Source organism: Aedes albopictus, chromosome 2 (assembly GCF_035046485.1).
Source record: "Aedes albopictus strain Foshan chromosome 2, AalbF5, whole genome shotgun sequence".
NCBI classification, from domain to species: domain Eukaryota; kingdom Metazoa; phylum Arthropoda; class Insecta; order Diptera; family Culicidae; genus Aedes; species Aedes albopictus.
In genome coordinates this window covers 25,647,789-26,709,517 of record NC_085137.1, presented here as the reverse complement: position 1 = coordinate 26,709,517, position 1,061,729 = coordinate 25,647,789, and the positions used below count along the sequence as shown (strand labels likewise).

The window sequence follows — 1,061,729 nt, the reverse complement described above, 5'->3', positions numbered from 1 at the left end:
TTCGCTCAAAAGCTTCACCTCTTTCATCGCCCCGCCGTTGAAAACAGCGGTGGCGATGCAACCAATCGTAGTAGCCGACCACGAACGGATACCTGCTATGCTAGAACCCAGTAACAACAGAACAGAACAGAGGGCTCGCGTACCTACCTTGGTATCCGACCCGACATCGCACAGGTTGGGTGCCTTTGATTCGAGTCACGTGAGTTCCGTTTTCTTGAATGAAGGACCACCCGCTCTCCTAGCGTGCCAACGGTACCAACACAATCGGCAGCCAGTCAGCCGGTGCGGCGCGGCATAGGTAGGGAAATGCCTACGGCCCTAAATGGCGCCATATGACTCTTTCTGTGCGCTGCTGGTCGCTGGGTTGGTGGGTGAAAAAATGGGGGGTTTGTTGTGATACGGTGGCTGTCGGTCGGTGAATGCAGTTCATGTTTCAGGGCATCGAACTAGTGCGCTCAGCTCATAGTAGGCTGACTGACGAGTGAAAAGTCATTGCGAAACAAGTATGATAGCAGTAGGCCGGCCAGATTTTTACAATCTTTTGCTTTAGTCTATCGTTTTTAATGGGGTTATGCACCTGGCAAGGATGGATTATTATCTGGGCTCATGAAAAAGTCAGGCACGAATTGGTTGATACTAGAGTAACGATTCACAATTCTTCTTTTCTTTCCATGTTATATTTCAAGCAAAATCGAATACACTTGAAAAATCCAAAAGTTGTTGTGGAGGTAACACTTTTCTTCTCATTTTCTATGTCCAAGGAATTCAAGTAAACTCCTTTACGAAATTTTCCTGGACCGACCCTTGGATCGACCGGGAATCGAACCAATCAATTTCAGCGCAGCATGGTCTAGCTGAATACCCGTGCACTCACTGCATCGACTATATGGGCCCTAGCTTAAAGAGTTTGCCGGTCTTCAGTGCCTACCTTAGTAACTTAGAGCACCATCTTCGTCGGTCTTTAACGATGTCGTGACTGTTGGAAGTATCACACAGTGGACAACACAACAGCGGACGGAAAACGAACGGCGGACGGATTTCACGGACCGGGACGAAAGTAAAACACCGGTGTGCTTCTTAACAGTACTCGAACGACTAATTTATTCACACTATTTACATAACAATAACAATAACATTCGACAACACACAATCACGGTGTATCTACATTACATAAAGGTCGTCTCGATATGAGGGTTGTCTGATTGCACATTTCATACACTCTCAACACGCCCCCTCAAGTCGACAACCCGAGTACTTATCATAGTCTCTATATCACAGATCTACTATCTACGAATGACAGTCCAACACAAAAACAAAAAAAATCGATAACTTGGTCTCTCACAAGTTCATCACATCATCAAAAGTTCAGTCTTGTCATAATATGAAATCTTCATCAGCAGATCGCTGGTCCAAAAAAAAACAGACATCAGTACAACTCTACACTATCACAACAATTTCTTTTCTCACACTTAATCGTTTCTTTACAATAACAATTGTAGTTTGCTCGTCATCCGCATCATCCGGCTTCGTTCCACCTTCTTACGAGCTTTTGTTCCTCCTGCTCTCCATTTACGAAGCACTGGCCTACATGGCTTCCATCTCAGCATCTTTTCCACACTTGCACAAAACATCTAACACATACTGTTTGCCATTGTGCTGTCCAACGGCCATCACCGTCCCGTTTCTCACTATGTGTGTCCTGTCACCGACGAACCTAACCTCCAATCCCGCTCTTGTCACTCTGTTCACTGAAAGTATGTTGCAGTTCAGTTCGGGGAGGTACAACACATTCCGAACTTCACATTTCTTCTTCTTATTGCCAAGCGTCGCATACAGGACCACATCACCACAATATTCTGCTTTCACCTTTTCGCCGTTCGCTACCAGCACTTCCACCGGTCGTTCCAGCCGGCGCATTACACTAAATACGCTGGAATCCTTCACCATGTGGTTTGTCGCTCCGGAATCCAGGATCCACTCCGCATTCCCCAGCTCTTCTTCTTCCTTCGACGCAAAAAACACAACATCCGCGCGATCCGAGCGGCGGTCCTCTTCATCTGCTACTTTCGCTTCACTGTTTCCAAATTTTCTCCACCTATGCTCACTCGGATCGGGATCCGCTAACAGCCGCACACGACAATCGGCACGCTTGTGCCCGAATTTGCCACACCGAAAACACGTAATCTTCCTCCTGGTGTGCCTGCTCACCATGGCAACGCCGTCACCATCGCCATCATTCTCCATAAGATTTCTTCTTTTTAAGTCTACATCGAGTAACCGCTTCTTTACGAAAGCCATCGTAACACCACCAGGAAGCGTCTCAATCGCGGTCACCACCGAATCGAACGACGACGGGAGGGTCAACAACAAGTGACAAATCGCATCCGAGTCTTCCACTGCTGCACCACTTTCTTTCAACTCGCGAATCAGCCTATCGAATTGCAACAAGTGTTCCGGCAAACTAACACCCGCCCCCTCAACGTAACGCAAGGTGAGGAGCTGTTTTCTCACAAAAAGTTGCCCGGCAACACCGCGACGCTCAAACACTGCCCTCAGCGTATCCCATATTCGCTTCGGGGTCGCGCAATCCTTCACCAACTCGAGCTGATTATCAGCGATGGCCGAAATTATTAGCGCCTTGCACTTTTTCTCAGCACCAGTTCGCACAACCATTTGCTTTTTCTTCGCTGCTTTAACTTCAACCGTATCGGCAGCCATCACTTGCAAATATTCAATTTCGGCAATTTCACGGTGCACGCAATCCAGTAAATCGTACGTGTCCAACACGGTCTCCATCCGGAACTTCCAATTGTGGAAGCCGGTACCGTCGAACGCGGCGATTTTCATTTTCTCGTCCATGCCTGGGACCCACAACCTGTTGGAAGTATCACACAGTGGACAACACAACAGCGGACGGAAAACGAACGGCGGACGGATTTCACGGACCGGGACGAAAGTAAAACACCGGTGTGCTTCTTAACAGTACTCGAACGACTAATTTATTCACACTATTTACATAACAATAACAATAACATTCGACAACACACAATCACGGTGTATCTACATTACATAAAGGTCGTCTCGATATGAGGGTTGTCTGATTGCACATTTCATACACTCTCAACAGTGACGTGTAGGGATCGCAGATCTTCTTCAATAGTGTGCAGCCTATCGGCCGCCCACGTAGCTGTTTTCGCTATTTTTTTTTATGACATACGCACTATGTGTATAGCCCACTGAAGTCTGCAGTGTTTTAAACGTTTCACAATATTCGATCATTGTACCCTTGGTACTGTAGAGTATATAAACACTATTGATGTACCCTGCGGTAATTAGATTTGTATTATATTTGTCATTTGTATGTCTATTGTCTGTGACGGTTTGGTTCAAGCTTTGGTCGTCTATTTGTCTATGGAAATGTCATTATTGAGAAGCTCAAAATAAACAATAATGGTAGAAGTGTAACCACATCGGAAAGCGGAGTGACTAATAAATCGCTCTTCGTAACTTGAGTGAGGTATGCGGAATTTCTGCAACATCCGAAACTGCACGTAATCCGGAGCGACTCGACAGGTACAACTCCTGATTTCGCACCAAACTCCATTTTCTTGTTTCTAACCGGGAATTGTCTGCAGAACTTTGCGCTCAAAAACTCCGAAAGCTTTTCCGGCTTCCTCTTCTAACGTCCACGCCTCGTGACCGTAGAGGGTCGCCCAACAAACATTTTTGCTGTACAAGAGTGGAACAAATCACTCTTAAGCAAACTTCAGCTTAAGAAACTGTTGTTCAGCTAGTTCTGTTTCTTGGGCGGGCCGGAAAAACCAACGTCTTTTATAGAGCGAATTTCGTTTGCGTTTGCAAGGGACGGGACCTGAGCTGGTTCTTCAACAACTTTAAACACATCTCCATCAATCACTACCTCAGGCCAGGGCTAACACCACTATGTCTGTCTCTGTTGGTAGAGTTAATCGTCAGGCCTGCCCACGTTGTCTTTCTCTTCAGAGATATCGCCCGTAAAGCCGAGAAGCTTGTGTGACCGTGTGATGATAGAGCCATTCCTCTGCACGTCAGACCTTCCATAGCTCATTTGAGTGCAATGCTGAACAGCAAAATGTTGAAAGAGCATCTTTCTGCTTCAATCCATCCAAAGTTACAAACGATGCAGACGCTTCGTCTGCGATCCGAATATTCCGAGTATTAGCCTAATTAGTTTCGCCGGAAAACCCTGTTCTGACATTATCTGCCATAGCCCATTTCTTTTCACTGACTTTCGTGCGCTGCTTTAAGATCAATGAACAGATGGTAAGTATGCAAGTTATAATCCCAAAATTTATCTAGGATGATTCGCAGGTTAAACATTTGATCCATCGTTGATCGGCCCTCATGAAATCCTGCCTAGTGTTCGCCGACAAAGGACTCGTCAACTGGTCTCAGTCTGTTGAACAGGACACGCGACAGTATCTTATATGCCGAATTTGAAATGGCAATCCCTCTGTAATTGGCACACTCTAGTCTGTGCCCTTTCTTTTAGATTGGGCATATGAGGCCATCCAACCAGCTGGTAGGCAGTTTTTCATCCTCCCAAATCTTTAGAATAATCTGGTGGACTGATTGATGTAGCTGCTCGCTTCCGTGCAGGTGAAGTTCGACCGGGATCTCGTCCCTCCCAGCAGCCTTGCTGTTTTTCAGCTCCTTTATGGCTTTCCTAACCTCATCCAGTGTTGGTGGTTCCCATTGGCGTAGCTAGGATTCTTTTTCTGGAGGGGGCCCAGGGGGGATTCCTACAGAAAATCTTCCAGGCATTCGCTAAGATAACTCTCCTGTAATTCCCAAAGGAGTTCCGCATGGGATTGCTTCAGGGATTTCTCATGGGGTTTCTTCAGAAATTCGTCCAATAATTCCTCTGAGGATTCTTTCAGGAACAACTGCCGGGATTATTTTGAAAATTCTTCCAAGCACTCTTCTTGGGATTCCTCCAGAAATTTCTCCTAGAACTGTTTAGAGATTCCCTTGAGAATTGGCATTGCTTCCGAGATTTCTCCTGGAGTTTCTTCAGGAACCCCTCCAAAGATTCCTTCAGGAATAACTACAGGGATTCCTTCAAAAGTTCCTCTACGTAAACTTTTTAGGATTCCTTCAGGATTTCCTCAAGAATTTCAACGGTTTGTTCAATACTTTCTCCTGGGATTTCTTCAGAAATTGATCCTTAGATTTATTCCTGGGATTTCTTCAGGAATACCTCAAGGGATTCCTGGGAAATTTCTTCAGGATTTGTTCTAGGGTTCCTGTGTGAATTCCTTCTGGAATTCGTCCAAAGTTTCTACATGCATTCTTCCTGGAATTCCTCTAAAAATTCCGCAATTTCTAAAAAATCCGTAATTTCCAAAAAAAAATCTAGGAATTTCTGCAGAGATTCCTTTAGGTAATCCTCTAGAGATACCTCAAGGTATTCCTCTAGAGATTTCAAGGAATTTCTCGAGAGTTTCAACTAGGGATTCCTCCAGAAATTATCGGAAAATCCTCCAGGAATTCTTTCAGGGATTCTACCTGAAAGTTCTCTAGTAATTCTTCAAGAAAATCTCCAGGGATTTCTCTACCGATTAATTCAGATAACTCCATGTTCTGCTGGAGATTTCTCAAGGAGTTTCTCTAGAGATTACTCCAGAAATTCTTACAGGCATGTCTCCAGGAATGTCTCCAGGGGTTCCTCCAGGTATTCCTTCAGGAGTTCTTCTAAGAAATCTTCCAGGGATTGCTCTAGGAATTTCTCCAGGAGTTCGTTTAGGAATTCCTCCTGGCACTCCTGCAGGAGTTCCTACAGAGATTTCTTGAGGGATTCCTCCAGGAATTCCTTCAGAAATTTCTGCGGCGATTTCTCCAGGAAATCCTCCTAGCAGAGTTAATAAAAGCATTATTTCAAGAATTTCTCCAAGGATTCCTGAATGAATTCCTCCTGAAATTTGACTAAGAATTCCTTCAAGGATTTCTTCAGGAATCACTCAGGAAATCCTCTAGAGATTCCTTAAAAAATTTCCCTAAGCTCCTGGAATTTATCCAAGAATTATTCATCATATTCCTCCAGACATTACTCTAGGATTTCATCCAGGCATTTCCCCAGGGACTCCTACTGGAACTCCACCAAGAATTTCTCCTGGAAATGATCCTTTAATCGATCCAGGAATTCTTTCGAAAATTCCTACAGCAATTCCTAAAGGAATTTCTCCAGGAAATCCTCAAGGATTTTTTTTCAGGGAATCCCCAAGGAATTTTTTCAGGAATTCCTGTGGGAATTCTTCCAAGTTTTCCTTTAGGAATTAAATTTTACGAAAATGTATTCTTAGTGTTACCAGCTTTCAAAATAATATTGTTTGCATCATTACACTTAAAGGCTCTTAATACCGTTTCCAGTCTTGCATCTGTTAAGAAGCTCGTCACATTTAACATGTAGGCCATGAGAACACCGCATTCCGTTTCACCTCCACGATGGATTTTGTCCTAGAAACCCCTCCCATATCCCTGCAATTCAACAGTCACTCAATAAAAAGTTCGTTCAACTCCTGACACAATTCGCAGTAAACAACTTCAAACTTTTTCGAAATGGTGAGGTGTGCGGCCCCACAGAGGTAATAGGTACACAATGATTGCATGATGCGATTTTACATAACTTCCTCGTTCGACCAACCGCCTTCGCCTACTATTTAGATGGGTACGGGGCCATCATCATGCCTGGTGATGGCAAATCGCCTCACTTGGCTTGCTAGATCAGAAAGTCAGCGTCGAAGCCGGTAGCACAGTAGCACACGGCACCAGCGCTGGAATCGAAAGTTGCATATTTCATCGCGACCGGCGGCGCGGCGCGGCGGCATCGCCAACTTTGATAGGAACTTAATGGGGAAGTCTTCTAGTCTAGAAGGAAATGAGGAAAAATGGGCCAATTGGGCTTACATCACACAACCGGGAGGAAGGGCGGAGCAGAGAAGCGACAAAGGGAACGCTCATTTTTCGATGTCTTTCCGTATAGGAATAGGACTGAAGAAGGCAAAAAAGTAAGACACGCAGACAGTAGTGTGCGGCTCTGATGAATCGTTCAGGAAGGAAGGAACAATGCAAGTTTGTTTTTTCTTGTTCTGCAGCATAGTCGCCAGTTTTATGCATGTAATCCTGATCGTAGAGGCGGGAATTAAAACTTCCGGTTTTCGGTGGCGTGAACGCAGGGACAAGGGGACTGCGGCCAATCTTGAAAGTTTTTTAGATCTCTTTCAAAGCCCTCCCTTATAATGCTCACTCGGAACAGGGGATTTTTTTTTATTACCGTACGGGTTTGGGCCGTAGGGTCTCAGATTTTCATGAATTTTTTTCCACTGGCAGGGCTCATGGATATATGAACACAACAAAAATGTGAAAATTTTTCTCAGGAATCCAAAAAAAAAAATATGAACTGGAAAAAGTTTTCCACAAAATTTTCCATAGTTGAGAAAATTCGTAAAGAAAAGCCGGAAAAACTATGCCCGGCTTTTCTTTATGAATTTTCTCAACGGTGGAAACTTTTGTGGAAAACTTTCACATCTTCATATTTTTTTTGAACTCCTGAGAAAATTTGCTTTCGTTTTCATTAAAAAACTTTGTTTCTACGATGCTTCGTTCTTGAGTTGTGATTTTACAAAGAAAAGGCTTTTATGGTACATTTGGACATTTTTCAACAAAATTGGCCATAATTCAAAAACGAAAAAAAGTGCATTCATTTTCTAAAAAAACTTTGTTTCTACGATGCTTGATCTTGAGTTATGATTTTTCAAAGTAAGTAGTGTCAGGGGGGAAACCAAAAATTTCCTCCTCAGTTTTCCGGGAAAATAGACGACCCTGCCTGTGGAAAAAGTTTCATGAAAATCTGAGACCCTTCGGCCCAATTTGTACGATAATAATTTTTTTTATCTGTATTAACGAGATTTTTAGCCCTAGGCTAGTTCATCTCGGGACCCACGCTTTACTTCCCTTCCGAAGGAAGAACTCAAAATTTGCGAGTTTGTCGGGAGTGGGATTCGATCCCAGGTCCTCGGCGTGATAGTCAAGTGTTCTAACCATCACATCAGGTCCGCTCCACAATAAAAAAAAAATGCCCAGCATTGTAAAGCATTTTGTATGGCTTGTAGTTTTTTTTGTGTAAAGCTTTTCGATCCCTTCGACCATGAATTTTGCTATAATTTTTGTAGAGATTCCTTGCCGACATTCTCCGGCAAATTTATAGAGTTTCCTCAAGATAGAAATTCACATTGTCTCATGCCTTTTCTATGGATATTTCTAAAACTCATTATAGACAAGTCCTGTCATGGTAAAATCAGAGTTCACTACCGAAGTTTTCCAAATTCCAGCACCCCATTTACTGTGCGCCCCTAAGGAAATTAATTCAATATTAAACCTTACGCACATTATTTGGTTGACTTTTCCTTATCAGGACGTCATTCTTTGATTATTAAGTAAATTATTATTTCATGGACCAGCAAGTGTGTCGACCAATACATAATCCGATTATTCAGGAACCGGAAAACTTCTAGTACAACATCATATGATGCAGTCGTTGGGTAGCTCCAAATTCATGATTGTTTAAAAAAAGAGTCTATCTTTAGGAGTTGCTTAGAGATTGCTATTGAAATTTCTGGAATTGTTTCAGGAAACCTTTTCTTGATTTCAAAATTCCTTCAAAAATGCTTCTAGCAATTCCTTTGAAATTTCCTTCATGATTTTTTATAGATTTTTCCAGGAATTCCTCTAGAAATTCCTCCAGAAATTCCTTAAGCTATTCCAGTTTTTCCAGTTCATTTTTCATCAAGCCATTCCCAAAAAAAAAAGGATAATTCTGCAGAAATTCGTAACAGTTTGTAGAGAAGTTCTTCAAGCGATTTCTTCAGAAGTTTCATCAGAGATTACTCCAGCTATTCATCAGTCATTCTTGCAGGGGTTCCTACGAGTATTGATCCCGAAATTTCTCCAGCGATGTCTTCAGAAATTTTGATTCTGATTTTTGCAGCAATGCTCTCTGAAAATTTTCTTGCAGAACTGGTCTAGCCGCACAAGTTTTTCATATATCATATTCTCAGGTTCAGCTTCTAGAATGAGCTGTAGGTGATTGAATTTAGATATGATGAAATGAATTTTTCAGCACTGGTCCGAGCACATGCAAGTTGGCAAAAGAAGAAAATGAGTTTTGTTCCAGCCTTATACCTTCAGACATTTTGCAAGAAAATCTTTTGAAAACTCCTCCAGTAGCATCTCCAGTAGTCCTTCCAGATGTGCTTCAGAGCTTCCTCCAAGAGGCCCTTCAGAAATGTATTTAGGGATTTATTCAAGAACTCCTCCAATACCTTTGTCTGCAGTTTTCTTAAGAAATTTTTTCAAGGTTTTGTCAGAAATTTACCTGAAATTTTTCCGGGTTTACTTCAAAAACTCCTTAATAGTGTCCTTTAAAAATATTCTCAAGATTTTTTTCCAGAAACTCTTCAAAAATTCCTCAAAAAGTTTTTTATATATTTCTTCTGGAAATTCCTACAGAGCTATCTCTAAGGGTTCCTCCAGGTATTCTCCGAGAGTTCCTCCAGAAAATCCTCCAAAGAATACTTCCGATTTTTTTTCTTATAAAATACTTCTAAGAATTTCTCCAGAGCCATCTCAAGGAGTTCCTCCAGATATTCCCAACAGATTCCTGCAGAAGCTCCTCTAAAGATTACTTAAGGAATTGCTTCAGAGAATTTCGTTTAGGAATCTCTTTAGGAAATATACTTTAAATTTCCTAGGAATCTCCAGAAATAGCTATAGAATTCCTTTCCTCCTATATTTATAATTTCATGAAGTAATTCTGTAACATCCGAGAAGAAAACTCCCTAAAAAACTCCCGGAGGAATCTCTAACGGAATTCCAGGAGGTATTTTTAAAGGGACCGCAGGAGCTGCACCAGGAAGAATCCTTCTAGAAATTTCTGCAATAACCCCTGATGAAATTCCTGGAGGAGCCCTTGTAAAAAAATCCGGAAGAATCGCTGAAGAGTTTTTGAAAAGCTCTGGATGAACTTCTGAAAACAAAAAAAATCCATGGAAGAATTTCTGATGAAATCCCACAATGACATTTGTGAAAAAATACTTAAACTCTCTGGAGGAATTCCTGAAGAAGTTTCAGAAAGAATTCGTGATGGAACCTCTGAAAGAGTCCTTGAAGGATATTTGAAAATTAATCTGTCCAATTTCTCTATAAATCTCAGGAGATATTCTTTGAACAAATCCCTTGTGGAATATCTGAAAGAACCCCAGAAAATTTCCCGAAGAAATCCGAGAAGGTGATCCTGAAGAAATTCCTTGAGTAATACCAGAAAAAAAGGATGCTTGAGAAACCCTTGGTGGAATTGTTTCAGGAATTTACTAAGAAATATATGGAGGAATTCCCAGAGGAATTCCTTATAAAAATTCATGCATTTTCTGAAAGAATACCCGGAGAAAGTCGTGAAAGTTTTTTTTGAAGGAATTCCTGGAAGAATGTCTAGAGAAACTTCTTAAAATACAATAGAAAAATCTCATTGCAAATTTCTAAAGGATTGTCTGTATTAGTTTCTAGAAGACATTTATATAGAAAAAAAACTTAGAGGCATTTTTGGAAGAAATCCTGGAAGAATTTCCGAGAAAAATCTTGTAGGCATACACGGAGGAACTCCTGTATAATTTTTTGCAATTCTTGAATAAACTTTTGAAAAAAAACAATGAATTCCTGAAAGAATTCTTGGACAAGTTTATGAAGGGATTCCTGGAGGAAGTTCTAAAGAGGGAACGTCTATATATTACGTTTGAGGAGGGGAGAAGTTTAGCAAAAAGTGACGACCCATCACAAATTTCAGAGGTTTCTTACAAAAAGATTGCCAAAGGGGAATATTGAATTTTCAGTACCAACCTCATCCATTAAGCTATTAACGGGAGTTTGACCAGAAATTTTCCGAAGGAATTGTGAAGAAGTTACCAAGAATAATAACAGAAATCTTCCAATAATGTCATACGTAAATTGTCCTAAAAGTCGAGTCAAGTACAAGACACTGAAGACGACCTTACAGTTGAGGTCGAAATACGTATCTGTCAAAGGATGCAAATTCTTAGTGGAGTTCAAAGGAACAGTACTTAAAACGATTTTCTTTTACTCATAGAAGTCATAGAAGCGAGGATCTTCAAAGCATTGTAGTACAGCCATTCCATAGAAAAACGATATAGTGCAACTCCGATTATCGTCAAACTTGGTGGGTTTGTAGTTCTTCGAAAATAATTAGACCGCTATTTTTGTTTAATTTCGTCATTAGGGTGACCAATTTTCAGATAAGGAATTCCTAAAAAATCATGGTTTTTAAAAACTTTATAGTTTCAACTTTTGAACCAGTTTACCGATTTTAAACTTCTTTTTTTGTTTGAATGCTATTGAATAGTAATTTTAAGAAAAAATACGTTGAATGGGCTAAATTGTGTTTTTGGGGTGACCAATTTTCAGTTAAAGTGGCCTTAAAAATCTTGGTTTATGAAAACTAAAATTTTTCAAAAAATCATAACTTTTGAACCAGTTAACCGATTTTCAACTTCTTTTTTTTGTTTGAAAACTACTGAATAGAAGAAGAGAAGAGAAAAGTACGTTGAATGGACCAAATTGTGTTTTTGTGCAAAAGCTATGCAAATATATTAGCTCTTTTTACGTTTTTATGATCTCGGGACCAAAGAGGTACCCTGGTTTTATATTTTCATCTGAAAATTCAAGAAATTTGGCGTAACATATTAAAAAATCAGAGATGTGTTTTTTTTAGTTTTTGTGATATGATTTTTCGAATATTGAGAGTCACATATTTTAATACTAGCTGCTCTAAAATTGGCTGATATTGTAAATCTTCATAAAATTATACCTTGTATTGCTTTTTTAAGTGATTCCTAGTCTTTTCCACTATACATTATTAAAATTATTCAAAATTATTTATCCGATCGAACACTTCAGGTAAACTATTAAAATTCCAAGTCAGATAGATTACCTGTAAGAGCTGGTGTTCCACAAGGCAGCATACTGGGACCAATGATATACAATATTTTTACCTCCGATTTACCTGATTTGCCACAGGGATGTCAAAAATCGTTAAGTTCAATAAATACATTAAGTGTTTATACCCACTTATTTATAGAAAATCAGAACTTTGTCGCAAAAACAAATTTTTGATTTATAAACGAATTTTCAGACGGCCATGCTGTCCCAATATGGTCAAGCTGTTGCAATACCAGAAGGAAGCAACTTCAGAGGATTCAAAATAAAATTTTGAAAATGATTCTTAAATTGCCTCCCTGGTATAGCACTAATGAGTTGCATCAACTTTCTAATAGTGGAGCGGACCTGGTATGGTGTGATGGTTAAAGCACGTGACTATCACGCCGAGGACCTGGGATCGAATCCCACACCCGACAAACTCGCAAAATGAGAGTTCTTCCTTCGGAAGGGAAGTAAAGCGTGGGTCCCGAGATGAACTAGCCCAGGGCTAAAAATCTCGTTAATATAGATAAAAAAAAATCTAATATTGAAACATTGGAACAGATGTCAACTAAAATCATTGCAAACTTTCGTCAGAAATCTTTGCAGTTTTCTATTGCTACGATTATTTCTTTGTATAATTAGTTTAAGTTAGGTTAGGGTTAGGATAAGTTAAAAAATGTATTTCTGATACGCAGGTGAAAAATAAAGTCAGCAAAAAAATCTCAACTGCTACAGCAAATGAAATGTAATATGTTATGAATTAGTGTTGATAATAACTTAAATGTATTTTACCAAATTAGGATGATAGTGTGTTATAATACACAGAACACCTGGATTAAGTTGAAGAATGTAAAAATTGATTGAAATACTAAGAAAGATTATATATAAAAAAAAGATTTGTATGCATATATTTATAAGGATTCAAAATACAATCAAATTAAAAAAAAATGTTTTGTGTGAGAAAATTTGGCCTTTTATTTTCAAAAAATCATATTTCAAAAACTAAAAAAAATACACCTCTGATTTTTTTATATGTTACGCCAAACTTCCTAAATTTCCTGATAAAAATATCTCTTCGATCCCGAGACCATGAAAACGTGAAAAGAACTAATATATTGCACTTGTTTAGACTCCTGCGCGAAAATTAGTTGCGTGGATTTTTCTTGCGTGGGCCCACAGATGTAAAAACAGATCACGTCTTGGTGGATATTTCACATTGCATTGTTAAGTGCACATTTGGCGATAGTTTTGCATTATAAACAAACATTTATAATGCACCTACGCTGAAAATAACCTAAATCATTATTGTGCGTCGGAATCTATAAATCTCCGCAACGGGCAATATTTGCATATTTTTTGCACAAAAACACAATTTGGCCCATTCAACGTGTTTTTACTTAAAACTACTATTCAGTATTTTTCAATCAAAAAAGAAGTTTAAAATCAGTTAACTGGTTCAAAAGTTATGTTATTTTGAAAAAAAAAAAGTTTTTAAAGACCTTGATTTTAAAGGCCATCTTATCTGAGAATTGGTCACCCTAATGACGAAATTTTATTGTTGACATTATTAACTTAATTTTTTAACTGTGCTTTTTTACGTTGCCTCAAAAATGGGCCTAAAACATCACCGAAGTCATCAAACTAAATATGCTGAAATAATATGGAACTGCCCATTTAGTAGTTGTTATCTGTGAATGTTTCTGAAAACAATATTTTATTTTCCAAAATTTTGATTCATTGACTCGCTCGGTTGCATTGACCAGAAACGGTTGTCTGGTAGTCGCCAGCCACAGCTTGGCCATCAATCATTCAAAGTGGAAATTGTAAATGTGTCAACTTTCAATCATATCACCACTTGAGAATATCGCATCCAGCACCACACCAGTACAACATGCTCTCGAACAAGAGAAGCATAATAAAAGCTTTCGAGGAAAAAAGACAAGCACTGCAAACGGGACGGAACAAGATTGATTGGATTTGCGAGGAGCATCGCATCGTCCGTATGGTACATAGAGTAAAGTGGGTGGATTTTTAAAAAAGGCACATAGCTTCTCTCCGTTTTAGTATAGCAGTCAGTTCAGTAGTGGTTCACGTACCAGTCATGATACCGCCAGCATGGAGCGACGATGACTGTGACTGAATGTTGAAAAAGATGACATGAAACTTGCACCGGAGAATTTTTGTTTTTCATTGTTCCCAAGTTAGGAGGATGCAGTTTTATGTTCGCGCAGTATCGTGTGTCAGACAGCAGCCGCGACGAGACAACAATAAAGTGCAAAGTTTTTTTTTTTGCTGTAATCGCTCGTTATCAGAGATTACTTATGCTGTCCCGCAAAGATGTCACCCGGTGCGGGCAATAGAAGTGACAAACGTTTTCCAGGACAGATGGAATATCATCTGACGGAGCACTTTGGTGGATGAATTTGCCGATATGGTCCACAGATGACCGGCAAGTCTAGACCAGAAGAAGTCGCCAGCAGAAAATATTAATTTTTATTGTGGTACCTACGCTTGTAACAAAGACGGAAAGTTTTACACATGGATATAGGCCAGTCATAGGATGAGGCAGCCAAGTCTGCTTTATTAAATTATAAAAAAAATTGAGAAGGTAATTTCATTAGCTTTCAAAATTTTTGGTATGCACTTTTTTCGTTATTGAGCTATGGCCAATTTTGGGAAAAATATCCAATTATGCCATATAAGCCTTTTCTTTGAAAAATTATAACTAAACGACAAGGGCGTAGCCAGGGGGGGCAGGGGGGGGGGGGCGTGCCCCCCCCTGGCCGAGCAACTATATTCTAACTTAACCGAAAAACTTAGATGATCAGAGCTGTTTTTGACTAGTAAAAATAAAATTCTCCTGCATTCTCGTATTTTGTTTTAATGTATGCAGGAATTCCTTCGGAAATTCTTGGAGAAATATCTTCGAAAATTCCTGGGGGTATTCCTTCGGTAATACCTGGAGGAATTACTTTGGAAATTCCTGAAGGAATACCATCCAAAATTCCTGGAGGAATCCCTTCGCAAATTCCTGGAAGAATTCCATCGGAAATTTCTGAAGGAATTCCTTTGGAAATTCCTGGAGCAATTCCTTCGGAAATTCCTTGGACAGTTCCTTGGGAAAATCTTGGATGAATACCTTCGAAGATTCCTGGAGGATTGTTTATCAGAAATCCATAGAGAAATTCGTGAGGAAATCCTTAGGTGAATACCTTACGAAATTCCTGGACAAAATAATTCCAAACTCCCTGGAGGAACACTGATATATATTGCCCTTTACTGGCATTTACCAGATTTTGCTGGTATGTCATAAACATACAGAAAAACTTGTAGTTAGAAGACACAGAATGTTGTTAATTGACAAATTGAGGGATGAATTTTTGAAAAAAATCGCGTTCTGGTGGGATTCGAACCCACGACCCCATATTCGCTAGACCGGTGCTTTATCCAACTAAGCCACAGAACAGGTGATAATTCTGCGGAATAGAAAGCCAAACTGAACCCGAGCCCTCACCATGAACATTTACTTTTTCAAGAACCATCTCTCTTTCGGCTTGGATGTCAATCCACAACACAGCCTCGTTTGTGCCCAACAACTACAAGTGAGAGCATATTATTTTTATTTGGAATGCTTATGGAAATTCCTGGAGGAATACCTTCGGAAATTGCAGGACGAATGTCATTGAAAATTCCTGGAGGAATTCCTTCGGAAAGACCTGCAGGAATTCCTTCGGAAAGTCCTGGAGGATTTTTTTCGGAAATACTTTTTGTTTTTTTTTTTGAAATTCTAGCAGGAACTCCTTCGGAAATTCCAAGCGGAATTCCTGGAGCAATTCCTTCGGAAATTCATGGAGGAACTCCTTCGGAAATTCCTGGAGGAATTCTTTCAGAAATTTCGGGAGTAATTCCTTCGATAATTGCTGAACGAATTCCTTTGGAATTCCAAGAGGAATTCCTTTAGGAATTCTTGGAGGAATTCTTTCGGAAATTCCGGGAAGAATTCCTTCGGAAATTGCTGGATGAATTTCATTAGAAATTCCAGGAGGAATTCCTTCGGAAATTCCTGCAATAATTTCTTCGGCAATTACTGGAGGAATTCCTTCAGAAATTGCTGGACGAATTTTTTTGGAAATTCCTGGAGGAATTCCTTCGGAAATTCCTGGAGGAATTCCTTCAAAAATTCCTGGAGGAATTTTTTCGGAAATTCGGAATTCCGAGGGAATTCTTGCAGTAATTTCCGGTGGAATTCCTCCAGGGATTTTCAAAGGAATTTCACCTGGAATTTTCAAAGGATTTCCTGCCGGAATTTCCGAAGGAATTCTTTCATGAATGTCCGAAGGAATTCCACCAGGAATTTTCGAAAGAATTTCTCCAGGAATTCCTTCACGAATTTCCGAAGGAGTTCCTCCATAAATTTCAGAAGGAATTCCTCCAGGACTTTTGAGAAAGAATCGCTCAAGGATTTTCTGAAGAAATTCCTCCATGAATTTCCGAAGGAATTCCTTCAGAAATTTCAGGAAGGAATTTCTCCATGTATTTCCGAAGGAATTACTCCAGGAATTCCCGAAGGAAATCCTCCACGAATTCTCGAAGCAATTCCTCCAAGAATTTCCGAGGGAATTCCTCCATGATTTTCCCGAAGAATTCCTCCATGAGTTTCCGGAGGAATTTGTCCAGGAATTTCCGTAGGAATTCCTCCAGGAATTTTCAAAGGATTTTTTCCTGAATTTCCGAAGGAATTCCTCTACGAATTTCCATAGAAATCCCTCCCAAAGAAATTTCTTATAGAATTGCCTTGAAATACCTCCAAAAATTTCCCAATGAAAATTTTTGACGGTTGTCCTCAAAAAATTTCCTTAGGATTTTCTCACATAATCCCCAAACGTGTTTCTGAAGGAATATTTGAAGAAGTTTCTCAAGTTTTCGTAGGAGTTCCGCAATACATTTTTGAAGGAATTTCTTAAGGAATATCCGACGAAACTTCTCAAGGATCTTTCGCTGGAATTCCTTGAGGAATTTCGTAAAGATTTATAATAAAACCGAAAAAAAATCCTCAACGAACTTATCAAACAATTTCTCACGAAATTTCCGAAGGTATTCTATAAGACATTTCAGACATATGCCAAAAAAATTTCCAAACGAACTCCTTTAACAATTTCCGAATTTTCCTTATCAAGGCATTTTAAAAAGAATTCTTCAAAGAATTTCCGAATGAGTTCTTCTAGAAAATAATAAATCACAAAAAGCATTTCTTCAGGAATTTCTGAAATATTTTTTCAAGGAAGTTTTGAAAGATTTTAAAAGAAATTCCTTATGGATTTTCAGAAGGGATATCTCATGAGACTTTTAGTGGAATTCTTTCAATATTTTCGAAAGAATTGCTTCAGGAATTTGGGAAGGAATTCTCACAGAAATTTCCGGATGAATTCCTCCAAGAATTTTTGAAGGTATTTCTCAAGGAATTTTCGGAAAAAATCCTCACGAAAACTCCGAAGGGGTTCCTCAAGGAATATTCTTAATCTATTTCAAAGAAATTCCTCAAGGAATTCCCGAAGAATCTTCTAAAGGAAATCGTAGAAAAACTCTCGAAGGAATGTCTTATGGAATTTCTCAAGAAGCTTTAGAAATGAAGGTATTCCTCAAGAAATTTCTGAAGAATTTGTCAAGGAATTTCCGGTGGAATTCCTCAAGGATTTTCGAAATAAATTCCTGAATTTATGTTTAATTGATGCCTTTAAAAATTTCCGAATACATTCCTCTAGTAACTTCCAAAGATATTCCTCCAGGAATTTCCGAAGGAATTCCTTGAGAAATTTTCAAAGATTTTTTTCCGGTAATTCATAAGGAATTCATTAAAGGATTTTTCGAAGAAATTTCTCCAAAAATTTCTTAGGGTATTCCTCAAGAAAAGGAATATTAGTTTGATTGGAATTTTTGAAAGAATTCCCGGAGAAATTCTTAAAGTATTTTCTGGAGCATCTCAAACGGATTTCTGGTGGAATTAAGAATGATATTTGTAATGAATTACTGGGGAAATTCTCAAAAGAATTCATGGTGAAATTCGTAATAAAACTTCTGGAGGAATTAATGTAGAAATTTCTGAAGGTATTCCCAACGGAATTACTGCAAGTTTTCCGAAAGTAATTTCTGCTGGAATATCTACATTAAAATAACCTGGAAAAGTATTAAAGAAATTGGAGAAACTGCTGGATAAATTCAAATTCATGATGGCATTTGTTAAGAAATTCCTGAAGGAATATCTTGAGGAATTCCTCAGGATTATAATCATATATGATTCTTCCATTGAACCATTCCTGTTAATCACCCATATTTCATACTTCACTTTTATTTATTTTTTTTTGATGAAATATTTGAACTCCTTGTTACTGCAAAGTGGTTTTCAGTGTAAGGGTGCTCGCCCCCCCCCCTGGCCGAAAAGCTGGCTACGCCCTTGCTAAACGACGCAGCATCGAAGAAACATAGTTTTTCTGTGACAATGAAAGCAAACCTTCCCAGAAATTCGAAAAAAAATAAAATGAACTGGGAAAAATTTTCCACAAAATCTTTCACCGTTGATAAAATTCATAAAGAAAAGCCAGAAAAACTATGTCCGAAGTCGCGCGAAAATTTTAAATAAAATATTTTTGAAAGGGAAACTTTTTAAACTTCAATTCCAGTAGCTTTGAGGATTTACTTTTTTTTCGTTTCTGAGTTATGGCTAATTTTGTGAAAAATGACCATATGGGGTTTTAATAAAAAGGCTTATACGGTCATTTTTCATAAAAATACTTCGTTTCTTCGATGCTTCGTCCTTGAGTTATGGTTTTTCAAAGAAAAGGCTTGTATGGCACATTTGGACATTTTTCTCAAAATTGGCCATAACTCAAAAACGAAAAAAAAGTGCATTCTAAAAATTTCAGCGATTAAAGCTTATGAAGTTACTTCCTCAAACATATTTTTTTGAAACGGTAGAAAAAATTGTGGGAGACTTTTAGCTTTCTATTCCGCAGAATGTTATCTATTTTGTGGCTTAGTTGGTTGAAGCGCCGGTCTAGCGAATAAGGAGTCATGGGTTCGAATCTCATCAAAATGCGCTTTTTTCACAATGTCATCTCTAAAATTTCTAAATAATCAACATTCTATGTTTTCTAATTTTAAAGTTTTTCTCAGTCCACTCATCATGGTATCGAAAAGCTGTGATTTGATGCGTCGCACGCATGAATTTGGTACATATTTTTGTTTGGAAACTTCCGCCGGGACACTTGGAACCGGTTTTGGAACACTACCCGTAGTTTGAAATATGATTTGAATCTATCTTGTTGACCGTTCATCAGGTTATCGGAAAAGCTGTGATTTGATGTGAATTTAAATAAAAAAAAACCAGATTAATCCACCTAGTGGTGATAGTGCCTTTCTCGTCGAAACTGTACTAATGATCTTTCCATCGACGTTAGCCGAAATGTTCCTGAATCATTTGATATAGAAAAGCACAATTTTAACTTTCAAAAAGCAACAATTCTATTCACTACGGCAGCGGGGTGAGCGTCAGCAAATGCATGAAGAAGGTTGACTTTAATCACAATCACAGATCACTTTGTGATCCTCGACAAAGTTTTTTAGCACACTTTAGGCTATATTTTAGTATCATTGGAAACACGATTCATGTGAAATTTGACCTCCTTACGGGAGAAAGCAAAAAAGGGAAATTTTCCATTCAAATTTCAATCGCAATGAGAAGAGTGAGGGCTCAACCAGCCGCACCCAAATTGTGAGCAGTAATTTTAGAAGCAAAAGGAGATTGAAGTTTGAAAAAACTTTATTCGGTGTTGATGCGATCAAATTATATTTTTTCCACGTTGTTCAATCCTACTAAATATTAACACCGCAGAAATCTGAAATGGTGTGATTTGATGAGATCGCTTTGGTCACGATTTTGTTCTCTTGCATGTATGAAGATTTTGAACATTTCTTCACTTATAATCTTACCCAACGTTTACATGCTATCAAAAAAGCCACGATTTGATTTATCGCTTTGACATTTATTTTATCCACTTTTATAATTCCGATATTTGATGTGCAGCTTATATGGGTTTTGTTCGATTTTACGTTTGACCACTTACGGCGGGACACCTGGAACCGATTCCGGTTGTCTCACATATGGACTGAGACTGTTCATCGGGTTACCTAAAAAGCCGAATACAGTAAAACCTCCATGAGTCGATATTGAAGGGACCATCGACTCAAGGAAATATCGAGTAGTGGAACAAAAATCCGTTGGGAAGCTTTTTGGGGGGACCATCATAGTAACCCAGAAATTATTTTTCAGTATGGAAAAATTTACCTCCATGAGTCGATATCGAGTCAAGGAACATCGACTCATGGAGGTTCGACTGTATTAATAATAAATGCTGTTCTTTGAGGCTATTTTCTTGCTAACCGTTCGGCAAATTTAAGAAAAAGCTGCGATTTTATGTGTCGCATGCACGAATTTGGTTCACTTCTATTTAATCACTTCCGATGGAACACCCGCAACCGATTCCGAAATACTATTACTAGTTCTAGATGTGGCCTGAGACTATTTTCTTGTTGACCGTTCATCAAAAAATCAAAAACGCCGCTATGGTTTGGTTCCTCTCTATATTTTACCACTTCCGGCGGGTTACTCGTCTCATCACCAGTTCTGGAACACCGGTTCTCTCAAATATGGTCTGAGATTATGTACTGGTTAACCGTTTATCATGTTACTGAATAAGTCATTGGTATGTCGCATGTATTGGTTCTCTTTTACATTTGACCATTTTTGGCGGGACGCCCGGAATCGGTTCCGTAACACACTGATATGGCTTGCGTCTTTTTTCTTGCAACTGTTCATCATGTTACCTAGAAAGCCACGATATCTCAATGCATGAATGCATGAGTTTGGTTTCACTTCCGGCCCGGAACACTACCGGTAGTCTCTTAAATAGTCTGAGCCTATTGGCTTGCTAACGTTTATTAGTTTATCAAAAAAGCCGCGCTTTGCTGTGTTGCATGCATGGGTTTGGTTCAATTTTATATTTGGCCGCTTTTAGAGTGAAACCCGGAACTAGTTTCGGAACTACATACTGGCAGTCCCTAATGTGGTCTTAGCCTACTTCCTTGATCAAGTGGTCGGAAAAGACTTGATTTGATGTATCGCATGCATAAGTATTGTTTCACTTTCTGGAACCGGTTCCGAAACACTACTGGTTCAGATATGATCTGAGTCTTTTTTTATGCCAACCTTTCATTATCAAAAAAAAAGCCACGCTTCGATGTATCGCATGCATGGGTTTGGTTCATCTTTATATTTGGCCACTTCCGGCGGGACACCAGCAACCGGTTCCAGAACACTACCGGTTCAGATATGGTCTGAGACTATTTTCTTGCCAGCTTTCAATAGGTTATCAAACAGCCCCACTTTGATATGTTGCATGCATAGATTTGGTTCACTTTTATATTTGGCCACTTCCAGAGGGACACCAGGAACCGGTTCCGGAACACTACCGGATCAGATATGGTCAGAGACTGTTTTCTTGCTAACTGTTCATCAAGTTATCGAAATAGCCGCGGTTTGATGTGTCGCATGCATGGGTTTGTAGCATTTTCATATCTGGCCCCTTCCTGGGGTACCGGTCCGGAACACCTAAATGGCCATAACTCCGGAACGGCTGGACCGATTCGAACCATTTTCAATAGGAAACAATGGGACCAGATTCCGCGTCGAATGAACCATCGGTCATTAAAATCGGTTGAGGTTTACTGCCAAAAAGTGATGTGAGTTTTTTTGTACACACACATACACACACACATACATACATACACACACACAGACATCACCTCAATTCTTCGAGCTGAGTTGATTGGTATATGTGACTTGACCCTCCGGGCCTTCTATCAAAAAGTCGTTTTTGGAGTGAACATATAGCCTTTCCAGTACACTTAGTGTACGAGAAAGGCAAAAATAGTGCAGACATGGGTTTCTTCAGATTTTTATCAAGGGATTCCTGCAGAAATTCTTCAAGGAATTCGCTGAGAAAACTCTTTTCTGATTTCCTAAGGAATTTATCACGATGTTTCTTCAGAAATTCCTCCAAGAATTCCTCCAGGGGTAATTCTTCTGTGATTCTTTCAGGAACAATTTCCGGTATTATTTTAAAAATGCCTCCAAGCATTCTTCTTCAGATTCCGTCAGGAATTCCTCCTGGAATTCTTCAAGAAACTTTTTTTAAATTTTTATTTCTGTGTATTTAACCTGAGCTAATTCTACACTACTCCCAGAAACTCCTCCAGGAGCTGTTCAGAGATTCTGTTAGGAATTCCTCCTGGCATTACTTCTGAGATTTCTCATGGAATTTCTTTAGGAACTCCTCCAGGGATTCCTTCAGGAACTGCTACAGGGATTCCTCCAAGAGTTCCTCTACGTATAATTTTTGGGATTTCTACAGGATATCCTCAAGAATTTAGCTGTTTTTTTTTAAATACTATATCTTTCGTTTTCTTCAGAATCTCCTGCTAGAATTCCTCAGAAATTGATCCTTGGATTTCTTCCTGGGATTCCTCCAGGAATTCCTCAAGTGATTCTTCCAGAATTTTCTTCAGGGATTCAGGGATTTTCACGGATTCTTCTTGAAAGCTCTACAGTGATTATTCAAGAAAATGATCCAGAAATTCCTCCTGTGATTTCTATAGGGATTCCTCCAGGCATTCCCTTAAGGAGTTCCATTAAGAACTCTTTCAAGAATTCTTTTAGGAATACCTCCAAGCATTCCTCCAGGAGTTCCTCCATGGATTTCTATAAGGATTCCTCCAGGATTTCATTCAGGGACTCTTCCAGGAATATCTTTAAGCATTCCACCAGGAATTCCTGCAGAAATTACCCCAGGAATTCCTGGGGTATACAACTGAATTCACTTCCCAGAGTTTATACAGGCTTTATTTCAAGAATTCCTCCAGAGATTCCTGCATAAATTCCTCCTGAGATTTCTCTAAGAATTCCTTCAAGGATTTCTTCAGGAATCCCCCAGGAAATTCTCCAGGGATTTCCTCGGAAATTCCCCAAAAGAGTTTATCCAGAAATTATTCCAGATACTCCTCCAGGCATTCCTCCAGCATTTCATTCATTCCGGAATTCTTCCAGGGTTTATCCAAGAATTTCTCTCCGAATTTTGCAAGGATTCCTCCAGAAATTCCACCAGGATTTTTTCCACGATTTTATCAGCAATTTCTTCAGGGATTTCTCTAAAGATTTTCCCGGAGGATTTCCTCCGATGATTCCTCCAGTAATTAATGCAGAAATTACTCTGGGAATTCCTCTTGAAATTTCTCTTGAATTTCCTTTCGAAATTTCTGCAGGGATTCCCCCCAGAATTCCTCTAGAGATTCCTTCAAAATTTCATTCAGGGATTCCTCCAGGAATACTTCCAGGGATAGTTTCTCGGAAGTACCCCAAGAATTTCTCTAGGGATTTCTCCAGGAATTCCTCCTGGAACTCCGACAGGAGTTTGTCCAGAAGTTCTTCCTCCAGAAGAAATTGCTTCATGGATCCTCTAGGGGTTCCTCCAGAAAGCCCTCCAGGGTTTTTTTTTCCAAGAATTCCCCAGGTATACTTTGAGAAATTCCCCCAGGAATTTCCCCAGGGATTCCGCCAGGCTTTCTTCCGGAGATTCCTCTAGAAATTTCTTCAGGGATCTTCCCAGAGATTCCTCCACGGATTTCTCCAAGAATTCCTTTAGAAATGCCTCCAGGAATTCGTTCGAAAAATCCTTCAAGGATTCCTCCAAAGATTTGTCTAGGAATACTTCTCATATTTGCTCGTAGGATTCCTCCAGGAATTCATCCGGGGATTCCTACAGGCTTTACTCCAGGCATACCTGTAGGAGTTCCTCTAGAGATTTCTCCATTAGTTCTTTCAGGGATTGCTCCAGGAATTCTGTTTTTTTATCCAATTGGCCACCTTAATAACGAAATAAAACGGGTCTAATTATTATCGACAAACTACAAACGCATCAAGTACAACGACATTCGGAAATACACTATATGATATTTTAATGGAATGGCTGATTTCACGTATGGATCGTATTCTGATTTGCTCCAAAGACAATCGATTTCACGACCCTCGGTCATTCGGTATGAAATTACCCACCTAGACTCCAACCTCTCCTATAAATGCATCCTACCTTTCGTGACGCCGGTTGTTAAAGTTTATTGACTTGGCGGCTTTATAGCCATTGCTCCTGCCCCACGCTGATTGGCCGCCTCCACTAGGGGCTAGTCTACCTTCCCTTCTTCGAACAGAGGGCGTTTCATACCAACCCACCACCATCAACATCCTTCACCTCGATTTCGGCCCCATTTAGGAACGCAGCACGCAAGGAAAATTACCATTTGCTAGCTAGCTTTATATGTACCTAGTTTCAGACATGAAGTGGAGAAAGCAATTGGGAAACAATGCGCCTTCCTCAATGTGGATGAAAAGTCTGCCTGGCTGCCTAATGATTGTTTGTGTGCCATAGTTGGACGTGGAGTGGAACTACAAATAACTGGTTTTGTCTTCCTGACCTAGCTTAAAGTTTTCTGTTTGGGGAAAGGACCTGCCGTGGAAGGATTTCCAACGGTTGTGTGTTGGAGACCTGAGCTACCAGTATGATGCCAGTAAGGTGGTTAGCGAGCAATGCAATGTGTTATGGTATTGTATGTGCCAGTAAAATGTAAGACACTAAAACCAAACCATCATAAAGAATATTCGTTTTGAATGTTTTTTGTGTGTTTCAAGACAAAGGGGTATTTTTGATTTTCCATTTTAATTGGAAATATTGGCAGAACCGTTTTCGTAAGGCACGAAATAATAAACTGAATAAAACGAACTAGTTCCAACCTGAGACCAGGTTCCAACGATGACATCACGAAGAAATACAAACATATAAAGCATTAAAGCACCAAAATGTTCTAAAAGCATGAACTAAATGAAACAAATTCATAATTTTCTAACGCTAAATTAGCACGATTCAGGTTCCAGAAACATTGATGACAAGGGCGTAGCCAGCTTTTCGGCCAAGGGGGGGGGGGGTGGTTTGGGGGGGGATCGTTGGTTAAACACCCTTAGTAAATTTATACCTACTAGCTTTTAAAACTAAACGCAACATGATAAAATTGAATATGAACAGCTTTGACAACGCCTTTTTGTAAGCCTTTAGGTATTTTTGTGGCGTTTCAGTCTTATTGGATCTTCTTCAGGGAATCGAATAAGTTGTTGTTTCTTCGTCTAGTAGCTGTTTTTTTGAAACATTTTAACTGTCATTTCTTGTTTTTGAAATTTGTCCGTTTTTTTGGAACTTGAAAACCTTCAAATTTCGAAAAACTGATTTGGTAGTTGGAACCCGAACCGTAATCCACTACTTTTGCGTGATTTTGAAAACTATACGCAAAAGTAGTGGATTGTGGTCCGGGTTCCGACTATTAAATCAGTATTTCAAAATTTTAAGGTTTTCCGGTTCCAAAAATAAAACGGACAAATTTCAAAAACAAGAAATGACAGTTAAAATGTTTCAAAAAACAACTTATTCGATTCCCTAAAGAAGATTCAATAAGCATCGAAACGTTGAAAATAGAAAACATATAGTTGTTTTTGATCCCCGAAAAGACTGAAACGCCACAAAAATACCCAAAAAAAATTGAATATAGTAAAATTATAATCTAGAAGCATTATTTAACTCTTCAGCAGTCACGCTGTTGTATTTTTGTACAATACGTTGTAATACTAACTGAAGTTCTTTCAGTATTTGATCATCCAGTTTGCAAACTAGAATGTCTTGGATCTCCACTCCTCTAAGAATAAACCTTCAGTTTGATCGTTCCGAGTACATCGTTGCAGGAATCTCCCTAATGATTTGTTTTGAATACTCATATACTAGATATACTCATCTCAGAGCATTCCTAGAAGAATCCTTTAAAGACTTTTGTAGGTATTCTCGTAAAAGCCTTGAAACTTTCACTGGAGGAAACCCTCGAGTTATTCCTGTGAGAAATCCTGAAGGGAATGCCTGTAGAAATTCTTGAAGAATGTCCTGTAGGTTTTTCCGAAAAACTCTCAAATAACGGAAAATTTGAAAAAAAAAATCCTGGAGTATATTCAGAATGAAATATCAGGAGGATTTTAAGAAGGAATTAAGAAGAGAAATTCCGGGACGATTCCATGGCAGAATTTAGAAAAGACTGGGTAAATTCCTGAGGGATTCCCTGGAGAAATGTCTTTTCACTTTTAGCATGTAAGTACTTAGGGTATTGGTTCCCTTATTAAGCATGTGGCTCCTATTTTCATCCTACGAAAAACAAAGGAATGAAGCACTGTTTGTTTTGTTTATTATTTTTGTATTTTTTGTTAGAAGTGTGCACGCATGAAAACAAAAAGAACGGAATCAATCGGTGTCGTAATCGCTTGTTTTCGAATAGGATGAAATTGGGAGCGTGAGATTACTGATGGAACACAAACCCTATATGTTTAAATTAGGTCACAGTTACTTCTGAGGAATTTCTAAAGCAATCCCTGGAAGAATTCCTGAATAAATTCCTGAACAAACACCTGGATGAATCCCTGTAGGAATTTCTACAGGAATGCCTGGAGGAATCCTGGAATCCGTGGAGGAATTCCCGGAGGAATTTCTGGGGGATTTCCTGGAGGAATATCTGGAAAATTATCTGGTTAAATTCATGGAGGAATCCCTGAAGCAACACATTGAGGAAATCCTGGAGGAATGCCTGGATGAATCCCTGAAAAATTGCTGATGATATTTTTGGAGAATTTGCTGGAAGAATCTTTGAAGAAATCCCTAGAGGACTTCCTGCAGAAATTCCTGGAGGAATTGCTGACATAATTTCTGAAGGATGGCCAGGAACAATTCCTGGAGGAATTCTTGGAGAGTTTCCTGGGGTTATTCCTGGAGGAGTTCCTGGAAAATTTCATGGATAAAATCCTGGATGAACGCCTGCACGAATTCCTAGAGGAGTTCTTGAAAGAATTGCTGGATGAATTTCTGAAGAAGTCTCTAGAGGAATTCTGGGAGATTTCTGTCTTTATTTCTATTATTTTTCTGTTTCTTGAAAAAAAAACTTCCAGGAATTTCTCGAGGAATTTCTTGAGGTATTCCTAGCGAAATCCTCGAAGGAATTCCTGAAGGAATCTCGGACGGAATCCTTGTAGAAATTTATGGAGAAATCCCTAGGGAAACCCCTGAAGCAATTCCTGGAGGAATCTCTGGAGGAATTCCTGGAGGAGTTTCTGGAGGAATCCCTGAAAAATTGTTTATGGTAATTCTGAAAAAAAAAAAAATCATGGAAGAATTTCTGAAGAAATCCTTAGAATGTTTCCTGGAAGAATCCGTAGAGGAATTTCTGGAGGAATATTCGAATGGTTTTCCGTAGGAATCCCTGGGAAAATCCCTGGATAAATTCGTGGAGAAATCCCTGAATAAATTGCCTTAAGGAACAAAAATCTTGAAGGTATTTCTGAAGAATTTCCTGGAAGAATTTCTGGAGAAATCCCAAGGAGGTTTCCTGGAGAATTTGGTAACGTAGTTTCTGAAGGATACCCAGGAGAAATGCCTGGAGAAATGCCTAAAGAAATTTTTGGAGAAATTCTTGGAGAAATTCATGGAGAAATTTCTGCAAAAACTCTTGGAGGTATTCCTGTGGAATTTGCTGGAGGAATTCCTGAAGGAATCTCTAGATGAATATCTACGAATTCGGAATTGATTGCTGAATGAATTTCTGGAGGAATCTCTAGAGGAACTCTGCAAGAAATTTCTGAAATAAAAACCCTTGAAATTCCTGGTGGAATCCCTGAGTGAATCCGTGGTGAAATTCGTGGAGAAATCCCTGAAAAAAACTTCTGAAGAAGTTTCTGGAGGAATTCTGAGTGGAATTCCTGGTGGAGTTTTTGGAGGAATCCCTGCAGCAATTCCTAAAGGAAATTGGGAGGACTTCCTGAAGGAATCCCTGGAAAAATTCCAGAAAGTGTTCCTAGAGAAAATCCTGGAAGAATTTCTGAAGAAATCCCTGAAGAATTTGTTGAAGTAATTCCTGGATAAATTGCTGGCAAAGTTTATGAAGGAATTCCTATATTATGTTCTGGCGAAATTCCTGAAGAAATTCTTGGAGTAATTTCTAGAGAAACTCCTCAAGCAGACCCTGTTTAAATTCCTGGATGATATCCTGGAGGAATGTTGGCATGAATTCCTGGAGGAATCCCTAGAATATTTCTGAAGAAATCCCAGGAGAAACTCCTGGAAGAGCTCCTGGGAAATTTGTGGTGGAATTCCTGGTGGACTCCCTGATACAATTCCTGGAAGCATATCTAGAAGAATTCCTAGAGAAGTCGCCCAAAGGACTGCTGGAGAAATCTCTGCAAGAATCTAAAGAGGAATCCCTGGAGAAATGCCTGGATAAATTCCTGGAAGAATGACTAAGAGAATTTCTGGTGGAATTCCACCAGGAATGTCTGGAGGAATGCCTGGAGAGGTTCTGAAGGAATGCATGGAGGAAACTCTTGAGAAATTCTTCGAGGAATCATTGGAGGGTATCCTTGAGGAATGCCTGCAGAAATTCCTGAGAAGGAATCTCCAGAAGAACTCCTGGAGAAATCTCTAGAGGAACTTCTTGACGAATTTCTGGCGGACCTTCTAGAGGATTCTCTTGGTGAATTTCTGGAGGAATGTTAAAAGAAATCCTTGCAGGAATTCCCAATGGAATCAATGAAAGAATTCCTAGAGGAATTCCAGAACAAATTTTCGGAGGAATATCTTACGAAACTGCAGATGGAATTCATGGAGAAATTCTGAAGGAATTCATAGAAAAGTTCGTGGAAGAATCACTAGAAGCATTACTGTAGAAACTTCAGAAGAAATTTCAGAAGCAATTTCAAAGGAAATTTCCAAGGGAATCCATAAACTGATGATGATTAACCTGGGCTTGTTAGGGGAATATCTGTAAATAAAAAGAAAATCGCGTTAAGTACTGTTCCTTTGAATTCCACTAAGAAGTTGCATCCTTTGACAGATACGTTTTTCGACCTCAACTGTAAGGTCGTCTTCAGTGTCTTGTCAGTCGAGTCAAGTACAAGACACTGAAGACGACCTTACAGTTGAGGTCGAAATACGTATCTGTCAAAGGATGCAACTTCTTAGTGAAATTCAAAGGAACAGTACTTAACGCGATTTTCTTTTTATTTAATCCATAAGCTGTAACTAGATTAATTCATGGAGGAGTTGCTTGAAGAATACAAGGAGGAATTCCTGAACGAATCCTTAGAAGTGTTCCTTAGGGATTCTTTGGAGGAATTTTAAAAATAAGTTGTTCCAGAAAGAATCACAGACTTAATTCCCGAGTGAAGTCCTGGAGAAATTCTTGAGGTAATCCTTGGTGGAATCCCTGGAGGACTCCCTGAAGAAATTCGTGAACAAATCCCTTGAGGAATTCCTGAAACAATTCGTCGAAGAATACTTGGAAGAATTCCTAGAGGAATCGCTCCTGGAGAAATCTCTGTCAGAATCTAAAGAGGAATCCCTGGAATATGCCTGGAAGAATAACTAAAAATAAATTCCTGGAAGAATGACTAAGAGAATTCCTGGTGGAATTCTTGGAGGAATCCCTGAAGCAATTCTGGAGGAATGCCTGGAGAGGTTCTGAAGAAATGCATGGAGGAAACCCTTGAGAAATTCTTGGAGGAATCATTGGAGGATATCCTGGAGGAATGCCTGCAGAAATTTCTGAGAAGGAATCACCAGAAGAACTCCTGGAGAAATCTCTAATGGAATTTCTAGACGAATTTCTGGCGAACTTTCTAGAGGAATGTCTTGGTGAATTTCTAGAGGATTTTTTAAAGAAATCCCTGCAGGAATTCCCAGAGGAATCACTGGAAGAATTCCCAGAGGAATTCCAGAAGAAATTTTCGGAGGAATATTTTAACAAATTGCAGATGGAATTCGTGGAGGAATCCCTAAATGATTTACTGAAGAAACTCCTGAAGCAATTTCAGAAGCAATTTCAAGGGAAATTTCTAAGGGAATCCCTGAACTGTTTCTAGATTAATTCATGGAGGAGTTTCTTAAAGAATACAAGGAGGAATTCCTCAAGGAATCCTAAGAAGTGTTCCTTAGGGATGCTTTGGAGGAATTTAAAAAAAAAAGTTGTTCCGGAAAGAATCACAGAAGGAACTCCCGAGTGAAGTCCTGGAGAAATTCTTGAGGTAATCCCTGGAGGAATTCTCAGAGAAATCCCTGGAAGAAATCCTGGAGGAATCCCCGAAGAAATTCGTGAACAAATTGCTTGAGGGATTCCTGAAACAATTCCTGGAAGAATATTTTGAAGAATCGCTCAAAGAACTCCTGGAGAAATCTCTGCAAGAATCTGAGGAGGAATCCCTGGAAAATGCCTGGATAAATTCCTGGAAAAAATAATTAAGAGAATTCCTGGAGGAATCTCTGGAGGAATGCCTGGAGAGGTTCTGAAGGAATGCATGGAGGAAACTCTTGAGAAATTCTTGGGGAAACCATTGAAGGATATCCTAGAGGAATGCATGCGGAAATTCCTGAGATGGAATCTCAATAAGAATTCCTGGAGAATCTCTAGAGCAATTTCTAGACGAATTTCTGGTGGCCTTTCTAGAGGAATCTCTTGGTGTATTTCTGGAGAGATTTTTAAAGAAATCCTGGAAGAATTCCTAGAGGAATTCCAGAAGAAATTTTCTGAGGAATATCTTAAGAAATTGCAGATGAAATTCATGGAGAAGTTCTGAAAGAATTCATAGGAGAGTTCGTGGAGGAATCCCCATAAGAATTATTGAAGAAACTCCAGAAGGAATTTCAGAAGCAATTTCAAGGGAAATTTCTAAGGGAATCCCTAAATTGTTCCTTGATTAATTCATGAAGGAGTTTCTTAAAGAATACATGGAGGAATTCCAAAAGGAATCCTAAGAAGTGTTCCTTAGGGATTCTATGAAGGAATTTGAAGAATAAGTTGTTCCATATAGAATCACATAAGGAATTCCCGAGTGTCAAGTCCTGGAGAAATTTTTGAGGTAATCCCTGGAGGAATTCTCAGAGGAATTCCTGGAGGAATCCCTAAAGAAATTCGTGAACAAATCCCTTGAGGAATTCCTGAAGAAATCGCAGCAGAATCCCGGAAGCAATTCCATTCTAAGCGGCATTCTTAAGGGGATCCCTAAACAGTCCCTGGAGGAAGTACTGGATTAATTCCTGAAGGAGTACCTGAAAGAATTCCAAGACGAACTCCTGGCGGAATTATTGCAGCAATTGGTGGAATCCCTGAAGAAATCTGTGAAAGAACACTTGCAGAAATACCCAAAAGGATCCCTGTTGACATTTCTTTGGGAATCCCTGGAGAAATTCCTGGAGGAATCCTCTTAAAAAGCGCTGAAATAATGCCTGGAGGAACTTCTATAGATATTCCAAGCGAAATTCCCGGAGAAATGTCTGGGGAATCCCCAAGGGGAATTCTTGAAAAAGTCTCTGGAGCAATGCATGATGGAATCACTGAAGAAAGCTATGAAAAAATTCCTGGAGGAATTCGTCAATTTATACTTGCAGAAGTATCTGTAAAAATTTCGGAAGGAATCGTGGGAAAATTCCTGGAGAAATCCCTTGAGAAATCCCTGAAAGAATCCCTGGAGAATATCCTGAAGAAATACCTGATGGAATTTACGAAGGTGTCCTTGAAAGAATTCATAAAGAAATCCCAGATGCTTTGCTCTTAACATAGCATTGGTTTGCATTGAGTATTAGTGTAAATTCGTGAATTATGTGCTACTATACTCTATAGCAGCATATAGTTCTACATATCCTTATTTTTCCCTACCGGAACCGGTTCCAGCATGTCCGGAAAATTTAGCTTGTTGTTTTTGCACTCCATGAAAAAACATCACAAAATTTAGTCATTCAACCAAACTTGTTATTTAGTCCTGAAAAAAAAATCTGGTGGCCAGGGGAGAGGGGCCCACCCCCTGCCCTTCTCTGGCTACGCCCTTGATTGATGGGATAATTTAACCCTCTAATACCCAATCCCGCCTTTAGACGGCATTTTTGTAATTTTTGTTTCGTGGAAAATCATTTTTTTTAAATATTTTTGGCTGATACTGTTCTGTACATCTTAAAATGGTTTTTGATGTATTTTAAAGCGTATTTACATTTTTTAAAAATCATTGAAAAATTTATTTTTTAGTCACTTTTTAGAAGTCATTGTTTGTTTTGTATTGAATCGCTACAATTACATATTTTAAATTTTTCCTAAATCATTCTATCCTTGTTTAATAGTTTTAGAGAATCGAATACACTCTCAAATTATTTTCCTTAAAATTACACGGAAAATAAAGTTTTCTGTGAAAAAAATTTAAAATAATTATATTTTAACAAAAATCATAAAATCTCAAAATGTTTTCATTTCAAAAAATCCGTTCCCCAAATTGGCTTCCAGGAAAAATATAAAAGTTTGGGGATGTTCAAAAATAAAAATTAGAAAAATCAAAAACGGAAATTCACGAAATCGAGAATTAAGAAGAATCATCTTCCAAAACATGTTTAAATCGATTTTAGATGACGAAAAATGATATTTAGATCAAAATCAAAAATTTGGGTATTAGAGGGTTAATTTTGTTTATTGACCACATCATTAGGATACTTATCGACCACAGGTCAATTATAACTTTGATAAGTAATCTAAGAAAACAAGATTAAATTTCAATTTATAGTACCACAATAAAGCCTAGAGCATGTGAAAATTTTAACACCACTCTGATACGTAGTGCAACTGTGTGAAACAACCGATATGATGCTTCACTCATCATCAAAAATACCTGCAGTGCACTCAAAAGAACATCCAGCAGTGCATTGTTATCGTTCGTCATTATTGAGCGAGCATAGTGGAAACCTGCAGAGGCGTACCAAGAGTCACTTCAATTGAATTCCATTCATTGTCGTCGTTACATGATGACCAACCTCAGCACCAACTCGATGACATGCTGGAAATCTCACCAGAACACTCTCGTCGCCACATCGGCCGGCATCTCAATGACCCATAGACACGCTTTTCAAATCTTCTCCAAGTTCTCCTTAGGAGGGGTAGGATGTGGCTGGTTTGCCACATGTTTGGACTAGTGTGGTGTCATCCTGCAATGCTTCGGATGATATCTGCCCTATCCGTTCACGGCCCGGTGGGATGGATGAGGATGGCACCCAAATGCCAACGTTCGTTCGAACATGAAAAGGGTTTCTGGGTCAGAACAGATTTGCTACTTTCATCCTGGCTACTGTTACAAGTGGCTACCAGTTGGGTGGTGATTTTTCAAAAAGGCTTAACGTCTGTCGCCGGAGAATGCTCGACAGCAGCCCAACGTTGTAAAACGGTTACATCTTTATGGGAAACACGAAGAAAAATCTATCATTTCACCCTTCCTAACCACTTATTCAGTGTGGTTGTTGGTAGGAGCTCCTGCTTTGAACGTGAATGCTGATGGTGAAAAATGATTGAAATTCTTTATCAGAGTGGCTTCTCCAGCAGGCCACCAGAATGAAACGTCGAAAGACAATGGCTCTTGCTGTTATGGTGTAACTCATTCTCATGTTGTTGAACTTAATTTTAAAGGCATTTTAATGGATGTTGTATGATGTGGAACAAGTTTATACCAAGATGGGGTAAAATGTCCCAACTCATAAAATTATCCCTGAATGTGATTTGATCATTACTATAGGCGAATGGTGTCAAGATGTATTTGCACAAAACTTTTTTCTAAGAGCTAGGCCGCCAAACTATCGGAAAATCTTTTGATTCCCCAATAAAAATTGGCAACTTCTGGTTTTTCGTGCTTGAAATAAAGGTTTTATGATGATTTTATTACTAGCCAAGTGTTTCCAAAGATATAGAGACACACATGGAGGCGCATGGTTGTTGATGTCTACGATATGCATATTAGGGGTCATTCAAATGTGAAGACTAGCGTTTCGTAGGGAGGGTATTGGGTATACGAGAAAAGCGGTGCAGAGGGGGGGGGGAATGGAGTCGAAATGCCCGAAAAATGATGACGTAATTTTTGAATGTTTTCATGAAGTGGCCTTGGGCACGAATGTCAACTTATCTGGTAAAGTGTCTTTAAAAATATAATAATAATAATGAAGTGGCATCTTACTCCATAACAGATGGCCTTTTTGCACCACTGCTGTTTTACGAACGAGTTTTTAAAATCGCTAAAATTCGATTAAAATGCATTAGTTTAGTGAATATTTTTGCTGCAGTATTTTGAAGCATATATTGTCTACTTTCTGTTACCACTTTGAAAGCTTTGTTATTTATCATTGAAAACAATGAAAGTTTGAAAAATGGCATCTTTCACCACTTTCCTTTTTGTTAGTTTCGAACAAATATTAACCATGTAGGGGTACTTACCTTACCGATCAGGCTAACGCCGGGGTGGCCTCTGCTGTACATAGTAGCCGTCTCCATTCCACTCGGTCCATGGCTGTGTGTCTCCAGTTCCGCACTCTGCGAAGGGTCCGCAGATTGTCCTCCATTTACCCACCTAACTCGCTGCGCACCACGTCTTCTCGTACCGGTCGGATGACTCTCGAGAACCATTTTAGTCGGGTTGCTATCTGACATCCTGATGACGTGACCCGCCCACCGTAGCCTCCCGATTTTCGCGGTATGGACGATGGTTGGTTCTCTTAGCAGCTGATGCAGCTCGTGGTTCATTCGCCTTCTCCAAGTCCCGTCTTCCATCTGCACTCCGCCGTAGATGGTACGCAACACCTTCCGTTCGAAAACTTCAAGGGCGCGTTGGTCCTCTGCACTTAGGCTGCGGCCAGAGTGGACGCGTCACGCGGCGCGACGCGGTGCGGCGCGTTTTTGATGCGGTTTCCAACGCGGCGTGATAGCCAGAGTGAACGCGGTGCAACGCGTCTGTTCGTAAAGTAAACTGAAAAGTTTTCATAATTTCCGTCACCTTTGCACATGAGTACATGTTATCTGATGAAAAATTTCCAAGAGATATGTGATTATTGTGCTCAACCTAAAATTAAAAATAAATCATTTATCTAAATTTACCATCAAATGCTATTTACTTCAGATGATTCAGAAGAGATATACATTTGGGACAATGGTGATTCCCTTACTTCAAATCTACCCGTCCTACAGGTACAAATTTTGAAATTTTATGAACAAGTGAGCTTGTAGTCAGAGTTACCTGAGATAGTAAAATAAACGAGAGGGTATCAACCCTTTTTGTGCATGAAACATGGGTAGGGCTAATGTGAAAGCTCTGCTTGTAATGGGTGTAGAATGACAGAGATTTCGATTATTTCCATTAAGTCTTTAGTCATAAATTTGAAGAAATTACTGATTTTGTTTCGCATAATAGGTGAAAAGTGAGGTTACGAGACGCCACCGTATAATAAACATGTGGTATTATTCATGTTAATATTTTTTATATTCACATTTGAATACATTTGAAAAATAATTTCGTAAAATTAACGTCATGTTTTGGTAAAAACGGACGAAATCCACACAAAAATACAAAATTCTCCGCGCGAACCGCGTGACTTCCGCATCAAAAACAGTGCATGCACTGTTTTGTCGTGCGTCGCGCGGCTAAACGCTTTCCGCTTCGCATCGTTCCGCGCGCACTCTGGCATGTTATGATTGTTTTCCTTGTATTCCAATGAACGGAGTTCTGCCGCGCGTCGACGCGCGACCTGTCAAATGCCGCATTGCACCGCGCCGCGCCGTGTGACGCGTCCACTCTGGCCGACAACTTAGGGTCCATGTTTCGTGCCCATAGAGAACGACCGGTCTAATCAGCGTTTTGTAGATAGTTAACTACACGAGGCGAACTTTGTTCGATCGTACACAGATAAAAATAATGATATTTACACGTCATGTAAATTTAATTTTAGTCATATAAACTTAGTGTTATTATCATGTAAATTTGTGTTATATGTCATGTTAATACTCAGATTCATGCTGAATTACATGATATACACTCCCGATCAAAAGTTTGGGGTCACCCCCTCAAAAACATGCCATTTTTTAGGCCCATATCTCCGCCAATTTGTGTCCAATTTCAAAACCCTAGGTTTCATTCAAAGATAATAAGTCAAAGAAACTTTGAAAATGATTTAAAAGACACTTTTTCAAAAAATTTTGTATGTATACTTAACCTTAAGTTGCCAAATTTTCTAAAAAATGAATATAAACTTACGACAGTGTCGCTGGAAATTGGGTCGACCGAATTTTAAGATGAGAACGGTTATATAACCTCTTTCCTATTATCTTTCAACTGCTTTTACCAAACTTGGCTAAAAAATCTAGGAAAAAAGTTATTAAGTAGAATAATTCTTCATGTCATCGACCAAAAGTTTGGGGTCACCCCTCAAAAAGGTGTATCAGCCAAAAGTTTGGGGTCACTATCGTGAAACGTGGAAAAGTGATTTGGTGATATCTTCGTCAACTATAGTTCAATTTTAATTCTTTTTGGCTCATTTCAAAGATAATTAACTAATTTAAGGTATTTAACGATTTTTGTATATAAAAATGTTATGTAAAGTTAACACATTTCACCACATTTAAAAAAATGAGGCAACTTTACGTTAAGTTTTAGTATGTAAATTTCAACAAATATGTGTGGTTCAATGTCTATGCAGTAAGTACCATTCATTATGTTTCAAATAAGCCAAGAAGAATTAAAATTGGATGAAAGATGACAAAGATATCTGCAAATCATTTTTCCATGTTTTATTGCTTTTTTTGCACCGTATTCGACCCCCTGCACAAATTTTTTGTCACACCACAATATGTTCCCACCAGTTTCAGCATACATTGGTTCGTTTCACTGCTAGAAATTTTAAGCGTCGGTTACACTTTTTGGGTGGTGCATGGAATAATCGGTTTGTTTACTTGCTACTTTCTTTTGTGTTTGACGTGTGAACAAACATTTTAGACGGTTGAACATTTGCACGGCAATCTATGAAATACGATAGTGACCTCAAACTTTTGCCGATACACCTTTTTGAGGGGTGACCCCAAACTTTTGGTCGATGACATCAATGGTTAATTTACTTAATAACTTTTTTTTTCTAGATTTTTTAGCTAAGTTCTGTAAAAAGCATTTGAAAGCTAATAGAAAATAGGTTATATTACCGCTCTCATCTTAAAATTTGGTCGACCCAATTTCCAGCGACACTGTCGTTAGTTTATATATTCATTTTTTAGTTAATTTGGCAACTTTGGGTTAAGTTTACATACAATTTTTTTTTGAAAAAGCTTCTTTTAAATCATGTTCAAAGTTTCTTTGACTTATTATCTTTTGAATGAAACCTAGGGTTTTGAAATCGGACGTAAATTGGCGGAGATATGGGCTTAAAAAAATTACATGTTTTTAAGGGGTTGACCCCAAACTTTTGATCGGGAGTGTATAATGGAAGTTTACATGATATTTCATGACTATTACATGATGTTTCATGTAAACTTCTATGATATCCCACGCTCCAATCATGTGCATCATATGCCACAGAATTTTACACTTTTTTATCTGTGTAGAGTTCTGCGGAGTTCAAAGTAAGCTCGTTTTCCTGCCACAATGCGTCTCTGAATTTCTCTGCTGGTGTCGTTGTCGGCGATCCTCAACGAGTTCCTTCTGAGATGTCTTCAAGAGTTCTTTTAAGGATTGATCCAGGAGATCATTCCTCAAAATTTCTTGAGGGGTTTCTCATCAGCTTTTATCGGGATTATTCCTGGAGCTCCTTCTAGAATTCCTTCATGAATGTCTCCCATACTTTCTTGTGGAATTCCTTCAGAATTTTCTCCGGAGATTACACCAAAAGTTCCTCGTGGGATGCTTTCAGGATTTTTCCCTAGATATTTTCCAGGAGTTTTCTCCGAAATTGCTTAAGAAGTTCCTTCCAGGAATTCTTTCAGAAATTTCAAGAATTCATCCTGGAAAAAACTTCTTGGGGATTCTTCCTAGAACTTGTTTCAGAATTCCTTTAAGAACTCCTTCCGGGATTATTTAGGGAACGCATCCCGGCGTTCCTCTTCCATTCCCCAAAATTGTTTGATGGAATATCTCCAACAGTTTTGTATAATATCCTCCAGATGTTCGTTCTGGGTTTCCTTATATAAAATCACGTCTGAGTTTTCCAGAGTCACTCCGGAATTTCCACGCAATCTCAAAAAAAAAAATCCCAGAAGGCATTAGAAGAAATCATAAAAGGAAGGAGTGAAGGAAGAAACCGCGGTTGAGATTCCTTAGAAAGAGAAATCTTTGCAGGAGCTCTTGGATAAATTCCAGAAGCAACTTCCGGTCAATCTTGGAGGAATCCCAGAGGGAACTCAAGGAGGTATTCGTAAAGGAACTCCTGAGGGAATCCTTGAAGGACCTTCTGGAGGGATATAAGAAAGACTCAAAGAAACTCTTTTATGAATCTCAGAAAGAAAAATCACGGAAGAAATTTTTGAAGCATTGCTTGGGACTGCTTGGGGAGTATTCAGTAAAGGAAATCCCAAGGAGCTTCTTGACAAATCCAAGAAGAAATGTATTGTAGTTTTCTAGTTTTAATTCCTGGAGGAACACCAGAACTGCCGTAATTCTGCAAAGTGACGTAAGCGACATTGATAGTTTTGGCCCATTTTTTGGTTATTGTGCATAAAATTTTTGCCCATCCTCTAATTGGGTTGTTTAATGAATAAAATATTGCTATTTTCTATAGCCTAAGCGAAAGAGCTCATTTTTCTGAGTATTACGTCAATTTATTGGATTCCAATACCTTTGTTTTGAAGGTCAAATTAACAAAACAGTTTTAACTTTCGTGGATAGAATGACAGTTCAATCGCTAAAATGACAGTTCGACCCGAACAAAAAAATTTCCCCATACAAACTTTAAATGCATTTTAAAAATAGTTCCTGGACTCCAAAAATTATGAAATTTTGGATTTAGACTAATTTTGGGGCGGAGAATCCGATTATGAAATAATCCGGGTACCCCTAAAGAACCCAATTGTCTTTCCATAGATGATAGATTACGACTAGATCTTGCATTCTAATGCAGCAGGCATACCACAGAGTTATTTTTACACCAGTTATTATATATAATATACCAAAAACGATCGACATTTTGAATGGAGCTTACGTCACTTTACAGAATTACGGCAGAGAAGATACTGCTGAAGTAATTCCAGCAGGGATTCCTGGGTCCTGTCCCTCGAAGGTACCTCTGGAGAAATCTTAGAAAGAACTTTTAAATCAATCCCTGAAGGTACTCTTGGAAGAATTCCAGAAAAAGCTCCTGCATGAATCTTAGAAAAAAAAACTCTAGGAGGAATCTGAGAAGAATTTGCGTAGGAAAATCAGAAGGAATTTATGGAGGGATTTAGAAGGAACTTCTAAAGGAATTTCTAAAGCAATTACTTGGGGATTATCACTCTACTGCAGGCGAATTCGCTGGTATTTTTAATCAACTGAAGTTCACCCAGTAGCCCATCCCTAGTAACAATTCCACTGCTTATTGGTTTTGTTTGATTTTTATTAGAGTTTTATGCAGCAATAATTGAGACTTACAGTTTTATGACTACTTTTATGAAAACCATTGATGACATGTTTTATAGTATACTTGAAAATGGCCATAAAGCCAGATTTTAAGAGTAAACAAAACAGATTTTAAGAGTAAACAAAACTGTTCAGACTCTCAACAAATGGCGATCCATTTAATTAGTTACGACATCTGTTGGCGGAAAAGCAGAAACTACGACAGTGCAAGGTTTATTGTGGTCATCATAAAAGTAAACTTGCTTTTGTTTTATTTTCGCTAATTACACTAGTTTACAAAATAAAACGAAAGTCGTGAACTTCTGTCAACGACCAAAATTTCAGAAGCACAATTTAGCGCTGATTTCGAAACCGTGCTTCAAAAATGTTTAAGTAGAACAGTTTTTGAGTTTTACAGTCGAACCTCCATGAGTCGATGTTCCTTGACTCGATATCGACTCATGGAGGTAAATTTTTCCATACTGAAAAATAATTTCTGGGTTACTATGATGGTCCCCCCAAAAAGCTTCCCAACGGATTTTTGTTCCACTACTCGATATTTCCTTGAGTCGATGGTCCCTTCAATATCGACTCATGGAGGTTTTACTGTAGTTTAATATCGAGTTTTACAATTATGAAATATCAAATTTACTAAAATTCATATATCTTGCGTTTTGTTCAAACAATTTTAAATCTTTTTCCATAAAATGAAAGCTGAATATAACATCCTTCGATCACCTGAATGCAGGTTTTGCGTCAGATTGATGGAATTCGAGATATTGGCGAGTTTAAGGGACAATCTTCTAAATGTATTTTTTCAATGAAATAAAAAAAAATAATTTAAAAGTTATTTCTCAACGTTCATTTGGCATATCATATGTAGGCGAGCTACAGTAAAACATTCAGCTCAATCAGAGCATTGATTACGAAGAATGAGATGTATGAAGTGAGCGACTTTGCTTAAAAATAGAACAAAAATCGATTTCAAATCATCAGCCTTGTATGGAAAGTCGAAAAAATTTGCGGTCTAATGTATTTTTTTTTCCTTCGCGTTTTCGAACTTTGGACATGATTTTACACTTAAAACGATCATCAGCTTACCGAGTTCAAAAATGCTGTAAACTAGTGTAATCTGTAACATGGGTTGATTTGGCAAGTTTTCTTCGGACCGTCGTAATAAAGTTGAAAATTCTGTATTCTCTTGTTTTTATTTAACACCGCAGAATCTCAACAAAAATCCAACCGAGCAAACCTACTCTACTTCTACAGAAAGATCGTTCAGCAAATACAGCAGAACCAGTTGCCACGTTCTATCAAGTGCTTGTCATGAATTCCTAAATTTCCGAACTCCTTTAGAAATATCAGAATCCTTCTACATATCTACTTTCTATATACTATCTTCTCTACATGAAACGGAATGAAAAAAAAAACATTATCCCTTTCTTCCAACTTTTACAGCGCAGTGTAAATCTATCATTTCACGCCTACAAGTTATGCAACCAAGTGAACTGTGCTGCTTCACAGCAATCTTCAAACAACGTATCTCTTTATGCCTGGCATCCACGCACCAATGCGTGAACCCATATGCCAAACATAAACATTTTCCAACAATACTCGGACATCCGCATGAACTTGTGCAGATGCAGGGAACTACACGGTCTGTTAGCAACAAGCGATTGAAATCATCTCTTCCCTCCCCCTCCCCACATTATTGACGTAGCAGGCGACATTCTCGTCTTAATATAGAAGATTGGCAATACTCACACTCTGAAGATGTCTGTTCGTCTTAGGCAGCTATCTCATTGGTTCCTTGTGTAAGTGCATGCCACAAAAGTTCAGCCTATTGGACGCAGTGGCTTAATTTCCCCAACAGGGGAGGAAAAAAAAAAAGTGTAGTTGGTCTGGCGATACTGGAGTAGCAACTGCGGGCGGTCAATCTAACCGCAGGAAAAAAATACATAAGTAGACTGTTTATGCTCGAGCCTGTTCGACCTAATTGTTAACCGTACCTACTGACTGTAATTATTTTTTTCAAAATCTGTGTTTTTTTGCTCCTGTGCGTCCTCTGCGTAATCTTTCATTTCTGTGGATACATGCTCATTGCTCATCGAACGAACTACGCATATTTTGATCCTTTTGACACTAGTTGTAGATTGTTTGACGAAGTTGCTGAAGTGTTCGATTTCAATGTCTCGAAAAGTGTGATTAGTAATGGATAAGATATATGTTAGGTAAAAGTTTGTATAACCCAGAGTTGAAGACGGTAAATGAATAAAATAAATAAATTATGAAAAAATTATTTTTAAACTGAATTTATATCTTCATAACACCAGAAATGCTTCTTGAGAGCTATTGACAAGCACATAAAGAGTTGCCATAAGACTTATTTCCAAAACAACGTCGATCACCCTAAAACTCACTTCAAACACTTCGTGTGCAGATTTCAGTGCATATAACAAATCTAGCTTCAACAACCTACCGTCCAGAAGCCAGCATGTTCTCCAAGAAAAATCTCAGATCTCTCAGTTTCAACAACACAACACATATTCTCTAAGTAAAACTCAACTACATGTTTTTAACACGCATACTCATACTATCAATAGATCGTTAACAACGATATAATGTTATTTCTGGTCCCTGGTTAACGACCAATCGGCGAGCTGGCGTGACCGCAATGCATCTTCTTGCATGGGTGCAATATTCCCATGTGCGCTATAGAATTCAACTGCATCTATCCCTCAAGTTTAATGGCCCAGGAAAGGATCGTTCCATGCAAATGCAACGCCACCATAAATCCAAAGTTTTAATTGAGATCAATAAAATGCCTATACGTGCGGGTAGTTTCTCATTTGGTACGCGGTGGGATTGCAATTTTCACGTATTATAATGCACATACGCATCTGGAGCTGTGAAGAAATCATGTACAGTAAATTCTTTTTTTACACGATTTTATTTTACACGATTTTTCACACGATTTATGCGATGTGCTTTTGAAAAAAATCTTCTCTCGTGGTTGCTATTTCATTCCGACGGGGGACGGGGCTCAAATTTCTACCAGAGCATTCCTTGATACCCTGTCAAAAATTTAAAAAAATCATGTATACCTCGATTTAGTGGATATTTCAATTTTTGAAATGTCTATAAAATCGAATTTTACATAAATAGAACCAAAACATATAAAAACTGCATGAAAATTGAGTTTTCGATAAAAAGCTCGGAGTTTGTGGCATATATTAGTAATTCTCGCTAAATAACGAATAAACCACTATCTCGCTTTTTTGTTACGATTGAAATTCTTTTGTCTGCAAAACTAGCCAATTTTTTGAGCAAAGGACATACACAATAACGTTATTTGCATAAATGTCCAAAAAATTGAAAAAGTTCATAAACTCCTCCAGGGATCCCATCTGAACTTCCTCAAAGGGGTTCCATCGGAAATTTAGAGATTCGTGACAAGCACTTGATAGAGCGTAGTTACTGGTTATGCTGTATTTGCCGAAAGATCTTTCTGTACGAGTAGTGTAGGTGTGTGCCGCTATCTGCTCAGTCGTCTTTTGTTGCAATTCTGGTATGGTATGTTGAATTAAATTTAGTGAATATTCAACTTTATAATGACGGTCTCCGAATAAAACATCCCACATCAAATCATCATGTTACGGAATATTTCAGAAAATCTTCCATGTGTTCCTCCAGAAGAGTCACTAAGAAAAATTTATCGAAATTTGGCATGATTTGCTTCACCAATTCATTTCAGAGATTGTTCAAGAAATTCTCGCAGGGATTGCTTCAGAAATTCCTCTAGTTATTTATTCATTAATTTCTCTAGGCATTCGTTCGGGAATCTATTGGAGTTTTGTTTAGAAAATCTACCAAAAATTTCTTCAGAAATTCATATATTCTATTTTTATTTGCGGAAACTTGTCCAAGTATTAAGCCAAAAAATCCTTCACGGATTCTTTCGAAAGATCTTCCATGAATACATTCGGAAATTTTCTTCAGAGATTTGTTTTGAAATTCCTTCTATTCTATAAAGTTCACAAAGAATTCTTTCATAGCATTTTTCATTATTTACTTCTGAAATTCTTTCACTTTTTTCCAAAAAAATATCCATGAATACGAGTAGAAATTCCTCTATAGAGGAATCCCTGTAGGGATACAAACAAAAATGCGTTAAGAGATTTCTTCAGAAATATCTTGAGACATTTATTCAGATTTTTTTTCCAGAGATTCCTTTAATAAAACTTTCAGCGATGCCTTCAGAAACTATTTTTCAGAAAATTTTTCAAAAGTTCCTTCAAAAATTTGAACAGGAGTACTTTGGAAATTCTTCCAAGGATTTCATCAAAATTCCCACAGCAACTTCCAATTTCTAAGGATTTCTCCAAAAGTGTCAGAAAGAGATGTGTATGATTTTTACCTTTACCTTTTTTGAGACTTTTTTAGATTTTATTCCGAAACATTCTTCGGAAATTCCTTTAATCATTCTCTCAAACGATCCCTCAAGAATTTATTCCAAAAGTTTCTCCTGGGTTTGCTTTAGAAGTTGCTCCAAGGATTTTCTAAATCTTAATTTCTGCCAAAAAAAATCTTGGGATTTATCTAAAATGTGAGAACCACTAGGGAAATTTCTCCTGGGATTCCTATAGAAACTACCCTGGGGGTTCCTCCACAATTTTTTCGAGGTGTTCTTGCAGACAATCCCCCATGGCTTTCATTATAACTTCGTCCAATAATTTCTTAAAAAATATCTGCAGTTTTTTCCACATGGATTTCTTTACAAATTTCTCCAAGGATGAATTTGAACAAACTTCTACAGATATTTCGATGATTTTTTTCACAGACCCTTGCTGAAATCAAACCTAGTATTTGTTTAAAAAACCTATTAGGAGTTACTGGAAAAAATTGAAATTCTTTCAGGTACTTCTTTGGGAACTGCTCGTAGATTTACTTCAAAAAATCATCCAGGAAATCCAAACGAAGTTCAGTCAGATTTTTTTTTTCACAAAATCTTCAGAATGTCATTTCAGCTTCCAGAAATGGGTTCAAATTTTTTTGCATAGATTGTTCCAGAAAATTATCTACGTATTTCTTGGAATTTTTTTAATAGAGATTCTTCCATTTTTTTAAAGCATTCATCTAGAAAACCTTCCATGAATTTTCTCAAAAATATTCGATGAACTTTTTTTTAGAATATGATTCACGGATACATTGAGAATCAGAAGCTCAAAACTCTTTCAAAATTTTCTCAGAAGCTTTCTAAACAATTGTCTCCAGGGATTGCTTTAGGAATTCTACAAGAGATATTATGAAAATTCCTAAAATTTATTCACATTCCTTTAGGTATTCCTTCAAAACATTTCTCCTCGAGAAATTACTCCAAGAATTTCTTAAGAAAGTCTTTGGAAATCCTCCAAGATTATTTCAGAAAATTTTCTACAAATTTTGCAGACTTCTACAGAGGATTACTATGGAAGACATTATTGCAGAGATTCCTACAGTAATTGACACAGAGATTTTATCAGAAATTCCGTGGGGTAGAAATTTTACTCAAAGCATACCTCTAAGATTTTCTCTATGGATTTCTCAATGAATTCATTAAAAAAACTTTAAGACTTTTTATTGGGGAATTTCTCCAGGATTTTTTTTTAAATATTTCAAGAGGCTTTGTTATGTATTCCACAAGGAGTTTCCAGTTATTCCTTCCGGAACTTCTTCAGAAAGTTTTTTTGTCAGAAATTCAGATTTTCTTAATATTTTTTTAATTCCTTCCGAAATTTCATCAGCGATACTTCAAAGAATTCTTGTATATTATTAGAATTACTTTAGAAATTTCGGCAGGGATTTCTTCAAAAATTGTTCCATGGATTCTTTCATAAGTTTTTCCAGTAGTTCCTTCAGGAACTGGAATCGGGGAACCTTGACTACCTAGCTGTGGCAGCACTAGAAATAATTTATCACACATCTTGTCATATGGGTCTAACATGGGTGCTCCACAAAATAATTTATTGATATAACCCCGGGTAAAGGTGAATAGCAAACCAAAAACAAAAGAATAACAAATTTTACTGTCATAACTTATTTTGTCGTTCATGAGTTCTTCATGAAGAGCTTGAAACAACATGTCAATAGCTTAATATCATATCATATCAAAATATGTCATTCGCTTGTCATTTATCAAATTCGGAAGAATAACTACTGAATGTCTTATTTTGCTATCATAACGAATTTTTCAATTGGTGAGGATATTACGATGACCTCTTACGAGTTTGATGAACCATCGCAGTTTTGGCACAACAGAGAACAACAGTAAGACAGTGTTTGAATTTTGGTTATTTTAATGGTAACTTTAGATATTTTTTTTGGTGACCGGCGAATAACTAATTTTGATATTGTTCTGTTGTCAATAACTCAATAATGGTATATTTTGTAAATCTCAGCCTTAAGTTTTTTTGTTCTTGGTTTGCCATTGTAATGTTAAAATCTGACATTCTTAAGTTATTTCATAGAACAATGTCAGTTATTATTTTTGCCCTTGTTTTTGCCCTTTTGTCACTTATTTCAAACAAACTAATGGCAAATTTTACCATTCAGTAATTTTTTTTTGAATGGTAAAACTTGCAATTGTTTTGTTATTCTTTTCTGCCCGGGATGTGCTCCGCGTGTCAAAAGGGCTGAAAACCCCTGCATTATAAGTCATCATGATACAAACTGCAAGTATTAAACTGATTGAATATTGCAAATTTTATCATTAAAAAAATGTACATAAAATCGAGGTAAAATGTACATAAAATCGAGGGTCTATATAATTCGAGGGTCCAATAAATCGAGGTATACCTGTAATCCGATAAAAAAAGTTTTGAAAACTTTTTTACACGAATTCTTTACGCGTAACAACAAATCGCGTAAAAACAAAATTTAATGTACCTTAAAACGAATGAAATAAAAAAGGGAAACCATGACAAAATGAAACACGGTTTAGGTTACCTGAAAATGATTCTACTTAATGATTTTATCATTTATTTATTGAACTGTTTGGGAAGCGCTAAGATTTCATTTAGACGAAGCGATGAAGACCACGCAGAGTGTGTCTGGGTTCGATTCCCGGTATGTCCGCATATTTTTAGAACACCCAAGTGACACAACTGCCACACAAGAGCCACGGCAGCGCAAGTTATACAGGGGATAGACAAAATGATCGGGATAGGCAAAATTTTCACTTTAAAAAAAATGTTCAACTAGCTGTAACTTTTCGAAAAATTCATCAATTATTCTCAAATTTTCACTGTAAGTTGATCAACTAGTTGTGTATCACTGGACAAAATTTGGAAAAGATCGGACTATTCTACACGAAGTTATAAAAATTATAGAAAAAAGTTATAATTATCCGATAGCCAACTTTGAGCTGTTATATCTCCGGATTCAATGAACCGAATGCAATGAAATTTTGACCATTTATGACTTATATAATAAGCTTTGAAAAACTTTCGACACAACTTTAAATTATTAACAAGAGAAAAAGTTATAGTGATTTTATTTATTTTATAATTTTTTAGTAAATTGGTCTATTTTTAATATGCATTTCTATTAATTGAAGACTGTGTTGTTACTTTCCTTCAAAAAATATTTGTATACAAGACAACTAGAGGGAATTTAAATGAACTATAATTAGCATCTTGAATTTTGAAACAATGTTGAAGTTTTAGAAAATTTGATGTTTTATTAGAAAAACAAACTAATCGTAATAATTTTCTTCCGTGTTAAGAATTCTAAGTTGTGTCAAAAGTTTTTCAAAGCTCATTATATAAGTCATAAATAGTCAAAATTTCATTCGGTTCATTGAATCCGGAGATATAACAGCTCAAAGTTGGCTATCGGATAATTATACCTTTTTTTAGAATCTTTATAAATTCGTGCAGAATAGCCCGATCTTTTCCAAATTTTGTCCACTAATACACAACTAGTTGATCAACTTACAGTGAAAATTTGAGAATATTTGATGCACATTTCGAAAAGTTACAGCTTGTTGAACATTTTTTGAAAAGTAAAAATTTTGCGTGTCCCGATCATTTTGTCTATCCCCAGTATGTAGTTGCATAGAAATCACTGTTACTTACTTCTAGCATAGTGTTGATAAAATAACGACCGTCTTTAATAATTTGATAGCGATTGCTGGCGTATTTTCGGTCCTCGGGTTGCTTACAAAACAACTGTATTAATTAAAGCCGACGTTTCGAGCGTTTATTCACTCATCTTCAGGGCAAACTACAATTTACATACAAAGTTTGAGTAGTCAAATCATTTGCTATACAAAAAAAAAATTAAAAAAAAAAAATTGGAATAGTGTTGGAAATGTCAATTTCTTGATTTTGCTTTGGCTGACCAAGCCATGTGGGAAATTACACTGTTGAAAATGCTTTGACATCCATGTGCACAACAGAACATGTGCTCGATGAACAAATTGAGATTTGAAATTATGAAAAGAAATCCACGTACTCCGGTGAGACTCGAACTCACGACTCCCAATTCGCTAGACGGGCGCTTCTATTCCTTCAAGCTACGGAGTCACTCGACTATCTCCGTCACCAGCAGGCCTAGAACTGAACTCGATTCCACAATCGCACATGGTTATCTTCTTTTCACAATCCAAACCCCCTTCGGATGGGATTAGATGAACATCTAACACATTGTCTGTTGTGCACATGTATGTCAAAGCGGGAGAGGATAGGAGAGGAGATAGTCGAGTGACTCCGTAGCTTGAAGGAATAGAAGCGCCCGTCTAGCGAATTGGGAGTCGTGAGTTCGAGTCTCACCGGAGTACGTGGATTTCTTTTCATAATTTCAAATCTCAATTTGTTCATCGAGCACATGTTCTGTTGTGCACATGGATGTCAAAGCATTTTCAACAGTATAGTGTTGGAAGCAAAATTGGAAGTAAGCCATAGCGACTTCTTTACAACTAAAACTTGCTCTTTCGTGACTCTTATGTGGCATGTGTGTTGCTTGGAAAACTGTTAAATGCCTTTAAAATGACAGATGATAAGAACAGCCACGAATGGAGCCATTTGCCCATCAGATAATTTAAACGACGTGATGATTCCATCGCAGTGAGTTATAATCCAAGCATGGCTTGCTATATGCAAAAGAAATTGCAATCCCAATAAAAATAATAGGCATAACTCATGACGTTCTTGCACTACTTCAGCAGAATGCCTGACATGCCTGCACTCTAGATCATACCACAAATGTTTCCATGGTCAGAAACTCGCTCGCACTCTATCCAGTCTTGAGCAAAGTAAACGTTGCATTCCCCCAAAACCACCATGAAATGAAGCAACCATGATGAGAGATTTTGTTTTGTTTCATTCAGTATTCATAAATTGAAACATTACTTCGTCCACAGTCCGCTCCCGCTTGTTCAACGTTTTGGTCGGAATGTCAATTGTGGCTTTGCGGGTTTGCTGGCTTTTCATCATTCTTACGAGGAAAAAAAAACTCTTGAACAATGAAAGGGATACGACCACTTCAAAAATGTTTCTTTTGTTAGAGCAGGAATAAGATTCATGAAGGAGTATGTCCGTGGGTGCGATTTGTTATGTAAATTGCCTTATTATTCTTTTAACAATTAATCTAAAGTACAAATTACATATTTAAGCAGATGACCATTCAATTCAATTATTTCAATGAGGTTCCTTAGTTTGGACATAGACAATGTGCGTGCTTCTGGGATCCGCGCTTTAAAAATCAGTATTTAATCAAATTTACTTTTATTACACAATTCAACCCTTTTTATTGAATAGTTCAGTACCCTCCCCCGGTTTTAGTTTTAGACATTTATTAAAAAAAAAAAATAAAAATAAAAATAAATGCAGCTTTTTCTGAAAACGATTGAAAACTGTGAATTGTTGAGTATTTCATTGATACATAAGTGCCAGCACGATCACGTTGTTGCCACGTAAACAAAATTCATGACCGGGCACCGCACACTTCGATCATAGCTTCGTTTTTGCATAAACAAGTCGGTTGTTTACACTAGTGCCATCGATCCAATATTTCTCTCCGAACTGTACCTCATATTCTCCAATATTTCGCTTCTACGATCTCAAATAATGAGATTTGAAATGAACGGATCATCAACCCAATGTCTTCTAGCTTTAGGAAATAAATCAGTAAATACATTATTTACAAGAAACTGCATGATCCCGACAATCGAGGAACATGATTTACACATCTCCACCTCTGACATTAGCCCGCACACGAACCGGTGTTTTTCTTCTGTTCTCAACCCAGTTTTCGTTGCTCTCACTAATTTCCTCCCCGCCTTATTTCGAGCTCACCACACAACCAACCGGATACTCAGCTTAATGAGCGCTCGGCAATGAAATTTTTAGCACCACATTTGAGAAAACACTTCATCGTCAAAACATTCCAACTTGCCTTCTGCCATCGCTGCCCCTTCAGCGTCAGAGTACCGACCGACAACAAACCGACAGTCTATTAATTATAGCAATTTTTGCGCACCGGAGAGGAAAAATTTTACCATGACGGAGGAACGAGCACCTTTAAGGCATCGCCCAAAATTAATCAATCCGTCAGCGAAAAGTGCAGAACTTTCACCAGGAAATAGTCCCGTTTTCAGCTTTCCATTCGTGTACTTGGGCTTGATTGCTTGCATCAAGATACCAGGTACCTTCGAAAACATTCCTCGCCTCAACTGCGTAGAAAGCTATGAAATCTAGGCTTTGCGATTTGGTTGGCCTACTGTGACCAGCTCAACTCCAAACGATGAACTTTGATTAATCGGTCTCGATTCCAATCAAAGCAAGCCGCAAGTAACAACCTTCGTCAACAAAGTCAGCCTTATGGAATCATCGGAGATGACCTTTCCTTTTTACGGAAACGATGAAGCAATGTGGCTGTAATGACGAAATTTGAGATTTTTGTTTGCGTTGAACCTCTTGAGAGACATTTTTCACTGTCTTTGCGACCTGATGATAAAAAAAATCCATCCCGTTTGCCTATCAATCAATTGTTTGGTATTATCTACCCTCGATGAAAGAAAACAGAGGTCTGACGTCAATCGATCACCCTCTAATGCTAATGGTATTGCGACGTAATCTCCAACGGTTGGGAGTAGGATTTTTCCTGATTTTCCATTGAGTTGCACAATGAGCTAACAATCCAGGCATGGCTTTCAAAATAAAAATTAAATCTTATCCATTGGTTTACCGAACCACCCATACAACAATTTAAAGTTCAATTGGTTTTGGAGAGGGTTTCAGAACCACAGTAGAACTAAACGAGTGCAATTTCGGTGTTAGTTCTACAAACATAATTATTTCTTAAATTTGATCATATTTTCGTTTTGTTTTTCTAATCAACGTTACATTATTTATATTTTTCATTTATTTCTGTTTTTTTGGATCCCAATTGGCCTCTGCAACTTTCACTATGTATCTCGATTTTGGCACGAAATTTTAACCTTCAAGTGCCCATCACACAAGGGGTGTTGTTAATTGAACCTATTGTTTGTTTGATGAGCTGCACCGGCAGTGTCACAACGATGTCACGCCACACGATAAGTTGTTCATCTGCAACAACCAGGTAGCTCATCAACCCGTCGTAAGGAATTGCTACTGGATGATTGGTGATTTGATGTTGCATGCAGAAGAAGAAGAACAACGATGGTGTTTTGAAAAATCCCTATCCCTATAACACAGGGGAAGATTTTAAAATGCCTCTATTAAATCTAAAACAAAATCTAATTAAAAATGGATTTATGTACGGTGTTAGACTTTGGACGGACTACAAATTAAGTACCTTCTCAAGAAAAAATGTTTAATTTAAATTTATATGTTCAATATATAGTTCGTCTAAAGTCTAACACCGTACATAAATCCGTTTTTAATTAGATTTTGTTTTAGATTTTATAGAGGCATTTTAAAATCTTCCCCTGTGTTATTGATATAGGGATTTTTCAAAACACCATCGTTCTTCTTCTTCTTCTTCTTCATGCAACATCAAATCACCAATTGCAGGAGAGTTTCCCGGGAGCAACCGGTGGCGGTTGATTACATAATCTCCGATGAAACTGCTGGAGAATTTTTCGGGATTGCTGTTAAGTAGCCTGGTCAGTAATGCTTGAGGATTCTTCGGATTGGAAAGTAGGAGGATCTTCTAAAGGCGCTGTACGTAAGCTACGTAGATTTTATATTGGCAATCTTAGACCCTCCCCCCTCGTAGACTTTCGTCCATTCACAATTTTCTAAATTTGTAAGCACCGTAGACTTTGACCAGACCCCCCCGTCCCCTTCTCAGAGTCTATGTAGTTTAAAGACAGGCCCAAACGAACTGTAGGAAAAAGCAAATTTAAGATGGAAATACTGGAGCATTCCCCTGAAGAAACTGATGTAGACTTTCCCACAACGGATTTCTAGAGGATTTTTAGGAAGAAAATGGTAAACTCCTGGAGAAATTCTTTCAGGAGTTCTGTTTGGAGACTCTTCCAGAAGTTCATTTTATTGATTGCATCGCGAGTCCCTTTTAGTGGTTTTCCTGGAGTTATTTTAGGACTTCGTACTGGATATTTTCCAGGAGTTCCATCTATCAAGGCAAACCTCTGGGAATTCCTTCAGGAGATCATTCTAGGTATTTTATAGGAGTTCCTCTAGAGATTGCTTTAGAAGTTTTTCCTGTGAATTGCTCCCGGAGTTTCCTCTGTGGATTCCTTCGAATTTCTTCTAGGGATTTCCCAGGAGTTCCCCCTGGAGAATTTTCCAGGGGAACCCTCTGGTGATTTCTTTAGGAGCTCCCACTGGACTGGTTATCCCCGTGGAGATTTTTTCAGAGGTACCTTCAGAAGATGCGTCCAGGGGTTCCCTCTTGATACTCTTCAAGGGATTCCCTCTGGAGATTCCACCACGGGGTTACTCTAGGGAGGAGTTCTTCGTAGGGATGCCTGCAGCAGTTTCGTCTGAGGATTTCTCCCGGAGGTCCACCTAGGAAATCATCCAAGAGTTCTGGAGATTTGTCTAGAAGAAGTTTTTGAGGATTTTCCAGAAGATTCACTTAGGGATGCCTCCTGGGGTTTCTTCTGAAGATTTCTCCAGCAGTTCAGTTCTATCTGGGGATTTCTCTAAAAGTTCAGCGATTCCCTCTGTGGATTTCTTCAGGAGTTCCATCTGTCAACGCCGTGCGCAGAGGGGTTTAACCCGAAAACCCTCCCTCCTTCTGCGCACAGACCTGTCTTCTGTGAATGCCACCAGGGATTCCCTTTGGAGATTCTTTCACAGATTCGCTCTAGATATTTCGCCACATATTTTGTCTGGGGTCTCCGCTGAGAATCTCCGACAATTTCGCTATGATTCCTTTTGCAGGTTTCGTCAGGAATTTCCTTTGAATATTTTCCTGGATTCTCCAAATATTTTCCTAGGAGTTCTTTAGATGATTTTTTTAGAAATACTTACGAGAATTCCGTTCATGGGTGTCTCTGGGATTTATTTTGAACCTGTTTTTTAATTTTTCGAAGAATTTCCTCGGAAATTCTTCCAAAGTTTGCTGCAGAAGTCACGGGAAAAATGTTGGTAAGAATTTCGTGATGTGTTCCTGAATGAGCTTTTGTGAATTTCCCAGGAATCCCTCCAGGATTCCTTATGAGATCCGTTTGGGAACTCTATTCGAATTTCTAGGAAATACTTCAGAAGTTTCTTCTGGAGATACATTCAGGGATTTCTTTTTGGGATTTCTTCAGAATTCCTCCAGGAGCACCCACTAGACATTTCTCCAGGAGTTTATTTCAGAGATTCTTGGTTATAGTTCATTATGGTGATATCTCCAGGAATTTATTTTACGAACAACGCCAAACGCTCATTCGGGTATTCCTTCAGAAGTTCCAAGCAACTCTTGAAGAAATCCCTAGACGGAAGTCTGAGAATCCTAGAAAGCCTAGACTTCCAGGAAGTCTAAGGATCCCTAGATACAAATTCCCCCAGGAATTTCTCCAAACGTTCCTAAAAAAATCTTCCAGGAAATTGTTTAAGGACTAGCCTGGTAAATATTCTGAGAACTCTTTCAAATTGATATAAGGATACCACCACGAATTTCTCCGTTGATTTATCATAACATTTTTCAAGAGATTCTTCTAATGTTACCTGTTTAATTTTCCAAATATATTTCTCAAGGATTTTTTAAGAGTGTTTATTTTATTAATTTCCCCAGGAGTTTTTTTAAGCTTCCCATTTTTTTATGGTCTCTAGTAAGAGTACATTCCAGTTAATCTTCCAATTATCTCTACAAGTATTATTCCAAAAAATCTCCGGGATCACTTTTTTTTCGGGAATTATTTTCAAATGTGAAAATAAAAACAAATTTCCGTGAATTCTTCCAAGGGTTTCCTCAGGAATATATGAAAGATTTTTTTTCAGAATTTCTTACCGAAATTCTATCCAAGAATAGATATCTCTGGCATATCTTTTGGATTTCGTTTCAAGGATCAAAGGATTTCTCCAGAAATTATGCCGGGATTTTCTGCAGAAGTTGCGTAATCGAGCGATTTGCGGATGTATTTTTGTTGGGATTTTTGAAGGAATTCCTCCAATCCTTCATAATAATCGGTAGAGAGTTGTCGAGATGAATGTTTTGGAGGTTTTCATTGATTTAAATACATCTCGAGACAAGTCTGGAGGAATCATAGGAGAAAGTTTTAGATCACGGAGGAGCACCGATTGACACGTACAGTCAGTCCAAGCTAATGAATAAATGTTCAGGAATATGCCATATTTTTTTTCCAAGATTTTTGTCAGAAATCAAATTTTCATATTATTTACAATATTTGTCGAAACTTCCTTCCGTTAGAAACCAATTGAATTTTAATAATTCTCTGTTAACGTCTGAGGCAAAATAACTTTTTTGTCGTTGAAATTTGCTATGTCAATAACCATTGTCCGTACCAGTGAAATGGGTCTCCACCGTTCGGCATAATTCCATTTGGCTTATTACCATCTGAATACAGTCTTTTGGTCGTTTGACATTATGGCCATTTAACATAATAGACGTTTGACATACTGATCATTTGGCATAATTCTAGTAAAAGGCATATTAAACAGACCCTTCTGTGTCATTTGTTAAAATGTTGTTTTGGTATAAAGTCATTTGGCATAGAGTACATTTACCATAATGTTCATCTAAAGACTGGACTCGAAAAAAATGAGACACACAAAATAATGTATAACTTTTGATTGCGTTCACAAAAACAGCTGAATTTTAACCAGGAATAGCATATTATGTGTAGTTAACACCATAAAAATTTAATCAAAAGTGGTTCAGTATTGGCGCAAATATTGTCGATACAATAAAATGTGATTTTGGAAATCTTGGGCATCTATTTTGAAAATTGTTTAGGCTATAATTTTGTTGTTAGTTCATCAAAACGGCTGAAAATTTGACTGTAAGTTCTCCAAGTAAGGCATAATAAGTGGTGAAAATATCATCATAATCGGTTTAGTACTTTTTTTTGAACAATTCAAACAAAAAAACTGGATTTTTAAATTTTGGGCGCTTTTTAACATTGTACAATCAGGGTGCAATATTTTGACTGTAGAATTGGCAACACTGTCCCGATTTTTATGAAACTTTGGCAGTGTGACATTTTTGTGTTGAACTGTTTTTAAAGGGTGATACGGTCAAAATTTGGTCACACAATTTTGTTCATAACTTTAGACTGCGTACACCAAAACAGCTGATTTTTGGACCAGTAATGCTACATTATATGTAGCTTATACCATAAAATTTTCATCAAAATCGATTGAGTATTGGTTGATATATAGATAAAACCCTAGACCTACCTTTTTAAAATTTTGTACAAAGGCGCTCCATAGTAAATTTTCGGAAATTTAAGGTCAGTAAAGCACCATTTTGATTATAGAACTACCAATACTGCTCCGATTTTTATCAAAATTTTACAGTATAGTACTATTATGAAAATATGTTCTTAGTAAAATTTTGAGCCATTTTGTATGAATACTTTCAAAGTTGTAGCAGTTTGAATATGAAAAAAACTGACCGGGTGCCACTTAAGCAAATATAACTTTGTAACGGCTGAACCAAATTGAATGAAATTTTTACACAACATTTTGATATGCATACTTCACATACAGAAAAATTTTCATTGAAATCGGTTAAGCATCTCTGGCTCTATAAATAAAACAGTAAAAATGTGTGAATCCTCTTTGCACAAAATTTTAAAATTGCAGATCTCAGGGTTCAACAATATCTCCGCAAATACTAGACCGATTTTGATGAAAATTTTATGGTACAAACTACATATAATGTACTATTACTGATCCAAAAATCAGCTGTTTTGGTGTACGCAATCTAAAGTTATGAAAAAAATTGTGTGGACAAAATTTGACTTGAATTGACAAAATTTGACAAAATTTGACCACCTAAACAAATATAACTTTGTAACGGCTGGATCAAATTGAATGAAATTTTTACACAACATTTTGATATGTACACTTTACATACAAAAAAATTTTCATTGAAATTGGTTCAGTATTTCTGGCTCTATAAATAAAAGAGTAAAAATGTGTTCTTATTTTTTAATCCTCTTTGTACAAAATTTTAAAATTGCTGTTTTCAGGATTCACAATATCTCCGCAAATACTAAACCGATTTTGATGAAAATTTTATGGTATAAGCTACATATAATGTACCATTACTGGTCCAAAAATCAGCTGTTTTGGTGTACGCAGTCTCAAGTTATGAAACAAATTGTGCGACCAAATTTTGACCGTATCACCCTTTAGTGAACATTTCAGCCATTTTGGTTGAACATTTTAAAAGTTGAAGCAGTTTGAGTGATTGTACGACATTTCCCCGAAAACCAGTTACCCGAATGAAGTTTCCCCGAAAGTTTTTTACCCGAAAACCGATTCCCCGAACGGACCGTTTCCCCGAATGGACCGTTTCCCCTAAATATCTATATCTATATATATAAAAATGAGTTTGAAGTCTCTTTGAGGCAACAATACTCAAGAACGGATGAACAGATCAGCTTGACTATTGCACGGTTCGGTTCGTATTCGTGTTGGCTGTGTTTATATGTCCAAAAAGTTACGAAAATCAACTAGAAAAGAAAGAAAATTGATAAAGTACTGATTTTTCTGAGCTGGGAAGGAAATCAACACGATTGAAGTGAAACCAATCTAGAGTGCGGTCACGTTATGACCTCAACAGTTGTCAAACCACCACAGCTTGGCAAGACAAAGTTTGCCGGGACAGCTAGTACATATATAAAAATGCAGTGGCATACGTGAGAGCGCGCATAACTTACGAACGGATGGTCCGATTTGGGTCGTCAAAGTTGTGTTCTGTTAGTTTTCACCCAAGGAAGGTTTATGAGGCAAAAAACATGGGAAAATTGAGAGTTTTTGATAATCAGGTTTTCATACATTTTGAACGAAGACTTCGGCTTGGCTAGGGACTTGAAACATCAAAAAACGCAGTAGGCAAGACAAAGTTTGCCGGGGACAGCTAGTTTATTATACTACTTTAATACTTGTTTATTATGATTTTTTTTATTTATTCCACTGTCCGAGCTAGTCATTGGAACCAAGTAGCAGAAAATTGCCCTGATTACAAGGAGTGCAAATGTGCAGGGTTTAGAAAGTCTGTTCAATGACTTTTACCTTCTATGATTTGAGAAAATTTGGGAATGGATGAAGATATCAAAATCATGGAAACTTTCACACCTGATTGATATTGTGCATTCCCTCTTATCAAGGAATTTTCGAGATAACATATTAAATATGCATGATGATTCAATGAAGTTTGCTCTTCCTTTAAGTATGGGTCGTTCTTTTCTGATTGAAAATGATATGGCACTCAACTATGAACACGCTTATCAGAATTTTCCCTTCTTTTATTCATAGGCTGTTCTTTCGTGTTATTTTAGAATATTCAATCGATAAAAACGCCCTTTTAAACGCATAATACTTTTAAAGCAAGTCATCGTGATTGTGGTAATCTGCTAAAGTTAATCATCAGACTAATAGTTGTATACTACGTGTAACACACGCGATCCCGGTAATGTAAAGGAATAATGTAAAGCATTCGAAAAAACTCTATGAGATCAAAATGAATGAAATGAATTTTATGAATTTTAAGCAAAGCACACATCAGTTTTTTTGCAAATGAAGCTGATAATCATGACCGAAGTAACATTTGAAATTGAAATTTTTGCAGAAAATATTAGTAGTCAGACTGCCGACAATATTTTAACAACATATTTTGAAAGAGCAGTGAAAGAAGTGAAAGAAGGGAGAATTTCTGATGTAGATTTCTACTACATATAGATACTAGAACAGTTGGACAAAAAAATAAAAAAAAATCAATAATTAATATAGCAGCAGAAAAATTACTGATGATCAATTGAACAGTTTATCTTAAAAGAACAGCCAATGTTTGAAAGAAGGGAAATTTTATTATAAGAAAAATCATTGATAACAAAATTACAACCATAATGTCCATTCTTAGTACAAATAACAAACTTGAAAGAACAGCATATGTTGAAAAGATGGAGAAACCTTTGATGGAAAAGCCAGTATGTTCTACACAAAAATGCAATGAAATGATGAAACTTGAAAGAAGAGCCTGTATAATATTCGCTATTAATGTTTAATATTATTAAATACGATTAAATTTCTGTACGACCAAACGTATTTTCAACCAAATAAGTTCAGTATGTAACATATAAATTATAATACCGAAATCTATAATATTATTTTCCATTCTAATCTCTTTTCATCAGTTAGTGCCTTTCGATCAGATGTCCATTCAACGAATTGTCCATTTGACTAAATGTCATATGCTTCTTCTTCCACAAAATGGGTTTCGACCAAATGTCATTCGACCAAACATCATTCGACCAAATGTCCTTAAGCCTGAAGCCATTACGGCCCACGTGTACTACGTCAGCGTGGTGAGTATCAGCTGAGCCACGAAGAATTTGGCAGATGCAATACTCTTTTCGGGGAAACGGTACATTCGGTGAAACATTGTTCGGGGAAATGATACATTCGGGGAAATAACTTTCGGGAAAAGTGCATTCGGGGAACTGGTTTTCGGGGAAATGTCGTACAATCGTTTGAGTATCACTATACCAAAAACCACATTTGCTTATTGCGACATAGTGCTACATACGGCTATAACTTTTTGACGGTTAGATCAAATTGAATGAAATTTTGAGACAATTCTTATACATACATACTTTTTGAACAGAAAAATTTTCATTGAAATCGGTTCAGTATGTTTGGCTCTACAATTTTAGGTAAAAAATATTAAGATTTTTTAAAGTGTTCGTTCGCACAAGATTCTATAATGGTAAGTCTCTTGTTTCGACGATATTTCCGCAAACACTTAACCGATTTTGATGAAATTTTTATGGCTACACATAATTTACTATTCCTGGTAAAAAATCAGCGATTTTTCGCAATCAAAAGTTATACATTATTCTTTGTGTCTCATTTTTTTCGAGCCCAGTCTTTATAATTATATATATAAAACTGCTGTGGCACACGTGGAACCGCACATAGCTCGCGAACGGAAAGTCCGATTTGGTTCGTCTTTGCAGATTTGAACGGTAAATTTGAGAATAACTGCAAGGGGTGCACCATAGGTTATGGGTCCACTATTGGCTAAAATACCCTATATCCTTGCCAGCTTTTAAAATCGTATGGCTGATTTAATAATGGCATGCTGACCATTTGAGTTTGTTTACATCTTGTGCATTCGACATATTGAGTCAAATTTGGCCTTACTTGAGCAGTTCTATCTTGATCATGTTTCGATTGCAATTTTGCTCAAACTTTGTTGTCCCAATATCTATGTTTACTTTGTTGTCTTCAAGCAACTCCTCCAAATTCAGGGATTACGATTCCGACTTTAAAATTTCGCCAGCTTCCAATAGCTTCCAATGAGTGGTTGATTGAGTTAAAAATGTGAGGTTCACGAGAGTTGGAATGTGTGCTGATTTACGACTTGCTAGTGACATCTCTTCAGGAGCTCCTTCAAGAATTTTATCTCGCAGAAATTCGTTACGGGATTTCTCTAGGAACTTCTTCCGCGGTTGTGAGATTCCTCCAAGATATTTAGAATTCCTCCAGAAATTATTTACGAAATGTGTCTGAGAACTCGTTCGAGATACCTTCACTTCTGCAACTTCTCTAGAATTTCTTCAGGCATTCCTCCCGTGCTTTTCCAGAAATTTATTCCAGGACTTCTCTAGGACTTCCTTCTGTAATTCTGTCAAGATTCCGACAGTGACTTCAAGTGATTCTTTCCGGGATCTCGGGAGTTCTCCGGGAATTGTTTCCGAGATTCTTTCCGAATATGCCTTCAAAATCATCCTTTCAAAAAAAAAAAAAAAAAAATGAAACCCTGAAACGAACTTTTGAGGAAACCCATAAGGGACTCCAGGGGGAGTTCCCTACACAGCTGATAGAGGAATGCCTTAGAAATTGTTGAAGGAATTTCTCAGGGAACTCCTTTAGGAACTTCGTACAGTACTCCTTGAATAATTCCATAAAGAATGCCACAAAACACTTCTGAAGGAATTTCATAACAGCCTCCTAGAGGATTTCCATCCCAGGAACATCTGGAAGAATTTCAGAATGAACTTCCGAAGGACCTTCAGAAGGATATGCATCTAAAACGACCATTATGAAGTTCATAAAGAAACTTCCGGAAGCATTTTTTGTAAAATCTCAGAATTCCCGGAGAAATGCAAGAACGAGCTACCGAAAGAATACTGTAAGAAGTTTCTGGAGGAAGTTATTGAAGAAGGTTCTCGGAAGTAGTTATTGAAGTAAGCCCGGAAGGAGTGTCCGGAGGAATCCCGGAAGAAGATCCCAGAAGATTCCCGGAAGGAGATCCTTAAATAATCTCGGAAAGAACTCCTACAGGTTTTCAGAAAGGAGTTTTTGAGTTAGAAGGAATTCAGGTAGTTTCCGTAGGAACTCACGAGGGAATCGCAAAAGTAGTTCCAGAAAGAAGTTCGTAGAGGATTCCAGTAAGGATTCCCTGTGGAGCGGATCTGGTTGGATGGTTAGAACACTTGACTATCACGCCGAGGACCTGGGATCGAATCCCACTCCCGACAAACTCACAAAATGTGAGTTCTTCCTTCGGAAGGGAAGTAAAGCGTGGGTCCCGAGATGAACTAGCCCAGGGCTAAAAATCCCGTTAATACAGATAAAAAAAAAGGATTCCCTTGATAAATCTCAGAATTCCTGAAGAAATTCCTCAAGAAATCTCTGAACTACTGGATGAATCTCGCACGAAGGGGTCTCTACGGAATCCCAGAGTTCCTGAAGGTATACAGGAATGAATTCCTGAGCAATCCAGGAAAGAATTTCTGGAGGAATCCCGGAAGAAATTTATGTAGAAATTCCAGGAAGGATCTCAGAAGGAACACCTAGCGTATTCTTAGAATAAACTCCTGAAGAAATTCCAAAAAGAACTATGGAAGGAGCCCGTACATCTGGAGGGATCTGAAGAGGATATTCCGAAGAAATTCCTTAAGAAACCTTAAGAAAACAATCTCAAATGAAAATCGCATATTATTTAAAACTGGAAAAGCACTTTTCTCCAGAAAAACAAAGAAGCGAACAAACCCAGCGTGTCTGATTGTCATAATTGACTAAATAAACAATCGGACATTCTTATTTTCTTAAATTTGTGGATCATTTTGGAAAAAAGTGCTGTTTTAGTTGTGGAACATTTGCCATTCTCAATTGAGCCTTAAGGAATCCAGAGGATTTACTCAGATGGATCTGAATTTTACAAAAACATGTAAAAACCTCGGAAGAAATTCCTGGAGGGAATCCGGATGGCATTCCTGTGGAATGCAAGAATGAACTTTTGGAGGGGTGCGGTTCTAAGAGACATGGTGCGATTTCTCTCCTGGATCTCGTGGCATGATCTGATACATAACTGTTGTTTCCAAAACATATTAGAAGTTTATGTTTATGAACCAACGAAAAAAAAAAATGGAAAATATTAGAAATGTTCTTGTAATCAGAATATTTCAAATTTTCTTTGTAATTTTTGCTGTACAAGGATGTAAAAAGAATTCTGTCGTCAAAATTCGATTTTATTACTACCACAGCGTGAATCCGTGTTGATCAACGATATTAATTATCATCATCGACACCACCAGTGCAGTGACAAGCGACGCATGTCAATCGCTTCCATGAAACCACACTAAGCTCCAAAAACGGCCGCAAAAATGCCCTTACCAGCGACTTTCACTCACTCTCCATCCGACGAGATATCAGTCGCACACACTAGCTATACTGAATACTGACTGCTCAATCGTATCGATTCCCACGTCCTCTACTCTTTCGGTGACCTTCTCCCTTACCTCACCGCACTCTTTCAACCAGACCGGAAGAAAAGCCACCACTGACTGACTGACTGACTGGCTGGGAGCTACTCCCCCTTTCGTTCGTAAGAGGTTAGGGGGGTCGGGTCCGGGTGGGTCGGGTACTACTATACAAGCAATTATTTGTCGTTTGCGTTGTCGTTATTGTTGTCCCAAACCATTGAACTGTCACAGAGCTGCGCTGCGATTGCGATAGCGATTGCGTTCGTCGGGGGTGAAAAGGCGAAAGAGAGAGAGATTTTAGTGGGGGAAGTTCTAGGCAACAACAACAATATTAACGGCAAAGTAGGCGAGAGTCGGAAGAAAATGGGACAGTCAAACTCGGGAAGAGTGATGCCAGGCGTGTGCTGCTGACTGTTGATCCCTCCCCCCGCACAGAACAGACACACTTGGATCGATTCATTTGTTCTGCCGCTTTTGCCATTACATCGAGCGTGCTTGATTTCAAGCGTGTACGATTGTTCAAAGTACCATGCGACTCCATCGCATCGTTTGATGATGAAATGTTGTTCGGCTTGTGTAGCGCTCGTGGCAAACGAGTGAGTTTGAGTGAGGAAAACCACTCAGCAGTCAGTAGTTGCGGGTGGTGAAATGAGCGAACGATATGAGTGAAACGGTTGTAAAATAGCTGATTTATTTGGGTTTATGAAGAAGGGGAGGGGAGTCTGCCTGTTTGCCAATTGATTAGCATTCGGAAACAGATTTAGATACGGTAGAGCGGTTCACTGACTGAATGTGGTTTATGGGACATATGATGATGGGAAGACGAGGGTATGGATTGTAATCATTTCAGTAGCAGACATTTAAAATTATCTGATTAATATCTAATACTTTAAGTGGCATTATCCGCATGTTAAAAATTATCCATTTGGCATTATTCAAATTAAAAGTTTGGTGGATTACTGAGCTACGAGCATTTGATCAAAAAGCGTTTCTAGAGAATGTACAATGATCTGGAAATTACAGAAACACTTTATGGAGTTGAATGAAAATCTATATACATGGGCGTAGCCAGAGGGGGGCGATTTTTTTTTAAATCAAGCCAACTCAAAGATTACACCGGTCAACACTAAATTTTGTTATGGGATGAGAAAAAAAAATAACAGGGCTTTTGGACCCTAGAAGTGTCATAGTGAAAGAATTTTTGAAAAGTATTGGACCGGGCCTTCACAGTTCAAAACCGAAGTTTGGATGGAGAACTTGGGGTGTCAATTGATATGTGCATTAGAACGCGCTCTGCATAACGATACTAACCTATACACCGAAAACGCCTAAAAATATGCACAGCACGTTTCAATGCACATATCAATTGAACACCCCAAGTTCTCCATACAAACTTCGGTTTTGAACTGTGAAGGCCCGGTCTAATATTTTTCAAAAATTCTTTCACTGTGACACTTCTAGGGTGCCAGACCCCTGTTATTATTTTTCTCATCCCATAACATCAAATTTTGTAAAATTTTGTCGAGCAGTGTTATCAATAAACTCAGAGTTCCCGAAAAAATGTTTCAAAATATAAACTAGACTAATAATTAAGGTTTTTATCAATAACTAGCTGTCCCGGCAGACGTTGTACTGCCATTTTGGTTGTGATCGTTTGACAACTGAGCTCATTTTGGCACCGCACTCTAGATTGGTTTTATTGCGATCGCTATGAGTTTCTTCACCGCTCATAAGAATTTCAGTATTTTTACAATTGCTCTATTTTAAGCTGATTTTCCTAACTTTATGTACATATAAACACAGCCACCATGAATACGGACCGAACCGTGCAAGAGTCATGCTGATCGGTTCATCCGTTCTTGAGTTTTGTTGCCTCAAAGGTACATCAAACTCATTTTTATATATATATAGATTATCAAACCTCATCAAACGAGAACCACAGGAAATTTCGCCAAATATTTCTCCAAGATAACCATTTCAATCTTATCAAAGAATTTTACCAAATAACAGGCTTGGTTGAATGGCTAAATTTTGTGACGTTTATTCATGGAATACAAAAACAGCATGCCATATTTTCTAGATATGCCGGAGCCGGTTGCGGTAGGTAAATAGAAGGAATTTGTAGAACTACATGCTGCTACTACGTGGAGTTATGTGGCACTGCTACATGAATTTTCACCAGTACTCAATTCAAACAAACGTTATGCTAACAGCAAAATATCTGGGATTTCTTTACGAATTCTTTCGAGGACACCTTCACCAGACATTCCTTTGGGAATTTATCCTGGAATATCTATAGTGGTTCCTCCAGTGATTGTTCCAGTGCTTTTTCGAGGTTTCCCAAAGGAATGTCATCAGAAATTCTTCCAGGAATCTGTTGAGAAAGCTTTCCTGGGAATTCCAGAAGAATTCCTCGTGGGATTGCTTCCGGGATTCCTCATGGGATTCCTCATGGGATTTCTTAAGGAATTCTTCCAGGTTTTCCTTCAAGAATTCCTCCAGGGATTCAACCGGGAATTGCTTCTGTGTTTCTTTCAGGAACAACTCCAGGAATTATTTTAAAAGTTCCTCCAAGAATTCCCCCAGGAACAGTTTTTAGAATTCTTTCAGGAGTTCCTCTTGGAATTCTTTCAGGAACTCCTCCAGCAATTATTCCAGTACTTCCTTCAGGGACTGTTTATTGATTCCTTTAGATATAACTCTAGGAATTGCCTCCGGGATTTCTCCTGAGTTTCTTCAACAACTCCTGCAGGGATTCCTTCGGGAACTGTAGAAAACTGCTACGAGAAGTTATTACACGATCTCTTCTTAGAATTGCTCCAAGGATTCCATCTGCAATTTCTTCCGGAACTCTTCCTGGGATTCCTCCATGAATTTCTTCAGAGATTTCTCCAGAAATTATTCCAGAGATTCCTCTGGGAATTTATGCAGGGATTCCCTCAAAAATTCATCCAGGGATTCCCTCAGAAATGCCTCTAGAGATTCCTCCAGAAATTCTTCCTAGAATTCTTCTAAAGATTCCTTCAGGAGTATTTCTAGAGATTCCTCGGTTAATCCCTACAGACGATCTTCTAGGATATCTTCCAGGGATCCCTCCATGGATTCCTCCAAGAATTTCTGCAGGGAGTAACTCGGGAATTCTTTCTGTGATTGTTTCTGGAACAAATTATTTTAAAAATTCTCCGAAGATTCTCACAGAAACTCTCCTTAGGCCTTCAGGATTCCTTTCTAGTATTCTTTAAGGAACTGCCTTCTGGAACTGTTAAGGGATTCTCTTAGGAATTGTTCTTGAAATTGCTACCGGGATTCCTCCTGGAGTTTCTTTGGGAACTCTTCTAAGGATTCATCCAGATTTTTTTTCCAAGAATTCCAACTGCGAATTCTCCGAGAATTATTCCTGGTATTCCTCTACGAATTCCTTAAGAGATTCATCCACGAATTTCTTTCGGAATTCCTATAGGAATTTTTCTAGGGATTCCTCTGGGAATTCCTGCAGAGATTTATCTAAAAATTCATGCAGGAATTCATCTAGAGATTCCTCCAGAAATTCCGCCAGAAATTCCTTTAGAGATTTATCTAGGAGTTCCTCTGGAGATTCCATCAGGAATTCCTACAAGCATTCTTCTAGGATATTTTCCAGGAATCTCTCCACGAATACCTACAAGATTTTTTTCAGAGATTCCTCCAAGAAACCCTTCAGGGTTTCCTCAATGCATTCCTTCAGGACATCTTCCAGGCATTGCTTCTGGGATTCTTCCAAGAATTACACTAAGAATTACTTCAGAAATTTATCCAGGAAACCTTCAAGGGATTTTTTCCGAGACTCCTACACGGATTCCTTCAAATATTTCTCCAGGAATTACATCCGTGAATCCTCCAAGAATTTCACCAGTAATTCTCCTAGACATTCTTCCAGGGATTCCTGCTTGGATTCTTGCAGAGATTTATCCAGGATTTTTTTCAGCGATTCCTCCAGAAATTCCACCAGATATTCCTTCAGGAAATGCTTCAGGAACTTCTCCAGGAGTTTCTCCTGGGTTTGCTTCAGAAGATATTCCTGAAATACCTACTGAAATTCATGCAGGCATTACTCCAGGAAATCTTTCAAAATTTTTTTCAGGATTTTCTAGAATTTTTCAGGAATTCCTCCTAAATTTCTACCAGATTTTACTCCAAGAATTGCTGCAGGGATTCCTCAGGGAATTCCGCTAAAACTCCGCTAAAAATTCTTCAGGGATTTCTCCACAAATTTCTCCAAGGGTTCCCCCAGGCAGTGTTGCCACATTTTTATCTGTACCGGAGGCTCAAAAATCTTTTTTATCTGTACCTGACATTCGAAAAATCTGTACCCAAAATCTGTACCAAATTTGTACCACATTTGATTTAAAATCGCTTAAAATACACAAAAAAAGAGCATTACATTCAGGCTAAACTATGAAAAACACTTAATTTGAGTATACTGTTACCAAATTCTGAACAAAAATATCAGTATTAAGAATGTTTCAAATTTGAATTTTAATGATTTTTTCTCAATTTCAAAAAATCTGTACCATTCTGTACCTTTTGCTGAAAATCTGTAATCTGTACCGTACAGAATCTGTACCAAAAAGTTGAAAAAAATCTGTACTTTTACAGAATAATCTGTACCTGTGGCAACACTGCCCCCAGGGATTCCTTCAGAAATTCCTTCGAGGATTTCTCCAGTAATTCCTCCAGAAATTTCTCTAGAAATTCTCCCATGAATTTCTCTGGGGATTTTTTTCAGAAATATCTTCAAAAGATCCTCCAGAAATTCATCCAGTAATTGTTGCAAGAATTCCTCCTAATATTTCTCCAGCATTTCCCAAAGGGAAACCTCCAGGTATTCATCCAGGATTTTATCCAGGAAATTCTCCAGGAATAACCCAAAAAAATTACTTCTGGAATTCTTCCAGCAATTTCTCTAGGAATTGATCCAGGAATTGCTTCTAGACATCCTTCAGAAATTATGTCAGCACTTTCTCCAGGATTTTATCCAGAAAATCTTTTGGGGATTTTGTCCTGACTCAGGAATTACTTTATGAATTTCTTCAGGGATTCCTCCAGGGCTTTCTCCACGAATTTATTCAGAGATTTTCCCAGGGATTCCTCCAGCAGATCCTCCAGAAGTGCCTCGAAGGATTCTTCCAGCAATTCCTCTAGGGATTTTTTTTTCAGAAATTCTTCCTGGAAATTTTGCAGGAATACCTTCAGGAATTTTTCAGGGATTCCTCCAGGAATTCCTTTAGGGATTTCATGACAAATTTCCGAGGATTCCTTCAGGAATTTCTTCGAGGATTTGTCCAGGGATTCCTCCAGAAATTCCGCTAGAAATTCCTCCAGGATTTTCTCAAAGGATTTTTCAGAAATATAAAAATAATAGAAATCTCCCAGAATTCCTGTAGAGATTTCTTTAGAAGTTTATTCAGTAATTCAGTAGGAAACCTTCAGGTATTTCTCCAGGCATTCTTCCAGGATTCTATCCAGGAATTTCTCCAGGAACTCATCCAGGAACTTCTTCAGGAATAACCCCAAAAATTTCTTCAGGAATTTCTCCAGCAAAATCTCTAGGAATTGATCAAGGACTTGCTCCTGCACATCAATCAGAAATAATGTTAGCAATTCCTCTAGGGATTCCTCCAGGCATATCTCCAGGAATTTCTCCTAAGATTCCATTGGGAATTGCTTCAGCAATTTCTCCAGAAATTTCTCCAGGAATTTCTCCAGGGATTCTTTCAGAAATTCCTTCAAAGATTCCTCCTGGAAATCCTCCAGAAGTTCCTCCATGGATTCTTCCAGGAAATCTTCTGGGTTTTCTTCAGAAATTTGTCCAGGAAGTTCTCCAATTTGTTAGGGATTCCCCAAGGAATTTCTCCAGACATTTCACCACACATTTCTTCAAGGATTTTCCCCGGGATTCCTTCAGGAATTTCTTTAAGAATTTCTCCAGGAACTTCTCCAGAAATTCCGCTAGAAATACCTCCAGGAATTTCTCAAGAGATTTTTTCAAGAATAGATAAATAACAAAAATATAAACAGAAATCTCCCAAAATTCCTCTGGAGATTTCTCTAGAAATTCATCCAGTAACTTTTTCAAGAATTTCTCTAGAGATTACTCCAGCAATTCCCACAGGAAAACGTCCATGATTTTATTCAGGAATTTCACCAGGAACTTCTCCAGGAACTCCTCCAGGAAATACCCCAGGAATTTCTTCAGGCATTCCTCCTGGAATTTCTACAGGAATTGCTCCTGGACATCCTCCAGTAACTATGTCAACAATTCCTCCAGGAATTTCTTCCAAAAATCCCCTAGGGATTTCTTTAGAGATTTTGCAGGAAATTCTCCAGGAATACTTTCAGGAATCCTTCAGGAATTCCTCCAGATATTCGTCCAGAAATTGCTTTAGGGATTTCTTCAAGGATTTCTCCACGAACTTCTCCAGGGATATTCCCAGAGATTCCTCCAGGGAATCCTCCAGAAATTGCTCCAAGCGTTCTTCCAGGAAATTCTCCTGGAATTTCTCAATGGATTTTTCCAGAAATTGTCGATAGATTTCGCAATTTTCTTCGAAAATGTGTGTTTTTAACACTTAATAATAAATTCACTGGTACTAGACGTGTGCGACGAAGCACATTTCACCGGCGGCGGCGTATAAAATTATATTCGGCGGCATCAATTTCTTCAAAAACGTCAACAAATGATAATTTGATTTCTATACCCAAACAACAATTTTTGTTAGGGTCTAGGAAATCATTGCTTTCAATTGAAACTATCACAATAACATTGCTACACATTTTTGAGAGATTTTCTGCAGGCATTCTACAGAGCTGTTTATCGAAGTTTTTCAAATTTCAGCGTCCCATGTACTGGTGCGCAACCTTATGCATATTAATTGGATGAGTTTTCCATCCGGCAGCTCAACATTCAGGATTATTTAATCAAAATAGAGACTGCGTGAAGGAGTTGCCTAGAAATTCTTACTAAAATTTCTCCAATAGTTTCTCAAAAAATTTGGAATTGTTTCAGGAACCTTTTTCATTATTTAAGCAAGAATTCCTAAGATATCTACAAAAAATCCTTCAGAATTTCCTTCAAGTCTTTTTTTAGATTTTTCTAGGAACTCCTCAAGCAATTTCTCCAGAAATTCTTAAACATATTCTTCCCTGCGTATCTCCACATTTCACCCAGCCATTTCTAAAAAAAAAAATCAATTAACCGATTCGATTGTAGAGGTGTTCCTCTAGCGAATTCTTCAGAAGTTTCATCGAAGATTACTCCAATTATTTTACAGTAATTCCTCAAAAGATTCTTGCAGGAGATTCTCCAGAAATTCCTCTAAGTAATGATCCTGCGATTTTTTCTGAAGTTCAGATTTTTTTTGCCGGAATGCTTTTTGAAATTTTACTGGAATTCCTGGAGAGGTTCCTTTCTGAAATTCCTCCGGAGATTCTCTCAGACATTACCTCCCTAATACTTCTAGAAAGTTTCCAAAAGATTCTTCTAGAAGTTTTTCTCGGGGATTTCTCAGAAGTTTTTCAAATATTCTTCCACGGGGATTACACCATGAACTTCGCTTCGTATTTATTGAGACCATTCTTAAGGGATTGTTTCAGAAGTTTTTAGGGGACTCTGCAGGGATCCCTTCAAAGATTCTCTCAGGGGTTCTTTCAGAAATCACTTAAAGAATCATTTCTTGCCGTTTCTCCAGGATTTTCTCTAGAAATCATTCATTGAATTACTGCAGAACATTCTCAAGATTTCCAGGCATTGTTTAAGAAGTGCCTTCGAAAAAGTCAAATTCTTCAGAAATATATTCCTTCAAAAATTTTTTCAGATTTGTTATAAATTTCTGCTGGATTTCCTCCGAAAAATTTACCTAGTGAGTTTTTTAGGAAAATGTTTCAGAAATTTTGCAAGAATTTTTTTTGAGAACTTCTCCAGAGATATCTCCAGCAGTTCTTCCATGTTTGTTTCAGTACATCCTCCAAGTATCCCTTCAAAAATTTATTTAGGGATTCATTAATGAAAAATATTTTTGTTTGCAGTTTCTGCATGGTTTCCTAAAGACAATATTTCGGGGATTCCTCCAGATTTTTTTACGGGTTTACTTTAGAAATTCCACAAGTGTGTTCTTTAGAAATCTACTCAGGGATTTTTTTAGATACTACCCAAGAGATTTTACCTAAAATTCCTCCAAAAGTATCTCATAAAATACTTCTAGGAAGAGGTTCCTCCAGGTATTCCCAAGGGGTTCCTCCAGAAACTCCTTAAAACATAATTTAAGAAATTGCTTCAAAAAAATTTGTTTAGGAATCTTTTTCGGAAAATAAAAAAAAACCTCGATGTCTTCTGGAATAACTTTTAAAATTTCTTACGGGGACCCTTGAAAAAATCTCCAGTAATTGTAATTTCGTGAAGACTTCTGTAAAATCCGTAAAAGATTATTTGGAGGAATTACTAGGATTTTTTGTAGAAATTCCAGGAGATATTTCTAAAAGGACCAAAGGAGCAGTACCAAAAAGAAACCTTCTAGAAATTTCTTCAGTAAGCCATGACAAAATTTACCAAGGGATTCCTGTAGGAGCCCGGAAGAATCGCTGAAGAAGTTTTGAAAAAGCTCTAGATGAATTTCTGAAAAAAAATCATGGAAGAATTTCTGATGAAATACCGTGCTGACATTCATGAAAAATGCTTGAACTACTGATGAAGTGAGTATCTGAACATGATTCAGAAAGAATCTGTGGAGAAACTTCCGAAGGAATCCCTGGAGGAATATCTGAAGGAGTACCAGGGAAATACTCCGAGAAATGCTAGAAGTTATTACTGAAGCAATTCTTTGGGTAATGCCTTGAATAATTGCTTCCAGGTTTTGGTGGAATTTATTAAGAATTAATTGGGAAAAGCCTGGAGATATACCTTCTTAAAATTCATGGATTTTCTGAAATAATACCCGGAGTAAGTCGTGATTTATTTTAAGAAAATCCTGAAAGAATGTCTAGAGCAACACTTTTTGCCTTTCTCGTACACTAAGTGTACTGGAAAGGCTATATGTTCACTCCAAAAATGACTTTTTGATAGAAGGCCCGGAGGGTCGATCCACATATATGTACCAATCGACTCAGCTCGACGAATTGAGGTGATGGCTGTGTGTGTGTATGTGTGTGTGTGTGTGTGTGTGTGTGTGTGTGTGTGTGTGTGTGTGTGTGTGTGTGTGTGTGTGTGTGTGTGTGTGTGTGTGTGTGTGTGTGTGTGTGTGTGTGTGTGTGTGTGTGTGTGTGTATGTGTGTATGTGTGTGTACAAAAAACTCACATCACTTTTTGGCAGTAAACCTCAACCGATTTTAATGACCGACGGTTCATTCGACGCGGCATTCAGTCCCATTGTTTCCTATTGAAAATGGTTCAGATCGGTCCAGCCGTTCCGGAGTTATGGCCATTTAGGTGTTCCGGACCGGTACCCCTGGAAGGGGCCAGACATGAAAATGCAACAAACCCATGCATGCGACATATTAAATCACTGCATTTTCGATAACCTGATGAACGGTAAGCAGGAAAATAGTCTCAGACCATATCTGAACCGGTAGCGTTCCGGAACCGGTTCTGGGCGTCCCGCCAGAAGTGGCCAAATATAAAATTGAAAATAACTCATTCATGCGACACATCAAACAGCGGTATTTTCGGTAACCTGATGAACGGTTAGCAGGAAAACAGTATCAGACCATATCTGAACCGGTAGTATTCCGGAACCGGTTCTGGGTGTCCCGCCGGAAGTGGCCAAATATAAAAGAGAACCAAACCCATGCATGCGACACATCAAACAGCGGCATTTTCGATAATCTGATGAACGGTTAGCAGGAAAATAGTCTCAGACAGTGAATCAAAATTCAACCATCGCGCATCAATAATGACAATGTCGCAACCTGTATTTGTTGCGACAAACAAACCCACGCGACATAAGTTTGTCCCAACTTGAAAATAATGGGATTAACATCGTACACCACGAGCTTAGAGATTTTTAAGCCTTGCATTGCGATTTTCGAACGGTAACTTCGAATCGGTAAACACTGCAACTCTGGTGAATCTCTATCATCAAACAGTTTCGACTTTGGGTTAGCAATAATTGATTATTCACGAGTTGAAAAGTACGCAACAAATTCAGCTTCCGTTTTGTCTGCAACAAAAAATTTCGAGATCATGTCATTATCTGTTACCAGTAGGGATAAAGAGTAATCGTCACACCTTCTTTGTTGCTTGTTTTGTGCCTCTTTTGTCTGACAATTCTCTTCACTGGCCTCAGACCATATCGGAACCGGTAGTGTTCCGGAACCGGTTCTGGGTGTCCCGCCGGAAGTGGCCAAATATATAATTGAACATAACTCATTCATGCGACACATCAAACAGCGGCATTTTCGATAACATGATGAAAGGTAAGCAGGAAAACAGTCTCAGACCATATCTGAACCAGTAGTGTTCCGGAACCGGTTCCGGATGTCCCGCCGGAAGTGGCCAAAAATAAAAGAGAACCAAACCCATGCATGCGACACATCAAACAGCGGCATTTTCGATAACCTGATGAACGGTAAGCATGAAAATAGTCTCAGACCATATCTGAAGTAGTGTTCCGGAACCGGTTCTGGATGTCCGCCGGAAGTGGCCAAATATAAAAGAGAGCCAAACCCATGCATGCGACACATCAAACAGCGGCATTTTCGATAACCTGATGAACGGTTAGCAGGAAAATAGTATCAGACCATATCTGAACCGGTAGTGTTCCGGAACCAGTTCTGGGTGTCCCGCCGGAAGTTTTCCAAATTCAAAATTGAACATAACTCATTCATGCGACACATCAAACAGTGGCATTTTCGGTAACCTGATGAACGGTTGGCAGGAAAACAGTATCAAACCATATCTGAATCAGTAGTGTTCCGGTTCCGAGGGGTCTCGATGGGTGAATGCAAACTTTTTAAGGAGTGGTAGAGGATCATAAATGGTGAAAAAATGTGTATGCAAATGGTCAAATCGCAACCGTTACGTAGTAATTGAACTTTACATGTTTTTGACTTTGCTTGCCTCAAACTGGCTAGTACTTTAAAATGGTCAAACTTATCGAAACCTATTAACCCTCATTCGAATGTTTATTAAATTTTCTATCAAAAAAGATCTTTCAATCTATTGGGTTAGTTAAATAACTTAGTTTTCTAAAGCAAATAAGCTCGAAGGTATTGTTTTGCCTTTCTCCTAAACCAAAGTGTACTGAAAGGCTAACCAAAAAACCAATTTTCGATAGAAGGCTCGGAGGGTCAAGCTACATATACCAATCAACTCAGTTCGACGAATTGAGATGATGTCTGTATGTGTGTATTAGAGTCGGTCAACGTTGTATGGAGAAAATTTAAATTTTATTGCATCAACCCGGAACAAAGCTTTTTCAATCTGTATTAGCGTCCAAAACAACTGTTTTTTTATGTTTGTATTAACGAGATTTTTATCCCCTAAAACAACTGTGCCAAATTTGGAAGCGATTGGTTGCGTCCCCGTATGCTGCATTACGATTGAAATTTGTATGGAAATTAGTATGGAAAAACGTACATTTTTGCATTTTATTCATAATTTAAATTCTTTTGTCTAACACCATGTAACTAATGACGTTAAAGTATAGCCTAGGATATGCCGAAAAACTTTGCCGAAGACCGCAAAGTGATCTGACGCTTGTGAAAAAAGTTATTCCCTTGGTAACTTAGGAATCGAAAAAGCTGTGTTCCAAAAAATCGACTTTGTTGACCCAGTCTATTGTGTATGTAAAAGTTCACTCATTTTTAAGGCACTTCTCATTGGCGGGTTTTTCGGATTATAGCACGAATCAAACTGGAATTTTGCCGCATTGTTTGCTATTAAAAATGGTTCGAATAGGTCGAGGCGTTTCGGAGTTATGGCCATTTCAGTGATTCAGACCAGCACCGGTGGAACTGACCGTATATAAAACTGAACCAAGCCCCATCTTGCGACTTATCAAACTGCGGCGATTTTTATAACCTTTAGCACGGTTTACGAATTTTATGCGGAAATGAACACTGGAGACCAGAAATTCCACGATATCGATCCAAAATTCAAGATGGCGGCTGTTTAATGGAGTTTCAAGCTCTAAAACCGTGCACTATTAGGTATTGGAAAGATGTCTGGAGTCCAAAAATGACGACGAAAATATCCGAGATCGGGTCTCAAAATTCAAGATGGCGACTGTTTAATGGAGTTTTAGGACTTGAAGTCAGGCAATATGGGTATATTTGAATTGGGGAAGAAATCTGGACTCCAAAAATGACAAACAGAGTATCCAAGATGGTGGTCGAAAATCCAAGATGGCAGCTCAAAACTCAAAATGACTTCTGTTTAATGGAGTTTTAGGCTCTAAAACCATTCAATATGCGTGTATCTGGTATGGGGAAGAAGTGTGGAGTCCAAAAATAGTGACCAGAATTTCCAAGCTGCCGGACTTTAAACGGCGGCTCAAAATTGCGGCTCAAAAATCAAAAACCAGATAAACGATATGATCTCGGATGCCATGAAATGGATTTCTGTTAAACGTATGATAGTGCGATATTCATCAACATGTCACTTGAGTTGTGTTGAAATGTGTTTTCGAAGGCACGAGAAAGGCGCCATCACCGCTAGGTGGATTTATTAGGGTTTTTAAATATATCATCAATGCCGTGTCATTAATAGGCTCGGTTGCTTAGTTGGAAAAGCACTTAAGCGAATAAGGGTCGTGAGTTCAAGTCTCACCTGAGCTGTGTTTTTTTTTCGTAATTTCACTAATAATTTATCCATCTTTGCATGTGTATGTTGAGTTCATTAATAGTTATTTATGTGACAAGTTGCAAAAAGTTGATTTTTTCAGCACGAGTCGTACATGGATAAATACCAAGAGTGCTGAAAAAATCGAACTTTGCAACGAGTTCCATACAAAATTTTATGCAATGATTTTTTCATAATGCAACTCATTTGAGTTGCATAATGTTCATAATGCAACTCAAATGAGTAGCATTATAAAAATTTGCATTTTTTTTCATTATGCAACTCATTTCAGTTGCATTATGAACCGGTACGGAAAAGTTGGTCGTTATGATACTGAAATGAGTACAATAAAATAGAAATTATGGCACTGAATTGCATAAAACTCATTTATTGACCACACAGATTGCTATACCGAAGACTTTGCCCTTAAGTCATTTTTTAGTTGTTTCCTAAACAAGTTATTCAAGGAAAACGGCATTTAAAATCATATTTTATGCAATTCAGTGTCATAATTTCTATTTTATACTACTCATTTCAGTATCATAATGGCCAACTTTTCCGTACCGGTTCATAATGCAACTGAAATGAGTTGCATAAGGAAAAATAGTTGCATAATGTCCATAATGCAACTCGAGTTGTACATTTGGATAAATGTACAACTCGTGCTGAAAAAATCAACTTTTTGCAACTCGTCACATAAATAACTATTATAGAAAAACTAAAACTTTGTCGAATACCTAACACACATGCAATTCGAATCAACAGGAAAATTGGCAACAATTCGCCTTTTCCGGGAAAATCACTATCTGAGCAAGAGTTTCCATCGCTCCGCTCCGTCTTTCCCCCCATGTCAAGTCGAGTGAGAGAGCATCCCGTGCCGCATGGGGGTTCGTTGGTGGTATGTTTACCATTTTACCACCCCCCGCGCACAGCTGTTATCAGTATGGATCGTAACATCGCGGCGCCGACGTCCGTCGGTCGGTCGTCATCCAGCCGAATCACCGACTGCCACTCACCGCCACCGTCCGACCGGTCCGGACGACCAATTTCCATCCGTTTGTTATCTGTGCGCCGACGCTTCTCGTCGGAGACGGACGGAGACCACGTGCCCCGATGGGAGCCTGCCGCACGTGTGCACGACAACGGACGACGGGTGCGACGCTAGGGTAGTCGTCGTGAGTTACTTCTGCTGATTTCGGATGTTGGGTTCCTTCGGTTTATATGGGCTGTTGCTGGGGGTTTTTGCGATATGTGAATATTTGGAATGTATTATGAATATTCTTTGAATAACAACTTCTATCAGGTTTCTTAAATTTTCACTGTGAATTCCATTATAAAATTAAACTTGGTCTACGATCACATATACTTTCATCCTGTGGAATTGTTATAAAATTTTCTGATGAATTCTAGCAGGATTGCAGCTGCTAGTCTAATGTTTATTTATTAGTTTATTTTAATATTTTCCAATGAATAAAATCCGCATTTTAGGGCTTCTAGGAAAGATTCATAAATGTGTGATTCAAACAAAACTTTCTGGATTAGACTTTATTCTGTTTTATATATGTATTATGAGGAATTCTGTCATTTTTTTAAGGTGATTCAGTGACTTTTACGGCATTTTTTTGTTTAGTTATCTCTTTAAGAAACTAACAAAGAACATTACAACAAATTAAATCACAAAAACTTGTAATAGTTTTGACCGGAAAAACTTCTAGGAAATTTAGTTTTAATCCTTTTTTCTAAACATGTTCAGTAAGTTCCACCGGAAATCATGCATAGACGTTACAAGAAAATGTCTTAAGCAATATCATAAAAACCCTGATTAATCCACCTAGTGATGATAGCGCCTTTCTCGTCGAATATGTACTCATGATGTCGACGTAAGCCGAAGTCATTGGAGGCCAATCAATATGAAGACGATGATTACAAGCTTAGATATAACCTTTTTCACAACCACAGATCACTTTGGGGTCGTCGACAAAGTTTTTTCTGTACACTTCAGGCTATATTTTATTATCGCTGATTACAAGATCCATGAAAAATTGAACAAAAAAAAATGCAAGCTAGTGAAATTTCCCAAACTAAATCCTAATAAAATTTCAACCACATTACAGAGCGCAAGGGCGCATCCAGTCACATCAGAATTTTGTGTAGTAACTTTAGACGCAAAAGAGGATTGAAAAAAATGTTCAGGGTTGTTGCGATTAAATTTTAATTTTCCCATACAACGTTGACTGTAAGGATGAGTAGGAATCTGAAATGGTGTGATTTGATGAGTTCTGAGATCACTTTAGTTTTGTCATGATGAAGAGATCAATTTCGTAGTTCCGGCAAAGCACCCAAAGTTGGTTCTGTAATACTGCGGTAGTCTCTAATGTGGTTTGAGCCTATTTTCTTGCTAACCGGTAATCAGGTTATCAAAAAAGCTGCGATTTGACGTGTGGCATGCATTAGTTTGGTTAACTTTTGTATATGGCACTTCCGGCGGGACACACGGAACCACAAACAATACCGGTAGTAACTTATGTAGTTTGTGCCTATTTTCTTACTAACCGTTCATCAGGTAACACTGGTCGACAGTGGATCACGCACTTTGACCACTTGTTCCATTTCTGATGGATTTTGGCCCGCTGATTCCGAATCTGACTTCGGAATTGCTGTAACACGTACAGTTTTTGAGAAAAATAGGGTTTTGCGTGTTACTGAATTTTTTAGGTCAGATTCTATATCAGTGGATCAAAATCTATTGAATATAACTATTGGTTATGATGAGCAGATGAAAAATTCAAAATTATAAAGACAAGATTTTGTTTTGTATGAAAATATGAAATTTTGTGGATAAAACCCTATTTTCCTCAAAAAGAAAATACGTGTGACAGAAATTCTTAGGTCAGATTTCGAGTCAGTATATGAAAATCTAATAAATATAAATATTGGTTAAGAAGAGCAGATTAAAAAAAATAAAACTATAATGACAATAGTTTACTTTCTTTAAAAATATGAAATTTTGTGAAAAAACTACAGTTTTCTCAAAAATTCCACGAGTTACTGAAATTCTTAGGTTAGATTTTTAAGCAGTGGATCAAAATCAACTGAATAATAATATTGGTTATGATTGGCAGATACAATAAATAAAATTATGATGACAATAGTTTTCTGAAATATAATGAATAAAACTCTATTTATAAATAAAACCCTAAATTGGTTATGATCAGCAGATAAAATAAAATGAAATCATAAAGACAATATTTTATTTTCCATGAAAATATGAAATATGATGCATAAAACCCTATTTTCTCAAAAATTTTACGTGTTACAGAAATTCTTAGGTCAAATTCCGAGTCAGTATATGAAAATCTAATAAATATAAATATTGGTTAAGAAGAGCAGATGAAAAAAATAAAATAATAAAGACAATAGTTTATTATCCATTAAAATGTGAAATTCTGTGAAAAAAAAACATTTTTCTCAAAAAAGTTACGTGTTACTGAAATTCTCCAGTTAGATTTTGAATCAGTGGATCAAAATCAATTGAATATAAATACTGGTTATGATTGGCAGATAAAAAAATTGTAATGACAACAGTTTGTTTTCTATGAAAATATGAACTTTTGTGAATAAAACCCTATTTTTCTCAACAATTTTACGTGTTACAGAAAGTCTTAGGTAAGATTCTTAGTCAGTATATAAAAATCTAATAAATGTTAATATTGCTTAAGCTGAGCAGATAAAAAAATGAAAATTATAAAGACAATAGTTTATTTTCTATGAAAATATGAAATTTTGTGAATAAAACCTTATTTTCTCAAAAATTTCACGAGTTACTGAAATTCTTTGTTCAGTGGATCAAAATCTATTGAAAATAAAAATTGATTATGATCAGCAGGTGAAATAAAATATAATTATAAAGACAATATTTTATTTTCCATGAAAATATGAAATATGGTGAAAAAATCCTTATTTTCTCAAAATTTTACGTGTTATTGTAATTCTTAGGTTAGATTCTGAATCAGTGAATCAAAATGTATTGAGTATCACTATTGATTATGATGAGCAGATGAAAAAATCAAAATTATAAAGACAAGATTTTGTTTTGTATGAAAATATGAAATTTTGTGAATAAAACCTTATTTTTCTCAAAAAAAAAATCGTGTTACTGAAATTCTTAGGTCAGATTCCGAGTCAGTATATGAAAATCTAATAAATATCAATATTGCTTAAGATGAGCAGATAAAAAAAATAAAATTATAAAGACAATAGATCATTGAAAAGAGAAAATATAAAATTTTGTGAATAAAACCGTATTTTCACAAAAATTTTACGTGTTACTAAAATTCTTAGGTCAGATTAAGAATCAGTGGATCAAAATCTATTGAATACAAATATTAGTTATAATGAACAGATGAAAAATTTTAAATTAAAATACCAATATTTTATTTTCTATGACATATTAAACTTTGTGAATAAAATCCTATTTTTCTCAAAAACTGTACGTGTTACAGGAATTCTGAAGTCAGATTCGAAATCAGCGGGCCAAATTCCATTAGAAATGGAACAAATGGTCAAAGTGCGTGAAAAAAGTTTCAATTTTGTCGACTAGTGTAATCGAAAAGGCCGTGATTTGATGCACCGAATGCATGAGTTTGGTTCAATTTTACATTTTACCACTTACGGCGAGACATCTGGAACCAGTACAGTACCATTTGTCCCAAATAAGGCATGAAACTAGTTTCCTCTAACTGTTCACTCGATTTCCTAGAAAGCCACGAATTGATGTGTCACATGCATGGGTTTGGATCATTTTTACATTTTACCAATTCCAGCAGGACACCCGGAACCGGTTCTGGAACACTACCGGTAGTCTCTAATGTGATCTAAGATTACTTTCTTGCTGATCGTTTTTAAGGTTATCGAAAAAGCCGGTATTTAATGAGCCGCACGCATGTGTTTGGTTTCCTTCCACATTCGTCCCCTTCCGGCGGGACACCCGGAATCGGTTCTGGAACACTACTGGTTTTCCCTAATGTGGTCTGAGATTTTTTTTGTTAGCCGTTCATCAGATTACCTAAAAAGCTGCGATTTGATGTGTCACATTTGATCACTTCCGGCGGGACAACTGCAACCAATTCCGGAACACTACCGGTAGTTTCTAATGTAATCTGGTTCTATTTTCTTGCTAATCGTTCATCGGGTTTTCGAAAAAGCCGCAATTTGATGAGTTGCATGCATTACTTTGGTTCACTTATGTATTTGGCCACTTCCGGCGGGACACTCGGAATCGGTTCCGGAACACCACCGGTTCAGATATGGTCTAAGACTCTTTTCCTGCTTACCGTTCATCAGGTTATCAGAAAAGCCGCAATTTGGTGTGTCGCATGCATGGGTTTGGTTCACTTTTTTATTTGGCCAATTCCGGCGCGACACTCGGAACCGGTTCCGGAACACTACCTGTAGTTTCTAATGTGGTGTGAGCCTATTTTCTTGCTAACCGTTTATCAGGTTATCGAGAAAGCCGCGATTTGATGTGTCGCGTGCATAGGTTTGCTCCACTTTAATATTTGGCCACTTCCGGCGGGACACCCGGAACCGGTTCTGGAATACTACCGGTTCAGATACGGTCTGAGACTATTTTCCTGCATACCGTTAATCAGGTTATCGAAAAAGCCGCTATTTGATGTGTCGCATATGCATTGGTTCACTTTTTTATTTGGCCACTTCCGGCAGGACACCCGGAACCGGTTCTGGGACACTATCGGTTCAGATATGTTCTGAGAGTATTTTCCTGCATACCGTTCATTAGGTTATGGAAAATGCCGCGGTTTTATGTGTCGCATGCATAGGGTTGTAGCATTTTCATATCTGGCCCCTTCCTGGGGTACCGGTCCGGAACACCTAAATGGCCATAACTCCGGAACGGCTGGACCGATCCGAACCATTTTCAATAGGAAACAATGGGACCAGATTCCGCGTCGAATGAACCGTCGGTCATTAAAATCGGTTGAGGTTTACTGCCAAAAAGTGATGTGAGTTTTTTGTACACACACATACACACATACACACATACATACACACACACATACATACACACAGACATCACCTCAATTCGTCGAGCTGAGTTGATTGGTATATGTGACTCGACCCTCCGGGCCTTCTATCAAAAAGTCATTTTTGGAGTGAACATATAGCCTTTCCAGTACACTTAGTGTACAAGAAAGGCAAAAAATGATACATACCTAATTGCCGAAAAAAAAAATAGAAAATCAGAGATGGAATTGTGAAAATAGGAGCGTTTATGGTGTGGGCTCGGAGTCAGTTTGGCTTTCTATTCCGCAGAACTGCTACTTGTTTTGCAACATAGTTGGTTAGAACGCCGGTCTAGCGAATACGGAGTCCTGGGTCCGAATCTCACAAGAACGCGATTATTTTTCACAATTTTATTTCTCAATTTACCAATTCTATGTCTTCTAATTTTCAAGTTTATTTTCCCAAAAATATTTTCCTCGGCTCATTTAGATTACGTACAAATGGCTGAATCACAAAAGACTAAAATAATAAAAGGCTGAAACACAAAAGGGTGAAATTACAAAAGGCTGAATGCATCGAAAGGCTGAAATAGTAATTCGACTAGTTTTAAAACGGAGCCAGCCGAAAGGAATAATCCTAAAGACCACCCGAATACTAACGTATCCAGCCGAGGAACTAGCAATGGTTTTGCTTGAGCTTGACGTATTATGCACCTACCGTCCCCTGGATCTTGGTTGGTCCAGTCATTTAGCATTACATTACTGTGACTGTATTTCACAAAAGAATAGCATTTATTTCAAAGAAGGAGAAATCTGTGATAACATTGTAAGCATCTATAATAACCACAATCTCCAAAACAACATGACTCGAAAAAACAGCTCCTGTTTAAAGAACAGACAGATCATGCTGAGGGTGACGCTTTCGATTCACATTCGGGCAAGAAACTTTTCATTATGGAAATTTCCTTGACTTCTTTGGGCATTGAATATCGTCGTACATGTTACACGATATACCAAAGCTGAGAATCAGCCTTCATCTCAGTTAAAGCATAACCACAAGAAAATGGGAAAGTATGCATTTGTATTTTTCAGCCTTTTCAATTTTTCAGCCTTTATTATAGATTTTTAATTTCTGCTTTTTATGCATCCAGCCTTTTGAGATTCAGCCTTTTGTGACTATCCCGCTCATTTAAACCGCTCCATATTTTTCTTTTTCTCTATTCATATTTCTCTAACTCTTCACTCTGCAACTTTTAAGGCTGTTGTTTTTTGCAGATCCCGCTGAAATTGGGATTCGATCCTCTTGTTGATGATGGTGCTGAACTGCGCTACAGGATAAGCTAGAAATAATAAGATAATGTGCCGTAATTTTTTGATCTATTTAAGGCTTGAGTGCCACGCAGACAGTTATTTCGTTATGTCCCGGACAAGTGCTGATAGTCGAATCTACCACATGAAACACGATGGCATGAGAAACCAATCATGGAAATCATTTGGAAAACATCTGTTGCCAGCAATAAATGATAGGACATCTGAATAATAATGGGTGGCAGCCGTGGCACATAAATTGGAAAGTTGAAAATTTTTTTTTTTATTCTTAATCACTTAACCTAATTTACAGAGCTCTTTTGTCCACTGGGGCACTACGTGAGCAATTCAATTGACAGCTGCACTTTTGTACAGCGCCTATATTCTATTCTACTTTATCGAACTGGTTGCCTTTCTGCTGCTTTCATTTTTTCTACTTTATACCTAGTAGAATGATGAGCACAAGGATGATGATGGATGGGCCGTTGTTCCTTTCCAGTCCGATTGGGGGTCCATTATGAGTAGCAAGTTCGCCGATGTCCAGGTATCCGGGTCCGTTTGAGCCATGGGGCTCAGAAGAGGGTCAGTGTCAGTTGCTCTCGGGGGAAAAGCAACTGACGAAAAATTGCAAGTGCCGGGGCTGGGAATCAAACCCATGACCATCCGCATATGAAGCGAACGTGTGACCAACTACGCCACGGGCCCCGGCTAAAAAAAAAAAAAAAAAAAAAAAAAAAAAAAAAAAAAAAAAAAAAAAAAAAAAAAAAAAAAAAGTTGAAATGTGTAGTAATTTTAGCATCACTCATCTCTCTTGGCAGTTTTATAGCAATAATGCAGCAGTTGTAATGCTTGTTAAAAAACACACATCGTGCATTTGAAATGCTACACGACGGCTGCCACATTTTAAATGACATGTATAATGCTATTATAGGGCAATTTAGCAGTCGAACTACTATGATACGACCGCAAGTAGATAAAATGCAGTTGTAAAGCTCAAATACGGCTTATTTTAATGCTTATTGATTATCTGGGCACATTTGATCGTCATACAGTAATGGTAATTCAATATTTATCAGATGTATTCTCAAACGGATTATTCTTCAAGATTTACATTAACACTCTACTAGTTTTTTTTCCCAAGAGTTCCTTCAGGAATTTCTCCAAGAATGACCATTGCAATTTCTTTAGAAGTTTCTTCTATGATTTCTTGAGGGATTTTTCAGAAAATAATATCCACAAATGCTTCTTAAATTTTTCTTTCCAAGAATGACTGCTGAGTTTCCCCCAAGAATTTGTCATGTTATTCTTCCAGAGATTTTCCCAATGATTCCTCCATAAGTTCCTTTTGGAATTTATGCCAGATTTCCTTCGGGATTTTCTCTAGAAATTATTGCTGGGGTTCATCCAGCAATTTCTGCCGTAATTTTTCTATGGATTCTTCCAAAATTCACCCAGCTTTTTTTCTAGGGTTTTCTCAAGATTTCATCTAGAGTATCTTCTAGAGATTCCTTATAATATTTTTTCCTGTAGTGCTGCTTGGATTTCTTCCTGAGCTCGTGCTGGGAATGCTCCCTGCTCTTGCAGGGTTTCCTCAAGTTATTTTTTTAGGAGTTCCTGAAAAAATATCAGCAAAAATTTCGGAGGTATTCCGAGAAGAATTCCTGGAGCAATTCTTAAATAAATCTCTAAAGGAATCATCGGAGCAATTTCTGGATGAATCCTTGGGGGAAACCATGGATTCTCAAAATATTTCTTCTGAAATTCTTCTTGGAATACCTCTATGCATGTCTGCTGGGGTTCCTGCGAAAATTGCACCGTTCAGTTAGATGAAACATTAGACCAGAAACAAATAATTAGTTATTCTCAAAGATGACACGAAACCTTCGTGTCGAAACGTCGGGCAAATAAAAAACCTCATATTTCCACATAGCCGTTCAAATCTTGGAGGAAACTTCTCAGTTGATACGCTGAAAGACTCTTCCTAGGATTCCTTCTGGATTTCTTCCAGGGAATCCACAAGAGAGTCCTATTGGCGTTCTGTCAGAATTTCCTGCTATGATTCCTTCAAAGATTTCTTCAAGAATTTTTCTAAAATTTCCACTTGGAATATATCCAGTAATTACTGCTGGGATTCCTTCAGGAATTTCTTTCGGTCCTCTTATTCAGATTTCTCAAGCAGATACAGTAGGAATATCTCCAATTATTGCTGTTGCATGGTTGCAGGAGTTTCATGGGAAATCGTGAAGGATTTCTACGAGAAAAGTCTAGTGGAATCCCAGTAACAATCCTGGAGCAATATCAGCAGCAGTTTTCTAAATAATCTCATGAGGATTCCCAGAAGGAAAACAACATTTCTGGAGGAGTCCATCAATAAATTACAGTTAGAGTTGCTTGAGGAAGCCAAGTAAGAATTGTTAGTGGAACTGTCAGAAAAAAAACTTGGATGAATCCATGCAGAAAAATCTCCGGAGAAATCAAAGGAGCAAATTCCGGAGGAATCCTTGGATATACTCTTTGAGATGTCTCAAGAAGATCTTCTGGAGGAATCCCAGTAAGCAATCTAGAGGATTGCCGATCTGAAGCTATACATGGAAAAATCACTGCAAGAATTATTCCTTTTTTTTGGTAAATCCCTGGAGGAATTCATAAAGAAGTTTTTGGAGCAATGCACGGCAAAATAACAGGAGGAATTCCTGAAAGAACTTTCCTAATGCCTGATGGGATCCATCTAGTTGGGATTGCTTCAGAGGTTTCGCCAAGGTTTCCCATACATACAGTAGTGATAGACATTCGTTTAGCCGAGGCCAAAAAAAGTGTCTGGAAACTCATACAAAAGATTTTATGATAAAACTTTTTTATGTCAGTGATAGTATATCTAGTAGTGTTTTATAAAAAATGTGATAGATCACACTTACATATACACTGAAACAAAAACGAGGGTAGAAACCCTTCAAATGTCTTTTTTTGCCTAGACGTTCGTTTAGCCGAATTGTACAATTTTTAGAATGCCATAATAAAAAACTAACAAATTTCTAAAAATATCCAACAAAATTGTTTTGTATGGCGACCTGCATTATAGATCGGCTTGTAAATCATGAATTTGATTGTTTTCGGAAGTGTTGCCATATTAATTTTACATGTATCTTATATAAATATGTCATAATATTGTAAATGTTTCCAACTTGAGATTTGATGTATTTATTTTTATCGGAAGTGTTTCAGGAAAATCTAATGAAAGTTTTATGACGAGTACAGGTTGAAAATTTACGAAAAACAATGTTTTCAACAGAAAAAAATAACGCAAAACATCAAAAAATCACGTATTTAAGTATTGTTTTGATGAAATATGATGGTTTCACTTGCATAAATCACAGCTTTTACTTCTATTACGTCTTCTCATAGCTCTCAACATCTTCTAGACTGTATTGTGGCTGAAATAACATACATTGGATGGCTCACATTTCGAGAAATAGCACCGAAAGTATTCAAATTTCTAGCATGAACTACTTGTTTCATAATTTAGACGTTCTTTTCAAACAAATCATGTTAAAAATGAATGTGGTTCAAAACTAAGACTCATTTATAATATATTTATTCAGATTGAATGAAATAAGCCAATTGTTTGACCATATCTTGCATTTTTGTATGAGCATCTGCTTTAAAATAAACAGGGTACATAAATTCTGGCACTTCTTGCAGATCTTTCACTTAGCAGTCTTCTAACTCATTTGGTAATGCTAGTATCAAACAGGTATACTCCACAGGCATTAGGGCACGTCTTTATTTCAACGCAGAACTATTTATTTTAGCTTCTACCAATCCCATTTTAAGGTTTAACCAACCAAAAACTAATATACATGTTTTTCTCATGACATTTTATGTAATAATTCGAACATTTCTAACAATAATTCTGTGCCATATTTCCAAAACTGCTAATGCAGCTTACGTTTGGGTGTTCACAGAAATCATTTTCTTAAATAAATTTGTTTATCATCGCTTCTCCTTATTGGGACATTTTTTTTTATAAAATTTCTCTGAATTTCACAAATAAATAAACTTTTAAGGTCAATTATCTTGCTAACACGTCATAAGCTAAATGCCTTAAGGTATATCCTCGAAACATACTCACGAAATTGCAAAAAATCTATTGAAAACAAATTTTTCATTTATCTCGGCTAAACGAATGTCTAGGCAAAAAATTACATTTGAAGGGTTTTTACCCTTGTTTTTGTTTCAGTGTATATGTAAGTGTGATGTATCACATTTTTATAAAACAGTACTAGATATACTATCTCTGACATTAAAAAGTTTTATCATAAAATCTTTTGTATGATTTCCTGACACTTTTTTTGGCCTCGGCTAAACGAATGTCTATCACTTTATATTACCTGTGACTCCTCCAAGGATTCATCCTGTGATTTCAACAAGAATTCTTATAGAAATCTCTCTTGCGATTTCGCTAAAGATTTTTTTCAAGAATTCCTTCAGAATTTTATCTTAGAGTATCAGCAGGATTTCTCATGCATTTTCGGTTAGGATTTTCCATAAATTTCGCTCCGAAGTACTCCAAGAATTCTTGGAGGACTTTCAACAGGAATCCCAGAAAAGCATCCTGGTGGATTCTTCCAGAAATTTCTGAATAAATCCCAGCAGTATTCCTGAAGCAGTCCCAGCGAGAACTCCTAAAGAACCGTTATTCCAGTAAGAAAAATCATAAAGAGGCATTTTTCATCATAAAGAAAAACTTTGTAAAACAGGCGTAAATTCCCAAAAAATCCTAGAGAACGTTTTTCCAGAAAACTATTATAAGGAGTCGTTTACAAAAACTACACGTGACGCTTAATTAGGGGCTGTTCATACACCGCGTAGACCAAAATTTGGCAATCTCAGACGGGGTGTCCCCTCGTAGACTTTCGTCCATACAAAAAATTTTGAAATTTGTATGGATCTTATACTTTGGCCAGACCCCCTCCCCTCTCCCCAAAAAGTCCACGTGGTTTATGTACGGCCCCTTACTAATAACTACTAATTACACCTGGAGATCACCACAGCAGACGGAATCGCAAATAGACCACATTCTGATTGATGGACGTAACTTCTTCACCCAAGTAACACACTTGTCACAGAAGAGTCATGGCGGTGCATGTTTTTGTTGCGCAGAAGTCACTGTGACTTACTTCGGGACGGGAAAAATGGTTCTTTTTCTGATAGTGCCTGCCATTTGAAGGAATTATAACTATATAAATTTACATGTTTTGAACTTTACGTGTCTGCACAGATAAAAATAATGAGATTTACACGTCATGTAAACTTCATTTTAGTCATGTAAATTTACTGTTATAATGGTTTACATGATATATCATGTAAATTTGCGTTATATGTCATGTAAACACTCAGAGTCATGCTGGATTACATGACATATAATGTAAGTTTACATGATATTTTATGACATTGACATTATTTGTCATGTAAACTTCTGTGATATCCCACGCTCCAATCATGTGCATCATATGTCACACAATTTTACATTCTATTTTCGATCTGTGTGTCTGAAACTACAGTTTTTTTTTGTCAAATTAAGTCTTGAAGAAAAATGTTGGCAATTGATTCGAAGATGAGTGTTAAAAACCGTAAATTTCGTGTTTTGATCTGTAAACTTACAACTTCAACGACTCGTACGTATCAGGTTCGGGAATCCTAAAGTTACACTATTTTTTTACAAACGACGGAAAAAAACGCGTCTTCAGCCAGCGGCTGTACAGACTGAATGAAACTTAACGCTACAAAGATAAATTTTTTCAAAATTACACGTCATGTAAACTTCATTTTAGTCATGTAAATTTAGTGTTATGATGGTTCACATGATATATCATGTAAATTTACGTTATATGTCATGTGAAAATTCTGTGTCACGTTGAATTGCATGACATATGATAAAAGTTTACATGATATTCCATGACATTTACATGATTTGTCATGTAAACTTCTGTGAAATCCCACGCTCCAATTATGCGCATTATATATCACAGAATGTCACACTCTTTTTTCGATCTGTGTACACAAGGAACACACGGAGCATGCACCAGGGGATACGGAGAAGAAACTATTCTCACGAAAAGTTTAATTACCTGGAGCGGGATTCGAACCCTCACCCCATAACATGGTGTGCACAGAAAAAAATATGTAATTAAAATTCAGCGAGAAATCGTGCACATAAAAGGAATGCTAGAGTAAGTGCACTTTTACATGAGATATAATGTAAAATTACATTACCATCGTGTAAAGTTCCGTCAACCATCGCGTAAACCATCATGGACTCCAACCGGTTACGCTACTATTAGCGGAAATTTACACGAACGTAACGTAATTTTACATGATATCTAATGTAAATATGCACTTATTCTAGCATTCCCTTTATGTGCATGATTTTTCGCTGAATTTCACATGAATATTTTTTTCTGTGTGATTGAAAGCTTGATGACCCTAACCGCACGGCTACGAGGCTGCACCTTACTTCATTTACTCGTGACTTAAATTTATTGCGCAGAACGTGAGCAATTTACAGGTCTTTTGACTTAATAATACGTTTTTCTTGTCAAATTTAGCTCAATGTGTCGTAAACAATTTGTGAATCGTGCATCATTACGTTTCATATGACGAAACATTAAGTTGATTGTGACAGAAAATTACATCACATGGGCATTTAAATTTACGTCATGTGTGCCGCATGCAAATGTACATCCAAGAGACACAAATTTACATGAATTTTTCTTAATGTGTAGGTGTTTATTAGAGTGGGTCATCGTTTATATGGAAAAATGAAAAAATCAATGATACCCCATCAGATCAAAGCTTTTTTGGTCCCATTTCAGGACCCAAATAATTGTGCAAAATTTGGGTACGATCGGTTATGTCTACGTTTTGCGCATCGCGTTTGACGTTTGGATGGGATTTTACGTGGGAAAACACACTTTTATGCATTTCTCTCATGACAAGCTCGATTTTTTCTAAAACAATGTAAACGATAAAGTGAAAACATAGCCTAGCGTGTCCTGAAAAACTTTGTCGAAGACTGCGAAGTGGTCAGATGCTTATGAAAAAAGTTATAGCGTTGGCATTGCTTGCCGAAACAGCATGATTTTGTTGCTATTGTTATTTCTTTACATGTTAAAACATAAACACATGCATGCGGTTCGTTGGTTATAACTATTTTCACAAGCATCGGATGCGCTTTCAGAACATCCTAGGCTATCATTTTATAGTATCGGTTAAAAAGTTTCAGACAAACTTTTTCAACTTATGACAGAAATGCAAAAAAGTGTGTTTTCCCATACTAAATCCCATACAAAATTCAATTGCAATGCGCAAAGTGTAGACGCAACCGATCGTGCTCAAATTTTGCACAGATACTCAGGACTCAAAACGGAACCAAAAAAAGCTTTGATCTGAGAAAACGGTTTCGATGTACTCTGTATTCTACGGGAGCATCGATCAGCCTACCACTATGGCCCACTGTAGGATGGTATGGATTGTAGTGCAAAGGTTTTTGCAAAATCGCACGATCCAGATACAACCAACCGAACGAGGGGCCCACCACTGCACGGCCTGGTAGCAGTCAGTGATTGTGTGTTCCCGTGACAGGGCACGCTGGGTGCAATCCGGTGCGCGATTCCAGGCCCATTCAGTCTCCGGGCACTTACGAACGAGAGCGGACGTGAAAAGTGGAAATCTCTCTCCCTTCGCTTGTTTGAGGCAGGCACTGACTTTCCATCCATATAGCCAGTTCTGGATTGGTGTGGATTGTTGCTGGACTTGGTAGGAAAAAGTGTGCAATTGTGTCTGCTGCTCCGGGTGAGCAGAGGTGGGGGGGTTTATGTGCGTGTGCAAGGGGGTGGGACCAGTGGAAGTTTCTTACCTCTTCTAGTGTGGATTAATTGGCTGGACCAACTAGGGGAGGGGGTCCAAGTACGGTTGTGGAGTATTGCCAGAGGCGTTCTACGATTGCCAACGTAGCGAAGGTCAGTGATCTGCACGGGAAGAAACCAGAGCTTTGATGTGTGTCGGGTTGGGTGAAACTCGTTGCAAGTGGAGCCGCTTGGTCGTTTGTTAAGTGATGGAAGAAGTGAAACTGAAGAAACAATAAAAACGACCATCAGAAGATAAATCATCCACTTTGGGGTCGAGCACAGGCAGTAGTGACGGCGATCGGGAATCGTTTGTGGAATACGAGAATATGCGCACGGAGCGTTCAAAGTGAAATTCGGTTAATGGCAAAACGTGAGATTTGAAGAAAAATGTTCGGTACGTGGTGAACAGCAGGAAGTTGCGTGAAAATAGCTCACTTGTGAAAGTATACATCCTCTTTGGCGAAAAAAAAGCAGTCTGAGGAATACCAGAGGAAAAGTTCGTGATGAGTAAATCGTTTGAGATAAAAAAAAGTGAAATAGTACACTTTCGGCACAGTTTTCTGCTCCCAAACAATTGGAGCAGACAACGAGAATAGAAGAGGATAAGAAAAGGAGGATGCAACGGAAAAGCTCTGCTGGCGTTCTGTGTTTTTTTTTTCGGATGAAGTGAATATGAATGGAAAATAGTTGGTATTAAACGACCCAAGCCAAGCGAGGCAACCAGCTATAGCTAGTGTGTGGCATTGAGAAGAACAAACGAGCGAGATCTATTGGCGCCATCGTCGAGATAAACATTGGAGTAGTAAGGATTTCCACTAGGGATTTTCTGGAGGTATGAGTATTTCAAACACCAATCTATAAACAATTCTTATATTGTCTTTTTTCACTGTTGGAAATTTGAACTGCACGAAAACTTATGGTCAAGTTATCTTTCAACAGGATTATGAGATTATAAGTTTCTTATCTAGAATGAATGCCTCAAAAACTAAGTTCTTAAGGAGTTCCCACATTCTTACAAAAGGAAAAAAAAATATATATATAGAATTCCGCAGCACTCTCTTCAGACAAATTCCTTCATTTCTCGATTTTTTACAATACTAGAAGGGAATGAAAAATAAATAAGAATGTGGAAAATTTACTAACATATGAACTAAAAGAGGAACAATGTAATGGCAATTTTGAAAATTTTCTATTGATTTTTCCTTTATCCATTATAATTCAGTAATGAGAAATATTCAAAGAGTTTGCATAGAGAAACGTAACGATCAAATCTTAGATGAATAGTTGTATAATATTGTGTATGATTTTTTGCAGACGTTATTGTATGAAATCCTGTAAGAACATCTTACAAGACATTTGGATCAAGGCAAAACTTCCAGCTTTTTGGAATTTGGAATTTTATAAAACAACGGAGCAATATTTTCAAAATAGGTTTTGCACAGCTATCTCCTGATATGTTTCCTAGTGGAAAATGTTTTTCAGTTTTACTTAACCTTCCCTTCGTCTGTTGTTCTTGTGATACAAAAAGAGATTAATAGTCATCTTCTTCTTCTTCTTGGCATAACATCCCTGGGAAAAAGCCTGCTTCTCAACGTTACAAATATTTATTTCACTTTTTGTCCCACCCCCTGGTCGAGGGGGGGGGGATAAAAATAATCTGGAAAATATTAAAAACTCATCAGATTTGTTACAGAATTTTTAGCAAGACCCGATATTTTGATAAATATTTTTTATCTGCCCCCTCAAAATGCAAAATCCTACCAAGCATTTTTGAAGTGGGGGAGACAAAAAGTCAAAATGAAATATATATCCACTAGAGTGGGTCAACGTTGTATGGGAAAATTCAGATTTGATCATATCATCGCGGAACAAAGTTCTTTCGATGCCTATTATGGTCCACAATAGCTGTGTAAAATTTGGGCGCGTTTGGGTGCATCCCCGCATTCCGCATTGCATTTGAAATTTGTATGGAGTTTTATATAGAAAAACATGCTTTTTAGCATTTTTCTCCTGAGAGGCTCAACTTTGTTTTGAACTATGTAACCAACGATGTTAAAGTATAGCCAAGGGAATGCTGATAAACTTTGCCAAAAAGAGTAAGGTGCTAGAGTGACTCTGAAAAAAGTTATTAATATTCAAGGTTGGATACCTCAAAGCAACTGCTGAAAATCATTTTTTCTGCCAACACTGCTGTTCCTTCAAAGAATCAACTCATCCTTGATCTATATTCTGACATTTCATGGAACAGCCACCCCAATTTTCATCAACAAACACCAATCAAGCTAGTGGTTTTCATTATATTTTTCCCTTTTTCACAAATTAAAACGATTTTTTTATCATTTTAGGCCGTCTGGTGCTTTTGGAGAATGGTTCCAAAAGAATTTTAGAGGAGTATCGGTGCATCCATCTTTCTGCGACCGCTTACACCCTCGAAAATAATCAATATCAGCATATGTGGACTTCGGAACGCACCTTCGATTAGCAAGTTATGATCCTTGATCTCATCACGGTTTCAACGGTCGACTAACCATTTTGTGGATAACGGGATCAGTGAACCCCCCCCCCCCCCACACAAAACCTGCTAATAACTTTGTTTTTAGCCAAACGAACCGATCATAGTCTAGCTCCTCATATCAAAGGATGATTGCGTAAGCTCTTCGAACAAAAACCAACTAAACGACACTTTGGTTAATACCAAGCGGATACGGCATCGGTTATCGGTTTGAATTAAAGATTGTTACATAGTTTGTTCAACTTACTAACATTTTATTCATAACTTCTTGACACTAACAATCAATGAAGGATAATTATCCAATTATGTGTCAATTTTGAGAATTGAAGTAGAACTAGATCTCCCTAATCATCGCGGTTGGATGTAAACCTTTTCCACCGGTCGTTTGAGCTCCCCTGTTGCTGTCCGCAGAGTAACTACACCATCTGCTCCAGGGTGGGTTAGCTTGATTGGGGCTAGTTCCGATTATCGGCTCAGATACTCCTGTCTCCAACATTTTCAGTTTTTCGGACCTTCCGTTGAACTAATGCTAATTGGGTGAGGTGCTTGATAGGAGTTGTGGTGACGTCCGGCGATGCTTGTAGTGACCCTGACACTAAAAATGTGCAGGTGTGAGGGGTTAGAGATCGTCAAGATTCTCTGAGAAGCTGGTGATTGGTCTGAAGTTTAAACATTCCCAAATTTGGACCAACAGTGTAGTCATTGACACGGGGTTATCTCCTTGGAGGTTGGAATTAGTCGTATTTCAGTGTGGGACTGCGATGATGAACTGATCGGTGCACCATCACGCAGAAAAGTGCAGGCTAACCAAAGGCATGTCTAGATGAACCGTTCTGTCGGCAAGTTCAAACCTAGCTCGATATGGATCGCTAGATAAAGTTCCCAGGTTCCGCAGAGTGACCAGTTAGCCACCGAGCCGCAACAATCCCCCAGACGATATGAAGTGGTGGAACCAATGTAACAGAGATTTCCCGTATACTGATTTCTTCTCCAACAGGTTATTCCATTCATCGGTCTGTTCTACTATTTGAATTTTTCAAACGATTGTCTGCTTCGCTTCCTTATGCTGATTATTTCGAAATTTTTGTGTAGACAAAAGTATACGAAAGGGGGAGGGGCTTTGGGGTGGCCAAAATAAAGTCTACATAGTTTACGGCTAGGATGTTTACGGATAGCACCTGTGAGATTGAGGATTATAGCCAATAGAAGGTGCGTTCCGAAGTCCACATATGCTGATTACTTTCGAGGGTGTTTTTGGTCACAGAAAAATGGATATACCGGTACTCCCCTAGGATATGTCCGGAACCATTCTCCAAGAGCAAAGCAGACCTAAAATGATACGAATTTTGTTTGGAATTGAAAAAATATTGGAAAATCGACCGCAAACCACTAGCTTGATTGATATTTTTGTTGATAAAATTGGGGGTTGTTGTTCTATGAAATGTCAGAATATAAATCAAGGATGAATTGATCCTTTGAAGCACCAGCAGTGTTGGCAGAAAAAATGATTTTCATCAGTTGCACTGAGGTATCCAACTTTGAACATTAATAACTTTTTTCAGAGTCACTCTAGCACCTTACTCTTTTTGGCAAAGTTTATCAGCATCCCCTTGACTATACTTTAACATTGTTGGTTATATAGTTCACGACAAATCTGAACCTCTCAGGAGACAAATGCTAAAAAGTATGTTTTCCTATATAAAACTCCATACAAATTTCAAATGCAATGCGGAATGCGGGGACGCAACCAATCGCGCCCAAATTTTGCACAGTTGTTTGGGACCATACTAGGCATCGAAAAACCTTTGTTCCGAAAAAATGACCATGTTGACCCGGTCTAATATCCACCTTATTGTAGATGTAGCAATCTAACTTCCAAAAAAAATGTACTCTCACTGGAAATGAACTCGAAATTTGTTATTGCAAATTATAAAATACAAAGATGAAGTAATGAGGAGGTTTCATGTCAGTTGGAGGAAGGATTGTTGAAAATTGCTCTATTCCACCGGCTTTTTCCATATCCGGTGAAAATAAAACAAAAATCCTTCAGGAGCTCCCACGAGGAGCTTCACCAGGATTTCCTTACGGAGTTCAAACGAGAATCTCTCACGAAGCCTATTTTTCGTCTAGAAGTGTCCGCAGGAGCTCCACCAAAAATGCTGAGCACCACTAATTCATCAACAAAATTGCTTAGTACTTATCGAAAACCACTTCAACGACAAGCAAATTAGTATTCAAACTGAAGCTTAGTATCGAGGTCATTTAGTAGTACAAGGTTACTAAACTGAAATAAGTTTTGCAAATTTTCGTAACTTGACGAACTTCGACAAAAATGAGTGTGGCCTGCGGGCGTAATTTTATACTCAATCGAGCAAATCTCGAAAGATTGAAAATATAACTCAGGTTTTTCTCCATAACCATTTAGTTACAACACCAGGCGTTGGATAAAGCATAAATTTGTAACACATCTCTTCAGTTTTTATTGATTTCTAACCAAATGTTGCGAATAATACGAGAAGCGCTGAGCTCCACTGCTCTAGATGTTCCATTATTGGTAACCTTTAAGGAGTTCCATAAGGAACCCAGCAAACCAGAAGTCATATAAGGATGTTAGTCTGAAGTTGTATTAATGAACACATTTAGTTGCAATTGTATAAGGTGCAATAACATATTAGGTGAAATCGTATACCAAGCCCACAATTTCATCCGATTTCATTTGGCAATATTAATAATTTCAACTTTGCGTTTACAAATATACAATTTCAAGTTGACATTCTTCTTCAAACTTCAAATGCACTTGTTGCGACTCAATTGTAATCTTGAACGTGAGATTACATATGGGGTCATATTTGTAAAAATAAAATTATATGATGCGGGGATCTGGTTGGAGAGCCATTGGATGATGGAAATTAAGTATTTTTAGAAATTTTTCACTGGGTGCATCGTTTAATTCAAATAATTAAAGATACAGGCGAGAGTTATTACATTCACATACCCGATTGTCCTACTGGCAGCTCCAAGGGCAGCTGTGTTCAAGTATCAACTCAGCCGTATCGCAGATCAGCAGCTGCACTCTTCTTAGTAGATGTTACTCTCGCTCCCCGAACGGTTTATACATTCAACTTCACAGCCTGCAGCTTGATATGAGCACAAATAAATAGTTTTACAAAACCACCTAAACCTATTTTTCACATTGCTTCAATTTTTGCTACCATTTTTGCTTACATTTACACTTTAGACAAAGAGACTGGCACGACTTGTTGTTGTTTCGCTGTTTGTGAAAAAGGAATTATATAAAGTGCCAATCCAAGTTATATATGAAATTATATAATGCGCCTAATGAATTCGTCTAGAATTGTATATATATCAAATTATATTGCCAATACGCACGTTTTCGCATCCAAAACTTATATGGATAGAGAAAATCTGTGCATTTTATTCAATCCCTTTTGAACGGATAAATATTCACATAATTGAGTAGCGAAATAGAATAATGGCAACCAATTTGTTGGCTGGGTTTGAGTGGACAGTTTTATCACCCAACACGGGTACTTGTGGCCAGTCAGACCAAACTTCTAATTATTTATATTTGCTTAAATTTCACGTCCTACAACATTCAATGAATGACACAGTGGTAGGGCATCTGATTAATGAGCTGCAGGTCAGAAAATCAAAGCTTGTGAACTTTCTTTTTTAATTTTAAAATGTGAAATTGAAATCGTATATATTACCAAGCAAAGTTATAAAAAGAAGTTATATTACATGCCAAATGAATTCGCCTGAAATTGTATAACTCAAAGTGGTTTTCTCAAAATGTACGTATATGACCTCCAAATTTGTGCGAATAGAGCATATTTGGTACATCTTATACAATGTGTTTTGGACGGATAAGAGTTCACTTAGCACAGTTGTAGCAGAATTAAGTGAATCAATTTGTTGGCTGGGAATACTTCCAATAGTCCCACCATCAAATCCACCAGAAAAGTCATCCTCAGGGTCTCAGTCCCTCAAGGAATTTCACCAGAAATTTCAGGAGTTCTGATTCTGATCGAAACTCCAGTAGGATTCACAACAGAAATTCGTATAGGCGTTCCACCTCGTATTTCTGTATTAGTACCACTGCAAATTCCCGCAGGAGTCGCATCCTCTAGTACCGTAAACCGGGGTCAAATTGATCAGCGGGGTGAAATTGATCACTCGGGTACTACATTGTAATTCCATACTAGGAACTCTTAAGCATCGTTATAATCTTAAACTTTTTACGTCATCTGATTCGTAGATGTCTGCAGATGAGTGTACACTTTAATTTTTTTAGAAAAACTTAGTTTTTCTGTTTTTCAAGGAATTTGCAATGTACTTCTCATTTAGCTGAAATTATTGCTACTTAAAAAATCAATTGCTAATAGGACTTCCCGTGAATTCTCTGTTTTAACATTTTTGTGGAGCCTTGGTTGGGATATTATGCAGCTTATCAGAACATGAAATAGTTATAAAAAGTTCATTTTATGAAGAAATAATCATTTATTGTGATAGAAATAACTTATTTCAAATGAAATTGCCTATCTTTAGGCGTTTAAGGAGGAAATTTCAAATTTTATTTTTTCATTTTAAGTATTCAATTCACTAGCTGTAAGATTTTAGATGCGTTATTCAGTTTTAGAAGAGCAAAATTAAGCGGTAAAGGAAATTTTCCTTTCCAACCGATGCTTAATTGTATACTGATCAATTTTGCCCCAAAGTGGCATTTCCAGTATTTTGATATTTGAAGTTATTTAACTTAAAGTTTAAATTTGTTGAACAAAATTCTGTCACATAGTTCCATGGAGTTCCACTGGGTACTGGTTTTACAGGAATTGTTTTGGCAATATTTGAACAGGCACTGATGTTATCCGCAACAGTTGTTTTAAAGTGATCAATTTGACCCCGGATTTACTTCCAGCGAGAATTGCTCTAGAAGTTCCAACGAAAAATTTTCTAGGAGTTCCACCAGAAATCCCTCTAGAAGAGGTTACCCCGGAAATTCTCTCGCCAGTAGTAATTTTTTTTTTACTAAGAACTGTTTTCGAAGTAACAACGGAAATGCCCCAAGGAGTTTCTCAGGAAAATCGTCTAGGAGTTCCGTAACGAATTCTCCTAGGAATTCTGAATAGACTATCTCTAGGAGTTCCACTAAAAATTGTTTTATTACTTCCACTAATTAGACTAGTTTACAAAAAAAAAAAACATCGACCAAAATTTTTGATGCATAATTATGTTCTGATATCAGGATCGTGCTTTGAAAAATTTTAAGTAGAACAGTTTCTGAGCTTATCCTGAAAATTGAGCTCTATAGTTTTTTTTAAACATGATATTTACTATCTCCTTAAATTTGAGCAAAATATCCAAAAATAATGAAGACTTGTATTTTTGCAGTAAGAAAAAAATAATTGGAAAAATCTTTCTCGACGTACATTTGAAACCTTAGATTTGAGCCAGTTATTAAAAAAAAAATCAGCTCAATCGGAGCATTGGTTACGGAAATAGAGATGCATGAAGGGAGCAACTTTGCTGAAAAATTATAACAAAAATCGATTCAAATCGACAGCCTGGTATGGAAAGTTGAAAAAAATTCCGCTCTACTGTAATTTTTTCCTTTACGTTTTCGAACTCAGGGCATGATTCTACACTAAAAATGATCATAAGCTTACCGAGTTCAAAAATGCTGTAAACTAGTGTTATTTCTCTAGTATATTCACTGGAACTCCTCTAAGACATTCACCAGTGATTCTCCTAGGAGTTACAGCAAGTATCCCACTAGGAAATCGACTAGGGATTCGTCTAGAGAATTTCTCTAAGAGTTGCATCGATTATTACTAGAAGTTGCATCGGGAAGTCCGGCAAGAGTTATACCGGAAATTCTTGTGGGAGTTCCACCGAAAATCTCTTCAGAAATCGTTCTAAAAGTTCCAAAGATAATTTCCTTAAGAATTCCTCAAAATACTTCTCTATGTGTTCTGCCGCATATTTCCTCTAGAAGATAAATTTTCAATCCCTCGGGAAGTTCTGTCAGGAATTCATTTGAAAGTATTATTCACTGGGGATACTTCTCGAAGTTCCACTAGAAATTCCTAACAGGAGTACCGCCGAGAATACTAAGTAATTACTGTAGAAGTTCTACCGTACATTCCTGCAGAAATTCCATCGGGAATTTCTCTACAAGTTTTACCAAATAGTGCACTAAAATTTTCGCAGAAAATTCAGCGGAAAATTTTCGAAAAGTTCCTTCGGAAATTTCTCTATGCAGCATCAAGTTATTACGTAATAATGAAATCTTAATTATCGGACCACTCCCCCTCCATGACGCATTTTTGTGTGTGAAAATCCAGAGTTCCACTCTAATTTCTCTTGGATTCTCACCGTAAATTTGTTTAGAAGTTTAACCGAATTTATTTCTGGGAGCTCTATCAGATAGTCTTTCAAGAGTTTTGCTGTGAATATCTGTAGGAGCTCCGCAACACAGATGCTTCGTGAATTCCTCTAGGAGCTCATCTGGAAATTCCTCTTGAATTTACAATAGTTACACCGGATATTCCTCTGGAATTTATAGTAGGTACACCCAGAGGAGTTTCACCGGAAAAAACCCTAGGAGTGCCACTAAATGCCCTATGTTTCTGGTTCATAGTTTTTATGGATACTCCGCGTGGAATTCTTCAAAGACTTTTATTCGATTGTTTTTAAGATTTTCATCGGGAAACCCTCCAAGATTTCCTACCGAAAATCATTGAGGATCTTCACCGGGAAGTTCTGTAAAAATTTCACCAGGCCTTACACCAGTAATTCATCCAAAAGATAATTTTATTATTTCTTTAATTTGAAAAAAAAAAACAAACATAAAAACAGTTCCACCAGGAACTCCGCAAGTACTTCCCCAGGAATTGTCCTAAGAGTTCCACCGCTAATTCTTTTAGGGTTTCTACCAAGAATCTGTCTAGCAGAAATTTCTTCAGTAAATCTCAGGAAATCAAGAAATTTCTTCAGGTGGTCGTCCGAAAATCCCTTCGATGTGAATTGTCTTTCTAAGAGTTCCTTCGGAATTTTTCTTATAAATTTTCCATAGGTTCCGGAGGAGACCGACCTGATAATGCCTTCAACAGATTCTCTGAGAAGCTCTTAGAGAAATTCTCCGCGGAAATGTTAGATGATTTATCGGTGTAAAACACAATTTGAATTACTCTGATAACCATGGCAGAGATCAAGATCATCTTTGAACGAACTTTAATGTGGCATGCAGTCTCAATAAATTGGCATGCGAATTTATTTTCTTGACTCCAAAGTTTGGAACCCAATTTGTAATCTTCACAGTCGAAAATCGCAAGACAAGATCAAGATCAGCATTTGTTCATTTCTATACCAGAACATTAATATAATAAAAATTAAGCCGTCAAGGGAAATCACCCTTACTCCCTTGGGCATAGAGTATCTTCGTGCCTGCTACACGATATACATATGTAAAATAATGATTAGCAGACAAAGCTCTCGGTAAATTCCAGTAGAAGTGCTCAAAAAACTCAGTTGAGAAGCAGGCTTTTTTCCAGTAGGGATGTTATGCCAAGAAGAAGAAGAAGATGACTATAAATCTCTTTTTGTATCACAAGAACAACAGACGAAGATTGAACCATGTGGCGCCGGGTTTTGAAGCGAAAACTATATGAAGCTCATTGTCGTTACCCAATTGACCAGCTTCCGGAGTCCCTGTAACCCGTTCAGCATTGACCAGACCTGCCCAGAACCCTCCAAAAATGATCCTAAACAATATGTTTCTCATTTCAGTGAAGTGTGCAGAGAAGTTATGCAATAAAATGCATAAAGGGAATACATTTATGGATTTTCAAGCACATAGCAACGATGAAAACTAATATTTCGGATGTTCCGGATTTCCGGAATCGGTTCTCAATCATTAGTCAATATTAATGTCTATAATCAAAGTCCACGTAAATACCTTTCCAACGATTCTTGGACGGTCCTGATTACTTGTTTGGTTGCAAAGTTATAGCTTGTCAAAGTTAGGGTCTCAAAAGCGGCATTTTTCAGTTGAAGCAGGTTCCCGGTGGCCACAGTGGCCAAATCCGGATTTCTCCGGTGGTTTTAAAAACTAGACTTGTGGCCCTTTCAATTGAGCCAAAGAGTTCCAAAATCGGACAAGCCACTGATTTTTGCGAGCTGTTCAAAGTTAGGGGTCAAAAATGACCCCAGGGTCTTATTTGTAACTTTTTTTTATGGGAGTGCCTCTAGGGGTCGTTCAATTATTTTTTATTTTGGGAAAGGTTTATTTCCGCGAAAAAATAATTGGCAGACAATTTCAGATTGTTAGGATTTGTTAAACAAAAACTACAGCGAGTTGAAATTCGAAAAAGGTCAAAAAAGACCCCAAGACCTTACTAAGGTTAACCATTTTTGAACGGAATTTTGAAAAAAGAAATGATTTTTGATAGACTGGCAAAAAAATTCCACAAGGAAAACAAACTCAGGAGGTTGTTCCTTTATCTTACTGTGTATGAAAAGCGGTTTTCAACAAAACGAATGCTCCGTTCTAAAAAAAAACATAAGGAAATGTATCCAGTTTCACCTTAAGGGCAAATGTTCATATGGTTTAAACCACCAGTTCAAAAGAAAAAAAAAAACAAAATAATAATTAAAAGGTACGAAACTGATTACATTCATTAGAAGAGGGTATTCTGCTTAGAGGGTTCGAAAAGTCGGTACAAGAACAAAAAATAAATTTGGAAAACTTCCAAAATAAAAACTAGTAAATAACACTACTTGTGCTTATCTTTGGACAAACAGGGATATTTTGTCTTCGACTGTTAGACAACATTGTGACGATTATTTTTGGATTTTTAATTGATAATTATTTGAAGGCATTTGTTATACATCTCATTAATGAACAGTATATCTGGTACTTCTATTGGACTCAGCTAAAGCTCTTTTAATTACTCATTGTTTCTTAAAAGATGTCTTTCAAGCAACTTAAAACAATTTTTTAACCACTTGGAGACGGAATTTTCACCTTTCTTGATGCAACCTCGCTGGTCTAGAACACGTTTGTGATGGTCGACTTTTTCGGCTGGGCACACACATATGACCCATCCGTCCCCAAAGGGTCATAAGAATTCCACCATAAGTCCTTTATGTCGTTAGATTGTGTTTAGCCTAATGTTACGTGCACTGTCTATTTTATCTATTTCTTGAAACTGCATGACACCATCAAGAACTTCTTTTATTTTAACAGTATTAAAAAAAATGGTTAAGAAACTCTTTTTTATGGCGTTTTTGATAGTTATGGTGTTAGCTACCGCGGAAATTCTTCGAGAATCCCTGTGAAGATTTGAGAAAAAATCTTAGCAAAAACATTAAAGATTTTTTCTATGGAATCTCTACAGTCTCTGATGAAGACTCAAACAAATCTGAGAAATATGGTAACAAAAATAATGGATGAACTTTTTAAGAAATTTTAGATGGGGTTTGGATGGCAAACAGCTATTAAAATCATTGATTGGAGGATATGAATGTTATTGAAAAAAAAATACATTGGAAGGATCTTGAATAATTTATTTTAGAAAAGCGTATAGACATATAGAATGGATTTTCTTGAACACTAAAAATCAATAAAGTATAAGAAAATTAAAACACCCTGGTGAAATGTAGGCAACCAATCACAATTGTGCCTTACTTTCATCGTGTTAATAAGGACATTATTTGATAAATAAAAAAAAATGTAAAATTAAAATAGATGTCAAAAAGTTATGGGAGATAGTTGAAATAATTGTGATAACGTGTGGTTAAATTAAGAGTATTTAAATTTTGAGATAAAATCCTTTAGAAATGTAGAATAAGCTTCAAAACCATATAAATTACAATTAGGTTGAGTCCTTGACTTAAGAATGCACTTTTTTTTGTTGAACATTCTAGGCTATCTCAAGGATTTTGTCTTTCATGCAGAATGGGGCTATATGAACAAATCGCGACGAAAGTACTTTAGTCAAAGAATTAGAAAAAAGCCCAATGAAACTGAATATTTTTATTATTTTTATGATTACCTCCCGTATAACCGCCAGAAATTCTTTTAAAGGTTCATTCAGAATTTATAGATTTTTTTCGCTTTAGAATGTTTTCCTTTCCATGTCCTTCATGTCGTTAGCTTGTGTTTGGACTAATATTACTTGCACGGTCTATTTTATTTAGTTCTTGGGACAGCATGACACCACCAAGAACTTCTTTTGTTTTAACAGTATTTAAAAAAAAAAACGTCAACAAACTCTTTTTTATGGCGATTTTTATAGTTATGGTGTTAGCTACCGCGGAAATTCTCCGATAAATCCCAGTGAAGATCAGAGAGTAAAAAAATCGAAGATTGAAAGTGAAGATTGTAATTCTCATTTTTTCATTCATGTTTGGTCACATTCATTGTCAGCTGAATGCCTCTCTTTTTTCATTCAATTCTCTGTCACGAATATTTTTTCGCACGTCATCAAAAGTCCAATTTCTGTTAACAGACGCACGAACCGACTTAATGGACAAATAGAGAACATGATGAATATTCTAACTAACTGCTATACACAAGTTTAGCAGTTAAGGGAGTTACGGTCCAGTTATATTTCTCAGTGAAAATTGTCAGTGACAGAAAAATGAATGAATAGGCGAAAAAAATCATTCGCCAAAATGAATTTTATTTTGATCCTTCAGTTGAGAATTTTCAAATTTTACGTTGAATTTCACTCATTGAAAACGACAATTTTAAACTCTGGTGAAGATTTGAAAGAAAATCTTAGCAAAAATATTGAAGATTTTTTCTATGAGATCTTCACAAAAATTGGTGATGGAAACTCAAAAAATCTGAGAAATATGATAACAAAAAAAAAAGGATGAACTTTTTAAGAAATTTTAGATGTGGTTTGGATTGCAAACAGCTTATAAAATCGTTGATTGCAGAATATGACTGTTATTGAAAAAAAAAATACCGAATAATTTAAATTAGAAAATCGTATAGACATATAAAATGGGCTTTCTTGAACACTAGAAATCAATAAAGTAAAGAAAATAAAAAAAAACCTGGTGAAATGTTTTTTTTATGTGTATTTTAACATTACGCTAATTCTACACTTGGGTGAATTGTAGGCAATCAAACACAATGTGCCTTATTTTAATCGTATTATTAAATACATTATTAGATTAATTAAAAAAAAAAAAAAACGAAAAACTAAAATAGATGTCAAAAAGTTATGGGGGATTGTTGAAATAATTGTGATAACGTGTGGTTAAATCAAGAGTATTTAAATATTGAGAGAAAATCATTTAGAAATGAGACTGAGCTTCAAACCCATATAAATTAAAATTAGGTTGAGTCCTTGACTTAAGAATGCATTTTATTTGTTGAATATTCTAGGCCCAATGATACTGAACCTTTTTATTTTTTTCATGATTACCTCCCGTATAACCGCCAGAAATTCCTTCAAAGGTTCATTCAGAATTTATAGATTTTTTTTTCTGAAACTGTTGCAGAACGAAGATTTTGGCCAAAATTCCTTGAATAATCATAGCTAGAATTCCTACAATGAATTCCCCCAGGTATCTCTTTAGAATGTTTTCCTTTCCATGTTAAAAAAAAAAATCCTGGAATTCCTCCAAAGTTTGTTTCAGACTTTTCCCTTGGGATTTGTTCAAGTGTTTCTTAAAAATAACTAGAAAAACCATCCTAGTAACTGGTGCACGGTTTTCTTCAGGAATACCTCCAGGTATTCTTCCAGGAATTCACTCGAAGGTTGCTTCGTATTAATAATTTATTTTCCAAAATTAGGAATTCTTAATACATTGTTTCAGAACAATTAATACATTGTTTCAGAAATTCTTCCAGAAATTTTACTTAGAATATCTTCATGACTTTATCAAGAAATTGCTCAAAAGCTTCTTCAAAGAACGAGTTTGCGGGTTCTCCAGGTATTATTCTAAATATTCTTTGTGCCCAATCAATTCCATCTCAGATTTCTTTACAGTTTCATGCAGGAATTTATCAAGAGATTCTATCAGGTATAATTTCGAAGGTTTCCGCAGGAGTTCCTTCAGAGATTCTTGCAATTCTTCTTAGAATTCTTTCAGAAGAAAATATTTTTTTTTCGTCCGGAAATTCCTCCAGAGGTTCTACTGGCCCTCCAGTTTATATTCCTCCAGGGATACCTTCAAGAATCCCACAAGGAGTTATTTCTTGGCATTTTTTCAGAAATTTTTTTCGGGAATTCTCAAGAGACTCTTCTAGAAGTTTTCGAAGAATGGCTTTATGCATTCCTTTCTGAGTCCTTTCCTCAGGGGTATTTTCAGAATTTGTTCCGGTGATCCTTCAATAATATCGCCAACGATTCCTTCAGGAATTCCTTAAGAATTTCAGAAATCCATAAAGTCAAACTTCAAGATTCATTCTTATGCATTTTCCGATTTTTTTTTTCAAGAAATCCTCATTGGAATACCAGCATTTTATTCTTAAATTTTTTAGGTATTCTGTTATGCATTCATTTAGTGAAACTAAATATTGGATTTTTTTTAAGAATTCCTTCACTAGCTTTTCTGCAACATCCTACAGAAACATCTATCGGGTTTCCTCCAGAATTTCTTCAAGGGTGTCTTTCACAAAACTCTTGAAAATTCTTTAAGAAATTTTAACTCGAAATTACTTGCAGAGTTCCTGTGGACATTTCTCATGAGCAGTGCTGAAAAATTCATTTCGTCAAATCAAAATTCAATCACCTACAGCTCATTTTAGAAGCTGAACCTGAGAATATGGTATATGAAAAACTGGTGCGGCTAGACCAGTTCTGCAAGAAAGTCACGGAAAACCCGCCATTTTTTGAATACTTAATGTAAATGTCACGGACTAACTTCGAAAAATGCCAAATGATATTCACGGTGAATATCATTTGGCATTTGTCACAGGTAGTCCGTGACATTTACCTCAAATATTCTAAAAATAGCGGTTTTTCCGTGACTTTCTTGTAGAACTGGTCTAGCCGCACAAGTTTTTTATATATCATATTTTCAGGTTTAGCTTCTAAAATGAGCTGTAGGTGGTTGAATTTAGATTTGACGAAATGAAATTTTCAGCACTGCTCATGAGATTCTTTCTAAAATGTTTTCATTAGTATCTCCAGGCTTTGTCCATGAATTCCTCCAGAGATTGTTTTAAAGAATTTAAACCAGGAATCTCTCCAGAAAGTATTATTAATTTCTTTTAGGAATCTTTAGTGGTATCTTCAGGAGCTCTACCAGTGATAAATATTTCCTCTAGGATTTCTACAAGAATTCCACCAGCATTTTTTTGTGCAATTTCTGCAGCAAGTTTCGAAAAACAAACAAAGTAATCTTTAAAGCAACCCCTGGAGATATTTCAGACAGAGCTGCAGGAGCGATTCAAACATGCATTTTTGTAGAAATATCTGCAGGAATCTTTGGAGGATTTTTTTTTAAAAAGAAATTCCTAGCGGAATTTCTAAAAAAATCTATTGAAAAAGTTTCTGATTGAAATTTCTGAAGAAATTCTTAACATAACAGTCTCTAGAATTCCAGAATTTTCAGTAAGATTCCACCGAATTTTTTTTTAAAAATAGTTATTTTCGAATCTTCGTGGAGGATGTCATGAATTATTTTTTAATAACAATTTCTGGAGATATCCATGAAGCGACTTAAAAAAGATTACATTGAATATTTTTTATAAGAAATTCATGGATAAATTTTTGAAGGAATCTCTGGGGAAATTCCTAAAAAAAACTTGGATGATGTGTTTTATGAGTCCATGGTGGATTATCTTATAGAGCTCCAGCATAAATGTCTGAAGAAAACTTTGAAGGCATTTCTGAATAAAAATGCCGAGCTATTGATTTTCTGAACGAGTCACTTGAAGAAATTTATGAGGAAACCCATGGAAGGTTTTCTAGAAGAATTCTTGGATAAAATGTTGAAAGTAACTCTAGGGTTTTTCTGATAAATTTCAGATTTTTTCTGGTTTTTTTGTTAGGGGTTATAAATAAATTTCTGAAAGTTAGTCTAGAAACTTTCTGAAACTTTCTATAGGAATATATGGAGCAATTTCGGAAGAAATGCATTAAAGAATTTATGATTAAGGATTTATGGTAGAATCTCTAGAAAACTTCGAAGGAATTCCAAAAGAATCCCTAAAAACAAATCTAGAACAAATCTCAGAGAAATCCCTAGCAGAATTTCTTATATATATTTTTTTCTTCTTCACAAGGAATCGCTAGAGGAATTATTGAAGAAATCCACGAATGCTTTTTCAAATGAATACTTCGAGACATTTCTGGAAGATCCTCTTTAATAGTTTCTAAGGGAATCCCTTATTGATTTCTGTGATTTCATGGAAGGTTTTTTGAAGCAATCTACGCAAAACTTATTAAAATTATTCTTTTAGAGATTTTAGAGCATAAGCTTATAGAATTTCTCAAAGAGCCCCTGAAGAATATTTCAGGATGAATCCTTAAAAGATTTTTTTTTATGAAAGAACCCTGAATATCCCTAGGGGAACTTATGGAAATATCATTTGAAAAAAAAAGTAAAGAAATTTCAGAGAACTCCCAGCATGAATTTCTAAAATAACCCCTAGAATATTTTTGAAGGGATTTCTTATTTATTTTGAAGGAGATTTTTCTTAAGGCGAAACTGGAAGCATTTTCTCATTTTTCCGGTTTTTATTTTTTTATTAAATAACGAAGCAATATTTTCAAAATCGATTTTCGTGCACATGTAGAGTATGGATCAAGGTATCTTCTGAATTTTTTTGAGGTGGAACATATTTTCCATTTTTGCAAAAACCATTTTTTTGTGAAATTTTGTTCAAAAATTGTTTCTGCAAAAACGAAAAACATTTTCCACTACAAAAAAAATCAGAAGATAGCATGATCCATACTCTACATGTGCACGAAAACCGATTTTGAAAATATTGCTTCGTTATTTAATAAAAAATCAAAAACCAAAAAGTGAGGAAATGCTTCCAGTTTCGCCTTAACCCTTCCGGACGCCTGCCGTTGTAAAAAAATACAACACTACCGTAAAACCTCGCTCGTCGCGCACAGTTTGAGCGCGGTGCAGTTTGAAAATTAAAAAGGTGCGCGTTCTGAAATGTTAAACAAAAAATTTAAAAAAATGTATTTCGCCCTTTCAATATTACTAAGCTGACTTTTACATCAATGTACAATGGTCTGAATCCACATTTTCGCTGGAAAAGCTTTCTATTTCTGTTATCATTACGTTTCGGCACTAAGTGTCTCCGGAGAAGTCGTTTGCTATCATTTTCTGTTAACTTAAATCTGGAATACAACTTGAAGAAGCTTTTTCTGTTATTTATTTTGAAATATTCTTCACCTTACTTTTGAAAAAGGCGTAATACAAAATCCTAATAATATTTTCTAAAAAATAATAACTCGAAGATGGTTTGTTGGTTTGAATTGAACCAAGATGTTTGAGCATATTTGAAGGATTTTTATAAAAAAAATGTATTTTTGTTAGATGTAAAACAATTTCCTCAACCATATCTCTGGATTTTTTTTAACTATTTTTCTGAAGAAAGCTGACTTTCAGCCTCAAATTCAACCCGGGCAGAGGTCAAGTACTGACGATCAAAATGTGATATTGGTTTGTTTGAGATAAGAGGTAAAAGTACTGAAAATAATAGCAAAAATTTGCTCTTGAACCATCTAACCAATAGCAAAATTTGATATTTGAAGACCAATCAAATAGCTCACTGCTATTGGTTAGATCTTGCCAAGAGCTAAATGTGCTATGATGATGATGTTCCAGGAGTAAAATTGAGATATCATTTTCAGTACTTTTACCTCTTATCTCAAACAAACAAATATCACTTTTTGATCTTCGTATCAAAATATGATATTATTGAGCTTTTTTACTCTGCTCGGGAATCTATGCCAAGATAGATAATTAGGTACATTTCATGCCTCAACTAGGGCAATGCTTGTTTGTCAATTTCCTCCTGAATCAACTGGGGGCACTTTCTTTGCTGATTTACCTCTACAGTGTGGAACATATTTCAATTCTACATATAGTGATATCATCTATAAGAATTACTCTTTTATAAAAGAATCGGGAATATCCCATTACGAAAGGATCCTTTATTGACCAGGAATCCAATCCACCATCATCAGCATTATTTCGACGAATACTACTAGCTACACCAATGACAGGAATTAAAGCTGCTGGCACAAAGGGGAACTTGGCACTTTCACTCGAGCTCCAGAGGCATTGAACGTCGTCGTCGCCGCCATACCGATCGGACTCCCAAGCCAAGCGTTTTATGATGGATGGGGTTTATTTCGCTCTAAAGAACCAAAGAGAAGTGGATGTGGAAGACACTTACCGCTAGCGTTTTTCCTTTGCTGACCCATAAAACGGGATGAATCACTTGAATACGACGACGGGCAAAGACAGCAGCTCCGTGCCAGCCGGGTTTGAGATCTCTCCCTCTCGATGGGGAAACCGCGTTCTTGAGTTGTTTCATTTCTGCTGGGTCGCCGCCGATTGAGGTTTGGCGGTGAAGATGATTTCATTACCATGGGTACATATTGGTGGAGCGTGTTTTATGGGGCTGATTGCAAATCCGAAATGATGATGAACATCGATGTTCGCCAATAGACTCGTAAACTTATATTACAATATCAAGCATTGCCTATTGCTTGGTTACCTCTTTGCAGTAGTTATTATTATTACGCAAGTACAGACGTTTTTGTCAAAAAATTGATATTTTTAATCACAGTTATTTTGGTATCTCCCAGCACTATTTTTATACGGTATTCCTAGAGTTGAGCATTAACTACTCACAATACTTTTTTTTTCAATTTGTTGTATAAGGCTCAGTGTTTACCTCAAAACAATGACGTAGCCACAGCGGGTGAATGAATCATTTATTTTTTTATCTTTTTCAAATTTTTGTTTCATTTATTTCAGGATTCCTCCAGCAATCTCTTCTGGGATAAGTCATTGATTTTTTTTTTGGATTCCATAAATGATTCTTCCCAAAAAAATAATCTCAGAATAATGTCAGGCACTTGCTCCCAGAATTTTCCTGGCATTTTTCCCAAAATTCCTCCAGAAATATTCTGAAGGATACCTCTATTTATTGGGGTTTGCAGTTAGCCTAGTGGTTAAGGCTATGGATCGCCAATCCGGAGATGACGGGTTCGATTCCCGTTCCGGTCGAGCAACTATTCTCGACTCCCTGGGCATAGAGTATCATTGTACTTGCCTCACAATATACAAATTCATGCAATGGCAGGCAAAGAATGCCCTTCAATTAATAACTGTGGAAGTGCTCAAAGAACACTAAGTTGAAGCGAGGCAGGCCAAGTCCCAGTGCGGACGTAGAGCCATAAAGAAGAATAAGAATACCTCTATTTATTCCTCAATGGATTTCTGCAGGAATTCCAGGGATTATTGCCAGGATTCTTGCGTTGCTTTTTTTCTCAAATATGTTCCAAAAACCACAAAGATTTCTCACGAAATTTATCTTGGGATTACTGCTGCAGGTTTTTCAGAGATTCTTTTCAGTATACATAGCTCTAGTAAATCTTTCTGGGATTTTTCCAAGGATTCTCTTGGGATTTATCAGGGATTTCATCTAGAATGTCTTACGGTTTTTTATTCTGATACTCCATCCATGAAACTTTTAGCATTTATTTGCAGAAGTCCTCCACAAATTTTCTCCAGGATTCTAACTTTTTCGAAATTTATTCTAGAAATTTTCCAGGGAAACCATCCGGAATTTTCACTCTTATTACGCTCGGATTTTATCCTGGGATTGCTCTTAGAGTTCTTCCTGAACTTTTATCCAGTATAGCTCTAGTAATTATTTCTGAGATTTTTATCTCTAGGGATCGCTTGGGGTTTTACATAGATTTCATTAGGGATGTTTCACTATTTTTCGGAACTTCATCCAAGATTCCTTCAGTGATTTTCTCAAGACTGACCCAAGATTTCCTCGTAAGGATTCTCTAGGGATACCCCTCATGCTTCAGAATTACTCCTTAGATTTCTCAAAGCATTTATTTTGGAATTTATCCTCCTATTTCTTCAAGAATATTTCAATGACGTTTTCCCGGATTCGATAAAAAAAATATTCCAAGCATTTTTCCAAGCATTACTTCCAGAATTTCTCCAGGAATTTTTCTCAGGTTTTTTCCAGAGATTCTCTCTGGGACACCTCTAGTGGTTCCCTTATGTTTTGCAGGAATTCCAGCAATCATTTCCGGAATTCTTCTGGGGTATCCTACCATTGCTTTTTCTGAAATTCATTCCAAAACTCTACCAGGAAATCAACCCAGAAGTCTCACAAGGATTTTCCTGGAATTTTTCCAGAGATTAGTTTCATTATGGCTCTAGTAAACCTTCCAGGGATTCTCCCGTAGCTCTCTTGGGATTTCCCGGGGATTTCATCGGGGATATCTCACGGCTTTTTTTTTCTGGAACCCCATCCATGACACTTTCAGTATTTGTTTTTCCAGAATGCTCTCAAGGAATTTCTCCAGAATTGTTCAAGAGATTCCTCTGGGATTCCTGCTTGAATCCCAAGTATTCCTTTTGAAATTGTTTCCAGAGATTACTTTCGTTTTTTTATTATTTTTTTCTGAAATTTGTCTCTCATAGCCACCATTTCTCCCGGAATTTATACTTGGATCCGGATTTATTCCGCATATCTTTCTGAGATTTCTTTTGGAATGTCTTCAGGGATTCCTCTCAGGAAGGCTCCAAAGATATGAATCTTTTTGATATTCCTTTCTGAGTTTACTGAAGTGTGCACGAGAACTCCTTCGTGTTTTTCCTGCGACTTCATTTGGGGTTCCAACATGGATCGCTTCATGAATTTGACAAAGGATGTTACCTGAAGCTCTTTTAAAAAAAAAAAATCCCAGAATTCGTAGGTCTCTTTCCGGAATGTTTCCAAAAGTTTCTCTCAATATTCTTCTTGAAATTGCTGGATAAAAACATATTTTGTATGGTTTTGTATTGTCGCTGGATGCAAAACATGAACCCCTGGATCATTTTTGATATGTATGTATATACAAATGCGGTTTATCGATTAATACTAGAGTCATTCTCGGAATGGTATAAATAGCTGTCCATTTCACCCCAATTTGCCCTGATTATTGTCATGTAATGAATAAATCAATTTGCATTGATTTTTTGTCAAGTAATGAATAAATAAATTTCGCTTATTAGCATTGGTACTGAAACCATGTTATCAAAAAGACATATATGTATATGACTTTTTCTATAATTTCAGCTTTTGATGGGGATTTAAGGGCATAATAAGCATTTTATAAAATATGTCAAATATGCGCTAAACTGATTTAATAGGGCGTATCAAACCATCATATTATATATATTTAAGATGTCTCATTTAATCAGTTGTGTGCATATTTGCCACAAATTAGGATAAGGTTTAATGCTTATTATACCCTGTATTCCCCCACCAAAGTCATTTGTAACTGTCCTTTCAATTATATTGGTTTCAGTAACAAAAGTCCATCAATTCGCATAAGCAAATGGGGGAAATCAATTCATTCATGAGGCGATAACAAATCAGGGCAAATTGGGGTAAAATGGACAGATATTTGTACCCTCCCGTGATTGATTCTAAACCTTATCGATAAACCGTATTTGTATATATAAAAAATGATCTAGTACTTCATGTATTGCAACCAGTGACATTACAAAACCATAGAAAAAAAGTATCATCCAGCAGTTTAAGGGGCATGTAGGGCAAAATAGGGAAAATATCTTTAAATTATGCGCATGATAGCTGTTAGCTTCCAATTGCAACTAAAACTAATTTAAACGTTCCATTACAGTATCTGTTTCTTATAAATACATTTTAAATCTCATTTTTCTATGATAATAGGGCAAAATGGGGCAAATTGGACAACTACTGAAAATGCTTCTGGTGATAACAGATCTATCGCTTTTTGTTTATAAAAAAAAAGAAATTTAAATCAGTAAAATTAAAAATCCATTCATAATCATGTAAAATTCACAATTTCCAGCAGTTGTTGGGGCATATGGGGCAAAAGGATCTTTCATATATGGTTATGATTTCTATTAACCTCTTATTACACCTGCAGCTATTTTCAATGATCTACAGTCGTGTTAGTTGTTTGAAAGTACATTTTGATTCTCTTTTTGTATGGAAAAAGGCAAAATGGGACAAAATGGACCACTTCCCGTGCCGTGTGGTGAATGAATTCAGCACCAATCGATTCCTCGTACTTTTTTGCGTCAGAAATGGTCAACTTCACGTACCAAAACCAGCGGCGTTAAAAGATCCGATTTTTGGGTCGATTTTTCTCACTGTAGGGTGTCTTTACCCGCTTCGGCAAACACTGACTGGCATCAGGGGTACCCCTTGAAATTCCTCCAAATAACCATGCCGAACTTTTTTCAAGGGCTCTTATTTTCAGATTTTTGTTTCTGAGATTCTTTCCGGATTTCTTTTAGAGCATTCTTCTACCGAAATTCTTGCAGGGATTCCTTACAATTCTTCTAGGCAGCATCAGGCAATTCCATTTCAATTTTATTGAGATTTTTCGCAAATTACTATCTGAGATTGTTCTAGGAATTTCCCCAGGGACCCCTCCCAAGGAATTCTGTAGACTGATTCCTGTGATACTTCTTGGAAATGAGGAATTGCTTTTAGGGATTCTTAGAGGAAATTAAGCATTATTTGAACATATTTAATAAGATTTGTTTCAACAATATCTCCCGGAGTTCCTTTAGACTACTCTCGTTGTTTTTTCTTGTGATTTATCGCGGAATACGTACAGGAGTTGCTTCTCTAATTACACGAGAGATTATGTCTGAAATTCTGACATGGGATTCTTTCGTGGATTATTTCAAGAACTCTTTCCGGATTTTTTTTCCGGGAATACCTCCCGAAATTCACTTCCCAAAAATTCCTTCAGGGATGTCTCTCTCTTGTATGGAAATATTTCGGAATTTTCCAGGAATTGTTCGTAGAAATCTAACAGAAATTTATTGTGGAAACCATTCAAACATTCATCCCTGAATTCTCCCATGAATTCTCTACCCTCATATATCTTCTATGGTTTACTCAAAAGATTCTTTTCAAAGAATTCTCCTGAAATTTCCCCCCGGAAATTCCTCTCAGAGTTCCTCCAAGCGTTTCGGGACATTTGGCCGAACGCCGTTTAGCCGAATGCCGTTGAACCGAAAATGAATTATGAACTCACCAAATGACCCATTCGGCCGGATGGTATTCGACCAAATCGCCTTCGGCTAAACGATAATCGGCCAAATGGCATTTGGCCAAATGGCCGGACACCCCTTCAAGGACTCTTCTCGATTTTTTCAGGGATTCCTTCCGGAATTCTTTAAGATAGCAAGGGACTCTTTCTGGGGTTCAGGTTTCCATCACATACCTTAATTGTGAGAGCACATACAATTCAAAGTATTTCGTTCATAGGCGAGTGTAGCGACTATCTACTGCGTTGTTGACAAGCACACATGCTCGAGGCATGATAGGCGAGTTCGCGGTTTTGTTCTACTGAAAGTTTAATACTCAATGACTATGCATATCTTATGCCTTAAGCAATGTCAAACAATTTTCATAGTAGATAGCATCAGTTTCGACTCAGACCAGCAATTGTTACCAAGAAATCCTATAATCATTTGATTGCAATTCCCCTACGAACAGGCAACTCCCTCGCGCCACTTTGTTTAATACAATTCCCTTTCAAGATTCACATAAGTAATTAATTGGCACGAAAGACTAAAGAAAGAACGCCAGCCAGGCCAACAAACCAGCCAGCAGCGGCTTTTCCCTGCCAACTTCATCATCGCGCGCCGTTACAATAATGTTATTTTTTCCTTGAACAAAGCAGGCCGCCAGACTTTGCGCTGAGCTGAGAGAATATCTTCCTTCGGAGGGGGAGGAGCAGCGGAGAAGAACATCGGATAAGGTTGCGACGGTGATTCTTCGCTGTGGTCAGTCAGTGTAGTCGGTTGGAGTGCGATCGTTCCGTTTATGAGAAACATCTGGCCGGAGGAGACGGTGGTGGTGGTGGTGACGGAGAAGTTCGACACGCATTCTCGCACCTTGTGTGTGATGTTGTGGTGGTAATCGAACCCATCAGGAGCGTGTTTGGGGGTTGTTGATGTGAAACGAAACATGAGTGAAGTTCTTTCTTTGACCTCCCCTCGGGGAGTTAATCGACGTACCGTACGTGAAGGACAAAGGTAGGAGAGAGGTGCGAAAGTGATTGAGCTGTTGTATTCGGCTAGAAAGGGGGCCATCCAAGGAGGTGAACCGTGAAAACGCGTGAGCAGAGTGTGAAACAAGTCATTCCAAAGCTTGCTGCGATTGTGTGGGGGGAGTTGGGAGGACAAGGGCGCGTGGAAATCGACCGGAACGCAGCAGGAATTGGCGACGTGGTGGTGGCAGTAGCATAACATCCGGTAATTGCTTGTGTTTTTTTTGTGTGGGGATGAGGCTACTATTTTTGTGCGTTGGATAGATAAGCATAGGTTGGACTAGTTAATGCGTCAATAGAAGACATTAGGAGACACAATACAAAATCGAAAAGTGTTCTGTTGAAATTTAGAGAGTAAACCTTAAATATTTTATTCACATCTATCATAGATAATATGATAATATGATACACAGTTCAGTATTAAAAAAAATGTAGACATTTTTCAGTTCCCATCATCTTCATTTTACAATTTGAAACAAAATTTTAAGATGTACATACCTTATATTTTGGTCAATATGATGAAGATAAACAGCATTTTTGAACAATTAAAAATCGTTCAGGTTCGTTGCTCGATAACATAATTAATTAATTAGCTAATTGAGCTGTAGTCACTAAATCTTCTAGTCTTCTCGTGGTGTAGTTGACAACGCGCCTGTTAGTGAGCAGGAGTCGTGAGTTCGAGTAACTTTTTCGCAAGTTCCACTCCAATTTGAAATTCCTCCGGGAATTTCTTCTGGAATTCATCTAGGAGTTCCTTTTGGGATTCGTCTAGGAATTACCATTGACATTCCAAAGGACTTTCTTCCCGGATTCTTGCAAGAAATCTTTCTGGGATTCCTCTAAAAAATTCAGGCATTACTTCAGTAATTCCTTCTTGAATTCCTCCAGGAGCTTCTTTAAGGATTACATTAGGAGTTCCTTCTAGGATTCATCCGAAAATTCTTCCCGAGATTCCTCAAATAATTTGTTCTGGGGAGTCCTTCAGGGGAATCTTCTGGGATTTCTTCAAGAGTTCTTCGCAATATCGCTCCTGGATATTTATTTCGTTTTTTTTCCAGAAAATGCAACTGGGATTACCTCATGAATCTCAACCAGTATTGTACCAGGAATTTCGTTTCTTCTGGGATTCCCATGATTTCCTGTAGCGCCCATATATCCAATGCGATAAGTGCACGGCCATTCAGCATGGCCATGCTGAGTAGACATGGGTAACTCACTCGCGAGTCGACTCAAAGAATCGATTCGCGAAACCGAGTGAGTGAACCATGATTCTTTTCAAAAGAGTTACGATTCAGTGATATACATTTCGTTTCCAAAAAGAGTTAGCTTGACTGCACACTTAACTATGCTGACGCTGATCTTTGCACATTGATATTTTTTCATTCTTATAATGTGTGGCCGGCTCGTATTAGTGATTCGATTCTTTGGTAAAATTAACGAAAATTTGTGAACCCTACAATTTTACTACGTCATGCTCAGTCGTTTTCGTACCATGCAAGTGGATTTTCTCTAAAACTTGGCAGAAATGTACGGAGAAGTTGGTTTACATCGAAAAAATGCCGTTTTCTTCAAATCCCGGAAATGAGTTACTGAATCGATCAAAAGAGTCAACTCTTTTGTGAGAGTGAATCGGAAGCGATTCACTCTACAGATTGAATCAATTTTCCCATCTCTAATGCTGAGGGTGACAGGTTAAATACCCGGATGGTCCAGGGTTTTTTTTCGTAAAGGAAATGTCCTTGACTTCATTGGGCATAGAATATCTTCGTGACTGCAACACGATATACACATGCAAAATTGTCATTGGAAGAGGAAGCACTCATTTAATAACTTGAGAAGTGCTGGAAGAACACTAAAATGAAAGCCGAGAAGCAGGCTTTGTGCTAGTTCGAACGTAACGGCAAGAAGAAGAATGAGAAGAAGCAATGAATTACTTCCAGGATTTTTCCAGGAGATCCTTCTGGGATTCCTCTGGGAGTTTTTTTTTCCGGGCTACCTCCATAAAATAGTCTTGAAAAATTTACGCATAATTTGTAGGAAAAAAAAATCGTGGAGATACCCTGGCAACATATTTCTCGAGTACAAACGAAAGAATTACTGAAGGAATCCCGAAAGAAACTTCTAGGTAAGCCCTGGAAAGAACTCCTGGAGGAATCTCGGAAGGAAATCATGGAGCATCCCAAAAGGAACTCGTGAAGGAATTCCGCAAGAAACTCCTAAGTAACCTAAGAACAAACTCCTGGGAGAATTCAGGCAGCATGTTCCGGAGGAATTCTAGAAGAAACTTCAAAAAGAAAAGGAATACCATGAGGCATCTGGGAAAGAGTGAGGATTTTGTTGAAGAATCCCAGAAAAAAAAAAACTACAAGAATCATCAAAGAATCTCTTGGAGGAGTCCTGGAGAAATCCAGACGGGATATTCTGGTCGAACTCCGTAATGAAATAATGCAGGAAGAAGCATATGGAGGTATCCCGGAAGTTCCTGGAGGATTTTTTTTGAGGAAATCTCGGAGGAATCCCAGAAGAAACTGCTGGAGGAATTTTGGAAGGCACTCCTGGAAAAAAATTGGTATGAGCTTTCACAGGAATCTCAGAAGAATATTCGGGAAAATCCCGGAAGAATCTATATGTGAAACCTTGGGAGAAATTAATGGATGGAATTTTTACTTACTTATTTACTAGATAGTCCCGGTTGGAGCTCTTGAAGGAATCGCGGAAGTAACTTTTGAAGCAGCCTTCCGAAAGAGCTCTAGGAGGCATCTTCGGAAGAAATTCATGGATTAATCCCTGAAGGATTTTTTTTTGAAAAACTCTTGAAGGAACTTACAGTATCTCAGAAGGAGCTCCAGGAAGAGTGTTGGAAGGCGCTTCTGCAAGAATTCTGCTATGACTTTCTGAGAGAATCTCGGAAGGAAACTTTTTGCTTAATGAAATCCGCATGGAACTCCTGGAATAATACAGAAAGGTAATTCTTAAGAAATCTTAAAAAGAATTACTGGATGAATTCCAGATATATGTTTCAAGTTTTTGATGGACAAACCCAGAATTCCAGAAGTAACTGCTAGAAAAATTCTTTAAGCTGTAGCTATGATGGAACCACACCGTGAATTTTCAAGATCACAAATCGGAAGCACCGAATGTCTGTTTGCGCTGAAAAGTTGATCGATTGGTAACCCACTTCCATCTTTCAAAGTGATTAGAATCCTGCGATATATGAAATATATGAAAAACGCGTGCTTAGTAACGCCACCTGTGCGTGGAGTTCCAAATCAAACGGCACACCATCTGTAAGTCCTTGACCTACCCAACAACTTTGCCGGTGATATAATCTTTCCAGGTGCTCATGATCCTGAAATACATGAACTATATAACTTGAACGATTAGTTGCGCCATCTATATGTGGAATTTTCAAACAAATGGTCCATCATTAGTAAACACTTGACCCAACAAATAACTTTGCCAAAGACACCAAATTTTTATTTGGTCAAGATCTTGGTATAAATGTGATCATATACTTAAAACTTACATGCCCACTAGCGCCACCTATGTGTGAAGTTCCGAAACAAACGGGTCGGCATGTGGCAGTCATTGAGCAACTCAACAACTTTGCCGAAGATACCATCAATCTGGGTGATCAGGATCCTGAGATATTTCAATTTAAAATTGACATGCTCAGTATCCCCATGTATGTGTAAAATTTATAAACAAACGGTCCATCATTAGTAAAAACTTTAACTAATAAACAACTTTGCTGAAGACACCAAATTTCTATGTGGTCAGGATTTTGATACATATGTATGTGCTCAAATACTTAATACTTACATGCTCACTAGCACCAACTATATATGAAATTCCGAATTAAACGGCCCAGCATCTGTAAGTCCTTGACCAACCCAACATCTTTGCTGAAGACACCGATCTTCTTATAAGTCAGAATGATGAGATACAGAAGATCAAATTTGGGGTCCAAATGGACCCCAGGTTTCTGAAATGGACCATCATTTAAGGTTTCCTGTAGAGAATTATTCATTCTCAACACCTCCAAATGCAACATCCGATCCTTAGTTCCATTACGACGCTTTGTATGATCCTGAAAGCTGACCCTCTTTCTTTCTTACTATTACAATTTTACCGTCCTTCATTATACGACATTCATTTGCTTTAAAAACAACTATAAATCCACGTTTAGTGATAGTCGGCACAGAAACTGCATTTGCTGACAATTCCGGAACAAACTTAACATCAGTTAAATACACTGAAACTGAACATCTTTTTCCATCGTCAGCAACCACAGTCACTTTCCCTTTGGTATCGCATAGCACCGTTTCGCCATTCGCCAGTAGAACGTTTCGTTTTTCTATCCTCTCGATACTGTTGAGCAAGTCTGCGCGGTTCGTCATGTGGCTCGAAGCTCCTGAATCCAAAAACCAGCCATCGTGTATATCCTCCTTAAACGCTGCAAAGCAAACGTCGCCACGAAAATCGTCCTCTTCAATCGCCACAGCGGAACGCATCTTCAGCCTTGTTGTTGTTCTGGAAGACTCAGTCAGTACGAACTTTCTTCATCAACTCACAATCATGCATCATAGGGTCTGGGACCATTTGGGCAGGAGCGCCTATTTTGGGCACTTGCTGCTATAACAAAGGCAATTTTGAACTGATTGACTTGATTTTTGAGACACGATCAGATACGCACAGTATCTAGCCAGGTGCAAAAATCCAAGTCAATCGGTTTGAAATTGACTCAGTTATAGCAGCAAGTGCCGAAAATAGGTGCCTCTGTCCAAATGGTCCCAGACCCAAGGGCGTAGCCAGCTTTTCGGCCAGGGGTGGGCAAGCACTCTTAGCAAATTTGTGCCTACTAGCTTCTATACCTATACGCAATACGATGAAATTGAATATAATAACATTATATTTTAAAAGTATTATTTAACCCTTCAGCAGTCACGCAGTTGTATTTACAATACGTTTAAAAAAACTCGCCTGATCTACATGATTCAATGTGATGCTGGTAGCGGTGAGCAATTTATGGAAGAATAAGAATTTTTAGGACTAGAATTTCCTGGTTCCTGCATGTGTCCTTTTTTTAATTGTCTTCCAATACTATTCGCTGAAGGGATTCCTCAGAAGTTCTTGAAATAATCAAATCAAATCATCAGGTAAACCTGGAGAAGTTTTTGGGTGCATCTCTGAAAAGATGATTGAAGGATTTCTAAAATTTCTGAAGGAACTCCTGAATGAATTTTTGAAGTAAACCTGAGAGGAATTTCTGAAGAAATAATTCGAGGAATTCCCGGAGCGGTCCCTGGAAGACTTTCTGGATAAATCCCTGTAGCGATTCTTACAGGAATGCCTGGAGGAAGCCCTATAGAATCCCTGGAGGAATTCCCGAAGAAATTCCTGGAGGAATCCCTGGCAGAATTTCTGAAAGTATAGCTGGAGGAATTCCTGTACAAATTATGGGACGAATACCTAAAGAAATATCTGAAGAGATCTCATGAGGAAATCCTAGATGAAATACTAGATAAATTTCTGGAGAATTCCTTAAAGGAAGTTCTGGGGAAATTCCTGGAGGAATTCTGGGAGGAATCCCTAGAAAAAAAATCAGAATAAATCTCTTTAGGAATTCCTAGAGGAAATCTTAGAGACATTTAAAAAATCCTTGGGGGAGTTCTTGGAGAAATCTCTGAAGGAATTCCAGGAGGAATCCCTGAATCAATTCCTGGAAAAATCTCTAAAGAGAATCCTGGAGAAATGCCTGGAGAAACTTCTGAACAAATTCATGACGTAATTCCTGGAAGAATTATTGGATGAGACCCAACAAGATATCCTAAAGAATTTCCTGGAGAAACTTCTTGGAGCAATCCCTGGAAAAAATACTGGAGAAATCTCCAGAGGAATTCTGGGAGAAATTGCTGTAGAAATTTCTGAAAAAATCCCTTGAGAAATTCCAGGAGGATTTCCTGGAAGAACCCTTGGAGGAATTTCTGTAGGATCCCCGGAAGGAATCTCTGGGAAAATCCCTGAAGAAATTCGGGGAGAATTACCTGCAGGATCCCCTCAAGCAATTCCTGGATAAATCTCTAAAAGAATTCCTGGAGGAATGTCTGGAGGAATCCCTTGAAAATACTTAAAGTATTCCTGAAGAATCTCTGAAGAAATCCTTTAAGGATCTCCTGAATTGCTGACATAGTTTCTGAAGGATGTCCAGGAGCAATTCCTGGAGAATTTGCTGGTGGAGTTCCTGAAGAAACTCCTGGGGTATTTCCTGCAGGAATTCCTAGATAATTGCCTGGAGGAATTCCTAGAGGTGTTCCTATGATAATTGCTGGAGAAATCTCTAAAGGCATTTTTGAAAGAATTACTGGATGAATTTCTAGAGGAATCTCCAGAGAAATTCTTGAAAATTTCTATTTCTATATCTGAAAAAAAAAAATCTCTTGAGAAATTCCTGGAGCGGTATTTCTGGAGGAACTCCTGGAGAAATCCTCGAAGGAATCCCTGAAGGAATCCCTGGAGAATCCTTGAAGAAATTTGTGGAGAAATTTCTGGAGAAATACCTGGGGGAATCCCTGAAGGTTTTCCAAGAATTTCTCCTCCTGGAAGAATTTCTGAACAAATCCATAGAATCTTTGGAGGAACTTCTGGAGGATTTCTTGGAGCAATCTTAGAAGGATTGCCTGGAGGAATCCATGGGAAAATCCCTGGAGAAATTCGTGCAGAAATCTCAGAGGAATTCCTGAAGCAAATTCTGATGGAATTTCAGGAGAAATTCCTGGAGGAATTCATAGAGGTATTCCTTTGGGAATTGCTGGAGGATTCCATGATGAAATTCCTGGAAGAATCTCTAGAGGAATTCTTGAAAGAATTACTGGATAAGCTTCTAGTGGAATCTCCAGAGGAATTCTGGGAGATTTATATTATTTTTCAATTTCTGAAAAAATCCCACGAGAAAATCTTGGAGGAATTTCTGGCAAAATTTCTGGAGGAATTCCTGGAGAAATCCGCCAAAGAATTCCTGAAGGAATCGCTGGATAAATCCTTGAAGAAATTTGTGTAGAAATCCCTGGAGGAATCTCTAGAAAAATTCCTGAAGGAATACCTGGAGGAATCCCTGAAAAATTACTGATGGTATTTCTGTAGAATTTCCTGCAAGAATTTCTGAAGAAACCCGATGTCGATTTGCTGGAAGAACCCTTTGAGGCACTTCTGTAGGATTTCCTGGAGAAATCTTCGCAAAAATTCCTGGAGAAATTCGTGGAGAAATCCCTGGAGGAATTCCTGAAGCAATTCATGAAGGAATATCAGGAGAAATTCCTGGAAAACTGCCTGGAGGAATCCCTGAAAAATTCCTGAGGGTATTCCTGGAAAAAAAAAATCCCAGAAGATTTTCTGGAAAAATTCCTGGAGTAATTGCTGACATAATTTCTGAAGGATATGCAGGGGAAATTCCTGGATCAATTGCTTGAGTAATAATGAATTCCTGACGAAATTCTTGGAGTAATTCCTGGAGAATTTTCTAGAGGAGTTCCTGGAGAAATTCCTGGATTAAAACCTGGAGGAATGCCTGGAGGAATTTCTGGAAGTTTTCCTTCGAGAATTGCTGCAGGAATCCTTGAAGAAATTTCAGAAATATTTTTTGGAGAAATTATTGCAACAAATACTGGTTGAATTTTTGGGGGAATCTCTAGAGGAACTCTGTGAGAAATTTCTGAAAAAAATCCCATTAGAAATTTCTGGAGGAATTTTTAGGGAAATTTCTGGAAAAAATCCTGGAGAATTCCTCGAAGGAAGAAATCCCTGGAAAAATCCCTGAAGATGCTCCTGTAGGTTTTTTTAGCGAAATTCCTAGAGGAATCCATGCCTGTAGGTAAATGTACAAGAAATCTTGGAGAAATTCCTGAAAAAATTTTGGAAGGTTGAGAAAATTGAAGGAATCCCTGAAGGATTTCCTAGAGAAATTCCTGGATGAATTACTGACATAACTTATGATGCAATTCCTTGATTATTCCCTGGTAAAATCCCTGGAGGATTCCTGAAGAAATTCCTGAAGAAGAGATCCTGGAGAAATTCATTATTGAAATCCTGGAGGAATGCCTGCGTGGATTTCTGAAGGAATCCCAGGAAGAATTCCTGAAACAATCCCAGGAGAAACTCCTGGAACAACTCCTGGAGAATACCTGGAGGAATTTCGGGAGGAATATCTGGTTGAATTGCTGGAGGAATCGCTGAAAAAATTCCTGGTGACATCTCTGCAAGAATCCAAGGATGAATCTCTGGAAGAATGCCTGGAAAATTTCCTGGAAGAATGCCTAGGAGAACCCCTAGTGGAATTCTTTGAGGATACCCTGAAGTAATTCCTTCAGAAATCTTTGGATGAATTCCTGTAGGAGTCTCTGGAAAAATCCTTAGAGGAATCCCTTGAAGATATCTTGATTAATTTTCAGTAGGAATTCTTGGAAGAATCCCGGAAGCAATTCTTAGAGGAATCTCTGGAGGAATGCTTGGAGGAAGTTCTGAAAGAATGCATTGAGGAAAACCTTGAGGATTTCTTGGAGGAATCTCAGAAAAAGAAATCTTGTAGCAATTCTTCGAGAGATCCCTGGGGGATATCCTAGAGGCATACCTGTAGAAATTCCTGAAGGAATCTCCAGAAGAATTCTTGGAGAAATCTCTAGAAGAATTTCTGGCGGAATTTCTGGAGGAATCTCAAGATGAAATTAAATTCCTAGAGGAAGTCCTGAGGAAATTCGTGGATGTATCTCCTAAACACTTCGTAGAGGAATACCAGCAATAATTCCTGAAGAAATCGGAGATGGAATTCTTGGATAAATTCTGGAGGAATCCTCAGAAGAGTTCCTGATGAAACTCCAAAAGGAATCCCGGAAGCAATTTCAAGAGGAGTTCCTAAACAGTTTCTGGAGGAAGTACTGAATTATTTCCTGGAGGAGTTCCTTAAAGAATACAAGGAGAAATTTCTGAAGGAATCTTAAGAAGAGTTCCTGGAAGAATCAATGTAGAAAATTTTAAAATAAATTGTTCCAGAAAGAATCACAGAAGGTATTTCCGAGTTAGGCCCAGCAAAAAATCTTGGGGGAATCCATGGAGGAATTCCTGGAAGATATCCTAGAGAAATGCCTGTAGGATAAACGGAGGAATCTCTGGAAATACTCCTGGAGGAATCTCCAGAAGAATTCCTGGAGGAATCTCTAGAGGCATTTCTGAAGGAATCCCAGGATGATTGTTTAGATGAATCCCTGCAGCACTTTCCAGAGTAATCCCTGGATTAATTCCTGGAGGAATTTCTGAAGAAATTCGCGGAGGAATCCCTTAAGAATGTCCTGTAGGAATCCCAGGAAGAACTCCTGAAGAAATTGCAGATGGAATCTTTGGAGAAATCCTGAAGGAATTCCAAGAAGAGTTATTGGAGGAACTCCATGAGGATTCCCTGCAGCAGTTCCTGAAGGAATCCCTGCAGAAGCTTCTGAAGAAATCGAGGCGGAACCCCGGAAGCAATTTCTAGAGGCATTCCTTAAGGAATCCCTAAACACTCCATGGAGGAAGTACTGGATTAATTCCTGAAAGAATTTCAAGAGGAACTCTTTAAAAAGTGTTCCTAGGGGAATCGTTGGAGGTTTTTTTTTAAATAATCCCTTGAGTTGTTCCTGAAAGGAACACAGAAGAAATTCCCGTGTGAATCACTGGAGGAGTTCTTGAAGGAAAACATGGAGGAATTCCTGAAATAAAAAACCCATGAGGAATCCAGGAAGCAACCCCATGAGGAAAACTTTCTTAACAAATTACTGGAAAGTATTGGAAATTATTGGAAAAAATATGGAGGAATGCATGTCTGCAATATTTTTTGTTCGAATTATTGTTGGAATCTTTGGATGGACTCAAAAAAGAATGGTTGTACAATGTTTTAAGGAACTCCTGGATTTTTTTAGCAAATCTCTGATAAAATTTCCTGAAAGGGCTTCTGGAAGATATTCCTGCTGAAATATTTTGAATTATATCGCTAGTGGAATTCTTGAAGGAATATATGAAGAAATTCTTGAAGAAATCTCTGAAGGAACACTTGCAGAAATACCTAAAAGAATTCTGTTGACATTCCTTTGAGAATCACCGAAGAAATTCCTGGAGGAATCCTCGAAAAAATACTGGAACAATCACTGGAGGGAGGTATTTCTGTAGATATCCCAGGATGAATTCCTGGAGGTGTAACGCATTAAGGAACTCTTGAAAAATTCTCTGGAGCAATCTATGATGAAATCACTGAAGGAAGCTATGACAAAAATCCTGGAGGAAATCGACAATGCATCCTTGCAGAAGTATCTATAAAAAAAAATCTAAAGGAATCGTGGGAGGAATTCTTGACGCATTTCATGGAACAAAACCTGAAACAATCACAATCGGAACCCTGCAAGATGTCGATGGAAGGAGAAACGAAGGAGAAACTCCTGGAGAAGTCCCTTGTGAAATTTATGAAAAAATCTCTGACTAAGGTCCTGAATAAATGCCTAAAGGAATTTTTGAAGGTGTTCTTGAAAGTATTCGTAAAGAAATCTCAGGTGTTTTGCTCTTAGCATGACGTTTTTGTGAATTAAATACTTGTGAAAATTCGTGTTGCAGTAGCACATAACTGCACTCTATAGCAGCATATGGTTCGACAAAGACCTTTGTTTTCTCTACCGGAACCGGCATGTCTGGAAAATTTAGCATTCTGTTTTTGTATTCCATGAATAAACAACACAAAATTTAGCCATTTAACCAAGCTTGTTATTTGGTAAAAAAAAAATCTTAGATAAGATTGAAGTGGTTATCTTGGAGAAATATTTGGTGAAATTTCCTGTGGTTATCGAGTAAAAAAGGTTTGATAATTATGGACAAGCACCCAAATTATTAAAATAATATTTTTTGAGATTTTTTTTCTGGAACTCTGAATTATTGGTAATATTTGAGTTGGCTCGATATTAGAAAATAAATCTGGCGGCCAGGAGGGGGGTGCACGCCCCCCCTGTCACCCTCTGGCTACGCCCATGCCCAGACCCTATGTTCTGAACTGCCACACGCATAGCACAAACGCTTGACAACCGGTCCCCTGGTCTGTTTTCGAATATCTTTCGCTGCTAGTGCTCTTCGGTCATCAAATCCTTCACATCTTTCGCGTCGGTGTTCGAACTCCTCGAGAAGTTTTGTTTTCACAATCGTCATCGCGAAAACGTCCATCCGGCCTTGAATTGATGCCACAATGCTTTCGTATGATTGGGGCAAACTTGCTAGGATGAAAGCCGCCTTCATGTCTTCATCCATCCTGCATCCGACATTCTCAATCCTCTCGAAAAGCTCTTTTAGCTCATCAGGATGTTGCCGCATGTCACCACCTTCTGCAAGCTCCAATTTTGACAACCTTTTAATTAGCGCAACCTTCCCAACCAACGAATAGTGTTTCAGCAGTGTCCACAATTCTCTTGCTGTGCCGGCATCCTTAAAGATCCTAAGCTGGGCGTCTTCGACCAGAAATCCGATAGTTTGGAGCGCCAATTCGTCATTTGTCTTCCACTCAATCGTATTATCGTATTTTCTTCACCTGTAGCTTCAGCAAATACGTAACATTGGCGTAGCTAAGGGGGGGTTCCAGGGGGTGCCTGGCACCCCCTAGAACAAGTTTGGCAACCCCTAGAATTTTTCCTTGACAGGCACCTAAAATTTAAAACTTCACACAATAATTCCAATATTTATTAATGGCACATTTTAACAAAACTTAAGCACACCTGGAATTACTTATATTACATAGAGGTTCCCAAACTTTTTGCTGTCGCGGCGCCTATCGAAATTTTTCCAAATGCTGCGGCGCACCACAATCTTTAAATGGATTCCATGATTTTAACATCCAGCTTAAATTTCAAATGCAAAATCGTGAATTCCTTTTTTTATTATAAGTATATGTTTCTTAGAATCCAGAAAAAATGTTGTTTTCCAGAATTCCACTATTTAAAAAAAAATGTCTGAAGATATTACTTAAATTTGTGAGATTGCAAAAGTCATTTTCGTTTTACATCGTAGGGACTATACAAATATAAAAAAAAACTTCAATTAAAAATCTAAGTTACAAGTTATAATTTGTTTCTGGAATTGCAAGACAAAACAGACGAAGATTGTAATTAAAGTAATGTAGCAAATTTCAGCAAACCTAGACAAAAATGTGAATAGTTTGAGACAGCATGAGGTAATCCTTCTGAAATGAAACTTTATTGAGGCTCTGTCTAGAAAGTTCTGAGGCTTATTTTTGGCCATACAAGACCCTTCTCCTCCGCCGCGTATACTTTTGTCCATACACATGAACAGTCGCTAACGATCTTGCATTATTTACTTTGAATTACATGCAATTTGTAGAATCTTATATAAAAATTCAAATATCAAATTCTGGAGAATATTAATAAAAATTGTCAAATTCCCGAAATTTTCAAAAATTTTCTAAAATTCATATGTTTGCAGAGAATAACTCCATAAATACTCCAGGAACTCCATAGAACATTCAAAGATTTTATAAAAGATTTCGAAAGAACGCCTTGCAACCACATTTGGTTTACTTGACCTTCCTCCATGAATTCCAGCTGGAATTCTTCAAGCAATTCCCGTTAGAACTCCTTCAGAAATACTTCCAGGGATTTCTCCGGGCATTCCTCCAGAAATGTCTCCTGCAATTTCATAAGGGATTCCTCCAGTATAATTCTACCGATTATTTCAAGGAGAACTGTAGGTATTCCCCCATGCATATGTTAGATGAACGTCTATTAGGATACCCCCGACATTCCTGATGCAAGGATTTCTCTAGAAATGGAATGATACCTTCCGAAATTCTAGGAATTCCTCCAGATATTCCAAATACATAGCTATAGATTCTTTAAGCAAATCCTGGGGTTCTTCCAGCTTTTCTTTCTCCAGAAATTCTAACCGTGGTACTTCAGAAATTATGCTACGGATTCTTTTAAAGCTTTCTCCTGGCTTTTTTTGCTGGGATGTTACCAGGTAATCTTCCTGGAATTCTTGCAGAAATTCTTTTGGTTGTTCTACCAGGGATTTCTCCAAGGACTCATCCAGGAATTCCTCTAGAGATTGTATCCAAAGATTCCTTCAGAAATTCCTCATAGAATTCCTTCAGAAACTCTGTTTGGTCTTCCTCCAAGAATACATCAAACAACTCCTCCTGCGGGTCTTCCAGCAATTCCTCCAGAAGTTCTTACTATGATATGTACAGAAATTCTTCTATTGATAAATAAAAAGAAAATCGGGTTAAGTACGGTTCCTTTGAATTCCACTAAGAATTTGCATCCTTTGACAGATACGTATTTCGACCTCAACTGTAAGGTCGTCTTCAGTGTCTTGTACTTGACTCGACTCGACTTCGACTTCTATTGATGCCTATATGAATTTATCCTAGCATTATGGCTAGAATTCGTCCGCGAAACCTTCCTGCGGACGCCTTCTTCACATATTCTTCCAGAATACCTCTACCGGTTATTGCAGGGACTTCTCGATGGGGCTTTTCTAGGAACTCCTTTATAGTTTACTCCAGCAATTCCTCCTAGGATTTCTGCTGAGATTTCTACAATGATACATCCCAGAATCCTTATAAGAATACCTCCTGAGATTTTTCTGTGATTTCTTCAGAAGCTCTCCGGTGATTCCTCCAGGAATTACCTCATATTTTTTTCATTGATTTTCTCCAGGAACTCCTCTTGCCTCCCTCCAGGAATTTCAGCTGGATTTCTCCAGCTATTTCTGCTGTAACTCTTCCAGCAATTCCTGCTAGAAATTCTCCAGAAATTCTTACTATAATACATCCCGCAATATAGGGATTCTTCTAAGAATTTCTCCAGAGTTTTCTACAAAAAACTTGCTGGGATTATTCACGGAAATCTTCCTAGGAGCCTTGCAGAAGTACCTACGGTGTTTCCTCCTGGAAATCCCAAAGGTTTTCTTTTTCCTGGGATTTCTCCAAGTATTTCTCATTGTATTCCTCCAGGAGCTCCTCTTGACTTTCTGGTTGGATTCGAACCCACGACTCCATATTTGCTAGACCACAGTATGGCCATTTCTTTGAGGGTTCCTTCGGCATGGTTTTTTTTTTCTATCAAAAATTTCTGTGGTAGTTTTTAATCAGCAATTTTTTTTGGATTTTTCTTTATAATTTCATACGCTTTTCCTCAGTCATTATTTCAGCAATTTATGTTTCAGTTGTTTTGCAGTTTTCTCAGGCAATTTTATCGTGATTACTTTTGTTATTCTCTTTGATTTAATTGCATTTATAAATATTGCTTCCGAAAATTGCTGAAGAAATTTAGAAATTCTCAACTGGACTTGCTCAAAGAAAATCCTATGAAATTCACGAAAACCTTTCTGACAAATTCCTAAAGCAATTGCCGGAAAAAAAATCCATCAAAATTACCTTAGAACTTTCAAAGTAGTTGCCAAAAGAATTCTTATATGAATTACCAGAGGAATTCCGGAAGAAAATATTAAGGCTTTTTAAAGAAATTGGCCAAATCCAATCTCAAAATAAATTGCCGAAATATATTCTATGAAAATTTCCACAAACATTCACAAAAAAAGAAAAAAATTCTCAAAGAATTTTCCGAAATCATCAAAGGAATTTCTAAAGAAAATACAGAAGAACTTCAAAAGTAATTGCCGTAGAATCACCGTGATAGAATTTTTAAAGAATCGCCAAGAGTTTTTTTTTTCAAATAAGCTCCCGAAGAAAATCTCTAAGAAATTCGGCGAATCGATTTCCAAAGGAATTTTCGAAGAAGTTTCCAAAGTAATAATCGAAGTTTCCAAATCGTTTCATACCCAGCTTCTTGAAATCCATTTTTAAACTCCTCCTGCACAATCGTTCCGTTGAAAAAAAAAAAAAACACTAGCTCTAACGGTAGCCACGACTCAACAAAGCACTGTCGTCTGGGCCCATAACCTGTTGAACTATCCAGTAAAATAGCAGGTTTTGTTGAGTGAGCTAATCTTTATTTTTACAACTCGCTTTGACGGGTATATGGTAAACACTGATATAATTTAATTCTCAGCCTACTGTGATTAGAATTCTATTGAAGTTCTTGCTAACCCTCCAACAAACACATCGCATACAAATCTTTCCAGTGGACAGTAATTTGAATTCTTGTGATAAAAATCAAACCAAGAGAAGTTTCCCGCTTGTGGAGCCTGGGGCTCTGACCCCCTGGCCTTCCTTGAATCCGGCACTGTTTACATGCCACACTCTGTATAGAATAGGATGAAAATGCTTGGAACATAAAAAAAACCCAGATGAATCCACCTAGTGGTGATAGTGCCTTTCTCGTCGAATATGTACCCATGAACTTTCCGTCGACGTTAGCCAAAATGTTCATGAATCCTGAAAATACTTTATATAGAAAAGCAGCAATTTCAACAAAGCCATCATCGATTTGGGAAACTTATTGATGGTACATATTCCGATGTAAAGTTCAACAGCAAAACAGAGCTGAAAAACATCAGACCTCTCAGTTGACGGCTTGACCACCTTAACCCTAGTCGTGTATTGGGGTCATTATGACTCCATTCCATGCACTACGGCAGCGGGGTGAGCGTCAGCTAATGCATGAAGAAAGTTAACTTTATTCACAATCACAGATCACTTTGTGATCGTCGCCCATGTTTATTTCAGCACACTTTAGGCTATATTTCATTACCATTGGTAACACGATTCATGTAAAATTTGACCTCCTTGCGAGAAAAAATGCAGTAAATGTAAATTTTCCATTCAAATTTCAATCGCAATGAGAAGAGCGAGGGCTCAACCAGCCGCACCCAAGTTGTGAGCAGTAATTTAAGAAGCAAAACGAGATTGAAGATTGAAAAAACTGTATAAGGTGTTGATGCGATTAAATTATATTTTTTCCATAAAACGTTACATTTACACTGCTGGAATATGAAATGGTTTGATTTGAAAAGATCGCTTTGGTCACGATTTTTTTCTTTTGCATATATGAAGACTATGACCGTTTCTTCACTTATAATCTTACCCTACAGGCTATCAAAAAAGCCACGATTTGATTTATCGTTTTGATATTCATTTTGATCACTTTTATAATTCCGCTGTTTGATGTACAGCTTGCATGGGTTTTGTTAAATTTAACGTTTGACCACTTCTGGTGGGACACCTGGAACCGATTTCGGTTGTCTTAAACATGGTCTGAGACTATATTCTTGTCAACTGTTCATCGGGTTACCTAAAAAGCTGAAAATTAATGTGATTTTCTTGATAGCTGTTCAGCCAATTTTTGAAAAAGCCACGATGTTATGTATCGCATGCATGATTTTGGTTTACTTCTATTAAATCACTTCCAATGAAACACCCGCAACCAATTCTGAAATATTATTACAAGTTCTAGATGTAGCCTGAGACTATTTTCTTGTTGACCGTTCATCAGATTGTCAAAAACGCCGCTATGGTTTAGTTCCCTTCTATATTTTACCACTTCCGGTGGGTTACTCGTCTCGTCACCAGTTCTGGAACACTACCGGTTCTCCCAAATATGGTATGAAATTATTTGTTGGCTAACCATTTATCATGTTACTGAATAAGTCATTCATATGTCACATGTACTGGTTCTCTTTTACATTTGACCATTTCTGGCGGGACACCCGGAATCCGTTCCGTAATACACTGATATGGCTTGCAACTATTTTCTTGCAACTATTCATCATGTTACCTGAAAAGTCGTGATTTGAGGTTCGCATCCATGGGTTTGTTTTCACTTCCGGCCCAGAACCGGTTGCGGAACACTACCGATTGTCTCTCAAATAGTCTGAGCCTATTTGCTTGCAAACGTTTATTAGGTTATCAAAAAAGCCGAGCTTAGCTGTTTCGCATGCATGGGACAATTTTATATTTAGCCGCTTTCAGAGGGAAACCCGGAACTAGTTTCGGAACTACTGACAGTCCATAATGTGGTCTTAGCATACTTCCTTGATAACCGGTCATCAAGTTGTTGGAAAAGCCGTGATTCGATGCGCCGCATGCAAAAGTTTTGTCAAATTTTAAATACGGCCACTTCCGGCGGAACTCCCGGAACCGGTTCCGCAACACTACTAGTTCAGATATGGCCTGAGTCTCTTTTCATGCCAAGCTTTCATTATCGAAAAAGCCGCGCTTTGATATGTCGCATGCATGGATTTGGTTCACTTTAATATTTGGCCACTTCCGGCGAGACACCCGGAACCGGTTTCGGAACACAACCGGTTCAGATATGGTTAGAGACTGTTTTATTGCTAACTGTTCATCAGGTTATCAAAATTGCCGCAGTTTGATGTGTCGCATGCATGGCTTTGGTTCACTTTTACATTTGGCAACTTCCGGCGGGACACCCGGAACCGGTTCCGGAACACTACCGGTTTAGATAAGGTCTGAGACTGTTTTCTTGCTAACTGTTCATCAGGTTATTCAAAATTCCGCAGTTTGATGTGTCGCATGTATGTGTTTGTTACATTTTTATGTATGGCCCCTTCCAAGGGTACAGGTCCGGAACACCTAAATGGCCATAACTCCGGAACGGCTGGATCGATCCGAACCATTCTCAATAGGAAACAATGGGACCAGATTCCGCGTCGAAGGAACCGTCGATCATTAAAATCGGTTGAGGTTTACTGCCAAAAAGTGATGTGAGTTTTTTGTACACACACACACACACACACACACACACACACACACACACACACACACACACACACACACACACACACACACACACACACACACACACACACACACACACACACACACACACACACACATACACACACAGACATCACCTCAATTCGTCGAGCTGAGTCGATTGGTATATGTGACTCGACCCTCCGGGCCTTCTATCAAAAAGTCATTTTTGGAGTGAACATATAGCCTTTCCAGTACACTTGATGTACGAGAAAGGCAAAAAGCTTGAAATATTAAAAAGAACAAAAGAGAGAAAGAAATTGATACAGAGAAAATAGAATCTATAAATTATATGAATAATTATAAGCGTTAAAGAATCACAGTATCCAACAATCGCAAAAACCCTTCGTTAAAGGTGCGAAACAGCCACAGAGGTGTGCCTTTTTCCTATACATATTTTTTCGGGAGATAGTGGGCATGGCAAGGTGATTTAGCGAGCATTTTCCGCAGGCACGGAGACACAAGGCTCAATTCTTTCCTGTGAAATGTGGCGTTCGCTGCAGCAGGCGTCATGAAACAGCGTGAATGTGACAGGAATTAGTACTGAAGTTGATAAATCAGAATCAGTAGCCTGGATGGCAGCGACGACGACGAGACGTTAAAGTGTTTACGTAATGTTACGGGGTGGTGCCCTTGAGAAGAAAACCAAACCCTAACGAGAGGAGTGGGGGAAAAAACGGTGAAAAGATGAGCTAGTGGCTCACGTGTGCAAGTGGAGCGTGTTTTTCGTCGTGTGTCTGAAAGTCAGGTGCTTGGTTTATTTTGTTATTTCCTTATGCGAATAAACGAAGCGAAAAGAAAACAGATGTTAATCCTGTGGATCGGATGATGGTGCTTACTAGCTAGTGTACCGCCGACGACGACGATGATGACGATGGTGAAGCAACGACGATGGTATGTGGCAATCCGCCGTCGCTAGTTGGCTCTTCTGAATCGAATTGACGCGGCCGCCGGTCGGTGCTGCTGTGCCTGTATGGACCCGAGGCGGAAAATTTTCCCCGGAACGATGGTGATGAGGATGGCGCAGTGCAATGTTTAATCAAGTGGAAAATTGAAAAGGTATTTATTTATTATAATGATCGTTGTTCTTCATTAGTTTCAGATTACTTGTGGATGATGGATAACAAGCTTGGTGTTGTTGGTTCAGATGCTTGTTTCAAAGGAAAACAAGCCGAGATACTTATGAATTATTCAGAAAAATTCTGTCTTACGATAAACAAGGTTACCTTTATGCGCTTTATTTTCTTAGCGCTAATTATTTCACCGACGAAGCCACTTGATGTGAATGAAGATTTCTCTCTTCACAATCATTTTCCAAGTGTAATATAAGTAGTTAATCATGGCTTTGGGACAAAAGGTCGAAGGGCAGATGGTCGAAGGACAAAAGGTCGAATGGGACAACAGGTCGAATGGACAAAAGGTCGAATGAACAAAAATTCTAGTAGTGTTAATGTAGTATTTAATGGCAATTTAGTTTGATTTTGTGTTCAGGAATTTTTCCTTCTTAAATTTATAGGCTGTTCTTTTAAGTTTTGTTATTGATATAATTACTTTTTTTTTTAATCAGAAATTTCGCCTTCTTTTATTCAATAGCTGTTCTTCCTAACTATACTGCATGAATATTCATTGATTACTGGTGATTAGTGTTCATCCCCTCGTGGGTTGATACGTGATTCTTACGATTTACACTGTATAGGTTTCGTTTTCGTTTCGTTTGATCATATAATACCCAGAGATTTAGGTAAATAGAAAATCGGGTTAAGTACTGTTCCATTTAATTCCCCTAAGAATTTGCATCCTTTGTACTTGACTCGAGTCGTGGAGTCGAGTCAAGTACAAGACACTGAAGACGACCTTACAGTTGAGGTTGAAATACGTATCTGTCAAAGGATGCAAATGCACACGGTATTCCACTAACAATCCCAGGATTATCATCATAACCCAGAGATCTCTAATTCATAGACTGTTTGGCTTTATTAAATCCATTATAGCTATTGGAGTTTCAAACGGCAATATTTCAAGCTATGTTTCATCTTTCTTCTACCCATAGGCTGTTGTTTTCAACTTATCAATAGCATTATGTACTTTCTATCATATATGGGCATTTATTTCGAATTGCATTGCGTAATAAACTGCATCATATAAGCTTATGCAAGTTTTTTAAATTGTTGAATAATTTTGGAATCACTGGTTGTATTATTTTTATCGGAATGTTAATTGTCGTTTTCTGATCACTTTTTCATATCTTCCAATTTATCTTTTGTCTATTTAACCCTTTGTCCTATTCGACCTTTTGTCCATTCGACCTTTTGTCCATCCGACCTTTTGTTTTTCGACCTTTTGTCCTTCGACCTTATGTCTTTCGACCTTTTGTCATAGATTCGTTAATTATGATAGATCAATAATAGATAGGACGTGCATATAAAACCATCAACGGACGGACTGGATTATTCGGAAATAGCAAGAAACACCCTGAATAATCGAACTTTTTTTTTTTATTACATTGCTTTTTGTGTTAGGGCACCTTAATTGGTGTCCCTTCCGGGGATTGCTCCAGGATGTCCATCTGGGTATTCCTCCAAGAACTTCCTTCTGAAGATTCTTCTTCTTCTTCTTCTTTAAGGCTCTACGTACCAACTGGAACTTGGCCTACCTCTTCAAGTGTTCTTCGAGAACTTAAACAGTTAAAGGCTTTCCTTGTCTGTCATTTCCTGATTTTTTCCCGAGCAGAGGAGAATAGCAAGTTTATAACTACGAAATCACATAACCTGTTTTTATATCTTGTTTTGTTATTATTAAATAATTAAGGCATAGCTTTTCCATAACAAATTTTGTTGGACAATCTCATTTTGTTATAATCAAGTTTTTGATATACATTAACTAAATTACATTTAAATAACATGTTTTGTTGAAGTACATGTTTAGTTATTGTTGTACTATTGATCAACTTATCAGCAATAGCACAACAGTAACAAGTTTTGAAATCACAGCAACAATTCGACAATTATGACCTGTCCCTTTGTGTTGTTCCATTTTTGTATTCATTTAAGAAGCAAATTTCTAAACGACTCCTTTTAAGAATTCCTTAAATAATTTTCGGATAAGCACTTGGAAGTTCTGGAGGAACCTTTCGATAAATCCCTGGAGAAGTCTTCAAGAGAACTACTGGCACAATTTTCTCAGAAATTCCGAATATAATTCTTCTGAGCAATTATTAGAATTCTTGGCAAAATCTTTTGAAAAAATTCTGGAGAATCCTTCGGAAAATCTTCTGGTGAAATCCTCAAAGAAATTTTCAGTGAGATCTTAAGATGAACTAATGATCACAGGAAATTCTGGAGAAACCCTTGATAGGATTCTATGCAGGATTCTGGAGGAGTCTTTGAAAATCCATGAAAGATTTCGTCAAAGAACTCTCGGCGAAATTTCTAGGAGATTTTTGGAGTCATTTATGGAAAAGTTTATGACTAAAACTGTCGACAAATTTCTGGAAGAATTTTAGAGTTTTAGAAAAAAAATATTGCAAAAATTTCTGGTGAAAGTCCTGTAGGAATCATCGGAGGAAGTTCAGAAGAAATTATAGCAATTTTTTTGGAGTTATCCTTGTAGAATCTAGGAGGAGTATTCACGGAGACAAATTTCGTTCGTTTGAACCAAAAATATTCATGTTTATTCGGTAAACTGATAAAATATTTAAAACTAAAATATTAATTTTTAAAACAAACTCAATCACATATTGATTTCTACAATACCCATTGAAGAGCCCCCCGTTCCACCGTCGAGAACATAAACAAAACTCTCAAGTTCCAGCTGCATCACTAAACAAGATTTCCTCTTGCAAAAAAGGCAAGTTTCACCGAAAGTTTCCACGAAATCCCATTGATTTCGGGAGCGTATGTTATCTACATGATGTTGGCATTGAAAGTGCCACGCGGGAAGTGGATTTTCCTAGAGAAGGAAATAATTTTGTAAATTTAATTGGAAAACAAATATTTCCGTAGGGCCGATCTGCCACAAAAAAAAAAACATTTTTTTTACATTTGTTTCCAACATAACCTGTCAGAAAATACATGTTTGTTTCAAAAATGGATTGAATTTGCTTCAAATGTGACGTTCGATTTGCTCCAAACAGTTTTATTTTTGTTGCCAGAACAAATTGACAATTTATTTGAGTTTACCTGAAATATTTTTGATTTTACCATGCTTTTTCTGCGTGTTCGACATAATTTTTGAATCCAGGGAAAAATCGGAGGAATTAAAACAATCTTTCCAATATCCCAAAAATTTTCTGCAGAACTGTTGAACATTCTAAAAAAATCGGTTTCTATGCTGAAAAAAAAAACAAAAATCACAAATTACTATCGACGATCAAACTTTTTCAAGTACACGTGCTGATTTCAAAACCGTGCTCCGAAAGTTCGATTATCTTGCGACTTCAAATCTCTTAGAATGAATTAAAAGCTGAATACTGTATTTTTTGATCATTTGAAATGATTTCTCAAGTCAGAGTGATGAACCTCATGTTATTTTTGTGAGACAAAGCGAATAATTTTATATAATAAGTTTAATAACTTATTTAGTAACGAGTTTGATATCATAGCAAATTCTGCTCTCCGATTATTATCAATAACATATTAATATCAAAATTTGTTATCGAAATATTTTCCGCATTCACTGTTATTAAGTTGTTATTGACTCTAACAAAACAAGTTATTGAAATGGTTTTCCAGGAACATTTTTTTGTTATGGAATTTGTTATTTTGCCGCTTATGACAGACAAGTTCATAACACAATATGTTATGGTAATAACTTAAAAATAATCGATTTTATTATTCAGTTATTTTGCCAAAATAACACAGTCTCTTATGCTGTTGTTATGCCCTTCTGCTCGGGTTACACTACAATCTTTTTACAAGACATTTTTTAAGTGATATAAATTTCACGCGATTTTTTGCACGATTTTCTTAAAATTACGCGATGTGCTGAATTCTTCTCTGCTGGTTGCTACGGGGCTCAAAATGCTACCAGAGATCTCTCTTGCCATCCTTGATACCCTGTCCAAATTTTTCCGACCAAAACTGCTATATTCACTAGCCTAACTGGAGATTCCCATAGAATTTTATCCGGGATTTCATCTTTCGATTGCTCCATAAATGCAATTTTGGTTTTCTTAAATAACTCCTACTAGCGAGTCTACCTTGTATTTCTCCAGATGGATTTCTTCTGGGAAATCGACAGGAAATAATTCAGAAGTTGCTTTAGGTGAATTAGGGGTTAAGTCTTTCAGAAATAAGTTTCTCTAGGAAAGAGGAGTCTAGAATCTTGGAATACGATCCAAGGATTTCTCCAACAACTACTGAATGGCTCCCAGAAGAAACAAAGGATTCTCAAAAAATCCGAAAATTCTGGAGAATATGAGAAAAGAATTCCTGGAAGATTACTAGACTAAACTTGTGAAAGATTCTGAGGAAACGCAGTAAGAAATCGGGGAGAATTATTATTATTATGTTATCTTTATAACAGAGATTTTCAGCCCAAGGCCGGTTCATCTAGCAATCATGGGGAAATAATATAATAAAATAATATAGAATCCTCTTGGAAAATCTCTTGTAAGTATTCATAATAAAAGCTCCAGTAGGAATGGGTGTTTCTACTGCGCCTAAATACCAAAACAAAGTCCTGTAGGAATCCTTCAGAGAAATTTTTTGATGGAGGGCATTCCAGGGAAAAAATATCATAAGAATTCTCTTTAAAGAGTTCAAGAAAGAACTTCTGATGAAATTCGACAAAAACTGTTGAAGGAATCCAAGAAAGATATGCTGGAGGAACCCCAAAAAGAACCCCTGGAGAAATATCAGAAAAAAAATCTGAAGGGATTTCAGAATGTAATCTTGGAAATTCGTAAGAAATTTGGCAGTAACGGAGAAACTTCTCCGTATCTTGGTGAATCTCCAAAGCAACTCTTGGATGAATTTCAACAGGATGTCTAGGTTTAATCCCAGAATGATTTTCTTAGCCCACCTTGTGCATTAGGGCCATTCTAGACCCAAACCGTACACTACGTCAGCGAGCTGTTCCCAACATAATGCTTAAGGAAGGTTAATAAATTCCAATTCCTGGTGGAATATTTGAAGGGATCCCCAATGAAACTCCAGGAGAAATTTAAAAAGGGACATCTACGTTGATCCGAGAAGTAATTTCTGAAGAAATCATAAGGGGCAGAACTTCTTTTCTCTAAAAATTCTTATCGAATTTCAAAAGATAAACAAGCGGCATGGTACAAAGTAACCCAGAAGAATTCTGGAGGAACTTCTTGGGAGATCCAATATTCTGGAGAAGTTACAAGTGATTGTTTAGAAAAAAACCTGGATATTTCTTAAAAGTATCCTACACGAAACTATTACAGGAATCTGTGAAGATGATACTCGTGGAGAAATGCCTTCCGGAAGGGAGTTAACATATCCTTTTTTGTTAGGATATCGGAATTACGTTCCTGGAGATTTATCTTTGCTCTAAGTATGTCATACTTTAAAACGTCGATACGGATACTGGAACTGTAATAAATATGTGTCATTCTTGCGTTCAACGACAATAAATTTCCAAAAATGTGGTCACAAATGCGGTAAAAACCTCTAATCGGCGTCACAGTCAGAAAACTGTAAATTGAGCTGTGCAACCAAGACGTGCTAAAAACATAAAAAAAAACAAATAAATTTCATAAAAAACTGCATATTTTTACTTTTGGAATATGTTCTACAGTAAGACTTCTAATGCATATTAAAATATAGCAAAATATTTTGTCAAATAAAATTATTCCGTTTTTATCACTATTCCGTTTTTGTCAACTGAAAATCGCGGACCGTGTTGATAAAAACGGAACATACCTGTATAGATAAAACCAACGACATGCCTTTTTAAAATTTTGTACAAAGCGCTCCATAGTAAATTTTCGACAATTTAAGGACAGTAAAGCACAATTTTGATTATGATGGCACTATCAATACTGCTCCGATTCTCATGAAAATTTTACAGTATAATACTTTTATAAAAATATATTCTTAGGTAAATTTTGAGCCATTTTGTATGAATACTTTCAAAGTTGTAGCAGTATTAATATGAAAAAAAAAAAACTGATCGGTTGCCACTTAAGAAAATATAACTTAGTAATGGCTTGATAAAATTGAATGAAATTTTTACACAACATTTTGACATGCATACTTAACAAACAGAAAAATTTGCATTGAAATCGGTTTTTTTTGGCCAAATAAATAAAACAGTAAAAATGTGTTCTTATTTTTGTATAATCTTTGTATAAAACTTAAAAAATGCAGATCTCAGGATTTAACAATATCTCCGCAAATGCTAAACCAATTTTGATGAAAATTTTATGGTATAAGCTACATACAATGTACCATTACTGGTCCAAAAATCAGCTTTTTTGGTGTACGCAGTCGTCTGAAGTTATGAAAAACATTGTATGAACACGTACCACCCTTTATAGAGCATTTCTAGCTCAATGCCCGAATTGCGTTGACGTGCTTTGCAATATTCATCGCTTTAATTTTGAAAAACTAATTTTCTTCTCCAAAAAACTCGAAAACGGTTCGTTAGATTAATATGATATCTTCGAAGATGTTAGAGGATATATGAAGGGTTTTTAAGAAAAACACAGTAAGTAAAATTTATCGCGGATCTATGCTTCAATCTATAATTTCAATTTACTAAAAAGCTTACTCTTCGATTTGTTTTAATATACTCTGTAGAAAAACTGACTTCCAGCCTCAAAAGTCAAGTAGCCAATGCTTTTAACTATTTTTGTCGATTAATTTTTCATAGATTTTTATCACTATCAAAAAGATATCATTTTTGGGATTAGTTTATATCAAAAATGGGTTCTACATATAAGTTCCAAAGAAAAAAATATATTTTTTTCCTACATCCAACCATACTCACATTACAGCAAATTAAAAAAAAACAAAAAGTGGACCTTGTTAAATGTTATTCGAGGCTGTCTTAAAATTTATATACTTGAGAAAGAAATGATCCTTTTTTTAAATAAATTTTGTTAGGCAATAAAAAATCTCGAATAACATTTCACAAGGTCCCATACGTTTTCTTATTTCTTTTGATTTTTTTAAATTCATTGTAACATACAGGGGATAGACAAAATGATCGGGACAGGTAAAATTTTCACTTTTCAAAAAATGTTCAATTAGCTGTAGCTATTCGAAAAGTGCATCAAATATTTTCAAGTTTTTACTGTAAATTCTTCAACTAGTTGTGTATCAGTGGACAAAATTTGGAAAAGATCGGACAATTCTTCACGAAGTTATAAAGATTTTTGAAAAAGGTAAAATTATCCGATAGCCAACTTTGAGCTGTTATATCTCCGGATTCAATGAACCGAATGCAATGAAATTTTGTCCATTTATGACTTATATAATAAGCTATGAAAAACCATTGACTTAACTTAATATTCTTAACACGGAAGAAAGTTATAACGATTAGATTATTTTTCTAAAAAACACCAAATTATCCAAAACATCAACATCGTTTCAAAATTCAAGATGCAAATTATAGTTCATTTAGTTTCCCTCTAATTGACTTATATATAAATGCGATTTGAAGGAAAGTAACAACATAGCCGCCAATAAATTGAAAAAGTAATATGATGCATATTAAAAATAGACCAATTTACTAAAAAATCGTGAAAAAATAAAATCGCTATAACTTTTTCGCTTGTTAAAAATTTCAAGTTAAGTTAAATGTTTTCCAGAGTTCATTATATAAGTCATGAATGGTCAAAATTTCATTGCAATCGGTTCATTGTATCCGGAGATATAACAGCTCAAAGTTGGCTATCGAATAATTTTATCTTTTTCAAAAACCTTTATAACTTCGTGAAGAATTGTCCGATCTTTTCCAAATTGTGTCCACTGATACACAACTAGTTGAAGAACTTACAGTAAAAATTTGAGAATATTTGATGCACTTTTCGAAAAGTTACAGCTAGTTGAACATTTTTTGGAAAGTGAAAATTTTGCCTGTCCCGATCATTTTGTCTATCCCCTGTAGGTATGATTGGAAATAGGAAACAGTATGCGTAGTTTTAACATTGAAATTTGTACGTGGAATATATTTTAGATATCAAATTCTTGAAAATTGTTTCTTTTTGCTTGTTTTGAAAATCGATGAAAAATGAAAATTTGATAAAAACAAAATAGTTGGATTCATTTGACCATCCTGCGCTATTTGGCAATTTTTGAGGCTGGAAGTCAGCATTCTACAGAAAAATTATAAAAAAAGGGTAAGGTTTTTGAAACATTGAAACTATATAGCATATGACATAGATTTACGATGACTGTTACTCTCAGTGTATTTTTATTCTAAAAGTGCATCAAATATCCACAAACATCTTCATAGGCATCATTTCAATTCAACCAACCGTTTTCGAGTTACAATTTTTTGAGGAAGAAAATCAGGTTATTAGATATTTTTTTCGTCTTGTTGGGCTGGAAATGCTCTATATTTCAGGCCAAAATGTTGGAAATCAAGGTATTTTGTGACATCTACAACTAGTTTCTTGGATAATAATTTCATAAAATCTGCCATAAACATTTTAGGACCAGTGCACAGTAGGAAAAAATATGTATAAAACGCGAATAAATTCAATATCTCAGCTCGTAGTGGATGGATTCGAATGAATTTTTGGCACAAACTGTAAAAATCTCTATAGTTTCAGATAAGGAGGGCGTCATTCGCCGCACGATGCTGCAAATCAGTGTATTGAGCTTTTACCCCGCTCTCTCTTTCTCATACATTTTTGAGAAAATCCTCGTCAATTCCCGCCTGGCGTTCAAAATAAATGCCTTGTTTAACTCGTGTTTGTGTAAAAACTTCCACAGTATCGGAATTTGGACATAGGATTGGTCCTGCTCTTATGGTTTGCGTTCCACTTCGCGCGGAGATGCATGTGAAATTTTAAACAAATAAGGGGTATCGGGGTAATTTGAAAATATTTCAATTTTGAGCCAAACCAGTACCATTCGATACTACGGAAGTTTTTACACAAGCACAAATTAAATAAATTATTTATTTTGTACTCCAGGATTTTTCCAAAAAGGTGAAAAAGATTGGGGTTAAACGGGCTCGATAAACAGATTTCCATCATCGTGCGGCGAATGACACCCTCCTTATTTGAAACTGTAGAGATTTTTGCAGTTTTTATCAAAAATTCATTCGAATCCATCCACTCCAAGCAGAGATATTGATTTTATTCGCATTTTATACCTATTTTTCCCATTGTACAGTGCTTTAAAATTAGTCTGGATACATTTGAGGCAATTATCAACAAAGTCTGCTTGCGAAACAATTGTTTTTCCTGAAAATTTGCATTGAAATATCATTATTTTTTTCAAAAACATCTACAGTATCGGACAAAACAATAAGACCACCAGCCATTTTTCATACAAAATGGCCAAGTTAGACGTTGTGATGCTCGGTTTCTAGTGAACCGATTTGGCTGAAATTTTGGCAGTCGTCATGGAGATACGTGAATTTTGATTTGTATTTAGTTGATTGAGTTCTGTTCACTACATCACAAGTTACAGATATACAAAACGACAAACTAATAGGACCACCTTCAGGTTGCCACTAACGATTGTACGACATTTCCCCGAAAACCAGTTCCCCGAATGAAGTTTCCCCGAAAGTTTTTTCCCCGAAAAACGGTTCCCCGAACGAACCGTTTCCCCGAATGGACCGTTTCCCCGAAATATTTATTATTCTATTTTTAGAACTGGTTTCTGATCATTTTCTTGATTATTTCCACTGTTCGACCTAGTTGTTGGAATGAAGTTGCGGAAAGTTAGCCTGAGTACAAAGAGGGCTGATATGCAAGCTTTAGAAAGACTGTTCAACATTTTTTACCTCCTCAGATTTGAGAAAATTTACGAATGGATGAAGACATCAAGATCATGGAAACTTTCGCATCTCATTGATGTTGTTCGTCCCTTATATCATGCATTTTACGAGATAAAATATAATTCATAAAGTTTGCTCTTCTTTTAAATATGGGTCGTTCTTTTCTGTTGTACTGATTGAAAATGATATGGCACTCAACTAAGAACACGCTCATTATAATTTTCCCTTCTTTTATTCATAGGCTGTTCTTTCGTGTTATTTTTTTATATTCAATCGATGAAAACACCCTTTAGAAAAAAAATACCTTTAAAACGAGAAGTCGTAATTGTGGTAATCTAATAACGTTCATTATAAAAATTGTATACTAAGTATAACACACGCGCTCGCGATAATGTAAAGTATGCTTGCTTACGAAAGAAGTCTATGAGCTCAACTTTAATGTATTAACAGGCTTTGAAACGTAAGGTAATAAAATTTGTTTGACAAATATATTTTGAACTAAGCACTCTTAGTTTAAGAATTTTTGTAAATCGATTCATGTTTATCATGACCGAACTAACATTTGAAATTGCAATTTCTGCAGTAAATATTTGTGGTTTGACTGCTGCCAATATTTCGACAACATATTTTGAAAGAACAGTATATGATGAAAGAAGGGAGAAGTTCTGATGAAGATTTCTACTACATCTATAGGCATTATAGATACTAGAACAGTTGTACACGAAAACAAAAAAAAACATTAATAAATATAGCAGCACTTAAATTACTGATGCGCAGTTCATCTTAAAAGAACAGCCTATGTTTGAAAGAAGGGAAATTTTATTATAAGATTGGTTCAATTAGGCTAAACAGTCGGTCATTAAGCAGAAGTATGTCAGGCCGAAGTTCGTTGGGCCGAAGTTCATTTAACCGAAAGGGCCGTGAAAGTGATGGGTCATCAGTCCGAAAACGTCAAAAAGCCGCCTATTAAAAAATGGAAACATCTGTGATAGAATAGCTGTTATGAAAAGAAGAATAAAAAAAACCAGGTTGACCAACAATAAAACCCAATACTCAAAAGAATAGCCGACTTCTTAAAGAAGGTGAATCTGCCATGATGTAGTCAGTAGTTTAATAGACTATTACTTATAAACTATGCAAGGAGTCATCTATGAGAGAAAACGGAAAATGATAAAAGCATTCCATAAAATCATGGAAGTATGTCCCAGTATCTATATAATGCGCTAGATTCGAAGAATGTTAAAAAACTCAAGGGACTTGAAACATCTTCTAGGACTTCAAAACTAAATTTGAATATCGTTTGTAAAGAAAATTAGAAAAATAGCCAACTGACCCATTCGGCCTTATGAACTTCAGCTGAACAACTCATTCGGCTTAACGTACTTCAGCCTGACGTAATTTGACTAAGCGTACTTCGGCCTAATAACCAGAGACCCCTAGTTGTGCATTGTGGTCATTACGGCCCACGTGTACTACGTCAGCGAGGTGAGCGTCAGCTGATGCTTGAAGAAGGTTAAACGGCAGATGCAATACTCTTTTCGGGGAAACGGCACATTCGGGGAAACGTTTTTCGGGGAAATGGTACATTCGGGGAAAAAACTTTCGGGGAAACTTCATTCGGGGAACTGGATTTCGGGGAAATGTCGTACAATCGCCACTAACAAAGGATGTATGGGAGTATCTGATACTTGATGATTGATAAACAAGTACTAAAGTTAAGGATGCCATTTAAACTTGGGTACATTTTCATTGAATTTACTACAACTAACCATCATAAAAATCTGCTGTTAGAATTTTGTCGCTTCGTATATCTGTTACTTTGGAAGTAGTGAACAGAACTTAATCAATTTAATACAAATCAAATTTCCCGTAATTCCACGTCGGCTGTTAAAATTTCAACGAAATCGGTTCACTAGAAACCGAGTACCATATCGTCAAACTTGTCCATTTTGTATGAAATAGGACCGGTGCACAGTGGATGATTTCGTCATTTTAGCGCGATTAATTAATAACTTTTTAAATATGACGTTTAGCGTCATGGTGTCTTCGAGGAAGTTTTTCACTATCACAAGTAGCTTCTTTTGAACTATTGTGAAAATTGATCAATCCCCCTAAAAGTGGGATAGAAAATTTATTTTTTTAATTTTTCAAGATACAAGGTTGGCGTCTTCACAAAATCGCAATAACGGTTTTTATATTTTTTTTGGGCCATATTTCAAGCATATGTAACTTAGCTATAGGCAATTATATGCAAATTTCTTTTTACGCATGTGAAAGTACAAGTTATTGTCTCTCTTAGAAAGCCAAATTCATTGAACTGTTGGAGACTGTAAGATGGTTTTGGTTTAGAAATTTACAACCATTTATGTTACTTTTATATGGGATTTATTTATATCTTGAACATAATTATGTGACTGTGTATGAATGTTTAGAAATGTATGTGGCGTATTCTGGACCATTCATGAAGTACGTTACATGAAAACTCACCATCTACTTCTGTTTTCTTACTAACTCACAGTGCTCCACGTAGTCCACGAAAAGAACGCATACAGTGTTACTTCTTTTGTCAGATCTCAATTTAACAGCAGCTTACGTTAAAGTACAATAAGATTCATTATTTACAATCACCAATTAAGATATGTACTAGTGGGAGCAATCACAAAATATGTCACGCGCAAGTTTGGAATTTGAGAAGAAATGACGCGTCGTTCGCTCTTTTCATGGGCTACGTGAAGCACTTAATAAGAAAATAGAAGTAGATGGTAAGTTTTCATATAACGTACTTCATGAATGTTCCAGAATACACCACAAACCTTTCTATACATGCACACACACTTACAATAACAATAAAAATACAAGCTGACATGAACTGTCAAATAATTATGTTGAAGATATAAATAAATCCCATATAAAAGTAACACAAATGGTTGTAAGTTTCTATACAAAAACCATCTTACAGTCTCTAACAGTTCGATGATTTTGGCTTTCTCAGAGAGACAATAACTGGTACTTTCACATGCGTAAAAAGAAATTTGCCTATAATAGCTAAGCCTATAGCTACGTTTCATATGCTTGAAATATGGCCCAAAAAACTATAAAAACCGTTATAACTATTTTATTTATGAAATTAGCAAGATGTCATGTTCGGCGAAATTGTGTATTTTACCGTTACCTATAACTTTGTAGAATATGAGAAAAATGTAGAATCAGTGAATAGAAAGTTATTGCGAAAAAACCTTTTTCAAGAGGCTGATGATAGAAAACATAACGTATCTTGAAAAGTAACGGAGTTGCAAACTTGGCGTCTTCGACAAAGTTGCTCCAAACAACATTTTCTACAACTTTTGTGAAGACGCCAATCTTGTATCTTGAAAAATTCAAAAAATTAATTTTCTATCTCACTTGATCAATTTTCACAATAGTTCGAAAGAAGGTCCTTGTAATAGTGAAAAACTTTCTCAAAGACACCATGACGCTAAACGTCATAGCTAACAAGTTATTAATTAAGCGCACTAAAATGACGAAATCAGCCACAGTGCGGTGGTCTTATTGTTTTGTCCGACACTGTATATGTATTACCATCTGCAGTGTTTACTTCTGGGTTCATGTAGTTTTTAATGCCAACTTAGCTAATTTTCCTTCTTAGAACTTTCTTCGGTTCATGCTTCAAGGATTCTAGCTTAGATTCTACTGGACATTTCTCTAAGAATTGTCACAATAATTTCAAAAATCTCACCAAAAAATCTCAAAGGGATTTTTTATTTATTTATTTTTAAATTTTATGTTTTGTAAGTATTTTTTGGAAGGAAGTAAATTTCGAGAACTCTTGGCAGATTTTTTTTCAGGAATTCCTCTAGTGAAACCGGCAGAGCTAGCTCAAGAACTCTTTTATGAGCGTCAAGGGTTTTCCACCAATTTTTCCAGGAGTTAAACCAAAACTTTTTTGTGAGTTTTAGCAAGAAACCTGCAATAAAATTCTCAAGAAATTCTGCAGGTTGGACTAGTAGAAGTTTAATAATGAATTTCTTTGCAACATCGATTAAAAATAATGGTAAATGCTTTTTTTAATTTTTCAAAAATTATAGTCTAATTCATGAATTTCAGAAATTTGTGAGCATGATGCAATGCTTCATGGCCTCCACCCCCAACATCTTATGTTAGAAATGTTGGCATTTCGTCAATTTTCATCAAGCGATCATGAATTGGTGCAAGTCTATTGCACCCAAGTGGCCATGCCTTTTTTTTATTCCTGTTCGGGTTTGTCACTGCGACCAGTTTTTAGATCTATTGTGACATTACCCGTATCCTTTGTGTAGTGCATGTCGCATTACTCAATTGCCATTGAGGGGCAATAAAGTATCGATTTTGATACAGTTTTTGTTTTGTTTTCTTAGAAAACAAAACAAGAGTACTGATATTGGCCATGCATCGGAAACCTAGCATCACCCTTGTTTTACTGCTAAATTCTCCCCAGTAGGACCCGGGTTTTAACATTAGCAGCAATATAATTCCAATAATGGAACATGTGTTCAGCAATAAGGATTCTAGTATGTTCCTTGCGTACTAGCACTTTCCAGTCTTCGAAGAGTTAGTACATACATGGATCAGTGGCGTAGCCAGAAATTGTCTCTGGGAGGGGTTTTCAACAGTCAATGATACCTTTTTTGATTTGACACTTACATTTTGTAAACAGTACTGAGCAACTGTATTCGTAGTTTGAAAATAGCGGCGCAGCCGAAAATTTTTTTCGTCGCCGTGCGCTTTATACTGAAAATTTGTTCCACAAATGTTGGCTCTGGGGAGGGTTTTAACCCTAAAACCCCCCTCGTGGCTACGCCAGTGACATGGATCCCTAACCCAATTTGATTTCCTTTGCATTGAGTTTAGCCTCAGATGGTGAGGTTTTTAACTCTATGCAAAGTTAAGTTGGTAAACTCAGTTGTGTGTGTGTGTGTGTGATCCATCTAACACCCACTGTCCGGCAGTGATATTATGGAAGAAAGCATTCTGCAACTGCGTTGTAATAGCGTTGCAAACTACTTTAGTCCGGGAGTTAGAAGGTGATAGCTCTATTGCAGATCCAGAGACCCATTTCAGAATGGCTGGAGAGACACGTCCATTCAGAAGTCACTTTCACTTACAATAAGCCCCGCATGTGTGCATTACCGTTATCAAGCGGATAATGATAATACAAACACACTTCCTGTTCTTAAGAAAATTTCTTTAAAACTGGCACGTATTTAGTCAATAACAATAATAGTAATAGTCAGTAATAGTAATCTGATTATATAATCAGAACAATCTCACCATAAATAGTACGAAGAAGCCACATCGTCGTCATGGGAAGTTCTATTTCAACAGCCTCCGATTTCACTCCATAGCACACTTGATTCAACATTTGTCGCACGTAGTTAACTAGACCACATCTCCGATGCATACTTATTTAACTTTTACACCATTCTCAACATTAAAGCAAATTAAACAAAATTAAAATGGCACTATTTCAAATGTAAGAAAGAGGTGGTATTGAATGAAAACAGATTGTTCACTAATATCAACCATTCTTGTCGCAGCTTTTACCCACTGTGCAATAATAGAATCATGCAACACGTCTCACTCCACGTTGCAACGATTTAGTTGCGCTACATACGATTGCTTTGCGACATAACTTGCTACAAACTATCGCCCCGCCAACGAGCGGGTTACCGCGGTTACCTGCTGGCTAGACACACACGCACAATCGGAACATCCGCGGAGCGACCCGAATATCAATGGATTACTGCACGAATTTATACTGACCTGCTTACTCCCACACGAAATTCGACGTATGAGCGGTGTCGGCACCGCTCAAACGTCAAAATTACTGTGAGAGTAAGCAGGCTAGCAAATATTCGTGCAGTGGACCATCGCGTTCGTCACCGCGAGCGAAACAAAACCTACACACACTTGTCTTTTTCTAGAGACGAGCAGTCGAGATGCTATCGCAGCAAGCGCCGAAAGCATACATGCAACCACCACTGCACAACACGCGAGGAGACTAAAAGAAAAAAACTACAACGCATCATTCGACCCCATCGAAAGCCGAAATAGTTTTCGGAAAATAAGATTTTTGTTCACTTTTTGAGAGTCAAGATGGGTGAAAATACAATTATTTCAACGCTTGCGTCTTCTACTAATCGAAAAAACACCACTTGGACACAAATATTCACTTTATCACTCCCTTACACGTCCCTGCATTTTCCTTATGCAGAAAAATTCAAGTTGGTAAACTCAGTTGTATTCAAAAAACTGGAAGTCACCAAAACACCAGTAGTAAGGACTCAATACTATAATTCCTTGAATTAACAGAACACATATTCCAAAATTGAAAAATAGGACGACACTAGATTTCGGTTTGGTAGATCTATCACCGCAACGCAACCCAAAAAGGCGATCTACCCACGCTACGGGCTCCGTTAAAGATTGAGCATATTTTAAACCCCCTCAACCATTCATCCCTCAGCACGGGTCGCCTGACACCTTGGATTGGGGTTACCTGTTTGGTGGACTTTTACCCCCGGAACAGGTGGTCCGTAGTGCTATTCTAAGCCGGCAGCTACACGGGAAGGCCATGCCTTACTCGGAACCATTCTGGAGATATTCCCGATTGTACTTGGGTTAGGAGATTGCCAAAATACACGACTGTGAGTGTTTCGTTTGTTTTTATGTATATACCATCGAGGTTTTAGTAGATTTGCTTTGAGAACAATGCAAGACAATTGCTATAACCAGATTTTAATGAGTTGGCCCATCCGTATACCGCCGGGGCCTCATTGGGGACACTTCTGCTTCTCAACCAAAACCTGCCTTGCGACGACGACACTCCGAAATCCGCCGAATGTTATTTTGCAGTTGCTGTAGGGGCACCGCATGGGCTTTTTGCTATGAAGCTCTAGAAGATTTATTAGGAGCACATTTTGTTATTGGTTTTTTAGGAATAAGAGCGAAAAGAATAAAAAATAATAGTTCACATTGTTCCAGAAAAAGTAAATAATAACTAGTTTTGTTATTATAAGATCGAACCAAGCACAATTTATGAACTTACGATACAGTTTTTTCCAATCATAAGAACAAAATTTACAATTATGATGATCTTTTTTGAAATAATTTATTTTGTACTCACTTTGTTCTCAATAACTCGATAATTACTTATTCAGTTATTCTCCATTCTGAAATATTATAATTATTATTATTAATATTTATTAAAGACACTTTACCACTTATGTGGCATTCGTGTCTGGATTCTGAAATATGTTGTCCTTGATATGTTCTTATAAGGAGAAAATTAGTTATTAGTGAGCTATTTTCCGATACAAAGTCAGTTATTATTTTTGTTCTTTTAGCTCTTATTCCCAACAAACCAATAACAAATTTTGCCATTCTGCTATTCATTTTTAATGGCAAAATTTGATTTTCGTTAGTTATTTTCCTCTACTTGGGTAGGAATTCTTCCAGAGATCTATCCGAGAGTTTTCTCGACGATTGCTTCTTGAATTCTCACTGATGATCCTCCAAGCAAATATTCAAATATTTCTCCAAAAGCTGTAAGAGATTTATTCTGGGTTTACTCTTGAAATTGTGGTTAGATGATTCTTCAGCAATTTCTCCAAGGGTATCTTTAGGAAAGCCTCCGATGACTCCTACAATAAAAGCTGTAAAGATTCCTACGTCTATTCCTTCAAGAATTCTTTAAGGAATCCCTGTAATGATTCTTTCCGAGAATTTCCCAAGAATTGCTGGCTGTAGACATTTACTTTAAACTTTAAACTTTAAACTTGATTGACCGCCCGCAGTTGCAACTCCAGTATCGCCAGATCAGCTACACTCACACAAGGAACCAATGAGATAGCTGCTTAGGACTAACAGGCATCTTCACTGTGTGAGCGTTGGTGGTCTTGTATGTTTAGGCGACAATGGCGCCTGCTGCGTCAGGTTGCAGGTCAATGGGGGAGGGAAGGGAAGTGATGATTGCAATCGATTTTTGCCAACAGGCCGTTGAGTCCTCTGCACCTGCACAAGCTCATGCGGATGTCGGTGTGTTGGTGGGAAATGTTTTATATTTGGCACAAGATTCATGCATTGGTCCATGGATGCCAGGCGTAAAGTGATAGATTGTGTGAAGATTTCTGTGAAGCGGCACAGTTCGCTTGGTTGCATAACTTGTAGGCGTTTTATGATAGATTGACACTGTGCTGTGATGATAGTTGGAAGGAAGAGAAACGGTTTTTTTTTCAAATCCGTTTCTGGTTCTAGCGATTGCTACGAACATACGCATATACATGAGATGTATATGTAGGAGAGAGAGAGTTGATAGAAAGTTACAAAGTAGGAGGAGAGGGACGAGCCAGGGATTGAACCCAGGACCTTCTGCATATGAATCAAAAGCGGTAGCCATTAGACCACCAAGCTCGTCTCCCAAGAATTGCTGCAGAAATTTCTGCATAAACTCGTCAAGAAATTCTTCCATTTATTCTTACGGGTAATCCTCTAAGGAATCCTTCAATAATTCCTTCATGATTTTTTGCAGGGATCCCTCCTGAACATCTCCAAAAAATATCTCCAATGCCCTATGGATTTGTTGAAACATTATTTCTTACACATTTCTCCCTTGAGAATTCCTCCAGAGATTCCAAAAGGGATTTCTCTAAGAAATTTTTAACAAATTCCTTCAACGAATCCATCAGGAAATGCTCCAAGGATTCTCTCAAGAATTTCTCCAAGGTTCTTTCTCGTAAATTTGCAAGTGTTACATATTGATTTTATTTTCAGAAATCTCTCCTAATGATTCTTTCAAGTATCAAGTATACCTTAATCTTAATGGATTTTTAAAAATATTCATCCAAGTATTCAATCAAATATTTATTCCAGAACCCCTTCAAAAATTGCTCACAGAAATTTCTCAAAGGTTTCTGCAGAAATTTCTCCTTGGCTTTCTTGTGCAGCTTCGGGCTTGATGATATAATAATATATAATGGTCATTAGAAAAGAAAGATCTTGGAAAATAACTGCGTAATTTGTCAATAAAGCACCAAGCTGCGAAGTAAGCTTTGTTCCAGTTGTGATGTTATTCCAACTTATATAGAAATTCTTGCACTAGATTTATTTTGGTACTTCACTTAGGGAACTTCAAACACTCCATCAAGGATTTTTTTTTGAAATGTTCCCATGTATTTTTCCAAGAATTCCCCCAAAGTTTACTTAAGAAATGCCTTTAGTGGAACTTTTCCAAGGAATTCCTTCATGGATTATTCAAGAAACTCCTCCTATAAGGATTCCTTTTGAAACTCCTCCAAGAATTCCACTAGAAATTCTTCCAAAAAATCCTTCAGCAAATGCACTATACATTCTTCCGGGATTTCTTCAAGCATTCTTTTTGGAATATTATCCTGGTCTCCTTTGAACATTTCTCCAAGAATTTTCAAGGAAATTTCTCCACTTTAAGTGCTACGATGGCTGATGACTGATAAAAACAACGAGTTCTTACTTCAGGTTGAAGGCGTCCTAGGTTCGGGATTTTATATACTATGTAGAAGTTTTTTTATTCCAATAATTTTGTACTAAAAATAAAATATCACTCTGAAATGTAATATGAAAAAATGAGTAAATTTTTAAAGCAAACTGATAAAGTATTAACGTTTCTGTTACATTAGATGGTGCTTTACATAGATCTTGTCCCATTTGATTGTTGTGAAAATTTTTGGTGGGAATTGTAGCCATAAACGTATGCAATGACTATGGATAGACTGACTGTGTGAAGAGAAAGAGTGGAAATGAACATTCTTGTTTTGAATATTCAGTGTAGAAATAATCAAATTCGCGCTGTTTGCTGTCAATGACTGTGAACATTTTGCACCCTTGTTATAAGCTTGTGAAAATAGGCCAATTATTGTTATAATTTTTGTTATGAAATTATCTTTGAAACAATAACTCAACCGGTTATAGTTTTGTTATTTTTTTATGATCGGATATCGACTGAGGAATCTTGACACCTGGGATGATTCTCAACATGGCAGTCGCAATTGCAATCAAACGATTTGATGTTCCCTTTAACCTTCGTCGTCGTTTTTATGTGTATTTCGAAGTCGATTCCAACGTTTTTTTTTAAAAAATGTTTCAAACGGATTATGCTTTAACAAAGCTTTTCAGAACTGTAGCGATTAACTCTTCTGTAGGCCTCTTTTTAAATGTTCAATGTCATGTATCATAGTATGGTTATCTTGCCTCGAACATAGAATTTCCTGAAGAAGATGTAATACACATCGAAACTTCTGATGAAGTAGGATATTTGAACGTTTGACTGCATTTGCGATGGCCACACAGATACTTAGTTATAGTTTAAGCAAAGTTTGATGTAATTTTATTACGGGTATATCTCAATTTGTTATATTTTTGTTATTTTTGTGGAGGGTGTTCTGTTAGAATTTTTATTATTTTCATTACTGACGGTAAATGTTTTATAATCGTTGTTACATTAATCATCGTAACAAAATAACACAACCTGTTATAATTGTGTTATTTCCATCCAGTTGGAAATAGCTCATACTTATCCCGACTAGATGGACATTACAAAATTATAACAAGCTGTGTTATTTTGTTACAATAATTTTTTATAACAAGGGTTGTTATAAAACATGTACCGTTAGTAGTTAAAATAACAGAAATTCTAACAAAGTTGCCATATGAAAAGAACAAAAATGTAATAACTTTTGTTATGATCATAACAAAAATCTTACAAAACCTGTTCCATGAAATATGATAGAATTTAACAAAATTATAACAAATTGTGTTATAATTCCTTGGCAGCCTTTTATGGTAAAAACTAATTTTATACTCATTTTTTGGGTAAATATTTTTAAGTCTGTTATTCTATTTTTAGAAAAAGTAGGTGACATAAAAAAAAGTTTCCAGTACGTTATAAAATTCTCGGACCCGAACGGGATTTGAACCAAGACACCTACCATCGGTAACAATCTGACGCCTCTGCCAATGAGGCCATCACATCACTTGAAGAGGGCGGTGATAGAAGCTTTACTGGTTCTACGTATTGCCAGTTTCCTCATTCAAATGCTTGTTTGTCAGACGCACACGAGCGGGGTAGTATGACGTCACATTGAACGCTTTGACGTCTAATAGACTTGATTTGTCATTAGTGATTTTGTTTTAATCTATCACAATTATATCATATGCAGATATGATAACAGCTGTAGATATAATTTAGTTATATTCAACTTTTTTTTAAAATTTTATGCAATGAAATGGAATCTATCACATAAGGGGTCATCCATTAAGTTTATCGTCACGTTTGAAGGAGGCAGGGAGGGTTGACAATTTCAAATTTTAGCGCGACGTACTTAATAGATGCTCCCTAAGGTCGAAACAAAATAGTAGAATAAACAAATTCCACGTTATAATGATTTAGTTCCACTTTTGTTTTCTCCATGTTCAATAGCATTCACTACTTGGTATACTTTTTGGCAAAAATAGAACAGCAGTACTGATTTGGTATTTATTGTAATCGATCTAATATTTTCGCGTGTAAAGATACGTCATTTGTGTAAAATTCAACTCAAAAATATTGGAAGGCAAACAAAACGTAGTTCCAGTTAATGTAAACATTGTTCGTCCGGTCGCAAATTGCAGCACATGCAATATCCGTCGTTTAAGAAGACTAGGTCTTTAGGTATTATCGTCAGGTTTGTTCTCTTCGTCTTGAGGGTTTTATCGGCCAAATTTCCTGAAATATCCCGGTCAACCAGTGAGTGATTTTCGATATCGATTTGTATTGAATCGATGGCGATCGCTATCGTCAGATAAAGCACTATAAAGGAAATCCGAATCTGGTTGATACGGATGCTCACGCAGATATGACGCTTGTTTAAAACAAAAAAACAAACTGAGAATTTACTTTTTCCAAAGTTATATTTTTTTGTTCTTACTTAGAGTTTATCAATAAAAACAACCCATTATCATCATTTCACGTTAGAAACTTCATTTGTTTCTACAAAATGAAGTTCACAATCTTCCTATAACTTTCAAACTGTTCATCCAATCAAGTGAGTGATTGTTTTTAGGATATACAAATGTGTTGGAAATAACATAATGTTGTTGATGGAGCATCGAGCATCGAACACTCATGAAGTTAAATTCCGAATATATCGGAAACGGTTACTTTCAGAAAGGTTATTATAGTAGACGATCGGTCAGTGCAAGCGGTTTAACTGCAATGCTTTGTAACTGCAAGTCCGGTAAGTGCAACAAATTTACAGTTATCGCACCGCCAAATGTCAAAATGGTGCGCCATGTTAGCCCAAATGAACAGACGGATGAAGTTCACGTTCATTTAACATCAGTTTATGGTTTGTTGATACTGTCAGGCGTTCCCGACCAGAAGCACCTAACAAGATAATAACAAAATTATAACAACCGTTGTTAGAAATAACATAATTTGATATAATTTTGTTGTAAGGATTTCTATATATGAAAGACCATAACAAAACAGTATTTGTTATTATTTGAGAAACAAAACTTGTATCATTTTTTTCCAACAGGTGTATAACAACATTTGTTACATTATGCATATTAAAATAATAACCTATAACATAATTTCTAGGGACAATGGAAATTCGCGATTTCGCGGAAGCCGCGAAATCCGCGAAATCGGGCTATGGCCGCGAAATTTGAAGAATTCCGCGAAATGCCGCGAAATTGGGTTACATTGTTAAAATACCCTACACAATTCCAACAATTACAAACATTTTAGCAAAATTGACTAGTAAATTTTTACAGTGTAAAGTTTTTTACGAGTTTATTGCATTTTAAATATATATTTGTTTTATACTATTTTTCAAATTTGCTACTTTTTCAGTAAATTTATGATTACTCCTCACAAAACCAAGTAAATTTGGAGTTTTCTTCGACAAAACGGTCAAACATATAGGACCGCGAAATTGCCGCGAAATTCACAATAGTAGTCCGCGAAATTTAAGAAATTTTGCCGCGAAGTTCCATTGTCCCTAATAATTTCGTAACAGATTTATTATAATATTTGCTATAATTTTTATAACAAAATAATTTCAAAATGTGTTGGATTTTTTGTATTGATGCGAAAAAGTTTGATCATTTTCATAATATTGAGCACTTGAGCCAAAAGATAAAAACAAAACGTATAACATAGGTAGCATTCATTTATAACGCAACACTAAAATCGTCATGTTTAACACCCCCTCCTCTTCCGTTACGCTTTTTAGTATGAAAGTCCTAAAATGTTTGCATTGACCGTATCGCTCGATTGTCCCCTCTTCCTTGAGCGTTACGTAATTTGTGGACGGCGTCATGTTTGTTACGAAAAATGCAACAGAACTTGTTATCAATTAGTTTTAATCTACCAAATTCACAAACAAGTAGTGTTTTGAAGCTATCGTTATGCGATATCATGAAAGCTAGAAGCTGTAGTAAAAAAAATGTAAACATTATTATCAAAACAAACTGTAAGCTGGATATATGGCTGTAAATCAAATGCTTCATAGGTATCTGTTTCCGTTTTTTTTTGAATTTTTTTATTGCACTCTAATCCAAATCAGGAATAGTTGCTGGATGATGAAGAATAAGAATCCACACCAACAAAACAGCTGCTTTTATACAGTTTATTTTGTAATATTACAGCGCTTTGTAGCGTTCTCTAGTAGTACTTGTAGGGCCGGCGAAAAAAAATGCTGACAGGAATGAAAAATGTTCTAAAGTATTCAGCATAACAGTTTAAGTATTTTGACGTGAGTAAAAATTGTTTGGTTTCGAGGGTAACTTTCGAGATATGTTTTTGACATAAATGTTCTTGAAAAACTGTAACTCGGAAACCATTCATATTAGAGAAAAAGTGTCTAAAAAGGAATTCTAAGGAAACAAATGGGCTCCAAGAAAAAATATACACTGAAAAAAAAAATTTTTTTTACTCATTTTTTTTTAAATTTCTCAAATTCCCAAAATACGTTTTTTGCAGTGTATAATTTTGAAGGAGACTCGGGTGTTTTGGTGACAAAAAAAATATGGAGCACACATTATTGAAAAAAAAATTGCATCTTTGAGGAGTTTTTTGAAAAATCGCTTTGAGTTGATAAAAAAAAATTGCAATGCCAGAATATGGTTCTACCGAAAATTTTGAATCGCAATACCGTCAATAGTAATCTTCCTAAAAGTAACCGTTTCAGATATATTTGGAGGTTAATTTCATGATTCTCTCAATATGTAAACAATGGACTCTTTTCATAAGTTAAGTTATTTGTGATGCTCTGCTCCATCAACAACACAATGTTAATTCCAACACATTTGTATATCCCACCAACATTCTCTTTGACGCTCACTTGATTGGACGAACAGTTTGCAAGTTATAGGAAGATTGTGAACTTCAATTTGTAGAAACAAATGAAGTTTCTAACGTTGTTATAAGAACAAAGAAATATGGCTTTGTAATAAGTAAATTCTCAGTTTGAAAATCAACCATACGTTTCATTGTTTTAAACATGTGTAATATTTTCTGCGTGAGCAAGTTTTAGGCAATGTGGCCGACAAAACCCTCATGACGAATATAACAAACCTGCTAATAATACCCAAAGTCGCCCTACCTAGAACAATGGATATTGCATGTGCTGTAAGTTCCCACCAGATGAACAAATTTTCCGTTACATGGAACTTCCATTACTTTTGACTTGAATTTTACACAAATGGCGCATCTTGACACACGAAAACATGAAACCGATTACAGAAAATACCAAAATAGTACTAATGCTCTAACTTTGTCAAAAAAGTACACCTAAACCTTATTTTACGTCCACTATTGGCTTATCGAAAAAAATTTCTACAGACAAAATAATGATCAAAACACACATTTTTATATTTTTGTACACTTCTCCTAATCACGAAGATGTTTTAAAAAATATAAAACTGTTGAGTTTGCTCATTATCTTAGCGGTAGAATTTTTTGTCGCTCAGCCAAGCATGGACGTAAAAAGAGGGCGAGGTGTATACTGAGTACCTATAGTGAATGCCATCAAAAGTGGAGAGCAAAAGTGGAATTAAATAATTATTATCATTAAAAAATGCCCTCTATGCTACTAACTCTGTCCAATCAATCATTTGTTTATTCTGCCTATTTTTCTTCGACCTTACACAGCAAATAATTTTGTAATATCTAGGCGCGTAAGTTCTGGCGATGTAACCAATTTCGGACGTAATTTCACTCGGTTACAACGCTTTCAACAATTATCACACTTATCATGTACACCCTGGTTGGCACTAAAAAGTGTCAACAAATCCATTCCAGCAGATACCTAGAAGCAGTATCATATTTATCATCCACCCTTTAACTTGGTGGAATAGCCGAGAGGTAAGGGATATGCCTCACAATCAACGGATCAGTGTACGAATCCATGTCAATATTTTATTTATATACTAGCTGTCCCGGCAAACGTTGTATTGCCATATTGAGTGACATTTGGTGGCTTGACAACTGTTGTGGTCATTTCAGAACCGCACTCTAGATTGGTTTTCTTGCGATCCTATTGAATTTCTTCCCCGTTCATATGAAAATCAATAATATCACATTTGTTAAGTTTCTTAGCTGTTTTTCATAACTTTTTCTACATATAAACACAGACACCATGAATACAAATCGAACTATGCAAGAGCCATGCTGATTGGTTCATCCGTTCCTGAGTTTTGTTGCCTCAAAGGAACTTTAAACTCATTTTTATATATATAGATGTATCATCTATCGTTCCGGTTCTAGCGATTGCTAGACCCCCTGTCAAGTTGCGGCGGCTAATTAGCTGTGTGGAAGGGATGTAATATGTACATCATTTTTACGACGCGACTGATGTGCAGCGAAAATGATGTGATATCACAAGATTTTTTTGCTGTGTAGGGAGCATCCATTAACCTTTCAGGACGCGCGGCAGTTCGATCCTAAAACTGCACCGTACTCGCGCCGTATACGACGAGCGAGCTTTTATGATGGTATTGTATTTCTTACAACAGCGCGCGTCCTGAAGGGTTAAGTAGGGGGATTAGGGGCATAATGGACACCCTAAACAAATGGGTACGTTAGACCTGTATAACGAGGAAAAACTTAAAATATTATCAGTTGGTTTACAACTTCAGCGTATTTCAATTATTTACAGCAAGTAGAATGTTATTGTGAAGAAATAACGAATTTGAAGTCGTATGTGTTTTAGGGCTGGCAGGAAAGGTACGGGGCGAAATGGACACCCATCGGGGCATAATGGACACCCCTGCATATTTTATGCTAATTCTTTGATTACATCGAATAGTTAAGAAATCTGCCTAAGGAGATCAATGCCACAGATATAATACTCCTTAGACGAGTTTACATAACATCAAAGTTAATTAAATAAACTTTAAGCTAAAATAATCGGATTGATTTTTACAACTCTCTAAAACACCTAACAGTATGCAATGCTCGTACACCCATTCGTATTTGCCAGTGTTCATTTCACCCCGAATCGACTACAACATTAATATTGCCATTTTAAGTAAATTCTGATCAAAACTAAAATACTTCATCCATTGCTAAATCTCCGTATACATGTAGATAAGGTAACAATTCACTTGTTTTTATGGTGGACACACTCCAACACTCGTAATACCTTAGGGGCTGTCCATAAACCACGTGGTCATGAGGGGGGGGGGGGGGGGGGGGTTCGGCCGATGACCATTTTGTATGGACGAATAAAAAATTTTGTATGGATTAATGACCACGCGGGGGGGGGGGGGGGGGGGGGGGGTTGAGAAGTCCCAAAAAAATGACCACGTGGTTTATGGACAGCCCCTTATTTGATGCTGCTTCGAAATTATAAGAATTTCATCATATGAAAATCATATTTCAATTTCAATGATGTTTTGGTTATTTTGGAGCAATATAAATGGTACTTTTGAAAAATAGAACCATGACTTGTTCCTTTACTCTTATGCATTAAAAGATTAACATAAAAGTCAACGGTTTCGGCAAAAACAAAGGTGTCCATTTCGCCCCGGGTATCCATTATGCCCCTAATCCCCCTATGTCACGCTAAAATTAGAAAATTTTTAACCCTCCCTGCCTCCATTGAACGTGACGATAGACTTAATGGACGACCGCTTATGTGATGGATTTCATTTCATTGCTTAAAATAAAATAAAATTTTGAATATAACTAAATTATATCTAAAGTTGTTATCATATCTGCATATGATATAATTGTGATAGATTAAAACAAAATCTCTAACGACAAATCAAGTCTATGATGTGTCAACGAGCTCAATGTGACGTCATACTACCGCGCTCGTGTACGTCTGACAAACAAGGATTTGAATGATGAAACTGGCAATACGTAGAACCACTAAAGCTTCTATCACCGTTCTCTCCAAAAGCCGTGATGGCCTCATTGGCAGAGGCGCCAGTTTTCTACCGATGTTAGGTGTCTTGGTTCAAATCCCGTTCGGATCCAAGAATTTTATAACGTTCTGGAAACATTTTTTTTTATGTTACTTACTTTTTCTAAAAATAGAATAACACACTCAAAAATATTTACCCAAAAAATGAGTATAAAATTAGTTTTTACCTAATAGGTCAAAGGAATTGTAACACAATTTGTTATAATTTGTTAAATTCTATCATATTTCATGGAACAAGTTTTGTAATATTTTTGTTATGATCATAACACAAGTTATCACATTTTTGATCTTTTCAGTGGGAACTTTGTTAGAATTTTTGTTATTTTAACTACTAACGGTACATGTTTTATAACAAACCTTGTTATAAAAATTTATTGTAACAAAATAACACAGCTTGTTATAATTTTGTAATGTCCATCTAGTCGGGTTCCAGTTATCGGATTTTTGTTCGCTAAGTGAAACGTTAACATGTTGCAGTTATCGAACGTCTACTGTATCTTTGACATCCTACAAAAATTTGAAAAGTTCCAAACCTTTTTCACGTTGTTTACCCGACTATCTATCGCGTAAGAATGCAAAACTATGGTTAACAGAGAAGAAAGAAAAGCTAATGGTCTGACGAAAGGGAAGTTTATCAATGTTTACTTGTTTTGCTTGTTCACACCAGACAAGACATTACAATTGTGCCACAAAACTAACCCACCATCATCTTGATTCTAGAAAATACTGTGCTGTTGCGTCAACAACCTGTCGCCACAGCATCCAGCAGAAAGAATGTTCTTTAAAACGCTACAAAACACGGCAACGAAAGCAGCTGTTTTGTTGGTGAGGATTCTTATTCGATTGGCACATCATCCGGAAACTATTCCGGTTTTTTTTTTCTCTGTTCGGGACATAACCACTGCGACCAATATTTTGATCTATTGTGGTATACCCCGTGTCCTTTGTGTAGTGCATGTCGTATTACTTTATCACCATTGAGAAGTTATAAAGTATTCGGTTTTGTTACAGTAGTCATTTTCAACATAATCGCAAGGAAGGATTCTGATTGATAGGTTCCGCTTTTAACACGCTCCTTTTTCAGTCAAAATCGGATCCCTTAACGAGAACGTCAAGAAATGATACCGATATTGACCATGCATCGGAACCCTAGTCCTTTCTGTTTCAAACCAGTGTACACCAAATAAAAGATTAGGAATACTAACCCATGTTTCCTTGTTTCAAGATCTATCTCGGCTACACCTAAAACCGAGACCTATCACTTTCAACAAGGTGTAAAATGTAATAAGGACCAAAGTGTTTTCCTTTGATTCCGGTTTTGGATAAGAGTGCAATAAAAGAAACTAAAAAAAAAACAAAATGAATAGCTGTGAATTATTTGATTTCCAGCTATATTCGAGCTTACAGTTTGTATTGATAATAATGTTTACATCCGAAAACCATGGTGATATCCCAACAGTTTTTTTTTATTACACCTACCAGCGGTAATGATATCACATAACGATAGTAGCTTCAAAGCACTGCTGGTTTGGGAAGAATTTGGCAGATAATAACTAAATAATAACACTGATGCATTTTTTTAAACAAATATGATGCCAACCCCAAATTACGTGTCGCTCATACAAACAAGCGGAAGGGGAGGGGTTGTTAAAACATGACGATTTTAGCGTTGTGTTCTAAATGAATGCAATAAGTTTTGTTTTATGGTTTTTGACTCGAGTGTTCAATATTACAGAAATGATAAAACTATTTTGCGTCAATACAAAAAACCTAACATATTTTGAAATTATTTTGTTACAAAAAATGTGTTACGAAATTTTGTTATAGGCAATTATTTTCATAAGCATAATGTAACAAATGCTGTTATATCTCTGCTTGAATAAATAATACAAGTTTTGTTATGGTTTTGTTTTAAAAATAATAACAAATCTTGTTACAATTTTGTTATGGCTAATCACATATACGAATTCTTACAACAAAATTATATCAAATTGTGTTATTTCTAACAACGGTTGTAATAATTTTGTTATAATCTTGTTAGGAGCTTCTGGTCGGGTATGCATATTCATATATCTGGCCTCTATGCAACATTTAAATCATGTCGACTCAGGTCCCCCTACCCGACCAGAAGCTCCTAACAAGATTATAACAAAATTATTACAACCCTTGTTAGAAATAACAGAATTTGATATAATTTTGTTGTAAGGATTCTTATAGGTGAATAAACATAACACAATTGTAACAAAATTTGTTATTATTTTAAAAACGAAACTATAACAAAAATTGTATTATTTATTCAAACAGATATATTGCCTATAACATAATTTCGTAACACATTTATTGTAGTATTTGCTACATTTTTTTTTGTAACAAAATAATTTCAAAATTTGTTGGATTTTCAGTATTGACGTGTAATAGTTTGATCATTTTTGTAATATTGACCACTCGAGCCAAACGCCATAAAACAAAACTTATAGCATTCATTTAGAACGCAACGCAAAAATCGTCATGTTTGAACACCCCCTTCTCTTCCGTTACACAGTGTTTTATTTTGCCGATTTCGTGCGCTTTTTTTTAAATAACGTTTCAACCGCTGATTTTTGAGATATGTATAGTTTCTCCGGATAAGTTTCTACATAAGACAAGGCGCATCTTGTGACATGAAGAGTTGGATGATCAATTCACCTATAAGTAAAATATTTTTTCCAAAAATGCAGATAGACGTTTGATGTTATTGGCAAAGTCCCTAATAGAAAAATATGATACAACGTGCTTAACAACCCTTTCGGGCTATCATCTTGATCATACATGGAAAGATACAATCATTCACCCAATCGCCAGTGTATAATACATTTTTATTAGGGGTGGTGCAAAATGCAATTTTGAACGATTTTGTCAAAGACGTCATAAAGCTAAATTTCATACTTTACGAGATATATTGCGTTGTATGTGCATGATCCCAGGAAATCATATATTTCGCCATAACTTTTTAACGGGATTTTTTATATTTTTTGCATCTTCTGCAAAGCTATTTATATACATTTTTTGCTGAACATCAAAGAACGCTAGCTTTTGAAATAACTAAGTTATTTGCAAATTTCTGATTTTTGTAGGGTAACTTTGAACTCGTATAACTTCTAAAGAATCGTTGCGAATAATGAAACAACTATATTTCTACTATATGAATATGGCTTAAACTTTTGTATGCAAGTGTATCCTTTATGTGTTGTTATGGTAAAAAATCAAACAAATATAAAATATTGAAACTATTTAATAACTTCTTAATTTAACGAGATAGAATGTCGCAATGTTCAGCAAAATTGCATATTTTTGTATGCTTAACAACTTTTTAGAACGAGAAAAAAATTGTAGAAATTCTAGGTAAAAAGCTATGAATATTTTAACGATTTATAAAAAATGAACATATTAATAAACCACTCAGAAATTTATTTTTATTATAACTTTTAATCCAGAATTTTAACATTATTTGCATGTTCCGCAAAGTTGTTGAACATATAAAAATACACAATTTTGCTGAACATTACGATATCCTATCTCGTTAAATGAAGAAGTTAATAAATAATTTCAATATTTGATAATTGTTTGTTTTTCTACCATAACCCATAGAGGATACACTTGTATACAAAAGTTTAAGCCATTTTCATATAGTAGTAATATAACTGTTTAATTATTCGAAACGGTTCTCTGCGCCATTTTGCGCCGAAAGAAGTTGGATGAGTTCAAAATTACCCTATAAAAACCAGTAATTTTTAAATAACTTTGTAATTTTATAAACTATCGTTTTTTTATGTTCAGCAAAAACATGTATTTTCACATTCCAAACAATTTTGTAGAAGACGCAAAAAATGTACAAAATCCCGTTAAAAAGTAATGATAAAATATATGATTTCTAGGGGTCATGCACATACAACGCAATATATCTCGTAAAGTATGAGATTAAGCATAATAACGTCTCTGACAAAGTTGTTTAAAATTGTATTTTGCACAACTTTGCTGAAGACATCAAACGTCTATCTGCACTTTTTGAAAAAAATATTTTAGCTGCTTTCATAGAGTACGTTTTGGTACTGCTTGAGCAAGTTTCAGGCAATTTGGCCGATAAAACCCTCAAGTTGAAGACAACAAACGATTACAATAAATACCAAAACAGTACTGCTGTTCTAATTTCGCCAAAAAGTATACCAAGTAGTGAATGTTATCGAACATGGAGAAAGCAAAAGTGGTACTAAATAATTATAACATGGAATTTGTTTATTCTACCTATTTTGCTTCGACCTTAGGGAACATCTATTAAGTAGGTCACGCTAAAATTGGAAATTTTCAACCCTCCCTGCCTCCTCCAAACGTGACGATATACCCCTTATGTGATAGATTCCATTTCATTTCTTAAAATAAAAAAAAAATGTGGAATATAACAAAATTATATCTACAGCTGTTATCATATCTGCATATGATATAATTGTGATAGATTAAAACAAAATCACTAACGACAAATCAAGTTTATTATACGTCAACGAGCTCCATGTGACGTCATACTACCCCGCTCGTGTGCGTCTGACAAACAAGGATTTGAATGAGGAAACTGGCAATACGTAGAACCAGTAAAGCTTCTATCATCGCTCTCTTCAAGAGCCGTGTTGGTCTCATTGGCAGAGGCGCCAGATTTCTACCGATGGTAGGTGTCTTGGTTCAAATCCCGTTCGGATCCAGGAATTTTATGACGTTCTGGAAAGTATTTTTTCATGTTACTTACTTTTTCTAAAAATAGAATAACACACTTGAAAATATTTACCCAAAAAATGAGTATAAAAATTTAGTTTTTACCCTAATAGGTGTCAACACAACACAATTTGTTATAATTTTGTTAAATTCTATCATATTTAATGGAACAAGTTTTGTAATATTTTTGTTATGATCATAACACAAGCTATCACATTGTTGTTCTTTTCAGTGGGAACTTTGTTAGAATTTTTGTTATTTTAACTACTAACGGTACATGTTTTATAACAACCCTTGTTATAAAAAATCATTGTAACAAAATAACACAGCTTGTTATAATTTTATATTGTCCATCTAGTCGGGATAGATCCCCTCCTTAAAAATAATCCTAGCTATGTCAATCAAAAAATGATCTAGAAAGGATATTGGATAGGAGTGACCCAAATATTTGGAAGCCATATCAAATCACTTGATTAAATCCTACAAATCCATACTAAATATTCATTGAAACCAAATGAGTCAACAACTCGACAAAATAAATCCTACAGAAAAATGTTATCAATCCTGCAGTCCAACTGCTAAAATGGGTCAAACAGAAACAGGATAATGCTAACTACCGAACCGTACCACACCGGACCGGAGCGGACCGGACTGGTAGCTTTGAAAATCCATGCTCTCTAAACGACGACGCGACGTGGCACAATAAGCCTTTCAGCTGCACCACCAGGCAGCGCACTGACTCTGTCGAGCTGGAACTGGAGCCCGAGCTGTAAACAAACAATCCAAGCTGCTCGACACAGCTGGGAAAACTCCCACACCATGTCACCGACCGGGACAGCAGCAGCAGCAGAGATAGATAGATAATAACACCTACCTGCTGCTGCTGCTGTTGCACCTGAGTCGAGTAGGGTAAGGTGGGGTAAGAAGTCATTTTTCAAGCGTTTTTCGATTAGAGCTACCCAGGTAACAATTTAATGCTGTACAAACGTTTCTCCAACTATTTTAAATCAGCCTTCATTTCAGCAAAAGCTGAGCACAAGAGGTACAATCCTTTATTCAGCTCCTAAACATCTAATTTTGGTGATTATATTCTACCTTTAGCTAATTTGAGGTTCATTGGTAGGCTGATTTAAGGCTTAATATGCGCTTAATCAGTAATCAATTAAATTCATTAACACTCCCACTGCCATGCTATAAATCACTTACACCAACTGCCATGCCTCAAAACAGTGGGAACGGTATTTTTCAACTGCTAATATCTCAGCCGTTTTTCATCCGATTTGCAAAATTTTTGAAGCTATGAATTTTCCCAGCCTTCTAGATGAATATAAAATTTTCAAACTATGGATTTGACCAAAGTTCTATTATTGAGTACTCAAAAACTCGGAGCAAGTACCTTTAAAAATACTGTTTTTTTGGAGCCATTCCGAATGTAAATTAGTTTCCACGCTTATTTTAATATTGAATTGCCCATATTAATAAAGCAAAATTATTGCAAAGATATATATGGAGATACTCATTATTTAAGATTATAAAATCTTCACAAAATTACGTATAATACAGAAAATTTGTATATCCGATTTGAACTTTGTATTCATCGCGACAACCCCTGTGTTTTATTGCTTGAAACCAATCACGTGCACATGAGAAATCTTTTTCCAAACGATTGTGAAAAGTGTGAATCTCAGAAACTACAAAATTTTCATAAAATCACGTATAATACAGGAAATTCGTATTTTCAGTTTGAACTCTACGTTCATCGCGACAATCTCCATGTTATATTGCTTGAAAACAATCACGTGTACATAAGAATAGATTTACAAATAAATGGGGACAAGTGTGAATCATAAAAACTACAAAATCTTCACAAAGTTACGTACAGTACAGACAATTTGTATATTCGATTTGAACTTTGTATTCATCGCGACAACCCCTGTGTTTTATTGCTTGAAACCAACCACGTGCACATGAGAAATCTTTTTCAGAACGATTGTGAAAAGTGTGAATCTCAGAAACTACAAAATTTTCATAAAATCACGTATAATACAGGAAATTGGTATTTTCAGTTTAAACTTCACGTTCATCGCGACAATCTCCATGTTATATTGCTTGAAAACAATCACGTGTACATAAGAATACATTTACAGATATGTGAGGACAAGTGTGATTCATAAAAAATACAAAATCTTCACAAAATAACGTTTAATACAGAAAATTTGTATATTCGGTTTGAACTTTACATTCATCGCGACAACCCCTGCGTTTTATTGCTTGAAAACAATCACGTGTACATGAGAAAACTTTTTCAGAACGATTGTGAAAAGTGTGTATTTTAGAAACTACAAAAGTTTCATAAAATCACGTATAATACAGGAAATTTTTATTTTCAGTTTGAACTTTACGTTCATCGCGACAATCCCCATGTTATATTGCTTGAAAACAATCACGTGTACATAAGAATACATCTACAGATAAATGGGGAAAAGTGTGAATCATAAAATTACAAAATCTTCACAAAATTACGTATAATACAGAAAATTTGTATATTCGGTTTGAACTTTACATTCATCGCGACAACCCTTGTGTTTTATTGCTTGAAAACAATCACGTGTACATTAGAAAACTTCTTCCAATCGATTGTGAAAAGTGTGTGTTTTACAAAATCACGTATAATACAGGGAATTCGTATTTTCAGTTCGAACTTTACGTTCATCGCGACAGTCCTTGTGTTTTATTGCTTGAAAACAATCACGTGCAAGAAAACTTTTTCAAAGCATTTGTGAGAAGTTTGAATAATCAAAACTACAAAATCTTCACAATCTTCTTGTACGTAATAATACAGAAATGTTGTATATTCGGTTCGAACTTTACACTCATCGTGACAATCCTTGTGTTATATTGTTTCAAAGCAATCACGTGTATATAAGAATAAATTTACAGATCACTGGAAACATGGATTCCTACATTTTTTTTCTTCTAGGCATTCCTACAGAAATTGTTTCAAGAATTGTTGAGAAAACTTTCCTGGGATTTCCTAGGTAATTCCTCGGACCTGGTGTGATGGTTAGTTAAAGCACAGGCATTTCACCCCGAGGACCTGGGATGAAATCCCACTCCCGAAAAAACACACACAATGTGAGTTCTTCCTTCGGAAGAGAAGTAAAGCGTGGGTCCGAGATGAACTAGCCAAGGGCTAAAAATCTCGTTAATACAGATTAAAAAAAATAATTCCTCATGGGATTGCTTATGAGATTCCTCATTGAATTTCTTCAGGAATTCATCCTGAGATTATTTCTTCTGTGTTTATTTCAGGAACAACTGCAGGAATAATTTTAAAAATTCCTCCAAGAATTCCCCAGGAACTCTTTTAAGAATTTCTTTAGGACTTCCTCTTGGAATTCTTTCAGGAATTCCTCCAGGAAATAATCCAGTACTTTCTTCAGGAACTTTTTATGGATTCCCTTAGGAATGCCTCTTGGAATTGCTTCCAGGATTCATCCTGGGGTTTCTACAGGAACGCCTGCAGGGATTCCTTCAGGAACTGCTACAGGGATTCATCCAAAAGTTCATCCACTCTTTCTAGAATTACTTCAGGATTTCTCCAAGAATTCCATCTGTGATTTATTCAGGAACTTATCATGGGATTTCTCAACGAATTTGTTCAGGAATTTCTCTAAGAATTCTTCCAGTGATTTCTCTGGGGATTGTTTCAGGGATTCCTCTAAAAATTCCTCCAAGGAATCCTACTGAAATGCCTCTAATTTTTTATCATATTCCTCTAGGAATTCCTTCAGAAATGCTTCCAGGAATTCTTGTAGAGATTCCTCCAGGAGTTTCTCCAGAGATTCCTCAGGAAATCCCTACACGCTTTCGTCTAGGGTATCTTCCAGAAACTCCTTCAGGAATTTCTCCAAGGTTTCACTCGGGAATTCCTTCTGTGATTCTTTCTGGAACAACTTATTTTAAAAATTCCCCCAGAAACTTTTCTTAGGATTCCTTCAGGAATTTCTCCTTGAATTCTTTAAGGAACTCCTCCAGGTATAAATTCAGTACTTCCTTCAGGAACTGTTTAGGGATTCTCTTGGGAATTCCTTGGGATTCTTCAGGAATTCCTCTAGAGTTTTCTTCAGGAACTGCTATAGGGATTCCTCCAAGAATTCCATCAGGATTTTCCCTAGGAATTCCTACAGGATTTTTTCCAGTAATTATTCAGAGGATTCCTCCAAGGGTTTTTCCAGATACTCCTACAGGAATTCCTCCAAAGATTTCTCCAAGAATTTATTCAAGGGTTCCTCCAAGAATTCCACTACGAATTCTCCTCGGCATTCTTCCAGGAATTTATTCAGGGATTTTCCAGGGATTCCAACTTGGATTCATGAAGAAAATTTTCCAGGGTTCTTTTCAGCGATTCCTTCAGGGATCCCTCTTGATATTCCTCCAGGAATTCATGCAGGCATTCCTCAAATATAGGAAAATTCTCCAGAAAATTCACCAGCAATTGATCTAGAAATTCCTCCATAAATTCTGTCATAAATTCATCCAAAAATTTCTTTATAAAATCCTTCAGGGATCCCTTCAAAAATTCTTCAAGGATTATCTCTAGGAAGACCCTTTGAATTTTTTCCAGGGATTCCTTCAGGAGTTCTTCCAGATTTTCCTCCAGTAGTTGCTGCAGCGATTCCTTCAGGAATTCTGCAAAGAGAATTCCCGAAACTTCTTCGGGGATTTCTGCACGAATTTCTCTAAGGATTTCTCCAGGGATTTTCAAAAATTCCCTTGAGGATTTCTTCATGAATTCATCCAGAAATTCCTCTAGAAATTCCTCCAGGAACTTTTCAAGATTTTTACAAATTTTTACAAAAAAAAATCTCCCAGAGTTCCTTTAGCGATTCCTCCAAAATTCATCCAATAACTATTTCAATGATTCCTCTAGGGGATTCCTCCAGGTAATCTTCCAGATATTCCTCCAGAAATTCTCACAGAAATATCTCCAGGAATTCCTCTAGGATTTAGTCTAGGAATTGCTCCAGGAACTTCTGCAGGAAAATCTCAAGGAAATGCCCCAGGAATTTCTTCAGGAGTTGATACAAAAATTGCTCCTGGACATTCTTCAGAAATTATGTCAGCAATTTCTCCAGGAATTTCCCCAGAAATTCCTTTAGGAATTTCTTCAAAAATTCTTGCAGGAAATTCTCCAGGAATACCTTAAGGATTTTTTAGGAATTCCTTCAGGCATTTCTCCAGGAATTACTCCAAATATTGTTTCAGGAATTGTTTCAATGATTCCTCCTGGGATTTCTCCATGAATTTCTCCAGGGCGTTTCTCAAGAATTCCTCCAGGAAATCCTTCGAAGATTCCTCCAAGAAATACTTCAAAGATTCATCCAGGAATTCGATCAGAAATTCCTCTAAGAATCTTCTAGGGATTTCTTCAGAAATCCTTCCAGGATTTTTTCCAAGGATACTTTCAGGAATTCCTCTAGAAAACCCTCTAGGAGTTGCTTCAAGAATTCCTCCTGGGATTTCTCACAAATTTCTCTAAGGATTCCACTAGGCATTAGTTCAGTAATTCCTTCGAAAATTTCTCCAGGAATCCCTGCAGAAATTCCTCTAGAAAATCCTTCAGGAATTTCTCAAGGGATTTTTTCAGAAAAACATATTTTCCAGATTTCCTTTAGAGATATCTCCAAAAATTCATCCAGTAATTCTTTCAAGAATTTCGCTAGAGATTCATCCAGGAATTCCTTCAAGGATTCCTCCAACACTTCTCACAGGAATACTTCTAGGAATACCTCCAGGCATTCCTTCAGGATTTTATCAAGGAATTTCTCCAGGAACTCCTCCGGGAATAACTCCAGGAATTTCTTCAGGAATTCTTCCAGGAAATGCTCCTGGACATCTTGCAGATTTCAGATTTTTCCAGAGATTCTTCCGGGAAATTCTTCGAAAATTCATCCAGGAAATCCTCCAGAAATTCCTCTAAGGATTCTTCCAGGAAATCCTTTTGAAATTTCTCAAGGGATTTTTCTAGAAATTTCTCCAGAAGTTCCTTCCAGAATTCCTCTGGATATTTCACCAGGAGTTGCTCCAAGAGTTCCATCAGGTATTTATCCAGGAATTGCTACTGGGTCTCATCCAAGAATTCCTCAGGGGGTTACGCCAGGAATTCATTTAAAAGTTGCTCCATGCATTCCTTCAGGATTCTCTGTAGAGATTTTTTCAGGAATTGCTTCATACATTCCTCCAGGAATTCCTTCACGGATTACTCCAAGAATTTCTTCAGAGGTTCCTTCAGTAATTCCTCCAAGACTTTCTCTAGGAATTCCTTAAGAGATTTCTTCAAAAACTTTTCTAGGGATCCCTCCCATAATTCCTTCAGGATTTTTTTAAAGAAATTACTCCAAGGAACCCTCATGAAATTTATATAGGATTTCTTCTAGGAATTCCTCAAGAGATTTCTTCACAAATTTCTCGAAGGACTCCTCCCAGAGTTTATCCAATAATTCCTCTTGATATAGTTTTAGATAATACTCCAGGGATTCCTTCGGAAATTCTTACGGCATTTATCCTGGAAGTCTTCCAGGGATTGCTCATGGAATTCTACAAGTGATATCTTCAGAAATTCCTCTCAGGTTCTTTTCTAAAATGTAGTAAGAAGTTCCTTCAGAAATTTCAGAAATTCTTCAGTCATCTTTTGCACGAATTTCTCCAGGATTATTTGATATTTTTTTTTTAATTATTTCAACAAGAACCAGGAAATTATCCAAGGATTCTTTCAGTAACCCCTCCAGCAGTTTCTTCAGAAGTTTACTCAGCGATTCCGTTAGTATTTTTTTCAATAAGCGAGACTATTAGTCCTCCAGGGAATCTTCCAAGCAACACACATGCCACAAAAAAGTCACGGCAGGGTAGGTTTTAGATTATGCAGAAGTCACAGTGACTTACTATAAACATCTAGATACTTACAGTATGCGGCAGGAAAAAATGCGAAAGTGTTTTTCAACTTCAACTTCAAACCTCATTTTCGTCCATTTGACGTTAACCAATATATGTTTCAACGTTCCATGATCTCTAATAGGCTAGTTTTCTAAAAAGTAAATAAAAAAAATCCATTTTGGTCACTAACCTTTACAGGGCGGCGCCTGAAGCTGAAGACAATCAAAATTTTCAAACCGCAAGAAAGTACACAGGTCGCTAAATTTCGTATCTGGTAAAACAAAATTTTTAATTTGCTCTACAATATCATCAAATATATGTACTTATTTCATCTAGTATGTGAAACTACATGGCCTTGGATCAGTTTGGTCTGGTTGTTCATCGAATTTAAGCAAATTTTATTACTGTTATAGTCATTTTGTTTAATGACCATTGGGCGCGCAGTTTTTTGATACCCGCTTATTAGGCTTACATTATCAAATGTTAAACATCAAATATGTTTATTTTTATTTTGCAGTGCTAGAATATAGACATTGACTGATACACTGTCATGGAAAAATAGTCATATATATCCCATATTTAGCGTGTAATAGTGCCTTGAACTTTTCGCATTTTTTCCTGCCGCACCCTGTACATGCTAAAAGTGCTTTCATACATTTCTCCAGGGAATCCTTCAGGAATTCACCCAGGAAAGACTCTTTCGGAATTCTCCCATGAATTCATCCCGAAATTTCTCTCAAAAATGCAGCAGGATTTCCTCCAGGAAATTCTTCTCAAATTCTTCCAAACATTTTTCTTTGAATAAACTCTAGAATTTTTTAAATTCTTCTAAGGATCCTTCTGGAAATACGTTCATTGACATTTCTGTAGGATTATGCTCTGACATTAGTGCATGCAGTATATGGGTATATAATACCACCTTTAGAGAGATTCCAGCAAGGATGTACTCGGAACAATTAGACTGAAGGTTATTTCAAAATAATTATACAAAGAGGATGCCGCTACGAACGTTGTGTTTTCACCAAAAATAAAACAAAATCTGTATTTTACGTAATTTTGTGAAGATATTGTAGTTCTAATAGTTCCTCATTCTCACAATCATTCTGAGATTGTATTCTTATGTACTTGATTATTTTCATGCATAAAAGCAATAAGGTTGTCACGATCAATGCTGAGATCGAACTTAAAATACATTTATCTTGCATTATACCAGTGGTTTTCAACCAGGGGGAATTCCCCCATAGGTGGGAATTTCGTTCTTTCATGCAGGGAATTGCCAATTCAAGAATATTATCTTATGATTTTATCTAAAGAACGAAGAAACAATTTTCAACATTGAAAATTTTCAGTGTATCGTGAATCATCGTCGTCAAAATGTAAGTGTACACTCTCAGAAAAAATCATGTAAATTTAAGTTCACTTGAATGCACATAAAAGGAGCGGCCCGTTTGACACTAATTTACGTCTTCTATCACAAATAAAGTCGAGCTAGCAATCGCTAGAGCTGAAGCGATAGATAAAACATGTGTAAGTAAAACCCTGTATTTCACGTAATTTTTTGAAGATTTTGTAGTTTTCAAGAATCATACTTATCATGCGCATGTTGAGTTCTAACCACAAATACAAACTTCCTGTATTATACGTAAAATTGTGAAAACTGTGCAGTTTTTATGATTCATACTTCTCCCTATCGCTGTGGAAATGTATTCTTATGTATGTATGTGATTGTTTTGAAGCAATGAGAGACATGGATTGTTGCGACGGACGTGAAGTGTAAAACTCAAAACACAAATTTCCAGTATTTCACGTAATTTTGTGGTTTTTTTTATTTCCTAAGATTTACACATTTCACATTCGTTTTGAAAAAGTATTCTTTTGCACATGCGATTGTTCTCAAGCAATCAAACACAGGGGTTGTCACGGCAAATGTGAAGTTCGAACCGAATATACTTATTTTCTGTATTATACGTAATTTTGTGAAGATTTTGTATTTTTTACGATTCACACTTCTCACTTTCGCGTTGAAAAGTATTCCTATGTACACGTGATTGTTTTCAAGCAATAAAACACTGGGTTGTCGCGATGAATACAAAGTTCAAATCGAATATACAAATTTCCTGTATTATACTTGATTTTGTGAAAATGTTGCAGTTCCTAAGAAGCACACTTTTCACAATCGTTCGGAAAAAGTTTTCTCATGAACACGTGATTGTTTTCAAGCAATAAAACACAGGGGTTGTCGCGATGAATATGAAGTTCAAACTGAATATACAAATTTCCTGTATTATACGTGATTTTATGAAAATTTTGTAGTTTCTGAGATTCACACTTTTCACAATCGTTCTGAAAAAGATTTCTCATGTGCACGTGATTGGTTTCAAGCAATAAAACACAGGGGTTGTCGCGATGAATACAAAGTTCAAATCGGATATACAAATTTTCTGTATTATACGTAATTTTGTGAAGATTTTATAGTCTTAAATAATGAGTATCTCCATATATTTCTTTGCAATAATTTTGCTTTATTAATATGGGCAATTCAAAATTAAAATAAGCGTGGTAACTAATTTACATTCGGAATGGCTCCAGAAAAACAGCTTTTTTAAGGTACTTGCTCCGAGTTTTTGAGTACTCAAAAATAGAACTTTGGTCAAATCCATAATTTGAAAATTTTATACTCATCTAGAAAGCTGGGAAAATTCATAGCTTCAAAAATTTTGCAAATCGGATGAAAAACGGCTGAGTTATATCAAGTTGAAATTACCGTTCCCACTGTTTGGGAGGCATGGCAGTGGGAGTGTTAATTGTGTAAAAATTTAAAAAAAAAACACACATACGTAAGCCTATTTTTACTGCGAATTGAACTCGGATTTCCTGATTTATAGTCACTCACCTTAGCACCTACACCACCACACCCATTTGTATACATATCTTTTAAAACAAGAGCATTACTTGTTGTGTCTGAATAGTCAAGAAGATAAGTTTTTAGGGGAGCGGACCTGGTGTGATGGTTAGAACACTTGACTATCACTCCGAGGACCTGGGATCGAATCCCACCCCCGACAAACTCGCAAAATGGGAGTTCTTCCTTCGGAAGGGAAGGACAGCGTGGGTCCCAAGATGAACTAGCCTAGGGCTAAAAATCTCGTTAATACAGATAAAAAAAAGAACAAAAGTTGAACTAAGTCTGTATTGAGGCTGAAGAAGCGATGTGGACTTCACGAAAACATGCTTGAGTCAGCTGTCAAACATTTTTTGATTAACGGTCGAACAACAGATGATTAATTCTGCATGTTGGTGTATGTTTTAAAGCTAGTTACCCAGATGAATAATATTCTATTCAACTTGATGTTCAGCCATCTATATATTGCTGATTAGAGAGGTTGAACAAGCCATACTTCAGATCAATATTCAGATATCATTGTATTCAGCCGCTGACACCATTAACCAGCTATTGTTCGGCTAATACTCACACTGTTCAGCATTCATTGTTACTTGGGTAATATTGACTAAATATTTGCTTGAGCATATAAAGTTGATATGCCAGTATAAGCATTTATAAACTAATGCATTTTCATCATTTTTTGATAATTTTGAAAGTTGGTTTGTAAAATGGAAGTGGTTCAAATTGCCATTTCCTATAAATACGATATGCCATGGGGTAAGATGCTACATAGCATAGATAACATAGGCATCAACAACCATGCGCCTCCATGTGTATCTCGATCACCTTGGAAACACACGGTTGATGACTGAATCGCAAGTAAACCTTACGGGAAAGCAAGGAATCCATGAAGATTCCAATTTACATTGGGAAATCAAAAGGATCTGTCACTAGAAGGATTATTTAAGTAAGCATGCCTTATAGTGCTGATCAGGTCACTTTCAGGAATGATTTTTTGTGTTAGGCCATTTTACCCCACCCGGTGCATTTTGGACCATGTTCCCCTACCAGCCGTGCGGTGCATACAAAAGTGAATGCATCATAATAATGGACGGACATCCGTCGTCGTCGTCGGAACGAACCCTGAAAGGAAAGCTCCCAAGAGTGTAAGGAGAGTAGTGCCGAGGAGGATGTCAGAGACCGAATGGACAGACAGCGACTCTGACAACTACGATTGCGCCCCCTCCCCACTTCTTTTCAATCCCTTCTGGCCGAGACTGACTTCGGTATGGATGAGAGCATGTGTGAATGCTATGGACGGCCTGGGCTCTGTAACCGTAGGCTATTTTTACTTGAGTCATTTTCATGTTAATGTTGGGGCCTATGAGGGACAGCAACTTCGCAAAAAGTTTTTCCAAACGCCCGGGGAGAGGAGAAACACGCAAAATATACGGGGCTCGATTGCCGGGCCGGCCGAACCAAACCGGCTAGATAATATTTTATCAGTCATTATCATTGCAAAGTACAGAAAGACAGACACAATGGCAGTTGGATGGTCTCGGACTGTAGCAGATGTTACAAGGAAAATGCCAGGCAGGCCACCCCCCATTGATTGCATTGCTTGCTGCTGTTGGCGCTGGCTGCTGGCGAAAATACTACTATCGTGTAATGGGAGAATTAATCAAGTAGGCACGGTTCGAGTGGCAGAAGCTGAACCAAGGCCAAACTAATTGCTGTTGGCACAGTAGGCGCGGGAAATTTATGGAGAGAACGATTACGCACCAATTTGTTTTCGATAAATGACGAATTTTTGGGCCTAACCATCCGGGGGATTGTTCAATAATCTCAGAAAAATGAAATCTTTGAAATTGTTTGAGATTTGTGATGTCTTGATAGCAATGAGGAACGTTTTACTTAAAACGTCATACTTCTTTAGGAACAACTTCTGAGATTACTTTAAGAGTTTCTACATTCCTTCAAAATGCCTTCCGAAATTTATGTAGAAATTAATTCCGAGATTCCTCCAAGGATCCTTCTAGGATTATCCCAACTTTTTTTCCTGAGATTCATTCAGAAATTTCTTCCATGGTTTCTTCTCAAATTTATTCAAGAATCCCTCTAGGATTTTCTTCTGAGCTTCCTCAGGGAACTTCATCTGAGATTCTTTATGGGTTTCCTTCCAAAGTTCTCTCAGAGATCCTATCTGAGACTCTTGAAAGGGTCAAACTGAGAATTCTGGAAGAAGTTCCGGAATTTGTCAAGGAGTTTCAGGAATTCTATCCGAGATTCTTCTAATAGTTTTTTTTGGAATTTCGCCTGAAGTTTTTTTGGACTTGCAGAAGTTATTCCTGGAAAATATTCCCGGATATTCCAGCGATTTTCACCTGGGATTTCTTCCGGGATTCCCCTAGGAGTTCTATCGAGGATTGTTTCAGGATTTCTTTCCGAGTTTACTCCAAAAACTCCTTTCAGCTTTCTATCAGGGATTCCTTTTAGGAATTCCTTTCAGATTTTTTTTTCTGAGATCCTTCCAGGAATCCTTCAAGATCCCTGACAAGAAATTCTTTCAGCATTCCTCTAAAAACTTCTCCGGGATCCCTCCAGGAACTTCTTCGGGGGCGTCCATAAATGACGTAGCTTTTTTGGGTAGGGGGGGGGGATTGTGACGATAGGGGGGTAGGGGTTTATGATATGCTACGTAGCTTTCTAATAAGCCTCTTGAAAAAAGTATTTAGTAAATTCTCACTACCAATAGTTTGCTGCTTGCTATAGGTTACAAAGGAAAGTTTTTCTGAGTTTTTGGTTTTATGACATTGTTTAAGGAGTATAGCTTCTACAGGACTTCCTCGAAGAATCCCCCCAACAATTTCTTAAGGAGCTCCTCTAGCAGTTTTGTAGGGAATTTCTCGTGGTGTTCTTTATTGGTTTCCCCAACAGGAGAATGATAACATTTCCACAGGAATTCCCTCTGGGAGTCCCGGAAAAAAAAACTGCTGAAAACATTCCAAAAAAGATTTGTAGGAATCTCAGAAAGAGTTCTTGGAAAAAACTTCCAGAAGATTTTCAGAAGGAACTCCTGGAGGAATCTTGAACAGAAATCATAGCGAAATTCCAAAAGAAATCAGGTGAAGAGTTCCTGGAGCAACTCTGGATGGAACTTTTGGAGAAATCTTGAATAAACTCCTGGAAGAACCTCAGAAGAACTATTTGTAGAGTCTCAAAAGGAAATCCCGGTTCAATTTCTGTAGAAAACACAGAAGACTTTTTTGGTGGAATCCTGGATGGAATTTCTAAAGGAATACCGAAAATAATTTTTGGTGCATCTCGGAAGATATCCAGATAGAACTCCTGGTGAAATCTAAGAAAGAAAATCCTGGAGGAATTCCAGAAGGAACTATGGGAGGAACCCGTAAAGGGATTCCTCGCGGAATTCTAAGAGTTCCTGGATAAATCCTGGAAGGAGTGAATGAAGGGATGCTGGAAAAAGTTCCTGGAGGAGTCCCGGGAAAAAAAATCCTGAATCAATCTCGAGGTATTCCAGGAGAAACTCCCAGAAGAATCCAGGAAGGAATTCCAGAATGAATCCGAAAAAGAACTCCTGGATGAATCCCAGAAGCAACTCCTGGAGGGTTTTTGAAAGAATGCCGGAGGGGTTTCCTGCAGAGATCTCGAAATGAATACCTGAGTGAATTCCTGAAGGAACTCCTGGAGGAACCTCAAAACGAACATAAGAAAACTTTAGAAAACTCAGAACGAAGTTCTGATGAAATCTCAAAAAAAAATTACGGTTAAAATCCCTGAAGAGATGTCCGAAGAAATTGCTGGAGTTCTTGAAAGAACTCATGAAGGAAACCATGGATAAACTTAAAAAACTCCTTGATAAATCTCAGAAGGAACTTTCGGTGGAATCTAAGAAGAAACTCTGGAAGGAATTCTTGGAGGGATCTCTGAAGGATCCCCTGAAGGAATACAAGAAGGAGGAATTCTCAAATGGAATCCCAAAGGAAATTCTTGGAGAAATCTCAGAAGGAAGTGCTGGAAAAATTAAAAGGGGAGGAATTCTAAAAAAATGGAAACCCCAAAAGAAACTCCTTGAGGAATTCCAGAATGATCTGCCAAAAGAATTTTAGAAGAAACTCCTGCAGGGTCCCTCAAATGTCATGGTGAATTTTATTCAAATGAGACCAATTTGATATTCTTAACAGATTTATTAGTGAGCAAACTAATATCTTCGAAAGAGTTCCTAGGCTAATATGGTATTTAACTGTATTGGGAGCATCAACTTCTTGTTCTTCGGCATCAAGCAGAACGATGGATGGTTCATTGAGTCATTAGCTTTGGTTATAATCTTATAATCTGCACTGGTTGCACCTATGGTCTTGATGTCGGCGATCTGAACCTGGCAGTCGGCAATGTTTTCTTTCTATTATTGTTTTTTTCATAATATTCGGTAAACATACAAGTTAAAATTGAAATCAGAACTAAGTTTCCATTTTTGTTTGCTATTTGACATGAAAATTTTGTTAAGGGGGGGGGGGGATTGTTTAACAACCTACGTCATTTATAGGAGGGGGGGGGGGTATTCGTTTTTGTGACGAAATGCTACGAGGGGGGAGGGGGGATGTAAAATAAGCTTAAAAAAGCTACGTCATTTATGGACGCCCCCTTCCGGGATTCATTCAGGTACTACTTCTGAAATTGCTTCAAGAATTCTTTCCGGGATTCCTACAATAATCCCAACGGATGCTCCCTCTGGAATTTTTCCAGGAACGACATCCAGGATTCTTTCGGAAACTGCTTTCGAGATTCCACCGGAACTCCTTCAGGGATTCTTCCTGGAATTTCACCTGTGGTTCTGACTGGAATTGCTTCTGGAATTTCTTCTGGAACTCATTCTTGGATTCCTCCGGGAACATCTTCTGGGATTCCTCTTGGAAATTCTTCTAGGATTCTTCTGGAAATATTTTGGAAACTGCTTCCGGGATTTCTACGACTCTTTCCAGGATTTATCTAGAGTCCTTAGTTTCCACCACGAGTTCCGTTTGGAATTCCTGCAGGTCCTTCTGGAATTCCTTCGGAAGTTCATTTTGGAATTCTATCTGATGTTTCTAATAGAAGTCATCGTGGAGTTTATTTGGGAATTCCTTCAGCAGCTTTTCTATGGAATTCCTCATGATGTTCCTGCACGATATCCTTGAGGAAACACTCTAACATGTTCCTTCTGGTTTTCCTCCAGCTGATTTTCCTTGCATTCCGAACATACCTTCTGGAAGTCAAAAACAATCTCTTAAAACTTTCCTAAAGATTTTTTTAAATTATTTTCATTCGTGAATTTTAACTATGTATAGCTTATTCTTCACGTTTCCTAAAGAAACCATTAGAAGAATACGGGATTAAATTACTTGGGAAATCGCAGCAGAAATTCCTTCGAAATCCCAGAAGGAATCGCAGATGGAAACTCTTAGGAATCTCACTGGAAGGATTCCAGTGCAAGCTTCTGAAGCCCAAAATGAATCTCTGATATAGCTCCCTGATGAATCGCAGAAGGAATTCCTAGAAAAAGTTTGTGGAGAAACCATGAAAGGAACCCCTGGAAAAATCTCAGGAAAAATTGCTGGGGTAATCCTAAGTAGAAGGGGTAATGCTGAAGCAATCTCTGAGCCTCAATTTTTAGAGAATTACAATTTCCTGGAGGAATTCTGGCAAGATCTCTCAAAGAAATTACAGACGAAACCTCTTACGGAATCTCGGATGAAACCCCCGGAGGAATCTCATCAAGAGCTTTCTGAGAACCCCAGAAGAAACATCTGGAACCAATTTGTGGACAAACCGCGAAGGATCTCTTAGAAGAATTCCAAATGGACCTCCTGAGGGGTACCCTGGTACAATCTTTTTCATGCACGCGTACCCCACATTTGCATTAGATTTAACCACCCATGAGAGTCTGACGAAATTTTTCCAAATCATCCGAATTGTAAGCAATAAGGCTACGAAACGTCAAAGACAAAATTTCCTTAGCAACCGCGGCTTGCAGTGCCCTATTGCTAGAAACAAGAACAGAGCCACACTCTTGAAATAATCGACACAATGTTGTGTTTGCCGAAACTTCCTAACGGTACCATAAGCAGGCCAATTCGTCTTGTAGAGGTTTTAGGAGCCGTCATAAAACCTAATACCTTTTTAATTATATCAATCAATTTTTACATTCTTCAACTTAAACTAGATGTTCTATGTCATCCTAATTTGGAAAATAAATGTAAGCTATTATCACTCTCTCTCTCTTCTTGGCGTAACGTCCTCATTGGGACAAAGCCTGCTTCTCAGCTTAGTGTTCTATGAGCACTTCCACAGTTATTAACTGAGAGCTTCCTCTGCCAATGACCATTTTGCATGTGTATATCGTGTGGCAGGCACGAAGATACTCTATGCCCAAGGAAGTCAAGGAAATTTCCTTTTACGAAAAGATCCTGGACCGACCGGGAATCGAACCCGTCACCCTCAGCATGGTCATGCTGAATACCCGTGCGTTTACCGCCTCGGCTATATGGGCCCTTGCTATTATCAATATTAATTATTAACATATTACATTTCATTTGCTGTAGCAGTAACGATTTTTTGCGGGCTTTATTTTTCACCAGCGTGTCAGAAATACATTTTTCAACTTATCCTAACTCTAACCTAACTTAAACTAATCATACAAAGAACTTATCGTAGCAATAGAAGACTGCAACGATTTTGGACGAAAATTTACAATGATTTTAGTTGATATCTGTTCCAATGTTTCAATATTAGAAATTTGTAGCAACTCGTTAGTGCTATACCAGGGAGGAAACTTCAGAATCGTTTTCAAAACTTTATTTTGAATCCTCTGAAGTTGCTTCTTTCTGGTATTGCAACAGCTCGACCATATTGGGACAGCTTACAACATGGCCGGTCTGAAAATTTGTTTATAAATCAAAAAATTGTTTTTGCGAGTAGTTTTTATCTAGTAAGAGTCCTAGATACTTAACTTCGTCCGACCAATTTATTGGAGTTCCCCTCATAGTGACCCCTCATGTCTACTTGAGGGTTTCAAATAAAGAGCTCTTGGCTTATGTGGAAATACAATAAGTGGAGTTTTGGAAGCATTTGGAGAAATCTTCCATTTTTTCAAATAAGTAGAAAAAATATCCAAACTTTTTTGCAATCTACTACAATTGACACAAAAACTCCGCCCCTTGGCTGAGATACCTGTGTCATCTGCAAATAACGATTTTTGACATCCCTGTGGAAAAACAGGTAAGTCGGAGGTAAAAATATTGTATAAGATTGGTACCAGTATGCTGCCTTGTGGAAGACCAGCTCTTACAGGTAATCCATCTGACTTGGAAATTTGATAGTTTAATGAAGTGTTCGATCTGATAAATAGTTTTGAATAATTTTAATAATATATAGTGGAAAATTAAAGTTTTTCAATTTTACGATCAAGCCTTCGTGCCAAACACTATCGAATGCTTTTTCTATGTCAAGAAGTGCTACGCCAGTGGAGTAACCTTCAGATTCATTAGAACGAATGAGATTCGTTACTCGTAAAAGTTGATGAGTAACCGAATGTCCTTGACGGGATCCGAACTAAAGCCAGTATCCGCAATAATCGGGACACAGAAATACAGCTGTAACTCTGCAATAGATACTTTAATATTGCTCTAATTTGGCCTAATAACATCTTAAGCTGTGTTTATTTCACCTACAAAATTTCATGTGAAACGGTGCAGTATTTTTTGTTTTAGCAATAAATGAGTAGAATGTGTGCCATTGAATTTTGTACAGCCCTTAGTTTTGCTTGTCAGCGCTGTAACTTTTGAATTTGGCAAAGAAAATAGCTGAAATTTTGAACACAAACCTCTCAATCTACATTTGTTGCATAGGCAAATTTAAAAAAAAATCGATTCACTATCAACAATTTTATAGTCGAAACTTGTATTGGGACTGAACGTGATTTTAGCCCCTCAAACAACAATAAGTCAGCACCCCTTATTGTTTCGATTATATTGTTGAAAGTACTCTACCAATAATCATCAAATTTTTCAGGCGTAATACACACATAATCAACTATCTTTTGTGAAAATTTCATGAAATTTGGCAGAGAAATTCAAAAGTTATGAATAGGCAAACATCGCACTTCAAAAACGCGAAAAATTTTCACTAACACTCACATCTGTCAACAACTGTAGCTTTCTAACCAATCGATCAAAGTTGATGAAATTTTGCAAGAAAGTGTCTCTATATGTATCATAACTGCTAACGAAATTTCATAATTATCATCACAGAACTTTGAACTTTAACGTAAATGATACATCTATTATGCGAATGAAAATTGGTCATGATTGTACAAAATGCTTAAAATCACGTCTGTTTGTTTTTCATCCAGAGTTAAAAGTAATGCGTCGATTTTTATGAAATTTGGCACAAATAATAAACATACACCAAAGAGTTCTCAGTCAACTGTTTGGCCAATTTTACCGATTCGTTGCAGAGTTACAGCCATATTTCTGTGTCCCGATTATTTCGGATATAGGCTTTACTCATTGGCAAAAATAGAAGTTTTTCAAAAAGTTTACTGATAGAAGACAGTAAGCTAATTGGACGATAACTAGAAGCTTTGGCAGGAAATGAGTTGCATTATAAATATTATACAACTATTTTTCATTATCCAACTCATTTCATTTGTATAATGAACCAGTTTGGAAAAATTGGCCATTATGATACCAAAATGAGTTATATAAAATATAAATTATGATATTGAATTGCATAAATATATCATCCATAAATGATAAGCAACTTTCTAGAAGTTTTTTGATGAGAATATAAAAAATTCCGTCATCACCCGGAGCTTTCATATTCTTAAACTTCTTTATAATAGATCTCACTTCGTCTGAATCAGTGCCCAATGAATTGTCGAAAATGTTCTCATGATTGAGAATGTTTTCGAATTTGCGGGCAACCTGATGTTCTATTGGACTAGTGAGACCTATACTGAAATTATGCGCACTTTCAAACTGTTTGGCAAGTTTTTGTGCTTTTTCAGAATTAGTGTATAGTATTTTGTTATCCTCTTTCAGCACAGGAATAGGCTTCTGAGGCATTTTCAAATTTTTTGTCAATTTCCAAAACGGCTTAGAGCAAGGGTTTAATTGAGATTTCCTTCTGAAGATCCTGCCAGATTACTTTCGAAGCAGGATCTCGAATTCGTTGGAACTGTCTTCTTCTCACGTTTTTAAGACGTATCAGAAGCTTCAGATCGTCGTCAGTAATAACTGAGTCGAATTTGACATCACACTTTGGTATTGATGCGCTTCTAACTTCGACTATAGTACTAGTCAAAGTTTCGAGGACATTGTCAATATCAAAATGTGTTTCCAATGAAACATTAACATCTGAATGGCTATCAATGTATGTTTTATATGTATCCCAGTCGGCTGTGTGATAATCGAAAGTAGAGCTGATGGGATTAAAAATCGCTTCATGGGAAATTTGAAATGCTACAGGAAGATGGTAAGAATCAAAGTCAACATGAGTAGAGTAACCAATTGGCTACAATGCTGACTTGAGTCAGTTAAGACCAAATCAATTGTTGTAGGATTTCTAGCAGAAGAGAAACAAGTGGAGCTATCGGGATATTGAACAGAAAAATATCCCGAAGAGCACTCATCAAATAAAATCCTGCCGTTGGAATTGGACTGAAGATTATTCTACGAACGGTGTTTTGCATTAAAATCACCAATTATGAAAAATTTGGTCCTGTTGCGAGTTAATTTTCGCAAATCAGATTTAAGAAAATCTATTTGCTGGCCAGTGCATTGAAAATGCAAATAGGCCGCAATGAAAGCATGTTTACCAAAGTTTGTTTCAACAGAAACACCCAAAGTTTCAACAACTTTGGTTTCAAATGATGAATAAAATTGGTGCATGATGCGCCTGTCAATGATGATAGCAACTCCACCACATGCTCCATCTAGGCGATCATTTCCATAAATGAAATAGTTTGGGTTTCGTTTGATTGAAGACCCAGGTTTTAAATGAGTTTCAGTAATAACTGCAATGTGCACATTATAAACAGTTGAAAAATGGAATATTTCATCCTCTTTGCCATTTAGAGAACGAGCATTCCAATTTAAAATGTTTAAAAAAAATATTTGGATCCATTACCAAAACGTTATCAAGTTATCAAGCTGGCTTCATCGACGGCCGGTCGACGACGGACCAGATCTTCACCGTAAGGCAAATCCTCCAGAAATGCCGTGAATCACCTGTTCATCGACTTCAAAACGGCATTACGTCAGTATCGACTGCACAAAGCTATGGAGAATCATGGAGGAAAACGGCTTTCCTGGGAAGCTGACTAGACTGATTAAAGCAACGATGGACGGTGTGCAAAACTGCGTAAAGGTTTCGGGTGAGCTATCCAGTTCATTCGAATCTCGCCGGGGTCTGCGACAAGGTGACGGACTCTCATGCCTACTCTTCAACATCGCTCTGGAAGGTGTGATGCGACGTGCCGGGCTCAACAGCCGGGTAACGATTTTCACAAAATCCGGTCAATTTGTGTGCTTTGCGGACGACATGGACATTATTGCCAGAACATTTGGAACGGTGGCAGAGCTGTACACCCGCCTGAAGCGCGAAGCAGCAAAGGTCGGACTGGTGATGAATGTCTCAAAAACAAAGTACATGCTGGTTGGCGGAACCGAACACGACCGGATCCGTCTAGATAGTAGTGTTACGATAGACGGAAATATACTTTCAAGATGGTGGAGGAATTCGTCTACCTCGGATCCTTACTGACGGCTGACAACAACGTGAGCCGTGAAATTCGGAGGCGCATCATCAGCGGAAGTCGGGCCTACTACGGGCTCCAGAAGAAACTGCGGTCGAAAAAGATTCACCCACGCACCAAATGCACCATGTACAAAACGCTAATAAGACCGGTGGTCCGCTACGGAATGTACATAAATTCGAAGTACGAAAAATCGAAGATACAGGCAATTGAGGATCCGCTAAATCCAGGTATACCTGTATATCTGAAAGGCCGTATAAGTATGCATCTCAGTTAGTGCCGGATTTAGACTTCGGGGGGCCCGGGGCAAACCCTATCAAATGGGCCCCCCAAAACCAAATTTTCCTATTTTTGAAATTTTTACTGTTTTTTTTTCTTTTTTTTTGCGGATTCGAAAAACCTCATAGGGAATCGCGCCACTTGGGCGGTGGCTTCTATATTCGTCTGTTTTCCACTATAACTCAGTCAAATTTGAACCAATTGACACCACTTTTGGAATGTGGTGAGATAGGTATAGTATCTACCCGTGTACAACATTTCAAGTCAATTGGTTCAAAATTGACTGAGTTATAGTGGAATACAGACGAATATAGAAGCCACCGCCCAAGTGGCGCGATACCCTATCATACAACTGTTTGTTTATTTAAAAAAAATAGTTCATATTCTTTTGTTATTATTTTTTATACAGTACATTTGTTTCTTTGAAATGTTCAGGCCGAACATGTCTTCTGAATATGGCTTCTGATCACTTGCGTGCACAGCCTTTTCTTTTTTCTCGCTCGTTCATTTTGTTGAACGCAAGAAAGAGCAAGATAAAAGAGGGGGCAAAATACCCCCTCTATTATCTGTTTCTAGAGCTTCTGATGTCTATAAAAAGTGTACGTTTTGCAGTGCCATCGGCAAACGATTCGAACATTCGAGGCCAAGGGCTGAAAGTCTCTTAAATAAAGACAAATCAATCAAATCGAACATTCATTTTGATTTATGGCTCAACTACAAAGATGTTGCTGGAACCTTCAGTTTTATTGCGTAAATGGCATTTTGTTCAGTTAGTACATGTATTTTGAAATTTCATCGAAATTCATAACATTTATGCAAGTTTTAAATCTTTGCTTTCAGTTCTAAATCTGAAATAATGAAACATGGAATAACTTCACTTGGGTTTCTATAATTCTATGATTATTTCAATATTCAAATTGAACAAAGATAGGACTCTTGAAGGCAACGGTAACAATATATCCCAAAAATGTTGATAAAACTCAAAATATAGATATGTTAAACCGCTGTTTCAAGATGTTTTTGGAGGCTAGGTTTTTGTTTCTGATTTCCAAATATCTCCAAAAGTCTTAATCATCTCTTTCCCATGATTACAGTCAACTGAATGAAGATGGGTTTTGGGCAGTTGTTTTCAGAATTTAAATTTCACGCACTCTTTTTAGAAACACTTTTGTCCAGGCTTCAAATTGACACGAAGAGCTGTTTCTATTCGATAAGAACTTTCAAATTCTTTTTTAAAAAAATCGAGTACACCAAAGTTAAGAGACAACATCGTGTTATGTAAACATTGAATACTGTACACAAAAGTTATCATTTTTTATTTGGATTTATTCTCAAGTGAAAAGATATATAAATGACTAGAAATATGGAGTCTAGAAATCCTTAAGGAATCCAATTATGATTGATATAGGACATGTATAAAATATGAACGCCTACTTTAATGCATTTATATGGTTCCGTTGAAAAATATTATAATGCTTCGGGATTCCTGGGGGCCCCCACTAATCGGGAGGCCCGGGGCACTTGCCCCCTTTGCCCCCCCCCCCCCTTAAATCCGGGCCTGATCTCAGTTCACTATCTGATAATTGAAAGTAGAGCTGATGAGATTTACGGGAATTTGAATTATGTTTCAACATTGTTCATAGCAAGCATCTCCGCAGGTATGCAAGATTGAGAGCATCCTGATTCCTTGCTTCCTGTAGGTGAACCATTGTCGACAAATTTCCACAACGACACAACCAAGGCAAGGCTTCCCATCCAGTATGAAGGGCATGTTTAACCCAAAGTGGAGAATGAATTGTCTTACATGAATATTTTATTGAATCCAATTTAATAAAATACACCATAAAATATATCGACTTTGTCTTTCGTTCTCCGCTTCTCGGTGCAGATGAAGCGCAAATTGCTCGATTTCCCGCCCATGCTTCCGGGTGGAGGCCTTGCACAAGCAGTAAGGCTTGTGCTGGATCTTTGCCAATAACCCCGCGCCATCTCAGTCCTAGCTGCTGCTCAGCTCATCCTCGCTGGATCTTCACGGCCGGCGGCGATGCTTCGGCGTTGGTTCAGCTAGAATTGAACAATAGGCCCATGGCGGAAGCCGGAGGAAAATCGATGCAGTAGTTCAACTTCAAGAGCACTTCAATACTGGTTTTCCCGCTCTGTAGTGGATACGCCCAACACAGTTTTCTTTCCAAACGAATCTGCATGATATAGCGAGCGAAGGAAAATCTCAACAAGAACGGGAGCGGCGCATGGGACCGAGCGGATGGGATTGTAAATCTGCGCCAGCAAAATGAGTGATGCTGGTGGTTGTTCGAGAGAGAAAGTTCAGCCATCACAATTGCCTCGAATTGGCGCAAAGTGTCGAAAGAGGAACTAAACCAATTAATTATGCTGGCAGAAGGAAATGAGGGGATTGCTGCAACTCGGCATAAACAAAGTCACTGATGCCGAACGATGGCGCTGCGCTGTGACCTTCGGCTGAGAAGTTACTGTTTCGACTGACGATGAAACTTTGTCAATTACGATGGTATTTTTTACTGATTTCATGAGGTTTTCTTCTTCTTTTTTCTTCGGTATATCATCACAACTGGGACAAAGCATACTTCTCAGCTCAGTGAGTGCTCAAGTAACAGTTTAAGTTGCTCTATTAGCGGTTGTATCGACCATCTTCATAATATTGATAATAATGCCAACCATTTCCCCTCAACAATGTCACAACTACTATAAGTACAGCTTTGAAACAAGCGGGTCACGTCTATATGGAGAGCAAAACTTGGTCCGCAATAAAATCAGCATGTGTTCACTTTAATTTGAGCAACTTTGGCTTATCATTGATCATTCACAACGGTGAATGCAGTCTGAACCCTTATAAGCCGAAACCTTAGACGTACGGTTATTCAGGACAACCATTCCGAGAATGGCGGGACTCTTAATTAACTAAAAACTGTGGAAGTGCTCATTACTAGAACACTAGGTGCGTAGCTGGCTGTGCGCGCGAACGGCTACGTTTTCAAAACTGTCAAGCGTTTTCTTTCCTTCGCGTTGTTTTGAACGTTGCCAGCCGAATTGAGAAACGGCTAATAACACAGCGTAACAAAAAATAACTTTTTGTCTGTCTCAAGAGCAAACTTATCTGTCTCCGAAGGATTTTGGGCCGCTGAATCCGAATCCGGGCTCAGATTTGCTCTAACACGTCACAATTTTGAGCTATACCTCAATTTATAGGGCAAAATATGCGATTTTGGGCTTTTTTGACTGCAAGCCATTAAGCAAGGAAATATTTTTTTTAAGGAATCAAAAGGTCACTTGGTCAATGAACATCTAAATTAACGACTCATGCAAAATATTTCGTTTTACCAAATCGAATTTGATAGTTTTAAGCGATTTATGATAGGTACCATATTTCCCATACAAGTCATCCTCCAAAAGTTGCATGCAAGTTTTCATACTAACATAAAATGCTTAAATCTATAAAATTTGATTACTTAAAACGAAATATTTTGCATGAGTTGTTAATTTAGATGTTAATTGACCAATTAACCTTTCGATTGCTTAAAAAAAATATTTCCTTGCTTAATGGCTTGCAGTCAAAAAAGCCCAAAATCGCATATTTTGCCCTATAAATTGAGGTATAGCTCAAAATTGTGACGTGTTAGAGCAAATCTGAGCCCGGATTCGGATTCAGCGGCCCAAAATCCTTCGGAGACACATAAGTTTGCTCTTGAGACAAAAAAATGTTGCGCTGTGTAATCTATTAATAGGAATTGAAATTATTTCATAATTTTTATTAATTTAGTTCAACATCAAATTCATGATAACACTGCACAGTACGAATAAAATCTGTAAATTTATGACGAACTGAATGTAACAAATTGACCTCCATCGTGTTCGATAGAATTTTATGTGTGATCTTAAAATTACACTGCTGATTGCTGAGAGAAAATTGTTAACCGACTTTTCAGAGAAACTTAAAATAATTCTTTATACGAGAATCGAACTCAGATCTTCCGAGTGAGAGTTCACGCCTAACCCCTCTAGGCTGTCTCACCAAGTTGAAGAGAAGGCAATCAAAGATAAACATGTTCCACCATAAAGGAACAAACTGTTGTACCGCTTCGGTCACAGAGAGCAAGAGAGAGCAGTCCGCGCAGCGAGGCAGACGACTGAGCGTAGCTGTCCTCGTTTACGTTACTGCATGTAAATTTCAAGCGAATATGTCTCAAAATCTGTAAACAGTACGCATGATTGGCTGATTACTGAGCGGACAGTATCATCTCACGGTAAATGACTGTAATTTTGTAGCTTCAGCTATAATTTTCAGTCGATGCTTAACTTACGTGTTGTTTAATTTTCATGATTTCTTTCTGTGTGCATCAACGCTTTACCGCCAAACTATTTTGCAGCTGCAGCTCTCCAACGTCGGTCACGCCCAACGCTCGCCAGATCACGCTCCACCTGGTCCGCCCATCGTGCTCTCTGCGCTCCACGCTTTCTTATACCAACCAGATGGTTAGCAAACACCAACTTTGCAAGGTTGTTGTGCGGCATTCTTGCAACATGCCCTGCCTACCGTATCCGTCCAGCGACCTCGTGGTTCATCCTTCTCCGCCACACACCGTTCTCCTGTACGCCACCGAAGATCGTCCGTAGCACGCGTCGCTCGAAAACTCCAAGTGCTTGCAGGTCCTCCTCGAGCATCGTCCATGTCTTGTGTCCGTAGAAAACCACCGGTCTCTCTAGCGTGCGCAGCTTTTTGTTTTTTCTCACTCACTCTCGTAAACAAACACGCGAAAGAAACAGATAATAGAGGGGGCACTTTGTTGTAGTAAGCACGAATTCCACTGATGATGCGCCTTCGTATTTCACGGCTCACGTTATTGTCAGCCGTTAGCAAGGAACCGAGGTAAACTAATTCTTCTACCTCCTCGGAAATATCCCCGTCTATCGTAATATCGCTGCCAAAGCTTGTCCTGAATCGCTCAGTCCCACCTACCAGCATGTACTTTGTTCTAGCCGCAATCACCACCAGTCCGACCTTTGTTGCTTCACGTGTCAGGTGGGTGTACAGTTTTGCCACCGTTCCCAATGTTCTGACGATAATGTCCATGCCATCCGCAAAGCACACAAATTGGCCGGATTTCGTGAAGATCGTACCCCGGCTATTGAGCCCGGCTTGTCGCATAACACCTTCTAGGGCGATGTTCAATAGTAGGCGGAAAAGTCCATCTCCTTGTCGTGGTCCCCGTCGAGATGGGAATGAACTGGATAGTTCACCCGAAATCCTTACGCTGTGTTGCACACCGTCCATCGTTGCTCGTATCAGTCTGGTAAGCTTCCCGGGAAAGCTGTTCTCGTCTATGATTTTCCATAGCTCTGTGCGGTCGATACTTTCGTATGCCGCTTTAAAGTCGTTGAACAGGTGATGCGTTGGGACCTGGTATTCGCGGTATTTCTGGAGGATTTGTCATAAGGTGAAGATCTGGTCCGCTGTCGACCATCCGTCGATGCAGCCAGCTTGGTAACTTCCCATGAACTCATTTGTTTTGGGTGTCAGACGACGGAAGATGATCTGGAATAGCACTTTGTAGGCAGCATTCAAAATAGTGATAGCCCTGAAGTTCTCACATTCTAAATGGTCGCCTTTCTTGTAAATGGGGCATATTACCCCTTCCTTCCACTCCTCTGGTTGCTGTTCGGTTTCCCAGATCCTGACAATCTGCTGGTGCAGACAGGTGGCCAACTTTTCTGGGCCCATCTTGATAAGTTCAACTGCGATACCATCCTTACCAGCAGCTTCGTTGGGTTTGAGCTGATCAATGGCATCCTTAACTTCCCTCAGCGTGGGAGTTGGTTCATTTCCGTCCTCCGCTGCACTGGCACCGTCGTTTCCACCTTTCGATCACTTAACGTCCGTCCGTCAAGAGGCCTCCGTCCTTATCCCTGCATATTTCGGCTCGCGGCACGAACCCGTTGCGGGTTGCGTTGAGCTTCTGGTAGAACTTCCGTGTTTCTTGGGAACGGCACAGCAGATTCATTTCTTCGCACTCCTCTTCTTCCAGGTGCCCCTTTTTCTCCCGAAAGAGGCGGATCTGCTGTTTCCGCTTCTGTTTGTAACGTTCCACGTTCTGTCGGGTCCCTTGCTGCAGCATTACCGCCCTCGCTGCGTTCTTCTCCTCCAAAACCATTCTGCACTCTTCGTCGAACCATTCGTTCTGTGGATTCCGTTCCACCTACCCAATGGTGCTCTCGGCTGCGTCGTTGATGGCTGCTTTCACTGTACTCCAGCAGAGGGGCCTCATCGAGCTTGCCCTTATCTGGCAACGCGGCCTCGAGACTCTGCGCCTATGTTGAGGCGACATCTGGTTGTTTTAGTCGCTCTAGGTGGAACCGTGGCGGCTCATTTAGGTTATTGTTAGTTTATTTATGTTTGTTATTGGTACACTCAAACCTTCATTTAGGTCGAATCCATTTAGGTTAAATCTATTTAGGTCCCTCCATTTAGGTAACGTTACCTAAATGGAATCTGATTGTGTTCAGAGCAGTTGGAGTGTTTTAGATTAGGGTTAAGGTTGGTTTAAGGTAAAGTGACCAGACGTCCCGCGTTTCGCGGGACAGTCCCGCATTTTGACCAAATGTCCCGCGACAAACTATGTCCCGCGAAATGTCCCGCGTTCGTCTCAAATCGTAAAAATGTCCCGCGTTTGAAAAAAAAAGCTAATGCACGAAGAAGGTTAACGGAACTTTCAACATCAGAGTTCAAAAACTGAAAGATTTTGGCGAGAAAATACATGAAGATTGTGGGTTACAGTAAAGTTTGATCTATGGAAAGCTTTTTTTTTTATCGAGCCATAAAAAGTCCCAGCATTTTTTTTTAAGAAAAAAAATTCGAATATTTGGTTGATTTTTATGCACAGTCAGACAGCATCATTTTACAGTTAGGTGAAGAAAATAGAGAGTTACAAGAGTACAATTACAAAAGTAGTAGACGAAACTGTCTCAAGTTCAAACTTCAGAGCAGAAAACTATGTAAGTGCGCACTGCGCACAGTCAGATAAAAATCTGGAGGGAATTCGTTGCCCGAAGTTAAAATCTTTCCGAACCCAGTATAGTAAACTTTTATTGGAAATTTATTTTGAATGTGTTATTTTTTTTTTCAAATGGGTGAATATCAAAACCTTCATTGACTGGTACGAGTACGCTCGTAAATAAATTCATCCAATAAGTTAATCAATGTTGACAGAGAAGCATCCGAGCTACTTAAGGAAATAGTAGGTAAATGACAAAATTGGACAAGCAGAAGCTAGATTGGTTAACATTTTCAGGCAATTTAAGGGTAATAATAATCTCAAAAAATTGTAGAGTTCACGTCATGCTTGGCAGCCAAAAATGCTGTAATAAACGATTTTTGTTTCAGTTATGTACGAAGCACCTTAATTTTAATTTTGAAAGCAATTGAGAGTTGAAATATTAAAACCATTTTTGACAGCTAGATTCAATTATCAGGTTGCTTTTGAAGACTGTAGAAAAAATGTTTATGAGTTTGTCCCACTTCTGCGAAGCTCACAACGCAGAAAGATATGCTTGGTAGAAGATATGAGTGCTTCGTATTCTAAGAACAAAAAAATCGTTACGTATTCGTCAACAAAAAAAAAAGATCATGATTTCACGTTACTATGCATCTTTCCAAATTAATGTCCCGCGTTCGAGCTCTGATCATCTGGTCACTTTAGTTTAAGGGCATTAAGTTGCAAGTGGAGTTCAAGGTGTGCTCAGGGGGGCAATGAGGGGGATGGGATTGGCTTAGGACTGTTCAAGATTTCCTAAGAACTTTTATAAGCATAAGTCATCGAATCTACATGCATAACTTGTGTGCTTAAATGATTGAATAAAAGTCATGCTTACGCAGCCTCATGCAAACTTGTGCTGACAAGTGGTAAGTTCAATGTTTGCTTAAGGAACTTTAAGAGTTCCCTTGAGTACATATAGGTAATCGAAACTACAATCGTAAACAGTCTGGAATGTCTTGAATCACTTCTGAAATCACTTGAAACGCTTAGGAATCGCTTTAAAGCGCCGCTGAAATCTCCCTGAAGCTTGCTTAAGAGCTGTGTTCCAAAATATATTTTCAGAAACTGGGTTCCCTTCACCCCCTCTCAAAATCCTCTGTTACACTCCTGAGACCCCCCGAAACCCCCGAAACGCCCCCCGTAACGCGTCTGAAACTCGCCAAAAATCATCTGAAGCTGTCTGAAATGCCTTCGTCCCCTAAAACCCCCTCGGATCCCATGTAACGCATCTGAGACCCTCAGAAACCACCTAAAACCCTCGCGGATTCCATGTAACGCAACTAAGACACTTCGAAACTCTCCGAAAATACCCCAGAAGCACCCCCCCCCACCCTTGGTGCAACGCCTCTGACGCCCCCCCCCCCCTCCTGAAACCCCTATGAGATCCCTCTGAACCCCCCCCCCCCTGACCCCCTTTAAATTTCCAAGTCACTCGCTCTTATACTTCTTTGTAAACTTCAAATCTATTTAAGTGATGAACTGAATCCATTTAGTTACCTGAATCCATTCCGGTAAAAATTCCATTCAGGCAGTCCCGAATCGCGCCACTTCACATTGGTCGGGCTCCATACAAAGGGGCGGCCAAAACTCTCAAAAAACGAAATTGATATTTTTATACTTTATTTCACCTTATAACAAAGCTAATGTATTGTAGTTTTATGATTCTTAATTAAAAGCATACCAGCTTTTGTATTTCAATGACATGTTCTCCGCCAAAGTGGCCTAAGTCATAAAATTGAAAAATGAAACATTCGAAAAAAGTAAAATAATAATATTTTGAGAATGGAATATATGTTTTATGTTATCCAGCATATGAAAGCTTGTTGTTGGACTGTTTGAATGCACGTATGGTGCAAAATTTATATGTCACAAAACTTTTCAAATTTTCATATATTGTACCTTACGATTTTTGGTAATTTTTAGGTTGAAAAACGGTTCGTGTCGTCACGTGTCGCCGCAATTTCGAATAGTACATCCTCAACATCATGCTTAGGGCTGCATAAAAACTTTTAAATATTTTGCAGAAATTTGCAGTTTTTCAAATTAGAGCTATTTAAAAAAGTCATGTTTTTTCATATATTTTATGTTATTTTTCCATTTGTGACTGAAATAAAATTTATCTTCCCACATTTTTCACACGTTTTGAACAAACTTGATTGGATTTGATCGAAAGTTGATCATTTAATTAAATTCAAATTGATTTTCTAACAAAAAACGCAAAAAATGTGGGGTTTACTGATTTTTACCATTTTTAAAATTATTGAGGTTACGTAATTTTTGAATACCCCTTTTTAAACATTAAAAATACGATATAACATATCTAGACAACCTATAACGTCGATTAAACACATAAAAAGAGTTTTGGCCGAACTTTATCTTTTTCCGCCCATTGTGCACTTGGGCGGTGGCTTCTATATTCGTCTGTTTTCACTATAACTCAGTCAAATTTGAACCAATTGACACAACTTTTGGAATGTGGTGAGATAGGTATAGTATCTACTCGTGTACAACATTTCAAGTCAATTGGTTTAAGATTGACTGAGTTATAGTGGAAAACAGACGAATATAGAAGCCACCGCCCAAGTGGCGCGATACCCTACCTAAATGGAGGTTTTGGTGTAGCTTACCCGATCAGAAATGCATAACAAAAACATAACATAATTATATCAACGTTTGATAGCTATATCAAGGTTTGTTATATTTAGATATATTTGTTGGAATCAATACGAAAACTAGTTTGTATTATTTCAAGGTTCTAACAAAATCAGTTACAATAAATGAATATGTGATTTGATCATCATTACATCAACATTATAACAAACTCAGTAATAATTTTTAAAATGCAATGTGAAACTAATCAATATTTTTTGGTAATGTTTAGTGCGAAAATCAACCGCTGTATGGCGCCATTGTGTTTAGAAAATACACAACTGTTGATATCCTTTATTATATGACCTACCAAAAAAGCTCATGTCTTCATCAAATATGTACAGAAAGCTTATGACTTTGGAAGGTGGAAAATGAGGTAAGCAACTCCACCATTACGTGATGATATTGGGTAATTTTAAATGTTTCTTATCATGATCCAGATCACCTGCACAGTTCGTATGTTCAGCAAAGTTGTTCATGATTCTTGAAATTCTCGAATAGTGTAAAATTGTATGCACAATTCCACTACTACGAGCTATTTGATATGTTAAATCTCATTATTCTGCTGTCCTAGGAAGTTCGGATCACCACTCATAAGCGAAGTTGTCGAGAAGTCCTTGGCTCTCAAGTGGAAAACTGCGGCGTTTACATTTGTTTACAGGATTTTGTACATGTCTTACAGGTTGAATGTTTATTATGGATGGCTACGGAGAACTCTCAGGGAATATTTCTCTTGTAGGCCTTCTAGGGAGCTCACTAGAAGTTCTTCTAGAGATCTCTCCGAGAGTTTTCTCAACGATTCCTAAGTGAATTCTTACTGACGATTGTCCAATCAAATATTCAAATATTTCTCCAAAAGTTCTTAAATAGATTTCCCCTAGAGTTCCTCTAGAAATTGTGGTTGGAGAATTTTTCAGCTACTTCTCCAAGGATTTCTTAAGAAAGCCTTCCGATGATTCCTACAAAAAATTACTCTAAATATTCCTTGCGTAATTCCGCCAAGGAATTCCTCTAGAGATTTTTTCCAAAAATTTTCAAAGGTTTCTTCCAGGAATTTCTGCAAAAAATCCATAAGAAATTCCTCCACGTATTCTTCTGGGTAATACTCTAAGGAATTCTTCAACAATTCCTCCATGACCTCCTTTTTGAATTCTTCAAAGAACTTTGCCCCAGGGATTTGTTGGAAGATTAGTTCATATACATGTTGAGATCCCAAGTAAACCACTCCTATGAACCATCATCTCTTATCATGGAACACGAAAACACATTCCAATTCACCAATTATATTTCACCGACCAGATTACGTCACCTTTGATCTGTCGGAGCTCTCAACTGAAACTACTAATATGAATTCAGTACAGTATACAGAATTCGTGATAGGGATTTCCCGCAAGGTTTATCTTAAGTTTAAAACATACATTTCGTCCCTTGAGAATTTCTTCAGAGAATCCAAAAGGGAGATTCTTTAAGACATTCTTAGCAAATTACTTCAGCCTATGCATCAACAATTCCTTAAAGGATTCTCTATCAGGGAAAATCTATCAGAAATTCTGAAGGATCTCAGTAATTAATTAAGTTCTAGTTTTAAAGTTAAACTGTTCAATCCAATTCCAATTTCTTCGAAATTTCTTAGTATGTGGTCACTCAGTCTCTGTTGTGAATATCACTACAATTAACTACAGCTTTTTTCCGCTAAGATAATCTGTGTATGCATATCTGCCGATCGAAATAGTTATGTACTAGCAAATGAAGTGTAGTTGTTTTGTTAGAATTAATAAAATATTCAGTTCAACAGCGAAACGAAGTGTTTGGTATCCCTTTGGATTTCGTGAACGCTCTGTGTTCGAAAACAAATTACTTCAAGTATTTATCGAACGATTTCTTTACAAATTTTATCGACAATTATACATCAATGACTCATTATGGCAATGCTTTTTTCTATCCTTTTAAAAATTCCTCTCCAAGGGAATATTCCTGCAAGAATTTGCGGTGGTTATTCCTACTGAAACATTCACCACTTAAGCGCCATAATATGTACTACTGAACAACTTTGCAGAAGGAATATCATTAAATAATAATGAAATAAAACATGACGAAAAACGCTATAAATATTTAAATAAACGCTGGCGCAACTAGTGCTTAGTTACACACTTTTCACTATTTGAAAGTCATTAGCTATCTGTTCAACTTAGTTAATAACACGAAGATATAATTGCTATCAGCTGTATTAAAAACAGTTTCGTGTGACGTCCATTCGCGTAGGTACAGCGATGTAGGCTCCAGCTCCGATGTAGTGAACGCTGGCTCTAGTGCACAACGAGCGCACACGACATTGTAGCTGAGGGATTAAATAGGCTGTAGTAACGTGCATGGTGACGTCATAACTGGGTATGATGACGTCATACTTTCCCTCTCCGGTGTGTTGGATCAGCGAGTCTATTTATAGAGGAGCTACCAATATGAAGAACCATTTCAGCATATATCGCCCCTCACTTCAAGTGCTGTGATGGCCTCACTGGTAAAAACGACGAGCTCCTGTTCTAGGTTCTAGCCGTCGTAGGTTCGAATCCCTGGGTTTTATGTTTACTATGTGGAGAAGTTTTTTGATGCCAGAAACTTTTTACTAAAAATAAAATTTCACTCTAAAAATTGATTACCCAAAAATGAGTTAATTTTTACACTACTTAATTTTTACCCAATATATTTATAACTGCTTTATAGCAACATGTGATATAATTTGATAGATTTTTTATATCTCATTTTGTTATAAGCTTGTTATAATTGTATCAAGACCTGTTATAATTATGTTATGACTAGAGCAATTTCAGTTATAATTTTTGTTATTTTAACACCTAACCGGCGAATTTTATAACTCATTCTGTTATGAAAAATCTTTGAAATAAATAACTTAATCGGTTATAATTTTGTTATGCCTTTCTGATCGGGTAAATAGGCTTGTCGTTAATTTTTCGAAAAATAATTTCCCCTTGACTCCCTTAGATCTTCACTTGGGCCAAACGGCTTCAAACGGTAATAGAAAAAAAAAACCGGGTAATTAGGGAAACCCGGGATTCAAAAATGTTGTTCCCGGGATTCGGGAATACCGGAAACTTTCATTTCCCGGAAAATCCTTCCCGAGATTGGAAGCTTTAAAGCAGATCTAACTCCTAAATTCTCCAAAAGAAGTTGATGTTGAAAAAAATATGTCTGCAATCAAACAGGAATCATTTCAATCATATAGGCTGAGTGTACCAGTTATCGCCATATTGGTTCCCTATTTGGCCATAGTGGTTATTTGAAATAATTCAAAGTTTTGCATCATTTTGAGAGTTTTAATGACAAGAAACATTTAAATTCTTGCTTTTAAAACTTTCATAGTAGGTCAAAGTTTGAAAACTTTCTAAATGTCCACTATGGCCAAATAGAGAACCACTATAGAGATAACTGGTAGACCTACCCTACTTGTACTTTCGCTAATGCCACTACACTATGCCACTGTGCAAAAATGTAAAAGGGTTTCTCGTAAAACCTATTGATTTTTGTTGAAAACTGTTCTTAAGCACCCAAAATTCTCATCCTGAGGATCCAATTTATAGTTATTGAGCATCGAAACCAAAGCATACTATCCTAAACCTATCGCATCCATTTCAATGGATTGCGTGTAACTTCCTCCTAACCTCCTACCAACAAAAATGTCGACCAGGTCGTTTCAATTCGTTTCTCTATTCACGATAGAAAAGCTTCGACCTTGTCGATTCCAGCGTAGGTACACAAGCATTCCTGCACCAGCAAACCTACAGGCGGCAAGTGGAGGAGCATGGTGGTTTGTGTAGTGGTGGAACTTCCACCCGTCAATGAATGGATCCAAATCAAAAGCAAACACAAATTTATAGTGGAGAAATATTGAATGAATCAAATTGGGGGGAGGGGGGGGGGGGGGTCGGAAAATGCGTCCTTGGAGGTACGGTTGGAATTTCATTGGAGCAGTAGGATAGGTACTTACTTAGATAGATACTTAGGTACAGTACCAATTGTGGATGATGAATGTGGCAAAACTAAATGGTTCTTTGTAAATGGTGATAAAGAAAATCGTCAATTCAACAATGGAGCGAAAACTAAATGAAACTAGAACTCGCAAGACTCCACCAATTGGCGACATAGATAAAAAAAAATCATTTTAATTTCGTCCAATTCATTTTCCCACTCAATTCCCCCAATCTGATGATGCAACGCATAAAATGCGATCCACCCCATATAAGTAATCACCTCGGTCGTAACGATTCACTAACAGCGTCGCAAAAAGCTTATAATCCAATTGCAATAACTTATATCTTCCAATCTGCTCTTCCAATCTTCGCACAAAATGCACCGAAAATCCGTTTCGTTCTCTCGAAGTCTCGGTGTCTTAGAAGTTTCACAGCGTGACTCTGGCGGCGTGAGGAGAAGACAGCATACGTTGCGCTATTTGTTGTCGATGTCTAACTACATGGGAACCTACATTTGGGTTATCCGTTCACGTACTTTGTTGGAAAAGATTTAAACTTCTGTCGATGTTTTTTACGGGGAAAACAGCGTCGTCGTCGTCGTCGTCGACGACGATGTCTAGACAAGCGACGGAGCCAAGTTATACTTTTGGAAATGCGACGTATTTTGCGTTCTAAGTTCGGAGAGGGACACACATTGTTGTCCGACTCTTATCTTAAATTATCAAACATTCAAACTAATTGTGGTGATACTGAGACATCACACGAATTGTCTCAATTAGAATCATATTTTTTTCACTTATCACTTTTCCTATTCGTTAAAAACGCACACCAGACTTTCCCGAAGCGACACATGGCGGCACCAACCCCCCACACACACACACCCCTCGATTCAAATGCTTTCAATAGCTCAAGTGATGGATGTTGATCCTTGCTGCTCCGCATCGCATCTCACCAAAGTCAATGGAAACTCAGGCAATATGGAAGACGAAAGCGACGAGTTGTGGTTGGAAGACGCCTCGCAATGAACAATGGGTGCCCCACTGTATATTGCCCCGGATTGGATGGGATGGGATGGAATATGTGCTCAAGTGCTTTTCACTTTGCGCTGCAGGCTGTTAGGTAGATGTATAGATATGGAACGATGAAAATGTATGACTTTCGGTGTGGTGGCAACACCGCCGTATGGGATCTCTACAAGTCAATGAAAGGAAATTGAGGAGGAAAGATATGAGTGAATATATGGGAGTGACGTATTTTGCCTTACATAAAGTGTCACCTTTGTGCGAACATTTGATTTGAAATTAATTTGATTGCGTAACATTAGCAACATAATGAAGTGATTGAAATCGCTGAGAATATTGAGCATCTAATCACGGAATGTTTTTTTTGCCTTTCTCGTACACTAAGTGTACTGGAAAGGCTATATGTTCACTCCAAAAATGACTTTTTGATAGAAGGCCCGGAGGGTTAAATCGTATATACCAATCGACTCAGCTCGACGAATTGAGGTGATGTCTGTGTGTGTGTATGTGTGTGTGTATGTGTGTGCGTGTGTGTGTGTCTGTATGTGTATGTACAAAAAAACTCACATCACTTTTTGGCAGTAAACCTCATCCGATTTCGATGACCGACGGTTCATTCGACGCGGAATCTGGTCCCATTGTTTCCTTTTGAAAATGGTTTTCAGCCGTTCCGGAGATATGGCCATTTAGGTGTTCCGGAACGGTACCCCAGGAAGGGACCAGGTATGAAAATGCATCAAACCTATGCATGCGACACATCAAACCACGGCATTTTCGATGACCTGATTGACAATGAGCAGGAAAACCATCTCAGACCATATCTGAACCGGTAGTGTTCCGGAACCGGTTCTAGGCGTCCCACTGGAAGTGGCCAAATATACAATTGAACCAAACCCATGCATGCGGCACATCAAACCACGGCATTTTCGATGACCTGATGGACAATGAACAAACCCGTACATGCGTCACATCAAATAGCGGCTTTTTTTCGACACTTTTTACTACCTTCATTTTGTTACCGCAGTCGGGTGTCAGTCGGCTTTGTTACATTCGTGCGCTATCGTTACCTCTTACCTACACACAACACCAACAGTAGAACGAAGATCAATAAACATAAGAAAGGGTCAAATCAATGTCATCTGACACGATGACATGTGTTTAATTCTAGCTTTACGCATAGATTTTCAGCCAATTCCGATTATGAATGTTATTATTAGTTTATTATTGCATGTTGCATTGAATACGACACACAGATGGGCAACATAGCTCTTATTATGGAAGAAGACAGGAATAACAAAAGCCGAACCGTCTCCCGAAGCCGCTATCGTGGTGAAGTGCAATCGTTTGACATTTATGTTTCGAACAGTAGTTTGATTGCTTGTGTTGCGAATGTCGGAGACAAAGGAGGCCGAATATTGACGAAAATGTTCAAATGACTGTGATCTCTAACAAGACTGATCACGACTTATCGACAACCTGATGGAAAAATAGGATCAGACCACGTTAGATTCCCGGTAGTGTTGCGGGTTCAGCTGTGGCTTCGAAAGTGGTTAGAAGTAAAAGTGAAGCAAACCCATTCATGCGAAATATCTAATCGCGGTGATTAGGTAAAGGTGAATAAATAGCAATAAAATATTCTCAGACCTTAATTGGGGCAACCGGTAGTGTCACGGTCCATGCCTCATGGAATCAGATCCGGCTATCCCACCGGAAATTACCAAATATAAAAATAAACCAAACCCATACATAAATACGACACATCAGATCGCAGATTTTTTGATAATCTAATGAACGGTTAGCGAGAAAATAGCCTTAGATCACATTAGAGACTAGCTGATGTGTAGCAGAACCAAAGTTCATGTGAAAAATTAAATCGTGGCTTTGTTTAATGGCCTGATAAACATTAGGTACAGTGTATCAAACAATTGTCCGTACAGCAATTTTTTTGTCAAAATATTTTTTCATTCAAATGTTTATAACTTTTTTATACGTCAATCAAAAACGCTGAAATTTTGACCAATTGTGAATGAAATATAACTGCTTCATTGGTAAAATTTTGAGCGAGATCGACTTAGTTTTCTGAAAGTTAAAGAACTTTTAGTAAAACTTATAAGATTTTTGAACACATTTTTAAAACATTATATCTCAATATGTACTCGATGAAACTTTTTCAATTTTTTTTGTGTTACAGCTTAAACCTATGGCTTTCATATGCAGCTACGTTTGAGGTTTTGTATTCACTACAAAAAATATGAAAAATGTGCTTATGTAGTTGACGATATTTAAAAAATGATCATTTTTTGCACATGTAATCTGCCAAACGTTTTCCACCAATTAAAGTGCATTAACTGAACGAAAAATGCATAGGACCTACTATTCATATGTAGTTTAGTAGGTCCTGTATAAAAATATTACATTAAGAGAGTTTAAAAAAGTTGAAAACACTTGGCACTTTTATTGATCAAAATATGATAAATTTCCAAATAATACTCTGAACATATACAGATTTTTCATATTTTTTGTAGTGAATATAAAACCTCAAACGAAGATGCATATGAAAGCCTTAGGTATAAACTGTAACATAAAAAAGATTGAAAAAGTTTCATTCAGTACATGTTGAGATATAATGTTTTAAAAATGTGTTTGAAAAATTTATAAGTTTTACTACAAGTTCTTTAACTTTCAGAAAACATATTTGATCTCGCTCAAAATCTTAGCAATTCAGCTTCAATATATGGTTTATGTTTGGTCAAAATTTCAGCGTTTTTGCTTGACGTATAAAAAAGTTATAAACATTTGAATGAAAAATTATTTTGACCAAAAAATCGCTGTACGGACAATTGTTTGATACACTGTATGAACAACAGTGACGAATAGGTCTAAGTTCTCATATATGAGAACAAAATATAGACAAAACTAAAGCGATCTCATTAAATCGTACCATTTCAGATTCCTAAGGTGTAAATCAGGGGTTCCCAACCTTTTTTAGGTGGCGACCCCCTTTAAGAATTGTGAAAACATCTGGGGCCCAATGAAAATCTTTAGAAAAAAATTTGAATCAAATGAACGAAACCGAGTTTTTTTTAGGTTCACTGTGGGAGGGATTTTTGACGGTCAATCATACGTTTTTTTATTCGATACTCACATTTTGTAAATAATGATTTGATGTACCATCAATTTGAGTCGTAGGTGAAAAATAGCGGCGCAGCCGAAAATTTTTCCTTCTGAAGCCGTTTTATACTAAAAATTTGTTCCTCAAATTCTGGCTTTTAGGGGTGGCAGTATACAAAATTAAAAATTGGAGTAATTTGCACAAAATAGAATAAAAATTCAACTTTTTTTTGGAAACGTCGCGGTCCCCCCACGGTGCCCCCACAGACCGTTATTATAAAATAAAAATGTCCATCAAAACTAAGTTCAGGGGTCGAATCTTGGTGCCATTCTGCACCTCTGGACAAACTTTTAAAATAATCCCTAGGAGGAATCTCGAGAAATCTCGGTTTGATGTTTTATACTAAGAAATTTCAAAGAAATCCATGTTCAGATTGGACAATATCGCTTAAATACCTACACAAACTTTCCCCAAAGTTTTCAAAGTTGTTTCAAACCCGTATTAATTTAATAACGTTACTTCAATTATACATATTTACTACTCATTTAAATCAATTAACTGATTAAACTGACTTACCAAACATTTGGCAGTGTACAAAAATCAGAAAAAAAAGATGCAAAAAACGTTGCTTGTCATGTGTGCTTTTGATTACCAACGTTAGGGTTAGAAAAACTGGAGTAGGTCTTTGAAAACAGATTTCTTATATTGAATAACGTTTTCAGTCACAATAGTCGAAAACAAATATATACTTTTTTTCGATACTGCTTAGTATTTTGAACAAGGGCGTTCAGTGTTTAGTAATTGTATTGTTCCTTGCTGTAAATGTATCGCTCCTATATGGGGCGAGTATGACACGCCGTTATTGACTTTCAAATGTTGAACTCTCGAATTGTATACATTGAGAATGGTTAGCTAGTCCCAAGCCTTGCTTTTATTGGTTCTCTGTGCAACTCTGGTCAATCACGGAGTAGCAACTACGGTGTGCACGATTATCTTTGATTTGCTTTGCCTAGAATTTTGAACATTTTTTTGAATGAAAAGTGCTACATATTCTTACACATAACACTGAGAAATAAAGATCTAATAGTACACCAATTTAGGAAGAACAGGAAACTACGACGTATATGTAATAACATGGGAAACGGTTTATATGGGAAAATATAAAAAAATGCAAAAACTCTAGTTCTTGTATACTTTTTGAGTTCCATTTTGGTCCCATATCAACTGTGCAAATTATCAGGTCGATCGGGAAAACTATTTTTGCGCCCGTTTTTCTTAGTTTTTCAGACGATTTTATGAGAAAATTTACTTCTTCAATGAAAAATCGCTTGGGATTACCCCTTGGTCCCTAAAAATAATTCGATGAATGATTTCTGTAGCAAACTTCACGGTGAGTTAGACCTCCGAAGACCGCAAAGCGATGCGAAGTTCATGGAAAAAAAAGTTATGAAGCCTTACCCGATCGATTAAATGACGAGATTTGATTATTTATTGTTATTCCTTACATGTTAAACAGCGTTTCCATGCTATTCAGTTTTCAGTCAATAACTTTTTCCACATATCTTAGATCCCTTTGTGGTCTTCGGAGGGTTGGTTCCTCGTAATATAGTAAACATGTTGTAGAATTAGGGAAAATTTTAATGTATAACACAGGGATGTGTAATATGTTCATAAAACAATAGGGAAAAATCGCTTTTTAATGCTTACGTTAAAATCGATGCATGGCTTGGAAAATATACTTATGTCAGTTTAGTCAGTTAATTGAGTTGGATGGGTAGTAAATATGTATAATAAAAGTTGCGTTGGTAAATATATACTGGTTTGAAACAACTTTGAATACTTTTGGGACTTTTTTTGTAGGTATTTAAGCGATATTGTCCAATCTGAACATGGATTTCTTTAAAATTTCTTAGTATAAAACATCAAATCGAGATTTCTCGAGATTCCTCCGAAGTCATAAAATGATGACTCTAATATGACGTTTCAAAATTTTGCGGCTTCATGACACTTGTTTGGTTTGAGTTTTGGATCGTTGTCTTATATTTTCTGAATATTGGATGTTATGCTACTATAAAATGTATCCATATTGAGTAGCTTTAGCAAGCAGTTTTCATTTTGTATTTATGTCAATGTTATCAACATGTCGCTCGAGTTTTGTTGAAAGGATATTTTAAAGCACGAGAAAGGCACCATCACCGCTAGGTGGATTAATTAGGGTTTTTAGAAAGAAAGACGGTAGCAGAGACGCATTTGAACGTGTTCTGTTCTTGTTCTGTTCAAAAGCTGTGCTCACGAGAGTCGGAACGATTGGATACATATTCAGACTTTGACATCTCTTCTCTTCTGAAATGCTTAAAACGCATTGTGGATTATCACATCCGTGATGTTCGTCTAGCCAACGTGCCTCTTCATGTGAACCAACATGCCTACCAATCTGGTAAGTCCACTGTAACTCTTTTACACAAGGTTGTTTATGATATCGAGAAAGCATTCGCTCAAAAGCAATCTTATTTGGATGTTTTCTTAGTTATCGGGGGTGCTTTTGACAATGTGCCTTTCGATGCCATATTGGAAGCCGCACGGAGTCATGGTATATCTCAAATGATTTCCAATTGGATTCATCAAAAGACATTGAATGTTCGTGGATGCCCCCAAGGGGAAGCCTTGATACAACTTTTGTGGAATCTCGTAGCAGATACGCTGTTGAGGCAACTCAATAATAGCGATTTTCATACTTATGGTATTGTTGACGACTACCTAACACTGTTAGTAGGTATGTACTTCAGCACCCTTTCCGACCTAATGAAAAGCGCTTTTAACGGAACCGTAATGGTGTTCGACCTTTGCGTCTCTTTGTTTCTGAAATCGATATGACTGAACAGGTAAAGTACGTTGGATTCCATGCTTTCCTGGACATCCAACATTGAGTTTAGAATCAAAAAAGCTTGAATGGCCCTTAGGCCATGCTGGCAAAGCTTCCGTGTAACTTGGGGTCTAAATCCCAAGTATATCAAATGGATTTACATAACTGTTGTTTGAACAATATTTGCTTATGGCTGTCTTGCGTGGTGGCAAAGGAGTGAAGTGAGAACGATCTAATCAAAATTGGCCACATCTTTAATGGATGTGCGAAGTCTGGAGCGCTCTCTTCATCTCCCACGGCAGTGCTCGAAGTTCTCTTTGACGTTGCTGCACTATACATTCATTTGAAACAAGAGGCACTTTCTTGCACTTACCGTCTACGGATACTCTGTCTATGGAAACTCCTGTGAACCGTAGATCAACACATACCTCGTTGTTTCCACTTTTGGTGGATTTGGACACGTATGGATGAGGACAAAGTTGTCCTTGCTCCAAGTGGTATTACAATTGCTTGTAATTTACCGGGAAGAGTGGGCATCTGGATATCTGGAGAGAAGTATTTCAGACGGCATCGTGTGTTACACTGCTGGCTCCCTTCTAGAAGATCGAGCCGGTGCTGATGTCTACTCTCGTGAGCTAAGGCTACAGCAGTCTTACTCACTTGGTAGACACTGTACCGTTTTTTCAGGCCAAAATCTTTGCTCTTATTATTATTATTGACTTTTTATTATGGGGAAATTCAGCTCGAGGCTGGTTCATCTATCTTTGCTCTTATGCACGGAGTGAAATTAGCACTTCAGCACGTAATGGGCAATTTTATATACTTCTGTTGAGATAGTTAGACTGCTATTAAGCACTTGCTCGGCCAACACTAGGTTAAAGATATTTATCGCTTGTTGAACTCGAATCGAGGAACTGAATTCAGCAAACGCTGTTCACCTTGTATGGGTACCTGGCCATTCTTCCATCGCTTGAAATGAATTGGCTGATAAGTTTGCTCGCACTGGAGCATCACATGGCTTCACTGGGCCTGAGCCAGCTATTCCGAAACTTCAGATTGACACCTGGGCTGCCACTGAGCAGTGAGCACAAACAATACTGGAATAGTTTGGAGTTATGTCGTCAAACAAAATTGTGTTGTACTGAACCATCTCCAAGGGTGGAGAAGTATCTTACATATCCGTCAAAGCACAATTGCATCATGCTGGCCAAAGCATAGACTGGCCACTGCCGACTCAGCTATCACATGGCGAATATTCAGCAAGCTGAACCATTTGCATGTGATAGCTGTAAATCCGATTATGGAACTTCGTATCATTTAATATGTAACTGTCCAGGTTATACGCAACTGCGTTTCCGAGTACTCGGTAAACACTTTTTAAGTGAAACTGACTTCAGAAACCTGAATCTTCAGGACGTTCTGGTGTTCTTGACCCGCTGTGGTAAAGAGCTATGGGCTCCCTTTACGCTTTCTGCGTTATCATAGTGCCCATTTCAGGACGCTGTTTGAACCCATTGTGGTACGCTTATGCGTTATTACGGTGCACTGCAGTGTCCTTTTCAGGACGTTGTGTAAACCAGTTGTGGTACGCTTATGCGTGTATGACGATCCTATTCCCTTTTCGTTTTCCCACCCTTTTTTCCTTCCCTTCTCTCTCAGGTAAACGATGAATAGGCTCGTGTTCATGGCGATGGTACAAATTTCCCAAATGGAGAAGAACGCCCAGTCAACCAGTGATCGTATAAGATGTTGCATATAATGTTAAAGTGGAGGCGATATGCGTACATTTTACATGCGCCTAAATGGATACATGCACGCATATGGCCTCCACTTTATCATCTTACGCACCATCTTATACGAATACTGGTTGACTGGGCGTGACCTACTGATACCTGATGCAAGTGATTTTCAAAGGCTGTTGATTCCGAGAGCATAAAAGTTAAATTTTATGACGAAGTTCGTCAGTCTCAATAAAGCAAAAGATATCGGAAGCAAAGGGAAAATTCTGAGCGAAAATTGGAAAGCACGGATGAAGAAGGAGGTTTAAGAAATGAGCCTGAGATTTATTATAACCGCAAATTGTTCCAGCTGCAAGCTTGTACTTGCCGTATTATTAGTATCACTATAAGCTTGTATTTCCATAACTCCTTCGTTACATCTACCCATTTTTATTCCAAAAAATCTCTGCTCTCTAGAGGAAATTTCGAAGGAATTCGTTAACAATTTCTTTAGAAAAATTCTAGATAAGCTCTTTGTAATAATTCGAAAAATACTGAAGGAGGAACTTCCAATATTCCGCTTCTTCCAGAAGCTGTTTTAGAAATTCATTAAGAAGGTCATATAGGTAATTTTCCTGGAATTACTGCAAAAAAACCTAATTAATCCACCTAGCGGTGATGGCGCCTTTCTCGTGCCTTCGAAGACCCATTTCAACAAAACTCAAATAGCATGTTGATGAACATCGCAAATTCATACGTTTAACAAAAATCCATTTCATGGCACCAGATATGATTCGCTTAACTGGCTTTTGGTGTTTGATCCTTAAACTTTTTTGTATTTTGAACTGCTTTTTTGAATTTAAGTTCGCAATCCTGGATATTCTGGTCGCCATTTTTGGACCCTAGACTTCTTCTACATACCAAATATACCCATACTGCATGGCTTTAGAGCCTGAAACTTCATTTAACAACCGCCATCTTGAACATGGAGCCACCATCTTGGATTTAATGCCACCATATTGGATACTCTGGCCGCCATTTTTGGACTCCGGACCGGACATCTGCTTCATATCAAATATTTCAGCCGCCATCTTCAATTTTGTGATGCTATTTTGGATATTCTGGTCGCCATTTTTGGAATCCAGACTTCTTCCCTTTACCAAATAGACCCATATTATATGGTTCTAGGGTCTAAAATACCATGAAACAGCCATCATCTGAAATGTAAGACCGCCATCTTGAAATTCTAGTCGCCGTTTATGGACCTCGGACATCTTCCCCATACCAAATATACCCATATTGCATGGTTTTAGAGCCTAAAACACCAGCAACAGCCGCCATCTTAAATTTAGATCCGCCATCTTTAATATTTTGGTTGTAATTTTTGGACTCCGGACATTTTTCCCACACAAAATGTACTGGCTTTAGAGCCTAAAACACCAAAAGTTTGGGGTCACTATCGTAAAACATGGAAAAGTAATTTGGTGATATCTTCGTCTTTCATAGTTCAATTTTTATTCTTTTTGGCTAATTTCAAAGATAATTACCTAAATTTACGTTTGATGTCATTAATTTTTAACGTAACGATAGTGACCCACAACTTTTGGCTGATACATTATATTAAGGGGTGGCCTAAACTTTTGGTCGATGACATAGAAAGCTAATTGACTTAATAATTTTTTTCCTTGATTGTTTAGCCAAGTTCGGCAAAAGGCAGTTGAAAACTTATAGAAAATAGGTTATATTACCGCTCTTATCTTAAAGTTTGGTCGACCCGATTTCCAGCGACACTGCCGTAAGTTTATATTCATTTTTGGAAAATTTGTCAACTTTGGGTTAAGTTTACAAAGAAATATTTGACAGGCTGTTCGGGCTCGTTTGGATGTTGACCATCAATGTTAACTTGTTTTCCCGATCAGCCTAGATAGCTGTGTAGTGTCGGTAGCGGTTGTCTCAATTGGCTAAGAATAACACTACGGATCGCCTGATCCAGTGGTAAGAGTCCACTAAACAGGTGACCCCTAATTCATGGTGTTATGCGGCTTTATGCTTACCGTGCCAAGGAATGAATGGTTAGGGGGGGTCTAATAAAAACCTAACTACAAACAGAGCCTGTGGAGTACTGGGGCGCCCTCCACAGTATTTTGCCCTTACTGCGCTAACCGGAGCAATGGGGCAGTTGACCTTGTGTTTCTCCGAGATAATCTGCTATCCTTCTTAAGCCTCAACTGCGAGGCTCAATAACGGTGGGATTATTAGTATGTTGTTTATTAGCTTTAATTATAACCTATATGGCTCTTCGCATTATGCGTTCTTCACAGTATCCTCTGTGTATGTTCGTCGCTGGCGTTCTTCAATGGATTTTTCACTTTTTCTTGTGTTGTGATTGTAAGAGTTTGATCGTGCCTAGTTTGGGTAGTGGCTACGGTTATGACAGCTCAGATCAATCTTCAGCATAAAAGAACAGCTTTGGTCCAAGAACCTTACTTTCGTAGGGAGGATTTCTATGTAGATGTAAATGTTTTAATTGACACCTATATGGTTCCGCAATTTTGCGTTTGACCCGATGTTTGCTACTTTCAGTAAAATTGAAATGACAATCTTGCGTGTCATGCCTCGAGCCCCACAATGTTTTGATAAAACTGCAGCCTTGCTATTCCAAAATCTTGGTGGGATTATACTGTCAAGTTTATTCCGTAAGTGGATAATTTCTTCGTATGAAGATCAAACCTATCGATTTGACCTCTTTCTTCTGAAATGATTAGAACGCTTTGTTGAGCATCACACCCGTGATGTTTTTCTAGCAAACATGCCTCTCCATGGGAACCAACATGGTTACCAAAATGGAAAGTCCACTGTGATTTGTTTCCACAATGTTGTTTACTATATCGGAAAAACATTCATTCAAAAACAATTTTGTTTGGGTGTTTTCTCGGATTTCCAGGATACTTTTGAACACGTACCTTACGATTCCATATTGGAGGCCGCATGGGTTGTCCTATTTATCTTTCAATGATTTCCAATTGGATTTACCAAATGCTCAAAAACCAAAATCTCTTCTCGGCATTACGTCAAGCAGCGATTTGGAAATTGAGTGTTTGTGGATGCCCCCATGCGGGAGTCTTGCTATCACTTTTGAGGAATCTCGTAGCAGAAACGCAATTGAGATAACTCAATGTGGTTTTCCTTCATATGATTTTGTCCATCACAAGCCTCAACAGGCTGCTTCATTTGTATATCTTAGCTGAGAATCCGATTGTGGAACTTTAAATCATTTGATATGTAACTACCCAGTTTTTACGCAACTGCGTTTCCGAGTACTCGGTAAACACTTGATTAAGTGAAACTGACCTAAGAAGCCTGAATCTTCAGGATGTTCTGTTGTTCTGAACCCATTGTGGCAAGTAGCTATAGGCTTACTTTACGCTTTATGCGTTTTTTGCAGTGCCCTTTTCAGGGCGCTGTTTGAACCCGTTGTGGTACGCTTATGCGATTATGTCGACCCTATTCCCTTACCTTCCCTTTCCCTATCCCATCCCTTATTCCTCCCTTCGCTCTCCCTCAGGTAAATGATGAATAGGCTCGTATTCATGGCGATGGCACAAATTTCCCAAATGGAGGAGAACGTGCCTCTTGAGCCGACTTACTGATACCTGATAACGTAACGATAGTGTCCCACAACTTTTGGCTGATACATTATATTAAGGGGTGGCCTAAACTTTTGGTCGATGACATAGAAAGCTAATTGACTTAATATTTTTTTTCCTTGATTGTTTATCCAAGTTCGGCAAAAAGCAGTTGAAAACTTATAGAAAATAGGTTATATTACCGCTCTTATCTTAAAGTTTGGTCGACCCGATTTCCAGCGACACTGCCGTAAGTTTATATTCATTTTTGGAAAATTTGTCAACTTTGGGTTAAGTTTACAAAGAAATATTTCTGTAAAAGTTTCACCTAAATCATGTGTAAAGTAACTTTGACTAATTATCTTTTGAATGAGACCTAGGGTTTTGAAATTGGACACAAATTGGCGGAGATATGGGTCTCAAAAAAATGACATGTTTTTGAGGGGGTGACACAAACTTTTGATCGGGAGTGTATATACAGACATCATCCTAAATTATCGAACTGAGTCGATTGGTATATGCAACTTGATCCTTTTGAGCCTTTTTTCGAGGAATCGTTTTTTTTGAGTGAACATATAGCCTTTCCAGTACACTTAGTGTACGAGAAAGGCAAAAACTTTAAAACATAAAAAAGGTCCGATAGATCATTCAGGAGATCCATTAGAAGCTTCTTCTGGATTCCCTGATTCTTTTGTAGACTCTCCACAGATGTCTCAACAGTTTCTTATACATTTTTCCAACAATTTATGCTCAAAATTCTTGGATGAACTCTTTCATGAATTCCTTTGAAGATTTCTTAAGGAAATGGTCCTGCCATTTCACCAGAGATTCTTTTGAAAATTCTTTATGAAACTCCTGCATCAAATTCTCTGAAGATTCTTTCAGATGTTTTTGAGAATAAGTGTGAGGATTTCCTTCTTGGAATCATTTCACGAATTATTTTTGGAATTTCTCGAGAAATTTCACAATGAATTCCATGAAGAATCCACGATCTAAGAAATTTTCTAGTAATTTCTCCAAGGATTTGTCTGGCAACTGTCATGGGGAATTTCTTCTAGCATTCTTGTGGGAATCTCTCCAAAGATTTATCTACGATTGTTTGATAAATGCTTTATGAGTTCCTGCAAGAATTACACGAGGAATTACTGCATTGAGTTCTTCAAGGACTTTATGATTTTTTTTGAACTTCGCCATGGTTCGAATGAGTGTAATCAGTTTCGTACCTTTTAATTCCGCTCATTCGAAGAGGGTATTCTGCTCAGAGGGTCGAAAAGTCGGTACAAGATTCGCCATGGTGTTTTTATAAGAATTGTTAAAGGAGTTTTTTCGAAAAATTCCCTATGATTTGTTCTTGGGCTCGCAAAGGATTTCTACAACTATTTTTTTGCGAAGATTTCTTAAGGAAATGTGCTAGGCATACCATGGTTTTCTCCGGGAATTATTTCAAATTATAGAGTTAGCAGATAATATGGTCCTCTGAATTTCTCCATGGATTCCTCGAAATGTCTGCCAGGAATTCCACCAAGCATTCTCCTAGATAGGCTTCAACATATTATTTTTACAGTTGCTCCAAAGATACCTAAAAGAATTCTTCGTGAATTCCTCTAGGAACACGTATACGCCAAGCCTAAAATCCTTCATGAGATTCATTAAAGAAAACTTGCAAGCATTACCCCAAAGATTATTCAGAAATTCCTCTGAGGAGTTCATCAAGCATATCTCCAAGAAATTTCATAGTGGATTTCTCCAAAAGTTTATCCAGTTTTTTTATTCGAGAATAATTACTATAAATCCCTATAAAAATCTTCTGAAACTTCCCAGAGTATTATTCCAAAAAAATATCATTGATTTCTCCTGGAACTACTCAAAGAATGCTTTTGAATAACGTTCCAGGAAAGCTTTCCAACTGTACACATTTTATTTCAAGATTTCTTCTTGGATTTTTCCCTGGAATTCCTCCATGGATTTCTTGACAAATTGTACCATGGATTCCTCCAAAGTTCTTCCAAAGATTCGTCTAAGATTTTTCCAAAAATTCTTTCAAGAATTCTTTTAGAGCTTCCTCCAACAATTTGCCAAGGAGCCCTGGGGAATTTCTCCAAGCATTCTTGCAGAAATCTCTCTATAGAATTATCCTAGGTTATTCAAATGAAATTTATCGAGGAATTTTTGCATTAAGTTCTCAAAGGATCATTTATAAATAAAAAAAAAATCCGCAAGGTTTTCTTAAACAATTGTTTCAAGAGTTCTTTTGGAAGATTTCATTAGGAATTCTGTTTTGATTTCCTTCAGGATCTTTTCTTTAATAATCCTTCTCCCTCGCTTCTTAAGAGATTTTTCCATATTTTTTTTCCAAATTATTATTTTCTTGAAATTATTATGACTAGCTCGGAGCTAGTTTATCACGTGATCTGCGCTGGTTTTTGAGAGTGTAATTCGATCTTAGATTCTCGGCGTGAAAGGCACGTGATTCAATCATCACATTGGGTCCCATTCATTCCAATAATTCTTCCAGGAATTTTTCCAACGCATGCTGCAGAAGCTGCAATAATTATTATTCGAATGACAGATCCAGAAATTTTTTTCTTTTGTACTTCCAAGGAGGAATTCTTCCACTACTACTTCTAAGGACGGGCAAAAGAATTTTCTATTGACTTCTACAGAAATTCACACTGATAGAATTTCAAGTTTTAGTCTTGGTTTTATGACGATTCTCGAGACTTCTTGAAAGCAAATTGATTATCAAATTGGTACTTGGGAATGCAAGTTACACATAGATTCACATGACACTCAATAAAATTCAATTCCCCAGGAAACACGTTTTACACGCATCACCTGGCGCAGAGCGTCGATCTCTCGTGCAATGACAATGACAAGCAGTTGCAAGAAGAAAACTAAACCAAACGGCAAATTTCCATTAACATCTTCCAGTGCCTTGGAGAATGCATTAAATATGTATCAACACATGTTCGATTGTGGATGGTGCTGGCTGCTGCTGCTGTCGTAGCACACATTCCATCGCCGTTCGGAGAAGGAAGATTCTACTGTTATAGGGCATCCTGTAGCTATCGTAGATACAAACGTGTGTGCCTCAGAGCCATCGAACAATGAAAAAGGAAACGTGGCTTGGGTATAAGCATAAGGAATACTTTGCTTTGCTCTTAAGTTATAGCAGAACATCGTTCATACTATTCTTGATCCGGAAGAAATAACAAAACTATCACAATTCTGAGAAATTATTTGTTTTCATGTCTTCTACAGTAAATCTTGTAAAATTAATTTGTTCAGTGCTAGAGTAATCAAATTGATTGAGTAATATAAAAAAAACTTTATAGGTTTTGATGCAATTATATTGCATCAGTGAGAAAAACTTGCAAATTAGAAGACACAGAATATTGATTAATTGGTAAATTGAGAGATTTAATTATGAAAAAAATATCGTGTTCTGATGGGAGCCGAACCCACGACTTCGTTTTCGCTAGACCGGCGCTTTAACCAATTAAGTCACAGAACAGGTGACGATTCGGTGTAATCTTCCATTAAATAGAAACTCAATACTAAATTTATATATCTGACTTCTAAAACAAAACCATGGAAATTTCCATCAGGAAAAGTTCCAAACACCTTTGTTTTTTATGAATTATGAATTATTATTTTTGAACTGCTTGAAAGTTATTAGACTAGTCTGAAAAAATATATCTGCAGGTGCTTGAATCATGCAGATAAAATTGAGTTAAATGTTTGCTTACCATCTACAATCGGGTTCCTCTGAACACTTTGGGGAAAACCCCTACTATCCATTCGCTGTCACGGCAGCTTTCTCTTCCTCTTAGCATAGCTTGGGTCCTACCGAGTTTGCTCGGTTTGGTTGCGATGCTGTGGTAATGGTTTAGTACATAGGGAGGAAGCTGAAAGATAGTGGTTTCCCGGTCGTGTTAGCTCTTTGGAAAACATGCAGACTAGTAGGAAGCTTCCGGTGGAAAATGGTGGTCGTCCGATGGGAAACAGTATCAATCCACTACCGACACGGCTTTCCGGCCAGGGGTTTCGTTAAAAGAAGACGCTGGCTTGGAAGAATAAGTTCTTATATTAAAACAGGGACAGTTGAACCTTTTTTAATGGACAATTGATTTTAATTTTTTTGTATAAATTCAACTGAAACTTGATCTAGGGTTAACCACCAATTGTGGCACAAATTTCCCAAATGAAGAAGAACGAGCCTCTTGGAGCCGACTTACTGATACCTGATATTTATAGTTCCTTTTAGAATTCCTCCAGAAATTCCTACTGGAATTCCTTCTGAAGTTCCTCCCAGAATTGGTTCTGGAATTCCTCCTGGAATTTCTCCCGGAATTCATTCTGGTATTTCTCTACGAATTTCTTCTGGAATTTATCCTATAATTCTTTTTAAAATTCCTCCGGAAATTATTCTTGGAATTCTTCTTGGAAGTCCTCCTGGAATTCCATCTGGATTCCATTACAAAATAACTCCCGGAATTCTTTATAGAATTGCTCCTTCAATTCCTTCTGGTTTTCACATGCAATATCTTCTGGAATTCATCCTGAAATTTCTTCTTGGATTTCTCCTGGAATTCCTCCTGGAATTTCTCGAGAAACTCCTTCTGGAATTTCTCCTGGAATTTCTCCGGAAAATCTTCGTGGAGTTCTCCTGAGAGTACCCCTTCAATTCAGCGTGTAATTTCTCCTAAATTTCATTCCTATTTTTTTTTCATTGCTAAACTGCTCCCGAAATTTTTTCTAGAATTCATTCTGGATTTCCTCCTGGAATACCTTCTGGAATTCGTCCAGAAATTTCTTCTTGCGTTTCTCCTGGAATTTCTTATGAAATTTCGCCTGAAATCCTCGTGGAATTCATCGTGAAGTTCTTTCTGATTGTTTTTTTGGAATTCTTTCTAAAACTTCTCCTAGGATTCCCATTTCTTCTGGATTTTCTCATGAAATTTCTTCTGGCATTTTTCCTAGTATTTCTCCTAAAACTCCTTCTGAAATTCTTCCGGAAATTACTCCTGGAATCTCTCCGGGAAATCTTCTTGGAATTCATTCTGGAACTCCTTTTTGGATTCGTTCTGGACTCCCTCCTGGAATTCTTTCTGTAATTTCACCAGGGGCTCCTTTCTTCCTTTCTTCTGGAATTCCTCCTGAAATTCGCTTGTAATTTCTGCACGAATTTCTCCTGGAATTCCTTTTGAAGTTTCCCCTTAAAATCCTTCTGGAATTTCTTCTGGAAATCCTGAAGTTCCTCCAGGAATTCTCCTGTGAATTCCTTTAGGAATACCTCCTAGAATTCTTCCAGGAATTAGTCCTATAAAGCCTCTTGGAATTCTTCCTAAAACTCCTATTTAATTTCCGTCTGTAATTCCATCTGAATTTCCTCATGAAATTTTTCCCAGAATTTCTCCTGGATTTTCTGCTGGAACTCCTCCTGACAGTGGCGTAGCCAGAAATTGTCTCTGGGAGGGGTTTTTAACGGTCAATGATACCTTTTTTGATTTGCCACTTACATTTTGTAAACAGTAATGAGCAATTGTATTCGTAATTTGAAAATGAAATAAATGGGGGGGGGGGTACCCTAACACCCCCCCCTCCGTGACTACGCCAGTGCCTCCTGAAATTCTTCCTAGAATTCCTCCTGGATTTTCTCCTGAAAATTCTCCTGAGAAACCTCCCGGAGTTCCTCCTGAAATTTCTCAAGGAATGTTTCCTGGAATTCCTCATGGAATTTTTCTTGCAATTCCTCCTGAATTCCCTTTGGAATTCCCCTTGGAATTCGTTCTGGAATTCCTCTCAGGGTACTCCTGAAATTCCTCTCAAAATTTGTCAACGAACGACTCTTGGATCTCCTCCATTAATAATTGCTGAAATGTTTCCAGGAATTCCTCCTTAAATTCCTAAAGATGCGTATTTTTTTCTGAAATTTCTCCAGGAAATGTTTTGGATTCCTCCTGGAACCTGTCCTGGAATTATCGTTGAGATTTATCATGTAATGCCACGAGAAATGCTTTTCAAAATTCCTCCTGCATTTCTTTCTTGAATGTTTTTTAGGAATTTATCCCAGATCTTCTCTTGGAATTCTTCCACAAGCTCCTCTATTTACCTGGCATTTCTCCAGGAATTCTTTAGTTGCTCCTCATGTATCCGGGTATTTGGGTATAATTATCTACAATATTCTGGGAATTCTTTTTTCATACCATTGGAGATTTTTATAGCGAGTCTTTTTCTACAAGTCGCTTCACAGATTCTCTCTGGATTTTTTCCCGACATTCTGATTATGATTTCGAGGATTTCTGTAAGATTTCCATTAAGGTATTTTGTCAGAAATTGTTTTAATTCTCGGAGGTCATAACCATTGATAGCATTTTTTAAAGCATATCTTAATAGTGACCTTGAGCGTTAACAATTTAAGATTATCCTACTAAATCCTTGAAAAAATTTACGACTAACCTCTCTAAAATCCTACCTTAAGAATTCTACTAAGATTTCGTTAAAATTTCTTCTCTCAAACCACTCGAAATATCCTGGGGTATTTCTTCCAGGATACTTTTTATATTGTTTGTAACTAATTCCGAAAACCTTCATGAACTTTCAGTGTACTTTTTTTTATTTAGAGTGTGTTTCCAGTGACCTTAAAATTTTACTGCAAAGTCTATGCGTTGTGTCAAAGTCGCACCAGTTCCTCCAGGCATTATTTTGTATATGTTTGTACCTTTTTATTCCATCCTTCAATGCCTGACAATTTAATCCTTTGACAGACACGCGTATTTCGAGGATCATACTTTATGGTACTCGACAGATATGCGACAGAAACGCGTATCTTTCTAAGGAATCACCCTGATTACCTTTATTCAAAAAATCAGTTCAAGATTCTTTTGTAATTAAAAAAAAATACAATTTGTAATTTCTTAAAGGGCTCCTCTCTGGAGCCACCATTGAGTTTCTGCCTGCCCGAGTAACACGCATGCTCATAAATCTATGTAACGCCTTTTTTTTTACAAAACTTGAAAAGCTTGAATGATAGTTTTGTGTTACACGGGTATATATTTTGTTGAAGGCCCCTTCCCATTCATATTCGAATTTCATTTTGAAACTAACAAAAAAATGTTCAACGATTTTTTTATTTGTTTTCCCAAACATTTTTCGAAAAGTTGCTGTGGCCAATGCATCAAAGATTGTGCTAGTTAATATGACAGAATTCCTTGGAATATTTTTAGTTTAGTAATAATATTTTGGACACACTCTTTATTGAAGAATCTTGAAGGTTGTCAGAAGACAGAGTCGACACATCGCCCATGATTTCGTTACTCTTAAATGGATAAATCTTCCAACTAGCACCAACACATTTCCCATATTCAGATTCTATCCTTTCTTTCTCGTTTGCTCTTCAACTGACTGAAAAATTCGAAGGAGAAGAACAAGAACAGTTTTCTATTTGCCTCTGTCGCTTCATTGGATGTCATCACTTTTCAAAAGTCCTCTTTCGTATACTCGAGAGATCTCAAGTAAACGTGCCATTCGTTGTCAGAGCACAGCAGATATCCAGCCACGTTCTCCTCCCCTGGACCATGGATGCCCGGGTTCACAAGTTGGAAAGGGAAAAGTTTGTTTACAGTAAGATAATTTTGCCGCTTGAAAACAGACATTCGTCCTAACGACGACACCGCCAACGAGGACTGGAAGCTGAGTGGAAAAGTTGTGACTCTTTAGTTTTCTTGTTCCATTCACTTTTCTTCAAACTTCCCTTTCAACTATCTCTGTCGTCGTCGTCTTAACTTTGGTGGAGCATTAAAACGGCCCCGAGTTGATCTGCCTGCCCGTAGCTTTCGCAATCCCGGTGTCGACCTTCGCTCCGCTGTTAATGTGGTTCAAATTAATTTAACTTGGGAAACTTGCAAAACGAATGGCAGAAGCTGAAGAATGGAATGTCGCTTGTTAAAAGGGAGGTTGAAAGCGGTGGCGTCCTTCTCCCTACATGGGTCCGTATTTCACAGCTCGAAGACCGAGAAAAGCATTTCTGCGTTATCCAAAGAGACAGCAAAGAAAAAAAAGAACTAAAAGGAGAATCTTAATGCCTGTTGTCGGGGAAAACTGCTTTCAACAGAGGGATAATTGCTTTATTGGCAGAGTGTCGCTCCCTTTTCCCGCATCCTAAGCGACCTACGACGTCCGGAACGGTGCTTTGAAGTGTCAACGTCGGTTATGGGCTCAGGTCGAAGGTGTAAGGACTTAATGGAAACGCAATTTCACACGCTTTTTAATCTCATAATCGATACACAATGTTGGGACTTGGAGAGAGCGACGGACGAGGTGGATTCGGGGTAGATAATTTAGCCGGTAGCTGTTTGATGTCGAAGATTGTTGCTTTGATGGAATGGATTGGATAATGGAAACCGTTGAGTGGATTAGGTGATTCATCAAAAGGGCTGCCAGGTGTTCGTTCATTATTAATAATGTCTGCAGAACTGATGGAATCTGTAAGCCGGAATTCTTAGAGAAGTTTTTAATTCTAAATAATATGAAGTATTTTTGAGAAATTTTTTATTCGTGTGAAGAACATTTTTTTACTGTTATTAATCTAAAACAAAACAATTGCTTAAGGGACTTCTTCTATTTTCTCAACTTATCAAAATATTCTATGCAGATTTGGCAATGATTTGCAAAAATGTTGAGTGAGTATATGAAGTCATTATTGATGAAATTCTCTGGAAAAAACGTGGTAGAATACCCTCGTCGCTTAAAAAAGAATTTCTAGCAACTATAACAGAAGTAAATGAAAACTTACGATAATAACCATTTGATTCAGGCAAAGGAACATTATTGGTTTTCAGAGAATCGATCGTGGAACCTATAACTCTAGAAGCTTTTAAATATATACCGCATTTTCCCTGGCATAAATGTTTGCATTTTCATTGAATCGGCAGGAAAATATTCTGTTTGGTGAATGAAAAATTTGAAAATTCGTTTCTGTAGTTACTCTACGGTTTACTGCTGAAATCAATGGACCATTCCAGAAAATTGGAACAAATTCGATGGTGGCTCTTGAGAGGAGATATTTAAGAAATTACCGCGTAGTGGGCTTCGTCGCCAGAGTAACTTCCAAAAGGGATTCTAGATAAAATACCATGGGAAAATCCAGGATGAATTCCAGAAGAAACACCAGGTGCACCAGGTGAATTTCCAGGAGAAAATCTAGGAAAACTTCTAGGATGAATTCCAGGAAGAGTTCCAGAGCAATACCTGGAGAATGCCAGAGGAATTCCAGGAGGGATTTCAGTGGAATTCCGGGAGGAATTCCAGAGAAATTTCAGGAGGAATTCCATAGAAATTTCAGGAGGAATTCAAGAGAAATTTCTGAAGGAATTGCAGAGGAATTCCAGGAGGAATTCCAGAGAAATTCTAGAAGTAATTCCAGAGGATTCAAGAGAGACATTCCACAGAAATTCCAGAGGAAATCCAAGTAGCATTCCAGAGGAATTCCAGGAGAAATTCCAGAGGAATTCAAGGAAAAATTGTAGAGGAATTCCGGAAGGAATTCCAAGAAAATTTCAGAAGGAATTGCAGAGGAATTCCAGGAGGAATTCCAAAAGAAATCTGGGAAGAACTCCAGGAGAATTCCAGGAGAAATTCCGGAGAAATTCTATGAAAACTCCCAGGATGAATTCCAGGAATAATTCCAGAGCAATGACAGCATGAACACCAGAGGAATTCCAGGGGGAATTTCAGAAGAATTGCAGGAGGAATTCTAGAGGAATTCCAGGAGGAATTCAAGAGAAAATTCCGAAGGAATTTCAGAGGAATTCCAGAGAAACTTCAGATGGAATTCCGAGGATTCAAGAGAAAATCCTTGAGGAATTCCAGAGGAATGCCTGAGGAATTCCAGAGGAATTCCGGGAGGAATTCCAGGAGGAATTTCAGATAAATTCATAAAGGAATTTCAAAGGAATTCCAGGAGGAAATTCAGGTGGCATTCCAGAGGAATTCCAGGAGAAATTCCAGAGGAATTCGAGGAGGAATTGTAGAGGAATTCCGGAAGGAATTCCAAAAAAAATCTCAGAAGGAATTGCAGAGGAATTCCAGATCGAATTGTAGAGGAATTCCAGAAGGAATTCCAGAGGAATTCAAGGAATAATTTCTGTAGGAATTGCAGAACGAATTCCAGAAAGATTTCCAGAGGAATTCTAGGAGGAGTTCCTAAGAAATTTTAGGAGGAATCAAAGAAATCAAAGAATTCTAGAGGAATTCCAGAGGATTTCAAAGAGGACTTCCAGAGGAATTCAAGGAGGAATTCCAGAGGAATTCAAAGATAAATTCCAATGGAATTCTAGGAGAAATTCTAGGAGGGATTTCAAAGGAATATCTGGAGGAATTCCATAAGAATTTCAGGAGGATTGCAAGGAGTTCCAGAGGAATTCCTGGAAGATTTTCAATGGAATTCCAGGAGGCATTCCAGAGGAATTCGAGGAGGATTTTTTTAAGCACCAGAGGTGTTTTAGGAATTTTAGAAGAATTCCAGGAAGAATTTCCGGAGGAGTTCCAGAGTAATTCAAGGAGGACTTCCAGAGGAGTTCAAGGAGGAACTGCAGAGGAATTCAAGGAGGAATTCTAGAGGAATTCAAGGAGGAACTCCAGAGGAATTCAAGGAGGAATTCCAGAGGAATTCAAGGAGAAATCCCAGAGGAATTCAAGGAGGAATTCCAGAGGAATTCAAGGAGGAACTCCAGAGGAATTCTAGGTGGAATTTCCGAAGAAGGCATTTCAAAGAAAGGAGGGAAGGAGGAACTCCAGAGGAACTCCAGGAGGAATTCCAGGGGAGTTCTAGGAGGAATTCCAGAATGAATTCCAGAGGAGGATTACCAGAGGAGCTCCGAGAGGAATTTTAGAGGAATTCCAGGAGGCATTCCAGAGGAATTCCAGGAGGAATTTCAGAGGAATTCAAGAGGATTTCATGGAGTACCAATGGAACTTTGGAAGAATTTCAGAAGATTTCCAGGAGTACCTCTAGAAGGATAACAGAGGAATTCCTGGAGAATTCCAGATAAATTAGAGGAGGAACTTGCAGAAGGAATTCCAGAGAAATTTAAGGAGGAATACGAAGAGGAATTCACGGAGGATTTCAAGGCTGAATTCCAGAGGAATTCGAGAAGGAATCCCAGAGGAATTCGAGAAGGAATTCCAGAGGAATTCGAGAAGGAATTCCAGAGGAATTCAAGAAAGAATTCCAGAGGAATTCTAAAGGATTTCTAGGAGTGATTGTTACCAGTTTTATTTTTCTGGTGCATGTTCAATTTTAACTTGTGAATATTCTCACAATTTTAATGTGCATTTATAGGGTTCTTCCATAACTTAGGAGAAAAATAGCCCTAGCAACCAAAGCGGTTGCATACTTCCAGGTCATTTCTGGCGATAAACGACTGCAAGACAGGCAAACGATTCCTAGCAAGGACATCAAAATGCAGCCGTCTTGCATTAAAACCCGATTCGGGTTGGCACATTAGGATTAGTTTTCCTTAAGGGTATGCGGTATGGGATTTTTTGAAGGCGAAACGAAACGAAACGAAATATAAAATTTTTGATATGATGCGGTACGAAACGGAACGAAATTCAAAAATGTTTCGTGAGATCGAGACGAAATCCGATTTCACTCGGTATTTTTCGAAACAAAACGAAATTTTCGAAAAAGTTCCGCGGAATTTTGCAATTATATCAATTTTGTGCCAATAAATACTGCGTGTTTGCGGTGGTGCGAATTACATTTCCATAAAGACTCTCATACCCTAGCTTCTTTTGTTACCAGTGCCGTTTATATTTTTTTCAATTTTTCGCGACCTATAGGGTAAAAACAATAGACTCCACCCCCCTAAAATTTTGCTCTAATCTTTGCCACTTCATACATAAAAATGGAATTTGTATGGAGGGGGCGAAGACTAGAGCAGTGGCGAAGTTTAGTGCTTTTACCCTATTGAATATTTGAATAATTACACCAATAACCTAACAAGATTGCTCCAATTAAATATTAAGTCAGCAAACCAGCAAACCAATAATGCGTTCAGGGATGGGAACACTCACTTGCCAAGAGTTACACTCACTTGCTGTTTTTTCAGCTCAGAAGCGTGCAATCAAGAAACGATGTACGGGCGACTTTTGACTTGTGGTTTTGCCTAAAAGTTTGCTGAGTAGAGTAGGGATCGCAAACCCATACCAAAATCGTGACAGACCTGTGTAAGCGACTCTCCACAAGGATAGTGTAATTTACATTCACCTCGTGGAGAGTTGCCTCAGCAACTCCCTCACACCTTCGATATGCGACCCATACTTTATTCGGCAAACTATTAAACAAAACCAAAAGGCAAAAGTCGTCCATACATAGTTTCTTGATTGCACGCTTCTGAGCTGAGAAAACAGCAAGTGAGTTTAACTCTTCGCAAGTGAGTGTTCCCATCCCTGAATGCGTTACATAATTGCGGCTATGCTATACAATGCTCTAATGCCGATTGAAACCTGAAGCAATGATATGGAAACATCAGACAGATGTTTACCAATCAAGCTTTGTTGAATAGCGTACCTTCTGGAGAAAGTCTAAAATTTAAACCAAAAATGTATAGATGAGCGAACGCATGAGAAAATACCCAGTAAAACTCATATAGAAATGGAAAAGAATACTTATGAAATTTATGTACACTCATTAAATATGAAGGCATAGACAAACTTGAAGTTCGAAAAATAAAACACAATCATTTCGAGGTATTAGGCCATAAATTCTATCAGATAGATCTGGGCTATGGTGGACCTAGTGTGAGGGTTAGAGTACATACCCTGGGATCAAATACCACTCCCAAAAGATTTGTAAAATGTGGGTTCTACCTTCGGGTCTGTCGATTCGAGACTGTGGGTCCCGAAATCAACTAACCTAGAGCTATTGTTACAAAAGTTGAAGAAAAAATAAATAAATAGATTTTTCAGAACTTATGTGTTTGAAAAAAAAAAATCTCACCTGATATCATCAGCCCAGAGTATGTTGGTAAATAATCTGATGAAATCCAGCTAACAAACGTCTTTTTTTTACCGAAATTTAGTATAAAAGTTGACTGCGCACACAGCGCTGGTAGAGTTTGTCATGCTCGTCTGACCTTTTGACATTTTCAATTTACTCCTGAAATTCGTCAAAAAATATCAGTATGAACCCCTACGATCACATACTTTCCACTTGAAATATTTCAAGAATTCCGCTATGAATTCCTACATCGATGTCTTCACCTGAACATATTTTAGAAATTTAACAATTAAAAAAAAACATGATTTAGCATTCCACTAAACTTAAATTCATCCATATATCGCCAAAGTATTCTTTTCAGTGTCTCCAAACTTTCTCATTTAAGTAGAGCTCAATGAAAAACAAAAAGACGAACATGAAATTTTACGGATTTCTTATCAGCGAAAGAAATAAGAGTTTAACCGTGTATAACGCGTCGTCACACAGATTTGATGTGGAACGCATTCAAGAGTTCCACTGGAAACATTTGCTAGTGTTTCCCAAATTCTATATCATCCTATCCTAATGTTCTCCATTACTCTGCTAAAAAAATATGTTGGGAATCTAAACTGAAGACAGAAACTAAACTCGTGTTTTTTTTGCATTTGGTTCAGTACAAAAATTTATCCAAAATATTAAGTATAGTCCCGCATACCGAAAATGTTGAAAGCATACCTATTGAGCAAGATCTTGATGGTAGGGTCATCAGAAATATATTCGAGATTTTTTTCTGTCTTTATTATAGAACCTGGGAGTAGTTTGTCTATCACTTATCGAGATGGTTTTTTAAACACTTTCTGTAACTTGAGATTAGCAAGATCTTCAATTGATGTTGTAGACATTCGCACTATTTATTTGTTTTCGAAATTTTTTAGACATTCCGCGGAATTCCGTTTAATTTCGTCAAAATCTATTTTTAGGAGACGAAATTTTTAGAATTTGGCGAAACGAAACGAAATTCAAAATCATAAATTTCGCCTAGGTGAATTCCGTGGAATTCCGCGGAATTTCGTTTCGAGGTGAATTTGGCGAAATCTTTCGGTATACCGCATACCCTTAGTTTTCCTAGACAAAATTAAGCTATGAACACAGAACAAAGACTGTTGACAAGAATGCAATCAGGCATACAAAACATAAACTCCAGGATGACTGATGGACCTAGAAGAAATACGTCATCCTGTGATTGTAAATTGTTGCCCATTAGGGTAGCAGGCCAAATTTTATGTTTACTGTTGTATCAAATTTATGTTTAATGCGTTTGTCAATTTGTGGAGTCGTGCATTATTGTACATTTGTAGTGTTCTGTTTTATTTTTCGCGGCTGGGCGCCAAGTGAAAAATAAATAGAGCATTTGTAGGGTTTTATGTTATTTCATGTAACATGATTTTCAAAGAAATCCTGGAGGAATCCCAAGTAACAATGAATGCTGAACAGTGAGAGTATTAACTGAACATTGGTTGGTTAATGGTTGTAGCGGTTGAATACAATGACAGCTGAATATTGGTCTGAAGTATTCAACATCTTTGATCAGCAATTACATAGATAGCTGAATATCAAGTTGAATAGAATATATTTCATCTCTGTATCCAGCTTTAAAACGTACACCAATATGCAAAATTAATCGCTTTCGCTCTTCGTACATATGTACAACAGAGATGGTTATATTTGCGGTTTAGGGGAAGATGATATAGATCGATGAGATTAGAATTGAACCTTATGACAACTAAGTTGCCGGGTCATTAATCGGCTCGGTAGCTTAGTTGGTAAAGCACTTGTCTCGACAGTTGACACTTAGCTTTCGTAGCGAGCAGACATATTGAAACGATCGCCAAGTGAAAATAATTTTGCCAATAGCTTGACTCTGGCCAAAGTGAAACCGGCTTTACGCCAAATCCCGCGCTCCTGGCGGAATCACGTCGATTCATCGCAATGATGGACGATTACCGCAAGGATTCGCTTTACTTGGACTTCAGCGGGGTACCAGTCCGCCCCAAGCTAGACAAAGTTTACGAAATCATCAGCAAGAAGATCAACCTAGACCTGGCCAAGGTAAACTGTATCCAGCCTAGTATGACGCAAGCCCGAGTCATCATCGAACTCAAGACCCAATCGTACGTGGAAGAGCTCGTAGCGCAGCATAGCTTAAAGCACTCCATCGAGCATAACAACAAACACTATGCTATCCCACTAGTGCCCTACGACAACACGATTGAGGTTAGGGTTGCTGATCTGCCTTCGTATGTCTCGACGGAAACAATCGCCAAGCACCTGGCACCCTACGGTGAGGTTGTGTCCACCAGGGAGGAAGTGTGGAAGAACTTCTGGCCCGGTTTACCAACCGGAGTACGACTGATTCGGATGCGCATAAAAAAACAGATACCTTCGTTTATTCCGATGACCACCCACACTGCCTACATCAGCTACCGCAATCAAATCCGCACCTGCAGGTACTGTGTAAGACCACTGCACTTAGGACGTACTTGCAACGAGGCTCGTAAAGAGCTAGGCATCGATGTAAACAGTCGTCTCACCGCTGCACAAGTAGTGCAGGGAAATATCCCTCCACCGTCATCGTCGAGCGCAGATGCCCTACCACCACTACCGAGCCCGCAAACTTCGTCAGGAATGGAAACATCCGAAACCGACAACATCAGCAAGCCCAAAATCCTTTCAGATGCAATTGCAGATCGCCTTACGGCAACAGCAGCGATGTCGAAAACTAGATCTTCTTCCACCACACGTCTTATTCCTGGAAAATCTCAATCCGCTGGGATAAGCCGAACCAATTCTCCTTCCGGCACACAAGGAGTAAAAACACGATCAGCCTCGCATTCCAACACAAATGAGTTCGAAATCTCTGATGATGCCGATGAAGAAATGGGAAACATCGTGACTACGAAAAGACACCGATCACCAGCAGCCTCGGAGAGCAACGAAATTCCCGTTCTGGAGGTGAAACGCAAGAGCAGGAGCAGCAGCAAACAAAATTCATCTTCCCGGTAAGATTTGCAATGGATATATGTCCAGCCGAAGCAAACCAAGATATTACCAACCGCCTCAAAAAACTTTCACCTTCGTATCCCAAATCACCCTTGCCGCATGGGGGAATGGTATTCTCTCATGCAATTCATCGAGCCAACACCCAAATCACCGAAATCGAACAAACATCGTACCTATCCGAAGACCGCTTTCATTCTCCGATGACATCAATGAAAACGAACATCACTACAGGCGAGGGCTTTTCTTCCTTGAAGGTAAGCCCAAGTATATGTCTAGTCGAAGCCTCCGTGGATACTACCACCCGTCTCAAGAAAACTTCACTTCCATGTTTCACATCATCACAACATCTGGATCGCAACATAAACTCTCGAAATCGGAGCCGGAGCTGTGATGACGGAGCCGTGATAAAACTGTTTCGGATCATCAACTCAATCAAACTCGCCGCCATCAACACCAGTCCAATGCATCCATTCACCGAGGAAATCATCGACCACTCTTCTATTAATGAGAGCTTCTCATTCAGTGAGATCCCACCCTTTGCAGAAAAGGAGCATCACTTTTCACCATCCCAACCAACTAAAAACACACCATGGTTCACTCTTCCGATGATGTTGCTGCTACGAACATATAGCCGGGCAAAGGAGCTATCTACCTCTACAATTTCCAACGGATGGAAACTATCGAATTATTGGGACCGTAAACACCATCTCTTCGCGGTAGGAATCATCATTCAGACCGTTCTAACGCAGGTGAGCAACAACAACAAAACAGCTGATGGCTTCGTAAGATGGTGTGAGTGGCTAATGCGTGCGCATCGATCTGTCATCTCTCGATCGCGCATGCGCAATACTCAGAATTATCAGAGACTGGGAACGTACTCGCGATTTCAAGAAGGTGGGACTCCAGAACATTAGGGTGATGGATTTATTCAGTTATAAAATAGGTACGATCAATATCTGCAATATCTCAAACGAAACGAAGATGGATGCTTTGCGATCCTTTATACGTTCTGCGGATCTAGACGTAGTTTTTTTGCAAGAAGTTCAAAATGAACAGTTGTTTGTCCCAGGCTTCACGTTAATTTTTAATGTTGACTTTCAACAACGAGGTACAGCGATTGCAGTACGAGATCAGTTTAACATACATCATATAGAAAAAAGCCTAGACAATCGAATAGTATCGGTAAGGATAGGGCAAGTCACCTTTATCAATATTTATGCACCGTCGGGGGCTCTTTTGCGAACTTCAAGGGAGGAATTCTTCAACCTTTCCGTAGCACACTATCTACGTCACTCAACGGAGTACGTTGTGCTAGGCGGTGATTTTAATGCAGTAGTCAACCAGAAAGATGCAACAGGAACCAGCAGTGTAAGTCCAATGTGTAAAAGGCTTATGACGGCGGCACAGTTATTAGACACATGGGAAATACTAAATGGCAACAGAGTTGAATATTCCTACATTAGATCAAATACTGCATCACGACTCGACCGAATTTTGATTTCGAATTCAATGAGATCCCAAATTCGAACCACGAACTTTGCTGTAACATCGTTTGCTGACCATAAGGCATACATGATTCGAATGGTTCTTCCACACCTTGGTACTCCAACTGGACGTGGGGTATGGCGACTTCAGACTCAAATTCTCGATAACGATGAAATACTGCATGAATTATCTAGAAAGTGGACATACTGGGTACGAGCAAAAAGCAATTACTCCAGCTGGATGGAATGGTGGGTGGCCTACGCGAAACCTAAGCTTATATCCTTCTTTAAATGGAAAACGTCGATTGTTCATCGTGAGTTTCGAGATGCGATGGAGCTATATCGATCATTCTTGAAAGACGCCTATGAAAATTATTTTGACAATCCTGAGCAGTTAAAGACCATCAATCACATCAAAGGTCAAATGCTTAGTCTTCAACGGGAATTTTCATCACATTTTCGGAAAAGTAACGAGACGTTTATTTCTGGCGAGTCAACAACGTTGTTCCACGTGGCACAAATACAAGGGAAAAGGAAGAAAAGTACCATATCAGTGATTGCGGGAGAACAAGGAGAAATACGTGACCAGTCCCAGATCAGCTGCACAATTAGATCCTACTTCGAGAGTCTATATACTGCAGCTGAATTCAATGCAAGTTCTAACAGCTATCTTCCTACCAGGAAAATTCCAGAGAACAATTTGGTGAATGAAAATCTTATGCAACCAACAACACCAGGTGAAGTTTTGGCTGCCATCAAAGGTAGCTGTTCTCGAAAATCTCCTGGAGTAGATGGCCTGCCAAAAGAGTTTTATCTTAAGGCTTGGCAAATCATCAAATTCGAGTTCACAAATGTCATCAATGATGCTCTACAAGGCAATTCTGTGAAACAATTTCACGACGGAATAATCGTTCTTGTAAAAAAGAAGGGAAACGACCAAAGTATTCATGGATATCGCCCGTTATCACTATTGAACGTCGACTTCAAGCTCCTTTCTAGAATATTGAAGCAGAGACTACAGGACCTACTACCATTAGTACTGTCAAAGGACCAGAAATGTTCAAATGGAAAACGCAGTATCTACGAAGCAACATGTGGGATTTTTGACAAACTGTGTCAACTGAAACACCAGCGAAACAATGCGTTACTGTTATCATTTGATCTAGATCATGCTTTCGACAGAGTCTCCCATCAATTCCTACAGCAAACATTACTTGGAATGAATTTCAATCCACAATTTGTGGATCTTCTAGTGTCAATATGGGCCAGATCATTTTCTAGAATTTTGATAAATGGACATTTGTCACAAGAGTTTCAAATATCTCGATCTGTGCGTCAAGGGGATCCTCTGTCGATGGCCTTATTCGTCATCTACTTGCAACCGCTACTTGACGCAATTGCTCGGAAGTTTCCCAGTGCCGTAATCAAAGCATACGCAGATGATATTTCCATGTTCCTAGAAGATGAACGAGCGCTTGTCGAAGTCGTGAACTTGTTTGAGGATTTCGGGATAGTTTCTGGTGCTATTTTGAATAAACGGAAAACGAAAGCAATAATGATTGGAAACGTAAATTTGACAGCAGAAACGGAGTGGCTCAATATCGACAACTTTGTGAACATCCTTGGGGTACAGTTTGGAGAAAATCTGAAGCAAGCCCAAAAGCTCAATTGGCAGAATGTTCTAAATGGATTACGATCGCGACTGTGGTGTCATCATCCGAGGAAGCTGAACTTGATACAGAAGACGATCCTGATGAACACCTATATCACTTCAAAAGTTTGGTATATGGCTTCAAATCTACCAATCACCAGGGGATTCACCAACAAGATTAGGACGGAAATTGGTAAATTCATCTGGCATGGTCAGACCTTGCAGAGAGTAGCGTTTGCTAACCTAGTCTTACCCAAGAACCGTGGGGGGCTGAATCTTCATTGTCCGAAACTGAAAGCAAAAGCACTCTTGGTGAATCGTTTGCTTTGCCTTTCTCCTCAGCTTCCTTTTTTGAGCAGCTTCTTGGAGAATCGAAACATACCAATACCATCAATGTTCAGCCACATTGAATTAGTGATTGCAGAAATTCAGCAGCTACCAGATATAATCATCAATTCACCATCGTCGCAAGCAATATATCATAATACTTTGGCATTGCTGCCAGATCCTGGTTTTGTGGCAGCGGAACAGCGTGACTGGAAACTGGTCTTCAAACACATACACAGTAAATCACTCTCTTCATATCAACGTTCCAATTGGTTCATGGTTGTGCACTCCAAAATAAAACACCGAGAGCTTCTTTACCGCAGAGGCACAATCGATAACCCTTATTGTGAAGTTTTTCCTTTAGAACCGGAGACAGTAGTGCATAAACTGTTCAGGTGTCAACGTGTGAGAGATATTTGGAGATATCAGAGAAGAGAACTTTTGATTAAAGAACCTAGGTTAGTCAGGTTGGAACCCGAAGAATTCATATATCCAACGCTTAGAAACATTAGTCGAGCTTCCAAGCAGTTTATACTTAGTGAACTAGCAACATTTTATAGCTATATAATAGAAACTCCAGACAACGAAATAGGTTTAGCAAATTTTGTATTTTATATCAATGTTAACAATTAATTAGACGAAATATAAGGTTTTACAAAAAAAAAGCGAATAAGGGTCGTGAGTTCAAATCTCACCTGAGCTGTGGATTTTTTCCCAATTTAACCAATAATTTACCCATCTGTACATATGTACGTTGAGTTATTTGAATTTCATAATCATCTGTTGTTCAACCTTCAATCAAATAATTTTTGACAGCTAACCCAAGCACTGTTTTCACATAGCTCATATGTAGCTTCTTCAGCCTCAATACAGCTTATGTTCTCGATTATGCAAATAAAACAAGCATTGCCCTCGTTTTCGAGGATATGTACACATTTGTGTGTAGTGTAGTAGGTGATAAAGTGAGTGACTATAAATCAGGAGTTCCTAGTTCAATTCCCAGTTATCTCATAGATTGATTTATACATTCCGAAGCATCTCTTCTGGAAATGGAGAGTCGCAAAGAGAGAAAGTAAGTTTAAAAATGTTTTTTTTTTAATTTTCAACCAAATTCAATATATTGAATTGGTTGCTGACTAAGTGCATATTAAGCCTTAAATCAGCCTTTTAACGAACCTCAAACCAGCTTAAGGTTGAATAAAATCACCAAAATTAGATGTTTAGGGGCTGAGTATAGGATTGTTCTCAGCTTTTATTCAAATGAGGGCTGCTTTTAAAATCGTTGGAAAAACGATTATTCAGCATAAAATTGTTACCTGGGATTCCAGAGGAATTCCAGGATGAATTCCAGAAGAATTTCAGGAGCATTACATTGAGTACCAGAGCAACTCCGTGGGGAATTTTAGAGGAATTCACCAGAGGAATTCAGAGGATATCCAAAGAATTTCCAGAGGAATTCCAGGAAGAATTTCAGGAGGAATTCCAGGATGAATTCCGGTAGGAATGCCAGAGGATATCCAGGGAGAAGAATTTCAGAGAATTCCAGGAGGTTCTTTTGGAGGATTTCAGAAGATTTACAGGAGGAACTCCCAGAAGGAGTTCCAGATGAATCCAAGGAGGGATTTCAAAGGAATTCCAGGATGAATTCCAGAGGAATTGCAGGAAAATTTCAAGGAGGTCCAGAGAAATTCCAGGAAGAATTTCAAAGGAATTCTAGAAGGCGTTCCAGCTGAATTACAGGAAGAATTCCAGGAAGATTACCAGAGGTATTGTAGAAGGAATTCCAGGGGAACTCCAGTAGGAATTCCAGGAGGAATTGCTGCAAGAATTTCAAAAGGAATTCCTGGAGAAATTGCAGAGGAATTTCAGGGGAAACTTCAGAGGATTTCCAGAAGGATTTCCAGGAGGAGTTCCAGGAGAAACTGCTTCGTCTATTTCTTGCACATCTGTTTCATCGGTGTAAATTCTCTGTCCTTGCTCTAGGACTAAAATTCTTATACCAGTTGTAAAATCAACAGATTGTGATAATTATTTTTGTGTTACGAGTAACAAATGATTGCACAAAGAACGAAAACAATCGGTTCCGTAATTGCTTTGTTTCTGAATAGGATCAATTTTGGGAGCGTAGGATTACCAATAGCACCGTCATTCGATGTTGTCCAGATACTTCTGGTTCACTTGCACGATCCAGTTGATAAAAAACCATGTGATACAGAATGAGCACATCCGGAATAATAGCATGCATGAAAGGATCTGCCGGGTTTTATTTTACATCCGTCAATCATGCAGCTGCTGAATTGCTTTTGAGCAAAAATACTCTCAAAACAGGCTTACTGTTTTTTTTATCTATTACACAAGCGAATCATCACACCCGGCTGTGAATAACAACCGAGATGAAAAACTGTATAATTGACTGTGACAAATAGGCGAAATTATCTCCTTGATGATTTACTACCACGCGTAATCAAGCTTTTTCCGGGAAATTTATTGCCTCTCGTTCCGTGTCGGGTTTTGCATTGAAGCATAATGCGTATGAACGATACTGTGCATACAAACATGACATCAACATCACCCTACAAAAAGCACACAAGAAAAAACCGCTTATGAATCTTCAAACATATCGAATTTTCAGCGTTGGACGCTTTCTCTGACGCACAACGTGTAATACCATATCATTACCGAGCGTGTTTGTGGAATTTTTCGAGTAAGTATAAAAACAGCAAACATAATGGAGGAAGCGGATCAGTAAAAGCCTTCACAAAGTTTTGGGAGTCAAAGAAAAGAACTCAAGGGCACGACCTAGAGCAAACAAATGCGTAGTCAAACCACAAATGGGCATATACAGTTGTGAATGTGTCAACAGTTGAGACTGAATCTCAAAACCGATAGATGAAAAAGAAGTTCAGAACCGACATGTGGGATAAGCAGATGCGATAAACAGATGGGACGGACAAATGAGACACATTGGTTGAAAAAGATGCCTCATTGATGGGACATATGTATGAGACAGATTGATAGGTCAGAAGATAGTCCAAAAGGAGAATGTTTTAGTTAACTATAACACTGTCTAATACACTGCGACCACTTTCTATAGCCGCACCCTCAGTTTCACATGTCTAGCAATATCAAAGATAGAATCGATATGGAAAACAATTTGCATCTGATAGTTATTGCAAAATATGATGTTTGCAAGCATAACTTTCTTCATGTGTATATTTTCCATATCAAAAATACAGTTTTTCGACAATTTGGGCGACCATTTTCTATAGCCGCACTTCGGGTTTTCCTTAGATCAGCTGCTTTATCATAAAGTATGCTCATTATTACTGCTTTAAACGACCAAATAAAGCTTATCAAGACCAAACCAAAGAAGTTTAACGAAATACTTAAGTAACAAGGTCTTTTAATACGAGAAATAGGGCACAGACTTGGTAAACTGGTGTTTTAAGGATAAGTTATTAAAGATATCCCAAAAAAAACTAAAAAAAAATCGAATTAAATCTCAAGTATAAATGCTGCTGACTCAAAACAATCATTGCATTATACTTCCGGTTTCAATTTTTTGCGTATAACCCTTATTAATCTAATTAAATTGTAAAAAAATCGATTTTTAAGCTTTTAAATGGAAAATTCATAAGTTTTTGTGTATCAATCCTGATGAAACTTGGAAAAAAACATCGTATACAACATCAATATACAATGAAGATACTTCGGGAATTCATCAAACTCAACTTGGAAGTAGACCTGTGCGCCGACTTTATTTTGCTCGGTGGCGGCGTGAGGGCCATTTTCGACCGGCGGCGGCGGCGTCATCGGCGTCACGCCGGTGGCAGCTTTCGGCGGCGGCGGCGGCGGCGTGAATCGGCGTGACCAAAATTTGACAATAATTTTAATATTGGCAAAGCGAAAAAGTTATCATTACGCTCTTGAATTTATAGTCTGAGCTTTTTCATGACCATTGATGACATAAACTATTACGTTAAAATAACTTTTTTATTTCTGTTCGGGTCCGTCACTGCGTGATTAGACCTTTTGCGATTTTTTTACTCATTCGTTTATTTGGAAGGCTTGGACGCCACATCCATCAAACAGAACTAGTTGAATAACAGTTTTTTAAACTAAAGTTTGCTCAAGAGTTATTTTTGTTACACTCCCGTACAGCTTAAATGTTTGTTGGGATGGGCATAAATGAGCAGAAATGATTTGTTTTTACATTGTTTACATTTTTCAAATTTTGAACTGCCTTAATACTATATTGGTTTGAGAAGCCGAAGTATTCGCGACTGTTTCTAGATAAGGGATAACAAATATTTATAATTGGAAAGGAATATTGACACATTACCGGTATCCTTAGTGTAATGAATGTTGCATTACTCCATTGCAAATGAAGGGCAATGAAATATTGATTTTGCTACAGTTTTTTGTTTTGTTTTCTCAGAATCTTCAGATTCTGATTTACACTAAGCCTCGAATGATTTCAGGGAGGAATCTCAGAAGGAATCCTAGGTGCCTGAAAGAAACTCATGAAAAAATCCATGAAGAAAATTATGGACTAATCTCTGCAGGAACTGCTGTATGAAACCCTGCAGAAACATCTGCGGGAATCTCTGGCGGTTCAAGATTCTCTTTTAGAGATCTCTGCAGAAAATTCTAAAGAAATCCCTGATTGAAGTTTTCGAGAAATTTCCGAAGGAAATCCAGGACGAATCATCAAAAGAAATTCCAAGAGGATTCCCCAAATTAATTCTAGCAGGAATCCCAAGGGAGCTAAAGCAGGAATTTCCAAAGGAATTCCAGGAGGAATCTCCGATGGAATTCTAGCGGGAATCTCTAAAGAATTTCGAGAAGGAATCTCCAAAGGATTTCAAGGAGGAATCAACAAGAAATATTGAGAACGAATCTCTGAAGGAATTCCAGCAGAAATCCCTGAAAGAATACTAGAAGGAATTTCCGAAAGAATTCCATGAGGAATCCTCGAAGGAATTTCAGGAGGAATCTCATAAGGTATTCCAGCAGGAAACTCCGAAGGAATTCTAGGAAGAATCCCCGGAGGAAATCTAAGACGAATCCCCGGAGGAATTCTAAGACAAATCCCCGGAGGAATTCTAGGCGGAATCCTCGGAGGAATTCCATGAGGTTCCCTCGAAGGAATTCTAGAAGGAATCTCCGAAGAAATTCGAATAGGAATCACCTTAGGAATTTCAAGATGGAATCCCCGACAAAACATCAGGAGAAAGCTCCGTAGGAAGAATGCTCGAAGGAAGAACCGCTCAAAAGAAACCCCCGAAGGAATTCTAAGAGGAATCCCCGAAGGAAATCCAAGAGAAATCCCCGACAGAATTTCAGGAGAAATTCTCGAAAGAATTCTACGATGAATCACCGAAGGAATTCCAGAAAACAGACACCAAAGGAATTCCAGGAGTAATCTCCGATTAGGAGAAATCCTCGAATGAATTTAAGGAGGAATCCGCGAAAGAAGTCTAGAAAGAATCCCCGAAGAAATTACAAGAGAAATCCCTACAAGAATCCAAGAGGTCACCTCAGAAGGAACTCCGGGAGGAATCTCCGAAGGAATTACAAGCGGATTCCTCAAAAAGGAAACCCAGAAGGAATAATAAGATGAATCCCCATAGGAAGTGGAAGAGGAATCTCCAAAGAAATTTAAGAATTGAGGGGCCCAGATGCAAAGGGGTGTAAGTGACCATTTTGTCGATTTTGAGCTGAGCATATCAAAAAATTCTTCCGATTTCAAGCTTTCAGGAACTTTTTTAAGTTTGTTTTTACGATGATTGGAAAAATTACAATAAATAGGAGAAAATTTTGTCGATTTTGCTACTCCATACATTTTATATGGTATGAAAAATTGGTGAAAAACTTTAAACCTCATTTACTCGAAAGTGGGTTTTTGTCACTTACACCCCTCTGCTTCAAACCCCCTTAATTAATCCTCGAAGGATCTCTAGAAAGAATCTCCCAGGAGAAATTCGCAAAGGAATTCTAGAAATCACCGAAGAAATTCAAGAAGGGAATCCCGAAGGAACTCCAAGAGGAGTGATTCCATGAGGATTTTTTTTGATAGAATGAAAGGCAGAAGCTCCGAAGGAGATCTAAGAGGAATCACCAATTCCAGGAGGAATCCCCGAAGGAATTCCTGAAGGAATCTACGACGGAATATCAAGAGGAATCCCCGAAAAAAATCCCAGGAGGATTTGTTGAAAGAAGTCCAGGAGAAATCCCAAAAGAAATTTCAGATTTTTATTTTTTAAGAAATTCGAGAAGAAATCCTCGAAGTATTTCTAGAAGGAACCATCGAAAAATATCCAGAAGGGATCCTCGTAGGAATTCCATGAGAAACCCCTGAAATAATTCTAGGAGGAGTTCCCCCAGGAATTCCAAGAGGCAACCCCAAAAGAATTCCAGGAGAAATCTCCGAAAAAAATCGAAGAGAAATTCCCGTAGAAGTTTCAGAAGAAATCCCCGAAGGAACTCTGGAAGGAATTTAATTCCAGGAGAAATCCCCGAAGAAATGGAAGGAGAAATCCCTGCAGTAATCCCGGGAGGGATCCCATAAAGGAAAACTGGGAGGAATCTCCGAAGTATTTTCAAGCGGAATACTCGAAGGGTTATCTAGAGGAATTTCCATAGGAAGTCCAGGAAAAATCTCCCAAGGAATTCCAGGAGGAATCCTTGAAGGAATTCTATGAGAAGTCACTGAAGCAATTCCAGAAGGAAATCCCAAAGGAATTCCAAAAGGACTCCTGAAGGAATTCCATGAGGAATCACTGAAGCAAATCCAGGAAGAATCTCAGAAGAAATTCTAAGAGCAATCATCAAAGTAATTCCAGGAGGAAACCCTGAAGAAATTTCAGGAGAAATCCACGTGAGAATATCAGGAGAAAGCCCCGAAAGAATTGCAGGAGGAACCCATGATTGATGTCTAGGACGAATACCCGAAGAAATTTCAATAAGAATCCCCAAAGAAATCGTAGGAGCCATTCCTGAATGAATTCTAGGAGGAATCCCTGAAGGAAACCCAAGAGGAATCCCTAAATGAAGTGCAGGAGAAATCCCTGGAGGATTTCCATGAGGAATTCTGGTGGATTCTCCGAAAGAATTCTAAGAGGAACCACCAAAGAAATTTAATGAGATATTCGAAGGAAGTCAAGGAGGAGACCCTGAAAGAAAATCTAGGAAGAATCTCCGGGGGAATTCCAAGAGGGATCCCCGTAAGAATTACAGGACAAAAAGCCAGGAGGAATCCTCGAAGGAAGTCCAGGGGAACCCCTCAAGGAAGTCTAAGAGGAATCCCAGAAGAAATTACAGGAGAAATCCCTGCAGGGATTCCAGGGGAATGCTTGAGGGAATTCCGGTAGGAATATCCACAGGATTTCCAGGCGGAATTCTCGAAGGATTTTCAGCGGATTTTCCCGGGTAGGGGGAAGAATTGGCAGGAGGTATAAAGAATTTTAGAAGGAAATCCGTGAAGAATTTTTGTAGAAACTCCATGAAAGATTACTCAGAATATCCTGGAGAAATGCCTGATTATAATCCTAAGGGAATTATTGAAGGAATTCCTACAAGATTCCCTGAAGGTACTCCTGTAGGAATTCATGAATGAGCTTCTGGAGAAATCTCTGATGTAACTCCTGAAAGCATCTGGAGTCTTCCTAAAAAAAATCAATCTCAATCTTCAATTTGAAAGAACCCCAGAAGAAGAGATACTCCCCGAACAGTCCCTTAAGGATATCCTGAAAAAATCTTGGAAGGAATAGCTGTATAAACTGATCCCTGAGTTCTCCTGGTGGTATCCTTGGATCTTCGTATAAGATTCTCTGAAGGAACTTCTGTAGGAATCCCTGAAGAAATTCAGCAGGAATCTCCGAAGAAACATCTGCAAGAATCCCTGAAATTCCTGGAGGAATCTCTGATGGAACTCCTGGAAATAACTGCTGTAGGAATTGCTTATGGTACTTCCCTGTTGGTAATCCCTGCAGGAACTCCTAATCTAATTTCTAAAGACCTCCTGCGGGAATTCCTGAAGAAATTTCTCACGGGATTCTTGATGGATCTTCAGGTGGCATTTATGAATCCTTCTGAAAGAATATTTAAAGGGACTTCTAGAAGGATACCTGAACGAACTCCAGTTGAAATAGCTTAGGGAACTTCTGAAAGAAATCATTATGAATACATGGAGGCATCCCTGAATCCTCCTGGAGCTATTAGGGAAACACCTGAGCGAACTCCTGGAAAAATCACCGAATTCTGGAGCAATCCTAGAAGAACTCCTGAAAGAATCTCTGCATTTTTTTCTTGAGGAATCTCGAATGATTATCAGGAGGGATTATTGAACAAATTCCAGGAATTTCTGATGGACCTCCTGGAGGAATCTCTGAGGAAACTCCTGGACTAGATCCTAGAGAAACTCCTGTAGGAATTCCTGAAGGTACTCTCAGACTGATCTCTGAAGGACCTCCTATGAGAATTCCTGAAGGATCTTCTGGATGAATCTCTGATGTATCTCTAGTAGGCATCCCTGAATTCTCCTGAAATAATTTTTGAAAGTACTCCTGTAGAGATCTACTGAAAAAAAATCATCTTGTAGGCATCCATGAAGATTTTTCTGAATAATCCTAGATGGATCTCCAGAAGGCATCACTGAATCCTTCTGGAAGATTCTCTAAAGAAACATCTGGAGAGATGTGAATGTGTGTTCTAAGAGTTGAGAAATCAATTATTGCAATCAAACTCTTATGATAGTGATCGTGAGATTTTTTTTATCTTAACTTTATATAAACTTAATTTTGTTCGTGCACTGATCACCGGCGCGAAAAATGAAAATCGGCGGCGTGACAAACAGCGGCGTATGGCGCGCCGCCGATACCTCGGTCGGCGTCGGCGTGGGACAAAAAGTGTCGGCGGCGGCGGCGTGGCGCGGCGGCGCACAGGTCTACTTGGAAGGTCAGCATTGTCTTCGCTACCATTTAAACATAAGATGAATATTTTAAATTATGAAGACGATTTGTAATAACAGCTTTTATCAAACTTTCCATCAATTTGACGATATTTGGTTAAGTAAAAATGATGTGTTTCTATCAAAAGATTTCAAATATAGATGTTCCTGTTCATTTTGGGGCAAAAGAAAAGAAAGGGGTTATGATTGTAGTCTTCCTGTAGTTCTGGTTGATTTTATATCATAAATTGTGAAATTGGGCATAATTTAGTGAAGTGCTGGCGCAAAATTAAGCTCTGGCATCCATTAGGATTATTTAAATCTGTATTCATGAGGATCATTAGCAACTGTTTAGTTGAATTTTCAGTGATATAATGTCATACATATTGCGTATTCATCCATATAAAGCGAATATTAGGCTAAATTTAATTCTAAAGTTCCAGAAAAGTGATTGTTAAATTGGTATTACAGCCTTAAATCTTTTAGAAATCATCCAAGAAATCATGTTTCATATAAATATTGCCGATAGGAAGCAATACAATATATTTGTCAACTTGAAATATTGTTTTTGTGATTTAAAGAGAACTTTTAAGTAAAAATAGTGAAGGTTAACTAGTTTTTTGTAGTAAGAAAACTAATTGGTTGATTTTTTCATTGCTTTTCGTTAGTTTTATTTCCAATTTGCTTAATTTTGTCATTTGAAACAGTTTGATCAAATGATTTCTTATAAAAAATCAGATTACCGAAGAAGAACCCGTAGTGCGGCTATAGAAAATGGTCGCCCAAATTATGGAAATTGCGTGTTTTTTGCTTAACAAACAAATAGTTTACAATACTTATTCATGTAAATCATATATTTTACAACCACTTGTTGATACACATCGTTCCACATATCGATTGAATCGTAAAAATTGCTAGAAGTGCGAAATCGTGGGTGCGGCTATAGAAAGTGGCCGCAGTGTAATACCAAATTACGACTTAAACATATAGGACAAACATATGAGACAGATATCAGAATCGTTGGATGGGACAGATATCTGAGACTGTGAAATAGCACAGATTAATGGGATAAACAAATAGGCAATATGCATGTATGGAGTACGATGGAGCTGACAAAAAGGGCAAGTAGATGAGTTCAACAATGTGGGAAAAACTGATGAGACAGTCAGATGGAGCGATAAAACGAGACAGTTGTGACAGGTGGGGCTGATGGGCGGCATACACGAATGTACTCGCTCTAGAGAAGTATAAATCAAAACATGCATCCAGTTCTTAGCACCTAGGATCCTTGCTTAGCACTAACTAACACCTAACTCATGGATTACGTTGGGATCATGCAGTTATGACTGGAACGTAAAATTATAGTTCGAAATGAAAACAAGACCGATATGTGAAAATAAGCAATAATTGACGCAATCAAAACGAGCTTACATCATCTTTTCCCCATGCACATACCGTTTGATGATGGCATGAATTTTAATTGTATTTTCGTGTGATGGCATTTGCGGGACCTGACCGCCACAACTTCGTAAACTTCAATCCGCCCCACAAGCCTTAGGCCATACACACGATACAATGTTTACTTCCTTGTTTGTTGAGCATTAGCTACAGGGGCCAGCTGACTACGAAATTATCGTGGATTTTGTGGTGCACTGCGAGTGGCCGACCACCCGCACCCCGTTGAGGCCGTACATATAGTAGAGACCGTGTCACGTTCCTGCCAGTCAGTCCAGAGACCAAACAATTTATGACAAATAATGCCCATTACGTGTGCTCAGCAACTGGAAAACAGCTCAAAAAGTTACAGTTTTTGCTCATTAGGGCCAAAGGAAAACCAACAGAGCCAGTTCCTCCGCACCACCGGCGTCATAGTCATCATCGTCGACGTCGTCGTCATCGCCATCGTATAGTGTGCCATGATTTCGATAATTAAACTCAAGGGTTGTAGCATGCGGTTCGAACATGGTGGCGACGATGGGGAGAAACTTTCCTAAATTACAATATAATTACGCGATGATTCCGATGTTGAGGTTGAATTTAGTTTCCAAATTTTCTCAAATTAGTAGGATGCTATGGTGCTGTCTGCTATGTCAATCAACTTGAACGATTCCTTCGTAACCGTTAATTGTATTACAAAAGGGAAGAGCAAAGTGTTAATTGATTGACTTGCATGATCAGTTGCTACGGACTTCTAGATATGTACGTACAGTCAACTCTCAACAAGTCTGAGTTCTACAGCTCGATAGATGGCTGTTCGGACTTGTGGCGATTTGTGGGCTGTTCGGGCTCGCTTGGAAGTTAACCATCAATGTAAACTTCTTTTCCCGAGCAGCCTAGATAGCTGTGTAGTGTCGGTAGCGGTTGTCTCAATTGGCTTTTTAAGCGATGTTGAGATAATTCCATATTCTGAATCTGCACGCCAAACTGAGCCGAAATCCAAATTTTCATGAATTTTGGAGCCCGGGAACCTATTTAAAAATCAATTTGAAGTTTGTATGGGAGCGATTTGTCGAATCACCCCTCGTCGGATTTTGTACTGGGCGGAGCTGTCAAGCAGTTGCCCAGCTGTCAAAAGGTGATTTGAATAAATCTTTTTGAAATTGATTTTAGGTATCAAAACGAGTTCTAAAAATCTGAAAAAAATTATAGAGGCTTAGAAAAAGGTGCTGTTTTGTTTAAAAATATAAAATCATTGAATTTTTCTAAATCTAAAAACCCAATTGGCTAAGAATAACACTACGGACCGCCTGATCCAGTGGTAAGAGTCCACTAAACAGGTGACCCCTAATTCATGGTGTTATGCGGCTTTATGCTTACCGTGCCAAGGAATGAATGGTTAAGGGGGTCTAATAAAAACCTAACCACAAACGGAGCCTGTGGAGAATTAGGGCGCCCTCCACAGTATTACTGCGCTAACCGGAGCAATGGTGCCTTACGTTTCTCCAAGATAATCAGTCGCCCTTCTTAAGTCTCAAATTTGAGGCTAAATAAGGGCGAGATTATTCAAATGTTGTAAATTAGCTTATATTACTACCTATATGGGTTCGCTTAAGGCGTTTTCGCCATTGGCGTTTTTCAATTGACACCGATTTGGTTTGTCGTTGATGTTTCCTTTTTGTGCAGTGATTGTGAAGAGTGTAATCCTGTCTAGTTTGGGTAGTGGCTACGGCTAGGAAACCTCAGATCAATTTTCAGCGTTAAAAGCGTGTGTAGCCCAAGTGACTCTACTTCAAAAAGTTCATTTTCGTAGAGTCACTTCTGTATAGGTTACCTTGTGAAACCAGTTTTGCCTTTTTCATTATAGATGAAGTGTCGTGGCTCGATCATGCTATATTCTAGAATAACGTTAACAGTATGTTCCAACGTTTCCTTATGGATGCCTTCAAGCAAGCTCTTCCCGACTAGATGAACATTACAAAATTATAACAAGCTGTGTGATTTTGTTACAATAAATTTTTATAACAAAGGTTGTCATAAAACATGTACCGTTAGTAGTTAAAATAACAAAAATTCTATCAAAATGCCCACTGAAAAGAACAAAAATGTAATAACTTTTGTTATGATCATAACAAAAATATTACAAAACTTGTTTCATGAAATATGATAGAATTCAACAAAATTATAACAAATTGTGTTATAATTTCTTCGACACCTTTTAGGGTAAAAACTAATTTTTATACTCATTTTTTGAGTAAAGCCACCTACCATCGGTAGAAATCTGGCGCCTCTGCCAATGAGACCATCACAGCACTTGAAGAGGGCGGTGTAAGAAGATTTACTGGTTCTACCCGACTAGCCGATCATAACAAAATTATATCATAATATGTTATTATGTTATACTGATTTTTTCTAACATATGCAGTTATAATTTAGATGCAGGATGTTGTTAAAATAACAAAAATTCTAACTGAAAATCATAAGGGTTCTAACACAAGTGTATCAGAGTTTGTTACAAATACATCAAAAATATATCAAGCCCTGTTCTAAGTTTTTGATAAAATATATCAAAATTATAATACAGTTTGATATTTTCAATTAGGGTAAAAATCAAATAGGGTAAAAACTATTTTTTTACTCATTTTTGGGTGATTACTTTAAGTGTGTTATTCTATTTTTAGAAAATGATAGGTCACATAAAAAAACTTTCGAGTTCATTATAAAACTTACAAACATGGACGGGATTTGAACCACCAATCCTGCCATCGTAAATTTTTCAGTCGCCTTTACCAATGAGGCTATCACAGCACTTGAAGTGAGCGACGAAAGAAGCTTTACTGGTTCTACGTATTGCCAGTTTCCCTATTCCCCCATCTCTTGTTTGTCAGTCGCAGGACAAAAATAGACAGAGATTTGAATGCAAGATCAAACAATGAACCCCTCTCTCTTACTAACAGCGCTATCGCGGTGCGCAGACATGCGCACTGAAACACTAATAACAGTGGTGGCGCTCGCATGGCCCGTCGTCGACTATTTCCATCAAGGAACAAAGAGAACGACGAAAAACTTGCTAGTCGACTATTTATGATTGAGCTTCGTCATGGGGTGCATTTTGGCGGCGACAAAGATTCTTTCCGGACGGAGATGATTTTTATTTTATTTTTTGTTTAGTTCGCGCTGTGAGAACGGCGATCATACATGTACCTACGTGAGCGAAGGTAAAATGTGGCTTTATTTTAATTGATCACAATTATATCATATGCCGATACGATTACTTCTGCAGATGCTGTTAAGTTTTATTCTGTTTTAGATTATTTTTAGTAATGAAAAAAGATATTTATGATATAATATCAAACAATATATGGTCGAATAATAATAGATCCAAAGAAAAAAAGTTATGCAATCATCAATTGAGCAGAATTGTCTGTATACATAGTTGACATTTTTATTGATTAAAATTATTTAGTAGGTACCACATTTGGTATCTCCACGCTCACTAACATTCATTACTTAATAATACATAGTCTGTTCGGTACTTTTTGAAGTTATAATTAGAAGTTAGAATAGCAGTACTGTTAAAATGACATATAAATCCAATTATAAGTTTACTCAATTTTGAGATTAAAAAAAAAATCATGTGCAGATGTATCACTTTTTGAAGCTAAAATTTTACTTAACCTATAAGAATTGGGAATCGTAGAAAAGTGATAGGATTTTGGCACCGTAACGGGACTGGTATATTGAAAGAAGGAAATAAATACTTAGATAAACATATCAAAACTGAAATTGAGCTAATGAATAAAATTTAAAAAAAAAAATACGGAAGAGTTTGATAAAATTTCTAGAAGTTGCAATGTCTTTATTTTTTACTTCACAATATGAAACAGCAGTCAATAAACTAAAGAAGGTATACTATGTAATGGTTATATCTGCGATAAATTTTCTCCGATTTCTCCGATTATGACAATATTCATATCATTTAATCCAGATTTATTTTTTCCATCTAAAACAAATCCGACTGAACCGATCTGGTCATCGTGGGTTAAGGAAACCCCGAATTGCCATACGCGCCATTTTCCATAGACCAGCTGCAATAGCATATCTGCCCAGCCTAGGCCCAAAGTATTGGCTTCAAAGTAATCATTACGAAGCATGTTTCACGAGAGACCACGTCTTTTCAATACGCTAACTCCAACAATGACGATATTAGAATAGTGGAGCTTAGAAGCAAAGGGGTGTAAGTTACAAAAACCCAATGTAAATGAGCTTTGAAGTTTTTCACCAGTTTTTCATCCCATTCAAAATGTATGGAGTTTCAATATCAACCCAATTTCTCTGATTACTGTATTTTTTTCTAATCATCATAAAAATAATCTTTAAAATGTTCCTGAAAGCTTGAAATCTGAAGATTTTTTGATATGCTCAGCTCAAACTCGACAAAATGGTCACTTACACTTCTTTGCATCTGGGCCCCTCAATAGCATAAAAACATGTTCCAGAAAATTTGGACTTTTGAGAACACCGCGTAACCCAATCGTTCTATTCGCATAACTAATCAATGAAAAAAAAAGATTTCTTATTCAAACGAGTCGAAGTTCACTAAATCGGTTCAAAGTTGAAAAAATATGAGTACTTTCAGTTTTGAGGGTAGCCGGATACGCTTCCGGCATTCTACGCAATAAAAAACAAGCAAAACTGCAGCCCCTCAACAGCAATTGAATGTTTTTTCATAAATTTTTCAATTACATAGAATAAATCTGTTTCCTTATAAGCATTTTTTTGATCTTTTACCTGCATCCATCGACCTATTGCTCTACAAGCAATGAAAAAAACGAATACATAATCAAATTACTTATTTTTTGTAATATAGCTAAAAATTAAAATAATTTCATATTCTGATATAATTATGTTATTTTTTCAACTGATCATTTTGTTCAGTTGCAAAAATAACAAAGTTATAACAGAGTTTGTTCTGATTTATTTGTAACAAAACTAGTTACAAAAGATTATAATATATTTTGTTATAATTTAGTTTGAAAAAGTAATAAACAGTCCATGTCATAACAAAATTATAACATAATTTGTTAGTTGTATCACATTAAGATATAATTATGATATATTCTTGTTATGTTCATCTAGTCGGGTACGTATTGACAGTTTCGTCATTCCAATCTTTGTTTATCAGACGTACACGAGCGGGGTGGTATGAAGTCACATTGAGTTTTTTGACATATAATAGACTTGATTTGTCGTTAGTGATTTTGTTTTAATCGATCATAATTATATCATATGCAGATATGATAACAACTGCAGGTATAATTTAGTTATATTCAACATTTTATTTTATTTTAGGCAAGGAAATGGAATCTATCAGATAAGGGGTCATCCATTTAGAATTTTAGCGTGACGTACTTAATGGATGCTCCCTTAGGTCGAAGCCAAATAGGTAGAATAAACAAATTCCACATTCAAATTGAGCAGAATTAGTAGAATTGTTGGCATTTTCTAATGATATAATTATTTACTTAGTTTCAATTTTGCTTTCACCACGTTCAATATCATTCATTACTTGGTATACTATTTTGACGAAATTAGAGCAGCAGTACTGTTTTGGTAATTTCTGTAATCGATCTTATGTTTTCGCGTGTAAACATTTGTCATTTGTGTAAAATACAATTCAAAAGCAATAGAAGGTATATGAAGCATAGTTCCATGTAACGGAAAAAATGTTCATCTGGTCGCAAATTGCAGCATTAATACAAAATAGCGTAACGGAAGAGGAGGGGATGTTAAAACACGACGATTTAACCGTTGCATTATAAATGAATGCTTAAAAGCTTTGTTTCAAGTCTTTTGGCTCATGTGATCAATATAACAAAGATGATCAAACTTTTTCTCGTAAATACAAAAAATCTAATAAATTTTGAAATAATTTTGTTACAAAAAATATAGCAAATATTATGATAAATGTGTTACGAAATTATGTTATAGACAATTATTTTAATATGCATAATGTAACAAATGCTGTTATATATCTGTTTGAATGAATAAAACAAGTTTTGTTATAGTTTTGTTTTTAAAATAATAACGAACTCTGTTACAATTATGTTATGATTATACACCTATAAGAGTCCTTACAACAAAATTGTATCAAATTCTGTTATTTCTAACAACGGTTGTTGTAATTCTGTTATTATCTTGTTAGGAGCTTCTGGTCGGGTTGTTTTCAGCATCTTTTCGCTGATATTTGGCAGTATTGCTTCGATGACTATATCATCTGAAATAGCTCAAACATTAATTTGAGATGCTTCAATTTGATGGATTACTTGGGTACATAGTACAGTTCATGGATAACTTAACATAGAAAAGCACCTAACCCAACTCTGCAGTAGCAGAAATTGTCATGAGTTTACTGAATGGCATGTGTCAGATGAGGAGTCTCCATTGCACTTTTTAGTGTTCCTTCGCAAAATTTGCGTAGTCATGCGTCACTGCTCAATAAACTAGGGAACGTGTACTAATTGGTTGTGATCACAGTTTATAGATACTCGCTTCCATTGCTACTCCAAGAGAGTTTCATTGTGGTTTTATACCTACAACGCCCTCACGCAGAAAAATGGCGCTTGTTTAAAACAATAAAACGCATGGTTGATTTTCAAACTGAGAATTGACTTATTCCAAAGTTATATTTAATTGTTTTCATTTAGAGTTTATCGATAAAAACAACCGATTACCATCATTTCATATTATGTCAAAAATTTAATTTGTTTCAACAAAATAAAAACCAAAAACATGGTCTGAAAGCACTCACACATCTATAAAATGCTTACCCCAACATCGCCACAACGAAGAAGGTGTAGCAAATCCATCACGCCAACTTCCAAGTGCAGCTTTGGCCGTGATGGATAACGCGCAGGTACTCACGACAGCTTCCACAAAAAGTTGATCGGTTTCGCCTTTTTTGTCTTTTTTAGTCGTTCTCCTCCGCTCCATCCGCTTACCGACGGTCTAAAAATAGATTTCCGAGCTGCCGCAATTGCTGGCGTCACCAACATAATCACATTCCGGGTTTGTTAGTGGCAAAAGTGCAGTCGTTTGAATCAATCCATTATTTCATGTTGAAAATACCATATCTGTGTTTGTTTTAACAAACTGTCAAAAATTTCGTCAAATGAAAATATTTGTATTATCAAACAATAGAACAGTTCAGTTTAAACTAAATCAGTTTGTCGCTATAGTAAACTGAAAAATCGGTTGATTTGAACTAGAATATAATTGTGTTTACGGGCTGTTCGGGCTCGTTCGGAAGTTATCCATCAATGTTAACTTCTTTTCCCAATCAGCCTAGATAGCTGTGTAGTGTCGGTAGCGGTTGTCTCAATTGGCTAAGAATAACACTACGGATCGCCTGATCCAGTGGTAAGAGTCCACTAAACAGGTGACCCCTAATTCATGGTGTTATGCGGCTTTATGCTTACCGTGCCAAGGAATGAATGGTTAGGGGGGTCTAATAAAAACCTAACCACAAACGGAGCCTGTGGAGAATTAGGGCGTCCTTCACAGTATTACGCCCTTACTGCGCTAACCGGAGCAATAGTGCAGCGGACCTTGCGTTTCTCCGAGATAATCAGTTGCCCTTCTTAAGTCTCAAATTTGAGGCTAAATAAGGGCGGGATTATTCAAATGTTGTAAATTAGCTTACATTACTACCTATATGGGTTCGCTTAATGCGTTTTCGCCTTGGCGTTTTTCAATTGACACTGGATTGGTTTGTCGTTGATGTTTCCTTTTTGTGCAGTGATTGTGAAGAGTGTAATCCTGTCTAGTTTGGGTAGTGGCTACGGCTAGGAAACCTCAGATCAATTTTCAGCGTAAAAAGCATGCGTGGCCCAAGTGGCTCTACTTCAAAAAGCTTATTTTCGTAGGGTAACTTCTGTAAAGGTTACCTTGTGAACCCAGTTTTGCTTCTTTCATTATAAATGAAGTGTCGTGCCTCGGGCATGCTATATCTTAGAATAACGTTAACAGTATGTATTCAGCTTAGTTTCGCTGATATTTGGCAGTATTGCTACGATGATTACATCATCTGAAGTAGCTCAAACATTATTTTGAGATGCTTCAGTTTGATGGATTACTTAGGTAGTCCAGTTCATGGATAACTTAACATAGAATTGCACCAAACCAATCTCTGCATGAGCAGAATTTGTCATGAGTTGACTGATTGGCATGTGTCAGATGAGGAGTCTCCATTTGACCTTCTTTGCACTTTTGAGTGTTCCTTCGCAAAATTTGCGTATTCAGAGGCGTCCCTGCTCAACGAACTAGGGGGGAACCTGTACTAATTGGTTGCGACCACATTTTGTGGATAACTCGCTTCCATTGCTACTCCAAGAGAGTTTCATTGTGGTTTTGTACTTACAACGCCCTCCATTGTGGTATAGCATAACTATTGCTTTAAATAAAGCTTGTCTTCTGCGGTCTGTGCGGACTACAAGAGGTTTTCCTGAATGGAACTCTGATCTGTTCAAGTTCAAAATATCTTCGGATATTTTTTTTTCTTTTGTATAGTTACAAATCCGCTTGAGAATTATAGCTATATAATCGACTTAGTGGGCCCTAAAAAGCTCTGCTTAATTCAAATCTTCAGGAGGAAATGGGGTTTTGTCCTATTTTTCTCCAGAGGGATTTGAGTTTTTCAAACATGTGTTGAACTCTTGTAGTTTTCTATGGGGTATTTTCATGGCGTGAAATTACTCCACAGTTTTATCCCGAAAGGGTTCGTGCGTTGTATAAAGATGGAATGAGTTTAAGATTTATCTGGTTACCTCGTTCTTTCTGAAATGCTTGAGACGCATTGTCGATTATCACATCTGTGATGTTCGTCTGGCTGACATGCCTATTCATGTGAACTCACATGCCTTCCAATTTGGGATGTCCACAGTGACTCTTTTACACAAAGTTGTATATGTTTTCAAGAAAGTACTCGCTCAAACGTAGGTTTTGCTTGGGTGATTTCTTGAATATTGAGGATGCTTTCGAGGCACGGCTTTCAATTTCATATTGAAAGTCGCATGACGTCACAAGCTACCTCCAATGAGCTATAGGCTCTCTTTACGCTTATGCGTTTTACAGTGTCCTTTTCAGGGCACTGATTAAACCCGTTGTGGTATGGGCTATGAGCTCTCGTTGCGCTTATGCGTTCATTCCCTGTTCTAGGGTACCCCTTCCTATTTCATCACCTTTCCCTTTCCCAATCCCATTCCATCCCTTGTCCCATTCTCCCTCAGGTAAATGATGAAATAGGCTTATATGTATGGCGATGGCACAAATGTCCCAAATGGAGGATAACGTGCCTCTGGAGCCGGCCTTCTGATACCTGATATCTGTGTTTGTTTTAACAAACTGTCAAAAATTTCGTCAAATGAAAATATTTGTATTATCAAACAATAGAACAGTTCAGTTTAAACTAGAAATCAGTTTGTCGCTATAGTAAACTGAAAAATCGGTTGATTTGAACTAGAATATAATTGTGTTTACAATTTATTTTTCTGCGTGCTCCATTATGGTATACCATAACTATTGTTTTGAAAAAAGCTTGTCCTCTGTGGTCTGTGCGGACCGCAAGAGGTATTCCTGAATGTAACTCTGATCTGTTCAAGTTCAAAATATCTTCGGATAAACCAGTCTTTTATAGTTACGGATCTCTAGCTCCGCCAGAGAATTGTAGCTATTTAATTGACTTAGTGGGCACTAAAACGCTCTGCTTACTTCAAATCTCCAGGAGCAAATGGTGTTGTTGGGACGAGAATGAGGAGCCCTACCCTACTCGCAGCAGCAGCAGAAAAAAAGTATCTCATTTGCCCAGAGAATAATGCAACCGCCGATTGCAGCATCCCAAATCTCTGTCTCTTTTCTCCATTTGATTTGTATGTAGAATTTTCTAGGCCTTCAGCCTTTTGTATTGCCGAATTATATAAACCCCTCCAAATATATAGTAGTACGAATTGAATTGTTAAAGTAACACGCGTCTTTTTATTCGATCCCGGTTCCCCCAAGTTCGCCGGTAGTTTGTCCGCCTTGTGAACCGTTTCCGCGCGCTTTTTTGGACCCTCACGCTTACAGGTGTTTTGTCCTATTTTTCTCCAGAGGGATTTGAGTATTTCAAACCTGTTTTGAACTCTTGTAGTTTTCTATGAGGTATTTTCATGGCGTGAAATTACTCCATAGTTTTATCCCGAAAGGGTGCGTGCGTTGTATAAAGAAGGAATGAGTTCCAGATTTATGTGGTTACCTCGTTCTTTCTGAAATGCTTGAAACGCATTGTCGATTATCACATCAATGATGTTCGTCTGGCTGACATGGCTATTCATGTGAACTCACATGCCTCCCAATTTGGGATGTCCACAGTGACTCTTTTACACAAAGTTGTATACGTTTTCAAGAAAGTACTCGCTCAAACGTAGTTTCTGCTTGGGTGATTTCTTGAATATAGAGGATGCTTTCGATGCCGTGCCTTTCAATGTCATATTGATAGTCGCATGACGTCACAAGCTACCTCCAATGAGCTATAGGCTCTCTTTACGCTTTTGCGTTTTACAGTGTCCTTTTCAGAGCACTGATTAAACCCGTTGTGGTATGGGCTTTCCCTCTTCTAGGGTACTCCTTCCTATTTCATCACCTTTCCCTTTCCCTTTCTTAATTCCCATCCCTTGTCCCATGATCCCTCAGGTAAATGATGAAATAGGCTTATATGTACGGCGATGGCACAAATGTCCCAAATGGAGGACAACGTGCCTCTGGAGCCGGCCTTCTGATACAGTCAACTCTCAATAAGTCTGAGCTCTACAGCTCGATAGATGGCTGGTACCTCCACGTACCGCACTGCACTTACAAGAGATCGGTTATTAAATATCTCATTTTCTTTGACCCATACGCCCATAGTATAATTCTTCCTTCTGGAATTCCTTTTGAAATTTCTTTTCAAAATCCTCCTAGAATTCCTTGCACAATGCCATTAAAATTTCCTCCCTCAATTTCTCTTGAAATTTCTCGCGGAACTCCTTCAGAAAATCCTCCCAGAATTCTTCCTGGAATTCCTCTGAAATTCTTTTGGAATATCTCCTGTAATCCCTGAGGAATCCTTTTTAGACATCCTCAAGAGTTACTCCTTTAACTCTTCTGGAATACTTTTGTTATTCCACTGGAACTTCTCTGGAATTCTCCTGACTTTCCACTGGAGTTCCACCTGGTATTTCTTCGGGAATTTCTACCGAAATTACTCTGATCCTCCTGTAATTCCTCTGAAATTTCTCCTTGAATTCATCTGGAATGCCTCTGAAATATCTCTTGGAACTTCTGGTTATTCTTGGTATTCTTCTGGAATTCTCCTGAAATTTCTTTTGGAATTACTCTGGAATTCTTGCTTGCTTTCTATTTGAAATTTCTACTAACTTTCTTCTGGAATTTTTCTTGGAATTCCCTTGGCATTTCTCTGGAATTCCTCCTGGCATTCCTCTGGAATTTCTCCTGGAAGTCCTCTGGAATTCTTCCTGGAATTCCTCTGGAAGTTTCCTAGAATTGCTTCTTAAATTTCTTTGAAATTTCACCTGGATTTCCTATGGAATTTTCCGGGAATTCCTCTTGGAATTTCTCTGGAATTCCTGCTGGAATTCCTCTGGAATTCCTTTTGGAATTCTTCTGGAATTCTTCATGTTGTTTCTCTGGTATTCCTCATGGATATCCTCTGGAATTCTACATGGAATTTAGTTTCCAATGAAAATCCCCTGAAACTTCTCATGGAAATTCTCTGAAATTCCTCATGGCATTGCTCTGGAATGCCCCCTGGAATTCTTTGGGAGTGCTTTCTGGAATTCCTCATGAACTCCTCCTAGAATTCCCCCTTGAATTCCACAGGAATTCTTCCTGAAATCCTGAAATTCCTACTGAAAATCTCTGGAATTCCTCTGGAATCGCTCCTTGAACTCCTCTGAAATTTCTACTGGATTTCCTCTGGCATTCCTCATGGAATTCTTCTGGAATTCCTCGTGAATTTCTCTGAAATCTTTCATGAAATTCTTCTGGAATTCCTCATGACATTCCTCCTGGATTTATTCCTGCTAAATGAATTGAAAACTTACCATCGTCTGAGAATTAACTGCATTACAATGGTATACCCATTTCCACCTCCCGCAAGTGAAAATAAATCAGTTACACATGACGAATGCCGCTTTACATGTTTACCATATCGTGCCAATCAGCTTGAGTGAGAGATCGGGGAACATTCTCTACTGAAGCCTCATGTAAATATCGACATCGCACACCGCACCAGCCGTAAATCATTCCGCCGTTCCGACGCTCTCTCCATAGCTCTGCATAGTCACGACCCTGAAAAATTGATTCAGATTGGGCCGTTTATTGTTTATGTCCTGCTCCCCCAGACGGAAACGTCCCTCGACGAGTCGACAATCCGATTTGTGGGAAAACACAGCTTGTTCCCATAAAACGCTTCAAAATAATTCAAAAGTGCCATAAAGATGTATCTCGTTGCGTTGGCACGCATGAGTCCCACGTTGTCGGGAGACATTACCCAACTTTGATGGCTCATCAGTCATCACTCTGACCCGGCGCCGTCAGTCATTTTTGGGGAATTTTTCTCTTCCGTTTCCCCATCATTATCAGTCACTATGTGAATTGTGTACAGTACAGGTCGGAAAATTGATGTGTTTGAAGTTGAAGAAGAATTTATTTACCTTTGAACATTTGAGACACGAGGAATTACATTTCCCGTGAAGTATGTAGAAAAGCTTATAACAGCGAATTTTGTGATGTATAACTACATACTACAGTCTACCCCCGTTAGTTTGAGCTCCTAGTAACCTTGTGGGCATCGAAAAACACACTGATGATGACCCGTTTTGTTTTGGATCTGCGTTCCGTTTCACCCCATTCCATGAGCAGAACGACGTATGAACCATTTTTGGTATGAACGATGTGCAGATTAGCGGGGGTCAAATTAAAAAGTGTTCAGATTAGATGTGGTCAAACCAACGTCTATCCTCGTTGTATCCATAAATATCTAATATAACTAAAAAAAATGTAGATTAGACATATTTGATAACCTGGTAAAATTTCAGTCAATTCGATACATAAATGGCTAAGACTAAGTCTATCATAGTTAATCACTCCACATTGAAAAAGTGTTGTCCAATACTGTAGGTACGTGTTTGCGAGAATTGGGAAGAGCACAACAATCATCATTGAGATCATTTTCCGAATTGCCCTGCTCCGATTCCTTCTTGAAAAAAAAAAAAATCATAAAGTGCGAGCCGGCGCCCGGGGAGGTGGAGCAGCAGGATGTTTTTGGCGGTTGAATTTCCATTGAATTTCATTTCCTGAACTTCCAAAGTATGGTAGTCATTTCGGGAATGTGAAGACGACCGCGGCAAAGTGGGCAACGTTGAGCTGTTTGTGGCGAACAAAAATAATGAAAGGCCCACGAGGGTACAACCTTTTCTCGGGTTTGGCATATTTGAGTCCGGTGGCATTCCTCCGTGAACAGTTATGAACGGTTTGATGTTTGATCTTCTTGTTAGGCCTTTTATGAATTGTGGATGATGAGGCGGTAATCGGGACAAAGTTAAGGTGTTCCGTAACTAGTAAATGAAACCAGCACTGCAGAAATAGAAGACTTAAATATAAATTGGTAATTAGGTTAGAACGGGCAGGCACGGCAAATAAGGTCTGTGTTATTTGGCATAAAGACATTTGGCATAATAAAGAAGGGTGCATTTCGATTATGCCAAACGACCTTATGCCAAATGACTTTATGCCAAATTTCCTGCTCTCCGGCAAATGCTAGATATTTTGCCTAATTAAGATCCCATTGAGATCACTAGCCTCTGCTCTGAAACTCCTTTTTCTACTTTCGTGTGGCACTGGCTAAGACTGCAAGCCACCTTAGCAACATAGATCCGGTAACCAAACCTGGTCGGAGTTTTGGTCGTCGGCTGACAGGGAGACGATTGGGTTGTTTCAACAGACCTGAGCGGCTGTCCTGAAGCAGGAGGAGCGGCTCACAGAAGCGCTCCCCAAGTTAGCAGCAGCCAACCGTCCGAACTTTCTGAACATCGCATTCCAGATCATTAATTTGTCACTGTCAAGGTATAGGTAAGCCCTTTTTTGCGCACTGTGCCGCACATTTAAATCGAAATTGCAAGAAAACGATAAGAGCTAGAAGTTTGGTGCCAAGGAACGAATTGTAGAGTGAAATAGGGGCCACAACTTTGTCTAAGAAAGAATTTTAAATTATTACGCATTTTTTAAAGATAATGGACAAAAACAAATTAAAACACACTACTTTTGAGCTATTTGCTCTAGAAAACTTAGTTATTCAACTAAACCAATCGATTCAAATATGCCATTTGATAGAAAATTCTATAATCATTCGAATAAGGGTAAAAAGCTGCGATAAGTTTGACCATTTTCAAGTTATAGCCAGTTAAGGCAATAAGAGTCCAAAAGAGGGGAAGTTCAATAACTACGTAACGGCTACGATTTGACCATATGCGCAGAACAATTTTTTTTTACCATTTATGGTCCTCTATCACCCTTTAAAAAGTATGCATTCAGGAACCTAACACCCTGTATATTTTTCATCTGAGGAGACGAATATTAGCGCAAGTGACGAAGATTTTTTTTGCCTGTGTAGCTGCCGGCTTAGGATAGCACTACGGACCACCTGATCCAGGGGTAAAAGTCAAACAAACAGGTAACCCCAATCCAAGGTGTCAGGCGACCCGTGCTGAGGGATGAATGATTGAGGGGGTTTGAAATATGCTCGATCTTTAACGGAGCCCGTAGCGTGGGTAGATCGCCTTTTTGGGTTGCGTTGCGGTGAAAGATCTACCAAACCGAAATCTAGTATCGTCCTATTTTTCAATTTTGGAATATATGTTCTGGTAATTAAAGGCATTATAGTATTTAGTCCTTGCTACTGGTGTTGTGATGATTTCCAGTTTTAAATAAAACTAAGTTTACCTACTTTATTTGCATGTAGTTAAAAACCTCACCATCTGAGGCTAAACTCAATGCAAAGGAAATCAAATTGGGTTAGGGATTCATGTACAGTGTATCAAACAATTGTCCGTACAGCAATTTTTTGGTCAAAATAATTTTTCATTTAAATGATTATAACTTTTTTATACGTCAATCAAAAACGCTGAAATTTTGACCAATTATAACCCATAAATTAAAGCTCCATTAATAAAATTTTGAGCGAGATCGAATAAGTTTTCTAAAAATTATAGAGCTTTTAGTAAAACTTATTAAATTTTTGAATACATTTTTAAAACATTATATCTCAATATGTACTTGATGAAACTTTTTCAATATTTTTCGTGTTACAGCTTATACCTAAGGCTTTCATATGCAGCTTCGTTTAAGGTTTTATATTCACCACAAAAAATATGAAAAATCTATATACGTTCAGAGTGTCATTTGGAAATTTATCATATTTTGATCAATAAAAGTGCCAAATGTTTTCAACTTTTTTAAACTCTCTTAATGATATATTTTTATACAGGACCTACTAAACTACATATGAAGAGTAGGTCCTACGGATTTTTCGTTCAGCTAATGCACTTTTATTGGTGGAAAACGTTTGGCAGATTATATGTGCAAAATATGGGAAATTTTAAAACATCGTCAACTACATACGCGCATTTTCATATTTTTGGTAGTGAATATAAAACCCCAAACATGGCTGCATATAAAGGCCTTAGGTATAAGATGTAACACAAAAAAAAATAGAAAAAAATTTATCGAGTACATATTGAGATATAATGTTTTAAAAATGTGTTCAAAAGTCTTATAAGTTTTACTAAAAGTTCTATAACTTTCAGAAAACTTATTCGATCTCGCTCAAATTTTTACTAATGGAGCTTTAATATATGATTCATGATTGGACAAAATTTCAGCGTTTCTGATGAACGCATAAAAAAGTTATTAACATCTGAATGAAAAATTATTTTGACAAAAAACTTGCTGTACGGACAATTGTTTGATACACTGTATGTACTAACTCTTCGAAGACTGGAAAGTGCTAGTACGCAAGGAACATACTAGAATGCTTATTACTGAACACATGTTCCATTATTGGAATAGTATTGCTGCTAATGTTTAAACCGGGTCTTCTTACTGGGGAGAATTTAGCAGTAAACAAGGGTTAGGTGTCCGATGCATGGTCAATTATCAGTGCTCTTGTTTTGTTTTCTATAAGAAATACATTTCTAAGAAAGCAAAACAAAAACTGTAACAAAATCAATACTTAATTGCCCTTCAATGGCAATTGCGTAATGCGACATGCACTACACTAAGAATACGGGTAATGTCACAATATATCTGAAAACTGGTCGCAGTGACAGACCCAAACAGGAATAAAAAAAAGTAAATTTTTACCCTGGGTCATTTCCCAAGTAACACACTTTGGTAAGGGGAAGATGCTTAGAGTTCAGAAATGGTAACCAGTTAATCTAAGATAGCGGTCCAAAATGTAAGATGGCGAACAAAACTATTCAAAATGCTTCAGACTCTAGTTTAATTTAAAAACACTTCACTAATACTTTACTTTTGCAAAAGAAAATAAAAAATGAATAACTCTTTTAAAGAAAAACTAGAAAGGACGAGCAAATTCCTTTTAATTCTACTACTGTGCTTATCTTCGGACAGATAGGCCTATTTCGTCTGTGACTTACAGACTTCTTCAGTGTCAAGTGCTCGACTGAAGAAAACCTCGCATTCGTTGTGGTATTTATACTAGGAGTGTATGTGCAGGTACGTGTGTGGGTAAAAGTGTAGGTATAAAAATGTAGGTACAAAATTGTAGGTACAAAATTGTAGGTACATATTTGTAAAAAAGGAGGTGTATCTGCCTGTTAGAAAACAGGGCGTCAATAAGATACCTAAAGCTAGGAAAATTCCTACCGATTTGGTAGGTAGTCAATTGGTGTTTGTTGTGTTATTTTTTCCCGCCGATTTGGTAGGTAGTCAATTTGTGTTTTGTGTATTGTGTAATGTTTTGTGTGTGTTAGGTAAAAATTTAAACAGCCACGTGTACCCATTGCCCTGATCCTTGTTAAGTAGTTTTTTATTGTTTTGTTTGTAAATTTCTAAACTTTCTGCAACATCAAGTTTCCATGGGTTTGTAATGTGTCGTAAGAGTTTAATATTTGAAGTATTCATAAAATGTCCTTCATTGAAAATATGTTCAGCAACTTTAGATTTAAAATGATGAATGAGTCCCTTGTCTGTGTCTTTGTGTGCTTTTGATACTTCCGTTATGTGTTCTTTGAATCGTGTGTTGAGTGTGCGTTTTGTTTGTCCTATGTATATTTTGTCACAGTGATTACATGTTACTTTGTAAACACCAGATTTTGTTAAGTTGTCCAACGGGTCTTTCGTAGATCCTAAGAGAGTTTGAAGTTGGTTAGCTTTGCTTGTGAAAACTAATTCAAAACCAAACTTTCTGAGAATTGGTCGGAGTTTTTTGGTGTCATTGTTGTAGTTCACAGTTATCCGTTTAAGTGTAGGTTCTGTCCGTGTCAGTGTAGTCAAAGAACGTCTGTATTGTTGTTGTGTCTTTTTGTTGATGATCTGTTGTATTGTTTGTTTTGTGTAACCGTTCAACTGTGCTGTTTCGAAAATGTAATTAAGTTCTTTCGTTTTTCCTGTTTCACTAAGTGGAAGTGTCTGCATTCGGTGTATCATGTGATTGAAGGATGCAATTTTGTGTTGATGTGAGTGATTTGATGAATTTGGAATAGTGCGTTGAGTGTGTGTCGGTTTTCTGTAAATTTCGAAGGAAAGTGTTGATTCTTGTTTTATGATGAGTATGTCCAAAAATGGTAGTTGGTTGTTCTGTTCAATTTCACAAGTGAATTCGATGTTTTTGTGTGCATTATTGATATTGTTCAAGATTTCAGGTAAAAGATGTTTCTTAACAATGCTAAACACGTCGTCAACGTATCTCCACCAGACTTCAGGGAGCTGTTTGTTGTTTTCTAAGCGTTTTTCCAAATTTGCCATAAAAATTTCACTTAAAAATGGAGAAAGTGGATTGCCCATGGGGGCACCATTAAGTTGTTTGTAGGTTTCATTTCTGAACGAAAAATAATTTTCTTCCATACAAAGTTTGGTTAATTTGATGTATGTACGAACTTTCTTAATCCAATCTGAATTTGAATCTTCATATTGGTTCAGAAGCCAATCTTCTAGTAGGTTAATGGCCTCTTTAACTGGAATGCTTGGAAATAGTGATTTAACGTCGAATGAAACTAAAATTTCATCGTCGTTAACGGATAAATTCTGTACTAGTTCTGTGAATTGTTCGGAATTCTTGACAGATCTACTGTGAAATTTTTTAGGCATGTTTTGGAATTCTTGTACTAAATATTTGGCAATTTTGTGTGTAGGTGAACCAATGGCTGAAACAATCTCACGCATTTCATTTCCAGGTTTATGAACTTTGGGAAGTCCTTTTATTCTTGGCAATGAAGGGTTAGATTCTTTCAGGCTTTTAATGACGCTTCCTAAAACTGGTGTAGACTCTTTGAGAGTTTTGTCAACACGTCTTACTAATCCTGGAAGAGGATCAGTACGTTGTTTTCGGTAAGGTCCATTTTGAATCTTGTTATTCATTATTTCATCATAGTCCTCTTTGTTCATGATTACTGTTTTGTTTCCTTTGTCAGCTTTCAGATAGAAAACTGGTTTCGGGTGCTGAAAGCTGACAAAGGAAACAAAACAGTAATCATGAACAAAGAGGACTATGATGAAATAATGAATAACAAGATTCAAAATGGACCTTACCGAAAACAACGTACTGATCCTCTTCCAGGATTAGTAAGACGTGTTGACAAAACTCTCAAAGAGTCTACACCAGTTTTAGGAAGCGTCATTAAAAGCCTGAAAGAATCTAACCCTTCATTGCCAAGAATAAAAGGACTTCCCAAAGTTCATAAACCTGGAAATGAAATGCGTGAGATTGTTTCAGCCATTGGTTCACCTACACACAAAATTGCCAAATATTTAGTACAAGAATTCCAAAACATGCCTAAAAAATTTCACAGTAGATCTGTCAAGAATTCCGAACAATTCACAGAACTAGTACAGAATTTATCCGTTAACGACGATGAAATTTTAGTTTCATTCGACGTTAAATCACTATTTCCAAGCATTCCAGTTAAAGAGGCCATTAACCTACTAGAAGATTGGCTTCTGAACCAATATGAAGATTCAAATTCAGATTGGATTAAGAAAGTTCGTACATACATCAAATTAACCAAACTTTGTATGGAAGAAAATTATTTTTCGTTCAGAAATGAAACCTACAAACAACTTAATGGTGCCCCCATGGGCAATCCACTTTCTCCATTTTTAAGTGAAATTTTTATGGCAAATTTGGAAAAACGCTTAGAAAACAACAAACAGCTCCCTGAAGTCTGGTGGAGATACGTTGACGACGTGTTTAGCATTGTTAAGAAACATCTTTTACCTGAAATCTTGAACAATATCAATAATGCACACAAAAACATCGAATTCACTTGTGAAATTGAACAGAACAACCAACTACCATTTTTGGACATACTCATCATAAAACAAGAATCAACACTTTCCTTCGAAATTTACAGAAAACCGACACACACTCAACGCACTATTCCAAATTCATCAAATCACTCACATCAACACAAAATTGCATCCTTCAATCACATGATACACCGAATGCAGACACTTCCACTTAGTGAAACAGGAAAAACGAAAGAACTTAATTACATTTTCGAAACAGCACAGTTGAACGGTTACACAAAACAAACAATACAACAGATCATCAACAAAAAGACACAACAACAATACAGACGTTCTTTGACTACACTGACACGGACAGAACCTACACTTAAACGGATAACTGTGAACTACAACAATGACACCAAAAAACTCCGACCAATTCTCAGAAAGTTTGGTTTTGAATTAGTTTTCACAAGCAAAGCTAACCAACTTCAAACTCTCTTAGGATCTACGAAAGACCCGTTGGACAACTTAACAAAATCTGGTGTTTACAAAGTAACATGTAATCACTGTGACAAAATATACATAGGACAAACAAAACGCACACTCAACACACGATTCAAAGAACACATAACGGAAGTATCAAAAGCACACAAAGACACAGACAAGGGACTCATTCATCATTTTAAATCTAAAGTTGCTGAACATATTTTCAATGAAGGACATTTTATGAATACTTCAAATATTAAACTCTTACGACACATTACAAACCCATGGAAACTTGATGTTGCAGAAAGTTTAGAAATTTACAAACAAAACAATAAAAAACTACTTAACAAGGATCAGGGCAATGGGTACACGTGGCTGTTTAAATTTTTACCTAACACACACAAAACATTACACAATACACAAAACACAAATTGACTACCTACCAAATCGGCGGGAAAAAATAACACAACAAACACCAATTGACTACCTACCAAATCGGTAGGAATTTTCCTAGCTTTAGGTATCTTATTGACGCCCTGTTTTCTAACAGGCAGATACACCTCCTTTTTTACAAATATGTACCTACAATTTTATACCTACAATTTTGTACCTACATTTTTATACCTACACTTTTACCCACACACGTACCTGCACATACACTCCTAGTATAAATACCACAACGAATGCGAGGTTTTCTTCAGTCGAGCACTTGACACTGAAGAAGTCTGTAAGTCACAGACGAAATAGGCCTATCTGTCCGAAGATAAGCACAGTAGTAGAATTAAAAGGAATTTGCTCGTCCTTTCTAGTTTTTCTTTAAAAGAGTTATTCATTTTTTATTTTCTTTTGCAAAAGTAAAGTATTAGTGAAGTGTTTTTAAATTAAACTAGAGTCTGAAGTAACAAGTTCTACTAAAAGCTCTAAAGTAATAGTAAAGTATTCAAAATGACTATATTTGGTATGAGAAAGATGTTTGGAGTTAAAAAATGATGACCAGAGAAATCAATATGCCGGTCCAAAATCCAAGATGGTGGACAAAAATTCATGATGATTGGAGTTTTGATCTCTAAAACTATGCAATATTTTTAGTATTGGGTAATGTAGCGTTTCGAAATACAAGATGGTGACTCTTTAATGCAGGTTTGTGTTTCAAAACTGTGCAAGATGTGTATTTGGTATGGGGAAGATGTTAGTCGTACAAAAATGATCATCGGAGAATCCAAAATGGCGGTCCAAAATCCAAGATGATGACCCAAGTTAGAGCCTGTTTGGTAAGGTTTTGAAACATGCAGGGCATATTTTGTATGAGAAACATGTCAAGAATTCAAAATTTGTATTCAGAAAACCCGAGATGTCCAAAGTTTTACAAGGTCTATAACCATGTAATATGATGACTATGTGGCGATTGTTTTCTAGAGTTTATGCTCTAAAACTATACAATATGGATCTCTTCAGTAGTTGGGGAAGATATTCGGTTTCCAAAAATGAACCTGAAAATCCTAAATGAATTGAGCATAAAGGATATTTTAGGCCACGAAAAAGGTACCATCACTGTTAGGAGGCTTAGGGTAGTGGACGTATTTTGGCCCGGGGCATGTATTTTGGCCCACCCTGGGTTTTCTATTGCATTTATGATATGATCTCTACCAAATCTTGGCCAATGATTATTGGAACTTCCAATAACCATTTGCCAAGATTTGGTGAGATTATATGATAAATGCAATAAAAACTCAGGGTGGGCCAAAATACATGCCCAGGGCCAAAATACGTCCACTACCCTAATTAGGGTTTTTGGATAATTAATAAATCAAGACCAACAATTGAAAAGGCCACATCAACATTGCGTAAACAAACACGTTTCTGTCGACTTATGGCCTTCTGGGATCCATCCACGCATATCACCACCATTAACAGAAAGCTTGATGTTTGCGCTTTCTGTTAGTGGTGGTGAGAGGTGTGTGGGTGGAGTTCAAAAGGCTTCAAATCGACAGAAACATGTTTGTTTACAAAATGTTGATGCGGCCTTTTCAATTGTTGGTCTTGAAATGTCAAATGAAATAAGAGAAACAACTTTTGCAGGATTCTATGACATTTCCCGGAAAATCATTTTCCGGAAAGACATTTTCCGGAAAAAATTTCCCGGAATGACCCATTTCCCGGAAACCCATATTCCGGAATGTCCCATTTCCCAGAAACCCATTTTCCGGAATGGAACATTTCCCGGAAAACTGTTATCGCTATTCCCAGACTCATTAAATTTCATCCTTTTTATGAAATGCACAATAATTGACTTGTTTTGGTTGCTATTAGTTGAAGAATTTAAGCAGGGCTTTCAGCGTTATTTCCAAATCTTCGACAAAACATTAGAAAAATATTAGCAGTTATGATGCCAACAGTTTTATCACTACATCTTGAATGAACAGACATTGTTTAATGAAGGAAAATTTTCAATGACAATTCTGGCAGCTGTAATTCCAAAAGATAACCTTCGAAAGAAAACAAAAGGAGGAATAATATCTAATAATATGGTAGCGGTTGCATTTTGCACAAAGTTTGTAACCAGTATACTCTTGGTCTAAAGTGTTTTACTATTAACGAGCTCTATAGGTGGGCTGCAGATTAGTTAATATTAAGCTCAAGAAATGAAAAAGTCGGCTCATCTTTCGACAACGAAACCTACACATCAGACGCGAACAAAAAAAAAAACAAAAATAAAACGTTGAAATGAAAAAAATAAATGAGAAACGAAAAGTCAAATTTTAAAAATGGGGAAGTCAATGAATGACTATATCAAAGAAGAGTGCCTGTATTAAATTTATCTGTAGCACTCACCCTCTTATACTCTCTAATTGTTTCTCTCATATGAGGCTTTCCACGGACCAGCACGAATCCATTTTAATCGATGTTTTTAATTTACTTGATATTTTTGTATACTATTCCTTTTCATGTGAGAAACCATTTTTTCATATCAAAAGTTCATATTTCGTCTCGACTAACTTTCAAATAGGGCCTATGAAAAAATGGAACACAAGCAAATAAAAAATTATAACACGGAAACGGCTTGTTCGATCGGAAAGGTGTCTTCAGCAAAGTTGTAGAATAATATATGGCGGCTTTCAGAAAAATACACATTGAAAAATTTATTTAGTTTTTCTTCTGAAAAAACTGAATTTTGTTACTAAAAATTAAATATCTCAAAAAGTTATTTTTTTACCTTCGTGTTTTTTTGTGAGAATAAAGTTCATTCTGTTAGCTATCATCTGTAAAATTCTTATAGTGGTAAAAAAATGTACAAAAAAGTTACGGCACTTTGAACATTTTTGGTTGCGTGTTTTTTTTAGAGTGCATGACGAATTTCCCGCAAACTAGATTTTGGGGTTGGCAGCACCCTCTCAGATTTCAATGGAATTGTGTAGGTATGAAGACTATGTACTTTAAAGCAACGTTGCATACTTTGTTGTTTTTTTTAAATTTATCTACACTAATATTTGAAAAGGGCTTAAGTTTTTGACTATTTTATTTATACCAATATAACTTAAAAATAACATGACCTGCAAAAAAGTGTGATATGTGTGACTTTAAGGAATTTGTGTAAACTTTCAAGTAAAAAAATGAAATATTGAAAAAACGATCACGCTAAAAAAAGTTAAAAAATAAATTGAAGTCAATTTGGAATACATGCCCATTTGCGAAATTAAATTAATCCTATTTCGGAGAACCAAACCCCACACCAACCAGTAAGAATAGAATTGAAAATGGATCAAAGTAATCAAATTGCTATTATCTAAATCTAACCCAACACAAAATGTTTTTTTTTTTGAGCCAAACCAATTTTTGGGTATTTTTATACGTGGATTTTCACATATTGATATTGAACATAGCTTTACATGTTTCAATTATAAATCTATCCAATACAAAGAATATAATTTAGGATTCTCTTTTGAACCAGAACACCAGATTTGTTACACAGAAATTCAGAACATCAACCAGAAGTCAAATTTCAACTTAAAAGTTTTCTTACTTAGAGAATAAAATAAATACTTTGCATTAGATAGACTTGTGATTTAAACATATGGAGCTATGTTTAATTTAATATCTGTAAAAAACGCCCTGGATAAAATCTTTTGTTTTCTACCGAAGAGAAACACGCAAAATGATGACATGAAGTATTTGTTGTTAGGAACCGTCCATTAAAGACGTAGCATTTTAGAGGAAGTTTATGATATTGCTAGGAGCCTTCTATTAGGTATAGGAGAATATACTTTAAGAGGGGAGGAGCTGTCAAAAATGTTCTACTAATGCTACCGTGATTTCGAATGCAGCGATATGGTCAAACTCAAACATTACAGAATCCTTGAAAAAGGTCCAATAAGGACCAATAAATTTTATAAATTTCATGAAAACGCCTTAAAGTATGCACTTTTCATACTGAAAAAAAGATTACTTCCGAAAAGTGCAATTTTATGTATAAATTTGAATATTTATAAAATTTTTGATTATGAAATCGTGTTTAGCAAATACTTGGCAGCTAAAAGCATCCATTGGAATATTCATTACATGTGCGATACAGCCACGGTAACAAAAGTTTGAAGGGGTATTTGAGGTTCGCCAAACACGCAATTACGGAAAATATTGAATTTAATACAGAAATATGTGACTAATTGACTGTAAAACATGTAACTCATCATTCAATAATCCTTTAGCCGGATGATGGTCATTTTCTACAAATTGTTTTAAGTTTAAAGCAATATTTTTAACAAATGAACATAACCCTCACGTCGATCAATTTCACCCCACTGATCAGTTTCACCCGAAATCACGGTACCTCAGAAATGCTTTTCTTCAAAAGTGCGCATCTTGCGATATATGGCAAAATTTTCAATAATTACAAAAATGTCATGTTTTGCAAATTGAAATATTTTTTCTTATTTGCATTTTTTTTACTTTTAAAGCGTATTGACATTTTTCAATGTTATGAAAGTTCACATGATTATCTAAAAGTCACCCATACATAACTTTTTTGTAGGTAATGTCATTTTTAAGTTATATTGAGTAAAAAACGGTCAAATACTTTAGACCTTTTCAAATATTAGTCTAGGTAAATAAAAAAAAACAACGTATGCAATCTTGCTTTAAAATACGTCTTTAAAGCTAAGAAATTCCATCGGATTCTGAGACAGTTTTGCCAAACCCCTACGGCGAGTTTGCGTGAATTCGTCATACACTCTAAAAAACACACAACCGAAAATGTTCAAAGTGCCATAACTTTTTTGTACATTTTTTTACCATTATGAAATTTCTACAGATGGTAGCTAACAGAATGAACTTTATTCTCACAAAATATCACGAAGGTAAAAAAAATAACTTTTTGAGATATTTAATTTTTAGTAACAAAATTCAGTTTTTTTAGAAGAAAAACTAAATAAATTTTTCAATGTGTATTTTTCTGAGAGTCACCATTTATTAATCTACAACTTTGCCGAAGACAGTTTTCCGATCAAACAAGCAGTTTCAGAGATATGATATTTCATTTGCATGTGTTCCATTTTTTCATAGGCCCTATTTGAAAGTTAGTCGAGACTCAATAAAAAGTTTTAATATGAAAAAATAGTTATTTATATTGATTAGAATAGCTGTGCAAAATTTTATGCAAATCAAAAATGCAAAATTAAAAAAAATGGATTTTTTTCGTGCTGCTTCGTGGAAAGCCTCATATGTTCTTTGCTTTTTGATACTAAACCTTTAAAACTGTAAATAACAAGAGGCCAACTTCAAGTTTTTGCGAACGTCTGGATGTGGCCTATTAGGCCGAAAATACATTTATCCCCATTATTACTAAGCCAAATTGTCATAGATTGAAACGAGAGCGATCGAAAAACAGGCCTCGAAAGAACAGTCCATTGCTAGAAGAAGGGAAAATCTCTAAAGGTGCAATTGACAGTTTGGCAATTGAACAACTCTGTAACAGTCTAACTTGAAAGAACAACACATTCGTAAGAGAAGGAAAAATATCCGATAAAGTTAATAGTTTGGCCGCCAATCAAATACGCAACGTTGTAACTAGAAAGAACAGCCTATTAAATAAAGAAGGGCAAATCTCCTATATAGAATGCAACATGTGCCAATAAAACACATGATGGTAACCATGTGTTTTATTGGCATTTGGTGCTTTTTATATAGTAGATTTGCCCTTCTTTATTAAATGGGCTGTTCTTTCTTGTTACAAAACGTTGCATATTTGATGGCTGGTCAAACTATTAACGTTATTTATCTGATATTTTTTTGTTCTCTTAAAAATGTGTTGTTCTTTCAGGTCGAAATAACAACCCATTTTTAAAAAAGGAAAAACACCAGATAAAATTAATAAATTGAGCGCGAATAAATTCTGTAACGTAACATCGTTGGAAAGAACAGACTGTCAATTGAAAATGGGCAAATCTCCTATGCAGTTGGCAGTATAAATGCACCTAGAACAGCCTTTGACGAAAAGGAAGAACAATTTGTTATTGAAAAGCCAGTCAAAATAAATCAATTCGTCTCAACGATGCTGGCTCTACTTTGTTAAGTGAACTTAAACGAGAATCTGAGTTCCATTAATTTATTAAGTTCTACAATCTTTAAGGCTCGATTTTCTGGAAATTGATCATCAACTGATAAAATTAGTCGTAATAAGAATGAAAAAAAAAACAGATCATGGTTAAAGATTCTAAAATATCTTCTCCGGTTTTCCTAGAATTGCCTTTCCGGGAAACGATCGGTTGCGTCTACACTTTGCGCATTGCAATTGAAATTTGTATGGGATTTTGTATGGGAAAACATACTTTTTTGCATTTTTGTCATAAGTTGAAAAAGATTGTCTGAAACTTCTTAACCGATACTGTAAAATGATAGCCTAGGATGTTCTGGAAAACTTTGTTGAAGACCGCAAAGCGATCCGATGCTTGTGAAAATAGTTACAACCAACGAACAGCATGCATGTGTTTATGTTTTAACATGTAAAGGAATAACAATAGCAACAAAATCATGCTGTTTCACTATACAATGCCAACGCTATAACTTTTTTCATAAGCATCAGATCACTTCGCGGTCTTCGACAAAGTTTTTCTGGACACCCTAGGCTATGTTTTCCCCTTTATGGTTACATGGTTTTAGAGAAATTCTAGCTTGTTATGAGAGAAATGCAAAAAAAGTGTGTTTTTCCATGTAAAACCCCATACGAACTTCAAACGTGATGCGCAAAACGTAGACATAACCGATCCTGTCCAAATTTTGCACACTTATTCGGGTCCTGAAATGGGATTAAAAAAGCTTTGATCTGATGCAATACCATTGAGTTTTTCATTTTTCCATATAAACGATGACCCACTCTTGTCTACTGATTGCGAGCCATTCATTAATGCTTTCGGATTAAAATATGTCAACTGAAAAGATCGAAAATTTCCAAATCCACTTATAATTTCCCCAATTTGGCAGTGAATGGCCCATTTCAATGCCATATTCAATTTACTTCTTATATTTCATCCTATTTTTACTCTGCCTGCTTGCTCACGATGGTCACTAGCCGAATACTAAAGGAATGTGTGGAGCATAATCGCGGAAGGCCATTTAGCAGGAAGAGGAGTATAAATTTCCATTTCCCCTTCTGCAGATCGACGTCGTTCAATGACCAAAATGGACAATCCACTCAACCGGCCGACCGACCGGTGTCTATCTTCATTCCATCGTCGACGTGGATGAGGAGGAGAAGAAGGAGCAACGACACTGAACGGTTCGTGGTTAATTAATGAATTACGAAACTCGAACCCTTCATTATCGAGCTCGGGCTATCGCTAATCGCAATCTACGGTACTGGGGGAAGTTAAGAGGATGAAGCCATCATCAGTGCCTTGTTTCTTGAATATAGCTGATGGGAATCAGCTGAGAAACGGCTGATCTAATTTTTACAAATTCTTTGGGGGAATTAAAAATTCATGATCTGATAAAACGGGAATAGGTCGGAGGTGCCGATATAAACTTATCAGTTATTTATTCACCAAAAGAATGACATTTATTTGAGCCTTATTGCTTTGGATTTGATAAAATTAACATTGTAATTTGAAGGAGCGAAGCAATTCATGGTTGGTGTGGGAAATATGATTAACGACTCAGCTTGAATCTGTTTATCGCTTGTTTAAATCATTCACACAATTAATCTGCCATAATTTATAGATGAAGAGGTTCGTAGAAAATCCCGGCAATTCGCAAGTTAGGTATTCTGCATTCAAGTTATTCTATTCAGGCAATAGAGTTAATAAACTATAGAGGACGAATGTCGCTGCTGTTCCCTTTGTTCTCGCTCGCAAACATGTCGGGTATCTATCTGTCAAACTGCATACTTTTTCGCTTTGACACTTATAGCCCGGCCTATCTCCGCCAGCAAGAGATGTTTCGGCAGCGACGCCAGCGACATTCTTCCTCTATAGTTTATTACCTCTATTATTCAGGCAGATTCAACACTTAGGTTTTTCTCGGGGTGTTTGGTCTTTCATCGATTATCTTTCAAAAACATTTGAAGGGCTCAGATGCAAAAAGGTGTAAGTGACCTTTTTCGGATAAGTGATTGGAGAAAATTGGGGTGATTTTGAAGCTCCAAGCCTTTTGTATGAAATGAAAAACTGGAGGAAGACTTTGAATCTCAAAATTGGTGTTTTAACACGAACACCCATTCGCTTCTAACCCTCCTTTTGTAAATTTGTATAGTAATTCAGCTTACTCCTAGTGAGGATTCAAGTCACAACTCCATATCCATAAGTCACAGAGCGAGTTACAGCCATGCGGATTATGAAGCCTAGAAACTCTTACATTTGATACCATTAATTCGTACTCAAAATCAATTCAAATTTGAATTTGTGCCTTTGAAAACAGTGTGCAATCGAATTCCCAATTGTGCAGTTAAAGTATGATCAAAAATACACTTTAAATTTAAAAGCTCACCCCAAATGCTCTTGAACCCCCAAACTATGCAAACCAACTCAGCACGGAGCACGGCTAGTGTCAACCTGATTAAAAATTGAAAACTGGCGAGTCACCGGAATGCGGAGAGTCTGCAAACAGGTGGCTCTCGTGAGCCTCTAAGCCTCTGGTTTCATTCAAAATTTATCTGTTGAACCAAGGGGGGCACTCGGAAAGCCAGTCATAGTGGATACGATGCCAGCTTAATTCAATTTCATGAATCTTCGCCTCCCCTGCTCGAATTCTGCCAGTACCTGAGCAGAGGAGAATATCAAATTCATAACAACAGCATCACATAGCCTGTTTTGTTTTGTCATAATTTGTTATTATTAACTTATCAAAGTATTACTTCTTTATAACATGTTTTGTTGGGTAATCTTTTTTATTTTGTTTCTTTATTATAGAGATTTTCAGGGCCTATCAATCTTATTTTGATATGATCAAGTTATTGAGATTTATCCACTAAATAACATTTCAATAATGTTATTTGCTGTAGACCAAGTTTTGTTATTATTGTACTATTGCAAATGTACAAATATGTGATGAACAATAACACAACAATAACAAGTTTTCATATTCACTGAAAAACTCAATGTTATTAAGTTGTTATTGAATCTAACAAAACATGTTATTAAATTGGTCTCCCAGGAACATGTTTTTGTTATGATTTTTGGTATTTTGCCGCTTATGACAGACAAGTTTATAACATAATAAGATATGTTAATAACGCAAAAATTACTGATTCCAAAATTACATATTTAATCATGCTGTTGATATTTTCTTCTGCTCAGGTATTGCGGATTGATTTCCCACAGAGTCACGTCGCACATGTAGGAAATCGTGCCTCGACAGATTTTCGGGGGTATTAACTGTACCGCGCTGGCTGGCTGGCTGCTGACCAGCGCAGTGATAGCCCCATGAATATTATCAAATTATGGCATGCTCGCGTGGATACTGATGAGAGTCGACGGCCACCCGGTGGCCGCGGTGTCAGAAGGAATGAACAAAGTTGGATGCCAAGAAGAAATAGACTGTGGAATGGGTTTTCAGGAAAATCCCGACATGGCACGCTTTGGTTATCAACCGTTATTATAAAGACATTTCAATCCAGTTTCATATTTATTGGTTTTTGTGTGTTGCAACGTGCTTGGAAAGGTTATACACTTGATTTTCGTCGGGTTTTTTAAAACGACTTTAGAAAAAAAATCTCTGAAAATGTCCCTTAGCTTTTCTTCAAAATGCATTTCTGTCCATATGTTTTTTAAATATCTTCAGAAATTCTTCTTCAAGGAATTCCTACTGCAGTTTTCCTCGACACTTTTTCAGGATTTTGACAAGACATTTTTCAAAAGATTCATCTTGATGCTGGTTCACGGATTTCCTCAGAAATTTTCTTGTAAAATTCCCCCTGGGTTTCTTTAAATTCCTTCAAAGATGGCTACATATGTTCATGCTTGTATTAGTTTATGTTTTTCTTAAAAAAATTTTGAAGGCATTTCTCCAGAAACATTATCAGGTTTTTTCAGGAGTTATTCCTTTGAATGTCTCCGAAAATTCTTGTAGAAATTTCTTGTTAAAACTCTAGAATATATTTTTCACTAATATTATTTCATAAATTCCTCCAGGAGTTCTCTTTAAAAATTCAGAAATTTTTCGATAAACTTTTTTAGAAATTACTTCAGTTATTTCTACATTTTTTGAATTTCTTCAGAAAATTTTCAAGACGTTTTTCTTGAAGTTCCTCTAAGGGTTTCGTTAAAGTTCCTTCAGGCATTACATTGATTATATTCAGACCTTCTTTAGGGATTATTTCGGTTTTCTTTTTCAAAGATTCCCTCCAGCAGAAATTACTCCAGAATCTATTTCTTAGAATTTTCCATGGAGGATTCTCCAATACATCCAGATATTATTTTTAAGATTCCTTCATTTTTTTGTTTAACTAAGGATTTTTTCCAGGATTTTTTATTGTTTCTGAAGCACTTGCTCCAGAAATTTATACAGTTAGGGTAGGGATTTTTGTGTAAAAATCCCTTCAGAAAATGAATGAGATTTTTTTTTTGAGAATTCCTTCAGAAATATCTCCAGTTCTCCCTAGCATGCCCTCAGTGTAAATCTTCTAAGGATCCCTCAGAAATTTATTGGAGAATCACTCCAATCATTTCTCAAGCTTTTTTTTTGGAGTTCCATCATTTCCAGGTCAATACTTTCAGATAATAAAAGTGGTATCTTAGGTTGTTTCTTCAGATATTCTTCTGGGCATTCATCCAGAAATTGCTCTCAAGAAAACTTCATAAATTTCTTCAGGAATGTTTGTCCAGAAATTCCTCCAAAACATGTTCAAGGATTTCTTCTGAGTCTCCAAAGATATCTACAACAATTTTTAGAGATTTCTTGACTTCTTAGAAACTTCTTCGGGAATTCTTTAAAGAATGTGCAATTTCATATAGAACTTCTGGAGAATATATTAACAAATTCTACAGGGATCTCTTAAGAAATCCCAGGAGATATTTCTGATTAACTCGCAAGAGCAATTTCTCAAAAAGATAACAAGGATCTCATATTTTAAGTTGGAATATCTCGAAAACGGTAGCTTTCAGAATGTTAGTGATCAAGGCTACTTTTATTCAAAAGAAACCTAAGAATCATAATTTGTATTTTTTTATCTGTATTAACGAGATTTTTAGCCCTAGGCTAGGTCATCTCGGGACCCACGCTTCTTCCGAAGGAAGAACTCACATTTTGCAAGTTTGTCGGGAGTGGGATTCGATCCCAGGTCCTCGGCGTGATAGTCAAGTGTTCTAACCATCACACCAGGTCCGCTCCAATTTGTATTCAAACCCATATGATTTCTTGGAACAGTCAATGTTTTGAATATGAATAATGCATCAGTGATTAAGTCTTCAAGAACTTTTTCATACATTTGTTCTACATTGCCACCCTTACATTAGAACGTGTGTTTTAACATCAAGTTTTTGCAGAAAATAAAACGAAAATAATTAAACGGGTTTTAAAGATATTTGAAATTTTAGATTTATTTCGTTTACCATTTTAACATTTTTCCTATTAATCTTAATCAATCCCCTAGATCTTGTTCTCAGACAGATTTTTGTATGTTACCATCGGATTTCTACATTTTTTTTTAATATGTATGTCAAAAATCATTTTTATTTGGCGGATGGTGATGTTTATAATTCGACTTTTTCCCGTCATTCTGTGTGAAACTCGTCAAATAAATAAATCCAATATCAAAAAACTATTTTTATTTGCAAAAACCTAAAGTTGAAATGCATGTTTAAGCGATAAGGTGGCGATGAAAAACAAAGGTGTAAAAAAGTTTTAAGTAAATCTTTATTTAGTGTATCAAAACACAGATTTTTTTTACATAAATTGTATAGGTTCCATATCAGTGTCTCCAGTAAGCCTAGTGGTTAAGGCTCGCCAATCCAGAGAAGGCGGGTTTGATTCCCGTTCCAGTCAGAAAAAAATTCTCGACTCCCTGGGCATAGTGTATCAATGTACTAGCCTCACAATATACAAATTCATGCAATGGCAGGCAAAGGAAGCTCTTCAATTGCTCAATTCAATTGTGGAATTGCTCAAAAGAACACTAAGTTGAAGCAAGGCCGGCCAAGTTCCAGTGAGGACGTAGATCCACAAAGAAGAAGAAGGTTTGATATCAAATCCTGGTTTTTGGGTTGTTTTCAATAAAAATTGTCGCTATCATTATCTGCCTGCCGAAAAGATTTTTTGAAATATTTCACGTTGAACCTTGAAATAAAAAAATGTCTTCTTTAGATTTTTCTTATTGTACATGACATTCATCCACATTTCATTCGTTTGCGCCAAGACAATCTGAGACAATCTGATGAATAATTCAATACTTATGCTAAACCCACGCGGTTTTTTCAAACAAACATTGTTTGAAAATATGAGGTCACGGTGGCATAAGATATTCTACACACCTCAATTCATTCTACACAATAAAAAATAAATAAAAAATAGAACAAATGGCCCTTAAATTCTTCGTATTGATGATGAAATTGGGAGCAACCTGCTGAACGGATGGAACAGTCTCCTTACCACCAAAGATTCTTCAGAAACTTTTTCAAACATTTTTCTCCATCGTCTTTTTAATGATTAAACGTATGTTTTGATTTCAAGTTCTGCCAAAAAAAAAAAAACAAGAGAACAAAAGTTGATTTTTTGCAGATATTTATAATTCCAGATAAACTTTGAAAATTTCTCCTGATGATATTGTCCAGTGCAACATTTTTGGTATAAGTTCATATACATCCCCTAAAGTTTAATCGCAGACTGTTTATTCATATCGATTTCGGTTCCCAAGCTACAATTTTTTTATATTACTTTTTAAACTATTTCAAAAACATACTTAGAATAATATGAAACGCTGATGGTGAGATAGACGTTTTCCGTCTGATGAGCTCAACCAGCAAGAGAATATTTTATCCAAAAATATTAATTTTTTTTATAAAACACTTACAAATTATGTTTTTCGTATCTTTTTAAAATTTCAAATTTATTAAATATTTTTATATTTTTCTTTGGATTTATAGACTAGACATACATAATTTGGTTTTCGGAATATTGCGTTCATATGCCTTTTTTTTAATTCCCAACCATGAAAGCAATCCATATACAGAATTTTTGTTGAAATAGTGTTTGAAATGTCTTGTCTGGGAACTCACATATGAGGGACTGCTAATTTTATGAAGAGGACATCATGTTATTCGCGATTTTTTTATTTTTCAATGAAATCATTTCCAGTTTTTTAATAGCTTTCAATAGTTATTCTTCAATGTCGGAAAATAATAACACTGTATAAAATATTCTTTATTTTTCACTTGAAGCAGTTTTCGTTCAACCTCAATAAATGCTCATTTCTAAAGATTTTACATGGGATAGACAAAATGATCGGGATAGGCAAAATTTTCACTTTTTGGTCTGTATTAACGAGATCTAACACAAAAAAAAAATATTTGAATTGCTGAAATTTTTTGAAAAGTGCATCAAATATTCTAAAATTTTTACTGTAAGTTGTTCAACTAGTTGTGTATCAGTGGTCTAAATTAAAAAAATGATTGGGCTATTCTACATGAAATTAGAAAGATTATAGAAAAAGGTATAATTAATAAATTGCCAGCTTTGTGCTGTTATATCTCCGGATTCAATGAACCGAATGCAATGAAATTTTAAGCATTTATGACTTATATAATGGACAATGAATTTTTTTTGCTTTAGCTTGTATTTATCAATATGATATATAGTTATAGCGATTTTATATATTATAATTTAAGAGAACATTTGATGCACCGAGAATAAGCTATCAAACGTCATGTTTACTGAGTAGACTGGCCCATATTAGTATGGTGAGAAAAAAAAATAGTTGTCAAAATTCATGGGGAACCCTCTAGAATCGTGCCTTAGGATGGAGCAATCTGTGAAAGTTTTAGCTCAATCGGTTAAAACTGAGTTGGCGCAAATGAGTTGATGGTTTGTATGGGATTTCCAATCCAAATATATGGGAAATTGGATGACCTGCAGTCTTTCATTTAGCACGCTGGTTTGACGAGTTGGATTTGGCTCAGAATTGAGTTTTCTAATTTTTTGAACTTTTATATTTTACCTGGGGTTCAACGGGTTAAGTAATCAAAAGGTAAATTGGTCAATTACCATCTAAATTAAAGACTCGTGCAAAATATTCCGTTTTACCAAATCAAATTTGATAGTTTTATGCGATTTATGTTTAAGGTACAATATTTCCCATACAAGTCACCCTCCAAAAGTTGCATGCAAGTTTACATACTAACATAAAATGCTTAAGGACAAACGTCTTGAAATCCCGCTTCAAGAGTACATCCGAACTTCAGACGCACAAATCTCAAGAAGCAAGATTCAAACAACAGTGCATTTTATTATTCTGTTCTTGCTCACTTGTAATAAGCTTAAAATAAGAAGATCGGATGCGCTGGTTTTGTTTACGAAGCGATTTGTGCTTTTCAAATCGTGAGTAGGTGCCAAAGTCGGTCATTGTGGCGGCCATTTTGGGATTCTAACAAGTCTGTCCTTAAATCTATCAAATTTGAATTGGTAAAACGAAATATTTTGCATGAGTCGTTAGTTTAGATGTTAATTGACCAATTTACCTTTTGATTGCTTAAAAAAATATTTCCATGCAAGCCATTAATGCAGTCAAAAATGCCAAAAATCGCATATTTTGCCCTATAAATTGAGGTATAGCTCAAAATTGTGACGTGCTGGAGCAAATCTGAGCCCGGATTCGGATTCAGCGGCCCAAAATCTGCCAGAGACACATAAGTTTGCTCTTGAGACAAAGAAATGTTGCGCTGTGTAATTAGTGAGAAAACCAATTCATGACCACTTGCAAGTCTTTAAATGACGAGGTTTAAAGCAGAAGTTATATGATAGTTTTATGGAATGCCAAGGGTGCAAAGTAAAAAAACTACCATGTAAAACTAGTATAGAACAACTAGCTTTTTTACATGCTCGCATAAAACCAGGATAAAACATGAATAAATTTTCAAGGCATGCTTATTGTTACTTGGGCGTGTTTGCTGTTCGAAACTTGCGCGGTACATCATAGGCGGCTATGTTGTCCTTTATTTGAATTGATCGCGGGTATCGAAACCATGAAGGATTACATAGCTGCCTATGATGTAAAAAAAAAAGACACTACCCGCATAATCACTAACAGTAAATTCAATGTTTCTTATACTGTAGATGACTATTAGTAATTGACATTTAACTATTTCACAGACTATCCGAGATAACAGTAAGATAACCATTCCATGTACAGATTTACCAGTTTGACAAATGGTAAGCCGCCAAATTACAGTATGTGGAATAGGCGGTTAAGATAGGTTACCATAAAAAATCGCTCGTTTTCTCGAACAAATTTTTCGCAATACAGTAAAGGATACAGTCAATATACTATCCAGTTTTTGTGGCAATCCACTGCATAGCAAACGGTTAGAGAACAGTTTAACAATAAATGTGGAAGGAAAACGAACAATGTATGTGTTATTATTGGTTTATGGTCTTCCATTGTATTCTAAGCTTGTGGCATATGGTTCAGCTATATTAAAACCGTTAAAAAATAAAAAAAGGTTATGCGATAATTAAAGATCTGTTTTATTAAATAAATATTTCTCCACTAATTCATCATACCGTCAGCTGCGTAACCTGCATCGACGAAGGAGCATCTTGGGCTATTCCGGATGGGCTGGGTTGTGATGTCGATGTCTACTGGAATTCTCCGATTTGTGACGTGTTCCATTTTGGGTCCGGTCGCACCCACAGAAATTAAAACTCACTTCCTCCGGTGAAAGCAGATTTTTGATCGCGAGGGGCATACAATTCTCGCCCGTAGCAGGACGAATTCTTCCTCCTCCGTTTTGGGGAACCCCTCCAAGTCGCACTCTCAAGTTCGCGTATTCTGCAAAATAATGTACATTCGATGAGATATGGCACAAAAAAATAATTTATGTGTCACGGAAAACTTACCCTTGTTTCATCCAGACCGCTCCATGTACTTAAAACCGTTCTTCGAGGCAATTTTCAGTTTGTTGACGCTCAGTTCGTGGGCGAAAGATTTTGTTTTTTTTTTCTACAAAACTGAAAACTGAAAAGTTCAATCGGTATAGATACCAATGAAAGCTACTATTTGGCAAACTGTCGATTTTAAGTGGCATACAGTGAAATACATATGTGTAAGTGTGTTGTGCAAATAAAATCACAAACCATTTGATAAAAGGTCATTCCATATTGCCACCATGCCTCCCGAGTTTTCATCCTTATATTATTTGACAATTTCTGCACAATATGATATGTTGTTACAGCTTGGGATGGGTTACATGAACCGTTATTTATGATCGAATGCTTCGAGTTTCACAATTTCAACAGAAAAGCAACAGTTCGTGGTACAGTAACAGTAATAGATAAAGGAAACATACTGTGTGGACTGTAATACAAATTGTATTACACTATGCGGGTACACCGTCTTCAGCCAGAGGCTGCACAGACTGAACATTACACTAACACGAGACAACGGACAACACACATAACACCCAGTAGCCCAATGGAGAATTTTCCGTTTGACGAAAAGTTTTCCCCGACTGGAGCGGGAATCGAACCCGCACTCCGAGGCTTACGAAACGCCTAGACGACTGACGCCGCTAACCGCACGGCCACGAAGCCCGCATGTAGCGCGCAAATTTCAACAATCGTATCGGTATAAACAAAATCCAAAAATCACTTCCTTTTTCTCGATTTCAAATTTAATTAAAATATAAAATTTTACAAAAAAAAAAAATAGAAGCATTTATCCATTCTGGGCTACTTGGCAAGCTCTGAGACTCAGCTTTCTACAGATTTTTCTATAGATCGAAGAGAATGGTTTTTGAAAAATTATTAAATATATGAATTCTTATATAAATTCACGATAAATATTACTTTCAGCGTACTTTTTTTTTATAAATGTCTTCCAATATCCTCAAACATCTTTGAAGACATCATTTCAAAAGTTAGGTGAAAAATATGAATAATGAACAAAAAATTTGATAAACATTATCAGATAGAAGCTCATACATGAGCGAAATTTCATTTGTGAATTGAAAAAGGTTGCGTCTACGTGATTCGTACGTTGAGCTGAAAATGCTTAGAGCTTCTCAGTGAAGAAGTAATATCATAAAGAAAATAAAAATGTGATTAAATGTCGAACAAATTATCAAAGGTCATCAAAAATTAAACATATAATTTTAAATTGATTATCTGACGATTTAATACTCACCCATATTTTATTATCTGCTTTTCTCTTATTACAGACTGGTGAGACCTCCCGCCGTGATCGCCGCCACCCTCCACCCCAAGGGATGATATTTTGCTTAATGACTTATATCGAACGCCGCGAAACGATCCAAGTGGCGTCAACATCGCACCATCCCATCATCATTCCGTCGTCATCGTCGTCGTGTCAGTTTCATCATCATCAGTCAGTCAATAATAGCTCGACTCGCTGGCTGGCTGTCGTCAGTGTCAGTCAGCAAGTGAGCCTCCTACCTACTAAAAAAAGTATAATATCAGCATGAAAGCTGAGCCGGTTTTCTCACACCCAAATCTGTCGGTGGCAATCCGATGATTAACGATTTTCCCGACGCTGCTGCTGCTTCTGGCTGTTTTGCGGTTTGCTTCACGCACCGTTTTTTTTCTTTTGTTCTGGAGATCACAATTGCTATGAACGGTGTTGTATATAGTTACTCTCTGTGAGACCATTAACAACCAATTATAGTCAGAAGCAATGCGTTATGGTAGGGTAGTACACAGAGTGCTACCCAATAGCCGGCACATGCTGGAGAGAAAACAGGGAAATTTTTTATGGGTTGAACGTGAACGATTATTTGCTACTGGCGATCGGATTTTGCCAAGGGATGTAGGGATTTTGCTCTTTTTTTTTCAAAAGAATAAACAGAAATAAAATTGAGCCCTTAATACTCAGAGAATACATAAAACTGGGTTGGGGGTCTTGTGAATTCTGGTATCATCTTAGACTACCCTATGCTACTTGTACAAATTTAAAATATACACCGAAACGTAGGATAGTAGAAACAACAGGCGGGTTGGCTGCTTTATTAACACTGAAAGATTTCCGGGTCTTGGCAAAAAAAAACTCCTCGATCAGTGCAATAGCTAGGGTAAAAGCTCCCTTAGTGGAGGTAGTACCAATAGTGGTTGTAGTGCCAATTTAGCACTATTTCGAATAAAAAGCTTGCAAATGACATTTTTAATAGATGCATCATAACTAATTCATAACATTAATTCAGTTTTGTGTTCAGGATTTGCCGAAAAACCTATTTTAAACAATTATTTTCCTTAAATTTTTTGCTCCTTTGCACCTATAGTGGTGGTAGTGTTCCTATAGTGGTGGGTCCCATAAGAATTCAATGGGATGCACCACTATAGGAACCAATGTTAAATTTTACCTCCATAATAGGAACCGTGTACCAATAGTTGGTGCAAATGATTTATTAGCAAAAACTGAAATAAACAATGGTTTTTACATTTTTCCTAGCAAATTTAAGTGAAAAACTACCGATTAACGTTTTCAGACTTTTTATTTTGTGGTATTATCAATTTTATTCAATTATTTTACTACAAGGAGCTACTAATAGCACCACTATTGGTACATTTACCCTAGAAATAGTTGAGTATCAATTAAATTAAATTGGCAATCGTTGATTCATGCCTATGTAACATCAAGATGAAGAGGAATAAGAAGAAGAAGAAGAAGAAGAAGAAGAAGAAGAAGAAGAAGAAGAAGAAGAAGAAGAAGAAGAAGAAGAAGAAGAAGAAGAAGAAGAAGAAGAAGAAGAAGAAGAAGAAGAAAAACGTTCAAGTCCCAGTTGTAGTCAGTATTAAAGAAATAGCAACCAAAACTACTATTTCGATCACCAAAATAAGCGCCTTTTTGAAGAAGTACAATCATTCTCCAGAGGCACGGTGTAGGACCTATATTAAGTGTTGGGAATACTCACTTGCAAGAGTGATACTCATTTGCTTCTACCTCAGTCCAGAAGCATGCTATCAAAAAATGATGTTTGAAGGGCTTTTAGATTGTAGTTTAGTGTGTAGTAAAATTCGTGTAATTTATACTCACCTCGTACTCACACCTCTCTCACAACTTTGGTATGCGTCTACAACCTTTACTTTATTCGGCAAACTTTTAGATTAAACTACAATCTAAAAGCCCTTCAATCATCATTTTTTGATAGCATGCTTCTGGACTGAGATAGAAACAAGTGAGTATAATTTTTCGCAAGTGAGTATTCCCAACACTGCCTACATTACAGAGATTTTATTTTCCCTGTATCCGATAAGGCATAAAATTCCCATAAACTTATGCACGAGCAGTTCCTGGAATCATCCCATGCAAAAAAAAACTAAAAAAATATGGTACAAGGCATGCCTGGCATGCTACCGGTACCTGCAACACAAACAAGATTTTCTCTCGGGCAAAAATGAAACAGTGGAAAAATTAAATTACCTTTCTTTGGACTTCGGACCTCGCCACGTTCGCTCGCCCACCTTAGGCCAATCTCTTTGCCGCAAATGAATGACGTTGCGATGATGGTGGTTGTAGGTATCTGGTACCTACGGTGATGCAAAGCGCATCTTGGTTGGCCATGATGGAAAGCCGATGTTTGCGGTTACTTTGCGCCGCTGCCGGTAGTAGTTTTTCGCCGCACAAGTGCTAATAGTGACTTAAGCGACACGGTAATTTTCTACTGCTTGTTAGACTTAAAATCATTAAGTTTTTTCGGATCCAGAAATGGTTGTCAAGTGCATAGCTTTACAATGAATACCAGGCAAGAAAAACACTCACTAAATTATTAAATGTTTCGTTATCACTTATACTCACTTTAGTAGTTTATCTATGATTTTTAAATCATCTCATTTTTCTAGAAATTGTCCAAGAAAAACATATCCAGAACAAAAATGTTATTTTATCTCAAAGTTACTGAGAAATCAGATGGGATGGGATCAGATGGGATCAGATTCGGAGTAATTGGAATGAAATATTGAAATTAAAAACAAAAAGTAGTTTCAAGTTTTACAATAACAGAGTAGAACTTTTATTTTGTGCATAAGCTTGAAATTTTATCGTTATTTATTCCAGAATTTTAAGTTTAACTAATAAATAAATAAATACTAAAAAAAACCCTTTAAAACCATTGTAACTTCACTGAAATCTATTGTAACCCCCTGAAATCCCTAGAACACCCTTGGAATGCCCTTGAAATCACCTGTAAGGCTCACGTAATTTTCTAAGATGCCCTTGAAATACCCTGGAACACCACTGAAATTCAGTTAAAACCCCTGGAACTCCCGAAATCTCCTGGAACACTCCTGTACCGCTGCTGAATCCCCTGGATTTCCTCTGTACCGTTTCTAGAACCCTCAGAAACCCGCTGAATTTTGCCTGAAACGCTTCTGAAATCCCCTGGAACATGCCTGCAATCCCTTGAAACCCCCGGAACACCCCTAAACCCCTTGAACGTCCTTGTTATATTCCCTGTAACGCACTGGAACACCCTCTATACCCTCTAGATTACCCCTAATACTCATTGAAATCTCCTAGACCACCACTGTAAAACAGATAAAACCCTCTGGAACGCCTTTAAAGCCCCTTGAAATCTTTTGGAACGTTACTGAAAACCCTGCCACGCCACTGAATTTCCTTGAAATCCTTTAGGACGCTTCTGAAATCAACTGGAACGCCTGAAATCCCCTTGAACACATCTGGAACCTCTCCAAGTTCCCTGGAACCATAAGTAACATTATGATGACCATTCAGTCTAGTACAGGTTTTGAGAACCATCATAAAACCTCGTACCTTTTACTTAAGATTTATGATGAGTCTGATTACTTCTTCTTGTCTATTTGACTAAAAATGTCACTTGGGATTCTCCTGAAGGCCAATAGAACTAGGTTTGAGTAAAACATTTCCAGCTCAATGCAAGAATTGCGTAAATGCGACCTTTTTCAATTTGAATGTTTTTTTTTTCATGTAGGTTCTAACTGGAAATGTTTTAATGTTATTTGTTTTGCAATATTCTTCACCTTACTTTTAAATAGAGCGTATGAAAAAAAAACCAATCATCTCAAAAATAAATGAACTCGAAAATATTTTGTTAGATTTAAATGCTGTCTTTGAAGATGTTTGAGTATATTCGAAGGACCTTCAGAAGAAGTGAGAATAATTTTCATCGCGGATCTATGTTAGATGTCATGTAATTACAATTAAGTATTCACAAACCTTAGCCTTCGTTTTTTTTTAATTTTATTTCGGTAGAAAGCTGACTTATCTTCAGAATTTGCCAATTTGCCCAGGATGATCAAATGCTTCCACCTATTTTGTGTAGAATTTTTATTTTTATTCGCTTTTTAAGAAAGGCATTCAATTTTTGGGATTTTAAATAAAAAAAAAAACAAGTACACGTTTTACAAGATATTTCAAATTTCCTCTAATTTGAGTGTAATTGTAAGAAAAAAATGTAAGAAGATGTAAGATGTAAGAAAAAAAAATATGCATATTTTTTTTTCATTGAAACATGTAACATGCAATCTATTTCTATATACATAAAAATGGAATGGTGTTTGTATGTCACGAATAGACAAGGGAACGGGCTAATGGATCTTCACCATTTTTTTAGTGTCTCATTCGTGCAGGACTCTGACGTGATCGTACGAAAAAAAAAATTGGGAAAATCGACCGGGAACGCACCGAAAACGAGAAATTTTGAAATTCTATTTTGCGGGGCATTTTTCTACACAGCTGCGTGTCCAAAAACACAGTAGACAGGCAGAACGACGTTTGCCGGGACTGTTAGTATGATATAAAAAGTCTCAAAAATTGTTTTGCGTGCTTTGACCTGCTTTCTACAGAAAAATAATGAAAAAAATCGAAAATTCGAGAATTGAAATTATGTGACATCTAACATGGGTCCGCGATGAAAATTACTCTCAGTATATTATTTTATGTAAATATCTTCAACTATCTTCGAAGGCACAATTTTAATCCAACAAACCATTTTCGAGTTATATATTTTTTTTTTGAAGAAGAACATTTGGTGTTTATTATACGCCCTTAGTAAGGTAAGGTGACCGTGTAGCTGCCAGCTTGGAATAGCACTACGGACTAGTGGAACAGCATATTTTATTAATCAAAAGAAAATATTTTGGTCCTTATTACATTTCAAACCTTGTCAAAAGTGAAAGATCTCGGTTTGCTTGGGGCTGAGAATGTTCTTAAAACAACGAAAACTGGATTAGTATTCCTAATCTTTCTTTTTTCGTTGTTACTCTAATTTAAGGCATTAAGGACTAGGGTTCTGATGTATGGTCAATATCGGTATCATTTCTTGGCTTTTACGTTAAGGGATCCGATTTTGACTGAAAAATGACCCAAGCAACCAAAAATTCGGATACCACTTGAAGAACGAACTCAGAAGTTTAAGTTTGGTTCAATTCAAGTTTCGTTGAACTTAAATCTCCCAAAAGTTCCTTATGTATTAGTTATGAACTTGAAAGTACATGTACAAGCTTTTGACATCTCTTCAAAACGACATTAAAGTCGAAAAAAGGTTCAGAATGAACTTATGTTGAACTTTAAAACCGAGTTCAATCAAATATTAACCGAACTCATGTTGAACTTTTTCGTGCCTTTAAAACTCAAATATAGTTCATTTGGACATATTACAACAACTTGAAATGTTCCGTTCCGAACTTGTTTCGGACTTGTTTTGAACTTACTACTCAAAGTTCGGATAAATATTAACCGTACCAAAAGTGAACTTCATTTGAACTTCGGCGACAGCGGGGCCGGGGAGAAGTTCTCATTCAATTAAATCACTCGGAAATCGAGCGCAGCAGCCACAGCTTGTGTTAATTTCACAAGTACACTTTGTTTCACTATAATATATCAACATACTTACTTGTAATCAACCCAAAGCACCCGTATTGTGTGGCTCAAAGGCTGCCCCCGCAGCGGAAAACTGTTCTGCCCAGGATTCCGCCGGAGTTTTTTCGGCTGCGGATAAACGTCTTCCAGCTTTGCTGGATGTTTCAACCCCGCCTCATTTGTCGCACCAGCGTGCCGGTAGTCGACGCGTTCGTTATCACTGAAAAGTTATAAACTTTTCTGAATGATTGGCACTGGCACTTATTTATTGCTTTACACTTGTTTCAATTGCGAACCAAAACAAACTGAAAATGTCAAACTATGTAAGTTCACAATAAGTTCCACGTAAACTTCTTCCGAACCTAAGGCTTGAGGTTCAGAGAAAGTTCACACGCGAACCTGATTGAGCTCTACTAAATGATATCAGCACATTGAGTAAAATCCCGCAGTGCCTAACAGCACATACATGGAGTAGTGGTTAGGTACCGGCTTTCAACGAAGAGAACTCGAGTTCAATTCTCAGTAAGTTAAAACATTAAAAATTATTAAAAATTATTTCAAGGTATTAGTCAATTTGGATTACACATGTACTAATGTCTCATAATAACAAATTACTTTTGACTAAGCACATTTTTTTCATTTTTTCGAAGCTTATTTTTAAGCTAAATAGCGTTCCTTTCAGCGGCACAAGTGTACTTTTTATGAACTGAAGTTCGGTTAACTACTTAAAAAGTGAGCTGTATAGAACGCTATTCATCTTCCTTTGAATAGCTGATTAAGCCCAAACATGCTATTTTATCCGAACTGTTGGTTGCTTGGGGAGCGTGCTAAAGCGGAACTTAACAATCAGAATCCTTCCTTGCGATTGAGTTGAAAATGACTACTGTAACAAAACCGAATACTTTATTACCCAAGTAACACAACTTGTTATATAACAGTAAAAATTTCACTTTCAATGCTTATTGAGAAGTATTATTCTTGTTAAATTAACTTAAATTCGTGTACTTATATCATCAAAACAGCGCAAAAAATGGCGGCTTATAAAACATCTCACAAGTTGTATAATATGTATTCGAATACACTTATAGTACTAAAAATGACGTCCGCAGTACGTTGAAATAAACGCTTGAGTAATTATTAGTTGTAATTCAGTTATTTGTTTGAAATTCAAACTTATAAAATACGATCATAATACAATCATATTAAGTAGTTGAAAATAGGCAGCATTCAAGTGATATAACTTAGAGAATACACTTATATTTCATACCATATGGAGATGTTGAGACTAAGCTATTTCTGAGTTATATTATTTACGATCATAACTAATCAAGAAAAACACCAATGTTAAATGTAGAACATGAACATCAAAATAAACATTTATGAATACATTTAATTTCTTCAATCTCAAAACAAATTCTGAGTGATGGATTCATTGGCTTTTCATAACTATTCAGATAAAAAATTCTGAAATGGGCATTACTCGATGGTAGTACAGATGTATTTCATGCGATTCAAGATTTATCGTGGAATCATTGCTTTTAGTCACCCGTAAATTATGCGCCACTGAATTGAACTGAAAACGTAGCATGTCCCAACAAAATAATACTGATTTTTTTAATATTAATTGTTAATCCACACGCAGAAGCAATATGGAAGACTTTTCGAAAGACCTACAGTGCCGTTCAAAATGCTATAAACTATCATAATCACAATTTTGATATAACTTACAATCTGAATTACGATGATTATCACAGACAATGTCTCTAATAAAATTCCATTATCAAAACTTTACATTAGAACTGATAATAATAGTTTTATTTGCAAACAAAGGAAATAATAAGGCTAATTTTGTTTAACATTTTCTTTTCAATTAAGAACATGTTAACTTGTTTTTGACCGATACTGTTGCTGAAAAACATATTCATTTCTATAAATTTTCATTATCATTGTTAAGTTGAAACAACGTTGAAATTGCGTTATGATAGCAATTCAATAATGAATTGTGGGGGCATGTGCCATCAACTTTTGTAATACGTCTTGATAGCGTTAATTTAACACGTGCATATCAAAATATTAGGCTCAGTGTACCAGTTACGGCTATAGTACCTCAAATTCGCCATAGACGATTTTCAATCTTTTATGATGCATCAACAAGAAAAAAATTGTAAACAATAGATCAAGCTGACAAAATATGGCTGCAATCATTCAAGCTTTACAAAATGCTCAAATTATGATAAAAATAAATCATTTTCCTTAAATTTTTGGCTTCCTTGCACCCTATTTCGCCATAGTGTACCAGTTATGGCTAATCCCATAAGGAACGCATGTAAATAGTGCGAAGTGGAACACAAATTAACAAATGTATCCATAACTGGTACAGGGTTCCTATCATTGGCACACGTCGTAATAAATACTAAAAGTAGTTTTGGACTGGTTTCTATATTTTTCCTGTAAAGTATGAAAACTAATCAATCATTTGACGTATCGATGACATTCGACGGTCTTCTTCTTATTTTTGTAGAAATATTTCTTCTTAGGTAGTGCGATAACTGGTACAGGCATCCTAATTTTGTTTTGAGGATGTCATTACAACATTGGAATAACCACATTACAACTTATTCTTCAGTGAGGTTAGAGCTTAGCCAAATGTCAAAATATTATTGTCAAGCATCGTGATGTTTAATTTGTTAATGGTGATCACCCTCGTCAATTTATGGTTTCCGCGAGCTTTCTTGGCATAATCGTGGACTATTGACCTGGTCAGCGTATGGGTCGACGCGTACAGAATATTTCGCGAGTGAGGAAATTAATTTCCAATTGGCCAATTGGCTAGCAGCACGAGGATACTTGAAATGACGATTGAGTGCATCGGATCTCTGCAACAGAACCCCAGTACACTGCAAGCCCGCTGACGGATGATCCTGTACAACAATCGGCAACCAGCAGCTATTATCGGTGCTGATGAAATGCTGAGGAGAGAAAAAGAGCATTACCATCAGAGAATCACAGCCAAAAAGTTCGTTGTAATGCGTAAAACTCTAGTTGACGCGGGTGGATCAGCGATTAGGTTCTACTGCCGTTCTAGCCTTGCAGTTGGAGCAGAGTGCAGAGTACACCTGAAGTTGTTCAACACACTCAGTTGAGCTCGGCTAATTTTCATTCTTTTGCCGAGATCCGCACAGCCGAGCGCTCGGCAACAGCAATTAAACTGAGATATCAGCAAAAAAACAAGTTTATACATAGCAGCACCCATGGGTGCCGCTATCATCAAACATTAAACGTCAAGCGTTTAGCCGAGATTTCAGCAAATGAACTTTAACCGAGATCCGCACAGCCGATCTCGGCATTCTGTTTTAAGTGTGAAGATAAATGTTGGAAGAATGATTTTTTCATCACGATTTGTTTGTGTTCTAGAAATGTTATTAACAAGTAAAATCGCTTAATTTTATACATATTGAAGTCTATGAGGAAAACAAATTGTATTTATGTTGTTTGTCATTCACAAACATACATGGAGCTTAATATTAACACAAATTGTTTTCTAATACAGATATACGACATTAATAATACATCTTTTGATACGTTGATTATAAAAGATGTTTTCTGTGTTACTTGGGTACTAATCAATAGTGATGAAGTAATACGACATGCACTACACAAAGGACACGGGATATACCACAATAGGCAGCAGGGGATATACCACAATGGTGCAGCAGGGACTATAGCCCTGGGGCCTGACGAACCTCCCCGCTTGCAGGTCAGCCGCGTAGTCTCCGGCTAAGAATAGGACTACTAACCCCAATTCAAGGTGTCAAGCGACCCGTGCCAAGGAATGAGTGATCGAGGGGGTGAAAAATATGCTCGATTTTTAATGGAGTCTGTGGGGTACCTGGGTCCTGTCTCCCTTTACGCCGTAATGCAGGGCTTTGGCGTGGTTGACATTATTTCTCGTGCGACTCGTGGGATGAAAAAATGAGCAAAAATTCTAAAAATGGTGGAAGTAGTGGTGCGATCAACCCCTTCGCAACAAGCGGGTTGATGAGGTCTCCGACAAGGAGGAGCGAGGAGTTAGGCGCTGGGAGCTGTGTACGCAGCTCGAGCATAGGAGCTCCTATCCACTTCCCGGAAAGCTAGCTGGCGGAGATAATGGACGGAGCGTGGCTGCTGAGGGCCGTCAGGCCAAGAAAATAAAGGACGGTCCGCAATAGAGGTGGCTGAGCAGCAGCTTGGCAGAATCATCGACTTTGCGTCCACCAAGTCGAACATAAGCAAGGACCTGAAAACGGCCCTGCTTCGACTTAGGGTGTCGATCGATAATGCCAAGCAGGAGTACGCTGTACTCGCGTTGCTGACTGCTGCAGCGGCGTAGCCGGCAAAGGAGAAAGTGCCAAAGCCTTCGCAGGAAGTCTGTTGTAACGGGCAGGGGCGTATTTAGAGGACGAGGAGTATCACAGCCTCCACTTATGCGCCAGGCAACGAAGTTGCCGTGGAGGGGTACGTTCTATGGTCTCATTTCCCGTTCCGGCTAAGAGACTTCAGGGCAGGTTCACCAAAACTAACGGTGTTAAAATAACAAGGCTTGAACCTAACAAACTAACGACCTTATTTAAGTCTCAATGGAGACGCCACGGAGTAAAATTTACCGATATTTCAAAAGGCGAAAGTCTAAACCTCCCACTTCACAGTTAGTACGGACCATTCAAGGCTTGCGGAACAAATGAAGGCTGTCGCAGGTCTGATTCGAATCCATTTATTTTCCATGCATGGGGTTAGTCGTAGGATCTTTGCACTCACTTTTTTTCTTCGGGTTGCGATGGGTTGTAGCACTGATGTTGCGCGCGATGGACGTTGCTGCGGTGTCGTGTCACCGAAGCGGTTTCGGCGAAGCTTTCAATTGTAGCATGCATGCAACATAGAGCTCTGATGTGCTGCGAATGGGTGACGTCAGCCCGCCACGAAAGCTCGCGGCTGACAGATGGTGACGTCAGACGACTCGGCTCGACGCCGACGACGGGGTCGATGGATATTGGCGAGTGACGCCGCTCGGGGCCTACGAAGGCGGCGGTGGTGGATGTCGACGGGCGGTTCGGCTTGCTGATGATGGTCGCCGGGGTTGTGACGAGTAACCGGCTGGCCAAACTCTCGGAGCGTCTTGGAGGGTTTGGCTCTTTAGTCCGACACGTGCCCAGAATCCTTTAGGGCAATTCCACCAGAACTTGTCGCCTGAGGGTAGGACCTTCGTTTGAAGGGTTTATTCTTCAAACGATTTCAAGATTCGATCAATTTTATGCCGATCCTGCCAGCCTATAAGTTAACCATAGTTACCTTGGTCTTCTCGAAACTTCGCACACGTGGTTGTTCTACCGAGGTGTCCCTAGTGCCGTATATTTTCTGTTTCAGTTTTTCCTGATTTCTATTCACGAAATCCGTCACGGCCTGACTTTTCTTGGTCTTCTAGGTCCACTGTATAGTTAACTTTCTTTTGTCAATCACTTGTCACACTAACGTCTCATGAATCGTCTTCCCTGCTAGATGGTTAGCATTCGATTAACGCCCCTTGAAATATAATGGCTCTTTTTGCATTAGAGCTGAACCGAACATTCCCGAGGTCATTCGTTGGTTTAGTTCGTATTCGAATAACTTTATCCGGTAAGCAAAATATTCTGCGTTTTTGTTTTGACAAACTTACCCTTTGGCGAATTAAAACCGCTATAGAGAGTCAGAGACACAGAACGTTTCGCCCAAGTGGCTCAGTGATGTACATAGGAGGTGGGATATATTTTGTAACCTCGTTACACTGTAAAAAGTGGAAGCGACTGCTCGAGACAAACGGGACAAGCACTCGCAGGAGCGGACGAGGCAGCCGTCAGGTGAGGAGCTGTCTGGCGGCGCCCGCAAGGCCAGGCGTATAATAACCCCGAAAGCCGGTGGTAATGCCGGAAAGTCGGACCCCAGCCAGGGTTCCCGGAAAGCTGGGAAGGGTGGGCCTGAAAAGGCTGGCCCGTCCCGGCACGATGGGAACAAGGGGTTGCGACCATTGGTGGGCCCTCAGCAGCCACAAAGTAGGGCGAACAAAGAGGAGGACCCTCCTTGGACGAAGGTGAAGCGGAAGAAGAAGAAGAAGAAGAAGAAGAAGAAGAAGAAGAAGAAGAATCCGCCGATAGAAGTACAGGACGCCAAGCCAAGGCGTAGGAGGGTACGTGCCAAGCGTGAGAAAGGCGACGCGCTCGTCATCAAGACGGAACAGTCCAAGTACTCTGACGTCTTGAAGGCGATGCGAAGCGACGCCAAGCTTGAGGGTCTTGGAGCCGACGTATGCAGTATTAGACGTACTCGTACGGGCGAGATGATTCTGGAGCTGAAGCGCGAGAAAGAACGCAAGGGCGCCACCTACAAGAGGCTAGCAGAAGAGGTCCTTGGTGAGGGTGTTGAGGTGAGGGCTCTTACACATGAGGCGACTCTGAAGGTTAAAGACATTGACGAGATCACAATGCGGCGCTGAAGGTCATAAGGCCCAAAGCTGCACGAGTCCACTCATCTGCATGATCTGTACCGGGAAATCCGCGAACAACAGACATCCGGCGGGTGGTCCAAAGGTGCCCGGCCTTCAAGAAAGCCGCAGTGAACAACAAATCACAGTGCAGGTAACGCTGCTGAACCTGAACCACTGTGACGTGGCTCAGCAACTGATTTGTCAGGCGGTTTCTGCGTGGGAGACGGATATCGCCATCGGTGATCGGCAACTGGGAAGCGGATAGGTCCAGAAAAATGGCGGCGATATGAACGACGGGTAAATACCCCGCCCAGGAGTTCATGTCTACTACCTATGAGGGCTTCGTGGTGGCCAAAGTAAACGGGGTCATCTTCTGTAGCTGTTATGCGCCTCCGCGACGGTCGATCGAGCAGTTCACGCAAATGCTGGACCGCTTAACGACCATGCTAACAGGGCGAAGGCCGGTGGTAATAGCGGGTGACTTTAATGCCTGGGCCGTGGAATGGGGAAGCCGTTTCACGAACCAGCGGGGTCAGATCCTGCTAGAAACACTGGCCATCTTAGATGTCGACTTGGCTAATGTCGGTACCAAGAGTACCTTTAGTCGAAACGGAGTGGAGTCAATTATTGACGTGACCTTTTGTAGTCCTGGCTTAACAAGTAGTTCGAACTGGAAAGTAGACGATAACTACACTCACAGTGACCACATGGCGATTCGATACAGTATCGACTTCAACAACAGCAGGCAGCGAATAGAAGAAGAGGCGGCTAGGCCAAGGCCAAGCCCTCGCAGGTGGAAGACATCATACTTCGACGAAGGGGTATTTAGGGAGGCGCTCCGCCGTGAGCGAAACTTACTTGGTTTAGACGGCGACGAGCTGGTAGCGATGCTCTCACGTGCGGGTGATGCGACCATGCCTAAAGGCGAGTCCACCCTAGAAATGAGTGGCTTACTGGTGGACCGACGCGATTGCGGACCTGCGCCGCGCCTGCCTACGGGCTAGGCGGCGGATGTAGCGAGCACGATCAGAGGAAGAGCGAACGAGCGGCGGGTGGTGTTCGCCCCTGCAAAAGCCGCGCTGAAGACCGAGATAAGAGCAAGCAAAAAGGCCTGCTTCGAGGGTCTCTGTCAGAGGGCCAATGCGAACCCGTGGGGTGACGCCTACAGGATCGTTATGGCCAAGACGAGAGGTGTAATGGCTCCTACAGAGCAATCTCTGGAGATGTTGGAGGGGATCATCGAGGGGCTTTTCCGCGTCATGATCCTAGTCCTAGGCCTCCTTTCGTAGGACAGCCGGGCCTGGGCGATGAGGAGAGGGTCATCGATGTGGAACTTGCGGGGATAGCAAAGTCCCTTAGCGTAGGTAAGGCCCCAGGTCCGGACGGAGTTCCGAACCTGGCCTTAAAAGTAGCTATAGCAGAGGCTCCCGATATGTTCAGCAATGCCCGGACGCTATGCAGAAATGCCTGGACGAGGGAGTTTTCTCAGAAGCTTGGAAGAGGCTTGTGCTATTGCCAAAGGCGGGGAAACCACCCGGCGACCCGTCGGTATATAGAACAATATGCTTGATAGACACGGCGGGGAAGGTGCTCGAAAAGATTATTCTCAATAGAATGTTGAGGTTCACCGAGGGCGTAAATGGCCTTTCGAGTAACCAGTACGGCTTCCGGAAGGGGAAGTCCACCGTAGATGCTATCTTGCCGGTTACAAAAACCGCCGAGAAAGCACTCGAACCTAAGAGGAGAGATATCGTTTCTGTGCGGTAGTGACTCTGGATGTAAGGAATGCGTTTAATAGCGCCAGCTGGTCTGCTATTGCCGATGCGCTCTTGCGTCTGGGGATACCGGGGTATACTGTACAAAATTCTCGAAAGCTACTTTCAGAATCGCGTACTAGTTTACGACAAGGAGGTGGGTCGGAAGTGCTTTCACATAACCTCAGGAGTCCCGCAAGGTTCCATCCTGGGTCCGGTGTTATGGAATGTCATGTACGACGAGGTGTTGAGGTTAGAGTACCCAGTGGGAGTGGAGATTGTCGGATTTGCCGACGACATTACACTCGAGGTCTACGGTGAAACGATCGAGGAAGTGAAGTTGACTACCGACCACTCGATCAAGGTTGTGGAGGCGTGGATGCGGTCCAGGAAACTGGAGCTGGCTCACCACAAGACTGAGGTGACGGTTGTTAACAACCCGAAGTCGGAGCAGCAGGTGGATATCAGTGTAGGTGAGTGCACTATCCTGTGAGTCATCGATGTTCGTTGCTGCAGGCTGCGCAGTTAACCTTGAGGGTGCGATGTGAACTAGCCCTAGCCCCTCTCTGAAGCAATGCCTTCTTGGTGGTTCCGGAGAGACGAAGGGTTTGGCGACCATAGGAATCTATAGGAATGTGTTTTAGTGGGTCGAGGAGAGAGTAGTCCTGGCTTTTACTATTGTTGTAGAAGACGGCCTTAGCTCCACACTACCCTAACCTTCTTGTTAGGGTGTCTGTTGAGCAGTTTTCCCCCCAATGCATAAGCCATAGCTATGGTTTAGAAGAAAAAAAACCCAGGTTAATCCACCTAGTGGTGATAGTGCCTTTCTCGTCGAATATGTACTCAACATTTTTTCCGGCCATAAGCCGAAGTGTTCCTGAATCCTGAGAATACTCTAGAACGGAATAAATCTCATTTTCTTCTTTTGTCACAGTGCTCGTTGACTCGTCAATGAGGAGTGGAGTTGATAAATAATAAATGTATTTGATGAAAAAAATCTTTAAAAAATTAAGCAAAACCGCTTAAGGCGAAGGAAGCATTTCGTATTTTTTTTGGTTTTTGATTTTAATTATAAAATAACGAAGCAATATTTTCAAAATCGGTTTTCGTGCACATGTTGAGTATGGATCAGGGTATATTCTGATTTTGTTACGCGGCATAAAATGTTTTTCGTTTTTGCAGAAACCATTTTTTTGTGAAATTTTGGTCAAACATGGTTTCTGCAAAAACGAAAAACATTTTATACCGCGTAAAAAAATCAGAAGATACCCTGATCCACACTCTACATGTGCACGAAAACCGATTTTGAAAATATTGCTTCGTTATTTAATAGTACATCAAAAACCAAAAAATGAGGAAAGGCTTCCAGTTTCGCCTTAACGCATCGGTTTTGATAAAAAAAAACTTCTGGAAGACTCTAATTTCACTTTAAAATTGATAAATCTATTGGTTTATTTATTTGTGCACTTCTTCAAGATGTTGAATTCCGACCAAAATTTCCAAGGGGGGACCCCTCTGGACTTGAGAGAAAATCAAAATTTGTGTCAGCCTTATTCAGAAAAGCAATAATTTTATCAAAGCCATAATTAAATTTGGAAACTTATTGATGGCTCATATTCCAACGCTATACGTTTAAATAGGCCGAGCTGAAAAATATCAAATCTCTCAGTTGACTGCTTGACCACCTTCACTAGCACTGGATGCCGATCATTATCAAGACATTTCGGCAATTTTTTTCTGCGCACTTTAGCCTATATTTTATTATCATTAGTTATAAGATTCATGTAAAATTTGACAAAAAAAAGTGCAAGCAATCGAAATTTCCCCTATTAAAGCCCATTCAAATTTCTACCGTGTTACAGAGCGCGAGGACTCAACCAGTTGCATCAAAATTGTTCGCAGTAATTTTAGACGCAGAAGGGGATTGGTGCTATAAAATTTTATTTTTTTGCATACAACGTTGATCCATCCTACTGTAAAATGACGCCTCAGGAATCTAAAATGATGTAATTTGGCAAGATCGCTTAAATTTTTATCAAGATTTTGTTCTTTTACACATATTAATCGCTTGCATCGATTTTGTTCACCTGTAATTTCAGCAATGGATCCAACCCTGATTCTGCAACACAGCCGGTAATCTTAAGTGTGGTTAGAGATTATTTCTTGCTGCCCGTGTAACTGGTTAACGAACATTTTTGATGATTTGATGTTTCGCATGCATGGGTTTGGTTTTGTTTTTTAATTGGTCACTTCCGACGGGACACCTGGAACCGGTTTCGGAACACAACCGGTTTAGATACGGTATGAAACTGTTTTCTTGCTTACCGTTCATCTGGTTATCGAAAAACCCCGCTCTTCCATGTGTCACATGCATCGGCTTGGTTCACTTTTTTAATTGACCACTTCCAGCGGGACAGCTGGAACCGGTTCCGGAACACAACCGGTTCAGATATAGTCTGAAACTATTTTCCTGCTTACCGTTCATCTGGTTATCGAAAAAACCGCTCTTTGATGTGTCGCATGCCTGGGTTTGGTTCACTTTTTTAATTGGCCACTTCCGGCAGGACATCCGGAACCGGTTCAGGAATACTACTGGTTCAAACATGGTCTGAAACTATTTTCCTGCTTACCGTTCATCTAGTTATCAAAAAAGCCGCTGTTTGATGCGTCGCATGCCTGGGTTTGGTTCACTTTTTTAATTGGCCAATTCCGGCAGGACATCCGGAACCGGTTCCGGAACACTACCGGTTCAAACTAGTTTTGAAACTATGTTTCTGCTTACCGTTCATCTGGTTATCGAAAAAACCGCTCTTTGATGTGTCGCATGCCTGGGTTTGGATCACTTTTTTAATTGGCCACTTCCGGCAGGACATCCGGAACCGGTTCCGGAATACTACCGGTTCAAACATGGTCTGAAACTACTTTCCTGCTTACCGTTCATTTGGTTATCGAAAAAGCCGCTGTTTGATGTGTCACATGCCTGGGTTTGGTTCACTTTTTTAATTGTCCAATTCCGGCAGGACATCCGGAACCGGTTCCGGAATACTACCGGTTCAAACATGGTCTGAAACTATTTTCCTGCTTACCATTCAACTGGTTATCAAAAAATCCGCTATTTGACGTGTCGCATGCATGGGTTATGTTCACTTTCTTATTTGGCCACTTCCGGCGGGACACCCGGAACCGGTTCCGGAACACTACCGGTTCAGATATAGTCAGAGACTATTTTCCTTCATCCCGTTCATCAGATAATCGAAAATGCCGTGGATTGATGGCAAGGTTGTTAACCGATAAATTATCGACAGTTAACTCAACGCAAACTCGATAACGATAAAGGAAACTCGATAATCTCTCGATAACGATAATCAAACGATGAATCATCGCGCAGATCAACGTACCTTCGATAATTTTGCGATAAATCTAGTTACCCTAGTGACGGCATCAACAACGGTTCAGTTCGCGAAGAAAATTTTTCGGAGACGTTATCGAGTCGATAATTTCCACAGTTAACTGTATCGCCGATGACGTTTCCGCCTGAAGACGTTATCGTTATCGACGATAAACGATAACAGACGTTAACTTTATCGTCGATAACGATAATTTATCGATTAACAACCTTGATTGATGGGTCGCATGCATGGGTTTGTTGCATTTTCATATCTGGCCCCTTCCTGGGGTACCGGTCCGGAACACCTAAATGGCCATAACTCCGGAACGGCTGGACCGATCTGAACCATTTTCAATAGGAAACAATGGGACAATGTACCCCGTCGAATGAACCATCGGTCGTTGAAATCGGTTCATATTTACTATCTAAAAATGAGGTGACCTTTTTGTACACATACACACATACACACGCACACACATACATACACACACACATACATACACACAGACATCATCTCAACTCGTCGAGCTGAGTCGATTGGTATATAACACTTGACCCCTCCGGGGGCTCTATCAAATTTTCGTTTTTGGAGTGAACATATAGCCTTTCGGTACACCTTGGTGTACGAGAAAGGCAAAAATACCATAATTGGTCAAATATTGATCGTAGTGGTTATGCCCCGAACAGAGAAAAAAAGGTAAGGAAAAATGGTTATGTATTGATGCAAAAGTAAATGATTCACAACGCATTCAAATAAAAAAAATTCGAGTCAAAACATGGGATTTTTTTCTTGTTTTGAGCTGGAAATGATCAATAAGCTGTAGTAGCTGATGAAGCAAATGCTACTTTAACATCTTACGACGCTTTCCGGCAAGCGTCTGTGACGTACCAAAACTAAACCATTGACTGACATTTTATCTTCAAATAAACTTCCCCGTCTGCTTATATGTTGGTATCATGTGTAGCCTGGACCTCCTTACATTACTCGTCATGTCTACTCTAAAAAAAATGCTCAATGTCTCAGTGAACGATATTTTTTAATAATATTTTTAATAAAAATATTTTACTTGTGCGATCCCTTTTCGAATAAGTTTATTTAGGTTCAATTTATTTTATTGCTGTAGATAGATGTATGTCGCTCGCTGTTATCTGTAGTGTGCAGTGCAAGTTGTCCCAAAAAGATCAAGAAAAATTTATGTGTTTTATGTTAAATGGCATTACAAGAAGCTCCAACTCTCAAACTGCATTCAAAAACTGCATAACGAGAGACGGTTGACTGCTTATCCCTTGAAAAAGGTCCAATACACGGGACCGAAACGTCGGGCTATGCCAAACTAGCCGTTTCAATGCTCTTAGACTGAGACAGCCACAACAGTTCAATTGCTGTTAAAAATAAAAATAAACTGCAAATATGACGACTTTTTTCTGTTGCTATTGGAATACGACTGTATGGTTGATTATTTTGATTAATGGCTATGCAGACTTGGAATTTAAAACAACGAGTTGTTTTATTCACCCGACGGCGACGTTTTAACACGGGAATAGTGTCTTTCTCAGGGGGAAAATAATTACTAACCTTTTTTTTCAATTGTTTTGTCTAACTGTAACTGTCCCTTTTTGTGTTATTTTTAGTACATGACCTTGGAATCACGATTTTCAGAAGCTGTTCAACATTTGAGTAATGTTCAACAATCGACTACCCGCTTTGCGCGCAGCCACAGTTGATCAGCAGGAGTAAATCAATTTTGTATGGCGAAATGCATCTAAACTCGAATTACTTGAAATAGAAAGCTTTTCCCGAAAAAATATTTGATAGCCTTAATAGTGGTCACCATTGTGCACAACCACTACCAAATATTTTTTCGAAAAATGTGTTCCACTTCGAGAAATTTGCCTTTAGATTGTATTCGCTATTCAATATTTTTGCGATTCACTTTTAGCGATTTTTCGCGCATAGAAGCCACATTGGTCGATGCGGAGAGTAGAAAAACAGCCGATGTAGTTAATTCATTGTACATATCTAATAATTTAAAAGAATCAATCTATATATATATAAATGAGTTTGAAGTTCCTTTGAGGCAACAAAACTCAAGAACGGATGAACCGATCAGCATGACTCTTGCACGGTTCGGTTCGTATTCGTAGTGGCTGTGTTTATATGTACAAAACGTTACGAAAATCAACTAGGGTAAATGTACCAATAGTGGTGCTATTAGCAGCTCCTTGTAGAAAAATAATTGAATAAAATTGATAATACCACAAAATAAAAAGTCTCAAAACGTTGGTCGGTAGTTTTTCACTTAAATTTGCTAGGAAAAATGTAAAAACCATTGTTTATTTCAGATTTTGCTAATAAATCACTTGCTCCAACTATAGGTACACGGTTCCTATTATGGAGGTAAAATTTAACATTGGTTCCTATAGTGGCGCATCCCATTGAATTCTTATGGGACCCACCACTATAGGAACACTACCACCACTATAGGTGCAAAGGAGCAAAAAATTAAGGGAAAATAATTGTTTAAAATAGGTTTTTCGGCAAATCCTGGACACAAAACTGAATTTATGTTATTAATTAGTTATGATGCATCTATTAAAAATGTCATTTACAAGCTTTTTGTTCGAAATAGTGCTAAATTGGCACTACCACCACTATTGGTACTACCTCCATTAAGGGAGCTTTTACCCTAGAAAAGTAACCAAATTGATAAAGAAGACGGCAAGACAAAGTTTGCCGGGACAGCTAGTACTTTATGAAAAACCTTACGAAAATACACAAAATTTCGAGAACAAAAATAAGGAATATACAAAGCCGGATTGTAATTATTAGGGGATGTCAATATCTTGAAATCGATAATTAATTACACTTATGCCATCTATGCTTTCACAAGAAGTCTCTTACTCTCTCATTTTTTCCCCACATATCTAGGACAAAATCTCGCGCGAACCAACAACAACGAGATGCTCTTCTAGACAGTTTCCCTGGTTTTCCTCCAGTATGAACAGCGCCCGGGTTGCTTGGATGTTTACCATGTGGACGGAGCAGAAAAACAACTGCTGAGAGAACACAGGAAACGTTTGCTTGGGCACGGCGCGATGCGAGCCGCTAGCCGGGCAAGGTCAAGTGGGTTCGGTTGGCTGGCTTCATTGCATTGTGAGAAAAGAAACACGGGGCGTTTTTTTTGTCTTTTAAGGCGACTTATTTTTGCGTGATGGGGAAAAGAACTGAAAAAGATTAAATGAATTAATTGAATCGAGGCTTCGGGCGAAGCAGCGTTTTGGAAAATATCCCATTAGTTATATAATTTCCATTAAGGTGATGATAATTGTCTCTTCGAATTAGATAACAAAACACCATGCGAATGCTTTCTGAGTAAAGCCAGATATCAAGTGGGTTATAACAACAGTAGTCGATATATCCACTGGGGACGATATCGAATACATAACCTAACCTACCGGCATGCAAAGGAAACATGCGAAGGTCCAATTCTATCCGATAAAGTTGGGATACCCGAAAGTAATACGAAAATCTCAATCAACGAAGCGTTACATGCACGCACATGTGCGATACATAACGGATTTCCCCGAGGATAAATATTTCCTTTTTTTTGGGTATGCTTTATCGGAAGAAATGTGAATAATCCCATCTGTTGAAGCCATGCCTTGTCTTATTGGGATATCTTACGAAAGTTATATCACAAAAGAGATACATTTGGGGGATTCAGCGTAAACCACTGTTTAAATATTATCCTGATTAAACGTCGTGATTGCCATGGCAATCCTTGATTGTTTCATTCGCAATTTCATGAAACATTTTAATAATTAGACAATCATGGCTTACGCAGTTATTCCATCGGTTTAGTCAATTTCCCTATTGAAATTTTAATTGGGCTTACAAAAATTTCGTTTTCAACGTGAAGCAGTACCTTTTAGTGGTTCCTCGGCCACTGTTCACAAGGTTAAAGTGCCAAAGTTGTGACGACCGGTTTCCAATAAAATCAATCCAGCGATACAAAAGTAAGCGGAAAGTTATAGTCTCATGGGTATTACAAAATTGTGTTGTTTTATCTACGAAACCCTTATCATACGAGTAGTTCCGACAGATTCTCGAGGGCACTCGCTTGTTTCCAAACTGTTCAGTTCTCCCATCTCCTTGATTAATTTTCCATTTTCATATTTGACCTTCTTCGTTACCCAAAAAAGTTTCCGTTTTATTTGTTCTTTTCAGAATTCATATTTCGTCTGACAGTCGGACACAGTGGAACAACAGCAGAAGTTCGCACAGCTTACAGAGAGTAGCACCACCACCGCAGCAGCGCAGTAGAGGGAGTTCCCCTCTCTGTAGTAGGCTAGGATAAAACAGCGGAAAGTGACACGTGCTTGACGAGGCCCGAGCAAAACCTAAACGAACGGGAGTCCACTGGAGGCCCTACGGCGTCAGTCTCGGTCCATAGCGGCTCGCCGTGGACGGAAAGTCAAGGTAGGTCGTTTCTTTTTCTTGGGTGGGAGCCATGACGACATCAATGAAGTGGTTTTTGTTAGTGTGTTTGTACGGGAGAAAGTTCAATTTTTACACATTTTATTTTGGCGCGGAACAGCAACCCGCAATAGCTGATTTTAAATTTAAGCTATGTTGTTTTTAGAGAAAATAAAATAAAGCAAGTCATGAAAAAAAAAAAATGATATTACGATCAAGACAGAGCAAAGCTATAAATTAAGATGAAATGAGCTCACCAGTTTTACAAAGTTTTCTGCTAAAGCCGTGGAGTATTTTGTTCGTTGTTTGATTATGTTCTTTATCACTGTTTTAATACCCCAGTCAGTTAATACTTCCAAGTCATATTGATAGCCAAAGTTCCCCACAATGCACTCTATTCGTGTCAAGAGCTAATGACCAAGTAAAATGGAAAACTATACATTCATTTCCATTCTTATTGAAAAACCAACACTTTCCGGCAACTTTAAGGACCTAGTTAGGCGGTTAAAGTTCATAATTTATGGCCTACTTGGTGCGCGCCGAGATGCCCACCAGAGAGCAGCACAGAAAGATTACCGTCGCAGTAACGAACGACTGCGACGACGACGACGTTGCAATACTTCCGTCCAAGAGTTTTTCAAGTGCACATAACCTCAATGGTCGTTTGCGGCGCGGCGTCATCCACCATAACCTCATTCGGCTGCAATTGAGCTCGGCATTCCTTCGTTCGTTCTTACGTACTTAGTGGGTACGTGATTTTTGCGGTAAATGCGACTAACGACCGTTTTTTCAGTGGCCAAAGAGACGGCCAAGTGATGAACTTCTCTGAATAAGAAGAAGAGAAAAATGAACTCTGCTAACGTAAAGAAAGCACTTTTTAATTAGCTTTCAAAGGACGTCCTGGAAGCAGTGATTTTGCCATGGTAGGCGTCTAAGCATGCGGTTGGGACCTGTAAGCCGGGTCATCATCGGTGGGAATTAGGTGAAAGTACTTTTCAGAGAAGGCTGACTGTGCCTTGAATTAATTTATGCGTAGGAAAACAGAAGGAAGATATTTGCTCTTGATGAGTGCAAAACCCTATGCCTCTGGGGAATCGGTGCGGGGAGCTCGTTGACACCATGCTGACTAGGTTACTATGCTAATGGGGATCGTAGATACTTGAAGTGCTGAATATTTTCTTCTTAAGAAGTTGGAACTCGTTTCAAGTACACGTAGAAAAATTAAGCTTGTTTGGAACAATAAAACGCATGGTTGATTTTCAAATTGAGTATTTATTAATTCCAAAGTTATATTTCTTTGTTCTTACTTAGAGTTTACCGATAAAAACAATCAATGGAATGATGATATATAACGTTAGAAATTTGTTTCTACAAAATGGAGACCACAAACATGGCCAAACTAACACATCTTTAAAATTCTTACCCCAACTTCGCCACAACGAGGAAGGTGTACCAAATCTATCACCGTAACTTCCAAGCGCAGTTTTGGCCGTGATGGATAACGCGCAGGTACTCACGACAGCATCACGAAGTTGGTCGGTTTCGCCTATTTGTATAATTTTTTATTCGTTCTGCTTTCCAACTGCTTGCCGACTGTCTAAAAATAGATTTCCGAACTGTCGCTGGAGCTGTTGTCACCAACACAATCACATTCCGGCTTTGTTAGTGGTAAAAGTGCAGTCGTTTAAAATTATCCATTATTTTGTGTTGAAACTACCAAATCTTAGTTTGGACTAACAAACTTTCAAAAATTTCGACAATTTTTTTTTCTTTTTTTTGCGGTGGAGCGGACCTGGTGTGATGGTTAGAACACTTGACTATCACGCCGAGGACCTGGGATCGAATCCCACTCCCGACAAACTCACAAAATGTGAGTTCTTTCTTGGGAAGGGAAGTAAAGCGTGGGTCCCGAGATAAACTAGCCTAGGGCTAAAAATCTCGTTAATACAGATAAAAAAAAATGTATTATTTATCAAACAATGGAAAAGTTCAAAACTAGAAATCAGTTGGTCGCTACAGTAAACTAAAACATCGGTTGATTTGAACTAGAATTTAATTGTGTTTACAATTTATTTCTCTGCGTGTACAGTATTGGCCAACAGATGTGACGCGACACGGATACAACACTTGTTGTTGTTATAAACTTCAAGACATCATAAACATTTCCAACAAGTTTTTCAAATCATGAATTGTTTGGGTCTGAAGGAATCCTTGGAAGAATACTCTGAAGTAATACCAACAAGAATTTTCAGAGGAATCCCATCTGATTAACTGTGGAGGGAAAACGGAGTCCACTTGAAGTTCCTCCATAAATTCCTCGTGTGATTCGTCCGGGGATTTCTCCAAGAGTTTCGTCATGATTAATGATTTCTTCAAGGAAACTTTATGAAATTCTCCGGGTATCCCAGATAGCATCCCTCCAGCAATTCTTGCGAAACCACAAGGAATTTGCCATGGATTCCTCCAGATTCTTCTGTGATTATTTCAACGTTTACCAAGGATTCGTTCAAGAATTCCTCTTAGGATACCTCTTGAAATTTCTGCAAGACTTTTCATGCATTTCTTTAGACATTTTTTATTCTTACTGGGAATATTCTTGAGATTTGTTTAGGAGCTATTACGGGGATTTTTGTGGGGGAGCTACTACGGGGACAGCTAGTGGGGTTCCTTAAAACATTTCAGGTAGGAATTCTGAAACAGTAGCTAATGGATGTATTACAAGAGGAATTCTAAGAGATATGCTTGAGGGAATCATAGCTGGAATATCTGGGAATTCTTTAAGAGGACTTTCTTGAAGAACAACAGGAGGAATGCTAAGAGAACTTTTCAGCTGGCATGCCTAGAGGCATTTCAAAATAAATAGCTGGAGAAATCTTTTGGAAACCCTCGTGAAATTCCTCCAAAAATGCCTGATAGGTTTTTGCATTCCTTCAAAGATTTCTTCATAAATTGCTGCGGCGATTCCTTAGAGATTTCTACAGTTTTTACCTATAGGAGTCCTCCAGTGGAGCGGATCTGGTGTGAAGGTTAGAACACTAAACTATCACGCCGCGAACCTGAGATCCAATCCCACTCCTGACAAGCTAACAAAATGTGGGTTCTTCCTTCGGAAGGGAAATAAAGCGTGATGAGATGAACTAGCCTAGGGCTAAAATCTCGTTAATACAGATAGAAAAAAAGACCCTAATTAATCCACCTATCGGTGATGGCGCCAAGGATGGCACCTTTCTCGTGCCTTCGAAAACACATTGTTACACAACTCAATTGACATGTTGATGAATATCGCACTTTCATACTTTTAACAGAAATCCATTTAATGGCACCAGAGATTATATCAAGCTGAACTTTACCAAACACCGTATCTAACAAAATCCACGAACGGAGAAAATCAAAGGGGAAGTTCGCTGTTCCCATAGCAACTCATACAATGAGCACTTCTGAAACGTGAAAAATCCGGGTATTTTTGCACAAATCATTCCCAAAGGTGAGTGACACAAGTAGTCCTCAACGAAATTCAGCGCCTCATCTGAAAATCTCTTTTTTGTTTACATATGTTACATACGGTGTTTGGTAAAGTTAGGCTTGATATCGTTTATATGGCTTTTGATTTTTGAGCCTTAAACTCTTGAAAAACAGCCGCAATCTTGAATTTTGAGCTGCCATTTTGGATTTATGTCCGGCTGCTTGGAAATTCTGGTCGCCATTTTTGGACTCCAGACTTCTTCTCCATATCAGATACACTCATATTGACTGGTTTGAGAGCCCAAAACTTCATTAAACAGCCGCCATTTCGAATTTTGAGACTCCATCTCGGATATTCTGGTGAATATTTTTGAGCTCCGGTTGTCTTCCCCATACCAAATATAACAATATAGAACGGTCTTAGAGCCTAAACCTCCATTAAACAGCCGCCATCTTGAAGTTTATGCTGCCATCTTAAATTTTGAGACGCCATTTTGTATAATTTGGTCACCATCTTGGATATTTTAATCGCCATTTTTGGATTCCAGACTTCTTCCCAATACCAGATCCATGTTGCATGTTTTTAGAGTCTAAAACTCCATTAAACAGAAGCCATTTTGAGTTTTGAGCTGCCATCTTGGATATTCTGGTTGTCATTTTTGGAGTACAGATTTCTTTCTCATATCAAATATACACATATTGCATGGCTTTAGAGCCTAAAACTCCATGAAACAGCCTCAATCTCGAATCTTGAACCGCCATCTTGGATATTCTGGTCGTCACTTTTGAAGTCCAGACTTCATCCCCATACCAACTATGTATCTAATATTGCATGGTTTCAGGTCCTAAAACTCCATTAAACAGTCGCCATCTTGAATTTGAAACCGCAAACTTGAATATTAAGCTGCCATCTTGAATTTGTGGCCGACATCGTGAAATTTCTGGTCTACAGTGTTCATTTCCGCATGAAATTCACCAACTATGCTAAAGGTTACAAAAATCGCCGCAGTTTTATGTGTCGCATGTTGGGGGTTGGTTCAATTTTAAATACGGCCAGTTCCACCGGTGGTAGCAAACAATGCGGTAAAATCCCGGTTTGATTCGAGCTATAATCCGAAAAATCGGCCAATGGGATGTGTCTTAAAAAATGAGTGAACTTTTTTGTGAACAGGCATACATACATACACACATACATACACACATACATACACACATACATACACACATACATACACACATACATACACACATACATACACACATACAGACATCATCTCAATTCGTTGAACTGAGTTGATTGGTATATGTGACTTTACAGCAGGAATTCCTAAATGGAATGGAACATTTACAGCAGCAATTGCTTGAGGAATCACAGCCAGACTTTTCGGTTGATTCCCATTAACAATTACGAAATCCTGGAGAAATTTCAGCAATAGGAAACAATTGGTGAAGTACTAGATTGAAAGAACTGAGCTGGATTTTTGTATGCTGAGGTGATCAATTCTCCATTTCTGCAAAAAATAGCGCAAACAGCGTGATTTCTTGCCTAATTTGGTGCTGTTTGAGCAAAAGTTTGGGTAACTGTGTTGTTGTATTATTTATTTCTTGCAATTTCAATCTAGTACTTCACTGACTGCGTCCTATGGTGGTTCAATGCAGTAAGTGGTTCTCAAGACTTGTTTACATTTACTGACAATTTGTTCAAAAAAGTTGAAAAATCACTTTCCAGCGTAATTCCACCACTTGGAACTTCTGTCTAGGAACATGAGCCATTGACTCCCGGTGGAAGTTCACCGGTAGAAACAGATTGGAGCAGGAAATATAGGAAAATTCTGCGGAAATTACAAATAACTCTTGGAGGAATCTCGCAAGAATGTCTTGGGGGAATGCCGGAAAGATTGGATGGAATTCCTGGAGCAATCCAGAAGGACTCTCGAAATGCTTCCTGGAAAGTATTCCTTAAGGAATGCTGGAAGAAATATTTGGGGAAATCTCGTAAGGAATTTCTTAAAGGGCTCCTGGAATTATTTCTATTCTAATTTATCCTAACTAAAGTTAGGAAAGAACTTCTAAAGGTATCACACGTGAAATCCCTGGTAATCTAAGAAGAAAATCTTGAAGGAATATTCGAATGAACTATGGGAAGAACTCATGGAGAAATTCCTTTTTTATATAGATTATTTTTATTAACGATATATTCAGTCCAATGCTTGTTTATCAAGAAACTCCTTGAGGAACCCTAGGAGAAGGTTTTGGAAGGAATCCTCTGTCTTGAAAGGTGGAATCTCCGAAGAAACACCTTGGAGAATTCCAGTAGAAACACCTGGAATGGTCATGAAAGGACACCTAAAGGTCTCCAGGAAGAAATTCTCGGAGGAGTTCTAAGAGGAAAATTCTCTTGAACAATTTTGAACTAAATTCCTTTGAAAATCCCAGAAAAAATTCCTGAAGAAATCTCGGAAGGAAATCCTAGGACAACGAGTACCTTCTGAGATTTCTACAAAAGTTTTTTTTTTTTGAGTTTCATTTAGATGTCTTGGAAATCTTCGAGGAATTTCTTCGGAGATTTCTCAATAAAAATGAGATGCCTTTTTCCAGAATTTCTCGTTTTGATGATACTTGGAGATGGAAATACTAGTAGGAATAGTAGGATGAATCTGCCCAAAACCGTAACAGATGCCAAGTAGTAACACATATTCAGAACCACAGCACGAGAAACACATCCGACCGATTCCAAGCCCCGGTTCAGAAATTCTGCAGGGAAGCTATTCGCACAACAAGGCAGTCCCTTGCTGAATATGACAACGTAGTAGTACTCCAGTCCGAGAAAGGCGTCACCCGGCTCAAGGACCTGAAGCTTATCGACGCCTCAACAGTGAAACAGTTGAAGCAAACTACAGCCGTATGTCCCCGGATATACGGCCAGCCAAAGGCGCACAAACCGGATCTACCACTCCGCCCGGTAGTGCCAAATATCACCCAACGGTCCCACTTATCAACTCTTCAAATATATGGCATCGATCCTTCAACAATCAACGCACAGCCAGTACAATATCACCGATAGTTTAGAGTTCGCCAGGTTCATTAGCTACAGTCAAGCTTCCACCGGGGTACGTACCAGTAGCATTTGATGTCGTTTCCTTGTTTATGAACACTCCCAAGGATCTAGTTCTACGAGATATAATCATGAATTGGCACAACATTAAGAAAGGCACCCGCATAAACCTGGATCTCTTCCTGGAAATTATAGAATTTTGCCTCGACAGCTCCTACTTCCGCTTTCGAGGAAAATTCTATATATGTACAGAGTTTTGGGACAGCTACGGGTAGCCCGCTGTCTCCCATACTAGCGGACTTACGTCCTCAAAAAGTTCGTAGACGACTTTTTCCTCGCTCTACCAGCAGACCAAATACAAACGACACTGGACATCTTCAACAGCTACAATCCGCATCTCCAATTCACGCTCGAAACAGAAAATGACCATCAACTACCCTTCCTTGACATGCTCATCCGACGAAACGACGACCAAACACTCCACACTAACTGGTACTGCAAACCAATTGCTTCGGGACAACTAGGGTAATTTTCCAGTTAAGCTGATACAAATTTAATTTTGACTTTTTGTCTTCCCCCCCCCCCTTCAAAAATTTTTGGCTGGATTTTGCATTTTGAGGGGGCAGATAAAAACATATTTATCAAAATATCGGATCTTGCCAAAAATTCTTTAACAAATCCGATGTGTTTCAAATATTTTTCTGATTAAATGCGTTATTATGCAAAGATTGTGACAAGACACATATAGGAATGACCAAAAATTTACTAAAAACTAGGCTAAGTGAATACCAAACACATATTAATAAACATGAAAAATTAAAAACAGCCAACACACCACAAGCAGATGAAGAGATAAACAAACTTAGGGAAACAACTGCACTCATGAACCATGTCATTGAAAAAGACCATAATTTAGACCTGACCAAAACAACAATACTTGACCAATCTAGAAGAACATCGGCCCTACCAATATTAGAAATGTGCCATATTACAAACAATACCAATACAGTTAACCACCGAACAGACGTAAACAATCTCAGTATAACTTATGCAGGCATATTACACAAACTTAAAAATAGACAGAGCAGAAAAAATCGACAAACAGACACAACAATCGTACAACAGCTATAAAAGCACAAATAAGTAAAAGTGTTAACGTAAAATTTGAACAATTGTAAGTTTAAAATTAGCGAAAACAGGTAAAATTAACTTAACAAATTGTAACACTCCCACAGCAGCAAAACCATGACCACACGACAAGCAGAACAGCAAAATCTTTAAAGACGAAGACGACAAACCATGTAAGAAACACTAGACTTAATTAACACAACTCAAGACTAATCAAATATTTGTACAAAACAGTTTTTCCTTTAAAAAGGCCACACCCAATGGCCGGGTAAAATAAATTAGTAACGTCTAATAAAGTGTATGACTGAGATAGCCGCAAATAAAAGTTAATTTCAAGTTCCAGTCGCAACTACCAATCGTACCGAAATACAGTTTTAAAATTTGAGAAAAGAAAATCATAGTGGCTCAGGAAAAGGCGCTCTTTTGTACAAAATCAAAAAATCAATACATTTTATAAAAATAAAAGAGCCCATTTCCTGAGGATTCTTCTGAAATTCTTCCGGTAGTTCATCTTGAAATTCTCTCAGATATAAGTTATTTTCTCCAGGTGTTCCGTATGGAATTCTTCTACATGTTGCTTATAAAAGTCCAGAGAGAATCCCGTAAAGAGTTCTGAAGAAATCCCTAAGAGAAATGCTTGTGAATCTCCAGAAGTAACCTTTTTTTAAGAAGTTTAGATAAAACTCCTGGATATATTTCTGTAAACAACTTCAGTTACTCCTGAGTTATATTCCTAATTTCTGGGAGGCTCTGGGAGATTTTCAGAACTATTTTGATAAGGTTTCAGTAGTTAAGAAACCTTCCAAGACTATTCCTGGAAACTCATATATATATATATATCTAAAACGAAACGTCAGAGACTTGAAAGAAATTGCATAGTAACCACCTTGTGCGGTGCCCTTTAAACTTACGACAACATTGATGTTAGGCAAACTTGTTGGGTAGTGTTTTTCCTACATTTATCACCAAGGACATTATGTTCTAACTCTCATATTTACGGCGTGAGAATGTAGTACTACCTTCTCATACTAAATCATCGAAAAATTCATTCGTTCAGCAACACTATTACGCCGTAAATACGAGCTAAAATATAGCGTCCTTGGTGATAATTGTAGGAAAAAACACTATCTTACAAGTTTGCCGAATCACATTGTAGTAATATGCTTCTGAGCCCTATCTATGTATCTATATATTTAATATTTAGATAAGCATCCTTGATACAATGTACCATTCCATCCCCAATAGGACAAAAGCAGTTTTTTAAGCTCTCATGAAAATATTTTCTACACGAGTGAAACGTGAATCTCGATGCCATTCCACACAAAATACGTCATTACCCCACCCCGAACGCAGCTCAAGCGGTTAGACCCCCGCCAACGAGAAACTTGATACCACACAATCAATCACCACAATATGGTTGTCATCTGGGCGAGATGCGGTTTATTGTTGTATACCCGCCATAAATCCCATCAGTCCTGATACGCAAAAGCTTCTGCAAATTGATCGAACAGTTTGCCGAACGCCTCCGCGAGAGAGTTGGCCGCCTGCCTACCCAGCGCTTCCACCAGATAATCGACTACTATCTCGCTGAACAGCTGAACGTCCAGGGCCGTCACGCCCCGCGCCGTATGGATTTCGACTAGGTGGAAAATCTTCTTCCTAAACATTTCCGGATCGTTGATGACGCATTCCACCAGGGTACCTACCATGTTCATCACGTTCAGCGCATGCAGGTGGAAGCCTTTGTTATCGGCCAGGTTGGATCCGGCGGGATCGGCGCTGAAGTCGAAGTAGGGCAGGAAGTGCGGGTGCTCGCGGAACAGTCTGTTGGATAATGAAGGAAATTCAGATTTGAAATTATCATAATTACTATAAATGTCTTACAGGAACATCATATTTCGACCGTGAAGAAGGCTTTCCTGCTTTAGCAGGCCCCAAGCAGATAGGAGCGTGATTTTTTGCTTCCCCGTTAAGCCACTCTCGTCCATTTTGTGTTGCTTTATTACAAGTGTATAATTTTGGTCATGGCCACGTTGATTGCCATTGCATTGTCACAGACACGTGCAATGATGTGCAATGTAGAGCACTGTTTGCAGTTCAGAAGGAATTTCTCAGCCTATCTTGATGCATGGGAAATTCCTTGTCTGAATCGCTCAAGAAACCGGTTTTTCTTCGATCGCAGTACGCAGTAGCGAAGAAATGACAGTTCAAATGGCAGTCACCGAAGAAAGTTTCTGCCAGGAATCACTCAAGAAGTTTCTTGTGCGATTCCTTTAGAACTCGAAACTGCGCTTAGAACATGAAATAATAAATAAAATTACATTAGGGGGATTCACTTAACAGCGTAAACTGATTAAACTGATTAAACGTCGCGATCACCAAGGCAATCTTTGATTATTTCATTCGCAAATTCATGAAACATTTCGAATAAGCAGAAAATCATGGCTTACGCAGCAATTTAATCTGTTTAGTGAGTACCCCTATAGTGTTTTCATGAGGTTCGAGGTTTTCTTTCCAAAAATGCAACAAATGTTCAAATACGCTCTTTTGGTAGCACCTAAGGGCGTCCCTATTTTTGACAAAAAAAAAGTGGAAATCTTTTAAGTTTAATATTGCAACATGATCGTTTTAGCTTAAAAACATTCATAGGTACATTTTTTTGGCAAAAATACCCTGTTCTACTAAAATAGATGATTTTAGAACATCAAAGGGCAAAGAATGTGTTCATAATTGCTTTATCTCTTGTTGTTTTTGGGATATTGGCAAAACACAACCGAAAAATAACCATTTTGGACATATTTCGAGAGCTCAAAAGAAATCTAACCTATTTTTCCGGATAACTCAAAGCGAAAAGTTATATTGTAATTCTTAGCACAGTTTTGGCACTACAGGTCGGATTCGATTATCCGGAGTTAGGTTCTGAAGCTTCTCTAACATATACCTGGCAAACGGAATGATGTAGAAAGCTGATTTTTTTTTTACAGAAAATTAATCAAATTTAGCTTGACAAGATGCTAAAATTTCAATTTTTTATAACATTTCGTTTCCGAGATATACAGGGGATGGCAAAAATGATTGGGATAGGCAACTTTTTTTTTCTCTCACAAAAAAGTTCAACATGCAACAATTTTTCATAGGGCGCATCAAAAAATCTCAAATTTTGACTGTTTGTTAACCTATTATATGTGCATCATTGGTACAAATTTGGGCTCGATTGATTAATATTTCGCAAAGTTAGAACCGTTTGGGTAAAACACTATTTTTAAGACAACTAATTTTTGAGCTGTCATATCTCGGAAACCAGTGAACCGAATTGAATGAAATTTTGAACGTACACTAACAATATGTGAATGCTTCACAAACTATTAAAACATAGGTACTTTTTAAACGTTGAAAAAAGTTATCATGGATTGACACTTTTTAGATTTTTCTCGAAAAAATGTATTTTTTTTACATCAATGTCAATAAATTTTAGTGTTGATATCCAAAGATTTTCCACTTCTGTTCTCAAGTTATCTCTAATCAGATATATAAGAACCTATTTAGATTGAAGGAAGAGCACATTTAATAATTTGTGTGTGGTATTGTAAATTTGACTTATTTTCCTCTATATGGGTAAAAATTTCAACCCGGTATAATCTAACTCGCCGTGAGAAAATATTACATTTTATAACGTCGTATTCAGTATCAATATATTGTTGATAAACGTTAAAAAATTCATTCAATTCGGTTCACTGGTTTCCGAGATATGACAGTTCAAAAATTAATTGTCGAAAAAATAGTGTTTTACCCGAACGGTTCTAACTTCGCGAAAAAATAATCAATCGAGCCCAAATTTGTACCAATGATGCACATATAATAGGTTGACAAACAGTAAAAAATTGATGCACTCTACGAAAAGTTACAGCATGTTGATTTTTTGTGGGAGAAAAAAAAGTTGCCTATCCCAAACATTTTGGTCATCCCCTGTATGTCGGTGAAGCTTCAGTATCCGACTCCGGATAATCGAGTCCGACTATTTTGCAATATTTATCTTTTAACATTTTCAACTCTTACATAAATAGGGACGGCCTAATGACCCTCCTGGCTACACCATTGGTCCATCAATCAAAAGGCTTTGCGTTTAACCAAATTTCCACAAGTAGAATACGTACATCAAATATAGTTCGGCTGTATTCGTCTGTTCATCCAATCTTGGGAATTGTTTCAAATACTGAGCGCATAGAGCTAACAAGACAATATCTTATTTTCGGTAATTGGCCTTGAATATTTTCAGTTCCTTGCTCACAACTATTGTAAACTAGGGCATATAACAAAATAATTTTATAACTATTTTTCTCCTAAAAATAAAACACAACCTCTACAAAAATCGCATCCAAAAGATTTTGCAACAGTTACTCATCATAACAACCAACTGGCGACCTATGATTGGAAAGTTGCGCTCATCATAATTTAAACTTGTAGTATACATTTTATATACTCCCCAATTCCCAAAAATTGAATAGTGTTTTGCAGAAAAATTCCGCTCATAAAAATAACTGTGCTGGAAGAACTTCTTTGAAAAGCCCTAAAAATATGTATCAAATAATTGCTGGAGGAATTTCTGAAAGAAGCCCCGGAAATATTTCTGAAGCACTGAAGAGTTTTTCAAAAAAAAATCTTGTAGAAATTTTCCAAGAAATTCCTGGAGGGATTTTTGAAGGAATTTTTGAGGAATTTCTAGAGGAATCTCCATACGAATTACTGAAAAAAATATGGAAGGATTTCTGAAGCAATCCTTGATAATTTAACTTGTGAATGAATTTCTGAAGAATCAAGTAAAAAAAAGTAAACGAAATCTCTGGAGAGATTCTTGTAAAATATTTTAAAAATATATCTGAATGAATTCAAGGGACATTCCTCAGAAGATCAAGGGTGAATTTTCTGAAGATATTCCTGGAGGAAGAAGGAATTATAAAATTTTGAAGCTGAAAAATGATGGGTAGAATTCCTGAATGAAACATGAAGAAATTCTTTCAGGAATTCTACCCATCATTTTTCAGCTTCAAAATTTTATAATTCCTTCTTCCTTTATATTTTTTCTATTAAAATCCAAAAAATTCAAAAGGAAGACTTGTAGACATTTACAGAAAATGGTTCTTGACTAATTTCTATACGAATTCCTGGAGACATTTTCTCGTGAAGAATCCCTGAAATTTCTGGGAGAGTTGGTGAAGGAATGCATATGTAGGCATACCTAAAGGAATTATAGGAAGTTTTTTTTGAAACCACTGGAGAAATTTCGGAAAGAATTATTTTTTGAATGAATCTGTGGGAAAATATCTGAAGGAATCTTAAGGCGATTTTCCAAAGAATGGCCCGCAATATTTCCAATCCATGTAAAACTTTCCAAATGTGTCGTTTCAGAAGTTCCTGAAGAAATTTGCAATAAATATCTTAAAAAAATCCTGAAAGTACCGCTGGAAGAATTTCTGAATCTTTGGAAGATTTTATGCAAGAATGTCTTAAGTCATTTCTGAAGTTATCCATAAGAGATTTTTAAGAATCCATGTAGAAAATCCTACGGGAAATGAAAAAATTCTAATGTGATCATTGGAAAAAATCTGGAATACTTTGAGACATTTTTGAAGCAACCCTTGGAGAAATTTCCAAAGGAATCCCTGGAATAATCTATGAAGGCAACCTCTTGTTTTTTGCCTTTCTCGTACACTAAGTGTACTGGAAAGGCTATATGTTCACTCCAAAAATGACTTTTTGATAGCAGCCCCGGAGGGTCGAGTCATATATACCAATCAACTCAGCTCGACGAGTTGAGGTGATGTCTGTGTGTGTGTATGTGTGTGTGTGTGTGTATGTGTGTGCGTGTGTGTGTGTGTACAAAAAAACTCACATCACTTTTTGGCAGTAAACCTCAACCGATTTCAATGACCGACGGTTCATTCGACGCGGAATCTGGTCCCATTGTTTCCTATTGAAAATGGTTTGGATCGGTCCAGCCGTTCCGGAGATATGGCCATTTAGGTGTTCCGGAACGGTACCCCAGGAAGGGACCAGATATGAAAATGCATCAAACCTATGCATGCGACACATCAAACCATGGCATTTTCGATAACCTGATGAGCGGTAAGCAGAAAAATAGTCTAAGACCATATCTGAACCGGTAGTGTTCCGGAACCGGTTCTGGGTGTCCCGCTGGAAGTGGCCAAATATACAATTGAACCAAACCCATGCATGCGACACACCCAACCACGGCATTTTCGATAACCTGATGAGCGGTAAGCAGGAAAATAGTCTCAGACCTTATCTGAACCGGTAGTGTTCCGGAACCGGTTCTAGGCGTCCCGCTGGAAGTGGCCAAATGAACAATTGAACCAAACCCATACATGCGACACATCAAACCACGGCATTTTCGATGACCTGATGAGCGGTAAGCAGGAAAATAGTCTTAGACCATATCTGAACCGGTAGTGTTCCGGAACCGGTTCTAGGCGTCCCGCTGGAAGTGGCAAAACATACAATTGAACCAAACCCATGCATGCGACACATTATACAACGGCATTTTCGATAACCTAATGAGCGGTAAGCAGGAAAATAGTCTCGGACCATATCTGAACCGGTTGTGTTCTGGAATCAGTTCTAGGCGTCCCGCTGGAAGTAGCAAAACATACAACTGAACCAAACCCATGCATGCGACACATCAAACCACGGTATTTTCGATTACCTGATGGACAATGAGCAGGAAAATCATCTCAGACCATATCTGAACCAGTAATGTTCCGGAACCGGTTCCGGGGTTCCCGCCGAAGTGATAAAATCTGAAAGAGAAACACACCCGTGCATGCGTCACATCAAATAGCGGCTTTATAGATTACCTAATGAACGGCAAGCAAGTGTTTCGGAATCGGTTTTGAGTGGCCGGAAGAGGCCAAATGTAAAAATAATCCAAGTCCAGGCATGTGACACTTCAAATCGTGGCTTTTGCGATAACCTGATGAACAGTTAGCAAGAAAAGAGCCTTAGATCACACTAGAGACAACTGGTAGTGTTCCGGAATTGGTTCCGAGAGTCCCGTCGAAATTGTCAAACCCTGCATATGACACCTTCAATTTGCAGCGTTTTTGGTTAACCGATGAACAGTTAACAAGACAATAGTGTCAGACCATATTTAGTTCAGCCGGTAGTTACCCGGAATCAGATCCGGGTAGTAAAATGTAAAATTTAACCAAACCCATGGATGCGGTACATCTCACGACTTATCGACAACCTGATTGAAAAATAGGGTCAGACCCGGTAGTGTTGCGGGTTCAGCTGTGGCTTCGAAAGTAGCTTAAAGTAAAAGTGAATCAAACCCATACATGCGATATATCAAATCGCGGTGATTAGGTAAAGGTGAAAAATTAGCAATAAAATAATCTCATGGTAATGTCATGGAATCAGATCCGGGTATCCCACCGGAAATTACAAAATATTAAAATTAACCAAACCCATACATACGACACATCAAATCGCAGATTTTTGATAATCTAATGAACGGTTTGCAAGAAAATAGCCTTAGATCACATTAGAGACTAGCTGTTGTGTAGCAGAACCAACGTTCATGTGAAAAATTAAATCATGGCTTTGTTTAATGGCCTGATAAACGTTAGGTATGAACAACAGTGACGAATATGTCTAAGTTCTCATATATGAAAGAGAACAAAATATAGACAAAACTAAAGCGATCTCATCAAATCGTACCATTCCAGATTTCTAAGGTGTAAATTTATAGAAGGATGGGTCAACGTTGAATGCAAAAATAAGAATTTGATCGCGTCAACAGAAGATGGCGGCTGTTTTAAGGAATTTTGAGCTCTAAAACTATGTAAAATAAGTGTATTTGCTATGGGAAATATGTTCGGAGTCCACCAGAGTATCCAAGATAGCGGTCCAAAGTCCAAGATAATGGCCCAGTATTTAAGTTAGCGCCTATTTTATAGGATTATAAAATTCTTGAATTATGTGCATATTTTGTATGGAAATACGTCCAGAATTCAAAATTTGTAATCAGAAAACCCAAGCTGTGCGCTGTTTCACAAGGTCTGCAATATGACTATAGTTTGAATGGGGAAGAATGCCGGTCTTCGTCCAAAACAGGTAACCAGAAAATCATAAACGACATGCCAAAATTCAATACGGTGACTATTTTATGTAATTTTAGGTGCAGAGTCCAAAAATGAATACCAGAACATCCAAGATGGTGTCTCAATATTCAAAATGGCGTTTAGTTTAGTTGGGGTAGATATCTGGAGTCAAAAAATGATGACCGGAAAATCTAAAATGACGTTTCGAAATTTTGCAGCTTCATAACACTTGTTTGGTTTGAAATTTGGATCTTTGTCTTATATTTTCTGAATATTGGATGTTATGCTAATATAAAATGTATCCATATTGAGTAGATTTAGCAAGCAGTTTTCATTTTGTATTTATGTCAATGTCATCAACACGTCGCTTGAGTTTTGTTGTAAAGATATTTCAAGCACGAGAAAGGCACCATCACCGCTAGGTGGATTAATTAGGGTTTTTTATCCGAAAAAAGATTACTTGAAGATATTGCTGGAGAAGCTCATAGAAGGTATTAGAAAGGATTCCTTGGAGAAATTTCTGGAGGAAGCTGTAGAAGAAACCTGTGGAGGATTTTTTTCTAATGGAATACTTGAAGAGATTCAAATGTAAAGCTTATTCCTAATAATAATATGGTTTTATTGGATCCATTTCTATGGATCATTTTCTCAATTTTATGGAACATTTCGAAAAAAAGGATCGTTCCCAAAATTTAATGAATCATTTCTAGTATTTTATGAATCAGTTTCCAATTTTCTTTGGATCATTTTCTATATTTTATGGATCGTTTTCATATTTTCTATGGATCATTTTTCTATTTTATTTTAACTGAAACTCCAAGCATTTCAAAAATCTTCGGGACTCGTCAAAGAATATTTAAAGCACCCGTATTGTTCCCTATCGAATTGGAACTGTGTAACACACATATAAATATATCTCATATATTACCAAATCTGGTCACTTAAAAAAATGTGTGCTACCCGGGAAATGAAAATTTCCGAAAAAGTGTTGTTGCATATCAAAAACTGTCACCAACGCGATTTTCAACCGCAAATAAGATTATTCAGTGCGTCCAAACTTGGTCCAAACTCACTATTCCCTCAATGAGTTTTCACTATCAGCCCTGTTATCCCTTAATTTCTTATTTTCTGCATTCCGTTAATGTGTCCGGTCATGTCTATTATGGCTATTTGTAATAGGCGGCGTAAAGAATTGTTTTTGTTGGTTTCAGGAAGAACTAAAAACATCTACGGCACAACCAATTTGTAGCATATACTTTCCATTTGTTATGAAATTCCAAACAGTACCATAAATTCTCTAAAAAATCTTCCGATGACCCAGAAAAAATACTCAAGGGTCTTTCCAGGTTTTCTTATAAAGGGATTTCTAGAATATTAAGAAAATGTGACAGAAGTTTGACCCATTCGAAGATTTGTGTAACCGAGTTCATAACCCATGTGTTTAGTAATCAATACAGCCTTCCTCTATGGAGCCACCATGTTTAAAAGGCTATGGATTGAAACGTGCATTTAAGTTCGACTCTAAATTCTGACTGGTCTGATTCTTGGTTTCGTTATTAAGCTCTTCCACCAGCGTTGGTTGGTCCAAACTGTTTTTTTTTATTTTACCTTAGGCCTCCATCGAAAATACTATTCTCTGATTTAGAACATACCTATAAAAAAATAGCAAAAGAACTGGCATAGAACTTCACACAACCTTGTAGAAAGGAATAACACTTTCGGGGTTACTAACCGCGTTAATTGCTCTCAATTTTTTTCTGCCCCAGTACTGATGAAGTTCCCCGCTGTCTAATCAGATGAAGAGCGATTCGTCATCATCTCATATGTTCATGAGAAGTTTGACCCTATCCAGCAACTTTGCTGTTAGCGGGCATTGGCGGTGGGAGGAATCTTTAAAAAGATTTCTCGAGAAATCCCTGGAAAACTTTTAAGATGCCTCTCTGGAGGAATTCTTGAAAAATTGTATATGTTGTTTCAAATCTGTTTATATCCTCACATACATAGAGTAATAATTCATGTGAATATTGCATTTTCTTTGCCTTCGTGCATTGAAAAAAATCTTTTGCGATCCGTCCTCTTAAACATAAAAAAATGCTTCTTTGGAAAATTTCCATTTTTATGCCATACGTGGAATAAAAAAATCTGTATAATGGCACTTATTCCAAGGATTCCTTCAGAAATTTCTCCGACGAAAAGAAATAATCCAGGGAATCTTTCCGAAATTTATCCTAGGGTTTCCTTGCGAAATTCTTCCTACGATATGTTCCTAATTTACATGGATGTCATCTTAAATTTTTTTACGGATTCCTTCGAAAATGTTTCAATGGATTTTTCCAGAAAATTTGCGAAAGATTCATTTAGCTTTAATTGATTTCTGTGGAAATTCCTACACCGATTCCTTCGAAAAATCTTCCAAATAATATTTGAGAAATTCTGCCAGGGATGCCTCTGATAATTCCTTCAGGATTTTTTTTCCGACGATTCCTTTAAAACTTTCTCCGTCGTTTCCTAGAGATTCTACCACCAATTTAAAAAAAAAAAAACTCCTGCGTAAAACCTTCCATGCACTGCTTCCGAAACTACTCCATCAAGGCTTTTAAGGATAATTTTTCAAGACTACCTTTAGATTTTTAGAAATTCATTACAATTCTATTTAAGAATTTTTCTATAAATAATCTTAAGATAGATTCCTTAAAATAATCCCCAAGGGACTGTTTAGGACTTTTCTCCAAAGTTGCCTTCATGGAGTCTTCGTAATTATAAACAGGATTCCATTCAAAATCGCTTCATGAGTTGTTTCTTACTCAAGGAATTTGCCAATGAAATTCAAATATTCCATGCATTTTTTTTTCAGAAATTGCTCCAATGGTTTCTTCAGAAATTCTCAGAGTGATTCTTTTATCTATGTTTAACCCTCTAATGGATACCTGGGGTCCATTTGGACCCCAGGCAACTGTGGAATAATGGCAAACACGTTTGGTAAAACATATTGACTTTATTTTTGCAATACCTTCAAACTAGATCTAGTTCTATTATTTAAGCAAAAAAAGTTGATTTCATGGCATACTTTGATTTTTATTCCAAGTCAAAGTTGAATCGGGCGATTTTGTATACCTGGGGTCCATTTGGACCCCAAATTGAATTGTCTATGTCTTTTTATTCTGTTGTTTTAGAATATTTATGTCTTCGTCAAATTTGCTCGGTAGGTCAAGCGCCATTTGATGGTGAATTGGTTAATTCGAAATTTCCCCACTAGATGGCGCTATTTGAAATTAACAGTTTAGTAATATAATGTCTATCATCGGAAGATCTAGAACTTGTAGAAGCGTCACGTCTTCGGGAAAGTTGCTCGGTAAGTCGAGCGCTTACAGATAAGGGATCGATTGATTTGAAATTAAACCACTAGGTGGTGCTAGTGTATTTGTAAACTTTGTATCTCATAATATGCCATACATATCACTGGATCCTTATCACTTAGAAAGATGACGTCTTCGAGAAACTTGTTGTGTTGATCAAGTACTTCCAGATGATGGGCCGTTTGATTTGAAATTCCACACATAGGTGGCGCTAGTGAGCATTCTAAATGTACATCTCTTATATCTTAGGCTACTGATAACATAAAAAGAGGTGTGTTCAGCAAAGTTGTTTCATAGGTCAAGAACTTACAGATGACGCAAAATTTGTTTCGGAAATCCACACATAGGTGGCGCCACTGAGTATGCCAATTTTATACTCAAATATCCCAGGATCCTAATAACTCTCTTATCGTCTCTACTATCTTTGGCAAAGATGTTTGGTAGGTCAAGAATTTACAGCTAATGGATCGCTTGAATCGAACCTCTGTCACTAGATGACGCTAATGAGCATACACTTTTTGAATCATTTATACCTACATGAGGATTCAGTTTATTTAGAAAAAAAAATAAGATTCTGCAATTAAGATGCAAGAACTTATAAATGATGAGTCGTTTTACTCACAGGTAACGTCAGTGAGCATGCAATTTGTATATCGCATATAGCACAAGATTCTAAGAATAAGAGGAAAACGCACAGTTAATAACATAAAAATGCTCACATGCAGAGTTAGTGTGCGGGTGAGTAGACTCCTGTGTGAGAGCAGTGAGAGCCAGCAAGTCATAATCCCAGTGTACAATTTCTGCACGCACTCAAAAAAAAAACACCACTTAGTGCACACGCAGAGTGTTCACAGGGGACTGTTCAAATATTTTGATGAACCAAACGAATACCAGTGGATCCAAAAAAAAAAAAAACTAAGAGTCATCACATCTTAAAATATCAGAGACAAACAGACATAACACTGACACAATTTCTCATCCATATATCTCAGGGTTTTGAATACTTGGAGTATTGGTGTGTTCGGCAATACTGTTACGCTGGTCAAGGATTAATAGTTAATGGACCGTTAGCGAGCCTGTAAATTTTGGTTTTTAAAATATCTCATGACGCTGGTTACTTAGAAAGATAATTTCTTCGACAAAACTGCTTGGTAAGCCCTTAATACAGTTTTTTTTACCATTTAATGCAAAATTTCACTTCTAGGCGGCGCTAGTTTACAAATTTGCAATATGTTACAAATGATAAGAATTTCTAAAAATGTATTCAACAAGCTGTAACTTTTTTCCTTCCAGATATACTACCCATGATTGCATATCAGTCCCATATTTGCTGGGTTTCCTATTCATATGGGACAGTTATGCGATCATAGGCAGTATATTTGAGTCAAGTCTAATGATAATCAAAGATCAATGTATAAGTCACACATTTTCAAAATTTTATTAAATTTGGTTAACTTAACCGTAAGATATAGTAGTTTAATGAACTGTAGTGAAATAAGGAGTATTTTACTAGAAACACTACAACTTCACGTAAAGTCAATCAATCAAGCCCAAATTTGTACCAGTTATTTTGGGGAACTTAAGAAGAAGTTACAGCTTGTTTAGCGCCACCTAATGAAAGAAACTATAACCAAGTTATAATTCAACTGTAAGTCCTTGATCTTCTGAACAACTTTGTCGAAGACACCATATTTATAAATTATCAGGATCCTGAGATAAGTAAAATTTAAAATTTGTTTGCACTCTGGCGCCGCCTAGCGGTAGAATTTCGAATCATACTGTTCATCATCGAAAAGTTCTTGAGCTGGGAAATAACTTTGCCGAAGACACCAACTCACTAAATATATGGGAGAGAAGTTTTGTCAGTGTTACGTCTGCTTGTCTTCGACATCACATAAATCACAGACAAACAGATGTAACTGTAACGAAATGTCAATCCCACATTTCTCAGGACCCTAATTACATGGAGCTTTGGTGTCTTCGGCAAAGTTGTTTGGTTGGTAAAGGACTTACAAATGATGGTACGTATGATTCGAAATTCCACCGCTAGGTGGCGCTAGAGTACAACCAATTTCAAATTTTACATATCTCAGGATCCTTATTATTTGGAAATATGGCGTCTTCGGCAAAGTTGTGTGGTAGATCAAGGGGTTTGATTTGAATTATTGTTTTATTAAAGTTTCTGCCACTAGGTGGTACTAGTTGCAAATGTGCATGCAAATTTTAATTATGTGCTAGAAAATTTTCAATAAGCTGTAACTTTTTATTGAATGAACTAAAAACTCTCAAATTTTGACTGCTGGTTCCCTAACCAGTTAGCTAACTGATCCGTATCCTCCGATATATAAGATATATGAAATATGCGTGCATCTCTCTAGGTGCTCTTTAGGATCCAGAGATACCTGAAATATTCATTAGTTTCACGATTCATTCACTCATTCACGATTAGTTGCGCCATCAATGTGAATTTTCCAACAAACAATCCATTATTAGTAAACACTTGGCCCCCTAAGTAACACACTTGTCACAGAAGAGTCACGGCGGCGCAGGTCTTTGTTGTGCAGAAGTCACTGTGACTTACTTCTAGCAAGTAAGTATTTATTTGTTAGGATTAAGTCACAGTGACTTCTGCGTAACAAAAATCTGCGCCGCCGTGACTCTTCTGTGACAAGTGTGTTACTTGGGCCAATAGACAACTTTGCCATAGACACCAAATTTCTATGTGATCAGGATCTTGATATTATTGTGATCATATACTTAATAAAGCCTGTATCCGCAATAATCGGGACACAGAAGTACGGCTGTAGCTCTGTAATGAATCGGTAAAATTGGCCAAATCATTGACCGAGAACTATTTGGTGTATGTTTATTATGTGTGCCAAATTTCATAAAAATCGACGCATTACTTTTAACTGTGGATGAAAAACAAACAGGTGTGGTTTTAAGCACTATGTACAATCATGAACAATTTTCATTCGCATAATAGATGGTTCTTTTACGCTACAAATCAAAGTTCTGTGATGATAATAATTAAATTTCGTTAGCAGTTCATCAATTTTGATCAATTGGTTTGAAAGTTACTGGTGTTGATAGGGGTGAGTGTTAGTGAAAATTTTTCGTGTTTTTCATGTGTGATGTTTGCCTATTCATAACTCTTGAATTTCTCTGACAATTTTCATGAAATTTTTACAGAAGATATTTGATTACGTGTATATTATGTCTGCAAAATTTGATGATTATTGATATAGTACTTTCAATAGTACAATCGAATCAATAAAGGGTGCTGACTGATTGCTGTCTGAGAGGCTAAAATCACGTTCAGTCCCAATACATGTATCGACTATAAAATTCTTGATAGTGCATCGATTTTTTTGAAATTTTGCCTATGCATTAAATGTGATTGAGAGGTTTGTGTTCAAAGTTTCAACCATTTTCTTCGCCAAATTCAAAAGTTACAGCGCTGGCAAGCAAAACTAGGGTCTGTACAAAATTCAATGGCGCACATTCTACTCTTTCATCGCTACAACAAAAAGTACTGCAACGATCCACATGAAATTTTGTAGGTGAAATGAACACATCTCAAGATGTTATGAGGCCAAATTTGAGCAATTTCAATGTATCTATTGCAGAGTTACAGGTGTATTTCTGTGTCCCGATTATTGCAGATACAGGCTTTACCCAAATGTTCACTAGCGCCACCTATGTGTGAAGTTCCAGATCAAACAGACCAGCATCTGTAAGTCCTTGAGCAACTCAACGACTTTGCCGAAGACACCATCATTCTAGATGATAAGAATTTTGAGATATATTAACATAAAATTTGCACGCTCAGTAGCGCCATCTATGTGTGAAATTTTCAAACAAATGGTCCATCATTAGTTAACACTGTACCTAATAAACAACTTTGCTTAAAACACCAAATTTCCATGTGGTCAAGATCTTGATATATATGTGCTCAAATACTTAAAACTTACATGCCCACTAGCGCCACCTGTATATGAAATTAAGAATTAAATAGTCAGGCATCTGTAAGTCCTTGACCAACCCAACAACTTTGCTGAAGACACCGATCTTTTAATAAGTCAGGATCATAAGATACAGAAGATCAAGTTTGGGGTCCAAATGGACCCCAGGTTTCCGAAATGGACCATCATTTAAGGTTTCCTGTAGAGGGTTAAATTATTCTTATGGTTATGTCAGAAATATCTAATGGGATTCCTACAGTGATTCTTTCAAGTATTTTTCAGAAGTTCTTGCAGAATTGCATAAACATTTACAAGAGAAACTCTCGAAGGAATCCCTAAAAAAAATACTCTAAAACAGTCTCGGTAGAACTTTCTGAAAGCATCCCTGGAAAAGTTCCAGGAATTCATGGAGGCATTCTTGAGATACCTATAGAGGAATTCCTGGGAGATTTTTATGATAAACTTCTGGAAGTAATTTCGAAGAAAAAAACCGTGGAAGAATTACCAAAAAAAAAACTGGGGAGCAGTTTTTGAATAAAATCCTGGATTTTTATAGGACGCCCTTAAGGCAATTCTGAAGGAAACCAAAAAACGGAGATCCTAATCACATCCAGCAGGAATGCTTGCATAAATTGCATACAAAGGTAGTAGAGAAATTCTTAAAAATTTCTTTGAATGATTGCCTGAAAGAAATTCTTGAATAATTAACTGTAAGAGAGGAATAAATCCTAGAGGACAAAATAGCAGATTTTCTTCAGAAATCCCTAGAAGAATTCCTGATACAATCTGTGGATGAATCCCTGCATGAAACTGTGAAGGAATTTCCGCTGGAAGGGCATGTTTTTAAGGAATCGCTGGAGAAATACATGGAGAAACTCATGGACTAGTTCCTGGAAGAATGTTTTGTGTAATTTATTGAGAAACTCATGATGAAATCCCAAGCAAAATTCCTGGAGAAATTTCTTAAACCGATAAATCCAAAGAGAGTCATTGAAGAAATTTCTAGGTGTTTTCCTGGAAAATGGTTGGACATCGAAAAAAAAAATGAACGAGTATTTAACCAAGGTTGAAAAATTAAAGCAGAAAATCCTGTTGAGAATCGAGAAAGGGTAGATTAATTCTCCAGTACAATAAAACCCTTAGTGATGACCTACGGGGTTTTCCAAATTACCTATTATTATCCATTCAGTGTTTATTGTTCAATCCTCTACGATAATGAGTGCCTTCCGGATAGATGGTCAAGATAGCGACCATAAGACGTATAAAAGTAAAAGAAAATCTGTGCGTCGTAGTCTGTTGAGAGCAGTTTTCAAGGAAGAGATTTTCCTGTATCTCCTACAGTCATCATTCGGTTCGTCGGTGGGTGGAATTATTCGGTAACTACACAACTGTGCCACAAGTCGGACATTGTCATCATCTAACAGTAGCAGCACAATGAAGCCCAGTATAGTTACCATTGTCATGATAATTCCAACCCAACAACGCCCAACGACGACGCCGTGGACGTGGAATCGCTTCCAGGCACATTCGGGTCGTTGCCATCATCAAGTGAGTGCATGCCATGACCTTCCCTGGGAACGACGAGATAAATGGAACGATGCTGTGAGTAGCATACATCACACGGTTCAGCAATCTGGCCGGCAGGCAGGGACGACGACGGTCCAGCATCAAATGTGACTGGGACAAAACGTGATCTTCACACATGAATTACCCTGATGGCTATATAAAGAGGAGAGCAGTTTATCTCTCTGGCGAAAAGGGTGGCACTGGGTTTCACTTTCCGTGTGTCCTTGAAAGATATAGGCAATATCTCAGTCACCCGAACCGGAACCAGACGAGTCATGACAATCTATCACCGAGTTTTAATTAAACAATTTGCTGAGGAACCAATAATAACGAATAAAAACAACGCCCTTGAAACTAGTTTCATGAACGTAGAATGACGTGGTACACTGAGGAATTTAAACAAAGTGGATATTTATAAAATCAAAGAAGAGAACAGCAGCCAGTTTTTCCCCCGTCAGATCCTACGTCAAAAATTCAATTATTCAAGCAAATAGTATATTACTTGCAGCTTCATCCAACTTCTGGTGCAGCAGATGCAGTACTAGTTCATCTCGTTCCACCATACCACATGCCCGGAGCTAATTCGATTCAACAGCCGTTCCAGGCCGAAGCGTGGAGCATGGTGCTACCCGTAACCAGCCGTGACGAGCTATTTCAGGCCATAAATTCAACAACGAGGTGCGGCACTAGGCCCTCGACGCTCGTCACCGCGGCCGACACGTTCCGGACCAACCACAGGCAGGATGTGGATGCTCACCGCGGGCTATTTTTCCTACAGAGCTATTGAATTAGCCCGCCGGAAAATGCGGGACCGCAATCAGCTCACCTCGTCCCGTTTGCTCTTTACCTGCGCGGTCCATTATCCCTCCTAAACAATTCATCGCAAAGAACAAATTAAAATTAATTTTGAATTTTAGAATACAGTAACATGCCCTGTGGAAATTTGGACGCCACGTGCCCACTTGGTTACACTCACAGGTGGATTTTGTTGGAAAAGCTTTTCCGCTTGATTTGACTAGATGGAAGAGTGGGCGTAACTGAGGAACCACTGCACTGTGCTGGGGAAACAAATCACCACTGAAAACGCAAATTGCCACCACGTCCATGTGGCCTTGGGTGGACTTTATCAACTATCTGTTAACCAATAGATGCAGATTGCATCCGCGAATCGATCGATTACACTATTCACCAAAATGCGCCCACTTTGGCGGTTTATTTGAAGTGGGATCAATACGCTAGATTAAACTGACCGGCATCGAACGGTTCGTTGCTGCCGCAATTTGGTTTTTCGGCTGTTTTTTTTTATTGAGACACTCTTCATCAAACAACATTGGTCAATAGTCAATACATATCAACAACATACACCACAGAGAACAAACCACCTCCCACCAACCAACCAACCCACGCCATTCCATTTGGAATTAATCATCATTATTCGTGCCAATTTCCATTTGCGTCCAGGCGTGCCAGAGCAAATTAAGCAAGCTATTAAACACGGCACACTTGATCGAATTGTGATGGTTGGCCACCAGCCAGCAATGCAATGTATGGGACCGGCCGGTGCCTTCGGGTGCCCGACTGGACCGGTTCGGACACCCGAGAAGGAGGAGATAACGAATAATTACAAAACATAAAACATCTGATGGTCTGAAGGCTTCAATATATAATATTAACCCTCTAATACCCAATTTTTTAATTTTGATCTAAATATCTTTTTTCGTCATCTAAAACCGATTTAAACATGTTTTGGAAGATGATTCTGTTTTATTTATTTTTTAGTTTTTATTAATGTGTAATTCTGTTTAATTCTCGATTTCGTGAATTCCAGTTTTTGATTTTTCCAATTTTTATTTTTGAACATCCCCATATTTTTATATTTCTCCTGGAAGCCTATTTGGGGTACGGATTTTTTGAGATGAAAACATTTTGAGATTTTAAGATTATTGTTGAAATATTTTTATTTTAAATTTTTTTCATAGAAAATTTTATTTTCCGTGTAATTTTAAGGAAAATAGTTTTAGAGTGTTTTCGATTCCCTTAAACAACATATATAACTAAGATATAATGATTTGAGAAAAAATTAAAATATGTTAATTGTAGCCATTCAATACAAAATAAACAATGACTTCTAGAAACTGACTAAAACATCAATTTTTCAATGATTTAAAAAAAAATGTAACTACGCTTTAAAATACACCAAAAACCGTTTTGAGATATACAAAACAGTCCTAAATATCAGCCAAAAAAAAAAATGATTTTCCACGGAACAAAAATTACAAAAATGCTCAAACTATACCCCGTCTAAAAGCAGGGTTGGGTATTAGAGGATTAAATTAAATTAGAGATATACTTGTAGCTCTGGAAATTTGTCCCGTTGAATCAAATGGGCCAAACCTGATAGTCGCAAACTCAATTGATAGTCCATTCCATGGGTGATTTGCCAAATGTTTAACTCTACCAGAGTGTTAAACAGTTTCTCTTCAGAAAAAAATCAAAATTTCTCTTCAGACAATCTTCATATAATAGATCTTCATTTTATTATAAATCGTATTTACTACATGTGTGCAACGAAATCCCACCAATTACTTCTTTTTATGAACATGGCTGAGGGTACATAGAGTAGCAAACCACTTGGGCAGCGGCCGGTATTTTGGGCACTCTTCGCTATAACTCAGTCAATTCCAAACCAATTGACTTGAAATTTCGTACACGGCTAGATACTATACGTATCTCATCGCGTTCCAAATATTGTGTCAATTGGTTCAAAACTGGCTGTGTTATAGCAGAAAAGTGCCCAAAATAGGACCCCTACCGAGATGGTTCCACTTCCCTAAATCAAAAATTAGCAAAAGTTGTAGTTGCTACTCCGTGATTGACCTGAGCTAGAGAAATTGCACAGATAACCAATAGGCTTGAGGCTTGGGATTTGCCACCATCCTCAATGTACACGTTTCGAGAGCTCAAACGGCGCTGGCCACGTCCTTATGGTTTACCGGGGAAGGGAAGGGATTGTTTGTTTGACCGTTGCCACTAGAGGTTGTATGTTCTACTGGATCCGCCACAATTCTCACAGGAAAGAGTTTTGCTAGGTGCATAGATCAAGGATTCACTTTGGTAAGCGATGTGATCCATGCAACCCTACAGTGTACAATACACACAAATATGTCACCTCAAAATTTGGAAAACTGGTAAGACCATGAAAATTTTAAATGAAAATTTATGGAATGAAAAAGATTTTGCGTCACCTCGCAATTGAGAGGACTGATGAACCAATATGCCACTTGCCATAAAACTGATGTATTGAAACAAAACTTAATGCCGACGTATGGCCAGCACCGTAAGGTAGTGGACTGTACAAAAAAACAGGAGAATTTAATTAAAATGAAACAAAATTAATGAAAAATTTGGCCGACACTTGAAGTGACGAACTTTGCAGTTCCTGTTATTTACTCAATATATGAAGGATGATTTTAAACCAATAGATACATTTCAAAGAATAACATGGAAAAAGCTCACCGATCAGCAATCATTCACTTGAGCCGCCGTCGGCCTATCGCTAAAAACGATACGATGGTGCGACACTACCCAGGTAACCAATAAGCATTTGAATACGCCGTATTTCTGTTTTATATCTGCATTCGGCCTGCTTACTGCCGAATCATAGCAATTCGACTGCTAAACTGCCCTATATTAACAATTCAAATGCTACTTAAAATCTGACAACAGATTTGTAGCATTTCGAATGCATGGTATGTTTTGGTCAACAGGCATCATGACTGCTACTTTATTGCCATAAAACTGCTAAGAGCTTACCCTGTAGCGCGGTTCATCACCATCGTCAACCCGAGGATCGAGGGACCGAATCCCAAGCCCCAAGCCTCAAAAGTTCCACAGGAGTGTGAAAAAAGAAAAGAGAAAGGGAAGCCGTAAAATGGACAGGGGAAATATTTGTTTTTATTTTTGACAATCTGGGGGATAGGAGGGCTAAGCATTGAATTAACCGTATATCGCGCCAAAACCTGCATTTAATTAGCACTAATGGCGCATATACGGCAAATTAGCATTTAATGACCTGTTGTAAAGGCGCATATAGTACCGAATGAATGCCATTTAAACTGCTTGTTGGTTACCTAGGTAATTTTTGACACTCTCAGGCCCAGCAAAGAGCGACACAATCCTAAAAAATAAACACCGCGCATCTACTGTTTTGATTTTCACGCAAGACAAAAGCGAACGCGATCAATTATGCTGCTGCCATATCTGCCTCTTATAGGGACGCTGCGATGCATGCACAGCAAAGAACAACGCAATACCTACTCTCAAAAATTTGCAAAAATTGCAAAAGGCATAGAAGGAAATTTGTGCATGATTTAAGTTTTGGCTTTTATGAGGGAATCTAGTCCGTGAAAACAAGTCTTGTTCCTGGGCATTTGAGGGGAGGCTAAGAGGGCTTCCAGAAAGTTCCAAGAGAGCCCAAAACAGGGGGTTCCAAGGGGATTCAGGGGCGTTTCAGGTGGTTGTTCCAATGGATTTCAGGGGCCTTCTAAGGGCGCTCTGTCAGGTTTTGTTGACATCTTATTGGGATTACGGGGAATTTATGGGCGTTTCAATAGTATTAGGGAGTTTCAAGGACGTTTCTAGGAACGGTTTCAGGGGCGTTTGATAGCATTTCAGAGAAATTTCTAGGGGTTCAAAGGTTTCAGGGGGTTTCTAGAGCCTATTAAAGACATCCAAAGGGCTTTCAGTAGCATTTCAAGTTTATTATGTTGATTTCAAGGGTGTTTCAATGGAATTACGGAGGTTTCAGGGGCGATACGAGGCATTTCAGGTCAGGGTCGTACCGTGGGGTTTCAAGAATACCCTTGAATCAAAGGGCCTTTCAGGGGCGTTTCAAAAAATATTGTTATGGGGTCTCTAAAAATCCTCTGAAACTTCCTGAAATTCCTCCGGAGTATTCCTAAACCGCTTTGGACTCTATGGAACGCAGCTAAGTCCCTCTGAAACCCCCGAAAACTCATCCGTAACGCCTCTGAATCCTATAGAAAATTCTCTGAAACTTCCCGAAATGCCTCAGGAACCTTCCCTAGAACCCCCTAGGACCCTATGTAACGCACCTGAAACCCTCTGGACCCTCCAAAAACGCCTTCGCAATGCTTCTGGAACAAGCCTAAAATGATCTGAGAATTTCTGAAATGCCTCCGAAATCATTTTAAGATCCACGCTAACCCATGGTAACGCACGTGAGACCTTTGGGAAACCCCGAAAACGTACCTGTAACTCCAGTAAAAAAAAAAAACAACCGTCAAAAATTCTTTGAAACTCTCTGCAATGCTTTCAAAACCCTCTTCAGATCCCCGAAAATCCCCCTGAGTTCTCGTGGTACCTCGCTGAAACCCCTTGGGACCCCCTGAAACATTCCTGCAACCTCTCGCTGCCCTCCCCATAAAGACCCCCTGGCCACCGTTGCAATAGTGAATTATTGAAACTTCGTATGCACAATATTGGTTCTGAGTAACTGTCGCTCTTTTTATGCATAGCTGATGCATAAATAAAAAGTGTATACAATTAGTGTAGTTGCAATATTTAAAATATTTTACGATAATTTTATTATTGAAATTCTTCTACCGCTGATGACACGAAAACTGCACAGTTGTTGAGATAAATTTTAAGAGTTTGCTGTTACAAAATGAGCTCTTATAAATATTGTTTACGAAATAATATTTTTATTGTTATTTCACAAAAAAATATATTTTTTTATCATACTTTTATTATGTATCCATGGTCCAGTTGTTGAACACTGCTACAACCTATAGGGAAGTGGAACCATCTGGGCAGGGTCCTATTTTGGGCACTTTTCTGCTATAACACAGCCAACTCTGAACCAATTGACACAATTTTTGGAACGCGTTGAGATACGTATAGTATTTAACCGTGTACAAAATTTCAAGTCAGGTTTCAAGGTTTGGAATTGACTGAGATATAGCGAAGAGTGCCCAAAATACCGGCCGCTGCCCAAGTGGTTGGCTACCCTACTACTAGCATGGCTGTTAGATTTTTTTTTTTGTATTTCTAGGGATTTCATGGGCGTTCTATAGATGTTTCAGAGGTGTTCCAGAAGGCTTCAGGAACGTTCCAACGTTCCAAGGGGTTTCAAGGGCGTTCCAGGGATATTCCAAGGTTTATCAGAGCATTTAAGGGGCATTCTAGGAGTGTCTTAGGAGCTTTCAAATGAATTTCAAGGAATTTCAGGATATTTGAAGGTTTTCAAGGGGTTTTAGGGGATTTCAGGAGTGTTTCAGAGGCGTTTTAGAGGCATTCTGAGGGGATGCCAAGGGGTTTCAGAGGCGTTTCAGGAGTGTTCCTCCAACAATTATACAGTTGTTCAAAAATTCTATGGGTTTTTTTTTGAAGAAATTTTAATATTAAAAAAAGGATCAGTAATCAGGTTCTTTGTATTTTAATCCTATGTTGCTTTGAAAACATAGAATTAGAAATTTTTCCAGTGTATTTCTCAAGTTTTTATTTGACAATATATTTTTATATTCCTTTTACCATTCTATTGGAAATTCCTAAGACGATTCAAAAATTCATTAATTTTTGATGAGGTGAAGAAATTTACAACAAAATAACAGAAAGAATATATGATTTCTCAAAAAATCACTCAGAGAAAGCCGAAAGAATTGAAAAAAATGAAGAAATTTCTGAAGGAATTTCTTATCAATGGATTCCGAATGAAAATATGTGCGATAGAATTTCCAGAGGAATAGGCCATTTAAATTTCTCAAAAATATTTCGACGAACTATACACTGTAAGGCGGCTTGCGGTTGAAATTACTATTCTGAGGGTCAATTGGTCAGTTGGTCAATGACCACGTGGTAAATTTGGAATCATTTTTATGCTTATTATTACCGCAAGCCGTCTTTCAGTGCATAAAGAAGTTTATGAAAAAAATCAAAATTTAATGCAGCAGGAGTTATTGGAGTAATTTTCAAGATATTTTGTAAAGAATTGTGTAAGGAGCCATCAAAGCAATGTCCGGAAAAGTCCCAAAGAAATTTTCAGGAAAAAACAACCCGAAAATGTTTCAAAGCATTTCAAACTGATTAATATTTCAAAGTTAATTTCCGAATTACTAAAACTCATAGCTAAAAAAATAAACATACAAAAAAAAACGAAAGTCACGAACTTTTATCAACGACCAAAATTTCTGATGCATAATTATGTTCTGATATCAAGATTGTGCTTTAAAATTTTTAATTAGAACCGTTTTTGAGTTTGTCCTGAAAATCAAGCTTTACAGTTTTTAAAAATATAGAATTTACTAAAATTCAAGTATTTTGCGTTGCAGTCAACGAATTTTCAATATTTTTCCATACATGGAAAGCTGAATATAATATGTTTCGATCATCTGAGCATAATTTTTGCTCCAATAAGTTGGATTCGAGATATTGGTGATGATATAGGCCAATCTCCTTAAATTTGAGCAAAATTTGTAGATTTGTATTTTTTTCAGTAAGAAAAATATAAAAAAAACTCAACTTACATCAGATGTTTGTCAGTTACAGTAAAATTTTCAGCACAATCAGAGTATTGGTAAAGGAAATAGGGATGTGTGAAGGGAGCAACTTTGCTTGAAAATAGAACAAAAATCGATTTCATATCGAATGCTTTGTATGGAAAGTCAACAAAATTTCCGCTGTAATTTTTTTCTCTCAAGTTTTCAAACTCAGGGCATGGTTTTACACTAAAAATGATCATCAGCCTACCGAGTTGAAAAATTCTGTAAAAATATAGGATTCCAATGTAACAATATCATTGGAAACCATACTTTCACAATGTTAAAATAACAATAGCATCAATAGTTTCTATCAATAGAATGTAAATGAGCATTTTACATTGAATTGTATCAGTTGTTAAGTATCGTAACAATACAAAAAATGTCTTTTTTCCACATTAGTTTTTTTCGCAAAACTGTGGAATTTTATGTAAATGAAACGTTGGTATGTAATACCGATACGTGGAATCAAATATGCTGAAGATTTTTATGTATTTTTAATGTTTTGAACAGTCAAATAAGCCGAAAACATTCTGTTTTGACCTATGATTTTACATTAGATTTAATGGTTTGGGGATAGTTCTCATTAGTAATACAGACGATTATTATGTTTTCGAATTGTTTTAAACAGTGAAATACGGTAAACGTATTGCTTTGAGCAGTGACTTTATTACTGGCGCCACATTAGATTCTATTGTTTTGGAATTGTTTTCTTTTATTAAACAGAAAATGCAGATACTTTGGAAAAGTTTAATTTCACCGAATAATATGAACATTTGGGAATGGTTAGATCTATTTCTGCTTTTTGTTCTAGTTACGGATTGCTTGAAAAAAAAACCTCATTAAAGCGAAATTGAACTATCATTACGCATTTGGACTAGAAGCTTGTATATTTTATGCGCCATTTTATGAACATAGTTCGAACAGTTATCGAATATTTCGTTCACTCATGTTGTAAATCGAGTAATGCATAATTGTATTGATGGTTGAGGCTTAAGCTCCCATGCCCCACAGCCAGATAACTGGGTTTAGCAGACTAAGCATCATATGTGGCAACACTATAAGCGGCAAGATGGAACTATGCCGAGCGCGCTAAGTATCATTAGACCACTAATGTAGCATTTAGTGTGTGTTGAGGTACAGAAGTAACATTACAGCGTGCCTAACCATTATTGAAGCATTTATTGACACTTGATGAACTACAGCTTGTTGAATGCAGCATATAATATAGAATTTGAGTCAAATGGCCCCAAACTAACATCTGCAATATGGGGTGAATATTTAAGTTCAGCAGTTTTAGATTTCGTAGACCACTAATTTCATCGAGTTAGTAAATGGCTCACTAGTGACTTCTAGCACATGAATCCAGAATTTATCATCGAATCTGAATTTGTGCGTTAAGAGGAACTTGATCTCTTTTTAATCCAACTTCATATAGGATGCGTGTTAATAGCGACACAATTAAATATTATTACTTTGAGTTCTGTGTAACAAAATGACTTCCATTGCACTTAGCACAAATTTCCATCGAATTCTGAAATGACTAGTTGGATGAAGTATGAAGCTTGTTAACAATGCTGAAAAGAAATTCTTTCAGTTAAATCGAATGAAATTGAACAGAAGTTTATTTTATACTGTATATTCACGTGTACAAAAATAAGACAATTGACATCAAATTGATTAAGTTACTACCAAACATCTCCAAAACAGTAGCCTCTGGTCAAAGGCTATCAAGCCCTATATTGATTGGAATGTTCCCACATTTACATTCCACTTATAAAGAATGTTTCAAAATGGCAATAGATGAGACTACTTCAAGCTACCTGAATGAACTACTAAACCCTTAAAGTTTCGATCAATTTCAAGCAGCTTTTAAGCAAGGGAGAGCAACTAACGAAAATTTGCTAGTGCTGGGGCTGGAAATCGAAGCCATGACCATCCGCTTATGACCATTGCGTTACGAGCCCCCGGAAAAGCCATAACTTTGTAGAGCATGAAAGTGTATTTCATCATAGGGAATATTCTCTAGCATTTCCACTTGCTCGGGTCATAATAGTCGCGCCGAGTTTGTGCGGTGGGATGGTAATTCGAACCAAAACAATATTTATTCATCTCTCCCTAGGCCAATTTGTGCAAACAGTTGTGGGCGTCCGCACATACAAATACTGTGGCTCGGATAGTTCCGGTCGTGGTTGGTTGGTCGTTGGGTAGTTGTCAGCCATCCATCAGATACCGAGCGCAGCACAAGGAGTGTCACTTCTCGGGGAATTTAGCCTACCTGTGCCTGTGCAGCGATGATGATGATGGAGTCGCTTTCAACAAGTGGCCACTTGTGCCTGATGACATCTTTCAAAGCTTGCCTTGGGCAAGCGTGGACGTTTTACATTTTAATTTTCGCTAATTGGTAGGTTACAAAACGGATAGAGTACCTTCCCCGCATTGGCCTTTCGATTCCAAGTTCCAAGGACATGAAAGGTGATTCCCGGAGGGGGTTTTGAAAAGTGACTGGCACGTGGAGCCATCTCGCTCGGAACCGTTGGACGTCAGCCCCACCGCCACCCGTGCCGGCCCGGTAGTAATTTGATAGACTTTCTGCAAAAAAGGTCGTTTAGTGGTCAAGGGAGACAGAATGTTGTTTGAGGCAATTATACTAATCGGTGTTGATTGGAGTGGTGCTTCTATTTGAAGAAATTATTTTGATAGATTGCAATGTTTACTTGTATTTTGAGGTATGTATTAGGGGAACGGAACCCATCTTAGCCAAAGTGCTCCCATTTTCATCCTATCGAAAGCAAAGCTTGTATTTATGTTGCGCTATTTGTTTTTGATTTTTGATTTTTTGTTTGTTAGGAGTGAGCATACATGATAACAAAAAGAACGGAAACCATCGGTGGTACAATAATGCGTTTATGGAATAAGATGAACATAGGGACATAGGCCTTATGAATTTTGGCCTAACTGCCCATTCGGCCTAACGTACTAGATCACCATACTGATGATTTCAAAAGCAAAATTAACAAGTGGGCGCCTTTGGCAGAGTTGTTTACAGGTACAGATGTGAACCTCTATTCTAATAATCTTAAGTTAGAAATTGTCCCACTAGATGGTGCAGAAGTGCCATTGATTGGATTTGACAATACATATCTGGAAGAAGAGGCACTAGCGTGCGCAGGGTTCTTGCATACGGTGGGGGGGTTGGCACTACAATAATGGTGCAATATGATCAATGATCATGGTGCAAAATAGAATCATGGTGTTACACGTAATATGTATTCCCAAGAAGGGATTTTACTGTGGTGCTTATATCGCCAAGTACTTCATATTGGGTTTCTTGAGATGGCGCTTCGGACGGTGATTATTTCATGGAGCTTTAATATGAAGCCATTATCTCGACTCTTATAAAATTTTACAAACGTATCACATTTAACCTTTCAGGACGCGCGCCATCAAGCAACTGAAACTGCACTTCGCTCGCGCTGTATACGACGAGTGAGGTTTTTTGATAGTGTTGTATTTTTTACAACAGCGCGCGTCCTGAAGGGTTAATGGAAAGAATGGAGAAAATTATCTTTTACACAAAAAAAAGCTGTCATTGTGAAAGAATTTCAATCTAGAACAATTAGTGATGCTACACGCTCGAACTGGAACTAGTTCCTGCTGTTAATATGGACGTTCTAGAAAACGTGAAATCTAGTTCACGGTGTACATTTCTTATTGTTGTTATCGTTGCTATGCATAGTTCCCGTTTGTTCCCGTTGCCGTGATTGGGAGTGCACGTATATCGGAACGGATTTTTTATTGCGTGTAGAATTAGAGAAGATTGAGTCGGAATTCCTGGTTAGAAAATTTCGATCGGAATCCTTGTTGCTAACTACAGAGATTCCTCAAAGAATACGTGCATGAGTTCCTCCAGAAATTCCTCCAAGATGCCAACAGGAAATTCTTCCGGGAATTCCCCCAAGTATTCCTTCAGAAAATCCTAAAGAAATTTCTCCTGGGACGCTTCTACGAATTCCGCTATGAATTTCTCCAGGAAATCCTGCACGGATTCCTCCAACAGTTTCTCAAGATTTTTTTTTCCAGTAAGCCTCATATATTTCTCCAGGAATTCCTCCAGAAATTCTGCCAGACATTCCTCCTGAAATTTCTTCTAGGAAAAATCCTATAAGAATGTCTGCCAGAATTCTCCCAATATTTACTTCCTCCAGAGAGCCCTCCAGGAATTGATCCACGGATTCCTCCAGAAAATCCAAAAGAAATTTGTCGCGGATGTCTTCAAGGAATTACCCCAGGAATTCCTCGAAAAATCCCTCCAAGTATTCCTTCAAAAATGATCCAGAGAATTCACAAAGAATTGCTTCAGGAATTCCCCCAGGGATTCATCCATGAATTAATTCATAAAAATCCTTCTAAAATTCCCCCAGAAATTCTTTCAGAAATTTCTCGAGGAAGAACTCCAGAGAATTCCTGGGATTCCTTCAGAGAATAATAAAGGAATTTCTCCCGGAACACTTTCGCGAGGAATTCCTCCAGAAAAATTAATGAATTTCTACAGACATTTCTCAAAAAAAAAAAAAAAATCCTGCAGGGATTCATTAGAAGATTCCTTCAGAAATTCCTCAAAAAACTCCTCCAGATATTTCTTTAAAAAAAAAACCTCGAGGAGTTCCTTCAGACATTCCTCCTGAAATTCCTCCAAGATGCCTCCAGAGATTTCTTCCTGGAGTTCCTCCATGGATTCCTCCAGAAAATCCTAAAAGAATTCCTACTGGAACTTTTCCAGGAATTCCTCCAGGAACTTCTTGGGGAATTCTGCTAGGAGATCCTCCAGGGAATCCACCACGGATTTCTCCAGAATATTTTCCATGAATTTCTTCATGAACTTTTCCAGGGATACATTATTGATTTTTTTCAGGAATTCCGATAAAAAAACAGAAATTCCTCCAGGAATTCCTTCAGAAGTTCCTCAAGGAGTTCTTTAAGACATTCCTCCAGAGATTTCTCAAGGAAGCCTCCTATATTTTTCTAGAAATTCCCCTAATAATATTCTAAGTAAATACTCTAAGAAACCCTCCAGAGATTCCGCCTGAAATTTCTTCTAAGAAAAATGTTTTATAAATGTCTGCCAGAATTCCTCCAATATTTTCTCCAGGGATTCCTCCAGGAATTGGTCCACGAATTCTTCCAGAAAATCCTAAAAAAATTTCTCACGGAACTCTTCCAGGAGTTCCTCGAGAAATTACTCCAAGGATTCCTCCTTGGATTCTTCCAGGAAATTCTCAAGGATTTCCGGAACTCAATTCTTAAGGATTTCACGGAACTCTTTTAGGAATTCCTCCTGTAATTCCTTGAGAAATTCCTCCAAGGAGTCCAACATGGATTTCTCCAAGAAATTCTGAAAGAATTTATTTTGGGATTCCTCCAAGAATTCCACCACAAATCTCTCCAGAGATTTATTCGGAAAATCCTCTAGGAATTTTTACCATGATTCCTACAGAGACTCCTAAAGGAATGTCTCTCTGAACTCTTCCAAGAATTAAGCTAGGAATTTCTCCAGGAAATCTTCTACGGATTTCTCCAGTAATTTCTCCAGGATTTTTCCAGAAATTTCTTCGGGAATTCGTCCAGGGATTCATTAATGGATATCTTCAGAAATTCCTCAAAAAATCACGCAGCATTTTTCTCCAGGAAGATTTTTTTTCAAACATTCCTCTAGATTTTTTTTTCTAGGAAGCCTCATATATTTTCCAGCAATTCTTATACTTCAGGATTTCCTCCAATAAATACGCCAGAAGTTCCTCCAGAGATTTCGCCAGAAAACCCTAAAGGAATTTCACCCGGAACTCTTCCAGGAATTCCTCGAGAAATTCCACCAGGGATTCCTCCAGGAAATTCTCCACGAAGTTCTCAAGGAATTTCTTCAGAAAAGTATGAATGTTTTATCCAGGATTGTTTTCAGAAATTCCTCAAAAATCCTTTAGAAATACCTCCAGGAATACTCCAAGAAATTCTCCACAGATTCCTCCTGAAATTTCTTCTAGGAAAAATCTTTTGGGAATGTTTGCCAGAATTCCTCCAATATTTTCTCCAGGAAATTCTCCAAGAAATTCTCAAGAAATTTCTTCAGGAAAGGATGATCGTTTTATCCAGGATTGTTTTCAGAAATTCCTTCAGAAATACCTTCAGGGATTCCTCCAGAAAATCCTGTAGAAATTTCTGCCAGAATTCCTCCAGAGTATCCTAGAGGAATGTCCTTTGGAACTCTTCCAAGAATTCCTCTAGGAATACATCCAAGAATTCTTTCAGAAATTCCTCCAGGAATTTCTCAAAGAATCACTCCAGGGATTCCTCCAGATAATCCTAAATCTATTTCTCACGGAACTCCTCTAGGAATTCCTCCAGAGATACCTCCAGAAATGCTCCATTAATTCCTCCAGAAAATTCTGTAGGAATTTCTGGCAGAATTCCTCCTTCTACAGATTCCTCCAGAAAACCCTAAAGGAAATTCTCCTGGAACTCTTCCAGGAATTCTTCCATAAATTCCTCGAGGAATTCCGTGGAAAATTTCTCCAGGGCATCCTCCAGAGCTTTGTCTTGCAATTTCTTGAGGAATTAATGCAGGAATTCAATTATGAATTTTTCCAGAAATTCCTCCAAAACATCCTCCAGTAATTCATCCAGAAATTCCTTCAGAAATTCCTGAAAGAGTTCCTTAAGACATTCCTCCATAAATTTCTGCAAGAAGCCTCATATATTTTTCTATAGATTCCTCCAGTAAACACTCCAAGGAATCCTCCAGAGAATCCTCCTGATATTTCTTCTACGATGACTTTTTCAGGAATGTCTACCAGAAATCCTCGAATAATTCCTCCAGAAATAGCTTCACGGATTCCTCCACGAAAGCCTTAAGGAATTTCCCACGGAATTCATTCAGGAATCTTCTAGAAATTCCTTCAAGGATTCCTCAAGGAAATTCTTATGGATTTTTTTCAGGAATTCTTTCAGAGTTTCATCCATAAATTTCTTTAGAAATTCCTCTAGAAATTCCTCCGGGATTTTTTTCAGGAATTTGTCAAGGAAGAACTCTAGAAAATCCCCCAAGAATTCCTCCAGAAATTCCTCCAGGGATTCCTCCAGAAATCCTTCAAGATTTTCTGCCAGAATTACTCTAGAAAACCCTTAAAAAATGTCTCCCGGAACCCTTCCCAGAATTCCTCCAGAAATTCCTGGAGGAGTTCCGTGAGGAATTCCTCCAGGGAATCCTCTACACATTCCTCCAGGATTTTTCCAAAAATTTCTTCTGGCATGATTTTTTTTTCGGAAATTCTTTTAAAAAATCTTCAAGTTATTCCTCCAGGTATTCCTTCAGAAATTCCTCGAGATGTTCTTTCAGACATTCCTCCAGAGATGGCATTTCACCGTAGCGATTCACTGCGGCGTCAGTTTATCGACCACACTGGGGATAGGAACATTTTTCACCACACCAAGAAGCCAGTTTCTCTTGTTTTGGGTGGTAGGTAGACCAAGCGCTAGTGCGTGCTCTTGCTCGTCCTCCTTGGATCGAGTGTGGCTCACTCTTTCGCACGCATTGCTCTCTGGCGCTCTCCCGTGTTTTCACCCAGCAGTCACCGAATTATCACCATGGTGTCGTCGGGGCGAGAACTCTCCGGTGTTTCACCGCAGCGCGCACTCTGGCGCAAAAACCTCACTGGAGCGCGCGCCCGGGTGATTTTTTACACTTTCACCGAAGAGAATTTTAAATCGCTCTCGCCGCACTGTTGTGTGGCCTAGTGCTCAGGGAGCTAAGAGATTTATTTCTACCCACCAAGCTTGCGCGCAACCGAATCGCAGTGGTGGATCCACATATAAGAGAAGGGCTCCTGTTCAGATGCACAGCGTGAGTGGTGTATTTTCTATTTCTCTTTCCCACACTGAGGATATGGACATCTCTGCATTCCTCCAGAAATTTCTTCAGGAAGCCTTATATATTTTCTAGGAAAAATCTTTTATAAATGTCTGCTAGAATTCCTCCAATATTTCCTCCAGGGATTTTTCCAGGAGTTTCTTCACGGATACCTCCAGAAAATCCTAAAGGAATTTCTCACGGAACTCTTCCAGGAATTCCTTCTGGAGTACCTCGAGAAATTCCAACAAGGATTTTTCCACGAATTCTTCCTGGAAACCCTCAAAGTTTTTCTTCAGGAATTCTTCAAGGGATTCATACATGAATTCTTCAGAAATTCCAAATGTTTTTCCAGAAGAGCGTTCCTTGAAGGATTCCTCCAGAAATGTCTGTAGGAGTTCTTCAGGGATTTCTCCCGAAATTTCTCCAAGGATTCATCCTGAAATTCTTTCACGGAGTCCGTCAGAAATTCCTTCTAGGATTACACCGGAAGTTTCCAAAGCTTTCAGCAGGATTTTCAAGGATTCTTTTAAGAATAACTCCAGGGATTCCTCCGAGTATTCCGCCTGAAAATCCTCCAGAAATTCCTGGAAAAATGTTTCTCCAAGAAATACCTCAAAGAATTCCTCCATTAATTCCTTCAAAAATTTCTTCATAAATTCCTTCTGAAATACTTCTAGGAATTTCTAGAGATTCCTCCAGAAATTTCAGCTGGGATTTCTCCAGGAATTCCCCCTTGGATTCCTTCTGAAATTCCTAAAGAAATTTCTCCCGGAACTCTTCGAGAAACTCCTCCATGGTTTTGTACAGGAGTTTTTTCACGATTTTTTTTTTTAGAATTTCTCCAGGCATTTCTTCAAAAATTTCTCCACCTCCTTCTGTAAATTTGTCGTTTATACAAAGTAATAAGGGGGAAATATAGATTACCGCTAGAGGCTGTACGTTACTGGCCACCAGTGGCGGATTATCTAAAAATCGATATCCGCCCAAACAACACAGATAATAACCATGTCACTCATCGTCCGGGGATTACTCGTCCAGCTTCGAAGCGAAGCTCCCATGGTGAGCAAAAAACATGTGAAAAGCAAAAGTTTCACCGTTGTCCTACTTTTTCAGTTAGTTTGGCCCACCACACCTTACCGGGAAACTGCTGTCAACAAAATTATCACCCATTTGCGTGTAGGACGTGGCGTGGATGGAACGAGATTGAAGCATCCCCTTGCTCGTTCTCATCTCATCAGAAGCAGACACAGAAAGTAGTATAAAAAAGTTTTCACCGCTTTTACCGCAGGGCATGTCAAATGAGCAGCGAAAAACTTGTACTTCTGCCACTGGATCAACAAATCACGTTTCCACACAGATCCGATTCCCCCAACCCGCGCTCGACAATCACGGTGACAAACTTTGTTGGTCAACGGTGGGTGGTACCTACAAAGCAGTTCAATGATTGGAACCATTGTTTCCGATTGGTACACACCGTAGAACGGGGTAACATTGGGCTCAACTGATCGATGTTATTTCACTTCCCAGATAACCAGAAATCGCATAAGGATGTACGCTGTACATCGTATAAAGTACTATTTTAACTCACTATCGCATATATATATATATATATATATATATATATATATATATATATATATATATATATATATATATATATATATATATATATATATACGGCAGAATGACAATTTTCATCGCATATAATGTAATTTTTTGAACTTATGGCGATGTATCTGGTAAAATCATCTAAGAGTGCAAATTTACTTTTATAATGTACAATTACATCGTAGTAGACGATATTCTTATATTTTATTGCGACGAGCTTCACTTATTCGCAAAAGAGTTCGAGCGGACTCGCAAAGTGTCAATTAAATTTGCATAATTGCGCACAGCGATGATTATACGACTTCGCTTGGTACTTTTCTTATTATGTCAGTAAAACTCGCATTGGTGTACAATCTAAATCGCATAAAAGTACAAATAAACTCGTTAAAATGTGCATATAAACTCGCATAAGCTAGAATCGTTAGCGTTGGTATATTGCGATGTGATATGTGATAACAATGAAAGAGGTGCTGTTGGAGTGCCAAAAAGCTACAAGATAGTTAACAGTTATAATTCGGCACCAACATTTCAAAAGGGCGAAACTGCATTTTGAAACAAACCCCTCTTTCACATCTGTAGATCGTATTTCAATGCCGCCATGCAAATCACCGCCAGTATAGGAAAGAAGAGCAATTTCTCTATCTAGTAATGTTTGTGAATTTCGTGGGAAACTTAAAATATGACCCACAGATGTGAAAGAGTGGTTTGTTTCAAAATGCAGTTACGCCCTTTTGAAATGTTGGTGCCGAATTATGGTTACAAAATAAGTTATAAACTCATCAATTTTTGTTTTAATGACCTGATAATTTATAATGGGTGGTGCTAGCAAGAGAGAGGTAGTGATAACTGTGCGGGAAATCACGTTGCGCTCTATAGATAGCGCACGGAAACCAAGTGCATTCCAACACTGAGGTGAGTTAGAAGGTCATGACATTTAATCAGTGTGATTCATAAGTAGTGTTTGGTGTTCGGTGTGAAGTGTGGCTCGAAAATCCAAAGGTTCTTAGTTCGATACTGAGGTGACAAGAATTGTTTTTTTTTTCGAATATTATTAAGTCGCATATGATGATATATTACGACGCGATAGTGCACACCGTGCATCGCATAAGAAATCGCCTGAAGTCATATAGCGTTATTATTTTTCCGTCAATTCACGTATAGCGCCTCCACTTTTTACGTATAAGGCACTTTTACCGCATCTTATGCGATGTAACTTAACCGCATAAAAGTACGTATAACATGAAAATAAACTTCATTATACGTGTAAATTGGTTGTCTGGGTTGTCAAAGTCACCTCCATTAACGGGTATCCCGTTCTTTGAAACAATGTGACTGTTTGAGCTCGCAATCTAGGTCACCTCCAGCAGCAGTTTCATTTTACCATCCGAGTTTGAATAAATTGCAGAGGAAAATTTCTCAAATTTTATTCCCAAACTGATGAAGGAGACTACGTCGTCAAAGTTTTATCTTGCATTGCATGGTCCTGCACAGCAGTACAGCTACAATCCCAAATCAGAAGGATCCGAAAGAATGGCGCTGTTCTCGCTGGCACTGGGAAATGCATCCTAACTAGAAGCATTGGCATCAGGGATGCATTTCCCAGTGCCAGTGAGAAGCTACTTGCAGTTCGTTGAAAGATTTATGAGCTTCCATGCGATTTGAGAAATTTCGCGTTCTTTCTATGTAGGGTGCAACCGCAATTGCTTGTAATTACTTATGCAAACTCATAACGTGGGCTTATACCATGGGTCTCTTGTACTTGAGCTTATTTCTATCGCCAGAGGGAGCTGAATGAGTAAATTGAGTGGAATTCTTTGAGGCGTCCCAGCTGTAGTTGCTTTTGGTTGTGCTATCGTCCCGATGAAGAACGGTGCCAAGCTAACTGCGACTTTCTGCGATTCTCATGAACTTAAAAAAAATGATAGTAGGTACATAAAGAATTAATGAATTTTTGACACATTGGTTTTATTTTAATTTGTCTCCAGGATACTGGGTTCACCGTGCAGTGTAGCTTATTTGTGGTCCACCCTGTGCCCACACCACAAAAGATCCTTCTTGGTGCATAAGCTGATACAAATAGTTGATGCAAGGTAGCCACCTTGGTCTTTCGTGTCCACTTTCTTCTCGTCGTTCAGGTGTTCGCAAAAGTACTGCTTCCACCTTTTGATCACTTAACATCCATTCAGGAGAGGCCTGAGGAATGCCTCCAGATCTACTTCAGGAGTTTCTCAACAAATTTCTCAAAATATCAATCTTGAAACTAGTCTACGGGCTTTTTCAGAAATTCCAACTGGGGTTTCACCACGAATTCTCAAGGATCCCAAATTCCAGCGTTTCATACACTGGTATGCTGCTAAGGAAATCACTTCAATTTTGAACCATATTCACATCATTTGGATAAGTTTTCCTGATCAGGAAGATATTTTTTTAGGAGTTCTTAGAGAGGTTCCTTATTGAATTTCTCTATGTATCCCCTTGGGGTTCTTTCCAGGAATTCTTCCAGATATTCTATCAGGCGTTATTTCATTCCTCCAAAAAATTCTCAAAGATTCTTCTGGAAGTTCCTTTCTTCAAGGATTCTTTAAGAAATATTTGCAGTGACCCTTCTGTAATCACTTCAGAGATTCTTCCAGGAGCTCATGTAGAAATCATTTCAGAATTTATTTCTAGACGTTTTATAAGAAATATCTTAAAAAAATCTTCTTGAAATTACTGCACAGTATTCTCCAGTTTTCCAGGTGTTGCTTCAAAAATTCATTGAAAATGTTATTTTTTTAGATTTTTTTGTGATTCCTTCAAGAATACTTCCATTTGGTTAAAAACTGCTTCAGTAATTCCTCCAGGGATTTTTTTCTATCTGTAATAACGAGATTTTTAGCCCTAGGCTATTACATCTCGGGACCCACGCTTCACTTCCCTTCCGAAAGAAGAACTCACATTTTGTAAGTTTGTCGGGAGTGGGATTCGAGCCCAGGTCCTCGGCGTGAATCAGTTTTAGGGATATTTATCTGTTAATATCTTTCAGAAATTTTGCAAGAAATTCTTTCAGGAATTCTACCATAAGTATCTTCAGGAGTTCTCCCAGGTTCCAGATCATCCTCCAGGAATCCCTTCAGAAATTTATGAACATATTTATTCCAGAATTCCTCCACTACCTTTGTCTGTAATTTCTGCACGGATTCCTGAAGTTTTTTTCCTTCAGAAACTTTTAGATTTAATTCAGAAATTTCTCAAGGACGTCCATTAGAAATCCTTTCGGGGGTTTTCTCAGAAATTTCTCTTAGTTTTTTTTTCTTAAAATTCGTTAAAATTATCTTGAAAATTTAAAATTTTGAGAATTTTCAAAATCTATGTAAAAATACATATTGATATTCATGAAAAAATCCTTAAATAACTGAAACAGCTTTGAATGGTGTTTCTGACGGAATTCTTGAGTAAGTTTTAGATGGAATCCTTGGAAAAATTTTTCAATAAATTTTCTACGTTCTACCTTTAATAATTCTTGGAGATATTCTTAAACGAATCCCAGGAGGATTATGTGAAATCCAGAGGAATTTTCTGGAGGATTTCTTGTAAGAGCTACTAATGAAAGTTCCCTCAGAATTCTTTGGTGGAATTTCTTTAAGGATTTAATAATAAATGTTGAGAAAAATTCCTTGAAAAATCTCTTACCAAAATTCATGGATGATTCTCTGAAAGAATTCACAGACGAATTCATGAATGTATTTGTAAAGCAATCCTTAAAAGAATGTCCAGAGAAATACTTAAACTTCTATAAAGGTTCCTTAAAAAAAGCTCATGGGAAATTTTCGAAGGAATGTATTTCAAACTTTCTAGGAACTATTTCTGAAGAAATTTCTAAATTTCATAAAGAATCCGAATACAAATTTTTAAAGTGTATCCTTGGAAAAAAAATCCAGGTGGAATTTTTGGTGAAATACATTGAGGAAACCCCTGAGGAACTTCAAAACATGATGAAGGAAACTCTATATGCATTTCTGGTGAAATTACTGGAAGTATATCTACAGGAATCACTAACCAAATCATGATAGAACTTATGGAGAATTTCCTGGAGATACTGCTTGAAACAAATTATAGAAGTACCTCTGAAAGAATTTTCCATCCTCATCCCGTATCATTCATCCGATCGCAATAGTTATCAACAATAGACACGATCGAAATAGAACGGCGACTCATGCGTTAAGCCATCTCCATCGCAGGGAGGGTTTCGTCGTTACATGATATTGGTTTGATTGATATAAGAGATAAAAGATCTAAAAATAATATCTGAAAAATGTTCCTGAAACATCTGAACAATATCAAAATTTGATATTTCAAGATCAAACGAAAAGTTCGCTGCTATTGGTTAGATCTTGCAAAATCTAAATATGATATGATGATGATGTTCCAGGAGTAGATATATGATTATATATTTAGATCTTTTATCTCTTATGTCAATTAAACCCATATCTCTTTTTGATATCCATATCAAAATATGTTATTATTGAGCTCTTTTCCTCTACTCGGGATCCGTGAATGTTTTCTGAAAGAATTCCCAGAGAAATTACTAAAATAATCCATGAAAGAATTTCTTAAGCATGGGAGGGTTTCTAGAAAGAATTTTGGTAAATTTCTGAAGGATCCACTATAGGAACTTCTGAAGAAGAATTTATATTTCATGCCTCCAAAAATGTCATTCGTAAATTGCCACAAAAATCTTCCAAGGGATATGCGGGAGAAAGAGTTTGTGTACCTCATGATAATACCACCAAGAATTTTGTTGATAATTCGTTAAGGTTTTCAAAAAAACTGGGTACTTAAAAAAAGTGAAGATCTAAAAAACATTGCAGTAGGAAATCATTAAAATAAATTATAAGAAAATATTATAAAAACCTAAAAAAATGAACTCCATAAAAATACGTCTGATTTGCATAAGAAGTATTAAATTTAAAAAAATATCCCCATTATTACTGTTTGTTAAAACAGGTGTATCTTTAAGTGCTGACAAGAAAAAAAGGTATATATAAAATATTTCAACGCTGAAAAATTCTTAAGGAACTCTTGGAGGAGCTCTTGGAAGGATTTCCCAAGGAATCTCTGTAGGATTTTCAAAGAAATTTTAAGGGGAACTTCTGAAAAAACTCCATGGAAGAACTTCTGTAATAATCCCTTGCTGGGATTTCAGAGGAGATCCCTAAAATTCTGGAAAAGTCTCTTGGGAAATATTCCAAGGAATTTCAGAAGAAATAATAGTAGGAGCTTCTGGAAGAATCCCTGAAGAAGTTTCAGAAGAAATCTTCAGTAGAAACCCTGTAGAAATCTCAGGAATCTTACTCTTCAGCAAGACGAACATCTGAAACAACCCCAAAGAAATTCGCATAAAAATCCCAGGAGGACTTTCTGAAGAAATTCCTAGTGATCTATCCGGAGAAACTCCAGGGAAACCCGTAGTAGAATTCCTAGAAGTATTTATTGAGGAGTTTTTAAGAAAAATCCTGGAGAATTCTTTTAATTTATCTCTCTGAAGAAAGTAATACTGGAGTAATCTGTGGAAGTATTTTGAAGGAAATCCTATAGAAATACTTGAAGGAACGCTTAGGTGAGCTTCTGTAAAGATCCCTCGAAAAAAAAAACTCTTCAGATAATTTTGAAGGAATTCCTGTAGAAATTCGTAGGGTTTTGTTTTGAATAAATTCCTTTAAGAATCCGTGTAGGGTTTCTCAGAGTTGTCTTTGAAGAAAACCCCAAAGATTTTTTTTGGAGTAATGCATCGAAAAAATTCTGAAGATTTCTTTGTTTGAACTCTTGCATGAATCTCTGACACCACTGAAAGTAATAATCCAAGAATCTCTGGAGGAATTCCTGCATGATAGTCTGGGTGAATTACTGAAGAAATTTCTGGACATATTCCCTCGGAGATTTTCAATTGAATCCCTAGAGCATTTCATGAACAAAATTGTGGTTGACTTTTTGATTTTCTGAAGGAATCTCTGGAAAACTTGCTGGAAAAAACACTGAAAGAATTTATGAAAGAAAATCTGAAAAAATATCTGTAGAAAATTCTGAAGGGGTCCATGAAGAAATTTAAGAGGATTTCCCAAATGAATCCCACGAAGAATTTTTGAAGCAATTCCTTATGGAGTTTCAGTTCTACACCGCATAATTTTGAAGAATTTTCTGGGGAAACTCTTGACTCTTGTGATGGAAACCAAGGGGAAATTTCTATGGGAATCCCTGAAAGAATTTCTGAAGGAGTCTGTGGAATATTTTTCCAAGAAATCCTTGGATACATTTTTGGCGAAAACTCGTACTTTTGATTTTCAGAAAAAATGAAGAAATTCGTGGGTGATTTCCTTTAAGAATTCTCGTATGGATTTCTGGAAGTAGCTGTGGAGCAATTTCTGGGGAAACCCATGGACGTTTTTCCTGAGGAATTTTTAGAGAAATTTTAGGAGAGGGATTTCCGAAGCGATTCGAGCAAGGTATCTTTAAAGAAGAATAGAATTATGGAAGACCTCTTGGAATGAAATCTTGGAGAATTTTCGAAAGGAGTTTGGAGCATTTTTTATCTAGAAAAAATTGAAGAAAATTCTAAAGGAAACTCTGAATTTTCTGAAGAAATCCCTGGAAAATTTTAAGAAGAAATCGCTGGAGGATATTTACGATGGTTTTCTAATCATTCGATGGGTTTCTGAGTGAATCCTTTTCTCAAAGAATTTTTGAAGGAATTACTAGAAATTTCTAAAGGAGGAATATCTAAAGCAATCCTAGCCAGATTTTCTTGAAAAATCTAAAAATAGCATAGGTTATATGACAGAGCGTAAGAAAAAAAAACCCTCATTAACACACTTAGCGGTGATAGCGCCGTTCTCGTGCCTTCAAAAATCCATTATTTTAAAACTCATGTGTCATGTTGATGTATATCGTTCTTTCATACGTCTAACAGGAATCCATTTCATTGCAACAGAAATGACATCGTTTATCTGGCTTTTAATGTTTAGTTTAAATTAAGAAAAAGCCGAATTCAGAAGCCACCATTTTGGGTTCAAGCCCACCATCTTGGATGTTCTGGTCGCAATTTTTGGAGTCCATCCCAACTAACAATTGCAAGTCACAAACAAACAAGCGTGCTGAATTGTTGCTTAATAATGGTAATAATAGCTGAACTAAAATTATGCTCTACACATTACTGTTTAAATGATTTTTCAATTGAAAAAGTAGTCAATGTTCGACTTTCCTCATCGGTATCAACAATGATAAATTGAAACACTTTTCAAAGGTTTAACAAGAAATTTATTCGACAAGCATTGATCCCGTAACAAAAGAGTTTAACAAAACATTTGTCTGCATCTTATTAAGCTGATGTATCGATAAGCATATGCTCCTGTGCTTTTCACTTGTCAAATAAAAGCCTCCAGTCCGTCATAGTTTGACTCGGAACATTGTTCGGATTATGGGATAAATCATGGCTTAAACATTTCAGTGATGTCGTGTTTACTGAATATTGTTCCCACAATCACCTAGATAACCAAACAGCATTCATAAATCGACACATTTCAAGTATCCCTTAACATTAGCCTGGTACACGGTTTATATGATAAAATATAAAAAAATGGAAAAACTCCAATTCCTGCATATATTTTGAGTTCCATTTGGGTCCCATATCAACTGTGCAAAATTTCAGATCAACCGAAGAAACTATATTTTAGCGCCAGCCATTCTTAGTGTTCATACGATGGGGAAAATATACTTCTTCAAAGAAAAATCGCTTGAGGTCACCCATTGATCCCTAAAAATAAGTCGTTGAATGATTTCTGTAGATAACTTCACGAGGAATTAGACCTCCGAAGACCGCAAAGTGATACGACTCTCGTAGAAAAAGTTATTAAGCCTTTCCTGATCGTTAAAATGACGAGATTTTGTTATTTATTGTTATTCCTTACATGATAAACAGCGTTGGCATGCCATTCGGTTTTCAGTCAATATTTTTTTCCACATGCCTTAGATCGTTTTGCGGTCTTCAGAGGGTTTATTCCTCGTAAAATTTCCAAAAGAAATCATCTATATATTTTTAGGGATTAATGGGCAACGTGTGGCGATTTTTCTTTGAAAAAGAGATTTTCCCCATAGTAAAGATTCCATGACAAAAACATAAATAAAAACCCGATTTAATCCACCTATGGTGAACAGAACCCTTCTTACACTTATTAAAAATATTGTTGTATTATGCGTATTAAGCAAATTTATTTTGTGTGATTGACCAAAAGTTCTAGAAAATATTTTGGATTTGACATCTAGTGAATTGGTTCCCAAAATAGCATCAGACCATGGACTTACCAGAAATGCCAGACACCTCCTAGAATCTTATATGGAATGTTATAAAAATAGCTTTAATATTCTGGAATATTGTATCTTTTGTTAACTGCCAAATAATCTTGAATTGATTAACAAATGGATAAGAAAATCAGCGAGATGCACTTTGTCTAATATCTCTTAAATCAGTCGAATAAATTAGTTCCGAAGTACTTGGTATTCATGGTTATGGTGTAAAAAGGACAAAAATGACATATCTACTAAGTTAATCAGTTTTGGCATTAACTAGTTATTTTGGCTGTCCGGTTCTTGCATTTTTCCCACAATATATAAATTCAAAGCTTTCATTAAACATATTGTTTTTTTTTTTGTCTGTATTAACGAGATTTTTAATCCTAGGCTAGTTCTTCTCGGGACCCACGTTTTACTTCCCTTCCGAAGGAAGAACCCACTTTTTGTGAGTATGTCGGGAGTGGGATTCGATCCCAGGTCCTCGGCGTGATAGTCAAGTGTTCTAACCACCACACCAGGTCCGCTCCACACACATATTGTTAGTTTTCATAAAATTCCTGTGTATTTGTAATTTGTTAATTATAATTTTGTTGAAAACAATAACCTGCTAGAATACACTTTGTATGAGTTCAGCATTATTTATTGAAAAATAATTTACCATAGACTAGTGAAAAAATAATGCAAGATAACAAGTGAATATAATAATAAAAAAGAATTTATTGAAAGAATTTATTGAAATACTCTTCGTAAGATATCTCAGTAATCAAATGTCGAATCGAAATAAAATTTCAGGGCCTTATACAAGGCTATTGTAGCTTTCATTTGGTGCTTAGAGAACCCAAATCGGTTGACAGATGGCTGAGATATTTATTATGGTACCCTTGGTCCAAAATCTTTCAAAAAGTTAACCTGTATTACTCCCAAGTACTCTTTGAAAGATATCTCGGTAATCAAATGTCCAATCCTAATGAAATTGTATAGGGTTCTACTAGAATGTTGTAGCTTTCATTTGGTGCCAGGGTAACCGAAATCGGTTGACAGACGGCTAAGATATTTATTATTATACAATTGGTCAAAAATCTCAAAAAGTTTAGTTGTATAAATCCTAAGTACTCTTCGAAAGATATCTCTGTAACCAAATGTCCAATCGCAATAAAATTTTTGGGTGATCTACTAGGATGCTGTAGCTTTCATTTGGTGCCAAGAGAACTTAAATCGATTGACAAACGGCCGAAATATTTATTATGATACACTTGGTCAAAAATCTTAAAAAGTTTAGAAGTATGACTCATAAGTACTCTTCGAGAGATATCTCGGTAACCAAACGTCCAATCGAAAAAAAATTCAATAGCGTTCTACTAGGATGTAGTAGCTTTCATTTGCTTCCAAGAGAACTCAAATCGGTTGACAGACGGCTGAGAAACGTGCGTGACTTTTTTTTGTAACGCACATACACACACACACACATACACACATACACACACACACACATACAGACATTTGCTCAGTTCGTCGAGCTGAGTTCATTGGTATATGAGACTCGGCCCTCCGGGCCTCGCATCGAAAGTCGGTTTTTCGAGCGATATTTATACCCTTCTTATGGGTGTAAGAAGGGTAAAAAAAATGCTTAACGGATCTTCAACTGAGCATGAGTAGATTACCTGAACAGATGCTGTCCTATGTCCAAACCATACTGCACCACATATTGTTATACATTTTTAAAGATCGATATTTATTAATAAAAATAAAAACATATTCATATCGCAATCAGTACGTCTGGAAACAATATCTTTATTAAGGACCAACACTTTTTGGCCGCATTCGATACAAGTTTTCTCACCGTGCGATAAAAATACTAAAAGCGAAATCAGAATTGAAAACACATGTTTTGGGTTGAAAAGCTGTTGAAGTATAAGGTGTTGTTCAGTTGATTACCACGTGCTGTACTAATTCACCACTGACTGCTGAACACATGTTCAGGAGTGATTATTATTGAGTCATGGGAAGATTATGTTTTGCTTTGGGTGCTGCATCTCACCATTTCTAGGATGGCGCAGATAGGAAGGCATGCGGCTGGCAATCGACAGGTTTCGAGTTCTAATGGACTTATGTAATTTTATATGTAGTTCTTATTTCATAATAGGTGTTCTCAAAATGAGAGCAAATAATTACTCTTGTGAGAGTTAAACGTTTTTGCTTTTTATTTATTTTCATTCATTTTTGCCAAAGCTTAATAACAACTTTCCTGTACATTTGTAAAACGCTTTGAACAACAAAAAATTAAGTTGGTGCACAACATAATGCTTTAAAACTTCTCCAAACTTATGTGAACAAAACCCGAACATAGGTTGTACGTGAAAATAATTCTTATGTTGTTCAACATTATGCTGAATTAATTCGTCATAATGGTGCCTGTTAAATGAGTGATTGTTTGTTGGGTATGAAAGATAACCGACGCTTGTGGTAGTTTATCGATCAATGTCAATCGCTTGAATTCCATGTGTTTCAAATTAGAAAATCTTTTTGACGTAATTTATTTATAAAAATATTGTTGGCGTTCGATCGGATCCCTCAGCAACTTTGACAGTTTATTACTCAGATTCAGTAGTTGATTTTTCAGCTAACAAATGTCAATTTTTACCATTATCTCAGTGAGTTTGCTGTACAGTCAGCAGCTGTGCGAGAACAGCTGAATTTATATATGATATAACTTATATCTAGTGTATGATTTCAAAATAAGTAGACCTAATAGATAATTTTTCGTGACTTGATTTATGAACGTTCCCCGAAAAATAAATCACAAATCAATGTTGAAAATTTTTATTTTAATGTATTAAATCTTCATTTAATGGTACTTTTGAGCTGGGTTATCACTAATTGAAGGTAAATTAGCGACAAATATATGTTGAAACTCAATAATTTGGATAGTTCAATGCTTTAGGGGGCGAAATCTAGTGCTTTTATCCTACCCAGTAGGGAACAATAAAGTCCAAATTTCATTGAGAAGCAATTTTCTTTCATTTATGAAAACAGGAAAAAGGCAATTTTTCTTAAATTTGCTAGAACGCTCACGACCTGATCTCTCAGTGAGTAACTGGTGGAGCGGACCTGGTGTGATGGTTAGAACACTTGACCATCACGCCGAGGATCTGGGATCGAATCCCACTCCCGACCTTGCTCCCGACAAACTCGCAAATTGTGAGTTCTTCCTTCGGAAGGGAAGTAAAGCGTGGGTCCCGAGATGAACTAGCCGAGGGCTAAAAATCTCGGTTATACAGACAAAAAAAAGTGAGTAACTCTCGATGACACTGTTGTGACCGGACGTGTACAACGTTTTCTCCAAAGCCATAAAGTTTGCGTCTTCTCTTCATAAGGTTCGTTCAAAGACTGAAATGTTTCTTCAAAAGAATGACAATTACTCTAATAGCAAGGACTACTATGTTAATTATTTTCCACAATGCATCTGACCAGATCTGATTGCTCTATCCTTCTCAACAGACACCACTGCCAGACTCTTTATTTTTACTCAAAGAGTGAATGCAACTATCTCCAGAAGGCCGGTCGTACCTAGATATTAATTATTTATGATAGACATCAGGATGTCTGAATCTTGTTTGCTCTGCCACTGCACACATTAACCGGCTTACTTGTGCTGATGTGTCGTTGACCTGTCTGGAAACATTCTATCCGGCACGGTATGTATGCATCAAATTATCAGGAATACCAAGCCCGGCATCACGCACGACCATCGCATCGCATCATCGTCTGGGTAAATGTATGCAGGACAGAAAAGAGGAACCGGAACTGATGAAATTGATATTATACCTCGATGATATGGGTTCGGAGAAATCTGGAAACGCTTCAGCACAGAGCAGTAGACGTGAAACGTAGTACAAAAATCTCACAAACTTATTCACCCATATTCTTCAATTACTTGGTGAACTAAAGCGTCTGATAATTTAGACCACAACTTAACCGATTCAATACCATCATTGAAGGCAGAGATGATGAAAATTTTATCAGTGATACGTCTGTCTGGCTGTAGTTTATGCCAAGGGCAGCGACTGTCTGTCGGTCCAGGTGTATGGCAAAAACAACATTTATATTATTTTGCTGAAGAAGTCTGGGTTCGGTTATATACCGGATCGAGTTCTTTTTTAAATTCTTCCTTGACCTTTTCAGGCATAACTCAGAGAGGGTAAAGGGGTAAAGAAGGATCTCCAGAGACGTTCATGAAATAACTGAAAAATGAGTAACGGTCTTGCCTCGATGATTCCGGTCTGAAAAAGACATCAAAACTTGTGATACATATGTTCTAAAACAGTACACAACTATTGAAACTAAGGTACCTATATTGCTAAGTTTAAATAAAGCTGATTTACGTATGCACACCAGCTTATATCTGAACCACCTCTAAGGTTTTGACTAACTTTTTCTTAACAAAATTTTGCCAATGCCTCCCCACAAGCTATAACCTTCAACGTGGTCAAAAACATAAACCGAATCGCACTGGTAGCTTCAATACCTATCGAGTGAGAAAATGGAACGTGATGCTGCATGGAATTCAGGACCCAGTTCAAACCCAAGCCACCATGTATGCCCGGTGAATGAATTTTGCCAACCTGCCATCAGCAGCCGTCAGCCAGGCAGGACGACAGAGAAAAGTCGCCGGGAATGGACTCTCGTCGTGTGTGAGGAAACAACCATTTAGTACATTGCATTGGTTCTCGGTGCATGAGCATGGGGTGCCGACGCTCGGTTGTTTGCAATTTGTACGACACACTTTTGATCGGTCATTGACTATTCACAAGGTGCCATCATCGCCATCGTATCAAACGTTGTTGTTCCACCACTGAGAACGTGCTGATGTGCTACTAGGTACATGGATGATTTTGAAGCAAATCGTTTTCACCTTGTAGCAAACAACATGATAGCTGCTCATTTACAGCACTAATTATGCAATCGTAGTCGGAGGTTTTGTTCACGGCTGTACTGTGTACCTTTGTCAGTAAGTATGTAATATGAGAAAGACAACTAAAACTGATAATGTATAACATTAGTGGTATTAGATTTTCCTGGTAATTTACATTCAAATTTCCTGCTGGAATTCGAGTCGAGTCAAGTACGAGACACTGAAGACGACCTTACAGTTGAGGTCGTGTGTGTGTGTGTGTGTGTGTGTGTGTGTGTGTGTGTGTGTGTGTGTGTGTGTGTGTGTGTGTGTGTGTGTGTGTGTGTGTGTGTGTGTGTGTGTGTGTGTGTGTGTGTGTTTTTTTTTTCCTTCTAAACCATAGGGGGATAAATCTGCTCATCAGACATCCTAACAGGAAGGTTAGGGTAGTGTGGGGATGAGGCCGTCTTCTACAATGCCGGTAGAAGCCAGGACTACTCTCTCCTCGACCCACTAAAACACATTCCTATGGTCGCCAAACCCTACGTCTCTCCGGAACCACCAAGAAGGTATTGCTTCAGAGAGGGGCTAGTGCATATCGCACCCTCAAGGTTAGCTGCCGTAGCCTAGCAGCAATGAACATCGATGACTCGCTCTGGAGAGTCCATCACGATAGCATGCTGGCGCTTAGCCAGTTTCCCGAGTGGTCCTCGCCACTCCCTTTGTCCTCGGAAGGCGGGCAGGGTCAACCCCGCCCGCGCCCAACTGCTTTGCAGACATCAAAAACTGATGCCCACGTGCAACCCGATCTGACCTGCCCGTAAGGAAGGGTATCACTACCCTTCAGGCCCTATCAGATGCACCCGTAGGTTGCAGACAGCAGGATCTCACCTACCCCGACCCTTGCCGGGGACCCCTTTCCAACCGCGGGCTCAGATCCAACCCAGTAGACCGACGCCACGACAGCACCGCTACCGGGACTACCTCTCCGCGGCCACTTAATCGCTGTAAGGGTCGATCTCGACCGCAGGGCACCGGTATGACCTACGAAGCCGACTTCGAACCCCTGGACCACCTCTTGTACTGCATCTGGACTAGCCATTCTCCGAGTCCACGCGCCACCTCCTCTGTAGCTCCCAGACGATATGGGTGATAGCCGTTGAAACGGCATTCCAGCTAATCTCACCCCTACACATTCTCTGGACCAAGTTGTCCGGAGTTGTGTCCTCCCCGCATGTGGCAAGCATGCGGTCACGCATTGTGCGAAAACGCGGGCACACGAACAACACGTGTTCCGCCGTTTCCTCTAAACCATTGCACACTGGGCATTCGGGAGAATCCGCATGCCCGAAACGGTGTAGATACTGTCGGAAGCAACCATGACCTGTAAGGACCTGTGTCAGGTGGAATGAAACTTCCCCATGGCGCCTATTAATCCAACTACCCTCGGTATCAACCTATGGGTCCACCTTCCTTTGGTGGAACTGTCCCACGCGCGCTGCCATTTGACCATAGAGGCCATCCTGACAGTCTTGCGTATGCCTCTTGTGCCGCGCATTTCAAAGCACTCCATGTCCTCACTGATAAGAATGCTGATAGGCACCATACCAGTAATGACACAGAGAGCGTCGTGTGACACGGTACGGTACGCGCTTGCAACCCTCAGACACATAAGCCTGTAAGTACTTTCCAGCTTCCGTCGGTAGCATTCAGTACTTAGCGCGGTACCCCACGCCGGGCCGCCATACCTAAGTATGGACGTAGCAACACTAGCCAGAAGCTTGCGCTTACTGGCGTACACCGCTGAGCTATTCGACATCATCCGGGACAGTGCCGCAATAGCTGTGGAGGCTCTTTTACAGGCATAATCGACGTGGCTACCGAAGGTAAGCTTATCGTCGATCATCACGCCCAAGTGCTTGACAGAGCGTTTCGACAGGATAGTGCATTCTCCTACACTGATCTCCGTCTGCTGCGCCGACTGCATGTTGTTAACAACCGTCACCTCTGTCTTGTGGTGAGCCAGCTCCAGTTTTCTGGACCGCATCCACGCCTCCACAACCTTGATCGAGTGGTCGGTAGTCAACTTCACCTCCTCGATCGTTTCACCGTAGACTTCGAGCGTAATATCGTCGGCAAATCCGACAATCACCACTCCCACTGGGTACTCTAACCTCAACACCTCGTCGTACATGACATTCCATAACACCGGACCCAGGATGGAACCTTGCGGGACTCCTGAGGTTATGTGAAAGCACTTCCGACCCACCTCCGTGTCGTATACTAGTACGCGATTCTGGAAGTAGCTTCCGAGAATCTTGTACAAGTACTCCGGTATCCCCAGACGCAAGAGCGCATCAGCAATAGCAGCCCAACTGGCGCTATTAAATGCATTCCTTACATCCAGAGTCACTACCCCGCAGAAGCGAATTCCCCTCCTCTTAGGCTCGAGTGCTTTCTCGGCGGTTTTTGTAACCGACAAGATAGCGTCTACGGTGGACCTCCCCTTCCGGAAGCCATACTGGTTGCTCGAGAGACCATTTACGCCCTCAGTGAACTTCAACATTCTATTGAGGATGATCTTTTCGAGCACCTTCCCCGCCGTGTCAATCAAGCATATTGGTCTATATGCCGACGGGTCTCCGGGTGGTTTCCCCGCCTTTGGCAATAGTACCAGGCTCTGCCTCTTCCAAGCTTCTGGGAAAACTCCCTCGTCCAGGCATTTCTGCATAGCAGACCTGAACATCTCGGGAGCTTCTGCAATAGCTACTTTTAAGGCCAGGTTCGGAACTCCGTCCGGACCTGGGGCCTTACCTACGCTAAGGGACTTAGCTATCCCCGCAAGTTCCACATCGGTGACCCTTTCCTCATCGCCAGCCCCAGTCCCCGGCTGTCCTACGAAAGGAGGCCAAGGACTAGGATCATGACGCGGAAAAAGTCCTCCAATGATCCCCTCCAACATCTCTGGAGATTGCTCTGTAGGAGCCATCACACCTCTCGTCTTGGCTATAACGATCCTGTAGGCGTCACCCCACAGGTTCGTATTGGCACTCTGACAGAGACCCTCAAAGCAGGCCTTTTTGCTTGCTCTTATCTCGGTCTTGAGAGCGGCTTTTGCAGCGGCGAACACCACCCGCCGTTCGTTTCGCTCTTCCTCTGATCGTGCTCGCTGCATCCGCCGCCTAGCCCGTAGGCAGGCGCGGCGCAGGTCCGCAATCGCGTCGGTCCACCAGTAAGCCGGTGGCCTCCCATTTCTAGGGTGGACTCGCCTAGGCATGGTCGCATCACACGCACGTGAGAGCACCGCTACCAGCTCGTCGCCGTCTAAACCGATTAAGTTTCGTGTGTGTGTGTGTGTGTGTGTGTGTGTGTGTGTGTGTGTGTGTGTGTGTGTGTGTGTGTGTGTGTGTGTGTGTGTGTGTGTGTGTGTGTGTGTGTGTGTGTGTGTGTGTGTGTGTGTGTGTGTGTGTGTGTGTGTGTGTGTGTGTGTGTGTGTGTGTGTGTGTGTGTGTGTGTGTGTGTGTGTGTGTGTGTGTGTGTGTGTGTGTGTGTGTGTGTGTGTGTGTGTGTGTGTGTGTGTGTGTGTGTGTGTGTTTTTTTTTTTTTTTTTTTTTTTTTTTTTTTTTTTTTTTTTTTTTTTTTTTTTACTTGGTGGTAAAGCCTTTCTGCCTTCCCGACACGCGTTCGATAAGCATGACCAGTGCTACCGATTTCGTCCATCGCGTGCCAGTTCGTGAGGGACTCAGAACAGAGAAGAGAACTCTGAACCCTACGCCTCTAACCTCCACCAAGGTCTACAGTGCCTGCTTCCCCCGGATTCCACTAGAAGCGACTACTTCGGGGGGGCTGTGCTCATGCACTTCACTTGTTATCAGGCATAGCTAGTCACGCTAGATCGCTGACTTTATCTCCAACATAACTGCTGCGCTCTCATGAGCTTTATCTTAATCTTTAACTGCTGCGCTCTCGTGACCTTTGACATACTGCTGCTGCTCTCCAAGATGACCAGTGGAATGCCGAGGTCAGTTCGGCAATGCCAGTTGGAGGGTGGCTATTCTACTTCGGGTGGCTTTCTCGCTGCGTTCGTTGACCTTTTCCTGGGCGAACCGGTTGAGTGCCGAGGTCGGTCCGGCGATTCCGGTTGGAGGGTGGCTTCCGGTTCGCTGGCGCCCCGACGACTCGAACCCGGTTGATTCGACGTAGTTTCTTGCGACTCAGCGTAGTCCCCGGCGGTGGAGCTAGCTTACTCCGACGGAGAGTTCTCCGGCGGTAGAATATCTCCCGACACCGTTGTTCGCGTTGCGTATTCCTTCGATGTTGATTGGCAGGGTGTCGAAGTCGGTCCGGCGATTCCGGTTGGAGGATGGCTTCCGGTACGCTGGCGCTCCGACGACCCGAACCAGTGGTTTTCCACGGGCGCTGATTACTCAGATAGTCCCCGGCGGTGAATCTATCCTACTCCGACGAAGAGTTCCCCGGCGATGGAAGATCTTCCGAACCGATACTTCCCAGATCGGTGCCGAGGTCGGTCCTGCGATTCCGGTTGGAGGGTGACTTCCGGTTCACAGGCGCCCCGACGACCATTCACTGGTGCTTCTCGCGACATACTCGTCCTAGTCCCCGGCGGTGGAGCTAGCCTACTCCGACGGAGAGTTCCCCGGCGATGGAAGTTCTCCCGAACACGGTGGTTTGATCCCGACCAGTCAGGTGCCGAGGTCGGTTCGATGATTCCGGTTGGAGGGTGGCTTCCGGTTCACCGGCGCCCCGACGACCCAAGACCAGAGCGTTACGACTACTCGGACTAGTCCCCGACGGTGGATCTAGCCTACTCCGATCGCGATCCGATGCCCTTTGGTCTTCACGCCATTTCCGCTGCAGTGACGACAGGATCTGCCCCACAGCCCTGTTCACCGCATTCCAGGTGCTTTCTTCCCGACACATTCGTTCTACAATGTTGTCGGGGCTAAGGCTTGTGATACTCTCCGCTAACATCCCGTCTCGTGCTGCCCTGAATCTGGGACAGTGGAAAAGCACGTGCTCTGGTGTTTCCTCATTACTCGGGCATGCTGGGCAAAGTGGGGACTCTGCGTGCCCGAATCGATGCAGGTACTTCCGGAAACATCCGTGGCCTGACAAGAACTGTGTCAGGTGAAAGTTGACCTCCCCGTGTTTCCTATCCAACCAGGTTGAAACGTTCGGAATGAGCCGATGGGTCCATCTTCCGTTTTCAGCGTTATCCCACTGCTGTTGCCACTTTCTTACGGTGTCAGCTCGGGCTCTTCTTCGGACTCCTGATATGCCTCTATCTCTATAGCACTCGTTTTCTTCCTCGAGTAGAAGATCTATGGGAATAGTTCCGGCTATCACGTAGACTGCTTCTGACGAAATTGTACGGTACGCACTGCATACTCGCATGGCCATCAACCTGAACGTACTGTTCAGCCGAGATCTGTTCCTCCTTGTCTGTAGTGCCGTCACCCACACAGGCGCTGCGTATCGGAGCACCGATGTGGACACACTTGCCAGTAGTCGCTTCTTGCTACTGCTGATCGCTGAGTTGTTGGGCATGATCCGAGATAGTGCCGAAATCACCTTTGCAGCCCTTTCACACGCGTAGTCGACGTGACTATTAAAGTTTAGCCTATCGTCTAACATAACTCCCAGGTGTCTCACATTCCGCTTCGATTCGATGATGCACTCTCCGACCGAAATTCTCGCCTGTTGTACCGCCTTTCGGTTGCTTATCAAAACCATCTCGGTCTTGTGATGAGCTAGGGCCAGCTTTTTCCCCCGCATCCAGTTTTCGACAACATCTATCGCCTCCGTGGCGAGCACTTCTACTTCCTCCAATGATTCACCGATCACTAGGAGCGCCACGTCGTCCGCGAAACCGATAATCTTCACGCCCCTGGGGAGGCGCAGCTTCAGTACTTCGTCATACATAGCATTCCAGAGGGTCGGACCGAGAATGGATCCCTGGGGAACTCCCGCTGTTATGGTTTTACTTCTTCTCCCGTTGTCAGTATCGTAGATCAATGTCCGATTCTGAAAATAGCTGCTCATAATGCTACAGAGGTACTCGGGAACTCTCAGTTTGTGCAGCGCATCGGCGATTGCAACCCAACTAGCACTGTTGAACGCATTTTTCACGTCCAGCGTGATCACTCCGCAGTAGCGGTTACCTCTTCTCTTTTGATTTTGCGCCGTCTGCATTGCTTCCACGACCGTTCGGATGGCATCGACAGTGGATCTACCCCTCCGGAAGCCAAACTGCATATCGGACAGGCCGTGCTCTCCTTCCGTGTATTTTGTGAGCCTGTTGAGGATCACTCTTTCCAGCACTTTGCCGACAGTATCCAACAGGCAGATTGGCCTGTATGCTGAAGGATCTCCAGGAGGCTTCCCTGGTTTCGGCAGTAGCACAAGATTTTGGCGCTTCCATATGTCGGGGAAGTTGCCATCATTGATACACCTTTGAAACGTAATCCTAAATAGTTCCGGGTTCGTTAGGATTGCTGTTCGCACCGCTACGTTCGGGATACCGTCTGGTCCCGGAGCCTTCTTTGTTTTAAGAGCTTTTGCTATTGTTATCAGCTCCTCGTTGGTTATTCGAGCTTCCGCTTCCTGATCCTCCTGAGCACCGTACGGTGTGGGTGGCCAACCCGTCAGTTCATGCTGCGGAAATAGCGCGTCTACGATGGCTTTCATCTTCTCCGGACACCTTTCCGGTGGTACAGCTGGTCCCCTTATTTTCGCCATGGCTACTCTGTAGGCGTCTCCCCACGGATTAGAATTTGCGTTCCGACAAAGCTCTTCTAGACATGCCTTTTTGCTGAGCTTGATTTCTCTGTTAAGTGCAGCTCTAGCTGCCGTATAAGCTGGCCTGCGAACTGCTCTTTCAGCGTCGTTGCGGGCTCTCTGCATTCTCCTCCGAGCTCGGTGACAGTTCGCTCGTAGGTCGGCGATCTTCGAGTTCCACCAATAAGCTGGGGGCCGACTGTGTCTTGGCTTGCCCTCTCTCGGCATGGTTGCATCGCACGCGCGTGATAGTAGCGCAATCAGCTCGTCCACGCTGGGGTTAACTACAGCTTCCAGCCGCAGCGCTTCCGCGAACACGTCTTTGTTAAAATTCGCGATTTTCCACCTCCGCTCATTTACCTGCGCTCCGCCTGATACCACCTGTGGATCGCGCCCAATGCGATATCGGATTGCTTGATGGTCGCTGTGGGTATATCCCTCGTGCACTCTCCAATTTCTGATCAGTCCAGGGCTGCAGAAAGTAACGTCTATTATGGATTCTCGACCTTCCCTACGGTAGGTGCTGATAGTACCTTCGTTGGCAAGATCGACGTTCAACTTGGCAAGCGCCTCTAGGAGGTTGCTCCCTCTTGGACTTGTAAGGCGGCTGCCCCATTCGATCGCCCAAGCATTGAAGTCACCGGCTATAACAGCAGGTCTACGATCCGTTAGCTCTTCAGTTAGCTTGTCCAGCATCTGGTTAAACTGCTCTATTGTCCATCTTGGAGGTGCATAGCAGCTGCAGATGAAAACGCCATTAATTTTGGCGATCACGAAGCCTTCATCTGCGGTATACACCACTTCTTGCAAGGGGTATTTTCCCACTGTCCATATCGCTGTTGTTTTAGCTCTGTCTGACGTCCAGTTCCCATTTCCTGGTGGAATACGGTAGGGCTCAGAGATAATAGCGACATCGCACTTGTGTTCCGCAACTGATTGCCACAACAACTGTTGGGCTGTATCACAGTGGTTGAGGTTTACTTGTACTATCTCCACTGGGGTTTCGTTGTACTCGCTCGTTTGAAGGCCGCGCATTTCGTGCCTCCTGTAGCGTGGTTGCTGCTATCCTTCGTGTTTGCGCAAATCAGGCATTTCGGAGGCTTGCTGCAGCCCTGCGCTTTGTGGCCTTCTTCTCCACACCTTCTGCATAGATTACTTCTATCCGGCCCTTTACAGTACCGTGCGATGTGCCCGAACTCTTGACACCTGAAGCACACTTCAGGTTCAGAGACACTCAGTGGGCACTCGGACCAGCCTACTCTCACGATTCCTATCCTCAGCACCTTGTTGGCAGCATCAATCGGTAGTTTAATCGCTGCCACCTTGGTACCGGAAGGTCCATTTCGTATGCGGATGGACATCCGGACTTCTCCCAGCTCACATTGCTCTTTCAAAGCAAGCCTTATATCTTCCTCCGACGTGATCTCATCCAGGTCTTTACACGTAATAGTCGCCTCTGGACACAAGGCTATCACTTCCACCATGTTGCCCAAAGCTTTCTCGGTTAGCTCTTTGTACGAAACGCTGCTAGCTTTTGGTTCCTTTTTCAGCAAGAGGATCATCTCTCCGTTGCGGGTACGCTTGATCTTCTTCACGTCTGCTCCTAGCTCGTTGAGGTTCGGATTCGTCTTCATGGCACGTAAGACCTCCACGTACGAGTCGCCGCTTGCTTTAACGATAAGAGCCTCGCCCTTATTCTTCCTCCTGACCAATTTAGGTTTTTCGGGTCTGGTTTTCTTCTTCGCTTTTCCCTTCTTTCTACCGACGACCTGCCAAGAACTATGGCTGTTTACCTCGTCAGTTGCTTCGAGAGTCGGCTGGACTTCAGTGACACTAGCTTCCTTGTGCTTCTTGGAGCCACCTGGCCTAGCATCTCCAGGCGATGCCCTTTGCCTCTTCGGTGTGAAGTAAGGCGTGGTCTGCATCCTTGGGGGAATACTTCTCGCTACGTTCACTTCATTCGCAACCGTGTTGACTTCTGCCCTTCGCGCTTCCGCCGCGCGACTTGCTTCAATGGCAGTCTTGGCCACTGACAACTCCTTCTCCGCTGCTTCTGCTCTCTGAACTACGTGTTTCCACTCCTTTACAGCCGATCCAAGAGCGCCTTGGATCTTGATCACCAACGCCTTGATGTCTTTGTGGACGTTGCTTCTCTTGTCGACATACTCGTGAAGCTCGTCCACTAGCTTTTTGGCTGCCTCCACCCTCGGTTGTTTTGGTGGTTTTGTCCACACACTGAACTGCAGTTGTTGCTGCTGCTGCTGTTGCTGCTGCTGCTGCTGCTGTTGCTGCTGCTGCTGTTGCTGCTGCTGCTGTTGCTGCTGCTGCTGTTGCTGCTGCTGCTGTTGCTGCTGCTGCTGCTGTTGCTCCTGCTCTTGTTCGAGCTGCGTTTGCACCTGTTGGGTTTGCGGCGGTGGTGTCCGCGTTAAACCCCTTCTGACAAACGGATTTGCCGCTCCTACTTCGCTTTGACTTTTATCTTCTTCCATTCTTCAGGGTCCCCCCTCCGAGCCGCTATCTCCATCCGCCGTACGTAGTCGCCTTCGTGATCCCATGGTTATCTATACCTGCAAGCGTCTATGCCTGCAGGCAGTGAGGCCATGCTAGGGTTGACACGGACCCTTATGGGGGCCGGGTTCAGTGCCAGATCAGCATAGATCGGGAATGATTCATCCGAACCTACGTACCCATCAGAATTGATGGACAGATTTCGAACGTATCCGGAGGCCTGCCAAGGTTTTACCGGGACGGAGGCAGTCGCGCCATGAGCCCACTCGCCGTTTCAAGTCGGTATCACCCTTCCTTACTCAGGGAGCAGAATGACACGCCTGTCAGCCCAACATCGCCATCCTATCCATGATTCGTAACATGTCCGTTGTAATACGCCTTCACCAGTATACCATAATCAGGATGTTACTGGCATCGATCCTGATGTGCCGGTTGGCACTCCAATTGTTGGGCTAAGGCACTTTGAAAGCGGTACCAGGTCGCTTGTACGGAGTTGCTTACGGATATGTGGCTTTTTATGGGGATCCAACAGAGCCCACTGTTGAACCCCCACCACATCCTAGGCATCCTCTGCTTGAGCTAACTGGGAGGAGCTCGGTCACTTCTCGAGAGAAGTGCCAAAGGTGGTAATCCATACGGATGTATGGAGTTTTTTCGCTTAAGAAATAATTCCTAAGCTCCCACCCGACTCGCAGAGGGGGGGTTCGTCAAGCCCCTGGACTCCTGTCCCTGCTGCTGTGTGTGTGTGTGTGTGTGTGTGTGTGTGTGTGTGTGTGTGTGTGTGTGTGTGTGTGTGTGTGTGTGTGTGTGTGTGTGTGTGTGTGTGTGTGTGTGTGTGTGTGTGTGTGTGTGTGTGTGTGTGTGTGTGTGTGTGTGTGTGTGTGTGTGTGTATGTGTGTGTACAAATAAACTCACACCACTTTTTGGCAGTAAACCTCAACCGATTTTAATGACCGACGGTTCATTCGACGCGGAATCTGGTACCATTGTTTCGTATTGAAAATGGTTCGGATCGGTCCAGCCGTTACCCAGCCGGTCCAGCCCGTCAGTAGTGCCGAAACTAGTTCCCTCCGAAAGCGGCTTAAATATAAAATTGAACCAAACCCATGGCTTTTTTGATAACCTAATAAACTTTAGCAAGCAAATAGGCTCAGACTATTTAAGAGACTATCGGTAGTGTTTCGCAACCGGTTCCGGACCGGAAGTGTCACCAAACCCATGCATGCGATACCTCAAATCACGGATTTTTAGGTAACATGATGAACAGTTGCAAGAAAATAGACGCAAGTCCTATTAGTGTGTTACGGAACTGATTACGGGTGTCCCGCCAGAAATGATCAAATGTAAAAAAGAACCAATACATGCGACATATCGATGACTTATTCAGTAACATGATAAACGGTTAACCAACAAATAATCTCAGACCATATTTTGGAGAACCGGTAGTGTTCCAGAACTGGTGACTAGACGAATAACGCGTCGGAAGTGCTAAAATTTAGAAAGGAACTAAATCATAGCGGCGTTTTTGATAATCTGATGAACAGTCAACAAGAAAATAGTCTCAGGGCACAGTAGTTCGGAATCGGTTGTGGGTGTGATTTGATAGAAGTGAACCAAAACCATGCATGTGATACATAAAATCGCGGCATTTTCAAAAATTTGCCGAACGGTTAGCAAGAAAATAGCCTCAAATCACATCAATTTCCGGCTTTTCTGGTCACGTGATGAACAGTTGACAAAAACATAGTCTAAGACCATATTTGAGACAACCGGAATCAGTTCCAGGTGTCCCGCCGGAAGTAGTCAAACGTAAAATTTAACCAAACCCATGCAAGCTGCACATCAAATAGCGGAATTATAAAGGTTAACAAAATAAATGTCAAAGCGATAAATCAAATTGTGGCTTTTTTGATAGCATGTAAACGTTGGGTAAGATTATAAATGAAGAAATGATCAAAGTCATATATGCGAGAGAACGAAATCGTGACCAAAGCGATCTCTTCAAATCACACCATTTCAGATTCCTGCGGTGTAAATGTATAGTAGAATGTTTCAACGTTTTATATAAAAATATAATTTAATCGCGTCAACCTTATACAGTTTTTCAATCTCCAATCTCCTTATGCTTCTAAAATTACTGCTCACAATTTGGGTGCGGCTGGTTGAGCCCTCACTCTTCTCATTGCGATTGAAATTCGATTGGAAAAACTACATTTTCTGCATTTTCCTCGTACGAAGGTCAAATTTTACAAGAATCGTGTTACCAATGATAATAAAATACAGCCTAAAGTGTGCTTAAATAAACATTGGCGAAGATCACAAAGTGATCTGTGATTGTGAATAAAGTTAACCTTCTTCAAGCATTAGCTGACGCTCACCCCGCTGCCGTAGTGGATGGAATGGGGTCACAATGACCCCAATACACGACTAGGGTTCAGGTGGTCAAGCAGTCAACTGAGAGGTCTGATCTGTTTCTGCTCTGTTTTGGTGTTAAACATAACATCGGAATATGTATCATCAATAAGTTTCGAAAATCGATGATGGCTTTGTTTAAATTGTTGCTAGTGTAAAGTGTTTTCAGGATTCAGGAACATTTTGGCTAACGTCGAAGAAAAGTACATATTCGACGAGAAAGGCACTATCACCACTAGGTGGATTAATCTGTTTTTTTTTTAACTAAAATAGGTACCCCTTTAACAAACCTACATGGCATTACACAATAAACCGCCGCCGTTCATGCAGCCTTCATTACTCCCAGCTGAATTGCAACCATAAACATAAGCATCCATTCGTCGTCTCGTTACTTTTACCGGAATTAGGTACCTACCCACCACCCTCCCTGGGGCCCGAACCAATGGAGAAGTAACAAAAGCCTGCTTAGTGCTTGTAATCCTAACGGTTGATTAACGCAGTAAAACATGGCCAATCTTCCGTGGTGAGTGCTCTGTTTTGTCCTTGCCTTCTAGGATTAGGTACTCACTTCCCTGGCCTCTCGCTTTTGGATGGTTTGGATGTCGTGCCGTTTGCAATCATTTGGGTCATTAATTTGCGCTGGTTGAGTTTTACTACCTGCCTTTGTGTCTCTGGGATTGGGCAGTTTCGAGGGGATTGTCTATTGGGTCTCGCACCGTGGACAAAAGCATCGTTGAGCACAATTTTATTAAGAAACGTCAATTGACTTGCTAGTCCTATAGTTGATGTGTACCATCGTTGGGGGTGACAGGGGTAGGGGGGGGGGGGTGGCGTTCAAAATTGGGTCCAAACATTATCTTAAATATCTCATTAATTATTGCGAATATCGAATCAAACATTTTATGGTATCATCCTCGTAGTTGCCAGCAGTTCCTGTCAAAAAATGAGGCTTCTAAAGCAAATGGTTAATTTTTGATAAATCATCGAAAAAAGCTTGAAAATAAGGCCTTTTTTTAAATTCCACTTTTAAGGCTCGATGAAACATGACACTTTTAGGTGGATTGATACTTTCTAGAATTTCAAACTCATATTTATCATATTATTTATTATTGGTAAGTAGTATCAACCTTTATTAGAGCTTTATTAACTTTCAAATTCGGTTAACAAGCAAATTCGGTTCCCTTGACCCATTGTCACCCCCTCGAAGGGGTAAGATTGGGTAAATTTTCATACTCAAGTAGTTTTAGGGAAAATTGATGAGCTGCAAATATTTTTTCATCATTTGTACATGCCTTACCAAAGACCATATTCCAATGATCAAAAAACTTTATCATGCAAAGAAGCAAAACTTATCGAACAATGAATGTGGAAGTATGCATTTTTGACCCATTCTCACTCCCAACGACGGTGCGTAAAGTTTTCATCTAATGTTTGTGGAAAACATGTCATTTTTCAACATTGATACGATGAAAACACGATATTGTTAAAAACAAAAATCGGAATTCAAAACTTGAGTGGACATGTAATTTGAGAAATATTTTACTAACAAGATCACCTATCCACACTTGTTATACCAGATACACCCTACGAATCAGGCGTAACTCCGATTGTGTTTGTTTCAATTTGGACTGATTCTGACCAGCACCTTAAAACGAACGAAATAGTGAGCGAAACCGACAGGCCGGATGATTGCGTTTTTTGTCTTTCCCTCGTGCATGCAAGTGTTCTGATAAGTTTTGTAATCACTTTGAAAACGATTTAAATTTTTGTTCCAAATTTAAAATCATAGCCTGTACGTGGTACTCATACAAATTTTTATGTTAAATTGTTCGTAAGTTACCCTCCAAAAGTTACATGCAAGTTTACATACAAACATAAAATGCTTAAATCCATCGAATTTGATTTGGTAAAACGTTTGGTGTAAATCATTAATTAAGATATTAATTGACTAATTTATCCTTTGATTGCTTAAAAATATATTTCCATGCTTAATGGCTTGCAGTAAAAAAAGCCCAAAATCGCATATTTTGCCCTATAAATTGAGGTATAGCTTAAACTTGTGACGTGCTGGAGCAAATCTGAGCTCGGATTCGGATTCAGCGGCCTAAAATCTATCAGAGGCACATAAGTTTGCTCTTGTGACAAAAATATTGCGCTGTGTAATTAACTCAGAGATAAATAAGGGATGGATTTCACAAAAGAATTGATGAAGGAATTTCCAAAGGAGCTGCTGACAGATTCTTCAACTTACCGGAAGAATCTCGAATTTCCAAGAATTAACGAAGAAACTTCCGAAAAAAATGCGGAAAGAATTCCACAGAAATTACAGAAGATTTTTCCGAAGAAATTAGCAAATAAAAAGTTCAGAAACATTGCCAAATTTACTTCCAACATAACTCAAAGAAGTTTTACTGGAATTGCTGGAGAAACAGAAAAGAAATGTGAAATGAATTGCTAGAGCAATTTAAAAAAGATAAAGGTAAACTCTCGTAAATAAATCTAAAAAGAAGAAAGAATAAGAAATTGTCGAAACAGTTTCCAAAGGAATTACCGACAGAGATACGTCGAAAAAATATTTTGAAGAATTTTTCACACTTTCTATCGAAGACATCCTCAAAGAAATTGCCGGAATTGCTAAGTAATTCCTGAGAAGAATTCTTTAATTTATTGCTCAATAATGTCGGTCCATAAATGACGTAGCGTTTAGGGAGGAAAAGGGGAGCCCTTGATATTGTTATGAACCAGTGGTCGGCGTCAAGTTAGAGGGGACCATGTGTCTTTCCCCAATTTAGAGAAAAACGACTTCATCCCTCCTAAGATGGGCTGTTTGCAGTTCAAAAGGAATTGTTCAACCTGTTGCCGCCAAACGCTTGAACGTGGAGATAATCGACATCCCTATCGCCGGTTGACAAACGTCATGACAACAGCGGTGAAGTTTAGCTGACGTCTGCGATCGAGAAACAAAAGACGAAGATAAACTAAAAAGTGAAGCACACGTTTTCGTTGAATTTATATAAAATTATTGAATTCTCTCTATTTTTCTATTTGAATTAAATTTATTCTCCTAAAATTGTTTTTAAGTACGTGAGTAAATGGCTTACACAATTGAATTCAAGCTAACTATACTCTATTTGCGCTGTAGGCTGAAATAGCAACCGGAAAATCATCTACTTGTTCGGTCGAATCTAGAACTTTAAGAAACCATAAATGTGAGTACTAAATGATAAAAAACAAAAATTCGTATCCTAAATTTCAAATAAACATCCACAGTTTTGAGCTGCGTGATTATTCAACTGCTCCAAGAACTTGTTTCCCGAACAAATCTCAAAAATTTATGAGATGTCATCTGATGAGGAGAGTGGACATAACCCCAACGAAACCGGCTATGACTGCGCACTTTGTGAGGAACCGAATCATGCCGACGGTAACATGGTCTACTGCCGCAGGTGTAGCCGATGGTTCCATTTCAAGTGTGCTAAAGTGACCGAGGCGATCAAAGATATGACTTGGAGCTGCGAACACTGTCGACATGTCGGAGGTGCTTCCAATGTGACAGAGAGCATCGTAGAAGTGACTTACTCGACAGCCGATGCCAAATCCCCCGACGCTGTGGGCCCGTCCCAGACTACAACGGAGAATAAAGTACAAGATGAGGGATCAAAAAAGCAAGACGAGGCCGACGTACAGCTTCAGCGCGAACTGGAGCAGATGCGGAAGAACTTTCTTCGGCAAATGTAACGAGAGAACGAGAAACGCATGATGCAGCTGGCTTTGGAACGTGAAATGCTCCAAATGAGGAAGGATGCCGAAGCAGAATTTCGGAAGCAAAGGATTGAGTTATACAAGGAGTTCCAATTCGAGGACGCGCCCCTCGACGGCGAAGAGAATGCTATCGGTGGCGTTTCCGAGCAAAATCGTGAGCCAGCTCTGGCGGAAATGGCAAGAGTGTGGACGGATAATCAGCCAATCACCACAGGTCAAAATAAGCCTGTCCATGATATCCGGGGGGCCTATCCTAAAAATTCCACGCCCAATAATGCCACACGGCTCGGCAACATCAGAAACACTGAGCAACCATTTCCGTCGATTCTCGAGGATGAAACGCCGCTCCGAAATCCTCAATTACCATTCACCAAGGTAGACAAGCCTGCCGTGCAGCCTCTGCCTCTGTGCATCGACTAAATAATCCTCAAGTAAGTAACGCTTTCCGCAGTTTCGCAATCCCTCAGGCGGCTCCCTTTGTATTTCGAAGTCAATTAGATCAGCCGTCCCAGCCCCTCCCTGTACCGGAGGCAGAGCCGGAGCTGACGAAATCCCAAATAGCTGCACGGAAAGGACCGTTTTCGAAGCTGCCAATTTTCACAGGACGTCCAGAAGAGTGGCCCCTCTTCGTGAGCAGTTTTAACAATGGAAACAGAGCGTGCAACTGGTCCAATCAAGGTTGCGACCATTCATTTGCAAAAATTTACATTCATTTGCTATTATCTCAGTTCAGAAGCATGCTATCGAAAAACAATGTATGGATGAATTTAACCTTGTAGTTTTATCTGAAAGTTTGCCGAATGACATTGGGGTCGCAAACGTATACCAAAGTCGTGAGCGAGCTGTGAAGGCAACTCTCCACGCGGTGAATGTAAATTTCATTCACGCTGTGGAAAGTTACCTTCACAGCTCGCTCACGACTTTGGAATGCGTGTGCGACGCCAATGTTATTCGGCAAACTTTCAGACAAAACTACAAGGTTAAATTCATCCATACATTGTTTTTCGATAGCATGCTTCTAAACTGAGATAATAGCAAATGAATGTAAATTTTCGCAAATGAATGGTTGCAACCTTGGGTCCAATCTTGAAAACCTCGGGAGACTTCAGGAGAGCATCAAAGGGCCAGCTTTGGAGGCAGTAAGAAGTCGACTCCTCCTGCCGGAATCGGTTCCTCAGGTAATTGAAACGCTTCGGCTTCTTTATGGTTAGGCCCGAACAGCTCCTTCATTCGCTTATGCAGAAGGCGCGCAAAGCAGAATCACCCCGTGTCGATCGCCTCGCGAGTTTCATTAGTTATGGCATGGTCGTTCAACAACTCTGTGACCATCTGGTAGCCTCTGGACTCGTGGACCATTTGGTGAACCCTATGCTCATCACTGAGTTGGTGGAAAAGTTACCACCCAGCACTAAACTACAATGGGTAAGGTATAAGCGCCAGCAAAATGCAGTTACGTTGAGCACATTTTCGGATTTCCTGTCCGGAATAGTATCGGAAGCATCTGAAGTTACCCTTTATATGGACAGTACTACAGAAGCCCGTTCCAACCGGAACAGAAAGGAGAAACAGCGGAATGATAAGAACGAAGGGTTCCTGAACACACACGTGGGAATTGAACAATCTTCTAATCAACCGAAGGGACTGCAAAAGAGCGACGGTCAGTTCCCAAGCCGAAAGCCGTGCCGCGGTTGCGATCGGACAGATCATCGCACCCGATTTTGTGACGAATTCAAGAAACTGGCCTTGGAAGAGCGGATCAAGATAGCTGAAAAGTGGAAACTTTGTCAGTTGTGCCTTAACGAACACGGACAATCTCGCTGCCGTTTCAAGAATCACTGCTCCGTTGGGGACTGCAAAGACCGTCATCATCCCCTTCGCCATCCCACCGATCCAGTTGTAACTTTATCGACGAGCTGTAACGTGCATAACTCTGACCAACATCCAGTAATCTTTCGCATGGTGCCGATCAAGCTCCACAACGGTAAGCGTACGCTGGATGTAATCGCTTTCTTGGATGATGGATCTTCGTACTCGTTGATTGAAAGCAGCGTTGCGGATGAGATGAAGCTAGGTGGTTTGTGGAGGCCGATACTCGTGAAGTGGACGGCGGGCATGAGTCGTCTGGAACGTGACTCCAGATGCGTCAATGTTTCTGTTTCGGCCAAGGGATCTAATGAGAAACTCTTGCTTCGCAACGTCCATACATTTCAGCAACTACAGTTACCGGAACATAGAATAAAGCTCGCTGAAATCACGGCCCGATTCAAGCATCTCAAGGGACTACCAGTTGCAGACTGCTGGAACGGCCCGCTTAGGATTCTCATCGGTCTCAAACACCTTCATGTTTACGGCCAACCTGGTGAACCAATTGGGGTTCGAACGAGACTTGGATGAACAATCTACGACCCACAAGAAAACGCTGAAGAGTCGTTTGGGTTTGCTGGTCACCATACATCAGGTGAGTTGACAGATCAAGCTTTACATGAGCTCCTTCGAAGACACTTCACGTTGGGAGAGTCTGGGGTCTCAGTTATTGTTCTTCCCGAATCTTCCGAAGACCGCAGGGCTCGGGAAAAGCTGGAAAAGACTACCGTTCGTGTTGGCAGACGATTTGAATGTGCCTCTCTTTCGATTATAACGTGCTTGTATTTATAAATTTTGATTTACTTCTTGCGTCGGAAGGTAGACTAAACAATCCTTTTCCAATCAATACATCATAAATTGTCAAAATGTCCACTGTTACATCGTAATAATTGAGGGAGACTCGAAACGAAGAGAGCCCTCTTTTGCAGATTGGACTTTAAGATATGTTTTTCGCCAAATTATTGATCATGAAACTCCTGTACAAATATAAAATAATCGCAAAAAATGTTTCGAAACAAATTGTTGCAGTTTCCAAAGAAATTGCAGCAGAAGTTTTCGACAGTTACCGACAGATTTTGCGAAAAATATTTTGAAGAAATTTGTAGACCTGATGCCGAAGAAATCCCCAAATAAATTTCTGAAATTCTTAAAATTATTGCCGCCGGCCTCAATTTCCAAAGGCTTTATTGAGACTATCACACCGAAGACACAAAATGTGAGTTCTTACGTTCAGAAGGGAAGAAAAGCATTACTCCCAATTTGAACTAGCCCCGGGTTAAAAGTATCGTAATGGTGAAAAAATAAAATAAAGGTATAAGCAAATTGCACAGGAATTTTCATAAAAATGACCGTGAGAGTTCTCAATGGAATGACAGATCAATTTTTCTATGGAATTGCCGAAGGAATGACTAAAGCCAAGGCTTAGCTTTGCTTAGCTTAAACTGACTGTATATAACTTCAGAGCATTTCCAGCACGAATCGCATAGTCGCGCCCTTTCTTCAATTTAAATGAAATTTTGCTAATACAGGGTGTTAGGTTCATGAGCGCAAACTTTTTAAAGGGTGATAGAGGACCATAAATGGAGAAAAAAATTGTTCTACGCGTATGGCCGAATCTCAACCGTTACGTCGTTATTGTACTTTCCATGTTTTGGATTATTATTGTCTTAACTGGCTATAACCTTAAAATGGTCAAAAGTATCGCAGTTTTTTTACCCTTATTCGAAAGATTATTGAATTTTCTATCAAATTGCATCTTTGAATCGATTGGTTTAGTTAAATAACTAAGTTAAATAACTAAGTTTTCTAGAGCAAAATAGCTAAAAATTGTGTGTAAAAATCTGTTTATGTCAATTATCTTTGAAACATGCGTAATAAATTAAAATTCTTTCTTTAACAAAGTTGTTGTCCCTGTTCCACTCTACAATTCGTTCTTTGACGCCAAACTTCTAGCTCTTATCGTTTTCTTGCAATTTTGATTTGTGCGGCATAGTGCGCAAAAAGTGCTTACCATAACAGTTTCAAATTTATGATCTGAAATACGATGTTTGTATCGAAATTGCACGAATCCGATAAGAGATAGAAGTTTGATGTCAAAGAACGAATTGTAGAGTGGAACAGGGACAACAACTTTGTTAAAGAAAGAATTTTAATTTATTACGCATGTTTCAAAGATAATTGACATAAACAAATTAAAACAGACAACTTTTGAGCTATTTGCTCTAGAAAACATGGTTATTTAACTACACCAATCGATTGAAAGATGCCATTTGATAGGCAATTCAATAATCTTTCGTATAAGGGTAAAAAAACTGCGAAAAGTTTGACCTTTTTCAAGTAATAGCCATTTAAGTCAATAAGAGTCAAACACATGGGAAGTTCAATAACTACGTAACGGATGAGATTTGACCATATGCGTAGAACAATTTTTTCACCATTTATGGTCCTCTATCACCTGAGTTTGCACTCAGGAACCTAACACCCTGTATATGAACTTCTATCCGAAATTGTTTTTCATGTTTTGCAATATTCGTCATCTTACTTCTGAAAAGGGCGTAAGAATAAAACCTTATATTCTTCTTAAAAAAAAAAAAGGAACTCGAAAACGGTTTGTCGGATTGGGATGATTTCTTCGAAAATATTTGAGAATATTTGAAGGACTTTCGGAAAAAATCACACTGAAAGTAATATTCATCGCGGATCTATGTTAATGGCCCATTGACATGACAAATATTTGGCCAAACAACTCCAACATAACGTGAATCATAGCAACCTTGGATAAATGTCGGACTTTAATGGCAAACATTTGGCATAATGACAAACAGTCTAATGGCATTAAATTCCAATCAACCAAAAACCTTTTTTGGATTTTTTTTTATTATTTTCCTATACCAAGTTGACTTCTACCCTCAAGATCTGCTAACTAATTCTTCTTGATCTTTATCATCGTATTCCAAAACAAGCTAATTGAGACTTTTAATATTAAAAACAAATAATTTCCATTGAAAAAAACTATGCATATTTATTTTTCTTTTATCAAATCATTTTCAAGTTACAGTAAATTCAAAAAATCAAAAAGAAAAAATAAAATAAAATAAGTAAAACATTTAAAAAAAATGTGGAATTTGGTTTATAATAAAGCACTTTTAGTAGCGATTGCGATAGCGATCAAGTTTTTGAAGTCTGTTTCACTCACTTGGAGAAAACCTTCGTCCACAGTTAAGTGGATTGAGCGAGATTCTTCCATTCGGTTTTCCATCCATCGCATCGCATCGGAATATGGATTATCAGGGCGCAACGGTCGCTTTCGCATATTCTCGAATCGACCGACGGTATTGAAATTGAAATTTGGGTCATTTGCATGAAGCGACACATCCGTTCGTTATTCGTTGGTGCAAATATTTTTTTTCCGCCGCTTTTTTTTTTCTGCGAGTGAACGATCTATCTTGATTGATACTAAAGTGAACGAGTTGTGAAATTTATTCGATGGGGATTTGATGCGTGAATGGTTGCGATTGGAAATGGGTGAGAAATTATCAATATGTAGGACGCAGATATGCGCTTCGTTATGTTGGTTATTCTAATATTCACATTGGAGTGAGAGTCGAAACTTTTAGTATCGAATCTAACCATTACCAATGTAGATCTGGGTGTCAAACACGTGGTAATGGCTTGGCTGACAAAACACGAATTTGATTTGTCCTGCGGGGCAAACGAGGTACCTCATCATCTTCAAAAAATGAAGCTCAAAATCTTCCTTTAAATTAGGATCATAGGTAATTAAACAACCGTCATTCCTTTTATGTACATTTACAATAACACAAAGCAATAGTCATATGGGGGCATCCATAAAGTACGTCACGCTTAGAGGGGGGAGGGGGGGTTCTGAAAAGTGTGACAAGCAATGTATTAAGTATAGGAAAAACCCGGACGAAGGGGGGAGGGGGGGTCGAAAAATTTCATTTTTAGCGTGACGTACTTAATGGATGCCCCCTATGGAGTAACATCTTACAAAGGCAACCACTGTTTGCTCATATCCATACATTATCATTACAATTAGCTTACGTACAAAAGCATATGAATTTCCGTAATATGCCAAGAATACAGCTATTCACCACACATTTAATTACTCCAAACCATCGAGCTAATTTATGTAACCCATAAACCTGTTCTACCGGTAACTAACGCCGAGTTTCCCGGAATTCTCACATGAATCAAGATGACCTATTTACGCAAAAAGGTTTCTTTTCTTTCGGTAGCTTTCCTCACGGGGCACCTTCACCTTGCCGACAATAAGTTACTAAACCACCATCGACCGCCTCCCACCCAACATCGATTTGGAGTCCTTTTCACAAAACTTCCTGTCATTCATACTTCTCGCAGCCATATCAATGCCTTTGCGTGGCCATTAACAAGCTTCCATGTAGCTTTTCCCCGTTTTGGACAGGACAACTTTTCCAGCGAATGTCGCCGCTCACCAAAGCACTCGCCGAAACGGTCGGAGAACACACGACTGAACTCCACAAGCGAACCAAAACAATCCCACTCTACCTCCCCTTTCTCAACTGGGGAGGAAGGGGACGTTCCCAACCCATCAGCAAATGGATGGAACAGCTCGCGTGAATTGAGTCACGTGAGTTTCTGTTTTTTCTCAATCCCCACCCCCAACTACCGTCGTCGGTTTGGTTCATAAACCGATGAATGCGACGCCGCGAAGGGACGGAGGAACGGTAGCCATTCGCTATTTGTGTGTGGATGCCTACGACCCTTAATGGCGCCACAACACGTTCCTTCTCTATAGGTCAGTGGGGCCAAATCGAAAGCCTGTGTATAGGGGAGGTGGTGGTGAGATAAGCAATGAGAATGAAATTTCTTATGAAAAATATTTCTTTTTATTGATGTCTCCGCTCGGACCCCAAGACACTAAGGTGCTGCGCCCCATAGAAAAAAATATGGAAAAATCGACTTCAAAATTCCGTTCAATCTAGTATGCTATACTGTTCATACATGCTTGAACTATGTTGCTCGTTTATTAGAAGCAGGGCCGGATCTACAAATGTGGGGGCCCGGGGTCACAGTGTTGTGGGGGCCCTATATATAGAGTATATATTTTTGTCAATATGTATAACACGGAAATAATTAAAACATAAATACTTATTTTATAAATATAATAATGATGGTATTTGTCGTTGTAAAAATGTTGATATCCACTAAATTTACTTATAACGAATTCGAAACTCTGGCGTAAGAACAATGATAAATGAAGTTTATATAAAGTAATAAAATCTTTTCACGAAAGTATTCACGGCATTAGATCCCAGATTTAGTAGAAACTCATGCCAGAGATCGTAGTGAAACTGCAAAAAGAATTTATAGCTGAATTTTTGAAAATTTTCAGAAAAAATTGCAGTGCAATAGGTTGGGTCACATTTGCGAAATCCAAAGACAATTTCTAGTGGATCCGTGCTGCAATTTCTGAAGAAGTTGCTGGTCAAACACCATAAAGAATGAATACTTAAAAAAACTTGTTCTAGCGTGACTGCCGGGGGGGGGGGGGGGGAGGGGTTAACAAAACTCTCAAGAAACTCTAATAGAAAAATCTGAAGAAATTTTGAAGAGAATCCATGATAAGCTCCCGTAAAAATTTCTGACTTAAGTTCCTATAGAACTTCCTGTAAAATTTCTTGGAAATCTTCAGCGGAAAGCCCGGAAAAATATTTGGATTATTTCTCCACAAATTTCTTCTGAAATTTTCTCAAGAAATTTATGGATTTAATCAGGAGTTTATGATGTATTTATCCTTTCAGTAAGTCAATCTCTTTAAAATATTTTGCCAAATATATAAAAAAGCTTCAACAGTTTTGGTGTTCTTCGATTTGAGTAAGTCGTAAGCCACCTAAATAAAATCAGACTCAAGAATTCAAAACAAAAAAATTCGAAAAAAACCGTATTCTTCCAAAAACTCGATAGAAAATTTTTCAAAATGTTTTCAAAAATCCTAGAGAGTATAAAAACCATAAAAAATCAACAGGAACTGTCTGACGCTGCAATTGATAGAGTTTTGGAGTTCCTTTAGAATTCAGAAGAAGATTTTCTTTAGGATTTCCGGTATTTTTTCTTAAGAAATTACACAAAAAATTTTAATTTTTTGGAGGCAAAATTTATAATTTTATAAATAGCTGGACAAATAAAAAGAGGCTTCTTCGGAATAACCACAACTTATCGCATACATTTTTCCAGTAGTTGATAATTTGAATTCTTGTGATAAAAATCAAATCAAAAGAAGTTTCTCGCACTACTTTTTTTTTTCTTGCTTCGCTTGTTTTTTTTTGTGAAGTGTAATTTTGTGGGGCTCTTGAAATGTGGAGGCACTGACTAGATGCTTGGAGATCGCGTTAATGCCCGACGAAGTTTCTGGAGGCATTTCCGGGGAAATTTCTGCAAAACTCCTAGAGCAATTTCTGGAGGAATTCCCAGAGAAATTTTGAAAGAAGTAACTCCCACAGGAATTTCTCTAGGAATTTCTGGAGGTATTCCCGGGGTATTTCTGGGGGAATTCTCGGAAGAATTTAAAAAGGATTTCCCGAGGAAATTTTTGGACGATCACGGTGCCCCCACAGACCGTTATTATAAAATAAAAATGTCCATCAAAACTAAGTTCAGGGATCGAATCGTGGTGCCATTCTGCACCTCTGAGAATTTCTGGAGGAATGACCAGAAGAATTTCTGGAACAATTCCCAGAGGAAAAATTCTGGGGGAATTCCCGGAAAAACCTGTGGAGGAATTCCTAAAGTAATTTCTGGAAGATTGGGGTTATTTCTAAACGAGTTGCCGGAGGAACTTCTGGAAGATTTCCTGGAGGATTGTTTGTGGGAATGCCCGGAGGAGTTTCTGGGAGACCTTGTAGAGAAGTTTCTTGAGAAATTCATGGAAGAACTTCTGCTGGAATTCCCTGAGTAATTTCTTGATTAATTCCCGAAGGAATTTCTGGATAAATTCATTTAGGAATGTACAGAGAAACTGAGAGAGAAATTTCGGGAGGTGTTCTGGTGCCATTTCTTGAAGATTTTCCAGAGGAGTTTCTTGAAGAATTCCCTAAGGAAATTCTGGAGATATTTCCGATGGATTTGTTGAAGGAATTTCTGGAAGAATTCCCGAAGAAATTCGGGGTAATGGCTGTCTGTTGCAATTAGAAACGGATTCTTATGTTTCATCCTTCTTATTGGGAATCAACAGAATCCCGTTTTATCGTTTAGGGAACCTTTCTCAACTTATGTTCCAATAATTCGCCCACTTCCCTCAAGCTGTGGGCTGATTTTCGTTAATCGATCCTGCTCGCTGAAATGAGGTGCAGTCTGTTTCACGCCACTTTCACGACAGACTGGAAGCCATTACCCCGAATCAAGATATCATAGTCGTATCTCTAAGAAAGTTCTCGAAGAAATTTCTGGAGGTATTCCCCGCGGCATTTCTGGTCATATTTCCGAAGTGATTTCTTGAAGATTCCTCGGAATAATTTATGGAGTAATTTCCAGAGGAAATTATTGAGGAATTATCCAATCATTTTCTGGATAAATTTCCAGTGGATTTCTCGAGGAAGTTCCAGGAGAACTCCTGGCAGGAATCGTGAAGAAATTTGTAAAAGGATTGTCAGTAGATTTTGTGGTGGAATTCCTAGAAGAACTTCAGGAGGAAGCTAAAAATGTAATGTATTTAAGAAGAAAAAACTGGAGCAGAAGTCACTCGTTCCATCGGCAAGTCCCCCATCAACTGTTCGTGTACTTGTGGACGAGCTCTGAGGTCACACATTCGTGCACTACTTTCCGTGCTAGGTAGCTTCCTTTCCTTGTCATCATCAATACTTGCAAGACGTAGTAAATGCATTACAAATATTGAAGCGGCCAGGCCTACTGTGCAGCGTCATTGAATACATTTGAGATAAAACATAGGACGGCGACAACTCGTTAGCTGCTCTGTATAGTACACTGAAGTTTTTTTTACGCGGTTTTTTTTACGCGGTTTTTTTTTACGCGGTTTTTTTACGCGGTCCGTCCCAAAAAAAAAACCGCGTTATTTCAAAAACCGTCGTAAAAAAATCCGCGTTTTTTTCAAAAACACGCGTAAAATAGTCAGCACCACATCTAACGCGACTTGACTTTTTTTACGACGTTTTTTGAAATAACGCGGTTTTTTTTTTACGACGGGTCTTGAAATAACGCGGTTTTTTTTTACGACGGGTCTTGAAATAACGCGGTTTTTTTTTACGCGGTTTTTTTTTACGCGGGACCATTACCGTCGTAAAAAAAAACTTCAGTGTATGTGTTATAATGTGAAACAAACACGTTGGGAATGACGTTGATAAGAAAGTTAATGCCACTCCATCGAAGGTCTTCTTCTGGGGATGGGACATGAGTATTTAGTCCTTATGTCCTGACTCGAAAGCCTAGGCTTAAGCACCATTACTCGCTCTCTGAAACAAGAATCAATTAAAGTAATCCCTTTCCCAAATATACAATACATATTTTATAAAATAATTATGGTAATAACAATCAAATCAGAACAAACTCACCAAATTCATCAATTCAAGTTAGTCTTTCGCCAATAACAGAAACAGATTCCATTTATGTCTGATCAAAATAGCTGTTCTTCTCCACATGAAGCTAAAAAAATGTTCCAACCATCCTGTACACTGACACTGATGTAGTAACCATAAGACTCAGCGAAGAGTTGTTATACCACATAGTTTGGATCAAGACGTAGCTCCAAAGAGAGCACTACGAAAAACGCCATCTTTGGCACTCTTGTCACAAGAGTCTTGTGAATATCCAAATTGCTCAAATATACACAACATCACTTCTCTTCGTTCCAGCAACAATATCACGAAGTACCCAACTCTCGGTGCGAACAGAATAATACACCCGATTCTTTTTTTTTTTTTTTTGCACGGAGGATGCGTACCGTGAAAGAAGTTTTTGGTTCAAAATTTGAAAAACCGTGCAAAAAAAAGTAAAATGATTTCTCGACAAATCATCCAAAAATAAGAGTTCGAAATTTTTTTTTGTATGATTTTTTTTTTGCACAGGCGTGAAAAAATAATCCGTGCAAATTAAGAATCGGGTGTAATCAAATTTCGAGTTTCAAGTAAATTGATGATAATTCACAGCAAGCCAGGTTTTTTTTTTAATGAAACTGTCATGCGTACAAACATTCCGTTTACACTAGAACTTTCCCCTACTGGTATCAGTACGTCGGCTCCAGAGGCACGTTCTCCTCCATTTGGGAAATTTGTGCCATTGCATGCCATCCCCTACTTGTAGTAAAGTAACACTCTGCTTCATAAAACCCCACATTATCCGTTTTTATAGAATTTCACTTTTAATTCCTTCTAAACAAATACAACTTTTACTCCTAAAGATCTACCAATCTCTGTCACATTCCGTAACCACTTTGAATTTCCATTCAGTGCCATTTCCGATATTCACGTACTTCGGTCGGAGTTATAGGAATAATAACTTTCCAATCATAACCGAATCAAACAACATTTCGCTTGCTTTCCATAGCAATATCTTCTAGACGCTGCTGGTCAATCACTCGCGATCTTCAAAATTAATCTTTTGATTAGCTGATCCGTAATAAACAAGAGTACAAATTATCATGAAAATCTATCGGCACTAGTAAATTTCTTCGAAAGGCATTTTCACCAATTTGACGATTGAATTCAATAGTAAGCGGAACGAGAAAAAACCCAGATTAACCCGCCAAGTGGTGATAGTGCCATTCTCGTCGAATATGTACTCATGATCGACATTAGCCGATCCTGAGCACACTTATACGCTTAATACGATTCATGTAAAATTTGACCTCCTTATGAACTCAAATTGTGCATAGTAATTTTAGACGCAAAAGAAGATTGGAAATAGTAGTTTACGCAACAAGGTGCAGAATGACGATTTTTACAGCACGATCGTACATTTATCCAACGAGGCTTGCCGAGTTGGATAATTACGACGAGTGCTGTAAAAATCGAGTTCTGCGCCGACATGCGTACAACGTTTTTTGCAAGTTCTTAAATTACCACATGAACAAAATTTTTCATCAAACTGCATACTGATGCTCATAGCCATGTTTAAGAAAATCTGATCATAGCAGGTTATACTGTACAGTTGTCACAATTTTTCAAAATTGCATCCAGAAATTATCAAGAAGTTGATCAAAACTGAAAACAGTGCTGCAATGGTTCATTACGCAACGCAAATCAGTGATGTAATGAACCATTTCAGTACTGTTAATTTGGTGTGGGAAAGTAGTCCTTTTCCTGTAGATTTGCGTGAGGTAAAACAGCCTATTACGATAAGAAATTGCAAAAAACTTTATTCAGTGTTGATGCGATCAAATTATAATTTTCCCGTAACACGTTGATCCATCCTACCTTATATTAACACCGAAGGAGTTTGAAATAGTGTGGTTTGATGAGATTGCTTTGGTCACGATTTTGGTCTCCATGGAACCGATTTCATGACACTACTGGTTTTCCCAAATACTGTCTGTGGCTATTTTCTTGTCAACTGCAAGCTTCCTAAATAGCTGCGAATTGATGTGTTGCATGAGGAGCATCTATTAAGTATGTCACGCTGAAATTGGGAATTTTCGAAGCCGTTATTTGTTGTATTGCATGTATGGGACTGGTTCTCTCTTATATAAGGCTATTTCCGGTGGGACACCCGGAAGCGGTTCCGGAACAAGACCGGTTCAGATAGTGGTCTGAGACTATTTTCTTGCTAACCGTTCATCAGGTTTTTGAAAAAACCGCTGGCGCTGTTTGATGTGTCGCATACATGGGTTTGGTTCACTATTATATTTGGATACTTCCGGTGCGACATCCAGAACCGGTTCTGGAACACTACCGGTTCAGATATGGTCGGAGACTAGTTTCATGCCAACTTTTCATTAGGTTATCAAGAAAGCCACGCTCTGATGTGTCGTATGCATGGATTTGGTTCACTTCTATATATAGTCATATTTCCGGCGAGACACCAGGACCTTGTTCCGGAATACAATCGGCAGTCCCCAATGTAGTCTGAGCCTACTTCCTTAATAAACCGGCCATCAGGTTATTAACCCTAAAAGGGATACCTGGGGTCCATTGGACCCCAGGCGCCTTTCAGAGCTCGTCTTTGATGGAACACACTCAGCGAGGTGACGAAACTGATGCCATAAAGGTATCCATTTTAGGGTTAAAAATGCCGTGATTTGATGTATTGCATGCATAGGTTTGGTTCACTTTTATATTTGGCCACTTCCGTCGGGACCGCCGGAACGACTAAAATATAAACGCGCACTGAAACGGCAAAAACTAGCAATAGCCAATATCTCACAGAAAAAATATTTAAAAACATTCAGTCTTTAACAACAGAGAGATGTTCCTTCTTTTTATCATCTGCACAAAAAACTTTTGAAAAATATCCATAGAATTTCCAGCTATTCCACAAAAACCTGAATTTTTATTGCCAATTTCTAATTTTTAATTGAGCGATAATATAGCTGCCCGCCGCTTTGGAACACTACCGGTTCAGATATGGTCTGATACTATTTTCCTGCTAACTGTTCATCAGGTTACCAAAAATGCCGCTGTTTGTTGTTTCGCATGAATGGGTTATGTAAAATTTTATATTTGGTAACTTCCGGCGGGATATCCAGAACCGGTTCTGGAACACTGTCGGTTCAGATATGGTCTTAGACTATTTTCCTGCTTATCGTTCATCAGATAATCGAAAATGCCGTGGTTTGATGGGTCGCATGCATGGGTTTGTTGCATTTTCATGTCTGGTCTCTTCCAGGGGTACTGGTCCGGAACACCTAAATGGCCATAACTCCGGAACGGCTGGACCGATCCAAACCATTTTCAATAGGAACAATGAGACCAGACTCCGCGTCGAATGAACCGTCGGTCATCAATATGCGTTTTCGATTTTCTGTCTTTTTTATTCGTTATCTTTTTCATACGCTTGCCGAGTGTCTAAAAATAGATTTCCATACTACCGCTGTAGACGCCGTCACCAACACAATCACATTCCCGCTTTGTTAGTGCTAAAAGTGCAGTCGTTTGAAACAATCTGCTATTCTGTATTGAAACTACCAAATTTCTGTTTGTTCCAACAAACTGTCAAAAATTTGTATAAATGAAAATATTTGTCTTATCGAACAATGGAACAGTTCTGTTTAAACTGGAAATCAGTTTGTCGCTATAGTGAACTGAAAAATCGGTTGATTTGAACTAGAATTTAAATAGTTGTGTTTACAATTTATTTCTCTGCATGTAGGCTCTCAGGGGAGCTTCAAGCAGTTAGTTTCAGGGCGTTCCAGAAGGTTACGGAGGAATTAAAGGGGCTTCACAGGCCGTCAAGTAAGCTTCACGGGGTTGTAAAGTCGACGATGTAAGCGTTTCAAGTCATTTGAAGGCATTTCGAAGCGTTGTTCCAATAAATTTCAGACATGAAAAAGTGATCAGAATTCGACAGAAAAACGACGATTAAAAAAATAAAACCAGTGATACCAAAATTATTCAACAAAATGAAATTGTTTACTTATATAGTATAATTATTAGGATCTACCTATCAACCCAAGAGGGCATAATCACTAAGCACAAGTAGTTAATGAATATTTCTGCAGTCCAGTTAGAAATAACAGCTATTGAAAAGAAGAAGGCAACATTTCTGATTGAAAAATAAGTCCCTAAGGAGTCAATAATTATTTCAGTAACAAATGTTAAGAGAACAGCCTATAAATTTAAGAAGAAAAAATCCTGAACGAAAAAATTTAACTAAATTGCCATTAATTAAATAATACATTAACACAACTTAAAAGAATAGCCTATAAACAATAGAAGGAAAAATTTCCTATAGAAATGTTGGTGGTTGAAATGCATATGATTTCTATAACAGCACTACAATGTTTCTCTCAATGAGCGGCAACAATGACTTCTCAAAAAAAAAAAATGTCTTATGAGCGAGACATACCAGCTGATAAATTGGTCTACTACAATTTTTGTTCATTCGACCTTTTGTCCTATTCGACCTTCCGTTCCATTCGACCTTTTGTCCCATTCGACCTTTTATGCTTCGACCTTCTGTCCCAAATACGAATCCAAGGGGATTTGGAGCCCTTTCAAGGCGTGTCAATGTATGTGATGGCATTCCAGGGTATTTCAGGACATTTATGGAGGTTTAAAATGAGATGGCTTCACAGACACTTAGGTGAGCTACGATGGCAGAGGGAAGGGGAGGGGGTCTTTCAGAGGGTTTCAAGAGATTTCAGAGGCGTGTCATGACGTATCAAAGCGTTTCAGTATGTCTTAAAGCGTTTAAGCGTTTGAGAAATTTCAGAGGTTTTTTTTGGGAGCGGACCTGGTGTGAGGGTTAGAACACTTGACTATCACGCCGAGGACCTGGGATCGAATCCCACTCCCGACATACTCACAATATGTGGGTTCTTCCTTCGGAAGGGAAGTAAAACGGGGGTCCCGAGATGAACTAGCCTAAGGTTAAAAATCTCGTTAATACAGACAAAAAAAATTTTTTTTTGGGGCTTCACAGGCTCTCAGGTGAACTACAGGGAGATTTCTGAGGTATTTAGAGGCGTTTCAATTCGTTTCAATGCAAGCATGAATTCAGACTCATACGTTATGCATGTAGATCCCATTACTTATGCTTAAGATGTAACCTTTCAATAGTACCAACTCCCCTTCATCTCTCATCCCTGAACTCCCCTTTATTTCTCTAGCTGCTTCTTTTCCAAAAACCAACTTTATCTCTCATTATAAGTTCTCTTACATATTTGAGAACAATCAAATTCCATTAATATAACGTTATTTTAATGGAGGTACCCAAACGGAGGTTCCAGTGTACTAAAATGCAGAAAATAAAATATTTTTATTACGTTGTTTGTTCTACCCCTTTTTACCCTACGATACGCCGTAATCAAAGTGCAACCTGGTACTCTCCCCAACCACCTCCACACTATGTACTAGGCAGCTAGGCAGGGGCATCGAACTACTGAATAGTGTGGGCCCACCGAACGAACCCCGATCGAAAAAGAGCTGCCAGTTGAATGGAGTGATTTTCCCGTAATACCTGTACACCATGTCCGGATTGACTTTTGACAGCACTTGCTTCCATGATTGCGTGTTGTGAAAGTTACGCTGCCGAAGCTTTCCCGCGCTTCATGGGAGGACGGTGGTGGCGCCATTGCCGAGCACCGGGCTCTCGTGAACAGCAATCACGGTGCCGTGTGACACAAATTGCATTCGGCCTGGCGTGCGGCTGCCAACATCATTTGTCGTTCAAATGTGGCTTTTCATTTGCGATTTTAATTGATTTTTATACGAATGGGACTTTTGGGGCAGGTTTGGGCCCGGGCGCTATTCAAAAGGACGCGAAATTAAAGTTGGGAGAGGCGTGGAACGGGATTTTGTAATTTTCGGCCAGTGGTAAAGAGAGTGCAGATTGTAATAAATGCAATTACGAGCTTAATAATGGAATGAATGGGGTTCATTTATGCGTTCGGAAGGGGATTGTGAATTAAAGTGTCAATTATACGCCATTTAGTTAAAAGCAGCCGGTAAACAATGGTTTCATTTTTTTTTTTGTGCTGCTTTCAGTCAATTGTAGGGACTTATAGTCTCTATAGTCCTTATAGTCCTGAACTATAACGAAGAACTCACATTTTTCTAGTTTGTCGTGTCGAGTGGGATTCGATACCAGGCTCTTGGCGTGGTTGTCACGTGTTTTAACTATCACACCAGGTCTACTCCACTAATATCTAGAGCATTCATCGTCACAATTCAACACTTTATTTTCAGTGAAGAAAACTGACTGCAAGGGACAAAAAAAAAACCAACGCAACGTGGCATATTTCATCATCTCAAGCGGCATCGCCAACTTGATAGCACTTTAATACGGAAAGAGGAAGGAAAAAGAGAAAATAGGCCAATCGCCTACTTTGATGGCGCGGGGAACCCGAATGATGCTAGAAGGAAGAGAAGTGCCATAAAGCACATTTTTCGTGTTGCCTTTCGTCTTCGTCTGTGTATGGAAGCGAGAGGGCGGAAAGACAGCGCGGTTATGATAAACCATTCAACACAAGGAACTAAAGTTTCCTTCTTGGTTTTTCGTGATGCACCACGCCACCAGCCATCAGGCGGCACAACTACATACTACCACCAATCGAAACTCCGTAATCCCGATCTTAGTTCCGTGGAGAAACGGGAAAGCAAATTTCCGTTTCTTGTATAATGTGGAGCGGAAACCTCACGCTCTCTATCGGTGGCTTTTGCAATCATCGACGTGTCGTGGGATGGGAACTTTTTGGGAGTAGGGAAACGACTTTGAGGACGAGGAAAGTGATGGGACTCTTTTGCAATTACGAGGGCAATAACATCATTGACGGTGTAGTGCAAGCAACAATGTTATAATGTACGTTATGTGAGTAACGTGGAAATGAGAACCAATCGATGAAATTTCAGGACATTCGCGGCTGTTTTGTCTAAAGCATGCAAGACCAAATAATTGCGTAAAGCATAAAACTTAAACGATTACGCAATACGACGTGGAAATTCATTGGATGGTGATGTGATTTTTTATGGAGCGGACCTGGTGTAATGGTTAAAGCACGTGACTATCATACCGAGGACCTGGGATCGAATCCCACAGATCATACGGATTTCGAAAATTTTGTATGTATTACAAAAGTCTACGAGGGGGGAGGGGCGAGATTGTTAGCACGTAAACACCTGGCACAATCTTCTTCTGGTAGAAATGCAATGTCTTCTCGGATTTTGACGGCTACGCAGTCTTGTTAGATCAAAACGAGTTGTTATCTAACCCGACGTTTCGACACTTTGGATGGTGTCTTCTTCAAGGGAAATATACGTCACAGTGTACAAAAAACGAAATACGTATCTTTCCCCTGAATAAGACACCATTCAAAGTGTCGAAACGTCGGGTTAGATAACAACTCGTTTTGATTCAACAAGACTGCGTAGCCGTCAAAATCCGAGTTACACAGAATACAGTCGATTTTCCCCCATCTGCAATATCTTCTTTGTTTCAAAACATTTTTCCTAGGGTCCTTTTATAGGCAAATGAAATAATAGAACTAAGTAATGCATGGTACCTCCCCCCTTTGTACCCTCTCCTCTTTTGCTGGTAACCGAAAATACGTGGCTTTTCGTAGTTTTTTATGAATTCTACATGTTTTTGCTCAAATTCCATCGTTTTGCTAATCTTCAATAGTTTTGACTGATAGTTGACATGCAATGTATTATTACCCATCATAGTCTATTGAAGTTTTCATCCCAGATCTATTTATTTGTTTATTTATTTAGTTTGGTTAAAATCATCTGACAAAATGTCTAAAGCTTTCAAAGTACTCCGAAATTTGTGTCACAAATTCAACATTCTAACCCAAATTTTAGACACGATGAATGGTTATAGAACCAAGTCTACGATACTCAAAAAGCCTCAAAGCACCTCTAAAAATTCATGGCACATACATGAATTGGATGATCTAGATCATCCAAACTACTCTGGAGTTCATTTTCTTAAGATCTACTGTATCTACCATCATTTGTGTTCACTCTGTTCAAGATATTTAGTCACGTTGATTTCCAATAGACCTCGCAATGCTACGAGCAAATCGATATTGTGGTAGTAGGGCATTCCATGAAATACATATTGTCTCCAATACACTTTGAAGTTTGGGTTCTTCATCTTCTTTGTTGCTCTACGTTCCCACAGGCCTGCCTCTCTTCAACTTAGTGTTCTTCAAGTGTTTCCACAGTTATTAATTAAAGGGCTTTCGTTGCCTACCATTGCATAAATTTGTATGTATATTGTGAGGTAATGACAATGATACACTATGCCCAGGGAGTCGAGAAAATTATCTCGACCGAAACGGGAATCGAACCCGCCGTCTCTGGATTGGCGATCCATAGCCTTAACCACTAGGCTAACTGGAGACCTGGGTTACGATATCTACATACTGTATAATTGTAAAACAAATATTCGTCTTTAATGCTGATGAAGCCTCAGTGCACAACTATAGGGCTTTTGGTAAATTCATGGGGTATTCAAAGTTTATAAAAAGACACGGAAACGTTGATTGCTTGATTGCTTCCAGTGAGCTTTGAAGAAAGCACGACACTAGACAACGGACTAGCATGCAACGCCCAGTGGCACAGCCGAAAACTTTTCCTGACAGCTGCTGCGGGAATCGAACCCGCGCTCCTCAGCACGATGCGTCTAAAGGCTTGGTGACCTTCGTCGCACGACCACAAAGCCACACAAACTGTTCTGGAATTAAGACCTTCAAGCTCTACAACCTCTACTCCTGTAACTCTTTACTTCATCGATGTAAATTTTTCACGATTTTTTCTGATGTATCTCATAATGTTACGAGAATCTCTTTATGTTGTTATTTAAGCGGCCGCTGCCAAACAAATGATCCTTATAGTATTTTGAAGTATTGATCGTAAAATCTATACATCTCAGCACGGTAAAAGGTTATTTCGGCCAAAATAATTACAAAATGCACCATAGGAAAATCAAAATGCACCATAAATAATTAAGCAATGTACCGATAAAATGCACAGCTTTCTCCATAAATAAATAGAAATGTTCCATAATAAATTAAAAATGTAGCGGTAAACAAAGAAATTTTCTAGTTAAAAATGAAACATTGTATCAATAAAAAATTAAATGAAACACCATAAACAAATAAGTTTGCTCCATAAAAAATAATAAAAATATCCATAAATAATGAACATTTGCTCCATAATTATACCATATTTGCTCCATAAAAATTGAAATTGCACCATAAATATCATCAATTTGCACCATAAACAAACTATAAATTTTACCTCAAAGAATGCGAAATCTACAAAAATAATCAAATTCTGCATCATAAGTAGTTATTCAACGGCTAGTAGCACTGGAAATATGTAAATATATGTTAATATGTGGAAGTTAAAAGGCTATATTCTGCTCCTTCTGCCATGATAATCTCAAAATAATCCAATTAAAAGAACGTCAGTTGTTATCAACATAGCTAACACAAAGACTTATATGATGTTGAATAGGATGCTAAAGTGGGGGCCATATGCGTACATGCTTCCATTTAAGCGCGTGTAAAGTGTGCGTATATCGCCTCCACCTTTGCATCCTATTCAACATCATATGCGATCGTGTGTTGACTGGGAAGATACTTAGTTCATTTTATAATTATATAAAACATAGATTAATTATTTATCGATGCAGATGTATTATGTTAACTCCAAGAATATGGTTAACCCTTTTTCAAAATGCGGATTCTTTTAATCCATGCGGCGTAGCCTGTGGATGCGTTGTAACTGTGTCGATTAGGTTCTAGGTAATCTTCAAATCCAAGAATTTGCCCGATACAATGCAAATAGAGATGTTATCCCTTTTTAGGTCCGACGAGCGTTAGCGAGTTCGAACAGCAAGCGATTATCCGGTAAATTGCATTCATAGTTTTTCCATCTTTTAAGTCGTTCTATCATAGATGTGTGCTTCAGTATATGATTTCTGTTTATTTTCTTTTTACTTTTCATATTAACATTTTCCTATCCACATCCTGAAGTACTATATGTCGTTGGACACTGCAGCAATGGTGCAATAAGATTAAATTTATGTAGCTTTTACATTCTTTGTGGTAAAATTTACAATTAGTTTATGGTGTAATTTGATGATATTTATGGTGCAATATCAAATTTTTATGGAGCAAATATGGTATAATTATGGAGCAAATATTAATTATTTATGAATATTTTTATTATTTTTAATGGAGCAAACTTATTTGTTTATGGTGTTTTATTTAATTTTTTATTGATACAATGTTTCATTTTTAACTAGAAAACTTTTTGGTTTACCGCTACATTTTTAATTTATTACCCAAGCAACACACATGTTATATAAAAGTTACGGCAGCGCAAGTTTTGGTTGTATAGAAGTATATTTTACGTTATTTAAACACAATGTTAAAATTACGTCTAATAAACTTCTATACAACCAAAACTTGCGCTGTCGTAACTCTATTGTAACATGTGTGTTGCTTGGGTATGGAACTTTTATATTTATTTATGGAGAATGCTGTGCATTTTATCGGTACATTGCTTAATTATTTATGGTGCATTTTTATTTTTCTATGGTGCATTTTCGTTTACAGGGTGCGGCAGGAAAAAATGTGAAAAGTTCAAGGCAATATTTCACGCTAAATATGGGATATATATGACTATTTTTTCATGACAGTGTATCAGTCAATGTCTATATTCTAGCACTGAAAAATAAAAATGAACATATTTGATGTTTAACATGTGATAATGTAGGCCTAATAAGCGGATATCAAAAAACTGCGCGCCCAATGGTCATTAAACTAAATGACTATAACAGTAACAAAATTAGCTCAAATTCGATGAACAACCAGACCACACTGATTCAGAACCATGTAGTTTCACATACTAGATGAAATAAGTACATATATTTGATGATATTGTAGAGAAAATCAAAAATTTTGTTTTATCAGATGCGAAATTTAGCGACCTGTGCGATTTTCTGCGGTTTGAAAATTCTGGTTGTCTTCATCTTCAGGCGCCGCCCTGTAAAGGTTAGTGATCAAAATGGGAAATTTTTTAATGAACTTTTCAGAAAACTAGCCTATTATAGATCATGGAACGTTGAAACATAGATTGGTTAATGTCAAATGGACGAAAATGAGGTTTGAAGTTAAAAAACACTTTCGCATTTTTTTCCTGCCGCATACTGTATCTATGGGTGCATTAAATAGGCTGCCTCTCAGCACCATTTCATTGTAGCGAATGCTTACCGAATATAAGTGTGGCGTTGAGGGAGACATGAAGTAAATCAAAGATGAATTCAAGTAAAGGAGCTATTTAAATATAATCAGGTTTTGTTTTTTTTTTAAAATCACAGGCATCAGCATGTTGGTATGTTTTGAGATGTTAAGTTGCTTCAGGAAATATTCCAGAAATTTCTCCAGGAATTGATCAAGGAATTTCTTCAGGAAATTTTCTAGGAAGTCTGCCAGGAATTTCTCCAGAATATTCTTTGAAAATTCCTCGAGCAATTACTCGTTGGAATCAGGGATTCCTCCGTGCATTCCTCCAGGGATTTCTCTAGGAATGCCTCCATAAATTACTAATCCAGGAACTGCTTCAGAAATTCCTCCACGGATACTCCCAGCAATTCTTTGAGAAATATTTTTTTGAATTAATCCTAGACATCCCAAAAGAAATTCCACCAGAGAATTTTCCAAACAAAAAAAAACTAAAGAATTTTAAAGATTTTTTCCAAAAATTTCTCCAAGAATACCCCAGGGAACTCTCCAAGAATTCCTCCAGTATCTCTATAAGAATTCCTAATCCAGAAATCACTCCAAAAATACCACCAGAAATTCTCCAAGCAATCCCTTCAGAAGGTTCTCCAGGAATTTCTCAAGGATTCCTCCAGAAGCTGCTGTAGGGTACTCCAGGAAAATTCTTTAAGGAATTCCTTCTGGAATTACTTCAGATATTATTGCAGGAATTACTCCATAAAGTCTCAAGAAATTCCAACAGAAATTCATCCACAAATTACTTTTAAAATTGGATCAGGGATTCCTGCAGAAACTCCTATTGAAATTGCTCCGATAATACCTCCAGGATTCCTTCAGAATTTTCTCAAGAAATTTCTCCAAAAAATTCTCCAGCAATTATTCAAAAAAATTTTCTAGCAGTTCCTCCAGAAATTATTCTTGGCCTTCGAGAAAGTTTCTCCAGCAATAAATTTATAGATAATAAATTTATCTAGGAAATTCTGAAAATTTACTTTAGGATTTACGCCAGGGATTACTCCAGGAATTATCCAAGAATTAATCTGGGGATTGGTCCGAGAATTCCTGCGGGGATTTTTTCGGATTTCTCCAAGAATATAATCCAGGAAATCCTCCATAAATTGTTCCAGAAATACTTACAGGAATCCTGCCTAGAATACCTTTAAGAATTTCTCCAGGAATTCCTCCTAGACTATCGCCAAAAATTCCTCATAAAATCCCTCCAGGTATTCCTCCAAAAATCTTCCAGGAATCCTTTCAAGAATTTCACCAGGAATTTCTCCAAATATTCCTCTAAAAATACTGCCCAGAATTCCACAAAGATCCCCCTAGGCATCCTCCCAAGAATTTTTTCAACAAGTCCTCCAAGACTTTTTCCAAGAAATTCTTCAAGCATTCATACAGAATTTGCTCCAATATTCCTCCAGGAATTCTTCCAAGAATTTAACCAGGAATTTCTTCTAGGAATGTCTCCAAGATTCCTTCTAGGATTTTCTCTAGAAATTCCTTGAGAATTCCTCTGGAAACCTGCAGGAAGTCCTGCAGAAATTCTTCCAAGAATTACTCCAGGGATTCCTCCGAGATTTCTTTCAGGTATTTCTTCAGAAAACCCTCCAGGAATTGGTCAATATATCTCCAGGAACTCTTCAAGAAGTTTTTCTGGAACTCCTCGAATAATTCTGTCAGGAATTTCCCCAGGGGTTTTCAAAAAAAAATTTTTCAAGAACTCCTCTGGAAATTCCTCCATGAATACCTCCAGGACCCTTCAGGAAACCTTTGGAAATTCCCCCATAGATATTGTCCGAGAATTCCTTTCAGAGATTTCCTCAGAAATTCCTTAAAATTGTTTTAAGGAATTTCGCCAAAAAATTCTCTTGAAATTACTCCTTCAGGAATTACTCCAAGAATTCCTCCTAGAATCCCTCCAGGAATTCATCCAACAATTCCCACAGAAATTTCCCCATGAATTTCAGCAGGGGTCCCTCTAAGAGTTTTGCCAAGAATTCTTCTAAGAATCTGTTCAGGAATTTCGACAGAAATACCTCCAGAGATTTTTTTTCAAGAAATTTCTTTAAGAATTCATCTAAAGTATCCTCCAGAAATACCTTCATGAATACCTCCAAGATTGTTAAGGAAACCTACAGAAATTTTTCAAGAAAATACTCCTAGGATAACTCCAGGGATTTCTCCAGGAAGTGCTCCGAGATTTCTTTCAAGAATTCCTCCAAGAGTTTTCCTCCAAGAATTTCTCCAGGAATTACTCCAAGAATTCTGCTAGGATTGGAGGAATTCTTCAAGATTCCAGGAATTTCTCTAGAAAAATTCCTCCAAAAATGTCTCCAAGAATTCCTCCAGGATTTTTTTCCAAAAACTTCTCCAGATGTTGCTGCAAGACTTCTGTTAAGAATTCCCCCAAGAGTCCGTCTAGGAGTATCCCCAGGAATTCTTTCAAGAATTGCTCCAAGACCTGCTCCAATACTTTCGAAAGTTTTTGACAAGAATCCCTCTAGAATTTTGGCCAGGGATTCCTTTATAAATTTCTTTAGAAATACCTCCAGGAATTTTTCAATAAATATCTTTAGAAATTCTTCCAGGAAACCCTTCAGAAATTCTTCCAGAAATATCTACAGGAGTCCTCCAGGAGTTTTATCGGGAATTCCTACAAGACATTCACCAAGAACTCCTCCATCAATCCCTTCCAGAACTCCCTTCCAATAATTTCTTCAGGTATCAATACCCCCAAGATTTCTTTCAAGGATTCCACCAATAATCTCTCTAGGCGTTTCATAAAGAATTCATTGAAGATTTTTTTCAGGAATTTATGAAATTCCTACGAAAATACTTCCAGGAATTTTATCAGTAATTTGTTGAAGAAATTCTGGAGGAAATACTTGAGGAATTACTGCAGTACTTTCTAAAAGAACTCATGTAGTAAATTGTGCAGAAATTTTCAATGAATTTCCTGGGGAATTCTTAGAAGAATTCCTGGAGGAACTCGTAGAACAATTCTTGAAGTTTTATTTTATTTAAAAAATCTGGAGAAATTTCTGGAGGATTTCCTGGAGTGCTTCCTGTATGAATTCAGGAAGTCTGGAGGAATTCCTTAAATAATTTCTAGAAGAATTTCTCGAAATTTCTGGGAGGAATTCCTAAAAGATTTCCCGGAGCAATTTCTGAAGTAATTTCTGAAGGAACTCCTGTAAAATTCCCTAGAGTCAGTCCTGGATGATTCCCTGGAATAATTTCTGGAGGAATTGATGGAGGAATTGATGGAGGAATTCTTTTTCTTTATGGCTCAAAATCTCCACTGGGGCTTGGCCTGCCTCGCTTCAACTTAGTGTTCTTTGAGCACTTCCACAGTTATTAATTGATGGACTTTCTCTGCCTGGCATTGCATGAATTTTTGTGTATTGTGAGGCAAGTACAATAACACTATGCCCAGGGAGTCGAGAAAATTTTCCCGACTGAAACAGGAATCGAACCCGCCGTCTCCGGATTGGCAATCCACGCTAAAAGCGCTTATACTTTCAGATAATCAGATGTGGATATACTTCTAAATGGATTAAAGACTGGACTCGAAAAAAAATGAGACACAAAGAATAATGCATAAATTTTGAGTGCGTGCACAAAAATAGCTGATTTTTTGACCAGGAATACACTAAAACCTTAATTTACGCTCAAAACGCTCAACTCATCTCATATCACATCTATCATCTCATCTCTCGTTAAATATTAAAACTTTTTATTGAGTCTCGACTAACTTTCAAATAGGGCCTATGAAAAACTGGAACACATGCAAATGAAAAATCATATCTCTGAAACTGCTTGTTTGATCGGAAAACTGTTTTCGGCAAAGTTGTAGATTAATAAATGGTGGCTCTCAGAAAAATACACATTGAAAAATTTATTTAGTTTTTCTTCTAAAAAAACTGAATTTTGTTACTAAAAATTAAATATCTCAAAAAGTTATTTTTTTACCTTCGTGATATTTTGTGAGAATAAGGTTCATTCTGTTAGCTACCATCTGTAGAAATTTCATAATGGTAAAAAAATGTACAAAAAAGTTGTGGCACTTTGAACATTTTCGGTTGTGTGTTTTTTAGAGTGTATGAGGAATTCACGCAAACTCGCCGTAGGGGTTTGGCAAAACTGTCTCAGAATCCGATGGAATTTCTTAGCTTTAAAGACGTATTTTAAAGCAAGATTGCATACGTTGTTTTTTTTTATTTACCTAGACTAATATTTGAAAAGGTCTAAAGTATTTGTCGTTTTTTACTCAATATAACTTAAAAATGACATTACCTACAAAAAAGTTATGTATGGGTGACTTTTAGATAATCATGTGAACTTTCATAACATTGAAAAATGTCAATACGCTTTAATAGTAAAAAAAAATGCAAATAAGAAAAATTATTTCAATTTGCAAAACATGACATTTTTGTAATTATTGAAATTTTGCCATATATCGCAAGATGCGCACTTTTGAAGAAAAGCATTTCTGAGGTACCGTGATTTCGGGTGATACTGATCAGTGGGGTGAAATTGATCGACGTGAGGGTCATGTTCATTTGTTAAAAATATTGCTTTAAACTTAAAACAATTTGTAGAAAATGACCATCATCCGGCTAAAGGATTATTGAATGATGAGTTACATGTTTTACAGTCAATTAGTCACATATTTCTGTATTAAATTCAATATTTTCCGTAATTGCGTGTATGGCGAACCTCAAATACCCTTTCAAACTTTTGTTACCGTGGCTTTATCGCACATGTAATGAATATTCGAATGGATGCTTTTAGCTGCCAAGTATTTGCTAAACACGATTTCATAATCAAAAATTTTATAAATATTCAAATTTATACATAAAATTGCACTTTTCGGAAGTAAAAGTGCTGGTTAAAAAAATCAGCTATTTTTGTGAATGCAATCAAAAGTTATACATTTTTTTGAGTGTCTCATTTTTTTCGAGTCCAGTCTTTATGTTATTTTAAGAACACTGACAGTGAGTTCAAAATTAATGACTACTAATTTTAGAGATATATGTTATGAAAATAATACAATATACTGTTTCTCTTTTGTTTCAGTTCTCCGAATGGGAAGATCACCATGATAATGACGCGCCGGATGAAGGTAAGCTAACGCTTGTTATTCTTACTAGAAGTAGAATATTTCCTCACACAGAACAGGGAAACCGACGAGTATATAAACATCCAAAAACTACGACCAAGATTACCATTACTCCAGCCTGATGTTTTCTTAACCTACCACACCGAGAGAGTTCGAGCATTCAAAAACCGTGTAAAATTCCCTTCTGCATCGTTTGCATAATATGTATGAACTTTTCGTACCGTACGATCTTCTCGCATATATACGTACCCTTATTCATACTTTGTCACAGTGTTATGATTGCGAAACGATTTACCTACGCCTGCCTGACAACGATGATTCTCATACGTGTGCGATTCTCCAACCGTTACGTCCGTCGTCTGTGTCGTCGATAAGGTCGATAAGTGTTGCTCAAGCTTCACAGAAACAGGAAGCAAATCCAAGTAGGACAGGTACACTTCCGTTACCATGCCATCGCAAAGTAAAGAGTACTTGGCAGTGGCCACTGCTGGAAAAAAAAAACAGAAAAATAAACGAACGAATTGATTGCCGCCAAGCCGGAGGATTGCGGTCGGTCATCATGATCCTTTCCGCCCCCGCGGTTGTACGCAAGGATGACTGGTTACTACACTGCGCTGCTGCAGACTATGACGACGATGATGATGGTGTTTGGTTATATAAAGTTTGCAATTTGTTTTACTAACTTCTTTACTGCTGTTGCTGCTTCAGCTTAGTAAGCAATTGGCTTGCTTTACGTCGAAGGCGCAGATAGCGCTACTATGATGAAGTGTTTCACATTTACCGACTGGGTTTTATGCGCCTCAGTAGGAGCGTTTCAACGTTGTCTTAAGTTAGCAGATAATAAAAACACACCAGCGTCATTTTCACATACAAACTACTCAATCTGACAGAATTGTAACTTAAACGTTTCCCCAGAGATTAACAATAGTGGATTTTTCCATTTATCCTATAAAATGTACAAAATAGAGCTTCTTTTGAAAACAATAGTGGAAATTTATAGACCAACTGAAGATTTTCAGTCAAAGAAACTTGCTATTTATTCTATTGCAGTTTAATAAGATACAAATATCAAGTTCCACAAGGTTTAGATAAAGTTCCAAATGGGGCTTTCTGGCTGGGAGGCTAACAAAGAGACTTGATGGAACTTCGCACATAAAACCCGGCAAGGTTCATTATAGGCCTGTTAAGCAGTTTAAAAACTTCCTAAGATGCGACTTGGAACTTTGTCGGAACTTTCATGTTCATATAAAATCATTTCAGTAGCATTGTATTCTAAGTTAAGACTTAAATGACATTTGTTGGAGCGGGGAGAGATTCAATCACGACACTGTATTTACAGCAGATCCAAAGTCGGTATTTTGTTGATCAGCTTAAACTAAACAGATTTATTCATATAAAATAATTTAAAGCTTTTTTATTTTATTCACAATTCTCAGTGCTTCCTTCCGCTGGGTTTCAAACCATTTCTTCAACTACACTTTTAATTTATTATTCTATTCTGAAGGCTTCCTTTCTATTCCTTCCTCTATCGATGATCTTACTCTTTCATCTACATATCTCTTCTACTGATCTTTCACTCCACTTTTCTGAATGTAGGGTTACCAGGTTGCCGCGCCAACAACATTATAGCCCCAAACACAACTTTTTAAGTAGGGGATTGCAGCGAGCCGTGCGCGCGGGTGGCTCTGCTTTAACCTTCCTTTTGCCATTGGGTGCTGCTAATAATGACCCTAAAATTCCAAAGGAGGGTTACTTTCTGTCACGTGTTTTTTCGTCTCCGCGTTGTTTTGAATCCTTCGGCCAAATCGTGAAATTTCTGGTAGCGCTACGGAAACGGATCCGGATAGTTTCCGCTGCCAAAGTGAGAATTATTAAGAGAATAGTTTCAAACAGAATAAGTAGTCCGCGATTGTGAGCCATCATGCTTAGGGTTTTCAAGTTAAGTGTTACAAAAGTGACTAAAGATTTTGCAGTTTCCGTGGTGGAGCAATTTATGTATGTTTTTTCCCATAACTTACTTACAGTTTTCAGTCCAGAGTACCCATGGTGGTGCAGAGGGCTAAATTGAAAGATCTCCATCGTGGGCGGTTGCCAGCCGTCGCTTTGACCTGTGGATAGGGTAAATTTTTGTCGATTTCCTTTATTTCCTTGTTGAGGCTGCGCCACCATGAGCCTCTGGGTCTGCCTCTGCTGTGATGTTCTGCTGAGTTCCAATCTAACGCTTGTTTGCATATTTCGTTCCCACCCCTGCGAAGAGTGTGGCCGACCCACCTTCACTTTCGCTCCCGTATCTCTGTCGCTATCGGCCTTTGATTGTGTGAAACCCAGAAACTACAGACACGGTTACACTACGAACCGATTGACCCGACACGTACTTTCCCGGGGTTGTGTGGTGCTATAAATCAAACCCACAGTCCTGCGATTTTCTATCGTGTTTATTGCTCAACGAGCTATACAGATAAAAATAATGAGATTTACACGTCATGTAAACTTCATTTTAGTCATGTAAACTTATTGTTATGGTGGTTTACATCATATATCATGTAAGTTTGTGTTATATGTCATGTAAACACTCAGAGTCATGCTGAATTACATGACATATAATGGAAGTTTACATGAAATTTTCTGACTTTTACATGATATGTCATGTAAACTTCTATGATATCCCACGCTCCAATTATGTGCATCATATGTCACAGAATTTTACACTCATCTTTCGATCTGTGTAGTACGGACTGCAATCTATATATATAAAAATGAGTTTGAAGTCCCTTTGAGGCAACAAAAGTCATGAACGGCTGAACTGATCAGCATGACTCTTGCACGGTTCGATTCGTATTCGTGGTGGCTGTGTTTATATGTAATAAAAAGTTACGAAAATCTACTAGAAAAGTAAGAAAAATGATAAAGTACTGATTTTTCATGACCTGGGAAGGAAATCAACACGATCGAAATGAAATCAATCTAGAGTGCGGTGCTATATTGAGCTCAACAGTTGTCAAACCACCACAAGACGGCAAGACAAAGTTTGCCGGGACAGCTAGTAACAATATAAACATTCATGGTCAAAACATTGCATATCGGCTTAAAGCCTCGTCGAATACTTGTACATGAACTAATTTACATTCACATCTACATTCTCACAACTGTCGAGGACTAATACTACTACTCCAACATTGATGACATCGACGATGGAGCTCCACGTTAAAGATCCAATTGTGAGGCCACCATGCACGAATTATATACCGCAGCTATCTATGGATGAAGACCTACAGCCTTTGAGTGTTCTCCGATGATACACACCAAGTTTCACTGGCGTATAGCAGCACAGAGTTCACATTTGAATTGAAAATTCGGATTTTGGTGCTTCGACAAATCTGGTTGTTGTTCCATACGTTCACAAAAGCAGCTCTTGCCTTCTTGTTCCGTGCACCTATGTCGATCTTGGTGCCACCATCGGCAGTCATTTGGCTACCAAGATATTCAAACTCAGTTGAGCTCGCCCCAGGAATTTTTGTCCTGTAATCCCTCCAGAAAATTTTATCGATTTTTTTCTAGGAATCTCCCAAGGTATCACCAGGAGTATCAAAGAACTCCTCTTCTAGAGATCTTCTAGAGATATTTTTATATAAATTCCTTCAGGGATTCTACGTTTGGCCAACTTCTGAAAAAAAAATCTTAAAAACTCCTTGGAGAAATATAATGAAATAATTTCTAATGGAATTTATGGAGGAACACTTGAAAGCATTCACGAAGACATCTCTGTCGAATTTTTAAGAAATTTTTAGAGGAATTTCTTAAAAACTCAATGGAAGAACTTGAGCAGTAATCATGAGCTGAGATTCCTGGAAAAAAAATAATAAATTCAGAAGAAGTCACTTGAGATATTGCTATGGTATCCCTAAAAGAACTTCAGAAGGAATGCAAAAAGGAATTTCTTAAGGAACCTCTGAAAAAAAAAAAACTCCAGTAGAACCCCTGTTCAAATCTTAGGAAGTACTCTTCAATTATTCTCTAGTGGAATATCTGAAGAAATCCCAAGTAAATTCGTGAATCCTAGTAGAAATTTTTGAAGAACTCTTTGATGAACTCTTGGTGGAATTCCTTGAAAAGTTAATTGGGAAATTCTGAGAAAAAATCCTGCAGAAATCTTTTAACTAAATTCTTAGAGAATTTTCGGAAACTAATTCTGGAGCAATATGTGGAAATACTTTTGAGGGAAATTCACTAGAAATACATGGAGAAACGCCAAGATAAGCTTCTGTAATAACCAAATTCCATACAAAGACTGCCCTGCCGTCTACATAGGTTAGACACGGCGTAAATTCAAAACCAGAACTCGAGAACACAAGAATGCCGTTGACACAAACAAACCAAATGAATCCAGCGTGGCAGTTTACACCGAAAACACGAACCACAACATCAACTGGGAAGAAGCGAACTGCTCAAATGTGTCAATAAAGCTTCACATTTGAATGCATGGTCATTTGAATTCCACATCCATGTTCATTAGAAGTACGAAAAAGCCATTGATGATTGAGGACGACCCTCCATCGTGCCTCTTCGACCTAGCAGACTTGATGATAGAGTAACTCTCTCTTCACTTTGGACGTGTATGAATTTCTCGATAAGTGTTATGTCTTGTTTCGCGTCGCGTGTTATGTGTGTCGTGTAGTTCTTACGTTAGTGCAACTGTAAAAAGTAAATGCTGTAATAACCCTTTGAAAAAGAACTATTTCTAAAATTATTCCTTTTGAAATTGCTTTGAAATACTTCTGAACAAGTTACCTTAATATCTAGTGGAAACATTCTTAGATGGAATGCCAGATTTTTTTTTGCGGAAATGTGGAAATCTGGAGGATATGCAGAAGAAATTTTGGAACTCCTACAGGAATCTCTGAAGAATTTGAATAAAATCACTTAAGTTACTCCAGAACACTTCTACGGGGGACTTCCTGAAGAAGTACTTGTAAAAATTTCTTAATGAATTACTGAAAAACTTGCCGAAGGAACCATTCAATGAATTTAAGAAAAAAAAAACATTTCTGAAGGTATTCCAATAGAAAATTATAGTGGAGAAATTTCCGAAGGATTCTCTAAACGAGTACCTGGATGAATTTCCAAAATATTTCTTGGTGGAGCTTTTGAAGGACTCAACATTCAGGCGGGATCCTGAACTTTAAATTTTCTAAAAAAATCGTCAAAATATTTCTGAAGGAATCCGTGGGTGATTCCCTTCAAGAAGTATCTCATGGATTTCTAAAAGAATCTATGGAGACTTTTTTGAGGAAACCCATGAAAACTTTTCCAGAGGAAGCGGGTTACCGAGAATTCCGGGGGTTTACGAGATTTTTTTGAGATTCTCAGGGGCGTTTATTATATAGGTTTTTAAGCGTTTCATGTGGGCTCAGAAAAGCTGAACATTGAACATTCTGATGAGTTCCAAGGTGTTTCATAAGGCTCCCGGTATAAGCTTCAGGATATCATGAGAGGGTTGAGAGTGTTTTCAAAGAAATTCAAAGCACTTGTGGTGCTTCCAGCGACTCAAGGGGCTGCCGGGGGTTCATGGTATTTCAAGGAATTTCAGTGGGTTCTGAACCCGGGTAGAGGTGAAATACTGACGATCAAAACGTGATATTGATTTGATTGATATAAGAGATAAAAGATCTGAAAATAATATCTGAAAAATGTTCCTGGAACATCTGAACAATATCTAAATTTGATATTCCAAGATCAAACGAATAGCTTGCTGCTATTGGTTAGATCTCACAAAATCTAATTTTGATCTAATGATGATGTTCCAGGAGTAAATTTTAGATATTATTTTCAGATCTTTTATCCCTTATATCAATCAAACCAATATCACATTTTGATCTCAATATCAAAATATGCTATTATTGAGCTCTTTTCCTCTACCCGGGAAGAGGTTTCAAAAGCGTTTCCGAGGGTTTTGAATTATTTCAGTGGCTTCCGGGAAAACTTCAGAGGAGTTCAAAGATGCTACGGAGGTTTTTCACGTCTTCAGCGGGTTTTAAGGGGTTTTAGAAGAACTCAAAGACTTTCAAGAGAGCTTCTGGGGGGTTACAATTGGATTTCATCGGGCTTCAGGAGGTTTCAAGGCGATTCCTAGTGGTTCAGAGAAGTTTCCAAGAGTATAAATGGGGGGATTCAAACGGCTTTCTGTAGTTTTACGAGAAGTCTCTGGGCGTTTCGAGGCATTTTGGGAGATTGCCATGGCTAGAGTGTAGCTTCTGAGAATCTCGGTGGGGGGGGGGGGTATCTGGAGTGGCATTTTAAGGCAATTAGAAGTGTCAGGGGTTTTCAGGAACCTTCATAGGCTTTATAAGCTTTATGGGGGTGACGCTAAGGTTCAAAGGCATTAAAGTGATTTTCAGAAGTTTTCAAGAGATTTCGATTGCCCCATGGGGTCTCTAGTTAGCCTAGTAGCTTTAGATCGCCAATCCGGAGACAGCGGATTCAACTCCTGTTCCAGTCGAGGTAAATTTTATCGACTTCCTGGGCGTAGTGTATCATTGTTCTCGCCTCACAAAATACAAATTCATGCAATGGCAGGCAAAGAAAGTCCTTCAATTAAGAACTGTGGAAGTTCCAAACCAGAAAGAAAAAACACTAGGGTGTTCAAGGGAGTTTCCAAAGGCCGAATCTGGCTTGTCACTTCTCAAGAACTCCATTCAAGTTTCAATTCCTCTCAGAGCTCTGTTATAAAAAGTAGAAGTCATAATTTCTTGATCCATTTTTATTTTAATTACTTATGCAGAATCCATTAATTCACGTAAATATAAAGTATTTTTTTCTGAATCGCATAAAAGTCTGCTTCAAAGTCGTCGAGTCGTGAGTCGAGCCCATGACCATTCGCTTATTAATCGAAGAGCAAACTACTTAACCACGGGGAAGCCATCTCAGATGTCGACAATGCATTGCTCAATTTCCCAGACGACAAACCAGCTTTCCACCTAAAACGAAACAATGGTGCTTATCTTCAAGTTCATAACTTCATAGAAACCAGCTATTCCCTTCGGTATAACCTAAAAAGCGCTCGACGAATCGTAAAAACTCTCACAGCTGTCCACCATCTGAAGCTAAATCCCACACATTTACTCCGTTATCCTTGCAGTCAGTCAGTTGGTGACGGTTCTGCTTTCCCCCTCGATTCCCACCAGATTTCACCACTCTCCGACCAAATGGCAAGACAAACTGGTGTAAATCTAAATTGGAATTTGATATTTTATGTCAAACATAAATTTATTGACCCCTTCCGAGAGGATGTACGACCGAGTGGCTCCGCACACAAGGAGCGACCGGAATCCCTCCTTAGCAGCGATGACAGCAGCGGTGGGTGGTGCTTGTAGGACCTTGTTAGAGTTGCTGGCAAACCTAGTGAAGCAGTAAATTGATCTTTGCTCAACATAATTCTCGCTGTGCTAGATTACGACGCGGCGGTGTGTCCTGGTCGGTTGCTTGGGTGATCCGTATGACAAATCGTGACCAATGTGCGATGTCCCACTCCTGTCCGGAATCGGAGCAGCTGTTGTGAATGGGTGGCAACGGACCATGTTTAATCCCCCAGCGTGGAGACAGGGCTGCCAAGGGATGCAGTGAATCATTTTCAACGGGATGACTGTCTGCCTTTCCGTAGAGGCACGTAAACGGTTCGCTTTGTAGGTTATGGTGGAATGGGAGCTCCTTCTCAGAACAAAGAGCAAGGAAACAAGACTGTCGTAACAAAGAAGACATTATTGGTCAATGAACCTTAATTTTCAAGAAATTAATCTCTTACGATTTATGACTAGCTGCTGTCATAAGAAAAGTTTTTGGTCAACATAATGCTCATCAGTTTGCTTGAACGCAGTTTGACTCACTTGCCCTTAATTAATCCCGGAGTTGGCCAGCCTCTCTCCAACTTGCAGATCCAGTCACCATGACAAGAGAACATAATGGTTCGCTGTTCTGTTACATTTTACTAAGTCCCATTAAAAATTGGTGTGTTCGGCAGGATGAAGGCATTTTGTATTCCTTAAAATTATTTCAATTGCAATCGCCCAATGATACGCCGTCTGCTACCAATGCTGCAGATGTACCGGCTACCACGGAAAATGCAGTGAAACGAGAAGATCAACAAAAGTCGTAACAGGTCGAGAAAGCTCATCACGCAGCTCAACAACATCCTTTTGATCCATGTTTTGCCTCTCACCGCTACCGTGTCCCACGGAAGCTGTACTCTACTGTTTGAGCACCAAGAGGTAGGTCCTCGGAGTGTATGGGGACCGACCCACTTAAACATTATTCTCTCTCTTCCTTGCCTCCGCGGTACGTCCGTTAGGGATGACTTTGTATAGAGAGGGGAAGCCAACTCAACTTGTTGTTGGCCGGCTCACCATTTCACTGCGAGTTGCGTTGTCAGCAAACAGAAAACGGTCTGTTTAGGCGGGCCGCTCCTCCATGCTCGCATCAGCTGAACTACGCTATTTGACCAGGAAATCATACTCCCTCTTAGCCAGAGCCAGCGATTCGCGGAGGTTCAGTGGACCCTTGCTGATGGTAGTCCACCCGCTCGTCCAGCTGTTCGGCAACTCCCAACATCTGTGATAGACCGCTCCTTCTGCGGTATAGGGCTCGCGTGAGGTCCACGCCAGTCATCTGCGCTCCTCCTGTTGGTGGGTACACTAGCCCCTCATAGTGGCGATCTCGCCTACGTATACTCCGCTTGAGCAATCCGTATGCCCCGGTGCTCGGTCACCTCCCGGTGCCAAAGGTGGTAAGTTCACACTGTTGTGTGGATATCGTTCGCTTAGAAAATAATCCTAGGCTCCCAACTGACTCGCAGAAAGGAGGGCTCCAAAAGCCCCTGGACTCCTATCCCTGCTACCCCAAACCCAACATTTATGTAAAATCTCTTAACCAACCTTTACTGCCCAGAATGCCTTGCAACCTTCTGCTACCTTAACGGAAAACCCGATGAACCTCCTTAAAGCTATTTTTAGCCTCTTTTTATAACCCCTAAACTTCTCAGTTGCTTTGAAACCCCTTACCAGCCTTATTCTCAACCTACCCCTCTAGCTATTCTGGCCCCTCTCATCTCTTTGACCCTTCTGAGATTTCTTTTGCCTCCTCTTGCCCAAATGTCACTTGTAACCACTGGAAACACCTTGAAACCCATTGGAACACTTTCGTAAACCCCCATTGAGTAAACTTGAATATTTTCTCAGAAACTTATCAAAAATTGCTGGGAACCCCATGTAAACCCCTTGGAGGTTCGAGAATCCACATAAATCATCGTTGAACCGCGTGAAAGCTCTCTTGAAGGACCTGAAGCATCCTGAAAGTCTCATGAAACATCTTTAACCTTCCGTCAATCGCACGTTGTAGCACCAATGCCAGCACCATGCTAATGCTGAATACAAAAAGCAAGATTTTTTTTGAACATGTTAATATCCAGGAAGCTCCTTCAATCTCTCTGTTACGCTCTTAAAACTCCCGGGAACCCCCCTAAAACTCCTCGAATCGCCTTGATACCTTCTGAAACTCACTCCTCCTCTCCTCTCTTTCCTCTTCTTGACGTAACGTACTCACTGGGACAAAGCCTGCTTCTCAGCTTAGTGTTCAATGAGCACTTCCACAGTTTTTAACTGAGAGCTTCCTCTGCCAATGACCATTTTGCATGTGTATATCGTGTGGCAGGCACGAAGATACTCTATGCCCAAGGAAGTCAAGGAAATTTCCTTTACGAAAAGATCCTGGACCGACCGGGAATCGAACCCGTCACCCTCAGCATGGTCATGCTGAATACCCGTGCGTTTACCGCCTCGGCTATATGGGCGCTGAAACTCACTAAAACGTCTTAAAGCTCCTTGAAAACCCTCTGAATCCAATTTTACACAGGTTGCCTTTCTGAAATCCCCCAACACCCCCTTAAACGTGTTGAAATGTATCTGGAATCCCTTTCAAGTCTCTTAAAGCTTCCTGCAAACCCCTGAAACCGTTCGAACCTCTGGGAATGCCTTTGAAACCACTTGAAACTTAATGAAGAGCCTTGAAAAACCTTAAACCTTAATGTATACTCATGAAACTTACCTGAAGCCCCTTAAAACGCCGTGGAAGCCCTGAAGTTTCCTGAAAGCCACTAAAAGTTTTGAAAGGCCTTGAAACCTCTCCCAACCCATCAAAACTTTTTCAAAACGCTCCCACTTGTAAGTATTGGGTCAGCCAATCCGTAGCGTCTCTACTGCCTCAGTTAATTTACCGCGGAACAGGGATATGCCGCACTATGTAGACCTAGGAAAACCACAAGCACTTCACTTTTCAAAAACTCCCACTTTATTCTAACTATTCAACTTTTATTCTGGCTAATCTCCCTAGTCTGACTTACTCCTTATCTTAGCTTCCTTCCACTTTCATGATCGCTAATCTGACCTTGTTTCTTCTCCTCTTCGGGCCCCTCTGCCTCTCACCAACCACCTGGCTACGCCTTCCTCGCGACCAAATAATGGCCGCCGAAGTCCTCCTCTCGTTCTTCACTGTTTCGGCCACGTCTGGCCACTTTCTGCTTCCGCGAGGGCTCTAGGGGTTCTCGCTGCAGCTTCCTATGCGTCCCAGGCTACCGATATTGGTGGATCGGTTTTTGGCCAACAACGATGCCGGAATTCGCCCGGAATGGGGAACTAGGACAGTGTAGTGATGGTAATAGAAATCTGGTGGTTTCTGTACCAAATATGGCGGGGTCCTGGAGTGAGTGGGATGGTCAAACCATGGTAATAGAAAAATAGTGGTCCTGACGTCCACTTTCTACTCACTTCTCCCTCTCCTCTTTTCCCACTTTCCACTATAGCTTTCGTCTTCCTGAATTTGCTCACAATTTTCAACTTCTCTTCGAACTAGTGTTTTGAACTGTTTTTAGGCAAGTGAGCGAGTGTAGTCTTAGCATTGGTCTTCAAGGTTCTTGATCTGAGCCATCGGTCATTGCCTTTTCATTCTGGTTAGTTGTAATGGCCCCTATTTGGCCCTCCTAGTTGACGCCTGATTGGAGCGCTTGAAGCCCTTCCGGTGACTGGTTTCAGAGGCTGGTAGCTGGTGGTAGCCAGGGTGGTTCCACCTACTAGTGCCCTACTCGTATGCCAGGTGGGTCAACTAGGGAAAAACCTGAACATCCAACACAAAATCTACTTGTTCTTAATACATTTCCGCTCAGTCTTTCAAGGGGTATCTCGTATCTGTCAAGATTAGTTGGCGTTTTCATGGGATCAGAGGAATTCAGGGGCATTTAAATAGTATAAAGTGGGTTTTAGGGAAGTTCAAGTAGGCTTCAAGGGCAATTCAAGGGATCTCAGGAGCCTTTGGAGGGGGTTGCAAATGGTTTGAGAGGCGTTTCAATGTATTTCAGTGTCATTCCAGAGTCATAAGAGAGTTTCAGGGTGTTTCAGAAACAATTTAAGGGCGTTCCTAGAGGTTTTAGGGGCCTGTGGATAGCATTTCAGGGGTGTTCCAAAGGGGTTTTAAGGTGCGTTTCAGAGGGCTTATGAACCCTATTAAAGGCGTCCAAAGGCGTTTCAGTGGCATTTTAAAGGCGTTTCAATGGGATTACGGCGGTTTCTGGGACGTTTCAATGCATTTTAGGTCAGGATCATATCAGGAGATTTCAAGAACACTTTTAAAGCAAAGGGAATTTGATGAGCGTTTCAAAAGATATTGTGTTTGAGTATCTTAAAATCCTCTGAAACTTCCTGAAATGCCTACACGATCCCCCTGAAACCACCTAGGATCCCATGTAACGCACCGGAGTCGGTCCGAATCCCCCGAAACCCCATCCGTAACGCCTCTGAATCTAGCCGAAATTGCTCTGAAACTTCCTGAATTGTCTCCAAAATCCCCCTCAGACCCCATGTAACGCACCTGAGAGGCTCCGAATCCTCCAAAAACTCCTCTTTAACGCTGCCGTAACGCCTCTAACTCTCACAGAAAATGCTCTCAAACTTCCTGAAATGCCTCTAAATTCTTTAAAATCCTTTCGGACCCCATGTAACGTACCTAAGAGGCTCCAAACCCTCCGAAAACTCTTCCGTAACGCCTTTGAAACCCACCGACAGTTTTCTGAAGCTTCTTAAAATGTCTCCAAAATCCCCCTTAAACCCCTTCGGACCCCATGTAACGCACCTGAGAGGCTCCGCAATCCCGAAAACACTTCTTAACGCCTCTGAATCCCGCCAAAACAGGTCTGAAACTTCCTGAATTGTCTTCTACGTTCCCCCTGAAATCCTAACGCACCTGAGACAGTCCGAAGTCCTTAAAACTCCTCCGTAACGTTTCCGTAACACCTGCTCTGAAACATCTTGAAATGCCTCCAAAATTTCCTCAAACCGAAATCCCCAAAACCACCCCCCCCCCCCGCCTTAAACCCATCAGCACTAAAGTGCATAATTTCCAGAGAACACCAAAAATGTGTAACCCTTGCATTTTCACAAAATCAGCTCCTGCGTCCACAAAATCGTGAAATTCGCAAAAAAAAATGGTACGGCACTCTAGGTTTACTAGTTTACTACTTCCCTCAACAAAAACAAGAAAAAAAATGCTCTTACCGAGGGATTTAACAAGTACAGAATATTATTGCTTTCTCATGGAAAATTTTCACTACTTCGCTGATTTACATGACGTATTCTTTCAGCAAAGGCATACGTGGTACAGGACATTTTTAAATTCCACACTATCACAGTAATAAATCTGCCAATATTAACTTACATCACATTCATTGCCAATGAAATGCTCTATTTCCATGATAATAATCCACTTACACAAGTAACGGGTAGCACAGCTCTCAAATACGCAACCAACCAAATATGAATCAAGCAGGGCTATAAATCATCCAACTTTGTGCTTAGTTGAAAAATGAAAAAAAGGCAATTGCACACTGTTATAGTTAACGAACATGACTAAGCCACTAGGCCGTTATATGGAATAGAATCGATTATTCGTATCTTACTAAATGCTGAACGTTCCGTTCAGTCCAAATTCAATTTGGAAAACCATTATTTTGGTTCTTTTTTCTCTCGTACACCGCTTTCAGCTTGACCACTCGGTCTTGCAAATTGAGCACTGACATCCTTATAGTGGGCTAAATTTTAAGGAATGTCTACCAATTATTCATATTTTACCTGAACACCAATTAATTTGAAGGTCTTCCTTATTATTATTGTTCCAAAATAAAGTCAACACAAAAAACGGCCTTCGGAGTACGATAAAAACACATAACGATCTTCAAGGCGTGACTTCCGGTTCTTCAAAATACGATTTTCTCCGAGACGCGTCCCTCATTCTCACTCTAATACTCTTACCGAAAGGCTCGTGTTTCGCAGCCCGACCGAACCCAGGAAAAGTTTAATTTTCACGCGTTTAGAAAAATCAGACCACCCGTCCGATCCTCGGGATGAGTCCTCCTTTTTGATGTCGAAGAACAATTCAACGGTCTTCAAGACACATCTTTCGATTCCTCAAATATCCTCACATTCAAATGCGATGGCCTTTAAGGTGCATCTTTTTGCTCCGCAAATTATACACATTGCAATACGATGGTCTTCGCGGCACGTCCCTTCTTTTCATTCTTGACGGCCTTCGAGGCGCGTCCCTCTTTTCCTTCTCGACGGCCTTCGAGGCGCGTCCCTTTTTCCACTCTCGACGGCCTTCGAGGCGCGTCCCTCTTTTCCTTCTCGACGGCCTTCGAGGCGCGTCCCTCTTTTGCTTCTCGACGGCCTTCGAGGCGCGCCCTTTTTTCCATTCTCGACGGCCTTCGAGGCGCGTCCCTCTTTTTCTTCTCGACGGCCTTCGAGGCGCGTCCCTCTTTTCCTTCTCGACGGCCTTCGAGGCGCGTCCCTCTTTTCCTTCTCGACGGCCTTCGAGGCGCGTCCCTCTTTTGCTTCTCGACGGCCTTCGAGGCGCGCCCTTTTTTCCATTCTCGACGGCCTTCGAGGCGCGTCCCTCTTTTCCTTCTCGACGGCCTTCGAGGCGCGTCTCTTTTTTCCATTCTCGACGGCCTTCGAGGCGCGTCTTTCGATTAAAAGAATCGAACTTCACCAATACGACGGTCTTCGAGACACGTCTCCTGTTTTTTTTTTGCATTTAGGTAAAACCAGGCCATCCAGACGGTCGTCGGGATACGTATTTTACATATTCTTACCAAACCAATGAACGAGAAAAAAAAACTCATAACTTTCGCACTTTTCACTTTGCACACAATACTGCACTCTCCAAGATTTTCACTTACCTGGCTGAGCGATTCTCACCTGTTTGAAATTTATTGCCAAAATCGCAATAAAGCCTGGCAGGAACGCCAATGTGGGAATTTGGCTGATGGTTCTCGGCGAGAATCGCCCAGCGCAGCGGCCCAACACACTGCAGTGCGTCCGGCGTGGTCGAATGCTGACCGAAGGAAGAGGAAGAGTCGTGGCCTGCTATGATCTCGCCAGCAGCTGTCAAGCAATAGGACAAGCGTTACCCCAGGTGGGAAATGTGCGTGCGTTATCCATTGTCTATTGACATGTTGAGGGACAAGACTCTAAACATACTGAGAAATACTCATTGTCAGACACATACCACACAACCTGTAACCTTCAGGTATCAGTAGGTCGGCTCCAGAGGCACGTTCTCCTCCATTTGGGAAAAACATGTACCGTCAAATGGGGTAACTTGCAACACTTTTCGACTTTGAAGCAATATCATTGAAAATCTAAACTTTTGAACCATCCTGTAAAGCATCGTGTACGCTAATTACCCAGAGTAGAATACTATGCAGCAATTGATTTATCAAAATATGTTGTCACCTAATCTGGAGGTGCCAAATACATGCTTGTTGCAAGTTTCCCCATCTGTGGGGTAACTTGCAACACAGGACATGAAGTTAAGTTAGCTATCATTAAACAGCACGAACATTCTAGTGCTTAGTCGTATTGTAATTTTTTTATGTAATGCATGAACAATACATTGTTAAGATGTACACTAACCAATTGACATAATTTTTTTTTTCATGAAAGGGTTAATAGTTATTGCAAGTGAGAGTATATCGTTTAACAACAGGTCTCGTGTCCCTCATATATAAAATCCATATCGTGACATAGTACTCGCAACAAAATGTCAACAATGATAATTGTCATTTCTTGAAAAGGTAGAGTGAGTCATCTTTAAGTAGTTTTCAGTTTGAAGTGGTGTTTGACAATTTCAGCTAAAATAACATGATTGAGACACATCTATTGAATTTTGTAAATATAAAAGTCGTTAATTTGGATACTCAGCTGAAATAATTTAGCCCATCTAGGTTCAGAATTGATGTTGGTGATTGTTTTAAAGCGCCCATAAACTAAATTAAACTTTCAACAAGATGTAACATAAATAAAACTCCATAATATGGTATTTCCTAACAATGTTTGAAAATCACGTTCAAAAAACTGTAAAAAATGAGTTGTCGTTTGAAAATGAACTCGTTACGTAATCAAGAAATGATCTGTTCCAATTATTTCTATCAAATATATCTTGAAATGAAGATAAATAATAGAAGGTTTTGTCAAATTTAACTGTTGCAAGTTACCCCATAGTGGTTGACGAACATAATAATGATTTTTTACATTACTAAGTCGATAACTTTATTAAACTTGTATCGTTTAGCTAAGCTTACTATTAGGTACCCTAACTGCAACAAAGGTCATAAGACTTATCGCACTTACCATAGGGGAGACTTGTTTTTATGGCATAAAATGAGCAAACCGTTTTAACAGTGTAGCTGAACAATAAACAAAGAAACAAAACTAATTTTTCCACTGAATCGATCTTTGGTATACATAATCTCTATAACCGAAATAGAAGGGCATACTAGTTTTCATTATTATTAGAAAATACTTCACATTTAGTGTATGTCATCGTGTTGCAAGTTACACCGCTGTTGCAAGTAACCCCGTTTGACGTAACCTTCCTTTACTCTTCCCTATAAACACCTCTTGGCCGCCGTTGCAAATGTTCCCGTCATTATTGAATATTCTTAGAGGCCGTACACAGATTACGTCACGCTTTTGGAAGGGAGGAGGGTCGGGTTTGCAGAACGTGATGACCTTTACAAAAAATAATTAGGTCCCATACAAAAAGTGTAAAGTAGGGAGGGGGGTTGAAAAAGGTCGATTTTTGCGTGACAAAATTTGTGTATTTCGGCACCAACATTTCAAAAGGGCGTAACTGCTTTTTGAAAAAGTGCCTTCTCTCAAAGCTGTGGATCGTATGTTCAATCTTTTGGACAATCTATAAGCACTAAAAGAAAGCTAAAATCCCCCTCTTTCTGATAGTGGGGATGGATTTTATGGGAAATATGAAATACGATCCACAGCTTCAAAAAAAGGCACTGTTTTGAAATGCAGTTACGCCCTTTTGAAATGTAGGTGCCGATTTGTATCCTATATGCACGATAATGGTTCTGAGTAGCTTTCCCTCTTTTCATCTAGGGCATAAAAAAGGTGCATATATTAAAAGTGCATAAAAATAATATGCGTAAATAGAGGTTTTGGTGTACAAATCTCGAATTCATACAGTCTCTTACTCAGGCTTGGGATTGATCACCGTTAGTGGTCATATTCGATTAACGGATGACATATTTCCGTCTTCAACATCGTGCAATCGCAATAGGCTCATGAAATCATCAAGTACGTTGCTCGAGAACTTGTTGTGTAGTGACCGTGCATTGGAACGTTCTGTTACCATAGAGAATACGATTGAAGTTTTCCGAAAAATGACCTTCACTAAACAATGAACCGATGGTCGTGAGGGTCGTCACAGCAGTATGCTTACAATCCAGAACAGATGAGGTTTGTTCGTTGGGTTATGGGAAAAGGGCTATATTTTCATTAGGTGCGCGACAAGTGGTTTATAGCCCGCCTAAGTATAACACAGATCTTTGTTCGACATGAAACACCTTCTGCATTGGCATTTTCTCCAAATAGGTGCAGTCCCTAATAGCTAGACTTAAGCATCAGTTTTCGCCATGGCTGGTGTTTTTGTTTAATAGTCCCCCTGGAGTTATAATTTTATCTGAGCTTTTCCATATCCAATATTGTAAAAAAAGATTACTGGGGTCCGGCCGGTGCTCGGCCTAGAATAAGGGGCATAGCTTGGGCTTAGTTCTTCATAGTAAAAGCAGGAGTTCGTTTGGAACTGAAAGAGTAGCGCTTGTTATCCTGGATTCAATTCAAGTATTATTATTAGTAGAAACAATTACGAAAATTGGTTTCAGAAAACGGGATCGATGAAACGTTTGTTTTATTAGTTCACAATTGAATTCGTTTAAAAAGTCAAGCGAAGTTTAATGAATTATTTGGAGAAACACATATCCAAGTGATGAATAAGCAAGGTTACTCAGTCATTGTTGAAACTCCAGAGGGCGGACAGTACCGGAGGAATTCATCACAACCTATTCGGGGAAGTCATTCAGTCTAAATGATTTAGGACATCTACGCGGAGGAAGCCATTCAGGACATCTGCGAGCGTCTGTTATGATATCCTAGTTATGGTACCGTCTGGGTCTGCATACAAACAGGCTCTTTCTGTGCTGTATAATCTTGCCAATGAAACGCCTACCGCATCTTTTGAAACCGGGAGCGGACGAGAACTTTTCCCAAGCCGTCTTCCATCTGAGGAGCAAGGTGAATTGTGTTACTTTGTAGGCTTGCAAGATGAAAAAATTGAAGAACAAACCTTTCAAAAAGTTCATTGCACATTAGTAACCCGAAAAGGTGCTAGGTACTGCTCCTTCAGTCTTTGTCTTATTCAATGACGGTCGAATAGCCGATGGTCAGACTGATGGAAGGTCAAATAGCAAAACAGATCATGACGGTTGCCCATGGTTTCAGAATTGTGAAAATTTGCTTTGCCTATGTGACCTGCAGTTGCTCACTTCGCGCTCAATAGCGACGCTTGATTCGAGTAAAACCGTAGCATGCTTGTGAACTTCATGACCAATGCGAAATCGTGAAGTTTGATATGTCGCACGGCATGTGTTGGATGAAAACTAGAAGTGTCCCCAATAAGGCCCCCGCGGAACCTGTCACGGTTATCCGGATGGGTCATCTTATTCAAATCTGATTTTTGCAGTTGTGTTTTATTGTTCGCAATGAAAATTCAACTGAGAATCAATGGTTCAAACACAATAACACACGGAATAATCATTTTTAGCCATTTCAGCACCCTCCCTGACCCCAGTACAATCTGGAATATCTCCGGAATGGTTCCGGATATTGCATGGCCACTTGGGTGTAATAAACTTGCACCAATTAATGATCGATTGAGGGTGACTTCAAAAAAATTGGATAAAAATTGAGGAAATGCCAGCATTTTCAAAATGAGATGTTCGGGGTCGGGTACGTGAAGGTTAAACGGACTCCTATTAAACGAACTCCTACTGGACAAAAGTGAGCGTTATAGGAGACTAAGAGCTTATGGGATATCGGCTTTCTGGGGGTGTGGCCTATTATCTCGGGTGTGTTAAGAGTTAGCGCAATACTTTCTTCGGCAAAGTATTAGGGCTTGATAAGATCTTCCATTTAGAACTTTGGTTTTGCTGAGTCGAAAAACCCCAAAAAATGTCGAAAAAATACGAAAAAAAGGTAAACGCCGCCTAGTGGCAGAATTTTGAAACACGTCTTTATTTTTATGTAAATTTATGTCATACTGATCAACTAACCCGTAACGTGGGTAGATCACCTTGGAATGGTGCGTTACGGCGTAAGATCTACCATATTATACCAAATTTTAATCTTGCTATTTTCCAGTCTGGTTAATTTAAATGCAGGATCAAGATTTGGTTTACTTGTTTTACTGTTTTTTTTTTTTGTTTATTAATTGTTTTTTATTATATTTTTGTAATTTGTTTTTCACTGCTAATATACCGTTTGTTTCAGAGGAATGCAGGTAAATTTGTCCTATGTGTAAATAACACAATTTACAAAAAATAAAACTGTTGTGAACGTATCACCATTTTATACTATTTTCTATTTCAGATTTCCAAGCAGCGATCAAAACGGCAAGGCATCTCTTTTTTAGAAAGATTAAGATTACCGTACGATTCAGTGACAGGTAGACCACGGTGTCCGCGTCGATTTCTTCGAGCCGAGTTTCATAATTTCGCGTGTTCTGTTTCTTCGAGTACAGTTTCGTAATTTCGCGGGTGATGATGTGTGTTTCTTTCGTTTTTTATTTTCGCAAACCTCGTTTTACGCAAACTATTTTTGAAATAAAAAACCCAGATTAATCCACCTAGTGGTGATAGCGCCTTTCTCGTCGAATATGTACTCAACATTTTTTTCCGGCCATAAGCCGAAGTGTTCCTGAATCCTGAGAATATTCTTGATTATTCCGTTCAATCTCATTTTCTTCTTTTGTCACAGTGCTCGTTGGCTCGTCAATGGGGGGTGAAGTTGATAAATAATAATTGTATTTTATGAAAAAATTCTCACAAAAATTAGCAACTCATCGGTTTTGATAAAATAATTTCTTGAATTGAATTGAAAAAATACCGGTTTATTTATTTGTGCCCTTCTTCAAAATGTTGAATTCCGACCAAAATTTCCAAGGGGGACCCCTCTGGACTTAAGAGAAACTCGTTTGACCACCTTCACTAGCACTGAATGCCGATCATTATCATGACATTTCGGCAATTTTTTTCTGCGCACTTTAGCCTATATTTTATTATCATTAGTTATAAGATTAATGTAAAATTTGACAAAAAAGAAGTGCAAGCAAGCGAAATTTCCCATATTAAAGCCCAATCAAATTTCAACCGTGTTACAGAGCGCGAGAGCTCAACCAGTTGCATCAAAATTGTTTGCAGTAATTTCACGGTGTGTCTAGTAGAACAATTTTTTTACAAAAAAAAAATGGGCATCGCTAATTTTTACGCTACGTGAAAGTTGACGCTACCAGCTTTCATTCAAGCCCAACATCGAAATATTCCATCGGGGGAACTTTTTCATACAAAAATTGGGTATGTTTGTTAAGTAGAAATAGGGATTAATTTGGACCCGTTCATTTTGTATGGGGAAAAACAGTATTCTGAAAAAGTTGTTCGGGATCCCTCGGTGGATTTTTTTGAGGGACCCTGCAAATGAAAGCTGAAAGCCTCTATTTTTGAATAGCGAAACATTTGACGATGCCCATTTTTTTTTGTTATAAAATTTTCCCATACACACGCCGTGATTTTAGACGCAAAAGGGGATTGGTGCTATAAAATTTAAATTTTTCCATGCAACGTTGATCCATCCTACTGCATAATGACGCCTCAGGAATCTAAAATGATGTAATTTGACAGGATCGCTTAAATTTTTACCCAGATTTTGTTCTTTTACACATATTAATCGCTTGCATCGATTTTGTTCACCTGCGTAATTTCAGCAATGGATCCAATCCTGATTCTGCAACACTGTGGTCAGAGACTATTTTCTTGCTGTCCGTTTATCTGGTTAACGAACATTTTTGATGATTTGATGTTTCGCATGCATGGGTTTGGTTTAGTTTTTTAATTGATCATTTCCTACGGGACATCTGGAACCGGATCCGGAACACAACCGGTTTAAATACGGTATGAAACTATTTTCCTGCTTACTGTTCATCTAGTTATCGAAAAAGTGGCTCTTTGATGTGTCGCATGCGTGGGTTTGGTTCACTTTTTTAATTGACCAATTCCAGCGGGACAGCTGGAACCGGTTCCGGAACACAACCGGTTCAGATATAGTCTGAAATAGAGATGGTCGGGTTTCGGGTTTTCAAACCCGAAACCCGACCCGAAACCGAACCCGACGGGTAAGGGTCGGGTTCGGGCTTGGAAATTTTAGAAAACTCGGGTTCGGGTCGGGTCCGGATTTAAACAATTTCAAAATTTTCGGGTTCGGATCGGGTCGGGTTTGAATAACGTCGGGTTTAAGTCGGGTTTGGTACCAGTGTAGAAAAATCAGTATTTGGAAAAATGCTTTATTTGATATATCCGATTCATTTAACAATTATTTCTTAACTCTGGTTTCGGTCGGGTTTATTGACAAATATTTGCTCGGGTTCGAGTTTCATCGACGCAAATTTTTCGGGTTCGGGTCGGGTACGGGTTCGACAGACCAAAAAATTCTCGGGTTCGGGTCGGGTCCGGGTTTTGAAATTAAAAATTGCTCGGGTACGGGTCGGGTTCGGGTCTGTAAAATCTGAAACCCGACCATCTCTAAGTCTGAAACTATTTTCCTGCTTACCGTTCATTTGATTATCGAAAAAGCCGCTCTTTGATGTGTCGTATGCCTAGGTTTGGTACACTTTTTTTAATTGGCCACTTTCGGCAGGACATCCGGAACCGGCTCCAGAACACTACCGGTTCAAACATGGTCTTAAACTATTTTCCTGCTTACCGTTCATCTGGTTATCGTAAAAGCCGCTCTTTGATGTGTCGCATGCCTGGGTTTGGTTCACCTTTTTAATTAGCCACTTCTGGCAGGACATCCGGAACCGGTTCCCGAACACTACCGTTTCAAACTATTTTCCTGCTTACCGTTCATCTGGTTATAGAAAAAGCCGCTCTTCGATGTGTCGCATGCCTGGGTTTGGTTCACTTTTTTTAATTGGCCACTTCCGACAGGACATCCGGAACCGGTTTCGGAACACAACCGGTTCAAACATGGTCTGAAACTGATTTCCTGCTTACTGTTTATCTGGTTATCGAAAATGCCGCTCTTTGATGTGTCGCATTCCTGGGTTTGGTACACTTTTTTAATTGGCCACTTTCGGCAGGACATCCGGAACCGGCTCCAGAACACTACCGGTTCATACATGGTCTCAAACTATTTTCCTGCTTACCGTTCATCTGGTTATCGTAAAAGCCGCTCTTTGATGTGTCGCATGCCTGGGTTTGTTAAACTTTTTTAATTGGCCACTTCCGGCAGGACATCCGGAACCGGTTCCGGAACACAACCGGTTCAAACATGGTCTGAAACTAATTTCCTGCTTACTGTTTATCTGGTTATCGTAAAAGCCGCTCTTTGATGTGTCACATGCCTGGGTTTGGTTCACCTTTTTAATTGCGGCCACTTCCGGAAGGACATCCGGAACCGGTTCCCGAACACTACCGGTTCAAACGAGGTTTGAAACTATTTTCCTGCTTACCATTCATCTGGTTATAGAAAAAGCCGCTCTCTGATGTGTCGCATGCCTGGGTTTGGTTCACTTTTTTTAATTGGCCACTTCCGACAGGACATCCGGAACCGGTTCCGGAACACAACCGGTTCAAACATGGTCTGAAACTATTTTCCTGCTTACCATTCAACTGATTATCAAAAAAGACGCTATTTGACGTGTCGCATGCATGGGTTATGTTCACTTTCTTATTTGGCCACTTCCGGCGGGACACCCGGAACCGGTTCCGGAACACTACCGGTTCAGATATAATCAGAGACTATTTTCCTACTTCCCGTTCATCAGATAATCGAAAATGCCGTGGTTTGATGGGTCGCATGCATGGGTTTGTTGCATTTTCATATCTGGCCCCTTCCTGGGGTACCGACCCGGAACACCTAAATGGCCATAACTCCGGAACGACTGGACCGATCTGAACCATTTTCTATAGGAAACAATGGGACAATGTACCCCGTCGAATGAACCATCGGTCGTTGAAATCGGTTCATATTTACTATCTAAAAATGAGGTGACCTTTTTGTACACATACACACACACACACACATACATACACACACACACATACATACACACAGACATCACCTCAACTCGTCGAGCTGAGTCGATTGGTATATAACACTTGACCCATCCGGGGGCTCTATCAAATTTTCATTTTTGAAGTGAACATATAGCCTTTCGGTACACCTTGGTGTACGAGAAAGGCAAAAAATAAAATATCTGGAAGCCAGCCGGTAGTTAAAATACAGTGATCGGGGCGTGAGTGTGGTATCCGGGATCAGCCGTACGACGCCAGCTAGCAGTAGATGCGGCTTTGTTTTCTCGAATTGATTGTGCGGTGGACATTATTCCCTGACATGTCGCGTATGTGAGGACGTATTCAATTTTTCGCGAGTGCATCGTTCGTAGCAAAACAAGAATCGGTCTGGTGATTGTAGCAATTTGTTTACCAAAACAAAGCCCCTAACAAATCATCCTTCCCGTATCCAAACTACTAGTGATTACTCGTAGTAACGCAGAGAATTCCACGGTTATTGGCCTAAGTGATAATCACGTCATCACTTCCTTCCCTATCCTCAATTGACCTGCATTCGGACGCGGCCGGCGCTGGTATTGCTTTTTAAAAAAGTATTGGGATGCCAGCATTTACACAATGAAGAGAAGGCTAGTCCCAAGCATTATCTGTTGGTTCATTGTGTAAATGCAGCTGTCCTTGCAATAACAGAGGAGCAACCGCGGGCGGTCAATCATGCTCATGCTCATGCTCAATTTATGTCATACTGATCAACTTTGCCGAAGACACCAACTTTCTAAGTTATCGGGATTCTGAGATATGAGGTTTTGGAAATTTACTTGCTCACTAGCGCCGCCCAGTGGAGGAATTTCGAACTTCGCAACTCATCGTCAGTAAGTTATTGGCGTACCCAACAACTTTCCCGAAGACACTATCCTTCCAAATTATCAGGGTCTTGAGCTGTCGCATATCGTAACGTTTGCTTGACAACCTGATATGGTTCCTGTAGTGCAATTTAGTATCAAACTGTTGATGGTCCCTCTAGCGGCCAAGTTGCCAACTAATCATATGAACCAAAAATCTAAATGGTAGTTCTTATCAAGCCCTAAATCTTTGCCGAAGACAGTATTGTACTATCTCTTAACACACCCGAGATAATAGGCTACACCCTCAAAAACCGAAATCCCATAAGCTCTTAGTCTCCTATTAAGCGGATTCCTATTGCGCCCCCCGAGCAGTGATCTTATAAGATTCTCGATTGTAAATTTAAGAGCTGATATTTCGGAGGTAGCCAGACACAAAAACCAGAAGGTACATTTTCAAAACAGTATTCAAACTAGCATTCATATATACAGCGGGTGGCCAAAATGTTTGGGATAGGCAACTTTTTTTTCTCCCACAAAAAAAAATCAACATGCTGTAACATTTAATAGAGTGCATCAAAAAATCTTAATTTTGACTGTTTGTCAACCTATTATATGTGCATCATTGGGCTCAATTGAATAATTTTTCGCGATGTAAGAACCTTTCGGGTAAAATACTATTATTTAGACAACTAATTTTTGAACTGTTATATCTCGGAAACCAGTTAACCGTATTGAATTAATCATTCAACGTTTTTTAACAATATATTGATACTTCATGCGACGTCATAAAATGTAGCTAATATTTTCTCACGGCAAATTAAGTTATGCTGGGTTGAAATTTTTATTCATATAGAAGAAAATAAGTCAAATTTACAATACCACACAAAAATTAATAAACATGCTCTTCCTTTAATCTAAATAGGCTCTCATATATCTGATTAGCGATAAGCTGAGAACAGAAAAGGGAAATTTTTGGATATCAACACTAAAATTCATAAACATTGATGTAAAAGAAATACATGTTTTCGAAAAAAATCCAAAAAGTGTCAATCCATGATAACTTTTTTCAACGTTCAAATAGTACCTATGTTTTAATAATTTGTGAAGCATTTACATAGTCTTAGTGTACGTTCAAAATTTCATTCAATTCGGTTCACTGGTTTGCGAGATATGACAGCTCAAAAATGAGTTGTTTAAAAATAGTGTTTTACCCAAACAGTTCCAACTTTACGAAAGATTAGCCAATCGAGCCAAAATTTGTACCAATGATGCACATATAATAGGTTGACAAACAGTCAAAATTTGAGATTTTTTGATGCTATCTCAAACATTTTGGCCACCCCCTGTATATCAAGTCAAATCAGCGGGTATATAATCAGCTTTTGGATTGGTTCAGCTGCTCAAAGAATAAACTATTTAAAAAGCTATAAATATACATACCTGCAATGGCAAATTTTGACAAAACGCCTGCTTTTGTAGTGGGTCTTCCCAGAATGCAGTAATGATACCAAGTGGTGAATATTTTCAAAATCCGACAAAAGATATGGAAGTACAATTAATAAATTGTTGAGAATCACTGTCTAACAACCACGAGCACTCAAGCACTCCACCCAAGCGATTGAAGCTTCGTGATTGAGCTGGTCGTTTGTTGCGAATGGAGAAAAGGGTAAAGCAAACATACATATTTTTATTGGTGAGCATATTTCATCGCTACGTACCTTCCCGCTCTGGTGTTGCTAGCACCACTGACTGACTGATACACGGCAAAACTCCAACCCAGCAAATGACGCTGGTTTGGAATATGTAGCGTAGCACACGGACGGCACGGCGGTGTGGCACTTCAAGAGAACAGTACTTTTCCCACTTTTCAGTGCTTATTATCGGTCGCAGCTGGTGCGAACATATTTTATTGGCAGTTTATAGCTGTTCACAGTGTTACACCACCTCTCAGCGCTCCCCAACTAGCACCACGAGTGATTGGAAATGAGGAAAAGCGCACTTACTGGAAACCGAACCGAACTGGCATGCTTTGTTTTCTCCGGATATGATGTGCTGCTGACTTTGCGATGCGGTGATGGTGTGAATAACTCTGTTTGGATTCTGGGCAACCAGCGCAACGACGACGCGACGGACCACGGTGGAGACGCACGATATTGTACATATGGATGGATGAATCAGGCACTCGTGTTATGGAAGCATTGTGGTTTCGATTGCTGAAACTAGAATAGAACGGTGTTTTTGGAAACAGATCGTTTATGACTAACTGGACCGTTTTAAATCATACCTTTCTCTCATTGTCTCCTTTTTCTCTTTGTTTATTTTCAGACAAGTTTGTTTGAAAAGCACTAAAGACACTTACAAGTTGACACACTCACACACACAGAGTAACACAAGACACACTTTTCCCATCTCCCGTCTGAAATAACACTGCTCCGAAACAAGAAACAAAAGACTATTCTCCTGCGTGTAAATATACAACCAGAACCAGAATTGCTAAGTGCTAACCCTTCCGTGCGATCTAACTTGAACACACCAGCAAAAACAAAAGCAGAAAGTTTAGTGTTGAGGGAAACAAAAACACCAACAGGATCCCTCGCTTTGCTACTCTCTGGTCGAAATTACTCCTTCTTACCACTCCCCACTACCACCCCCGCACAAAAGAGCCAAGTAACCACACCAGACCCCCTCCATCCTGTGTCACAGAGTCACTGGGTTATGCCAGGAGGAAAGTGTTCTTGGCACACCAGCAGAGCATCCCACCACAGAAGCAAGTTGATGAGGCCCCTCTCGATGTTGAATGCAAGCGAACGAATGTTGAACTCAAACTATAAATGGTACCGTAACCGAAACACACACTCACTTTTCTCAATATTCCTTTCTATAGTTTTTTTTTCTTGCCTTCTTTGTCTTGTTGATTGGTTGGTTGGTTGGTAAACCCCCCTCTGGCTGGTTTTACTTTAGAAAAGTTCCATTTCTATCCCAACTTCCACCCATTCTGAATGTGATACTACCTACTACCTACTAATAGCATTTATATCATCCCTGTTGTTGATCCCCTTGGATTCTTTCCAGTAGAAGTGCAAAATTGAATGATTCTGTCTGTGGCAATGATGGTTAACCCGATTGTTGTGAGAATGGATCTGTTTTTATGTGTGTTTTTACTGATCTGGTTATGACGTCGGTATCAATTGTTTCATTTTCATTTCTTTTATTGAATAGATGTTTATGATTGCATCTCAGTTAGGTTTCTGCAATGTAGTACGTTTTTAGAGTTACCAATCTTCAATCCTGAATGTTCGGTGTTAATTATTTATGATATATCGTTAGTTGGTAGTTCGTTTAAAGAAAAATCATGTAGTACTAACAAAAAACCATTTTAAATAAAAAAAACTTACTATTATCTACAAGACCATCATAATTATTTTATTCATAGGTAAAACAAAACACTGAACCGTCATTATTCTTCACATTTTTTTAAGAGTAATCCGTTAAGAATTTTACAAATAAACAGCGCAACATTTTTTTGTCTCAAGAGCAAACTTTTGTGTCTCTGACAGATTTTGGGTCGCTGAATCCAAATCTGGGCTCAGATTTGCTCCAGCACGTCACAATTTTTAGCTATATTTCGATTTATAGGGCAAAATGTGCGACTTTTTTTTATTGCAAGCTATTAAGGCGAAACTGGAAGCATTTCCTCACTTTTTGGTTTTGGATTTTTCATTAAATAACGAAGCACTATTTTCAAAATTGGTTTTCGTGCACATGTAGAGTATGGATCAAGGTATCTTCTGAATTTTTTATGTAGTGGAAAATGTTTTTCGTTTTTGCAGAAACCATTTTTGTACGAAGTTTTACAAAAAATGGTTTTTGAAAAAATGGAAAACATTTTCCACCTCAAAAAAATTCAGAAGATATCTTGATCCATACTCTACATGTGCACGAAAACCGATTTTGAAAATATTGCTTCGATATTTAATAAAAAATCAAAAACCAAAAAAATTAGAAAATGCTTCCAGTTTCGCCTTAAGCATGGAAATATTTTTTTAAGCAATGAAAGGGTTAATTGGTCAATTAACATCCAGATTAACGACTCATTCAAAATATTTCAAAATAATTCCAAAAAATCTTCAGGTAATTTTGGAAAAAATATTGGGGAATCCCTGAAAAGATGATGGACGGGTTTCTGAAATTTATGACCGAGCCCTGAATAAATTTTAGAAAAAAAATCTCTATAGGATTTTTTTAAGGAATCACCCCAGGAATTTCTGTAGAAATTCCTGGAGAAATCCCTAAGGGAATTCCTGCAGGTATGCCTGGAGTAAACCCTGAAGGAATCCCTGGAGGAACTCAGAAAGTATGCCTGGAAGAATTCCTAGATGAATTCCTGGTGGAATTCTTAGAGTAATTATGGGAGAAATCTCTGGAGAAGTTTCTGGAAAAATGCCTTGAGGAATCCCGGAAGGAATTCCCAAACAAATTTCTAGAGAAATCCTTGGAAGAATTTCTGGAGGAATCCCTAGAAGAATTCTGGATAAATTCCAGAAAGAAACCCTGCACAGATCGAAAAAAGAGTGTAAAATTATGTGACATATGATGCACATAATTGGAGCGTGGGATATCACAGAAGTTTACATGACATATCATGTAAAGTTCATGAAATATCATGTAAACTTCCATTATATGTCATGTAATTTAGCATGACTCTGAGTGTTTACATCACATATAACACAAATTTACATGATATATCATGTAAACCATCATAACATTAAGTTTACATGACTAAAATGAAGTTTACATGACGTGTAAATCTCATTATTTTTATCTGTGTGGAAGAATTCCCGGTGGAATCTCTGGATAAATTCCTTGAGAAATTCCTGAAGCAATTTCAAGAGGATTGTTTAGAAAAAAAACCTTAAGAAACTTCTGGATAAATTTCTGGCCGAATTCCCAAAGAAATTTCTGGAGGAATTTCTTAAAGAATACCTGAAAGAATTCCTGGAGAAATCGCTAGATGGAATAACTGGAGGTTATTCTGGGGGCATCCTTGGAGAAATTCCTGGTGGAATCTCTAGATGAATTCGGGTAGGATCCTCTGGCAGAATTCCTGGAGTAATATCTGGATGAATTCCTAGAGAAATCCCTGTATGAATCCGTGGAAGAATTTCGAAAGGAATTCCTGGAGGAATTCTTGCAGGAATACCTGGAGGAAACCCTGGAGGAATCCCTAGAGGAATTCCAGGAGAAATTCCCTGCAGAAATACCTGGAGGAATACCTGGAGGAATTTCTGGAGGATTCCCTAGAGGAATTCTGGGAGGAATCTCTAGAGAAAATTCTGAAGAGAACTCTTGAGAAAGTCCTGAAGGAATCCTTAGAAAATTTTCTTAAGAAATTCTTGAAAGACTCCCTTGGGCAATTCTTGAAAAAATCCCAGGAGGAATTTCTGGAGGAAGCTCAGGAGGAGTGCCTGGAGGAACTTCTGGAGGAACCTCAGGAAGAATGCCTGGAGGAACTACTGATCAAATTCCTGGTGGAATCTTGAAGTAATTTCGTGGAACTATCTCTGGAAGAATTCCTGGAGGAATCTATAGATAAATCCCTGGAAAAATTTCTGAAGAAATTCCTAGAGGAATTTCCAGAGGAATAATCGGAGGTATTTCTGGATGAATCTTTGGAAGAATCTGTAGGGGAATCTCTGAAGGAATTCCTAGTTAATTCCTGGTGGAATTTCTGGAGGAATCCGTGAAATAATTCCTAAATGAATTTCTGGAGGACTCCCTGGAAAAGAGATTCCTAGATACATTCCTGGAGGGAACCCTTGAAGAATTCTCACAGGAATCGCTGGAAAAATTTCTGAAAGAATTTTTGAAGATATTCCTGAAAGAGTTTCTGATGGAATCTCTTGAGAACTTCTTGGATATATTCCTGCAGGGAATTTCTTAAGAATTTTCCGGAGAAATTCCTGAAGGAATTTTTGAAGTAACTCCTGGTGGTATTCTTGGTGGAATTCCTGGAGGAGTCTCTGGAGAAATGCTTGGATGAAATCCTGGAGGAGCCTGGAGGAATACCTTCTATAATTACTTAATAAATTCCGGGAGGAATTCCTGGAGAAATTGCCGCAGTAATTTCTGTAGGAATTTCTGGAGGAACTCCTGGAGAAATTTTACGAAAAATTCCTGGGGTTATTCCTGGTGGAACCCATGATTAAATCCCTAGAGGAATCCCTATAGAAATCTCTGTAGAAACTCTTAGAGGAATGCCTGGAGGTTTTCCTAAAATGATTCCTTGAGGAATTCCTAGAGCAATCCCTGGAAGATTTTCTAAAGGAATTCCTTAAGGAATGCCAGGAGGAACCTCTGGAGAAATTCCTGGAAACATGCCTGTAAGAATTTCTGGAAAAAATTCTAGAAAAATTCCTCGAGAAATCTCCAGATAACTCCTGGAAGAATCCCTGCATAAGTTCCATGCGGAATCCCTGAAGGAATCCCTAGAGAAACCTATGGAGTAATTCCTGGAAGATTTTCTTGAAGAATCACTGGAGAGTTTTCAGGAAGACTTCGTCGAGGAATTCCTGAACGAATCCCTGAAAGAATTTCTGGAGGAATTTCTAGAGGAATTTTTTGAGTTATCTCTAGAAGAATACCTGGAGGAATGTTAGGGACGAATCCCTGTAGGAATTTTTACGGATATTCCGGCAGGAATTTTTAGAGGAATTTTCCTGGAACAATTCCTGAAGGAATTTCTGGAGGACTTCCTTGAAAAATCCTAGGACGAATTCCTGAAGAAACCCAAGGATCAATTTCTGAGGGAATTCCAGGAGGAGTTTCTGAAAAAAATTCGAGGAGTAGGTACTGCGCTTTGTCGATGATCATCACAATGAGTGGAGTATATGGGGTGATTCTCTTACGATATTGCTTTAGAGATCCCTTAGCAATGACAACATTTTTGGCGGATGCATGCAAATTGCCCATGCGCCAGACTTTTCCTCAAAGATTTCTAACAAACTTCTTTCAAGATTCCATCGAGAATTGTAATTTATTCCAATTCCAAAATTCGTAGCACCTACAAGATGTGTGATAAATTATTTCCAGTGCTGTAATGGTAAAATCAGAGCTAGCTTGTCAAGGTTCCCCGATCTCAACGCCTCAAGGTTCCCCGATCTCAACGCCCCTTCTCTGTTGCATTCCTATGGATGAATTCCTGGAGGAATCTCCAAAGGAATCGCTTTAGCAATTCCTGAAGAAACTGTTAAAAGAACTTCTGAAAAAAATTCTGCTGAAAACTGTGAAGTCATTCTAGGAATATTGGGGAAGTCTCTAAAGGTATTTCGGAAAGTATGGCTGAAGATATTTCAAAAGGAATTACAAAAAAAAAATCATTTTGAATTGCTAGAAGAATTTCCAAAAAAAAACAGTTTTTTCAAGAATCTGGAGATGAATTTTCGGGAGAAATCTCAGGATGAATTTTGAAATTTTGATATATTGGAAACTCCTATCAAAACCTTTTGATATATTTCGGGAAAAAAATCCAGGAGAAATCCCCTTATAAAATTATAAACAATGTTTTAAATGAATTCCTGGAGGAATCTTAAGAGAAATTCCAAGAGGTACGCTTGGAGGAAATCCTGGAGGAATTTCTAAGACAATACATAAATAAACACCAGGCAGATTTATGATGAAATCTCTGTGTCAATTTCTGTAGGAATCTATACAAGAATGTCTTCCAGCCTTTCGATATAAGAATCTCTGGAAGAATCTGTACAAAACTTTCTTAAGAAATTCTTGGAGTAATTTCTGGAAGAGAAATATCTTGAAGGAATATCCAAAGGAATGGGAGAAATCTTGGGAATTTTCTGGATAATCTATTGTAGAATTTCCAAAGCAATTTTTGTAAAAAAAATCTTCAAAAAAGGTTCTGAAAAAAGGACTTCCGAATTTCTGATTCTTAATGTATCAGTGAATCATTATTAAAAAAAAAGTAGAATTTTTGAGAAAGTTCATGAAAGATTATTGCTTTGAACAATTTCTGGAGGAATCTGAAAAAAAAATCTGAAGAAATTCGTATTCAACTTTTTGGAACAATCCAGGGTATGTTCACCCTTCTTCAGCCTCTACCCCCATGTTCATCCTTTTCTAAAAACAGACTATTTAAGTACCAATTGTTTCCGTTCTTTTTGTTATCATGCACTCTTAACAAGAAATACAAAAATAAAAAGTGAAACAAATAGCGCTTATTAGCTTTGTTTTCGATAGGCTGAAATGGGAGCACTTTGCTGAAGATGGGTTCCATTCCCCTATTTAAGATTTTTTGAAAAGAATTCTTAAAGTATTTTTTAAACCAATGCATGCAACGTTTTTGAAGCTATCCGTGCAAGACTTCATTGAGGAGTTCTTGGAGAAATTCTGGAGGACATTCTTAAATCTAAAGGAATCCCTAGAAGATTTTGTGAAAGAATTTTTGACTGAATTTCTTTAGGATTTCCTGGATGATTTTAAATGTATATCTACGAGTACTTTCCAAATGCGTCTCTAAAAGAATTTCTTAAAGAATCCTGAAAGATTTTTATCGGGAACTTGTGAAATATTTTTCAAATGAATCCGATAATGTATTTCAGCAAGAAGACTACTTGATAAATCCGAGAATTTTTTTTTAGAATTATTTTCTTCCCATGTACCTCTCTAGAATTTTCTTCCAAATTCTTCCAAAGAAACGATTTTTTTTCTCTGAGATTCGAATATTCTTTCAGAGATTCTTCTAGAGTTTTTTTCCAGAATCTCTCTCAGAAATTATTGTTGGAATTTCTCTTGATTGTTTTCTTCATTTATTACTCAATATATTTGAAGATTCTCTCAGGCATTTATTAAGAAATTTCTATTGAAAACTCTTACAGTATTCTTTGGAAAGTTCGTCCAGTAGTTCCTTCAGGAATTTCTTCAGGGTGGAAAATTCTCCTCACTGGTAGAATTGATTTGTTAGGTTTTATGTATTTTTTTCTTCTAGAAATTTTTCCGGCGATGCTTCAAGAGTTTTCCAGAAGAACCTTTTGGTAATTCCAGAAGAAATTATTACAGAAACTTTCAAGAAATACGTCTACAAATCACATAGGGGTCTCCAGTTCTTCCAGGTATTCTTTCAAAGATTGATTCAAAAATACATTTTCAGAATATTTTTCAGCGATTCTCTAAGGAATTTCTCCAGGATTTTATTTAGTTTCTGCAGGATTTCCTTCAGATTTTTTTCCCTCTAGGGATTTTGTATACTATTTCATTCATGAATTGTATAAAAAATTCTACTACGAATACGAAAAGATACTTCAAGAAGTTCTTTCAAAGATTTAATCAGAAAATCCTTCAGGCAACCCTCAGAAATTTATGGTTGTTTTATTTTTTAAGAATTTTCTTAGTGCCTTTTTCTGTAATTTCTGCTGGGATTTCAGCAGACATATTTATGAGATTCTTTCAGAAATTCCTCTACGTATTTCTCCAAGATTAACATTTTTTCAAGCAAATTTCTCATAACTATTTTAAAGAGTTTTTCTTTAGGTATTTTTCCAGACATTCTTCAAAAAAATAATCCAGAGACAATTTCCAAAATTCTTTTAGGAATCTTCAAAGGTATTACCAGGAGTTTTTAAGGAATTCCCTCAGCCAACTCTTCAGGACCGTCCTTAGAATTTTCTTTGAAAAAGTCTCTGGAGGTATTTTTGAAGGAATCCTTGAAGGATTTTCAGAAGCAATCCAACAAGGAATTTCTGGAGAATCCCTGCAGAAATCACAGAAAGTACCCTTGAATGAGTCTCTAGGGAATTCTAGAAGAAAACATATGTAATACTTCTTTAGGATTTCCTTCATATATTTCTAGGGAATATTCCGGAATAAATACAGAATAAAATTCCGTGGAGAATTTCACGGATTTAGAGGAAATGCTAGAGTAGTTTCTAGACCAATAAATAGAGTAGTATCAGGAGGAATATCTGGAGGAAATCCATTTCTTCTCGACATTAACTCTTGCAGGAATCTCTGGAGAACTTCCTACCGTGTTTTCTGAATACCTGAAAAAGAAATACTGGACTGTTCAAATCTCTGGTGCACTTCTTGCAGAATCTTACCTAAGGCCTGAGTGACTGAGTGTAGTTTGTCTCTGACACACTAATGACTAATCCGATTCGAATTACGTTGTACGGATGTACGTAATATGCCATCGATGTACGTTTGCGAGCTATAATATAAATATCATCAGTGAAACCAAGCAGCTAAACGGACTTCGTGAAATTCGTTTTACTCGTGTTTATCCACGCTCTCCTTATTATACCAATTATACCAATTATCAAAGGCGATGTTTAACAGCAAGCACGAAAGACCATTACCTTGCCGTAGCCCTTTACGAGATTCGAACGGACTCAAGAGTGTCCCAGCGTTGCCTTGATCAATCGTATCAGTTTGTCCTAGAATCTGTATTCGTACATAATCTGCAGAATCGATGAACAAGTGATGTGTGGGCACGTTGTATTCGCAACACCTGGCAGATGGCGAACATCCGGTCCGTTGTAGCGCGTTCACCCATAAATCCAGCCTGATATTGCCCCACGAACTGTCTTGCAATCGGTGATAGACGGCGGCATAAAATTTGAGAGAGTACCTAGTAGACAGTGCTAATAATGTGATCACGCGATAGCTTACACAATCCAATCTATCGTCCTTTTTGTAAATGGGACACAGGCTACCTTCCATCAATTCCTCCGGTAATACTACCTCCTTTCAAATCTTGGTAATAACCCAGTTTAATGCTCTCACCAGTGCTTCTCCACCTATTTTAGAAGCCCGCTTGGTAAAACACTGGCTGAAGAGTAAACATATTTTGGAAAATCCGCAATCAAGCATCCATTTCAATTCCCATTTTCCGCAGCTCTGAATCCCCAATCAACAATCACCCAACTTATCTCTTTCCGCTCGCACAGAAACGATGCTGATTGCGTATCATTTAATTAGTCTTTCCGAGTCTGATCTCCATCTGCATCTCCAACCCGAACTCATTGAACCTTCACCAATAACGCCGCCCGGCTAATGACATGCCTGCCTGCCACAACAAAAGCTACCACCTGTTGAGCCCGGAAGGATTTGATTAAACATTCCGGTCCGGTCCCTTCGGAAGCTTCGACTGGATTCGGACTGTACTGGTAGCTTCGTAGCTAAGCGCCAGTAACAATCACTGGTCGTCCATACCCCATGACTAGCTGTAGCTCGTACCATCGCAACGAGGATAGATTGAAATGAGCTCCCATTCGGTTGTTGTCGTTTGAATATAGGTCTAATGCGAACCGGAGTCGAGTTCAGCAGCTTTGTTATGTTTGGATCATCATTACGGATGTCGTTTGCTGGATTGTACTTTGTCGTCTGTTGGTTTTTCTCGAATTTGAATTAGCCAGTGTGTGCTAGGAAGCAGTTTATATTAAGTGGATCGGTAGTTTCAGCACCTTGCAGGCGGGAAACTTTACCTTTGTGTTTAATAATTTGATAATTATGCTGATATTCTAATTAGTTAATACCTAACTGAACAAAAATGGGCTTTTAATCGCTGACAGACAGACAGACAGACAGACAGACAGACAGACAGACAGACAGACAGACAGACAGACAGACAGACAGACAGACAGACAGACAGACAGACAGACAGACAGACAGACAGACAGACAGACAGACAGACAGACAGACAGACAGACAGACAGACAGACAGACAGACAGACAGACAGACAGACAGACAGACAGACAGACAGACAGACAGACAGACAGACAGACAGACAGACAGACAGACAGACAGACAGACAGACAGACAGACAGACAGACAGACAGACAGACAGACAGACAGACAGACAGACAGACAGACAGACAGACAGACAGACAGACAGACAGACAGACAGACAGACAGACAGACAGACAGACAGACAGACAGACAGACAGACAGACAGACAGACAGACAGACAGACAGACAGACAGACAGACAGACAGACAGACAGACAGACAGACAGACAGACAGACAGACAGACAGACAGACAGACAGACAGACAGACAGACAGACAGACAGACAGACAGACAGACAGACAGACAGACAGACAGACAGACAGACAGACAGACAGACAGACAGACAGACAGACAGACAGACAGACAGACAGACAGACAGACAGACAGACAGACAGACAGACAGACAGACAGACAGACAGACAGACAGACAGACAGACAGACAGACAGACAGACAGACAGACAGACAGACAGACAGACAGACAGACAGACAGACAGACAGACAGACAGACAGACAGACAGACAGACAGACAGACAGACAGACAGACAGACAGACAGACAGACAGACAGACAGACAGACAGACAGACAGACAGACAGACAGACAGACAGACAGACAGACAGACAGACAGACAGACAGACAGACAGACAGACAGACAGACAGACAGACAGACAGACAGACAGACAGACAGACAGACAGACAGACAGACAGACAGACAGACAGACAGACAGACAGACAGACAGACAGACAGACAGACAGACAGACAGACAGACAGACAGACAGACAGACAGACAGACAGACAGACAGACAGACAGACAGACAGACAGACAGACAGACAGACAGACAGACAGACAGACAGACAGACAGACAGACAGACAGACAGACAGACAGACAGACAGACAGACAGACAGACAGACAGACAGACAGACAGACAGACAGACAGACAGACAGACAGACAGACAGACAGACAGACAGACAGACAGACAGACAGACAGACAGACAGACAGACAGACAGACAGACAGACAGACAGACAGACAGACAGACAGACAGACAGACAGACAGACAGACAGACAGACAGACAGACAGACAGACAGACAGACAGACAGACAGACAGACAGACAGACAGACAGACAGACAGACAGACAGACAGACAGACAGACAGACAGACAGACAGACAGACAGACAGACAGACAGACAGACAGACAGACAGACAGACAGACAGACAGACAGACAGACAGACAGACAGACAGACAGACAGACAGACAGACAGACAGACAGACAGACAGACATTCTTGCAGGAGTTCCTCCACCAATCTATTCTGAAATTCCACCAGCAATTCTTTCTCGGGTTTTTCCAAGAATCCCTCACAGGGATTCCTCCCGAAATTCCTCAGAGGATTCCTTGTGGAATTGCTCCAGGGATTGTCCAAGGGATTCCACCTCGAATCCTTCCAGGGATGCGACCAGAGATTCCTCCAGGACTCAACCAAGATTCTACCAGGGATTCCTCCTGGAATTTATCCAGGGATTTCTCCATGAAATCCTGCAGGAATTTATACCGCAATTCTTCCAGGAAATCATACAGGGATTTCACCAGGAATTGCTCCTTAGATTCCTCCAGCAAAACATCAGGGGATTCCTCCAGAAAATTAGTGCAAGGGTTTCTCCCTGAATTCCTTCAAAGTTTCCTCAAAGAATTCCTCCAGGGATTCCTCCAGTGATTCCACAATGGATAAAACCAGAAATTTCCATCCCAAATCCATTCAAAAATTTCTTCAACGGCTTTTTAAGAAATTTATCAAGGGATTCTTCCAAGGCCTCCGCTTGGAATTCTTCATGGAACTCATTCAGGAAGTCCTCAACTAATTCCTCCAAAGATTCCTCCACAACTTCTTCCCGTAGCAGCACCAAGAAGTTCTCTAGAGATTTCTCCAAAAGTCCTCAATGAATTTCCTCACAAAATCCTCCAAAAATTCTTCCGAGAATTTAATCATTTATTCCTCAAAGAATTTCTTCAGGGATTCCTGCAGGATATACTCCAGGACATATTCACGAAATTCATCCCGAAAATACTCCAGGATTTTCTTCAGGAATATCTCCGGAAACTACTCTACGAATACCTCCATGAATTATTCCAGGAATTCCTCCAGGAATTTTCATGGGAATTGCTGTAGGATACTACAGGGATTTCTCTAGAAATTCCTCCAGAAATTGCTCCAGGAGTTCCTCCAAGAATTATTCCTGGAAGTCCTCCAGGAATTACTTCAGGGAATCCTCCAGGAATCCCTTTAAAAACTTTTCTAGAAAATTCTTCAAAAATTCCTTCACAAAATACTATTTGAATTCCTCCAGAAAGTACTTCCAGAATTCCTTGAAGATTTTCTCCAGAAATTCCTTCTTCGAAGTATTCTTGTAGGAATTCTTGGATAATTTCATAAAAGAATACTTCAAGGAATTTCCGGAGAAATTCCTGCAGAGATTCTTGATGGAATTCTTGACAGAAGTCTTGGAGCTATTACTGAAGAAACTCCTGGAAGGGAACTCTGGAAGGGATTATTCAAGGAGTTCTTGGCGGATGTCTTGGAGGAACTCCTGTGGGAATACTTGAAGGATTTCCCGAAGGCAATTTTGGAGGAATTCCTGTAGGGATTCATGTAGGTATTTCTGGAGGAATTTCTGAAGGATTTCTGGAAGGATTCCTGAAGAATTTATTACAAAATAACTGGAGGTATTCCTATAGGAGTTTATAAAGGAATCCCTGGCCAAATTCCTGGAGGGATTCTCGGATGAATTTTTGACAGAAGTATTGGAGTAGGTCTTGGAGAAATTCTTAAATGAGTTCCTGTAGTTATACTTGAATGAATCTGGAAGAACTCTTGAATGAATCTGGAAGAACTCTTGGAGGAATTCTTAGCAGAAGTCTTGGAGAAATATCTGGAGGAATTATTGGAAACATTCCTGGTCGGATTTTTGGGGATGTGTTTGGAGGAATTCTGGTGGGATTTTTGGAGGAATTCTTGGAAGAAGTATTGGAGCAGATCCTGCAGAAACCCCTAAAGAAGTTCTCGGAGGAATCCCTAGAGTTGTCCCAGGAGTATTTTCCTGAGGAATTTCTAGAGGTTTCTTGGAGAGTCTTGGAGAAGTTATAGGAAGTGTTTTTTGGATGAATTCTTGAAGGAATTTCTTGAAAAAAAAAACCCTGGAGATATTTCTGATTCCAGAAGAGATTCTTGGAAGAATTTTTGGCAGAAGTCTTAGAGGGACAACTGGTGAATTTTTTTTTGAAAATTTCTGTAGGATTTTTTGAAGGAATCCCTAGAGAGATTCATGGAGGAATTCTAGGCAGATGTTTTTGAAGCAATTCCTTGATTAATTCTTGGAGAAATTTATGGAGAATTGTTGGTGGAATTCCCATATGAGTTCTTGGAGCAATTCCTTAAAAAGTACTTGGTAAAATTTCTGAATCTATTATAAGAGAAATTCTTGAGGGACTTCTTGAATGAATTTCCGGAGTAATATCTGGAAAAAAATCCTGAAGGATTTTCTGGTTTAATTCAAAAACGAATTTATTAAGGAACTCATCGAGGAATTCCTGGAGTAATTCCTGAAGTAGTTCCTGGAGTAATTGCGGGAGGAATTTTTGGCGTAATTCCTTAAGAAATTTTTGGAGGATTTTCTGGGGAAATCCCTGAAGCAATTCTCGAACGATTTCTTAGACAGAGTCATCCCAGGAATATTTTCTAAAGGTTTCCTGAAGGATTCTGGAGGTATTGATGGAGGAATGCTTGAAGCAATTCTTTGAAAATTCCTGGAAGAAATCTCCGAAGAATTCCTGAGAAGTTGCTGAAGGGATTTCTGAGCTAATTTTTTGACGAATTTCTGGGTGAATTACTGGAGAAATGCCTGAAAAAAATTTCAGAGGAGTAATTTTTTGAAGAATTTTTGTAGGTTTTCCTGCAGGTATCTGAAGGAACTCTTCGAGGAATTTTCGGAGAAATTCTTGGAGGGATTCCTGGAGATATGCTTGGAGAATTACTTGGCAGAAGTCTTGGTGGACTTTCTGGAGAAATTCCTGTGGAGGAATACCTAGGGAGATTCTTAGAGAAATTCTTGGCAGATGTTTTGGAAATTCTTGAAGAAACTCCTAGCGAAGTTCTTGAAGGAATTCCTGAAGGAAGTCCTGGAGGAATTCTTGTAGGATTTTTTGGTAAAATTCTTGGAGGAATTCCTGGAAGAATTTGCGATAAATTTCTTAAGAAATTCCTGGAGGAATTCATAGACGAGGTTTTGGCAGAAATTCTTGGAGGATCATCTGAAAGGTTTGTGGCAGAAGTCTTGGAGGAATTCGTGAATGATTTTTTGAAGGAACTTGTAGAGGAATTCTTGAAGGAATTCCTGGAGAAATTCCTGGAGGAATTCATGGAAGAATTTCTGGAGCAATGCTTGGAGAAATTCCTGAAGGAACTTTTGGAAGAATTCCATTGCTGAAGCAATTTCTGGAGGATTTCCTAGAGAGTTTTCTTGAAAAATATCCGCAATCCCGTAATAAATTCTTGGAGTAATCGCTGTTGTTATTCCTAAACTTATTTTTAAGGATCATTCCCTTGACTATGAAAAATACTCCTGGGTAAAATGTTTTAAAACAAAGAAGATATTGCATTTCAACCAGAACAGATCGTCCCGGGTATTTACGGGTTAATCTATACTTAGTATCTCAATCAAACATTAAACCCCGGGACCATCGTTGACTAATGTCACACAAACAAACCACATGTCTGTTTCTGATAAATCTTTCATTAGGTCCTGTTTTGAATTCCGAAATTGTCACAGTTTGTCCCAATTCAGAAACGGCATTCGCCGTAACCAACTCCATTTGTTTGCCCGACGGATTTCCAATCGACATTCATGATGTGTTCCTACCCCGTCCGGAACCGTTGCAAACGGTGGTGGCTGTGCCGATTACTAGGTACCTACAGGCCAACGGTAACAAATGTATCGACAGTGGCAAGGGCAGCGCAATCGTGTCCGTATCGATGTAGTCCACGATGACTAGTCCAACCATCGCATCGATGAGTAGGACACCATGCATTTTGGAATCGACCCGTCGTCGTCCGCATGGGTGAACTAATTTATGGCTGAAGAATGAACATCCGGTCAACAGATCGAAGCGGACAGACTGGACGGAAAATACGCTCCAGTCCGACTCGAGTAGTGTAAACGGTCGGACCGTGACAAATGGACCAATTCGAGGTTGTTCTCCAGCATATATAGCAGGCATTATTGGAAGGGTAAGGTGTTTTATATGCCAGTAGAATACACAAAAACTGAGAACCTCTCAACCAGTTAGTTATAGAACAATTTCAAGGTGAAGAATTGAGAACAACTATTTAGAAAAAAGCATATAAAGGGTAAACATATCAGAGAAGTAAAGTTTTACATAAAACCGTAGAAGCTATGGATTTAAAAATTCTTGAGTCTATTATTACAGTTATTCCTGGGGGACTTCTTGAATGAATTTCCGGAGTAATATCTGGGGAAATTTCTAAAGGATTTTCTGGTTTAATTCAAAAACGAATTTATCAAGGAATTCCTGGAGTAATTTCTTAAGGAGTTCCTGGAGTAATTGCGGGAGGAATTTTTGGCTAAATTGTTTAAGAAATTTTCGGAAAATTTTCTGAGGCAACCCCTGAAGAAATTCCCGGATGATTTCTTAAAGTAATGCCAGGAATATTTTCTAAAAGTTTCCTGAAGGATGCTGGCTATTCATGAAGGAATCTTGATTTTTTTTTTTTTGAAAAATCCTGTTGCTGAAGTTGCTGAATGAATTTCTTGACGAATTTTGGGTGAATTATTGGAGAAATGTCTGAATAAAAACTCAGAGGAGTAATTTTTGGAAGAATTTCTGTAGGATTTCCTGCAGGTATCTGAAGGAATTCTTCGAGGAATTTCCGGAGAAATTCTTGGACGAATTCCTGGAGAAATGCTTAGAGAATTTCTATGCAGAAGTCTTGGTGGACTTCCTGGAGAAATTCCTGTGGAGCAGATTCTTAGAGGAATTCTTGGCAGATGTTTTGGAAATTCTTGAAGAAAGTCCTGGAGAAATTCTTGAAAGAATTCCTGAAGGAAGTCCGGGAGGGATTCTTGTAGGATTTTTTTGGTATAATTCTTGGAAGAATTTTCGATGAAGTTCTTGAGAAATTCCTGGAGGAATTCTTAGAAGAGTTTTTGACAAAAATTCTTGGACGAACGGCAAATCCTCCAGAAATGCCGTGAATACCAGGTCCCAACGCATCACCTGTTCATCGACTTCAAAGCGGCATACGACAGTATCGACCGCACAGAGCTATGGAAAATTATGGACGAGAACAGCTTTCCCGGGAAGCTGACTAGACTGATAAGAGCAACGATGGACGGTGTGCAGAACAGCGTAAGGATTTCGGGTGAACTATCCAGTTCATTTGAATCTCGACGGGGACTACGACAAGGTGATGGACTTTCCTGCCTACTATTCAACATCGCCCTGGAAGGTGTTATGCGACGAGCCGGGCTCAACAGCCGGGGTACGACAGTGCTTGAAATCGAGTGAATATGAAGGATACGATCAGTCATCAGCGCCAACCATCACTACGAACGAACACACACAGGGAGCAAAGAGAAACCAAACCAACCGCGACCACTATTCCTCATCGGTCGGTTGGCTGGTGAAGCATATTGACTGGCAACGATTATTTCTCACTTGCTGCAATGAGGCTGAAGATGCGTAAATGATTCAGTGGAATTATTTTTTGCTCAAAACTTGTAAAAACAAACAATTTGTCCGTAAGAGAATGATGGACATGACTATTATAATCGATTTAATTCGAGCTTATGTCATTTGCATTGTAATAACGAGATAAAAGTCAAGTATATTCATTGCCGTATACACCGGCGAAGAGAGAGATTCAGAGAGCCGTACGGCGCTGAATCGTCGTTCCTCACTCTCACTCGTAATTTTTATTGCTCCCGCTCCCACTTGCTTCAGAAGCATGTTAGCCAATGAAGGCATATTGCTACCGCTTTGGGTTGAAAAGTGCCGGTCAAAGAAGAGCAAATTTTGATTCGTCTGAGGTAAAACGCTTCAATTTTCAAGCGCTGGGGTACGATCTTCACGAAATCCAGCCAATTTGTCTGTTTTGCGGATGACATGGATATTATTGCCAGAACATTTGGAACGGTGGCAGAACAGTACACCCGCCTGAAACGTGAAGCAACAAAGGTCGGACTGGTGGTGAATGCGGCTAAGACAAAGTACATGCTGGTAGGTGGGACTGAGCGAGACAGGACAAGCCTTGGCAGCAATGTTACGATAGACGGGGATACTTTCGAGGTGGTAGAAGAATTCGTCTACCTCGGTTCCTTGCTAACGGCTGACAATAACGTGAGCCGTGAAATACGAAGGCGCATCATCAGTGGAAGTCGTGCCTACTATGGGCTCCAGAAGAAACTGCGGTCAAAAAAGATTCACTCCCGCACCAAATGTACCATGTACAAGACGTTAATAAGACCGGTGGTCCTCTACGGACACGAGACATGGACGATGCTCGAGGAGGACCTGCAAGCACTCGGAGTTTTCGAGCGACGGGTGCTAAGGACGATCTTTGGCGGTGTGCAGGAGAACGGTGTGTGGCGGAGAAGGATGAACCACGAGCTCGCTGCACTTTACGGCGAACACAGTATCCAGAAAGTGGCCAAAGCCGGAAGGATACGGTGGGCAGGGCATGTTGCAAGAATGCCGGACAACAACCCTGCAAAGCTGGTGTTTGCAACGGATCCGGTTGGCACAAGAAGGCGTGGAGCGCAGAGAGCACGATGGGCGGACCAGGTGGAGCGTGATCTGGCGAGTGTTGGGCGTGACCGAGGATGGAGAGCTGCAGCTGCAAATCGAGTATTATGGCGGCAAATTGTTGATTCAGTATTATCATGAATTTGATGTGAACTAAATAAATGAAAAAAATGAATCTTGGACGAATACCTAAAGGGATTCTTTGAAAAATTCTTGGCGACAGTCTTAGAGGAATTCCTCAAGCAACTTTATTATTAGAGCAGCTTTTGGAGGATTTCTGGAAGGAAATTCTGGAGAAATTCCAGGAGTACCGTAGAAGCTATGGATTTGAAAAGAATGGTTCAGTTTCCTTTGAATATCTTTTTATTTATTTATTAACATAAGGTACCCCGGGGCAAGTGAGAATCAGGGGCAAGTGAGACCTACAGCTATTATTTTTATTACTGTCAATTTTTAAGGCAAACGTTCATCGGAGAAAACATAGGTACTAGTATGGTACACGCTTGTATGGAAAAAATAAATCCTCGCTCCAGTCGCCTTTTTAGAATCCATTTAGGTCCCATATGAACTGTACAAAATTTCAGCGCAATCGGTGAAACTATAATTTAGCGCAAGCGGTTCAAAGTTTTCATGTGATTTACTATGGGAAAAGTTACAATTTCAGATAAAAAATCCCAGAGGTCGTCCCTTGTCTCCTTAATTCAAATCGATCAATGTTTCTTGTAGAATAATCAATTATGAAACTTTCCTTCGAAGACCGCAAAACAATTGGATGCTTGTGGAAAAAGTTATTGATTTATTACCGATTAGTGATCCAACGAACGGCTTTTTATTTTGTTTTATCAGCAGCACTGCTGCTGCCGTTGTTGCATGGGGTGGCGGGAGGCATCACCACCCCCAGAAACAGCAGCAGCCAAGCCAGCAGCTACAGTGCTGCTAATAAAACAAAACAAAAAGCCGCTCATTGGATCACTAATCGGTGATAAATCAATAACTTTTTCCACAAGCATCCAATTGTTTTGCGGTCTTCGAAGGAAAGTTTCACAATTGATTATTCTACAAGAAACATTGATCGATTTGAATTAAGGAGACAAGGGACGACCTCTGGGATTTTTGCCTTTCTCGTTCACCTAAGTGAACTGAAAGGCTATATGTTCACTCAAAAAAAAAATTTTCGATAGGAGGCTCGGAGGGTCAAGTCACATATACCAATCAACTCAGTTCGACGAATTGAGATGATGTCTGTATGTGTGTATGTATGTGTGTCTGTGAACAAAATAAGTTCACTCACTTTTAAGGCACTTCCCATTGGCCGATTTTTCGGATTATAGCTCGAATCGAACCGGAATTTTACCGCATTGTTTGCTATTGAAAATGATTCGGATCGGTCAAGGCGTTTCGGAATTATGGCCAGTTTAGTGATCCGGACCAGCATTTTTCACCCGAGCGACAGGTGTAACAGCCTGCTTAAGTTGGTGCGCGACGACCGCGACGACGGACGCCGCAGCCCGCAGCACACCACGAGAACGAAAGTAAGAGAGAATGTCAGAGAAAACGACGACGACGAAAGAGCGGCGCTAACGTGCTACACATATAAGCAAAAAAAGCCTAGAGTTGTCACCCATCACTAACGAACCACGTATGAGTGTGATGATGGCAACATATCCTGATGAGCCCTTCCCAAATTCTCAAAAATCGTGTTTTGGGACCGTTCATAAACCATGTAGACTGGGGGGAAGGGTGTGGGTCTGGCCAAAGTCTACGCTCTATACAAATTTCAAGATTTTTGGACAAAAGTCTACGAGGGGGGGGGGGGGGGGGTTTGAAATGGCCAAATTTTAGTATACGTGATTTATGAACAGCCCCTTCGGAATGACGAATCAGTCGTACGAGCGATTGCCACCCTCCCCCTAAAGTAATACGTCATCGAACTGGGACAACTGGCATGTTTACCCAGCGCTTCGACGCCGACCCAAACCCACCCGAGTGCATGGGCTGGGTGGAGGATGCTGACCAAGCAAGCAGCACCCAACCTCACTGCCATTCATGGTTCGATAGCGATGGCGATGCTAAGTGACGGACGGGAGGCAGCCGAAGGTTTTCGTTCATTCGGTGGGCAAACACTGAGCGAAAAATTCACTTAAATTCTACTGGAAATCTTAAGTAGATTTTTTCCATCTAACTTCACATTTGAAGCTTAAATGATAAGTGAAAATATTCTACTAAAAAAATCCAATAAAAATTAAGTGAAATTTTTCACTGCCAAATCATATAAATTTAAAATATTTTTTAGTATTATTTTAAAGTTTTTGCTCTTATTATTATTTTATATTAAGGTAAATACAAAAATTTGGTTCATCTCCGTGCCATCGGAGACCACCAAATGGTTCCCTTGATAAAGAGGAAACATCCAGTGTTGCCACATTTAAATCTGTATTATGCCTTTCAAAAATCTTTTTAATCTGTATCACTATTTTGACGTAGGACTACGTCTCTGTTTTCTATACCCGGTGTCATTTCAAAATTTATGAACCCAAGAGCGTTACGTTTGAGTGAAAGATTTTAAACGCTCACAGTATCTTTCCCACTGAACGAAATGATAAACAAATCCCGTTATCCGAGAGATGAAACTCCCACGTTCAATTTGTAATATTTGGTGAACCTAAAAATCATTGATACATAGTTGAAAAGTTGTTTTAAAGTCAGACATTGAAATCGCTGAAATCTATAAATATGGGTAGCGGACAAATTTTCTCGTTCAGTCTACCAACGCTCTCTGATTGGTGCGCATCGTGGGGGCAACTACCTACGATGCAGGAAGGAATGCGATCATGCGAGAGCTGATTGTCAGTTCCATTTCGACCGCCGTCGAGGAGAGAGCAGTTCGCAGTTCGTTGATTTCGTTGGAACAACCAACAAAGGTGAATGTCACCTCCAGCTGAGCAGCGACCCATCAACCCAGCGACGACGCTCGACTATCGATAGCACCAGGAATCGCATCCAGGGCAACAAGCGGCGGGCCAGTTTTCGACGGCATCCAGCATTCAGCGCGGAGAAAACCGCGCGTGGCATGATGAATTCATTTCATTTCCTTCCTAAAATCGTCCATTATTCAAACGGTTCTTTTCAGGACCATCGAAAATGATTCCTAGAGAGTTAATTAGATAAATTTCCGCTGAAAGCAAATAGTGATAAATTGAATGCTTGGTGGTTGTTCAGCTACGGTGAAGCCGGTCATAAATCTCATCTACGGCAGCAAGCGGCGGGCAAATTCGCGACGGCGTCCAGCATTCAGCGCAGATAAATCCCACAAGCATTGCGTGGCGGAGTGAAATAATGCAAATTATTTGCCCATCATACGTCCCGGTCCTTTTCAGGACCATCGAAACTATTTCCATAATAGTTATGATTCGAATAATTTTCCTCCATCGATCGAGAAAAGTGTGGTGCAACCAAAAAGTGAAAGATTGATTGCTTCATGGCTCAGCAACAGTTACGAAGCCGGTCACTGATGATTCCACCTGGAATTTAGTAACGCATTTTCCTATTAAGACCATTTTGAGTGAAACATTGTTTAATTCTAACATTTTTCGAATTAATATTTTGGTAACTTCATCCGTTTAAAGAAAATTTACTCATTTCTGGGTTGATTAATCGTTTGGTGCGTCTGGGTGCGTGCAGGCGGGGCATGCAAACGAAATAAACTGGAAGCCAGCCAAACGGGAGGAGCTTCATCTGCTAATCTAGGGGTATAAAAGCGTTGTCCTCTGTTTTCTTACGTCAGTTTCGTTAGATCAATCAAGGAGGATGGAGGTGGATGTCACTTCCACAGGTGGCAGCTGCACATCAACTGCGTCGACTCTCGGTTGTTAGTACCAGGAATCTCATCCACTGAGCACAGCAGAAAGCGGCGGACCAGATTTCGGAGGCACCTAGCATTGAGCGCGGAGAAAACCAACACGCATTGCGTGGCATGATGAATTCATCAAAATTGTCCATTATTCCAACGGTCCTTTTCAGGACCACAGAAAGTCTTTCCTAAAGAGTTAAGAATAAGTATACCTCCATCGATCGAGAATAGTGTTGTAACCGAAAAGTGGAAGACAGCTCCGTTTATCAGCAAGGTGAAGTCAACTACTAATTTTATCCACGGCAGTAAGCAGCAGGTCAGTTTTCGGTGGCCCAGCATTAAGCGCGGAGAAAACCAACACGCATTGCTTGGCATGGTGAATTCATAACCAAACGATTCTTATCAGGACCACCGAAAATGATAACTCATGAGCTATCAATCGGATAATTTTCATCAATCGATCGAGAAAAGTGTAGTGGAACCAAATAGTTAAGATTGAATACTCGTGCCTCAGCAACAGTGAAGCCGGTTACTAAATCTTATCCACGGTAGCAAGCGACGGGGCAATTTTCGACGGTATCCGGCATTCAGAGCGGCGAAATCCAACACACATTGCGTGAAATGGTGAATTAATGTAGTTTTCTTTCTTAAATCGTCCAGATTCCTTAAACAGGATTCATTCCATCGGTAAGGAAAACCGTGATGCAACCAAAAAGTGAAAGAATGAATGCTTGGTGCTCTTTTCGATGAAAATTTACTCATTTCTGGGTTGATTAATCGTTTGAAGCGTCTGGGTGCATGTAGGCGGGGCATGCAAACGAAATAAACTGGAAGCTAGCCAAATGGGAGGAGCTTCATCTGCTAATCTAGAAGTATAAAAGCTGTGCCCTCTGTTTTCTTACGTCATTTTCGTTAGATCAATCAAGGAGGGTGGAGGTGGACAGCTGGCAGCTGCACATCAAGTGCGTCGACTCTCGGCTGTTAATACACGCAATTTCATCCACTGAGCACGGCATCAAGCGGTGGATGAGTTTTAGAAGGCACCTAGCATTGCGCACGGCGAAAACCAACACATATTGCGTGGCAGGGAAAATTCATCAAACTCGTCCATTATTCAAACGGTCCTTTTCAGGACCAACGAAAATGTTCCCGAAAGAGTTATGAATCGGATAATTATAGCGCATTTAGTTCACCACTGGACTCTCGCACTAGTTTTCACGAGTGCGAAAACGCAAATAAAAGTGCGCGATTGCATCCAATCAACATGGTGTCTTCAGAGCACAAGAGCAGAGCACACGACATCTATTTGATTTGATGCAATCGCTCAGTTTTATTTACGTTTTTACGTTTTCGCACTTAGGGAACGTCCATAAATTACGTCACGTTTTGAGGGGGGAGGGGGTGTTCGGCAAAGTGTGACAACCCATACTAAAATTTTAGAGGCCTCATACAAAAAGTGTGATATAGGGGGAAGGGGGGTTGAAAATTGTCAAATTTTGTGTGACGTAATTTATGGACGTTCCCTTATGAAGACTCTGTGCGCAGTCCAGTGGTGAACTAAATGCGGTATATTTTATTCCATCGATCAGGAAAAAGGTAGTGCAAGCGCATAGGCGCCAACTTAGGGGGGGCAAGCATGGTTTAGCCCCCCCAATATTTGACGATTTTTATTGATTTTTCGATTTTCCCATACAAAAAATCCGAAAAACCAGGCTTTGCCCCCCAATAATTTGACGAAGTTGGCGCGTCTGTGCAAGCGCAAAGTGATAGAGTATTGTACCATTTGGGCAGGTGTACCTATTTTGGGCACTTTCCGCTATAACTAAGTCAATATCAAACCGATTGATTTGAATTTTTGTTCAGGGTTAGATACTGTACGTGCCTAACTCTATACAAAATTTCAAATCAATCAGTTTGAAATTGTCTTTGTTATAGCGGCAAGTGCCCAAAATAGGTACACCTGCCCAAATGGTACAAGACCCTATATTGAATGCTTGGTGGCGAAGCAACAGCGAAGTCAAACACTAATCGTTCAACCCGAAATTTAGCAACGCATTATTTTATCGGGACAATTTTACGAGAAACATTGATACATTCTAATATTTATCAATTTAAAATAAGTGTTACCATTCAATACTTCTGGAATGCCAGCAAATGGGAAGTACTTCACCAGCTAATCTAGGGGCATAAAAGCTGTTTCCTCTGTTTTCTTTCGTCATTTTCGTTGGATCAGTCAAGGGGAGAGGATGTCATCCCCGCACCGACTCTCGGCTATCTAGCACTAGCTGATAGAACCAGGAATCTCATCCACGGCAGCAAGCGGCGGGCCAGTTTTTCGGTGGCATCCTGCATTTAGTGCGAATAAAACCAACACCCATTGGCGAACGGTTCTTTTCAGGATTACCAAAAATTATTCCTCAAGAGTTATGAGTCGGATATAATGAGAAGCAACAGACTGAAAGCCTAGCAACAGTATAGCCGGCTCGACCACTAATTGTTCTTCTCAGAAGTATACAACGTATTGCCGAATCCAGAACTTTTCATGAGATACTCCAAAATGATCTAACGTTTCGTTTTCCAAACATTACTTTTGCGACCCCCTAGTCTGTCGTCACCTCACTTTGCGTGGAACAATTGAAGCGTGCCTGCAAACGGTTGGGGTTATATCGCGAAACGATGTTTGGGAAGCTATGATCTATAAAGTCATTCAATATTCTACTAATTTTATCCGTTCTATAAAAAATCTTTTAAAGAACAGTTGAATGAACAATCAATACCATCAAAATTAAATAATTCTTGAATTAGTCAACAGATACTTATGAATGGGTTCAGCGAAAGTGATAACATAACAATTTTACTCTACACATCAATCCGCCCATTTGAATTTTTCCAGCGTCTGTAAAAAAATATATTGTATAGGCTTTTTCATGTGACAAGTTCGTGTATTTAGAAGAACACTGTCAATGACCCGAAAAATCGGAATTTCGTTCTAGCCTTTGTCCTACGTCAATATTGCGGTTATGTCTCATACATTACCCACCCCTAGTTTTTTGCCAAAAATCTGTATGAAATCTGTAATATTTCGTAGAAAATCTGTTTGAAATTCTTTAAGTTTCTTAAAAATCTTTATATTCTGAATAATTTCCAAAATTCTGTAATATTGGTATGGGGCTGTCCATTAATTACGTAAGGGAATTTTAGCGATTTTCTAACACCCCCTCCCCCCCTTGTAAGATTTTTTGTATGAGAACCCAAACATTTTTGTATGGCGCGTAAGATTTATCAAACCCCCCCTCCCTCCACAAACCCTTACGTAATTAATGGACAGCCCCTATACAGAATTCTTATGAAAAGCTGCGAGAAAATCTGCATGATTACAGAAAAATCTGTATATGTGGCATCCCTGGAAACATCTAAATTCGCAGAACATTTTGGCATCATCACACTCATGCATGGTTCGTTAGTGATGGCTGACAGCAGACTACATGAGCAGTTCTACCACGTCGGAAGTTTAGCCACATGCCTGCAACAGCTTGTATAAATCAGTTTCTAAAACCAAACCTGTAAAAGATACCTATATCCGTATGCATCTAGGTGACATTGGAAATTCTCGATACTTAACATAATTTCAGGCATTTCTCGGAATTTTTAAGGTTTCAGAACTTTTGAATTGTCGCGAATATTCAAAGAAATTTAAAGGAAATTGAAGCTCAGTAATTTAAGGAAATTAATATTCAAAATTACATTTTATTTAAACTACGTGGCAAATGCGATTCTACTACAAATTTAGAGTCAAATTTAGATAAAAATAAAAATTTCTTGTATTCCTTTAATTGTCACACAGTGACCAAACACCGATGAATCACCTTAATATGTTGTACACTATTCATGAATCATCATGTTTGATCAAATGAGAGATCGATAAACTGTGTGCCGATTCATAAATTGTGGGGCACTGTACTAGGATAGTCTTGAATGTCATACTGATATTAAATGAATGGACCACATTATATATATGATTCATCTATTGATCCGGTTCTAGCGATGGCTAGACCCACATTCAACGGCGGCGGCTGATTTGCTACGTTAAGATCTAATTCGTGCATCACTCTTACGAGTCGACTTCATGTGCAGCAAACGGCTCAAACATCCGTCATCATTTTTTGGATACGTGATATCACAAGGGAACGTCCATAAATTTCGTCACGCGAAAATTGCCGATTTTCAAACCCCGTTCCCCCTATGTCACACTTTTTGTATGAGAACTCTAAAAAAAATGCTCACACTTTCACACTTTGCTGAAGCCCCCCTCCCCAACAACGCGTGATGTATACGCTCAAGAATTTTTTGCCATGTTCCCAAACGTGTATCTGGCGAACAGGATATTGTTTAATCATCAAAACAGTCATCATGGAGCATCCATTACGTACGTCACGCTAAAATTGGGAATGTACATCCCGACCCCCTCTCGCACGGGTTTTTCTGTGCGTTTTTACGTGTCAAACTATCCCAAACCCCCCTCCCACTCCAATCGTTACGTTTTTTTATGGGTATTCCCTTATATAATTTTTCTTATCAGAGAAATAAATGTTCTTATTGGCCGTTGGGTTTTAAGATGTTTTCAGAGAAAAAATTCTACTCAGTTACTAAGATGGATTTATTCCAAATTATTTTTTTTCCTGCTCAGTTTCAGTTAGAAGTTAGGCAACTCATTGAGTTGTCTCAGTTTTAACGTAACGGAAACTAAGTAAGAAAATAGAAGTCTTTTCTTTTTTTGAGTAGGACCAACTCAGTGACTGAGTAGAAATTTACCTCGGTGTATGAATGTAGTATTAAGGCAATGGCACGTCAGGTAACGGTAAGTGATAACGCTAAGTTGCATACATCTGGGCGTTAAATTGGATATTAAGTAAGACCAACTCATTGGCCAAGTGGGAGTATTTCTGCATGAGTGCACTTTTTTATTTTCAATACTTTGAATTCAAAAATTGCTAATGTTCTCACCATAAAGAGACCATTTATGTTATTGTAGATCATATGTAATTTTCAATTCACTAAGTAAGATTAACGTACTCTACTACATTCGTCGTTTAAAAATAAAATAACAAATGAAGTAAAACTTCAGGATAATCTTTGGAGTGCTTGCAAATTATTTTAAGCGAAAAAGCTGTAATTTATTTTCATTTATTACCTTTAGTTAACTGCTCTCACTTGCCCCAGTGCATTTCAGCATCTGGGGCAAGTGAGACCTATGAGAGTAAACAAACACAACTTCATAGTTTGATCTCGCTTTCTTCAGCTTAAGTCGAAATTTACACAAAATCGGCGTCTTAAGTAAACAATCGTTGAATTACACTTAAATACTTCTATTCTGATGATGAAGCTATTGTTTAAAATGGTAAAGTCTTAGGTAGAATAGAAATCATCTATTTTTCATATTTTTTTTAAATTCTATTATTTTTTTTCGTTTTTTGTTGCATAATGAGTTTTTCTGAATATTAAGGAACCGGTCATAGAGTATGAAAAAATTGGAAAACGACATATTCAAAGTTCACGATTTAAAAATCTTTATTTAATGATTGTAAAATTATGTTGGGGTAAACATAACATCTGTAAATCTTGAAAAATCTTTTGGCGAGTTTCATCACCTATGTAATATGAAAAACAAGTTTGGAAATCTTTTGGCATTTAACCTTAGGGCGCTCTTTGTATAAATAAAATCAATTTGTTTTGCACGAGCTGCTAGAGTTTAATCATTTTTTTTCTTAGTGATTCGTTATTATATGTGTTACGTAATTTATGCACGATACCACAAAACTTTTCCAACCTATATCGCTAAAAATAGTTATTCGCATAATATATCTATAATTTATACTACATTACATATATGTAGCAACTTTATGAAGCCATTTGTACAACAATTCCGAATAGGTTCCACTTGCCCCGTGATACGGTGTAAATGAAGATCTGCTCCACTTTTCATCATATGCATAATATACAGATTTTAAAAATTTTGAAACAGTTTCAATGCCCTTTAATAAGAAGAAATATACCAACAATGTCTTTCAGAACTATTGGAATTATAATATTATTTATATTTAGAATTTTTTGGCTTAACAAAATCAAACTAGCATTTTTTTAGGTCCCACTTGCCCCGGGGTACCTTAATCAATCGTTGAATTATACTTAGTTACTTCTATTATGATGATGAAGCTATTGTTTAAATTGGTGAAGTCTTGGGTAAAACATATTTTTTTCAGAACCCTATATTTTTTTCACATTTTCGTCTATTGTTCAATTATTTCTTCGTCTTTCGCTGCAAAATGAGTTTTTCTGAGTGATAAGGAACCGTTCATAAAGTATAAAAACCAGATTAATCCACCTAGTGGTGATAGTGCCTTTCTCGTCGAATATGTACTCATGATCCTTCCATCGACGTTAGCCGAAATGTTCCTGAATCCTGAGAATACTTATAGAAAAGCAACAATTTTAACAAAGCCGTCATAGATTTGAGAAACTTATTGATGGCACACATTCCGATGTTATGTTCAACGACAAAACAGAGCTGACAAATATCAGACCTCTCAGTTGACTACTTGACTACCTAAACTTTATTCAAAATCACAGATCATTTACGATCTTCGACAGTTTTTTTCAGCGCACTTTAGGCTACACAGAAAGAACCCGAGCAGGAGAAAATAGCTGAAGAATACCAAACTCAGGTATGGAAAACCGAATACCTACAACCTGAATGAGGTATTAAGAAGCCCTGCATAAGAGGTAAAATACATAAAATAATAACTGGTCTGTATTCTGTGCATAACGCGTGAATAATGATATCAGCTATGACAATACCTAAATAATAATCGGCAATTTTACCATACAAATAGCGATTTTTCCATTATTAAATAATATCTCATGCAGTAGGTATTTTATCAATACCTACAAAATACCAAAATAAATTATTTTCAATACCTGGATAACCAATCAATACCTTGTCTTGGTATGATACCTGACTTTGGTATGCTGCAGTTATGTGTTAGTTATTCGTTCCTGCTCGGAAAATCATGAAAATTAAACAACACGTAAGGTACACTGAAAGACGGCTTGCGGTTGAAATTACTATTCTGAGGGTCAACATAAATGCACAACACCACTTGATTTGTGCAGACTGAGTTTCGTTTCAAATCAACAGAATTAAGTTTTAAATTTTACCATGGACTAGATTTTCCATTAAAAAAAGTTTCTGTTGGCAACCGGATTCGAACCAAGAACCTTGACATCACCAGGCTCGCACGCTACCACTCAGCTATCGAACCGGTTGATGTGAGTAGAAACAAAACGCACACAAGAAGCGTTGGTGGGTCGATGATCATGTTTTGCCATGGTAAATTTAAAAACATTTTTATGCTTGTCATTACTGCAAGCCGCCTTTCAGTGTAAGCATCGACTAAAAATTAAAGCAGAAGTTACAAAATTACAGCCATTTAGCGTGAGATGGTACTGTGTGCTCAGTAATCAGCCAATCATGCGTACTGTTGACAGATTTTGGAACATATTCACTTGAAATTTACATGCAATAACGTAAACGAAGACAGCTACGCTCAGTCGTCTGCCTCGCTGCGGGGACTGCTCTCTCTCACTCTCTGTGGCCGAAGCAGTACAACAGTTTGTTCCTTTGTTCAGTTTGTTTATCTTTGATTGCCTTCTCGTCAGCTTGGTGAGACAGCCTAGAGGGGTTAGGCGTGAACTCTCACTCGGAAAATCTGAGTTCGATTCTTGTATAAAGACTTTTTAAAGTGTCTCTGAAAAGTCGGTGCTATAATTAACACTTTTCTCTCAGCAATCAGCAGTGTAATTTTAAGATCACACATAAATTTCTGTCGAACACGATGGAGGTCAATTTGTTACATTCAGTTCGTCATACATTTACAGATTTTGCTCGTACTGTGTGTATTTTATTATTCTTTGTTCCACGATTTATGTAAAAGTTTACCTTATGAGAAAAATGCAGAGTAGGGAAATTTTCCTTTCTAATATAAATCGCAATGAGAAGAGCGAGGGCTCAACCAGCCGCACTCAAATTGTGAGCAGTAATTTTAGATGCAAAAGGGATTGGAAAAACTTTAAAACTGGTGTGGATGCGATCAAATTATAATTTTCTTATTAATGGTTGGTCCATCCTACTATATATTTACAGTACCGCAAGAATCTGAAATGGTGTGATTTGATGAGATCACTTTGGTCACGATTTTGATCTCTTGCATATATGAAGACTTCGACAAACTTTTAATCTTACCCAACGTTTACCAGGCTATAAAACAAATCCACGATTTGAACATTGATTTTGTTCACTGTCATGATTCCGTTATTTGATAGCCGCATGCATCGGTTTGGTTCAATTTTACGTTTGACCACTTCCAGCGAGAAAACTGGAACTCATTCCATGACACTTCCGATTGTCGCAAATATGGTCCTCAGACTGTTTTCTTGTCTGTTCATCAGGTTACCTAAAAAGCCGTGAATTGATGTTTTGGATGCATGGGTTGACATTTGACCAATTCCGGCGGGACACTCGGAACCCGTTTCGGATAACTACCGGTGGTTTTCTAATGTGGTCTGAGGCTATTTTCTTGCTAACTCTTCGATAAAATATTGAAAAAGCCTTGAATTTATGTGTCGCTTGCATGATTTTGCTTCACTTCTCTATTTAATTACTTCTGGTGGAACACCCGCAACCGATTCCGGAACACTATTATGTACTAGTCTTAGATGTGGCGTGCGACTATTTTCTAGCTAACCGATCATCAGATTTTCAAAAAAAAAGCCGCTATATTTTGGTTCGCTTCTATATTTTACCACTTCTGGCAGGTCACTCGTTACCAGTTCTGGAACACTACCGGTTCTCCCAAATATGGCCTAAGACTTTTCGCTGGCTAACTGTTCATTGGGCTACTGAAAAAGCCTCGATTTGATGTGTCGCATGCATAAGTTCGGACTTTTATATTTGACCACTTACAACGGGACAGCCAAAATCGGTTCCCGGAATCGACCTGTTATCCCAAATATGGTCTGAGACTATTTTCTTGCTAACCGTTCATCAGATAACCTAATAAATCATTTGATATATCGCGTGTATTGGTTTTCTTGTACATTTGACCATTTCCGGCGGGACACGCGGAATCGGTTCCGTAACACATTGATATGGTCTGAGACTAATTTCTTGCCAACTGTTCACCATGTTACCTTAAATTAGATCCCTAATATGGTCCTAACCCACTTCATTGATTACTGGTCACCAGGTTATCAAAAAAGCCGTGATTTGATGTGTCGCATTCATCGGTATAGTTCACTTCTACATGCGGCCACTTCCGGAGGGACACAATGAACTGGTTCCGGAACACTACCGGTTCAGATATGGTCTGAAACTATATTCTTGCTAACCGTTCATCAGGTCACCAAAAAAGTCGCGCTTTGATGTGTCGCATGCATGGCTTTGGTTCACTTTTATATTTTGCCACTTCCGACGGGTCACCCGGAATTGATTCCGGAATACTACCGACAGACTCCAATGTGGTCGAGCCTTCTTTCCATATAACCAGTCATCAGGTTATTGAAAAAGCTGTGATTTGATGTGTCACATGCATGGGTTTGGTTCACTATTATATTTAGTCACTTCCGGCGGGACTCCCGGAACCGGTTCCGGAACACTACCGGTTCAGGTATGGTCTGAGACTTTTTTTCTTGCCAACCGTTAATTAGGTTATCAAAAAATCCGCGTTTCGATGTGTCGCATGCATGGATTTGATTAACTATTATATTTTGGCCACTTCCGGCGGGGCATCCGAAACACTACCGGTTCAGATATGGTCTGAGACTATTTTCTTGCTAACCGTTCATCAAGTTATGGAAAACGCCGCAGTTTGATGTGTTGTATGTATGGGTTTGGTGCATTTTCATGTCTGGCCCCTTCCAGGCGTACCAGTCCGGAAAACCCAAATGGCCATAACTCCGGAACCGCTGGACCGATTCGAACCATTTTCAATAGGAAACAATGGGATCAGATTCCGCGTCGAATGAACCGTCGGTCATTAAAATCGGTTGAGGTTTACTGCCAAAAAGTGATGTGAGTTTTTTTGTACACACACACACACATACACACACACATAAATACACACATACATACACACATACAGACATCACCTCAATTCGTCGAGCTGAGTTGATTGGTATATGTGACTCGACCCTCCGAGCTTTCTATCAAAAAGTCATTGTCGGAGTGAACATATAGCCTTTCCAGTACACTTAGTGTACGAGAAAGGCAAAAATAGGAAAGCGACCTATTCAAATTAACCGATTTAAAAAAATCTTTATTTAATGACCGTAAAATTATGTAAGAAAAAACATTATATCTGTAAATCTTGAAAAATCCCTTGTTGAGATTCATCAACTATGTAATATGAAAAGCAAGTTTTGAAATCTTCCACTATTGATCTTTATGACGCTTTTTGTTTAAAAAAAATGGTTTTCCTCGAGCTGCTAGAGTTCAACTATCTTTTTTTTTTCTCAGTAATTCGTTATTATATGTGTTACGTAATTTTTGCACGGTACCACAAAACTCTTTCAACACAAATCTCTGAACATGGTTATTCGTATGACATATTTATACTTATGCTACCTTACAAGTAGCAACTATAAACCATATGTACAAACGAATAGGTCTCACTTGCCCCTTGAAACGGAGCAAATGAAGATCTGCTACACCAGTGTTTCCCAAACTTTTAGGAGGTATCGCCCCCTTGGAGCTGAAGAAAAATATTTTCGCCCCCCTAGATCAAATTTTAATATGTACTAATGAATTCATCTAAAGCCTATTAAATCCCTTCATTTTATGCTGCCGGAGCATTCAGTATATCCCAGATAAGCGATATTCTTGTTTTTTTTATGTAATTTATTTTCAAAATGCATTGATTTTTTGCATATTAATTGAATGTACTGCGTTTTGTGTTGATCGTACATAAACTTTCAAATCATGTTTGTGTTGAATTAGAGAAAAAAGAACATCAGTTTAATATTCAACTCTGAGAGATTGAACCTTAAATGTTGTATGATAATTTGCGATCTTCAAACAGATATTTTAGCAGGAAATTTTACAACGTTCAGAGTTTGGATTTACAACCAAATATTTTCATGTTTTAGTTATAAAATGAAGATCATTATAAACATATTTGTTCCATAATAAATAAGTGCAACTCGGGTAAACCGCAGTGTGTTAAATGTTGTCAGATCTGAAAGCTATTCCCAATGATAGGATGTTCAGAAAATGAGATGAACCAAATTGAAAAACTTTGTAAAAATTGGAGGAGTTTCACAGTTCTAGGTTTATTTTCGAATAATAATAAAACTGGCAGATGGTAAGTTTTAATAAAATAAATTTGTATTTATTGAAAAAAAAGTTTTTGGAGGCTGTTTTAAAAAAAATATTTTTTATTGGGATTATTAAACTAGTTACTGATGATATGGGTAGGATAAATAGAATTCGTCGTTGAATTTTGAAAAGTTTTCGGATCGACAACCGAAGGCAAACCAAATTAAGAATTTCATTTAAAAGACACTAGAAAATGATTAAACATGTCCAACGAATAACATCAGAAAAGTCTTCATGATTGCCTTCGGAGATCTTGACAAAAAATCTTCAGGTATTTTATCATTTATTCAACCAAACATGTGTTCAGGAATCTTCTCCGTATTTTTGAATAAACATGGCATGAAGAAATTTGACTTTAAATTAAATACCATGTGTCACCAAGTTGCAACATTTTGTCGAAAACAAATTCAGAGTTGATGCTGGGTGAAAATGATAATCTGCTCATCCATAGGAGCTTCTCGTTAGCCTTTTTCTTCAGTATTTCCAGATTCCAAAAGTCTCCGGAATCTCCTATAGCAGCTTACTATAAAAGTTTTCTAAGAGTAGTGCAAGTCCCTAGAAACATCGACATTAATTAATTCAACCCATCAACTTTGGAATTATGTATAATTATGTATGATTTCTAAGTGTGTTTTAACTATTAATTTGTTCGAAGATCAGAGAAAAATGGAATTTCAATTTCCCTTAAGATTTAATTCCCTAGACTTACACACTTTTGATGGTTTACAATCTTTGAACAAATCGCCCCCTTTTGCAGTATTTTCACCCCCCAATTTTCATTTTGGTCATTTTCGCCCCCTCTGGACTGATTTTCGCCCCCTAGGGGGCGATTTCGCCCACTTTGGGAATCACTGTGCTACACTTTTCTTTATATGCATGATATTTAGGATTTAAGAATTTTGAAACAGTTTTAATTCCCGTTAATATGAAGAAATATACCAACAATGTCTTTTAGAACCATTGAAATTATAAAATTATTTATGTTTAGAATTTTTTGGTATGACAAAATCAAACTAGCACTTTCTTAGGTCTCACTTGCCCCGGGGTACCTTACTTTATTACGACTCTTTACCATTGCTGCTAGCATTTCTGTTTCTGCATTTTTTTTATTTATTGAATATGGTACATTTTGTCTCTTCTCTGGTGTAGAAACCTTTTACAATCATAGACAAGCCTCTTGTTCAAATGTTACATGTGTGCTACCACAGTCACATCCCAACGGAATGAATGTCCAGAGATTTACCTTTCTATGACTAGTCATACATTACCAAGGGTGGTGAGTCGAACTCGAGAGCAACGAAGTTCGAACCCCGAGTGGGTTGATAAATTACGATCCCCTTTAATCTCAGTTGAATCCATCCCTCTGGTGAGTGAAATCAAAAGGCAATTTCGAAGACTGATTCGAATCAGCTAGATGGACCAAGTTCAGCACTAAACCCAATCGAGCACAAACTAACAAAGTAATCACTTTCGCCAATGTAATTATTTTCCACTTAAAACTAACCAGATGAAAATTTTAATGAGGCAACAAATCTTAATACCATAAGAAAACCTCAACACCTACCACACGGCACCGGTTGAACCGCCCAACAACAACTTCTGAATCGTGTTAAACTTCTTGCTGGGAGGCCAAAACTTTTCCTCCTGAGCTATTTTTTCCTCGATCGAGAAATGGAAGAGCAGCATTGTGGTGCATTTCTTTCGCCTGGGCTCCCACACGCCAACCCGGACACCATGGGAAACTTAGTTTGTCGTTATAAAATTTACCATCACCGGTTCGGAGAAACCACACGGCACCGGAGCCGTCGCCGTCGTCATCGCCTTCATCATTATAGGTGCGGAAGTTGATACAAAATAACCGAGCGTAATTATATTGCTTTTTATAGCCACGTGAAGAAAGTTCAGGAAGAAAAGCAGTTTAAGGGTTCAATGTGCTTCTTTTGCTCTGTTGGGAACAGTAGGAAAACCGCTACGCTATGCTCTACGGAAGACCTGCAGTCACGCGAATTGATGCAGCAATTGCTGTAAAGACATGGAGGACATGCACCTGTTCAAAAGTTACGTAGAATGTTTGGGATTTTCAAAATCATCTAGAGTTTGAGTGAGTACCCTTCTCAATCCCATGTCCCATTCTTCATCCTATTAAAAACAGACAACTTAAGTTTTCGTTCTTGTTATTAAGGGTGTGAACTTCTGACATTGGCATGGGCTTGGATGATCGTACAATTTGTAGATCTAGCGTTTGGGTGCTAGTAATGGACCCTCAAAGCCATCGAAATTTACATCTGCGGCTGTTTAGCTATGCTACCTCAACGCATTGCCCCAATGTGAAATTTTATAAGAAGTTTCATGCCCCCTCTCTATGTAAAGACCGTCAAATATAAAAATTAATAATTTATTCCAGTGAAATACGTATTTGAAAATATTCACCGTTGCCTATACTCGACCCCACCGTGGTCCATTACTAGCACCCAACCCCTACTCTTTTGATTTACTTATTTACCAAAATTACATTAAACAAGCAGAAGAAGACTGTGGTTGACTTACTACCCACTACAGGGTGCGGCAGGAAAAAAAGACAAAACTACAAAGATCTGTCACTGGCAGGGATGCCAGGTAAAATTTTCAAATATCTTCCCAAGGCATGCTAAAATGTCTTCACATGTCTTCACACTCTATATTGTGACTTTGTTATGAAACTAATGCTTAAAATCTAAATGTATACAATGTTTTCACTGCGCTCTATATCAAATCAAGTAATGATGACCTTGTTAATGACATCCTATATCAAGAAAGGCTTTCACACTACACCAACATGGTGTAGTTTACCGTTTATGTTAATGAACTAAAAAAACAATAACGTTTCGCGTAAACTTATACAAAATGTTTATTTATGTCGATATGTAAATTTATTAACAAATTCCTCAAGAAACTGTAAGGGGATTTCGGATATTCTGATTTTAGGGAAATTTCGATAGAAATACTTCAACATTGATTGATTTGTCTTTATTATAGAGACTGTCAGTCCTTGGCTGGTTCGTCTCTTACTTCAACACTTTAATATTATCTTCATACCTGTTTGGATTCCACAAGAAGTTTCTTTTATAACTCTCAGGCGGCGGTGCTAAAAAAATAGCCTCAGAAGACTGTGCCTACAAAACAGCGTTACACTAATTTTTAGAAACATCATATCTTCTTCGTTTTAAACCCAAATGTAAAAATTTTTATATTGCCGAAAACCTTGGGGCCTCAGCTTTCATAATAATTTTTCAAACCTAGTCGTAGCGAGGAAAAACGATAAAAAGGGGCTCTTCAAAGAGGGGCACCTCCTTAAAAACAGCGTTACACTAATTCAAATGCTTATATCTTTGCTGTTAATCCATATAACTACAATTTTCTTCCATCATTGGAAACCGCCAACACTCACCTTGCTATAAAAAATATCGAACATAGTCGTAGCAAGGATAAAGGGAAATGGGGGGCACCCCATTTATGTGTTCGCCAAACATATAAAAAATTATATCAGCCCCGTTTTGCAAGCAAATCATCATTTTCTTTCACGGTCAGAATCTTCAGGTGAGGTACTTCCAAGAATAAATGCAAATCATGGGCGGAGCTAGGAAAAACAGTAATAAGGGGCAATTCTTTAAAAATCGTCCAAAAATTTCAAAAAATCATAACTGGACCATAAAGTAACAAATAATCAGTTTTCTTCCGCCAATTAGAAGCCAAGACTTTTGCATTATCGAGAAAAATATCACACATAGGCGTACCCAGGGATATGGTCTCGCAAGGGGCACAGAAATTGAGTTCTCAAATCAGTACACATAATCAATATTCCATACTAATTTCTCAGTCATCAAATCTAAATTTATACTTTCTTTTTTACCACTGTAAGCAACCAGAACCCACCTTGAAAGGATTAGGCATAGTCGTAGTAAGGAAATAATAAAGGGGGAGGGAGAAAGGTGACTTTAATATTTTTCAAAAGTTGCCGCTTTGCAGGTAAAAAATGTCCTTCTTCCACGATAAGCATCTTGAGACGATGAACTTTATATGAAAAATAATACAATACATAGGCGGAGCTAGGAAAATAGTAATGAGGGGCAGCATCTAGAAAAATATACACAAGTTTTAGATAGCAATAGTCCAACAAATTCTCATTTTCCTTCACAAATACAATGTTAGGAATCTTTCTTTATTGGAAAAAAATATCACACATAGTCGTCCAGTAACATGGGCTCATACGGAACATTCAATTTTAAAATCAATTTACTAACATGGACTGTTTGTTTTTCTATTACCAAATGATCTTCTAAACATGGGGTGGGAAGCTAGTTTTAGGTGTTCCAAAAACCTTTTCATTTCTTTCACAAATCCTTTTGCCCATTTTCGTGTTCAGCAGGAATCGCTCAAGATATTTCTCGATGAGTACTGGTAGAAACTACCAACATAGAATATCATTTGAATCATTTCTTAACAACTGCGTACTGCGATGCAAGAAAAACGGTTTCTTGGGAAATACAGGCAATGAATTTCCTATAGGATAGGCCCATATATTCCTACTGAACTGCAAATCGCTTTTTGGTAAAAAAAAACATTAAAATAACACAAAAAAATAGACGAAGTTTAGAAAATTGTAATAAGGGACAACCACTCAAATCAATTACTCCTACGGAAGACATAAAAAATGAAAAAAAGTTCAACATTTAAAAAAATCTTTAAAACTCTTCCAGCAATCCCTACTAGGATTTCTCTAGAAACACTTTCTATGAAATCTCCTAAAGTTCTAGGAATTCCTCCAGAAATTTCTTCAAGAACTTTTTGTCGGATCATTCAATGCAATATTCCATGGATTATTCCAGAAGTTCCTCCAGTGATTTCTCCAGGAACATCTTCAGAGATTTTATCCAGAAATTTCAGCTGTGATCCGTCAAGCAATTGCAACTGTGGTTCATCCAGCAATTCCTTCTAGGACTCCTCCAGAAATTCTTACTGTAATATCTCCTTCGGTGAATTGTCTAAAAACTAATTCAGAGATTTTATCCAGGGATTCCTTCAGTTATTTATCATGGGATTTCTCCAGGAGCTCCCCGTGGCCTTCCTCCAGAAATTCCAGCATGGATTCCTCACGTACTATTCCTGTGGTTCTTCCAACTATTCTTGCTTAGACTCCTCCAGAAATTCTAACTGTGGTCCTGTGGTTCTTCAGAAATTCTGCAAGGGGTTCCTCTAGAGCTTTCTTGCTGTGATCCTTCCGGGCAATCTTCCAGGAATTCTTCAAAAAATTGCTTCGGTTGTTCTGCCAGGGATTTCTTCAAGGACTCATCCAAGAAATCATCCAGAGATTTTATCCATCTCTCTAAGAATGATTTTAGTGATTGCTTTAGGCATTTATCCTGGCATTCTTGCTGGAATTTTCCCGGGAAATCTTCCTGAGTTTTTTTTTTCAGAAACTTCTCCTGTGATTCCATCAGGGCCTTGGGCCATCTCTGTGGATTCTTTCAGAATTCCTCTACCAGTTCTTTCAGGGACTTCTCGAGATATTTCTGCAGGTATTTCTTCAAGAAATTTTTCTTTTGATTTTCCAGACATTCCTGATGGGGTTTCTTTAGAAATTTCAGAATGGTTTCCTCCAGTAATCCCTAGGATTACTGTTGAAATTTCTACAATGGTACATTCCAGAATCCTTCTAAGATTTCCTACAGTGATTTTTTCAAAGATTCTTCCAGAAGTTCATTCAGTGATTCCTCCAGAATTTTTTATCCAAAAGATTTTATCCAAAGATTTTCCCATAAATTTCTCATGGTATTCCTCCAGAAACTCCTCTTGGCCCCAAGCAATTCCAGCTGGATTTCACATGCAATTTCTGCTGTGGTTCTTCCAGCAATCCTTTCCATGACTCATCCAGAAATTCTTACTATAATACCTCGCGACATTATTCTAGGGATTCTCCTAAGAATTTCTCCTGGGATTAATCCCAAAAATCTCTTGTTGGGATGATTTAACGCAATCATTATAGGATTCTGAAATCTCTAGAAGAAGTATTTCGGGAGATAATAAGTCTTTGAAATCCCATCCAAAATGACTGGAGGAATGAATGCTAAAAGAAGTTCCTTGAATATATGCCAAGAAGATTGCCCTACTACAGCAATCGGTAGAGGTGTTCTGGAGAAATTCATGGAGGAGTCCCTGAAGGAATCGTTGGAGAATTTTTTGGAGGAGTTGCAGGAAGATTGCTCGAAATAATCCAGCTAGAATCCTAGCATTCTATGCCAGGATGGGAATTCCATACACCAGTATAGTGTATTTCGAAAGCCGATGTATGAAGTGTCGCATGACAGCATTGAATCATTTTCAAAACATGGCCCTGGAAACATGATTCCGGAAAATCCAAAAATACCCAAATATATTCATATGCTACAAATTTCAAAATAATGAAGCTTGATATGTGTTTATTCATCTTCGAAAAATGGACCGCGGAACCACCGGCCCCGAAATCCGCAATATTGATTCCAAAATGGACAAATTATTTCGAATAGCACAAAAATAGCTCAGAATGATATATCATAAAAAATCAAGAAATTTGAGGTGTCGTATGAGGTGCTGAATTATATTTAAAAAAAAAATGACCCCGGAAGTGGTTCCTCGAAACATCCGTAAAACTGGTTCCAAGGCACTTAAGTGACCGGGATGAAATTTCAGACATATTTTTCTATCATTCTAGTTCAATTACGTCTGAAAACTAAACTTTTCTCATATCGAAATTCACTTTTCCCAATATGGACAATTCCAATGACCCATTTTTATTCCGGAATAACTCCGGAACCAGGTGTTCAATCCAAAAATCCCTATCAAATCCCTAAATTTGAAGGATATGCGCTTCTTGTGTTAAAATTTGGTTGAAAAATATTGAAAAACAAAAAATTATCGCGAAAAGAGTGTTTTTTCTAACTCTTCTTAGGGGGGTTTAATAACGTCGAACGAAAATTTGACAATCCATTTCAGAGATGTCATAAGAATTTTTCCAGGGATGTTAATGGAAATCCATCGATGATGCCCTCATCCTTTCAGGGATCCCTAGGTACTCCTTTGGAAATTTCTCCAGAGACTTCCGGGAATTACTCTAGAAATTCCGTCGGAAATTTTTGTAAGCAATCCTGTGGGAATTCCTCAAACGACTCAATCAGGTCTTCCATCAAGGTTCCTTATGAAATTCCTCCATGCATTCCTTTGAAATACTAAACATTATTCCGGGAATTCCTCCAGAATTATTGAGATTTTCTCCAGAACGATCATTTATGGCATTCTTTGGGGAAATTCTCCAACTTTGTTTTGGGGAATTGCTATCAGGATTCCTTATTTTATTTTTCGAGGGATTCGTTAAAATTATTTTTCCGAAGTTGCTTAAGGACTTCGTCACGGAATTTCTTTCGGAAATTTCCCAAGGTAGGGTCTTGTACCATTTGAGCAGAACTTTTTTTTTACGAATTCGTTCACGAGTTTCTTTGATGAATTCTTTCAGGAATGCTTGAAAAACTACTGCTGGAGTTTATAATAGAATTCTTGCAGACGTTATTTCAGGAGCTCATCTTGGTTTCTCAAAATACCCACTGAAATTTCTCCAAAGACTTTATTTAGGGATTTTTGATGATTTTTTGCAGGGAATCTAAAATAAACTCCAGATATTCTCATGGAAATTCTTCTAAGGATTCTTTTGGGAGTTTCCTCCAAGCATTATTTTGTAAATCCTTTCAGAAAAGCATAGTAAAATTCTCCAGAGATTTCATTGGAAGTTTCTCAACAAGTTGCTCAAGAAAGTGGGATTCCATAGTGATTCCGGCTCTGTTGTGCCCATACAGTGAAGAGAATTGTCAGACAAAAGATGCACAAAACAAGCAACAAAGAAAGTGTGGAGATTACTCTTTATCCCAACTGGTTACAGATAATGACATGATCTCTATTTTTTTGTTGCAGACAAAACGGAAGCTGTATTTGTTGCGTACTTTCCAACTTGTGAATAGGCTCAGTGTACCATGGCTATAGTACCTCAAATTCGTCATAGTTGATTTTTAATCTTTAACGATGCAAATCATCAAGAAAAAATATGTGAACAATAGATCACGTTCATAAAAGATGATTGCACTCATTTAAAGTTCACATTTTGCTCAAATTATGATAGAAATAAATCATTTTCAATTTCGGCTTCCATGCACCCTATTTCGCCATAGTGTACCAGTTATGGCAAATCCCATAAGGAATGCATGTAAATAGTGCGAAGTGGAACCGAAATTAAAAAGTATGTCCATAACTGGTACAGGGTTCCTATCATTGGCACACGCCGTAATAAATAGTAAAAGTGGGTTTGGCTCAGATTTTATATTTTTTCTGTAAGGTATGAAAACAAATCTATCATTTGACACATCGACGCAATTCGTCGGTCTTCTTCTTATTTTTGTAGAAGTAGTTTTCCTTAGGTAGTGCGATAACTGGTACAGGCACCCTAATCAATTATTACTAATCCAAAATCGAAACTGTTTAATGGTAGATCTTCAACAGCGTTGCAGTGTTTATCGACTCGTAGTTACCACCCGAAAATCGCAATGCAAGGCTTAAAATCTCTAAACTCGTGATGCACGACCTTTATCTTATTCTGTTCAAGTTGGGATAAACTTATGTCGCATTGGGTGGATTGTCGCAACAAATGCCGGTTGCGACATTGTCATTATTGTTACGCCATGATTGAATTTTGATTCAGTGTGCCCGTATGGCGCCCAAGCCTCCCAAATAAATCAACAAGTAAAAAAAACTGGGACTCCATCAGGGATTTACATAAGGATTCTTTGGCGAAACTACTGCAAAGATTTCTTGAAGAACTTCTCGAAAGAATCGTTTAAGAATCCTTCCAGAGATTTCTCCATAAATTTATCTGAGGGTTCTATTAGCACGAGAATTTCACCTGGAATTCTTTAAGAAACCATCTTTGGGAAATTCGTTGTAAAATTCCTTGAATGATTTTTCTAAAAATTCTGCGATTAATACTCTCAGCTATTCATTGGGGAATTGCATCGGGAGTTTCTTAAGGAATTTTCTTAAGTAATTTGCAGAATTCTTCTTAAGATTTGTTCAAAAATTCATCCAATAGTTTTTTTTTGTGAACTTCTCTAGGTATTCTACCGATTTTTTCAAGTATTCTTTGCTGAAGTTTTACAGTAATTACATGTTTTTTTTTTAGCAATTCGTAGGAGAATACATCAAAAGATATGTTTTGGGCTTATCCAGATACACTGATTGGCAAAATAAAGTGCCCACCTTTTAGTTTTTTCAATTTCTCTCATTTACTTGGTTCAAGTTAAAGTAAACACACTGTAGTTTTTTTATTTCCTTATTTTTTATATTCTTTTTAAGTTTCACTTATGGAATACTGAAAAAAAGGAGTTTTACTTAAAGAAAAAAAAAACAATTTGTGTTGAAAAGAAAAACAGTGACAAAAAAAAGTGCCCACTTCAAAAATCGATATGTTTTCGATAAGTTTCCATTGGAAGACCCCTCGATTGTTTATGTTTTGATATTTTGACATGTTTTGAAGCAAACGGCTTGACCTGGTGCATTTGTTTACGTGATCGCGTTTGATTAAGTTGAAAAAATGGAGAACGTAGTGGTTTCGAAAGCAATTCCGTTGTGTATCCGAAAACTGGTAGTTAGTGATGTGCAAAACGGTGAATCGCACCGGGCTGTCGCTAGGAAGTACAGTATCAGTAAGGCAGCGGTTGGCAAAATTCTTCTGAAGCTTAAAACGTTTGGATCAGTGGTGGATCGCCCTGGCAGAGGCAGGAAGCGGAAAACGGATGCGAGAACGGACACCAAGATCATGCGCGAAGTCAAGAAGAACCCGAAGGTAACTGTCCGCGAGATTCAGGAAACCCTTCAGTTATCAGTTTCCGGTCGAACTGTTCGTCGCCGTCTCGTAGCACAGGGGTTGAATAGCAAACTTGCCCGGAAGCGCCCATTTATCAGCAAGGCAAACAAACCTAAACGGCTTAAGTTTGCTAAGGAGCATGCTGATAAGCCCCTAGAGTTATGGAAAACGGTTCTCTGGACGGACGAATCAAAATTCGAGCTGTTTAACCGAAAGCGGCGGGTTCGTGTTTGGTGCAGATCGGGAGAGGAGCTTCAGGAGCGCCACATCCAAGGCACGGTGAAGCATGGAGGAGGAAATGTAATGGTGTGGGGATGTTTTTCGTGGAGTGGAGTGGGTAGTCTCATCAAAATCGGCGGGATAATGACGGCGGATTCCTACATCAACATCCTGCGAGAAAATCTCGAGGTTTCGCTGCTCCAGACGGGCCTTGAAGAGAAGTTTGTATTCCAGCAGGACAACGACCCGAAGCATACTGCCAAGAAGACCAAGTCTTTCTTCCGGTCTTGTCGGATCAAACCGCTGGAATGGCCTCCACAAAGCCCGGACCTCAATCCCATCGAGAATTTGTGGGCGATTCTGGATGCCAGGGTTGACAAAACTGGTGTTACCAATAAAAATAACTATTTTGAAGCCCTGGAGCGCGCCTGGGAAGAGCTAGATCCACAGCACCTAAAAAACCTGGTCGAGAGCATGCCGAAGCGCCTGCAGGAGGTCCTGAAGGCCAAAGGAGGACACATCAATTATTGAAAAGCCCATGTTTTGCTTTAATTTATGTTTTCTGTAGCCTAAATGAAGTGGGCACTTTTTTTGTCACTGTTTTTTTTCAACACAAATTGATTTTTTTTCTTTAAGTAAAACTGCTTTTTTTCGGTATTCCATAAGTGAAACTTAAAAAGAATATAAAAAATAGATAATAAAAAAACTACAGTGTGTTTACTTTATTTTGAACCAAGTAAATGAGAGAAATTGCATAAACGATGAGGTGGGCACTTTATTTTGCCTATCAGTGTACTTTATTACGCGATTAACCCAATGATTCTATCATATTCCGAACATATTCCGAAGAAAAAGTATCAGTTGAAATTTACGAACAAAACGAAATAAAAAAAAATTCTAGAAATTATTTTGGTATTTTTGAATACTACCTCCAGGAAACCCTGGAAGAATTTATAAAGGGTGTCAGTATGAATTCTTACAGACTTTCTATCGGTAGTTTTTTTTTTCAAAGCACTACAACAAGAAGTTCTGCAGGGATTTGTTGAAGCATTTTTAGATAATCTTTCCTGGAAAATGAGGAATCTTAGGAGAATTCCCCCTGAGATTCAACGGATTCGTTGCAGAATTGCAGCAGAGATTCCTTGAGGATCTTTTTTTATGGATTCTATCGGAAGTTCCCCGAGTAATATCATCGTGAATTTCTTCACAGATTTTTCAATGCATTTCTCCATACGTCCTAAGGCATTGTACAAAGGATTTTTTTCAGAGATTCCTTCTGGAATGCACCTAATAATTGAATCGGTTACATATCTATTTATTCGATTGCATGTTTCTGTAGGGATTGCATAGGCCATTTCCCCTGGAATACCTCAGTGAATTTCTTGAGGTATTCGTTGGGGGATACCACCGAAGAATCCATGAGGAATTCTTCCAGGCAGTCTTTGAGAAATCTCTCCATCAAGTCATGGGACATTTCTCAAAAAAGTCCATCTTAAATTGTTCGAGAGGTTCTTGAGAGATCCTTCTTACCGAATTTCTACTGGCATATTATCAAAAATTCTTTTAAAATTATTATAAGCCATTTCTCCAGGGATTCCTAGTGGCAAGGATCGGTATATTCGCCTCACTCCATTCATATTCACTCCTCTTTGCTGAAGCGAATCGAGAAAGATGCAGCAAACGGATCGTCGTGATCAAACACGCAACCCCATCACCAGTGGGAAGCGATGAGCCATCTGCTTGACATGAATATTCGTTGCCATTCGTCGCAGTTTGGATCGCAAGCGAATGAATGAATGGCGAATGGTGAAGAATACTGGTGAGCGATCGAAGCCGGCTATTATCATAAGTAGAAGAGAATTTCTGCATGTAATGCATACATTTTTACTGTATTGTCGCTGAAATGCTAGATTAGCAAAGAAAATAATTCGAAAACATCAATAATTCGTATGCACAATATCAATCGCATCACTCACGAATCGCATTCGCTTGCGATGCGAATGTGGACGAATGAATAATTTCCAAGTGTGGCTTCCCACCGTTCGCCGGAGTTTGCTGTCGTCGCTGGCAAGCACACACACGAACTCAAGCGACAACCGTTCGCTGCTGACTGTCTTCGAATGGGGAAGAAGATGAGAAGTGGAAATCAGGAACCCTGCCTAGTGGAATTTTGTAAGGGATTTCTTGGAGAATTATTTAAGTGATTCCTTTAGGATTTCATCCACGGATTTCATTAGCAATTTAGGAATAACATAAGAGTTTCTTTAAGAGTTTCTCTGAGAACATCATTCAATAATTGTTTTGGGAATGCTTCGAGGATTCCATTAGAATTTTATTCTGAAATTCTCTCAAACGATGAATTTTAATAATGAATTCATTCAATTGCGTATTATCAATTACGTATTATCTTAACCTTGACAGGAAAAAAAACTAATTCTTTATTTTTTAATCATCGTGGCTTTAACAACGTGTGATATTTTCCTCGAAATTCTTAGATTTTTATTTGTTAAGAAAATTAAGAATTTATTGCGAATTGTGTGTGTTTCTTCTAGAAACTTTCCCTTATAGCTATTATTCCTAGCTCCGCCTATGTATTGTATTTTGTTTTTCCCTATAAAGTTCGTCGTCTCAAGATGCTTATCGTGGAAGAAGGGACATTATTTACCTGCAAAACGGCAATTTTTGAAAAATATTTAAAGTTACCTTTCTCCCCCCCCCTCCCCCTTTATTATTTCCTCACTACGACTATGCCTAATCCTTTCAAGGTGGGTTCTGGTGGCTTACAGTGGTAAAAAAGAAAGTATAAATTTAGATTTGATGACTGAGAAATTAGTACGGAATATTGATTATGTGTACTGATTTGAGAACTCAATTTCTGTGCCCCTTGCGAGACCATATCCCTGGGTACGCCTATGTGTGATATTTTTCACGATAATGCAAGAGTCTTAGCTTCTAATTGGCGGAAGAAAATTGATTATTTGTTACTTTATGGTCAAGTTATGATTTTTTGAAATTTTTGGACGATTTTTAAAGAATTGCCCCTTATTACTGTTTTTCCTAGCTCCGCCCATGATTTGCATTTTTTCTTGGAAGTACCTCACCTGAAGATTCTGACCGTGAAAGAAAATGATGATTTGCTTGCAAAACGGGGCTGATATAATTTTTTATATGTTTGGCGAACACATAAATGGGGTGCCCCCCATTTCCCTTTATCTTTGCTACGACTATGTTCGATATTTTTTATAGCAAGGTGAGTGTTTGCGGTTTCCAATGATGGAAGAAAATTGTAATTATATGGATTAACAGCAAAGATATAAGCATTTGAATTAGTGTAACGCTGTTTTTAAGGAGGTGCCCCTCTTTGAAGAGCCCCTTTTTATCGTTTTTCCTCGCTACGACTATGTTTGAAAAATTATTATGAAAGCTGAGGCCCCAAGGTTTTCGGCAATATAAAAAATTTTACATTTGGGTTTAAAACGAAGAAGATATGATGCTTCGAAAATTAGTGTAACGCTAATTTTAAGCACCGTCGCCTGAGAGATAATTCTTCAAGGAGTTGCATGTGGTATTCATCTAAGACTTTCTTTTGTAATTCCTCCAGGAGTCTGGAATCCCTTCAATAATTTCTTCTGGGATTCATCCAGTTTTTTGTGATTCCTCATGAAGCCTCCCAAGTATCAACTCAGTTCACCGGGAAGTCTTCATGAAGTTTCCCAAGAATTAGTCTAAGTGCTCTTCAGACATTCTTTCAACAGAACATCGGGAATTGCTTATAAAGTTTCTAGGTAAGTTTCTCCTGGAGTCTCCGAGATTTCTACTGATGTTTCCCAGGAATTCCTCAATGGCTTCCCCACGAATACCATGGAAATTCCTTAAGAAGCTTCCGAAGAATTCCTGCAGCATTTATAGGATTACCCTGGCAATTTCTTTAAGATTTGACAGGAAATGCCTCCATAAATTATCCGAAGATTCCCTCCAGATCTTCCATGAAAGTTACTTCAAGAGTTCTTCAAAAAGCCCCCCAGCAATGGTCCTCTCAAGATTTCCCTCAAATATGTCCCGTGTTTTCCAGAAAATCCTCAAGAAGATGGAATCCTTGGATTTATTTCCAAGAGTTCCACAAAAAATCTGGAAATTCCTTCCGAAGATCCTCGAGAATTCATCCTGGAGTTCCATAGAAATTCCTCCATGAGTTACTCGGGAATTCATACCGGAGGTTCTTGGAAATTCCTCCAGAAGTTTTTCGGGAATTTCTCCAGGAGATTCTCGGGGATTCTTCCAGCAGTTCTTCGGGAATGCTTCCTGGAGTTCTACAGGAACTTCTTCAGGTGTATCTCGGAATTATTTCCATAAGAATTCTTCCCAGAGATCCTCGGGAATACCTACAAGAGATTCACGGGAATTCTTCAAGCAGTTCTTCGGGAACCCCTGCAGGACTTCTTCGGGAATTCGTCCAGAAGTTCCTCGGGAATTCCTCCAGGAGATCCTCGGATATTTCTTTGGTAATTCCTCCAGGAGATCCTTGGGAATTCCTCTAAGAGATCCCCGGTACTTCCTACAGGAGATTCTCGGGAATTCCTTCATCCGTTCTCTAAAAATCCTTGCAGGAGTATCTAGGCAACTTCTACAGAAATCCCCGAGAGAATATCTTGTAGCTCCCAGGAAAATCCCTTAGGAGTTTCATGGAAATTTATCCACCAGTCCCCTAGAAATTCTCCAGGAATTTCCCGGGAATCCTTCCATAGATTCCCCGCGAATATCATGGGAATTCCTGAATGGGAAATTTAGAAGCAACCACAGAATTCGTACAGTAATTGTGGTAGAATGCCGCCAGGATTTCCCATGTAATTTTTCTATGATTTTTTTTTTTAATTAACCACATAAATTATTCGGAAATACCATCCAGAATTTCCACGAAATTTACTTCAAAGTCTACCAAAAACTCCTCCAGCAATAATCCGGAAATACCTCCAGAAGATCCTCGGGAATTCATCCTGTAGTTCCTAGGGAATTCCTCAAAGAGTTCTTCGAGAATTCCTCCTGAAGATATTCGGGAATAACTACAGGAGGTTCTCGGAAATTTCTCTAGGAGTTCCTTGGGGATTGCTCTAGAAGATCATCGAGAATTATTCCAGAAGTATTTCTGGAATTCTCCAGGAGATCCTCGGGAATGCTTCCACCAGTTCTTCGGAAATTCTTCCAGGAGTTTTACGAGAACTCTTCCAAAGTATCTTGGGAATTCTTCCAGGACATCCTCGGCAATTCTAACTTGAGATCCTCGGGGATTCCTCAAGCAGTCCCTCGGGTCCTGCATGAACTTTCTCGGGAATTCCTCCAAGGAGAAATTTCTGAGGAATTTCTAGAGGAATTCACGAGGAACTTCTAGAGGAATTCTTTAGGAGCTTCTGGAAAAATTCCGAGGAATGCATGGAGGAATTTCAGAGGAGCTACTGAATTTTTGGCTTTGCGAGGGACTCCTAGATGTATATGAGAGTATCTCTTGTTGAAATTTCCAAGGTACTCCTCGAAGATTCTCCGAGAAATTCGCGGAGCAATTTCCGAGGAACTCCATGAAGAATACCCGAGGAATTCCAGACGAATTTTTGGAGCAATTCCCGAGGAACTTCTGGAGGAATTATCGATGAGTAGCTAGAGGAATTCCAAGGAATACATGGAGGAATTTCCTAGGTACTCCTGCAGTAATTCCTAAGAAATCCTTAAAGAAACTCCCGAAGAACTCTTAAAAGACTTCTTGAGGGTATTCTGGAGAAAATCCCAAAGAACTCCTAGAGAAATGCCTGTGGAACTTCAAGAAGAATTTCAAAGGAACTCCAGAAGGAATTTCCAAGGAACTCTAGGATGAATTCCCGAGATAATACTGGAAGAATTTCTGAGGAACTCATGTAGTTCTCGAGGAATTCCTGGAGGAATTCGGAACTCCTAGATTTTCTAGGAACTTTTGGAGGAATTCCTAAGGATCTTCTAGAGGAATTCTTAAGGAACTCCTGAAGAAATTCCCGACGATCTCCTGAAAAACTCCAGGTGGCATTTGTGAAGAGCTTCTGGTGGAACTTCCGAGGAACACCTGGAAGAAATTCAGATAAACTCTTGAATGAATTTCCTTATGAATTTTTGTGGAACTTCTGGAGAGATCCCCATGAATTCCCATAGAGACATTTTAACAAGCTCTCTTGGACAAATGTGCGGGAAATTCTGGACGTAGCTCTGTTTTAAATTCAAACGAACAACGGTAATACTGTTAGAAAATACCTCTGCTTTAGGAGGTTTTTAAAAACAAAACTAGGGGAGAATACCCAGATGAATTTCTCGAAGAGACTCCAAAAAACTCTAAAAATAACGTCTTTCGCAATTTTGACAATGATGACTCTTGAATAAAATTAAAAATAATATTTACAAATATTTTATTGTTCCGGAAGATATCTTGAGGCATTCATGGAATGTGTTGGTTGGTCTATTTCAATAAATCAGGATATCCAAAAATTCCCAAGAAATTGTGTTCGATATAAATATTTGAATCGTATTTTAAGTAAAACTGTTCCAAACTTCCATCAATATAAAGACCAAAAAATAAGGAATCTGTATGTTTTTATCAACAAAAATTGAAACGCATTTCATCTGAAATTGTTCCAAGAGTTGAATTATTGGGTTGAATAAACAATATAAATATAATTTTTCAGCTTTCAAATGTCTTCAAAAGTCTACACATAATTTGAAATGTCTTCAATATGTTTTCACAAAAATAAATGTCTTCAGAGAAGTTCAAATGTCTTCAAATAGAAGATATGTCTTCACATCTGGCATCCCTGGTCACTGGCGAAATTTGGGGTATATATGACTATTTTATCATGACAGTGTATCAGTCTATGTCTTTATGCTTGCAATAGAAAATAAAAAGAACAATGTTTGATTTTTAACTTGTGATAATGTAAGCCGGAAAAGTGAGTAGCCAACAACTACGTGCCCATTGGTCTTAAGAAAAAAATGGCTAATATAGGAAAAATTTCAACTACAGTGTATTTATCAAACAAATGTCCGTACAACAATTTTTTGGTCATAGTAATTTTTCATTCAAATGTTCAAAACTTTTTTATACGTCAACCGAAATCGCTAAAGTTTTGACCAATCATGAATCATATATTAAAAATCCATTGTTATAATTTTGAGCGAGATCGAATAAGTTTTCTGAAAGTTATGGAACTTTTAGAAAAAACTCATAAGATTTTTTAACCATTTTTAAACATTTTTAAAACATTATATATCAGTTTTTACTCGATGGAACTTTTTAATTTTTTTGTGTGTTACAACTGATACCTAAGGATTTCATATACAGCTATTTTTGAGGTTTTATATTCACTACCAAAAATATAAAAAATGTGCTTATGTAGTTGACAATGTTTAAAAATTGACCTTATTTTGCACATATAATCTGCCTAACGTTTTACACCAATAAAAGTGCATTAGCTGAACGAAAAATACATAGGACCTACTCTTCATATGTAGTTTAGTAGGGTTTAGTATTACCGTATTACATGAGGAGAGTTTAAAAACGTTGAAAACACCTGGCACTTTTATTGATCAAAATATGATAAATTTCCAAATGACCCTCTGAACGTATACAGATTTTTCATATTTTTTGCTGTGATTATAAAACCTTAAACAAAGCTGCATATGAAAGCCTTAGATATAAGCTGTAACACAAAAAAATGGAAAAAGTTTCATCGAGTATATATTGAGATAAAATGTTTTAAAAATGTGTTAAAAATCTTATAAGTTTTACTAAAAGTTCTATAACTGTCAGAAAACGTATTCGATATCGCTCAAAATTTTACCAATGGTGCTTCAATATATGGTTTATAATTGATCAGAATTTCAGCGTAATTGATTGACGTATAAAAAAGTTATGAACATTTGAATGAAAAATTATTTTGACCAAAAAATTACAATTGTTTGATACACTGTATAATTCGATGAAAATCCGAGGCATACTAATCCAGGGCCATGTAGTTTCATACACTAGTTGAAACAGATAACTTTTCAGAAAATAAGTCTGTTGGAGACCAATGGAACGTTATAACGCAAATAGACGAAAATGAGGTTTGAAGTTGAAAAACACTTTTGCAGTTTTTCCTGCCGCATACTGCATCAAAAAAAAACTATGTTTAAATTAAAAATACCTGAGTTGAATTCAAATAAATTGTCATTTTGTTCGGGCCACAAAAATAAAACTGTTTGGAGCAAATCGAAGGACACATTTGAAGCAAATGCAATCCATGTTTGAAACAAAAATGCATCTTCTGACAGATTATGTTAGAAATAAATGTAAATATTTTAGTATTTTTTTGTGACTTTTTGTCATTTCCTTCGCTGGAAAAAACCACCTCCTGTGTTGTTCAATGCCAACATCATTTATACATCTATTAGATAACATTAGATAACATAGACAACATTCGTGGAGACCTTCGCTGCCGTAATTCTGCAAAGTGACGTAAGCGATATTGATAGTTTTGGCCCATTTTTTGGATATTATGCATGAAACTCTTACTCATCCTCCAAGTTTCTTTCCATAGATGATAGATTACGACTAGATCTTGCATTCTAATAGAGCAAGCATATCATTGTGTTATTTTTACGCCAGATATTATATATAATATAACAAAAAATATCGAAATTTTGAATGGCGCTTACGTCACTTTGCAGAATTACGGCAGTTCGGTGAACCTTGCCTTTTTTGCAGGAGAAAACCTTGTTTGATGTTGCAGCTGGAACTTGTGAGTTTTGTTTATGTTCTGATTGTGGCAACGGGGGGCTCCTCAATGGGTATGGTCGAAATAATTGTGTAATCAAGTTAGTTTTAAAAATAAAAATTTTAGTTTCAAACATTTTATCAGCTTACCGAAGAAACATAAATATTTTTGTTTGAAACGAACGAAATTTGTCTTCTTGTATGTATATGCATCTTTCAGAATCCCAAAATTTAAAAAGTCAATAACGGCTCACGTGCTTATATTTTTTTGCACGGGTTGCTTGTTTGCTATAACTTAGTCAATATTGAACAATCTGGCTTGGCATGAAAAATCACGGTTAGTACAAGTCGTGCCTACCGGTGCAAAAAAAAGAATCGGATGTACTTAGATAAAAGTAAGGCATGTCGTCACAGTTTTCGCGAAAAGAAGTTTTTGTTGTTGGGAAGATATGTAAAGTTATATGATCCTTTATCAGCTTGGTAAGGGATGGGATCGGAGTAAGCTACTTATAATATATTCAACTATTTTTTTACGGATTTTCGTAGAAACCGGTCTGTCATAAAGTCTCGTATTTGAAATTCACCGTTCTTATTCTCTCAGTGGTGCTCCAACTGTTGGATTCCGTGGGCCAAATTGACATTTTTGAATAATATCGCGGACCACAAATGAATTTCACAATGATGTAGCAAATTTTGTAAATTCACAAAAGATTTGGCATTTTTTAGTCAATTTTCAGTATCTCCTCTTTCTTCTAGCACATTTGTTGTATGTTACCAAATGGTCCTACAATACTAAATTTCTTCCATCCTCCCTTTCCATCAAAGAACGAAAACCAAAATTATGTATTTTGTTGGTAAAACATTGATATGATAAAACATGAACCGATCTATTGTCCATTCACTTTTCTCTTTTTATTATTTATCTTTAATCATAAAAGTTTATAAATTTATGATAATAAGTGATCTATCTTAGCTAGATTATCCTGGATACGGATTTTTTTTTTGCATGTGACTTAAAAAAATAGCAGTTTTGGGACGACACTTTCATTTTAGAGAAAAGCTGAATTGTATTTCAAAATTTTGAATAAAATTTTGGTTCCTTATATTCGCAATGGCTGGATTTATGATTATTTCTGTATGAAAGTAGTTAAACTATTTTTTATGATTTTTTGTCATGGCCATGATGATGGTTGCGGTTCAAAAATTAAATAAAACTCTAAAAAAAATACAATCAAGTTGAAATCACGTCGAATTCAAATGAACTTGCTGGGATTTTTGTCGAAAATCTTCAAGCAATGTATTTTTTTTTGCCCTTTGGAAATGCAATATTGACACATTGTCGTTTCAATGATTCTCAATAAATATGTGATTAATTTGGTTAAGGTGAATATATAACGAAGCCACCCCTCGAATTGTCAAGACCAACTTTTCCGCGTTGTGAGGCATTTGGTTCTTCAGATTTGTGCTCTTGAAAATTCAAGGTGTTTCTTCGTTATATATTCACCTTAATCCACTCAAATGAATATTTTATCTGCCTCTTGTAACTTAACAAAGCAACATTAAATTAAATCACAAAAAGTTTTTTTTTAATTTGTTTTTTGAAAAATTAAAAATTTGACTTTGTAGAAATTTTATATGTTTTTATAAATTAAGTTATTTAGTGAGCAAATAAATTTGAGTTAAAAAAGAAACTCTGCGGGCCGCATTCCAAAGCTTGAAAAAAAACGCAGGACGGGCACCACTGTCCTAAAGGTACAGTTTATTCATAACGTTTTAAGGAAACAAAAATATCTGCATGCTGAGCACCATTTCTTTAGGAACTAGGACAAAGAATCGGTTTTTTGATACCTTAAAGACTATCTCACAATCTGTTTTCTTTTGATTAGTTTGAAATTAATGAAAAATAAAAAATAAGAAAAAAACACGGGAGAGTACGTTTGTGTCCCGATTAATGCGGATACAGACTTTATATGAGCAGGATTCTATGACATTTCTCGGAAACCCATTTTCCGGATATCTCATTTCCCGGAAACCCATTTTCCGGAATGGAACATTTCCCGGAAAACCGCTATCGCTATTCCCAGACTCATTAAATTTCAACCTTTTTATGAAATGCACAATAATGGACTTATTTTGGTTGGTATTCGTTGAAGAATTCAAGCAGGGCTTTCAGTTTTATTTCCAAATCTTCGACAAAACATTAAAAAATATTAGCAGTTCTGATGCCAACAGTTTTATAACTACATCTTGAATGAACAGCCATTGTTTAATGAACGAAAATTTTCAATGACAATTTTTGCAGCTGTAATTCCAAAATATAACATTCGAAAGAAAACAAATGAAAGGAATAATATCTAATAAAATGGTAGCGGTTGTATTTTGCGCATAGTTAGTAACCAGTAAGAGATACTAATCTTAAAAACTACAAAATATCCAGTATCCAGCCTATCGATGACTTCATTGAAGCCTCTCAAAGAGCGTTTCTCCTCATTGGTGTGTATGGAGCTTTGGATGGATTGGGGTGATGAGTTTCACTTTAGCGATTTCTCTAAATACTTCATCACAAGTTTCCCTAATATTTCATCTAGAAATATCCACTTCATCTAAAAATAAATAAATATTTCATCACGCAATTCTACAAAGTTCCTCGGCAGAAATTAGGCGAAGTTTTCCCCCAAGGCAATACTACCTACATTTCGTTCAGGATTTCTTCAGGGATACCTCCAGTAGGAATTGCTTCAAGGATTCTCCAAAGATAAGTTCCTCAAGACATCCTATTGAATATTTTTTAGGAAAAGTTTTTCAGGAATTCCTCCAGGAGGAGTTCTTACGAGATCCTTCAAAGTTCTTCCTGCACATATTTAGAAATTTCTCGAAGAATTTCATTGATAGTTTCGTCTGAGATACACTCCTAGATTTTTTCCAGAAAATCCTACAGGATATCGTCCAGAGATTTTTCCAAGAATTTCGATGGAAATTCCTGCAATAGATTCTTTAAATGCTTCTTTAACCCTTCTTATGCATTAGGGTAATTTTTGCCTAAAACCGTGCACTAGGTCAGCGAGCTACTCCCAACGTGATGCATTAGGGAGGTCAATAGCTTCTCAATATTCAACTATGAAAAGAACTTCCAAAGTAACTCCTGGAATCATTATTCAAGGATGTTTATTATGAAACAATTATGAAAAGGTTCTGAACGAATTCCTGGGGATGCTCGCGGAGAAACTTGTGCTGAATCTTCTGAAGCATGGTTTCCCAAACTGTGGGTCGCGACCCCCCAGGGGGGTCGCCTGTGTTCATCAAGGTGGTCGCGAGGGCCAGCCGAATATTTTACTGTAATAGACAACAAATGAGGAAATTTCTACAGGGGGTCGCGAAAAGTATGTCTACCGGCAAAAGGGGGTCGCGCACCTGAAAGTTTGGGAATCTTTGTTCTGAAGGAATTCCGGATGGAATTCATTCCAGCATTTCCTTGGCAATCATCTCGGCAGTTCAACCTTCAGGGAAACACCTTCCTTATAAAATTATTATCAGACGAACTGTTGCTGAACATTTCTAAAGTATTTCGTAGCAGAAATGTTGGGGTAGCCTTGGACACTCTCTAGTATTGTGTAGCAACCAGGTCGAATAAACAGCAATAAATAGGCAAAACCTTGGGCAAAACCCCATATTCTCTGGATAGTTATATCAATTATCATTAGTTCAACAAGCTAAATTTACCAATATCTACCTTTGTACTCGCATGTCTATGATAAATCTACCGTTTTGTTCCTAGAACCATGTTTACCTTTAGAGATATTAACCCATTGTGCCCACTCCCTTAGATAACATGCATCTTGACTTGTTTGTTTAAACTGTTCTATTCGTTTGACCTGTCTCCTAATACTTACTCCCCTTAGCTGATGTTTACCGGTAGCTCATTCTCAAACAATACCAGCACTCTGCTTGAAACGCAAACACTGTAACTAATCTGTGTCTTTCTTCTTTCGCTGCGACCCGCAACCAAAACCGACCTGCAACCCCGAACGACCACCCTCCGAACAGAAAGTGGTGAAGAAAATGTGGGGCAAAACAACCCGATGGAAAGCACAATACTAAAAAGTAAACTGTTTGTGAAGAATGAGAAGTCGGCAGCACGGCGAACGTCCACACCGGAGGGGATGACCCTGCGGGCGCGGGGCGGCGATGATGGTTCGGAATCGGCGACGGCGACGACCGGTGGAGGAGGACCCGGCGGCGGAGGCAGTGACAAGAAGGACACCAAGATAGACATCCCACTGCCGCAGTATATGCACCCGGCGGCGGAGAAATTTGCCGATAAACGAGTTAAGGTGAGTGGGAACGTTTGCTTCAGTGTTATTTTTTTTTCTATTAAAGGGTGGTTCTCGTCTTCTAGCAGGAATAGCAAATGGTGGTAATGATGATGATGATTATGATGATGATGGTGGTGATGACGGGAATAGTCGTTACCACTAAAGCAGAATGTCCCTGCAAGTATTTCCCACATCATTTCCGCAACCATTTATAATAATATTCAACATGACACGCCCGGGTTGAGCTTCTTGACAAAAAAATATATTTCCATTACGTAACGTGCTCTGGACCAAGAAGGAGTTGCAGTTTTAAACTCACACAAGTTCGACGTAAGAAAATGGAATAAAATCAACAACGATACCTTTCGTGAACATTTGGTGCCATTAATGCCGATATTGATTACATTTTTAACTAAAACTTGATGCCCTGAAAAGAGGTACGATTTTGTTGGAAAACGACAAAAACACAGGAATCTTTCCTTTTCGCAGGCACTGACTGATATCACTACCAGCTCAGTGCCTCTACTTACATAACATATTTACAATTTTTTATCATCACTTACTTACCTTCCACTGTTTCATACCTTTACCTTCACTAAGATATGTGATGTACATACCTCAAGGAGTACGTACCTACTCCAAGAATGCTCCTCATCACACACTCGGACCTGACGCGTCTCGAGTCCTACCTTGCCATCGTACTCCCCCTGGCTCCCATGCTTTTGTCTACCGGGGAGCTTCCGCTACTAAGCTCCACCGATCAGCCAGCACCGCACCGCCTTGATCACTTCGGTGATGGGTGATTTGATCAAATTCAAAATGTGAGGTTTGCGTACGTGGAAAAGTAAGCTGATTTTTGACGTGGAGGGGTCTCCAGGAGCTTTTTCTGGAATTCCTAGGGAATTCTTTATGATATTCTTCCAGGGGTTCTTTCAGCCTATTTATTGCACCCATAAACAAACAGAAACGCTCCATAGAAAATCAAAAAGCGCTCCATAGACAAAAAACATATGTTCCATGAAAATGTACAATGTTACCTATAAATAATTGAAAATGTCCCATACTTTATAGAAAATGTACCGGTAAAACATAAAATTTTCTAATTAAAAGTGCAATTTTGTACCAATAAATAATACTGAAATGCTCCATACTAAAACACAAATGCTCCATAATAAAATGCAAATGCTCCATGGAAAATTAATATTGTACCCATAGTAAATTGAATATTGCTCCATAGAAAAATTAAATTGGTCCATAAAAAGTTGAAATTGCACCATAGAAAATAGATAAATGCTCCATAAATATTATCAAATTGCACCATACAAAATATGAATTGCTCCATGAAAAATTGAAAATTCTCCATAGATAGTATATTGTCGTAATTTAAATTCGGCAGTGGTGAACTGCTTTACGTAGCACTACTTTAGTGGTGCAGATGTTTAAAGTTATGGAGAATTTTCAATTTTTTATGGAGCAAATCATATTTTATATGGTGCGTTTGTTGATACTTATGGAGCATTAATCTATTTGCTATGGTGCAATTTAAGCTTTTTATGGTGCAATTTAATTTTTCTATGGAGCAATATTCAATTTACTATGGGTACAATTTTAATTTTCTATGGAGCATTTGCATTTTATTATGGAGCATTTGTGTTTTGGTATGGAGCATTTCAGTATTATTTATTGGTACAAAGTTGCACTTTTAATGAGAAAATTTCATGTTTCACCGATACATTTTCTATAAAGTATGGAACGTTTTCAATTATGTATGGGTAACATTGCACATTTTCATGGAACATATGTTCATTCTTTACGTTCCTACGGGACGTTATTGAGGAATACTTCATACATTTTCGTAAGGAAGTTCTCCAGCAGTGCTAGGAATTTTCTCCAATGCTTCTTCTGGTTTCTCCCCGGGAAATGCATTCTTCCGGAATTCCATTTTCCCAGAAATTCTTTCTGAAAAGCTAAAAAAAAAACTTCTGAAGACATGTCAAAAGAAACTGTTGGGAGAATCTCAGAAAAAAAATCAGAAAGCAAGTCTTAGAAGGAATCTCAGAAGGAAACATGGAAGTATTTGCTGAAGGAATCCCAAGAGAAGGAATCCCAAGGAAGTAATTTGTAGAGATACCGCTACGGATTTCCGGATGGCAGAAATACCTCCACTAGGGGTAATGGGGTCCACAATTCTGAAACCCCAACGCTTAGCGTTTTCTTAACCCTCAAAGACCCAGGACAAACTTTAAATTTTTAATTGGCTGGAACTATAAGTGGTTTCACTATGATCTATGGGATCGATTTTTTTATGCAAGAGTCGTTAATTTAGATAATAATTGACCAATTAACGCTTTGATTGCTTAAAAAAGTATTTCCATACTAATGACTTGCAATCAAAAAAGCCCAAAATCGCATATTTTAATCTAAAAATTGATGTACAGCTCAAAATTGTGACGTGCTGGAGCATATCTGAAACCGGATTCGGATTTAGCGACCCAAAATCCGTCGGAAACACATAAGTTTGCTCTTGAGATAGATCAATAGTTAATTTTTTTTTGCAATCGCTTGTTGCCAACAGGACATTGAGGTGATGCGGATGTCGGTGTGTTGGTGGTGCATTATTTTTGGCACGGGGTTCATGCATTGGTGCATGGATGCCAGGCGTAAAGTAATAGATTGTATGAAGATTACTGTGAAGTTACACAGTTCGCTAAGTTGCATAACTTGTAGGCGTTATATGATAGATTGACACTATACTGTTATGAAAGTTGGAAGGGAAATGGCTTTTTTCAATCCGTTTCTGGATTTGACATTTGAACCCCTCAAGCTACGAAAATACGAAAATACATTATATTTATAAATGTGGGAGAGAGACTAGCCAGGGATTAAACCCAAGTCCTTCGGCATATGAATCAAAAACGATAGCCATTGAACCACCATGCTCGTGCTCTCCTGAAACGCCATGGAACACCCCAGGAACGAATTTGCACCCCCTAAAACTCCATAGGACGTCATGGAGTCCCATAAAACTCCCTGACACACCCCTGAAATGTATCTAATCCCCTTTGGAACAACCTTGAAACTCCATGAAACTCTCTTAATACCCCTTCATTAACCATCCTGAAGCTTTTGGAACACTCACGAAATCCCATTAAACACTCATGAAACCCCCTGAGAATACCCGGAATATTTCTGGAACGAATCAGAAATTTCCATAAGCCCTTTGGTACCCCCGGAACACCTCTGAAACACCCCGCGGATCATCTCAATCCGCTGGAACCCTCCAAAAATCCCTTGGAAACCTCCTGAATGCTCTAATGTTATTGTTTTTGGATAACCAACAAAATGGTTTGTTAGACATTTACGTATGAAGTTCATAGGCCCAAATGTATTGAAAACGTACTAATTCAAACTGAAAATGACGAGCAAAAAATCCACTTAGATCTGAAAAAAATTGAATACGAGTCTCTCCGATTTTCCAGACAAGATGCGTTAACCAACGAACGCCAAACAGAATTCAATGTCCACTTCACCCTGCACTCCTCTTCGCATATCTACATCTCCTACTAAGGGAGCATCCAGAAAAGACGTAATTTTTTTTGGCTGATTTTGCCACCCTTTCCCCCCTCGTAACTCAATTTTCTATACACGCAAAGAAGTAAATTGTAAACACAATTAAATTCTAGTCCAAATCAACCGATTTATCAGTTTACTATAGCGACAAACCTATTTCTAGTTTAAACTGCACTAGGGGAACTGGGGGTAAGACGCCCACGTTAAGGAAGAGTCCAATTTCAACCACGAAAAACTTTATAATACACATTTTTTGGCACTAACATGAAGCACTAACATGTTTCCTTCCTAATGGAAGAAACCATAAACCAGTTTTATGTTTTACTATACTGAAAAATTCAAATTTGAAAAAAGTTTGATTTTCAGAATTTTAGTTTTAATGCGGGGTAAAACGCGCCACTAGCCACAGCTAACGCCAGGATGCCAAATTGTGTACATATACTTGCGCGCCTGGTTCATTGACAACTGTTATTGTTCGTGAATGGTATACAGTCATTACATAATTTATTATGGATCACCTGTAATTATGGGTCAATTCCATGTAAACGTCATAAAGAGCTGTTTTATCAATAATTACTACAAAATGACGTATGGTTGTGTGATTAATCTTGATTTATCGACTGTAAAGTTTTCTATCAAATATGGTTTGGCTTGCAGTCCCTCAAATCAAAAGGAAACAGAGGTTATCTATTTTCCGACGTTTCGGCGCAATGTATTTTGCCTTCTTCTTGGGATCAGTTAACTTATTTATAGTAAAAATGTGCAGTTGCTTGGTTCCAACTTGTGTTCTACTTAATTTGAGCCAGAATTTGGATCTAAATGGCTATTTTAATGTAAATAACTAGGGGTGGGCATTTTACCCCACATATGCCTCAGAAGTTTGGACCCCTGTAAAAAAATTGTAAAGGTCAAATTCGATACTTTTTCCGCTTAGTACACAAATAATGGGAGTGTGCAAAACAGTTTGTGGGGATAGCGAGAACAAAATTTTTTTAAATGATGTAAAAATGTGTAAACATTTGACAGGCTAAAATTACATCAAAAGTAACCAAAATCTTTTTTCGAAGTTTTTGTACATTTTTTTCAGTAAAAATATGTAAACTCAAATATAAAGAAGCATTTTTATTCTTATTTTAGCGATTGCAATTGAAAAAAGTACTGAAAATAACGTGGTTTGTCTAAAACAAGGGTGGCGCAACTTGCCCCCTATGGGCGTTATGGCCGCAGTTCCCCTATCACATGTTTGATAATATGTACATATATTTTCATTCATCAAATATTTTGACAGTTTGTTAGAACAAACAGAAATTGTTGTAAATACGTTGTAACTACCACAACGTAAAATAGTGGATTGTTTTAAATGACTACACTTTTGCCACTACCAAACCCGGATTGTGATTGTGTTGGTGACGGCAGCTCCTGAGGCAGCTCGGAATTTATTTTTAGACACTCGGCAAGCGGATGGAAAGGACACCGATTAAAAAAAGGCAAAAAAGCGAAACGGACAAACTTTTTGTGGATGCTGTCTTGATTAGCTGCGCGTTATATATTACGGTCAAAACTGCACTCACAGAGACACCCAAGCCTATAGAAAGTTTTTTCGAATGCTGTGTAAGGATTCTATTTATCTAGCGTTGACAACATTAGCGTTACCTGTGCAGCAAATTGCTACAGCCAGTGGTGAGTACACATATCTAGATAAGTTTTATATTCACCACCGACAACAGCGTGGGAACGTTGGGACGTTACGCCAAGAAGAGGAGGAGGAACAGCGTGGGAACTTTGCGACAGAGTTTTATTAATAAACTCTAAGTAAGAATAAAGAAATATAACTTGGCATATGTAAACTCTCAGTTTGAAAATCAACCATGCGTCAAACAAACATCATTTTTCTGCGTGAGTGTCCAAAAATAGATTTCCGAGCTGTCACAGGACTTGCCGTCGCTAATACAATCGCATTCCCCGAGCAGAAGAGAATAGCAACAGCATAATAAAATGTGTTATTTTGGAAAAATAACTGAGTAGCGGAAAGAGTTATTTTCATGTTATTTACATAACACATCCTGTTATACACTTGTATGTCATAAGCGGCAAAATAACAAAAATTATAACAAAAAACCCAGATTTATCCACCAAGTGGTGATAGTGCCTTTCTCGTCGAATATGTACTCATGAACTTTCTGTCGACGTTAGCCAAAATGTTCCTGAATCCTGATAATACTTTATATAGAAAAACAACAATTTTAACAAATCCATGATTGATTTTGGAAACTTATTCATGGTACATATTCCAATGTAATGTTCAAGATCAAAGCAGAGCTGAAAAATATCAGACCTCTCAGTTGACTGCTTGACCACCTTAACCCTGGTCGTATATTGGGGTCAGAGATGCCAGATATACAGATTTTTCTTTATTGTACAGATTTTTGACCTTCTATACAGACAAGATATAGAGTACAAAAAAATACAGAATTTTGGAATGTTATACAGATTTCTCCAGAAAGCATGAAATTTGAAGCTTTTTGCAATAAATTTGTTGAAAACTTTATAAATTGTTGCTTAAATTTTAAAGAATTTATGGAAATTTGTACGTTTTCACAAATGTTTTAGAAAAATAAATACCTGCAAAAGTTTTAAACTGTCAGAAAGTAGTACATTTTTGTTAGTTCCTATTGAAATCTAGGACTCTCGGTGTCTGCTATACCCTCAAATACGGCGATACAGAAAAATATGTAATGATACAGATTTTTGATAAAAATAATCTGGCATCTCTGATTGGGGTCATTATGACTCCATTCCATGCATTACGGCAGCGGGGTGAGCGTCAGCTAATGCATGAAGAAGGTCAACTCTATTCACAATCGTAGATCTGTTTGTGATCTTCGCCATTGTTTATTTCAGTACACTTTAGGCTATATTTTATTACCAAATGTAACACGATTCATGTAAAACGTGATCTTCTTGCGAGAAAAATGCAGAAAATGTAAAAATTTCCATTCAAATTTCAATCGCAATAAGAAGAGCGAGGGCTCAACCAGCCGCACCCAAATTGTGAGCAGTTATTTTAGAAGCAAAAGTAGATTGAAGATTGAAAATTGATAAGGTGTTGATGCGATTAGATTTTAATTTTTCCATAAAACGTTGATCCATCCTACTATGCATTTACACCGCTAGAATCTGAAATGGTGTGATTTCCATTCCCAGTTGTGCATTTGGACGAGTCGGACGTGTGCTCCGTATCTCACCACGCGATAGACCTCGTATAAGTGGAGTTTTTTCCCCCGCAAGTGCGGAAGGTTTTTTATATCGTACGTTTTCCTGCTTGTGCGAAGTGTAGTGTCGCAAGGTGGTATCCAGCGCAACCCGGGAAGCGAGGTGCTTGCATCATCGTACATCAAAGAAGAAGCATCGCATCCAAGAAAGTCATCTTTATCGCCATCATCAGCCCCTCCGTCATCGAAGAGGACGGCGGCGACGGGTGCGAAGGCAGACGCGACGGACAGCTTTACCATCGACCTGCCTGTGATAAATATCTACCTGCTTCGGTCAGATAAGTATCACTCTTTCGATACACTCTTTTGTCCGCCCAATTTGTTTTGATCGCTTTTGTCTATTGTATCCCCAGTCCACATTCGACCACGTGTTTTTTTTTGACATCCATAACAGTGGTTCCCAAACTACTGTATACGGGTAAGGGTGTACAAACTATAAATAACAGAACATTTTTTTTTTGTTTTTTTTTATTAGCTATTTTTTCTTTTTTTTTTCAATACCGTTTTTTTTGCATCCTACAGGGTGCGCTAAAATAAACATAAGAATTGAATTCGTATATTATTAGTACAAGTTTTTTTTTTTGCTTTATTTTTTTTCTATATATTATTAACATTGTTTGGTTTACAAACCAAACAGTTGTCGTCCTAAGGAAGAAAGTGCACTGTAAATACTTTAAGGTTTTTCTCTTCCTCTTTTGCACTTTTGAGTTATTTTCCATAAATTTGTTTCCACATGGACGATTCGATTGGAGGCGAAACGCCTCCCAATGATATCATTGCTCGTACGCGGTTTTATCAGCCATCTTCGCCTGGACCTTGGGTTGTCTATTTCCGGCGCAAATGCAAACCATTGAATATGCTTTCGATTTCTCGAGAGCTGACGCGTAAGTATCCTGGGACCGTTATTCACCAAGTGAAAGCATCCAAGCTGCGTGTTACCGCACCTAGCTACAAAGCAGCGAATGAAATTGCTCAACACGAAGCGTTTACTGTTGAATACGCGGTCTATGTGCCAGCACGAGAAGTGGAGGTGGAGGGGAAGATCCTCGACGAAATGCTGACATGTGAGGACATCAAGACCGGCTTTGGTCGATTCAAAAATAGGTCAATTCCTGATGTGGCTATCCTAGACTGTAAACGCTTATCTAAGGTTTCCATGGAAGGAAATAAAAAGGTGTACTCGCCTTCAGCGTTTTTTCGAGTGACTTTTCCAGGTTCCGTCCTCCCGGAATTTGTTGTAATTGATGGTGGTTTTTACCCAGTGCATCTTTTTAGGCCGAAGGTTTTTAATTGTACCAAATGCAAGCAGTTTGGTCACAGTGATAGCTTTTGCGACAACAAGCCCCGTTGTGGCAAATGCAACCAAGCTCATTTGGAGGACTCTTGCACACAGGAAGCGGAAAAATGTAGCTACTGTGGTGGAGATCCACACGACTTGCAAGTTTGCCCGGCTTACAAAAGACGCATTCGAAATGAGAGTCGCTCTATTATAAGGCGCTCCAAGCAGACCTATGCGGAGATGGTGAAATCTTTTAAAACACCAGATTCCGTGTCTGAATCAGCTGTCCCAGTTGAAAATCCCTATCAGGAGTTGTCTTCCGATGATCAGGACGATGGCGAAACTGATGAGGGTGGATCTCTTTCGGAGGTACACGCACCTGGAAAAAGGAAGTCATCATCTTCCCCGGGATTGCGCCGAAAGGTCTTTTTGAAGTCTTCCCTCAAAAGTTTGCCAAATGTCAAAGGGGACGGGGTAAACTTAAAAACTCCGAATAATCAGGTTCCTCTAGCTTCAGATCCATGTTGTAGCAAGAACCTGTCACCCCCGTCTCCGCCTGTTAAATACACTTCAAAGAGAAATAATCGACAAGGTAGCAAGAAAAAAGCTACCAAAGTTCCTCGCAGTTCAAGCAAGCCTCCTAGACCCAAGCGAGGACTGTTGACTTTTAGGGTTCTCGTGGATCGCTTATATGATGCCCTCAGCCTTCCAGAAACATTTAGAGGCATTATTGATATGTTTATACCTACAGTAGAAGAATATCTTCGGAATCTGACACAATCATGGCCCCTCCTTGCTGCGATCATATCTTTCGATGGATAATTCATCAAGTGAGGTACAAGATATGATCACTGTGCTACAGTGGAACTGTCATAGTCTAAAACCTAAATTAGACCTGTTTAAGTTTTTGATTCACAACTCTGATTGTGATATATTTGCCCTTTGTGAAACATGGCTTTCTTCTGAAGATGAGCTCAACTTCCACGATTTTAACATTATACGCCAGGATAGAGATGACCATTATGGGGGAGTTCTTTTGGGGATCAAAAAGACTTACTCATTTTATAGAATTCCAATCGCGACTCATCCTGGCGTAGAAATCGTCGCTTGCCAAATAAACGTAAAGGGTAAAGAACTTTGCGTAGCTTCCGTTTACATTCCTCCAAGAATTTCAATTAACCGCCGTCATCTTTGGAATGCGGTTTCTGCACTATCACATCCAGTTTTAATTCTGGGTGATATGAACGCGCATGGTACAGGGTGGGGCGAACCATATGACGATAATAGAGCGGCCATTTTCTATGATTTGTGCGACGATTTCAATTTGAACATTTTAAATACAGGTGAAGTGACACGTATTGCATCTGACGGCAAAGAAAGTCGTCTCGACCTATCACTGGGGTCAAGTTCACTATCATTCGATTGCTTGTGGAAGGTAATCGAGGATCCTCATGGTAGTGATCACTTACCCATTATAACCACCATAAAGCATAATAGTGAAAGGTCAGACCATCCAATTCAGGTTCCTTTTGACCTCACAAGGAATATCGATTGGCAAAAGTATGCAGAAGCGGTATCTTTTGGCATCGAATCATTCAATCCCCTCCCACCTTTGGATGAGTATCGATTCCTGTCTGAACTGATATATAAGAGTGCATTAGAATCACAAAAACGACGTGTTCCAAGTGCAACCTTCAAAAGAAGACCAGCCACACTAGGCTGGGATGATGATTGCACCCAGTTGTATCTTAAAAAATCTGATGCTTTCAAAACTTTTCGTAGGCACGGTACCTCAGATCTTTATCAAGAGTACGCAAAGCTCGAAAGACAGCTGAGAAACCTGCTGAAAGCGAAGAAGCGTAGTTATTGGCGACACTTCATTGAGGGTCTCTCTAGAGAAACTTCAATGGCAACGCTTTGGAGAGTGGCTCGCAACATGCGAAACCGCTCTTCTTCTAATGAGAGTGACGAATACTCCAACCGTTGGATATTTAGCTTCGCGAAAAAGGTCTGCCCAGACTCAGTCCCAGCACAACCGATATCTTGGGAAACATCCCCAAGAGACGGTTCTCTGGACAGACCCTTCACTATGCTGGAACTTTCTATGGCTCTTCTTTCATCAAACAATTCTGCTCCGGGAAGCGATATGATCAAGTTCAATCTTCTAAAGAATCTCCCAGATATCGCGAAAAGACGATTACTGGACCTGTTCAACTCATTCATGGAGAACAACATCGTTCCGCATGAATGGAGACAGGTCAAAGTAATAGCTATTCAAAAGCCTGGTAAACCAGCGTCTGATCATAATTCATACCGCCCAATTGCTATGTTATCATGTTTAAGGAAATTGTTGGAAAAAATGATCCTATCACGACTCGATCATTGGGTCGAATCGAATAACTTGCTTTCAAATACACAATTCGGGTTTCGTAAGGGCAAAGGAACAAACGATTGTCTAGCGTTGCTTTCAACAGATATTCAACTGGCCTTTGCGGAAAAGGAGCAACTGGCTTCAGTTTTCTTGGATATTAAGGGCGCTTTTGATTCAGTTTCCATAGGAATATTGTCAGAAAAACTGCACAATAGTGGACTTCCAGGAATTTTAAATAATTTCTTGTATAATTTGTTGTCAGAAAAACATATGAGTTTCAATCTCGGACAACTGACAACTTCCAGAATTAGTTACATGGGCCTACCCCAAGGCTCATGTTTAAGTCCCTTGCTTTATAATTTTTACGTGAAAGACATTGATAGTTGCTTGGAAGGACAATGCACGCTAAGACAACTTGCAGATGATGCTGTGGTTTCTCTAAAAGGCCCACATGCAGAAATGTTGCAAAGACCATTGCAAAATTCTCTAAATAATCTGTCAATCTGGGCAAGAGATTTAGGGATCGAGTTTGCTCCGCAAAAAACTCAATTGGTTGTGTTTTCTAGAAAGCGGAACCCAGCCCAACTGAAACTCAATCTTTTGGGAATAGAAATCGACCAGTCTTTGACTTCGAAATACCTTGGGGTCTGGTTTGATTCAAAAGGCACTTGGGGTACCCAAATCAAGTATTTGGTGCAAAAATGTCAACAAAGGATCAATTTTCTACGCACAATTACCGGAACATGGTGGGGTGCTCACCCGGAAGACCTCATAAAACTTTACAAAACGACTATTCTCTCTGTTATTGAGTATGGCTCTTTCTGCTTTCACTCAGCAGCAAACTGCCACCTAATAAAATTGGAACGAATTCAATACCGTTGTTTGCGTATTGCTCTCGGCTGTATGCACTCAACGCATAATGCGAGCCTTGAGGTCCTGGCAGGGGTGAAACCTCTCCAGAACCGATTCTGGGAGCTCTCGCTAAGGTTACTTATCAAGTGTGGAGTGAGCAACACACTTGTCATTGAAAACTTCGAAGAAATGCTCAGTCTGAACACTCAATCAAAATTCATGAGAATTTATCTGTTCTACATGTCATCTGACATAAGCCTACCAAGTTATAATCCTCCCCGTGTACACTTCACTAATGACAGTACCTCTGTTAAATACGATCTGTCCATGAAACAAGCTATTCATGGAATACCAGATCAACTTCGATGTATATCTATTCCTCGCATTTTTAACGAAAAGTACCAAAATGTCAATTCCTGTAAGAAATTCTTCACTGATGGGTCTCGCATAAATGGATCCACTGGTTTCGGTGTCTTCAATGAAAATTTCACCGCCTTCCGCAAACTTCAGGAACCTTGTTCGGTTTATGTTGCTGAGCTGGCAGCAATCAATTTCGCTTTGGGGATGATTTCAAACATGCCCGTAGACCATTTCTTCATCTTCTCGGATAGCCTTAGTTCGATTGAGGCACTCCGGTCGATGAAACCTGTAAAACATTCATCTTACTTTCTTACAAAAATAAGGGAGCAGATGGGTGCACTGGTCGAAAGATCATACAAGATTACCTTTGTATGGGTCCCCTCACATTGCTCAATTTATGGCAATGAGAAGGCGGACTCTCTCGCAAAGGTGGGCGCACAGGAAGGTGAGATCTATGATAGAAGAATTTCACATGATGAATTTTTCCATTTTGTTCGCCAGAGTTCTCTTCAAAGTTGGCAAAATGATTGGCGAGATGGCCAGCTGGGACGGTGGTTACATTCCATTATTCCTAATGTTTCTTTGCGAGTGTGGTGGTATGGTTTGGATGTAAGTCGCAATTTCATTCGCGTGATGTCAAGACTTATGTCCAACCATTACTCGCTAGACGCGCATTTACACAGGATTAACCTCGCGTTGAGCAATGTTTGTACTAAGTGCGGTTCCGGTTATGATGACATCGACCACGTAGTTTGGCAATGCCCGGATAATGACGCCTCCAGAGCGCTACTATTGGATACCCTTGAGGCCCGAGGTAGACAACCCTTTGTTCTTGTGAGAGATGTGTTGGGGACCCGCGATGTCACATATATGGGATGTATTTTCGACTTTCTTCGCTCTGCTGGTATAAAAGTTTAATTCGCTTGTGTTTTCTTCTCCAGTTTTTTTTTCTCTGTTTTGTCCTCTTTGTGTTACCAAGCTACTCCTGGCCATCCGGAAGACCAAGTCCCACAACAAGTTGGTACCAACACCACAAGGCACCGAATTCGCTAGCAAGATGCGATTCACCCCCGGATGAGCAGCAGTGAAACCTTTGGCCCAATCCTTACCCTGTCCATCCCTCAAAATGTGACCTTCTAACCTCGAGCTGCCACGAGTACCCTGGCTTCCACCCATTACTAACAGATATCATTAAAAAGTTATTACTCTGTATAATGTATAGTATTAAGTACAAAGAAAGATCCTCGGCTCCGTAAAGCGTTATACGCGATTGAGCCCCAAATAAATGAACTAGATAAAAAAAAAAAAAAAAATGGTGTGATTTGAAATATCACTTTGGTCACGATTTTGTTCTCTTGCATATTGAAGACTTTGACCATTTCATCACTTATAATCTTACCCAACGTTTAAAGGCTATCAAAAAAGCCACGATTTGATTTATCGCTTTGACATTTATTTTATTCACTTTTATAATTCCGCTATTTGATGTGCATGGGTTTTGTTAAATTTTACGTTTGACCACTTCCGGTGGGACACCTGGAATTCTGGTTGTCTCAAATGTGGTCTGAGATTATGTTCTTGTTAACTGTGCATCGAGTTAACTAAAAAGCTGAAAGTTAATGTGATTTGATGCTATTTTCTTGCAACAGTTCAACATTTTTTTGAAAAACCACGATTTTATGTATCGCATGCATGATTTTGGTTTCTTCTTCTTCTTTATGGCTCGACGTCCCCGCTGGGACTTGGCCTGCCTCGCTTCAACTTAGTGTAATTTGAGCGCTTTTCCACAGTTATTAATTGTAGGGCTTTCTTTGTCTGCCATTGCATGAACTTGTATATTGTGAGGCAAGTACAATGATACACTATGCTCAGGGAGTCAAAGCCTTAACCACTAGGCTAACTGGAGACTTCTATTAAATCACTTCCGAAGGAACACCCGCAACCGATTCCGAAATATTATTACAAGTTCTAGATGTGGCCTGAGACTATTTTCTTGTTGGCCTTACATCAGATTATAAAAAAAACGCCGCTATGGTTCAGTTCCCTTCTATATTTTACCACTTCCGGTGGGCTACTCGTCTCGTCTCTAGTTCTGGAACACTACCGGTTCTCCCAAATATGGTCTGAGATTATTTGTTGGCTATCGTTTATCATGTTACTGAATAAGTCATTGATATGTTACATATATTGGTTCTCTTTTATTTTTGACCATTTCTGGCGGGACAACCGGAATCGGTTCCGTAACACACTGATATGGCTTGCGTCTATTTTTTTGCAACTGTTCATCATGTTACTTAAATAGCCGTGATACCTCAATCACATGCACAGGTTTGCTTTCACTTTCGGCTCGGAACCGGTTGCGGAACACTACTGATAATCTCTTAAATTATCTGAGCCTATTTGCTTGCAAACGTTTGTTAGGTTATCAAAAAAGCCGCGCTTTGCTATGTTGCATGCAGTAGTTCCGGAACTACTGACAGTCCATAATGTGGTCTTAGCATAAAAGGTCATCAAATTGTCGGAAAATCTGTGATTTGATGTGCCGCATGTAAAAACTATGTCAAATTTTATATACGGCCACTTCCGGCGGAACTCCCGGAACCGGTTCCGCAACACTACTTGCTCAGATATGGTCTGAGTCTATTTTATGCCAACCTTTCATTATCACAAAAGCCGCGCTTTGATATGTCACATGCGTGGATTTGGTTCACTTTAATATTTGGCCACTTTCAGCAAAACACCCGGAGCCGGTTCCGGAACAAAACCGGTTCAGATATGGTCTGGGACTGTTTTCTTGCTAACTGTTCATCAAGTTATCGAAATTGCCGCAGTTTGATGTGTCGCATGCATGGGTGTGAATCACTTTTTTATTTGACCACTCCCAGCGGGTCATCCGGAACCGGTTCCGAAACTCTACCGGTTCAGATATGATCTGAGTCTTTTTTGATGCCAACCTGTCATCGGGTTATAAAAAAGTCGCGCTTTGATATGTCGCATGCATGGATTTGGTTCACTTTTATATTTGGCCACTTCCGGCGGGACATCCGAAACCGGTTCCGGAACACAACCGGTTCAGATATGGTGTGAGACTGTTTTCTTGCTAACTGTTCATCAGGTTATCGAAATTGCCGCAATTTGAAGTGTCGCATGCATGGCTTTAGTTCACTTTTATATTTGGCCACTTCCGGCGGGACATCCGGAACCGGTTCCGGAACACTACCGGTTCAGATATGGTCTGAGACTGTTTTCCTGCTAAACGTTCATCAGGTTATCCAAAATGCCACAGTTTGATGTGTCGCATGTATGTGTTTGTTACATTTTTATGTATGGCCCCTTCCAAGGGTACTGGTCCGGAACACCTAAATGGCCATAACTCCGGAACGGCTGAACCGATCCGAACCATTTTCAATAGGAAACAATGAGACCAGATTCCGCGTCGAATGACCCGTTGGTCATTGAAATCGGTTGAGGTTTACTGCCAAAAAGTGATGTGAGTTTTTTTGTACACATACACACACACATACACACACACATACATACACACAGACATCACCTCAATTTGTCGAGCTGAGTCGATTGATATATAACACTTGACCTCTCCGGGAGCTCTATCAAATTTTCGTTTTTGGAGTGAACATATAGCCTTTCGGTACACCTTGGTGTACGAGAAAGGTAAAAATGTTCCTGGAAGACCTGTGTAATAACATGTTTTGTTAGTTTCAATAACAACTTAATAATAGCGAATTTTTAAAATATTTCAATAACAAACTTTGATATGAATACGTTATTGATAACAATCCGAAAACAAAATTTGCTTTTTTTCTGATTCGGATAGGAACTCCTCCAAAGTCCCATATACATTCAATGGGATACGCAACAATAGGATCTATTGCTAAATTTTTCATTCATAATTGGGACGCTATTGTTGTCGCAAACGGTTTATTATCGAAAACAGAGAGAAACAATAGTTTTCGTTTATTTTCTAAACAACTTACGATGAAAAACTACCGTCGTTTTGAAACCCTTTATTAGGTGGTTCATTGTTTATAAGATTTATTTACATTATTACCTCATTTATTGACACATTTATCCAAGTGAATCTATGTGGGCTTGATGCAGTGAAATCAATAAAAATAAAATGTCTAAAAATAATCAATGGAGTTCTTGATGACTTATTTTTTTACATTTTTGCCGAAAATGTGTTGTTCGTCGTTGAATTCCACCAGTTGATCCAAAATGTTTCATAAAATGCCTAACACTCTATTACACTTTCTATTTTCGTATTCATATCTTACTGAAACTGGGACAAAAAAAAACAGGTATATTTTTCAAAGAGCTTATAAAACAAAAAGGCTGATAAGTTGGCACTGTCACAGTTAAAACGTAATGTCAGTAAGAAGAGGAACTGATGACAAAATAATATTTTCTCTTACAGTTCCTCACGGAATGCTGTGTACAACGAAAATCTCGAATGGTGTAGTTTTGATTGCAAAGCTAGTTATGTTGTAATATTAATGATCAAATATTTGTACAGTCTCAATGACACAATAATAACTGAACTTCTGCTACAACAAAACATGTTATTGAAATGTAATTTAAAGAAAATATACCAAGAGCACGATCATAACAAAATAAGATTGTCTAACAGAACATGTTATGGAATGGTGATGACTTAATAAGTTAATAATAACAAACCGAGATATAAAAACAGGTTTTGTGATTCCGTTGTTATTATTTTGATATTTTCCTCTGCTCGGGTCTGGCTATGTTAGTGGTAAAAGTGCAGTCGTTTGGAACAAACCATTATTTTATGTTGAAACTACCAAATCTATGTTTGCTCTAGCAAACAATCAACAATTTCGACAAATAAAAATGTTTGTTTTATCAAATAATGGAACAGTTCAGTTTAAACTAGAAATCATTTTGTCGCTATAGCAAACTGGAATTTTAAATTGTGTTAACCATTTATTTCTCTGGAAGACTAGATCAGCGAAGGTTAATGCTTTTACCCTAATAAAGCCTGCGCACTTTAGAATCGGTACGCTTTCTACCGGCTGCTGATCAAAAACGGTTTAACCTAGAAAAAAATGTTGTAAGAAGCAAATGAAGCTTATTTATTGTATTTTGTAGGAAAAATATGAAAAAATCAGTTTTTATTTCTTCAAGATAAAATTTTGACCTGATTGTGAAATTCATGCCATTTTATTCTGCACAAAACAATAATCGTCAATATTTTCAAATTTCACAGCTTACGGGCTGATATTTCCACAAAAAACAAAACTATACTCATAAAACATATGCTCAAAACAAGTTACGACATTAAACTCTTGACAAGTATGGTTCACAAGACCATAATAAACTTGTAGTCTTATTGTCCATTCACGCTATATTCAAAACATAATTTTACTCAAACTATTTTTTTATGAAAAAATATTTCCTGAGATCGTTTTTTGAATCTACAATTCCTCAATTCAAGTGGCTCAACTTAATTCATATCGAACCCTGGATTATTTTTGGAATTATTAGCAGTTTTCCCTCACAGTAGTCGGAAATTAACAGCCATAGGGCTTACCCTCATAATAAGCCTAAAATAAGATAGTTTTCATGGATAAAACACTGAAAACCATATAGATTATGGAACTATAGATGTGATTCTATGATCACAAATAAAAAACTTCTGAGTATATTTAGTTTTATTAAAAAAAATCGTTAGATATTTCACGCCATCAAAACACATCCAATGAATTTCGTCAGCAATAGTCCATACAGCTTTCGAGCCACGATTATTTATATTGTACTGCTTCAAATCATTGGTTTCTTCTATACCAATACTATTCGTATAGTGGCCTTCCCGTATGTGCATTTTCCGAACTAAAGCTTATGCGAAAACAACTTTTTTGACCTTAAATATATATGCATGTCTTTGATTTTCCATAAAACCCTTCAAAGGCTTACCAAAGCTATATTGGAAATTTTAAAATACTCATGGAATATTTTGAATCCCTTAATCAACAATCATAATACCAAGAACTATTCTATACTGCGTAATTAATGGGTTTGATAATTATATATTCCTACACACAAATCTTGAATCTGACAATGATTGGTTTTTGCTCAATGTGTGCAGAAAAAACTGGCACTATTTACGAATTCAGATAAATAGTTCATCTAAAAATATAAAAACAGCAAATTTAATATTTTTCCTACAAACTACAATAGATAATCTTCAATTGCTTCTAACAACACTTTTCCAAGTTACATCGTTTTTGAGCGGCAGTCGGTTGAAAGTGTACCGATTCTAAATTGCGCAGGCTTTAGCATTATTTATGATAGTAAAATTTGACATGTTTTACTGATTATTCATTCGTATATAACATAGCAAACTAATCAAATGTTCTGTAGTGATTGTGAATAATGCCATTTATGATTCTTCTTTTTTATGGCATGACGTCCTCACATGTGCAAAGCCTGCTTCTTAGCTTAATGTTCTATGAGCACTTTCACAGTTATTAACTGAGATCTTCCTCTGTCAATAACCATTCTGCATATGTACAGGGGATGGCCAAAATGTTTGGGATAGGTAACTTTTTTAACTCTCACAAAAAAGTTCAACATGCTATAACTTTTCATAGAGTGCATCAAAAAGTCTGAAATTTTGACTGTTTTTCAACCTATTTTATGTGCATCATTGGTACAAATTTGGGCTCGATTGATTGATCTTTCGCAAAGTTAGAACCGTTCGGGTGAAACACTATTTTTTAGACAACTCATTTTTGAGCTGTCATATCTCGGAAACCAGTGAACCGAATTGAATGAAATTTTGAACGTACACTAACAATATACAAATGCTTCACAAACTAATAAAACATAGATACTTTTTGAACGTTGAAAAAAGTTATCATGGATTGATACTTTTTGGATTTTTCTCAAAAAAATGTAATTTTTTTAAGTCAATGTCATTAACTTTTAGTGTTGATGTCCAAAGATTTTCCACTTCTGTTCTCAAGTTATCTTTAGTCGGATATATTAGAGCCTGTTTAAATTAAAGGAAGAACACATTTAGCAACTTTTGTGGGGAATTGTGTTATTTTCCTCTATATGGGTAAAAATATCAACCCGGTATAACTAAATTCGTTGTGAGAAAATATTACATTTTATAACGTTGTATCAAGTATGAATATATTGTTGATAAACGTTAAAAAGTTCATTCAATTCGATTCACTGGTTCTCGAGATATGACATCTCACAAATGAGTTGTCTAAAAAATAGTGTTTTACCCGAACCGTTCTAACTTCGATAAAAATTAAAAACTGTCAAAATTTGAGATTTTTGGATGCACTCTATGAAAAGTTACAGCATGTTGATTTTTTTGGGAGAAAAAAAGTAGCCTATCCCAAGCATTTTGGCTACCCCCTGTATATCATGTAGCAGGCACGAAGATACTCTTTACACAAGGAAATCAAGGAAATTTTCTTTCCTTTACGCGTTTCTATCATCCTACCGGAAAATGTATAACTCGAGCTGAAAAAATAAATATTTTGTAGCTTGTTGCATAAAAACTATTTTTGTTCTAAACTTAGAAAATTTACTTATTTGATGATTAATTGTTCGCCATTATGTGAATTTCGTATCAGATTCATCAGTTAAATTACATTCCTCTTTGTGTAAACTGACCTATCCAACACAAATGCCTCAGCCATTCAAGTAGCATTCCAAACATGAATTATCCACCAGCCCGTAATCCAGCCACTGAAATCCAAACCCACCATTGCTTCTGAAAGGCGAGATAAGCACCGGAAGATCAGCCGACGTTGGTTAAGCAGCAGAACTAAGCCAACCATAAACCACAGCGTTTACCTCCCGCCTTTTGAAATCGTTTACCCGGTGTTCCCATCATCTCCCCCCGCAAGCTGTGCGTTGTTGAATGTCGTGTACTCCGAGCTCCTTTAAACCCACACAGACTCCAACCGCAATTTATCATCGTTATTTTCCGCCTGGTTGCAAATACTTGACTGGGGCACAGGAAAAAAGCGTGAGATCACGTCGAGCCGTTTCTACTGCAAATTTGTAGAACTCAATACAAAAATGACTGAAATCAAATTGATGGGACGAAGTGCTTTGATTTCTATGTCATTTTCATAATAGCATTTCGGTATTGTCCATGCAGCTACGTAACGGCAACGACGTAATAAAACAAATAAGTTTTTGATGTGCATACGTAACCCAAGAACACAGTTCTTCATATTTCGAACAGTGTGTATCCGAAAAATGACTCACCGGGAAAAGATTTAAATAAGTTTCTCGTAAATTATTTCATCACCTCCAGAAACACGAGTATGATGTACTGAGAGAGAGAGACCTAGAAATCATTCTGCCGTCCTTTCTCCCAAAGCCGGACGGACCCAACTCGTAGCGGGGTTCTTCCCACAGCTTCCAATGAGAGCGGATGAGTCCTGATGAGCTTTGGCATTCGTTACGCCCAAGTTTCTCCATTGCAATTTAACGTTATCGTGTGCGGTAGATGGATGCTCAAGCTCATTCTCTAGCTCCACCACCGCATGGTAGAGACATCTCTTTCATATATATGACTTCAGTCGTTTTCAGAGTAGCTTAGGTAAACTGAGGATGATGGTGGCAAAAGTGCCAGTGCTAATTTTCCGCAGCAACACTTCTAGACGAGCGAGGGTCTGAATGTTTGCTTTAAAAGTTCTACTCTCGCGGGACGGGAAAAGTTCATCAACAAAAGTTATTTTGTTTCAAATTTGTTAATGCTGAAGTTTGCGTGATGAATAGAATTAGAATAATTTAGGTCATCAATTTGCTTGTATCATGCTAAAAAAATGTTCTACTATTTTCCCTTGCCGCAGTTGAGATTCCAGTTTATTTTTTTGAGTTTTAAAGAATTATGTATTTTTTATCTGTGTTAACGAGATTTTTAGCTCAAGGCTAGTTTACCTCGGGACTCACGCTTCACTTCCCTTCCTCCTGCCATTCTTACGAAAATTCCTCCTGGGATTTTTTCTGCAATTTCTCCAGAAGGAACTTCTATAAGAATTTCTCCTGGAATTTCTCCAGGAATTTCTTCAGGAAAGTAATATAGAAATTTCTCCAGAAATTCATCCAGAAACTCCTCCAGGGGTTTCTCCAGGTATTTTTCCTAGATTGTCCCTAGGAATTCCTCCAGGAAGTTTTCGAGGTATTTCTCAAGGAGTTTATCCAAAAATTTATCCAGGAATTCATACAGAAATTCCTCTAGAAGTTTCTTCGTGAAGTAATCTAGGAATTTCTCTAGGAGTTTTTCAGGAATTTCTCCAAGAGTTCATCCAGAAGCTTACCTGAACTTCCCCCAAGAATTTATTCAGAATTTCATCCAAGCGTGCATACAGGATTTTTCCCAGGAATTTCTCCAAGAATTCTTCCAGAAGTTCATCCAGGAAATTCTCCAGATTATTCAGGAGTTTTCGCAAAAAAATCTCCAGGAATTTCCCCAAGAATTCATCTAGAAGCTCATCCAAGAACTTCTTCAGGTATTTATTCAGGAAATTATCCAGGAATTCCTCTAGAAGTTTCTCCAGGAAGTAAACTAGGAATTTCTACAGAAATTCTATTAGAAATTTCTCCAGGATTTTCAACAATAATTTCTCTAGAAATTTCTCCAAGAATGCATCTAAAAGTTCATCCAGGAATTTAACCAGGTATTTTTTCCTCTAGGAGTTTCTCCAGGAAGTATTCTAGGTATTCCGCTAGGAATTATCTCAGGAATTTCACTAGGAATTTCTCCAAGAATTCATCCAGAAGTTCACCCAGGAATTTCTCCAGGAATTCCTTCAAGTATTTCCAAAGAAATTCTCCAGAAAGTTATCCAGGAATTTCTCCAAGAATTTATCTAGTAGTTTAGCCAGGAATTTTCCCAGGAATTTATTCAAGAATTTCTCCAGGAATTTATCGTGGAATTTCTCTAGGAGTATCTCCAGGCAGTAATCTAGGAATTTTTCCAGGAATTTCTTCAGGAATTCCTCCAGAAAAGTCTTCAGGAATTCCTCTAAAATTGTTTTCAAGAACTCCTCCAGACATTCCTCCAGGAATTTCTTCAGGAAATCCTGTGGGAGTTTCTTCAGGAACTAATCTAGTAAAATCTCCAGGAATTTATTCAGGAATATCTCCAAGAATTCATCCAGACGTTCATCTAGGATTTTCCCCAGAAATTTTTCCAGGAATTTCTCAAGGAGTTCCTGTAGGAGTCTCTCCAGGAAGTTATCTAGGGACAACCGTCAAAAATTCCTCCCGAAATTTATCCAGGAGTTTCTCCAGATATTTCTTCTAGATTGTCGCTAGGAATTCCTCCAGGAGTTACTTCTGGCATTTCTCCAGTAATTTCTCGAGGAATTTCTCAAGGAGCTTATCCAAAAATTTTGGGAATTTATCCGTGAGTTCATCCAGGAATTTTCCCAGGAATTCATCCAGGAATTTCCCTAGGAGTAATCCAGGATTTTTTCTAGGAATTCCTCCAGGAAAGTCTTCAAGAAATCGTCCAGCAGTTCATAAGAAATTTCCCCAGGAATTTCTCCAGAAATTCGTCCAAGAGTTCATCCAGGAATTTTTCCAAGAATTCAACCAGGAGTTCATCCAGGAGTTTATCCTGGAATTTCTCCAAGAATTCATCCAGGAATTCCTCTAGAAGTTTCTCCAGGATTCACCAGGAAAGTCTCCAAGAATTTCTCTTTAAATTTCTTCAATAAATCATCCAGAAGTTCATCTAAGAATTAAACCAGGTATTTCTCTAGGAATTCCTCTAGGTGTTTCTCCAGGAAGTAATCTAGGAATTTCTCCAGGAATTTCTTCAGGAATTTCTCTAGGAATTTCTCCAAGAATTCATCCGAAAGTTCACCCAGGAACTCCCCCAGAAATATCCCCAGGAATTTCCGCAAGAATATCCACAGCAATTTCTTCTGGTATTTCCCAAGATTTTTTCAGGAATTACTCCAACAGTTTATCCAGTAGTTTATCCAGGAATTTCTTCAGGAATTTCTCAACGAATTTCTCCTGGAGTTTCTTCAGGAAGTAATCTATAAATTTCTTCAGGAATTTCTTTAGGAATTTTTCTATGAATTTCTTCAAGAATTCCTCTTGGAATTTTGTCATGAATTCCTCCAGGAAAGTCTTCAGAAATTCCTCCAAAAGTTTTTTCAAGAATTTCTCCAGGCATTCCTCCAGGAATTTTTCCAGGAAACCCTCTAGGAGTTTCTTCAGGAAGCAATCTAGATTTATTTTCCCAGAATTTCTCAAGAAATTTCTCGAATAGTTCATCCAGAAGTTCATCCAGGAATTTATCCAGGTGGTTCTACTGAAATTCCTCTAGAAGTTTCTCCAGGAAGTAAACTAGGAATTTCTCCAGGATTTTTTAAAGAAATTTTTCAGGAATTTCTTTAAGAATTAATCCAGATGTTCATCCAGGCATTTCCCCAAGAAATTCTTCAGAAATTTATCCAAAAATTTATCTTGTAGTTTATCAAGGATTTCATCAGAAATTAATTCAGGAATTTATTTGCGAATTTATCCAATAATTTCTCCAGGAATACCTCTAGAAGTTCCTCCAGGATGTAATCTAGGAAATTCTGCGGGAATTTCTTTAGGGATTCCTCTAGAAATTTCTCGAAGAAATCCCCTTGAAATTTTTTCAGGAATTTCTCCAGGCATTCCTCCAGGAATTTCTCCACGATATCCTCTAGGAGTTTCTCCAGGAAGTTATCTAGAAATTTCTCCAGGAATTTCTTCAGGAATTTCTCTTGGAATTTCACTAGAAATTTATTCAATAATTCATCCAGAAGTTCATCCAGGAATCTATCCAGGTGTTTTTACTGGAATTTCTCTAGGAGTTTCTCTAGGAAGTAATCTAGGAATTTCTCCAGCAATTTCTTCAGGAATTTCTACAATAAATCATCCACAAGTTCATCCAGGAACTAAACCATGTATTTTTCTAGGAATTCCTCAAGGAGTTTCTAGGAGTTTCTCTAGGAATTTCTCCAAGAGCTTGGAATTACCCCAGCAATTTCTTCAGGAATTTCCCAGGAATTTCTCCAGAAACTTCTCCAAGAACTCCTCCAGGAATTTATCCAGCAAATTCTCCAGGAATTCCTTCAGAAATTTCTCTAGGAATTTCTCCAATAATTCATCCTGAAGTTCATCCATGAATTTAGGTCCAGGTTTTTTTTAGGAATACCTCTAGGAGTTTTTCCAGGAAGTAACCTAGGTATTTCTCCACGAGTTCCCTCAGGAATTTCCAAAACATTTTTCAGGAATTTCTCCAGGCATTCCTCCAGGAATTTCTCCAGGATATCCTCTAGGAGTTTCACCAAGAAGTAATCTAGAAATTTCTCCAGGAATTTCTTCAGGAATTTCTCTTGGAATTTCTCTAGGAATTTATTCAGAAGTTTACTGGAATTTCTCTAGGAGTTTCTCCAGGAAGTTATCTAGGAATTTCTCCAGCAATTTTTTCTGGAATATCTCCAATTATTCATCCAGAATTTCAACCAGGAATTAATCCAGGTATTTTTGTAGGAATTCCTCTTGAAGTGTCACTAGGTAGTAATCTACGTATTTCTCTAGCGTTTTTTTCTGGAATTTCTCTAGAAGTTTCTCTAGGAGTTTCTCCAAGAATTTCTTCAGGAATTTCCCCAGGATTTTTTCCAGGAATTTCCCAGGAATTTTCCAGGAATTTCTCCAGCGATTTCTCGAGGATTTTTTTTAGAAATTTCTCCAAGAATTCCTCCTGGAATTTATCCAGGAATTTCTCCAGGAATTCTTTCAGGAATTTCTCTAGAAATTCCTTCAGGAATTTCTCTAGAAATTTCTTCAGGAATTTCTCTAGATATTCCTTCAGGAATTTCTTTAGAAATTTCTCCAATAATTCATCCAGAAGTTCATCCATGAATTAAACCAAGTATTTTTCTAGGAATACCTCTAAGAGTTTTTCAAGGAAGTAACCTAGGTATTCCTCCAGGAATTCCATCAGGAATTTCACTAGGTATTTCTCAAAGAATTTCTGTTGAAATTTCCCCAGGAATTTCTCCAGGTATTTCTCAGGAATTTCTCCAGAAATTAATCTAGGAATATTTCCATAAATTTCTGTAGTAGCAATCTAGTAGTTTATCCAGGAATTTTTCCAGAAATTTCTCAGAGAATTTCTCCAAGAATTTCTCTAGGAATTTATCCAGGATTTTTTCCAAAAAATTTCTCCAGGAATTTCTTTAGGAATTTTTCCAATAATTCACCCAGAAGTTCATCTAGGAATTTATCCAAAAAAATTACTGGAATGTCTCTAGGAGTTTCTCCAGGAAGTGATCTAGTAATTTCTCCAGGTGTTTATCCAAGATTTTTTCCAGGAATTTCTTCATGAATTTCTCAATGAATTTGATGAATGAATGAATTAATCCAGAAGTTCCAGGCATTTCCCCAAAAAATCTTCAGAAATTTATCCAGGAATTTTCCAAGAATTTCTCCGGGATATCCTCTAGGAGTTTCTCCAAGAAGTAATCTAGAAATTTATCCAGGAATTTCTTCAGGAATTTCTCTTGGAATAACTCTAGGAATTTCTCTTGGAATTACTCTAGGAATTTCTCCAATAATTCATCCAGTAGTTCATCCAGGAATTTAATCAGGTATTCTTCTAGGCATTCCTCTAGGTATTTCTCTAGGAAGTAATCTACGTATTTCTCTAGGAATTTCTTCTGGAATTTCTCTAGGAGTTTTTTTAGGATCTTCTCCAAGAATTTCTCTTGGAATTTCCTCAGGAATTTCTCCAGGAATTTCTCAGGAATTTCTACAGTTATTAATCCTGGAATTTCTCAAGCAATTACTCCAGGATTTTCTCCAGGATTTTCTCCAGAAATTTCTCCAAGAATTCCTCTAGGAATTTATCCAGGAATTCCTCCAGGAATTTTTCTAAGAGTTTCTCCAATAATTCATCCAGAAGTTCATCCATGAATCAAACCAAGTATTTTTCTAGGAATACCTCTAGGAGTTTTTCTAGGAAGTAACCTAGGTATTCCTCCAGGAATTCCATCAGGAATTTGTCTAGGAATTTCTCCAAGAATTCCTGTTGAAATTTCCCCAGAAATTTCTTTAGGTATTTCTCAGGAATTTCTCCAGAAATTAATCCAGGAAAATTTCCAAAAAAATCTACTAGTTTATCCAGGAATTTCTCCAAGAGTTTCTCCTAAAATTTCTCTAGGAATTTATCCAGAAATTTATTCAGGATTTTTTCCAAAAATTTCTCCAGGAATTTGTTCAGGAATTTCTCTAGAAATTTTTCCAATAATTCATCCAGAAGTTCATCCAAAATTTTACTCCGAAATTTCTCAGAAAATTCTCTAGGAATTTCTTCAGGAATTTATTCAGGAATTTCTCCTGGAATTCCTTTGGGAGTTTCTCCAGGAAGTAATCTAGGAATTTCTTCAGGATTTTTTCAGCAATTTTTTCTAGGAATTTCTCCATGAATTGATCCAGAAGTTCATCCAGGCATTTCCCCAGGTTTTTTTCAGAAATTTATCCAGGAATTTATTCGCGAATTTATCCAAGACTTTCTCCAGGAATACCTCTAGGAGGTTCTCCGGGAAGTAATCTAGGAATTTCTCCTGGAATTCCTTGAGAAATTTCTCCAGGAAAGTTTTTAGGAATTCCTCAAGAAATTTATCCAGAAACTCCTTTAAAAATTGCTCCAGGTATTTCTCCAACAATTCATCCAGGTGTTCATCAAGGAATACTCCCAGGAATTCCTCTAGGAATTTTCCCAGGAATTTTCTAGCAATTCTTCCAGGAATTTCTCTTTTTTTAGAATTTTTTTTTCTGCTCCGAAGATTTTTTTTCAGGAATACTTTTAGGATTTCTTGATAGAAATCTCTCAAGAAGTTACACCACTCCACCACCAGATTCCATCAGGAATTTCACAAGGGAGTCCTTCGGGAATCCTACGGGGAATCTTTCAAAAATTCGTCCTGGAACTTCAGGGATCCCAACAGCCGATGAATAAATTTCACAAAAAATATTGAGTATTGTCTACAAATTTATAACATAACTTTGAATATAATAATAGAATACTAAATTGATAAGAAACAGACATTGACATAGTGGGAATGTAGCAACTAGAAGAAGAAGTGGTCTTCCAACTCACACAGAAGTTTTCTCACCACCCACGTAAAAATTTACAACAGAATCCATCATCCAGACCCCTCGAGACTACCGAAGCTTGAAACTGTGTACGGAGTAACCCAGGAATGTTAAATATTTTCCGAAATCGTGCTTGTAAAGTTTTTGGTTGTCCGTCGCCCATTCTCTTCTCTTTGCATTCATCAACCTCAGCGGCTGCTGCCGAAGAATCCCTAATGCCGAGCAAAAACTTATGATAGGAAAACAAAAAACCCACAATGTTGAATCCGTTCACCCCTTTCCGACCGACCCGACTTCGACGTGGTTGTGGCACGCTGCGCTACCGCTCCAAACAGTAGGAGTGAGTCGGAAAATTGAGTGAGATCGTGTGAAAAACGGAAGCTGTAAAAGCTCTCCACATCCACCACGGACGAACGGTCCCAAAGCGGCGCGGCGCATCCAGCTTCCCTCAGCTAGCTATAGTGATTGTTTTTTTGGTCTTCGTCGTTCGGAAGCCCACTTGACAAGAGCCATCGAGGAAATTCCTCGAAGGAATGTAAGCTTTTAAGTATCCATAAAAATGTGGCCTCCGCCGGTTTCGTCGTCACCGGAGGAGGAGGATGTACTCTACGATCCTACAGTCAAGCGTTTGGTATGCAGAACGGAACGGCTTCTTGTTGTGGAAAAGATGGCAACCGCCCATAATGTGGTGTCACAACCGAATCGTTAAAAATTGATTCAACCCCGAAGTGAACAGATTTGTTGCCGGAAGTGGGCTTATGGTGAGTTTATTGCTCAGATTACTTTTAAACATTGTGTTGTATGATTCATACATGTAGGTGGGCAGTATAAGGTATGTCTGGATCGTTCTGTGATGGATTTTCCTCAAATTTTTGGACATAATATTTCGTCGTAACATGCAACTATGTACAGTTAAGTGGTGTGTTCAATGTCTGTTTTAGAATCTCACTCCCTCGAGCATAGGAAACATTTCATGGAGTTGCAGAGGCGTCAACCTGTAACGCCAGGGGAGATTTCGGGAAACTTTGGAAGGCCTCTGGAGCGTAACATGGGACTTTGAAGCGGATTAATGCCTAAAATCACAAAAATTTAATTGCAATTGAAGAAAAATCTAACTCATATTCACCGAGCCCGTGGTGCAGATCAAAACTGAAAATCAGCTACAGTTGATTACACTACGAGACGTCACTCTCATTGTTGGCAAATTGTTGATTCAGTATTATCATGAATTTGATGTTAACTAAATAAATGAAAAGTGAACGTCACTCTCATTCTCATTGTCTTGTTTTCTCTTTGTCATGTTCATTCTCGGCGTCATGCTGGTGGATAACTGCTTTCATGCATTTGTGTTCGTTTTCGCACTAATTGAACATCAGTGAATCAGGATAGGGGCTGTTCATAAACCACGTAGACCAAAATTTAGCCATCTCAGACCCTCCCCTCCCCCTTTGTAGACTTTTGTCCATACAAAAAAAAAATGAAATTTGTATGGAGCGTAGACTTTGGCCAGACTCCCCCCTCCCCCCATAAAGTCTACGTGGTTTATGAACGGCCCCATAATAAATCTGTGGATGAACTCCTCAAAGATATCTCGAAGACAATTTTAAAAGAATTTCTGGAAAACTTCTTGGAGAATTTCCTGGCTCCTGTATCCCTTTAAGATATCTTAAATTATTCCAATACAAATCGCTGGAGGAATTCCTCTAGAAATCCTTAAAGTAATTCATCAAATCTTCAGGTAATTCTGGAAACCTTCTTGGGTGAATCCCTGCAAAAGATGATGGACGCATTTCTGAAGTTTCTGACCGAGTCCCTGAATTTTTTTTTTGAAAAGCTCCAGAGAAGAATTTCTGTTGGGGATGAACCAACGTCGGGCTGAATTTCCCCATTATAAAGAGCTAGTAATAATACTAAGAATTTCTGAAGGAATCACTATAGGAATTCCTGGAGCAATCCCTTAAGGAATTCCTGGAGGATTTTCTGAAAGTATACCTGCAGAAATCCCTGGATGAATTCTTCGAGGTATCCTTAGAGCAAATATGGGAGGAATCCTTGGAGATATTTCTGAAGAAATCTCTTGAAGAATCCCGGGAGAAATTTCTAGACAAATTTCTGGAGATTTCTTTGGAAGAATGCCTGGAGAAATTTCTAGAGCAAGTATTGGGAGAATCCCTGAAGCAATTCCTAGAAGAATCTCTTGGGGAAATCCTGAAGGAACTCTTGGACAAATTTCTGATAGAGTCCCTGGAGAAATATTTTGCGGAAACCCTGGAAAAATTCCAAGAGGAATTCCTGGAGAAACAGCTACAGGTATTCTTGGAGAAATCCCTGAGGGAATAATTGGAGGATTTTCTGGAGGTATCCATGAAGAAATATCTGGAGAAATGCCTGGAGCATTCCCTGGATAAAATTATAGAGAAATCCCTGGATGAATCCCTACAGGAATTCATTCTGGAGTGATTCTCACAGGAATATCTAGAGAAATTCCTGGATGAATTCCTGGAGGATTCCCTAGATGGGTTCTGGGAGGAATCCCTGGAGACATTTCTAAAGAAACCTCTCGAGAAATTCCAGGAGGAATCCTTAGAGAAATTTCTGGAGAAATTTTTAGAAGAATGCCTGGGGAATACTTGGAAGAATCCCTTGAGAAAGCAATTTCTGAAGAAACCTCAGAAGGAACTTCTGAAAAAAATCCTAGCGGACTTCCAGGAGGAATTCCTGGAGAAAGGAATTTATGGGTTACTTCAGAAGAATTATTTCTGGAAGAGTTCCTGGAGGAATCCCTGAATGAAATTCTGATGGAATGTCTGGAGGAATACTAGGAAGAATCCATGGACAATTTTCTGAAGAAATTTCTAGAGAAATTCTTAGAGAATTCCTAGAGGATTTCCAAATGAATTCTAGATAGAATTCTCGGAGGAATATCTGGATGAATTACTGAAGGAATCATCAGTGGAATTTCTGGAGGTATCTCTGGAAGAATCTTTAGTGAAATCCCTGAAAGAATTTCTGGTAAATTCATGAAGGAATTCCTGATGGAATTTGTGCAGGAATCCTTGAAATAATACCTGAAGGAATCTCTGGAAGAATCCTCGGAAGAAATCCTGAAGGAAAAATTCCTGGATAAATTTCTGGAGAAAACCCTGGAAGAATTCCCGGAAGAATCTCTGGAAAATTTCGTGGTGGAATTATTGAAGAAATTCTTGATAGTATTTCTGAAGAATTTCCTGGAGAAAATCCTAGAGGAATTGTTGTAGGAATTTCCGAAGGAATTCCTGGATCATTTCCTGAATCATTTCATGAAGAATTTCTTGGGATAATTCCTGGAGGTATTCTTGGTGGAACTCCTGGAGGAGTCCCTGGGCAAATTCCAGGAGTAATTCATGGGGGAATTTCTGAAAGAATCCCTGGAGGATTTCATGGGGGATTCCTAAAGAAATCATTTAAGGAAATCCTAGAGGAATCTCCGGAGGAAATCATACAGGAATCCCTAGAGGAATTGTTGGAATAATGTCTGTACAAACTCCGGGAGGGGGATTTCCTGGAGAAGTTGCCGCAGTAATTTCTGAAGGAATTGCCTGGAGGAATTCCTGGATCAACTTCTGAAGCAATTCCTGGATCATATCCTGAAGGAATTTCTGCCGCAATTCCTGAGGTAATTTCTGCAGGAATTCCTGGGATAATTCCTGGTGGAGTTATTAAGAGTGGAGAAGTCCCTAGAATAAATCCTGGAGGAGTGCCTGGAGGTATTTCTAAAATAATCCCTAGAGGATTCCCTAGAGGATCTCTGAAGAAATGCCTGGAAGAACCCCTGGAAAAATTCCTGGAGACATGTCTGTAAAAATTCCTAGGGGGTCTCTAGAGAAATTCCTTTAGAAATATCCAGCGGAACTCCCGGAGGAATCCCTAGAAAAATCACTGTAGGAATTTCTGGAGGATTTTCTTGCTGAATCATTTTGTGGAGGAATCTCTGTTGGAATCTATATAGGAATTGCTTAAGATAGGGTAGTGGACGTGTTTTGGCCCGGTGCAGGTATTTCGGCCCACCCTTGGAAATTTTATTAATTTTATCGTATAATCTGTACAAAATTTAACCTTCCAGGACGCGCGCCATCAAGCAACCGAAACTGCACCGCGCTCGCGCTGTATACGAAAAGCGAGGTTTTTTGGTAGTGTTGTACTTTTTACAACAGCGCGCGCGCTGAAGGGTTAGGCAAATTATTACACAGCGCAACATTTTTTTTGTCTCAAGAGCAAGCTTATGTGTCTCCGAAGGATTTTGAGCCGCTGAATCCGAATCCGGGCTCAGATTTGCTCCAACACGTCACAATTTTGAGCTATACCTCAATGTATAGGGCAAAATATGCGATTTCGGGCTTTTTTGACTGCAAGCCATTAAGCAAGGAAATATATATTTTTTTTAAGCATTCAAAAGGTTAATTGGTCAATTAACATCTAAATTAACGACTCATGCAAAATATTTCGTTTTACCTAATCAAATTTGATAGATTTAAGCATTTTATGTTAGTATGAAAACTTGCATGCAACTTTTGGAGGGTGACTTGTATGGGAAATGTCGTACCTAACATAAATCGCTTAAAGCTATCAAATTTGATTTGGTAAAACGAAATATTTTGCATGAGTCGTTAATTTATATGTTAATTGACCAATTAACCTTTTGATTGCTTAAAAAAAATACTTCCTTGCTTAATGGCTTGCAGTCAAAAAAGCCCAAAATCGCATATTTTGCCCTATAAATTGAGGTGTAGCTCAAAATTGTGACGTGTTAGAGCAAATCTGAGCCCGGATTCGGATTCAGCGGCCCAAAATCCTTCGGAGACACATAAGTTTGCTCTTGAGACAGACAAAAAGTTATTTTTTTGTTACGCTGTGTTGTTGGAGTCTTGGAAAATTATTATTTTTTTATCTAGTTCTTTTATTTAGGGCTCAATCGCGTATGATGTATACTTAATAGTATACATTATACAGAGTAATATCTTTTTGATCATATCTGTTAGTAATGGGTGGAAGCCAGGGTACTCGTGGCAGCTCGAGCTTAGAAGGTCACATTTTGAGGGATGGACAGGGTAAGGATTGGGTGAAAGGTTTCACTGCAGCTCATCCGGGGGTGAATCGCATCTTGCTAGCGTATTTTGGCAAATTATTATTGGAACTCCAAATAAAAATTTGCCAAAATTTTGTAGCGATTATGAGATAAAATAACAAAACTCCCAAGGTAGGCCAAAATACCTGCCCCAGGCAATACGTAATACGTCCACTACAGTGACATTAACCGTTACCATGTGTAGTGCATGTCGCAATACTCCATTGCCATTGAAGGACAATAAAGTATCGATTTTGATACAGTACAGGAGAAATCCCCGAAAAAAAAACTCCAGGAGAAACTTCGAAGAACCGCAGGAGGAACCCCTAAAGCAATGGTTCCCAAACTTGTCGCAGCAATCGCCCCCTTGAAGCTGTTGAAAAATATTTTCGCCCCCCAAAGTTTGCATTTTTTGAAATAAGATTCAAAATTTTGGAATTGTATTAAAATCTACAATTTCTGTCTATTTCGTAGGTTACTGGAACAAAGTTTTCTTATTTCCACTGTATTTTTTTGATTTTTCGAAAATGTTTTGACGCGCCAACAAATATTATTACATTTTCATTCAACTTCCAGTCTATAATTTATAAAACAGAATAATGACTAAATAACTTTATAATATATTTATATTTTTGGAGAATTTTAAGAAAATGTAACTCAATATAATTACATATTTTCAAATATCGAAGAAAGAAGATTAAAAGTAGGGATTCAGCTTTGTAAGTCGTCTTGGTTTTGCTGACAAAAACTTCAAAAGTTTGGCAATGATTGAAACTTTACCAAAAATTAGATAATCTGTAATAAATATGCCAAATAGCAAAGCAAAAACCTTTCAAGTAGAGTGGCAAATATCAGCAATTTTACCAAATATGTAGGCGTGAAATGTCATCTTGAATATCAACTTCGAATAGCGAGAAATTTGTAAAATCAAATCTGAAATAAAATCATTAAGTTCCGAATTTTGTTTAAACATGTATTAAGCGCATTAAGAAGATTTCTTATTTAAAACCAGATGTTATTTGATAGTTCCCCATTTTTCAACCGTGGCTGTGTTTAAAACAACCAAAATTGTTATTTTAGAAGAGAACTGAAGAGCTTCCACTGAATGGCTGATTACTCATAAAAAAAGAACATGATCAAATTCTCCGAAATAATTGGACTTCGGTTGAGATTTGATTTTCAAAGTGATTTTTTCTATAAACAATTATAACCCCTTGAAGGGGAACTTATTCTATTTATTGGTAACTGTGTTCTATTCGTCATGGGATGATATATTAAGCCTGTTGAATCCAAAATTGACATAAAAATTTTCCCAATCGAGCTGAATTATTCGACCAAGGTTCGGGCAATTCTAATGACAAAAACTACTCTTGACGAAGAGACCAAACTGTCAAAAAATACCTGAAATCACTCTAAATGAAATTGTTTTTGAAGAACCGCCCCCTTGTTGGAGTTTTCGCCCCCAAATTTCTAATTTTAAAATTTTCGCCCCCTTTGATATCGTTTTCGCCCCCTAGGGGGCGATTTCGCCCACTTTGGGAATCACTGCCCTAAAGGAACCCCTAGACTAATCGCTGCAGGATTTGCTGTACAAAGTCCAGAATGAACTTATGCAGGAATCTCAGGTGGTTTAGAAATATTTCTTAGTAAACTCTGCAGAAAATTTTGAAGAAACCCCTGTTAGTAGTTTTAGAGGAATTCCTGGAAAAATCCCTGATAGAATTCCACGAGGAATATTCAAAGTAATTCTAGGAGGAGTCAATGAAAAAAGAAATCTCCGTGGTATTTGTAGGTGGAATCCCCGAAGGATTTTCAAGAGAAATCCCGGAGAAGTTCAAGGAGGAACCCTTGAAAAAAATCCAGGAGGTATGTTTCCAGGAAGAGGGAGAATTTCCAGGAGAATCCCCGAAAGAACTCCTGGAGAAACCCCTGAAATACATCTTACATAAGAAAAAGAAAATCCTGGAAATATGCAACAGTCCTTTGGAATCGATTAAACTTCTAGAAGAATCCCTTAAGTAACTCCAGTAGGAATTCCAGAAGGGACTTTTGCGGATATCTCTGATGTAACTTCTATAGACATCCGTAAATTCTCCCGCAAAAAATTCCGAAAGAATACCAGGAGCGATTCCTTAGGGAATTCCTAAAATAATTTCTCTAGGAATCCCCTAAGGAACTCCTGAAGCAACCTTAGAAGGAACTTCTGGACTAATCCCTGAATGAATTTCTGTAGGAAACCCTGAAGAAACTTCTGGAAGAATATCTGGATTCTCCTGGAGGTATCCTTCCCAGACAACCAGTCATCGTATAAGATGTTGCATAAGATGTTAAAGTGGAGGCGATATACGTACATTTTGCATGCGCCTAAATGGCGACATGCACGCATAAGGCCTCCACTTTATCATCTTATGCAACATCTTATACGATGACTGGTTGTCTGGGTTGAATCCTCCTTTAAGAATAGAATCTCTGAATTCCTGAAGGAGCTCCTGGAGAGATCTCTGAAGGAACTTCTGAGGGAGTCTCGAAGGAGTTCAGGAAGAATCTCTGAAGAAACATCTGCACGAGTCTCTATAACTTCTGGTGGAATATCTAGAAGAACTCCAGGACTAGTCCATGTAGGAGCTCCTGTGGGAATCCATAAAGGAACTTCAGAAGGAATCCTTGGAGGAACTCCTAGACTAATTTCTAAAGGACCTTCCGCAAGAATTCTTGGAGCACTTCTAGAAGCATTCCTCGTGGATCTCCAGGAGACCTTCTTTTCTGCTGAATTCTGCTGAAAGTATCTCTGGAAGTAAATAAAAAGAAAATCGGGTTAAGTACGGTTCCTTTTAATTCCACTAAGAATTTGCATCCTTTGACAGATACGTATTTCAACCTCAACTGTAAGGTCGTCTTCAGTGTCTTGTACTTGACTCGACTTTGTTTACAAGACACTGAAGACGACCTTACAGTTGAGGTCGAAATACGTATCTGTCAAAGGATGCAAATTCTTAGTGGAATTAAAAGGAACCGTACTTAACCCGATTTTCTTTTTATTTACAGATATTCCCCTAACAAGCCCAAGTTATCATCATCTCTGGAAGAATACCCGTGAGATCTTCTGTTAGAATTGCTGAGGGAACTTATCTGAAGAAACATCTGGACACATCTCTGAATACTCCTGCACTACTGTGGAGATCCCTGAAGGAACTCCTGTAGGAATCTCTGGAGGAACTCCTTGACTAATTCCTTAAAGAACTCCAGTAGCAATTCCTGAAAGAACTTCAGAAGGAATCCCTGAAGCAACTCCTGAAATAATCTCTTCAAGAACTCCTATGGGAATCCCTGAAGGATCTTCTGGATGAAGCACTGATGGATCTCCAGGAGACATTCCTGAATACTCCTGAAAAATCTCCGAAGAACTCTTGAAGTTGTCCCTATAAAAAAGTACGGAATTCCTGAGAGATCTTCTGAAAAAAAATGATGAAATTCCAAGAGGCATCCCTGAGTCCTCCTAGATGAATATCTGAAGGAACTACGGAGACATCTCTGAAGGAACCCCTGAAGAGATCTCTAATTGAACTTCTGGAGAAATCATCCTATACGAATTGCTGCAGGAACTTCTCTGATGAAACACCTGGACACATCCCTGCATACTAAAGATTTTTAAAGGAACTTCTGGAGAAATCCCTGAAAACAACCACTATACTGCAGGAATACTTGGAGAAACTCCTGGATTAATCCCTGGAGGAACTTCGCTAGGAATAACTGAAGGTACTCCTAAAGAAATCTCTAAAAGAATTCCTGAAAGAATATCTGGAAAATCTCCAAGAGGCATCCCGATAGAATCACAAGAGGAATTCCCGAGGAAATTTCAGGAGGGATCCCAGAAGGAACTCCTATACGAACCCTTGAAGGAATTCCGAGAGGTACGCCAGGAGAAATTCCGGATTGGAATTCAAGAGGAACTTCTGAAGGAACGAACTCCTTTATGAATCTCTGAAGGAATTCCTAAAGGAACTTCTGTATGAATTCCTGAAAGAACTTCAGAAGGAATCCCTGAAAGAACTCCTGAAATAATCACTGAAGGATCTTCTGGATGAATCACTGATTGATCTCCAGGAGACATCTCTGAATACTCCTAAAAATCTCTGAAGGAACTCCTGGAATAATCACTGAAACGCCTACCGGAATTCCTGAGACATTTACCGAAAAAAAATGATGTACAGGGTGCGGCAGGAAAAAAATGCGCACCGTGGCGCACAAGTCTAGTGCCAAATAAATAAATCAATTTCAAAACCCTGAGGAAGGTGCAATTGCATGGACCGAAACGTCGGCGATGATAAATAAACATTCTATGGAATTAGTAAGAGGTTCTCCAGTTAGCCTAGTAGTTAAAGCTACGTATCGCCAATGCGGAGACGGCGGGTTCGATTCCCGTTCCGGTCGGGAAGATTTTCTCGACTCCCTGGGCATAGAATATTATTGTGCTTGCCTCACAGTTTACGAATTCATGCAATGGCAGGCAAAGAAAGCCATTCAATTAATAACTGTGGAAGTGCTACAAGAACACTAAGGTGAAGATAGGCAAAAGAAGAAGAAAAAGAAGAAGCATAAGAAGAAGAAGAAGAAGAAGAAGAAGAAGAAGAAGAATAAGAAGAAGAATAAGAAGAAGAATAAGAAGAAGAAGAAGGAGGAGGAGGAGGAGGAATTAGTAAGACACGTGTAATACTTTTGCAGTTTACATACAATTTGTATATACATCAAGCACGAAATTTACTAGGAAAATTTCAAAGCTTCACCACCGATGTTTCATGTTCCCCATCAGAAACCTCCACGAACCAAATATCAAAGAAATTGCACTAGACAAGCCACGCCAATCATGAGGATGTTCATCGATATGTTTCTCCGCTTCAAGCGTGTCAATTTCATCGTCATCTTCATTACACCCGTTACCGACGCCACCGTTCGTTGGCCTTCTTTTGCTGGTTGAAATGTGTGTTTTTTCTCCCACCTTGTATTAAATCCACCGCTTCTTCTCGTTGCAGAGACACAGCATCCACGGCATGATGGAGGAGGAGAACGTGGTCCGACCGCACCAGGAGATTGCGGCTCTATCCCTGGACGAGAAGAAATATCTCCTGGCGGTCGAACGAGGCGATGTCGCCAGCACCAGAAGGTAATGCTTTTCTTTTTGGTTTTCGTTCTTATTTGTTTTTGGCACATCCGTCCGGGATGTGCTCGTGGTTCGGGCTCTTTGCATGACTTTTACACGCTTTTGCTACACATGGTTGCATCCTTGCTGCTCCATGCAGGATACTGGAGAAGGCCGAAGCTGAGGGGCACATCAACATCAACTGTGTCGACCCGCTGGGCAGATCCGCCCTGCTGATGGCCATCGACAACGAGAATCTCGAGATGGTGGAGCTGCTCATCAATCACAAGATGGACACCAAGGACGCCCTGCTGCACGCCATCTCGGAGGAGTTCGTCGAGGCGGTCGAGGTGCTGCTGGACCACGAGGATAGCTGCCACAAGAACGGCGATCCGCATGTAAGTGTCGTGTGGGTGGGGCGTGTCAGACCACCAACTGGAATGAATTGGATTACATTTGGTTTATGGCTTTTTTTTTCTGGTGGGTGTTTTTCCTTTCCAGAGCTGGGAAGCGCTTCCACCGGATACGGCAACCTTCACACCGGATATTACACCCCTGATTCTGGCGGCCCATCGGGACAACTACGAGATCATCAAAATTTTACTGGACCGAGGAGCCACACTGCCGATGCCACATGATGTGAGGTAAGGGTGATTATATAGTTGATGATGAAATATTCAGTTCGTGATATGATGGAGATATAATGCATCTGATTGTTGGCATTATTTTTGATATAGGGCATGAGTACCCTTCCTAGGTTCATCCTTCTCCAAAAATAGACGATTCAAACACCGAATTCCTTTCGAATGCTTCGAAGCAATCTTTAGGAATTTTATCGATAATTTCTTTGAAAATTTCTCAGACAAATATCTTTTAGTTTCTTTTTATTTCGGGAATTTCTTTGAAAAATTCTTCGGCAATTCTTTCTAAATTAGTTTTGAAAATTCATTCGTCAACTCCTTTGAAATTTTTTTCGGAAATCTCTTCAGTTATTTTTTGAAGAGTCCTTCGAAACCTTTTTCTGATTTTTGTATAGGAATTTCTTCGACAACTTTCATAAGCATTCCTTCAGCAATATCTTTGAAAACTTCTTCTGCAACTTCTATGGAAACTCGTTTGAAGATTCTATTTGAAATTTCTCAGGCAGTTCCCAGAAATGTCGATTTCGATTTCGATCTAGCGGATGTTTCTGAATTTCCAAAGCAATTGTATGAGAAATATCCTGAATGATGACCGAAAAAGTTCACAAAAAAACAACCGAAGGAATTGTCTGTGAATGTTTCTAAAGAATTGTTGAAGAATTTCTAACATAGTTAACTTCAAATATTGCCGGATGGAATTTCTGGTAAAATTGCTGTTAAAATCTTCATAAAACAATTGAAAGGAAATACCGAGGGATTTAAAAAAAAAACATAGAAATTTAAAAAAAAAACCCTAATTAATCCACCTAGCGGTGATGGCGCCTTTCTCGAGCCTTCGAAACCCCATTTCAATAAAACTTAAGCGAAATGTTGATGTACATCGCACTTTTTTACAATGGGGCACGTTCGGTGTAGTACTAGATTTGTAGTAATGAGCTGAATTTTAGTATGGTGAGAAGGTCAGTTTTCTGTTTCTGCAATGAAATGGTGCAAAAAGCGTGGGTATTATGATTGCTTGCCTAATTTGATGCTGTTTGAGCAAAACTTTGGATAACTATGTTGTTTATGTTGCAAGAAATAGAGAAAACAACAACACTGTTGCCCAAAGTTTTGCTCAAACAGCATTAAATTAGGTAAGGAATCATAATACCCACGCTTTTTGCACAATTTCATTGCAGAAACGGAGAATTGACCTTCTCACCATACTAAAATTCAGCTCATTACTACAAATCTAGTACTTCATCGATCTGTCCTATTAACAGAAATCCATTTCATGATATCAGAAATCATGTCGTTTAATGTTTGAGCCTCAAACTCTTAAGAAAAAGACGCTATCTTGAATTTGAAGCCGCCATTTAGGATTTAAGTTTGCCATCTTGGATGTTCTGGTCGTCATTTTTGGCGTCCAGGCATCTTCCCTACGAAAAATATACTTCATTAAACAGCCGCCATCTTGAATTTAGAGCCGCCATCTTGGATTTTGGACCACCATCTTGGATATTTTAGTCGCCATTTTTGGAATCCAGACAACATCCCCATACCAAATAAATATACCAATAATGCTTTGTTTCAGGCCCTAAAACTCCTTTAAATAGCCACGATATTGAATTCAGAGCCGCCATCTTAAATTTTAGATCGCCATTTTGGACTCTGGAAGTCCTCCCCATACCAAATATACCAATATTGCTTGGTTTTAGAGCCTAAATCTCCAGCAAACAGCCGCCATCTTGAAACTGAAGCCGCTATCTTGGATTTTAGATCGCTATCTTGTACATTCTAGTCGCCGTTTTTTGACTCCGGACATCTTCCCCATACCAAATATACTCATATTGCATGCTTTTAGAGCCTTAAACTTCTTTAAACAGACGCCATCTTGAATTTGAAGCCACCATCTTGGATTTCAGACCGCCATCTTGAATATTCTAGTCGCCATTCTAGGATTCCAGACATATTCCCCATATCAAATATTCCCATATAGCGTGCTTTAAGAGCCTAAATCTCTATTAAACAGCCGACATCGTGGAGCTTCTGGTCTCCAGTGTTGATTTCCACACAAAACTCGTCAACCATGCTAAAGGTTACAAAAATCGCCGCAGTTTGATGTATCGCATGATGGGGCTAGTTCAGTTTTATATACGGCCAGTTCTACCGGTGCTGGTCCAGATCACTAAAATGGCCATAACTCCGGAACGCCTTGGCCGATTTGGACCATTTTTGATAGCAAACAATTCCGGTTCGATTCAAGCTACATTCCGAAAAATCGGCCAATGGGGAGTGCCTTAAAGTTGAGTGAACTTTTTTTGTGCGCACATACATACATACACACATACAGACATAATCTCAATTCGTTGAACTGAGTTGATTGGTATATGCGACTTGATCCACAGAGCCTTTTTTCGAATAATCGTTTTGTGAGTGAACATATAGTTTTTTAGTATACTAAGTGTACGAGAAAGGCAAAACACTACTTTCGAGCTTTTTTGCGTTAGTTATCTAACTAAACCAATAGATTCCAAGATCTTTTTGGTATCAAATTTAATAATCTTTCAAATGCGATAAGTTTGACCATTTCCAAGTTATAGCCAGTTTGAGACAAGCAAAGTCAAAAACATGTAAAGTTCAATTACTACGTAACGATTAAGATTTGACCATATGCGTAAAACATTTTTTCACCGGTCTGAGCCTGTTTGCTTGATTATCAAAAAAAATCCTAGCATTGCTGTGTCGCATACATAGGTTCAGTTCAATTTTATATTTAGCCGCTTTCGGAGGGACACCCGGAACTGGTTACGCAGTACCGGGTGTCCCTAATGTGGTCCTAACCTATTTGTTTGATAATCAGTCATCAGGTTATCAGAAAATCCGTTATTTGTTGTATCGCATGCATGGGTTTGGTACTCTTTTATATTTGGCTACATCCGTCGGGACCACCGCAACCGGTTCCGGACAACAACCGGTTCAGATATGGTCTGATACTGTTTTCCTGCTAATCGTTCACCAGGTTATCGAAAATGCCGCTGCTGATGTGTGGCATGCATCGGTTTGGTACTCGTTTATATTTAGCCACTTCCGGCGGAACATCCGGAACCGGTTCTGGAACACTACCGGTTCTGATGTGGTCTAATACGGTTTTCTTGCTTACCGTTTATCAGGATATCGAAAAAGCCGCTGTTTGATGTGTCGCATGCATGAGTTATGTTTAATTTGACATTTGGCCACTTCCGGCGGGACACCCAGAATCGGTTCCGGAACACTACCGGTTCAGATATAGTTTGAGAGTATTTTCCTGCTTACCGTTCATCAGATAATCGTAAATGCCGTGGTTTGATGGGTCGCATGCATGGGTTTAGTGCATTTTCATGTCTGGCCCCTTCCATTGGTACAGATCCGGAAGACCTAAATGGCCATAACTCCGGAACGGCTGGACCGATCCGAACCATTTTCAATAGGAAACAATGAGACCAGATTCCGCGTCGAATGAGCCGTCGATCGTTAAAATCGGTTGATATTTGCCATCTAAAAGTGAGGTGACCTTTTTTTGTACACATACACACACACATACATACACACACACATACACACACAGACATCATCTCTACTCGTCGAGCTGAGTCGATTGGTATATGAAACTTGCCCCTCCGGAGGCTCTATCAAAGTTTCATTTTTGGAGTGCACATATAGCCTTTCGGTACACCTTGGTGTACGAGAAAGGCAAAAAATGCCTCAGGAATTTCAGAAGAGTAGCTGTATAAATACCATAAGCATTATTAAAGCAACAAATTTGAAAGATTTTTAAAACTTTCAAAGATTTGTAAGGTATGGATGTGGGAGTGTTTATAAAATTCCTAAAGTTATTTTAAAAAGAATCCTAACATGATCACTGTAGACAAAATCGGATACACCGATGTACACTCCCGTTCAAAAGTTTGGGGTCACCCCCTCAAAAACATGTCATTTTTTTAGGCCCATATCTCCGCCAATTTGCGTCCGATTTCAAAACCCTAGGTTTCATTCAAAAGATAATAAGTCAAAGTAACTTCGAACATGATTTAAAAGAAACTTTTTCAAAAAATATTGTATGTAAACTTAACCCAAAGTTGCCAAATTTTCTAAAAAATGAATATAAACTTACGGCAGTGTCGCTGGAAGTTGGGTCGACCAAATTTTAAGATGAGAGCGGTAATATGACCCATTTTCTATTAGCTTTCAACTGCTTTTTACAGAACTTAGCTAAAAAATCTAGAAAAAAAGTTATTAAGTCAATTAATCCTTGATGTCATCGACCAAAAGTTTGGGGTCACTATCGTAAAACATGGAAAAGTGATTTGGTGATATCTTCGTCATCTATAGTTCAATTTTAATTATTTTTGGCTCATTTCAAAGAGAATTAATTAAATTTACGTTTGATGTCTTCAACTTAACGTATTTAACGATTTTTGTATATAAAAATGTTATGTAAAGCTAGCACATTTTACCACGCTTCAAAAAATGAGGCAACTTTACGTTAAGTTTTAGTATGTAAATTTCAACAAATATGTGTGGTTCAATGTCTATGCAGTAAGTATCATTCATTTTGTTTCAAATAAGCCAAGAAGAATTAAAATTGAATGAAAGATGACAAAGATATCAACAAATCACTTTTCCATGTTTTACGATAGTGACCCCAAACTTTTGGCCGATACAGCATTTTGAGGGGTGACCCCAAACTTTTGGTCGATGACATCAAGGATTAATTGACTTAATAACTTTTTTTCTAGATTTTTTAGCTAAGTTCTGTAAAAAGCAGTTGAAAGCTAATAGAAAATGGGTCATATTACCGCTCTCATCTTAAAATTTGGTCGACCCAACTTCCAGCGACACTGCCGTAAGTATATATTCATTTTTTAGAAAATTTGGCAACTTTGGGTTAAGTTTACATACAAATTTTTTTGAAAAAGTTTCTTTTAAATCATGTTCAAAGTTTCTTTGACTTATTATCTTTTGAATGAAAACTAGGGTTTTGAAATCGGACGCAAATTGGCGGAGATATGGGCCTAAAAAAATGACATGTTTTTGAGGGGGTGACCCCAAACTTTTGAACGGGAGTGTAAATATTCTTTGATAAAGTTACCGGGAAATATTCTAGGAAAAGTTATTGAAGAACCATCTGAATGAATCCCAAACAAAAACATTTTGGAGGAATTCCTGAATGAATCTTACAATGAATTTTCGCAGGAATGCTGAACCACTGGAAAAACATGCAAGAATTCCTGAGGGTATACCGAATAGAAAAAAAAATGCAACATTTTTTCTGAATTTTGGAAAGGGTCACCTGGAAAATTTTCTAAAGTTTATGAAGGAAAACTTAAAAAAATGAGAAGAATCCATGGATGAAATTCTGAAGAAACCACTGGGATTTCCGAAAAAATCCTTCGAAGCAATTTGGAAGATTTTGTGAAGAAATCTATGGAAGAACCTTTGGCAGAATCTCCAAAATAATTTTTAAATAAAAATCCGAAAGAATGCCTAGACGCATTTCATAAAAAGTGGTATTTTCGGAGTTATATCTGAACGAATCCTTGGATAATTTTTGAAAGAACTCTTGAAGGATTTTTTATAGGAGTCTATGAAGCATCTTATGGATGAACCTCTACAGAAGAAATCCTTCGAGAAATTTCAAAATAAATTTGTGGAAGAATTTCTCAAGAACATTTTTGAGAAATTTCTGATGTTTTTTCAAAAATTATCCGAAAGAATCTTTGGAGATTCTGACGAAATATGTGGAAGAAGGCCATCAAAAGTTCTAAGAGGACGTCAATGAAAAGTTTTCAAAAGAAAACTTAGAAAAATTTAATGGAGAGATCTCTAGAGAAGTTTTTGAAAGATATTTTGAAGAAATTTCATTCCTGCAATCCATGTAATATTTTTAATGTATTCTTGTAGATTTTTTAGGGATCCGTTGAAAATATTCAAAAAGATTTCCTATAGGATTTTCTAAACTCTAAAGGAATCCATGAAGCAATGGCATAAGGAGTTCATGCAAGACTATTGAAGGAGCTCGTGAAGATATTTCAGTGGAAATGTTTGGAGAAACTTCTGGAAGACTCCCTGGAGGAATTTCTTAAAGAAACCTATCACAAATTTCCCCAGGATTTGTTAAAGAACTCCTTGGGTAATTTCTGAAGGAAATCGTGAAAAACTTTGAAGGAAACTAAAGAAATTTATGGAAAAATGTATACAGATATTCTTGAAAAGATTTCCGAAACATTTCTAAAAAGTTTGAATTCCTCAAAAAAACTATAGAATATTTTCTGGAAGAATTGCTGAAGCATTTATTAAGGAAACACTGAAAGATTTTGTCAAAGACTTACTGGAATTATTTCCTAACAAATCCCAGGAGAATATTTTTTTAACCTACTTCAGAAACCGATGGAAATTTTCTAAAGGAATTCCTGGAGAAACTTCTGGAGGATTCTGTTGTAAAGTTTTAAACGGAAGTTCTACAGGAACAACTCATGGATGATTTTCTGAAAAAAAAAATTCTCAAGAAATTTGTAAAAGCGCCACTAGAGGAATTTCTGAAGGAATCTTTGGAATAAAATATTCAGGAATCCATGAAAGATACCCTAAAGGAAAACTTTGAAAATTTCACGATAGCAGATGTAGACTAATCGGAAGAAATCTTCGGAAAACTTCCTGAAAGACTTTATAGAAGAATTTATGACATAATCTCTGGAGGAAATGCTGAAACTCATGAGAAGTTTTCTATAAAAGATATCCGAAACATGTCTGGAGGAACTCAAAGATAAAGTTCATAACCAACCCTTGGAGGAGCTCCCGAAAAAAAAACATGTTGGAATTTCAAAATATTGTTTTTCTTCAATTTTTTTTGGGAAATTTATGAAGAAATTTGTAGTGGATACCTGAAGGCAAACCTGAAACAATCTCGAAAAATGTCAAGTGATATTTTTTTTAATCTATAAATTAATTTCTCCGGAAACTCAGCAATTTTCGAGGAAGTTCTTGGTAAACTGTTTAGAAGATTACCTAATCTCCTCCACAGATCGTTAGATTTTCGATAGGAATTCCTTTGAACATTATTTAGAGGTCTTTTAAAAGAAATCCCTGGACGAGCTTCTGTAGGAATCTCCGTAGGTTGTTTTTTTAATTTTAGGAATGACTTTCTTAAAAATAAAAAGCTGAATATTAAGGGAGCTCTGTAAGATTTTCTAAAAATAATCCTGGAAAAATCTTTAAATAAATACTTTGACCAATTTCTGATAAGATCCTTGAATTAATTTCCGAAACAATCCCTGGAGATATTTTCAAAGTTATTGAAACATTTATTTTCATTGAAGGTTTTTCTAAATGAAGATTTCCACTCACAGAGCGTTTTGCACGTATTTTTCTAGAGAACCTCTGAAAGTAAACCTGAAAAAATGCTAGACACATTCTTACATGAATTTTTAGATAATTCCCTAGGAAAATTCCTGAAGTTTATGAAGGAATACTCATATGAAATGTAAAGAAGTCCATGGAAGACTGCAATCCGAAAGAACTCGTCGGAGCTATTTCAGTATAAATTCTTGGTGGATGTTCTAAACGCTAGACAATATGAAGCAATCTTTGGAAAAATTCTTAAACAAACTCTCAAAGAGTCACAGAATCAATTTCCTTCAGGATCGTCTACTAGGGGGCTTTCAATAGGAATCCCAGAAGCAACTTTGGAAAGTACTCACTAAAAGTTTTATAAAGAAATCTTCGGAGAAATTCAAAAAAAAATCCTAAGCAATCCTTGCAATTTTTGCGAATTTTGAAAAAAATATCTCAAGAAAATTTTCGAGAAATTCCTAAAGAAATTTTGAGTTTCTTTTTTTTACAAATAAATTTACTAAAGAGTATCCGAAAAAAAATACGAAATGAACCAACCGAGGGCTGACAATCTTGATAAAAAAGAAAATAATAATAATATCCACAAAAACGCCCTGAAGCGAATCCATAGAAGAAGCCTATCAAAAAGACTTCCGATCATGTCCATAAAATGTTTTGTAGAGGTGAAAATCTGTATTAATCTCAATACGAATTTCTGAAGTAAATTTTGAAAAAAAAAATCATTTCAGCGAACCATGACAGATTTTCTGAACTTTGCGACAATTTCAAGAATATGAAGAATATCTGAGAATTCTCTAAGTGGGTTTGCCGAAGGATTCTCTTGCGGAATTTCTTTAAGAATCTCAAGAACATTTTATGGAAGTAACTATGGGAGTTTTTCGGCTTTCAGTCACGGAAAAGGCGTTGATACTTCTATATCATTGCCAACGTTTCGATCCTTGGGTTGGGATCTTCCTCAGGGCTCGATCTTAATCAACTTGTGATCGAGCCCTGAGGAAGATCCCAACCCAAGGATCGAAACGTTGGCAGTGATATAGAAGTATCAACGCTTTTTCCGTGACTGAAAGCCGAAAAACTCCCATAGTTATCAAAAATCCCAGTCGAATCTTTCCAAAATTTTATGGAAGATTCGCTGTAGTAATTGAAGCAATGAAGGATGTTTTGAATGATCTTTGGAATGATTTGTAACGATACTCAGAAAATTTGATGATGATGATGATGATGATTGAAGTGTACCCACCATCAGCGTAAGGATTACCTATGGCTGCAGAATCACTCCGGGAGGCAATGATCTACGATACTCAGAACAATTTATTAAAAATTCCATTGCGGAAACCGATGGAAGGTTTTCTTAAACAATTCTTCAAGAAACTCCTGAAGGAATCTTTAGAGAAATTTCAAGTATAAGCTCGGAAAGAGTTTCTGAAACAACTCATGCTAGATTTTCTGAAAGAATTACTCGCGAAATTTATGAAAGACCCCGTAGAAAAATTTATAAGTGTATCCCTGGAAGAAATCTGCGGAAAACTTCCAGTATGCCTATGTAGTGAATTTTCTGCAGGAAGGCCCTCTAGGATTTTCTAAAAGAACTCATGGATGAATTACTGATAAAATCCATATTTCTATATAAATCCATTCTGATTTTCTGAAGTAATTCTTAAAAAAGGTCTTTAGCAAATCCCTGGCTGACAAAATTAGGCATTTTTTGTAATATAATTCTTTGGAAAGTTAGAGGATCAATTTTTGGTAGACAACTGAAGGCAAACTTAAAGCAATCCCTGGAAACTGTTAAATAAACTTTCCGAAAAGTTCGTCCCATGGAAATTTATAGAAAAACCAACGAAAAAATTTCCCAAGGGTATCTTATTTGAATTTTTGAAATATTGCATAGTCATACAACACCAGAAGAGTGTGTATTGAAATTCTATTAAACATTTCTCAACAAATATCATATAGAGTGCATTTTGAAGAAATCTCTGGACGAACATTTGCAAGAATCCCGGAAGGATTTTTTTTATTAAAAGTCATAGATTAAAAACAAAAGCATAAAAGAATTCGTGAATATTTTTGAAAGTTTTTCTTCAAAAAATCAGATGAAATTCTGAAACAATCTCTGAAGGATTTCTTTCACGAACTCCTGGAGATTTTTCTAAAGAAATGTATAAACCAGTTTTTAAAAATACCCCTGCTCCAGGCCTGTGCACAGAAAAAGCGACAAGGGAGGTGTTTTTCCTAATTTTGGCAAAGGGCGGAGGGGCGCCTAGTGTATGGAACATCGGCAGTGGGAAAGGTTTCTAGGGAATTTCTGAAAGGAGTTTTCGGAACAATCTTTCCAGAAACTTTCTAGAAATTACTGAAGGAATTTTTAGTGTCTGTTTTTCCGAATGAACCCAATAAAGATTGCTTCGGAGGGATTTATGAAATAATTCATGCAGGAAGCCCATGTCAAGTCTTCTGGGCAAAGTTTTCAAAAAAAAAAAAGAAATCCATGCATGATTTTCTTGAAGAATCCTCGAATATTTTTAAACGGTTGTAAGGCCGATGTTAATATTTGATTTGTTTTCCTTCAAAAATCCCAAAATATTGAAGATGTGAAAAAACATGGCGGCCAATGTCTCTTTTTAATGGAAAAAATGTTTTTTTTTTTAATAGTTGACAAATATATTTTTAAATTGTGGCTATCATTTTTAATTTTTAAAAAGTTTTTTTTCCTTTTTTTGTTCCATCCCCCTAATACACGTTGAAAGGTCTCGGACATAAAAGAAAAATAATTGTTTGGGTTATTTTTCATCAAATTCATTTGTTATTTACCATCCCCCCCCCCCCTCGACGAATCAACGAGAAAAGTGACAAAAGAAGAAAATGAAATTTGTTTCGGCCTAATTATGCAAAAAAATGTTGCTCGTTGATAGTTCACGACTTTTGTTTTATTTTGTAAACTAGTGTTACAAAAGCAAACTATGCAATTTTGGGTATTAGAGCACATGTTCATGGTATTTGTAAGGTATGCCCTTCTACTCGGGATCGAACTCGTCGCCCTCAGCAAGATCTTGCTGAGTATCCGCGCGTTAATCACTTTGGCAATTCCAACTTGAGGATATTCTCTTTGACCACCGTTAAGTGTCTCCCACTGTACTGTTGTAACTGAATCCACTGATAACAATCGTAGATCTTTTCCTCACTAAAACCAATGATTTGTTAGTTGAACGGAAATGCATTTGAACTAATTATTTGCGCATTTGATTGAAATGTTACCCTTCAACAATTTATCTTTCTCCCACGTGCCGGCACAACGACAGCCAGCAAGAAAATACATTTCGCAAACAACCGGAAGCAATCTTTCCTACACTTTGTTTCAATGTATTGAAGTAGAGCGGACACCCCCAATCGTCGTCGCCTCGTGTCCTCGTGTCCTGTTGTTGATGAGCAAACTGCTGTGCTGATGCTTGTCAACAAAATGCTTACCCAAGGAACGTTCCTTGACACAGAGCGCCAGACACAAGCGGACACAATTGCACAAAATTTGTTTGCTCATTAGTGACAATGTTTCGGCACCTTTCGAAATTGAAACGGGGGATATTTGCGCGCGCTGCGCTATTTGTCCTCCCTACATTTTGTACAATGGTACCATTTTCGACGACGAAAACACCCAGCTTAGCGGTGTCGGTGAGCATTGTAAGCGACGTTGCTTATTTTTCTTCGTAAGCAGAAGATGCTTTTGATTTGTTCCATCCTTTTTCGCAAAAAAAAACAGTCTTCCAGCGATCCCGGTGGTGGAAGTCTTGAACCCGGGCCAGCTGAGGAAATTAAATCATCCTTCCCCAGGATGGAAAGAATGTCGGCGGCCTTGCAAAAACCCACCACACCACAGTGAGATTATTCCTGGAAATCCCGTGTCTGGGCCATACTCTTGCTCTTGTTGCGACATCCGGTCTCCCGTTCCTAGGAAAAAGGGGATATAAACCGTCCCATCAGAAACACTGAATCGCGAAAGATTGACAAAAAAGCAACTGCTGTGTATGTAAGGGTATGCGACATTATTGAAGGGAGATTTTGCTCATATGAACATTGAAAAAACAAAACAAAACTATTTTCTCTGTATTCTCTGCTCCGCCTTCTCTGTCTCCTCTTTCTCGTCTGTCTTCTCCGTCTTCTCTGTCTTCTCTGTCTTCTCTGTCTTCTCTGTCTTCTCTGTCTTCTCTGTCTTCTCTGTCTTCTCTGTCTTCTCTGTCTTCTCTGTCTTCTCTGTCTTCTCTGTCTTCTCTGTCTTCTCTGTCTTCTCTGTCTTCTCTGTCTTCTCTGTCTTCTCTGTCTTCTCTGTCTTCTCTGTCTTCTCTGTCTTCTCTGTCTTCTCTGTCTTCTCTGTCTTCTCTGTCTTCTCTGTCTTCTCTGTCTTCTCTGTCTTCTCTGTCTTCTCTGTCTTCTCTGTCTCTCTCTGTATTCTCTGTCTTCTCTGTCTTCTCTGTCTTCTCTGTCTTCTCTGTCTTCTCTGTCTTCTCTGTCTTCTCTGTCTTCTCTGTCTTCTCTGTCTTCTCTGTCTTCTCTGTCTTCTCTGTCTTCTCTGTCTTCTCTGTCTTCTCTGTCTTCTCTGTCTTCTCTGTCTTCTCTGTCTTCTCTGTCTTCTCTGTCTTCTCTGTCTTCTCTGTCTTCTCTGTCTTCTCTGTCTTCTCTGTCTTCTCTGTCTTCTCTGTCTTCTCTGTCTTCTCTGTCTTCTCTGTCTTCTCTGTCTTCTCTGTCTTCTCTGTCTTCTCTGTCTTCTCTGTCTTCTCTGTCTTCTCTGTCTTCTCTGTCTTCTCTGTCTTCTCTGTCTTCTCTGTCTTCTCTGTCTTCTCTGTCTTCTCTGTCTTCTCTGTCTTCTCTGTCTTCTCTGTCTTCTCTGTCTTCTCTGTCTTCTCTGTCTTCTCTGTCTTCTCTGTCTTCTCTGTCTTCTCTGTCTTCTCTGTCTTCTCTGTCTTCTCTGTCTTCTCTGTCTTCTCTGTCTTCTCTGTCTTCTCTGTCTTCTCTGTCTTCTCTGTCTTCTCTGTCTTCTCTGTCTTCTCTGTCTTCTCTGTCTTCTCTGTCTTCTCTGTCTTCTCTGTCTTCACTGGCTTCTCTGTCTTCTCTGTCTTCTCTGTCTTCTCTGTCTTCTCTGTCTTCTCTGTCTTCTCTGTCTTCTCTGTCTTCTCTGTCTTCTCTGTCTTCTCTGTCTTCTCTGTCTTCTCTGTCTTCTCTGTCTTCTCTGTCTTCTCTGTCTTCACTGGCTTCTTTGTCTTCTCTGTCTTCTCTGTCTTCTCTGTCTTCTCTGTCTTCTCTGTCTTCTCTGTCTTCTCTGTCTTCTCTGTCTTCTCTGTCTTCTCTGTCTTCTCTGTCTTCTCTGTCTTCTCTGTCTCTCTCTGTATTCTCTGTCTTCTCTGTCTTCTCTGTCTTCTCTGTCTTCTCTGTCTTCTCTGTCTTCTCTGTCTTCTCTGTCTTCTCTGTCTTCTCTGTCTTCTCTGTCTTCTCTGTCTTCTCTGTCTTCTCTGTCTTCTCTGTCTTCTCTGTCTTCTCTGTCTTCTCTGTCTTCTCTGTCTTCTCTGTCTTCTCTGTCTTCTCTGTCTTCTCTGTCTTCTCTGTCTTCTCTGTCTTCTCTGTCTTCTCTGTCTTCTCTGTCTTCTCTGTCTTCTCTGTCTTCTCTGTCTTCTCTGTCTTCACTGGCTTCTCTGTCTTCTCTGTCTTCTCTGTCTTCTCTGTCTTCTCTGTCTTCTCTGTCTTCTCTGTCTTCTCTGTCTTCTCTGTCTTCTCTGTCTTCTCTGTCTTCTCTGTCTTCTCTGTCTTCTCTGTCTTCTCTGTCTTCTCTGTCTTCTCTGTCTTCTCTGTCTTCTCTGTCTTCTCTGTCTTCTCTGTCTTCTCTGTCTTCTCTGTCTTCTCTGTCTTCTCTGTCTTCTCTGTCTTCTCTGTCTTCTCTGTCTTCTCTGTCTTCTCTGTCTTCTCTGTCTTCTCTGTCTTCTCTGTCTTCTCTGTCTTCTCTGTCTTCTCTGTCTTCTCTGTCTTCTCTGTCTTCTCTGTCTTCTCTGTCTTCTCTGTCTTCTCTGTCTTCTCTGTCTTCTCTGTCTTCTCTGTCTTCTCTGTCTTCTCTGTCTTCTCTGTCTTCTCTGTCTTCTCTGTCTTCTCTGTCTTCTCTGTCTTCACTGGCTTCTCTGTCTTCTCTGTCTTCTCTGTCTTCTCTGTCTTCTCTGTCTTCTCTGTCTTCTCTGTCTTCTCTGTCTTCTCTGTCTTCTCTGTCTTCTCTGTCTTCTCTGTCTTCTCTGTCTTCTCTGTCTTCTCTGTCTTCTCTGTCTTCACTGGCTTCTCTGTCTTCTCTGTCTTCTCTGTCTTCTCTGTCTTCTCTGTCTTCTCTGTCTTCTCTGTCTTCTCTGTCTTCTCTGTCTTCTCTGTCTCTCTCTGTATTCTCTGTCTTCTCTGTCTTCTCTGTCTTCTCTGTCTTCTCTGTCTTCTCTGTCTTCTCTGTCTTCTCTGTCTTCTCTGTCTTCTCTGTCTTCTCTGTCTTCTCTGTCTTCTCTGTCTTCTCTGTCTTCTCTGTCTTCTCTGTCTTCTCTGTCTTCTCTGTCTTCTCTGTCTTCTCTGTCTTCTCTGTCTTCTCTGTCTTCTCTGTCTTCTCTGTCTTCTCTGTCTTCTCTGTCTTCTCTGTCTTCTCTGTCTTCTCTGTCTTCTCTGTCTTCTCTGTCTTCTCTGTCTTCTCTGTCTTCTCTGTCTTCTCTGTCTTCTCTGTCTTCTCTGTCTTCTCTGTCTTCTCTGTCTTCTCTGTCTTCTCTGTCTTCTCTGTCTTCTCTGTCTTCTCTGTCTTCTCTGTCTTCTCTGTCTTCTCTGTCTTCTCTGTCTTCACTGGCTTCTCTGTCTTCTCTGTCTTCTCTGTCTTCTCTGTCTTCTCTGTCTTCTCTGTCTTCTCTGTCTTCTCTGTCTTCTCTGTCTTCTCTGTCTTCTCTGTCTTCTCTGTCTTCTCTGTCTTCTCTGTCTTCTCTGTCTTCTCTGTCTTCTCTGTCTTCTCTGTCTTCTCTGTCTTCTCTGTCTTCTCTGTCTTCACTGTCTTCTCTGTCTTCTCTGTCTTCTCTGTCTTCTCTGTCTTCTCTGTCTTCTCTGTCTTCTCTGTCTTCTCTGTCTTCTCTGTCTTCTCTGTCTTCTCTGTCTTCTCTGTCTTCTCTGTCTTCTCTGTCTTCTCTGTCTTCTCTGTCTTCTCTGTCTTCTCTGTCTTCTCTGTCTTCTCTGTCTTCTCTGTCTTCTCTGTCTTCTCTGTCTTCTCTGTCTTCTCTGTCTTCTCTGTCTTCTCTGTCTTCTCTGTCTTCTCTGTCTTCTCTGTCTTCTCTGTCTTCTCTGTCTTCACTGGCTTCTCTGTCTTCTCTGTCTTCTCTGTCTTCTCTGTCTTCTCTGTCTTCTCTGTCTTCTCTGTCTTCTCTGTCTTCTCTGTCTTCTCTGTCTTCTCTGTCTTCTCTGTCTTCTCTGTCTTCTCTGTCTTCTCTGTCTTCTCTGTCTTCTCTGTCTTCTCTGTCTTCTCTGTCTTCTCTGTCTTCTCTGTCTTCTCTGTCTTCTCTGTCTTCTCTGTCTTCTCTGTCTTCTCTGTCTTCTCTGTCTTCTCTGTCTTCTCTGTCTTCTCTGTCTTCTCTGTCTCTCTCTGTATTCTCTGTCTTCTCTGTCTTCTCTGTCTTCTCTGTCTTCTCTGTCTTCTCTGTCTTCTCTGTCTTCTCTGTCTTCTCTGTCTTCTCTGTCTTCTCTGTCTTCTCTGTCTTCTCTGTCTTCTCTGTCTTCTCTGTCTTCTCTGTCTTCTCTGTCTTCTCTGTCTTCTCTGTCTTCTCTGTCTTCTCTGTCTTCTCTGTCTTCTCTGTCTTCTCTGTCTTCTCTGTCTTCTCTGTCTTCTCTGTCTTCTCTGTCTTCTCTGTCTTCTCTGTCTTCTCTGTCTTCTCTGTCTTCTCTGTCTCCTCTGTCTTCTCTGTCTTTTCTATCTTTGCCCATACGAGCAAAAATATTTTTTGTAAAAGGAATTTTTATAATTTTTTTTCCAGGGATTCTCCCAAAAATCTCCCAATATATGTTAATATTGTTCATGATACATTCTCCAAGGATTCATTTAAAAATTCCTTCAAAGATTCCTTGAGAAAATTTTCCGTGTTTTCCAAAGCATTTTCCAGAAAGTCTTGTGGAAATTTCCCTAAGAATTCGATAAATAAAAGTTTCAAAGGATTCATTCGGAAATTTTCTTCAAAAAAAACCAACAAAGGATTTCTTTAGAAATTATCCAGAGATTTTTTTTAACTTAATATTCTTTGTTGCTCCTGAGATCCTTCTAGAAAATTCTTCAATTCTTCTGAGGGTTTTCCAGAAAATTTCCCTTTTTTTAAATTCCGTTAGGGATTGTTTTTGGAAATTTTTCAAAGATTCCTCCAGAAATTCTCCAAGAAATTCCTTCATGGATTCTTAACTGGAACTTTAACCAATATTATTAACAGGGAATGTTTTATGAATCCCTTAAATGTTTCCTTCAAAAGTTTCACAAGGGATTTCTTCAAAAATTTTTGGAAGATTTCACTTGAAATTTTTTTATATATTTCTACAGAAACTCCTCCATGGATTCTTTTAGAGAAGCCATCTGGTATTTTTTTTTTAAATTCTGCAGGGAGCTATCAGGATGTTTTTTAGGCATCTCTTCAGAAATTAGTCTAAAATTTCTCCAGAAATGTATTAAAATCAGAAAATCTTCAATGAATTCCTCAAGAACTTGCACTGGGGAGTCTTTCTCAAAATCTTTCTGAAATTTATTCTGAAATTTACTCCAAAGATTTTTAGCAATTGCTTCATTGAATCCAACAGAAGCTCTTCAATGATTTCGTTCAGAAAGTGTTCGAGGGGTTCTTTCGAAAATATCTATCAAAATTTCTTTAGAATTTCTCCTCAGTTTTCTGCAGAATTTCCTCCAGAAACTTATTCAAGAATTCCTTAACAAAACCTTTTATAGACTTCATCGGTTTTTCCTTCATGGGTTCCTTCCGCATTCCTTCCTTGAATTCGCTTAGAAAATTTGCCATTGATTCCTTGAAAATTTGAGGACTCTTTCAGATTTTTGTTTTTCAGGGACTATTTTGACAATTCCTCTTAGTAATTATTTTAAAGAAATTTAAGAAAGTCCTACCTGGGATCTTTAAGAATTTTATTCAGTAGTTATTTCACAGAATCTTCTTGGAGTTCCTTCACAAATTCCTCCAGGGAATCCTCCAGTTTCCTTCAGAAATTTGTCCAATTACCAGTTGGAAAGTAAGTGTAGAATTAGCCTTAGTTAAAATACTCGTAAATAAAATTTGAAAAAAAAGTTAAAAGGCCTTTTTTTAGAAAATCCTTTATGAAATTCTTTCAGAAAATCTTCTTTAACCCTCCTCTGGCATTAGGGTCATTTTTTGACCCAAATCGTACACTACGTCAGCGAACTGTTGCCAACGTGATGCAATAGGAAGGTTAAGTAAATTTTGCATGGATTGCTCCAGAAATTCCTCAAAGAATTCAAAAAAAAAATATATCAGTTTCTTTCAGTAAATCCTCCAGAAATACCAGCAGAATTTTTTTTTCGTAGAGATCCTCCACAAACCTATTATGGACATTCTCAATAATAACTCCATGAATTCTTTCAATGTTTTTTTTTGGAAAATCTTTGACGGATTCCTTCAGAAAATCAGTACTTCAGAATTTCTTCAAAGTTTTCTCTTGAGATTTTTTTTTTCAAGGAGCTACCCTTGGCATTTTTCTAACGTTAAATCATGGATTCCTCCTCAAATCCTGCAAGGATTCTTTCAGAAAACCTTCATTGGATTTCTTTTTCAGAAACTACCCAAAGAATTCCTTTATATAGTATTCCAAAATTCCTCCGGTCATTTCCAGGAATTCCTTCAAATTTTTTTCTAAAAATTCTCCTTCAGAAGTTGCTTGTAGGATTCCGTTCTTTCAAGAATTACTCCAGAAATTTGTTCAGACATTCCTTTCCGCCCACAGTCAGTGATTTCAGCGGAAATTCCTGCAGAGATTTTTTTCTAGAGTTCCACCGGTTATTTATTGATGATTTTTTCCAGAAATTCCTCCAGGATTTTGTCCAAGAATACACATAGGAATTTCTGTACGGATTAGTAGAAATACCTTCAAAAATCATGCAGAAATTTTATTAAGGAATTTTTCAAGGATTTTTTCTAATACTATCTCAAAAGATTCTGTTTCGGGGGTAATCCGAGATTTTTTTTTCTAAAAGTTCTTCTTTGATTTCCTCAAGAATTTTAATTGGGTTCCACCAGATATTCGTCCAGAAATTCCTCAATGATTTCTTCAATACATTCAAGAGTATTCGACTAGAGATTTCTTTAATTTTTTTTCAGGAATTCCTGGAGAAATTACTTTTAAAATTTTTGTGAGTGATTTCTTCAGAGGTTTTTACAGGGATTTCAGAAATTGCATCAAAAACTTCGTCTTCATTCCAAAAAATAACTTCAGAAATTTCAGAATGGATTTCTTTAAAAATTGTTTCATGAATGTATTCCTTCAGGGTTTATTTTGTTTAATGTTCATTCAGCAAATTTGTTTATGAGTGTATTTTGAATAAAGAATTATCGTCCAAATTAGGAAAAAGTATTCAAATAATGTTATGAGGGGGCGATACTGAAGATAAATCCATGAAGGCGTTGAAATTTGGGAACTCCAATTTTAAACTGTTTGTTTGGCTTCTCTATCTTCTTTTCCATTTGGGTCTTGTTTATCTAATATTTCTCCTTTGTTTTATTTATTTACTACATCTTCACTGTCTACTCTATCATCATCACTTTCTAATTTTTCTCTATTTTCTTTATTTTCTCTGCTCTTTCTATTTTCCCGATCATCCATGCCTTCTTTTATACTTTGACTTCATCGTTTCGTTCCTTTTTTTTATTTCCTAAATGTCTATGTTTCTCTGGCTCCAATGCATTCTCTATCTTTTCTGTCATCTACACTGCCCCCACTCGCATAACAGTCCCATTTGACTTTTCATCACTTTTGAGTTAACGTTATGAATAGTCATCATTTTTTATGTACTTCCAAAAACAACAATAAAAATTACGAATTTTAATGTCAATGTGTGAAAAAAATACCAAGTTATGAGCGTCCCATAGCAAAAGTACCCGCATAACAGTCCCATCATGGATTTTTGTGTTACTTAACACAAAACTGAACAACTTTGTAGTGATTGTAATATTTTTTACAGTTATATATTCATGTGCAAATCAATCTGTGAAAGTTTCGAGATTATCGAAATATTTTTCAAATTTTGGCGATTTTTCAATGTTTTATATGGAAACAAGTTTTTAAACTTCAAATGCCGTTTTCTCAATTCCTACTTTTTGCAAATGGGACTTTTATGCGAGTGGGGGCAGTACACTTCTTCGTTATTTTTGTTCCCTGTGATATCTCTCTTACCTGTCTTCTATATTTTTACTGTTTCTTTTCCATTTTACTACGTTTTTTTCTGTCTTCTGTCCATTATCTTTTCTGTCGTCCTTAACTTATACGTTCTCATCGATTCTTTAGTCTTCTGTATTTTCTCTATCCGTTATTTCTTTATATCCATCTACATTTTCTCTATTTCATTTGTATTTCTATCTTATCTATCTTAGTTTCCTTCTATGTCTACACGGTTTTCCTAGCTTTCACTGTTTGTTTGTTTTTCGCAAAGAAGTCTTATATTCGTACTCGTATAATAAGAGGAGGTTTCCATTTTTTTTTTTTTTTAATTTTTCATTTTTGTGTATTTTGACGTTCGCTAATTCTAAACTCCAAGGAGGTTTCTGAAATTTTCTCTGTAAGATGAAAAAAAAGGATCCCCACGAATGCAACAAAATGTCTTAGATTTCTGCATTTTTGTCATAGATTTCGGCCTATTTTTTCTAGAATTCCTGCTTGAACATTTTTTTCATGCTTCCTCGCAAGTTTTTCGACTTTTCAGCTTGGATTTTTAAAATCTTTTTCGAGTTTTCCCTTATGTTTCTAGAAGTCCTTTCTGGGATTTCTCGGGATTTTTACCACTATTTCTCACATCCTTTTTCTTCCCGGTAGCTCTTCAGGAATTCTCTTTTGGGGTTCTCCAACACATCCCCTCTGATATCTCCCACATTTTTTTGTGTGGTTTTCCGAAGATTCGAATGGGATTTCCTGCAAAAGATATTTGGTAACTCTCTCAGAGTTCCTCGCAGGACACTCCAGGGAGTTTTTTTTTCTGAAATTTCTCCCAAAATCCCTGCTGGGCTCTCCGCCACACTTTTTCTATTTTTAGTTTTTATATTTTTCTGGAGCTTTTCTCGAAGTCTTACTTGAAAATCTACTTTGAGGTCTCCATGGGACTTATTTCAGAGTTTCACTCGGAATTTCTGCAATAATTTATCTCACTGTTCCCTGCAAAATTTACCGGAATGTCCTTCCGAGGTTTGTCACGCAGCTTCTTCCTGAGTTCTACCTGAAGTTTCGTTGGAAATTGCCTCTAGAATTCATGGTGAAAAGTAAAATAATGTCATTTGGAATTTTCACCGGATTCCCCCCGCGGATTTCTGTGAGAAATGCAGAGAAGAGTTAGGATCGGAAATTCTGATAGAAAACTTCGAATGGATTCAGATGAAATTCTGGTTGGAACTGCAGAAAATATGAGGAAGAAATTTTGGGATGTTTTTTATTTTATTTTATTTTTTTTTATTTGTTTTAATTTTATTTAAACTAATTCATTTCAAGTCAAATTTACTCTAAGTCATTGAAAGTATCCTCAAAAGAACTTTGGGAAGAATCCTGAAAGAAAGAAAGAAGAAAATATTGAAATATCCTGGGACAAATACAAGGACTTTTGTCCTTGATGAAAAAACCAGATTTCTGGATGTAATTCTTTAGAAGAATACCCGAGAGTTGAGATTTCCCATGCTTGTCTGGAATGAATCCCTTGTCTAGTGGACTTGCATATCGCATACCCTGACACAGTTCGTTGTCTTTCCCGTCGTTCATGCAGACGACGGTATTGGAAAAGTTTTCTCATTCAACATTTTGCTCTTCCTTCACCGGACGTGGGGGATTCATTCTGCTGTAAATTCCGGCCAAGCTTCACTGATGTCCTTCCGAAATCCAGTTTATATACTAGTTAACTTGATGTTTTGTTTTTCACTCTGAGGGATTTGAGCGTTTCTGGTATGGAAATTGTTCAATAATACAAAAACTAACAGCTGTGATGGTGTTCATCATCCGTAATAATCTTTTTTTGTTTTCTACTCCTCTCAATTGCCAGATGTGGCTGTGACGACTGCGTGACTTCCCGCCAGGAAGACTCCCTGCGGCACTCCCGATCGCGAATCAATGCATATCGTGCCCTGGCCAGTCCTTCTCTAGTGGCCTTATCCTCGAAGGATCCCATCCTTACGGCGTTCGAGCTGAGCTGGGAGCTGCGGCGGTTGAGTTTCCTCGAGCATGAATTTAAGGTAATAGCTATTGAAATCAAACAACACCTTTTTAGTATTATAACAATAATTTTATTTCCCCAGAACGAATATCAGGAGCTGCGGAGGCAATGCCAGGATTTTGCCACCGCACTGCTGGATCACACAAGGTCTTCCCACGAGCTGGAAGTGCTGCTGAACCATGACCCCACGGGGCCGGCGTTCGAGCACGGCGACCGGATGCATCTGAATCGACTGAAGCTGGCGGTGAAACTGAGACAGAAAAAGGTAAGGTGAACTACTTACTGGTGGTTCTAGGCAAACATATTCAATGTGTATTGAGAAATCTATGAAGCAATGGACACTTCTGACTTCTACACTATAGTCCTGTACCAGCTCCAATGAATGAATTGAGAATTGAGACATTTCTCAAGCAACAGAGAAATTAAAAGCACTTAACACACCACATCGCTTTGAATTCAACACCGAACCAAAGAAACAGCCATGGTTAGCGAGCAATTTGCCCATTTAGATTCTATTTACCACAATGCAATAATGGTGACGGGTGACAAATCGGTCCAACAGCATGGGTACTCAATTGAAAAAGAAGAAACGATTCCATTACCACTCCTTTTCACACCCACACCTCAGATCTCTTCTATTCAATGGTCATCTGTTTTTTTTCTCCTTCTCATCTCGCAGTTTGTATCCCATCCGAACGTTCAGCAGCTGCTGGCCAGCATCTGGTACGAAGGTCTTCCGGGCTTCCGGCGGAAAAATATGGCTCTTCAGGCACTGGAAATAGTGCGAATAGGTGAGCAGCTAGAAGGCGCCCATTTGTATGTGTCTTTTTTTTCTCCACTTAGCTCAACAGCCGTGGCCAGACCATGCAAAAGGCGCGGAGTAATATAATAAAAAGAAATTGCAATTTCCACCTCAATTAGGATTCAAGTTATGTTCCCCGTGGGACCACTTTTAATGCTTCGCGTTTTTTGCTTCTCCAGGTATGCTCTTTCCGCTGTTTTCCATCTCATACATCATAGCGCCGCACTCCACCTTCGGGCAGACAATGAGGAAACCCTTTATCAAGTTTATTTGCCACAGCGCGTCGTATTTTACCTTTCTGTGTGAGTATGAACCGGGGCGGGGTAGGGTGGACCATTTTTAGACGAAAAATAAGTCAAATTCAATAATAACTAATCTTTATGTAAAAAATGTATTGATATATGTAGTACGATCTCCTTGCCTTAACTTAGCTTACAATATCTGACATATTTACTATTCAACATATTGTATGAATCCAAAAACGATTCTTTATATAACAATACTACTATGGAACGAGCTCACCAATCAACATATGAACGTCCACCATATGAAACTACACAAGTGTTCACGAAAAAACAACTGTACATATTCATGTACTGCCATCAAGATGACCGAAAATCACAAATTATTGTTGTTAACGATTAATTGCAGGTACACCGTCAGAAATCACTTTTGGAATCCTTTCAGAATTTATAATTTTTTTCTGGAATATTTACAGAAAGAAGGGGTCGTTCATAAACAACGTAGACTTATTGGAGGGGGGTGGTCGGAACAAAGTCTACGCTCCAAATTTCAATTATTTTGTATGGACCAAAGTCTACGAGGAGGGGGGGGTTGTCTGAGATGGCCAAATTTTGGTCTACGTGGTTTATGAACAGTCCCGAAGATTGATGCAAGATATCCTAGAATGATTTGGGCAAGGATTTCGCCTTAGATTTATCCTTGTATGCATTCCAGTTCATGCATTTTTTTTTAAGTTTCTCCAGAGATTCTTTGAGGAATTCCTCCAGGAATTATCATTGAGACTTTTTCAGGAGTTTCTCAATAAATTAATAAAAACAAATCGTCTTGAAATTGATGCACGGATATCCGAGAGAAATTCCTTCAGAATTGTCTCCTGAGCAGAGATTCCAGATTCACAGATTTTTCTGTATTATATAGATTTTTAACCTTCTATACAGACAAAATACAGAGTACAGAAAAATATAGTTTTTTTTTTTAAAGTGATACAGATTTTTCCAGAAAGCATAAAATATGAAGTTATTTCCATTAATGTGAATGAAAAATTTATAAATTGCTGCTTAAACTTTGAAGAGTTTTTGAGAATTTGTGCATTTTCACAAATGCTGTAAAAAAATAAATACCAGTAAAAATTAAAAACCGTCAAAAAGTTGTACATTTTTATTATTTTTCATTGAAATCTAGAACTCTCGGTGTCTGCTGTTTCCTCAAATACGGCGATGCATAAAAATTTGTATTGACACAGATTTTTGATAAAATAATCTGGCAACTGTGCTTCTGAGATGCCTTACAGCCGTAAAGGGGCTGTCCATAAACCACGTGGGCATTTTTGAGGAGATTCTGAAACCAAAAGCGCGTGGTCTTTCGACAATACAAAAAAAAAATGTATGGACCGTAGCCTTTGCCCAACCCCCTCTCCCGAAACATGACCACGTGGTTTATGGATGGCCCCAAAGTGACGCAAGCGACATTGACAATTTTGGCACATTTCTGGTTATTGTATATCAACCTCTTGGTCGCTCTCGGAGTTTTCTTTCATAGATGGCCCAAGTAACAATCTCGATTCTATTTGGTTTTATTTGATTTCATGATAGTTTTATCAAAGCATTACATATTCTAGTTGATCTTATCGGGGTTTCAGCTGAGCACAACTATTCTTCTTTAATATGTAGTTTTAAAAACACACAAGTACAAGAATACTTGGGATTGAGTCCATAAAACCATAAACACAACAAGAACGTTGAACTTATTGTCAGTCTTAAAAGGCTCTTGTAGTTATCTTCAATAAACCATTCTTGAGCAAGGGCAACTGTTCTAGCGTGAGAACAGTTTGTACAGGAAAAATGAAAAAAATCAAGCATCCGAACTTGATTCTCATCATACATACCATTATCACTGCCGATCTGGAGCGCCTGTCAAGAGAACCGGCCTCGTCGAGGTGCAATACCGAATTCCTCCAGTTGCGGTATCCGAACTTACCTGTTAGAGATGCTGACCGGAATAGTGAGGCACTGCACCGCATCGGGCTGGGCCGGTTCTCAGGATGGTTGTGTCTGGTTGACAGCGGCCGGCTGATGAATAAATTTGTCCAACGAGGCTGACATTATCACAACATCGCAACATATAAACAATGAATTTTGCTTGGCAGTTGACAACCTTGTTGTACCACGGAATATTCCCAATTTGTGTTATAAGTCAATCTCGATTATAATAATTTATAATTTTTATTTTGTTTTTTTTTTACGATTTAATTGAGCTTAACTTTCAACATAAAATCAGCAGCAGCAACCAAAACTGACAATTTTATTATCGTGTTTTATCGTGCCCTTTAAGAGTTCTAGAACATTTCACCTAGAGCATATCTTGGGAAGTACAACAAGCTTCAAGAGAATCTAAAAAACCAACCCCTCAAGAGCATCTTATTATGGGCCGCTTTAGTCTTATGGTGAGTTTATGGGTGAGTTGAAGTCGTTTTGCAGAGCAATTTGATTTATGCATGGCCTAATATACCCTAATATAGCGAGCATACCACAGTGTTTTTATTTCACCAGACATATGCCAAATGACGTCGAATTTGGAATGGCGCTTACGTTACTTTGCAGAATTACGGCAGTTAAGAGATTCTTTAGGAATTTCCTTCGAAAAAAAAGCTGCCTCACTTAATGCTTGTATTTGTTCATGTTCACTTCTTCTTCATGTATTTCTTTCAACATTTCTAAAAAAAACTCCTCCAGAAATATTGTCGGAGTTTTCTCCAGAATATATTCTTTGAAAATTCTCCAAAATTTCTCAAAAACTCTTGTAGGAGTTTTAACAAATGTTTCTTCAAAGTATGCAATTCCATGAGATTTTTTTCAAAAAGAATTTTAGAAAAAAAAATTAGAAATTCCTCAATGGGTTTTCTTTAGATTGTTTTTTTTTTTGTCAAAAACTAATTCGGAATAAATTAGTTGAATTTCTCCAGAGCTACTTTCAAGTACAACTTCATTTATTCAGGGATTGTCTTGGGCATTATAAAAAAACTCCTCTAGAAAATTCTTAAGAGATTCTTTTGGAAATTGCTTTCATAATTATTGTTTTTTAAATGATTCTCTCAACAACTCCTCCATAATGTATTCTTACCAATTTTCCAAGAACTATTCAAGAAATATTTCTGTGCATAACTGGAGTTTATATACTACTTGCTGAAGGTTCTCCAACTCTTCCTGAGTTTTTTTTTTCAAGTAGTCAAAAATTCATTTTTATAAAATTTCTTTGGAGAACCCTAGAAAATTCTCAAGGATTTTTTTTTGCAGGATTTCCATCGGAAAATCCTCCGGGAAGAAGTATAATGTGACAGGTGTATCACACATGTCATTTCGTTCTTTACTTCCTGCAGACCACATCAGTGGAATCATGCTGAGAAAGATAACTCAGTTCAACGCCTGCACATTTTCCGTCAGCGTTTATGAAGACAAACAAAAGCGTTGTTTTACAAATTTATTGAACCACACTGTTACCAAGTGCACAGTCGTTAGACTTTCAAGAAATATATCTGCCCTTTTTCCATATGAACACCGATCGCTGATTGGTGATCGTTGTCGATGACATTTAGATGTATCGGTGCTTCAAGTGTCTCCAGCAGGACTCTGTAAGATACATAAGTGACCCGATTTTGTCAGCCCCTTATCGGAACACCTTTTTTGCTCTCTTCAAAAACTGTAACAGTTTTTCAATCTTTTTATCCCTCTATGTTCGGCAACTCAGCAGTAGTTTGATGATAAAAATTAATAAAATTGCATAAAATGTGACCGTATGGTAATGAGAGCGAAAAGTTTGCCGCAAAATGGGACTGACAAAATCGGGTCCTTACTGTATATCATTATGGAAACAAATTGATTCAAGTACCATCTTCAAGGAAGTGAAGTTCTACCTTCCATATCACTGTCATGATCCCATATAGCACCAAGCGTTATAATAGTTGTATAAGAAACTTTTTTGTCTGTGATGTCTGCAGGGATTTCCACAGACCTTTTTTTAAGAGATTTTTTTTCAGAATTTCTTCATTTTTTCCAGGATTTTTTCAGGAATTTCTTCATAAATTCCCTAAGCTATTGTACCGACTTTTCGAACCCTCTATGTAGAATACCCTCTTCGCATGAGTGTTATCAGTTTCGTACCTTTTACATAGGGTGGAATTAAAAGGTACGAAACTGATTACACTCATTCGAAAAAAAAACATCCTATGCTATTTTTCATTGGAATTACTTACAGAGTTCCTCCAGAAGCCTGTCGTCTTTTTTTCCAGAATTTGAAGATTTATTGGAAGAAGTTTATGCAGGTATTATCCTCAGAAATAATTCGGGAATTGTTCCAGAGATAATTTTTGGAAGTGTAAATTAATCCTTGGGAAATGTTTTCAGAAATCCCAGGACAATTCTTGAAGGAGTCTCAGGAGGAATTTCTGAAGAGCTTTTTGGAGGAATACCTGAAGAAACTTCTCGGGAATCCTTTGGTGGAATTCTAGAAAAGTTGATAAAGGAATTTCTAAGAAATTGATGAATAAATCTTTTAATGAAATCCTTAAAAACTTTTTGAAAACTCTTTATATCCTTATATCTGGAGAAATGCCCACATAGGTGTTTGTTAAAACCGTTAAAAATTGAGATCATTTTAAAGAAATTTCTGTACAAATTCTTAAAAACAATTTGGGACTAAATTTCTCAAAAAAATACTTAGAGTTATACTTAGAGGAAATGCTGGAGAAATTCCCGGGGGATATAAAGGTCGTTTTATTAACATCTAGAAGAATTCCGTAAAAAATATCTGTATAAACGATTTGGAGGAACGCTTATCCAAATCACTGGCAGAACAATGCAACAATCTCAAATTATCTGATTTTACCTGCAGGATTTTCTCGATGAATCCCTGAAGAAATTCCTAGATACTTTCAGGCGGGATTTTTCATAGAAATCTCAAGAATTTCTGATTAATTATCTGAAGCACACCGTGAAGAAATACTTGAAAGAATTTCTGAAGGGATCCTGGAATATTTGGTGAAGAGTGTATGAAAAAAAAAATTGAAATAATTTCTTTAAAATAGCTGTACAAAAATCGGAAGAAACCAGTGGATAAATTTCTGAAGAGTTAGCGTTGTAAACGAATATTTTGAAGAATTTCTAAAGTAATTCCTGATAGGTTTTTAGAAGGAAACTAGGGAAATCTTCCAAAAAGAATTATTATAGAAACTTCTGGAGAAAAACATGAAGGAACACCTAAAGACAGTCGTGGAGAAGGTTCTAAGAAGATCCATGGAAGAATTTTTGAAAAATTCGTCGATGTAGTTTCTGAAAAATACTTTGTAAGATTTTAAGAGTTCTTGAAGTTATTTCTGAAAGAATCCCTGGATTGTTTTGGAAGAAGTCCATAGTAAGTTGATTTCCTTAGACTTCGAATTCTCTTACATTTTTGAACGAATATTGTTATTGCTGTGTGCATTCAAGATGCAAATATCAAATGCGGGAGCACCAAATGCGGTAAGATTTTCTAACAAGTAACCCGATGTCATCGGGAGCGTTTGAATCCTAGGTTGAAGATGATTTTGAAAATTATTGCTAAGTTACCTTTGGTAACACTGTGTTACCATATTTGAAGCGCTTTGGGCACCGTTTGCATCGTGAACGCACACAGAAATATGAATGTTTGAAGGAATTCCAGGGAAATTAAGAAAATAATTCCTGAAATAATTTCTGAATGAAAACTTGGAAAAATTTCCGAAAAACTCTGTGGAAGATTTTCTTAAGAAATCCTTGGAGAAATTTTTATAGAAACTTGTGGTTTTCTTTAAAAATTGCTGGAAGCATTTCTGAAGGAATTCGTACGATTTTCTTACGACTATCTGAAAAATTATTTGGAGGAATTTCTAACGATACCCGTAGAAGCTTCAATAGAGAAAATCTTAGTAAAATTTCTGGAGGATCCTCCAACGAAAATTCTAATAAAAATTTCAGAGGGAATTCTGAAACAATCCAGTGAATATGCTTCCGTTAGGACTTCCTGAAAATTTTTCTTAAGGTATCCATGGAGCAATATCGAAAGGACTGCAGATAAGATTTTATGAAAAAGTTACTAAAATTAATTTCTGGGGTAATCTCAAGAAAAATTTGGAGAAAACAATAAAATAAAGGATACTGAGAAGATTTTTTTAAGGAGCTCACAGAGAAATCTCCGAAAAGCATTCCTGGCAGAATTTCCTAAAGTGTTCCTGGAAGATTTCCTGAAGAAATATTTGGAGAAATTTTGAATGAATTTCTGACAATATCTATGCATAGTTATTAAAATAAATCCTTCGGAAATTTTTGGGAGGAATCTCTCAAAAGATTTTTTGAAGGGAACACTAAAAGATTTCCCAAAATTACATTTTGTTTTTTTTTTCGGTCCACAATCTTTAGAAACATGAAATTTTTTCTGAAGAAATTTATGTAAGCATTTCTTAAAATTTTGAGAGATATTTTTTAAGGAATCTTTGTTGATGTTTTTAAAGAGCAACCGGATGACATCCCTGAAGAGATTTGTTAATGTATTCTTAAAAGATGTGGCTAAAATATAAACGACTCATAAAAAAGTGATCATTTTCCATAAAGAAGTAGGGGTGGGAGCTATAATTAACTACAAAATTTCCATAAACAAATCAAAAAGTACATAAATAAATCAAAACTTCCCATAAATAAATCAAAACTTCCCATAAATAATTTATTTTCGAGCAATAAAAAATGTCAGAATTTCCACAAATAAATAAACAATTGCAATAAAAAACTATATTTTTTCCAACACAAAAAAATCGAACATACTACATCATAGAACTATGATAGAAAAACTGAAACTATTGTGCAATTTAACAGACAGTCGCTTGCTGTCTGAACTCGCTAAAGCTCGTCGGACATTATGCAGTTTTTGAATTGTTTATGGAACTTTTATAGTTTATTATTGTTTCCACCCCTATTTATTTATTGGCAATTTTTGAATTATTTATGGAAAATGATTAATTTATTATGGGACGATTAATTGGCTGCCTAAAGGATGTATTCTTGCACGTATTCATGCAGTAATTCCTGAAGTAATCTTGGAGGAATTCTTGACTACTTTCTTAACGATATAGCTGTAGGTATTTATGGAGCTTATCTCGAAGGAATACCTGAAGATGTGTCTGAAGAAGCCCCTGAAGAAAACCCTGGAAGTTTGCATAGAGGTATTTCTGAAGGAACTTGTGAAAGTATTCTTGAATCAATTCCTTAATGTAATTATGAAAAATCTCAAAAATAATTCTAGAAGTATAAAAAAAATATTCACAGGAATAGCAAAGGTGCTTTTGAAAAGAATCCAGGGTATGTTTATTTCAATAATGAGTAAAATTAGTAATAAAATTGCGAAGGCAAATTGAGAAAGAATCCTGTGAGGAAAATTCATCGACATCGGTAACATTTAACCGAAATCTCAATCGATGAGCGTTCGGTAAAAAAAAAATACCGATAAAAATCTTTTGTTTTGTTATCTGTCATAGCATTTTACTAAAATTTAGGAAAATAACTTGTTTTACTGATGTTTTCAGTGAAATCGTTCACGTTCAGCGGTTGAAAATTTCAGTTAAACCACGGGTTCCCAACCGGTGGTCTGCGACCCTCTGCGGGGCCGTAAAGCCAGTCCAGGGGGGCCGCGATGTTATCAAGAGAAAGAATTTTTTATTTTTTTTTATTTTGTACAAATTATATCTATTTAAAATTTTGTATACCGCCACCCCCAAAAGCCACAATTTTCAGTATAAACGCCTCGGAAGAAAAAAATTTTTCGGCTGCGCCGCTATTTTTCAACTACGAATCAAATGTAATGTTCATGACATCATTGTATACGAAATGTGAGTGTCGAATAAAAAAAACCTGTCATTGATCGTCGAAAAAATCCCTCCCACAGTAGATTTTTGGCTACGTCATTGTTCCAAAAAAAATCGGTTTCGTTAATTTAATTCATATTTTTTGTAAAAAAAAAAAGTGGGCCCTGAATGTTTTGACAATTCTTAAAGAGGGTCGCCACCTGAAAAAGGTTGGGAACCCCTGAGTTAAACATAAGGTACCCCGGGGCAAGTGAGAATCGGGGGCAAGTGAGACCTATAGCTAGTATTTTTTTTATTATTTATTTTTAAGACTAACATTCTTCATGAAAAACATAGGTATCACACCTACGGATACTTTGAATAGAAAAAAAGTTATTGTTTCAACCATAAAGAGACCATATACGTTATTGTTGTTCATATGTAGTTTTCAATTCACTAGGTAAGATTGACGCGCTCTACTACATTCGTCGTTCAAAAATAGATTTGTTATTCTACAAATACTTTTTTTGGTTTCAGGATAGTATTTGGAGTTTATGCAAATGATTTCAAGCGAAAAAGCTGTATTTTATTTTTATTTTTTACCTTTAGTTCACTGCTCTCACTTGCTCCAGTGCATTTCGCTATCTGGGGCAAGTGGGACCTATGAGAAGAAACAAACACAATTGTATGGGTTCATCTCGCCTTGTCCAACCTAAGACGAAATTAGCACGAAAGTCAATAAAAACTGACGCGTTAAGTAATCTACTGTTGAATTATACTTTATTACCTCTATTTAGATGATGAAATTCTTGTTAAAAGTGGTAAAATCTTGGGTAAAACAAAAAAAAATCAAAAGCATGTATTTTTTATGTTTTTTTTTCTAAGTATCTTCCATTTTTTTCACTTAACGCTGCATAATGCATTCTTCTGAGCATTAGAGAACCGTCCATAAAAAATTAAAATAGGGAAATGGCCTTTTCAAAATTCATGATAAAAAAAACATTATTTATTATTCATTATTTAATGATCGTAAGATTATGTAAGGGAGAAGATATTACTGAAAATCTTGAAACCCCAGATTAACTATTGGTGAGAATCATCAACTATATAACATAGAGACCAAGTTTCGGAATCTTTCGTCTCTTCACTTTACGGCGCTTTTTGTATAAAAAAAATCAATTTATTTTGCATGAGCTGCTAAGGTTGATTCAATTTCCCCCAGCGATTTGTTATGTGTTGCGTAATTTATGCATGATACCATAAACTTCTTCTTATTTTAATCTCTAAACATAGTCATTCATAAAAGAGATTTATGATTTATGTTACCTTATTTGTTGCAACTTATATGAAGCCCTTTGAACAAATACTCTGAATAGGTCCCACTTGCCCCGTGAAACGCAGTAAATGAAGATCTGCTACACTTTTCATTATATGCATAATATATGGAATGAAAAAAATTTGAAACAGTTTTAATGCACGTTAATAAGTACAAATAAATCAACAACAACTTTTGGGTTCATTGGAATCATTAAAGAATTTATGTTCTAAAACTTTCGGCATGACAAAACCAAATTAGCATATTTTTAGGTCCCACTTGCCCCGGGGTACCTTAACCGAATTCAGAGAATGTCTCTAAGTGTGGATGGGTAACATGAAATCTAGACAAACTTCGACAAAAAGTATTATGGATAAAATTTCCGAAATCCTTGAGAATTATCCTAGAAATAGCTGAAGATTAAGATGCGGCTTATTTTTCGAAAGTGTTCTAAACCGGGAATGTGTAAGCTTTTATAGATTCAAAGTACAAAAAAAAATTAAATCCTCCGAACTTGAACCAAAAGTATTGAAATTCAGAGTTTGCACAAATGTCTCAAAGTTGAATTTTTGAGTAGTAATAAGATACTTTAAGTGTCTTAACTTTCTCAAATTTTTTTTTCAAAATTTCGCAAAATATGTGTTTATTATGATATTTTAAATTTTTTTTCTCCTTTTAACCTAAAATGTCTGAGCCCGGTAACTTTTCAACTGCTTGACCAATTTTGAATCTTTTTGCGTGCTTTTGCAGTTATTCTGTTTGACTAAATATGTTTGTGAACTAACTGTTCGTTAAATTTGTCATTTCTATTAAAAACATTTTTTTGTACCTGTGTTGGAACTCGAAGTGCCGAAAATGTGTAAACAAGCAAACGTCAAACAAATTGTAGCGCAAGCGAATCCAAGTCCGGTTGAGGTAGAAATTGTAATCAGATCCAGTTCCATCCTGGTATAATAAAAAAACCGTATATGTATGATACTTTTACCGAAAACTGCCAAATATGCCTACACTATTTTTAATGTAAAATTAAGGTTTGGGACAATTTTTTAACGTTTGACTCAAAATCGAACACTAAGCATCTGAGGAACCCAAATGCAAAGAGGTGTAAGTACTATTTTATCAATTTTGATCTCTTCTGTGTGTGACATAGTTGTCCCATGTTCTATGGGAATCCCTTTTAACATTGACTTTTTTTTTCGCCTTTGAACGGACCACCCTAACAACCACGGGAAAACCATGCGTCTCCCACTGAACTGCCGAGGACATTTAATAGAGTCACACAAGTGACTGATGTGAGTGCCTTTTCTCTTCTGCTCCTGTTTTTTTTTTTTTTTTCAAATGCTCACCCCGTACTAGTTCTACTGATGTTGGCTTCGCAGCGCATCGAAACGGTGATCGGAGGCGTATGGGGAGCCGAGATGAGTAGCCATGACGAAGTGCCTACAAAGAGGGGAGCCAGTCCCACGTTGGTCGAGTGGCTGATTCTGGCCTGGGTTAGCGGTAAGTAAAAGACTTTGAATAACTGGTGACTGCCGGCGTATCACGGTTTACCACACTTGCGGGTGAAGTGACTTATTTTTTTACACTGAGGGATAAAAGAGATAAAAACCATTAAAGCAAATAGTTGCCATTCAATTTCTTTTCAAATTCTTTCCACCATTCATTTCCCACTGTGATTGAACTAGTTCCGAACAAAAGCCAAAGCGGTTACAAACTGCCAAAGCGGAAAACCATACTAACCGTAACTCTCCTCTGTGTCCAATGGGGATTCCGGTTCGATTGATCAGTTACTCACAAAAATCCAACCGAAAACTCGAACCTTAAACCGGGGAAATCTAATTAAAACTTGGATCCCACGCTGACGATGATGGCCTCGCTCTTTATCTGCTTGAACAGACTTCGTGTGCGCTGGCCACACATACTAATCCGAACAAATTTAACTTTTCCGTCACTTCCGTCGAATAATTTCTTTCCTTTTCTCTGTTTTTTTTTCTGAAAACCCCTGGAAACTGCTATTCGCTGCCGGAAACCGAAAATCGACAAAACAAATCATCCAGGCCTGATATGGAGCGAAGTGAAGCAGCTGTGGGACGTCGGGCTGCAGGAGTACGTGAACGATATGTGGAATGTGATAGATTTCGTGACCAACTCGTTGTACGTCGCGACGGTGGCACTGCGGGTGGTGTCATACTTTGAGGTAAGTTTTTTAAGGAACGTGAAAAAAATAACGGTAAAAAAAGTCTCTTCTTCATACTTGGATGTAGCAGATTTCAGATTTATTATCTCACATTGGAAACAGCTGACTCACAATTAAACACAATACATTATGAACAAACATAACGGCAATCATGAAAACATAATAAGACAAAAGACATTTTTAAATATTCCCATGACATTTCCCGGGTAGAGGCTAATGGCAAACATAGGACAAAATAAAAACTGGTTTTGCCATCATATCTCGTTTTGCCATTCTTCTGTTATTATGAAAAACTTTAAATAGCTAATCAATAGCAAAATATACAATCATAGCAAATCTTGTCATTGATATGTTATTCATGAATAATGCTAAATAACACATCAATAATAAAAATTACTATCATGGTAAAACTTGCAATTTAGCACCTTTTATAATGAATTGTATAAAATATCAAAACAATAACATAATTTACATTCCTAGCTAATTTTACCGTTATTTTGATATTGTGAGAAATTATTTATAAACATTAGGCAGCATAACATATTTTACTCTTAATATACCATTAACTATTATATTGTATATTTCAAGCATAACGGTGGCTACGTTCATCAGAGTGAATTTGATTTTTAAGTTCGTTTCATTTTGAGTTTTTAATTTCTACAAAATAAAACTGTTTTTACATTGATTGAATTTTATTGAAGAAAAAAAAGAAATGGCTCATTTTACCTTTCTTCTGCTACTTTGAAATAATAACTGAATCTATCATTATTTTAAAATTGAATTTGAACAGCTAAACCTACCATTATTTTGATCGCCACATAAACAGCTAAATTTGTTCTTATTCTGTTATCAATAACTCAAGAATGTCATATTTTGTTATTCGCCGATAACAGTTAATTTGGGTCTTATTTTGTTATCAATATCTCAATAATAACTTATTTTGTTCTTCAATTTAATCCGCATGCTTTACCATTACTTTGTTATTACAATGGCAAAATAAGTTATTTTTATGTTTTTATGCTACCAAAATTTTGTTATTATTTTTGTTATTTTAACTCTTATTTCAATCAAACAAATAACACATTTTGCCATTCAAACATTCTGTTTTAATGGTAAAATTTGCCATTCTTTTGCCATTAAGCTCTACCCGGGTTTAGTCGACACTAAAGGAAGCAACTGCTATGCCATGAAGAGTTGAATATTCAATTCCAAATTTCTAAAAGTTAAGAACATATATTTTGGGTAGTTATTTTATTAATTTTGCAAATGAAAACCACAGAGAAACGGATGTCACACTCTGACTTTTTTAACGGTTGATTGGTGGCCCGGCTGAACACAGCATGTTTAGCATTGGGCGATTAGGATTAGATGTTTTTTTATGAAATTTGTTATAAATGAGACATCTGTTTGTCAAAACCACATATAGTGCATCGTTTTGTACCCATAAATTTAATCGAATTCAATCAATCAAAATTCAGTTTTGATTCGTCATTTCGGATTTCCTGAATAACATTTCTTACCTTCAGAAGATGTCCGAAGTGAAATATATCGAGAGCATATGGTTTAACTGTAGTGTGGCCAGCAAAATAAAACACCCGTAGAATGCCGGCAGGGTACCCGGGTACCCACGAAACTGAAACGATCACATTTCTGTAAATTTTCCACCGATTTTGATTTTTTTTTTTGGCTCATTCAACTCACAAGCTTATTATTTATCGATATTATATTTGGTTGGACCGGTCCGATCACCGATTCCGTCTTGCATCCATGCATGTTGTTACCAATTCACTTCACGATATCTTTCACAAATTCTTTACGAAATTAATTCAGAAATTTATCCAAAAATCGTCCTAGAAATTTCTATAGGAATTCCTTTAGAAATAGTCAAAGATATTTGCTCTTGAATCTTTGCAGGTGTTTCTCAAGATATTCCAAAAGAGATTCCTTCAAAAATGCGTCTACAGTCAGGTTTTTTTACGCGGGGGATACGTACCGCGTAAAAAAACTCAGTTCAAAATTCAAAAAACCGCGTAAAAAAAGTCTCACCATTTCTCGACGAATCATGCAAAAATAAGACGATGATTTTTTTTGTATGGAGTTATCATTTACGCGGCCGCGTAAATGAAAACCGCGTAAAAAGACCTGACTGTACTTCATTAGTACTGTAACAGATTTCCCAACGCGTTTCTCCAGGTATTTCTTCCGGAATTTCTTCAGACAGGAATTCTTCCAAGAAGGCCTCCAGAAATTTCTAAAGTAATTCGACTAGAGATTTCTTCAGAAATTGCTTCAAGGATTTTTTCTATTTTTTTGGGATTTTTTTTTTTTAAGAAATAGGGGAACTTACGTATTTTCGTTTTGTTCTCTTCGTCATGGAAGTTTTTTGAAACCTATTGAACTGAAAGGCCTCAAATCTTACCCAATCAAGCTGAATGATATGACCAAGTTTTTGGCCGTAAAAACCCTTCATGACAAAAAGAACAAACCAGCCGATAATACCCTTTGTCACCCTCTTTCCAGTCTCTTTTTTCAAGCAACGGATTTCTTCAATAATTTGGAAGTTCAGAAATTTCTCTATAGATTCTTCCAAAAAAAATCATCTTGATTCCGTCAAAAATATCTCCAGGGACTACTTCGTAGACTGACGAAGTTAGCGCGTCCGACTGAAGGAATCCCTCAATTTACTTCTAAAGGAATTCCTGCACAATATTCTGAAGGAATCCCTGGGAGAACTTCTACATATACTTCTAGAGATTTCTAGGAGAACTTCTTGTAAAATGTTCTGAAGGGATTACTTGAAACAGTATATAGAAGAATTCTCCAAAAAAAAATCCTTGATATACCATTGGAGGAATTCCTTAAAGAATGTTATGAGAAACTTCTTGGGAATTTCGGGAAAAACTTCCCGTGAGAATTTATGCAGGTATTTGTGGAGGGGATTTCCAAAAGAGAGCCTTGAGAAACTTCCGACGGAAACTCAAGAAGAATTTCTGAAAAAAAATATGTAGAAAGAACAGACAAAGGCAATGGAAGGATTCTTGGAAGATTTCCCGAATTCCTTATCTGAAAAGATCAGTGGAGGATTTCCAGACGGAATCCCTACAAGATACCTCTGGAAAAATGTGTAGATGATTTCTAGAATAATTCCTGAACGGATTAGTAACCAAAAAAGTAGAAGTATTTTGTAATGCCTGAAAGAATTTCTGAAAGAAGCCCTGTAGAAATTGAAGAAAAAAATCTGGGGGTAGTCATTGAAGAATATTCTGAAGGAATGGAATTGTTTGAAGAAATCTCTGAATGTATACATGAAAGAAGTAGAGAGCTTTCAGTAGGTATTCCTATAAAAATCACTTGAAAAAGAAATCTGGGAAAATGTCTAACAATAAATTGTGGAGTAATTTCTAAAAGTGTTCCTGAGAGAATCTCGACAGATATTCTTGAAGAATCAGAAGTAAGGTTTATGAACCCTGTAAGGAATCCCTGAAAGACTTTTGTGGGACCTTCCAGGAAAACTTTTTATGTTTTTGCTAGAGGAATTTCTAAAGAAATATAAGGAATAATTCCTGCAGAAATTTCCGAAAGTATCCTGGAAAATTATAACAAGATGTATTCCATCAAGAGTTTCTGAAGAGATCCCTAGAAGAGTTCCTACAAAAATCCCTGAAGAAATCTTCGGATGGATTCCTGCATGAAACTCTGAAGTTCCTGGGATTACATTTTCTTTGCTAAGGAATCTCTGGAGGAATACCGTGTACTGTTCCCAGGAAACATTTTTTGAGTAATTTCTTGTGAATCTTCTGAAGAAAGCCCAAGAAAAGTTCCTGGTGGAGGGCCTGCAAGAAACCCTGTAGGAAATCCTGGGGAAATTTTAAAAGAACAATACATGGACTGAAATATGTTCCGAAGAGAGAAAGCTTTGGAGAAATTCTTGTTGAAATTATTCACCAACCAACTGTCACACAATTTAGCAACTACTGTGCTAGGCAGCCGCTGAGTGGAGGACGGATATCGCCATCATAATGGACCCGTACCGATCAGCCGCCGGTAAAGGCAATTGGGTCACTGATGGTTCCGGGAAAATGGCGACGATATCGACGACCCCGTCTAGGAATTGTTGTCTACATATTACGATGGCTTCGTGGTCGCCATGGTAAACGAAGTCTTCTCTGTAGCTGTATGCACCTGCATGGTAGTCGATCACGCAGCTGCTGGACTGTATGGCGACCGTACTGATAAGGCAAAGGTTTGTGGTATTAGCGAGTGACTTCAATGATTGGATTGGAGTCGAGCATCGACGTTACATTTTGTAGTCCAGGTCTAACAAGAAGTTCGATCTGGAGGGTATACGATGGCTATACTCACAACGATCTCCTGGTGGTTCGCTACAGTATCGACCACAACAACAGCAGGCGGGTAGAGGAAGAGGTGGCCAGGCCAAGGTTAAGCCCTCGCACATGGAAGACATCATACATCGATGAAGGATGAAGGCGCTCCACCGTGAGTGAAACCTACTTGGTTTAGACGGCGGCGAGCTGGTAGCGGTACTCTTGCGGGCGTGTGATGCGACCATGCCTAGGTGAGTCCACCCTAGAAATGGGAGACCACCGGCTTACTGGTGGACTCAAGCGATTGCGTACCTGAAACGAACGGCGAATGGTCTTCGCCGCTGCAAAAGCCGCACTGAAGACCGAGTTAAGGGCAAGCAAAAAGACCTGCTTTAAAGGTCTCTGTCAGAGTGCCAATACCAATCCGTAGGTCCGCGCCATGATCCTAGTCCTTGACTTCCTTTCGTAGGACATCCGTGGACTGGGGCTGGCGGTAAGGAGAGGTTCACCGATGTGGAACTTGCGCGGATAGCAAAGTCCCTTAGCGTTGGTAAGGCCCTAGATCCGGACGGAGTTCCGAACCTGCTCAAGGACAACTCACTGAACCTCAGAGCAGGTGAGCTGATAGCCCTTTTACAGAGTGTCTGAGTCAGAGATTCGGTGTTTGGTCAATACTTCCCGTATTGATCCTTCCATACCAAGTTCCACTTTCAATTTCACACGTGCTGGACTGCTGGATGTTCTACTACGCATCATTGGCAATAGGCTCTAATGCCACTGATTTTTAACCTAGGTGTTGGGAGCATCACCTTTGCATGGATTAACACCTATTGACAGCAGCATTTCGGTTATGCAGCTTCAATGCTGAAATATATATTTGTTTATTAACAAACTTCTTACTAAATATTTACATTGTTTATAACTTACATTTAACACCTATGTGCTTGAGCCTCATTTTGCACCCAATTTCAAAACTTCAAAAATCTGATTCTCAGCCGTTTCTCAACGAAAGTTAATGAAATTTTGACAGATGATCACAAAATCCTTCTAGTTCATGTAACCGGTTTCATGATTCCGGATTTTCCCGTTGTTCCGGATTTATGGCCGGGGGTACTGGGGTAACCTCCTTATCAGATAGAGGTGCAACTTATATTTTGCCTTCGAAAACTAGCTTGCGGCATATCAAACTTCATGATTTTGCAAAACAAGAGTATTGGATCATGTTTCCAGAAATTTCGGATATACTGGCCACTTCTCCGGATGTTCCGGAAACCTGGTACCCCCAGGGAAGTGCCCACTTTCTGACCGGTTCTGAAGCCTAGCTTGCGACATATCAAACTTCATGATTTTGCAAAACAAGAGTATTGGACCATGTTTCTAGAGATTTCGTATACACTGGCCACTTCTCCGGATGTTCCGGATCCTGGTGCCCCCAGGAAAGTGGCCACTTTCTGACCGGTTCTGAAACCTAGCTTGCGACATATCAAACTTCATGATTTTGCAAAACAAGAGTATTGGACCATGTTTCTAGAGATTTCGTATACACTGGCCACTTCTCCGGATGTTCCGGATCCTGGTGCCCCCAGGAAAGTGGCCACTTTCTGACCGGTTCTGAAACCTAGCTTGCGACATATCAAACTTCATGATTTTGCAAAACAAGAGTATTGGGCCATGTTTCTACAGATTTCGGATACATTGACCACTTCTCCGGATGTTCCGGACCCAGGTGCCCCTAGAGAAATGGCCATTTACTGACCGGTTCTGAAACCTAGCTTGCAACATATCAAACTTCATGATTTTGCAAAACAAGAATATTGGACCATGTTTCTAGAGATTTCGGATATACTTGCCACTTCACCGGATGTTCCGGAAACCTAGTGCCCCCAGGGAAGAGGCCACTTTCTGCTCGGTCTGAAACCTAGCTTGCGACATATCAATCTTTAAGATTTTGCATAACAAGAGTATTGGGCCATGTCTCTTGAGATTTCGGGTACACTGGCCACTTCTCCGCATATTCCGGAAACCTGGAGCCCCAGGGAAGTGGCCACTTTCTGACCGATTCTGATACCTAGCTTGCGACATACCAAACTCCATGATTTTGAAAAACAAAAGTATTGGACCATGTTTTTAGAGATTTCGGGTACGCCAGCCACTTCTTCAGATGTTCCGGATCCTGGTGCCCCCTGGGATGTGGCCACTTTCTGACCGGTTCTGAAGTCTAGCTTGCGACATATCAAACTTCTGATTTTTCAAAACAAGAGAATTGGACCATGTTCCCAGAAATTTCGGATACAGTGACCACTTCTCCGGATGTTCCGGAAACCTGGTGCCCCTAGAGATGTAGCCACTTTCTGACTGGTTCTGAAACATAGCTTGCGACAAACCAAACTTTATGATTTTGCAAATCAAGAATATTGGGTCATGTTTTGCAAAATCATGAAGTTTGATATATCGCAAGCTAGGTTTCAGAACCGGTCAGAAAGTGGCCACTTCCCTGGGGGTTTCAGGTTTCCGGAACATCCGGAGAAGTGACCAGTATGTCCGAAATTTCTGGAAACATGGTGAAATACTCTTGTTTTGCAAAATCATAAAGCTTGATGTGTCGCAAGTTAGGTTTCAGAGCCGGTCAGTAAGTGGCTACATCCCTGGAGGCACCAGGTTTCCGGAACATCCGGTGAAGTGACCAGTACACCCAAATTCTCTACAAACATGGCCCAATACTCTTGTTTTGCAAAATCATGAAGTTTGATATGTCGCAAGCTAGGTTTCAGAACCGGTCAGAAAGTGGCTACATCCCTTGGGGCACCAGGTTTCTGGAACATCCGAAGAAGTGGTCACTGTATCCGAAATTTCTGGGAACATGGTCCAATACCCTAGCTTTGCAGAATCATGAAGTTTGATATGTCGCAAGCTAGGTTTCAGAACCGGTCAGAAAGTGGCCACTTTCCTGGGGGCACCAGGATCCGGAACATCCGGAGAAGTGGCCAGTGTATACGAAATCTCTAGAAACATGGTCCAATACTCTTGTTTTGCAAAATCATGAAGTTTGATATGTCGCAAGCTAGGCTTCAGAACCGGTCAGAAAGTGGGCACTTCCCTGGGGGTACCAGGTTTCCGGAACATCCGGAGAAGTGGCCAGTATATCCGAAATTTCTGGAAACATGATCCAATACTCTTGTTTTGCAAAATCATGAAGTTTGATATGCCGCAAGCTAGTTTTCGAAGGCAAAATATAAGTTGCACCTCTATCTGATAAGGAGGTTACCCCAGTACCCCCGGCCATAAATCCGGAACAACGGGAAAATCCGGAATCATGATACCGGTTACATGAACTAGAAGGATTTTGTGATCAACTTTCAAAATTTCATTAACTTTCGTTGAGAAACGGCTGAGAATCAGATTTTTGAAGTTTTGAAATTGGGTGCAAAATGAGGCTCAGGCACATAGGTGTTAAGTGTACAAATCCGCCGTTTGCAAAGGTATTCTACTTCCAAACCGCTTACTTCATCGCCTTTTTTGCTACTACTTATCAATTTGTGCAGTGTTGCCAGTTTCACTATAAAACCGCGTCATCATTCTCCCCCAGTGAAACTCGCTACCTGCTAAATCTCAAACCTTTTCTTTTCAATTTCAAAATTTTCTCCTATCCTATCAAAAATCTCAATAAAAAAAATCTTATCCTAAATTGACTTGGCAGAAGTACAAACATTTGATAATGTCAATATTTGAACGAATCATTCACATTTTTTCCCCCAGGGTCATAAATTATAAACGTTGTCGCTTTCGGTGTTATCATCATACTACGTACTTCACACCGATTCGAACCGTTACATCGGTTACATCTTATGCCATTGAAGTTGTATCCGAGATTGCATGCAATTTCTTTGATGCAATTTATTTTGTACTCAACTTTGCACTCAACTCTTGCACTGGAATGGCGCCTCAATACGGCACGCATTATTTCTTCTCGTAGTGAGTGTCTAGCTGTTGATTTATTGCCTTGATCGGGGAGGTGGTACAAACGGATGGTGATATCCCCGCATCAATAGCCGACTGCAGTTCCAGTTTTGAACCTTTTGCGACTTTGCTATCACATCGACTATCACCGAAATGATTTTTGAACTCATTCCTTTTCGCAGCAAACTCCACCTCTATTTCTTTCGCAGCTTTTTCAAACTCTTCTTCAATCTTCACCAGCTCTCGTTGATATTACTCTTGAATTCGACGTTCTTCTTCTTCGTAATATTCCCGCCGCAGCTCTCTCTGCTCTTGCAGAGGATTCTACGTCTTGTATCCTCCATCTCGTACTATCCGTAGGCGTTTACATCATTGAAGATTGTTGGGAGCATCACCTTTGCATGGATTAACACCCATTGACAGAAGCATTTAGGTTATGCAGCTTCAATGCTGAACATTGTTTACAACTTACATTTAAGTGTACAAATCCGCCATTTGCAAAGGTATTCTACTTGCAAACTGCTCACTTCATCGCCTTCTTTGCTACTACTTATCAATTTGTACAGTGTTGCCAGTTTCACTATAAAACCGCCCCAACACTAGGAGTGAGCAGAATGTGTTCAATTCTCAGCCGAGTCAGTATATTCTGATCTCGAGATCCTTCCTCATCTTTCCTTTCTTGTGTGTCCTTTTGTTTATCCTGCGAAGGAAAGCTTCCCGGTTGTCGCGTCAGGTTGCAATTCACGTACACCTCGAGATTTGTCTGATTTAGCGGGATGAATCACTGAGAAGAATCAATGTTACCTCCTGATCGAGAAAGACGTCCCTGATTCGCTGGAACGTCGACATCCCCATTGCCTGGAATGCCAGCGTATCCAGTCACCATGATAGAGGTTATTCACGTACCTTTGCACCTCGATCAACCCTTCGCATGCTCTAAGGCATAACCCGCAAAATCTGAAAATTTAACGGCCCGAGACCCATTTGCATGTCAGCACGCTTGAAGAAATGCATAGGCATCGGCTGATGAGAAGATACCACTGAATCCAGGAGTGTTAGGAGAGGCTAAGAGGCACTGCAGCGACAGGTTGCTGCGGCTTATAGCCGCTCCAAACACTACATAACTTACTTTATATTGTGCTAATGAGTTATCGGTAAGCATGTATGGGGTATAATAACACTAGTTTACAGCATTTTTGAACTCGATAAGCTGATGATCGTTTTTGGTGTAGAATCATGCCCTGAGTTCGAAAACGCGAAGGAAAAAAAATACAGTAGAGTGGAAATTTTTTCGACTTTCCATACAAGGTTCATGATTTGAAATCGATTTTTGTTCTATTTTTAAGCCACGTAGCTCATTTCCCACTCATTCTCCGTAATCAATACTCCGATTGAGCTGAATTTTTAACTGTAACTCGTCTACATGTGATATTTCAAATAAACGTTGAAAAAGAATTTTTAGATTGTTTTTTCCTTATTGAAAAAAAAAATACATTTATTCATATATTTTTGTAAATTAGGCTAAAATTTACGGAGATCGTCCCTAAAACTCGCCAATATCTTGAATTTCATCAATCTTACGCAAAACCTGCATTCAGATGATCGAATGGTATTGTATTCAGCTTTTAATTTATGGAAAAAGATTTAAAATTGGTTGAACAAAACGCAAGATATTTGAATTTTAGTTAATTACATATTTTTAAAAGTTGTAAAACTCGATATTAAGCTAAACTCAAAAACTGCTCTACTTTAAATTTTTTGAAGCACGGTTTCGAAATCAGTGCTAAATTGTACTTCAAAAATTTTGGTCGTTGACAGAAGTTCACGACTTTCGTTTTATTTTGTAAACTAGTGTCATAATAATAAAGCTACATCAGGGTTGACACGGACAACAGCCTTCGAGCCATGAAAGTGTGGAAGTAAGCCGTAGAATGGAAGTGATCCCGAACCGTTACACGGGAAAGTGAAAATGTATTTCTCGTAGGTGGGATTGATCAGATCAGTGATTGCCAATAAAAAACCGTGTTCAGATGGGTGCACCTCGAGACCCCGAAAGCTTGTGTTTCGCAAGTGCAGAAGAAAATCCAAGCCGCAAGCCTATCCGTACCCCGACCTCTGCAGAATATTGGGTCCTTTCGTTCTCATCTGGACAACTACAATACACGGCGTATATTATGACGTGTACTCCCAGGGTGTATGCGTTCAAAAATTGAACGAGTTGTATTATATACGACTAGCTACTCTCAAAGGAGTTCTTGAAGATTCTTTATCAGATATTGCACTCAAAACTTGACAGACATAACTAGAGGAGGCCTTGTTATTATGTACTTTGTTCATACATAATACTTTATATCTTCGCAAGTTATAAAGTTATAAAGTTATAAAATGTTTGAAGTAACGATGACCTACACTAAAGCTAAATATAGAAGATTCTTAAGCTTGAGAAACTTTGTTTATAAAAATGTTTGAATTCCGCGTAAGCTGCTTTCATTTTCTGTCGTATTCAATATATATTAATTCGATTCTGTAAATGTAATTTCTGAAACGCACTAACGCATGCAATCAGATTGATTGGATAGATTCTATCTTCCATCTTGAATCCATGCATTACTAATCACCTTAATATTATTTTCCACTCCATCATATTGCAAGCATTCACCATCCAACATCATGAAAGCGTGCATCTGGATCCTGTTGTGTCTTTGTTCCACTATACAACCCAAGCCAAGACTAGTCAACGAAGCTCGTATACAATATGGGGCCAGGTACGTAACCGCCCTGATTCGGAACATGACCCAAGAAACGGTCGGATTTTGCGATGTTTGGTTCCAAAATCTGGGCGGGCGGTTGGCGACCGGGAAGTCCCTTCTGGACTACGTTTTTCCGCAACTCGACGGAACCGCCATGATGTTAACTACAAACCTGTCCCATGTGAGGAATACGGTCAAACCGCATCTGATGGTTTTCAACATTCAAGACATGAGTTTCGACGTTCTGGCGTTTGGATGGACTTTGGCGTGGCTGAAGAGCTTCTCCACTCAACCGAAAATGTTGATTGTGGCTGATGGAGGCAAGGTTTCGGATCGGTTTGAACAAATGCTGATGCAGATGTTTGCTACAACCGAACACTACAACAACGTCTACGTAAGGTTCATACCGGATGGAACTCGGTATATGTTAAGGTATCATAAAAAGATTTTCTACCATAAGTCGTTACTACCATTGCCATTTCTGTTTGTGGACCAAAGTGCTAGTCTGAATGGATACCCGTTTATGATTTCGTACAAAACAGGAGCAGAATCCAAGCATCAAATGAACAGCGCTATGCATCAGTGGCTAACTGCCATGTTGGATCACGTGAATGGTAGTTATCAATTTCACGCAATAGACTGTGATTCCCTTAGAGATGGCGACGATGAATGCCTCGATAAAATGCGTTACACAAAAAGCGGATATGAGTATGACTTCTGCCTGGAACCCGTTCATCACATACGGGTAGGTACAACAAACGATCATCGGCCTTCGGCGATGCTCTACAGGATGTTGGTTGTGGTTCCAAGGGGTCGCAATCTGAAGGCCATCGAAATGTTCGCCGTTCCGTTCAATTTGACTGTCTGGATCGCATTCCTTGCTCTGCTGGTCCTCTCAGTGGCAGCTACCCAAGTATTCCCGAATTTGTTTCAAAATGATTTGGTGTTGGCGCCGCTCTGCGGATACGAACAGTACGACCTCAATCAAACCACCCGGTTGGAGAAAACCGTCATCCTGGCCCTGGTAGTGTTCTACTTTTTTCTGCTCAACGCATACGAAACCAAAATCGTTGCTCTGATGACCAGCTACCCCCGAGTCCCCGATGCCCGCACTGTCGATGACATGGTTCGGATGGGCATCTCAATCAATCTAGACATGAACGTCACATATCCCGCCATCACCGAAGACAATGAACTCCATCGGGTCGTCAACCACGTCCCGGGCTTTTCCATCCGCAAGAATCACATATTCGATGGTGTCCACGGCTATTTTGGTGGCGAAACGGATTTGAAGATCATGCTGACCGATCCGGGGAATTACGACTTCGAGCTGGATCAGCCACGATACGTTCAACTCAAGGACTACCAGTTCGGCAACGCGCTCATGTTGATGCGCATGAAGACGCGATCGGTGATCTTGCAGCGCATTTCCCAAACGGAGATGTACTTCATCGAGACGGGACTGATGCATCACTGGCAGGAGATTGCATTTCAGGAGTCGATGGGAGTCAACTATGGGATCCGATTGGGGCGTAAGGATGACGATGCAAGCCGACATTTGCTGATTGGAGAATTGTCACCGGCATGGTTGGTGTTGGCCATTGGGTGGGGTTTGAGTTCTTTGGCTTTCTTCTGGGAAATGATGCAAACTGACCGGGGGCTTTCTTATAGAATGGATTTACGACGGAAGCTCAAGTTGCCCGATAAGAAGCCCCTGGGAGACGAGCCTGTTATAAAGGAGTTCTTGAGTTGTGAGTGATCGATCTAGTTTATAGTATTACTTCTCGACGGGAGGTAGATTGTTTTAATGTGTACAACTGTCCTTGTTTCTTCAATATTAAATATAAAAGGAATTTAAAATCTGGTCTTGCGTTCTCGCGTATTTTTCTTGCAGAGACATGCCTTTCATGCAGTTATTGAGAGAAGTATTGTTAAATGAACCTATCGTTTGTTTGATGTGGTGTCACCGATGGTGTCACAATGATGTTACGTAACACGATACGTTTTTCATATGCAACAACAACAACACATCGTAAGATTGACCATTCTGCGCTGTTGAGATACAGAGGAGACATAAATTGGGAAGCACAAATTTGGCAACTAACTGGTATCAGCGCTGTCAGGTTTTTTTTTTGCGCATGATTCATTCGAGCATTTGTTTGTCTGTTTCAAATTTCAAAACTATTGAGGACGTGACGATGGCGGCTGGTATTTTATTAAATTACCCAGAATCCAATCGAAGATCGGGTACGAAATGGTGATCGATAACAGAATTAGCGTAATTCTGCTGGAGGTTTTCTCGAAAGGAATTGCTGGTGAAAGAAATTTCTTACGAATGCTCGGAAGAAACAGCTGTAGGATTCCAGGATGCCGGAAATGGATGGCCGGAAAATTCCCCAGTACCGGGTTTCTCAAAAGTAGTTGCTAGAAGTTCCTCCTACAGGACACAAATTTCCCAAATTGAGGACAACGTGTTTCTGGAGCAGACCTACTGATACCTGATACTCATTACAGGAGGATTTGGTGGCGGTAGAAATTGACTGCATACTCTCGGATGGAGCTGCTGAAAGATATTCCGGAAATGTTTGCTAGAGCATTTTCCAGAATTGCCGGAGGGTATCCCAGACAGGAATGCTGGAGGTTTCTCTGGAATGGGAAAATATACGATACTCTCGAGAAATTGTAATAGGGGTTATTGAAAGGTATTGGTGACGGAAAAAAATGCCAGAGAAAATTTAGATGGTTTCCTCACAAGTGATTTCTGAAGAATTTCTCTGGAGAATTCTTTTGACGACTTCCTGGAGAATTGGAACTCCTGGCGAAATACTTTCAGGAGTACCTCTAGAGAATTCTCCAGGAGTTTCTTCTGGGGATTTCTATTGGACCTCTGGAGCCTTGGACCTCTGGAACCTTAGACCTCCGGTGAATTGCCCTAAGTGTTCCTTCTAGAGATTTTCCCTAGAGTTCTTGTAGAAGCTCTTCCTAGGAATTCCTCCAGAAATTCTATCTACGAAATCTTTCAGGAGCTCTGAAGATTCGTCCACAAATACCATTTGAGGATTTTCCAGGAGCATCGTTTGGATTCCCCCCAGAGTTTCTTCTGAAAATTTCTCCAGGAGTTCCATCTGGAGATTCCTCCAGAAGTTCCTATCGCTATTTCTCCAAAAGTTCCCTCTGGGATTTCCACCGCAAATTTCGTTTTTTTGGTCAGCCAAAAATTTCCTCTTGAGATTCTGCTGAATTTCCGTTGCAGATTCTGCTATTCCCCAGATGCTCTTCCAGGATTCCCCTAAAGATGCTTTCAAGATTTCCTCCTGGGGACTCCTCCAGATGTAACTTCTGGGAAATACTTCAAAAGTTCCTTCTTGGGATTTCTCATGGAGTTCCTTCTGAAAATATCTCCGGGAGTTGCTGGGGTAGGAACTTTCATGGATTCCTATTAGAGCTCATTCTAGGGATTCCTACAGAAATTATGGATTATTTCTGAAGTTTGTTCTTGAGATTATTTCTTGCATTGATCCTTTTTTCTTGAAAACCAGGGAACTCCTGGAGAAATCCTTAGATAAAAATCTAGGAATCCGTAGACTCAGTACTTGGAAACATTCTAAGGGTTATTCCTTGAGGAAGCCCCAAACGTAACTTCTTTAGGAATGTTCAAAAGAAACTCTCTCAAGAGATTCTCCAGACATTTCTCCAAGAATTCTTTTCGGAATTCGTATAAGGACTCGCCCAGCAATTTTATCAAAAACTACCCCAAATTGATATGAAGTTTCTTCCAAAAGTTTCTCCGCTGATTTATCAAGGGGTTTTCCAAGGTTTTCTTCAAAAATCATTTCGAAAATTTCTGCAGAAGACAATACAAAGATGTTTCCAAATATTTTTCCTAAAAAAATGAATTCCTTCAAAAATTGATAAAGGAGTTCTTTCAATGATTCCTCCTGAATTCTCCAAGGAATTTTTTTTCCAAAGAATCCCTCAAGAGTTTTCCACAGATCATTCCCAGATTTATTCATGTCTTCTCGAACTGGACTCTTCAAATAATTCTTAATTTAATCTCTCAATGAATTCTTCTAAAGATTTCTCCACAGACAAACAGACGTAATACTTTGACATTTCCCATCGTACACCAATTTAACGGTCTATTTTAAAATTTCATAGTTGGCCAACTGCCCACCCGTGGCGCTCGCATCGTTTTTGTTCGAGTTTGACGTTTGCCCACTACCGCCACCTAGTTGGTGGTCGGCCAAACTCAGTCCTTTTAGTATTGGGCAAACAGATGTCCGGGACTATAATTTGAATCGGGAAACGTTCGTAGTATTACGTCTGTTTGTCTGTGATTTCTCCATAACTCTAGCATTTTTTTCAGGAATTCCTCCAAGGAATTTTCCTTGTCACTCTTTTCAAATGCATCTGTCCGGAAGTTCTCCCAAGCGTTTCCCGAGAAATTCAAAAGATTTTTTTTTCAGATATCACAAGGATTTGGTTAATGTATTCTTTTGGAGATGTTTTTTTTATCATATGCTCCTTCAAAATTTTTTCCTGAATTTTCTTCAGAAATTACCAGAAATATCTTGGCAAGAATCCCTGGAAGTGTCCTTGAATTACCTTTTAAAGGGTTCTTTAGAAGTATCCCTTTATGGGGCCATTGGACTGTTTGTCATTATGACGAACATTTGCCATTGAAGTCCAACATTCGTCCAAGGTTTCTAAGATTCACTTTGTGTTGGTCATTTGTTGGGCTTTTTGGACCAAATATTTGCCATGTCTTATGGGACCTTAAAGGGATACTACTAAAGAACCCTTCAAAAGGTAATCCAATGACAATTGAGTAACATCTTGGAAAAATACTTGGAAGAACCATTGATGGAGCACTTGGAAGAGCATTAATAGAAGTATTAGAGAAATTCCTGGAGAAATCTATGGAAAAATGTCAGGAGTAAATCCTGGAGTAGCTTCCCAAGCAAGTTGCTTGGGTTTCTTCCATCCTGAAACAATATGACTACCTGGAAAAACTGGTAAAGAATTTCTGGAGGAATTTTAGCAATAATGTTTGAAGGTATTTTTCGAAGAATTCCTTGAAGACTTTCTGATAATCCTTGAAAAATATCTATGTAGTTGAACCAGTTGAACCATTCCCCGAGAAACTCTTGGATGAATTCCTGGTTTTGTTGAAGATTTTCTGAAGGTGTCTTTGAAAATTTTCTAGAGGAGTTCTGAAAGGAATTCCGGATGATTTCTTCGAAGACTTCCAAAGATTTTTTTGTTAGAATTTCTGGGGTATTCTTGGAAGAATTCCATTAGAAGGTTTTTAAGCACTCCATAAGGGTTGCTGGACAAATTCTTGTAGATATCATAGGAGGTATTGAGATATAAGTCTCTTTGAGGAATCCTTGGAAGAAATCCAAGGAGAATTCCAAGATCAATTCCTAGAGAATCTCGGAGGAATTCCTGGACAAAATCCTATTGAGAATCTTTGGAGAAGCTCCTGTAGGAATCCAAACAGGAATTTAAAAAAAATCTGAAGTAATTCTTGAAAGTAATTATGAAATAAATTCTAGGAAAGTTTCTTTGAGATCCTGGAGAGCAAATGTTTGAAGCATTGTTGGAAAAAAATTGCAATAATTTTTGAAGGAATTCATTAAAAATTTACTAGAGGTATTTGAGAAGTAATCCTTGAATAATAATTAAAGAAATATTAATCTACGGAAAATTTATTGGGACAATCATTGAATGAAATTGTTTGGAAAAATCAAAAGGAATGAAGTAAAATCTAAAAGAAATCCTTGCAATAATTCATGAAGGAAGCCTTGGAGGAATCCTTAGTAGAACTCCTGATGAACTCCTTGAGGTATTGCTAAAGGAATTCAGCAAGACATTCATCCTCGGTGAAATTTTTGGGAAGTTTTTCTGATCAAATCGAATTGATTTGAAGAAATTGTGAAAAAAAAATCCTTTGATAATATCCTAGAGAAATGCTTGTAGGAATTCCTAGATGATTGTTTGGGGAATTCCTAAAGGGTTTCTTTGAGTTATCCTTAAAGCAGAGAACTCATTAAAATTACTTAAAGGAACTCCTACAAGTATTTCAGAAATATTTCTCTGAAGATTATTTCTAGAAACTCTTGCGAAAATTCCAGGAGGAAGTCCAGCATAAATTCCCGGTGATTTCTTGGGCATGTTCCAGGAAGAAAATGATTCCTGAAGAAGTTCTGGAATATCATGCAATTACTATATAAACCGCCGGACAAACATCGAAAAGAAATTCTGGGGAAACTTCTAGATGAATTAAAAAAAAAGCACCTAAGAATTCTTCCTGGAGGTACCACATTACTTCTTGTAAAAATTACCGGAACAACGCCCTGAAAAATTACTGGAAGAACCTCTGGAAGATCTTCCGGTGGTACATCTGGACGAATTCTTGGAGCAGCATACCAAAGAATATCCAGAGGAATTCCTGTAAGAACTATACAATGAACTTATTAAAGAACTTACGAAAAATGACGGCAAACTTGCTAGAAGAATCACCAGAAGAACATTTGAAAAAATGTTTAGAAGCTAGTTACTTTCAGGAATGCCAGATGTGAAGACGTGTCTTCCATTTGAAGACATTTGAACTTCTGTAGAATCATTCATTTATGCGAAGACTTTTGAAAGCTTCGATTGAGTTTGTGTTTCGGTACCGTCTCATTCCACTCTATTAGAAGGCCATCTTGAAGGGCTTAACACAACGGTACAAACACTCATCACATTAAATCTTTAACTAATTTATTAGAGTTTTCCTTAGGTAATTTGTCTAAGTATTCCACCATTAGTTTTTTGAAGATCTTTTCAAAAACATCTAAGACTTCTTGTTGGGGGCAACCCTACGCCACTGTCCCCTAATAGCGCGCAGCCCTGTAACTTGTCACCGACACTTACAATCAGATCAGCTGTCAAACACTGACAAACAGCAGCTGACGCAACTTCCGATCAATTTTTCCTCAAACCATCCTTGCAAACTAGACAAGAAGGCAGAGTCATAGTTAGAAATATCCAGTGAATTGTAATTCAATCAGTATTTTAGTCAGAAACCGTCATCCTGCAGTATTAACACCGAATTAAAACGAGGAGACCAAATGTAAGTCTGAAAACATTATTGTATTTATGTTAAAACTAAAATGAATTTCAATACAACAGCTTTGAGCTCGCATAACCACAAACATAGCGTGCTACAGAGAACTCCAAAATCCATCCGAAACGTTCCAACATAAAACTCAAAGATTTGTTGCGAACCACGTCGGAACGGGGATTCAGGATGCCGGAGACCGACCGCTTCGACTGCCAGCTGTGCGATCTGGCCAACAATATCGACGACATGGTCCAGTGCGAAGGCTGCGGTAAGTGGTTCCACTTTGGATGTGTGGGCTTCGACGACGGCAAGAAAGAGGACCACTGGAAGTGCCAGGAATGTGCCGCGAAAACCACTTTCGGCGGCTCCGATGGAGACTGCAGTGCTCAGGTCAGCAGCGGGCACCGACAGACCGACGATTCCTCTCGGGGAACAGAAGCTATTGGGGGACTCGCACGACTTAACCTCAAACTGCTGGAGGAGCGAAAAGCCGTCCTGCTTAGGGAGATCGAACTACAGCAGGCGGCGCAGCTCGAACAACGAAAATTGCAGTTGGAAAAGGAGGTGTGGAAGGCGCGGTACGATATCGTGAATGCAAGGAGTGAATCAACCAGCGGTGAAGGAAACATCGGCGGTCTTGGAGACTGGATGAATCGATTGGACCAGGTTGCTGTCCGCCAGAACCAGCTAGTTTTGGCACCGGCGAGTACAGAGACGGTTGCGACTACGATGTCCGGAACAAGACTGCAACATTCCGCCACTGGAGGGATGAAATCCACCCCGCAAGCCACTTCATCATTACCGGCCGTCGCATCGCTCTTCGGGGGCGAATTAGGTCCAGTTTCCCAGCCGATTTCTACTGCGATCTCAACACAAGTGAACCTGCAACAAAGCCACCTACCTGCAAGCGTGCATCCGATGGGACAAACTACAAGCTTTACGCACGAATTCCAGCCTGGAGGAGGAGCAAACCGTCCGGGATCATCGACGCCGATCACCACAGCAAATTGGATCAATCCAGTGACGGGTCTCACCAGCTCCACCCAGTGTCTGCCACCATCGATCAGCTCAGTTGGTCAGTTTGTCAGCTATCCGGGACAATCCGGGCACGTAAGCCAACCATACCAGGTAACAAGTAGCTTAAGCAATTTTGCTCCAGTAGGTCAGGTAGCTTATTCGCAGTATGCAAATTGTAGCGTAGGGCCAATTTATCCCCAAATGAGCACAATAAATGCACACACGTCCTACGCTCCCTTCCCCCTCCCAACAAGCCTTCCTCAACCGCACCCACATATTTCGCAAGCACCATTTGGTGCCCAAGTGATTCCTGTCGCGAATATCGATAATTCAGCACCGACATCTCGTCAACTCGCGGCGCGACACGTTATGCCGAAAGAGCTTCCAGTGTTTAGTGGCAATTCGGAAGAGTGGCCTATGTTCTTCAGTGCTTTCAACACCTCCACGGAAGCGTGTGGTTACAGCAACGTGGAGAATCTCGGCCGGCTCCAGCGGTGCCTGAAAGGTGGGGCCTTGGAGGCAGTTCGCAGCCGTTTGCTGCTGCCTACATCGGTGCCACAAGTGATGCAGACTTTGCAGTTGCTGTACGGGCGCCCGGAGCAAATAATCTACGCACTGCTTCAGAAGGTACGAGAGGTTCCGGTACCGAAAGCCGATAATTTGTGTACTGTAGTGGCCTTTGGGATGGCAGTGCAGAACTTCTGCGAGCATCTGGAGGCAGCGGGACAAGTGCTACATTTTTCGAACCCGGTTCTACTCCAGGAGCTCGTGGATAAGCTTCCAGCGAATCTCAAGTTAGAGTGGGTAACATTCAAGCGGCAGTTTGCGGTGGCTGACCTTCGTGTATTCAGCCGATACATGGCCAATCTGGTGTCTGCGGCCGCTGAAGTCACACTCACCCTGGACCCGAGAGGATCAAAACCGAAAAGGGAAGAAAAGCAGAAAGGTTTCGTCAACGCTCACGCTACACCACCCGGTGCAGCGATGTCCGTGAAGCCAACAGTGGAGTCTACGAAGGCAGTATCGTCGATCACCTGTCTGGTCTGTGGAGATCCGGATCATCGAGTGAAGGAGTGTAAAGTCTTCAAGAAGATGGATCCTGACGACCGTTGGAAAACTGTTCGAGACCATTTCCTGTGCCGGATCTGCCTCGGGAAGCATGGTAGAAAGCCATGTCGATCCGCAGCCCGATGTGACGTGCAGGGCTGTCAAATGCGCCATCATCCGCTTCTACACAGTTACTCGGCAAGTCCGTCGACCCCGGCCAAGCCGACACCACAAGGGAGCGAGACGGTGCCACGCAGCATCCCTACCGAAGGCGTAAACGCTCATCACACCCAGAGCTCCACGCTGTTCCGCATGTTGCCGGTTCGACTGTTCAGCAAGGGCAAGAGCATCGAAACACTAGCTTTTATCGATGAAGGGTCGTCCGTCACGCTTCTGGAGAAGGGCATAGCGGACGCTTTGCAGGCTGAAGGAACGGAAATGCGTCTTTGCCTAACCTGGACGAGCAATATCAGCCGAGAAGAGGAAGGTTCGCGCCAAGTGGAAGTAGAGATTTCCGGAATAGGAGGAGGCAAACGGTATCCGCTGAAGGATGTCAGAACCGTAGAATCCTTGGCATTGCCGGTACAGACGCTGCGATACAACGAGCTCGCCGACCGGTTCGAACACCTACGAAAGCTGCCGGTCACGGACTTCGAATCTACGGCTCCAGGAATACTCATTGGAGCGAAGAACACGCACCTCACAGCCACTCAACAAATACGAGAAGGTCGCGTAGGAGAACCGATCGCGGCGAAGACCCGCCTCGGATGGGCTATCTACGGATCAATGCCAAACGGGACAAATTTCGCGAGTTGCAATCTGCACATTTGTGGCTGCGATTCTGATAACAGTCTGCACGAGCTAGTGAAGCAGTACTTCACGGTGGAGAATGTAGGCGTTTCGATGGATCGAAGTCCTGAATCAGACGAAGACAAGCGGGCAAGGACTCTACTGGAGAAAACAACGAGGCGAGTCGAAGGCGGATTCGAGACCGGGCTTCTGTGGCGCTACGAACACGTAGAGTTTCCCGATAACTACGCCATGGCTGCACGACGATTACGCTGCTTGGAAAAGCGGTTCATTGCCGATCCAACCTTATTCGAGAACGTCCAGCGTCAGATAGCGCAGTATCAGCAGAAGGGCTACATCCACGAGGCGACGGAGGAGGAGCTGGCGACGGCCGACCCAAGACGGTTGTGGTACCTTCCTGTCGGAATAGTGCGGAACCCGAAGAAGCCAAACAAGATTCGGATCGTGTGGGACGCAGCGGCAACGGTGGATGGTGTTTCCCTGAACAGCATGTTGCTGAAAGGACCGGATCTGGTTCAACCATTGCCGGATGTTCTCTGCGGATTTCGGGAACGGAAAGTAGCAGTGGTGGGAGATATTATGGAAATGTTCCATCAACTGAAGATCCGCCTAGAAGACCGATACAGTCAGCTTTTTCTCTGGCCCGGTGATCCCGGGAATTCTCCAAAGACATTCGTAATCGACGTAGCGACATTCGGCTCCACCAGCTCCCCATGCTCGGCGCAATACGTGAAAAACGTTAACGCAATCGAACACGCAGAGGAATACCCGAGAGCAGTGCAGGCGATTGTGCGCCGACATTACGTTGACGATTATCTGCAGAGCTTCGACAGCGAGGAAGAAGCGTGTCAGGTTGTAGAAGAGGTCAAATTAGTACATCGGCGTGGCGGATTCACCATTCGCAACTGGCTCTCGAACTCGTCGACAGTTCTCAGACGGGTCGGGGAAACCGAGGCCGCTTCAATGAAGATCGTCAGCGAAAACTCTCAGATAGAACGTGTACTGGGCATGCAGTGGAAGGCAATTGAGGACGTACTCGTGTTCTCCAGCGAAATCGACGTGGAGACAGTCATTCCGACCAAGCGAAGCATCCTGCGGTGCGTGATGAGCCAGTTCGATCCGCTGGGGCTTCTTTCCCACTTCCTCATCCATGGTCGCGTTATTATCCAGGATATCTGGCGTACGAAAGCTGGATGGGACGACGCGGTGGATGAGCAGATCCTGCTGCGATGGCGTTCATGGACCGCTAAGTTCAAGGAGCTGGAAGAGGTGCGAATACCACGCGCCTATTTCCCGGGCGTGACAGCGTCCGACATTGAAGATCTGCAGCTCCACGTTTTCGTCGATGGCAGTGAGACTGCCTATGCGTGCGCCGCCTATTTTAGGGCCACTATTCAAGGAAAGTATCATTGCGCACTCGTCGGAGGAAAAGCGAAAGTTGCACCGATAAAAGCTCTCTCGATCCCGAGGTTGGAACTCCAGGCCGCATTGATAGGCTGCAGGCTTATGAAAACTCTTTGCAACAGTCATAGCCTGCCGATATCGCAGCGAGTGTTTTGGACCGACTCGAAGACCGTGCTCGCCTGGATCCATTCCGACCACCGCCGCTACCGACAGTTTGTTGCCTGCAGAATAGGAGAGATTCTCTCCAAGTCCAATGCCGTAGAGTGGCGATACGTTCCATCGAAGGCCAATGTTGCAGACGATGGCACGAAGTGGGCCAGTGGACCGAATCTGAAAACCGACAGCCGTTGGTTTAGAGGACCGGATTTCCTGTGGAAGTCTGAGGAGCTGTGGCCACGTCAGACTGAACCCGAAGCAACAACCGTCGAGATCAGGCCGTGCAACGTTCACCTTACGGTGGAGCATTACGAAGTCGTCGAATGGAGCCGCTTCTCTAAATTCGAAAGGCTAAAACGGACTGTTGCCTACATCTATCGCTTCGCAGACAACTGCCGGCGGAAGGCGACGAAGCTGCCGTTACAGAGCTCGCATATCACCAACGAGGAACTCAACAAAGCTGAAAACGCACTGTGGCGGCTAGCGCAGCAAGACGCGTACCCTGAAGAGATGGTTGAGCTACAGAAAGCGAAGGAAGGACAGAAGCCGAAACTGAACCGAACCAGCCGGATCTACAAGTTGTCTCCGTTCATCGACGAGTGTGACGTAGTCCGAATGGACACCCGAATCGTTGGAGCGATTTTCGTACCGTTTGACACCAAATACCCAATAATTCTTCCGAAAGGACACCGCCTGACCAAGCTGGTCGTCGAGTGGTACCATCGGCTCTACTTGCACGCAAACAATGAGACGGTCATCAATGAAGTACGACAGCGCTTCCATGTTCCCTGCCTGCGTGCACTGGTGCGGAATCTGACGAAGACTTGTATGCAGTGTAAGATCTCCAAGGCCAAACCGTTGTGTCCGCGTGAGGCCCCACTACCGAAGGCCCGCCTTAGTCCGTACACCCGCCCTTTCAGCTACGTTGGGCTGGACTACTTCGGCCCCATTCAGGTCAGGATCGGACGCTCCTTGGTCAAACGGTGGGTGGCGCTTTTTACGTGCCTCACCATCCGGGCCGTTCACCTGGAAGTGGTGCATTCCCTGTCCACCGAGGCTTGTAAGATGGCGATTCGGCGGTTCGTCGTGCGACGAGGCGCGCCCCTAGAAATCAGAAGCGATAACGGTACCAATTTCCTGGGTGCCAGCCACGAGTTACAGCAGCAGATCAGAGAGATGAATCAGGAACTGTCAGCCGTCTTCACCAACGTAGTTACCAAGTGGGTGTTCAACCCGCCGTCAGCCCCGCACATGGGTGGATCATGGGAGAGGCTTGTCAGGTCAATCAAAATAGCCTTTTCCAGCCTCTCGACCACCAGAAATCCCGATGACGAGACTCTTCTCACGTTGATGATCGAAGCGGAAGGAATAGTCAATTCCAGACCACTGACGTTCGTACCGCTGGAGTCAGAATCTCAGGCAGCCCTTACTCCAAACCACTTTTTGCTGCTAAGTTCGCAGGGAGTTTCTCAACCTCCGATGGCTATTCCAGATCATCCAGAGTCCTTAAGGACGAACTGGCGATTGACGACGAACCTGGTGAATCAATTCTGGCATCGTTGGGTGCGGGAGTACCTTCCGACTATCGCTGGACGTACTAAATGGTACGGAGAGGCCAAGGAGCCGAAAGTCGGAGATCTAGCTGTCGTCGTTGATCCATCGGTTCGGAACGGATGGCTGCGTGGGCGGATTCTTTCCGCTATTACAGGACGAGACGGACGGTGCAGACAAGTTTTAGTGAAAACCAGTGGAGGAGTGCTGCGGCGGCCTGTTACGAAGGTTGCTATCCTGGACGTCAAGGCAGCGGATGATGGAGGTAGCGGTAACGCAGTACCACCGGAAGTGATGGACCTGCATTACGGGTCGGGGGATGTTGGGGGCAACCCTACGCCACTGTCCCCTAATAGCGCGCAGCCCTGTAACTTGTCACCGACACTTACAATCAGATCAGCTGTCAAACACTGACAAACAGCAGCTGACGCAACTTCCGATCAATTTTTCCTCAAACCATCCTTGCAAACTAGACAAGAAGGCAGAGTCATAGTTAGAAATATCCAGTGAATTGTAATTCAATCAGTATTTTAGTCAGAAACCGTCATCCTGCAGTATTAACACCGAATTAAAACGAGGAGACCAAATGTAAGTCTGAAAACATTATTGTATTTATGTTAAAACTAAAATGAATTTCAATACAACAGCTTTGAGCTCGCATAACCACAAACATAGCGTGCTACAGAGAACTCCAAAATCCATCCGAAACGTTCCAACACTTCTTTTCTTAAATTTTCAACGAGGATTTTTTTTTTTTGGGAATTTCTACAATAATTTCCTCCAAAAAATATTCTTTGAGTTTTTGTTTCCCCCAGATTCGTCCATGAGTGCCTGCTAAGATTTCTCCTGGAAATACTACGAGGATTTTTCCATATTATTTTTTGAGATCTTTTCAGGAACTTTTCCAAACGTTGCATGAGAAGTTCTAGAATTTTTACAAGAATTTGTCCAAAAATGTTCAGAATTTCTTTTTTAAATTGTTCCTGGAATTCTCCGGTGAAAAAAAATATCAGATTTGCTCAAGATTTCCAGAAAGTCTGCCCATTAATTTCTCTTGGAATTCCTCCGAGTTGTTTTTAGAAAGGTTTTCAGGAATTCGTTACTAAAACGTTACTCGAGCTTTAAAAAAACATCTAATTTTTTCTACTCCCTCAAAGATTATTTAGAATTCTAGTTTTAGGAGCTCTCCCAGATTTTTAAGTGAAAATTTTTATAATTTTTTTAAATTGAATTTCGCCAAGTATTTCTAACCAAATTTTTTAGGGAATTTTATCCAAAAATAATTTTGAAATTCGCAGCTGATATCTACAAAAAATATCTCCGAGGATTGGACCGAGAATCTATCAAAAAAGTTTCCTTTAGACGTTCGTCCAAAGATTCCTCCAGGAAAATCTTGCCAGGATTCTTCAGATGATATTCTCAGAGATTCAACTGATGGTTTTCCCAACGATTACTCGTGGTTGTTCACCGAGTATTTTTCCAAGAATTCCTCTAAAAATTTGATGATTCTTCTCAAGAACCCTGCAGCCTTTTTTGCCGTAGAATATTTCAAAAATATCTACATCCTTCAGATTATTTTGTTTGGGGATTTCTGAGAGTTTTTGCTTGGATTTCTCTAAGGACGCCTACAGAAATTTTCCTTAGAATATTTCTAAGGATCACCGTACAAATTGTTCCGCATATTCCTCCATAAATTCTGCCGAGTGCACAAGTTTTTAATTTCTCTGAGGCCTCTAAAATTTCTCCAACATGTCCGTCAGAAATACCTGCAAAAGTGCTTTAAATAATTAATACAAAATGTTGTGAGAATTCCCGCAGATATTCATTCATGAAATTTCTCCAAACTTCTCCCAGAAATTCCTTCAAGAAGTTCTGCGGAAAATTTCTCAAAAAAAATGTTTATTTAAAAAAAGGCGATCAAACAAAACCTGCGAAGATTTCCACCTGAAATACTTCCTTAGATTCTTTCAGGTATTCCTCAGAAATATCTCCCAAAAACCCTTCAGAAATTCCTCCGAGGAGTCCTTTTAGAGTCCCTCCAAAATCCACTCGATTTTTATCAATAACTCCGCTTGAAATTCTCATGACGATCCCTCTAGGATCGATTAAAGGCTGCTGTGAACATTTACAGTTAATTTACGATACACTCCTTATTATTGCTTTAATATTTTCGATTAAATGCGTCACTTTTTATCCTACCGCAGGTCCAAAAGGAGATGGCCATCAATCGGTTTGCGGCGGATCTGCCCCGAGAAAAGTGGGACACCTGGGATCCGATGCTGATTTCGGAGGGATTGTTCAGCGCAGCCAATATCTTCAGCTCGCTCAAGCTGGTGTACATATTTTCGGTGAATCCTCATCTGGGACCGCTACAGGTGTCGCTCTCGCGGATGGTGATGGACATCATGAAGTTTTTCTTCCTGTACGTGCTGGTGCTGTTTGCCTTCAGTAGCGGTCTCAATCAGTTGTTGTGGTAGGTTTATTATGGCGCTTATACCTGATCAGAATGACTTAGTAATTGATTTCAAATTATAGGTACTACGCCGATTTAGAGAAGAAGCGATGTCCAGATGCGTCGGCGTTCTCCAACATGACGTCAACCGATCCAAATGCATGCGTCGTGTGGAGGCGATTTGCGAAGTAAGTAGAATTCACCTCGAATTAAGAAACCTTCATCGACTGCCTATATTTCAGCCTGTTCGAAACCATTCAAACCCTATTCTGGGCGGTATTCGGTTTGGTGGATCTGGAGAACTTTGAACTGGACGGGATCAAAATCTTCACCCGCTTCTGGGGCATGCTGATGTTCGGGACGTACTCGGTGATCAACATCGTGGTGCTGCTGAATCTTCTGATTGCCATGATGAATCATTCATATCAGCTTATATCGGTAAGCACCTTATCAATGTTCATGGAAGTGCCGTTTCCACCTTTCAATCTTCTCTCATCCATGACCCTGTACAGTAAATGTTGATTGATACGAGAAAGCTTGCTAAACTTAATCTATTTATTTCCAGGAACGAGCCGACGTGGAGTGGAAGTTTGCCCGGTCCAAGCTGTGGATCAGCTACTTCGAGGAGGGAGGAACCTGCCCGCCACCGTTCAACATCATTCCAACACCGAAGTCCATCTTCTACGTCTTCCAGTGGGTCAAGCGGAAATTCTGCGGTCATTCCAAGGCCGTCAAGAAGGAGCACATGAAGACGATTCGAGTGAGTAACGATTCGAGCCATCTGGGTGTTGTCCGAAACCTGGGATTGGGGCTGGGATGACCATTGAGTGCACCGTGTGTTTCTAATGTGTGGTATCACGAATCTACGTCTATTCCCTCCTGTTCCAACCGAATCCTCTATCTCCTGTGGAACCTTTCTCTCACTACCTTCATACCTATCATCTCCTATACCGATTGGGACTTCTCTCTCTATACGCGTGGAATCTCTTTCCTCTTCCGCTATTTGCTCTGCTCCGGTTTTCTGTTTTTGTTTCAGCGGAAGGTAAAGCAAGCCAGCGAGCGGGACTTTCGGTATCAGAGCATAATGAGGAATCTGGTGCGGCGGTATGTGACCGTCGAACAGCGAAAGGCCGAGTCCCAGGGCGTCACCGAAGATGACGTCAACGAAATCAAGCAGGACATCTCGGCCTTTCGTTGCGAACTGGTGGAGATTCTGAAGAACAGCGGAATGAACACGACCAGTGCGACGGGATCCGGCAGTGGGGTCGGCGGCAAGAAGAACCGCCAGAAGGAACGCCGACTCATGAAGGGGTTCAACATTGCTCCTCCACCGGCGCCGGAGGGCGGACAACACTTGACCCCAGTCTCCGAGTTCATATCACAGCTTCCGGAACACGGTTCGCACGAGCTGTTCGCCGGAGTGTTCGGGCCCGGCCTTACTCCCAAGAAAGCTCTGCACCAAGTCAACCCGATGCATCAGTTCTCGTCGCAATCGCAGAGTTCCTTCGGCGAGAACAACAATGCAATGCACAAACTATCCAAACTTGCACCGAAGTTCCACTCCAAGAGGCCCAACTCGCAGAAGAAACGATGGGGTAGTGAAAGACTACGATGAGCAATGTTCCACATTTCTAAACTCTTCTTCCAACGTTCTAGGAACTCTCATCGAAGCGGCAAAGCACGGAAGCGTCTCCAAGTTCATCGGAAGATCCCGTTCGGAAGACTCGGTCTGCAATCACGGTCCACGGGGGGAATCCGCCAGCCACAGTAACAGTCCCGCTTCGGACGAAGCCATCACGGAGTCTCCCTCGGACTCCAACCCAAGTCTGGACCGGCCAGAGGTGGAAGCGTCTCCGGATCCGACCAAACATCATCACCACCACCACAACCAGCAGCATCACCAGCGTGAGGGTAGCGATAAGTCGCACGGAGGAAAAACGAAAGATTCCTCGCATCATCACTATCACCTGCACTTCGGTGCCCTAGCGGCACTCAAGCGGAAGCGGAAAAAGTTTTCGAATAGCAGAAATAGCAGCCCGGTGCTGGAGCCTCCCTGTGAGGTGGCTCCTCCCGTAGCTCCGCTGAATAATTCTAGCAGTAAGGTGAGTGATGGGAAAATGGGAACGGCATATTTTTACAATGTATTTATAGTTACACAATCAATTAGTTCCCATTTTCCGACTATACCAGTCGGCTAGTCTGAAATAGACGTAATAACTTAGGCATTTAAAGGCCAAGTGTGTTTAATTGACAAATTGAAAGATACATTTTTCAAAAAAAATCTCCCTTGTGTTGGTAGGATTCGAACCCACGACTCCGTATACCTGTTCCGGCGCTTTAACCAACTCAGTCAAAAAACAAGTTACGATTCTGTCGAATAGGTCAAACTGGATTCGAAGTGCCACTAGCTTGTTACTTTCAATTAGGTGTTCCGAAAATTCTCAAATTGTGACTGCTAATTCCTCAAAAAATGGGACAAACTTGGTCTTGATTGGTAAACTTTACATAAAGTGGTAGTGCTTGGAGTAAAATGTTCCATAGTTGACAACCGATAAATGCTATATTTCATGACTTGCACTACCTAGTAACGTAAACCCGCAACAAACAGCTCATTAATTGTAGGTTCTGTTGAAGAAACCACCATATTTTCTAAAATTATTGGGAGATTAGAGTTTTTTCTCCAAAAAATAAATTTTTCGTCAAAGGGAATAATAAAAACTAACGTATCGCTGCAGTTGGATTTTTGCTTAGTTCGATTACAAACAGATGTTCCATGGAAGAAGTTTTTAGGAAATCCGGTGTTCAAATTCCTCTCTTCTGAGTTTGTAGAAATAAATCCAATAGGTATCTTTGAAGAACATGCTGAAGGGAGAATATACTAACGAATACTACTGAAACTCCTTAAGGCTCAAATAACCATCATTCAGTCATCAGCAATCATCAATTATTCAAAAGCAGTTTTCTTCCTAGAAATCCAATAACCGTCAATGAAAATTATTTCACTGTTATCCTGATGCTGAGTAGAGTACAGTGATAAACTTTCATTGAAATTGGTTGTGATTTCAGCGAAAAAACTGCTTTTGATTTTCTGGTAAAGGATGATGGTTTGTTTCCTCTTAAAGAATCTTAGCATGAATTTCTGCAGGAATCTCTGGAAGAATTTCTACAAGAATCACTGAAAGTATTTATGCAAGAATCTTGCTGAATTTCTTGAATGAATCTTCCAAGTAATTCCTGGCCATTGGCCATTTTTATTAATGTCACTTTAAACTATAAAGTTCATTCGTGACGGACATTCCTGGAGACATTGCTGTGGATCAGGAAAGAGAATCACCGGAACATTTTCTGAGAAAAGATCGCTTGCTGAAAGGTTTTCTGAAACAGTCTTTGAAAGAGCTTATGTATGCGGAGATGTACAGCCTAAAGCTGAAAATCCCAATAAAGAATAATAAATGATGAATTAAAAAAAAAAAAAAATATATTTTTAAACAAATCTCAGCAGAATTTTTGAAGCAATATCTACAAGAATTTTTGCAGGAAACTTTGGCGATTTGTTATGAATACCTTTAAGATTATCTTACGGAATTAAGATGTTCTTCTGAAATTTTGTACAACGACAAAAAATAACATTTTCTGCCTAATACTATAGGTTGTTCTTTGCATGGTATTTTTACGGTATTTCCTTCTGTTCAGGGACTGCAGAGTCATACCGGAATCAAATGGTCTACCAGATGGTTTGTTGTATCAGGGTAGGCTAAATTTACTGGAGACCTTCGGAATACAACAATAACATGATGGTTGTTTTCTATTGACAAAAACTTGACCACCTCACAAACATTTGCCCGGAAAACAGTTCATTTAGTATCCTTAGGACACCCAGAAATCCCCAAAGTGTATCTCATGTTCAAATATAAATGTAACAACAAGGAGCGAACTCACCATGTAATCCTATTCAATTGGTTTTCTATATTTGCCAGTATCCAATGGGTTAAGAATGCCCTCCAAACCATAATGAACTACAAAATCGCGAATATCCGACCCGACGAACCGAAAAACAATCAGTTGGATGCATCAGCAACTAACTCCTGCATCCACATTTTGAACCCAATTACTCATAATTTCCCAAATACATATGTGGAAAAGTAAATTAACAAAAACTTGTCTTAAACAGAGTTATTATTTTAGGGGATTTTGAACAGCCATTCTCAATTTGGGGTCATATCTCTCCTGAAACATCTTGGAACCCCTCTAACTCGCATTGAAAAATGTGCTTAAAACCTCTCAAAACGCCTTAATCGCACAACTGAAACCCTAAAAATCGGGGTTTGAGGGCATATAGAGGTTTCAAAGGAGTTTGAGCGAAAGAGGTGTTGTCAGGGACGATAAACAGAGTACATTGGGATCATAAAGGATTTTAGAGGTGTTTTAATGACTTTTGGGTTTGTAGAAGAATATGGGGGATACAAAAGCGGTTCCAGTCGGTCGGCTTTAAATGGGACCCTCCTTCAAAAACTAAATGAGTTTAAAGGGTGCATTGAGAAGTTTTATAGGGAGGCATAATTGAAGAGATGACAAGTGCGGGTAGCTCAATGGAAACCAATCGGGTTTTGAGAGGGTTATCAGCAAACGATAAAGAAAGGGGTTAATGGGGATTGCAAGAGAGTTTGCAGGACAGTTTTCAATTAGATGCATTGGAAACTCTTTCTATACCAGGAACTAGGTTCCTCCAGGAGATCCTTCAGAAATTCTTCTAGAATCCAACATGTGATTTCTCATGATGTGCAGGTATCTTTCAGGGATTATTCCGGGAGTTTCATCAAGGGTTCCTACAGTAATTACTTCTAGCATTCCTCATGGAATTTCTTCGGGGATTACTCTTGGTATTACTCCGGGATGCCTTATGAATTTTTTCCAGAGATTCTTTCAGGAGTTCCTTCGGTGATCTCTCCAGGAGTTCGTTCGGGGATCACCCTAATAGCTCCAAGAGAATTCAGGGATGTCGTAACTAATATATAACATGTGTGTTGCTTGGGCAGGGTGTTCTTTAGGAATTTCTTCAGAAGTTCACTGAGTTATTCCAACAGGAGTTCACTCAGGTGTAAGGTACACCGGGGCAAGTTGAAACGGGTGGGGCAAGATGAAACACGAAGTTTTGAATTAGATTTCAATCAAATTTAGAAATTTGTCCTTCGCTAAAAGATTGTTTGAATCAAAAACTATGTGTTATGGCGATCAAACTGTTTATCATCATAAGAAAACATCATGTTAATCCGCTGTTTCATCTTGCCCCACCCGTTTCAACTTGCCCCGGTGTACCTTACTTCCAGAAGTCCCATCAGAGATTCTTTCAGGATGATTCACAAATGCCTCCTGCAGACCTATCAAGAACTCCGTAAAAAGTTTCTTCCGGAACCCCTGCAAGAGGTCTTAAGAAATATGTCTAGGAGCTCCTGCAGGGATTCCTTCTGAAGTTCGTTTAGAAATTCCTACAAGAGTTCTTACAGAAATAAGTCCAGGAGATCCATCAGATATTCCTCCAGGGTCTCTTGCAGATGTTTCTTAAGAGATTCATCCTGAATTTCACCTGAAGTTACTTCAGTAATCCCTGCAGAAGTTCCTCCAGAAAACTTATAGGAAGAATTAAAGATACCTCCAAGAGAATTCAGACATTCCCCAAAAGTTTATTCGGGGATTCCTATATAAAAGTTCCTTCTAAGATTCCTTCAGAATATCCTCAAAAAGACACTACACCGTCTTCAGCCAGAGGCTGCACAGACTGAACATTACTAACACGAGACAATGGGCAACACACATACCACACAGTGGCCCAATGGAAAATTTTCCGTTAGACGAAAAGTTTTTTCCGACTGAAGCGGGAATCGAACTCGCACTCCGCGGCTTACGAAACGCCTAGACGACTGACGCCGCTAACCGCATGCCCACGAAGCCCACTTAGGCCCCTTAGGGGATTCCTCGAGAAGTTCCTTTAGGGATTCTTCCAGGAGTTCTCCCAGGGATCGCTTTTGGTTTTTTTATCTGTATTAACAAGATTTTTAGCCCTAGGCTAATACATCTCGGGACCCACGCTTTACTTCCCTACCGAAGGAAGAACTCACATTTTGCGAGTTTTTCGGGAGTGGGATTCGATCCCAGGTCCTCGGCGTGATAGTCACGTGCTCTAACTATCACAACAGGTCCGCTCCCTCCTGGGGTTCTTTCAGATTGTAGATTAAGATTGAGAATTTTCCAGGAGGACTCACGGATGCCTCAAGAAGTTACATCAGAGATATTTCCAGGAGCTCATTCAGGATTTCCTACACTGCCGATTGTCCCATGTTCTATGGGATTCCCATATAACATGGGACAATCGGGCGTACAGGAGTTCCTTCAATATTTTCCTTAGGATTATAATCATACATGTCTCCAGGATATTCTTGAGGGATCTTCCGTGGAGTTTATACCAGAATACCTCCAGGATTTTCTTCTGGAATTCCTCCAGAAATTCTTTACGAAATAACTCCTGCAAATCCTTCTCCATACCCGGAACGATTCTTTTTGGCAGATTCTGCTGAAAATTCTTCAAGTATTCCCTCTGAAATTACTACAGGGACTTCTCCTGTAATTTGTTCGGGGATTCTTCCTGGACTTTTTTCGAAAATTCCTTCTGGAATTTCTTCGGGAATTTCCCCTGGAATTCTTTAGGGCATTCTTCTTGAATTTTTTTCGGGGATTCCTCCTAGAAATCCCTCAGGAATTTCTCCTGAAATTCCTTCAGAGATTCTTCTGAATATTTTTCGTAGATTCCTCCTAGAAATCTTTTAGAGATTCTTTCTCGAATTGCCTTAAAAGCTTCATGTGGAATCCTTTTGGGGATTACTGCTGGAATTCCTTTGGGTATCGTGCTGGAAATCTTTCGGGATTCCCTCTTGGAATTCCTGCGGGAATTCCTCCTAGAATTATTTCAGGGATTCCTCATGGAATACTTACCTACGAGGGTTCCTCCTGGAACTCCTTCGAGGATTTCTCCAAGATATTTTTCGATGGTTCCTCCTAGAAATATGCCTTCTCGAATTCCTTTGAAGATTCTTTATGAAATTTTTATAAATATTCCTCCTTGGCTTGCTTCATGGATTCCTATTGAAATTATTTCGGGAAATTCTCATAATATCCTGTCGTGAATTCGTCCTGGATTTTCTTTTGTAATGTGTTTTAGAATTTCTTCGGAGATTCCTCCTGAAATTTCTTCAGAAATTCCTTCAGGATTCCTCATGGAATTCTTTCAGGATTTCTTCTTGAATTTCTTCGATGGTTTCTCCCAGAATTCCTTCGGAAATTCCTGCTGCAATTCGGGGATTAAATCTAGAGTTCCTTTGGGGATTCTTCCTTGAATGTCTTCGGGAATTCCTCCTGGATTTCCTATGCGGATTTCTCTTGGAATTCCTTCGGGGTTTACAACAACTCTGGTGATTCCCCCTGGTGATTCCCCCTAGGATTCCAGCAGGAATTCCTCTGCAGATTCCCCCTTGTTTCCCGGTGGAGATTCCTCCAGGAATTCCTTCGGAGAATTTTCCTAGAATTCTTTCAAGGAATTCTTTTGGAATTCTTCTGGGATTGCTCCTGCCATTCTTTCGTGGATTTTACCTGGAATTCCTTCAGGGATTCTTTTTGGACTTTCTTTAAGAATTCCTCTTGATATTCATTCGTGGATTCCTCCTGATATTTAGTTGGGATTTTATCCTGGAATTCCTTTGGGATTTCCTCATGGAATGCCTTTGGTGATTTCTTTTTAAATTTCTTCGCGTTTTCCACCTGGAGTTCCTTCGGTGATTCTTCCTAGAATTCCTTAGGGAATTACTCCCGGAAGTCTATCGGGGATTCCTCTTGGTAGTCCTTCATGGATCCCTCACGGAATTCCTCCGAAGATTCCTGCTGGAATTCCTTCAGGGATTTTTCCTAGAACCAGTGAATCAAAATTCAACCATCGTGCAACAATATCGACAATGTCGCAACCTGAATTTGTTGCGACATTCTATCCAATGCGACATACGTTTGTCCCAACTTGAACAAAATAGGACAAAGATCGTGCACCACGAGTTTAGAGACTTTTAAGCCTTGCATTGTGATTTTCGAGCGGTAACTTCGAGTCGGTAAACACTGCAACGCTGCTGAAGATATATCATCAAAAAGTTTTGATTTTTGGTTACTAGTCATTGATTATTCACAAGTTGAAAAGTACGCAACAAATTCTGCTTCCGTTTTGTCTGCAACAAAAAATTTCGAGATCATGTCATTATCTGTTACCAGTTGAGATAAAGAGTAATCGCCGCGTCTTCTTTATTGCTTGTTTTGTGCCTCTTTTGTCTGGCACTTCTCTTCACTGCCTAGAACTCGTCGTGGAATTCTTTCGACAATCACTGCTAGAGTTATCCCAAGGATTTTTCCAAATATTCCTTACGAGATTTCTCCTGGATATTTCTCGTTGATTCCTCCGAGATATTTTTTGGGAATTTATTTTAGAATTTCCTTAGAAAATCCCGTTGGATTTCTTTCGAGGATTCGTGCTGGACATTTTTTGTTGACTACTCTTAGAAAATCTTAGGGGTTTCTTTCTTGAATTTCTTTAGAAATTTCCGCTGGAACTTCTTCAGGTATTCCACCTGGAAATCCTTTGCGAATTGCTGTTGTAATTCTTTTAGGATTCCTGCTTGAATTCATTTGGGTAATCCTCCTGGAATTTCTTCGGGGGTTTTTGCTGGATTTCCTTCTGAAATTCCTCGAAAACTCCAATCAGGGATTTCTTCAGAAGTATCTGCAGGGATCTCTCTAGGAGAGATATTTGAACCAGATTCCTACAGAAGTACCTTCAGGGTTTCATACAACAGTTCCTGCAGAGAATTGTCCAGAATTTTGTTCATGGATTCCTCCAGGAGTTTCATTAAGGTATCTCCTGGAATTCCTTCCGAGATTTCTCCCTGAAATCAATCAGGGATTTCTTAGTGTAAATCGTGCGACCTTTTTATTATAATTGATAGCTCCTGAAGGTTCTAAGAAAACTCTCGCACTCCGCATACGTAAAACAGTAGGCCATGGAATTTTGACGTCAAAAAAAGAGTTGTTTGTTTTATCAATATGAACAACTTTGCCAAAGACGCAAAGTCTCTAGGACGTAAAACTAAAAAGATAGATGATGGCGCCACCTATGCGGATAAGCTAAATACGAACTACTAATTTCTTGGAAATTATTGTCCCTGATCATTACAAAAAACTTTGTCGAAGACACCATGTGTCGGAAATGCTTCGTTTCAGAGTCATTAATTTTGTCCCGCTAGAACGCAATCCTGGCCCTTAGTGCAATGGGATTACGGAACGTTTCAAGACGTTTAAAGGGCGATTCAGTGTGGGGATCAAGAGTCTTTCGAAGGCGTTACAACGGGTTTCAGTGGCGTTTCAAGGCATTTGAGAGCCATTTTCAGAGAGTTTCTGGGGGTTTCAGGAATGTTTAAGGACAGACTTGTTAGAATCCCAAAATGGCCGCCACAATGGCCGACTTTGGGACCTACACACGATTTCGAGGGCAAAAATCTCTTCGTAAACACAACCAGCTTATTACAAGTGAGCAAAAACAGAATAATAAAATACACTGTTGTTGAAAGCTTGCTTCTTGAGATTTGTGTGTCTGAAGTTCTGATGCATTGTTGAAGCGGGATTTCAAGACGTTTGTCCTTAAAAAGCATTTGGAGAAGTTCCAGAGGCGTTCCTGAGGTGCTTCAAGGAGTTTTCAGGGCCGCTTCAGGGGATTCTGGAACCTTAAAAAAGAATTCCAAGGGGTTTCGGGGACATTTATAATTGATAATGAAGAATTCAATGGGATTATGGAGGTTTCAAGGCATTCCAGGGTCGTTTCAAAGAGTATCAACGAGTTTCAACTCAGACGTATTTTTAGGTAGTTTGAAGGGGTTTCAGAGGCCTATCAAGGCGTTTCTGATATTTTTTGACGTCTCAGAAGCATTTCAAATGCTTTCAGGGGTATTTCAAAGTCATAACAGGGATTTCAGGGCGTTCCAATAGTATAACGGGGTTGCTGAGGCGTTTTAAGAGATTTTAAGGGCAACTCTGTAGAGTCTCACAAGCCTTTTAAGATCGTTATAAGGTATGTAAAGAGCATTTCAAGACATTTCATAGGCGTTTCGAAGAATTTCAAGAGGTTTCAGGCACGTCTCAGGGGTGTTCCGATGCGTATCCTGGGCATTCTATGCCATTCCAGGAGCGCATCAAAGAAGTTTGCAGGGGCGTTTCAGGAAACTCCCTGAGACTTTATCGTACACCTCTGAGACATACAAGGCCTACGAGACCTCCAGGTACTCCTGAGCCCTAAAATAATCCCATAAAACGCCCCTGTTAGATCCTCTGAAGCGCCCTTGAGATCCCCTAGAATCCTACTGAAACCCACTGGGACGCCTTGAAACGCCTCTATGACCATCTTAAACACGACTGAGACCAAGGTTGTTTATCGATAAATTATCGGTTTGCCCGATAATCTCTCGATAACGATAATCACACGATAAATCAAAGCGAAGATCAACGCACCTTCGAAAATTTTGCGATAAATCTAGTTACCCTGGAGACAGAATCAACAATGGTTCGGTTTTTTTTTCGAAGACGTTATCGAATCGATAATCTCATCGGTATAGCCGAAGACATTTCCGCTTGAAGACGTTATCCTTATCGACTATATACGATAACAGATGTTAGCTTTGTTGGCGATAACGCAATTTATCGATTAACAACCTTGACTGAGACCACCTGGCCCCTCTAAAGCGCAACTGAGACCTACTGTACTCTCATGGGACCCTGAAACACCCCTACAACTCCATTGAGACCCCCTGAGACTTCCTGAAAAGACCCTGAAACGCCCTGGAGACCCCCAGATCCTCATTGAAACCCTTTGAAACGCTGCTGAGATCTCCAGGTACTCCCATGAGACCCCCTATGACCCCATAAACCAACCCTATGACCTCATGGAGCGCCCCAGAGACCCTCGAAAATACTCCAGAACAACCTAAGACTCCCTTAAACGCACTTGAGTCTCTCTGGAATGTTTCTGAGACCCCCTACTGAGGAGATTTAAGTGAGACCGCGAAGAATTTCATGGTAGTTTAGCGTCTTGTAGGAGACCCGACTGTAGTTGTCCAGTCACAGGCAATAATATGAAGTTTTGAAGAATTTTAAAGTCTCGTTTCAATTTATTGTCTTTCGTGATTGTTACGAATACTCTATAGTTCAGCTGATACCGAATACTGATTTATGTATTCCTTTTTATTATAACCATTCTCATCCTTCCCCATTGCAGGTCCTGAAACGTGCTTCTAGTGTGCCGTCGTCCCGCAGCGGTTGCGACGAGGGTGTGGTCGGCAGCGCCGGTGGTGCCATCGTAGAGGGTGCTACGGAGGACATCGGCGTCCCGCTGAAAACGCCTCGCCACGAGCAAACGCAGAGCCAGCACAACTCGATGGAAAACCAGCTGGATCCTCCGTTGACTCCTTCCACGACGGAGGAAAGCGTGGACAACGCCTCGCACGTACGGATGAACTCGACGGAACCTCTGCTGAGGATACAGGGCCGGGCGGTGACCATCGATGAGCTGACGAATCCCGGCGGACGATCCGGCGGTCCGAGTGGGTCGTCCGGTCAAACACGGCCGCAGCCTTCTTCCTACAGGATCCCAGGGGTCACTCCGGTGCGGGGACACTTCCAATCCCAGGGATGGTTATAGGGCCTAGTCAATGGTGGTGCTTGTTTTATGTACATAGTATGGTAGTCAGTCAGTCGGTTAAGAAAAAAGGTATTTATAATTGCCAGCGAGAGTATTATCTAGTCATGTAGGGAATGGGGGGGCTCGTAGGGAGAAGCGGGAACACACTTGAACTGCCATCTCGAAAACAGGACAAATTCTTACCCAATCGGATGTAAACTTATCGAAAGCAAAATTCTAAACCAATCGGAATCGGCGGGGTTCAGTTTTTGGCGATTATCCAATAGGTAGCTGTCTAAACGTTTTTGGGTTACCAATAGTGAGGAAGGCCGGAAGACCTAAACGCTTAGCGAAGGGATATTTTGTTGTTAGACTAGTGGAATCTTTGTGCAAATTCAGGTATCAGGTATCAGCAGGTCGGCTCCAGAGGCACGTTCTCCTCCATTTGGGAAATTTGTGCCATATTTATTTCATTAGGAATTCTTCATGCAGTTACTAGATAATTTCCTTGTGAAATTATTCTCTCTTATTCTTAGAGGAATTTTCAGTTGAACTCCTTGGAATACTTATAAAAATAATTTGTCGATTTCCTATAGAATTAGGTCATGAATTTCCTGATCAAATTCTTAGAAAAATTTCCTGGTACTTGTTTCTGATGCGAGTTTTTGTGGACTCATTTGAAAAACTCCCAGTAAGGTTTCTACTAAAAATGTTTTATTTATAATCGGAGTCACCAGAGTTTAACCCGCATAATTATAAAAAATAGCCTGAACCAACAGACTTCTGTTTTGATGTAATTACTATCTTCTCGACGATGATCAGAAACTCTTAACAAAACAAAAATGGGAATTGGGCGCAAAACACTTAATTGCGTGGGTGAAGGGCTTCCGAGCTGACATCTTCCTGCCGGAAGATTCCTTTCACCCGCCAATGTTGAAGTAGGAATACCATAACCTCATATACTTACCAACAGTTTGCACCGTAAGCTAGCGATCCGACTATGAGTGGGATCTGAATAGGAAAAAAATATATTTAGCTAATTGAATCACTTAATAAACACTAGTCAACATAGTAATAGAAAGAAGAGATTTTAACTAACAATAGCACAAGCAAGGGACCATGTCTCTTAACATTCGAAAATTAGCGATGATCGAAGTAGCCGTTGGATGAATTTCGCGCCCAATCGCCTACTGAGGTTGGCAAAACCAAGCCTACAATTTCAAGGTTTGGCGCGAATTTCGTCATCAATAAAATATCAAATGTCAACCATGAAAAAAAGTTGGATTTTACCACAGGGTTTTTCATGTAGCGAAAGTCAGGCGAACAACAAGAGGCAAAAGTTTCTCGAACGGAACTGCTCTTCAGTTGTGGACACAGAGATAAGAGTCAACAATAATCCATTTTTTATAAAACTTGCAGCGTTGCACCAAAAGAAACATAACTTTCTAGTTCAAACAAATCTAAAGTCACCAAATTACAGAAAAAAATGCAATCTTACTTGTACAGAGATCACCCTTCTACCACCACACCCTCACAAACAAAAGTTTATAAAAAGAAAATTAGAGAGATAGCATTCACATACACACACACGCAAACAACAAACACAAGGAATTTTCCTTGACTAACGATGCGAAGAAATCAATGGAGGCCTTATTACTGAGAAGATATGTGTTATTATAAAAATTACCTAGAACAACAATAACAACTAGAACATAGTTGTGCGACTATTCACACCAACAAAACAGGATTGAATAATAACTCGTACACCTAAACGGATTCACAACTTTATAATCAATACAGTTCGGAAAAGTAGATCTCACGAAACGTCTCTATGTGATGAGTACGGACTCGGTCCAAATTTCCTCAAAGGAAATTTAGAACGAACTCAACTCTCGTTCCTCATAATCAAATTGGTGGATATACGATAGGTTAAAAATAAATAATTTTGGAAAGTTTGCGGATAATAATGAATTTCAACTAGCACCGGAAGAACAGCTAAGCAAATTAACCACAACACAAAAAAAACAGACATAGAAGATCATCTAAAAACCAATCGCTAAAAATGACACTATCGGAAGTAAAAACAAGTATTTATACCTAGCTCTAAGCAAGAAGAAAGTTAAACAAAATGGATTAAACTGGAAACAACTAGTCTAGTAGAACAGACATACACTCAGTATATTATATATTACTATATAAATATGGTAGTTATCGACGTAATATTCCAGTCATTGGTTACACAACTGCATTATTTGAACTTATAACGGCGGCGATGGCAAACACGCTACGGAATTAGGAAATCAAACAAACAAACAAAATACAGATTGTTTATAGGAAATTGAAACAAGGAATAAGAAAAAAACAAAACAACTGAAAGCTAATTTGCTTCAATACTCAATGAAAGAAAGCCTACTGTATGTAGCGCCTCCCTTGAAGCCCCACCGAAACAGCTTTAGTACAGAAGGTCGAAGGACAAATGGTCGAAGTGACAAAAAGTCGAATGAGACAAAAGGTCGAATTGGCAAAAGGTTGGATGAATAACAATTTTAGGAGATCTAGTTATCAGCTTATGTGTCTCACTAATTGGAAAAAAAAACCCTAGTTAATCCACCTAGCGGTGCTGGCGCCTTTCTCGTGCCTTCGAAACCCCATTTCAACAACACTCAAGTGACATGTTGATGATTACCGTAACTTACTGATTTTGGCAACACGGGGTGAATTTTTTGTTGCCAAAATGGGGTGTTGCCAAAATCGGTAAAAAATTGTGATTTTACAACTTTTATGCGTTATTTTGACTTATATTATCAATATGGACTATTCAAAAGCTACAGAACGATCCCCTTAGGTGACGTTCATAAATTACGTCATGATTTAAAAAATGTCGTTTTTGAAAACTTAATGAATTTATATTTTTTTAATAGAGGTAAAGCTGAAAAGATGTATTTAAGATGATTTTACGATAAAAAAAATTTTGTCAAAAATTTGTGTTGCCAAAATCGATAAAAAAAATTGTTGCCAAAATCGGTAAAAAAAAGTTGCCAAAACCGGGAAGAAAATGTTGCCAAAAACGGGAGTAGACAAAAACGGGTGTTGCCAAAATCGGTAAGAAACTGTATAGCACTTTCATGTATTTAATAAACATCCATTTTATGGCACAAGAAATCATATCGTTTATATAACTTTTGATGTTTGAGCCTCAAAATCTTAAGAAATATGCGCTATCTTGAATTTTGAACCGAAATCTTGGATTTTTGACCGCTATCTTGGATATTCCGGTTACTATTTATGGACTCCGGGCATCTTCCCCATATCAAATATACCCTGCCCATATTGCATGGTTTTAGGTCCTAAAACTCCATTAAACAGCCGTCATATTGAATTTTGAGCTGCCATCTTAGATATACTGGTCGTATTTTTTAAAGTCCAGACATCTTCCCCTTACCAAATGTACCCATGTTGCATGGTTTTGGTGCCGAAAACTCCATGAAATAGCCACCAGCTTAAATTTGGAGCCATTATTTTGGATTTTATACCGCCATCTTGGATATTTTGGTCATCAATTTTGGACTCCGGACATCTTCCCCATATCAAATATACCCACCCATATTTTATGATTTTAGGGCACAAAACTCCATTTAACAGCAGCCATCTTGAATTTTGAACCGCTATCTTGGATTTTAGACCGCCATCTTGGATATTCTGGTCGCCATGTTTGGACACCGGACATCTTCCCCATACCAAATATACCCATATTGCACGGTTTTAGAGCCTAAAATGCCGCTATCTTGAATTTTGAGCCGCCATCTTTGATTTTAGACTGTCATATTGGATATTCTGGTGGCTATTTTTGAGTTCCGGGCATCTTCCTCATACCAAATATACCCATATTGCATGGTTTTAGGATTAAAAATTTGGATTTTAGACCGCCATCTTGGATATTCTGGTCGCCATCTTGAATATTGGACCGATATTGGGGATTTTCTGGTCTCCAGTTTTTATTTCCGCGCAAAATTGCAACCATGCTAAAGCTTACAAAAATCGGCGCAGCTTGATGTGTCGCATGATGGAGCTTGGTTCAGTTTTATATATGACCAGTTCCACCGGTGCTGGTCCGGATCACTAAAATGGCCGTAACTCCGGAACGTCTTGACCGATCCTGACCATTTTCAATACCAAACAATGCGGTGATTTTCCGGTTCGATTCGTGCTATAATCCGTAAAATCGGTCAATGGGAAGTACCTTGAAAGTGAGTGACCTTTTTTTGTACACAGACATACATACACACATACACACATACAGACATCATCTCAATTCGTCGAACTGAGTTGATTGGTATATGTGACCCTCCGAGTCTTCTATCGAAAATTCGTTTTTTGAGTGAACATATAGCCTTTCGGTACACTTTGGTGTACGAGAAAGGCAAAAATATAATAATATTTTTTGATGCACTTTTCAAAAACTTACAGCTATTTGACCATTTTTTGAAAAGCGAAAATTTTCCCTGTCCCGATTATTTTGTCTATCCCCTGTACTTTAGCCCAGTTTCGTGTTCAAAAGGAATCGTTCAAAAAACTTCTTGATTGATCCCTGGCAAAAACTTTCAACAGTGACTGCCATTTGAATTGTCATGTCTTCGCAACTGCGTACTCCGATCGAAGAAAAACGGTTTCTTGGGCGATTCAGGCTAGAGATTTCCCATGCATCAAGATAGGCTGAAAAATTTCTTCTAAACTGCAAACACCCCTTTTATAACAAACCTTAAATAAGTTATCACTGCGTTGTTGCCATAATAGCTAATGCATTGTCACATATTAGGTGGCTTAAGTCCAATAGGCACTCTTGGAGTACTGAATAGAAGCATGTAACAGCAATTTTCGCCAGCACACACGTTTCGTTACCTACCATGACTTTGGTAGATACAGTTGCTGCTTCTACATTTACTGAGCAGATCGAATCCGAACCAAGACGATTTAGATTCTGAATGGAACTGCAGACCTGGTGTGGAAGCAGCATTTGGAGATAATCTTATTCTTTCGGCTACATGCCAACGCGTATTTCTGCAATTACAATAAAGTGTATATCTATACTACATTCGGAATGAGAATTTCCCACTTTAGGAAGTTAGTATACGTAACTATTGTTATGTGAGAGCTCATGTATGCGTGTCCACTGTCGAACTCTTTTTGTGTGAAGCATCCCATTGAACCTAAATACTGCAATATTTGTTAATCTAAAAATGTGTGTTACTTAGATGCTTATAAAACCGCCATAGAACCTCGATCAAATTAAAAGTCCTTGTGACTCGCAGCACAAATCACTCTCAGTAAAAATGCGCGTGAACATTCCTGATCAAGTAAACCATTTAATGCTGCAAATTTACACGTGTGCTTATCACAACTTATCAATTTGGTTGTTAAGTGAATAAAATATTGCTATTTTCTACAACCTAATCGAAAGATCTCATTTTTCTGAACATAACGTGATTTAAGTGCATTCCAATTCCTTTGTTTTGAAAGTTAAATTAACAAAAAAGTTTTAAATTTCATGGCTTGAATGCCATTTCAATCGATAGAATGACAGTTCGCCCCGAACAAAAAAAAATCCCCATACAAAGTTTAAATGCATTTTAAAAATAGTTCCCGACCACCAAAAATTACGAAATTTTAAATTTCGACAAATTTATGGACAGAGATTCCGATCATGAAATAATCTAGATACCCTTAATGAACCCAATTGTATTACGATCGCTTGCGATAAAACTCTAGACGAACATTTGAAAAGGACCTATCTGCTTTTTGTAAGCCCACGCACATCAACACCCTTAACAGATAGCCTGAAGAACACTCTTTTTAATAAGGAAGTTGTTGTGCGTGGGCGGATGCAGATGGGCCCTACAAAGACAAAAACATGTTTGTTCACGCAAAGCAGATAGACCCTTTTCAAATGTTCGTCTAGAACTGTGCACTGCATGATCTATGACCAGATGCAAAGAGGTGGCTAAACGAGCGTGATTTAACTCGCAAACGATTTTGTACACATCTGACAGTATTGCCACCCGCGCGCCCGAACAGCCGAACAACACCGAATGGGTTGGATGTAGTGGTTACGGTGTAAATGTTCGACACGCACACAGATGCAACATTCGCATATACCGACACTATATCAATGAAAGTTTCAAGCCAACGATGCTTCGCAATAAGCTCATCCACATCATCGAAAGCGATGAAAAAAAGACTTAGCTGGAAGGCAACTCTATCTCTCTCTCTCTTCTTGGCGTAACGTCCTCATTGGGACAAAGCCTGCTTCTCAGCTTAGTGTTCTATGAGCACTTCCACAGTTATTAACTGAGAGCTTCCTCTGCCAATGACCATTTTGCATGCGTATATCGTGTGGCAGGCACGAAGATACTTCTATGCCCAAGGAAGTCAAGGAAATTTGCTTTACGAAAAGATCCTAAACCGACCGGGAATCGAACCCGTCACCCTCAGCATGGTCATGCTGAATACCCGTGCGTTTACCGCCTCGGCTATATGGGAAGGCAACTGCTAAACGGTGAAAAGAAATAACGAACATGGCCGATCAACGTCGAGTTTGTTCGCGTGCCATTCGTTTCGTACGGGAGATTGATTTGGCAAAACGAAAGAGGGTGAAAACGTATTCGATGGCAAATGCAAATCGCATCATATTGCGAATGATTTCATTAAATAGTTAGCTTGAAACTATTAGTCCAAGTCTCATGCTTAGTATCATAAGGGCGTATCTTGATGATCTAATTCAAAACATTTTCAGTTATTTTTGTTGTTTTAAATGCTAGTCCTAGTCGTCATTCACCGAAACGCACTGAGAGAATGTTGGTCGTATTTTCCGGAAGAATCCAAAAAGAAAATTTATGAAGAGAAATCGATCATTCTAGATACACCCGAGAAGTTAAGCTACAATCCCCGAGTACTTTTGTTATCCGTTTAAGCCAGAAACACTGATTTCAATTTTTTGCCGCTATGAGGCGCTGCAATCAATTGATTCAAATAATTGGTATTCTTGTAGGTGACTATATGCCAAACAACTTTGTCAAAGACCGCAAAGTGATCCGACGCCCGTTAAAAAAAGTTATGTATATTAACGATTGGTGGGAGTTCGGCTTTGCAGTCTAAAGTTCTCTAGAACGACCGTTTAGGATTCGGACGAATCCTAAACGGTCGTTCTAGAGAACTTTAGACTGCAAAGCCGAACTCCCACCAATCGTTACATCCAAACAGTCGAACCCTCGAACATCCAAAAAGTTATGCATATTATATAAAATCTATATTCGCGATTCTCTTTGACGTTGCCCCACTACACATCCATCTCAAACAAGAAGCACTTTTTTGCACTTACCGCTTGTGAGTACTCGGTTTACTAGAGGAAACTCCTGTGAACCGCAGTTCAACACACACCTCGTTGTTTCCACTATTGGTGAATTGGGACAAAGTTGTCCTTGCTCCAAGTGATCTTAGAATTACTTGTTATTTTCCATATAGGACATTTTCCACGAAATTCCCTTCCCTGGAAGAGCGGACATCTGGTTATCTGGAGAGAAGTATTTCAGACGACATCGTATGTTACACTGATGGCTCCCTTCTCGAAGGTCGAGCAGGTGCTGGTGTTTATTCTCGTGAGCTAAGGCTGTATCAGTCTCACTCACTCGGTAGACACTGCACCGTTTTTCAGGCCGAAATCTTTGCTCTTATGTGCGAAGTGCAATCGACACTTCAGCAGCACGTAATATTCTTCTGTTCAGATAGCCAGACTGCTATTAAAGCATTTGCTTCTGCCAACTCTAGGTCGAAGATAGTTATCGCTTGTCGAACTCAAATCGAGGAGCTGAATTCATCAAATGCTTTTCACCTTTGCTGGTACCTGGCTTTTCCTCCATCGCTGGAAAGGAATTGACTGATGAGTTAGCTCGCACTGGAGCATCACATGACTTCATTGGCCCTGAGCCAGCTATTCCGGTATCCAAGTGTTGGGTGAAGCTTCAGATTGACACCTGGGCTGCCACTCAGCACAAACAATACTGGAATAGTTTGGAGTCATGTCGTCAAACAAAATTGTATTGTACTGAGCCATCTCTAGGGGTGGCAAAGTATCTAACAAATCTGTCAAAGCAGAATTGCAGCATGCTGGTCAGAGCATTGACTGGCCATTGCCGACTCAGTTATCACATGGCGAATATTCAGCAAGCTGATTCATTTGCATGTGATAGCTGTGAATCCGATTATGGAACTTCGTATCATTTAATATGTACAGAGACCCCACAATTTATGAATCGGCAAAAATGACCACAGTTTATGGATCACTCCATTTGATCAACATGGCGATTCATAAATAGTGTACAAAAATTAAGGTGATTCATCGGTGTGGGGTCACTGTAACTGTCCAGTTTTTGCGCAATTGCGTTTCCGAGTACTCGGGAATCACTTGATTAAGCAGTGACAAGCAGGGCGCGGAGGCTGAAACTTGCCGCATTTCGTCGTTCCCGCGTTTTCGTATTTTTTCTTGTGTTTTTTGTTCACACTTTGTGTAAACGATCGACGATGGCTCGGTGGCAAGAGACAACATTGCCCACATCGTGGTGCTCGTGTCCGTCGTTATTCCGAGTTCGGAAATGCTGAGACCAAAGCCAAACATAGAAAACCAGCTGGTCAGGATTACCCGGTACTTACCTAAATAAATTACAAAATTACCCGGTGAGTTCGTTCCTTATTATTACTTTTTATATTTGGACATGACATATATGACATATTCAAATTCTTTAGTGACCGTCAGTCAAAGTAGACGCGTTTTTAATTCGGTCCGAGCCGCGCGCTTAACGTTGTTGTTCTTTATATATGTATATTTATTTGTGCATACCCGCGCGTATCGTTTTGTGTGCCGTTCAATTAATTAGTCAATATGAGCTGCGAAATTTGCGCCCAAGACTCTGTCGTTGATTCCGTAATGTGGACCTGCGTAGGATGTTCGCGCATATTTCACCCATCCTGCTTGGGCTTAACTACTCAACGCATCTCATTGCGAAAAAAGGAGAAAAAAGTGGACGCACAGTCTTTTGTTCTGCCTTGCTGCAGTTCGTGTCAATCACTTGTATCACTAAATTTTGAATTCCACTCGCTAGTGAAGCAGCAGGCGCAGCTAGCTGAATTCGTGCATAACAACACAGAGGTTACCCACCGCCTCAGTCAGCAAAACAAAGTTGACGTGTTACACGACGCAGTCGATCGCATGGAGGGGTTGCTCATCGACATAAAGAAAAAGTTGTCGATGCAAACTTTAAACGGAAATAAAGGTGCCATAGCCGCTGATGGACTTGGAGATTTAAAAGATCTTCTAACTTCCCTCGTTAACTCATCAATAGAAGAAACTAAGCGGCAAGTTGAAGAATATTTAACAAATATTACCAACGATTTGTCGCATGAACTTAAGACTATATGCAGCGAAGTACAAAATTTAAGCAGCCTGACTATAGAGATGGCTGCTCATTGCAACGAGCATAACTCAAGCCAGTTGCAATCCGCACAAACGGTTGAAAGCGATGTTTTGAAGGAAGTAAAGTCGCTTGCTAGAGCAATTAATACATTGGACACCAATATCTGCAATGCACGCTTTTCTTCATCGACGAAACCCCCTAGTTTGATGGACGAATTAGCTCAAACCTCGGTGGAAATGGATCTGGCACAATCACAAAATGCTGAAAAATCTGGTTGGCGCACGCTAGGTTCCAAAAATGTCTGGCGATCTGACTGGACAGATTATGATGCTCGTCAGCAGCGTCGGGAAAACCAGCAAAAAGCAAAAGATAAGGCCAGAAGACGAAGAAAGGCTAGAAGACAGCGGCAAAGCAGTTCAGTATATTCAAACGGTAATCACTTGAGCACTAGCAAAAATACTAAAATAAGCAAAGGGAAAACACTCCCAGCTGCAGTTACTTCAATTACAACAACGACAGCGTTCGCCAACCAGCTACTACGTTTCTACCTCCGGATAAGGATTTACTTGCAGCTGCGAAAGTTACATTCTCCAAGCCACCAGTTAAAAAACAACATGTAATTAGGTTTCAAAAGGGTGAAACGCTGAATCCATATCCGGTTGATGACCAGTTTCCACAAACGAGCCCGACACCCACTTCAAATTGGACATTTGGACCCGCCTTGAGGAATTCTTTCTCCCAGCACTGTACCTCGTGTTCCTGTGAACGTTCGTGTTTTCCCACAATCTGACGCACTCATCAGAGGCAGACCAAGACGAGCCGGACACAGCTGGTAATAAATCGTTATTAATAATTGATACTAATCATGAAATTGACAAACTACCATCGGTTACTACAAATTCATCTGCCACTGAAATCCTGATCTATTGTCAGAATTTTAATCGTATGAGTAGTGCGCCAAAAATTAATGCAATATATAATAATATATTAAGTTCAAATTTTTCAGTCATACTGGGCACTGAAACTAGTTGGAACGATGGTATTAAAAATGAAGAAGCTTTTGGTAGCAACTTTAACGTGTTCAGATGTGACCGTGATTTAGTTTTAACCAAAAGACAATCTGGCGGAGGAGTAGTAGTCGCAATTTCTACGAAATATAATTCAGAACAAATAATTTCGCCTAAATTTAAGGAGTTCGAACATGTGTGGGTTAAAGCTTATATTAATGGGGAAACTCACATTTTTGCTTCAGTGTATTTTCCACCTGATCTAGCATGTAAATCAACATATGAGAAGTTCTTTGAAGCAGCTGATAAAATTGTATCTCAGCTTCCTCCTGAATATAAAGTACATGTATACGGAGACTTCAATCAGCGTGGTGCAGACTTTATTCCTGATGCAGAAAATGAGAGTATTCTTCTGCCAGTCGTTGGTGATAATGACACGTTACAATTTATTTTTGAGAAAATTGCCAACTTGGGACTTAATCAAATAAATCACGTAAAAAATGGACAAAACTGATTCTTGGATTTTTTATTTACAAATATACATGAAGATTTCTGTGTGACTGAATCTCTTGATCCTTTATGGAAAAATGAAATATTTCATACGGCAATTGAGTACTCTGTATTTGTACATAATAATTGTAACCCCTTCGACTGTGAATTCGAAAATGTATTGGATTTTCATAAAGCAAACTTTGACAACATTAAGGCTAAGTTAAATAGGGCTAACTGGCAATCCGTTTTGAGGAGTCAGACAAATATTGATTGCGCTGTGGATGTCTTTTATAAAATTTTATCAGATATTATTAAAGAAGAAGTTCCACTCACGAAAAAGCGACGCAATTACAACTCCAAAAATCCTGTTTGGTTTACCAAACAAATTCTAAATTTGAAGAATCGAAAGCAAAAGGCTCACAAAACCTACAGAAAATATAAAAATCAAGATAATTTGGCGAAGTATTTGAATATCTGCGATCAACTAAATATAGCAATTTCTTCCGCTGTTTCAGATTATAACGAAAAAAACCGAAAGTGAAATCAAATCCTGTCCAAAAAACTTTTTCAATTATGTAAAGTCTAAACTTAAGTCAACAAGCTTTCCCTTCAAAATGACATTAGACGAGAAAGATGGAGATAATTCAGAGGATATTTGCACTCTATTTGCATCATTCTTTCAAGAAACCTACACAAATCATACTGACAACGATCGTGACTTTGAATATTTTTCATATTTCCCTGATTTTCCAAATGATGTAGGTATTAGTCACATTAACGTTAAAGATATTTTAGATAAATTAAAGGATCTAGACACCACAAAAGGATCAGGTCCAGATGGAATTCCACCATCATTCTTAAAACCATTAGCAATAGAACTTACAACTCCATTATTTTGGTTATTCAACATGTCGCTGGAAGCTGGAAAATTCCCGCTGGAGTGGAAAAAATCTTTTTTGATACCAATCTATAAGTCTGGTAAAAAATCCGATGTTAGAAATTATCGTGGAATTGCAATCATTTCATGCATTCCAAAACTTTTCGAATGCATCATTAACAAAAATATTTTCTCTCAGATCAAAAATAGAATAACTATTGCCCAACATGGTTTCTTTAAAGGTCGCTCAACGGCTACAAATCTGCTGGAATTTGTCAATTACTCTTTAAATGCAATGGATAATGGTAATCGTGTTGAAGCACTTTACACTGATTTTAGCAAAGCATTCGATAGACTGGATATTCCTATGTTGATTTTCAAGCTCGCAAAAATGGGAATTTCGACTAGGCTCCTCGGCTGGATTGATCGCCAACAGATAGTTCGATTCAATGATAAAAAATCAAAACCAATCAAGGTCACATCTGGTGTTCCCCATGGTTCACACTTGGGACCCCTGCTTTTCATTTTATACGTTAACGATATTTCTTTTATACTACATAAACTGAAAATTCTCATATATGCTGACGACATGAAACTGTTCTTAGAAATTAAAAATCAAGATAATGTCCATACATTTATAAATGAAATACAAATCTTCCACATATGGTGCTCTAAAAGTTTGCTGAAATTAAATGTTAAAAATGCAATCATATAACTTACAGCAGAAAACGAGGTGTATCAGATGTTTCAATAAAGTTAGGTAACCAAAATGTTGAAAAATGTGATAAAGTAAGAGACTTAGGAATTATCTTAGACTCGAAATTAACGTTTGTCGAACATTATAATACAATTATTCACAGAGCAAGCAATATGCTCGCATTTATAAAACGTTTTGGCTATCACTTTCAAGATCCATACACTATAAAAACATTGTACATTGCTTACGTTAGGTCAATATTAGAGTATTGTAGTGTTGTTTGGTCTCCTTACATGAAAAAATATGAAGAACGTATAGAGTCGGTACAGAAGCAATTTCTTTTATATGCGCTGCGTAAGTTAGGATGGACAGTTTTTCCTCTTCCTTCATACGAAGCTCGTTGTATGTTGATCAACATTCAGACGTTGAAAGAACGACGAGACTATGCTATGGTTTCATTTGTTATGGATATTGTTTCACAGAGAGCTGATTCACCTGAATTATTATCCAAATTGAATTTTTATGCTCCCAGCCGGCATTTGCGAGATAGGAACTTGTTCTCAGTGGAACGTCATCATGCAGATTATGCTAAATATGGACCGCTAAATCAAATGATGTCCACTTATAATCGACATTGTGAAACAATTGACGTGAACATGTCTCGAACGCAGTTGAAGAAATATTTCCATAACATTCGAAATGGTAGAAGTTAAGCAATATAGAGCAATTTTTCTATATATTACCATTATTTGTGAAATGATTATAAAAAAGGAATAGATGGAAGAACAATAACATATTATTATAAAAAGATTTTCACTAAAAATATTAATGTATATGTTAAGTTGACGATGTATTTTAAACGGTCTACAATTGATTGACGCAAATAAATAAATAAATAAATAAATATATGGGGATTTCGGAGGGGTAGCCTAAGGAAGTTAAATAAACTGGTTTCCGGGCAAATGTTCGTGGGGTGGCCAGACTTTGTCACGAGATAACAATTATCATGTTGTTTTCCGAAGGTCTCCAGTGAATTTAGCTTACCCTGCTACAACAAACCATCAGGTAGATCATTCCGTTCCGGTATGACTCTGCAGCCATAGGTAATCCTTGCGCTGATGGTGGGTACACAATCATCATCATCATCATCACCACTCGGGAATCACTTGATTAAGTGAAACTGACTTCAGAAACCTGAATCTTCAGCACGTTCTGTTGTTCTTGACCCGCTGTGGTAAAGAGCTATAGGCTCTTTTTCTTCTCAGGGCGCTGTTTGAACCCATTGTGGTACGCTTATGCGTTATTACAGTGTCCTTTTCAGGACGCTATGTGAACCCATTGTGGCACGCTTTTGCGAGTATGACGATCCTATTCCCTTACCAGTCCTTTCCCATGTCCTATCCTTTTTCCTTCCCTTCTCCGTCAGGTAAATGATGAATAGGCTCGTGTTCATGGCGATGGCACAAATTTCCTAAATGGAGGAGAACGTGCCTCTAGAGCCGAACTACTGATACCTGATACCTAAGATGCTTACAAAACCGCCATAGAACCTAAGAACCTAGATCCAATTAATAGTTCCTTAATAGCCCCTCCCCCTGTCCCTCCTCACTTAAAAATTCGGTCAATCCCATTAATAGATATATATATATATATATATATATATATATATATATATATATATATATATATATATATATATATATATATATATATATATATATATATATATATATTTACGAGTTCTTAAATCTAGCAAAGTTTTAACTTCCTACTAATAATCATTTAAATATTGAGAATGGAAATCGAAAAATGTACCCGGGTACCCTGCCGGCCACATAAGGGCTAAAAAAGCATATAAAAGACAAGCGCACCGATTGAGTGATAACTGACAGTTGATTATCGACACATGTACTGATCAGTTATAGCGAACCATTTGCCTTCGTCTTTTCCTATTTATCAAAAACGCGAACTTATTCCTCATGAACAGTTTCACTTTCTGCCTATCTAGTGACTGCAGTACTTCCCCTAGAAAAATCGTTACACTGAAACACCACCCAGCGGCCAGTATGAGCCACGCCGGAGCCATCTCGGCAAAGTCCAGATTCTTGTTCTTGTCCTCCTGTACCATCGACACCCGAATGCCGTAGTTGACACCGAGGGTTTTCCTAAACGCCTGCCTTTCCCAGTACTGCAGGAGCCCCGTCTCGGCGCAGGTGCGTTCCGTGTGGATGAACCGCTTCTCGACGATACTTCGCTGCTTGGTCAGGATGAAGATGATGGCGTTACCGAACTGGTAGTTCTTCAGCTCTACGTATCGGGCCTGGCCTGCATCAAAATCGTAATTGGTCGGGTAGGCCATCATGATCCGGAGGTCAACCTCATTGCCAAAGTAAGCGTGGGTTCCATCGAAGGTGATATTTTTCCTATGAGAGTATCCAGGAATATGATCAATCACTGGGAGAAGTTCGTTATCCTCGGTTATTGGGGGGTAGGTAACGTTCAGATCCAGCCGAATTCGTATTCTTCGTTCGATCATGTCATTCACGTTCTGTGGATCGTGGACGTGCGGATAACTAGTCATCAGTGCAACGATTTTGGTTTCATAGGCACTCAATAGGAAAAAGTAGAAGACCACAAGTCCACTCACAGCCAGTTTTTCGACGCTGCTTGTTTGGTTTAGATCTGCTTCTCCGAATCCACACAGAGGAAACAGGACGAGATCGTTTTTGAACACCTTGGGAAATGCCCACATGATCAATAGCGATCCCAGAAGAAGTACACCGAAAGCAATCCAAACTCCAGCACTGAACGGTGCGCTAAATACTTCCATGACCTCCAGTTTCCGTCCCCGGGGAGTGACAACCATCATCCGATGCGGTATTGAAGAGGTATGGTACCAAAAAAGTTCCCTCAACTGTTTCAGATAGACAGGCTCCAAGCTAATGTCGTACTGTTCGCTTCGGTCGGAAACTCTCAGCCTGTCGAAGCACTCGTCATATCCATGTCTGGTATAATCGCAGTCAATTCTGTCCAGGCGATAAGTCCCGTTTGCACTCTTCAGCATGTTTGAGACCCACTGCCACGTGGCGCTGGCCGATACGCTCATCTCATTTTTGGTGCCTGATCCGACTCGGTAGGAAATTAGAAACTTATGACCAAACAAATACTTCGATTGATCGTAAAACAGTTCATCCAGCGGATACAGGCCGTTTTTGGTGTACATTCTACTGAGGAGACTGAAGTAGAACATCGTCCGATATGGGCGCATCTTAATGAATACAACATTCAGAAATCCAGCATGCACAAACAAATTCATAATGATATTCGTTGGATGATGTGGCATCGGATCGTAAAACACTATAATCCGTGTGTACGACAGTACTTTGGAGTTCGCAAGCTCTTTGAAAACTTTCATTGCATCAAATCGCATATTATGAACATACACGATCCACAGAGTTGGTTTGATCACATGAAACGGGCATTGTCCACTGGTGATGACACGAGCAATTCCATCCAACCTTGGCAGTATGTAATCGATCAGGGTTCCTTTTGTGGGAGAACCCTCCAACGTTTGGAACCAGACGTCAAACACACCCGGTTTAACGTAGGAATAGTTTTTGATGATGTCCACCGCGTAGTCAGCTGCCACTTGGAATCGATTTTCGAAAGAATCAACAACGCCGGTGAGGGTCGAGAATAGCAACAGGCAAATTGATGAGTGCACAGGAGTCATTTCGGTTTCGAGAGCGAGTCATAATGTGATTGTTTGGTTCAGAAATTCTTAACAGTTTTGTGCCAATTCAATTTCTTCTAGAGCCCAACTAAATTATTAATAAATTCAATATCCATTTTCTTAATTAATAATGAAGTCTGAGTGTAATGAAAGTTCACACATTTCCATTCAGTCATAGAAAAACACCACTCTTGATGAAGACTCGCAAAATAACCACGTTCTCTTTGGTGGACGACGCACACATCCATACGCATACACAAACAGCCGACTTCGGTAATGTAATATCGAAATCTCAACTGCCAAGTTTGTTTTACAGGAAAAATTTGGGAAAGGTAGCAACATTCTCCGAACTTCGTTAGAGTTTGGCATATAAACCATAAAAGTTTACTGAATTTTCTTATTTTTTTTTAGAATTTCGATAAAACCCGTTGCCGTATGCTCAAGACGGGCTTGGTGGTCTAGTGGCTACCGTTTCTGATTCGTATACAAAAGGTCCTGGGTTCACACCCTGGATCGTCTCTTTCCACCTAATTTGTATCTTTCTATATAATTTCTCCCTCCTCTCTACATATACAACTCATGCATATCCACATGTTTATAGCCATTGCTAGAACAGAAGCGGATTGAAAAAGTCGTTTTCCTTCCTTCCAATTTTCACAGCACCTTGTCAATCTATCATACAACGCCTACGAGTTATACAATCAAGCGAACTGCGCCGCATTATCTTCAGAGGAATAAATAACACTAATCTTTCACCTCACGCCTTTCATCTACGCAACAATGTGTGAACCCTCTGCCAACCATATCCCACCAACCAGTGCTGAAAATATCATATCGACATATCTAAATTCAACCACGTCCAGTTCATTTAAGAAGCTCAACCTGAGACAGAATATGGTATATGAAAAATTTGTACGGCTAGACCAGTTCTACAAGAAAGTCACGGAAAAAACTATCTCACGGCAGATATCTCATTGGTTCAAAAGAAGAAATGTTGTTGTAAAACATATCTAAAAAAATAGAGGGGTGTTATTTTTGAAACTCAAATAAAAAATACTTGAAAGGTGCCTTTTTTTCAGAAAATTATCAATATCTTTTGAACGGAATGACGTAGTAACATTCTCAGCGTCCGAAAATGCGCGTTTTTGGAAGCTCTAAAAATGGTTTTTGACTACTTTGACGAGAAATTTCAAACAAAAAAGATAAAGCAATAAAACGATTTGTTCTAGCGTCACCGCGTCGTCACTCTATAAAAACTATGGGAAAATGCTCCAAATTTGGGTTAAAACAGTTTAAACGCTTTATCTCTTTTGTTTCAAATTTCTCGTCAAAGTTGTCCAAGAACCATTTTTAGAGCTAAAAAAACGCACATTTTCGTTTGCTGAGAATCTTGTTACGTCATTCCGTTCAAAAGATATTGATTATTTCTAGGAAAAATAGGCACTTTTCAAGTATTTTTACTTGAGTTACAACAATGACTATGAAACTATGATTTTTTTTAAGAAAAACACCGGTAACTATTGAACCAAAAGAGATAACGACCATCTCAGCGCTCGAAACGACGCGTCTTCAAATGCTCTACAAGTGTTTCTTGGGCGACTTTGATGAAAAATCGAAACTGAAAAAGTTAATGCCAGAAAACCGGTTTTTCTTGAACCACCCTAAGCTAATTCAGAAAAATATCTCAAGATCGGAAAATTTCAAAGCTACAAAAAAAAACTGTCTTCAGATAACTTGCTTAAAATTGATAGATCTACACTAAAACTTTACTAAATTCTTCAGTTATTCTTAGAAAAAAAAAATGGTTACCAATTTCTTTGAAAATATGGCCCACCCTAATTTGCATACCTATTTTAAAGAGGGCCTTTTTTTAGCTACAACTTTGTAGAAGACTATATTTGCCTAAAAACTCATTTGAAGGCGTTGAATGCATCTTTTCTCGTAAATTTGTTTCGTGGACCACTGCACTATGGGGCGGCTCCATACAAACAGGTGACCAAAAATATTTTCGCGTCATTTTTATAATGTCTTGCTCCTATTCGTAGGGTTTATGCCTGAAAAATATAAAAACATGTTGAACAGGTTGTTTCAACACGACAGTTTCAAACAGCATGAAATTACAAGGGATTGCATACTTTTAGGCGTTTAAGGATTTCTGTTCCTATTTACAAAATGGATTCCAATTCGTAAAAACAAGCTTCGCTAAGAGATCCAAGACCAGATTAAAACTGCACTATCATTGATCTAAGGACTGTTCAATTTATAAAACGGACAACTTTCCAAGGCTATAAAAAGAAGACGCGTTGTTCAAATTTCAATACCCTTGCTTCGTTGTTCAGTACATCATCTTTCATTATAATTATCATTTTTGAATCGAATAAAAATAGTTTTATTTTATATAAAATCGGACAGGTGTTAAATGAGGTGAATTTTTCTATTGCCGAAAATTGAAAATGTATATAAAATCACTGTCCATATATGGTATATCGTTTTCAATAGCAGAAAAGTATGTGCCATGCTGCAGCAGCATGAGTAAAAAACATTCTGGCAAAATTTAAACTCAACTGGAAAATTAAGTTTTGAGTTATCAAAGTCTCAAGTGAGATTCGATTTTTTGAATAAAATTCAATTGTAAAGCAAAAAGGGCATGAAAATATGAAATAATCAATTTTTTTATGCATACAGTCGAAAGTGGGAATGATGTGGTTTTAAATGCAGAAAACTGCTTCTTAATAGCATTGCTGGTTTGGTTACTGTGCGCCATTACAGACACAGTAATCAAAACAGTTTCATTCTTGGAAGGTTCTTCCAAATAACAATGCAACCTAATGCAAATTTTGCATAATAATGATGTTGGAAATAAAAAAATTGCATCCGATTATTATTAAATAAGGTGTACAATAACATAGGATCAACTTTGTTGAAAATAAATAATAACAAGATTCGCTAGAGTCAAAAATCTTCATCAATGGAGCAAAAAGCATGATTTTTTTTAATATGACCATGAAGATGGATTAAATTTTTGATTGAAAATGCAATTAAAAGTAAATTTTTCTTCTGTATCATTCAGAGAGCAATATTCTACTACTCTGGACAAATTTTTAGCCGAATCCGTGATGCTATTGCAACACAGGACTTAAATGAACATTTTTTAATAATTTCTATGAAAACAAGGCAACTCACTATATCAAGCTGGAGACTGCTTGGTGCATTATTACTGCCCAACTCTTGAGCTTAACCTTCAGTAGGATAGCATAAGATTCCAATAAATTAAAAACTTCATGAAAATGTGCTTTTTAAGTATGTGGAAATTAATGTCGAATTTTGAGAAATGGGTTTTTATTGATGTTTTACGATAACCGCTTCAGTAACACAATAAAGAGTATTTTGCTTAATGTTATATTTTTCCTACATTTGAGAATAGCTATAGAAAGTTATGAAAAAAACTGATAATGATTTTATTGAAAAATAAAAAATATATCGCACAAGAAAGTTGTCCGTTTTATAAATTGAACAGTCCTTACCGATAAAAGTGGCCATGACGACCAAATGTTTCCTCAGAGGTATTTAATGGCCAATAGGGTGATTTTATAAAGCAATATCTCAACCAACATGATTGGAATTGCAGAATAGCAGCTAGTAGCAGCCAAATTTGATTTCAATGCCTCCCAGGGATACTAAACAAAAACATAGAAATAGTCCCGAAGCGAAACTCAGCGAAACTTTTTTTGTATGGAACGGTTTGTATGGGAAAATTTTTAATTTTTTAATGTGGCATCATTTGAGGGGGTTAGAAGCAAAGGGGTGTAAGTGGCAAAAACCAACTTTCGAGTAAATGAGGTTTGAAGTTTTTGACAATTTTTTTATCCCATACAAAATGTATGGAGTTTCAAAATCAACCCAATTTTCTCTGATTTATTGTAATTTTTCCAATTATCGTAAAAACAATCTTAAAAAAGTTCCTGAAAGCTTGAAATCTGAAAAATTTTATGATGTTCTCAGCTCAAAATCGACAAAATGGTCACTTACACCCCTTTGATTCTGTGCCCCTCATTTACAATCAACATTTCTACGTATGATACGTCATTCGAAAGGTTTATAAGCAAGCTTTTAGAAACTACTTTAAAAGTTTGACATTCTTCATTTAAGCCGAAGATATTCAAAGTTGAACATTTCATTAATTTTACCAAAAATTGGCAATGGTCTCATTCTGCTGCCAATATGTCGATATGTATAGAGTTGAGCAAACTAATATTCTAGGGTTTACTGGTCCAAGTGGTCTACTTCCAACTACCGAACCTTAATCTCAAATTGAAGAAAGTCAATTTTCGATTTTTGGCCACCTGGATCCCCTTAGTGCACTGTGGCACTGTTAATCATTGCTGTGATATAGTAGTTTACGCAACCAGGTGCAGAATGAAGATTTTTACAGCACGAGGGCTCATATAGCCGAGGCGGTAAACGCACGGGTATTCAGCATGACCATGCTGAGGGTGACGGGTTCGATTCCCGGTTGGTCCAGGATCTTTTCGTAAAGGAAATTTCCTTGACTTCCTTGGGCATAGAGTATCTTCGTGCCTGCCACACGATACACACATGCAAAATAGTCATTGGCAGAGGAAGCTCTCAGTTAAAAACTGTGGAAGTACTCATAGAACACTAAGCTGAGAAGCAACAACAAGAGGAGAGGAGGAGTCGTACAGTTCACAAATTACCGCTTGAGGATTCATCAAACTGCACACTGATGTTCATAGCCATGTTTACGGAAGTCAGATCATAGCCAGAGTTGCTCTCTGTCACTATCAATGGTAGGCAAACCGCCGATTTTGATAGGCTGACTGCGATCCAAGTCAGCGTGTGCTCTGTTGAGTCACCGCCACTTTTCTTTTCCCATCACAACTGGACTGATTGCGATGGCGGGTAGATATCACTGATAGGCCATCTTTAAAATTCGTTTTGATATTGATCGGCCTACAGTGATAGTGACGGTGGTGCAAAATCAGTAGTCAACTGACATGACTAATATTTCGCAGCTCTGATCATAGCAGATTATACTGTGCAGTTGTCGTCATTTTGCAAAACTGCGTCCAGAAAACATCAAGAAGTTGATCAAAACTGAAAATAGTGCTGTAATGGTTCATTACGCAACGCAAATCAGTGCTGTGATGAGCCATTACAGCACTGCTCATTTGTTGTGGGAATGTAGGCCTTTTCCTGGCAGATTTGCGTGAGGTAAAACAGCCCATTACGATAAGAAATTGCAAAAAAAATATTTCAAGACTGGTCCGAACAGTTGCTAAATATGTATAAAAGTCAAGCTGAGAGACGATTAATTCGTATAGGTTTTACGAAAGAATATTTTCAGTGTACGAAACGGTAAGGGGTCGGGTCTTACATGACCAAAAATGATTCCACGTAGTTTATGGACAGCGACTAAGGGACCATTCATAAACCACGAGGACTTTTTGGGGGGAGAGGGGGTTCTGGCCAAAGTCTACGCTCCATAAAAATTTCAAATTTTTTGTATGAACGAAAGTCTACGAGGGGGAGGGGGGTTCTGAGACGGTCAAAATTTGGTCTACGTGGTATATGAACAGCCCCTAAGCAACTGATACAGTTCATGGCCTCATCCTTTCGCAGATGGCACGCAACACATTCCGTTCGAAAACTCGTTATTGCGGTCATATTCAGCGATCACCAGTGAGCTCAAGTGCACGAATTCCTATACCGCCTTGATTTCATCATCGTTGATAGAGATTCGAGGTGGCGGACGCGCTAGATCGTCCATAGATCCCTTTGCCATAATGTGCTCTGTACACCTGACTTCATCGATTATTCAGATGTACGCTTCCGCCATCGTATCAAATTTACGAGCTATCAATACCATCGGTGCAACCATGCAACAATACGGAATATGTGAAAATTGTGTCGCCATGTCACATGTGTTTATACCCGCTCTCCTAATTAAACCCTCTATAAAGTGACATTAACCTTCACGTACCCGACCCCCGTAAACTCATTTTAAAAATTCTGGCATTTCGTCAACTTTCATCCGATTTTTTCTGAGCCGCCCTCAATCGATCATAAATTGGTGAAAGTTTATTACATTCAAGTGGCCATGTAATACCCCTGAACCATTCCGGAGATATTCCGGATTGTACTGAGGTCAGGGGGTGGCGGAGGAATATGTTTCGCCAAATGGCAAAAAGTGATTATTTCTTATGTTATTGTGTTTGAGAGGCCCCGCGAAACCTGTTCCTGGTGTTCCGGAGCGGCCATCTTAGCTATTACATTCATCATTTTTTTTTTTTTTTGTGCCCCATTCTCTCGAAATGATGTAGATTGATACGTTGCACGGCATGTTTTGGTTACAAACCAGAAATGTCCCCGATGACACCGCCGTGGAACATGTGCTAGATGTTCCAGGGTGGCCATACTAATTGATACAGACTTCAGTCTATCGGCCCCGCGGAACCTGTGACGGGGATCCGGATGAGCCAATTTATTCAAATCTGGTTGTCGCAGTTGTGTTTTATTGTTCGCAACAAAAAATTTCGCCGAAAATCGATGGTTCATACAGAAACACAAACGAAATGATCATTTTTAGCCATTTTGGCCACACCCTGCCCCCAACACAATCCGGAATATTTTCGGAATGGTTCCGGATATTGAATGGCCACTAGCCGGGGCCCGTGGCGTAGTTGGTCACACGTTCGCTTCATATGCGGATGGTCATGGGTTTGATTCCCAGCCCCGGCACATGCAATTTTTCGTCAGTCGCTCTTCCCCCGAGAGCGTCTGGCACTGACCCTCTTCTGAGCCCCGTGGCTCAAACGGACCCGGATACCTGGACATCGGCAAACTGCTACTCATAACGGACCCCCAATCGGACTGGAAAGGAACAACGGCCATTCATCATCCTTGTGCTCATCCTTCTACCATGTATAGAGTAGAAAAGTGAAAGCAGCAGAAAGGCAACCAGTTCGATAAAGTAGAATAGAATATACATCTAGGCGCTGCACAAAATGTAAGTGCAGCTGTCAATTGAAATCGCTCACGTAGTGCCCTAGTGGACAATAGAGCTGTAAATTAGGTTAAGTGATTAAGAATAAAAAAAATTGAATGGCCACTTGAGTATGGTAAACTAGCACTAATTTATGATAGATTGAGGTCGACTTCAAAAAAATCGGATGAAAATTGACGAAATGCCAGAATTTTGAAAATGGGTTGTCGGGGGTCAGGTATGAGAAGGTTAATAAACAAACATGACACATTGTATTCACCAGTGCTCTTGAAAACGTGAGTAAGGGTTCAAATCAGCCATTCTGGCAGCCATGTTTGTATTCTCTGATGTATAACCTTAAATAGTTTTGAATGTGTTCAAAGCTGCATTTAAGACATTCATCCCAATGGGCGCATTTTGAACAAATGTCCCCAGTTTCCGCTCATTCTTGCGCTCTCAGCATTTTTACTCAATCATCGCACCGCCAGAGAATACCAATCCAACAAACGAATGAATGAACGTACCTACCGACAGAGAGCGGGCGACGAATTTGTCAATCAGTCAGCAAGTGTGTTTCCCCCGGTGAAGTCGTATCGCACGCTGCATCGCCATTGATAAGCAGGGCAACGTGTTTTTATAGTAGGTTTGGAATGGGAGAAAGCAAACAACAAAGTGCTCTGAACTAGCGCAAGCGCAATATGGTACTTGAACGATTCACAGCCGCTTTGTCGGAACAGGTACGTTTATACCTGCTAGAATCATGGTGACCTTACCGGAATTTTGATTTCTCCCGCAGGAACTTGCGACCTGCTTCATCTACTTGCCGCAGCACCTGTTCCTGTGGCTATTTCTGCTGTCCGAAGCAAGATACTATAGGCGACACCCGATAAGTAAACGACGCAAAAGTACGTCGGAGTTGTTTGCGCTGTCCGCGAAAAGTATCTTGAATACGGTGCTGATAGTGCTGGTCCTGCTGGATGTCGGCCGACCTGCGACGCCTTTCGTGGTGCGAATCTTCGAAGCCCTGTCGTACGTAAGTATACTAACAATGGCATACTGCTTTTTGCAATTATATGACCACGATGTTATGGTGCATGCGGTAAGCGCGCACAAGCACTTACACCGATCTTGTTAACCCGTAACGGTCTGAGTCACCGCATACGGAATAAAACTCTTGCCGTTCAGCTAATAGCCATGTCTAGTTTGTAAAAGTAGACAGAGAACGTCGGAATAGGCCCTGTGGTCGGAGTTATTCCGGTGGGTCACAGTCAGATTTTTATGGAGGTCTGTTTTTAGTATACATCGTGTTTTCCATTACGATACGCAATAAAATTCACTCTATTTCCATTCCATTCCACCATAGAACATTGTTTATCAACCGGAAATAATCTCCGGAGGAATCTGCTACGAGTTAATAAATTTTATCTACAAAACTCTTTTTCATAAGTTCGATAATTTCCTCTGTGTTAGATGAATGAATGAATATCTTTATTATCGAGATTTTCAGCCGGAGGCTGTTTCATTTCCGAAAAAACTCTGTGTTAGATAACGTTTTAGAAATAAATGTAATACATAGGTCTCTCTCCATCGTTAAAATTTTGAGATAAAACAGCACCTATTGCTTTATTAGAAGCATCGGTTGTAAGTAAAAAGGGTTTAGTACTGTCATAGTTAAATCAGAGCTGGTTACTCAAGGTTTCCAAATTTTAGCGCCTCTATACTGGCACGCCTCCATGTAAATGACTTTGTGCCTAATTAAGTATTATTCCTGGGAAATCTCTCCATGAGTTCCAAGAACTATGCTTTCATTTCATGTTTCATTTTTTTTTCTAACTATCGTGGTCCATGCAGGAATTTCTTTTATGAGTTTAGTTAAAATTCTTCTAGAGATTCCGCCGAGAATTCTTTTGGAATGTTTCTGTATTTTTTCTCTCGCATTTATCAAAATGGCTTCGGAGTTTCTGGAAGATATCCTTGAATTATTTCAGCAAGAATTGATCCACAAATTCCTACAGGTTCTTTGGAATGCATTCACATCCATGCATTTCTTTGAAAGTATCAGGAATTTCTCCAGAATTTCCCCCAGAACTATTTCTTGGGTCTTCTGCAGGAGTTTCTGGAAAAAATATTTAACAAATCATCTTGAAACTCCCGGAATCTTCCGATAAATTTTTAAAGCAAATTGTTCAGAAATTTCTCCTACAATTTCTTCAAAAAATGCAATTCCAGAAAAAAATTGAAGAGATCCGAAGATGCTTTCATTACCCAGCCAGCAATTTGGTTGCTATATCGAAATTGCAACTGAAATAGTCACACATATATAGCACCTAAGAAATCGTATTCAATGCACGAAACAGGCATATACATACTAAAGTGGAGGCCATATAGAAACATATATTCGATTACTGCGATTCCATCCAACATAATTTACGATTTCTCGAAAAATGTCTACGATTTCGCCGATTTTATCCGTCTAAATATACGACTATGCATGATCTTATAACGATTGAGAGTGCCAATATACGACTCAAGATTTACATATAAAAAAACAATTGGTGTTCAGTGGGAATCGAACGTAGGTCCTTTGATTGAGAACTGCGCGTTATCTCTATTGGCTATATTGCAAGTTGAAAATAGAGAGTTCAAAGTGCATGGCATGAAACGAATAAAACACAGCATGATACGGTGCGAGACTTGTGGTGGGAGCGTTGTTGTTGTGCATTGAGTGGCACCAAAAGTGGTGCCGTGCAAAACGCCCGAAATTCACATAGTTGTTGGAATCTATACATCACTTATTGTAAGTCATCTGCTAGTATGAAAACCTATATAGTTGGTTGAAATTATTGCCACCATGGTTGGAATGTGTCAACAACAACAAAAAATACAAATTTGTGATAATTTGTATTTTTCTTTCCCCCCCTCATACAAATATGTAAACAAAACCATTTACGATTTCCGAGATTAAGATTCGACTATTAAAAGTGCAGTAACAATCATATGCGACTGTAAAAATGAATATACGATTTCTACGATTTCGTTCTCTGCGTATACGACGCAAGTGTGACGCAAACGATCAATATACAACATTGTTATAGTTGTATACGATTTCACCGATTTTCATCATACCTTTAGCGAGCAAGCTCGATTTAGCAGATCCATATACGATGTGAAGCGACGATTTCCACGATTCAAAGAAACCATATATACGATGCTAGCGAACTTTTGCAGCTTGACACTAAGAATGTATGTTTTTTTTTCACGATTCTATCCGATTCTGTGCGATCCTACCGATAGTATCTCGCACCTTTTATGATCGGAGACGACTATATGAAACAGAATCGAAATTGAAATTTAATTTGGCATGATATGCGATTTTACGCAATCATTGTCAACAAATATACATATTATTATACGATTCTGATTCAATATATGAAAATATACGATTTTTTCCACACAATGATTTACGATTTGTGGTTGGCTGGGTAGCTTCTTTAGGGTTTTCCATTAGAAGTTCAGATTTATTTCAAGAATCTCTTCAGGTTTTACTTAATATATTCAGGAATTCAGAAAAACTTAAAACTGTTACAGGCAGGAGTCTCTCCAGAAAATGTTCAAGAATTGCTTCTGGGAATCTCCAAAGGTATCAACAAGATTTTTTTGGAGGATTCCTTCAGGGATTCTTTTGAGTATTGTTCCAACAAATTTTGGATAAACTTCGAGAAAGAATCCTGGGGGAATATTTGAAATAATTATTGCAGGAACCCATGTAGGTAACCCAGGAGATATTTTTTATGGAACCCTAGGAGCAATTTCTTAAACAAGAACAGTCTATGTCGGTTGACGAAATGAAATAAATAAAATAAATAAATAAATCCGTGAATGTGTTCTATAGGAATCACTGGAAGAACTTCTCAAAAAATTCTTGGAATAATGTGGAGGAATATCAGCAGAATTAACCCCTAGAGAAATATCTGAAAAAATCCGAGGGAATTTATTATGGAATCCCAGGAGGAATTTATTAAGAACTTCCTGGTGGAACTTAATGAGAAACCGTTGGTGGAAGTCCTAGAAAGGTTAATCGGGGAAATCTAGGAAAATTCCTTAAGTAATATTTTAATTAAACTCTTGGAGGAATTCCTAAAAGTAGCATTGGAGTAATCTGTGTACGGATTTCTAGAGGAGTTCTGGCAAAAAAGATCCTGGAGAAACGCCTAGATAAGCTTCTGTAAAGATATCTCAAAAACAGTTTTAGGATGTTTCCAACAGGATTCTTAACGACATTCATAGGAAATATTTCTGTATTAATTCCTTGAAGAATTTGTGGAGAAATTCATAGAGTTATGCTTAGAGGATCGGAGAATATTTCTTTAATATCGGAGAAATTTCTTTAAAAATATATGGATGAATGCTGAAGAAATTCCTGATCTACTCAATTCCTGAATCCCCGAAACTAATGATGCAAGAATCTCTGGAGAAACTACTGCAATATAAATTTCCGGACATATTTCTGCGGCAATTTACATTAGAATCTTTAAAGTATTTCCCGAAATAATCTCTGGTGGACTTCTTATACCTGCAGGTTTATTCATAAACCACGTCGACCAAAGTTTGGCCTTCTCAGACCTCTTCTCCCCCCTTGTAGACTTTTGTCCGTACAAAAAAAAAATAAAAATTTGTATGGAGCGTAGACTTTGGCTAGAGACCCCCCACGGCCCCAAAGAAGTCTACGTGGTATAGTAACAACCCCTGTACGAATTTCTAAAGGAGTCTTTGGAAGATTTTCTTCGGAAGAATTTGCTGACTGATTACGGCTGTTCTTGGTGTATCTTTAGAGTATTTCTTGGCTTTTTAGTCCGAATGTGAGATCAAAAACATCTTATGTTTTCTTACTCCGACATTTCGATTCGTTATTTGATTATCTAGTTTTCCCTCTTTTTTTATCTGGAAAATCATAATTTTAAAAAAAATGATGATCGGGCTTCAAGCTGCTTTCGCTACTGTTTGTCTATTTTTTCAAATGTGTATTTCAAGACCGAAATTTTGGAGTAATTTCTGAAGGAATCCATGGACTCCATGGACATATTTATTAAGGAATCCTAAAAAGAATTTCCGCATGAACCTCCATGAAACTTTACAAGAACTTTTGAAGAAGACTGTCGAATATTCTCCACAGAAATCCTTGCAGCAATTTCTTGAGAAAGTGTGAACTTAAGATTTTCTGAAAAAATCCATGGATGTTTTCCTGAACGAACTCTCGTATGGATTTTTGAAAGAATCTATGGAAGATCTTCCGAGGAAACCCATAAACACTCTTCTAGTGGAATTCTTGGAGAAATTTTAGGAGGATCCTCTTGAGAAAATAATGAGAATATACCAAAAAGAATTTCTAAATCAAACCATGGAAGATGTTTTACAATAATTTTCAAAAGGATTCCATGTAAGATTATCTGAATGGAATTCCTGGAGAATTTCTAAAGAAATTCATACAGCAATTTCGGAAGGAATCCAAGGGAGGCTTTGAGAAAATTCCAAAGGAACCAACGCATTTTGTTAATGAATCCCTGGAAGAGTTGCTGAAGGAGTTCTCAGAGAAATCTCGGAAAACAATCCTGGCTAAGTTTCTTCAAAATTCCCTGGAAGATCTCTGTAGGAATCGCCAGAGGAGTTTCTAAGGAAATAGCTGGAGGATTTTTTCTGAAACCCATAGTGGAATTTCTGAAGATAGGTATCTATGGATTGTTAAAAAAATCCTTCCATAAATTTCTGGACTGGAGGAATCTCTCAAAGAATTTCAAAAGGCATCAGAAAGTAATTCTGAAGCAATCCAAGGAATTATTTTTTTTTTTCAGAATATTCTTTTGAGGAATTTCAGTGAAATATCACCAGTATTTTTCGAAACTGGAAAAAACAATTCCAGGAGTGGAGAGTATTTCCTACTCAAGTAACATACATACAGTAACAAGTAACATACATACAGAAAAGTCATGACGGCGCAGAAGTCACTGTGACTTATTCTAGCAATTAAGTATTTGTTTGTGAAAATTAAGTCACAGTGACAACTGCACAATAAATACCTGCACCGCCGCGACTTTTCCATGACAAGTGTGTTTGAACCTACCTATCTGATTTTCCGTACACAGGTAGTACTAACCGTGTCTACCTGTGTACAAATTGTCATGTGAATTGGCTCAAAAATGACCGAGTTAAAGCAGAAAAACTACCCGTGTAAAAAAAGACCTTAGTATAATCAATGTCCGCACATACCGCAGTGCGAATATAGATTCGGATCACTACTTAGTTGCTGTATGCATGCGCTCAAAACGTTCGACAGTTATCACCACGCGTTGAAGTCGAACGCCGTGGCTCAATATTGATCGAGCAGCTGCGTAACGTAGAAGTGGCTCAAGACTACGCGCAGCAGTTAGCAGTGGCCCTAACAACGGAAGAGCAGCTTGGCGCTGCTACACTTGAAGATGGCTGGAGGTGAGGGACATCCGATCCGCCTAAGTAGTACCTCGGCTACAGCACTAGGCTTCGCGACTCCGAATCACAGAAACGACTGGTACGACGGCGAATTTGATCAGTTGAAAAACGAAATGCAGCATGGGCGAGAATGCTGCAAAACCGTACGAGAGCGAATGAGGCACGTTACAAACAGGCGCGGAACAGGCAGAACTCAGTCTTCCGGATGAAGAAGCGTCAGCAGGAAGAACGAGATCGTGAAGCGATGGAAGAGCTGTACCTCGCTAAGGACACACGAACGTTCTACGAGAAGCTGAACCGCTCGCGCAGAGGCTTTGTGCCACAAGCCGACATGTGCCGAGATAATCACGGGAATATTCTCACGAGCGAGCGTGAGGTGGTCGAGATGTGGCGGCAGCATTACGATGAGCACCTCAATGGCGACGTTGCAAGTACCGAAGGTGGCGTGGTAACAGATCTTGGAGTATGTGCACAGGACGAAAGACTTCCTGCCCCTGACCTCCAAGAGATTGAGGAGGAGGTTGGCCGGTTGAAAAACAACAAAGCCGTTGGAGCAGATCAACTACCAAGCGAGCTTCTAAAATACGGTGGAGAAGCACCGGTGGAGAAGCAGAGGAGGATGTATTACCGGAGGAATGGATGGAAGGTATCGTGTGTCCCATCTACAAAAAGGGCGACAAGTCGGATTGCGGGAACTACCGCGCGATCACACTACTGAGCACTGCCTACAAGATACTCTCTCAAATTTTATGCCGCCTTCTATCACCGTTTGCAAGAGAGTTCGTGGGGCAATATCAGACTGGATTCATGGGAGAACGCGCAACAACGGACCAAATGTTCGCCATCCGCCAGGTGTTGCAGAAATGCCGCGAATACAACGTGCCCACATATTACTTGTTCATCGATTGCAAATGGACTTATCCACCGATGAACCGAATTCATCGCGGTCCGAGAATTTCGACACTAGAGCGGGGCCGTTCCAATCAGAATTTAACGATTCTCATTGGGAATGGCCCCACTCTAGTGTCAAAATTCTCGGACGGCGATGAATTCAGTTTATTGGTGGATAAGTATGATGATGATAAGTATGATACAATCGATCGAGAACAGCTATGGCAGATTATGCACGAATACGGAATCCCGGATAAACTGATACGATTGTTCAAGGCTACGATGGATCGAGTGATGTGCGTTGTTCGAGTATCTGGGACGCTCTCGAGTTCCTTCGAATCTCGCAAAGGGTTTCGGCAAGGTGATAGTCTTTCGTTCTTGCTGTTCAACATTACTTTAGGGAATGTAATAAGAAGAGCGGGGATAAACACGAGTGGGACGTACATCCAACTAAAGAGTGAAGCCAGGTGAATCGGATTAGTCATTAATGTGTCGAAGACAAAGTACATGATGGCAAAGGGCTCCAGGGAGGAATCACCGCGCCCGCCACCCCGAATTCATATCGACGGTGATGAAATCGAGGCGGTTGAAGAATTCGTGTACTTGGGCTCACGGTGACCGCCGACAACGACACCAGCAGAGAAATTCAGAGGCGCATTGTGGCAGGAAATCGTGCTTACTTTGGACTCCGCAGAACTCTACGATCGAACAAAGTTCGCCGTAACACGAAGTTAACCATCTACAAAACGCTGATTAGACCGGTCGTCCTCTATGGGCACGAAACATGGACCCTACGTGCAGAGGACCAACGCGCCCTTGGAGTTTCGAACGGAAGGTGTTGCGTACCATCTACGGCTGAGTGCAGATGGAAGACAAGACTTGGAGAAGGCGAATGAACCACGAGCTGTATCAGCTGCTGAGAATACCAAGCATCGTCCGTACCGCGAAAATCGGGCGGCTACGGTGGACGGGTCACGTAATCAGGATGTTGGATAGCAACCCGACTAAAATGGTTCTCGAGAGTCATCCGACCGGTACAAGATGACGTGGTGTGCAGCGAGCTAGGGTCGACCAAGTGGAGGACGATCTGCGGACCCCACGCAGAGTGCGGAACTGGAGACAAACAGCCATGGACCGAGTGGAATGGAGGCGGCTACTATGTACAGCAGAGGCCACCGCGGTCTTAGCCTGATCGGTAAGGTAAGTATTTATTGACGTTCCCTTGGTGCCGCCATCGGCCGCCATTTGGCCACCAAGATGTTGGAAGCTTTCAACATTTTCCACTGCTTACCCCGCTACCGTGAAGCTGGATGGGTTGACCGTGTTTACATGCAACGATTTGGTCTTGCTGACGTTGTTGGTAGACCTGCCGCTGAAGAACGATTGGCAAGATCATCGAACTTGCTCTGCATATCACAAGGTTACCTAGAAAGAGATAAACCATTTTGCAACTTAAATCATAAAGAAAACTATAACTTCAATAAAGTGGTCATATAATTCCAAACCGCAGTACATCTGCGCGATGCTCTTTATCTCCGTTATCTCCGGTGAGGCGGACGCGCGGTAATTTACGATAACTCAAGTTTCACCTACATTTATTTCTGCTTCTGCTCTTCTCCCTGCAGTTTCTAACGCTGACGCTGCTTCATCTCGGCGAGAAATACAATGTCCGCGACCAGACGTTCCTGTTGTCGTTCTGGTCGCTGGAGCTGTTGGTCAACTGTATTCGCGTCGTCGACCAGCTGACGGTCGGGAGCGTGGTGTATGCGGCGGCTCTGCTCGCCATGGTGCTTCTAATCGTGTACACAACGACGGCGACGGGTGTGGCTGGGGAAGATGCGAGCGTCGACGATCGAGTCGAGCCGAATCTCATTCGATCGATGTGCTTCAGCTGGTTCAGCGAAGTGAGTCGCAATGTTCATCGATCGCAGCTGGAGCAGCTGGGGACGCTGGAGAGTGGGATGATGGGGGAGCGATTGATCAGGGGATTCACAAAGGGCACGGCGATCAAAGGTCAGTACGAGATGGTTTCCGGAAGGGAATCCGAACTGGTGCAGGAGGTGACGATGAGGAGTTTGCTGTGGCCGTTTCGTTGGGATTTGGCTAAGAGTGGAGTAAATCGATTCGTCATGACGCTATTTTTCTTCATATGCCCATTTTTGCTAAGGTAATTGATCAAAAATTAACTTTATAATTAACCTATATCCGCCCATCAGCTTCCTATTTATAAGCCAGTTCTTTCGAAGTTTCGAAGAATAACTTGAGAGTACACAATATTTCAGCATACTGTCTTCGGGGAAATTGTTAAGCACATCCACCATACTTCGTATCTGGGAAACAAATAACTTCATAACTGGCTCACTAGTTGGCTCAAATGTTTACAACCAACCAACCGATCAGGCTAAGGCCGGGGTGGCCTCTGCTGTACATAATAGCCGTCTCCATTCCACTCGATCCATGGCTGTTTGTCTCCAGTTCCGCACTCTGCGTAAGGTCCGCAGCTCGTCCTCCACTTGGTCGATCCACCTAGCTCGCTGCGCTCCACGTCTTCTTGTACCGGTCGGATGACTCTCGAGAACCATTTTAGTCGGGTTGCTATCCGACATCCTGATGACGTGACCCGCCCACCGTAGCCTCCCCATTTTCGCGGTATGGACGATGGTTGGTTCTCTCAGTAGCTGATGCTGCTCGTGGTTCATTCGCCTTCTCCAAGTCCCGTCTTCCATCTGCACTCTGCCGTAGATGGTACGCAACACCTTCTGTCGGGGCTGTTGGGCGTGATTGAAAGTCGTACCGGTTTTGATAGCAAATTCTTTAATATGCGATGTGGTGCTGTTGCTGTTGCTTCAAACTGTAACTTGGTTATGGTTAGTATTTTCTCACTGCGTTACGTATTTTATTAGTACTTACAATTCGGTGAACTTTAGGCTTCTTGCACGCCCTTTTCTAACCTCAATCGAGTACTGAGGACCGACGACCTGAAGTGTTTAATTTTAGTATGGAACATTTTCTTTACAAATTTCTAGTGCTTACTTTTCGTTACCGCATAAACAATGAACGACGGAGCACCTGACTATGAATCGGACTCGAACACTGACTGGGCTATGTGGAATGGTCACTAACTTACTGCGAATCTGAAACCGGACAAACTGAACTTTAAAACCGATCTCTAGAACTTTACAAACGGATGAACCTAACCACTGCACTAGTCGTTCAGTGAAAGCAAAACACTTCAGCGAAAGCAAAAGATAATACTTTTCTGTATACTGGATTAATATAGGAAAACTAATGGACGATTTCTTCAGCAATCGTGATCTTCGCACTTCACCTTTACTGAAAATGTGCTAACTGAGAACCGGAAATAGATATGTGACAGCCGCGACGCTTCGACCGTGGAAAGCGACGCTTCCGAATCGGTTGGTGGCAGGGTTGCCAGCTGGCCATCTTCTGCGTCGACACCTTCCGTTCAAAAACTTCAAGGGCGCGTTGGTCCTCTGCACGTAGGGTGCATGTTTCGTGCCCATAGATGACGACCGGTCTAATCAGCGTTTTGTAGATAGTTAACTTCGTGTTACGGCGAACTCCAAAGTAAGCACGATTTCCTGCCACAATGCGCCTCTGAATTAGTGAATTTCTCTGCTGGTGTCGTTGTCGGCGGTCACCAGTGAGCCCAAGTACACGAATTCTTCAACCGCCTCGATTTCATCACCGTTGATATAATTCGGGGTGGCGGGCGCGGTGATTCCTCCCTGGAGCCCTTTGCCATCATGTACTTTGTCTTCGACACACTAATGACTAATCCGATTCACCTGGCTCACTCTTTAGTCGGATGTACGTTTCCGCCATCGTCTCAAATTTACGAGCAATAATATCAATATCATCAGCGAAACCAAGCAGCTGAATCGTTCCACTCGTGTTAATCCCCGCTCTCCTTATTACACCCACTAACGCAATGTTGAACAGCAAGCACGAAAGACCATCACCTTGCCGTAACCCTCTGCGAGATTCGAAGGGACTCGAGAGTGTCCCTGATACTTGAACTACGCACATCACTCGATCCATCGTAGCCTTGAACAATCGTATCAGTTTATCCGGGAATCCGTATTCGTGCATAATCTGCCATAGCTGTTCTCGATCGATTGTATCATACGCCGATTTGAAATCGATGAACAAGTGATGTGTGGGCACGTTGTATTCGCGGCATTTCTGCAACACCTGGCGGATGGCGAACATCTGGTCCGTTGTAGCGCGTTCACCCATAAATCCAGCCTGATATTGCCCCACGAACTCTCTTGCAATCGGTGATAGACGGCGGCATAAAATTTGAGAGAGTATCTTGTAGGCAGCGCTCAGTAGTGTGATCGCGCGGTAGTTCCCGCAATCCAACTTGTCGCCCTTTTTGTAGATGGGACACACGATACCTTCCATCCATTCCTCCGGTAATACTTCCTCCTCCCAAATCTTGGTAATGACCCAGTGTAGTGCTCTCACTAGTGCTTCTCCATCGTGTTTTAGTAACTCGCTTGGGCGCTGTCCATAAACTACGTAGACTTTTTTCAGCCATCTCAAACGCCCCCCCCCCTCCCACCTCGTAGACTTTTGTTCATACAAAATTTTCGAAATTTGTATGGAGCGTAGACTTTGGTCTGACCCCCCCGTTCCCCCCTTAAAATTCTACGTAGTTTATGGACAGGCCCTTGGTAGTTGATCTGCTCCAGCGGCTTTGTTGTTTTTCAACCAGCCGACCTCCTCCTCAATCTCTTGATGGTCAGGGGCCGGAAGTCTTTCGTCCTGTGCACATACTCCTTGATCTGTTACCACGCCACCTTCGGTAGTTGCAACGTCACCATTGAGGTGCTCAAATGTTAGAGCCGCGGTTAATGAGTCATACTTAAAATGTAAAATAACTAAAAATAAAATGTTTGAAAGCGCATCTAGCATGTAAGTATAACTTACTTGTTTAAAGTCACAGTGGCTTCTGCGCAGCAAAAACGTGTAGAGGGAACCGCTAGAGGGACTACAGGTCGGTAACATGAGTCTTGTACGAGCAAACGGGAGCTCCGCGGCAGATGCTGCTGTCGGCTTTTACGTTACCGTTGAAGTGACGTCTATTCGAGCGTGTAGGCCAACTTGATCGTCTGCCTTGAGTCTTTGCAGGAGAACATCATTATAATTCAAATCCACTATCACACAGACATGTAATATGTATTGCTTTTCAGGAGAATCCCTGGAAGACTTATTGTAATAATTCCCGATGGGATCCCTGAATAAACTTCTGCAGAAACTGCTGGAGGGATTTCTCCATGGAAAATTTTTAGACAACTTCCAAACGTTACGAAAGAAGTTTCGGTCGAAACCCCAATTGTGCATGGGTGGATAAAGTAGTCGAAGTAAAGAAAATTTTATTCTAGAGGACGTTAAGTTTATAAGAGAAAATTTTAGATAATCATTCTTTTATGGTCCGTCACGAAAGGGATAAGGATTCCTGAAGGAATACCTGAATAATTTTCTGAAAAAAAATCCAAGAGTGATTTCTAAAGGAATCCCTGGAAAATTTTCTGAAGGAACTCCTAGTGGAAGAATTCTTGTAGAAATCCTTGGAGGAATTCCTGAATCGGTTCCTAGTGGAATCGCTAGAGGAACGCCGGCAAGATCTTCTGGACCAATCCTGGCGGAATTGCGGGAGGAATTTCTGGAGGAATCTTTGGAGGAATTCATGGAGGAAGCCCTGGAGGAACCCTTGGAGAAATTTCTGAAGAAATCTGTTCAGGAATTCCTGGAGGGGGGAAATTCCTAGGGGAATTTCTGAAGACATTTCTGGAGGAATTCAGGAAGCAATTTATTGAGTAATCCCTGAAGGACATTCTAGAGGAATCCCTGTAGCAATTGCTGGAGGAATCTCATGAGGGAATCATGAGGAGCTTACGGACAAAATCCTGGCGAATTCCCCGGAGGAATTCCTTGAAGAAAACCCTCAAGGAACTCCTGGAGGAATTCCTGAAGGAAATCTTGGAGCAAGCCCTAGAGCAATTTCTGGAATACCTAGAGGAAATCCTGGAGGAATCCCTGGATAAATTGCTGGAAGAAATTTTAGACAATCCCTAGATAAAATCTGGGAGGAATCCTTAGGGAAATTTCTAAAGAAATTACTTCAGACAACTCCTTGAGGATTTTTTCTAGAAAAATTCTTGGAGGAAGTCCTCTATAAATTCCTGGGGGAATCCCTGGAAGTATACCTGGACAAATTCCTGGGAATTCCAGATAGAATGCATGAAGCAATTCCTGGAGAAATGTTTGGAGGAATTTCTGGAGGAACTCCTGGAGGAATTTCTGGAAAAATGCCTGAAAAGACTTCATAGAGAACTCCCAAGAAGAGTCGCTGGAGGGATCCCAGGCGTAATCCCTGTGGGAAGCTATGGAGGAATACCCGAGGGAGAAATTCCTGGATAAATTGCTGGAGGAATCCCTGGAAATATTCCTGGAGAAATTCTTTGAACAATTTCTGATGAAATCCCAGGAGGATTTCTGGAGAAAGTGATGTAGAAATGTCTGAGGGAATTCTTTGAGAAATTTCTGCATCAATTCCTGGAGGAAAGCCTGGAAGAATTATTAGAAAAAATCCTGAGGTAATTTCTGGCGAAATTTTTGGAGGAATTCCAGAAGGAATGCCTGGATGAAATCATGGAGGAATGCCTGAAGGAATTCCTTGAAAAATTCTGAGTGGAATTCCTGGTGGAATCCCTGAAAAAAAAATCCCAGAGGAATTCCTAGAAGAATCTCTTGAGGAATTCCTGGATGAATTTGTGAAGAAATTCCAGTAGGAATTCCAATGGGATTCCCAGGAAGAGTTCCTCAAGAAATCCTGGGAAGTACTTATGAAATCACAACCTGAACTATTATACCTTAGAAGAGGAACTCCAGGAGGAATCCCTGCAGCAGAAACCGCAGAAGGAATCCAGAAAGCAATTCCAGGAGGAATACTTAAGGGAATCCCTAAACAACTTCGGGAGGAGGTTCTGGATTAATTCCTGGAGGGGTTCTTCAGGAGGGGTTCTTAAAGAATTCCCAAAAAGAGTTCCTGGAGGGATCCTTGGAGGAACTTTCAAAATAATGCCTGGGGAAGTTCCTGATAGAATCTTAGGTGGAAGCTTTCATTACGAATTACTGGAAGAAGTTTTGTAGGAATTCCTGGAAAAAAAAATTGAAGAAATCCATGGCCGCAGTAATTTGTGTACAAATTATTTAAACATTCTTTGGATGCACCGTTAACTATATTTTATACAAAATGTTAAGGAAATTCTTGATTAAGTTTTGAATAATCTCTGGTAAAATTTTCTGAAAGAATTCCTGGAAGAAATTCTACAGAAATAATTCGAATAATTTCAGATGCAATTATTGCCTCAATCTCCAACAAAAATTTTGAAGATGGAGAAATCTCTAAAAAAATTTCTGAAGGAATACCTGCAAAAATATCTTAAAGTAATTCTTTTGTGAATCATTGGAGAAATTCATTGAAGAAAATACTCGAAAAAAGCATTGGAACAACTAGTGGAGGAAGCTCTCAAAATATCCCAGCAGAAATTCCCGGACGACAGGCTTATACAATCCCTACTGAATTACTGAAATTGGAGGGAATCGTCGATGCTTCCTTGCAGAATTATATGTAAAAATTTCTTAAGGAATCGAGGGAAGAACTCCTGAATCATTGACACCCAAGATGTCCATGGAGAAATTTACGAAGGAAAGTTTTCTGGAGAAGCCCTTTGAGGAATTCTTGAAGAAATCCCTGGAGAAATAAAAAAAAATACCTGGAGCTATGAATATTTTTGTGAAACTCTGGTAATTTTTAGTAAGCATGAAAAAAGAAAATTATGGCGGTCAACCCCACTTAAGCTACGCCCATGCAAATTGATTTAAACATACAAGGCCTCTCGCAGGGATTTTTCAATGAAAATACGGTGCAATCCCTCCCTAAAATTCTCAATGGATTTCTCATAGGATTCCTACCATCTTGGTTTCATCATGTAATTTCCCTAGAGAATACAGCAGGATTTTTTTCCTCCCGATATTCCAATCAGGATTCCCCATGGAATTACTTCAAGTAATCTTCTAAGGATTATCCTAGAATTCTATCAGGGATTCCTTCATGTATTTCTCCCGGGATTCCATTCGAAAATCTTTCCGGGACACTTCTATTAGTTCTTTCTGAGATTATTCAAAACTTAATCAAGAATTTCCTTAACATTTTGTATAAAATATAGTTAACGGTGCATCCAAAGAATGTTTAAATAATTTGTACACAAATTACTGCGGCCATGGATTTCTTCAATTTTTTTTCCAGGAATTCCTACAAAACTTCTTCCAGTAATTCGTAATGAAAGCTTCCACCTAAGATTCCTTTAAGTATTTCTACTTTCTAGGTTTAATCACCGCATGACTTTATGATAATTGAATTTTATTTGGCCTTTCTCGGTGAACTTAATACTACTCGAAGTAGGAGGGAGTAACGAAAGTAATAAAAGAAACGGTGGATAGAATCGTATGTGAGTGACGAAAGAAATTTAATATAACTTGAAAATTATTAGAGGGCCATAATTGAACACCACAATCACAACGACGACCCCTTTGCCTAATGGACTGGTTTTGACCAGCTAGGTACTAGTAGTTTGATGATGACTACTAGCCCTAGACATGGGAAATTCATAATAGAATTCCTCCTGGACTGCCTCCCGGAGATTCTCCCGACAGAGAGTTCTCTAAGTTCTTCCAGAAATTCCTGCTTTGATTTCTCCAGAGCTTTATTTAAGGATTCTTATAGGAATTTCTTTTTTGAATACAGCTGGTAATCCTTCAGGAATTTGTACAAGAATTTCTTAAGGAATTTTCGCTGAGATTTCGTTAGCATTATCTTCAGAAATCACAATTTCAATCACTACTCTTGAGAGCCTTCCAGGAATTCCTTTACGTTTCCCTGCAGGTATTGTATGAGAAGCCCAGGAAAAAAACCTATCGGATTCTCACCAGAAATGTATGAAGAAATTCCAATGGCAATTTTGGAGCAACCCCAGCAGGAGTTCCTAGAAAAATCTTTTTAGGGTTCCCAGTAGAAACGCTAAATTTCTGGAGCAAGTACAGCAAAAGTCGTTGGAGGAATTCCAGCACGAATTTTTAGAGGTAATCCCAGGAAAATTTGTGGAATAATGCTTGAAGAATTTCCTGGATGAATTTCAAGAAGAATTCCACAGGAGGAATATCTGGAGGAACCTCAGCAGGTATTTTTTTTTTAAATTCCAAGAGTAATTTTTGGATGAATAGTCTGTATAGAAATTTCTCTTATAATTCCCCCAAGTATTCTTTTTAGATTTATTTCAATATCAGCCGAAAATCCTTGAATGATTTATACTTGTATGATTTATACTTGTAAAACTTGTGATCAACTAGAAGGCACAGAATGTTGCTAATTGTCGAATTGAGAGATGATTTTGAAAAAAAAAAAAACGCGTTCTGGTGGGATTCGAACCCAGGACTCCGTATTCACTAGACCGGCGCTTTAACCAACTAAGCCACAGAACAGTTTGCTGCGGAATAGATAGCCAAACTGAACCCGAGCCAACACACCGGCGTTTGTGCCCATTAACTACATACAAGTGAGAGTGAATTGTTTATAGAAACCGACACTTACTCTCGCTCTCCGGTCTAGCGAATACGGAGTCAAGGGTTCGAATGCCACCAGAACGCGATTTTTTCACAAATTCATTTCTCAACTTCCCAATTAGCATCATTCTGTGCCTTCTAATTAATTACAAGTTATTTCGTATGTTTCAGTCATATGTAACAGCACATCTGGTAAATGCTTGTAAAAGGGCAATATATATCATTGCCTTCTAGGATTCCTTCAGGAATTCTTCCTGGAATTTCTCAAGCATTTTTAGCTAGAATTTATTCAGTAATTGCTTGTGGGAATCCTCCAAGAATTCCTAGAGGACTTTCAGCGGCAATTGCATAAGAAATCTCAGCAAGACTTCGTTGTGGATTTCACCAAAAAATTCTGAATTAACTGCAGCTGCATTCCTGGTTAAATCCCAGCAAGAATTTTTAGAGGATTTACTTCGTCGACGATAGAATTAAAAGTTATAGCATATTCTCAGAGGAGAGTCAGTATCATCTATCGTCGATTGGTGCCGGCTTGACGAAAAGTTGTTGCTGCGGCTGAGAATTGAGTCCATGGGTTTTTGACCCCATCTTCGACACTACAGGTAAACGAAATTGTGCATTACCTAAATTCGTCGTTTTCATCCACTTCTTCCATTTGAACCGAATACCTTATTTCGTGAACTTGTTGTTAACAATGATTGTTGTAAAGATTTTCTGCCGGAAAGTTGATTTTGAACGAGTTTACTGCACCTAGTCCAGCGCCAATTCCCGGCACCATTGTCGAACTTCCAGCAAAATCAAATGGGAAATCACTTCGGCACCCATTTTGTGCTGACGAAGTGCACTCGTCTGCTTGTAATAGTTGTTTTGAGAACTTCTGCGGCTTCTGAGTAAACGTGTAGATCATTGACGGTGGATCCCGAAATGTTACGGGAGATGATTACCTACGGAAGTGCGTTTGGAAAATCTGCGGAAAGTGATATTTTGATTTATTTTGTTGTGAGGTGCCGGGAATTGACGAGGGTTCTCAAGAAGTTCGAAACTCTACATAGCAAACGTGTCATTCTCGATATCACGTAGTTATGCCATTTTTTGAAATTTATAATTAGTTTTACATCGAAACTAATCAGCTTAATAGTTATAATTCGATACGATACAGCATTGTATAGTTTACATAAAATAGCAATGAAACACCACATTCCCGAAAAAGTAATAACGATTCCAAAAAATCTTTTATTTCAGGCAAATTCTTCGTAATGATCGTCAGACAACCCCATCCGAGTCCCACTTTTACGTGATCAGCATTTTCTTTGTATCCTTGATCATTGCCGCTCTCAATGGGCAGTACCTGTACGACACGCAGAAGATCGGATTGAAAATCAAATCAATCCTCATGATCCTGATCTACGATAAGCTGCTCAGGTTGAAGAATCCCAACGGTACGGACATAACACTGCTGACGTTAGACTCGACTAGATTCATCGACTTGCTGCCGAACCTTCATCTGCTATGGTCAGGGCTGCTCATTATCGTCATCTCCATAATTGGTCTGGTGGCCATCTTGGGCAAATCTGCATGGATCGGTGTAGCGGTGATGATCGCCACCATCTACTTCACAAAGCTGATCACCGACAAATTGCAGGTGCTTCAGAGGGAGCACATGAACCGTAAAGATCCTCGTATCTCCAGTACCAATGAGGCAATCGGAATGATTAAGCAAATTAAGTTGTTCTGCTGGGAGGAATTCGTCGAAAGACGAGTACTGAAGCATCGCAGGAAGGAGTTACAGATTCTCAAGAAAATTATCTACTGGGATGCTCCTAAATATTTGCTCGGTGTCATATCACCGTTTCTGGTATCGCTTGTCACGTTTGGATTGATGATCATGATCGGCGATTCAAGACTTCTTACCCTGGAAGCAGTATTCGTCTCCATTGCCCTGTTCAACATCCTGAAATACCCGTTGTCAATGCTTCCCGTATTGTCTTCAACGTGGACGGCCACTCAAGCATCCATCGGGAGGATCAACGAATTTCTTAAGGCCGAAGAGATTCCATCGCTGCCAAGAATGAACCATAGGCAAAAATCAACTGAACGATCACGACAAATTTCCGAAACTTTTGAAGACGTGCTAGTTGCCTGTCGCAAAACACTGGATCCACCGATAGTTTCAATACAAAATTTGAGTGTTCACCGCGAAGGAAAAGTAATGTTGGAACAGGTTGGCCTACGAGTTCAGGAAGGATCGTTTGTCGTTTTGACGGGTCCTGTTGGGTGTGGAAAATCCACACTGCTTTCCGCAATTCTTGGCGAATTAGAACCTACTGATGGTACGGTCAATGTAACGGGACGAATAGCATACGTTTCGCAAGAGCCGTGGGTCTTGAATCGATCGATCAAGAATAACATTCTTTTTGGAGAACTACTCGATCAATCATTCTACGAAGAAGTCGTTCATGCTTGTGCTCTTCGTGCCGATATGGACTCATTTCCCAGCAAAGACGAAACAATCGTAGGCGAAAAAGGAGCTACTGTTTCCGGTGGTCAGAAGCAAAGAATCGCCCTGGCAAGAGCCGTCTATCAGAATACAGAACTTTATCTCCTGGACGATCCTCTCAGTTCAGTTGATGGGGAAGTTTCTCACCAAATCTATTCCAATGTGTTCGGAAGAGAAGGTTTGCTCAAACAAAAAACAGTCATAATGGTAACGCAAGATCACGCTCATTTCAAGGATGCAGATTTGATTGTCATGATGGAAAGCGGGCGAATAGCTGAACGACATACGTATCAAACGTTTAACAATACATACCATGATGTGCAAAGCATAGTCAGTGATCACCCCAAAAACGAAGAACTTTTGAGTCCACACAAAGCCGAGGGCCATCAACCGGAAAATTCGCACGTTTCAAGAGATACCACGCAAAAGGTATCACCAAAGATTTACCTAAAGTATCTCACCATGTTAGGTATAGTTCCTGCAGTGTTAATCGTGATACTCAACGTAGCAAACCCAGTCTGTGATATACTTTCCACCTTTTGGTTGGCCAAATGGTCCCTCATCAATCATCAATCAGCGACTACCGAAGATCACCAATACCTCGTGGGCTATGCGCTCTTTATCTTGGGACTGATCATTCTTTTAGTATCAAACAGTACCGCCATTACGATCAGAGGAATCTCGGTTGCAAGAAAAACACACAACAAACTTCTGCACAACACTGTCCATCAGCAGATGAGCTTCTTCGAAATCCGTAGCTCCGGTCAAATTATGAATCGCTTTTCCAACGATCTGGATGTCGTTGACTCCAAAATATCGCTCCATCTGCGAGACTTCCTCACAAACCTCACCAGCGTCATCGCCATCCTCCTTCTGTTCTGTTTCGACACATCATTTTATATCGTGATCGTTCTCGCTGTGATCGTGATTACTTACTGTCGCCTCTTGTTCTATCACCTGAAGACGTCTCGACACCTCAAACGCATGGAAGCTCGCAGCAAGGCCCCGATCATTTTGCACTTCAACGAGTCCCGCGAAGGCCGCTCAACGATCCGAGCTTTCCGTCGTGAGAATCAATTCCTCAGCGAATTCATCAACGTTCTCGATCGTCACCAGCACTACTCCTATCTGTACTTGGCATCAAGCCGGTGGTTGGGCATCCGCTTGGAGATCATCGGCGCGATCATCATCTACTTTGTAGCGATGTTGGCCGTCCACAACCAGGATACGATCGGTGTCTCCAACGTGGGCGTGTGCATTAGCTACGCCCTTCGTCTGATCCCGCTGCTCAACGCTTTGGTAAGAATGACCGCCTTGCTAGAGGAAAATGCCACTTCCTTGGAGAGGATCGACCACTACTTGAAGGAACCGAATGAATACTCAGTGGTTCAACGAGATGGTAACCCTTGTCCTCCAGATTGGCCCAACCAAGGAACGATAGCATTTGACAACTTCGGTATGGAGTATGGCGAACAGAACGTTGCCTTGAAAGACATTACGCTGAGAATCAACTCACAGGAAAAGATCGGTATCACCGGCAGGACCGGAGCTGGAAAGACCAGTCTCATCAGTGCCCTTTTCCGACTGTATCCTTCGAACACGAAGGGAACGATCACGATCGATGGCATCAACATCGATCATATTCCACTGCGGAAACTCAGACGAAGCCTAACGATCATCCCTCAAAGCCCGTTGCTATTTTCCGGTACAATCCGGGAAAACCTCGATCCCTGTATGGAACAATCGGACGATGCCAGCCTGTGGCGAGCGTTGGATCGCTGCAACCTGAAGCACCTGGTTGCATCACTCCCCAATCAGCTGGACACCCCAATCGACGAACGCGGATCGAATCTTTCCGTCGGGCAGAAGCAGCTGCTCTGTCTGGTGCGAGGAATACTGCGGAGCTCGAAGATCGTCATTCTGGATGAAGCAACCTCGACTATGGATGCGGAGACGGAGAAAATCATTCAGCGCGTGTTTTTCAGTGCCTTCCGGGACTGTACGGTTCTGATGATCGCCCACCGGACGAACACCCTCCAACAGGTGGATCGAGTGCTGTGCATGCGGCAAGGAATGGTCGTCAAGTTCGATCGGCCGAACAGTTTCGACGAACGAGATCTGATGGATCTATGATAGAGTTGTACTTATTAGATATGCCAAGTTTATGATATTATCGGTTGTGTGATTGCCTAAGTCATAACGGTATAAGATATTTTATATGGATAGGATTAACGTGCCATCTTATTTAGAATCTTTATTTTTATAATGTAACGCCACTTAACACTCACGTGAATACTAATACATATATAACATTCTCATGATATCAAAACCGCCTAGAAATATAATAAAACATAATTAAAAAAATATATATATTTAAATAAAACGACTTGTTTAACCTTAACATACCCGACCCCCAACATCTCATTTTCAAAATGCTGGCATTTCGTCAATTTTCATCCAACTTTTTTGAAGTCGCCCTAAATCGACCATAAATTAGTGCAGGTGTATTACACCCAAGTGGTCATGCAATATCCGGAACCATTCCGGAGATATTCCGGATTATACTGGGGTCAGGAAGGGTGCCGAAATGGATAAAAAATATTATTTCGTGTGATATTGTGTTTGAACCATCGATTTTCAGTGGAATTTTCTTTGCGAATAATAAAACACAACTGCGATAAGCAGATTTGAATAAGTTCGCCCATCCGGATCACCGTGACAGGTTCCGCGGGGGCCTCATTGGGGTAACTTCTGATTTTCATCCAAAACATGTCGTGCGACATATCAAACTTCATGATTTCGAATGACTGAGTCAGAAACGATACCCTGAAGTCTGTATCAACTAATATGGCCACCCCGAAACATCTAGCATAGGATCCACGGGGGTGACATTTCTGGTTTGCAACTAAAACTTGCTGTGCGACTTATTAAACTTCATGATTTCAGGAGAATGGGGCTGAAAAAATTGACTGAAGTATGAAGCAACTGATATGGCCGCTCCGGAACAACTGAAACAGGTTCCGCAAGGGCCTCTCAAACACAATAACACACGAAATAATCACTTTTGGTCATTTGGCAAAACAGACAACTCCCCCACCCCATGACCCCAGTACAATCCAGAATATCTCCGGAATGCTTCCGGATAGTTCATGACCACTTGAGTGTAATAAACTTGCACCAATTTATGATCGATTAAGGGTGACTTCAAAAAATCGGATGAAAATTGACGAAATGCCAGCATTTTGTGGGGAGGGGGGGGGCTGGGAGGGTGGCTGGGTAGGAGGAGACATGAAGGTGATCCGAGGCGTTTCATTTAATTTCAGGGGATTTAAGGAGACTTATGGGGGATACGAGAGGCTTCAGAGATATCTACGGGGGTCTCATGGAGATTTTCTGAGGAGTAAAAGGCCATTTCAGTGGGATTTAGAGAATTTTGGGGGCATCCCAGGGAAGTCTCGTTCCTTAAGTGATCCAAGGCTTTTCAAAGCGTTTCAGTGGATGTCAAGGGGTGAGTAACATTCTTCAACGAAGTTAACCATCTACAAAACGCTGATTAGACCGGTAGTCTTCTATGGGCACGAAACATGGACCCTACGTGCAGAGGATCAACGCGCCCTTGGAGTTTTCGAACGGAAGGTGTTGCGTACCATCTACGGCGGAGTGCAGATGGAAGACGGAACTTGGAGAAGGCGAATGAACCACGAGCTGCATCAGCTGCTGAGAGAACCAACCACCGTCCATACCGTGAAAATCGGAAGGCTACGGTAGGCGGGTCACGTTATCAGGATGTCGGATAGCAACCCGACTAAAATGGTTCTCGAGAGTCATCCGACCGGTATGCGCAGCGAGCTAGGTGGGTCGATCAGGTGGAGGTCGATCTGCGGACCCTTCGCAGAGTGCGGATCTGGAGACACACAGCCATGGACCGAGTGGAATGGAGATGGCTACTATGTACAGTAGAGGCCACTCAGGCCACAGTGTGATCGGTACGGTACGTAACATTCTTATGCGCAATACAATAAAAGATCACTATAACGCTTATAGACTGAAAATCCCTTATTCAAGGAAGGGACTTCCCCAGAAACTTTTCAGGGATTTCTGCAGTAATTTCTTCAGGAGTTTTTCCCAAAATTCTTTGAGCTTTTTTCCTGGAATTCCTTGAGAAATTCATTCATAACCACCCTCAGAAACTCTTGCAGTGATCCAGAAAATTTTCGAGGATTCCTCTATAAACATCTTTTTGAATTCCTCCAGATATTGATTCTGGGATTTTTTTTAAATTCTTCAATCACTTAAACTAATTTATAGCTCTTTTTGTCCACAAGAGCACTGCGTGAGCGATTCCAATTTGCGGCTGCCCTTACATTTTGTACGACGCCTAAATGTATTCTATTCTAATTCTACTATATCGAACTGATCGCCTTTTGCGCTACTGTCACTTTTCTACCCTGTCCATGATGAGCACGAGGATGTTGATGTGTGGCTCTTGTTCCTTTTCCAATCCGATTGGCGGTCCATTATGAATTGCCGTTTAGCCGATTTCCAAGTTTCCAGGTCCGTTAAAGCATATGCTCACAAGAGGGTCAGGTTGTCAGCCGCTCTCGGGGGAAAAGCAACTGACGAAAAATTGCAAGTGCCGGGGCTGGGATCGAACCCATGACCATCCACTTATGAAGCGAACGTGTAGCCACTACGCCACGGGCTCCGGCAATTCTAGGATTATCCTGGAAATCGTTGAGGAATTTCTCTTGCTACAGAGATTTCTCCGGGAACTCCTTCTGGAATGTCTTTCCAAATTTATTCAGGGATATTTCCAGGAACTCCTTCCTTTAGGATATTCTACAGGAACTCCTTCACGGATTTCTGAAGGAACTTCTCCAGAAACTCCTTCAATTATTTGACCAGGTACTCTGATCCAAGAACTGCTGGATATATTTTTACAGGTATTCCTCCAGGAATTCCTCCTTGAAATTATTGTGAGATTTTTCCTGAAATTCTTTGAGGGACTCGTCAACTCTTTCAGGGATTCCTTCAGGAACTTCTCCAGTGATTCATCCAAAAAAAAAAATTCAGGGATTTTTCGGGGATTCCTCTAGGAATTTCTTCATTGACTCTTCCTAGAGTTCTGAAGGGATATCTCCATCAAGGCTTCCTCCAGGATCTTCTTAAGGGATATATTCTCCAATGTTCTCAGGGATACCTCTAGGAACTTCTTTTTTTTTTATTCTTAATCACTTAACCTAATTTACAGCTCTTTTGTCCACTTGGGCACTACGTGAGCGATTCCAATTGGACGCTGCACTTACACTTTTGTACAGCGCCTACATGTATCTATTCTAATTCAACTGTATCGAACTGGTGCCTTGTGCTGCTTCAACTTTTCTACCCTGTCCACGGTAGAATGATGAGCACGATGATGCTGGTGGTTGGCTGCTGTTCCTTTTCCAGTCCATTTGGGGGTCGTCCATTATGAGTTGCGGTTCGCCGATATCCAAATTCCGGGTCCGTTAGAGCTATATGCTCCGAAGAGGGTCAGGTGCCAGCTGCTCTCGGGGGGGAAGAGCAACTGACGAAAAATTGCAAGTGCCGGGGCTGGGTTTGAACCCATGACCATCCGCTTATGAAGCGAACGTGTGGACCACTGCGCCACGGGCCCCGACAGTCTAGGAACTTCTTGATGAATTTTTCAAAGAATTCTTTCAGAAATTTCTCTTGAAATTATTAGAGGTATTTCTACGGGCGTTTCACCTGGAGAGTCTTGAGGAGGGATTTTTTTCTTGAATTACTTGATTTTCATTCAGTAATTTCTTCAAGGATTCATCGAGGAATTTCTACAGGTATTTCTCCTTGAAATCCTGAAAGAATTTTTTCTCAAATTCTTTAACAGATTCCTTCTGAAATTGCTGGAAAAATTTCTACTTTTATTGCTAGAAAGTTTTTTTGAACTCCATCACGTATTTCTCCTAGAATTCTTTGTATGATTTTTCCTGGAATTCAGTTAAAAATTTCTTCATAATCTCCAGAAATCCCTCGGCCTCGAAGAATTCTGGCAAAATTCTTTCAAGAATTTTGCGATCATTCCTCCAGGATTTTCGCTAGAATTCTTGGCATTTGTCCTGCAATTGTTGGGGAGATTTCTTGAGGATCTTTTTTAGGGATTTCTTATTAAATTCCTTTACAGATTTATTCAGTAACTCTTTCAGGGATGAACTCCATGAACTTCTTCGTGCATTTCTGCAGGAGCTTTTTCAAGGAGTCGTTCTGGGATTCCTTCGAGAATTCCATGAGGGATTTTTTTCTCCAGGTATTGCTTGAGGGATTTTTCTAGAAGATAATTGAGGATTTATTTCTTTAATTTCATGAGGGACTCCTGCAGGAAATTTTTCAGGGATTCCTCCAGGAGTTTCTTCAAGAATCTCTAAAAGAATCGATTTTTTAGGGATTCATCTAGGATTGTCTTGTTAGAATCCTTCATCGATTTTTCCTTCAATTCTTTTAGATTTTTTTTTCCTAAAGTTGCTGGAAAAAAATCTTCTGTAATTGTTGGACATATTTTTATAGGAACGCCAACAAGGTTGACTCTGGAGCAGTGGCGTAGCCAGAAATTGTCTCTGGGAGGGGTTGTCAACGGTCAATGATACCTTTTTTTGATTTGACACTTACATTTTGTAAACAGTAATAAGCAATTGTATTCGTAGTTTGAAAATAGCGGCGTAGCCGAAAAATGTTTTCGTCGTAAAGCGCTTTATACTGAAAATTTGTTCCCAAATTTTGGCTCTGGGGGGGGAGGGGGTGGGGTTTAACCCTACATCCCCCCGTGGCTACGCCAGTGCTCTGGAGTTTCTTCAAGTATCCATTTAGAAATTCTTTTGTGAATTTCTACTGGAATTTCTCAGGCATTTCTTTCAAAATTGCTGGAGAGATTCCTCCAGGAAATCCATCACATATTCCTTCAGGAATTTCTTATGGGGTTTCCCTGGGAGATTTTTCCCATGATTTTTTAAGGATTTCTCCAGAAAATAATCCAGCAATTTCTCAAGGATACCATTCAGATTTTTTTAAGGAACTCCTTCAGGGGTTTCTCCAGCATTTTTTTCAGAAATTTCTACAAGAACTTCTTTGGGAACTCTTCAGCAATTCCTTGAGGGATTGCTCCAGGAACTTCTTCAGGGAGTTACTACATTTATTCATCCAGGAAGTTTTCCAAGGCTTTCTCGAAGAATTTCTTCAGGAATTTCTCTTGAACATCCATCAGGGTGATGCTGGACCTGGGTTTGTTAGTGTGATACGATTCTCTTTGATCCAGGTCTTTTTCCTGCTCGGCCCCAGACGGGAACCTGCCAAAGCCCCAAGCGGCTGGTCTTTAGCCGAGGGCTGCTTCCGGGGTGGGCACTCAAGACCTCTTGTGGTGACCTGGATCTCAGGGTCGTTAGTGTGGTGGTAGACTACTTCCCACCTTTATGGCACCAGGCGGAAAACAATTTGCAGATGGCGAAAAGGGATTACGTGGTTAAAACAAAGAACTTGAATTTACACTAATTCAAACATTTAATTTAATTCAAAGCAATTCAATAATTTAGGTTTATTCACGGAGATTTATGGAGAGAGGAAAATTGAAAATGACACACCTTTTTGCTCGGGTACCGTACCAGCTCGGGGATGGTTAGACGCCGGGCTTCGACGCTCGTGGTGGGCTCGGGTTGGCGCGCACTTGTTTCGTCCAATCACGGTTGGCTCACCAGCTTCCGCCGAGACGTCCGCCAGGTTGTCGTCGGGACGCTCGATCGATGCCTTCTTCGCCGAATAGTAGTCTGCACTCCCTCGGTCCGGTCGACTATCACCCACGTGGCACAGTCGTCAGAATCGAAAAACTCACTTCACTGACGGGAATCACGCTCGCACACGGAAACTTCTGGGTTGGTCGATCACTTGCGCGGACACTTGGCAATTCTGTTACTGGAGTGGGAAGGAGATTATAAAACGCGGACTACTATATACTTTGGCAAAATCTGTTACCAAAAAGAGACCTGAACCAAAACTCAGGCGGTTTTTATTGCAGCTGATGTTCGTGATCGAAATCAGCCTCCTCATCAACGGGCATTTTAACGACCAATGCAGCCGTTGAAAGATGGTCGTTCGGTGTCAGGGGGTATTGGATGGAGTGGAATAATTTTGAATTCAAAGTTCAATAGGGTTGCAGAGGACATCTGACATCAAGAAAAAAGGAGTAGGAATTGTGGTAGGATTTTTTTAAACTAAATTATTCAATTCATTATTTTTAAATTCAATATTCTATTTTAAATAACCACGAATTTATTTCTTATTTACAAAATATATACAATTCAATTATCCACAATATTGGAACCTAAAAAGCAGGTTACAATTACCCCGGGGTCTGGGTAAAAAAATTAATCAAATTATTTTTTTTTTCAATTTCTGTGACACAATAGTCTGTATCCTCTCTACTCTGCGAAGTCCAGTTTGATTCGATGAAATAATTGCTTCCTCGAGGGAATCTTTTCCAGCGAATCACTTGGATTGGGAAGAGTGAGCCTGGGATTTCAAATATAGTTAATCTTACCAGCAAAAAGGGTCTAAATCATTTAAGTTTGTAACTCGCTATGTGATCACTGGTGGTTGATGGTTTAGTGCAATTTGCAAAATCATGTTTCGTCAGAATAAGTCGCATTTTGTCCTTCTCACATTTTGTCCTCCTCACGTATACTAAGGCAAAGTAGAATTTAATTTATTATTCTAACACGCGTTCAAACGCCAACTGTTGTCGACCAAACAATAATTTGAAAATTTACCTATTTTAGAAAAGATGAAAGCACTACAATTTCAACATCTTTGTCTCAACCGTTTTGGTTTAATTTAATAATATTTCCTATTTAGTGATACGTTGATTTTTCAACATAGATCCTTTTTAATTATTATGCTAGGGCGCCCTATTACTAAAGTTGTTTCTTCGAACACCTAGACGGCTCTAATCACGAGAGCGGCTGGGTTCGATTCATTGAAACGATTATTTAAAAATGTTCTCTACAAAGCATATTCATCCGAATAGCAGCGAGAGGACCTCTTGAAAAGTTAATCTAGACTTGTGAAATACCTATGAAATTTGCCACCGGGGCCGCGTCGGTTTGTCGACCGACGTCGCCGCGGAGCCGAGAATTGACTGTCAAATCACGATCGCGAGATCTGTCAAAATTTGTTATTCTAAAGTGTGTGAGGACGACGTTATCATTACGAAAGGACAAAAATATGCTAAAAATAGCTACAATTTCGAGGACGAGGATCGTCAGGTCAAGGCCAAGGACAGCAAAACATTTCCATTCATCCGTTGGACCATGGGACGAGTGCGTCGGCGTCGATTAAAGGGGTAAACGAAGGTGTTTGTTTTGGTTTATGTATCGTGTCTGTTGCTTGTTTTCTTCTTTCTTTTCAGATTTGTACGAGAGCTACGCAAACTACAAGTGATTTTACTATGAGGAGTTTGGAGTTTACTGATGATGTGAATTACGACAGATGATTCGAAATAAATAATGATGCGAACCGAAGTGTTTATATTACTACTTTCATCCGGGTTTCAAGTGCGCGGCCGGCCACAAACCGAGGGGTTTTCCTGACAGATCCTCCAGATCGTAGGACGAATTACCGATCTTCGACTTTACTTTGCATGGGAGAAACTGAGCAGCATATTTAGCGTTATAGTGATCTGCCGCACTAGAAGGCTTCATATTTCGGCGATAAACGAGCTGACCAGGTGTGAAGGCTTTAGCGAACCGACGGTGGCGCAGATTATAATGATTTTGGGAGGCTTCGTGAGCTTTGGATAGATTTTTCTGTACGATTTCGTAAATTTTCTCGAACTTTTGCTTACGACGTTCTACCAGTTCAGCTTCGGACATGGCCTCGCCATGGCGGTACAATTTGTTTGTCCGACTGGAGCCAAGAGCGTGGGAAGTGAGTCCGCTAGCTTTCCAAGCTCAAAATAACGACCCTGAGATCCAGGTCACCGTAAGAGGCCTTGAGTGCCCACCCCGGAAGCAGCCGTCGGCTCAAGACCAGCAGCTTGGGGCTTTGGCAGGTTCCCGTCTGGGGCCGAGCAGATAAAGACCTGGATCAAAGAGAATCGTATCAAGTGAAATACCTGTAAGTAAAAAGAAAATCGGGAGTATTATTCCTTTTAATTCCACTAAGAATTTTCATCCTCTGACAGATACGTATTTCAACCTCACCTTTAAGGTCATTTTCAGTGCCTTGTAGGGAAACATTGTTGTTTTTCCAGTACATATAAAGGAATAATATCAATATGTAATGATATCTCAATACTTCACCTCACTTTACCTAGGGTTTAACTTTTTTCACAGACGTTGGATCTCTTTGCGGTCTTAGACAAAGTTGTTTGGCATATAGTCACCTATGAAAATACCATAGGCTTTGAATATTGAATGCTTACAGCGTCACCTAGCGGCAAATTTCGAAAACTTTGGATTTCTGCATACTTTTGGCCATGTTTTCCCATACAAACTTCAAGCTTGTTGAGCGCTCCCTTAGGCCTAATCGATTTTGCTCAAATTTTGAGCGTATCTTCTAGTAGTCCAAAACAACTGAATCAAGAGGTAAGACTTTTTCATATAAGTGTCGGCCACCCTAATGGGCATCGTAGTATTTCTGTTAGTCGCACTAAGGCAATGTGAGACATCATAGAGGAGACGAATGTCGTCGGTGTTTGCGGCTTTCTCAAATTTGTAGGAAATGAAGCCAGCCCATGCTCTTTCGTCCCATCTACAGGAGAGTTTCACTTCCTTCTTGAGAGCCGAATAGCGCTAACGGGCTACGGCTTTGGCTCCTCGTGTTTTCGCTCGCTTTATCACAGCTTTGTCGTTCCTTCGCTCCAATATCTTCCTCTAGCTGTCATCTGTGATCCATCGATTTCTCTGTGTGCGTATCTCACCTAAATTATTCTCGCCGGTGGCAATGAATGCGTTATTGATGGCACTCCATCAATCTTATACGCTTCCACTTTCCGGAATAACTGCGGCACGGTTCTCCAGCTCCTCAACCAAGGAACTTTTCATCGCAGCAGCGTCTTACAGTCGGCATGTGTTGAACCAGTAGTCGATTTTCTACTTTTGTCGATGGATTCTAGCAATGCACCGCAGCCTCATTTCGCTGATTGGGACTTTGGAGATGATGGTCGGACGCAATGTCGGCGCTACGTTTGTTCTGCACATCAACGACAGCTTTAGGTTGACTGCAAAAGTTCTCTTTGTTCTATATTTTAGAAGCATTGGTTAGCGCGTAACCTTGGATCATGGTAAGGTTTCGAACCCGTATTCTAAAACTGAATACAATTATCATCTCATTAATAGGTTCCCACTTCATGAGCGCAGCGTGGACGTGATCGCTGAGCAGGAAACCAACTCTACGGTGGCGAGGAGCATGATCTCCTCGTAGGCCAGAGTATTGCAGAATTTTTCCAGACGCCAATCTGTGTTCTCCAAAGTTCAGCCAACTCTAGAGCCAACTTCCTTTACTCAGTCCTAGGATCTCAAGATTCATACGGCATGCCTCATTGGCTAGTTCAGCTAATTTACTCTGCTGACCTTGGGTTAATACATTCTATGTTTCAATTCTTGTCCATTATTTCGCAAAAGTCGTTGCCGTCAAATCAGTTAGTAATCTTTCATTTTCAGTTTCTGTAACGGTTTTTGAGTTTCGGGGACAGTAGGTTGTTGACCTAAGGTGTCCTATCCACCGTGGTTTTGTCTAATGAAACAGGAAGAAATAACATGTTGGAGCTTGGGGTGCCAAATCTAAAAACCAATTTGCATTACCTTCAACTAGAACAGATAAGGATAAATATCGATGACCAGAAAACAAAAGTTGCACTCTCACGATGAATGGAAAGGCTTTTGCGTTTTTTCGTCAGTCATTCAGCAAAAAGAGCAATGTCTCTTATCGATCTCTTTGCATCGATTAGCGTAATGCCCCAGGCCAGGCACTGTGCGCTCTTATCAGTCCGAACTACGTAAACGATATCTGCAACGGTAGGTATTGTAAAATGAAACATAGATGATGACAGAGCAAATGCCAACGGTTTGTTTCATCCAATGAATAACGCAGCTGGGCTGGTTCGATTAATTGGAAACACTCTTAATGGTGGACAACACTCATCGATATTTGTTTAGCTTTGGTTATGTTTTACTGCATAGAAGTTTCATAATAGATAAATATGATCTTTCATAAGTTCGTTCAACCCAGTTTTTTTTTACAAAACCGCATTGTTCCCGTCTGAAATTGAGAACAAGTCTGTATTAACCTATCACTAGCACGAGGCAGAAATCTGTTTCAACTAGCGCTAATTGATCTTTCACCTGCGAGAGCTACATATTGGCACATTTCACCATACCCCAGCAAGCAAGGTCTATGCCGATCGTCCAACGTTGAGGCATCTCGATAAATGTGATTCGAAAAATCGAACAACTGAATTCCTACTGGCTGCGTTGGCAGTGACTCACAAGGCGCACCAAATTAGGATATCACGCGATAAGGAAATCACAAATCCCTGAAACCGGGCGCATCGTCGTGCGCATTCGACGAATGGTGATGCGATAAATTTTTGGATTGATATAAAGGTATGTATTAGGAAGGTTCCCCGCGAGGGTGTAGTGGAATCGAATACTAGATGCATTTGAAGGCTCCTGTAGCCATAGCTGTAAAAGCGTGATTATTCAGCATGCTGAGGTGACAGGTTCAATTCCCGGTCGTTCCGGGAACTTTTCGTATTGTAATTTCCTTGACTTAATTAGGCATAGAGTATCTTCGTGCCCCCAGAGAAGACGTGGCGCCAAGACAAAGAATAAGTGGTTCACTCGCCATGTTTCCTCTCGTTTAGCTATCGCAATCACATGTTAGTTGCCCTAAAATATCGGTACCGGATACAGCAGGGCATCAAATCGGCCAATAGTAATCTAGTATGAATATGTTCATAGGTCAAATTTTGACCATTCAAATGCCCCTCGTTTGTCTGAAGTGCGCATAAGGTCTCTTGAGAACTCCCACAAACCCCTGAGAAATTCTGAACCGCACCTGAGATTCCCTGAAACTTCCTGAAATGACTCTGGGACTCCCTATAACTCCCCCTCCCACCCGCACCACCTAATCCTCCTGAGAACCTCTTCAACGTTTCTGAGCCCTCCTTGGATCTCCCTGGGATCTGCTCGGACTCCCTCTGAACCTCTCTTATAATCCCTCTGTAATCTCATCAGAACCTTAGAAACTCCCGAGAAATCCCTGAAACGCTTATTAGACCTCCTGGAACTCCCTGAGAACACATGAAATGGCACTGAGACCCCCTGAAACACTCCTGAGACCCCCTGGAACATCGCTTTGAACCCCCTTGAAAACCTCTCAAATGACACCTTGAAACGCCACTGAGGCCTCTTGGGACCCTCTGAGAACCCCTGAAACCACCTGACCTCCTGAAAGGCCCGAAAAATAAATTCATTCTGTTCGCAAGCTTTCGGTTCTTGCGAAATTCACGTGGCTCGTGACCATATATTGAAAACCATCAAAATTTGCAACATGTTCACTTCTACTCACTCAAAGTGCAAATTTTCGGTAATAACCAATCCGTGTGGTCAACTATGATTTTCAAATAACTCAACGTACATACACTCCCGTTCAAAAGTTTGGGGTCACCCCCTCTAAAACATGTCATTTTTTTAGGCCCATATCTTAGCCAATTTGCGTCCGATTTCACAACCCTAGGTTTCATTCCAAAGATAATAAGTCAAAGAAACTTTGAACATGATTTAAAAGAAACTTTTTCAAAAAATTTTGTATGTAAACTTAACCCAAAGTTGCCAAATTTTCTAAAAAATGAATATAAACTTACGGCAATGTCACTGGAAATTGGGTCGACCCAATTTTAAGATGAGAGTGGTAATATGACCCATTTTCTATTAGCTTTCAACTGCTTTTTACAGAACTTAGCTAAAAAATCTAGAAAAAAAGTTATTAAGTAAATTAATCCTTGATGTCATCGACCAAAAGTTTGGGGTCACCCCTCAATATGATGTATCGGCCAAAAGTTTGGGGTCACTTTCGTAAAACATGGAAAAGTGATTTGGTGATATCTTCGTCATCTTTAGTTCAATTGTAATTATTTTTGGCTCATTTCAAAGATAATTAACTAAATTTACGTTTGATGTCTTCAACTTAACGTATTTAACTATTTTTGTATATAAAAATGTTATGTAAAGTTAGCACATTTTACCACGCTTCAAAAAATGAGGCAACTTTACGTTAAGTTTTAGTATGTAAATTTCAACAAATATGTGTGGTTCAATGTCTATGCAGTAAGCATTATTCATTTTGTTTCAAATAAGCCAAGAAGAATTAAAATTGAATGAAAGATGACAAAGATATCAACAAATCGCTTTTCCATGTTTTACGATAGTGACCCCAAACTTTTGGCCGATACAGCATTTTGAGGGGTGACCCCAAACTTTTGGTCGATGACATCAAGGATTAATTTACTTAATAACTTTTTTTCTAGATTTTTTAGCTAAGTTCTGTAAAAAGCAGTTGAAAGCTAATAGAAAATGGGTCATATTACCGCTCTCATCTTAAAATTTGGTCGACCCAACTTCCAGCGACACTGCCGTAAGTTTATATTCATTTTTTAGAAAATTTGGCAATTTTGGGTTAAGTTTACATACAAAATTTTTTGAAAAAGTTTCTTTTAAATCATGTTCAAAATTTCTTTGACTTGTTATCTTTCGAATGAAACCTAGGGTGTTGAAATCGGACGCAAATTGGCGGAGATATGGGCCTAAAAAAATGACATGTTTTTGAGGGGGTGACCCCAAACTTTTGAACGGGAGTGTATGTACAGATGGGTAAATTATTGGTTAAGTTGGGAAAAAATCCACAGCTCAGGTGAGATTTGAACTCACTACCCTTATTCGCTACACAAGTGCTTTACCAACTAAGCTACCGAGCCAAATAATTTCAGTTGTCATAAGGTAATTCAAATCTCATCGATCTAGGGAATCGCGCTACTTGGGCGGTGGCTTCTATATTCGTCTGTTTTCCACTATAACTCAGTCAATCTTGAACCAATTGACACAATTATTGGAATGCGGTGAGATAGGTATAGTATCTACCCGTGTACAAAATTTCAAGTCAATCGGTTCAAAATTGACCGAGTTACAGTGGAAAACAGACGAAAATAACAGACGAAGAAAACCACCGCCCAAGTAGCGCGATACCCTACCTTCTGCTCAAATATGATCGAGATTTTATGGCTGAAATGGTCAGCGGATGACATATCGTCAAAATTTGTTTTGTCTTAGGTGTATGGGACTGTTATACATTTACATTACGTGGCGCTATGAACAAGTTAACCTCCAGTGTGTTTTTCAAATTTTACTATGGAATCAAACGTTCAGCAAAGAACTCGTTTATTATTCCAACAGAATAAGTGTTTCAGGTTGATTAAAAATGTGGCAGAAAGCATATTGGCAATCTGCTCTATCGCGTGCACGTTAGTGTGGGTCCCTTTTTCTCAGATCGAAGCTTTTTTGGTTCCGTTTCGGGTCCTGAGTATCTGTGCAAAATTTGGGCACGATCGGTTGCGTCTACACTTTGCGCATTGCAATTGAAATTTTTATGGGATTTTGTATGGGAAAGCATACTTTTTTGCATTTTAGCCATAAGTTGAAAAAGTTTGTCTAAAACTTTTTAACCGATACTGTAAAATGATAGCCTAGGATGTTCTGAAAAACGTTGTTAAAGACTGCAAAGTGATCCGATGCTTGTGAAAATAGTTATAATCAACGAACCGCATGCATGTGTTTATGTTTTAACATGTAAACGAATAACAATAGCAACAAAATCATGCTGTTTCGCCAAGCAATGCCAACGCTATAACTTTTTTCATAAGCATCAGATCACTTCGCGGTCTTCGACAAAGTTTTTCAGGACACCCTGGGCTATGTTTTCACTTTATTGGTTACATGCTTTTAGAAAAATTCAAGCTTGCTATGAGAGAAATGCAAAAAAGTGTGTTTTCCCATGTAAAACCCCATACAAACTTCAAACGCGATGCACAGAACGTAGACATAACCAATCCTGCCCAAATTTTGCACACTTATTTGGGTCCTGAAATGGGATCAAAAAAGCTTTGATCTGATGGGATACCATTGAAATTTTCATTTTTCCATATAAACCATGACCCACTCTAGTATACATCCTTGCCTCACTCCAGCAACGACCCGGATGGGATCGGACAAAACACCGTTGAGCAGTACTCTGCACGAAAATGCCCTGTACTGTTCTTCAATGAGGCCGATGATTTTCTCAGGGATACCCTTGCGCCTGAGGGCTTCCTACATGTGTTCGTAATTGAGACGGTCAAAAGCTTTTTCGTTATCAATGAACACCAGGTAGAGAGACTCTTGGAATTCATTAATTTGCTCCAGGATGATACGGAGTGTGACAGTATAGTCCACACAGGATCGTCCGGCACGGAATCCTGCTTGCTGCCGTCGGAGAGTTGCGTCAATCTTCTCATGTATCCGATTGAGGATCACTTTGCAGAGGACTTTGAGAACGATACACAGTAACATGATGCCCCGCCAATTATCGCATACAGTCAGGTCACACTTTTTGGGTACCTTTACTAAGACGCCTTGCATCTAGTCAGCCGGAAATGTCGCGGTTTCCCATATGTTGCAATATAATTGATGCAGTAATTGTGCGGATACTACGGGGTCAGCTTTTTGGAGATCGAAGTAGGTTTCGCCGCGAACGGATGCATTTTCTCTGCTTGTCAGATTTTTTCGCGTTGAAGTGTTAAATTGTGTGCTTTTCGCAGTTCCGCTTGTGGCGTAGCAGCCGGCACTACGCACAGTGGCGGGCCTCCATACAAAAGTCGGACAAAACCTCAAATGTTAGCCGAAATTGCTAAAATGCACAGGTTATGATGATTTTAGTTCCCTAAATCTATTTCTGATATAGAACTTTTCAAATATTTTGATTTTACTATATCAGGGTGGTTCAAAATTTTGAAATCTGCTTTTATCAACCTCGTTTCAACAACTTCATATATGCTCTTCTGAGTTTAGGTTGTAAGGTACATCGATCTCTGCTTTTATTTGTCGAAGCAACCGAAACTACCCTATCTATAAAGAATTGGCAATTCATATTCGCAATATTGAAGGGAGTTTTTGATAAACGATCATCAGAGATCTGTAATCATATTGATGAGCAGTAGAGTTCCAGCAAATATTTTCAAAATCTTTATAACTCTGTGTGTCGTTCAGTAGAAATGTGTTTAACGAAACCGCGTGAATTACATACAATAAAACATCAAGTTTAAAAAACCAATATAAGGGGTTTCACTAAAGAACGTAAAATATTCGTTTCATAAAATTGCGATTAAAATATTCAAAGATTGCCTTGGTGATCGCTACGTTTACGCAGAAAAATATTTACGTTTTACGCCGTTTAGTGAATTCCTTTTACAGTTTATAGATGATTGTTGCTTTGAACTGTAGCGATGTGCGTGTAGAAAAGAAACGCGTAGATGTCGACGAATTTGTGTCACTATATATTGAAACTTCGATAGAAGTTCGTGAAGAGATTGCTTCCAAGGTTGTTGAGCAACTCTAACGATTAAGATGAATCGAAGCAATGATCAGTTAAGACAAGTCAGTGAGCAATGGTTTGTAGTTATTTTCACATGTTTTTCACGGTTGTTTTTGTCTTTCTTTTATTTTGAAGGTTAAAAGAGTTAGTTGTATCTAGTGAAGCAACATGTAAATAAAGGCTTATTCATACTTAGTCATCACTTTTTTCCTCTTCAGCTTACTGTTTTTAACTGGAGCACCCACCTTCTTCTGTTTTTAAAATAATATTTGAAAAAAAATAAAAATAAAAATGTTAAAGCTGTGGCCATTACATTATCAGACCCCCGTCCCCCTATGACCATCCGACTTGGTGAAAGTCTCTTACAAGAATGAAAATTACACTAAATTGTTAGTATTCTGAAGTCAATTTGAACTATGTTCAGATAAAATTTGAACTTCAAACAATATCACTTCCTCTACAACCATGCGGCTCCATTGTGACCTGATAGAAAAAAAAAATATTTTTTTCGTGCTTAGCGCAAAAATGCGCAAACAGTGGCCTATATAGCCAAAAACTAGACAAAATTGCACGTCGGATCCGGGATACGGCGTCGTTTTCTGATGTTTCCTAAACAAGTACTGGATCTCTTTAATACGAAGTTTTTCTCCAAAATTTCATAAAAGTCAATATGTTTGCATATTGTAAAAACATAATAATTTTGTTATTGAACTCCAAACAATCCTCGAAATGTAATGGTTTTTCATACTCAAAAACACAAAAAATATTGTCACATTATTCAAGTCTTCCAAACTTTTACAACGAACTCATGAAGGAAGCTCATGAAATAAGGGCAATAAATACTAAAATTGTAGCACATAAAAATTCAACTTTGAAAAAATCTACAAGACTCAATTTTTGACCAAATGACTTGAAAATTTGGGGTTTTCTTAGTTGAAGTATCTAGAATGGAAGAAAAATATTAGAAAAATAAAATATTGAAGTCGATTTTTGATGTTTTGTCCGGCTTCCGGCCACTGTGCTACGCCGCCCAGAGTGTGCAGTAGATTCGCGTCACTAAAACGGTCGGGACCGGCAGGAGGAGCATTTTTGAATTGTGCATCATTACAGAAGAAAAACGCTGACCGAGCACACTTCGATAAAGACATTTTTATTAGTGTCCGGCGTCGCGGAACCGCGACTTCGAAATTGGATGATTAACTTCGGACCGCACAAGTTAAATGGGTGAGAGCTTTCCAATATCCATCGTATTCCATTCAATTACATTATTTACACAAGCGTATATTTTTACCCATATTAAACACATCTGGAGCGTTTGGTACGGTATGTCCACGCATCCATCCTCCCCTGTAGATTCTGGAATTGCTTCGACGGAAAACAATAGTTAAAACTCGAGACAATTCGAAGAATCATCTCTGCGGCAAATACAACGCAGTAGGCCTGGCCGTTTTGACGCTTGCATCATATCTTTGATCATATCATCAATATTGACAAGAAAAGTAATTAGGCCCAATCTAACCTGATTACTTTCCAGGATGCTTTCTCGTACTGGCTGCGTTTGTATTAGAATAGAATAGAATAGATAGAATAGGATACTACGGGGTCAGCTTTGAGCATCTCAGCTGATATGCGATCGACCCCTGGGGCCCTGTTCGATTCCTGATGGCTGTTTCTACAGGGGATAGACAAAATGATCGGGACAGGCAAAATCTTCACTTTTCAAAAAAAGTTCAACTAGCTGTAAATTTTCGAAAAGTGCTTCAAATATTCTCAAATTTTTACTGTAAGTTCATCAACTAGTTGTGTATCGGTGGTTCAAATTTGGAGAAGATCGAGCCATTCTCCACGAAGTTATAAAGATTCTTGAAAAAGGTAAAATTATCCGATAGCCAACTTTGAGCTGTAATATCTCCGGATTCAATGAACCTATTGCAATGAATTTTTTACCATTCATGACTTATATAATGAACTTTGGAAAATATTTGACTTAACATGGAATTTTTAACAAGAGCAAAAGTTATAGCGATTTTATTTTTTTTTTACGATTTTTTAGTAAATTGGGCTATTTTTAATATGCATTCCATTACTTTTTCAATTTATTGGCGGCTATGTTGTTACTTTCCTTCATAACACATTTATATATAAGTCAATAAGAGAGAAATTAAATGAACTATTATTTACATCTTGAATTTTGAAACGATGTTGATGTTTTGGATAATTTGGTGTTTTATAAGAAAAATATTCTAATCGGTATAATTTTCTTCCGTGTTAAAAATGTTAAGTTAAGTCAATGGTTTTTCATAGCTCATTATATAAGTCATAAATGGTCAAAACTTCATTGCATTCGGTTCATTCAATCCGGAGATATAACAGCTCGAAGTTGGCTATCGGATAACTATACCTTTTTCAAGAATCTTTACAACTTCGTGGAAAATGGTCCGATCTTTTCCAAATTTGGACCACTGATACACAACTAGTTGATGAACTTACAGTAAAAATTTGAGAATATTTGATGCACTTTTCGAAAAGTTACAGCTACTTGAACATTTTTTGAGAAGTGAAAATTTGGCTTGTCCCGATCATTTTGTCTATCCCCTGTATCTCCTGTCACTGATATTGACACGGGTAATGCGTCGAACCCTTGGCGGATCAGGCTGAGGTATTGATGGCGTGGCCAACACTTGTAAAAGATTTCCAAAGTGCTCGAAACAGCGTTTCAACTGATCAGCCGGGTCAGTAAGTAACTGTCCAGACGTGTCTTTCACGGGCATCGTAGCATTCATCTTGGTCCCACTTAGCCGACGTGAGAGGATCATGGCGGCGCAGCCTCAACAACGAAATGAAGCATGTCGACAGAAATTTGACCTGGCCACAGGCCAAGGTGATGGCTGGCAATCGCCCAGGGTAGGATTCTTTCAATTCGGCCCTCTACACCATCGTGGGTGCCCAGGACTGAAAGTAAGTAAGTAGTACTAGACATATAAACGGCTCCTCTTTCCGATAGGTGTGGTGATTTCCATGGGAACAATGTAATACGATCCACAGAAGTGAAAGATGGATTTGTGTCACAGTGCAGTTACGCTCTTTTGAAATGTTGGCCCCGATTTTGCAACAACGCCGGACAACAACCATGCAAGCTGGCGTTCACTACTGATTTGGCTGACATAAGACGGCGTGGAGTGAAAGCCCGATGGGTGTACCATATTTGGCGAGTAGGGTCTGTCTATAAACTACGTAGACTCTTAGGGGAAGGGGAAGGGGGTTATGACCAAAGTCTACGCTTACTTCAAATTGCGAAAATTTTGTGTGTACCTACAAAAGTCTACGAAGGGGGATGTAGGGGGCTGAGATGATCAATAATGAGTCTACGTAGTTTATGGACAGCGCCTTATTTGGTGTGACTGGAAATGGACAGCGGCAACCACAAACCGAAAATTGAGAACTATTTAACACTTCAAAGCACTTTATAGCAGAAGACTTCTGAATGAAGGGGAACGTGCCTCCGGTGCCAGCCTTCCGATCCAAAGCAAATCCCAGGATTAACACAGGTACCAATTTCTTCGTTCGGTGTCAAAAGCTATGTTTATGATTACCATGACTTAAACCTTCTCGCCTACCATAACATCCACTCCACTAACCTTCAGGGTTTAACTAATCACTATCATCGTATCATCATCAAAAACAGTTTAACCGATATCCTCGTAGGGCACCACCATTCCCTATCTTATCAAAAAGCAGAGCATCGAAATACCAAGACACAAGAGCACGCGATACCATCGAAAAAAAAAATCGTATGCTTATCGCATTGACACCACTCGTTCTACTTCTCACATTTAGGTATTACTAGAAGTTAAAATCCTCGGGTCAACACCGGGAGCAACTCAGTCAATTGAAAACTACCGAGCGAAGCACATACCATTCCAACCGAACTCCGACCAGAACGCGTATGGTTATAAATTGCCAAAAAAAATAGATTTATCGCGCCCGATAACGGAAACAACACAGTGTAGTGAGTGAGCGAATGAATCGCCGTGACTTGACGGATTGATAACGGACGCCGCCGCGCCAACCTGGGGATCGAATTTATTCCTAATCGTGCATGTGATTGAACGCGTTTTTGCCTGTTTTTCTCTGCGTAAGTGGAGTGTGGAGCCGCCCAGTCAGCAGTGGCCCTGAGAAGGCGGTGCGCCGTGGTGCAGTGATAGATGTGGACTGTGCCTATAATTTGAATGGGAAATCCAGGTGCGAACGCCACCACACAGTGCTACCACCAATATTGTGAACAAACAGTTCTTTCAGTGGATCCGGTTGTGAAATTCGTGTGAGGGAGTGATTCAAAGGACAGCTGCTGGTCATCGATGACGTTCGAGGAGTTTTGTGGAGGTCCCTTTTGGGTGAGTGTCATAAGGAGCCAAATGTGTGATTTGGGTGATTCGAAGAATCAAACAGTGCTGAAAAGTTATTCGATATAGATTTTATAGAAAAGATTTATTGGCGGTTTTCACGATCTTTAATTGTAAATTAAAAATGTTCCTTAGAGAAAATTCAGATTTCCAATGCTGCAAAATCCAATTAGAAGTCAAATGCTGATGCAATCTATCGTGAAGTTGGTTTGAGTGATAGAAGAAATCAAATATCTGCAAACAATATCTAGAAAGTGTTCCAAAGCTATTGAACGATATCAATATTCGATATATTCTCGGTACTTCTGGTAGGCTTCCATCGAAGACAAAATATCAAATAATGATGAAATTTCAAAAGAAGATTTTAGATGTTTCTGATAATCTTTTCAAATCCAATAACATTGGTTTTATACCAATCGTAAAGACACCTACTTAACCAAATTTTGACAAATTCAGACAAACATTGACATCCTGTGTAAAGGTGTTGAACTGCTGAGAGAGGCAATTAGTGAATTTTATTGCAATGATGAGTGCGTTCCATATTATTTGACTATGTATTCGTAATGGAACACATATTTTTTTTTACTTTTCATCTCTGCATGAGAAAATATTAAACCAATTTTACCGTTTCGTTCGAATTGTAGGTCGTCTGTTTTTTACTCTTCCATCGGATGTAATGAATCCCATGGCTCCATAAATTTGACCAGTTTTGTCCGTTATTTTTTGTCATCCTCGCTACAAGAAGGCCGATGATTGCATTGTTGAACCGATCTTTTATAGATTTTTTGGGAAAGCATACAATAAAAATGGTTGTGCTCTGATAGCGTTAATTGAACTTTTTAGGTAATTACATCGTAATTCCTGTGAAACCAGGCCATTTTGGAATGGAAATTGAGGAAAATCATGATGACAAAAATATCATACACTATTGAAGATAGTTTTTGTAGTGAAATAATTGCATCATTTTTAATTGAACATCGAAAACCTTTCTAAAAACAGTTTCTAAAAAAAAAGTAATGGCTACCTGAAAACCAGTTCTTGGAGTTCTTGGAAATTACCAGCACAATTTCTTGAAATTTTATTGGAAGTTGTGCTTAAACTTCTTACAACTGAAGCACTTTTGTTTTTCATGTGAGCTTTCCCCATCAAACTTTGAAACTCTTTTTCACTTGACTAATTGTCCAGCTAAATCTATGAAGAGATCACTGCAGAGTACCTACTTGTACAACATCGTGAAAGCTTGGAAGGATTGCGGGAGGATATCAAAGCGATTATCCAAACGATGAAGGAAAAAGGTTTATGGAGAAGATCTTGGATTATTTTTCGTAAATTTGCTGAACTTCGTCTCACTAATTTCGTTAAATAAACTTTTGCAAAAATAAAAAACCAATAATTTCGAAACAGTATTTTTTGTTTTTATTTAAGAGGTTTTCAGCTTGAGAACTGGTTCACCTCCTACACACGGTGTCAAAATTTCGATTATAATCGAACATTCATGCACCTCGGATTTTTCTTCGAAAATGATTATTTATTTATTTATTTATTTATTGCTCAAATTCATGTAGAGTAAGGACTTCTCCTTATAAATTTCTACAATTAGATTAACTTTGAATACATAAAACTTTGATACATTAACTAAACTAACCTTTACTCGTGTTAATAATTATACTAGTTCCGTGTCGCCAACCATGTCGTGACCTCTCTACGAAAGGATTTGTAATTTCTAAGAGATTTGATTTCAGATGGAAGTAAGTTCCAATTAACAATGCCTCGTACAAAGAGAGTTCCCCCATTGTGAGAGGTATTATGATGACACAATATAAAATTTCGATTGCGCGTTCCCTGAAAAGGTTTTAGTTTGTCAAATAGATACGAGGGTTTTTCAGTATTAACAATTTTGAATAATGCAAGACAGTAACGTAGTTTCAAGAAATTGTGAAATGAGCAGCCTAAAAGTTGTTGTTGATAATGCGTTACACTATCATATCTAGAGAGATTGAAAATCCATCTTATGCAGCAATTTAATGCAACTCGTAATCTATCGATTGCTCTCGCTGAAGCGTTTGTAAGAAACTCACAACCGTACGACAAATGAGGTAAGATAAGAGATTTGAATATTCTAAGTTTAACAGCACTTGGCAACATATTAGCAGTAATTCTGAGAGAACGAAGGCTACCATAGATTTTGCTACACTGTAAATTTATGTGTCCTTCCCATTCCAAGTTATTTTGTATAACAATACCTAAATTTGTAAATTTATTGACATATTCAAGACCATCATTCCCAAGTCTAATAGAAGGCAAAGCAGGTGGACAACGAGATCGTGATATAAACATGACTCGTGATTTCACAGCATTTAGAGGCAACAAATCTCGCATTGACCAGTCATGAATTTTAGACAAGTCTAGATTGATTATCCGTGCCATTTCATTCAAAGGAAGATCGACCGAGTCAAAGTAAATCTGGACATCATCCGCGAACAAGTGTATCTTACAATGACGGAGTACTGTCGGAAGATCATTGATAAATAATGAAAAAAGGATTGGTCCCAGCACAGATCCTTGCGGAACTCCAGATACTATATTGATTAGCTCTGAATTTTCGCCATCAATACAGACACATTGTTTGCGATTTATTAGGTAAGATTTTATTAAATCAACAGCCTTACTGGAAAAACTAAATTGTCTTGCCAATTTGATTAATTTGATTTTGTGTGTGACACACGATCGAAAGCCTTGGAAAAATCTAGGAACATTAGAAATGCTACGGCTTTTTTGTCAATCTTAGAATGGATATCATCGTGAACTTTAAGCACTGCGGTAGTTGTGCTATGCCCTGCTCGGAAACCAGATTGATACGGGCTTAAAAGATCAAAATTATCCAAGAAAGTTTTGATTTGAGATTTCAATATTTTTTCAAAAGCTTTGGAGAGGGCACACAGAATACTGATAGGACGCAGATTATTTAAATCTGTCCGTCCAGCTTTCTTAGAGATAGGAATAACTTTAACAGTTTTCCAACTCTTTGGAAACTTTGACGTTTTGATAATAAGGTTAAAGACATAAGTTATGTGAGAAACTACTAGGGGAAGAATATGCTTAATAAACTTTATTGGAATTCCATCTAAGCCTATTGCATTAGACTTAATTGTTCCTATCGCATTGATTACTTCACAATCGTTAGTTACATCAAAATTAAAACCATTTGGATTTTGCGGCATAAATGGAACATGAGAAGAATCACTAGAAAAGTTATTTGCGAAGTATTCATTGATTTCCTCCTTGGTGTTTGAATAGTGCAAATTATTTTCGTGGTCATTAGTAACATTGAGACTTTTCAACCTAGACCATAGTTGCTTACAAGAATTGGCACCACTCACCGTTCTAGAGACATAATTTGCTTTCGCTACGTTAATCAGGTGCGTCACTCGGTTACGTAATCTTTTATATTGGTTGTGACTAAAATCATTTCTGTTAGCAATCCAAGATCTATATGCCAAGTCTCGCTCAATCATGGCATGTAAAATATCATTATTAAACCAGTTTTTGTTACACGATCGTTTATGTACACGGACTGGTACAAAAGAATTATACAAATCAGCTAACCGGACATTCAAAATGTCTAAAGCAATGTCAGGATCATCAATTGAGTATAAATTTGACCAATCGATAGCAAGCAAGGTGTTTCTCAAAGATAAATTGTCAATAGATTTGTAATCTCTGTATCTTGTGAAATCAGTATTATTACTACGACGATCAATGTCCAATGAAGCAAAGATTAAATCGTGCTTCGAGAAACCAGAAGCACTTACTTGGTTGAAGTTAGATACAAAATTTGCGTTATTAGTTAATAGTAAATCTATTAATGAGCATCCAGAAGAATAATAATGAGTAGGTTCATTATTAACACACATCAATCCAAAACTATCCAGCACGCCCTGCATACGATAACGTTTAGTACTCGGTTTAATAAAATCAGTATTGAAATCACCTATTAAAACAGTGTTTTGATATCGTAGAGAAAGTTCGAACAACTTCTCTTCCAGTTTAGCAGCGCAATCTCTCCTAGGTGGATTATAAAAAGTTCCTAATAAAAATTTGTCTGCATTGTGGCTTATTTCAGCAAAAATAAATTCTGTTTTATCAACATCATCAGTATCTGCAACCACCTCCGAAACAGAAATGATCTTGCAACATAAATCTTGTTTGCAGTAGACAGCAATTCCACCTCCTCTGCTATATTTACGATCATTTCGGTACAGTTTATAGCCATCAACAGCAACTAACTCATTCGGAATATCTTCAGATAACCATGTTTCTGTCAAGCATATAATATCAATATTGCTATTGCTAAAACACAACTTGAACTCATTAAATTTACTCATCTGACGAGCGCATAGACTCTGAATATTAACATGACAAATATTGATATTATTACGAGGAAGTGCTGAGAGCATTACAGCACGAGGAATATGCGAAAAACTCTCATTTGTACGAACATTGTTATGAAACGAATCAGCCAACATCAATGGAAAAAGATCGCAGAGAAATCACGAAAATGGTTAGCAAACTGGAACAAGTATTTAAAGTTACAAAAGAAAAATGTGCTTGAAAGCGCATTTTAGGCTAACAAAATATTCAACAATACTTTCATTTACAGAGTGCAATAGTTCAGTTGATTAGGATTCAATTATGATGAACAATAGAAAACAATAACTACATAACCACTGTAATCACAGCAACAACAGCAGCAACAACATGGGCACCATCATCAGTAGGTCAGCAGTAGGTCCAGCAGCAAGAACATCAGCAGAAACAGCATCCAGTCGGCAATCCCAATCCCCCAAATTGATCCCCATGACTTTTAGGAGGGAATAAAACATGGATAGCTTAGGAAAGGAGTCATGGAAAACAAAGCAAGGGAAAAGAAATATTTTAATGGATAGGGTTTAACTTTCAGGAGGGGAATAAACATGGAAAATCATGGAAAGGAATCATGGAAAATCATGGAAAGGAATCATGGAGTGAAGGAAAACGAGTATCTTTTCAGGAAGGGTATTGATTTTACTTGATGACAGTGTGTATGGCTCTGCCATCTTTCGACGAGAGACGATAGATACAGTGTGGAGTTTCCGGTGTTTCCTTCTTAGATCGGCATCGCACGCTTCCCGATAACATAGTGTTACAATATCCATTTGTTGACGGTCTCGCAGTAGATATGTACACGATGTAAAACCGTACGGAGTTTCAGAATTCCGTGGAAACAGTGATTTTAATCTGAAACTTTGAACCGGTGCGCGATGCTCGGCGATCACGTATGTAGTGCAGAGGGTTTCGTCTTGATCCGGATCTGAAGGCAGCACATCAGCAGGTACATGGTTCGAGAGCTGCTTGTGGTCAGCACCAGTGATAGCGCAGCTGGTATTAGTAAAGACCATATCCGTCGAGCACGCTGGCACCATCACTTGCACGTCTTCAACCTCATCGGATGGCGGAATCGTTGTTGGCATGGTGACATCAGTGAAGGATGATAGTACAGCATCGATTCTTCGATATGAATCGTCAAACATCAGTTGCATTCGATGCAGCAATTCTTGATACGTGTTAACGACGGCTTTTGTTGATGTGTTTTGATCATTGTTTGTTGTGTTGTTGTGGATCGTATGCTTTGTGGACACTGTCATCATTGATGCTCACTTGCGATGAGAGTCAGAGGAGGTTCATCAGATTGACAAGTGAATGAACAATGGATGGTAACTCAACTTTCGTTATGGCTTCCAGAAGCGCTTGATATTGGACTGCAACGATTTAATTTGCACCAATTCCGTCTTGGATCTTCGGTCTACAAACTGCACTCGATATCGATCACTAGTAGCAGCGTCTAGGAAACACTATGGCCAGTAGTAAGCGGTCCGATTGGATGAAATTAGCTTTAAAACCTCAACTGAACTAGGAGCACGTGAAATCACTCACAATCCAAGCACATCCCGAGTAAAAGAAAGTAAAAGAAAATGATTAGTATTTGGGATATATATTCATAATCGGAAAACTAGAAAATATTTCATCGGCAAAAATTTTTCCATACATTTTGTATGGGACGGTTTTTGGGCTAAAATAATAATTATTGATTTATAGTATGGAAAATAGCTAAAAACTTATCTAACTCAAATTTTCCCCGATAGAATATTTTCAAATTTTACATTCATAAATTATAGCCGAAATTCTAACATTCTATGAAGAATAATCCGAGGTACATGAAAGTTCGATAATAATCAAAACTTTGACACCGTGCTACATCGGAAACGACGCACACACGACGCACTATGAATGTACCATCAATTATAGATGTAATTTCTGGATGGAACTAAAAAATAAATTTGAAAAATCGACGGAATTTCTGAAATATTTCCAACTTTAATCATTCAATCGCACCGCACACCCTAACTTTCCAGCGTTTTAACCTTACTTGCTTATCAAGCCTCATCGTCATCAGTCTTACTAGCTTCTCTAACATTTTCCGTCTAATCAATGTTTTGGTTAAGTCACGGTCGTTGAAAAGTTTTTAAACGATATACTTTGCAGAAATTGGTGCAGGAATTGCTTCTAGGGGCTAATTCAAAAAAAATCAATCAAAAATTCCTTTGCGAATTCGTTTATGGTTATATTCGAAATTTTCTTCACGAATTCCTCCAAACAGTAGTCAAGAGTTTTTTCACGGATTCTTTAAATAAAAATTACGAAGATTTATTAATAAATTCCACTAAGGGTTCTTCCAGATTTTTTTTATAAAAAAACTATGGAGATTCCTTCAGAAATTTCTTAAAAACTTCCCCAGAAATTTCTTGAAAACCTCCTTCAAAAAAAAACCCTACTAACAAAAGTAGCTGCATAAAAGCTTATGGAGCAAACGTCCTTTGAAGGAAGCTCGCTTAAGCTCTTATTCAGCAAAAATGTTAGTTGGGAAGTATCCAACAATTTTTTCAGTGATTCCTCCAGAACTCATTAGGACATCTAATGTCTTTTGTCGTGTTCAGCTTACAGCTTAAGTCTGCGTGCAATGGGCCAAAAGTTTCTGTTCCGTAATAAAGTGGAAACATGCGACAGGATTATCTTCATTAGACATGGTTTTCATATAGAAGGGTAGTCGGCTGAGCGCGAAAGTTAGTGTTTTATGTCCATTGTCAGATCACATCACCAACCACAGGTGACTCCTAGACCTGACAATGTACCCTACCCTACTAACAATTTCGATTGTTCCGATCAATCACGGAGTAGCAACAACGAATTGTGCGGTCATCTATGTTCATGCTCATGCTCAAAACTCGTTAGGAAATTTGCATTTCTTTGGAATTTTTATCAAAAAAAATCCAGCAGAAATTCTTCTAAAAATTAAAAAAAATGTCTCTAGGAATTTCAAAAAAAAAACTAGGGATTCCTTAAGAAATTCCTCTAGGATATTCTCCAAAAACTCCAAGGATACTTTTTGAAATATGACAAAAATTTCTCTAAAACATGCTTCAAGAACTACATCAGCAATTCTCCCGGGGCTTATTTCAAAATATCTTTCAAAACTTTCTTCACTTTTTTCGGAATTTTCGCCAAGAATTCCTCCAAACATTAATTTTATTTGTAAGTACTACGAATTTTACCTAAATATTTTCAAATGATTCTCTTGAGAATTCTTGAACGGAATGCCCCTGAAATTACTTTTTTTTTTCACAAATAACTTTATGTATTCCAACAAAATTTCGCTAGAGATTCCCCTAGAAATTTCTCGAAGACTTTCCTTAAAAAAAACTTTTTTTTTCAAAGATCTTCCATGAAACATCATCAGAAGTCCCTCCAGAACTCTTCAGGGAATTTAGATTTCTTTAGATATTTTCCAAATTTTCCAACAGAAATTCTTCTGAAAATTTAAAAAAAAAATCTCCAGGTGTTCTTAAGAAATCAATAAATTCTTTTAGAAATTCCTCTAGAAATTTCTCCGGAAACTCCAGAGATACTTTCCAATATTTATCCAGGGATTGCTTCAAAAACTTCTCCAGAAATTTATCTAAAACATCCCTCAGAGATTCCAACAGGAATTCTCCCGGGTGTTATTTAGAAAAGTTTTCCAAAAATTTCTTCAGAAATTTCTCCATTTATTTCGGAATGTTCACGAAGAACTCCTCCAAATATTAATAAAGTTTTGTTTTTCATGAATCCTTCGAAAAGCAATTTTAAATATTTACTCATAAATTTACCTTGAGATTACTTCAGGAGTTTCACTAAGGAAGTCCCCCCCTTAAATCAAATGATTCTCATAAAAGTATTGTATAGAATGCTTCAGAAATTACTCAACTATTTTTTCACAATTGACTTAAGGGATGTCTTCAAGAAATTACCTAAAGATTCTCCTAGAAATTTCTGGAAGACTTCTCTTTAAAAAAAACTTTCATCAGTTTCTTCAACAATTCTTCACTAGAACACCACCACAAATTCCTCCACAATTCTTTAGGAAATCTATATTCATTTAGAAATTTTTCCAAAGTTTCCAGCAGAAATTCTATTGTAAATTTCAAAAAATGTCTCCAGCTATTCTTTGATAAATCTAGGGATTCCTCTAATAATTTCCCCAGAAACTCCAGCGACACTTTCAGAAATTTGTCCAGGGATTGCTTCCAAAAATTGTCTAGAAATTTCTCTAAAATTCCTTTTAGGGATTCCTTTTGGAACGCGTCTAGAGGTTATCCCAGACATTTCTCGAAGACTGCCTTTAACCTTCCTTGTGCATCACGTTGCACACTGGGCCAGGATTGAAAATACACGGAAAAAACGATATTCTGAACGGTAGCATATTTTTCTTACGTTATTCGCATAAAAGTCCTATAAGTCATTTTGGCCATCTTTCATTTTAGTGGTATGGTGTCTTCGGCAAAGTTGTTCGGCTATTTATGCTAAAAAAGTTTGCCGAAGACGTCAAATTTCCAAAGCCTACTGTTCTCGAGATATTAGTCGTTTTTTATAAAATACCTACCTATAATCGATCTTTTTAATTAAATTACGTTTGTAAACAAATTTAATGTCCGGTTTCGAGTTATAATAATGAAAAATAATAAAATAAAACATACATTAAAGAAATTAGTTGGGAAAAACAAAATATGCATTGATTTTTTATAGAAAGTTCCTGAAAATCACGCAAAATGTATATAGGACGTTCTTGCAGTCGGGCAAGTTCGGGCAAGTGTTTTCATCGGAGATCACCTAAAAAATACATAAGCTTTCATGTATTTTTTTTTCACCGACATGATTTTTGATGATTTTTTTTAAATAGCGTTCAAAGTTTACTGTTTTGTGTGAATTAGTACAACATTTTTGCAGATATATTGACATGTTGTATGATGCCAAGTGATCCATGAGAAGTATAAATGCAATCTAGTCACAGGTTTTAGTTATTTTTAAACTTCAAACAAATTTTAAAACACAAAAATGTCCGAAACGCCAATAAAAGTGAGTTTTTTGACCGTTGAGCACAAAAATTGTTTCTATTAAATAAGATTTTATAAGATAATGATAAAACCAAGGCTAAATGGCGTGTTTAGGACATTTTTGTGTTTAACAATTTGTTTGAAGCCTAAAAATAACTAAACCTGTGACTAGATTGCAGTTATACTTCTCATAGTTCACTTGGCAATATACAACATGGCAATATATCTGCAAAAATGTTGTACTAATTCACACAAAACAGTAAACTTTGAAAGCTATTTTTAAAAAATCATCAAACATCATGTCGGTGAAAAAAATTTACATGACAGTTTGTGTATTTTTTGGGTGATCGCCGATGAAAAAGCTTGCCCGAACTTGCCCAACTGCAAGTACGTCCTATATACATTTTGCGTGATTTTCAGCAACTTTCTATAAAAAATCAATGCATATTTTGTTTTTCCAACTAATTTCTTTAATATATGTTTTATTTTAGTATTTTTCATTATTATAACTTGAAAACGGACATTAAATTTGTTTACAAATGCAATTTAATGAAACAAAAACTCGATTTTTGGTAGGTATTTTATAAAACGACCAATATCTCAAGAACAGTAGGCTTTGGAAATTTGCCGAAGACACCATACCGCTAAAATGAAAGATGGCCAAAATGACTTATAGGACTTTTATGCGAATAACGTAAGAAAAATATGCTACCGTTCAGAATATCGACCTTGTTCATAGGAATATTTTCTCTGAAGACACCAAGTGTGGATCACGACATCTCGACGAGCTAGAGGTTTTTTCCGTGTATTTTCAATCCTGCCCCAGTGTGCGTTGGGAGCAGCTCGCAGACGTTAAAAATTAACCGTATGCCAGAAATTCTTCAATTCTTCAGCTTTTTTTCAAAATTTCCAACACAATTTTTACTAAAACTTTCAAAAAATGTCTCCAGGTTTTCTTTAAAAAAAAATCTAGGGATTCCTTTAGAAATTCATCTAGAAATTTCCCCAGAAACTCCAGGGATACTCTCAGACATTTTCCCAGGGATCAAGAATATCTCCAGAAGTTTCTTTGAAATATCCGTCACAGATTTCATCAGAAATTCTCCCGGGGGTTATTTAGGAAAAAATTCTTAAAGTTCCTTCAGAAATTCCTCTATTAATTTCGAAATTTTCGCCAAGGATTACATAAAACATAAATTAAGGATTTTTTCACGGATTCTTTCAAAAAAATCGAAGATTTATTCATCAATTTAACTTGAGTTTATTTCAGGACTTTCACTATCGATTCCCCAAAAAAAATCAACTGATTCATTTGGGACTTTTTGTATGGAGTATGCTTCACATACTACTCAACTAATTTTTCACATTTTTAAGGGATTCATTTAGAAATTCCCCTAGAGATTTTCCTAACAATTTTTCGAAGACTTTCGTTTCAAAACTTCCGCAAATTTCTTCAGAAATCATTCCATGAAATACCTTCAGGAGTTTCTCCAGAATACTTTAGAAAATTCTTCCAAAATTTCCAGCACACATTTTCCTGGGAATTCCAAAAACCTTCCCTAAGGATACTTTCAAAAAATCTAGGTAATCTAAAGAAATCATGGATTCCTTCCGAAATTTTTTTTTCTGTATTAACGAGATTTTTAGCCCTGGGCTAGTTCATCTCGGGACCCACGCTTTACTTCCCTTCCGAAGGAAGAACTCACATTTTGCGAGTTTGTCGGGAGTGGGATTCGATCCCAGGTCCTCGGCGTGAACAGCCTTCCGAAATTGCATTTCGATGCCTTCAGAAAATTCTCCAAGAATCCTTTCACAACATCTTCCAAAGTTTCCTTTAATAATTTTTTTTTATAAAATTATCAATGAATTACTTCGAAGCTTCCCTCATGAATATTTCCGCACAACTCTTTCATATATTCAACACCGCAGAATATTCTGTTAAAAAACCTTCCATGGGTTTCCTCACAAATTGTTCCAATAAATCTTACAAAATTCCATATATTTTTCTTTTGAAACTAATCCAGAAATATCGCTGAAAATTTTGCTAGAAAATCATTTATTATCCGCCGTGCATATATACGGTAGCTATTTTAAATAGTACTTAAGACGATGTCCTGCGTACATCCTTGTGCGACTCCTGGTAATCTAAATGGAATTAAAAAAAAAAAAAAAACACGGACACGTTTAATGCTTCCAGTGAGCTATTCGCTCTTTGAAGGAAGCACGACACTAGACAACGGACTAGCATGCAACGCCCAGTGGCACAGCCGAAAACTTTTCCTGACAGCTACGGCGGGAATCGAACCCACGCTCCCCAGCACGATGTGACTAAATGCTTGGTGACACTAGCCGCACGGCCACGAAGCCACAGAATTTGATAGTGTTCGATACAGTTGGAAAATTTATGATTTATAATATGGCTGGTTCACGGAAAGTAAGTCACGAGTGGACGTAAAAAGAGTTTATTCTTAGGATTATTTAGGATTCCCTAGTAACTTTCTAGTGCAACTATGCAAGTAAAGTTAAATCAGTCTGGAAAGTCTTGAATCCCTTCTGAAACCCTTCTTGAATGTTTATGAAACGCTTTAAAACGATTTTAAACCGCCCCTGAAGGTCACCTGGAGCAGCTATCCAGAATGCATTTTCAAAAACTGTAGGCCCCTAAATCCCTCCGGAATTCCCCAATTCGCCTCTCAAACCCACTTGAAATTCTCTGAAGTTTCCTGAAACTGTCTCAGTCATGAGCCCCTCATGAACGCTTCTGAAATGCCTCCACAATCCGCTAAAAATGCACTGTATCTTCTGAAATGCCTCCGTAAACTTCCTCGCACCCCGTATATCACACCTGAAACCGTACTAGACCCCCGAAAAAGCCCATTTAATGGCTCTGAAACCCGTTTAAAATCATCTGAGATTCCTTGAAACCCTGTAACGCACCAGAGATCCTCCTCAACCTCCGGAAACGCCTCTGCAACTTCTTGAAAATGCTCTCGTACATCCTGAAACCCTCTTGAACCCCATATGACGTACTTGAGATCATCAGAAACCCAACAAGGGCGTTTCCGGCCTTGTAATGCCTCTGGAACCCCCTGAAAATATTCTGAAACTTCCTGAAATGCCTCCGATAGCCCCCTGAAACCACCTTGGATCCCCTGTAGGGCACCTGAGACACTCCAATACCCGTCCAAAACGCCCCTGAAGCACCATGTGACACCTCTGAAACCCCTACTCCTGTCTGAATCTCCCCTCAAAGCACTATGAAACCCCGCATGACCTCCATTTAAATCTCCTTGCCGATTGCCCTTCTTAAATTTCTTTGCAGCCTTGAATTTTTTTTTGCTGTTCCGCACAATTTCTAGCAATTGCCTCGAAACTCTTACAGAGACTTCCCATTCGTCAGAAGTATGTTCTTGCCTCGCTAGGCCTAGAATCATGTTAAGGACCGAGAAAACAAAACATGCGATACTATGTATAAATCACAAGGAGTGCTCCTTGAAAGTCGTTACGCATAGAAATAATAATTTCCCAGAAAGTGACTCACCTACTGCTTCACACAACTGCAATCATTGATAACATCTAATTGAATCCTAGCTCAGCATTCCAGACCAGGCAACACGCACTACTCATTAAATGTTTAATTGCGTTTTTTTTTTCGACAACCTGCTAGGGAAATGACTGTGATGGACCATGATGGATATATCGATTTCGTGACGGTTTTAATCAACCGAAATTTCGAGGGTGGGAATATGGTTTAATATCATAAAAATGGGTAGAGGTTGAGGTTACCTCAATTCTATTTAAATAATGCTAGAAGTTCACACGCATATCAGTGACACTTATGAAAATCAATAATACACTGTTTACTCGGGAATATCGCCCGATAGTTACAGTTCAACTATGTACTCAGCCGTTCGCTATCTTTATCAGTTATGGATGGATCCCCAGCGATCTTTCTTATCATCCACCACTGTGTTTATACATAGGTACTTGATTTATCAGCTCAACTAATGCCACCTCTTTCCCCTCCACCAGGACGACAGTCTCACATGGCGAGCGGAGGATCCGGACCTAACCTTCTGCTTCCAGCGAATCATACTGCAATGGGTACCCTGTTTCTTCCTGTTCATCTTCACATTCTACGAGGTTTACGGCATTGCGACCAGTAGGTACCGAGATATACCATGGAATTGGCTGAACATTTCCAAAATCGTCATCACCTTCATGCTGATGGTCATGTCCTGGATTGACCTCGGTATGGTGGTAAACTACCACAATCAGGAAGATGTGTTCGACGTCCAGATATTGGTGGCCGTTTTCAACGCTGTGGCTTATGTAAGTATTGTTGTTATTTACAGAATTATCTCATTGATTACCCATTTTTAACCTTGAACGCTCTTCGACAGATAACGGTCATTGCTCTGTACTATTTCTTCCGGAAATACGGTATCCGAAGTGCGGGAACGATCTTCATCTTCTGGTTCCTGAAGGCCTTCCTCGGTATCATCCAGATGCGAACAGAAGCCATGAAGCACGCCAATCGGGAAAACCCCATTGGATCCGGTGAAACGGTCATCTTCGCCGAGTACCAATTCGTCAGCTACACCCTCCAGTACTCATTTATTTGCCTAATCACGCTGATGGAGATCTTCCCGGATCAAGCCCCACGCTACACCGACTACCCGAAGCAGAAGAATCAGAATCCCGAGCTGAGGTCAAGCTTCTTCATCAAGCTGCTGTATTTGTACTTCGATCGGTTCACGTGGACCGGTTTCCGGAAGCCGTTGACCGACGACGATATGTACGACCTGAATCCGCAGGACATGTCCCGGGAGTTGGTGCCGCCCTTCGACAAGTACTGGTACCAAAGCATCGAGAATGGCCGTCGGAAGCAGATGGCCGCAGACAAAAAGGCCGGGAAGGTGAATCCTACGTACAAACCACACGCAGCTACAAATGGGTCGATTCTGCCAGCGATGGTCAAGGCTTACGGGGGACCATTCTGGTTCGCTGGGTTGCTTCAGATCGGAATATCAGGACTGCAGTTCGCTTCGCCTTATCTTATGCAGTAAGTAGAAAGCTTGTTGGATCTGAACGAGAAGGTATTAATGGTTGATAAACTTTTCAGGGAACTCATGGGCAACATCGCCATGGACGGACCCTTCTGGATCGGAATGGCGATAACCTTCGCTCTATTCCTGAACTCGCTGTTGATCGCACTGTTCAACGGTCAGTACTTCCGCAAGACGTTCCTCGTCGGTTTCCGAATCCGAACCGGTTTGATCAGTGCCATCTATCGGAAAGCTCTCCGGATATCAAGTTTCGCCAAGAAGGACACCACCGTTGGTGAAATCGTGAACCTTATGGCCGTGGATGCGCAGCGGTTCTTTGAATTGACCTCGTACTTGCACGTCCTGTGGTCAGCTCCCATAATCATCGGGGTTTGCATCTTCCTACTGTACGAGATTCTGGGTCCGGCAGTGTTCGCTGGATTGGCGGTGATGGTCATCATGATTCCGATCACTGGAGTGATCGCTACGCGATTGCGTGATCTTCAGGTACAGCAGATGAACATCAAGGACGAGCGTGTGAAGAAGATGAACGAAATCTTGAGCGGCATGAAAGTGCTGAAGCTGTACGCTTGGGAGCCCAGCTTCCAAGCAGACATAGTAGACGTTCGCTCCGGAGAAATCGACATTCTGCGAACCATGGCCTACTATGGAGCAGCAACGTTCTTCGTGTGGAGCATGGCCCCATTCCTGGTAACCCTGGCGTCGTTTGCAGTGTACGTCTTGATTGACGAGAACAACGTACTCGATCCGCAGACTGCCTTCGTTTCGCTGGCACTGTTCAATATCCTTCGCTTCCCGTTGGCCATGTTCCCCATGATGATCACATTCGCCATGCAGGCTTGGGTATCCGTCCAACGTATCAACAAGTTCATGAACAGCGAAGAACTTGATCCGGCAAACGTGACACACAACCGTAGCGAAGACGCACTGTCGATCAAGGACGGAACGTTCTCGTGGGGTGACGATACTCCAACTTTGAAAAACATCAATCTGTCCTTGAAGAAAGGTCGGTTGTCCGCGGTGGTGGGCAGTGTCGGAACCGGAAAGAGTTCGCTGATCTCTGCACTGCTCGGTGAAATGGAGAAGGTGAAAGGATCGGTCAATACCGATGGAACGATCGCTTTTGTTCCACAACAGGCCTGGATTCAGAACGCCACACTCCGGGAGAATATCCTTTTCGGGAAGACGTATAATGCGCAGAAGTACGATCGCGTACTGGATGTTTGTGCGTTGAAGCCGGATCTGGAAATGCTTCCGGGTGGGGACACTACGGAGATCGGTGAGAAGGGTATCAATTTGTCCGGTGGACAGAAGCAGCGAGTTGCCTTGGCCCGGGCTGTCTACGCAGATGCGGAGATCTATTTGTTTGATGATCCTCTAAGCGCTGTAGATGCGCACGTTGGCAAACATATTTTCGAGAAGGTTATTGGGCCGGAGGGAATACTGGTTGGACGATCGCGACTTCTGGTAACCCACGGTATTTCGTTCCTGCCGTTTGTGGAAGAAATCTTCGTTGTGAAGGACGGTGAAATCTCCGAAAGCGGATCGTATCAACAGCTGCTAGATCAGAAGGGCGCCTTCGCCGAATTCCTCATGCAGCACATCCAAGAGCTTGACGAAGAAGACGAAGAGATACAGATGATTCAGGAAGTGCTCAAGGATGAAAAGTCTCGAAACATTGTCAAACGTGCAATGTCAACTCGATCGCAGAGATCCTCTGGTAGTGGTGGTAGTGGCGGCAGTGTCCGCAAGAAGCGAATCAGTCGACAAGAATCTAGGAACAGTAACAAACCGGTGGAAGCTCCTGCGGCTCCTGCCAAGGGTACCACACTGATCGAAAAGGAAGAATCGGCTACCGGTGCTGTGAGCTACGCAGTTTATCTCAAGTACTTCAAGGCGATTGGGTGGAACATGGCTTTCTGGTCAGTGGGATTGAGTGTCGTTAATCAGGCTTCGGCCATCTATGGTAACATCTGGCTCACGGATTGGTCCGAGGATCCTGAAGCGGCTACTGATACTTCCGTAAGAGATATGTACCTTGGAGTGTATGGTGGTCTGGGAGGATTACAGTCTTTCGCTCTTCTTGGAGCGTCCATTGTGCTGGCCTTAGGTTGTCTGAAGGCAGCAAACACGATGCACAATAACCTTCTGGAGAGCACAATGCGCATGCCCATGTCTTTCTTCGATACAACTCCTCAAGGCCGAATCATGAACCGCTTCTCCAAGGACGTGGACGTTGCCGACAATACTCTACCGCAATCTATCCGAATGTGGCTCATGATGTTCTTCAACGTCGTTGGAGTTTTCATAGTCATTGGAATCTCCACTCCGATTTTCCTGGCAGTCGTACCCGTATTCCTACTCATCTACTACGCCATTCAAAAGTTCTACATAGCCACATCCCGGCAGCTGAAACGTCTCGAATCGGTCACGCGAAGTCCCATCTATTCCCACTTTGGCGAGAGTATAACCGGACAGTCTACAATCCGAGCTTACGGTGAGCAGGACCGCTTCAAAGAAGAATCGGAAAAACGTGTCGACTACAACCAGCTGATGTCCTACCCGAGTATCATTGCGAACCGATGGTTGGCGATTCGTCTGGAAATCGTCGGCGCCTTGGTAGTCTTTTTCGCAGCCCTTTTCGCAATGGTGTCCCGTGATTCGATCGGCGCTGCCATGGTCGGACTGTCGATCACCTATGCGCTGCAGATCTCCGCCGTGCTGAGTTTCCTTGTCCGAATGACAGCCGAAGTGGAAACGAACATTGTGGCGGTTGAACGTCTGGAGGAGTACACTGTACTGCCGAGGGAAGCTGAATGGCAGAAGGGCACGATCGACAAGGCATGGCCACAGGAAGGAAACGTGCAGTTCAACGACTACAAGATCCGTTATCGGGAAGGTCTGGATTTGGTGATCAAGGGTATTTCGTTGAACGTCAAGGGAGGAGAGAAGATCGGTATCGTTGGACGAACCGGTGCTGGAAAGTCGAGTTTGACCATTGGGCTGTTCCGTATTGTGGAAGCTGCCGGAGGTACGATCATGATCGACGGGCAAGATGTCTCCAAACTGGGTCTACATCAGTTGAGAAGTCGACTCACGATCATCCCGCAAGATCCGGTGCTGTTCTCCGGTACGCTGCGGATGAACGTCGATCCATTCAAGAGCTATTCGGACGATCAGGTTTGGAAGGCTTTGGAGTTGTCCCATCTGAAGGCCTTCGTGAAAGGACTTTCAGCTGGACTGGAACATGAGATTGCGGAGAACGGTGAGAACTTGTCCGTCGGTCAACGGCAGTTCTGGAACATGAGATTGCGGAGAACGGTGAGAACTTGTCCGTCGGTCAACGGCAGTTGATCTGCTTGGCGAGAGCTATTCTGCGAAAGACGAAAGTGCTGGTGTTGGACGAAGCTACCGCGGCGGTGGATTTGGAGACGGATGATCTTATTCAGGTAAGCGTGAAGTCGAAGAACTAGCAGGGCATTGATCGAGTTCATAGCGTACCCTTCTATCAACAGAAAACCATCCGATCGGAGTTCGCCGACTGTACGATCCTGACGATTGCTCACCGGCTCAACACCATCATGGATTCGACGCGTGTTCTCGTGCTGGACAAGGGACTGGTGGCGGAATGCGACACGCCACAGAATCTACTCGCCGACAAGACGTCCATCTTCTACGGAATGGCCAAGAATGCTGGCATCGTCTAGACGAGAAGGAATCTCAACCGCTACGTATTCTACTAAAGGTATGGGTGATTATAACAAGAATTATACTCGAACAAAACTTATTTGTCTATTTATATTTCAGGTCCTTGTCTTCACTTAGAAATACTCTTTCAACTATACTTATAGTTAGAATAGGAAGTAGATTAAATAACGACATTTAACTTGTACTAATAAAGTGTAAAACTATTCAATAATACCCGCTTTCTTAACCATCCGATAAAACGAAGACGTTTTATCATCCAACAGCTGCTGAGGAGTTCCACACTCTGCCACCGTTCCATTTTCGAGCACCACAATTTTATCGTAGTCGATAATAGTATTCAATCGGTGGGCCACCGTCAACACTGTGCAACCAGAAAACTCGGTTCTGATTGTTTTCTGAAAAAAAAAAACATTAATCATTTGATATGTATCACAGCCCTGGTCGCAATGCAACTTCGATCGACTCACCTGTATCGCCTTATCCGTTTCCATGTCAACGGCAGCGGTTGCTTCGTCCATGATTAAGATTTTACTTTTCCGCAACACTGCTCGTGCAAGGCAAACCAGTTGACGTTGGCCCATGGATAGGTTTTCCCCATTTTCAGTAACATTGTACTGCAGCCCACTTGGAAGACTTTTAACAAATCCAGCCAATTGTGACATATCCAACGCCCGCCATATTTGATCATCCGAGTAGGCTTCGTATGGATCCAGATTCCTGCGGATGGTGTCCGCGAACAGCACCGGATCTTGTGGAATGATGGTCATGCGACTACGCAGCTGATGTAATCCTATTTTCGAGATGTCTGTGCCGTCAATTGAGATTTTTCCACCGCTCGCTTCAACAATCCTGAACAGCCCCATTGATAGACTTGACTTTCCGGCACCCGTCCTTCCAACAATTCCAACCTTTTCGCCCCTCTCAACCTTCAATGTTATGTCTTTGATCACCAGATCCATTCCTTCTCGATACCGCAGTTTGAACCCTTGAAATTCTATTTCTCCGTCTTGTGGCCATCCCTTCTCAACACTAGTGCTCTCGGACTGCGATTCACCTGGCAGTTCAGCGTACTCTTCTAATCGTTCGATCGCAACCACATTTGTCTCCAAAACGGACGTCATTCTCACCATGAAGCTCATAGTTGCCGAAATCTGCAGTGCGTAGGTTATCGATAGACCCACCAACCCCGGTCCGATGGATTCCCTTGCCAAAACGGCCAGCAATGCCGCAAAGAACACCACGAACGCTCCCACGATCTCCAACCTCAACGCCATCCAGCGATTGGTGAGCAACCCCGGGTAGGCTACCTTCTGGTTGTAGTCGATCTTCTCTTCAGACTCTCGTATGAAACGCTCCTGCTCTCCAAAGGCGCGGATTGTTGACTGACCTGCGAAGGTTTCTTCGAAGTGCGAGAGAACGGGACTTTTAGTGATGGACTCCAGTCGCCGAAGCTGTCGCGAACAGGCGATGTAAACCTTCTGAATCAGATAGTACACCACCAGCAGAACTGGCACCACGGCCAGAAAAGTAGGCGTTGATATGGAGATAACGACGAAGACTCCAATGGCGTTGAAGAGCGTGTAGGTCCAGCCTCTCAGAGTTACGGGGAAGACGCAGTCCAACACATCGACGTCCTTGGAGAATCGGTTCAAAATCCGTCCGATCGGTGTCGCGTCGTAGAACGCCATCGGTAGCCTTAAAATGGTGTCAAGTAGGCTGTTGTGAAGGTTTCTGGAAGCCCGAAGACACCCCAGTGCTAAAACGACAGCACCGGTGAATAGCGACAACGACTGGAGTACTCCAAATGATCCAAAGGTCAGGAGATAAGCATTGCGAGTATTTATGTCAACTGCTGCTACGGGATCTTCCGTCCATTTCGACAACCACAGGCTGGAGAATATCCCGCTGATCTGCGTGAGCACACAGAATGCTAACGTCCAGAACCCAAGCGTTGCTCCAAACGCTTTCAAGAACATCCAGTATACATGCCATGCAACGGCACCCGATTTAGACTCCTCTTTGGACATCAACGCAGACCTTGACGGCACTCTAGATTGCCTTCGAGGATCCTTCATCGACTCGCTATCAGGAACCGCCTCATTACCAGCAACAGACTGTTGCGATACTACAGACATGCTTCTCCCGTATCCACGCTGCGTTGTCCGCTCTGAAAAGAGTTCCGAGAACTCCCCTTGCATTCCCAGAAGATCATGGTAGCACCCGCTTTCGCAGATTTCCCCGTCTCTCATGACGAAGATCTCATCAACGCAATGCAAAATGGATTCCCCGTGCGTTACCAACAATCTAGTCTTGTTGGCCAGTATTCCTTTGGGACCTATAACTTTCCGGTAGATATGCTCTGCAACGTGCACATCTACCGCACTCAACGGATCGTCAAGCAGGTAGATATCTGCATCCGCATACACTGCCCTTGCCAAGGCCACCCGCTGCTTCTGTCCACCGGAAAGATTAATCCCCTTCTCCCCGATCTCCGTTCGATCCCCGGCTGGCAGAAGCTTCAGATCTGACTTCAACGCACAACTCGAGATCACTTTGTCGTACTTTCCCTGATCGAAAGCCTTCCCGAACAGTACGTTATCCCGGAGAGTTGCGTGCTGAATCCACGCCTGCTGCGCTACGTACACCACCGACCCGTCCACGTTCACCGATCCGGCTACTTTGATCATTTCCCCCAACAATGCCGAAAGGAGCGAACTCTTCCCACATCCGACAGATCCGACAATCGCGCACAGTTGGCCTTTTTGCACTGAGATGTTTATGCTCTTCAAGGTCGGTAACGTACCACTCCACGTAAAATTTCCGTCCTTGATCATCAGGGCATCTTCACTCTTATCGTGTGTCACCACCGTAGAATCCAACTCCTCGCTGTTCATGAACTTGTTGATGCGTTTCACCGACACCCACGTCTGCAGCACCATGGTAACCACCATCGGAAGCCAACTGAGCGGAACCTTCATTATATTGAACAACACAAGTGATACAAACGCCTTCCTCGCGGTCAGAATATTCCCCTCGTCGATCAAGACGTACATCGCGAACGTTACCAGCGTCACCAGGAACGGAGCTATCGTGAAGACGAAGTACACCCCTGCTCCGTAGTAGGCCGCTTTTCCCATAATGCTCAGCTCCTTGTCCCGCGTTTCCAGAATCGACCGTTGGAAGCAGGGTTCCCAGGCGTACAGTTTCAGCACTTTGATGCTCGACAGCACTTCATGAATCTTCTTCACTCGACTGTCCTTGTGCTTCATCTGGTGTCCCTGGAGCACCTTCAGCCGCGTAGAAATCACCTTCGACAGGGGCATCATGAGAACGATCAGCCCCAAACCGGCGAACACTGCCACCCCCAGAATGTCGTAAAGCAGCCACAAGCAAATCCCAATCACGATGGGACCGCTCCATATCAGATGCAAGAACGGTGTCAACTCGACGAAGCGCTGCGCATCCACTGCCATCAGGTTGACGATGTTTCCGAGCGACGAGTCCCGTTTTGCTGCGTTCGAGATGCGGAGGGCTTTCCGATAGATGGCGCTGACCAGTGCCATTCGGATGCGGAAGCCGGTGCGGAAGTTATTGAAGTAGTACTGTCCATTGAGGAGGGCGTACAGAAGAGATGAGAGGAAGAGGCCGAGGGCTAGCGCGATGCCCTGCCAGAGGGGTCCATCGATGGCGATCCAGGATAAGAGGGCCCTGGAATAGAAATTGTGTGGTATTAAGAAGCATTAAATCTGTATGAAGTCTTTCTGTCCATCTGTCCTTTTGTCCTTCTGTCCTTCTGTCCTTCTGTCCTTCTGTCCTTCTGTCCTTCTGTCCTTCTGTCCTTCTGTGCTTCTGTCCTTCTGTGCTTCTGTCCTTCTGTCCTTCTGTCCTTCTGTCCTTCTGTCCTTCTGTCCTTCTGTCCTTCTGTCCTTCTGTCCTTCTGTCCTTCTGTCCTTCTGTCCTTCTGTCCTTCTGTCCTTCTGTCCTTCTGTCCTTCTGTCCTTCTGTCCTTCTGTCCTTCTGTCCTTCTGTCCTTCTGTCCTTCTGTCCTTCTGTCCTTCTGTCCTTCTGTCCTTCTGTCCTTCTGTCCTTCTGTCCTTCTGTCCTTCTGTCCTTCTGTCCTTCTGTCCTTCTGTCCTTCTGTCCTTCTGTCCTTCTGTCCTTCTGTCCTTCTGTCCTTCTGTCCTTCTGTCCTTCTGTCCTTCTGTCCTTCTGTCCTTCTGTCCTTCTGTCCTTCTGTCCTTCTGTCCTTCTGTCCTTCTGTCCTTCTGTCCTTCTGTCCTTCTGTCCTTCTGTCCTTCTGTCCTTCTGTCCTTCTGTCCTTCTGTCCTTCTGTCCTTCTGTCCTTCTGTCCTTCTGTCCTTCTGTCCTTCTGTCCTTCTGTCCTTCTGTCCTTCTGTCCTTCTGTCCTTCTGTCCTTCTGTCCTTCTGTCCTTCTGTCCTTCTGTCCTTCTGTCCTTCTGTCCTTCTGTCCTTCTGTCCTTCTGTCCTTCTGTCCTTCTGTCCTTCTGTCCTTCTGTCCTTCTGTCCTTCTGTCCTTCTGTCCTTCTGTCCTTCTGTCCTTCTGTCCTTCTGTCCTTCTGTCCTTCTGTCCTTCTGTCCTTCTGTCCTTCTGTCCTTCTGTCCTTCTGTCCTTCTGTCCTTCTGTCCTTCTGTCCTTCTGTCCTTCTGTCCTTCTGTCCTTCTGTCCTTCTGCCCTTCTGTCCTTCTGCCCTTCTGTCCTTCTCTCTGCTATCTTCTATCTTCAGGTATCAGTAGTTCGGTTTCAGAGTATATCTTCTATCTCCCGCTGAAGCACCCCGAATTTCCCTGGAACCCTCATAAAATACCACGGTATCCTCTAAAATGTCCCTCAAACCCCCAGAAACGACCCTGAGTTATTCTGAAACGACTCTGGAATCCCCTGAGACTCTCTGACACTCCTTTGAAACCACTTCCTTTTAGCGCTTCTGGGACCCTTTGAAAGGGCCCTGAGACCCTCTTGGAATGCCCTTAAGACCCCACGATACTCCCCTAAGACTTACTGGTATCTCCTATAAACATCTCTACGTTCTTCTGGTATACCCTCCAGAAAATCCGTTGGACCATCTAAAGCGCCTCTGAGACCTTCTAGTGTCTCCTGAAACCCTCTGAAATGCCCTTTGAGACTCTCTGGAACTCATCCGGAAACCCCTGAGATCCCTGTAAGCATCCCTGAGACCCTCTGAAATAGAACTGAGGTTTCTGTAGCGCCCTCACCCTCTAGAGGCCTCCTGGTACCTTCCTGAACCCCTCTGGGATCCCTTGAAACGCCCATGAAAAATCTCTGAATTCTCTTACCGTCATTGTTACATTTTCTTATGCACAAAATTCGTTCTGAATAGCTTTTCCTATTATTAAGCAGAGGATTTAAAAAGTGTTAAAATTAAAAGTGCATGAAAATAGCCTGCATGAAAAAAAGTTTTAGTGTAGTTTGAAAATTTGATTGTCGAATCCATTCTACAAGAAATTGCAAATAAATAGTCAAACAATTTTCCAAAGACAAAAAAACGTCATAAATTCCCAAATAGTATAACGAAAGCAATTCTCATACAAACGGTTTAAGAAATTCCCAAAGCAATGTCCAAAAAGTTCCAAATAAACTTCAAGAAATTGACAAAAGATCTGCTATTAAAACATACAAAAGAAAAGCTAAAAAAATCTAAGAATTTCATACAGTAGTTTCAAAAGAATTTATCAAATGATTTCTGCACAAAATTAGAGAAAAAAATTGCAATAGAGCTGCAGAATGCAAACATTCTCACAGAAGTTTTCGCTGGAATTCTTAAAGAAAACCCCGGAAGAATCCCTGAAGAGAATTCCAAAAGCATAGCTTGAGGAATTTACAATTTATGATTTTCCAAAGACATGCTAGAGACGAGATTTTGGTTAAGGAAGCCTCAAAATAAGAACAAAGAATTTGCTGAAGAAATCCTCAAAGGAATTATGAAAGGCGTTTTGGAAAGGGAAGGAAGAAATTCTGAAAAAAAATATTTAAAAAATCAAATAAAATTTCGGAAGAAGTCCCCAAGGAGCCAAAACTATTGTGGAGAGTACTTTTATTGAAACTACCGAAGAAGTTTCCATCGGAATTGTCTAAGGGAGTTGTTAATGGATCAAAAAGAAACTTTCGAATTAACTTCCTAAGAAATTACCAAAAATATTGTCAAATATGCTGCCCCTGGAAAATTTAAGAAATTATTTGAAACATCCACATAGCTTTTGTGATTCACAAAAGCATTTGAGAAGAAATTTTTGAAGAAATAACAGGAAAAATCGTCAGGTAGATTACCGAAGCCATTCCCAATCACACACATATCTTTTTTAATGGAATTATCGAATTTCATTTTCAGTATATCAAAGACATTGCCAAATAAATTGCAACAGGATAACCTAAGAATTGACGAAGAAATTATCTGAAGAATTATCAATTCTTCTGCGATTGACAGAAGAATTTCTAATTAAATTTTCAATGGAATTTCCAAAAAAAATCCTCACCTAATTTATAAAGTAATTTCTAATCAAATAGATACCCAAATAAACTTCCAAAGAAATTACCGAACAATTTTTTGAAAAACTGCTGAACAAATTCCGAAAGAAATGTCGAAGAAATTTAGATAAATGCATAGAAATGTCCAAAAGGATCATTTATAGGTTAGCTTTTCTGGGGGGTCTCTGATTTTTCAACGAATCATTTATAAGGTATGAAACATTACCACACAAAAGAGGAGTCGGAGAAGTCTAAAATCTGTTTAAAAATGCTACGTCATTTATGGAAGCTCTCAGAGAAATTGCTAGAGGAAATGAATATATTCCTGAAAAAAATAGATAAATTCTCAAAATGATAGGCGCACAAATTCCAAAACGGATTTTTCATACAATTTTTTTTTTTTGGAAATTCTTCTACCATATTATTTAAAAATTCCTTCGAAAAAACTTTTTTTATTGTTTTATCTATTACTTTGAAAATTTCTCAAAATTTTTGAATTATTGAAAGAATTTGCAAAGCAATTATAAAAGGGATTGCAATTAACACTCCCGGCCCCAAGATCAAAAATTTGTTGTAACTAAATTTTTAATTGGCTATATCTCAGCAATGGCTCAACCGATTTTCAAAATTTTTTTATCAATCTCATGTCCGAATCCTAAAATTTCAGATGATTCAACAGAAATTATTCTAGGGGTGCTCAAATTTCCTCTAGAACAGTGCAACCGATACAAATTTTTTTCGACATGCTTATTTAATTGTAAACGTGCAAAATATTTCAGTAAACATCATAAATATGCGTGGTTCACATGAATATAGTATAAAATAGCTGGATGCATATCGTAAATACAATCGAAAAATATTTTGAACATCCCTAGCGCTCTCGGCAGTGGCTAGTTGTAATAAAATTTTCAATTGACAATATCTCAGCAACGGCTCAACCGATTTTCAAAATTCTTTTACCAAGCTCTTCTCCGAATCCCAAAGTTTCAGATAATTGAACACAAATTATTTTAGGGGTGTTCAAATTTCCTCTAGAACCGTGCAACCGATATATATATTTTTAAATGTTTACCTAATTGGAAGCGGTCTGAAAATTACTGTACGCATAATGGATGTGTGTGGTATAGTATAAGATAAAATATTTTGAACATCCCTAGTGCTCCCGGCACAGTGGCTAGTTGCAATTAAATTTTCAATTGACTATATCTCAGCAACGGCTCAACCGATTTTCAAAATTCTTTTACCAATCTCTTCTCCGAATCCTAAAGTTTCAGATAATTGAACATAAATTTAGGGGTGTTCAAATTTCCTCTAGAACAGTGCAACCGATATAATTTTTTTTTCAAAATGTTTACCTAATAGAAAGGGGTCTGAAAATTACTGTACGCATAATGGATGTGTGGGGTACAGTATAAGATAAAATATTTTGAACATTCCTAGTGCTCCCAGCACGATGATCGAAAATTTGTTGAAACTAAATTTTAAATCAGCTTTATCTCAGCGATGGCTTAACCGATTTTCAAAATTGTTTTCCTTACATGTTGTCCTAATCTTCTAGTTTCAGATAATCTATATATATAAAAATGGATTTCCGTCTGTCTGTCTGTCTGTCTGTCTGTCTGACCGCTATGGATTCGAAAACTACTGGACCGATCGGTGTGAAATTTTGTATGTAAGTGCGTTTGGGGCCGGGGAAGGTTCTTGACTTGGTCCGAGACCCCTCCCCCCTCTGGAAAGGGGGGCTCCCATACAAATGAAACAGAAATGAGCTGAGAGAAAAGCTCAAGACTCAAAAGTAACAAAACCAATCTAGCGTGCGGTGCTCCAGTGACCTCAACAATTGTCAAATTTGAATTACAAATTGAATGTTTTCCTAAGAAGACAACGATGGGGCAAAAACGGCGGTGGCTGATCAGGTGGGCCCCAATAGCTGCAGATAAAATGCCGGGGGTTTCTGACCCACTGGTGGGCGATAACATCTTCGTCCCGAAGAAGTAAGCCCGGAATGTCCGGACGCGGCAGAGTGGGTGGTGAAAAACGCCGAGAAGACAACGGCGAGGCGACAACGGTGGTGGCTGGCAAGGTTGGCGTCGATAGCCACCGAGGAAAGGCCGTTATTTATAACTCCCGTGGTTTGCCGACTTCTTCCCGAGGAAACAAGACCGGGAGCTGGGCAACTGACTTGAGAGAGCCGCCACCAAACAAATTCCACCAGGAAATACCCCAGGAGTTCCTGCAGATATTAACTCAGGAATTTCTTCAGAATTTACCTCAGAAGTTCTGGATTTCATCCAGGCATTTCCTCTTAAATTGCCACCAAGAATATCTTCAGGAATTACCCCGAGAATTGATCCAGAAAGTCATCCAGGGATTCCTTTTTGAAAATATTTGAAGAATTTCTTCAGTAATTCCTCTAGAAGTTTTTCCAGGGATTCCTCCGGGAACATGCCCGGAAGGACTGGGGGCTGGGAAACTGGCTTGAGAGGACTGCCACCAAACGGCAGATTTCTGAGGATATGACGACCCGGAAAAACTGGATGATTTTTTTTTTCAGTAGGGGGGCCAGGGGACCAGAATTGAAATGAATTTTAAGCAGCATAGTCGCCCGATAAGTGAATATGCAAATCTGGATTGCAGTTTTGAAAAATCAAAATGACTCGATTCTCCCAGAGGTTACTTCAAGAATGCATCTATGGATTACACCAGACATTTCTTTGGGGGTTTCTCCTACAGAGGGGATTTAGATATCTTTAGATCCAAAAAATCCTTAAAAATTATGTTAAAAAAAACCTTTAGGAGTCCATTCAATTGTTCCTCCAATAATTCGTCTAGAAATTATTGCAGCCATGGATTTCTTCAGATTTTTTCTCCAGCGATTTCTACAGAAATTTATAAAGGAATTCCTTCTGTGATTTTTTCAGGAACAACTTTAGGGAGTATTTTAAGAATGACTTCAAGCACTTTTCTTGGGATTCTTTCAGAAATTCCTTCAGGAGTTGTTCCAGGATTCCTCTGTGAATTCCTTCAGGGATTCGTCTAAAAATTCCTACAGGGATTCATCCAGGAATTCCTCAAAAGAGTCCGCTATAGATTCCTCTAGAAATTACTCCAGATATTCCTCTAGATATACCTCAAGCAATTCCTCTATACAGATTCCACCAGGGTTTCATCCAGGAACTCCTCCAGGAAATCTTTCAGGGATTTGTCCAAGAATTCCTCCAGGGATTGTACCTGAAAGTTCTCCAGTGATTCTTCAAGAAAATCTTCCAGAAATTCCTCTAGGGATTGCTCTCGAGATCCCTCCAGGAGTTCCTTAGATGATAGCTCAAGGAATTTCTCTAGAGATTTTCCCAGAAATTCTCTCAGGTATGTCTACTGGAATTCCTTCAGAAGCTCCCCCAGACAATCAGGAGTTCCTCTAGGAATTGCTCTAGGAATTCCTCCACGATTTTTTTTGGGATTTCTCCAGGAATTCTTTTGGAATAACCTCCAGGGATTTTTGTAGGGATTCCTCCAGGGACTCCTCCAGGAATACCTTTAGGAATTCCACCAGGAATTCCTGCAGATATTAACTCAGGAATTCCTGCAGAATTTACCTCAGGAATTCTGAATTTCATCCCGGCATTTCCTCCAGGATTGCCACCAACAACACCTCTAAGAATTACCCCAAGAATTGTTCCACAAAATCCTCCAGGGATTGCTTTTTGAAATTCTTTCAAGAATTTCTTCAGTAATTCAAGGGATTCCTCCGGGAATTCTTCCAGGGTTTCCTTGAAGAATTTTTCTAGAAATGTCTCCTCCAGGTATTCCTTTAAGGATTCCTCCAGAGATTTCTCACGGAATGTGTTCAAGGGATCCCTCCAGGAATACCACCAGCATTTCCTCCAGGTCCATGTTTTTACCAGAAATTTCTCTAAAGATTCTTCCAGAGATTCCTCCAGGAATTCCTCCGATGATTCCTCTAATAGTTCATCCAGATATTCCTGCAAGAATTTTTCCAGGAATTTCTCCATAAATTCCTAATGGAATTTCTGCAGGGATTCCTTAAGGAGTTCCTCTGGAGATTTCTGAAGGATTCCTCGAGGAATTCCGCCAATGATTCCTCCAGATATTTCTCTAGAGATACCTCATGAAATTACTGTAGAAATTCCACTAGGGAATCCTTGAGGAATTTTCCCAGAAATTCATTAAAGGATTTCTCCAGGGATTCTACCTGAAAGTTTTCCAGCAATTCTTCAATAAAATCCTCTAGAAATTCCTCCAGGAGTTCCTCTGAAGTTTTCTCAAGTAATTTTTTCTAGATATTCCTCCAGGAATTCGTACAAGCATGTCTCCATGCATTCCTTCAGGAGCTTCTCTAGGGAATCCTCTACGGATAGCTTTTGGGAATACCTTCGGGCATTCCTCTAGGAGTTCCTCCAGGGATTTTCACAGCGTTTCCTCCAGGGATTCATCCAGGTATTTCTTCAGAATTTGATTCTTGGACTCCTCCAGGAATTCCTTTAAGAATTCCACCAGTAATTATCTTAGGAACTCCTGCAAAAATTCCCTCAGGAATTCTCGCAGAAATTAATCCAGTAATTCGTTCAGGAATTGCAACGCCAATTTATCCAGGAATTTCTCTAGGAAATCATCCTCAAGAAAATTATACACGCATTATTCCAAGAATGTATGGATTCCGCCAAGGATTCCTCCAGTAATTCCACCAGAATTTACCAGTAATTTACCAACAATTCCTCGAGGAATTTAACAGGAATACTAACACGCATGTTCTGATAGAAGTTTTAACTTATTCTTAGTCAAAATGTGGAGGTTGGTCAAAATGTGGACCAGAAATGTTTCTATGGTGGCTCTCTTACAGATAAAACATGATTCATAACTCAAACAATAATCAACCAAATAAAACAAAATTTTACATGTGGATGATTTTGAAAATAAGGAACGTGTCAAAAGTTGAGGGTCTGCGACCCCTCCTTTATCTGGAAGCAGCACCTCACCACCCTAATGAAACAAAATTGTCTGCATTATATGTGCAAAACGAACTAAATTTGGCATGTGGATATTTTTGAAGGCATGAAATGTTTGTGATATTGTTAGTCCTTTCAGAGGGTGGAGGAGGTTCTCATACAAATGAAATATAAATTTTTGCATAACTAAGAAAAAGTGTATGGCCGACGGTTATTAGGCCGAAGTTTATAGAGCCGAATGAAGAATAGCTCGAATGGACATCAGGCCGAATGTTCATTAAATCCACAGGCATAATGATCAGCATGCCATTTTTGTCCCACAGGTTGGAATTCCTGCTGCTTATAATGCTCACTCCATGACAGGTTTTTCCTTCTTTTAGTAATAGGCTGTTCTTTCAAGTCCCGCTTTCTTTACGGACCAATTGCTAAAATATACTGCATATTCAAATGTTCCCTTCTTTTTATCGAAGGTTTTTCTTTCGAGTGGCACTGTTGAGTAAGTTTATGGCAGTTGAACTGTTACGGTCATGTAAGATTTGTCCCTTTCTTTAAGTCACATTGATAAAGAATTGATTAGCAATCAAACCACCAAACGGCATTCTTATTCGGAGATGTTTTCCTTCTTTTAAAATAGACTGTTCTTTTGCACTGTTATGAAAGAATGGGCCTTCACATAAAAAATCAGCTAAAACGGATGGGGAAAAATGTAGCAAATGGAAGATAACGTGCCTCTCGGGCCGGCATTCCAATGTATATACAAACTAATTTACATACTTTTTGATACCATACAACTAATTCATGAATGAAATGATCAACACGATTTTTGAACAATTCAATTTGTCCTCATGGTGTAGAACAAGTTCAGAAAATTAACAAAAAACTGAGACGTAGTGTATGAGCAATAATTAAAATGGGCAATACAATGTTTGCCGGGTCAGCTAGTTGAATAAAAAATATTCTAGGGGTGGTCCAATTTTTTCCATGTCAGTGCAGAAGATACGATATTTTTCAGCCATTTTTTCTTCATTGAGGACGTTCAAAATAATTCCTTGAACATCATAAACCTACATTATTCAAACGGGAATAGTATAAGATCTATCTGGATACATGCAGTAAACCTCAATTAAAAAGATGTTGAACATCCCTAGTGCTCCTTGAATTATGACCGAAGCTTGACGGTAATTAAATTTTCAATCGCATATATCTCAGCGATAGCTCAACCGATTTTCAAAATTATTTTACCAATCTCTTGTACGAATCTTCAAATTACAGAAGTTTGAAAAAAATCTTCTAGGGGTGTTCAAATTGCCTTTTGAACAGTTCAACTTGTTTCAAAATATTTATATCATTGTAAAAGTTCTATATATTTCGGTAAACATCATAAATCTTCGTGATTCTAATGAGAATAGCATAAGATCACTTGATACATATTGTGAACTACATAGTAAATTGAACATCCCTAGCACTACCGGCATTGTAATCGAAATTCGGCTGTAACTATATTTTCAATGGGCTATATGTCAGCGATGACTTGACCGATTTGCCATATTATTTGACTAATCTCTTGTCAGAATTTTGTTTTGTGTTCAAATTTCCTCAAGAGCTCTGCATCCGGTGTATTTTTTTCGACTTGTTTACTTCATTGTGAACGTTCTAAATATTTTCACAAGCATGAGAAATCTGCGAGATTCTTATTAGAACAGTATAACATAAAAGGATACATATTGTGAATCACATAAAAACACACTCGGTGATTGAAATTAAACTATAAATAAATTTTCAATTGGCTATATCTCGCAAAATAACTCAACTGGTTTTTTATATTCTTTTACTTATCGAATCTTCAAGTTTCAGACAATTGAACAAAAATCATTCTAGAGATGTTAAAATTTCCCCTGAACCAGATAACCGATACAATTTTTTTCCGACATGTTTACCTAATTGTAAACGTTCTGAAACTGTCACAGAAAAAAATATTGGGACATCCCTAGCGCTCCTATAACGATGACTAAATTTTCAATCTGCAATATCGCAGCAATAGCACAACTGATTTTCAAAGTTATTTTGCTAATATGTTGTTCAAGTCTTCGAACTTCAAACAAATGAACAAAATACGTTATAGGGGTGTTCAAACTTCCTTCAGAACAGTGCAACCGATACACCATTTTTTCAGTCATTTTCACTTCATTGTAAGCGTTATGAAAAAAATCCGCAAACATCATCAATTTGCTGGCTTCAAATGAGAAAAGTATAAAAATGCCGGAAACATGTAGTAAGCCTCACAGAAACAGGTTTTGAACATCCCCAGCCCTCCCGGCACTATGATTTTTAATTGGCTTCATCTCAGCGATAGCTCGCCCGATTTTCAAAATTCTTTTACTAATCTCTTGTCTGAAACTTCATGTTTGGAACCATTGAACAAAACTTATTCTAGTGGTGTTGAATTTTTTTTCCAGCACAGTTTTAAAAATTTCATTGTAAAAGTTTTAAATATTTCCGTGAACATCATACATCTAGGTGATTCATAAGAGAATTGTATAAAATTCTATATAGTGGAGGGTTGTTCAAATTTCCTACACAAAAGGACAGCCGTTGCAATATTTTTCGCCCTTTTTTACTACATTGTATATGTTCTAGATGGAAACGTCATAAATCGGCGTGATTCATGTAATATTTGCATTAGATTTTGATGATAAATGATGTAGAACTCAATTTCCAGAACCAAGACAACATTATACACAGCTGCTTATAGTACTGCACGTGGCTGGACACACGTGGTGGCAACTGTAACTGAAACAATTGAAATCAAGTATCCACGTAGCATCCTAGCACGTAGCCATGTGAGGGTAAATTTTGGGGTAAGCCGATAAAACACTAATTATAAAGGACTATTCTAGGAGCGGACAGAGCCACGTTCGGGCATCGATTTATTTCCAACAATATCATGACTTATTTCTCACTATCCTGGTCGGGACCTATCCTTTCCCGGTCCGATGAAATGAGAAAGGACCTTTATAGTTTGTGCTTTACACTAACGGAGGTACCTGATTTCAGTTCCGTCCTCCTATGAGCTGAGTAATGGTTTGAAGGAAATTTGAACGCCCTCATAATGATTTTTTTCAATTGTTTGAATCTTGAATAACTGCAGAACATGTTACTAGAAGAATTTTGAAAATCGGTTAAGCCATCGCAGAGATACAGCTGATTAAAAATTTTGTTTAAACTAATTCGATCACCGTGCCTGGAGCGCTAGGGATGTTCAAAATATTTATTCTTATGCTATTCTAATATAAACCACACAGATAGATTATGCCTACGGAAATTTATAGAACGTTTAAATTGGTAAACATATCGAAAAAAAATATATCGGTTGCACAGAGGAAATTTGAACACCCCTATAATGTTGAATTGTTTGAACCTTGAAGATTATGATAAGAGAGTTCTAAAAGCATTTTGAAAATCGGTTGAGCCATCGCTGAGATATGTAAGATTCAAATTTTGGTTGCAGCTAAAATTTGATCTCAATTTCGGGAGCTCAAGAGATGTTCAATATATTTTTCTGTGAGATTCACTATAAGCATTCGGTTATCTAATACTATTCTCATTTGAATCACATAGATGTTTGATATTTACGGAAATATTTGGAAGGTTCACAATGAAGAAAAACTGGTCGCAAAAAATCGTATCTGCTGCACTGGTATGGAGAAAATTTGACCAGCCCTAGATTATTTTTCATTCATTTATCTGAAACAAGAAAATTAAATAATTGAAAATCGGTTAAGCAATCGCAGAAATATAGCTGATTTAAAATGAAGCTTCAACTAATTTTCGACCATCGTGCCTGGAGCGCTAGGGATGTTCAAAATATTTTATTGAATACGATTCCCATTTGAACCATACAAATAAATCATGTCTACGGAAGCGCTTGTATCGTTTACAATTAGGTTAACATGTCGAACAAATTAAATCGATTGCACTGTTCTAGAGAAATTTGAACATCCCTAGAATGATTATTGTTCATTTGTTTGAAACTTGAATATTCGAACAAGAGATTGGTAAAATAATTTTGAAAATCGGTTGAGCCATCGCTTAGATATAACCAATTGAAAATTCAATTGCAACTAATCACTGTGCCGGGAGCGCTAGGGGTGTTCAAAATATTTTTCTGTTAGATTAACGATATGTATCGTTATCTTATACTATTTTCATTTGAACACCTCAGATTTATGATGTTTACTAAAATATTTGGAACGTTTACAACCAGATAAACATGTCGAAAAAAAGTGTATCGGTTGCACTGATCTAGAGAAAATTTGAACACCCCTATAATAATTTCTGTTCAATTATCGGAAACTTTAGGATTCGGACAAGAGATTGGTAAAAGAATTTTGAAAATCGGTTGGGCCATTGCTGAGATATAGTCAATTGAAAATTTAATAGCAACTAGCCACTGTGCCGAGAGCGCTAGGGATGTTCAAAATATGTTTCTGTTAGATTAACGATATGGATCCAGTTACTTCTACTATTTTCATTTGAACACCGCAAATCGGTCAAGTCATCGCTGACATTTACCCCTTTGGAAATATAGTTACAGCCGAATTTCGATCACAATGCCAGTAGTGCTAGGGATGTTCAATTTACTATGTAGTTCACAATATGTATCAAGTGATCTTATGCTATTCTCATTAGAATCACAAAGATTTATGATGTTTACCGAAATATTTAGAACTTTTACAATGATATAAATATTTTCAAAAAAGTTGAACTGTTCAAGAGGCAATTTGAACACCCCTAGAAGGGTTTTTTTATTCAAACTTTTGTAATTTAAAGATTTGTACAAGAGATTGGTAAAATAATTTTGAAAATCGGTTGAGCCATCGCTGAGATATAAGCGATTGAACATTAAGTTACAGTCAAGCTTCGGTCACAATTCAAGGAGCACTAGTGATGTTCAACATCTTTTTAATTGAGGTTTACTGCATGTATCCAGATAGATCTTATACTATTCTCGTTTGAATAATGTAGGTTTATGAAGTTCAAGGAAATGTTTTGAACGTCCTCAATGAAGAAAATATGGCTGAAAAATATCGTATCTTCTGCACTGATATGGAGAAAATCGGACCACCCCTAGAATATTTTTTATTCAATTATCTGAAACTAGAAGATTAGGACAACATGTAAGGAAAATAATTTTGAAAATCGGTTAAGCCATCGCTGAGATATAACTGATTTAAAATTTAGTTTCAACAAATTTTCGATTATCGTGCCGGGAGCGCTAGGGATGTTCAAAATATTTTATCTTATACTATACCACACACATCCATTATGCGTACATTAATTTTCAGACCGCTTCCAATTAGGTAAACATTTAAAAAAAATATATCGGTTGCACTGTTCTAGAGGAAATTTGAACACCCCTAGAATAATTTCTGTTCAATTATCTGAAACTTTAGGATTCGGAGAAGAGATTGGTAAAAGAATTTTGAAAATCGGTTGAGCCGTTGCTGAGATATAGTCAATTGAAAATTTAATTGCAACTAGCCACTGTGCCGGGAGCGCTAGGGATGTTCAAAATATGTTTCTGTTAGATTAACGATATGCATCCAGTTATCTTCTACTATTTTCATTTGAACACCTCAGATTTATGATGTTTTCTGAAATATTTGGAACGTTTACAGCCAGATAAGCATGACGAAACAAAATTTGTATCGGTTGCACTGTTCTAGAGGGAATTTGAACACCCCTAGAACAATTTCTGTTCAAGCATCTGAAATTTTAAGATTCGGACATGAGATTGATAAAAAAACTTTGAAAATCGGTTGAGCCATTGCTGAGATATAGCCAATTAAAAATTTAGTTACAACAAATTTTCGATCCCGGTGCTCCGCGTAACTTTTTTGATCTCGGTGCTCCTAGTGTTAACGAAATATTTTAAATATGTGGTTGGCGTATCAATTTCAAAAAAAAATCTCCAGAATTCCCTAGGAATTAAAGAAGCAATTTCCAGACGAATTACCTAAGAAGCTACAATTCTGAAATTCTCAAAGAAATTGCTTTGAGAACTAATGAAAGATATCCTAAGCAATTTCTATAAGTGTTCCTAAATATATTTACCAAATCATTCCTTTAAAAAAAAGAAGAAAATACCGAAAAAGTTGCAGAGGAATTCCTAAACAAAGTTCCGAAGGAATCCTCTAAAGAATTATCAAACGAATTTTCAAAACAGTTGCTGCAAGAATTTTTATGTTTTTTTTTACATTCACGAAAACAAAAATTCTTCAAATCAACTGGAAGGAATCTCCAGAAAATTGCTGAAAGAATGTATTTAAAAAATTGCCAAAATAATAACCAACGAAGTTTCCAAAAGAGCTTCCTGAGAAGTTTCCAAGGGAGTTGCTGACACACCATAAAAAACTAAATAAAAGTTTCCGAAGCCATTGTCAAGTGATCTTTTACAGGAAAATCTCGGAAAGCATCACTCATGAACTCATGAGGGAATGATCTGAAGAATTCTCATGGCTTCTGTGATTTACATATTTTTTTATGAAATGCTTAAAAGCATCATCAATAAATGAGCCTTTTTGGTGGAGTGGAGGTTCTTAATTTTGTACGAATCATGTATTAAGTATGGGAAATTAGGATACAAAGGAGGACGAGGCGTCAAATATCTGTTAAAAAATGCTACGTTATTTATGGAAGCTCTCAGCGTAATAACTGAAAAAATTTAAATAAAAAATGCTGAAGTAGTTTTCAAAGAAATTGCCGAAAGAATTTAGAAAATTTCCAAAAATATCCGAAAACAAATTCTCAAATAAAATTTTGGATGAAATCCCCAAACGACTAAAAAATGGCAGAGGGATTTTTTTTATAAATTACCGAAGAAGTTCTCAAACTGATTATTAAAGAAGTGTCCAAAAGAGTTGTCTAATAACTTTTCCAGTGAGTTGCTGAGTTACTTTCGAAGCAATTTCCAAAGAAATTTCCGTAATTTTGCCAAATAAACTGCAACAGGAAAACCTAGGAAAGCATTACTGAATGATTCACTTAAGAATTTCTGGAAAAATTTGCAAAGGAATTGCCGAAAAATTCCTCAAATAAAATATTGACGAAGTTCCTAATCACATGGACAAAACTTTAATTGTATGGAATTACCGAAGAAATTTCTAAAAATTGCTGAAAAAATTCCGAAAGACATGCCTGAAAAGTTTTCAAAAAAAAATGCCAGAGTGTTGTTGCCGTACTAATTTCCAAAGGTGTTGCCAAAGAAATTTCCAAAAGAATCGTCCATAAATGATCATTTTTGAGGGAGTGGAGTCTCTGATTTTGCTGCGAACCATGGGTAATTAGGATACAAAGAAGGACGAGGCGTCCAAAATCTGTTTTTAAAATGCTACGTTATTTAGAGAAGTTCTCAGAGCAATTGTTGGAGAAAAAATGCAGAAGAACTCCCAAAAAATACTTTTAAAAATTGTTGGAGATATTTAAGTCCAGAGAGCCTTAATTTCTAAAATTCCACGAGACTTTCCTGAGAAAGCCCCATGAGAAACTCCTGTGAAATCCACTAAAATCCACAGAAGCTACTTAAATCTTCTTTAAACCACCTTCAAACTCCCCAAAGTCTTCTTCGGCATTTTTTTTAAGAATTTAGACTTTTCCTTTAAAAATTTCTCAGACAAGTGGAATTCCCGAAGGAATTTGCAAAGCACCAAAATATAGCCGGATTAATTCAAAAATATAATTGTAAAATGCATTTCCAAAAAAACAAAATCAAGAAGAATCAAAAAATACTCAGAAATTCTCAAAGAAATAAACAAAGCAATTTCAATACAAACTTTGCCAAATAAACTGGAACAGAAAAACCTAGGAAAGCATCACTGAATGATTCACTTAAGAATTTCTGGAGAAATTTCCAAAAGAATTGCCGAAAAAATACTCAAATAAAATATTGACGTAGTTCCTAATCACATGGACAAAACTTTAATGTTATGGAATTACCGAAGAAATTTCCAAAAATTGCTGAAGAAATTCCAAAAGACATGCCTGAAAAGTTCCCAAAAAAAATTCAAGAGTGTTGTTGCCGTACTAATTTCCAAAGGTGTTGCCAAAGAAATTCCCAAAAGAATCGTCCATAAATGATCATTTTTGAGGGAGTGGAGTCTCTGATTTTGCTACGAACCATGGGGATTTAGGATATAAAGGAGGACGAGGCGTCCAAAATCTGTTAAAAAAAATGCTACGTTATTTATGGAAGTTCTCAGAGCAATTGTTGGAAAAAAAATTCAAAAGATCTCCCAAAAAGTACTTTTAAAAATTGTTGGAGATATCCAAAGTCCAGAGAGCCTTACTTCCTAAAATTCCATGAGACTTTCCTGAGAAAGTCCCATGAGAAACTCCTGTGAAATTCACTAAAATCCACAGAAGCTACTTAAATCCTCTTTAAACCGTCTTTAAAATCCCCAAGATCTTCTTCGGCATTTTTTTTAAGAATTTAGACTTTTCCTTTGAAAATTTTCCAGACAAATGGAATTGGCAAGGCACCAAAAGATAGCCGGAATAATTTGAAAATGTAAAATTAAATTTTATAAAATACATTTCAAAAAATAATTCAAGAAGAATTTAAAAAAATACTCAAAAATTCTCAAAGAAATAAGCTAAGCAATTTCCATACAAACTTTTCAAATAAGTTACCAAAAGAAATCTAAATAAATTGCCAAATGAATTGTCACGAGAACTAAGACTGCAAAACTGTAAAAAGAAATCATAAGCATTCCTAGAAGTATTTTCAATTGAATTGGCCAAATAAATTCTCAAAAAAAAATTGAAAAAAATTCCGTTGGATTTGAAAAGTTCAAAAATTCACAGATCGATTTTCGAGAAAACTCTTGAAGTAAATCCTGAAGGAGTTTCCGAAAGAATTGCTTAAGGAATTACCAATGGAATGTCTGGACTATGCCAGAGAAATCCTCAAAGAAATTGCTTAAGGAATCTTCAAAGAAATTTTCAAAGAAATTTTCAAAGAAATTTTCAAAGCAATTGCCGAAGGAATTCTGAAGATTTTTTTTGCATAAAATTCACGAAAAAATCTTTAAAATGACTTGAATTATTTGAATGACCACAAGAATCGCGGAGAGCATTTTTAAAGACATTATCGAAAAAAATCGCAAAGTGGTAATCGACAAAGTTCGAAAAATCTTCACATGAATAAAAACCTTTTAATTGGAATCACAGAATTTCTTTCTTCAGCAATACCGAATAAACTGCCACAGAATCCACGAAGAAAATATCTAATGAAATCTAATAGTTTTTGTGATTCATAGAAGAATTTCTACAGAAATTTCCAATGGACTTGCCGAAAAAAAACCTCTAATAAATTGTTGAAGTAGTTCCTAATGCTTTTGGAAGTTTACACGGCAATAACTCCCGGCATTTCTTTGCAATTATTTTTTTTCTTTTTTTTTTTAATAAATTTTTCCGAATTTCATCAGTAGTTTTTCAAAAATTCCTGTGGTTATTCCATAGAAAAAATGTGTTCAAGTACATTTTTTATGGAATAACCATAGAAATTTTCAAAACACTGCCGGTGAAATTTTCAAAGGGCATACCAATTTTTTTTTTCAAAAAAAAAAAATCTAGAATAAATTCAAAGGAATTGCCGGAGAAAATTTAACATGAATATCACTGTATATTTAATTTAAAATGGCATAAGAATCACATATTCCCCAAAAAAATATTCAATAGTTCGTTAGAAAAAAGTCGTATGAAAAAACATTGTCGAAGAAACTTCTAAAAAAATCATCAAAAAATTGCAAATAGATAAGAATTGCCGAAGGTATGCTCTAGAAGTTATGGAAAACATTTTCTCAAGAGTTTTCAAATCGAGTAACCATTTGTATCAGGATGGTTTCAGGAGGTTTCAGGGAGTTTCAGGGTATTTTCAGAAGATTTTGTGGCGTGAAGCGTGAAGACATTATGAGAAGGGGATTTCTAGCGAAGGAATTAGAAATGGTTCAAGGCGGCTGAAGGACCCCAGGTAACAATTTGATGCTGTACCAACTTTTCTCCAACTATTTTTAATCAGCTTTCATTTGAACAAAAACTGAGAGGTAAAATCCTTTATTCAGCTCCTAAACATCTTATTTTACTGATTTTATTCAACCTTTAGCTGATTTGAGGTTCATTAGAAGGCTGATTTAAGGCTTAATATGCGCTCAATCAATGATTGTTAAATTTATTAATTGTTTAAAATAAAAAAACACTTTCGTGAGCCTATTTTCACCATTAGCTGCGTCTATTTCCAAGGAGTTGTTTAGGAATGTATAAATTAATCTGTGGGTAAACTAGGAATTCAAGTCGGACCTCCTGATTTATAGTCACTTATCTTAGCACCTACACCACACACACTTGTATACATATCCTCGAAAACAAGAGCATAACTTGTTGTGTCTGAATAGTCAAGAACATAAGTTGAACTAAGTCTGTATTGAGGCTGAAGAAGCGATGTGGAGTTCACAAAAACATGCTTGGGTCAGCTGTCAAAAAAATTTCGATTAAGGTTCTATTCCATAGGTTCCCAAACTTTCAGGTCGCGCGACCCCCTTTTGCCAGCAGACGTAGTTTTCGCGACCCCCATGGAAATTCCCTCATTTGTTGTATTTGACAGTAAAATATTTTACTATCTTTCGCGAGTCCCTGGATGAAGGCCAGCGATCCCCCTGGGGAGTCGCAACCCACATTTTTAGGAAACCATGTTCTACTCAAGAATCATAAGTAGCTGAATAACAGTTTCTTAATCAAAAATTTGCTTAAGAGTAGTTTGTTACACTCTTATACAGCCAAAATGTTTGTTGGGTATTCAACTTGATGTTGAGCCATCTATGTATTGCTGATTAAAGAGGTTGAGCAAGCCATACTTCAGACCAATATTCAGCAACCATTGTGTTCAGCCATTGACACCATTAACCAGCTATTGTTCAGCTAAAACTCTCACTGTTCAGCATTCTTTGTTACTTGGGACGGTTCATCATACAGTTTTATGGAGCATAGTTCCGTAGAGAAGCAGGTTTCAAAGATGTTCTTGCACCTACAAGAACTTCCACGAGTGAAGGCCCTAAGATTTACAAGAGCAATCAATAGATAGTTGTTACATTATTGATCCCAAGGCTACAAAACAGATCACACAAGGCTAAAAAACAGTCACTTACTGCGCTGCCTTGGGATGCGGTGTAACATCCTACAGGTCCATAGAGGATGATTCTGCAGATTGGCACTTTCTAAAGATGTTCTAGGTCATCCAAGCACTTCCGCTTGTAAAGGCCTGAAGATCTACTAGCGTAATCAATGGATTGTTGTTACATTACTGATGCGATGAATCTACAAGTCCGTGGCACCTGATTTTGTAAAGAACTACTTTCAAAGGAGTTCTAGATTATCCAAGAACTTCCGTGAGTATACGCTTGAAGGTCTACAAGCGTTATAGCGATGTAACACCCTGCTGTATTCCTGTACTGACTACAAAAAATGTTCAAGATCCTTCAAGAACTCTCATGAATGTAGGCCTTAAGATCTACAAGGCATATCCATGGATTGTTATTACGTTATTGATGCAATGCAACATCCTACAGGTCAATGGAAGATAGTTTTGAAGAGTAGAAATTTCTGAAGATTTTCTAGGTCATCGAACCATATATCGACCTTAAGATCTACAAGGATAATCAAATCGTTGTAGGACAATACTCCATGGACCAATAGGCTATTGCACTGCATCACTAATGTAACAACAATCAATTGATTACGCTTAAAAATTTTAAGGCCTTCATTCACAGAAGTTTTTGGAGGACCTAGACAATTTTGGAAATATGTTCGTTACAGAACAATGTTCCACGGACTTGTAGGATGTTGCATCGCATCAGGAATATACCAACAATCCAACGATTATGCTCGTAGATCTTAAGGCCTTTACTTGCGGAAGTTCTTGGACGACCTAGCACATCATCATATAAAATCAGTCAGATGTTGCACCGCACCAATAAGCTACAACCCACTGATAACGCATGTAAATCATAACGCCGTTACTCGCGGAGGACCCAGAACTTCTTAAAAAAAAAGTTCTCTACAGAACTATACTTTAGGGACTTGTGGAATGTTGCACCGTATCATTTATGTAACAACAACCTATTGAATGCACTTGTAGATCTTGAAGCCTATATTCGCGGAAGTATATGGAGGGCTTTCCAAATTTTGAAACCTCTGAACCAACACTTTTCTTTTTCTTCTATAGATTTTGCTGCAATTTTCCTCCTTCAATTTTTTGGTCACCCTAATTTCTGTCTCTTTTTATGACCCCTAGAATTGCTATCTCCAGCCGTCGCATCCGGGATATCCCAGCCAGACTGTCTAACCCCTCCGGAAAAAGAAAAAAAAACATTCTACTCACATCAACAGATAAGGGGACGCCAGCTGCAACGCCGTCATGAACACTTGAATTACCCCGGCAAAGACGAACGGCCCTCCGTATGCTTGGACGATGACTGGCAAAATGGATTTGGTGGCGCTCGACGACGGTTGTCTGTTCCAGTGCCTATCGAACTCCGGACTGATTTCTCTGGTCGAGTCCTCTGGATTCAGGTCGTACATATCGTCCATGGACAGCTGCTTGCGGAAACCGGTCCACAGAAGGCGATCGTAAGTCAGGAATAGTAGGCGGCACAGGAAACTGGACGTCGATTCTGGGTTTGGTTTCTTCGGTTCGGGATAACTGCTCGTAGTAGGCCGTTCGTCTGGGAAGAATTCCAGCACGAAGGCAATGCAAATCAAGGCATACTGCGTGAGGTAGCTGTAGATGTGAGATGTTGCGTATCCAGTTGCGTTCTTGAATGACTGGCATTCCGAACGGATCTGAGGTATTCCAAAGCACACTTTTAGGAACCAAAACACGAAAACCGTTCCTGAACTCTGGATGCCGTTCTTTCTGTGATAGAATAGCAATGACAATACGATTGCCTAGAAATGCGAAGAAACTTATTCTTGATATTCAACATACGGTTCGTTTGCATGAAAACTCACATACGAGACTGCGTTTAACACTTTTGTAACTGGTTCAACCGTTGGTAAATTGTCTTTGCTCATAACAGCCAACCCCAGATCCACACCGCTGCCACAAACCAACAAAAACACCACAATCATTTTCGACACATTCAGCAAATTCCAGGGAATGTCCCGATAGCGACTACTTCTTATTTTGTGCACTTCGTACCCGAGGAAAACCACCAGAAAGCAACACGGTACCCATTGCAGAAACACACGCTGGAAGCAGTAGGTCAACCGTGGATCTTCCGGATGCCATGCCAACGCGCTGTCCTAAACACAGATCAAAAACGAAATTATGTCACATCATCATCAAGTCATCCAATACCGCAGCAACCCGAAAAAGTCAAAAAGAAATATTCACCCAAAGCGCACCGCCACAAAATTCCTCGAACGTCATCGTCGTGCGTGGTGTGGTCGCAGTAGGCGCCTAGACCAAAAGACACACGTGTCGATCTGCACTTCGAAGCTCGAAGACGACTCGATTGAAACTGACCAACACAATGCAATGCACGCGGCGCGGCAGCAGCGGAAAACTGGCTTAACTCTTTCGATCGGTGCTAGAGCAGAGCTCTGCGGCTGCAGCCCCACGCGACGCGTGCGCTATCTACTCTACAGTACCACCACACGATATTGGACTGATAAGCAGGGTTGGGACGCTCTTTTCTCCAAACTCGTTTCTTTTATTTCTCTGCAGTATGATTTGAACTGATATTCAGAGAGTGTAGAATGATTCGATTGATTATTTTGCGATAATTTACGATGGAAAACAGAGAAGAGAATAAGAAGATGTAAGAAAGATGATCGAAGGTATAAATTAGAAAGTTGCATTACAGAAGGTAGAAAATAAAATAGAGATAATGAAAGAAAGAAGAAAAAATATAATAGACAGAAGAGTAATAAATGAAAAAGTTTACAAAGGCGCAATCAAGCTAACGAAGAGAACAACTCAACCCTGTGCACAATTCGGACAATCATCACCATCGCGCACGCACGACGTCATATGGCCAGAGCACCAGTCGGTACTGCATGCCGTCGTAGATTACCCAATCTAGTGAAACAGAAATAAACATAATTTCGCGATATAGGTAGTTGACAAAATGTTTACTTAAGGTTTTGCAGAATACTACGTCATGGACTGACTGACTGTTGACGATTGCAATACTGCCTATGATCGCATAACTGTCCCATATGAATAGGAAACCCAGCAAAGATGGGACTGATATGCGATCATAGGCAGAATAAGTAGATTCACTCGATGTTGAGCAGCAGGAGACGTCACGTATATTGACTCTTCACTAGGAAGGACTGTGTTACTCTTTTGGGTTTTCGAACAATAATAGGCCCTTATCAGCAGAGTGGCCTCCACTCACTCCAAATCGATTGACAATGCAACGTAGTGTAAACACACTAGCAGTGATAAGCTCGAAACTAGTTCACATTTTTTGATCAGGTTAATAATCACGAATTTCAATGTCGTACACCATGGTACAAAAGTAGAGGGCACTTACAATCTGTAATGGACATCGATTGACGAGAATCCAATAATTATTGTCGACAATTGAACGTACACCCTTGCCTATACATGTCATACATTATAAATTTGCAAATCAATATTACCTATAGACGAACCAGGGACATAGGGAAATATCGAGATGAATTTCTGAAGAAATCTCTATATGAATTTGTGTTGTAATCTCTGGAAAAGTTCCTGCTGAAATCGCTGAATGAAATTCCGCAAGAATACCTGAATGAATTCTTGCAGAAATATCCAGAAAAAAACCTGATGAAAACCCAGGAGACATTTCATCAAAAAATTTCTATGGAATTAATGGAGTAGTTCTTGCAGGGATTCCTAGAGCAGTTCGCGAAGAATTGCCTAAAGGAATGCCCAACTTTTGTAACAATTTATGGAGAACCACTTGAAGAATTTGTAAAGAAGAAATTTTGCAGGAATCCCTGTAGAAGTTTCTGAAGGAAACTCTGGAGGAATTTCTAGAACAAAATCCCGAGAAGGTTTTATGATGAAATCCGTGGAGAAATTTCGGAAGGAATTCATGGAAGGCTTTCAAAAGAAACCTTTGGAGAAGTTTTGGATGAACTCTATGGCAGGTTTTCTACACACTCAGTTTTATTTCCCAAGCTCGGCTGTGCAAATCTCGGTTTTTGAATTTTAACTGAGAGTTAGGTGCTTGGCAACAAGGCGTGATATACTGATTCTCGCCATTCGTAAGCTGAGATCTCATAAAATTATTTAGCTGACTTCTCGGCAAAATTATTTGATTTTTTTTTTTTTGCTGTGAGAAATTCTGGCGGAGTTCTTGGAGATTTTTTCAAAGAAATCCCTAGAAGAATTTTTGATAGAATTTTCGAAAGATTGATGTTGTGGGAACCGCGTCTGGTAAGCACGAGAGTGTGTAATAGACTAAGTATTTGGGTGCTGCGCAGCAGAGCCAATGCCGCGCCGGTCGCGTCACAATGCAGGTGCATGTATACGAAGAATGGATAAGACACTCGTCACCACATCTCCCTTTCTTTAATCTAAATATGTTCGAACTATTATTGAGTTTAACTAATCCGTTGGACTGTTCAATATAGTTAAGCATTTCTTACACTTATTTATTTGACAGAACGCTATTTGATCAACTACTTGATTGAGGAACAGAATGATGTTTAAACAAATAAAGATACTGCATGAAACATCAATGAATTCATCAGTCTGGCGCTTTATAGCTCTCCTCCGGATAATTTGTATGTATCCAATAGCTGCTACTACTCGTAAACATTGTCTAATTGTAGCACACTTGACACTTCTCTTCCTTCTCGCAATTTTTTTTTTTTTTTTGTACCACATTTAACAATACACAAAGTTAATTATTCGTAAAAGGCCTTTTTTGTAAGTGTCATTTTTTCTTATTGTATGCCATCGCTCAATTTTAAATTGTGTATCTCTTGCATTCTCGTTCTCTATGGTGTAACTTTATTTTCTTTTTAGATTTGGTCTCTGCAGTACATAACAAAACTTGTTTCACTGGTTTTACTAGACTGGAATTATTAATGTGATACTGATATGATTATTTTGAACTTTTCCTTCACGTTTCATATGAATCGCAGTGTACGTTGTCTTCCGGAAGGCTACTTAAGTCACAAGGAACCCTAGCGTTTGAAGTGGGAACACTCCAAAAATAGTAATTTCATTTATACATGAACACACGTGTAAATTCACTTTAGATTTCAACCTTCCGTTAGTTGCGCGGTTAGCCATCATCATCAGCACCACGCCGACGCCTTGCACAACAAGCGAGCATTTTTAAGCGTGCTGTACAAAATACCACAGCCGCGACTAACTAAGCGTTATACGCACGCATTCAGTCTGGACAGTTTCTTGTACTAACTAGGTATTTCACCGAAACATACACCGAATGAAGAAACCTTTACTGAGATTCATCCTAGACCAATAGCTTCGTGCACTCAAATCCTTTTCATACCTATACGGCAACCTCTATCTTCTTTTCTACTAACGTAATCTTTATATATAATTATTTTGCATTGTGATCAAAGTTTTATTTCTTTTTTTTTTATTTTGTAACAATATTGGCACATTTCCTCCCTTATTGGTGCATTCTTAATCTGTCATTCCAGACACGAATTTATGTTCAGTTCATAGTTCTATTCATTTCATTATTCTATTACCGCATCAATGGGCTTGCTCGTCAAGACTTTTTCAAGGTGAGTGTGCTAGTTTCTCTTCTTCATCCAGTGAATTGAATCACAACGCTTTCCACTATTGCCTACACGGTGGACTCAATAGCAGTACAATGGATATTCGGTCGGTACAAACGATTTAACTGCAATACTTTCTCACTACAGCTCCGGTAAGTGCAACAATTTTGCAGTTTTCGCACTGCCAAACGACGAATGGTGCGCCATGGTAGCTTAAATGAACAGTCGGACGAAGCTCATGTTCATTTTATGTCAATTGATTGCTGGTCGACAACACAGTCGTTTTGCCGCGTCCCGATTGAGTAGCAGCAAGCCAGTAGGTACAATTTTCGTTCGGTACCGTCGCAGTGTCGATTGTGACGACCGGATACTCAGCGAGTGGTGTGAACGAGTGAACATTCAATGTTTTGGAGGGCATTATAAACCTATTGAATACTGACACCGATGACAAATACATAAAATCAGCTGAATAGGATTATCCGGTGAGTTCATTCTTCGCTATTTTCTTTTATATTTGAACATAACAAGTACATGGGGATTTCGGGGGGGGGGATAACCTAAGGAAGCTGGTTGCTGGGTAAATGTTCGTGGGTGGCCAGATTTTGCCATGAGATAATAACCCTCATGTTGTATTCCGAAGGTCTCCGGTAAATTTAACTTATCATGCTACAACAAATTATCAGGTAGATCATTCCGTTCCGGTATGACTCTGCAGCCATAGGTAATCCTTGCGCTGATGGTGGCTATACAATCATCATCATCATCATCATTGATGGCTTGTCGACAGCTGTCAGACGTTGCAGTTATCGAATTTCGTTCGCTAAGTGAAACCTAAACATGTTTTATTTATCGAGCGTCTACTGTAGTCACTCGAATAGTGAATTTAATCACAACTCCTCTATACGCTATACAGAAGAACACTGATGTAACCAGTGTTGTAGATCATCACCGTTCGAGTCGCATCTATACCTACAAAATTAATCCGAGCCGCAATGCGCAACAATCCGAGCCGTTCGCGTAACGTTAACGTCAGAGAAAAATGAATGCCACACGTGTTACTAGCTGTCCTTGGAAATAAGTGTCACAATCCAGTCCTCCAGTCTTTTATTCGCTGTACATTTAGGAACGCAAGCTAATGTTAACATAATTGGTTTCTCAGGTACATTCCTGGATACCACTGTAAAACACAAAGAAGCGCTATAGGCAGGCAATTAGTACTACTTTGCACAAACAAATAGACTCATGCAACATCAAACCCATCATCGTGGAGATTTTTTTTACGATTGCTTGGTTTTGGCTTCCCCTTAAACTCCGGACAGCAACTGCCATCTCTTGCTAAGAGTCAAATGCGAAATGCGTACCATTCTATTAGATTCAAGTTATGTTCTGCTTCTTTATACCATGGTGGCAGGGTGATAGAAGGAACTATCTGATATAAGAATCTTGTGGAAATTTCCCAACCGGATCTGAAATCAATTCCGCCGTACAGGGTTGGCAATACAAATCTAAGTCCACTAGACTTTAAAATTTACTAAAAATGCAAGTTCGTAATGTTATTGACTCTGAATGAACCAGCTTAGATCTAAAACGAAAGGTGTTAATCGTAAGAATCATCTGACCAATCTATACCGATCAAATGACCAATTTCTATACCGTTCAGATGTATCGATTATTATGGTTGAGTTTATCGTGGTGGTTTAATTAAAAATGTCATATATTCTAATGGAATATAATCAACATCAAAACACTCGTGCCTATATCGTGTATCTATTTTTTTTTATTACGCCATTCGTGTGTAAGTGAATTTAATCACAATGTTTTATGCTCTTAGCCAGTCAGTCAGTGAATTTAATCGCAGTTGCTTCCACGCCCTCTTAGTGGCACAATCTTTTGCATTCCATCACTCTTAGTGAATTGAATCACATCTTTTCTAGCTTTCAAGTGAATCAAATCACACTACGCTATAAGGAGACTAAACTTATTTCATCACATTTTTTTTTCAGTGGTTCAATCATTTTCCTTCCACAACTTCATTGGTGAATTTAATCATATTTCTCTCAGTGCTCTCCAAGTGCATCTAATCACACTACTCTCCATGTACTTTCGATGGACTTGCCCACAGGAATCATCATGTATTTCAAGTGAATTCAATCACACTTCAATGAGACCTGCTCCATGTACATTTCTCTCTGTAGTCTCCGAGTGAATCCAATCACAATACTCTCTTTGCTTTTTCGATGAATTTTCGCACAGAGGCATCCAAGCCTTTACAGTGAATTTAATCACACTCCAATGAAAACCTGTCAAGAATTGCCACGGTGTCCGTCCGAACACGACACATGTAAAATTTATCATAGTGCTTATCTAAGTCAATTATTATAAAACAAATGGACAAAATCTGTGTCGTGCAGTAAATCATTTACAAATGCTGTAAATATCGTACCGAAAGCAGAGCATCAAAATAAAACATGAAAACCTATATAAAGAACTTAAACAAGATGATCCACTCATCTTCCCTTTGTTCATTGCGGTTTAAATGAATGCTAGTGTAAACAAATTCAACAGGTGTGACTTCACATATCTTTGTTCAGCCTACAATATTGTTCTGATTTAATCGCAGATGAACCTGTTCCAATCAGCAGAAGACTTTGAATGATGACAACACTACGCAACCATCGGAAACATGCTCTATATCGAGAACGCCAGAATTTAACGAATGCAATCAATGCTGGGTAATAGATGCGCAACAATGCTGAGAACGATTTATGCTTTCACACCTATGTTCCAACATTCTTCACGATCACTGGATTTGGTACATACTCGAAAATATGAACCTGGACCACTGAATCAAATTCTAACGATCAGCAACAATAATGACACCTTCGCAATCAGCATTTGTTACGTCAATCCACCCGATGTAATATTGGTCTATCCCAATCTGAAAATAATATGACAAATTCCGTACACGGCGCACCTGAGTTTTTTTTTAGTCTTGTATTTCGACATTCGATTTTTTTTTATCAAACTGTTTTGATTACAAGTACATACTAGATGATTTTTTTTTTTTACGAGTTGAAAACACAAATAATTCAGTTTTTTTTTTAACATTTTCGAGATTATGTCATTATCTGTACAAGTTCTGACAAAGAATAAACTGCGCGTTCTCTCCGTCGTCTGCTCCGTGCCCCCATTATCCGTCAATTCTCTACCTGATCTTAACGCGTGCTCATGAAATGTAAAAATGAATTTTAGCGGTACCTAGGAAAACAGTACTAAATACGACCCCAGTAATGAGAAGTTGCCGAAATATAGTAGAATACGATGATGTCAGCTCAGAGGATTACTGAACTCCTAGTACATCCAATATCTAAAGTGAATTCAATCACAGGATCACTACTTTCAGTGAATTGAATCACATATTTAAGGCATTTTTTTTTTCTTCCCGTTTCCATTTTTTTTTTTTTCGTTATGAATAAACTGGTCCAATCTGGTTTTAAGCTTTGCGTACCTGAAGCATATCCTGTAGAACTATAATGAATCAACAAATTACATACCTTTCTGTGTAGGCTTACGCTGAAAATAATCATGTGCAAATCTTATGCCACCTCTTATCAGTGGCTGTTAGAGTGCAATTAAGAAATATATAATGATTCCACACAAAGCCACCAACAATCACCACACCAAAGAACGCATTGATCTTTAAACGTTGATCACACTTCTGCACACGCGTTTCATTTCGTTTCACTTTTGTTTTGCCCTTTCAACTGCTCAGCCACTCAACACAATAACCACTGGCTAAATCTTCTTTGTTCTTCCGCACGCGAGAACAATCAAGGTCACCGCATGCAGGATAGCAGCGTCAACCACGCCACCACACGTTTCGTTTCATTTTTTTTCCAATATTTTTGAAAAGCACTTATTTCTTCGCTTAGTAATTCACATTCCTACGGGAAATTTCTTTCACATCCCGCTTCATTTTTATTTCTGTGATAGAATTATCATTTTCACTTCTCACACCGCGAAAAACTATTTTTATCCTCGTCACCACTTGTGGGAACCGTGTCTGGTAAGCACGAGAGTGTGTAATAGACTAAGTATTTGGGTGCTGCGCAGCAGAGCCAATGCCGCGCCGGTCGCGTCACAATGCAGGTGCATGTATACGAAGAATGTATAAGACACTCGTCACCACAGATGTGAAATAAATCCAGCAAGAAATTTCAAATAAAAAACTGGTGAAATTTATGAAAAAAAAAACAGGAACTAGTCCAGTAATATTTTATTTGTTTTGAGGAAATAAGAATAATAAAAACTCATTGATAGATTTTGGGCAAATACGACGCGAATGATTTTTGCTAGATTTACTAGAGCTAAGTCCAAATAAACATTTACTAGAAATAACATATGTATGAACTAAAAGAGCATTATATAAATATTTTTGAATTAAAATACTTTTTATTAACACTGTTAAATATTCAAATGGATGCATCGAAAGTCCTTGGGAATAACCACAAGACATTCCCGAGTGAGAATGTTTAGAAATTTTTAGATAGAAAAAAAAGTTTTTCAATATAAATAAATTGTAATATTTAAATAATCGAGAAAAATCTGAATTTTTGAGAATACAGAAGAGCGTAACAACACATCTCGCATTACATTTGAAAAGGGTCTATCCCCATAACGTAAACATTGAGAAAAATCAAGGCAAACATTTTCCATCACATTTTCTATTCATATTTCTCACTTTGAGAATTTTTCAACATGCTTTCCATTCTGATGACACAAGATTAGATGTATCTATGCATCAATAATCAAAATTGCATTAATTTTTTTTTAACAGTATAAAAATTATAGATAAACATGTTAACAAGCATGTTAAGCTAGTTTGAAATGTTTCACCCGGTGTCGGCCTTATTGTAAGTCTTTATGAAATTTTCTTATCTTGGTTCGCCCCCCCGAGTGAGTCCGTTGTTGACGTCGAATCGAGGCTCGGCCCTTTTTGAGAGAGAATTCTCTCTCTCTCTCGGCGCTCGGGCAGGGAGCCGTTCGGAAAATTTTCGGTTGTCGGCCCTTTAAACGAGAAGGTCTAGGCCGTTTTGAAGGTGGGGTTTATTCTGATAAGGTTAACGATTAGATAGGTGATCTTTGCACAGTAGGTTACTTTTGGGGGATGGTATGGAATGGTATCTTACATTTTAGGAATAGGCCCTTTTCAAATGTAACACGAGACATGATGAATCTTATGCCTTTTAGGCGCCCCTTTGAGGCAGGCGCCTTTGGCGGGGGCACAGTATTGGGAATACTGATCCAAAATTTGAAAAATAAGAATAACACGCAAAATATAGTAATCAAAGCATCTCCGAAGGTACACTCCATTGACGGTTTTGTGGTTTGTGGAGCCTCTTAGCCGTGCGGTTAGGGTCACCACGCTTCTAATCGCACCATGCTATGGGGTGAGGGTTCGATTCCCGTTCCGGACGATGAAACTTTTCGTGAGAATAGTTTCTTCTCCGCATCCACTGGTGCATGCTCCGTGTGTCCCTTGTCTAGTGTTAAGTTTCATTCAGCCCGTGCAGCCTCTGGCTGAAGACGGTGTCCGTGTCTTTAAAAAAAAATACTCACTTGCAAGTGTTATACTCACTTACTCACAGCTCAGAAGCATGCTATCAAAAAACGGTGTATGAAGGGCATGTTCATTGTAGTTTCATCTAAAATTTTGCCGAATAAGGTAAGAACCGCACACGCATACCAAAGTCATGGGAGAGCTGTGAGCACGAGGTGAGTAGAATTTGTGTAATTTATACTCACCTTATACTCACAGCGGGCTGTGGGCTGCAAAACGGTGAGTCGAAAAGGAGAGCGTCCAACATACATAGCTTTGATCCTCACAAGCTCCTACCTCATGCTTCCACGGATCAAGCGATGACAAAGACCGCCAGCTAAAGGTTGTGTGCTTAGCTGGTAGTGCAACCTGGGCACTGTTGTCCTTCTGACTTCAGCTAGATTGAGGAGATACGTCTCGAGCGTCTGTTCACCAAGGAGGTGCGGCTCAAGCAGCGTCTGTTCTGGCATCCAGCGGCTGAGTATGAAAAGCTCCTGCACCGGAAGGTATACCTAAGGTGGCAGCCCCACCACGGTGGGTAGGGGACTTTAGGCCAACAACCTACTGTTTCCGAAACCCAAAAAAAACGTTACAGAAACCGAAAATGAAAGATTACGAACTGATTCAACGGCAACGACTTTTAGCGCGAAACAATAGACAAGAATTGGAACTTGGAATGTATTAACCCTAGCCCAGCAGGGTAAACTGGCACAACTAGCCAATGAGGCATGCCGAATGAAGCTTGAGATCCTAGGACTGAGCGAAGCCCGTTGGCCGAACTTTGGAGAACGCAGATTGGCGTTCTGCTATACTCTGGCCTACGAGGTGAACACGCTCCTCGCCACCGTGGATTTGGTTTCCTGCTCAGTGCTCACGCCCACGCTGCGCTCATTAAGTGCGAACCTATTAATGAGAGGATAATTGTAGCCAGATTCAGAACACGGGCTCGAAACCTTACCATGATCCAATGTTACGCGCATTGGCGTAGCTAGGGGGGGTTCCAGGGGTGCCTGGCACCCCCTAGAATAAATTTGGCACCCCCTAGAATTTTTCCTTGACAATCACCTAAAATTTAAAAGTTCATATGATTATTCCAATGTTTATTAAATACGCCTGGAGTTACTTTATTACCTGTTTTATTTTTAGAGATTTGGATTGGTAAGAACAATCGGCAGACTTACTTTCTGGAAATTCAGCACCAAATATATACACTATTCCTAGCTGAGTAGTTTGTTTAGAAATCTCTAAAAGGGTTTTCCTGAGACATTATATAAACTATGTGCATCTATGCTAGAGGTATTTAGGCTCAAATCGCGGATTTTTTTGTGATTTATCTGGGCAAATTCTCACGGTTTTGGTTGTTATTTGATTCAATTTTGTTTAGTTGGTTTAATTGGAATGCATTATTGTAAAATCCAGCGAATTCGTTTGAATAAAGCTTGTAGTAATAAAATATTAAGTGCGTGACATCTCTAGTATTTTTTCGGTCAAACAGACTAGAAGAGCTAAGTACGATGATGTAACTAAAATAGAACGTTTTAGGTTTTAGGAGCAGTTTTGAAAGCCACAAGATTAGTTGGTCTCCAAAATGTTGGTTGGGATGTGGGTTTCTCACGGTTGACTTATTCAATACAAAATATGTAGACACTTTGTCAAACAAAATTTCAATATTTTTAAACATGATAAATTTCCAAAATAAGGTTTATTTCCATACAAACGAAAGTTGCAAACTTTGGGCTGCGTTTTCTCCGATACCTACTCCTATTGAATATTACTCTTATGCGATTATGGGCAGTACAGGATGTTAGTATTTTCGGATCGATCACAACGTTCATAGCGACAGTCTCTTTTTTATAGCTTTCACATGAAAATTATTTGCAAGAACAATTGTGAGAAGTATGAATTACAGGAACTAAAAAAACAACAAAAAATATGTGTAGTACAGAAATATTGTGTTTTCGGTTCGAACTAGACATTATTCGTAAAGCTACTATTAAATATTATTGCCCGTAAATAATTACATGAACAATGGAATGATTTTCAAGAGAGATGAAAAACAATAATTTTAAAAGCTATTATTACTATTATTACTATTAATTGCTGTTCTATGATATTCTCCATCTTTTCTATACGATTGAAACTTTCTATTAAACACGATTGCTGCGATTGCAGGAGGGGATTTGGTACATGAAGAACGTTCAATTGAAAATTTTGTTTTACAAATCGAACTCAGCATTTCTTCGGAAATCTAGTAGGTAATTATTTCAATCAATGTGATTTTCTTTAGAAATTTCTTTGGGAATTCCATCGGTATTTACATTAGAATTACATTCAAAATTTTTGCCAACAAAATTTATATTTGTAAGTTGATTTGGTAATTCCTGTAAAATTCCTTGATTATTGCTTTATAAATTACTTAAGTAATGCTATTGAAAATAGTGCGTCAATTCCTTTGGAATTTTTTTCGGATATATGATTGGAAATATTTTAGTAAATTCCTTCAATACTTTTCCATTATTTTTTTAGAGAATTTCTGTGGTAATTGCTTTTGAACTTGTTTTGGCAATTTCTTTGAGGATTTCTTCGGCATGTTTGTTTATTTTTTTGAGAATTTTTGCGGTTGTTCTGTTAGACGCTGATCAGCAATATCTTTGAAATTTTATTCTGAAATATCAACGGCAATATGTCTGAAAATCCTTTTGCAGTTCCTGTGCAAATTTCTTCGTCAATTCGAGGCCGTGTGGCTAGTGTCACCAAGTATTAAGTTGCAATGTGCTGAGGAGCACGGGTTCGATTCCCGCCGCAGCTGTCAGTAAAAGTTTTCGGCTGTGCCACTGGGCGTTGCATGCTAGTCCGCTGTCTAGTGTCGTGCTTCCTTCAAAGAGCGAATAGCTCACTGGAAGCATTGAACGTATTTTTTTTTTGTGATTCTCCATGATTTCATTAACTTTATATTTATTGCATTTGAAAATTGCTTCGGCAATTTATTTCAAATTTTGTTGACATATGTTTGAAAATTTATTCCGAAATTTCTTTGACAATTCCTTTGGCTATTTCATCGATAATTTTTTCAGCAGTCCTTTTGTGAGTTTCTTCACTATTTAACATTTTCCTTGAGAATTCCTTTGGCAATTTGTTTGGAAAATCCTTCAATAATTCTTTTTGAAATTTTCATAGGAAGCCTTTTTGGCAATTTCTCTGGAAATTCCTTAGGCCCATAATTTGGAAATTTCTCAAACAATAATTTTAGGGATTTATTTCACAATTTTTTAGGAATGTTCTTTGGGAATTCTTTTGGTATTTCTTCAGGCATTTCTGGGGAAATTCTTAGACTATTTATTTTAAAATTTGAAAAATTCTCATTTGAACTTACTCAAAGAATTTTCAAGGGAATTGCGATTTTTAAAAGAATAATCGAAGAAATATTAAAATAGAATATCAGTTCCAAAGGAATTGCCGAATAAATTTCCATTAAAATTATCGAAGAAATTTTTAAAGCAGTTGTTCTAAAATGCCTTTACGAATTTCCTAAGGAATTCCGGAAGAAATTATGTAAGGTTTTCAAAGGAAATTGGCCAAATCCAAATAAATTGCCGACATATAGGAGTTACTGAAAAAATTTTCATAAAAAAATTTGAATGTATTTAAAACGAAATTTTCAAAGGAACTCTCGAAGAATACGCCGAAGAAGGAATTACCAAATAAATTTCCAAAAAAAAAACATGTCAGAGAAATGTTTAAAGGAGTTGTTGGAGAAATTATCAAAGGAATTTTAGAAATAATTCCAAAAGGAATTGCTGAAAGAATTTGCATGCAAATTCTGAATTCTGACTGTAAGAGCTCTAAAAAAATGCCGATGTTTAAAAAAAAAATCCAGAATTACAAAAATTACAAGAAAAGTTCCCAGAGTTATAATCGGAGAGGTCTTCAAAATAATTGCCTAAGAAATTTCCAAACCAATTGCTGATGAAATTCCCATGGAAACTTTTGAAGCAAGTTTCTCCGGAATTGCTGAAGGTATTCCGAAAGAATCTGCTGCAGGAATTTTCTAAATCATTACGGAAAAAATCTCGAAGAAATTGTATAAAGAATTCTCATAAGAATTATAAAAGTAATTCACACAAAAATTTTCGAAAGTGCTTTTATTGAAATTACCGAATACCTACTCGGCACACAGGGGATACTCAAAATAACTGGGACAGGTAAAATTTTCACTTTTCAAAAAATGTTCAACTAGCTGTAACTTTTCGGAAAAGGGCATTGAATATTCTCAAATTTTTACTGTGAGTTCATCAAGTAGTTGTGTGTTAGTTGTCCAATTTTGGAAAAGATCGGGCTTTTTAATATGAAGTTAAAAAGATTCTAGAAAAAGGTATAATATCCGATAGCCAATTTTGAGCTGTAATATCTCCGGATTCAACCAACCGAATGCAATAAAATTTTAATTATTTATGACTAATATAATGAGCTATTAAAAACTTTTGACCAAACTTAAAAATCTTTACATGAAAGAAAATTAAAACGATTAGATTATTTTTCTAATATACCACCAATTTATCCGAAACTTCATCAACGTTTTAAAATTATGGATAGTAATTATAGTTCATTTAAATTCCCTCTAATTGACTTGAATATATTTATGTTTTGAAGGAAAGCAACCAAATAGCCGGCATTAAATTGAAAAAGTAATGGGATGAATATGAAAAATAGATTAATTCACTAAATAATAATTTCAAATTAAGTCAAATGTTTTTCAAAGTTCATTATATTAGTCATAAGTGATCAAAATTTCATTGCATTCGGTTAATTGATTCCGGAGATATAACAGCTCAAAGTTGGCTATCGGATAATTATACCTTTTTCTAGAATCTCTCTGTAGAAAAGCCCGATCTTTCCCAAAATTGGACCAGTGATACAACTAGGTAATGAACTCACAGTGGAAATTTGAAAATATTTGATGCCCTTTTCGAAAAGTTACAGCTAATTGAACATTTTTTGAAAAGTGAAAATTTTACCTGTCCCAGTTATTTTGAGTATCCCCTGTATATAAAGAAATTCAAAAAAAATACCGATGAGAACCACGTTAAAAAAAGAATCGTCTGTGACATTTCCCAAGAAATTTTTGAGGTTGTCCTCAGAGTCATTATCGAATGATTTACCAGAAGTATCATCGAAGAGATTCTTATAGAAATTGCCGGAAGCGTGATTATAGGAAATACAAAAAAAAAACAAATACCAAAATCATTGTTGGCATAATTAAAAAAAAGAAAAGCTTCAGAGACTGCCAAAAAATGGCGAAGTAGCTCGCGAAGAAATGTCAAAGGAATTTAACAAAAATGCCAAATAAACTCCTATAGGAATTGCTTATGAAGTTTCCAATGTAACTACCGATGAAATATTTAGATAATGTACCGGAAGCTGTTATGTAACAAATTCCTAACATATTACCGAAGAAATTCTCAATAAAATTGCGAAAGCGGAACCAAAGAAAGGGCCGGGGAAATTTGCTGATTCCATGGGAATTATTGAAAGATTTCTAAAAGGATTTTGAATTGACAAACGAATTGCAAAACAGTTTGCAAATAAATTACCGGGAATAATCCCTAAAGAATAGTCTAAAGCACAAATTTTCCGTAGTACAGACCGGACTTGATTAGTTGGAGTCGAGTTTCAAAACCTCCCAAAACATGTATCTTGCAAACGGAATTCTGTACGAAGCTTAAATTTTGACTGATTTTGAATCAAAGGTAATTTTACAAGTCAAAATTTCATATAAATTAAATTTGAAACGAAATAAATATCAACCGGCAGAGGGGGTATTTTCGGCCTTGGCAGTCTTTTAACGGCAGCAAAAACGGCTATTGCATTGTAACCCGACGGTTTCGGTTATGTATTTAACCTTTCTCAAGGATTATATGCTCGAAAAGCTGCGAATCCGACAAAAAAGCTCCACTGAAAGTACAGTGAGGTTCAAACAAATCGGTACAAACGCACCATAGTGGACGCCATCACTCCATGACTCCGTACATAGAACAGCCAAATTTTAAATCCAACAAGAAAACGAGCATATAATCCTTGAGAAAGGTTAAATACATAACCGAAACCGTCGGGTTACAATGCAATAGCCGTTTTTGCTGCCGTTAAAAGACTGCCAAGGCCGAAAATACCCCCTCTGCCGGTTGTAATACCTACAGTCGTAACGAAACACCAGAAATAAATATCTCGTGTATTATGCAATTTTGTAGTTTTTAAGGCTTTAATATCTCATAATTGCTCTGAAAATGTATTCTTGAACACATGATTGTTTTCAATCAACAAAATAGAGGGGTTGTCGCGATGAAAGTTAAGTTCATTAAGTGCGCGAAGGCTAGTTTTTCCCGCAACGCAGTAGTACTGGAAGTCATTGGATCTGGCACCCCCTAGGCACCCCCTAGGTAAAAATCCTAGATACGCCAATGGTTACGCGCCAACCGATGCTGCCGAATTGCAAGATAAAGAGAACTTTTACAGTCAACTGAATGCTTCAAGGAGCTTCTTCGGGGATTTTTCCAGGGGTTTCTCTACGAATTTCTCCAAAGATTCCTCCAGGAAATTCTACAGTAGTTAACCCAAGAATTTCTTCAGGAATTCCTCCAGAAATTTATCCAGGAATTGCTCCTGGACCTCCTTCAAAAATTATGTCAAGATTTTTACCAGATTTTTTTTTTTCAGAAATTCTTGCAGGAAATTCTCCAGGAATACTTTCAGGAATTTTTCAGGGATTCCATCAGGCATTTCTCCAGGAGTTTTACCTGAGATTCCTTCATGAATTGCTTCAAGGATTCCTCCAGTTATTTCTCCTCGAATTTCTCCAGGGATTCCTCCAGAAGTCTATCTGAGAATTCTTCCAGCAAATCCTCTAAGGAATTCTTCCAGGAAATTCCTATAGGAATACATACAGCTATTTTTCAGGGATTCCACCAGGTATTTCTCTAGAGATTCCTCCATGGATTTCTTCACAACTTTCTTCAAGGATTCCCCCAGGGATTCCTTCAGAAATTCCTTCGAGGGTGTCTCCAGGAATTCCTCCAGAAATTCCGCTACAAATTCCTTCAGGGTTTTCTCAAGTGATTTTTTTTTTCAGAAATAGAAAAATAATAGAAATCTCCCAGAATTCCTTCAGAGGTTTCGCTAGAAATGTATCCAGTAATTATTTCAAGAATTCCCCCCGAAAATCCTCCAGGAATTTCATTATGTCTTCCTCCAGCAATTCCCACAAAAATACCTCTAGGAATACCTTGTTGAACTGTTGTGGCTTTCTCAGTCTAAGAGCATTGAAACGGCTAGTTTGGCATATCCCGACGTTTCGGTCCCGTGTATTGGACCTTTTTCAAGGTATAAGCAGTCAAAAAGGTCCAATACACGGGACCGAAACGTCGGGCTATGCCAAACTAGCCATTTCCTTCCAGTCGTATACCTCCTCCAAATTCTAGGAATATCTACAGGCATTCCTCCAGGATTTGATCCAGGAATTTCTCCACGAATTTATTCAAGATTTCCCCGAAGGATTCCTCTAGCCTGCAAAAATCGTGTAAATATGATCAGAAGTATCTCGAGCAAACGTACCAGAAGTGATAGAGCTACTCGCCTGCGCGTAGCTGATGCAGTTATCAGCAGTCGGTTGCTTTACGGGGTCGAAATTGTTGAATGGTAGGTACATCCTTGGAGGTGCATCACACAGCTCAGTGGAGAGCTAGGTATCAACTGGTAGGTAAATGGAAATAAATTGTAAATATGTTATACCTAGATTGAATAAAGGAGAGGTACTGAGCTGGTAGCGATATCAGTCAGTGCCTGGGTTTGGAGAACAAAGCCTCGCCTGTGTTTTTATTTCCAACAGAAATAACCTGTCGAGCCTTCGACTGTATGGTGAAATACCTCTCTCCAACTTATAATAATACGATACGTGCGTTGTCAGGCCTCCTTCCATCTACTCCGGCTCTCGCAGCCTGCGTAGAAGCAGGCGTGATTCCATTCCGATACGAAGCTGCGATGGCGATCTGTTGTCGGGCAGTTGGCTATCTAGAACGGACCGAGGATGATGGGCAAGTTTGCTTTCTTGCTGAGCAAGCGAACTACGCCCTTAATACCAGTGTTGCGAAACTCATGCTCACGAGTAAAAAATACTGACTCACCTTACTCATTTGTGAGTAATGCTTACGCTGTGAGTTACTCACGTATGAGTATACTCATTTGTGAGTAATGACGTCATACTCACTTGCGAGTAATACTCACGTGAGAGTATGACGTCATTACTCACGCGTGAGTTACTCATTTTACTCACGGTGAGTTTAGTGAGTAATTTATTTTTGTTGGTTTGAAATGATGTTTTCGTTTGTTCCGCACTGCAATAGTGATTATTTATAAAGTAGGCACAGTTTTCGAGGAAAGGTGGGTCTGCTCGAGAGCTTTGGCGGCGAGCGGTAATGGCGGCGGCGGGCACAAATAACCGATTCGAATTTTGACGTTTCTTGGGGATCGCAATCGGTTGGCGCCATCAAACGGTTGGTGAAGGGGTGAGGAGGAGAATGAAACTGTTTTAACTTTCCCTCAAGAAACGTCAAAATCCGAACCAATTGGATATGCCTGCCGCCGCCATTACCGCTCGCGGATAAGTGGATAGGCTAAAAATTCTAATTTTTTACCTACGCATGCAAAGGAATAACATCAATAAGGAAATCTCTATATTTCGCCTCACTTTGTTAAGGGTATACATTTTTTCGCATACGTCAGGTCACTTTGCGGTCTTCAATAAAGATGTTTGGCATATACAGTTTCTTACCGATTTTGGCAACACGAGGCGAATTTTATGTTGCCAAATTGGGGTGTTGCCAAAATCGGAAATTTTTTTTTGTGGATTATTTTCAATTTTTATGTGTTAATTTGGCTTATATTATATATATGGACTATTTACAAGCTATAAATCGATCCCTGTAGGTGACGTTCATAAATTACGTCATGATTTGTAAAACTGTCGATTATGGAAAATTTAATGAATTTTGATTTTCTAAGAAAAGTTAGGCTAAAATATAAATACATTTACAAATACAAACGATTTTTCGGTAAAAATTTTTGGTCAAAATTTTTTGTTGCCAAAATCGGTAAAAAAATGTTGCCAAAATCGGGTGTTGCCAAAATCGGGATGGAAATTTTGCCAAAAACGGGTGTTGCCAAAATCGGGAGTAGACAAAAACGGGTGTTGCCAAAACCGGTAAGAAACTGTATTTACCTCAATATTTATTTACCTACCTTCAAATAAAAAAAGCAGGGTTCTTCAATTACAGCGTCTCCTAGCTCCAAACATTTAAAACTTTTCTTCTTTGCATACATTTGGTCGTTTTTTCCCATATGTCTAGTTTCTATTACTGTGCAAAAACGATAGGACATGTAATGGTCAAATAGTGGTTGAGTATTCTCAGCAATGGTTGTAAGTCCCAACTCTTCGCCTATTCCAGTCACTGTTACCGATACCGGAAGGAAGCACAACGGGACGTCAGACCATACTGAAAATGAACAAAACCGATCAATCCAACTCCAAACAGCAAAAACATCCAACCAGCCTCTTGGTGGCGGTTCAGTCTGTTTATACCACAGTCCTGCATAGAGTGAAACCGAATCTGCCTATCGAACTGTCAAATCGGCTACCTATCGAGCACACCACACGCTTCCGTAAAATTACGCTTTTTTAATTGCTATCTCTGTCAACCCCTGAAGAAAGCGTTAGTTCTTGAAGCCGCCGCCTTTGGTGGGGCGCCACGAGTTCGTTTACGAAATTTCAGTCTGCTTTTCAATCTGCTACGTGCGGAAGCGAACTTCGTCGTACGAAGAAAAGTTCGTGCATTTGAGAAACGATCGTTTCCACATTTGTTCAATGCGTTCAGTTTTCTTTATTAAATTTACATGACGCACAACCATGAAAATACACTTCGTCGAAACTGGAAGCATTTCCGCACTTTTTGATTTTTTATTAAATAACGAAGCAATATTTTCAAAATCGATTTTTGTGCACATGTAGAGTATGGATCAAGGTATCTACTGATTTTTCTTGTAATGGAAAATGTTCGTTTCTTTCAGAAACCATTTTTGAACAAAATTTCACAAAAAAATGGTTTCTGCAAAAATGGAAAACATTTTCCACCTCATAAAAATTCAGAAGATACCTTGATCCATACTCTACATGTGCACGAAAACCGATATTAAAAAAATATTGCTTCGTTATTTAATAAAAAAAAAATCAGAAACCGAAAAATTGAGAATATGCTTCCAGTTTCGTCTTAAAACAACGCTGAACTCAATTATATGTGAATGTCACGCCTGCTCTAACAGAACAAATCACTGTTTTCAGCTTAATGCAACCGACCATTCAAATCAGCACCACGTCCTGCTCCAAATTTTTGGCATCATGCCAGTTGTATGTGGATGACAGCCGTTTCAGAGGGTTGATCTCTGTCACTCTACAATAGGTTTAAGTTCAAACAAAAGCCCTCAGGCTGAGCTGTTGGGCTCAAAGGGGACCTCTTCAGGACCACCCTTAACGGAGCGTTTAGAACTAGTAGTAAGTTACAATAAAAAAATAATAATAGAATTATTGACAAGCAACCTTGTCTACTGATTCAATCAAGGATGCAATATATTCGCCCCAATAAAACATACCATTTTAATGTTTGATAGGATTCCTAGCCTTTAGATAAATTTTAGAATACCGTATGAATATGAGTAAAGCATACTCGTGAGTGAGTATGTGCACGTCAATACTCACGAGTGAGTGTGAGTTGTACAGCGCTTACTCAAATGTGAGTAATACCCACGGTGAGTTTAAGGTGTACTGCTCATACTCATGAGTGAGTTTCACCAGTTGTGTGAGTACTCGCTCATTTCGCAACACTGTAATACTGTGGCCGGATCCACGCTTCCCCCGGTGGCCAGAGAAACATCGATCGACTGTACCATGAAATCCCTTTTCCGAAGAAGCTCCAACCCCACGCAAGTTGGGGTCAGAGAATCCAAAAAAGATATCAACACACCGAAATCCGCTATACTGATGGCTCGAAGCTATTAGATCGTGTGGGCATCGGCGTATATGGTGCCAACTTCGAAATATCGCATCGATTACCGAATCAGTGTTCAGTATTTTCTGCTGAAGCTGCAGCAATTCTTATTGCGATTTCAGAGCCTGGCGAAAACCCTATGCTGATAGTCACTGATTCTGCCAGTGCCATACAAGCCATTAAGAGCAGTACCAACAAGCACCCATTTATCCAAGCTATTCAGGCCGAGCAGGACATCGGAAACACGCCAGTCTCTCATGTGGGTTCCTGGTCACTGTGGTATACTGGGTAATGAGCGCGCCGATGCTCTAGCCAGCATAGGCCGACAGAGTGAGCTTTTTTCTAATACAATTCCAGGAGACGGTGTGAGATTGTGGATCAAAAATTGTCTTATGGAGAGCATGGGCTAGTGAATGGAATCAAGATAGATCTCTCTTCTTTAGAGAAATCAAGCAAGAGGTTAACGCATGGAAAGATCAACAAAACTGGAAAGAGCAGAAGGTTTTATCCCGTCTTCGAACCGGCCACACGCGTGTATCCCATAATATGGGCGATGGCCGAAATTTCCACAAAGTTTGTGAAACGTGCAGTACCCAGAACACTGTACAACATTTTATCAGTAACTGCCCAATCTTGGAACACCTCCGAATACAACATGACATAACGTCTACAAGTTGTGCCCTCCAAAATGACTCTGTATGCGAAAGGACTCTGCTGAACTTCCTCAAAGAAGCTAGGCTATTCAATGAAATCTAGCAAACGACTCACGCTCGACATACGGACCAGACACGGATATTTAAGGAAAACAACACCAATGGATATGATCGACCCGGCTTACCACATGGTTAACGATGTGGAAAACTCTTTTGAAGAACACCGCCTTTAGAAAGGACTTTTTAGTCCAATATGACTGACAGCCTAGTTTTATATTTTTTGTAAACACTGTACCACTGGAAGGTACCCTTCAGGTTCTTCCAGTATAGTTGGTAATTCTCCAAGAGATGAACCAGCCTCGGGCTGAAAATCTCTCTAATAAAGATACCTAACCTAACAGAATTTTTTTCAGGAATTCCTCCAGGAACTTCTCCAGAAATTGCTCCTGGGCATCCTCCAGAAACTATGTCAGCAATTCCTCCAGGAATTTTCTCAGAGATTCTTCAGGGAAATTCTCCAGGATCACTATCAGGAATTTTTCAGTGATTCCTTCAGACAATTTTTCAGGAATTCCTCCAGAGATTCGTCCAGGAATCGCTTCAGGGATTCTTCCAGGAATTTCTCCAGGGATATTTCCTGAGATTCTTCCAGGGAATCCTCCAGAAATTCCTCCAAGGGTTCTTGCAGGAATTTCTCCTGGAAGTTCTCTAGGATTTTTTTCAGATATTTCTCCAACAATTCCTCCCAGAATTTTTCTAGAGATTGCTTTAAGATTTATCCAAGAAATTTCTCCAGGAATTCGTGCTGGGTCTCATCCAAGAACTTGTCCAGGAATTACGCCTGGAATTTGTTCAGAAGCTTCTCCAGGATTCTCTCCAAGAATTCCTCAAAGGATTCTTTCTAAAATTTCTCTAAGATTTCCTCAAGAGTTTTCTTCTAAAATTTTTCTAGGTACATATTCCTCTCAGAATTCCTCCAGGAATTTCTCCAGAATATTCTCCAAGGAATCCTCCAGAAATTTAGCTAGGATTTCCTCATGAGATATCTTCAGATATTTCTCAAGGTATTCCTCCCATAATTTATAAAGGCCGTTCACAAAAAAAACGGACAAAGTATTTATCCTGTTTTTTTAGTCAAATTACCATGGAATGAAATGAAACTTTCTATGTTCAAGACTGATAAATAGACGAACGAAAATTATATACATTGTTCTCCAAATCACCATTCGTATTCAGGATGCCACCATCTGAGTTAGCACGGAAAATTCGTATTCTTTATTAACAAGTTCTCTCAAAATTCCGTTGAGTTGTAATGGACGATGAAACATACTGCCTCAGAAAGTTCGAATATCTCAAAGGACAGGATTTTAACACAACAAACTTACCTACCATAAAGAAGATCCTGAACGTCTGAAACGAATATTTAAAACCAAATTCCCTGAAACATATTAAGTATGGCAAGCAATATGTTCGTGAGAGCTAAAATTTCAGATATTTTTAACAACATATATGTTAAGATTTTTTCGGAAGAATGCCGCCAAAAGCGTCTCTTACGTTTTCTGAACAAAAAAAACATGTGACCTTGTTCTGGTCAGATTTCGCCAATTGCCATTACGTTAAAGATACAATCACTAGGTACGATCAAAACAACGTTGCTTATGTTACCAAGGATTGTTATCCACCAAACCGTCCACAGCTGAGACCAATTGAATCATACTGGTCCATTACTGGTCTATGGTGAAGAAAGACCTCAAAAAAGCAGTGTAGAGGTGTAAACAATTCAATAATTTCGTTCTTAGTGACATATTGCTTAGAAGTAAATCGACAAGTTCACCGTGCAAAGCTTTACGAAAGGTGTAAACAAGAAAGTGCGCGCAGCATCTAATGGAATCAAATCCATATAAGTCTATATGCTGTGGTGTTGAGTATAACATTTGTCTATAATATGAATTAAAAAATATGGATAAAAACATGCTGTTGTTTTTCTACAATATTTTTCCTGTGTCCGGATTTAGGTGTGAACGGCCTTTACAGGAATTCCTCAAGGTAATTAAACTTTCAGAAATTCTTCCAGGGATTGCTCCAGGAATTCCTCAAATGATTTCTTCAGAAATTCCTCTCAGATTCTCTCCAAAAATTTATTCAGGAGTTCTTTCGGAAATTTCATTAATCCTTCAATCATCTTTTCAGGGATGTACCCAAGAACTTCTCTAGGATTACCTGATGATTTCTTTAAATTATTTCAAGAATTTCTGGAAGAATTCTTCCAGCGAATAGTATAGGAAGATAATTTTTAAAGGACTTATATAGGAACCAAGAAATTCGAGGATAGTCCTCAAAAGAGTTCGTAATTTTCAAAAGAGTCGGAGGTCACTCAGGCCTTAGTCTGATCGGTAAGGTAAGTATGGCCATAACTGGTACACTCAGCCTACCAAAATACTGAGCACAAAAGTGTTCAGTTCTACATCGGACGGAGATTTGACTGGATCTGCAAAACAAATCTTGGCGGAATTCCTTCAGCATGCCAGGACAACAGTTTTTCAGTCACAACATGTAGTATAACTTTTCTGAAGAGCTTCGAAATAGAACAGTAAACATAATTTCTGAACAAGACCGATACACTTGATGGAACAAATCGACTTTATGTTATCAACACGTTTTCACGAGAGTGATATCACCAAAAATTCAATAGCTATAGCAATGTTATCATAAAGCTGACGCAACGCTATATAAAAGACCAACGATTATAAGCAACCGGTGCTTGGCCTTGCAAAACAATGCTGTAATATTTCACTAGTTTTGAGAAATAACAACGATTGTTAAACAATAAAAAATATCAATCGATAGCTATCAGTACATCAATTTACATGAACGATCACTAACTAACAATACCCGCATTCTTCGCCATGCTGTAGAAAATCGTACTCCTGTCGGCCAGCAGATTCTGCGGAGAATCACACTCTGCCACGAGACCCTTATCCAGGACCAGCACTTTATCGGAGTCGAGAATAGTGTTGAGACGGTGAGCAATCGTCAGGATGGTACAGTCGGCGAACTCCGTACGGATTGTTTTCTGAAAGGTAAATGGAGAATAAGGTGAAATTTACGTTTTTGGGTCGGTGCGTGGATCTCATTACCTGAATTAAGTCATCCGTTTCCAAGTCAACGGCAGCGGTTGCTTCGTCCAAAATGAGCACCTTCGTTTTACGTAGCACTGCTCTGGCCAGGCAGATCAGTTGCCGTTGGCCGACGGAGAGATTCTCTCCGTTCTCGGCTACTTCGTGTTCCAGCCCAGCTGGCAACCCTTTGACGAACGTCTTCAGATGCGATAGCTCCAGAGCTTTCCACACCTGGTCGTCCGAGTACGACCCGAAAGGATCGACATTCATGCGCAGACTTCCGGAGAAGAGGACCGGATCCTGCGGGATGATGGTGAGGCGACCTCGCAGCTGGTGCAGACCAATCTGCGAAATGTCCACACCGTCGATGATGATCTTGCCTCCGGCAGCTTCCACAATTCTAGAAATCAAAAATGATTAACCGATGTGTTTTTTATGGCTAGCATGGTTCTGTAACCAACGCACCTGAACAGACCCAAGGTCAGCGAGGATTTGCCGGCACCAGTCCTTCCAACGATTCCAACCTTTTCGCCTCCTGTTACGTTTACAGAAATACCCTTGACCACCAGCTCCAATCCTTCCCGATACCGTAGCTTGAAGTCCTTGAACTCAACTTTACCTTCGGATGGCCAATTCTTGTCAACGGAACCCTTCTTCCACTCGGCTTCCCTTGGCAATTCGGTGTACTCTTCCAAACGTTCTACTGCCACAATGTTCGTTTCCACTTCAGCCGTCATTCTGACCATGAAACTCAACGTGGCAGAGACCTGCAGGGCGTACGAGATGGACAAACCGACGGTTGCTGGTCCAATAGTGTCCTTCGCCAGCACAGCGAACAATGCAGCAAACAACACCACTAAACTGCCGACAATTTCCAGTCGGACTCCCAACCAACGGTTGGCGATAATCGTCGGGTAGGACACCTTCTGGTTGTAGTCCACCTTGTCCTCAGAATCCAGAGTAAACCTCGCCTGTTCGTTGTACGCGCGAATCGTCGATTGACCGCTGATGCTCTCACCGAAATGGGAGTAGATAGGACTTCGCGTCACTGACTCCAATCGTTTCAGCTGACGGGATGTTTCAATGTAGATCTTCTGGACGAAGTAGTAGATTACCATAAGCGGTGGAACGACCGCCAAGAAGATGGGCGTAGATATTCCGATGACCACGAACACTCCAACGACGCTGAACAGGAAGTACAGCCACGCTCGAATGGTTGCAGGTAGTACGTTGTCCATAACATCGACGTCCTTGGAGAACCGGTTGATGATTCGTCCCAGCGGAGTGGTGTCGAAGAACGACATGGGCATCCGCATAGAGCTTTCCAGAAGTTTATCGTGCAGTTCCTTGGCCGCTTTCAGGCATCCCAAGCCTAGCGCTACTGAGCTGATGAACAGAGCAATACCTTGAATACCTCCCAGTGCTCCGTACACTCCCAGGTACATGTCTCGGACGGATGTGTCAGTGATGGCTTCCGGATCTTCCGACCAGTCCGTCAACCAGAGGCTGGAGTAGATTCCACTGCCTTGGGTGATGAAGCTGAATATGATCGACCATAGACCCAAGGACAAACCAATAGCTTTGATGTATTTGATGTAGACCGCTAGGGTGACTGCTCCGGTTGCCGATTCTTCCTTCTCTATTAGAGTTGCTTTGTCCATTCTGGGAGCTGCTTCGCTCGGTTGGTCCTTCTTTAAACTGGTTCGGGATTCCTGACGGCTGGTGCGCTTCCGTGGTACGTTTTCGTCGGATTGGTTCGATCGGACGGACACCAGGCGTTTTACCATGTTTTTGGAAGCTTCGTCGGTCAACGTTTCCTGAAGGATTTGCATTTCTAGAATGGTAGATACGTTAGCAATCTGAACGATATACTGAGCGTTATGAATACTATACCTTCATCTTCTTCGTCCAAGTCCTGAATGTGCTGTGTAAGGAACTCGGCAAACGCTCCCTTCTGGTCCAACAGCTGCTGGTAGGAACCACTTTCCGATATTTCTCCATCCTTGACGACGAAGATCTCCTCCACATGGGGCAGGAATGAGATTCCATGGGTCACCAAGAGTCGTGATCTTCCAGCGAGAATTCCTTGCGGACCAATAACCTTTTCGAAGATGTGCTTTCCAACGTGCGCATCGACTGCGCTCAAAGGATCGTCAAACAGATAGATATCAGCGTCGGCGTAGACAGCTCGGGCAAGGGAAACTCGTTGCTTCTGTCCACCGGACAAGTTGATACCCTTCTCACCGATTTCAGTTGAATCGCCTCCCGGTAACATCTCCAGATCGGGCTTCAGAGCACAACACTCGATCACGCGATCGTACTTCTTCTGATCGAATGCTTTTCCAAACAAAATGTTATCTCGAAGAGTAGCGTTCTGAATCCAAGCTTGCTGCGGGACGTAGGCGATCGTACCGTCCGTGTTAACCGAACCGCTGATCTTCTCCATTTCTCCGAGCAGGGCGGAGATCAGCGAACTCTTGCCTGTACCGACGCCTCCAACAACTGCCGACAGCTGACCTTTCCTCAGAGATAAGTGGATGTTCTTCAGCGTGAGCGCTTCGTCACCCCAAGAGAAGGATCCGTCCTTGATGTGCAACGCGTTGTCGCTCTTGTGATGCGTAACGTTACTCGGGTCCAGCTCAGCACTGTTCATGAACTTGTCGATACGCTTGATCGACACCCAAGCCTGCATAGCGAAGGTCACCATCATCGGAAGCCATCCCAACGGCACACGCAGAACGTTGAACAAGGCCAACGACACGAACGCCGTCTGGGCGTCCAGGTGATTGTTTTCATCCATAAGAACGTACACGGCAAAGGAGACCAACGTTACCAGGAAAGGTGCAATGGTGAACGTGAAGTACACTCCCGCTCCATAGTACGCCATCTTCTTCAGGATGCCGATTTCCTTGCTACGGACCTCCAAGATAGAATCTTGGAAACTCTTCTCCCAAGCGTACAGCTTGAGGACCTTGATTCCTCCGAGAATTTCATTCATCTTCTTGACGCGATCGTCCTTGATCTTCATTTGTTCAACCTGCAGGTCTCGCATCTGTGTGGCCATCACCCCGGTGATCGGAGTCATGATGATCATAACACCAAGACCGGCAAACACGGCCACTCCCAGGATGTCGTACAGCAGGTAAAGGCACAGCGCAATGATCAACGGTCCCGCCCAGAGGACGTGCAGATAGGAGGTCAATTCAAAGAATCGTTGAGCGTCGACTGCCATAAGGTTAACGATCTCTCCCACGGTGGTGTCCTTTTTCGCAGAGCTGGAGATTCGCAGTGCTTTCCGGTAGATACCGCTGATGAGGCCCGTACGAATACGGAACCCGGTCAGGAAGGTGTTGTAGTAGTACTGTCCGTTGAACAACGCTGTCAGCAGTGATGTTGCGAACAATCCGAAGGTTAGTATAATTCCCTGCCAGGAAGGTCCATTCATCGCAACCCATTTCATGAGTTCCCTGCGGGTGGAGAGAAGGTTTAGAGCAAAATGGCATTGTACAAAGAACAACTTACACCCGAGCCTCCATTTGGGTAACGAGTCGGGACTGCCTAATTAGATTTCACGGTTGCAAAGGGGAGAGGGTCAAGGCTTTCAGATGGAAAGGGGGATGAACAGAGGGATTTCAAGGGAGTTTTAGGGGGGAGGGGTCAATGGCGTTTTCAGGCGTTTCAGGGCGTTTCAGGAGATTTCAGTGGGCTTTTACGAGGCTTCATATGCTCTCAGGTGAACTTCACGAGAGCTTCAGAGGCATTCCAAAGCGTTTCAAGGTTTGTCAGGGCATTTCAGGAGGTTTCAGAGGTGTTTTAGTGGGCTTCAGAGGCATTCAGGTGCGTTTCACATGGATTTCATTTCAGTTTCGAGGCGTTTCATGAGGTCTCAGAAAGGTTTTGTGGGGCTTCAGAAACTCTGAGGTGAGTTTCACAGAGGTTTCATGGGGGTTCCAGAGGCATTTCAAAGCACTTCAAGGTGTTTCAATGCGTTTCTGGGCGTTTCATGGCATTTCAGGAGGTTTAAGGGTGCCCTTAGAGGGTCGCAGGTGAATTTGACGGAGGTTTAATAGGGGTTTAGAGACGTTTCAAAGCATTTCAAGCCGTTTCATGGCGTTTCAATGCGGTTCAGGGCGTTTCAGGAGATTTAAGGGGGATTTAAGGAAGCTTCAGAGCCTCGCAAGGGCATTTCGCGGAGGCTTCATGAGGGTTTCAGAGGCGTATCAGATTGTTTCAATGCGTTTCAGGAGGTTTCACAGGGGTTTTAAAGGGTTTCAGAGGATCTCGAGGATCTTGACGGAGGTATCATAGGGATTTCTGAGGAGTTTCAAAACGTTTCAGGGCGTTTCAATGAATTTCAGGGCGTTTCATGAGGTTTCATAGGGTTTTTAGTGGGCTGCAGAGGCTCTCAGCTGAATTTCACGGAGGTTTTAAAGTGTTAACCCATTTTAACGCATTTTAAAGGCATTTTGAAGCGTTTCAAAGCGTTTCAAGACGTTTCAAGGCGTTTCAATGCGTTTCATGGCGTTTCAGGAGGATTAGGTGGCCTTAAGGGGTCTTCAGAGGCTCACAGGAGATTTTAACGGAGGTTTCATAGAGGTTTCAGAGGCGTTTCAAAGCGTTTCAAGGCATTTCAATGCGTTTCAGGGCATTTCAGGAGGTTTCACATGGGTTATGGGGGGCTTCAGAAACTCTCAGGTGAATGTAACGGAGGTTTCTAGAAGTTCAAGAGGTATTTCAAAGCGTTTCAAGGTGTTTCAGGGCGCTTTAAATAAAACGTTTCAGGGCGTTCCAGGAGGTTTCAGGAGGGTTTTAGGGGGCTTCGAGGCTCATAGGTGAATTTCTCGAAGGTTTCATAGAGGTTTCAGAAGCATTTCAAAAGGCGTTTCAGGAGGTTTCACAGGGGTTTTAGGGGGCTTCAAAGGCTCTCCAGTGACATTCACGCATGATTTAAAAAGATTTTAGAGACGTTTCAAAGTGTTTCAAAGCGTATCAGGGAGTTTTAATGCGTTTCAGGGCGTTTCAAAAACTTTAGGGGGCTTTAGAGGCTCGCTGGTGAATTTTACGGAGGTTTCAGAGGCGTTTCAATGCGTTTCAAGGCGTTTCAATGCGTTTCAGGGCATTTCAGGAAGTTTCACATGGGTTTTTAGGGGCTTCAGAAACTCTCAGGTGAATGTAACGGAGGTTTCATTGATGTTTAAGAGTCATTACAAAGCGGTTCAATGTATTTCCGAGCGTATAAAGCGTTTCAGGGCGTTCCAGGAGGTTTCAGGAGGGTTTAGGGGGCTTCGAGGATCACAGGTGAATTTCTCGTAGGTTTCATAGAGATTTCAGAAGCGTTTCAAAACTATTCAAGGCTTTTCAGAGTGCTTCAATGCGTTTCAAGAGGTTTCAGGAGGGTTTTAGGGGGCTTCAGAGGCTCTCAGGTGACTTTCACGCAGGATTTAAAGGGGTTTAAGAAGCGTTTCAAAGTGTTTCGAAGCGCATCAGGGCGTTTCAAGAGGTTTAGGGGGCCTTAAGGGGGCTCCAGAGGCTCGCAGGTGAATTTTACGGAGGTTTCATGAGAGTTTCAGAAGCATTTCAAAGCGTTTCAATGCATCTCAATGCGTTTCAGGGCATTTCAGGGCATTTTAGGAGGTTTCACATGGGCTTTAGGGGGCTTCAGTGGCTCATGGGTGAATTTCACGGAGGATTCATAGGGGTTCAAGACACGATTCAAAGCGTTTCAAGGCGTTTCAGGGCGTCCCAATCTCCTGGAGGGTTTTAGGGGGCTCGTACGGTTCATAGGAGATTCAGAGGCGTTTAAAAGCGTTTCAAGGCGTATCAAAGCGGTTTCAGAACGTTTCAGGAAGTTTCATTGAGGTTTTAGAGGGCTTCAGAGGCTCTCATGTGAATTTCATGGAGATTTTGTAGGGGTTTTAGAGGCGTTTCAAACCGTTTCAAAGCGTTTCTAGAGAGTTAAGGGGGTCTCAGAAGCTCAAGGTGTTTCATGGGCTTTTTGGAGGCGTTTCAAAGCGCCTCAAGGCGTTTCAATGCGTTTCAATGCATTTCAGGGCGTTTCAGAAGATTTCACAAGGCTTTCAGGGGGCTTCAGAGGCTCTCAGGTGAATGTCATGGAGGTTTTGTAGGGGTTTTAGAAGCGTTTCAAATCGTTTCAAGACGTTTCAAAGCGCTTGGAGAGGGTTAAGGGGTCATCAGAGGCTCATGGGGTTTTTGGAGGCGTTTCAATGCGTTTCAGGGCATTTTAGGTAGTTTCAGAGTGGTTTCAGGGGGGCTTACAGGCTCTCAGGTGAATTTCATGAAGATTTCATGGGAGATCTAGAGACGTTTCAAAGCGTTTCAAGGCATCTCAATGGTCTTCAGAGCGGTTTTAGGGGAATATAGAAGCCCATCAAACTTTTCTCTTTTGCGAAAATCTCTTAGAGACAACTAATTACGTTAGTAGATCCGATGACCTATACTCAAGGAAGTTCTTGGAGATCCTCAAACTGACAACGAACTAACCACTTGATAGCACATAGCTACATGAGGCTGTGTGTAAGCATAAATTTCATTCACAATGCTCAAATAGATCACTGATTACACTTGTAGATCAGATGGCCTTAACTCCAGGGTGTTCTCGGATACTCCTATACAATCATTGAACCCACCACTTGATAGAACATAAATGCTTGGGGTTGTGTAAGTATAAACCTCATCCTTAATGCTCTAAGATACAACTAGTAGCCCTCGTAGATTCAATGACAATGACAATGACAATGACAATGGAGTTCTTGAAGACCCTGAAAGATTCTTCGAACTCAAAACTTGATAGATCATAGTTACCTGAGGTTGTGTGAGTGTGAACCTTAGTCGTAAATCTCTTAGAGACAACCAATTACTTTAGTAGATCCAATGACCTATACTCAAGGAAGTTCTTGGAGATCCTCAAACTGACAACGAACTTATCACTTGATAGCACATAGCTACATGTGGCTATGTAAGCACAAATTTCATTTATAATGCTCAAATAGATCGCTGATTAAACTTGTAGATCAGATGGCTTATATTCCAGGAGTTCTCGGATACCCCTATACAATCACAGAACCCACCACTTGACAGAACATAGATGCCTGGGGCTGTGTGAGTATAAACCCCACCCTTAATGCTCTTAGATACAACTAGTAGCCCTCGTAGATTCGATTACTCATACTCAAGGGAGTTCTTGGAGACCCTTAAAGATTCTTCGAACTCAAAACTTGATAGATCATAGTTAACTGAGGTTATGTGAGTATGAACCTTAGTCGTTAATCCCTTAGAGACAACCAATTACTTTAGTAGATCCGATGACCTATACTCAAGGAAGATCCTCAAGCTGACAACAAACTCACCACTTGATAGCACAAAGCTACATGAATCATAGAATCCACCGCTTGATAGAACATAGATTCCTGGGGCTGTGCGAGTATAAACCTCATCCTTAATGCTCTTAGATACATCTAGTAGTCCGAGTAGATTCGATGATCTATACTCAAGAGAGTTCTTGGAGAGATTCTTCGAACTCAAAACTTGATAGATCATAGTTGCCTTAGGATGTGTGATTATGAAACTTAGTTGTAAATCTCTTAGAGACAACCTATTACGTTAGTAGATCCGATGACCTATACTCAAGGAAGTTCTTGGAGATCCTCAAACTGACAACAAACTCTCCACTTGATAGCACATAGCTACATGAGGCTGTGCAAGCATAAATTGTATTCATAATTCTCAAATAGATCACGGATTACACTTGCTGATCAGATGGCCTTAACTCCAGGGAGTTCTCGGATACTCCTATACAACCATAGAGTCCACCGCTTGATAGAACATAGATGCCTGGGGCTGTGTGAGTATAAACCTCATCCTTAATGCTCTTACATACAACTAGGAGCACTCGTAGATTCGATGATCTGTACTCCAGGGAGTTCTTGGAAATCCTTAAAGACTCTCCGAACTCAAAACTTGATAGATCATAGTTACCTGAGGTTGTGTGAGTATGAACCTTAGTCGTAAATCTCTTAGAGACAACCAATTACGTTAGAAGATCCGATGACCTACACTTCAGGAAGTTATTGGAGATCCTCAGCGTATAGCTGATTGATAGCGTATAGCTACATGAGGCTGTGGAAGCATAAATTTCATTCATAATGCTCAAATAGATCACTGATTACACTTGTAGATCAGTTGGTCTTAACTCCAGGGAGTTCTCGGATACTCCTATACAATCATAGAACCCACCACTTGATAGAACATAGATGCCTGGGTTTGTCTAAGTATAAACCTCATCCTTAATTCTCTTACATCTGACTAGTAGCCCTCGTAGATTCGATGCCCTATACTCAAAGAAAGTCCTTGGAGATCCTTAAAGATTCTTCGAACTTAAAACTTGATAGATCATAGTTACCTGAGATTGTGTGAGTATGAACCATAATCGTAAATCTCTGAGGGAAAAAATATTACGTTAGTAGATCCGATGACCTATACTCAATGAGGTTCTTGGAGATCCTTAAACTGACATCGAACTCACCACTTGATAGCACATAGCTACATGAGGCTATGCAAGCATAAATTTCATTCATAATGCTTGAATAGATCACTGAGAACACATGTAGATCAGATGACCTCAACTCCAGGGAATTTTTGGATACTCCTACACAATGATAGAACCAACCACTTGATAGAACATAGATACCGGGGGATGTGTGAGTATAAACCTCATCCTTAATGTTCTTAGATACAACCAGCAGCCCTCGAAAATTCGATGACCTTTATTCAAGGGAGATCTTGGAGATCCGCAAACTGACAATAAACTCCCCACTTGATAACACATAGCTACATGAAGCTGTGTAAGCATAAATTTCAGTCATAATGCTCAAATAGATCACCGAATACACTTGTAGATCAGATGGCCTTAACTCCAGGGGGTTCTCGGATACTCCCATATAATCATAGAACCCACCACTTGATAGAGCATAGATGCCTGGGGTTGTGTAAGTATAAATCTCATCCTAAATGCTCTTAGATACAACTAGTAGCCCTCGTAGATTCGATGAGCCATACTCAAGGGAGTTCTTGGAAACCCTTAAAGATTCTTCGAACTCAAAACTTGGTTACCTGAGGTTGTGTGAGTATGAACGTTAGTCGTAAATCTCTTAGAGACAACCAATTACGTTCGTAGATCACATGACCCAAACTCAAGGAAGTTCTTGTAGATCCTCAAACTGACAACTCACCACTTGATAGCACATAGCTACATGAGGCTATGCAAGCATAAATTTCATTCATAATTCTCCAACACATCACTGATTACGCTTGTAGATCAAATGGGTTAAACTCCAGGGTGTTCTCGGACACTCTTAAACTTTTAGCCCTTGAACACTTCTTAAACGTCCCTTTTACACTTAATTCCGTCTTTTTTTCCATAAACCGACTTTATCGGTAATCATGAGTACTCCAACTGCTCTGAATACAATCAAATTCCATTTAGGTAACGTTACTTAAATGGAGGGACCTAAATAGATTTTACCTAAATGGATCCTACCTAAATGGAGTTTTCAGTGTACTACTTACTGCATAATATACGGACTGGCAAACTGAAGTCCTGAAATTGCCAGCTGGAACAAACCGGCAAACCAGAAAGGTGCTCCGTACGCCTTGACGATCGCTGGCAACACGGACCCGTTGGTTTGCGAGTGCGGCTTGTATTCAACGTTCGTCTTCCCGGCTTTCTTGTCGGCAGCAATCTGCTTGTGGCGTCCCTTCTCCACGCTTTCGTACCAATACTTATCGAAGGGCGGGACCAACTCTCGGGCCGCATCCTGTGGGTTGATGTCGTACATGTCGTCTGTGGTGAGCGGATTGCGGAATCCACGCCACGTGAATGAGTCGAAGTACAGGAAGAACAGCCGTACGACATAGCTGGATCGCAGTTCGGGGCTTGGTTTCTTCGACTCCGGATAATCGCTGTACGTCGGTTCCTGATCCGGGAAAAACTCCACCAAGAACATCAAACAGGTGAATGCGTACTGAATACAGTAGCTGATGTACTGGAACTCCCAGAAGTCGACGGCATCCCCAGTCACTTCTCCGCGAATTTCTTTGTTCTGAACTTCCGTTCGAAGCTGAATCATTCCAAAGAACATTCGCATGAACCAGAAGATGAAGATCGTCCCCGAACTTCTGATGCCGTATCTTCGTTGGAAGAACATCAACACCATAAGGACAATCTGAGAACAGATGACAGAATATTATGAAATTGTTGGAGGTATAGCAATCGCCGTAAACTCACATATGCTAGGGCGTTGAATATCGCCGTCACAATCTGGACGTCGAACAGGCCTTGCTCGTCCTTGTAGGTCACCACCATGCCCAGATCGATCCAGCTCATGCACATCAGCGTGAACGTGATCAGCATCTTTGACAGGTTGAACCAGTTCCATGGTATATCTCGATAGCGGCTAGTGCCATACTTGTAGACTTCGTACAGGGAAAAGACAAACAGGAAGAAGCAGGGAACCCATTGCAGGGCAACTCGTTGGAAGCAAAACGTCAAATCCGGATTGCTTTCCCGCCATTCCAGCTGGCCGTCCTGTCGAGGTAGACAAAATACGTAACATGTTAATCTATGCGTTTATTATCCTCCAATGACAAGGCATCAATGTAGTTTTTATTGACACTATCACTGAAGTCGATGTCTACACGGCTGTAAACAGTTGTATCGCACTTCTGAACATTTTAACAAGTCATCGCGCCGCATCAATACATGGGAATACCGTCCTCTAGCTAACCGTACACCTTCACATATTGGCCATTATTGAGTGCTATATCACCTGCGCGACTCAGATAAGATAGCCAATTTTGGTCTTTTCATCGTCGCGTATTGGAACAACCCCTTGTAGAGTTCGCGAATGATTCACTGAACTATTCTGGACCACATGTTCCGTCAAATCATTTCACAACCGTCGCAAATCATCACATCCTAGAGCTCTTACCCAAAAGGGACCGCCGCAGAACTCCTCAAAGGACATCTATTCGAATCCCGAACCGATACTGATATCTCCCTTTCTTCTTTCTCTTTCTGTCCTTCTGCAAAAATAATCCGAAACACTACCGAGGCACAATTCCGCTACGTTCAACCTGCGCGACACTATAAAGCTCAGCAAACCCGACGAGCGATCCTTTTATAGGCAAGCCCCTTATCTTGGGTCGCGATTTGAATTGGTGCTCCGAAGTACCCCGAACGCTATAAGAATACGATGGCTGGGAGTGGTGGCGAGAGAGCACTCGGGTGTGCAAATATTTTGGTTATCAAACGGGATGCGGCCTGTATCAAACCCCCTCGATAAGGAACCGAAATCTCTTATCATCGACCGGATCGATTGTCACTTGGGATTAGAATGCTGAGTGAGTTCATTTCGAAAATCTTGCGATTTGTTTAATAATGCTTTTAATCGTCGTTGTCCTTACGCCTGCTGACACGAGATATGACGAACGATTGGGTGGTCCGGCGAGTGATAGCCAATGACGCCAACCAGTGCAAGATTGAGTCATATGACGATATCGCACGCTGAACGTTACGTTTGGGGCATGGCCATTCTAGGTCTCGATGGCAAATTTCAGAAATGTCGAGTCATAAGCGCAATAATGCATATCATTGATTACATTTTGAAGGAAAACGCTGTTGATAAACAATCGAAAATGAATAAGACTCTAAAATTGGAATTTAATGGATTTCAAATAGAATTATCCTATGAGCTTGGTTCGTCAGCACTAACAGAGCATTCACACTGAATTTGCAAGAAAAAAACCTGCCAAAAGTAACCGAGAGAAATTGCAAGTAGGAAAGAAGAATCCTAACAATTTTACATCGTGTAACTTCGATAAAATCACGTTAGAAACATGTGAAAATTCAGACGTAGTTTACGTCAAAAAGAATCAAGTGCACAAAGTACTCAATAAATAAAATGTTATGTTGTTTGTATGTCACGATTTCGCTCGAGAGCGGGTCAATGAACCTACATATGTAATTCTATCACTGATTGCATTTTTGCAGGGCTCCGAAGTGATCGAACACAAACATAATTGTGAAAACCGACCGGGAATGCATCTAACATGGGAAAGTTTGAAAATTCATTTGCGGGACATTTCTACCCAGAAAAAAACAATGCGCAAGCAGTGCGGCTTGGCCGGAGCAGCTAGTTATCTAATAATTTGGGACGAATCTTCGATAGCAGTCATCCCACTCAATCAACGAATTTCCGTTCCTAAAGCTCAAAGTTAGATCACGCGCAAAGTGAGAGACCGCATTAGTACAATCGACATCCGATAATATATGTGGAGAAGCGTGACCGATTACGTATTTTACGATCATTTAGGGGGTGGTACAATCAAAAAGGGGACGCGGTAAGTCTGCTTGAGAAATATTTTCAGAAATGATTGCATTTATTTAAGTTTAATGAGAGATTTACAAGACCAATTTCGCCACAAATCGTATTCATAGTAGGCCAGCTCCCTCTCCGATAACAATGAAACTTTCTGAGTGTGTACAGCTCAACTAAACAAGCCGCAATAGTTTATTTATCTAGAGTGTCCGGAAAGGGCGAAACTTTATTTAGCGATGTTTTTGCCTTTCTCGTACACCAAGTGTACTATAAGGCTATATGTTCACTTCAAAAATGACTCATTGAAAGAAGGCCCGGAGGGTCAAGTCACATATACCAATCAACTCAGTTCGACGAATTTAGGTGATGTTTGTGTGTGTACAAAAATAAACTCACGTCACTTTTTGGCAGTAATCCTCAACCGATTTTAATGACCGACGATTCATTCAACGCGGAATCTGGTCCCATTGTTTTCTATTGAAAATGGTTCGGATCGGTCCAGCCGTTCCGGAGTTATAGCCATTTAGGTGTTCCGGGCCGGTACCCTAGAAAGAGGCCATATATGAAAGTGTTGCAAACCCATGCATGCGACCCATCAAACCACGGCATTTTCGATAACCTGATGAAGGGTAAGCAGCAAAATAGTTTCAGACCATATCTGAACCGGTAATGTTCCGAAACCGATTCCTGGTGTCCCGCTAAAAGTGGCCAAATATAAAAGTGAACTAAACTTATATATGCGCCACATCGAATAGTGGCTTTTTCGATAACCAGTTGAATGGTAAGAAGGAAAATAGTTTCAGATCAAATTTGAACCGGTAGTGATCCGGTACCGGTTCCTGGTGTCCTGCCGAAAGTGATTAATTAAATAACTGTACCAAACTCATGAATGCGACACACCCAAGAGCGGCTTTTTCGATAAACAGATGAACGGTAAGCAGGAAATAAGTTTCAGACCATATTTGAACCGATTGTGTTCTGCAATCGGTTCCAGGTCTGCCGTAATTCTGCAAAGTGACGTTAGCGCCATTCAAAAAACCCAAAATTTTGGGAATTATTCTAGAAAAATTACATAAGTGTGGTAACCCTGCTACAGTGATAAACATTCGTTTAGCCGAGGCTAAAAAAATTTCAAAAAAGTGTCAGGAAACTCATACAAAAGATTTTATGATAAAACTTTTTTATCGTAGTGATAGTATATCTAGTACTGTTTTATAAAAATGAGATACATCACACTTACATATACACTGAAACAAAAACGAGGGTAAAAACCCTTCAAAAGTCATTTTTTGCCTAGACATTCGTTTAGCCAAATTGTACAATTTTTAGAATTCCATAATAAAAAATTATCAAATTTCGAAAAATATCCAACAAAGTCATTTTGTATGGTGATCTGCATATAGATCGACGTTTAAATAATGAATTAGATCGTTTTTGGAAGTGTTGCCATATTAATTTTGCATGCATCTCATATAAATATGTCATAATATTTTAAATGTTTCTCAATTGAGATTTGATGCAGTTATTTTTATCGGAAGTGTTTCAAAAGAATCTAATGAAAGTTTCATGACCAAAGCAGGTTGAAATTTTACGAAAAACAACGTTTTTAACAGTAAAAAATAACACAAACAATAAAAAAATCACGTATTTAAGTATTGTTTTGATGAAATATGATGGTTTCACATGCATAAATCACAGCGTTTACTACTATTAGGTCTTCTAATAGCTTCCAATATCTTCTAGACTGTATTCTGGCTGAAATAATATACATTGGACAGCTCATATTTCGAGAAATGGCACCGAAAGTATTAAAATTTCTAGCATGAACTCTTTGTTTCATAATTTAGACATTCTTTTCAAATAAATTATGTTAAAAATGAATGTGGTTCACAACTAAGACTCATTTATAATATATTTCTTCAGATTGAATGAAATAAGCCAATTATTTAACCAAATCTTGCATTTTTGTATGAGCATCTGCTTTTGAATAAAGAGGGTACACAAAATCTGTCACTTCTTGCAGTTCTTTCACTTTGCAGTCTTCTAACTCATTTAGTAATGGTAGTATCAAACAGGTATACTCCACAGGCATTAGGGCACGTATTTATTTCAATGCAGAACTATTTATTTTAGCTTTTATCAATCCCATTTTAAAGTTTAACCAACCAAAAACCAATATACTTATTTTTTTCATGACATTTTATGCAATAATTTGAACATTTCTGACAATAATTCTGTGCCATATTTTCAAAACTGCTTATCTAGCTTACGTTTGAGTGTTTACAGAAAACAGTTTTCTTAAATAAATTTGTTTATCATCGCTTCTCCTTATCGGGACATTTTTTTATAATATTTCTCTGAATTTCTCAAATAAATAAACTTTCAAGGTCAAATATATTGCTAACACGTCATAAACTAAATGCCTTGGAGTATATTCTCGAAATATACTCACGAAGTTGCAAAAAATCTGTTTAAAACCAATTTTTCATTTACCTCGGCTAAACGAATGTCTAGGCAAAAAATGAAATTTGAAGGGTTTTTACCCTCGGTTTTGTTTCAGTGTATATGTAAGTTTAATGTATCACATTTTTATAAAACTGTACTAGATATACTATTACTGCGATAAAAAAGTTTTATCATAAAATCTTTTGTATGAGTTTCCTGACACTTTTTTTGTTCTCGGCTAAACGAATGTCTATCACTGTATATAAAGATGAGATCCCGTTGTAATCTATTCATGAAAATGCATGTATGGAATAAAACTTAGAGAATTACCAAGATTTTTATGCAGAATTGTGCTTGTTCAGTCCGTACAACCTCTGGTTGAAGACGGTGTAGTGTCTTTGAAAAAAAAGTGGGCTTTGTGGCCGTGCGGATAGAGGCGTCAGTCATCTAGCCGTGTCGTAAGCCTCGGAGTGTGGGTTCGATTCCCGCTCCAGTCGGGGAAAACTTTTCGTTAAACGGAAAATTCTTCACTGGGCCGCTAGGTGTTATGTGTGCTGTCCGTTGTCATATGATAGTGCTTGTTCAGTCTGTACATCCTCTGGTTGAAGACGGTGTAGTGTCTTTTAATAACAAAAAATGTGCCAAAACTATGAATGTCGCTTACGTCACTTTGCAGAATCACGGCAGAGGTGTCCCGCCGGAAGTAACCATTTAAAAAACTGAACTCAACCCATACTTGCGACGCTTCAAACAGCGGCTTTTACGATAATCAGTTGAATCGTAAGCAAGAAAACAGTTTCAGACCATATATGAACCGGTAGTGTTCCGAAACCAGTTTCAGGTGTCCCGCCAGAAGTGTCCAATTAAAAAAGTGAACCCAACCCACACAGATCGAAAAACGAGTGTAAAATTCTGTCACATATGATGCACATGATTGGAGCGTGGGATATCACAGAAGTTTACATGACATATCATGTAACAGTCATAAAATATCATGTAAACATCCATTACATGTCATGTAATTCAGCATGACTCTGTGTGTTTATATGACATATAACACAAATTTGCATGATATATCATGTAAACCATCATAACATTAAGTTTACATGACTCAACTGAAGTTAACACGACGTGTAAATAAGCATGCGACACTGACGCATCAAATAGCGGCTTTTTTGATAACCAGATAAACGGTAAGCAGGAAACTAGTTTCGGACCATATCTGAGCCGCTTAATATACTATAAAATTGACCAAGTTGACGGGCTGAATCCAGCTGAAGGCGTTTGATGTTGACCGAAGAACAGTTGAACGAAACGCGTCACGCTAAACAAGCTGTTTCAGTTATTTGGCACCGATAATTGCCAATAAATCCACATAATAATATATCTGGACCGATTGTGTTCCGGAACCGGTTCCAAGTGTCCCGCCGGAAGCGACCAATTAAAAAAACTGAACTAAACCCATACTTGCAACGCTTCAAACAGCGGTTTTTTCGATAATCAGTTGAATGGTAAGCAGGAAAACAGTTTCAGACCATATATGAACCGGTAGTGTTCCGGAACCGGCTCCAGGTGTCCCGCCGGAAGTGGCCAATTAAAAAAGTGAGCCAAACCCATACATGCGAAACATCAAATTTTCAAAAAAAAAAATGATAACCAGATAAATGGTCAGCAAGAAAACAGTCTCTGACCAGATTACCGGCAGCGTTACAAAATCAGGATTGGATGCTTCGCTGAAATTACGAATGTGAACAAAATCGATGCAAGCAATTTATATGCGTAAAAGAACAAAATCCTGACAAAACTATAGGGATCTCTTCAATTCACACCACTTTAGATTCCTGAGGCGTAATTATACAGTAGGACGGATTAACGTTGTTTGTGGAATATTTACATTTGATCGCATCAATCCCCTTTTGCACAATTTTGATGCAACTGGATGAGCCCTCACGCTCTGTAACATGATTGAAATTGGAATGGGTTTTATTATGGGAAATTTCGCTTGCTTGCACTTTTTTTTGTCAATTTTTACATGCATTTATAACCAATGTTAACCTTCAGGACGCACGCCAACTTGATCCAGAAACTGCACCGCGCTCGCGCTGTATACGACAAGCGAGGTTTTTTGGTGGTGTTGTAGTTTTCACAACGGCGCGCAACACAAGTTTCGATTTTCTCCTATGTCAACCCCCCTCTTCCCCTAGGAAAATTTTGGTGACATAAGAGAAAATCGAAATTTGTGTCAGCCTAACAGTCCCCCAGAAATTCCTTAAAAATCTGATGAGTGTGATAACTGTTTGGGTATTTTTTTCATCAAACACATTTATTATTGATCATCTTCCAATTGACGAGTCAACGAGCACTGTGACAAAAGAAGAAAATGAAATTTGTTTCATTGTAGAGTATTCTCAGGATTCAGGAACACTTCGACGGAAAAATCTTGAATACATACATATTCGATTGATTGATTAATTTGTCTTTATTTAAGAGACTTTCAGCCCTTGGCTGGTTTGTCTCTTAATACGTATTCGACGAGATAGGCACAATTATCACTAGGTGAATTAATATGGGTTTTTTTCAAATGTGTTGACGAACCACTTTTTTTTTCAAACGACCACTACTCAAAGACCAAAAAACAATCAAAAAAAAATGAAATCAATTTTAAGTTGAATGCGGTTAGTTGTTCTTCCAATATCTGGGTGTGGCATTCCCCCTGACCCCTCCCCCTTTCTGGGTATTGAGAAATGCCTTGCCACGAGGGTATTTTTCGGCAATTTCATTGAATGTCACACATATTTATGTTCTAAAATTTGTATTGTTAAATGTATTTGACCACAAAATGATCGCTCTGTGCTATGGGCAGACCGCAGCTACGGAACCGGTTCCGTACGTTCGGATTTCAGGACATATTCTCCGGAGGAACCAGCTACATACTGTAATACTATGGTACGCATTCATAATCCTTTTTTGCGGCTTCAACTATTGAATGTAGAGGTATGCTGTCTTAGAAAAGTTTGTTCTATATACTTAACTCTTTATTTTGGAATTTTCACCTAGATGATAAATCCACCTAAAAGGGCGATAGGAATTCACTTTTCTCAAAAATGAAATGAAGATAAAGTTTTTTCTTTGTCTGTATTAACGAGATTTTTAACCCTAGGCTAGTTCATCTCGGGACCCACGTTTTACTTCCCTTCCGAAGGAAGAACCCATATTTTGTGAGTATGTCGGGAGTGAGATTCGTTCCCAGGTCCTCGGCGTGATAGATAGAGTATTGGTGTCTTCTACAAAGTTGCAGAAAAAGGTATTGTTGGAAAGTTTGCCGAACAAACTACTTTCGAGAATCTTTGGAGAAATTCCCTTTATTTTAGAGGGATTCCTGGAATGATTATAACACTCCTTTAGAAATCATTACTGTAATTTCTCATGTAATTAATGCTGAGATTCCTTCATACAAAAAAAAAAAACGAAAGTGGATACGCTCGTAAACAAGAACGAGGGTGAATAAGTCAACTGAAAAGGATGATATCCAAGATGAAATCAGAACGGAACTCATCAAGATAGGCCGGAAAATTGGTAACCTGCCTGCATCGGCTAATAGTTCAGATTTGGGAGACTGAAAAGCTACCGGAGCATGGGAAAGAAGTATATGTAATGTTTGCGAGAAGTTATCAGGCCGGCTCCGTCGATGAGCGCACGACAACGGACCAGATCTTTACCGTGCGACACATCCTCCAAAAATACCGCGAATACCAGGTCCCAACGCAAACTCACAGTTTTATGACTACTTTTATGAAAACCATTGATGAATTGTTTTATAGTATACTTGAAGATATCCAAAAAGCCAGATTTCAAGAGTAAATAAAACTCTCCGATATGTTCAATCTCTCAACAGACGGCGATCCGTTCGATTAGAAACGACATCTGTTGGTGAAAAGCAGAAACCACGACACTGCTAGGTTTATTGTCGCCATATTGAATAATTAGCTGACGTGAATTGAAAATAATTAATTTTGCCTTAATAAGCAGCGAATTTATAGTTTACCGCCATTTCCATAACATGCCCACATAAATAAACTCTCTCAGCTGAGTTTTCTTGTGATTTGAGTTAGTTTTATTAAATTAACAAGTTGGTTTATTTCATTCTAAGATGATAATATTCACTATTTTCGAAGCGCATTAATTTTATGTTTCTGCAACCCCAATATTCACGGAAAAATTGAATGCGCATAAGCCTACCAACACAATAACTACTTAAATATTGCTTTGAAATGATCGCTTTCTACTTAGGAATAATGTATCTTCCTGAACTTTACGTGCCATCGAAGAAGCTTCTCTGCATCTTGAGCTGTCATAATTTTTGTTGAAAAAAAAACAACAACAACAATCATCATCACAGTGACTTCTGCGCAACATAAACCTGCGCCGCCGTGACTCATCTGTGACAAATGTGTTACTTGGAATAAGACCGATGGTTCTCTACAGGCACGGGTCCTGAACACGAAGAGGACATGCAAGCACTCGAAGTGTTCAAGCGTCACAAGAAAAAATCGAATCAAAAGGGCACCTTATTATTGCGGATAATTGCGATCTTTGAAGCCCGCTTTTTCCGAATAGAAAAAAGCCAAGGAATCGATTCGTGATAGTTTGATTCGTGTAAGTGTCCATTTTGCCACGTTTTCCCCTAAAAAACACTGTTTTTCTGAATTAAAAAGTAGTTGCAACTGATTGTGGCTGACCAATCAATGTTTTTCTTGATGTAGAATTGACCGATGCATACTGTGAGACAATCATCGCTCTGTATCTTTGTCTGAAATCACCCATTTTGACAAATTTTCACCAAAAATACTGTTTTTCTGGGTTAAAAAATAGTCCCAACTAATAACGGTTAACCAAAAATTTTGTTTTCCTAATGTGAAGTTGATCGATGCATGGTGCAGTAGAGCGGTTTTTAAGAAAACACCGTTAAATCATATTTCTAATTGGACTACAAAATTTAATTGAAAGATGTGGTAAACAGAAAAAAAAAAACAAACAAGAAGAAAACTAAACAATGCCTAAAACAAGTGGAAGAATTTAGTGACGAGATATTAGAAATAAGCTACGAATCACTAATTCACCACCTTGATGTACAAAATAATTAACCAGACCCCGACAGTTCTATGCAGAAAATTTGACGAAAAACGATAATAGCGATTAACCCCTGAAGAACACCAAAAAAGTGGTCGAAACGTTAGGTAAAATCAAATAGTATCGTTTGAATTCCTCGAGACTGCTTAGCCGTTTCCGTAGCATAACTATCCCATTCACTTGAACCCTCTCAATCCTTTTGCATCAATTCCACTAAATGTTCTCGAAAGATATCCTTGTTCATTCGGAAATATCATAGGGTTGATAACACTAGTTTACAGCATTTTTGAACTCGGTAAGCTGATGATCATTGTTAGTGTAAAATCATGCCCTGAGTTCGAAAACGTGAAGGAAAAAATTACAGTACAGTGGAAAAAATTTCAACTTTCCATACAAGGCTATCGATTTTAAATCGCTTTTTGTTCTATTTTTAAACAAAGTTGCTTCCTTCATACATCTCTATTTTGGTAACCAATGCGCCGATTGAGCTGAAATTTTTACTGTAACTGGCTAACATCTAATGTTTCAAATGTACGTTTAGAATTTTTTTTTCAATTGTGTTTTAATAATAGAAAATAATACGAATCTTCATTATTTTTTGAAAATTTCCCCAAAAATTTAAGGAGATCGTCCCATACACCACGACTTCCATGAAACTGACACCAAAAATGTGTTCAGTTGATCGCAACATACTATAATCAGCTTTTTATTGACGCAAAAAGATTGAAAATTGGTCGACTGTAACGCAAAATATTTGAATTTTAATAAATTCCATATTTTTAAATACTGTAGAACTCGATTTTTAGTTAAAACTCAAAAACTGTTCTACTTACAAATTTTTGAAGCATGATTTCGAAATCAGCACGTGTTTATACATCATAAATTTCGGTCATTGATAGAAGTTCACGACTTTCGTTTTATTTTGTAAGCTTGTGTAATATTCTGTTTTGGCATGAATCCATAACAACAATTAGCATGTTATAATAATGAGCCGAAATTTTCTGTTTTTTCATATTTTTCACAAGTTTCTCAATGAGTTCAGTATGTTAATTATTAAGAAGAAGTGATATTAGAAATATACGCAACTAAATACGCAATAGCCTCATAGAAAAATATCTCAAAATGATGCACAATATTGCAAAATATGTCAGAATATTTGTATTCGACTACTGTAACCAACATATCCCCAATAATTTCAACAAAACTGCCTTTAAAGACCTGTACCAATTTTGCTAGAATAACCAATATATGCTGTATAAGAAAAAAAAACAACTTGTCTAAATTTTGCATATACATTTTTCTAGTGCACTTCGAAAGCTTCACTAGCATTTAAATGATTTTCTTGAATTTGTAAATGACACCGACATATTTTTTTTCCTATTGAGCGAGATACAGCCTGAAGTGGTCATCAGACATTTGAACATATAATTCAGCTTAGTTGGGGAAAACTTGATGTCCCCTTTTGAGTACAATAGGTTTCAAAAAACCCCCATGGCGAAAAGAACAAAATTGCCAAAAATATGTAAGTTACCCTATAACAAAATTTCTTGAAATTTTTGTAATACAGTCGAACCTCCATAAGTCGATGTTCCTTGACTCGAAATCGACTCATGGAGGAAAATTTTTCCATACTGAAAAATAATTTCTGGGTTACTATGATGGTCCCTTCGAAAAGCTTCCCAAAGGATTTTTGTTCCACTTCTCTATATTTCCTTGAGTCGTTGGTCCCTTCAATATCGACTCATGGAGGTTTTACTGTATAATAAAGTAATAAACAGTCCATGACACAACTAAATTATAACATAATTTGTTAGTTATATCATAACAAGATATAATTATGATATATGTTTGTAATGAACTTCTAGTCGGGATAGAACAGAGTATGCCCCATAGTATGCAGCTGTCAATTCGACATCAGGAAAAAAAATGATTAGTTAACCGCCATCAGATAAAAAATTATATTTTAATCCCGAAAAACAGTATTTTTAGGGGAAAATGATGGGCTTCAAATATCGCACTCATTCGCAATAATTGGCTACATTTGGGTCAGTTTTTCCCCACTGCGGCGTCGAGTGGTTAGGACCATCTTTGGCGGTGTGCAGGAGAGTGGTATGTGTCGGCGAAGAATTAACCACGAGCTCGCTGCACTCTGCGGTGAACTTGGCATCCGGTCGGTGGTCGCAAAAACTGTGAGAATAGGATGAGCAGGGCATATTGTGATAAAACCAGATAACAAACATGTAAAGCTGTAAGGAATGTAACAAAAAAATAAAAAAAATGTCTCGCTTACTGCCCATAACTGCATAACAGTCACATTCGACAAAAGTAGGCATTGGAGAAAATTGGGCTCAAAGTTTACAACTTGCACTATTTATTTATTTGTCTAATCAACAGGCTATATGTAAGCCCCAATGATGTTATTTAATTCTAAGATTTAAAGTACAAAACTTACAGTCACATATAAAATTTACATACTAACAATGGATAGTCAATTAATACAATACAAATTATAATCGAAATTACACATACAAAAACAAAAAGCAGCATACAGAATAAACACTAAGTAGACCTTGAAAAAAAACAGACTGAATCTCCGACGAAGTATTTGACGAGACACGTTAAAATCAAACAGTGAAGAAACTCTGTTGAAATTACGCTGCAGCCCATTGACACTCCCGAACATGCTGTAGTTCGCCCGGTTCAAAGGCAGCCGCAGCATGTAGTTGTTGCGAAGAGCACGAGGTTGGACATTGATGTCTATTTGACCGAGGAGAGCGGGACATTCGATGCGTCCCTGCAGAATATCTGTTACCAGTAAAGCCCTGGCAGTATCTCTACGGGTCGACAGCGGTTCCAAGTGGATTAGCTGACAGCGGCTTTCGTAACTTGGTAAACGATATGGATTGTTCCAAGGCAAACGTCGAAGAGCGTACCTCAAAAACCGTCGTTGAACGGACTCGATCCTTCCGACCCCATTATTGTAGAACGGGTTCCAAACAACCGAGCAGTACTCTAGTATGGATCGAGATAGGGCACAGTACAAGGATTTAAGGCAATAGACGTCCGTGAACTCTTTAGCTGTTCTGAATATGAATCCCAGTACACTCGAAGCTTTCCCGACGACATAGCTGATATGCTTTTTAAAGGAGAGCTGTTCGTCCAATACTACACCAAGGTCTTTGATATGACTAACACGTTCAATTTGGGTACCTGACAAATTTTAATTGAACAGTACAGGCCGTTTTTTGTTCGAGAACGAGATCGCCGAGCACTTAGATGGGTTGACTTCCATTCGATTTAAGGTACACCATTCAGCAAATGCATCCACCTGTCGTTGAAGGAAATAGCAGTCTTCAATTGAGCGAACACGAAGGTACAGTTTTAGATCATCCGCAAAGGATAATCGCGGTCCTTCGATCACCATGTTTACATCACTAGTATGGAAAAGGATCTCAATTTCAAATCTTTGGCAAAAATTCAAAATCAATTCCTTCGCAATGAAATCTTCTACAGCTCTTCTTGTATGCTGGGCGAATAGTTCAAAAATATATTAGAGCAAAATATGATTGGTTGTACGCTATGAGATCAGTGTGTATTTCCAGTGTGACTGTTATGCGGTTGCATTCGTTAATATTTGTTAATGAGACAAAACGACTTGGTATTTTTTTCAGATTTTGTGGAACAAACTTGTAAAGTTCATTTGAATAGATGAAAGTACTGATAATTTGGAGATGAGCCCCGGTATTAACTCAATATCTAATCTAATCTAATCTAATCTTATCTTATCTAATACAAACGCAGCCAGTACGAGAAAGCATCCTGGAAAGTAATTAGGTAAGATTAGGCCCAATTACTTTTCTTGTCAATATTGAGGCTTGCAGCAAATCAAAGATATGACACAAACGTCAAAGCGGCCAGGCCTACTGCGTTGTATTTGCCGCAAAGATGATTCTTCGAAGTGCCTCGAGTTTGGAACGTTTGTTTTTTCGTCGAAACAGTTCTCGAATCTACAGGGGAGGAAGGATGCGTGGACATACCGTACCAAACGCTCCAGATGTTAGTATGTTATAAGATATATACGAATATACATTGTATGCCAAATAATGAATATAGGAAAGGTCTCACCCATTTGCTTTTCCAATCCGATTTGGAGTCTCCAACTTTGAATGTCTCTTTGCTCCCCGCAAGAAGCCGTGGATAGTTTTCCTCTTCCTTTGTTAATTTCCGTACCGTCACAGTCTTGGTCACAGTTATTCCTGGCAAAATCTTTGATAACGTTCACGTTTTTTTTTTCTTATAACTCCATCCTTGAAAATGCACGAGACATTTCGGTGTGACTGGTCCCCACCAAATCATTGATTCAAGAAACGGAACACTGACAAAAACAATTTTTCCTCTGCTCGCCACTTCTTCAGAACCGGCACGTAATTAATCAATTCCACCAAAATCCATCAGTGTGGAATCCTTCACACAACTATTTGTGTTAGCAGCTAAATATCTTAGTTGATTATTCTCAATCGAAATAAATTCACGCACACTGATAACGGAACGATAACCAAATTATGTCAGCTAAACAACACTGACTAGAAGACCGAAAAACTGCAAAACACATGTGGGGATGGAAATAGTCCTTCACACTGCTACGTGGAAAGAACTTCATGTAACACGAAAAATAAAATTCTGCTGATGCGGCACTAAGAAAATACACCACATCTTTGCGAGAAATCAAATAATCCGGATGGTGTAGCACCGACCGAAATACCAGCGGATCGAAGAAAGATTGCTACTGATAAATTCTGCATATTCTGATTACTAATCACTTTTACCACACTTTTGAAAACCTGCCGGATGGCGTAGCATTGCTAGCCGTTTCCAATCGGCCGGCCGATTCGCGAGACCGAAGAAAAACGTGACAGACGACGTGTACACAACCAGTCGCGCGCACAGCCTACTCCGAAATCCGAGCCCCGGTATTAACTTAATATTGACAAAAACTACAAATGTTACAAATATGTAGTTATGGGCAGTTCAGGTGCTGAAAAACTATTCGAGGTTAAATCACCTCTGGCATTTCCCGCTTCAAATTATACTTAACTACCATGGGGCTCCATCCAACTATTTACGGCAGCAATGGAAGGTGTAGGAGGCGGATGATAGTTAATGGGATGATTCCATATAACCAGCGCGCAAGATATTTTCCAATATAAAAGCTTCTCTACCTCTGACGCATCATATTCAACGAAAGGAACAAGAAACTTGTTTCATCGTGAAAATATCGTCGATCTATCAGGTAGCCCCTCGTTCTTTGCCATTCATTTATTTTAATTTAAGCTCTCAATGCAATTCACATGGCAAAGGAAGAAGACATCCTATTTTTCCATGAATGTTTTTAGAGTGTGCGTTTGTTCGTTTCAATTTTGAAAGCTTATGTTTTCGAGTACTTGCAATTAGTAACGCAAACAACTCGATTCATAATGTCCGTCGGTCATCGCTGTGTAATTTTATTCAAGCGTGTTATCACACTCTCTCAGAGAGCGACCGTATTCTGGAGCGCGAGAGAAACCTGCGGAGCCCATGGCAGAGCAGAGCGCGCCGTTCAGAGTGGGTGGTTGTTCTCCGGTTCGTCGCTGCTCGTCGTCGGCTCGAGCTCGCGGGAGGTTTTTCCCTACGCGCTGGAAAGCGCACCCGCAAGTTCCAGCGATGGCTTTCTAGCGGGCGGACGTGTTTTTCGTTTTGTTCCCGACGAGCGCGCGCGAGCAACAACGACGGATCGCATCGCATCGCAACTCGTGTGGCTGTCCGTGTGTGTGTGTCCGGTTCGTTGTGTTGTGTTGTTACAAAAGTCATTATTTTCCGTACGTACGTACGACGAACGTACCTTTAGTGCCGTGACCGACCGCCGCAACCCACCACCTACCTACCCACCTGTGGCGACAATGGCGCGGTGGCGGCAGCAGTTGTCAGCGTGGTGAAGTGCAGTGCGCTGTTATCTTCAAAACCGCGCTACGTGTGTTGGCAGTTTTTCGGGTTTTTTGTTTTTGTCATTTCATAACAAGTGAATGAAGAGAGGTGTTGTAAAAAATAAACGTTTCGGTGGAACAAATTGATAAAGCCAAGCACCAGTTGGTGGCGGCGGCGAGGTGATACATTCGACCTATTGTGCCTTCTTCTGGTGATGAGAATAGTGCCCTACGTGGTTAGTAGAACAACAACAGCGAGCGAGCAATCGAAGTTCCGTGCTGCCGCGCTCTCTCTCTCTGTCGTTTCTGTTAAGGGTATGCGATATGGGATTTTTTCAGTGCGATATGGTAATATGAAACGAAGCGATATAGGGTCTTGTACCATTTGGGTAGGTGTATCTATTTCGGGCACTTGCCGCTATAACTTAGTCAATTTGAAACCGATTGATTTGATTTTTTTGTATAGAGTTAGAATCTGTACATGCCTAACTATATACAGAAATTCAAAGCAATCGGTTTGAAATTGACTTAGTTATAGTGGCAAGTGCCCAAAATAGGTGTACCTGCCCAAATGGTACAAGACCCTACGATGCTATCAAAACGGAAATTTTATATGATTCGTGAGATCGATCGTCTTGTTCTTGGCAGAACGTCCCCACTGGGACAAAGTCTGCTTCTCAGCTTAGTGTTCTATGAACACTTCCACATTTTTTTTTATCTGTATTAACGAGATTTTTAGCCCCAGGCTAGTTCATCTCGGGACCCACGCTTTACTTCCCTTCCGAAGGAAGAACCCACATTTTGTGAGTTTGTCGGGAGTGGAATTCGATCCCAGGTCCTCGGCGTGATAGTCAAGTGTTCTAACCATCACACCAGGTCCGCTCCACACTTCCACATTTATTAACTGAGAGTTTCCTCTGTCAGTGACCATTTTGCAGGTGTATATCGTGGGACAGGCACGAATATACTCTATGCAGAGATGGAAAATGGTGAAGATAGCAGCTGAGCAGACACAAATCAAAACAAACCTACTCGTGAACGACAGGGGCCTGAGAATACTCGCACTTCTTTATTCGTGAGTAAACGAAGCTGGCTAGCACTCGCATGTGATTCGCGAAGCTTCGTGAGTTTTTTTTTTTTCATTTTGACGAAAAACGCATTTTAACGACTGTCTGTGCTGCTTTTCAGGAACAATGAAGCATAAAGCATTAGTTTATGTTGGATAATCACTGGATTTGCTATTAAAACCACAATAAAATGCACTTCCTGCACCTCCACTAGTCCTTCACGAATAACAACTCATAAGTGTTTCTGTTTTTGTTTTGCTTCTTACTCACGAAGCAGGCGAGTGCGAATAAACTCACACACTGTTTACTCTCGGAATCGTGAGTAGGCCTTGTGTTGGCTTTACACTCGCGAATTGCTTAATGATGAGAGTAATTCCATCTCTGACTCTATGCCCAAGGAAGTCAAGAAAAATTCCAATACAAAATGTTCCTTGACCGACCGGAAGTCGAAACCGGCACCTTCAGTCTGTTCCTACTGGATACCGCTTCGGCTATTTAGAAATTTTTGAAGAAATGATTTAGAACAGTCTCTTCTTCGATTATTGGTAGAATATATTTTATTTATTTATTTATTTATGCGTAATACATGTAGAGTAAGGAATTCTCCTTTTAAAATTCTACAATTAGATGATTTCTTGAGCTTTTTAAATTCTGACAGTTCTTACTTAACTATTCTTTACTCTTTCAGTTTATCTATTTTTACTTCAATTAAATTACATATTCTAATTTCTTGTCTCCATCCATATCGTGACCTCTCTACGGAACGAATTCAAATTTCTAAGCGATTTAATAGCTGAAGGAAGTTGGTTCCAATGAGCAATGCCACGTACAAAGAAGGTTCCTCCATAGTGCGAAGTGTTGTAATGTGGTAATCTAAAGTTTTTATTACGTGTTCCACGAAACGGTTGAATTTTTTCAAATAAATATGTTGGTTTTTCATTGCTTATTATTTTAAAAATTGCAAGACAGGAGCGAAGTTTATGAAAATTGTTAAATGAACATCCCAATAGTTGTTGATGATGGCGTGTAACATTAGAGAACCTTGATAAGTTAAAAATCCAACGAATGCAAACATTCAAAGCCAATCGTAGTCTATGTAATGCTGCAGCTGAAGCATTCAAAAGAAATTCACAACCATAGAAAAAATGCGGAAGTAAAAGTGTTTTAAACAGTCTCAGTTTAACTTCACAGGGTAGCATATTTGCAGTGATTCTAAGAGTGCGAAGCCCATTATAAATCTTGCTACACTGTGAATTTACATGACCATCCCATTCTAAGTCGCTTTGTAAAATTATTCCCAAAACAGTAAACTTATTGACATAAACTAATTCATCATCTCCGAGTTTAATAGAGGGTAAGCTAGATGGACATCGAGATCGACAAATAAACATAACACGAGATTTGGAGGCATTCAATGGTAATAGGTTGCGCTTGGACCAGTTGTATATTCTGGACAAATCTGTATTAATCAAAACCGCCATATCATGCTCAGAAAGATCAGAAGAATGAAAATAAATCTGAACATCATCTGCGAATAAATGTATTTTGCAATGATGAAGAACTGAAGGAAGATCATTTATAAATAGAGTGAACAGAATTGGCCCTAGAACTGAGCCTTGTGGCACACCAGAGACAATGTTGATAAGATCAGAATTTGCTCCATTGAGACACACACTTTGTTGGCGACCAACCAAATATGATTTAACCAAATTTAGAGCTTCATTTGAAAAATCGAATTGCCTTGACAATTTTATTAAAAGTTTGCTATGAGATACTCGATCAAACGCTTTTGAAAAATCGAGCAACATTAACAAAGCGATGCCTTTTTTATCAATACAAGAGTGTAAATCATCATGAACTTTCAATATAGCGCTGGTTGTATTGTGCTTTGCTCGAAAACCCGATTGATAGGGACTTAAAAGTTGGAATCTGTCTAAAAATGTCTTAATTTGACTTTTTAGGATTTTCTCGAAAGCTTTAGATATAGCACAAAGAATACTAATTGGACGCAAATTATTCAAATCTGTTTTACCTGCTTTCTTTGAGATAGGAATAACTTTCACAACTTTCCAAGCCCGAGGATATTTTGAGGACTTAATAATGACATTGAAAACATATGTAATCTGGGTAATCACCAAAGGAAGAACATGCTTGACAAATTTTATGGGAATTCCGTCCAATCCTAGTGCATTGGATTTAATTGAAGCTATGGCATTGATCACCTCATATTCAGTCGTTGGACAGAACCTAAACCCATTTGTGTTACTGGCAATCAACGGAACATGTAAAGAGTCATATGAAAAATTGCTGGCAAAGTATTCATTAATTTCCTCACTAGTATTCGGATATTGTAGGTCCGTTTTGCTCGATTTAGCTACATTCAAATTTTTCAGTTTTGACCAAAGTTGTTTACTAGAGCCACTGCCGTTTACAGATCTCGAAACATAATTTGCCTTAGCCACATTAATAAGATGTGTAACACGGTTACGAAGACGCTTATATTGATTGTGATTTTGTTCACTTTTGTTAGCTATCCAGGTTCTATAAGCCAAATCTCTTTCGATCATTGCATGCATGATATCATGGTTATATATATATCATATTATATATGAAAGTACTCCAGACTATGTTATAGTGGATTTTCTAGATAAATTAAAGTTGGCGTTTAAGGTGAAAGCACTAGAGAAAGTAGTCACCCTTATCGTAAAATACAATTCTGATGGCTTTACTGTGTACACATTTGGTAAAATTCAGGGTTCAGCTCTCAAAATACGTGAAGCATTTTTTTAAGTTTGCATCTACATATTTGTGTAGGCTACTCTGGAAATGTTTTCAATGGTAATCCCAAGAAGAGTATCCTGCCGAATCTTCGATGTTCTGAAAGTTTTTATGATAAGATTATCAGCCATTAAGATCAAAGATTTTTAGAACTATGCATGGTATAATATACCCAAATACGGAATAGTATACTCGAGCTCGCGGGCAAAATGCTTGATGAATTGCTGGATATATCCTACATTTGCCTAAATAAAATTCTTAAAAACTCTATTTTTAAATTCCAAAATTTGGCAATTAATTTGTTGAAGAAATTTTAAATTAATTTTGATGATTGAAAAATTGACTTTTGAAATCGCCTTGGGTATTCTGGAAATTTCGCGATGAATTTCCCATGATTTTTTCATGAAATCTACTACAAATTTCTCCATCGATGTTTTCAGTCCTATAAAAATGTATACCAGTTTAAGGCGAACCTGCAAGCATTTCCTCACTTTTTGGTTTTTGATTTTTTATTAATTTACGAAGCAATATTTTCAAAATCGGTTTTCGTGCACATGTAGAGTATGGATCAAAGTATCTTCTGATTTTTTTGTAGTGGAAAATGTTTTTCGTTTTTGCAGAAACCATTTCTGAACAAAATTTCACAAAAAAATGGCTTCTGCAAAAATGGACAACATTTTCCACCTCAAATAATTCAGAAGATACCTGAATCCATACTCTACATGTGTACGAAAACCGATTTTGAAAATATTGCTTCGTTATTTAATAAAAAATCGAAAACCGAAAAAATGAGAAAAAACTTCCAGTTTCGCCTTAAGGACAAGATATTTGGAGCACATAACTCAAATTTTCTAGATCACCGTTAAATGAATTTGGATGAAAATGCATCATGATGGTTTATCAGTCATTGTCAACATCGGAATGCATTTCAGCTAAATCCGTTTATCGATTCTCTATTTTGAGAAATTTTATTTCGAGAAATTTTATCTTGAGAAATTTTATCAAAATTAAACATAATCTAGCATCCTCAAAAACTTTTTTCAATTTTTTTTCAGAATATCCCATAACTTTGCAGAATACCGATTTGCTGGGACAGAACACCTTCACAATAATACTAAAAGAGGTTGCTCCAAAAAACACATCAATTTTTAGGTATTGCCATGTATCAAATTGTTTTTGAAAGAATGTTGGCTCCTGTCAGATGCATTAGGAGGAATTAGGGCTGCCACATACGTGGGTGTGAACGACCGGTTCAAGTCATACAGTAGTGTATCAAAGCCTTTTGTCAAATAGGTTTTTGCAACATTTTTGGTGAGCGGAATTTCTTAAGGACAGACTTGTTAGAATCCCAAAATGGCCGCCACAATGGCCGACTTTGGGACCTACTCACGATTTCAAAGGCACAAATCTCTTCGTAAACAAAACCAGCGCACCTGATCTTCTTATTTTGAGCTAATTACTAGTGAGCAAGAAAAGAATAATAAAATGCACTGGTGATTGAAGCTTGCTTCTTGAGATTTGTGCGTCTGAAGTTCTGATGCACTGTTGAAGCGGGATTTCAAGACGTTTGTCCTTAACAAAGAGATTTTTTAGGTTGGTTTCCAAATTCATTTTAAAACTACTTCTGGAAGGCATAATTTTGGGGATGTGACGAAACGATCGTAGCTCAAAATAATAGCTTTCGCCTTGTTACATTCTGTAGAATTTCACAGAATATCATTTCGAGATGAAATTGAGACTTTGATGGTGTCCAGAATCCATTGAAAATCGATATAGTGGAACTCCAAATGTCACGTGATTAGGGTGACCAATTTCAAGAAAGGTTAGTCCAACAACCAAAATAAAAACAAAAACTTTTTTTTTCAAACCATTTGGCCGTTTTTAATAAAAAAAAATTTTAGAAGAAGAAAAAAATAAATAGGACAATAAAAATGCAAATATATAAGTTCTTTCCTGATCTCGGGACCAAAAGAGCAACCCGTTTTTATACTTTCATCATAAAATTCATCCATTCCATAGAAAATCGTTACAGTATTGTTTATTTAGAGAAAACTTTCCGTTTAACGGTAGAACGAAAAGCTACCACAGCTCTCAGACTACTGATTAACTTATAGGCAACAACCTTAGCGATCATTGTTTGTTGTTAGTTTTCATAGCATATCATTGTGCTTTGCAAGCATGCTTTGATGTGGCCATCTGTTCCAATGATAGGATGATCATGAACTGATTGCGCTCAAATTTTGCGCAGTCGTTCAGGACCCGCAGTAAAACAAAAAAAACTTGAACTGAAACTTTCATGACCCACGGACAGAAAGATCGAGTGAGTGAAAAAAATCTTGATCGTTAACGGAGCATGTGAGGTACTCATCACAGTATTTCGTCCCTTACCGCGTTAATGCAAGGCTCTGGCGGGCTATCAACCAAATTCGAGACGTGTTGCCTGCAATGGAGATGACTGTGCAGTAGCTTGGCAAAATTATCGACTTTGCGTAATCGAAGTCCAACATAAGCAAGTACCTTAAGCAGACCCTGTTTCGGCTTCGAAAGTAGATGAACGAGGCTAAGCAAGATCGCGAGAAACTCATTGAAACTGCAGCAGTGTCAGAACCGACGAAAGCAAAGGTTACGACGTCTACCCAGACGGAGGCCTTTGCTTTCGTAGGTAGCCCAGAGAATGTGGTGGATGTTACTGTTTTTGATAAGTGGGTGAGGTAGCCGTCAGGTGGGGAGTGGGACCCCAGCCTGGCGTCCCGGAAAGCTGGGAAGAGTGGACCTGAATAGGCTGACCCGTTCCGGATGGAAGGGAGCAGCAAGTTGCGACCGTTGTTAGACCCTCAGAAACCCCAAAGTAGGTCAGACCAGGGGGAGGACTCATCTTGTACGACAGTTGAACGGAAGAGTAAGAATGGCAATCCGCTAAATGGGCAGGAGCGTAAGGACACCAAACCCACGGGACGTAGGAGAGTACCCTGCCAACACGAAGTCGTATATGATGTAGAATAGGATGCTAAAGTAGAGGCTATATGCGTACATGCTCCCATTTAATCGCGTGTAAAGTGTACGCATAGCGCCTCCACTGTAGCATCCTATTCAACATCATATGCAATCGTGTGTTGACTGGGTAGGTGTCGAGCGCGAGAAAGGTGACGCGCTCGTCATCAAGACCAAACAGTCTAAGTATTCGGACGACTTGAAGGCGATGCAAATGGACGCCAAGCTCGTAGATCTAGGAGCCGACATGCGCAGTATTAGACGTACTCGAACGAATGAAGTGACCCTCGAGCTCAAGCGCAACAAGGAGCGCAAGGGCACCGCCTACAAAAGTATGGCGGAAGAGGTCCTTGGTGAAGGGGCGAAGTGAGGGCTCTTTCAGCGGAGGCGACTGTGAAGGTGAAGATCCTAAACGAGATCACCGAAGCGGAAGAGATCTTCACGGCACTGTCGCAACACTGTGAAGTGCAGGTGGCCACCACAGCTGTTCGGCTACGGAAAGGCCTGCCAGGGACACAGGTAGCCTTGTTACCTAGCTTGTTACAGCTATCTATGGCGGACGCAAATAAGCCCGTTAAAGTAAAGAAGCTTAAGGTGGGCTGGTCATTATGTCAACTAACCTTGCATGAGCCACCGGAGGCTTGCTGCAGGTGTTTGGAACCAGGACACAAGTCATGGGACTGCAAAGGCCCTGACAGGAACAAGCTATGCGCCAAAGGCCATAAGGCACATGGCTGCACAAGCTGGTTGTAATAGCAGGTGGCTTCAATACCTAAGCCGTGGAATTGGGAAGCCATTTTACGAACCAGCGAGGTCAGATCTTGTTAGAGACACTGGTCATGCTAGATGTCGAACTGATTAATATCGGTACCAAAAGAACCTTTAGTCGGAACGGTGCGGAGCCGATTATTGACTTTACTTTTTGTAGTCCTGGTCTAACAAGTAGTTCGAACTGAAGAGCAAAAGATGGCTACTCTCACAGTGATGTTCCAAGTTTTTTTTATAATTTCTTCAGAAATTTCCCCCTGAGTTTTTTCCACGGATTCTTGCTGTGCTCCCTCAAGAAATTCCAATTGGGATTCCTCCAGTTATTCGTGCACGAATTTCTTCGGAAATTCCTAATGGGTCTCTACAGAAATTCTTCATGGGATTTCTACAGAAATTTCTGATGTGGTAATTCCAATAATTTCTTAAGGAATTTTACAAAAAAAAACAACGTTGTATATTGCGGTAGAATGTCCTCCGTGGATATCTAATAGAATATGGGAATGTCTTCAAGCATTCCTTCAGGAGTTCCATTAAGAATTTTTCCAATAATTTATCTAGGCATTCAAGAGTTATTCTGGGAGTTTCTCGGGAAATTCGTTCAAAAATTCTTCCAGGGATTTGTCAAAGAATTTCTCTGGTGACTTTCTGCAGGGTTTCCTCTAAGATTATCCGAGCTTTTCCGTTACTGACGTTCTCACTCCCAGTATCAAATAAAACGAATTCGCATCCACTGCTGTCTACTGTCGTTTGAAGTTTTAAAGCTATGTTCCAGTTGGAAGGGTCTCCAGTTAGCCGAGTGGTTAAGGCTATGGATCGCCAATCCAGTCGGGAAAATTTTCTCGACTCCCTGGGCATAATGTATCATTATGTACTTGCCTCACAATATACAAATTCATGCAATGGCAGGCAAAGAACGCCCTTCAATTAATAACTGTGGAAGTGCTCAAAGAACACCAAGTTGAAGCGAGGCAGGCCAAGTCCCAGTGGGGACGTAGCGCCATAAAGAAGAAAAACCCAGTAGGAATGTTATGTCAAGAATGATAAAAATTTCTAATTTCATTTCTTATACAACTTTGATACAGAAACTCTTGTAAAACTGCGAATTTAGTCCTACAGAGCATGCTTGATTCCAGGAGGGGCGTTATATCATATAGACATTATATTTAAACAACAAAAAATTTGAACAAAAACAACAGAAGCAATAAGTATTTCATTCGCCAAACATCCTAATAATTCCGCATATCGCATACCCTTACTTTCTTTGCTCTCTTGCCGTTTCTTATCGTTCCTACCCAACTGCCACCCCATTTCCTGTGTGTTGTAAAGGGGCGGTCAACCCGCTTTCCCCACCCAAGTGCCGCATCCGTGCCATCAAAAGAGAGCGCATTTTCCAACACAAACAGAGAAGCGCGACGGCAGCAAGGGCGCTACGTCACCAAAACTTCTTGGGCTTTTCTTCTCTAGGGGGGCAGGCTGACTGGCTGACTCTGCTCAGTATCTAGAAGTGTACGTGGACGAGCGGAACGTGGTTTCGGTTGCAGCGCCGGAAGTTTTCGACAGCGGTTAATACAAAGTGTTAAAGTGCAACGTGCCTACCAAACAACCGCGGGGGCCTAAAGTGTGAAGTGTTCAGTTTCAGCGAACGTGACTTATCGTCAATCGGGCGCCCGAACCACGATTGGCGCCCAACCACGACGATTTTCGCGTAACCATATGGTAGCCTACTGCGGGATGCGTTGAACCGTGGTGAACCAGCGACGCCTGCTGGGTCAGTGATTTGCCGAAAAAGACACCAAATAATCCTACACTGACACAAAAGTGCACCGAATTGTCGGGGGGAAAAGTGCCCATCGTGTGGATAGTGAGGTGCTAAATGGACGGGAAGTGAATTCAAATATTGGATGTGTTTTTTTGCCTGTTCAGCTCACCTGAGTGAACCATCATCACCACCGCATCGTCGGTAGTGTGCTAGAGCCACAGCAGCGGCGGCGCTGCGCTATTTATTATCATTTTTGTTCCGCGACCCTGAGAGTGCGGTGGCGGCGACCGACGGAGCGCAAGGCTTCAGTCAAAGTGTTTTGTAAATAGTCAACTAGCTCCAGCACCGGAGGAGGGAAAAAGTGCCCGCTTCAAGCCTCCGGCCGCGCTCCGGAGCAGCAGCAAGCTCGGTGATTGTTTGTGCGATGGTGTGATATGTGGCCGTGCCGTACTGGACGCTAATGGACAAGCGGCCAAAGTCATCATCATCAACTGTCAACGGCGAGGCGGCGGCGGCGGTGCGGTGATCTGCCGCCATCTCGAGGAAGCGCTGCGGCAGTGGCAGTAACAGTGTGCCGCCTCTAGGGCTCCAGCAGGAGGAGGAGTGTGAAAGGGAAGAAAAACGTGGCAAGTGTATAGTGGAGAAGCGCCGCAACGAGCAGGTGACGAATAGAGCGCGGTGTGCTGGAAGTGTGCAAAAAAGAGAGTGACGAAGACGAGGGAAAGGGTGTTGTTTATAGTTTAAGTAGCAAAAACAATAGAAGTCGCCAGCGAGGCAGATTGGGAGCACTTTGGAGCAGCACCGTCGTGTTAAGTTTTTTAAGGTAAGTTGAGTGAGGGATTTCAAGTGGTGGAACATTTTATGGAAAGGTCTTTAATTTATGGCTGGTGTTAAGGTGAGTTGAGGAAGATGCACTAACAGATGATGAAGTAATTTTAGGCTTTAGAGCATTTCATTATTTTATGATAGCATTAGCAGAATATTCATGAGTTTTTGCGCGTTTCACATTCAAAGACAAAATGTTACTACACACAGGCGACTTTACATACAATTATAAACAATGAATTATAGCTTTGAATGTTAACCAGTTTAGGCATGTCACTGCATAATAAATAATGGGATCTGTTATCGTTTCGTTACAAATCCCTCTAGATGTAGAGCCTCAGATCAGGTTTGTTCCAAGAAATGCTTCAAGAATTCCTCCCACGATTCCTTCAGAATTTTTGCCTTTCTCGTACACTAAGTGTACTGGAAAGGCTATATGTTCACTCCAAAAACGACTTTTTGATAGAAAGCCCGGAGGGTCAAGTCACATATACCAGTCAACTCAGCTCGACGAATTGAGGTGGTGTCTGTGTGTGTGTATGTGTGTGTGTGTGTGTGTGTATGTGTGTATGTGTACAAAAAAAACTCACATCATTTTTTGGCAGTAAACCTCAACCGATTTTAATGACCGACGGTTCATTCGACGCGGAATCTGGTCCCATTGTTTCCTATTGAAAATGGTTCGGATTGGTCTAGCCGTTCCGGAGTTATGGCCATTTACGTGTTCCGGACCAGTACCCTTGGAAGGGGCGATACATAAAAATGTAACAAACACATACATGTGACACATCAAACTGCGGCATTTTGGATAACCTGATGAACAGTCAGCAAGAAAACAATCTCAGACCATATCTGAACCGGTAGTGTTCCGGAACCGGTTCCGGGAGTCCCGCCGGAAGTGGCCAAATATAGAAGTGAACCAAATCCAAGCATGCGACACATCAAATTGCGGCGTTTTGGATAACCTGATGAACAGTCAGCAAGAAAACAGTCTCAGACCATATCTGAACCGGTAGTGTTCCGGAACCGGTTCCGGATGTCCCGCTGGAAGTGGTCAAATATAAAAGTGATCCAAACCCATGCATGCGACACATCAAACTACGGCATTTTCGATAACCTGATGAGCAGTTAGCAAGAAAACAGTCTCAGACCATATCTGAACCGATAGTGTTTCAGAACCGGTTCCGGGTGTTCCGCCGGAAGTGGCCGTATATAAAAGTTGACAAAACTTTGCATGCGGCACATCAAATCACGGCTTTTTCGACAACTTGATGACCAGTTATTGAGGAAGTAGGCTAAGACCACATTATGGACTGTCAGTAGTGCCGAAACTAGTTCCGGGTTTCCCTCCGAAAGCGGCTAAATATAATATTGAACTAAACCCATGGCTTTTTTGATAACCTAATAAACTTTAGCAAGCAAATAGGCTCAGACTATTTTAGAGACTATCGGTAGTATTCCGCAACCGGTTCCAGGCCGGAAGTGACACCAAACCCATGCATGCGAAACCTCAAATCACGGCTTTTTAGGTTACATAGTTGCAAGAAAATAGACGCAAGCCATATCAGTGTGTTACGGAACCGACTACGGGTGTCCCGCCAGAAATGGTCAAATGTAAAAGAGAACCAATACATGCGACATATCAATGACTTATTCAGTAACAAGATAAACGGTTAACCAACAAATAATCTCAGACCATATTTGGGAGAACCGGTAGTGTTCCAGAACTGGTGACAAGACGAGTAACGCGTCGGAAGTGGTAAAATATAGAAGAGAACTAAACCATAGCGGAGTTTTTGATAATCTGATGAACGGTTAACAAGAAAATAGTCTCAGGCCCCATCTAGAACTTGTAATAATATTTCGGAATCGGTTGCGGGTGTTCCATCGGAAGTGATTTAATAGAAGTGAACCAAAATCATGCATTTGCCGAGCAGTTAGCAAGAAAATAGCCTCAAATCACATTAATTTTCGGCTTTTTAGGTAACGTGATGAACAGTTGACAAAAACATAGTCTAAGACCATATTTGAGACAACCGGAATCGGTTCCAGGTGTCCCGCCAGAAGTGGTCAAACGTAAAATTTAACAAAACCCATTCAAACTGCACATCAAATAGCGAAATTATAAAAGTGAACAAAATAAATGTCAGAGCGATAATAGTTATTTATGTCACGAGTTGCAAAAAGTTGATTTTTTCAGCACGAGTCGTACATTTATCCAACGAGGCTTGCCGAGTTGGATAAATACGAAGAGTGCTGAAAAAATCGAGTTTTGCAACGAGTTCCATACAAAATTTTATGCAATGATTTTTTTCATAATGCAACCCATGTGAGTTGCATAATGTTCATAATGCAACTCAAATGAGTTGCATTATAAACATTATGCAGCTGTTTTTCATTATGCAGCTCATTTCAGTTGCATAATGAGCCAGTTCGGAAAAATTGGCCATTATGATATCAAAATGAGTTATATAAAATGTAAATTATGATACTGAATTGCATAAATCATATTGTGGCTTTTTTGATAGCATGTAAACGTTGGATAAGATTATAAGTGAAGAAATGGTCAAAGTCTTCATACATGCAAGAGAACGAAATCGTGACCAAAGCGATCTCTTCAAATCATATCATTTCAGATTCCCGCGGTGTAAATGTATAGTAGGATGGATCAACGTTTTATGGAAAAATATAATTTAATCGCATCAACCTTATACAGTTTTTTAATCTTCAATCTCCTTATGCTTCTAAAATTACTACTCACAATTTTGGTGCGGCTGGTTGAGCCTTCGCTCTTCTCATTGCGATTGAAATTTGAATGGAAAATTTACATTTTCTGCATTTTTTTCGAGGGAAGATCAAATTTTACATGAATCGTGTTACCAATGACAATAAAATATAGCCTAAAGCAGCGTTTCTCAAACTGTGGGTCGCGACCCACTGGTGGGTCGCGGTCTGATTTTTGGTGGGTCGCGAAGTCTTTATTAACTTATGTTATTGCTGGTTCATCTCAGAGTTTCTCCTTGATTCAATGAAAAATTTTGTATTATAAGTTGTTACACGTGACATGTACCATAAACATGCATAAATATTTGAAAAATAGGAGTTAGGTTTTATTCTATTTAAAACTTGCCCTCAACGCGCCGTCGGAAAAAACGCCCGGGACAGCCTCCCCCGTTCATCCAAAACCCGCTCGCGAAAAGAACGGGCGAAGAGAGAAGAAAGAGAGAGAAAACGGGCGATTTCGGTTTCCGTCCCAGACGGGCGGACCAAGGGGAGGTCACTTGTGTCTTGTCGCTCAGACAAACTGGTGGTGTGGAACGTTTGCTTAAAATCGATAACGTGAAGAGATGAGGAAGAAAGATCCGTACCGGTGCGAAGAAACCGTGCTCTGAGTAGTGAAGTGTATCTGGCCCCGGAGTCACTAATCATGGTGGCCATAGTGGAGTAGATAGAAAATCGAAGATTAAAACTTATCCTTAAAAAATGGTGGTTCAGTGATTGTAATACAGCGGTGGTTTGATAGCCCGTCGGCCGGAGAAATACTCTTCTACCAACCACCAAAACCCCCCCCCCCCCCCCCTTCGGGGAACCAGTGAACCAGGCGTCCAGCATCCGACGGCTTTGGGCCGTCCTAACATCAGGATTGTGTAGGCTAGGCAGCCCCTGGGATGAGACGAAGGTAAGTCTGCATGCCTCTTTTCTAGCCTTGGCAAAACCTTAACTTATAAAGTCTTGTCTGGAGAATATTGAATATTGAAACTACTGCCCGCGTTCTGAAATCGATTCTAAAACTATGAGTTTTCAATCGGAAGTTTTAAGGCTTAAATGAGAATCGCAGATAATCCAAAACTGAAAAAGCACTTTTCTCCAGAATGACGAAAAAGCAAACAAAACCAGCGTGTCCGATTGTCATAATTAACTAAATAAACAATCGGACATTTGATTTCCAAGGGCATTCCTACGCACCCTGATCCACTGATTAATCCGAGAAAAAGTGCCTCTCCATACTTGTGGATCATTTAATGAAGAGGTCCTTTTTTTATTATGGAATATTTGCCATTCTCAATTGAGCCCTAAGGTTAGGGTAAAATTTTAGATTTTACTTGTGGTTGTCTGCAGTTGGCATTTTCTGTCAGACTAACACGTCAGTTTCAGCAGTTGAAATATCAGAAAATTCAGAAATGCATAAAAATCAACAAAAAAAAAATACCAAGCTTCGACTAGAACCCTTACCTTTGCCGAACCTGAGTAAAGCTGAACTTCTGTGAAATTCAGATGAATGTCGTTTATCTGAACTTTGACAGAACAACTGAAAAGAGATTTCTATAAAAATGGAAATAAAATAAGTGTGTTGAAAACTTTAAAGGACATCATTACAAATTTCAAGAGAACTCATCTGACCATCCAGCTGTACTAGAATTCTAAAAACTACTTGTTGTTTACCCACTCGCTGTGAATATCTATAGCATTTTCAACCGATATTTAATTTTAAAGTAGATTTCAAAGTTCTGTAGAATCATAAAATTACCACTATATCTGAAACCAGACTGGTTAATAATATTGAAAGCTTGGGATATTATTTCAAATTTTTAAGAACAAGAGTTAACTGATGCTGCAAACTTGGGCACCTTAACTTTTCTTAGACTTATCCAAAAAACTAAAGCACTATAAATAAACAAAAAACAACTTTTTTAAAGTTTGCGGACCATGAAAGTGATAAAATGTTTTTTATTTTAAAAGGCAGTCCGAATTCGCAAAAAAAAATCGTGCTGGTGGGTCGCCAAAATCTTTTTGAATCAAAAGTGGGTCGCAAACTGAAAAAGTTTGAGAGCCCCTGACCTAAAGTGTGCTGAAATAAACATTGGCGAAGATCACAAAGTAATTTGTGATTGTGAATAATGTTAGCCTTCTTCACGCATGAGCTGACGCTCACCCCGCTACCGTAGTGGATAGAATGGGGTCATAATGACCCCAATACACGACTAGGGTTAAGGTGGTCAAGCAGTCAACTGAGAGGTCTGATATCTGTTTTGTTGTTGAACATAGCATCGGGATATGTATCATCAATAAGTTTCGAAAATTGATGATGGCTTTGTTAAAATTGTTGCTTTTCTATGTAAAGTGTTTTCAGGATTCAGGAACATTTTGGCTAACGTCGAAGAAAAGTTCATGAGTACATATTCGACGAGAATGGCACTATCACCACTAGGTGGATTAATCTGGGTTTTTACAGATACTTCTGCAAGGATGCATCGACGAACTCCTCCAAGAATTTTTTCATAGCTTTCTTCAGTAATTCCTGCATGGATTGCTCCAGAGATTTTTTCAAGAACTCTTGTATGGGTTTCACCAGACATTTCTCTGGGAATTTCTCCTGGGATATCTTTAGAGATTCCTCCAGTGATTGTTCCAGTGCAGTTTTCAAGGATTCCTTCAGGAATTTCTCCAGGGATTCCCAAAGTAATGCCGACAGAAATTCTTTTAGGTATTTCTGTAAGTGTTCCTTCAGAGATTTCTTCAGGGGCTTTTCCATATATTTCTTCAAGAATTCCACAAAAGATTGATCCAATATTTCAATCTGGCATAATTCCAAGTATTTCCGCAGGAATATCTTCCAGAAACCCTGACAAGAAGTTTTACCAGAGATTAGCTTAAAATTAATCCAGGAGCTCCTTAAAACATTGTACAAAACATTATTTTGGAAGTCCATTCAAAGATTCCAACAATAATTCGTCTAAAAATAATTGCAGACATGGATTCCTTCAAATTGTTTTCCTATAAAAGTTCTTCCAGTAGGTAATTTGTTAAGAAAGCTTTCCTGGGATTTCCTCAGGAATTCGTCATGGGAATGCTTCCGGGATTCCTCAAGATTTTTCTTCAACAATTTCATTCATCAGGGAATATCTTCTGTATTTCTTTCAGGAACAACTCCAGGGATTATTTTAAAAATTCCTTCGAAAATTCCCCCAAGAACACTTTTTAGAATACCTTCAGTTCTCTTCTTTTGGAATTCTTTCAGGAACTACAACAGGAATTAATTCAATACCTTCTCCAGGGACTGTTAAGGGAATCCTTGGAATTGCTTCCAGGATTCCTCCTGGGGTTTCTTCAGAAAATGCTACAGGGATTTCTTAAGGATTTCTTCCACGAACTCTTCTTAGAATTCCTTTTGGATTTCTCCAAGGATTCCACCAGCAATTTGTTTCTGGGATTCCTTCACCGATTTCTTCAAAGATTCCTTCAGGAATCATTCCAGGGATTGCTCTGAAAATTGCTGCAGGGATTCCCCTAAAAGTTCATCCAGGCATCCTTCAGAAATACCTCTAGAGATTCCTCCAGAAATTCCCCCAGGAATTCTTCTGTAAATTCCTCCAGGAGTCTAGAGATTCCTCCGTTAATCCCTACAGTCATTCTATTAGGATATTCTCCTCTGAATTTTTTTGCAGGGCTTAACTCGGGAATTACTTCTGTGATTCTTTCTGGAACACAGTGGCGATTCCCTAACCTCAACTCTACCTGTTCAACGGATGTAAATTCTTGAATTTGCTCAACAAATTAGCTTGTAATTTGTAGATAATGAGGAGAATATTTGTTATCGTCCATTTTCAATTTGATTCTGATCCTGAATTTTCTGCAAATGCAAGTTTTAGGGTCGTTGAACAGGTAAAAAGTGAGGTTACGAGACGCCACTGCTGGAACAACTAATTTTAAAAAATCATCCAGAGATTCTCTCAGAAACTCTTCTCAGGATTCCTCTAGGAATTCCTCCTTGTATTTTTTAAGGAACTCCGTCAGGAATTAATTCAGTACTTCCTTCAGGAACTGTCCAGGGATTCCCTCAGTAATTCCTCTAGAAATTGCTTCCGGGATTCCTTCTGGAGTTTCTTCTGGAACTCTTTTCTCCAGAATTTTTCCAAGAATTCCAGCTGCAATTTCTTCAAGAATTATTTCTGGTACTCCATTACAACAAATTCATCAAGAGATTCATCCACGATTTTTTTCAGGAATTCTAGGAATTTTTCCTTGAATTCCTCTGGGAATTCTTGCAGGGATTTGTCTAAAAACTCCTCAAGGAATTCAACTAGAGATTCCTGTTAGAAATTCTAGAGGTTTCTTCCTCTGAAGATTCTTTCAGAAATCCCTACAAGTATTCCTCTAGGACAGTGATCCTCAGCCTAACTGTCTTTGCGGGCCAAAATTGAATTTTGAAAAGAGACTGCGGGCTGCAATTTATTCAAGAGATTGTTTGTTTGATTTTTTTGAATATATTGCACAAGAGCAAAGAACTAACAACGTGGAGTTTTCAGGACATTTTATTTCACTTGGAAAAATCCTGAAAATAGTAGGGAATTAAAATTAGGGTTTTCGAGATCGTAATATTTAGGTTTTGTAGTTTTAAGTATCAATAATGTTGAGCAAATCTTTCCAGACTATAGTTACTTAAAAATCATATGAAAAATAAGGAATAGCGGTGCTGGCTAGAACAATATGGACCCCTTCAATATGAAAGTTCTAGACACAAATACGGGCAAATTTCTTGTAAAACCCCTGGATCCAGTTTTGACAAATTTCCGAATGAAGTTTCATACTGCAGCTTAGGGATTTCCTAAAAAGTTTATCAAACACTTCATTAAAAAAAAGTAGATCTTAGAGATTTTTGGGACTTCTTGTGGATTTTGAGAAACTTCAGAATGATTTGTAGGGATTTTAGGGTTCTCGGAAGAAATCTAATGAAAAAAACATGCAAATTACTAATGACAAGTTCTGCCAGAAGTCCAAAATCCATGGTGAAATTTAGCATAAACTCATTATTTAAGCGAAACAAACCGTCCTCAACAACAGCTTCGAAAATTTTCGGAACAAAATTCGAAAAAGTAGACTTTAACAGTTTGTAAAACTTTCAAAAATCTTACTTCTTTTGAAAAACTTTACATGATATTGGCAAATCTTTAGTAGTAATATTCATTCTCATGAGAGTTTTAAAAAATGGTGAAATTTATGATTTTCATTATGGAATCTATGATTGGGCCACTTTCTAATACATTTCAAAATCAGTTCGCGGGCCGCACAAAACCTGGTCGAGGGCCGCATGCGGCCCGCGGGCCGCAGTTTGGTGACCACTGCTCTAGGATATCCTCCAGGGATCCTTCCAAGAATTCCTACAAGATTCATCCAGGGTTTCCGCAGTGCATTCCTTCACGACTTCCTTCAGGCATTCCTCCAGAGATTCCTCCAGTAATTGCTTCCGGGATTCTGCCAAGAATTCCACCAAATTTATCCAGGAATTCTTCAACGGATTCCTCCAAAAGAAATTCAGACACCCCTACAGAAATTTCTTCAAAGATTTCTCCATGAATTACTTCAGCGAATCCACCAAAAATTCCACCAGGAATTCTCCTAGGCATTCTTTCAGGGATTCCTCCTTGGATTCTTGCAGAGATTTCTCCAGGAATTTATGCAGGGATTCATCAAAGAATTTCACCAGGAATTAAACAAGGAATTCCATCATAAATTATGCCAGCAATTCATCCAGGAATTTCTTCAGGAAATCCTTCAGGGATTGCTTCATATTTTTTTTTTTCAGAAATTTCTCTAGGAATACCTTCTGGATTTTTTTTTTCAAGAATTCCTCAAAGAATTCTTCCAAGTTTTCCTCGAGGAATTGTTCCAGGAGTTCCGCTAAAAATTCCTCCAGGAACTTATTCAGAGATTTTCCAGGGATTTTTCCACAAATTCCTTCGTGGATTTCTCCAGGAATTTCTACAATGGAAAACCTCCAGGATTTTATCCAGAAATTTCTCAAGGAACTCCTCCAGAAATTCCTCCAGGAATTACTCCACGAATTTCCTCAGGAATTCCTCCTGCAATTTCTCTGGGAATTGATCAAGGATTCGCTCCTGCACATCCTTCAGAAATTATGTCAACAATTTCTCCAGTAATTTTTCCAGAAAATCTTCAGAAATTCCTCCAGGAATTGCTCCTGGACATTTTTAAAAAAAATTCTTTTAGGCATTTCTCGATGAATTTTTCAAGAGATTTTCTCAGGGATTCCTCCAGGAAATCCTCCAGCAGTTCCTTCAAGGATTATTCCAGAAAATTCTCTAGAGATTTCTTCAGAAATTCTTCAAGGAAATTCTCCAGGAATACCTTCGGGAATTTTCCAGGTATTCCTTCAGGTATTCCTGCAGGAATTCCTTCAGAGATTCCTCCAGAGAATCCTCCAGAGATTCCTCGAGGGATTCCTTCAGGAATTCCTTCGAATATTTCTCCAGAAATGCCTCCAGAAATTCCGCTTAAAATTCCTCCAGGAATTTCTCAAGGGTTTTTTGTTTTCCGAAATACAAAACTAACAGAAATAGAAACAGATATCTCCCAGAATTCATCATCCTAGATATTCATCCAGTATTTTTTTCATTCCCCAGCAATTCTCACAGGAATACCTCTAGGAATTCCTTCATTCATTACTCGAGGATTTTATCCAGGAATTCCTCCAGGAAATGTCCCAAGAATTTCTACCGGAATTCCTCCAAGAATTTCTCCTGGAATTGCTACTGGCATCCTTTGGAAATTATGTCAGCAATCCGTCTAGGAATTCCTCCAGGAAATCCTCTAGGGATTTCTTCAGCGATTCTTCCGGGTAATTCTTCAGGAATACTTTCAGGAATTTTTTAGGAATTCCTCCAGACATTCCTCCGAGAATTTCTCCAGAGATTCCTCCAGGAATTGCTTCAGGGATTCCTCCAGGGGTTCCTCCACGAATTTCTCCGGGGATATTCCCAGAGGTTCCACCAGGGAATCCTCCAGAAATTCATTCCATGGGTTCTTCCAGAAAATCCTCCAGGAATTTCTTAAGGGTTTTTTTTCAGAAATTTCCCCAGCAATTCCTCCCAGAGTTGCGCTGGAGATTTTTCCAGGAATTCTTCAAGGGATTGCTCCAAGAATTCATCTAAGAAATTTCTCAAGGATTTTCTCCAGGAATTCCCGCTGGGTCTCATCCATAAACTCCTCTAGGAATTACGCCAGGAGTTTGTTCAGAAGTTTCTCCAGGCATTCCACCACGATTCTCGCTAGAGATTTTCCCAGGAAGAGCCTCACGGGTTCCTTCAGGAATTTCTCCAAGAATTCCTCCAAGGATTCCTTCAGAAGATTTCCTCTATGAATTCCTCAAGAGGTTTCTATGAAATTTTTCTAGGCATTCCTCGCAAAAATCCTCCAGGGATTTCTCCAAAATTTCCTCCAAGGAATCCTCCTGAAATTTAACTAGAATTTCCTCATGAGATCTCTTCTGAAATTTCATTAGGTATTCATTACATAATTTATCCTGGAATTCCTCCAGGTATATGTCCAGAAATTCTCCTTCGGAAATTCCTACAGGGCTTCCACATGGCTTCCTGTAGACATTTCTGTAGGAATTGCTCCATGCATTCATCTAGTTGTTTCTTCAGGGATTTTTTCAGGAAGTCTTCCAGGGATTGCTCCGGGAGTTCCTCAAGTAATTTCTTCAGAAATTCCGCTCAGGTTCTCTTAAAAAGTTCATTTGGGGATTCCTTCGGATTGTTTTTTATCTTTATTAACGAGATTTTTAACCCGGGGCTAGTTTATCTCGGGACCTACGCTTTACTTCCCGTCCTTCCTTCGTAAGCTTCAGAAGTCCTTCGATCATCTTTTCAGGGATGTGCCCAAGAACTTCTCCAGGATTACCTGATGATTTTTTTGAACTTTTTCAAGAGTTTCTGAAGAAATTCCTACTGCGAACAGAATGGGAAGATTATTTAAAAAGGACGTATACAGGAATCGTTAGTCCTCAAAAGAGTTCGTAATTTTCAAAAGAGTTCAGCTATAATTTCTTATGAATGTTTTGTATACATTTACAACAAATCAGAGCAAAATAATGCATGAGTAAATAAAAATTCTTAATCTTCTAGAAATTGGTTACCGCACCACGTTGATTTTTGTAGATCAGGCGAACTTTTTTTTAACATATTGTACAAAATACAACAGCGTGACTGTTGAAGGGTTAAATAATGCTTTATTTTATTATATTCAATTTCATCGTGTAGCGTTCAGTTACAAGAGCTAGTAGTTAGAAATTTGCTAAGGGTGCTAGGACATCCCCTCCCTCACTGAAAAGCTGGCTACGCCCTTGTGCGGGTTAAAACAAGCATCTGTTCTGACATCCAGCGACTGAGTAAAAAATGCTGTACTGCGTGTTACAAAAATAAAAGAAAATTAATTAATACAAAATATTGACACATCACACACATAGAACCTTACAAATGTTCATATAAGAGACACAGCACAATAAAGAACATAAATGTGCCCTGTTATCCAGATTGATAACACCTCCCGATAACAGGATGACGAGGTCTCATCAATTGGTTTGGATCCATCAGCCATCCTGGACGCGGCCCAAAATGGCCTGAATGTTGGCAAACGAAATAGGATTGCATTTCATGGGCCTCTATCTTGCCAGATCCCTATAAATGTGCATTAATACTAAGGAAATATTTAAAAGTTCAAATAGCAAATACAACATGTAACACAAAGAACGCACGAATATTAAACTTTAAACACATTAAACAATCTCAATTTGGTTTTCGAATGTTTACTGGGCAACAAATCTGTAGGAAATTGATAATGTTATTATAAAGTAATGAGAAGATGATTTGCATCGGTGTTCCGAGACATGTGCTCGTTGTTAGGGACAACGACAAGAAACGGTCATAAGAAAGGAGAATTGGCTGAGACGTGGTGATATAAAGACGCTGTTTCAGAGCGCTCTTACTTTGGATTCGAGCTAAACCCTACAACCTGGCGACGAAGATAAACTTAGCCAAGCTAGAAAAAAAAACAAAGTAAAAACTGGCTGAAAAGCAAAAAAAAAAAAATGAAAAAAAATATGCCTTGTCTGGGAGAGTCTACTGAAAGAAGTTGTTTGAATGCGTTGTAATAACTGAAAATGTTCAGTAAACCCTGGACCGGGAATATCTACTATGAGAAGTTGCAGTGTAAAAATCCCGGGCTGAGAGATTCTACTGTGATAATTCGCTTAAAGGCGGTGTAATTACTTAAGGAATTCAGTAAATCCCGGACTGGGATGGTCCATTATGTGAGGAAATGTTTAAATGCGATGCCATAACTAAAAGAAGCAGTACCTGGAAAACAAACTAATAAAAAAAACATAGGATTCTAATGTAACAGTACCATTGAAAGCCAAGCTCTTACAATAGAATTCAATGTTAAAATAACAATGGAAAAACAATAGAATGAAACGTTTCTAACAATGGAATCAAATGGGAATGAGTATTTCACATTGAATTGTAAAGGTTTTTATGCATCGTAACAATAAAAAAATACTTTTTTCCATACAAACTTTTTCGCGAAACAGAAGATTCTAATGTCAATGGAATATTTTTAATATCTATACGCGGAATCAAATATACCGTAGTTTTTTGTTTTTGTATTGTTTTGAGCAGTTAAATATGCCGAGAACATTTTGTTTTAAACTGTGATTTAACATTAGGTTCAATGATTTGGGGATGATCTTCTATTGTGATACAAAAGATTATTGTGTTTTCGAATTGTTTCAAACAGTGAAAAGCTCAGTTAACGTATTGTTAGTGATTTACTTTCTGGTACCACATTTGATTCAAAGATTTGGAAATTGTTTTTTATTGTGATGCAGAAAATTCTTATGTTTTTATTTTGTTTTTAAAAGTAAAATGTAACAACAGTAAACTTATTATTTTGAGCAGTGATTTTATTATTCGTTTCACATTTGATTCAATGGTTTTGGAATTAGAGATGAACCAGCCCAAGGCTGAAAGTCTCTAAAATAAAGCGAATTGAATTGGTTTTGGAATTGTTTTCTATTGTGAAGAAGAACATACTGTTTTTTTACATTGAATGCGTTGGTGTCTATTGTTATACAGAAATTTCTTATGTTTTTGAATTGTGTTTAGATCACTCATGTTGTGAATCGAGTAATGTTCAATTACACTGATGGCTGAAGCTTAGTCTCTTATACCCCACAGCCAGATAGCTGGGTTTAGCAGACTAAGCATTATATGTGGCAACACTTTAAGCAGCATGATGGAGCTGTACCGAGCGCGCTAAGTGTTATTAGACCACTAATGTAGTTGCATTTAGTGGCTGACGAGGTACAGAAGTATCATTACAGCGTGCTTAACCATTATTGTAGCACTTAAAAATACTCGATAAACTACAGCTTGAACCTATATTAGAAGATCCTTCGAAGAGTTCATATGTAAAATATGGCACCCTGGCATTCGAAATTTTTTGGCATTGTAGAAAATTGTGCATCAAGACGGAATCATGCGAAAAGAAAACATAAACACTATTTGCATAATGACGTAAAAGTAACTCTCAAGTGCTTCCCACCTACTGCCATCTCTCTTGTGCAGCCAATCATTCAATCAATGCAGCGCCACTCATTGAGCCGATCAAGAAGCTTTTAAGGTGAAGATATGACGAAGCCACAGCTCAAATTTTCAAGAGCACAAATCTGAAAAAGTGGATGTCGTTTTGCGTTGGAAAGTTGATCGATTGGTTACCCGCTGGAAGTGACCAATCGATCAACTTTTCAGCACAATCCGACTTCCGGTTCTTCAGATTTGTGCTCTTGAAAATTTGAGCTGTGGCTTCGTCATATCTTCACCTTAATGCTTCCCCACGTCTCTCGTGTTTCGCCACCAATAATCATCGTTTCACGAAAGACATCACCAGCCTGCTCGGATTTCCTCATATTTTTTATGACCCAACAGCTCAAGCAACAACAACAACAACAATCCGGTGATGATGACGACCGACCAGCAATAAGACTGAGCCGTGGTGATATCCCCAACCCAAATCGTGTTACATACCTACACACAGTGGCCGTGGTTTCGTCGTCGCCGGCCGGAGAGGGACTGTCATAAATGAGGGGGTCAGAAGCAGAGGGGTGTAAGTGACCAAAACCTGATTTTGAGATAATGAACGAAAACTTTGACATCTTATAAAAAAATCAACAATATTAGAAAAAGTTTGGATTCGCCCCGAACACTCTACTATCAAGTAACTCCACCATCTGAGATGGAAACAGACATTATATACACTGTTTTTCTGCAGATAGGAAAATTTGATTTTTTGGGTTAGTGTCACTTACACCCCTTTACCACCAAACTGTTGACTTACACCCCTTTGGCACCAAACAAGTTCTCAATAGGCCATATACTCTTCATGTAGACTCAAGTATTACTATGAATAAAATTGTCCCTAAAATGTTTATGAATAATGCAAGAAATCATGATGATGTGGAAGCATGATTACTTTTCTGAATTCAAAAATCAGATGTAGTATTGACAAATTAAGAAAAAGCCCTTAATTAAACCCTAGTGGGATGTTGGGGTCATTATGACCCAGGCTCCCTGAACGAACACTATCGTGATGCGTCTAGCGTAAAATTTTTTAAAATACACAAACATAAAACCTTAGTGACCATTTTGTCGGATCATTGTTACATCAGTAAAGACCTACAATTTAATCATCATAGTATTTTAAAAAATGTAAGTTTATTTTATTTTTAAATGTAAATGAAAATACATTTCAACCTGATATATTAAAATAGATAAAAAATTATAGCAAACCAGCTGTGCGGTTTTTTTTTATATACAGCTTCATAGAGAAGTCCCCCGTTATGTGTATTGGGGCCTCTTTTGCCAGTAAATTTGTCAAGTTGTTTAAAATCTTCCCCGACTCAAAAAAAAAAGACTGGCGTATAAATGTTCACGTCGATCGTTTCAGATATTTCCGAGTCTATAAGGGTAATACAGACAGACAGAAACTCATTATTAAATGTATAAATAGAAAGGCGTGCTTTACTATTACATGTTTTATCCTTCCTAATTATGGAAATCTAATTATTTATCATACGGATTCTAAAACAGAGCCTCAATGACACCATATACGACGTAATGATGCACTTTTAGTGTAATACAGTCGACTCTCCACATGTCGATGTTCTACATCTCGATATCTCTCCCTATCTCGATAGTTTGGTCGGTCCGTACAATCTGCATACATTTTACCTTTCTACATGTCGATATCTCATTATGTCGATATCTCTCTATCTCGATACGATCTCGTTCGTTTTTGTTCTAGATTTTCTCTCCATATGTCGATATGCCCGTTTTTATAGGTTGCTAGATCTTGTTTCTTAGGTGCAAAACATTCTGGGAAGGCGAAGTGACATCTGTTTGTGGATGGTTTTTCCTAGTTACGGACGATTTTTCAATCTAGTGTGCCTTACAAACTGGTTCTTAGATTCGATCTCTCCCTATCTCGATGGTCCCTTCAATATCGAGATGTAGAGAGTCAACTGTACTGCGTATGTAAACTCGTCCCTGACAGTGGTTTCCAACGAGTATATACTGAAATTTGGAGTTTGGACGTCTCACGATTTTAAGCGGTAATTTGTTAACTGCCTTTCGTTTCATCCGTGTTTGGCAGCCTTCTTTTAGGAGAAATAGCCCTAATTTTCCCTAGAAGAAGACTGCGAAACGTCGGCTAGTTAGCAAAGCACCGCTTGAATTCGTGAGACTGTACAAAATTTTGGTAATCAAATTGATAACCTAATTCTGATCTTCACGATCGTCACAAAATCCTAAATATTGGAATGAACAATTGTGAATAAAATGCAGTGTTGTAATCTTAATTGGTACATTATCGTCATTCGTACTCACGATGTGCAACGGAAAGAAGGTGATATTGTCACTTTTTATGTGAAAAAGTTCTGCAAAAATATCAGTCACTTAATTTACCATCGATGTTTGCGGCTTCGAGTGAAAGTGTTACCTTATTCCAAAAGCTAGATTTCGCAAATACTGGTGTGAGTGAGTAATGGATAATGAGAAGGGCAAATGACGAAAAGGCTACTTCTCCTCTCAGTAAGACTCGAACTAGTAGAATACCATCACTGCCATCATTAACTTGAGATTTTAAATTGATAGAAACAATGTTGAGCAGTTATATTGGAACAACAGATTCAATGCGATTTCATTATTTTTAAGAACACATTCGCCAAGTGCGTCGTGGGTCCATGACATAAGGCATTATTAAAACCATATTCAACGAGATCATAGATGTACATTAAATCATAAAAAAATTGATTCAATACTTCATGTAAATAAATAATAAATTACTTACACCCCTCTGCCGCCAAGCAAATCTCCTCAACGGTTAAGCGTCATATTTTCAATCAATGTTTAAACATGCTCAAACATTTTTTAAAATCACGGGTTTTTGGCAACAAGCAAAGCTGATCTCGTAGAATCACGTACGATATGTATCTCAATTTTGAATTTTTGGTCACTTACACCCCTCTGCCTCTAACCCCCTCAAATGTAATAAAAAATATTTATACGATAACAAATAAGTATGGCCCATCACGGCACTGACTGACTGGAACGCGCGCGGGTTGTTATTTAATTAAGTGATTAATCAACTATGTATATATACTTCGCCTACTGTGGTTGACTGCGAGGCTGATGCTACAATTGCTGCTGCTGCTGCTGCTTGTTGCTGCGTGCTGGCTGGATCAAGCGGGAGATGAGTTGCTCAACTGCATCATGCGGTCGCGTCGCGGGCGCGGCCTTGTTTCCTCCTTACCTTAACTAGTAGGTGGCTGCGTTGAAACTATTTCGAGAATGGATTCCCATAATCATCGCACAGCATTGTGATGCTTTATCATGCTACAGCAATTACCATAGGTAAACAATCATATCATGCGATGATAAACGCTTTAAAATCAACGCAACTTCTCAGACTCAGACGAAAATTCAAGGTCGCATAATAGCAGGTTGCTTCTTTTCAGAATAAAGTTAAGGTGATACGGGACACCGTGTTATTTTTTCTATCTTCCAACTCTTCAAATCTAAATCTTAATCTAATTCAAATCTTATCGATCATGCTTCATTTTTCCCTTATCTGCACAACCTTGTTACGACTAAATTACTGTGTCATTAATTGGATCGGTAGCCTAGTTGGAGAAGCACTTGCCTAGCGTATAAGGGTCGTGAGTTCAAACGTCACCTGAGGTGTGTTTTTTTTTTCGCAATTTCACTAATAATGTATCCATCTGTACATATGTACGTTGAGTTGATTAAAAAATCATTTGAAAGTGTTCGTTCTCGGCAGCATTAGGATTGGAATATTAGAACACTTATTGTGGAAAGACTGATAGTTTGGCAGACGATTCTGAAATTCTTTCAGAAAATCTATATATATATAAATGCAGTGGCATACGTGGGACCGCGCATAACTTGCGAACGGGTGGTCCGATTTGGGTCGTTTGAGTTTTGATCTGTTAGTTTTCACACAAGGAAGGTTTATCAGCCAGAAAACATGAAAAAATTGAGAGTTTTTGAAAATCGGATTTTCATACATTTTGAACGGGGACTTGGCCTTGACTAAGGACTTGTTGCCGGGTACAGCTAGTAAGGTATAAAAATCTTTGACAATAATTGTATTGCCCTTTACCAGTCGTCCAGTATGTCTTAAATAGACGTATAACTTGAAGCATTTGAGGGCAACGTGTGTTCAATTAACAAAATAAGTGTTAAATTTGTGAAAAAATACCACTTGTTTTGGGAAGATTCGAACCCAAGACTTCGTATCGGTAGTCCGGCGATTTAACTAACTATGCCACAGAACAAGTTGCGATTCTGTGAAATGAAAAGTCAAACTGGATCTGAAACACCACCCTAACCGGGCCCGTTTTCCATAACTTTATCTCTCTTTCAGATTCGCCCGAAATAACTGTTCCTAGAATTATTTTTATTATTTTGGTTATCTATTTTCCTGCAATTTTTTTGTGCCTGTATTAGAGAGGCTTTCTGCTTGGTCGCTGGTTTACCTCTGTCTTAAACAATAAGTACCATTGTCATGTTTTTTGTAACGACGACCAATTCAGCTAGGATTTCACCAACCGTTCTCAAAGATTTACTTATTTTTCCTGACAAAAAAACGGCAAATTCTATATTTGTTTTCTTCGAAATACAATAAGTAAGCTTCATTTTTTTTATTCTTCAACCACTTAACCTAATTTACAGCTCTTTTTGTCCACTAAGGCACTGCGTGAGCGATTCCAATTAGCAGCTGCACTTACACATTGTACAGCGCCTTAATTTATTCTATTCTAGTTCTACAATATCGAACTGGTTGTCTTTGCGCTGCTGTCACTTTTCTACCCTGTCCATGCTAGAATGATGAGCACGAGGATGTTGATGTGTGACTCTTGTTCCTTTTCCAGTCCGATTGGGGGTCCATCATGAGTTGCCTTAAGCCGATATCCAAATTTCCGGGTCCGTTTGAGCATATGCTCAGAAGAGGGTCAGGTGTCAGCCGCTCTCGGGGGAAGAGCAACTGCCTAAAATTGCAAGTGCCGTGGCTGAGATCGACCCATGAACATCCACTTATGAAATGAACGTGTAGCCACTACGCCACGGGCCCCGGCAAGTAATCTTTATTTGTTTCCTACATTTTTTGTATCGGCTACCAGTTGAAAGTTCCCCAATTTTGAACATCTAAACATTTTTTTAATATTCCCGTAAAAACAAAACATAGAGAAATTGTTAGAGGTACGTTTGGAGGAAATCCGTGATGAATTTCTGAGAAAATACAAAAAGGAAAAACCCAGTGGAGTTTCTGATCGAATGTGTTCCAGCCTTTTCATAATCTCTGGAAGAATCTGTAGAAAATTTCTTAAGGAATCCTTCAAGGGTTTTCTACGACTTTCTCAAGAAATCCTTGGAAGAGAAATGTCTTGGAAGAATATCTAGAGAAATGTACAGAAATCTTGAGAATTTCTTAATAATCTCTTGTAGAATTTCTAAGGCAATTCTTGGAGAAAACTCTTCAGAAAATTTCTGAGAAAATTTTGAAGGAGTTCTGAATTTCTGATTCTCAATGCATCCGTGAAACATTAAAAAAAAGTTCATGGAAGATTTTCTACATGAATGCTTTGGAAAATTTCTGGAGGAATCTCTGTGAAAAAAAAATTAGACTAAATTCGTAGATGAATTTCTTAAATTTTTTGAAAGGAATTCTTGAAGTATTTTGTAAAGGAATCTATGCAACTTTTTTGGGAAGATATCCGTGCAAGACTTTCTTCAGGAGAATTTTTCGGAGGACATTTTAAAATCTAAAAGAATCCCTTGAAGATTTAATCTTGGTGAAAGAATTTCTGACTGATTATTTTTTTAAGTGTGAGTGTTCCCATTCCTGCTTTGACAATAATTGTATTGCCCTTTACCAGCATTTGAATGCAACGTGTGTTAATAAAAAAATACCACTTGTTTTGGGAGGATTCGAACCCACGACTCCGTATCGGTAGTCCGCCGCTTTAACTAACTATGCCACAGACAAGTTACGATTCTCTAAAATGAAAAGTCAAACTGGTTCTGAAACACCACCCTAACCGAGTCCGTCTTTCATAACTTTATCTCTCTTCCAGCTTTTAAGATTTCCTGGATAAATTTTTAAAATGAACCTACGAGAAGTTTCCAAAGGAGTTCCTGAAAAAATTTCTTTCCCTGATAGATTTTTTAGGAACTCGTGATTTTTTTAAATAAATCCTTGGATGGATTTCAGCAATGAACCACCAATGAAGAATTGTTGAAAAATTTGTGATTTTTTTGTTTAGAAATCTCTGGAGGAAAATCTGAAAATGTTCCTAAAGGAACAATTATTCGAATTTATAATAAAAGTCATGGGAGATTTTCAAGAAGAATACCACCAAAAATTTGTGAAGGAACCCCTAGAGCAGTTTCTATAGGAATCCCAGCAGAAAATTCCCGAATGGATCTCACATTTTTTTTAAGATTCCCTGGAAAAAGTTCATGCACACGTTTTATGAACTTTTGAAACATTTTCTGGAAAACTATGGAATCGGGATGAGGGCATCGCTGAAAGTTTTATTAAAGGTTTAAATTAAATCTGAATAAATGCCTAAAGAAATATCTGAAGGAATCTTTGAACAAGTTTGTTTTTATTTAAGAATCCCTGGAGGCGTTGCTGCTGAAATTCATGTATGTTTTTCGTGAAGAAACAAGACGAATTTCAGAAGTAAACCTTGCAAGATGTTTTGAAAGAATTCTTTCTGGATTTTGTAGAATAGTCCTAATCAGAAGACGTTAAAAAACAGCTGATTTTGAGGGGCTTTGGCAGTTCTGTTATGAAAATGGCACTTTATTTAGCGTTTGCGCCTTTGTTTGGCAATTGTATCATACACGAACCTGTCAACTGAAAAGGCATATAAAGGGAATCTCTAAACAAATCCCTGAAAAAAAATTCCGAATGAGAATCACCCAACAAAGCGTCCTCAATGCGGCTTGATGCTGAGTTACTGTGTTGTACATATGGACGGAAGCTTCTATGCAAGCCCTATACCAATGAATCTGGCGAACTATGCTATGCTACGAAGTCATAGCTCTTTTCTCGGCTCCTGTAACCACTAACTGAACAACATCTTGAGAAGGCGCTTTTTCAGCCTTTTCGCAGTTGTTAAATAATAGTTCTACGGCATCCCCAAATTAATCCATTAAATATAAGGCCGATGCAAATATTTAATTTGTTTTATGTCACCCCCCCCTTCAAAAATCCGAAAATATTGAAGGGGCGAAAAAAAAAAACATGGCGGCCAATGACTCCATTTTCAATAGATAAATTGTTTTCAAGCAACAATTTTTCAATAGTCGAAAAATATTTTTTCAATAGTGTGTATAATTTTAAATTTTTCAATAGTTTTTTTTCGTTTGTTCCTTATTATTTTTTGTCCCCCCCCTCGTACCCAATAAGAGGTCTCGGACATAAAAGAAAAATAATATTTGCATCGGCCTAATTATGTTATGGATACCGTGACGCAATACACGTGGAACTGGAATTACCGCTTTTAAAATTGAATAATTTAAGTACTTACTGCTACTTGGAATCGAACTCCCGATCTTCGAATCCTCTAGTCCGATGATGTCCTTGCTGCCACACTGCTATATATAAATAGCATAGTAAAGAGCCCGTGTTGTTTTACTCCAGACAAGGCTTCATAATTGGGCCACAAGAAACCTTACCCAACTTCATCTTGCTGCAAAAGCTTGTGAAACGTCAAACGCAATAATGTTTACATTGAACAAGCTGTGTGGTTGCGCCAACAGGTTCTTCGCCACAGCTGCTAGCTGAAAGAGTGTTCTTTAAACAGCTACGAAGCGCTGCTGTTTTGTGTATTTGGCAACATTACAAACATACTGTATAAAAGGACTCTTACTCGATTTGTACATCTTCCGGCATTGAATTAAAGTTCAATTAAAGCAACCCAAATAATTTCACAGCACAGAGATGGATAGTTGTAAAGAATTTGTGTAGTAGCTATATATCCCGGTTAAAGTTTGTTTTGACAATAATGTTTACATCCGACAAGCCATGTTGGTAGTTTTTTTTTATTTTAGCTTCTACTGTAATGAAATCGCATAACGGCCTTCAAAGCGGTGCTGGTTTGGAGATTTGCCAGTATAACGAATTGTACTGTATAGTAGCAGCTGTTTTGTTAGTGGGGACTCTTATTCGATTTGTTCAAGTTTTCACATCTTCCGGGAAATCTCCCGGAGTTGGAATGGAGTGGAGTAAAGGCAACCCCAGCTACAAAGCGATGGATTTCTGAAATCCGAGTATGGTAGCTGTATGGTGCTTGTTTTGCAGCCGTGTATTAGCTTATGATTTATATTTGACTCGCTTGCCTTTTATTCAGCGTTGACTGCTTTTATTCGATAGTTATACAACAGAAAGCAGTTGGGCATAGCAAGCGATGCATGTGGGCGTTTGTGTTTTGAATCAACTGTCACGTTTTTTATCGATTTTGCGTATTCGGATGATTGAATAGTGAAATAGATGCCGGTGCTACGCCATCCGGGAAAACTACGAACAAAATTGGACTCGCACTTTCAAGTTCCTGTGCTTTGGAAATGTATGATCGGCATTACTAGAAGAAAACAGCAATTAAACCGGAAGCTACAATCGAAAACTGTCACGTATTTTCTCGCTTCAAAGTGAATCATTTCGTCGGTTTGGATGACGAAAGTTAAACTAAACGGCTGAATTCTCTGTGAAATTGTTTAAACAGTGATGAAGATTAGCTTGTGAAGTAGTGAACTAGTGAGTGAAATGGTGTTCCTAGTAATATGGATCTTCATCAGAGCTCTACTTAAACAAATAAAGCGGAGAACTGGCGTTTTTTTAACTACAACAACGCCCGCTTCTGTAAGAAAGAAGGATACTGGAAGCATGATTATTTGGTGAGCGGTTGGTACGAGAAGTCCCCGTTCTACACACTTAATTCAGATTGCCGGGATATCAGCATTTTTCCATTGTTTTGCCGAGATTTGCACAGCCGAGTAATCAGCAAACAACAATTTTGCTGAGATCTCAGCAATTTTGACAGTTCATTGCTGAGCTTCGGCAATCGTTTTGCTGAGAGTCAGCTAACAAATGTCACTTTTTGCTGGGATATCAGCTGATAATTTTACTGAGCAGACGGCTGTGCGCGTTTTTGCCGAGCCCGCAAATCTGTTTTGAGTGTGTATGGTTTTAAATGAAGCTACACAGTAGGCCTGGCCGCCTGCAACTATTGATGATGACAAGAAAAATGATAGAAGTGGTCGATTCTATCGTTTTCCAGGATTCTTCTAAGTGATGGCTGTGTAAGTGTAGACTAGACTAGACTTAGGATCCCTGAAAAAAATTTCCGAATGAATTCATGGAGATTTTTTTTAAAGAATTCGTGAGGGAAATTTCGGCCGCATACTAGGAGAAATTTCTTATTTTTTTTTATAAAAGAAGAATTTAGAAAAAATTCTGAAGATTTTTTTAGTATATTTTCTAAAAGAATCCTAAACAGATTTTCCAAACGAATGCATAGAGAAATTTCTGAATAAACTTCCCGATGAATTTCTGAAGTAGTTTCTGGGCGATTTTCTCAAACAATGAAATGATTTGTAAAAATCATGGTGTCAAATTTTATAAAAAAAAAAACTTCTGGAGGAACGCATGCAAGATTTTTTTGAAATTATCTGTAACATGATGATTTGATTTAGTAAGTTTTCTTCGGAGACCGTCGTAAAAAAGTTGAAAATTCTGGGTTCACTTGCTTTAACTTAATACCGCAGAATTGCAACAAAAGGCACCCGAGCAGATGTATCGCATAGAAAATCACAGTTTGTCATGAAGTGCAAACAGTAAGCTTGCTTTAAATGTTACTGTTAATGTATGGGAGACAGTTGCTGTGATGCTGAACAATAAGATGTCAAAAAATGCTGACTGTAGAACACTTTTTGGGTCATACATACCACATTGTAACAATATGTGATACTGTTTATAAAATGTTGAATGGTATAAAAAATACAAACTGAAACGGTTTGTGTTTTTACCGCAGCCCATCTACACATATGAAGTACATATGTGTACATGTTACTTATATTGAACAGTTAGGGATACTGTTGCATAGATTTGTATTTGTAGCATCTTTAATTTAGCTCGTGTTCGTCATAAAGGTCAAAATCAAACAAAGAAAATCGCTCGTTTCTGAAACTGTTCTGCTGTGTCCGGATGATTTTCTATGCTCGGAAAACTTGGATGTGGCTAGAAAAAAGTGAGTGTAAAAGCTGCTGTGAGATTCTGTTGAATGCCTGGATACCCCTCGTGGGTACTGCCAAAAGTAAGTAAGACTCGTATATTAAGCAAGTGGCACTTAGCTGCTACTATTGATACTATTTATTTTTAGAATATTCAATATTACAAACATAACTGCACAGCGTATTGATATTACAACTGTATGAGAACCACATATTATTAGATCTTGTATTAAACTGTTATTGACAATAAAGCAATAAATACACATACGTTGCTTATTTTTAATTCGATTTTATAGGTCAATCGTTCTTGAATTGCTTGGTTTACATTGAACTGGGTAAAAAATGGATAGTATGTTGACCTTTTGACAAACTGTAATCGAAATTTTTTTGGCATTTAGGCATTTTTTTATTGTAACAGAACTTAACCGGCTATTCCATATGTACTGTAATAGGACAGATCGGTGTAGTACTAGATTTGTAGTAATGAGCTGAATTTTAGTATGGTGAGAAGGTCAATTCTCCGTTTCTGCAATGAAATGATGCAAAAAGCGTGGGTATTATGATTCCTTGCCTAATTTGGTGCTGTTTGAGCAAAACTTTGGTCAACAGTGTTGTCGTTTTCTCTATTTCTTGCTACATAAACAACATAATTATCCAAAGTTTTGGTCAAACAGCATCAAATTAGGCAAGGAATCATAATACCCGCGCTTTTTGTACCATTTCATTGCAGAAACAGAGAACTGACCTTCTCACCATACTAAAATTCAGCTCATTACTACAAATCTAGTACTACACCGAACGTGCCCCATTTGCTCGAAAACCATCTATCACACTCTCGAAACCTTTTATGCCACTGTTGGTTTATTGTTGCTTTGGATTTCATACCATATTGTGGGCACACTGTTGTGAATAGTTACAAACAGTATGGTAAACAGTGCTAGTATGGTTCATGGTTATGCAGGTACATACCTACACTATTGACATGTATTGTCAGTCTAAGCTATGCTAAGCCAAGCTACAGAAAATGGTTCAAATGAGAGTCACTAGAGATCGATATCGTGAGGTATACCTTTATTCTACGTTGATAAACGTGTACCTAAGATGTCTATAGTTCGATAGTTCGAGTGTTACATCTGTTTGTTTGTATGTACCTACATCATTACAAAGAGCGCTCTAGAAGTAGAAAAGCCTTCGCCTCCGCTCTTTTGCTTCATTGTAGAAAAGGCAGACGCCACGTCGACTGCCTGCCTGCCTACCGGCCTGCACTTAGTACAGGCAGAGCTATTCGGTTGACATTCCTTCAAACTGCACGCCGTAAATCACTTCCGACAGCGACTTTTACAAGCAGCTTCGATTATGCAATTGTGCAAACGTGTGCATCAAACACTGCACTGACTGGTGCGGCGAAAAGGGCAAGTACAGCCGAGATTAGTGCATGTAATTATATTTTCTCTATACCCGTCCTGTTTTGGCTCGTTCATCGCGGAGCCCCGTTGAACGATCATCCCACTGCTGCACTGACTGGACCTGGACGCGATGTGATTGTTTGATGATGTTGAGGAGGGGGACGGGAGGAAAAAAATTGCACTTGCATGAACGACTGGCCGCGTGTTTGCACCACGTTCACCACGCTGTTTAGCTAGAACAATTGAATCAACAGCGCGTCCGAGCGCTCGCGCTCTCCGCTGGAAATGTGATGCTAGTGCGCAGATTTTTCCTACAGCCTACCTGTCGTCGCCGGCTGGAATGTATAACAGCGACGCGACACGTAATGCAATAAGCAGAAACGGCAGAAACACGGGTTGGATGCCAAGAGCAAGAGTCCCTCAAATCACACGCTAATTTGCTACCGTGGAAGGAAGTAAATCAAGGGAGCCCATGTTTATCGCACCCACCACCTTCCAGACCGGACTGGACGAACCGGACAAGAAAACCTAAGCTAGCAGCCATGGGGTTTAATTAAACTCAATCAAGGGAGGCTGATGACGACGCTACGGCGAGAAAATCTCCGCGCTGCGACTGGTGTCTTGGATGTTTTTAGTCGCAAGACGCGAGTAGCAGTCTTAGGGCAGTGGTGTTCAAACGCTTCTTCAACCGTCCTTATGCATTATTTTTTTATCCAAACCATACACAAAGTCAGCGAGCAGTTCTCTACGTCATGATATAGGAGGGTTGAATCCTAGGTTAAATCATACTGCATCTCTGCATGACTTTTGTAATTTTTTATTTGATTGCATTGATTTAAAAAAATCATAGGTTAGATGAGATTCGAACTTAAGATCCTTATACGCTAGACAAGGGCTTTTCCAACTAAGCTACCGAGATAATTAATGACCCAAGCTAACACAAAGTCTTATGTGACGATGAATAGGAAGCTGAATTGGAGGCCATATGCGTACATGCTTCCATTTAACCGCGTGTAAAGTATGCGTATATAGCCTCTACTTTTGCATCCTATTCAACGTCATATGCGATCGTGTGTTGACTGGGATGGCATTTTAGTAGCTATAGGGTAATTCAAATCTAATCAATCTACATATATCATCTTCCACTTAACCACAAATATAACCCTCTCTGTCTGTTACGACGATTGAAAGCAGTTTGTTTATTGTTCGAAAAAAAAAATTAACCTTCTTCCAATTGAAATACCATGGACTGTTTTAATTCATAAACCTTTGCAAATTATAACATCAAACATATGGACGTCAAAACGTCTACGCGCTAATGTTGGAAGCATAGGGCCCATATAGCCGAGGCGGTAAACGCACGGGTATTCAGCATGACCATGCTGAGGGTGACGGGTTCGATTCCCGGTCGGTCCAGGATCTTTTCGTAAAGGAAATTTCCTTGATTTCCTTGGGCATAGAGTATCTTCGTGCCTGCCACACGATATACGCATGCAAAATGGTCATTGGCAGAGGAAGCCCTCAGTTAATAACTGTGGAAGTGCTCATAGAACACTAAGTGCTCATAGAACACTAAGCTGAGAAGCAGGCTTTGTCCCAATGAGGACGTTACGCCAAGAAGAGAGAGAGAGATGTTGACGGCATAAAACTGTTTTTAAGTAGTGAATATTTGTGTCTATTGTAAACGTAGGTTTATAAACCTCCATTGGCATACTGTAGAAGAGAAGTTAAAAAGTTTGAGAAAATTGAGAAAAAATCCAATTACACTCATATTTTGGCTTTTTCAGAAAATTTTCCAGAAATTGCTACGAGGACCCTTTAATATATTTCTTCAGAAATTTCTCCATGGGTTTACACTTAGATCTTCCTTCAGAGATTCCTTAAGAATATTTTGCCGTGGGTTTTTTTCCGAAAACTTTCCAAAAGTCTTTCAGAAAATTCTCCAGTGACTCTTTCAAAAATATCAGGGATTCCTTCAGGAAATCTCGCAAGGGATTATTTTAGAAAATTTTGAATGAGTTGCTGCAGAATACTTCCATGAATTATTCTAGAAATTCCTTTGGCGTTTTCATCAGAGATTCCTCTAGCGATTGATCCATAAATTACGCCAAGCATTGCTTTAGAAAACCTTTCATAGATTTCCTCATTCAATGGAATTCTTCAGAATTGCGTTAAAGGTTTTTATGAAATCTAATCTGCCCAAGGGAGTTCTTCAAAAATACCCCTCTTCCTTCCAGCGTTTCCATCAGAAAACACTTATAAATTCCTTCCGGGTTTTCCACCATAGATTCCTTTAAAATAAATCTTTTAGTGTTTCCTTTGAAATGCTTAGTTAGAAAAATAGTAAGAATTCCTCTAAGGATTCTTTCAGAAAATCTTACTAACACCAAAATACTCCTGCGAATAATCAAAGGACAAAAAAACGTATGTTATCGCCTTATACTGACTAAACAATAGCTCCTTAAAAAAATATTTGTCCTCAGGGTAAAACATAACCTAAAAATCCTGTTGCTATTACTATAAACAATATAACATCAAAATTTTATTCAAAGCACACCCAGTACATTCTAACTGAAGGTACAAAACACACACGTTTTTGCTTTAAATTTTATTTCTTCAACCATTTTGTATGAACATTATGGTATTTTCGTAGCTTTTTGAGTAAAATAAATTAAGAGTATAGATAAAACGTCACTATTGTTCACCAAATATGTCCAGTACTCTTTCACGAATAGTTTCAAGGCAAGAAACTACAATGCATTACTTAGCTTTTTTTATTTATCGATCACTTTGTGAAAAAATATGGTATTTTCGTAGAATTTTGAGTAAACAGAAATTTAAGTGTGATGAAAACATCACTATTATTCTTCAAGTAAGTTCCCTAAACTGCTACCAATAATTCAAGGCTAAAACATTATAGCTTATCGTTTGAAGATTAGTTCTGTAAAATATTTTGTGTAAAAATTATGGTATTTTCGTAGGTATTTTGGGTAAAACAAAATAAGAGTGTAATGAGCACATTTTTATTGTTCATTATATATGTCCCTAACAATAAAGCAAACCATTTAAGATAAAAACATCTATATGTCATAGCTTTGAATTTTAATTTATTGCCTATTTTATATGAAAAATAAGGTAGTTTTGTAGTTTTTTCAGTGAGTTAAAATATCAGTGTACTGAAAAATCATATATTTTTTAAAAATATATTCACACCGACTATACTCATGATTTAGAGTCGAAAAAAAAACATATGTCATCGCTTTATTTTTTTATTGATCGAAGTGTGCAAAAATGCGCTTTTCAATAAACTAGGAAGTGCCTTTTGCTTAATAATTTTAGGTAGACGCATCTGTTCAACATCTTCGCCACACTAGCATCAATATTTCATCAATATCGCTACTTTTTGTCAAAATTTTCATCAAACCTTCAGATCGCAAGATTTTCCAAAAATACCTAGGAAAAACCATGAGCTTGACGAAAATTCTAACAAAAAGTACCGATATTGATGAAGTATTGATGCTAGTGTGGGGCCCGCTATACTTTTGGGATTTTTCTCAATATTTGCTTTAATATATTGATGTCGCCTTCTCACGGCATCAATACATTGATGTGTTTCTTCAAATCATCAATATATTGATGTCGTCTGGGGGCCGCTTTACAATATTTCCCCTCATTTCCCCTCTCAGTTCGACCATCGACCATCGACGACCATCGAGCTCGACGAAATCGGTGAAAATATTGTCGAGAATTATTGACAATAAAAATATTGTCAATACTTCTGTCGTCTAGGGCCCGCTTTGGACTGCCGACTTTTTTTGGACCCTTGGTAGTTTAGAGTTTTAGGCTCTATAGCCATGCAATATGGGGTATATTTGGTATAGAGAAGATGTTTGGAGCCCGAAAATTGCGACCAAAATATCCAAGATGGTGGTCTAACATCTAAGATGGCGGCTCTAAATTCAAGATGGCGGCCATGCAATGTGGGTATATTTGGTTTGGGGAAGATGTATGGAGTCCAAAAATAGCAACCACAATTGCCAACATGGGAAACTAAATCCAAAAGGGTGGTTCGAAAATCAAGGTTTCGGCTTTTTTCGGCAAGATTTCCGCTCAATGAACATATTGAGAGATGAAATTTGTGAAAAAAACGCGTTCTGGTGGGAATTCGAACCCACGACTCCGTATTCGCTAGACCGGCGCTTTAACCAACTTAGCTACAGAACAGGTAATGATTCTGCGGAATAGAAAGCCAAACTGACTTTCTGACCGACGCGACCGTGCGATCGTGCCAAGCTCTCGACGCATACTAATTAGACTCCAGAAAAACAAACTGTTTGGCGGCTAGGTATGCATAGTGCAAGTCTCGGCTTCATAAAAACAATTCGCTCTCACTTGTAGTTAGTACTTCTTAGTGGACACAAACGCGATTGTGTTGTGGATTGACATCTAAGCCGAAAGAGAGATGGGTTTGTAAAGAAGTAGTCACGGTGTGGCTTTCTATTCCGCAGAATCACTACCTGTTCTGTGGCGTAGTTGCTAAAAGCGCCGGTCTAGCGAATACGTAGTCGTGGGTTTGAACCCCTCCAGAACGTGTATTTTTTTTTTCAATTAGCAACATTGCGTGCCTTCAAATTACAGGTATTTCCAGTATGTTTCAGACATACCAGCAAATCTGGAAAAATGCCAGTAAAGAGGCGTGTTACTTAGTTAAAATTGGGAACATGTTTGGATTACGAGGATAAAGCAATCAGTGTGAAAAGTTAAGGGGAGTTAAGGGCGTGCTAAGGCGTGTGAGAGATAAGATGGAATTGGCATTATTTAAGGTTCCTTTAAAACTTTCTTGACCATCGGATCTACATTCTCCATGTGTAAGCATGAATGAAATCCATGCTTCATTGTAACACCTTGAAATGGTTCTGAAATCCCCGTGAAGCCCTCTAAAGCTCATCTGAAACCTCCTGAAACGCATTGTTATACCTTGAAATACCTTGAAATACCTCTGATTCTGAAGCTCACCTGAGAACATGTAAAACCAAAAATCGCTCGGAAATACCATGAAACACCGTGGAACGCATTGTCACGCCTCAAAACAACTTGAAACGGATCCGAAAAAGTACTAAAACGGTCTTGAAACTCTCCTAAGAGTCTGTGCAGCCCAGTAAACTCTTCTGAATCCTTCCGTAACGCCTTGTAACGCCTGGAAATCCTCTGAAGCTTCCCTGAGAGCCTGTGAACCCCACTCCCCCCTTAAACTCATCTGAAACACCTCTAAAACTTACTTAAGGCTCATCTGACAACCTCCGAAACCCCATACAATCTCTCTGATACCTTCTGAAACGCATTGTAACCCAAGTGAAGTTTACCTTAGGCACTGTGAAGCCCCCTTAACCATCTTGAACCGCCTAAAAAGCGCTGAAACACATTGCTGAGCCTTGACACGCCTCTGAACCCTCCTCCTGAATTTCATATGAGTATATAGGACATGAGGACATGTTTCAGAGTACTTGAAGAACAGTGAACCTTCTTCCCCGAGAAGGAAGAAGGTTAATTCCAATCTTAACCATGGCTCGGATTCAGTGATCCGAAATCTGTCAAAGACACATTAGGGTGGTTTCAATTCATCAAAACTGTTCAAATGATTCAAAAAATGAGTACGTAGCGCCTTTTCAAAATGTTTATCAAGTCAAGGTTGAGAACCACTGACTGGTACAGCGTTAATTGCTCTAAGCTATAAGAGGACACATTTTTTTTTGTTCCACAACTCGTCATCATCTTTCGCGACCTAAGCTATAAACACAGCAGCCAGCGTGGTCCACGATGACGACGACAGACATTCAAACTTGATTAAGACCTTTTAAATGCTTGTGACTTGGGAAGCAGGGGAAGTGTGGCTAGCCTGTAACGACCAGCTGTCGAATTTAATGGTAGGTACAAACAGCGTACTCACGGCACCGACACCAACCAAGCCGTGCAAGCGTCAAGTAATAACAATCCAGGCGGTGCTTAATTATTCGTTGGCTCGCGCTGGACATAAACAAACTGCCTAATGTGCTTTATGGCCTACTGTGAGAGTGCCACGTTGGTTGTTTGCTGCTGATGGTAGGTACCTGTTGCGGCTCGATGGGCGTTTTTATGGAAAGTGTTTTGAGTGTTCCCGTGAAAGTGGCTGGCCACGGAATATACGAAGGGAAATTATCACTAGGGTCTCACATTGAAAGCATCATTTAGCTCGAACTCAATTATGTACTCAATCAAATTCATAAATTAAAAGTACATTGCTTTTTTATCCGTATGAAAAGCCCATCTCCAATCCAGTCGCATCCAGTAAGGGCAAGAAGATAATTATGTAAATTTCTCACACCTCTTTTTCACGCTTCAACAACAATAAGCTTCGTGGCTTTCGATGAGGAACCAATCATCCTCCGGGAGTTCCCCTATCCAGGTCGTCAGGTGACTACCAGATTCGAACTGTTGTTTGGATGGTTGCCATGGTTGCGCGCAGTGCTTGCACTATCCCCGTCAACAACAACATCATCGTCGTCATCGTCGCTGTCAAATGTGTCCGTTTTTATTGTTGCAGTTGTTGTTAGTTGACAGACAGGTAAGCCTTCTTCGATCGAAGCAGGTTTTCCAGTATCGTCGAGCCTCCACACTGGCGCTGTTACCTTGGCTACGGGCTGTCTGCATATCAGTGCTTGCTGACAGCCAGAGAGAGTTACCTCACTGTATGGATGAAAGCGCCACAAGGTCCTATGCGCTCAGCCCAGCCAACCTTTGGAATGTGGCCTTTAGTTTGGGTATCGGGAAGCCGCCGGTTTGTTAGCTGGTTGTTGCTGTTGTCGTTGTTGGTAAACCCCGATTGACACCCGTGACTTACCACACGCTGAGGCAGTAAAACGGCTAATTCGATTGCTAAGTGTTTTTTAACGATCATCACCGGCTCAACATTGAGTCATTTGGACAATTTGACTAGGTTCGTTTCAATGGTTAATTTTTCCGCTGCTTGGTACTGGTCATTACTGTTACTCATCGCTTGCATTCCTCTTTCGTGATTTGCCCCAAAACATTCCAGAATACGGTCTTCGGTCAATATGGATTGACGAAATAGTTAGGCTCATACATTTTTTCATTTCGTCAGGTGGCCAATTTTAAGATAAGCTACACTGAAAAAAAAATCTTTTTTAACTACAAATTTTCAAAAAAATATAACCAGTAAGCCGATTTTACACTTCTTTTTTTATATCACAGACAAACAGACGTAACACTCTTATCTTTCCCATCGTGTACCGATTCAACCGTCTTTTTTTTTAATATAGTTAGCCGACTTGCCATCCGTGGCGCTTGCATCGATTTTGCTCTAGAGACGAACCAGTCAAGGGCTGAAAGTCTCTTTAATAAAGACAAATCAATCAATCAAATCGATTTTGTTTGAGTTTGACGTTTACTCAATAGCGCCACCTAGTTCGTGGTTGGCAAAACACAGTCTTTTTAGCATTGTTTCCGTGACTATATACTAGAAGCTGAGATTCGACCCCCTAAACATGAGCATTTTGTATTTTTTTTTTAATTTGTAATTTGTAATTTTATTAGTGATAACGTAAACCTGGTAGTTACAGAACTATTTTGAAAAACAGCCAATGCGCACTTTGTTTCGTCCAGTACTGTACTTTTAATCGAAAACTTTTCGAATGTCTACGTAGTCTGTGTTTGTATTACACATGGGCGTAGCCAGAGGGAGGCAGGGGGGGGGGCGTTGCCCCCCCTGGCCACCAGTTTTTTTTTTCGAGCCTTTTCAAATATTATCAATAATGAAGAGTTCCAGAAAAAATATCTCAAAAAATAAACTATTCTAATAATTAAGGTTTTTATCCACACTTTCCAAACCTTTTTACTCGAAAACCATAGGAAATTTCATCATCGTATTTTTTCAAGAGAACCACTTCAATCTTATCATAGAATTTTAACAAATAACAAGCTTGGTAGAATGGCAAAATTGTGTGATGTTTATTCATAGAATTCAAAAACAGCATGCTAAATTTTCCAGATATGCCGGAACAAGTTCTGGTAGGAAAAAGAAGGACATTGTAGAACCCTTGGTAGAACCATATGCTGCTATGCTATTATGTGCTACTGATACACGAACTTCACTAGTATTCAACTCAAACAAACATCATGCTAAGAGCAAAAAACCTGGGGTTTTTTCCTTCTGGCATTTATTCAAGAACTTCTCCAGGGATTGTTTCAAAACTTCCTCAAAGGACTTCTCCAGAAGTTTCTTTTTCGTAATTTCTGCCATCAGTATCTTGCAGGGTTCCGATAGTGAATGTTTTAGGGTTTGTTCCAAGAAATGCTTCAAAAATTCCTCCCACGATTCCTTCAGAAATTTTTACAGATACTTCTGCAAGAATGCATCGACGAATTACTCCAGGATATTTTTCATAGTTTCCTTAAGTGATTTCATCATGGATTGCTCCAGAGAATTTTTCAAGAATTCATCTATGCATGGGTTCCACCATTCATTCCTCCGGGAATTTCTCCTGGGATAACTTTAAAGGTTCCTCCAGTGATTATTCCAGTGCTTTTTTCGAGGATTCCTCCAGGAATTTCTCCAGGGATTCCCAAAGGAATGTCAACAGAAATTATTTTAATTACTTCTGCTAGAATTCTTTCAGAGATTTCTTCAGCGATTTATCCATGTATTCCTTTAAGAATTCCACTAAAGAATGATCCAATAATTCAATCTGGAAAATTCGAAGTATTTCAGTTGCAATATCTTCCATTAACCATGTAAGGAAATTTTCCCAGATATTAGCTAAAAAATAATCCAGGAGTTCCTTGAAACATTGTATTAAACATTGCATTGTTTTGGGAGTCCATCTAAAGATTCCAACAATATTTCGTCCAAAAATTATTGCACACCTTCATGTTTTTATTTCCTACAGAAATTCTTCCAGGAATTTGTTAAGTAATCTTTTCTGGAATTTCCTGAGGAATTCCTCATGGGACTGCTTCCGGGATTCAGGAACTCTTGCAGGAACTGCTTCCCTCAGGAACTGCTACAGGGATTCCTCAAGTAGTTCCTCCGCAAACTCTTCTTTGAATTCCTTCAGGATTTCTCTAAGAATTCCATCTGCAATTTCTTCAGGAATTCTTTCTGGGATTCCTCCAGGAATTTCTCAAGGTATTCTTCCACGATTTTTTTTAGAGATTCCTCTGGGAATTGCTGTAGGGATTCCGCTAAAAATTCATCCAGGATTTCATTCAGAAATGCCTCTAGAGATTCCTCCAGGAATTCTTCTAGATATTTCTCCAGGAGTATTTTCAGAGGCTCCTTCGTTAACCCCTACAGGCATTTCTCTAGGATATCCTTCAGCGATTCCTCCAAGAATTTCTGAAAGGCTTAACCCGGGAATTGCTTCTGTGATTCTTTCTGGAACAACTTATTTTAAAATTCCTCTAAAGATTTTCCCAGGAACTTTTATTAAGATTTCTTCAGGAATTCCTCCTTGTATTCTTTAAGGATTTCCTCCAGGAGTTAATTCAGTACTTCCTCTAGGAACTGTTTAGGGATTCCCTTACTAATTTCTCTTGAAATTGCTTCCGGGGTTCCTTCTGGAGTTTCTTCAGATAAAATAAATCCACGATTTTTTTTAGGAATTTCTTTAGGAGTTTCCAGGGAATTCCTGCAGGGATTTCTAGAAATTCAACCAGAAATTCATCTAGAGATTTCTCCAGGAGTTCCTCTGGAGACTCCTTCAGGAATTCCTACAGGCATTCCTCTAGGATATCCTCCATGGATCCCTCTAAGAATTCCCACATTTTTTCAGCGATTCTTCCAAGGTTTCCTCAATGCATTCCTTCATGAATTCCTCCAGAAATTGTTTCTGGGATTGTTCCTAGAATTCCACCTGGAATTCCTACAGAAATTTATCCAGGAATTCTTTAAGGGATTTCCATAAGGATTTTTCCAGAGACTCGTACAAAAAACCTCTAAAGATTTCTCCAGGAATTACTTCAGAGAATCATCCAAGAATTCCATCAGGGGAATTCCCCTGGGCTTTCTTCTGAAAAATTTTCCAGGCATTCTTCCATGGATTCCTCCTTGGATTCTTGCAGAGATTTCTCTACGTTTTTTTTTCAGCGATTCCTCCAAGGATTCCACCAGATACTCCTCCAGGAATTGCTTCAGGGACTCCTGAGATTGCTTCAGGAATTCTTTTTGGGATTCCTCCAAAAATCATGCAGGCATTCCTCCAGGATGATGATTAACCTGGGCTTGTTAGGGGAATATCTGTAAATAAAAGAAAATCGGGTTAAGTACAATTCCTTTGAATTCCACTAAGAATTTGCATCCTTTGACAGATACGTATTTCGACCTCAACTGTAAGGTCGTCTTCAGTGTCTTGTACTTGACTCGACTGTCAGTCAAGTCAAGTCGAGTCAAGTACAAGACACTGAAGACGACCTTACAGTTGAGGTCGAAATACGTATCTGTCAAAGGATGCAAATTCTTAGTGGAATTCAAAGGAACCGTACTTAACCCGATTTTCTTTTATTTATTCCTCCAGGAATTAATCAAATAATTCCCTAATAAATTATGTCAGCAGTTCATCCAGGATTTTTTCCAGGAATCCTTCAGAAACTCTTCCAGGATTTTCTCTAGGAATACCTTTTGGAATTTTTCCAGGAATTCCTCCAAGAATTGTTCCAGATCTTCCTCCAGGATATGCTGCAAGGATTCCTCTAGGAATTCCACTAAAAAATCCTCCAGGAACTTCTTTCGGGATTTTTCTAGGGATTTCTCCACGAATGTCTCCAATGATTCTTCCAGGGGATTTTTTCAGGGGATTTCTCAGGGGATTTTTTCAGAAATTTCTCCCAGGGTTCCTCTAATTTGAAGATTCGCCCAGAAATTTATTCAGTAATTTTTGTAGGAATTCCTCCAGGAATTCCTTCAAGGATTCCTCCAGCAATTCCCAAAGGCATTCTCCCAAGATTTCATTCAGGAATTTCTCCAGGGAAAATTCTCGAGGAATTACCACAAGAATTTCTTCAGGAATTCCTCCAGGAATTTCTTTAGGAATTTATCCAGGAATTGCTTCTGGACATCCTTCAGAAAATATGGCAGCAAATTCAGAAAATTTTCTGGGGATTTTTTCAGAAATTCTTCCAGGAAATTCTACAAGAATTTTTACGGATTTTTTTCTGGCATTTCTCCTGAGATTTCTTCATTAATTGCTTCCGTTATTCATCCAGGGATTTCTTCACGAACTTTTTCAGGGATTTCCCAGGGATTCCTCCGGGAAATCCTTCAAAGATTCCTCCAGGAAATCCTCTAGGGATTTCTTCAGAAAATATTTCAGGAAATTCTCCAGGAATACCTTCAGGATTTGTTTTAGGAAATTCAATAATTCCTCTAGAGATTCCACCAGAAATTACCTCATGGATTCCTCCAGCAAATTCCACAGGAATTCCTCCAGAATTTTATCAGAAGTTTAAGAAACTCCTCCAGGAATTACCCCAAGATTTTTTTCAGGAATTTCTTCAAATATTTCTCCAGGAATTGCTCCTGGACATCCTTCAGAAATTATGTCAGCAATTCCTCTAGGGATTCCTCCAGGTATTTCTCCAGGAATTTCTCCTGAGATTCCATCAGGAATAGCAACAGGGATTCCTAGAAGAATTTTTCCAAGGTTTCTCCAAGAAATCCTTCGAAGATTCCTCCAGGAAATCCCCCTGAAGTTCTTCCAAAAATTCTTCCAGAAAATCCTCTAGAAATACCATCAGAAATTCTTCCAGGAAATTCTCCAGGAATACTTTCAGGATTTTTTTCAGGGATTTCTCCGGATATTCCTCCAGAAATTTCTCTAGAGATTTCTCCAGGGATTTCTCCACAAATTTCTTCAAGGATTCCCCCAGGGATTCTTTCAGGAATTCCTTCGGGGTTTTCTCAAGGGATTTATTTTTTAAGAAATAGAAATATAATAGAAATAGCAATCTCCCAGAATTCCTCTGGAGATTTCTTTAAAAAAATATAATTCTGTAATTCTTTCAAGATTTCCTCTAGAGATTCCTCAAGCAATTCCCACAGGAATACCTCTAGGAGTTCCTCCAGGCATTCCTCCAGGATTTCATCCAGGAATTTCTCCAGGAACTTCTCCAGGAACCTCTCCAGGAATTTCTCCAGGAAATACCCCAGGAATTTCTTCAGGATTTCCTCCAGGAATTGCTTCTGGACATCCTTCAGAAGTTATATCAGCAATTCTTTCAGGAATTTCTCCAGGAAATCCTCTAGGGTTTTCTTTGGAGATTCTGCTAGGAAATGCTCCAGGAATACTTTCAGGATTTTTTTCAGGGATTCCTCCTGACAATCCTCCAGGATTTTTTCAGAGATTCCTCCAGGGATTCCCCCACGTATATCTCCAGTGATATTCCCAGAGATTCCTCCAGGATTCTCGCTAGAGATTTTCCCAGTAATTGTTCCAAGGATTCCTCCAGGAATCCCTTCTGGGATTTCTCCAAGAATACCCCCAAGGAATCCTCCAGAAGTTTATGTAGGATTTCATCTAGGATTTTTTCATGAGATCTCTTCAGAAATTTCTCTGGGTATTTTTCCCATAATTAATATAGGAATTACATCAGGTATACTTTTGAAAATTCTTCCAGGGTTTTCTCCAGGAATTTCGGCGAGAATTCCTCCAGGGATTCTACAGGGCTTCCTCCAGGCATTCCTTTAGGAATTTCTACAGGGATTCATCCAGGTTTTTCTTCAAGGGTTTATCCAGGAAGTCTTTCAGGGATTTCTCCGCGAATTCCTCAAGTGATTTCTTCAAAAAATCCTCTCAAGTTTTCTTCAAAAGTTCATTCAGGAGTTCCTTCAAAAATTTCAGAAATCCTTCAAACATCTTTTCAGAAATGTACCCAAGAACTTTTTCAGGATTACGTGATGTTTTTTTTAATTATATCAAGAATGCAGCGAATAATATTGGAAGATAATTAAAAAGGGATGCATAGAGGAACCAGGAAAGTCTAGGTTAGTCTTCAAAAAAGTTTGTAATTTTCAAAAGATTTCAGCTATAATTTCTTATGAATATTTTGTAAACTTTACCAACATAAAAATCAGAGCAAAATAATGCACGAGTGAATAAAAATTCTTAATCTTCCAGAAATTGGTCACCGCTACCAGCACCACGTTGATTTGTGTACATCAGACGAGCTTTTTATTACGTATTGAACAAAATACAACAGCGTGAGAGCTGAAGGATTAAATAATGCTTTAAGAATATAATGTTGATATACTCAATTTCATCGTGCTGCGTATAGTTATAAAAGCTAGTAGGTACAAATTTGCTAAGGGTGCTTGCCCCCCTGACCGAAAAGCTGGCTACGCCCTTGGTATTACAAAATTATAAGAAAATTCGAAATATTTGGCAAGACATATTGAGAAAATCAGCACCCTGCAAGCACGTTACAAACCGTAGGTAATGTCTTTCACGACTAAACAGATAGGTTCGCGGTCGTTCCGCGATCGGGCGAAAGGAAACTGATTAACTTTATGGCCTTTCTATTGATGACCGTCGCTGCTCCAATAACCGTGCCGGTGGTGACGTGATTGTTGCGACGATGATGGTCCGATACCTGCGATAATAGGTAACAACCAACCAGAGCCAGTCAGTCAGTGATTGGGAGATAAAGTGGCTCTTGCTGCAACAGGTGCGCGCTGCGAGCGCACGATTCGGCAATTCTCCTCTACTCTACTTCGTATGGGGTCTTGTTGGAATAATAATGCCATAAGCCGTAAACTACAAAGAAGTGGTAACGCAAAACGAAATCGAAAGTTTACCGCAAGTAAAAGTGGAAACATAACCTAGCCTAGTCTAGCGAGAAAGAGAGAGGAGTGGCGGCGTGCCGGCTTGGAGCAGCGGTCCGGTGGTCGACGGAGCGGAACTATTATTGGCTAAGGTAACGGTCCGCTCTGGTCGATGGACGGGCCGCAGAGGTGGAATGGAATGATTCCGAAAGGTAGGCGAAGCGGTTCGAAATCGGTTACTGCTGCACTAGATAAGGCGTAGTGTGCGCGGGTAATATTTTTTTTTTCAGAGGATAGGGTTTCCATGGTAACGATATGCAAAGCCACCAAATAAGAATGCTTGGATCGGGTGTCTGCTACTGCTAGGCTGGCGGGTGAAAGCGAATCAATCGATATTAGAGGCGGTATATCCGTTAAGGTTGTAACTTATCGTCTAGCAGCTTGAAACAGTTTAAAGTTACGTACGAACTGAATGAATGGTTTTATGGCATACAGTCTAGTCTAGTCTACACATACACAGCCATCACTTGGAAGAATCCTGGAAAATGATAGAATCGACTACTTCTATCATTTGTCTTGTCATTATCAATGCTTGCAGTGAATCAGAGATTTATTACAAGTATTGAAGCGGCCAGGCCTACTGTGCAGCGTCATTGAATATTAAGCTAAACCCATAGAATGGGGGCATCTCGTACCAACCGCTCCGTATAGTATGATATATAAAATATAAGCAAAAACGTTGGGAGTGACGTTGCTAAGAAAGTTAGTGTCACTCCTTCTAGGCTCCTCTTCCTGGGATGGGGCATAGGATTTTCCCCTTATGCCCTGGCTCGAAAGCCTAGGTTGAAGCGCCATTGCTCGCTCTCTGAAACGAAATAAAAATATGATGATCCCTTCCCCGGTTGTACCGAAAAACATATTCTAAGTGATTGAATTACGAAACGTTTACAAGCCCCATACTATCAACATCAAGACGTCTCAAAGAAATTAGAAAGATCTCACATAATGAATGGTTTTATGGCATATTGTAACAAAAAAGTGTGAAGTACAGGTATGCCTCGATTAAATGGACATTTCAAAATCATATACAAACTGCATGAAAACTTAGTTTTCGATAAAAGGCTCGGAGTTTTTGGTAAGTACACTAGTAATTCCCGCTAAGTACCGAATAAATCACTACCTCGCTAGCTTGTTACGATCGAAATCTTTTATTCCAAAAATATGTATGGTATATTAAAAAGCCAATATTTTCAGTTGTCAACGTTATTAACGTTATTTGCATAAATGTCCCAATGCATTCAAAAACTTCCAGAAATTCATTCAAAGATTCCTTTGAAAATGTCCCCGAGGACACACCTTGGAATTCCTTAACGAATTGCTTCAGAAATTTCCTCCAGGAATCCTTTCTAAAATTCCTCAAGGGGTTCCTTTGGAAGTTTAGAGATTCGTGGCAGGAATTTGATAGAGCGTTTTTACTGATTGTACTGTATTTGCCGAACGATCTGTACAATAAAATAAAGTGAACCCAGAATTTTCAACTTTATGACGACGGTCTCGGAAGAAAATTTTCCGAATCAAATCATCAGGCTACAGATTATTTTAGAAAATCTTCCATGTGGGCCTCCAGAAGTGTCACAAAGAATTCTTTTACGAAAAATGCTTCACCAATTCCTCCATGGTTTTCATTTCGGAGATTGTTTGAGAAATTCGCCCAGGGATTACTTCAGAACTTCCTCTGGATTTATATTCAGAAATTGCTGTACGCATTCGTTTGGAGAATCTATTGGAGATTCCTTTAGAAAATCTACCAAAAAATTATTCAGAAATTCTTATGAAAAGATTAAAAAAAATCTTTGTCCGGGTATTCGGCCGGAAATTCCTTCACGGATTCTGTCTTCCATGGATGCATTCAGAAATTTCATTCAGAGGTTTGTTTAGAAATTCCTCCTATTCCTTCCAAAAAAAATATCTATAAATTTCAACAGAAATTCCTCAAGGGATTCTTTCAAAAAATCGTTCAGACATTCCTTCAGAAATTTATTAAGACATTTATTCAGAAAATTTCCCAGAGATTCTTATATGAAAGTCTCAGCGATGCCTTCAGAAACTATTTCAGAGTTTTTCAGAAAATGTTTCAAAAGTTCCTTTAAAAATTTGTACTGGGGCTTCTTTCGAAATTCTTCCAAGGATTTCACCAGAACCAGGAACCCACAGTTATTTCCAATTTTTTCAAAAATTCCACTAGGAATTCTTTCAGAAGTTTCACAAAGATGTTCCGGATCATTTGACCAAATGCCATTTGGCCGAAAAATGAATGATGAACTTAAGTGACCATATCACTGTTACCAGCCTCAGTATAACTTGAAAGAACAGCCTATGAGTCAAAGAAGGAAAAATCTTTGATAAAATATAGGCAGTTTCAACGCCAACTAATTCCTGAATATCAAAACTAGAAAGAATAGCCTATGATTAAAAGAAGGAAATATTTATGATGATCATATTGGCAGTTAGAATGTGAAAAACTTCTTTTGAATTCTTTTGATCTCGATCCGGCCAAACGGCGTTCGGCCAAACGGTGTTCAGCCAAATGGCCGGACACCGTGCAAGATATTTGTGTGAGTTTCTGCAGAAATTCTTCCAGGGATTTCCTTAGAAAATTCTTCAGAAATATACCCTATTTTTTCGGGACTCAAACGATCTTATATATTATATATTATCTTTCTCCGTGGAATGAGTGTAATCAGTTTCGTACCTTTTTATTCCGCCCTATGTTGCTTATCCTTTGACAGATACGCGTATTTCGACTACCACTTGTAATCTTACAAGAAGCAACATAGGGCGGAATTAAAAGGTACGAAACTGATTACACTCATTCGAATAGGGTATTCTGCTTAGAAAAGTCGGTACAAGATCATTTCTCCGTGGTTTACTTTAGAAGTTCTGTCAGATAATCTTACTGGGATTTCTTTAGAAATTCCACCAGGGACTCTTTCTTTTTTTTTAAATGAGTGAGATCCATTCTGGAACTTTTTGCAGGGATTACTATTTGTAGAAATTACCCTAGTGTTCCTTCACATTTCTTTTTTCGAGGGATTCTTTCAGAAAATCTACTATGGCTTTCATTTTTATCAATTTCTCCAAGGATTACATTGAAAATCTTCCAATTTTTCCATAAATCTTTCATGCACCCTTGCTGAAATCCATCCTAGGATTCATGAAAGATTTTTTATCACGAGTTCTTGACAAAAAATCCAGGGATTCTTAAAGAAATTCTCTACGAATTTCTTCAGATTTTTTTTAAAGAGATTCATCAAGAAATTTTTCAAAGCATTCATCTAGAGATCCTTCCATGCACTTTCTCAAAAATATTCCATGGATTTTTTTTATAAAATGATTCACGGATACATTAAGAGACAGAAATTCACAACTCTTTCAAAATTTTCTTATAAACTTTCTAAATTTTTCTTTTCAAGGATTGTTACTTCAGATTTTTTCAAAGATTCTTATAAGGATTCTTATGAAATGGCTGGAAAACATTCTTGCAGAAATTCACACACAGATTTCATCCAAGCATACCTCTAGGAATTTCTCAATGGATTCCTCCAGGAACTCTTTAAAAAATAATAGGTTTTTTATTAGGGAATTTCTCTATGTTTTTTTTTTCAAAAATATCTTAAGAATTTTTAGGTATTCCGTCAGGGGTTTCCAGGTATTTCTCCATAATTTTTTTTCAGGAGATCCATCTATAGTTTCTCAAAATATTCCTGCTTTTTGAGAAATTCTTCCAGGAATTCATTCATTTTTTTAGGATTCTGAAATTTCGTCAGGGATACTTTCGGAAATATCTTCAGAGATTCTTCAATATTCCTAGAAATGCTTAAAAAATTTCAGCAGGTATTTCTACAAGTAATTTCATGGATTTATTTAGAAGTTGTTCCAGCAGATCCTTCAAGAATTGTTTGAACGGTACCTTCAGAGATTCCTTCAGGAATTCATCCACAGGAATGTACCGATGGAATGGTGCTGAAATTGGGGAACCTAGACTAACTAGCTCTGATTTTACCATGTCAATACTGGAAATAATTTCTCACACATATTCTTCTTTTTCTTCTTCTTTATGGCTCGACGTCCCCACTGGAACTTGGCCTGCCTCGCTTCAATTTAGTGTTCTTTGTGCACTTCCACAGTTATTAATTGAAGGGCTTTCTTTGCCTGCCATTGCATGATTTTGTATATTGTGAGGCAAGTACAATAATACACTATGCCCAGGGAGTCGAGCCTTAACCACTAGGCTAAATGGAGACCCTCATACATCTTGTCAGTAATCTGCCGAAGCATGGAATTTCCTACAAATTTTGAAATTTAATCAACTGAGTACCTACCAAAATATCAGGAATGTATTACCATTCTTGGTGAAGAAGTCATAAGAAATCTTGAAAGAAGTTTGTTAGAAAGCTTTGAAGAAAAGTCTGGCGAATGGGTAGTTTGCATGCATCCGCCAAAAATATTGTCATTGTAAAGAGATCTGCATAAAAATATCGCCAGATATTCACCCCATATACTGCGCTCATCGTAACAAAGCATGAAAGGGAAGCATGAAATTAAGGTAGGGTGGAGTGGGGCAAGATGGGTCAGTGCCATTTTTGGGCGCATTACTCATGTTTTGATTATGTTAATAATTTTGTTAGATGACCAGCATGAATATACAAAAGTTTGGGGCATTTATTGAAAAATTATTCACTCTAATTGGAAATAAAAAATAAAATGGGTTTTGGCCATTTTTCTTATGCGATACATTCCATATAATCTCCATATAAACGGCCACGGGGCAAGATGGGTCACCTTCAATTTTGAACGAATTTTTGGAGCATTCAAAAGTTATTTATTTTTTATTACAAGACTATCTCATAAACGACTTCAATCAAGCGGAATGAACGCTCAAAATTATAACATAAAATTATGATATTTTTTTAGTTAAAACATCGATTTTCAAAGTCGCCTTAGGACCACTCAAATTGTAAAGTTTTTTATATTCCAAAAAAAATTATAAAATGTTTACTAGTAGCTCTTGTTTACTCAGTTTTGATATGGAGCATATATGAATGTGGAACTAATCTTATATTTTGACGTTTTTCGTTGAGAAAATGTGAATTACTTAAAAGGTGACCCATCTTGCCCCGCACTTTTTTCACGGTGCAAAATCGATCACTTTTTAAAACAGCTTGTTTAACATCATATTTTGTATTTAATGAACTTTTTATCGACTTTTAGCATAGCTAACTAGTGTATTAAAGAGTAGCGGACGAATACAAACCAATACGATTTGTATTTACAAAGTTATGGTGATCCATCCTTAGGTGACCCATCTTGCCCCGCCCCACCCTAAATATATAAAAGAAGTATGTTATGATGTACACAAGCAGCACACATGTTACAAAAAAGTGTCGACAACGCAGGTTTTTGGTTGGATACGAATCATTTTCAAGTTATTTTGCCTTTTGGTTAGAATAATATGAATGTAGCTCCTGGGCAACCAAAAACTTGTGCTGTCGACACATCTTTGTGACATGTGTGCTGCTTGGGTAGGCTTTGACGCTATTATAGGTACTCCACAAAATATTGCGGCGGTAGCCGCCGAGTTCTAGCGCAGCTGTCAAAGTCATACCGCACCTATGAAAATCATCCTATTATTGAAATAGAAACAGGCCAAATCAAAGTATAGGGCACTGCACGAAGTTCTCTCCTTCTCTTTCACTCTTTCAGAAATTTTGTGCACAACAAGGCCAAGAAACGTCAAAATCTCAAACAAAATCAAAACAATGCAGTGCCTTATGCTTGCAAAGTGATTTGCTTTGAAAAGTAACAGCAAACAATAATCATCGGCGTCGTATCCAAGGCATCCTTGATTCGATTGATGATGCTCCGATGAAAATCAGTAGTCTGACAGCAGCGGTAGCTTTTCCATCTACCGTAATACGGAATGTTTTTTTTTCTAAATTAGCAATAATTTATTGATCTGAAGAGCTCCGTGTGTCAAAAGGCTGAAAACCCCTGCATTATAAGTCAATCATAACACATACTGCAAGTTTTAAACTGATTAGATTTCATCATTAATAAATTTACTTAAAATGAAGGTAAAATGTACAAAAAATCGAAGAACATCAAATCGAGGGTCCACTTAATCGATGTAGGGTATGTGTGCCATCAGTAATCTCACGCTCCCATATGCATCCTATTCGAGAACAAGCGATTACGGCACCGATTGATTCCGTTCTTTTTGTTTTCATGGCTGCTCACTTCTAGCAAAAAATACAAAAATAAGAAACAAAACAAACAGCGCTTCAATCCTTTGTTTTTCGTAGGATGAAAATGGGAGCCACATGCTTAGTAAAGGAACTAATACCCTATACCTGTATACATCGAAAATTCCGAAATATTTTTCAGGTCAATAATTTCCTTCTTTCTCAAAGCTGCGGTGCACCAGAAAAACTTATACTTATAAGTTCCCGATCCAAGATCGAGGGTGTCGATCAAACACAGGTAATGCGATTAGCTTCAAAAGCAACTAGAACGAGCTTTTATAAAACTGCTGCTACAAAAGCACCAGCAAACTAAAAACTAAAAAAAACAGCAAACTACAGTACCGCTCAAGCTACTTGACACCTATGCACCATAGCGAAAATAGGCGCCATGATAGTTACAGGACAAACAAATGTAGAGCTTCACACCACTTTACAAAATAAATAACTCCTATTCTCTGAAGAAGGTCAAACAAATATAACTGAAACGTCGGATGAAGGAGCAAAACAGCCTTTTGATACCCACAAGATTCGAGAAATTCCTATCAAGTGTAGAATCCACAGTCGTAAAACCAATCGTTAAATCAGTAAGTTTACCATAAACTCCTAATAAATTTTATCGACACATCTTTGAAGTGATGGACAGGCCTGGATCTGAAAATCAGATCAGAGTAATAATAATCTTGGTGCGTACGGTCCTCACTGTGACAAAGCCTGCTGCTCAGCTTAGTGTTCTATGAGCACTTCCACAATTATTAACTGAGAGCTTCCTCTGCCATAGACTATTTTGCATGTGTAAATTTCCTCTAGGAAAAGTTCTTAGACCGACCGGGAATCGAACACGTCACTCTCAGCATAGTCATGCTGAATACCCGTGCGCTTACCGCATCGGCTATATGGAGCTTTCAGTGTCTCGTTCTTGGTTCGACTTTATAATTGATAGGGTTAAAAGCAAGGATTGAGAGGGTGTAAGCAGGGATGCCATATATACAGATTTATCTGTATTATACAGATTTATGAGCATCCATACAGATTTCGTTTTATATGAAACTAGCTGTCCCGGCAAACTTTGTCTTGCCAAGTTGCAGTGGTTTGACAATTGTTAAGGTCGTTGCAGCATGGCATTCTAGATTGGTTTCATTTCGATTGTGTTGAATTTCTTCCCCGGTCTTGATAAATCAGTACTTTATCATATTTTTACTTTTTGAGGTAATTTTCTGAACTTTTTCTACTAATAAACATAGCCACGATGAATATGAATCGATCCATGCAAGAATCACGCTGATCGGTTCACCCATTCGTGAGTTTATATATATATGTAGATATCCGAAAAGAGTGATACAGATTTTTCAAAAAATCAACTGGCATCCCTGGGTGTGAGTGACAAAACCCACTTTCGAGTAAATGAGGTTTAAAATTTTTCACCAATTTTTCATCCCATACAAAATGTTAAATCCAATTTTCTTGTACTTTTTTGAAACAAGATAAAAATAATTTTAAAAAAGTTTCTGAAAGCTTAGAATGTGAAAAATGTTCTGATATGCTTAGCTCAAAATCGACTTACACCCCTATGCATCTGGGCCCCTCAATTGACATTCAAAATAATGATCATAGAAAATCGCGTTAAGTACTGTTCCTTTGAATTCCACTAAGAATTGACTGAGTCGAGTCAAGTACAAGACACTGAAGACGACCTTACAGTTGAGGTCGAAATACGTATCTGTCAAAGGATGCAAATTCTTAGTGGAATTCAAAGGAACAGTACTTAACGCGATTTTCTTTTTATTTACAGATATTCCCCTAACAAGCCCAGGTTAATCATCATCATCACACGAATGTTCTCGCACTTCAAATGATCGCCTTTCTTTTGACTTGGACATATTACTTCTTTCTTCAACTCCTCCGGTAGCTGTTCGGAATAGAGCTAATAAACTATAGAGGAAGAATGTCGCTGGCGTCGCCGTCGCAACATCTCTTGCTGGCGGAGATAGGCAGGGCTATAAGTGTCAAAGCGAAAAAGTATGCAGTTCGACAGGTAGATACCCGGCATGTTTCCGAGCGAGAACAAAGGGAACACCAGCGACATTCGTCCTCTATAGTTTATTAACTCTATTCTGTTCGGTGGCCCCTCAACCCTATAATGATTTCAATTCCCTATAATGATTTGATTGCTTCCTTCAGACTTATGCACCAACCACTCCGCTATCAAATTTTATGTGTAACTCGATTAGATTGGAAAATCCTAATTTTGCGCCGGTTGCTACGATTCGATCCGCTGTGCCGTAAATGCCTTCTTCTCCGATGATGGAAAACGAAAGTGATATCTCAATCTCAATCGGAAAATTGCTCCATAAAGGGCTAGTGGAAACGGAATTACGTGCGGTCGGTGGTGGGTGCCAGAGAGAACTGGATTAAACACTCGGACACGCAATTTGTGGTTATGGCAAAAGAAAACCCAGAAAAGGCGCTGCACGGCTGTCCGTTGATTGGAACGGATTTACGATTGGAAATTATGGTAATAACCGCTACTGTTGTTGTGGTGCGTTCAAGAAATCCGATCGTTTGCTTCGGATTAAATTGATTGAGATAAAATCTGTAAACAGCTGGTGCTGCAATCTCACGTCCAACTAGCCAACTGTTGCTTTTTAAGATTTCTCTCCGCTGCTGGCTGCGGAATCAAAACAAACCATCAAAGTACGCGGTGAGAGACGCGCAGCATCCATTCTCTTCGAGTTCGGGTAGGGTAGCGAGACTCAGCAACCTGTTGGAGTCCGTGAACTTGAAACGCCTCGCAATGCTCGAGGCAAAGCAATACTATAATGGAAGAGAGATGGTAGTGTGTATAGACCTAGTTCAATATGCCACGTCTTGTTCCTTCGCGCCAAATGTTACAGAGAGGTGTGCAACAGGTTTTTCGTGTCTAGCGCCAGCTGAAGAGATTAGCTGCTACTCAATGGCTCAATGGCTTGGCTGGTATGTACGAGCAACCACCAGATTGCATGAAAACCGAACATCTTATTAGCATATCATTTCCATTCAGCGTGTGTACAAACGGGGCGTGATTCGAATGAGTCTATGACCGATACAACAGAGAAATAAAAAAAAAACACAGAAACACTTGTACCTGCTGGAGGTGATTAGAATATACTACGTTCTCGTTTGCTCTCGGGCCCATTAACGTTGAACGGGTGAATGGATGGTTCAAGAAGCTCGGTCATGGTAGTGCGGGCACCTTAGCCTAGATCCGGCGATGCGGCAGCCAGCAACAGGTATAAGGTATGGCACGCGACTCAATCAAGTAATTCATTGAAGCAATTAGTGGCGAGTAGGTGTTTGGTGTGGCGCCTCAACAGATATGACATGCTAGCTAAATTGGAGTTTTCAATGATTGATTAATAAGGTTTTAGACTAGGGTTTAGATCAATTTAGATATTCGAAAAATGTCGATTTTAGCGTTACGTAATAAATAGATGCTGCCTAATGCCCAGCTGACAATATGGGGTCGACCGGGCAGGTAGGCTATGGCTTATTGTCCTCTTTCTTCGGTTGACTGTCGAGCTCATCATTGCATTTAGCTTGTTATTGTATGCGCTCTGTAGAGAAACAATTAGCTGTGAGCATCTTCTTGGTGTATTCTGAACTGCCGGAACATCTGATTCAACCACCAGCTACCAGTCGTTAATGAAGTTCACGCATCACTCTAAAGCAGGAGGGGTCAGCGTATCTCGTCACCTCGTGGATACTTTTTATATATATGAAATGAAAAAATCAACTGAAGAGATACCCAAGAGATAGTTCCTCGGGATATGTGGGTTTCGACCCACTAAAAACTCATTCTCTCTCTTCCTTACACTCGTGGTACGCACGTTAGGAATGACTTCGGGAACCTCGTGGTCATAGTCCAAGACCGAGACCAATCAGGCTAAGGCCGGGGTGGCCTCTGATGTACATAGTAGCCATCTCCATTCCACTCGGTCCATGGCAGTTTGTCTCCAGTTCCGCACTCTGCGTAGGGTCCGCAGATCGTGCTCCACTTGGTCGACTCACCTAGCTCGCTGCGCTCCACGTCTTCTTGTACCGGTTGGATGACTCTCGAGAACCATTTTAGTCGGGTTGGTATCCGACATCCTGATGACGTGACCCGCCCACCGTAGCCTCCCGATTTTAGCGGTATGGACGATTGTTGGTTCTCTCAGCAGCTGATGCAGCTCGTGGTTCATTCGCCTTCTCCAAGTCCCGTCTTCCATCTGCACTCCGCCGTAGATGGTACGCAACACCTTTCGTTCGAAAACTCCAAAGGCGCGTTGGTCCTCTGCACGTAGGGTCCATGTTTCGTGCCCATAGCGGACGACCGGTCTAATCAGCGTTTTATAGATAGTTAACTTCGTGTTACGGCGAACTTTATTCGATCGTAGAGTTCTGCGGAGTCAAAAGTAAGCACGATTGCCTGCCACAATGCGCCTCTGAATTTCTCTGCTGGTGTCGTTGTCGGCGGTCACCAGTGAGCCCAAGTACACGAATTCTTCAATCGCCTCGATTTCATCACCGTCGATATAAATTCGGGGTGGCGGGCGCGGTGATTCCTCTCTGGAGCCCTTTGCCATCATGTACTTTGTCTTCGACACATTAATGACTAATCCGATTCGCCTGGCTTCACTCTTTAGTCGGATGTACGTTTCCGCCATCGTCTCAAATTTACGAGCAATAATATCAATATCATCAGCGAAACCAAGCAGCTGAACGGACTTCGTGAAAATCGTACCACTCGTGTTTTTCCCCGCACTCCTTATTACACCTTCTAACGCAATGTTGAACAGAGTGTCCCTGATACTCGAACTACGCACATCACTCGATCCATCATATCATATCAGTTTATCCGGGAATTCGTATTCGATTGTATCATACGCCGATTTGAAATCGATGAATAAGTGATGTGTGGGCACGTTGTATTCGCGGCATTTCTGCAACACCTGGCGGATGGCGAACATCTGGTTCTTTTGTAGCGCGTTCAATCATGAATCCAGCCTGATATTGCCTCACGAACTCTCTTGCAATCGGTGATAGACGGCGGCATAATATTTGAGAGAGTATCTTGTAGGCAGCTCTCAGTAGTGTGATCGCGCGGTAGTTCTCGCAATCCAACTTGTCGCCCTTTTTGTAGATGGGACACACGATACCTTCCATCCATTCCTCCGGTAATACTTCCTCCTCCCAAATCTTGGTAATGACCCAGGGTAGTGCTCTCACCAGTGCTTCTCCACCGTATTTTAGAAGCTCGCTTGGTAGTTGATCTGCTCCAGCGGCTTTGTTGTTTTTCAACCGGCCTCGTGGTCATAGTCACTAGCCACTGATTTTCTACTGGACGCCGCCTGCCTGCAGAACAGGAACAATGATGACGGATTCGCTCGTAACTTTGTGGAAGCCGCATGGCCCTTGGATATCTATTTGGAAACCCTACATGGTCATTAGACCTGTTCATTTTTTTTTGACCTACCCGTGTCACATTAAAATATCAATCCACATGCAAAAACAAGGGTTCAGTCCAAAATTGAGCCAAATTGATAAAGGTTTAGAGGTGTATCAAATCGATTTTGTGTTTTTTCGAGCATTTTCACGAAAATGTACTCAAATATCCAGAAAATTGCACCGAAAAGGTACCGAAAATACCATTAAGATATAGTTAGAACAATACTCAACAACGTTGATAAAGACACTACGGTCTTCAAATTGCGTATTTCAAAGTTATTCAAAAATTTTCGTTAAAAAAGATACACCTTTGACGAAAAAATACAATATTTTTACGATTTTGCATGTAAAAGTCATGTAATTTTACATTGTTTTACGTGACTAATTGATTGAGCTATTGCTCCTATGTGTTACGAACATTTCGTCCATATATCATTTTAGTGTAGGAATTCGTTTTCATTGACTAATTATCAATAATATGTCACGTTGATACTAAAAATTGTACAGAGTTGCCAGCACAAAACAAAACAAAGTTACCCATGATTAAAACGTCATTACACTTCTTCGTCTCATCTGCATTAGTTTCAAATTGGTGCAGATGGTTGAGCATCAGATTGTCGGTTTGAAGATTCAAGGTTCGAGTCCTGGAATAGGATTTTTTTGCGTCTCGATCCAGCTATAAGTTAATGAAACTACGCACCGCATCTCATTGCAATTTGGCATCATAGCCTTGTTTCGAAACCGTAGAGTGCATAGTAGGAATGAAGTTTCCCTCCATCGTGTAGTTGTATTGATTTGTGGGTAGATAGATACAAGTAAGCTCCACCCACAGTTGTCTGAAAAATGTTGCATCCAGAAGCAGTTCCATCATCGTATTGAATTGTTTTAGCTAAATTAATCGTTATCAAACAGATGCTCAATATTTCGCCCAGCTGATCTCGTCGACACGATTTATTGTCAACAAGTAAACTAAATATCTAGCTAGTCCTGGAATGGGCTTAAAGGCAGGTCCCGATCATTATTATTTGGGAGATTGCGTGTAAGTCATGGCAGATTCATCATCCTAACAGCTACAAAGAAATAAAAAAAAAAGTTTATCATGTATTTGAGCTTGAACCTGAGACCTTCTGATCCGCAGGCACGAGCCTTATCATCTGCACCATTTCTGATACTTAAATCGAAAGACATTAGAATACGATGGCATGACGTCTCAATCATGGATAACTTTGTTTAAATTCGTGCTGGTAACTCTGTGCGATTTTTAGTATCAACGTGACATACTTTTGATAATTAGTCAATGAAACGAATTCCTACACAAAAACGATGTATGGACGAAATGTTCGTTACACAAAGGAGTAATAGCTAATAAAGTAAGTCACGAAAAATAATGTAAAATTACAAGACGTTTATATGTAAACTCGTAAAAATTTCGTGTTTTTTCGTGATTTTTTAACTAAAATTGTTGAATAACTTAAAAATACGCAATTTAAACACCGTAGTGTCTTCGGCAAAGTTGCAGAGTATTGTTCTAACTATATCCTAACGGTATCTCCGGCACCTTTTCGGAGCAATTTTGTGAATTTGTGAGTAAATTTCTGTGAAAACGGCTAAAAAACACAAAATCGATTCGATACACCTTTAAATCTTTATCAATTTGGCTCAATTTTGGACTGAAGACTTGTTCTTGCTTGTGGATTGATAATTTGATGTGTCACGGAGAATCGGAGAAAAAAAGTTTCAAAGTGAACAGGTCTAATGGTCATGGCGTCAAGTCAGGTTGATCTCAAACCTTGAAAAGCGCTTCGTTGCACTTCTAGGATCCGATGCGCACGCTTATCCTTATCTGGCTCCGACCCAGTTTTCAGTCAGACGTTTCAACCGTGCAATGACGAGACCATGAAGGTCCTGATTCATTCTTGCATCTGGCATTTGTGGGAATTTAGCTGATGGTTCTCGATGATAATCGCCCAGCACAGCGACCCGATACACTGTACGTTCAACGTGATCTTAATCCTATTGTGCTCAAGTTGGGACAAACCTATGTATCATCGGATAGATTGTCGCAACAAATTCAGGTTGCGACATTCTCATTTTTCTTATGCGATGGTTGAAATTTTATTCAGTACTTCTCGTGATTCACCTTGGTATCTCGAGAAAGAGCGGGATGGAAAGGGGTACCAGTGCACCTATTTTATCCTTCTCTTTTTCGTGTTTATTTAGGAGACTGAGTAAGGAAAAAGAAAAAGCTAGTCCAAAGTTTCGCTCAAACAGCACCAAATTACATCAGAAATCATAATACCAATGATGTTTGCACCATTTCTTTACTTCATATTGCGCATTTCCCACCCCACTGGACCCCATTCGCTGTTAGTATAAGTGCGGCATCGCGAATAAAACTGCGATTTTGCGTTGAATCATGTCAGCGCCTTCTGCGCACTTATGCATTACGAGGTGCCAGTGAAGAGAATTGTCGGACAAAAGAGACACAAAACAAGCAACACAGGAGGCGCGGTGATTACTCTTTATCCCAACTGGTATCAGATAATGACATAGTCCCGATTTTTTTTTGTTGGGACAAAACAGAAGCTGAATTTGTTGCGTACTTTTCAACTCGTGAATAATCGAGTATTATGGACCCAAAATCGAAACTGCTTGATGGTAAGTATTCAACAGCATTGCGGTGTTTACCGACTCGAAGTTCCTTCTCAAAAATTGCTATGCAAGGCTCAAATATCACTAAACTCGTGGTGTACAATCTTTGTCCTATTCTGTTCAATTTGGAACAATCCTTTGTCGCATTGAGAGGATTGTCGCAACAAATGCAGGCTGCGACATTGTCATTATTGTTGCGCGATCTAGTGCGCGATGGATGAATTTTGATTCACTACAAGGTGCTGAATAAGTGCACAGAAGACACCGAAACGATTCGATGCAAAATCGCAGTTTTCCTCACGATCCAGCACTGCGAAAGGGTCCAGTGGGGTGAGAAATGCGCAATATCTTCATACAAACATTCAGCTCATTACTTGTACCAAAGACCTCTCTTTGCTTGTACTCCACTGTATGTACCCTATTAAAATGGCAGTCAGATCGGAGGTGTATTTATAATTTCTGAAACAATCTGTGGGCCACTAACTTTATTCGAAGTACATTTTTCCAAACTTATTTCCGTCCCCCTACATACATACATACATACACACATGCATAGTAGTACGCCACAATAGTCGGTTTGTGGCTGCCGCTTTCCATCCTCGGTGGCGCCCAATGTTCGCCAGGTCACGCTCCACCTGGTAGCAAACATCAGCTTTGCAGGGTTGTTGTCCGGCATTCTTGCAACGTTCCCTGCCCACCGTATCCTTCCGGCTTTGGCCACCTTCTGGATGCTGGGTTCGCCGTAAAGTGCCGCGAGCTCGTGGTTCATCATTCTCCGCCACACACCGTTCTCCTGCACACCGCCGAAGATCGTCCTTAGCACCCGTCGCTTGAAAACTCCGAGTGCTTGCAGGTCCTCCTCGAGCATGGTCCATGTCTCGTGTCCGTAGAGGACCACCGGTCTTCTTAGCGTTTTGTACATGGTGCATTTGGTGCGTGGGTGAATCTTTTTCGACCGCAGTTTCTTCTGGAACACTCTAGTAGGCCCGACTTCCGCTGATGATGCGCCTCCGAGTTTCACGGCTCAGCCGTGCGTCAGTAAGGATCCGAGGTAGACAAATTCCTCCACCACCTCGGAAGTATCCCCGTCTATCGTAACATTACAACCCAGACGGAACCGGTCGTGTTCGGTTCCGCCTATCAGCTTGTACTTTGTTTTTGAGGCATTCACTACCAGTCCGACCTTTGCTGCTTCGCGTTTCAGGCGGGTGTACAGCTCTGCCATCGTTCCAAATGTTCTGGCAATAATGTACATGTCGTCCGCAAAGCACACAAATTGTCCGGATTTTGTGAAAATCGTTCCCCGGCTGTTGAACCCGGCTTGTCGCATTACACCTTCCAGAGCGATGCTGAAGAGAACTGCCGTGTGCAGCATAGTTGTCCCATGTTACATTTTGTCGATTTTGACTTTTTTTCGCCAAACGGTCTATTTTTACGTATTTTTTAGAAACTGCCCTCGGTTAGTACAATTTGTTCGGAAAATCTATAAAAACAACATCAAGTCAATTTGTCCCATGTTCATTTTTGTCATCATAAGCTGTCCCATGTTTTTTTTTCTCAGCTTTTAAAGCTAAATTGGAGTAAGCTATGAGTAACCAGTGGAGGGTGTAATCAGTAACCAGTCCAAAGATGGCGACCAGAATATCCAAGATGGCGGTCTACAATCCAAGATGGCGGCTCAAAATTCAAGATGGCGACTGTTTAATGGAGTTTTAGGCTCTAAACCATGCAATCTATATATATATATAAAAGTCAATGTATGTATGTTTGTATGTTAATGTGTATGTAAATTTGTATGTTTGTTTATTTGTTTGTTAAAGAGGTGGTTATAAGGGTATTTAAAAAAAGACGCGGCCACCGTCTTCAGCCAAAGGCTGCACAGACTGAATGAAACTTAACACTAGACAAGGGACACACGGAGCATGCACCAGTGGATACGGAGAAGAAACTGTTCTCACGAAAAGTTTCATCACCCGGAGCGGGAATCGAACCCTCACCCACAGCATGGTGCGATTAGAAGCTTGGTGACCCTAACCGCACGGCTACGAGGCTCCACATTCAAGATGGCGGCTTAGGTTCCAAGATGGCGGTCAAAACGTCAGAGTGCTTGCTATTTAACGGTGAATCTGTTACGGATACTATGCAATATGGGTATCTATCGATCGGGTTTGATGAGTAGAAGTCAAAAATCAATATCCGACCCCATTTTGAAATCCAAGATGGCGGACCATAATCTAAGATAGCGGTCACGGAATGGTGTTTTGAGCAATGTTTCCATGAAATATGGGTATCTATCGATCGGACTTGATAAGTAGAACTCAAAAATGGATATTTGACACCATTTTGAAATCCAAGATGGCGGACCATAATCCAAGATGGCGGCCACGGATTGGTGTTTTGAGCTATGATACCATGCAATATGGGTATCTATCGATCGGACTTGATGAGTAGATGTTAAAAATCGATATTTGACGCCATTTTGAAATCCAAGATGGCAGACCATAATCCAATATGGCGGCCATGTAATGGTGTTATGAGCTTTGATACCATGCAATATGGGTATCTATCGATCGGACTTGATGAGTAGAACTTAATAATCGATATTTAACGCCATTTTGAAATCCAAGATATCGGACCATAATCCAAGATGGCGGCCATGTAATGGTGGTATGAGCTATGATACCATGCAATATGGGTATCTATCGATCGGACTTGATGAGTAGAATTCAAAAATCGATTTTTGACGCCATTTTGAAATCCAAGATGGCGGACCATCATCCAAAATGGCGGCCACGGTATGGTGTTTTGAGCTATGATACCATGGAAAATGAATCGATCGGATTTGATGAGTAGAATTCAAAAATCGATATTTGCGCCATTTTGAAATCCAAGATGGCGGACCATAATCCATGATGGTGGCCATGGAATGGTGTTTTGAGCTATGATACCATGCAATATGAGGATCTATCGATTGGACTTGATGAGTATATGTTAAAAATCGATATTTGATGCCATTTTGAAACCCAAGATGGCGGACCATAATCCAATATGGCGGCCATGTAATGGTGGTATGAGCTATAATACCATGCAATATGGGTATCTATCGATCGGACTTGATGAGTAGAACTCAAAAATCGATATTTGACGCCATTTTGAAATCCAAGATGGCGAATTATCATCCAAGACGGCGGCCACGGAATGGTGTTTTGAGCTATGATACCATGCAATATGGGTATTTATCGATCGGACTTGATAAGTAGAACTCAAAAATCGATTTTTGACGGCATTTTGAAATCCAAGATGGCGGCCACGAAATGGTGTTAAGAGCTATGATACCATGAAATATGGGTATCTATCAATCGGACTCGATGGGTAGAAGTCGAAAATCGATATATGACGCCGTTTTGAAATCCAAGATGGCGGATTACAATTTAATATGGCGGCGGAATGGTGGTACAAGCTATGATACAACAGTCGAACCTCCATGAGTCGATGTTCCTTGACTCGATATCGACTCATTTTTCCATACTGAATTTTTTTTTTGATTGCTATGATGGTCCCTTCAAACGGCTTCCTAAAGAATATCGTAGGACTTGGAAAGATATACGAAGCCTATTTGAAATTCAAGATGGCGGACCATTATCCAAGATGGCGGCCGTAATTTCAATGCTGACATCCGATAACATTTTGTAATACATGCGATGCTGCTGTATAATAAAGGTTTTCATCGATCAGGTTTGATGCGAAGAACATAAATCGATATCCGATGAGGTTTGGAACACTAAGATGGTGAACCGAAATCGGTAACGATTGCTCAACATCATTTTAAAATCTAAAAAGGAAGAAAACTATCCCAAAGAAGTATGTAGTAGTTTTACACATGTTATCATGCAATATTAATATTTTTTTGATCAAAATGTTTTGAAATAACAAACCAGTACTGGATCAGATTACAAATACATATTTTATGTGGAATAGTCGATATTTACTTATGTTTATGGGTGCTCGACGTTGTTCCGGAGAACAAAAGACCATTTTTTGAAAATCTTCCAACGCAAGGGAGCACCGATTAAACCATAAATGTAAGATGAAAACGAAGAAAAAATATCCAATAAAGTTTGATATGTATCTAAACATACTGTTTTCCTTCACTATTCTCTGAGATTGAACTGGAAGTTTCGTAATTGCAAAGTTTTGAGCTTGGTGTCGGACATCGATTCTCAACATCTACTCGTCGAACCCGTTCCGAAAATATCCATATTTCATAGGTTTCCATTGATGTCCAGAAAGCGGAAGCCGCCATCTTGGATTTCAAAATTGCGTCGGACATCGATTTATAACATCAACTCGTCGAGCCCGGTTCGATAATACTAACATGGATTTTTAAAAATTATTTTGGCAATTTCATGAAATGGTACGTTTCACCCCTCCCTCCCCAAAGTCCTCCAGAAATCCTAACAATACTACATGAATTCCAAAAATTCGCCGGGAATGCCGAGAATGTCTGTGTGAATCCTGGACATTCTCCGGGAATCCTGATAACATCCAACATGGGACAGCTTATGCCGATAAAATCCCGAAATTTGCTAGATTTATCGGCATTACAGTCCCACCAGAGTTTTTATTTAAAAAGTTAAAGTAAATTTAATATCTATGAAATTTTTGGTTCATACTTCAATGATAAATACCAATTCTAACGCTCTCCCGATGAATTCACTTTGATTTTTTATTACACTTGTTCGTAGAGAGGGAAACAAGGCTGGAACTTGAAACGCGTTTTTCTCGGTTTGCTGTTTTGTAACATGGGACAACTATGCTGCACACGGCAGAGAAGGCATGAGAGTCCGTCACCTTGTCGCAGTCCCCGGCGAGTTTCGAATGGACTGGATAGTTCGCCTCAAACCCTTACGCAGTTTTGCACACCGTCCATCGTTGCTTTCCGTACCCCTGTGATTCTGATATAGTTGCTACCTTAGTCTGTACTCGATGTGTTTTGCATATCGTTTAATGGTTTACATAAAAACAGTTAGTGATTCGATGTTAACAGTTCATAATCTTAAATATATTCAACTACGTGTCAGTCGATTGTTCAAAACAGTTAGCAGCACTGGCTTTGCCTAGAACGGATAAAAGATGAATGAAAATGTACTACTTGGCAGCCAGAGGAGTAAAATCGATAGCAAAAAAAATCAATGACTCTACTTCTAACCATTGCCCGATGAAAGCTCTGCCGCCCATAATGATGTCGGAAAAACGATCACCCCATGGGGCCAAATGGCACTTGGGTTATGTAGATAGTCATATGTACTATGTTAGTTTGTTTGTTGCGCTTCCTATGGATTCGCTCTCTCTATCCGCAAGGCCCGGTGCGTCTCCATCATCATCAGCTTTGTGCCTCGTCTTTATGTACCTACCTAAATACAGCGTTCGTACTATCAAAGTCAGACTCTCTGATCTACTAACCTAAGTACATACGAACTTATTCGCGCCCAACTACATGCACACACATCCACACGACGAACATACGCCCTGTTTGCTTGCTTCTAAAGGCCCGGTTTTCTCGTTACCCTTGACTAGGCTTGCGTTTTGTTTTCTAGCGCAATGTTTTATTTTTTTTTTTCTGCCTTCCATAGAGGTGCTTGCTTCCATGTTCTTTTTTTTGCAAGCCAAATCGGCTCCGTCCGCCACGCCGCATCTTCTCAAGCTCGTATAGTCGGCTGCCGCGTGCCACCGCCGCCGCCGCCGGCTTAGTATAAGTTTACATAAGGCCTCGAATGCGGGCAGAAGCCAAACGGTAAGTAGGTTTTGTTTGTTTTGATATACATGGCATCCCAAGCGCATAGTTATACCTAGTTATATGTAGCTCTGAAATACATTTTTAACGGACGGCACTACGACGGCTTTGTCTCGTCTCGTCTCGGCCCTGCTTCATGGGTTGCTGGGTTTTTAGCATTGCTGATAGTAAACGCTGACTGCTGCTGCATCGGACAGAACTTTTGACGAACGACCTCCTCCTCAGTGCTCTAGCTCTATGTGGGTGGTCTTGTCTTGTCGGTCATACAGCAGGGTTGAAACGTTTACTTCTTCTGCATTTGACTGCTGCATTTCAGACATAGTAGCTTATGACCACCAAACGCTATCTTAGTGACTATCTGCAAAACGGTGCATGGTCTACTGAAAAGAACAATAAACCATAGCCAAAGGAATAGGGTGAGCACAGACAAACAGACGTAACACTTCGAACATTTTTCGATTCAAATCATAGCCGCGGAAACATGTTCACCCAATGCTAAAAGAACTGAGTTTGGCCAACTTGCAACTAGGTGGCAGTAGTGGGCAAACGTCAAACTCGAACGAAAATGATGCGAGCGCCACGGGTGGGCAGTTGGCCAACTATCAAATTTTTAAATAGACCGTTAAATCGGTGTACGATGGGGATTATCAGAGTGTTACGTCTGTTTGTCTGTGGGGTGAGGTTGGAGTGATTGCACGCTAGGAATTTTACTTTTTGTTTTGATTCCTGTCAACTCGATTAAAGCAGCCGTTCGCCATTCGGTTCCATCCAACAATTAGAATAACTAGCCACGCCATTGGAGTTCTAGTGTATTTCTATTATCCAACATAAAGGTTTGATCGAATTTCAACCACTGACGAACCGACGTGACTGTGGTGTTTCAAATCTCGAGTTGAATAAAGTACGAGATACTGAAGACGGCCTTACTCAACATAACATTTTAACTTACATGCTTCAGTCTTGAGCTATTTGTCCTACGAAGGCGGAACTCATTTTTAATTGGTTGTGTTAATCACCGTTAACTGATATTTATCCTTTACTAGCTGGCCCGGCAAACTTTGTCTTGCCATGTTGCGGTGGTTTGACAACTGTTAAGATCATCGCAGCAACGCACTCTAGATTGGTTTAATTTTGATCACGCTGAATTTGTTCCCGGCTCATCAAAAATCAGTATTTTCACAATTTTCATACTTTTCTAGCTGAATTTCATAACTTTTTGTACATATAAACACAGCCACCACGAATACGAACCGAACCGTGCAAGAGTGATCCTGATCGGTCCAGCCGTTCTTGAGTTTTGTTGCCTCAAAGGAACTTCAAACTCATTTTTATATATATAGATAGATATTGATATTTTTCGGTGAGACAAAGAAAACGCGCCTTTTTTTGTGTGACTATTTTCTTTCAGCCATCCTCAGACACTAAAATTTTATTTTAAAAAGATACACAATTTTAACAATTAATATATATGTAACATTAACCCATATCCGCCCATCGTCCTATTTATAGGACAGATGCCCCGAACGCCCAGCGTCATATATGTAAATAGGACAGTCCTTTTGATGTGAGTATCTCCAGAATTACGCAAAATTTTAGAATACTTTCTTCAGAGAAGATGTTCTCCACACCCATACCTTTCTCAAAATGGGTGACTGGTTCACTAGGTGGCGTAAGCGATGCTGCAAAGAATGCATATTGTCACGATCTGTGAGCTTCATTTCCAAGGCGAAAAAAATATCTCCCTGGAATCTTGACAATGGTTAATAATTTACAGTTCATTTCTTCGGCAGAGTTGTTAATCAATACATACAAAAGTCGATGTATGTATAATTGTATGTTTATATGCTTGTATGTTTATATGTTTGTATGTTTGTCTATTTGTATGTTTGTATGTATGTACGTGTGTGTTTATATGTATGCCGGAACATAGGCATAACTTTGAAATGCGTCAAAAAAATTTCAATCAAATTTGGCACTCACATTCCTTAGGATGTGGAGGTGGTAGCAGGCATATTGAAATTCAAGATGGCGGCTTAGGTTCCAAGATGGCGTTCAAAACTCCAGAATATATGCTTTTTAACGGTAATGCTGTTTCGCATACTATGCAATATGGGTATCTATCGATCGGGCTTCACAAGTAGAACTCAAAAATGAATATCCGACGCCATTATGAAAACCAAGATGGCGGACCATACCCAATATGATGGCCACGGAATGGTATTTTGAGCTATAATACCATACAATGTGGGTATCTACCGATAGGGCTTTATGAGAAAAAGGGTAGAGGGTCATGGTAGATGGTAGGGAAGCGGGTAGGATAATGGGTGGAGCAGACGGTCGGGAAGAGGGTTTTATTGAAGGATAGAGTAGAGGGAGTGGAGTAGAAGGTTAGGGTAGAGGATAGGGTAGAGGATAGGGAGGACGGTAGCGAGAAGGGTAAAATAGAGGGTAGGTTTGAGGGTAAGAAAAATGTTAGGGTAGAGAGTAGGGTAGACGGTACGAATAAGCACAATATAGACTAGAGGGTACGGTAAAAGATAAGGCAGTGGTTATGGTAGAGGATAGTTTAGAGGGTAGGGCAGATAGTAGGGTTGAAGAGTGTAGGATAGAGGGCAAAGAAGACAGTAAGGTAGAGGCTAGAGAGTAGGGTGAAGAATTGAAATGAGATTAGATGAGCAGAGGTTCTTTTTTGAGATACCTTCAGGAATTCTTTCCAGGATTTCTTCAGGCGAGAATCTTCCCAGGTTTATTCCCGGGATTCCTTCAGATATTGCTTCCGAGATTGCTGTATGGATTGCTCCGGAGTTCTCTCCGGGATTTTTGCAGAGGTTGCTTTGGAAAATCTTGAAAGGATTCTGTTAGTTATTCTTTTCTACATTCTTTCAGGGATTTGTGCTGGAATTCCTTTAAAGATTCCTTCCAGGATTCCTGCTGTTATTCCTTAAGGGATTCCTTCCGAAAAAAAAATATGACAAAATATATGTTTCTTCCGAGATTGTTTTCAGGCAATCCTAGATTATAGAGACATCTTTTATGGTTCTTGCAGGAATGCCTGCTCAGCTTCTGGCCGGCATTCCTGTCATGATCTCTCTAAGGATTCCATCAGGAATTCTTTACGGGATTCCTGCAGGAATAACTTCAGGGCCTTCTGCCAGAATTGCTTTAGAAAATCCTCAAAGGATTCTCTCAGAAATTTTACCCAGCATTCTTTCACGGAATTCACGGATTCTTCTGAAATTACTTCACAGATTAATTTTCAGTAAACTTTCAAAGTGTTCTGTCGAACCATATTCAGAGAATCCTAATGAAATTCTTTCTATGAGCCGGGATCCTCGCTCGGGATTTATACAGCAATTCCTCCCGGGATTTTTTCTGTGAATATTTCAGGGATTCCTACCAAGCTTTCAGTTGAGATTCCCTCAGAACTCTACCAGATATGCCTCTCAGAATTCCTTCTGTAAATCCTCCCGGGATTCCTTCGGGGATTTCACATTATCTTTTAGATGTAACTTTGATAGTGCCCAGAATAACACCATAAAACCCACATATTGTTCACGAATAAACAATTATGGAGTAGTACAAACATAAGTGGAGAAGCCGGGAGAGTATATCTGGTTGAAATTTTATATCAAAACATGGTATGATGATGAACCTGGGCGCGTTAGTTGGATACCTGTAAATACGAGACACCGAAGACGACCTTATTGTTGAGGTCGAATTACATATCTGTCAAAGGATACAAATTAAATGGAATAGTACTTAACGCGATTTTCTTTTTTGTATATGAAAAACTTCTGGAAAGTTTACGTATGATGAGTACGTAAGGAGAGTTTGTGAGGTGCTGAAGGAAAAACTCAATTACTTTATTAGAAATCTTTATCTGTGTAAAATCTAACTTCTAAAGTATTTTAACGTTTGCTTATGCCACACATAGTGAGTTCTCTTTATATGATTTGCTTAAAAAAATAGAAATGTTGAACACTGCAGTCGAAATTACATGAAATTACAAGAACAATGCATTGTATACTTTTAGGCGTTTATCGAATTATATTTCTGTACCAATTTATAAGTCGTTTTTCTATTGTTTTTGTGTGGCTATCATCTCTCTCACTTGTTTAGAGCAGTATTATATCTATACGGATCAAAATATAACGATAGCGTAGAAGTTGGGCTGAAATAGAACTCGACAAAGTTATCAGATATGGAGGACCTACAATGAAGATTTTTTTTTTTTTTTTTTGAACTACACCATAGACTTCCATTTTTTCATCAAATCATGGTTATTTTATTAGAACTTGACCTTTGATAACAAATTTATTTGAAGAATTAAATTGTTGGACACCTTGGGCGTTAACTGGTTAACCACAATTAACTTTCCCATCACAACTTACATTCAGATCACCGCAGCAACTTTCACCTCCTACACTGAGGCAAAAAACATAAGAAGAACGTACGAACCCCTTATGATTTGGCGACACTACGATTATTGTTAAAAACCATAAATTTCACTTATGATTAAGAGGGAAAAATTCAATATCCAGTCCCTTAACAAAATCATAAGTTTTCGCTTATGAATATCATCGGATAAAAACTATAATTATCGTGTGTTTTCTCTCATTGAATTCAACTACTAATACTTATAGAAATCGATATTGTTAATTATGAATTTAATGGCGCAAGTAAAATAATATTCGTATTCCAATTTTGTTGATTATGGATGAATTAATTCTATGTATTCTAAATCATGGCATGACATTGTATCTGGGAATTGCCCAGTAAGTAAAATAATCGATTTTTCTTGATCGATAATCTATCTATATAAATAAAAATGGAATGGTGTTTGTATGTCACGAATAGGCTCGGGAACGGGCCAACGGATCTACATACACCATTCTTTCAGTGTTTCATTCGTGTAGGGCTCCGACGTGTTCGTACGAAAAATAACTGGGAAAATTGACCGGGAACGCACCGAAAACGAGAAAGTTTGAAATTCCATTTTGCGGGGCATTTTTCTACTAATGCGAGGTATGCACTTCAAACGGAATCGCTCAGGTAATTTTCGTTCAGTGCATTATTTTTCCGTGACCGGTATGGTCAAGAAAGATACTCTAAAGAATCACCATGAGTTGGAATGATTATAATCAAAAATGTACCAAAAGTGTCAATGCCACTTACGTCACTTTGCAGATTTACGGCAATGTTTGTTTTAATTATTAATGATGCTCATACATACTCATTAGAATAAAAATACACAGGTGTAACTAGCGTGTAAAATTGTGGAATATCGAGTAACATTTTTTATCACAATGGAGCAAAATACATATTAACATAAATTAATTTTTATCTTTGCAGGTATGATACACAACTGTCCAAACACTTTGAAAGTAATCTTGAAAATGATTGTAAGTATATTTGCATAAATCAGCGAAATAATATTCTCTTTTATCGTTCATCATTAGTAAGGATCACACTAGTCTGTAACCGTTGTTACAAGGCTCAAATCTGTTTTAAAGATGTGCCCAGAAATGCCATTTGTATAGATTTATCTGTATTGTACAGATTTTTGAGTATCTGAACAGATTACGTTTTATATGATATACAGATTTTAGAGGGGTCGTTTGTATTGGATACATATTTTTGAAAAAAAGTGATACAGATTTAACAAAAAAAAATATCTGGCCTCCCAGTGCACAATGGTTCACGAACCAAATATTTTTTTATATATATCTGTATTAACGAGATTTTTAGCCCTAGGCTAGTTCATCTCGGGACCCACGCTTTACTTCCCTTCCGAAGGAAGAACTCACATTTGGCGAGTTTGTCGGGAGTGGGATTCGATCCCAGGTTCTCGGCAACGAACCAAATGATTATTTAGACAAATATGGTCTTCTACAAAGTTGTCCCTAATAATAAGGCCCTCTTTCCAATGTGCATGAAAATTAAAGTGGTCCATATTTTCAAAGAAATTGGAAACCAAACTTTTTTATTTACAAGAATATCTATACATATCTATACATATCTATAACATTTATACATAGTTTGCTTAAGACAGTTTTTTTGTGTAGCTTTAAAGTTGTCCGATCTAGAGCTATTTTTCTGAATTAGCTTAGGGTGACCAGTTTTCTGGCATTAACTTTTTCAGTTTCGATTTTTTATCAAAGTCGCCCCAGAAACACTTGTAGAGCATTTAAAGATGCGACGTTTCGTGCGCTGAGCTGGTCGTTATCTCTTTCGGTTCAATAGTTGCAGGTATTTTTTCAACTCATGAAAAAAATAATGGAGAAGTGCCTATTTTTCTAGAAACTCATCAATATCTTTTGACCGGAATGACGTAGCAATATTCTAGCTTTAAAAGTGGGTTTTGACGGCTTTGACGAGAAATTGGAAACAAAAAAGATAGAGCGGTAAACTTTTTTTTTCTAGCGTCAGCCGATGAAAACTATGGAAAAATGTCCAAAATTTGGTCAAAACAGTATCGCTTTATGTTTCTTGTTTCAAATTTCTCATCGAAGTTGTCTAAGAAGATCCCGGAATCCACCCCAGACACCCTCTGGTGGTGCTCTGCGTTTACTGGGCAAGCCACATGGGCCTCACTTAAGCATTACCCACCAATCATCCAATTATCACAATAATGATTGGAGTTCTGATTACATCTTGGTCGGTCATGCGGTACGATGACGAAGTGGTTCTTGTTTGGTTGGCAAACAGCCAGCCCCGGGGCCAGCATCGGCCGCCCTAATGCGATCAACACATCCCGACCATTTCCGACATGATAAGCTATTTTTAGTTGAAAAGCGTGATAAGTTCAGCGTATTCATCCCAGCTTTAACCCAGATTATATCCACACAATGCATGACTAACCCTTTTCTGCTTTTGAGCAGGAGCAGCAGCAACAGCAGTGACAAGCCAATGCTTTGGCGCGCGATACCGTTAATTACACGATCAAAGAATCAAGATGCAAAACGGTCGCCATGTTGTCATAACTGTTTCGAGCAAGTGTAAGGCCACACGTGAAACTGACAACTGGAAGCCAACCGCTGCTGCCCCGTTGCAATGCGTTGTTGGGAGGGCGGGAGTCTGGTTCTATCAATTAGACAGTGCACCCCTCTCTATCTCTCTGGGTCTCTTAATCAGTGCGTTTCGCTAATTGATGACTGCTACTAGCTGGCTGGCTGGCTGGCTAAACGTCGTCGAAACATGGCCGCAGGCTGGCTGAATGACTGTAATTAAGCTACAGCATGTGAGAAGAAGCTCATACTTACACTACCCATCGTTAATATGGGTTTGTCTCCGAATATTAGAATTATACAAGAAAATTCCGAATCTTGGATAGAGAAGCCATTTTCAGCAATGCTACTTGGAAGTCTGAAAACAACAAGCTTGCCGAGGACTACATCCCCGTAGATCATCCAGATTTCAAGATATTCTAGGTTATCCTAAACTTTCAAGATGACCAACTATCCTAAAAATACTGATGTGTGTCCATACTAATGGCAGGTAGTGTATGTGTGCTTAAATATGTGACCAAGAGTAGGGTATGATGATGATGTGTGGTAAACAGTTGCTTGTGTCGTGACAGCTTGGTTAGCGTCTATGAGTCGAGAGCTACAGGTGTACCTTTATAGAACTACTGATCAGAATTGGCTATGAAAGTTTCTAACCACGGATCCTGAAACTGATACCTCTGTAATTGTAAAATTGCTTACCTGTAACATTGAGAAACTTCCGTGGTCTGTGTATGTCTGTGTCTGTATCATTCCAATTTGAAGTTACATTCTATCGAGGCATGCCTGTGCTACCGCACGTGACAGACAAAATAGCCAGGTATGTGGAGCGGTTTTTCTAAATGCTGGTTGACTCTATTCACGCTGCGATGGGTTTGGGTAGGTTTACGCGCTTGGCTGATTAGTAAGCTATTTGTTGTTTTCTTTTTCTAATGTAGAACTAGGTGTCGGTCTATTTATTCAATTGAGTGGCAAAATTTGTCTTTATTTTTTCTTTGTAAGGACTGTTCAATTTATAAAACGGACAACTTGCTTGTGCGATATCTTTTTTATTTTTCAATAAAATCGTTATCAGTTTTTTGTACAACTTTCAATAGCTATTTTGAAATGTAGGAAAAATATAACATTGAGTAAAATGTTCTTTATTGTGTAACTGGAGCGATTTTCGTGAAACATCAATAAAAACCCAATTCTCAAAATTCGACATAACTTTCCACATATTTAACATGCACATTTTCATGAAGTTTTCAATGTATTGCAATCTCATACTGTTCTACTGAAGGTAAAGCTCAATAGTTGGTCAATAATAATGCACAAGGCAGCCTGCAGCTTGATTGAGTGAGTTGCCTTGTTTTCATAGTAATTATTAAAAAAATATTTATTTAAGTCCTGTGTTGCAAAAGCACAACGGATTCGGCTGAAAATTTGTCCAGAGTAGTAGAATATTGCATTCTGAATGCTACAGAAGAAAAATTTATTTTAAATTGCATTCTTCATCAAAAATTTAATCCATAAAGATGGTCATAGTAAAAAACTGCATACTTTTTGCTCCAGTTAATGCAGTTTTTCGACTCTAGCGAATCTTGTTATTATTTATTTTCAACAAAGTTGGCCCTATGCTGTTGTACGCGTTTTTTAATAATAATTAGATGTAAAGTTTTCATTTCTAACATCATTGTCATGCTAAATTTTGCATAAGGTTGCATTGTTATTTGGAAGAACCTTTAAAGAACGAAACTGTTTTGATTACTGTACGTGCAATGGCGCACAGTATCCAAACCAGCAATGCTATTAAAAAGCGGTTTTCTGCATTTGAAACCAAATTATTCCTAGTTTCGACTGAATGCATAAAAAAATTGATTATTTAATATTTTCATGACCTTTTTGCTTCACGATTGAATTTTATTCAAAAAATCGAATCTTACTTGAGACTTTGATATCTCAACAACTAATTTTCCAATTGAGTTTGAATTTCGCCAGAATGTTTATTACTGATGCTGCTGCAGCATGGCACTTAGTTTTCTGATATTAAAAACGATATACCATATGTGAACAGTAGTTATATTTATTTTTCAAATTTTCAGCAATCAAAAATTTCACCTCATTTTACATCTGACCGATTTTCTTTAAAATAAAACTATTTTTATTCGATTCAAAAATGATTACCATAATGATAGATGATGTACTGAAAAATGAAGCAAGAGTGGTTAAATTTGAACTAGGCTTATTTTTTTTATAGCCTTGTAAAGTTGTCCGTTTTATAAATTGAACAGTCCTTATAGGCAGTTTTAGTTTTATATATAAAACAAACAAAATAATTAATGCAATAAATAACTGTGTTTGGAGAAACCATCAAGACCTCAAAAACTATACATTTCCCGTAGATCCGAGATTAAGGAAGAGTGGATATTGTATTACATGCCATGAATATAAGACCGGCCCACATTTGTATGGCGAGAAAGAAAAGTTGGAAAAATTTACGGGGTACCCTCTAGAATCGTGCCTTTGGATGAATCGTGCCTTTCACAATCTGTGAAAGATTCAGCTCAATCGGTTAAAAAATGAGCTGGCGCAAATGAGTTGATGGTTTGTATGGGATTTTCAGTCTAAATATATGAGAAATTGGATGACCTACAGTCTCTCACTCAGTACGCCGGTTCAGCGAGTTCGATTTAGCTCAGAATTGAAAGAATGGTAGTTGATACCCTAAGGAACAACTTTGTATAACACCATATCATGATATGTAAAACTTAATTAAGTTGCGGTTTCAGCTAACAAAAGCAGGATGAGGACATCGTCCCCCGTTTACTCTCGGTTGTTACATGCAGCACGTGTTTGTCGGTCGAAGCTTGCGCGCTACATCATAGGCAGCTATGTAATTCTTCATTGTTTCGATACCCGCCCACGTGCGTGAGCAATTGAAATGAAGGGCTGCATAGCCACCTATGATGTAGAGCGCAAGTTTCGAACAGCCAACACGAGCTGCATGTAACAACCGAGAGTAAACAGGGGAAGATGTCCTCATCCTGCTTTCGTTAGCTGAAACCGCAACTAAATTAAGTATTCTCATTATATGGTCTTCTACAAAGTTGTTCCTTAGGGTATCAACTATTATTTTTTCAATTATGACCCAAATCAAACTCTTTCAACCAGCGTGCTGAATGAGAGACTTGAGGTCATCCAATTTACCATATATTTGGACTGAAGATCCCATACAAACCTTCAACTCATTTGCGCCAGCTCAGTTTTAAACCGATTGAGCTGAAATTTTCACAGATTGCTCTTCTCATCCAAAGGCACGATTCTAGAGGGTGCCCCGTGGAATTTTTCGATATTTTTGTATTTGGACCAGTCTAGTACACAGCTAGTCGCGTTCGGCACTTTTTACCGAAATCTCAACTGCTGAGCGTTCGATAATAGTTTTTTACCGAAAATCTGTAAAAACAACAAATTTCGGTAAAATGTTATCATTCATCTGTCAAACTTTAACGTAGTTCGGTAAATGTCAGCGAATTTCTTCGGTAAAAAAAGTTAACGGATGAAATTTCGATAAAATAATACCGACGTCGGTGATTTTCCAAGTGTGTACTGCGATGATTATGCGACTTAAATTGATATTTTATCTTATAATGTCAATTTAAGGGAATACATACCTTGCGAAGATAAAAAAAATCAAACTTTTTTAATTGTAAGTGTGTAAGTATACTAGCTAGACTATTCAAAGTTTCTTTCAGAAGTTCTTCCAAGGATTCCTTAAGAAATATCTCCATGGCTTGCTTCAGATATTTCCACAAAAATTTATATGAGTTCCTTCTGAAACTCCGTAAAAAATCACTTTAGAAATTCGTTTTGGCAATTTCTTAAAGAAATTCTTCAAATTTTTTTAAAGATTCTTTCTGAAATTCTTTCATTTTTTTCTAAATTATGTCAGTTTTCTTCTAAACTCGTACAGCTCTTTCTTGAAAAAAAATCAACCAATTGTAATCAACTCGTACAAAAATTTCTGTAGATATTCCAAGGAAGTTTTCACCGCAGGAATATGTTCGGGAATTTCTTCAGCGATTCATCCATAAAATCCTACCGGAAGTCGTCAAAAGGTTCTTGCATTATTACTTTCAGTAGCTCAAGCGAGAATTCCTCCAAAGATGGAATTTCTTCAGAAAAGTCTCTGAAATTTCATTCGAAGAAAACTCTAAGAATTTCTCCATGGATTCTTCAAGAAATTTATTTAAAAATAATTCCAAGGATTTTCTACGAAAGTTTTTCAAGAATTTTCTCAAGTTTTTTTTTCTAGCGATTATCAGGGCGTTTCTCCAAGTATTTCTACAGGAATTTCTTTAAAAATACGTGCATACATTGGTAGAGGATTACGTTCTTTCGAAAATCCGCCAAGAGTCCAGTTAATTATTTACCTGGATTTTTTTTCCTAAAAGTTCTTCAATTTATTTGTCTAGGAATTTTACCAAGGGATTCCTTAAGAGTTTCTCCAGGAATTCTTCTTGGGATTCCTTCATGATTCTTTTTGGGATTTCTTCAGATATTCATCTAGGGATAAATAAAAGAATACTTCCTGAGATTGCTGCATGGAATATTCTGGAGATTTTTCTGGAGTTTCATCAGAGACTCTTTCAAAAATTCCTCCTTGCAATCCCTAATCTTCAAATACGTAATAAAGGCACTTGTTATGAGTTTTATGGATGTCTTCAGGAATTTCAACAAGGTATTGCTTCAGAAGTTCTCCATTGAGATTTTCAGAAATGTCTCTTGAAATTTCTTCAAAAATCTTACAAAGATTCCTTTGAAAATTCTTCTAAGGCTTTTTCCAAAAAAATATCTTGAGAATTTTCTTCAGAGTTCAGATTTTCCTCCAGAAATTTTTTGCTGAATTTATTTTAGAAGCTACACAGAAAACTGATAGAATTTACGTATAAATCCACGGATGAATTCCTGAAGAAATAGTGGGTTATCTAAAGGAATGCCTTTAACACTCCTGGTGATACCTATGGAGATTCCTAAAGAAATTTTTCAAAAAGCAATTTCTGAAGTTTTCTTTGGAGAAACTCCTGCCTGATGAATGCCTCAGAGAATACTTGAAGAAGCTCCTTAAGCTACTTTCGATTTCCTAGAAAAAAGTCATAAGGTACACCGGGGCAAGTTGAAACGGGTGGGGCAAGATGAAACACGAAGTTTTGAAATAGATTTCAATACAATTTGGAAATTTATCCTTCGCTAAAAGATTGTTTGAATCAAAAACTATGTGTTATGGCGATCGAACTGTTTATCATCATTAGAAAACATCCTGTTAACCCGCTGTTTCATCTTGCCCCACCCGTTTCAACTTGCCCCGGTGTACCTTAAGAAAACTCAGTCAAAACTCTGAAAGTAATTCCTAGGAAAAAATGTTTGCTATATTTCTGGAGAGTTTCGTGTAGAAATCTGCGAAAGAAATCTAAAGAAATATCTGAAACAAGCCTGTGGAAATTTCAAAGAAAAGACTGGTGGTATTCTTGAAGAAATACCTCAATAATTTTATTTTAAGTTTTTCTGAAGGAATCCTTGGAAGAACTCTTGGAGGAATGCTCAGAAGAATTTATATAAAAAAAGTTCTGAAAGGATTAGAACACAAAATCTCTTAAGTAATAATGTCTAGAGGAATTTTTGTGAAGAGAATCTTTAGAGAAATTGCTATTGTATCATCGGAAAAAATTCTGTGTTCCCTACGTATAGATTTTTCCCATACTTAGTGCATAGCTTGTCACACTTGCACAAACCCTCACTCCCCCCTTGGACCGTGACGTACTTAAAGGGTGATCCCTTATATGGATCTACGTTCGTAATGAGGCATCGGCTCCACTGAAAACTCCGTATAGTGCGTTTTGGTCGACATAGAAGATCATTTCAATCGTGTGATATGTACTTGTAATACATCTACACCATCAAAACTGATATGAAAATAAGATAGGTGGTTTGAACTTGTAATGATTTAGTACGACGACAATGCTGAGGGTGACGGGTTCGATTCCCGGCAAGTTAAAAAATTTTTCGTAATGGAAATTTCTTTGACTTCCTTGAAATAGAGTATCGTCGGGCCTGCCGCCACACGATACGCATGCAAAATAGTCATTTACAGAGAATGCCCTCTGTTAATAACTGTGGAAGTGCTCATCAAACACTAAACTGAAGAGCAGGATATGTTCCAGTTGGGACGTTACGCCAAGAAGAAGAAGAAATCGCTATAACTTTAGAAGAAGAAGGCGCCTTATGAATCCCTAACGTTGTTTTTATAGTTGTTGCGTTGATACTCAGTCTTAATTTACTGACGATTTATTTTATTGTACCCGACGTTTCGGCTATGGGTTTTGGCCTTTTTCAAGGGAATAATGTTTCACAACAAACAGCGATCTCTAACAAAGTTATCACACAATTTTATCAATGATTTGAGCAATGTCCCGAACCCGATGGCCACTCACCACCTCAGAGTTAGTTCTCTTAAGAAATCCTATGTTATTTTGTAACAACGAGAGGTAAAAAAGCGTTACAGCCACATGTCCCACAGAAATGGGAAAACCGGCCATTCCACACGAGAGCGCGTGATAGCTAACCACTAACGATCGAACACGTCATACTCCGGCGTATCAATCCCAAATGGCCTTCGGGCTGGTCAACGTACGTGCACACGTTCCAGCACTGCCACAAGTTTTGTAAGTGCGTTCGTGGAGCTCCAGTCAGTTAGTGACAACCACTAGCTACTAGCTACTAGCGGCCTGAGCCAATCCCAGTCGGACGATGGCCATTATCGGCCCGTAATTAGTTTTAAATAGAGTAAATGATAGATAATGATAGTGCCAGTGTGCGCCGCGTGGTAGTGAAGCGACACCGCGAACCGGGAGATAGCCGGTTTGTACCTACTGAACGCCAAGTCCCTCTCCGGTCCCTTTTCCATCCACTCGCCGCAATCACTCAATCCGATCGGGTTTCACTGCACAGTGGTTCAATTTTCTAAGTGAAAGGGGTCTTACATCAGACATTTTATAATTCCTTGATAAATTCGTCCATAACATCTCTACGAATTACTTCAGAGGTTCCTCATTAAGAATCCTCCTGATTTCGTACAGAATTCCATGCGGGATTTCTTCTTTGGGAAGTGGATAAATTTCGTTCAGAATTTGGGGAGGAATTTCGATAGATTTTCAAAGCCGATTCCCCAGGAAGAACTTCATGACGAACCTCTGGGGAATTTCTGAAAAAAATATATTTGAAATCTGGGAAAGAATTCAAATAGGAACCTCACGGTAAATTCCGGGAGTAAATAAAGTAGATTTTTTTCAAGGAAACATTCTTATTTTTGACTTTTGCCCAACAACAGTACCACTGTGCAGCGTAATTGTTTGCCAGAGTCCATCTCAATCGGGTATTTCCATACCCGAACGGTGGCATGCAAAGGCAGAAATATCCTATCGCATGAAGCATTCCGGGTGAAAAAAAAAACAGAAAAAAAAATAACAACTCGGATTAATAAATAAACGACAGTGCTTTAACGATAATGGGATGACGGACAACATCGCAAGGTCAGTTCGATTGGCAAAAAAAAAAAACCGCTGGCTGACTAGCATGGAGAGTTCGCATCACTTGCTACTTGAAATACACCGAGAGCATGATGATGGTGCTGGACCTCATCGTCCGTCACTGTTTGTACCTAATCACTCGTCCGTAAACGATCCGTGGGGATTCACGTCTCAAAGGAGGCGATGATGTGGTTTTGGATTTTTTTAAGTCTTCTTCCCATGCAAAAGCTGAGCTGAGAGCCCTCTCGAAAGCATTTGCCAACAGCAAGCAGTAGTGTGTAGAACATAGTAGGCGACGGCGACGATGATGACGATGAGCAGATTCCATGTTTGCTTTCCCGACTGGAGGAACATAACAGGAATGTATATAGGTGTCCCACCCCACATATTTATTTCTCATGGATTTCATGTTGGGTATTCCGGTCGTCATTTTTGGACTCTGAGCATCTTCCCCATGCCAAATATATCCAAAGGTTTTGGAGCCTAAAATTCCATGAAACAGTCACCATCTTGAGTTTGGAGCCGCCATCTTGGATTTTTGGCCACCATCTTGGATATTGTGGTCGCCATTTTTGGACATCTTTCCCATACCAAATATACCCATATTCCAGGGTTTTGAGGCCTAAAACTCCATTAAACAGTCGCCATCTTGAATTTGGAGCCACCATCTAGTTTTTGTAGCCGCCATATTGGATTTTACGATACCATCTTGGATATTCTTGTCGCCATTTTTGGACTCCGGGCATGTTCCCTGTACCAAATATATCCAAATTGCATTGCAGCTAATAACTCCATTAAACAATCGCCATCTAGATTTTTTTGCCGCCATCTTGAATTTTAGACTGTTTACTTGAATTTTAGCCGACATCATGAAATTTCTGATCTCCAGTATTGATTTTCACAAAAAAAATCGTTACAAAAATGCCACAGTTTGATGTGTCGCATGGTGGGACTTGGTTCAGTTTTATATGCAGCCAGTTCTGCCAGCGTTGGCTCGGATCACTACCCAATCAACACGACTTGTTTCAAAGCAGGTAACAGCAACCTTAGTGCAATTTTTTCTCTGTCCGTATTATAGACGATAGAACACAATTCTTCTTTGATCTTTGAATCCCAAAAACCGCACATTTTGAATCTTTATGCAACTTGAGTGAGAGGGAATGACAAAAAATGAAAAAAAGATTTTGTCCAGACTCGAACCACGGACACCAGGAGTATCAACTACTCACCTTACATACTACACCAAACGCTCTGTGAGAGAATCATTGCTCAACACAGTATAAAAGCTGCTAAAGATACTTGTTTTTTTATTGTACTTTCTTTGTCACAAGTTAGAGAAGTGTCAAAATGAAAAGACGCGCAAGTTTTTCGCAACACTTTTAGAACATAATCTTAACAAACAAACCAGAGTTAGATGTTGCATGACTGTAACATTTAATGAAAGTTGACTGTTTTATCACTCGTGAGGAATATGTAAGCTCCGCCTCCACGAATCGATGTCAAACACGAGGTATTTGATGATTTCTATGAAACAAAGCCGAAACTTTACGAAATTAGGCGTATAAATGCAACTCAATTGACAAAATGGAAGTTGCGTGTGCTTTCAGTGCAACTCATTTAGTTCAATGCATAGAAAGCCACATTTTGGATGATGTTGCAGGTTCTGCTGTGGTAAAATGGACATAACTGTGGAACGCTTCGACCGATCCGGACCATTTCCAATAGCAAACCATGCGGTAAAATTCCGGTTCGCTACGAGCTTCAATCCGGAAAATCGGCCAATGTGAAGAGACATACACAAACACACATCCACACATACATATGCACACACATACAGATATCATCTCAATTCGTCGAACTGAGTTGATTGGTATAGGGGATTTTTTTTCATTATCGCACCATTTGGGCCGAAATGGATATATGAACAACAAAATTGAGAAAAATTCAGGGTCACCTATTTTTCCGGAAAACGCAGGAGGTTTTTTTTTTTATTTTTCCTTACTTTGAAAAATCATAACTCAAGAACAAAGTTTTTTTTTTAGAAAATGAATGCAAATCCAAAAAAAATATGAACTGGAAAAAGTATTTCACAAAATTCTCCACATTTGAGAAAGTTTGTAAGGAAAAGCCGGAAAAACATTGCCCGAACTCGTGGAATATTTTCAAAAAAAAAATTTGAGAAGGTTATTTTATAAGTTTAATCGCTGAAAATTTTGGAATGCACTTTTTTTTTTCGTTTTTGACTTATGGCCAAATTTGTTCAAAAATGTCCAAATGTCATATAAGCCTTTTCTTTGAAAAATCATAACTCAAAAACGAATCATCGTAGAAAAAAAGTTTTTAATGAAAACAAAAGCAAATTTTCTCAGGAATCAAAAAAATGTGAAGTCAAAAAAGTTTTCCACCGTTGAGAAAATTCATAAAGAAGAGCCGGAAACACTATGCCCGAACTTGCAGAAAATTTTCAAAAAAAGATTTTTGAAAATGTAATTTTAAAAGCTGAAATTTTTGGAATGCACTTTTTTTTCTTTCCTGAGTCATTTTTTGTGAAAAATGACCATGTACGCATATATTATAAAACTTCGTGGAAAACTTTTTCCACTTCATATACTTTTTTTTTGATTCCTGAGAAAATTTGCTTTTATCTTCATTAAAAAACTTTTTTCTACGTATTTCGTTCTTGTGTTATAATTTTCCACTTCATATTTTTTTTTTTGATTTTTGAGAAAATTTGCTTTCATTTTCTAAAAAACCTTTGTTTCTATGAAGCTTCGTTCTTGAGTTATGTTTTTTCAAAGTAAGTAGTGTCAGGGGAAAAAATCCACCTGAGTTTTCCGGGAGAATAGGTGACCCTGAAAGTTTCTCATTTTTTTTCATATATCCATGAGCCCTGCCTGTGAAAAAAGTTTCATGAAAATCTGAGACCCTTCGGCCCAAACCCGTACGGTAGTAAAAAAAAATGCCCATATCTGACTCGACCCTCCGAACATTCGTTTTTTTTAATGAACATATAACCTTTCAATATTTTTTTGGTGTACAAGAAATTTTAACAGAATCTGACATAGTTTTTGTAACACTAGGGGCTGTCCATAAACCACGTGGTCATGAGGCGGGGGGGGGGGGGTGGTTTCGGCCGATGACCATTTTGTATGGACAAATAAATTTTTGTGTATGGACTAATGACCACGCGGGGGGGGGGGGTTGAAAAGTCCCAAAAAAATGACCACGTGGTTTATGGACAGCCCCCTAGTTTACGAAATAAAACGTCGTAAACCACCAAACCATCCAAATAAATCATGCATAATCAATCATGTGCTTCTATCGGAATCGTGCTCTAAAAAATATAAGTGGCACAGTTTTTGACTCATAGCTGAAAGTCGACTTATACGCATTCACTAAAATTCTAATATCAGTTTGAACTTATTTGAGTTCAACAGATTTTAGGACCACCCAACGAAGTAAACAAAGCTGCCGAAAGTACACCTAGTCACCATATTCCAAAAAGTCATAGGAAATTTTATTCAGAATTTTGTTTCGGGATCTTTTAAAGACAATTTTTCTCAAATTCTTTCTATTTTTTAGACACTTTTCCAAAAATTCCTCCAGTTATTCCTTAGGAAATTCATAAAGGTTTTTTAATTGCCGAAAGTATTCCTGGACGGATTCCCAAAACAATGTTTCAAGGAATTCATTCGGAAATATTCTTCCTGAATTGCTTTAGAAATTTATCCAGGAACTCCTTCAGAAATATCTCCAAGAACTTCATTAGGAAAGCTTCTATGGACTCCTGTGGGAATTTTTCAAAAAATCTCCCAGGGATTAATTCGAATGTTTTCTTTGTTTCAACAATTCTCGTACAGATTTTCCCAGAAATTTCTCTCATTATTTATTCAGAAAATGCCACACGGTTTTCTTCAGGAATTCTTCTAGAGATTTCTTCAGAATTTTCTCAAAGAATTCCCTTTCTTTCAAAGATTCTTTCAGAAAATTGTTTAGCTATTTCTACAGAAAAGTTTTCAGGGATTATTTCAGGATTTTCCAAGCGACTCTTCTAGAACTTTTTTAAAATTATTTCCGGAGATCCTATTATAAAATTCTCCATTAGAAATCTTCTAGGGATTTCTTTGGAAATCACACCAGGGATTTTTTTTTTCAGAAACTCCTCTACACAAGTAACCGTACTTATGAAGCAAAATTATTCCATTCATGCAATTGTAGTTGAATTAAATTTGACGAGGGCCCCAATAAATCAAAATTAAGTTTAGCCACAATGCCGTTTTATTGGGGCTCTTTCCCACTTTAGTTCAACTTTTATCCGTGTATACAGGATAATGCTTGTTTTGTATACATCGTATGATGCATGCATTATAGCTGGAGCAGCGTGATTACTCGGTAGCTTGGCTTGTTTTTCGTTGATAAATTGTCCCAAAAACTTCTACGGAAAAAAATAAGAATCAAAATTGCACATATTTTTTTAAAAGTGTATTCTTGTGATTTATCTTTTCAGCAATGTTTCAGATAGGAGGGGACGAGCGACGTCTTTTCCATGGATGAGAAGAAAACAAAACAGTTTTTGTGGGAATCGCAGAACTTTTTGTTTTCGTAGCAAGTAAATAAAGCTAATCGTCAATTAATGCACTGATTGTTTTTTAGACTAATTAAAGTAATTGCTTTCTCGTCGTGTCGTCAATTGTAATTTTTACGTTTTAACTTCCCATTGCCCTGGAGGGTTCGAATATGCTTGTGCCTCTTATTTAGCAGAGAGATAATCAACCATACAGTAGATACAACACATTGCTTCTGTTTTTTTTTTTCTCGGCATTGAGAAGATCAAATTTCAACCAAATAAACAACAAATGAACATTGATATTTTTTTTCTTGACACTGAAGAAGTCTGTAAGTCACAGACGAAATAGGCCTATCTGTCCGAAGATAAGCACAGTAGTAGAATTAAAAGGAATTTGCTCGTCCTTTCTAGTTTTTCTTTAAAAGAGTTATTCATTTTTTATTTTCTTTTGCAAAAGTAAAGTATTAGTGAAGTGTTTTTTAAATTAAACTAGAGTCTGAAGTAACAAGTTCTACTAAAAGCTCTAAAGTAATAGTAAATTGATATTTTTGTTTAAGATTGGATCAAAGTTAACTCCCCAGCTTTGTCCCTAAGGGCAGTCTGAACAAGATTTCCAAAAGAAACATGAATGTTTTTGTGAGTACACAACCACCAACCACCGAAGCGTAACGTAACTACGCTAACGCTAATTGCTCAGATATCGAAATGCAACCCATTACTGAGAATAAACAAATCGCTGGGTGTGTTAAATGTGGAGGGAGATAAAGACAAACCGACTATAGGGCACTGTATGAAATTCTCTCCTTCGCTTTCTCTTTTATAGAAATTTTGTAAACAACAAGGTAAAGAAAATGCCGAAATCCCATACAAAATCAACACAACACACTCAATCCTGAATTCCCTGTTCGGTACTTTTTTGATGAAATTAGATCAGCAGTACGATTTCGGTAGTTTCGGTAATCGATTACACCAACTGTCAGAAACGGTTGCAAAAGGTAAACAATCTATTCTAGCTGTATTCAGATGTTCTAATTTCGTCGAAAATTTACCGAACACGGTATTGAAAATTAAGTGTGAATGCAGTGCCCTATTAAATACAGCAAACACATTTTGTACATAGTCAGTCAACTAAAAGCTAAAATAGCGGGGTAAAACGAGCTCAGTACACTGATTTTCAGTATCGTGCGGCGAGTGACACCCAACTTATCTGAAACTATAGAGATTTTTGCGCATTGTGTCAAAAATTCCTTCAAATCCATCCACTCCGAGCAGAGATATTGAATTTATTCGTGTTTTACATCTGTTTTTTTCCACTGTGCGAAGGTTCAACTAGTGAAAATTTTCACAGTGCGTAGGTACCTACCATGACAAAGCTCAAGACCTAGTAAACCACCGATCGTTCTGGTTGTTGTCGCAGAACAGGAAGTTGATATTCCTAAAACAGAAGAAATAAATAACGTATGTACTGAAAGGGTTTTTTGAAGATACTTGCCATTTATGGGTTTCTCCAAGAGCTCCAACTATTTTTTTTCAAGGATTTCCTTCGGTGATTCCTCCACTTAAGAATTCCACCAGGATTTTAGAAAGATGCGGGTTCTGAGGATCTCTACGATACGTCCTGAAGTTTCTTCTGAGATTTCTTCATAAGTTCCTTCTAATATTTCCCCACCCTGGGATTCCATAAAAAATTTCCTCGGACATCCCACATTGGAGTAAATCATATCGAAACCTGATCATAAGTGGGCAAACTGAAAAGGAATCAATTGGGTTTTCGTCGTGTTTTGGCTTCCCGCACCGAACTGTCAAAGCTGAGTTGTTTTGCTCTTCGCTCTCTGACAACAACAACGAGAGAGTGCTCAAATTTAGGTACTTTAGTTTCTCCGTGTAATCGTTTGACAGCTAAGCAGTGTCCAACACTGAGCAAAAAAATCACTTAAAATCCATTGAAAATCTTTAGTAGATTTTTTCCATCTAACTAAACTTTTGAAACTTAAATTATTGATTAGTGAAAAATTTCCACTGGAAAATTCCAATAAAATTGAGGTGAAATTTTGCGTTACCGAATTATATGGAATTTAAGTGAATTTTCAGTATAAATGCATTAGATTTTGAAAATTATTCTTTTGACTTAGGTTTCATCGGATGGCATTCCAAAAATTTGGTAGTTCTCCGTAACACCGGAGTTCACTAAATAGTTCCCTTGAAGAAAAGGAAACTTCCAGAAATATCAGAACATGTTTCCATCATCACACTCATACATGGTTCGTTAGTGATGGGTGACAATTTCACGCTTCTTTTTTTCATACATTCGACTGCAGTAAAATCCACTTCAAAACTATATACATTTTACGATGCAATACAGTGCAAATTTTTTTATTGGTTTTCTTTGGAGTTTCACTAAGTTTTAAAGCGGGTTTCACTCAAGTCATGTAAACTCACTGAAAAATTCATTTTCGAAAGGTTACTTGACTTTTCCCAGTGAAATTGAAATGTTATTTTCTTCTCAGTGAAATGTTTTGTTTACGCTTATCAGAAGAGGCTTAGTGAAGCTGAATATTTGCCGTTTTCTTTGATATAGCTCACAGCGTGACCATACAAAGTGAATAAAATTGATTACCAATAAATTCAACAGTGCAGTTTGTTAAAGATGATTAATGTTTCAATACAATATATGGAAAATAGTGAAAAAAATATCTTATGGAATCCTTTACCGTACATTCAAAATGGAATAAGTTGATTTTCCGGGCTGTTTCCGGGAAATCTTCTTTCAGTGTATGATAAAACTATTGTTCCTCTTTCAAATGCAGAAAGAAAACCTTGCGAATGTTTCCTATTTCTAAAGTTGCAACACTTTAAAAAAAATCGTTATAATTATATTGTTATATGATATTATTTGCCTATAAACACTATTTGGCCCTATCAACGTAGTTTTTGCTGGAAAGTAGATTTCAACAGCTTTCAAGCAAAAAAAAAAGAAAAATCGGTCAACTGGTTCAAAAGCTGTGATTTTTTGAAAAAAAAAATAGTTTTGAAAAATCTTGATTTTTACAATCATAAAAATTGGCACCCTAATGACGATATAAAAAAAATACGGGTCTAATTATTTTCGATTAACTACAAAACCCCCAAGCATCACGATGTTCGGAGACACACTATATCGATTTTCTATGGAATGGTTGTATTATATAAAAAAAAACTTGTTGAAGTCTGTTAGATTGGTTGTTTATCACTGCTAGGTGAATTTATTGTTATAATTTTTTTTGAGGCTTTAAATTTATTAATTTGAATTCATTCGTCTACAAAAATGTTATAAAACTAATTGAAAACTATGAAATACGTTTCATTACTACTTTGGGTTGCATCTGGGTTGCGAAAATATGTCAAACGAATTGTAATCAGTTTTGGTGTACTAGTTGCTCCACTGTGCATCTCTCCAGTAATTTTATCCGAAATTTCTTCCTCCAGACGCCCATTCTGAGATTTCTCTAGAAGTTCCTTCCGGGATCCATTTAGGCATTCCTTTCGGGTTCAACTAAGATATTCCGAGATTCTTCAAGGAAATTGCATTGAAAATTTCCCCACGAGTACCTTCTGAGATTTCTCCAGGAATTCATTCTAAGATTCGATCAGGAGTTTTTCCCGTAGCTTCTTCAGAAGTTCCTTCTGGGATTCCTCCTTTTTTTGTGATTCCTGCCAGAGTTCCTCCAGGTATTCATACGGATATTCCTCCAAGAATTCCTTCGGGGATTCCCCCTTTTCTTCTTAGGATCTCTCCAGAAATTCCTTCCGTGTTTTCTCCAGATATTTACCCTGTATTGCTCCAATAGTTCTTTCTGGGATTCCTTGGGGCATACGTGTCAACTTGTGAGACGTACTTGAGGGGTGGGGTGGGGTGGTGGGTGCTAAGCTCTCCAAAATTGGACAATATCCAACTTTGTCAGCTCAATGTACTAGTTTTCACGTAAATATGCCTAAATAAGATAAACCGCGTCGTCATTTTCCAAATTTCCTTAAGAGATTTTTCCCAGGAGTTTATTCGAGTTTCATCAGAAGTTCCATCTGGGATTTTCCCATGGTTTCTCTCCAGGAACTCCTTGCGGGATCCCTTTAAACATTTAGAAAAAAATACCTTAGCAACCGCGGCGTGCAGTGACCTATAGCTGGTTACATTTTTTTTGGGCGTACAATTTATTTAAAAATTCGGTATCCAAAGAATCCAAGTTTATTCGTCCTAGTAAACAGGCATTTAGAGTTACTGGAAGAAAGAGTGGCGTCATTTTCCAATTCTAACAGGTCTCCTGTTGATTTGGAACGTAACTATATGATTTTTGCTAGTTGAACTGTATTCTGAAACATGTTATTCAAAGTTTGCGCAAAATCATAGCATTGGCTGTTCTAACTTTACTATGCTCCTCTAATCGGGGCTTCACCAGTCAGCGCCTACTTTTTTTATCTTACCAAAACAAAAAACTCATCACCACCCAGCTTCCTATGTTCATAAATACCTAAGCTGCCTCACGAAACTTAGCAACGGTATCCCCTGGGGTGGCTCAAGTACTCAAGGGGATGACCGAAAGGGGTTGAGGGGAGACACTATTTCAGTCTTGTGCATTATCACCATCATAACACAAAAAAGCCGCAACATCAACATTGCCCTTCTTCCTCCATCAACGCTACAGCCGACCGTCTCTATGTTGCTAACGAACACATTCGAGACGAACGCATTGATACGGTGGCTGCCGCCGCCACGCTCTTTCTCTGCACATCTCCTGAGCAGCCGAACGCTTGTTAACCGTCGTTTCGACGCAGAGCTATGTCACTCACTGCTGGGTGACTCTCATCTGGAAGGGCCAGGATGAGGGTCAATTTGTTTAGTAGTATTGCATGGCGTAGCAAACACAAACATAGCACGCCCTATGAATAGAATGCAAGGCGTAGAAGAAAAACTCGCTTCGGTGTTTCATCGTGTGGTTCGAAAACAAGCGACGATCGCTGCTGCTGGATGTGGTTGACTCTGCATTGAACGAGGGTTGGCTTGAGTGGGTTTTGCGTGAATCGATTATGTTTTGATGGACTGCGTTTGTCGTATGAATTGATGGTTAAAGCGAGTGTCGTTCGACATTGACCATCCTGAAACTGCACAACCCTGCACTATTTACCTTAGACCCAGGCAGCAGCGGTCAGAGAAGCGGAAACGACGACTACGGCTATGAGCAGCACATGTTGAAGAGGGATTAGTCAACAACGCAGCAGCAGCAGCAGAGTCACAACCCCATCATCATCAACATCATCATTATCATTATCATTTGCAGCAGCAGTAGCAGTGGTGGAGTGGGTTTTAGCACGGCATCACCGTCGACGTCGTCGTCGTAGTCGTTTGTTTCAGTGAATGAGCTGCTGAAAAAAAAAAATTGAAAAACAATCAAACATGCCATTCAATGATGTTTGTTCGGGCGGGTGCGGAAGAGTAGAGCGGGAAGTAAGATGTTCTGCCTTTGCATCTGATTGCCCTGGGGAGAGCCAAGTGGTGGACTGTGTCGGCTAGGGTAGAACGCGAAGGAAGCGGAACGAATATCCAAAGTTTTTGCAGACTTTGTTGAAATCAAGTTCAAAAAAAAGAGTGTTTTACAGAGAAACAGACGCAACACTTAAAGCCAATCACAGTTAAACAGAGGCAAATAGACGTGGTATGGTGTCGATGTCATGATAAGGTTTTCCGGCGAAACAAATTAGGCCGATAGAATATCTAGCTGCAGAAGTCCAATGTCGCGAATGTTCGTGCGTGACATACATCTAGTTTGCCATGCTCTTACAGCGTGAGAAGCGGTACTAGAAGTCTTTGAATGAGTGTAATCAGTTTTGTACCTTTTAATTCCGCCCTATGTTGCTTATCCTTTGACAGATACGCGTGAAGTTGCTGGATAACTGACACTGAGGAAGATAACAACTGGTAGTCGAAATACGCGTATCTGTCAAAGGATAAGCAAAATAGGGCGGAATTAAAAGGTACGAAACTGATTACACTTATTCAAAGAGGGTATTTTGCTTAGAGGGTTCGAAAAGTCGGTACAAAGGGTACTAGAAGTGTCAAATCAATTTTGTTTACTAAAACAATAGATCCTCTACAAGATGGACACTAAAAACAATAAATTATTACAATTAAAGTTAGCAATATGTATAATAAAAGAAGGAAAAGTGACTACAGCGCCATTGGAGTTCTGGAGTATTTCTATTCGTGGCTTGTAGCAAGATGATGCACTGTTCAATAGGGAATTGCACGAAATTCTCTCCTTCTCTTTCACTCTTACAGAAATTTTGTAAACAACAAAGCCAAGAAACGTCAAAATCCCATATAAAATCAAAACAATGCAGTGCCCTATATTGCACTCGAAGAAGCGGTTACTTAGATTTGTCTACAGAAGAATAGCCGCATTCTCGTCCTTGCGTGCGAAATAGATATCATCGGCATCATCAATAATCGTAGGGCAGTGGAGTGAGTTTTTGTTGTAAAGAGAGAGACAACAAGGATAGGTTTGACAATAAACTCAAGCAAGACTCAGTACATGGTCGCAGGTAGAGACATATGCAGGCCTAGTGGTGTTATCATCGATTGTGACTGATGGAGAAGTTATGAAATTCTTGAAGAAAGGTATCTAGGATTGATTTTCGACAGGAGAACAACAATTTAGGTTGACGCTCGCTTGCCTGTGAGTTCATCGGAATTGACATAACTCGATTGAGAAATTCTTTTTGTAATCATCATTTACCTTCTTGAACGAGACATAGCCATCCGAATTCAGAATTACTTCATCCGTATCCCTCCCTGGAAGACTCCGAGGTGGTATAGACGCTCGAACAAAACAAACCGTTCCCAAATTGATATTGATATCATTTTAATTGACGGAAAGTGTTCGCGTTGCGTCATTTATCTTGAGTTCTCAATCAACCTACCTACCCGCTGGCGCTGGCCCGCTGGTTCACACATGGAAGTATACAAAGAGGTGAAATAAAAGCGGTATTTTAGTGCGGGTGCTATTTTCGTGGCAGACCGGTCAAATACAAACCTCGGCGATGATAAGATTGCAAAAGACGGGGAAGCACTCGATGAAGCACGTAGACAACCGTAGAGAGAGGTATCCCAAGTGCCAACAAGTGGTTGGTGGGGGTCGTTCCGTGCGGAGAAGAGTAAAACAATACCTACTCGAAATCGACGCGGTCGAAGACGGCTCCCGGTTCTTCCAATTGCCAAAGTTGGCGTGGAGTTTCGAAACCTCCCCTCGGTCGGTCGTCCGAAAAGATCACACAGTCAAATTGAAATCCTATCAGCCAGCTCCCGGAGTCGTGGCAACGCACCACCAGAGTAGGTAGCACTGAAATAAAGTTGTTTCGATCTGACTTCGATCTTTCTGCTTCGCTGGAGGGCAGAAAGCCGATCCAAGCAAACAGCAGTGGACGCGGACCAGTAGACAACAGATAGGAAGAGAAGGGGCGTCGCAGTAGGCGGTATAACCAATAAATATGTGCACAAGTGTAAAATTTCACTGTCACCGTCATCGTCCGTCCGTCAGCCGCCAAGTATCTGTTTTCTCAGTTACAGTTATCTTCTTGTTGTTCTTCTTATTCTTCTTGTTCTTTGGTTGAACTGTTTGCTTTGGGTTCTCTGTTATCTGTAGGAGCACTGTTGTTGTCGGCGCTGACTAGCTGGTGTGTTTTGTTTTATCGCTTCCCTGTCGTCCATCCGCGTGGCACACATTTTCGTTTACGGGGCGTTAAGGCTTAACAAGTGGTGCGGGATGTTTGGGAAGATGTGACGTGTTAGGTCCTCGCTTGTTTGACAATGACCGGGAAGGTCTGTTTTGGTTCTCTGGAATTTTGGGTACGGGTGTTGATTGTGACCAAAACTGTGTCGGAAAGGGAAAATCTTTGTTCGCGATAATGACTGTCATCGTCGAAACTAGGCTGATAGTACCTGATAGCAGTAATTTGCTTTGGCCTTGGAATAGTTTTCTCATGGTATGGAACACCATGAAAACATAAGAAGGGAAAACATTGGTCGTCTAACGTTGTTGCATGAAGCAGAACAGTTAGGGAGCTGAAGTAGTGTAGAAATCTAATTCGTCATATGCGTTAATTCCACCTGAGTTAAATGCGCTAGCAGATTTTCGCGCTAGCAAAATTATCCGTTATTGCGATAGGGCACTGAGAAATAGTTCATACAGCGGTACTTCAAGATGGAAAAGTCACTGCACGCTCAAATTCGTCTACACAGAGCAAATAACATGAGCTGATATTATTATAGTCCGCACTCTGCCGAAATATTTATCCGAGTATTACACAAATAAGTCCAATGTCTGTTCTGAGGAAATTTTTGACTCATTCATCCGGTGATGTTTATTTATATAATTACGAATACCATGTATATGACTGACTTTCCAAAGCACCGAGAGTTTAGGTTTTGGCAAAAACTATTGAAACGGTTGGAAATCGAAAATGTTTGTAAAAAGGCGATATTTCTTTTAATTGTAGGTCGGACGTAGAACTCTGATTGCACACTGAATGTACATATATATCGAGATGTATGAGTGGACGAAGAAAACTGCATGTGTACCGCTGTATCGCGCTAGCAAAATAAATTGTTTCTTCTGCACAATCTATGCAGCACCAAAACACCATATTCGTATGGAACTCCGCACGAGTTTATTTGGCGTTTGAGCAGTGTAGTGATTACAGAAAAAAAAATCCTTGCGCATCTACCAACAAACCGACCCGCTCTAAAGCTAAACTTGTGAATGTCACTTGGGTGGCTGATGGTAACAATGATAACAACCATGTTCTGTTGGCGTAAAGCAAAGGCCATAATTCAAAAACGTGTAGCACTAACATCTAGCTGGATATATTAAATATCTACCATCTGAGAGTTTTCCAGAGCGGTGATTTTTGAAAAAGTTGGATTTTTTGAAATAGTTGGTATAGAGCATCTAAGTATTATGAGCATAGAAAAATAAGTATTTTTGAGTCACTATTCCGAAAAATTCAGAGCCTGACTGGCAAAGTGGCACCCGTAGGCATCTAGCTGGATGTATTATCTACCATCTGAGAGTTTTCCAGAGAGGTGTTTTTTGAAAAAGTGGGAATTTTTGAAATAGTTTGTATAGAGCATCTAAGTGTTATGAGCATAGAAAAATAAGTATTTTTGAGACACTATTCCGAACAATTCAGAGCCTGACTGGCAAAATGGCACCCGTAGGCATCTAGCTGGATGTATTATCTACCATCTGAGAGTTTTCCAGAGAGGTGTTTTTTGAAAAAGTGGGAATTTTTGAAATAGTTGGTATAGAGCATCTAAGTGTTATGAGCATAGAAAAATAAGTATTTTTGAGACACTATTCCGAACAATTCAGAGCCTGACTGGCAAAATGGCACCCGTAGGCATCTAGCTTAATGGTTTATCTACCATCTAAGAGTTTTCCAGAGAGGTGTTTTTTGAAAAAGTGGGAATTTTTGAAATAGTTTGTATAGAGCACATATATGTGGTGAGCATAGAAAAATAAGTATTTTTGAGACACTATTCCGAAAAATTCAGAGCCTGACTGGCAAAATGGCACCCATGGACAGCTAGCTGGATGTATTGTCTACCATCTGAGAGTTTTCCAGAGAGGTATTTTTTGAAAAAGTGGAAATTTTTGAAATAGTTGGTATAGAGCATCTAAGTGTTATGAGCATAGAAAAATAAGTATTTTTGAGACACTATTCCGAACAATTCAGAGCCTGACTGGCAAAATGGCACCCGTAGGCATCTAGCTGAATGGTTTATCTACCATCTAAGAGTTTTCCAGAGAGGTGTTTTTTGAAAAAGTGGGAATTTTTGAAATAGTTTGTATAGAGCACATATATGTGGTGAGCATAGAAAAATAAGTATTTTTGAGACACTATTCCGAAAAATTCAGAGCCTGACTGGCAAAATGGCACCCATGGACAGCTAGCTGGATGTATTGTCTACCATCTGAGAGTTTTCCAGAGAGGTATTTTTTGAAAAAGTGGAAATTTTTGAAATAGTTGGTATAGAGCATCTAAGTGTTATGAGCATAGAAAAATAAGTATTTTTGAGACACTATTCCGAACAATTCAGAGCCTGACTGGCGAAATGGCACCCGTAGGCATCTAGCTGGATGTATTATCTACCATCTGAGAGTTTTCCAGAGAGGTGTTTTTTGAAAAAGTGGGAATTTTTGAAATAGTTGGTATAGAGCATCTAAGTGTTATGAGCATAGAAAAATAAGTATTTTTGAGACACTATTCCGAACAATTCAGAGCCTGACTGGCAAAATGGCACCCGTAGGCATCTAGCTGGATGTATTATCTACCATCTGAGAGTTTTCCAGAGAGGTGTTTTTTGAAAAAGTGGGAATTTTTGAAATAGTTGGTATAGAACATCTCTGTGCGGTGAGCATAGAAAAATGATAATTTTTGAAGCACTATTTCCAAAAATTCAGAGCCTGACTAGCAAAGTGCTACCCGTAAGCAGCTAGCTGGATGTATTGTCTACCATCTGAGAGTTTCTCAAAGAGGTATTTTTTGAAAAAGTGGAAATTTTTGAAATAGTTGGTATAGAGCATCTTTGTGCGGTGAGCATAGAAAAATGATTATTTTTGAAGCACTATTTCCAAAAATTCAGAGCCTGACTGGCAAAATGGCACCCGTAGGCATCTAGCTGGATGTATTATCTACCATCTGAGAGTTTTCCAGAGAGGTGTTTTTTGAAAAAGTGGGAATTTTTGAAATAGTTGGTATAGAGCATCTAAGTGTTATGAGCATAGAAAAATAAGTATTTTTGAGACACTATTCCGAACAATTCAGAGCCTGACTGGCGAAATGGCACCCGTAGGCATCTAGCTGGATGTATAATCTACCATCTGAGAGTTTTCCAGAGAGGTGTTTTTTGAAAAAGTGAGAATTTTTGAAATAGTTTGTATAGAGCACATATATGTGGTGAGCATAGAAAAATAAGTATTTTTGAGACACTATTCCGAAAAATTCAGAGCCTGACTGGCAAAATGGCACCCATGGACAGCTAGCTGGATGTATTGTCTACCATCTGAGAGTTTTCCAGAGAGGTATTTTTTGAAAAAGTGGAAATTTTTGAAATAGTTGGTATAGAGCATCTAAGTGTTATGAGCATAGAAAAATAAGTATTTTTGAGACACTATTCCGAACAATTCAGAGCCTGACTGGCAAAATGGCACCCGTAGGCATCTAGCTGAATGGTTTATCTACCATCTAAGAGTTTTCCAGAGAGGTGTTTTTTGAAAAAGTGGGAATTTTTGAAATAGTTTGTATAGAGCACATATATGTGGTGAGCATAGAAAAATAAGTATTTTTGAGACACTATTCCGAAAAATTCAGAGCCTGACTGGCAAAATGGCACCCATGGACAGCTAGCTGGATGTATTGTCTACCATCTGAGAGTTTTCCAGAGAGGCATTTTTTGAAAAAGTGGAAATTTTTGAAATAGTTGGTATAGAGCATCTTTGTGCGGTGAGCAGAGAAAAATGATTATTTTTGAAGCACTATTTTGAAAAATTCAGAGCCTGACTGGCAAAATGGCACCCATAGATATCTAGCTGGATGTATTGTCGACCATCTGAGAGTTTTCCAGAGAGGTATTTTTTGAAAAAGTGAAAATTTTTGAAATAGTTGGTATAGAGCATCTTTGTGCGGTGAGCAGAGAAAAATGATTATTTTTGAAGCACTATTTCCAAAAATTCAGAGCCTGACTGACAAAATGGCACCCATGGACAGCTAGCTGGATGTATTGTCTACCATCTGAGAGTTTTCCAGAGAGGTATTTTTTGAAAAAGTGGGAATTTTTGAAATAGTTGGTATAGAGCATCTAAGTGTTATGAGCATAGAAAAATAAGTATTTTTGAGACACTATTCCGAACAATTCAGAGCCTGACTGGCAAAATGGCACCCGTAGGCATCTAGCTGAATGGTTTATCTACCATCTAAGAGTTTTCCAGAGAGGTGTTTTTTGAAAAAGTGGGAATTTTTGAAATAGTTTGTATAGAGCACATATATGTGGTGAGCATAGAAAAATAAGTATTTTTGAGACACTATTCCGAAAAATTCAGAGCCTGACTGGCAAAATGGCACCCATGGACAGCTAGCTGGATGTATTGTCTACCATCTGAGAGTTTTCCAGAGAGGTATTTTTTGAAAAAGTGGAAATTTTTGAAATAGTTGGTATAGAGCATCTAAGTGTTATGAGCATAGAAAAATAAGTATTTTTGAGACACTATTCCGAACAATTCAGAGCCTGACTGGCAAAATGGCACCCGTAGGCATCTAGCTGAATGGTTTATCTACCATCTAAGAGTTTTCCAGAGAGGTGTTTTTTGAAAAAGTGGGAATTTTTGAAATAGTTTGTATAGAGCACATATATGTGGTGAGCATAGAAAAATAAGTATTTTTGAGACACTATTCCGAAAAATTCAGAGCCTGACTGGCAAAATGGCACCCATGGACAGCTAGCTGGATGTATTGTCTACCATCTGAGAGTTTTCCAGAGAGGTATTTTTTGAAAAAGTGGAAATTTTTGAAATAGTTGGTATAGAGCATCTAAGTGTTATGAGCATAGAAAAATAAGTATTTTTGAGACACTATTCCGAACAATTCAGAGCCTGACTGGCGAAATGGCACCCGTAGGCATCTAGCTGGATGTATTATCTACCATCTGAGAGTTTTCCAGAGAGGTGTTTTTTGAAAAAGTGGGAATTTTTGAAATAGTTGGTATAGAGCATCTAAGTGTTATGAGCATAGAAAAATAAGTATTTTTGAGACACTATTCCGAACAATTCAGAGCCTGACTGGCAAAATGGCACCCGTAGGCATCTAGCTGGATGTATTATCTACCATCTGAGAGTTTTCCAGAGAGGTGTTTTTTGAAAAAGTGGGAATTTTTGAAATAGTTGGTATAGAACATCTCTGTGCGGTGAGCATAGAAAAATGATAATTTTTGAAGCACTATTTCCAAAAATTCAGAGCCTGACTAGCAAAGTGCTACCCGTAAGCAGCTAGCTGGATGTATTGTCTACCATCTGAGAGTTTCTCAAAGAGGTATTTTTTGAAAAAGTGGAAATTTTTGAAATAGTTGGTATAGAGCATCTTTGTGCGGTGAGCATAGAAAAATGATTATTTTTGAAGCACTATTTCCAAAAATTCAGAGCCTGACTGGCAAAATGGCACCCGTAGGCATCTAGCTGGATGTATTATCTACCATCTGAGAGTTTTCCAGAGAGGTGTTTTTTGAAAAAGTGGGAATTTTTGAAATAGTTGGTATAGAGCATCTAAGTGTTATGAGCATAGAAAAATAAGTATTTTTGAGACACTATTCCGAACAATTCAGAGCCTGACTGGCGAAATGGCACCCGTAGGCATCTAGCTGGATGTATAATCTACCATCTGAGAGTTTTCCAGAGAGGTGTTTTTTGAAAAAGTGAGAATTTTTGAAATAGTTTGTATAGAGCACATATATGTGGTGAGCATAGAAAAATAAGTATTTTTGAGACACTATTCCGAAAAATTCAGAGCCTGACTGGCAAAATGGCACCCATGGACAGCTAGCTGGATGTATTGTCTACCATCTGAGAGTTTTCCAGAGAGGTATTTTTTGAAAAAGTGGAAATTTTTGAAATAGTTGGTATAGAGCATCTAAGTGTTATGAGCATAGAAAAATAAGTATTTTTGAGACACTATTCCGAACAATTCAGAGCCTGACTGGCAAAATGGCACCCGTAGGCATCTAGCTGAATGGTTTATCTACCATCTAAGAGTTTTCCAGAGAGGTGTTTTTTGAAAAAGTGGGAATTTTTGAAATAGTTTGTATAGAGCACATATATGTGGTGAGCATAGAAAAATAAGTATTTTTGAGACACTATTCCGAAAAATTCAGAGCCTGACTGGCAAAATGGCACCCATGGACAGCTAGCTGGATGTATTGTCTACCATCTGAGAGTTTTCCAGAGAGGCATTTTTTGAAAAAGTGGAAATTTTTGAAATAGTTGGTATAGAGCATCTTTGTGCGGTGAGCAGAGAAAAATGATTATTTTTGAAGCACTATTTTGAAAAATTCAGAGCCTGACTGGCAAAATGGCACCCATAGATATCTAGCTGGATGTATTGTCGACCATCTGAGAGTTTTCCAGAGAGGTATTTTTTGAAAAAGTGAAAATTTTTGAAATAGTTGGTATAGAGCATCTTTGTGCGGTGAGCAGAGAAAAATGATTATTTTTGAAGCACTATTTCCAAAAATTCAGAGCCTGACTGACAAAATGGCACCCATGGACAGCTAGCTGGATGTATTGTCTACCATCTGAGAGTTTTCCAGAGAGGTATTTTTTGAAAAAGTGGAAATTTTTGAAATAGTTGGTATAGAGCATCTTTGTGCGGTGAGCAGAGAAAAATGATTATTTTTGAAGCACTATTTTGAAAATTTCAGAGCCTGACTGGCAAAATGGCACCCATAGATATCTAGCTGGATGTATTGTCGACCATCTGAGAGTTTTCCAGAAAGGTATTTTTGAAAAAGTGGAAATTTTTGAAATAGTTGGTATAGAGCATCTTTGTGCGGTGAGCAGAGAAAAATGATTATTTTTGAAGCACTATTTCCAAAAATTCAGAGCCTGACTGACAAAATGGCACCCATAGACAGCTAGGTGGATGTATTGTCTACCATCTGAGAGTTTTCCAGAGAGGTATTTTTTGAAAAAGTTGAATTTTTTGAAATAGTTGGTATAGAGCATCTTTGTGCGGTGAGCAGAGAAAAATAATTATTTTTGAAGCACTATTTTGAAAAATTCAGAGTCTGACTGGCAAAATGGCACCCGTAGGCATCTAGCTGGATGTATTATCTATCATCTGAGAGTTTTCCAGAGAGGTGTTTTTTGAAAAAGTGGGAATTTTTGAAATAGTTGGTATAGAGCATCTAAGTGTTATGAGCATAGAAAAATAAGTATTTTTGAGACACTATTCCGAAAAATTCAGAGCCTGACTGGCAAAATGGCACCCGTAGGCATCTAGCTGGATGTATTATCTATCATCTGAGAGTTTTCCAGAGAGGTGTTTTTTGAAAAAGTGGGAATTTTTGAAATAGTTGGTATAGAGCATCTAAGTATTATGAGCATAGAAAAATAAGTATTTTTGAGTCACTATTCCGAAAAATTCAAAGCCTGACTGGCAAAATGGCACCCGTAGGCATATAGCTGGATGTATTGTCTACCATCTGAGAGTTTTCCAAAGAGGTATTTTTTGAAAAAGTGGGAATTTTTGAAATAGTTTGTATAGAGCACATATATGTGGTGAGCATAGAAAAATAAGTATTTTTGAGTCACTATTCCGAAAAATTCAGAGCCTGACTGGCAAAATGGCACCCGTAGGCATCTAGCTGGATGTATTATCTACCATCTGAGAGTTTTCCAGAGAGGTGTTTTTTGAAAAAGTGGGAATTTTTGAAATAGTTGGTATAGAGCATCTAAGTGTTATGAGCATAGAAAAATAAGTATTTTTGAGACACTATTCCGAAAAATTCAGAGCCTGACTGGCAAAATGGCACCCGTAGGCATCTAGCTGGATGTATTATCTACCATCTGAGAGTTTTCCAGAGAGGTGTTTTTTGAAAAAGTGGGAATTTTTGAAATAGTTGGTATAGAGCATCCAAGTGTTATGAGCATAGAAAAGTAAGTATTTTTGAGACACTATTCCGAAAAATTCAGAGCCTGACTGGCAAAATGGCACCCGTAGGCATCTAGCTGGATGTATTATCTACCATCTGAGAGTTTTCCAGAGAGGTGTTTTTTGAAAAAGTGGGAATTTTTGAAATAGTTGGTATAGAGCATCTAAGTGTTAAGAGCATAGAAAAATAAGTATTTTTGAGACACTATTCCGAACAATTCAGAGCCTGACTGGCAAAATGGCACCCGTAGGCATCTAGCTGAATGGTTTATCTACCATCTAAGAGTTTTCCAGAGAGGTGTTTTTTGAAAAAGTGGGAATTTTTGAAATAGTTGGTATAGAGCATCTAAGTGTTATGAGCATAGAAAAATAAGTATTTTTGAGACACTATTCCGAAAAATTCAGAGCCTGACTGGCGAAATGGCACCCATGGACAGCTAGCTGGATGTATTGTCTACCATCTGAGAGTTTTCCAGAGAGGTATTTTTTGAAAAAGTGGAAATTTTTGAAATAGTTGGTATAGAGCATCTAAGTGTTAAGAGCATAGAAAAATAAGTATTTTTGAGACACTATTCCGAACAATTCAGAGCCTGACTGGCAAAATGGCACCCGTAGGCATCTAGCTGAATGGTTTATCTACCATCTAAGAGTTTTCCAGAGAGGTGTTTTTTGAAAAAGTGGGAATTTTTGAAATAGTTTGTATAGAGCACATATATGTGGTGAGCATAGAAAAATAAGTATTTTTGAGACACTATTCCGAAAAATTCAGAGCCTGACTGGCAAAATGGCACCCATGGACAGCTAGCTGGATGTATTGTCTACCATCTGAGAGTTTTCCAGAGAGGTATTTTTTGAAAAAGTGGAAATTTTTGAAATAGTTGGTATAGAGCATCTAAGTGTTATGAGCATAGAAAAATAAGTATTTTTGAGACACTATTCCGAACAATTCAGAGCCTGACTGGCAAAATGGCACCCGTAGGCATCTAGCTGAATGGTTTATCTACCATCTAAGAGTTTTCCAGAGAGGTGTTTTTTGAAAAAGTGGGAATTTTTGAAATAGTTTGTATAGAGCACATATATGTGGTGAGCATAGAAAAATAAGTATTTTTGAGACACTATTCCGAAAAATTCAGAGCCTGGCTGGCAAAATGGCACCCATGGACAGCTAGCTGGATGTATTGTCTACCATCTGAGAGTTTTCCAGAGAGGTATTTTTTGAAAAAGTGGAAATTTTTGAAATAGTTGGTATAGAGCATCTAAGTGTTATGAGCATAGAAAAATAAGTATTTTTGAGACACTATTCCGAACAATTCAGAGCCTGACTGGCAAAATGGCACCCGTAGGCATCTAGCTGAATGGTTTATCTACCATCTAAGAGTTTTCCAGAGAGGTGTTTTTTGAAAAAGTGGGAATTTTTGAAATAGTTTGTATAGAGCACATATATGTGGTGAGCATAGAAAAATAAGTATTTTTGAGACACTATTCCGAAAAATTCAGAGCCTGACTGGCAAAATGGCACCCATGGACAGCTAGCTGGATGTATTGTCTACCATCTGAGAGTTTTCCAGAGAGGTATTTTTTGAAAAAGTGGAAATTTTTGAAATAGTTGGTATAGAGCATCTAAGTGTTATGAGCATAGAAAAATAAGTATTTTTGAGACACTATTCCGAACAATTCAGAGCCTGACTGGCGAAATGGCACCCGTAGGCATCTAGCTGGATGTATTATCTACCATCTGAGAGTTTTCCAGAGAGGTGTTTTTTGAAAAAGTGGGAATTTTTGAAATAGTTGGTATAGAGCATCTAAGTGTTATGAGCATAGAAAAATAAGTATTTTTGAGACACTATTCCGAACAATTCAGAGCCTGACTGGCAAAATGGCACCCGTAGGCATCTAGCTGGATGTATTGTCTACCATCTGAGAGTTTTCCAGAGAGATGTTTTTTTGAAAAAGTGGGAATTTTTGAAATAGTTGGTATAGAGCATCTAAGTCTTATGAGCATAGAAAAATAAGTATTTTTGAGACACTATTCCGAAAAATTCAGAGCCTGACTGGCAAAATGGCACCCGTAGGCATCTAGCTGGATGTATTATCTACCATCTGAGAGTTTTCAGAGAGGTGTTTTTTTTGAAAAAGTGGGAATTTTTGAAATAGTTGGTATAGAGCATCTAAGTGTTATGAGCATAGAAAAATAAGTATTTTTGAGACACTATTCCGAAAAATTCAGAGCCTGACTGGCAAAATGGCACCCGTAGGCAACTAGCTGGATGTATTATGTACCATCTGAGAGTTTTCCAGAAAGGTGTTTTTTGAAAAAGTGGAAATTTTTGAAATAGTTTGTATAGAGCACATATATGTGGTGAGCATAGAAAAATAAGTATTTTTGAGACACTATTCCGAAAAATTCAGAGCCTGACTGGCAAAATGGCACCCGTAGGCATCTAGCTGGATGTATTATCTACCATCTGAGAGTTTTCCAGAAAGGTGTTTTTTGAAAAAGTGGAAATTTTTGAAATAGTTGGTATAGAGCACATATATGTGGTGAGCATAGAAAAATAAGTATTTTTGAGACACTATTCCGAAAAATTCAGAGCCTGACTGGCAAAATGGCACCCATGGACAGCTAGCTGGATGTATTGTCTACCATCTGAGAGTTTTCCAGAGAGGCATTTTTTGAAAAAGTGGAAATTTTTGAAATAGTTGGTATAGAGCATCTTTGTGCGGTGAGCAGAGAAAAATGATTATTTTTGAAGCACTATTTTGAAAAATTCAGAGCCTGACTGGCAAAATGGCACCCATAGATATCTAGCTGGATGTATTGTCGACCATCTGAGAGTTTTCCAGAGAGGTATTTTTTGAAAAAGTGAAAATTTTTGAAATAGTTGGTATAGAGCATCTTTGTGCGGTGAGCAGAGAAAAATGATTATTTTTGAAGCACTATTTCCAAAAATTCAGAGCCTGACTGACAAAATGGCACCCATGGACAGCTAGCTGGATGTATTGTCTACCATCTGAGAGTTTTCCAGAGAGGTATTTTTTGAAAAAGTGGAAATTTTTGAAATAGTTGGTATAGAGCATCTTTGTGCGGTGAGCAGAGAAAAATGATTATTTTTGAAGCACTATTTCCAAAAATTCAGAGCCTGACTGACAAAATGGCACCCATAGACAGCTAGCTGGATGTATTGTCTACCATCTGAGAGTTTTCCAGAGAGGTATTTTTTGAAAAAGTTGAATTTTTTGAAATAGTTGGTATAGAGCATCTTTGTGCGGTGAGCAGAGAAAAATAATTATTTTTGAAGCACTATTTTGAAAAATTCAGAGTCTGACTGGCAAAATGGCACCCGCAGGCATCTAGCTGGATGTATTATCTATCATCTGAGAGTTTTCCAGAGAGGTGTTTTTTGAAAAAGTGGGAATTTTTGAAATAGTTGGTATAGAGCATCTAAGTGTTATGAGCATAGAAAAATAAGTATTTTTGAGACACTATTCCGAAAAATTCAGAGCCTGACTGGCAAAATGGCACCCGTAGGCATCTAGCTGGATGTATTATCTATCATCTGAGAGTTTTCCAGAGAGGTGTTTTTTGAAAAAGTGGGAATTTTTGAAATAGTTGGTATAGAGCATCTAAGTATTATGAGCATAGAAAAATAAGTATTTTTGAGTCACTATTCCGAAAAATTCAGAGCCTGACTGGCAAAATGGCACCCGTAGGCATCTAGCTGGATGTATTGTCTACCATCTGAGAGTTTTCCAAAGAGGTATTTTTTGAAAAAGTGGGAATTTTTGAAATAGTTTGTATAGAGCACATATATGTGGTGAGCATAGAAAAATAAGTATTTTTGAGTCACTATTCCGAAAAATTCAGAGCCTGACTGGCAAAATGGCACCCGTAGGCATCTAGCTGGATGTATTATCTACCATCTGAGAGTTTTCCAGAGAGGTGTTTTTTGAAAAAGTGGGAATTTTTGAAATAGTTGGTATAGAGCATCTAAGTGTTATGAGCATAGAAAAATAAGTATTTTTGAGACACTATTCCGAAAAATTCAGAGCCTGACTGGCAAAATGGCACCCGTAGGCATCTAGCTGGATGTATTATCTACCATCTGAGAGTTTTCCAGAGAGGTGTTTTTTGAAAAAGTGGAAATTTTTGAAATAGTTGGTATAGAGCATCTAAGTGTTATGAGCATAGAAAAATAAGTATTTTTGAGACACTATTCCGAAAAATTCAGAGCCTGACTGGCAAAATGGCACCCGTAGGCATCTAGCTGGATGTATTATCTACCATCTGAGAGTTTTCCAGAGAGGTGTTTTTTGAAAAAGTGGGAATTTTTGAAATAGTTGGTATAGAGCATCTAAGTGTTATGAGCATAGAAAAATAAGTATTTTTGAGACACTATTCCGAAAAATTCAGAGCCTGACTGGCAAAATGGCACCCGTAGGCATCTAGCTGGATGTATTATCTACCATCTGAGAGTTTTCCAGAGAGGTGTTTTTTGAAAAAGTGGGAATTTTTGAAATAGTTGGTATAGAGCATCTAAGTGTTATGAGCATAGAAAAATAAGTATTTTTGAGACACTATTCCGAAAAATTCAGAGCCTGACTGGCAAAATGGCACCCGTAGGCATCTAGCTGGATGTATTGTCTACCATCTGAGAGTTTTCCAAAGAGGTATTTTTTGAAAAAGTGGGAATTTTTGAAATAGTTTGTATAGAGCACATATATGTGGTGAGCATAGAAAAATAAGTATTTTTGAGACACTATTCCGAAAAATTCAGAGCCTGACTGGCAAAATGGCACCCGTAGGCATCTAGCTGGATGTATTATCTACCATCTGAGAGTTTTCCAGAAAGGTATTTTTTGAAAAAGTGGAAATTTTTGAAATAGTTGGTATAGAGCATCTAAGTGTTATGAGCATAGAAAAATAAGTATTTTTGAGACACTATTCCGAACAATTCAGAGCCTGACTGGCAAAATGGCACCCGTAGGCATCTAGCTGGATGTATTGTCTACCATCTGAGAGTTTTCCAAAGAGGTATTTTTTGAAAAAGTGGGAATTTTTGAAATAGTTTGTATAGAGCACATATATGTGGTGAGCATAGAAAAATAAGTATTTTTGAGTCACTATTCCGAAAAATTCAGAGTCTGACTGGCAAAATGGCACCCGTAGGTATCTAGCTGAATGGTTTATCTACCATCTGAGAGTTTTCCAGAGAGGTGTTTTTTTGAAAAAGTGGGAATTTTTGAAATAGTTGGTATAGAGCATCTAAGTGTTATGAGCATAGAAAAATAAGTATTTTTGAGACACTATTCCGAAAAATTCAGAGCCTGACTGGCAAAATGGCACCCGTAGGCATCTAGCTGGATGTATTATCTACCATCTGAGAGTTTTCCAGAGAGGTGTTTTTTTTGAAAAAGTGGGAATTTTTGAAATAGTTGGTATAGAGCATCTAAGTGTTATGAGCATAGAAAAATAAGTATTTTTGAGACACTATTCCGAAAAATTCAGAGCCTGACTGGCAAAATGGCACCCGTAGGCATCTAGCTGGATGTATTATCTACCATCTGAGAGTTTTCCAGAAAGGTATTTTTTGAAAAAGTGGAAATTTTTGAAATAGTTGGTATAGAGCATCTAAGTGTTATGAGCATAGAAAAATAAGTATTTTTGAGACACTATTCCGAACAATTCAGAGCCTGACTGGCAAAATGGCACCCGTAGGCATCTAGCTGGATGTATTGTCTACCATCTGAGAGTTTTCCAAAGAGGTATTTTTTGAAAAAGTGGGAATTTTTGAAATAGTTTGTATAGAGCACATATATGTGGTGAGCATAGAAAAATAAGTATTTTTGAGACACTATTCCGAAAAATTCAGAGCCTGACTGGCAAAATGGCACCCGTAGGCAACTAGCTGGATGTATTATGTACCATCTGAGAGTTTTCCAAAGAGGTGTTTTTTGAAAAAGTGGAAATTTTTGAAATAGTTTGTATAGAGCACATATATGTGGTGAGCATAGAAAAATAAGTATTTTTGAGTCACTATTCCGAAAAATTCAGAGCCTGACTGGCAAAATGGCACCCGTAGGCATCTAGCTGAATGGTTTATCTACCATCTAAGAGTTTTCCAGAGAGGTGTTTTTTGAAAAAGTGGGAATTTTTGAAATAGTTGGTATAGAGCACATATATGTGGTGAGCATAGAAAAATAAGTATTTTTGAGTCACTATTCCGAAAAATTCAGAGCCTGACTGGCAAAGTGGCATCCGTAGGCATCTAGCTGAATGGTTTATCTACCATCTAAGAGTTTTCCAGAGAGGTGTTTTTTGAAAAAGTGGGAATTTTTGAAATAGTTTGTATAGAGCACATATATGTGGTGAGCATAGAAAAATAAGTATTTTTGAGACACTATTCCGAAAAATTCAGAGCCTGACTGGCAAAATGGCACCCGTAGGCATCTAGCTGGATGTATTATCTACCATCTGAGAGTTTTCCAGAAAGGTGTTTTTTGAAAAAGTGGAAATTTTTGAAATAGTTGGTATAGAGCATCTAAGTGTTATGAGCATAGAAAAATAAGTATTTTTGAGACACTATTCCGAACAATTCAGAGCCTGACTGGCAAAATGGCACCCGTAGGCATCTAGCTGGATGTATTATCTACCATCTGAGAGTTTTCCAGAGAGGTGTTTTTTGAAAAAGTGGAAATTTTTTAAATAGTTTGTATAGAACATCTCTGTGCGGTGAGCATAGAAAAATGATAATTTTTGAAGCACTATTTCCAAAAATTCAGAGCCTGACTAGCAAAGTGCTACCCGTAAGCAGCTAGCTGGATGTATTGTCTACCATCTGAGAGTTTCTCAAAGAGGTATTTTTTGAAAAAGTGGAAATTTTTGAAATAGTTGGTATAGAGCATCTTTGTGCGGTGAGCATAGAAAAATGATTATTTTTGAAGCACTATTTCCAAAAATTCAAAGCCTGACTGGCAAAATGGCACCCGTAGGCATCTAGCTGGATGTATTATCTACCATCTGAGAGTTTTCCAGAGAGGTGTTTTTTGAAAAAGTGGGAATTTTTGAAATAGTTGGTATAGAGCATCTAAGTGTTATGAGCATAGAAAAATAAGTATTTTTGAGACACTATTCCGAAAAATTCAGAGCCTGACTGGCAAAATGGCACCCGTAGGCATCTAGCTGGATGTATTATCTACCATCTGAGAGTTTTCCAGAGAGGTGTTTTTTGAAAAAGTGGGAATTTTTGAAATAGTTGGTATAGAGCATCTAAGTGTTATGAGCATAGAAAAATAAGTATTTTTGAGACACTATTCCGAAAAATTCAGAGCCTGACTGGCAAAATGGCACCCGTAGGCATCTAGCTGGATGTATTGTCTACCATCTGAGAGTTTTCCAAAGAGGTATTTTTTGAAAAAGTGGGAATTTTTGAAATAGTTTGTATAGAGCACATATATGTGGTGAGCATAGAAAAATAAGTATTTTTGAGACACTATTCCGAAAAATTCAGAGCCTGACTGGCAAAATGGCACCCGTAGGCATCTAGCTGGATGTATTATCTACCATCTGAGAGTTTTCCAGAGAGGTGTTTTTTGAAAAAGTGGGAATTTTTGAAATAGTTGGTATTTTTGAGACACTATTCCGAAAAATTCAGAGCCTGACTGGCAAAATGGCACCCGTAGGCATCTAGCTGGATGTATTGTCGACCATTTGAGAGTTTTTCAGAGAGGTATTTTTTGAAAAAGTGGAAATTTTTGAAATAGTTGGTATAGAGCATCTTTGTGTGGTGAGCATAGAAAAATGATGATTTTTGAAGCACTATTTCCAAAAATTCAGAGCCTCACTGGCAAAATGCTACCCGTAGGCAGCTAGCTGGATGTATTGTCTATCATCTGAGAGTTTTCCAGAGAGGTATTTTTTGAAAAAGTGGAAATTTTTGAAATAGTTGGTATAGAGCATCTTTGTGCGGTGAGCATAGAAAAATGATTATTTTTGAAGCACTATTTCCAAAAATTCAGAGCCTGACTGGCAAAATGGCACCCATAGACATCTAGCTGGATGTATTGTCTACCACCTGAGAGTTTTCCAGAGAGGTATTTTTTGAAAAAGTGGAAATTTTTGAAATAGTTGGTATAGAGCATCTTTGTGCGGTGAGCATAGAAAAATGATTATTTTTGAAGCACTATTTCGAAAAATTCAGAGCCAATGTAAACACTTCAGCTGATATCCCGCAGGGAAATGGACAAGGACAATGGCGGTTGTTGTAATTTACAACTCGTGAATCACTCGGCACGGCAATGTGTTTCGCCCGACAGATACGACTTACCTCTCCGATTGTCTGCTGCTCAATTGTATTGTCTACCATCTGAGAGTTTTCCAGATTCCCTAAAAACATGAATTATGTATGAAATAAAAGTAGACATGTTGGGTCGAAGATCCCTGAAAGAAAATTGAAAATCGGTTTACAGGCGGCTGAGAATGAGCTGCTCAAAGTAAAAGTTCCCACTTTTTTCTGATCACGATATTTGGAGTGTTAAATCTCTTACCGAAACGTGTTTTTGCAAATTAAAATGTATTTTGTAAATTGGAAACCTACATAAATATAATGTGCATGATTTTTCAAAATTTCAACAACCACTAGGCAAGCAGAACCTTGAACCCAACGATTTTTAAACTGAAGATCCTTGAAAAGTTAAACAACTCTCTAAGCAATCAGGGTCCAGAGATGTATGAGTCGGTGATTCACGTTACACTGACATAATTTCCCATCCCATATATTTCAAGATCCTTTTTAGACAGTTGGTGTCCTCGACAAAGTTGTTTGGCTGGTCAAGAACTTTCAATTGATGTTATGATTTCAAATCCTTCCCGTTAGAGGGCATACACATTTTTAGTTTCGTTTACCTCAGGATCCTGAATAATTAGAAATATTGTTGCTTCTGTACAGTTGTTTGGTAAATCAAGAACTTTCAGTTTAATTGCCGTTTGATTTTAATTTGTGCCGCACCATGGCGCAAGCTGCAAATTTTAAAAAGCATACCAAATTTATTAATTATCTCGAAAAACATTCAACAAGCCGTAAATATCAAAAATTCTCAAATTTTGACTGATAGCTATAGTTTCTCAGCTTGTTATCTGTAATTGCTACAAATCAAGGCTTGTTTGGTTAGCTCTACACGAAGATTTAGCACTTCAAGCAGAATACATATTTTTTGACTGTAGTTCTATTAACTCTTATATCTTGGGACCAAGTGAATCAAATTTTTAAACATCTATGACTAAGTGAATCAATTTTTGATCATTTATGACAAATAAATTGGTCTTTAATTACCATTTGATTCGAATACAATAGGATAGTGGAGGTATTTTGGCCCATCTAGGGAGTTTTATTACATTTAGTGTGGAGCGGACCTGGTGTGGTGGTTAGAACACTTGACTATCACGCCGAGGACCTGGGATCAAATCCCACTCCCGACATACTCACTTAGTGGGTTCTTCCTTCGGAAGGGAAGTAAAACGTGGGTCCCGAGATGAACTAGCCTAGGGTTAAAAATCTCGTTAATACAGACAAAAAAAAATATTACATTTAGTATAAAATATCTACTAAATCTAGGTAAATTTTTATTGGTACACGAAAAGTAAGCGACTATGTACTGGTCCTTGTACTGTTCTCCATTTCGGATGTCAGTTAAATATGCTGTTCAGTATCAAAAACTAGAGAAAATGTTTTCACTTTAAATGAAACGCGCGAAAAAGCACCAGGTTTTACTTTTCTCAAATGAACATTAACAGAAAGCTTGATGTTCGCGCTTTCTGTTAGTGGTGGTGAGGTGTGTGGGTGGAGTTCAAAAGGCCTCAAGTCGACAGAAACATGTTTGTTTACATAATGTTGATGCGGCCTTTTCAATTGTTGGTCTTGAATTTACAAAATTTTTGGAATTTGGATACAGCATAGATTTTGGCCAAACATCACCTCCCCCGTCTCTCAAGAGTTTACATAGTTTATAAACGGGCCCTATTGGTACGCAATTTATGAATGATATCTTTAAAAAGGGCTCATACACAACCAGAAAGGAAAAGTTTTGAATATATGTAGAACTACCTTTGTCCACTGCAGAAGCCGTCCAAGCTTGGTCTTTTGCACAGGATTTTTTTTTTCGTGACGTTACAACGTAAACTTTAACCAGGTGAAGCTCAGGCGTCAGTGAACCGATTTACTTTGTTTTTGTCTCATTTGAAAGATATTCTGGAGTACAAAGACCACACAAAATTTCATATTTGAAACTTGTTCCGAATTTGAATAAATTGCATAAAGGTTGCTTTTCCGTGACGTTACAACGCTTAAAAAATCTATACTTTGACCAGCCATACCTCAGAGTTGTAAAGTATTACAATTAAAATTATCTGTATGCTAAAGAATCTACATGCATTTATCTGTTAATCATGGAAGACTTTTGAAAAATCAGTGCGTTGGTGTGTAAAATACGACAGCTTTGATGAATTAGTGTGCCTAAATGCCTTAAAATCAGGATTTTTTTGTTAATATTTACCGTCGTTCAATAAATATTTATTGTAACATTAATATCATGTTGAATACATTTTTGGACGACAAGAGTAATGTAGAAAGTTATAAAAATGTGAAATATGCCAAATTTAAACTTAGAAAAATGAGTATTGATGATACGGGGCCCGTAGAATGTGTCAGATACACCCATTGCACAATTATGGGTCACTCAAGAAATCCTTTCATAATATGAATCGTTTTTCATACTAAAATAACACTGTCATTATTTTCATTTTATATTCTCTTCTTTGAAACTCATTTTCATCGTTTTATATAAAAATCTGCATGTTAAATTCACTTTAGGCGGTGAAAATTACTAAAATGTTGGTGATCAATGAAAACCACAATAATGGGTCAAAATTGGCTGTGTAACAATTATGGGTCAATTTGTTACATATTATGGGTCACTCAAGAGGAATCGGCTCAACAATAACGTTTTGTCTATTTTTTCAATGAATGATCATTTATTCTAGATAGATCAACTAAAGTAGAATCTAAAGCTGGTCTCAAACCTCTTAACGAAGCATGTTTTAACGATTTGGAATCAATTGGGTTTTTAAATTAGGAGAAATGTATTGATTTTTTGATTTTATACAAAAGAGCACCTTTTTCTGAACCACCATGATTTTTTTCAGATTTTTAGAACTTCATTTTGGTACCTGAAATCGCTTTCGAAGAGATTTTTGAAATCAACTTTTGACAGCTGGCCAACTGCTTGACAGCTCCGCCCAGTACAAAATGCGACGAGGGGTGATTCGACAAATCGCTTCCATACAAACTTCAAATTGATTTTTAAATAGGTTTCCGGGCACCAACATTCATGAAAATTTGGATTTCGGCTCAGTTTTGCATGCAGATTCTGAATATGGAATTATCTCAACACCGCTAAAGAAGCCAATTTTTCAAAATTGGGACAAAATCTTCAACACAACCACCGATAAACGCCTAAAAGTATGCAATGTCCATGTCCGCAGAACTCTCAATATTATGCTGCACAAAAAGTGACCCATAATTGTGTGATTTTCGGTGTTCCTTGGCACAATAATGAGTCACTTAAATTTTAACTGAAATAAGCGTTATATAGCTGCAAACACATGAATTTCTACATTTAGAACGTAAATCATACCTTTGTTGTGGTGACGATACCATTACGCACTTGAAAATCACTAAATCTCGCTTTTGCAGAGCTTACGAAAACAGCGTACGCACTTTCCGATATTCATAATCGAAGCGTTACTTTGACAGATGGTTTTGCGCCGAACAAAAAATTATTGAAAATATGTATGTTTTGACGTATAAGCCCACATGCGATACGTAAAGTGACACAAAACAAATCAACTTATGGACGCAAAATGATAATGGCTAACAAAAGCTTGCGATTAATTAGTATTTTTCTATTTAAGTGGAAAGTGACAAATAATTGTGTGTGACCCATAATTGTGCAATGAGTAAAACTCATGTTCCTGTATACTTTTTGAGTTCCACTTTGGTCCCATATCAACCGTGCAAAATTTCAGATCGATCGGAAAAACTATATTTTTTATAGTTTTTCATACGATTTACTATGGGGAAAATTTACTCCTGCAAAGAAAAATCGATAGTAGTCACCCCGAGATCCCTAAAAATAAGTCGACGAATGATTTCTGTAGAATACTTTGCTAGGAATCAGGCCTCCGAAGACAGCAAATCGATGCGAAAAAGTGGAAATCGTGGAAAAAGTAATTAGGCATCGCCCGATCGATAAATTAACGAGATTTTATTATTTATTGTTATTCGTTACATAGATTCCTTACATGTAAATGGTAGATAATACATCCAGCTAGATACCTATGGGTGCCATTTTGCCAGTCAGGCTCTGAATTGTTCGGAATAGTGTCTCAAAAATACTTATTTTTCTATGCTCACCACATATATGTGCTCTATACCAACTATTTTATAAATTCCCACTTTTTCAAAAAACACCTCTCTGGAAAACTCTTAGATGGTAGATAATACAGTATCGGACAATAAAAATGCACCAAAGCCGTTTTCCTAGACAAACTAATCAACTTTGGAGTGTCATATCTCAGTTACGGCTTAGACGATTGTTTTCATTTTTCTGTGACGAACTACAAAACATTCCAATTTTCAAAAACTATTGAAAAAGTTCAGTGATAACTATTGATACAAAAGTTACAGATAGGTTAAATTTTGACAATAAAAATGCACCAAGACAAAAAATCGTGTAGCCAAAAATGCTGAAGTCAAAGCACTATGATGTCTTCGGCAAATATGTTTCTTGTGTGATGACCAATACATTTGCTGAAGACACCATAGCTATCTGACTTCAGCATTTTAGGCTGCACAATTTTTTGTCTTGGTGCATTTTTGTTGTCAAAATTCAACCTATCTGTAACTTTTGCATCGATAGTTATCACTGAACTTTTTCAATAGTTTTTGAAAATTGAAATGTTTTGTAGTTCGTCACAGAAAAATGAAAACAATCGGTTGAGACATAACTGAGATATTGCATTCCAAAGTTGACTAATTTGTATGGGAAACCGGTTTTGGTGTATTTTTATTGTCCGATACTGTACATCCAGCTACGGGTGCCACTTTGCCAGTCAGGCTCTGAATTTTTCGGAATAGTGACTCAAAAATACTTATTTTTGGAGCGGACCTGGTGTGATGGTTAGAACACTTGACTATCACGCCGAGGACCTGGGATCGAATCCCACTCCCGACAAACTCACAAAATGTGGGTTCTTCCTTCGGAAGGGAAGTAAAGCGTGGGTCCCGAGATGAACTAGCCTAGGGCTAAAAATCTCGTTAATACAGATAAAAAAAATACTTATTTTTCTATGCTCACCACATACACTACCCGTCATAAGTACGAACTCACAAAAAGTATTGCAACAATATTATCTCCAAAACCTGAGGACTTACAAAGATGCTGTCTTGAGGAATGCTGTTATTCAGAAGACAAAAAGCAACAACTTTTCTGAAGGCGTCATAAATGTAGGTGTTCTGGTTTTAGAGATATCGAGGTGAGTCAGGGTGATGCGATATTGTTGCAATACTTTTAGTGAGTCCGTACTTATGACGGGTAGTGTATATGTGCTCTATACCAACTATTTCGAAAATTCCCACTTTTTCAAAATACACCTCTCTGGAAAACTCTTAGATGGTAGATAATACATCCAGCTAGATGCCTACGGGTGCCACTTTGCCAGTCAGGCTCTGAAATTTTCGGAATTGTGTCTCAAAAATACTTATTTTTCTACGCTCATAACACTTAGATGCTCTATACCAACTATTTCAAAAATTCCCACCTTTTCAAAAAACACCTCTCTGGAAAACTCTTAGATGGTAGATAATACATCCAGCTAGATGCCTACGGGTGCCACTTTGCCAGTCAGGCTCTGAAATTTTCGGAATAGTGTCTCAAAAATACTTATTTTTCTACGCTCATAACACTTAGATGCTCTATACCAACTATTTCAAAAATTCCCACCTTTTCAAAAAACACCTCTCTGGAAAACTCTTAGATGGTAGATAATACATCCAGCTAGATGCCTACGGGTGCCACTTTGCCAGTCAGGCTCTGAAATTTTCGGAATAGTGTCTCAAAAATACTTATTTTTCTACGCTCATAACACTTAGATGCTCTATACCAACTATTTCAAAAATTCCCACTTTTTCAAAAAACACCTCTCTGGAAAACTCTTAGATGGTAGATAATACATCCAGCTAGATGCCTACGGGTGCCATTTTGCCAGTCAGGCTCTGAAATTTTCGGAATTGTGTCTCAAAAATACTTATTTTTCTACGCTCATAACACTTAGATGCTCTATACCAACTATTTCAAAAATTCCCACCTTTTCAAAAAACACCTCTCTGGAAAACTCTTAGATGGTAGATAATACATCCAGCTAGATGCCTACGGGTGCCACTTTGCCAGTCAGGCTCTGAAATTTTCGGAATAGTGTCTCAAAAATACTTATTTTTCTACGCTCATAACACTTAGATGCTCTATACCAACTATTTCAAAAATTCCCACCTTTTCAAAAAACACCTCTCTGGAAAACTCTTAGATGGTAGATAATACATCCAGCTAGATGCCTACGGGTGCCACTTTGCCAGTCAGGCTCTGAAATTTTCGGAATAGTGTCTCAAAAATACTTATTTTTCTACGCTCATAACACTTAGATGCTCTATACCAACTATTTCAAAAATTCCCACCTTTTCAAAAAACACCTCTCTGGAAAACTCTTAGATGGTAGATAATACATCCAGCTAGATGCCTACGGGTGCCACTTTGCCAGTCAGGCTCTGAAATTTTCGGAATAGTGTCTCAAAAATACTTATTTTTCTACGCTCATAACACTTAGATGCTCTATACCAACTATTTCAAAAATTCCCACTTTTTCAAAAAACACCTCTCTGGAAAACTCTTAGATGGTAGATAATACATCCAGCTAGATGCCTACGGGTGCCATTTTGCCAGTCAGGCTCTGAAATTTTCGGAATTGTGTCTCAAAAATACTTATTTTTCTACGCTCATAACACTTAGATGCTCTATACCAACTATTTAAAAAATTCCCACTTTTTCAAAAAACACCTCTCTGGAAAACTCTTAGATGGTAGATAATACATCCAGCTAGATGCCTACGGGTGCCACTTTGCCAGTCAGGCTCTGAAATTTTCGGAATAGTGTCTCAAAAATACTTATTTTTCTACGCTCATAACACTTAGATGCTCTATACCAACTATTTCAAAAATTCCCACCTTTTCAAAAAACACCTCTCTGGAAAACTCTTAGATGGTAGATAATACATCCAGCTAGATGCCTACGGGTGCCACTTTGCCAGTCAGGCTCTGAAATTTTCGGAATAGTGTCTCAAAAATACTTATTTTTCTACGCTCATAACACTTAGATGCTCTATACCAACTATTTCAAAAATTCCCACCTTTTCAAAAAACACCTCTCTGGAAAACTCTTAGATGGTAGATAATACATCCAGCTAGATGCCTACGGGTGCCACTTTGCCAGTCAGGCTCTGAAATTTTCGGAATAGTGTCTCAAAAATACTTATTTTTCTACGCTCATAACACTTAGATGCTCTATACCAACTATTTCAAAAATTCCCACTTTTTCAAAAAACACCTCTCTGGAAAACTCTTAGATGGTAGATAATACATCCAGCTAGATGCCTACGGGTGCCACTTTGCCAGTCAGGCTCTGAAATTTTCGGAATAGTGTCTCAAAAATACTTATTTTTCTACGCTCATAACACTTAGATGCTCTATACCAACTATTTCAAAAATTTCCACTTTTTCAAAAAATACCTCTCTGGAAAACTCTCAGATGGTACACAATACATCCAGCTAGATGTCTATGGGTGCCATTTTGCTAGTCAGGCTCTTAAATTTTCGGAATAGTGTCTCAAAAATACTTATTTTTCTACGCTCATAACACTTAGATGCTCTATACCAACTATTTCAAAAATTCCCACTTTTTCAAAAAACACCTCTCTGGAAAACTCTCAGATGATAGATAATACATACAGCTAGATGCCTACGGGTGCCCTTTTGCCAGTCAGGCTCTGAATTTTTCGGAATAGTGTCTCAAAAATACTTATTTTTCTATGCTCACCACATACATGTGCTCTATACCAACTATTTCAAAAATTCCCACTTTTTTCAAGAAACACCTCTCTGGAAAACTCTCAGATGGTAGATAATACATCCAACTAGATGCCTATGGGTGCCATTTTGCCAGTCAGGCTCTGATTTTTTTTGAAATAGTGCTTCAAAAATAATCATTTTTCTCTGCTCACCGCACAAAGATGCTCTATACCAACTATTTCAAAAATTTCCACTTTTTCAAAAAATACCTCTCTGGAAAACTCTCAGATGGTAGAAAATACATCCAGCTAGATGTCTATGGGTGCCATTTTGCCTGTCAGGCTCTGAATTTTTGGAAATAGTGCTTCAAAAATAATCATTTTTCTATGCTCACCGCACAGAGATGCTCTATACCAACTATTTCAAAAATTTCCACTTTTTCAAAAAATACCTCTCTGGAAAACTCTCAGATGGTAGACAATACATCCAGCTAGATGTCTATGGGTGCCATTTTGCCTGTCAGGCTCTGAATTTTTGGAAATAGTGCTTCAAAAATAATCATTTTTCTATGCTCACCGCACAGAGATGCTCTATACCAACTATTTCAAAAATTTCCACTTTTTCAAAAAATACCTCTCTGGAAAACTCTCAGATGGTAGACAATACATCCAGCTAGCTGTCCATGGATGCCATTTTGCCAGTCAGGCTCTGAATTTTTGGAAATAGTGCTTCAAAAATAATCATTTTTCTATGCTCAACCCACAAAGATGCTCTATACCAACTATTTCAAAAATTTCCACTTTTTCAAAAAATACCTCTCTGAAAATTTCTCAGATGGTAGACAATACATCCAGCTAGCTGCTTACGGATAGCACTTTGCTAGTCAGGCTCTGAATTTTTGGAAATAGTGCTTCAAAAATTATCATTTTTCTATGCTCACCGCACAGAGATGTTCTATACCAACTATTTCAAAAATTTCCACTTTTTCAAAAAATACCACTCTGGAAAACTCTCAGATGGTAGACAATACATCCAGCTAGCTGTCCAAGGGTGCCATTTTGCCAGTCAGGCTCTGAATTTTTGGAAATAGTGCTTCAAAAATAATCATTTTTCTCTGCTCACCGCACAAAGATGCTCTATACCAACTATTTCAAAAATTTCCACTTTTTCAAAAAATACCTCTCTGGAAAATTCTCAGATGGTCGACAATACATCCAGATAGATGTCTATGGGTGCCATTTTTCCTGTCAGGCTCTGAATTTTTGGAAATAGTGCTTCAAAAATAATCATTTTTCTATGCTCACCGCACAAAGATGCTCTATACCAACTATTTAAAAAATTTCCACTTTTTCAAAACAGTCTTCCCAAACGAACACCAAACTCGCTAAGTACTGCTGTATTTATACTCCGCCTGTACTCTGACTGTACGTTCGTACCGCAACACACAAATCAGTACCCAAACGTGTACTTATGTTCAAAGTTCGTTTCAAACACAAGTTCGAACATATGTACAGTACATGTGTACCGTGCGAAACGAAGTGGGAAGCAATCGTGCAAAAAAGAACTTTCTAGAACGACGATTGACAGTTCGGCACCAATCGTTTGCCAATCCGAACGCCGCTTCGGGTTTCATTCTGGGTTTGTGCTCGGGTCGATTTTCGTTTTGTACTTCTGTACGTACACAAGTTTTGTACTTGAGTACTCTTCGGTACGGAGTACGGTAGCAAACACGGGTACTCCGATGTTTGGCGTTTGATGTTCAACACAAGTGCGAGAAAACGTACAGAAGTTGAACATGTGTCAAGTTTGTGGGAAGACTGTTTCAAAAAATACCTCTCTTGAAAACTCTCAGATGGTAGACAATACATCCAGCTAGATGTCTATGGGTGCCATTTTGCCAGTCAGGCTCTGAATTTTTTGAAATAGTGCTTCAAAAATAATCATTTTTCTATGCTCACCGCACAAAGATGCTCTATACCAACTATTTCAAAAATTTCCACTTTTTCAAAAAATACCTCTTTGAGAAACTCTCAGATGGTAGACAATACATCCAGCTAGCTGCTTACGGGTAGCACTTTGCTAGTCAGGCTCTGAATTTTTGGAAATAGTGCTTCAAAAATTATCATTTTTCTATGCTCACCGCACAGAGATGTTCTATACAAACTATTTAAAAAATTTCCACTTTTTCAAAAAATACCTCTCTGGAAAACTCTCAGATGGTAGACAATACATCCAGCTAGATGTCTATGGGTGCCATTTTGCCAGTCAGGCTCTGAATTTTTTGAAATAGTGCTTCAAAAATTATCATTTTTCTATGCTCACTGCACAAAGATGCTCTATACCAACTATTTCAAAAATTTCCACTTTTTCAAAAAATACCTCTCTGGAAAACTTTCAGATGGTAGACAATACATCCAGCTAGATGTCTACGGGTGCCATTTTGCCAGTCAGGCTCTGAATTTTTCGAAATAGTGCTTCAAAAATAATCATTTTTCTATGCTCACCGCACAAAGATGCTCTATACCAACTATTTCAAAAATTTCCACTTTTTCAAAAAATACCTCTCTGGAAAACTCTCAGATGGTAGACAATACATCCAGAAAGATGTCTATGGGTGCCATTTTTCCTGTCAGGCTCTGAATTTTTGGAAATAGTGCTTCAAAAATAATCATTTTTCTATGCTCACCGCACAAAGATGCTCTATACCAACTATTTCAAAAAATTCCACTTTTTCAAAAAATACCTCTCTTGAAAACTCTCAGATGGTAGACAATACATCCAGCTAGATGTCTATGGGTGCCATTTTGCCAGTCAGGCTCTGAATTTTTTGAAATAGTGCTTCAAAAATTATCATTTTTCTATGCTCACTGCACAAAGATGCTCTATACCAACTATTTCAAAAATTTCCACTTTTTCAAAAAATACCTCTCTGGAAAACTTTCAGATGGTAGACAATACATCCAGCTAGATGTCTACGGGTGCCATTTTGCCAGTCAGGCTCTGAATTTTTCGAAATAGTGCTTCAAAAATAATCATTTTTCTATGCCCACCGCACAAAGATGCTCTATACCAACTATTTCAAAAATTTCCACTTTTTCAAAAAATACCTCTCTGGAAAACTTTCAGATGGTAGACAATACATCCAGCTAGATGTCTACGGGTGCCATTTTGCCAGTCAGGCTCTGAATTTTTCGAAATAGTGCTTCAAAAATAATCATTTTTCTATGCTCACCGCACAAAGATGCTCTATACCAACTATTTCAAAAATTTCCACTTTTTCAAAAAATACCTCTCTGGAAAACTCTCAGATGGTAGACAATACATCCAGAAAGATGTCTATGGGTGCCATTTTTCCTGTCAGGCTCTGAATTTTTGGAAATAGTGCTTCAAAAATAATCATTTTTCTATGCTCACCGCACAAAGATGCTCTATACCAACTATTTCAAAAAATTCCACTTTTTCAAAAAATACCTCTCTTGAAAACTCTCAGATGGTAGACAATACATCCAGCTAGATGTCTATGGGTGCCATTTTGCCAGTCAGGCTCTGAATTTTTTGAAATAGTGCTTCAAAAATTATCATTTTTCTATGCTCACTGCACAAAGATGCTCTATACCAACTATTTCAAAAATTTCCACTTTTTCAAAAAATACCTCTCTGGAAAACTTTCAGATGGTAGACAATACATCCAGCTAGATGTCTACGGGTGCCATTTTGCCAGTCAGGCTCTGAATTTTTCGAAATAGTGCTTCAAAAATAATCATTTTTCTATGCCCACCGCACAAAGATGCTCTATACCAACTATTTCAAAAATTTCCACTTTTTCAAAAAATACCTCACAAAGATGCTCTATACCAACTATTTCAAAAATTTCCACTTTTTCAAAAAATACCTCTCTGGAAAATTCTCAGATGGTCGACAATACATCCAGAAAGATGTCTATGGGTGCCATTTTTCCTGTCAGGCTCTGAATTTTTGGAAATAGTGCTTCAAAAATAATCATTTTTCTATGCTCACCGCACAAAGATGCTCTATACCAACTATTTCAAAAATTTCCACTTTTTCAAAAAATACCTCTCTTGAAAACTCTCAGATGGTAGACAATACATCCAGCTAGATGTCTATGGGTGCCATTTTGCCAGTCAGGCTCTGAATTTTTTGAAATAGTGCTTCAAAAATTATCATTTTTCTATGCTCACTGCACAAAGATGCTCTATACCAACTATTTCAAAAATTTCCACTTTTTCAAAAAATACCTCTCTGGAAAACTTTCAGATGGTAGACAATACAACCAGCTAGATGTCTACGGGTGCAATTTTGCCAGTCAGGCTCTGAATTTTTCGAAATAGTGCTTCAAAAATAATCATTTTTCTATGCTCACCGCACAAAGATGCTCTATACCAACTATTTCAAAAATTTCCACTTTTTCAAAAAATACCTCTCTGGAAAACTCTCAGATGGTAGACAATACATCCAGCTAGCTGCTTACGGGTAGCACTTTGCTAGTCAGGCTCTGAATTTTTGGAAATAGTGCTTCAAAAATAATCATTTTTCTATGCTCACCGCACAAAGATGTTCTATACCAACTATTTCAAAAATTTCCACTTTTTCAAAAAATACCTCTCTTGAAAACTCTCAGATGGTAGACAATACACTGACCAACATCCAGCTAGATGTCTATGGGTGCCATTTTGCCAGTCAGGCTCTGAATTTTTTGAAATAGTGCTTCAAAAATTATCATTTTTCTATGCTCACTGCACAAAGATGCTCTATACCAACTATTTCAAAAATTTCCACTTTTTCAAAAAATACCTCTCTGGAAAACTTTCAGATGGTAGACAATACATCCAGCTACATGTCTACGGGTGCAATTTTGCCAGTCAGGCTCTGAATTTTTCGAAATAGTGCTTCAAAAATAATCATTTTTCTATGCTCACCGCACAAAGATGCTCTATACCAACTATTTCAAAAATTTCCACTTTTTCATAAAATACCTCTCTGAGAAACTCTCAGATGGTAGACAATACATCCAGCTAGCTGCTTACGGGTAGCACTTTGCTAGTCAGGCTCTGAATTTTTGGAAATAGTGCTTCAAAAATAATCATTTTTCTATGCTCACCGCACAAAGATGCTCTATACCAACTATTTCAAAAAATTCCACTTTTTCAAAAAATACCTCTCTGGAAAACTTTCAGATGGTAGACAATACATCCAGCTAGATGTCTACGGGTGCCATTTTGCCAGTCAGGCTCTGAATTTTTCGAAATAGTGCTTCAAAAATAATCATTTTTCTATGCTCACCGCACAAAGATGCTCTATACCAACTATTTCAAAAATTTCCACTTTTTCAAAAAATACCTCTCTGAAAAACTCTCAGATGGTAGACAATACATCCAGCTAGCTGCTTACGGGTAGCACTTTGCTAGTCAGGCTCTGAATTTTTCGAAATAGTGCTTCAAAAATTATCATTTTTCTATGCTCACCGCACAGAGATGTTCTATACCAACTATTTCAAAAATTTCCACTTTTTCAAAAAATACCTCTCTGGAAAACTCTCAGATGGTAGACAATACATCCAGCTAGCTGTCCATGGGTGCCATTTTGCCAGTCAGGCTCTGAATTTTTGGAAATAGTGCTTCAAAAATAATCATTTTTCTCTGCTCACCGCACAAAGATGCTCTATACCAACTATTTCAAAAATTTCCACTTTTTCAAAAAATACCTCTCTGGAAAACTCTCAGATGGTAGACAATACATCCAGCTAGATGTCTATGGGTGCCCTTTTGCGTGTCAGGCTCTGAATTTTTGGAAATAGTGCTTCAAAAATAATCATTTTTCTATGTTCACCGCACAGAGATGTTCTATACCAACTATTTCAAAAATTTCCACTTTTTCAAAAAATACCTCTCTGGAAAACTCTCAGATGGTAAATAATTCATCCAGCTAGGTGCCTGCGGGTGCCATTTTACCAGTCAGGCTCTGATTTTTTTGAAATAGTGCGCCGAAAATACTTATTTTTCTATTCTCTTCGTACGTAGATGCTTTATAAAAAAATATTTTCTCTAATATTTTTGCTGCTGTGTTCCTATTGATGCGGTATTTTCCCTATCTTTCAAAATCGCATTTGATTTCAATGGGATACCGCTACATTAGGAACCAAACTTAAATGTTATCCCCGTAATAAGAACAGTGTGCCTTATGTTTGTACAAGCGATTTAATAAATATCGAAAACAAATTTGGATGGAAAACTACCGACTAACGTTTTGAAACACTTCATTCGGTGGTACGATCGAATTTTTAAAATAAATTTACACTATTACCACAATGATGGGCACACTTACTCTATATGAAGCCAAAGCCGTGCTAAATTTATTGACCATTTCAGTAAAAAACTAGCACTGGATTTAAATTCTCTTACAAATCCATACAACTCATAGCTACATTATGCATCACATCCAAATAAACTCATAAGAGGCAGATCTGTAAAATTGTTACTGTTAGTTTTAAAATGCTCCCCTGCTATACGCCAGCAGAAGATGCTACCCTGTTACCGTCAGTCACGCAAACGATATTCACATGTTTGACTTTAACCTTCCGTAACTCGCGCGGTTGACTACCTGCGTCAGCACCACGCTAATGCTGAGTACAAAAAGCGAGATTTTTACAACGTGTTGTACAAAATACAACAGCGCGATCGCTCGAGGGTTAAACCTGGCCGTGTTGTCGCTAGATGGGCAAGGATTTTTTTCCTGTAATCACTGCACCGTTCCTCCAAAAAGGCAACTCGTCCAAATCTCGGGCAGAGGTCTATGCGGATATGGTGTTTTGGTGCTGCAGAAGATGCAGAAGCAAATTATTCTGACTATAGTTTGGCCAAGAAAAGCGCATCTATCTGCTACACAATAAAACTCAAAACATATCAATTATAATATCGGATGGTGTTCGTAATTTGAAACATAGATTCCATCGGATGAACGAGTTATTTTCGTGCATGCGTGTCATGTATACAGATGTATACCAGGGATATCGTGCCGCAGTACCAAGAAAGCTTGCTTGCGCAATTCAGCGGTACGAAAATGTTGGTGTGGTGTGGGTAGAAATATTTTATTTTGCTAGCGCGATACAGCGGTACCGATGCACAGCATGGTGCCCTATCTGCAGTGGTGTTCATTTGCGCAAGCAATTTGCTAGCGCTAGCAAAACTGCTAGCGCATTTAACCGCGATGTTAATTCCCGTCATATCAGACGGAAAATAGCCAATAACTATAGATATTCTGATGACCAATCGATCAAGTTTTCAGGGCGATCCGTCAGTTGGTTTTTCAGATTTCTGGAGCAACATTTGAAAAGGGCCCAGGAGGTCTTGTGTTTTTTTTTTGAAAACGCTCCGTAGGGCCTAACAGCAGCCCGCCCACGCAAATGAACACCATTATCCGAAAGATCGATGTTTGCTCTATCTGATAACGGTCTTAGTTTTTATGAATAAGCTGATGGGGGCTCAGGAGTGACGTGTAAAGTCATTGTTTACCAATGCTTGCATGCCCTTTTCAAATGTTGCTCCAGATTTGTGCTTTTGTAAATTCGAGGTTTGGCTTCGTTCTATAATGACCTTAACTAGTGTAATTTATGGGGAGACAGTTCCATCTGTTCAGCAGGCTGCTCCCAATTTTATCCTATGCAAAACAAAAGTGAAAGCGTTGTTTGTTTTGTTTCTAATTTTTGTTTTTTTTTTTTTTTTGTTAAAAGTGAGCAAGAATGATAAAAAGAACAGAATCAATTGATGCAGTAACCGCTTTGTATTTGTATAGAATTACTGATTACACCGTGACCCCAAACAGAGTTGCATTCTGTCACTGGTAGGCCAATCGTCGACTTTGATTGGCTGGCTGCGATCCAAGGCAGCTTGTGCAAAATAACAAATATAGCATGTACACACCAAATTTTTATTGCTGGAAGTCAGCAACATTTTGCTGATTTTTTTTTTGTGCTGTTCTTTCAGCAATCCATTCAGCAATGTGAAAATTGCTGATCATTCAGCAATCTAGAATTTCCAAAATTTGACAGCTGTTGTACTGATCAATCAGCAAAGAGCAATCATGTTTGCTGGTCAATCAGCAATTGATTAATGGAAAATATTGCTGTATTAAAGCGATTATAATTACTGCAAATTGCCTGAGAGATATGAAATGAACCCCAGAGTTTCAATCAAAATAACTGATCAACAAATAAAAGATGTTTTTTAGCCTTTATTTTTCAAAATGATTGCAGACTATGTCGAATCATCTGCCCACGGCGCCGTTTCATCATCGAGGAAAAAACATCTCGCGGCCTATTCCTGTAATAACGGCAAATAATATAAACACTATACAGAATTTAAATGTTTATCGTACTTACCAATAATCTATTCCTGTGGAACTGGTTGTTGCTTAATTTTAATCTTTGCTGACGAACAAACTTCTCTTGCACAAGAAACACAACAGTCGTGGCACAACGAGATAATATGGCGTTGACATTCCAACTTGACAGATATGAGTTTTGCTGGTATTCAGCAAGAATACAGATTGCTGATATGCATTCAGCAATACGCTTTGCTGATTGCCAGCAAATATTTCATTGCTGAAATAAACTCAGCAAACAGCAATGCTGAATATCAGTAAAACACAAATGTAAATGCTGAACTTCAGTAAATACGTACATTGCTGATATGCTTTCAGCAAAAAATATTGCTGGAAGACGAAGAGAAATTTTGGTGTGTAGGTCACTAAAAAATTTGAGATTTTGCTTGAATCGCCAAAATATCAGTTAAGTTGCAATGGTTGTAATTTGGAGACCCGATCAGCCGACATGACTGATATTATGCAGCTCTGACCCTAATTACTCCTTGGTTTCTATGGATCGAAGTAAGTAGACGTTTTACCTCGCAAAAATAAGCTCTTCACCATTAATTATACATCCAAAACTATTCAAGTTCAAACTTGCAAAAGGTTTGTTTGCAAACACACGATGCCGGCTTATTCAAAACCAGTCTTGTTCCTTCTTCAACATTGAGGTGCCTACATCGCTCATTAGTAAAAACTGGCTCTCTAGCTAACAGCCCCGTTTGGGTGAACGACGACAGACCGACATCGACGACGACGACGACAGTCAATAATGGAAAGAGAAACCTGTAATGTGTATAGGCAACCGCGACACGGTAGATAAGTACAAACGAAGGCACTATACGAAGGCATTCATACAATTGAACGCCACTGAATTGGAGGTGGGTATGTGTGTAGGTACTTTCCTAGTCGTTCAATATTGTATGCAAAGTACGCGACCTGCACGCACAGCCTTCCTTTGAGCGGGTTCAGAATAAGCTCCGGTTCAAGAGGTTCTGTCCTCCGGGCGGCGGGCGGCGGGCTGACCTCAAGAGGATCTTTTGATGTGAATAGAATGTTTCCACTCTTCGGTTAGAGTGTAAACACATCGCAAGCGCACCCCCAACGACGCGACGCGACGGAGATTGATTGCTGATTGCATTGCGCTAGAGCAGTAGGCTGTGGTGAACAAGTTCGACTGAAACCACTGACTGACTGAAAGGCGCGTGGAACAACGTGACAAATTGACTGTTTGACAGATTGACAACGACGATACCGGAGCGGGCTTGGACTCGGAACTCGGAAGTTGTCTTCAAACTTTTGTTTCGATTTCACGAGGTCATCGTCGCTGTCTGTCTTCTTCAAATGGAGCGGAACAGTGTTGTTTCATTTGCCTTGTATTTCACTATTTTGGGTAGTTGTGTAAGAATCTACCTCAACATAGCAGGCTTCGTCGAAGTCTTGTTTCGATCGTTGTTGGAAATTTATGGCTTCTTCGATGCCTACTTTGCTTCAGTCATTCATTAACCGATACACACATTCAAATAAGCCGACGCGGTACCAAGGTAGTGTGCTGGCGGCGACTTACTATGTGTTATCTGAACCGAACATCGAAACAAAAACCGCACAAATGTATACCACACAACGGGGAGAGCGGAGCAAAAAGCGCCACCGAGTGGGAACGATTCGAATAACTTCGATCCTAGACAACCAATGAATCACTAAAATCAGTGGCGTAGCAAGAGGGGTGTGGAGGATGCGGTCCGCACCGGGCCCCCGAATTCAGAGGGCCTACAAATCAGAAAAGGTTTCTAACACTAGTTTGAATAAAGTTTTTTAAATAGCGTAAGTTTCCTATAAGTATAGGTTCCCGAGCACGAATAAATAACTGCCACATAACTGGAGCATACCAAAATCAGGTATCATACCAAGACAAGGTATTGGTCGGTTATACAGGTATTGAAAATAACTTATTTTGGTATTTGGTTGGTACTGATACAATACCTCAACGAGTTATTGGTTTGGTGTTGAGGATGGTTTGAGGTATTATTCAGTTATGGAAAAATCGGTATTTGTATGGAAAAATCGCCGGTTATTATTTAGGTATTGCTATAGCAGATGTCATTATTCAAGCGTTATGCACAGAATACACACCAGTTATTATTTTAGGTATTTTACCTCTCATGCAGGGCTACTTAATACCTCATTCAGGTTGTAGGTATTCGGTTTTCCATACCTGAGTTAGTTATTCTTCAGCTATTTCCTCCTGCTCGGGTTCTACGGTAGAACTTCTACCTTCAGATCTGCAGATAGGTATGTAGGGGCCCCTTCATGATTATCAAAAGTTTTTGGAATGGGGCACAAAGATGTCCAATTTAAAGTCCTATTATTAGCAATTATGAATGTGCACACTTTATTCAAGTATTTTAGTTGGTTTAGTTTCGATAAGTTAGTTTACTCTTTGTACCTACACGGGCCCAAAATACAAGAAAAAAAAGCTGGTAAGCACTTACCTTGCCTCCGAGGATTTCTTTTACGATTTCTCTAGCACTTATTTCAAAGACGTCGACAAACATTCCTCTAAGATTAAGAGAAACTCAGAACTTTTTTCAGAGATGGCTTCAGAAATTCTTCTAAGCATTGATTTAGGAATACTTACAATCATTCTTTCAGAAACTCCTCCAAGCATTTCTTTAAGAACTTTTCACGAAATCCTTCAGAAATTCTTCAAGGATTTCTTTTAAAAATTTCTTCAGGCATTCGTTCAGGAATATCTCTTCGGATTTCAAATGAAGCCCTTCAAGGAATCCTCCAGATGACCCTTACGGAATTTCTCCAAGGATTCCTTTAGGGACTACTCCAAGAAGGATTCTTCCTTCATTCCTCATGGGAAATATCTTTCATGAATTTGTGAGATCATGCTTGAAGCCATACCCTTATGGATCCTTGGAAGATTTTCTAAAAGAATTTTGGAGGAATTCCCGAAGGAATCCTTGTAGAAATGCTTGCAGGAATTTTTGGAGGAATTTCTAATGGAATCTTTGAAAAATCGTCTAGATGAGTTCCAACGAATCTTTGTAACGTAGCTTGAAAAATATCAAATCTTCCCTGGACGTTCTTAAAGGATTCTTAAACGAATTGTGACAGAGGACTTAAAAAAATCGCCTCAGGAATCTTTGGACGATTTCCTACAGCAATTGTTGGAGGAATTTCTGAAGAAATCCCTGTAGATATAACTAAAGAAATGCTTAAACAAATTCATAAGAAATGCCCAAAGGAATCGTTTGTGGAAATCTTTAAGAAACTTTTTATGGAATTATTGAGAATACATGTTACTGAAAAATTTCATTCAGAAACGATTGAAGGAGCTTCCGAAGCAATCGTTACAGCAACTTTCGAAGGAAATCTTGAACGAATCGTAAAGAGTTCTTGGAGTCGTAAGAAACATTTTTAGAAGTTTTGTGAAGGGAATCCGGAAGAAATGGGTGTTTTTGCTAAAGAAATATTTAAAGGTATCAATAGAAAAAAATCTGATGGAAACCTTGGAAGAATACCTAAAGGATTCATTGAAAGAATTCTAGTAGAATATCTTGGAGGAATTTCTGTGAGAATCCTTGAAGGGATTTTCATATTTTTCATGAGACTATCTGAATAAATTTCAGCGGAAATTTCTTTTGGATCTTTTTTAGTATCTACTATGGAAAGTTTTTTCTGAATTCATTCTGCATTATTGTTTTGAAAATTACTTTGGGAATTCTTTTGGAAACTGTCTCAGCTATTGTTTCGAAAATTGAGTTCGCTATTCCTAAGGTAAACCATTTCAAGTTTTTTTAGGATCTTCGTTGGAAGTCTCTTTGAAAATTTTACTCATTTGAGAAATTGATAGGCAATTCCTTTTTAAACTTCTTCTTAAATCAGTTCATGGCAATGCTTCAGCAATAGCTTTAAGAACTTCTTCGAATTTTTTTATTTCTTCGGAAATTCCTTTAAAAAAGTTCGTCTGCAATTTGTCGCTGGTTTTCTTTTGTCAGTCGAATTATCGGTTATAAAAATCCTTTGGTACTTACTTTGGGAATAAGGGGCCGTACACAAATTACGTCACGCTTCTAGGGGAGGACGAGGGGTTTGGAAAAACGTGACGACTCTTACAAAAATATTGAGGTCCCATACAAAAAGTTTGACATAGGTGGGAGGGGGGGTTGAAAAAGGTCAATTTTTGCGTGACATAATTTGTGTATCACCCCTAAAATCAACACGCTTCTGAAAAACTTCTTTGCCAATTCATACGGGAATTGATTGATTGATTGGTTAATTAATTTAGCATTTGCTTTGGAAATCCATTCGGCCAATTTCCTGTGAGTTACCTGACAAAATCTTTCGAATTTCTTTTTGCCATGCTTTTTGAGGAGTTTTTTCGGCAACTTTTTTGGGAATCCTTCAATTTTTATTGGATTTGATCCGAAAATACTTGTAAGAATATGTTTGGGGTTTTCTTGGGCATTTTTTTTTTTGAATCTATTTCGACAATTCCTTCGGAATTTGATTCGATAACTCTTTTGAAAATTTCTCGATAATAATATTGAAATTTATTTAGGTTATTATTTTTGAAAAAATCTACAGCACTACTTTTCGAAATTCTTTGGGCAATTGCTTTGGAAACTTATCAGGCAACACCGATGAGATTTCATCAATTGCATTGAAGGTTCACCGGCACTTTTGTAATTCTACCAATAGTTCCTTTAAAAAATTATTATTATTATTTTATTTAAGAAGTTTTAAATTTTATAAATTCATTCGCCTCTAACCTTTAGAAAATCATTCGACAGGTACTTTGAAAATGTTTTAGTCAATTCGTTCGTAGGTTTATTTGGTAATTCCTCAGAAAATTCCTTTGATAATTCCTCTGGAAATTTATTTTGATTATTCCTTATGGAATTCCGTCTATTATTACTATTGAAATTCTATTAGATACACTCATGTGTGTTAAAAAAATCCAAGAATTTACAACGGAACTGCCGAAGTAATTCTCAATAAATTACCTAAGGAATTTAAAAAAAAATGTGATTACTAAAGCAGTTCACAATCAAGTTCCTAAAAAGAATTTCTTAGCAGAATTTATGTCACAATGCTTGAAAGAATTCTTATATATTTTAATTTGAATTTCTAAAGGAGTAGTTCCTGAATCCTTGTATGGCTTATTGAAGTAATTTGTTAACAATTTCTAGGAAAAACTTTCAAAGCACCCTCTGAAGGGATTCCTATAGAATTACTTGAAGGAGTTTGTGTATGAATCTACGAAAAAATCTTGCAACTCCATTACGCGACGTGGGACCCCAAAGCTGGTGAGAAAGTTCTAATACTCCATTGCAACTGACGTCATGAAGAAATCGCTCTCTTTTTCTCCTGTTGAAGGTTGATAAGAAACAGGACCACCTCATTTCATTTATTTAGTTAACATCAAATTCATGATAAAACTGAATCAACAATTTGCCGCCATAATACTCGATTTGCAGCTGCAGCTCTCCAACGTCGGTCACGCCCAACACTCGCCAGATCACGCTCTACCTGGTCCGCCCATCGTGCTCTCTGCGCTCCACGCCTTCTTGTACCAACCGGATGGTTAGCAAACACCAACTTTGCAGGGTTGTTGTCCGGCATTCTTGCAACATGCCCTGCCCACCGTATCCTTCCGGCTTTGGCTACCTTCTGGATGCTGGGTTCGCCATAAAGTGCAGCGAGCTCGTGGTTCATCCTTCTCCGCCACACACCGTTCTCCTGCACGCCGCCGAAGATCGTCCTTAGCACCCGTCGCTCGAAAACTCCGAGTGCTTGCATGTCCTCCTCGAGCATCGTCCACGTCTCGTGCCCGTAGAGAACCACCGGTCTTATTAACGTCTTGTACATGGTACATTTGGTGCGGGGGTGAATCTTTTTTGACCGCAGTTTCTTCTGGAGCCCATAATAGGCACGACTTCCACTGATGATGCGCCTTCGTATTTCACGGCTCACGTTATTGTCAGCCGTTAGCAAGGAACCGAGGTAGACAAATTCTTCTACCACCTCGAAAGTATCCCCGTCTATCGTAACATTGCTGCCAAGGCTTGTCCTGTCTCGCTCAGTCCCACCTACCAGCATGTACTTTGTCTTAGCCGCATTCACCACCAGTCCGACCTTTGCTGCTTCACGTTTCAGGCGGGTGTACTGTTCAGCCACCGTTCCAAATGTCCTAGCAATAATATCCATGTCATCCGCAAAACATACAAATTGGCTGGATTTCGTGAAGATCGTACCCCGGCTGTTGAGCCCGGCTCGTCGCATAACACCTTCCAGGGCGATGTTGAATAGTAGGCAGGAAAGTCCATCACCTTGTCGTAGTCCCCGTCGAGATTCAAATGAACTGGATAGTTCACCCGAAATCCTTACGCTGTTCTGCACACCGTCCATCGTTGCTCTTATCAGTCTAGTCAGCTTCCCGGGAAAGCTGTTCTCGTCCATAATTTTCCATAGCTCTGTGCGGTCGATACTGTCGTATGCCGCTTTGAAGTCGATGAACAGGTGATGCGTTGGGACCTGGTATTCACGGCATTTCTGGAGGATTTGCCGTACGGTGAAGATCTGGTCCGTTGTCGACCGGCCGTCGATGAAACCGGCTTGGTAACTTCCCACGAACTCATTTACTTTAGGTGAAAGACGACGGAAGATGATCTGGGATAGCACTTTGTAGGCGGCATTCAAAATGGTGATCGCTCGAAAGTTCTCACACATTAACTTGTCGCCTTTCTTGTGGATGGGACAGAGTATCCCTTCCTTCCACTCCTCCGGTAGCTGTTCGGTTTCCCAAATCTTGACAACTAACTGGTGCAGACAGGTGGCCAACTTTTCCGGGCCCATCTTGATGAGTTCTGCTGCGATACCGTCCTTACCAGCCGTTTTGTTGTTTTTGTCAAAACTTTTTGAGCTGGTGGATGGCATCCGTAACTTCTCTCAGCGTGGGAGTTGGTTCGTTCCCGTCCTGTGCTGCACCAACATAGTCATTTCCTCCGCTGCCTTGGTCCTCCGTGCCTACATTCTCTTCGCCATTCAGGTGCTCGTCGAAGTGCTGCAGGACCACCTGTCAAATTTGAAAATAATTGGCCCTGATGTTTTCTTATTTTCTAAGGGAACGAAAGAGAGCTATTCTTGCTATTAGGCGATCTGTTGCATTGTGTATGTTTTTTTTCCCTTGCAGACGAAACATTTGTCTAGCATGGCTTGTACGAACATTCATTTGTAGCATTTGTAGCAATGATAAATCAGAATTTTCATATCCCAAACAAAGCGCTCAAGGGGAGGTTTCTATTGCTCCTCAGTAGATTTTCATGAACTGATCTGCTGTAGGAGGAAATGCCATATTTCTTGCGTGGTTTTTTTTCCACGCGATCTGTTCAGGTTTTCAAAGTGTTGTAGTGTTGAATGACATATTTGTAGCAATTTCGTATTTTTGCTGTGCTTACTACATAGGACTATTATTTTGTACATCTGGGAAAGGGATCATTATACTTTTTTCTCGTTTCAGAGAGCGAGTAATGGCGCTTAAGCCTAGGCTTTACCTACCTCTTTGAAGGAATTCTTTTAGAATTTTGAATAAAATTCCAAGCGAGCAATGGATATTAAAGCAATCACTGCAGAAATCCCGAGAGTAATTCTCGGTAGAATCATTGGAGAAATTAATAAATAAATTACACAAGGAAAGCTTTATCCGATTGATGAAACCTATGAAGGAGTTTCTAACAAGATCATTAAAAAAATTCTGAAAGAATCTTTTGATATTTTTTTAAGAAATATTTGAGAAATTCTTGGAAAAATTGCCGTTGGAATTCTTGAAGCGATTCCTAAGAAATTCCTGATGGATATCCTCCGGGGATGCTTCTAGACTTATCCTGAGGAAAGTGGCAAAACAGTCGTAGAAGGAATCCTTGGAGATACCTATGAAGAAATTGTATGATTTGATAAGATAGGGCATCTGTTCCTTTACTATTTGGGCATATACGCTCCAATTTTCATCCTATCGAACACAAAACAATGAAACGCTTTTTGTGTTGTTTCCTCTTTTTGTATTTTTGTTAGAAGTAAGCACGAATGATAACAAAAATTACGCAATCAATCGGTCCCATAATCGCTTTGTTTTCGAATAAGATGAATTTGGAATTGTAAGATTACTTAGGGCATGTTGTTGACCCTACCAGGAATTCTCAGAGATTTTGTTTAAACATTTTTTGGTGGAATTTCTTGAGGAACCATTAATAAATCCTGGTAAAATTCTTGACTGAGATGTTTGATGGAAACTTAGAATGATTTTATAAAAGGTTTCTTGAAAGAATTTTGAAGGAGTCTTATCAAAAATCGCAATAGAAATTTGTAGAAGAGTTTCCAGAGGAATACTAGCAAAAATTCCTGAAGAAATCTTTGGGAAAACTCCTATTATTGATGGATGTTATAGAAATCGTTGGAGAAATTACAGACGGATTTTCCGAAACAATCCCTACAGAACTCTAACAGAAGTTGCTCTGAGAAATTAAAGATTTTTTTTATTACAGGTCGGACTCGATTACCCGGAGTCAGAATCTGATGCTTCTCAAACATACATCTAGGAAACAAAAATCTCTATAAAGCTGAAAAATTTGATATTTTGTCAAGCCAACTTTGATTAGTGATCAGTCAAAATTTCAGTTTCTTACAGCATTCCGTATGCGAGATATTATTTTGGGAAGCGCTTCAACTCGACTGCGGATAATCGAGTCCGACCTGTATTATCTAATGGATTATTTGTAATTTTCCTGGAAAAATTTTAGAATGAATCTCTTAGTTAAACCTTAGAGAAACTCTTTGAAGAATCCTTGCAGATTTTTTTCGAAAAAAACGTTGCAGTCATTTTTGAAGAAACCCTTGGAGGATTTTCTGAAAAATCCTTTACAAAAATTCTTAAGAAATGTTCAAAAAAAACCACAAGATTAGTGATGAATGCTTGAGGACATGCTAAGAATTTCTGAAAGAGTTATGAGAGGGAATAATTGAGAAAAATTTGAAGAATCTTTGGAGAAACACTTAACCTTTGTGGAAAAATCAACAAAGGAATATTTGGAGGATCTCCTGAAAGAAACCATGGAGGAATGTTCGAAGAAACTCTAGAAGGACTTCTCTTTCTCTGGTGGAATTCCGATGTAATTTCTTGGAAGAATATCTGGTTCCAAAAGAAATATTTGAGAATTTTTTGTAGTAATTTTCTATGGAATTTCCCAAGAATTCTATGGATGATCTTCTAGAAGAATCCTCAGAGATATTATTGAGAGAATCCCTGGTGCACTTTCTGAACAAACATTTCGTGAAATACTCGATGAAGCATTCGCAATAATATTTTGAAATACCCTGAAGTACGTTTGAAAACATCCTCCGAGCAACACTGTAAGAATTCCAGAAAGAGTGCTTAGTGAAATACTGAATGACATTCTTACATGAACAACTTAAAAGATTCTTGAATTCACATTATTCTTCAAGTAAGGTTTTTTGAAGAAAACGATATAGCAATCTTTAAAAGGAATTCCTGAAGGATTACTGGCTGTAATACCTGAATAAGTTGAAAAAAACATCGACATAATTCTTGAAAAAATCTTACGCTCATTGCTGAAACTCCGGGATGTATCCTTGCAGAAATTCATAAAGGAAAACAGAAAATAAACTTTAACCGTCCGTCATTCAGTTGGCCGCCACTGCCAGTATCAGGCTAATGCTGAGTACAAAAGTCGGGCTTTTTTCAACGTTTTGTAGAAGATACAACAGACCATCCGTGAATTAAATGTATAGATTTATCATTGTAAAATATGTACAACTGTAATTTTTATGGGGGCCCACAAATATGGTTCCGCACCGGCCCCCCAAATGTCTAGCTACGCCACTGAGTAAAATAACTAAAACAGCCGCTATGGAATCAACAGATGACGCCACCGTAGCCCTATTTGTTTGACATAACTCGACTGCTGTCACAATGCTAATGTCCATATATAGTGGCGCCTTTGTTTACATGCGATGAATGCTAGAAAAGTATGCATACATATGATGGCGTCTATGACAGCGTTATACACTCCCGTTCAAAAGTTTGGGGTCACCCCCTCAAAAACATGTCATTTTTTTAGGCCCATATCTCCGCCAATTTGCGTCCCATTTCAAAACCCTAGGTTTCATTCAAAAGATAATAAGTCAAAGAAACTTTGAACATGATTTAAAAGAAACTTTTTCAAAAAAATTTGTATGTAAACTTAACCCAAAGTTGCGAAATTTTCTAAAAAATGAATATAAACTTACGGCAGTGTCGCTGGAAGTTGGGTCGACCAAATTTTAAGATGAGAGCGGTAATATGACCCATTTTCTATTAGCTTTCAACTGCTTTTAACAGAACTTAGCTAAAAAATCTAGAAAAAAAGTTATTAAGTAAATTAATCCTTGATGTCATCGACCAAAAGTTTGGGGTCACCCCTCAAAATGCTGTATCGGCCAAAAGTTTGGGGTCACTATCGTAAAACATGGAAAAGTGATTTGTTGATATCTTTGTCATCTTTCATTCAATTTTAATTCTTCTTGGCTTATTTGAAACAAAATGAATGATGCTTACTGCATAGACATTGAACCACACATATTTGTTGAAATTTACATACGAAAACTTAACGTAAAGTTGCCACTTTTTTGAAGCGTGGTAAAATGTGCTAACTTTACATAACATTTTTATATACAAAAATCGTTAAATACGTTAAGTTGAAGACATCAAACGTAAATTTAGTTAATTATCTTTGAAATGAGCCAAAAAGAATTAAAATTGAAATACAGATGACGAAGATATCACCAAATCACTTTTCCATGTTTTACGAAAGTGACCACAAACTTTTGGCCGATACATCATATTGAGGGGTGACCCCAAACTTTTGGTCGATGACATCAAGGATTAATTTACTTAATAACTTTTTTTCTAGATTTTTTAGCTAAGTTCTGTAAAAAGCAGTTGAAAGCTAATAGAAAATGGGTCATATTACCGCTCTCATCTTAAAATTTGGTCGACCCAACTTCCAGCGACACTGCCGTAAGTTTATATTCATTTTTTAGAAAATTTCGCAACTTTGGGTTAAGTTTACATACAAAATTTTTTGAAAAAGTTTCTTTTAAATCATGTTCAAAGTTTCTTTGACTTATTATCTTTTGAATGAAACCTAGGGTTTTGAAATCGGACGCAAATTGGCGGAGATATGGGCCTAAAAAAATGACATGTTTTTGAGGGGGTGACCCCAAACTTTTGAACGGGAGTGTACGTACATATCGTAAAGTTACATCGCATAAGATGCAGCAAAAATGGCTTATGCGTACAAAAGTAGAGGCGACGTACGTGCAATGGCAGGACAGTACTAACGCTATGTGACTTGATGCGTTATATTATGCGATTTACGGTGTATAACTGGGTGTGTACTATTGCGATACAAAGTAACATCTTATGCGATTTCATAATATTTGGGAGAAAAGAAAACAATTCTTGCCAACTCACTGTTTATCTAATGAGTAATGGCCTTTCAAACCATCAAAGTTTATTAGGAAAAATCCTCTTTGAATAGTTTTTTTTTTAATACGTTAAGTCGTTTCACACCTTCCTCCCCGCCAATCGCAACCGATTTCGCCGTCTCCTCGCGCACAGCCACAATGCACTGCGTCGCGACGCGCTTCGCGTGGTAATCGCAGCAATCGTAGCGCGTGGCGTGGCGTGGCATGGTGTAGAGTGCGCGCGGGGTGGAAAAGCAAAGAGCGTCACATAAAAGCTACTTGCACTCTCTTCTTCTCGCCTACATTGTGTGCATCAATCAAAACAAATTTCAAGACCGAGTGCCGTGCCGATTGTGTTTATGTGATGACGACAATAATGATTTCGCTTCGCACCAAGCTTCAAATGTGGTGCGCGAAGTAGTCGCTGACGGAGTGTCGCGAAGGAAAGCGGAAAAAGTATACAGAGCGGCACGATTGTTCTACCTATTGTTTGAATTTGTCATATTTTTATTCGTGATGATAGGAGGATAGTGAAGATATCTGGAAATGTCTGCGTCGAGAAGTTCAAAATCAAAGAGAGCAATGAATTGGTTTCGACCAACGTCAAACGTGAAATGAGATTGTGGACTATTTTTGTAGTCCTATTGTCAACCAAAGTCCCAAAAAAAAGACTAAATTGGTTAAGTATACAATTTAACAAACCAATTATTCGTTGAACTTATTCATGAACTGATGACAACAATGCCGTTTGAAGTCAAATTTGTTGTGCCTATTACAGGTTTTTACTTTGTGGTTTTGTTTACATCCGTATGGAGAACAGAGCGAAAAAAAAACCGGCTTGCTTGGATCGTCTGTCTCTGTAGCTTTCACTCTTTATATTTTTGGTTCGCTTCGCTGGTGCTCCTTGACCTGTGCGAACATTTTTGTTGACTGTGGTTTTTTTTTAAGCTGAGGTTTGCTGGAGCGGCTTGGCCTGCTTATATACCTAGTACATTGTTGTTTGCTTGTTTGACATTGGGTTTTTAGCGTGAAATTTAATCTAATCATCACATGCCAAACACTTTTTTTGTTTACATTAAATGACCTTTAGCCACTTTCAAAAACGGGGTTCGGAAGTATTCTGCTGGACTACAAATCAACCCTTCCGACACTAATGGGAGCCGTGGAATTCCCATGTTACGTCAAAATATGATTTGCTTACGAATACGAAGGAATGGACAGCAAAATGTTTAGTAAATAGGGTCGCGTTGAGGCCGGCCGGCCGGCACGGATTGCGGGCCTTCGAGGATGATGTATTTCTTTATGATTGACTGAAGCTGTAACAGCGATGTTTATAAAACATTGACTACGAACGAGAGAAACGTGCTCGCGCTAGATTAACGTTCGCTCGAGTTTGTGTTTGATAACAATGCGGATCAGTTGTGTTTTACTTCCTTTACAAAAGAATGGCACGCTGTTGATTGGAAGAAAGGACTGAGACGTCAATTTGTTAGTCTTTGTTACTGCTGAATTATAAGATTATTAGGCCAAAATGCTTACAAAATAATTGAGCCTTGCAAACCTGTATTGAGGTAAAAACTTATAGTCGACAGCGTAACCACTTTTTTACGATGTTTTTCTGATTGCCTTCTTAGTCATTACATATAACGGGAAATGACGCTGATTTTTTCCGAATGCCATTGACAATTTCGTAAAATGTTTGCATATAAATCTGGTCCATGTTATGTTGCACCTCATGCTACCATTTCTGTCCACGGTAAATTCTTTTCTCGATTACTCTCGCTTACTTCCTATAGATCCCATTTTTATCTGCTTCAAGCGATACTCATCTATCAAAGGATCATAGCAGGCTGTGCGCGCGAGCGGCTGTATTTTAAAAACTGTCACCCGTTTTCTCTGCTCCGCGTTGTTTTGATTATGGTTGGCCGAATTGAAAAACGGCTGGTGTTGCAAATCTTACCTCGGAAAGTGTTTGTAAATTGATCGCCGGATAATTCGCGATTTTTATGAGAGTTTGTCTTATTCTCATCGGAGCGACGGAATTCGTCTTCATTTTCGCTTGATTTTTCATAGACTTATATGACTGACTATAGAAGTTGATCTTTGGTGGAATTATCATAAAAATTAACAAAAATGACGTATTTTCCAGAAAAAAAAAAAAAATTTCACGGTGAAATTATGTATAGGACATCACAACCTTCCGCAAAATCCATACATCACTCACCTACAGTCTACCATCTAGTTAAATGTTGGATATTTGTTAAGAATAAAGTTCAGAGAATACAAAATCTTCATTAGACTTGACATAAAAAATAAATTTACCTTTAAATCGTAGAAACTCCACTAAAGTATAAATTTTATTCAAACTATTCTCGCAGGTATGCAGAAAGACTTGAAATTTTCAATGATGTATAAATAATCACAACATAGGGGCAGTTCACAAACCACGAAGACCAAATTTTAGCCATTTCAGGCCCTTCCTCCCCCTCGTAGACTTAAACATTTTGAAATTTGTATGGAAGAATTCCACGTGGTTCATAAACGACCCCATATCGCATTTCGCCTGATCATTTTTTTGTATTCCAAATTTTTCCTAATAAATTTTGTCATTAATCTCTTTGAAAATTTTCTCAGCTATTTTAAAACTCCTTACAAAAAAAAAATCATCGTCTTGTTTTTGCATGATTCGTCGATAAATGGTGAGACTTTTTTTACGCGGTTTTTTGAATTTTGAACTGAGTTTTTTTCACGCGGTACGTATCCCCCGCGTAAAAAAAACCTGACTGTATGGCATTTTTTTATCCCTTCCGGTAAAGCCTTCAGAGATTTATTCAACAATGTCTTTAGGAGTTTTTTCGGCATTTTCTCTACAATTCCTGCAACATATTTCGGGATTTTTTTTATGAAAATACCTTTGGAAATTCGCAAATCAATTCCACTGGGAAATCCATTTTAGGGATTTTTCGGCAATTCTGTTGAAAAGTCCTTCAGCAATGCTTATGTAAATTTCTTGTGTAATTCCTAAGATAATTGCTAAAACAACTTCTTCGTAAACTTTTTAGAATTGCGTTTAGGAGTTCCCTCAGCCATTTTTTAGCTAACTTTTGAAATTTCTTTGGAAATCGTCCACTTCTCAAAATTCTCCAAAGCATGACAGGCATTTCTTTTTTTTGTATTTATTCCGCAGGTTCTTTGGGAATGTTTTCGGCAAATGCTTTGTAAACTTTTCCAATCAGGAATCTACTAAGAAATCCCTTCGAAAACTTCTTCTTCATATATTTATTATTTTTTTAATTGATTCACCAATGCCTTGTGAAATTCATTCGGCAAATCATTTGGAAATATGTTAATCTTTCTTTAGTTCCATTACAAATTGCCTTGTAAACTTCAATTGAAAATTTATGACATTCCATAGAAATCACCTAAATTTTCCAAAAACTAACCGAAGGAATTCACAATCAGATTGCCGCAAGTATGCCGGATATATTGAAGAAATTGTGATTAGAACTTCTAAAATAATTTAATTCTAAAAAAACTAAAAAAATAATTTGAATTGCCCAAAATATTTCCAAAGAAGTTTTCGTGAAGATTTTATAAAATATTTTCAATGAATTGTACATAAATGGAATGTTTACAAAATTTTCAAACTCGCAGCTGAAAAATCCCCAACAGAATGGCAAAGTAATTCCCACAGGAATTTCCATTGGGGCTTCTTATTGAAATACGAAGATATTACAGAAAAAAAATCAATAAAGCTACTGAAGCAAATTCCATGGACAATAACAAGCATTTCCAAAATTTCCACAGGAATGTACTTAAAAATTACCAAAAACCATGAAAGGAATTGCTGAATAAATTTCAATAGAACTTCTGAGCTATGGTGAAATAAACGCTTGAAACATAAAAAACCCTAATTAATCCACCTAGCGGTGATGGTGCCTTTCTCGTGCTTTAAAATATCCTTTCAACAAAAATCGAGCGACATGTTGATGACATTGACATAAATACAAAATGAAAACTGCTTGCTGAATCTACTCAATATGGATACATTTTATATTAGCATAACATCCATTATTCAGAAAATATAAGACAACGATCCAAAACTCAAACCAAACAAGTGTCATGGAGCCGCAAAATTTTGAAACGTCATTTTAGATTTTCCGGTCATCATTTTATGACTCCGGATATCTACCCCAACTAAACTAACCGCCATCTAGAACATTGAGACACCATCTTGGATGTTCTGGTATTCATTTTTGGACTCTGCACCTAAAATTACATAAAATAGTCGTATTGAATTTTGGCATGTCGTTTATGATTTTCTGGTTACCAGTTTTGGACAAAGACCGACATTCTTCCCCATTCAAACTATAGTCATATTGCAGACCTTGTGAAACAGCGCACACAAATTTTGAATTCTGGACATATTTTCATACAAAATATGCCCATAATGCAAGAATTAAAAATCCTATAAAATATTCACTAACTTGAATACTGGGCCATTATCTTGGACTTTAGACCGCTATCTTAGATACTCTGGTGGACTTCGAACATATTTCCCATACCAAATACACTTATTTTACATAGTTTTAGAGCTCAAAATTCCTTAAAACAGCCACCATCTTCTGTTGACGGGATCAAATTTTTATTTTTCCATTCAACGTTGACCCATCCTGCTATAAATTTACACCTTAGGAATCTGGAATGGTACGATTTGAGGAGATCGCTTTAGTTTTGTCTATATTTTGTTCTCATATATGAGAACTTAGACCAATTCGTCACTGTTGTTCATACCTAATGTTTATCAGGCCATTAAACAAAGCCACGATTTAATTTTTCACATGAACGTTGGTTCTGCTACACAACAGCTAATCTCTAATGTGATCTTAGGCAATTTTCTTGCTAACCGGTCATTAGAATGCATCATGCAATTATAAACTAATATTAACATTCATAATCGGAATTGGCTGAAAATCTATGCATAAAGCTAGAATAAGACACATGTCATCGTGTCAGATGACATTGATTTGACCCTTTCTTATGTTTATTGATCTTCGTTCTACTGCTCGTTTTGTGTGTAGGTAAGAGGTAACGATAGCGCACGAATGTAATAAAGCCGACTGACACCCGATTGCGGCAACGAAATGAAGGTAGTAAAAAGTGTCGAATGTTTACAAGACTGGTCGTGATTTGATGTACCGCATCCATGGGTTTGGTTAAATTTTACATTTTACTACCCGGATCTGATTCCGGGTAACTACCGGCTGAACCAAATATGCTCTAACATTATTGTCTTGTTAACTGCTCATCGGTTAACCAAAAACGCTGCAAACTGAAGGTGTCACATGCAGGGTTTGACAATTTCAACGGAACTCTCGGAACCAATTCCGGAACACTACCAGTTGTCTTATTTAGTGTGACGTAAGGCTATTTCCAGCTAACTGTTCATCAGGTTATCGCAAAAGCCACGATTTGATGTGTCACATGCCTGGATTTGGTTTACTTTTACATTTGGCCTTTTCCGTCCACTCAAAACCGATTCCGAAACACTTCCTGGCCGTTCATTAGGTAATCTAAAAAGCCGCTATTTGATGTGACGCATGTACAGGTTTGTTTCTCTTTCAGATTTTATCACTTCGGCGGGAACCCCGGAACGGGTTCCGGAACACTACTGGTTCAGATATGGTCTGAGATGGCTTTCCTGCTCATTGTCCATCAGGTCATCGAAAATGCCGTGGTTTGATGTGCCGCATGCATGGGTTTGGTTCAATTGTATATTTGGCCACTTCCAGCGGGACGCCTAGAACCGGTTTCGGAACACTACCGGTTCAGATATGATCTGAGACTATTTTCCTGCTTACCGCTCATCAAGTTATCGAAAATGCCGTGGTTTGATGTGTCGCATGCATGGGTTTGGTTAACTTGTATATTTGGTCACTTCCAGCGGGACGCCTAGAACCGGTTCCGGAACACTATCGATTCAGATATGGTCTGAGATAGTTTTCCTGCTCATTGTCCATCAGGTCATCGAAAATACCGTGGTTTGATGTGTCGCTTGCATGGGTTTGGTACAATTGTATATTTGACCACTTCCAGCGGGACGCCCAGAACCGGTTCGGGAACACTACCGGTTCAGATATGGTCTGAGACTATTTTCCTGCTTACCGCTCATCAGGTTATCGAAAATGCCGTGGTTTGATGTGTCTCATGCATGGGTTTGGTTCACTTTGATATTTGCCACTTCCGGCGGGACACCCGGAACCGGTTCCGAAACAGTACCGGTTCAGATATGGTCTTAGACGATTTTTCTGCTTACCGCTCATCAGGTTATCGAAAATGCTGTGGTTTGATGTGTCGCATGCATAGGTTTGATGCATTTTCATATCCGGTCCTTTCCTGGGGTACCTTTCCGGAACACCTAAATGGCCATATCTCCGGAACGGCTGAACCGATTCGAACCATTTTCAATAGGAAACAATGGGACCAGATTCCGCGTCGAATGAACCGTCGGTCATTGAAATCGGATGAGGTTTACTGCCAAAAAGTGATGTGAGTTTATTTGTACACACACATACAGACACACACACACACGCACACACATACACACACACATACACACACACAGACATCACCTCAATTCGTCGAGCTGAGTCGATTGGTATATGTGATTTGACCCTCCGGGCCTTCTATCAAAAAGTCATTTTTAGAGTGAACATATAGCCTTTCCAGTACACTTAGTGTACGAGAAAGGCAAAAATGTAAATATTTTGATCATTTGTCTCCGGGGCTATTGAATAATGTGTAGGGTGGGGCTAATTTTGAAATATCTCTCCGGGATATGATTTCCCAAGTGGAAAGTGATCTACTGGTCAAAATAAGTGAGATGTGTAAAAATTGCTTTTATAACACTAAAAAGTTATAAATGCAATGCCCGCATCATAGAGAAACAGTCGAAAACGGAAACGAACCTCCGATTTCCCAAATTTAGCTGCAGGTGGGTATATACTGTTTACTGTATATAATGTATAACCATTGTAGAATAAACATCGTTGGAAATCAAACTACCGAGCTTTTCTTGGACAGCCGAACAAACAGCCTGTTACAAGAATAACACGTGAGAGTTGGTCAGAAATTCCGTCGTGAAGCTCTCGTTTGCAGCACTTGTTCTTGCCACCCTTTTTAGTGGGAAAAGCCGGCCATCCTCCGTCCAGTGTCCGTGATCGGACTCTAGTAATTGACATTTATTGTTAAGGGGTTGTCCATAAACCACCACGTGAGCATTCTTCTTTGATTTATACAAAAAAAAATGCGGACATGGTCTTTCCGCTTAACCAACCCAGTCAGCAGCTTAACTTGGGTAAATTTGCCCATGGCTATCCGTTCCTCATTGGTTCCCCAAAAGAGAGTAATGAAAATGTGCAGCCAAAGCTTCTGAATGCCTCGTGAGAATGGATCGAACGATCCAGTTGCTGCAAAGTGTCTTCTAAAGTAGATCCTATCAAAACACACCATTACCGAGGCTATCGATGACTGGTATTCGGCAGGAGCCAAGTTAAACGTTAGTTGGCAGTATTTTCCTGCCTGACAGTGTTCGCAGTTTACTTCGAAGTAGTGTACAATCTGTCAACTGAATCGTGCATCATGGCGCTCCGGCAGTTCGGCGGTCGAGATCCACCAACTGAAATCTACAGCGACAATGACCGACAGACAAAGTACAGAGACGGACGAGTACATCAATTCGTAGTGCCCCCTTCATCAATACTACTCAGAAGGTCCGCGATGAAGCTAGATCTATTAGACATTGTAGCGGCAAACCGTTCATGATGGTGGCTCCAAAGAGGAACCCTAGAACCTCATCCAGGTTCACGGGTTGGAGGATGTTACGATAAGCCTCCCCACCGTACAGATAGTTTGGCTATATGATAGGGCCCATATAGCCGAGGCGGTAAACGCACGGGTATTCAGCATGACCATGCTGAGGGTGACGGGTTCGATTCCCGGTCGGTCCAGGATCTTTTCGTAAAGGAAATTTCCTTGACTTCCTTGGGCATAGAGTATCTTCGTGGCTGCCACACGATATACGCATGCAAAATGGTCATTGGCAGAGGAAGCTCTCAGTTAATAACTGTGGAAGTGCTCATAGAACACTAAGCTGAGAAGCAGGCTTTGTCCCAGTGAGGACGTTACGCCAAGAAGAGAGAGAGAGAGTTTGTTCTATGGGGCAAACGATCCAGTGTTTTCCAAATATTTTGGAGGTATCGTTTAGCTTAAGAAAGCTGAAAAGCTGACGAAAAATATTTTCGCTCCCCTAGATGAACCTTTTTGTTTGAAGTAAAAATACTGAAACTATAAAAACTTATCTAAAGTCATTTAAAGCTCATTATATTATGCTACAGTGACAATCGGTACATCTCCGAGTAAAGGAGAATATGAAATTCATAACAACAGAATCACATAGCCAGTTTTTATATCATAATTTGTTATAATTAACTTATCAAAGTATTACTTTTTTATAACATGTTTTGTTATGCAAACTTATTTTGTTATGATTAAGTTATGTATTAAGATTCATCCACTAAATAACATTTAAATAAGGCTGACACAAATTTCGATTTTCTCTAATGTAACTCCTTCCTCGGAAAGTTTTGGTCGGAATCCGAAATTTTGAGGGGGGACACAAATAAATTATTCAAGACATTTAAACGTTTATAAGTGAAATTAGAGTCGCCGAGAAAATTTGTTAACAAATCCGATAAGTTTGTCGGCAAAATCGATTGTTTGGATAATTTTGCATCAAATACATTTATTATTTATCATCCCCCCTTGACGAGTCAACGAGTAAAGTGACAAAAGAAGAAAATGAGATTTGTTCTGGCCTAATATACTTTGTAATAGACCAAGTTTTGTTATTATTCTACCCTTGAAAATGTACAAATATGTGATGAACAGTAATAGGCATTCGTTTAGCCGAGGCCAAAAAATTTTCAAAAAAAGTGTCAGGAAACTCATACAAAATATTTTATGATAAAACTTTTTTATCATAGTGATAGGATATCTAATACTGTTTTATAAACATGTGATACATCACACTTACATATATGTACACTGAAACAAAAACGAGGGTAAAAACCCTTCAAATGTCATTTTTTTCCTAGACATTCGTTTAGCCGAATTGTACAATTTTTGGAATTCCATAATAAAAATCTAACAAATTCCGAAAAACATCAAACAAAATCATTTTGTAGATGACCTGCATTATAGATCGACTTGTAAATCATGAATTAGATCTTTTTTGGAAGTGTTGCCATATTAATTTTACATGCATCTCATATAAATATGTCATAATATTGTAAATGTTTCCAAATTAAGATTTGATTTAGTTATTTTTATCGGAAGCGTTTCAAAAGAATCTAATGAAAGTTTCATGACGAGTGCAGGTTGAAAATTTACGAAAAACAGAAACAAATAACGCAAACCATAAAAAAATCACGTATTTAAGTATTGCTTTGATGAAATATGATGGTTGACTTGCATAAATCACAGCGTTTACTACTATTACGTCTTCTAATAGCTCCCAATATCTTCTAGACTGCATTCTGTCTGAAATAACATACATTGGACGGCTCACATTTCGAGAAATGGCACCGAAAGTATTCAAATTTCTAGCATGAACTACTTGTTTTATAATTTAGACGTTCTTTTCAAATAAATTATGTTAAGAATGAGTGTGGTTCATAACTAAGACTCATTTATAATATATTTCTTCAGATTGAATGAAATAAGCCAATTGTTTGACCATATCTTGCATTTTTGTATGAACATCTGCTTTTAAATAAATAGGGTACCGTAAACCGGGGTCAAATTGATCTCCGGGTCGAAATTGATCAGACGATTTTCCGTTAGATAAAGCATACTTCAAATAGTTTCCAAGTAAATATCGTGTAGTATCGGTTCCCAACTGCACGATACTTGGAAGGAAATTATTTAAAATATGCTGAATCTAACCGAAAAACGTGTGATCAATTTCGACCCGAAGATCAATTTGACCCCGGTTTACGCTACAACAAATCTGACACTTCTTGCAGTTCTTTCACTTAGTAGTCTTCTAACTCATTTAGTAAAGCTAGTATCAAACAGGTATACTCCACAGGCATTAGAGTACGTCTTTATTTCAACGCAGAACTATTTATTTTTGCTTTCATAAATCCCATTTTAAGGTTTAACCTAGTGCTTCCCAAACTTTGCGCCGCGGCGCCCTGGTGCGCCGTGAACATCTCTTAGGTGCGCTGCAGGCTCTTGGGCCAAAACACAAAGAACAAACTCTTACTATTGAAGGCAGAATTTTTAGCTGGTTTTGTACTGTTTTGTAAAACTAGTGTCAAATCAGACTCTTTTTTGTATTCGATACCAATGTTTTAGCTTTTTTGTGGAAGACTTCAAAAGAAAGTCATTCAAAGGAGTTTCCCTCTTCTGAATTTTCAATTAAATAGTAAATATTCCTGTCTACCAATATTTTCCGGAGTTTATAATGTTCTCATGAAACATTTAGATTTTTACAAAAAAAATATATATCCGAAATTTTTAAAATTTCGTAAGTCCCTCAAATTGTTGGACTTTTTATGATTCGGCTAAGTTTTAGATTTTATCAATAGCTTGTAATTCAAAGTAGGTATTTCCAGAAACTTTTTTGACGTTCTTTCCTTAATATTGTCATCTATACTACCAATTTCCAGGTTTTCGTGCTGAGTCAAACGTTTCGGGACGATATTTTTACTTACATCACTATCATAACTTGTTAGTTTGTCTCTATGATTGAGATTTCCTCCTATAGACTGATTTAGCTCCTTATCGTAAAAAATCTGCGACAATTTATGTGTCGATTTCATGCATGTTTCTCAAACCGCCTTTTTTGAGTTGTTGATTTGAGTTTTTTGAGTTCAGAATACAAAAACATGACTCCTCACCATCACTGTCAGCCGTTCTGACAGCTTCTGAACAATTCATTTTTATATCTATTTTTCCTTAAATTTGGTAATCTACATACTTAAAAAACGTATTTTAACGTATTTTAAACGTATTTAAAAAAATAAAAGTTTTGCAATGCAATCCTTTAGAAATCTGAAATTTGTGTTAAGTTAACCCGTATCGGCCTGAGTCAGCGCATATGAACTAAAAATGTCGCCGTTTAGCGAATACACAACGGATTTAAATAATTTTTTGACAGTACACTCGTACATACGTCTAGTTTGTAAAAGTGGACAGTGAACGTCGGAATGGTCCCTATGGCCGGAGTTATTCCGGTGGGTCACTGGGTCAGATTCGTATAAAAAGGGCTGTTTTTCGGTACACAGAGCGCTTTCCTTTATGATTCGCTATTAAACTCACTCTATTTTCACTAAAACTTATACCTCTGCAACCAAACATTCTTTCCACACAGTTTTTGGCCGTTTAGGAACTACCGGATGTGGCCACCGGACATAATCTCCGGAGGAACCTGCCACATACTGTATACTGGGGTACACAACCGTAACCCATTTTTTGCAGCTCTATTGACTTTAGCGGTATAGTGTCTTAGAAGAATTTGTTCTATATACTGAACTCTTTATTTTGGGATTTTCACTTTTGTGATTAATCCACCTAAAAGTGCGACAGAAATTCACTTTTTTCAAAAATGAAGATAGAGTGTTGGAGTCTTCTGCAAAGTTGTAGAAAAATGTATTGTTGGAAAGTTTGCCGAACAAACTATTACCATATTTGCTTAGTTATAAGAGATATGTGTCGTTTTTTGTGAACGACCCCTCAAAATAGTTTTTTCGTTATATCTTTTTCTGGGGATTTTTGGTAATTTTCGTGTGTTCTACAAAGTTGTTCTTTGTTATGAAATACACCTCCTTCTGCTTTTTTATCATTGGAATAACGCTCCAGGTGGAACAGAGCCTGCATCTCAAGGCAAGTGACAAGCATGCCAACGCTAGTATTTACAGCTGAGATTCCTTCGAACTTTACTGCTGTGATTCCTTCTAGGTTTTCTATGAGGATAACTATAAAAATGTTCTTAGAATGTTCCCAGTAATTCCTATTGGTAATTATAATCACTTTGACATTCTTTTAGAAATTTTTACTGGTATTACTCCAGGAATATTGCTGGGATTTATTTATAAATTTCTGGTAGAAACCATCAGGTACTTTTGCTGGGATTACGCAGGTATCTCTCGCTACAGATCATCCTGGTGTTCTTTCAGCTGAAAATGCTTGAGAAATCCCAGCAGTAATTTGCGGAGAAGTCCTAGTAGTAATATCTGTTGCTATTCTAAGACATAGTCCTGAAGGAATTCTTGAAGAAATCTCTGAAGACATAGCAAGAGGATTTTCTATAGGACCCCTTAGATAAATCTGGAGGAATCCTTGTAAGGATATGTAAAGGAACTATTGCAGACACCTTTGAAACAATCCCAACAAGAATATTTAAAATAATCCCATCAGGCATTTGTTGAAGAACTCCAAGATAATGTTTCATAAGTTTCTCTTGGATTGTCTCCGGAATGCCTGTTGCGTTCCTCTAGAAATTGCTACTGGGATTGCTGATACCATCTAGGATTCTTCCAGGGAGTCCACTTGAAGTTCCTCCAGGAATTCTTCCTGTGATTTGTCAAGTGATTTCTCCAAGTATGTTTGCATGAATTCCAACACTGTTTTTTTCTAAAAAATCCTGCAATAGTTCTTCCAGTGATTTCTCTATAGATACTTTCAGAAATTGCTCTCAAAATTCCTTCATAAATTCCGCCTGTAGTTCCGATGATTCCTTTATAATTTATTCTTCAGATTGCTCCTGCAGTTTTTACAATGATACTTCCAAAAACTCTTCTGGCATTTTCACTTAAAATTCTTGCTGGGATTCCTCCAGCGATACCAGTATTGATTTCTTTAGAAACTAAGTACTCCTATTAGGAATATTCTTCAGATTATTTTGGGAACTACTGCTGGGATTGCTACTGGACTGCTACTGGGATTATTCTATAAATTTCAGACTAGAATCCTCCAGGATTTTTTCTGAGTTTCCCACCTGCAGGAAATTGTCCAGGAATTCCTGGAAGATTCTCGACAGTAATAATTGGAGATGCTGAAAATGCATGGAATTTATCAAGAATTCGAAAAAAAAATCAGAAGGAGTTCCTGAAGGAATCTCAGCAGAAATGACTGGAATACAATAATAAATTCCTAGAGTTATCTTCCACAAATTTTCTGAAGGATTCATAGCAGAAATTTCTGGAAGAATTACCAGAGATTCCCTTGAGGAATCCCAGGAAGAGTTTTCAGAGACACCCCAGCAGGCTTCCCAAATTATTTGAGAAATCCTCTTGGAATTCCTCTAGAAATGTCTGATGGGTTCTCCTGGAAATTTCTGGAATTTCTCCATGGATTTCTCCTAGCATTCCTCCGAAAATTGCTCCGGTCATCCTTTTAGAGATTTTCCCAAGGATTCCTCCAATATTTTCTCTCGGAATAACCTTAGAAATTCCTTCACGGATTCATTCATGAACTTCTACCAGGATTTGCAACTATTCTTGCTGAGAATTCTCAAGCACTTCTAGATGATATTTCTGCAGTTTTTGCTCTTGGGAATCCTCCTGGAGTATTTCAAGCAGGAATGGCTTGAAGAATTCCAGCAACACTTCTTGTAGGATTGCCACCACGAAATCCTCGAAAAACCACAGTACCATTTCAGGAACACCTTCAACAGGAATTCTCAAAGAAATTTGAAGAGGATTTCCAGAATACGAAGAGAAATTCAGAGAAAAATCACTAGAGGAACTCGGCAAAAAAAAAACCCCGGATGAGTTTGTGAAGAAATTATTTGAGGTAACTTTTAAACATCCCTGTAGCAATCACAGAAGGAACTTCTGCACTACCAGGGAATGAAATTATCAGCAAATTGAGACGAAAAACGGCGTTTTTCGCGCAATTGATTTTTTCTGTTTTTACTTTTCCTGTAAGAAATGTTTATCGGTCGTTGCTGTTTGTCCCCGATCAAAGATAGCCGAAAACTGGAAATCTCTCTTTTCATTTTCGCTATCCAACTTTATCCGCCTGCAAAGTTATCGCGATAATTATCAGAAGGCAAATAACAAAAATGTGCCGCTAACGGGATTCGAACCTAGACCCTCCACAAGAATGTGTATGAGCGCGCACCATAACCACTCGACCACACAAGCTGCTCGAGAGAGGATAGAAATTTTATACATAAAAGCTACAGCCGGTGACGACGGGAAGGCGAACAAAGAGCAGAAAGCAAACCAGTCAACTTTTCATTGCAGATGATAATCGATTTTCGGCGCTGCGGAACGAGCGAAAACACATTCTCGGGAGAAACCCGGGTCTGAATTTATCGCACGTCTTTTTTCGCCGATAATGCGTGTGGGAGAGTTTTCTACTATCGCGATCGTGATCGATAATTTCATTCCCTGCTCACTACCCGTAGAGGTGCTCACTCATGTATCCTGAGCACATCTACGGGTACATAGGGTCAACGTAAAAGATCTCCATCCTGGGCTGCTGCTGGCTTCAGCCTTGACCTGGACCCAGGACAGGTTCGCCTTCTTTGATTTCCTTGTTGAGATTTCGTCGCCACGGGCCCCTGGGTCTGTCTCTGCTGCGATGTCCTGCCGGATTCCAATCCAACGCTTGCTTGCAGATTTCGTCTCCATTCTTTCGTGGTGTGTGGTTGACTTCCTCCATTTACGTTCTCGAATTTCTGTAGATATCGGTTTCCAACGACATCGTCAGTACTCGAAATCCAGTTGTGAGGCCACCAGACCCGAATTATAAACCTCAGACATCGGTTGATGCGTTGACTGATCTGATTGGATCTCCATATATTTCGTAGATTTGGAAAAGCAGTCTTAGCCGTTTTGATCCATGTTGATATCCAACGATTTGATCTTGCTGACGTTGATGGTAGACCCGCCGTACAGGAGCGTTCGGTCTGGTCATCGAGCTCATTCTGCATGTTAAAGCGTCGTTGGTCTAGTAGGGTATCGCACCACTTGGGCGGTGGCTTCTATATTCGTCTGTTTTCCACTATAACTCAGTCAATTTTGAACCAATTGACTTGAAATGTTGTACACGGGTAGATACTATACCTATCTCACCACATTCCAAAAGTTGTGTCAATTGGTTCAAATTTGACCGAGTTATAGTGGAAAACAGACGAATATAGAAGCCACCGCCCAAGTGGCGCGATTCCCTATGCTCCATTGCAATGGACTGCCAAACTACGATTTGGCCTACGATTTGGTACACGGTCAATCGCCCCCACCATGATCTCGCCGATTACGATGAGAAACAGTAGCGGTGATAGTACCAAACTACCCGGATGGGGTCCGACAAAGCTCCGTTATGCAGGACTCTGCATGTAAAAGCCTCGTACTGCGCTTCCATGAGGTTGACGATTTTATTCAAAACTCCTTTGCGTCTCAAGGCGCCCCACAGATTTTCGTGGCTCAGACGATCGAAAACTTTTTTGTACTCAATGAACACCAAAAAGAGGGACTCTTGGAATTCGTTAACCTGCTCCAGTATAATACGGAGCGTGACAATATAGTTAACACAAGATCTCCCTCTTGCTGCCGCCGGAGAGCCGCGTCTATTTTCTCCTGTATCCGATTCAGGATAAGGTGAAGAACGAAGCCACACCTTGAACTTTCAAAAGCACAAATCAGAAGAACCAAATATCCTATCGCGCTGAAAAGTTGATCGATTGGGCAGCTGCTGGTGGTGACCAATCGATCAAGTTTTCAGGGTGATCCGTCATTTGGTTCCTCAGATTTGTGCTTTTGGAAATTCGAGGTGTGGCTTAGTTCTATAATTACCATAACTTTGGCACAGAACTTTGAGAACAAAACACAATGGATCAATGCAGAAATCACGGTAGGTATCCCAGAAGTTTTCCTAGAGGAATTCCTGAAAGAACTCTTGGAGAAATCCGCCGAAAATATCAAGAGGAACTCTTGGGAAAATGAAGAAATCTTTGGATAACGTCTCAAGGAATTCCTGCTGAAATGCTGAAATTCTTGCTGAGATTACTCCAGAAGTATGTCCACGTTATCATATACAAATCCATTATGTGATTTCTCCAAGGATTTCTATAGATATTTCCAATGATGTTTCCAGATTTCTCTCTTTAGCAATTTCGCTTGAAATACTACTGGAAATCTCTGAAGGAATCACAGCAAAAAATTTTAAAGAAATATCTGGCAGACGCAGGCTCTGTTCCACCTGGAGCGTTATTCCAATGATAAAAAAGCAGAAGAAAATTACCAAAAATCCCCAGAAAAAGATATAACGAAAAAACTATTTTGAGGGGTCGTTCACAAAAAACGACACATATCTCTTATAACTAAGCAAATATGGTAATAGTTTGTTCGGCAAACTTTCCAACAATACATTTTTCTACAACTTTGCAGAAGACTCCAACACTCTATCTTCATTTTTGAAAAAAGTGAATTTCTGTCGCACTTTTAGGTGGATTAATCACAAAAGTGAAAATCCCAAAATAAAGAGTTCAGTATATAGAACAAATTCTTCTAAGACACTATACCGCTAAAGTCAATAGAGCTGCAAAAAATGGGTTACGGTTGTGTACCCCAGTATACAGTATGTGGCAGGTTCCTCCGGAGATTATGTCCGGTGGCCACATCCGGTAGTTCCTAAACGGTCAAAAACTGTGTGGAAAGAATGTTTGGTTGCAGAGGTATAAGTTTTAGTGAAAATAGAGTGAGTTTAATAGCGAATCATAAAGGAAAGCGCTCTGTGTACCGAAAAACAGCCCTTTTTATACGAATCTGACCCAGTGACCCACCGGAATAACTCCGGCCATAGGGACCATTCCGACGTTCACTGTCCACTTTTACAAACTAGACATATGTACGAGTGTACTGTCAAAAAATTATTTAAATCCGTTGTGTATTCGCTAAACGGCGACATTTTTAGTTCATATGCGCTGACTCAGGCCGATACGGGTTAAACAATTTTTCTTTTTATAGAAAAGCATGACATTGAAGGCTTTTTTACGATTTATATTTGAAATTTTGGACTGAAGTTGGTCAAATTATTTAAATTTTTTGCAAAATGTTATTTGTGCGCCGCGAAAATTTGGCAAATTCCAAAAAGCGTCGCGGTAGCAAAAATTTTGGGAGCCTCTGGTTTAACCAACCAAAAACCAATATACATAATTTTTTCATGACATTTTAGGCAATGATTTGAACATTTCTAACAATAATTCTGTGCCATATTTTCAATACTGCTAAGCTAGCTTACGTTTGAGTGTTTACAGAAATCATTTTTCTAAAATAAAATTGTTTATTATCGCTTCCCCTTATCGGGACATTTTTTATAATATTTCTCTGAATTTCACAAATAAATAAACTTTTAAGGTCAAATATCTTGCTAACACGTCATAAACTAAATGCCTTGGGGTATATCCTCGAAATATACTCACGAAATTGCAAAAAATCTATTGAAAACCAATTTCTCATTCACCTCGGCTAAACTAATGTCTACACGGAGAAACTGAAAAACTCAAAATTAGGTACTTTTAAACTCAATTTTGAGTTCTTTTTCATCTCCCTTTTCATGCGCTCTTTCTATTGTTGTCAGAGAGTGAAGAGAGAAACACCCCAACTTTTGCAGTTCCGTGCGTCAAGCCAACGCTGAGTTTCTAGCACAGTACTCAAATTTGAGTGAATACAACCTAGTCAAAATTTCGGTTGGGTGGAAAAAACTTAAAATTAGGTATTTTTTCACATGGAAGCAAGCGGGAACAACCCAACAAAAACATCGATTCCATCAACTCAAAATTGGCTTGACGCACGCAACCCCGAAGTTGGGTGGAAAGGACTCACTTTTGGGTAGTTTCGTCTCTCCGTGTAGGCAAAAAATGACATTTGAAGGGTTTTTACCCTCGTTTTTGTTTCAGTGTATATGTATGTGTGATGTATCACATTTTTATGTAACAGTCCTAGATATGCTATCACTACGATAAAAAAGTTTTATCATAAAATGTTTTGAATGAGTTTCCTGACATTTTTTTGAAAATTTTTTGGCCTCGGCTAAACCAATGTCTATCACTGTATAACACAACAATAACAAGTTTCCAAATTCACTGCAAGATTTATTGTTATTAAGTTGTTATTGAATCTAACAAAACATGTTATTAAATTGGTTCCCCAGGATTTTTTTTGTTATAATTTTTGTTATTTTGCCGCTTATGACAGACAAGTTTATAACATAATGACATAAAGATATGTTAGCAGTGAAACAAAATTCAACCATCGCGCAACAATAATGACAATGTCGCAACCTGTATTTGTTGCGGCAATCCACCCAATGCGACATAAGTTTGTCCCAACTTGAAAATAATAGAATAAGCATCGTACACTACGAGTTTAGAGATTTCTAAGCCTTGCATTGCGATTTTCGAACGGTAACTTCGAGTCGGTAAACACTGCAACTCTGTTGAAGTTCTATCATCAAACAGTTTCGACTTTGGGTTAGTAATAATTGATTCAGCTTCCGTTTTGTCTGCAACAAAAAAATTCGAGATCATGTCATTATCTGTTACCAGTAGGGATAAAGAGTAATCGTCGCGCCTTCTTTGTTGCTTGTTTTGTGCCTCTTTTGTCTGACAATTCTCTTCACTGTATGTTAGTAACATAAAAATTACTGATTTTATTGAACAGTTATTATGTCAAAATAACATATTTTATTATGCTGTTGATGTTTGCTTCTGCTCGGGTCTAGAGGAGGGTCGCTTCCGTATTTTTTACGTAAATACATTATAAATGTATTGATTTTCGCTAATGAATTTAATATACTGAGTTATCTATCGTTCGTTCATAATCTTTGAAATCACGTTGTGCTGTTTTCGTGAAAAACGGTTGTTCGAATGTTGGGATATTCGAATGCGGAGTTGGCTGATCAACCCTCAATGGTATATGAACATTTGCGATCTTCAATCAACTGCTTTTGTTGTGTTCAGGGACACCATTTGGTCGTAATTGTAAAAACTTGAATTGCTTCTCAGTTTCAGTAATGTAGGCGAATCTGGGATCTTGTGAAAGGAATGTCTGATTTGGGTAGTCTTAGTTTTATTCTGTTATTCACCCAAAGGAGGCATTATAACATTGAAGAAATGGAAGTTTTTGAAATTCGATTTTTCAGACATTTTGAACGGGGACTTGAACTTGACTAGGAAGAAGGTTTTTTTAGACAAAATCAAAATCTAGATATTTAGCGGCAACGTAGAAATAGTTAGGTACTAACAATTTGCTCATGCATTAGGTGCTTCTCAAAAGTTTTTTTTTAATATTTCTAGATTCCAAAGAATTCTCCAAACTTCCTGTAGCATCCCACTAAATAAAACAGTTTTTTGGAGCTAGTTCAGGACAATCAATGGGCTAATTAAAGTGATCACCAGTTAGGGAACACGATGTTTTAATTATAGTAGTGGTAGATCTCCGAGTCCACCACATACATCTTGGTGACAATTTAATAATTCAACCAAAGACAAGTTAAAAATCAGCGCAGCAGTAATTTCATTCTCGACTTCAATCCAAAAAAAACCTGCAACGTTGTCCTCAAAATTCCACCGCGATGTCAATCACTTGCATCACACATTTCCACACTGAGTGCAGTTGAGGAATAGAAAGAAAGAGAACGAAATTCCCAATCCCCAAACGAAATCGAAACCAATCCCCGTGGGCACGCGATTCGCCCCACTACACAATCTGTAATTTGATATTTATGGTGGTGGTACCTACATACCTACCTACCTCCTTCCCCACGAACAACAGACAATCCTTCGCTTCCCGTTCCACATTCTTCCATGTCACATTTCACATTCACTCTCGCTCGGTTCCGTCCCCCGGACCAAGACCCGGCCCCAATCGAACCGCTTCTACACAATGTGCCCCAGTTCCATTGCTGCCGAGGTATTGGTAAGCTAGAGCACCCACCACCCACCACCCCAGCAATATGTCCTCGAACCCGACCCGGGTGTAGGCTCTTCCGTTCGTTCAACTTTCAACGTTTCGTATTCTAGTGGCATCGTTGTTGCTGGTGGTGTCTTCACCGCCACCCCCTTTCGGTATCTCTTGTGGACTTCAGTCCTGATGGTACCGAAGAATACTGTAACAGCCTTTATAGTAAATTAAACTTGATGAAAATTAATAGAAGAGCCCAACCTAACCCCCCTGTTCCGTTCGTTCGTGGTCCGGACTCAGCTATGCTAAATGTTCGAACAATTCTCCAATATCCGGTGTTGTGAAATGGGGTAGCTTTGGTAGATTCTCTAGAAATTATTCTTCAGGGATTCCTGTAGGTATTGTTGTGAGAAGTTCTAGATTGATTTGTTGAACATTTTGTAACAGAATTCCTTCGGAATCTTCTTTAAATATTCCTAAATATTTCTGGAATTTGTCCAGGGTTTTCCGAGTTTTTTTTTTATTTTTATTGGTTTGTTTAATAATTCTCAATATGCTCCTGAAAATGTTCGAGGTTTTTCTGAGCTCTTTCAAAGTTATTGAACATTTTTAGTGAAAATACTCATACAAATGCACCAGAATATGTTAAGAAATTCCAATTTTGAAATGTCAACGAATTTTCATTTTTTATAGATGTTCTATGAACCCTATCAGGGTTTTCTGCAAAGATTGCTGCAGGTATTCTTGTAAGAAGTTTTTGAATAATTGTTTGAACAATTTGTAATAGAATTCCTTCAAAATCTCCTTTTGATTTTATTTTTCTACATATTTCAGCAATTTCTTCAGAAATTTCCAGAGAGTGTGCGGTAGTTCGGCAGCAGCAAAGCTTCGCGCGCTCGCTTTGCTAGATTTTTGCGATTTGTTTTTCTTCTCTGCGGGGCACCGACGACGGGACGCCAAGCAGTCAGTAGTGTCAGTGTGCGGTAGTTTGGCAGCAGCAAAGTTTCGCGCGCTCGCTTTGCTAGATTTTTGCGATTTGTTTTTCTTCTCTGCGGGGCACCGACGACGGGAAGCCAAGCAGTCAGTAGTGTGCGGTAGTTCGGCAGCAGCAAAGCTTCGCGCGCTCGCTTTGCTAGATTTTTGCGATTTGTTTTTCTTCTCTGCGGGGCACCGATGACGGGAAGCCAAGCAGTCAGTAGTGTGCGGTAGTTCGGCAGCAGCAAAGCTTCGCGCGCTCGCTTTGCTAGATTTTTGCGATTTGTTTTTCTTCTCTGCGGGGCACCGACGACGGGACGCCAAGCAGTCAGTAGTGTGCGGTAGTTCGGCAGCAGCAAAGTTTCGCGCGCTGGCTTTGCTAGATTTTTGCGATTTTTTTTTCTCTTCTCTCTGCGGGGCTCCGACGACGGGACGAGTGTGCGCGCGCCGTGGTTGAGTCGGTTCCGAATTTTTCGCTTCCCTTCGGCGCTAGTTTCCAATACACTTTTAGTTGATAATAAATATTTTCTTTCATTTTTTGCATTTACACAAAAGAGTGAAAAATGTTAGTTCGGGTTCGCCGTTCGAGAAAAAAATCCGGGCGCCGACAAGTGAGTCGCGTTCAGTGTATTTCTGTGTGGAATAGACTAAAGGTTTCTGCTCCCTAGTGGAGTGGAGACGCGCGATAGAATTTTCTTTTTGGCTAGTTCTTGCGTCGAAAAGTGGTCGGTTGTTAACGGCGGTTTGTGTATATTGATCCATTGTCAAATCATATCACCAACCATAGGTGACTCCCGGACTGACAATGTACCTTACCCTACTAACAAAAAATTCCTTCCTGAGACAAACGTGGAGATGCAGCGATTCGCGGTCTTTTTAACAACGTTTGTCTTACTAACATTCCCTTCCATCCTCGATGACCGTAAGGACGTGGCCGGCGCCGTTATTGACCTTATTAAAGTTGAGAGCTCTCGACCTGTGTACATTGAGAATAGTAAGCTAGTCCCAAGCCCTATTCATTGGTTCCTTGTGCAATTTCGATTGCTCTGGTCAATCACGGAGTAGCAACTACGAATTGTGCGGTCATCTATGCTCATGCTCATGCTCATGCTCATGCTCATGCTCATGCTCATGCTCAATTTCTTCAGAAATTTCCAGATTTTTTTTATTTTATTTGTTTTTATTTTTTATTTATTGATTTTTTGTAAATTATTGAAAAGCTTCAAGCTTTTTTCTTAATTCCTCAAAAGTGCTTAAAAATTGTTTAAAAAATAGTCATGCTAGTCATGCTATTGCTCCACAAAATATGTTTGAAAATTCAAATTTTTTGTAAGGTTTTGCTTGTGAGAATTTTTTAAAAAGATTTCTAAAAATTGCCTCTTTTTTATTCCGAGAGTGCCATCAGGTGTTGTTCTACGACTTCTTGCTTAAGTTACAATTATGTAAGCTCATTTATCAAAGAAACCCCATTCTACAGTGCCCATCTTTTGTATCGCAACTTGCAGGAAGGAGAACTTTACCCATCGAAGCCAGTTTCATCATCAACCTCCATAAATCGTTTTCGGGAAGAAGACGACCGCAAAAGTTCAACCCCCTCACGGAACATCGAACACACGGCGACGGGGCGCGGAGAACGACGCACCGACAGGACACACAGGATTTTTTCGTTCACCATGCGACCCGTGGTGCCACGGCCGGAAGTAACAGCCGAAACGCCGACTACGACGGCGACCGCAGAGGCAGGAATAACAGACGAATCGAATTACTAGCGGGTACGAGTGGGGACGTGCCGGACGAGTCCTGAGCGTGGGGTAGGTATATGGAAAAAAAAACATCGGAAGGGGGTCCAAGGTGAGGGGTAGATGATCGATTTTTTTCGGCTATCATAAGTATAGCTACATATGTTACATACTGAACATTGACTCTAGTTCGAGGAACTTTTTTTGTTAAGCAAAGTTTATATCTAGAAAACCTTGTGAACTCAATCTGCTAACAAGCGTATCAGCCTCGAGCATGTATGCCTGTCATTAACGCAAACTCTTTTGCAATTCCTTCACCACATATTTCTCTGAACTAACTACCAGATAATCATGTATATATAATTAACGCATTTGTTGGAAACCTCAACAGAAAATATGGCTGCTGTAAGGTTTACTGAATCAAAATTCAACCATCGCGCAACAATAATGACAATGTCGCAAGCTGCATTTGTTGCGACAATCTACCCAGTGCGACACAAGTTTTTCCCAACTTGAACAGAATAGGATAAAGATCGTACACCACTAGTTAAGAGATTTTTAGGCCTTGCATTGTGATTTTTGAACGGTAACTTCGAGTCGGTAAACTCTGCAACACTGTTGAAGATTTACTAAGAAACCGTTTCAATTTTGAGTTAGTGATAAAAGATTATTCATGCGTTGAACAGTACGCAACAAATACAGCTTCCGTTTCGTCTCTAACAAAACATTTCTGGGTCATGTCATTATCTGTTAGCAGTTGGGATAAAGAGTAATCGCCACGCCTTGTTTGATGCTGGTTTTGTTCCTCTTTTATCTGATAATTCGCTTCCCTGTGGTAAGTTTTATTTACCGAATGATGATTTGATGTTTCGATTGCATTGATTTGTTAACTTCCGTTAAATCCGGCGGGACACCTAGAACCTGTTCTGGAATATTGCCAGTAGTAACAAATGTGACACGAGCCTGTGTTCTTGCTAACCGTACATCAAGTTATCGAAAAAGCCTCAATTTGATGTGTTTCACGCATGGCACTGGTTCACTTTTATATGTGGTCACATCAGGCGGGACACCTGGAATCGATTACTATTTTCTTGCTGACCGTGTATTGCCACTGAAAAACTCACACCTGACAGTATTTCGTTGCAACTGTTCTAATTGAGGGTAAACGAAGGTACAGATTCTTTTCCTCCGTTTGCCTTCGTTGACTGAAACTGCAACAAAATTAAGCTTCATAATAATATGATCTTGTACAAATTTGTTCCACAGAGTATCAACTACCATCTATGCAAATATGAGCCACACCGAGCGTTACATCCAGCATACTGAGCGATGGACTGGAGGTAATCTAGTGCCCCATGTGAAAACTCCATATAGAAAATTCAACTCATTTGTGCCAGCGTAGTCTGATATTGAGCTACATTTAGGCCAGTCTCTGCTGACCGTTCTCAGCAGGAAAAAATCGGCTTTGGAACACTAGATGTAGTCAAAAATGTGATATGAGCCTATTTTCTTGCTAACCGGTCAGCAGAGTATCGAACAAACCACGATTAGATAATTCACTAGCATGTTTTACCACTTTTGGCGGGATACCCGGAACCGGTTCCGGAGCACTACCAGTAGTTTCACATATGGTCAGAACCTAACTTCTTGCTAACTGATCATTAGAGTATATCGGTTTATAAAAAAAAACACGATTTGATGTGTCACAAGCATAGGTTTGGCTCACTAACATGCATAGCCACTACCGGCGGGACACCCGGAACCGGTTTCGGAACACAATCGATAGTTTCAAATGTGGTCCGAACCTAACGCCTTGCTAACCGATCATCAGGTTATCGAAAAAGCCGCGATTTGATGTATCACAATCATAAGGTTGGCTCATTTTCATGCTTGGCCTCTTCCGGCGGGACACCTGGAACTGGTTCTATTTAGTAGTACTAAATATGGTCCGAATGTGATATCTTGCTAACTGATCATTAGGTTATTGAAAAAGCCACGATTTGATGTGTCACGAGCATAGATTTGGCTCATTTTCATGCTTGGCCACTTCTGGCGGGACACCCGGAACCGGTTCCGGAACAGAACCGGTAGTTTCCAATATGGTCTGAGTCTATTTTCCTACTAACCGTTACCGAAAAAAGCCGGGATTTGATGCATCGCATGCATGGGTTTGCTGCGTTTTCATATCTGACCACTTTCTGGGGTACCAATCCGGAACACCGAAATGGTCATAACTCCGGAACGGCTTGACCGATCCGAACCATTTTCAATCATCTCTAACGTTTCCATCTACACCGCATAGAAAATCAGGACATTTCATGTATTTTCTCGAAAAACTAAATTTTAGCTAAAATAAGTCCAAAACGAGGACATGTCCTGCAAAATCAGAACGGATGATAACCCTAATCATCTCAACTCGTCGGGCTGAGTCGATTGGTATAAAAGACTTGACCCCTCCGAGGGCTCAATCAATTTTTCGTTTTTGGAGTGAACATATAGCATTTCTGTACACCTTGGGGGGAAAGGCAAAAACACTGACGAAATCCCTAGAAAAGATTCCATAATGTCCCATTGTTTTGTCACAAAATTCCTGGAAAGCCAAATCCACAATGTTGATGCCATTCCGGCTTAAACCATATCAAAAATGACACACACACGCTGTCCCCTTGTAGCAATCTAAACTGACAACACCGAAGCACACAGCTCAAGGACGTGACGCACATTTACCTACCGCTACCGCTGTACATCACTACTGGACCGCTGAGGGAGAAAAAAAATATAATGACAAATATCACAATAATGACAACAGTTCTCGGCTTTAATGGGTTCAGTTGATTGCCCAAGCGAACGCATTAACCTAATGATGATGCGATATCCGTACATGTACCAAACCCAACCAACCAGCCGCAGCTTAAGGCAGCTCAGTCAATCGGAGGAGGCCGTGTCATCTTTCTCCATGCTTCAAATCGGGTTAGGCGGGAATTCTATATTCCGCAACCATTCCACGATTCCACTCCAGCGCAGCGTGGCCTACTTGTTGACTAGTCGCCGCCGCTTTCGTTTCCATATCGTATCAAAAGAAGATGAGCCAAGAACTCCTCGCTCGGCCGGGCGCGCTCTCCTCGAGTAGATTAGTTTGATTATGAAATTGTAGCAAATAAACTCGACCTTAGAACGAACCGGTAAGCCACGCTCCGGTCATACCTATCTACCTAGCTATAGCTGTGGAGCTCTGTGAAGTAGATTCACCGCGGAAGGTGGACAGATTTTGATAAATTGCCACTCTGGAGCTTCTGCCTTTCCTCGTGCGGTTCGACAGCGTGCGTGCAACTCAACACAGTTAATGGAAATTAGGCTTGGAATGGGAGCAACCAACTAGCCAGTAGGTAGCGCCTTCCACGCGCGATGTGCTGGCTTGAACGATTTACGATTTGTTTGAAATACGACGACGAGCGCAGAGGTGGGATCGATTAATTAGCGTTCAGATGTTAAGTAAACCTAAAGATCAATGCGATATAGTAACGGACAACGGTGACCATTGGATAGGTTGTCACCCAGGGTGGAGCTTATAGCACTGAATGACAGAATCAAAGGATAGAAGTATTCGTAGTTGAAGTATCAAATCTTGGATCAAATAAATGTAACACAAAATAGCATTCAGAATATTGATAAAGCTCTAAAATTTCTTTTAGCAAAATTGTTCACAAAAAACGGCGAACATCTAATGATACTAAGGATCAACGAGGTTGTAGCTTCTAAGAGCGACTTTCTACGTTTTATCTTCTTATACTACATGTATCTCCAACTTAACGCATCTTCATGTACTTTTTAAACTTGACCGGTATAATTGGTGTTCATAGTACCTATTTAATCATTTCCTACAAATTTTCTAATTTTTTGAAATACAGTGATAAGCTGAACCCCAGAACATAACTCTTTAAACAGGTCACCAACGGGACCTATGTTGATTGTTGTGATACAGTTTTTTTTTTGCTTATCCTGCGTGACTTTCTCATTAGCACTACAGTGGAAAGTAGTGCATCGTCCGGAGGCTCACGTCTGAACATGTGCGATATGCTGCCGAACTTATACCATACGATACGAGCTCTTACAGCCAGCATGAGTCATAAATCCATAAATCCGAGCAAGGTCCAACATCGAAATGGGAACAAACTGGAAACATTGTACGGCTTTCTGGGCCCGTATAAAGTTGATCATCAATATTAACTTCTTTTCTCGATCAGCCTTAGAAAGCTGTGTAGTGTCGGTAGTTGTTGTCTCAGTTGACTTACAATAACACTACGGAGCACCTTATCAAGTAGTAATAGTCCACTAAACACGTGACCCCTAATTCATGGTGAGATGCGGCTATATGCTTACTGTGCTTAGAAATAATAAACCGCTAATGGAGCCTGTGGATTATCAGGGCGCCCTCCACAGTATTTTGCCCTTACTGCGCTAACCGGAGCAATAGCGCAGTGGACCTTGTATTTCTCCGAGACAATCATCTGCCCTTCTTTAGTCTCACTTGAGGCTAAATAAGGGCGGGATTATGAAGATGTTGTTAATTAGTTTAAAATTTCACCTATATGGTTTCGCATTATGCGATTTACACAGTGTATTCTGTGTATCCTCGCCCTTGGCGATACCGATCTGGTTTTATTGCTGTTGTTCTTTGCTGTGCTGTGTTTGCGAGAGTTTAATCTTGCCTAGTTTGGGTAGTGGCTACGGTTAGGATAGCTCAGATCAATCTTCAGCATAGAAGAACAGCAGCGATCAATATTTGTAGAATTATCAAAATGGTACAGCCCAAGTGATCTTAGTCTTAGAAACCTACTTTCGCAAGGGGAATTTCTATCTAGGAAACCTTGTGAGCCCGGTGTTTGCTGCTCTCAGTAAACATGAAATGGTAACCCGACTAGAAAACTATATCAAATTTATAACACATTGTGTTATGATGGTATGAAACTTTTCTATAACTTATTTTGTTATAAACTAGATGCAGGATGATGTTGAAATAACTAAAACTGTAACAAAAAGTACACCGGTCTAATCAAAATAATAACCTATTTTGTTAAAAACAGAACAAAATTATAACACAATATAATATTAGTTTAAGCTGCTAGAAAACTAGTTTCTATCATAATTTGATATAATTTTGTAAAATGCTGTTCTGAATGTCAAAGAATCAGAACAAAATAATTTCACAATGAGTTATTGAAAAAAATTTATAACATAATATGATACAATTGAATTATAATATTTTTAATCACCAATGATGTTAAACATGAGTATATCACAATGAGTTATACATATCATGGTTTGTTATAATTATGTTATATTTTTGTTAGAATCTTCTAGTCGGGAAACTCGCGTGTCAAAAGCTCTGGTTAATTCAAATCTCCAGGAGGAAATGGGGTTTTGTCCTATTTTTCTCCAGAGGGATTTGAGTATTTCAAACATGTGTTGAACTCTTAATGTTTTCTATGGGGTATTTTCATGGCGTGAAATTACTCCACAGTTTTATCCCGAAAGGGTGCGTGCGTTGTGTAAAGATGGAATGAGTTTCAGATTTATCTGGTTACCTCGTTCTTTCTGAAATGCTTGAGACGCATTGTCGATTATCACATCTGTGATGTTCGTCTGGCAGACATGCCTATTCATGTGAACTCACATGCCTCCCAATTTGGGATGTCCACAGTGACTCTTTTACACAAAGTTGTATATGTTTTCAAGAAAGTACTAACTTAAACGCAGGTTTTGGTTGGGTGATTTCTTGAATATTGAGGATGCTTTCGATGCCGTGCCTTTCAATGTCACATTGAAAGTCGCTTGATGTCACAAGCTACCTCGAATGAGCTATAAACTCTCTTTACGCTTATGCGTTTTACAGTGTCCTTTTCAGGGCACTGATTAAACCCGTTGTGGTATGGGCTATATGAGCTCTCGTTGCGCTTATGCGCTTATTCCCTTTTCTAGGGTACCCCTTCCTATTTCATCACCTTTCCCTTTCTTAATCCCATTCCATCCCTTGTCCCATTCTCCCTCAGGTAAATTATGAAATAGGCTTATATGTATGGCAATGGCACAAATGTCCCAAATGGAGGATAACGTGCCTCTGGAGCCGGCCTTCTGATACCTGATTAATCTTGCCTAGTTTGGGTAGTGGCTACGGTTAGGATAGCTCAGATCAATCTTCAGCATAAAAGAACAGCAGCGATCAATATTTGCAGACTTATCAAAATGGTACAGCCCAAGTGACCTTAGTCTTAGAAACCTACTTTCGCAAGGGGAATTTCTATCTAGGAAACCTTGTGAGCCCGGTGTTTGCTGCTCTCAGTAAACATGAAATGGTAAACTCGCGTGTCATGCCTCGAGCCTGTGTGCTCGTCAACAAGGCAATCGTTGTCATACTCGCCTCTAAATAAACCACCAGAGATGTATGTGCTAACATTAATAATATATCCGTTGGAAACCTCAACAGGAAATACGTTTATTGTTCGGTTACTGCACTTCAAAAGGCCTTCCGCTAATTGTTGGCAAGGATGCTAATGCTCACTATATCATCTGGGGCAGCTCAGACATTAACTTGAGAGGCTCCAGTTTAATGGAATACTTGAGTAGTACAGCTCTTGGATTACTTAACCGCCCAACCTTCATGGTATCTGCCAGAGAACAAGTGTTAGACATTACGCTTTGCTCTAGTAGAATTTGTCATAAGTTGATCAATTGATATGAGCCACATGAATAATCTTTATCTAACCATCGCTACATCTTTTTTGAACAACGCAAGCTTTGCGTTTCAGGAATCACCGGTCAACCAACCGGGATCATTTTACTGATTTGATTGCGGCCGAATTTCATAGATACACATGCCAAATTTCATAGATGATGCCGTTGATACTACAACGATTTTCATCATGGAAGCTTTTGAAGAAGCTTCCCCTCTGCGGTCTGTGAAGACCGCAAGTGGAACCCCTTGGTAGAACTCTGATCTGGCCAAGCCCAGGAAACAATGTAGAAAGAGTTGGAATAGACGACATTCGGCTGGTTTGGAGGCTTTCAGGTCGGCTCGTAAGGCCAACAGGAAAGCTCTCCCGTCTGCTGAACGATCCGGCTGGAAAAAACCTTTGTACAAATGTTTCCAGTGTGAGTGAAGCCAGTCGATTGAACAAAATCCTTGCAAAATCTAAGGATTTTCAAGTGAACAAACTTCGTTTGCCAAATGGTGATTTAATTTTCTTTGATGAGGAAGCTCTGGAATGTTTGTTCAGTACACACTTCCCCGGATGTTTGGATATTACATCTTCGGATGAACCTGATGTCTCTTCTTGTAGTTATGATTCTTTAGCTTCGGCTCGGAGTAGCATAACTTTAGAATCGATTGAATGGGTTCTGAATAGCGTTGCTCCTTTCAAATCTCCTGGGGCAGATGGGTTTTATCCTATTTTGCTTCAGAAGGGATTTGGTTATTTCAAACACGATTTGAAAAAAACGACTTGTTTGCAGTTTTGCTTTTTGAGTGTATTACAAAATCCTGACGGGATATTACTATAGAGATTATTCCGAAAGTGGGTCGTGCGTCGTATGAAGAAGCAAAGAGTTTCAGACCTATCAGTTTGACCTCCTTTCTTCTGCAATGCTTAGAACGCATTGTGGATCATCCCATCCATGATGTTCATCTGGCCAACGTGCCTCTTCATGTGAACCAACATGCTTACCAATCTGGTAAGTCCACTGTGACTCTTTCATACAAGGATGTTTACGATATCGAGGGGGTGTTTCTTTAGAGGGCCCATATATCCGAGGCGGTAAACGCACGGGTATTCAGCATGACCATGCTGAGGGTGACGGGTTCGATTCCCGGTCGGTCCAGGATCTTTTCGTAAAGGAACTTTCCTTGACTTCCTTGGGCATAGAGTATCTTCGTGCCTGCCACACGATATACACTACACATGCAAAATAGTCATTGGCAGACGAAGCTCTGAGTTAATAACTGTGGAAGTGCTCATAGAACACTAAGTTGAGAAGCAGGCTTTGTCCCAGGAGGACGTTACGCCAAGAAGAGAGAGAGAGGGGTGTTTCTTGAATATCGAGGGTGCCTTTGACAATGCAATGTGCCTTTCGATGCCATATTGGAAGCCGCACGGAGTCATGGTATATTTCCAATGATTTTCAATTGGATTCACCAAATGCTCAAAAACCGACATCTCTTCTCGATATTGCGTCTAGCAGGGATTAGGGAATTGAGTGTTTGTGGATGCCCCCAAGGGGGAGTCTTATCTCCGCTTTTGTGGAATCTCGAAGCAGATACGCTATTGAGGCAACTCAATGAAAGCGGTTTTCCTACTTATGGTTTTGCCGACGACTACCTAGCATTGTTAGTTGGTATGTGTATCACCACCCTTTTCGACCTCATGCAAAGCGCCCTTCAGGTAGTTGAGGGTTGTTGTCGCCAATATGGCCTTTCGGAAAATCCGAGTAAAACATCTATTATTCTTTTCACCGAAAGGCGAAACCGTAATGGCTTTCGACCTTTGCGTCTCTTTGATTCTGAAATCGATGTGACTGAACAGGTTAAGTACGTTGGAGTCATTCTTGATTCCAAGCTTTCCTGGACACCTCACATTGAGTTCAGAATCAAGAAAGCTCTTGTATGGCCTTCGGGCAATGCCGGCGAACCTTTGGTATAACTTGGGGTCTAAAAGCCAAGTACCGTGAGTACACAGTCATGGATCACTTAGTAGTATTTTTGACCTTCAAATTTCAATTAAAAATAAAAGAAAACAAATACTACGACTTTGAAAGCACCGTTGGCTATGTTTTGATTCGAACTTTTCATTCCCCCCCCATTTGAAGTATAATCGCAAGTCATTTCCGCGTAAAAAAGGAATGTTCCACTGTTTACAAAATGCCTTATTATGGATCAGCTCCACTGAGTCCCACGCATTATGGATCAATTTTTGCCATATTATGGATCAGTGCAAAATTACTCAAAATTCCAACTCTGATAATAAATTTGCATTTGTAAGGCTAAACTACGCAGTGCATTGATTATTTTACTGATGGAGTACCCGATTTTACAACAGGAATAAAGAGAAAACATTAAAAAGTCCCGAATCCATTTACTTCGATAGAGGTGCGCCACTAGGTTTCAGTGATGCTGTCCATTTTAAGTGTTATTTTTACAACTCTGTGTTTCAAGACACCTGGTTTTCAACGTTACATGTTTTTCAATGTTACTTTTGATACTTTAAGGTAAGATAATTGTATCAAGAGCGTTGAGTGGAGCAAAAATCTATATTTGTTTAAAGTGATCCATAATAGCGTCAAACGATCAGTTTTTGGGTCACATTATGGATCACTGTTGAAAGTCACATTATTTTAGTATTTGAGTCCCAGAATAAAACAAAACTTCTTCTAATAGATACATACATATCTTATCCAACGTGTACGAGCGATTTTTATATCAAAATTGATGGATTTCGACACTTTTAGAGCTTACCGCTGCAGGAGTAGATTCTTATGGAATTCGGCTGTTTACTGGCAGATGTAAGAGGATAACACTATCGTTGCATTAAAATACATTTTATTTTTAAATTGAACTCTTGTAAATGGTTTTTTATCTCAGAAAACAAATAGGATAATGCTACAAAAATGATTTTCGTGCCGAAATATATGTTTTGAGCAAGATATTCGACTTTAAACATCAAAGTGATCCGTAACTGTGTAGGGACGGTATATCAAATGGATTTACACATCTGTTGTTCGGTCAATTTTAGCCTATGCATGTCTTGCACTTACCGGTTACGGGTACTCGGTCTACTAGAGGAAACTCCTGTGAACCGCACATCAACACACACCTCGTTGTTTCCACTTTTAGTGAATTGGGACAAAATTGTCCTTGCTCCAAGTGATCTTACAATTGCTTGTAATTTTCCATATAGGACATTTTCCACGAAATTCCCTTCCCGGGAAGAGTGGACATCTGGATATCTGGAAAGAAGTATTTCAGACGGCATCGTATGTTACACTGATGGCTCCCTTCTCGAAGGTCGAGCAGGTGCTGGTGTGTATATTCTCGTGAGCTAAGGCTGTATCAGTCTTACTCACTTGGTTGACACTTCACCATTTTTAAAGCCGAAATCTTTGCTCTTATGTGTGGAGTGCAATCAGCACTTCAGCAGCACGTAATGGGCAAAGTAATATACTTCTGTTCAGATAGCCAGGCTGCTATTAAAGCACTTGCTTCGGCCAACTCCTGGTCGAAGTTAGTTATCGCTTGGTGAACTGAAGTCGAGGAGCTGAATTCAGCAAACGCTGTTCACCTTGTATGGGTACCTGGCCATTCTTCCATAGCTGGGAATGAAATTGCTGATGAGTTAGCTCGCTCTGGAGCATCACATGACTTCATTGGCCCTGACCCGGGTAGAGGTAAAATACTCACGATCAAAACATGATATTGGTTTGATTGACATAAGAGATAAAAGATCTGAAAATAATATCTGAAAAATGTTCCTGGAACACCTGAACAATATCAAAATATGATATTTCAAGATCATACGAATAGCACGCTGCTATTGGTTAGATCTCACAAAATCTAAATATGATTTAATGATGATGTTCCAGGAGTAAATTTTTGATTTTATTTTTAGATCTTTTATCTCTTATGTCAATCAAACCCATATCACTTTTTGATCTCCATATCAAAATGTACTATTATTGAGCTCTTTTCCTCTACTCGGGGAGCCAGCTATTCCGATATCGAAGTGTTGGGTAAAGCTTCAGATTGACACCTGGACTGCCACTCAGCACAAACAATACTGGAATAGTTTGGAGTCATGTCGTCAAACAAAATTGTATTGTACTGAGCCATCTCCAGAGTTGGCGAAGTATCTTACAAATCTGTCCAAGCAGAATTGCAGCATGCTGGTGAAAGCATTGACTGATCACTGCCGACTCAGCTACCACATGACAAATATTCAGCAAGCTGATTCATGTGTATGTGATAGCTGTGAATCCGATTGTGGAACTTCGTATCATCTGATATGTAACTGTCCAGTTTTTGCGCAACTGCGTTTCCGAGTACTCGGTAAATACTTATTAAGTGAAGCTGGCTTCAGAAATCTGAACCTTCAGGTTGTTCGGTTGTTCTTGACAATCTTCACCCGCTGTGGTAAAGAGCTATAGGTTCTCTTAACGCTTCATGCGTTATTACAGTTCCCTTTTCAGGGCGCTGTTTGAACCTATTGTGGTACGCTTATACGTTATTTAGTACCCTCTTCCAGGGTAACATTTCCTATTTCCCTACATGTCCCTATCCCCATCATATTCCTTATTCCCTTCCTTTTCTCTCAGGTAGATGATGATATAGCCTTTTTAATTGCATAACTCATGTTACATTTCAAAACACCCTGAAACCAACAATTTATTACATGTCGGATGTTCAGCTCTTTTCTACGGGACATATGACTCTATGAATGCGTTACGTAATTCCTGCAGCATCAAAGTTTTGAATAACACGGTGATTCAAAAACAGTAGACAAACTGATTGGGACCAATTACTGGTCGGATCAGGAAATTTGGGAATGATATTTCCTTGACTTCCTTGAGCGTAGAGAATTTGCTTTGTCCGAGATGGTACTTTACGTCAAGAACAAGAAGATAAGAAGTAGAAAAGGATTCGAAAAGGCCTTTGAAATCATCATAACAAAAGAACATAATTTAAGTTTTATGGCACACTTTAACATCTAACACTAGTTGAGCTCCAAACTGTGTGCTTGGAAAATGTGAGTTTAAATCAAAGAAAAGATTCAAGACAAAGTGCTTGAGAAGGCGTTGACAAATATTGAACACAGGTACCAACACTTTATTCATTGCTGTATATCCCGTAAGCATCCTTCGAGTGTTATTGTATTGTTATTGGACACTTTTTTCTCTCCACGCACAGTTTCGATGGTGTGGACAACACTTGAAATGAGATACTCAACCAAACGTCTCTCAGTTTGGTGCATTCATGCATACGTCAAACGAATGCATTTCTAGTTTCGACCAGACGGTTGTGCTATGGCTTGCTTATGATTTCCACTTGACTTTTTTGGGATTTCGTTTTCTTAGTTAACTTAAGTGACAACAGATCAAACCCAATGTACTTGTTGTTCTGTTTTCACGCTTCGAAATTTTACATATTCAAAATTAAAGGAAACGTACGTTAGCTTCATTTCAAAACGCAATTGGCTCCATCTTCATCACAGCTCATCAGAAATCGATCCCATCGCATTCAATTTCCGTAATGCGTTTTCCTTGGACAATGGTTGTCAATCAGATGGAATGTATGTCAGTCGAACTGAACTCATTGGAAAACAGCACCAACAGTACTTTGTAACCTTGCTGCATGCCGTATGTCCTGTCCAGTCCAGTCCAGTCCATGTAGTACCAGGATGTCGACCCAGTCAGCGTAAATTATTCACAGTACACTCGGGAGCGGGACTATGATGTGACCAGTGCGATGGTAATTATTATTTTTAGCGAAAGTGCTTCCACATTTGGGATAGTAGTGTGTAGCTGCGACTGTTCCAGAGGGGCACAAACTAAAAGTGTCATTTTCAATTAGTAGCCTGGCACTGCTGCATGAATCGAGCGGACATCCATCAATGAAATTGAAAGGGTTTCCCTTTTGTTGTGGTTGTTTTCCTGGAGTTGAGGTACGTAGTTACCTATGTCTAATCGCGCTCGATCGCTAATGGAATGAAATGGGTCGAGACCGCAATATGACACGTTGCACGCAAAACTGCTGTTACATTAGTTCTTACATTATCTGGGTATGTCGCAGTAGCTGAATGTTGCTTTTATTGTCGTGTTGTGTGTGAATAAAAATAGATAATTCGAAATTAGAAATAATATTACAATCAATAGGCATTTTCTGATCATGTTGATTGGGATGTTGAATAGTTAAGTCGTTTGAAATTGCAATGCTGTCAGTGTTGATTTGAGAACCAAAACAAACCCACCTTAGCAATCAACTGAAAATCACTTCGATTTGCACTAATGTACAAAGCAGTACGATCCAAAATGAAAAGCTGTGGATTTGGTAACGATTGTTTTGGGCATGAAAGTAAATATAGATGACAGGTTGTAGAAAGTGATGATGATGACGTGTTAGTGGAATACCTGTAAGTAAAAAGAAAATCGGGTAAAGTACTGTTCCTTTTAATTCCACTAAGAATTTGCATCCTTTGACAGATACGTATTTAGACCTCAACTGTAAGGTCGTCTTCAGTGTCTTGTACTTAAGTCGACCTTACAGTTGAGGTCGAAATCCGTATCTGTCAAAGGATGCAAATTCTTAGTGGATTTAAAAGGAACAGTAGTTAACCCGACTTTCTGTTTACTTGTAGAAAATGTTTCGCATCGATTCGCACTTCTTTGACAGTTGTGAAGACGTGTAGTGGCAAAACAGATATAGACTGTTTCAGAAATTATAAATACACTAACGATTAACTGCCATTTCAATTTGAGCACAATATCCAAAAAAATTTTTTCATGCTCTTATAGTAAACATGCCAACGAATCAAATAATATCAATTTTGTTTATTTTTTTGGTAAAATTTAAAAAATAGGGCTCTGTAAACTAAATGATTAAAATTTGAAGTTGCACAAAGTGGACCAAAAATGAAAGCCTGCGCACTTTAGAATCGGTACACTTTCAACTGACTGCAGATCAAAAACGGTTTGACCTAGAAAAAATGTTGTAAGAAGCAAATGAAGCTTATTTATTGTTTTTTGTAGGAAAAATATGAAAAAATCAGTTTTTATTTCTTCAAGATAAAATTTTGACCTGTTTGTGAAATTCATGCCATTTCATTCTGCACAAATCAATGATCGTCAACATTCGCAAATTTCACAGCTTACGGGCTGATATATCCACAAGAAACAAAATAATACATATTCATCAAAGATATGCTCAAAACAAGTTACGACAGTAAACTCTTGACAAATATGATTCACAAGACCATAATAAACTTATAGCCTTATTGTCAATTCACGTTATATTCAAAGCATAATTTTACTCAAAGTAATTTTTTATGAAAAAATATTTTCTGGAATCGTTTTTTGGATCTACAATTCCCCAATTCAAGTGGCCCAACTTAATTCATATCGAATCCTGGATTATTTTTGAAATTATTAGCAGTTTTCCCTCAAAGTAGTCAGAAATTAACAGTCATAAGGCTAACTCCTCATAATAAGCCTAAAATAAGATAGTTTTCATGGATAAAACACTGAAAACCATATAGATTATGAAACTATAGATGTGATTCTATGATCATAAATTAAAAACTTCTGAGTTGATTCAGTTTTATTAAAAGAAATCGTTAGATATTTCACGCCATCAAAACACATCCAATGAATTTCGTCAGCAATAGTCCATACAGCTTTCGAGCCACGATTATTTATATTGTTCTGCATCAAATCAATGGTTTCTTGTATTCCAATACTATTCGTATAGTATCCTTCCCGTATGCGTATTTGCCGAACTAAAGTTTATGCGAAAACAACTTTTTTGACCTTAAATATCTATGCAAGCCTTTGATTTTCCATAAAACCCTTCAAAGGCTTACCATAGCTATACTGGGAATTTTAAAACGCTCATGGAATATTTTACCTCCCTTAATGAACAATCATAATATCAACAACTATTCTATACTGCGTAATTGGTGGGTTTGGTAATTATATATTCCTACACAAATCTTGAATCTGGCACTGTTTACGTATTCAGATCAATAGTTCATCTAAGAATATAAAAACAGCAAATTTTATTTTTTTTCCTACAAACTACAATAGATGAGCTTCAATTGCTTCTAACAACACTTTTTTCCAAGTGACACCGTTTTTGAGCGGCAGGCGGTTGAAAGTGTACCGATTCTAAAGTGCGCAGGCTTTAGTAGAAAAGAAAAAAAATCTCACAGATAAAATGCTAATTTCCAAACACAATAAAAACTGGTGTATCGATAATTAAAGATTTTTCTCGATTGGTAAGAGTAATTTTTACTGGAATATTTGATCAAGAACCATTACGGGCCTTCTCAATACAACATTTTTTGTTTCAAATTTCTCAACAACACCAGTAGCAACAAACGTTAAGCAAACGAATGACTTAATTACTGCTTACTGTATTCGTTTTTATAAAGCATTGTCCAGCATTCGGACGCAAAGGATAATTTATTGTGACGCTCTCAATGATCATAATCATATTTTTTTACAGCAGTCTGATCATAAACAAGTCCTCTATTGATGGTGAAAATTTCATCGATTTTATTGCTACGAGTGAAAAGTTATTTCAGATTGAAGACAAGTGAAGGAAAAAAATCTTGCACAAACACGCTGAAAATTAAGCGTGGTCAGGTACGACAGTCGCGAAAAATGTTAATGTCTCCACAACCATTATGTGTGATGTGCACAGATGTTGTTAATCATGCCATAAGGAAGTGCCCAAGGAAGATTGAAGTTTATGTTCATGGATAAATCTGCTTGGAATTCCAAGATTTGCCAGGAAGTTCGAGCTCTGGACATCGTTTTCTCACATCACGATTTTGACACCAAATGTGTACAAAGATGATAACCTCAAGAATCGCGTGCTGCTTTTCAAAAATGCACACAAGGGATCTGTAGAGGTTTGAGCTAATTTGGTGAGCTATCACGACAGCCTGAGATGTGCAGTGGTGTCATCACTGTTGGGTAGTGTTTATTAACGAAAAAACACTCAAATTTCGCTTCTTTGGAATTCACTGAATAGCCCTTAATTTCGCAAGAAGAGAAACATTTGGCAAAGTTTCTTTGGAATCCTAATCAGATTGGTAGAGGGTCTCAGGACACTCCAGAGATGACCTGATTGTTAAACAAATCCGCCGAAGGGGTTGATGTTAAAATTTACTACCATTGTGCAGATTTTTAAGGAAGTAATCACGGAAAAAATTAGAAAATGTATTAAAAATTTAATTAAATAATTTTAATGATATTTTTCCATGAAACTACAGTAAATTATCTTTGTTTTGAGGGCTTCACCTTTTCTGTTTGTTATTCCACCTCTGAGATATAAGTGATTATCTGCGTCCGGATTCTAACTGGACAATGCTTTAGTATGACAAGCTTTGCCATCTGAAGGGTCGAATGAGCTGACAAAATAAGTTTTTTTAGATTAAATGCGTTCAGGAAAGCTAAGAAACTGTGAGGTAGTTCTTATGTTCCGTAGAAAACTTTAAAAAATAAGAAACTTGATCTCCAAAAAAAAAGTTGTGGAAATTCCTTTATCGATTTTTCCAAAATTTTAGACAACTTGTTGAGAAAGCGAATGTGATGAAAATTTACATATTTTTTGGTATTTAATGTTGAAATCATTAAAAAACACCTTTGTGAAATGCAAATTTAAGTTATTTGCTAGAGAACTCGACTGTTTTTTTTTAATATAAAGATAATTGAAAGGAAATATAAAAATATGGAGTACCCCAAGTAACACACATGTTATATAAAAGTTTCGACAGCGCAAGTTTTGGTTGTATAGAAGTTTATTTTACGTTATTTCAACACAATGTTAAATAAAATAAACTTCTGTACAACCAAAACTTGCGCTGTCGTAACTCTATTATAACATGTGTGTTGCTTGGGACCTTATGCTATACTCTGAAAGAAATTGGTAAAAATCATTAGAACAGTTCATTTAGTTTAATAAACAAAGTGTATTTGAAATTCCTTAAACAGTCTATACTCGTGAATCTCAAGGCCCTGGTATCGAATCTGGGTTAGGCGAATACTCTTTTTTTAATTCTAGTTTTGAAATCAAAATATTGTCAACAACAGATTGAAGTGAAATTCCATTAAAATTGAAGAGGCATTGGATGATCCTTTACGAATGATATTTTATTGGTAGCTAACTGATTAAACATTAGTGCGTATTTAAGTACTAATCATTTTTTACCGAGGATGATTTCTGCGGATTGTTTGTTTGTCTGGTGACTGGTTCCCAAAATGATACAAATACTGACAGATTAACGGTGGAGGCGCGTTCGAAGTATTTTTTTTTTGTGGATGCTATGCCGGACATCAAGTGAATGTCCCCCGAGACGGCGGATGCATGTTACCCGAAAATTCCTCAAGTATTTATGTGAGAATCCTTCCATGATTTTCAAGGAAATTTCTCCAGAATTTCTTTGTGCATTCTCCAATAATAATACCGATAATTCCCTCCAGGATTTGCAAGGGATTTCTCCAGCATTTTCAGGGAATTCTTCCAGGAGCTCCTCAGAACCCAAGTAACCAAAAGGTAAGATAAGAGGGCACTTTATAAGCTAAGCAGCTTGTTCGAGGCTGCTCATTAGCCTTCTAAGCCGCTTCAATATTAAGTAATGGATAGCCTTCTACTAAGCAGCTTATGAGAGAACTTTGACAAAATTCATGCTGGAACTTGTGGACGATGTTCCAGCAAGGCTCATCGTTAGCCTCTTAAGCAGCCAGAAAGTTCTATTCGAAACTTAATCTGAACTTCGCGGAACTTGAATGTTCATTTTATCATTTGACGCGGAACTTTTGGTTACTTGGGAATATCTCTCTGGACATTTCCCCGTGAGTTCTCCGGAATTCTTTCAAGATTGCCTGAAAAAAATCTGCAAGATTTTCCTGGGAATTTCACTAAGATTTGCCAGGGAATTTTTCCAGAATTTACTCGCTCATTCATATTACAATTTTATGGGAGTTCAGCAGATACTTTTCCTGGAGGTCTCAGAGATTTTTATCAGGATTTCACTGGCAATCCCTTCAAGAGTTTTCTGGGAAATCCTCGTTACAGTTCACCGAGCATTCATCCAGGAGCTCCCGTTCTCTGGTATATTTTCCAATATTTTACTGGGAATTCCTCCAGCATTTCTCCGAAAACTCCTAAAGAATCTATCCCGGATCCACAGCTTTATGAAAATTCCACAAGATACCCTAAAAAAATTTCCAGAAGTTACTCGAGAATGAGTTTCTCGGATGTTTCTTGAAAATTTTTTCAGGAGTTCCTCAGAAATAACTCCAAGAAATCCCCAGAAATTTCTCCAGGAGTTCCTCGGGAATTTTTTCAGGAGTTCCTTGATTATTTTCCCAGGAGTGCCTCAAGAATTCGCTCAAGACTTCCTCGGGAATTTATCAAGTAGATCCATAGGAATTCCTCCAAAAGTTCTTCGGAAGTGTATTCAGGAGTCCCTTGAAAATTTCACAAGAAAATTCTAAGCAATTTATCTGGATATTCTCCATGAATACATCCAGGAATTTCTGAAAATTATTCCAGTAGTTCCTCGGGAGTTCCTCCAAGAATTTCAAACAAATTCCTCTAGAAGTTCCTCGGTTTTTTCTCTATGAGTTCTTGGAAATCCCTTCGTGTTCTCCGGGAAATCCTGCAAGAGTTCCTCGGAATTTCAGAAAGAGTTTCTATCGAATTCCTCCAGAAGTTCCACGGAAATCAACTACCACAGCTTTCCGGGCACTGTTGTCCTTCTGACATCAGCTAGATTGAGGAGGTACGATCCGAGTGTCTGTTCACCAAGGAGGTGCGGCTCAAACAGCGTCTGTTCTGGCATCCAGCGGCTGAGTAAGAAACGCTGCACCACGCCCAGCTAGATCCAAGGTGGTAGCCCCATCAGCGTGGTCGTCCCAGTGTTGGTTGGGACGTTAAACAGAACTGGCACGATGGCCCTCCGGCGAGACAGGAGTGTTGGCGTAGGCCCAATAAGCCACCCGTAAAAATCCCCATTGCGAATAACATAGGAGAAAATACGACTCGATACAATCGGCAAAGACCCACGCGACGAAATAAGGACTACGATTGGAAACTTGGAACATGGAATTGCAAGTCACTAGGTTTCGCAGGATGTGACAGGATAATCTACGACGAACTACATCCCCGCAACTTCGACATCGTGGCGTTGCAGGAACTTTGTTGGACTGGACAGAAAGTGTGGAAAAGCGGGCATCGAGCGGCTACTTTCTACCAAAGCTGTGGCACCACCAATGAACTGGGAACAGGATTTATAGTGTTGTGCAAGATGCGACAACGTGTGATCGGGTGGCAGCCGATCAACGCAAGGATGTGCATGTTGAGAGTTAAGGGCCGTTTCTTCAACTACAGCATCATCAACGTCCACTGCCCACACGAAGGGAGACCCGATGACGAGAAAGAAGCGTTCTACGCGCAGTTAGAGCAAACATACGATGGTTGCTCGCCGCGTGACGTGAAAATCGTTGTCGGCGACATGAACGCGCAGGTAGGAAGGGAGGAAATGTACAGACCGGTAATCGGGTGAAACAGCCTGCACGCCGTATCGAATGATAACGGCCAGCGATGCGTAAACTTTGCAGCCTCCCGTGGTATGGTAGTCCGAAGCACCTTCTTTCCCCGCAAAGATATCCACAAAGCCACCTGGAGATCACCCGACCACCAAACAGAAAACCAAATCGACCACGTTCTAATCGACGGTAAATTCTTCTCGGATATAACCAACGTCCGCACATACCGCAGTGCGAATATAGATTCGGATCACTACTTAGTCGCTGTATGCATGCGCTCAAAACTTTCGACAGTTATCACCACGCGTCGAAGTCGAACGCCGCGGCTCAACATCGAGCAACTTCGTAACGTAGAAGTGGCTCAAGACTACGCGCAGCAGTTAGCAGTGGCCCTACCAACGGAAGAGCAGCTTGGCGCAGCTACACTTGAAGATGGCTGGAGGGACATCCGATCCGCCATAGGTAGTACCTCGGCTACAGCACTAGGCTTCGCGACTCCGAATCACAGAAACGACTGGTACGACGGCGAATGTGAACAGTTGAAAAACGAGAAGAATGCAGCATGGGCGAGAATGCTGCAACACCGTACGAGAGCGAATGAGGCACGTTACAAACAGGCGCGGAACAGGCAGAACTCAGTCTTCCGGATGAAGAAGCGCCAGCAGGAAGAACGAGATCGCGAAGCGATGGAAGAGCTGTACCGCGCTAAGGACACACGAAAGTTCTACGAGAAGCTGAACCGCTCGCGCAGAGGCTTTGTGCCACAAGCCGACATGTGCCGAGATAATCACGGGAATATTCTCACGAGCGAGCGTGAGGTGGTCGAGAGGTGGCGGCAGCATTACGATGAGCACCTCAATGGCGACGTTGCAAGTACCGAAGGTGGCGTGGTAACAGATCTAGGAGTATGTGCACAGGACGAAAGACTTCCGGCCCCTGACCTTCAAGAGATTGAGGAGGAGGTTGGCCGGTTGAAAAACAACAAAGCCGCTGGAGCAGATCAACTACCAAGCGAGCTTCTAAAATACGGTGGAGAAGCACTGGTGAGAGCACTACACTGGGTCATTACCAAGATTTGGGAGGAGGAAGTATTACCGGAGGAATGGATGGAAGGTATCGTGTGTCCCATCTACAAAAAGGGCGACAAGTTGGATTGCGGGAATTACCGCGCGATCACACTACTGAGCGCTGCCTACAAGATACTCTCTCAAATCTTATGCCGCCGTCTATCACCGATTGCAAGAGAGTTCGTGGGGCAATATCAGGCTGGATTTATGGGTGAACGCGCTACAACGGACCAGATGTTCGCCATCCGCCAGGTGTTGCAGAAATGCCGCGAATACAACGTGCCCACACATCACTTGTTCATCGATTTCAAATCGGCGTATGATACAATCGATCGAGAACAGCTATGGCAGATTATGCACGAATACGGATTCCCGGATAAACTGATACGGTTGATCAAGGCGACGATGGATCGAGTGATGTGCGTAGTTCGAGTATCAGGGACACTCTCGAGTCCCTTCGAATCTCGCAGAGGGTTACGGCAAGGTGATGGTCTTTCGTGCTTGCTGTTCAACATTGCTTTGGAGGGTGTAATAAGAAGAGCGGGGATAAACACGAGTGGGACGATTTTCACGTAATCCGTTCAGCTGCTTGGTTTCGCCGATGATATTGATATTATTGCTCGTAAATTTGAGACGATGGCGGAAACGTACATTCGACTAAAGAGTGAAGCCAGGCGAATCGGATTAGTCATTAATGTGTCGAAGACAAAGTACATGATGGCAAAGGGCTCCAGGGAGGAATCACCGCGCCCGCCACCCCGAAATCATATCGACGGTGATGAAATCGAGGCGGTTGAAGAATTCGTGTACTTGGGCTCACTGGTGACCGCCGACAACGACACCAGCAGAGAAATTCAGAGGCGCATTGTGGCAGGAAATCGTTCTTACTTTGGACTCCGCAGAACTCTACGATCGAATAAAGTTCGCCGTAACACGAAGTTAACCATCTACAAAACGCTGATTAGACCGGTCGTCCTCTATGGGCACGAAACATGGACCCTACGTGCAGAGGACCAACGCGCCCTTGGAGTTTTCGAACGGAAGGTGTTGCGTACCATCTACGGCGGAGTGCAGATGGAAGACGGGACTTGGAGAAGGCGAATGAACCACGAGCTGCATCAGCTGCTGAGAGAACCAATCATCGTCCATACCGCGAAAATCGGGAGGCTACGGTGGGCGGGTCACGTCATCAGGATGTCGGATAGCAACCCGACTAAAATGGTTCTCGAGAGTCATCCGACCGGTACAAGAAGACGTGGAGCGCAGCGAGCTAGGTGGATCGACCAAGTGGAGGACGATCTGCGGACCCTACGCAGAGTGCGAAACTGGAGACAAGCAACCATGGACCGAGTGGAATGGAGGCGGCTACTATGTACAGCAGAGGCCACCCCGGCCTTAGCCTGACCGGTAAGGTAAGTAAGCTTTCCGGGAATTCTTTCAGGAGTTTCTCGGAAAATTTATACAAAGCTCGTCATGCTCTTATCGATTACGATCCACTCCGGGGAATGATACATGCAAGTATGTGAAATAAATAGGGGATATCGGGGTTATTTGGAAATATTTCAATGTTTGAGGACGTGCCGTAAACCAAGCCAGGTCTATTCGATACTAAGAAACGAATACAAATTTAATAAAGCATTTGTTTTGTACTCAAGTCGGGAATAGATAAGGATTTTTTATAAAAAGGTGAGAGAGTGCGGGGTGAAATGAGCTCAGTACACTGATTTCTAGAATCTTGCGACGCATGACACCCTCCTTATCTAAAACTATTTTACAGATATTTTTGCAATTTGTGTAAAAATGTATCAAAATCCATCCACTTCCGCTCCGAGCAGAGATATTGCATTTATTTGCGTATTATACAAGGATTACCGAGAGGATTGTTGGAGAAACTTTGAGAAAAAAAATCTCAAGAAGACTTAGGCCAGTACCCCCTCTCCCCCCTTCGAGTCTACGTAGTTTATGGACAGGCCCTTAGCAGATATGTCATTGGTTCCTTGTGCGAGTGAAGCTGGTCTTGCGATACTGAAGTAGCATCCACAATTCACAAGCTGAGAACAATATCTGGAGCAATGTCGGGGAAATTCCTGAAAGAGCACTGGGAGGAACTCAGGATGAACATCTGAAATAAAACCTGGAGAATGCTGATATAAAGTCCCTAGAGGAATCTCGGAATATAATTCCAGGAGGAATCCCGGGATCTCTGAAGCATCCCTGGGAAGAATCGCTAGAAGAATCCCGAGGGGGGGGCGGAGGGAATTTCAGGAGGTATCTCGCGATGAAACCTTTGAAAAAAATATCCTGCAAGAATCTCGGGTAGAATCTCTAGAAGAATTCCTGAAGGAATACTGGAAGGAATCCCAAGAGCAATCCTGCTATTAATATTTAGAAGAATTACACGTAGAGCTTAGGGAAAAATCAGGAAGATAATTTGTATAAATCACTGCAGATTTCTTTAGAGGAATTCCTAACGGCATCCAAGAAGAAAATCATAAATGACTCCTGGAGCATATCATGGAGAAATCTGGCAATTACCCTGGTCGTATGCTTTTGTAAATTCCTGTGGAACTTCTTGGAAAGGCTGTGTGCCGAGATATATAAATAATTTCAAAGCTACACCACATTTTATATCCTGAAGTAGACTATTCACCTGATAAGTATATAGCAAACAAATTCTCTGTAGAAAGTATGCTTAACTGTTGTATTAATGTCATGAAAAAATATCTCAGAAGTAGTGTCCTAGTAATAGAACACTAGGCAGATATGTGACAAAGAATGTTTGAGAACTCCATACTTGTTAAGGAGTTCAGGTTGGAGCTGTTGACGCCAAGCAACTCTGTAAGATCTTAACCTATAATCACTTCATGTTTACAACTGGCATGTTCTCTGTCTGAAATGTTTATTTTTTACGCTTAAATCAAACATCACGCGTTTTTTAGAAATAGATTGAAATAACATACCAAACTACGTCCATTCCGTACAATTTTAGGATTCACAATGTGTCTGTCATTCATGGGTTAAAAGAGGTCACTAAATACGTCCTAGATTTCCCTTTCTTCACTATGGACTGCAATCCAGAGCATACTAACTCGTCGCCATTTCACTGCATCCCATTCTCTTTTAATAGTCTCAACCATTGCAATGGAAACGATTTCCCAACGCAAATTGCCTTCTTTTCCAGAACTTATCCATCCCCACCTGTTTGGCTCGCGAAGCAATCAAATTGATTGGCTCCTTCCACTTCATAATTATGCCTCCCTTCCTCGGACTCCACAAATATGAGAAAAGCACCACCCACCCAGAAGGTATACTTCCTCGAACAATTGTGAATGCGTCAATCCTTATTACCCGTGCCACATCCGCTCGAGGCAGGTCCACAACAACGAACGGCGTGGACCATGGGAATAACACCATCTGATACACACCTCTCGATGTAAGTGTTAAATTTCACTCGGTGTCCTAGTACAAAAATAGAGCTACGAAGGTACAGGTACAACATTGTCCATACGAAAGCGAGGATGTGATCACATTCCGGTGGTGGGTTTTCCAATGACGACTACATGGCGAGGACATATGATCCCAGTATCAACAAATGGAGTGGTATTTTCCATGGTCAAACAGACCGTTGACCTTCGGGCGACCCGGTGGAAACTATAGCACACTCAGAACTAAAGTTACTCATTTTCAATCAATCACAATGCCGCTCACAGAATGTTATTAAATTTACAATTTTACGCAGTTATGATACTTACAATTTTTGATTCGTACTCCGTGATTGATTACAGCGTGACGATCTTTTCAATATTTGTTGAGTAAATTATTGAAAAACATTATTCCTTAACTTCTCACATCAAATACTGTTAATTGAAAAAAATAAAAACAAAATTAATATCTGGAATGACCTCACCAATAAATATGCATCCTTGAGTGTACCACAAAACAACGACGCACGGCACGAATAAATCTTTGCGAAACGCGGCCTCGTACCACTCTGCTACCACCGCGACTTAGTCTTGGTTGCACTCACCTACCGCAGTTTTGACTGGTGAATTATTTTGTAACCATGTCCCACCGAATGAGAGCAAAGCATTTATTATTGACCTATTTGCGCAAACACGTGGCCCCAATATTTTCAGCTGGCCTCTGACGATGTGCTATATGTCCAATTAACTGACAACCAGAGATCAAGCCTCCATGCCTCCATTGTACAGCGATTAGTTCCTAGGACGTTTGCTATGCCACCACTATCGTTGTTATCTACATATGCAGTGTATGGGAACGTGGTTCGAAATGCACCAATGGGGTTCACTAGATCAAAGCGTAAAAGCATTCCTAGAAGTATCGGGATCTCCATTTTGAACAATAATGCTTGGTAGGCTTTCCTATAGTAAATTCCCGTCCCAATTATCAATTGTCCGCTTTTATTTCTTACCAACGTGAAATTAGTGTTTATGGCTTTGTTATCTATCATGTGCTTTCTAGTTAGTAGATTGAGAAACGAACCTATGGAGACGAATGGTGGCAACGCCTATAGTAAATTAAATTTGATACGAAATCATATATTCATGCACATTCTGCCTGTTTCTACTGCAATACATTTTGAAATTTGCATTTTGATGACGTTTGAGCATTTTCAATAATGTTATATTTTGTCTAATTTGGCCCTTTGAGGGCCCCTCCTGACTACACCACTGGTCCATCACCCGAAAGGCTTTGGATTTATTCATATCTCCACATGTAGAATGCAACAAAAATAGTCCGGTTGAAATCCCCAAGGGACACCATCGTAACCTTCCCTTGTCAGGTTTTAGGTAGGTTATAAATATTTTTTTTCATCCTACGTGCAAAATAAATAGGAGAACGGAACCCATCTTCAGCCATGTGCTTCCATTTTCATCCTATCGCAAACAAAGCTAATAAGCGCGAATTATTTTACATTTACAGTCTAGACTCCTACTACACGGTTGGTTCGGGGGTGCAGTAGGAATCCGTGTTGTGGGAATCACAGCGCTTATGGGATTTCTCCTAATTGGGGGTGTGAGCGAATATCTCAGGCGTATTACAAGATAGCACAATACTTTCTTTGGCAAAGTTGTAGTACTAGAATAGATCTACCACATAATGCCAACTATCATCCAATTAGTTGGCAATTTGGCCGATAGAGGCGCTATGTAGAAGTGGTTGCTATGTACACTCGCCAGTAGAAGCACAAAGTTATCACATGCGATATCTCAAGATCTACTTTATTTGGAACAATGCTGTCTTCGGCAAAGTTGTTCAATAGGTCAAAAACAATCTGGTGATTGAAAAAAGTGCCGTCTTCGGCAAAGTTCTTCGGAAAGTCAAGAGCAATCTTTTTTTTATCTGTATTAACGAGATTTTTAGCCCTGGGCTAGTTCATCTCGGGACCCACGCTTTACTTCCCTTCCGAAGGAAGAACTCTCATTTTGCGAGTTTTTCGGGAGTGGGATTCGATCCCAGGTCGTCGACGTGATAGTCACGTGCTTTAACCATCATACCAGGTCCACTCCACCCAAGAGCAATCTGTTCTTTTCAACAACTAGTTGGTGATTTCGCCGCTAGGTGGCGCTAGTCGTCAAGTAAAGTTTCAAACTCCGCTATCTCGAGATCCAGAGCAGGTAGAAAAGTGTCGTCTTCGGCAAAGTTCTTCAGGAAGTCAAGAGCAATCTGATGATTCAACAATTAGTTGGTGATTTCGCCGCTAGGTGGCGCTAGTCATGAAGTAAAATTTTAAACTTCTCTAGCTCGAAATTCAGAGCAGATAGAAGAGGGCCGTCTTTGGCAAAGTTCTTCAGGAAGTCAAGAGTAATCTGGTGATTCAACAACTAATTTGTGATTTCACCACTGTAAAGTTAAGTAAAGTTTCAAACTTCTTTATCCCGGGATCTAGAGCAGATAGAAAAGTGTCGTCTTCGGCAAAGTTTTTCAGGGGTCGTTCATAAACCACTTAGACCAAAATTTGGTCATCTCAGAACCCCACCTACTTCTTAGTGGAATTCAAAGGAACAGTACTTAAGGCGATTTTCTTTTTATTTACAGATATTCCCCTTACAAGCCCAGGTTAATCATCATAATCAATTAATGATTTTGCCGTTAGGTGGCGTAAATCGTCATGTAAAATTTCAAACTTCTCTATCTCGAGATCCAGAGTAGATAGAAAAGTGTCATCTTCAGCAAAGTTCTTCAGGAAGTCAAGAGCTATCTGGTGAGTCAACAATTAGTCAGTGATTTCGCCGCTAGGTGACGCTAGTAGTCAAGTAAAGTTTCAAACTTCTTTTCCTGGAGATCCAGAGCAAATAGAAAAGTGTCGTCTTCGGCAAAGTTCTTCAGGAAGTCAAGAGCTATCTGGTGATTCAACATAAAGTTGACGATTTCGCCGCTAGGTGGCGCTAGTTGTCAAGTAAAGTTTGAAACTTCTCTATCTGGGGATCCAGAGCAGATAGAAGAAGGTCATCTTCTGCAAAGTTCTCAGGCAGTCAAGAGCTACCTGATGATTCAACAATTAATTGGTCAATTTCTTGATTTTGCTTTGGCTGACCAAGCCATGTGGGAAATTACACTGTTGAAAATGCTTTGAGATCCATGTGCACAACAGAACATGTGCTCGATGAACAAATTGAGATTTGAGTTATGAAAAGAAATCCACGTACTCCGGTGAGACTCGAACTCACGACTCCCAATTCGCTAGACGGGCGCTTCTATTCCTTCAAGCTACGGAGTCACTCGACTATCTCCGTCGCCAGCAGGCCTAGAACTGAACTCGATTCCACAGTCCCACATGGTTATCTTCTTTTCACAATCCAAACCCCCTTTTGGATGGGATTAGATGAACATCTAACACATACACTTTTTTTTTAATCTGTATTAACGAGATTTTTAGCCCTAGGCTAGTTCATCTCGGGAGCCACGCTTTACTTCCCTTCCGAAGGAAGAACTCACATTTTGTGAGTTTTTCGGGAGTGGGATTCGATCCCAGGTCCTCGGCGTGATAGTCAAGTGTTCTAACCATCACACCAGGTCCGCTCCACTAACACATACACCGTTGTACACATGTTTGTCAAATTTGTAAGATGCTACGGTCACCCTTACCGTAACCCGTCGAGAGTCCGACTGCACACTAATTGTCATACCAATAAGTGATTGGGAGGCAGTGCCCGAAGCTCCCGACAATTAAAAATAATTTCCTCTCCCGCTTTGACATACATGTGCACGCGAAATTTTGATTTCCGGTGCACATTTCCGCATTGGGTTCAATAAAGTTTGAAGTTTACTGTCCCTTCCGGGAAGTAACTGATTCAAAGAGATACTTGTCGACCCCGGAAGTAATGTGCGATCCTGTGTGAGACCCTGGGAAGAACCAGTCTTGGCCCCAAAAGTTCCTGGTCCGGACAAAGGCAGAACCGAAGTTCTCAGGGTGAAAATGCTAGAAAAAATTTCGGATGGTACAAAAATTACGTTAACTGGAATCAATTCATAGCTCGATGCTGGGGACGATGATAACCCTAGATGAAGCTAGATAAATATATAAGCTAGAATAACATATAAGCTAGATAAAGTTAGATAAAAATATGATTTTGATTAAAAAAGTCTACACTGCCAGCTGAGACAAATTTCATTTTTCCTCTTTATATCTTTGGCGGATCGACTGGTGGATTAATCTACGATACACGGCTACGCAGTCTGGGGAAACGAGGTTTGTTTTGTGCCCGTCGTTTCAACACGGGGGTTTTGTTTCATCTCCAGAGGTAACTAATTTTTCGTTTTTGGTCTTATGTTTCGTCTAACTGTAACTGTCTGGTCAGGTTGTTGTTGGTACATGACTGATTTGGTTTGTCTAGTTTTGCAACGAATTATACGCAATTGGCTCAAATCAACTACGTTTTTACAAATCTAAAGACAGCGTAGCCTGAAAAGTCGTAGACTTCCTTTTGCCTAAAAACTCTGCGTACGTTGGAGTTCTTTAGTATATTGTCTATCCGGTTGAAATCAAGACAGACATTCATTAAAAAGTTGCCATTTTCTTGGTCCACAAGTGTAGCAACTGTTTCGCATCTAGTGCGCTGTGTTGCTGACAACATCGGCAAGAATGCGCACTACTTTTGACATGATTCAAAAACGTCGCGAGTTGGGTCGCGTCGCGACTTTATTGTGCGACGTCCTGTTCGGTGGCGGCCCGACAATACATTTACAACAACGTATCTAATAATGGTTGAAACTCCAGATGCTTTTGGCTTTCTGAAGAACTTTTCCGAAGACGACACTTTTATATCTGCTCTGGATCCCGAGGTAGAAAAGCCTTTAATTTTACTTGACAACCAGCGCCTCCTAGCAGCGAAATCACAAACTAAATGTTGAATCACCAGATAAGTTTTGACTTCCTGAAGAGCTTTGGCGAACACGTCACTTTTCTATTTGCTCTGAATCGAGATTGCGGAGTTTGAAGCTTTACTTGACAACTAGCGCCACCTAACGGCGAAATCACCAACTAATTGTTGAATCACCAGATTTCTCTTGACTTCCTAAACAATTTTGCCGAAGACGGCACTTTTCTATCTGCACTGGATCTCGAGATAGCGGAGTTTGAAGCTTTACTTGACAACTAGCGCCACCTAGTGGCGAAATCACAAACTAATTGCTGAATCACCAGATAAAGGATCTCCAGATAAAGAAGTTTGAAACTTTACTACAACTAGCGCCACCTAGCGACGAAATCACCAACTAGTTGTTGAAAAAACAGATTGCTTTCAACTTCCTGAAGTACTTTGCCGAAGACGGCACTTTTCTATCTGCTCTGTATCTCGAGATAGCGGAGTTTGAAGCTTTATTTAACAACTAGCGCCACCTAACAGCGAAATCACAAACTAATTGTTGAATCACTAGATTGTTTTTGACCTACTGAACAACTTTGCCGAAGACAGCATTGTTCCAAATAAAGTAGATCTTAAGATATCGCATGTGATTCTACATAGCGCCTCTATCGGCCAAGTTGCCAACTAATTGGATGATAGTTGGCATTGTGTGGTAGATCTATTCAAGTACTACAACTTTGCCAAATAAAGTATGGTGCTATCTTGTAATACGCCTGAGATATTCGCACACACCCCCTATTAGGCGAAGTCCCATAAGCTCTGTGATTCCCACAACACGGTCTGCCGTGTAATAGGAATCCGTGTAATAGGTGACCGTGTAGACGGAAGCCGTGTGGTAGGAGTCTAAAGTCTATGTATTTTTTGTTAGGATTGAGTATGCATGGCAACAAAAAGAACAGAAACAGTCGGTACTTAAATAGTATATTTTTTGGAATAGGGATGAACTTAGGGGCATAGGCCGAAGAAGGTATAAAAATATGTCAAAATGTTTAAGATGAGTATTGTTGAAAACATGAAAAATCCATGTAAGTTCATTGCTTTCGTAAACGCTCTTTTTGTAGTATCTAGCAAATATTATTGATGTATTGTTATGGTGAGGTGCTTTTTGAACTGCATTCTCACACTTGATCTACGATGCACCGCCACTCACCATTTCAGCTCTCTATACGCCGCTTCTTAAATTGTCACCCGATAAATGCAGCGATAGCTTCATTCTTACTGTTCTTATTCTAAGCGGTGATGAGCCGGCTTCACTTCACTACCTCAATCGCTCTATATGCAACTGCTGATTGTTGCCGTCACCGCGTCATTGTGGCTGTGGTTGCACATCGCTGCGCTGGCTAGCTGTGTTTTGCCCTTTTGTCACATGAGGCTATCATTATCATACGGAAAACCCAGACACAAATACGACCGTTGGCCACTGAGCTGAGCTGGTCCGCATAGGGTAAACTGCACACGAATAGTGCACTACAACACTATTGACAAACAGCTATCAGCAACCTTGGGCAAAAGTTTCCACTTTACATTCGTTTTCAAAATCTACTATTCATTAGTGGCACCGTCTACCGGTGAGGACGCGTTCTACGTTGTGTGGACAAGGTACTGGAGGCTTTCGACTTTCTGCACACTCTGTAAAATTGCATTGGCAAGCACGTGCTTCGCATCACCGGTATACGAACTCCAGTGTTGTCGTCGATAGGAAGCACAGGCTTACAAGACAAAATAATGAAGCACCAAATCTATGGGGCAAATCGCCAACTGTGGCACGGCTAAGAATTCGCTAATTGTTTCACACTTCATGCTATTCTTAATAGAGGTTTAGGCTATAAAACCATTCAGTATGGATAAATTTGGAAAAGGTGCCCGGAGTCCAAAAATGGCGACCAGAATATTCAAGATGGCGTCTTCTCAAAATTCATTATGACTGCTGTTTAATGGAGGTGCAGACTCTAAAACAATGTAATATGAGTGTATTTGGTATGGGAAACAAGTCTGGGGTCCAAAAATGGCGACCAGAATATCCCAGATGGCGGTCTAAAACTCAAGATGGCGGCGCAAAATTCAAGATAGTGACTTTTTCATGGAGTTTTAGGGTATAAAACCATTCTATATGGGTAAATTTGGTATAGGGAAGACGACTTAAGTTCAAAAATGGCGACTACCCAAGTAACCAGTAAGCTCTAAAATGCGGCATGCATCTTTGCTTTAAATGCAGATTTAATGCTAATATTATGCCGGAAAAACGAAATAGCGTGCTGTTACTATGCAGAAATGAAAGCCCTGCTACTGTACTACAAGTGCTTCAATTGGGCAACAGGGCAAACGTCAGATGTTTTCGCCCGGTTTACAGGGCGAATTTTCCAGGGGCATGACGAAGGGCCAGAATCAGCATCCCAACATTCGATTCAACATGACATCCAATGTTTTTGTTTCTTTTATTATTTATGGCAGAAATGCGCTTAAAACATCGACACTGCTTCTCTGCCACATAGAATACCGTGCAAATTGATAAACAAAGAGAAAAGAAAACATTATCAAATGCAACAATTTCGTTTGAAATTTTTAATTTCGAAAATAAGTACTAACAATACACGAGCCTCACACCCGAAAATCAGGAGCAACCCGAGCAGGAGAAAATAGCTAAAGAATACCAAACTCAGATATGGAAAATCTAATACCTACAACCTGAATGAGGTATTAAGGAGCCCTGCATAAGAGGTGAAATACCTAAAATAATAACTGGTGTATATTATGTGCATGACACGTGAATAATGACATCAGGTATGGCAATACCCAAATAATAATCGGCGATTTTTCCAGCAGTCCTCAACACCAAACCAATAACTCGTTGAGATATGTTATCAATGCCTTTAAAATACCAAAATAAGTTATTTTCAATACCTGGATAACCGAACAATACCTTATCTTGGTATGATACCTGACTTTAGTATGCTGCAGTTATGTGCCAGTTATTCGTTCCTGCTCGGGAAGTTAGGATAAATCGACCAAAAAGTGGAGAAACTGAAATATTCAAAATTAGGTACTTTTAAACTCAATTTTGAGTTCTTTTTCATCTCCCTTTTCATGCTCTCTTTCTATTGTTGTCAGAGAGTCAAAGAGAAACAGACCAACTTTTGCAGTTCAGTGCGTCAACCCAACTCTGAGTTTCTATCACTGTACTCAAATTTAAGTAAATACAACCTAGTAGAAATTTCGGTTGGGTTGGGTGAAAAAAACTTAAAATTAGGTATTTTTTTCACATGGAAGCAAGCGGGAACAACCCAACATAAACATCGATTCTATCGACTCAAAATTGGCTTGACGCACGCAACCCCGAAGTTGGGTGAAAAGCTCTCACTTTTGGGTAGTTTCGTCTCTCCGTGTAGGTACCAAAACGCGACGTACTTAAAAGACTTAAAACGATGATGGTTAGAGCGGCAATGTATCGAGTTTGACAGCTGTGTCACCCCACTGGAATTTTCTAGCTCTGTTTGTACGCAGCCAAAGAGCTGATAGTCAAAACAAATGAAAAAAGGTATGAAAATATGAACATCTAATAATAGAGTTTTGCATCGAAATTTAACCTCAATTTTCTCTCCGAGAGAGAAAAGTACGGCAACGAATGGGAATCAGAACAAACCACCGGAAAATGTCAAAATTCGCGTGAGAGGGAAAAGGAAGGGACGAACGAGAATGAACCGAACGTTCATTCGTGACGTCACCTTGCAGAATTCTATAAAATGATATAATATAGAGGTATTGACCAGTACCAATTCTAATATTGTTGTGCTTTATAACTTTTTTTCATTCAGATTATGATAATTCTCCCATCCTTTTCCTGATTTATGTTGTTGAAAAGCTCCTCGCATGCGTATCGAACTAGCGACATCGGGTATGTTGCAGTCCTGGTCAATCCCTTCGGCCACAGATGGTAAACAGTAATGCAATGAAAAGAGCCCAATTTAAATTATCATTTTATCCTGCCACGGAATATGCGGTTGTGTTAGTTATAGGCAGTAACATGTTTCTATATTTATCGTTCTCACAACTACACATGAATATTTAGCACGTTGTTGATCTGTCAAAATACTGGATAGCACGGACGAATGCTCTGTATGCATATACAGTAGTATAAATTCGTTTTTTGAACTTGAATTTTTGAACGGTAAACTTTATTTAAAGGTCATCTGTGTTTTATTGGTATATATTTTGATAGACACTCACGTAATATACTATCTGCACGAGTAACGAAAAATTCCTTTCAATTCGTTTTATTTTTATCAGGGAATAACTATCTAAGTTTTGGAGGAAAATTCGTTTAAACGAACTTTGTTCAATTTTTCCATAATTGTTATTGCCAAATTATTTTATAATTTTTGATATCAGTAGTACTAGTGATACTTAGAGCGGTATTATCATAATTTTTAATATGCAGCAACATAAAGAAAATATTTTGAGAAGCATGTGCGTTTAAACGAATTTGTACCACTGTATAATGCTAATGTAGTGCTAAATAAATTCTTGTTTGCATACAGCCTTATGAGCATCAATAATGCAATTAAAAGGCTTCTATGTGCTTCTACGTATTGCAAATGCTGGTAACGAGTTTGTTCGCTTTCATAATGCTGAATTGGTACTTAAAGCACTTTTAGTGCTGATTTTAAGTCTATTATTAATGAATATGGTTACTTGGGTAGAACATCCAAGATGGTGGCCTCAGATTCAAGATGGCGGCTGTTGAATGAAGTTTTAGCCTCTCAAACCATGCAGTATGGGTATATGTATTTGGTATGGAGAAGATGTCCGGAGATGGCAGCTCCAAATTCAAGATGGCGGTTGTTTAATGGAGTTTTAGGCTCTAAACCCTACAATATGGGTATTGGGTATATATGGTATGGAGAAGATGTCCGGAGTCCCAAAATGGCAATCAGAATAACCAAGATGACGATCTAAAATATAATATGGCGTCCTAAATTTCAAGATGGCGGCTCTTTATTGGAGTTTAAGGCTAATAGATTCTTCATCATGGATATATTTGGTATAGGGAGGGTTCCTGGAGTCCAAAAATAGCAACCAAAATAACCAAGATGGCGTTCTAATGTTCGAGATGGTGGCTGGCTGTTTAAAGGAGTTTTAGTCTCTAAAACCATTCAATATGGGTATACTTGGTCAGTGCCGGATTTAGGCCTCGGGGGGGCCGGGGCAAACCCTAAAAAGTGGGCCCCCAGAATCAAAATTTCGGAAAAATGAATCATATAATTACGTTTTTTTTTTCTTAATCTTATGTATTATTTTAGGCCTAATATTGAAAGCTTCTGATTTCTGAACTTCTCCAAAATTCCGACAAATAGAAAATTATTCGAACATTTAATTTGATATTTGACTCAAATGTCAAAATGCTAGCTTAAATGACATCTTGTTCAGATAGTACATATATTTTAAACTTTCATCCGAATTGAAAACTTTTATACAAGTTTAAGAACTTCGCGTTCAGTGAAAAATCTACATGCATTTACATCAACATGCAGCAACTTTATTAGAGATTGCACGAGACCGACGAGTATTTCAAGATTCAGATTATACAAAGATTAGTCTCTTGGGAGCAACTGTAGCAATAAATCTTAATATCTTCAGTAAAACCAAACATAAAGATATGGAAAGTTACAGTTTCCAGGACACTCGGTTTTCAAAACAAGCCTTAACTCCCAAACATCTCCAGAATTCATCATCTCTCTTTTTCATGATAGCAGCGAACCGATGCAAATAAGTATAAGGCATTTGTTTTCAAAATATAATCATAATCAACAGACGTATGTATAATTGTATAATCATTGTGAAATAATAGATAAATTTGTGAAACTATTGAAATTTATACTGATGTACAATTACTCAAAAGCTTAATCTTTCTCGCACTCTGCTTAGAGACACTTTTTGTAACAACTTGAAGTCACGGAAAAGTGTTTCCACTCGATAAGAACTTTCAAGGGTTTTTAGAGAAAATCGCGTATTTTTAAATACTGCACCAACAATTATGAAACTTTTGATTTCGAATTATTCTTAAGAGAAAATCCAGATAAATGGCCAAACATAGTTTAGATACCTTTAGGAACCCAATGGATCACTAAAATAACTAAAACGGCCGCTATTAAAAGAGCAGATAGCGCCACCGTAGCCTCAACTGACGTAACTCAACTGCTGTCCCTGTGTTACCGTCCATATACGGTGGCGCTTTTGTTTTGATGCGGTGAGTAGTGGAAAAGTCGGCTTCAATGATCCATCATAAGTGCTTTTTTTAGTGTGACGTCCTCACTGGGACACTGCTTCTTACCTTAGTGTTTCATGAGCACTTCCACAATAACTATGGAACTGTTATTAACAAAGAGTTTCCTTTGTCAATGACCATTTCGTATGTGTATACGGTGTGGCAGACACGAAGACACTCTTTTCCTAAGGAGGTCAAGGATTTTCCTTTACGAAAAGTTCTTGGAACGACCGGGAATTTAACGCGTCACCCTCAGTATGGTCATGCTGAATATCCACACCTTAACAGCTGTGGCTATAGGGGCTTTGTTTAAAATATGAACGCCCATTCACGTGAATTTTATATGGTTTCGTTGAAAAATATGAATAGTATTTCGGATTCTTGGGGGGCCCCCTTCATCGGGGGGCCGGGGCACTTGCCCCCTTTGCCCCCCCTTAAATCCGGGCCTGTACTTGGTATGGGGAAGAAGTATGATGACCAGAATTTCCAAGATGGCGGACTTAACTTCAAAATGGCAACTCAAAATTCAAGATTGCGGCTTATTTAAGAGTTTGAGGCTTGAACATCAAAAGTCATATAAACGACATGATTTCTGGTGCTATGAAATGGATTTTTGTTGAGCGTATGAGAGTGTGATATTCATCAGCATGTCACTTGGGTTTTGTGAACATAGGTGTTCGAAGGCACGAGAAAGGCGCCATCTACGCTAGGTGGATAAATTAGGGTTTTTATATGCACTTTACAATTAATATATCCTCCTAATCGTTTGGATTGTAAGCCTTTTGTTCATAGTTATTACGTTTATTTTTAAGATTATTCAAAGGCTTTTTAGGCCCCTTACAAAAATTGGAAGCTGATCATAAATTCTAACGTTTGGCCCGCATCAGATGAGATGTCTAGAGTTCATAAATGGTAACTCGAAAATCTAAGATGGCGGACCAAAATCCGGTGAAAAATGGTGACTGTTTTATGAAGTTTTAGGTTCGAACACCATGCAAAAATGTGAATTCAAAATTAGAGATGTATGATTTACATTTGAATTTGTTCCGTTGTTTCAGATTTTCTGATTACCATCTTCGGAGTTCGAAGAGTAATTTACATTATCCGCGTGAAGGGTCGCGTTCATAGCTCTGTTTAGATTAAACTACAAGATGAAATTCCTCCATACACCGTTCTTTTATAGCACGCTTCTGTGCTGAAAAAAAGTGTAACTCTTTGCAAGTGAGTGTACCCAGCTCTGCTTCGGACTCTGTATAATAACTTGATACCAAATTTCTATCTAACGCTGTATAATAATACAGCGTTTCTCAAACTATGGGTCGCGATACACTGGTGGGTCACGGGTTGTTTTTGGTGGGTCGTGACGGTTTGACCAATAGTGTTGTATATGTCTCCCTTAACTTATGTCAACATTGATTGTTAGCAATGATACATGTTGCCCATTTTACTGGCATTTTACCAGGTTAGCTGGTATGTCTGAAACATACTGGAAAAACTTGTAATTAGAAGGCACGAAATGTTGCTAATTGGCAAATTGAGAGATGAAATTTGTGAAAAAAATTCGCGTTCTGGTGGGATTCGAACCCACGACTCCGTATTCGCTAGACCGGCGCTTTAACCAACTAAGCCACAGAACAGGTAATGGTTCTGCGGAATAGAAAGCCAAACTGACTCCGAAGCCGCACCATGAACACTCCTATTTCACAACATTTCGTGCCTTCTAATTACAAGTTTTTCCAGTATGTTTCAGACATACCAGCTAACCTGGTAATATGCCAGTAAAATGGGCAACATGTATCATTGTACCCTTGCTTGCGTCACTTGGCGCAGTTCGGTCGTCCGAGCGTCCGACCGTGCCGAGCTCTCGACGCATACTAATTAGACACCAGCAAAAAAAAAAAACAAACTGCCTGGTGGCTAGGTATGCGGAGTGCGAGAGTAAGTCTCGGCTTCATATAAATAACTCGCTCGCACTTGTAGGTAGTGGGCACAAACAGGAGTGTGTTGTGGATTGGCACCTAAGCCGAAAAGAGAGATGAGTTTGTGAAATAGGAGTGTTCATGGTGCGGCTTCGGAGTCAGTTTGGCTTTCTATTCCGCAGAACCATTACCTGTTCTGTGGCTTAGTTGGTTAAAGCGCCGGTCTAGCGAATACGGAGTCGTGGGTTCGAATCCCACCAGAACGCGAATTTTTTTCACAAATTTCATCTCTCAATTTGCCAATTAGCAACATTTCGTGCCTTCTAATTACAAGTTTTTCCAGTATGATTGTTAGCTCCTTTAAAAACTAGAAAACAAAATTCTAAAATTCTAAAAATACTCTCTTGGAAAGTCACAACAAAAAGATATTTTAAAAAACTCGATCTGTTTGAGTGATAGATATTTAGGTTTGTGAACGAGGACACGCGATAAAAAAAATCATGATTTGGAATAACAACACAATGCGCCTTCATTTGGAAGGAAAATCATAATTTTAAAGAATTAAATTGCGACTAAATAACTGTAGCTTTTGTAAATGTTTATATTTTTTTAATCGTGAAATATGTGGAGTCCTTTAGTATTGCATGGAATGGGTTAAACCTTTTTACTTAATACAAGAGATAAAAACACTCAACTATCCGTCCACCTAAACTGATTTCTCGGGCATTATAAAGGTTAAAGTTTTTTTTATTGCAAATTTGAGAACCCCTGCCATAAAGTATTATGGCATCTTCAGTTTGACAATATTCAAGAGCTTCAATTATAATGATGACAATGAGCTAATGATAATCTCACAAATGGTTAAACAGTAACATAATCTCACTGCTGTACAAAGATTCCATAGAAAATCGATACCGTGGATCTCCGAATGTTGTGAAAATATGTAGTTGCATTGTTCATTGAAGATAAATAATAAAATACATAATAATTAGACCCGCATATGTTTTTTTCGACTTAAATGTGATGTTTTTTGAAAAATGGCGTATTTTTTAACCTATTTTTTTCCAGAAAATTAGGCCGGAACAAATCTTATTTTCTTCTTTTGTCACTTTGCTCGTTGACTCGTCAAGGGGGTGGATAATAAATAATAAATGTATTTGTTGAACAATTACCCAAACAATTAGACAACATTGTAAAACTCATCGGATTTGTTAAGAAATTTTCTCGACAACACTAATTTCAGCTCAAAATTTTTAAATTTTTGTATAATTTATTTGTTTCCCCCCTCAAAATGTTGAATTCCGGCCAAAATTTTCCGAGGGGGGGGTGACATTAGAGAAAATCGAAATTTGTGTCAGCCTTATAAGTTTTGAACCAATTGTTTGTCGAGTTTGTCTGTGCTATGAATTCGTTGCTGCTGACGAGAAGCACACAAGTAAAAGCAACAAAGTTATGCTACTGAGTAGCTTCCAATGCGAAGAACAATGCAAGGTCAGAATCTGAAACTAGATTCTAAGCAGTATGTATGTCGCTACAGTTGATCGAGGATAAAATCTCACTTGCGATAGAACACCTTCTTAAAATCACTCTGCTTCTATGTCACAAAACTGTTGAAAAACTGGAGAATACAACATCAATACCAACAAGTGCGTTCTATAGATAAATTGGCGATGAACTCAGAAGTAAATTACTAGCACTAGGTAAGTATTTTTTTTTATCAGTATTAACGAGATTTTTAGCCCTAGACTAGTTCATCTCGGGACCCACGCTTTATTTCCCTTCCGAAGGAAGAACTCAAATTTTGTGAGTTTGTGGGGAGTGGGATTCGATCCCAGGTCCTCAGCGTGATATTCAAGTGTTCTCACCATCACACCAGGTCCGCTCGACAAGATAGATAAGTAATTGAATTAGGCCCGTGATATTAACTTATGCCACAATGTAACTTTACGCTATCAGAAAACTTCAATTACAGTTGCACTCGCTATAGTTAGTCACATAGTTCAATTGATACGAATATTACACTCGCGAGTCGTGACAGCCTTAGAAGCAAACATAGAACAACGTTTGAACATTTCAAGCGAATGTATGTGAACCAACGTGGTGGCGGGATAATCAATATTGAAATCCCCATCTGCGCGATAACGACTCAGCCGTTTTTCCCTGAGGCACCCCATAATGGCACAATTTTCCCCCCATTCCTCAGTAACATTGTTTCGTTAAGGCAGGACATTCCACTATATTGCACCACCGCAGCGCGCCGCAGGTCAGTCAGTGTCCTAACCCACCGGAAATCCTCACGCGATATTGTCCTCCATGTCATCATCATCGTCCATCCATCCACGAACCTAACATGTACCACGCTGAACTGTGCGAACGACACTGGACTGGAAACACGGCTCGGTTCACTCTGCGCGAGGTACACACATGTTCTGCCTCCCACCACCATAGATAATGGTCTGCCTTGAATAATTCATCATAATTGATTTGACATATATTTTGAATAATTGCACCATGGCTGCTGGCGGGAACTAGCGAAGGCTTTCGCTTTTTCCCGCCAACTGGTCATTACTCAGGGCGTCAGGGTGGCGTCGACTCAATAGCTCAACTTTCGCCCGGAACTGACCTTGTCCTATCTTTTCTTTCTCTCTCCCGATTCCAGAACCGCCAACAGCGATCGATGAATTGACACACTGTACTTGTACGGGAAGCCCTCGGTAAGCCACCACCAGACTCCGCAATGGAACATCATGGGTTGTTTACGGACATATCGAATAGTTTCCCCGGCAGTGGAGTCCTGCCAAACACCAACGTGAAGTACCATCACCACCTGCCGCAGATCCCTCCCCAACCGCCGCCACCGCCAAGTACCGGACAGGGCGGAAATCCGCAGTTGTTCCTTCCCCAACAGCAACAGCAGTCCCATCAGCAGCCTCATCAGCAGCAACAACAACACGTAGCAGGCTACGGTCAACAGCAACAGCAACAACACCATCACCAACAAACGCAGCAGGCGCAGAGCCAGCACGTTGAGTCGGATCCCCTTGGCAGCGGTTTGTATCATGACACTGCCGGGCTATTCGATGCAACTAGCGCCCTCTGTACCAACAATAGCAGTAGTAACTATAGTAACGTTAACAACAACGGTGGTAACGTAAACAATAGCAAGTCCATTGAATTCACTTCGCGAAAGTTTGAAACCAATACAGGCGATAGTATAACGTACAATATCAATAACATTAACACGAACATCGTGAATAACATTAGCGGGGGGAGTTTGGGAACGAACGGTGTTCAAGGGTTGAACCCGACACAGGCCGCCATCACTGGTGGTGGATCGGACCTGCTCGGGAATACCCAGTTTTCGGCCTCTGGCGGTGGTAACGCACAGATCTCGTTTAGCAAAGAAGGGGAGACTAATCCAACAATCATTAACATTAACAATAACAACCACAATATCATGGCACCGCCCTATCCATATCCTTATCAGGCCAAGATCTCCGGAATGGGTGCGTTGAATGATTTGAATACAAAGTTCGGAGCTACTCCCAGTTGGGCCGGAAATGGTTCTACCCATAGCGGCACTACTGAGTTTGCTATCGATAGTAGTGTAATCAGCAATTTTGAGGCTAAAAATCCTACCAAATACCATACAAGTCGAAGCAGCTATCGCTACCAGCAAGACTACGGGCAACCAGCTCAACAAGCGCAGCCTACTACGGCGCATTACCAACACAACTACGGTTTGTATCATCCGGAGGGTGCGCAGGCAACTCCGATTCAACAATCGAATGGTCACCATGGCTACGAACCGTACCCACAAATCGTACGCAGCAAGTATCCAATGATGGAGGAAGTGAACCGCTATGGTCGAACTCATCAGGTTCACTCAGTTAACCATTCGCAGAGTCACCATGATCTCATGTACAACGAACGATCTCGATATTCTAATAACTTTCCCAGCGGCTACATTCCCCCTGCAGCAGGTTACTATCCCACGGCTCAACCGAATAGCAAAAACGTGTTGAACCCTAGCGTGGACTACTTCAACAGCAACTACATCAAGCAAGTCCCTCCGTTGAATGTCCACCAAGCCAGCCACTACTTACCCAGCCGAACGGCTTACTCTCACCAAAATCCCACTATTCCCGGGTATCATCATCACCAAAGCTACCTTAACCATGCCCCTGCATACGAAGATCCCTACCGCCACAGATCCCGACATCACACGCACGTCCAGCATCACTACAACGATGGCCATCATGGTCAACAAAGCTACCCCAACTATCCGGCCCCTGGCACAAACCTCGCTTATCCTCATAACCAAAAACTCCCCTTCAGTAAATCCATCAACGACTTCTACAGCCCTAGCGTTCCCACAAACACCGCACATCACTATCCCATGCCCCTTACGAACCCAACAACTCCCACCGTACATCACGCACCTCACTATGGCATCAAGTACACATCGCAAACAATCGTCCCTCCAATGACGCAGCCAAAGCCCTCGAACCATCCTGTCCCGACCTCACAACCTTCTCAAAAATCCTCAAACAATTGTTTCTACGACACACCCAATCCCGTCATCGATATGAACCACCCCTTGGTCGACCTGGAAGAGCAGATCAACAGCAGTAAGATCCTCAAGAGCAGTCGCGAAAGTTCCGGTTACGACACCAACCACGCTCTGAACTACGACTGTCAACAGAAGTACCTCATGAATCGGCACCTTTATTCCAAAACCACCACCTCGTACTCCCATACCCCAACCTCCACCGACGGATACGTCCCCAACGGAGCCCACATCAACCCCTCCGCAAACCTCACCAACTACGGCTACTCCATAGATGAATTCGCCATGGGAGCCCGTAACTACGCTAATGACGAAAACCTCAAGGACAAGAACCTCCGCGACTACCTGAGCAGCTGGAACGAAACCGAAGAAGAGGACACCACCACCTCCACAATCGCCACCGCCGAAAGGAAGGAAACCAACAACAATCAACCTGCCCACCAGAACTTCGAGTCCTGCAAGTACCTGCAACAGGCCCTAGAAGAACAACTGCCTCCGCTACACGGTGGAGTCATCGTGGCAAACGTTCAGAACGGCACGGGCAACCTGCCGGACATCCTGATCGACCTGGAGAAAACCAAAGACGACACTCCCAAGGTGGGCCAGGAAACGACCGAAGTCGGCGAGAAGCTGTACATCCTGGAGACGTACGATGTGCCGCACTCGGAGCTCAACAAGTACAAACACCTCAGCGTGATCAACGAACTGCCGAAGAACGTGGTACCCATCCACGATAGTGCCGATTCGCTCAAGTTCCTGGAGGAAATCGAATCCAACCGGGACAAGTACTACCAAACCGAGCTGGAATCGGAAGTGGTGTACGACGAGCGCAAGAAGGACGAAGAGAAGAAGGAAGAACAGTCGATGCCGACGATTGTGCTGGATGATGATGATGATGATGAACCGGAAGCGGTGTTCGAGGAAAGCGCGGTTGTTGAGCAAGCTGAATCAGTGGAGAAAGTCGCGCGGCAGGAGAAGGCATCCGCAGAAGCAGAAGAAGTCTTACAAGCGAAGGAAGAACCGCAAAAGGAAGCCGACGGAGCCGACTTCAAGGTTCCTCACTACATTCCGAAGTATCGCAAGCGGCGGTACCACCACGATGGGTACGACTATCCACGCTTCCCGAAGCGTGCGCGCCGATCCAGTATCGAGGATTTCCTGCACTGTGAGGTGAGGATGCCCAAATCACCGAAGCCACCGGTCCGGTACAATGCGAAGCAGTTGTTCAGCATTTGCGTGGCGGCACTGAATTCGCGGGAGTACAGGCGGTACGCGAAGGCAGACTTGGCGAGGCGGCAGGAACTCGCGGCGAAGCAAGCGCTGGAGGAAGATATAGCGGAGAAGGTAGATAATGGAGAGGAATTTCGGGACGATGTGGTGCAAGAGAAGGTAGTGATGCAAGAGACTTGTCAGGAAATGCATCGGATGGAAGGTGACGTTCCCGTTCAAATGGTGTGTCGCGAGGGAACTAAGGAGGAAGAGGTAAATGATAAGTCTACCGTTTCGGATAGCTTCGACGAAAAGATTGAAGTGATGCAGTCGGAAACCCAAATAGAAGAATCAGCAACGGCGCAAGATTTTATGGAAGTTGTAGGAAGTCGTGAGGAGCAGAGCGAAGGAAACCAAACGACTGAAGGTGAGAGAACTTCACAGAAGTTACCTCATATGGAAATCCCAGAAGAAGATAATTTCGAAGAGCCAGTCACAGCAACAGAGAAAATAAACTTACCTGAAGCTAAGACGCTTGAAAAAGAAACTGTCCAAGATGAAAGTGTTGCGCAGGTAGAAGATGTAAAGGATAACGATACAAGGGAAGAGCTTGAAAGCCCCGTGATCCAGGAAACTTCATCGAACTCTATGGAACATCAACCCCAACCAGATGAAAATGCAGAAACTGTGAAACCTTTGGAATCCACCATGATACATGGAGATGAAGAACGTGAATCTGGAAATGATTCTTCGATTGAAGAAGAAGAACACAGTGTAGCGGAAGACGCTACAGAACATGCCAAGACTGATGATCCGGTGGTTCAACAGGCAGAGAATGCTACTTCAGTTGAAGAGGAAGACATGGAAACGGAAGAAATGACAGAATGTGTTAAATCACCCGGCTTTAATAACACGGATCAAGAGTCTGAAAAAGCTACTCCAATTGAAGTAGAAGACAGTGAAACTGAAGAATGCACAAAACCTGCTGAATCTATTAGGATCGATCACAGTACGGAGCAAGAATCCGTAAAGGCTACCCCAATCGAAGTGGAAGATAGTGAAACTGAAGAATTCATAAAACCGGCGGAATCTGCTAGGATTGATGACAGTACGGAGCAAGAATTCAAGAATGCCTCTGTAACTGAAGTAGAAGACTGTGAAACTGAAGATTTTACCAACACCGTTGATTCTGCTAGCATTGATAAAAGTACGGAACAAGAATCCAAAAATGTCTGCGCGATTGAAGAAGAAGCCCATGAAACAAAAGAGCTTACAGAACCTGCTAAGGTTGATGATAACGCAGAACAAGAATATGGACATGTTGCGTCTATTGAAATTGAAGACAGCGAAACAGAAGAACGTGTGAAACCTATCAAATCTCACAGTTTTGCTGAATATACGGAATCAGAAACAGAAAGCACTCCAATTGAAGTAGACGATAGTGAAACAGAAGAACTGGCAGAACCAACCAAGCTTTCAAAGCTGGATGGTGATTCAAAACAAGAGTCAGAAAATCCTACTCCAGTTGAGGCAGCAGAAGAACTTACAGGACCTACCGAGGCTACTAAGATTTGTGATGAACATGAGTCAGAACATGAATCAGTGGACGGAACACCAATCGAAGTAGATGACAGTGAAAAAGAAATAGTTGAATATTCGAAGATTGTTGACAATACGGAACCCGAATCAGCTATTACAACTTCGATTGAAGTAGAAGACAGTGAAACAGAAGAAATCACGAAAACGGTTGAAGCTTCAAAGATTGCTGATAATACAGAACAAGAATCAGCCAATCCAGCTCCGATCGAAGTAGGAGACAGTGAAACCGGCTACGACGATGACGACGAAGTGTTTGAAAAACCCCCAGAAGCACAGTTTGCGACACCGGAATGTGAACGAGTTTCTGTCATCGTAGATGAAGCAAAGCGGATTATGGCAGAGTGGGACGATGATAGCGATGAGGAGGAGGAGGAAGAAGAGGAGGAGGAGGAAGAGGAGGATGAGCAGGAGCAAGAAGACGAAGAGGAAGATGAGGAGATGAGTCAACCGTCGAAGGAAACCGAGCCTCAAGAAGATAGTGTAACGATGGGAAGGGTGATTGCGGAGCGGGATGAAGAGGTTCCATTAGAAGCAGAACAGCGCATATCGGAAGGCCAGCGGGTGCCAGTGATCCAGAAAATCAAATCATACGAATCCGTGAAAGCGGATGACTCAATGGTTGCGGATGAGCAGCTAAAAAGGGATGAGCTACAGGAAACGAAAGAACCAATGGCAGCATGTGAACCGATGGAGACGGATGAACCCGTCGCGGTTTTCAATCCGCTTTCGCTACGTGACTTGACAAATGCCGCCTTCGAATGTTATCGAGTCTTGTACGACTACCAGCGAGTTGCTCCCCTTCGAACGCTCTGCTACGAGTACTTACTGGCGAATGGGATGCTGCCGCAACCGCAGCCACTGCAGAAGCTTTGCGAGCAGTTCATTTGCAGCAATCGCCATTTGTTCATCATCGAGGAGGTGAGGAATGAGCCGCCACGATTGCAGGAGCTTTGCCAGAAGGTGTTGAACGAAACGAACATCATCATCGATGTGAACGACTTCTGTATCATCAGCGAAGAAGCTGAACAGGAGAAAACGGAGCAAGGAAGGGTGTTTATTGTCGAGGATGATCACGGATCGATTGAGGATCTGTTGAGAGAAAGCGAAGACGTTGATGGGGATGTTATCGTGCTATCGGATGATGTTGGCGATGAGCATGAGATATTCATTGGCGGAGCTGCTTACGAAGAAGACGTGCAAGTCGTGCTGGAAAGCAACCAATCGCTTTCCGATAGCGAGAACGAAATCTATCGTAATGTTGAACGTGAAATCGAAAGGATGATGACCACGAGCTCAGATGAAGAAGATGAGGCATCGAAGCGATATGTGGAACAAATTGGTGAAGAGGAGTTGGACAATGAGTTCTTTTCGTTTGTTGGCGATGACGAATGCATCCAGTATGAGGAAGTGATCCCCGTCAACAAACAAGAACATAGAAGGGAGAGCTTGATAAGCGAACTTCAGGGAAAGTATATGGTCCCGAAGGGGAGAAGCTTGACCAGCAGGCTGAAGTTGTTGCGAAAATACGTCTACTATCAGCGATTTATCAAGACGAGGGACCACGGGATGCAGTCCAAGCGGAAGTTTTTCAGTCGAAAGCTCTACTGTTTGCGGAGGAAGATTGAAGCTATGCGAAGAAGCGTGAGCGTTAGTGTTATCGATGACGATAGTGACACTAATGACAGCTCGTTTTCGGGCATCAGTAGTTCAAGCAGCAGTAGTAGCAGTAGCAGCAGCAGTTCATCTGGATCTGCCAGTGGCAACAGTTCGGAAAGTGAAGAAGCTGCAGCAACAGAAACAGAGACAATGGAGCGATCAAGTGGGCATGTTTCAGAGGATTCCTCCAGTCAGTCCAGTAGGTCTTCTGTTGGCGAACGCTTGATGGAAACTAATAACAACCAACTAGATTTAAGAACACTAACCAAACCGGCCAAGATAGAATCTCAGCAGATTGCCAAAGAAGAGGACAATAGCAGTAATAGCTCGGATAGCAGGTCACGAGGGTTTGTCCGTAGATCGGCCAACATCTCACCTCTAGTGAAGAAGAAGAAACTGAGTTTCGAGGAGAGTTTGCTCAGCATAGAACAGATGTACAAAAAGACCAACAGTCCAACGCAATCAACGAGTAGTCCAAGCAATTCTAGCTCTTCATCTCCTGTTCCCGTGAGGTCACGAATCTTCACCAAAGCCAACTGCGGCCCGAACGTAGTTGTTAACGTTAACAATAATCGCGAAGCACCGAGGAAGCTCATCATTCCGTCGTACAAAATCTTCAACCAAGACCTTATCGACCCAAGACCCACGCCTACGACTGAAACCGAACCGTCGAGACCAAGCCGGCAGCCGATCAGACGACGAAACAGCAGTGTCGGAAGCAGCAGCAGCAGTAGCACCGGCACCCGGTGTCATCTGGTCAACTGCACCCAGCGAAGTAGCGGCTTGATTCGCGTAAACTACCCGAACAAGCCTGCGAATTCCGGCAAGCCTACTGCGACCAGTCCATCCAATGGTAGCAACACCATCGCCACGCGATCGCCTTCGATCCCAGCAGACTTTGTTGATCGGCGCGTACCGTACGTCCGGCTGGAGCGAATCGATTACGTCGAGAAACTAGCGGAACAGTATCGGCAACAGCAGCGGCAGCAGCAACAGCGCCACCAACAGGAACAGTTCGCGAAACTGCGGCAACGGCGGAAGTCGACCTTCTCGTAATGGGTTGGTCGTCAAATCACGTGCGTGTTTGCGTGTCCGAATGCCTTATCAAAGGCCACTTGTTTTGGATCGTACACAGGGGTGGTGGAGAGCAATTTGATGTTGTTGTCACGTTTGTTTGGGCGATGGGCGATCGGGTACACGCAGGGAAGGTAGAACTGTTCAAGGGCGTTGTTAGGGAAAAGCATCATCGGAATGGGTGGTGCGGAAAATGGGATCACTTTTCCGGTTGACCGTCTGTCTGTCTGTCTGTTTGTCTGTCTGTACGATTAGATGAGCATGACGTGCCGGTGAGCGGTTTTAAAGCTCGAAGGTAATTTGTGGATCGCAGTAGTCGGTGCGATGTGCAGTGGTTATGCGAGACCTCGGTAGGCGTAGTAAAAACATAGTGGTTATGGTCAGTTATTAGTCAAGGGTTACTAGATGAGGAACGACGTGGTTGAAATGGTTAAAAATTTTCAATTATTTACCATATATTGTCGACAATTAGGTGGTAATTACTTCCAGCAATTTCTTTGGAAATTCCTTTGTTAATTACTGTGGATATTCTGTCGGTAACTACTTTGAGTATAGCTTTGGTAATTCCTTCAAAAATTGTTCGGGCAATTCCATCAGAAATTGCTATTTGAATTTCTGCAGTCTTTATTTTTAAAATCCCATCCATAAGGTATGTCGATAGAAATTGCAAATTTATATGACAACTACTTTGGACACATCTTCGATAATAACTTTTGAAATTATTTTGAAAAATTCGTGCGGTGTTTTGTTCAAAAAGCATTGTTCTTTGCTGATGGATACCTCAATACCATTGGTAATTATTTCGTAAAACCTTCCTTTTGTATTCGCTGATTCCTTTGTAAATTCTTTTGAATATTTTTTGGGCATATTATTTGGCATTTTTTCGGGAATTCCAACGGCTATTATAATAGAATTTGATCCAGGCTTCCTCCAGGAATTTATCCTGGAGCTCCTCCAAGAACAACTGTTTGAGTTTGCCGTAAATTGCTAGAGAAGTTGATTCGGAAACTATATCAAAAGTTTCTTCAAGAAACCACTTCTAAAGTCGAATTTCCTGCGGCATTTTTTTTTAATTTTAAAATTCTCCGGCTTTTTTTTATTCCTTTGATATTTTTATATCAGCAACTACTTTGTATTTTCTTCCAACTATTTGTTTGGAAATTCCAAGGAAATTCTCACAGCAATCACTTTGGAAATTTCTTTAAGAGTTTTTACGCATTTTTTCGATTTCGAATCTACAGGAATTCTTTCAGAAAGAGTTCCGAAAATTTACCGAAAGAGGAATTATTTTCAAAATTTTCCTGGGGTTTCTTAAAATATTTTTTCAAGGCCTTCACCGGGAATTGCTCTGGACTGTTTCCAAGAGATTTCCTGAAATTCATCCTAAAACTATTTATTACAGGAGTTTCTCCGTGAATTTATTCAAGTTACGAATTCCATTAACATCGTTAAAAAAATTCTGAAAATTCAGCCCAAATTTTCATTTTTTTTTTATTTTTAAGAAATTTCTCTAGAAATATCCCCACTAATTATTCAGAAAATACCTACATCGATTTTGGGAGTATTCATTCAGCAATTTCTTTGGGAATTGTTTCGGTAATTTCAGAAATTTCTATGAGAATGAATATGGAAATATCATCGATAAAGGCTAATGAAATTATTCCAAGATTATGGTGTTTCTTTTGAAAATTTCTCCAGCATTATCTTCGGTAATTCCTTTCATGATCGATTCAACAATTTCATTGGCAAACGATTCAGTTCTTCACTTTGGAAATTCCTTTGAAAATTGTTTTGTGAATTTCTTTGGCCGTTTTTTTTAGAAAATCTAATGGCACTTTTTTTCTAGGAAAAGTGTCGATTTTTCCATGAATTTGTGTAATACTTCTTTCGAAAATTTATCCTGGGATTTCTTCGAGAACTTCTTCGTGAGTTTTCTAGAACTGCTAAAGAAAGTTTATCCAGAAATAATACCAAAAGTTCCTGCCAGAAACTTTTCTAGAGTTCCTTTGGGAATATCCTCCAAAGTTACCCTGCAATTCATTAGAGAGGTCTCAAACAGTTTGTCTTGGGGTTTCAATAAAAAGTTGTTCCTGGAATTTTTTCAAGAGTTCCTCCGAAAATTTCTACGAAAGTTCATCCGACGGTACCTGCATGAGCTTTTTCATTTTTTGGACACACATTTTTCGGAATATTCGTCAGGAATTCTTTCAGAAGTTTTTCCGGTAAACTTCCCTAAAGAGAAAATACTTTCGAAGTTTTCTGGGCATTTTTCAGAATATTTTTTTCAAGACTATCAACGGGCATTTCGCCTGGGATGTTTCCAAGAGATTCCCTGGAATTCCTTTCAAAATTTTTGCAGGAGTTTCTCCATGAATTTATTCAAGTGGCAAATTTCAATAACATCGTCCAAGGGTTTCTGAAGAGCCACTCCTATTTTGCAAAAGTTTTTTGAATTTCGTAGAAGGTCATCCAGGAATCATCCTCATAATTTTTTTTAAAAAAAATTGATCGTTTTTGGGAGAGTTCGTTCGAAAATTTCCTTGGGAATTGTTTCGGCAACTTCCGTGGAAGTCCTGTTTTTTTATTTATTTAGACAAATAAATTGGTATTTCTTCTCGAATTTCCTTCAGCAATTTCTTCTGATTTTTTTTTCTTTTTTTTTTTATTCCTTTGGTACTTTTTTGTTTTTGATTCTCTTCGGATATTTCATTAGGAGCTTATTAAGAAATTCAATCGGCAATTACTTTTTGAGATTTTCCAGCAATTTCTTTAGCAATTTTCTTTGGAAATTATTTCTGTAATTCCTTTGGGAATTCATTGCCAATTACTGTGAAAACTATGTCAGTAACTGCTTCAGAAATAGCTTCGGTAATTCTTTTGGAAGTTGTTGAGGCAATTTCTTCGGAAATTAGTTTTTGTTGATTTGCAACCTTTATTTTGAGAATTTCCTTGATAATTTGTATCGAACGGAATCGGAAATTTCTGTAAAAACTATTTTGCAAACACATATTTTCGACAATTGCCCCATTTATTTTTTGTTTTTTTTTTTATTTTTTTCAGAATTAGCTTTGAAAACTTCTCCAGCAATTCCTTCGATGATGCGTTCACCAATTTCATAGAAAATTTTGTTGGAAAACGCTGCGCTTGTTAACTTTGCAAGTTCCTTTGTATTCATTGATTGCTTTGGAAATTTGTTTTGAGAATTTCTTCGGCCATTTCTTTGGAAACTTCCATGACCATTTTTAGAGGAAAAGTGGCGTTTTTCCATGAATTTGTTCAAAACTCCATTCCGAAATTTATCCTAGAATTCATCCGAGAACTTCTTCGTGAGTTGACTGTGAGCTGTTATAGAAGTTTATCCGGTAATAATATGAAATAATCTTCCAGAAACCTTTTCTAGAGTTCCTTTAACTATATTCTCAAAATCTCCCCTGAAATTCATTAGAGGTTTTCATAAGTTTGTCCCAGTTTTTAAAAAGGAATTACTTTAGAGTTTTTTCCTGAAATTTCTGCAACAGTTTCTCCAAGAATTTCTATGGAAGTTTATCTGTCCAAAAGTCTTTTGAGAGTTTGTTCGCAACTTTCTTCGAAACTTTCTTCTGGAATTCTTTCAGATGTTTTTCGGAAAATTTTCCCACGGTGCTCTTTAGGCTTTGGTTTTAAAGTTTTCTGTAGGTTTCATAGAATATTTATGCAAGGTGATCACTAGGAATTTCTCTGGGAGTTCCTCCTGGAATGTTTGCAAGAGATTTTCGAAAATTCCTTTTAAAGTTCTTGCAGGAGTTTCTCCATGAATTTATTGAAGTAACGAATTCCATTAAAATCATCCAGTGGTTTCCAAAGATTTACTCCAATTTTGCAGAAGTCTTTTGAACTTCTTAGAAATTTCTCTAGGAATTATCCCAATAAAAATATTCAGAAAATACAACATTTTTGTGAAAATTCATTCAGAAATTTCTTTGGTAATTTATGTGAAAGTCCTCATTAAAAAAAGAAATACCAAAAGTATTTCTTCTGGGATTTTCTTCGGCAATGTAAATTGAAAATTTCATCAGGAATTCATTGAGAAATTCTTCATAGCTTAGGAAATATCTTCGTTAATGGCTTATGACATTATTTTGAAAATTCCTGGAAAGTTCTCCAGCATTTCCTTCGGCAAAGGATTTGATGAATTCAGCAGTTTCATTGAGTTTTTTTTTGCAAATTCTTCAGTTATTTACTGAGAATTTCTTTGGCAAATTGGGAATTCCTCCGGCCATTTTTATAGGAAAAGTGATGTTTTTTCATGAATTTCTTCAAGACTTCCTCCGGTAATTTATCCTACAGTGCCTCCGAGAACTTCTTGATGAGTTTGTCGTGAACTGCTTAAGTTTATCCGAAAATTACATCAAAAGTTCCCTTCGAGAATGTTCTCAAAAGCTCTCTGGAAATTCATTCGTGGGGTACCTGAGGATTTGTCCCGGATTTTCTCAATGGAAGTTGCTTTATAATTTGTTTTCTGGAATTTCTTCAAGGGTTCCTGCATTTGCTCTTCCGAGATGATCTTAAAGAGCTTTAACGCAAACTTCTTCAGATTTTCCACAGGAAATTCTTTTAAAATTTATTTTGAAAATTTCCCTACGAAGTTCTTTAGCAATTACTTTTTAAGCTTTCAGGCGGTTTCTCAGAATATTTTTTTTTTCAAAACTATAACCGGCAATTTCATCAGTTTTTCCAGGAATGATTTCAAGAGGTTTCCTGAAATTCCTACTAAAATTCTTGCAGGAATTTCTCCATAAACAAGTAACGAATTCCATTAAAATCGTCCCTTGGGCATTGTTTCAGTAATGTCTGTTAAGGTCGTCATTTTTTTTGGTGAGAAACAATTCCATTTTTTTAGAATTTCCTTCGACAATTTACTCTGATTTTTTTATTTTCCTCGGTAGTTTCATTAAGAGTTCATGGAGAAATTGCCTTTTATTTTGAGAATTGAATCGAAAATTATTACGACAATTCTTTCGGATTTTCTTTGAGAAAAAATTTGAAGGTATCTTCGATAATGGCTAATGAAATTATTTCAAAAATTCCTTCATTGTTTTTTTTTTAAGTTCTTCAGCATTTCCTGCACCAATTCCTTTGATGAAGGATTTATCAATTTCATTGGAATTCGGTTTCGATTATTCATTGGTAGATTCCTTTGAAAACTCTTTTAGAAATTTAATAGGCAATTCCTTTGAGATCTCTTAAGGCCTTTTTTGAAGGAAAAAAGGTTTTTCCGGAAATCCATCCTAAAATTCCTCCAATAATTTCTTCATGAGTTTGCCGAAAAAAATACATCAAAAGTTTCTGCTAGAGTTCCTCTGAAAATATCACCAAAAGTTTCCCGAAAATTCATTTGAGAGGTCCCGAGTTGTTCGCGAAAATTTCTTCAGAAATTTTCCCTGGATTTTTTTCAAAAGTTCCTTCGGAATTTTTTTCCTGTATGAGCTTCTCCGAGAAGTTCCTTTTAATAGTTTGTACGCAACTTGTTTTCTCGGAACCTTATACAATTCCTGTAAGATGTTTTTTTTTTTCTACACGTTTCTCCACGAGCTTCTTCACAAAGTAGTTTCAGAGGTTTTTGTTGGTTTCTCAAAATATTTTTTCAAGAATGTCACAGGGATGGGAATTTCTTCGGAAGTCAATCCAGGAATGCATTCAAGAGTTTCTCCGTGAACTTCTTTAAAAGTTCTTTTGTGAATTCCTTAGATATTTCTTGAAATAATTCACTTACGAGGTCTTTTAGCGGTCCTTCAGAAGTTCCTTAAAGAGTTTCTCAAAAAATCCTTTAGTAGTTCCTTCTCGATGTTTTTAAAAGTTTCTCCAAATATTTATCTGAAATGTTTTCTTGGATTCCTTTCAAAAGTTTCCCCATTTCTTCTTTCTTATTCTTTCAGGAGTTTTCTTCCTCCGTGAATTCCTCCAGGAGTTTCTTCGGAAATTACTTCGGGGATTTGGAGAATCCTTCACATATTCTTAACATCCTGAGATTCTTACAAAGTACCATTTTGGTTTCAGGAGGTAAATTCAAGTTTTTACTCTGGAGTTTCATCAAAAATTAATTCAGAAGCTTTTATAAAAATACATTTAAGGATTCTTTGAAAAAAAATGTAGATTTTCTATGAAATATCCTTTAGGAATTTTCTTCAAAAACTGTACAAAAGCCTCTTAAAATGTATTCAAGGACTATTCAGAGCAACCCTACTACCCTAGCAAAAATAACTGTGGATTTTCTTTTACAAAAGTTTCTAAGATCTGCACCTTAAAAACTCTCAAAAGTTTTCCAAGAATGAATCCCTTTGCCATGATTTTTCCTGAAACTCTTCAATGCGATTTTGATTTGCATTGACTTTTCCAGATTTTTTTTCTTAAAAGTGTTTTCAGATATTTCTTTCAAATTTAGTCGTTGTTCAGGAATCTCTCACAGATTTCATTTAGGGCCATTTCTTACTCTCAAAAATGTATTAAAGAATTGGTCTCGAGAGCTTTCACAAGAATTCTCCTCAATATGAAAGAATCTTCAGAAGGAGTCCCTAGAAGATCTCTTCCAGCAGAAATTCTAGATGGTCATCTTAATGGAATTCCAGATGGAACTCCTGGAGGAATTCCAGTACTTCCGAAAGAATTCTCAAATGAAATATTGAAAAGGAGAAACTTCTGAAAGGAATCCCTTAACAATTCCAGGAGAAATAAGTGAAGGAATTTCTGAAAAAAAGAACCTCCTGAGGGCGTAGGAAAGCCCCGGAAAATGCCGAAAGATTTCCTGAAGATACTTTCAGGAGAAATCCTCGAAGGAACTTCCGAAAGATTTCTCCTGGAAACTTACAAAAACAAAATCTGATGGAGCTTCTGGAATAGATCACGAAAGAACTTCCGGAAGAACTTCCATAAGGCATTGCCAGAGGAGTCCCTGATGGAGTTCCTACAGAAATTTTGGGGTAAACTCCTAGAGGAATTCCCAGTGAAACTCCTAGAAGAACTCCCAGAGGAACTTCTAGTGAATCTCCTTGTGGAACTCCAAGAGAAACTCCCACTATAATTCATAGAGGAATTCCCAGTGGAACACCGAAAGAAATTTTCGATAAAAACTTTCAGAAACTCCTAGTGAAACTTCTAGAGGAATTACCAGCAGAACTTTTAGACGAATATTCTGTGGATCTTATATAATAATTCTCGATTGAACCTCTAGAGAAAATCCCACTGGAACTCCTAGAGGAACTTCCAGCAGAATTTTTAGAAGAATTCCCAGTGCAACTCCTAGAGGACTTGCCAAAGGAACTCCTAGAAGAGTTTCAATTGAAACTCCTAGCGAAACTCCCAGTAGCGTTCCTGGAGAAATTCTCTGTGCAACTCCTAGAGAAATTGTACAGGAACTTCTCACAGATTTCATTTAGGAACATTTATTTCCTAGATGATATATTGAAAAATTGGTTTTGAAAGCTTTCGAAAAATATTCCACATTACAGGAGGAAAGAATCCCAAACAAGAGAGGTCTCCCAAAAAAATCCTAGGTGATATTCCTGAGGGAACTCCTGGAGGAACTTCTGAACTTTCAAAAGAATTCTCGGAAAATATATTGGAAGAGATTGCTGAAGAACAGCTGGAAGAATTTCCGAAGGAGTTACTGGATTAGTTCTCGCAGGAACTTCTGGAAGGATTACCGGATAATTTACTTCAAGAAGTCATAGTAGAAATTTTGGAAAATTGCTAGAAAAACTTGAGGAGCGATTCCCGAAGAAACTTCCAAAGGAATCCCTGGTAGATATTCTGAAAAAAAAATCCTAGAAACGTCTGAAAGAAAACTCTGAGCAGTTCTAGGAAGATTACCTGAAGGAATTTCTGAAAAAAAATCCCAAAGTGCGTTTAAAAAACAATTTTTCTCGAAGAAGTTCCGGAAAAGTATCGAAACATATCCCGGAAAATTTTCCAGAAGAAATCTCGGGAAATTGTTCCCAAAAAATACCAGAGGACGTTTAGAGAAAAAAATTAAATATGTCTCGAAAAAGTTCCAGAAAAGTGGCGGAAGATTTCTCAGAAAAAAATACGGAAGAAATTTCGGGAAATTTTTCTCAAAAAATTCCAGCATAATTTGCTGAAGAAATATTGATAAACAAAGTGCTTGATAAAGAGAGAACTTCTCGAAGAATCACCGGTAGGGATTCTGAAACAAATCTCTAATCAGTTCCAGGAAGCTTACTGGAAATAATTTCTGGAAAAAATCCCAGAGAGTGTTGAGGAAAGACAATTTCGCAGAAATCTCCGAAAAATGCCGAAAGAATTCCCGGAACATTTCGAAAGAAATTTCGTGAAAATATTCTAAAAAAATAACAAAATAATTTGCTGGAGCAAGTTAAAAACACACAATGCTTGAGAATTTCCCAAAACAATTTGTGAAGAAACTCCCGTAACTACTTCCGAAGCAATTCCCGAAACTTCCAGAATAATCCCGGGTAGACATTCTGGAAGAATTCCCTGAGCAGTTCCAGGAAGATTACCTAAAATAATTTCTGGAAAAATTCCCATAGGACGTTAAAAAAAAACAAATATTTCTCGAAGAAGTTTCTGGAATGGGCCGGAAAATTTCCTGGAAAATTTTCTGGAAGAAATTTCAAGAAATTATTCCCGAAAAATGTCCAAAGAATTTGCTAAAAACAAAATGTTTTAGAAATTCTCAAAACTATTGTTGAAGAAACTCTCGTAACTACTTCCAAAGCAATTCCTGAAAAAACTTCTCGAAAAATTTCCGGTAGACGTTCTGAAAGAAATTTTTGTGGAACTTTTGAAAGAAATCCCTGAGCAGTTCCAGGAAGATTACCTGAAGGGATTTCTGGAAAAGTTTCCAAAGTGCGTTTAGGAAAAAAGAAACAAATATTTCTCGAAGAAGTCCCTGAAAAGTGCCAAACGATTTCCCGTAAAAAAAAATCCGGAAGAAATTTTGGGAAATTATTCTTAAAAAATACCAAATCATTTTGCTGAAGCAATTTCAAAAAACAAAATGCTTGAGAAAGAAAGAACTTCTCGAAGGACATTCTGAAAGAAATCTCTGAGCAGTTCCAGGAAGATTACTGGAAAGAATTTCTGGAAAAAATCCCAGAGTGTTGAGTAAAAAAATCTCGAAGAATGCCGAAAGATTTCCCGGAAAATTTCCAAAAGAATTTTCGTGAAATTATTCTTAAAAAAAATACCAGAAAAAAATGTTGAAACAAGTTCAGGCAACAAAATGTTTGAGAAATATCCAAAAAAAATGACGAATAAACTCCTGTAACTACTTCCGAAGAAATTCGCACAAGAACTTCCAGAAGAACCATCAGTTGGCATTTTGAAAGAATTCTCGGAGGAGCTTCTGGAAGATTTCGATAAGCAGTTCCTGGAAGATTACCTAAAGAAATTTCTGGAAAAATTCCCAGAGGGCGTGTAGAAAAAAAACATATTTCTCGAAGAAGTTTCTGAAAAGTGCCAAAACATTTCCCGGAATGTATTTTCAAAAAAAAAGAACTTGCTGAAACAAAATGCTCGAGAAATTGTAACTACTTTCGAATGACTTCCCGAAAGAACCTCCAGAAGAACTCTCGGTAGATATTCCGAAAGAATTTTCGGAGAAACTTCTGAAAAAAATCCCTAAGCAGTTCCGAGAAGATTACCTGAAGGATATTCTGGAAAAAATCCCAGAAGCCGTTTAAAAAAAAAACAAATATTTCTCAAAAAAGTTCCAGAAAAGTGCGGAAAGGTTCCCCAGAAAAAAAAACGGAAGAAATTTCAGAAAATTATTCTCAAAAAATAACAAAATAACTTGCTGTAGCAATTTCAAAAAACAAAATGTTTGAGAAAGATAGAACTTCTCGAAGAATCACCGGTAGACATTCCGAAAGAAATCTCTGAGCACTTCCAGGAAGATTACTGGAAGGAATGTCTGGAAAAATCCCAGAGGGCGTAAAAAGCATTACTAAAGAATTCAAGAGGAAATTATCTAAAAGAAATTACGGAAAACAAATTTAAAAAAAAATTCTGAAGGTTTCCAAAGGAATTACCAGATAAATAACCAAAGGAGTTTGAAAAGAAACTTCCAGTGGCTTTGCCTAATCAAATACCCAAGGGATTACGGAAGGAATTTTGAAGGGACTGCTGGAGGAATTTCTGGGAAAATTTTAGAAAAAATGTCAAAATAATTTCCAAAAAAAAAACACCGAAAGATTTGCTGAAGCAAGTTCGTGCTCGAGAAATTTCCAAAAGGATTGACGTAGAAACTTCCGTTATTACTACCGAAAGATTTGCCGATGAAATGTTCACAATTAACAATAAGTTAATTCCACCGAAGCCGTCTATAAAGGCATTATCGATGAAATTTTCAAAGTATTTGCCGGGAGATTTTTTGAAGAAGGTGTTACTGAGGGATTTGCCAAAGCAATTATGGTAGCAATTACCAAGAAATTGCAAAAAAAGTAATTCCATGAAGAATAACAAACGGTCATGATATCATTAATCAGCGTTATAATAACAAGCCAATACCGATTTATGGTTTTCATGTCATTTCGTTCATGACAATGGGAGATTTTAATCGGTGACGGCATTCGAAAATGCATGTCGGCAAGGATCTGTTGATAATAATGATCCCTATACATTTAAAATCGATGATTACACAACTGATTTTTGTTATGACCATCATCAAGCCACAACAAATGTGACGAAATTCAAAACAACCCTCAACGCCTTTGTTTAGGATTGTTTTCCAATGCATCAGCTTCTCACACAGCGGGTTATTATCATCACTCCCTCATTCTCTCTCTCCACATTCTCAACCACGTGCGTCGCCCTCTTTATCGTTGAGATAACGCCAACCACTCTCTCACAAACCGGTTTCGCTCTGAGCAGGAAAAAACATTCGAGCACATCCAATCCCCTTGGCATAACGCGATCAGCGTTATATCTGTGCGTTACCACCGTTCCGATGTTGAGCTGAGACAACAACCATCTCCGTTGCATTCAACATATTTCATTATTCGCCAAAAGTGTGCGTTACATTTTGTTACGTTTTACTATACATCGCGTGATTTCATAAATCATTGTCAAATCAAATTTGAACTGCTTTTATTTAAGTTACACTGTCGTATATTTGTACTGTAGACCAATCTAGTTAAGTGTTTTAATGTGGTTGAAAGTTTTTAAGTTTTTCTTTTGTAGAACGATTTCATGGCTAAAATTAAATAATAGTTATTGTTTTGTTTGGGCAGTTCATTAGGCGTTACTTTCCATCTAGTCAATAGAAGAATTCAGTTTAGCAAAAAGCAAAAACATTATAGCTAAGGATTTACCAAACGAGAGAAAACTTATTCTTACTCGATTACTGTGGTGTTTTATCTGATTTAGCATTAGACGTAGGTTAAAATACACAAACACAAACACACACACGAACACAATCACAAGCCAAGTTGAATAGTACATTCCCGGTTTTAACGAACCCCTTAGCAAGTAAGTTTTTATATGTTACTAGGTTTGATTGTACACTATTCCCCCTCCTTAAACCACCAGAATTAGTTTTAACTCACCGATTATTGTAATCACCCTCTAGCTATTACCGTGTAAAACTACCGTTTGTTTATAATATGTGTTGAAAGCATATGTAATAATCCTAGAAGTGCGTGGGCTACATCATAAAAACCAACCATTCACGATTGGAACAGGCTTTTTAGGGAATACCTACTTTTCTTCAGGAAGACTAGCGAACGAACCAAGTGCGTAAGAATCGAATACAACACACTGAATTTTAGTGCCTTGACATACTTTTGATAAAACAGAAGCAGTAATAATCACAAAAATACATACACGAAGAAAAGAAAAAAACGCAGATATTAGAGCATTCACCAAAAAGCAAAGAAAAAAAACATAAATGGAAGTATTTTGTGTGTGCAAGTAGCTTTTTTCTACAAAATATGGATACGAAAATAAAAAGAGAGAGAGAGTAACATAAATTGTCGATATTTACGATATACACAGCAACTTTACAAACAAACCCTAAGAAATGTGTCGCTTGATATCAAAGATTGAAACGTTGTGGCATTTATCTATTGGTCGTCGATGGTCGTATTTATTGAAGCTAAAGCTGGAGTCCTGATCGGCGTTTATTTGATCCCGCAAAAGGGCAAGGTAATTTATTACGGAAGAAAAAAAAAGTCGAACAGATCAGAAAGCCATAGAAAATCGAAGAAAACAACAAAAAAGTTTAAGAAATAAGGCAAAAGAAAAGCAAACGTGAGTATTGTATCTATTTTTAAATGTCAATGTAAGACTATTGTTTGCAAACAAAAGACAAAAATGGAAAAATAAAAAAGTTTTGTTTTTGAATGTTGGTTGAAATTGTAGGGAGTTTCACTGATTAACAGATGACAGTCCTCGAAAATGGCGCAAGCAGTACCGAAAGCGTTCCAAATGCTCTAGAGATTAACTACTGGTCTAGTTTCGTAAAAAATGTGTCCTGGCTGTTGATTTCGGCTAGTCGCTTTACACGTCCACAGTAGGATGTTAAGCAACAGCAATGCAAGTCCATTACTCTGTCGTAATACCCGCCCGGTGAAATCCGATGTAACCGGACGCAGTTGATCTGAAACTCTCACGTAGTTTTGAATACCGTCCATCAACAGTCAGGGCAGCATCAAAAGAACGCAGTTCCCGTCCTTGATTTTCCATAGCTCGATCAATACTGTAGAAGAAGATTGTGAGATTACAAAGGACTCTGTGGCCCTATTTCGTTACGTTTTTTGCTATTGAACTGTATTCTTCCATATATAGAGTAGGTTTTTATGTTAGTGAAACCGTTCAGGGACGTTAATGGGGTTCAAGGGACGTTTCAAGAGGCTTTAGAGAGTTTCTGAATCATTTCGGAGACCTTTAGGTTCGTTTCAGTGAGCTTTAGAGTGGATTTTATGACCATTCAGAGGCGTTCCAAAGGGTTTCATGGGGACAGACGATTTTGAAGGGATATCATATGAAGGTTTTAGGAGGCTTCGATGTGGGATTTCAGAGGTTTTCAAGGATTTTAGGGGCATTTAGGGAGAGTATGAGGGATTCAGTCCCTCGATACACTTAACGCACTCTAACGTACCCCTATTCTATTCTAAACCTCCTTAAAGGTCCCTAAAACTCATAGAAATGACTCTGAAAATTTTCTGAAACCAAAAACCCCATGGTTTGTTCTGGAACGCTCCTACAACCATTTTGGAGTGAGAGTGGTTTTTCTATTACTTTTCTTTTTTTTCACAAATTTGACGAATAAAGTATCAAAGCAAGTCGCATTTGTTTATCCTGGCTTTGCTCACTTGCAAAAAGATGCAGCTTTTCCAAATCGAGTTAACGAATGTTTAAGATTGGTGCTCTTGAAAACGTGAGTAGGGCTCCAAGTCGACCGTTGTCTCAGATAAGTCAACATGACATTATAAACACTGTCTGAGACCTCGGAAAATACTTTGGAACTCCTCCTCGCTTGGCGCCCTGAAACACCCCTGGAAATTCCCTGAAGCCAACTGACACGTCCCTTAAACCCATTTGAAACCTCCTAAAGCTAAAACCCCATTAAATTGTTGAGAAATTCCCTAAAACTCCTTCAAGCGCCCTTGAAACCCTCTGGGAGCATCCCTGAGACCGCGGAAATGCACTTGGCACTCCTGAAACATCATTAAAGATTTGAAAAAAAATCGTGTTAAGTACTGTTCCTTTGAATTCCACTAAGAATTTGCATTCTTTGACAGATACGTATTTCGACCTCAACTGTAAGGTCGTCTTCAGTGTCTTGTACTTGACTCGACTCGAGGAAAACGGTATACGAACGAATGGTTCGACGAGGAGTGTAGAACGATTTTGGAGGAGAAGCGTGGGGGGTGTTGGTAACCCTATGGAAGGGATGTCAACAGGCATCATGCTCGAATACACGTCGGCTCCCGAAGCATGACAGTTGATAGGCACCACCTTGTGCACGACAGTGTGACCGAATAACACTCGGCCTCTTTCTCTTGCAGACCGTCGTCGAAGTCACACGCATAGGTAAGTTGCTCCCAGCGGAGCCCATCGGTTTCCACTGATCAACCCGCCATTCAGTTGGCATAATCAGCGGAATTCCACAAAGCGCGGGCGGTAATGCTGCAGCAAGGAACCCGACAGAACGTAGAACGTTACAAACAGAAGCGGAAATAGCATATCCGTTTCTTTCGGGAGAAAAAGCGCCGCCTAGAAGAAGCGGAGTGCGCAGAAATGGAACTGCGGTGTCGTTTCTCTGAAACACGGAAGTTCCACCACAAGCTCAACGCATCCCGCAACGTCTTCGTGCCACGAGCCGTATATACTGGATAAGGACGAGTCGATGTTTACACGCTAAGATCAATGCAAGTGAGTTGTTAGCACGCTCAAATTATTTCAGTGCATTTCGAATATTATTAAACGGAGGTCGTAAATGCTCCAACATGATGATCTTCACTCCAACAAAATGATCATCAGCTTACCGAGTTCAAAAATGCTGTAAACTAGTGAATCGACGCGATCGTAATCACTGGAAACCAAGCTGGAAATTTAAAAACTTCCGAGAGTCTGGCACTAATTTATTGCTTTGCACTGCGAACTACAACAAACTGAAAATGTCAAACTGTGTAAGTTCACAAGAAGTTCCACGTGAACTTCTTTCGAACTTTCGACTTCGAAAAGTATTCCAAGTTCAGAGAAAGTTCACACGCGGACCTGATTGAGCTCTACTATATGACATCAGCACATTGAGTGAAATCCCACAGTGCCTAACAACACATACATGGAGTAGTGGTTGGGCACCGGCTTCCAACGAGAAGAACCCTAGTTCAAATTTCAGTAAGTAAAAAACATCAAAAAATATTTCAAGGTATTAGTCAATGTGGATTCCACATGAACTAATGTCTCTTAATAATAAATAACTTTTGAGGACTAAATACATTTTTTTTTTCATTTTTTCGAAGCTTATTTTTAAGCTGAATAGCGTTCCTTTCAGCGAAACAAGTGTACTTTTTGTGAACTCAAGTTCGGTTAATTACTTAAAAAATGAGCTGAATAGAATGCTATTCATCTTCCTTCGAATAGCTGATTATGCCCAGACATGCTATTTTATCCAAACTTTTGGTTGCTTGGGATGGTATGTTGCGGAGAAGGATGAACCACGAGCACGCTGTAGTATAGTCATTGGCGTAGCTAGTTTTTTTTTTTTGAAGGGGCCTAGGGGGGCCTGACTTGAAATAACTTGAAAGCTGGATGGGCGCCTGATATGTGAATATGCAAATCGGCATTGCAGTTTTGAGGAATCAAAATAATTGTTTAGATTTGTTCCTAGTTTCGTAAACTGTATGAGTATGAACAATTCCTCCAGGATTTCTTCCATGGATCATGGCTTTCTCAAAAGATTTCTTCAATAATTCCTGGGATATCTTAACAGGTTCCTCCACTTCAAGGTGTCCTTCACGAATTTCTCCAGAGATCTTTCAAGGTATTTCTGCAGGTATTCCTTCAGTGATTTCTACAGGGATTTGTCCATATATTCTTTCCAGAATTCCTCTGGATATTCCTTAATTCCATTTGGAATTCCATTTGGAATAATCCGTAGTATGTCTGCAGGAATGTATTGAAAAAAATATTAGAATTATAAATAATTCAGGAATTGCTTGGAAAATTTGCACAAAAAATCCGTTAGGGCTCCATACAAGTATTCCTTCAATAATTCGTCCAGAAATTACTGTAGACACGGATTTCTCCAGATTTTTTCAGCAGGGATTCCTACAGAAATTTTTCCAGAAATTTGTCAAGAAAGCTCTCCTGAGATTCCCTAAGGACGTCCTCATGGGATTGCTTCCGGGATTCCTCATGGAATTTGTTCAAAAACTCCTCCAAGAATTCCCCCAGGGATTTACCCGGGAATTCCTTCTGTAGTTCTTTCAGGAATAATTTCCAGGATTATTTTAAAAATCCATGCAAGATCTTCCTACAGGAATTCGTTCAGGAATTCCTCTAGAGATTCCTCTAGGAATTCCTCTAAAGATTCCTCCAGGGATTCCTCCAGGATTTCTCTCAGGGATTTCTCCAGGAATTCCGCCAGGAATTCCTCCTGCAATCGCTCCAGTGATTGTTCAAGGAAATTCTCTAGGAATTTATGCAGGGAGTCCTCCAGGAACCCTCCTAGAAATTTCTCAAGGACTTTCTCTAGAGATTTCACCAAGAATTCCTCCAGAAATGCCTCCTGACATTCATCCAGGGATTTCTACAGGGACTTCTCCAGACATTTCTCCAGAATAACCCTTGTAATTTCTGCCAGGAATGATCCAGGAATTCCTTCAGGAATTCCTTCAGAAATTACTACCGCAATATCTCCAGGAGTTTCTCCAGCAAATCCTCCAGAGATTCCTTCAGAAATTCCCCCAGGAATTCTTCCTAAAGTTAATTCAGAAACTATTCCACGAATTTCTCCAGAGATTCCTACAGGAGTTCATCCTGAGATTTATCTAGAAATTCCTTCAAGGATTTCTTCATGAATCCTCCAGGGATCCCTTCAAAAATTTCCCCAGAAATTCCTCCGGGAATTTATCTAGGTATTCCTCCAGGCATTACTCTAGGATTTCATCTATAAATTTCTCCGGAGACTCCTCTAGGAATCCCTCCAAGAATTCCTCCAGAAATTACTACAGGTTCATTCAGGATTTTTTGCAGGAAATCCTCCAAGTGATTTCTTGAGAAATTCTGTAAGAAATTTCTTCAGAAATTTTCCAGGAATTCATCCAGAAGCTCTTCGAGGAATTTCTCCTCCAGGGATTCTTCTAGAGTTAAAAGTTTAAAAAAAAAAAATCCTCAAAGAATTCCTTCTGGAATTGCTCCCGAAATTCCTCTGGCAATTCCTCCAGAAATTCATCCGGGAATTCCTCTAGGAAATTCTATAAGGATTTCTACAGAAATATCTCCAGGGATTCCGAATGGGTGACAAAACGTCGAATGCCAAAACGTCGAAAGGACAAAACGTCGAAAAGTGTGTATGTGTTCACAGTTCAGCGGGATTTATTTTTTTTTTTTTTTTTGAAATTTTGTGTGAATTTAAATCGATCCTGTTGGTAGCCTGAGAGGGGTGGTGATACGGTAGATCCACCAAGATGGCAGGATGACGAACTGATTAACGGGGGCACACGAACATTGTCTCGTTATCTGGGGTCACTGCCCGAACGCTGAAGGTCAGTGACTCATTTTGAACTCTATAATGCTTCAATTGAAACCACTAGCTGAGTAAAGATTATTGCGAGGATACTTAGCATTGTTGCACTAGTACCATATTCTGTGAATACCGGATGAATTGCGGAGAAGGACAGCTAGTCAAAACCCCGCTATTTCAAGTAGAACTCCGGTTCTGAATGAGGAAGACATTCCCTCCCACCCCTTACGTTGGGATGGCAAGTAGCGGCAAGTCGTTCCGTAAACCAAACCAGACGCGCAGACGCCCTTGAAGGTACAATGCACTCGATGATCACCATCGCCACCCTAAAGGTGCCAGAGATCCGGCAGACGATAGCTACAGGCTACCATCGAAGCTACCCTGAAGGAAGCTGTGACGTAATGCTGAAAATTTGTGGAAGGAAATTTGTGACAGTGTGCCACTCGCAGTGTTGCATTTGAACGCGATCAATTTGCGTTGAAGTTCAAAAACGGCACGCTGCGATCAAACATATTTGAACATTGTTTAGTTCAAAATTTGATCACGAACTGCACCCGCAAAAACATGGCACCCTGGTACCTGGTAAACCTAAATCACGGGGGTGAATCTTCGTCACGAAAAGCACTGCTCGTTTGATAGCTCAACACTAGCGAACCTGGTGGTGGAAGTCAAGCTTTTTCCTACAGGGAGCATAGGGAGACGACGTAGCACGCTTTGATGATTTTTTATTTTCCCATGAAAATCCATTCCAATCTAGTTCTCCAAGTGACAACTTCACTACTTCCACCTTGAAACATCAAATTTGTTCGAAGATACACATCTGTTCTGTGCCTAAATGGTCATATGTGTCTGCCATTTTTTCACAAATTAATCGTTGATTTGATTCAGAAAGTCACCCTCTATTGAGAGGGGGAACCAGTTCGGTCACCGTGGATTACCGGAAAATCCGGATTTCGGTGCAGAATCTTAATGCCCGGTACCAAAATGTCCCATTTCATTGTGGCGCATATATTCGCGCAACAACACATGTATACAGATGCGTCACGCAGTCCTAGGGCAGCACCTTGGTCAGGACGCACATAAGATTTGATGACACATCCAAGCTCAGTTCCTTTTTGGCTCGCGTTTAGTTAGAGTTTTTTTTTTATATATGTACGACAGTGCGAATATTCGCTACCCACGAAGAACTGGTCAAGGAACATGCCGACCCTGTGGTGTTGTTTCAGGGAGCCTCACGAAGGCTTCCCTCTGAACTAGTTGGCAGATACAAGTGAAAGAATGAGTATCCTTTAAAAGAATAAAGAACTCACTATTTGCTTAGATTACTCGTTTTCGACGTTTTCGACGTTTTGTCCTTTCGAGGTTTTGTCCCTTTCGACGTTTTGGCATTCGACCTTTTGGCATTCGACGTTTTGGCATTCGACGTTTTGTCTTTCGACGTTTTGTCCCTAAGCCGGGATTCCTATCACAATTCCTTTAGAGATTCCTCCAGGAATTAATTCAGAGATTACTCCAGGAATTCTTAAAGGGATAGTTACATGAAATTTGAAAACATATTTTCATACCACTAGAAATCGGAACACTTAAAAAACAAAACACTACCTAATTTAATTCTTTTTTTTAATATATTTTTCAATGTATTTCATAATTATAATATTAAGAAAAAATATGTATACATATACATATGTATGATGTAATAGTCTACGTTGGTTGACGAAATGAAACAATTAAATTAATAAATTAATAAATCAGGTGCCTGAACATTTATTTGCTCAGCTCCCCAATACCGCCTTTAACCTTTCAGGATGCGCGCCATCAAGCAACCGAAACTGCACCGCGCTCGCGCAGTATACGACGAGCGAGGTTTACTGGTAGTGTTGTACTTTTAACAACGGCAGCCTATTTATTGCACCCATAAATAAATAGAAACGCTCCATAGAAAATCAAAAAGCGCTCCATAAGGAGTGAACATATTTACCACGAAAATGTTCAATTTTGCCCATAAATAATTGAAAACGTTCCATACTTTATAAAAAATGTACCGGTAAAACATAAAATTTTCTCATTGAAAGTGAAATTTTGCACCAATAAATAATACTGAAATGCTCTATAATAAAATACAAATGCTCCATAGAAAAATGCAAATGCTCCATAAATAATTAAAATTGTACCCATAGAAAATTAAATATTGCTCCATAGAAAAATTATATTGCACCATAAAAAATTAAAATTGCACCATAGAAAATAAAAGAATTCTCCATAACTATTATCAAAGTGCACCGTAGAAAACATGAATTGCTCCATGAAAAATTGAAAATCTTCCATAGAAAGCATATTCTCATAATTTATTTCGACGGGGCTGAATTGCTTTACATTGCACTGCTTTAGTGGTGCAAATGTTTAAAGTTATGGAGAATTTCCATTTTTTTTATGGAGCAAATTGTTTTTTATGTGGTGCAGTTTGATATACTTATGGAGCATTTTCTATTTTCTATGGTACAATTTCAATTTTTTATGGTGCAATTTAATTTTTCTATGGAGCAATATTCAATTTTTTATAGGTACAATTTTAATTTTTTATGGAGCATTTGCATTTTTCTATGGCGCATTTGTATTTTATTATGGAGCATTTCAGTATTATTTATTGGTGCAAAATTTCACATTTATTGAGAAAATTTTATGTTTTATCGGTATATTTTTTATAAAGTATGGAACGTTTTCAATTATGTATGGGTAACATTGCACATTTTCATGGAACATATGTTCATTCTTTATGGTGCGCTTTTTGATTTTCTATGGAGCATTTGCAATTTGTTATGGTTGCAATAACCTTTTGCCTTTAACAACAGCGCGCGTCCTGAAGGTTCTCTGTGTTGAAGGGTTAAACGGGTTGTTATTTTCCTCAAAAAACAATGACATTGTATACTTAGTGCTAAAATTTTATTTCTATTGTGTATTACTACTATTATTTATTTGTATATTTGTATATTACTACTATTTTTCTACTTGCCGATCAATTTTTCAGTATTTTAATTGCCAAAAATATATGAAAAAAGTTTGAAGTGTGCACCGACTGTCGAAATATTTTTTTTTCACTTTTCTACAGAATTTTTGTCTTTCAACGCTAATGGATCACTAAAATAACTAAAACGAATGAAATGAACAGATAGCGCCACCGTAGCGTTGTGTGTTTGACATAACTCGACTGCTGTCACAATGTTAATGTGACAGGTGGCACCTTTGTTTGCATGTGGTGAACGAAATAAAAGTTTACTTCATGGATCCAATGTTTTTGACAGATCGTGGCAGATATCAAAACAGTGTGTGTATATTATAGGTAGGAGCACAGATAACAGACATCCAGGCTAGAACAAATTTCATTCAGAAAGTTGTGTAAGGATTTGAATCTTCACTTGAGTAAGGTTGCAAACCAATACACGATGACAACACTAACGCCGCCAAATACCATATTGCCACAGTCAGTGGTGAATTGAAACATTTCAAGTGGTACATTAAATTAGTATGGGAAATTAATCGATTGCAGCGCCACGCTATTGCCACTTGTGTTGCCGATTTCAAATGGCCGTTAAATTCCTAACACAATTTCGGAGCTGGACTTGGATGTCTGTTCTCTGTGGTAGAAGTATTGCGAGTATGATTTTGTCATAGAGGGGAATAAAACCCAACTGGTTTGGTTGAAAGCGTAGAGTAAACTAACATTTATTTTCAATTCAAATTCTTAAGCCTACTATGATTGGTACCGTAACCACCGAGTTGCTTCGATCTCCATCACTCCTCCTCAAGCTCGGTAGTCTGTAGACCAATTCGCTGTCGCATCTTCTCCATCTTCACGCGTGCCAACGGTTTCGTTAAACCATCGGCTACCATCTCCTCGCTAGGGCAATAGCGTACATTCATCACGCCATCGCTGACCAACTCCTTAATAAAATTGAACCGTGTGTCGATGTGCTTGGTTCGCTTGCTATCTCCGTTCGATTTCAGCATCGCAATTCAGCTCTGGTTGTCCTCATGGATGAGCACCGGAGCCGGAACTTCTTCGCCTACATCCTTCAGTAGCTTCAGCAACCACATCAGTTCGTCTGGCTTCGGAAAGTGCCACATATTCAGCTTCGGTCGAAGAAAGTGTGACACATCCCAAGTAACACAACTTGTTATATTAATGTTTAAAATACATGTTTCATACAAACGCCCATGTTTTGTTTCTCGAGTGCGAAACTTAATTTCGTACACTTATATAACCGAAAAAGCGCAAAAAATGGCGGCTTATAAAACATCTTCGATGTTGCTAAAGATGTTTTTCAATACATTATTATAACATAAGAATATGTATTGATAATGTTCTCAAAAACATTCCAAATACTAATTTATTGCTAGCAGGAAAAAAAGTAATTTGAAAATCGCAAACCGTGCAAATTGATGTGACAGCTATTATGTGGTATTTGGTAATGACTCAAAATAATTTTCGAACCTTACATTCTATTTGTAATTTACCATCTCAGTGTTTGGTCACTATGACATAATTTCATGTGCCATTAAAAATTTATGGTGAAATCAACGCATTCACTCTTCATTAATTTATTGGCTATCCATCCGATTGAAAATAAGAAAGGAAGTTTTTTCATCTCTCGGGTTTGTGTGAGATTTTCGAACAATTTTTCAGACATGCAACATGGGGGCTTCATGACACAGTACGGTCAGGAAGTTTTAGAATACTGTTTGTAATAATGATCTGCTTTTAGATCGTAGAATTTACGTTCGTTACAAATAAGGAAAATATATTATTTCAATAAATGTTTAAAACGTCATAAGAAAAAATAATAGAAAACCTTTGCAGATGGACAAACGGTTTTACATAAAATGATTTGTATGAAACTTTTGAGCAGGCACTTTAATTTATCTGGACTGATAGGACAGAATTCAAAACATTAGAAGTACGTTTAAATCACATCGCTAGCACTTCTCAATAACATGTTTGCCGAAAACTACTTCAATTGGTTGAAATACATTAAAAAAACGTTATAGCAACGAATTTGAAACATCCGTTTCCAACGATATGATTTTTGTTTTTGGATACCTGTTTTGAGCTAAAGTATAACAATAACAAAGTTTGAGCGAAGTTCTTCCTGGAGCGAAAGAATTCTAATTTTCCTAGTGATTAAAGATTAAACTGTGCTTCGAAGTGAGATGTAGTCGACACGTAAGTACCTTAAGTGAACATTTGCTGTTATTGGCCTGACATTTAAGTGCGAAGAATATTCCCCATGCAGTTGAAACCCGGAATTTTCGACTATTGAAGTTGAATTTTTCTCCAAATCCGTGCGTCGGACCTAACTTCGGAAGTGGTGCGCTGTATAGCTGGCTTTACTATACAGCGTACCACTTCCGAAGTTAGGCCCGACGCACGGATTTGGAGAAAACCCCAACTTCGCTAGTCGAAAACTCCGATTTTTAACTAAATTGAGAATATCATAATTGAACGGCCTCGTATTTTTAAGTACAAAACATGTTTCATGAAGAATATCTTAGTGAGTGAGAAGAGAATACGAACTACCAAACTGGTATATTAACGTATTTAAAACATAAAAATAACGTTATCGTAACATGTTTGTGCCCAAAGGTTATAAATATGTGCTGCTGATGTTTCACATATATTCTTCAATTGAAGCAAGGAGATGAGACAAAAATCTTGTGTTATCAACATTAAATAAACGTTATTATAACTTGTTCTGAGATTGACAAGATTTTAAAAACATGTTATTGCTGTACATAGTTAAAACTTGATTTCAACACAAGATGTATGTAGTTTCACTTATAATACTGTACTGCAACATCTTTTTTAAATTACATTTTAGAAGATGTTTTCTGTGTTACTTGGGATGGTTGCTTTCGGGCTGCCCAGCTTACTGGTCCTCCGAGACTGAAGACGAAGCCGGTGTTGGATTTCCGGCCTGCTTTGTCGCCGGCCCAATCGGCGTCGACGTACGCTTCGAGAGGTCCGATGACCCCAGTCGCAGGCTCAAAGTTGCTGTTGACTTTAGGTACCGGAGTGTCCGCTTTGCTTCTGTCCAGTCTGCATCCGTTGGTCGACTTACTTTGCGACCGAGAATTGAAGCACTGATGGCGATGTCCGGCCTCGTGTTTACCGCAATGTACAGAAGAGCGCCCACCAGGCTCTGAAACTCGTCGTTTCTAGGCATGGGCTCCTCCTCCTTCTGCTGTGCATTTGGGTACCCAGGGTCCATCGGTATCGAAGAATACTTCGCATTTGTTTGTCCAAATCGTTCGGCAACTTTCTCGATGTAGGACCTTTGGCTCAGCAAAAACTGTCCATCGGATCGGGTGACCTTGATGCCCAAATAGTGCTTCACATCTCCAAGGCACGCTATGGTGAACAGCCCCGCAAGATGCTTCCGAACTCTTTCGTACTCTGCTTTTGTGTCGGTTACAATCAGCATATCGTCCACATATAGCAATATGAACGACTTCTTCTTCTTCCAGGTTTTCACGAACAGACAGGGATCTGCATCAGACGGAACGTACCCAAGCTGCTTCAAAACATCGTTGATTTTGGCATTCCAGACTCTGCCGGCCTGCTTCAGTCTATAGAGGCTTTTCCGTAACAGGCATACCTCGTTTCCGGTCTCGCCTTGGAACCCTTTCGGCTGTTTCATAAAGATGGTCTCCTTGAGCTCTCCATGCAAATACGCCGTCTTCACGTCGACGTGCTTGACCAACATACCTCGCCGGGCGGCGACGCTCAACAACGTCCGAAAAGTGGTTTGCTTAGCAACTGGCGCAAACACCTCGTCGTAGTCGGTCCCGTACTGCTGACTGAAGCCTTGTGCCACGAGTCTGGCTTTGTAGCGGATGACGCTTCCGCTCTCGTCCGTCTTCTTCTTAAAAATCCATTTGCAGCCAATCGCTCTCTTGTTTGGCGGCAAACGAACAACATCCCATGTGGAGTTTTCTTCGAGCGACTGCAGCTCCTCCGCTATGGCTTGCTTCCACATATCGCGCTCGGGCCCGGACATTGCTTCCTCAAATGTGCGGGGCGCGTCATCGTCGTGTATCGCTACGCGTACGGCATCACTGTACCGCTGTGGTGGTATCCCTTTTGTGGTACGTTCCGATCGCCGAACTACTGATACATCGGCATCGCCGCCGACCGCCTGCTCCTCCTCCTCACTGTCGGATGTACCGGACTCTTCCGGCCCGTCTTCCACGTACGGCTCTTCATTAGCATCGTCGTAGCTGGTCTCGAACCCACGGAAATCGGATTCGTCCGATTCGTCATCGCTGTCATCCACGTTTGCTGGAATAACGGGTGCATCAGGCTTCTGTTGTTCGAGGAGTTTGAAAGGGTAATCAACGATACTTCCCTGTTGAGGTTCGGCGGTCCAAACCTCATCCTTTGACAGGAACCTGCAGTCACGGCTGACGGCCAACTTGTCGTTGCTTGGGTCCATGAAACGATACGCCTTATGGTGCAAGGAGTGCCCAACAAATAACATCTTGCGAGATTTTGCTTCTAACTTTCCTCTTTTATCCTTAGGGATCCAAACGTACGCCGGCGACCCAAACATTCGGAGATGACTCAGGTCCGGCTTCGTTCCATGCCAGAGTTCGAACGGAGTTTCCCTCAGCTGCTTCGTCGGCAATCGGTTTTGAAGATAACTTGCCGTGTTTACCGCTTCGGCCCAGTACTTCAACGGCATTCTCGCGTGCAGCAGCACGCAGCGCGTTATTTCGACCAAAGAGCGGTTCTTCCTCTCCGCCACTCCATTTTGCTGCAGGGTGTATGCAGTGGTGAACTGTTGTCGAATCCCTTCGGCTCGGCAGAACGCATCCAGCGCGTCACTTCGATATTCGCCACCCTGGTCGGAACGTATGACCTTCGGCGGCCTGCCGAATTCGGTCTTCACCATTTGGACGTATTCCTTGACACGTTGCGGCACTTCGGACTTTTTCTTCAAGAAATATACAACGGTATACCGAGTGAAGTCGTCAATCATGGTGAGGAAATAACGGCATCCACCTGGCGTCACAGTCCGCATGGGTCCACATACATCGGTGTGCACGATATCCAACGGTTGTTTGGATTTTCGGTCCGATTTCTTGGGAAACGGAAGACGTGTCAGCTTACCTTCAAGACAGCACTCACAGGTGACCCGAAAGCCGCAATCTTCCATCTCGATCCCAGTGGCCGGCCATGTTCTTGGATACAAGGTCACGGATATGACGTCATAGTCGCGATGCCCCAAAACACGATGCCACGTGTGCTGACAATTTGCTGTGTGCTTCACCGCCAATGCTTCCTGGGCTACCTTCAGGCAGTAGAGCCCACCGGAAATGGTCGATCCAGCAATCACCCTCTTGTCCTTCTTTATACGACATCCGTTGACGTCGAAAATGACCGTAGCTCCATATGACGCCAGCTTCTTCACCGAAACCAGGTTCGAATCGAATTCCGGTACCAGCAGCACATCCTTGAGGGTTACTGTTGATGGCTCACCCTCCGGAGAAAGTACGGTCATCTGGCATGAACCGATTCCTTCCGCTTTCGTCGTAGTATCGTCGGCCAAAATCACGTCCTGCTTGCTGCTGTCGTCGAGCTCCAAGAAACTTTCCCGATTCGAACACATGTGCGACGTTGCACCTGAATCGATGATCCACGCATTCGACTTCGCCTCGGACCCCGTCGTTAGGGAAGAGTACTCCTGCTTCTTCCGGGTTTCTTGACGAGCCGCTCGCACCCGTGGTTGGCTTCGTGTCTCACGATGACCTTCCGATGGCTTTTGCTCTGGGGTATGCTTCTCCTTCAGGGACGGGCATTGCTTCTGCTTGTGCCCCGGTTTGTGGCAAAAATGACAAAGCATTTTCTTCTGTGCCACGTTTGTCTTGAGCACCGAATCCGACACAGTAGCCGAGCATCGTTTCGCCTCTTCGTCGACCACCTTGGACTTGACCAAATCCAATGTCAGCTCCTCGTCTGACCTGCTCTCCAAAGCCGTGGTCAATGTCGAAAACGATTCCGGTAGACACCGGAGTACCACAGCTACCTGCAGACTCTTGCTCAGCTCCTCACCAATCATCGTCAGCCGCTCGAACAGATCTTCCATCTCGAAAATATGCCGCTCGATGTCCTCGCCGTCGGAGTAACGCTTGTCGCAGATCCGCTTGAGAATGGACACTTTGGACGTTAGTGTTACCTTCTCGTAGTGTCCCCGTAGCTTCTCCCAGGTCGCTTTTGCCGTCTTGCAGTCCTTGATCAGGTTCAGCTGGTTATCCTCCAGCAGGAGGCCAATCGTCGCCCGAGCCTGCTGGTCGCCACCGTTCCAAGCTGCCCTGGCAGCTTCGCTTGCCGGATTGACTTCATCTTCCACCGGTTCCGCACCAGTAGTGTACTGCCACAAATCCTCTCGGATGAGGAGAAACTCCACCTCGGTCTTCCAAACGCTGTAGTTTCCTCCGTTGAGTTTCTGGATTCCCAATCGTTCCATCTTGAAAATTTTTCACTTGTTGATTTTCGTTGCTATGGACAACGTCTCTAACAATGGCCCATAACCTCTTAGGGTGTGAACCATTTCGCTTGTTCGTTTAACTTTTAGTTAAAATTTGACACTTGGATAGTTATTTGCCATCGAAAAGTTAAAAAATAACCACGACGGTGGCCCATTTGAAATTTGACAGAGGAGTAGTTATTTGGAACAAAATGCAGTACGCAGCCAAATCATTGCGAACAAAAAATAACTATCGAACTATCAAGACTAACCCTGCTCGCGCGTAGGGTTATTTTCAAAATAACTATCGAAAAGTCAAATTTTAACTAAAAGTTAAACGAACAAGCGAAATGGTTCACAGCCTTAGAGGGGAATAAAACCCAACTGGTTTGGTTGAAAGCGTAGAGTAAACTAACATTTATTTCCAATTCAAATTCTTAAGCCTACTATGATTGGTGCCGTAACCACCGAGTTGCTTCGCTCTCCATCATTTTGAAAGGTAACGTTATAAATACGTGTTTCAAATGTTTTACACACATTTTGCTAAAGCCTGTCTTAAGGTGGGATTCAGAATAAGATGGGTAATTGAACGCTGACAGCGCCACCTAGAAACGAAAGTCGAAAACTAGTGATTTCTGCATGCATTTGGCCAATTTTCCATACTAAGTTCAATCTCTTTAAATAAGCTTCCCCTTAGACCTAATCGATTTCGCTCAAATTTCAACCGCAGCTTTTACGAGTGTAAAACTATTGAATCAGCAGGGAAGACTTTGTACATATTTTCGTTTTTTTTTTTTCAAGTGTGAACCACCCTAGTGTCCCATCCCTGATTGTCAAGGAAGTTTTCCTAACTCTCTTAGGGCCGATTTCTTCACCTTCCCGGCTTAACGACGTAAGCCTGGTTTATCTTAAACCACACTTAAAGTTAAGCCAAATTCTTAAGCCAGGTTTAAATATTTGCATTTCTTCACACCGGTTTAGCAAATAAAGGCGACGGCTTACTCTAAGCCAAGCTTAACGAAATTTCCCATATCATTCCAGTGACTTTCCAATGGAAACGTCATTTTAAGCCGCCGATATTTTGAAACGCCCGTTATATGCAGTATGGAGTAACAACAACAAAACATCCGCTGAAATTTTAGCAGGAAAAGCGGAATCGCTCGGTATTTTTTTCGGATACAGAAGGAAATTAACAATAATGATCTACCTAGACTGTTGATGTTTTACCCAACGTTAGTATCGAAGATCTACGATTTAGTACCTACTACATATGATCGTTCCACAACATTTGGTGTTCGAATTTGCCTCTCATTGTACAAAGTTGGAGTGCCACATTGCAGAAAAGGCGTTGCAATGTTGATTTTATGTTTTGATATCCATAATCGCCTTCGAATAAAGTTGCATTTCGATAGTGAGTTTTTGAAAAGTGTTTGTCGTGAGATGCTCCAGAGTTCAGACCATTTTTCGAATATGTTTAAAATTATGAACTGTGTATGTACATTCTATGAAAGCCACAGCAAAGTTCAAGTTATGTCGAATTCGTTTTTGAACCTGGGTTGGAACTGGATTGGCGGAAAATGTGTAAACAAACAAACGTCAAACAAACTGAAACAAACTTTAGTACAAGCGAAACCGAAGTCGGGTTGGGGTTTAAACTGTGATCTCATCCAGTTCCAACCCAGGTTGGAACTGAATCAAAAACGAAAACGACATTACACTAGAAACTGAAATCCCTTAATAAAAACAGTTTATTCTACTTTTATTCCATTCGTTGGTGTTTTTAATACTTTATTTAAAAAAAGTTTAGGTGCCGTTCACAACGCTCTAAAGAAAAGGAAAATATGGTCTTGCATAACGACCCATGCAAAAAAATTAGGATTATAATATAAAAATGCGGTAATACGATGCACGCTGCCTTGTACTAAAATATGAAACGGAACGTTTTTTGCAGTGCTGAAATAGTTAGTTATGCCACAATTTGCAAAAATGATGATTTTTTCAGCACGAGTTGTACATTTATCCAACCAGGCTTGCCGAGTTAGATAAATAGAACGAGTGCTGAAAAAATCGAGTTTTGCAACGTGTTGCATACAAAGTTTTTTGTAATTACGAAAAACACCCATCAATTACAACCCTAACTGCACATTCTTAGAAAACATGCAAGCGGGCTTCCACGTGTATTAGCCGTCTTAGCCTATTATCCGATCAAGTAGGCGATTCACTATAGTCCTATAGTCCTATAGGGCACTGCACTGTTTTGATTTTGTATGGGATTTTGACATTTCCTGGCCTTGTTGTTTACAACATTCCAATAAGAGCAAAAGAGAGGGAGAGAATTTCGTGCAGAGCCCTATAGTCCTATAGGCCTACAGACCAGGACAGACCGAGATTGCTGTCACAAATTTTTAAGTTTCCGTCCAGTTCAGTCTGGCACTTTTTCTTCTAAGAGGAGAAGTTTTTGGAAGAAATAATACAGGAAGTGACCGAAAGGACGTGCACGGACATAAAATTTATAGATTTCCGGCATATTAACTTTGTTAACTATGATAAAAGCCAAACTAGGAGCAAATTGTCCAATCAAACAACAGTGCCGAAAAGTACTACTTTTCGGCACACTTAAGAGTGCCAAAAAGTAGTACTTTTCGGCACACTTGTTAAAGTTTGGTTGGAAAAGTAGGCCAATTCGCTGCCTTTTCACCGATTGAAAAATAAGCACTTTCGAAACGTAATTACAAAAAATGTAATTTCGGCCTATCTAGATTCAATGTCATCGATATCCTCGAAAAAGGCAATAGGACATGATCGGTGAAGCACTAGATTTGTAGTAATGAGCTAAATTGTTGTATGGTAAGAAGTTGAATTCTCCGTTTTTGCAAGGAAATCGTGCAAAAAGCGTGGGTATTATGATTCCTTGCCTAATTTGATGCTGTTTGAAAAAAACTTTGGAAAACTGTTATGATTAAGGGACAAGAAATAGCCAAAACAACAACACAGTTTTCTAAAGTTTTGCTCAAACAGCAGCAAATTAGGCTAGGAACCATAATACCCATGCTTTTTGTACAATTTCCTTGCAGAAACGGAGAATTCACCTTCTCACCATACAAAAATTCAGCTCAAAAAATCGAGTTTTGCAAAGAGTTGCAAAACATTTTTGCAATGAAAAACAAATCACTAGAATATGATCATTTCTATCAGTACCATCGCGGTGGTTCGATGGGAACAGTCATGTGTTCCATCATGCTAGACACTAAATTTTGATCAAGCAAGCTGTACCATAACCGTGACAATTTGGCAAGCTCTTTAAAAAGGTATTAGAAGATTTTTTTGAGTGTCATCCCAAGTTTGTTTGTAAAAAAAATAATATCTCTTGAACCATAAGAGACGAAAATGTTTATTGTGACCTGAAATTATGGAAGGACCGGGTTAAAATAAATAGAAACTTCAATGCAAATGTTCTTTCGACTTCCAAATCAGTATGACAAATTTCCAAAACTATCAACACGGTGAAGGCTTTCAATCTTATGTAAAAACTTGATTGTCCCAAACCCGATGTGAATATTTTATATTGACGACCCGCCGACTATAGGTTATCATTTTCTTTATCATCGTCACCATCCGTAACCAAACGTTTTACAATTTTATCGTTCCTAAATGTACATGTTTCTTAAAAAATATTTTCTGCCGTTTCAAAAATTTATTTATGAAGCAGGTGAAGAAACCCAAACTCTGCAATTTACGGCTTAAGCCTGGCTTAGCGCTGCTAAGCCACCTCAGAGCACCGCTTAAAATAAGCCACACTTAACGTAAACCGTAGCTTTATTAAACCGGGTTTAGTGGTTAAGCCGAGGTGAAGAAATTGAAAAAAAGTTAAGCCCGACTTAAAATGTTGCTAAGCCTGGTTTAAAATATAAGCCCGTGTGAAGAAATCGGCCCTTAGTGCCTTCTTGCCAGCTACATGAAATGCGAATGCAATAATGGTAATTTGGCAAAGAGGTTCTAAATTAATAACTGTTGAGGCGCTCATGAAGCGTTGAGAAATAAAACACGCTCTCTCCAAGTTGAAATGATACACTGGAAAAAAGAAAGAGATTGTCACAACCGGTGCTGTATCGAAAATCAGTACACATTCTATAGGTTTATTTGAACTATTCATGTATTATTCAATCACTGTTGCTCGCACGCACGTGGATAACATTATATCTAAATAAAACATACCTTCACTTCGAGCCATTTCTTAAACATGAATGGAATTCCCCAAGTATGGATGAGTCACTGTTTAAAAATTGCCTATACTTGAGTTTGATTAGGGTAAGCGTATCAGTAACAAGCACAATAAATAGGTCTGAAAATTATAAACTAAATGAACTGAACAATAAAAATTTATTGAAATTGAATAAAGTTGAAAATTCATTATTATCATTATAAGTATTTATACAAATTCAACATCTTTTAAAGATACTTGTGTCATTTGAGCAACTATGTCTGTAACCAGTGCACTGACTATAATTTATTCTACAATGGTTAACCTGTTCAACAATTATAAACATCTTCCACCGAACTTGTTGGAAATTTCCGAAGAAAAAGAAAACTCGAAACAGAAACCAACAACAATCCGGAAGAGCATTGCCATTTCTATCGACAGATTCTTCAACGTGATACTTGTGCTCATGAACTGCTTGCGGCAACAATTCGATAAATTTGTTGAGACAAAATTCCTGTTCCAGACCTATAGCAGTGACCTCTCACTGCACTGACCGCTCTGCATTTTGAGCTGAACGATTTCTCGACTCCAAATCAGTGTGGTTTAGAATTCTGTAGTGGCAAGAGCCAAAGGCCATCCACTCATCGTGCCTCAGCCATGGAGTTGAGAAAAATTGTGGTGCTGATTTTGATCGCCGGCGCGAACGCCACCAGGTTGCCACTAGTGGACGATGATCGTCCAAATTCACCTTCGTTTTTGGACGGTATCTTTCGGTACATCAATCCTGGTGGAGGTCCCGGATTACAGGGAGGGCTTCCCAATGAGCAGAGGATCCGGGACTTGGCCCGGTCGGCAGTGGATTACGGAGTGGTGGCACTCACACGGTTTCTAGGTCCCGCCATCAGAAATGGTGGATTACCAGGACTGGGAGGGTTAGGCGGACTGGGAGGTGGCGGATTGGGTGGGTTGGCTGGACTTGGCGGGTTAGGCGGAACCGGATCGGGATCAGCGCGGAGTGCACCGGATGGAGACGGAAAGAATCTCAGCCTGGACGATGAGTTTGCGGATTTTGACGACAGCTCTAAGGAGAGTAGTCGTGCTCGACGCAGAGCGGGTCTGTTTGGGGATCTCGTGAAGAACGATCAGCCACCAAGTGCGCCGAATCAGGCAGAGGGACCCGAGAAAAGATTAGGTGTTGGAAATGCACAATCTTTGAGATCAGAAGCCGTAGCTAATTCCAGTGTGAAACATAGTGGAACGTGGTTCCTCGTTAGCCTGATTAGTTTAATAAGTGTAATGATTCTTTAATTCCTTCGAAAATAATCAACTTGTTACCCGCAGCAATTCTTGGCCTTGTAAAAATGCTGCATTGTTGCGTGTAATGTGAAGTGTATTAGTTTGGTCATAGTTAAATTAAAGACCAACCGGTATTGCCTTTTTTCGTTTTCCTTTGTTTTTCGAAGAACTTCAGTGATTAAATAATTGCTTGATTGCAGAATTACATCAAATAAAAGTAAAGAAAAAATCACACGCAAAAAGTTGCTAAATTTAGTGTAGATTTACATTGCATGCTACGTAGTAGTAATTACTGTCATGAAAATTTCCACGAAATGTGAGGATTCCGCAACGAATAGCGAAAACTTACACTACAATGATTGAACCTCACATGACAGGTACTGTAAATCTACATGAAATCAAGGATTCCCCTATGCGCATGATTGCATGATTAATTTCGCTATGGCTTTTTTCTATTGGCGATCAAATGTGAGGTTAAGTAACGCAAAATTTTCAACTTTGGAAGCAAAAATAACATATTTCTGGCCAATACATTGCATGAAAGTTAGGAGATTCTGCAATAATTTCACTTTTCTTCCATTTGTAGCATTAGTAATTCAGTCTAGGGTTGGTAATTTACTGTTTTAGAAAAGCACCACCTGCGCAATTTAGCTTTGCGTTTGATGGTCAATACGCGGTGAATTTATGATTAGAACTAGCACTAAGCAACTAAAAATTAACTCTACACTTTGGTCTGATTGTACCTGTTATATGTTAGCAAAACATCAAGGAGAATAGTCCGTACATTAAGAATAGATTTAATTCTACTTGTTCGACACTTTTTACACTATAAAGTTCACACAACAAAACTTTGATATAAGCTTTAATTTTTATCTTCGTTAACATTATTTTTATAATACAGAAAAAAATCCAGGGTAACTGATAATAATAACTATCAGATCAAATAGTTATTGAAAAATAAAATGTAAAATTGTTTTGTTTCAATAGATAACTCATTAATTATGGTCTCCTTCATGTTCAATAAAATTCATTTAAATCCATTAAAAACTGTATTTTCATTGAAAAAAATTGAGATGACACAAGAATAATTTGAAATGGGGATTTGGAATAGTCACTTAGATATCTTAATTCTTCCTATAACAAAGTCGCTTCTTGTTATGGTGGACTTCCCACTGCAGTGCAGGGTGGATTCATGTTTTTCTAGAATGTTCTTGATCGTGCCCGTTAAACCTGCTCATCAAGATTCATTTTATTTATAGCTATAATGCAGAGTGCAGACTATGATGTACAGAACAAATGTAATGGAGTGCATACCTATCACATTATACATCCAGTGGCAGATACTTGTTTTTATCCATTGGTTAGAGTTATTGTGATTCATTCCTTCCCGGTTGAAGCCGAGTATGAAGCTCAACAATCTTTATTCACAATATCCGGTACGTAACACAAATGGTTTGACGAGGAGTACAAAGTGATTTTAGAGGAGGGGAACCCAGTGCGGACGGTAATGCTGCAGTATGGTACCAGGCAGAACGTCGAAGGTTTCTAACAGAAACGGAAACAGTAGACCCACCTCTTTCGGGAGAAAAAGCGCCACATGGAAGAAGCAGAGTGTGAAGAAATGTGCTGTTCTCAAGAAACACGGAAGTTCTAGTACGAATTCAACGCAAGGATAAAGGCGGAGCCTCTTAAAGGACGGGCGCGAGGTGATGGCTAGCCGAAAGCAGCACTTCAATGCGCACCTGAATGGCGAGGAGAACGTTGGCACGGGAGGAACGGAAAAACCGAATACGTCAGTGCATAGAGGACGGAACTGTTCCAACACCTATGTAGAGGGCTCCAAATCAACAAATCTGCTGAGTCATGATCTGGGACACCAAACATCGATCGGAGGAGAGAAATGAAAGGGTAACCTGCCCCATACACAATAAAAGCTACCATTTGAAAAATGAGATCTACAGAGCGACTACCATTTTGAATGCCACCTATCTAAAAAATGTTTGTTCGCGCACTAATTCCGGTCTTTCGGACAACACACAAACTACATTTATTAAAAACGGTACGGACGACGTATATTTCGCGACGGTCTATTTGCTTCTGCTGTGTGGCTAACTACTGCTTGGCCGGCCGGCTGATCATCGATCGTGAGTATATAAAAAAAGGGAGCTTCGACGAACACAGCAACCGAACACGACGAGATGAGATGGACTAACCAGATGCACAGGTAGAAAGAGGACAGCTCTCACTACTGTGACTGTGGATCACATCTGGTCACTCACGGTTCGCTTGCTCGTCGTCGGTACCTACGGACCTACACTGTTGCTACAACAATGTTGGAGTATCACACAGTGGACAACACAACACCGGACGGAAAAATGAACGGTGGACGGATTTCACGGACCGGGACGAAAGAAAAAAACACCGGTGTACTTCTTAACAATACTCGAACGAATGATTTATTCACAATAAATATTTATTGTCGCGCTTATCTTTTATTAGAGTCCAGCGGCGGTCGTACGCTCGCGAGGCATACCGCCGCATGACAGCCGCAACGCAAAACAAACGAAAAAGCAAAAACAAAAGCACGTTGGTTTCGCGAAGTGACAGATGTTTTTGAATGTATTTGTGACGAACGGCAAGAGTGGCTCAGTGGAATGAGTGTTCTTGCTGTCAAACCCCATATAATGGAATTATATACTTTTAAATCTGGCACGGTAAAGGCTGGGTATGCTGCGTAATTCAGATCCCATTGTGACCCACTAGCCTCTGCCCAGCAACTCCTATCCCTACCTCCACGCGGTACCGGCCGGAAACTATGAACAACCTTAGGGAAGATCGGGTAACCAACCCCGGTGGGAACTTTGGTTGTAGGCTGACAGGGAAGGGGGGGGGTTTGCTTCGGCAAACCTGAGCGTCTGTTCTCCAGGAGGAGCGGCTCACAACAGCATCTGATCCCCATATTAGGGGCGGCTGATCTACGTCCGAGTGCCAGGGAAGGACTCTAAGCTCAACTGTGCACTATGGTCCTCCGGAAAGTAGGGGGTTGGTGTCAGGCCCTACGAGCCAGCCGTAAAAAACCATTGTAACGGGAAAACAGCAACAGAATAATACGAACCGAGACCAACGGCAACGACCCTAGCGAACAAAAAGGACTTGCGATTGGAAACTCGGTACGTGGAACTGCCGATCTCTCAACTTCATTGGGAGCACCCGCATACTCGCCGATCTACTGAAGGACCGCGGGTTCGGCATCGTAGCGCTGCAGGAGGTGTGTTGGACAGGATCCATGGTGCGAACGTTTAGAGGTAATCATACCATCTACCAGAGCTGCGGCAACACACGCGAGCTGGGAACAGCTTTCATCGTGATGGGTGATATGCAGAGGCGCGTGATCGGTTGGTGGCCGATCGACGAAAAAATGTGCAGGTTGAGGATCAAGGGCCGATTCTTCAACTTCAGCATAATAAACGTGCACAGCCCACACTCCGGAAGCACTGATGATGACAAGGACGCATTTTACGCGCAGCTCGAACGCGAGTACGATCGCTGCCCAAGCCACGACGTCAAGATCATCATAGGAGATTTGAACGCTCAGGTAGGCCAGAAGGAGGAATTCAGACCGACGATTGGTACGTTCAGCGCCCACCAGCAGACGACTCATTGATTTCGCCGCCTCCAAAAATATGGCCATACGTAGCACCTTTTTCCAACACAGCCTCCCTTATCGTTACACCTGGAGATCACCACAGCAGACGGAATCTCAAATCGACCACGTTCTGATTGACGGACGGCACTTCTCCGACATTATCGACGTCAGAACCTATCGTGGCGCCAACATCGACTCCGACCACTATCTGGTGATGGTCAAACAGTACCGACGACCGCCATGGTACAACCTAGAGCGACTGAAACAACTGGATGCCGCATCAGCATACGCGCAGAAAAAGCGCCGCCTGGAAGAAGCGGAGTGTGAAGAAATGGAAGTTCTTCCCAAGAAACACGGAAGTTCTATCAGATGCTCAACGCATCCCGCAACGGCTTAGTGCCGCGAGCCGAAATATGCAGGGATAAAGACGGAGGCTTCTTGACGGACGGACGTGAGGTGATCGAAAGGTGGCAGCAACACTTCGATCAGCACCTGAACGGCATGGAGAACGTAGGCAAATACATAAAATATACGATTTATCAAAAGTCGGCTATCAATTCCTTAAGCCATTGCCTACCTTTAGGCGTTATTCGTGGTTTAGAGGATTTTAATCCTAAAATAACTTAAAAAGTACATTATTTGTAAGAATTTGGACAACATATTCGAAATCAGCGACCCCGAAATTAGTAAGTAAGGGTATTTTCAACACAAATGAACATTGATCACTGATATGATCAATGTTACCCCAAATCAACACAATCAAAAATTAGATTTAAAAACCTATTTAAACATGTTTTAAAGTTTTACAATACTTTTTCGAGTAGCTTAACACAAACTCAGAGGGCCAGTACTTCTTTTAAAAATATAAAACATGTAACGTTTGCTTTAACAAGAGAATTATTCAAGAAAGATAGAAAATTCTGATCAATGTTACCCCGGATTACGGTACCTTCTTTCTCAGTTTAAATTCAAAATAATTGGGTATATGAATGTCAATATTTATAAACAGATTACCACTTTGCGCATTCCAAAATTAAAACTCAGCTCCTAATAGAGATATCACATTCCAGAATTCTTCACTCTTCATCATCGATGCCCCACTGCCCGACCGATGAGGGCTCCTGACTTTGAAATGAACCATCGCAGAGGATCGAAAGGCACTTCCGTCCTAGCCGTAGTAGTGGTAATGGACACTAGAGAGATTGATCCATCGATATCCGTCGTGGTTTGATTCGGTCTGGGAATGGGTTTTCCATAACACAGCAATGTGGATGCACAGAGGACTGCAAGTAGAATTGATAATTTAATTGACATTGCGCTGCTCTACCAAAATGTACGAATGCGAGTGACTTAATGAATGAACAGATCACAGCATTACAGGGCATTGTGGCGAGGCGAGATAACACTTGATGATGGTAAATATACTCTCTCAGTGGTGGTGTAATCTGAACAAAATAAGAATAAACGGCTCGACTTTGTCAATAGATGAAATTGAAGAAAGCATGGACTTCGAACAAGATATGTTGATATGTGGTAATGACTTCTATATCAACGGGATTGCAATTGGGTTTTTAAAATAAGAAGAATGTATTGATTTTTTGATTTTATACGAAAGAGTACCTTTTTTCTGAGCCACTATGATTTTTTTCAGATTTTTAGAACTTTATTTTGGTACCTAAAATCAATTTCAAAGAGATTTTTTGAAATCACCTTTTGACAGCTGGGTAACTGTTTGACAGCTCCACTCAGTACAAAATGCGACGAGGGGTGATTCGACAAACCGCTCCCATACAAACTTAAAATTGATTTTTAAATAGGTTCCCGGGCACCAAAATTCATGAAAATTTGGATTTCGGCTCAGTTTCGCATGCAGATTCAGAATGTGGAATTATCTCAACAACGCTAAAGAAGCCAATTGTTGAACAGTTTAACTTTTTAATAAGCCGAGAAAATTAGACGAGATGTCAAAGCATACTATTATAGGGAACTGCATTGTTTTGATTTCGTATGGGTTTTTGACGTTTCTTGGCCTTGTTGTTTACAAAATTTCTGTAAGAGTGAATGAGAAGGAGAGAATTTCATGCAGTGCCCTATGGAAATGATTATTTATATATATGTAAGGTATGACTTGTACAAAACCATATTTTTGCCTTTCTCGTACACCAAGGTGTACCGAAAGGCTATATGTTCACTCCAAAAACGAAAATTTGATAGAGCCCCCGGAGGGGTCAAGTGTTATATACCAATCGACTCAGCTCGACGAGTTGAGATGATGTCTGTGTGTATGTGTGTGTGTGTGTGTGTGTGTGTGTGTGTGTGTGTGTGTGTGTGTGTGTGTGTGTGTGTGTGTGTGTGTGTGTGTGTGTGTGTGTGTGTGTGTGTGTGTGTGTGTGTGTGTGTGTGTGTGTGTGTGTGTGTGTGTGTGTGTGTGTGTATGTGTGTGTGTGTGTGTGTGTGTGTGTGTGTGTGTGTGTGTGTGTGCAAAAAGGTCACCTCGTTTTTAGATAGTAAATATGCACCGATTTCAACGACCGATGGTTCATTCGACGCGGTATATTGCCCCATTGTTTCCTATTGAAAATGGTTCAGAACGGTCCAGCCGTTCCGGAGTTATGGCCATTTAGGTGTTCCGGACCGGTACCCTAGGAAGGGGCCAGATATGAAAATGCAACAAACCCATGCATGCGACCCATCAAACCACTGCATTTTCGATTATCTGATGAACGGGAAGTAGGAAAATGGTCTCAGACTATATCTGAACCGGTAGTGTTTCGGAACCGGTTCCGGGTGTCCCACCGGAAGTGGCCAAATATAAAAGTGAACATAACCCATGCATGCGACACGTCAAATAGCGGCATTTTCGATAACCAGTTGAAAGGTGAGCAGGAAAGTAGTTTCAGACTATATTTGAACCGATAGTATTCCAGAACCGGTTCCAGGTGTCCCACCGGAAGTGGCCAACTAAAAAAGTGAAACAAACCCATACATGCGACACATCAAAGAGCGGCTTTTTCGATAACCAAATGAACGGTAAGCAGGAGAATAGTTTCAGACCATATCTGAACCGGTTGTGTTCCAGAACCGGTTGCAGGTGTCCCGCTGGAAGTTGCCAATAAAAAAAACAAACCCAGGCATGCGACACATCGAATTGCGGCTTTTGCGATGACCTGATGAACGGTAAACAGGAAAATAGTTTCAGACTATATTTGAACCGGTAGTGTTTCAGAACCGGTTCCAGGTGTCCCGCCGGAAGTGGTTAACTAAAAAAGTGAACCAAACCCATGCATGCGACACATCAAATAGTGGCTGGATTGATAACCAGATGAACGGTAAGCAGGAAAATTGTTTCAGACCATATCTGAACCAGTTGTGTTCCGGAACCGGTTCCAGGTGTCCCGCTGGAAGTTGCCAATTAAAAAAGCAAACCCAGGCATGCGACACATCAAACAGCGGCTTTTTCGATAACCTGATAAACGGTAAGCAGGAGAATAGTTTCAGGCCATATCTGAACCGGTTGTGTTTCGAAACCGGTCCCAGGTGTCCCGGCGGAAGTGGCCAACTAAAAAAGTGAACCAAACCCAGGCATGCGACACATCAAAGAGCGGCTTTTTTGATAACCAAATGAACGGTAAGCAGTAAAATAGTTTCAGCCCATATCTGAACCGGTTATGTTCCGGAACCGGTTCCAGGTTTCCCGCCGGAAGTGGCCAATTAAAAAAGTGAACCAAACCCAGGCATGCGACACATCAAAGAGCGGCTTTATCGATAATCAGATTAACGGTAAGCAGGAAAATAGTTTCAGACCATATCTGAATAGCTAATATAGTAAACTGACGAAGTTGAAGGGGTGAATCCTGCTGAATGCTTCTGATGATTATCGAAGAATAGTAGGTCGAAACGCTTAACGCTAAACAAGGTGTATATCACCGATAATCAATCCTCTAAATAACATATCTGAACCGGTTGTGTTCCGGAACCGTTTCCAGATGTCTAGCCTGAAGTGGCCGAAAGTGAACCAAACCCATGCATGCGAAATATCAAATCATCAAACATGTTCGATAACCAGATAAACGGGCAGCAGGAAAATAGTCTTTGACCAAGCTCTGACCACACCTAAGATTACCGGCAGTGTTGCAGAATCAGGATTAGATACATCGCTGAAATTACAACAAAAAAAAATCGATGCAAGCGATACATATGCGTAAAAGAGCAAAATTTTGATAAAAATTCAAGCGATCTTGCAAATCACACCATTTTCCTGAGGCATAATCATACAGTAGGATGAATCAAAGTTGTAAGGGAAAATTTTAATTTTAAAGCACTTTTACTGCGCACAATTTTGATGCAACTGGTTGAGCCATCGCGCTCTGTAACACGGTTGAAATTATTATTATTGACTTTTAAGATCGGGATCTTCTTCTCAAGTACCTTACTGAGAAGAAGCATAAATTTTTCATATACGACGACAGGTCTGCACGCTTGTTCAAAGTCGTATTAAAAGGTCTCTCTAGTGATGACAAATCACCTGATGAGATCAAAACTGAACTCAACTTATGACTTGGATTCACTCCAGTCCAAGTAATAAAAATGAAAAAGAGAACCCGCTCTGAGAATCCTCGGCAAGGTATCTCTCAAGAATTTTATTTAGTTCACTTCAACAAAAGTGATCTAAATAACTTGAAATATTTGGAAAAGGCGAAGAAAATGTTTCTTGTCCAAGTGATATGGGAACATTTTCGTAAGCCTGGGGGAAATTTCCAGAACCCAACTCAGTGCCGTCAGTGCCAAGGTTGGGGGCACGGAACGAAACATTGCCACATGGATGCTAAATGCATGATTTGTGGAGGTTCTTCTCATGCCAAGGACGACTGTCCGGTAAGGGAAGATACCAGAAAGTTTAAATGTACGAATTGCGGTGGCACCCATAAGTCAAACTTTTGGGATTGCCCTATCCGCAAAAAAGTTGTCGAATCACGTGCCCGGCAGATGAATGGGAACCACCACCAAACAAACTTTCGAGTGAATAATCTACCCTCCAGCAGTGGAGTGAGTAATATTTCTAATTTTGTTCAAACGAATCGAGCTACCTATGCCCATGTGGCTGCGGGTAAGCAAAATTCAAATAATTCCTATCACCAAACATCAAATTCGGAAAATGCACGTGATTCAGGCATGTCTGCTTCCGATTTTGACTTTTTATCTGAACAATTGCAACAAATGATTGATGCAATGTTCAAAACTCAAACTATGACTGAAGCAGTCCAGGTTGGAGTTAAATTTACAAATAAAATAGTAATTGGATTACGTTTTGGTAATGGATCCAAATAAATGTTTGAACATTTTAAATTGGAATGCTCGTTCTCTAAATGGCAAAGAGGATGAGCTATTCCATTTTTTAACAGTTAATAATGTGCATATTGCAGTTATTACTGAAACTTATCTAAAACCTGGGTCTTCAATCAAACGAAACCCAAACTATTTTATTTATAGAAATGATCGCCTGGAGCATGTGGTGGAGTTGCTATCATCGTTGACAGGCGCATCAAGCACCAAATTTTTTCATCATTCGAAACCAAAGTTTTTGAAACTTTGGGTGTTTCTGTTGAAACAAACTTTGGTAAACATACTTTCATTGCGGCCTACTTGCCTTTTCAATGCACTGGCCAGCAAATAGATTTTCTTAAATCTGATTTGCGAAAATTAATTCGCAACAGGACCAAATTTTTCATAATTGGTGATTTTAATGCAAAACACCGTTCGTGGAATAATCTTCAGTCCAATTCAAATGGCAGGATTTTATTTGATCAGTGCTCTTCAGGATATTTTTCTATTCTATATCCCGATAGCCCCACTTGTTTTTCTTCTGCCAGAAATCCCTCAACAATTCATTTGGTCTTAACTGACTCAAGTCAGCATTGTAGCCAATTGATTACTCATGCTGACTTTGATTCTGACCATCTTCCTGTAACATTTCAAATTTCCCATGAAGCGATTTTTAATCCCATCAGCTCTACTTTCAATTATCACAGAGCTGACTGGGATGCATATAAAACATACATCGATAGCCATTTAGATGTTAATGTTTCATTGGAAACACATTTTGATATTGACAATGCCCTCGAAACTTTGACTAGTACTATAGTCGAAGCTAGAAGCGCATCAATACCAAAGTGTGAAGTCAAATTCGACTCAGTTATTATTGACGACGATCTGAAACTTCTGATCCGTCTTAAAAACGTGAGAAGAAGACAATTCCAACGAACTCGAGATCCTGCTTTGAAAGTAATCTGGCAGGATCTTCAGAAGGAAATTAAAAAACGTTTCACCGAATTGAGAAACAAAAATTTTGCAAATAAAGTTTCTCAATTGAACCCCGGCTCTAAGCCGGTCTAGCGAATACGGAGTCGTGGGTTCGAATCCCACCAGAACGCGATTTTTTCACAAATTTCATCTCTCAATTTGCCAATTAGCAACATTTCGTGCCTTCTAATTACAAGTTTTTCCAGTATGATGATTCATATTGATGAAAATTCTATTTTTGCCAATGAGCAGTTCGGATTCCGCCATGGTCATTTGACTACTCATCAACTTTTACGGGTAACGAATTTCATTCGTTCCAATAAATCTGAAGGTTACTCCACTGGTGTAGCACTTCTTGACATAGAAAAAGCATTCGATAGTGTTTGGTACGAAGGCTTGATCGTAAAATTGAAACATTTTAATTTTCCACTATATATTATTAAAATTATTCAAAACTATTTATCGGATCGAACACTTCAGGTAAACTATCAAAATTCCAAGTCAGATAGATTACCTGTAAGAGCTGGTGTTCCACAAGGCAGCATACTGGGACCAATCTTATACAATATTTTTACCTCCGACTTACCTGATTTGCCACAGGGATGTCAAAAATCGTTATTTGCAGATGACACAGGTATCTCAGCCAAGGGGCGAAGTTTGCGTGTCATTTGTAGTAGATTGCAAAAAAGTTTAGATATTTTTTCTTCTTATTTGCAAAAATGGAAGATTTCTCCAAATGCCTCTAAAACTCAACTTATCATATTCCCACATAAGCCAAGAGCTCTTTATTTGAAACCCTCAAGTAGACATGTTGTCACTATGAGGGGAACTCCAATAAATTGGTCGGAAGAAGTTAAGTATCTAGGGCTCTTACTAGATAAAAACTTAACTTTTAAAAACCACATAGAAAGTATTCAAACAAAGTGCAATAAATACATTAAGTGTTTATACCCACTTATTAATAGAAAATCAAAACTTTGTCGCAAAAACAAATTTTTGATTTATAAACAAATTTTTAGACCGGCCATGTTGTACGCTGTCCCAATATGGTCGAGCTGTTGCAATACCAGAAAGAAGCAACTTCAGAGGATTCAAAATAAAATTTTGAAAATGATTCTGAAGTTGGCTCCCTGGTATAGCACTAATGAGTTGCATTAAATTTCTAATATTGAAACATTGGAACAGATGTCAACTAAAATCATTGCCAACTTTCGTCAAAATCGTTGCAGTCTTCTATTGCTACGATTAGTTCTTTGTACAATTAATTTAAGTTAGGTTAGGGTTAGGATAAGTTGAAAAAATGTATTTCTGACACGCAGGTGAAAAATAAAGCCTGCAAAAAATCTTAACTGCTACAACAAATGAAATGTAATATGTTATTAATTAGTATTGATAATAGCTTGAATTTATTTTACCAAATTAGGATGATAGTGTGTTATAATACACAACACCTAGATTAAGTTGAAGAATGTGAAAATTGATTGAGATACTAATACAGATTATATAAAAAAAAAAGTTATTGACTTTTTATTATGGGGAAATTTAGCCCGAGGCTGGTTCATCCCCGTACGGTTGAAATTTGAATGGGTTTTATTATGGGAAATTTTACTTGCTTGCACTTTTTTGTCAAATTTTACATGAATATTATTCTGCCGTTCCACGCCCAATTGTCCCATGTTATATGGGAATCCCATATAACATGGGATAATTATGCGTAGAACGGCAGTATCACCAATGATAATAAAGTAAAGGCTAATCGGATATCTTTGGCTAAACTTTACAGAAAAAAATTGCTGAAATGTCTTGATAATGTTCGGCATCCAGTGCTAGTGAAGGTGGTTAAGCAGTCAACTGAGAGGTTTTAGTAGTTTACGCAACAAGGTGCAGAATGAAGATTTTTACAGCACGAGTTGTACACTTATCCAACGAGGCTTGCCGAGTTGGGTAAGTACGACGATTGCTGTAAAAATCGAGTTCTGCACCGAGATGCGTACAACGTTTTTTGCACTTTCATAAACTACCACTTGAGGATAGTTTTTAACAAAACTTTTACATCAAACTGCACACTGATGTTCATAGCCATGTTTAAGAAAGTCTGATCATAGCAGTTTATACTGTGCTGTTGTCACAATTTTTCAAACCTGCGTCCAGAAAGCATCAAGAAGATGATCAAAACTGAAAACAGTGCTGTAATGGTTCATTACGCAAATCAGTGCTGTAATGAACCATTAGCACTGATAATTTAGTGTGGGAAAGTAGGCCTTTTCCTGTCAGATTTGCATGAGGTAAAACAGCCTATTACGATGAGAAATTGCAAAAAATATTTTTTGCAATTTCTCATCGTAATAGGCTGTTTTCCCTCACGCGAATCTGACAGGAAAAGGCTTTCTTTCCCACACCAAATTAGCAGTGTGGTAATGGTTCATTAACACTGATTTGCGTTGAGTAAGGACTGTTTTCAGTTTTGATTAACTTCTTGATGCTTCTGGACACAGGTTTAAAAATTTCTGACAACTACGCAGCATAACCTGCTATGATTGCACTTTCTTAAACATGGCTATGAACATCAGCGTGGAGTTTGATGAAAAAGTTTTGTTTAAAATTATCCTCAAATCTTGCCTCAAGTAGTAATTTATGAAATTGCGAAAAACGTTGTACGAAACTCGGTGCAGAACTCGATTTTTACAGCACTCATCGTAATTATCCAACTCGGCAAGCCTCGTTGGATAAATGTACGACTCGTGCTGTAAAAATCCTCAATCTGCACTTTGTTGCGTAAGCTACTATTTCAGCTCTGCTTATACGTTTAACATAATACATAACATAGGAATATGAGCCATCAATAAGTTTCCAAATTCGATTATGGCTTTAATAAGGTTCTTGCTTTTCTGAACAAGGCTGACACAAATTTCGATTTTCTCTTAAGTCAAGAGGGGTCCCCCTTCGAAATTTTGGATCGGAATTCAACATTTTGAGGAAGGGCACAAATGAATAACCCAATAAATTTTTAAATTTTAAGGTGAAGAGTCCTCCAGAAAATTTCTTACCAAACCCGATGAGTTAAGCGGTTTTGCTTAATTGTTTGAGTATTTTTTTTTTCATCAAATACATTTATTATTTATCAACACCACTCCCTCATTGACGAACGAGCACTATGACAAAAGAAGAAAATGATATTTGTTCTGTTCTAGAGTATTTTCAGGATTCAGGAACACTTCGGCTTATGGCGACGGAAATATCTTAGAGTACATATTCGACGAGAAAGGCGCTATCACCACTAGGTGGATTAATCTGGGTTTTTTAAATAATCTCGCAAAATTCAAGATGTCAATATAGGTAGCTCAGCCCGTTTGGCGTACTTTTGTTCTTTTGACTGTGACAAATAGTCCGAAAAGAGGTTTTCAAGTGGATTAAGACCCATAATAAATATGAATCCTATGATTTGATTATTTTTTTACATTGTTTGTACATTGATTCGATATAATATGTAATCATGCAGAGACAAATATTTTTTTTTTTTATCCAATTTATTTATTAAAGGCTCGCTTGTTTAATTGAAAACTTTACTGAGCCGAGAGTCGCAAAGAATAATTTGTTATTCTAAAATACAATTCATGTAAAAAAAAACTAATAATGAGTCCTGCGAGCGCATTTCTTCCTCGGTGTAGATCCGGAACTAGAATCCGACCTAGTAGCGAACTGGGCACGACGCTGAGCGGCCTGTGGGTTCGCCATCGCTTCCGTGATAGCCTTTGCTACTTCTTCCAATGCCTTTATACCTTCTTTCCGACGTATCTCTTTGTCTGCATCAGCTGCGGTTTCACAAACGATTGTTTCCCATTGCTGCTCTTCCACCAGGTCCGTAGGCTGCTCCGTAATTTCTTCTTCCAGAATCTCAATAATTTCACTTTCCGCTACTGTTTCCGAAGACAATTCCTCAGTTACTTTCCCTGATACTACGGCGGCGTATGAGTGCGAACTTGATGGTTCCTGTAGTCGCTTGTTCCGAGTTGCAACAAAGCGTGCTTGATAACACTGCTGAAACAACAGCGGAGGACAAAGCAAAACCGAGTAGCAAAGAGCACACAAGCCTCCGTCTATACTCGACGACCGCTGCGGCAGAACTGCAGAGACAAATAAGAATTGTAGGTGATGATATAAGGTCTTATCAAGGGTTAATGTTAATAATGATTGATATTATTTAAACGAGTCCACATTTCAATTTTCACAATAGCACAAAACTGAATAATCAAATTAAAATATCTTGGTGATATACCATAATGATGCAACGGTTTTCGTACTAACATTTTTAATGACTATAAGTACCTAGCCGGCTTCATATTTAAATGAAATAGAACTCGCAAATAGTGAAATGTACATTAAGAATGAATATAGCTTTGTAATCCAAAGCCCAATTCCTTCATTCTTCAATCAATTTCGATTATTCTGATCAAACATGGAGTAACAACTACGAATTGATCCAACAGCCATTCTCACACTTATTTATGCTACTACATTTGCAATTTAACAACATGAATTGACTATGATCCTAAAACTTCTAACAAGAGTAAATATGGATCAATATGGATCACATATGTGGAAAATCAATCACAAAGATACATTTTGGCATAAAAAGGGCTCATACATTGCATATATGTTACCCATTCAACGCCTAAGTTTGTCCGATTTACCAAGACCTGCACCCAATTAAATCCCACTTAATTAACAAACAATCAGTGGCCGAAGGCAAAACCACAAACCGGCTGCCAGCAGCCTTCATTTCTCCCTCTACACTGGCCCCAACTCGAGCCAGCATCCTAATGCCAATCAGTTCTGAATCCATTATAAATTCATAAATAGGTCAGATTTATGCGTTTCGGGCGTCGTCACCACCGCTCGATCCTTTTTGCCCCACAGCTATAACTTTTCGTCCACCAGTAGTGGCAAAGTATACAAACATTCAGCAGGCAGTGGTAATGGCATTGTTGTCTGAAAATTTTCCCATCGCAGTTCCATCCGGCAGTAATTTATCGTTGCTTCGTGTCCGGCATCCGGCTTTTGGGCTTTTGGATGTGGATGGAAAGGATAGGATAGACGGATGGACGTTTGCACCAGTTGCGAAATGTGCTTCATATCAACGCAATGAGCAGAGGCGTTTATAGGCAATATATCTATACTTATTTTTTCTGATCAAAACTTTTAGCTTACAGATTAATGATAGCCTTTTGCACTCCAGATGAAAATTTTGAGGTCACTCCCTGAAAAACATAGAAACTTTTAGAGACTATTGGCGTTCAATTTCAAAAATCTAGCACTAGGTTGCAACATTTGCTAAAACATTAACCCTCAAGCAGTCGCGTCTTCGACCACTTTCAGCGATACCAGCGATACTCAGTACATACACGACACGACCGCCTTCGGGGTCATTTCAACTTAACTCGTGGCCACCCAACAGAAATGGTTGTTAACACCGTTACCACCTGATTCCCGAAACAATTCATCGTCCTGTCAGCAGCATCAGCGAGCGCTCGCTGGACTCCCCAAGGTCGTCAGCAGCAAGCAGTAGTAGTGTACGTTATCCAATAAATAGTTATCCCACACCCACGCAGAACAATAGTAGTAGAAGTAGAGCTCAATAAACCCGATCTAACCCTCGAAGCCCCAATAAACCAGTAGGGTAAATAAAACCTTAGATTACCCAAAAAGCGTTGTTCAGTGTTTGCTTCGGCAAACCTGAGCGTCTGTTCTCCAAGAGGAGTGGCTCACAACAGCGTCTGATCCCCTTGTTACGGCGAACCCAGCATCCAGAAGGTGGTCAAAGCCGGAAGGTTACGGTGGGCAGGGCACGTTGCAAGAATGCCGGACAACAACCCTGCAAAGCTGGTGTATGCTACTGATCCGGTAGGCACAAGAAGGCGTGGCGAGCATTGGGCGCGACCGAGGATGGAGAGTGGCAGCCACAAACCGAGTATTTTGGCGTACTATTGTTGATTATATCTTGTCTTAAATGTGATGTTGGACAAATAAATGTATGTATGGGTGCATGTTAGATCATATTTGGGCTATCCAGTGACCCACAGACTAGCTGCTTAATTGTTCCAATTTCATTTCAACTAATTTTCATAATTTAGACCACAGTTATATTTTTGGGCTGCAAAAACCGAGTCAACATAGAGCGTCCAATTCAGCTCTGGTCCTCACAAGTTCTAACGTCATGCTTGCACGAGTCAATCGATGACAAAAACTTCAGCTGATTGAGAAGGTGTATCCCGAGCGTCTGTTCACCAAAGAGGTGTGGTGCGGCTCAAACATCGTATGTTTTGGTGTCCAGTGATTGAAAAAGAAACGCTGTATTGCGTCAGGAACCTATTAATGAGAGGATAATTGTAACCAGATTCAGAACACAGGTTCGAAACCTTACTATGATCCAATGTTACGCGCCAACCCTCAACAGCCACAGAGTAGGGCGATCCAAGGGGAGGACCCCCCTTGGACGAAGGTAGAGCGGAAGAGGAAGAAGAAGGAGAATCCGCAGGTAGTAGCGCAGCACGCCAAGCCAAGGCGTAGGAGGGCAGGTGCCAAGCGCGAGAAAGGCGACGCGATCGTCATCAAGACGGAACAGTCCAAGTACTCGGACGTCTTGAAGATGATGCGAAGCGACGCAAAGCTTGAGGGTCTTGGAGCCGACGTACGCAGTATTAGACGTACTCGTACGGGCGAGATGATCCTGGAGCTGAAGCGCCAAAAAGAGCACAAGGGCGCCGCCTATAAGAGGCTGGCAGAAGAGGTCCTTGGTGACACATGAGGCGACTCTGAAGGTCAAGGACATTGTTGAGATCACCGAAGTGGAAGAGCTCGTCACGGCACTGCGGCAACAGTGCGATGTGCAGGTGGCCGCCGCAGCCGTTAAGCTACGAAAAGGGCCAGCAGGGACACAGATAGCTTTGGTTCAGCTACCTGTGGCGGACGTCAAAAAGTCCGTTAAAGTAGGGAGCATAAAGGTGGGTTGGTGTGTATGTCACCTGACATTCCACGAGCCACCAGAGGTTTGCTTCAGGTGTCTGGAACCAGGACACAAGTCGTGGGACTGTTAAGGCCCCGACAGGCGCAAACTGTGCAGGCGATGCGGCGCTGAAGGTCATAAGGCCCAAAACTGCACGAGTCCGCCCATCTGCATGATCTGTACCGGGAAATCCTCGAACAACAGACATCCGATGGGTGGTCCAAGGTGCCCGGCCTTCAAGAAAGCCGCAGTGAACAACAAATCACAGTGCAGGTAACGCAGCTGAACCTGAACCACTGTGATGCGGCTCAGCAACTGCTTTGTCAGGCGGTTTCTGAGTGGGACACGGATATCGCCATCATATCGGACCCATACCGAGTACCCGCCGGCAACGGCAACTGGGTCGCGGATGGGACCAGAAAAATGGCGGCGATATGGACGACGGGTAAATTCCCCATCCAGGAGTTGGTGTCTGCTACCTATGAGGGCTTCGTGGTCGCCAAAGTAAACGGGGCCTTCTTCTGTAGCTGTTTTGCGCCTCCGCGGTGGCCGATCGAGCAGTTCACGCAAATGCTGGACCGCTTAACGACCGTGCTAACAGGGCGGAGGCCGGTGGTAATAGCGGGTGACTTCAATGCCTGGGCCGTGGAATGGGGAAGTCGTTTCACGAACCAGCGGGGTCAGATCCTGCTAGAAACACTGGCCATCTTAGATGTCGACTTGACTAATGTCGGTACCAAGAGTACCTTTAGTCGAAACGGAGCGGAGTCAATTATTGACGTGACCTTTTGTAGTCCTGGCCTAACAAGTAGTTCGAACTGGAGAGTAGATGATGGCTACACTCACAGCGACCACCTGGCGGTTCGCTACAGTATCGACTATAACCACAGCAGACAGCGGATAGAAGAAGAGGCGGCTAGGCCAAGGCCAAGCCCTCGCAGGTGGAAGACATCATACTTCGACGAAGGGGTAGTTAGGGAGGCGCTCCGCCGTGAGCGAAACTTAATCGGTTTAGACGGCGACGAGCTGGTAGCGGTGCTGCAGAGGTGACGGTTGTTAACAACCTGAAGTCGGAGCAGCAGACGGAGATCAGTGTAGGAGAGTGCACTATCCTGTCAAAGCGCTCCGTCAAACACTTGGGCGTGATGATCGACGATAAGCTTACCTTCGGTAGCCACGTCGATTATGCCTGTAAAAGAGCCTCCACAGCTATTGCGGCACTGTCCCGAATGATGTCCAATAGCTCTGCGGTGTACGCCAGTGAGCGTAGGCTTCTGCCTAGTGTCGCTACGTCCATAATAAGGTATGGCGGCCCGGCGTGGGGCACCGCGCTAAGTACTAAATCCTACCGACGGAAGCTGGAAAGTACTTACAGGCTTATGTGCCTGAGGGTTGCGAGCGCGTACCGTACCGTGTCACACGACGCTCTCTGCGTCATTACTGGTATGGTGCCTATCAGCATTCTTATCAGTGAGGACATGGAGTGCTTCGAAATGCGCGGCACAAGAGGCATACGCAGGACTGTCAGGATGGCCTCTATGGTCAAATGGCAGCGCGCGTGGGACAGTTTCACCAGTGGACCCATAGGTGGACCCATAGGTTGATACCGAGGGTAGATAGTTGGATTAATAGGCGCCATGGGGAAGTTTCATTCCACCTGACACAGGTCCTTACAGGTCATGGTTGCTTCCGACAGTATCTACACCGTTTCGGGCATGCGGATTCTCCTGAATGCCCAGTGTGCAATGGATTAGAGGAAACGGCGGAACACGTTTTGTTCGTGTGCCCGCGTTTTCGCACAATGCGTGACCGCATGCTTGCCACATGCGGGGAGGACACAACTCCGAACAACTTGGTCCAGAGGATGTGTAGGGATGAATTTGGCTGGAACGCCGTTTCAACGGCTATCACCCATATCGTCTGGGAGCTACAGAGGAGGTGGCGCGTGGACTCGGAGAATGGCTAGTCCAGATGCAGTACAAGAGGTGGTCCAGGGGTTCGGAGTCGGCTTCGTAGGTCATACCGGTGCCCTGCGGTCGAGATCGACCCTTACAGCGATTATGTGGCCGCGGAGAGGAAGTCCCGGTAGCGATGCTGTCGTGGCGTCAGTCTACTGGGTTGGATCTGAGCCCGCGGTTGGAAAGGGGTCCCCGGCAAGGGTCGGGGTAGGTGAGACCCTGCTGTCTGCAACCTACAGATGCATCTGATAGGGCCTGAAGGGTAGTGATACCCTTCCTTTGCGGGCAGGTCAGATCGGGTTGCATGTGGGCATCAGTTCTTGATGTCCGCTCAGCAGTAGGGCGCGGGCGGGGTTGACCCTGCCCGCCTTCCGAGGACAAAGGGAGTGGCGAGGACCACTCGGGAAACTGGCTAAGCGCCAGCATGCTACCGTGATGGACTCTCCAAAGCGAGTCATCGATCGGCTCTCGAGAAGAAAGTGAAGTGCTCATGTAGGCGGGACAAAAGAACGCGGGCGGACTCTCTAGCCGATGAAGGCGAGAAAGCCGCAAATACCAGCGACATTCTTCTCTTCTACGATGTTGCACGTCGCATTAGTAGTGGGACTAACATGAATGCTACGATGCCCGTGAAAGCTACTGACCGACCCGGCTGACTAGCTGGAAGGCTAGGAACCCGTGTCAACAGAGGTATGGAAAAAGATGACCTGACTGTATGTGATAATTGGCGGGGTATCGTGTTGAAGTGCATCGTTCTCAAAGTACTCGGCAAAGTGATCCTTGTGTAGACCATATTGTCACGCTCCGTATCATCCTGGAGCAAATCAATGAATTGCAAGAATCTCTACCTGGTGCTCATTGATTACAAAAAGGATGTATACTATCACCGCTACTGTTCGTCATCGTAATCGGCGAGATCCTGGTAGCTGTGATTGATCGTGAAGGATGCGTTTCACGTATGCCTGGACAAGACCTACATGGAGAACGCCCAAAACACATTAGGATTGTCATCGGTGTCGCCAACGCGCTGATCGGAAGAGAAGACTTTTTTCGTCCAATCAATCATCGGTATGGAGAGCTGATTAGTGACTCCGTTAGTGACGGAGTGAAACTAACGCCAACGGCCTGGGATGAGTCAACTTTGCACTTTGCTGCTTCCAGGAAGATGGCCATTAGTAGCAACTACTTTGCACGATGTTTTAGAGGTCCCAAGGGGTCGTCAGTTCACTATCTCGTAGTTAGTAAGATTCGAGCTCGGTTATCAACCATGTCGGACTTTTCGAACCGGCGATCAATGCGTATAGATCAACAAAAGCGCAAATCTCAACACTGTGTGGGAGTTTATCCACGGAGCGATAAGTACGGCAGTGCGGGAGGTGATGGGCACTGCGCAAATCCAACCTAGAAATGGATGGTTCGACGAGGAGGGCCAGAAGGCAATGGACGCGAAGAATATCGCTAGTAGCTGGATGCCTGGATGTCGAGAACCGGACAGAGCAGAGAGTGAGAGAGTATGGAACAGAATGCGGAGGTTTTACGAAACGTGCGGAGAAAAACTGTGCCTTCTCATCATATACGAAGACCACGATTTATGTAGAGAGTGAGGTATTTTTAAACTGTGAGGATCGATCAACGACGGATCAGATGTTCACCCCGCCGGAGTACAACTTGCACATCCTTCATCTGTTATTTTTTTAATTTGAAGGCGGAGTAACGAGTTATGGCAGATTACACTAGTTTGTAGCATTTTTGAACTCGGTAAGCTGATGTTCATTTATGGTGTAGTCGAAAACGCGAAGGAAAAAAAATACAGTAGAGCAGATTTTTTGTCGACTCCATACAAAGTTGATGATTTGAAATCGATTTTTGTTCTATTTTTAAGCAAAGTCATTCACTTCATTTATCTCATTCTCCGTAATCAATAATGCTCCGATTGAGCTGAATTTTTTACTGTAACTCGCCTGCAGATGATGTGTCAAAAAACGTTGAGAAAGATTAACTAATTGTTTTTTTTAATGAAAAAAAAATACATTTCTTCATATATTTTTGGAAATTTTGCTAAAATTTAAGGAGATTGTCCCAAAACTCGCCAATATCTTGAATTTCATCAATCTGACGCAAAACCTTCATTCATATGATCGAATGGTATTATATTCAGCTTTTAATATATGGAAAAATATTTAAAGTTAGTTCAACAAAAGCAAGATATTTGAATTTCATTAAATTCCATATTTTACGAAATTATAAAACTCGATGTTAAGCAAAAACTGTTCTACTTAATTTTTTTTTTTGAAGCACGGTTTCGAAATCAGCGCTAAATTGCGCTTCAAAAACTTTGGTCGTTGACAGAAGTTCACGACTTTCAATTTATTTTATACGACTTTTCATCATAAACTAGTGTTATGATCGAACATGGAGCTAACGGGTGTCCACTAAATAACGAGAATGCTTCCAAAGCGCTCTTAAAAATATATGATCTTCAAAAACGGCAATCTGAATCTATCTATCATAAAGGTTTAACACTGTACTTTCATGGAAAAATATAAAATTTTAGAAAATTGAACGTAGTAATCTGTACAGCATATTGTGTAGTGATGTTGGAGCAACTGCTTTGTACGACTTTTAAAATTTAACTTTCACGCATTTTCTGCATCTGTGAAATAGTTAGTTGAAATAATTGACTTCCAAGCTACCTTTAGCATCTACACACTCAAACAACAATAGGAAAAAAAATTGGGGATACTGACTGGTTTTACTGCTTTGATGGCAGCCTTTTCTCGTAAATGACGTTTATTGAAATTTCCAAAAAATGCCATTTTTCTGTATCATAAAAACGTGTCAATGTAATTTGTGCACTGCGGTTCATTGTTGACCTTTTTGTGTGCTATTTTATTTTATAACAAACCATTTACATGTTGTCCAACGTGTAAATGTGATTTGATGTGAATATTTGATATTTACACGGCATTCTATTGATTTATCCAGCCCATGACGCAAAAGTACGTTTAATGATGTGAAATGATTTCATGCTTATTGATTTAGCTAGTTTACATCTATTTCCATCAGGATCTGTTTCTAGGGATGCCAGGTTGTAGAGTTCATTCAAAACTGGACAGATTTTAGGTTTTCTTTTAACTTTTTTACGGTTTTTTTTTTAGCAATCGGTAGAGCCGTCCAAGGCGCTTAACTAGTGCTTCCTGTTTCAATGTCGTTTTCTACAGAACAGAATAAGTTGAAACAAAATAAAAAATACGCTGACTTTGTGGATAGATAGATGATTGTTTTGCACAAAAAACTTTTCTCTATGGGCGCTTGTAATTTTTTAATCAGTTGCTAAAACCATTCTCGTTATTTAGTGGACACCCGTTACGTGAGGGTTCGATTCCTGCTCCGAGTGATGAAATTTTTCGAATGATGAAATATTTCTTTCTCGTATCCTCGTAATGTGTTGTGTGTCGTGTCAGTTGTCTAGTGTTGCGTTTCATTCAGTTTGTGCAGCTTCTGGCTAAAGACGGTGTCCGTGTCATGTAACATGCTTTTCCGGCGAAGCTGATTAGACTGATTGGAGCGCCGATTGACGGATCGAAATCAATTGTACGGGTTGCGGAAGAACCTTTGTAACCTTAGACGAACTGCAGCAGGGCGGTGCTCTTTCGAACATACTGTTCAACATTGCACAGGAACAGGAACGATAAAGAGAGCTGGTGTGCAAAGTAGCGAAACCATTGTCACGTGGGCGCATATGCTCCTGGGCTTCACGAACGATATCGACATGGGCGGGCCTGCGAGGATTGGACTTACGATTAACTCCACAACGGCCATGTTCGTGCATAGATGAAAACGATTTACATGAAATCCGGTCAATTAGTCTGTTTTGCGGATGACACTGAAACGTGAAGCATCAAAGGTCGAACTGATGGTGAACGCGAATCAAAAATATTTTAAACGTACCTATGTATCCGCGCTAATTATGATATTACGAAGAGACGTGCTAAAAAGAATATATTCAAAATCTCAAAGAAAAACTCCGATAAAATGATTGATTTTTTTCCTAAGACCTATTTGCCTATCTTGAATCTTGCTAAACCCAGCCTTCATTTGCGATTTCCTGATAAGAACAATTTTCCTTCGGAAGAAGTACCTACTGCCCACCATGTAATTGAGCAACAGTCAATTCTATCGATACCGAACATATACTAATCTGCATCGCAAGATTTAGAATCGTAGTAAAAAAAAAAGCTTTCACGATATCATTTTCATTATTGAACATTAAATTACCATCGCATCACGATCCATTATCAATTTCGAGATAAGTAAAGTCTCCTGTACTTTTAATGACACCACATTAACCCAACCCGCCACACGCCACTCCTTTCCCGAACGGACGACAGGGATGCGTCCTCGACTCGACTCGACGACGATGGAGGCGCCAGTCGGTCTGTGGAGTTATTGATTTCAGTCGCGGATGCTGGCTGGCTGCCTGCCTAGCTGTGGTCGTACGAGCAAATAGCATCGCAGCATGTGTCTCATGGCAGGATGCAGCATCCCGCCACCAGTAGTAGTCAGCATCAGCCCGACAACAAGTGTGCGGTACGACCTTTTTCAGAACGATTTCAACGGCGCGGCGAGAACGACGACGGTTACTGCTACTCCTGGCGGCGCTAACGAGGATTAAATGAAAGGATTAATTTGTGTGCTAATCGTTTTCATCTGCGTCCACAGTTGGTCGGTGGCGGTGGTGGTGGAAGCGAAGAACCGGAATCGCGTTCAAAAGTGGCAACAGCGGACATGGAAGGCGCGATTCGGGAACATTCCGCGAAACGATTGGAAATTTGGGGATGGTGCGGTGAAAGGGGGCAAATCTCATCGGAAGAATTCGTATGCTAGTGCCCGATTTGGTGAACTGAGTAGGCGGGAAATGGACATGCTTTCCGGACGGGAAGTTCCGAACGGGTACTCTAACTTTCGGTTCCGCTTCGATGATCCTGACGCCTTCAGTTATGCAAAAGTGCGTTCCCCTGCACGTAGCAGCGATAAAGGCGCAAAAAACGCCATGTTGAATCCGAAAACGGTGCAGAACTTCCGGATGAAACGGTCTGCCTTCCGGAACGAGGACGATGACGATGAACCCGAGCACTTCAGCAACGATCTGTCGAAAAGGCCCTTCGTCTTCGGTTCCAACATCTACCCAGATGACCAGAGTGAAGATTTGAGCAACGATGTCGCTGACCTTGACTTTGTGCGTGATGACGAGACGATTGACTTTGGACCACCTCGGGCAGGCACCAATCAGCGTTACACCACAGTTGAGGAGAACGACCCTTTCCCACATGCCGTTCCTCCGCCGAACAGGAAGAATGGAACCCGAACAGTCCCATACACGATAATCATCCGCTATGGGGAAAAGTCCGGTGTCGCAGATGGTGAACCGAGTATTGGCGCAGCTACAAACTGGAGGACACACGCCATTTGGCTATACTGGCTACCACTTTTGGGACTTTTGAAAGTGCTGTAAACTGCGGCACTATTGGAGATTGTGATTGTGATAAGCCTCAACGCAACACAAAGAGAGTATTCGGCTGTATAGAAAACAAAATTTATTACCCTCCGTGGTCAACAACCAGCGGTTGACTATTTTCAGCCCATTATGTGTATTATAATTCCCGTGGTCGCATAAGTGTCGCTGGTGTCGAACCTAGTGAAAATACGCAGTGCTCTGGAGTGCACAATGCTTCAGTTTTGGGAATATCCTTGCGTCATTTATGCTGCACGTGGGCAGTACCTACAGTTGTAATCGTTGCTGTTGAATCTGAGTGACCATTATTCCATCCATGTAGAAAATCAATAGCGTTCAATAATGAAAAACAATAATAAGATTTAAAATGTGTTATTTATGTAATCGTCTTCGAAATCCTGCACAATACACCGATTATGGTTAAAGCGCATTTTTAATTTAAATTGTAAAATTTTTAATGTCTAAAACATCTAAAACAGTCCTCAATTTATCTAATCAGTAGTGATATCTCTCTTCTAGAAGAACTTAACGCGCAGCTATTTCACTTCAGATGGACGATTGGTGCCCACCAATTGGCGACCGAAACTAATCTTCAACACATCAAGTTGGCAATCTTAAAGGACATAGTTGTCACTCATAGATTTTTTTTATCTTTATTATCGAAACTTTCAAGCCGAGGCTGGTTCGTCTCCAACTTATAGAATGAGTAGAAAGTAGATGGCATTTTTTCAACATTATCGACGCTAGAACCTACAGGGGGTGGCCAAAATGTTTGGGATAGGCAGCTTTTTTTTCTCTCACAAAAAAGTTCAAAACGCTGTAACCACAGAGCACAGACAAACAGAGGTGTCACTTGGAAGAAAATGCGATGGCGATGGCGATGTAGATGGCGGTAGTGAGCAAACGTCAAACAGGAGCAAAAACGATGCGAGCGCCATGAGCGAGCGATTTGCGAACTACGGAATATTTGAATAATCCGTTAAAAAGTGAAACGATGGGAAGTGAGTAGAGTGAGACGTCTGTTTGTCTCTGCTGTAACTTTTCATAGAGTGCATCAAAAATTCTCAAAATTTGACTGTTTGTTAACCTACTATATGTGCACCATAGGTACAATTTTGTGCTCGATTGGTTAATCTTTCGTGAAGCTAGAATAGTTCTCGTAAAACACTAGTTTTTAGACAACTTATTTTTAAATTGTCATAGCTCGGAAACCAGTGCACCGAATTTAATGAACTTTTGAACGTATATCAACAATACATTGATGCTTTTCATGTCATTAGAACATAGGTACTTTTTGAACGTTGAAAAAAGTTATCTATTAAATTTTAGTGTTGATATCTAGCTTCTGTTTTCAAGATATCTCTGATAAGATATATTAGAGTCTATTTGGATTGAAAGAATAACACATTTAGTAATTTTTGTATGATATTGTAAATTTGACTTATTTTCCTCTATACGTCTATACTATACTGTCAAACCGGTATAACTCTATTCATCATGAAAAAATATTACATTTTATAGCGTCGTATCAAGTATAAATATATTGTTGATAAACGTTAAAAATTTCATTCAATTCGGTTCACTGGTTTCCGAGATATGACAGTTCAAAAATTAGTTGCCTAAAAAATAGCGTTTTACCTGAACAATTCTAACTTCGCGAAAAGTTAACCAATCGCGCTCAAATTTGTTCCAATCATGCACATATAGGGGGATTAGGGGCATAATGGACACCCTAAGCAAATGAGTATGTTAGGCCTGTATAACAGACAAAAACTTAACATATTATCAGTTGGCTTACAACTTCAACTTGTTTCCTACGTAGGGTATCGCACCACTTGGGCGGTGGCTTCTATATTCGTCTGTTTTCCACTGTAACTCAGTCAATTTTGAACCAATTGACTTGAAATGTTGTACACGGGTAGATACTATACCTATCTCACCACATTCCAAAAGTTGTGTCAATTGGTTCAAATTTGACTGAGTTATAGTGGAAAACAGACGAATATAGAAGCCACCGCCCAAGTGGCGCGATTCCCTATTTCAATCATTTAATGCAGGTAGAATGTCATGATTGTGGAGAAATAACGAATTGTAAACCGTGTGTTTTTTGGGGCTGGCAGGAAAGGTACGGGGCGAAATGGTCACCTATCGGGGCATAATGGACACCTCTACATATTTTATGCTGTATCTTTGATAATATCAACCAGTTAAGTAAGTTGCCTCCGGAGATCAATACCACAGATATATTACTCCATCTAAGGACGAGTTTACATAACATCAAAGTTAATTAAATAAATTTTAGGCTAAAATAATCGGATTGAGTTTTCCCAAACTCTCTAAAACGCCTAACAGTATGCAACACGCGTACATCCATTCATAATTGCCAGTGTTCATTTCGCCCCGGATCGACTACAACATTGAAATTGCTATTTTGAGTAAGTTCTGATCAAAAATATAATACTTCATCCATTGCTGAATCTGCGTATACATGTAGATAAGCTAACAATTCACTATTTTTATGGTGGACACACTCAAACATTCATAATACCTTATTTGCTACTGCTTCGAAATTATAAGAAATTCACCATATGCAAAACATATTTCAATTTCAATGATGTTTTGGTTGTTTTGATGGAATATAAATGGCACTTTTGAAAAATAGAACAATGACTTGTTCCTTTACACTTATGCATTAAAAGTTTTGCATAAAAGTCAACGGTTTCGGCAAAAACAGGGGTGTCCATTTCGCCCCGGGTGTCCATTATGCCCCTAATCCCCCTAATAGGTGAACAAACAGTCAAAATTTGAGAATTTTTGATGCACTCTATGAAAAGTTACAGCATGTAGAACATTTTTGTGAGAGAAAGTTGCCTATCCCAAACATTTTGGCCAACCCCTGTATCTTGGCGCTAGCACTACCGGCAGCTACAAATGTGGTCTGAGCCTATACTGCCCTCGGACCAGGCTTGATAATTCTCCTCAAAATTAAAAGAGTTTAGCAACATGCTCTAGAGCGGTGTTTTGCTTCTGCCTCGTTGCGAGGGGTCGAACGAACCCCAAACAGAAAGGCAATAAAAACTGAGCGAGGAAGAAAGAGGGGAATGAAAAAAGAGCCGATGATGATTTTTCAGGTAGAGGAGTGCGTTTTTTTCCTCGAGAGTCTTTCTTTGTATGGGAGTGGAACTCGGGAGCGCTTTTTGAGTGTGAGTGGACGTGAGAAACACAACGAGCAATTATGAATGTTGGACAAACTCCTCGCTGCGCGACAAGCTCACGCTCGGTGCTGTTGAGGATTCGCAATGTGATTTCCAAGTTTTATTTTCCCTCCTCAGAAAATCGCCGAAATCGCTTCCTCATTTTCTCGCGAGGGAGTTTCTGTCAAGCCTGCCTCGGACGCATACATGTCACATCATAGAGAAACAGACGTCGCACTCCGCTCACTTCCCATCGAACACCTTTTTAACGGTTGATTGAAATATTCGGTAGTTTGCCCCTGTTTGAAGTTTGCTCACTACCGCCACCTTGTGGTGGCCCGGCTAAGTACAATACGATCAGCAATGGGCAGTTACGTTTTCGTAACGATGTTTTTTAAAGAAATTTGTTCCAAGCATTACGTTTGCTTCTCTGTGCAAAAAGCGTGGGTGTTATGATTCCTTGCCTAATTTGATGCTGTTAGAGCAAAACTTTGTGTAACTGTATTGTTTAAGTTGCAAGAAATGGAGAAAACAACAACACTGTTCTCCAAAGTTTTACTCAAACAGCATCAAATTAGACAAGAAAACATAATACCCACGGATTTTGCTCCATTTCATTGCAAAAACAGATACATTACCTTCTCATCATACAAAAAATCAGCTTATTACTGCAAATCTAAATAGTACTTTTCTGATTTTGCCCTATAGAAAATCACGAGTAAAACGCATTTGAAGTTCTGCACTCTAAAACCGATCAGCACTAAAATGCATAATTTCCAGACTACACCAAAAATGTGTAACCCTTGCACATTCACAAAATCAGCTCCTGCGTCCACAAAATCGTGAAATTCGCAAAAAAAAAATTGTACGGCGATTTAGCTAGGTTTACTAGTGACCTTGGTAAACAAAAAAAAATGAAAGTTCGCATCTAGAAGAGTGTACGAGCTGTTTTTCTAGAATGTGTAACTGCTACACATTTTTGTGCTGAGCGGTTTTACTGTGTGCTATTATCGCATTTGATTGACTTTAAGGACAGACTTGATAGAGTCCCAAAATGGTCGCCACAATGGCCGACTTTGACACCTACTCACGATTTCGAGGGCACAAATCTCTTCGTAAACAAAACCAGCGCACCTGATCTTCTCATTTTATTTAACCCAAGCAAGGATGTTTTCGATCATCTGGCAATCATTTGACTCATTTGTCTGTAACTCAGTTCAGAAGCCTAATATTAAAATGTGATGTTCAATAAACTTGTAGATTATTGTTTTTCCTACAATTCTGGCGTCCTTGGTGATATCTAACTCTTATATTTACGGCGTAAAAGTGTTAGTACTACCTACACATACTAAACGATTAGATTTTTCAATTGTTTAGTATGAGTAGGTGGTACTAGCGCTGTCACTCCGCATTCATGAGAGTTAGGATATGGCGTCCTTGGTGATAATTGTAGGAAATACAATTATCTACAAGTTTGCCGAACATCTCATTTCAATATTATGCTTCTGAACTTAGTTATGGATAAATGAGTCAAATGAATGACAGGTGATCGAAAATATCCTTGATTTAACCCTTCAGTACGCGCGCTGTTGTAAAAAGTACAACACTACCAAAAAACCTCGCTCGCCGTATACAGTGCGAGCGCGGTGCAGTTTCGACTGCTTGATGGCGCGCATCCTGAAAGGTTAAACTTATTACAAGTGAGCAAGAACAGAATAATAAAATGCACTGTTGTTAGAAGCTTGCTTCTTGAGATTCGTGCGTTTGATGCACTGTTGAAGCGGTATTTCAAGACGTTTGTCCTTAACGCAACGGTGAAAAAATAATGACCGCTCAGCCAGTTTTGACATCTAAGACAACCTTACGATATATGATAACCTTGGAAGCGACTACACAAAAAGAAGTTTATGAATCTACGACACGTGACCAGAGCGACGAAGGACACCCACACCCATAGGCGCCAAGTTGTAACGTAGATGGGGGAGCGAAGCTCTTCAAAATTGAACAAAATGCCTAATTTGGACACACACCACTACATATTCCGGTGGTTCAACGTATTGATGGATTCGTAGTAAATCGTTCGACGCAGCCAGACGTGGAGCAGATCAACGCCCAAGTAACATTTTAAGTTTTGTTCGGCTCCATAGAAGATCTTCATGACCAATTTTATAAAGCTTGCAATAAAACTGATTTTTACATCAAACCCTCTTGATAACCTGTTTAAGAACATCCTCCGCAAAAGTGGACCACTCTCGAAGAGGCTTAATAATAATAGTCATTAGGGTTTTTAAATGTAACTGTAAAATGTATTTTGTTGTAGTTTGTACAGGGGGTGGGGTCTCCAGTTAGCCTAGTGATTAAGGCTATGGATCGCCAATCCGGAGACGGCGGGTTCGATTCTCATTCCGGTCGGGAAAATTTTCTCGACTCTCTGGGCATAGTGTATCATTGTACTTGCCACACAATGTACAAAGTCATGCAATGGCAGGCAAAGAAAGCCCTTCAATTAATAACTATGGAAGTGCTCTAAGAACACTAAGTTGAAGAAAGGCAGGCCAAGTTCCGATGCGAACGCCGAGCCATAAAGAAGAAGAAGAAGAAGAAGAAGGGGCCAAAATGTTTGGGATATGCAACTTTTTTATCTCACAAAAAAGGTTCAACAAGCTGTAATTTTCCATAGAGTGTATGAAAAAACCTCAAATTTTAACTGTTTGTCAACCTATTATATATGCACCATTGGTACAAATTTGAGCTCGATTGGTAAATCTTTCGCGAAGCTTCTGGTAAAACACTATTTTTAGACATCTAATTTTTGAATTCTCATATATCGGAAACCAGTAAAACGATTTGAATGAAATTTTAACGTTTATCAACAATATATTGATATTTGATAAGACGTTATCAAATGTATTATTTTCACACGACGAAAAAAGTTATACCGGTTTGACATTTTCACCCATATAGAGGAAAATATGTCAAATTAACAATACCACACAAATATTACTAAATGTGTTCTTCCTTCAATCCAAATAGGCTCCAATATATCTTATTAGATATAGGTATCTTGAGAACAGAAGAAAGCAATCCCTGGATATCAGAACTAAAATTTAATTACTTTGATGTATTTTTTTTAATTTTTTTTTCGAGAAAGGTCCAAACAGTGCCATTGCATCATAACTTCTATCATTGCTCAAAAAGTACCTATGTTTTAATAACTTGTGAAGCATGAATACATTGTTGATAAACGTTAAAGATTTCATTCAATTCAATTCACTGGTTTTGGAGATATGACAGTTCGAAAATAAGTAAGCATTAGCATTAGCATTAAGCAAGTCGCACAGATTCGTAGATGGTACAGCCCTGGATCGCTGCGCTGTTATGAGGGTTGCATGCTTCCTGTCCGTTACCAAAGCACAAAGATTTGGGACTAATCTCTGACTCTTCGACAAGATTGACGCAATCCTCCAACGGTTGATTGCTGTCCTGGCCACGTCCTTGTAACAGCTGAGGGAACGGAAAGGAAAATTAATTGGATACCTATGAAAGTATATAGAGACCTCTACATTCTTTCAGGCCTAGGCGTCACGGGAAATTGGGTAAAGTTCAAAGGAAACGTTTGGTTAATGTTCAGGTGCACACACTATTTTTGGTTGATGTCTGGTTCCTTTTCCAACTTGATCCTTGTTGGGTGTTCAATTTTAAATCTGAAATAGAAAAGAAAAAAAATAGATTTACCTGGATCCTCCTGTATGGAATGGTAGATTTACCTTAACCCTCCTGAAATAAAACGTTTCTAAGTAGTAAGCAAAAAAAACAGAAAGCAAAAATAGAGCAAATTATATCAAATATTGATCCTGCCATGACCAAATATTTTCAGAGCAAAATTTAAGTTTGAAATGTATCTTTATTAATGAAGGTTATAGTCAAAAAACAGTCAAAATTTGAGAATTTTTGATGCACTCTTAGTTATAGCTTGTTGAACTTTTTTGTGAGACCTGGCTTTTTTTTATTTGTGAATTTTAACTTAATCCTAATTCTTCACACAGCGAGACCTGGCCTTCGACCATCTTCTGCGGACAAATCTTCTAGTCGTCGTTACACTGTCTGACGACCATTAAAAAACTGCCCATATTCGCATAGTTGACGTAAGCGCCACGTAGCTTTCTCTACACTTTTTCAATTTTAACAATGAATAACACGTAATACAAGTTTTTTTTCCGCGTTAACATCTAACTAACGGTTGAATCTTGTGCTTTACTGAATAAAATAGATAACAAATATGTGCTAGTCTTAGATATTAGCTGTTGTACGATGTCCTTGCCAATGGTGGTTACGTCGACTATACGATCATGGGCAGCAAAGTAATGGTTGACCGATTGAAAACTTGAAAAAGTTCCCATTCGGACCGATACGTCGGGAAAAAACATATAGACTGTTTCAGAAATTATAAATACACTAACGATAACCTGCCATTTCAATTTGAGCACATTATCCAAAAAAGTTTCTTATAGCTCTGATAGTAAACATGCCAACGAAGCAAATAATATCAATTTTGTTGATGTTTCTGGTAAAAGTTACAAAATAGGGCTCTGTAAACTAGATGATTAAAATTTGAAGTTGCACAAAGTGGTCAAAAAATGTAGCATAGTAGAAAAGAAAAAAATCTCACAGATGAAATATTTAATTTCCAAACACCATAAAAATGGCTGTATCGATAATAAAAGATATTTCTCGATTGCTTAGAGTAATTTTTACTGGAATATTTGATCAAGAACCACCATTACGGGCCTTCTCAAAACAAAAATTTTTGTTTCAAATTTCCCAACAACACCAGTAGCAACAAACGTTAAGCAAACGAATGTCTTTATTACTGCTTACTGCATTCGTTTTTATGGTATGACAAGCTTTGCCATCTGAAGGATCGAATGAGCTGAAAAAAATGAGTTTGTTTAGATTAAAAGCATTCAGGAAAGCTAAGAAACTGTGTGGTAGTTCTTATGTTCTGTAGAAAACCTTAAAAAATGAGAAACTTGATCTCCGAGAAAATGTTGTGGAAATGCCTTTATCGATTTTTCCCAAACTTTTATCAAGGCATTCCTTAGACAACTTGTTGGGAAAGCGAATGTGATAAAAATTTAGATAATTTTTGGTATTTAGTGATGAATAATGTTGAAATCATTAAAAAACACCTTTGTGCAAATGCAAATTTGAAAAATTAAGTTATTTGTAAGAGAACTCGACTGTTCTTTAAAATATCAAGACAATTGAAAGGAAATATAAAAATATGGAGTACAATATGCTATACTCTGAAAGAAGTTGGTGAAAATCAATAGAACAGTTCATTTAATTTGATAAACAAAGTGTATTTATAATTTCTGAAACAGTCTATAAACTAGTGTTTTCGGTTCCCCCAAAAGACTGCAATTCCAATATTCGGTGGTGAAGACATAGGCCCAAATTCGATTTGATTCTTCAACTCTCAATGATAAATGTTGCCGAAGGGTTGTTCTTTCATTCAAAACAAAGTATACAAAGTTGCTTTAAAATGCAAAGTCTTCATATTCATCAAGTTTAATTGGATTCTGAGAGCGTATTTCCAACCACTGGATGAGTTAGCGTGAAATCTTTATGGACCGCTGCTGTCAATCAAAATTAATGTATTCAAAATTTAAAATCATTTCAAAGAAAACTGAGCTGTTGAAATTTTACACGGACTAAGGTACACCGATACTAAGGTCAGATAAACATATTGACCTGTTTTTTTTTCTGGTGATGTTGCCATAAAGAGGTTTGCTCTCACACTTAATTTGGGATGCCGGGATCTCAGCATTCTCTCGACCTTTCGCCGAGATCCGCACAGCCAAGAGCTCGGCAAATAACAACATTGCCGAGATCTCAGCAACTCTAACAGTTTATTACGGAGATTAGGCAACTGTTTAACTGAGAATCAGCAAACATACGTGTAGAGAACAGAAGAGAGAACAAAAGAGGGAGTAGCAATAAAATTTAAAAAATATATGTATGAAGTTGAAAGAGAGAATAACGGCGTTGTCATGGAGACGCCGAGTAGTAGGTACACACTAAGATTTTTTCGCCGAATCTCGGCAAATAATTTGCCGAGATTGGCACCGCCGAGTGCTAGGCAATCATCTCAGCAAAAAATGAATTTACCGGGATCTCGGCAATCGAAAAACTGGCAGCTGTCACTTTTTTGCCGAGATTCTCAGTAAACCAAATTACTGAATCTCGGCATTTTTTATTTGTTTTGATTGCGTTTAAAAAAAAAAGGATAAAAAGAACATGAACAATATTAGATTCATTGAAAAAGTAAAAAAATCAAAAGTTTTCATCATATTTATTTATTGACTATGGCATAAATTGTGAAATTTATTATTTTATTGCCACTGAACCACACCGGAATTCGTCATCATTGTTCAAAAGTATCAGGCCAAACACTACGTGCACCAGGTCTCTCAAAACAACTTCTTTTGTTCTGCAATAAAAAAAATCAGATTAAAACATTCATTTACTTACGTATAAACAATTTCTTCCTTTCTTACAATTTTCTGTTTTCCTTCAACTGGTTGGTAAAAGGCAGCCGTATATTTCCGCGACTAAACTAAAAACAGAAGACACATTTGATTCTGCCACTTCAAGTTCTGCAGAATTTGGTTCCGATGGTGCAATCGGAAATTTGACAGCTCTATTTATTACTGAAATTCGGCAATGCATCAGGTATCAGGTATCAGAAGGCCGGCTCCAGAGGCACGTTATCCTCCATTTGGGACATTTGTGCCATCGCCATACATATAAGCCTATTTCATCATTTACCTGAGGGAGAATGGGACAAGGGATGGAATGGGATTAGGAAAGGGAAAGGTGATGAAATAGGAAGGGGTGCCCTAGAAGAGGGAATGAACGCATAAGCGCAACAAGACCTTATAGCCCATACCACAACGGGTTTCAGTGCCCTGAAAAGGACATTGTAAAACGCATAAGCGTAAAGAGAGCCTATAGCTCATTGGAGGTAGCTTGTGACGTCATGCGACTTTCAATATGACATAGAAAGGCACGTCATCGAAAGCATCCTCAATATTCAAGAAATCACCCAAGCAAAAACTACGTTTGAGCGAGTACTTTCTTGAAAACGTATACAACTTTGTGTAAAAGAGTCACTGTGGACATCCCAAATTGGGAAGCATTAACAGGCATGTCAGCCAGACGAACATCACAAATGTGATACTCGACAATGCGTTTCAAGCATTTCAGAAAGAACGAGGTAACCAGATGAATCTGGAACTCATTCCTTCTTTATACAACGCACGCACCCTTTCGGGATAAAACTATGGAGTAATTCCACGCCATGAAAATACCCAATAGCAAACTACAAGAGTTCAAAACATGTTTGAAATACTCCAAATGCCTTTGGAGAAAAATAGGATAAACCCCCATTTACACCTGGAGATTTAAAGTAAGTAGAGCTTTTTAGGGCTCACTAAGGCGATTATATAGCTATAATTCTCAAGTGGAAGCTAGAGATTCGTAACTATACAAAAGAATGGTGTATCCGAAGATATTTTGAACTTGAACGGATCAGAGTTCCATTCAAGAATACTTCTTGCGGTCCGCACAGGCCGCAGAGGACAAGCTTCTTTCAAAGCAATAGTTATGGTATACCACAATGGAGGGGTTGTAGGTACAAAACCACAATTAAACTCTCTTGGAGTAGCAATGGAAGCGAGTTATCCAGTAAATGTGGTCGCAACCAATTAGTACAGGTTCCCTAGTTTGTTGAGCAGGGTCGCCTGAATACGCAAATTTTGCGAAGGAACACTCAAAAGTGCAAAGAAGGTCAAATGGACACTCCTCATCTGACACATTTCAATCAGTCAACTCATGACAAATTCTGCTCATGCAGAGTTGGGTTAGGTGCAATTCTATGTTAAGTTATCCATGAACTGTACTACCTAAGTAATCCATCAAACTGAAGCATCTCAAATTAATGTTTAAGCTACTTCTGATGATGCAATCATCGTAGCAATATTGCCAAATATCAGCGAAAAAATGCTGAATACAAGAGCTTGCTTGAAAGCATCCATAAGGAAATGTTGAAACATACTGTTAACGTTATTCTAAAATATAGCATGCTCGAGGCACGACACTTCATTTATAATGAAAGAAGCAAACTGGGTTCACAAGGTAACCTATACAGAAGTTACCCTAGGAAAATGAACTTTTTGAAGTAGAGCCACTTGGGCTAAGCACGCTTTTTACGCTGAAAATTGATCTGAGGCTTCCTAGCCGTAGCCACTACCCAAACTAGACAGGATTACACTCTTCACAATCACAGCATAAAAAGGAAACATCAACGACAAACCAAATCGGTGTCAATTGAAAAACGCCAATGGCGAAAACGCATTAAGCGAAACCATATAGGTAGTAATGTAAGCTAATTTACAACATTTGAATAATCCCGCCCTTATTTAGCCTCAAATTTGAGACTTAAGAAGGGCAACTGATTATCTCGGAGAAACGCAAGGTCCACTGCACTATTGCTCCGGTTAGTGCAGCAAGGGCGTAATACTGTGGAGGACGCCCTAATTCTCCACAGGCTCCGTTTGTGGTTAGGTTTTTATTAGACCCCCCTAACCATTCATTCCTTGGCACGGTAAGCATAAAGCCGCATAACACCATGAATTAGGGGTCACCTGTTTAGTGGACTCTTACCACTGGATCTGGCGGTCCGTAGTGTTATTCTTAGCCAATTGAGACAACCGCTACCGACACTACACAGCTTTCTAGGTTGATCGGGAAAAGAAGTTAACATTGATGGTTAACTTCCAAACGAGCCCGAACAGCCCAGTTTATTGCCACTGAACCACACCGGAATTCGTCATCATTGTTCAAAAGTATCAGGCCAAACACTACGTGCACCAGGTCTCTCAAAACAACTTCTTTTGTTCTGCAATAAAAAAAATCAGATTAAAACATTCATTTACTTACGTATAAACAATTTCTTCCTTTCTTACAATTTTCTGTTTTCCTTCAACTGGTTGGTAAAAGGCAGCCGTATATTTCCGCGACTAAACTAAAAACAGAAGACACATTTGATTCTGCCACTTCAAGTTCTGCAGAATTTGGTTCCGATGGTGCAATCGGAAATTTGACAGCTCTATTTATTACTGAAATTCGGCAATGCATGGAATAAATGCCGAGATCTCGGTAAATAACATTACTGATTTCAGCATTTTCTTTGTTTACTGATTTTCTCAGCAAATAGTTCTGTCAAACTTTGCAACTTAAAGATAGTTTGCTGATATCTCGGCAAATTTGTTTGGTAAATCTCAGTAAAGCTGTTTCGATTGCCGAAATACCGGCAAAATCGTACGTTGCCGTTCAAAATCAGCAAAATTTTCTGCCGAGCTCAAGAATCAGATTTAAGTGTGTAGGCAAAGAAAAATTAATAAACCAGTCTTTTGAGATATTCCGACGGAAAAGAACGCGTTTTATTTCCTAGTGAAATCCGGTTTGAAGAATCTGCCCGAACCAGACAAAAGGCCTGATAATGGAATCCCCTCGTTTCGGACACGACAATATGTAATTTGTACTGATTGTGAGATATCAGTTTTTGAGTTTGCTGAACAGTCGGCTGTGTGCGAAAAGCCGAGCCCGCGAATATTTTTAGTATGTTTTGCTTTATTCAAACAAAACTAATGTTTAAAGATATGTAGGCTTTCGTAAGTTAAACTTACTATCATAAAATAGGCAGAAAGCAAGAAAAAATCAAACAGCCTTTGTTATCATTACGTTGTGGAAACATCAACTTTTCACTGAGCTAAAGGATGATCAAACTTTTTCCTTACCTTTTAAAATAAATGTAATACTTTTCGGCCTAAAATTCAATAAAACAGCCGCAATCTTGAGTTTTGGATCACCATTTTGAATTTTAGCCCACTATCTTCAATTTTGGGTCGATATCGTGGATTTTCTGGGCTCCATTGTTAAACTGCGCACAAAATTTGTCAATCATACTAAATTTTACAAATAATTCGACGAGTCTCATGCTGAGTCTTGATTCGCCATAATAGACACACACCGGATCACCATATTAGCCATACGTCTCAACCGATCCAGACCATTTTCTGTTGCGGATGATTTTCTAATGCGGTAAAATTCCGGTTCGATTCGTACAAAAAGTACCGTAAACCGGGGTCAAATTGATCTCCGGGTCGAAATTGATCAGACGTGTTTCAGTTAGATTAGGCATACTTTCCATTGTTTCCTTCCAAGTATCGTGATGTAGGAATCCTATACTAAACGATAAATATGAGAAAACCATTTAAAACGTACCTTATCTAACGAAAAAACGTCTGATCAATTTCGACCCGGAGATTAATTTGACCCCGGTTTACGGTACCTTAAAAGTAAGGGACCTTTTTAGTACAAACACATACAGACATCACCACAATTCGTCGAACTGAGTTGATTAGTATATGTGACTTGACCCTCCGAGCCTTCTATCGAAAATTCATGTTTTTTTAATGAATATCTGGCCTTTCATTATACTTTGGTATACGAGAAAGGCAAAGAAGTTTAAAGTAATTGTTATGCTGGTTCGACTGTGATTTGAGATCAGAAATAGGTTCGGCTTTACAGTCTTTGGGGCTGTCCATTAATTACGTAAGGGAATTTTCACGATTTTTTGACACCCCCTCCCCCCTTGTAAGATTTTTTGTATGACAACCCATTTTTTTTGTATGGCGCGTAAGATTTCTCAAACCACACAACACCCCCCACCCACCCTCCATAAACCCTTACGTAATTAATGGACAGCCCCTGTTTTATTGGAACAAAAAAGTATTGACCAATAATATGACATGCACCGACCAAAACCTTATACTGTTCGTAACAGAACAACCATTCCAAAAGACAAAGAATAACTAGTAATTTATCTCCTAAAGAAGACACCGAACCCAGTGTCGAAACATCGGACAAATTAAAAAGTTTGTTCCAATAAAACAAGACTTCAAAGCCGAACCTATTTTCGATTTAAAGTAATAAAAGTTATCCAATCTTAGATAGGCTGTCTATTGTGCTCTAAGACAGACACTGAAAACTGCTGAATGATACACATAAGTATTTAAACTAATATGTTTTCTTATGAATTATAACGTGCCAGAGCGTTTACACGATGTGCAAAGATCTCTGGCAACGGTAATTTATTCCACATTCCACTGCAGGCTTGGCATTGATCACCGTTGGCAATCACTTTCGCGTAACCAAAACCAGCTTTTCGCGTTCATAGTCGTTCAATCGCAATAGGCTCTTTAATCGTCTACGGCGTTACTCGGGAGCACTTCGGGCTACGAACTTCAATCGAACGCTTTAGTAACCATAGAAAAAGTCAATGAAGTTTTTCAAACAACGAACTTCATCGGTTACTGAATTGATGATCATGGTCAGATGGTCACTGCAGCAGCTACATTAAACACTACCGTGCTAATTTGAATCACCCGGACGCTGTGAATTCCGCGAAAAGCTCTTGGAATTACTTTTTCATTTCAACATTACACAGATCGAAAAAAAAGTGTAAATTTCTGTGACATATGATGCACATGATTGGAGCGTGGGATATCACTGAAGTTTACATGACATATCATGTAAAAGTCATAAAATATCATGTAAAGTTCCATTATATGTCATGTAATTCATCATGACTCTGAGTATTTACATGACATATAACGCAAATTTACATGATATATCATGTAAACCATCATAACATTAAGTTTACATGACTAAAATTAAGTTTACATTACGTGTAAATATCATTATTTTTATCTGTGTATGAATGAAAAATAAGGAATTGAACCCAAAATGACGGCACAAGTAAAGGAATATTTACGGCAAACAGAACCTCGCTCATTCGATCGGTATCTCCGAATCGATGTGATACGTCGAATCCATCTGCGCTGTTTTGAGGGAGGGGTTGAATGGGCTTCTCTACCTGAGTCACGGTATTCAGCTACGGAACGACGAGAACTGATGGGCTAACCAAGACTAACGAAGACTTGGACGGAAGGAATTGCGCTCCCTGAATCGGATGGACAATCGGGAACGGGACGACGGGGAGGAAGATACCTTGGACAAATTCTGACGGAGTATTAATGCCCATCGTTTCGTCTTCTCAGGTTCTTCCAAATATTTTTTTTATCTTTCATATAATTACATATTGATGAAACAAAAACCTGCCCTTCAATATTTATTCGCTTCGTGTTCACTGGAAAATACCTATTTCATACATTTTATTGCGTGGGGCAGTGTAAAAATACGCTAGGGTATGTAACTAACATCTATAGGAAGGGATTCATTACTCTAGGAGAGGCGTCATTCTTCCGGAGCTTTCAGTTCTAGATAGAACTGAGCAGCAAAAACAAAAATCCAATAATTATTTGGTGGAATCTGGGCAAACTTGACTCGGAGACGTTCGTTCCATCGGTATGCTGGAGCATCTGACCCAACGACACCAAGAGGGTAGAGTCAACTATCGATTATTATGAGTCCAGATCTAGGTCCAGATTTAATTCCACTAGAATAATGGTTTTACATTGATTAATTTAGAATTTCGAGACAGTAGCTTATAAAATCTTACTATTAATACATTCATCCATTGATGTAAGGGCAATGTTTTTCTTGTGGTGGTGCTGGTTTTCTGCGCATGAAAAATCTGATTGTACGTAGACTTCAGCTACGTTTACAACGCTTACAACCCTTGACGACTGACGGTTAATTAGCTGACGGTCAGAGTATAAGACCTTCAAACAAACAAGCAAATCATCACGGTCACCAATGGTTTCTTGGTTACGACATTTTCATTAGCGTATGCGATCTATGGTTACTACCATCGCATCCGCTAATGAAGGATCATTAGAACAAAACCATAGCACACTTGTGAGTATCGTGACTGTTGACATAGTAGGCAATCGCCCCTGCCCCGAGGGATTAGTTCGTTAGTTACACCCTTGGCAACCATAGTTGTTATTTTTTCCTAACAGTCAGTTCTTGACTAGACTCCGACCAGTGTGGTCGTTAATAAAGTTATTCCCGAAACTTATCCGTGTCCGATTCATTCCGAAGCTCCCTGGTTTTCAAAACATACACTAGATTTTAAAATTGCATAACTCTAGACAATATCACATGAAAGCATGTCGCTGAACCCATTCCATGACAAACGAACGTGCGTTATAAACTACCGTGGGCAAACCCACACATTACCTAAGCATTTTTTCGGACAAAGAAAACAACACATGCCGCTAAATATCAACTGTGGTTCTGTTTATTTTAAACTTATTCTATCTCAACAAAAATATGATCCAATCATATACTCTAAGGCACAACGTCTGGCTCAAAGGTAATTCACAAGTTACAAATGGCGGCGGCTCGCTTGACGACACACAAACCCTAAGAACCAATTGGTTGTTCCGAATACTATCGATTAACTGACTCAGCCTGATTGTCTGTTTGGAATGATTCAAAATCATCCTAGTTTTGACTCGATGTGTAATCGCCAGGATTTCATCTTCTCACGTTACAAACTACAACAAAAATTTACAAATCACCGGAGCTAGAAGTGTCAGAAGGGTCAGCTGCACTTGGCCTCCCGCGGATTCACTGTGTTGGGAGGCCACTGTTGGTGCGACGGGAGCCACCTGGTTCTGCTGAACGTTGAGGGCGGCATTCGGAGCTTCGACGGCTACCGTTGAAGCTGGGGAGGCGCTGCTGGTTTCGGCGGAAGTTGTGTTGGCGGTTTCAGCAGCGACCGGGAACGATGCTAGCGGAGCGGATCCGAGTGGGTTTTCGGTTGTGGTCGCATCGGAGGTCGTAGTTGACCCGGTTGCTTCGGTTACGGGCATTGGTGCCAGGGAAGCTTCACCGTTGGGATTCGGGGGGACAACTGGCATCGGAGCTAGGGGTGTTTCGGGGTTGGGATTCGCAGGTAGTGGTGCCAGCGGTGCTTCGCCGTTGGGGTTGATGGGAGCAAGGGTGGTTGTGGTGGTTGTCGTTGTAGGAGTTGCTTCCGCATGGGCTTCCTTAGCTTCATCTTTGGGTTTCAAGGCATCGTAGATGGCGGCGCCGCCGGCACCAGCTGCTAGACCAACAACGCCGGCACCAAGAACTGTTCCCAATCCGCCACCACCACCGGAAGACGGTTGTTCGTAATGGTGAATGACCGTTCCGGGCTGCTGGCCAAAACCACCTGGAGCAGGTTGATAGCCGGGTTGTTGGGGATAGCCTGCAGGTTGGAAACTAGGTTGATATCCACCAGGGAATCCACCGCCTGGCTGGGCAATTGACGCACCTGGATATCCACCTCCAGGTTGGGCCACAGGTGCTCCTGGGAAACCTTGTGCAGGTTGAGGGGGATATCCCTGATTTGGTGCGCCAGGAAAACCTCCTCCCAGTCCTCCCGAAGAGTAGTTGTGCCCATGTGGACGATAGGCACTTCCTGCCACAACTCCGGTGACCGCTCCTGTTCCGAACGCTCCCGGGTTGCTCTGATAGTTGGGTGCCGGTGGGAATCCTGGATTGCTCTGAGCGTACGACGGAGGTTGCTCATTGAATCTACTGTTCAGATTGGGGTTAGGTTGTGCGGAGTACGGTGGAGGCGGTCCATGGTTTGAAGCGGCCGAGTACGGTGGAGGTGCATTGTTGTGCACATTCCAACCGATTGGCGTTTGCTGGGCTGGAGGCGCCGCAGGCTTTGCCGGCACGGCTGCGTGATTGGGCGTGTAACTCAGTTTAGCAATGTCCGCACTGGCGTAGCCTCGATTAGCCGTTGGCTTTGTGACGCGACCGGTGGCCACCTTGCGCGCTTCACTTATATCGATCAAGTTGGCCATGCAAAGCAACACACAAAACGCGCATGCCTTCAACTTATTTTTAAGTAATTTCACACAGCGATCGTAGTAACCCATGGCTGCTGGCTTAATTAGTAGTTCAACCGTCACACAGCTTACTGCGATTGTCGCATACTACAGATTGTTCTACAAATGAGGCCTAAACAGCTATCCGAAGCCAACCAGCTGCAACAGGTGGAAAACGCGCACTGAACGATACGAGCAGTTTAGTTGCGATGTAACAATTGAAACCGATTTGAATTTTTCTCACTCTCTTTTCACAATCGAGTACCGCCGGTGATGACGTGCCGATCCGTAATTCACACTCTATACAACGAACCAAGGTCAGAACGACCTGATAGATCTCGTGACCAATCGACTTTTTACGACTTTTTTTATCTAGAATAATTATTTCGCACGAAAACTTTCCCGCAGGTCGCTGAATCTTAAGCACGCTTCCTAGTCAATGTTTTTCTCAGCAATCCCAGACGACTGGATCTAGAATAATCGATAATTTTCCACCGAAAAAAAAATCCACCCGCGTTTGAGGGTGAACTGCTGAAGCCACGACGATCCGACGACGTCGACGTTGATGATACGAATAACGGCCAGGGATTCTGAAAGTGTACAAACAGAAGCTCGGTATGAGAAAAAGAGATTATTTTTATCAACATTAGGTATATAGTGTCGGCGGTGAATTCAATAGTTGCTGATTTGCATTTTAAGCTTCAGAAGTTAGACGGGTGGAGGGATCTTATAATAGAATGCAATGTGATTTCCCACCTTCCCGGTGCACAGTGGTTCAAAGAAAGGAATACGAGAATGAATGATATCTTTATTCCAATTTTTTTAAGATCGTTTCCTATTTCTAATAGATTATTCTTTGGATTTTTTCACTTATGAAACAATCGTAAATAAGTTTCTGAAAGTCCTTTTTGTTTTGAAAACTTTGGACCATTCGACAATTCTTTCAGATATTTCAGGAATAGCTACCTCCGAAATTTATCACAGGAATATTTTAGAAAATCTTGCACGAATTGCTTCAGAATTACTCCATGGGATTGTTTTTTAGCAATCTTTTAGTGATTCATTCGGAAAAAATGAGAAACAGCTCCAAAAACTTATCGAAAGATTCATTTAGAAAACCATCCAATAATTTCTTTGGAAATTATTCCATAATTTGTTTTAAAAATTTGCAAGAATTTCTTCAAAATTGTCAATTTTATCAGAAAATCCAGAAATATCTTCAAAATTCGCCAGAGATTTGCCCAGGAATTTATTCAAGAACTTCTTTTAAAATCCTTCCATGGATTCCTCCCGATTTTTTTCCGTGGATTTCTTTAGAAAATCCTCCAGGAGTTTTTCACAGAAAATCAGTTACGCATTCTTTTTGAAAGTTCTACATGGATTTCAATAGATTGCTGCAAAAATGCTTTCAGAGGATCATTCAGAAATTTCTCAAAAAAATCTTTAGAAAACTGTCCGTGGGTTTCCTCAGATATTCCTCCATATTTTCCTCAGAAATCCCTTCGGGATCATACAACGGATTAATTTTAAAAAAAACCACGGCTCCTTCTAAAAATACTAATTTCAGAATTTATTCCTAAATTTCTTTATAAATTTGTCTAAGGATGGAAATCTAAGGATTCCTTCTAACATTACTCGATAGATTTCTTTTGAATTTACTCTAGTAATTCAGTCAGAAATAGTAGTTCATTTCAGAAATTCATCCATTTTTTTCAGAAATTTTTCCAAAGATTCTTAAAAAAATTTGTAGGGCTTAGATATTCTTCAGGATTTTTTAAGAAATACCTCCAAGTACTCTTTAAGAAAGTTTCCCATGGATTTCTCCTGAAAATTTGTTAGGAAGTACTTCAAAAATTCTTCCAGGTGATTTTTTATAGAAAATCCTTCAGGTTTGCTTTTCATGGAGTTCTTTAGATTTTTTCTCCATTCGAATAATTTCTTTATGAATTCGTGTAATTTCTTCTAGAAATCCTCCAGAGATGTGTTCAAAGATGTCTGTAGACTGAGTATCCTTGAAAATTCCCGAAGAAATGAGTTCAGGTATTTCTTCAGAGATTCTTCCAGAAAATCCTGCAGGAATTTCCCCTTGGATTCTTGTATAATTGTTTTTGATGATTCCAGCAGGAATTGCTCCGGGGATTCCAGTAGAAGTTCATACAGAGATTCCTTCAGGATCTTCTCCAGATATTCCTATATGCATTTTCCCGCATATTCTTGTAGCATTATATCTAAAGATACCATATGGAATTTCTCCATTGGTTTTTTTAAAGTTTATTCGGAAATTTATCCAGAAATATTTCCAAGGACTTCCACAGAAATTCATCAAAAAAATTTTCATGAGTTTTACTAGGATACAGTAGTTTATCTAGATCTTTCACACGGTTGCAAAAATTCCGAAGCTTCCAATGAACGTGAGTTTTTGTTTTTGTCTTTTCACCACACCGCTTCTGACGTTGAAGCCCCTGTCCTTCACGGAAGCAATTGAAAAGAGAATAAAAATTCTCTCGTCGCTCACACTGGGGAGACGGCGAGGTTCAAAAGTAACATTTTTCCTGTGACCGGCACTCAAACGACAAAAATTCACCACGCTTGCTTATGGGCGAGTCGCATTCATGCGGCCGGTGTTGACATGAAGCATCCATCAGCGCAGAGCGTGTGTTGATGATGGTGCAGTCATTACCTCCACAAAGTAGTTGAATTTTTCTGCGTTCACTTTCAAGTATCTCACAGCGAAGCTGAAAATGAATGCCAAAAGCATTCAGTTCAGCAGAAATTCATTCAATTGAATGAGATTTTTTCAACCCTGATCTTTCATACAGGAATTCCTTCAGAAATGCGTCTTCCAGGAATACTTTCAGATAATCCCCCAAGAGATTGATCGGAGGGTCTCTCCAGGATTTTTTCTTATTTTTTTCAATTCACTTTTCAAGGAATTCCAGCAATGTTTTCTCAAGAAGCTTCTCAAGGTATTCATCCAGGATTTTCTTGAAAATTTCTCCTGACGTTTCTTCAAGAGTTTTCTTGAGATTTCTTCAGATGTTCCTCTAGGGATTCATTCAAGTATACCTTCAGCAGAGGTCCTTCAAATTCTTCAACAAACATCTCCAAAAGTCCTTCAGTATTTTAGGGATTTCTTTAGAAAATTCTAGCAAGAGAATGATGTTTATCCAAAATTTCTTCTGAAAATCTTCCAGGGATTCCTTTGGAAATTCATTCAAATGTTCCTCCAAACATTCCTAAAGATATTTCTTCAGGGATTCCTGTAGAAGTTCCAGTTTTTGTTGCTCCTGAAATTTCGTCAGAAATATCTCCTGGGCTTTCTTAAAAGATTCCCCCAGGAATTCTTTCAGATATGCCTCTCTAGGGTTTTGTATAAAAAAAAAAGCTGGAGCCATTTCTAAATGAATCCCTGGAGCATTTTTTTTTAATAAACCCCTCAATAAAACCCTTGAGATACCTCTGGAGATTACTAGAAGAATTTTTCCAGGATGTTTTCAAGAAATAACTCTGGGAACACCTAAAGAGGGTATCAGTGATTCTTTTCTTTCAGAATTGATTAATACATTTCACCAGGGATTCTTAAGGAACTCGTCAAGGGGGTTAGGAATTTCTTTGTGGATTCCTTGGCAACTACTTCAAAAATTCCTCAATAAATTTATCTTACAAATTTGCTGTCATTTCCAGATTTCCGTCAGAAGGCTCTCATAAAATGTTTTAGGAATTCCTTCAGAGATATCTCAGGGAATCCCTTCAGGTATTCCTCCAGAAATTCCTTCAGAAATTGTTTCAGATATCCCTAAAAAAGTTCTTTTTTTTGTGCAATTTCAGGAAGAACTGCCGAAAAAAGTCTCTGGAAGAATCTCCGAAATACCTTTGTAAGAATTTCTCAAGTAATTCATGAAACAATTTCCGCAGGATTTTTCAAAAAGGATCGTAGGAGAAATTTCAGAAAGAACCTTTGTAGGAATTTCTGAAGGAATTTCTCAAGGAATTCATGGAATAATTTCATGGATTTCATGGATTTTTCACAGTGGAATTTTATAAAATTCACTATAGTACTTTTCAAAAAACCGCTTGCTGAAATTCTTAAAAAAAATCCTTAAAATATTGTAACAGTTTCTGGAGATATTTCTGATGAAATGTCAGAAGGAATCCATGGAGGAATTACTAAAAGAATCGTTGAAGGATTTTTTGAAGAAATCTTCAATCAGATTCCTGTAAAAATCCCTAAAGGAATTTCTAAATGAATCCCTTGAGTATTTTTTTGAATAAATAATTTAATTAAATCCTGGAGATAACTCTGGAGATTCCTAGAAGCATTTTTCCCGGATGTTTTCAAGAAATAACTCTAGGAACACCTAAAGAGGGAAACTAGGGTCCCAGTGATTTCTTTCTTTCAGGAATTGACTAATAAATTTCAACAGGGATTCCTTCAAGAATCCCTTAAAAGGATAAGCATGATAGGATGTTCGTGGATGTTATCGACTATTACTCCAAAAAAAAATCTTAAGAAATTTATCTTACAAATTTGCGATCTTTTCCTCTAGAAGTTTTTCATAAAATGTTTTAGAAATTCTTTCAGAGATATCTCAGGAAATTCCTGCAGGTATTCCTCCAAGTAGTATTCCTGGAATTCCTCCAGAGATTCCTTCAGAAGTTGCTTCAGGTAGTTTAATACAGGAATCTATTCAGAAAATTGTTCAAGAACTTCTTGGAATCTCCACAAGTTGGAGTTCTTCAAGAGACTCCTTCAGAAAATCCTTAAGTAATTCTTTGAAAAATTCAAAAAATCTTCCAATTTTTTGTGCAATTCCAAGAAGACCTGCTGACAACGAAATTTCGGATGGAATTGCAGGAACAATTTCAAAAAGAACCTGTATAGGAATTTCTGCAGGAATCCCTGAAGAAATTTCTCGAGGAGTTTCTGGAGGAATTTCCGCTGGATTTTAAAGTGGAATTTTATGAAAAAAAATAAACATGAAAGTAATTTTTGAAAAACCGCTTGCTGAAATTCCCAAAAATTCCATGGAGGCGTAACAAAAGGAATCCCTGAAGGATTGTTTGAAGATTTCTCCGATCAGATTCCTGTAAAAATCCCTGAAGGCGTTTTTGAAGGAATTCCAAGTAAATTCCTGAAGGTATTTCAGAAGGAATTTATAAAAAAAAAATTTGAAGAAATACCAAGAGAAACTTCTTGGGAAACGCTTGATTGAACTTCAAAAGAATCTATTGAGAAACTTTGGAAGAGATATTGGAGACATTCTTTATTGCGATTTTTTTTTCGACTTAGACTTTGATGCGATAAATTTCGTCGTACTCATATTTCGCTTTCGATTTCGCTGTCAATCTCAGTCGCAGGGTTTTTGCAATTCGCCCGATAATGTGACAGTTTTCGCCGGCCGTCTCAATGTTTACCATTAAGGTCTTTTGTTCTTGGTCCACCAGCCAGTGATGGAATTACTCTCCTCATGAAGCAATTCGCGAGTGTAAAGCCAACACAAGGCTTACTCATGATTCCGAGAGTAAACAGTGTATGAGTTTATTCGCACCTGCCTGCTTCGTGAGTAAGAAGCAAAACAAAAACAGAAACACTCATGAGCTTTCATTCGTGAAGAACTAGTGGAGGTGCGGGAAGTGCATTTTGTTGTGGTTATGATAGCAAATCCAGTGATTATCCAGCATAAACTAATGCTTTATGCTTCATTGTCCCTCAAAAGCAGCACTGTCAATCGTTAAAATGCGTTTTTCGTCAAAATGCAAAACAACTCACGAAGCTTCGCGAATCACATGCGAGTGCTTGACAGCTTCGTTTACTCACGAATAAAGAAGTGCGAGTATTCTCGGGCCCCTGTTGTTCACGAGTATGTTTGTTTCGGTTTGTGTCAGCTCAGCTGCCATCTTCATCATTTTCCATCCCTGCCACCAGCTGGTCATGTTTACACAACAAAATCAGCTGGTTCACCGATGTTTACGTTTATCCTTATTGTTCTCGGCTACCAGCTGTTTATGTTTTCATAACAAAATCAGCTGGTTTTGCCTGAATCGGGGAAAGAAGGCGAAAATGTGTCATAAATGTTAGGTTAGTACCATATTAGGGCGAGTTCAATTTCGTCGTCAAAGTCTGATTATTCGTAAAAAATACAATAACCTAAAGAATTTTGTTAAAAAATCCAGGGGAATTTTAAAAAGCCCTGGAGAATTTCTAATGGAATTTTTGTAGAAACTCCTAGCAAAGACTTCTTGAGCAATGTATGAATCCGTGGAAAAAATACTGGATTGTTTTTTGCAGAAAACATATGGAGAAATTCTACTGGAACTCCTGACAAAATCTCTGTTCTTGAAATTCTGAAGGAATTCTAGCTATAATCACTGCAAAAACCAAAAAGGCTAGAGCCCCAGGAGGAATTCTTGCTAGATTTTCAGAATGAATAATCTCAGAAGATATTTCCAATAGAATCCCTAGAGGAATTCAAGTGGAAATGGCGGAGCTTGTGAAGAAATACATCCAACAATTCCTAAAGGAACCAACGGAATATTTTCTGACAACAAAGATCGCTGGATGATTTTTGAATTTCTGAAACAATTATTTAAAGAACTTGTGAATGTGGAGATGAGTCATCCCAGGGCTGAAAATCCCAATAATAAAGAAATATTAAGTTTCTGAATCCCTGGAGAAAATTATGAGGCAATAGGTACCTGTAGAAACTTTTGATTTCTTCAGGAGAATCTTCCGATGCACACCCTAGAAGAATTTCTGAAGTAATGGCAGGAGACGTTCCAGAAGGCATCCATAAATAGCATCCTAAACGGGGATTTGGTAAAATTTTTGAAGAAATTTATGAAGGAAACCCTGGAGATGTCGCTTAAAAAATACCTGTAAGATTTTTTTAAAGATACCTTAAAAGATTTTGCAAATGAATTCCTGGAGTAATTTTTCTAGATATCCATGTGCAAATTTGAGAAGAATCCATAGAAATTTTCATAAAAACTCTCAATAAAAACTTCTTAAAGAATGCCTGAAAGACTTTTTAAATAAAACTTTGTTTTTTTTTATAAATACCTGGAAGAATATCTCAAGGGATCCCAACGATTATCTCAAGGAACCCCTGAAAGATTTTTTGTAGGAAACATTGGATTGGAAGATGTTCTAAAGAAATCCATTGCGAAGTTTCTAAAACAAGCCAGAACTAGTGTTTTTTTCTAAAACAAGACTGGAATATTTTTGATAGAATCTCAGGAGGTATTTTAGAAAAATGCTTGGACCAGTTTCTGAGGAAAATATCTAACTTTGAAGGAATTTCCTTGGCAATTCATGGATGATTGTACGAAAGAATCTCTGGAGAACTTTCTGAAGGATTTTTTTTAGGTTAAATCCTCACTGGGACAAAGCCTGCTTGACAGTGTTCGATGAGCACTTCTACAGTTATTAACCCTCTAATACCCAACCCCGCCTTTAGACGGGGTATACACACTTAATTTTGAATACCGTGTTCGGTAAATTTTTGACGAAAATAGAACAGCTGAATACAGCTATACTGCATTGTTTACCTTTTGCACCCGGTTTTGACAGTTGGTGTACTGAGCCTCAGTAAAATCGATTACCGAAGCTACCGAAATAGTTCTGCTGTTCTATTTTCGTCAAAAAAAAAAGTGCTGAACAGGCAATTCAGGATTGAGTGTGTAGTTTGAGCATTTTTGTAATTTTTGTTTCGGGTTAAATCAAAGTTTTTATATTTTTGGCTGATATTTATGACTGTTTTGTATATCTCAAAATGGTTTTTGGTGTATTTTAAAGCGTATTTACATTTTTTTTAAATCATTGAAAAATTGTTGTTTTAGTCACCTTTTAGAAGTCATTGTCTATTTTGTATTCAATTGCTACAATTAACATATTTTAAATTTTTCCCAAATCATTCTACCCTAGTTTAATAGTTTAAGGGAATCGAATACACTCTAAAATAATTTTCCTTAAAATTATACGGAAAGTAAAATTTTCTATAGAAAAATTGAAAAATATATTCTCGAAAATTTTCTGTACGCCGTCCACGCCACAATGCGATAGTATTTAAAAATGCGCAATTTGTACTAGCTATAATCATCAACACAGTTCCGCCAAATTATCAGCCGAATATCTTTCCCTTGATTCAATCTCCTCTAATATGTCTCTTGGAGCCAAACGATTAAAACACTGGATACGCTAAATAATTAAAATGACTGACCACAACAGCAGAAACTGTTATAAAATCAATGAGACTGTGTAATACTTTGACAAAACGATCATAAAAAATAAAACTAAATAGAATCAAGATTGTTAGTTGGGGTGTTGAAGAACTCTTCAGTATTATAAAATTAGATTGTTACTTGGATTGTGCATAAAGTATCTTCTTGCTTGACACAGAGTAAGCTCTCAGTTAATTATTGTGGAAGTGCCCATAGAACGCTAAGCTGAGAAACAGTCTTTATCCCAATGAGGACGTTACGTCAAGAAGAAGGATAGAGATCTGGTAATAAATGGGGTATCTCTCCTTAGTTCATCCTAGACCACTGTGCAGTGAGTGCACTTTAGAGATTGCGGAGGACAGTTCCGACGCTTGATTATCTGCGATGTGATAGAGATAGATCATCAATTACCGCTGGCTGATGCTGGGCGCAATTGATCCCCACTGGATGGAGTGGGAGGCATCGATTACGGAAAGCTTTCAAAGCGATTACGATAGAATGTGAAATTCATGGGGAATAAGTGCAATCAATCAGAGCGGTGGCATGCCCATCAGCGGGAATAATTTTCCCGCTTCTCGGAACTTTCTGGTTGGCAGGTATGATGCGATGCCAAAGGAATCTGTACCTACTATGACAGTGTGGAAACGTGCTGTGTTTTGGTAGCAAATTAGCACTTTTGATGGTCATCAAAAGTGAGAAACGTTGAAAGATGAAATCATCTTCAGTAACCTAGATGAGCTATGATGTATGTCACCAGCTGATAATAGCGCTAATGAAGACCAAAAGTTATAACAGCAATCAGCAGTAGCTTGAAAATTTTATGGTGTGGCGAGAGATTTGTTGATTGTTTTGATCGATTTATCATAACTTTTTCAACAACAAGATTGGCTTCAACATTTCCCCTACTAACCATCCTCATGACGGAGAGAAGAAAAAATCTGAGTCAATTTTAAAAACTATTAATCTTCATACTATTATAGTTTTTTTACCCTTTCTTGTGCATTGGGAACATTTTTGATCAAAAACCTACACTACGTCAGCGAACTGATCCCAACGTGATGCATTAGGAAGGTTAATCTATAAGTGTGTTATAGTTTATTTTTACATGTTATTTTTTCAGTAAATTGAGTTATATTTTTGGTATATCCCATTCGTGACGAACCAGCACAATTGTGCTGTTGAGCGGTAGCAATTTTGCATGTTTTTTCATCTGTTTAGACTTTGTCTTATGTGATGTAAACTGTTTCAATAATTCAGCCATTACTTATACTTGTTTGTGTGTAAACAAACTTTTGTTTACATTGCCTGTGTGATTTACCACAACAAGGTATACAAAAAGTGGACAAAAACCGTAAAACATGAAAAAGTTTTGTCTGTCGCATAATTTCTATTTCCGATTTGTCTAGGTAGTCAAAGCTAGAAATCGAAAGATAAAGAGTAGTTCTTTCAAATGAGGCAAAATAATTGTTGTTTTGTTGGGAAATCTAAGAGTTCTGGAGAGCCAAAATTGAGCTTTTTGTATGGGGATTTCAATTTTTTGCGCTCCGTCACGAAAGGGATATACAATAAAACCATATAAGTTTTACGTAGTTCCGGATTTAGATCGATAAAACCTAGGATACCTAGTGGGGTACTCTAAACATTTTGAGGAAAACATGTAGAAGTTTCCAATAAAACAATTCATTTCAGATCTATCAACTACGATGTGAACGGTTGTACTTGCTTTGCTTTAAAAAAAAAAAAAACTGTGTTGGTTTCACATCAGCAGGTCGGCTGCAGAGGAACGTTCTTTTGCGAATGGCGCGTTGTTTAAGAATGAATTCTCCGTAGAAAGTTTTCTGATTCTATTTCATAACAACTTCTTTAGAAATCTCAAACCATGATAAGTCGTTTAAGGATGAAGTTATAGTAAATTTCGAAAATATCCCCTTTGGGTCCCTACTGGTACTAATTCCGGAGTATCCGGAAGTGGCACTTGTTGTAAGTCAAGCGGATAACTGACACTGAGTCGCCGGGGCCCGTGGCACAGTGGCTACACGTTCGCTTCATAAGCGGATGGTCATGGGTTCGATCCCAACCCCAGCACTTCGTCAGTTGCTCTTCCCCCCAAGAGCGACTGGCACTTCTGGAGCTCGATTTGAATAGGTCGTATGTGCTTTCATCGATATAAAATTCGATCAGTTTATTTTAGTAATAGTAGAAATATGGATGATATTTCATTGGCTTTTAATGATAAAACAGAAAGCCTGTTTTGTAAGGAATCGGTTGTATGTATTAATTTCGTTAAATTTCAACAGTTTCCGCTATAAGAAGCGAATCTAACTGGTCGAATTTTATATCGACAAAAGCACATACGACCTATTCAAATCGAGTTCCAGACTTGATCCTCTTCTGAGCCCTCCTATGAGCTATCTCAAACGGACCCGGATAATTGTATATCGGCGTACGGCAACCCATATTGGACGACCCCCAATCGGACTGGAAAATAAACAACAGCCACAAATCATCGTGCTCATCATTCTACCAAGGACAGGGTAGAAAAATGAAAGCAGCACAAAGGCAAACCAGCTCGATATAGTAGAATAAGAATATAGTAGAATACATTTAGGCGCTGTACAAGTGTGAGTGCAGCCGCCAATTGGAATCACTCACGTAGTGCCCTAGTGAACAAAAAAGCTGTAAACTGTGGTTAAGAATAAAAAAAAATTAACACTGACACTGAGGAAGAGTACAAGTGATAGTCGAAGTACGCGTATCTGCCAAAGGATTAGCATTAAAGGGCGGAATTAAAAGGTACAAAAGTGACTATACTCATTCGAAGGGAGTATGCTGCTTTGAGGGTTCGAAAAGTCGGTATGAATAATACAGATGATGTAATAATAAAGGTTATCTCTATGACTAATCAAATGTATGAACCACTAATAAAATAATATCCTTTACAATTCAAAATGACCAACATTGATAAATACTTCCTGCATTTGTTTTTTTTTTGTTGTTGTTCTACTCTGGGCGAATGGAGGGTAATATCGTTGCTTACAAAATATCAAAACGGTATAGGATGACTCAGTCCCGAACAAAACTTAAAAAGTCATTAGACGTGTCGATATGTTTACCATAAGTGTTAATCTAGCGTCCAAACTAAAATTTCAAACAGGTTAGTTTTTCGGTGTGATTGTAGAAAAATATAATATTGGATGGATGACGTCATACGCCTAATTATCTTGAAAGTGCACAGAATGAAGCAATTTCAAACTTGTTTACCCCTAGTAGGATGTTAGAACCAATATGACCCAGACAGTCTCGCTAAACATACACTACGCCATCGTGGTGCACTTAGCTTAACATCCAAGGAGGGTTAACTCTCTCTCTCTCTCTCTCTTGTTGGCGTAACGTCCTCATTAGGACAAAGCCTGCTTCTCAGCTTAGTGTTCTATGAGCACTTCCACAGTTATTAACTGAGAGCTTCCTCTGCCAATGACCATTTTGCATGCGTATATCGTGTGGCAGGCACGAAGATACTCTATGCCCAAGGAAGTCAAGGAAATTTCCTTTACGAAAAGATCCTGGACCGACCGGGAATCGAACCCGTCACCCTCAGCATGGTCATGCTGAATACCCGTGCGTTGAAGGAGGGTTAACAGCACCAACAAATACAACTAGATTGTGGTAGATGTGAAATGTATTTTTTCAATTTCTCATCGTAATAGGCTTTTTTACCTCACGCAAATCTGACAAGAAAAGGCCTACTTTCCCACACCAAATTAGCAGTGCTGTAATGGAATCATTTTCGCGGTAAACACAACGTATAGTAGGCCTGGCCGCTTTAATGCTTGTGTCATATCCCTGATATGCTGCAAGTTTCAATATTGACAAGAAAAATAATTGGGCGAAATCTAACCTAATTATTTTCTAGGATGCTTTCTCGTACTGGATGCGTTGGTGTTAGATTAGATTAGATAATGCAAGTGTACCGAAAAGTACTACTTTCCGGTACTCCTAAGAGTGTTGAAAAGCAGAACTTTTCGGCCAACACACACTTTTTGATTTCTGACGCACCTTCTGTAGATTCAGATGCTGATTCTACATACACTGAGCAGCTCGAATCCGAATCAGGAGGTAAACCCTCCTTCAATTCAAACTCCAAATCAGACGTAGAATCAGTTTCTGAAACTGCTTCTGCCCAAGCACAACCATTTCACGACGGAGTTCTTTCGTTGATGACAACTATTAAATCATAGCCTACCTGATTGAAACATGTTTATCGGCTCTACCCCAATTGACATAATGCCGTTTGGCATAATGCCATTTCGCATAAAAGCCATTTGGCATAATAGCAATTTGGCATAACAAAATTATGCACATTCTTATCAAGAAGGCTGTTCTTCGTGTTATGCCCAGAGTTACGTAAGTTCAGTCTTGTCAGGTGACTACTGATATTGCACCATCGTCACTATCATTCAAGGCCGTTCAATATCAAAACGACAATGACAAGCAACGACCTGATATTGACCCGCACTCTAGATCACAATCATTGCAACTTATGTGATATTTTAGTGGTTTTCGCCAAAACTCAAACTTTTATGTGACCAACATGCAAAACTTTTTATTTTGTACCACATATTAAAATATCATCTTGGTAAATCTTCATTTGGATTTTTAAACGAATTTTAAAGATGGCCTATCAGTGATATCTACACATCATCACAGTCAGTCCAGTGCTGATGGAATAAGGAAAGTGACGGTGATTCAAAAGAGCGCACGCTGACTTGGATCGCAGTTGGCCTATCAAAATCAGCGATTTGCTTACTATTGACAGTGACAAAGTGCAACTCTGGTTATGCCAAACGACATTATGCCAAATGGACTTTATGCCAAATGGCATTATTCCAAACGTCGTTATGCCAAATGGCATTATGCCAAATGGGGTAGAGCCGTTCTATCAGCTAGAAAATATAGAACTGAATTGGTATTTTCCGTAATTACAAAAAATGTTGTATGCAACTCGTTTTTTTTCAGCACTCGTCGTAATTATCCAACTCGGCAAGTCTCGTTGGATAAATATACGACTCGTGCTGATGGACACTTCATGGTGTTACAGCCCGAAACAAAATCATCCTATACGAACAGTGTTACGCAGATGCTATGATGCCTGAGAATGAACCACAAGAAGACCACAAGAAGGGCCCATATAGCCGAGGCGGTAAACGCACGGGTATTCAGCATGACCATGCTGAGGGTGACGGGTTCGATTCCCGGTCGGTCCAGGATCTTTTCGTAAAGGAAATTTCCTTGACTTCCTTGGGCATAGAGTATCTTCGTGCCTGCCACACGATATACGCATGCAAAATGGTCATTGGCAGAGGAAGCTCTCAGTTAATAACTGTGGAAATGCTTATAGAACACTAAGCTGAGAAGCAGGCTTTGTCCCAGTGAGGACGTTACGCCAAGAAGAGGAGAGGAGGAAGGCTGCAGAGCAACCTCTACCAATTTATTTAACTTACAAAAATGAAAAAGGATGTATTTTGGGCCTCCTTAGGAAGCGGGTATACAATTTTGGATTATGATATAAAACATGGATGATTTGAGAAGGATTTACATAGAGAAACGTGTTTTCTATCGGAAAGAGTTGAACAAAATTCAAAATTATGAAAAATTGAAGGTGTTTCAAAGGTTATCAACTCTTAAAGTGGGCTAAAAGTTCGGGTCTTTACTAAAATTGAAAAGTCTGCCAAAATTTACCTCATTTGAATAATAAATTTTGGCAGACTTTTTGAAATCCCGTACATTATCCCTGATGGGATAGTGCGTTGTCTAGTGTTATGATTCTTTCAAAGAGCGAAAAAGCTCACTGGAAGCATTGAACGTGTTCGTGTCTTTTTTAAAGAAATTATGGAAAAAACCGGATGGAAGCTCGGCAGGAATCCTTGAATGAATAATTGAAGAAATACAGGGAGGAATTTTTGGGGAAATCCATTGAGGAACGCCAAAAAAACTGGTAGGAATCTTTGTTACCCAAAACTGCGAATCTTAAAAAAATTGACATATTTAACTATATTAGAACTCCCCTAGTAATTTATTCTTTATAAGCAGCATGTAAATGAGAATTAAATTGTTAATTTTGTAAGGAGTTGTTTCCAGATCACCGAATTTGTAAGTAGTTCTGTTTTTCATGTGTACTTAATACTTTAAATCCTAGTAGGAACTCCTAAACGAATCCTTTACGAAATCTCATAAGCGATATTTGAAGAAATTTCAGCAGCAATCCATTAAGGAATGTCGACTAGAACACTTGAAGGAATCTAAAGGAATCCCAGGAGGGGTTTCAAGAGGAATTCTGAGAGGAATATCTGGAAGAACCCTGAAGAATTGTCTGAAAGAATCTCGGCTGGAACCTATGTAAAAACAATTTGAAGTTTGTATGGGAGCGATTTCATGAATCACCCCTCGTCGGATTTTGTACTGGGCGGAACTTTCAAGCAGTTGCCGAACTGCCAAAAGGTGATATCGAAAAATCGCTTTGAAATTGATTTTAGGTATCAAAATAAAGCTCTAAAAGTTGAAAACATCATAAAATGGCTCAGAAAAAGGTACTCTTTTGTATAAAAACAAAAAATCAATACATTTTTAGAAATTTAAAAACTTGATTAAGAAATTGAGGTTCTTCAGGGCATTTTGTCAGAAGTTTGAAATTTTCGCCACATAACTAATAACTAATGCGCCTAAAATTCTTGGTAGAGTTTCTTCAAAAATGTTTCAGTCAGTGTCTGCACTTATCAAATTACGGTCATCTGCACCAACGCCCAGCGGCGCCAACGTGGTTGATTTGTTTTTGTTTTGATAGTCGTCTTGACAACTCGAGCGTCATTTTCAGAAATGTATGTTTTCAAAATTCTTTTGACTCGCTGTCTGCTGAACTTCAACCACCTACTGGTATTCAAAGGCAGTAAATACAGTAAATATTTTCAATTTCAAATGATTCGTTTTAATTAATTACGATGCAGAAGCAAAAAATGCAGTTGTTTTGCATCACTCATTAAAAGTAACTATAAGAATTAAATAAAGGTAACAAATCGGTATTTGCATGCCTAAAACCATAATAAGTCAATTCCAAATTGAAATATTCATATTCGAATTCATCGAGCTGAACTTTGACTGAATTTGACAATTTGACTAGGTCGAAAGTTTGTTACGAAGAAAAAATCCAGAAATTCAATTATTCTTCTAAGTTCCGATAGACATTTCTGGAAGAAGGAATTTGAGTAAAATTCTTAAAAATACCTTCAAAAATTTCAAGCAGCGACAAATAAGAATATTCCTGCCAGTCTACTAAGAACTCCATAGAGAATTCAAGAATTTCCAACCGAAATAAATACACAAGTGTCCAGATTTAAAATCATTCAGATTTCCTCCAGTATTTCCGATAAAATATATTGTGCTATGGTTCAAGCTAATCTCAAGCTAACAACAAATGTTGACAAAGAGGAGGTAGTTTGAATTTCTTAAATAGCTGAAGTCTTTCCAATTAGAATCACAAAATACCAAAAATATCTTGCAGGTTGACAATAATTTAATATCCCGGCCAACACACGATCGTAAATAATGGTAAATAGGATGCTAAAATGGAAGCGATACGCATGAATTCAATTTGATTTTTGCATGAGAACTTATTGGACACAGTGTATTTTGTAAAAAATAAATTAAGTTTATATACGCATATATCCACCACTTTAGCATCCTACTCAACATCATTTGCGTCTTTGTGTTAGCTGAGATTTGCACTGTGTCCAATAAGTTCTCATACAAAAAAATAGAAAATATTATTTTATTTTACATTTGAAAATCATATTTTCAATGCATGTATTAAATGACCACATAATACTAATTAGATAATGCATTGCATACGGTTCAGAATAACAGTATTTCTGTATATAAGCTATTAAAAATCTCTTGTAGAATTTCTATCCTTGAAGAAAAATCTTTAGAAAGCTTCTGAGAAAATTTTGAAGTTCTAAATTTCTGACTCTTAAGTATTCGTGAATCTTTTTTGAAAAAAAAAAATAGTCTGAAGAAATTTATAGATAAATTTCTGGAACAATCTATGTAAGATTTTTTGAAAGTAGTTCTTGAAGTATTTTCAAAAGGAAGCCATGCAACATTTTTGTAAGCTAACCGTGCAAGACTTTCTTAAGGAGTTTTTTTTTTCATTCTTCAATCACTAAACCTAATTTACAGCTCTACAGCTACAGCTCCACTAGGGCACTGCGTGAGCGATTCCAATTAGAAGCTGAACTTCCACTTTGTACAGCGCCTAAATGTATCCTACTCTAATTGTACTATATACACTGAACGGCGGCTTGCGGTTGAAATTACTATTCTGAGGGTCAATTTAAATACACAACGCCACTAAATTTGTGCAGACTGAGTTTCGTTTTAATTTAACAGAATTTTGTTTTCAATTTTACCATGGACTCGATTTTCAATTAAAAAAAGTTTCTGTTGGCAACCGGATTCGAACCAAGAACCTTGACATCACCAGGCTTGCACGCTACCACTCGGCTATCGAACCGGTTGATGTGAGAAGAAACAAAACGCACACAAGAAGCGTTGGTGGGTCGATGATCATGTTTTGCCATGGTAAATTTAAAAACATTTTTATGCTTGTCATTACTGCAAACCGCCTTTCAGTGTATAGAGATGGGGTTGCCGTTGCGCTGCTTTCACTTTCTACCCTATCATGGTAGAATGATGAGCACGAGGATGTTGATGTATGGCTGTTGATTGTTCCTCTTTCCAGTCCGATTGGGGGTCCATTATGGGTTGCCGTTCGCCGATGTCCAATTATCCGGGTCCGTTTGAGGCATGGGCTCAAGAGAGGGTCAGTGTCAGCTGCTCTCAGGGAAATTTTTGGAGGACATTCTAAAATCTAAAGGAATCCATAGAAGATTTTATGAAAAAATTTCTGACTGAATTTCTTTAGGATTTCCTGGATGATTTTAAAAGTAAATCTACGAAGAGCTTCCAAAGGAGTCTCTGAAAGAATTTGTTTAAAAATCCCTAGGAGATTTTTTCAGGAACTCGTAAAAGATTTTTTAAACGAATCCAAGAGTAGGTTTCTGCAAGCGTCCATGAAAGAATGATCGAGGAGGAATTTCTGCAGAAACTTATTATACAACTTTCTTACGCCACCCTTTGTGAAACTTCCGGAGAAATCCCGAGTTGAATTTCTGGAGAAATTGGAAGTTGCTTTGAGAACTTCTGGTGAAATCCTAGGAAGAATTTCCAAAGTACCCTAACCCACATTATTATAGGAATGATTTAAGCATATTCAGAAAAAAAAACTCTGAAATAGTTTCTAAAGGCACACGGTGTCAAAATTTCAATTATCATCGAACTTTCATGTACCTCGGATTTTCATTCACAGAATTTCAGCTGTAATTTTTAAATGAAAAGTTTTTAAATATTCTATCGGGCACTTTTTTTATACTAAAAATCACGAAGTACTGTTTTAAACTTAAATACGTCCTATACAAAATGTATAGAAAAAGTTTCACCGATAAAATATTTTCTTGTCTTCAGATTTCGAATATATAGCCCAAATACTATTCATTTTCATAATAATCGAGATTTTGAAACCGTGAGGCATCGCTTAAAGTTTAAATGAAGGAATCTCTGGAAAAAATCTGTCGAATCTGAAAAAAATACTGTCCAAATAAATTTCTGAAGGAATCTACACTACCCGTACAGAAAGATCGTTCGGCAAATTCAGCACAATACGCTCTGTCAAGTACTTATCACGAATCTCTAAATTTCCGAAGGAACCCTTTGAGGAAATTGCTGAAGCAATTCGTAAAGGAAATTTTTTGAAAAAATTCGTGAAGCAATTTCAGGGTAAATCCCAGAAGACATTTTCAAAGGAATCCTTGAATGAATTTCTTAACCATTTGAATTTGTTGGGACATTTATGAAAATAACGTTATTGTGTATGCCCATTGCTCAAAATATTGGCTTTTGAATCAACTCTACACATTTTTGAAGATAAAAGATTTCGATCGTAACAAGCTAGCAAAATAGTGGTTTATTCCTTATTTAGCAAATTTAAAAAAAAATCGTTATTATGAATATATGCCAGAAACTTCGAGCCTACTATCTTTAACTCAGTTTTCATGCAGTTTTTATATGTTTTGGCACACTCTTTAAATAGCTTCGATTTTATTTGAAATTTTATAGACAATTCGAAAATTCAATGACCTCCTGTACCTGGATATTCAATTTTTTTTTTGTATTAGCCCTAGGCTAGTTCATCTCAGGACCCATACTTTACTTCCCTTCCGAAGAACTCACATTTAGTGAGTTTGTCGAGAGTGGGATTCGATCCCAGGTCCTCAGCGTCACGTGCTTCAATCATCATACCAGGTCTGCTCCCGATATATTCAGAGATCTACTATTCGGGTTTTCTATGGAATTGCATGAATAAGTCACAATATTAAAATTTATAATTTGTCTTTGATCAAACCCATTTAAAAATAGAACTTCATTAAATTTATGCCACACTGATCATTGAAAATCTCATGGCAAGAAATGGGATACAAACGTGGTGAAAAAAAAAATCGTCATATTTCTAAGTCCATAAGTCATTCCATTATTATTCGAAGTTTGTTAATTTTTTAAGTTAACAGCCCTAAGATACTATTGAAACTCTTACTTGATCACTCTATTTTTAAAAACTTCTCAACTAGTCCACAAGAAGCGTATCGAAACTCGCATTATAACTGAAAACACTCACAGAACATACATATTAGTATGTATCAATATACACTTATTCCAGTTTTTCTCGGCATCCCAACAACGATATTTTCCATTCCACCGAATGATAAATGGATTAAGAACACACTCGTTATCTGAAGCCTTCCGTTTATCACACTTGGCATCTCTTATCACTACTGCTACCTGTATACACGATACTCACCGGTACAGAACGATGCTCTCGATGATTAATCTATTTCCTCATTAACCGTCAGTAATCCATATAATTTGATCAAAATAGATCAAAAATCGAATGCCACGTGGTTTTCCCCAAAACAAAGAATAACGTCCGAACGCGCTCGACGATTCCCCTATTCCCACGAAAAACGGACCAAACTACTTTTCGTTTGGAAAAGAAAAACACTTTCGCGCGACGAAAGCCAACCGACAACTGACTGCTCGGTCTGGTGCGATCCAAGCAACCGTTGGTTGTTGTTTGGCATAGCTTTTCCCTCTGTACCTGGTTGCCCGTTGCACACCGCGCGCGGGCTCTTCATTGTCGTCTTTCGCAAACAAATGCCCCTAGGTGTGTATACTGCTTTTCGTGATGATGTGGTCAAGTCGGGTTTTAAGATTTACCAACTTCCAAGAATTTTTTACACTAAACCACAGACAAACAGACGTAACACTTGCGAAATTTCCATCGACCACGCTTTTAACGATCATTTTAAATTTTCATAGTTGTGGCTTTCACAACCAGAGGCGCGCGCATCGTTTTTCTATGTGTTTGACATTTCACACTAGCGCCTTCTGTTGACGATATTGCACAACACAGTGATTCGTGCAACTTTTCCACCAGGTGATGGTAGTGTGAACTGGGCGATGGATTTTCATGAAAATCGTTCAAGGTGTTACGTCTGTTTGTCTAGTCTAGTCTAGTCTAGTCTACACATACACAGCCATTCATTGAAAGAATCCTGGAAAATGATAGAATCGACTAATTCTACCATTTTTCTTGTCATTATTAATGCTTGCAGTACATTGGAAATGCATTACAAGCATTAAAGCGGCCAGGCCTACTGTGCAGCGTTATTGTTTTATAATAAAGCCATTAAGTGGGGACATCTCGTACCAACCACTCAGCTTTTGAAAAAGCAAAATAAGTGAAAATCGATGGGGGTGACGATGCTAAGAAGGTTAATGTCACCCCTTGGTCCTTCGCTTCCTGGGATGGAACACAGGTATTTGGTCCGTGTCCTGGCCCTAATGCCTAGGCTTAAGCGCCTTTACTCGCTCTCTGAAATGAAACAAACTGGGTGCAAGGGAAACGTTGCGTAACTAAAAATTAGTTTTCGAAGTTTATAAATGCCCCCTTAAGGAAAAAAAAAAGGGAAAATGTAGTTTGAAACGGGTTCACCGATTTATCTGGAAATTTCTGTTCCTCGGTGTTGTAAGGGGAACGTCATTACAGCGCATTCAGGCTTGCTCCTCGTCTCACCACCGTCGCGCACGCAGCCAGTCAGCATTTTCGTGCTCCAGCACCGCGCCCGTCCAAACACAATTTCTCACACGATGATAAATATCCCAATTTTGAAGTAGTTTCACTTTAATCACAGCTCTCCCGGACAATTGAATTCGGCACCGCCGAACACTCACGATAAATACGGAAAATGAAAAAGATTTGTAGGATTTTGGCACGAAAAAATGCGCACTTTCCAAACGACACTTCCGGATGGCGTAGTTCTACCAGTCCCCTACCCCACGTGGAAAAACGCAAACCTTTTGAAATTTTCACTTGTGGCACCGGAACTGCAGTCACAGTATCTACGCAAACACGACTCGTAAACCTCGCCGGATGGCGTAGCCCCACCAGCCGTTTCACGATTCGGAAGGGCAAATCCAAACAACGCGGAACTGAGAAAAACACGACAGACTATTCGAAAACACAATCGCCCGCACGCACGGCTTGCTGCGATCTGATTGAAATTTAGTATGAAGGTGTTACGTCTGTTTGTCTGTGACTAAACACTGCATTCGAAAAAATGAACACTATTAAATATTTTTCAGCTCGTGATCGTGTATAATTCATAAATACGAGCTCGAAATGAAAACCGTTTGATGTTTGTTTTTTTTATCTAGTTCATTTATTTGGGGCTCAATCCTGTATAACGCTTTGCGGGGCCGAAGATCTTTTTTGTATTTAATAGTATACATTATACAGAGTAATAACTTTCTGATGATATCTGTTAGTAATGGGTGGAAGCCAGGGTACTCGTGGCAGCTCGAGGTTAGAAGGTCACATTTTGAGGGATGGACAGGGTAAGGATTGGGCCAAAGGTTTCATTGAAGCCCATCCGGGGGTGAATCGCATCTTGCTAGCGTATTCGGTGCCTTGTGGTGTTGGTACCAACTTGTTCTGGGACTTGGTCTTCCGGATGACCAGGAGCAGCTTGGTAACACAAAGAGGACAAAACAGAGAAAAAAACTGGAGAAGAAAACACAAGCGAATTAAACTTTTATACCAGCAGAGCGAAGAAAGTCGTTGATGTTTGTTCTTCTATCATGATGCAATGTTTACCAACTATAAGTTGCCCCTCGAAAATCACAATGCACGACCTAATATTCTCTAAACGAGCGCTGTATGATTTTAATCATATTTGTTTCAAGTTGGGACAAACCTAAAGTCGCATTTGTCGGATTGTCGCAACAAATGCGACACGCAGATAAAAATGATGAGGTTTACACGTCATGTAAACTTACCTTCAGCCATGTAAACTTCGTGTTATGATGGTGTACATCAAATTTTTGTTATAAATCATGTAATTACACTGAGTCATGCTTAATTACATGACACGTAACGGAATTTTACATGACATTTTATAAAGTGTACATGTCCTGTAAAATTCTATGCAATCTCACGCTCCAATTATGTGCATCATATGTGTCAGAAATTTGCACGTTTCCTTTTATCTGTGTTGTAGGGTATGTGTTCCATCAGTAATCTCACGCTCCCATATTCATCCTATTCGAAAACAAGCGATTGCGGCACCGATTGATTCCGTTCTTTTCGTTTTCATGGGTGCAAAAAAAATCAAAACAAACAGCGCCTCAATCCTTTCTTTTTCTTAGGATGAAAATGGGAGCCACATGCTTAAGAAGGGAACCAATACTTAGCCCTAGACTGGTTCATCGCCGATATTATTTCACTGCGCAGGCTGTGCCAAGGGAATTCAGTAAATTTACACTGGGTTCCAGGTCACTGTGGCATTGAAGGAAATGAAATGGCAGACGAGCTTGCTAAAACTGGTTCCAATTTACAGTTTGCTGGCCCAGAACCATTCTGTGGTATATCAAACTGTACAATTAAAATGGACCTGAAACGCTGGGCTGAGCAGAGGGTGATATCCAATTGGATGGACTTGCAATCAGTCAAACGATTTATAACACCAAATGCTTATAAAACCAAAAAGCTCTTAGAGCTCAACAAGAGAGCTCTATGTACATACACTGGCCTAGTAACTGGACACTGCCCGAGCAGGTATCACTTGAAAAATATTGGCCATATTCAGAGTGATATCTGTCGTTTCTGTAATATGGAACGTGAAACCTCGGAACATCTGCTTTGCATTTGTGGTGCTTTATACACGCGCAGGCAAAGATTTCTAAATAGTGGTTGCTTGCAACCCAGGAGATCTGGTCTGCAAAACCTGGGAAGGTCTTGGAGTTTATCAATTCCATTGCACCTGACTGGGAGACGACGCGTCGTGGCAGTAGCTGATTACTTGACACATGGTAATTAGCTGGCTAGATGCGAATATCAAAACGGGACATGCCACAATAGTTCAGCCTATTGGACGCAGTGGCTTAATTTCCCCAACAGGGGAGGAAAAAAAAATTGTGCGATAACGGAAACTTGATTTAGTGTTCGTAAGTAGAATTATATTAATTGTTTTACCACTTTCAACAACACATAGTTAAAAATAATAATATGGAACGAGCTCACCAATAATTATCCATTCTTTTGAACACAAACAAGAACTGGGTGGCATCTACCACTGCCTTGCGTCTTACAACGTTTAAAAGATTGTTTCTTCCTCCACGACATGGACAAAGTGGCCTTTGGGGTTCGTTTAATTATTACGTAACGCTAAAGGGGGAGAGAGGGGGTCTAGCACTGTTTTACGATTCATACATATTTGATACGTTGGGGTCTGAATCTAGAAATGGCGCTTGTCACTGTTCCTGCTCAACGCAAACTCGCATGTGTCGAACTCGTGGTATTGTAACTTTATTGGTGTTTTCTGCCATGTTGAATCGAATGCTAGGATACTGATTCTGGCGCTTCATCATCCCCCTGGTTTTCTGTAAAATGTATCAAATTTTCTCTCTGTGCTTGTAGCCCCGTATGATTTGATATTTCAATTCGATGGTCGTATAATTTTGCCCATCAGTATATGTAGGCAACAGTACCGAGGAAAGGTGGATCACAGTGAGGAACGCATTGCATCACAAATACATTCTAGCAAGCGGCAGCGCGCAAATTTGAACCATCTTTTGAATTACGAGAATCTACACCTGACGGTGAATATGTACAACTGCTGGCACGTACAGTATTGTCAACTGCCATGTGAGAGGAAAGCTACATCATCTGATTTCCATATGGTTTACTCTAAATGCGTCGTACAAAGCAGTCGTACCGGTGGTTTTGTGTATCGCATACCTGTTACTAGTCTATTGCAAAGAAAAGGGATTCCCCTACTGTCTATTCTTTTTTTTGTTCTACATATTCTGCAAATTCTTAAAGTAATAATCCCGCTCACTCTTTTATTAGCTCGTCAGGATGACACGTACCGTACCCACTCATATGTAGTGCAAACAGTTCATATCCAATATGAAGCCATCACTGCCTATTTCATCTCTCTGTTTGCTGTGCTGTGTTCCGACTCTGATGCGTGATTCACCAGAAGATGCTGGGAGTGAACGGCATTTGCAATGGGGTAGTCTAACGTTCCGAGAATGTTGTTTAAAACAAGGCATGTAAGTAAGAAAGTGAGAGTAACAATTTGTACGGCGTCTATTACAATTACAGCATTTTAAAAAGCAATCACAAAAAGTACTTGTGCTCCCAGTGGAGGTGTGTTTAAAGACCAGATACTGGCAGATTGCATACGTACGACGTGACATTGCATTGAAAGATATGACTTAAGAACATGTTTGGCACGTACAAGAAAGACGAGTTATGTAATTGTGTAGTGAAGATACAAGTTGCGAATGCGATAAGCATTGTTTTGTGAGAACTATCAATAGGAAAGTATACTTAGCATTAGCCATAACAATTTTGAATGTTCATACCCAATATAAACTGTACTAATAATTTAGGATTTTATCCATAATTATCAACCTTTTTATCTCGAAAACCATATCAAATTTCGCCAAGTATTTCTCAAAGAACACTATTTCAATCTTATCGTAGGGTATTCCCAAATAACAAGCGTGTTAGGATGGCTGCTAGCGTTTATTAATTCAAATTCATGAATTTTCACACACAAACATCATCCTAAGAGCATAAAACCTGGGATATCTTTATAGATTCCTTCAGGGACACTTTCAGGAATTCCTCAAGTGACTTCTCCAGGAACTTCTGCATCGTGAATTCCTCCGATAGTTATTGTTTCAAGGCTTGATCCAAAAGGTGCTTTAGGAATTTCTGCCATGATTCCTTCAGAAATGCATACAAATACATACTTCTGCAAGGAATCAACGAATAGTTTCTCCAGGATTTTTCTTATGTAGCTTCTTTTAGTGATTCTATCATGGATAAATATAAGAAGACTCGGAACATTTGTTATGTCGTAGCCCGGCACTTTCAGCTAAAAGAATTAGGTCTTTTGATGTTTGGAGAACAAACCCCAATGCGGTAGTACAGTTCATCCGAACTGTAGCACCATGTTAGGATCATGCTTACAGTCAAGGTTTGATTATTGCTAATACCAATGGTGATACGTCAACTTGACAAAGCTAATTAAAACTGGGGCATTTGTCACAATAATAGTTCTAAAAATTGGTCGCAGTGACCCAACAAGGGATAAAAACAAATTGAAGAATCCAAAGATTCCATCAAGAATTCTAGGGAGTTCACCATAGTTCACCAAGCGTTCTCCGAGAATTTCTCTTGGGATATCTTTAGAGGTTCCTCCAGATTTTTCCGTGCTTTTTCTTCAGGAGTTTCTCCAGGGATTCTCAAATGAATTCCGCCAGAGATTTAGGTATTTCGACAGGTTTTTCCTCAGAGATTTCCAGGATTTCTCGGGATTTCTCCAGAAAACCCTACAGGAATTCCCCTAGAGATTGCTTCAATAATTCCATTTGAAATCATTTGAAGTAAGGAATTTATTCCAGGAAATCTTTCATAAAATTCTACCAGGTATCAGAAGGCCGGCTCCAGAGGCCTCTCTTGGGATTTCTTCAGGAATTCCTCCAAGTATTCCTCCACGCCCGAGTGAAAGTGAGTGGATTCCTTCTAAGATTTTTCAAGAACAGCTCCCGGGGTTTTTTTTTTTGATTCCTCTCTCAGTGTTTTTCTCAGGAACAATTCCAGGAATTCATCCTGAAATTCCTCCAGAAATTATTTAGGAATTCCTATTGAGATTCTTCATGCTGGGGTTTCTTCAGAAATAATTTTTCATTTCATTTCAATTTTCAAAAAATTTCTTTCTGCAATTCCTTTAGTACATCCTTCTGAGAATTCTTCAGAAACTGCTCCTGGGATTTCTCCAGGAACTCCTCCTGATATATTTTTCAAGAATTCAAGGATTCCTCCAGAGATTCCTCCAAGTATTCCTCCAGATTCCTCCAAGGATTTCCGCTGGAAACGCTCCAGCGATTTTTCAAGAATCCAGAAATTCTTACAGGGAGTCCTCCAGGAATTCCTCTAACCATTCTTCCAGGAAATCCACACAGTTATTCCTTCAAAGATTCCTTCAGGAATTCCTCTAGTGATTACTCTGGGGATTCTTTCAAGTATTTCTTTCACAAATTCCTCCAGGCGTTCCTGCAGAAATTCCTTGAGGGTTTCTTCTAGAAATTCTTCTAGGGATTCGTCTAGGAATTCCTCTAGGGATTCCTCTAGGGATTTTTGCAGGAATTTCTCCCAGAAATTCCTCCACGCATTCCTCAAGGAATTCCTCCAGGAATTCCTCCAGGGAATTGTTTCAGTGATTCTTCAAGGAATCCCTCCAGGGATGACTCCAGGAATTCCTGCAGCGAGTTCCTTCTTCAAAGATTCCTTCAGGAATTCCGCTAGGGATTCCTCTAGAAATTTCTATAGGGATTCGTCTAGGAGTTCTTTTAGGGATTCCTCTAGAGATTCTTGCAAGAACTTGTTCTAGAAATTCCTCCAGGCATTCCTCCAGGCATTCCTCCAGGAATTCCTCCAGGGATTCCTTGAAGAATTCCTTCAAGGATTCCTCCAGGAATTTCTTCAGGAATTCCTCTTAGAATTCCATTTGAAATACCTCTAGAAATTCCTACCGGAATTTTTCTAGGATTTTTTTCCAAGAAATCCAACAGGGATTATTTAAGAAATTCTTTCTCCAGATTTTTTTTAGGTTTTTATTTGCGTGTATTTTAACTTAGGCTAATTCTACACTTTTTCCGGAATTTTTCCTCCTGGGATTCTTCCATGAATTTCTCTAGGAATTTCTCTAAGGATTCTTCCAGGCATTCCTTCCTGCAGGCATTTCTCCAGGAACTCATTCATACAATATTCCAGGAATTTCTCCAAGTATTCTTCCAGGAATTCCTTCAAGAATTGCTATAGGAATTCCTCCAGGAGTTTCTACAGAAAATTCTACAGAATTTCTCTAGGAATTCCCCAGGAATTTCTCCGGGAATGCATTCAAGCTTTCCTTCAGGAGTTCTCCAAGAAGTCAACAAAAAATTCTTTCCCAATTTCCTCCAAAAAATCTTTAGTAGTTCATCCATAGATTTTTCGGAAATCCATCCATGAATTCCTTCCAAAATACCTTCAGAATTCGTCCTGCGATTGTTTTAGAAATATATCATGATGTTGTTGTTATAAATTTGCTAAGGGTGCTCAACTATTCCCCCCGCCCATGACCGAAAAGCTGGCAACACCCTTAGATTCGTCCAGGAACCTTCTGGCATCACCACAAGAACTTCTTACTGGCTGAGATATCTCCTGCAATACCTGCTGAAACTTATTCATGGATTTCTTTTGAAATTTGGTATTCCTACTGGGAATCCTTTTCAGATTATTTTAGGATTGATTGGAATTTTCCGAGACTGCTACTAGGATTCCTCTAGAAATCTTGGAGGAATCCTTGGGTGAATTTTCGGAGGAGCACCAGCAAGCAACCTCAACAAGCATCCAAGAAAAATTGCCAGAGGTAATGTATGAGAAATCCTGTGAGAATTCCTCCACGAATGTCTGATGGATTTTTGCAAGGAATTTTTTTGTAGGATTCCTCCATGGATTTATCCAAGGATTCCTCCACAATTTGTTCCGATAATTCCTTTAGGGGTTTCTGCAAAGATTCCTCTAGTAAATCCTTTCGGAATACCTACAGAAATCTCCAGAAACTCCTACTAGCATTTCTCTAAGCAATCTTACTCAGATTTCCAGTTATTGCTTCCAGGAGTCCTCAATTAATTGCTTGAAGAATCCTAGCAAGATTTCTTGGAGGATCCCCATCACGAATCCCAGCATCATTCCAGGAGCCATTTCAACAGATTTTTTTTAAAGGAATCTGAAGAAGATTTCCAGTAAGAATAAAAAGAATCCAGAGAAATTCTAAAAAGGAATCTCGGGAATCTTGCTGAATTTTTGGAGGAATCCATAGAGAAATTACAATAGGTGCTAGATGAAATCCATCAAGAATAAATGGAGGAATCCCAGCAAGAATTCTCCCAATTAATCCCAGAGAAACTCTTGAATAAATTTCATTCTGGAATCACAGAAATAACTTCAGCAGGAATCCCATTGACGTTCCTACAGGATTTCCTAAAGAAATTGATGAAGCAACTCTTGAGGAACTGCGCAGATAAATGCCTAGAGGAACTCTTGAAGTAATCCGTTGAGTAATCTTTGGAGAAATACATACTTCTGCAAGGAATCATCGAATAGTTTCTCCAGGATTTTTCCTATGTAGCTTCTTTTAGTGATTCTATCATGGATAAATACAAGAATAATCGGAACATTTGTTATGTCGTAGCCCGGCAATTTCAGCTAAAGGAATTAGGTCCTTTGACAAGGGGTTGATAAAACCCTTTGATGTCGTGAGAACAAACCCCAATGCGGTAGTACAGTTCATCCGAACTGTAGCACCATGTTAGAATCACGCTTACAGTCAAGGTTTGATTATTGCTAATACCAATGTTGATACGTCAACTTGACAAAGCTAAATAAAACTGGGGCATTTGTCACAATAGATCTAAAAACTGGTCGCAGTGACCCAACAAGGGATAAAACAAATTGAAGAATCCAGAGATTCCATCAAGAATTCTAGGGAGTTCATCATAGTTCACCAGACATTGCTCCGAGAATTTCTTTTGGGATATCTTTAGAGCAGTGATCCTCAGGCCCATTTTTTCAACTGCTCGTATTGCAACACCTGGATCGATTTGTGAATAATTGAACACGTTATTCT

At 39.0% G+C, this 1,061,729-nt stretch overlaps 8 protein-coding genes across 11 annotated transcripts; 4 read left to right on the top strand and 4 right to left on the bottom strand.

Annotated features, from left to right (window-relative positions):
• The first annotated feature begins 90,027 nt into the window (after positions 1 to 90,027).
• Positions 90,028 to 592,529, top strand: LOC109407024 (transient receptor potential-gamma protein). Of its 2 annotated transcripts, XM_062849335.1 has the most exons (21): positions 90,028 to 90,887; positions 302,025 to 302,276; positions 399,543 to 399,588; positions 425,488 to 425,996; positions 481,002 to 481,288; positions 518,274 to 518,404; positions 518,541 to 518,778; positions 518,882 to 519,024; positions 539,669 to 539,858; positions 539,922 to 540,104; positions 540,519 to 540,630; positions 540,821 to 540,943; positions 551,399 to 551,542; positions 552,100 to 552,239; positions 578,569 to 578,837; positions 578,900 to 579,004; positions 579,059 to 579,254; positions 579,382 to 579,576; positions 579,853 to 580,411; positions 580,473 to 580,918; positions 590,167 to 592,529. In XM_062849335.1, the coding sequence occupies exons 5-21, from the start codon at positions 481,037 to 481,039 to the stop codon at positions 590,587 to 590,589; spliced, it is 3,849 nt and encodes a 1,282-aa protein (XP_062705319.1). In that variant the 5' UTR covers positions 90,028 to 90,887; positions 302,025 to 302,276; positions 399,543 to 399,588; positions 425,488 to 425,996; positions 481,002 to 481,036; the 3' UTR covers positions 590,590 to 592,529. The 2 variants fall into 2 exon arrangements, with proteins under 2 accessions (XP_062705319.1, XP_062705320.1); XM_062849336.1 differs by lacking the exon at positions 425,488 to 425,996.
• LOC109406546 (globin-like) lies at positions 311,240 to 311,961 on the bottom strand. The gene is made up of 2 exons (XM_029861084.2): positions 311,803 to 311,961; positions 311,240 to 311,742 (listed from the first exon to the last, which is right to left on the bottom strand). Exons 1-2 carry the CDS (start codon positions 311,904 to 311,906, stop codon positions 311,388 to 311,390), a joined length of 459 nt encoding a protein of 152 aa, XP_029716944.2. The 5' UTR covers positions 311,907 to 311,961; the 3' UTR covers positions 311,240 to 311,387.
• Positions 592,530 to 614,408: 21,879 nt separating the features above from the next.
• Positions 614,409 to 635,717, top strand: LOC109429725 (multidrug resistance-associated protein 1-like). The gene is made up of 4 exons (XM_029864156.2): positions 614,409 to 614,578; positions 614,638 to 614,874; positions 622,841 to 623,382; positions 632,112 to 635,717. Exons 1-4 carry the CDS (start codon positions 614,540 to 614,542, stop codon positions 635,497 to 635,499), a joined length of 4,206 nt encoding a protein of 1,401 aa, XP_029720016.1. The 5' UTR covers positions 614,409 to 614,539; the 3' UTR covers positions 635,500 to 635,717.
• Positions 635,718 to 654,887: 19,170 nt separating this feature from the next.
• Positions 654,888 to 673,888, top strand: LOC115262061 (multidrug resistance-associated protein 1-like). Its single transcript, XM_062849333.1, has 7 exons — positions 654,888 to 655,424; positions 668,933 to 669,232; positions 669,304 to 669,965; positions 670,026 to 673,216; positions 673,273 to 673,418; positions 673,485 to 673,714; positions 673,777 to 673,888. Exons 1-6 carry the CDS (start codon positions 655,389 to 655,391, stop codon positions 673,674 to 673,676), a joined length of 4,527 nt encoding a protein of 1,508 aa, XP_062705317.1. The 5' UTR covers positions 654,888 to 655,388; the 3' UTR covers positions 673,677 to 673,714; positions 673,777 to 673,888.
• Positions 673,754 to 698,898, bottom strand: LOC109429689 (multidrug resistance-associated protein 1-like). Of its 2 annotated transcripts, none has more exons than XM_019680025.3 (5): positions 698,597 to 698,898; positions 698,212 to 698,505; positions 697,583 to 698,148; positions 674,145 to 677,385; positions 673,754 to 674,072 (listed from the first exon to the last, which is right to left on the bottom strand). In XM_019680025.3, the coding sequence occupies exons 1-5, from the start codon at positions 698,630 to 698,632 to the stop codon at positions 673,878 to 673,880; spliced, it is 4,332 nt and encodes a 1,443-aa protein (XP_019535570.2). In that variant the 5' UTR covers positions 698,633 to 698,898; the 3' UTR covers positions 673,754 to 673,877. The 2 variants fall into 2 exon arrangements, with proteins under 2 accessions (XP_019535570.2, XP_062705316.1); XM_062849332.1 differs by having other exon boundaries at positions 698,212 to 698,500; positions 698,597 to 698,897.
• Positions 698,899 to 722,110: 23,212 nt separating this feature from the next.
• On the bottom strand, positions 722,111 to 733,589 carry LOC115262073 (multidrug resistance-associated protein 1). Its single transcript, XM_029864027.2, has 7 exons — positions 733,420 to 733,589; positions 732,717 to 733,016; positions 731,999 to 732,654; positions 724,307 to 725,880; positions 722,879 to 724,247; positions 722,432 to 722,813; positions 722,111 to 722,367 (listed from the first exon to the last, which is right to left on the bottom strand). The coding sequence occupies exons 1-7, from the start codon at positions 733,453 to 733,455 to the stop codon at positions 722,173 to 722,175; spliced, it is 4,512 nt and encodes a 1,503-aa protein (XP_029719887.2). The 5' UTR covers positions 733,456 to 733,589; the 3' UTR covers positions 722,111 to 722,172.
• Positions 733,590 to 747,989: 14,400 nt separating this feature from the next.
• Positions 747,990 to 970,703, top strand: LOC115262072 (uncharacterized). Of its 2 annotated transcripts, XM_029864026.2 has the most exons (4): positions 747,990 to 748,579; positions 757,412 to 758,529; positions 911,041 to 911,346; positions 950,886 to 970,703. In XM_029864026.2, the coding sequence occupies exon 4, from the start codon at positions 950,964 to 950,966 to the stop codon at positions 958,314 to 958,316; it is 7,353 nt and encodes a 2,450-aa protein (XP_029719886.2). In that variant the 5' UTR covers positions 747,990 to 748,579; positions 757,412 to 758,529; positions 911,041 to 911,346; positions 950,886 to 950,963; the 3' UTR covers positions 958,317 to 970,703. The 2 variants fall into 2 exon arrangements, with proteins under 2 accessions (XP_029719886.2, XP_062705314.1); XM_062849330.1 differs by lacking the exon at positions 747,990 to 748,579 and having other exon boundaries at positions 752,858 to 758,529.
• Positions 970,704 to 1,031,488: 60,785 nt separating this feature from the next.
• LOC115253453 (trithorax group protein osa) lies at positions 1,031,489 to 1,052,535 on the bottom strand. Its single transcript, XM_029864159.2, has 2 exons — positions 1,052,285 to 1,052,535; positions 1,031,489 to 1,033,688 (listed from the first exon to the last, which is right to left on the bottom strand). The coding sequence occupies exon 2, from the start codon at positions 1,033,147 to 1,033,149 to the stop codon at positions 1,031,770 to 1,031,772; it is 1,380 nt and encodes a 459-aa protein (XP_029720019.1). The 5' UTR covers positions 1,033,150 to 1,033,688; positions 1,052,285 to 1,052,535; the 3' UTR covers positions 1,031,489 to 1,031,769.
• Positions 1,052,536 to 1,061,729: the final 9,194 nt, after the last annotated feature.

Coding starts and splice junctions, on each gene's coding strand:
- LOC109406546 (XM_029861084.2), bottom strand. CDS start 311,906: ATGGACGAGAGTGGCTTAACGGGGAAGCAAAAAATCACGCTCCTATCT. Junction 311,743..311,802: donor GGTCGAAATATGATGTTCCT/GTAAGACATTTA, acceptor ATTATCCAACAG/ACTGTTCCGCGAGCACCCGC.
- LOC109407024 (XM_062849336.1), top strand. CDS start 481,037: ATGGAAAGCACAATACTAAAAAGTAAACTGTTTGTGAAGAATGAGAAG. Junction 481,289..518,273: donor TTGCCGATAAACGAGTTAAG/GTGAGTGGGAAC, acceptor TTCTCGTTGCAG/AGACACAGCATCCACGGCAT. Junction 580,412..580,472: donor CTCGCAGAAGAAACGATGGG/GTAGTGAAAGAC, acceptor CCAACGTTCTAG/GAACTCTCATCGAAGCGGCA.
- LOC109429725 (XM_029864156.2), top strand. CDS start 614,540: ATGGTACTTGAACGATTCACAGCCGCTTTGTCGGAACAG. Junction 614,875..622,840: donor TCTTCGAAGCCCTGTCGTAC/GTAAGTATACTA, acceptor TTCTCCCTGCAG/TTTCTAACGCTGACGCTGCT. Junction 623,383..632,111: donor ATATGCCCATTTTTGCTAAG/GTAATTGATCAA, acceptor CTTTTATTTCAG/GCAAATTCTTCGTAATGATC.
- LOC115262061 (XM_062849333.1), top strand. CDS start 655,389: ATGACGTTCGAGGAGTTTTGTGGAGGTCCCTTTTGG. Junction 669,966..670,025: donor GCTTCGCCTTATCTTATGCA/GTAAGTAGAAAG, acceptor TAAACTTTTCAG/GGAACTCATGGGCAACATCG. Junction 673,419..673,484: donor AGACGGATGATCTTATTCAG/GTAAGCGTGAAG, acceptor TTCTATCAACAG/AAAACCATCCGATCGGAGTT.
- LOC109429689 (XM_019680025.3), bottom strand. CDS start 698,632: ATGACGTTCGAGGAATTTTGTGGCGGTGCGCTTTGG. Junction 698,149..698,211: donor TGTTAAACGCAGTCTCGTAT/GTGAGTTTTCAT, acceptor TCGCATTTCTAG/GCAATCGTATTGTCATTGCT. Junction 674,073..674,144: donor AAACGGATAAGGCGATACAG/GTGAGTCGATCG, acceptor TTTTTTTTTCAG/AAAACAATCAGAACCGAGTT.
- LOC115262073 (XM_029864027.2), bottom strand. CDS start 733,455: ATGTCCTTTGAGGAGTTCTGCGGCGGTCCCTTTTGG. Junction 733,017..733,419: donor TCTGCGGCGGTCCCTTTTGG/GTAAGAGCTCTA, acceptor CTACCTCGACAG/GACGGCCAGCTGGAATGGCG. Junction 722,368..722,431: donor AAACGGATGACTTAATTCAG/GTAATGAGATCC, acceptor TTTACCTTTCAG/AAAACAATCCGTACGGAGTT.
- LOC115262072 (XM_029864026.2), top strand. CDS start 950,964: ATGGAACATCATGGGTTGTTTACGGACATATCGAATAGTTTCCCCGGC.
- LOC115253453 (XM_029864159.2), bottom strand. CDS start 1,033,149: ATGGGTTACTACGATCGCTGTGTGAAATTACTTAAAAATAAGTTGAAG.